At 33.8% G+C, this 1,153,433-nt stretch overlaps 29 protein-coding genes, 20 long non-coding RNA genes and 1 other non-coding gene across 94 annotated transcripts in view; 26 read left to right on the top strand and 24 right to left on the bottom strand.

Annotated features, from left to right (window-relative positions):
* Positions 1-1,012, top strand: part of LOC145726737 (uncharacterized) — a 1,224-nt gene extending 212 nt beyond the window's left edge. The window contains exons 1-2 of the long non-coding RNA XR_014177655.1: positions 1-628; positions 836-1,012. The exon at positions 1-628 is cut by the window's left edge and continues 212 nt beyond it. This is a non-coding gene — a long non-coding RNA (uncharacterized LOC145726737). The remainder of the gene's footprint in view (positions 629-835) is intronic.
* A 5,681-nt stretch (positions 1,013-6,693) lies between these two features.
* LOC145726601 (DNA (cytosine-5)-methyltransferase PliMCI-like) lies at positions 6,694-48,068 on the top strand. Of its 2 annotated transcripts, XM_081975764.1 has the most exons (7): positions 6,694-7,764; positions 7,925-8,085; positions 18,319-18,587; positions 21,133-21,416; positions 25,858-26,191; positions 44,378-44,619; positions 47,350-48,068. In XM_081975764.1, exons 1-7 carry the CDS (start codon positions 7,572-7,574, stop codon positions 47,523-47,525), a joined length of 1,659 nt encoding a protein of 552 aa, XP_081831890.1. In that variant the 5' UTR covers positions 6,694-7,571; the 3' UTR covers positions 47,526-48,068. The 2 variants fall into 2 exon arrangements, with proteins under 2 accessions (XP_081831890.1, XP_081831891.1); XM_081975765.1 differs by lacking the exons at positions 6,694-7,764; positions 7,925-8,085 and adding an exon at positions 17,594-17,823.
* A 10,963-nt stretch (positions 48,069-59,031) lies between these two features.
* LOC145726158 (uncharacterized) lies at positions 59,032-63,620 on the top strand. Of its 2 annotated transcripts, none has more exons than XM_081975125.1 (7): positions 59,032-59,768; positions 59,822-59,995; positions 62,374-62,467; positions 62,518-62,929; positions 62,978-63,083; positions 63,139-63,323; positions 63,378-63,620. In XM_081975125.1, the coding sequence occupies exons 1-7, from the start codon at positions 59,219-59,221 to the stop codon at positions 63,393-63,395; spliced, it is 1,539 nt and encodes a 512-aa protein (XP_081831251.1). In that variant the 5' UTR covers positions 59,032-59,218; the 3' UTR covers positions 63,396-63,620. The 2 variants fall into 2 exon arrangements, with proteins under 2 accessions (XP_081831251.1, XP_081831250.1); XM_081975124.1 differs by having other exon boundaries at positions 59,041-59,768; positions 63,374-63,620.
* An 8,030-nt stretch (positions 63,621-71,650) lies between these two features.
* FANCI (Fanconi anemia complementation group I) lies at positions 71,651-131,258 on the bottom strand. 4 transcript variants are annotated; one of them, XM_081976865.1, is made up of 21 exons: positions 130,891-131,258; positions 126,163-126,449; positions 125,575-125,748; positions 121,245-121,489; positions 117,240-117,579; positions 114,791-115,008; positions 110,069-110,270; positions 107,961-108,226; positions 97,510-97,670; positions 96,980-97,135; positions 96,725-96,916; positions 92,652-92,845; positions 90,919-91,119; positions 90,669-90,793; positions 89,085-89,278; positions 88,849-89,019; positions 81,033-81,210; positions 80,762-80,972; positions 80,378-80,697; positions 71,919-71,977; positions 71,651-71,888 (listed from the first exon to the last, which is right to left on the bottom strand). In XM_081976865.1, exons 1-21 carry the CDS (start codon positions 130,996-130,998, stop codon positions 71,823-71,825), a joined length of 4,068 nt encoding a protein of 1,355 aa, XP_081832991.1. In that variant the 5' UTR covers positions 130,999-131,258; the 3' UTR covers positions 71,651-71,822. The 4 variants fall into 4 exon arrangements, with proteins under 4 accessions (XP_081832991.1, XP_081832992.1, XP_081832988.1 ...); XM_081976866.1 differs by having other exon boundaries at positions 71,919-71,974; XM_081976862.1 differs by having other exon boundaries at positions 71,651-71,977; positions 130,891-131,257.
* Positions 131,259-138,829: 7,571 nt separating this feature from the next.
* Positions 138,830-139,730, bottom strand: LOC145726835 (uncharacterized). Its single transcript, XR_014177697.1, has 2 exons — positions 139,141-139,730; positions 138,830-139,083 (listed from the first exon to the last, which is right to left on the bottom strand). It is a non-coding gene; the product is annotated as an uncharacterized LOC145726835 (long non-coding RNA).
* Positions 139,731-142,412: 2,682 nt separating this feature from the next.
* On the top strand, positions 142,413-184,379 carry Acsf2 (Acyl-CoA synthetase family member 2). 5 transcript variants are annotated; one of them, XM_081974870.1, is made up of 11 exons: positions 142,413-142,603; positions 144,160-144,263; positions 147,022-147,322; positions 151,713-151,930; positions 152,381-152,498; positions 161,255-161,499; positions 168,790-168,955; positions 173,212-173,340; positions 177,067-177,194; positions 180,929-181,070; positions 184,064-184,379. In XM_081974870.1, the coding sequence occupies exons 2-11, from the start codon at positions 144,196-144,198 to the stop codon at positions 184,316-184,318; spliced, it is 1,770 nt and encodes a 589-aa protein (XP_081830996.1). In that variant the 5' UTR covers positions 142,413-142,603; positions 144,160-144,195; the 3' UTR covers positions 184,319-184,379. The 5 variants fall into 5 exon arrangements, with proteins under 5 accessions (XP_081830996.1, XP_081830994.1, XP_081830993.1 ...); XM_081974868.1 differs by having other exon boundaries at positions 144,058-144,263; XM_081974867.1 differs by having other exon boundaries at positions 144,053-144,263.
* LOC145725963 (uncharacterized) lies at positions 148,692-151,698 on the bottom strand. The gene is made up of 2 exons (XR_014177451.1): positions 149,294-151,698; positions 148,692-149,231 (listed from the first exon to the last, which is right to left on the bottom strand). It is a non-coding gene; the product is annotated as an uncharacterized LOC145725963 (long non-coding RNA).
* A 7,271-nt stretch (positions 184,380-191,650) lies between the features above and the next one.
* On the bottom strand, positions 191,651-210,148 carry LOC145725955 (succinate dehydrogenase assembly factor 4, mitochondrial-like). The gene is made up of 2 exons (XM_081974888.1): positions 209,942-210,148; positions 191,651-191,984 (listed from the first exon to the last, which is right to left on the bottom strand). Exons 1-2 carry the CDS (start codon positions 210,006-210,008, stop codon positions 191,728-191,730), a joined length of 324 nt encoding a protein of 107 aa, XP_081831014.1. The 5' UTR covers positions 210,009-210,148; the 3' UTR covers positions 191,651-191,727.
* A 202-nt stretch (positions 210,149-210,350) lies between these two features.
* LOC145725962 (uncharacterized) lies at positions 210,351-212,742 on the top strand. 2 transcript variants are annotated; one of them, XR_014177450.1, is made up of 3 exons: positions 210,351-210,860; positions 210,913-212,575; positions 212,628-212,742. It is a non-coding gene; the product is annotated as an uncharacterized LOC145725962 (long non-coding RNA). The 2 variants fall into 2 exon arrangements; XR_014177449.1 differs by lacking the exon at positions 212,628-212,742 and having other exon boundaries at positions 210,913-212,363; positions 212,419-212,555.
* On the bottom strand, positions 212,314-214,974 carry LOC145725960 (uncharacterized). The gene is made up of 4 exons (XR_014177447.1): positions 214,433-214,974; positions 213,595-214,371; positions 213,385-213,536; positions 212,314-213,334 (listed from the first exon to the last, which is right to left on the bottom strand). It is a non-coding gene; the product is annotated as an uncharacterized LOC145725960 (long non-coding RNA).
* Positions 214,975-215,109: 135 nt separating this feature from the next.
* Positions 215,110-216,900, top strand: LOC145725946 (uncharacterized). The gene is made up of 2 exons (XM_081974872.1): positions 215,110-216,361; positions 216,415-216,900. Exons 1-2 carry the CDS (start codon positions 215,136-215,138, stop codon positions 216,830-216,832), a joined length of 1,644 nt encoding a protein of 547 aa, XP_081830998.1. The 5' UTR covers positions 215,110-215,135; the 3' UTR covers positions 216,833-216,900.
* A 1,588-nt stretch (positions 216,901-218,488) lies between these two features.
* On the top strand, positions 218,489-266,347 carry LOC145725947 (WD repeat-containing protein 13-like). 5 transcript variants are annotated; one of them, XM_081974877.1, is made up of 11 exons: positions 218,489-218,572; positions 218,698-218,797; positions 225,182-225,353; positions 225,413-225,496; positions 232,544-232,701; positions 235,328-235,486; positions 236,114-236,267; positions 265,108-265,404; positions 265,457-265,643; positions 265,697-265,815; positions 265,871-266,347. In XM_081974877.1, the coding sequence occupies exons 4-11, from the start codon at positions 225,415-225,417 to the stop codon at positions 266,065-266,067; spliced, it is 1,353 nt and encodes a 450-aa protein (XP_081831003.1). In that variant the 5' UTR covers positions 218,489-218,572; positions 218,698-218,797; positions 225,182-225,353; positions 225,413-225,414; the 3' UTR covers positions 266,068-266,347. The 5 variants fall into 5 exon arrangements, with proteins under 5 accessions (XP_081831003.1, XP_081830999.1, XP_081831001.1 ...); XM_081974873.1 differs by having other exon boundaries at positions 218,698-218,904; XM_081974875.1 differs by having other exon boundaries at positions 218,491-218,572; positions 218,731-218,904.
* LOC145725957 (uncharacterized) lies at positions 244,670-245,144 on the bottom strand. Its single transcript, XR_014177438.1, has 2 exons — positions 244,986-245,144; positions 244,670-244,929 (listed from the first exon to the last, which is right to left on the bottom strand). It is a non-coding gene; the product is annotated as an uncharacterized LOC145725957 (long non-coding RNA).
* Positions 245,893-247,367, bottom strand: LOC145725958 (uncharacterized). 6 transcript variants are annotated; one of them, XR_014177443.1, is made up of 5 exons: positions 247,135-247,361; positions 246,676-246,750; positions 246,592-246,621; positions 246,106-246,247; positions 245,893-246,039 (listed from the first exon to the last, which is right to left on the bottom strand). It is a non-coding gene; the product is annotated as an uncharacterized LOC145725958 (long non-coding RNA). The 6 variants fall into 6 exon arrangements; XR_014177442.1 differs by having other exon boundaries at positions 246,676-246,776; positions 247,135-247,360; XR_014177444.1 differs by having other exon boundaries at positions 246,592-246,799; positions 247,135-247,367.
* On the top strand, positions 255,156-256,030 carry LOC145725956 (uncharacterized). Its single transcript, XR_014177437.1, has 3 exons — positions 255,156-255,319; positions 255,643-255,814; positions 255,881-256,030. It is a non-coding gene; the product is annotated as an uncharacterized LOC145725956 (long non-coding RNA).
* A 7,030-nt stretch (positions 266,348-273,377) lies between the features above and the next one.
* LOC145725901 (tRNA N6-adenosine threonylcarbamoyltransferase-like) lies at positions 273,378-286,716 on the bottom strand. The gene is made up of 5 exons (XM_081974818.1): positions 286,615-286,716; positions 286,296-286,437; positions 285,942-286,220; positions 273,707-273,865; positions 273,378-273,649 (listed from the first exon to the last, which is right to left on the bottom strand). The coding sequence occupies exons 1-5, from the start codon at positions 286,714-286,716 to the stop codon at positions 273,417-273,419; spliced, it is 915 nt and encodes a 304-aa protein (XP_081830944.1). The 3' UTR covers positions 273,378-273,416.
* A 2,580-nt stretch (positions 286,717-289,296) lies between these two features.
* Positions 289,297-291,083, bottom strand: LOC145725900 (uncharacterized; the record flags this gene model as incomplete). Its single annotated transcript, XM_081974817.1, has 2 exons — positions 289,297-290,158; positions 290,906-291,083. Coding segments are annotated over 2 exons (918 nt in total), but the record flags the coding sequence as incomplete, so codon positions are not given.
* A 343-nt stretch (positions 291,084-291,426) lies between these two features.
* LOC145725948 (uncharacterized) lies at positions 291,427-304,605 on the top strand. Its single transcript, XM_081974879.1, has 3 exons — positions 291,427-291,576; positions 297,037-297,642; positions 302,979-304,605. Exons 1-3 carry the CDS (start codon positions 291,555-291,557, stop codon positions 303,617-303,619), a joined length of 1,269 nt encoding a protein of 422 aa, XP_081831005.1. The 5' UTR covers positions 291,427-291,554; the 3' UTR covers positions 303,620-304,605.
* A 13,269-nt stretch (positions 304,606-317,874) lies between these two features.
* On the top strand, positions 317,875-318,475 carry LOC145725964 (uncharacterized). The gene is made up of 2 exons (XR_014177452.1): positions 317,875-318,057; positions 318,114-318,475. It is a non-coding gene; the product is annotated as an uncharacterized LOC145725964 (long non-coding RNA).
* Positions 318,476-319,651: 1,176 nt separating this feature from the next.
* On the bottom strand, positions 319,652-354,410 carry LOC145725954 (tRNA N6-adenosine threonylcarbamoyltransferase-like). The gene is made up of 5 exons (XM_081974886.1): positions 354,064-354,410; positions 335,271-335,412; positions 334,917-335,195; positions 319,983-320,141; positions 319,652-319,924 (listed from the first exon to the last, which is right to left on the bottom strand). The coding sequence occupies exons 1-5, from the start codon at positions 354,253-354,255 to the stop codon at positions 319,692-319,694; spliced, it is 1,005 nt and encodes a 334-aa protein (XP_081831012.1). The 5' UTR covers positions 354,256-354,410; the 3' UTR covers positions 319,652-319,691.
* A 1,895-nt stretch (positions 354,411-356,305) lies between these two features.
* On the top strand, positions 356,306-359,589 carry LOC145725959 (uncharacterized). Of its 2 annotated transcripts, none has more exons than XR_014177446.1 (4): positions 356,306-357,769; positions 357,828-357,900; positions 358,022-358,130; positions 358,187-359,589. It is a non-coding gene; the product is annotated as an uncharacterized LOC145725959 (long non-coding RNA). The 2 variants fall into 2 exon arrangements; XR_014177445.1 differs by having other exon boundaries at positions 358,179-359,589.
* A 492-nt stretch (positions 359,590-360,081) lies between these two features.
* Positions 360,082-362,080, top strand: LOC145725961 (uncharacterized). Its single transcript, XR_014177448.1, has 2 exons — positions 360,082-360,211; positions 360,427-362,080. It is a non-coding gene; the product is annotated as an uncharacterized LOC145725961 (long non-coding RNA).
* Positions 361,917-362,696, bottom strand: LOC145725965 (uncharacterized). Its single transcript, XR_014177453.1, has 2 exons — positions 362,575-362,696; positions 361,917-362,538 (listed from the first exon to the last, which is right to left on the bottom strand). It is a non-coding gene; the product is annotated as an uncharacterized LOC145725965 (long non-coding RNA).
* Positions 362,697-368,016: 5,320 nt separating this feature from the next.
* LOC145725949 (lipase 3-like) lies at positions 368,017-370,015 on the top strand. The gene is made up of 7 exons (XM_081974880.1): positions 368,017-368,239; positions 368,349-368,553; positions 368,673-369,013; positions 369,069-369,224; positions 369,279-369,363; positions 369,425-369,567; positions 369,824-370,015. Exons 1-7 carry the CDS (start codon positions 368,072-368,074, stop codon positions 369,980-369,982), a joined length of 1,257 nt encoding a protein of 418 aa, XP_081831006.1. The 5' UTR covers positions 368,017-368,071; the 3' UTR covers positions 369,983-370,015.
* A 1,940-nt stretch (positions 370,016-371,955) lies between these two features.
* Positions 371,956-377,291, bottom strand: LOC145725950 (lipase 3-like). The gene is made up of 7 exons (XM_081974881.1): positions 377,130-377,291; positions 376,871-377,075; positions 372,885-373,225; positions 372,541-372,693; positions 372,405-372,489; positions 372,203-372,345; positions 371,956-372,147 (listed from the first exon to the last, which is right to left on the bottom strand). Exons 1-7 carry the CDS (start codon positions 377,226-377,228, stop codon positions 371,986-371,988), a joined length of 1,188 nt encoding a protein of 395 aa, XP_081831007.1. The 5' UTR covers positions 377,229-377,291; the 3' UTR covers positions 371,956-371,985.
* A 351-nt stretch (positions 377,292-377,642) lies between these two features.
* On the bottom strand, positions 377,643-633,188 carry LOC145725951 (TWiK family of potassium channels protein 7-like). 3 transcript variants are annotated; one of them, XM_081974884.1, is made up of 12 exons: positions 632,957-633,188; positions 560,449-560,499; positions 495,230-495,247; positions 439,649-439,793; positions 439,401-439,586; positions 432,671-432,997; positions 384,626-384,779; positions 383,078-383,226; positions 382,853-383,024; positions 382,389-382,606; positions 378,455-378,652; positions 377,643-378,401 (listed from the first exon to the last, which is right to left on the bottom strand). In XM_081974884.1, the coding sequence occupies exons 4-10, from the start codon at positions 439,722-439,724 to the stop codon at positions 382,528-382,530; spliced, it is 1,143 nt and encodes a 380-aa protein (XP_081831010.1). In that variant the 5' UTR covers positions 439,725-439,793; positions 495,230-495,247; positions 560,449-560,499; positions 632,957-633,188; the 3' UTR covers positions 377,643-378,401; positions 378,455-378,652; positions 382,389-382,527. The 3 variants fall into 3 exon arrangements, with proteins under 3 accessions (XP_081831010.1, XP_081831008.1, XP_081831009.1); XM_081974882.1 differs by having other exon boundaries at positions 383,078-383,229; positions 632,957-633,186; XM_081974883.1 differs by lacking the exon at positions 495,230-495,247 and having other exon boundaries at positions 383,078-383,229; positions 632,957-633,186.
* Positions 559,354-566,362, top strand: LOC145725953 (uncharacterized). Its single transcript, XM_081974885.1, has 6 exons — positions 559,354-559,534; positions 559,846-560,348; positions 565,519-565,621; positions 565,753-565,848; positions 565,899-566,057; positions 566,110-566,362. Exons 1-6 carry the CDS (start codon positions 559,364-559,366, stop codon positions 566,185-566,187), a joined length of 1,110 nt encoding a protein of 369 aa, XP_081831011.1. The 5' UTR covers positions 559,354-559,363; the 3' UTR covers positions 566,188-566,362.
* LOC145726188 (uncharacterized) lies at positions 571,550-574,790 on the bottom strand. Its single transcript, XR_014177529.1, has 2 exons — positions 574,628-574,790; positions 571,550-571,877 (listed from the first exon to the last, which is right to left on the bottom strand). It is a non-coding gene; the product is annotated as an uncharacterized LOC145726188 (long non-coding RNA).
* Positions 578,467-582,488, bottom strand: LOC145726602 (uncharacterized). The gene is made up of 2 exons (XR_014177629.1): positions 582,346-582,488; positions 578,467-578,863 (listed from the first exon to the last, which is right to left on the bottom strand). It is a non-coding gene; the product is annotated as an uncharacterized LOC145726602 (long non-coding RNA).
* LOC145726341 (uncharacterized) lies at positions 608,325-609,591 on the top strand. The gene is made up of 2 exons (XR_014177565.1): positions 608,325-609,207; positions 609,264-609,591. It is a non-coding gene; the product is annotated as an uncharacterized LOC145726341 (long non-coding RNA).
* LOC145726639 (uncharacterized) lies at positions 610,806-611,870 on the bottom strand. The gene is made up of 2 exons (XR_014177636.1): positions 611,446-611,870; positions 610,806-611,389 (listed from the first exon to the last, which is right to left on the bottom strand). It is a non-coding gene; the product is annotated as an uncharacterized LOC145726639 (long non-coding RNA).
* Positions 633,189-636,085: 2,897 nt separating the features above from the next.
* Positions 636,086-685,622, bottom strand: sand (potassium two pore domain channel sandman). 3 transcript variants are annotated; one of them, XM_081975677.1, is made up of 10 exons: positions 685,370-685,622; positions 665,561-665,786; positions 660,866-661,069; positions 660,697-660,811; positions 643,495-643,664; positions 643,332-643,439; positions 642,480-642,613; positions 636,762-637,005; positions 636,516-636,703; positions 636,086-636,148 (listed from the first exon to the last, which is right to left on the bottom strand). In XM_081975677.1, the coding sequence occupies exons 2-9, from the start codon at positions 665,687-665,689 to the stop codon at positions 636,638-636,640; spliced, it is 1,170 nt and encodes a 389-aa protein (XP_081831803.1). In that variant the 5' UTR covers positions 665,690-665,786; positions 685,370-685,622; the 3' UTR covers positions 636,086-636,148; positions 636,516-636,637. The 3 variants fall into 3 exon arrangements, with proteins under 3 accessions (XP_081831803.1, XP_081831804.1, XP_081831805.1); XM_081975678.1 differs by lacking the exon at positions 685,370-685,622 and adding an exon at positions 668,593-668,722; XM_081975679.1 differs by lacking the exon at positions 685,370-685,622 and adding an exon at positions 668,349-668,370.
* Positions 685,623-691,889: 6,267 nt separating this feature from the next.
* galene (potassium two pore domain channel subfamily K member galene) lies at positions 691,890-717,375 on the bottom strand. Of its 2 annotated transcripts, XM_081976873.1 has the most exons (11): positions 717,175-717,375; positions 716,925-717,122; positions 714,826-715,072; positions 697,864-698,083; positions 697,684-697,812; positions 697,356-697,627; positions 697,209-697,256; positions 696,846-697,007; positions 692,375-692,551; positions 692,194-692,320; positions 691,890-692,138 (listed from the first exon to the last, which is right to left on the bottom strand). In XM_081976873.1, the coding sequence occupies exons 2-11, from the start codon at positions 717,114-717,116 to the stop codon at positions 691,964-691,966; spliced, it is 1,749 nt and encodes a 582-aa protein (XP_081832999.1). In that variant the 5' UTR covers positions 717,117-717,122; positions 717,175-717,375; the 3' UTR covers positions 691,890-691,963. The 2 variants fall into 2 exon arrangements, with proteins under 2 accessions (XP_081832999.1, XP_081833000.1); XM_081976874.1 differs by lacking the exon at positions 697,209-697,256 and having other exon boundaries at positions 716,925-717,375.
* LOC145727325 (uncharacterized) lies at positions 703,278-714,809 on the top strand. The gene is made up of 6 exons (XM_081976878.1): positions 703,278-703,418; positions 708,944-709,067; positions 709,120-709,281; positions 709,337-709,529; positions 709,598-709,847; positions 714,507-714,809. The coding sequence occupies exons 1-6, from the start codon at positions 703,403-703,405 to the stop codon at positions 714,623-714,625; spliced, it is 864 nt and encodes a 287-aa protein (XP_081833004.1). The 5' UTR covers positions 703,278-703,402; the 3' UTR covers positions 714,626-714,809.
* An 18-nt stretch (positions 717,376-717,393) lies between the features above and the next one.
* LOC145727327 (uncharacterized) lies at positions 717,394-718,427 on the top strand. Of its 9 annotated transcripts, XM_081976890.1 has the most exons (4): positions 717,394-717,640; positions 717,696-717,801; positions 717,855-718,030; positions 718,080-718,220. In XM_081976890.1, the coding sequence occupies exons 1-4, from the start codon at positions 717,548-717,550 to the stop codon at positions 718,122-718,124; spliced, it is 420 nt and encodes a 139-aa protein (XP_081833016.1). In that variant the 5' UTR covers positions 717,394-717,547; the 3' UTR covers positions 718,125-718,220. The 9 variants fall into 9 exon arrangements, with proteins under 9 accessions (XP_081833016.1, XP_081833011.1, XP_081833010.1 ...); XM_081976885.1 differs by having other exon boundaries at positions 717,394-717,597; positions 717,701-717,801; positions 717,858-718,427; XM_081976884.1 differs by having other exon boundaries at positions 717,394-717,597; positions 717,701-717,801; positions 717,855-718,427.
* A 1,914-nt stretch (positions 718,428-720,341) lies between these two features.
* Positions 720,342-775,913, bottom strand: dsb (scavenger receptor class B member debris buster). Of its 3 annotated transcripts, none has more exons than XM_081976876.1 (12): positions 775,749-775,913; positions 748,234-748,377; positions 741,767-741,858; positions 741,532-741,692; positions 727,627-727,765; positions 725,602-725,805; positions 725,292-725,547; positions 725,031-725,168; positions 724,698-724,816; positions 724,514-724,639; positions 722,534-722,763; positions 720,342-722,393 (listed from the first exon to the last, which is right to left on the bottom strand). In XM_081976876.1, the coding sequence occupies exons 2-12, from the start codon at positions 748,349-748,351 to the stop codon at positions 722,324-722,326; spliced, it is 1,653 nt and encodes a 550-aa protein (XP_081833002.1). In that variant the 5' UTR covers positions 748,352-748,377; positions 775,749-775,913; the 3' UTR covers positions 720,342-722,323. The 3 variants fall into 3 exon arrangements, with proteins under 3 accessions (XP_081833002.1, XP_081833003.1, XP_081833001.1); XM_081976877.1 differs by lacking the exon at positions 775,749-775,913 and adding an exon at positions 767,066-767,394; XM_081976875.1 differs by lacking the exon at positions 775,749-775,913 and adding an exon at positions 751,994-752,057.
* Positions 768,257-770,100, top strand: LOC145726446 (uncharacterized). Its single transcript, XM_081975513.1, has 4 exons — positions 768,257-768,834; positions 769,172-769,308; positions 769,572-769,643; positions 769,983-770,100. Exons 1-4 carry the CDS (start codon positions 768,683-768,685, stop codon positions 770,084-770,086), a joined length of 465 nt encoding a protein of 154 aa, XP_081831639.1. The 5' UTR covers positions 768,257-768,682; the 3' UTR covers positions 770,087-770,100.
* Positions 775,914-776,083: 170 nt separating the features above from the next.
* LOC145727326 (trypsin-5-like) lies at positions 776,084-781,533 on the bottom strand. 2 transcript variants are annotated; one of them, XM_081976879.1, is made up of 4 exons: positions 781,391-781,533; positions 781,018-781,330; positions 780,716-780,968; positions 776,084-776,256 (listed from the first exon to the last, which is right to left on the bottom strand). In XM_081976879.1, the coding sequence occupies exons 1-4, from the start codon at positions 781,431-781,433 to the stop codon at positions 776,110-776,112; spliced, it is 756 nt and encodes a 251-aa protein (XP_081833005.1). In that variant the 5' UTR covers positions 781,434-781,533; the 3' UTR covers positions 776,084-776,109. The 2 variants fall into 2 exon arrangements, with proteins under 2 accessions (XP_081833005.1, XP_081833006.1); XM_081976880.1 differs by having other exon boundaries at positions 780,716-780,962.
* A 184-nt stretch (positions 781,534-781,717) lies between these two features.
* Positions 781,718-782,362, top strand: LOC145727328 (uncharacterized). Its single transcript, XM_081976892.1, has 3 exons — positions 781,718-781,865; positions 781,921-782,069; positions 782,118-782,362. The coding sequence occupies exons 1-3, from the start codon at positions 781,800-781,802 to the stop codon at positions 782,275-782,277; spliced, it is 375 nt and encodes a 124-aa protein (XP_081833018.1). The 5' UTR covers positions 781,718-781,799; the 3' UTR covers positions 782,278-782,362.
* Positions 782,363-784,495: 2,133 nt separating this feature from the next.
* Positions 784,496-976,282, bottom strand: CARPB (Carbonic anhydrase-related protein B). Of its 2 annotated transcripts, none has more exons than XM_081976655.1 (10): positions 975,881-976,282; positions 975,744-975,830; positions 908,504-908,554; positions 829,682-829,818; positions 821,884-822,075; positions 804,251-804,346; positions 800,083-800,149; positions 797,825-797,979; positions 788,078-788,218; positions 784,496-784,884 (listed from the first exon to the last, which is right to left on the bottom strand). In XM_081976655.1, exons 2-10 carry the CDS (start codon positions 975,799-975,801, stop codon positions 784,816-784,818), a joined length of 966 nt encoding a protein of 321 aa, XP_081832781.1. In that variant the 5' UTR covers positions 975,802-975,830; positions 975,881-976,282; the 3' UTR covers positions 784,496-784,815. The 2 variants fall into 2 exon arrangements, with proteins under 2 accessions (XP_081832781.1, XP_081832780.1); XM_081976654.1 differs by having other exon boundaries at positions 975,744-975,880; positions 976,020-976,281.
* LOC145726831 (uncharacterized) lies at positions 899,980-900,805 on the bottom strand. The gene is made up of 3 exons (XR_014177693.1): positions 900,462-900,805; positions 900,203-900,383; positions 899,980-900,139 (listed from the first exon to the last, which is right to left on the bottom strand). It is a non-coding gene; the product is annotated as an uncharacterized LOC145726831 (long non-coding RNA).
* A 55,521-nt stretch (positions 976,283-1,031,803) lies between the features above and the next one.
* Positions 1,031,804-1,033,126, top strand: LOC145726879 (uncharacterized). 2 transcript variants are annotated; one of them, XR_014177717.1, is made up of 3 exons: positions 1,031,820-1,031,984; positions 1,032,138-1,032,597; positions 1,032,668-1,033,126. It is a non-coding gene; the product is annotated as an uncharacterized LOC145726879 (long non-coding RNA). The 2 variants fall into 2 exon arrangements; XR_014177716.1 differs by having other exon boundaries at positions 1,031,804-1,031,984; positions 1,032,138-1,033,126.
* A 5,006-nt stretch (positions 1,033,127-1,038,132) lies between these two features.
* Positions 1,038,133-1,038,260, top strand: LOC145727355 (U4 spliceosomal RNA). Its single transcript, XR_014177875.1, has one exon. It is a non-coding gene; the product is annotated as a U4 spliceosomal RNA (small nuclear RNA).
* Positions 1,038,261-1,045,890: 7,630 nt separating this feature from the next.
* On the top strand, positions 1,045,891-1,064,230 carry hfw (leucine-rich repeat domain-containing protein hfw). Of its 4 annotated transcripts, XM_081974792.1 has the most exons (10): positions 1,045,985-1,046,086; positions 1,052,503-1,052,547; positions 1,055,063-1,055,288; positions 1,055,478-1,055,801; positions 1,060,165-1,060,334; positions 1,060,397-1,060,573; positions 1,060,630-1,060,785; positions 1,060,837-1,060,944; positions 1,063,745-1,063,913; positions 1,063,971-1,064,230. In XM_081974792.1, exons 2-10 carry the CDS (start codon positions 1,052,521-1,052,523, stop codon positions 1,064,078-1,064,080), a joined length of 1,467 nt encoding a protein of 488 aa, XP_081830918.1. In that variant the 5' UTR covers positions 1,045,985-1,046,086; positions 1,052,503-1,052,520; the 3' UTR covers positions 1,064,081-1,064,230. The 4 variants fall into 4 exon arrangements, with proteins under 4 accessions (XP_081830916.1, XP_081830918.1, XP_081830914.1 ...); XM_081974790.1 differs by lacking the exons at positions 1,052,503-1,052,547; positions 1,055,063-1,055,288; positions 1,055,478-1,055,801; ... (4 more) ...; positions 1,063,745-1,063,913; positions 1,063,971-1,064,230 and adding exons at positions 1,046,247-1,046,463; positions 1,046,635-1,046,958; positions 1,049,259-1,049,425; ... (3 more) ...; positions 1,051,692-1,051,860; positions 1,051,915-1,052,281 and having other exon boundaries at positions 1,045,891-1,046,086; XM_081974788.1 differs by lacking the exons at positions 1,045,985-1,046,086; positions 1,052,503-1,052,547 and adding an exon at positions 1,054,690-1,054,893.
* LOC145725876 (uncharacterized) lies at positions 1,055,050-1,065,326 on the bottom strand. Its single transcript, XR_014177424.1, has 2 exons — positions 1,065,188-1,065,326; positions 1,055,050-1,055,344 (listed from the first exon to the last, which is right to left on the bottom strand). It is a non-coding gene; the product is annotated as an uncharacterized LOC145725876 (long non-coding RNA).
* Positions 1,057,385-1,058,026, bottom strand: LOC145725877 (uncharacterized). Its single transcript, XR_014177425.1, has 3 exons — positions 1,057,837-1,058,026; positions 1,057,639-1,057,777; positions 1,057,385-1,057,560 (listed from the first exon to the last, which is right to left on the bottom strand). It is a non-coding gene; the product is annotated as an uncharacterized LOC145725877 (long non-coding RNA).
* A 510-nt stretch (positions 1,065,327-1,065,836) lies between the features above and the next one.
* On the top strand, positions 1,065,837-1,070,113 carry LOC145725874 (uncharacterized). The gene is made up of 2 exons (XM_081974787.1): positions 1,065,837-1,066,193; positions 1,066,851-1,070,113. Exon 2 carries the CDS (start codon positions 1,067,543-1,067,545, stop codon positions 1,069,763-1,069,765), a length of 2,223 nt encoding a protein of 740 aa, XP_081830913.1. The 5' UTR covers positions 1,065,837-1,066,193; positions 1,066,851-1,067,542; the 3' UTR covers positions 1,069,766-1,070,113.
* A 1,874-nt stretch (positions 1,070,114-1,071,987) lies between these two features.
* On the top strand, positions 1,071,988-1,088,959 carry LOC145727176 (uncharacterized). 3 transcript variants are annotated; one of them, XM_081976650.1, is made up of 8 exons: positions 1,071,988-1,072,148; positions 1,079,529-1,079,782; positions 1,079,844-1,080,111; positions 1,082,952-1,083,139; positions 1,083,785-1,084,115; positions 1,084,179-1,084,303; positions 1,087,832-1,088,029; positions 1,088,418-1,088,959. In XM_081976650.1, exons 2-8 carry the CDS (start codon positions 1,079,537-1,079,539, stop codon positions 1,088,682-1,088,684), a joined length of 1,623 nt encoding a protein of 540 aa, XP_081832776.1. In that variant the 5' UTR covers positions 1,071,988-1,072,148; positions 1,079,529-1,079,536; the 3' UTR covers positions 1,088,685-1,088,959. The 3 variants fall into 3 exon arrangements, with proteins under 3 accessions (XP_081832776.1, XP_081832777.1, XP_081832778.1); XM_081976651.1 differs by lacking the exon at positions 1,071,988-1,072,148 and adding an exon at positions 1,079,315-1,079,470; XM_081976652.1 differs by lacking the exon at positions 1,071,988-1,072,148 and having other exon boundaries at positions 1,079,518-1,079,782.
* A 3,362-nt stretch (positions 1,088,960-1,092,321) lies between these two features.
* Positions 1,092,322-1,094,165, top strand: LOC145726727 (lipase 3-like). Of its 2 annotated transcripts, XM_081975949.1 has the most exons (7): positions 1,092,326-1,092,510; positions 1,092,562-1,092,687; positions 1,092,740-1,093,180; positions 1,093,234-1,093,404; positions 1,093,505-1,093,589; positions 1,093,648-1,093,790; positions 1,093,840-1,094,073. In XM_081975949.1, exons 1-7 carry the CDS (start codon positions 1,092,415-1,092,417, stop codon positions 1,093,990-1,093,992), a joined length of 1,215 nt encoding a protein of 404 aa, XP_081832075.1. In that variant the 5' UTR covers positions 1,092,326-1,092,414; the 3' UTR covers positions 1,093,993-1,094,073. The 2 variants fall into 2 exon arrangements, with proteins under 2 accessions (XP_081832076.1, XP_081832075.1); XM_081975950.1 differs by lacking the exon at positions 1,092,562-1,092,687 and having other exon boundaries at positions 1,092,322-1,092,510; positions 1,093,840-1,094,165.
* Positions 1,094,166-1,098,776: 4,611 nt separating this feature from the next.
* Actbeta (inhibin subunit beta) lies at positions 1,098,777-1,134,088 on the top strand. Its single transcript, XM_081976653.1, has 5 exons — positions 1,098,777-1,099,732; positions 1,126,287-1,126,489; positions 1,126,849-1,127,140; positions 1,127,201-1,127,279; positions 1,132,510-1,134,088. Exons 1-5 carry the CDS (start codon positions 1,099,216-1,099,218, stop codon positions 1,132,745-1,132,747), a joined length of 1,329 nt encoding a protein of 442 aa, XP_081832779.1. The 5' UTR covers positions 1,098,777-1,099,215; the 3' UTR covers positions 1,132,748-1,134,088.
* Positions 1,134,089-1,153,433: the final 19,345 nt, after the last annotated feature.

Genomic DNA, 1,153,433 nt, shown 5'->3' with positions numbered 1-1,153,433 from the left:
CCTTTCAAAATCATAACAAATCGCTGTCAGTCATTCTGTAATCAAAACATTCAAAACAAGTTTATTTAGTAATAATTTTGATTTACTACCCACATAATACGAAGAAAATACAAATAAATCGTGATAAAAATACTTTATCAGTAGCCACAGCCCAAAAATCTGGTAAGTTGCGTGTTAAGGAAAGTGTATCGATACGACGCAACCCTCCCTACACGCTCACGCGAATGAAATGTCAGCCGGGCGGTTCTCTAACCATACTTTTAGACATGACTTGTACTGTTATAACCTCATCCTAATAGCATGTTTTTTTGTATCAATAGTTAATACAAATTCATCATTAGTTTTAAAATCAAGAAGTGTTTCATTAATATCTTTCATTGCGTTTATAACCTCATTCAGTGTCTCTACTCAACTTATTTACTTTGTAGCAAAATTCTTTAAGAAAACACTGGTTTTGCTTGCAAATATTTAATGAGGATGACCGAATCACCTATCTCAAGCCTCTTCATAACACTACCGAACGATTTAAAGTGATGAAAACAGTGGACAATGAAGCCAGATCTTTGAAGATAAGTTTCCTACTGTACAGAGACAACAACAAAGGGGCCAAATACTTCCTTCAAAAGTGGTGTGATTTAGCTTAAATGTGCTTAACTTCATGGACTATCATCAGCGAGGATCTTCATCAGTGTTGCAACTAAAACTTAAAATGATTCAGTGTTGATATCTGACTGAAATCTCAAAATTTGATGTGACTATGAAATGTGAATAATCTTAAACTGGCTATAAAACCTCTGAGAAACCCCTTTTAGGAACAGAATATGGACTTACACAGTCAAATTATCAGTCAGATGATAAAAGTTTTTGTATATGGGTAGGTATTGTCAAAAAACCAACTTTTCAATTGAGCTATCTACATGAGCTGTTCTATTCTAGGTTTAGGTATTAACATTATAATTGTGTTCTTTTTCCCCCCCACTCAATTGTTCCAAATAAAACTTTGTACACTGAACATTTGTATTAATTATTTATTCACAGTTCAAGGTATGGTAGGTAAGGTAATATACATTTTCTTCAAGTGAAAAGCTTAGGTACAATAGGTGGCAAAGAAAACTGGTCTTATCACATAAACAGTGATTGTGCTACAGATTGAGTGTGAGTGGGTGAACCTTTCACCATACAAGCTATGCTAAAAACAACTTTGTCTTACTAACCTAATGTTTGTTTGGATAATAGTGGAGTTCCAAATTAGCAAAGGTAGGTGAAATGTAGTAAAACAATTTGCTTCTAATTAAATACACCATTTCACAGGACATACCTTTACTAATCAAATGTGAACTCGAGTTACACATTACTTGCAAATAAACTATTTTTGGTTAGATATTTTACAAGCATCTTTGTAGGTGAATGATGTTCAAGTTAACTAATGAAGCTAATTAAATATCAGTACTTACCTTACCCTGTAGGACTAACGAAAAAACATTGACAATCAGTTATAAAAATGCCTTTTTATTAACATCATACAATATAAAACCACTTAAACACTATGTTGTTGATAACACTACAAAACAAAAGGATACAATAAAACTATCAGTCACATAGGTCACTAAATTGCATCACTTTTGAGGGAAGTATTTACCCTATTTTGTGGTTCCTGTATAGTAAAGCAACTTATCTTCCAACATCTGCAGGCCTTCCTAGTCCATTGTTTTTATCACTTTAAATCGTTTGGTAGTGTTATGAAGAGGCTTGAGATAGGTGATTCGGTCATCCTCATTAAATATATATATATATATATATATACAATCTTTGTTTCGTTTACAACGAAACAGGCTATCGACCAGTTTGGTCTTTCTGCCTATGTGATAAGAGATACATACTGTAATATGATTACAAAAAAAAAGGCATAACTTAACTAGGTAAAGTATTTACAAAATAACATATTTAAAAAAAAAAAAAAAAGTTAGTCTAAAGTAGTGTTGAGGATTATGTTAGGTGTAAGTGTTCTAGTAGGGTAGTTGAAGGAAATAGGAAGCGAGATTGTCTTGTCTGTCTTGTGAGACACAGAGGATTTAGTATGGTCCAGTTATGTGGATTGTTTTTCCATTTTGTTTGAATTTGTTGTAGTCTTTCTGTTATTCTTGGTAAGTTTGTGCGTTGGTATAGTAACTCATTTGAGGGGTTATGAAGTGGGTTTTGGGGATGTCTTATTCGTGTTATTATTCTTAGTGCGATTTGTTCTGTTGTTTGTAAGTGCCGTTTATTTCGTTCAGTTGTGTTTGTCATAGTTATATGTCCGTAGTCTAACAAAGGTCTGCAGATGGCTTGGTATATTTTTGTGGCGGTTCTTATGCTTATTCCTTTGTCTTTGTATGTTAGTGAGCGAAAATGTTTTGCTCTTTTAGTTATTTCTGTCCGGATGTTTTGTACGTGTTTTGTATATTTAAGTTTTTGGTCTATTGTGAGTCCTAGATATTTTACGTAATTTTTTGGTTCAGTTATGTGACCGTCTGTTGTTATTGCAGGGGATTTTCTGTTAATTCTATGGTTGGAAAGCAGGAGTTGATTTTTCGTCGCGTTGGGTGTGAGTCTCCAAGTATAAAACCAAGTCATTGTCATGTCTGTTAGAGATTGAAGTTTCTTTACCGCTTTTTCAGTGGTTTTGTCATGGACGATAAGTGCGGTGTCGTCAGCGTATTGCAATATGTAGGCTGTTTTGTCTATTTGCATTTTGTCCTGTAGGTTGTGATTGTATATATCGTGGCAGTATATATTATAGAGGAATGGGGAGAGTGGTGAACCTTGAGGTAGTCCTTGTTCTGGAGAGAAGGGAAAGGAGAGGGTGTTGTCAATTCGTACTTCTAATTGTCTGTTTTCTAACAAGTCTTTGATAGTGTAAAGTAAGTATTTAGGGGTTTGGAGTTTGTATAGTTTGTACAGTAAGCCTTTATGCCAGACACTATCAAACGCTTTGTTGATGTCCATAAATAAACATGCGGATTTTTCGTCATTAAGGTGCGTTGTTTGAATGTTGTTCGTTAGGACAAAGAGAGGATGGACAGTCGAATGTTTGGGTTTAAAACCGAATTGGTATGCTGGGATATGTTGTCCGATTAGTCCTTCCAGTCTGTTTTTTATTATGTGTTCATAAACCTTGCTCAGCACCGGGAGTAATGTTATTGGTCTGTAGTTTTGTGTTTTTGTGTTGTCCAGTCCGTTTTTTGGTATGGGAATTATGATGCCGTTTTTCCATGTCTTTGGTATTTTGTTTGTTGTGATGCAGTAATTAAGTTGGGTAAGGATGAGTTTGTGGGTTTCTTGGGATAGGTTTTTCAGTATTTTGGCTTTTATTTTGTCTTTTCCTGGTGCTGTGTTCTTAATGTGAGATATTGCCTCATCGTATTCTATGTCCGTAATTAGTTTGCAGTTGTGGTTTGATGAGGTATTGAAATAGTTAGTGTACCAATTGTCTACAAAGTTCCAGTTGTCATTGTCAAAGTTAGGGTTAGTTGATATGCTGAAGGCTTTCTGATAGTGTCTGGCAAACGCGTCGGCCCTGTCCTTGTCTGTGTGACGTTCTGTTCCGTTTTCGTCAATAGTACCCATGGTGTTAGTTCTTTTGTACTGTGCTAGTTTTTTTATTTTTTGCCAATATGACTTCCCTTTGTCTTTTTCTATTTCTTGGCACGCTTCAAGCCATATTGTCTTGTCGGTATTGTGCGATTAAAGTTTTAATGTTTCGGTTAAGATTGTTAAGTGTTCGTTTTAGTTCGTTGTTTTGCGTTTGTATGTATAGTCTGTACAGTTCTCTCTTATGTTTGATCAGTCTTAAAATAAATTTAGGTAAATTATGTTGATAGTACGAGTTTTTTATTTCCGGTGTAAAATTTTCAATCGCCAATCTTAGTTGTTGTTGTATGGTCTCTAAGGAAGTGAATTCTGAGTTTGATTGAATGTAATCATATAAGTGTTGGTTTACTTTTTCTATGTCGGTTTTATTTAAGTTTAATTTTTTAGTGTTATGTTGAGTAGGTGGCGGGAGTTGCGTATGCTGTAAGTCTATGTTAAAGGTTATAGCTAGGTGGTCTGATCCAAGTTCGTTGGTTAGGTTTATGTCTTTAATGGTATTTGTAAGGTTTTTTGTATGCATTAAAATGTCCGGTGTAGAGTCCTGGTTCTCGGGCATTAGGAATGTTGGTGGTGTATGTTGTTTTGTAAAGTCCGAGTTGTCAAGAAATCCGTTCAGTTGCTTGGTTTTGTCACGGTTAAGGTTAAAGTCTCCTACGATTATCGAATATTTGTACAGGCAAGCTTTGGTTAGTATATTTTGTTCTATTTTGGACTGAGGGTGAATAACTAAAAATAGGCAACTGCCATACCACGCTGGATATACCGGTTCCCGTCCTCATTAAATATTTGCAAGCAAAACCAGTGTTTTCTTAAAGAATTGTGTCACAAAGTAAATAAGTTGAGTAGAGACATTGAATGAGGTTATAAATCGCTTAGGAGTTTTTTGGGCTGTGGCTACTAATAAAGTATTTTTATCACGATTTATTTGTATTTTCTGTGCATTATGTGGGTAGTAACTCAAAATTATTACTAATTAAACTTGTTTTGAATGTTTTGATTACAGAATGACTGACAGCGATTTGTTATAATTTTGAAAGGTTGGTAGCACGGCCGGATATAAACTTTCCTTAACGACCGCTTGGCGAGAGATTTAAAATTTTCGAATTTTAGATCCGTTTTTCGTCTTAATGGTCAAATCTACGGTATTGCAAAAATTACAATTTGATAGCCGAAAATGTGCTCTACAACTTTTATCTAAAGCGTTTTTCCATTAAATGAACCGTACAGGCGCAAAAAAAATCAAAACAATTTTTCCATGTTAATCTCCTATGTCCAGAGTGCTCTTGGACACCTGGTATAATACCATCTGTAGACCAGTTTTAGACTACGGACACTTACTTAGAGCAAACGCTACTGACAAAACTAAAAGATATACTCAGACTACGGAACAGATTGCTCTAAGACTAATAACCAAAAAAGACACCCAGAAAACCCACTACACAACCCATCCGACCAACTTCTCTCCGAACGTACAACCATGACCAAAATAACAGACAGACTTATACAACTACAAAACAAATGGAAAAATAATCCAAACAACTGGACAATTGTAACTCTATGCATAACAAGACAGACTAGACAATCCCGTTACCTCTTTCCCACTGCCACCCTACTAGAGCACTTTAACTAGGACTACTTTTTTTGTAAATAAATTGTAAATAATTAGAAATAAGATAATATGTAAAAAAAATCCCGCTGTAAACATAGGCAGAAAGACCAAGTGGTCGATAGCCTTTTTCTATGGAAAATAAAGAATATTTATATATATATCAAAAATTTAAAAAAAATCGACGTTTTCTAGAGGCCATTTTATTAAGGTTATGATTACGCAACTTTCTTCCCATTTAACCAAATCTGTATCTCTAACCGTTTCCAAGATTCCCATAGTGTCCCTCCTTATCCTGAAAGATTTAAAGTATGTTTCATGTATCAAATCAACCTCTAACAATATGCAACTGTTTTCGGTAAATTGACGGAAAAAAAATGACGCTTTCACACTTTGAACCGTCATAGCTCTAAATCAGATAAAATTAGAGCAAAACGGTTTGCATGTTCCTATCTTACATTTTTCAGATCTAGCACCCGGTAACATTTGTAAATTTTGATAGGTGACCAAAATTAATAAGAGTAAAAAATTGACACCTTTCAAACGTTGCAGTATGACATTGGCATACATCAGAAAAATTTAAGGAACATGCAAGCCATTTTGCTGTAACTCCTTCTACTTAGGAGCTATGACACTCCAAAATGTGAAAATGTAATTTTTCCTACGTCAATATCTCGAAAACCGTTGCAGATAAATATAGGTTATCATACATGAAACATATTTTAAATCGTGAGCAGGATCTAAAAATATAATAATATACAAGGTATTCCAGTTAAATGACTGGAGTTGGTACCAACTTCAAATACCTTTTTTGACAGGTGCTTCAGGTTTTAAAATTAGAACGCAAATTTAAACCGCGTAATTTACGTCTAAAAAGAACAATATAGTACATATAACTTTATAAACTAGGTATATTTGAAAAAGGTTGTGTTTTTCTGATTAATTTGTAATTTTCTCGAAAACTGTGTTAGGTACTAACACATAGATAAAACGATACAAAAAAAACTAAATTAAACAAGAATTTTGAATTGAATTAAAAAGGAAGTTTGAAAAGGAGGAAGAGGACCGAAACCCTAAAAAATTACACACTGAAAAGGTTTTAACGCGTGAACGCAGTGAGTTTTCAGCTCCGACGTTTTGTTTTTTAGATACCATCATCAACTTCAATTTTTCAAATACGGACCTAAACTTTTTATTTCGTTTTTTAGTAGCTACAGACCTTCGAATCCAATGACGTGTCACACTTGTCAAAAAAGTATACCTAGTGTGTTACCTACTTGGTACTTAATAAATTAAATATTAATTAGTATTTTTTTTAAATTTTAATTAAGAAATTAATTGATTATTAGTAATTAATTGAAATTGATATGTTGTCATAATGAGTAGATAATTTAGTTTGATGAATTTGATGATGGTATCTAAAAAACGAAACGTCGGAGCTGAAAACTAAGACTTTTCTTGAAAAGCATAAAAAAGTGCCTCCAGAAGGTGCCATTGATTTTTCAAAATAATCAATAATAAAGTGGTAAAAAAATGAAACAGAAATTTAACTTTTTCGGTTTTTGTCGGATATCTCCGAAAGTAATGAAAATTTTTTGAATTTTTCTTACCAAATTATTAAGCAATAAAATGCGCAACTTTGCCTCCATTTAACTAAAGTTCCTTCAACTATAGTTTCTGCGATAGCAATGCTAATGCCTCGAATTTGTAACACCCTGTATATACGTTACCGTTCAGAAGTTTTGTCGGATAATACGAAAATAATAATAGTTATTTATGTATTAAGAGCGAAAAGTAAGCCTTTTCTGCTCTGAGAGTGCCAAAAAAAGCCACTTTTTGCTCGTAACACATATAACATTTTTTTCTACAAAGCGTACAAACAAGTATTTTAAAGTAATCAAATGAATTGTCGTTAACTAAATACAGTATTTTTTGACATGCACCACTTCACAAAAAGATTGGATTGCTTCTCGTACATGGACTTTGATTTTTCGGGCAGTAGATTTAAAGAAACATTTTGTGCAACACTTTGAATTTCGGGTGGAGTATTCTGGATATCATTATCACTGCTTTTCATGATAGTTTTCTGCTTACTTACTCAGATATTTAACAACTTTGCGGTATAATTAACATGAAATTCACTTGACACACAAACTGATCAAACCTGACATTTTCAACAATGACATGCATAGTATCCGTTTTCCTGGACAGCTAGCGAAAAAATTTTTATCGCTTGCTACCCTAGCCAATATCTACACAACACATCTTTAGTATTACCAAAATTGCCCAATCAAAAACGGAGCATAATAATTTCTAAGATAAACTAAAAAAAAACATGTATTTTGTCTTTTCAGATAGCATGAAAAAGTGGCAGGAAGTCGTAAAAGGCAGGTGTTATGTAACAAACAAAGCAAATATTGAAAACGTAGAACATTGGGTAGACGAAGGCCCGTTCAGGTTTTATTATGAGTCATGCTACAATCCGGATACAAGAAAGTTTTCGAATTTGCCTTTGCAACAAGAGCCCAGTAAGTATGAGAATTAGTATTTTGTCAATATAACTGTTATAAGCAATAGTTATTTTTTTACAAAGTGATGAAAAAGTACGACCATAATATAAAAAGCTCTAATCACAAAATAGATTACTTCTTGCAGATGTTGTCACTAAACTTAATGTTTCGATTGTAGAGCAGAGGACGAGAAATGGGAAAAACTCGCATTACGTTATGGAAGAAGCGCCTTTATATAAAGAAATTGAAACCAAACTCAGAAACTTTGATATTTATGCGGGTTGCGGAGGACTCTCGGAAGGTCTTGAAAGAGCTGGCCTGGTAGACACAAAGTGGGCGGTAAGTAAAACTGTAATGTATATATACAAAATAATATACTTTTTTGTTCAAACGGACGTGAAGTATTCACTTCATGTACCATTTAGCGGTCGTGAAATAAACTTTTACGGCCGGTGTCTTTAGCAACGGCCGAAAAAAAAATACAGGGAAAAAGTAAATTAACAATCACTATGTCACCGTCTACGCTTATGGTTGCTGGTTACGATTTCTCTATGTGACCACTGTGTGCACTAATTACAGCAGTACACCCATCTATATCAGTACAGCAATCTTCGTCTCCCAATTTTATTTTCGCGTATATGAAAAAATGGAAAATATTTCTGATAAGAGTCAGTTTATTATTTAATGTCACATGAACAATGCATAACCAGCAAACATAACAATAAACGTCACGTGATTACTAGACCCTTCTCATTATATTTATCAAAATTTAAGAATTTCTAAGTGAATATCGTTTGAACAAAAAATTTTGTGTACAGGGTGCTGCATTTTCGATGGTTTTACGGGGTACAGAGAAAACGGTAATAGATAGAAAAAAAGTAGCATACGTGTTCTGATCTCTTTTTCTGAGCTGAGATGATTGGCGAAAAGTCGGCGGCGCAAACTTCTTTTGTTTCAAAGATACGGGGGGTTTTCGAAAATTGGTCATTTTGGAACCTCTTCTGTATTTCATTTGCTATTAAAGTTATCAAAAAAGAAAAAACGGTTTCCGATAGAAGTTTTGACGTAGAATCCAATGGCGTAGTCAGTCTTTTTCTATTACGTTTAGTTTCTGACATACGACACTAAGTTATATTTTTTTAAATGGAACACCCTATATATTTTTAGTTTATTTAGTTCTGTTGATTTTTACTTTTTCAATGGTGTATTAAAACATATAAGTTTGTAAATGTTAATCTTGGTAATTAGAAAAAAGGCGTTTCCTTAACAAAAAAGGGCTAAATAATATGTATAAAAATACCCACAGTCGAAACAAAATTTGACTATGTTCATATTAACATGTTACATGTCGTTTATAAACAGTTTTTTCAACTTCTACCTTAAAAATAGTAGACAATAGAAATAGTCACTTTTCTTATTAAAGTGACGGTAGAACTGTTTATAACTTAGATTTTTAATAAGATTTATTAAAAATATTTAATTTTCTGATGTGTTAGTTTATAGGATTTCCGATTTTGTTTGGTATTTTAGATATTGGCCTTTTTTTAGCTTAGCAAAGGTCTTTTTTTTAAATAACAGGATTAACCTCTACAAACTTATATGTTTTAATACACCGTTGAGAAGGTAAAAATTAACAGAATTAAATGACGTAAAAATATATAGGATGTTTCATTTAAAAAAATGTAACTTACTGTCATATGTCAGAAACTAAACTGAATAGAAAAAAACTGACTACGCCATTGGATTCTACATGAAAACTTCTACCGGGAACCGTTCTTCCTTTTTCGATAACTTTAAGAGCAACTGAAATACAGAAGAAGTTCAAAAATTACCAATTTTCGAAAACCCCCCGTATCTTTGAAACAAAAGAAGTTTGCGCAGTTCACTCTTCGCCAGTCATATCAGCTCGGAAAATGAGATCGGAACACGTATGCTACTTTTTTTCTATCTATTACCGTTTTCTCTGTACCCCGTAAAACTATCGAAAATGCAGCACCCTGTACACCTCGGCCGTGAAATAATTTGTTTGTCCTCAAGAGGGTTGTTGAACTTTCTTTCGGCCGAAAAAATATCATTTCACGGGTAGGTATACAAATAACTATTTCTCCTTATGCTCATGTTTTTAATATCATCATATTTATACAGCCTGTTCAGGAAAACCCTGGACATACGAAATTAACATGGGAAGTTCAGAATCAGTTCATCAGTATTTATTTTTGCGTCTATAAAGTTTTTTTTAACAGAAAAACGCTTCAGAAAAATGCATCAATTTAGCTCTAAACTTGCAATTTTTTCAATACCGTATCTGTGATCATTTAGACGCAAAACGAATCTAAAATTTTGCAAAAATTGGATTTTCTTGCAGCACGGTCGCTATGCTTATGACTACATAGAGTCCGGATTTCTATAAATTTTGCTTTTTCTAAATTATAAAAGCAACCAAACTTTGACATCTAATGTGAACGATTTACGCAAAAACACGTAATTTGACAGATTTTGTTTGTGCTTTTTTTGCTTTTTTCTTGTTTTTGTGCTTAATTTAGTTATGTGTGCTTATTTGCTGCCATTTTTTGTATGGTTTTATTTTGTATAGGTTAATTGACAATTGCAATAGCTATATTGAGATATTGAAGGCTTCTGAGAGACAATAACATACCAAATTATCTGTTGCAAAATGGGTAAGTATCAATTTACAATTTAAACTGACCAAATAATTTCCAAATGCTCCGAAGTAGTGTAAAAAATTGTAAAAACATTTCAAAACACTGTAGAACCTCCAAAATGCCCTCCAACAGCCTAGAAGCTTTCAAAAGCTTTTCAACTTATCTACAGGGTGTCCCGCGAGGTACGGGACAAAATTTCACTACGTGTTCTTTAGGTAAATTCGAGTCGAAAATGTTCTATGAACATGGGTCCGCGAATGCTTCCTTACCAAGATACGATTTTTTTAAGTTTAATAGTTTTATTGTGTTGAAAAGTACAATAACCTCACAAAAATATTTTTTTACAAAAAAAATTAATACCTCTTGGAAAATAACTGTTTATCATAATTGTTCAAAGTGTCCATTTTCCCATTGTAAGCATAGTCTAGCCCTTTTAATGATGTGGATGAGAGCCATTGTAGTTTTCGGCACAAAATCACTATTAAATTTAAAAAATCATATCTCGGTAGGAAGAATTTGCGGACCCATGTTCATAGAACATTTTTGACTCGAATTCACCTAAAGAACACGTAGTGAAGTTTTGTCCCTTACCTCGCGGGACACCCTGTATAGAAGCTCTCAAAGTAAGAGAGAGCTTCTATAGATAAGAGAGTAAGTCAGTGGTCTTGTGGTGGGACGACTAGGTTAAGGTTATTTTCAACTTAGTTGAAAATAGTGCGAAATTCCATTTTCCCAACAAACTTTTTTTGTGTTTTAAAACTCTCCAAAATGCTTCTCAAGCAGTTGAAAGCCTTCCAAAAGCTTTTAAAACAGTCTAAAGACTTCCAAATAATCTTCAACTAGTCTAGAAGCTCTCAAAAAATTTCAAGCCAGCCTAAAGGCTTCTGTATGCTTCTAAAGTAGTTTAAAAGCTTCCACAAGTTTCTAGAACCCTCCATAAGTTTTCAAATGCTATAAAAGTAGTCGAAAACCTTCAATGCTTTTTAAACTCTTCAGAAACCTTCCAAATGCACCTAAGGAAATCAAAAAAGATTTCAAAATACTACAGAAACTCTAAAGTAGTCTCCTCCTTCTAAAGTAGTCGAAAAACTTTCAAAAGCTTTGTTTAAAAGTTTCAGTATGCTTTTAGAACAGTTTAAAAGCTTCCAAAAGTTTCTAGAACCGTCTACAAGATTTCAAATGATTTAAAAGCAGTCCAGAACCTTCAATGCTCCTAAAGTAGTGTAAAAATAAATCAAACACTACAGAAACCCCAAAATGTTTCTAGAACAGTCGGAAACTTTCAAAACAATTTAGAAAAAGCATTCCAGAACCTTCAATATGCTCTTTAAACTGTCCAAAAACCTTCCAAATACTCCTCAAGTAGTTTAAAAAGGTTTTAAAACACTACGGGAACTCCAAAATGCTTCCCAAGCAGTCATCTCTGAAAGAGTTTTGTTTTTTTTTAAGCATTTTTACAGATTTTTATGCTTTTTTGAGGAAAATAGTTTTAATTTTCAAGTGCTTTTTTACGATTTTAGTGCTTTTTAATCCGGACTCTACTTATGACATATCGATCAACAAATCGGACCGACCTACTAACACCAAAACAATTCCGTCTGTAATTTTTTGATCAAAACAAGTTTATTTAGTAATAATTTTGAATTAGTACCCACTTAATGCAAAGAAAGTGAAAAAGAAGCTTGATAAAAATACTTATTCGATGGCCGGTTCTGGTAAATTTTCATAAAACTAAGTCGCACTTATAACCTCACATTTATTATTTTATGTATCGATGCCCCAATTTCTTTTGCGGTTAAGTTTACGCTGCGCTTAGCTTCAATAATTATTAACAAACTAACAGTGAGGGTATTCAAGATTGTAACTTAAACTTGATATGATTCAGTGTTTATATCTGATCTAACTATGAAGTGTGAAGAATCTTAAATCAAACTGACTATAAAACCTCTGACAAACCTTTTACAGAAACAGAATATGGACTTAAACAGTGAAATTCTCAGTGGAGTCTTTGTAAATGGGTACCTAGATATAATCGAAAAACCAACTGTTCAAGTGAGCTTACATAAGCTGTCTTTTTAAGGTTTATAAACAAAAATGTGTTTAAGCGCCTTTAGTGGCAAGTGGCTTTATTGGTAATGAACCAAGTTTTGTTTGTTTATTTTATAATTGAACCTTCTTTCCACACACTCGATTGCTCCAAATAATTATAGCGCTTTACTTCACGGTTTTCCTTGGTTTCGTTGTCGCGGTCGCCCCCTTCGTTATTTAGAGTGGTTGAAGGTCCACCTTACGTTTCCTGGGTCGCCTTTAGACAGCTGAAGAAAGTTCCAGGGGTTTTAAAGAAACAAACAAGAGTAAAATAACTGTTTTCAATAAATTAACTGTATTGCGGCTTTTGTTTCTACGGAAAATACTTACGGTAACGACTTAATTAATGGAAACGCAGGCTTATTGTTCGGCGGTTCGGGGAAAGCGTGTAACGGTAAAGAAAACTAACTACGGACCCTTCTCTACTGTTTAGCTTGACTACTGATACTATGACTGACTGAAATACGGTTCTTGTATGGGGTACGGTACCTTTCTCTCGACGCCGGAGTTTGCTCCAAAAACCTAAATTGGCTCAATTACGTAACCGGCGGTGTTCCCGTCAGTCGAGCTAACCGCTATAAGTCGCAACAGTTCTCCGGAGTCCAACAAATAGGTTTTAAATCTCGAGACGTTGCCAATTACATAGTAGCTAATCCCTCTAGTTCCCAAACTCGCTTACCACACCAGTTCCCCGGAGCCAAGTAAACAGTAACATGTCCAGAAAGATAACCTGATTGTTTTAGAAAACTTTAGTTCAACCGGCGTGGTTTTACCAGTACTGATGACCAACGGAAAACCACGACAGGTGCTAATTACCAATCCAATTTACAGTTTAACTTTACTACGGTTAACAGTATGGTGTTTAAAGCAGCAAACAGAACAAATACTAACTTCCGCGCGTCTCCTATGGCGGTGAGACGGTCCAGGCAGCGACGATGGCGGGTGGCACTGGCCTGTGGTTACTCCCAACTCTCCACAACCCGAGCAGAACATCCGAGGCGGCAGCGTGCAATCAATTCTGAAGTGTTCGCACATCCAGCACGAATCTGGATACATTGAGCACCGACCGGCCTCCTGCCATGCCATCTCCCGTCGGTAGAGGCGGATCCTCTCCGGCGTCGGCGGCGGTGCGTGGCGATCCATCTCACGATAGAAGGGGTCACCCCCTGTTGGAACCACCACCAACCCGTCGGATTCATTGTCGCTCTTCATGTTTGCTAAAAAAAACAAACCAATAAATGTCGGCCTAAGGCTTACTTTGTCAGACAAACACAACAGCTCCCACAAAAATTAAACGGTACTCAATCTACCCCCTTAACATTATCTACCCCCTTTCTAGGACAACGTTTTACCAACTCGCTTATTTTACCGCCCTGTGAGGGTGCCGTCCAGGTGGTGCCACGCGTACAAAATTAAAAATATGGTAGGTAAGCTCAAAAAAAATTCTCGACTTTGTAAAGAGCTCTTCCAATCAAGATCTTTGAAAGCGCAGATCGTAACTCATCAAGATTATGACCTAGGTGATTGTATATTTTTAAACCTTTATATATGAGAGAATGCCTTACAAGACTCAGACCGCATACTCAGATACACCACGTGTCAAACGATACGGTACTGCAACGCATGGGGAGACAACTGGAATACCTAACAAATGTCAAGTGCAGAAAATTGTAATTCTTCAGACATATCATGCAAACTGAAAAGTAGGACGGAAACGAATATCGTGGCTGCGAAATTTACGAACATGGACCGGAGTGCCAGCAACAGCTTACTCAGAGCGGCCCTAAGCCTAAACGATACATACCGACTGGCAAACGGATGCATGAAACCCACACCACTCGGGAAACTATACAGGGTAATTCAAATTCGACCCTCACCATTGGGATCTCAGAAACCATAAGAGATACGAGAAAGTTTAAATTGGGGCAAAGTTGCGCAATTTAAAGCTCAACCAAATGCTGTTTTAAAAATTTCGATTTTCCTAGTTCTTCCGAAGATATCCGAAAAAAACTGAAAATTTGACTTTTTGTTTTTATTTATTTCTAACCTTATTTGAAGAGATATCCCAAAACTAAAAGCATCTTTTCATTGCCACTTTTTCCTAGCTATTCCATGATGGATTCAAATTTGCCACACGACGTTTCGTTTTTGGTCAGTCATCATCAACTTTCTTTTTTCTTATGGGTGCCATATTGGATTTTTAGCCCACCAAATAGTCCGTTTTATTCTGATTTTAGTGATGTATAATAACTTATGATTTGATTGATAAATGACAAAATAATTCAATAAAAACTATTTTTACTTTAGTTATTGGCTTTGGGTTAATGGGCCGTTTTCTAAAATGTCATTAATTGACAGTACTTGTCAAACACGATAATTCGGACGAACATTAGAGCAAGTCAATCATAGTTAAAGATGTATCTAGATAAGAAACCCCCGCACAAAATTTTATTATTATTCAAGTATTGCTGAACTATTTAGGTTAATCGGAAGAAGAGATTTGTTCGCATTATCTCTAACTTAAACAGTTTATTTATGTTTCCAAGAGAAAGATCATCATTTTAGAAACTTTATTTTTTGCCAAATTTCAATGTTTTATAATGTTAAATGCAAGTTTATTTATTTATACAGTAAGTGACTTAAACCATTTTTTATTCATTCATATTTATTCGAGTGAATAAACCAGTTTAAGTCACGTGTTTTATACAGTATTTTATTAAATTTCGACTTCTTATATTACAAAAAAACTAAAATGACAGTTCTATTAAATTTGCACTGCGCCCCGTAGATGTGACATTGATGTTTGTTTGTTTACATCTGTAAATAGGCGAATGTCATTCAGAGTGATTTAATAGTCATTTATACAGCAAGTGACTTAAACCATTTTTTATTCACGAAAAGAACAACTAGGTCCAGGGCCTAGCGAGTGGCCTAAGCTCTTCGAGTGAATAAACCGGTTTAAGTCACGTGTACACCTTTGTGACTAAGTATGTTCAGGCCAATTGCATGTGACAAGTACTACCAAGTAATCTTCATAAAACGTCTCATTAACTCAACTCTAAAATTAGTTTTTATTGAATTATTTTGTCATTTATGAAGCAAATCATAAGTTGTTATACATCACTAAAATCAGAATAAAACGTACTATTTGATGGGCTAAAAATCCAATATGGCGCCCATAAGAAAAAAGAAAGTTGACGATGGCTGCCAAAAAACGAAACGTCGTGTGGCAAATTTGAATCTATCATCAAATAGCTGGGAAAAAGTGGCAATGAAAATATGCTTTTAGTTTTGGGATATCTTTTCAAATAAGGTTAGAAATAAATAAAAACAAAAAATCAATTTTTCAGTTTTTTCCGGATGTCTTCGGAAGTACTCGGAAAATCGAAATTTTTAAAACGGCATTTGGTTGACCTTTACGTTGCGCAACTTTGCCCCAATTTAAACTTTCTCGTATCTCTTATAGTTTCCGAGATCCCAATGGTGAGGGTCGAATTTGAATTACCCTGTATAAAGCGGCCGGTTTTGCGGATCGCCAACAGCTTATTTGGCGCCTCCTGCGAACCTGGCAGACACGAATCCCGCAAGAGATTTGTCAACAACGAACTTACCGAGTCTGATAATTTGAGCTAGAAGATCTAGAGATCCCTGAACCGCATTAGAGCGGGTGTAGGACCAGGGAAGACAAACCTAATTAAGTAGGGCCTTATGGACGAACACGTCGACAGATGCGACTGTGGCGAGTACCAGGACTGTCCTAGCAAATGTACCCTCGACGAACTATGGCAGGGAAACATCTAAGCGTTTGACTTAGCCCAGTACTGGGCTGAAAAACTTTGGCCTTCGGATACGAAGAAGAAAAGTACGTATTCAGAGAGGCAGTGAATAAAATAACTTTGACCAACGTGATAACCAATATTAGATGATGGAATGTTGGTGAGGAAGAAGAATATTGTGTTATGCACCACCATAATCTATTTACCGCTTAGTTAATCTTTGAAACATTTTGTAGACGCTGCAAAATTAAACCGAAAAACGAAAAATGTATGTTTTAACCAAACTTTTGTATGTTGACCAGTTGTCAATAGCTATGTTTGGATTATTGATTTTGAACTGTTTTAAATGTGGATTTAGACCATTTGGACAATAATTTGTGTATAATCCTGTAAATCAGTACCCAGCAATACTTATCTCATCCATGCAGATGAACCAATGAGTTCAAGAACAGTTCCTGAACGGATCAGAATCATAAACTCGAACAAAGCTTTTATTATAGTTTTAAAGGATTGATTTTTAAATATTGGTTATTATTACTTTTGGAAAGTGTTTATTGGGTGACTCTTCAAAAAAGGGGAAGCAGCAAGGAACAAGGATGATAACCCGGAGACACGTGTTTCTGCTTGTTGGCTTCATCAGGTATGTAACCTGATCTGTATGAAAAAACGTTTAAAAACCAACTGACATGCATTTTGTGCAATCTTTTCGGCATCATGCAGTTTCAGATTTATTAAGGGTTTTGTGTGGTCTACTTATCTAGTTGGAGATCTGGCTTTTGGGTGTTTACTTCCTATTTTTCCTTCTATGATTACTCTTTCTATTGTCTCTGATCTTCTAGCCATATGCTCAAGGTATTGCAAATACATGCGATTTATTCTGGTTACCAGCCTTGTACGTGAACCAATTTCTTGTAATACGGATACGTTGATTCGGTATTATGTCCACGAGACATACCTGAAAGAGTCGTCTATAAGCCCACAGTTCGAAAGCCTTTACTCGGTTTTTATCTGCTTTGTTTCAAGTCCATGTTTTCCCTGCTTACGTTGCAATGGGGAAAATAAGAGCATTAACTAGACGGATGAGTTTTGTTGTTTTAGTGGTCGAATTGTCTTTCCATATTTTACTTAGCTTGGTAGTCGCTAATTTTGCCATAGTTAGACAACGACGTATTTCTCTTTCACATTTTTCAGTGTTGGTAATTGAGGAACAATAGCTATTTAATTACCAAGGGCGTTAGAGAGAACATAATGTAATACTAGAGAGAGAGAACATAATAATACCTGTCCCTCGGGCCAAGGCCCTCGGGCTGTTTTGGCCTGATGGACATTATACTCTCCCTAACGCCTGTGGTGCATACAATGTTTTATGTTTCACCTAATTCAGCAATTATTTAGTGTTTCTGGCATTGAAAAGTGAGGTATACCTTTACCGGTATGTTGTTTACTGTTTATTTTACCTGAATATTATGATTTTGATAGTCCTGTCAGTCCGTGAAAATGGCAAAAGCTGGACGAAAGTTTATTACGTAAAAAGTCAAGAGCATTATAAGGTAGGAAATACGTAGTTTTTATGGCATGAAAGAATGAAAATCCCATTGTTAATATTAAAAAAGATTTCAGGGCGTTATGATAACGCCCGCCTATAATGTTCGAAGGTTGTTATGAACACTATAACCTACACCGTTTCCAAGGTATTCATAACGTATAGGTGAAACATAAAGATAGTTAAAATTGTTTACCACTTCATAGCCGACAACTTCTGACATTGGCGGAGAATTGTTGTCTTGTCTATTTACTATCGTTATTTTAGTTTTGAATTTATTTATGTTTAAGCCATGCTTTTTGCTTATAACACAGCTCATTTATGCTATTGTCGAATGCCATGATCAGTGACGAGACAAGATTGTTGATCCGCTTTCCACCAATTGACATATCTGTTTAGCTAGTGCCAATTACCTACTTAGCCGTTCTGTAAACTGACCAATATCGCTGTAGGAGTAGAAAAATGTATTTATTTATCTTTATAATTTTTTTTATTGTTTCAGATCGAAAAAAACCCAACTACAGCGGAAGCTTTTAAAAAGAATCACCCCGGAGCGTCAGTACTTACGAACGATTGCAATTTCATATTGTATGAGTTATTAAATGATCGTGGTCAACGGTACATGTTACCAAATAAAGGAGACGTAGACATCTTAATAGGTGGACCACCGTGCCAAGGATTTTCGGTCATAAACCGATTTAAGGCATCCGAAGCAGCCATCTCCAATAATAACCAAATAAAAACCTATTTAGGCTTCGTGGATTATTACAGGTACAATTTTCAATTGCTTACTCGGGAAGCTTATGGGTAATTTGAGTAATCACTGTTTACTAACTTTAGTTTACAGTTTTATTAGCTGACGATTAAACAAAGAAAAAGTACTGGATGATTGTGTATATTTAAATAAAGATGACAGCATAGTTTAAATTAGCAATGTTGTAGTATTTTTCCTGTATCACCAGAATCTGGTGTCAAAGTTGATTTATGTCATATATGTTCACTTGTCGAATTTTTGACACTTGTTTTGATGGTTTCAAATGAAACACTCTGTATTTTATTTGCTCAATAGGTAGATTTCCTTTTTTCTGATTTCAAATATGTATTTTATTGAAGTAATGTTGGTTAGGTACTTATAAAATATAAGGTATTTACATTTTTCGCGAGAAACTAAAAATATTTAAAATAGCAAATATATGGCAACGTCGGATTACTCCAAAATGACGGTTTAATTTTATTTGGGTGTAGAACAAGTGTGATTTAAAATCGCACGCAACTCAAAGCAAGCTGACTTTAAACCTTGCATTCACACAGTGCGCACAATGTTGATGAAAACAGTGGCATTTATACAAATGGTACACATGCTGAGTTAACATCATATTTTGAAATTAATACTGTCGAAAACGACGGCGAAAACCTCGTAGAGATACTGACCACAAGACTCGAGTTACTGTGAAATCCAAAACATATTTTTGCGAGAAATGGTGTGTGACCGAATTTTTAATTTTTTGACTACACCTCATACTCGGATACGTGCCAACTTTCAAAAAGATCATTTAGGTCGTCAGAAAGAGAAAGAAAATACCTTTTAATCCTCATAAAAATGATTAAAATTGAGTGACTCAATTTGAAGATACAGCCGCTCAAAAAAGACTATTTTCGACTTCTATTTTCATCTTAACGTCACTGACAAAAAATAACAAACCTTTCAATTGTGGATTTGATTCTAACTTTAGAACTGTCATGATAATTCTCCTGAAGCTTCTAGAATATGCAGCAACAAAAGCAACATCCTCTCTAACTTGTTATTTGTTAATTATATTATAACCTAATGTTGTATTACCTAAAAGTTAAAAGGTACCCACCTACCTATGCTTGTAATGTGATATTGGCCGCATTTATAAGAACACATCGATTAGCAATCGATGAACAATTTTCTTCTGAATGCACTGAAACAAATCGATTACTAATCAAAAAAGCATTACTTTTAATTGGTTTGGATTTGTTAATCGATTTGTTCTTATGAATGCGGCCATTTGCTTAACGGCAATAAACTCAAATTACCCTAACCTACCTATGTTTCATGTCTGAGAAGCACACCTATTTACCTCATCAACGATGTTGCCAATTTTACAAAAATCTTTTTTGCTATTAACTCTGTTAAAGGTCATGATATTGTCCCGTTTTTCCCACGAAAACAAGACTCGATACTTTTAACTCGCACTGTATTTCCTTTTGTTTACAAACAAATACTGACAACGCGTTAACAATCACAACAATAATTGACTGACTACGGGTCCTAGCCCAGATGTTCATATAGGCTTCAATGGATTCGAGAGAATGCGGAAATATTCATGACATTGGCAATCTCTCTTAAACTTTAAAGTATGACATAAATCTCTCTCTCACAAACAGCTGAACTACGACGTTCTAGAATCTAAACAATGTAACACGAAATAACTATCCTACTGCTTACTCTAAGACAAAAAAGTCCTTTTCGCAAAACAATATTCTATTTTTAAGATTTTTGTGGAGTTTAGAGTGTGGTTTCCCACCAATGAAAGTAGAGTGAAAAGAATTGCTCAATCCCATAAGCGCATCCTGGCCCCTATTTGGTTCGGCCGGTGATGATTTTGATTTCATCAACAGTCCACGGATCACGTGATCGGGCTATGGCGAAATAGCAGACGATTGTATACGAACATGCATTTTCATTTGCGTTTTGTGAGTTCGTGACATACTGTGAGCGAGGTTTACTGACGAATTTTGCGAATACCCTCGACGGCCCACAGAACTAATGTGTCCATACTAGAAGAACTGCGTATTAACACTTGATTAGTCACAAAAGTTAGTCAATCAACTTTGAGGTATTTTGGACACATCTCTAGACAAACAGCCTCGATGGAACGACTAATCGTGGAAGGAAGGGTTGAAGGGAGGCGACCACGTGGGCGATCACCAAAGCGATGAGTGGACCAAGTCAAACACATGGTGGGCCATAGTCTGCCGGATGCGGCCCACCTCGCACAGAATACAACTGCCTGGAAAGAGACAATCAAGAGAATTGATACATTATGTCACCAAGCTCTCTCGAGGGCAAAGTACTGTGGAGGAGGACTTACTATGTCGTCTCGATCCTTTCGCCGTTGGGAAACAAAATCGGCCGATTGAGCAATATTTTACTGTCTACCATCCTTGGTTCTCCACGTCGCATTGAAAAGCTTCACTGTGTTCACGCGTTAAACCATTTCGATTACTAATCGCTTTCATTAATACACTCGTTGGTTAAATAACTATTAACGTTTTAATTTTTTTTTAGGCCAAAGTACTTCCTATTTGAAAACGTTCGCAATTTTGCCAGTCATGAACAATCAAGATTCTTCCAGTTAACGCTAAGATGCCTTCTAGAGATCGGATATCAGGTGACTTTTGGCGTTCTTAATGCAGGAAAGTATGGTTTGCCCCAATCGAGAAGACGATTATTTATACTAGGGGCAGCTCCTGGACTAGAGCTCCCAATGCTGCCGAAACCCACCCACTGTTTTGGGACTTTTAAAGAGGAAGTAGATTCCATTAAGATTAATGAACTAATATACGACTTAGGTAAGTTCAAAGAAAAATCTCTTTTTGTTCAAACGAACGATAAAAGTACTCACTTCACGAACTGTTTTGCGGCCGTAAAATCCACTTTTTTCTCCGACTCTTATAGAAAACTAATTTTTTCCCTCTAATTTGAGGTATGAAAATTTTACTTTTACATCCTAGGAAGGGAAAGTATTTTCTAAATATTTTCCTATTGTATAATGTAATAATTAATAATATCATGTCATTAAATACCATCATCATAAACGTACTAAAATTTACATAAAATCTCCTTCTTCTCGTAGTGCCTATCCGGTTCGGATGTTGACGACTAGCATGGCTATTCTAACTTTATTGGCTGTGGTACGGAACAGTTCAGTAGTGATTAAGACGAACCATTGTCTGCGGTTTTGAAGTCAAGAGTTGCTTCTTCATCCTGGTCCTCTATGGCCATATATTTTGCCCTAAACAATGTGCTGCAGCCGACCATAGCGATCTTCGTTTCGTGTTATAGTATTCCAGTTTCGTTCATTTGATTTCCTCGTTGATCTCACACTTCTCATAGTTAAGCCTTTGTAATACTTCAACGTTGGTAATCCGGTCCGTCTATGATATAGGAAAAATTCTTCTGTAGCACCACATTTCGAACGCTTCAAGTTTTTCCATCGATGCTTTAGTCAACGTCCATTATTTCACTTATAAGGTTGAAATTGATTAACATCAGCGTAGTAGACGTATTTTTGTTGTTATTGGTAGATCCCGATTTTTAAAAACTCTTTTCTTTTTGATGAAGGGTGCTCTGGCCTTCTCAATACTGATCTTTATTTCCATAGAATGGTTCCATTAATTATTTATACCTGGTATTTATAGCTGCTTACCTTTTTTATGTGTTGTTGATTCGCTATGAGTTATTAAGGGGATTTGAGGTTTTTATGAATACATAATACCTTGGAAACGGTGTAGGTTATAGTGTTCATAACAACCTGAGGGCATTATAAGCGGGCGTTATCATAACGCCCTGAAATCTTTTATAATAGAATGGTGTTTTTATTCTTTCATGCCATGAAAACTACGTATTCCCTACCTTAGGATGTGCTTGACTTTTGAGGTAATAAACTTTCGTTAGCTTTTGATGTATTTTCTTTTATATTTTCGAAAATTTTGTCCAACTTTTGCCAATTTCACTGACTGACAGGACTATCAAAGTCACATCATTCAGGTAAAATAAATACTTAACAACATACCGGTAAAGGTATACCTTACTTTTCAATGCCAGAAACAGTAAATAATTGGTGAATTAGGTGAAACACCACAGGCGTTAGGGAGAGTATAATGTCCATTAGGCCGAAACCTGTCCCTCGGGTCATAGGCCCTCGGGCTGTTTCGTTCAGGACATTATGTTCCCTCTAACGCCCTTGGTATATGAATAGCTATTCATTAAAGTCATGGCCATATTGCTTGCTGCATTCTGCTGTGCGCGTAATCAGTGTCTGTAAGCCTTCTAAGCTGCCTGCGAATATGATTGTGTCAATAGTGTTCAGTCGTTCACCATTCACAAGAATTCCAATTTCACTGTTCTCTAGAGCCCTCTTCATTATTTTTCTCTGAGTAGAGATTAAAAAGTAAGGGGACATTATGCAGGTTTGTCTTACCCCCCCTCACGTCACTTCTTCCATCAGCTTTTTTCCTACCCTGATATTGGCTGTTTGGTTGTAATAGAGGTGGTGTATTATTCGGATGTCCTTATCATCTAGGTTAAGCCAATGGATTGCAGTAATTACATTAACTTATCGTGTTTGACGTTGTCGAAGATCTTGCTGTAGTCAATGAAGCATACGTACACCTCACAACTGACATCACGACATCGCTGGAACAGTACCTGCACTGCTAATAACGCTTCTCTTGTACTTTGTGCGTCACGGAATCTTAGTTACTCATAACACATTAGTTACGGAAGCATAAGACGTTAGATACCAAAATAGTATTCAAACGGCTTTTCATGACCATGTCAAACAAAATTTGCTAGATAACACCATAGTCTTTAGCGTTGGCGGTATGTTTTCTAAAGCCTGATTAATGACCGAGTAGGCACTTCTTTCTATTTTGTGCGGTTTTCCAATACATTTAAAAAAAATCGTCGGGAAAAATGGAAACTTTCTTGGACACACTTTCTTCTAGATACCCTTTAGAAACTTTTGCTGATTCCCATTTACCAAGTTCTTATAAGTCTATAAATAGATTAGTATTCATACATATTAGGATTTTCAATTGAGAGAGTCAGCTATTTTTGAGGTAGTTTAGCTAAGAATAATGAATGCCGTAGGGCTGTACCGTACATTTTCCTTTTCTATACGATACAAACAATCTTCGGTGAGTAACATGAACTGGCCTTAATTTTACGTACTTTTTTTATAAATGCACAGGATTGACTTTGCCCTCAGATACTACACCGAAAATCCGCTTCTTATGGGTCTTTGAGTCAGGAATAGTAACAATCAGCTTGTCCTCTAAAACGTCAACTTCTTTCGTCGTCATCTGCGTTCATTCATTGGTTAGGCAGGCTCCTCTAATCCCAATTCAAAAAGCCACTTTTTTCATCATTAAAAAGTGTTTTTGCTCTATATCCAACGTTTTTCTTTGTAGATTAAAGTAGTAGTCCATTTTCTCTCAGTGGAGCAACTTCACTGTGAAGACGACTGAGTGTTACTGTTACCCCTGTGTTTTTTTTTTTGATGAAACGTATTTGTCGATTTCCACTCCTTTATTCAGTTCTAAAGTTAGTCATAACATGGAATAAAAGTTTGGACTGTCATTGGGTTTGATTTATTAGCTTTTTGCCAACTTGAAAAACTTTGACTTTAATGCACTGTAACTGTGTATTATACAGAGTGAAAGAAGCGTGTGCAAAATAGTTAAATTTGCAAGTATTCCCCGACTAACCAATAGTTTGTTGGTTTGGTTTTAACATAAGGAAGAGTTGGTTAGGTCAATATCTCGTGTGGGTTTTTGGGCATATCCCAATTAACCTCTCGTGTATCAAGAAATCTGAAAAAAACGACATTATAGTGCTCAATCTCAAATTAACTTATGGCAGCAGCTTTTTATTTGTCATATTTTAAGTCGGGTTTATGTCCAACATAATCTGTTACATAATTTCAAAGCAACTCCTTAACCAATAAGTCCCTACAGGGTGTCTTGAGACAGTCAAAGTGGGACAAAAACCTTTACATAAAAAGAAGTTGTTCTTGACTCAAAGTTTAAACTCAGATTTCTCAAAACTGGCTGGATAAAATTTCGTCAAACCTTAACTGCTTATTATAAGAATTTTGGAAAAACATAAAATGTATTTCAGATCATCACCGATCTATTTAAAAAAAGATGGTGCATTTTGCTGGTCCGAAAACGATCTAAGATAGATTTTTTAACCTTACGTAATATTCCAAAATTTCAACTTTGAAGTTTTCACTTTGTGGAAAAAGGTAGACCGTTCCGGAACATTTGGAATACCCTGCATAGTAAGAACCAATAATAGTATATTGTAAACCTATAGACCAAAGTGCCGCTTTTAATCCCGCCGCAATAGGTTACCTTCCTACCTACCTTCTTCCCTACGGTCGGACACAATTCGCAAGGGATTAAAAGACACGACTCAATATTTTTCGTTGAAATTTGGAGTGTAGCCTAGGTTGGATCCAAACTCTTTATCTAAAATATTTTGAACTTTGCTGTGTTGCCATTTTTGTCGGAAAGAACACCAAATTTTTATTTTCAAATGGAATACCCTGAAATCCTGGAACACACCACTTTTGCCCTAGAAGGTCATTTAAAGGAGATACCCTCAAAACTGTTTTAAAAAGATACTAGAAACCGGTAATTGGTCCCGTGTGTATATATTGGGCCTAGCATGAGCCAAGGTTGAACCGACATTTTGTGCTACTCAAGAAGTGTCTTTTAATCCCTGAATTGTAGCTTTCTCTATGGTCGGGCTACAAACCTTTCGAAACGGGATTAAAAGCGACACTTTGGTCCCTAGATTTGTAATATAGGTACAATTATGAACTTTAGAATGCGGGAAACTCAAAATTACAAATCACAAAACTAACAGTAGACCACTTAACGGTACTGTACTTTCAAGATTGACGGCTCGTATTACCTACTGATAGTTGTTGGCATGGTGGATCTACGCAAAATTTATTGGCCGTGGAAGTGTTGCTATGACTATGTTACTTTAAACTTTAAATCTTTTCATTATATGATTAAATTTTTTTTAAATCTCCGCGAGATTAAAAGTGTTTAAATAAGAGATTAAAAGTGCACTTTTAATCGCTAAAGTACATAGAAGATTTTTTCTAGATTCCCGCGATTTAATACCCTTAACCCTTTTCCATACGTAACACTAATCAAATTGTTGGCTTACTTATTAAACGCTTTGTATTTTTGTAATTTAATTTTTTTCAATTAGGGCGGCCTAACTGGGGAAAGTTCGGATCCCTACCCTATAGAAGAGTCACTATTAAAGATGCCATTGAAGATCTTCCCGTTGTGACGTTCGACTCCATGTCCGACGAAATGCCATACACTAAGAACGAAGCAAATGTATCGCATTATGCACGATTATTGAGAAAATATTCAAATAGAGCCGACATTGTTACATATCACAGGTGCAGCAAACCATCTGCAATCGCCAGAAAACGAATGGAGTTGATTCCCGCTGGGGGAGATTGGACTGATTTACCAAACATTGCCGTTACTTTAGATGATGGAACTACAACAGAAGTTTTACGCTACAGTTTCGGGTAAGGGATCAATTTTTGATTTTGAAACTTTGTTTTCACAATTTAAATGTACTTGGTTGCTGTGTTTCATTCACATAGAAATAGTAAGTTTCTCTCGACGCAAAAACGTTACTGTGTGTAGCAAAATCGATTCGAAGAAAAGTTTTAAACACTTGGTTTGTGGCTAGCAATGAATAAAAAAAATGTAAACATAGCAGGAAGGAGCAATAGCAATCAAAGAGGGGGACAGAAACAAGGGGGAGGCGGGGGGAGTAATATGGCGGCCGTCAACTTCCGGTTGGTACTTTCAGATCTAAATTTAATCTTGTCCACTGTACAACTTAATTTAAATTTGCAAAACTCAACTGTTAAAGAACCACAAACAAACAAAACAAACTAACACTATACTACAACAAATACAAACAACAAATTTTTGCGGGTTTGAAACTCCAAACTTTCAATGACTGCGTCAATTCAACTGCGCAGTAGGCGAATGCGCAATCAACTTCCGTCCCCCTCGCTTAATGCACAAACGGGTTATAATTTGTATTATTGTTACCTCCTGAGTCTTTTTACTCATTGGTGGCTAGTAAGTTTGATTGGCAGTTGTTTCTGGGGTTATCTAAAAATCAAATAATTTTTTTGTATAGGTTGAATATTCGTAAGATCATTATCATTAAAGCTTGGTATTATTCTGAATAGTTCCCTCATGTGTTAAATGTCCCATATGAGCAGTGCATTTTCACCAGAATGACAGCGAATATTTCCCTCATATGTAAAATCTCCCATATGAGGAGAGGTGTTATCGAAAACTTACAGCGACAATTCCACTCATGTACAAAAAATGCCATATATACGTCATCAAAACACGGTTTGCTATCGGCTAATAAGGAAGGAAGAGAGTTTGCTAGCGGATAAAAAAATCGGATAAATTTTGCTGTTGATTTCATCGTTTCCACGGATTTTCACTACACTTCTATTGTTGCAATGTCTCACCTTGAGATTTTTGCTGGCACTGTCAATTTTGATTTTTGTTCGTATTGTTTTGGTTATGGCTCGCTTCGGATAGAGTTCTACTGCAGAAAATCAAAAGAACCAGAAAAATGTATTTCTGCCAGTACAAGGAAGTCGCAGTCTTATTATATTATTGATTATATTCATGGAATTATCTTATCAAATACCATTCGAGCTCAGATTTTAAACAGGATAATTTTTCCGCTAGTCTTCTCATACTTTCTTTATGGTACAAAACTCGACCTGTTTGGCAAAATCACTCAAGCTACGCTGTCGTGATTTAGTTACAACAGGTCTCGTCCAGTTACACCAAAAAGAAAGTGTTCTAAGACAAGCACAAAAATTATCCGGCTCAATCTGAGCTCTTGTGGTATTGCCCCCGATAACACAAATTGATAATACCACGACGGTGACGACAGTCAATGATAACTATAGCAACTAGGTATGTAACTATCTGACCTGCATACATTTGACATCGAAGTGATTAATTGTGCTTAAAATGTCGCGCTTTGGGTGTTCTTCCCTTAGCCAAATTGAAGAAGTTGCAAGAGATAGTGAACCGAAAAACACAAGAAAAAGTAAGCAGTACATATGGCGGCAATTTATGTATTTCACCGAGGAGAGAAACTACGTATTGAATGAGACTACCAGCATTTCCGAATTGGCAAATGTATTAGAGGATTGGGCTTTCAATATGAGAAAGCAAAATGGACAAGAATACAAAGAATGTACCATCAAAACTATTTGGAACGTAACGGCAAAGATGCTTATGGAAAAGTGCTATCAAGATTTTAACATCACCTTCAACCCATTTACCGATATTGCTTTCAAGTTGGCGCGTAACGCAAAAGGCGCAAAACGAAAGCAATTACAACAAGACCCCGAAAAAAGGAATAGAAGCGCGGTTTTTTTAAGTTATGAAGAATTCAAGAAAATGATTATCACATGCAGTGAAGATGATCCCGATGGTCTCCAGAAAAAGGTGTTTTTTGTGTTATCTTTTGAATTAGCTTGGAGAGGAGGAGAAGGCGCAAGTTGTTTAGTAACTTTTTTTAAAGAAGAGGTTTCTAATGAAGGTGTGATAACTGGCCGAATTGAATACAACCCCCTTTTTAGTAAGACAACTCAAGGGGGTGATAAACCATGTGCTTCTTCCAAATGAATAATTAAAAACACACAAAATCCGGATATCTGTCCAGTTCGGCTATACCAAAAGTTTATGAAGAAGCGGAACGGATAAAAAGTGATCGATTGTTCTTAACAGTAAACCCATCTTGGAAATTTTCGAAATGGTACAAAGATGTTCCTGCAGGAAGAAACATTATAACTACCTGGACGTCAAACCAAGCAAAAATGTTGGGATTAAAAACGGACAAGAAAAGAATTACGAATCATTCGTTAAGAGCTACTGCTGTGTCCAAGTTGGCTAAAGAAGGCATAGAAGACCAACAGCTAATTAAAATTACCGGGCATTCAAATGCAAAATCTATTACTCCCTACCTTCAAATGGATGCAGAACATCATGCCAAAATAATAAGGAAAATGAGGGATAGCACCACCAGTGAGGAGCCGGTACCTAAAGCACCACCGGAACTTTCCATTTCAAATGAAACTGTGGATATGCAGTTATTGGAAGCTTCCATTTCCATGCCAAATAAAATAAATAATTTGCAATCATCAGGTATTAGACACAATCAAAAAAGACATATTTATATTGACTGTGTTTTTAATAACAATTGAAAATTTTAAAATTTTTAAAGGATTTTGTAATGTTTAAATTGTTACTTTAATTTATTTAATATATGTTGGGTTCCTTCGGTTTTTAATGATTTTCTTTATTCGGGAAATATTCGGGGGTAATTGCACAAGTGCATAAAAATTACCGATAATTTTGCATGAAAACTTGTTATCTCTTAACTGCATGAGTTTATTTTCATATTTTTTTGGCGAAAGAGCCCGACACCGAAGGTGGAGGGCTTTTTTAGAAAAAAATATGAAAATGACCGAATGCAGTTTGCAAAGATAACAAGTTTGAACGCAGAATTATCAGGTCATTTTTAAGGCACGAATGTAATTTTGGGGAATATTTCCCGAATAAAGAAAATGTTTTGGTTTTGCTGCAACTATAGATTGCTCAATGGAGCTCAATGAGCAACTTCCAAACCGTTTATTAATTTTTGTTGACATCGCGTTTGACATTTTTTGGTTATAAAAAGTCAAAAAAATGCGCATGGACAACAATTAGTGTACTAGCAATAGGCTCTACAACAATGCAGTCGTTATAGATACGTACAGTGCAATTATCGAAATGCAATTATCACTTTAGAATGCAATTATCGCTGTCATTCTGGTGAAAATGCACTGCTCATATGGGACATTTAACACATGAGGGAAATATTCGGGGGTAATTGCACAAGTGCATAAAAATTACCGATAATTTTGCGTGAAAACTTGTTATCTCTTAACTGCATGAGTTTATTTTCATATTTTTTTGGCGAAAGAGCCCGACACCGAAGGTGGAGGGCTGTTTTAGAAAAAAATATGAAAATGACCGAATGCAGTTTGCAAAGATAACAAGTTTGAACGCAGAATTATCAGGTTATTTTTAAGGCACGAATGTAATTTTGGGGAATATTTCCCGAATAAATAAAATGTTTTGGTTTTGCTGCAACTATAGATTGCTCAATGGAGCTCAATGAGCAAGTTCCAAACCGTTTATTCATTTTTGTTGACATCGCGTTTGACATTTTTTGGTTATAAAAAGTCAAAAAACTGCGCAAGGACAACAATTAGTGTACTAGCAATAAGCTCTACAACAATGCAGTTGTTATAGATACGTACAGTGCAATTATCGAAATGCAATTATCACTTTAGAATGCAATTATCGCTGTCATTCTGGTGAAAATGCACTGCTCATATGGGACATTTAACACATGAGGGAAATATTCCCCAAAATTACATTCGTGCTTAAAAATTCCCTGATAATTCTGCGTTCAAACTTGTTATCTTTGCAAACCGCATTCGGTCATTTTCTTATTTTTTTGGCGAAAGAGCACGACACCGAAGGAAGGTGAAAATATGAAAATAAACTCATGCAGTTATCAGATAACAAGTTTTCATACAAAATTATCGGTAATTTTTATGCACTCGTGCAATTACTACCGGCAATTTTTCGAGAAGAACCTGATTGCGTACATAAAAATACACTTTTATTTTTTGTTATCTTTTTCTCGGGAAATATCACGATTTCGATTTTCGTCATGGTGACTAAGATATTTTTTTTTCGGGGGCCACAACACTAGTGCATAAAAATTACCGAAAATATTTGCATGAACGCGTGTTGGAATAACGTGCGTGGAAATAATTTTTTGTTCAAACGGACGTTACGTTCGGCTACGCCTCAAGCTGCAATTTTCATGTGCAAGCGGCAAATATGTACTTTCCGCTCTTAATATAGGGCGGAAAAGTGCTACTTCCGCCATGAAAAATCGTGCGGCAAAGTACACTTTTCCGCACGATCGTAGGAATAGTATATTACATACTCAGGTGGAAAGTGTTTGATTTCCGTCGAGATATTAGGTAACTCGAGACAGAAATTAAAGTTTCTACCGTGGTTTGTACACTATTTTATTTTCAAACATTTATCAAAATTTCATCGAACTTCTAATAAATCATTCAGTTGAAATATTGATTGCTAATAGTCTCTAACAATAAGGTAGTATAGGTGTACGAGTAGTTATGACTTCAACCATAATAAACGACTGGTGATTGGTTTACAATCTTGACAGCGTCATTATTGTGCTATTCCGTCTTTAATATTTTGAGCTGAAACGTTTCTTAAAGTGCTTTAAACATGGAGATTTCTGAACACGCAGATGTTACTCATCATCACCTGAGCTGCGAGCTGTTGCAGAGGTGGCGGCACAGTCTCTTAACTATAAAAAGTAAGCCCAGATATGACAAAACGCATATTGACATTCACCCGGGTGGAAAGTGACATTTACCCGCGTGGAAAGTGAGTACTTTCCACCCGGGTGGAAAGTAAAAGCAGGTACTTTTCATCTTTCCACCTGGTTTACACATAAGAAATAACGTTATTACATACCTGGTTGAAAATAATAGTATATTCTATATTAAGAGCGGAAAGTACATATTTGCCGCTTGCACATGAAAATTATTAATGTCAATCATGTAGAAGCGGCAAAAGTACTTTCGGCTCGAAATATAGACGATATTTTTTCGACGACTGCTGTGGGGTGGAGTAGAAGGACAACTCACATCATTTTCGTAGCTCGAACTCATTGTCACTGATAAATCACTTTGACGGAATGTGTTTATTTCAAATAGGTATGTCCAGCGTTGTTATGGAAACGCCGAAAAAGTTGGTGAGTAGATTGTTAGTAGAAAGCGAAAACGCTCTAGAGCAGAAAATGATTCACTTTCTGCGCACGTGCGGCGAATAACCACTTTCTGCTTTGAAATGGAAGCGTACATGAGGTACTTTCAAAGTCAGTCGTCGAAAAAATACTTTTGTTCGCACTCATTTTATTTTAAAGACTAATTTTCTGCTCTGATATGCGTGCGAAAAAGTATCAAATTCTGCACGCGAATAGAAAAAACTTTATACCCATCTTTATCCACTCAAAATCGACTATAGCGGCAATTACACCTCGCCACCTCATCATCATCATCATTTTACACTCTTAATACACATTTTGTATGAGGTTTATAGGCAGGTCAGGGTTTTTAACTAAATGACTAATGCCCATATTTATAAACAAATCTCAATCTCGTACTTTTCTACGAAGAACCGGTTAGAAATAGAAAGGCTTTCTAAAATCTGAATGCAAAGTACGCCAAACCGTAGATTGGGAAATCTGCAATTGTTGCTCAGCTCTGCGTTTACTTATTACTTGATTAACATCAAATATGCATAAAATTGCATTATTTCTTCTGATGCAATCTCTGTTATCATTTACTAGATTTGGTTCTGTCAGCCGTATTTCATATTGAGAACACTCTGGCATTAGGAAGTCTGGTATTTGTATATCGCCGTTGGTATTCACGAACTGCGGCATTACTACTGCTATTGCAATATCCGTAAACAAAATGAATATCTGCGTATTCTTGATTAGGGAATTCTCTAGGCATAGTGATTATTTCTTAACAAAGGGATCAACTGCAAATCTCTTAATCGCGAGTTGACGTAACTTAAAAAAATATGTCAAACTGACAATCACCAGAAAGTATTTACATGTGTACCAGTTAACAAATAAAAAAGAAGGTTGCCAATTTTACAAGCAGTCAATTCTTTAGTCCAACGTTGCAGAAAATGCATTGAAGTCGAAGAGGACACCATTTTGAACAATTATTATAATTTTTTATCAAATGTTTAGTTCTTTGTTGCTTACAATTAGTTTATTGCCTCGATAAGTTCGAATTTCGATTATTCGAAAACGGTGCGCCGGAAGAAAAATTTCCAAGAGACCTTTTTCCTTCGAAATTCGTCGTTTTCAAATAAAAATATGAATTTTGTGCTTTTTTTATAAAACTTCAACACCCTGTATTTCCTGAAAGACGCATTTCTGGAATATAGTTTATAGAGCAAACTGGGATTATTTTTGGACGTAGAATAAAAACGGAACGTGGTTAAAATTTGTGTATTAAAACCTGAATCACTCTGGATGTAAGTTTTGTCTGCTATTTTTATATTTTTTTTAGTCATGCTCATTAATTTTGTCTATCATTCTTAGTCGGTTATTTTCAGCTTCATTTAGTTGTTCTATTATATTGTTTAAACTCCCGGAGATCTCAACTAATAAACACTCTGTAATCGGCAAAGAGCTTTATGTTACTGGTTATTTGTAACACCTTTTTAAAAAAAGATTATTTTATTAAAATAGTTACAAAATTAAAAATACTCATAAAACAAAATAGATGTTAATACGATAAAGTCTATGTCAATTCTGAATAGTGATTCCGGGGCCCGATGGATGGTCGCCGCAAAACTCCTGCGCTGGCAATATGCAAGAGTGGTCAAATATGCATAGTCAGGTGAAGACACACACATAACTCCTCCATCCCTAAAGGGAACGCAAGGGTGGAACAACTTGCGTTTTATCAACCATTTCCATATCGGATGTCGGTACGCGTCTCTTGTTTTTCATAATCCTTCTTCTCAAGAAACGTAGAAGCAAGAAACAGGTAATGGCGAGAAGAATTGTTATAACTGATGAAAAGGACCATTTGGAATAGTTGGTGTGAGATTTCAATAGCTCTATGGGTTCTTCTTGAGATGCCTGAAGTTGGAGTTCGTGAAGTTTATCCAAAGAAGTTTTTTCTAATTTGATTTTTTCCACTTGTAAAACGGGTATCACTTTTGCATCTTGTACATCTAGTAGACTAACAAGATGGCCATGAAACATTTTCTTCTCATTTTTAAAGACGTATCTAGCTGTGGTTATCGTGCAGTTAGGTGGTATTACAAAGAGATAAGTTCCCTCCAAAATTAATATTTCATTTTCAATGCAACTAGTTTGGATATTTTCACTTCTTGGAAATATTCCTATGTAGTGGGCGGGATCAATTTCTTCTATAATAGTGTTTCCAATGTGAACTGGAATTAGGCGGCACTGGTCCAAGTCTTGTTTGATTGAAAGCAGTGACGTAATACAATCAGGATGTTCAAGCATAGGTAGAAGATGGTTGTTCTTGCAGTAATAGTTTGGTTATAGGTAGATGCATCCTTCTTCATGGTACTCGTACTGGGTTTTACTCAGGGTTAGGTAAGTTGAAGGTGGAAGGAGAGTACATTGATTTTGATTAGGTATTGAAAACAAATGATAATGTTCAAATAAATCTGAATGCACTAATGGAAAATCTAGTAAAAAAACGATTTTCTTTTCTATTGCAAAAACGTTTGTCTCTACCACACTATAATATTTTAAATAGTCTGACACAGAAAATAGCAATTGATCTAAATTATGTGAGTTTTGAAGATCATCGACCAGTTTTCTAAGATCTTGAGGCGAAATTATGCTTCTGTGCAGAATCTTTAAAGCGGCAAAGCTGATTGCATTTTCTATTTCAGTTAAGAAATTCAATAACGAATCTAGAGTAACTTTAATCTGGTCCAGTACTTCATGTATTTCTAAATAGGCTAATTAAATTCTGTAGTATTTAGATCAGATATAATCTCGTTTATCTTGTTTTCGATTGACTTTTGATTATTTGTTACTGTTGTTACATTATTGTTTAAGTTTTGCATTAAATGATTTGTCAGAGAAATTTGCTTATTAACCTTTTTGATAACATTGTTTTGACTGTTCTCAAGTTCCAAAATGTTCTGATGAATTTCTTTAGCATCATCTTCATCTAAGTTACCTGTTATATATTTTATTAAGGATCCCATGGGGTTAATTAAACCTCTTTTAGATCGAGAAGGGAATAAAGAATTAATTTTTTGATTAACAACACTTATTTCATATCCTAAATATTTATAAGCTTCATATAAAGGAATTCGGTGTGTTAAGGAAGAGCTATTAATCGTTTTCTCTAATCTTTGATAATGATTTATGATTGATTTTACTTGATTATCCAATGGGCTAAGATAAGAAATGTATGCAAAGCAGTTTTAATTTTCGCCCCCAGTTTACCCAGTTTGAATGGCAGGATACCGGGGTTAGATTTCAAGTTATGAATTTGAACTCTCTGCGCTCGTGTCGGGTCTCGTTGCATCAAGTACAACAGTGTCATCAACCTGTAACACAGGATTTTGTGTCAGTTTTCTGGTGTTTTTAAATATTTGCTTGTGATATGTATTTTGAGCTGTAGTTACAGTTAAATCATTACTTTGCAAAATATGTTCAGGGGTGTACAAGGGATTTATTTTTGCTTGCCTATCGGTTAATCTTCGGTATGCAATTGCACCGGGTTGAATTACAGGGGCGTCTTTCCTGTTTTCATTTAACTTACTAATGACCTTTTGTTTATTTTCAGATGTTTTTTGGTATATTTCTTTGTACAGCTTTTGCATTGATTCCTTATGTTCATTGACTTGATTATTGATTAACAATACAGCGTTATCAATATCTATCGGTGCTTTAAGTTGAAGATGACCAAAAATCAAATCAATAGGTTTTTGTTTAGTCACAGAACTGTTATAACCCAATATTGCAAGATTGAGCTTTTCAACTGAATTTAAGTCTGGATTGGTAAGATTTAAAGTACGCAAATGTTCTAAGAGAGTTGAATGAAATCTCTCTACTATATATCCTAGACAAGGCGTCAGCATTTGTATTTTTCTTGCCTTTTTTATAGATGATATCGTATTCAAATTCCTCAAGTTTAAGTCGCCAACGAACTAAACGCGAATTAGGCTCTTTTAGGTTCATTAACCACTGTAGTGGTTGGTGGTCAGTAATGATCTTAAATTTTCTTCCAAATAAATAAGGGCGAAAATAGCGTGTTTCCCACACTATTGCTAAAAGTTCCTTTTCGATTACCGAATACTTTTGTTCTGCCGGATTCAAAGTCCTAGATGCATATGCAATAGGTTTATCCCGTCCTATAGGACCTTGTGAAAGAACACAACCTATAGCGAAATTGCTAGCATCAGTTGTCAGATTAAATTCTTTAGAAAAGTCAGGATATTGTAGCAATGGTTTATTAGTTAAAATAACTTTACAATCTTCAAATGTTTTAATATAAATAGGATCATTAACATTTATAGTTGCACCTTTACGAAGACAGCTAGTAAATGGTTTTGTTAATTTAGCAAAATTTGGAATGAACTTACGGTAATATCCTAACAAATCTAAGAAGGCTTTGATTTTCTTTGTGGTTTTAGGTATCGGGTAATGTTAGATGGCTTTAATCTTATCTGGGTTTGGTTTAATTCCGTCTGGTGTTATAATATGTCCTAGAAATGCAACTTCTTTTCTAAGAAACTCAGATTTATCGAGTTGGACTTCAAATTATTTTCACGCAATTTTTCAAAAACTTTTTTCAAATTTACAATATGCTCCTGAAGGGATGTTGAGAAGACGATAATGTCGTCCATATATACAAAACAAATTTTATTTTGTAGATCTTTCAGGACGTTATCCATCACGCGTTGAAAAGTCGCTGGAGCATTTTTGAGTCCAAAAGGCATGCGTAGATATTCGTAATGCCCGTTTTCAACGTTAAATGCTGTTTTTTTAACATCATCTGGGTGCATTTCGATTTGATAAAACCCCCTCGCCAGATCTAAAGTTGAAAAATACTGACAACGACCTAATTTGTCTAAAATATCGGATATATATGGTATAGGATATTTGTCATCGATTGTACGATCGTTAATTTTCCGATAGTCTACACATATGCGCCATTTCCTTTTTCCGGACGCATCCAATTTTTTAGGAACCACCCAAATTGGGGAGGACCATGGTGAATCGCTTGGTCTAATTATTCCTTGTTTTAGCATATCGTTAATTTGACGTTCTACTTCTGGTTTATGGATGAACGGATAGCGATAAGACTTGGTGTAAACTGGTAATTCGTCAACTGTTTTAATTCTGTGTTTTACTTGATTAGTGAAAGTGAGAGGAGAATTTTCACGGTGAAAAATGTCGGTGAAGGATCCACATAATTTTTCGATATGATATTTTTCTTCCGCGTTCATATGGGATGTTCGAATCAAGTTTGTAATTTCATTTCTATCATTAAATTCATTCGGGGTACTTTCAATGGAAACATTGTAGATCTCAAAATTAGCAGAATGACATGATTCGACTGGTATTGGTTCGAAAAGTTGAATATCTTGAATTTCGTCACTTAAATTTTGAATTTCTACAGTAGCGTATCCATTGATTGCAGTAGTTACACATGCTGGAATTTTACATTTAAGAATTTTTGTGTCTATTATTATGATGTCTCCATTTTGAAATTTACTGGTATTTTAAATGTTTCAACACTGCAAGGTTCAACTTGAGCATAAAATAAGAGTTTAGATTTTGATTCGTAATGAGATAAAGGTAGTTCTGCATCTGGTGTTAAAAGAACTTACTTTTGAAGATCTAATTTTACATTCATGTCTTTGAGAGTTTCATAGCCTATAAGGCCATCAAAGAAATGATGAAATTTAAAGATATAAAATTTCATATTTTTATGAGATGCAAATTCATTAAAAGCTGGAATTTCCATACAATAATTCCTGTTCGTAGTTTGGTAGTATTTTTACATATGGCAAATCTTTTTTGTCATAAATAGAATGTATCTCTATGAACCCTTTTTGTGTAACACGACCTCTTGAAAATTTTGATCTAAAGAATTTTTAGATTCAATTGCTTCAGACGTTTCTGCAATATTTTCGGGAAAATCAATTTCAAGATTACTTGCAGATTCTGGCTGGTCCGTATTTTGATAATAATAATACTCAGCATTTTCGCAAGAAGTAGATGGGTCTGATACATCGTAGTAATAATAATAAGGATTAGGATCAGCTGTTATATTATTAACTTGAAATGGGTTTTGTGGTCTAAAAGGCTTAATAGTACCATGAGATATGCCACTCATTGGAACTGGTTTTGGCAGATATTGAGCTCTCTGTGGATTTGGTTTCCACACGTTAGTTGGGTTTCTTGGAGGGCCAAAAACTTGACGATTTGTTGGAAAATGTTGAGGGGGTACTGGTCTCGGTTGAATATTAATTGGTCCACGAGGGAACGATGCTTGATTTTGAGGCACAAATTGCTGAGGTTGTGTATTATTGAAATTAGGCAAATATTGGTAATTTGGTAAAAATAAGTTTTGATGAGGATTATTACTGGTCTTAATCTGATGTTTAGGTTTGAACTGATTTTGATTTCCTTCCAAACGATTTGGATTTTCTATATGCCTGATATTACTTTCAGAAATTATAATTGTCTAGCTTTAGCTAAATCTTTTGGTTTCATTGCTCGAACTGTTGACCCTAATGGTTCCTTTAATCCTGCTAAAAATATTTTTGAAGCATGCAGATTATAAAAATCTTTTTTCACTCTGAATGTATTAATATCAGTTGTATCAGTATGGGTATCGACATAGTTATGTAAAGCACTTAAATTAGACATTACACGGGTATAAAATTGTAAAGAAGATTCATTGGCATGTTGTCTCAATTGATCTAAATCAAATAGTAAACCATTTTCGTCACGTTGATCTCCAAAATGAGCAATTAACGCACTTTTAACAGTTTTCCAATCTTTAGAAACACAACTACTGTATACTTCTCGGGCTTTTTCGATTAATTTTGCATAAATACCGTATATTAATTTTTTGAACACAATCAACTATCTCGTTGTTCCAATAAGTAATAATCAGCTTATTACTGGTTTCTCAATAACTAGATAGTTCTAGAGGATTGCCATCAAATTTTGGGACAATATCTAAGAGTTTAGTATCAAAAACTGGTGGAACCATTATTGGTAAACTTTTAGTAATAGTAAGGTTACTAAATAAATTTTCTAAAACTAAATTATCGTTTTCTGCAATAGAAATCGGTTGCTCTAAACCTAACTCGTTTTCAGTGTTTTCCAAAGTGAAATCAGAAGAATTCGAGGAGAATGACATAGACAGGAAAAATAGATATAATCAAGGATAACTTTCAGGAAGGAAGTCTTCATTCTTCTTTCTGCTGGTCGTACCGGTTTCTTCTACCTACCTTACGCACTACTTGTCCCGACGAACGCGTTGAACAATGTTTCCGGTCCACTTTCTTAATAATACAAGTTCGATTTTCGAATGAACGGTTGAAACCGATGAGATTTTCGCGATGAAATCCCTTTCGATATCCTACCGACTGCGCCACTTTATGTTACTGGTTATTTGTAACACCTTTTTAAAAAAAGATTATTTTATTAAAAAAGTTGCAAAATTAAAAATACTCATAAAACAAAATAGATGTTAATACGATAAAGTCTATGTCAATTCTGAATAGTGATTCCGGAGCCCGATGGATGGTCGCCGCAAAACTCCTGAGCTGGCAATATGCAAGAGTGGTCAAATATGCATAGTCAGGTGAACTAGAGTAAATGGTTTAAAAAGGTACTATTACCGTTTTCATTTATATTTTCCCACGGTAGTCTTTTAATAAGGTCTCCAAAGACCAATGTAAAAAGTTGTGGGGATATAAGGTCACCATGGCGAAAACCCTTGTTAATTGAAATTTTGTCGGTTCTCAGATCTTTCGTAATTTTTACACGGAAAGTAGCTCTTTTGTATATATTTTTAAGAAGGGTCGAATATCTTGAATCAATCCTTGCTCCATCAATCGCATGCAGGTACAGCCCATGTTTCAACAGAGTCAAATGTCTTATGATAGTCTATAAAGGCACATTGAATGTGAAGTTCATTATATTTTGTTGTCTTCTCTATTAACATTTGAATGATCTGTAAGTAATCCATAGTGTTGTGATACGAACGTACTAATGTAAATGCTACACCTTTTTTGTAACCCTGGGATGTTTAATTTAATTGTTCACGTATGTCAGTAATTTTTTATGTACAATTGTTCCCTTTATTTTGCGTAATTGTCAGCGTATCCTTTAAATAAACTACTAGGGCACCCATAGTACTGAATACCTTTTGAAATCCCGCCTGCCCTACCGGTTGATAGGCAGGAATTTACTTATTAGTCGGTTTGTAAGGTCCCTGTAAATAGTTTATAAAGGTGGGATAGAAGGCTTATAGGTCGATAATTTTTAATGTCTTTAATGTCGCCCTTTTTTAAAAGGTTCTTGTGAATTGACATTTTGATATCGCCTTCAAATAAACAAATCTAATAAGACAGGGTGGTTCAGTAAAAAGCGTATGTTACGTGCAAAAGTTTATTGATCCTTTGTGAACCGGTTTTGGCCCTTTAGGCCATCATCAGCACTCAAATTTGTCAGATAAAATTTTAAAAAAAGGGGTTAAGACAGCTTTGGGAAGTAATAAATTAAAAAATTAAAATTGAAAAGTAATACACATTACGTGGCTGATTGCGTGGTGGAATCCAGTGGATCGGTCTTGATCTGACGAATTTGAGTCCTGATGATGGCCGAAACCGGTTCACAAAGGATCAATAAACTTTTGCACATAGCATACGCTTTTTACTGAACCACCCCGTGTTTTTCACCGTGCACACTTGGCATTATCAGCAAATCTAATAAGCCCTGTAGAATTTGTTCCATAAAGTGTCCACCCATTGTTACATGGGGTTACAAGTTATTTTGTCTTCACCAGGTGATTTATGGTTTTTCATTTGTCCTAATGCCACCTTTATTTTCTCTTTTATTTCAGGAATTTTTTGTGAACCAACATTGCAAAAGGTTACTTTTTGAGTATCAGAATCGAACACAACAGAGGTGTATAAACGAGAGTAAAAGACTTCACCTATAGAGGGTGATTCAGGGTAAAGTGTCCTATTAAAAGTTCGGGGAAACTAATATACTATATATATAATAAGCTATCTACATGCTTTTTTATTTTTTTTTTGGGTGTTATAGCAGGCTATGATCTATACTTCAGAATTAGTTTAGATGGATCATCATGTCAGTGGATGTTTCGGATTCTACTCGAAATTATGAGTAACTTTTGTTCATATTTACTTATTCCTATCTCTTATCGTTTGTGAGAAAAAACAAATTTTTGTTTTTTTTGTCGAAAAAGAAGACTTTTATAAAGTTCGGTATTGTTGGCTGTGAATGATCCAGCGACTTAATATTTAGCCATAACTACTTATATTTTATATCAACATTGAATAGAGCAACAATTTATCTTTCAAATTGCATTACATGTTCCTATATCCATTTCTCGCCGTTTTCAAATACGTAATGGTTTCAATCCTCTGATTAGCTTGTAATGATCGACATAATTATGATCATAATAATACTTAAATCACTCACAAAGTTGACAATGGACAAAAACAAAAATTATTAATATCTTCAAAGATAAGTAGAAGTCCATTTTCTTTCTGTGGAGTTGTATGAAAACCAAATGGAAGGAATAACACACAGTCGTCTCCACAATATCTTTATTTTAGCATTCAATTTATCTTGTATACCACCGTTTTCTTTCCTTTCCTTACACTCTGCTGATCTGATCTAGAAACATGTGTAGGGGAGAGGGAGGCACTTGAGTTCCAAGAAAGACATGAAGCAGCACTGATGTTGATTCTAGTGGCTTCTGAAAACTTCTTATCATCATGCCATTTAGAAATACAGATAGTTCCATTTTAAAAAATGAGTTTAAGTTAGCAGCACTTGATTCAAAATCAAATATTTTTGATACACCCTGTATAACATATCTCTATAATTATTATGTAAGGATTTAATGACATGTATTGACTAGGTCAATAATTGTAAATTGTTGATTGTCGTAAAAGTCGCTGGATCATTCACAGCCGACAATACCTAAATAATTAAACGTCGTCTTTTTCGACAAAAAAAAATTAGTTTTTTCTCACAAACGGTAAGAGATAGGAATAGGTAAATATTAACAAAAGTTACTCAGAATTTTGTGAAGAATCCTAAAATGCAAAAATGTACAAGGTGTTCCATTTGACACTTTAAACTTGCAATTAAATTTGTTAGAATTGGCAACACTGCATTTTTGAAACCACAAAACTTTCTTCAACAGAACTCGCTCCTAAAAAAACTGAAAAAGTTATCTATATTAGTTTCCCAGAACTTTTAACAGGGCACTTTACTTGAATCACCCGGAATGTTTAGAGATTTTGTCTCGTCCAGTCAATATATGGTTATTCTCACTTTTCATTTTAACAATTATCCTTCTTCCAGGCGAAGGTCTCAATCTAAGAACTTTCATGTTAGAGTTATCCTCAATTACTATTTCAATTGTTTTCATATTAGAGGTTCTCACATCTCTGCTTACTTCCTTCTATACTTTCTTGGTGAGCTTCCGGTACTCTGTACGTTATTTTCCTTTCTTTTATAAGTTTTAGTGTGCTAGGCGTTAGCTTATTGTATTTTGGTGTTTAACTCTGTAAAAAAATATGTTTTTTTATTGTGCGGATGGCTTTGCTTATTTTGTCGGCCAGACGATTTAAGTTAATTCTCTCTATGTTGACAATGGGGTTAAATTTCTTCTCATTCTCTTCGGAAAGCGTCTTTGTAGACGATTACTTTATTTGCAGTTGGAAAAATATGCTTCTTGATAAGTTTGGCTCTTGCAACTCTTAGGTTTAAGGAATTGGTTTATTAAAACATATTTACTTTCCGTAAGAAGACAATAGTCAACCTGACTAAACCTATCCATAGCCTCATTAAAACTTTTCATTTACATTGTGAAATAATAGTGGAAAAATATAACTTCGGACAATTATTTTAATTAATAATTTTGCGGGATAACACGGATGTAATAGTATATTCTATATTAAGAGCGGAAAGTAGTTATTTGCCACTTGCACATGAAAATTGCAGCTTGAGGCGAAGCCGAACGCTGCAATCATGTAAAAGCGGCAAAAGTACTTTCGGCTCGAAATATAGACGATATTTTTTCGACGACTGCTGTGGGGTGGAGTAGAAGGACAATTCACATCATTTTCGTAGCTCGAACTCATTGTCACCGATAAATCACTTTGTCGGAATGGCTTTATTTCAAACAGGTATGTCAAGAGTTGTTATGAAAACGCCGAAAAAGTTGGTGGGTAGATTGTTAGTACGAAGCGAAAACGCTTTAGGACAGAAAATGATTCACTTTCTGTACACGTGCGGCAAATAACCACTTTCTGCTTTGAAATGGAAGCATACATGAGGTACTTTCAAAGTCAGTAGTCGAAAAAAACTTTTTTCAGTTTTTCAGTTTGGTCGGAAAATTTCACGAAAGCCTTTGAATAACAATGGACTTAAAAACATACCAAAAATAGCAAACTCCTCGAGAGCAGGCAGGGATTGTTCGCGGTCGTGTTACTAGAAAACAAAATTTGTTTTCTAATAAATACATTTAATTTTTGTTTATTTAATATTTAATAGTATCAAACCGTTGTTTTGTCGACTATCGCATTGAATGGAACCAGGCCTTCGCGATAGCATTGAATGGAACCATCTTTGAACAGTTCTAAAAAAGGTCCTAAAGGAAAAGGGAGTTCCGGCTCATTTATCCCTCTTAAGTGATACTCTAAACGGAACAAGTAAGGGGCAGATATAAAAATCACCAACCAACTACCAACATCTGTAAGATTGAACAAGGAAGGATGACAGACGGATGGAAGGAAAGAATTACGATTAGCGGAGTAGATCTCCAACTTCTGAAAACCAGATGACACCGTCTTGTTGGCTAGCACCCGAGACAAACTTCTAGCAATCCTGCATAATCTGTAAACTGAAAGTAGAAACTTTGGCATAGAAATCATAACTACTCAAAAACCAAATTGATGATCATCGATAGATGATAGCTATCTGGGAGCACTCTGATTTCAAACGAGAGAGACTGTTTGATATTTTGGTCATATACAGAGAAGAGACGAGGACAATCTGGAGCAATAATAGTTCAGGGGCAGGTAAAAGGTACAACGTCCAGAGGTCCACCAATACGCTATAGACTGACCAAATAAAAACATCCACTGACTTTACAGTAAGTCAAGCTGCATGCGGTGCCTATAATCGAGAAAAGTTTATAAGTTCAACAATAATCAAATTACAAAAATTCAACATTTAACATTTTAGTTTAATGAACACCTCATTCAATTCACTCTGTCTACTTCTCTCGGTCGTCCCATAAATTCGATACGTCTTCGGCGCTGTAAATTAATTTGTTACATACTTTTTTTGTTCACTTAGTGATCAAAACATTTAACTAACGGAACATTGCTAACCTAAAGACAAGTGCCTGGTGGCGTGTGGGTGACTTCATTTTGTGAGTGTGAATCCCGCGTTTCATTATTATTAAGTAGCTAGCCTCGGTATAATTACCACATGCATTCTTTTAAAAAAACTTTTCCTAACTATAAAATCCTGACTTTGTACAGTACAGTTTAAACTATTAACATTGTTGACGTTCGCTTGAGTGTGCGTTTCTCTCTATTTTGCCCCGTCGCCCAGAAAAACCAAACTGCCTGCATTCCCAGAGCTCCTAGAACTAACGCTAGAAACCCGCCACATAACTAAATTAAATTAATTTTCACTTAATGTGACCTACAAATAATGCCCTTGTAACTCTTAAATATTTCAGCACCGAACGGCAAAAAAAATCCGACCCACCTAGAAGCATATGTGGTGAGTGCGCCAATAGGAAAGATAATAAGGAGAAATGCACAAAAAAACGTCAAGACAAAAATTCCATAATACCTTGGTCAGTAGCTCATACTGCTGACCGAAATAATAACTGGAGGGGAGTTTATGGGCGACATGTATGGAATGGAAATTTCAGTACAATTACCACGAATATAGACCCTACAGCAAGCAGTGGAAGAGGTGAGTTGTTTTTCATGTTGTCTTGCCGACTGACTAAAAATTTGCACTGATGGGGGTTCTGTTCCCACTTTTCCCAACATACTTGTCAATTATTTACTGCGCTGAGACGTCCTTGACCAAAACCATCTGGTCGTCAGCAAAAACCTGATGGAACACTCGCTTTCCATCCTTCCTAACCATTGATTAGATACATATGAATCAGAGTGTTGGTTAAAGGCTCGAGTTCTTTGGTCACGCTCTCCACAATATCTTAGTCACTCCTTATTGCTGTCATATCGCAAAGTCGCAAACGACTTTCCTCAAGGCTTCAGACACACCACTCAACCAAATTCTTGCAAATACGTACGGTAGTCCCCTTTTATTCCATATTGCTGCCTCTCTTGTGTTTTTCCTGACCCTTCTCCACCTGGCTTTTTCGCCAATTAATCTGCTTCTCTCATTTCCTCACTCTGTCTCCCCTCCTATTCCAGCTCTCAAACTTTGCCCTTGCATACCAAACGCCTCAACCATGTTCTTGACTTGCTCTACCAGTCAAAGTAAGTTATAAACCTTGAGTAGCTAACGGTAGTTTAGCAATCTAAAACTGCCTTACTTTTTCCTTTGGCATACCTCGCGATGTTAAATACCTATTCCCAGCTCCTCTGCGCTCAACGCTAAAGCTATTTATATCATCCTTGTCTCACAACACATATGCTTATTCTACCCTCCATTTCTTACTCTTGTTGGCTGCCTCCTCCGTATCTATCCCTAAATTACTGCCGGACTCCTTCTTACTTACTTTCGGTCCACCCCTCTTCTTTCTTTTATTTATGAAAGTGGCAGTACCGTAACGTGCTATGGATGGCACTAAGAGTTTCCGTGACTTACCTAAAAACGGTAGTTACCTGTTACCTGACCCTTGTGTGGGGCTTAAACTTTTTTCTTAACCCAAATGTCTAGCAAAACCACTCTCAAGGTAACCACAACAACCTCCATTCTCCAAACCGCGGGAAAAACTTCCTCCTCAGTTTGCTTTTACGCTCTCTGTGCTCAGACAATTCAAATTCACATTTCAAATCGTCATACCATCATTAATATGCTATGAATTGTTCTCAGTATGCTTATCTATCTTCTCCTCTCCCTTTTTCTTATCCTTAGCATCTTTTTGAAAACCTTTCTTTTATATTTTCATCCTGTTTTGACTTTAGCCCCCACCGTGCTCCTCGCCCTCGCGAAACTTAGCTGTCTCCGGTTCATTCTCTCCTCTCTTTCGTACCAATTCGTCAGCCTCGTGTTTACCACTCTGTCTAATAGCTTCCCAAGTGTGGGCAGTAGACTTATTGGTCTAAATTCACCACTTATCTTGGGAAGCCACCTCAATCTCGTCTGCTTCCACAACTTCGAGAAAAGTTTTCTCAGATATTTGTTATGCATACACGTTCCGCATTTTATTTTTCCATTCCTACACATATCTCATACACTTATTGGGATCCTGTCGTCCCTGCCCGCTTTCTTCTTCAGTCTCATGATCACGCCCTCCATCTTCTCTTCCCTTATTAGGACATCGAAGTTCTGACCCTTCTCCGTGATCTTCCTCACTCTCACATACTTCTCTCTTCCACGCTTACCTCTGAATGGTACTCCTTCAGAATTGCATTTAATCCCCCACTCACCTCTAATTTCCCACATCTTATCTCAGGAGTTACTTTCAGGGAGCCCATCGATCTGTTCCGTTGTGAGCTGTGTGTGTGAGGTTGTTTCTTTTTTCCCTTAACCATTATTTTCAAAACCTTTCTGTTGGCGTATTACTTCCCCTCCTCTTTTGTTGTTCATTTGCGTTCCACCTGTTTTCCCGGTACTCCTTTTTTGCTTTTCCGATCTCCATCCTTGGTCAAGTACTGGTAATTAAATATACAGGGTGGTCCGAATTAATTGTAGGATACTTAAAGGGTAGAAAGTACATGAAAAATAAACGCCAAAGTGCCTTATAAACTAGGGTCGGAAAGTGCCACCTAGCGGAGCTAGCAGGCCTTAAAGGTGTGCCCCTAAATAATAATAATAATTCAATTTCTACTTAGTTTTAATTTGCGTTACTGTTTATCTTTTCTTATTACGATAACATTAATTTGTCATTTTGAAGGTAAAAAATACAGTTTAATTTCTAGTGCAACTTTTTTTCATCATGCATTAGCTTAAAAAAATGACGATATCTGAAAAACTGTGCAAAATAAAAAGAAATCACGACAAGCTTTTTTAGGACAATGTATGGGCTACCACATGTGCCATATCAGAATGCCAAAAAACACAACTAAAAGAAATTTGAACTTGTCAAACTTTTTGAACGGCTCTCGTATCTGTTCAGATTATTTTTAAAAATCAAAAAAAAATTCCAAATGGTTACTTAAAAATGGTGAACATGCATGCCAAATTACATTCGCGTAACTTTTTTCATTTAGGAATTAAAACTAAAAAACTGATTTTAGGGGCACACTCTTAAAGCCTGCTTTTTTCCTGCGGCACTTTTCGACCCTAGTTTATAAGGCATTTTGGCGTTTATTTTTCATGTACTTTCTACCCTTTAAGTATCCTACAATTAATTCGGACCACCCTGTACTATTCCCATTCTCACATGACAACCCGTGTTTGGCTTTGCGCTCCTAAAAAATAAAATTATACTATTGTAATTGTTTTCTCTGCATATTAGTGATTTCCTGGATGGCGGTTGGGTTTTGAGATGACTTATGTTTTCAGTTCTTCACCCTGATCAACCCAGGACGTTAACAGTCAGAGAATGTGCTCGAAGTCAAGGATATCACGATGAGTATATTTTCACAGGCTCTTTACAGGACATGTACGAACAAGTTGGAAACAGTGTGCCTCCAATTCTAGCTACTGCAATAGGAAGAGAGATTATGAAGAGTTTGTAAGTGTAAGTATAGACTTAAAATATTCGTTACTTTAATGTTAAACTGTTTAAAGTCTTTATTATTATGTTTTTAAACCTAGTTTTATACATACTATCTTGAATATTTTAGCTTTGTAAATTAGATTTAAGTAAAGGCGCATGGGTAAAATTAAAAAAATATATATATTCCCATTTTTAGCCGCATATTGGTGATATTAGAAATTAATATTTTTAGAGTTAACTTATTTCAAATAACTTTAACCGTTGTTTTCATTTTTGATTTCACGCATTAGATATATTTCAGTTAATTTTTTGTTTGTAAACATGATAAAAATGATTGATTCTCTGTATCACTTTTTTGATTTGAAATACCAGAATTTCAAATCAATTTATTTAAGTTTACTCACTCTAAAATAAGCATATTATAATTATTTTTGATTTATGTCCTGTTGTTGACTTTGCGATATTTTTTATTGAGAGTTTGTGGTTAAGCCATTCGGCTTTTAGATAAGTGTTGTGTTATGTTTTTTATGATTTTCAATATTTTAATAAAAGTTAGTCGTTTTGTTTTGTTTAAAGTCATATTTGTTTTATTTTATTTAAGATTTTGTTTAATATGAGACATACCGATAGAGATTAGTTGCTTGACCCTATTTAGGGGTCAAACTATATTCTTTACCCACCATCAAGCAAAACCACTTCCAAGGGAACCCATCATTCTCCGCTGTTTCCAAAAATTATGGGGAAAGGAAGACCTGTACCTTTAATATATTTAAAAAAAGAAACAGAAATACACTGTTTTAATTTTAACACTTATTCCTTCACTTACATAAATGCCGGGTCCCGTGAGGCGACAGTCTATCACTTCCAACCGCCTACGCACTTCGTGCACCCTTCTCCCTTTTTCCGAATTATTCAACTCCTACCACTTGCTCATCACCCACTCTTTCATTCACTTCTTGATACCCTTTCGTTCCCAGAGAGCGTACTCCTCACGGTTCTCCTGCTAGAGTCCTGAAACATAACCCTGGCCGCTCTCGCTCGGCACTTTCACTTCTTCCTCAATCGCTTAAAGTCTTTTCCTTTCTCTCTTATCCCATTTCACCACCTGAGTTTCCGTCACTACGGTCCTGTGACACCTTTCCGCAGTCAGCAGAAACTTTCTTTCAGCAGCGAGATGTCATTTAGACCTTAACCCCCAGATCTCACCCCTGTACAGAGCCGCCGGTATCCCCACGCACTTCATCACCATTTTCACTTTTTCCTTGTCTATCTCTCTTGTTCCTACATAACCCTTGCTGCCACTCCACTCACTCGCGCTCTTACTCTCGTCCCATGCTCCACAAACCATCATTTCCTGTCTACCCTTACTCCCCAAAAGCCTCTACCCACTCATCGCACTGGGTTCTTGCTTCTCCCATTCTCACCACAGGAGAGAATACTCATAATAACGTATTCTCCTGGCCTCATAATAACGTATTCTCCATTTTCTCTCCCACTTTTTACATACTTTGCAGGCTTCCTTCCACTTCTCGATCACTTTAACACACAGTTCAGCGACCAAAACCATCTGATTGTTGTCAAATTCCTGTCCGTACACACAGCCATTCTTCTTTCCAACCACTCGTTCATATACACTTCCACAGGGTCTCATCCTCTCATTCATTTGCTTCCCATCCTCTCTTTCATGTTCATATTAAAGGCGGTTTTCAGGTTGAACGTGACCACCAATACGTGCCACCCTCTCCTGTTAAACTCATCCACTCTGTAAAAACACCGTCTGGACACCTCTACTGTGTCCTTCAACCTCCTAAATCCTAAATGCCTTCTGCACGTCCTCCCCTTCCTTTCATACCAGTTCGTCGTCCTTTCAATCACTAGTTTGTCCAAAATATTTTCCAGAGTGCGCTGATTGGCCTATACCTGCCGGGTTTTGGCAGCCATCTTATCTTCGCCTTCTTCCACACGTGCCGTCAGCGGGGGCGTCCTTCTCCCAGGACAGAGAACGCAGATGCAACTCTGGGAACTTCCCGAAAGGGAGAATTCCTGGACTTGTAGCAACTTCCTCTTCCAGACCTATCCCTTTGGTCTACAGCGATGGGAGGGTAAAAAGCAGTAGTCTTGCTTGACTAGAGACTTTGCCCCGATCGAAGCAAGAAGACCCCCTGCCAAAGAATACTGGCGCGCAAAAACAGAGATTTTTGATCGCCTAAAAATAAAAATAAATAATAATAAAGGATGAAGGTCGAAGTAACTTAAATGAACCGTTCCGTACCGCTCGTATTTCTTATCTCCGCGTATCAGTAAGTAAATAAATAGGCACATACCGTTCGTCCGGTATTTGTTCGGTTTTGCTGCTTAAACACCGTACCGTTAACCGTTGTAAAGATTTAAACTGTAAATTGGGGCACTGTCATTATTTTCCGTGGTTTTCCGTTTAGGGTAGTACTGGTAAAATGACGCCGGTTAAAGTAAACTTTTTGATAAGGGTCAGGTAGTCTTTCTGGACCTGTTCGTTTGCTTGACTCCAGGGAGTTGGTGGAGCAAGCAGAAACGGAAATTCCCGTAATTCGTTTACTTGGCTCCGGGGAACCGGTGTGGTAAGCGAGTTTGGGAACTAGAGGGATTAGTTGCTGTGTGACTGGCAACGTCTCCAGACTAAAAACTTCCGTTGCATGACGCTGGGGAACTAGTGTGCAACGGGGGCTCTATTTGTCGGATTCCGGGGAAACTGGTGCGACTTGTAGAGGTGGGGTCAAGAAACAAAACCCGCAATACAGTTGATTTAGTGAATACAGTTGTTTCACTGTACTCTTGTTTATTTATCCTTTAATCCTAAAAAAAGCTTGTATTGGGGTGGTCTAAATTCAATCAATAACCCTGTACCAAACCAACATATTCTTATATGATACATTCATAAGTCTCACAGGCACCTTGACGCCTTTTTTACAGAGACTTCTTCCAACTAGTACCTAATCCCTGCTGAGAATCTTCACATGGGTGTAGGACGACATGCTGAGTCGTAACTCTTGAAGAATCAGCTACACTAGCTAAAAAAATCACCTCACTTCTTAAGGGTATAATTAAATCTTCCTCTAGTGAAATTTCCTCATTTTCCCCATAATGAGTCTCATCAAGAAATTTTCCTCGGACCTCAGCGCCTTCCATTTCGCTCTTAGATCCATTTTAAAATTTGCATCACCGGAACATAGAAGTTTGGCGTCAGAACATCCATGCTTTTCTGAGGTTGGTTTTCCATTGCTTCCAAACGACTATCAATCGTTTGAACGCCCAGATCCCGCATTGTTGGTAGCAACGATGAATGATCGTTAGAGATAGCTGTGTGTGAATGTGTCTGACTCTGAACTGAACTTGTTGTTCAGTTTGAAAAGATATTGATATCTTTTTATCACACAAATCACTCCTGGTATTTTTTTACAGGGATGTTAAAAAATAGATAGTTTGTAGGTAGTTAATTGTTGAGCGGTTTTTGTTTTTTGGGAATTAATCAATTTTGAATGATTGACTGGCGGTAAATAATAAGCCTCGAATTGATTTGAGTATTCCGCTGGAATTCGAGAGGTCTACACCGGGCGTGTTAATTAGGCTACATCCCTTGAGGAGATCAAGCGAATTGGTCGAGGCGTGTGACATTAAATCCACAAATCTCACCAGGAAGAGCTATCATTATTTTTGGAAGACGCCCTGCTGCAGCAGGGGAAGAAGATTCTAAAAAGCCAGAGGTTTCCACGTTCTTCGAGACCGTCTCGGGTTTGAGATAAACCCTTTGGCATCACAGCAGATAAAGGATTATTCTATAGTGCGGGGAGAGAGGGGCGTGACGTGCGGTGATATTAAAAGAACAGTAACAGACTGTAAGTAAAGTAATTTCTTTTTAGAATTAAGAATCTTTCGAACTCATAGATAACAGTATTGTAGCAGTAATTTTTAGTTTTGAATTTTGTGAGAGAAGGTAATTATATAATAGTGTTACGATTTTCCCGTGGGTTCACACAAAGTCAATTTAACTCAACAATTAATAAATTTATTTACACTTCAAAACACTCCGTACAATAATTAATTCAGCTCCTAAAAACACTACTACAATTCCACAATTACTTCGCTATTTAAACTTTACCGCGTTCCCAAATACACTACTACTACGGTTGACACCGCGTCTTTTATATTCGCAAACCACGTTCTAGAATGACCGTCGGATCGTCCCGATCCGCTTCATCTAATCCCTGGTATTTCTTGAGTCTGTCCAGATGGACAATTTTCATCTTGCCTTTGGGGCTGCGTTGAACTCTGTACACGACGTCGTTTAACCTTTTTACCACATTGTAAGGTCCCTCCCAAACAGGTGTTAATTTCGGTGATTTGCCTTTCTTCCTCTGAGGGTTAAACAACCAAACTTTATCATCCTTCTGGAACCCTCCCGAATTGGCCCTCAGATCATAACGAGCTTTCATCTTGTCGCTAGTTAGATTCAAACTTTCCCTGACCAGATCATGGACGTTCAGTAATCTGTCTTGCAACTCGTCAACGTAGTTCTCAATGTTCGTGCTTTGGCCTGTTGGAGATCCGAACACCACATCACATGGAAGTCGCAGTTCTCGACCAAACAGAACTTTAGATGGTGACTGTCCCGTTGAGTTATGGACTGCTGCTCTATAAGCCATCAAGAAGAGCGGAATATGCTGGTCCCAATCTTTCTGATGCTGATCAACCACCTTTGAGAGATGTTGCTCTATGGTCTTATTAAATCTCTCGACCATTCCATCCGACTGAGGATGAAGCGGCGTTGTTCGGGTCTTCCTAATGCCTAGCAGGTCACAGAGCCTCTGAAAGAGCTTGGACTCAAAGTTTCGTCCCTGATCAGAGTGTAACTCCAACGGCACACCAAATCTACTGAAGACATTTTCGACGAGAATATCAGCGACTGTGCTGGCTTCTTGATTTGGAATCGCAACCACCTCAGGCCATTTGCTAAAGTAATCCATGGCAACAAGAATGTACTTGTTGCCTCTGTTGGTCTCCGGAAAAGGCCCAGCGACGTCTATGGCTAAACGTTCGAACGGCAATCCTACGTTGTACTGCTTCATAGGTCCCCGGGATCTCGTCTGTGGTCCGTGGCTAGCTGCACAAATGGAACATTGTCGACACCATGATTTCACGTCTTGGCAGTAGTTCACCTAGTAAAAGCGTTGCCGGATTTTGTCCAAAGTCTTATTTACTCCCAAATGAGCACCAGTCTTTCCATTGTGAATTTCCTCCAGTACGTGGTCGACCCTTCCTCTGGGAACTACCAGCTGCTTCCTTATCTCTTTTCCATCGGCACTCTCCCAAGCTCTTTTTAGCAAGCCGCCTTCAACCACAAGCGAGTCCCACTGAGCCCAAAGTGCTTTGAACGTCAGGCCTTTGCTAGAGATTTCTTGCCATGTTGGTCTTGGCTCGCTTTGTTCCTTTCTCAACAACAATGGGCCTATGTCGCTGTCTTCTAGTTGATCCTTCCTAATCTCATCGGGACTCCATTCATCATCGGTCTTCAGCTGAACCATTCTGATGGACACAACTCCTTCACGTTGTTCCGTTTTCTGGCAATGTTTGCAATCTTCGGCGCAAGGTCTTCTTGATAGAGCATCTGCGTTATTATGCAGCTTTCCGGGTCGATGCTTGATGTTGAAATTATACTGCTGGAGTTTTTCAAGCCATCTTGCTACTTGTTTCCTACTGAAGTATTCTATAACATGTTCTTCTCCGTTTTGGATTTGAGACAATACAGCTCCAATACCAGAATTACTGGCATCTGTGTCTAAAATGAACTTTCCTTTTGGTTGTGGATAACTGAGGATGGGACTGGAGCAAAGTGATGCCTTTAACCTTCTGAACGCCTGATCACATTGGGTATTCCAACAGTAGGGTGTTTTGTCCTCAGTAAGTTGATGTAGCGGAGCTGCGATGTTGGCAAATCCTTCCACAAACCGTCTGTAGTAGGTGGCAAGTCCTAGAAAGCTTCTGAGTTCGTGTTTATCCTTTGGTACTGGCCATTCTCTAATTACTTGGATCTTCTTGTCGTCCGTCTGGATTCCGTCGACCGTCACCACATGCCCAAGGAATTCGACTTGCTTTTGGAAGAACCAACAGTTTTTGGCGTTCAATCGAAGATGGGCACCACCTATTCTAGCAAATACTTCTTGCAAGTTGTCCAGATGTTCTTCAAAAGTTTTTCCCATCACCATGATATCGTCCAGATAAACCAAGCAAGTCTTCCAGTTAAGGCCACGAAGCACAATTTCCATTAGTCTTTCAAACGTAGCAGGAGCATTACAAAGTCCGAAGGGCATCACATTGAATTGGTACAGCCCATTTCCAGCAGAAAAAGCAGTCTTCTCCTTATCTTGCTCCTCAATGCCAACTTGCCAGTACCCACTCTTCAAATCTAAAGTGGAAAACCAACAGGATCCTGCCAAAGTCGTCAGTGTGTCGTCGATACGGGGAAGTGGATAGCTGTCCTTTTTGGTCACGTCATTCAGTTTTCGGTAATCTACACAAAATCTGCTTGATCCATCTTTCTTAGTGACCAGAACAACAGGTGATGACCAAGGGCTGCAGGATTCTTCTATAACTCCGTCGTCAAGCATCCTGTCCACTAATTCCTGCACTTCCTGTTGTTTGGCTATTGGTAGTCTCCTAGGTGGTTGTCGAATCGGTTGTGCATTGCCGGTGTTAATTCGGTGTTTTACAATGGTAGTTTTTCCCATATTGTTCGGTGTTCCAAATATGCTACCATGGTCCAAAATCAGTTTCCGAGCCTTCTTCAGTTGTGGTGTTGACAGATGTTTCCAGGTCTTTTCAAGTTCATTTAAGAGCTTGTTTTCCCCCAACTGCTCCTCCTGTTCTGGTAACCCATCGCAATTGGTTATTTTGACTACAGGCTCGAATACCGCAATAATTTCGCCTTTGTTGATTTTTACGTCGTCTGAAAAAATGTTTGCAACTCTTATTGGGACTTCACTTCCTCCATTTACAAGTGATTTCCCAATGAGGCATCTTCCTGGTCGGTCCGGGTTCCGTACAAGTCCAACACAGCTCCCAGAATTCTGCTCCAATTGTCCAATGATTATTTGCTCGGAATTGCCGCTTATTTTTACTGTCTGAGATGCCAAAACATTAATGGGTGACTCATAGCGGTGATTGGTTGACAGGATGAACTCTTCACTTCCAAACCTTAGGATATTTTGCTCGGGATTAAAAGAAAATCCATGTTGACGAATCAGGTCCATTCCCAGAATAAATTCATCTTCAATATCTGCTACTAACACGGTGTGGTAAAACGTAATCCTTCCAAGGCAAATCTTGACTGTTATTTCTCCTAAAACTTTAGCCGATTCTCCAGTCACAGTGCGCAGGAGAATACTTCTTCGTAAAGGCTTAACTTGACTTTTATCCACAAGGTTTGACCGGATCAAAGATACTGCCGCACCGGTATCCAAAGTAAAAGTAACGTTCATCGCATCCACCTTTCCATCTACGTTCAGGCTTCCCATTGATCTACCCAGGCTTCTGATGGAGATAATTCTGGGGGCTTTGTCTTCGCTAGTCAACATTCGCCCCGTAATGTTGACTAGTGGGAGTTTTCCTGGTCCCTTCTGGATGGTTGTACGTCCCTCGTTGGAGAGCGGGACGGTATCCTTACTCGACAATCTCGTTTAATGTGTCCCGTACGTCCGCATCGATAACACTCCACTCTAGTGATCGGGCGTGACCGTTCTACCTGTGTGGACTGGCCATTTGCTAATGCTGCCATTTGTTGCACTATTTGGCCGAACATTGATTCAATTCTATTCATTGGTGTAGCAGCATGATCGGCTGGCGGTTCTCTCTCCTCTTGAATAGTCACGGCCCTGATCCTTGGCTTTAAGTCATTGCACGCAGCTTCAACTTCCAGCGCTCGAACCAGTAATTCGCTGCTGTTGCTTCCTTTGAACATCTTCAGCATTTTTTTTACTTCCAGATCTCGAATCCCATCTACAAAATACTGTGCCACAAGTTCTTCTTTGATTTCATCCGGGACGGCTGGGTAAGCCAGATGCATAAGGCGACGAATTTCGGCCTCAAACTCTTGTAAATTTTCACCAGTTTTCTGCAGTCTTGCCTTTAATTGTGTTTGGTACACTCCTTTCCTATGCTGATCCCCATAACGTCGTTCTAATGCAGCTACTAATGCGTCATAGTTGCTTTGTTGGGCGATAGGCAGAGTCTGTAACAGTTCCAATGCAGGTCCTCGTAATGCCACCACCAGTGCTACAGCCTTTTCCTCGTTACTCCATCTATTTGCATTTGCAGCGGCCTCAAATTGGAGTTGGTACGTTGCCCATGAAGTTTGACCGTCGTATGTGGGAGGCTTGATCTTGTTGAGCCCGTTTCCGGTGATCACTGTAGAGCTGGGTCCTCTGCTGTCAATTTTCTGCTCTAAGTCGCGTAGCTTTATCTCAACATCGTTCTGAATTTTATTAATGTCGTCCCGAACATCATTAATGTCTTCCCGAACATCCTTTAATTTTTCCTCAACATCACACTCCATCTTTTCAAGACTATGGATTTCTCTCTCTGGATACTCTTGGATTTCTGTTTTGGTCCCCGCTAGAACGTTCAATACTTCTTCGTTACGTTTTTCTTGCCGCTCTCTATCTTCTTGACGCATTTCCATATCTTGTTGTCTCATTCTTTCTTTTTCTTCCTTCTCTTGTTGTCGAATCCTTTCTTGTTCTTCCTTCTCTTGTTGTCGAATCCTTTCTTGTTCTTGTCGAATCCTTTCTTGTTCTTCCTTGTCTTGTTGTCGAATCCTTTCTTGTTTCTCTTCTTGTTTTTCAAGCATTGCCATAATAGCTGCAAATTGGGCCTCTATGTTTGCACTTTGACGTCTTGTTATTGGCATAAAATAAATTTAACACACCACTGTTCCGAAAATCTCTAGTCCGGTTCTGAACACAAGTCTCTAACCCGAAGTTTAGTTCCAATTTACGTCGCACTAAAGTCTGATCGCACTTCTGACACCAATTGTTACGATTTTCCCGTGGGTTCACACAAAGTCAATTTAACTCAACAATTAATAAATTTATTTACACTTCAAAACACTCCGTACAATAATTAACACAGCTACTAAAAACACTACTACAATTCCACAATTACTTCGCTATTTAAACTTTACCGCGTTCCCAAATACACTACTACTACGGTTGACACCGCGTCTTTTATATTCGCAAACCACGTTCTAGAATGACCGCGAAACGCTTCGCGGGTTGCCTTGACCATTCAAGAATTTTCCAGGTAGCGCTTCCTAACTGTGGCCTACTTTAATACGCGCCCGGCCAGATATTGCGGCGCATCGGTTTCATCCCGAAGCGAGCGCCCGTTAAGAAGTATCGAGCATAGTAGGCCCAGACCGTAACAATAGGTTAGTTTAGGTTTATTTGTTGTCCTAATAACACAACGTTTTGGCATCCCTGTATGGTATTTCTTGTTTTGCTGAATTTAAATTCTAAATTCATTTGTTATTTTATTTTGTGGTTCGACACTAGGAGTGATTTTTTGTGAGGTAAAAATGTTCAAAACAAACGGGCCTTCTTGTACTGTTGGAGAGAAACGGGACGGCAGTCAGGAATCCGTTCAGGAAAGTGAGGTGGACATTATAATGCAAATTAATAAATTCAACCCATTTCTCTCCACGTCAGGACAAGGAAGGTCATCCAGTGTGAATCATAACAAGTTAAAGTTCCATATAAACTCCCCAATTTCTCTTCATATAGAGGTAGTTTTTCTCCTAGGCATAGGTACCATTTTTCCCTTTCCCCTGTCAGAAATTCTTTTATCAATCTCAAAAAATTTCTTTTCAGCAAAGACATAAACTTAAAAATGAAAACAAGAATGCTTTGGTGCGATGCTATGTATTTTCAAGTCAAGTTTTCAAGTATTATTTGGTGCCGAAGGATAGTTAAAACAACTGAAATAAACAAACTGGTTGCGTTTGAAATATGGTGCTAACGTGCATGTTGCGGATTTTGTGGGTCGACAGAGTTACAAATGTAGAAGTGCTGCGTCATATTAACAAAGAAGAAGAGATTTATAAAACGCTAAAGAGAAAGAAACTCTAATATGTTGCAAACATTATTAGAGGTTCAAAATATCAATTACTGAAAAATATTAAGGAGGGAAAAATTCAAGCAAGACGTCTGGCTAGAAGGAAAACTTCATAGTTGAGAAACTGAAAGAATGGTTCCCGATGACGTTCAATGAACTGTTCTTATAGCTGTTGTTAATGTATGTTGATACCCAAACTCCATTAAAAGACGGTACAAGAAAAAGAAGAAGTAGTCGGTAATGAGTATTAATTTGAAATTTTTTGAAAAATGTCCAGTGGCGTAGAAAATAGGGCGAGCAAATGAAGACCATTTTCCTATGTCGCATACGTATGTATTGAACTACGCATTGTTGATACGCATAGGTATTGTATACATACATATGATTTGGAATAAAGAGTTCAGTTTTTAACCAGAACCCAAAGGTATTGTTGTATTGTGTTCTTTATTAACATCACATAATGAGTAATAATTTCATAAATACATGTTGTTGTGTCATTTGTTTAAATGTTGTTAAAGCAAATAATTCAAATGTTCATTTGATTATAATAGTTATTTACCTAACAAGTGTGGAAAGTGGTAGTTTCCCGCACGAGCAAGCAGTTAAAGAACGGGAAAACGCTTTCCGCATGTGTTAGGTACATTTTCCCTACAATTATCAATTTTTATTAAATTGAACGAAAATGTATAGTAAAATTACTAAAATGAAAGCCTTTGTTTGCAAAAATGATTAAAAGTGTATTCTTAATTGAGAAATCAAATATACCGTTATTGTTTTTTATTTAAATGTTTTTTTTTAAATATCTCAATAGAATGTTTACTAATAAAATGTTAAAGATCCTTAGTTTTGGTAATACAGAAAGTCTGATAGTTTAGTTTTGATGCTAAAACTCTCTAACAATTCTTATTCTGTCTGTCACTTGAATTTATTGATATTTATGTACTTTTTTAATAAGTAAGAAGTATATAGAAAAATTGCACGTTGGTAATTACTTCACCCATGTGCTAATGCCACTGATTACTTTAGCAGTATTTTTTCTCCTTATTTTTCAGATGTCACACATTTCTATGATATATTTCATTGTTGTAAAAACTGAATATTTTTTTCCCTCGTGTTTGCAATAAATATCTTGACATTTTCCATTGCATTTAAAAAATGTCTTAACCAGAATTCGCACTTAACCGGAATCGATTTACTAAAAAATCAATAAATAGCGCTCTAAACTTAGTATTTAAATTTATTACTTTCTAGTCATGCTTCTGACGAATGAGCACGCCATATTTGATCGGTAAACAAACAAAACTGTTTAACTACGCACGTAACATAATAATATCCTAACGTTAGCACTATTAACACTAACGATAAACTTCTGTGTTTGCTCATAATTAGGTACAAATTGTTTTTCTATAGAATTGGGCATACTTCACAGTGTTGCTTTACCATCAATACTTATTTCCTTCAATTTTTTTTACAATTCGAAATTAAAATGAAGATTGAGTGAAACAGACCGAAGTCATTCTTATTAATACAAGTCAAATTCGATTAATTTTTACTCCAGTGTAATGAGTAGCCATGTTTGAAATACTTAATCCCCTTATAAACATTTTACTTCATCAGTACTTCTCCTCCTCCAACTGCTTCCTTCTAGTGACTGACGCCAATACCACTTTAAGAATACCATCTGGAATTGTGGTGGTTCATACTGAATCTTCTTACATTTCTCAAACCCTGTTCCATCACTTTGGATGCAATAACATTATAATGGAAGTTGAAAACCCTATGGAGACACTAGGGATTATGGAAAGAGAAATCTTAAAACATCAAGAGTCATTTCATTCCAGACGATACTTGATAGTAACAGCTCAAAACGATGTGGCAACCGTGTTTAAAAATCACACTTTGAGACTCTTCTGTGAGGGTCTGGTGACCAATCTGGAATCAGGAAAGGATGTAGTCTCACTTTGGACCCTTCCCTTCACAGATCAAGGATCAGTACTAATCGATCTGTGGTTTCCAGAAAACAACACCTTTCTATGGGGCAAAACACCTCCATCACGCTCAAACATTCAGAAACAATCCATTAAAGTAGGCACTTTCAAATACGCTCCTTACGTTTTAGTTGGTAAGCACATAAGGGTTGAGGGGAGATGTATGTTTTTGAAAACTATGTTGCAGAAAACCAAACAATCTCAGGACTTGACATTGAGATATTGAAAACTGTGGCTTACCAGCTGAATGCCACCCTCGACATTTGTTTGATTACTGATTTTTGGGGTGGCGTTTTCAGGAATGGAAGTGGATTTGGACTGAAAGGACAGTTGTGGGAAGGAGCTGTAGATCTGGGAGCAGGTAAATAACTAATTATTTTGAGAACTCCAGGATCCTTGCCAAGGTCATTCAAACACACTTGGCAAAGTATCTAAGCCTTTGGTTCTAAGGTTTCATAAAATCTCAGAAGTTTTCAAACTCGCAAGTCTACTAGGAGTTTTCTAACTTATAAAAACCAAAAATTTCAAGTTATAAGGGTAATAGGAACTGATAAATATAAAACATGCATCTTGCTCCCTCGGTTTGGGTTTTTGAATAAACAATGAAATATTGAAATAGAAATTTTTCCTTTTCTTCAGGAGCTCAAATCGCAACTCAGTGCGCGGGTTATCTTTTGATAAAGGGTGAGACAGTGAAACCCATGTTATAATGAAATTGAATTTAATTAAGAAGGTGGCGGTTAAGGGGTAACAAAGCTTATTATAGAAAAATAGCACAAACACTACATACTAAATGATTGAGCTTAAAATTCAACTAAAAAAACTATGAAAAATCCATTTTGTTAAAGCTGGGGATGGCCCTTAAAAGGGAAGGGATTTATTTTCATTTTACGTTTGAACTTACAGGGTCAAGGCAGGGAACAAAAATCTTTATAGAGCAAGCCTTAATTGAAGGCTGAAATAAAGATATTGTTTAGACGACTATGTGTTATTCATTCTCTTTCATAATCATACAACTCTGAGAGAAAATGGTCTTCTACTTCTCTTTAAAATACTGTGTTTCTAATAATTACAAAGGGTCACCTGAAAATAATCTACTATTGTAACTGTTTCTTATTTCGTTTTTCCATTTTATGGTTACGAAAGTAAAAATCTTTTATTTTTCAAATAGATTGTTTTTGAATGGCTTAAATAACAGCCAGAAATTACCAAGAAATGACAAATCAGACTAATGTGACAATGATAAAACTACCATTTTAATACCAATTCTCCAAATAACAATTTGACAACTAATCTTTCGGATACTATTTAATGGCCAAATATTAAATGGCCTATTTCCTATTTCTAACCTGCGTTTCTAAGGGAAACAATTGTTTTGGTTGTATTTTTTTTATGTTTTGTGAGTGTTTCCTTAATCGGTTATTTTAAAAACATAGGAAAAGCTGGTTCTGTGATTCGTGGTTGCAAACCAGACAGTGGTGGGAGCCGCTTTACGTTTCCCAACCCTTCTAAAAAACCTCTCCGCTTTGCTCCGTTGAAAAGGCTTTAGAGATTTTTGTTGATCTGGACAAGTGGACAATGCGAACAGATATAGAAGTGTATCCCACATAAGTTTAGTCGTTATTAGAAGTGCGCAAATTAAGGTATTTTCTCAATATTTATACAACATGCCTAATTTAGGTGTTACTAAGATTTTTTTTCAAGAATGTTGCAATGCATGTTATGTTGCAGTAACCTTTGCTATCTTTATTTATTTCCTGTTATTTTACTAAATAAATTTATATCTATCTTTAGTTGCTACATATGTGACAGAAAATACAGTCAATGTCTCTGAAACTACATACTTACCTACTAAGTATGATTTTGTAACTTTTATACGTCGATGCTGTAGATCTGTTGATTTACTTTTTTTCTGATTTACGTCGCAAAATCATACCATAAATTTAACGTCATAAATTATAAAGAGAACCGTTTAAATTTCTCGCCACACTTTACTTCCCTTACCAGCCAGTAGATAGATGGCTCTTCAATCAATATGCGTGGTACTGGCGCCATCTAGCGGCAATAGATTCTTCAAAGAACAGGCAAAACAGTGACTAACCGCTTAGTATTGCAGATTTAGTTCTATTTATGTTAGGTTTTCTATGATGTCGAGTTGTGATGCAGTCAAAATATGTCACTCTACCTGCTACCTGCCCTGCCAGTATCAAAAACAACAAGCACCTAACATGCATACAAGGGGTATGGAAAAATAAAATCTTTTCGAAAAAATATGATTTTTTGATAGTTTGTAAATACTTTTTAGACCGAATTGGTAAACTTACTTAAGCTTCAGGGTACTAAAGACACACCCGTCAAGTTTTACACCTGTAGTTTCAATATAACATGGTCTAACATAGGCTTAAAAATTTAGACGTGATATCCTATGTTGCGCGTTAAAAAAACGCACTGTATTTGATTACGGGGCCTACAGTGCTATTTTTTCCACTTGTCAATCTTTCTTAAAACCAAACTCACCCTGCGTAATTTACGGGTTTCGTAACATAAATAAATAGAATACATACATTTTTTCAACTTTAAACTCCACTAAACGCTTCATCCAATTTTGAAAATGCAGCCAAAAAAAAATGTTGTAGGTAGAAGTAAGGAAGGTCTAAAAGCTTCAGTTTATTAAAACCACCTAGTCAATAACAACTTGCTCTTAAACTGCTTGCTTCTGGAATTTAAAAAATATTTTAGCTGGATTTTTTTTGGGCGGAAGCACCTACGAACACTTTGACCTGTCTACGGTTTACATGAAAAGCGAATTGACTTGCATAGTACCGGAATGTCGGTGAGTGAAAGAAAAAATTTGGTACTTCTTACTGATAAAACATTTTGCAGACTATTAGCTCCATGGCTGTCCCCTTGCTACGGATTTTCTGCCAAAACTTGGTTGATGCTTTTAGTTACTTATACCATGTTCACCATTGCTTTGCTTCTAATTAGTTGGTGTGATTTAGGCCAAAGCCCAATATTGGGAGCAACCACGTTGACAGTTCTGAAACTTGTAATTCAGCAACCGATACCAAGAAAAGACTTGGAAAAGTACTTCACCAGTAAAACACTACTAATCCCAGCAATCCTGGCCACCATGGTGATCAACATTGCCTATACCGGAGGATATGCAAGCGTCATGACCAAACCAATTTACGAAAACGCTATAAACACATTAGACGACTTTTTGAACAGTGACCTCTCTTGGGGTTCATTTCAGATGGCCGAATGGATCACAGTCTGGAAAAAAGAAAGGACCGTAAGTAGAACATTGATCTATTGTCTTGAGGCTGCAGATTGGTTGTAGGGACGTTACAAAAAGGCTGCGGAACGTTACGTCATGACCCAATCCGAAAACCTGCGTGCCATATCGAAAGAAGGAAATTTCGGTTTCCTTCTAGAACGTGTGTTTGGTGGGTCTATTCCATTTCACATTAGAACCGAGACTATTATGTTGGAAAATTGTAGGTCAACACTATATCGAACCATACTTAAAAGAAGATGTTATTCACAAATATCGGGTGATGAAGGAAGAAATCCATTCTGAACTGATTGTGTTTGCTGTGAAGAGAAATTTTGCTCTGCTGCCCAAAATCAACCAAATTATTGGTAAACTCTGTCAGTCTGGGATTATCCAATTCTGGAGCAGAAGAGTAAGTGCAGTAAGTAATTTGGTAAAATTTGGTATAAATAATATTTCCAGATAGGCCACAGTATACATGTAATGCAGCACAATGTGAAGTTGAATTCACACCAAAGTCCTGTCGTTTTAAAAATTGATCATCTTTTAGGAGCGTTTTATATTCTAATGCTGGGCTACAGTATGGCTTTAATGACATTCTTAATAGAATTTCTATTCAAGTGTAGGTAATTATTAACTATTTTCAATCATGCACTTTTTGGTTAGCAACATCAATGTCGATTATAATATTATGTACCTAAATCTTGAATTGACTTGTAATAGTTTCTTCAAATCCCTCAAACACCATCCTTATTCCAGTTTTTAAGAAAAGGTTGTTACTTCTAAAAACCAAGATGACGGCCAACACCACAAGCTAATATGACGGTGAATGATTACCTTCTTCTTCTTCTCCTTACGTTAGGACTGAATCCTGTGTTTTCGTCAATCAATCTAGACTAGCTTTCATAACATCTTAAAGGTGGCCGTCCAGGAGGTGTATTTGTTTATTTCTCTTTCGCAATCTTTGCTAGCTGATCATTTGATGGCCATGATTACCTCAGGCCCGTAAAGATGTTACTGTTCGTAACATTTACACTATTTTTTGTGCCACTTCCTGGATATCGTCCCAATTAATTAGTTAAATCTTTTAAAATATTTCCATTAATCCTATATGTGACTTATTGTTCAGCTGAACGATAACGTAAGTATAGCAGGTACTAACTCCCGGTTTGTTAACCCTACGAGGAACCCGAAACAAGTGCTGTAATCACTCAAAATTTGACATGTCGTACACAAACGTAAGTTATTGTCATTACATTTTTAGTTTTGTTTGTTGTTTACATACTTAGTCGACTAATTTGGTTCGGTGTCGATTTATGCATAGTATTTTTGGGACTTAATTATCTGGTTGCGGAATAGCTAGCTGTTCATGTTTTTTGTACGTTTTACATGTCCGTAGGAAATATTGGTGCTAGTTAACTATTACGGTGCATTTATCATTGTTAATAACACTCATAAAAGGGTGTAACATTTCCTTTTCTGAATGTTCTGTAGATGGGGTTGCCTACGTTCTGGTACCACCTTAATTAAGGGAAGTTTCAATCACGTGCTGATTGTCAGGCGCAAGCCAAATTAATTGGGACACTGACACTTCCGGTATTTATACCAGGTGTCCAAGAGCACCCTGGACATAGGAGATTAACATGGGAAAACGGTTTTGATTTTTTTTGCGCCTGTACGGTTGATTTGATTGAAAAATCGTATTAATGAAAGTTGTAGTACCTATCACGGACTAGTTTTCTGTATTTTTTCAGATTTTTAACTTGAGCCCTGTTGTCGTAAAATACGAACAAAAATGCGAAAATTTGAACTTTTAACCTGCACTGTATAGCGGTTGTCGAGCAACGGATAAACAGGTCATTGTTGCTGATACGGTTGCTCGACAACCGCTTATACAGTGCAGGTAAAAATTATTCAAAGCTTAGCAACGATTTTATATATATGGGCGACATCCATCATAACATGTCGTTGTCACTGTTTATACAAGGTGCTATGAAAGTGAATATTTGTAAATCACTTTAAAAGATGGTTTTTACCGCTTTTTGGTCAAAATTAGAAAAAATTATGTATGCAACACGTTTCGAAAATGTCTTATTGTGTAACTCATTCAAATTGTAGGACCTCGCTGCGCTCGCCCTACAAACATTCATTCGTTACACAAAATCGATCTTTTCGTAACTGGTTACATAAATAGCTATTTATTCACTCGATGTTTAAAATTTTTTCAAATCATTCTGAATGACATTCGCCTATTTACAGATGTAAACAAACAAACATCTATGTCACATCTACGGGGCGCAGTGCAAATTTATAAGAACAGTAATTTTAGTTTTTTTTTTAATAAAAGAAGTCGAAATTTAATAAAATATTGTAAAAAACACTTGACTTAAACCGGTTTATTCACTCGAAGAACTTAGAAAAAAAACTGACACTACATACTATAAACTCACTAACAGTATTTTTAATTAAACTAAACCCATTTTGTTATGAAGATATGAAATTCAATCAAAGGAAGGAAACAAAAAAGTTTCCTGTCTGATCGCTTCTACTGCGGATGGTAGATTGAATTTCATATCTCTCCCCCATAGGGTCATCCCCAGCCCTAACAAAATGGGTTTAGTTTTTAATTAAAAATACATTTTTTTTCTCCATAATGAGCTTTATTCCCCCCTTTAAACTATTCTTTAAATTCACTGATTCTTAATAACATGGGTCTCACTGTCTCTCCTCTTTAGACGGCCATTTATATGTCCGAAACTAGTTGAGCAGGTTGAAATAAAATATTGTGGAGACGACTGCGAGTCATTCCTTACCTTTCGTACTCATACAACTTCACTGAAAGAATATGGACTAATACTTCTTTGTGTTAATAAAAAAACATAATAAAAAAATCACGCCTGTCAAATTATGAAACAGTGTCAATCACCAAAGAGAAGTTATACTAATTTTCGCTTAATCGTTATGTCGGAATTAAAGGCATTTCAAATTTCAAAATAAGCATTTTCAAATATTAACTTTAAAAAATACTGTACAGATTACGCAATTGTAATAAAATATTCAATGTTGCAATTAAAATATAAATGTAGCTAGTAGTTTGGATATAAGCCGCATGCGTTTTGTTCTCGAAAACTAATTTATTTGATAGATTAAGTAGCATTGATGAAACAGTATACGAAAAACGTTTCTAGGACAGATGGTGTTACGATGCAGAAATTCTAGCGCAGGTGCTATTACTGTTTCCAACTTCAGCTTTTCCGATTCGCCTAGCACGGGTGCTGTACAGTGCGTTTTTTTTAACGCGCAACATAGGATTTTACGTGTTAAATTTTTAAACCCATGTTAGACCATTTTATTTTGGAACTGCAAGTCTATAACTTGACGGGTGTGTCTTTAGTACCCTGAAGCTTAAGTAAGTCTACCAATTTGGTCTAAAAAGTGATTAAAAACAGGAAAAAAATCACTTTTTTTCGAAAAGATTTTATCGTTTCATACTCCCTGTATGCATTGTTGTTCCTTGTTGTTTTCGATACTGGCAGGGCAGGTAGCAGGTAAAGTGATATATTTTGACTGCATCACGATCCGACATCTTTTGAACGTCAAAAGGGCATTTTATGATTGTTTGGAATACTGTTTGGCTTCAAACGGAGGTCACTTTGAACAATTCACTTATAAAAATACTTCTTTAGTTCTTAACTTTCTTGATATAAAGTTAATGATCACCCTGTTTTACTTTCTACGCCAAATTTTACCTGCTACCTGCCGTGCCAGTATCAAAAACAACAAAGAACAACAATGCATACAGGGAGTATGAAACGATAAAACCTATTCGAAAAAATATGATTTTTTGCAAGCTTTTTAACACTTTTTAGGCCGAATTGGTAAACTTACTTAAGCTTCAGGGTACGAAATAGCCACCCGTCAAGTTTTATACTTGTAGTTCCAAAATAACATGGTCTAACATGGGCTTAAAAATTTAACACGTGAAATCCTATGTTGCGCGTTAAAAAAAACGCACTGTATATGCGACCCAGCAGCTGTGTCGCCCTCATCGGTGAAGTATCGAGATCGCTCCAGTGTGCACCATAGATGCTTCCATTACATTTGCACGATTATGAGTGATCGGTGTTGAAGTGTCGAATCAGGATCGGGTTGCTTATCGAATCACCTGTTGTATCGCTTATCGTATCGCTTCAGTGGGAACCCCGCCTAATTTACGTATACGATTATATGTAAATATATAGGGTGTCCCTGATAGGTGCGGAAAAAATGCTACCAAAAATTCTTGAGGCTTAAATATGATGATATAACCCAACTTACCTGAGTCCAAAAGTCGATAATTTCGGAGATACAGATCTAAAATGTACAGCGCGCTACCTCCGACACCTTGTACACATTTAAAACAAAATAACTTTTTTCTACTCCTACAGGGATATTGGTTAATTCCTTAATAGTTTAGAGAACGGATAAGTAGGCAGTTGCCACCTGTTGAACGAATACAGAATCTTAGACTTTCCGCAACTGTGCGATATGAAATAGACCAATCACAGGCAATATTCAGCGTGCGATATGAAATAGACCATTCACAGACAATCTTCAGCGTGCGATATGAAATAGACCAATTACAGCTAATCTTAAACGTAAACAAAATAATTCTTTTGATTGTCACCCTCACTGACAATTGGCATCTAAACATTGCATTTTGGCGTATGTTTTGAGGCAATGAAAATGCCATTAAAGTTTCAGTTAGTGTTCAATTAAAGAATAAAAACATCTATTTTATTATACAGGGTTTTTCAATGAAAAGTAGCCACCCTGAATATCTTCCAAAGTAATTTCTCTGTTAAATAATGCTAAGACACGTCAACAAAGATTGCAAGGGGGACATCTTTTTACGTAGGATTTGAATTTCTGCCATCAGCCCCTTTGCCTCCATAGCCACCCCCACTAAGTTTTCAAATGGCACCATACCCTGTGTGGCACATCGTTGGAAAGGGTATTTCATAAGGAATTAATTGTACTATTTTATTTGTACATTTGGTTTGAATTGCGACCAAAAAAAAATAAAAAATACGTTTTCTTATTTTGGTCAAACTGCTGATAACACTACCGAATACCTGTTTTCCATTCCATGTTTTTGCCTCAGTCGGTCAACTTGTAAGTTCGTTTGAAGGAACATTGTCAATATGGTTTACACGACTGCCGAAAGAATAGAAATTGTATGTTTTTATTTCAAACATAACGACTGTGCACGAGCTGCCGCGCGCGCTTTCAATGCAATCCATCCAGATAAATTAATTGGTCATCAGTATGTCTTAAAGTTGATGCAAAAATTCATGGAAACTGGTTCAGTGACAAACAAAAAACATCAACCTGAAAGACAAATTATTAATGAACCAATTGAAGTTGCTGTTTTGGGACACGTTGCAATGGATAATAATCAGTCTTTAAATCAAATTTCCCATGCATCGGGTGTTTTGACAAGCAGTGTATGGAGAATTTTAAAAAAACACAATTTTCATCCATACAAGGTAAAATTGGTTCAGGAATTAAACGACGATGACTATGATAGAAGACTACAATAATTTTGTGAAATTATGTCTACTAATCTGACAAACAACGTGAACTTGTCGTACAATATTTGCTTCAGTGATGAGTGTATGTTTTTTTTGAGTGGAGAAGTGAACAGGCATAACTGTAGGTATTAATCAGACACGAATCCACATTGGTTTAGGGAAACCCATACCCAATATCCAGAAGAACTTAATGTTTGGGCAGGTATTTTAGGAGACCACATCGTTGGTCCGTTTTTTATTGACGGTAATTTGAATGGCGCTACTTATCTTGAGCTTCTTGACACCACTGTTGATCCGACCATAACAGAGCTACTAGAAAATGATGAAAATTTATTTGAAAATCAACTAATTTTCCAACAAGACGGTGCACCTCCACACTATTCACTTCCCGTTCGAGAATATCTGAACAATCGATTTCCTGGAAGATGGATTGGTAGACGTGGTCCCATGGAATAGCCTGCGAGATCACCCGACCTCACTCCGTTGGACTTTTTTCTATGGAGGCATTTAAAATCTAAAGTCTATGCAACAGCTGGCCAATATTGCAGACCTTAGGCAGAGAATAATACATGAATGCCGACAGCTGACACCGCAAAAGTCCTCACAAATGTTCGCGAACTCTTCCAAAGTCGCTTGGATTATTGTATGGCAGTTAACGGAGGTTATTTTCAGCCATTAATTAAATGATAACCGCTTATTTGCTATTATTTCTGCAGTTAACAAAAAATAAACACAAAACGTATTTTTTATTTTTTTTTGTCTCAATTCAAAGCAAATGTACAAATAAAATAGTGCAATTAATTCCTTATGAAATACCCTTTCCAACGATGTGCCACACAGGGTATGGTGCCATTTGAAAACTTAGTGGGGGTGGCTATGGCGGCAAAGGGGCTGATGGCAGAAATTCAAATCCTACGTAAAAAGATGTCCCCCTTGCAATCTTTGTTGACGTGTCATAGCATTTTTTAACAGAGAAATTATTTTGGAAGATATTCAGGGTGGCTACTTTTCATTGAAAAACCCTGTATGAGAAAGCAAATGATACGAACTTACGATTTACAATGAACCAAATCCATTCAATACCTCAATCTAAAAGACGAAGTTAATCAGCTGTCACATGGTGACAATCCGGGACACCGGTCGAACTTTGGCTGTGTCAAAAGTGGTAATGTAAACACGGAAACCTTTCAAACATTGAGTGTTTACTTGTGTGAAATTTTGTAAGTAATTTCAATTAGTCGTAGAAAAAATAGCCTGTAAAACTCGGGCGAATTGTCCATTTTGCGCTCGTCCGACTGAGTACTCCGCCTTCGGCGTCATGGGGCTCCACCTCCTTTCCTCATGGGGGGTTGAAAAGGGGGGCTAAATCCTCATTTTGGGGATATCCAAATTTCAATCCTACCGTGACAGATCTGGTCACCCGCAGACCCGTCTGCCAAAATTTCCTTTTGTTTTCCAAAATCCAAAATCTCTTCCGATCCCCCCTTTGGTGGTGGGGGAAAAAAACGGTTTGCGGAACGGTTTTTCGCTGATTGCATCGAAAGGAAGGCGCGTATGCGCCAGAGGTCGAAGACGAACATGTCTACAATTGGATTAAGTACATTTTTGGTCGGGAGGGAAATTTTTTAATTTTTCATTACCGTAAGTAAGCTTTGATAAAGCCTGTTTCGAAAAGATTACGCGACAACCAGCCTAGTCCAACTATCCAAAAACCCGAAAACTTAAATCATCCCACAAGAGTCTATGCCCCGCTGAGTCTATGATGGCGTTTGATAATATCGTTCGTGGACGGCGAAAACACTGACTCTAACTAACAAATTAGTTAACAAGTGACCACTGTTGCAATTTGTTCTGAGAAGCAGAAGAAACTACTGTTGAGCGAAGTTACAGACAGACTGGCAACAATCGAAGCTCAAAGCCTCTGCGGCTTTCTATAGTACAAATCATGCTTCAACGTTGACTAACCATCATTGACGGTCAGTTTTAGGGCAATTTCTGCTAGAAAATCATTAGCAATACATTTTCAAGAGAGGTTCATTGGTGAACAGAACGGTTGGCTATAACACGACTGATATTGTAACACAACTTCAATATGAATTTCTTGTAATACTTCTATCTCCTGCAGTACTAAATAATTGCAAACAAGATAGGCGAATTGAGGTCACCAGATGGATATTTAAGCAGCATCGACGCACTTATAATATTATACTGGTCTCCGAGCCAGTCTGCTGTGTACCTTAAACGATCAACGTGGATGAATTTGGGGACATAATGGAAACGTACGATAATGATCCTAACGTATAGGGCAGAATGCTGGCAAATGACAGAAAAGACAAGAAGAAGGATAGACTGTGTGGAGATGGACTACCTAAAAACAGCCTGTCACATATCAAAGAGAGAGCACATTTCGAATAATGAAATTAGGCGGAGAACAAATAAAATTCATACAACCTCAGAAAGAATAGAAACTCGACAGTTAATATGTATACGTACAACGCATGAACGAGAACATACGGCCTAAACGAGCTCTAGAAGACATTCCAGAAAGCAAAAGAAAACGTGGAAGATCAGCAACTACATGGATAAGCGGAGTTAGGCAAACAATGAGAGCAATCCAGGAGGATTTATGGAAAGATAAGACAGTTTATATAATAAGTTCGTATAGAAAAACCTACCAAATCACATACAGAATAACGAAGATAGACAAAGTAAATTGAAAGCAACAGAAAACTTAGCGCCGGGAAAAATCAAGCAGTTACTAGTAACGACAGAAAAACCCGAACAAAAATAAAACTCTAATCAGGCCAAACGTAAATGGCTGGTAAAGAACAACTTCGTATGCAGCATCACAGAATAAGGCGGCACAACATAAAGCTAAGTATATGGTGATATACAAAGGGACCACCGTCGTAATGCTGAAAACCGAAAGGTCCTCAGGCGGCTGCTCACTACTAAGCCAGCCCGACGAGGAGAAATGTAACGTTGGAAGAAGAAGAAATCAAGAAAGAACTAAGGCAACTACTCTCAGACTACGGTGACATTTTCTGCAAATCCCTAAAATACATGGGTAAAACCGACCTCATCGAGAAAAGAAATGTCAAAATTGAGGTAGGAATAATAGTGTACCATTTAATGTACACCCAAATTCCAAATAAAGATGATAAAGTTGAAAAAAGTGTATATTACGAACGGTATTAAAAACTACAACTTTTTTAGATCTACAAACAAACGTTTCTTATATCTAGTTAAAAATAAATGTTTGTGAATAAGCTTTAACAAAACGGTAGTAGAGAAGTCAGAAAGTCCTCCCAACTTTACACCTACCCTGCATATTCTACTTATTTTCGCCTTTTTTTGGACGATGAAGGTATCCCGGCACTTTCATCGTTGTCAATGCTGCTATCCCCGTCAGATTCGTTTACGTTTGTAGGTGCTTCATGGGAAGAACTGTTTGCGTCATCGTCATCAGATTGAGTTGAGTCTTCAGCAACTGCTAAAAAATTTCTTATGGTAATAATTTACAGTGCACTAGTGGGCCTATCCCACAAATTGGAATAGTATATTACATACTCAGGTGGAAAGTGTTTGATTTCTGTCGAGAAATTAGGTAGTTAAAGTGAACTTTATCTCTCTTACAGAAATTAAACTTTTCACCGTGGTTTGTATACTATTTTATTTTCAACCATTTATCAGAATCTTACGAACACAGAATCAGAATCCATAATAAACGACTGGTAATTTGTTTACAATCTTGACAACGTCATAATTGTGTTATTGTGCCATTAATATTTTGAGCTGGAACGTTTCTTAGGGTGCTTTTAACATGGAAATGTCTGAAGACGCAGATGTTACTTGTCCCCACCTGAGCTGCGAGCTGTTGCAGAGGTCGCGGAAAAAAGTATTAACTGTAAAAAGTAAGCCCAGATATGACAAAAAGCATATTGACAATCAACTGGGTGAAAAGTGCTCACTTTGCGGAAATCTGAATCGCCCTTTAAAGTTAGGTACAGGAAACTGTTATACAGAATTTTTTTAAAAAAGTAACGAATCAGAAATTAGAATAATATACAAAGTGTCTGATTTAAAATATCAAAGTTAATAGCACTTTTCGTACAAGCAGCAAGTTTTAGAAGAAAAATTCAAAACAGTTTTTCGTTTTTGAAAAAATTTATGGTTACTAGATATTTAGCAAAAACGAAATTTTGTCGATTTCTTTTATTCCATCCAGCCAATTTAAAATATAATAAAAACAAAAAAATATGGAAAAATTTTAGAAACTAAAAAAAAACGAAACTAAAGAAATAGTGCGTAATAAAATGACAGTTGGCAACAAGGTGAATCAAATTGTGCATGTACAAAGAGCCCATTTTTTTTAAACTTTGCGGAACTCTAAATCGCCCTTTAGAGTTAGGTACAGGAAAAATGTTATACCGAATTGTTAAAAAAAAGGAGCAAAACAGAAAATAGAATAATATACAAGGTGTCTGATTTAAAATATTGTTACGGTTTGGGCCTACTATGCTCGATACTTCCGAACGAGCACTCGATTCGGGATGTAATCGATGCGCCGCAATATCTGACCGGGCGCGTGTTAAAGTAGGCCACCGTTAGATAGCGACACACCTAGAAGCAACTTCGATGTTTCTAGGTGTATCGCGAAGCCATTTGTCTAGAACGTGGTTTACCCAATATAAAAGAAGCCGTCTCGACGGCGGGAGTAGTGAATTTGGGAACGCGGTAAAGTTTAAATAGTGGAATAATTGTGGAATTGTAGTAGTGTTTTTAGTAGCTGAATTAATTATTGTACGGAGTGTTTTGAAGTGTAAATAAATTTATTAATTGTTGAGTTAAATTGACTTTGTGTAAACCCACGAGAAAATCGTAACAATTGGTGTCAGAAGTGGGATCAGACATTAGTGCGACGTGAATTTGAACTAAATTTAAACGGGTTAGTGTTCAGAAACGGACTAGAGATTTTCAGAACAGTGGTGTGTTAAATTTATTTTATGCCAATAACAAGACGTTAAAGTGCAATTATGGAGGCCCAACTTGCAGCTATTATGGAAATGCTTAAACCAAACAAAGAAGAACAAGAAAGGATTCGACAACAAGAAGAAAGAATTCGACTACAAGACAAGGAAGAACAAGAAAGGATTCGACAGCAAGAAAAAGAATTCGACAACACGACAAAGAAGAACAAGAAAGAATGAGACAACAAGATATAGAAATGCGTCAAGAAGATAGAGAGCGGCAAGAAAAGCGTAACGTAGAAATATTGAACGTTCTAGCGGGGACCAAAACAGGAATCCAAGAGTATGTAACCCATAGTCTCAAAAAGATGGAGTGTGATGTTCAGGTAAAACTAAATCATGTTCGGGAGGACAATAATAAAATTCAGAATGATGTCGAGATAAAGTTACGCGACTTAGAGCGGAAAATTGACAGCAGAGGAGCCAGCTCTACAGTGATCACCGGAAACGGGCTCAACAAGATCAAGCCTCCCACATACGGCGGTCAAACTTCATGGGCAACGTACCAACTCCAATTTGAGGCCGCTGCAAATGCAAATGGATGGAGTAACGAGGAAATGGCTGTAGCACCAATAGTGGCATTACGAGGACCTGCATTGGAGCTGTTACAGACTCTGCCTATCGCCCAACGAAGCAACTATGAAGCATTAGTAGCTGCATTAGAACGACGTTATGGGGATCAGCATAGGAAACGAGTGTACCAAACACAATTAAAGTCAAGACAGCAGAAAACTGGCGAAAATTTACAAGAGTTTGAAGCCGAAATTCGTCGCCTTGTGCATCTGGCTTACCCAGCCGTCCCGGATGAAATCCAAGAAGAATTTGTGGCACAGTATTTTGTAGAAGGGATTCGAGATCCGGAGGTAAAGAAAATGCTGAAGATGTTCAAAGGGAGCAACAGCAGCGAATTACTGGTTCGAGCGCTGGAAGTTGAAGCTGCTTGCAATGACTTAAAGCCAAAGATCAGGGCCGTTACTATTCAAGAGGAGTACCGCCAGCCGATCATGTTGCTACATTAATAGATGAAATTAAATCAATGTTCGGCCAATTAGTGCAACAAATGGCAGCATTAGGAAATGGTCAGTCCACACAGTTAGAACGATCACGCCCGATCACTAGAGTGAAGTGTTATCAATGTGGACGCAAAGGACACTATAGCAGGAATTGCAGACAGCGGTCTTGTTCTCCAAACCCGCAGTGCCGACGAAATCAGGACATTAGAACAAATCACCGGAACTCCTCTGTTAAAAGAAATTACGTGTTATAATTGTGGACGTAAAGGACATTACCGCTGGAATTGCAGACAGCAGTCTCGTTTACCGACCCCGCAGAACTGGCGTAACCAGGAGAAGGAAATGAAGAACCCGGAAGGACATTTACCGCGATATGTAGAGGATCGTCAAGCTTTTGATAGTGACTTAAGGTACCGGAAAGGACAAATTCATAATGGCTGGAGGATTGGTCAAATCGCGAAGGTGACAGATAAAGAGGCGACAAAAAGAATGAAGAGCAGCGTTTCTAAGGAAGACATAATAAAAGGGCAGCGCTCAGACTCTGATTTGAAAGTAATCAGAAGATGGTTGGAGAAGGATTTGAAACCGGATTGGCAACAGATTTCCAGATATGGGCCAACAGTAGCGGGTTACTGGTTGCACTGGAATTCGCTTCGACTGCGGGATGACTTAATTACTCGCAAATGGGAAAGTCCAGACGGAAACGTTTTAAAGTAGGCCACCGTTAGATAGCGACACACCTAGAAGCATCTTCGATGTTCGACGCAAATCGCGAAGCGATTTGTCTAGAACGTGGTTTACCGAATGTAAAGGAGGCGGTCTCGACGGCGGGAGTAGTAAATTAGGGAACGCGGTAAAGTTTAAATAGTGGAATAATTGTGGAATTGTAGTAGTGTTTCGTAGTAGCTGAATTAATTATTGTACGGAGTGTTTTGAAGTGTATATAAATTTATTAATTGTTGAGTTAAATTGACGTAACAATATCAAAGTTAATAGCACTTTTTGTACAAGCAGCAAGTTTTAGAAGACAAATTCAAAACAGTTTTTCGTTTTTGATAAAATTTATGGTTACTAGATATTTAGCAAAAACAAAATTTTGTCGATTTCTTTTATTCCATCCCGCTAATTTATTATTGCTTGTAGAAAAATATTGTTTATTTACAACCATATATGTAATGCTGTCATTACTAACGTCATTGAAGGTTAGGAAGTATCATATTGCGCACCTCTACTTCCCGCCCTCACTTCCCGCCCTCATTTCCCGCCCTCTAAAATTGTGATTGTTAATATTTAAAAAAAAAAAAAAATGATTGAATCAAATTTTTTAAATGTCAGATAAAGTCGGATCGATATTCAGTTCGCAAATAATAAATTGAGAAAAATGTCCTGGATTACAACTCGAATTGTATGCATTCTAACGGTTATAATGCCTATAATACATTACAATACTAAAATTAACATGATCTAAACTAAAACAAACTACTTATTGAAATTAATGGTTACATTTGAATTATTATAAGTGTTTATAGAAATATTTAGGCCAGTACCAGCACTGGCGTCTCCAACAGTTGTCTCTTTGGTCGACAAATTAATGTGCTGCTGAATGACTGAGGTTTGTGAACTACTTGCAACAGCTTCAGAAGACATGGCACGTTGGGACAGCATAACAGAAAAGCAGAAGAAAAGCATATAGAAAAATGACTGCTTGGTAGTTTTTTGTTAAATGTAATATTCTAGATATGTTCAGAATGAAACAATGATTTGTAAATTTTGATAGAAATATGATGGTTGTAAATAAAATAGTATACAAACCTCGGTAGGAAGTTTCATTCCTGTCTCGAGATCCTAGCTAAACCTCGACGCTTCGCGTCTCGGCTATCTAACTAATCTCTCGACAGTAATGAAACTCTTCCCACCCCGGTGTGTAATATACTATTACATACCTATACAAAAGTTGTAGATATTTGTGAGGTGAAGAAGATAAGCAAATAACATTATTTCTGTCACCTGTCTTGTTTGACATATGACAAAAACTTTCTTTTTTTTTTTAATGGAAAGCCTATTCGAAAATAACACCTCTAAAAAGATCTTTTTTCAAGCTATAACGATACGAAAAAGTACGTATAGTAGAGTATGTTTTTTTGGCATCCCAGGCTGCCTTTCTTGGTAAGTTTGTTTTTTGAATATACTCTTAACCATCTTAAAAAAATTACATTTCCTAAAGCTTTCTGCGTGCAAACTTATTCGAGTTTTTAAGTTCACTTACTGTGTTTTTCTTTTTTTCATTTTATTTTATTTTCTATGTTTAACATTTAAAATTGTTCCTATTATATTTTATTTTTAATTGGTGCCTTGTGTGCTGACTTCTTTGTCAATTTTTGCTATCTTGCAATTTCTGATGACGAGGTCAGTCAGCATCGAAACGTCAATTACAAGTGCTCAAGCAATTTGATCTTTGTTTTATTACGGACTACACCCCAAGAACCCACCCACATTTATAATGATAATATTTTTTAATTTTTAAAATGTTTCATTTCATCAATTTCATTTCAATCACAAAAATTGGTTATGACGATAGTTATGATATTATGTGCTGGTTTATTTTTAATCTTTAAAAATTGCACTGGATTCAAATTATATTGCAGGTGCAATAATTGCAAGTTTGATAGAGCCTAATGAATCATAGCGCCAAAATAACGTCATTTACTAGTTTTATTTGTTTGCAATTTAATACTAATTGAATCGGAAGTCTAAGCTCTTGAGATCAAATGACGCGAAATAGCGAGCGCTGCACTGTAAAATATTCAAATTGCAAAAATAGAAGAAAAAATGGGTATAATTTCGCTATTTTAAAATAAAATTATGTACTTTTTATTGTCGTTATAAAAGAAGATCTTGATCTTGATTTTGAAAAAAATCATTTTAGAGTAATTTTAGACTATGCTTTGCATTAGAAAAAAAGCAAGTATATGTCAAAAATGAAGTGTCAGAAATAATAAAATAAAGCTTATCTTATTCAGCTCATAAATATCTACAACTTTTATTTGAACTTCATTTTTCTACAAGCAATGATAAACCGGCTAGACGGAATCAAAAAAACCGACAAATTTGGTTTTTGCTAAATATCTAGTGTACCATAAACTTTTTTAAAAAACAAAAAACGGTTTTCAATTGGTCTACTAAAACTACAGTTCTTTCACCATTTAACCGACTTCGTAGCCCTGTTAGTTTCCGAGATCTTTTCACTAAACATCGAAAAAAAAATCATCCTGTATAGATCAGGAGTTATAACATAAGTAGCTAAATTTACAAAAAAAATCCATTTCTTCTTTTCCATAAACGGCTAACCCAGGGATCGGCAACCCGCGGCTCAATTTATTATTTTGTTGAAAAAAATCCTTATCCAAAAACGATCTGCAGATTGCAACCCGCGTGATAAAGGAGACGATCTAATAACTTACGTAAGTAAGTAATACGTAATTTTTCGTACATCGCCTCGGTGGGTTGCGGATAGAAGCGACAACGGCAACACTGCTCGCCATTGCGTTGTATTTAGCGTATGATCGGGGCGCGTGAATGTGTTTTGTTAGGTTAACAGTTAATTGTAAATTTAGTCGTATTTTAATAATTGTTGGCGGTATTTGCGCTTCTTTATTAATGTTTTGACTGTATCATACTACTACTATCATTCTTCGGTATGTATCATACTATAGTTTCGTTATTCACTCGTTGTTTCAAGAAGTGGCTAATTTAAAAGGGTATTATTTTCAATAAGGTATTTAGAAATATAGAAAGAATATCATATGTTTGTTATTTTTAAAATTATTAAAGAGAAGAACTACTGAAGAAGAGAATTCAAGCAGGATTGGACAGAGTTTTTTTGCATATGAACGCTATGCATTACAATGGCCGTCCGACTTGCCTCATTTGTCACGAAAAACTCGCACACAATAAAAAATCAAATTGGGAGAGACAATTTACTACGAAACATACTCAATTCGCCGATAAATATCCAATCGGTGATGCACGAAGAAAAGCTGTTCAAGTGCTTCAAAAAAGACAGCAGCAGTCCAGTTCCATGTTAAGTAACTGGACGAAATCTTCAAACCACGTAAATCAGGCAAGCTTTGCAGTATCACTAGAAATTGCAAAAAGGGGAAAACCATTCACAGATGGTGAGTTTGTTAAAGACTGTTTCTTACGTACATCTGAAGTACTGTTCCGTGTTCCGTGATTTCAAAAACAAAACCGAAATTATCAAGAAAATCAAAGATATGCCATTATCTGCTAAAACAGTTCAAGATCGAGTTGCAAAAATGTCTTCAAATGTAGCACATATGCAAGTGGAAGATATTGTAGTGGCTTCTGCATTATCACTAGCTATAGATGAGATTGTGGCATAAAAGATACTGCACAAGTTGGTATACGTCATCTGAAGGTCCGAAAGAGGAACTATTAGGATTGCTACCGCTCTTGGGATAAACTCGTCGGGAAGATATAGCAAACACTGTTCAAAAGTGCCTGGAGGATAATGGAATCGATCTAAATAAAATTGTTTCCATTACAACTGATGGAGCCAGAAGTATGACATGGGTACATAAAGGAGTAATATTTCAGAAATAAATTAATCACGAAATTCTAATCTTTTACTGCATAATTCATCAAGCGCTATGTGCCCAAATATTTCCGGCCGAAATAATTGAGGTCATCAATTTGGTAATTAAGATTATTAACAGCATGTTGGCAGGTTAAAGAATTCCTTGAAGAAATAACGTAATGTACCGTTTTGCTTTATGCTTTAATGAAATAAAAACCTTTCTCAATGAAAAAGAAATTAATCACCCCGAATTAGAAGATAATAAATGGCTGCAAAAATTTTACTTTATGGTAGATATCACAATGAAACTAAATGAGCTAAACCTAAAACGGCAAGGAAGAGAAACCCCAGCTTATGCCTCCAAAATCAATTACTTCTCTTGGTTGAAGATATGGAGGCCGGTAAATTACTTCATTTTAAAAATCTAAAGCAATATCGCGATGAAACTAATGCAACTATTGAGACAACTTACTTACAACATAATTTTATGTAAAATGAAGGATGGAATTGGTGAGAGATTCGAGCAATTCAAAATGAATAAAAGCACTCTCGCGTTCATAGTAAACCCTCTCAACACAAATACAAATGAGATTAACATTGAACCATTTGGAATTGAAGCAGGATAGCTTCAAATGCAATTGCTGGATTTGAAAAGCAAAGACTTGTGGAGTAGTAAGTTCACGGATCTCAAAAGCAAGTTGGAAGAATTGGAAGTCCAAAAATGCACACTTGTCGCACAGAACAAGTGGAAATCTCTGAAAGAAGTGCCGAGAGTTGAAACACTTATATTCAGAGCGTGGAATAGCTTTCCAGATTGTTACAGTGATGTGAAGAAGTTGGCATTTGGAGTCGTCCTTGGGTCGACATATTCGTGCAAACAGGCTTTTTCTTGTATGAATATAATTAAAAGCAAAGTAAGAAGCCAACTAACAAATAAAAATGTAGAGGCTTGCTTGAAACTAATAACTACAACTTATGAACCAGATTTAATCACACTTTAGAATAATATGCAAAGCCAAAATGCTCCCACTGATGTGACTGCCTTTGCCGTATTGGATCAGTTAACTATTTCATTATTCTGGTAAGAAATTTTTCGATTCATTCATTCGTTCCATTTAAAAAAAATTTCGGCGACAAAAAAAAATAATGCAAATTTGCTGGATTTTGAACTACGCTATCAGATCAAAATTAACGGAGTGGGCTATTAAATAATATAAACAAATAAACAAATTTTTATATATAAAAATTATTACCTCTCTTTAAATCTTGTTGAAAAACTTTCAAATCAATCCTAAAATCTCTGGACGTTCCCTGGCCTAAATACTTCGAAAAGTCGAATTTAGTTTTCTTGCTAAGTTGCATCAGATATCGGCCAAACTGCTCAATTTCGTAAATTACTTTCGGAATCGCCTTAGTTTCTCGAAGAATTTTGTTTTTCAACGATGAACCTTCAGACTTTGATTTTGCTCCTTCAGTTTGCTCATTCTCCTTCTGACCTGCTTCCATATGGTAAACGAAGTCGTAAATCGCAGGTGCCAGTCGCTTACCAACTATTTTTATCAATTTTTCAAACCTGAAAAAAAAAATAAAAAAACAGTCTAGTAAATTAACTTAACACTTTTTTAAAATTAACTTACCATACTTCATGAAATGCAGTTTGTGTCGATCTACTTATCAAATATTTTGTAAGCGAAGACAAACATGAATAAAACTGTACCACATTCTTAAAAACACCATCGGAAATAGTTCCAGATGGTAGTGCTAATTTCAGTAAATTTGTCAATATTCGGCTTACAAAACACAATTGACAAGAAACGCCTTTTTCTTTTGCTCTTAACTCTTCCTTGTCTGTAACATGGATTTAAGAAAAATCATTTTGTTATCACCTTATTACAAACAATAACTTACTTGTCTTATTGTTTTCACCAGGATAATTTAGAATATACCAATCCGACTTTAATCTGGATATAACATTCTCAGTGTCATCCAAAACTGTTTTGATAGAAGAACACATTGATAGTATTATAAAATTAGCAGTGCCCGGATTAACAATTTTTAGAGATTCTTCATTTTCTATAACGCTGTCCTAAAATTAAGAAAAAATTGCTTATACGAATAACACGACTTCCACGACATTTAAATTAATTAAAATACCAGTACATAGAGCCGTAGAAGCAAATCACAAAAAAATAAAAAGAAATTTAAAACATATTTTGTCTTAACAAAAAATGATTTACGCAAAGGAAATAAAGACAAATCTAATAATAATAACTAGAGTCCGGATTTCTAGAAATTTTGCTTTTTCTAAATAATAAAAGCAACCAAACTTTGACATCTAATATAAACGATTTACACCAAAACACGTCATTTGACAGATTTTGTTCGTTTTTTGCTTTTTTCTTCTTTTTGTGCTTAATTTAGTTTTTTTGTGCTTATTTGCTGCCATTTGCAATAGCTATATTATATTTTTATTGAAATATTGAAAGCTTCTGAGAAACAAAAACATACCAATTATCTGTTGCAAAATGAGTAAGTATCAATTTACAAATTTAAACTGAGCAAATAATTTCCAAATTCTCCGGTATAGTCTAAAAAATTGTAAAAAAACATTTCAAAACACTATAGAAGCTCCAAAATGCCTTGCAAAAGCTTACAAAACAGCCTAGAAGGTTCCAAAAGCTTTTCAACTTATCTATAGAAGCTCTCAAAAGATTTCAAGACAGTCTAAAAGCTTCCGTATGCTTCTAGAGCAGTTTAACAGCTTCGTCTAAAAAGAATCGTCTACAAGGTTAATAATAAATGCGTTAAAAGCCGTCTAGAACCTTCAATGTCCTTTAAACTGTTCAAACACTTTCCAAATGCTTCTAAAGTAGTCTAAAAAGGTTTTAAAACACTACAGAAACTTCAAAATGCTTCTCAAGCAGTTGAAATCCATCCAAAAGCTTTTAAAACAGTCTAAAGGCTTCAACCAGTCTAGAAGCAGTTTAAAAGCTTCCACAAGTTTCTAGAACCCTCCATAAGTTTTCAAATGCTTTAAAAGCAGTCCAAAACCTTCAATGCTTTTTAAACTCTCCAGAAACCTTCCAAATGCTCCTAAGGAAATCAAAAAAGATTTCAAAATACTACAGAAACTCCCAAATGCTTCTAAAGTAGTCGAAAGTCTTCCAAAAGCTTTTAAAAGTCTAGATGCTCTCAAAACATTTCAAGACAGTTTAAAAGTTCAGTATGCTTTTAGAACAGTTTTAATGCTTCCAAAAGTTTCTAGAACCGTCTTCCAGATTTCAAATGCCGTAAAAGCAATCCAGAACCTTCACGGCTCCTAAAGTAGTCTAAAACGATTTCAAAACAGTACAGAAACTCCAAAATGTTTCTAAAACAGTCAGAAACCTTTCAAAACAATCTAAAAGCTTCCAAAAGCTTTTAGAACAGCCTAACAGATTCCAAATACTCTTTAACTAGTCTAGAAGCTTCCAAAAATTTTTAGAACCGTCTAAGAATATCCAAATGCCGCTAAAGTATTCCAGAACCTTCAATATGCTCTTTAAACTGTCCAAAAACCTTCCAAATACTCCTCAAATAGTTTAAAAAGGCTTTAAAACACTACGGGAACTCCAAAATGCTTCCAAAGCAGTCGAAAGCCTTCCAAAACGATCTAAAAGATTCCAAATGCTCCTCAACTAGACTAGAAGCTCCCAAAAGGTCACAACAGTCTATAAGTTTCCAAAAAATTCCAGAACTATCTAAGAATTATTTCCAAATGCCTCTAAAGCATTCCAGACCCTTCAATATGCTCTTTAAACTATCTCTTTAAGTACCAAATGCTTCTTAAGTAGCTCAAAAAAATTCTGAAAGTTTTCAAAACAGTCTAAAATCTTCCTTGACTCAAAAAAAGTAGAAAATTTACATCTCTGAAAGTTTTGTTTTTAGTGCTTTTTAAGCCGGACTCTAGACATAATATATGATTGTCTAGTCCATTTTCATAATAGACTGACTCAAAAATAAAAAGTTGACATGATGCATGGGCCAATTTTTGAATTGGGAAGTCGATTTGCAAATGAACAGAAAAGTCAAAATTTATGAAAAATGACTTGAAGCACATAAAATTTGATTGTCTCGTCAATTTTTTTAATAAATTGACATATAAATGTGAAGTTATCAATTATTAACAAATGCAAATTTTCATGAGAAATTGACGTAGAAAAACCTCCTGAAAAAGTAAATTAGCAAAAATTGTGGATGGCATTAATTCGGCCGTTATTTAGACGGCCTAACACGCAGTTTAATACAAATGTGACCTACTTAATCTCGTTTTTTAAGTAGTTGTGTGCATTGTTGCCAGATTGCTAGTTAGCACAGTTTGCTGTTTTTGTTCTGATTGAAAACTTGCGATATATACCATATTATTCAACTGTATTCACAGTTAATTCGAATAGTTGTGGTGGTTCGGTGTTCGGTATTCACGCAACGTGGCAACAGTGCGCGTAAACGTTAAAAAACAAGGACGGCGTGCGGCGGTCGGTCGTGGATTCGCGTAGAAACCTCGCGGTGGCGAGGTCGCTAAATAAACAGTTTGCCTGCCATCTTTAAGTTTTTGATTTTAAATCGTAATAAAAACGAAGTAAAAATTGTTCAGAGTGTTTTTCCCCAAAACCCCACAACCCTGAGGAGGAAGAGCACCACTGCAATTGGCACCCAACTAGTGGCAAGGAGGAATTCACGCTGCAGCAAATAGGAATAAATCCTGTTGTCTGGAGTTTCGACGGTTGGAAGCAAAACTACGAACCTATACCTGCAGGACGGCTTGGGTGAGCTTGTTCGAATTTATTTGCTGAACGCTGCATGTGATTTTACGTCGATTTTATTTACGGGGCGTTACAAGTGTTACAACGGGATCAAATAGTCACCGTTTTACTTCCTGAACTGTTTAATCTGTACATCGCCGTTTATAGACTAAAACTAAACGATCTGTGTCGGCTGATAAAGGACTACGGCGTATTGTAGCTGTATAACTCCGAAAAACACGCCATTGTTATTGATTGTTTAGCTAAGCATTATGGCGCCTCCTAAGAAGCCAACAGCCGATTCGGCAGATGTTTCTTGTGATATAGAGAGTGAATTAAAACAAATAACGACTGGTATTGCTGAAATGCAAGCTTTTGTTAAACAATTAGCTTTTGAAGTCAGGGAAATCAAAACTAAACAGGAGCAGGCTGCTGAAAATAGGAAAGTTTCCGTAGAACCCGGCGTGGAAAATGTGAGTACACGTCAATCCGCATCAGTTTTACCTTCAACAATGTCTGCCAATGTAGATAGATCATACATTGCAAATTTTAAAGAACTGGGGGGTAATAATCTTATGTTTTATCCTAATACAAAGATGCACCCGATGTTATTTTTAAAGAAACTTAATAAAATGTTTTGTGATGCCGGCGTACCGGACGACAATAAGGTGGGTCTTGCAATTAGTTGTTTACGAGGTATTGCGGCTGATTGGGCGCTTATTAAAGAAGACTTGTTCTCTTGCTACCGAGATTTTGAAACTGCTTTTATTGATAAGTTCTGGGGGGTGGAAAAACAAAGAAATTTGGTTTTAGAATTGAATTATGGACAATTCGAAGGTAACTGCAGGGCTGATTATTTTCTTAATTTAGTTAGTCAGGCTAGGTTTTTGTCGCAGCCTTTACCAACAGGTAAATTAATAGACATGTTGGTAAAACATTTTCCGGTCGAAATACAGAGGGGAATTATTACGAACGGCCTTCATAGTATTGATGAAGTTGAATCTTTTTTACGAAAGATAGATGAAACTTTTGAGAGCTCGCAGGTAGATTCCAGGCCTCGTTATCGTCCTCCAGGAAATCGTGGTAACGTTTCAGGTTCAACTAACGCACGGTCACGTGATGAAGCACGCGCAACTGGTGCAGATCAAACCCGGGGTTCAGGTAATGTAAGACACATTTTCTTTCAACGGGATTCTTCAGATCTTTTAACTGACTCAGACAGCGAGCCAGAGGACAACAATGTTGTCTCTCCGGTTATGATTGGTAAATTCGGGTCGCGAAATATAGAAATTCTATTAGATAGTGGTTCGGATATTTGTGCTATATCTGAGTCATTTTATGAGGAGCTCAGAGCCGAACACTCAGAAACATCTATTCCTTTGCTACCCGTAACTAATGTATCTATCGCGGTTGCTGTAGGGGGTAATAAACAACGAATTAAAAGACAAATCAGCTTGCCTATTGAAATAGGAGGGTTGAAAATGGATGTAGCATGTTTAGTTGTTCCAAAACTAAATAGTAATCTTTTATTCGGCTCGAATTGGATGTTTAAATATCGGGTTCGCCTTGATTTCGAAAAGTCATTGTTACATTTTCGAGAAAATTCTAATGAGTACGCCTGTGAGATCAGTTTTAAAATAAGTGAGAATGACTTCCAAATCAATCTTTGTCACGCGGGTCCGACAAGTTCAGACTTTTCTCCCCAAATCGGTACAAAATCGGATCAAATAAGACACAGTTACTCCGATGCGCAGCTGAAAAGTGCGGCACAAGACGCTGAAACCGGAATAGAAAACCAGAAGGCGCTTTATGAAATTTTAAAACGAAATCAAACTGTTTTTTCAGAATCTCCCGGTCGTGTCCTAGGTTACGAACATGCTATTGAATTAAACACATATGAGGCTTTCAACGCTCCCACTTACCCTATTCCGTTTAAATACCGTTGCGAAGTAGATGCACAGGTGGAGGAAATGTTAAGTAGTGGCATTATAAAATTAGAAAAAAGCGAACATATATCACCTTTAGTTTGTGTCACGAAAAAAGATAAAAGTGTGAGGGTGTGTTTAGACGCACGTACTCTAAACAGCAAAATGAAAAAGGATTTTGTGGCTCCTCCTAATCCAAATGATCTTTTAATTAACTTTAAAGAAGGGCAGATACTAAGTACTATTGATTTGACAGCCGCTTATTGGCAAATTCCTATTCGGACTGGTGATACCACTTATATAAGATTTATTCACAACGGTGAATCCTACACTTTTCAGAGATTACCGTTTGGTTTAAGTACCTCGATGGCCAGTTTGATTCGGTGCCTAAATAGGGTACTTGGACCAGAATGTACTAATTTTTCTTGTATTTACGTTGATGATTTGCTAGTTTTCTCGGAAAATATACCGGCTCATTTTGAGCATTTAAATATTATTTTTAGTAAGTTAAGAAAAGCAGGAATGACCGTGAAACTTCGGAAGTCACAATTTATACGTAAGGAGGTAACCTTTTTGGGGCATATAGTTTCACAGAAAGGAATTAAAATCGACCCTACGCGTATTAATAGCATTGTAAATTATCCGATACCGCGTAACATAAAAGAGCTAAGGGCTTTTTTGGGATTAATTAACTATGAACACCGATTTTGTCCTAATTTTTCACGTCAAATAGAACCTTTGCTGTCGTTGCTAAGAAAAAATAGAAGTTGGAGCTGGAAAACTGAGCAACAAGCTGCTTTCGAATCTGTAAAACATTCATTTCTAGATAATGTTTTCCTAGCACATCCAAACTTTGACTTAACCTTTTTCCTGCAGGCGGACAGTTCCAACTTTGCTGTCGGTGGTTATTTGTATCAAATGAGTAAACAAGGCGAAAAATGAGTAATAGCTTATGCGAGCTCAGTTCTCAAAGGTAGTCAACTGAATTATACTACAACGGAAAAAGAACTATTTGCCATTCTTTACTGTCTCCGACAATGGCGTACGTTGATCTTAGGTCGGGATTTAGTAATTAGAAGTGATCATAAGGCCTTAAGCTTTTTACTTACATGCAAATTAAAGACGGCACGACTGACTCGTTGGACTTTATTTATACAGGAATATGATTTTCGCATAGAGTATTGTAAAGGGTCAGAGAATGTTATCGCAGACACCTTATCCCGATATCCGCCAAAATCGCAAATACTAGCCCGACCGATTCAAGCAAAAAATGTAAATATTTCAGTTCTTAAACTTTTTGGAGATTTCCAGACTCTTAAAAAGGAATTGCGTTCTTTGGTTGAAGATCAAAAGAAAGAAAACTGGATAAAAACCCGTTTAGATTTTTTGACAAAATTCAGTTTGGAAGTTAAAGTAGTAACCTCAAAAGAACTATCTATCTGTCAGTGGTTTACAGTTCATGAGGGTTTATTGTTTAAGAAGGGAAATCGCGAGTCTCCTGATTATAAACTCTGCGTTCCACAAGAACGGGTAACTTCATTAGTTCTAAAGCATCACACATCCATGGGTCATTTTGGCAAATCCAAACTTTTTCTTTACATGCGACAATTGTTTTACTGGCCCAAAATGCAGAAACAAATCCGACAGTTAGTAGCATCTTGCGATTTGTGTCAAAAAGCTAAAAGTTCTCCAAGCTGTCATGGAAATCTCAATCCGATATTGGTTGAAGAGCCGGGCAAACTAGTTTGCCTAGATCTTGTAGGCCCTTTGCCTGAAGGTAGAGGAAAGGTGACCCAATTGTTGGTAGTCGTCGACGCATTTTCTAAATATGTCACTCTGTATCCTTTACGGCGGGCTACTACCAGAACAATCCTGAATAAATTGCGCGAGTGTTACTTTGTCGAAGTACAAAAACCGCAAACTATTTTAAGTGATAATGGAACGCAGTTCAGTAGCAACAAATGGAAAACTGAATTAAATGAGCTGGGAGTTAAGGTCGCCTTTACATCTGTGTATTTTCCTCAGGGAAATATCACTGAACGGTATAACAAGGAGGTTATTCGGTTATTACGCTCGTACTGTTTTGAAAAGCACACTAAGTGGCCCAATGTACTGAATTTCGTTAAAGACTGCTTAAATAATTCGATAAATCTGAACACCGGGTTCTCACCGGCTTTGCTGCAAACAGGTAGGGGAATCGAAAACCCGTTGTTAAGGTTGATAAAATTTCCTGAGTGTGAGAGGGAACCTAAATCTATGCGCGAGCTATGGAAAGTCGCCTACGAAACTCTTAGTTCACGAGCAAGGAAAAGAATAAAAAAAGATTCGGCTAAAGAAAAACCTATTTTCTTTGAACCAGGCGATGCTGTCTTAGTAAAATCTCATCATCAATCTTCTGCAGAGAACAAGTTGATAAAAAAATTCTTCTTATTGTATGAAGGTCCATTTTATGTCGTTCGATGTGCAGGTAATAATTCTTATATCATAGGTGATGAGTTAGGAAACAAAACATCGAAACAAAATGTGGTTAATTTAAAACCATATAAGAAATTCACAGCTTATCAATCCCCAGAATAATGTTTTCTATTTGTAATTAGAATTTAAGAATCCGATGTTTTTGTGATTTAGTTTTTTAAGGGTTCCATGATTATGTATTAGGATAAGTAGAGATAAAACCGAACATGTACTTAAATCCTTGTCCTTAGAATTTAAGTGGGGGGTACTGTGGTGGTTCGGTGTTCGGTATTCACGCAACGTGGCAACAGTGCGCGTAAACGTTAAAAAACAAGGACGGCGTGCGGCGGTCGGTCGTGGATTCGCGTAGAAACCTCGCGGTGGCGAGGTCGCTAAATAAACAGTTTGCCTGCCATCTTTAAGTTTTTGATTTTAAATCGTAATAAAAACGAAGTAAAAATTGTTCAGAGTGTTTTTCCCCAAAACCCCACAACCCTGAGGAGGAAGAGCACCACTGCATAGTTAATAGCTAATTATTGTGTTAGTTTGTGTACATATACTTACATCGTCTCTGATAGCACCATATACATCACTAAAACTGTTTGACGCATGCTCCAGAAGGATAAGACCAGATTTAAAACGCACGTGAAGGTCGCACATTAAACTCATAAAACCACTTGCAACTTTTACAGGTATTGAATTATTATAAGCAATTTGTTTCACCCATTCATAGACCTGAAACAACATTATAATTTGTACTTAATAATGCACGTCTACGAATTGCTTTTAAAATAACTAACCTCAATGGATAATACATTATTATCTGGTGGAATAAAAGAGCACAACGTAGAAATATTACTTAATATCGCAGGATGATACTTCTTGACTTCTGGATCAGCAGCAAGTTCATCTTCATTTTTATCGAATAGTCCTTCAAAAACTTCAAGCATCGGTTTAAGATGTGAAACAAGAGATTCACTTTTGTTTTTCCCGCCTTTAATATAATTATTCAAATCAGTGAGTAATCAGAATATTTGCGGTACTTAAGTAAAGTAGATGTTTTATTTTGTGAATATTTTAATTTTTATTTATACCACCATCAATCCCAAATACATACTAAGAAAATCTTAAAGCGAATTCGACTGGCGGCACTAGTGCGCACTAATCTGCACTGAAAGCACACTCGTTCGGTGCTGGTTGTTCAACTGACAAAGTTCTGCATTGGTTTTGAAAATATTTATGTTCGTCTCGGAAATGCACCAATTTAGTGCAGTCTGTGAGAATTCCCTGTACCCTACAAAAGTGTCGAAAATGGGACACACTGTACTTTAAGGGTAGTCAGCTAGTTACTGGATATCGAAACCTGGCTCGTTGTGTTAACAAATTTGGATTGGGAGGGAATAAAGAGTGTGAATGTGGGACGAGTGAAAAAATCTTGAAAAGATCATCTGGAGAGAGAAATGTTGTGAAACGAAAGAGAACGAGTTACAATGGAGATGGACAGTTACAAAACGGACAAAAACTGAAGAATCTGAGACCGAGGTTGAATGGAAGAGTAAATGAATAAGAAGTAACTTATAAGAAAATGTACGACTTTTTCGCAAACATCATTAATAGGTATATCGTTTTGTGGATTAAATATCGAAACACTGCCAAACACGTCCCCAGATATCAACCAAACCAATTATATGACATAATACCTATTTATGTACCAAGGGCGTTCGAGGGAACATAATGTCCTGAAGGCCGAAACAGCCCAAAAGCCCATGGCCCGAGGAACAGGTTTCGGCCTGATGGACATTATACTTTCCCTAACGCCTGTGGTGCATACAATGTTTTATTTTTCACCTAATTCAGCAATTATATACTGTACCTGTACGGTATGTTGTTTAGTGTTTATTTTACCTGAATGATGTGACTTTGATAGTCCTGTCAGTCAGTGAAAAGGGCAAAAGTTGGACGAAATTTTAGAAAATATAAAAGGTAATGCAGCAAAAGCTAACGAAAGTTTATTACCTAAAACGTCAAGAGTATCCTAAGGTAGGAAATATGTAGTTTTCATGGCATAAAAGAATAAAAATGCCATTGCTAATATTAAAAATGGGCGTTTATGATAAAGCCCGCTTATAATGCCCTCAGGTTGTTATGAATACTATAACCTACACCGTTTTCAAGGTATTAGTGGGCTTTCACACCAAAGTAGCATGCACGTGCGACATGCTGCCAGGATCAGGAAACATGCTACTTATTTTAAAACATATGTAAATTAATGTTCGCTTTCAAATGTTCAAAGCAACTATAGATAAATAAAAATAAAATGATAGATAAAAAGAAAACAACTAAATAAAATGCATTTTAAAGTAATGAAATTTAAACATACTTACCAACTTTGCTCAAAAAACTTAACAAGTTTGATTTGAAGTGCAAATTGACTAACAGTAAAATGCTATTGAAACATTCAATACCGATAATAGCCGAGATACAGTCAAAGTCCATATAGTCGTTTAACCTAAAAACAAACAAAAATCGGAAAACTACTAAAACTTTTAAGACATTTTTAGGAAATTTTCATTTAGCTGATCAGTTTAACAGGCTAAAAATCACAAAATTTAGTTAATTATTTTGTTAATTTACCTGCAGATGATCCTATTGTATATTGTCTCTGCAATGCTTGTGATATGGTCGTAGTCAATCTTCTTATATACTGTATCGATGGCTTTATTATTTTTATATTTTCCGATTAAAATCGTCGCAGAACGTAAAAAATGCCTATGGACCTCAATTCTGGTCCTGAGCACACTGACGTCATTTGCCGATACCCATGGTACGTTTGGCCTATCAACATTTAAACGTAAAATACATCAGCCCAAAAATAATAATTAAAAATGTTTCAGTAAGTGATACAAATTACTTTAATTCAGGGTATTCCAAATGTTTCGAAACAGTCTACCTTTTTCTGCAAGGTGAAAGCTACAAATATGGAATTTTGGAATATCACGTAAGGTTAAAAAATTTATCTCTTGATGATCGTTTCGAAATTTTAGGACCTAAGTCTTCAAACATCCACCACCATTTCTTTTAATGGATCGGTTATGATTTTAATCAATTTTTACGTTCTACCAAAATTTCTATAATTAGCAGTTAAGGTTTAACAAAGTTTTATCCAGCCAGTTTTGATAAATCTAAGTTTAAATTATGAAGAGAGAACAACAGGTTTCATTGTTGACTAAAAAAACCTGTTAATATGAAATTAGAAGGTGGATTAGGAATGGCTTTTTGATCTTTCAATAGGTTGACATTTCATGTCAAACATTTATAATGTGTTAAGTTACATTGCAAATTGCATAGAAAATGGATCAATTAAATAAAAAAGAACGACTAACATTACTTGTGATGGTTAAATATGATGACAGCAGACGTTCACATCTCCAAACATAAGAAATATTCAATAATAAATTCCACGATCGAAAACTCATATCTCTATCTACCGTATACATTTCTCATCCCTAATTCACTTTCTAATTGGACGTTATCAGGTATTTTAGTCAACAATTAAACCTGTTGTTCTTTGTTCAAAGTATAAACTCAGATTTCTCGAAACTGCCTGAATTAAACTTTGCCAAACCTTATTTGCTGATCCTAGAAATTTTGAAAGAACAAAAAAATTGATTAAAATTATTACCGATCCATTTAAAAAAAAGTTGGTGGATGTCGCTGATCCAGACACCTGGGACCTAATAATTCCAAATGATCATCAAAAGATTTTAGTTTATTTCTATTCTTTGTAGCTTTCACCTTATGGAAAAAGGTAGACCGTTTCGAAACATTTGGAATTACCTTGTAAACACTGTGTGTAAAAAGTCCGACAAGCCTGAATTATTTCGAAAAATATACAACTTCTAGAAAAACATAATTTATAAAAGTTGACGCTTTTACCGTTATGTAATATTCACTAATATACATTTAACCAAATCTGCGACTCTGACCATTTTTAAGATACCCATAGTGGCCCCAAGGATATTAAACAGTACAGGATTGCTCGATCGGCCGATTTTGTTTCCCGGCGGCGAATGAATTCTGACGTCACAGTGGGCCTTCGGGTGCACAATACGCTAAATATTCGCCCGAGATGCTATGTACGAGATCATGTTCGTGAATGATCGACTGCAATCGCGCATCGCGCAAAACAATCGCGCAAACGCGAGAGACCCATGGTGACGTAAAAATCGTCACCGGCCCGAGCCGATACCGGCAAGATTGCGCTTATGGGATTAAGCACTCCTGTACTGTTTACCGTCCTTGTAGTGGCCCTCCTTACCCTAGGCACACTGTAAGTAATTAACAAAAATAAAACAACATTTACTTACTCCAATAGAGTTTTCAGTCCTTTGCTAACAATGGCAAAATTGAAAAGGGTCTCCGACAGCCCCAGAATTTTTGACGCATATTTTGCTCCAAAGTTGGATTTTTTACTGCCATTAAGTGTACTATTTTCGGCTAGAGTGTCTTCTTTTTGAGACGCTTTATCGCCTTTTTTTCCTTTCTTTGGTTTAAAAATAATCTAAAACATTAAATATTAATTATTAATAAGGGTAAAATATACATATTACGACGTAGAAGGTTTCACCATTCCACCCACCCCTTATCACAGATCTTATTGCCCATAAAAAAATAGTTAAACAGGGTGTTTCAGTTTTGGATACGCAAACCGCGTATTCTATGTCTAAAAATAACTAAAGTTTGATATAATAGTTATTTATGCAACAAGTGCAAAAAGTACATATTTTTGCACTTACGTGCGTGCAAAAAAGACCCAGTCTAAGTCAGTGGTCTTGTGTTGGGACGACTAGGTTAATGTTATTTTCAACTTAGTTGAAAATAGTGCGAAATTCCATTTTCCCAACAAACCTTTTTTGTGTGAGAGAAGACCCAATAAACAAAGAAAAAATGAGTAACTCGTCTCAACAAACATATAGTAAAAAACAAATATTCCAAAATGTTTCGTTTAAGAAATACAGGCTGTTAAAAGTTTTAATTTTTACCCTTTGTTACCTGCTTAAACTTTTTTCTGCTGCGCCAGTGTTTTTTCGGGGGTAATATCCCTAGTGCATTTAATTTTTCCGGAAAAATTAGGAAAAACGAGTTTCTAAGTAATTTGTTTTAGCAAATAGCATGAGCGAGAGTGGTTTTAAAAATCATCCGAGTCGAAGACGAGTATTCCAATTTTTCCACAGGAAAAATTAGATGCACGAGGGATATTTGGTAAGATTATTTCCTGAGTTAAATAAACATTTTATTTTAATTAAAACAATAAGAACAATAACTTTCAAGCTAGAAAGGGTAACACTATTCTTTATGTTGTTGTGAGGAGTGTGCAATTTTTTCGATTTTTTTTCCGGAAAAACTGCTGACAGCTAAGTTGACAGTTGTTGACAAGTGATTTTTCCACTTAAAATTTACATTTGTTATACTAATCCTTGATAGCGATTGGCCAAAATTGATAGGAAGGAAATAATCTTAGAAATGCAAATTATTTACTTAATTTAAAAACGCTTTTGTATCTTTTATGTATTCCGTATCTATAACCGTTTTCAAATGCATTTATATTTTAGGAAAGACATCTCAATTTTATAATACACATTGGTAGAGAAATTAGGGTGTTTTTCTGACAAATTTGTAATTTTCTCGAAAACTTTGACAGCTACGGAAAAAACTGTAGAGGCAAAAAATCTCTAAACTGAACAAGAATTCAGATTTTTTTATAAAAAAGAAACATTACCGCACCAGAAAAAATTTTAGAAAAGTAAAAAGAGCGCCTAAACCCCCCAAAAATAACACCCTGAAAAGTTTTTCAAAAAGTTGGACTATCCAATAATGTGGGGCATTATAAGATTGTGCCAAATTTGAACTAAATATTGAATTCAAAAAGTATAAAGAAAAAACTAAAAAAACCAAAACGCATTTTTGGAATATTGGCGTTTCAAGATAAGAGATACTCCCTCTGGTGATCAGTTTTAAAAACAGTTTCGGGCATTCCAACTGTCATTTATCCGTTTGTTTACATTGATTTTGGTTAGGAATTTAGCACCGGTTTCATAAATATGAAGTGACAGTGTCATATTATTTATAATGTTAGGTTAGGAACGGGTTGCCCGATTTTAGTTCAAGATCTTAACTTGAAACGCCAATAGTTATAGCAAACTACAGTTATTTTTAGATGTAGAATATGCCGTTTAGTTCAAAAAGCAGGAAAATGCACTTGTTAGTCGTATTAGAATTGAAAAAGAAAAATATTTCAATGTGTGTGTTATAGATGACAATAATGTGAACAAGAATAACCATAGAAAGAAGAGAGAAGAACTGCGAAAAAACCTTAATACATTACTTCCTGACCTGATAAGAATAACCATATTCTCGACGAAATATTATTTGACAACATAACTTCAGACAATGACTTGAATGACCTTCAAGAACAGAATAATAACCAATTTAGTACCATAAAGTGATACTAGTAAAACGTTTTGTCACTCTAATCAGTTTTGAAAAGTGTCACTTTATATGCCAAAATTAGAAAAAAAGTTTATGTAATATAATTAATATATTAACAAACCGGGAAGTAAATACCTGCTGTAATTACCGTTCATTTGAACGGGAAGTAACATACAGGATTAAAGGGAATTTAAGAAGAAAGCAAAACCTAATTATTACATCATATCAATCAAAATTATCTACTCATTATGACGACATATGATTTACAAATGCATATTTTTTTATAAAACACAAGTACCTAAGTACACTAGGTATAATTTTTTGACAAGTGTGGCACATCATTTGTTTTGGTATCTAAAAAACGAAACGTCGGAGCTGAAAACTAAAGCTGTTTTCTTGAAGAGCATAAAAAAGTGCCCCCAGAAGGTGCCATTGATTTTCCAAAATAATCACTAATAATGTGGTAAAAAAATAAAATAGAAATTTGACTTTTTCGGTTTTGGTCAGATATCTCCGGAAGTAATGAAAATTTGTTTGAATTTTTTTAACCAAAGTACTTAGCAATAAAATACGCAACTTTGCCTCCAATTAACTAAAGCTCTATCAACTATAGTTTCTGAGATAGTAATGCTAATGCATCGAATTTGTAACACCCTGTATATTGTGTGTCCAGGATATGGAGGGCCACTATGGAGATCTTGGAAACGGTTAGTGATACAGATTTGGTTAAATGGGAAGAAAGTTGCTCATAGTAATCATAGCCTTAATAAAATGACCTTTAGAGAACGTCAATTTTTTTAGTTTTTGAGATATTTTGGAAAAAGTAAATTTTTTGTGATTTTACGTTTTAATTTTTTGTGACGTTAATATTGGACCTAGAATAAAACTAAATACACTTCTCCATAGCAACTTTCAAACGGATAAACAGGTCATTGTTGCTGATACGGTTGCTCGATATCCACTTATACAGTGCAGGTAAAAAGTTTAAATTTTCGCATTTTTGTTCGTGTTTTACGACGAAACGGCTCAAGTTAGAGATCTGAAAAAATACAGAAAACTAGTCCGTGATAGGTACTACAACTTTCATTAATACGATTTTTCAATCAAATGAACCGTACAGGCGCAAACAAATCAAAACCGTTTTCCCATGTTAATCTCCTATGTCCAGGGTGCTTTTGGACACCTGGTATATAAAATAGGTGATAACTACTTTTTAATTTTATGATTTTATGTTAACTTTAACTTTTTTTTAGTTTAATTTAATTTTAACTTTGAGTAACAATCACAGTTTTAAATCAGAAAAAAAGCACTTTCAAAACCTGCTTTAAAAAAACAGGGTGGCATTTAAAAAAATAAAGTTAATGATGGCTGGCAAAAACCGAAACGTCGGATTTCAAATGTGACGATGTCAAGCTTTAGAGGAAAAAAAAGTTGCAATAACAAAGTGTCAATAAATTTAAATTATTTCATCAAATAAGCTTCAATAAAATAAAAAAGTTTTACCAAAATTTCGTATTTTTTCGGATATTTCCTGAACTAATCGGATTTTTTTTTAAATGTTAAAACAGCATAAGACTGAACTCCAAATTGGGCAACTTTGTCTCCATTTAACCTACTCTGTATCTTCTCCTGTTTTCGAGATCCCCATACTTAGACACGAATTTGTGGCACCCTGTATAGGGTGTCCAGTACGCACAAGATCAACATACTACTTACTGTGTGTATGTGTGTGTGGTTCACACACACACACACACACACACACAATTTCACACACGCAATTTCATTGCTGTTGATATTCAAGGTTCTTAGAAAAAATTCTGTTTTATTGCAATATCCGAGAACGTGTTCATACATTTCAATAAAATCTGCTGTAAACTTGACGGATAGAGAGAAGCACTTACGAATCCAAATCAATAAACAATATAAACAAAATAAAGAAAAGACTCCTTACCTTTCCAAAATTACAGAACCGCGAGTAACCTTGGAATAAGCTGTCGATAATTCTACATTGACTTTCTCTGTCAGCCGTTAGGTTTGCAATTTTGAAACCAATAAGAGCCTCAATCACCTGGATCACTTCTTTCAAAATATGCAATTTTTGCTGACTTTCTGGTAGTGCTTCAGTTAAATCTGTCCCATCGTTCTGTTAAAATAAACTAGCTGTAAACTTTTCAGTATCATCATCTTTTGCATACATTTTACTTACCAAAGTAAAATGTTCTAATTCACAATTAGCCATTCTTTCGCATACGCTGTCAAGTATTTTCAAACGGTTTTTCACCGTATCGTCACTTTCTTCCTCAAGTTGATCGATTTTAACAACTAATTGCGACACGATAAACAGAAGATGTCCAAGCGCTTCCTAAATTAAGGAATCGATTAATATGAATATTTAATAATAGTTATTTATACAAGTGACTTAAATAAACCACTTAAGTGATCAATTGAGAAGCTTTCCTATTTTGACAAATAATCTGTACAGATACGGAAGCCCTCTAAAAAGTTTGACAACTTCAAATTTCTTTAAGCTGTAATTTTAGTGCACGCTGATGTGGCACATGCCCATACTTTTTCCTAAGAAAGGTTTGTCTGTCATTATTTTTCATTTTGCATATGAATGTTTTTAAATTAAATTTATGATACGCCCTCACAAACATTTTATAAAAGTGCAATTATGTAATAAAACTTAAAAGAAGACAACGTAGATTGACATAAATTTAAAATGAAATCTTTTACCTTTGGAACACATTCTGTATCACCCAAACTGGCAACTTTAGTAAAATTAAGTGGTGATTGTCCTTCCTCGTTCAAAACAATAAATTCCATTAAATGAAGCCATAACATATCCAAGACAGGTGCTGCCAACTCCTGATTAACGCAAACTGCATTATACAAATCTGAAATTTAAATTAGAATCCAGAATGTTATACATTCGATGCATTAGCATTGCTATCTCAGAAACTATACAGGGTGTCCCACGACGAAAGACATCGATTGATATTGGAAAAAGTATGAATAAGAGAGTTTTGAAAATTAGGCAGGATACTGATGTGGGCATGCCCAATCTAACTAAAATCTTTTCAAGATGGTTGCACTTCCGTTTATAACGGAAGTCGATCACAACTTTCTTATTTTAAATAGAACACCCTATATATTATTACATATTTGGATTCCTCACAAAATTCTGACCAACTTATGTGTACAATGCCCTATGCCTATCTCTAGCCGTTTTCGAAATATTTGATGTTTTTCCAAAAAAGTGACAGTTGCAATGCTCAACATATTTTTGTACTTTGTCAAAATCGTATTTCATTTTTCAATGAAGCTTTGGGTTATTGTAAATAAATGATCGTTTTATTAAACTGAGGTTGCGTAATGACTCATTTGTATACAGGTACGTCAAAAAAAAATCATAATTTTGCCACTAAAAAAAATGAAAAATCTCAAGTTTTTTAAATAGAAACCCACATTTTTTATGACGGAATCATTTTGAGCATGAAAAATTACTATACGTTTCAATTTACTTGCCTATACCTAAATCCAACCCATTTCGTTTTATTTGAGAATAAACATTTTTTTATTATGCTGTACGGTTGGGATTATCTGGTGTTCTAGTTGGTCATGCTTTTGACACACGGTGATATTGGAGACTGCAGGGCATGTTAATAACACTAGTTTTGAGTGTTTTGACAACTGCAAATACGCCGTCGCGGTTACGTTATTCAAACCAAGATTACTTAAATCTGTTTATTATTTACGGAGAATGTGATAAAGTTGTGAGTAGAACATGTGAGGTATTTGCCGCTCGTTATCCAGAAAAACCAAAGCCATAACTAAAAGCTGTCAAGCAAATAATAATAACTTCGTCAATAAGACAAGTTTCCGTAGAATCAGGCATATCCAAAAGTTCAATTCAGAGGATCCTGAAGAAACATAAATTTCACCATTTTTCATTTAAATTAGTAATAAATGAAAAATAACACTTAAAAGAGGTTGAGCGGTCACTAGTGTTATTAACATGCTCTGCAGGTCTCCAATATCACCGTGTGTCAAAAGCATGGCCAACTAGAGTACCAGCTAATCCCAACCATGCAGCCTAATACAAAAAATGTTTATTCTCAAATAAAACGAAATGGGTTGGATTTAGGTATAGGCAAGTAAATTGAAACGTATAGTAATTTTTAAAGCTCAAAATGATTCCGTCATAAAAAATGTGGGTTTCTATTTAAAAAACTTGAGATTTTTAATTTTTTTTAGTGGCAAGTTTATGATTTTTTTTTGACGACCCTGTATATAAATGAGTTATTACGCACCCTCAGTTTAATAAAACGATCCTTTATTTACAATAACCCGAAGTTTCATTGCAAAATGAAATACGGTTTTGACAAAGTACAAAAATATGTTGAGCGTTGCAACTGTCACTTTTTTGGAAAAACATCAAATATTTCGAAAACGGCTAGAGATAGGCATACGGCATTCTACACAAAAGTTGGTCAAAAGTTTGTGAGGAATTCAAATATGTAATAATATATAGGGTGTTCTATTTAAAATAAGAAAGTTGTGATCGACTTCCGGTATAAACGGAAGTGCAACCATCTTGAAAATATTTTAGTTAGATTGGTCATGCCCACATCAGTATCCTGCCTAATTTTCAAAACTCTCCTATTTATACTTTTTCCAATATCAATCGATGTCTTTCGTCGTGGGACACCCTGTATTTAATAAGGCTTTTATTAAATAGGCTATGTTACGCATTTCATTGCTACTGTTCTCGCGGTCTGAGTTTACCCGTGCGTCATCCCCCTGTGATTTAGAAGTAGACATGCATTATTGACTTCATCCTTGTCTATTGTTCACTTTCAGAAAGGGTAAATATCTAAGTGAATGTCTTCCAAAAAAAACATTTACTGATTAGCGCTTCTATTTCAGTCATTGTCAGTTTGACAACCATCGAAATTTATTTGATTTGTTTACTATTAATTCTTTTCCGTTTCTTTGTGATGTTAATCATTTATAAAGTTTTCTATTTACCACACCACCACAGTTCTTTTAAGAGCTATTGTTTCTACGCTTTTAACATTCTGTAAGTACTTTCATAATATTATTATTAATATTTTTATGTCGGCTGTTACGATCTAACCAAAATTGGCACAATTACTAACCTGTTTTGAAAAAAAAGTGGGAGTGTCTATTATGGTTTTTATTTAGCCATTTGGTTTTTCGTAAATTCGGAATTACTTACTATTACAGTATTTTTTTAGAAAATGCCTGGAAAAATTCTCCACAGACAAGCCCAGCAGTTAATTCTTAACCTTTGTGAATATTTTGAATTGGAAAAAACTAATGGAGGACCTCTAGAAGCTTTATCATCTGTTCAGGAAGAAAATAAGACATTTTAATGCCTTACATATTCTTACTGATGTATTTTTTTTGATACTAGAAGATGCAGCTGCTTTGAATTTCCCGCAAAACTGTTTATTCGATTCGGAAAAAGCAAGCAAGTAATCTTATGATTTCCTCACCTAGAAAATCTAAATCAAGACGTTATCGACGGGTCAAGAGCACTGATTTATCTGAAAGCATTAAAATGGATGTTCGAAATACATTATATGATATGTACAAGGATAGTATGTTAATAATAGTAAAATATATCTACTTTTGTAAGAAACATTTATTAACATTTCATTGTCTCCAGAGACTGAGATTTTTGGATTGCATTATAGATTTTTCATAAAAATTTCTTCAAACATATTAATAATAAACTCATAGAAAAAATAAAATAAGCGTCTAAAATGTTTTCCAGCGGGTTTAAAATAAAATTAGTGGATTGCAACCTGAAAATGAGATATGAGATACTACAGCATCACTCAGAATGTCTTATTGAATTTTTAATTTGTTGTATTTATTTTAGAGAAACATGTAACCATCCAGAACCTAAATCAAGAGCTTAAAGTTAAAGAAATACTACATATTGGTGATACATCTCTGCGTATTTTGGTAAATAAATTAGGTTTCAAATTTAGACGGAATTCTATGATCCAAACGGAGACTTCTCATAAATAAAAAATGTTATTTCGGTCAAAATATTTTTTATTTGCTTTGGTATAAGGTTGTTTTAGTTCAAATTTGCAGTCAAAGATCTCTACTTTCTGACTGACAGTACACGCAAAATTTTAAACGTGACGAAGCTTTAGACACGCCCTTTTCTATAATATGAACACAACAGGTTTGTTGACGAAAACTTGATTTGATTCATATGATTATAAATGACGTAGCCTTCGTGACGCACGGGTAAACTCACTCCGCGAGAACAGTAAATGATTTGTTAAATCCATTATTCAAAGAAATGATTTTCGTATTCAGTTGCGACGTTGATGATACTATCATCAACTTTTTTCAAAATTATAATTATATATGTATATTATAATTATTTTTCTTGAATAGCATATAAAAGTGCCTCCAGAAGGTGCCATTGATTTTCAAAAATAATAAATAATAAGAGATAAAACAATAAAAAAGAAATTTGACTTCCGGTTTTTGTAATAAAATATTTTAAAATTTTCTTTGCTTTATCAACTATATGGAGTTTCTGAGATAGCAGTGCTAATGTTTAAAATTTGTAATATTGTTACGATTTTCCCGTGGGTTCACACAAAGTCAGTTTAACTTAACAATTAATAAATTTATTAACACTCCAAAACACTCCGTACAATAATTAACACAGCTACTAAAAACACTACTACAATTCCACAATTATTCCACTATTTAAACTTAACCGCGTTCCCAAATTCACTACTACACTACTACTACTAACTACGCCGTCGTCAACGCCGCTTCTTTTATATTCGCAAACCACGTTCTAGAATGACCGCGAAACGCTTCGCGGGTTGCCTTGACCATTCAAGAATATTCCAGGTAGCGCTTCCTAACTGTGTGGCCTACTTTAATACGCGCCCGGCCAGATATTGCGGCGCATCGGTTTCATGGAGTATCGAGCATAGTAGGCCCAAACCGTAACACTGCCCCCCTCTTAAAGGTACGCGTCCACTAATCGGTATCGGCACGGACGGTACGCATCGCACGAATCGCATTTCCAATCAACTACATAGAATCAAATACGACTGCGTTCACCTATCGTCATCGGACCCACCGCACTTCGGCATTTCTGATCGGGATTCCAAAGATGAAATCAAAATCCGTCCGTACCGATACTGCCGATGCTGATTATTGCTGATAGTGCGAATACCGACAAATAGACGCATGCAAACTGTACTTTCTTTTAAGATTTTTATAGAAGGTAACAATATTATTGCAAATTGTTAGTTTTTTAACGTTTGCCTTTATGGATGTTGTAAAGAAGAAACTTACGATCTCTATGGATGTATGAAAGCTTATCATTATTGTTCAGAAATATGAAGAACTGTATAATATTGGGCATTCAGAATATTCCAATATTCTTCGCAGGGATAATATTTAGGATGAAATTAGAATGAAAATGAATCAATCTTTATTCAGGGACGACATCGCTTGTGTTCAACACCACCAAGTAAAAATGGCAGATAGAAAATGCTGATGCGAATTACCGATTCGGATAATCCGTGGTAGTGAACGCAGTACACCAAAAAATCCGATGCCTACGATGCGTACCGTCCGTACCGATACCGATTAGTGGACGCGTACCTTAAAGCTGATCGTCCCGATCCGCTTCATCTAGTCCCTGGTATTTCTTGAGTCTGTCCAGATGGACAATTTTCATCTTGCCTTTGGGGCTGCGTTGGACTCTGTATGCGACGTCGTTTAACCTTTTTACCACATTGTAAGGTCCCTCCCAGTGTCGTTGCCATCTTTGACTTAATCCTTTGCTCCTCCTGGGTTGAAACATCCACACAGCATCACCTTCCTTATAATTGCCACCAGTTGGTCTGTGGTCCAGTGTCATCTTCATACGGTTGTTGTTTGGTTTCATCTTCTCTCTCTCAAGTTCCCGAATTGTGCTGGATCCCTTCTGTAACGAACACTGGTCACACCGTTTACACCATTCCTCAACGTCCTTTCTGAAGTTAATCCAGTAAAATCGATCTCTTATTCTAGCCAAAGTCTGGTTTACTCCAAAGTGTCCTCCTCCGCGACTGTCATGTAGTTCTCGCAGCACATTCTCTTTGCAGGAATTGGGCACTATTGTTTGGTAAACAAAGCGTTTTCCGTCTGGACTTTCCCATTTGCGAGTAATTAAGTCATCTCGCAGTCGAAGCGAATTCCACTGCAACCAGTAACCCCTTACTGTTGGTCCATATCTGGAAATCTGTTGCCAATCCGGTTTCAAATCCTTCTCCAACCATCTTCTGATTACTTTCAAATCAGAGTCTGAGCGCTGTCCTTTTATTATGTCTTCCTTAGAAACGCTGCTCTTCATTCTTCTTGTAGCCTCTTTATCCGTCACCTTCGCGATTTGACCAATCCTCCAACCATTATGAATTTGTCCTTTCCGGTACCTTAAGTCACTATCCAAAACTTGACGATCCTCTACATATCGCGGTAAATGTCCTTCCGGGTTCTTCATTTCCTGTTCGTGGTTACGCCAGTTCTGCGGGGTCGGTAAACGAGACTGCTGTCTGCAATTCCAGCGGTAATGTCCTTTACGTCCACAAATATAACACGTAATGTTTCTTTTAACAGAAGAGTTCCGGTGATTTGTTCTAATGTCCTGATTTCGTCGGCACTGTGGGTTTGGAGAACTAGACCGCTGTCTGCAATTCCTTCTAATGTGTCCTTTGCGTCCACATCGATAACATTCCACTCTAGTGATCGGACGTGACCGTTCTAACTGTCTGGACTGGCCATTTGCTGATGCTGCCATTTGTTGCACTAATTGGCCGACCATTGATTCAATTTTATTTATTGATGTAGCAACATGATCGGCTGGCGGTTCTCTTTCCTCTTGAATAGGCTCTGGCTTTAAATCATTGCACGCAGCTTCAATTTCCAGCGCTCGAATCAGTAATTCGCTGTTGTTGCTCCCTTTGAACATCTTCAGCCATTTCTTTACCTCCGGATCTCGAATCCCATCTACAAAATACTGTGCCACAAGTTCTTCTTGGATTTCATCCGGGACGGCTGGGTAAGCCAAATGCACAAGGCGACGAATTTCGGTTTCAAACTCTTCCAGATTTTCACCAGTTTTCTGCTGTCTTGCCATTAATTGCGTTCGATACAGTCCTTTCTTATGTTGATCCCCATAACGTCGTTCTAATGCAGCTACTAATGCGTCATAGTTGCTTTGTTGGGCGATAGGCAGAGTCTGTAACAGCTCCAATGCAGGTCCTCGTAATGCCACCACCAGTGCTACAGCCTTTTCCTCGTTACTCCATCTATTTGCATTTGCAGCGGCCTCAAATTGGAGTTGGTACGTTGCCCATGAAGTTTGACCGTCGTATGTGGGAGGCTTGATCTTGTTGAGCCCGTTTCCGGTGATTACTGTAGAGCTGGCTCCTCTGCTGTCAATTTTCTGCTCTAAGTCACGTAACTTTATCTCGACATCATTCTGGATTTTATTAATGTCCTCCCGAACATCATTAATGTCCTCCCGAACATCGTTCTGAATTTTATTAATGTCCTCCCGAACATCGTTCTGAATTTTATTAATGTCATATTCCATCTTTTTGAGACTATGGGATACATACTCTTGGATTTCTGTTTTGGTCCCCGCTAGACCATTCAATATTTCTACGTTACGTTTTTCTTGCCGCTCTCTATCTTCTTGACGCATTTCTATATCTTGTTGTAGCATTCTTTCTTGTTGTTGTCGAATCCTTTCTTGTTCTTCCTTGTCTTGTTGTCGAATCCTTTCTTGTTCTTCCTTCTCTTGTTGTCGAATCCTTTCTTGTTCTTCCTTGTCTTGTTGTCGAATCCTTTCTTGTTCTTCCTTCTCTTGTTGTCGAATCCTTTCTTGTTCTTGTCGAATCCTTTCTTGTTCTTCCTTGTCTTGTTGTCGAATCCTTTCATGTTTTTCCTCTTGTTTTTCAAGCATTGCCATAATAGCTGCAAATTGGGCCTCCATGTTTGCACTTTGACGTCTTGTTACTGGCATAAAATAAATTTAACACACCACTGTTCCGAAAATCTCTAGTCCGGTTCTGAACACAAGTCTCTAACCCGAAATTTAGTTCCAATTCACGTCGCACTAAAGTCTGATCGCACTTCTGACACCAATTGTTACGATTTTCCCGTGGGTTCACACAAAGTCAGTTTAACTTAACAATTAATAAATTTATTAACACTCCAAAACACTCCGTACAATAATTAACACAGCTACTAAAAACACTACTACAATTCCACAATTATTCCACTATTTAAACTTAACCGCGTTCCCAAATTCACTACTACACTACTACTACTAACTACGCCGTCGTCAACGCCGCTTCTTTTATATTCGCAAACCACGTTCTAGAATGACCGCGAAACGCTTCGCGGGTTGCCTTGACCATTCAAGAATACTCCAGGTAGCGCTTCCTAACTGTGTGGCCTACTTTAATACGCGCCCGGCCAGATATTGCGGCGCATCGGTTTCATGGAGTATCGAGCATAGTAGGCCCAAACCGTAACAATATGCTCAGTGCTGCATTTTCGATGGTTTTACGGGGTACAGAGAAAACGGTAATAAATAGAAAAAAACAAGCATACGTATTCCAATCTCTTTTTCTAAGCTGAGATGACTCGCAAAAAGTGGGTGGCGCAAATTTCTTTTGTTTCAAAGATACGGGGTTTTTTGAAAATTGGTCATTTTTAAACCTCTTGTGTATTTCATTTGCTGTATCTGTAACTTGGGAGGGTGGTGGCACCACAGCACTTAGGCCACAGTAGGCCCATTGTGCGCAAGAGAGGAGGTCATCATCAGCTCGCATCTAAATAGGTGTTTGTTTAATTTACAGTGGCCCGTTAGGATACCCGTTATAAGGCGTAGCCTTTTCCTGGTCATTGACAAATTTCTTCTTGCCGCAGCTTTATCCGGACAGCTTAGAAGAGCCTTGGATAAATTGCAGCCAATGGTCCCAGCGCTACGGAGCGTTCTTCGATAAGATTTTTGGCTACCGTCATGGTCAAACCCACGAAGGGCTCTGGTCGAGAAGGCTGAAGCCTGGCAGTCCCCTTGGCCAAAGAATCGGCAGCCCTATTACCTTTGTTGTAATTATGCCCTTTAATCCAACTGACTTTCACGGCGTTGCTTGACGACGCCTCAATGAGGGTGCGGTGGCATTGTTGTACTACTTCTGACGTGAGACGTGGTCTGGACAGGGTTAGTGTTTGTCTGCAATCCGTGTAGATGTGCACGTTTTTGCCAGTGATGTTTTTATTGGCTATGCCGCTATAGATATGCCAATTAGTTCTGTTTGAAGAACCCTTGGCATGGTACCAAGGGCTTGACTAAGGTTCAGTTTGAGGGATTTGGAGTAAATTCCACAGGCTGAGCCCATTTTGGTTTTAGATCCATCAGTGTAGATGTTTATTACACCTGTCATTGAGTTGTTGCCAGTACCTTCCGTGTTGATTATGTAGGGTTTGTTAAAAGCAAATAGTGGCACTGCAGAGTCCACTCTAGCCTCCAATAGTGGAAGCGAGTTTGTCGCCTCTTTCCAGATGCGAGTCCTCTGCAGGCCAACTCCTACACTGGGTTCAATTCCTACAGTGCGGAAGCGAAACATTGTAGTTAAGGCGACCTCCTTGACATATCTGTCGAGGAGCGTCAAACCCAGAATCACTTCCAACGCCCTGGTCGGTGTGGTTTTCATGGCACCCGTTATATTGAGGCATGTCATTTTTTGAACATGGTATAATTTCCGGCTGTTTACTGTCTGGGAGGCTTTATGTCCCCAGACAATAGCCCCATAAGTTAGCATAAGTCTTATGACAGCTTTGTAGGTCCACATGACCACTCTGGGAGAGAATTCCCAGGTCTTACCAATGGTTCGCCTACATTGTTCATACGAGATGTATGCTTTTTGTATTCTCTTAGTGATGTGAGAGTTCCACAATAGTTTGCTATCGAATGTTACTCCAAGGTGCTTGACCTCGGAAGCGAAACTTAACTTAATATTGAATAGTGTGGGTGCTGGCAGCGGTCCCAGTTTCCTCTATCTTGTGAAAAGGAGCATTTCGGTCTTCTTGGGGTTAATGGACAGAGTATATTCAGTGCACCATTTTTCTATGATCCGAAGAGCCGCTTGCATACGTTCGCAGAGCGAGCTCTCAAATTTGCCTGTTTGCGTATGCTATTGTGTAGTGGTTGTGGTTTTCAAGGCGGACAATGAGGCTGTCCAGAACCATGTTCCATAGTAGAGGTGATAACACCCCTCCCTGCGGGCAGCCTCTTGTTACCATGCCTTTTATCTTGACATCCTGTACACTTATCTGTATGTATCTTTTAGAAAGCATCTTGAATATCCACCCGGTTACTATTTCTGGAGTGTTCCTCTCAGCTATCGAGTGGTTCATTTTATTGAAGGTTGTTTTGTCAAATGCCCCTTCGATATCAATAAATATACCATGGGTGGACTCTTTATTGTCCAGCGACCTTTCCACACGCCCTATCGCCAGATGAAGGGCTGTGTCCGTTGATCTCCCAGGAGTATAAGCATGTTGATTAGCGTAAAGTGGGTGGTTTGATAATACTTCATCCCTAATGTATCTTTCACATAGCCTCTCCATTGTTTTTAGGGAGCAGGATGAGAGGCTTATGGGTCGGTATGCTTTGGGTGTGGTATAGTCCATCCTCCCTGGTTTTGGTACTAACACCACTTTGACCTCCCTCCAAGCCTTTGGGATGTATCTTAGAGCCAGGGATGACAACCTGAACAACCCTGCCAGGTGCGGAATGTGCGGAATGATGTTCCAAGCCGTTTTTTCCAGAACCTTTTCCAAATACGTTTTTTTCTTTTTGATAACTTTAATAGCAAATGAAATACAAAGGAGGTTCAAAAATGACCAATTTTCCAATTCAAAAGAAGTTTGCGTCACTCTCTGTTCGCCAGTTATCTCAGCTTGGAAAAAGAGATCGGAACACGTATGCTACTTTTTTTCTATCTATTACCGTTTCCTCTGTACACCGTAAAACCATAAAAAATGCAGCACCCTGTCACTGTATATCACAATTCACAAATTGACATAAAAAACAAAAGTAATATAAATCGTACCGTCATATAATTCCACTTTAATAACAACTTGTTGCATAAAGGTCCTTTTTAAAATCCCTAAGACTTCCCAACAAATGGCTTCATTGCCAAGATGGCCGAATCCTACCACTTGTGAACTTCTATTTAGCGAAATTTGAGTGTAAATCGAGTATCCAGAAGAAAATGAGCCCAGGCTAGTTTGGCTTAACGAACCTTTGCCTGATAGGTTCAATGTGCTGATCAACTTTACATATCCATATACAGCAACTAGTCTTGTATCAACTGATCTAAATTAAATGAGAAGACATTTACACTAGGTACAGTTTACATAAGTGTAGAATATTTGTAACTGATTGTGCAAAAGTAACGATACGAAAAAGGACATTGTAAAATTGCGCTTTCAACAAAAATTTAGCAAACATTGTACATACATCATATGAATCAGTTTCTTTCCTGATTTGTTGTCAGATTAGTTTCAAATAGTATACAGGGTGTTACAAATTTGATACATTAGCTATATCTTAGAAACTATAGTTGATAGAGCTTTAGTTAAATGGAGACAAAGTTGCGCCATTTTATTGCTAAATAATTTGGTAAAAGAAAATTTTAATTTTTTTTTATTACTTCCGGAGATATCCGACCAAAGCCGAAAAAGTCAAATTTCTATTTCAATTTTTTACCACTATTGGCGTTTCAAGATAAAAGATACTCCCTCTGGTAATCAGTTTTGAAAACAGTTTCGGGCATTCCAGCTCTAATTTCTCCGTTTGCTTACATTGATTTTGGTTAGGAATTTAGCAAATATGAATTGACAGTGTCATATTATTTATAATGCTAGGTTAGAAACGGGCTGCCCGATTTCAGTTCAACTGGCGCTGCAATCTTAACTTGAAACGCCAATTAGTTATTATTTTGGAAAATCAATGGCACCTTCTGGAGGCACTTTTTTATGCTCTTGAAGAAAACAGCTTTAGTTTTCAGCTCCGACGTTTTGCTTTTTAGATACCATCATCAACTTCAATTTTTCAAATACGGACCCACACCTTTTATTTCGATTTTTAATATCTACAGACCTTTCGAAACCAATTATGTGTCACACTTGTCAAACAAATCTATCTAGTGTATTACGTACTTGGTAATTTAAGTTTTTTAAATAAATTAAGCAATTGAAATTAATATGTTATCAAAATGAGTAGATCAGTTAGTTTGATATAATTTAATAATTAGGTCCATTAGTCCTTCGAAAAAAAAAAGAAAGAGTTTCTTATAGTACCTTAAATTTATTTAAAAAAAAATGTTTTTGGTTGATTTTTTATTTATCAGATACTCACATGTTTGAATTCGAGGTTGTGTTAAAAAGAGCAAAACCTAATTCTTAAATCATATCAAACTAAATTATCTACTCATTATGACAACATATGAATTCCAAATGCATTAGTTTCGGTCATTAGGTCTGTAACTACTAAAAAATGAAATAAAAACGTCACGTACGTATTTGAAAAATTGTTGAAAAAAAGTTGATGATGGTATCTGAAAAACAAAACGTCGGAGCTGGAAACTAAAACTATTTTCTTGAAGAGCATGAAAAATTGCATCCAGAAGGTGCCATTGATTTTCAATAATATCAATCATAAAGTGGTAAAAAAAATAAAACAGAAATTTTTTAAATTTTTTTTACCAAATTATTTAGCAATAAAATGCGCAACTTTGGCTTCATTTAACTAAAGCTCTAACAACTATACTTTCAGGGATAGCAATGAATGCATCGAATCCACCCTGTATTATTTTTCATTATACTACTCTGAAATAGTATATGTATTTTCGACGTGTCATTAACGATACCTTTCATTAACAGACGTTGAAATAGTATATTGGGTTCTGGGCACTTTAGGTGTCACCGTATTTTTAGTTCTTTTTTGATGAAATCCATGTCAGATTGTTTATTTAACTTACTTTTACTAAAATAAAGTTGGATGAATCACTTTTTGGCAGGAAAAACATATTATTATGTTATTTCTTTCTTATGGCATTGTCCATACTAAAATACACACAGCTGCTCTCACTGATATCAAAATCTGTTTAAGCGTAAGTTATGTCGTGTAAAAAATGAATAACGTCAAAATACTTACCTTGAATATAAACATTTTCTAAAAATTAGAATAAACTGATCTCTAATCGCAGAGGACACTTTTGTTAACGGCGTTAGAGCGTCAACTAATTGAATTGCAACTTGATTTGTAATTTGCATCAAACTCTCAATCATTTCCACAATGCAATTTTGGTTCTCCAACATCAATAATGGTGATGTTTTACTTAGATAGTACAAACAGTCTGAAACACATAGAACTTTATTAGTTTCAAATAACGTTTGACATAAAACGGCAACTATACTGAACCAAATGCAGTTTTAAATACTCTAATTATTATCTGAATAGTTTCGAAAAAAAATCTCAATTTTTCGTTTTTATTATAATTTCTGACATTATTTGAAGAGATATCCCAAAACTAAAACCCGATTTACAATTCCACTTTTTCCCAGCTAGACGATGACGCCTTCAAATTTGTCGTCCAACATTTCGTCACTCGGCCATCATCATCAACTTTTTTTTTTCTAATGTGCGACATATTAGATTTATAGGTGAAAAAATAACTTGTTCTATTCTGATTTCCGTGATGTATAACTTTCTATGATTTGATTTTGCTTTGTAATTTAGTAAAAAATTTCAATAAAACCTAATATTTTGTTGACTTCATAAAAAATGTCTCTTGTATGAACACCTACTTGACAGTAGGTACTTGTCAAACAAAATTAGTCGATTTAGGCACGGTACTTTCAAATCCGAATAAATTTATTCTTAGGATAATTTCTATAGCAATGACGGAATTGACCAATAGCAGCGTCTGATTTCACGGTTTCCATAGATATTATCCTTAGAATAAAGTTATTCTAAACTGAAAGTGGGGCTTACAGATATTTCCAATTTAAATAAAATTTTCAAATGAAAAAAACTTATTTACTCACCTCTAACCTAACTTTGCCTTCTGAAAACCATATTGCAGATTTCACAGCAAGACTTATAAAAGCAAAATAAAAAAAATAAAAATATAAAAAAAAAATTTAATCTGTAATTTTATGTCTTCTGTGAATGCCGGTTCTTGTTATATGACGTCCCTGTCGTGATCTACTTGGTCTCCATTTTTGATAAACATGCCGTTTTGACATCATTCAACTCTTGGGTTTTGATTAAGTTTTTTCCCCCTTGGAGAATAAAAAACCAAGCAACCTGCCATCTTGAAACCAGAACTGGGTTTTTTGATCAAGGTTTTTTTCCCCTGTGTATAATAAAAAAAACAAACACCACTTTATGTACACCTGGGTTCAGCAAACCTTGTAGAATGACAGCCAGCAGACGGTGAATCTAGTTAAGCCTCTGAAGATGGGTGTCTAAATACACCCGAAACATGTCAGCCAGATAAAAACTTAATAAATATTTTGTGGAGATCTACTCTGTGTTTTGTTTTCACTTAAAAGCAAAATAAGTTTATTTGAAATCTTTGAAAAGGCAAGAGCAGCAGAAAATTTATTTGAATTAAAGTTATTGTCCTTTCGATTTCGATCGATGTGTGGATCACTTATTTCGTCGTATGTACTAGTACTGTCAAAATTAAAAAAAATCAAGGTCAACTAAGACAATTGTTCCGACATAGTCTGAACGTTTTAGGAATTCCCAGACTTTTAGTTTTTTACGACATACAATAAACTGCCTTCCATTTACCAGATTTCTTAAACTGCTAAAAACGGGCTTGGTAATCCCGGGAAAATTTCTTTATTTCTCAATATAGGGTACCTAACCAGTAATAAACCTAATTTCGTTTATGACTAAGTACGTGCTGGCTACAAGAACCGCTGAAACAAACGTGGGCGGAAACAACTTTCAGATCAGCACAAATCGAGGATGTCCACAAGGAGGGGTCCTGTCACCCTTAATGTGGAGTGTGGTAGTAGACAAACTTCTCAGAATTCTTACCGGGAACGGAGTAACTTGTCCTGGTTACAGTTGTCTTGGCTATGCTGACGACATAGTCATTATGGCAAAAGGCAAATTTGAAGGAACCCTCTGTGATCTCGTAATCTAGAGACCACCAGAAGATGGTGTTTACCAGTGGGATTGAGATGTAACTCATCAAAACTCAACGACGAAAACTTAGAATGGCGGCAAGAGGTTAAGTATCTAGGACTTACCCTAGACTCAAAACTTATCTGGAACCGCCACGTAGAAAGGATTGCCAGCAAGGCAAGGTCATCACTGATGGTGTGCAGTAACATTGCGGGAAAGACGTGGGGTTGTAACCCATCAATACTGCGATGGATGTATTCCTATGGTCACATATGGCGCAGTAGTGTGGCACAGAAAAACCGAACTTGCCACAACAAGGAAAACATTAGAGAAGGTGCAGAAACTTACGGGAGCAACGAGATCGACCCTCACGGCAGCACTAGAGGTAATTCTCGACCTCACACCGCTCCACATCATGATTAGAAGAACTGCTTAGGGGCACATCTCAGGTTGGATAAGGCCGGATTTAAAATGAGAGCACACAGTGCAAGGGACTCACTGCCTACAGGCAGTGCACACCTCGCCGATCTCCCAACCGACGAAATCATCAGGAAGTTTAGTTTCGAAAAACAATTTCGAACGGAACTGAGCACCAAGAGAGATTGGAGCAAAGAATCCATTCAAACATTGTGAAAAAATACCATAATATGGTATACGGACGGATCTAAAACTCCCGAGGGGACTGGAGCAGGCTCGGGAGTCTACGGGCCTCACACCAAATACTCCGAACCCATGGGCCAGTTCCCTAGCATTTTTCAAGCGGAAATTCACGCCATAGAAAGGTGTATTCAGTCTAATCTCGACAGGAAATACCGGAACAAGGAAATTGCGATTCTTTCCGACAGCCAAGCAGCCATCAAAGCGTTGAGCTCATCTAACATCAACTCGATGATGGTTCTGGAGTGCCTAGGAAAGCTCAATGATCTAGGAAGAAACAACAAGGTAACTTTCCTCTGGGTTCCGGGGCACGTCGGAGTAAAGGGTAACGAACAAGCAGATACTCTGGCACGAAAAGGAGCATCAGCGCCACTGATCGGGTCAGAACCATTCTGCAGCATTGGAAAAGCATATGTCCAGAAAATACTTAATAAAGCTGAAGAAGAACTGAGAGCAACGCACTGGCAAAGACTTCCAGGACTGAGGCAGGCCAAGGATCTCCTCGGCAATTTTAACCGAGCAAGATCGAAGACACTGATTAACCTCAGCAAAATTAGTCTCAAGGCATTAACGGGGTTTTTAACGGGTCATTGTCGACTCAGAAAACACCTAAGGAAGCTAGGCTAGACCTAAGAAGAGGACAGTACCTGCAGGTTCTGCGGAGAAGAACCAGAAACGCCCCACCACATCTTGCTGGAGTGTTATGCTGTATGCCACAGAAGATTAAACACACTGGGATTACACCAGCTGGCTGTGGAAGAAATATCTCGAACAGACCCACTCAAGATCCTGAAATTCCTAAAGGAACTAAATCTTGAGGGGCTCCTATGAACAAGGAAACCTTGAGATAGCAGAAGAAGATGGGGTACAATAGATCAAATCAGGTCGCAGAACATCTGTCACCATCTACACCTACCATTAAATTACATTACAAGTACGTGCTCGAAATAAGAAATAATGCTATACCCCTGTAATTGTGAGCTTTATATGACTGGTCCTTTGAAGAGTTCTGAAAACTCATGGATGATTCTAACGGTATGAAGGGCCTATAGGCGGGGTAAAAGTTGATAAAAAGGTTGGAAATGGAGCGGACAGTCAGTCTTTTGGAGTGAATCTCACTTACAACTACTAATATCTCTCTCTCTCTCTCTCTCAATATATCTCCTTTTTATTCTCTGTATAAACTACAAACTTATACAAACTTCTACTCAAGAAACACAATAATTCTTTCCAAGTGCAAAATCATACTCTTTCGCTATCATTAAAATTAAAGCATTTATTTATTCTCTCCGCAGTTGTCCTGCACTTAAAGTTAGTTAGTTTATAGTACTAAGTGTTAGAAAATTGTTAATAAAATCGGAATGAAAATAGAAATTGAGTGTGATAATCATTTCTCGCACAAAAAAACTGGTCATTCGAAAAATCAAAAGTCCCAACAACTAAAGTTATAAGTTGAAGGGCGCCAACAACCTATAGTCAGTTTGACACTAAGATCCTTGGTACGACGGAGAGAAGAACGCTGTTCGTCATAACAATATTACTTTTTATTGAAATTTGTGACTTACAAAGAAAAAAATATAGAAAATTATAAATCACTGAAATCAAAATAAAACGGGTTTATTTTTAATCTAAAAATCTAATATGTCGCCCACAAGAGAAAATAAGGGTGATGATGGTTTCCGATAACAAAACGTCGGACGACAAATTTGAACATTATACATATTTAGATTTTCATCGTATAGCTGGAAAAAGTGGCTATGTAAATGTGCTTTTAGATTTGGGATATCTCTTCAAGTAGATAATGTTAGAAATTAATAATAACCAAAAATTTAAATTCAAGATTTTTTCGAATATCTTCGGATAATTATAGTTTGTAAACGGTTTAGCTACTGCGCAAACTTTGCCCCATTATAAACTTTTTCGTAACTCTTTAGTTTTTAAGAGATTTCAATGGTGAGGGCCAAATTTGAGTTACTCTGTAGGTAATTAATTTAAATCATGAAACTCTTCAAAGTTTTGAATTGACAATAATTTATGCTTTCATGTTCTATCAAACCATATTATAGTATTATTTACCTATGTATTGGGTGGAACTAGTCCTCGTCAAAATATGATTACAAAACGTCCTCAGTAAAACGGGAGTGATGCAGGTTTTTCTTTTAATAAGTTTCAGCATTATTACAGTTCCTAATGTCCATTGTTTCTCGGCGATAATGTCTCTTCCCAAGCCGGAGCCTACGCTTAAAAGATTAAATCCAAAATTTGAAAATGCTTCTAGGAGAAAGTCCCGTTTCCTGAAAAACCAAACGACCTGTCAGAAAGTTAGCTCACTAGATTCATCAGAAACAAATAGTTAGAAAACTTAGCTTATCGTTAAGGCTATACGCTCGAAAAATAGTCGCCAAACGAGATTTGTTAGTTTTTGGTATACGTAAAGAAAGTATCATATAATAGTTATTTACATTACTAGTGTGGTATGAGCATTTTTATAGTAAGAGTGGGAAACATTGCGATGACGAGATCGAAGATCGGTAAAGCACCCTAAGAGTACAATAAAACAATCATTATCGCACTAGAGACTGTAAAATCCCTCATTACGTAACTCAAAGTTAGAATTAAAAAATGATAATTCTGATAATCTGTGTTAATCGTAGATACAATATTGTACAATACTCGTGTGGTATGGCAAATTAATGGACGATCGTGTGATCACAACTCGATATCGTCGTCGCAATGCTTCCCAATCGTGACTATAAAAAGCTCATACCACACTAGTAATGTAAATAACTATTACATCTACTTTTAAGGGCAACTACGTGGTCACTCTTTAAATTTAGGTCTATCTCCGACTGTATCACAGTCGGAGATATCACAGTTACCGTAAAACTACCAGTCCATCTGTTGTTTTACGCTTTATGTGCAGGGCAATAGGGTGACTACAAGGTAGCTATTTTAACCTAAAGAAGAGTCACGTATCTGCAAGGATACCATTTTAATCGTCAAAAAGTCGTAAGTTTCAAGTGTACTTCAAGATTCCATTCAACGATTAAAAATAGTCACGTGCCCTTTATAAATAAATTTGATAAACGAAAACGATCACGTGATCATTTTTAGGCCGACTTTTAATCGTTTAATAATAACCTTTAGGTTGCTATTTTGACATTGAAAACAGTCAAGTTAATCTTCAGAAATACCTTTCAGACCTTCAAAGCAACATTTCACTTTTAATATGATCAAAAAATGAAAAAAGTATAAATAAATATGGCAGAGTTTAACGCGGATGTAATGAATGACAGGAATGAATGGCGGAATTTACCCAAAAACACTTTCTTGTCATTCATTACATCCGCGTTAAACTATTCCATGTTTTGCACTTCCTTGGGTAGGATCACGCGCAACGGTTGGCTTTAGCGTCACCCGTGCTGAAGCGAGATGTTGTCCACAATATGTGGATCTTCTTGCGAAAATCACAATTGTGTCGCTGCTGGCCGTCTGTGATATCCATGTTTGTTTTTTGTCCCTCCTTTTCCAGGTTACACCCGTATATGTTTCACCATGAGTATGTTAGTTGGTTTTTGAACCTCCTTTCATACAGATGGAGTTACATACCTGATGAAGCCAAAAAGCAGAAACACGTGTCGCCGGGTTATCATCCTTGTTTCTTTTTACTTCACTTTTTTTTGCGGAATTTACCCAAAAAACACTTTCCTGTCAGTATAAATAAAGTATGGTACAAGAATACTATGTTAACCGTAATAACGGTTGTAGTTGAATTTGATAGTTGAAAACAATCACGTAATCTTAAAAGAAATTCCTTTCAATCGTAAAAATTATCACGTGACCTTCATAACAGAATTTTAACTTTAAATATGGTCACGTGATTGCTAAGATTCTATTTTAAGCGTAAGAAGAGTCAAGTGATCTTTAAGTTTCCATCAGACGCTTGAAAACGTTCACGTGACCTTTTTAGGCCCACTGTTAATCGTAAAAATGATCACGTGACCTTCAGAGCAACATTCTGACCTTAAATATGGTCCTGTGACTTCAGGGATGCTATTTTAACCGCAAGAAAAGTCAAGTGACCATTCGATGCTTGAAAATAGTCAGGTGACCATTGTAGGTAAATTTAATAGTTGAGAACAATTACGTGACCTTCAGAAATTTCTTTCAATCGTAAATATGGCCACCAAAATACGCATGAGTGTATAGCCTTACCGAATAGTTTATAGGTTGTCCCTAGAATGTGAGAAAAAATTCTACCACCATGTTTTTGAGACTTAAGTATGACTATCTAACCCAACAACTTACCTTGATCCAAAAGTGGATAATGTCAGAGATACAGAGTGTCAAAGTCGTTTTAGTTTTTCGTAATTATTTTTTTTATAAATAGCATATTGCATCAAAATTTCCGACATTATCCACTTTTGGAGTTAGTTGGGTTAGATCGTCATATTTAACCATCAAGAACACTGTGGTAGCATTTTTTTCGGTAATCTTAGGAACACTCTGTCAAATTATAGCTTACTGAAGCTCCATAATTTGTGTAAACAACTTCTCAGGTTCGGTCGAGGCGGTTTGAATTTCCCGATACCAACAGGAGGAACTTCTTTTGTTTTGTTCGACGTAAAATCTCACAATGGCATGACGTACAATGTCGAACGCAGATTCTTCGTACTGCGCAGCAGTAGATATTGCAAACAACACCAAAAGTTGGGAAGGATGCAGTATAAAGTCTGGTGATTTTTCCGCATTTTTTAGCGACGTTATGTGATCTTTTATACAACTGTGACCCAATGCAGCGGCCGATTGTATGTGAAATAATACCATACTTTCAGCGTCGAGAGCTTCGTGATCTTCGGCGTTCTCTAAAAATGTAAGAAATTGTTCCAATCAATTAATTTATAAAAGCAATACAGAGAAACAGAGTAATAAAATAATGCCCGATACTCCGACTGTTGTTAAATTACTTTTTGAGCAGTGTTGCCCACCTTAAATGTAAATAATATAATTTCCCCATAAACGCTTTAAAATAGTTGCCAGATTTCACTAAAATTCCTAATTTTTTTTTTAGGTTTATTGAAGTTTTGCTTTAACTCTACTTTTTTATTTATTGCGTGTGTCCACTTAAAATGCTATTAATACGTTATCGCTCAACATGGATTTGCTGATCTCAAAACAGATATCATTTTGTTCTTGAATTTTTAAAAGATTTTTAAAATAGGTCTCAAGCAAAATTCAAGTAATGAACCTATAACATTTAATGAATTTAAGTGAAAGCAAAACTCAGAGTCGATCTCCATAAATATACAGGGTGATTCCAAAGTTGGTGCTTTCCTTTCACCTGCGAATAGGGCTTCAAAAAATAAGGTTTTTTTTCCTTTGACGCTTTTTCGAAATATGAACAATAACGAAGATACAGGGTGTCAATGTTTTACTGAAAAAAACAAAATAAAAAATAACTTTAATAAAATAAATTTAATTTTAACTAACTACAGGTTATTCCTTATCAACAGACATAAACAAAAACAAAAGATTTCAGCCGCCTTTGAACTAAGTTTTAATAATTTGACATTTTAAATTAAAACAGCATTTAATTTTAGGCACGCATTAAGACGGTTTTTATTTTTTACTTGAAAGCGGTGCGTCGTAGCAAAAAATAATAAAAGGGATTTTATTTTTAGAAATGAACAAGGAATTCAATAATAAATTTTATGTTGTTCAATAAAAAATTATACGCGCGCCACTGGTAAACGCAAAAAAATTGTTGTTTCTTGGAAAATTTCCTTTCCACGTAGCTACTGACACCTACAAAATTTTGTTTAATTACTTTAAGTGGTTTGGCCAAAATCATTAAATTTTTATTTTTTCAGTAAAACTTTGACACCCTGTATCTTCGTTAAGTTAGATAAGATAAGTTAGACACTGAACAGGTTAAAATTTAAAAAAGGGGGGAGAATTTTCCCTTTTTTTCTCTTTCACTAAGGTAGTGTGACCGTGTGGGGCTTCATGGCTTGGGTGCAGCCGGACATGAAGTGGACAAAATGGTTCCTACCACCACAGGAAACGGAAGTCTGGGGGGCAGCATCATATTTCCAAATCCGAAAAAACCAAAAAAACCAAATCCCCCAAAAAGCGAAAAAAGGTCAAAAGATCGAAAGCTGAACATGACAGACAGCTGACAGGTGACGACAATACATGTATAGTTGGTCTACTTCATCAAAACAATACAGCGTAAACAAATCAACCAAAGTTAAATTAAATTAAAAACTAAAAACTAATTATCCGACAGCTAAATTATAGGGTTGTACAAATAATGACATGGCTAGTTAACGAATGAAAATTAAAATTAAACCCTAAGCAACCTTCAAACTGGAGACACAAAAGTACAGATTTAAACAGAGTTCTTTGGGTCCCAGGCAAACGTAAGTATTTAAGCAGTGGGAGTTAATTGTGGACAGGTTAAGAGGGGGTTGAAATCTAGCACAGGGAGACCAGAGGAGTGTCTTGGGGAACTAGAAATTGAGGGATCTGAAGAAAGGGGTAGATTTAATGAATTAGAATTGTAACGCTTTTGAGCATGATTTTTTTACTTTTATATAGCTTCATAGACTGGTGTCTGACAGCTTGCAGCATTTGAACATATCGAACAAGCTCTAAAGAAAACTCACGTCACATCTGTCAAAAATCCGGCTCATAAAGTTCTAAACAATATTTAATGTGAATTGTAACTGACTGAACTAATTTTAAGAAAATGTTGTGATTTTGTAGCTTTATGGAGGTTTTAATAGTTTCCAAGTTTATTTTGAAACATTTTTATTTTAATTATTATTTTGTTTTGTTTTTTAGTAGCCACAGACATTCCAAAACTAATGATGCGTGAAAAAAAAATACTAAAAACGTACTTACGTACGTACGTTTTTTAATAAACTAAGCAATTGAAATTGATATGTCATAATGAGTAGATAATTTAGTTTGATATAATTTAATAATTAGGTTTATTGCTCCATCGAAAAAGAGAGTATCCTATGGTTCTTTTCAGTAATAAAAAAAATATATGTATTTGGTTAATTATTTATTTTTCAGATACTCACGTAAAATAAAAGAGCGATAAACTTAATTATTAAATCATATCAAACTAAATTATCTACTCATTAAGACAACATACGAATTCTAAATGCCTATTGAAAAAGAAAATAAAGAGCTAAATAGCTACTAGGTGTAATTTTTTGACAAGTGTGGCATATCATTGGTTTCGGAAGGTCTGTAGCTACTACAAAACGAAATAAAAAGTTTAGGTCCGTATTTGAAAATTTGAAGTATGTATATGTTGGTATGTAAAAAATAAAACGTCGGAGCTGAAAACTAAAATTATTTTCATAAAGAGCATAAAAAAAGTGCTTCCAGAAGATGCCATTGATTTTCCGATATAATAGTTAATAATAATAGTAAATTAAAGTGGTATAAAAATTAAAAAGAAATTTTAGTTTTTTGGTTCTTGTCAGATATATCCAGATGTAATAAAAAAAGTTATTTTTTTTGTTGTTAAATTATTTAGCAATAAATTGCGGAACTTTGCCTCCATTTTACTTAGCTCTATCAACTATAGTTTTTGAGAAAGTAATGCTAATATGCATAAAATTTGAACACACCTTGTATAACCGATTTCCATAAAAAATATACTTTTTGAATTTTCCAAAAATTTGAAAATAGAAAAACGGCTAAATTACCAAACATATTAAAAATTGCAAACCAATATCAGATAACCCACATATAATTTTAATGATTTAGAAATTCCAGATTACTAATAAAAAACATTTTAAATTGCACATTAATTACAATAAAAATTACAAAGGATCAATTTCCGTATAAAACACTCTTTGAAAAATATGAAATGTTTTGAAAATTGAAAAGCATTAAAAACAGAGCAAAAAATGAGAAATTAAAAATTTACTCTAGAAACACCTAAAAATCAGTTAACAAAAAAAAAAACACTTTTTTGTGAAAATTTTTGAAGTTAGGAAAACAGAGTGAAAATGGCAATGATTCTAAAAATTCCAGAAAATCGATTTCAAAATAAAACAGGGTAAGAATAACAAACTAAAAATTGCAAATCAATGTCAGATAACTTTAATAATTGCATAAAATTGACTTCAATTAAAAAAAAATTAAAAATAGAAAAACTGGATAAAAGCTACAACTATGAAATCAATTTTAGATTTCACTAAATTAATATAAATAATGAATCCATAAAAAAACACTGAAAATTTTGAACATTTTTCAAAATTAACAGGCCAAAAATGACAAATTCAAATTTGCAAATTATTCTTCCATTACTCTAAAAGTTAAAAAGAATCAATTTCCATAAAAAAGGTCATTGGATTTAAAAAAAAAATTGAAAATAAAAAGCAGCGCCAAAATGACATATGACACGTAAATCAATTTGATGAGGATGACTTTCAAAATTCTAGAGAATCAATTCCCACAAAAAAAAAACTTTAAATTTTTAAATATGGAAAGTGAAAAAGCTTACCTATGAGGTCCAGATCTGGAGAGGATTCGGAACTGCTATCATCTTTCCAGAAATTTTTACAGTTGTATATTCGCAATCCGAAATAACGCTGCAGTTTTGCAAATATAACTCGGCCATTTTGGTGTCGACATAACGTGAGAAGTTGGTATACAAACGACGGTATTTCTTGTGGAATTAACTTTTCCATGTAACTTGTAAGTTTGACTACGACCCTCAAATGCTCATCCTTTGTTAACGACATATCACTAAAGAAAAAAATTATATTCATTTGTAATATAAAATAAAAATATAATATGATGAGTACTGGGAAAAATAGATCAGAGTCACAAATAACATTTTTGTGGGAATAGGAATAACAAAGTTTACAGACTCAGATCAATTACACACACGGGAACTATTTCTAGCTATTAGGTACATTGTAACTAACTATTTCGTCATACGTTATTTAGTTTGACAGGCATTTATCATACCTAGTAAATTAGGAGCAAAAAAACATTCTTCAACTCATACTTATCATTGAAAACCGATCAGAGTCATAGCCTTTGATCGTTTTTAATTTCTTACAAAATCACCCTAAATACAAAAATAAAAACTCCTATTACTCCAAATACACTACTCCCTTTGAAGTTGAAGTCATAACTACTCGTACCTATACTACCTTATTGTACAGGGAGGGCAAATAAGCGAGGTAAGCGGCTGTACCTCCGAAACTAATGATCGTAGAGAGTTACGGTAAAAAAATTTATAGGTTAAGTAGGCAAGGCAAAATGCTGGAAATTATTTTCAAGTTTCCAAGATGGCTACCAGAGGGCGTTTGCGCCATCTTGAATTACATAAAGTTACGTTTCTTGTGATTTTCCCCAATGAATGTAACAAAAAAGTATTTGCGTTTTAATGTTAACTTAAAGTCGAACATTTTTTGAAAAAAACATTTTTCTCTATCTTTCGAAATAAAGTGGTGGGGGGTATTTGAATGTTGTTTTAAATAAATGCCTGTAACTTCGAAACGTCTTTAACACATTTGGATAAATTTGGTATCATTGAAAAGAACATTTCTTGGGCTTTTAGGTTTCTTCTGATAATGACAGTTGTGACCTAAACGGCCGCCGATAGAGGGCGTTATTTGATATTATAACCAAAATAATGGATTTTCTCAAAAAATTTAAATGCAATGATATGACTTTTTGTAGACAAATAGACAAATAACAAAAAAAGAAAAAAAAAAAAATATATTAAGATGCGGTTTGCGCAGGCTTTGGTTAGTCATTAAAAACAGAGCAAAAAATGAGAAATTAAAAATTGACTCTAGAAACACCTAAAAATCAATTAACAAAAAAAAACACTCAAACAACAAAAAATAAAAAAAAAAAATAAATAAAAAAAAAAATATATTAAGATGCGGTTTGCGCAGGCTTATTGGTTAGTCATTTGTCTATTTTCTAGTCTACAAAAAGTCATATCATTGCATTTAAATTTTTTGAGAAAATCCATTATTTTGGTTATAATATCAAATAACGCCCTCTATCGGCGGCCGTTTAGGTCACAACTGTCATTATCAGAAGAAACCTAAAAGCCCAAGAAATGCTCTTTTCAATGATACCAAATTTATCCAAATGTATTAAAGACGTTTCGAAGTTACAGGCATTTATTTAAAACAACATTCAAATACCCCCCACCACTTTATTTCGAAAGATAGAGAAAAATGTTTTTTTCAAAAAATGTTCGACTTTAAGTTAACATTAAAACGCAAATACTTTTTTGTTACATTCATTGGGGAAAATCACAAGAAACGTAACTTTATGTAATTCAAGATGGCGCAAACGCCCTCTGGTAGCCATCTTGGAAACTTGAAAATAATTTCCAGCATTTTCCCTTGCCTACTTAACCTATAAATTTTTTTACCGTAACTCTCTACGATCCTTAGTTTCGGAGGTACAGCCGCTTACCTCGCTTATTTGCCCACCCTGTACAAGACCATTAGCGATCAATATTTCAACTGAGTGATTTATTAAAAGTTTGATAAGATTCTGATAAATGGTTGAAAATAAAATAGTATACAAACCACAATGGAAAGTTTAATTTTTGTCTCAAGATAAAATTCTAATACTATATGCCTAATTTCTCGACAGAAATCAAACACTTTTCACCTGAGAATGTAATACCAGGTGTCCAGGAAAACCCTGGACATGGGAGATTAACATGGGAAAACGGTTTTGATTTTTTTGCGCCTGTACGGTGTTTTTCATTTAATGGAAAAACGCTTTAGATAAAAGTTGTAGAGCACATTTTCGGCTATCAACTTGTAATTTTTTCAATACCGTAGATTTGACCATTAAGACGCAAAACGAGTCTAAAATGCGGAAATTTTAAATCTCGCGCCAAGCGGTTATTAAGAAAAATGTCCGGCCTTGCTACCGACCTTTCAAAATCATAACAAATCGCCGTCCGTCATTCTCTAATCAAAACAAGTTGATTTAGTAATAATTTTGAGCTACTACTCACATAATTCAAAGAAAAAGAAAATAAATCGAGATATTCTAGACTACGGACACTTACTTAGAGCAAACGCTACTGACAAAACTAAAAGATATACTCAGACTACGGAACAGATTGCTCTAAGACTAATAACCAAAATAAGTCACCCAGAAAACCCACTACACAACCCATCCAACCAACTTCTCTACGAACGTACAAACATGACCAAAATAACAGAGGGACTTATACAACTACAAAACAAATGGAAAAATAATCCAAACAACTGGACAATAATAAACCCACTGTGCATAACAAGACCAACCAGACAATCCCGTTACCTCTTTCCCACTGCCACCCTACTAGAGCACTTTAACTAAGACTACTTTTTTTTTTGTAAATAAATTGTAAATAATTAGAATAAGTTAACATGTATGATAAAACTATAAAAAAAAATCCCACTGTAAACATAGGCAGAAAGACCAAGTGGTCGATAGCCTTTTTTCTGTTGAAAATAAAGATTATTTATATATATATACAGGGTAATTCAAATTCGACCCTCACCATTGGGATCTCAGAAACCATAAGAGATACGAGAAAGTTTAAATTGGGGCAAAGTTGCGCAATTTAAAGCTCAACCAAACGCTGTTTGAAAAATTTTGATTTTCCAAGTACTTCGGAAGATATCCGAAAAAAACTGAAAATTTGATTTTTTGTTTTTATTTATTTCTAACCTTATTTGAAGAGATATCCCAAAACTAAAAGCATCTTTCCATTGCCACTTTTTCCTAGCTATTCGATGATGGATTCAAATTTGCCACACGACGTTTCGTTTTCTGTGAGTCATCATCAACTTTCTTTTTTCTTATGGGCGCCATATTGGATTTTTAGCCCACCAAATAGTACGTTTTATTCTGATTTTAGTGATGTATAATAACTTATGATTTGCTTCATAAATAACAAAATAATTCAATAAAAACTATTTTTACTTTAGTTATTGGCTTTGAGTTAATGGGCCGTTTTAAAAAGTGTCATTATTTGACAGTACTTGTCAAACACGATAGTTCGGACGATCATTAGAGCTTTTAGAGATTTTTAAAACTGCATTTGGTTGAGCTTTACATTGCGCAACTTTGCCCCAATTTAAACTTTCTCGTATCTCTTATAGTTTCCGAGATCCCAATGGTGAGGGTCGAATTTGAATTACCCTGTATATATAAATCGAGATAATGATACTTTATCAGTAGCCACAGCCCAAAAATTTGGTAAGTTGCATTTATAACCTCATTGAATGTCTTACCCAACTTATTTACTTTGTAGCAAAGTTCTTTAAGAAAACACTGGTTTTGCTTGCAAATATTTAATGCTAACCTGAATGAGAGAGCAAAACTACAAAAATAAGGAGCAAACAAAAAAAAATATTTTAAATTTAAAAAAAACAAAGAATTACAGGGCCATTAAGAAAAAAAAAGTGTTTGTATCATAATTAAATCACCGACGACGCTAGAAAAACTGACTACGCCGCCGGATTCTGTGGAAAAATATCTATGAAAATCCGTTTTGACCTCTTTAAAGATAACTGATTTACTGGGGGGTACCTCAAAAGTGATATTTTTCAATTTTCAAGTAGCGCACTGTCGCAAAAACTGCAACCCCGTATCTTTTAAAATAAGCAAAGTAGCGACCCTAGAAAAGTATCGAATCGAAATGGGACACCCTGTACATTTTTGTCATTTATTTTTTTCTAAATACGTCTTAATCGAGTTTATTTGCATTTTTTAGATTTATCTGTATTAGATATAATGTAATGGAAACCTCTCCATTTCAAACATCAATAGATGCATAAGTTGTAACTCACCTAAACATTGCTGCAAGTTGTGTTGTCTTCTCCGGACACCAGTCCATTAAACAAAGGGTCGTTATAAATGTGGTCTTAAATTCATGACCTGGATAATCCAACTCACTAAATACAACCATGTCTTTCTCAGACAAAATCCTTATGGTATCAGGAAGCAAATCTTTCCAACTGCAGCTAGAAAAAAAAATATAATACAAGCCAGTTAATTGACCAGAAAAAATTACTGGTCAACGACTGAAACTGATTTGACCGGTATTGTCCACCACCCTAAATTTCTGATAAAGTGTATATTTCCATACAATGTGGATTTTCTCGAAAAGTATTTCCAATAATTGAAAACGGCCCTAACATGTTTTTTTTTTAACTTGTCATGGGTTATACCCATTCACTCATTCAGTAAAAAAAAAATCCCAACAAGTTTTCCTAGATTCTTGTAGAAAATAAACTTTCTTAAAAATGCAGTCATTTTATAAATCATCATATGCTAGCTTGAGATAATATTTTAGAAACTAACAAACCGGCATAGCTTTTCAATGAGATGTGGATGTAGCCTGACTGTAAACTAACAAGAAAAAAATGAATACATACCTGTTCTTTACATTTTGCTTAGACTGGATACTGTTAAGACAGAAGTTACAAATATCCACCAGATGTTCCGTTCTTAGTTTAACTAGATCCATGCACAGTCTTTGAATTAACTTGGAACATGAATCAGACGAAACGGTATATTGATTATCCAGTTCTGCTAACGTGGTTAACACTACTTTAATTCTCTTTTGATGACAGTTTGTAGTGTCCTGAAAAGCTTTCAGCAAAGAGTCCCATAGTTTTGGAAATGCTGAATTAGGTAAAGTCCTCTTTATTACATTTTCCAGCTGAAACCAGATAAAAATAAAACAATATTAGAAGTAAAACTGATACCAAATTGAGGAGTTGCACAGTGGAGCCATTTGTTAAAAACGTGGCAGAAAATCCGATTTAAAAAATGTCTATAATACTTTTCCTGACTATACAATGTTGAATTAATGCATTTATCATAATACTAGAAATGGCCTTTATAGCCAGTAGTAGTGCAACTATTGCCTACATTGTATACTATTTTCTGTTCAATTTTTATGCACTGTTACGTTTAAACCTGGCATACTATTTCAACTCAGTTTGAAACAATGTCTGCACGCCTGCTAAAAATACAAACCCAATTTTGATCACATATTTTTATTGACAACCTTGTAAACATGAGTAGGTACGTTTACACTCATTACAATAATACGAGAAGGGTAGTCTTGACCGACTAGTTGGCGAGGAAAGGTGGAGTTCTTAGGGTATCATTCCTGAGGAGGGCTCGAATAAAAGATTAAACTTTGAAGCTACCGAGCTTTTGGAATTTATTTGATTCCTTCATCAGGGCTGACAGAATACAGTCCAAATAAGTTACAAAAAAAAGTTGTTGTAAATAAAGAATGATCGAACTTATAAAGGTTTACTTACTGCTACGTGTTTATAGTTATGAACATATGGTCCCAACGTAACATTAGTATTGTGAGGTTTGCATCGAAACACCCAGATAGCGTTTAAAATCCTTTAAACCTAATAAAAAAATCAATAAAAATTTTAGAATCTTTTAAACCTATAAGAATTCAAAATTTAAAATATGAATCAAAAATAAACTAATAATCTAAATAAGAATATTCGTATACATATATATGTACAAAATGTTATGCAAGAATTGTTGGCTTGGGTTTTCTTTATTAAGGCTTAACCTCCCGGTAACTTTACCATTCCCTTTAACTAAATGTTGGCAAATCTGAACCTTATGGGCCATTTTTTTGGCGCACCTTGTATATGTCTGGATTGGATCATAAAACGGGCAAGAAAAAGTTATTGTTGACCTATTTCAGTGATTTGAAAAAACGAGTCAATTTAATTATAGCGAATTTATTCCAAGTTACGTCATCTCTCTGTATATTAATAGACCTAGATGACATCAAAAAACAAATTAACAAAAAAAAAACAACAAAATTTCCACTTTCACACACTGTATCTATCTTAATATTAACTTTCGGTATAGGACAATTTAGCTAAATTGTATTATTTTGATATCATGAATATGCTGTACCTCTATGTCTCATTACTAATGGTCCACCCTGTATAGTAATAATAATAATTAGTATAAATCTTTCTTAAGTGGGCAAAGTATGTTTTGGTAGGCTGGATATTATGTTATATAAAAATAATTAGAATTTTGTAGAAAACTGAATACAATAACAAAAATGAGGGGTTTCTATTTAAAAAAATTGGCCTTGATATCATAACTTTTTTTTTGGGTCACCTAGAATAAATAAAAATGGGTTGCAAAAATTATAATTAAAAAAAGTTAATTAACCAAAAAAAAAATTCAAAGTTACAAATATAGCACTATTGTTGCCTTAATAAGATAAATTGGCCATATCCATATTAAACTATTTTTAAGGAACAAATTAAAAACTGTTCATAAACCACATGTAACAATTCAATTAACATAGCCAAATTTCATTTGGATTGTTGGTATTTATTTTAGATATTAAGTAGCACTTGTTTGAAAGGCATTAAACAGAAGAAACAGAATTTAATGACGTAAAAATATACAGAGTAATTCAAACTTCACCTTCACCATTGGGATTTTGGAAACTATAAGAGATACGAAAAAGTTTAAATTGGGGCAAAGTTGGGCAATTTAAAGCTCAACCAAATGCAGTTTTAAAAATTTCGATTTTCCGAGTACTTCCGAAGATATCCAAAAAAAAAACTGAAAATTAGATGTTTTGTTTTTATTTATTTCTAACCCTATTTGAAGAGATACCCCAAAAGTAAAACCATCTTTTCATTGCCACTTTTTATCAGCTATTCGTTGATGTATTCATATTTGCTGCCCGACGTTTCGTTTTTTGGCAGTCATCAACTTTCTTTTTTCTTATTATTATTCGCCATATTGGATTCTTTACCCACCAAATAGTACGTTTTATTCTGATTTTAGTGATGTATAATAACTTATGAATTGCTTCATAAATGACAAAATAATTCAATAAAAACTAATTTTACTTTAGTTGGCTTTGAGTTAATGAGACGTTTTATGAAATGTTATTATTGGACAGTACTTGTCAAACACGATAATTCGCACAATTATTAGAGCAAGTCAAGCATAATCTAGAAATGAAACCGCCGCACAAAATGTTATAATTACAAAAGCATTGCTGACTATTTAGGTTAATCAGAAGAAGAGATTTGTTAGCATTATCTCTAACTTAAACTGCTCATTTATGTTTCCAAGAGAAAGATCATTTTAGGAATTTTTTGCCAAATTTCATATTTTTATGTCTATTTACTTATATATTTTTATGTTAAGTGCAAGTTTAAATAATTTAATATTGGATTTTGAAAAACATCAAATCGAGCCATGTTTTGGTTAAGTTTTAACTAAATAAAGTTATGTGGGGCTGTTGGCTTCCTCTCATATCACTGACAGTATCAAATTTGTGATGAAGCTTAAAATAATATTGCCTCGTTTTTCCTCATTGTGAATAAGTATGTTCAGGCCAATTGCATGTGACAAGTACTACCAAGTAATCTTCATAAAACGTCCTCAATTACACGAAAACGCACATTAACTCAAAGCCAACTAACTAAAATTAGCTTTTATTTTAATTATTTTGTTGAAGCAAATCATAAGTTATTATAAATCATTAAAATCAAAATAAAACGTATGTACTATTTGGTGGCCTAAAAATCCAATATAGGGCCCATAAGAAAAAAGAAAGTTGATGAAGAGAGGTAGACCGACCACAAGGGTCAAAATGTCATAACGATTAATGATTCAATAAAAAAAATTAAAAAATTAAAAATTAAAAAGTCATGTGACCTTTAGAACACAGTCTAAAAATTGATACATTAAATTTAGACAGATAAATTAAATTTAGACACAACTTAAGTTGCAAAATACATGTCACATGACTTGAGCGTTCTGTCAAAATTACTCATGTGACCTTTATTTAAATTTTAAATTTGGTAAATTAAATGTAGACTATATTATACAGTTGTAAAAGCTGAAATTGTAAGAGACACGTGATTTTGATTATGCAATTTTAGAGGATTGTAACACTGTTGTCCAGTTGACACCTGTCAAAAACAGTAAGTTTAAACGTTGAAAAATTGGTAAATTATTGTAATAATTTGTAATGAATATTGTTTCAACTCAATAAAATGTAACAAAGATTTTACCATAATAATTATATGTGCTTATGCTGTTTAATTTTCAGTCATTTTAGTTGTTTTGATACACAGTATCGTCTACTGCAAAGTATTCCTTAACATATCGCAAATTTTTCTTGAAAGAGGCTTTACCTTGGGCTTTACTTTGCTCAAAATTCTAATAAAAATACCACAAGACATTTTGAAATACCTATAAATACCTTAAAAAAACCTCAAAATGCTTCATAATACTGGCAAAGTGACTCATAATACCTCAAGTGTGTACACTAAAATACTTCAGTATCTACCACTTGGTTGATGATGACTTCCAAAAAACGAAACTTTGTCGCAAATTTGAATCCATCATCGAATAGCTGGGAAAAAGTGGCTTTTAGTTTTGGGATATCTCTTCAAATAAGGTTAGAAATAAATTAAAAAAAAAATCAAATTTCCAATTTTTTTTCCAATTTAAAGTTTCTCGTATCTCTTATAGTTTCTGAAATCCCAATGGTGAGGGTCAAATTTGAATTACCCTGTATAGGTGTAAAAATATCCAAATGTAACTTACTGTCATACGTCAGAAACTAAACAATACACAAAAACTGACAGCAACTGGCTACACCATTGGATTCTAGGTGAAAACTTGTATTGAAAACCATTTTTCGTTTTTTGATAACTTTAATAGCACATGAAATTAAATAGGTACAGGAGGTTCAAAAATTAACAATTTAGTTTGTGACAGCTCAAAAAAAGAGATTGGAACACATATGCTACTTTTTTCTATCTAGGTCTGCAGGGTATGGAGTAAAACCATTAAAAAAACACCACCCTGCCCATAATAAAAATATTCTTCCAATAGGCCTATATTCATCGCAAAATCAAATGTATTTTAAACGAAGTTAGTCACAAAATATAGTTTAGTCCTCGGTTTTGTCACAATCTTCAGTGCCAAATAACCTGAATAACCCTGTATTGAAAGTAGTTTTTGGAATGTGGTCTAAACTACCAAATGAGGCCTTTGATGCTTTAAGTACCAATAGGCTAACAACTGAGTAAACTAAGTAAAAGCAGTGGAGTGGCTACTCAACTTACCTCTTCTTCACTGCAGTCAAAAATCAATTCCTTTAGTTCCGATATGTGTTTGTGAGTTCCATAATTAATAATTTTCTTTTCTAAATCTTCTACCTGCAATCCTGACATGATTTCAACAATCCTTAGCAGTCTGAGTGAGGGTGGAATAGTTCAAATTAACTGTTTAGGAAATATACAAAGTGGTACAGCCACATAATACTGTATTATTACCAACATTTAGACTTGATATTCACAAGCAAGTTTGTTCTCTTGATAAAGGAACACTAAAAACTAACAAACCAACCAGTAAAGTAAAAGAGATTTTGATATTTTGAATTGAACTGAATTTGAATTTCTAATCAAAAATCATAACAAAATATTTGAGGTTATGGTATACATTGTGGAATTACTTCAGTTCTTCTTTTTTCAATTAAATGCATCTTTAGCCCAAATACCTTATATACGGCCAATGTCCTATGTCGACCATTCTTTAAAAGATGGCCTCTAGTAGGCTGTGGATTTGGAGATTGATTGAATTATCGATACTGCGCATGCGCAGTATAAAGGTCCGTTTTCACGCTCATGCAATTTGTGCCAATTGGCTTGTGCATGCAAACTTGCACAAGTAAGTTGGTGCGTGTGAATGAAAGCATGATGCCAGATCACCATTGTATAGAGGTCAATGAATAAAAAAAATGTAAACATAGCAGGAAGGAGCAATAGCAAACCAAGTGGGTGACAGAAACAAGGGGTAGGGGGGGGAGTAATATGGCGGCCGTCAATACTTGTTAATCTTGTCTACTGTACAACTTAATTTAAATTTGCAAAACTCAACTGTTAAAGAACCACAAACAAACAAAACAAACTAACACTATACTACAACAAATACAAACAACAAATTTTTGCGGGTTTGAAACTCCAAACTTTCAATGACTTTGCGTCAATTCAACTGCGCAGTAGGCGAATGCGCAATCAAAGATGGTGGACTTCCGTCCCCCTCGCTTAATGCACAAACGGGTTATAATTTGTATTATTGTTACCTCCTGATACTTGTTCTTTTTACTCATTGATAGAGGTAGAGGTAGCAAATACCCCGTTTGTGCATTAAGCGACCGAGACGGAAGTCGCCATCTTTCACCCCACATTCGCCTACTGCCGCATACTGCGCAATTGAATGAAATTTCGGAAGTTAGTCGTAATTGTAAAACAGTTTTGTTTATATTTGATGATATAGTAGAAGGCAATATATCGGCCGATGCACGTCATTGACGTTTAACGCGCCTCGTTGCCAGATGTTTAGTTTTTTCATTAAAACACGAACTTTACATAAATTTTGTTTTTATTTACTTAGAAGAATAGAAAAAAAGAAAAATAGAAGTTGACGCAGTTTTTTAACAGAGAATTTTGAATAACAATATTAGTCAATATTGAGTTTTTTTGTCTCTCTCTGTAAGCCGTTTTTAGTTAAGTCATCAACAACAAAAACAAAAACAGGAAACGGTCAACTAGCAATCTGGCAACAACGCACACAACTCGTTAAACCACAGTTAAACCACAACGTCGAGATCGAGAAGGTCACGTTTGTGTCAGAATTGCGTTCAGTTAATAAGCGCGTGTTAGAAAGGGGAAACGCGCAAACGGTCTATACTGTGGTCTAATCGTCAAGAGGTATAATCGAAACCGAACGCAACCGAACGTAGTCGGATGACGTCTTTGGTTGGATTGCACCAATTTAGAAAATTTGGAAGTAAACAAACTAATAATATAGAATACATTATTATGCAAAAAAAACATTAGAAATTGAGATGTTGAGAACAAGACAGTATTTATTTGATTACTATATGTGATCAGTCACTGGGTTAGCATAGGTTCACCTAGCATTTTTTTTAATTTTAGTTAAAAAATAACCATTTCGATGTAACCACCTTACTGATACTTTATGTAATCGGCCACTGGGTTAGCATAGGTTCACATGAGCATTTTTTTAGTTATTACATTTAAAAAATAACACCTATCTTAAATACGATATGAAATTACTTTGGTGCGGGCAGTCATAAACTAGTCTACCGGCGCATCGACGAGTGTGCCCGATGTCGATTATACCAGCTGACGAGTGTGCCCAATGACGCCGTCCCGTTAGAAAGAGCGCTACAGGTCGCAACTAATCGCTAAGCAATACGAATGCATTTTCAAAACGTCAAACTCACTGATGACGTGCATGGCTCCCATTAGTGCCCTGGACTATATGTCGTTAGCTAAAAACCGCAAAGATTTGTTGTTTTTGTTTGTTTTGCTTTTCGGTCCGTTAAAGGTTAATTTTTGCAAACTTAAATTAGTTGAATTATTATTGACGAGTGGATTTGTGAATAGTGGTCAACAGGAGATTGATTATCGTCACTGATTTTCTGACACTTTACGGCCGCCATACTGAACGATTTTTGTCCCCTTCTTTGATTGCTATTGCTCCTTCCTGCTATATTTTTTTATTCATTGGCTGTTGCCCACTATTCACAAATCCACTGGTCAATAATAATTCAACTAATTTAAATTTGCAAAAATTAACCTTTAACGGACCGAAAAGCAAAACAAACAAAAACAACAAATCTTTTCGGTTTTTAGCTAACTTCACATACCACCAAATATAAACAAAACTGTTTTACGACTAACTTCCGAAGTTTCATTAAATTGCGCAGTAGGCGAATGTGGGGGACAAAGATGGAGACCCGTCTCGGCTTAATGCACAAACGGGGTATTTGCTACCTCCTGAGTCGTTTTTTTGTTGTGGTGTATTTGCAAACCTCCTCATCACTACTTTACTCGTTACTGCTACTACTTAACACAACAGTTTCAGAGTGAGTTAGCCAATCCTAAAAAAAAAATGCTCTTTCTGTAGATAATACCTATATAACAAATTAAATAACTGTGAATAGTATGCTAACATACAATGCGTTTTTTTTAACGCGCAACATAGGATTTTATGTGTTACATTTTTAAGCCCATGTTAGACCATTTTATTTTGGAACTGCAAGTCTATAACTTGACGGGTGTGTCTTTAGTACCCTGAAGCTTAAGTAAGTTACCAATTTGGTCTAAAAAGTGATTAAAAACTGGAGAAAAACCATTTTTTTTCGAAACGATTTTATCGTTCCATACTCCCTGTATGCATTGTTGTTCCTTGTTGTTTTTATACTGGCAGGGCAGGTAGCAGGTAAAGTGACATATTTTGACTGCATCACGACCCGACATCTTTTGAACGTCAAAAGGGCATTTTATGATTGTTTGGAATACTGTTTGGCTTCAAACGGAGGTCACTTTAAACAATTCACTTATAAAAATACTTCTTTTGTTCTTAACTTTCTTGATATAAAGTTAATGATCACCCTGTTTTACTTTCTACGCCAAATTTTACCTGCTACCTGCCGTGCCAGTATCAAAAACAATAAAGAACAACAATGCATACAGGGAGTATGAAACGATAAAACCTTTCGAAAAAAGATGATTTTTTGCAAGCTTTTTAACACTTTTTAGGCCGAATTGGTAAACTTACTTAAGCTTCAGGGTACGAAACAGCCACCCGTCAAGTTTTATACTTGTAGTTCCAAAATATCATGGTCTAACATGGGCTTAAAAATTTAACACGTAAAATCCTATGTTGCGCGTTAAAAAAAATGCACTGTATAATCTGCAACCTACCATGACTACCTTTTCCAGATCCGTATCAAGCAGTCTTTCCATATTGTTACACAGAAAAATTTTCTATTTAATTAGAAAGACAAAATAAATAAACAGTAAAATACTGTTTTTCTACGAATGTTTGCAAATAAGCTACTTTGCATACGTAAAAGTGTGTGCAAAGTGGCACTTTCCCGCACACTATGCGAAAAAAATTTTTTCCCGCACACTTTTTAAAATGCTGATTATACCTTGCAACATTGGTTTTATATAGACTATTATACATAAAATCTGCTTAGAATTTTGCGTAGAATTCAAAAATTTAATAATATTCAGGGGTTTCATATAAAAAACACGACTTTTTTCACATTATTCTTCCGTACAGTTTAGGTAAATAAACCACCTTGTCTCTGTCTTTGAAAATGAGGCTTGTTTCCTTAGAAACCAAAGCTCATTGTCAAACAACGCATTTATATGCAATTTAAAGTCTACAACAGTATTTATTCTTACTTATTTAAGTTAAAAAAACTATTTTAATAATGGATATCACTGAAGATGAACTTCCGGAAGATGTTCTAAAAGCCGCCAACATGGCTAGTTTGCAATTGCTGCCTCTCAAATCGCGAGAAAAATACGAGAAACAGTACGAGTTGTTTACCCAATGGTGCGAACAAAAGGGGATAAAAACCCTAAAGGAAGAGGTACTTTTAGCGTATTTTGTTACTTTAAGCAAAGAATTCAAACCTAACACAATGTGGTCAAAGTATTCAATGCTCAAAAATGTAATAAAAATAAAAAGAGACATCGATATCGGTGAATTTTATAAGCTCACTGCATTTCTGAAAAAGCAGAATGTTGGTTTTAAACCTAAAAAGGCGAAAATTTTTACAAAAGAAGAAATATTCAGTTTTATGAACTCCGCACCAGATGAAATTTACCTGTTAATTAAAGTTGTCACTATATTCGGACTTGCTGGTGCATGTCGAAGGGAAGAGCCAATTTAACCACTACAGATATTGAAGACAAAGGAAACCTCATAATTGTTAAAATTAGGGATTTCAAAAATCATACAGCAAGAAACTTTATAAAATCAGAAGAAGTTCATAACGGAACCTACCTGCAACTGTACAGAAGATACACCGGCCTACGAGGGGTGTGACACTTCAATAATATTTGGGTCACTCACCAAATAATATTAATAATATGCAATAATCTTACTAATCTTGATAATACGACATAATCCAATAATATAGTACATAATGCAATAATACTAATAATAATCTGAAAAATACGAATAATACCCCATAATATAAATAATACAGCATAATCTTGATAATACCACATAATCCAATAATATAGTAAATAATCTGAATAATACGAATAATACGGCATAATATGAAAAATCATAAAGCGGTGGGAATTGTTGGTTATTAAGAATAAATATAAACATTTTAAACCAACTAAACCAACTGAAGATTGAAAAGTGTAGAAATAATTATGCAGGTATGTTTTTTTTGCTTGGTTATTATAAGGAGCTTTTTGCTCGGCTTGTGACAATAATAAACTGACAATTTTTTTTATTTTATTTATTTATTCCCTAAGTATTTTGCCAAAATGTATTTATCATCTTTAAATTAATAATTTATGCAATTACATATTAAATTACTAGCGGGTGATTAAATAAGAAACAACATGGGCAGAATTGAGGAAATTGAAACTGATACATGTTCAAAACAAAAATGAAATAAAAAAATATGACCATAAAAACCTCGATCAAAACACATTCAAAATATTGAAGTGATTGGTTCGCACATCTACGTGAAACCAGTAGTAAACTCGGATTTTGTTATGACAGCTTTATTTACTGATACCATTTTTGTATTCTAAATTATAATCTAAACAATTTTTAACTTACTCGTTTGTGCTTAAACTTTTGCGCTTTTGTAATAATATTGCATCATTAATATAATATGTAATAATCCAAGTAGTAAAGAATAATCCTTAATAATACGCTAATCAAGCAATAATACGTATAATATCAGTATTATTTGGAATAATACAATAATACGGGTATAATACCAATATTATCAATAATATCGCATAATATTGAATAATCTATGATAATCCTCGTATTATATAATATGGGCCCAAATTTAAGAGAGTGTCACACCCCTCGCCGGCCTACGTCCAAAAAAGTCAAACAATCGTTTTTTCCTAGTTTACAGAAAGGGTAAATGTTTTTCGCAAAGTGTTGGAGTTAACAGTTTTGGAAAAATGCCTTCTGAAATAGCTATTTTTTTGAAGTTGCCATATCCAGAACTCTACACAGGGCACAGTTATCGTCGATCATCGGCAACGTTCCTGGCCGATTCTGGAGAAGGAATCACTGACATAAAACGCTTGGGGGGTTGGAAATCGACTACGGTAGCTGAAGAATACATTGATGAATCCACAAGTTATAAAAAAGGATTAAGTAACAAAATTCTGACCTTCAATCCTAAAGAAAGTGAAGCAGTTCCAAGTACCAGTATTTTACCTTCAGTTGCTCAATCTGCGATCAATTTAAAAAACGCGACCAACTGTACATTTAACATTAATGTTGTTAATAACAATAAATAGTTATAAGTTGTTGTTTTTAATATCAATAAAAATTAAAAACAAAATGTACAGATATTTCATTCGTAGAAAAAATATTGTTCCTAACACGTGTGCAAAGTAGTTTTCCCGCACTTGAAGCTTATCAGAACTCCGCTTCGCGTCGTTCGTCTAACTGCTTTCGCGTGTGGGAAAACATAACTTTGCACACTGAATAGGAAAACTACTATTTTATTTACTATTTACAATAATTAACTTTTGACATTTTGAGTAAAGCGTCGACGATGTCAAGTGTTCAGTGTTCGGGTGTCACAGAATTTTGAGTACGGCGGATTAGTGTGGAGCACTTCTGGAGCATAATACTCTGCACCCGAAAGCGGCTCTGGTGTCTCAATTGGAGCACTCCTGAGTTACTCCATAGTACTTGAGTTTGACTTTTATATGTTCGGGTTCTCGAAGCGTGGCGCTCCTGGAGCACTCTTGGCTTCCTCGTCCTTCACGCCTGACGCACCAACCTTTTACTTGGTGCTTTATGCTTCTAGAGAGTAAGTGATGTGCTCCGTGTTCGGGTGTCAGAGATTTTAAGCACTTAATACTCAGTGCGGACTAGTGTAGAGCACTTCTGGAGTGTAATACTCTGCATCCGAAAGCGACTCTGATACTTGTTCATTTTACTCGAAGGTTCTGCCAGATAATTTTCATGTGGTTGGCACCAGTTGGCACAAATGCATGAACGTGTAAACGACACTCCAACTCGACGCATGCTCAGTAGTAGCGTATTCTTTGTTTTGACTTGTTCTGACCTGCACCTTGCACGTGACTTGTGTATTTCCGTTGCCTGTTGCTTGTAATTGTAACTAATGTTGTAATTTATTTTGTCTGTGTTGTTTGTTGGTTACTAAACAATGTCAAAAAAAGAAAAAGAATTTATTACAGAATTTCAAAACTAACAACTAAGTGTTAACAACTCGTCTTCGTGGTCCATTTTTGTTTCAAACACGTTACACGCTTGTCGAAATCTGTAGTGGGTGAACAAATTTGTGTAAATAGATTGACTTGTTTTTTTTATATCATTTTACGCAAATTGCTTGAGGGTGAAAATGCACCTATACAATTCAGTTTAATTTCAGTTTACTTGTGCCAATTTACTTGCACAAATTAACTTGCGCAGTTTTACATGAGCGTGAAAACGGACCTTAAGTCTGATTCTAGTGCGCTGTGCATCACGTGCTACGTGCCCACCACTGAAATGCCAATTTTATAACATAAGGTTATAAAAGTAATATGTCAAAACAATATTTTTTATCGGTGTTGCCAATAGTTACGTTTATTCCCTATTTTCCTAGAATATTGTGGTTCAATTCTAACTTGAAGGTTACAGGATTAATATTTTTAACAATGGTTTAGTATAAATCATACTTTATATTACAAAAATTACAGACAAGAATAATGCCCGTATTTATAAACAATGCTTTGCTCGTTCTCAGACTTGAGTCGTACTCAAGTACAGTTTTTTGTTTTATAAACCTAACTTAACCTCTAAGGCGTACTTCGGTCGTGCTTACATCGAGACTTGCTCAAGTTAGGTATTGACCTGACTTGAGCATTGCTTGGTTTCATTTTTGACGTTTTAAAATAAAACTGTCTAAAATTGAAAGTTAGAGGGTTTAAAAACTCAAATCAAAACACAATAAAAAAATCAAAAAGTTTGTGGTTTATTTCGTCAACTTTTCAGGAAATAGATACTGTGTAAGTATAGTTACCACAAATTGTTCAAGTATAAACCATAGATCTTCAATATAATTAATAATTGCAGTATGGCACATGCTGATATAGAGGATACAGATGAATTTTTGGAATACATCAATGATAAAAATATGTTACAAAGGTGGGCATCCTCCAGTTGCTAGTTGGTGAAATGTTTGTTCTGTGTTTTGTCTTCTTTTTCTATGATATAAAATTATATAGAGCAACCCACATAAACATTTCTATTGATCATCTTACTTCTGTTTTAAATTATTCCACAGTTTCTTACGTTTGACAGCATTCCTGGGCACAGTTATTATAGATCCTTGGGAATTATACTCTGTAGCAATTTCTGTCCATTCTGCTTGTTTTTTTTTTTGTACAGTTGCTGCGTCGTTCGTTTGTCCTCCACTAATTTGTGTTTGTCTACTAAATTAGCCAACAAAAACTTCTCTTTTTGAGTATAGGCTGTTATTTTAGCAATCAAAAAATTTCTTTATGATCCTATAGGCATATAGATGGTAAAGATATGAATAAAATTATTGTTGAATACGTACCTCAAGGGAAATAATAAATATTTAAAAAAGAAAACCACCAAACCAAACCAAATTCAAATAACTTACAATCAACGCTCAAACAACAACTTCGGCGTTCCAGGTAAATTGCCAAACATTTTTGACATTGGCAATGAAGGTAACATCAAAGTTACTAGAAAATGAAGTTAAAAAATTAAAAATTACTAGCAAAACTATCTTTGGTTATGCTTTGCCGAGAATTACCGAAGTTTTGTTTATAAAACTTGTGTTGTACTCAAGACTCGAGACGTACTTCGCGAAGTTGTACTTGAGTATGAGATTGAGATTTGTTTATAAATACGGGCATTAGTCAATTATAAAATCTATTAATTATGTCACCTGATTGTCCATATATTACATGTCAGGAAAATTTTAAAGATGCGACAACGTTGTCGCGGCGCATGCGCACTCCGGCATTTCAACCAGTATTTTTTATCGGCCACCTTTTTCGATCAAAACTCTGTAATGTATTTGTCTTCAGCAAATACATTAGAGGTTATACCGTTGGTTTTGCTGGAAAAAGGTGGCTGAGAAAAAATATTGGTCGAACATTTCGAGTGCGCATGCGCTGCGGCAATGTTGATTGTCGTATCTTTAAAGTTTTTCTGACATGTAATTGGGACTAGGACGTGAAAACCTTCCATACCTTCATAGATTTTATTAACAATTGATTCTATTCTGTAATTTTTGAAGTTTTGTTTTGAAGTTTTAAGTATAATTAATATTAAACTATTAATGAAAGTATGAATCTTGTAACCTTCAAGTTAGAATTGAACCACAATATTGTAAGAAAATAGGGAACAGACGAAATTTTATATTATGTCAAAACAATATTTTTCATCGGTGTTGCCAATAGTTGCGTTTGTTCTCTACTTTCCTACAATATTGTGGTTCAATTCTAACTTGAAGATTACAGGATTCATACTTTCATTAATAGTTTAGTATTAATTATACATTATATTACAAAACTTCAAAAATTACAAAAAATAATTAATTAATAATAAAATCTACTAAGGATGTTACGTGCTGGTCCAAATTACATGTCAGAAAAACTTTAAAGATACGACAACACTGCCGCAGCGCTTGCGGCAATTTTTATCGGCCACCTTTTTCCTTTTCCTTTTTCGAACAGAGTACAGGTATTTACTTCCCGGTTTAGCCCTAGCAACCAGAAACTAGACGGGAACTATAGTCAAAATTTTACCCTTTGAGAATGACGTCAAGCAGGTGAAAAAACACGCATGTCTGGAATTAGATCACAAATTTTAACCTACAAATGCTTTGAAAAATGAGTGCGTTCGGAAGTGACTGATATAGTCCTTCCCGCCTTCAAAACAGGTGCTGTAATCACTCAAAATTATACAAGTCGCACAAAAACGGCTATTTTTTTATCACATTATTTCTTTATCACACTCTTAAAAAACAACAAAAATCAGCGTTTGTTGCATCAAGAATATGGAAAGAGAAAAAGTGAAACAGTATACCAAGTGTCCAAGAGCACCCTGGACATAGGAGATTAACATGGGTAAACGGTTTTGATTTTTTTGCGCCTGTACGGTTTATTTAATGGAAAAACGCTTTAGATAAAAGTTTAGCACATTATAGTGGTTTAGCATATATAGTTTAACGTTAACAAACTTACGGTATTGAAAAATTACAAGTTGATAGCCGAAAATGTGCTCTACAACTTTTATCTAAAGCGTTTTTCCATTAAATAAACCGTACAGGCGCAAAAAAATCAAAACCGTTTTTCCATGTTAATCTCCTATGTCCAGGGTGCTCTTGGACACCTGGTATTTGAAATTAAAAAATGGTAATTTTTCTATGAGCAAATAAAATATAGGGTGTTCCATTTAAAATAATTGAAACACGTAAAGCATTTGACAAGTGATTGACATATGTCAATTTTGACATCAGATTCTTACTAATCAGGAAAAATACTGCAAATATGCTAATTTAAACTGTTGTCAGATCAAAATTAACGAAGTTTGTTGTTGACTCGGTTATTGAGTAAAATATAAACAAATCACCCTGTATGTCCGTCCTAATCTAAAATCACCGTGAAACATCCTACTAATTTGACAGTAAATTATTGCTACTTTAGTCTGCAGATCATACATCATATAAATGTATAAATTCAGATCATAATGTTAAGAATGATTTCAAAATAAATATATGCCGTCTCCAATTAAAAGATTACTTTTTGTTTTTGCAATTCATGTTATTCTGTTATTGTAATATCGTGCTTGTATTTATATTATGATTACCCTACTAAAATAATATCATTATTTATAGTTATAAATACTGTACAGGGTAATTCTCTGTTAATTTTGACCTGACAGCATAGTTTCAATTAGCAAAGTTGCAGTATTTTTCTAAATGACATGTCAATCGATTGTCAAATTTGTGACACATGTTTTGATTATTTCAAATTGAACACCCTGTATTTTATTTGCTTAATAAAAAAAAATCTTTTTTTCTGATTTCAAACATATGATTTTTAGGTTACGTTAATCACTTTTCAAAAAAGAAAAGGTATTTTAATTTTTAAATTAGTTATTGTCTTTAGTTACGTCTTTTAAGATTGCATGTCATTCCATGATTTCATTTCGCTTAAGATTCAGGTATGTTAAAGGTCATAATACAGTCCCCCTTATTAAAGTCAATTCTAGCGATTCAGTAAAAGATACTGCAACTTTATACAGCATAGTTTACGTTAATTATGATCAATAAAAGTTGATGAGTTTTTGCCTCGTTTTGAAAATTTGGAAATGCTTTGTTTGTCGACCAAAGTACTATAAACTACTAAACCAGTAAAGCTACAAAATCGTTTCGTTTAATTTATCGCTTTTACAATTTATTGATAAATCTTAAAGTAAATAGATCATTAAGGATACCGATATTACCACGACAAATATACTTAAAAGCCAAAGAACGATAGTTATTTTCTCAGCTCAGGTCACACAAGTTCAATTTTTAATTATTACAATCTCCAAATATTTTCTTTTTAATTCTTGATGAACGAATTATAAACAAGTACGGCATTTCGTGATGTTGTAGTGCCACATAAGGGTCGTACTTTTTACCCACGTTACTTCGATAATATACAGGGTGCCACAAATTCGTGTATAAGGATTTCGAAAACGGTAAGAGATACAGATTTGGTTAAATAAAGGCAAAATTGCTCAGTTTGCTGCTGTAAATTTCCGAAAAAAAACTGAAATTTCTAAAATTAGTTTTACTTTTTTATTGAAAATAAACGACACTTTAATATTGTCACTTTTCCTCCTCTACAACGTGACAATATCATATTTAATATCCGACGTTTGGGTTTTTTGTTATTATCATCAACTTTAATTTTTTTTATGGGCGCCATATGAAATTTTACTTTTTCGATTAAGCTTCTTTCTGATTACGGTGATGTATCATATTTTATGGTTTAATTCAGTTTATTAACACTGTCATTGCAACTTTTCCTTCTTTTCGGTAAAAAACTTAATTGTCGGTAGATTGAGAGACTAAAACCTTCGACGGATATTCTAAAATGATATAGAACATTTTTGAAACTAGTCATTTTAAACTGAATTTCAAGAATAAAACTTCTGGAATATTCTCAGAAAGGTTGTTCTAGTAAATTTTGGCCAAATTGACATTTGTAAAATCGGTAGATTACTAAAGTTTAGGTGAACAATTTTGGAATGTTTTTATGACATTTCGGTAAATTGAAGTTAGACTTTTAGGGCCAAATCTCGAGCGAAAAATGTCTGGTTTATTCTCAAGAAGGTTAAATTACAATAAATAGAGGCTCTACCAGTTTGGTTCGATATTAGCAAAGTTGTCAAACTAACAAACTATACCAATTTTATATATTGCAATGTTGGGAAACCAACAAAATGCTACTAATTTATTTGGTTCGAAATGTTGTGAAACTAACAAATTGTACCAATTTTGTTTGAAATATGTTAGTAAAATTGCCAAACTGACAAATTCTATCAATTTGGCTTCAAATATGTTTGCAATGTCGCGAAACCACCAACCAATTTGACTAATTTGGTTCGAAATGTGTTCGGAATATTGCTGAATCAGCTACTTTAATTATTATCTACAATACTAACTGTGAATTAGCTTATTAACAATAAAATCATTTTTTGATAAAAGCAATTTTTCTTATTCCCGCAAAATTGCAAAACTGAACCGCATCACATAATACCTCAGAAAAAGAGACTCTATTCGAAATTGTAAAAATCAAATATAGCGCCCATAAGAAAAATTAGATTTTATGATGGTAACCTAAAATCGAAACGTCGGATTCCAATTATCTACTATACTGCCACGTTGTAAAGGAGAAAAAATGGCAATGATGGAGTGTCATTTATTTTCAGCTACCTCATGAAGTAAATCAACAAAAAATTTAAAACCAATTTGGAAATATTGTTTTTTTATTTTTTCGAATATCTTCGGAAGTAATAGAAATATTTGAAATTTCATGACTGAAGTTTCGCAATTTTTTTCGCAACTCTGTATCTCTTACCGTTTGTGAGATTCTAATACTTACACACGAATTTGTGGCACCCTGTAGAACAATATTTGCCCAGTATAGTAATTTTTTTTATTTGCTGTTATCTTAATCGCTAAACAATAACATAAATATTTAACAATCATTCCCAAAATCCCAATTACTTCAAAATTCATAAAATTGAAGACTGTCGTGGTGCTCCGCTGAATATAATTTCGGAAAATGTCTCAAATACATTTTTTCGTTTTCGTAAAAGGAGTGAAAAATGTGTGCCCTAAATTCAATAACAGGTGAGTAGAAGAATATTTTTGTTAGGTATTCGCCTGTTTTATGCCCGTATTTATAAACAATGCTTCGCTCGTTCTCAGACTTGAGTCGTACTCAAGTACAGTTTTTTGTTTTATAAACCTAACTTAACCTCTAAGGCGTACTTCTGTAGTGCTTACATCGAGACTTGCTCAAGTCAGGTATTGACCTGACTTGAGCATTGCTTGGTTTCATTTTTGACGTTTCAAGATAAAACTGTCGAAAATTTAAAGATAGAGGGTTTAAAAACTCAAATCAAAACACAATAAAAAAATCAAAAAGTTTGTGGTTTATTTAGTCAACTTTTCAGGAAATAGATACTGTGTAAGTGTATTCATTTTATTCATTTTCTTAATCAAAGTATCTCTATTTATCGTTTCAAATGCCCTTTTGAAATCCAAAAACACTGCTAGTACATAATTATTTTTGTCAATGCTCTTACGGAATTCGTCACAAATATTTATAATTACTGTCTCACATGAATGTCCGGCGAAAGCCTGATTGATTACTTACAAGTATGTTATTTTCACTAAAAAAGTTTTGGACTTGTTCTTTTACTACCATTTCTAATAGTTTTTCGTACACTGGTACTTTATTTATAGGTCTAGAGCATAAATTCGAGTTTGTCACTTTGGGAATCGGCACAATTGTTGAGCATTTCCATAACTCCGGAAACACCCCACTTGAAAGTGATGCATTTATCACATCTAAAATCCTATTTGCAGCTACGTCCATGACATCCTTAAATACTTTGGTTGATATTCCATTTTCATCTCCTCCGACTTGTTTCATAAGTTTAATATGCTTTTTTAGGTCTGCCATAGAAATTTGTTTAAACACATCAATAGATGATTTATTTCCAGAAACAATCTCGGTTACATCTTCTAAATGTGCATTTGGTGGGATTCCATTAATTATATCTGCAACACTGTTCACAAAGTATTTGTTGAATTGATTTGCTATACATGACTCATCTACAATTGCACCTCCCTCAAATTTTATTAAGTCTGGCAAAGACGGATTTTTTCTGGAAGTAGAGTCTTCAAATGTTTCCAAAGTTCATACGCATTATGTTTATTGTTATCTATCTTGTTTATATAGAATTTGTTTTTTTCAATATTAATTTGTTTGATAATTTTATTTCTGATGAACTTATATTCATTCCAAGTATTGTTGCTTTTGCTTAAGATTGCTCTTTTATACAAAACTTCTCTATCTCTCATCATACTTTTAATATCATTAGTAATCCACTTTTTTTCTTCGTACTGCCTGTTTGTAACAATTTTTTGTATTGGACACATTTCATTCATGACATATGATAAATTGTCAATAAAAGAGTTAGCCAGCAAAAAAATTGAATAGATAATCAAATATTTCATGGCCGTTAAGTTAATTTTCTCAAGTTTTGACTTTTATTTTTCTCCATTTCAAGAACTTAAAAACAACCTCAAAAAAATCGGTACAGTCCAAGAGTAAAACGATTGACGGTTTAACGTCTGCGACAAAAGTGCTTGTAAAACACACTTGTAACTTGTATTTGCTTGTACAATATCATAAAAAAAACACTAAAAGTTTGGTAAAGTCAAGGAAAAAAGTGCTATCAAATTTTGACCTGAAACAATGACGACTGAAAGGACAGTCTGCGACAAAATTACATGTAAAACTTCCTTGTAGTGACTGGATCACATTTTTAATCAAATTTTTGGAATCTCTACTAAATTTCCTATCGAATGACCTAAAAAATTAACAACAATAAACAGTCAGGGAAGAAAGCGCTGTAAAAATTTGAACTCTAAAGTTGACGGTTTAAAGGACAGTCTGCGACAAAATTGCTTGTAAAAGCCACTTGAGTGACCGTAACACATTTTAGAGCATATTTTTGGAATAAATTTCATATCCAATAATCTAAAAAATCATTAAAAATTTGGTATAGTCCGAGAGAAAAGCGCTGTCAAAATTTTAAATGTAAAAATTACAACTTAAAGCAAGCCGGCGACAAAACATGCCTGTAAAACTCACTTGTAGTGACCGGATCACATTTTTGGAATCCTCATTAAATTTCTTATCCAATAACCTAAAAAAAACACTAAAAAATTTGGTACAGTCAGGGAGGAAACTCTAAAATGACGGTTTAAACGACAGTTTGCGACAAAATCGCCTATAGAAGGCACTTATAAAGGCGATCACCTTTTTAGGCATATTTTTGAAATCCTCATTAAATTTCCTACCCAAAAACCTAAAAAGAAAACAAAAATCGGTACAGTCAGGGAAGAAAGCGTTGTCAAAATTTCAACTGCAATAATTATGGTTTAAGGGCAAGTCTGAGACAAAATTGCCTGTAAAACCCACTTGTAGTAACCGGATCACATTTTTAAATACATTTTTGGAATCTTCATTAAATTGCTTAACCAGGAACCAAAAAACACGCTGCTGAGAAAAGCGCTGTCAAAATTTGATCTGTAAAAATGACGGTTTAAAGAATTGTCTGTGACAAAATCGTCCGTCACCACCCACTTGTAGTAACCGGATCACATTTTTAAGTAGACTTTTGGAATCCTTATTAAATTTCCTATCCAATAACCAAAAAAAAACACACAAAAAATCGGTACAGTCAAGGTGGGAAGCACTGCCATAATTTGAACTGCAAAAATTATGGTTTAAAAGCTAGTCTGCGACAAAATCACATGAATTTTCTTATCCAATATCATAAAAAACAGTAAAAAGTGCATGTTTTCTTTTCAGAATACGTAATTCCAGTCATCTGAGCTATGTACACAATCCTGGAAAATCCCCATTAAAACCCTTAACTCTCGGAAATGTCATAGAATATGCAGCAAATAAATATGAGAACAGGCCTGCTATCATATTTAAAGCGACCAACAAAAAGCTGACTTTTAAGGAAGTTTTGACTTTATCAGACAAGCTGGCGGCTGGTTTTCGAAAACTTGGCTTAAAACCGAAAGATAAAGTTGGAATTTGGGCCCCAAATGTGATAGAATGGTACTTAACACACATGGCCTGCGCTAGAGGTGGATACATACTGGTAAGTCAAGTAGTTTTAGATTACTGCCTTTGTGTATACAGGTATGAAAAATCCAAAACTGGCAATAAGAAAATCGTATAACTGACAGAGAAACATAGATAATTCCCCATGCGCGAGACAAGTTTGCTACAGCTCTCTAATGCTTTAATTTTTATCTGTCAAAAGTAAATAAATTCTAACAATCTCACGACAAAATCAGAGAAAGCTACAAAGCAAAACCTGGCTTTTAACAAACTTTTTGTAACATTTTGACAAAACAACCAAAATTTGCCCTACACAAAGTGACTCTAGGAAATCCAGGCCCACCCAACTTAATGAAGGGAATTCCTCGCTTCAGTCGTCAGTTTTGCAGAAGTAGAAGTTGATGAATGAAAGAAGAAAGGGATTCATAAATAGTGTTAGTGAGTTTTATTAAAGTTCCTGTAATATTTAATAGTGTCCTTAGTACTCTTCGTCTTGTCCTTAGTCATTAATACGAACAGTGCGTGTGAAAGTTAGTTTAAAAGCAAGATAAACCACAACTTTCAAAGTGTCTCATTGACATACACCATTTTTAAGAAACCAACCAGATACCTATTCGAATAATGACTAGAGGATATAGAATAAGAAGAAACACAATGGAATAAGATCGCAGAAACTTCACCAGAACCACCTTCACTAAGCAATCTGTAGCAAGATGCCAGCACTCCATTTGAAGTGAAATGTGATTGTAATTATTATTTTGTGATACTCCTGGAAAGTTTGGCTTTTAGCAAACGAAACAGGAATCTTTAAACAACAAATTAATTGGGTTTTAAAAAAACATAAATTACATTTATGAATTGTGTTTTTTTTTCAACTTCTCTAAGCTTCTTCCTCTATTGTGTAGGTATAAAATATGGACTTCTTTTTCACAAAAAAAATCAGTTATACACTTACTTAAAGAAACCTCTGAGACGAACTTAATGACGTGTGTACCTACCTACTTATGGCAGTAAGTTGAGACTTATTGACATTTACAGTGGCTTATCTTAATTAACCAATATTTGTTATTTTTTTGACTAAATAAGACACAGTTTTAAATACTTAATATTTATTCATTTATTACATTATTTTACTATTTATATAGTGTGACCCATTTAGAATGGAAACACCCCTATAAAATTTTAGGTTATTAACCGATTTCAATGATTTTTTTTTTGAAATAATTAGGAATGAAATGTCTATTACGGGAGAAAATTTTAAATATTTATTTCAGTTTTCAGGTCATATTACGATACTTTTTCAGTTTTTCTTGATAGAAACTGGAGAATTTTTATTAGCAATTTTTTTATTGAAAAAATTACTACGCCACTGGATCTATAGTGCTTTCAAATAGCTGTGACCAAAATTTTTATTTTATTATTTTATTTTTTTTTTTTTCAGAAATTAATCAATTGATAATAAACAAGTAAATAGTAACACCATTTCTATGGCAACAGTTGATGCAGGGTGTTCTTTTGTGACCGTTAGCTTAGAGGATTTTTGAATTTTAATTTGTCATAACTTTGTTATTAATGAATGGATTTTCATGAAATTTTGGTCACAGCTATTTGAAAGCACTATAGATCCAGTGGCGTAGTAATTTTTTCAATAAAAAAATCGCTAATAAAAATTCTCCATTTTCTATCAAGAAAAAGTATCGTAATATGACCTGAAAACTGAAATAAATATTTAAAATTTTCTCCCGTAATAGACATTTCATTCCTAATTATTTCAAAAAAAAATCATTGAAATCGGTTAATAACCTAAAATTTTATAGGGGTGTTTCCATTCTAAATGGGTCACACTGTTTAATAAATACCAACTACATATTGAGGTGCATTCTTCAACACTATAGCCTTTGAGTCTGCTTGTTGGTTGGTAAGTTTGGGTTGACATTCAAGGCATTCTGAAATTAAACAAATAAAAATAAAGAAATTAATCTTAGCTAAGTATAACAGCTATGACTACCTTAGATTTAAGGTCTTGCAGCCTTATTATATAAGTTGGCCGATCTAGTGATTCCTCATAGGAAACATCACAACAACTTTAATAAGGCACATAGTACATTACCACTGACTTTCTGTTCTGTCATGAACCATTCGGGAATAAGTTCAACAGAATGCTTATAGATGTGCATTTTACATTGAATTGATGGTGCCACTCCTTAGAGACACTCTTACTGTGGTCATTTATCTTTCATCTTTGTCTTGCGCATTAACTAGCAATGTTTTTCATTCTGTTACATAGATTTCCCATGGCCAGTTTTAGATTTTCCATACATACATGTATGTCGCTCTATAAATATACCAGGTGTCCAAGAGCACCCTGGACATAGGAGATTAACATCGGAAAACGGTTTTGATTTTTTTGCGCCTGTACGGTTGATTTGATTGAAAAATCGTAATAATAAAAGTTTTAGTACCTATCACGGACTAGTTTTCTGTATTTGTTCGGATCTCTAACTTGAGCCCTTTCGTCGTAAAACACGAACAAAAATGCGAAAATTTAAACTTTTTACCTGCACTGTATAAGCGGTTGTCGAGCAACCGTACCAGCAACAATGATCTGTTTACCCGTTGGCCGACAACCGCCTATACAGTGCAGGCCAAAAGTTTAAATTTTTGTTCGTGTTTTACGACGAAAGGGCTCAAGTTAGAGATCCGAAAAAAATACAGAAAACTAGTCCGTGATAGGTACTACAACTTTCATTAATACGATTTTTAAATCAAATCAGCCGTACAGGCGCAAAAAAATCAAAACCGTTTTCCCATGTTAATCTCCTATGTCCAGGGTGCTCTTGGACACCTGGTATACATTATATGTTCGTAACATAAGATATTCTGTTCCTAAAATAGGTTATTTGTTTGAAAATGGTTAGAGATAGAGATTTGGTTAAATGGGAGAAAAGTTGCGTAATCATGGCCTTAATAAAATGACATTTAGAAATCATCGACTTCGACATCGACTTTTTTTGCGTTTTTGAGATATTTTGTATAAAATTCGTTTTTTGTTTTACGTTTTACTTTTTGTGACGTTAATACAGGATGTCTCACCGGGAACCAACGCTGTCGATATAAAGATTTTGTTCTAAGAACTCATAGGAGCAGTTCCCGCGGAACGGAAAATAAAATGTAATAAAATAATAAGTAATAATTCCTAAGGTTATAAATAGGAGTAGTTTACTAGTTTAAGTTAATTGTTGTTTGTCAATCTTCAATAACCGAATAATTTTTGCAAAAACAAAGTTTCCCGTTTTTGAAAATTAACTGGCGCAGTAGGTAGGATTTGTCCGACGACTTTTGCATTGTGCATTAAGTATCGGTTTGTGTTAACGATTAACGGCAAATCCGAACCAAAATCAGGGTTTTTTGAAAAAGGCGCAGCAACTCATTGGAAAGGGAACGTCACCCAGCGATTGAATCCTATTGGTGCGAGAGTACGCTGTAACAGATAAGTTTTTGAAAATTTCAGGGTTTAGTATTTGCGTTGGGCGGTTTTCTCCACATCTAAAATATTTTCACGTGCGAGGTACCATCGTAGGTACGTTAAGTTGGTAGCAACTCCACTATTTTAAATTTAACACCACACACAGGTAAGTATATTATTATATTTTTAGATTCTGCTAACGATTTCAAGAATGTTAACCTATCTATCATCTGCAACGGTTTTCGAGATATTGACGTATGAAAAATAACATTTTTTTCATTTTTTTTACTTATTTGTACAAAATTTTTAACTGCCTAGATGAATGATGAATGAATAAAAGAATGAAATGTAGGTACCTAATCATAAGTGCATACCCTACTTGTTTACATTAAATCCATACATATAATATACAAAGTGACCCATAAGCATATGACAATCTCTCGGAAACGAACAGCTGGGGACCGCAAAAAGAACATGGTTTGTTCATTATATAAAGTTTTTCCCAACGTCATCACTAACGTAGAAATCGGGCATCAAAAGTTTACTTCCTTATCGATGTTTTGAGTCCTAACTTTTGAAAGACCCTGTAAGATTAATTTTTGGTAAAATAAATTTTCATAGCAATGCCATATTTTGATGACCTCCTCCTGTACTTACGTATTTTCACAAGGAATAAGGTTATCACCCATTGTTATGATATTTTCAAATTTTAACCTCAAAATATTGGAATAAATATATACCTAATTAATCATATAATATTATTCGAATTTTAAAGTATAAAATTGATAAAAATAAAAGATTGGTGCTGGATGTTTTTTTTTAAATTTTTACCGGACATTTTTTGGAAAAATGGGCCAGCAGTACATCTCGTATAGTTTTTTAAATCATCGATTTTCTCCTTCACAAATTCTTTTTAAATTTTTAAATTGTGCATTAAACCAATATTTTTCCTCTTTTTCAGGTTAATATTAATCCAGCGCTTCAGTTGCAAGAAGTTCATCCTATTATAAACTCAATTCAGCTCGACAGTATAGTGTGCCTTAATCGATTCAAAGATCAGAATTATTACAGTCATTTAAGACACATTTGTCCTAGCTTATTTGAAAGTAATGGTGCTAATTGGAAAAATGGTTCGTCTTCTTTGAAAAGCATAATCATGGGTGGAAATGAAGATTTAAAGTAAGAATACAAGTATTTTATTAAGTTTAAATAAGATGTGTTATGTCAGTGCCTTCATTGCTAATCATATCAATTTTAGAAGGTAAAAATTCAAATTATTTTATTAAACATGACATTTTAACGTTCTATAGATCATCTAATAGTGTGATTTGGGTATATTACTTTTAGAGCTGTCAATAGTTGGATTACTTTAATTTCATTGATAGTTTTTCTGCTCAAACTGAAACCCCATTTCTTATTTCAAATGTCTAGTTCATCGATTCGTGAGTAGGTAAATTAATTTGAGCAGTTCAACTACATTACAGAAGTAACTGGTAATTCAACTACTATTTAAAATTATCAATTATTCAATTGATAATAATTCAATTACATTCATAAATTTTTACAATTTGCAAAAAATAAGACATTTTGGATCTTATTAGATATGTTATACTTGTCATTATTTTTCAGAGGTACTTACCCATTCGACCAGTTGATTAACGATGCTTCCGACTCAGAGGTGAATGAAATAAAAGATTTCCAAGATAAAATTGATCCTGATGACATATGCCATTTACAACTCACATCGGTAAGTTTTTCATTACCTATAAGACATGACTTTTCATTGTTTCAAAGGCTGTAAGTAAATGTATAAAATGCAGATTCTCATTTTTTCAGAAAACAGCAGGATACTTTAATTTAAAAGCGTGACTGAAAAGTTTTACAAGAAATTCTTTAAAAAATGTCTCATTTCACCGATTATGTAGCTCTTGTAGTTACCCAAATTTGGGACACACTGTATACTTAGAACTGATAGAGTTTTTGCTTAATTGTAATAGAATGCATTGTTACTTCGTAGTTGTTTATCAGTAACGTTACCAAGTTTCTTTAGTAGGTACTCATAGTAACACAAGTTGTGTATAGTTGGAATTTTACCTTTCTTAAATGACCTATTTTTTAGCATCTTTCTAAAACGTATGATCCTACGCTAGTGTCAAAAGAAATTATTTTTTCACTATATTTTCCATCCAAGGTAAATTTTGCGCACGCGCACCACCGAAGTTCGTATTTATAAATCGAAACACCAGTCGTAAATCTTGTTACAGTGACGTTAAGATTAAAATATGACAAAAAAAATGTGGATGTGACAAGCGTCTGTCAAAGCGGAATTTATATTTATGGTGTTAATCTATGTATTTATGTTACAAAATAAATTAAGTCTGGGGTTCCTCGTAGAAAAAATATTGTTCCTAACTCTTGTGCAAAGTGTCTTGTCCGCACTTCTCTGCTGCCTGAACTCCGGTTCGCGTCGTCCATGCATATCCAGCCATTGTTCGTTAGGAAAACTCCTATTCGCGCACTAGGGTCGAATTGGTATTCTAAATCCTTACTATCGAGCCTCCTAAAGAACAACCAAAACCATCATCAGCCTCAGTGAAAATAACGAGTCCCGATAAAAACTCTACAACTGACAAAATTACTCCCGCACAACACCACACATTTTTCTACCTCACAGGTCTACCTTGCTGGCATAACCCAACATTTCCTCCCCTTTTACTCAATGTTACGACGGTATGTTCTAACAACAGACAATTCCCGATACTCGACATCTTTGCGGGTGGTGCGCTGTGGCCAAGAATCTGGAGCTGTACTGCCAGAATCACAATCTTTCAAACCATCATCAGGATGAAGCGTTGATGTGTGAACTTCTTGAAATACTTCTTCAGAACAACTGTTTCCCAAGTCTTCTACCTCACTGTCATTCACTACTACATTGCCATTATAATTTGATTGTACGCACTCTAACCGAAGATTATCCAGTTGAGTCTTGTCGTTTTGAACTTGATTAGTCTCCGGCAATCCATTCACTTCTTGAAACGGTAGGGAGGGTTTTCTACTTGGATGTCGTTTCCACAGTTGGTTAAAATGGCGAGTAATAGTATCACCAATATCTACCGTTGCTGAAGCCGAACCAATAATATTGCGAATAACACTATTTACCCGCTCACCATTCCTAAGTTCAACCATTACATTTTCCCCTTGTTTAAAGTGACGATGACGAGCTTCATGGCGACGATCAAATTGTCTCTTCATCACTACTTGTGTGTCAGTTAAAGTTGCTGAAAGAGCTGTCCGTGGTCGGAAAACATCCGTTGGAGTTGTTGGCCTACGCCCAAAAAATACCTCTGCTGGAGTTTGTTCGTTCAACTCTCTACTGAGCATATAATTATATGCACGCGACAACCAAATCCAAGCGGTTTTGCTTATCATCGAGACCATTCTTGATCGTTTGAACCATACGCTCCGCTAGTCCATTACACTGAAGCATTCGTGGCGGCGATCGCAAATAAACTATGTCAAATTCTGTGCATAAAGACGCAAATTCAGTTGACGTAAATTGAGTTCCGTTGTCGGTAACAATTGTTTCCGGTACTCCTAAATGGCGAAAAATCCTGCGTAGATACTTTACCGTAACTGCCGTTGAAACTGGAGTAATCCACTCGGCATCCGCATACCTACTGAAGCTGTCAACGACCACTAGGAATGCATGTCCCTTTTTAGGCTCTCCGAAATCCATGTGAACTCTAGACCAAGGTTTTTTTGTGTCTGGCCACTGGTTCAAAGGTTCCTTACATGTAACCGCAGCAGTTTCGGCACATCTGAAGCACTGTTTCACTATTCGTTCTATGTCGTTGTCAATTCCTGGCCAAAAATAATTAAGACGTCCAAGATTAAGCATCCGGCGGATTCCAGGATGGCCCCGGGGTAAAAGCTTAAGTGCACATTCTCGAAGCGGAGGAGGAATAACCACTCATTCCATCAACATAATGGTGTCATTGACATTGGATAGGCAATCGGTCGAAGATCTGTATCATTAGAGTCTGCCTTGTTTCATCCGTTTTTTATTTGATCAGAAATCTTTAAAAATACAGGATCCTCCAGCGTCAAACGTTGCAAAGTCTTCCGCATCGTTGCGGATCCCATAGCTTCTTTATCTGCAGCTTGAACTACAGCAATAACCACTTCCATTTCCGAGTCAGTTGAGTTCCTTTTTGATTCATCAATTAACCGTGATAGGGCATCCGCTTTACCAAATTCTTCGGTCTTCACATATTCAATGTCGAAATCATAACCAATAAGTCTTAATGCCCAGCGTTTGAGACGCGCCGACGTTCGCTCACTGAGTCCCTTCATATCTTTTGTATTGAATAAGGCAAGCAACGGTCGGTGATCGGTTTGATTTATTATACAGGGTAATTCAAATTCGACCCTCACCATTGGGATCTCGGAAACTATAAGAGATACGAGAAAGTTTAAATTGGGGCAAAGTTGCGCAATGTAAAGCTCAACCAAATGCAGTTTTAAAAATTTCGATTTTCCGAGTACTTCCGAAGATATCCGAAAAAAACTGAAAATTTGATTTTTTGTTTTTATTTATTTCTAATCTTATTTGAAGAGATATTCCAAAAATTAAAAGCACCTTTTCATTGCCACTTTTTCTCAGCTATTCGATGATGGATTCAAATTTGCCACACGACGTTTCGTTTTTTGTCAGCCATCATCAACTTTCTTTTTTCTTATGGGCGCCATATTGGATTTTTAGCCCACCAAATAGTACGTTTTATTCTGATTTTAGTGATGTATAATAATTTATGATTTGCTTCATAAATAACAAAATAATTCAATAAAAACTATTTTTACTTTAGTTATTGGCTTTGAGTTAATGGGCCGTTTTATAAAATGTCATTATTTGACAGTACTTGTCAAACACGATAATTCGGACGATCATTAGAGCTTTTAGAGATTTTACCTTAGTTAGCTTTGTTAATGAGACGTTTTATGAAGATTACTTGGTAGTACTTGTCACACGCAATTGGCCTGAACATACTTAGTCACAAAGGTGTACACGTGACTTGACTTGACTGAGCTTAGGCCACTCGCTACGCTTGTGGACCTAGTTGTTCTTTTCGTGAATAAAAAATGGTTTAAGTCACTTGCTGTATAAATAACTATTAAATCACTCTGAATGACATTCGCCTATTTACAGATGTAAACAAACAAACATCAATGTTACATCTACGGGGCGCGGTGCAAAGTTAATAGAACTGTAATTTTAGTTTTTTTTTTAATATAAGAAGTCGAAATTTAATAAAATACTGTATAAGACACGTGACTTAAACCGGTTTATTCACTCGAATAAATATGAATGAATAAAAAATGGTTTGTCACTTACTGTATAAATAACTATAAACTTGCACTAAACATTATACAAAATTGAAATTTGGCAAAAAATGAAGTTCTTAAAATGATGATCTTTCTCTTGGAAACATAAATAAGCCTTTTAAGTTAGAGATAATGCTAACAAATCTCTTTTTCTGATTAACCTAAATAGTTCAGCAATGCTTGTATAATAATAACATTTTCTGCGGGGGTTTCTTTTCTAGATACATTTTTAACTATGATTGACGCTCTAATGATCATCCGAATTATCGTGTTTGACAAGTACTGTCAAATAATGACATTTTTTAAAACGGCCCATTAACTCAAAGCCAATAACTAAAGTAAAAATAGTTTTTATTGAATTATTTTGTTATTTATGAAGCAAATCATAAGTTATTATACATCACTAAAATCAGAATAAAACGTACTATTTGGTGGGCTAAAAATCTAATATGGCGCCCATAAGAAAAAAGAAAGTTGATGATGACTGACAGAAAACGAAACGTCGTGTGGCAAATTTGTATCCATCATCGAATAGCTAGGAAAAAGTGGCAATGAAAAGATGCTTTTAGTTTTGGGATATCTCTTCAAATAAGGTTAGAAATAAATAAAAACAAAAAATCAAATTTTCAGTTTTTTTCGGATATCTTCGGAAGTACTCGGAAAATCAAAAATTTTAAAACAGCATTTGGTTGAGCTTTAAATTGCGCAACTTTGCCCCAATTTAAACTTTCTCGTATCTCTTATGGTTTCTGAGATCCCAATGGTGAGGGTCGAATTTGAATTACCCTGTATATATATGAAACTTATGAAACCGAATGATAATTTATGAAACGAAATGATGAAATGAATGAAAACGAATGATAATTTATGAAACCTTTCCATAGCAGTAATCAAGGCAAGAGCTTCTTTCTTGATTTGACTATACTGGCGTTGAGGTTCCGTTAAAGACTTGCTCATGTGAAAAACCGCCATCTCATTCCCGTCAGCGTATCGCTGAAGGAGAACTCCACCTATCCCAGATTGGCAAACATCTGCAGCTACTATTAAGGGCTGGCGAAGTTCAAAGTGAGTGAGAAGTAGTGGGCCTTTCAAAGTCTGCTTAATAGCGTTAAATGCTTCTTCCTGTCGAAGAGACCAATTAAAAACTGTATTTTTTCTAAGAAGATCTTCAAGCGATTTCACTTCATGCGATGAAGATCAGCTACGAATTGCCATAATAGTTTATCATTCCCAAGAATGATCAGACGTTTTTCTGATCCTGAGGTCTTTGTAAACTATCTAAAGCTTCAATTCGTGCTGGATCCGCTTTTATTCCATCTTTTTCCACTATGAATCCTAAATATTTGACACTTTCGGTTTTAAATTTGCACTTTTCCACTTGAAGACGGAAACCCCAATCATTCAGCTTCTCCAACACCCGCCGTAATCGGTGATCATGAATCTCTTCATCCGGTGCCATAACCAAGATATCATCTAAATATACAATGACGCCTTCCAGTCCTTCCAGCATACATGACTCTTCACTCTTTGAGAAATAGCTGGAGCAGGTTTGAGTCCGAATACCAGGCGATTGCATTGGAAAAGTCCTCGATGAGTTGCAATGGTGGTCAATTTCTTACTTTCATCGTCTAACACAAGCTGGTGATAAGCATCTTTAAAGTCCAGTTGACTAAACACACAATTTCCAATGAATTTGACCATTAATGATTCCATATTAAGAATTGGATATACATCATCTTCAAAAGCATCGTTTAATCCAGTTGAAAAATCGGCACATAACCTAATTCTTCCATTTGCCCGCCTAGCAACAACAATGGGCGCTACCCATTCAGAGTACTCAACCTTGGTTAGTATTCCGTTGTTAATTAAACAATCCAATTCTACATCCAGCACTTCACGAACCGCCATCGCAACTAGGCGAGGAGGACGGTATTTTGGCGTCGCATTGCGTTCAGATACAGATGAACTTTCATTTTATTGCAAGCCCCTATAACTGAACTAAAAAGGTCCGGAAAATCGCTTAACAACGTCTCGACTTGAACTTTATTTACCTGAAGTGACGTTGTCAGTGATGCCCACGAAATCAGGCCTAGATCAACCAAAACTTTTATGTTTGCCAAGTTTGTAATATTATTGACTACAATTACAGGTTCAGTGGTAAATCGTCCGTTAGCTTTAAATATGACTTGGCAAGTTCCAAAATTCTTCATCTTTGAGCCGTTGGCCACACTAACTTGCATCGGCTCGTTCATTGCAGGGGATCCAATTTTCTTCCAGGTATCCACGTTAATTGTAACCATGTCAGCTTGCATACGTACTGTGGTCCCGTTCAACATGATGTCGAAGTATCGCCGATATGAATAGTTTTCAACATGAACGTCATTTATCTGTATAAGATGAACATTGTTTTTTTTTCCTACACACAGATGCAATATGACCAATCTTGTTGCAATAGAAGCAGTCTCTGCTTTTAAATGGACACTCATCATCTTTATGTTCAGTTGCTCCACAACGATAACATTCCCTGATAGGTTCCCTCTTCCTTAAATTTTGTTGTCGAACTGCATTGACCTCAAGAGGCAGCTGAGGTACGGTAGTTTCAATCCGAGTGTTTACAGGCAGTTCTGCATGTGCACAACATAAATCTCTGACTTTCATTATGCTGGCATTGTCAACTTCGCTTTTCTTTAAAATGATCGCACGGTATGTTTGTAAAGCTGGTTGATTTGTGTATAGAGCTACCAGAAGAAGTTTGAACTTATCAATGGTTAGTTCGTTGAATTCAAATAGATCACCATTAAGGTTTGCAGGATCAATAACATTAGCTATGTTTATATCCGTAGAGCGCGTCATGAGTATATCATAACGTCGTTGAAATATTGACCTAGTATCAGCAAATAGAACATTGAGCATGTTGATAAGGTCATTGAAAGTACACTCGTGTGGATACTTAGGTGAAATACGTGCTTTTAAGCGATTGAACTCACTTTCGTCAAAGGCTTGTAGCAATAACTCTAAGCATTCAGTATCCGAGTGGACTTCCTTCGCTCCGTCGAACGTAGTCTTGTGTCTGGCAAACCATTCTGGAAACTTGCAACCAGCTCTAGGGTCGTATATAAATTTTCTTAAACGCTTTGCAAACGAATTGACGTCTAAAGTCGCAGGTGTGTTTCTTCCCTTCTCTTCAAGACATGTAATAAGCTCCCTTATCTGACTTTGGTATGTCTGTGCCTGTTGTTGCATTTCTAGGTGTTGGGCTTCCAATAATTTTACGAAGCGGTCCATCATAGTTTTAATATCGGAATTCATTGTAAAGATTCGAATGACTGCGCCAATAATGGGTCCAATACGATAAAACTTTTTTTTTACTAACTGACAAAATTACTCCCACACCACACCACACATTTTTCTACCTCACAGGTCTACCTTGCTGGCATAACCCAACAATATTAGTACCAATTAAGAATATTCATCACATCAATAAATCCCATTTATGGTAATCAAGTTAGTAGGTTGTAGTCAAGTATTATTTTTGTAGTTAATAATTTTAATGTGCTGTTTATTACAACATTATTGTTGGATTAACTATTATTCAAAATTTCTTTTTCAATTTCACTTTGTCATTTAGAATCAATTATTGTTTTTTTTTCAATTATTGGAAACGCTTGTAGAAAAAATTCCCCGCACTCGACTGACGCCAACTTCAGTCAGCGTGTGAAAAACTATCACTTTCCGCACTTGTTAAGAAAATAACTATTTCCTAGTCGGGAGCGGTAAAGTTACTTTTCCGCATTGCAAGATCAATTTACAATAAATGTATAATAAACCTGCAATTTTGAAGTTTATGTGTAGAGTGAAAATACCCATTTGTACCAACCTTTTTATGTGATGATCAAGCGAAGAAAGGAATGAGTGCGGAAAAGTACTTTACCGCACTAAGTGTGGTACTGTGTTACTTTCCACCAGGTTGAATGTCAATATGCTTTTTGTCATATCTGGGCTTACTTTACAGTTAAGAGACTTTCTTCCGCGACCTCTACAACAGCTCGCAGATCAGGTGGTGAGAAGTATTCTGCATCTTCAGAAATCTCCATGTTGCACTCTAAGAAACGTTTTAGCTCAAAATATTAAAGACACTATAGCACAATAATGACGTTGTCAAGATTGTAAACAAATCACTAGTCGTTTATTATGCTTGAAGTCATAACTACTTGTACCTATACTACTTTATTGTTAGAGACTATTAGCAATCAATATTTTAACTGCATGATTTATTAAAAGTTTGATAAGATTCTGATAAATGGTTGAAAATAAAATAGTATACAAACCAGGGTGAAAAGTTTAATTTCTGTCTCGAGATAAAGTTCTCGACAGAAATCAAACACTTTCCACCTGAGTAATATACCAGTACATACTATGAATCATCTATGCAAACAGAGACTTTTATTTAAGTAATTTCACTATACATTTTCATTCAATTAAATTAAAATTGATACTCGTAGGAAAAATGTTGTACCTAACACATGCGGAAAAGTGCCACTTTCCACACGTGAAGCTAAATAAATCTGTAATTAAAACTATAATTCTGAACGTTATAGTTTTAATTACTGATTTATATAGCTTCTATTACGCCAAATAATGTTATGCTTTACGGTCTAAACCATTTAAACATGCGTTTTGTCTGTGGTTTTGCTATCTCTCTATTATAGAAAGATAGCCGGCCCCTCATTTGTTCTTTAAGGTACGTTTCACTATCATTGCGTGTGATTCATTATGTAGATTTTAGATCTTTCTAGCTCCTAGGGAAGAGATGATATAATAAGATGGGTACCTACTTATGTGTCTGAAACATGTCGAGCTCCCCCTTAATTAGGGGTTTAAATACATTTTTTGTGGAGCAGGCTTAGTGTTCTTACTCTTCATTTTACCCATACATCTCCACTCTGAGAAAATGGACTACTACTTTACGTTAAAATTTTTAAACGATTTTTTTCACTCTGTTCTCTTTGGATTTTCTTCCAAGACGTACAGGTCCGGAGCTATAACGCTCCAAATTTGACTATGCACACCAAAAAACGCAATACTTGTCAAACATTTGAACCTTCACTACTTAATTTTTAGGGTACAACAGGAATTCCAAAGGCGCCAATGCAAAGTCACTTCCAAATAGTTAACAATTCCTATAATACGGGTGAACGAAACGAATTAAACCAAAAACATCACACAATTTGCGTCCAGGTACCATTATTCCACGCTTTTGGTACTATAGTAACTATTAATGCTGCTTTGAACCATGGTGCCACTTTGGTAATTCCAACGCCTGGATATAACCCTAACTGTTCTTTGGATGCTATTAGAGATGAAAAGTAAGTTTTAAATAAAAATAAATTTACTTTATTTTTTTACATTGTGAGACGTTATGGAAATTTCAAAATTATTAAAAGAATTCAACGATTAGAATATACAGGGTGGTCCTCCGGGAACCGTATCGATTGTTTATGGAAAAGTACGAATATTTTCAAGATGAGGGCACCGGAAGAAAATACAAACTTCAATATTTTAAATGAAATACCTACCCTGTATATGGTTTCTTTTTTGGATTCTGGACATGTTTCATTAATAATGTCATATACCTATCTGTTCTGAAATATTTACTATTTTATGTGAGGTTTGACAAACAACAATTGTAACTTTTGCGTATCAGAAATTTTTTGTTTTTGTTTTTGTGTTTTGTCGTGTTAAGCAGGGTTGGTTCTAGTACTGGGTGCAAACAAAACGTTAAAAATAATGATACATGGTGGTCAACAATGCATTTTAAGAAGTGTAAAAGTTTTTCAAATGGAACCCCTAAAAAAGTAAAAATCAAATAAAACTAAACAGGAAAAAATCATATCTCCGGAACTAATAAAGGTATTGTTGTGTCCTAGTGGTTTATTATAAAGATACTGCCACTCACATTCCAGGACATAGCCAAAGTAACTAATGCAGATCCAGTTCTTGTGCAGATTAAGAAATTCATTCATAACAACTGGTCTTGCCCGAATGATGACGAACACCTGAAGCCATTCTTTCGCCAAAGAGACGATCTAAAGATTCTGAAGGATTGCATCATGTACAAGTTCCGCGTTGTCGTGCCAGAGCGGCTCCAGAAGCGAATTCTCAAGTCACTTCATGATGGACAACCAAGAAATCAACGGATGAAGCAGAAGGCTAGAGCTTATGTTTATTGGCCAAACCTTGGTTCTCAAATAGAGCAGTTGGTGAAACAATGTTCATCTTGTGCTCAAGCAGCAAAAAATCCTATTAAACATCAGCTTCAGTCTTGGCCTAAGCCTATCGCGCTTTGGCAACGCGTGCATATGCACTTCGCCGGCCCAATCAACGGACTTTACTACTTAATTATTGTGGACAGCTATTCCAAATTTCCAGAGATCAAAATCACGTCCACTGCTCTCATTAATGTCCTTCGACCAATAATTGCTCGTTTCGGTCTTGCATATAATTCTCGTTTTGTATTGCATATAATTTTTTGAAAAATCGCTCGGAATTGTCGATTTTTGTTTTTAGTTGCGCATTTTGGAAACCAATTTTTATTTATACAGGGCATACGCTATACTTATTTTCGATAAAATGGACTCTGAAAATCGGGTAGAAAACCCCTTCTTTAACCTTTTTCGCATTGTTGACAATCACATTGTTGCCACCGCCAAACAACCAAATAGCCATAAGAATTTACAAAGTTATCTTCCATATCTCGGAAACCAATGACGATAGATTTTTTCTAATTACGTAATCGTGTTCTACGTAAAAAAGTGCCTTAATAATGTCTTAGTTTCGAAACTCTCTTTGGCTTTGTGAAAGAGTGTTTAAAATGCAGCCTCTGACGTTTTCCCAATTTTCCGGAAAACGGAGAAAGATAATTTAATTTGGAAACCGGAAATAAGTTTTACATAAAATTCTCTAAAACTTTCCCCATTTAACCGACTCTGTAGCTTTTACGGTTACAGAAGAGATCCCAATACATGTAGAACCAATTTGGGACACACTGTATATTAAAGCCTTGTAAAGTGTGCGTGATGTAGTTTTGCTCCTGGGTTTTTTGTCATTTTGCGGTGTCTTAATTTGCTTTTAAATGTGCATTTTTACACATAAACTCGTCCTTGAATGTGGTTTGTGTTGCAAAAGACGATCAGTATCATAATCAATAAAAATTTTGAACTGAATTGTTTAACAATGCCGATAAAAAATTCCGTTCTGAAGCTGATAAGTGTGGATTTTCGTCTCATATCTTGTGGCTTTCTTTGCTGTTGAATAGCATTCTTGCATAGTATATTGTTAACGTTGCCGTTTGCGTACAATTTGGCACTAACTATGAACATTGCAATGGAAAGATCTTTTAAATGCTGTAAAAATAAGGATTTCACGAACAGTATATTCCACCCTAGTTCTATGGAGAGATGTCAACAAATAATCAGATCGGGAGGATATAGAATCTTATGCTCTACAGCTTGCCTGGGAATTTTAATTATCGTGATGATGGGCGGGCTCTTATTAAATCAGAAATGGAGAAACTTTATAAAGAAATAGAAGACAAAAATAAATACATAGAAAAGTTGAAACAGCCTTTGAAGAAGAAGGCTATAGGATGCAGAGAAGTTTGTTTCTCAATTAAAACAGTCGAATGAACGAAGCAGAGCATTCGATGATCAAATTAATGACATGAAAAATAAAGAAAGGCAGATGACTGCCGAGTTAACTTACTTAAAGCAGAGCTTGAAAGCTAAGATTGAATTGACCACTCAATAAAACCATTATTCTCACAATGGAAACTTTAGAGAAGAATAACCAGACCTATATGAAGATTGGAGAGCTGAGGGTTAAACTGTTGAGAGTGCAAGCAGAATATAATGACAATCTCTCATCAAAGGAGAAAGAAATAGCAAAACTACGAAAAACCTTTGAGTGTAAGTCAACTTCAATTGAGGTTTTGGAGAGTGAAAATAAAGAGCGTTGTATTGAAATAGATTGCAAGGAAAACTAACAAAGCTACAATCTTTGAAGCTGACAGAGCCCATGACGACAGCCCAAAATAGTGTAAATAATCCTCACTCTAACTCAAAAAAAGTTGCTAAAGAGAACAAATGAAAAATGTTGATTGTTTGTGACGAGACTCTTGTAAGAAAAACTTGATAGTGACTGTTATGTACAGGGCATAATTTAGCCTGGTGCATCATAGGTGGAGGTAATTGGCGGAATGGAGCTTCTTGTTAAGGACTTTACGAAAAGTTAGGGCTATTTGGGATAGAGTAAAATATTGTACACATACAAACCTCTTGTGTCCCCCTGGTGTCTTTCAGAGATTTGAATCTTACATTAACAGAGCGTCTGAGGGGCAAGTATTGCTTCTTAAAAAATTTCGTGTCGCAAGAAAGAATCTTTGGAGGAAGCGTACAGTGGGACTAGTAGTAGCAAGTTTAAATCTGATAAAAAATAAGGTAACAATATGATTTCTGTTCCTACGGTGGACGGAAATGAACTATTTGGAAATGCTAGTGAGCATCAAAACTCTGACATATTCTGAGACTATTGAATGGTCTGTTCGGATAGATAGATATGCTATTGGTAGAGCGTACCTCGGATTTTTTGTCTCCAAGAGTAACAATGACTATGTTTCCTTAGTTTTGATAAACCTGCAGTAGAAATAAGCTGAACGAATTGAGTATATTGTTAGCTAGTTTTAACTTGCCGACGATACTGTGCATGTGCAAACCGCATGAAAAGCTTGTCTTGCACTCTTAGCCCTGCACTCTTGATGAATTTATCATATAAGTATAGCTTAATACAAAATTGCCCTAATTTTAAACGAGAAACAAGATACAATTATAAAAATAGGGGTGTTCTATTTGATAAACTTGATTTGTGAATTTTTAGAATTTATTTTTTCAGGTCAATTCTTAACCACCCCGTACGATTATTATTGACATTTTTCAGCACCCACACGTGACACGTGACACTCCATTGTGCACGATTAGCACAGTTAACTCTCAGATTATCGTCTGATTAGTGAAAAGAGGATTAACGTAATTTACTTTATGTTACTACAGCTTAGCACTTCCAACAATGGCCGCTTTCATAAGAACACATCGATTAGCAAACGCTAAACAATTTTCTTATGAATTCACTGAAATAAATCGATTATTGATCGAAAAAGCGTTACTTAAACAAACGTCATTTTGCCCATCGATTTAGAAATCCGATTTTTCGATTGCTAATATATTTATTCTTATTGTTACGATTTTCCCGTGGGTTCACACAAAGTCAGTTTAACTCAACAATTAATAACTTTATTAATACTTCAAAACACTCCGTACAATAATTAACACAGCTACTAAAAACACTACTACAATTCCACAACTATTCCACTATTTAAACTTTACCGCGTTCCCAAATTCACTACTACCCTACACTCTCTGTCGTCGACGATGCCGCTTCTTTTATATTCGCAAACCACGTTCTAGAATGACCGCGAAACGCTTCGCGGGTTGCCTTGACCATTCAAGAATCTTCCAGGCGGCGCTTCCTAACTGTGGCCTACTTTAATACGCGCCCGGCCAGATATTGCGGCGCATCGGTTTCATCGAGTATCGAGCATAGTAGGCCCAGACCGTAACACTGCCCCCCTCTTAAAGCTGATCGTCCCGATCCGCTTCATCTAATCCGTGGTATTTCTTGAATCTGTCCAGATGGACAATTTTCATCTTGCCTTTGGGGCTGCGTTGGACTCTGTATGCGACGTCGTTTAACCTTTTTACCACATTGTAAGGTCCCTCCCAGTGTCGTTGCCATCTTTGACTTAATCCTTTGCTCCTCCTGGGTTGAAACATCCACACAGCATCACCTTCCTTATAATTGCCACCAGTTGGTCTGTGGTCCAGTGTCATCTTCATACGGTCGTTGTTTGGTTTCATCTTCTCTCTCTCAAGTTCCCGAATTGTGATGGATCCCTTCTGTAACGAACACTGGTCACACCGTTTACACCATTCCTCAACGTCCTTTCTGAAGTTAATCCAGTAAAATCGATCTCTTATTCTAGCCAAAGTCTGGTTTACTCCAAAGTGTCCTCCTCCGCGACTGTCATGTAGTTCTCGCAGCACATTCTCTTTGCAGGAATTGGGCACTATTGTTTGGTAAACAAAGCGTTTTCCGTCTGGACTTTCCCATTTGCGAGTAATTAAGTCATCTCGCAGTCGAAGCGAATTCCACTGCAACCAGTAACCCCTTACTGTTGGTCCATATCTGGAAATCTGTTGCCAATCCGGTTTCAAATCCTTCTCCAACCATCTTCTGATTACTTTCAAATCAGAGTCTGAGCGCTGTCCTTTCAATATGTCTTCCTTAGAAACGCTGCTCTTCATTCTTTTTGTAGCCTCTTTATTTGTCACCATCGCGATTTGACCAATCCTCCAACCATTATGAATTTGTCGTTTCCGGTACCTTAAGTCACTATTAAAAGCTTGACGATCCTCTACATATCGCGGTAAATGTCCTTCCGGGTTCTTCATTTCCTGCTCCTGGTTACGCCAGTTCTGCGGGGTCGGTAAACGAGACTGCTGTCTGCAATTCCATTGGTAATGTCCTTTACGTCCACAAGTATAACATGTAATGTTTCTTTTAACAGAAGAGTTCCGGTGATTTGTTCTAATGTCCTGATTTCGTCGGCACTGTGGGTTTGGAGAACAAGACCGCTCTCTGCAATTCCTTCTAATGTGTCCCGTACGTCCGCATCGATAACACTCCACTCTCGTGATCGGGCGTGATCGTTCTAATTGTGTGGACTGACTATTTCCTGATGCTGCCATTTGTTGCACTAATTGGCCTACCATTGCCTTAATTTCATCTATTAATGTAGCAACATGATCGGCTGGCGGTACTCTTTCCTCTTGAATAGGCTCTGGCTTTAAATCATTGCACGCAGCTTCAATTTCCAGCGCTCGAACCAGTAATTCGCTGTTGTTGCTCCCTTTGAACATCTTCAGCCATTTCTTTACCTCCAGATCTCGAATCCCATCTACAAAATACTGTGCCACAAGTTCTTCTTGGATTTCATCCGGGACGGCTGGGTAAGCCAGATGCACAAGGCGACGAATTTCGGTTTCAAACTCTTCTAAATTTTCACCAGGTTTCTGCTGTCTTGCCATTAATTGCGTTCGATACAGTCCTTTCTTATGTTGATCCCCATAACGACGTTCTAATGCAGCTACTAATGCTTCATAGTTGCTTCGTTGGGCGATAGGCAGAGTCTGTAACAGCTCCAATGCAGGTCCTCGTAATGCCACTATTAGTGCTACAGCCATTTCCTCGTTACTCCATCCATTTGCATTTGCAGCGGCCTCAAATTGGAGTTGGTACATTGCCCATGAAGTTTGACCGTCGTATGTGGGAGGCTTGATCTTGTTGAGCCCGTTTCCGGTGATCACTGTAGAGTTGACTCTTCTGCTGTCAATTTTCTCGACATCATTCTGAATTTTATTAATGTCCTCCCGAGCATCATTTAATTTTACCTGAACGTCATACTCCATCTTTTTGAGACTATGGGTTACATACTCTTGGATTTATGTCTTGGTCCCCGCTAGAGCGTTCAATATTTCTACGTTACGCTTTTCTTGCCACTCTCTATCTTCTTGACGCATTTCTATATCTTGTTGTCGCATTCTTTCTTGTTGTTGTCGAATCCTTTCTTGTTCTTCCTTGTCTTGTTGTCGAATCCTTTCTTGTTCTTCCTTGTTTTGTTTTCGAATCCTTTCTTCTTGTTGTCGAATCCTTTCTTGTTCTTCCTTGTTTTGTTTTCGAATCCTTTCTTGTTCTTCTTTGTCTCGTTGTCGAATCTTTTCTTGTTCTTCCTTGTTTTGTTTTCGAATCCTTTCTTGTTCTTCAAGCATTGCCATAATAGCTGCAAGTTGGGCCTCCATGTTTGCACTTTGACGTCTTGTTATTGGCATAAAATAAATTTAACACACCACTGTTCCGAAAATCTCTAGTCCGGTTCTGAACACAAGTCTTTAACCCGAAGTTTAGTTCCAATTCACGTCGCACTAAAGTCTGATCCCACTTCTGACACCAATTGTTACGGTTTTCCCGTGGGTTCACACAAAGTCGATTTAACTGAACAATTAATAACTTTATTAATACTTCAAAACACTCCGTACAATAATTAACACAGCTACTAAAAACACTACTACAATTCCACAACTATTCCACTATTTAAACTTTACCGCGTTCCCAAATTCACTACTACCCTACACTCTCTGTCGTCGACGATGCCGCTTCTTTTATATTCGCAAACCACGTTCTAGAATGACCGCGAAACGCTTCGCGGGTTGCCTTGACCATTCAAGAATCTTCCAGGCGGCGCTTCCTAACTGTGGCCTACTTTAATACGCGCCCGGCCAGATATTGCGGCGCATCGGTTTCATCGAGTATCGAGCATAGTAGGCCCAGACCGTAACATTATGAATGTGGCCAATATGACAGTTATGAAGCCTTTTTCATCTTTATCAGAAAAATTAGTTTACAATAATAGTTTTCTGTTCTTACCATGAATAATTTTGAAATTTCCGTAATTGTGTATTTATATTTTATCTATATATTTTTTGCAGGTGTACTGTTATACATGGTACACCAACGATGTATGTGGATTTGGTAAATGTACAAAAAGAGAGACAAGAAAAAATTGAAGCTGAAATTGCTATCTCTGCTGGAGCGCCATGTTCACCACACTTATTTAGTGAAATTAAACGAATTTTAAAAGTTAAGAAAGTTAAGGTATGTATATTTTAATGTAATTAGTTAATTCTCTTTGTAACCCAGATATTCGTACCAAGTGCTTCTAATTGCTTTAGCAGGGTTCATTTCACACGTGACTGCATATGTTCTACTGAACCTATACTTGTAATTTGAAAACTCCCATTTGTCTTTTTGAATAGATTTTTCTTCTTCTTCAACTGCCTTATCCCTTTTGGACGTTGGCTATTAATATGGCGATTCGAACTTTATTAGCAGCTTGTCAAAACATTGGGATAGATGACAGGCCAAACCACTTTCTTAGATTTTGCATGCAAGAGTTTCTTCTTTTACCCGGACCCCTTCTATACCGTCCACTTTGCCCTGCAGGATAGGCTGCTAAAGGCGATATTTGTCGTGTCCCATTAGATGGCCAAAGTATTCCAGTTTCCTTTTCTTTACCATAAATGTGACTTCTTGCTGTTTGCCGATTCGTCTGAGTACTTCTTCGTTTGTGACGTGATCCTTCCAGGATATTCGGAGAACACGCCGATATATCCACATTTCACAGACCGAGGTCGTTTTCATAAGTCGTTCTGTCATGGTCCATGCTTATAGCTACTCCGTATAGCAAGACTGTGAATATGTAGCATTTTATCGTCTAATTTTTAGTGAGACGTTTCTTCCTCTAAATATGCTTTTCAACAAAATTTGATCTTGCCTTCTCAATCCTGGTTTTGATTTCTATGGTCATGTCCCATTGACTGTGGACAATTGTTCCTAAATATGTGTATTTTTCAACTTGCTCTGTGGGTGTTTGGTTTAGTGTAAGTCTTTCTATTGGTATTCGTTGTTTGCTAATGCACATGCACTTTGTTTTTAAGATATTTAGTTTTAGTCCGAATTCCTCGGATATATCGTTCACCTGCTGTAATAGTCTCTGAAGATCTGCAAGCCTACTAGCTATGAAGGCAGTGTCGTCAGCGTATCTAATGTTATGGATGAGATCTCCATTCATCTTTATTCCCTCTGTGGAATCATGAATCACATCAAAGATCGTTTGTGAGTATAAATTGAAAAGTGTAGGCGATAGCACGCATCCTTGACGGACTCTTTTTTTGATTTGAATGTCTTCTGTTAATTCCCCAGCTATCTTTATCTTTCCTTTTGAATAAATTGGCACGTCAAAACTATCAAATAAATGATATCTCAATTAAAAAAAGACGAAGAAGAGAAAAGAATTGTATTGCTCATAGAACCGATTTGAAAGCTTCGGAAACAGGACGTATTATTACGATAATCTGCACCGCAGAGAACAGGAAAAATGAGAGTACCTACCCACTACCTGAACCAAAACATAATGTACATACATATCAATGAAGCTCCAAACTGATACTACAACTGATAAGTGTACCATATGCGCCCCAGACATAACAAAACCAAAGGAAGAAAGAGAACACTTCTTTGATGATCTACAGAGCACACTAGATCAACTACCAAAGAACTAAAAAGTGTTTAAATGCAAAGTTTTAACGAGGAAGTGAAAAACGAGAACGGTAACATGTTCATAGAAATGTGTACATATAACGAGCTTAAAATCAATAACACATACTTCAAACATAATTACACCTTCCGAAACACAAGAGGACACAAATCAGCTATCGACCACGTAATCACGAACGGCCAAGTAAACAGACCCCCAGCATATTCTCGATATAGGAGTATTAACAGCAGCAAATATTAGAACACAACACAACCTTATTTTATGCAAATACCGATTGACAAACGTGCAAAAAGGAAAAACACCCCTAAGTACACTACTAAATTCAACAGAATCGCTTGAAGATGACAGCGCAAGAGGATTATACGAACGACGACTCTACAAGAAAATCACACGAAACAAATAAGAGGGGAAGACGACGTAGAGCTGACATGGAAAAAACTAAAAGCAATGTAATACAGAGCCGAAAAGAGGGTTTATGACTGAGAACAGTGGACACCTATGGTAACAGAAACAGAAAGCCGTGGTTCACCAACGAAGTAGAATAACTTGATAAAGAAAAGCAAGAAGCTTACTTAATAGTAATTAAGATACCAAGGGCATTATAAGGACAATAATGCATGAGGTCGATAGGGTATATTTCCTATAATGCCTGTGGTGTCTTCAATGTTTAATGTCCGACTTTCATCCTGAGGGCATTATGAAAAATAACGCCCTAGGGCATTATTTCTTAGATAATTGACCTTAATAGGTGTCATTATTGATGAAATAGTAGCCCTGTGGGACATAGGGGGAACACCAAATATTAACACCGAAGAAAGTTCAAGCGCCAACACAGAAGTTGAAAAACCGAAAGTGGTCCTGGCGTCGATAATCTCAATAATAAACTCATCAAATGCGGGGGGGAATGGAACTACAGGAAGAACTCACAAAACTGTTTAAAAAGATAAATAGATCCAGAGCATATCTATACCTATACATAAAAAAGAAGAGAAAAGGAACCCCAAAAACTTTAGAAACATAATGCTACTGAGTTCGGTCCAAGATATTAACTAAAATCATCGCTAATAGGCTCATGGGAAAGGTGCCAATATTCAATATCCGAAGAACAGCAACGATTTATGTCCAATAGATCAAGGATGGGCGCAGTATTCATATTACGTCAAATGATATATCCCATATTACGAAAAAGCCCCTCTTTGTCTGTTTTATGGATTTAACCAACGCATTCGAGAGGGTCCGACTAGATCACGTAATTATTCTAGACCAGAACAACATCGATTACCGGTATCAAAGAATTATACAAGAACTGAACAAACAAAAGTAGAAGAAAAAAACGAGCGATGGACTGTCTGGGGAAGTGCAAATCAATACGGGCATATGACAAGGAGGCAGCCTTACCCTGTTCAACATCATTATGGCCCACGTCATTGAAAACATTATAAAATTGAACGCTAGCAGTGAAGGTATCAAGCGAAAGAAACCTTATCCAACAATCACAAACAAAACTACGAATATTCAACAAGCACGAACAAAACGAAAAACCAACAAGAGTCAGCTACAAAAAGCAAGCTGAGGATTTACAAAAGATGGGTAAGACCTATTTTAACGTACGCCACAGAAACCAGAGATGAAATATCGACAACGAAAAGAATAATGAGAACGACCAAAATGAAAAGACCAAGAACTATCAAGACTGTTACCGTGAGGGATATAATAAGAAGCCAGGATATCAGAAAAGTACTAGAACAGAAAAATACAGGATGTGGCAAGATGGGCTAGACCGCAAAAGGTGCTGGAGAGACCATGTGGAAAGGATGCCAGCTGAAAGATGGGCAAAGTAGGCCGTGTCGCAAAAACCAAACTCGCGAAGACCGGTAGGCAGCTCAGCGTCACAGGAAAAGCTCAGAATGAGCCTAAATAAATGCAACGGACTAAACAGGACCAGGTCCTATTATAAGAAGAAGAAAAGAAAAAAAGATGGAAACGTGATTCAAAGAACATAACATAACCTACAGACATGCCTACACTACAAAAAATGCTCGACGTTAATGATGAATAACATATTTTTTCCACTACTAACATGATAAACATACCATTATTGACCGATTAGTAACTTGAGAAATTAGTTTTCTCTACCTTAATGGTCATTGTTGACCTAGATCAATAATAGAGTCTAATCTCTAGTTCTAGTCTGGCACAAACACAACAAAACATAAAATTTTATTGACAGGTCAATAATAATGTCAATGTCTATTAAGATATGACATATGAAATATACTTGACAGAGACAGATAAATTAGGTTGACTTTTCATGTTGTTATCCTAAGTTTTTAAATTTTCAATAAAAGGGCCATCAAAAATATGGCTAATAGAGGGAAAAACGCTATATTATCCACGGTTTAGATAGCTTTTATTGACCTTATGTCTTAGATCCTTCGTCGCTTCACTCGTCGGGATTTACTGACATATGGTCAATAAAAGCTTCTGTCTAAACCTTGGTTAATATTATACTATTGATACTCTCCACAGCGTGTTTTATAATTTTATCAAATTATACGATTTTATTGATACACCCTGTATAGGTAAGCTAGAAGTTTTAATTTGCATTGTTATTTTTGTAATTTGGATGACAAGCATAACAAAATAATCAACATTCGACAAAAATGTGGTGACTACGGTATTCAACAATGTATCAAGTCACGCCAAACAAAAACTTTTTTCAATTTATATTCTTTTTACCATTTATATTCAAAATCTTTGGCTTAGCTTTAGTAGAGTTTTTTTAATATTCCAGTCAATTTATGGACTATCAGAAACCACTGCTGCTTCATTCCAGAGCCTGTATGACGACGACGATTATCACTCTCTGTCTACAGTTGGCTATCTCGGTGATCACTTGGAAGCTAAAGTTGTAGATTCTCAGGTAACTTGTAATTAAATATACAGGCGTCCCCAAAATGTGCGAAAAAAATGCTACCACAAATTTTATTGATGGTAAAATATTGTCACGTTTGCGGGGTGCGTAGTGAGGGATGGTAGAGAAACTTAGGTCACAGGCAAGCCTCGTTTATAATCAAAATGATTAGAATAAGGAATACAGTGGGGTTAATCTTACCCCCAGATTAGAAGGGTCACTAATGCCGTAATCACGGACGTCTTCATGAACGTACGGGGAGCGTGAGTCTAGTTCAGCCCTTCAGCTACACCGTAAAGGGGGGCACGCAAGGTGTTCTTGTACGGTGTGACCAAAGGACCAAGTAGTCAACTGATAGGGATAAGGGTTCTAACGGTCACTTCAAGTTGCGAGAGAACCCTTCTCTTTTCAGCCTGGGATCTTAAGAGGGTAGCAAGCCGTCCACTTCAAGTTAGAGACTGTTGCTCGCCGACCGACCCGCAGACCAGTGACCTCCCCCTGGGGAGGACCCCAGAGTTCGGTAATTTAGTCGAGCTACGGTGCATCTTTTATAGTCGTCAGCGACCTCATTACGCTAACCTTGCTGACTATGGTGGTTACTGGGTGTGCACCGTAACTACTAACACGGGTGTGACAATATGACGCTTGAACCCAACTTATTATTACCACAGAATTATTACATTAAGGCAGTATCATCTGCTAATCTTAGGTTGTTTATTAATGTTCATCCAAACAGTGTAAACATTTTTTTGTATTCTCTACTTTTCTGTAGCAGTACTGTGATGCAAATAATGCTTCTCTAGTTCCCATTCCTGCTCTGAAGCCGAACTGCGCCTCATCTAGCTGTTCTTCACATTTTCGATATATTCTCTGTTGGATTATTTTCAAAAGTACTTTTAGTGTGTGACTCGTCAAACCATGCAGGACTTAAGGTTGTTCCTTTCAGGTAATGGAATGAAGACCGATTTAAGCTAATCTTTCGGAATTTATCCTGTTTTGTTGACCATTTTTGTAAAATGAGTCAAGTTTCTATCGTCTAAGGTCTTTAAGAACTTTAAGGTGGACTAGACTTGACAACATTCTAAGGTCTTAGAATATTGTCAAGTCCAGTCGCTTTGTTTTTCAAAATATGTATGTCTGATTACTGTCCACTTTTGATTTAAGAATACACAGCTGTTCCGTCTGTCTGTTTCTTCTCTTACGTCATCAGGTTCTGCTACACGTATACCCTGATTATTATAATGTTCATAAATGTGCACACAAAGAAAAATGTTATTGTGTAAAGCATGTTCTTCATAAATGCAGTTATTTTGGTTTGGTGGACATTTTCTTAGAAATATTGGTAAAATAGGAGTTGTCAGCTTAAATTCCAGGTGTTTTTATTCGACATAGGGTAGCAATACTCACTTTTAAAGCCCGTGATGCTCTATCATATACATTGGAGTAATCAATCCGGAAGCCATCTTAAAACTGTTTTTCCCTGCTCGTAAAAAAACAGCACATTTAGAATTTGCGTTTGAACTTGCTCACTGTAGTGCAGCGTTTTTATAACTTTGATATTTATGTAAATCAAAGTGACAGTAAATGACAACGTTTTTAATCTGACAAAATGTCAAAATCAACAACGTGACGTTTTTGCTAAAATTGTTCATTTCATATCTTTGATATGCGAGAAACAAAGATGTAAAAAGGTGACGTTATTCTCAAAAGGTAAAAATACCTGTGATGACGTTTGAGGCATGCGGCATTAAAGTTATAATAATCAGTATAGTTGTAGTCTACGTCTGTCTTTTGTCATCCTCTGTCAACTGGATCTCTCTCTGGGTGTTTCTTGTAACCACTTGTTTTCCTTGTGTTTTCAGTTACTTCCTTAAAAATAATAATAATAATAATTTTTATTGTTCAGTTCTTCCATTTTGCAGCAGTTTGCGTCAATCCATCTTTTTTTGGCGCTCTTTGTGTGGTGCTTCACTGGTTTTTTCAGTTGTGTGTATTTTTGTGTGGTATCTTACACATTTTTAAGACTCCATAGTAATTTTAAGACACTCTGTATTTAACTCTAAATTAATAGTTTTTTATACAGCAAGTGACTTAAACCATTTTTTTCTCACGGAAAGAACAATTAGATCCACGAGCGTAGCAAGTGGTCTAAGTTCTTCGAGTGAATAAATCGGTTTAAGTCACGTATTTTATACAATATTTTATTAAATTTAGACTGCTTATATTTTAAAAAACTAAAATTACAGTTCTATTAAATTTGCACCGCGTCCCGTAGATGTGACATTAATGTTTGTTTGTTTACATCTGTAAATAGGCGAATGTCATTCAGAGTGATTTAAAATTTGATTAAACATCTAGTGAATAAAAAAATGTTTAAATCGTTGCTAAGCATTGAATAATTGACTAGTTATAGGACGACGAAATTTAATGAAAATTATTATTCTCTATTGTATTTTACTTAAAAAAAGGTATACCTACCTGGTAGAACAGTTGAATAGAGCAGCGGTTTTTGAGAAGTCTAGATTTAAAAAAATCGCGTCGTGTATTCAAAAACTAAATTAGTAACTTTCCTCTTTAGTATAAAATAAATATGATATTGTTACGGTTTGGGCCTACTATGCTCGATACTTACTGAACGAGCAATATCTGGCCGGGCGCGTATTAAAGTAGGCCACCGCTAGAAAGAGATACACCGAGAAGCATCTTCGATGTTCGACGCAAATCGCGAAGCGTTTTTGCGGTGGTTCTAGAACGTGGTTTACCGAATATAAAAGAAGCGGTTTCGACGGTGCGTAGTGGTGGATTTGAAACGCGGTGAAGTTTTAATAGGAAAATAATTGTGAAATTGTAGTATTGTTTTTGGTAACTGCATTAATTATTGTACGTCCAGACGGAAAACGCTTTGTTTACCAAATAATAGTGCCCAATTCCTGCAAAGAGAATGTGCTGCAAGAACTACATGACAGTCGCGGAGGAGGACACTTTGGAGTAAACCAGACTTTGGCTAGAATAAGAGATCGATTTTACTGGATTAACTTCAGAAAGGACGTTGAGGAATGGTGTAAACGGTGTGGCCAGTGTTCGTTACAGAAGGGATTCATCACAATTCGGGAACTTGAGAGAGAGAAGATAAAACCAAACAACGACCGTATGAAGATGACACTGGACCACAGACCACCTGGTGGCAATTATAAGGAAGGTGATGCTGTGTGGATGTTTCAACCCAGGAGGAACAAAGGATTAAGTCAAAGATGGCAACGACACTGGGAGGGACCTTACAATGTGGTAAAAAGGTTAAACGACGTCGTGTACAGAGTCCAACGCAGCCCCAAAGGCAAGATGAAAATTGTCCATCTGGACAGACTCAAGCAATACCAGAGACTAGATAAAGCGGATCGGGACGATCAGCTTTAAGAGGGGGGTAGTGTTACGGTTTGGTCCTACTATGCTCAATACTTACTGAACGAGCACTCGATTCGGAATGGATCCGATGCGCCGCAATATCTGGCCGGGCGCTTGTTAAAGTTGGCCATCGTTAGAAAGCGATACACCGAGAAGCATCTTCGATGTTCGACGCAAATCGCGAAAAACCGTAACAATATTTTAACAACAAAAATGTAATTCACTTACAATTCGTATACACAACGCGATTTTTTTAAATCCAATAAACATGTTGAACATTAAAACATATGGAAATTTAATAATTATCATTTTGTAAAATATTGAAATGTTTAGGGAAATATGGTTCCACGAGGCGTACCTGGTGAATTGTTAATACGCGGATATTGTACTACTTTAGGATACTGGAAAAATGAGGAAAAAACAAAAGAAATTATGGGTTTTGACAATTGGCTGCATACTGGGTAAGTATTATAGAAACTTAATAATTAAACATTTTGTAAGTACTTTCTTTTAGTTGATCACCAATTATTTCTTGAACAATTTGTTCGATTTCCATTATAATTTTAATGTTTCAGTAATTGCAGCTTGACTCTTTATTATTTGTCTTATTATTGTTTGTTTTTACATTATGCAAGGATGGAAAAGAAATAAGAAATTTTCGGGGGTAATTGCACAAGTGCATAAAAATTACCGATAATTTTGCATGAAAACTTGTTATCTCTTAACTGCATGAGTTTATTTTCATATTTTTTTGGCGAAAGAGCCCGACACCGAAGGTGGAGGGCTTTTTTAGAAAAAAACATGAAAATGACCGAATGCAGTTTGCAAAGATAACAAGTTTGAACGAAGAATTATCAGGTCATTTTTAAGGCACGAATGTAATTTTGGGGAATATTTCCCGAATGAAGAAAATGTTTTGGTTTTGCTGCAACTATAGATTGCTCAATGGAGCTCAATGAGCAAGTTCCAAACCGTTCATTAATTTTCGTTGACATCGCGTTTGACATTGTTTGGTTATAAAAAGTCAAAAAACTGCGCAAGGACAACAATTAGTGTACTAGCAATAGGCTCTACAACAATGCAGTCGTTATAGATACGTACAGTGCAATTATCGAAATGCAATTATCACTTTAGAATGCAATTATCGCTGTCATTCTGGTGAAAATGCACTGCTCATATGGGACATTTAACACATGAGGGAAATATTCTTCATAAGCACACTTTACATAGTACTGACAAATAAACTTAGTTTATATGAAAGCTGTCGATAGTTGGATTACTTTAATATAAAAATGTTATTCAATACCTAATTATTGGTGACTGGTAGCGGGTTTAGGACGAAAGGAAACTGCATCAGTTTCAAAAAATTGCCGACGTTTCGACGTGTATTTACGTCTATCTCAAGGCTGAAGCAAACAAAGTCTTAAAGGCAACGTTTTTTTTTTCTAGGCAACAATCAAATAATGCCATAATTATTCTAGTATAAATAGAATTAAATTAAAATTAAAAACAATGACGGTTAAAACGGACTAGCCATAATATAAACAGTGAGACAAAACACATATAACCACTCTATAAATTATTGCTAATTAATCAACATAACAAAACAACCATATGGAGACCCAACTACCAGGGCAGAGTGTGTTGTAGAAAATAATAGAAAAAATAAAAAATTAAACAAACTACACAGCTGTGAGGCAAAGGCTTACCTATTTTCAGTTCCCAAGGCAGTTTATGTCATATTTCCGAGATGTCTCGTTCGATCACACCCTGTAGACATGGTTACCACAACACATATGAAAACTGTTACGCTTCACCTCCACACTTTTAATAACACCTTTTTCTTTTTTATGTATTTTTATTACTATTTTTATGTGAATATTTTTTTTTCTTGGTTTTATTGTATATTATTTTAATTTCATTAACACGGTGTTTCCAATAATGTATTTCGTTGTTAGGAAGTGTTAATGTGGAAATATTTAGCAAACTGGTGAAGGGCGAATCAAACCGCACGCATACCTGATCCTAAAATTGTTATTTACTGGCAATATTAATTATTTTTATCTTAATTGTAAATTTGCAAGCAATAATAGTTTAACTAATGTCACTATAATGGATCTCGGAAAGTATAAGAGATATACGAGAAAGTTTATATTGGGGCAAAGTTGCTTACTTTATATCAAAGTTAAACCAAATACCGTTTTAAAAATTTAGATTTTTCTAGTACTACGAAGATATCCGAAAAAAACTGAAATTTTGATTTTTTTTTAAATTTATTTATGACCTTATTTGAAAAGATTAAAGAATTCTGATTTCAGTGATATATGACAACTTATGATTTGCTTCATAAATGACGAAATAATTCAATAAAAACTAATTTTATTTCAATAAGTTGGCTTTAAATTTATGATAAGTTTTATGAACATGGAATTAGGGCATTTTTGACGGAATTCAAAGCCAGCTCAGTCAAAATTTTTTTTTTTAATTAATTTGTCATTTATAAAGCAAATCATAAGTTGTCGTTATAGATCACTGAATTCAGAATAAAATGCTGTATTTCGACAGACGAAACGTCGGGTGACAAATATGAAACTGTCATCATATACCTAGCTGATAAAAAGTGGCAAAAAAAATGTTTTTTCGGTTTTTGGGATATCTCTGCAAATAAAGTTAGAAATAAATAAAAACAAAAAATATACAAATTTCAGTTTTTTTCGGATATCTTCGAAAGTACTTGGAAAATCGTAATTCTTAAAACTGCATTTGGTTCAGTTTTAAATTGCGCAACGTTGCCCCAATTTAAACTTTTTCGTATCTCTTATAGTTTCCGAGATCCCAATGGTGAGGGTCGAATTTGAATTACCCTGTATATTAATCAGTTGACTATATTGAATGTTAAGTCCTTGTGTATCTGTTCTATATTCAGTGTGTTGTTAGCAGTTATGGGAATCATTTCCAAGATGTTTCTCTTAAATCGATTACTTTCATTGTCGATTAGTTTGGTGTTAGCAAAATCAAAATCATGATCTGCTGAGAAATGAACCAATGCGGTTTTTTCATTTTTTCAGACCGTGCAACAATTATTTCACGGTGTTCAGAAAGAGTTCTCAGTAAGAATTTACACACCTCAGCATTTTTTATAATCATACTGTCAAACTGATTCCATTTACGGGAATGACTTAATTTCGTAATGTAATTAGTGATGGTGTTGATGCAGATGGCGCTCACATCATTACGTGCATCCTCCGCAGGAAAAGTGCCCTAAATGCAATGTTCCAGGTCTTTAATCAGGCTGGGAATGGGCATCTCTCTATACAATAGCGGGACCGAAAACTTAGGGCCCACACCTAAAATTTCTAATGGTAAAACAATATCTGTGTAGCTAAAAATGATTGGGTTGGTATGTGGAATATCGTATTTGGCTTATTAGTTTTCGAATGTTATCATTCCTTATAGAAAGGAATATTTTATCTTACCTACCGCGATTCATGCAGAGAAAGTCATTAAATATGTTTGTAGGAAGCAAGCCTTTGACCTGATCTATCACGCTAAGCGTGTTAGTCTCTTTGGACGTGGTAGCTCTGTTTATTCCTAACTAATACTCCTAAAAGCCTTGTGATAAAGATTATCAAAATGGAACTACATATCAGCTTACCCTTCAGTCGACAGAAGGTTATTCCTTAAAATTATAGAACTTCTCTTTGACGACGAAACGTCGGCAATTTTTCGAAACTGATGCAGTTTCCGTTCGTCCCAAACCCGCTACCAGTCACCAACAGTACATACAAACAGGGACAATAGGGTCTTACTTAAAAATGTTATTCAATTATTTTCAAGTAAAAAAACACATTTTGAGGAATGTTTAATAGCAGCAAAATGTCCTGAGTGTACAAGTAAAAGCAATTCAAGTATGTACGTATTTGGCAATGCACATAAGTTCGTGAGTAGTAGGTGAATTACATCGAGTAGTTCAATTACGTTACAGAATTGATTGGTAATTCAACTACTTTTTTTGAGTAACTCCGACAGCTCTGCGGTAATTTTCCGTATCCGTTTCTTCAATTTTAACATTTAATAATCTAATGAGTAGTTTTTTTTGCGTGTGTTTATTAATTTTTTTACATAACTTTTAACAAAATTTGGCAGTAGAGTATAACGGTATTATATGCATTATAAATTTTCTTTTTTTTTATAGGGACCAATTTATCTTGGAGGACGACGATTACGGTCGAATTGTTGGAAGGATAAAAGACATAATCATAAGAGGAGGAGAAAACGTTTATCCGAAAGAAATAGAAGATATACTCGACACTCATCCTGCTGTGATAGAATCTCAGGTAAGTTTGTATTGTACTTTCTGTGTGATTGTTTGTCCATCCACTCCTGTCAGATTTTTCTTTTGGTTTGTTAATTGCTTATTAAGCTTTGTACTAAAGCAATTAAAACATATTTTATATTCGTTAACATACAGCATATAGGGTGTATTGAAAATTGCGCCCAAGCTCTACAGAACGTTGTACTATAGAGCTCGAATCAGATGAGAAAAGGCCACCGCATCATCAATGACGCAGTTTTTAAAACTATTTCTTTCTCCTTCTACAGTTGCCGTCGCATTAGATATAATCAGAGGCGTCCTATTAAAATATTCCCGAAAATATATTGTTAAGCGGTCAAAAAGCCACTTGGCAACGTAGTACGGTTTTTACTTGGACACAATTAAAACAGATGCGGCAGCGGCCAGGGACATTTGGACCTTTTTATATGCTTTTACTAGCCGGCACTCTAAACGGTGTTGCCAAGTTTAAAAAAATGTAGTGGCGGACAGGGAGACTTAGGGGGTTAGGTTAGGTTCCGTTTTAGTCTGGTGTTTTGGTTGTATTGTTGATGGTCGCAGTTGAAGTTCACATAGTGTTATGAATAAAAAACGTTATTTTGTCAAAATGTCTTTCAAAAAGGTTGGAAAGAAAGGTGTTATCATATACAGCCAAGGCCGTGAAATCGTCAGTAACGTCTTACAATTTATGAAGAAAGAAGCAGAAGTAGTTTCCATTCCTTTGAAAAACTTGTCTTTTATTTTCTTTATTAAAAACGACGAAAATGTTTCATTTTACTGATAAAATAATAGCACGCCACTGACTGGCTGCAACAACTTGGAAAGTAACGAGAGCAGCAATATTTAAAGCGAGACGTACAGAGATCGTGACATCATCGTTTGATGACGCCTGTGGCCTTTTCTTAGCTGATTCGAGCTCTACCAAGGATGGTAAACAGTAAATGATTGCTTAGTCCCATAAGCGCAATGTTGCCCGTATTGGCTCGGGCCGGTGACGATTTTTACGTCACTATCAAGTCGGAGATAGCGCGTTTGCGCGATTGTTAACCGATTGCAGTCGATCATATTTAGCGTATTGTACGCACGAGATTTTACTGTGACGTCAGGATCCATTCGCCGCCAGGAAACAAAATCGGCCGATCGAGCAATCCTTTACTGTTTACCGTCCTTGTTACTATATTGCGCTAACCTAACCTAACCTTACCTAACCCAACCGGGAGAGTGATTTTTTTGGGCCATTTTTAAATTCTTGCCATTTTGAAACCAAAAGACAGATTTTAATGCTGTTTGGACTATCATTGAGCATGACATGAGGCTTTTGGCTGATAGAAAACACTTTGATTTTAATGCACTTTTACTGTACTACACGGATTTGTGTGATTTGACAGGAAAACCCCATTCCCCGGCTAGATAGGAAATTTTTTTAATAGTCTCTAATTACCCAATAATTTTTTTCGTTTTATATTAACATAGGAAAGTGTTATTTAAGTTCATATCGCAGGACGTTTTTGGCCGTTTCTAAATTAACGTCCTGTGTCTCAAGGAATATCTTTTTATCCGAAAAATGGGACATATCAATGCTCAATATTTAATAAAGACGGTATCTGTTATTTTATGTCAGGTGTAGGTCCCATATTATATGCTACATAAATTTGAGTCAACTGCCTTGACCGATACAACCATACATATTGTCTACAGACAGATAAAGTTAGAGAAACTTGTCAAAACAATGTCAAGTTGGAATTTGAGTTGCTCAAAAATTTCAAAAGAACACAAACTGATAACTGGCTCTAAAGAATAACTGATTAAAGAAGAACAGAAAATGTGTTAAAATGCTTGTGCTGGCTAATTACCTCAAATTTCAAAATGAACTGATAACTGGCTGCCTAAAATTAAGAAGAGCCGACAAATGTGTTAAAGTAATTGAGATTGCTAATTGCCCAGGAATTTCAAAGACTAATTGATAAAAGAAGAGGTAAAAATATGTCAAAATAATTGAGCTGGAATAAAAAAAAGTTGAAATAATTGTGTTGTGTTAGCTCTTCGCCCAACATTTTCAAGAGAAGACTAAAAAAATGTGTTGAAAATGTCTTCAAAAATAAAATTCTTTGAAAATTTCAGGCATCTGGCACCTAGCCAGCTCAATTATTTCAAATAATTTTTCATCATTTCAACCGAAACAGAATGAAATAGAGCAAAACAGCTAGCTGTGTAATGTTCCTATCTTAATTTTTTGAGATCTACCGCTTCTTAAAAATTTAAATTTGTACAGGTGTCAAAAACTTTATAACAGTAAAAGATTGACACCTGTCAAATTTTGCAATATAACCACACAATAGATCTCAAAAACTTAACGTGCATAACTGTTGTGATAAACAGAAAACAAAACCTTACCATTTTTAACCAAGAAGATGCATGCTGATTTGCTGTATCTCACCGCAAATATCAGTCAATAGGAGTTTCCAAAAACATAATAATATACAGGGTGTTCCACTTCTAATGAACAAGTTGGTACCTTATCTTCTATAAACGAAGGTGTCATAGAATTAATAGTTATTTATACCAGTGACTTATACCATTTTTGAATGTGAATAACCAGGTTTAAATCACGTGTTTTATACAATATTTTATTAAATTTCGACGTCTTGTATTAAAAAAAAACTGAAATTACAGTTCTATTAAATGTGCAGCGAGACCGGTAGATGTGACATTGATATTTGTTTGTTAACTTCTGTAAATAAGCGAATGTCATTTAAAAATGTTTAAACCTCTATTGAATAAAAAAATTTTAAAATAAAGTAATTAAATAATCGTTGCTAAGGATTGAATAATTGGCTAATAATAGAACGAAATTTAATAAAATATTTTGGATTGGGCATGCTAACTTCTTACCAAATTTTCAACACTTACCAATCGGTAGTTTTCCTTATATTGATCTATGTCTTTCGTGGTGGGACACTCTGTAGTGGAATTTATAACAAACATTTTTTTTTGTAGGTTGTAGGGGTACCACACGAACGACTAGGAGAAGAAGTATGTGCAGTTGTTCGCGTCAAAAAATCATCATCATTAACTCAAAAAGACATTGATGAACATTGCAAAGGAAAAATGGCGAATTTCAAGATTCCGTCGCGTCTAGAGATTATGGACTCGTTTCCGAAGACGGCTTCGGGCAAAATAAAGAAATATGTAATTATTGAAAGTATTGTGCAAGGAATTAACCAAAAGGGTAGGATAAGAATAAACAATTAGTTTAATACGAATATCCCTAATTAAAACGTATGAAAAGATATGAATAAAGCATTTCAAATTATTTCACAAAGCTTCTGATATAATCCTGATGAGAATGACAGAGATGAGAATAAGGATAAAACTCCATTTTTCTTGGAAACATTTTGGATACAATTTTCAAACAGTCAAAATGTCGGTAACGGTTAGAATAAGGGACTTTTTGCATGATATAAAAAATGTTCAGAATGACTTTTCCTATACAGGGTAATTCAAATTCGACCCTCACCATTGCGATCTCAAAGACCATAAGAGATGAGATACGAAAAAGTTTAAATTGGGGCAAAGTTGCACAATTTAAAGCTCAACCAAATGCCGTTTTAAAAATTTTCCTAGTGCTTCCGAAGATATCCGAAAAAAACTGATAATTAAATTTTTTGTTTTTATTTATTTTTAACCTTATTTGAAGAGATATCCCAAAACTAAAAGCATGTTTTCATTGCCACTTTTCCCCAGCTATTCGATGATGGATTCAACTATGCCACACGACGTTTTGTTTTTAGCTGGTAATGCCAAGTGTGCACGGTAAAGAACAAAGGGTAGTTCAGTAAAAAACGTATGCTACGTGCAAATTTTAATAATCCTTAGTGAACCGGTTTCGGCCCTTTAGGCCATCATCAGCACTCTAATTCGTCAGATTGAGGCCGATCCACCGGAGATCACCACGCAACCAGGACACATGTCCAGGGCCGAAGGATAGGACTACAAACTCCAAGCGCAACCCAAAAATTTGCACGTAGCATACGTTTCTCACTGAACTACCCTTTGTTTCGTTTTGGCAGTCATCATCAACTTTCTTTTTTCTTATGGGCGCCATATTGGATTTTTAGCCCACCAAATAGTACTGTTACGGTTTGGGCCTATTATGCTCGATACTTCTGAACGAGCACTCGATTCGGGATGAAACCGATGCGCCGCAATATCTGGTCGGGCGCGTGTTAAAGTAGGCCACAGTTAGGAAGCGACACCTGGAAGCATCTTTGATATTCGACGCAAATCGCGAAGCGTTTTGCGGTCATTCTAGAACGTGGTTTGCGAGTATAAAAGAAGCGGTGTCAACGGCGGGAGTAGTGCATTTGGGAACGCGGTAAAGTTTAAATAGTGGAATAATTGTGGAATTGTAGTAGTGTTATTAGTAGTTGAATTAATTATTGTACGGAGTGTTTTGAAGTGTAAATAAATGTATTAATTGTTGAGTTAAACTGACTTTGTGTAAACCCACGGGAAAATCGTAACAGTACGTTTTATTCTTATTTTAGTGATGTATAATAACTTATGATTTACTTCATACATAACAAAATAATTCAATAAAAACTAATATTAGTTACTTTAGTAGGCTTTGAGTTAATGAGACATTTTAATTATAAAATGTCATTATTTGACAGTACTTGTCAAACACAATAATTCGGACGATTTAGAGCAACTCAAGCACATAGTTAAAAATGCATCTAGAAAAGAAACCGCGTTTTTTGTCAAATGTTTTTATCATGTTAAGTGCAAGTTTAAATAATTTTGTTTCACCTAAACATTATGAATAAATAATACCTTGGAAACGGTGTAGGTAATAATGTTCATAACAACCTGAGGGCATTATAGACGGGCATTATCATAACGCCCGCTTATAACGCCCTGAAACCGTTTTTAATATTAGCAATGACATTTTTATACTTCCATACCATAAAAACTTCGTATCCCCTATCCTAGGACGCTCTTGACTCTTGACTCGCTGAAACTTTTGTTAGTTTTTGCTGCATTTTCTTTTATATTTTCTAAAATTTCGTTTAACTTTTGCCATTTTTAGGGATTATGAAAATGGCAATGGCAAATTGGAATGAAATACGCTAGGTTTATGAATCCACTTTACCGAAGACAGAAATAATTAACAAAAAATGTAACTTTGCTACAATAACTAATGTAAGTCTGTTTATGTCAGTTTAATGCATTAAAAACATGGTTGCCTACAATAAAGTTGTTCATTAAAGTAAAACCATTTAACAATCATTACTGGGCCTCATTAATAAACGATTTTGCATTTCTTATCGTATATTAAGAAAGTATACAGGTGTGGTAAATTAATAACCGACCATATAGAATTGACAGAAAACATTGATAGAGATAGAGAAGCTAATAAAATATCTAGTAGGCAAAAATTTGCGGGGCAATGTTTCCAGAAGCTTATCTGAATCAATTATCATCGACTGGATTATTTACATAATTTTGTTATTGACATATTGGCACCGTTTTAAAACAAAAGAAACCGATGTAGAGCACTTATCGCAAATAGATTATCAAAATAAATGAAAACTATTGGGAATGTTCTAGTCACAGAATTAATTTTGCAAGTAATCTAGTCGACGAATTCAGAAAGACGTTTGACAACATTGCAACAAAATATTGGTCTACTTGGACTTTTTTAAGTTGTCTGTCTTTGTTTCGCCCATGCAATTATTTTCAATGTTTCTCTGTTACACAGTTTCCCTATGGTCAGTTTCTTTTACCACACCTGTATGGTATATTAATACACGGTCGACGAAAAATGACGTTTTACACCTTATAATTGTTTTATTTCAAAGTAAAACATTTTCAGGACAATTGGCAATTTAAGCACAGAAGTAACTAGAATTTACTAATTCAATTTTGCAGAAAAACGGATTTTGTATCAGAAGATCAGAATATATGCAAGGAATTTAATGTTTAGCTGCTCCTAATACTTGGTTCCTTCGTCAGTTGAAGAAAACTTGATTTACCTCCTACCCTTTTTGTGCTTCTGATAAGAAATTGTTGCATAAAAACGGATTTTTCATTATACTTCTTTGAAAACACTGTATTTTTATCTCTATTAGGAGTAATAAAAAACGCGTTTTTCTGTGCACTGAATTAAAATGCTGAGTAAAATGGCTTTAAAATAGAAACGTACAGCACAATATATTAAATTTAAGACAATTTATAAGCGGACAAATATTTAGCACAAACCTGCTGGTCATTTAATATGTAAATGCTGGAATATTTAAATATATTTCCGCAGTATTTGTTTTATGGACAGTGATAACTTACATCAATTAAATCACCTTTGAACTACTTTAAACTAGTCATAGAAATCAGTTAGGTGTCAGTTTATGTAATTTTTTCTCAAGTCTGGTTTAATGCCTTCGTTTTCAAAGAAGTATAATGAAAAATATCGTTCATAATTCGTCCAAACATAGGTTTTCCGTGCTTGCATGAGTTCCGGTGTTGGGCTTCGCCTCACACCTGAATTGGTCATACGCGCACGGAAAACCCTTTATTTTTGTACTCCTAATGAAATATACTATTGTATCAGGAGAGCAGAAAAGCAAGGATAAACATTTTTGGCTGCTTCTAATACTTTGTTCCTTCGCCAATTGTTAATAAAGTTGATATTTAGAAGCAAAAAATGCATCATTAATAAATGTTTTGTTACGCGTTTTCCGGGGTAGTCAAGTTAGTTACTACTTTAATGAATTGAGTTGAATATTTCCCTCATGTGTTAAATGTCCCATATGAGCAGTGCATTTTCACCAGAATGACAGCGATAATTGCATTCTAAAGTGATAATTGCATTTCGATAATTGCACTGTACGTATCTATAACAACTGCATCGTTGTAGAGCCTATTGCTAGTACACTAATTGTTATCCTTGCGCAGTTTTTTGACTTTTTATAACCAAAAAATGTCAAACTCGATGTCAACAAAAATTAATGAACGGTTTGGAACTTGCTTATTGAGCTCCATTGAGCAATCTATAGTTGCAGCAAAACCAAAACATTTTCTTTATTCGGGAAATATTCCCCAAAATTACATTCGTGCCTTAAAAATGACCTGATAATTCTGCGTTCAAACTTGTTATCTTTGCAAACTGCATTCGGTCATTTTCATATTTTTTTCTAAAAAAGCCCTCCACCTTCGGTGTCGGGCTCTTTCGCCAAAAAAATATGAAAATAAACTCATGCAGTTAAAAGATAACAAGTTTTCATGCAAAATTATCGGTAATTTTTATGCACTTGTGCAATTACCCCCGATAATTGCATTCTAAAGTGATAATTGCATTTCGATAATTGCACTGTACGTATCTATAACGACTGCATTGTTGTAGAGCCTATTGCTAGTACACTAATTGTTGTCTTTGCGCAGTTTTTTGACTTTTTATAACCAAAAAATGTCAAACTCGATGTCAACAATAAATTAATGAACGGTTTGGAACTTGTTCATTGAGCTCCATTGAGCAATCTATAGTTGCAGCAAAACCAAAACATTTTCTTTATTCGGGAAATATTCCCCAAAATTACATTCGTGCCTTAAAAATGACCTGATAATTCTGCGTTCAAACTTGTTATCTTTGCAAACTGCATTCGGTCATTTTCATATTTTTTTCTAAAAAATATGAGAATAAACTCATGCAGTTAAGAGATAACAAGTTTTCATGCAAAATTATCGGTAATTTTTATGCACTTGTGCAATTACCCCCGATAACAAGTTTGAACGCAGAATTATCAGGTCATTTTTAAGGCACGAATGTAATTTTGGGGAATATTTCCCGAATAAAGAAAATGTTTTGGTTTTGCTGCAACTATAGATTGCTCAATGGAGCTCAATGAACAAGTTCCAAACCGTTTATTAATTTTTGTTCACATCGAGTTTGACATTTTTTGGTTATAAAAAGTCAAAAAAATGCGCATGGACAACAATTAGTGTACTAGCAATAGGCTCTACAACAATGCAGTCGTTATAGATACGTACAGTGCAATTATCGAAATGCAATTATCACTTTAGAATGCAATTATCGGGGGCAATACCACAAGAGCTCAGATTTAGCCGGATAATTTTTGTGCTTGTCTTAGAACACTTTCTTTTTGGTGTAACAGCACGAGACCTGTTGTAACTAAATCACGAGAGCGCAGCTCGAGTGATTTTGCCAAATAGGTCGAGTTTTGTACCATAAAGAAAGTATGAGAAGACAAGCGGAAAAATTATCCTGTTCAAAATCTGAGCTCGAATGGTATTTGATAAGACAATTCAATGAATATAATTAATAATATAATAAGACTGCGACTGCCTTGTGCAGAAATACATTTTTCTGGTTCTTTTGATTTTATGCAGTAGAATTCTATCCGAAGCGAGCCATAACCAAAACAAAACGAACAAACATCAAAATTGACAGTGCCAGCAAAAATCTCAAGGTGAGACATTGCAACAATAGAAGTGTAGTGAAAATCCGTGGAAACGATGAAATCAACAGCAAAATTTATCCGATTTTTTTATCCGCTAGCAAACTCTCTTCCTTCCTTATTAGCCGATAGCAAACCGTGTTTTGATGACGTATATATGGCATTTTTTGTACATGAGTGGAATTGTCGGGGGCAATACCACAAGAGCTCAGATTTAGCCGGATAATTTTTGTGCTTGTCTTAGAACACTTTCTTTGTGGTGTAACTGCACGAGACCTGTGGTAACTAAATTACGAGAGCGCAGCTCGAGTGATTTTGCCAAACAGGTCGAGTTTTGTACCATAAAGAAAGTTTGAGAAGACAAGCGGAAAAATTATCCTGTTCAAAATCTGAGCTCGAATGGTATTTGATAAGACAATTCCATGAATACAATCAATAATATATTAAGACTGCGATTACCTTGTACTGGCAGAAATACATTTTTCTGGTTCTTTTGATTTCTGCAGTAAAACTCTATCCGAAGCGAGCCATAACCAAAACAATACGAACAAAAATCAAAATTGACAGTGCCAGCAAAAATCTCAAGGTGAGACATTGCAACAATAGAAGTGTAGTAAAAATCCATGGAAACGATGAAATCAACAGCAAAATTTATCCGATTTTTTTATCCGCTAGCAAACTCTCTTCCTTCCTTATTAGCCGATAGCAAACCGTGTTTTGATGACGTATATATGGCATTTTTTGTACATGAGTGGAATTGTCGCTGTCATTCTGGTGAAAATGCACTGCTCATATGGGACATTTAACACATGAGGGAAATATTCGGTTTAATAAGTTAACTTAATCAGTGCTTCGAACAGTTAAAATTTAAATGAAATCCGACAAGCGGTCTAGCAACAAACAGTTAATTAAACCTAGTTTTAACATTAACGGAAAAAAAACGGCAAAAGTGTCACTCTCTATCGGGGCAGTGTGTAACTTACCAACGTGGTGGTTCACGGTTTGTTTATAAAATAACGGTTCGGTTATGTCGGCGGTTGCACTAGGTTAGCAAAGCGGTTATTTACAAAGCAGGTGACAAAAGCAGGAAAGATCTACGGTTTATCAAAGCAAGCAGAACACGTGGCAACCGCTCCGCAAGCCATACCGTCGTTACGTCTTCGTTTCAGCGGTGGGACCGGACGAAGAAGTACTAATTAGCTACGCCAGGATAGAGGCCAGGTTTGGTACTTTTGGTACTATGCCAATACATAATAAACCCCTGAAGGAACGCCAGGTCTTTGTCTAATGGCGCTACACCACTACGGTTTAACTACTGGAAAAATTTCCCAGGTCTGATTCCAATGGCACTAAACTAACACGGTCAAACTACTAGGAAGATTGCCAGGTCTGTATCCAATGGCAGTGAAAAATTACTACTGGGAAACTAGTAATAAACAGGAAAATTGCCAATCGAATGACAATGCTAAATTACTTTATATCTACAGACAACGGAAAAGGAAACTTTAGTTACGGTCGGCGTAGCATAGAGACGGTTTACCACAACGCATCTAAACTACGCTTACCAGTAATCGACTGCAGCAGTACTGTACGGAACACAGCTAGCACAGCCTCGCGGTATGGTCGGAAGAGACTGTTTTGATGCAAAACCTACAGTTTTATTACATTGCCCCCCCCCATTCTTAACTCGCATGGAGGGAACCCAAACGGTGGGGACTGCTGCCTTGCAGTACGCGGTACTGAACGCTAAGTTTACGCGAAGACGTTTTCGTGTTGCTGCGTTAATTGTTTATTCTGGGAGCACACAGTCTTAATTAAATTTAATTCCGCTGCATTCGGTTACAAAACTCCCTGAAAGTATACAAACGTCCCAACTCCATCAAACAAGAACGGTACAAATCCGATTGTAGGTTAAATGGATATACCTGTAACATTTAACCTGTTCAACTAGTGCAACACGAGGTGCAAAACTCCATTGCACCCAAATTAATAATGAAAACTTAGTAACCTCGTTACAGTTTGTAGAAAAACCAATTTATCCCTTTCTCTCGATATACGTCCATCTTTCCTCCTCCGCACAGAAATGTGAGATAAGGGATAAAACAAAACAACATTAAAAATTAATTTTTTTATAAATAAGTAAAACAAAAAATCAACAAAAACACTCACAAATACGGTATTAATTACTTCTTAAAAATCGGTGACTCGTCCTTTTCTCTCCCAGTCACCATAACGGGTAGGTTCGGGGCCTCGAGGTCCACCAACTTCTCCTGTATGGGGATTGGTGTTATTAGGCCATGGTTCTAACGGTTCTTTCTCTTCAAAAGGATGTTTCGCCAGTTGCTCGTCCAATCTGCCAATAGGAGTTTTTTCTCTGAGCTTTTTTTTGAATTCCTCCATTCTTGGACTTGGCTTTTTATCTGACAAATGTCGTAAACCGCACAATTCTGTAAAGTTAAAAAATTTAAATAAGCAAAACTTTAATATCGTCGACTTATTTAATGAACAAAAACCGAATTTGATCAATTTCTAAAACACATGCATTTGATTTTTTCATCTGATGGAAAAACCTGTTCTTTTCAATAGTGCCAAACTCAATGCTCTACAGCGAAGGGTTTCAAAGACATTACAGTTTCTTTTAAGAAACTTTTGACTTATCCTCACCACTTTATTTCAACAGATGGAAAAAAAGGGTTTAATCAAAGTTTTTACCAGTAAATGTAGCTTCCTTTTGATATATTTTTAAAGTCCCATTGTGTTTTTTTGTATTAGAGTTTTTAGTGAACATTTTCCGAAACTGAAAATATTTTCTAGTAATTCTTGGGGCTGCTTTAATTAAACAAGAACAGGCGGGCGTAAGGCCTTTTTTATCGAACAGGAAATAAAATGGAGATGAGTTCCTGTTCAATCGCCTCTGCCGTGGATGGTGGATTAAATTTAAACTTATCTTTTTTATCCCCATAGGGTCTAACCCAGCCCTTAAAAATGGGTCTAATTTAAGTTTTTTGTTTTTCAAATAAATATGTAGTGTCAGTTTTTTTCTCCATAATCAGCTTTATTCCCCCCTTTAAACAACTATTTAAATTCACAAAATCTTTATAACATGGGTCTCACTGTCTCCCCCTTTCTAAAACACAAACAGCCGGCGCATTGATTGTCGAGTTGAGCTCCTAAAGATGGCCATTTATACAGGGTGTCCCACGACGAAAGACATCGATTGATATTGGAAAAAGTATAAATAGGAGAGTTTTGAAAATTTGGCAGGATACTGATGTGGGCATGCCCAATCCAACTAAAATATTTTCAAGATGGTTGCACTTCCGTTTATACCGGAAGTCGATCACAACTTTCTTATTTTAAATAGAACACCCTATATATTATTACAAATTTGGATTCCTCACAAAATTCTGATCAACTTTTGTATAGAATGCCCTATGCCTATCTCTAGCCGTTTTCGAAATATTTGATGTTTTTCCAAAAAAGTGACAGTTGCAACTCTCAACATATATTTGTACTATGTTAAAACCGTATTTCATTTTGCAATGAAACTTTGGGTTATTGTAAATAAAGGATCGTTTTATTAAACTGAGGGTGCGTAATGACTCATTTGTATACAGGGTCGTCAAAAAAAAATCATAAACTTGCCACTAAAAAAAATTAAAAATCTCAAGTTTTTTAAATAGAAACCCACATTTTTTATGACGGAGTCATTTTGAGCATTAAAAATTACTATAAGTTTCAATTTACTTGCCTATACTTAAATCCAACCCATTTCGTTTTATTTGAGAATAAACATTTTTTATTATAAAAATTCCAGATTTCTTTAAAATTTCTCTCTCTAATTACGTGTGGATTTATGTCACACCAGTAGTGTGAATTATGTCTATTGAACATTCCATTTTTAGTGAATTTGGCCTCGTCGCTCTAAATAATATTATTCAAAAACAATTCTTCTCCATAGTGACTCTGAACTGAACTCTCTTCGGAAAGTCAACCTCTTTTAAGTGCACTAATTTAAATAAAAAAGGGTGAAATTTATGTTTCTTCAGGATCCTCTGAATTGAGCTTTTGGATATGCCTGATTCTACGGAAACTTGTCTTATTGACAAAGTTGGATTTGCAACAAAATAGCCCAAAATTGCAATTTCTACATTTGTATTATTGTCACGAATGGAAAATCCATTAATTCAAAAGATGGACTGATTGACTTAAAAATATAAGAATATTCGAGGATTGTGAAATATTAAGCGCACGAGGCAAGGTCGCACCAAGATGCACCGAGTGCATTATATCGGTGATGAGTCAACACCACCTGCTTTGCAGGAATATGAAAAATAGGCGACGAACAATAACAAACTACGTCAGCCGATCAATCGGGTATAAAACACGCCGATTTCAGCAGTATAGGGAGAGTGTGAACCAATCGACGGTAGTGCGACCAGCTGAACCAGGAAGTCGAGATGTCGACTCTCCTCGGTCAAGAAGATCAAGTTAAGTAGTCCATTCTCCAGAATTGTTCCAACAAGAAAGTGACCAAGCCCGCCGCCAGAAAATGCTGTCCTTAGCTTATGGGTCTATGTAAGTACAATGGGCCTGTCCCACAATTTTTTTTTATTTCATAATTACAAAGACGGATTGAAAATATTATACCCGTATTTTTTTGTTTTCAAAAATATTAAGTCTAAATATAAAAAAAATGATGATAAAAACTACATTAATCTCATGTTTAAAACGCCCGCCGCCGGTGACGTACTACACTATTAACCAATCAGCGACAAGAAGTGAAACAGATGGCGTGCAACAGCCAATAAAATCGCCCAGGATTACGTACGTCACATGCGCGCCAAAATAGATCTTTTAAATTTAATGGACAAATTCAAACTAATGTAGGAACATTTACGACCATAATTTTTTCTTCAAGAATATGAAAAATTAGTTTTTTGATCCTATTCTTTCGATTCCAGTCATTAAAACAAAAATTTATGAAATGTGGGATAGGCCCATTGTTAAATTGTCAACTTTTAGTGTGTTTATGACTGTATTGTTTGGTTAATAGATTTAAGTGTTTAATAGAAAACTCAGTGTTTGATTCCATCCTTAAAACTGAGATCCCGGCGCGACGTTTATCGTCGTGAGTCAGTTTAATTAATGAATCCGAAAGGGCTCATAAAATAAACGTGACATTTGGTGGAGGCGCCGGTCTGTTTTGAGATGGATGAAAAACAATAGTTGAGTTTTTTATTTTTATATTATCTTTTGGGGTATGATACAGATTCAGGAAAATAATGTGTGTAAATGTGTGTATAACACTGTTAAAAAAAAAGTGAATTTTTAAACCAGAAAAAATATTTTTGATTTTTCTCATCGTGAGTGAAAATTACCTCTTTAAAGCAAAAATACAATTTTTCTTTTTGCATAATTAATTTTGTTCTACATTGTCATTTTGAATATTTGTTTAATAAATTGTTAAAAGCATGTCAGTATTACTGAAACGATCGTGTCTTATGTTAAAAAAGTCAAGAAATTAATGGCTAATATAACTTTACGTACAGCACTGGCCGAACCGAAAACCCCGGCCATCCTTAAATTTACGTGTCCACCTACGTTTAATCCATCAAGTGATTGCCCCATTACATTTTTAAATAAATATGAAAAGTCCGCAAGATTAAACAACTGGACTTATTCTTTAAAGATTTCATATTTTAATAATTATTTGGACGGACCAGCACAAGTTTGGTATCAAAAATATATAAATGATCCAAAAAATGTTTTGAATACTTGGGCAATAATTCGAACAGATTTTCTAAAAGAATTCGCAGGTGACCAACCATTTCGTAAACTGAAATTTAGATTAAACACGCGTAAACATCGGGACAATGAAGACATTAAAACTTATTATTATGACTTACTTACCTTGGCAAATGAAATTAACCCAGACATGTCTTTTGAAACTTTTAGAGATTATTTTGAAAACGGTTTAAATCCGTCGTGTTTTGAAATGTATTATTTGCTAAGCTCTAATAATAAAAATTTGAGTGATTTAAACCAACTGGTCTTGAAAATAAGTGATATTAAAGAGCGTGTATTATTTAGTCAAATGAATCGGCAAAGTAAATTTTACATTTCGGACGGAATGAATTTTCGGTCTCGTAATGATCGGTTGAAAAACAAATTTGACAAATTCGGTGCTGATCGCACTTGGTCAAATAAGTATTGTAAAAATTGTGAATTTCAGTCCAACAATTATTGTGGAAATAATAAATACAAAGGGACCAAGTTAAACAAAAATGATTTCTACTATCAAAATGTGTCACGAGAAATGCAAAATTATTCTAGGTTTGATCAAAATCGCGGTATAAGAAATAATAATACCAGAAATAATTGTTCATCAAAATGTAAAAATTTTAATCGAGGTAGCAACAAGTTTTACAATTTTGGACAAAATAAGAATGTTTCTACACATCAGAATCCTAGTGAATGTGAAAACTCAATGTTAAGTGTCGATGAAGTTGCTCTAAACTCGACAAACAGTAAAGATAGCAATTTATTGTCAATCAAAGCTTCAGTAAATAACGAAGACAATTTGTTTGATGTAATTTTAGATACAGGATGTGAACCAAATTTAATTGATTTAAATCTTATAACTAACATGTCTTTATCATCAGAGAAAATCCAATTAACTTCAGTAGGAGGTTATACTGTTAACCCAATAGGTACTTCAAAAGTAACTCTAAAAATTAACAACATAAAGTTGGAGGTTGAAGCATTAGTAGTGAAAAACCTTTCTAAACCTTTAATTCTGGGACATAATTTTCTATCAAATTTTAACGCAATGATTGATAACAATAAAAATATTTTGAGTTTTTTTTTTTGTAGTAATATACTCTTTAGTTGTCAAAGTTGTCTCTTTTGTGTGTCTTCCCCATCTTTTTTTCTTATAAAGGCGTGCATTCTGGGGTCCAGGGATCTTAATAGGGTAATATTCTGCTTACGTGAACAACTTCTCTTTTTGCTTTGTCTGATCTGCCTTTCTGTATCTCATAGTCCACGTCCGACATTTTTCGTCTTATATAATAAGGTCCGAACCACCTAAGCAGCAATTTTTCACTTTTCCCTACTTTCCTTACCGGGGTGAAAACTTTCACTTGGTCACCCTCATTAAACTCCACATGTCTATGTTTACAATCATAACGAAGTTTATCTATGTTTTGTCGTCTTTTTATGTTTTCAGCAGCAAAATTACGTATTGCCAGACTAGTTTCCCTCATTTGATTGCTATCAAGAGATTCAGCATGCGGCATAATGTTTGCTTCAGTTGGTAAAACAGGTTCTCGTCCATACACTAGCATAAAGGGTGAGAACTGCGTGCTGTCTTGTTTCGCTGAATTATAGGCAAAAGTTACATGTGGTAAGTATTGGTCCCAATTTGACTGATTTGTGTTGGTGTACATTGCCAACATATTTGCAAGAGTCTTGTTAAATCGTTCCGTAAGACCATTTGTTGCTGGGTGATATGCCGTTGTAAATTGACTTGTAGTGCCCATTTCTTTTAATAGTTTCGTCACCAATTCTGATTGAAATACTTTTCCTCTGTCACTTAATAATTCCTTAGGCGCTCCATGTCTTGTAATTATTTTTTCCAAAATAAATTTTGCTACCGGCCCTGCTTTTTCCACTTGGTTACGCCTCAGTTTCTGCCCAACGTGTTGCATAGTCTGTTGCTACCACTATCATGGTTTTACCATTACTACTTCGGCGAAAAGAGCCTAAAAGGTCAATCCCCACCTTTTGAAATGGTGTTCCCACAGGAATTGGATGTAAAAATCCTATCGGTTTTTGATTTTGCTGACCTTTTCTAGCTTGACAATCTGGACAACCCTTAACAAAATTTTCAACATCTTTTTGCAATCCTTGCCAATAATACCGTTGCTTAATTTTTGATAGCGTTTTTGCTATTCCCAAATGACCACTCAGCGGTTCTGAATGGTGAGAATACAAAATTTCTCCCACCAACTGTTGTGGTATTACTAATAGCTTATCTCGACCTAAATCATTCGGATTTACTCGGTATAAAATTCCGGATTCAATCCTGAAGTTTTTTGCCTGCTTACGTAAACCAATTGTAGCATTTTCCGGGTTTTTGATTGTCATTATTATTTGGGCAATTTTTTCATCTTTCTTTTGTAACTCCTCAATATTACGAGTATCCAAAATAAATGTTGGTATTTCTTCAACGTCGTGTTTATCCGTATCTGACTGCAGTACCGGATATCTACTTACACAGTCAGCGTCTTTGTGCGCAATCCCTGATTTATGGCACACCGTGTAATCAAATTCTGACAGTTTTAATGACCATCTGGCTAAACGACCTGTGGTGTCTTTTAATGTCTTTAACCAACATAAAGCATGATGATCAGTTACGATTTTTACAGGTTTACCATAAATAAAGTGTCTTAAGTATGAAAGTGCCCATATAACTGCTAATCCTTCTAATTCAGTTATAGAATAATTTTTCTCCGCTTTGCTAAGACTCCTGCTTGCGTAAGCGATAGGGTGTAACTTATTTTCTGTGTCTTCCTGCAACAATATAGCTTCTATTCCATCTTTACATGCATCTACTCTTAATTCACACCCTTTGTTTGGCTGAAAATGTGCCTGGTTCACTAATTAATTTCTGTTTTAGTGTTTCAAATGCTTTGTCATGAATGTCCTGCCAATCAAATTTATTCTGTTTCTTTGTCAGATCATGTAAGGGGCGTGCAATTTTTGCAAAATTTTCTATAAACTTCCGGTAATAGTTACAAAGTCCTAAAAAGCTTTGTACACCTTTTACATTTTTTGGCCTTGGAAAATTTTCAATTGAAACTAATTTTGATTTATCAGGAAAAATTCCATCTGTCGAAATTGTATAACCAAGAATATTAATTTTTTCTTTTAGATATTCACATTTTTTAGGTTTTAACGTTAGGCCTGCACTTCGAAGTCTATTGAAAACTTTACGTAATTTTTCCAAATGTTCATCTATTGTTTCAGAAAAAATTATAATGTCGTCCATGTAAATTAAAACTTCTTTCCATTTTAAATCTCTAAACACTACATCCCCTAATTGTTGGAATGTTGCCGGGGCATTGCACAATCCAAAAGGCATTACATTAAATTCCCATAATCCGTGACCTGGCGCTGTAAAGGCAGTAAGTGGCTTACTTTCTTCTTTTACCTTGACTTGCCAATAACCTGAATACATGTCTAACGATGAGAAATACTGGGCGTTTCCTAAGTAAGTCAAAATATCCTCAATATTAGATCCTGACCACGAATTTTTTACTGTTACATTGTTTAACTTGCGATAATCAACACAAAATCGCGTCTCTCCAGACTTTTTCTTTACTAATACGACGGGACTTGCCCAGGGCGAGTTACTTTGCCTTATTATATCGTATTGTTCCATTTCCCTTATTTGATTATCTATTATTTCTCTTTCTTTTTGTGCTACCCTGTAAGGTTTTTGTTTTATAGGTTTAGCATTTCCTACGTCAATTTCGTGTTCAATTACATCTGTTCTCCCCATATATTTTGGTGGTTTTGAAAAAACGTCACTATATTCCGCAAGTAGCGTTTGCAATTTATTCTGTAATCCTAAGTTTGTTATATTATTTAGATTATGGTCATTCATGGTAATTATTTCTTCATCATTTTCGGTTTCATTAATACAACAAACTGGAATTTTTGTCATGTCCATTTTAATTGTTTTCTCGAGATTACCAATCGTGGAATTTTTTATTACAAAAATTCTACGATGACCGACATTTTTAAGCTTAATATAAAAATGTCCATTCTGCAAAAACGGTAATCCTACGCAAATAAGACCTCTCGGTCGTAAAAAACTGTCTTTCTCAACAAAACAATATTCCGCTAAGTCAGACAGTCGTAGGTTCAAGTTCAATCGGGTAATTATATCATTCCCGGGCTTCAACACGTAATCGTTGGCGACGGTAATTTTTAGGGAATTTACTGTTGGCTCGTTTGCTATGTTTACGAACAAATCTTGCTGTGGCTCGCATTCTTTAGTCGAATCATAATCTCCAAAATTTAGGATTAATTTGTCCGAACCATGCTGCAATGTCACTTTATTGTTATTATAGTCAATGACTGACTTTGTCGTCGTCAAAAAGTTATGTCCCAAAATTAGAGCTTTGGACAAATTTTTTACCACTAATGCTTCAACGCGTATCTCTTTATTATTAACCTCAATAGTCACTTGTGAACTTCCAATAGGTGTAAGAGGGTAACTGCCTGCAGTAATTAATTCAACATCATTTTCCAAAGGATACATGTTATTAATATAATTTAAATCCACAATATTTTTACACGCTCCGGTGTCTAGAACGACATTTACATTTTCTTGATTATTTACTTTTAAATGCACATACAATAACCCTCCTTTGACGCCCTTTGATGACAGGTGGACAATCTCGTTAGGGCTTCCTATTGACGAAATTGTCCTCTTTCGTTTGGGTTTTGATATACCCGATCATTTCGACGGTTATCTGAATTATTTCTGGAACTGTTCGCATTCCAGTTGCACGATGCATGCCCAATTCTTTTGCAATTAATGTATCTAATGCGTCCATCGTGTGTTCTTGTATTCGGTAAAGAGCTATTACCTTGATTTCGGTAAGGTGCTCTGTTTCCATAGTTTTCACCTCTGTACTCATTATTTCTATTCCCTTGCATATTCCGATTTTGGTAATATGGCCGTTGACCGCCATTATTTGAATCATTATTAATGGCATTGTTCCTTGGTGGCGTATTTCTTGTAAAATTTCCACGATAATTGACAAAATTCCTGTTCGGACCGTTACTGGCGACATTCCTGTTATCCATGAAATTTCTCCTTGTGCTATTACTATTATAATAGACTCGATTTCTATTTGGATTGCTATCTCTGCGTGGAAAATTTGTTGTATTTCCTGGTCCGCTCCTGACTATTTGATTCTCGTTATTTAACGCATCGGACACGGAAAGCAGTGCCGTATCACGTGTCATCTGATTCACCAGGGTTCTCTCTTTAATGTCACTCAGCTTTAACACTAGCTGTTTTAAGTCATTAAAATTTTGATTACTTGAACTCAGCAAGTAATACTAAATGGTCCCTAAACGTGTCAAAAGACATTGCCGGGTCGATTTCTGTTGCCAACGCAAGTAAATCAAAATAATATTTTTTAACATCCTCATTGTCTTGATGTTTTCGTATATTTAATCGAAACTTTAATTTTCTTAGTGGCTGTTCACCAGAAAATTTTTTTAAAAAGTCCGTTTTTATATTTGTCCATGTCTTTGCCTGGTTTGCCGGTTCGTTAATATAACCATCAAACCAAGTCTGAGCCGGGCCTTCCAAGAAATTTGCTAAGTAGGAAATTTTGTGGTTTTCCGACCAGCTGTTTGCAATCGCTGCTTTCTCATATTTATTCACAAAAATAATGAGAGAGTCTATAGATGGGTTAAATGTAGGTGGGCATGTAAACTTTGGTGTGGCTGGAGTTTTTGGCTCAAAGCTACCTGTAAAGTCATGTTAGCCATTGCTGCTGGATTGTTAGGACGTATATCACTGTTTCTCTCTCGAATTACAGGGGGTGGGCAAGGCTTATTACAACCTTGTAATAAATCTGTGGGGCGGGATGAGGTAGGCTCTGGCACTACCACTTCTAAGGGACTTTCTTGCCAAGACTCTTCTGATTCTCGCGGTTTAGGCGGAGTCCTACTCAATGAAGCTCTTGGCTTAAAAAACTGTTCTGGGGATCGTAATCCTGCTTTGGAATCTTTAGTTTTCTGAACTTGGGAAGTCGAAGCTTTTGTTGTTCGAATTCGCGGGGTCTCAATTTGAGCACTTACGATAGTTTTTTCGAAAGGGCTATTCTCGTCCTCACTACTTGTTAAACTGACAATAGAAGTTGTTTTGTCAACTTCTGGGGCACCTGCAGAAGCAGAGGAACCGACAGTTGAGCTATGATGCGCGGGTTTAAATTCTCTCAACTCTTTTAAAACTTTTTCGGGGTTTTTCCCTTGGGCTAGTGCTTGTTGCAAAACAATTTTTTCTTTGTCTGATACACTTTGAGCTCTACTGCGAGTTCGTACTCGTGATTTGTCACTTGGTTCACTCATGTAAAATTAATACGAAATGTTTGGCAGTATTTTTAATTATTTCAATTTTTCAAGATTTCGGACAGTTTAAACGATTTGATTATTCCTAGCAATTTCTTTGCGAATTTGTTTATTCATCAAACTAATAATCTTTCTAATGCTAAAATATACCAGCATTAATACCCCCATGCACAAAAAAATAATAATCAAAATTTCCTTAGCTGACCATGAATTATCTTTTTCTTGAGACGCTTTATTAGAAATACCTCCGCTATTACCCGCTTGAGAAATAATAATTTCTTCTTCTTTCGATGAAGAACCCCCCATTTTAAATAGAACGATTAAAATTTAGTTAAAGAGGATTTCGATATGTTTCCATCGTTTGAAAACGAACAGTACATAAAAAATCGAAGGTTATTATTTGGCCGCTTGCAAAAATCGCGACATTAGTGGAAAATAAAGTGAAGCAGACTAATTAGTTCTATTTGACGCCGCGTGCCGGTGAGACCGACTTGCTTTATTGCACTGGTCTCGTCGCATCGCCGCGAAGGTGTCGATAAGAAAACTGCTGATTGATGAATTTTAATGTTTTTTTTTTTTGCTAAATGCACATGAATATTTCCCTCATATGTAAAATCTCCCATATGAGGAGAGGTGTTATCGAAAACTTACAGCGATAACACAAATCGATAACACCACGCTACATGTTAAATCTCCCATATGAGAAGGGGTGTTATCGAAAATTACAGCGATAACACAAATTGATAATTGCACTGTACGTATCTATAACGACTGCATTGTTGTAGAGCCTATTGCTAGTACACTAATTGTTGTCCTTGCACAGTTTTTTGACTTTTTATAACCAAACAATGTCAAAGATTATTGAACGGTTTGGAACTTGCTCATTGAGCTCCATTGAGCAATCTATAGTTGCAGCAAAACCAAAACATTTTCTTTATTCGGGAAATATTCCCCAAAATTACATTCGTGCTTAAAAATTCCCTGATAATTCTGCGTTCAAACTTGTTATCTTTGCAAACCGCATTCGGTCATTTTCTTATTTTTTTCTAAAAGAGCCCTCCACCTTCGGTGTCGTGCTCTTTCGCCAAAAAAATATGAAAATAAACTCATGCAGTTAAGAGATAACAAGTTTTCATGCAAAATTATCGGTAATTTTTATGCACTCGTGCAATTACCCCCGATAATTTACCTACATGAAATAACAAGTCGAAATATTGTATTGGCTGAAAATAATTAAATTTGATTTTACTATGGAAAAAATGACAACTGATTGATGACGTGACAGAAGTTTTTTTTTTTTAATACGAATGGTAAATGATACATTTGTAACAAAGTATTTCTGAAGTGATATTTAACACATTCAACAGACATACTGCTCGAATGAGACGATAAGACCCACACATCATGATAATGTGACTTTATTTTTAATTTATTTCAGCTGAATTTTATTATGTTAAATAATTAAGGTGAAAAACGCTGGCTGAGCGTAATACCTTATGATGTAAGTGGCACATAGAGTTTGTTTCTTTAACCGACCCATTGTAATGAGTTTTATGAGTAATAAAGTTTCAACTTACATGCAGTTGAACTATTTTTGGTGCATCTGTACGAAGATGTCCAGCTCAAGATTCATAATTAAATGAAAAAATATTGGTATCTTTTATAAAGGAGTAATTTAAATACTCAAGAATTCAACAGGAAAAACAGTATAATTCAATGTTGGTAGGTAGCTCTCAAAGTAGTTGTTTCTGATTTTTCCCTTCTCAGTTGAGAAGTTTCTGATACAGAAAGGTCTGTACATGTTGAGAAATATTTGTTTTAGTGCCACACAGCAATACTGTTTGCTGTTATCGATGTTAGGGCGGTGCATGAATTTTTCTTAAGGAACAAACCAAAAATATACTCGTTGAATGCAAAATTAGTAGCAGGCTGAAATGATTGTGTGTATGCTAAACCTTATACATACGTTTATTAGGTTTTGAAATTGGGTCTTTGAAGCAAATTGATACTAGACTTGTTTAAACTCGGATATAAAAAGGTCCATATAAAGTAGCTAAATTTGTCAATATTTTCAGGCAACGGAGATTCCTATTCCTGACAGCAACCGGTTATATGTTATCCTGGAAGTTTGCGTATTAGTTGCTTTAATCGTTTACCTTAATTCCGTTTATAGGATCGTCTCATTACGAGGTACAATAAGTTGTACAAATTTCTAGCAGACTGACTACGACTACTTTTTGAAACAAATATTGAACTGCAGAGCAATTCAGAGTTACAAGTTACAAGCCCGATAAAGTCATAATGCTCATAACTAAGTTATAAAAATGATCTATTTTTACTTGCTTAAATGAAATATCCTACAGTAGGATATATTTTGTTTTTTGTGCACATGAAAAAATGCGATATATAGGTACGTAAGTACCTAACCAGTTGATTAGATAATTCTTTTCTTATGCCGCAGGCAGATGGTGATCACTTTGTTATTTAAGTCATCGCGGTACGATCGTTAACAAAAACTGCGTATGGATAAATATCGGGGGTAATTGCACAAGTGCATAAAAATTACCGATAATTTTGCCTGAAAACTTGTTATCTCTTAACTGCATGAGTTTATTTTCATATTTTTTTGGCGAAAGAGCCCGACACCGAAGGTGGAGGGCTTTTTTAGAAAAAAATATGAAAATGACCGAATGCAGTTTGCAAAGATAACAAGTTTGAACGCAGAATTATCAGGTCATTTTCAAGGCACGAATGTAATTTTGGGGAATATTTCCCGAATAAAGAAAATGTTTTGGTTTTGCTGCAACTATAGATTGCTCAATGGAGCTCAATGAACAAGTTCCAAACCGTTCATTAATTTATTGTTGACATCGAGTTTGACATTTTTTGGTTATAAAAAGTCAAAAAAATGCGCATGGACAACAATTAGTGTACTAGCAATAGGCTCTACAACAATGCAGTCGTTATAGATACGTACAGTGCAATTATCGAAATGCAATTATCACTTTAGAATGCAATTATCGCTGTCATTCTGGTGAAAATGCACTGCTCATATGGGACATTTAACACATGAGGGAAATATTCATTGTAATTCCATTTTGACATGCAAATTTTTAGCATATGAGAATAATTAAGAAAAATGGCCATTGTTATTATAAAAGTTAAAAAGTGTACACTTGAGTTTTGTATCGTGATTTTTCATTGTATGAGTAAATGGATTAATTGAAGACTTTACGAAATAAAACTGGGCTAAATACTTATTGAACATTGACAAGTAAAGACTGTATTGCACGGTCAAGATGTCAAGATACTAGTAGCAAATTTTGAAACTTGAACACTTGTCATATTAGGTTATCAGAAAGGTTAATGAGTGCACCATGCTTAAAACCATGGAATTCGCTGGTTAACCAATTCGGAATAATATCTCAATGAGACCATGTAGGTACCTACCAACGAATAAAGATAAATATATGAAAAAATTAATATTGAGATGATCTAGAGCAAGCGGTAGCACAGCCGTTTGTTGCTCAGTTAGAGCCTTTTGGAAATATAGGGATAATACAATAACAAGATACTACTTATTACCTATTCTGATTTTTATACTATTTGGAAAATAGTAAGACAGATACATGGTATATTATGAATTATACCACACAAAGTAAAGAGTTACAAAAATACATCAGCTCCTGGACTAAAACAAAAGCGTACATCGCTTATTTCTACTTCGTCCGGCTGATAATCCGAATGATGACAAACTTTAGCCTTGATTCAGCTTTGTAAGGCAAAGTGAAATCAAGACAAACAATGCAAATTTGTGGAAATGCAATAATTAGAGTTTTTTTAATACGCCAGAAAAGATTTAAGTTAGTCATTTAATACCTACTTGCATTTGCATACTAATGGCATATTTTTAGTTTTACAGAAATCAATGAAAGAAAAGCATTTGATTGAGGACATTATATCCAATTTTTGATAAAACAAACTTCTCCAAAAGGATTTGAAGTTAATTAGAAACGGTTGATGTTTCTGTTTTTTTTTAAACAGGCAAATACGTTCTACTTTCCATAAAATGAAAACTAGAGCGTCTTATACTTACGGAGTTCAAACTTTTTAGTTTCAGGACCGGATTCCTGTTTATTTTAACATGTCAGTTAACTTCATAAAGTAATACGTAACACTGCATGCAGAGTATACTTTGAATATAAGTATATTAAGCCTTAATGAACACATATTAACCTTTGTTCCTATTTTTATTTCATGTAAACGCACACATGAGAGTCAACAAGCCAGATCGAAACAATACCACACGTTGATCCTGCTCTGCTGAAGACATTTAATTTCTTCCACGACTGTTGACGTTGGTATACAACATAGTCCACACGCAATACCAACACGTCATTGGACTTTTACCCACGTCACATCCATCAATTTGATGCAAGTAATAAGGAACACGTAACATTATGTTGGCATTTACTTATGCGCAGTGAACATCTTCGTGGTAAGAGTGAACTATTCTCGGCTTAACAATAATGTGCTCTGTGTTGCGCTATTAAACTATGTTAGATTTAAGAAATTATTTAAATGGAAGCGATGTAAGGCAAATGGAGTAAAGTATTTTTACGCACATTCAATAATTGGTATTTTCAAAGCCTAGATACTTCTTTCTTTATAAATCTACTCCATTATCCTTTTCTGGGTTTATTAGTGTTAGTAAGTTATTTGTGTTGATCATAAGCAATACTATGCTTTAATCATAATGTACTTAATAGTACCGTAACTTATCGATTGTTCTAATGGTTTTTATGTACGTCAATCTGAAATTTTGGTTTAATTGTATAATACTGTTACAAGTTAGATATTTTTTCAAGATGGTTGTTTTTAAGGAGAGTATATAGTATCTGTTGTTTTAAAACTGGGGACCAGTTTTTCTGGGGCGGAGGCATATGTCACGAATGGAAAATCCATTAATTCAAAAGATGGACTGATTGACTTAAAAATATAAGAATATTCGAGGATTGTGAAATATTAAGCGCACGAGGCAAGGTCGCACCAAGATGCACCGAGTGCATTATATTGGTAATGAGTCAACACCACCTGCTTTGCAGGAATATGAAAAATAGGCGACGAACAATAACAAACTACGTCAGCCGATCAATCGGGTATAAAACAAGCCGATTTCAGCAGTATAGGGAGAGTGTGAACCAATAGACGGTAGTGCGACCAGCTGAACCAGGAAGTCGAGATGTCGACTCTCCTCGGTCAAGAAGATCAAGTTAAGTAGTCCATTCTCCAGAATTGTTCCAACAAGAAAGTGACCAAGCCCGCCGCCAGAAAATGCTAAGTCCTTAGCTTATGAGTCTATGTAAGTACAATTGTTAAATTGTCAACTTTTAGTGTGTTTATGACTGTATTGTTTGGTTAATAGATTTAAGTGTTTAATAGAAAACTCAGTGTTTGATTCCATCCTTAAAACTGAGATCCCGGCGCGACGTTTATTTATATATTTTATTAATTAATGAATCCGAAAGGGCTCATAAATTAAACGTGACATTATTAAGGATTGGTTTTGTTTTAATAGCTTTTATCTTCACATATCCTGTATTCTTAAAATTTTCAATTATTTGCTTGACAGCTTTTGGTGGTGGCTTTGGTTTTTCTAGATAACGAGCGGCAAATACCTCACATGTTCGACTCACAATTTTATCACATTCTCCGTAAATAATAAACAGATTTAAGTAATCTTGGTTTGAATAACGTAACCGCGATGGCATATTTGCAGTTGTCAAAACACTCAAAACTAGTGTTATTAACATGCCCTGCAGGTCTCCAATATCACCGTGTGTCAAAAGCATGACCAACTAGAACACCACATAATCCCAACCGTGCAGCATAATAAAAAAATGTTTATTCTCAAATAAAACGAAATGGGTTGGATTTAGGTATAGGCAAGTAAATTGAAACTTATAGTAATTTTTAATGCTCAAAATGATTCCGTCATAAAAAATGTGGGTTTCTATTTAAAAAACTTGAGATTTTTTGAGACCAGTCAACAAAAAATTTATAAAAACATTGTGTAACTTGAAAATGTCGTCCATTGCTCAAAGAGACAATTGAAATGAAATAAAAATGTAAAAAGGTAGTCGATGTCACAGTCTCAGTTTAGTCAGTTTATTAAATAAAGATTTTCGTGGTGACGCGCGTTTTGCCCTAAGGCATCCTCAGACCAAACGTACACGAAATCACACACACATATTAAAATATAAAACCGCGCTTCTTACTCGAAGATGGGATGTCGACTGATATTATCAGTTTTCCTGTACGTTTGGTCTGAGGATGCCTTAGGGCGAAACGCGCGTCACCACAAAAATCTTTGTTTAATAAACTGAGACTGTGACATCGACTACTTTTTTACATTTTTATTTCAAAACATTGTGTTGTGTCTGTAAGTCGAATTTAACTATTTAATTATTATAATATTATAATTCAGATATGAAGCTGGAAACTTGTTTAATTTTAGGAAATTGGAAAAACGTTACTCAACATCCACATTTTGAACAGCAAATAAGTAAGCAAGTAAGTACAAGTCATGTTTATAATACATCAATAAAGCAATAATTATTGTTACATGTGTAAACTCTTATTTGGCTCACAGTGGTTTTTCATACAGAAATTCCAGCAAAGTGCACCTGATTAATGTCACGTTCTGACCACGCCTCCGATTCCCAAGTTCTGGGCTTTTTAATTATAGCGGGGTGTGGGGCATGGGGGGACAAAAAGCCGCCATTTGTCTGAGTGGGTCAACTGTTATATTTATTCTTTAAACTGTGGTTTTGGTTTTAATTTTTATTGCTCAAGAAATGCTCTTTTTATAGATACCAAATTTGTTAAAATCTGTCAACAATCAAGAAGTTAAAGCAGGTTATTGCAAGCACAATTATTGAACACCCTGCGCTATCTTTGTTCTAGAAGTAACTGAAACTTTTTGTTTAGGAAAACTAAGGTAACAGTTACGTCTTCTGGTGATCATTTTTAGAACTTTACAGCAATTCTTCATGTTAGATTTACCCAATAATTTTTTTTACTGAGAAGTAACATGACATGATGGTGAATTGGGTCACCTGGTACAAGCTGAGAACTGTTGCAAAACTATTTAGATCAACTATTTGTTTAGTTTCCAATGCACATGGTTAATTTAGTTACAATTAAGGAAAACAATTCAGCTCATTTAAGATACACACCAAAACAGTTTCAACCTGATATATTAGAATAATTATAGCTCTACATTTTCAAAAGATTTTTACCATACAAATTTACACATTCTGGTTTTAATTGGTGTTTTACATTAATTATTTGCATTCAGCTGCTTTGTTTATGAAATGGCTTGCCAAACCTATCTTAACCTAAAAAAGTTAAATTTACCTATAAAGAACAAAGAATGCCCAAAATGTTAATTAAACTTAAAAGAAATGTGCAAGCGGTTTGTTATTTAAAACCAGTTTAAAACAAAATTAATGAATGGTTTAAACATCACAATTTATATTTACATTTCCGTGGATCATTAAAAGAAGTTGTGTGTGAACATATTTTTGTTTTACAAAATTTAGCAGCAATATGATTCAGAGTCTCCTCTGTTACAAGAACTTTAAAAGGGGGAAAATTCATTTATAACAAAATAATGATTTTTTCTCAGATTTTTCAGAATAGGGTGTAGATTGTGATTGCTATAGCAACAACATCACAGTCAGGAAAATTATTGAATTAATAGCTTTGTTCAGGTTCATGATTCTGAACGATTAAGAAACTGTTCTGGAACTGTTTTAGGCAATCTGCATGGATGGGATAAGTATTTCTTTGTGTTGATTTACAGAACTATATATAAATTATCATGCAAATGCCACATGCTCCAAACCCATATTCAAAACAATTCAGACTCAACAACCCGAGCAACAACCCAAACAAAGCTACCAGCTTTGAACTGTTTCGAATATGGGTTTGGACCATTTGAAATTAAAAACCAACCAAACCAGTTTGAGAACAGTTCCTGAGTGCTTCAGTATCATGAACTAGAACAGAGCTAATAGAGGGAATGTATTGAGCTCGATATTCAGGAATAAATTAGATTTTCCATTCATATAAAAATGGAAATTCGTTATGTTACCCCTATTTGCCGGTTTGACACTAAACAGATGATTAACTATCTACAAGATTTTAACTGAAGAATACTATGCAAAAGTATACTAACCTTTGGGCATAAAGGATCTGCATAGTAGGATTTGGTTGGGTCCAATAAAATGCCTCATAATACTCATAACTAACCAAACACACTTTTCAATTCAAACGCCTAAAACCACAACTTGACACGATAAAATGTTGCTGTGGAAAACGGAAAAATCAGAAAATCTTTCTTTAAATTTGGAAAACAAAATTCAAATTCAAATACAAATGATATAATCAAAACAAAACGTCAAGACATCAAAATTAAAACATTTAACTAACATATAACACAAATGACATCTGACTTCTTCTCTTCTCACTTGGAATTACTGGCTTGTAAATTATAGGTTTGTTCTAAATACATTAGAGGTTATATACCGTTAGTTTTGTTCGAAAAAGGTGGACGATAAAAAATATTGGTTGAAAAGTCGGAGTGCGCTTGCGCCGCGACAATGTTATCGAATTTTTAAAATTTTCTTGACATGTAATAAGGACAATCACGTGACAGCATTAATAGACTTTATTATTAATTAATTCTTGTCTGTAATTTCTTAATTTTTGTAATATAAAGTATGATTTATACTAAACCATTGTTAAAAATATTAATCATGTAACCTTTAAGTTAGAATTGAACCACAATATTGTAGGAAAATAGGAAATAAACGTAACTTTTGGCAACACCGATGAAAAATATTGTCACGTTAAGGGGTAGCCCAGAGGGAGAAAAACTCAGGTTTCCACAAGTAACCCACTTTAGTTAAAACATCGGGTACAATAATCTTACCCCCAGATCGCCAAGATGGCGAAGAGCATGAAGTGGGATGATGGTCAGAGTTGATGGGAGGTTCACGGAGGGCAAACGCTTTATCGGGGATGAATGAACCCTAGACTTGTGTCCGAGGGCATTCACCGGGCCGGTAAAGACATTATGGTTCTAGCAAAGGGAGGTAAGTAGGTGCGGCAACTTTTGCTGCATGCCCACACTCTTTTCTTTACTAGGGCTGATACTCGGGTGTGGCACTTGGTCACCTACTGCTCCACGTTGCGTTGCATAATAGGCGTACCCAGACTAACCCAGAGATCACCCCTCCCTCAGTCAGTGACCTCCCTCTGGAGAAGGCCCCAGAGTTCGGTAATTTGTACGTGCTTTTGGTGCTGTATTTATACCTCAATTCGCCCATCTTGCTTACACAGACATTGTACTGGGGGAGACCGAGGCAATATTTGGTAACGGAACATCGTGTAATTTCTATGCTACATGCCCCTCCCCTAGAAAGTGTTCGCCCCGAACACTAAAATTCTATATTACAAAATCAACATCTCATCTTTCCTTTTTTTCTTATGCATCTTAAAATTAACCGATGTTGCTTATTTGCTAGAGAGGGTATGGGAAAAACTTTATTCAAAAAATATAAACACTTTTCTCTTAAAACTACTTCTCGATTCCTAGATAATGTTTTCAGATACTGAGACACAAAAAAATAATTTATCCTTTCATTGGGTCACCTTTCAACCTTGTGTTGCGTCTATTTTCTTGCTCTCCTTTTTGGCCAAAATTTATGTCAACTGCACATTGTATTGTACATTCCTTTGGGCACCATCATCTAGGCGGAAATGCATCACCTAGACTTTATCTCATCAGAGTGCCTCCGCTTGGCACAGTACTCGCTAAGCGGCAAACTCAATTTCTTAGCTTTGTCATCTTTTGCCTTTTGCTGCTTTTCTGGCACATCTGTACACTTCTCAACGTAAGCTCGTTTGGAGATGCTTCTTTCGACTAGGGGTGCACACTGGTGTACCACCTTCGTGGCGGGACCCATCTGAAGATGCTAGTTTCTCCAAGACTTGCTGCTTTACTTCCTTAAAAAACATGGCAATTCGTTGATAGACGTAACAAGGGCGTCCGGTGGCCACTGAAACGAACAATATATATTTTTTTAGTTAATAAACAAAGAGTCTGACAACATGTATTTGCACTTGACCTAGTTTTAAATAAACATACGATACCTGCACTATTTTGCTGTCTCAGCAAAGAACCTAAGTCAGAAATAGCGTCACTGTCTTAGAAAATTGAGACAGTGTTATTACTAAACTGCAACTATGCAAACTATATACTTATTTTTACGATACCCAATTACTCAGTTAAATTTTACCTTTACCAAATTAATACAAATATACATATTATTGTGCTCATCTGCACTGCATAGACTGTTGCTTTAGGGCGTCCTCCAGGTTGCTCTTGACTTTACCCTACTCGATTCAGGCAAATGCGAGCCTGTAAACTGGTCCTTCAAAATCTTCAACATCTTCATTTTTGGGAGGGTCGTAGCGTCAGGGATAGAGCTGGCGTGTGACTACTGATATGAAGATCCGTCCGGGATCAAACGGGGCACCTCCACCATGTCACGTTAAGGGGTAGCCCAGAGGTAGAAAAACTCAGGTTTCCACAAGTAACCCACTTTATTTGAGTAGTTAAAACAATGGGTACAATAATCTTACCACCAGATCGCCAAGATGGCGAAGAGCATGATGTGGGATGATGGTCAGAGTTGATGGGAGGTTCACAGAGGGCAAACGCTTTATTGGGGATGAATGAACCCTAGACTTGTGTCCGAGGGCATTCACCGGGCCGGTAAAGACATTATTGTTCTAGCAACGGGAGGTAAGTAGGTGCGGCAACTTTTGCTGCACGCCCACACTATTTTCTTTACTAGGACTGATACTCGGGTGTGGCACTTGGTCACCTACTGCTCCACGTTGCGTTGCATAATAGGCGTACCCAGACTAACCCAGAGATCAGTCAGTGACCTCCCTATGGAGAAGTCCCCAGAGTTCGGTAATTTGTACGTGCTTTTGGTGCTGTATTTATACCCACATCATGACCTCAATTCGCCGATCTTGCTTACACAGACATTGTACTGGGGGAGACCGAGGCAATATTTAGTAACGGAACATCGTGTAATTTCTATGCTCGATGCCCCTCCCCTAGAACACTAGAATCCTATATTACAAAATCAACTTCTCGTCTTTCCTTTTGTTTTTATTTACTTCATATATAGAAGTAGAGGCAGTTTTTTAACAGATAATTTTGAATAACATTATTAGTCAATATTCATAGGTTATATCCCGAGACGTTCAAGTTTTATCGGGTAAACTGTGCATAGGTGATTTTTTGCAAAATTTAGCTTGGAAAATGATTGATACCAAATAATTCGACGATAAAATCCTGAGACCGAAGGATTTTTTCCAAAGCTCTTTCAAAGATATAATCAGTGGTTGTATTTCTTCTCGGTCCATAACCTGCTCTCTATTGTACCATTTCATAATTTCTTCCTCTGTACGACGAATACTATTTTTCCATACGGCTGGTGTCCCGGTTGTTAAAGCTTCCTTCCACATATTAAGAGAGTTATCAATAGATCTGAAACATCATAGCTGGTAAAAGTCATAGAGACTTTAGACAAATTTTACCTGCCATCCCTGGCAAATTCTAGTAGTTAATGGACACTCCCCATATCAGTTCAATTGCATTGAAAATGCAGTGATATGGGGGTAAACGAAGAATCGTATGGCCATGTTGCTCTGCTATCTGGTCAATAAGGTATAGCTTCTGAGGTTTGTTCCTATAAATACTTAATTTAAGCAACTGAACAGGTGAATGAGTGGTTATCAACATCTCACCGCTTTACCAGTCCTAATAATTCATTTTTAAAGGCATCTGGGTTAAAGTTGACGTTGTCACTTCTTAACCATTCCTGTATACTTGCTTCATTCCAACTGCCGTTTGGAATTTTTGTGATTAATTGATTGTGGTAGGGTGCATTATCCAAAACATAAGCGGAAGGCTTAGTTAAACTTGGCATCAATTGCTCTTGAAACCATTTTAGAACATTTTCCTGGTTCATCTCACCATGATAATCCCCAAACTGGCTCTTTGAAGCAAATATGAGCTCAGCACCCGGAATAAATCCACTTTCATTACCCGCATGAAGAATAAGGTTTTATTAGTTTCAACATCTAATACATAAATCGTAATTTCTAAATAGGATTCTGAGAAAAAACATCAAGTTTAGTATAATGCAAAATTAAAAACAAAAAATAAGTATTTTCTATAAAAATATAGTTAAATTTTGGCTTAAAGGGTAGGGGGTAGCTAACCTTTTGCCATCTACCCTGGTACCTGCCAGGAATGGCATAGAGTCCCATTTTGGAATATCCATGTCTCATCTGTAAAAACAAATTGATAGAGATTTTGTTGCTTTATTTCTACATACCTGCGTAAGAATTGAATTCTTTTAAAAGCTATATCAGGAAGTTCCATTAATCCTCTTCGGGGACAATCTCTTAACCACTTAAACCCAATTTTATGAAGCACTTTACACAATGATTTTAATCCGCCAACAAAAAATTCTTTACTCCTTAACTTTTCATAAATACTTTCCATGGTTATGTGTTCTTCTACGAAAAAGTGTTACCAAAACATTAATGAACAGGACATAAAATAAATAAAACAACTTACAATGTTCGTACATCTCATATATGGAGTTGCGAATAGCTGCGACATCAATATTGGCTATGTCCGTAATAGACTTTGGCTTACCTGGACTTTTCTTTGGTGAACTTAACGGAATGCACTAACTACCTATTAACTACTCCAATAAATAATGCCAATTAACCGTAAAAACACTTCAATAATTTGCGATATATCCAAAAAATTCTCAAGTTGTTAAAAAGTTTACTAATTTGGTTGAAAATGTGTTCGCAATGTTGCAAAATTGACAAATTTTAGCAATGTTGGTTCGAAATATTGTGTTTTATAGTAATTAAGATACCAAGAGCATTATAATGCCTGTGGTGTCTTCAATGTTTAATGTCCGTCATTCTGTAGATGTGTATTTAAAAATTGGTCAGAAGGCATTATAAAAATAATGCCTTCGCCTGATGCCATTATAAAAAAAAATATTGCCATAGGGCGTTATTTTTTAGATAGATAATTGACCTTAATAGGTGTCATTATTGATGAAATAATAGCCCTGTCGGACATTAAACACATTTCGAACAAAATTACTCGAATTTGTTAAGTTTGACAACATTGGATCCAACTAACCAGCTTACGTTCCAAACCTGTCATATTCAGGTAATAGAATAATTTGTTATTGTAATGTCATTTTAGACGTTTGCACTATTATTATAACGCGACTTTTTTGCAAATTGAACTGAAGATGAACGCGACCAACATGCTAACGGCCAACAAGGTCAAGCAGCATGGTATGACTTCAAACCGATGGACGACCAAGGACAAAATCACCCAGTACAAGGGCCTGATAAAGTTATACACACGCGACCGCAAAATTATGGAAGTGGACACGGGCGTGGCGGAGAAACAACAACAGCGACAACTGAAAAAGAAACAAAAAGAACTCCAGCAGAATCGAAAAGCATTAGACAACGCCATCAGAGGCGACAAACAGAAGCTGCGCAATACCCTGTCAGACCATCGCGAAATGCAATTGGCGTTTCAAAATTCGCAACCGGAAAAGGTGATCGAGATGGTGGAGCAGGTCAATTTCAATAAACGCAAATCCCGGGACTTGCTTAAGTATAAAAAGCAGCTTAAAACTCAAGAGTTAATTGATCTGAAGCTGCGTTACGCCGAGCTGGAGGACTACCTAAAGTTTGAAGGGCTAAGTTGGGCTAGTATGTTACCTTGTGAACGTTTAGCTCACATAATAACAGGAAAAGTGCAGGATGCAATGTTAAAAAAAGAAGCTGCTTTAGTAATTAGGCAATCGTACAAAGAAATGATTGCTATCATGAAAAAGGATGCGCTCTACTTTGACGCTATATTGGAAGCCATCAGAAACGATGGATTGAATCAAGGCAAGTGCATGATTAACGCTACCAAACTGGGCCAATTGGCCACCGAGTACCTGGACGATCGACGTCAAGAGTTCGCAGTCTTGGAGAAGATCATCAAAAGAGATCTGACGGCGAGGCGAATCGACCTGGATAACGTAAGGCAGAGGGTAGACTGTTTTGGAACCAACATCAATAATTTATTGAGGCGAGATAGTGATGTCAATTTGGGCAAAGTGCAGCCCTACCCTTCCGAAAGCTTAACGACATTACAAGGGGACCTGCAGGACGTGGAAAACACGTTGACGTTTTTGAAAAATGAACTTTTTGTGCCTAATTTGGAGTCAATTTATCCGTGTTTGCAAGACCAGCTGAGACAGAAAATACGCCTTACAGAAATGGTCAGCAAGTGTGAAAGCGATAGAGATGAACTGCTGAACAGATCTAAACATGCTGCCTTGGCTCTGTCTGAACTGAACAACACTATGATCGAAACTACTTTACAGTACAAGCAGAGTAAACAGGGTCACTTGGATGAAATTAAAAAACAGGATGAACGGACCAGGGAATTGGAAAAACTTATTGATCACAGGTGAAAATATTACAAAAATGAAAGTTGATAAAAGTAAATATTTTTTCTAATAGGCACAACCTGATGGCCAAAACCCGCATCTCCCTTAAACACCTGCAACTTCTAGCCACTCTGGTGTCTGCCAGTCAAACCCCTCTTAAACCAAAGAGCTCCGACTATAACAACCCCCCTCGTCCCGTGTTTGAGGAAATTGATGGCACAAAAATTATTCCTGAACTGGTGAAGAAGTTTACCAAGCTGGCTCAAACAGCCAAAGATTTGCTGAAAGGTTCGGAACGTGACGAAGGCTACAAAATGTTCGAAACCTTAATGCATCACTCCACCAAGTCTGTTGATCTTTTCAAAGCTATCAGCAAAGAATCGCTGATCGAAACCGTTTTTGTCGATCCTCACTTGTTGAGTCGAGATGACATCAAAAAACAAAGTGAAGAGATTGTCCAAGCCCACCAAGTGGCCGATGAGGACATCTGAGCGTAACAACTTTATTTTTTATACACATTAATGAATAAATTTAGCTGTAGCTAAATGATTTTATAACATTTCGTCCTATTATTAGTCAATTATTCAACGCTCAGCAATGATTTAAACAGTTTTTTATTTAAAACATTTTTAAATCACTCTACATGGCATTCGCTTATTTACAGATGTAAAGAAACAAACATCTACATGCAATCTTGAACCGCAAGGAAGATTCCCTTATCTGGTGGAAAGATCGACAGAAAATATATTCTTGGTTCTCCATATTAGCAAGAAAATATTTAAGCATTGTTGCGACATCTGTTCCTTGTGAACGTATATTTTCAAAAGCTGGACAAGTGATAACTGAACGGAGGATAGACTGAAGTCAACAAGTGTTGAGAAATAGTTATTTTCCTAACAAGTGCGGAAAGTGATACTTTTAGCTTAGCTTTTCCAATAATTGGAAAAACCATAATTGAAAACAAATCATAAATTGAAATTGATACATAAAATGAAAATTTTAATAATGGTGAATTTAACAATATTGTTCCTTTATACATATTCATATGTATGTAACTAAAATATACAAGGTAATTCATATTCGACCCTCACCATTGGGATCTCGAAAACTATACGAGATACGAGAACGTTTAAATTGGGACAAAGTTGCGAAGTGCAAAGCTCAACCAAACGCCGTTTTAAAAATTTCGATTTTCCGAGTACTTCCGAAGATATCCGAAAAAAACTCAAAAATAAAATTTTTTGTTTTTATTTATTTCTAACCTTATTTGAAGAGATACCAAAACTAAAAGCATATTTTTATTGCCACTTTTTCCCAGCTATTCGATGATGGATTCATATTTGCCGCCCGCCGTTTCGTTCTTTGAAGCCATCATCAACTTTCCGCAATCTTGCCAAGGCAGCCTTCAAATTGGAAGGCTTTTTCTTACATCAAAAAATTCAATCAAAAAATTTTGTTTACTGTTTTGATCGGTAGGCACCCTAGCACGTGATGCACAGCACACTAGAATCAGAGGTAAACGGCGTATGCGCAGTATCGATAATTCAATCAATTTCCAAATTCACAGCCTACTAGAGGCCACCTGTTTAAAGAACGGCCGATATAGGATATTGCTTGGAGCAAAAAGAATCAGGAGGTAGCAAATACTTTGTTTGTGCATTAAGCGACCGAGACGGAAGTCGTTATCATTATCCTCCACATTCACCTACTGCGCAATTGAATAAAACTTCCGAAGTTAGTCGTAAAACAGTTTTGTTTATATTTGGTGGTATGTGAAGTTAGCTAAAAACCGCAAAGATTTGTTGTTTTGCTTTTCGGTCCGTTAAAGATTAATTTTTGCAAACTTAAATTAGTTGAATTATTATTGACGAGTGGATTTGTGTATAGTGGACAACAGTAGATTGATTACCGTCACTGATTTTCTGACAGTTTACGGCCGCAATAACGTCCCCCTCTTTGATTGCTATTGCTCCTTCCTGCTATATTTTTTTATTCATTGGGATATTGTCTGTATAACTAAAGTATTTGGTATTTGCATAAATCATTTCACCGAAAAGAAGAGAAGATGACTGTTAAAGAAGAGCTATTTAATTATAATCAACATAACCTTTATTATAGTTTCGATCAGCTGTATTTGACATCAAACCACCCGAACAGCTGGTTTTATGTCAAATACAGCTGATCGAAACTTTTGGAAGGGCAAACACGGCAATTAAAACACACTTTCTTATGTATTTGGCAGGCATTTTATGAAATATCAACTGAAAGACTTTAGAAAGTCGCTAAATTTAAGCTAAATAAACTCTATGTATTCATAAGAAAGTGTGTTTTAATTATTGTGTTTTCCCTCTAAAAGTTTTAATCAGCTGTTTTTGACATTTTATTGGAGTGCCTAATAGTTGAAGTAATCCAGTAATTTTTGTAAACACAAACCAAAACAAATATTACTAAAAATTGTGAGAATTATTTCCAGTAGAACTATAGTACTTGTTTTAGTGTTTAGTGTTTAGTACTTTTGTCTGTGGTTATATTTTACTACTATGTATCTATAATCTTTTTTTGGGTAAGTTTACTGTCACATCTTTTTAGGATACAGTGCTTGTCTCTGTAGTATATAGGAAACGCCAACAAAAACTGCATTTACGTCATATACGATTATTACGTCATACAGGTCAACAGGACCTGTTAAAAAATGTTAACATTAAAGCTATGCACTTACAATCACTTCCAAATCCACTTCAAATTTGACAGTTCTCTATTTGTGTAAATACATCAGCATTTAAAGTGATTGTCGTCGTATACGTAATATCTAGTTAATTTAATACAAATTTTAAGTTTAAAAGACAAAAATTCTTGAAAAATTTAAATTGTAGTAAACAAAACATCGTTCTAACCTATAAATTGGTCATTTTGCTTATATCTGCCAAGCAGCTTGAAGCACTTCGAAGTGCACTTTGAAGTCAAATTGGAATTATTTTTAAGTAAATGTCACTATAGACAAGCTTGATAATTTCGTAACGAAGTTGACTTTAAGGTGAATGCTTTAGCAGCCACAAATTTTACGTTATTTTTTGAAAGAGAAGAAAAGAAAATTGCGTTAAAAATCCTTAAAATGTACGATAATTTGGTGGACGAACCACACTTCACAACACAAGACAGAAAATCAGCTGTTCGGCGCTGTGTCGGTTCGATGTTGCCAAATGATCTACATAATACCTATAACCTAACCTCGAAAACTATTAAAAACCAAAATAATGCTTGGGAACCTAGAGTTTACCGTAGTGGCCGACTCGTATAAGTGCCAATATTTGTTTATTGCAAATTTAGGAAAAAAATATGCATTCATAATTGACCTACCCTAACCAAGTGCGAAACTGATTCATCCACCCTTCTTGTTAACAAAGGAAAAAGGGTGGCAACTATGCTTTAAGCACATAATTTATTTTTTTTGGTTTTACGGCCTTCAGCTAACTATTCGGCAGGCTCATAATTGAAGGAACATTGAATGACATCTGAAGTTTACGTACATACTGTCAAGTATCAGTTATCCTCTGTGAATTATGCGACGTTGCCAGACGCTTTTTTTTTTCGTTATAGATATTTTAATACTTCAAATGATTTTTATTTTTTTTATTCATAAAAATATGTTTGGTAGCCTAAATATCCGATTAGTATAGGTGGCAAAGCTTGTTTTTATAAAATGTAACTAATTTTACTGCAATGTTAATTGTACAACTCATTGTGTAACAGTGTAACAGCTACTTAACCCTATATTTGACAACATCGCAGCAAGGTAAATTGTGGTTCCTCCACCAAATCAATGTAATTTTTTAGATTTTAATCGGAGTTTTTTGAAGAAAATTGTGATTTTCGCGCAAATTTTCTTTTTTCTCTGGACTATAGAAACCGTAATCTATAAGCAAAAAAAAATTCACGAACTTGTGTAATGATGCCTTCTCTCCAGCTTTTTCTGGGTCGCCCTCTTTTTCTTCTCCCCTGTGGTGTCCAGTTAAGGATTTGCTTCGGTAGCCTTTCTTCCCCATCCTCTGGACTCCATACCATTTGAGTTGCGCCACGTGTATGTCCTCTGCTATTGTGTGTCTGACATTCATAATTTCTTGAATCGGTTCATATTGGATCTTTTCCGACCTTGATTTGCCCGCGGCGCGTTTCCAAAAGTCCATCTTGGTTACCTTTAACGAGTTCTCTGAGCGATGTTTTAATTGCCACACCTGACTGCCGTATGTGACTATGCTTTTGGTGATGCTATTATACAAATTATATATATTATTATTATTATATTTATTATTTATATTCGGTGTTTATTGGCTTTCGATATGCTTTTGTCCCATAGTACACTGTTTAGAAGGTTGATGGCTCTACGTCCCTGGATGTTTCGGTCCCTTATTGCTTCATCCGTGGTACCGTCGTTCGTAATGTACATTCCCAGATATTTTTATTTGTTGCTGGGTTTTATTCTGTTGTGTATCTTCGAGGATAAGGTCTTGTTGTAGTCCGCCTATGCACATATATCCGGTTTTATTTACGTTCACTTCAAGGCCCCATTTGGCACATTCTTCAACTAATTTCCGGGTCATATACTCCAGGTCTTCGTAGTCCTGGGCCAAAATTACTTGATCGTCTGAAAGCTCCAAGTATATAAAGCTGTGTTATTTAATGGGATGCCCATATCTTTACACTTTCGTTTCCATGCTTTCAAAGCTTGTTCCAGATATATTTTAAACAACGTCGGTGAGAGGCAGCACCCTTGCTTCAGGCCCTTATCCACTCTAAAACCTTTTGATATCCTTTTTGCTACTTTTATTCTAGTTGTATTGGCCTTATAAAGATTCTTTATGGCTTTAATTAAGTTGACGTTGATGTTCCTCTCCAAGAATTTCTAGATTTTTCTTTGTGGTTGTTATCGTATTCCTTTTTTAGGTCCACATAGAGTAGGTGTATTTCCTGCTGAAATGCTGTTTCCTTTTTTATCGCCTGGGTGAGACAGAAGTGGTGGTGCACTGTAGATCTTTCCTCTCTGAAGCCGGCTTGTTCTTCCACTTCAAAGTCGCTATGCTAAGTAAGTATTTTTCCGTATACCTACTCGAGCCATTGAGCATTGTACTGATATGCCTCCGTAGTTATCGCATTCTTCTCTGCTTCCCTTCTTGTGGATCGTCGACATATAAGATGTTTTCCATTCGTCAAAAGACAAGTTGGTACGTTGTTTAAAAAGTTTGTCGGTCCCGTACTTAAATAACTCAGGCGGTATATGCCCGGGCCCAGCAGATTTTTCATTTTTTAAAAGCTTACAAGTATTTCTTGACTCTATCTAATTTATTCTAATTGGAGATGCTGTCGTCTGTATTGCATTAGTCTGGTCTTCGATTTGAAAGTGTGGCCTATTTTCTTTGAGGAGCTTGCTAAAGTAATCATCCCATTTTTCTAGGGTTATCGGTGATATTATGTCCCTTTTGTTATCTTGTCTTAGCGACTTCAGTAGTCTCCAATTCTCAGTACTTCTAGTGCCTCCCAAGTAGGTATTTATACTCGAAAATTGTCTTTCCCATGCGTCGTTTTTTCTTTCACTAAAGTGTCTTATCTTGGTTTGTTTGAGAGTTAAGGAATTAAGCCTTTCTTTTAACTTCTATTTGTGACTTGATCTCTTGGCCTCCACCAATATGGTTTTTTCCATTTCTCTGGCTCATACAGAACCAGCGCCTCCTTTGCAGCTGCATGAATGCATTCCTTTATGTGTTGGTAGTGTGCTTCATTATCATTAAAACGTTCCTGATCTAGTGTTTCGTCTCATCTTTTTTGGTACAAGACCCTAACGCTCTCATAGTTTAAACTTGACAGATTGTATCTAGTCGTGGTTAATACTTCTGATTTTTGGATTTCTGGACTTTTTCAGCTTCGTCTGATCTCCACGAAAATAAGATTTTAGATCCGAGCCAATAATGGTCATTACCGCACGTATAGGTCCTCTGTGTACTCTCACATCTTGCACATTTAAGTTGGTATTTTGGCGTATCAGGATATAATCGATGATCAAATTCCGGCCTCTCGTATTTTGTGTCCATGTATACTTGTCGATCCATGGGTGCTGGAAGAATCCATTCAATATTTTCAGTTCATGTTGTTCTGCTATTCATATCAATCTGTTGCCATTACCGTTTGTTGTGTCTTCTCCAAACTGACCCACAACGTTATCTTTTCTTTTTTTCTCTGTCCTGCCGTTAAAAAATAAAGGATAATTTCCCTTGAGTTTCCTATTTTTGTTATTTCAGAGGAGAGGTTCTCATAAAATTCAATTTTTTTCTGCATTGGTGCATTTGATTAATATTAGTATTATTAATAATTTAAATTCGTAATGGAGTGTTCAGTTTTCGTAAATGGCGAAGTTTTTACAATACATATGATGCAGCTGGAATAGCTTAACAGTTAAAAACATATAGTATGAACCTTTAACCTAATTAAAATTAAGATTTCAATAATTACTTATTTTGTGTGATCTTTTTCTTTTGTAGATGATGAGTATAATTTTTGAGAAGTCCTACCCTAGTCAAGAGTTTTATTTTTTTGTTATTTTTTGACCTGCGGTTTTATTTTGTAAAATTGTAATTTGCTACAAAATATAAAAAATTTTGTGTTAGTAGCTGTTGCTGTTCTGTTACTAAACATCAAATTTCAAATGCCAGTTTATGCAAGTCTACCAACAGATGGCGCTTTTAAAAATCTGCCATGACAATAAAGACGTAAAAATGACATCTGACGACCATCAAATGTGAACATGTGGCGACCCCTGTGACTCGAAAGAATTCATACATACACTGCTTCACCTTGTTAACACGGAGATTAACATCTATCTAGTTGTGTTAATCTATGCTGTCACTGCTATGACAAACTCAATTTTTGTTGACAACGTTGTAAACATGAGTTGGTACGTTTACACCCCTTAAAGTAATATAGAAATAATACTGTTCAATAATAGGATAAACCAAATGCCATTTATCCATTAATATTATATTATTAACCAAGGTTTAGACAGAAGCTAATTGACCATATGTCAAGTTTAAAGTTTAAGACATAAAGTCAATAAAAGCTGTCTAAACCGTGGATAATAAGCGTTTTTTTCCACTATTAACCATATTTTTGATGGCCCTTTTATTGAAAATTTAAAAACTTAGGATAACAACATGAAAAGTCAACCTAATTTATCTGTCTCTGTCAAGTCAAGTCAAGTATATTTCATATGTCTAAATAGACAATGACATTATTATTTACCTAGGTTAATAATATTTCCTTTTTTGTTGTTTGTGCCAGACTAGAACTAGAGATTAGACTCTATTTTTGACCTAGGTCAACAATGACCATTAAGGTAGGGAAAACGAATTTCTCAAGTTACTAATCGGTCAATAACGATATGTTTAACATGTTAGTAGTGGAAAAAACAAATTATAATTTGCTTCATAGTTACATTGAGTAGACTTTTTGTTATTTTTTGCATATTATAGGGTCAAACTAATTTGTTTCGTTTTAATAAAATGTCAGATAAATCTAGTTACTCAAATCTTAAAATTATGTCATCCATGACCTGAATGCAGTCTTCATTGGCGTTTCCTTTATAGACAAATGCCTGAATCAGTCTATTCATTGCTTATGTTAGCCATATATTCTACTGCTTATGTTGATTTTTAAAGTCCAGATGGTTCCAACCAAAGTGAAGTCTCGGCCGGTTGTAAACGGAACTATAACCTTGTTCTATGAAGCACTTTTGGTAATCACAGAATTTTTGGTCTCTCCAAAAATACTAAATTCTGTAGTTCTCTTCAAAATTTCCTATGCAATCAACTTTTACTCACTTTAGGAGCTATATCTTTTGTGTATACTTTATGCCTGGTTTATTATATGAAAATTAAATAAAATTAGAAATTTGTGTAGGGTTTATACAGCCAAAATAAAGTAAAAGTTTTGAGTTTGAGTTTTGGTCACATATTCTTGATTTAATTGTTCAATGCAAAAATACAATTTACCTATAATCATAATCAACAAACAATAATAGAGAGAAATGAGATTTATGTTTAATTTTAGATGTTTATGATATTGTAGCCACTGTTGACATCTACAGTGTGTCCCGCTTTTCATGAGTACAGCTTGATATCTCAGTTAATAATAATGCGATTTTCTTTAAATTATGGTGGTGATTGTATGTCAGAAAAATGAAGTATTTCGCATAGTAAACATTTTTATTTACCATTGGCGTGCGGTGTTGAAGAGGGTAAAACGGGGTTGATTTTTAGGTTGAAAAAAATATTAGGGCCAGTTTTAGTTAACTTTTTCTACCAGATTTAGAATCAGCATCCCCAAAAACCCTATAGTCCATATGTTTAAAATCTCAACAGCTGATTTTAGCATAAAAAAAATTCAGTCTGCTTTACAAATTTATTTTTATTTGTGATAGCTAAATTACAATTTAGGTTATTTATTACAGTTAGGTCATAAGATTTTAAAATATGGACAAAGTGGTTTTTGGGGATGCTGATTCTAAATTTGGTAGAAAAAATTTACTAAAATTGGGCTTAATACCTTTTTCCGAAAAATTAACTGAAAAACTAAAAAAATTATTGGAAATATTTGTTATTTTTATTGACATTCTTCCATCCAGATAAAATGTAAACACCAATCCAAATATTTAATGTTGTATTTTATTTAGGATGTAAAGTTTACTTTATGCATTGTTTTATTCAAAAAAATTAGTTTATCAATTTGTGAATTGATGTTTTACATAATTTTTGATCAAATATTCGGTTAATAATTTCATTTTTTTCACTTTACAGATAAGTATTGGTGGTTTTGTAGCCCTTGGCCGCTTTAAAAGAAGTCCTTTCATCTCCATATTAATGACTGACTACATCCTAGAGACTAAAGGGCACAAATTAGACAAATAGGGCTGCTTTGAGGGGTTTATTTGCATATTTTAGTTGACTTCAAAATTTATTTGTCTAATAGGTATATTTTTTATAATACTTTTGATTGTGTAATACTGACAGTAATTTATGTACCTATAGCAATGGCAACGGCATTACAGCAGCAAGTTTTTGCATTGGATGCCAGATACAATGCTCATCGAACTACTTCCAGTCCCAATTTCAGTAAGTATTAGTTAAGTTATCTAAATTTTTCTTATTTTTATCTAAAAAATAGTAATACAAACATGATAGGATTGGAAGTAAACTAATGGCGTTTTCACTTAAATCAAAACGGCAATACACATCATGGATTTTGCAATTTTGCAATTAGAGTTGATTACAACCCGCCTACTAAAAAATTTCTTCAGGGAGTAGCAGCATCTTCCCAGTAAAAATTGTGTTCATCTAAGCTTAAAAACATGAAGTATTAGAGAGAGTTTTTGTTGTGTTTGAATTTAGTTTTATTTTCTTTTATGTTTCTAGTTCCACATACTTTAATGTGTCTTAATTACCATTGTGTTAGGTAACAGTAATTTTGATGTTTTTGGAAGTTGTCAATGTCTGTTCGAATGTCGAATGTTGTATTAGATTGTTGTTCATTTATAATGCTAAATAAACAGATATTTAAAAGTTTTATAGTATTTTCGAGGTTATTTTGAAACTTGCAGGCATGAAAAACCATAGTCTTTTGATATTAGAGTGCGTGCGGTGCAATCCAGGTACTAGCTGATTATTATGTCGGATGTTATAATTATGATTTACACTTCAACAAGAGCTTTAATTTTAAAAACAAAAATAGAAGAATATACAGGGTGTGCGAATGAGTTGACAGGAAAACCCCATATTCCCGGATAGATAGGAAAAACTGGTATACATGTCTAGAGGTCAATTTTTGAGAAAAGATTAATGGCAAAAACCGTATTTTGTTATCTTGTCAGTTTGCGGCGCTAGATGGCGTTTTTCGAATTTCGGCCATTTTAACAACTCCTCACAACTTCTTTGCTTATTAAAATATCTAAGTGAAACAAAAACCGAGTCAAAAACATTCTTAAGGCATTTTTTTATGTGATTCCAGTGGCATGCTTGGTTTTTTGCTAATGTCTTCCGTTTTCTCAAAAATTTACCTAACTTTATTATTTTAAATTGAAATGACAGTTGGCTATAACTTTAATAAAATTATATATAATTTTATGCCGTTTACTACAATGCAAATATGTCTATAGTTAATCTACTGAGAATTACAGAAATTACACACACATTATATTTTTTGTTTTTATTCAAGTTGGCTTTGACTCAGGTTTTGACATCAGCTGTCAAAAGAAGTCACGATTATTTATTTCTTGTTTCATGACAACACTTGAATGCTTAAAATTACTGCCTGTTTAACTTTGAAGTCAAAATTTATTAATTTTTTTATTTTTAGTTCTTTCTACCATTAACTTGAAAATGTCGTCGATGTAGTCGATGTCACAGTCTCAGTTTGTTCTCTCTAAACTGAGACTGTGACATCTACTTCTTTTTACATTTTTATTTCTACCATTAATTTAAAAATGAATACTTAAGTCGTTAGTTACTTTAATGTGCGTGAAAATCAAGGTGAAAATACTTAAAAAGTAATTTGGTATTGGGTCTATACCTATCTATTACTCATTGCAAGTTAATTTTATATTTCAGTTATTTGTAGGAATAACTTTAGACATACTTCCATCGTAGTAAATGTTTAAAAGTAAACATTTTCCTACTACAAGCCGGCTTTTTCACAAGCAGCTCGTAAACCAGTCCTGTGTACTCGATTCACTCGCTCCCTTAGCTGCTTGTAAAAACGCTTTTGAAAATGTTGAAATGCCGGCGACTTTACACGCCACTCGCCGGATTTTGAGCAAGCTAGCTTGTAAACTAGCCACGAATACTCGCAGTAGCTTGTGCTCAAGTGGCTAGTAAGGCCTTAAAAATGTCGGAAGAGCTGGTTCTCATCCATTTCGTCTAACAACTGATTTTCTTTCATCTCAGACATAAGTCGTTTAAAAGTCGCATCCCTCAACATTTTGTTGCTGTAGTTCATATCTTTAATGTTCCACAATGTAGGAAATTGTTGGTACCGTTGTAAAAAGAACGAAATATTACCCGCGTTCCACTTCATTTTTACAACAGTAGGTATAGGTATAGGTAGGACACTGTAGAGAAACCGCCAATAGTTTAGCAAATTTTTACAATTAACCTTAATAGCAGACGAGAGAACACGTGGTTTACACACGCCTGCTCGTTGGCTACTGCGCAAGTGGGAACTTAACTTTGTGTGTACTCGACTACTAGCGCATTCGCCGACTCGCCGGCTTTTTACACGCCGACTTGTTAGCTTGTAAACTCGCCCCGTGTACTTGAGGCTTTACATTTAAGGGGATCGGTAAAGACTTTACGTTTTTCGATCGCGATGCTTGGCCTACGTGTAGAAAAATATATAAAAAACAGTGTTCGTTCTTTGTTTCTGTCGATAAAACAACGGCAGTGTTAACGCAGACATTACTGTTTAAGCGACGAGGCTCCTAGAGTGATATGGAACAAAGATGCAAGATTTCCGCTCCTTAATTCGAGCAATTTTTTAGTCCTATCTTTTAACCCAAATTACGACTTTAATTTTTAACTTATTTGCGTAATTTTTTTTTTATTAAATAGCTAAAGGTTTGGGGAATGTGCGAAAGTTATTTTTGTCACCAAAAAAGTTTTGCAGGTAGGAAAAATGACTTGAAAATTATGGTAATTTTAGCATTTTGTTAAAATGCTTCTAAATATTTTGATTGACGTACTATTAAAATTATATTGACTTTCGCACATTCTAGCAAGTGTCTTCTTTTATATGCCGTTTAAAAAACAGCAATATCTAGCCTAGTTTTTTTTTAATTTGGGTGCTTTACCGATGCCCTTAAAATAAGAAAGTTATGTCAATTATTGAGGAAACGGAAGGTAGCAGCAAAAAACTAAGCACGCCATTGGAATTACATAATAAAAGTGCCTTAAAAATGTTTTTGTTTTACTTCGGTATTTTCATAAACAAAAAAGTTGTGAAGAGTTTTCAAAATGGGCGAAATTCGAAAAACGCCCTCCAGCGCAGCAAACTGACAAGATATCGAAATACGGTTTTTGCCAATAATCTTTTCTCAGAAATGTAGTTCTAGACATGTATACTAGTTTTTTCCATTAGTTATTTAGTATTGTATTAAGTATCAAGAACAGTAAGTAAGCTTTACCGATCGATGACAAAGTTCGTCTAATTTCTCTGAGTCTCTCTAATTCTGTCATCCTTTACTGTCTACCATCACCAACTAGAACACTTCTTATAAGCGCCATTTTAAATTTTCCCATTTTTGAATTGGGTAGTTTTCTTTGATTACTATAATGTATCTTATGGTTGAATTTAGCAATTTAGAGAAAATAACCAAGTTTTGTATCATAAAGAAAGTATGAGAAGACAAGCGGAAAAATTATCCTGTTCAAAATCTGAGCTCGAATGGTATTTGATAAGACAATTCCATGAAAATAATCAATAATATTGTCACACCCGTGTTAGTAGTTACGGTGCACACCCAGTAACCAGCACAGTCAGCAAGGTTAGCATAATGAGGTCGCTGACGAATATAAAAGATGCACCGTAGCTCGACTAAATCACCGAACTCTGGGGTCTTCCCCAGAGGGAGGTCACTGACTGATCTCTGCGTTAGTCTGGGTACGCCTATTGTGCAACGCAACGTGGAGCAGTAGGTGACCAAGTGCCACACCCTAGTAGGTATCAGCCCTAGCCCTAGCAAAGGAAATAGTGTGAGCGAGCAGCACAAGTTGCCGTACCTACTTACCTCCCTTTGTTAGGTACTTAACGACTTTACCGGCCCGGTGAATGCCCTCGGACACAAGTCTAAGGTTCATTCATCCCCGCTAAAGCGTCGCCCCCGTGTTCCCCCTGTCAAACCCGGACCACATCATGCTCCCCGCCATCTTGGCAATCTGGGGTGGGTTACCTGTGGAAACCTGAGTATTCTTCCCTCTGAGCTACCCCTTAACGTGACAATATAATAAGACTGCGACTTCCTTGTACTGGCAGTAATAAATTTATCTGGTTCTTTTGATTTTCTGCAGTAGAACTCTATCCGAAGCGAGACATAACCAGAACAATACGAACAAAAATCAAAATTAACAGTGCCAGCAAAAATCTCAAGGTGAGACATGCAGCAATAGAAGTGTAGTAAAAATCCGTGGAAACGATGAACTCAACAGCAAAATTTATCCACTTGCAAACTCTCTTCCTTCCTTATTAGCGGATAGCAAACCGTTTTTTGATGACGTATATATGGCATTTTTTGTATATATATATTTTTTTTTTATACATGAGTGGAATTGTCACGTTTATTTTCAGGTAAATCATGAAAATAAATTAGCAAAGAAATAAGAAATTTCCAAAATTTTGGTTTTGTCTAGTTATTATATATATGTTATTATATGTTATTTTATCTGCGAACAAATTTTTCTGTTTTTATTAATTTTATGAAATCCAAATTCCTTTTCAAATAACCGAGATCCCGATGATGGGGCTCGAAAAACGGATGTACATTTATACCAGGTGTCCAAGAGCACCCTGGACATAGGAGATTAACATGGGAAAACGGTTTTGATTTTTTTGCGCCTGTATGGTTCATTTAATGGAAAAACGCTTTAGATAAAAGTGGTAGAGCACATTTTCGGCTATCAACTTGTAATTTTTTCAATACCGTAGATTTGACCATTAAGACGAAAAACGGATCTAAAATTCGGAAATTTTAAATCTCGCGCCAAGCGGTCGTTAAGGAAAGTTTATATCAACCTTTCAAAATCATAACAAATCGCTGTCATCATTCTGTAATCAAAACATTCAAAACAAGTTTATTTAGGAATAATTTTGAGTTACTACCCACATAATACGAAGAAAACACAAATAAATCGTGATAAAAACACTTTATCAGTAGCCACAGCCCAAAAATCTGGTAAGTTGCGTTTATAACCTCATTCAATGTCTCTACTCAACTTATTTACTTTGTAGCAAAATTCTTTAAGAAAACACTGGTTTTGCTTGCAAATATTTAATGAGGATGACCGAATCACCTATCTCAAGCCTCTTCATAACACTACCAAACGATTTAAAGTGATGAAAACAGTGGACAATGAAGCCATTTCTTGGAAGATAAGTTTCCTACTATTCAGGGACAACAACAAAGGGGCCAAATACTTCCTTCAAAAGTGGTGTGATTTAGCTTCAATGTGCTTAACTTCATGGACTATCATCAGCGAGGGTTTTCATCAGTGTTGCAACTAAAACTTAAAATGATTCAGTGTTGATATCTGACTTAAATCTCAAAATTTGATGGGACTGTGAAATGTGAATAATCTTAAACTGGCTATAAAACCTCTGAGAAACCCTTTCTAGGAACAGAATATGGACTTACACAGTCAAATTATCAGTCAGATGACAAAAGTTTTTGTATATGGGTAGGTATTGTCAAAAAACCAATTTTTCAACTGAGCTATCTACATGAGCTGTTCTATTCTAGGTTTAAGTATTAACATTATAATTGTGTTCTTTTTTCCACACACTCAATTGTTCCAAATAAAACTTTGTACACTGAACATTTGTATTAATTATTTATTCACAGTTTAAGGTACGGTAAGGTAGTATACATTTTCTTCAAGTGAAAAGCTTAGGTACAATAGGTGGCAAAGAAAACTGGTCTTACCACATAAACAGTGATTGTTCCACAGATTGAGTGTGAGTGGGTGAACCTTTCACCATACAAGGTACACACACAAGGTCACAGGACATACCTTTACTAATCAAATGTGAACTCGAGTTACACATTACTTGCAAATATATCTTTGTAGGTGAATGATGTTCAAGTTAACTAATGGAGCTAATTAAATATCAGTACTTACTTTACCCTGTAGAACTAGGGAAAAAACATTGACAATCAGTTATAAAAAATACCTTTTTATTAACATCATACAATATAAAACCACTTAAACACTATAGTGTGTTGATAACACTACAAAACAGAAGGATACAATAAAACTATCAGACACATAGGTCACTAAATTGCATCACTTTTGAGGGAAGTATTTACCCTCTTTTGTGGTCCCTGTATAGTAAAGCAACTTATCTTCCAACATCTGCAGGCATTCCTAGTCCATTGTTTTTATCACTTTAAATCGTTTGGTAGTGTTATGAAGAGGCTTGAGATAGGTGATTCGGTCATCCTCGTTAAATATTTGCAAGCAAAACCAGTGTTTTCTTAAAGAATTTTGCTGCAAAGTAAATAAGTTGAGTATTGAGACATTGAATGAGGTTATCAACGCAACTTACCAGATTTTTGGGCTGTGGCTACTGATAAAGTATTTTTTCTAATTTTGGCATATAAAGTGACACTTTTCAAAACTGATTAGAGTGACAAAACGTTTTACTTTATGTAACTAGTTATGAAAAGTTCATTTCATCACTCCCTGTTTTTATGCATTTCCGTAGAAACATATGGGCGACATCCATCATAACATGTCGTTGTCACTGTTTATAAAAGGTGCTATGAAAGTTAATATTTGTGTTAAATCACTTTAAAAGATGGTTTTTACCGCTTTTGGTCAAAATTAGAAAAAATTATGTATGCAACACGTTTCGAAAATGTCTTATTGTGTAACTCATTCAAATTGTAGGACCTCGCTGCGCTCGCCCTACAAACATTCATTCGTTACACAAAATCGATCTTTTCGTAACTGGTTACATAAATAGCTATTTATCACGATTTATTTGTATTTTCTTTGTATTATGTGGGTAGTAACTCAAACTCAAAATACTAAATAAACTTGTTTTGATTACAGAATGACTGACAGCGATTGGTTATGATTTTGAAAGGTTGGTAGCACGGCCGGATATAAACTTTCCTTGACGACCGCTTGGCGCGAGATTTAAAATTTCCGAATTTTAGATCCGTTTTTCGTCTTAATGGTCAAATCTACGGTATTGAAAAAATTACAAGTTGATAGCCGAAAATGTGCTCTACAACTTTTATCTGAAGCGTTTTTCCATTAAATGAACCGTACAGGCGCAAAAAAATCAAAACCATTTTCCCATGTTAATCTCCTATGTCCAGGGTGCTCTTGGACACCTGGTATTATTACGTAACGTACCCTTTATTAATCTTTTTATTTTCTATATTTTAGGAACTTTATACATCAGACGTCGTAGTCAACTTTTAAGGGAAACTGTAAGAACCACTGAACAATGGAAACAATACATTAAACTGCGGTCAATGTTACTACTACAACATTATGGTAACCGCAGATTAGAGTCAGGATCAACATCCAATCTATCTCAGAATGTGAGTATTTTAATATTATTTTGTTTTAGAATAAGTCCCTTCTGGCGAATTTCACAACTTTTTGAGTCAAAATAGTAAAGAAATTTAAAAAATGTACCGGAAGCTCTACAGTACCCGTGAAAACTGTTTATGGTAGTTTTTGCTTCGGAGGAGTTTATATTCCGGCAACGTATAACATTTATATGCCACTCTATTGAAAACTGTATATTGTGGTCATGGAATAGTTATTTATTTACAACCATATATGTAATGCTGTCATTACTAACGTCATTGAAGGTTAGGAAGTATCATATTGCGCATATATCATACTTCCCGCCCTCACTTCCCGCCCTCACTTCCCGCCCTCATTTCCCGCCCTCTAAAATTGTGATTGTTAATATTTAAAAAAAAAAAAAGATGATTGAATCAAATTTTTTAAATGTCAGATAAAGTCGGATCGATATTCAGTTCGCAAATAATAAATTGAGAAAAATGTCCTGGATTACAACTCGAATTGTATGCATTCTAACGGTTATAATGCCTATAATACATTACAATACTAAAATTAACATGATCTAAACTAAAACAAACTACTTATTGAAATTAATGGTTACATTTGAATTATTATAAGTGTTTATAGAAATATTTAGGCCAGTACCAGCACTGGCGTCTCCAACAGTTGTCTCTTTGGTCGACAAATTAATTTACTGCTGAATGACTGAGGTTTGTGAACTACTTGCAACAGCTTCAGAAGACATGGCACGTTGGGACAGCATAACAGAAAAGCAGAAGAAAAGCATATAGAAAAATGACTGCTTGGTAGTTTTTTGTTAAATGTAATATTCTAGATGGTTGTAAATAAAATAGTATACAAACCTCGGTAGGAAGTTTCATTCCTGTCTCGAGATCCTAGCTAAACCTCGACGCTTTGCGTCTCGGCTATCTAACTAATCTCTCGACAGTAATGAAACTCTTCCCACCCCGGTGTGTAATATACTATTTCCTAACAAGTGCGGAAAGTAATACTTTCCCGCACGCTGAGGGAAGTTGCCCAACCGAGCGTAGCGAGTTTGGGCCTCAGTCCATTGCGGAGAAGGCACTTTCCGCACGTGATAGGAACACCATTTTTTCTACGAGCGTTTCCAATAATTGGACAAAAACAATAATTTAATTATAAAATAATTTAATTTAAAATAATATAATTTAACTTTCCCACCCTAGTGCGGGAAAATGATTTCTTTATGCACTAGTGCGGGAAAGTCTATATTTTGAGAACAAAAATAGTGCGTGAATGTTAACATTCGCTCACGCTTATAGAATAAACAATAATTTAATTAAACCTTAATGCAAAACAAAATTTGGGAGGTGTGGTTGTACACCTCCCAAAATTGGGATCACTTGTATTTTCCTTGCATTTTGTCTTTTATTATGTATTTTTCTAATTAGTTATGTAATGGTAAATAATATAATGGCAGCTTTCTCGTATCAATATAATACGATTTAGCACAATTTACCTCAGACGAATTGTCAACGGAAACAGAAATACAGGGGGTCAAAGTATTTTTTTTAAAATGGACTCACGAACCACTTGAAATTTTTTGGTAAAATTAGATATTTGGGGGTTTTTAAGGATAACAAATTTGATTTTCAACTCAGTTTCAAGCCAGCGCGTAGAGGTCACCTGCAGCAAATAATTTGCTTTAAAATCGACATAACTTTTTTCTAGTGTAGCCAAGTGACAATTGGAATCCGAATATTTGTTTCCCAATATTTTCTATCCAAAAAAGGTATACCTAGTTAGTATCCCTAAAATCAGTGGTTCTCGAGATATTTGCAATTAAAGTATTGGTCTCGATGCATTTATGACAAAAATTGCCTATTATTGTTCCAAACTGACTCAACAGCATTTTGAGTTTGATTTCATAACTTGCCTCGCTTATCTATCATTTCTTCATATGCAAAAGGCTTCAAGTATATCCATACACAAATATCTGTAAGATAAAAATTCAAACTTTGTGTGGATCATGATATTTGGCTTCCCCGACCAATTTCAACAATTCGGAATATTTTTGTTAAAGTTATTTCTCACTTGCAATGAGAAATGAACTGAAGTTCCATCCTATAAGAAAATGAAAAATTGCAGGCGTGTATGGCACCGAATACTTTAATTGCGAATACCTCGAAAACGGCTTATCTTAGGGATACCAACTAATTATACCTTTTTGTTCAGAAAATATTAGATAACAGATCATCAGTCATTTCGCTTTACCAGGAAAAGGTTAGAGCGATTCTAAAGCAAATCATTTATTGTAGATGGCTTAAAACTGAGTAGATAATCAAATTTGGCACCCTCAGAAACCTTGGAATATCTAATTTTAACTGCAAGTGGATCGTGAGTTATTTGAAAAAGTGCATATTAAAAAAATAACTTCGACCACCTGTATTTCTGTTTCCGTTAACTTTTCATCTGAGGTAAGTTGTGCTAAATCGTATTATTTTGACCGTCAATACGTCATTAAATTATTTACCATTACTTATGGGACGTATGAACTAAAATAGCCTTGCTCCCCTAAGATCGACATTTAAACTCCGTCACATAAAGTGTCATTTATACTAACTTGTAATAGAAATATCTATTGTTTTATAGACCCATAACTCAACTGCAGACATTCAGAATTTGACCTTGCCACTAAATAGGAGTCTTGTGGTACCCACTAAGCAAGCAGAAGCTTCGAGAGCAATTGTTGGGGATAACAGCATTGCTGAAAATTATGCATTTACTGGAGTTCATCACATATTTGACCAGGTACGTTTGATTCCTAAGAACAAACAATCATATTGAAAACTAATTCCGTCTGATATTAAATTTGATAGGTTAGAAAAGTTATCGTATACACTCTATTACGTACCGTTAATTTACTGAATCGTTTGTTTGCACGTTATCAAGGGGAAAATGGACAGTGTCATCAACATTATAAATAGCAAATTTACATTGGGGATTATGATTTTACCTTTACAAGTAACTTCGAATGACATAACGTCGATAACAGCCGTACACAAGTTATATGCATTCAAAATAATAGTTACAAAAAATTTAAAATAAGTTCTGAAAAAGTTTTCTTTTTAATAAAATTTGGATTTTCTTGGAAGATACCCATGTAGGTAAAAAAATTAAGTACGTTTTCTTAAAGTCTCGGCAAAAATTTAATTTTTAACGAAACTATTGGCCACATTACCCTGTATACGTTGGCATAAGATTTATTTTGCAATCTGGCTCAACAAATGGTCTTCTTGATGAATTACCCGAATTCAAACCAAAAACCGAAAATTTTATCCTGTTTGGTTTTTAAAATATATGTATTTCAAATTTATCCGAAACACACAACAACAAACACAGTCCTTATTATAAATATAATTGGGTTTGACTTTTCAGCACTCAGCATCAGTCACAATGGTCAAGTTTGCGAATAATGAAAAATCGCGGTTGTGTTGCAGCTCAGTGGATGGAAACTTGTCTGTTTGTGATGTGTCCAGCACTCCTCCAAGAGTTTTAGCTATGTTGAGAGGCCACAAAATGGCAGTTCCAGGTATGTTTTGTAAATACTTGTGTACCATATTGGATCTACATGTATTAGAGTTGCGGTAACCATAAAGGTTATAGAGACGGTTTTTAAGAATTTCTTGTAAAATGTACAGGGTGCTGCATTTTCGATGGTTTTACGGGGTACAGAGAAAACGGTAATAGATAGAAAAAAAGTAGCATACGTGTTCCGAGCTGAGATGACTGGCGAAGAGTGGGCTGCGCAAACTTCTTTTGTTTCAAAGATACAACGATCTTACTACTCGATACGAGTACTAACAATGACAAAAAGCATATTGACATTCAACCGGGTGGAAAGTACTCACTTTCCAAGTTTATTTACAAAAATATATGCAATGCTGTCATTACTAACGTCATTGAAGGTTAGAAAGTGTCATTTTACACACCTATACTTGCCGCCCTCATTTTCTGCCCTCTAAAATTTTGTGAACGTTAATATTTTTCTCTAGATCAATATTTTTTGTATTTAAAAATATAACGCATTGACAAATATAATTCCTTTTACGGTTTTCCCGTGGGTTTACACAAAGTCAATTTAACTCAACAATTAATAAATTTATTTACACTTCAAAACACTCTGTACAATAATTAATTCAGCTACCAAAAACACTACTACAATTCCACAATTATTCTAATATTTAAACTTTACCGCGTTCCCAAATCCACTACTGGTTCACCGTCGAGACCGCTTCTTTTAAATTCGGCAAACCACGTTCTCGAAGAACCGCAAAACGCTTCGCGATTTGCGTCGAACATCGAAGATGTTTCTCGGTGTATCGCTTTCTAACGGTGGCCTACTTTAACACGCGCCCGGCCAGATATTGCGGCGCATCGGATCCATCCCAAATCGAGTGTTCGTTCAGTAAGTATCGAGCTTAGTAGGCCCAAACCGTAACAATACCTATTTAATAGCAAACTGTAAAAGACAACAATAAACTAGAATACAACAAACTACTTATTGAAATTAATGGTTAAAATTGATTTATTATAAGCGTTTATAGAAATATTTAGGCCAGTACCAGCGCTGGCGTCTCTAACAGTTGTCTCTTTGGTTGACAAACTTATTTGCTGTTGATAATGACTTAAGTTTATAAACTACTTGCAACAGATATGGCACGTTGGGACAGCATAGTAGCAATTTTGGTTTTATTCTCCATTAAGCTATCCACATAACCTTCTGTCACAATACTAGATTTCCATCTTCCCAGCCTTTTTAATTGGAATACATTTACACCACAGTTGGCAACGTAGTGGCAGTTCTTCTTAGAACGTGGCTTGTAAAGCCTTTCGATTTTCAATTGCCTTTTCCCTTTTGGACGTTGGCTATTAATATGGCGATTCAAACTTTATTAGCAGCATGTCTAAACAATTGGATAGATGACAGGCCAAACCACTTTCTTAGATTTGGATCCAAGAGTTTCTTCTTCTACTCGGACCCTTTCTACCGTCGACTTCCACCGCCCTGAAGGATAAGATGCTAAAGGCGATATTTGTCGTGTCTCATCAGATGGCCAAAGTATTCCAGTTTCCTTTTCTTTACCATGAATGTGACTTCCTGCTGTGTGCCGATTCTTCTGAGCACTTCTTCGTGACGTGATCCTAACAGGATATTCGGAGCACACGCCGATATATCCACATTTCAAAGGCCGAGACCTTTTTCATAAGTTGTTTTGTCATGGTCCATGCTTCTACTCCGTATAGCAAGGCTGAATATGTAGCATTTTATCAGTCTAGTGGTAGTGAGGCTTTTCTTCCTGTAAATATGCTTTTCATTCTAACAAAATTTGATCTTGCCTTCTCAATCCTGGATTTGATTTCTATGGTCATGTCGCATAGACTGGGAACAATTGTTCCTAAATATGTGTATTTTTCAACGTGCTCTATGGGTGTTTGGTTTAGCGTAAGTCTTTCTATTGGTATTCGTTGTTTCACTTTGTTTTTGACTTTGTCGTTGTTCACTTTGTTTTTGAGATATTTAGTTTTAGTCAGAATTCCTCGGATATATCGTTAACCTTCTGTAATAGACTCTGAAGATCTTCAAGACTTTTAGCTATGATGGCAGGGTCATCCACGTATAATGTGATGAGTTCTCCATTCATCTTTATTTCCTCTGTGGCATCATAAAGCGCTTCATAAAAAGTTGCTTGTGAGTATAAATTTAAAATTGTAGACGATAGCACGCATCCCTAACGTACTCCTTTTTTGATTTGAATGTCTTCCGATAATTCCCCAGCTACCTTTGTTTTTGCAGATTGATCCCAGTATATACTTGTTATAATTCTAATATCTTTAAAGTCTAGACCTGTAGTTTTAAGAGGTTCCACAAGTTTTCCGTGCTTTACGTTGTCGAAGGCTTTTGAAAAGTCGATGAAACATACATATACATCTCGGTTCGTGTCTCTGCAGCCCTGTATAAGCAACTCTGTAAGGAGAAAACCGTCTCTCTAGTGCCGAAGTCTCCTCTGAAGCCAAATTGGTTCTCGGTCATCCTTGATTCACATTTAGCATGTACAGCCTGTCCAAGAGACCTCTGGACATTAACATGGGAAATCCGTTTTTATTTTTTTGCGTCTGGACGGTTCATTTAATGGAAAAACGCTTTACATAAAAGTGGTAGAGCACATTTTCGGCTACCAACTTTTTTAATACCGTAGGTTTGACCATTAAGACAAAACGGCTCCAAAATTCGGAAATTTAAAATTTTGCGCCAAGCATTCGTTAAGGAAAATTCATATCCGACTGTGCTACCAACCTTTCAAAATCATAACAAATCGCCGTCCGTCATTCTCTAATCAAAACATTCAAAACATGTTTATTTAGTAATAATTTTGGGTTACTACCCACATAATGCAAAGCATAAAAGGAAATCCTGACAAAGATACTTTATCAGTAGCCACATCCCAAAAATCTGGTTGCATTTATAACCTCATTCAATGTTTCTACCCAACCTATTTACTTCTAGCTAAGATCTTTAAGAAAACACTGGTTTTGTTTGCAAGTATTTAATGAGGACGACCGAATCATCTCTTCATAACACTACTAAACGATTTAAAGTTATGAAAACAGTGGACAATGAAGATAAGTTGCTACTATACAGGGACCACAAAAGAGGACAAATACTTCCCTCAAAAGTGATGTGATTGACTGACCTATGTGACTGCTAGTTTTATTGTATCCTTCTCTTTTGTAGTGTTATCAACACACCACAGTGTTTAAGTGGTTTTATATTGCATGATGTTAATAAATAGCTATTTATGTAACCAGTTACGAAAAGATCGATTTTGTGTAACGAATGAATGTTTGTAGGGCGAGCGCAGCGAGGTCCTACAATTTGAATGAGTTACACAATAAGACATTTTCGAAACGTGTTGCATACATAATTTTTTCTAATTTTGACCAAAAAGCGGTAAAAACCATGCAAATATTCACTTTCATAGCACCTTGTATAAACAGTGACAACGACATGTTATGATGGATGTCGCCCACATGTTTCTACGGAAATGCATAAAAACAGGGAGTGATGAAATGAACTTTTCATAACTAAACTGCTCGTCAAAAAGAATGGGACAGCAAAATTTTTGCTCTTTTTTGAGCGGCTGCTTCTTCAAATTGATTTACTTGATTCTAATAATTTTTTTGAGGATTAAAAGGTATTTTCTTCCTCTTTCTTGAAGGTGCCACGGATCCGAGTATACAGGGTGTGACTGAGGTGTAGTCAAAAAATGAAAAATTCGGTCTAACGCCATTTCTCGCAAAAAATTTTTTTACGTTTTACAATAGCCTTAATCGAGTCTTGCCGCTTGCGGTCAATATCTCTAAACGTTTTCGCCAGTTTGGCGATTAAAGGCCGTTTACAAAATTTATTGCAACATTTTTAAAATGTGGTTACTTTTGATTCTCTTGTGTAAAATTTAACAATTTATTTCTTTAGATCTTTTTCGGATGAAATACGAGATTAGAAAAATTACACTTAAAACTACCCAATTTAAGTAAAAACTTATAAACTGCATTCATACAGAGTGAACCAAAAAAAAATCAAAATAAAATTGAGTGTGTGTTAAGTACCATAGCAACACGCTATTGTCAATAGTGACAATTTATTTCGACGCTTTGAATTTTTGACATCGAATGACATTATTGATGTCATGATGGGGAATTGATGAATGGAGTAAGTGTATGTTCACAGATGAATGTCGGTTCAATTTGTATGAATCTGACGGGCGATTATTGGTATGGAGAGAAAGAAATGAACTATATATGGAAGAATGCATGGATGCTAGGGTTGCTTTTGGGGGAAGTGGAATTACAGTTTGCGGCGGGATTATGAGGAATGGAAGAACAGATTTAGTCATTTTGATTGAGGATAGTATGAATGCGCAGAGGTACAGGGATATGTGTATACGTGATATCGTTGTTCCCTTTTCTCGAAACTTTGGGAACGGTTTTATCTTAATTGACGACAATGCTCGTCCACATCGAGCCAGAATCGTACAAGAAATTTTGAGAGAGAACAACATCGAACGAATGGAGTGGCCTGCAAGGTCACCGGATATGAACGTAATAGAGCACGTATGGAGTAGAATGAATTTGAGAATAAATGGCTCAGAGCATGAATTTCAAAATTTGAATGAGTTGGCAGAAATGGTGAGGGTTGAATGGGAGGCAATTCCCCAAAATTTTATTGCAAAGTTGGTGGATAGCATGCCAAGAAGGGTTGCGGAGTTGCAAAAAACTGCTGGGGGACCGACAAGGTATTAACAACAAATGGGTTTGTAGCCCGCAAAGTCATCGGATATGAATGCTGTGGACTATGGTTTTTTTTAAAATTAAAAACCATTATTTTCGATTAAATTTACCGAATAAAGATACATGTTTTATTTGTATGGTAAAACATTTGATTTATCTTTTGTATGATTTTTTAACCCACTCTGTTTATAAAGGTTCGCGGTTTATAAATGTTCACCTATAATGGGTGAATTGAAATGTAATTTTGCTAATCTTGTTTTTAAATTCAATAATTTCGAATTTAAAACAAGAGAATTAAAAAGAACCATTTTTTTAATATCGTAAACGCCCCTTAATCGCCAAACTGGCGAAAACGTTTAGAGATATTGACCACAAGACTCGATTAAGGCTATTGTAAAACGTAATTTTTTTTTTTGCGAGAAATGGCGTTAGACCGAATTTTTCATTTTTTGACTACACCTCAGTTACACCCTGTATACTCGGACCCGTGGCACCTTTCAAAAAGATCATTTAGGTCAAAAGAAAGAGGAAGAAAATACCTTTTAATCCTCAAAAAAATTATTAGAATCAAGTAAATCAATTTGAAGAAGCAGCCGCTCAAAAAAGAGCAAAAATTTTGCTGTCCCATTCTTTTTGACGAGCAGTTTAGTTACATAAAGTGATACTTTATGTAACTAGTTACATAAAGTGATAACGTTATAAAGTATAAAACGTTTTGTCACTCTAATCAATTTAGAAAAGTGTCACTTTATATGCCAAAATTAGAAAAAAGGCATTTTTATAACTGACTATCAGTGTTTCCTAATTCGCTAGTTCTACAGGTAAGTACGGATATTTAATTAACTCTATTAATTAACTTGAACATCACTCACCTACAAGGATACTTGTAAAATGTCTACTAACCAAAAATAGTTTATTTGCAAGTAATGTGTAACTCGAGTTCACATTTGATTGGTAATAATATGTCCTGTGAAAGGGTTGTATTGAATTAGAAGCAAATTGTTTCTCTTTAGAAACTTTAAATCACTACATTTCACGTATCTTTGCTAATTTGGAACTCCAGTATGATCCAAACAAATATTAGGTTAGTAAAACAAAGTTATTTTTAGCATAGCTTATATGGTGAAAGGTTCACCCACTCGCACTCAATCACTGTTTATGGTATGGTGGTAAGACCAGTTTTCTTTGCCACCTATTGTACCTTTTCACTTGAATAAAATATATACTGTACCTTGAACTGCGAATAAATAATTAATACAAACGTTCAGTGTAAATGTTTTATTTGGAACAATTGAGTGTGTGGAAAAAAAAGAACACAATTATAATGTTGTTAATAAACCTAGAATAGAATAGCAGAACAGCTCATGTAGATAGCTCAATTGAAAAGTTGGTTTTTCGATTATACCTACCCATATACAAAAACTTTTGCCACCATACTGATAATTTGACTTTGTAAGTTTATATTCTGTTCCTAGAAGGGGTTTCTCCGAGACTTTGCATGTTTACCATGAAGAAAATAACATACAGTCGGGAATCACTACCAACACCAGCCTGCACAATTCAAGTAAAATAATATAACCCATCTAACGAATTACTCTACGAACGGACACAAATGACAAAAATAACAAAACGATTAACGGAACTAGAGGCAAAATGGAAAGAAAGGTAACCAACTAGACAATCTCCCTACGCCTTTCCCCAATATACTCTGTTGGAACATTTTACCTAAAAAAAAGACTAACTTTTAATTTTAACCTTTATTTTGTAAAACATTTGTTTTAACATGTAAATATTTATGTAAATGCATTAAGCTTTATTTCTGTTACATTGGGAGAAAGACCATTGTAGATCGATAGCCGTTTTCCTCGGAAAAAAAGATTTTTTAAAGGTATACCAGGTGTCCAAGAGCACCCTGGACATAGGAGATTAACTTGGGAAAACGGTTTTGATGTTTTTGCGCCTGTACGGTTGATTTGATTCAAAAATGGTATTAATGAAAGTTGTAGTACCTATCACGGACTAGTTTTCTGTATTTTTTTCAGGTCTCTAACTTGAGCCCTTTCGACGTAAAACACGAACAAAAATGAGAAAATTTAAACTTTTTACCTGCACTGTATAAGCGGTTGCCGAGCAATCGTATCAGCAACAATGACCTGTTTATCCGTTGCTCGACAACCGCATATCCAGTGCGGGCTAAAAGTTTAAATTTCTCATTTTTGTTCGTGTTTTACGACGAAAGGGCTCAAGTTAGAGATCTGAAAAAAATACAGAAAACTAGTCCGTGATAGGTACTACAACTTTCATTAAATTTAATTTTTCCACGATGTTTATATTTTGCTTTTTCCAGCTTAACCTCACTTTTGTGTCTTGACAAATCGGTAAACATAAACAACTTGTGGCAGTGTTGCACACCGCCACAAACTGAAGCACTGTCAAAGTCAATTGTCAATCAATATGTTTCTGTCCTTTACTAACCTTAAAAACACACTGATGCCATGTTGCCGAATGCTCTCGTAAAAAAAGTATTGATATACGATACCTTTTTTACGATTACTTTATTTATTGGAAGCAAAAAACAAAAATAGTTCTTTAAAATGCTCTATAACCGAACTTTACAGTGTGTCTGGCTTAACGAAAACAATACTGTTTTTAAATCACCGGGAATATGGAACGCTCAAGTTTGCAACCGAGAATTATAAAAAATGAAAACTTTTGGAACTAATCTCAGACTTAGTGAATTTTAGTCTGACGTCACCATTTATTGCGTCACTGCCACTTCGGCTGGGAAGGAGATAGTAATCGTTCTTAGAAGTGTCACATCAAAATATACTATTTGTCTACACGATTCATGTTTATCCCAAATTCCTTTAGTTTTCCGACCATGTAACACAAACGAATGCAAAATCTTTTAAAACGAATACGGAAAACCACCGAAAAACTCTACAAAGAACACAAACGAAATTTGAAGACATCATCAGTTATCATAGATTTGTTTACACGGTTTTGTTTTGTTTTGTTTTCTTCAACCTGAAAAGTACCTTGATGTAAATACACCTGTACAGCACCCTCTGTCGGCCTCTGTATCTTGAAAGAAGACAAAATACGGCTTCACATTCCCTACTCAAGATTACGGGGCCTGTATCCAACCGACTTTAACTGACATTTGGTGGCAGTTGTTTACCACAGCAACGGTAACAATATACCTGCTTGATTATTCTCAGAAAAAAATAAAATAAAGTAAATGAAATTCTTCCCACCCCGGTGTGTAATATACAATTTTGCCTATTTAACCGGTAAATGGAGTTTTCCTGCCAAAACACACTAAATCCGAACACCTTATACATTTTCCATTAAAAAAACGCTACCTTTAATATGTACTTGTTTTATGGAACACCCTGTATCATTCCAATAAATTTTAAAATATAGGTTTTGATATTACTTTACAGTCTACATCTTTTATGCAGCGACCTTTTTTATTAGAAATATTAGGGTGGTCCGAGACTTTTTGCACACAGTGTGTATACTTACTACCTAAAAAAGTAAATATTTTTGTCTGGTTACCTTTTTTTGTAGAAAAATTAACTTTTTTCGATATTCTCCTTTTCTCTTCCTTCAAGTGAAAAAACATTAGAAAAAGTAAACTTAGAATAAGAACAAAATATATTCGAAAGTAATTAAAGATTCATTATTATAATTTTTTTGGATGCCAGTTAGGCAACTCTGGAATGTCCGCTTCTGTCGCCTGGACCATGACCTCCACGTTCCGATCCTCCCCTATTTCCACTGTCGCCTCCTCTACCTCCATTTGCACCGCTACTGCCTCCTCTCTGTCCTCCAGGGCCATCTCTGGAAGGTAAGGCTAGCAATCCTTGGAAAGCCAAGCAAAATACGAGAAAAATAATCTATAAAATACATAAACTATTAATAGATTATTTTAACAAAAAGATGCAATACTTACCACAAACTTCATTTTCACTTGTATACCAGTTTCTGCTGAAAGCTAAATCTGACAATGTTTTAAAACCAAAATCATCGTTTATATATTTAATAATAAGAAAACGGGGATTAACAGCAATTATCATTCTGTTTACATTTAAGCATGGCCATGACCTTTTATTGTTGGCATCTGTGAGTAACAAAACATATTGAAAGTTATTTACACATACTTTTATATGTATAAGTAGAACATTTAAGCTAAATGATAAACGAAAATTGTATTCCATGATATACAGGGTGTTCAAATTCGAGCCACATGATTGGAGTCTCATCAACAGTAAGAGAAACGAGGTCGGTTAAATTAGCGCAACGTTGGGCAATTTACAGTCCAATAATATGCCGTTTTAATTGAAAAATTCCGATTACTTCTGGAGATATCTGAAAAAATCGAAATTTTGAAATAGTATATTACATACTCAGGTGGAAAGTGTTTGATTCCTGTCGAGAATTTAGTAGGTAGTTCGACGAGACGAAGTCGAGGTGAACTTTATCTCGAGACAGACAGAGTTAAACTTTCCACCGTGGTATGTATACCATTTTATTTTCAACCATTTATCAGAATCTTATCAAACTTTTAATGAATCATTCAGTTGAAATATTGATTGCTAATCGTCTCTAACAATAAGGTAGTATAGGTACGAGTAGTTCTGGCTTTAACCATAATAAAAGACTGGTGATTTGTTTACAATCTTGACAACGTCATTATTGTGCCTTATTGTGTCTTTTATATTGTGAGTTAAACGTTTTTAAAGTGCTTTTAGCACGGATATTTCTAAAGACGCAATGTTACTTGTCACCACCTGAGCTGCGAGCTGTTGCAGCACGAAAACCTTGTAAAGTTTTGCTTTAATTTAATAAAAATACATAGGTTAAAATAAATATGTATTTATTTACTAAATACAAATAATTGTCGCCAACTAATAAGAATACATCATTAATCTGCTATTTGAGTTTCAAATAGGCGTTGTTTTTAAAACTAAGTGATCAGCGCCAGTGATAACCTCCACGATGATGACCTAAAATTAAGAAAAGGAAAATTTCAAATTAGATTTCTATTACATATGTTGCTATGTAACATTCACCACCCCAATGATGTCCTCCTCCATGGTGTCCTCCGCCATAATGTCCTCCTCTATAAGGTTCAGGATTGGCCTCTGGCATTGGGGACCCATTAACAGTGTGGAACGTCAGAATTGACAAAAGGAAACAGACAACGGAAACAATCTGAAAATGTTTCGAAATTCAGAAATTATTTTAGACTATAATACAGTGTGTCCTAAATTGTAATCTAGTCTGTAATTTGAATTTTCAATTTGTCCGTTAATAAAATACGAAATATGTATAAGACCAAAACTAAAAAAACACAATCTGACATTTTCTTCCTTTAAAAAACTTAAGTTATATTATCCGACGTTGAAGAAAAAGAAATGTTGCCCTAATTCTTAAAAAAAAATATAGAGCAGTAATTCTATATTTTTTAAACAAGATCTATAACACAAAATGTGCTCTAAAAAAATTAAATACAAATTTTAAGGAATTTATGGACTTGTAAATCTCCTCTTACTTACCAACAAACTTCTAAACATAGACATTATTTGCAGAATCGAATACTGGTTCAATAAAAAACACAAAAATTAAGCAAATACAGGACGACAATAGTGGCTTCACAAAAATTTGGTGTTGACTGATAATGTTTCTTGTTGTTGGGTACCTTTTATAGGTAAATACTGAAACGACGCACAAACGGGCAATACTAATTAAAGGTGTGGTCAAAAACTGTTTTAAAATAATTTTAAGATTGTTGGAAGTCTACTTTATAATGATTATGAAAATTTCTCCAGAAGTTATAAGTGAGTATCAGAGAACATTTTACTTTGGATGTAAAGAAAAAAATAGTTTGTTAAAATTACTGAATTGCTCTTGCTTTGGTTTAAAGGAGAAAATAGAAAGAAATTACGTAAAGGTGCACTTTAAAAATGTTTCAAAATTTCCTATTTTTTTGGTCCAAAAGCTCTTTTTATAAAATAACTAGTGATGTAATATTGAAACGTAAGACGTAATAGCTTTAATGCATAAATAATTTTAAAAAAATAATTATTTATATTTAAAACCTTAAAAATTCCACTCTGATTTTCGACCCCATTGAGCATGTTTAGCTTAAAAATTGGTTTCCACCACAACAAAACTTATCGTATTGATGACAAAACTTGACGGGAGCTTGATCATCCCCCGCGGCACACCACGGCTTAGTGTGTCTATTCCTACCGCGGCCACGATCACAAACCGACTCAACTGTGGTCGCGGTCTGACGTCCCGTGGCTGGTTTTTCATCGTCAGCGTTTCCAGTCTCCTGTGCCTGTTGCTTTTAAATTTTGCTGATTTCCGTTTCCATTTCCAGTGGCGTGTATTAGTTTTTACCGAGTCTGATCCAAAGCCTTGTTCGCTCTTTATTTTGTAGTGGCTTCCTTTTGGCTTCTTCGCGTAGTAACTCCCGTCAGTGTTAAACGCAATAAAAAACGTATTACTACCTACTGCTATTTTAATCTTAATGTCTAACATTCCCGTTATAATCATAAAATCCCTCGTAAAATATATAGGCATATTGATAATATTGATAATAGCCTTAGTTAAGTTATACACTAAAAAAAAAAAAATAAATCCCTTTGTTTTTCTTACATATAATATAAACCTATATTATAAATTGTCCATTTGCCTGTCACTGGTTTTGTTTTAATACATTGTAAAGGCTTACTGCGATTCTTCGAAAACTTGTAATATGCTTATCAAGCGCTGCTTGCCCATATTATATCATGTGAAAACAGTGAACGTCCTAATATTGAAACTTTGTAATCTTTTTCTTACGTGCCCCGTTTGACTTTTATAAAGTCTTCAAGTTACATTTTGCAACCGTTTATTTATTACGTTTAGCAACTCATATAATTTTTGAAATTGTAAACCCGTGGAATTTAACGCCCCATATTTTGACTACGATACTCAATTACCGTATATGCTCGTAGTGTATTTTTTGCCCCAATATACTTTTTCTTTCATTTTCCCCTTATTTTTTTTATATTTATTTTGTTTTTTACATACCATTATGTAATTATTAATCTTCGCGCGCGCTTTTTATTAACTATTCTCGTATGCTGGATTGTGCAAGTTAGAAATGAAATAACGGTGATATTTATTCATCAGCAGTTTATATGATCATACCGCGATGACTTAAATAACAAAGTGATTGTCATCCGCTTGTAGCATAAGAAAAGAATTAATTGTTGATACATGTATCATTTTTTCCTTTTTCCCTTACTAAGGAAAATCACTTGCGTACTTTAGTACACTCTATTTGGGCTAATACTGTTTCGCCTTGGGACAGTGAGCGTAATTCTTTATTTTCTTTCAATTCGAGAGTAAAAATTTTTGATTCTGTAGAGCTTTTATTTTCGCCCATCTTAGTCATTTCAATTCTTTCTTTTTCTTTTATAGGCGATTTTGGATTTCCACGGCGTCTGCTTTTCCTGCAGTTTACTACGTATTTTATGAGTTTATGTGCTATAATAATTACGAAAAGAATGAGGCACGCACAAGTAGTATAAAAGAATACATCATGTACATATTCAGAGGATGTTTCCCCTTTTTTGTCTGCTCTCGCTGCAGCTACTAAGGTTGTCGCTATTACTACCTTATTTTACCTTGGTGCCTCGTGTTACACGTACCCCTCGACGTACCCTCGTCCGAGCCGAACTTAGTCTGACAGTTTATTTAAGATAAAAATAATTTAGTTATACTAAAAAGTGGATCAAATCTATTCATTCATTGTAATGTGAGTGTAATGTGCTTTGTGGAAACGTAAAAATACAAGAAATAATCGATCGAGCTTTTTGTAAACATGTTTATATTAGTCTTTTTTTCCCGTTTTCAACTTTAACATTGGGTTTATTCTTATAAAATTCTTTTACGGCCCTTATTTACACATACAGCAAACAGAATTGCTATGTGCCATTTAAAATAAATGTACCTCTACCAATACAGACATTTCTGTATTATTTACACACACATCATCAAAATAATTATACATCATCCCGTTGCACGGGGTAAATTCATCCCAATCTAGGGGTATTTTCATCCCATTTTAGGGGTAATGTGCACTCAACACTCATAAGTACACAACGTAATAGCTGAAGTCGCTATAAGAACACAAATCATTGTTGTGCATGTTTACATCACCGCAACATAATAAGAAACCTTTATTTTGTTTTAACAGGTCGCTTGTAAGAACAAGCCGTATGTGTCACTTTTATTATACAAAACTAAGCTACGTTATCAGGTGTTTACCAGTTCGATTATTTCTTTTGTTTCATATTCGCTAGTTTTCTTAACAAACAAACAAAAAATTGGACGCATTTTTGGTTTTAATTTTTACTTCTTATTTCAAAGATCTTATTTGAGTCACTAGCCCTTTTAACAAAAAAAACATTTTTTTTTTTGACAAACGTTGTTATTAATGTCGTCTAACCTGTCTTAGCTTGTTTGATGCAATTTACTAACTCTGTATATTCTTTCATAGTTCAAACTTTCTTCTTTAAAGTTATACATACTAATTATGACATACCCGGCATGTAGGTAATGACGAGTGGTCGACGACTTGTTTCGGTCAGTGGCCGATTATTTGCTGACTAAGTAATTAACGAAAATCTACTTGTGACAATATCATAAAATATTTGAAATTTGACATGGCTGATAAAAGAAGTGGCCGAAACAACATGTGGAGTACACAGTTTTTTTGTGTTTTTTATCACAAATAAATCCGCCATTGAGCATATTTAGCTTAAAAAATAGATTTATGTTCTAGAACCCGTATTGATGTTGAGTAACTTTAACAAAAATATTAAAATAATAGTTTTATACAGGATAATTCAAATTCGACCCTCCCCATTGGGATTTCGGAAACTATAAGAGATAGGAAAAAATATATAGGCTGAACCAAATGCAATTTGAAAAATGTCATGTTCATTCTGTAGATATTTATTTAAAAAATGGTCAGAAGGCATTATAAAAAATAATGCCCTCACCTGAGGCCATTATGAAAAATAACGCCCTAGGGCATTATTTCTTAGATAATTGACCTTAATAGGTGTCATTATTGATGAAATAATAGCCCTGTCGGACATTAATAACATTTTGTGCGGCGGGTTTTTTTCTGGACATATTTTTAACTATGCTTAACTTGCTATAATAATCGTACATACCGAATTATCGTGTTTGACAAGTACTGTCCAATAATGACATTTTATAAAACGTCTCATTAACTCAAAGCCAACTAAGGTAAAATTAGTTTTTATTGAATTATTTTGTCATTTATCAAGCGTTATAAAATTCATTTATCAAGGGTAGTAAATTTGAATACATCATCGAATAACTGGGAAAAAGTGACAATGAAAAGATGCTTTTAGTTTTGGGATATCTCTTTAAATAAGATTAGAAATAAATAAAACAAAAAATCAAATTTTCTGTTTTTTTTCGGATATCTTCGAAAGTACTCGAAAAATCGACTTTTTAAAACGGCATTTGGTTGAACTTTGTATTGCGCAACTTTGCCCCAATTTAAACTTTCTCGTATCTCTTATAGTTTCCGAGATCCCAATGGTGAGGGTCAAATTTTAATTACCCTGTATAGTAAAATATTTGGAATTTGACATGGCTGATACCACGATGATGATACTATTTTAGTATCTAATTACTTATTTTTTTCGAAAAGTAGTAGTCCATATGCACGCAGTGGAGTAGTGAATGTAAGTAAAAGCAAAACTCAGAGTCGATCTCCACAAATATATATTATAAATAATAATAAAAATAATATTTATAATAATATTTATCTGCCTAGGCCCAGATAACAACTTATTATTAATATATATTTGTGGAGATCGACTCTGAGTTTTGCTTTTACTTACTTATTTTTTTACTATTTAGAAACATAAAAATATTGTTGAGAGTCCTTTTTTAGTCATTGGGACTATCCGATTTATTATATTTTCATAATTTTGCTAAACTTTAAGAAACAATAATCCTGGTCCAATGTATTGTTCCTTAAAGTGATAATTAAAGGATAATGAAATCTGTAAACATTTTAACTAAATGTAGTAAAATTACATTCTTTATAGTAAAATTACGGTTTGATTGAATCACTATTATTAATTACATTAGAAATAATGTAATTTTCTGTTGTCATGTTACACAGAGAAAAGTGAAAATTTACGCAAGTACTTTTGTAACAAAATTATTTTTTCTAATTTTGGCATATAAAGTGACACTTTTTAAAACTGATTAGAGTGACAAAACGTTTTACTTTATGTAACTAGTTACATAAAGTATCACTTTATGTAACTGGTTAAGAAAAGTTCATTTCATCACTCCCTGTTTTTATGCATTTCCGTAGAAACATATGGGCGACATCCATCATAACATGTCGTTGTCACTGTTTATACAAGGTGCTATGAAAGTGAATATTTGTGTTAATCACTTTAAAAGATGGTTTTTACCACTTTTTGGTCAAAATTAGAAAAAATTATGTATGCAACACGTTTCGAAAATGTCTTATTGTGTAACTCATTCAAATTGTAGGACCTCGCTGCGCTCGCCCTACAAACATTCATTCGTTACACAAAATCGATCTTTTCATAACTGGTTACATAAATAGCTATTATTTTATGTAATATCTCGAACCTTTTTTAACCGTGTATACATGCCTGTCTCATATGAACAGTGATTTGTCATACGAAACATCATAATAACTTTAATAAGGCAGACAGTATACTAACAAACTATCACTGATGCCTTTCTGTTCTATCATGGACCATACGGAACAAGTTCATCGAATGCCTTTTACATTGAGTTGGTGGTGCCACTCCCTAGAGACACTTTTACTATGGTCAGTTATGGTGTACTACTAGATTGCTAAAATCAGTAATACCGATAAACACAAATTTCCTATTGAGGTTAGATTTTATTTGACAGATGAAAATTAACTTTGATATTAGAGACTACTAGACTACTGAGACTAGTCGCAAGACACGCCAGTCGTCAGCAATTTGATAAAATAATTTAATTTCATGTAGAACACACAAAGCCTTTACCGCGAATTAACCACAAAAATGTTTATGTCGAAAGCCAAAGCAAAATGGGATGACGTAACAATGGAACAGGAACGGCATTTGTTCCATTCAAAACTTTCCTCTACAACATCCTATTTTATTGGGATTTGGTTTGGTGGACAATGGATACATTTGTCTCTCTAAGTGGTTTGGTATAGAATTAAACTAGCTGCAGTTTTTCCCTTTAGGCTTTTCCTGGAGAAAAAAGTCAGAAAAAAGGAAATGCAGAAAGCTGAAATTGTTTTTCAAGGACTCACAGGTCTTGTGATATTTTAAGTATAATAAAAATAATTTAGGGCACGAGAAACTTAGTTAGAACGAAAATAAACCGTATTCCTGTCAGTTAAAACAAATTAGTTGAATTATTCTGATAGCAATTAAATTATTAAAGTAGGTCAACTACTGAAAAAACTGTAACAACAATAATTGCAACGACTTTGTTTAGTAATTGAAAAATTAATTACAATTATTGTTTTTGAAAAGTAATTCAATTATAGTAAGTAGTTCAATTACTTGAAAGTAAATTACATTTTTCAATTAAAGTCTGCATGTGACCTCGTGCATGTGCTGCGTTTAGTTTTTGCTATGTAGAGTCAAAAATGTAAAGCAAAGGATTCTGAAAGTAATAGTTTGGGTGAAATATGTATAAATAATGAAATTGCTGAAAAAATTTGGTAACAATTGTGAAAAATGTAATTTTCAACAATTATTACAAGTGTCGCTACTGAGTTCACAATAGAAAATATATGGGATAAAATTATGGAAACAGTGAACAAAAAGTTAAAGCTTTTAAGCTTGATACAGTTAGGGCCGGTACTTTCACCTCCGAAAAAATTTATTCTTAGGATAATTTCTATAGAAATGACAGAATTGACCAATAGCAGCGTCTGATATCACGGTTTCCATAGATATTATCCTTAGAATAAAGTTATTCTGAACTGAAAGTACTAGGCCTAAGAGATATGAGTGTGTTTCCTAAAGCAATATTTCAGAGAATGAATGCACATCTTAAGATTCGAAATAATGGTTGTATTATAAAGAGATTTGAGGGTACTAAAGTGAAAATTGTAGGACATACAGGGTGTTCAAATTTAGATTAAAAAATTGCATACTTCTTTCTAGCTTACAAGAAAAAATTTAAGTGCAAGGATCGAGCAGTGTCGTTTTTTTTTATTAAAACTTTAGTCGAATAATAAACAGATTTGATATTTTGTTATTGAGTTCCAAATACCGTCGTTTGCTCGGATTTGTGTTGAAAAACACAAAAAAAACTGTGTACTCCACATGTTGTTTCTGCTTGGCTCGGCTGGTCTCGTCGATTTTCGTCTTGAGGCTCGCGTTGCACTATGGGGCAGAAACTCAAAAACCTGGTCATAACTGTTTCGAAAGCAATTTATCAAAATTATTCATTTATTTTTAAATCTAAATACAATAATCAATACAGAAGTTAACTAAGCGAAAATAATTAACAAAACATTGGTCTATTTGTTTTTTAGTTATTAAAAAAAAGTCTTCAAGTTTATAGATAGTTCCAATGACTAAAAATCGACTCTCACCAATATTTTTATGTTTCTAAATAGTAAAAAAATAACTAATTAGATACTAAAATAGTAATAAAATTAGAACAAATATAGTATAGGTTTTCAGTGCCACTCCTTTCATCAGCCATGTCAAATTCCACATATGTTATTATACAGGGTGTCTCTAAAAGGTCTGTACAAAATCCTATGACATATTCCTGACATCAAAATAAGCCGATTTGAAGTAACTTACCTTAGTCCGAAAATGCTCCGTCTTCGAGATACAGGGTGGTAAAGTTAAAAAATAAAAATCGATTTTTTTAAATATAACATACATTTTGTAACGTATTACTTTCAAATCTGGTACCCAGGGGTTTTTTGAGATGCAAAACCCGAATTTGGACACATTTTTACTGCGGCCGGTAGAGGGCGCTTTACAGTGTACTTCTGATGGTTTTAAGTGACCGTAACTTTTTTTTCGGTCCAATTTTCTTATTTGTTTTTTAAGGAAATGATGTTTTAAACATTTTAAAGCAAAAAAGGTACTCCTGCGAAGAACCGCTAATGTAAACCGTTGTCGAGATATACTGTCACCTAAAATTTGTTCAAATTGTAAGTGCCTAAATTCGGATTTCGCATCTCAAAAAACTCCTGGCTACCAGATTTAAAAGTAATATGCTACAAAATGTACAATAAATTTAAAAAAATAGATTTTTATTTTTTAATTTTACCACGCTGTATCTCGAAAATGGAGTAATTTCCGACTATGATAAGTTGCTTTAAATCGGCTTATTTTGATGTCAGGAATATGTCATAGGATTTTGTACAGACCTTTTAGAGACACCCTGTAAAAGACTATTCTTTTAATATTTTTGTTAAAGTTACTTGACAGTCAATACGGGTTCTAGAAGATAAATCTATTTTTTCATTTTCTATTTACTCAATGGGGTCGAAAATCATAGTAAAATTTTAGGTTTTAAATTTAAAGTTTTTAATATTTATGCATTAAAGTTATTATGACTTACACTTCATTACTACTACACCGCTAGTAATTTCATAAAAAGAGCTTTTGGAGCAAAAAAAAGAAATTTTTTAAGAAAATGGCATTTTTCTAGCTCTTCTCTATCTTTAGCTCTTCATGTTACCGAAATACTGAATCTCAAAAAGTAGTTATAGAACCCCTCTAATACTCCCCATTTTTTCGTTTTTTTTTTTTAATATAAAAAAAAACTTTGTGCTAATTTTACCTAATTTAACGTTTTCTGCTTTAAATCAAAGCAATTCAGTAATATTAACAAGCTATTTTTACTTTACATCCAATGTAAAATACTCTCTGATACTCACTTATAACTTCTGGAGAAATTTTTATAATCATTATAAATTAGACCAGAAAATCTTAAAATTATTTTAAAACAGATTTTGACCACACCTTTAATAAGTATTGCCCGTTTGTGCGTCGTTTCAGTATTTACCTATAAAAGGTACCCAACAGGAAGAAACATTATCAGTCAACACCAAATTTTTGTGAAGCCACTATAGTCGTCCTGTATTTGTTTAATTTTTGTTTTTTTTTATTGAACCAGTATTCGATCCTGCAAAAAATGTCTATGTTTAGAAGTTTGTTGGTAAGTAAGAGGAGATTTACACGTCCTAAAATTCCGTGAAATTTGTATTTAATTTTTTTTAAAGCACATTTTGCGTTATAAATTTTGTTTAAAAAATATGGAATTACTGCTCTATATTTGTTTTCTTCAACGTCGGATAATATAACCTAACTTTTTTAAAGAAAGAAAATGTCTGGTTGTGTTTTTTTAGTGTTGGTCTTATACATATTTCGTATTTTATTAACGGACAAATTAAAAATTCAAATTACAGACTAGGTTACAATTTAGGACACCCCCACTGTATTATAGACTAAAATAATTTCTGTATTTCGAAACATTTTCAGATTGTTTCCGTTGCCTGTTTGATTTTGTCAATTCTGACGTTCCAAACTGTTAATGGGTCCCCAATGCCAGAGGCCAATCCTGAACCTTATAGAGGAGGACATTATGGCGGAGGACACCATGGAGGAGGACATTATGGCGGAGGACACCATGGAGGAGGACATTATGGGGGTGGTGAGTGTTACATGGCAACAAATGTAATAGACAATTAATTTGAAATTTTCCTTTTCTTAATTTTAGGTCATCATCGTGGAGGTGGTTCTCACTGGGGCTAATCACTTAGTTTTAAAACTAACGCCTATTTGAAACAGTGTCAAATAGCAGATTAATGATGTATTTTTATTAGTTGTCGACAATTATTTGTATTTAGTAAATAAATACATATTGTAACCTATGTATTTTTATTAAATTAAAGCAAAACGTTACAAGGTGCACCACCACGATTCACTATGGAAAAAACCGTAATAAGCATAATTCTGAAAATTTGGAAGCTAGTGTACCAAAATCGATGAGAGCATTTTATCTAAAATATATTTATGAGGTGAATGAGTTAAATCATTCCCGGATTTAACTCATTCATCGCTGGGTGCTAAATTTTATATATGGTGGCACCACCAACTCAATGTAAAACATATGAATAATGTCGGAATCTACATATAGTTACTAAATGCACGCACGTGTATTCTTAGTTCAGTAAATCGTATGAATATACCAAGTGCTACATAATTATAAATTAAACATTTTATAGCAAATCGTTGTTCTTATACCTATTTTTTTTTAAATATATATTAATTATTATGCGTCCTTTGGTAAAGTCATATGAAGTTACCATTTAGTATTTTTGCAAACTTTACCTAAAACTTTGGTTGTGCTTTTTGCTCTGGTTACTTTAGCGAACATATTTTGGAGGTATTCCTGGTTTAATGTTCTATTTGGATCCAATAATTTAAAAAAATTACTTTTGACGACCTTAAGGGCTTTTGCTATACTTAGAGTACGAGATCCTAGCTCGTTTTGATAATGCTCAACTACATTTAGTATTAGTTTTCTGGAATAATCTGATATTCTCTTCATTTTGTCAGTTTTGATTGTTGGTCAAAAGTAAAACCACCTGGCATGTGCTAAGAAATACAATTTTCTAGTAATATTTTGTCACTGTAAATGAGACAAGCATGTATACACTGTTAAAAAAGGTTCGCGATAATACATAAAATATGCAACGGCTATAATTGTGGCTTGATATTGTTTTTATGCGCGTTTTTGATAAGAGGTGGTGGTGGATAGATTCAAGCAAAGAGGTGGTAGTAGATAGTTTTAAGCAACCATGCGGCTACGGTAAAGTAGATGAGCAGATCGATGATGCGCTGGATCGATTTTCGGTCTCAACCAACAATTTATTTTACTTTGTTGCAAACCTAAAGATTTGGTATGTTTTGGTATTTGGTACGAGATAAGCAAAAAATAAACTCTATCTGAAAACGTGTGATAATTCGATCTCTGAAGCTAGAAATCTGAACGGCAAAGGTTGTATTTTAAAGTGTTATTTATACAGGAAATATTAAAAAACTGAACAAAATGACATTGCCACTGTAGGTTGAATTTGAATTATTAATTAATTTTAAGCATGTATTAGAAATATATGTGTATTTTAGCCAGTGGGAGTTAAGTCAGTAATACTTAATGGGCCCCGATATCGACAACCAATACTAACGTGGTACACCAGATTTTGCAAAATCCAGAACTCGCTAATTATCAGGCAACAGTTAGCTAATATTTCTGACATTCTGACGACTTGAAACACACGCGCCCCGAAGGACGGACATACTATTGGCTGGTAATCATAGGTTATATCCCGAGACGTTCAAGTTTTATCGGGTAAACTGTGCATAGGTGGTTTTTTGTAAAATTTTGCCTAGAAAATGATTGAGACTAAATAATTCGACGATAATTAAATTTTTCCAAAGAATTATTTAGTCGAAATCATTTGCCTAAAAGAAAAAGTTTGCAAAAAAGTACCAATGCACATTTTACGTGATGAAACGTGAATGCCGAGGGGTATATCAAGATTATTTCCCGAAAACATACATTTTAGTTTATTAACCAGAAAACACCTTAGTTAGAACACAAATACTAAACTAAACGTGATGAAATTAATGATAACATTGAACTCACTAAAATAATCCAGCAGACGACAGAATTTCGTTCAGTATATTTATGTTTACATTTCAGATTGACAATCATAGGTCGAAATATTTTAATTTATGTAATTATTTATTGGAAACTACGTTATAGTGATTTATTAATTTTTAATATTGAAGAAAATAGCTTAAATTTTATATGTGTCTAAATCCCGTTTCGTTTAATATCAAATGTTCTTCAAAAAACGTAGTCGAAAAAGGTAGGTGGTGTTTAATCACTGTTAAATTTTAGCAGCTAGGGATTTAATCGGGAGTAATTGCACGAGTGCATAAAAATTACCGATAATTTTGCATGAAAACTTGTTATCTCTTAACTGCATGAGTTTATTTTCATATTTTTTTGGCGAAAGAGCCCGACACCGAAGGGTGAGGGCTGTTTTAGAAAAAAATATGACAATGACTGAATGCAGTTTGCAAAGATAACAAGTTTGAACGCAGAATTATCAGGTCATTTTTAAGGCACGAATGTAATTTTGAGGAATATTTTCCGAATAAAGTAAATGTTTTGGTTTTGCTGCAACTATAGATTGCTCAATGGAGCTCAATAAGCAAGTTCCAAACCGTTCATTAATTAATTTTTGTTGACATCGCGTTTGACATTGTTTGGTTATAAAAAGTCCCACACTATTTCCTTTGCTAGGGCTGATACTCGGGTGTGGCACTTGGTCACCTACTGCTCCACGTTGCGTTGCACAATAGGCGTACCCAGACTAACCCAGAGATCAGTCAGTGACCTCCCTCTGGGGAAAACCCCAGAGTTCGGTGATTTAGTCGAGTTACTGCATCATGGTGCATCTTTTATATTTGTCAGAGACCTCATTATGCTAACCTTGCTGACTGTGTTGGTTACTGGGTGTGCACCGTAACTACTAACACGGGTGTGACAATATAGTTCGGTGTACTGCTGTAAATGATGCACACAGTGGTCACATAGAGAAATCGTAACCAGCAACCATAAGCGTTAGACGGTGACATAGTGATTGTTAATTTACTTTTTCCCTGTATTTTTTTTCGGCTGTTGCTATTGACACCGGTCGTAAAAGTGCATTTTACGGCCGCTAAACAGTACGCGAAGTAATAACAAAATAGTTATTTGTATACCTGGCTGTGAAATGGTATTTTTTCGGCCGAAAGAAAGTTTGACGTCCGAGGCCGTCTTACGGCCGAGGACAACAATTTTGAGGACGAAAAAATTATTTCACGGCCGAGGTGTACACAAAATTTTTTGTTCAAACGATATTTATTTAGAAATTCTTAATTTTTGATAAATAAAATGAGAAGGGTCTAGCAATCACGATGACGTTTATCGTTAAGTTTGCTGGTTATGCATTGTTGATGTGACGTTAAATAATAGACTGACTCTTGTCGGAAATATTTTCCATTTTTTCATTTACGCAAAAATGAAATTGGGAGACGAAGATTGCTGTACTGATATGGATGGGTGTACTGCTGTAATTGGTGCACACAGTGGTCACATAGAGAAATCGTAACCAGCAAGCAATAATAAGCGTAGACGGTGACATAGTGATTGTTAATTTACTTTTTCCCTGTATTTTTTTTTCGGCCGTAGGGCCGTAAAAGTGCATTTCACGGCCGCTAAACAGTTCGCGAAGTGAGTACTTCACGTCCGTTTGCACAAAAACGTAATTTTGCGTAAATTTTCACTTCTCTGCGCAAAATAACAACGGAAAATTACATTATTTCTCATGTAAGTAATTAATAATAGTGATTCAATCAAACCGTAATTTTACTCTAAAGGATGTAATTTTATTAAATTTAGTGAGAATTTTTACAGATTTCATTGCAATAATCCTTGGCTAATGTATTTATTATTCCTTAAAGTTGTGGTAAAATTTTTGACAAAAATTTAAGAAATTTTAAGAAACTTTAACACGATTTTTAACAGTGTTCACTGTTGAAATCTGTACAATTTTTAAGTAACTTTAGTAAAATTACTATTTAACATATAACAGCCAACTCATGTAGGATTTTGAAGTTATCGTCAACTTTAACAATCGGCCTTGTTGAATGAGGCTACAGGACCTTAAATCTTCTAAAACTTCCCAGTAGTATTTCAGTTCAAATAGAGTGTTGGCATCTCACTGCAGATTGCTTAGTGAACCTTTAAGTTTCGCACTGGTTCATGTCAATGGGATACAGTGGAAGTTCTGATTTATCTTGCTTTTAAACTAACTTTTATACTTGCATAGAGACGTTCTTCCGCGACCCCTGCAACAGCTCGCAGCTCAGATGATGACAAGAAACATCTCTGCGTCTTCAGAAATCTCCATGTTAAAAGCACTCTAAGAAACGTTTCAGCTCAAAATATTAAAGACACAATAGTGGAACATAGAAATTACACTATGTTCCGTTATCAAATATTGCCTCGGTCTCCACCAGTGCAATGTCTGTGTAAGCAAGATCGGCGAATTGAGGTCATGATGTGGGTATAAATATTGCACTAAAAGCACTTACAGATTACGGATCTCTGGGTTAGTCTGGGTACGCCAATGAGTAAAAAGAACAAGTATCAGGAGGTAACAATAATACAAATTATAACCCGTTTGTGCATTAAGCGAGGGGGACGGAAGTTGATTGCGCATTCGCCTACTGCGGAGTTTCAAACCCGCAAAAATTTGTTGTTTGTATTTGTTGTAGTATAGTGTTAGTTTGTTTTGTTTGCTTGTGGTTCTTTAACAGTTGAGTTTTGCAAATTTAAATTAAGTTGTACAGTGGACAATAATAATAGTGTTTTATAGTGCCAACCGGAAGTTGACGGTCGCCATATTACTCCCCCCGCCTCCCCCTTGTTTCTGTCCCCCTCTTTGATTGCTATTGCTCCTTCCTGCTATGTTTACATTTTTTTTATTCATTGGGGTACGCCTATTGTGCAACGCAACGTGGAGCAGTAGGTGACCAAGTGCCACACCCGAGTATCAGCCCTAGCAAAGGAAATAGTGTGGGCGTGCAGCAAGAGTTGCCGCACCTACTTACCTCCCTTTGCTAAGTACATAACGTCTTTACGGGCTCGGTGAATGCCCTCGAACACGAGTCCAGGGTTCATTCATCCCCGATAAAGCGTCGCCCTCCGTGAACCTCCCTTCAACTCTGACCATCATCCCACATCATGCTCTTCGCCATCTTGGCGATCTTGGGGTAAGATTATTGTACCTGTTGTTTCAATCTACTCAAATAAAGTGGGTTACCTGTGGAAATCTGAGTTTTTCTCCCTCTGGGCTACCCCTTAACGTGACAATAGCACAATACTGACATTGTCAAGATTGTAAACAAATCGCCAGTCGTTTATTATGGTTGAAGTCATAACTACTCGTACCTATACTATCTTATTGTTAAAGACTATTAGCAATTAATATTTCAACTGAATGATTTATTAAAAGTTTGATAAGATTCTGATAAATGGTTGAAAATAAAATAGTATACAAACCACGGTAGAAAGTTTAATTTCTGAAATCAACATACATTTCCACTTGAGTATATTTATTAATGCATTCATATATGGAAAACGGCGTGTCTAGAGGTTTGCCGAAATAAAACTACCCCCAGAGTCGACATACTACTTAGTATCAATAGTTTTAGGGCTATGTTGAGGCAATTTCTATTAATTAAAAATTAAAATTTAGATATGAGTGTTAAGTGCATTTTTAAGGCAGGCATGTGAAAGTTGAATGGAACTGCTGCAAGAAAGACCAAGTTGGGCCTACCAAAGAGTTCCCGACAATAGTATGAAGTAGCATATTTGTTTACTTTTAAACAGTGCTCTGCTCGTCCTGCAATTCGCGTGAATGCCTTAAAACGCATTAAAAATTTCAATGATTCTTCATATTTGAGAAATTCTTTTTCTGCGTCCATTTCCATTTGTCAATATTTCCATAATGATCATTGTTGCCCTCAAAAATAAATTTGTTTGAAGGCTTTGTTTGAACGTCATCCATTTTAAAAACATTTTGTGAATATTTTTAATACGTGTCTTATAACTTCGTCGCATAAATGAATGAAGAAACTTCCATGGAACATATTGATGAGGCTGCAAGATTGACCACTTTGGGCTTACTATCAAGGAATTTATATTATGTTATTATTTGCGATTCCAAATCAAGAAGCCAGCACAGTCGCTGATATTCTCGTCGAAAATGTCTTAGATTTGGTGTGCCGTTGGAGTTACACTCTGACCAGGGGCGAAACTTTGAGTCCAAGCTCTTTCAGAGAGTCTGTGACCTGCTAGGCATTAGGAAGACCCGAACAACGCCGCTTCATCCTCAGTCGGATGGAATGGTCGAGAGATTTAATAAGACCATAGAGCCACATCTCTCAAAGGTTGTTGATCAGCATCAGAAAGATTGGGACCAGCATATTCCGCTCTTCTTGATGTATAGAGTAGCAGTCCACAACTCAACGGGAAAGTTACCATCCCAAGTTCTGTTTGGTCGAGAACTTCGACTTCCATGTGATGTTGTGTTCGGATCTCCAACAGGCCAAAGCACGAACACTGAGGACTACGTTGACGAGTTGCAAGGAAGATTACTGAATATCCATGGTCTTGTCAGGGAAAGTTTGAATTTAGCTAGCGACAAGATGAAAGCTCGTTATGATCTTAGGGCCAATTCGAGAGGGTTCCAGAAGGACGATAAAGTTTGGTTGTTTAATTCTCAGAGGAAAAAGGCAAATCACCGAAATTAACACCGATTTGGGAGGGACCTTACAATGTGGTAAAAAGGATAAACGACGTCGTATACAGAGTCTAACGCAGCCCCAAAGGCAAGATGAAAATTGTCCATCTGGACAGACTCAAGAAGTACCAGGGACTAGATGAAGTGGATTGGGATGATCAGCTTTAAGAGGGGGACAGTGTTACGGTTTGGCGCCTACTATGCTCGATACTTACTGAACGAGCACTCGAAACGGGATGGATTCGATGCGCCGCAATATCTGGCCTGGCGCTTGTTATAGTAGGCCGCCGTTAGAAAGCGATACACCAGGAAGCGTCTTCGATGTTCGACGCAAATCTCGAAGCGTTTCGCGGTGGTTCTAGAACGTGGTTTGCGGAATACAAAGGAGCGGTTTCGACGGTGGAGTAGTAGTGGATTTGGGAACGCGGTGAAGTTTAAATAGTAGAATAATAATTGTGGAATTGTAGTAGTGTTTTTTTGGTAGCTGAATTAATTATTGTACGAAGTGTTTTGAGGTATTTTGAAATGTAAATAAATTTATTTCTTGTCGAGTTAAATTGACTTTGTGTAAACCCACGGGAAAACCGTAACAATAGTAATGCTAATATCAAAATACTTACTGATTGTTTGAACCGTAGATATAATGTTTTTTTACGACCCCTATAGAAAATGAAATTTTCCTCCTTCATTTGAAAGATCACTTTCACTACCTAGGGAGTGAAAGTGCCACCTGAGAGTCTGAAAAAGGGTTTTCATGGAATATACCGCTGTCTGACCTGGTATCAGTTTGGTTAGAACTTGGTCTCATTTTAATGTCATTGATTTACCTATCTTGAATTTGTTTGGTATTGTTTTTTGGTATGAACACTGTTAACCTAACCTACCTAACTACCTACCTAATCCAATTCCTAATTGTTGTAATTATCCTAATTATTGATGTCGGTTGATGTGCCTTATTATTTATGTATTTTATTATTGTTATACTATATTACTTAACTTGATCATTATTTTGACCATTAGTTTATTGAAAACCAAGATCCGCGGACGAAGAAATGAATGAGATTGAACTACTTTAAACATACACATCCCTACCTTCCAATAAATTCAGTAGCACATCTCGGTGATCTTTAAAAAATATATCTTGACCTTTTATATTCACTTTAATTGCTTCCATTTCTTATATTTGCCGCGTTTATCGGCTTTGATTTGCCGCCTTTGCTGCCACTTAACGCAACAAAAGTGACAACCTGACAAATGACTCCTGATATCCGATAGCGGGCGTTGTAACCATCTCAATGACATGGTCTCAAAATTTGACAGAGCATTGTGATACCAGGTTAGAAGTGACGTCATGGTATCATCATGAAATCAATAGGTATGAAAAAGCAGTGATACCATCTCATTGGTATGAGAATCCAAGAAAGCATGAAAACTCTTTTCGCACTGCCTAAAGACAGTTTGTCACTTTCTTGACAAATTGACCATCATATCTTTAGTAACAACACCTTCTTTTTCAGCCAGGTATTAACATATTATTTAACTGCTGCTTTTTTTCATTAAACATAACATATGTCGTAGAAGAAATTAGATGCGCAACTCTGGAGTAAACAGCTTTTTTGAACTGAACAGAATCTCTGTTCAGCGGCTTCTGACTATTGCGTCACAATCACCGGCAAAAAACGTATGTCGGTTATTAAATGTGATACTGATTGATTATTGATTAATTGTCAAAATGATTATAGTTTTAGGTTACAACTTAAGGCAGGGACTACAATAAATTATATATTAAGCTGGTAGGTTGTACTTCTACAGCCCTAGCTTAAAATCGGGATTTTGATTGGTGTAAAATACAAAAAAAATAAGTTTTCATTATCTTTGACGTGAGCATTGATGTTTGCATTAGTTCTCTTTTCATACCGATGATTTCCTATAAAATTATCTTCTCTGTATATTTACGTTTCGTTAAAAAAAACCATGGCACTGGATAGCACAGCGACTTCGCTAGTTCGTTTTTTTAAAAATCTTACCTTTATTTGCACATTTCAAGCTGATTAGACATTGGACAGTAGATTCCGAACTGCCTAGCATCGATAACAGCAAAGCACCCTTCTTTAAAATGATACATAAATCAAAAAACCGCCCGTTATTAAAAAAAAAACTTGAAAACAGCATTTAGCGTTAATAATGTTTTTCCGGCCACTTTTTCCTTCTGGATTTCTTCCTTTTCACTGTACTCAAATGGTATTTTGAACACAGAACTACTTTTTAGGACGACTCTCATTGTTTATTTACGAAACTAACAAAAACGTCAAATAGCTTATTAATTGATCCGTCAAGCTGACAATAGCTGGTAGTAAGCTGTTATAAAACACACATTTTTGTCGATCTTTGTATAATGAAATGAGATAAAGGATGTGACTCAACAGTCAGAAGTCACTGAACAGAGAGTACCTATGCAGTAGGTTTACCGGTTTTGTGCCTTTGCGTGCTCATAAAGTTAGCGCGGGTAATTTTAGTGTTTTAATACGTTGATCAAAGACATTTTTTATAATGGATTGATTGATTTACTTTTTTGTTTTAGCTTTTGAGTGGTCCGCCAATAATGACTTCATTGCAAGCGTTTCACTTGATGCTACTATAAAACTATGGAATTCAAGCAATTTCACCTGTCTGCGTACTCTAAAAGAACCTAACGGCTGCCAGATTTTGTGTTGCATCTTTCAACCTAGCAATAACAATTTAATCCTAATTGGCAACAATCGCGGTGAAATTCGTGTCGTCAACGTATCAACGGGCATCTTCTTAAAGAACAGCTGCAAACTTGGGGGATGCATTTTAAGTATAACATCAGACGCTAACGGAAAAATTGTTTGGGCTGGTCTGCTTAGTGTTTGGCTGCAAAGTTAAGGTATTTACTAAATTTTTTACAGGTACAGACAGAGGAGAAATAGTTGGAGTGATATGTAAAGTCGATGGAAGGCTTTGCAAGGGAAAAAAAACCACCTTAGATCCTGCGTGTTATGTAACTAGTATTAGTTATAGAACTTGGGTTAGCAGAGAGGCTAGAGACCCCACGTTGCTGGTCAATTCGACTAATAATTCTTTGATTTTATTTAGGTAAAATAATATGATACTTGGTATGTGTCCTGTAGGTGAGTTAAAATTTTTAGCGTCACTGATGCAGAAGGAAGCTTGTGTTTGAAAAGAAAGTTCCATAACCAACATAAGAGGCATATTGTCAAGTCGACCTTTTGTCCTATAATGTCTTTTAGACAAGGTGCTTGTATTGGTGAGTTTAATAAACATATATCTGTATACTTCTTTCAACTTCCAAACAATTTTAGTGACGGGGAGTGAAGATGGCTGTGTTTACTTTTTAAACATCGAGACGAATAGCAGGAAAGGTGTTGTAAATACACTGCAGGGTCATTGCAGTACCGTTTTAAGTGTTTGCTTTAACTGCGATGAATCTCTTTTGGCAACTAGTGATTCCGAGGGTCTTGTAATTATATGGAAGCGAAATAACTTAAGCGATGTCTAGTAATATTTATTTCATAGCGTTTAGGTACATAACTTTTTTCTCAGCAAATCTACAAAGCACATTTTTTTGCACTACTAGACTATAACAGAAGTATATTAGGCCTAAGTATGAATATATTTGATCTGTTTATTATCGAATACTGTTCTACACCAGTGTAAAGTTACTATTTAGATCTGTAAAAAAGTGTATCTTGTTTGTTAATAGAGTATAGGACCGATTATTTCCTTCATTGTACTAGCAACCAATAAAATTCTAGAATCTTTTCTAGTTCGACCAATAAGAGCCGTTTTAACAGTGATTAAACACCACCTGGCTTCTTCAAATATGTTTTTTGAAGAAAATTTGATATTAAACAAAACGGGGTTTAGACACATATATAATTTAAGTTATTCTCTTCAATATTGTTACGGTTTTCCCGTGGGTTTACACAAAGTCAATTTAACTCAACAATTAATAAATTTATTTACACTTCAAAACACTCCGTACAATAATTAATTCAGCTCCTAAAAACACTACTACAATTCCACAACTTTTATATTCGGTAAACCACGTTCTAGAAACGCTTCGCGATTTGCGTCGAACATCGAAGATGCTTCTCGGTGTGTCGCTTCCTAACTGTGGCCTACTTTAACACGCGCCCGGCCAGATATTGCGGCGCATCGATTCCATCCTGAATCGAGTGCTCGTTCAGAAGTATTGAGCATAATAGGCCCAAAGCGTAAAAATATTAACAATAAATAAATCAATACAACGTAGTTTTCATGAAATGATCCAATAAATTAAAATATATTGAAGTATGATTGTCAATATGAAATGTGAACAAAAATACCTATACATGGCTGAACGAAAATTTGTAGTGTGCAGGGGATGACATGACGTCATGAGGGCATGAGAATGACGTAATCTTTTTTACATGTTTGTTTCTCGCATATCAAACATATAAAATAAACAATTTTAGCAAAAAAGGCACGTTGTTGATTTTGTCATCGTGTCTAATTACAAACATTGTCATTTGCTTGTCACTTTGATTAAAATAAATATCAAAGTTATAAAAACGGTGCGTTACAATGAGCAAGCCCAAATGCTAATTCTAAATGTACTGCTTTTTTTCGAGTACGAAAAGAAACAGTTTCAAGATGCCATCCCAATTGATTATTTCAATGTTTCTAAGAAAATGTCGGTCAGTAACTTGATCATCACTCACTTCCGAACGCACTAATTTTTCAAAGCATTTGCAGGTTAAAATTTGTGTTCCAATTCCAGACATGCGTGTTTTTTCAGTTGCTTGACGTCATTCTCGATGGGTAATATTTTGACTATAGAAGCGCCGCTGTTTGTAATACCTGTAAAACCAACACTCAGAAAATAATCTTGACATATGCCTCTCGTTGTTCACGTTTTATCACGTAAAATGTGCATGGGTACTACTTTTTTGCAAAATTTTTCTTTTAAGCAAATAGTTTCGACTATATAATTTTTTGGAAAAAATCTTTTGACCTGCGGTCTCAGGATTTTATCGTCGAATTATTTAGTCTCAATCATTTTCCAAGCAAAATTTTGCAAAAAATCACCTATGCTCAGTTTACCCGATAAAACTTGAACGTCTTGGGATATAATCTATGAATAGTGTACAGGGTACTGCATTTTCGATGGTTTTACGGGGTACAGAGAAAACGGTAATAGATAGAAAAAAAGTAGCATACGTGTTCCGATCTCATTTTCCGAGCTGAGATGACTGGCGAAGAGTGCGCTGCGCAAACTTCTTTTGTTTCAAAGATACGAGGGGTTTTTGAAAAATGGTAATTTTTCAACCTCGTCTGTATTTCATTTGCTATAAAAGTTATTAAAAAAATAAAAACGGTATCTGGTACAACTTTTCACGTAGAATCCAATGACGTAGCTGGTTTTTTTCTATTACGTTTAGTTTTTGACATATGGCAGTAAGTTACATTTTTTTAAATGGAACACCCTATATATTTGTACGTCATTTAATTCTGTTCATTTTTACCTTTTCAACAGTGTATTACAACATATAAGTTTGTAAAGGTTAATCCTCTTATTTTAAAAAAAAGTCGTTTGCTAAGTTAAAAAAATGCCAATATCTAAAATACGAAACAAAAACAATCGGAAATCATATAAACTAACACATCAGAAAAATCAATATTTTTAATAAATCCTATAATTAAAAAAATCTAAATTACAAACAGTTCTACCGTCGCTTTAATAAGAAAAGTGGACATTTTTATTTTCTACTATTTTTAAGGTAGAAGTTAAAAAAAAACTGTTTATAAACGACATTTAACATGTTAATATGAACATAGCCAAATTTTGTTTCGACTGTGGGTATTTTTATACATATTATTTAGCCCGTTTTTGTTAAAGAAACGCCTTTTCTCTAATTACCAAGATTAACATTTACAAACTTATATGTTTTAATACACCGTTGAAAGAGTAAAAATCAACAGAATTAAATGACATAAAAATATATAGGGTGTTCCATTTAAAAAAATATAACTTACTGTCATATGTCAGAAACTAAACGTAATAGAAAAAAACTGACTACGTCAAAACTTCTACCGGAAACCGTTTTTCCTTTTTTGATAATTTTAATAGCAAATGAAATACAGAGGAGGTTCCAAAATGACCATTTTTCAAAAACCCCCCGTATCTTTGAAACAAAAGAAGTTTGCGCCGCCCACTTTTCGCCAGTCATCTCAGCTCCGAAAAAGAGATCAGAACACGTATGCTACTTTTCTTCTATTACCGTTTTCTCTGTAGCCCGTAAAACCATCGAAAATGCAGCACCCTGTACAGGGTGGCCTAATTTGGTTGTTATTATGTGGAAACTGCTGCTCAAATTACGAATTTTCGACATTTTGGGCAAGTCCATGTAACTTCGTTATTATGAGAGTTCGCTGAAATAGTTATTTACAAGTATAATTATATTATAATAATTTACAATTAGAGTCCGGATTAAAAGGCACTAAAATCGTGAAAAAAAGCGCTTAAAAAGCAAAATCATTTTCCACAAAAAAGAATAAAACTCTTTCAGAGATAACTAGACATTTTATGAAGTTTTTAAACTGCTTTAGAAGCATACGGAAAATTATAACTGTTATGAAAATTTTCAAAAAGATTTTGAATTACTTGATGAGTATTTGGAAGGTTCTGGAATGCTTTAGAAACATTTGGAAACTCTTACACGGTTCTAGGATTTTTTGGAAGCTTCTAGACTGTTTTAATATCTTCTGGCAGCTTCTAGACTAGTTGAAAAGCATTTAGAATATTTTCGATGACTGTTCTAAATGCTTTTGGAAGCTTCTAGACTGTTTTAAAAGACTTCCGACTGCTTTGGAAGCAGTTTGGAGTTTCTGTAATGTTTTGAAATCTATTTAGACTATTTTAGGAGCATTGAAGTTTTTGGACTGCTTTTAAGACATTTTACTTTGAACTTTTGGAAGCTTTTAAACTGCTCTTGAAGCATGCGGAAGCTTTTAGACTTTTTGAGAGCTTCTAGAAAAGTTGAAGATTATTTGGAATGCTTTAGACTGCTTGAGAAGCATTTTGGATTTTCTCCAGTGTTTTAAAACCTTTTTAGACTAATTTAGGAGCATTTGGAAGGTGTTTGGACATTTTAAAGAGCCTTGAAGGTTCTGGATTTCCTTTAAGGCATTTGAAACCTTGCAGACGTTTGAAGCGGTTAAACTGCTCTAGAAGCATACGGAAGCTTTTAGACTCGTCGTCGTTCAGAAGCCTTCAATATAGCAAAAGTCAATATTACCACTTATGGCCTACTTGCGCGACGTTACAGAACCAATAAGATTACGTCAAAACTCCTGTGTTTTTTTGTCAAAGCAGTTATTAGTTTAGTTTATTTTTAAAAACTTGTTAAACCATACAAAAATAGCAGTAAATAAGCACAAAAATAAGAAAAAAGCAAAATCTGTCAAATGACAAAGCTGTAAAAAAGCGCACAGTTTACCAACAGGCCAAAAACTAACTGTTCTCATGTTTTAGAAAATTGATTTCTTTTCCAATTATTGGTGTATCAAAATATATTAGATGGAGATTATCGCATTGTTTATACCGTTTTAAAGTTTTAAGTATAAATTCCGGTTCGCCTAGATTCTAGAATATCATCTACAATAGCAAACACATCAAGTAATGCTACTGAAAGTATTACTTTTAATACTAATAATAATTCAACTGAGGTGTATAATAGCAATAATGTAACACTTGCCTAAAGTCTCAACAAGCAATAAAACAGATATGCCATTTGTTCTTAATAACTGTAATATCACCATAAATCATTATTTTAAGAACAACACTAACAATTAGATAACATGTTTTTGTAAACATTTTTATTATATTATTATTTTTTCTTTAAAAGTATAATTTCTACGATTAGTACAATTATGATATTAATATGTGAAAATATATTCTTTTATAAAAAAAAATTATTCTAAATTATATGAGTTGCGAAAGCTAGGTAAAGTATAGTACGTCACACGAGCTCTAACGCGGCTTCGTGCGTAACTTTTTCCATAGCGTGCGTAAAATGCTTCTTACACACGTAATATACTATTACATTATTAAGGCACCATTTTACGTAGATTACGATTATGTGAATATTAATTATATACAGGGTGTTTCAAGTTTTATGATCCGGACTTCAGACGTAGTTAGAAAAGCACATTTTAAGGTGGGTTACTCCTATAAACATATGCCTGCAAAGACTTTGCTTCTAATATACAGGGTAATAATTTTAAGTTTTTTTATTTCCGTACTCTCAAATATTTTCAAACCAAATTTGATACACGGAATACTCTCGGAATAAAGTGTGACAAGAATAAATAGTATCGAGTTATTATAAGTTCACCAGTGGTAAAGACGATGGGTATTCAGTATTAATAATTCGATAAAAAACAAATACGCATCGGAAAAAACAAAAAAAGTAGTTTTTCACTTTCTTGACAAATTGACAAACATAAATTTAGTAACAACACCTTCTTTTTCATCCAGGTATTAATAGTATTGTTACGGTTTGGGCCTACTATGCTCGATACTTCTGAACGAGCACTCGATTCGGGATGGAATCGATGCGCCGAAATATCTGGCCGGGCGCGTGTTATAGTAGGCCACAGTTAGGAAGCGACACACCTGGAAGCATCTTCGATGTTCGATGCAAATCGCGAAGCCACGAGATTAACATTCCATTTAATATTAAATGGAATATTATTTTACTTTTTTAGGGTCCACCTGGCAATATTGTTGCGTCTATCGATCAACTACTACAGCCTTCTTGAAAAGCGAACTAGCCTTATGTCTTGGAGAAGTCGACATCTTCAGATGAGTCCCGCCACGACATTTCTTCGACTTACACCCGTGTGCACCCGGAGTCTTTAATAAGTCGAGCTGAAGAAGCATATCCAAATGGGTTCACGTTAATTAGGAAGAAATATACATGTTCAAGGATAGGTGTGCTAAAGGAGAACGCAAAAGGAAGAAGTGAAGCTAAACGATGAAGTTTGCCGCTTAGAGAATACAGTGCCAAGAGAAGGCACTTCGATAAGATAAAGCCTAGGTGAAGCGTTTCCACTTAGATGATGGTGCCAAAGAAGGGTACAATGAGTAATTTAAGTGAATCTCGGTTAATAAAGAAGGCAATAAGACGCAACACCAAGGTTGAAAGATTGACCCAATGCAACATTTATGATGTTTTAAATAAAGTATATCCCTATCTCTCACAGGCATTAAGAATAGGACTATATTAAGCTAACAGATTGTAATCTGGTGAAGAAATAAAGGACTCGTTCCACCACCGTCCTCCATCCTATAGCATTTAAGATTAAAATTAGCAGATGTAGACTTTAGGTATAAGCTTTGCTTCTAGTGTTCGGGGCAAACACTTGTTGGAAGGGGGAGATGTCACACCAGTAACCAGCATAGTCAGCAAGGTTAGCATAATGAGGTCGCTGACGAATATAAAAGATGCACCGCGTAGCTCGACTAAAGCAACGAACTCTGGGGTCTTCCCAAGAGGGAGGTCACTGACTGATCTCTGGGTTAGTCTGGGTACGCTTCTTGTGTAACGAAACGTGGAGCATTAGATGCCACACCCGAGTATCAGCCCTAACAAAAAAAAATGGTGTGGGCGTGCAGCAAGAGTTGCCGAACCTACTTACCTCCCATTGTTAGTACCACAACGTCTTTACCGTCCTGGTGAATGCATTCGGACAAGAGTCTAGGGTTCTTTCATCCCCGTTAAAGTGTTCGCCCCCCGCGATCCCTGTATGTTTTAGTACAATAAAGCGAGTTACCAATGGATTATTCTTCGCTCTGAGCTACCCCTTAACGTGACAATATTCAATTATGTTTCAGTAGATGTTCAAAGTGCCTTCCTTCAACTTCTTCAAAACGTTTTACTATTCTTTATCTTAAAGAATTTCGCACTCGCTCTAAAATTTTAGGTGTCACTAACAAGCAGGCAGAGCGAATCCATATCAGAGTCAGATGATTCATATCATCTGAATCTGAGGTTGTGAATGCAGTCGCTATTGGCTTTTTCAAAAAACTAAAACGGCGTCAGATCTGGAGAACGTGCGGGCCAGTTCACCGAATCACCGCTACCAATTCATCCGTGTGGAAATATTGCATTTAAATGACAACGGGCCTCTACGGCATAATCTTGCTGAACCACAAATTCGTGTTCTGGTTTAATAACTGGTGTACACTGTTTCTTAAAAAGTCTGTGTAGTTGTTTTTGTATACAGGAAATGTCGAAAACTAAATTGAACATTTGTTTCAGGACATTTCAAAGAACAGAAAATGCTCCAAAATTAAGTTTTTACGATCAGTCGTTTCCGAAATATTTCATGTCTTTCACAGCAAACTTTGTACTTTGTACCATCCCCACCACTTTATGTAAAAATGGAAAACTTGTCGTATTTCTTTTAAATTTTCGGACATTTTATATTTTAGTGGTAACGAAACGCCCCCTAGTGGTGGATTTAGAAAGCTGAAAATTATGTCCAGCACTTTCTCGTTGCCACATATACGAGACAGATTTTTTTCCGGAAGCTTGTTGGAATGATCTGTACAGTAATTTCAGGGACATCCTGTATAGATACAAACGAAACACCAAAAACCCAGATATGAGCAAAGTTTCAATTTGTATGTGCAGTACCAGTTAAAACCGGCAGAGACAATATAAATTGAATCAAACTTAAAAAAAAAAATTGTTTGAAATAGGTTTTGTCCATTTTTCCAAAAACCGTCTATACCATGGTCGATATTAATACTACCCAGAATAAATGTAAACATATAATTGAAAGTCTCCAATATAAACTTTAATCATCTCGCCAACTAGTTTCTACTTCATCGGTCCTATACCTCTGAGTGATAAAAGAATCTTTCCATGGCATTTTAATACCCGATCGAAACATCTCATAGCCAGCATGCGCTATCATAACTCCATTGTCTATACAGAATCGTTCATCGGTAGCAAACAAAGTAGCTTCCCGTTCTTTACACATTTCGTTCATCATTTCTTGTAGTCGTAAATTACAGCCTACTCCACCCACTAAAAGTTGTAAGTTCTGTTATATTCTATTTCTGAAAAGCAATCCAAAATAATTACCGATTAAAACTTCCCTAGAACCGCAGTGGGCCAGGGCTCTTTCAGTAGTTTCAACCAACATAGAAAAAATAGTTTCTTGGAGTGAGAAACAAAGGTCTTCAGGAGTATAACCTTGCTGCAATAGACTGTCAGTTCTTTCCTCCAAATAGGTAAGAATACCTACAAACATTTTAAATAGAACAGAAATAAGTAATCTTACATAATACATAATTAGTTTTTTTAAATTCTGTGAGCTTCTATCTATAAGATCGCCATAATTTTTCAATTCTGTAAAAGTAGGGTCTGATTATCATAACACAAGTTATGATAAAATAATAAACAAATAAAACATATGTGAAAATAATATACAGGGTGATTCCAAAGTTGGTGCTTTCCTTTCACCTACGAATAGGGCTTCAAAAAATAAGTTTTTTTTTCCTTTGACGCTTTTTCGAAATATGAACAATAACGAAGATACAGGGTGTCAAAATTTTACTGAAAAAAAAACAAAATAAAAAATAACTTAAATTTAATTTTAACTAACTACAGGTTTTTCTTTATCAACAGACATAAACATAAACAAAAGATTTCAGCCGTCTTTGAACTAAGTTTTAATAATTTGACATTTTAAATTAAGACAGCATTTAATTTTAGGCACGCATTAAGATGGTTTTTATTTTTTTACTCGAAAGCGGTGCGTCGTTGCAAAAAATAATAAACGGGGTATTATTTTTAGAATTGAACAAGGAATTCAATAATAAATTTTATGTTGAAAAAAAAACTAGTAGGGTAATATATTTTTTCGAAAATGTTTTTAAAAAATTATACGCGCGCCACTGGTAAACGCAAAAAAATTGTTGTTTCTTGGAAAATTTCCTTTCCACGTAGCTACTGACACCTACAAAATTTTGTTTAATTACTTCAAGTGGTTTGGCCAAAATCATACAATTTTTATTTTTTCAGTAAAACTTTGACACCCTGTATCTTCGTTATTGTTCATATTTCGAAAAAGCGTTAAAGGAAAGAAAACCTTATTTTTTGAGGCTCTATTCGCAGGTGAAAGGAAAGCACCAACTTTGGAATCACCCTGTATAATAATATAATATAATAAGATAATGGGTCATTTAATGTCATTGAAACAACTTATTTTCTGATCTAACATCTTTGAATGTGCGCGATTCTTTAAACCACTTTATTATTCCATCCGTGTTAAACATTCCGTATTTACTATAATTTTAGTTCCACGTCATAACTCAGATGATTCTATTCCAACCGCACTTAACGGACAGTAACTTTGCATAGATACGAGAGTTTAAATTACTCGCCTTATGTTATCAAAAAACTCAAAATAATACCATACAAAGTCAAGTTACTAAATATCTTAATGAGAAGCGAACACAAATAAAGGAAGAGTGTGGCAATACGGATCAGCGAATCCAGGCCTTCAACAAAACCGTGAAGTGTCAAAAAAGAAAAAAAAGTTGTTGAAAGAAAAATTGTGAAATTATGCAACTTATGGGATATATAGAAGAAAAGAATAAGAAAAAACTTAACAGAATAGTACAAAGTAAGACCAGGGAAGCCAAACAGACAAAGATGGAGGAAAGATGTTAAGAAATTGAAGAACTATAAAATATTGTTACGGTTTGGGCCTACTATGCTCGATACTCGATGAAACCGATGCGCCGCAATATCTGGCCGGGCGCGTGTTAAAGTAGGCCACACTTAGGAAGCGACACCTGGAAGCATCTTGAATATTCGAAGCAAATCGCGAAGCGTTTTGCGGTCATTCTAGAACGTGGTTTGCGAATATAAAAGACGCGGTGTCGACCGCGGTAGGAGAGTAGAGTAGTAGTGATTTGGGAACGCGGTAAAGTTAAATAGTGGAATAATTGTGGAAGTGTAGTAGTGTTTTTAGTAGCTGAATTAATTATTGTACGGAGTGTTTTAAAGTGTAAATAAATTTCTTAATTGTTGAGTTAAACTGACTTTGTGTGAACCCACGGGAAAATCGTAACAATTGGTGTCAGAAGTGGGATCAGACGTTAGTGCGACGTGAATTGGAACTTGGAACTAAACTTGGGGTTAGAGACTTGTGTTCAGAACCGGACTAGAGATTTTCGGAACAGTGGTGTGTTAGATTTATTTTATGCCAATAACAAGACGTCAAAGTGCAAACATGGAGGCCCAACTTGCAGCTATTATGGAAATGCTTAAACAAAACAAAGAAGAACGACAACAAGACAGGGAAGAACAAGAAAGGATTCGACAACAACAAGAAAGGATTCGACAACAAGACAAAGAAGAACAAGAAAGAATGAGACAACAAGATATAGAAATGCGTCAAGAAGATAGAGAGCGTAACGTAGAAATATTGAACGTTCTAGCGGGGACCAAAACAGAAATCCAAGAGTATGTAACCCATAGTCTCAAAAAGATGGAGTATGACGTTCAGGTAAAATTAAATGATGCTCGGGAGGACATTAATAAAATTCAGAACGATGTTCGAGAGGACATTAATGATGTTCGGGAGGACATTAATAAAATTCAGAATAATGTCGAGATAAAGCTACGCGACTTAGAGCGGAAAATTGACAGCAGAGGAGCCAGCTCTACAGTGATCACCGGAAACAAGATCAAGCCTCCCACATACGACGGTCAAACTTCATGGGCAACGTACCAACTCCAATTCGAGGCCGCTGCAAATGCAAATAGATGGAGTAACGAGGAAATGGCTGTAGCACTGGTGGTGGCATTACGAGGACCTGCATTGGAGCTGTTACAGACTCCGCCTATCGCCCAACAAAGCAACTATGAAGCATTAGTACCTGCATTAGAACGACGTTATGGGGATCAACATAAGAAAGGACTGTATCGAACGCAATTAATGGCAAGACAGCAGAAAACTGGTGAAAATCTAGAAGAGTTTGAAACCGAAATGCGTCGCCTTGTGCATCTGGCTTACCCAGCCGTCCCGGATGAAATCCAAGAAGAACTTGTGGCACAGTATTTTGTAGATGGGATTCGTCATCCGGAGGTAAAGAAATGGCTGAAGATGTTCAAAGGGAGCAACAACAGCGAATTACTGATTCGAGCGCTGGAAATTGAAGCTGCGTGCAATGATTTAAAGCCAGAGCCTATTCAAGAGGAAAGAGTACCGCCAGCCGATCATGTTGCTACATTAATAGATGAAATTGAATCAATGGTCGGCCAATTAGTGCAACAAATGGCAGCATCAGCAAATGGTCAGTCCACACAGTTAGAACGATCACTAGAGTGGAATGTTATCGATGTGGACGCAAAGGACACTATAGAAGCAATTGCAGACAACGGTCTTGTTCTCCAAACCCACAGTGTCGACGAAATCAGGACATCAGAACAAATCACCGGAACTCCTCTGCTAAAAGAAACATTACGTGTTATAATTGTGGACGTAAAGGACATTACCGCTGGAATTGCAGACAGCTGTCTCGTTTACCGACACCGCAGAACTGGCGTAACCAGGAGCAGGAAATGAAGAATCCGGAAAGACATTTACCGCGATATGTAGAGGATCGTCAAGTATTTGATAGTGACTTAAGGTACCGGTAAGGACAAATTCATAATGGTTGGAGGATTGGTCAAATCGCGAAGGTGACAGATAAAGAGGCTACAAAAAGAATGAAGAGCAGCGTTTCTAAGGAAGACATAATAAAAGGACAGCGCTCAGACTCTGATTTGAAAGTAATCAGAAGATGGTTGGAGAAGGATTTGAAACCGGATTGGCAACAGATTTCCAGATATGGACCAACAGTAAGGGGTTACTGGTTGCAGTGGAATTCGCTTCGACTGCGAGATGACTTAATTACTCGCAAATGGGAAAGTCCAGACGGAAAACGCTTTGCTTACCAAACAATAATGCCCAATTCCTGCAAAGAGAATGTGCTGCGAGAACTACATGACAGTCGCGGAGGAGGACACTTTGGAGTAAACCAGACTTTGGCTGGAATAAGAGATCGATTTTACTGGATTAACTTCAGAAAGGACGTTGAGGAATGGTGTAAACGGTGCGACCAGTGTTCGTTACAGAAGGGATCCATCACAATTCGGGAACTTGAGAGAGAGAAGATGAAGCCAAACAACGACCGTATGAAGATGACACTGGACCACAGACCAACTGGTGGCAGTTATAAGGAAGGTGATGCTGTGTGGATGTTTCAACCCAGGAGGAGCAAAGGATTAAGTCAAAGATGGCAACGACACTGGGAGGGACCTTACAATGTGGTAAAAAGGTTAAACGACGTCGCATACAGAGTCCAACGCAGCCCCAAAGGCAAAATGAAAATTGTCCATCTGGACAGACTCAAGAAGTACCAGGGACTAGATGAAGCGGATTGGGACGATCAGCTTTAAGAGGGGGGCAGTGTTACGGTTTGGGCCTACTATGCTCGATACTCGATGAAACCGATGCGCCGCAATATCTGGCCGGGCGCGTATTAAAGTAGGCCACAGTTAGGAAGCGCCACACCTGGAAGATTCGAAGCAAATCGCGAAGCGTTTCGCGGTCATTCTAGAACGTGGTTTGTGAATAGAAAAGAAGCGGCGTCGACGAGAGAGTAGAGTAGAGTAGGAGTAGTGTAGTAGTGAATTTGGGAACGCGGTAAAGTTTAAATAGCGGAGTAATTGTGGAATTGTAGTAGTGTTTTTAGTAGCTGAATTAATTATTGTACGGAGTGTTTTAAAGTGTAAATAAATTTATTAATTGTTGAGTTAAACTGACTTTGTGTGAACCCACGGGAAAATCGTAACAGTATGTACACAAAAAAATTAAAGAAATGACAGGAACATATAAGAAGAAAACCGTATGCAAGCTAACCATTGAAAAAGGAAAAATGATTGTTGACTGAAATGACATAAAAAAACATGGGAGATGTACTTTACACAAAAAAAAAAACATGAGTGAATCAACTTCAGGATAGACGAGGAGAATTTGATACAATCTCTCGAGTAGAAACTGGCCCCACAATACTAACTGAGGAAACTGCGGCCACTAGTACAGCCTTGAGAAAAGAAAAAACAGGGCCAGATGGGATACAATCAGAACTCCTTGATGACAAATTTGTATAAAGGAGAGTTTACAAATGCATAGATTTACTTGCGCCAATAGAAACTGGTATTGAATCTTTGCGTGCTTGCGTGCATTTAACTTGCATGCAAGTCGATGCAAAATTGAATTTATTGCACCAGTTTTTATTGGCGCAAGTAAATCTATGTTTAACTTTCTTAAGTTAATTTTAATGCTTATCGGACATGGCCGGAATAGAATTTGAACAAATGACACAAATGACGTTTTCTTCCTTTGTAAGATTGTTCCGCCAAAGGCCCTGTGGGCCTAATTGATTTAGGCAAGTCACAAAGCACAAAACAAAAACTGCAATCAAAAACTTAAGTTAAGCACAAGGCAAAGAAAGGATGTTTTATCTATGAAAACAAATTAGTACAACAAAAGTGGTATATACCAATATATAAAATCAACTTCCAAATTGAAGATTAGAAGCTAATAGAGCTTGTTAAACAGTCCGACCCACTTTAACAATCAAAAAGGATTTATAAAAACAATTTAGCTAAACAAAATGCCTGGAAAACCATTTACACAACGGTAAGGACAATTTTGTTAGGAGTTTTTCTGAACAAACACATGAAGCGATTTATTTTAACAATTTAAGTACAAAAAAAACAATTTGGCAATGCCGATGAACAAAGTATCTCCTTAAGGCGCATGCGTATTTTTTTCTTAGCTGTTAATTTCGTGCTGCATAAATTGAATGTAACTATAAACCTTATACTTTTCAAGATATGCTAAATTAAATGACATAGATGTGTTTTTGACTTTGAAGTATTCTAGACATATTCTAACTTAAAGAGGGTGAAAGGTGATTTCATTCAATCAAGTTCAAAGTTGGTCAACTTTTAAGTAAAAATTAATTTTAGTTCAGTGCAAATTTGAAAAATAGCATGTCATATACAAACGTGTAGCTTTAACTTTAAGAAAATTAATTTGACTTTAATGCAAATAAAGTTTAAAAAAAAACAAATAAAATTGATAAACAAAAAACAAAACCTCACCATTTTCAACCAATCAGATCGGTGTTTACCGAATGATGCGGCATTAATGGGGCTGTTCCTAGATTTGGGAACGCCATCTGTACTTTCTAACTCATAGAGTTGAGTACAGATGTCACCAGATGTTGCACAACAACTACTAAATAAAGTTTAATCGTTAATTTGTAGGTATAAACCGGGCATGAGAGATAACTGACATTTTAAACGATATTTACAATACGGGATATATTTCAAAAGACACACCCTAGTGGAGCAGTAAATTTTTTTTCGAAAATATTGTTACGATTTTCCCGTGGGTTCACACAAAGTCAATTTAACTCAACAATTAATAACTTTATTTACACTTCAAAGCACTCCGTACAATAATTAACTCAGCTATTAAAAACACTACTACAATTCCACAATTACTCCGCTATTTAAACTTTACCGCGTTCCCAAATTCACTACTACACACACTCTACACTGTCGTCGACGCCGCTTCTTTTATATTCGCAAACCACGTTCTAGAATGACCGCGAAACGCTTCGCGGGTTGCCTTGACCATTCAAGAATATTCCAGGTAGCGCTTCCTAACTGTGGCCTACTTTAATACGCGCCCGGCCAGATATTGCGGCGCATCGGTTTCATCCTGACTCGAGTATAGTAGGCCCAAACCGTAACAATATTATTTTTTTTTTAATTACCATCCTTTAAGTGATTACTAATAACAGAAAAATTTAAAAAAAACACAATATGTTAAGTAGTTTTTTGATAAATGGGTGGTTCATAATGCAGACCACGGCGCCAGAAAATCAAGAGCGAGTTTAAAAGCAAACATATATTAAAAAGTAATTTTTACAAATTAAGTGGCTCTTAAAATTAGGCATGGTAATTTTGGAAACAATCTTTACGTTTGCCCAAGCACAAAGGAACTTTACATGTGGAACAAAGCCAATCCGTCCTTACTGGATTCGCTTTAGTGCTGCAAAGGGCATACCTTCTTCTGGTAGTCCTTGTAGGCTGATGAGCAGATGACTGTTGCCTTATCTCTATGGGTACGTAAGGCTTAAATTTCTTTATTTCAACTTCTGACGAGGTAAAAGAGTTTCTCTTTGGGTTTACAAGTCTTTCAGAGAGTAATCCATTTATGACACTTCGTCTAAAATCTTTAGCAGATATTTGTGGTAACTTTAACCGATTATAGATATTGTTTGAATTTATAATTGATGCGTCCAGTAAGTAAAAAAAAATTCGATGCTACCACTTTTTACTGCGGCGGTCAATTTTGTAGTACGAAAGTCTCTGGTCAAATATGTCAACTCCGTTCATGTTATGGTTGTAATCACTTACTACTTGGGGACACGGAACATCGATAGTTTGGCCATCCTTCTCTTTTCTTTTGACCTGTCCTACGTCTTCTGGCTGATGATAATTTGACAACATGTGAACACATCGTTTGTCTCTCCATTTCATTGCTAACAAACCAGTATCGCTTGTAAACCATTGTATATCACCGCGTTTCAAGCTCTTGTCTGGCTTGAATTTCGGCATATGGCGACGATTAACATTTACTGTACCAACATCATAGATTTTCTTCTGTTTTAATTGTTGCTGTAAATCAACAGAATTAAAAAAGTTGTCAATATATAGCACATGGTTTTTATTTTCCAAGTGTTTAGTTAAATTATTAACGACTCTTGCACCAAGGCACTTTTCTACGTCACCGGTAGATGATTTCCCAGTATACATTTCAAATTTTATGCAGTATCCTGTTTTGTCCGCTAACATCCATACCTTATATCCTCTTTTAATGGGTTTTTTGGGCATATACTGTTTTAGACTACTACGGCCCTTGAATTTGATCATTGACATTTAGGCATTTCTCAAAGTTGTGAAGTAACAAATCCATCATGGGGCGAATCTTATAAAGCTTATCATACTTTGGAGAAGCTCTTGATGGCATCAGAGTGTTATCAACTAAATGAATATGACTCAAAAGCCACCCAAATCTTTTTTGTGTCATCACTGAGCTGATAAAAACATCGTTCAACTAGGGTGCAGTTGACCAATAATCTTTATAGCTGGGACTGCGTTTTATACCTATTAATAAATTTAATCCCAAAAATGCCTTTATTTCACATGAATTTGTTGGAACATAGGCTTTTCCAGTCGACAGTTTCTCTTGTTCGGCATAAAGATTGGTTTGGAATACTATAGTATCAATAAACTGATTTGTGACAAACAGTTTAAAAAGGATATATGGTGTTGGATTTTCAATATCTTTGATAAATTGAGGAATTCCAGAAGTTTCAGTGAATTGCGGAACAGGATTAGGCCTGTGAACATCAGACCAAACCAGAATTTTACTTCTAGACCACTGCTCTTTTAGTACAGAAAGGGGAATGTTGTCACTTTGATCTTCTTCTTCGGAATCAGAAACTGGCAGATTTTCTTCTTCAAAGGCAACTGGCAGGTTGACCATTACAGTGTCGTCCTCTATATCAGACTCAGACCCTGAAGGCATTGAATCAACATAAAAAGTGTCCATTTGTGCGTAAATTTCATCACGAGTTAACCCTCCTACGGGTCTAAATGGGAGTTCATCCATATCTATAAGAAGATGTTGGTAAACACTTTTGGTAAGTGGAGAGGTGGTACTAAAAAACGACCACAGAAAAAATAAAAAAAATTCGAAAATTTCTATACAAACTTATAAACAAAGTAATTATACTTACTAATTAGATGTATCCTCACATTTGAGTTAAAGAATTTAATAAAAATAACTATTTTGCATAAAACAAAACCGCCTTTTGTTTACTACAACCTCAAATTTATGTCGAAATACTCGTTAGCACCACGTGCTTATCCGCGAAACAACGTACTGGCCGCCTGACATTGAAGCAACTTGATATAATGCCTATAGAGCAAGCGCCGATAGGTGGTTTAAATTGTATGCTTTAGCAGCGCAGTGCAAAGTGATTTTGAAAAGTAGTATATTTTTTGAACCACCGAACCGCAAAATGATCAGAATGGGTGGTTCAAATTTTCGACCATAAATACGCTAAGAGTTAATACCTAAACCTAGAATAGAACAGCTCATGTAGATAGATCAATTGAAAAGTTGGTTTTTTGACAATACCTACCCATAGGTATACAAAAACTTTTGTCACCTGACTGATAATTTGACTGTGTAAGTCCATATTCTGTTCCTAGAAGGGGTTTCTCAGAGGTTTTATAGCCAGTTTAAGATTATTCACAGTCACATCAAATTTTGAGATTTAAGTCAGATATCAACACTGAACCATTTTAAGTTTTAGTTGCAACACTGATGAAGACCCTCGCTGATGATAGTCCATGAAGTTAAGCACATTGAAGCTAAATCACACCACTTTTGAAGGAAGTATTTGGCCCCTTTGTTGTTGTCCCTATACAGTAGGAAACTTATCTTCAAAGATCATTGTCCACTGTTTTCATCACTTTAAATCGTTTGGTAGTGTTATGAAGAGGCTTGAGATAGGTGATTCGGTTGTCTTCATTAAATATTTGCAAGCAAAACCAGTGTTTTCTTAAAGAATTTTGCTACAAAGTAAATAAGTTGAGTAAAGACATAGAATGAGGTTATAAACGCAACTTAACCAGATTTTTGGGCTGTGGCTACTGATAAAGTATTTTTATCACGATTTGATTTTATTTTCTTTGCATTATGTGGGTAGTAACTCAAAATTATTACTAAATAAACTTGTTTTGAATGTTTTGATTACAGAATGACTGACAGCGATTTGTTATGATTTTGAAAGGTTGGTAGCACGGCCGGATATAAACTTTCCGTAACGACCGATTGGCGCGAGATTTAAAATTTCCAAATTTTAGATCCGTTTTTCGTCTTAATGGTCAAATCTACGGTATTGAAAAAATTACAGCCGTCAACAAAGTTGATAGCCGAAAATGTGCTCTACAACTTTTATCCAAAGCGTTTTTCCATTAAATGATCCGTACAGGCGCAAAAAAATCAAAACCGTTTTCCCATGTTAATCTCCTATGTCCAGGGTGCTCTTGGACACCTGGTATTTCATATCATTAACAAAATTATCTGCCAAAATATTAACATCGGTAACGTCACTGTTCCATGGAGAATCAAAAAAAAAGTCATATATTTTGTTTGGATCATATGTTTTTTGCGATCTTCCACAACAAGTGATCGTTGATTTTTTTACACGTTTTTGGAGTAAACTAAGAGAGAGTACACAATGATCACTAACTTTAGGTGTAAGGTGGACTTTATGCTGTAATAATTTGTTATTTGTAATTATGTAATCGATCAAAGTTTGACTTCTATCTGTAATACGTGATGGGGACTCAACTATCTGCACAAAGCCATTCGAGTATACACTATCTACTATTTCTCGCCATAAAATAAATGTTTCAGAATATCAAAATTAAAATCACCTAGAATTAAATTTATTCCGTTAAAAGTACTGACCCTATCGTAAAGGTTATTAAAAAATTCAACAAATCTTACGTCTTCACATTCATTTTGTACACACTCCACAATACTTAAAGTATATTGTACACCTTTTCTTATCAATGCCATTACTCCCCCAGTTCTTTTGTTGTCTGTAGTGCATTGCTCAATATTGTAACCGTCCATTTCCAATTCCCGAGAAGTTATTTCAGAACAAACATGAGTCTCAGACAAAACTACGAGTTTTGGTCGACACTGGTTTATAAATACATGTTATCTTTGTTGTTCAGGTAGCTCTGACAATTAAAATATACAAGGTCAGAATCAAATGTTTCGTTCAAATTTGTATCTAGTTGCTATTTGTGATATTTCTGCATTTGCAAATTTTCATTCCTTTTGAGAGTCTCATATTTGCTTCTGTCCCATGTTGCATGTTCAACACACAAAGACATTCCATACTTTTTATTAGATAAGATACAATTTGAGCATTTAGCAACACCAGTGCGACAATCATTAATGTTATGTTCCCCACTACACTTGGAACAGACTTGTTTTTGTGTACTATCCCTAAGTACTACATACTTTAGTAAGTAAGTGTATTTTTCTTAGTTTTATCTTATCATTTGTCAGAATTGTTACTGTTTTGTATTGTTTTGTGACGTTGCTATGGTTGTTGTAAACTGAGCTGGCAATAAAGGAGTTAGGAGTTAAATTATTATTATTATTACCAAACAAAATTCCAATTTTCTGGGACCGCATCTCGGTTATTTGATTGTTTTAGGGCAAAGTTGTGCATTTACGGGCTTTGTAATTGCCATTTTCAAATGCCAAATTTTCCAGACATTGTTTAATCTTTTTATAGATTTATTTGAATGTGTAATAAAATGACTGGCACATTGTTAGGGTCAGTTTTTCTCTGTCTCTTCTCCTAAGTTGGAGACGCGAGTTGAATGGTGTTTGTTAAATGGTGCTAAAGCCACACCGCAGTGACAGGTGACGGAAAACAGACAGGTTAAGAATGATATAATGTTAAGAGCAAGAATATTGGCTGTACGGATGATAAATGTTTTTTTAGTTAGTTCAGTTCAACAAGGCTTAAAAATTAGTTATTTCACGTTTCACTAAAGAAAGTTTTTTTATCCCGATCATAAATAAAGAAAAACGAGATGCTAGAAATATTACGCAGCGCATAGAAATGTACAAGAAGAAAGACAGAAAGGCAAAAACCTGCTCAAAATTACATTCTGCTACTTCATCGAAATTTACCCGAGCTTGCAGCATTTTATAAGAGGTGTTAAAAATATCCTTTTTTGCGTGTTTTTAATTGTTTTCTTTTATCCCATGCGATTGAATATAAAAAAAAATCAAAATCAAAAAACTTCCAAGATATTAAGTACAGGGTGCCCCATTTTGACGCTTGTAGGGTATCTCACTAATTTTTGAAGATAAAGGGTTCCGATGTTTGAGGCAGTGAGATATGGGTTCCTTTCAATTTGGTATGCATAAACCTGCACTGCGGGATAATGACTTTACTTTATATTGAATGGTATATTTTATAAAAATATGAGTAACTCCTAGAAAAAGGAACTCCGCGAACTGTTTTAATGGACTCGGCCATCAAATTGTAGTTTGAACGTTAAAGTAGCATTTTGCGGTCTAAGTAGATCAACAATAAGTAGTATAAAGTTGTTAAAATTAATTGTCTTTTCTTACCTGAGAAACTAACATCCATTCCCTTTACGCAGTAGGGAAGTGGGATATACTTCGAGCCATTTTTTGCCATTTGTTCCACATTGTAACCAGGACTAGGCGCATTAGAAATTTTTAGAATTCGAGCAAATCTATCCAAGCAGTTTCCAACAGCAATGTCAATGGTCTCTCCGAATATTCGATACCTTTTTCTGGCATAGGCGATTATTTCGGTATTTCCTCCACTGACGTACAAGACTGTAGGATTTTTGGCTGATGTTATGAGCCTTCCCATTTCGATATCTGGTCAAAACGTTTTAAGGGCTCATTTCTTTATTTAGTTGCTTATTCCTTTTGAAAGTAGTATTAAAAGGATACGGCCAATGCAATGATTAACACCAAGCAATGGTTTATTCCAAAGCTGAGCTACAGTCCTAGCGACAATGGCAACAATGGATAATGGCGCGCCCATTCCAGGTCCTTTGGTGTAGCAAACTACATCAATGTCTTTTGGTAATACCTGCAGAAAAAAAAAATATAAAAAAAGTACTGTTACATGTTACAAAGGCGTCACAACCAGATTAAGATTTCCTGAAATTTAGGGAAAAACGAGGGGTCACTATATAGAATTTTCCTAAATTTAGGAAAAAAGTGCACAACTTGGCAACACCGCATCCCAGGGGTGTCCCAAACTTACCCCCCTAATACGAAATCTCAACCCTCTAGGCCTTAAAATAAGGGAGTTACCCATTAAACCCCATGTAAAATGCAAATCTACAAAACAACTACCTTTGGACATGTCCCAGTATCATTAAATTCAGATCGGCGCATCGGATGGAATGTTCGCGATACAATAAATGTTTACCGGACGTATAGCGAGAACATTCTGTGCATACAGGAACGTTCGAGAATCGATAACCCCACATACCAGGTGTCCAAGAGCACCCTGGACATAGAAGATTAACATGGGAAAAACATTTTGATTTTTTTGCGCCTGTACGGTTCATTTAATGGAAAAACGCTTTAAATAAAAGTTGTAGAGCACATTTTCAGCTATCAACTTGTAATTTTTTCAATAGCGTAAATTTGACCACTAAGACGCAAAACGAATCTAAAATTCATAAATTTTAAATCTCGCGCCAAGCGGTCGTTAAGGAAAGTTTATATCCGGCCGTGCTACCAACCTTTCAAAATCATAACAAATCGATGTCAGTCATTCTGTAATCAAAACATTCAAAACAAGTTTATTTAGTAATAATTTTGAGTTACTACCCACATAATGCTTAGAAAATAAAAATAAATCGTGATAAAATACTTTATCAGTAGCCACAGCCCAAAAATATGCATTTATAACCTCATTCAATGTCTCTACTCAACTTATTTACTTTGTAGCAAAATTCTTTAAGAAAACACTGGTTTTGCTTGCAAATATTTAATGAGGATGACCGAATCACCTATCACAAGCCTCTTCATAAAACTACCAAACGATTTAAAGTGATGAAAACAGTGGACAATGAAGCCAGATCTTTGAAGATAAGTTTCCTACTGTACAGGGACAACAACAAAGGGGCCAAATACTTCCTTCAAAAGTGATGTGATTTAGCTTCAATGTGCTTAACTTCATGGACTATCATCAGCGAGGTCTTCATCAGTGTTGCAACTAAAACCTAAAATGATTCAGTGTTGATATCTGATTTAAATCTCAAAATTAGATCTGACTGAAATGTGAAGAATCTTAAACTGGCTATAAAACTTCTGAGAAACCCCTTCTAGGAACAGAATATGGACTTACACAGACAAATTATCAGTCAGGTGACAAAAGTTTTTGTATATGGGTAGGTATTGTCAAAAAACCAACTTTTCAATTGAACTATCTACATGAGCTGTTCTGCTGCTCTATTCTAGGTTTATTAACATTATAATTGTGTTTTTTTTTCCACACATTCAATTGTTCCAAATACAACTTTGTACACTATTTATTCGCAGTTCAAGGTACAGAATAAATTTTCTTCAAGTGAAAAGCTTAGGTACAATAGGTGGCAAAGAAAACTGATCTCACCACATAAACAGTGATTGTTCCACAGATTGAGTGTGAGTGGGTGAACCTTTCACCATACACGTTATACTAAAAACAAATTTGTCTTACTAACCTAATGTTTGCTTGGATAATAGTGGAGTTCCAAATTAGCCAAGATATATGAAATGTAGTGAATAAAAGTTTTTAAAGAGAAACAACTTGCTTCTAATTCGATACATCATTTCACAGGACATACCTTTACCAATCAAATGTAAACTCGAGTTACACATTACTTGCAGATAAACTATTTTTGGTTAGTAGACATTTTACAAGTATCCTTGTAGGTGAATGATGTTCAAGTTAACTAATAGAACTAATTAAATATCAGTACTTACATACCTTACCCTGTAGAACTAGGGAAAAAACATTGATAATCAGTTATAAAAAATGCCTTTTTCGACTACTGACTTGGAAAGTACCTCATGTACGCTTCCATTTCAAAGCAGAAAGTAGAGTAAAATTTTTATAACTGAAAAAAATAAAATTCTTTAGAAATAAAGTAAAATTTCCTAATTTTAGCACCGTTTTGCGTCTTAATGGTCAAACTTACGGTATTGAAAAAATTAAGTTGATAGCCGGAAACGTGCTCTACAACTTTTATACAAAGCGTTTTTCCATTAAATGAACCGTACAGGCGCAAAAAAATCAAAACTGTTTTTCCATGTTAATCTCCTATGTCCAGGGTGCTCTTGGACACCTGGTATACGAAAGATGAACATTTATGATCTATTTTATACAAATACCAAAAAAAACTCCTAGTATGTTTTCTGTTTACTTTTTACTTATTTACCTTTTCCAAGTGGAAAAGTTAGGTTAAAATCCTATCTTTCTGTCAATTTTTATAAAAGTAAAAACTTCGAATGTGTCATACAAATAAAGCTTGTCGCCCATTAGTCCGTCACGGCACGTTACGGACCGTATCGTCAAAAGACGGATAGAATCAAAACCATAAAAATAAATGGATATCCGCTCACTAGTACGGAAATACGCAGCCATATCGCGACTGGGCGCACTGAGCGACCAGGTCGCAACGGCCAGGTCGTTGCGACTTTTTAGATTTGCGTTTATAGGTGCGTCTGGCCTAACGACCAATTTTTGTGCAGTTGAAAAATGAATGCCGAACAAGTAGCAACTATTGTGTATCTTCTCCGACGGGAAAAAAAGAAAAAAAAAAAGGTTATGTGTGCACCCTTTGATACAAACTCGCAGTCAAAATGGAATGTTTAAAACGTTTTATGAAGACTTGCGAAAATACGACGACAAGTTTACTAACTATACGCGGATGTCTGTAAAATCCTTTGATGAGCTGTTACAAACATTAGGCCAGTCGTTAAAAGGTTCAGATACACAAATGAGAAAATCTATTTCTCCAAAAGAAAAATTACTTGTGGCTTTAAGGTAGGTGAAACTGGATTACTTTATTTTTAGTTTGATAGTATAATAATTATTAAAAAAGCTCCAAAAGTGTAGATTCCGGAGAGGTAACAAAGTGTGTCTGTTTTGACGGAAGAAGAATTTTGGCTCCATTGACTTTGGCGAGGTATTTGCATTGACTGATCTGTATACTGCGGGCAGAAGTTCTGGGCTAACTGGGTAGACGCAGAAGATCCAAATGGCGTTCTATGAGAACTCGAACTAGTAAAGTTTGGCTGGCAAGTTTGAGAACGGTTGTTCGCTGAAATAATCTGTAATTTTTTGTTAATTACATTCATTAACTCAAGTCTAGTTGTCAGTTTCTCGTTTTCTGGAATTTTCTTCAAATATGGTAGTAAAGATAGTAGAAACAGACGATCTGAGTCTCCTTCCGCCTCAGCTTCTCTTTTCTCTCTACTTTCCAAGGAGGCTTTTAAAGTAGCAGCCAATTCCATGTCTGCATTTTCTTTTTTCTTTTGCTTGCTTTTTTTCCTTATAAAGTCGTCCTCAACGTCATATGGTCCATCCGGTTTTTTGTTTTCAGTCTCAAGCACATAGCTAGCTGTCTCCTGAGTATTTGAACCCGTTGTTGTAATTCCAGAAGAACATTTGTTTAAGAATGACAGTTGAGCTGCATAAACGTATGGACTTTTGCGTTCAGCTGCTGAACCAGACTTGAGTTTTTTTACTCTTCTTATTTCTCTCGTATATTCGTCTCTGATACTTCTCCATCTTGTTTGAAGAGTTACTCCTACAACAAAATTACATTAAAATTTAGTCCAAATAAATAATTTTTCTTGTTACAGATATCTTGCCACAGGATGTTCTTTTGTTGAAGTGCATTATGCCTATAGACTTGGGATAACTACAGTTAGAGAAATAGTAGAGCAAGTTTGTAAAGCAATTTGGGATAATTTAAAAGATAAAATGGTTTCAAAAATCGAGCAAATTTTCCTAACTGCATTGGGGCCGTAGAAGTTCTAGGCAAGAGTCAATGCCGTTTGTTTTGGTTGGTGATGGGGCATTCGGATTATCGGAGCATATAATGCGTCCTTACGGAGGAAAAAACTGAAGTGTGCAAAAGAGAATATTTAATTATCGACTATCTAGAGCTAGACGTTTTATTGAGTGCACTTTTGTGATACTGGCTAATAAATGGCGAATTTTCCATCGTCCACTTAATGTCAAAAGAAGTTTTGCAATAGACATCATAAAAGCTTGCTGCATCTTACATAACTATGTACGTACCAAAGATGGTTACAAATTTGAAGATACATTAACTGTGGGAACACCAGGAATTCAAAATGTACCAATAGGGAATATTGAGCGGGGAAACCGTCCTTCAACGAAATATAGAGATTTGTTTGCTGAATACTCTAAAATGAAGGAAAAGTTGTCTGGCAGAATAATTGCATCTAAACTAGATAAAATAAAGTACCATATATAAAATATATAATAGTGTTGACATATTCTTCTGTGGGTAGGTTATTTTAATTACCTAGTTTTCTCTTTTCCTCATCATTAAGTTCCTCGTCCCCAAAAATTTCAACCAATTCCTCCCAATGCTTTTTTTTCAAAACCCGGTTGCTGAATGAAGTCTTCACTAGATAAGTCCCATAAAGATGATCGCTTCTGAATTTCCAATATAAATTGTTCGGTATCAAATTCGCATGATTTTTTCAATGCCATGGCAAAATAAATTTCGCAAAGTGATGCGCTGACACTTTGGCCGTTGTTGTCTGGCCGTCAATGCGTTTCCACCCAACCAACACCATGTATTTTGTTGGTCGCAGCGATCCACAGGTCGTGTGCACGTCGCAATGGCTTGCGTTGGCCGTTGCGACCCGCTGGTCGCAGTCGGTAGTACGTGTTGCACCGTTTGCTATAATGATATTTATGGTCGCAGCGACCTGGCCGTTGCGACCTGGTCGCTCAGTGCGCGCACGCCCTTAGGGTAAAGGAACGTGTTTGATAGGTATTTTCAGATATGTAACCTTTTATTTCGCTCACGGTGTTTTTCTGAACAGAGATAGCGGAATCTCGGGGCAGATTACAGTCCGGCGTCATTTGCTTTTTGCGCTTTCCTGGCATCAGCAAAATAAATTGAATTTAGTGACGCGCGGCAGGAGGTGAAGAAAGGCGGCACAATGGCGAGTTCTACAGAAACAGGTAAGTTTTATTTGCCATACAATGCAAACGGTATATTTTTAAAATATACAGTTTGATACTCGGTTTAATATTTTTCAACTTATTGCAAAATTGTACAGTGGCCCCTTTTTGTTGATTTTTCAGGGTACACAGCAAACGGTAATAGAAATAAAAAAAGTAAGATAGGTGATAGGAGCTGGATTATCGGGGGTAATTGCACGAGTGCATAAAAATTACCGATAATTTTGCATGAAAACTTTTTCTCCGTTAACTGCATGAGTTTATTTTCATATTTTTTTGGCAAAAGAGGCTTTTTTAGAAAAAAATATGAAAATGACCGAATGCAGTTTGCAAAGATAACAAGTTTGAACGAAGAATTATCAGGTCATTTTTAAGGCACGAATGTAATTTTGGGGAATATTTCCCAAATAAAGAAAATGTTTTGGTTTTGCTACAACTATAGATTGCTCAATGGAGCCCAATGAGCAAGTTCCAAACTGTTCATTAATTTTTGTTGACATCGCGTTTGACATTGTTTGGTTATAAAAAGTCAAAAAACTGCGCCAGGACAACAATTAGTGTACTAGCAATAGGCTCTACAACAATGCAGTCGTTATAGATACGTACAGTGCAATTATCGAAATGCAATTATCACTTTAGAATGCAATTATCGGGGGTAATTGCACAAGTGCATAAAAATTACCGATAATTTTGCGTGAAAACTTGTTATCTCTTAACTGCATGAGTTTATTTTCATATTTTTTTGGCGAAAGAGCCCGACACCGAAGGTGGAGGGCTGTTTTAGAAAAAAATATGAAAATGACCGATGAAATCAACAGCAAAAATCTCAAGGTGAGACATTGCAACAATAGAAGTGTAGTGAAAATCCCTGGAAACGATGAAATCAACAGCAAAATGTATCCGATTTTTTTATCCGCTAGCAAACTCTCTTCCTTCCTTATTAGCCGATAGCAAACCGTGTTTTGATGACGTATATATGGCATTTTTTGTACATGAGTGGAATTGTCGCTGTCATTCTGGTGAAAATGCACTGCTCATATGGGACATTTAACACATGAGGGAAATATTCGAGCTTAGTCTGCTGGTCCAATGAGAATTGCGCTATTTTTATTTGTTTCGAATTTACGGGGAATTTTTGGAAATTACTCATATTTGATTACTCACGATTTTTCAGCTGTCCCATAAGTTACCAAAAAACTAAAAACTGTTACTTGTAGGGTTTTTCGCGTAAAATCTAGTGAACTAGTCACTTTTGCCCTAACTTTTAAGTTCGCAGATAATGAAGTAGGTAACATTTTTTTAATCGAACACCCTAAACAGGGTGATTCACAACATTATGGACACAGATCAGGGGCGTGTAGAGGACCTCAAAACAAGTCGAGTTGCCGAATAACTTTTTTTCTCATGCCCATGGTTAACAAGATACATGGTGTTAAAATTTAAAAACATATTGGTGTTTTCTCTTTAACTCCTACAGTTTATGAGATATTTTGCTCAAATATTAAACTTCGGCTACTGTTTAGACCCTTTACCCGTAGATAATCCAACTTTTTTCCTAAGGACATACCTCTTTTTACCCCCGAACTTTTTTATGGTGCGCCACCGACTTCAACAGAACAAATTTTTAAATTTGTTGTTCAATTTAAGAAATGTTTTATCTCTTGGAGATTTGTCGTATCTGCCCTCATTTTCGAATTATTTGCGAAAACATGACACATTTGCAGTCTATGTGGGGTTTCTGGGTGATTTACTATAAACTTTAATTTTTATTACCTATATTTTTCACCACAAAAAGTAGAAAGGGCTGATTAGTTGACTTTTTTAGAAGATTTTTTTTTACTTTAATTTAATTTACAATAACTGAAGTTTATCAGCTGTAAGCTAATCCAAATGGAATTAGCAGGTCTAATTTTCGTAAATGCCTATTGTTGGGCAAAATTTCAGCTAGAAGGCTTTTACGGTAAAAAAGTTTAGTCAAGCGAATAGCATTTTGATCCATAGGTTGAATTAAGGCAGTGGTATTTGGGGGCAGAAACTTCATCACATTTTTACCGTTGTCACTAGTAAGTTCATTTTCACTGCAGTGACTAGATGCATTATCTATTAAGGGGATCGGTAAAGACTTTACGTTTTTCGATCGCGATGCTTGGCCTACGTGTAGAAAAATATATAAAAAACAGTGTTCGTTCTTTGTTTCTGTCGATAAAACTACGGCAGTATTAACGCAGACATTACTGTTTAAGCGACCATGCTCCTAGAGTGATATGGAACAAAGATGCAAGATTTCCGCTCCGAAATTCGAGCAACTTTTTAGTCCTATCTTTTAACCCAAATTACGACTTTAATTTTTAACTTATTTGCGTGATTTTTTTTTATTAAATAGCTAAAGGTTTAGGGAATGTGCAAAAGTTATTTTTGTCACCAAAAAAGTTTTGCAGGTAGGAAAAATAGTGACTTGAAAATTATGGTAATTTTAGCATTTTGTTAAAATGCTTCTAAATATTTTAATTGACGTACTATTAAAATTATATTGACTTTCGCACATTCTAGCAAGTGTCTTCTTTCATATGCCGTTTAAAAAACAGCAATAATTAGCCTAGTTTTTTTTTAATTTGGGTTAAAAGATTGTCATAAAATGCATTGAATCTCCCATAAGACGTTTTGCTTTACCGATGCCCTTAATAACAGCGCTTTTTCTAGCATGTTTTGGTCTCTCAGAAACTTTCTTACTTGTGGAACAAAGTTTTCTTCAAACCATTGTTTGAAAACAACTGCAGTCATCCAAGCGTTGGCAGTAGATTTATAAACTATAGGTAACACTGCATTTTTGAAGGCTCTAGGGTTTTTGGATTTCCCGATTACTAAAAGTTTCAGTCTGTGACTGCCATCAGAATTATGTAATTCGCTCTTTACTAGTCTTTCTTCCTGGGGCGGATTTTTCATTAGCGCTTACCAGCGTTTGCTCCAGAAGCAACTTCCAGAATAAGCCTGATTCATCAGCATTGTAAATCTGAGACGGCTGTAAGCCGAGAGATTTTATCGTTCGATCCAGTTCATCGATGTATGGCTGAACAGCAGCATTGTCACGATAACTTTTTACCGCAGATTTTAAGGCGCCGGATACCGTACCTCTTTCGGAAGTTTGCAATCCAACCTCTGCTTGCACTAAAATTTTCATTGCCATAATATTTTACGTAGAGTTGCTTAGCTTTTGCTGCTAAAAATTCGGAAGAAATAGGAACATGCCGATTTCTGAGATCTAAGAACCACGAGTGCAATTTACTCTCCATCTTCGGATACACTGCTTGTCTTAAGGTTTTCCTTCTTCCTGGACCGGAAACGCATTGTAAAAGATGTCTGAAATAAACGTAAAGTAATAAATAGATTTAATTTTTTTTCCGTTTGGTGCATTTGTATCGACCCGTTTATTTTATCCGCGTTTTTTTAATATCGCCATAGACTAAAAGATAAGAATAGACAAACAGTGGCAATGGAACTGAATTTTTAAGTAAGCAGCGTGAGATGGCACCACTAAACGCATATTTGCGTAATTTTAAAGCCAGACGCAGCAATTCCCATCTTTGACTGTTGGAAAACATCAGTTTTAATGCGGCGTTGTCTAGTTGACAAATCATATTTTTTGTTTTGTTTCTAGGCAAAAAATAACAGATTTTGTATGTGTTTTCTTTAGTTATTGTGTTTCACTTCGTTGTATTTTTAGTTTAGTTATATGTTATTAGTTTAATTTTAATATTTATCAAGGGTTATTTTATATTTAATACATTATGAATTCCATGTTTAATCTTAAAACAGTCACGTGACCATTTGTATCTTAAAATGAGTCACTAGATTTAGAGTTTAAAACTAAAAAACGGTCACGTAATCTTTAAAATTAAATCGAATTATTGAAAATAGTCACGTGACCCGTCAAATAATATTTTGTCATTTACAATCACGTGATCTTCAGGGATCCGTTTTGGCATTAAATAAGAGTCACGTGACCTTTAAAAATAAAATTTCAGTATTAAAAATTGTCATGCGACTTTATGAACTGTAAAAAGAGTCACGTGACTCTTCAAATAATATTTTTAACATCTAAAACAGTCACGTTACCTTTAGGATTCTGGTTTGACGTGAACACGTTTTAATTGAAAATGCATTATAAAGAAAGTAACGTATGTCTTTAAAAATACGTATCAGAATATACGTATAGAAATAAATATCAGTCTAAACTGAAAAACGAGCATGTGATCCTTTAAATAACATTTTGACATTAAAAACTGTAATGTGACATTATAAAATCAATTTTTAATCTTAAAAGAGTCACGTGACCTTTAGGATCCGTTTTGAAGTTAAAAAGAGTCACGTGGACTAAAAATTTAATTTGAGTATTGAAAATCGTCACGTGACCATTTGGAAATTAAAAGGAGTCACGTTTCAGGATTGAATTGGAAAATTGTCTAAACATACAAAATGTCACGTGGCGTTAAAAATGACATTTCAATCTTACAAATAGATACGTGATTTAGTGTATCAGTTTAAAAGTAAAAAACGGTCACGTGACCTTTAGGATTCTGTTTTGACGTTAAAAAAAAGTCCTGTGACTTAAAATAAATAGAATGTTTATTATTGATTCCTCAAACCAGAAATTCTTATCTTGTTTAGTTTTCAAAATACGAGTAATTTAACTCAAATTTATTTGAAAAAATCAAGCTTTCTTACGCAGTTAAGATGAGATAGCAAAAGAAAGCGGATTATAAAGTTGGCAACTATGTCTGCAGTGACGAGCTGTATTAGCGCCATCTCTTAGAGTTTACCACAACTGAATCGGCCTAAATACATTAAGAAGCCCTTGAAGCGTAAACGGCTTCCTTTTTGGGTGCCACTTTAATTACATTGCGCTGGTTGTCTGTACTTATCATTTAGTCTATGATATCGCTGATTGTTGAAGTACCCACACCGTACTTGTTCCTTTGTTTAATTCATAATATCAATGATACTAGACTTTTCTTTGAGAGATAACGTTTTATGATTACGTTTATGAAGTCACCCTGCACTTGCTCTTGAGATTACTGAAGGCGTAATGCGATAAACACAAATCAACTGGTTATGCAACCTTTGCGTATATGACGCTTTTTTTCGTCCGGATTACCAAAACAACAAAAATCCGGACTACAACGTACTAAATGGCAAGAATTAGACCATCCAGATTACCGCAGGTTCGGATTATCGCGTCGCGACTACTGTACGGTCAATTTCCAAAAATTTAGAAATAAATAAGTAGACTAGATTAAAACTCGAGCTCGTAACTTCTATACTACATTTTTTCTATTTATTACCGTTTGCTCTGTACCCCGTAAAACCAACGAATATGGGCCAACCTGTATAACATAAGTTGCATTTGTGTTGTACTGAAGTCAACGAGGAAGTTAATTGCTTACATTTTTATTTTTTTTTTAGATGACAATTCACGAATTTCTTGCAATCCGACTGAAAATCGCTTCAAATTATTCAAGGAATTTGAACAGGGTACTAACACTGTTTTGCCAGTGTACATCAAAAACATGTTGCTGTATAGCGGATACGATACCAAATTTGCACTTCAACGGTTGACAAACGATGATTTTGAAACTTTAGAGCAATTTGTAAAAAGCAGTTTTTCCTCAATTGTTGCTGACCAACCAAACTTGGAAAACTATTATGGATTGTTTAAAGATAAGCCCGATCAGTTTACAATTTTGCCTGGTCACAAAAAGATGATTTTTGAAATGGTTAATTTTTTTAAAAAACCTCCTTTAAAATCTAAATCATTGTTACTCAAAAAGACAGATTTACCAACAAAGAGTTCTCAGGGTGCAGAAAAAAGAAAATTTAACTCAAAACTTGGTCCTACTATTTCAGACGAGATTTCAGAGGATTCTACTTCAGATAATGTGATCGTCGAAACTGGTACAGGAAAACAACAAAATCTAAACGTGGATCCAAACAGTGAAGAGAAAAAAATCAAGAAGAATATATCAAACTGCTTGAATAAAACTTCAAATACTTTATGTCCCCCGCAAGAAGGTAAGGACCATCCAGCAAGGGATACAGATTTAAAAAAAAATTACGCTTGCAAAAAAAAAATACTTTCACTTGAAATTCAATGGGACCAACTAACTACTGCAAAAATGTTTGATACTCGGTTTAATATTTTTCAACTTATTGCAAAATTGTACAGTGGCCCCTTTTTGTTGTATTTTCAGGGTACACAGCAAACGGTAATAGAAAGAAAAAAAGTAAGATTTGGAAATTACTCATATTCGATTACTCACGATTTTTCGGCTGTAATCGAATGTCATTTTTTATAATGGTAGATTTTTTACTGATACGATTCCATAAATCTTTTCTAGTTTGAAAAAGCAAAGTCTCTAGTTGAGAATACAAAGTCTTTTAAAGTCCCTCAGAGAACAAAATCACACTTATTTTTTCCGCGACCTATCCATCGATTTTGAAACTGGATCTATTGTTCATAGAAAACAGCGGAGGCGCACCATCGTGCATATACTACATATCAAGTTGCAATTGAATAGATAAATCTTCAAGAAGCTCTGAAAGAGTGTTTTGCAGGAAGAGCAAATAACTTGCACCGTTCAAGCGATTAGGTAAAATAATTGGCCCAACCAAATATCGTAATGTTCGGTATTGATGTGAACCCACACGTATTTCGAGAAACCCATACACAATTTCCACAGAAAATAAATGTTTAGGCTGGCTTAAATGTGTATACTTGGAAACCATTTTGTCGGTCCCATATTTATTGATCAGAATCTTACCGGTGAACGTTATCTAGATATGTTACAAAACCATCTTTATCCAGATATACAAAGAATCGTCAGAGACAATCCGGGGGAATTTCAGAGTGACATAGTTTTTCAACAGGATCGTTGCTGCATTTCAAAAGCCGTTTCTTTTAGTTTTCGTAGAGTCATTATTTCCATCAAAGGGGCGTCGTTTTCTGCGGCCCACTGTAAACAAACGTTAAAACTTTTCACAGCATCTTCATTTCTAGCCTTCACTGGAACACTTTCTAAAACTTCGATGTCATCATCTGAGTCATAATTTTCATCCTCATCACCTAGACATTCGCCTTGCGTTAATACTGCATCACCGTCAATCCAGTCGACAACGTCAGCTTCATTTATATCGGCATCGCCTATGTCGAGCATTGCATGAACTTCGTCGATTTTTTCTGCTGATGAGCGAATTCTGTCTTTTAGAAGGATTTTACGGTAAAAAAGTTTAGTCAAGCGAATAGCATTTTGATCCATAGGTTGAATTAAGGCAATGGTATTTGGGGGTAGAGACTTTACTCGTCACTAGTAAGTTCATTTTTACTCAGTGACTAGATGCATTATCTATTAATAACAGCAATTTTTCTGGCATGTTTTGGTCTCTCAGAAACCTTCTTACTTGTGGAACAAAGTTTTCATCAAACCATTGTTTGAAAACAACTGCAGTCATCCAAGCGTTGGTAGTAGATTTATAAAAGACAGACAACACTGCATTTTTGAATGCTCTAGGGTTTTTCGATTTTTTATTTTTTTTTTAGTTTCAGTCTGTGACTGCCATCAGAATTACAACATGCTAAGAATGTAATTCGCTCCTTACTAGTCTTTCTTCCTGGGGCGGATTTTTCATTAGCGCTTACCAGCGTTTGCTCCAGAAGCAACTTCCAGAATAAGCCTGATTCATCAGCATTGTAAATCTGAGACGGCTGTAAGCCGAGATATTTTATCGTTCGATCCAGTTCATCATATTTTTATGGCTGAAGAGCAGCATTGTCACGATAACTTTTTACCGCAGATTTTAAGGCGCCGGATACCGCACCTCTTTCGGAAGTTTGCAATCCAACCTCTGCTTGCACTAAAATTTTCATTGCCATAATATTTTACGTAGAGTTGCTTAGCTTTTGCTGCTAAAAATTCGGAAGAAATAGGAACGTGCCGATTTCTGAGATCTAAAAACCACGAGTGGAATTTACTCTCCATCTTCGGATACTCTGCTTGTCTTAAGGTTTTCCTTCTTCCTGGACCGGAAACGCATTGTAAAAGATGTCTGAAATAAACGTAAGGTAATAAATAGGTTTAATTTTTTTCCGTTTGGTGCATTTGTATCTACCCGTTTATTTTATCCGCGTTTTTTTAATCCATAGACTAAAAGATAAGTATAGACAAACAGTGGCAATGGAACTGAATTTTTAAGTAAGCAGCGTGAGATGGCACCACTAACCGCATATTTGAGTAATTTTAAAGCCAGACGCAGCAATTCCCATCTTTTGACTGTTGGAAAACATCAGTTTTAATGCGGCGTTGTCTAGTTGACAAATCATATTTTTTGTTTTGTTGCTAGGCAAAAAATAACAGATTTTGTGTGTGTTTTCTTTAATTATTGTGTTTCACTTCGTTGTATTTTTAGTTTAGTCATTTGTTATTAGTTTAAATTTAATATTTATCAAGGGTTATTTTATATTTAATACATTATGAATTCCATGTTTAATCTTAAAACAGTCACATGACCATTTGTATCTTAAAATGAGTCACTAGATTTAGAGTTTAAAACTAAAAAACGGTCACGTAATCTTTAAAATTAAATTTAATTATTGAAAATAGTCACGTGACCCGTCAAATAATATTTTGTCATTTACAGTCACGTGATCTTCAGAGTTCCGTTTTGGCATTAAATAAGAGTCACGTGACCCTCAAATAATATTTTTAACATCTAAAACAGTCACGTTACCTTTAGGATTCTGGTTTGACGTGAACACGTTTTAATTGAAAATGCATTATAAAGAAAGTAACGTATGTCTTTAAAAATATCAGTCTAAACTGATAAACGAGCATGTGATCCTTTAAATAACATTTTGACATTAAAAACTATCATGTAACACTATAAAATCAATTTTTAATCTTAAAAGAGTCACGTGACCTTTAGGATCCGTTTTGAAGTTAAAAAAGAGTCACGTGGACTAAAAAATTAAATTTGAGTATTGAAAATCGTCACGTGACCATTTAGACATTAAAAGGAGCCACGTCATTTAAAAAATATCAGTTCAAACTGAAGAACGGTCACGTGACTCTTTAAACATTATTTCTTTATTTACAGTCACGTGACCTTCAGGATTTCGGTTTGACATTAAAAAAGAGTCACGTGACTTTTTAAAAAAATGTTTGATTATTGAAAATCGTTATGCGACTTTATGAACTGTAAAGAGTGACGTGACCTTTAAAAATATATTTTATTTTTGAAAATTGTCACGTGACCATTTGCACATTATAAGGATTCAGGTGACTCTTATATAATACTTTGACATCTAAAACAGTCACGTGACCTTTAGGTTTTTTTTTGACGTTAAAATAATTGAAAATTGTCACGTGGCCATTTGCACTGTCAATAGGGTCACGTGTCTTTAAAAAATATCAGTTTAAACTGAAAAACGATTACGTGATCCTTCAAATGACATTTAAAACTGTCATGTGACATTATAAATTCCATTTTTAATCTTAAAAGAGTCACGTGACCTTCAGGATCTGTTTTAACGTTAAAAAAGTCACGCGATTTGAAAAAAAATAGTCTAAACATACAAACTGTCACGTTGCGTTAAAAATGACATTTCAATCTTACAAATAGATACGTGATTTAGTGTACCGGTTTAAAGTAAAAAACGGTCACGTGACCTTCAGGATTCTGTTTTGACGTTAAAAAAAAGTCCTGTGACTTAATATAAATAGAATCTTAATTATTGATTCCTCAAACCAGAAATTCTTATCTTGTTTAGTTTTCAAAATACGAGTAATTTAACTCAAATTTATTTGAAAAAATCAAGCTTCCTTACGCAGTTTAGATGAGATAACAAAAGAAAGCGGATTATAGGAAATACTGCGAAAGTTGGCAACTATGTCTGCAATGACGTGTGGCGGTCACTATGCCTTTCCCTGACCACCTGGGGCCAACCTTGCTTACCTGAAGTTCTACGTTACGACTTCCTGGAGAGTTCTTCACAGATGTCGATATGCTCGCTGATCCTCAACCTTTTCTTGAAAAATTTAGGCAACACATGCAATTAATTCGTTCAATTCCTGCCGCTCATCATCATAAGAAAGCCGCTTTTGTTCACCAAGTTTTGATCACTTGTTCTCATGTTTTCTTAGAGTTGATGCTATGAATAAACCTTTGCAACCATCATATGAAGGCCCCTACGAAGTTCTTGAACATATTTCCGACGTGGTTTTCAAGATCAAGATCCAAGGCGAAGCCGTGACAGTCTCAACGGAGCGGCTTAAGCCGGCCTTCATCGTGCGATGTCCAGTCCAAGAACTTACCCACCTACTCCCGCAAGAAGAAGGTCCGTTTCAGTGACCAGGCAGGTTGAACTGGACTATGGCCAAGTCACTTGGGGGGGAGTACCTGTGGCGGTCACTATGCCTTTCCCTGACCACCTGGGGCCAGCCTTGCTTACCTGAAGTTCCACGGCACGACGGACTTTCATTCAGTGACGTGTTCAGCAACCGTTTCGTTATTATTGTTGTTGACTGTCAGTCAGAGACTTGAGCGTTCAAGAGTTAGTCGCAAAACTCTAGTACTCGCCTTCATATCCGTTTATACATTAATTTATTAAAAGGAGTTGCATTTCTGCCTCCTTTTATTTGTGGACATCAGTACCCACAAATGAGCTGTATTAGCGCCATCTCTTAGAGTTTACCTACAACTGAATCGGCCGAAATACGTTAGGAAACCCTTGAAGCGTAAACGGCTTCCTTTTTGGGTGCCATTTTAATTACATTGCGCTGGTTGTCTGTACTTATCATTTAGTCTATGATATCGCTGATTGTTGAAGTACCCACACCGTACTTGTTCCTTTGTTTAATTCATAATATCAATGATACTAGACTTTTCTTTGAGAGATAACGTTTTATGATTACGTTTATGAAGTCACCCTGCACTTGCTCTTGAGATTACTGAAGGCGTAATGCGATAAACACAAATCAACTGGTTATGCAATCTTTGCGTATATGACGCTTTTTTTCGTCCGGATTACCAAAACAACGAAAATCCGGACTACAACGTACTAAATGGCAAGAATTAGACCATCCGGATTACGGAAGCATCCGGATTACCGCAGGTTCGGATTATCGCGTCGCGACTACTGTACGGTCAATTTCCAAAAATTTAGAAACAAATAAGTAGACTAGATAAAACTCGAGCTCGTAACTTCTATACTACATTTTTTCTATTTATTACCGTTTGCTCTGTACCCCGTAAAACCAACGAATAGGGGCCACCCTGTATAACATAAGTTGCATTTGTGTTGTACTGAAGTCAACGAGGAAGTTAATTGCTTACATTTTTATTTTTTTTTTTAGATGACAATTCACGAATTTCTTGCAATCCGCCTGAAAACCCCTTCAAATTATTCAAGGAATTTGAACAGCGTACTAACACTGTTTTGCCAGTGTACATCAAAAACATGTTGCTGTATAGCGGATACGATATCAAATTTGCACTTCAACTTTTGGAAATGGCTAATTTTTTAAAAAAACCTCCTTTAAAATCCGAATCATTGTCACTCAAAAAGACAGATTTACCAACAAAGAGTTCTCAGGGAGACGAGATTTCAGAGGATTCTACTTCAGATAATGTGATCGTCGAAACTGATACAGAAAAACAACAAAATCTAAACGTGGATCCAAACAGTGAAGAGAAAACAATCCTTCTTATATTAAACCGGTTGACTAACACTTCAAAAACTTTTTGCCCCCCCCAAGGGGGTAAGGACGAGCCCGAGGACGATCCAGCAGTGGATCCAGATTTGAAAATAAGTATGCCTGCAAAAAAAAATGCACTTATAGTTGGAATACAACGGGACCTATCAACTATTGCAAACATGTTCTGCGTAATTTGCCAAACTGTTATTAGAGTAATAAAATCGTGCGCGGAAAAGATTAAATTGTTAGTTCCTTCGATGGATTCAAACCCAGTACCGTCAAACGTACAGGGTGATTGATTGAATTTTGACCACCCCCTTAACTTTCTTAATTTTGATTTTAGCAAAAAACGTTAAATACAAAACTAGTAGATATTTAGGTCTACTTTATTTTTAGATAAACAGTTATTATACAGGGTGTCCCAAATTTGAGTAACGATCCAAACTTATGTTTTTTTAAATACAATGACCAACTTTTTATCCGATATTTGAATTCTACGCCAAATTCTAGGCCTAATTGATGTAAAATGTCAGTATCGATATTCAACTATTTCCGCAGCAGCGTCCTTGATTGAGTGAATTTTGACCACCCTCTTAACTTATTTAATTTTGATTTTAGCAAAAAACGTTAAATACGAAACAAGAAGATATTTAGGTCTACTTTAGTCTTAGATAAACAGTTATTATACAGGGTGTCCCAAATTTGATTAACGATCCAAACTTATGTTTTTTTAAATACAATGACCAACTTTTTATCCGATATTTGAATTCTACGTCAAATTTTAGGCCTAATTGATGTAAAATGTCTGTATCGATATTCAACTGTTTCCACAGCAGTATCTGTTACTTTAACAATGTTTCCTCGACTATTTGATTAAGGGTTAATTTAGTTACTAAAATTTGGAACACCCTGTATAATAACTGTCATCAAGGACGCTGCTGCGGAAACAGTTGAATATCGATACAGACATTTTACATCAATTAGGCCCAGAAATTGACGTAGAATTCAAATATCGGATAAAAAAACATAAGTTTGGTTCGTTACTCAAATTTGGGACACCCTGTATAATAACTGTTTAGCTAAGAATAAAGTAGACCTAAATATCTACTAGTTTTGTATTTAACGTTTTTTGCTAAAATCAAAATTATGGAAGTTAAGGGGGTGGTCAAAATTCAATCAATCACCCTGTACTAAGCATTTAAATGTCAAATTTATTATTGATTTAGCTGTTAGTTTTTTTGGTGATTTTTAATACTGTAACGAAGTTACTAATTTTTTTTGTTAATATGTAGTATTAGTTCAGCCTCACACGCTTAAGTTACAATGCGTCTTCGCGACAGAATGGTGAACGCACCGCCGCGATCGATAAAGGTTCAGCGCGCAGCCGCGGTAGCGTAAACGAAGCAACATCGCGCCGTCGCGACTCGCGAGCTGGTAAACAGGTGATGCGCCGCGCGTTACATTGTGGAGTTCGGTTTTTCCCGGCCGACCGAACTAGAGATGTTTGGAACAGTCTATTTCAAATAACAGGTACAAACTGTTCCAGTTTCAAAAATTATCTGTTTCAAGAAATCTGTTCCCAGGGTTGCCATTCGTAGCGACTTGTCGCTAAAATAGCGAATTTTTAATTGTCTGAAATCGTAGCGGCGATTTACGAAAAAGTGGTGATATGTAGCGACTTTTTGATTTAAGTAAAATAATCATAAAATATCAATAATATTGCTGATAAAATGTCATCGTAACGTAATATAATAAAAGGTTGGTCGAACGTATATGAGCAGCAGTGATGCTTCCTCCCATTTCGTACATTTCTATTATGAACAAACTGACGTTGACGTACACTATGGAGTATCCAGCCACGATGACAGAAAACACACGGACGGTGAAGTGTGTGACTTTTGGCAGTTGGCGGACAGTAACACGTTTTTCAATGATGAGCAGTTATGAACATTCTGCATTTTTCTGAGTGCAAATCAATATGTGTAGCCTGTACAAATCATAATTTTTATTTTCCAAGTGGAATTTGTTGTGTTATCAATAAACTGTTGTGAAGGAATTAATATCCCTGTGTATCCTTAATCAGAAACAACTCAGCTGGCGATCAAGTTCGTTGAACCCTAGGTACACAACACGTGACAATTAGCACAGAAATCGAACCCTAGTTCAGCAAGACGCCACAATTGGTGCCGAAACCTAAGCTCTCCCAAGTCCTAAATATCATAAGAGACCAGAGACACACAAAATGATGATTAACGAGGATAATTCCGACAACACAAGCATGGTTGAGCCGCCAAATCGTATAATGCAACAACCACTGGACGTCAACAGAGTTTCCCTAAAACTCACCGCCTTTTGGACCTCCAAGCCAGCAGCATGGTTTGGTAGGGCTGAAGCGCAATTCCGTGCAGCCAACATCACCCGATCTATTACAAAATTTGACGCGGTTGTCAGCGTATTAGCAGAGGACCAATGCGACATTGTTTTAGACTTACTTACCAACACCCCTCAGGAAAACGACGATCCTTATCAACAGTTAAAGGAGAGGTTGCTCAAAGAAAACAGCCTAAGCGATACCAAACGTTTTAAGACACTGCTGAATGAAATGTCATTGGGTGACAGGAAACCCTCCACCTTACTTCGGGAAATGAGACTCCTAGCACCTGAAATGGATGAAACCTTCCTAAAAAATGTATGGATGGAGAGACTGCCTAGCCACATGAGGGGCATACTAAGTGCCACCAAAGGCAACTTAATGGAACTTGGGGTAACTGCCGACGCTATTGCTGAACACACCAGTTCGTCCTACCTTAATGAGGCCACTTTACGTCCGCCAGTCAAAGAACAAGGCCCCCAGGTAATTACAATGGAGGATTTCGATAAGCTGGTAAAAAGAATTGAGAAACTGGAGTCCACATCTAGGCGTAGACAGCATTCTCAAACTAGAGAGGAAAAGAAGTATCCCATGTGCAGATTCCATTACAAGTATGGTGAAAAAGCCCGTAAGTGCGAAGAACCTTGTAACTTTACCCCTGGGGTGAGTACCAATCAAAAAAACTAAATACGTTGTCAGATGTCACCACGGATGCCAGAAACAAATCGGCATCTGACAACCAAACTATTAATAGGCTGTATATACATGATAAACGCAACAACTTGTCATTTCTTATTGATACAGGCGCAGACGTTTCTGTTATTCCAAAAACTTTTGTGTTTAACTACCAAAACTTAAAGCCTACTAATTTCACACTGTACACAGCAACCGGCACACCCATCCACACCTATGGAAAAAAGCCATTGTTTTTAAATTTAGGATTAAGGCGAGAATTTAAGTGGGATTTTTACATTTGCGACGTGACAAAGCCACTCCTGGGTGCAGATTTCCTCAGACATTATCAGTTGTTAGTTGATGTGGCCAACAATGAGCTAATTGACAACACAACTCACATCAGGTCCAGGATTAATCAGATCACAATAAATAAAGATGACCACTCTATTTCTTTATCATGTTTTGTAACTTCACAGGTCAGCACTACTTGGCAAGCAATTCTGCAGCGTTATCAAGAGAAAACCAACACCCCAGAAGCTAACATGCCAACTGTGACCGCAGAACATTTAATCGAGACGTTTCCTGCCATTGTACCAATCACAAGTCGCCCTAGACGATTACCTCCTGAAAAATACTTGTCAGCCAAAAAGGAATTTGAACAGATGGTCGCTGAAGGCATCTGTCAACCGTCCAAATCACCTTGGGCATCACCTTTACATCTTGCCCCTAAAAAGAATGGACAATGGAGGCCATGTGGTGACTACCGGAAACTTAATGCTGTAACTGTGCCAGACAGGTATCCTGTTCCAAACATGTTAGATTGTGTGTACATTCTTAATAAAGCTAATTTTTTTACTACATTGGACATCGTGCGAGCTTATAATCAGATTCCAGTTGCCAGTGAATCCATTCCAAAAACAGCAGTAACAACTCCATTTGGGCTATACGAATTTTTAAAGATGCCATTCGGGTTACGAAATGCCGGACAGACGTTCCAGAGATTCATCGACCAAGTGTTAAGGGGACTGGACTTCATTTTTGTGTACATCGATGACATTCTGATTGCTTCAGAGACCTTCGAACAACATCAGGAACATGTTTCACTCGTATTAGACAAACTAGCTGTTCATCACATAAACATTAACATTCAAAAGTGCCACTTTGGTAAAAAGGAAGTTGATTTTTTGGGTTTCAGAATCACAAATACCGGAATTTCACCACTTCCAGAGAAAACCATTGCCTTACGAGAATACAAGAAACCTACTAACATTCAAGAACTTCGACGTTTCTTAGGACTCATAAACTTTTATAGGCGACACATTCCTAATGCAGCTGAGCTACAAGCTCCTCTTCATGACGTTCTCCACAACAAGACAAAAAAGAACGATAAAACTCCGATAGATTGGACTAATAGTATGGAAAATGCTTTTCAAAGTTGCAAAGAAAGTCTGACTTCAACCGCAAGTTTAGCTTACCCAGACAATTCAGAATTAGCGTTAATTTGCGACGCATCAGAAACCAGTATTGGAGCTGTCTTACAGCAGAGTGATAAGCGACCCTTAGGATTTTTCTCAAAGAAACTCAGCGTTTCAGAAGTCAAATACAGCACATACGACCGCGAACTTCTCGCTATATATGCTGCTGTGATACACTTTAGAATCTACTTAGAGGGCAGAGAAGTAACTATCTATACTGATCATAAACCATTGATTTATGCTTTTCAGACAAAACATAGCAGTAACTCCAGAGAAACAACACGGCGTGCTAGACAGTTAGAGTTCATCAGTCAATTTACTACAACCATTAAGTACTTAAAAGGGGAAGAGAACGAAGCAGCAGACGCACTGTCTCGAGTCCAAGAAATTTCATATACAGCTTCTTTAAACTATGAAGAGATCGCAAAGGCACAGCTTGACGACGAAGAACTTAAACAATACCAACAGCAGCTTGACATGAAATTTGAAAACCTAAAATTTCCAGCGCTAAAACTTAGCCTAACTTGCGAAACATCCACTGGAAAATTTCGACCTTACGTACCGAAAGGATTTCGGAAACAAGTATTCGACTCAATCCATGGGTTGGCACATGCAGGCATCCGGGAAACACGCAGGTTAGTGACAGAAAAGTTTTTTTGGCCATCAATGAACAAGGACGTACATTTGTGGGCTAAAACATGTATATCTTGCCAAAGGTCAAAAGTACATAAACACACAAAAACTGAATTGTTAACAATACCCACACCTAAAGCTAGATTTTCATGTGTACACCTTGACATTGTTGGACCCTTACCAGTATGTGAAAGCTTTAGATACTGCATAACTTTAATTGACCGTTATTCACATTGGCCAGAAGTTATTCCTGTAGCAGACATTCGAACTGAGACAGTCGTTCGATCAATTTTTATGCATTGGATTTCCAGATTTGGTTCACCAGAGATTATCATAACTGACCGTGGAACTCAGTTCGAGAGTGCTTTATTTACCAGTTTTTATACTTTGTTGGGCATCAGAAGAGTTAGGACTACAGCTTACCACCCACAAAGCAATGGAAAAATAGAACGTTTCCATAGAACGTTAAAAACTGCCATCACAGCTCACAACAAACCGGATTGGTTATCAGCACTCCCTGCAGTACTCCTTGGATTAAGGACAGCTTTAAGGGATGACGCCAAATATTCCTCAGCCGAAATTTTGTATGGAGAAGGACTACGATTACCATCTGAGATGTTTTCATCGAATCAAAATTCACCACCTTTAAGCCTATTCATGCAAAACTTGAAGGAGAATTTGAGTTTTATGCAACCAGCTCCTACAAAATGGAACTCAAAACAAAAACCGTTTGTTAGCCCTGACCTAAAGACTGCGACCCACATTTTTCTGCGTGAAGATATGGTGCGTAGACCTCTATCAGCACCTTATACCGGACCACACGAAGTTATTGCACGGAATGACAAAACCATAGACATTCGCGTGAATGGACATGTGACCAAGGTTAGCCTAGACCGAGTCAAGCCAGCATACATCTTGCAAGAAGACCAAGCAGCGGCAGTTCGTCATGACCATGACTATACCTTCCACAATCAGAACATCTTGTCTAGCAAGAAAACCGTCCGTTTCCAGGACAACAGTGACGACGTCACTGGAGGGGGGGTATATGGAGTATCCAGCCACGATGACAGAAAACACACGGACGGTGAAGTGTGTGACTTTTGGCAGTTGGCGGACAGTAACACGTTTTTCAATGATGAGCAGTTATGAACATTCTGCATTTTTCTGAGTGCAAATCAATATGTGTAGCCTGTACAAATCATAATTTTTATTTTCCAAGTGGAATTTGTTGTGTTATCAATAAACTGTTGTGAAGGAATTAATATCCCTGTGTATCCTTAATCAGAAACAACTCAGCTGGCGATCAAGTTCGTTGAACCCTAGGTACACAACACGTGACAATTAGCACAGAAATCGAACCCTAGTTCAGCAAGACGCCACAACACGTACGACGTACGGTGACTTGTGTCTCTGTCAAGTGTCAATTGTCCGCTAAACGTCAACATATTTTCTTTACAACAAGAACTTAACCATACTTCATACTTTCCCGCGTTCCCCGGGTTCCCCCAACTAAATCCAAATGTAAATAAGAATAAGTAAATGCAAATACGCAGGCGTGATTCTGTGATTGTCTTCAACTTCGGTCATTTTTGAATTTGGATATCAAAAAATTGTGCGATGAGCGATATCTCAAAGTATTTCTTGCCATCAACATCGAAGACTTGTGAAGCAGGTAGGAGACCTAATATTTTCTATTATGAGCAGGTTATGAAAAAAATATTTGTTTTTGACAGCAGCAATTTGACAATTGACGTAGCGACAAAGTAGCGACTTTTCACAACATGTAATAGCGACATCACTTCAAACTGTTCTGGCAACCCTGTCTGTTCCTGTTTTTACCAGGGTTGCCATTCGTAGCGAGTAGCGACTTATTAATTGTCTGAAATCGTAGCGGCGATTTACGAAAAAGTGGTGATATGTAGCGACTTTTTGATTTAAGTAAAATAGTCATAAACGAACCGAACCGATCGACGCTTCAGTTCAGCCAGCTGAACGGTAAATTTTATTGTTCCTGGGGGCAAGCTTTGAAGGTGAAGGTATCTCGGAATCGTTTCCTTCGGACCGCCAGTACAGGATGTTATAACACTGCTGGTTAACTTCGAGGGCCACGACTCCGAAAACCTCTCGGCGATTTGAGTTGTTTCCTCTGGACTGCCAGTACCGGATGTTATAACACTGCTGGTCAACTCCGGAGGCTACAATCTCACTATCACCTAGGTATTTCCGAACCGTTTCCTTCGGACCGCCGGTACTGGATGTTATAACACTGCCGGTTAGCTTCGAAGGCCACGGCTCCGAAATCCTGTAACCAAGCCTGAATTCACCCAGGTCTTTCCGAACTGATTTCTTCGGACTGTCAGCTCCGCCCGTTTTAACCCCCAACTGGTCAACTCCGATGGCCGACCTTTTGAAAGCTGATACCGATTCTTTGACCCCCAGAGCACCGTTTTCGTACCGTCCGAATCTGTCATTCATACCGTAACCGTCTGTTTACCCTGGCTGGGAAAAACCGTTTCGAAACCGTCTTAGTTCTCTGTACCGTTCCCCGTTCTGAACACTAGGTTGTGTTGTCCGTTTGTTTTCCGTTTCAAAGTTACCGTATTAATTTAGTTGGGATCTGCAGGTCCGACTGTACCGTTTATTGATTTGAACACGAGGCTGTTGTTCTCCGTTTGTTCTGTTGTGCTACAGTTTTTAAGTAGGTTAGAATATGAAAGATTGTTAACTTTTTTTTTTCCTGATTAACACGACTTGTTTAGTTTAGGTGACCACCCTGTGTTTCCTTATTTTTGTCCCACTCCCTTCATCCATTAACAGATAAACGTGAACTTTGTCTTCGACTGTGTAAAAGCTCCCCAGGTATACGAAGCGAGTTCCTTAGTTACGCTTCTTCAAATAAAACTAAGGTGGCGCCCGAGTTTCGAAGCACCTACCCCTAGGTGTGGCAAAAACCGTACCAGGACCGGTACGTAAAGGCGGTTACAATAAATTAATCAATATTTTATTATTCCCCCCCCCCCACTATTTTAATAAATTAAAATAATTTTATCAATAGACAGACCCAGCATGTTTTATTTTGCAATATTGCACCCATAAGCCAAAACTAAAGGAAATGATTATTGTCCTATACCTTTCAGCAATAACTGACCAAAATTAAAATCTCAACACTTTAGGAGAACTAAATGCACAGGGTTACATTCAAAAATTTCAACAAAATAAAAGTAATTTACTATATTTTTGAAGAAAAATTATTTAAATTGATTAGTCGGAGAGAGTTTGTCATTAATAAATAAAGACGTAAATATTTTAGCTCGTCCTTAGGCTACACCTTGTATGGAAAAAAATATTAAAAAATTAAACACAATAACATAAAACACATGTTTAAGTACAAGTTTCACTTATTTTTTTATAATAATTACAATATTTCTTATACAGTGCGTTTTTTTTAACGCGCAACATAGGATTTCACGTGTTAAATTTTTAAGCCCATGTTAGACCATGTTATTTTGGAACTACAAGTATAAAACTTGACGGGTGGCTATTTCGTACCCTGAAGCTTAAGTAAATTTACCAATTCGGCCTAAAAAGTGTTAAAAAACTTGCAAAAAATCATCTTTTTTCGAAAAGGTTTTATCGTTTCATACTCCCTGTATGCATTGTTGTTCTTTGTTGTTTTTGATACTGGCACGGCAGGTAGCAGGTAAAATTTGGCGTAGAAAGTAAAACAGAGTGATCATTAACTTTATGTCAAGAAAGTTAAGAACAAAAGAAGTATTTTTATAAGTGAATTGTTCAAATTGACCTCCGTTTGAAGCCAGTATATTCAATTCAAACAGTATATTCCAAACAATCATAAAATGCCCTTTTGAAGTTCAAAATATGTCGGGTTGTGATGCAGTCAAAATAAGTCACTTTACCTGCTACCTGCCCTGCCAGTATCAAAAACAACAAGGAACAACAATGCATACAGGGAGTATGAAAGGATAAAATCTTTTCGAAAAAAAATGATTTTTTTCCAGTTTTAAATCACTTTTTAGACCAAATTGGTAGACTTACTTAAGCTTCAGGGTACTAAAGACACACCCGTCAAGTTTTATACTTGCAGTTCCAAAATAACATGGTCTAACATGGGCTTAAAAATTTAACACGTAAAATCCTATGTTGCGCATTAAAAAAAACGCACTGTATATATATAAACAATCTTTATTTCATTACGAAATAGGCTATCGACCGGAATGGTCTTTCTGCCCTTGTGTACATTTGTTGATTTAGGCCTACTTTAAGTTGTGGTATAATATAATAATCTAAAATAAAGTATTACAAAAATTTATCTTAACCTAAAATTACATTTTGTTACATTTATCATTGTCTTAGTTGTGTTATATTTGTGTTCGAGTAGAGTCGTCGATTGAGAAAGAAAACGAGATTGTCTTGTCTGTCTTGTGAGGCAAAGAGAATTTAGTATGGTCCAGTTCTGTTGGTTATTTTTCCATTTGGATTGAATTTGTAGTAGTCTTTCTGTTATTCTAGTTAAGTTTGTGCGCTGGTACAGTAGCTCATTTGGGGGATTGTGGAGTGAGTTTTGGGGATGTCTTATCCGTGTTATCAGTCTTAGACCGATCTGTTCGGTTGTTTGTATGTGTCGTTTAAATAAATTTGATTTAACCGATTTTCCGGCCGGCAAATTTCTATGTTTCTATAGGAGATCTCGAAAACTATAAGAGATAGAAGAAAACTGATATCCAAGTCTCGATATCTTTTTGTGAGATATATTTAGTGCTGCATTCAAAAATTAGTTTTTGAGAAGAGCAAAAAACTGATTTCTGTTGATTTAAAAAAAACATTTTAATTTCGTTATTTTGGATTGTAGCTAAATATAACTGTTACATTATTAGGACACTTTTTCGTATAGATTCCAGTGACTTAAACTTAAAGTATATACTCAAATTGTAGTCCATTATTTGACTGACATAAATTAGAACGCTTGTCAACACTTTGAATTGCGTTATATACAGGGTGTCCCACGACGAAAGACATCGATTGATATTGGAAAAAGTATAAATAGGAGAGTTTTGAAAATTTGGCAGGATACTGATGTGGGCATGCCCAATCCAACTAAATTATTTTCAAGATGGTTGCACTTCCGTTTATACCGGAAGTCGATCACAACTTTCTTATTTTAAATAGAACACCCTATATATTATTACATATTTGGATTCCTCACAAAATTCTGACCAACTTTTATATAGAATGCCCTATGCCTATCTCTAGCCGTTTTCGAAATATTTGATGTTTTCCCAAAAAAGTGACAGTTGCAACGCTCAACATATTTTTGTACTATGTTAAAACCGTATTTCATTTTGCAATGAAACTTTGGGTTATTGTAAATAAAGGATCGTTTTATTAAACTGAGGGTGCGTAATGACTCATTTGTATACAGGGTCGTCAAAAAAAAATCATAAACTTGCCACTAAAAAAAATGAAAAATCTCAAGTTTTTTAAATAGAAACCCACATTTTTTACGACGGAATCATTTTGAGCATTAAAAATTACTATAAGTTTCAATTTACTTGCCTATACCTAAATCCAACCCATTTCGTTTTATTTGAGAATAAACATTTTTTTATTAGGCTGCATGGTTGGGATTAGCTGGTACTCTAGTTAGCCATGCTTTTGACACACGGTGATATTGGAGAATTGCAAAGCATGTTATGTTGAGCGTTGCAACTGTCACTTTTTTGGAAAAACATCAAATATTTCGAAAACGGCTAGAGATAGGAATAGGGCATTGTACACAAAAGTTGGTTAGAAATTGCAATTTCTACATTTGTATTATTAAGGATTGGTTTTGTTTTAATAGCTTTTATCTTCACAGATCCCGTATTCTTAAAATTTTCAATTATTTGCTTGACAGCTTTTCGTGATGGCTTTGGTTTTTCTGGATAACGAGCGGCAAATACCTCACATGTTCTACTCCCAACTTTATCACATTTTCCGTAAATAATAAACAGATTTAAGCAATCTTGGTTTGAATAACGTAACCGCGACGGCATATTTGCAGTTGTCAAAACACTCAAAACTAGTGTTATTAACATGCCCTGCAGGTCTCCAATATCACCGTGTGTCAAAAGCATGGCCAACTAGAGTACCAGCTAATTCCAACCATGCAGCCGAGCATGCAGCCTAATAAAAAAATGTTTATTCTCAAATAAAACGAAATGGGTTGGATTTAGGTATAGGCAAGTAAATTGAAACTTATAGTAATTTTTAATGCTCAAAATGATTCCGTCATAAAAAATGGGGGTTTCCATTTAAAAAACTTGAGATTTTTCATTTTTTTTAGTGGCAAGTTTATGATTTTTTTTTGACGACCCTGTGTACAAATGAGTCGTTACGCACCCTCAGTTTAATAAAACGATCCTTTATTTACAATAACCCAAAGTTTCATTGCAAAATGAAATACGGTTTTAACATAGTACAAAAATATGTTGAGCGTTGCAACTGTCACTTTTTTGGAAAAACATCAAATATTTCGAAAACGGCTAGAGATAGGCATAGGGCATTCTATACAAAAGTTGGTTAGAATTTTGTGAGCAATCCAAATATGTAATAATATATAGGGTGTTCTATTTAAAATAAGAAAGTTGTGATCGACTTCCGGTATAAGCGGAAGTGCAACCATCTTGAAAATATTTTAGTTGGATTGGGCATGCCCACATCAGTATCCTACCAAATTTTCAAAACTCTCCTATTTATACTTTTTCCAATATCAATCGAGGTCTTTCGTCGTGGGACACCCTGTAGATTGCTCAATGGAGCTCAATGAGCAAGTTCCAAACCGTTTATTCATTTTTGTTGACATCGCGTTTGACATTTTTTGGTTATAAAAAGTCAAAAAACTGCGCAAGGACAACAATTAGTGTACTAGCAATAAGCTCTACAACAATGCAGTCGTTATAGATACGTACAGTGCAATTATCGAAATGCAATTATCACTTTAGAATGCAATTATCGCTGTCATTCTGGTGAAAATGCACTGCTCATATGGGACATTTAACACATGAGGGAAATATTCGGGGGCAATACCATAAGAGCTCAGATTTAGCCGGATAATTTTTGTGCTTGTCTTAGAACACTTTCTTTTTGGTGTAACTGCACAAGACCTGTTGTAACTAAATCACGAGAGCGCAGCTCGAGTGATTTTGCCAAACAGGTCGAGTTTTGTACCATAAAGAAAGTATGAGAAGACAAGCGGAAAAATTATCCTGTTCAAAATCTGAGCTCGAATGGTATTTGATAAGACAATTCCATGAATATAATCAATAATATAATAAGACTGCGATTGCCTTGTACTGGCAGAAATAAATTTTTCTGGTTCTTTTGATTTTCTGCAGTAGAACTCTATCCGAAGCGAGTCATAACCAAAACAATACGAACAAACATCAAAATTGACAGTGCCAGCAAAAATCTCAAGGTGAGACATTGCAACAATAGAAGTTTAGTGAAAATCCGTGGAAACGATGAAATCAACAGCAAAATTTATCCGATTTTTTTATTCGCTAGCAAACTCTCTTCCTTCCTTATTAGCCGATAGCAAACCGTGTTTTGATGACGTATATATGGCATTTTTTGTACATGAGTGGAATTGTCGCTGTCATTCTGGTGAAAATGCATTGCTCATATGGGACATTTAACACATGAGGGAAATATTCCCCAAAATTACATTCGTGCTTAAAAATGACCTGATAATTCTGCGTTCAAAGTTGATATCTTTGCAAACTGCATTCGGTCATTTTCATATTTTTTTCTAAAAAAGCCCTCCATCTTCGGTGTCGGGCTCTTTCGCCAAAAAAATATGAAAATAAACTCATGCAGTTAAGAGATAACAAGTTTTCATGCAAAATTATCGGTAATTTTTATGCACTCGTGCAATTACCCCCGATAACATTGGTGTTATACCGGTATTATTGTATTATTCCAAATAATACTGATATTATACGTATTATTGCTTGATTATCGTATTATTAAGGATTATTTTTTATTGCTCGGATTATTACATATTATATTAATGATGCAATATTATTGCAAAGGCGCAAAAGTTTAAGCGCAAACGAGTAAGATAAAAATTGTTTAGATTATAATTTAGAATACAAAAATGGTATCAGTAAATAAAGCTGTCATAACCAAATCCGAGTTTAGTACTGGTTTCACGTAGATCGAACCAATCACTTCAATATTTTTAATGCGTTTTGATCGAGGTTTATATGGTCATATTTTTTTATTTCATTTTTGTTTCGAATATGTATCAGTTTCAATTTCCTCAATACTGCCCATGTTGTTTCTTATTTAATCACCCGCTAGTAATTTAATATGTAATTGCATAAATTACTAATTTAAATTAATATTAATAATTATTAATCCCCGAAATAATTACTTAGGTACAATACTCTGCTGCGCTATTCCGCGATCTCTGTTCAGAAAAACACCGTGAGCGAAATAAAAGGTGTGTTTTAACCGAAAACGGATTATGCGGATTTTTCATATTATGCCGTATTATTCGTATTTTTCAAATTATTTACTATATTATTGGATTATGTCGTATTATCAAGATTAGTAAGATTATTGCATATTATTAATATTATTTGGTGAGTGACCCAAATATTATTGAAGTGTCACCCTCGCAGACTCACGCTAAACAAGGGCACAAAGTAAAAGGGAATGAATGAAGACGGTACAATCCTAGGTCCACAAAATCTGGAAGCCCGTTTCAAACAAAGCACAGAAGCTCAAGTGGAAGATAAGCTAAGACAAGGGCCAGAAAGGTAGAGAAGAGACATAGGGAAAACAAAATGAAAGGTTTTGGAAGAAAAACATTGAAGCGCTAGACTGCAGGTCCACAGTTGCTTGAACTGAGTAGGGCAATGTCAAGAGGGGCCTGTAGGACGCTCTAAAAAGGCAACCATAGCGCAATATTTTTAGTGCATAGCAGCACATTATATTATATTGGGTAAGGTAAAAGCAAATTTTCACCTAGCAAATTCGTGCAATTATGAAGTTTTAGGTGACAATAACAAAGTGAACTGGTATACATAATGGTTTTATTTATGTTTTAAGAGATGAATAGTAAACAAAGTAATAATTGGAATCTTATTTTGATTTTTTTAGGGTCCACCAGGCAAACTTGTTGCGTCTATCGATCAACTGCTACAGCCTTCTTGAAAAGCGAACTAGCCTTATGTCTTGGAGAAGCCGACATCTTCAGATGGGTCCCGCCACGACAGTTCTACTTGCACCCGGAGTCTTTAATAAGTCGAGCTGAAGAAGCATCTCCAAATGGCCTCACGTGAACTAGAAAGAAATATACATGTCCAAGGATAGGTGTGCTAAAGAAACACGCAAAAGGACACAGTATGAAGAAGTGAAGCTAAGCGACGAAGTTTGCCGCTTAGAGAATAGAGAGATGAAGCCTAGGTGAAGCGTTTCCACTTAGATGATGGTGCCAAAGAATGGTACAATGAGCAATTTAAGTGAATCTCGCTTAATAAGGAACGCAATAAGATAGACGCATCAGCAAAGTTGAAAGGTAACCCAATGTAACATTTGTGATGTTTTAAATAAATACACCACTATCTCTCTCAGGCATTAAGAATAGGACTATATTAAGCTAACATATTGTAATATGGTGAAGAAATAAAGGACTCGTTCCACCACCTTCCTACACCCTATAGCATTTAAGATTAAAATTAGCAGATGTAGACTTTAGGTATAAGCTTTGCTTTTAGTGTTCGGGGCGAACACTTGTTGGAAGGGGGAGATGTCTTCCCCAGAGAGAGGTCATGCACTGACCGATCTTTCCCTTTGCTAGTACCACAACGTCTTTACCCGTCCCCGGCCCGGTGAATGCCTTCGGACAAGAGTCTAGGGTTCATTCATCCCCGTTAAAGCGTTCGCCCCGCGCGATCTCTGTATGTTTTAGTACAATAAAGCGAGTTACCAATAAACCGAGTATTCTTCCCTCTGAGCTACCCCTTAACGTGACAATATTCAATTATGTTTCAGTAGATGTTCAAGTGCCTTTCTTCAACTTCAAAACGTTTTACTACTCTTTTTCTTAAAGAATTTCGCACTCGCTCTAAAATTTTAGGTGTCCCTAAAGCACGGGTCACACTAGGCTGCTTACTAGTTGCTGCCGATCAGCGGCTGACAGTGACCGCTGTCTGCTCGCAAAAGTTGTACAAGTTCAACATTGTCAGCCGCTGACAAATAATAGCTGGCTGATGATGCCAGCGGCGAATTTTATGATCACACCATGCTGATAGACCGCTGATAGTGGTTGCTTCTAAATTCGCGGTTGGCTAGCAGCCTAGTGTAAGCCAGACAGAGCCAATCCAGATCAGCTTCATATGATTCATATCATCTGAATCTGAGGTTGTGGGTGCAGTCGCTATTGGCTTTTTCAAAAAACTAAAGTGGCGTCAGATCTGGATGAGGTGCCGGCCAGTTCACCGGACCACCTCTACCAATTCACCCGTGTGGAAATATTGCATCTAAATGACTACGGCATAATCTTGCTGAAACCACAAATTCGTGTTCTGGTTTAATAACTGGGGTACACTGTTTCTTAAAAAATCTGGGTAGTTGTTTTCCTCTACAGGGAAGGCCGAAAACTAAATTGAACATTTCAAAGAACAGAAAATAATGCTCAAAAATGAAGTTTTTACGATCAGTCGTTTTCGAGATATTTCATTTCTTTCACAGCAAACTTTGTACTTTGTACCATTCCCACCACTTTATGTAAAAATAGAAAATTTGACGTCTTTCTTTTAAATTTTCGGAAAATTTTTATTTTAGTGGTAACAAAACGCTCCCTAGTGATGGATTTAGAAAGCTGAAAATTATTTTCAGCAATTTCTCGTTGCCACATATACGAGACAGATTTTTTTCCGGAAGCTTATTGGAATAATCTGTACAGTAATTTCAGCGACATCCTGTATAGATACAAACGAAACACCAAAAACCCAGATATGAGCAAAGTTTCAATTTGTATGTGCAGTACCAGTTAAAACCGGTAGAGACAATACAAATTGAATCAAACTTAAAAAAAAATTATTTGAAATAGGTTTTGTCCATTTTTTCAAAAACCGTGTATACCATGGTCGATATTAATACTACCCAGAATAAATGTAATCATATAATTGAAAGTCTCCAATATAAACTTTAATCATCTCGCCAACTAGTTTCTACTTCATCGGTCCTATACCTCTGAGTGATAAAAGAATCTTTCCATGGCATTTTAATACCTGATCGAAACATCTCATAGCCAGCATGCGCTATCATAACTCCATTGTCTATACAGAATCGTTCATCGGTAGCAAACAAAGTAGCTTCCCGTTCTTTACACATTTCTTTCATCATTTCTTGTAGTCGTAAATTACAGCCTACTCCACCCACTAACAAGTTGTAAGTTTTGTTATATCCAATTTCTAAAAAGCAATCCAAAATAATTACCGATTAAAACTTCCCTAGAACCGCAGTGGGCCAAGGCTCTTTCAGTAGTTTCAACCAACATAGAAAAAATAGTTTCTTGGAGTGAGAAACAAAGGTCTTCAGGAGTATAACCTTGCTGCAATAGACTGTCAGTTCTTTCCTCCAAATAGGTAAGAATACCTAAAAAAATTTTAAATATAACAGAAATAAGTAATCTTACATAATGCATAATAAGTTTTTTTAAATTCTGTGAGCTTCTATCTATAAGATTACCATAATTTTTCAATTCTGTAAAAGTAGGGTCTGATTATCATAACACAAGTTATGATAAAATAATAAATAAATAAAATATATGTGAAAATATTATATAATAAGATCATTTAATGTGAAACAACTTATTTTCTGATCTAACATCTTTGAATGTGCGCGAACCTTTAAACTACTTTATTATTCCATCCGCGTTAAACATTCCGTATTTACTATAATTTTAGTTCCACGTCATAACTCAGATGATTCTATTGCCAACCGCACTAACCGGACAGTAATCTTGCATAGATACGAGAGTTTAAATTACTCGCCTTATGTTCTCAAAAAACTCAAAATAATACCATACAAAGTCAAGTAACTAAATTTCTTAATGAGAAGCGCACACAAATAAAGGAAGAGTGTGGCAATACGAATCAGCGAATCCAGGCCATTAACAAAACCGTGGAAAGTGTCAAAAAAGAAAAAAAACTTGTTGAAAGAAATATTGTGAAATTATGCAACTTATGGGATATAGAAGAAAAGAATAAGAAAAAACTTAACAGAATAGTAGAACGTAAGACCAGGGAAGCCAAACAGACAAAGATGGAGGAAAGATGTTAAGAAATTGAAGAACTATACTTAAAATATGATAAATTTAACGTATGTACACAAAAAAATTAAAGAAATAACAGGAACATATAAGAAGAAAACGTAGGCAAGCTAACCATCGAAAAAGGAAAAATGATTGTTGACTGAAATGACATCAAAAAACATGGGAGATGTACTTTACACAAAAAAAAAAATGAGTGAATTAACTTCAGGATAGAGGAGGAGAATTTGATACAATCTCTCGAGTAGAAACTGGCCCCACAATACTAACTGAGGAAACTGCGGCCACTAGTACAGCCTTAAGAAAAGGAAAAACAGGGCCAGATGGGATACAATCAGAACTCTTTGATGACAAATTTGTATAAAGGAGAGTTTACACATGCATAGATTTACTTGCTCCAATAGAAACTGGTGTTGAATCTTTGCGTGCATTTAACTTGCATGCAAGTCGATGCAAAATTGAATTTATTGCACCAGTTTTTATTGGCGCAAGTAAATCTATGTTTAACTTTCTTAACTTAATATTAATTTTAATGCTTATCGGACATGACCGGAATAGAATTTGAACAAATGACAAATGTGAATTACAGCTTAACTTGAATGACGTTTTCTTCCTTTGTAAGATTGTTCCGCCAAAGGGCCCTGTGGGCCTAATTGATTAAGGCAAATCACAAAGCACAAAACAAAAACTGCAATCAAAAACTTAAGTTAAGCACAAGGCAAAGAAAGGATGTTTTATCTATGAAAACAAATTAGTACAACAAAAGTAGTATATACCAATATATAAAATCAACTTCCAAATTGAAGATTACAAGCTAATAGAGCTTGTTAAACAGTCCTACCCACTTTAACAATCAAAAAGGATTTATAAAAACAATTTAGCTAAACAAAATGTCTGGAAAACCATTTTTGAGATCTTAGGACACGACGGTAAGGACAACTTTGTTAGGAGTTTTTCTGAACAAACACATGAAGCGATTTATTTTAACAATTTAAGTACAAAAAAAACAATTTGGCAATGCCGATGAACAAAGTATCTCCTTAAGGCGCATGCGTATTTTTTTCTTAGCTGTTAATTTCGTGCTGCATAAATTGAATGTAACTATAAACCTTATACTTTTCAAGATATGCTAAATTAAATGACATAGATGTGTTTTTGACTTTGAAGTATTCTAGACATATTCTAACTTAAAGAGGGTGAAAGGTGATTTCATTCAATCAAGTTCAAAGTTGGTCAACTTTTAAGTAAAAATTTGAAAAATAGCATGTCATATACAAACATGTAGCTTTAACTTTAAGAAAATTGATTTGACTTTAATGCAAATAAAGTTTAAAAAAAAAACAAATAAAATTGATAAACAAAAAACAAAACCTCACCATTTTCAACCAATCAGATCGGTGTTTACCGAATGATGCGGCATTAATGGGGCTGTTCCTAGATTTGGGAACGCCATCTGTACTTTCTAACTCATAGAGTTGAGTACAGATGTCACCAGATGTTGCACAACAACTACTAAATAAAGTTTAATTGTTAATTTGTAGGTATAAACCGGGCATGAGAGATAACTGACATTTTAAACGATATTTACAATACGGGATATATTTCAAAAGATTAGCTTGTCTCCGAATTCATAACGCTACCAAAGAAACGGGGAACCAAAACATGTGGGGACTACAGATTAATCAACTAAGATGAACCACTGATTGAAGATGCTTCTTAAGATAATTCACAGAAGAATCTATAGAATATGTGAGGAGAAAGTAGCGGTTACACAGTTTGGCTTCATGAAGGGAGTACAAGTGATACTATGTTTGGTTTGTAAGTCCTGTTTCAGCGGTGCCGTGACGTTTTCGCTTGCATTATTGATTACGAGAATTCGATAAGGTACAGAACGAAAAAAAGTGCTGAGGAATATTGGAATAGTTAGTATTCCCTGTAGTAGACAAAGATATTAGAATCATAAGGAAAAGAAACTTATACTCCAACCAAACAGCCACCATAAAGCTCAATAAAGAGGAACAGAGTAATGTCATTGCTATAAGGTGTGGAGTTTGACAGGGATATATTCTGTTTCCTCTGATCTTCAACCTAAAAAATATTTACCGGACCTTTAAAAAACACCGTCCACGGAATCCTGCTGAACGGAGAAGGTATCAATAACAATCAATAAGCGGACGACAGCGTAGTATTTGCCGACAGTCTTAATTAGCATACAAGAGTTGATGATGAACAGGATAAACAGTGCTGATGAATAATATGATCTTAAAATGAACACAACTAAACAAGATATTGGAAACTGTCAATTGTTTATCAGATAGAGTCTAGTAGAAAGAGTGTCCCAACTCCCTTATTTGGGAACGATAATTAATGAACAGAATAGAAAAAGCAAGACAAACCATTAACAAAATGTCAAAACTTTTTGGGCCTAAACATTAAAGTCAGAATCCTTCAATGTTACGTTTTCTCGACACTTTTCTAAGAAGTAGAGTCATGGACCATGGATTGATCCAAGAGAATGCTAAGAATCTCATAGATGGACAGACTAAGAAGGCTGTACCGAGAAGAATGAACAAAGGAAAGAAAGTGATAAACACTATAAAAAGAAGAAAACAAATACCACCTTGTTAAGGAAATACCCTATAAAGGTCTCTGGCAAGAGAGGACCCGGAAGGCGTTGGATATGATGACTGAAAAACTGAACATGGTTTTCCAAAACAACGACGGAATTATTCAAAGCAGCCGTAAACAAGGTCATCATAGCCAGGATGATCGTCAATATTCGGAAAGAAACTCTTGAAGAATAAGAAATTATGTTGGCCATAAGGTGCACACGTGTTGCCGTCGGTTTGCCGATATTCTAGCTACCGAGCTATTCCGATGACTGATTATTATCTTACACGATTCGTATACTTGAAGTGTCCAAGCTGGAAGTAAATATCAGCGCTTCAGATTTTTTCTCTCTTATTGTACAAGGTGCTGCATTTTCGATGGTTTTACGGGGTACAGAGAAAACGGTAATAGATATAAAAAAAGTAGCATACGTGTTCTGATCTCTTTTTCTGAGCTGAGATGACTGGCGAAAAGTGGGCGGCGCAAACTTCTTTTGTTTCAAAGATACGGGGGGTTTTCGAAAATTGGTAATTTTTGAACCTCCTCTGTATTTCAGTTGCTCTTAAAGTTATCAAAAAAGGAAGAACGGTTCCCGGTAGAAGTTTTCATATACAGGGTGGTCCAGTTTTAAGTGTCAATAATTCACCATTTGATAGCTAATCAAAAAATAAGTTGACTTGCATTATGTCATTTTTCTGAAAAACGTTTCCTAAGGAAGATACAGTCCTCCAAATTTCAATTTAAAAAATCGTTTTATAGTTTAAAACTGAACATCCAAGACTTGTGAAAGTCCAAATTTGTACTGAATAGTCTAAAAACTTGCTTTTTACTATTAGGAATGGTCTTATGATTTGCTTTCTCAGACTGCCATCATGGTTGAGTGTCTGAAACTGGCATTCAAGAACTAAAAAATGTCCGGAAATCAAGACAAAGATTGTATTGTGCATGAAACTCATTTTTTACTACTAAAAATAGTATAAAAGTTGACTTTTAATGCTAGAACTGACTTTACTAGTACTAAAGAGAGTCCAAAAGTATATTTTCAAGACTTTAATTGGTGTACAACTCAATTTTCTGGACTGGACAACAAGTCTAGAAGTAAATTAAATTTTCGGACTATTTTATTTCTAAAAATTAGTTCTCAAGACATTATTGTAGTATTTGGTACCAAAATTTTTTACTTTTATCACTGAAGAAACTTGACTTTTGGAAATAGTCTTAAACTCGATTTTTCAGTCTTAAAAAGCACTAAAAACAGTCTGAATTTCTTAGAGATGCTACAATTTATTGCAGCTATGAGTGTAGAAGTCAATTTAATAGTGAAGAAGCTTGAAATAAGATTTTCAAGACTATGGTCAGTGGACACTGGCTTTTAGGCTTGATAAGTCAAAAAATTTGTAAAGATAGTCTCGAAACTCGATTTGAGGCATTGAAAACAGCCTTAAAACACTAAAAACAGTCTAGTTTATTAAGAAATACACCCGAATTTTTAGCACTGAGGTGTCTAGAAGTCGATTTAATAGTGACAAAGCTTCGAATGCCATTTTAAGTCTATGAAGAATGTAAAAATTGTTTTTTAAGTTTGCTATGTCAATAACTGGGTGAAGATAGTCTTGAAACTCGATTTTCCAAGCTGAAAGCAGTTTTGAAGCACTAAAAATAGTCCAGAATTCGAAGAAAATGAAAAGCAAAGTAAAAAGCACGAAAAGTTCGTTTTCAAGACAATTTTCATGAATCTAATGTTAATGTCCTGCATCTAAGACTATTTTCAAGACTAAAATATTGAAATTTGTCTTCAAATTATGAAAACTTACTTCAAATGCAAATTTTAAGCTTCTGATGTCACTTTTCATTAGTTCAGTCACATTTTGGGGTTCAAGTCAATTTTTAAGGTTTAAATGTATGAATTTGTAGTAACAAATTCTTGGAAGATGTCTTATGTCTACAAGTCAATTTTTAGTATTAAAGTCTCTCGATTTGCATGAAAACTGGTTACAAACACAATTTTTAAGCTTCTGAAATGTTTATCTTTTCTAATTCAATTTTCAAAACTAAAGTCTTTTAGTTTGTCTGGAAACTATGAAAACTGGCTACAATAATATTTTTTAAACTTTGTAAGTGAATTTTCCGTTTCCAAGACAAAGTTGGGTTGGGTTAGTTTTGGGTCTTTGACCGTAATAACGTGTAATAAAGTGCTTGTTCCAAATTTGATCAATATTGCTCCAACGGTCTGACAGTTATGACAAAAAACTGATTTTTTAAACAGAAATTTGAAGGGCTGTATTTTCCTTAGGAAGCACTTTTCAGGAAAATGACATAATGAATGTCAACTTATTTTTTAATTGGCTATGGATTGGTGAATTATTGACATTTAAAACTGGACCACCAATGGAATCCAATGGCGTAGTCAGTTTTTTTCTATTCCGTTTAGTTTCTGACATATGACAGTAAGTTACATTTTTTTAAATGGAACATCCTATATATTTTTACGTCATTTAATTCTGTTGATTTTTACCTTTTCAACGGTGTATTACAACATATAAGTTTGTAGAGGTTAATCCTGTTATTTTAAAAAAAGGCCTTTGCTAAGCTAAAAAAAGGCCAATATCTAAAATACCAAACAAAATCGGAAATCATATAAACTATCACATCAGGAAATTAAATATTTTTAATAATACTTATTAAAAATCTAAGTTACAAACAGTTCTACCGTCACTTTAATAAGAAAAGTGGCCATTTCTATTTTCTACTATTTTGAAGGTAGAAGCTGAAAAATGTTGCTGTTTATAAACGACATGTAACATGTCGTGAATATGAATATAGCCAAATTTTGTTTCGACTGTGGGTATTTTTATACATATTATTTAGCACTTTTTTGTTAAGAAAACGCCTATTTTCTAATTACCAAGATTAACGTTTACAAACTTATATGTTTTAATACACCGCTGAAAAAGTAAAAATCAACAAAATAAAATGAACTAAAAATATATAGGGTGTTCCATTTAAAAAAATATAACTTACTGTCATATGTCAGAAACTAAACGTAATGGAAAAAACTGACTACGCCATTGGATTCTACGTCAAAACTTCTACCGGAAACCGTTTTTCCTTTTTTGATAACTTTAATAGCAAATGAAATACAGAGGAGGTTCCAAAATGACCAATTTTCAAAAGCCCCCCGTATCTTTGAAACAAAAGAAGTTTGCGCAGCCCACTCTTCGCCAGTCATCTCAGCTCAGAAAAAGAGATCGGAACACGTATGCTACTTTTTTTCTCTGTACCCCGTAAAACCATCGAAAATGCAGCACCCTGTACATCCTGTTTTACGTTTGGCGTCTCGTTAAAGACGGTTCAACAGTTGAACGGACAATATTCAAGCAACCTGCCACGTAACTGTCTGTTATGACAAATCCGTCGAATACTGGCTTCAAACCACGTTATTCTATTAGATTATTGTGTGAAGTTTAGATCAATAATTTTATCGAATGCTAAGTATTTAACTGAAACTTTACCAGTGAATTTATCTAATCAATAGGAACACAATGTATTGTTTTAAGTCCTAAGCTAGAAATCGGCGCAGCAAACTTATCTCCACTAATACCCAAAGCGTAGACCGAATAGATAAAACACATCGAATGTCAAAAAACAACTGAACTCAAGGCCTCCTTAAACTTAACTTCTTTCACCCTCAACACTCAACAGTAAAAACCACTCAGATCTCTGCAAACTCAATACAAAATATAAACAATACAAACATAAATAAAATCATATTCTTGAATAAAATGTATGTTGGTTAATTGACAACATTAACAACGTCGCCTATTTCAAGTGATATCGTAATCGGACCGTAGAGCTCGAATCAGATGAGAAAAGGCCACCGCATCATCAATGACGCAGTTTTTAAAACTATTTCTTTCTCCTTCTACAGTTGCCGTCGCATTAGATATAATCAGAGGCGTCCTATTAAAATATTCCCGAAAATATATTGTTAAGCGGTCAAAAAGCCACTTGGCAACGTAGTACGGTTTTTACTTGGACACAATTAAAACAGATGCGGCAGCGGCCAGGGACATTTGGACCTTTTTATATGCTTTTACTAGCCGGCACTCTAAACGGTGTTGCCAAGTTTAAAAAAATGTAGTGGCGGACAGGGAGACTTAGGGGGTTAGGTTAGGTTAGGTTCCGTTTTAGTCTGGTGTTTTGGTTGTATTGTTGATGGTCGCAGTTGAAGTTCACATAGTGTTATGAATAAAAAACGTTATTTTGTCAAAATGTCTTTCAAAAAGGTTGGAAAGAAAGGTGTTATCATATACAGCCAAGGCCGTGAAATCGTCAGTAACGTCTTACAATTTATGAAGAAAGAAGCAGAAGGAGTTTCCATTCCTTTGAAAAACTTGTTGTCTTTTATTTTCTTTATTAAAAATGACGAAAATGTTTCATTTTACTGATAAAATAATAGCACGCCACTGACTGGCTGCAACAACTTGGAAAGTAACGAGAGCAGCAATATTTAAAGCGAGACGTACAGAGATCGTGACATCATCGTTTGATGACGCCTGTGGCCTTTTCTTAGCTGATTCGAGCTCTATCTACTGTAATTTGTAACGCTTATCGTTCGGTAAAAGTTGATCTGTCTGTCCTTTACCGCACGTATTTGGTACAATATTTTTCGATTAATTGTTAATGGGAACATTAACATTTAATAGTGTTTATGCTACTTTGGTGGGTTGTGTCAGTTTAGATTTTAGACGTTAAAATATTTTTCTTACGATCTCTATCATACTCCTGAGGCAAAACAGTTATTTAAATCGTAATGCATTAATAAGTAGTTATTAAATAGTCACTTAAACGAAACTTGTAACAAAATAACTAAATATAACGCATAATTAAACTATACTAATTTAACGAACGACAAAATCGTGCGGTAATATTACCTATATTACATACTCAGGTGGAAAGTGTTTGATTTCTGTCGAGAAATTAGGTAGTTCGCCGAGACAAAGTCGAAGTAATCATATCTCGAGACAGAAATTAAACTTTCCACTGTGGTTTTTATACTATTTTATTTTAAACCATTTACCAGAATTTTATCAAACTTTTAATAAATCATTCAGTTGAAATATTAATTGCTAATAGTCTCTAACAATAAGGTAGTGTAGGTACGATTAGTTATGACTTCAACCTGCAACCATAATAAACGACTGGTGATTTGTTTATAATCTTGTGAACGTCATTATTGTGCTATTGTGTCTTTAATATTTTGAGCTGAAACGTTTCTTAGAGTGACATGACATTTCTGAAGACGCAGATGTTACTTGTCACCACCTCTGAGCTGCGAGTTGTTGCAGAGGTCGCGGAAGAAAGTCTCTTAACTGTAAAAAAATAAGCCCATATATGTCAATATGCTTTTTCTACTCCTACAGGGATATTGGTTAATTCCTTAATAGTTTAGAGAACGAAAGGTTCTAAGTAGACAATTGGACTCATCAGATGAAGAAATTCCTGATTTCGTCGTATCAATCGGGTCAACCGTCAAAAGTTTAAACTTATTACCGTCAAAGTCAACAGCACGCTACAACAAGGAATATGTATTATTTTCAAACTGGGTGCGTATTCTTGAAACGAGGGAAAGACCTGTAGAATGTGACAAGAACTCGCCATTGTCAGCTTGTTCTGTCACATTCTATCAACACTTCTCTTGAGAATATCGGTTTCTGCTTTCAAGAACAGGCCCCCTGGAGTAATAAAAACCAGGTGAAGAGCTTGAAAGAGGAACTGCTTTTAGTGTTCAAGAGTACTATGAAGCTAGAAAAAAATTAGATTTACCCAGCTATTACTAGCTGACTATTTTTTTAATAAATAATTAATGATTTTTTGAGAAAGGTATAATTTTCAACCGCTTGTAGAAAAAAATTTGTTCCTAACACTTGTGGAAAGCATCTTTTCCACACTCGAACTGCAATCGCGTGCGGAAAAGTATTGCTTTTCGCACTTGTTGGGAAAATAACTAATTTTGTAATATCTGGGCTTACTTTTCCATCTCGGCATCCGGAGACCAGTTAACAGACTTTTTTCCGCGACCTCTGCAACAGCTCGCATGTACAATACTTTTGGTGGGCCGGTTTTGACCTATAAGGTCATCTTCAGCACCTAACAATCTGAAACCTAACCTAACCTAACCTAACCTAACCTAACCTAACCTAACAATCTGACGAGACAGAGACTTAGTTTTTGTAAGTAAGAGAGTAGGAACCCCTGACAAATAGGATTGAACAGTTTTTTAAAGAATTCCAAATTTTTCGTCAAATTTCCGGCCGTCTACCAGATGAGCAGCACAACAGACTCTCGCTCACCACTGAAGAACCATTTTTAAGCTTTAAAATGTGTGCCAGTGGTAAAAAACTGTTCAATCCTATTTGTAGGGATATTGAGGATTGTAGGTTTGAGGTACCCTTTACTTACAAAAACTAAGTCTCTCTATCATCAGATTTATAGGTGCTGAAGATGATCTTACAGGTCGAAACCGGTCCACCAAAAAGATTATTAATAAAAACTTGCACGAAGAATACACCCTCTTTTTGTGAGCAATCTAATCTTCACCGTGCATACAGCGTAGTAACCCCTTTGTTTGTCAAAATATTAAAGACACAATAGCACAATAATGATCACCAGTCGTGATTTATTAAAAGTTTGATAAGATTCTGATAAATGGTTGAAAATAAAATAATATACAAACCACGGTGAAAAGTTTAATTTCTGTCTCGAGATAAAGTTAACTACCTAATCTATTCTCGACAGAAACAAACACGTTCCACCTGAGTATGTAATATACTGTTACGTTTTCCCGTGGGTTTACACAAAGTCAGTTTAACTCAACAATTAATAAATTTATTTACACTTCAAAACACTCCGTACAATAGTTAATTCAGCTACTAAAAACACTACTACAATTCCACAATTATTCTACTATTTAAACTTTACCGCGTTCCCAAATCCACTACTGGTCCACCGTCGAGACCGCTTTTTTTATATTCGGCATTCGGCAAACCACGTTCTAGAATGACCGCAAAACGCTTCGCGATTTAAGTCGAACATCGAAGATGCTTCTAAGTGTGTCGCTTTCTAACTGTGGCCTACTTTAACACGCGCCCGGATATTGCGGCGCGTCGGATCCATCCCGAATCGAGTGCTCGTTCAGTAAGTATCGAGCATAGTAGGCCCAAACCGTAACAATACTATTACCGCACTAGAACGGCAAAGTACTACTTACGCCATGAAAAATCGTACGGCAAAGTACACTTTTCCGCATGATCGTAGGAAAAAATAACAAACTATCGCAAAATTAACGCTACGGTCTTCCAATATGTTATAGTTATACACAAACTCTATGTAGTTAAAGATATTGCAAATTTGTTTGCCAAACACTTCAACTATACTACACAGTTGCACAATGCTGCTGAACTGAATTTCAATGCAGTGTCCAATTCTATATACTTATCTACAGTAGAATGAAATGAATGAATGAAATCTTCAGTCTTATTATGTGAAGCATATAGCTGGATTGATTTGTGAACCTGTTTCACACATAATTTTGCTACCGGAGTAAAAAAAGTACGCTATTGAAGAGAGTTTTTATTCCTTTGATTTTACTTAATTTTAATCTAACATAATAAGATATTTTTTGTTCTACAGGTAGTATGTTGAGTGTTTCCTGCATTGCGTGTATGGAAGTGTACCTATTACATTTCAAAATTGTTTCTGCTTTGAACTACTTGAAACTCACGTATTTTGTAGTCGGGTAGGCTATAGAGAAGTGTCGAGCAGAACTGCAGATGCGGTGACGCAATACTATTATACAACATCAACCTAGTATAAACAGACAAATGGTGTCACTCTCGAAATAAAATTAATTTTCTTGAATATTTTCGCATAACATAATCCGCATGTACTCGGAAATTTAGATTTGGATCGAAAATTACTCCAAGATACTTTATGTTTTTTTCATACGTTATTCTATTTCCGTTCGTCAGCATTTATATTACTAACTCTCTGTTTTCTCCCAAATACGCTGAATTTAGTCTTAGTTACATTTATACTTAGGTTATTTTTACACAACCAGATAAACAATTTTTTTAAATCATGGTTCACATCTTGTTGCATTTGCCCCAAATCATCTCCAGTTATGTAAATCATAGCATCATCCGCGAACAGCTCCATCTCACACCTCTCAACCACCCCGACCACATCATTGATATACAATAAAAACAAACAACAGTACTGAGGTACTCCATATTACTTACAATCCCTATATTTGACTCTTTGTTTTCTGCCATCCAAGTAAGACTTAAACCACCCTAACACATTATGTCTAATGCCCATTTTTTCCATTTTCTTTACTAAAGTATTCCTGTTTACAGTTTCGAATGCCCGTCTCAGATCCACGAATATTGCCAGTACAAGGTTACCACCATCTATACTATTTACAAAATTATCACAAATATTTATAACTACTGTTTCACAAGAGTGGTTTTCTCTTAACCCGGATTGGTTTGGTATTATTCTTTTGTTTATACTACAGTGACGCAACAGCTGTGTCTTAACCACTACCTCTAATACCTTTTCATACACTTCCACCGTATTAATTGGCCTAAACTCACTGTGCAGCTTTGTATTTTGTACTTTTGGTACTGGTATAACAGTGGACTCCTTCCATTTCTCCGGAAAGATGCCAGTTGACAAGGACGCGTTTATAATTTCCAGCAGGCGATTACCCGTCACATTACATACATCACTTAACACTCTATTTGAAATACCGTGTTGACCGCCTCCAACATTTTTTAAATCCCTAACCACCCCTTTTAATTCAAGCAATGATATTTTTCGGAACTCAATAAACTCTTCAAGTGGACGTTCATGGGATATGTAATTACAACATTGTCCTGGCTGGTATACTTTGGAATGCTATCGATAATGTCTACAATGCTATTTATAAAATACTCATTGAACTTCCTGGCAATCACATTTTCGTTAACTATTATTACATTGCCAAATTGAACCTCTTCTGGTAAGCATTTATTTTTTTCCGGTAATAGGGTTTTTAAACTCTTCCACATTTCTCGCTGATTGTTTTTATTATTATCAATAATTTCCTTAAAATATTGATCTTTCTCGTATTTAATTTGCGAAACAATAAAATTCCGCAACCGTTTATAATCTCTCCAAGTGTTATTGTCTCTTTCCCTCACTGCTCTAACATATAGTCTGTCCCTCTGTTGCATATTTTGTTTAATTTCATCCGTAATCCATTTCTTATTAGCGTATTTTTCTTCATAAGTTATTTTTTTTAATTGGCACAGCGTATTAATTATATATTTCATATCATTAACAAAATTATCTGCCAAAATATTAACATCGGTAACTGTTCCATGGAGAATCAAAAAAAAAAGTCATATATTTTGTTTGGATCATATGTTTTTTGCGATCTTCCATAACAAGTGATCGTTGATTTTTTGACACGTTTTTGGAATAAACTAAGAGAGAGTACACAATGATCACTAACTTTAGGTGTAAGGTGGACTTTAGCTGTAATAATTTGTTATTTGTAATTATGTAATCGATCAAAGTTTGACTTCTATCTGTAATACGTGATGGGGACTCAACTATCTGCACAAAGCTATTCGAGTATACACTATCAAGTATCTTCTCGCCATAAAATGAATGTTTCAGAATATCAAAATTAAAATCACCTAGAATTAAATTTATTCCGTTAAAAGTACTGACCCTATCGAGAAAGTTATTAAAAAATTCAACAAATCTTACGTCTTCTTTCTGAGGTGATATAAGACCGTGCAAAGATATCTCAATCCGGATTCAGAAAATTCGATGGACAAGAACCACACAAAATTTTGTACACACTCCACACAACTTAAAGTATATTTTACATCTTTTCTTATCAAGACCATTACTCGCCCAGTTCTTTTGTGGTCTGTAGTGCATTGCACAATATTGTAACCGTCCATTTCCAATTCCCGAGAAGTTATTTCAGAACAAACATGAGTCTCAGACAAAACTACGAGTTTTGGTCGCCACTGGTTTATAAATACACTTATGTTATCTTTGATGTTCAGGTAGCCCTGACAATTAAAATATACAAGGTCAGAATCAAATGTTTCGTTTAAATTTGTATCTAGTTGCTATTATTTGTGATATTTCTGCATTTGCAAATTTTCAATCCTTTTGAGAGTCTCACATTTGCTTCTGTCCCATGTTGCATGTTCAACACACAAAGACATTCCATACTTTTTATTAGATAAGAGACAATTTGAGCATTTAGCAACATCAGTGCGACAATCATTAATGTTATGTTCCCCACTACACTTGGAACAGACTTGTTTTTCTGTACAATCCCTAAGTACTACATAATTGTAAAATTAGTAAGTAAGTGTATTTTTCTTAGTTTTATCTTATCAATTGTCAGAATTGTTACTGTTTTGTACTGTGTTGTGACGTTGCTATGGTTGTTGTAAACTGAGCTGGCAATAAACGAGAATTATTATTATTATTACCAAACAAAATTCCAATTTTCTGGGACCGCATCTCGATTATTTGATTGTTTTAGGGCAAAGTTGTGCATTTACGGGCTTTATAATTGCCATATTTAAATGCCAAATTTTCCAGACATTGTTTAATCTTTTTCTAGATTTATTTGAATGTGTAATAAAATGACTGGCACATTGTTAGGGTCAGTTTTTCTCTGTCTCTTCTCCTAAGTTGGAGACGCGAGTTGAATAGTGTTTGTTAAATGGTGCTAAAGCCACACCGCAGTGACAGGTGACGGAAAACAGACAGGTTAAGAATGATATAATGTTAAGAGCAAAAATATTGGCTGTAAAAATATTACGCAGCGCATCGAGATGTACAAGAAGAAAGACAGAAAGGCAAAAACCTGCTCTAAATTATATTCTGCTACTTCATCGAAATTTACCCGATGCAAGCTCTAAGTCTAAAAGCTTAAAAGCTCTAAGCATTTTATAAGCCTAGAAGAGGTGTTAAAAATAACCTTTTTTGCGTGTTTTTGACTAGTTTTTTATCCCATGCGATTGAATATAGAAAAAAATCAAAGGCAAAAAAGTTCTGAGATATTAAGTACAGAGTGTCCCATTTTGACACTTGTAGGGTATCTCACTAATTTTTGAAGATAAAGGTTTGCGATTTTTGCGGCAGTGAGATATGGGTTCCTTTCAATTTGGTATTCATAAACCTGCACTGGGGGATAATGACTTTACTTTATATTGAATGGTATATTTTATAAAAATATGAGTAACTCCCAGAAAAAGGAACTCCGCGAAATGTTTTAATTTGAAATTTAATTAAGACTCGACCATCAAATTTTATTTTGAACGTTAAAGTAACATTTTGCGGTCTAAATAGATCAACAATAAGGTCAATAAGTAGTATAAAGTTGTTAAAAATTAATTGTATTTTCTTACCTGAGAAACTAACATCCATTCCCTTTACGCAGTAGGGAAGTGGGACATACTTGGATCCATTTTTTGCCATTTGTTCCACATTGTAACCAGGACTAGGCGCATTAGAAATTTTTAGAATTCGAGCAAATCTATCCAAGCAGTTTCCAACAGCAATGTCAATGGTCTCTCCGAATATTCGATACCTTTTTCTGGCATAGGCGATTATTTGGGTATTTCCTCCACTGACGTACAAGACTGTAGGATTTTTGGCTGATGTTATGAGCCTTCCCATTTCGATATCTGGTCAAAACGTTTTAAGGGCTCATTTCTTTATTTAGTTACTTATTCCTTTTGAAAGTAGTATTAAAAGGATACGGCCAATGCAATGATTAACACCAAGCAATGGTTTATTCCAAAGCTGAGCTACAGTCCTAGCGACAATGGCAACAATGGATAATGGCGCGCCCATTCCAGGTCCTTTGGTGTAGCAAACTACATCAATGTCTTTTGGTAATACCTGCAGACAAAAAAAAATAATAAAAAAAGTACTATTACAAAGGCCTCACAACCAGATTAAGATTTCCTGAAATTTAGGGAAAAACGAGGGGTCACTATATAGAATTTCCCTAAATTTAGGGAAGTGCACAACTTGGCAACACCGCATCCCAGGGGTGTCCCAAACTTACCCCCCTAATACGAAGTCTCAACCCTCTAGGCCTTAAAATAAGGGAGTTACCCATTTAACCCCATGTAAAATGCAAATCTACAAAACAACTACTTTTGGACATGTCCCAGTATCATTAAACTTGGATCGGCGCATCGGATGGAATGTTTGCGATACAATAAACGTTTACTGGACGTATAGCGAGAACATTCTGTGCATACAGGAACGTTCGAAAAACGATAACCCACACATACCAAGTGTCCAAGAGCACTCTGCACATAGGAGATTAACATGGGAAAACGATTTTATTTTTTTGCGCCTGTACGGTTCATTTAATGGAAAAACGCTTTAGATAACAGTTGTAGAGCACATTTTCAGCTATCAAATTGTAATTTTGTCAATAGCGTAGATTTGACCATTAAGACGCAAAACGAATATAAAATTCGGAAATTTTAAATCTCGCGCCAAGCGGTCGTTAAGGAAAGTTTATATCCGGCCGTGCTACTAACCTTTCAAAATCATAACAAATCGTCGTCCATCATTCTCATTTAGTAATTCACTTATTTAGTAATAATTTTGAGTTACTACCCAAATAATGCAAATAAAATAAAAATAAATCGTGATAAAAATACTTTTTCTAATTATGGCATATAAAGTGACACTTTTCAAAACTGATTAGAGTGACAAAACGTTTTACTTTATGTAACTAGTTACATAAAGTATCACTTTATGTAACTAGTTATGAAAAGTTCATTTCATCACTCCCTGTTTTTATGCATTTCCGTAGAAACATATGGGCGACATCCATCATAACATGTCGTTGTCACTGTTTATACAAGGTGCTATGAAAGTGAATATTTGTGTTAAATCACTTTAAAAGATGGTTTTTACCGCTTTTTGGTCAAAATTAGAAAAAATTATGTATGCAACACGTTTCGAAAATGTCTTATTGTGTAACTCATTCAAATTGTAGGACCTCGCTGCGCTCGCCCTACAAACATTCATTTGTTACACAAAATCGATCTTTTCGTAACTGGTTACATAAATAGCTATTATCAGTAGCCACAGCCCAAAAATCTGGTTGTAAGTTGCATTTATAACCTCATCCAATGTCTCTACTCAACTTATTTACTTTGTAGCAAAATTCTTTAAGAAAACACTGGTTTTGCTTGCCAATTTGTTTGCAATATTTAATGAGTAAGTGAATAAGTGATGAAAACAGTGGACAATGAAGCCAGATCTTTGAAGATAAGTTTCCTACTGTACAGGGGCAACAACAAAGGGGCCAAATACTTCCTTCAAAAGTGATGTGATTTAGCTTCAATGTGCTTAACTTCATGGACTATCATCAGCGAGGGTCTTCATCAGTGTTGCAACTAAAACTTAAAATGACTCAGTCTATCCGACTTAAATCTCAAAATTTGATCTGACTGAAATGTGAAGAATCTTAAACTGTTAAAAGTTTTTGTATATGGGTAGGTATTGTCAAAAAACCAACTTTTCAATTGAACTATCTACATGAGCTGTTCTGCTGTTCTATTCTAGGTTTATTAACATTATAATTCTGTTCTTTTTTCCACACACTCAATTGTTCCAAATAAAACTTCGAACACTGAATGTTTATATTAATTATTTATTACTGATGTGAACTTAGCAGCCAATTTCTAGCAGCCAATTTGGCGGAAACACCCGAATGACCAGTGGCGTCGGGTATTTTTTAAATCATCAACTAATTGCGTCAGAGGATTAGTTATGTTTATCATAACTAAATGTTTTGTCATTAACAACTAAGAAAACGTCTTGTCAGACCACTTGTTATATAATATATTTATAATATTCGAATGCTATTAATGATAAATATTCAAATGCTAATATCTCAAAATCTACATATACTAACACCTTACAAATTTCAGGACTAATAAAGTACTACCCGAGGTAACAGAATCTGTAGAGATCAGCCCTTGGACAGCCGTCAGACATTTGTTATAACACATTGCTTATATCGGTCGATAAATATTCAAATGGTAATATCTCAAAATCTACACATACTAACACCTTCCAAATTTCAGTACTAATAAAGTACTACCCGAGGTAACAGAATCTGTAGAGAACAGCCCTTGGACAGCCGTCAGACATTTGTTATAACACGTTGATTATATCGCTCGATAAATATTCAAATGCTAATATCTCAAAATCTACACATACTAACACCTTCCAAATTTCAGTACTAATAAAGTACTACCCGAGGTAACAGAATCTGTAGAGAACAGCCCTTGGACAGCCGTCAGACATTTGTTATAACACATTGTTTAAATCGGTCGATAAATAATTAAATGCTAATATCTCAAAATCTACACATACTAACACCTTCCAAATTTCAGTACTAATAAAGTACTACCCGAGGTAACAGAATCTGTAGAGAACAGCCCTTGGACAGCCGTCAGACATTTGTTATAACACGTTGATTATATCGGTCGATAAATATTTAAATGCTAATATCTCAAAATCTACACATACTAACACCTTCCAAATTTCAGTACTAATAAAGTACTACCCGAGGTAACAGAATCTGTAGAGAGCAGCCCTTGGACAGCCGTCAGACATTTGTTATAACACGTTGATTATATCGCTCGATAAATATTCAAATGCTAATATCTCAAAATCTACACATACTAACACCTTCCAAATTTCAGTAATAATAAAGTACTACCCGAGGTAACAGAATCTGTAGAGAACAGCCCTTGGACAGCCGTCAGACATTTGTTATAACACATTGTTTATATCGGTCGATAAATATTTAAATGCTAATATCTCAAAATCTACACATACTAACACCTTCCAAATTTCAGTAATAATAAAGTACTACCCGAGGTAACAGAATCTGTAGAGAACAGCCCTTGGACAGCCGTCAGACATTTGTTATAACACATTGTTTATATCGGTCGATAAATATTCAAATGCTAATATCTCAAAATCCACACATACTAACACCTTCCAAATTTCAGTACGAATAAAGTACTACCCGAGGTAACAGAATCTGTAGAGAACAGCCCTTGGACAGCCGTCAGGCATTTGTTATAACACGTTGATTATATCGCTCGATAAATATTCAAATGCTAATATCTCAAAATCTACACATACTAACACCTTCCAAATTTCCGTACTAATAAAGTACTACCCGAGGTAACAGAATCTGTAGAGAACAGCCCTTGGACAGCCGTCAGACATTTGTTATAACACGTTGATTATATCGCTCGATAAATATTGAAATGCTAATATCTCAAAATCTACACATACTAACACCTTCCAAATTTCAGTACTAATAAAGTACTACCCGAGGTAACAGAATCTGTAGAGAACAGCCCTTGGACAGCCGTCAGACATTTGTTATAACACGTTGATTATATCGCTCGATAAATATTCAAATGCTAATATTTCAAAATCTACACATACTAACACCTTCCAAATTTCAGTACTAATAAAGTACTACCCGAGGTAACAGAATCTGTAGAGATCAGCCCTTGGACAGCCGTCAGACATTTGTTATAACACATTGCTTATATCGGTCGATAAATATTCAAATGCTAATATCTCAAAATCTACACATACTAACACCTTCCAAATTTCAGTACTAATAAAGTACTACCCGAGGTAACAGAATCTGTAGAGTACAGCCCTTGGACAGCCGTCAGACATTTGTTATAACACGTTGATTATATCGGTCGATAAATATTCAAATGCTAATATCTCAAAATCCACACATACTAACACCTTCCAAATTTCAGTACGAATAAAGTACTACCCGAGGTAACAGAATCTGTAGAGAACAGCCCTTGGACAGCCGTCAGACATTTGTTAAAGACATCGATCGATATAAGAAAAACTACCGATAGGAAAGTTTTGAAAATTGGATTCCATAGTAAAATCAGTCATTTGGTAACATTTTTAATTTTGAAAATGTCAGTATCTCGAAAACCGTTGCAGGTAATTATAGGTTATGATAGACAAAAAATATTTTAAAGCGATAGGAGTATTCAAAAATATAATAATATACAGGGTGTTCCATTTAAAATATGTCAGTTGGTACTTCCGGTATAACCGGTAATGTTATAAGGTTGAAAATGTTTTAGTTGGATTGAGCATGCTGACTTTACTATGTTACCAAATTTTCAAAACTTACCTATCGGTAGTTTTTCGTATATCGATCGTATGTCTTTCGTCATGGAATACCCTGTATAGGTAGGTATACTAACAGTAAGCATTTTAAAAACACTGCAGCATTTAAAAAAAAAGAAGTAATCAAGATGTTCGATTAGGTTAACTTTATGTACATATTAAAAAAATTAGGATCTGTATTATAAACTCGGTACCTACTTACCTTCACTATTTTGTAAGGTAATTATTAATACAAATAGCACAACTCGCATATTCCGTTTTTAATACAACAATGATCACCAAGCTTTATACATTTCGAATGCATTTTTCTTAAACAAGATTGACATTTGACAACACTGTCGGTTGACAAACAATTTCTGGAACAAAACATACATACTGTATTGACACAGGTGGCGTTATTCAAAATTTTGGTCTTTAAATACTTTCTATATTCCACCAAGTTACATTGGACTTCTGCATCCCTTCCTTGTGAAGTTGTTCAAAAAAGTATATAATTAGAGGACCGGAATTAAAACTGTCCTTTTGTAAAAGGAGTTTTTCTATTTTGATTTTTAAGTTTTGAAATTGTATATTAGTATTATGATAACGATTATACCTGTTAAGAAAGTTTTGTAGAATTAATAATTTTGTTTTAGATTTTTCATAGGAGCTTCTATAAGGGTCAATATTACTGAATGTTTGGTTTTGTAAGTCGACCATTGCTAGGCAGAAGTGATTTCCATTAACAATATGCGGCATTACTATTTTTGGTTTATCTAAATAAATATTTTTAAGAAAATAATCGCTGTACATTGTATCAGAAAATATTTTTGTGGCTATTATTTCATCTACTATTTGTGTACGAGAATCTTCGTTTAGTATGTGCATTAGTAAGGACACACTTAATCCAGTGAGCCAATTTTCAAATTCATAAAATAATTTTCTACATACGAGTTACTGTACCGGTTTTTAACAGGATCTGTTATCATTAAAGCACTCCATAGAGGCTCACGTAGGGCATGTAGTGATTTAAAAGTATTTCGTGGAACTCTAAGCTATAAAAAGAGTTGGTTACCCCGCTTTTGGCAACTTGCATTTCGTTTTTTATATCATTAAAATGGTGATAAAATGGACTTTTCAAATATAAAGGATCATTATCGTCAAGATGTGTATATAGGTTCTCACTTTTCAAATTATTATGTATCGAAGGTTCTCCAAGAGAATGATCCATTTCTAATAAAAACTTATAAGCTGCCTCTACTGATGTATCACGATATGGCGATAATATCAGAATTGTTACATTAGAAAAAATACTTTATTAGTCCTGAAATTTGGAAGGTGTTAGTATGTGTGGATTTTGAGATATTAGCATTTGAATATTTATCGACCGATATAAACAATGTGTTATAACAAATGTCTGACGGCTGTCCAAGGGCTGTTCTCTACAGATTCTGTTACCTCGGGTAGTACTTTATTAGTACTGAAATTTGGAAGGTGTTAGTATGTGTAGATTTTGAGATATTAGCATTTGAATATTTATCGACCGATATAAGCAATGTGTTATAACAAATGTCTGACGGCTGTCCAAGGGCTGTTCTCTACAGATTCTGTTACCTCGGGTAGTACTTTATTAGTACTGAAATTTGGAAGGTGTTAGTATGTGTGGATTTTGAGATATTAGCATTTGAATATTTATCGACCGATATAAACAATGTGTTATAACAAATGTCTGACGGCTGTCCAAGGGCTGTTCTCTACAGATTCTGTTACCTCGGGTAGTACTTTATTAGTACTGAAATTTGGAAGGTGTTAGTATGTGTAGATTTTGAGATATTAGCATTTGAATATTTATCGACCGATATAAGCAATGTGTTATAACAAATGTCTGACGGCTGTCCAAGGGCTGATCTCTACAGATTCTGTTACCTCGGGTAGTACTTTATTAGTACTGAAATTTGGAAGGTGTTAGTATGTGTAGATTTTGAGATATTAGCATTTGTATATTTATCGACCGATATAAGCAATGTGTTATAACAAATGTCTGACGGCTGTCCAAGGGCTGATCTCTACAGATTCTGTTACCTCGGGTAGTACTTTATTAGTCCTGAAATTTGTAAGGTGTTAGTATATGTAGATTTTGAGATATTAGCATTTGAATATTTATCATTAATAGCATTCGAATATTATAAATATATTATATAACAAGTGGTCTGACAAGACGTTTTCTTAGTTGTTAATGACAAAACATTTAGTTATGATAAACATAACTAATCCTCTGACGCAATTAGTTGATGATTTAAAAAATACCCGACGCCACTGGTCATTCGGGTGTTTCCGCCAAATTGGCTGCTAGAAATTGGCTGCTAAGTTCACATCAGTGTTTTATAGTGCCAACCGGAAGTTGACGGCCGCCATATTACTCCCCCCGCCTCCCCCTTGTTTCTGTCCCCCTTTTGATTGCTATTGCTCCTTCCTGCTATGTTTACATTTTTTTTATTCATTGGGATTACCGCAGGTTCGGATTATCGCGTCGCGACTACTGTACGGTCAATTTCCAAAAATTTAGAAACAAATAAGTAGACTAGATTAAAACTCGAGCTCGTAACTTCTATACTACATTTTTTCTATTTATTACCGTTTGCTCTGTACCCCGTAAAACCAACGAATAGGAGCCACCCTGTATAACATAAGTTGCATTTGGTGTACTGAAGTCAACGAGGAAGTTAATTGCTTACATTTTTATTTTTTTTTTTAGATGACAATTCACGAATTTCTTGCAATCCTCCTGAAAATTATTCAAGGAATTTGAACAGGGTACTAGCTCTGTTTTGCCAGTGTACATCAAAAACATGTTGCTGTGTGGCGGATACGATAATAAACTTGCACTTCAAGAGTTGACAAACGTTGATTTTGAAAGTTTAGAGCAGTTTGTAAAAAGCAGTTATTCCTCAATTATTGCTGACCAAGGAAACTTGGAAAACTATTATGGATTGTTTAAAGATAAGCCCGATCAATTTACAATTCCGCCTGGTCACAAAAAGATGATTTTGAAAATGGTTAATTTTTTTAAAAAACCTTTAAAATCTAAATCAATGTTACCCAAAAAGACAGATTTACCAACAAATAGTTCTTAGGGAGACGAGATTTCAGAGGATTCTACTTCAGATAATGTGATCGTCGAAACTGGTACAGGAAATCAACAAAATCTAAACGTGGATCTAAACAGTGAAGAGAAAAAAATCAAGAAGAATATATCAAACTGGTTTAATAAAACTTCAAATACTTACAAGGACAATATAGTTTTGAAAAACATTAAGGATGCAAAAAAAAAATTAGATTCACTTAAAATACAATGGGACCAACCAACTACTGCAAACATGTTGTGCGTACCAAATATAGGCTGTTTATTTTGCCAAGCCACTTATAGAGTAAGAAAACGCAGCTCAAAAGAAGGCTCAGAGCCAATTTGGGTATTGTCAAACTTTTACAAACATCTGAAAACCCATCTTCAAGTAGGCAAAAAGAAACAAAGAGGCAGTAGTCAACAAGGCACTCTAAACTCGTTCATTCATTGAGTGCCGTCAAACTGACAAAAAGCATTTAAATGTCAAATTTATTATTGATTTAGCTGTTAGTTTTTGGGTGATTATTAATAAATTAATCAGTATTTTATTATTCACTATTTTAATAAATTAAAATAATGTCATCAATAGACAGACCCAGCATGTTTTATTTTGCACACATAAGCCAAAACTAAAGAAAATGATTATTGACCTTTCAGCAATCTGACCAAAATTAAAATCTCAACACTTTAGGAGAACTAAATGCACAGGGTTACATTCAAAAATTTCAACATTACAAAACTAATTTACTATATTTTTGAAGAAAAATTATTTAAATTGATTAGTCGGAGAGAGTTTGTCATTAATAAATAAAGACGTAAATATTTTAACTCGTCCTTATGCTACACCTTGTATGGAAAGAAATATTAAAAAATTAAACACAATAACATAAAACACATCTTTTACCAGTTTCACTTATTTTTTTTATAATAATTACCATATTTCTTGTAGGTATATACAGTGTGGAACAGCCAAATGGAATAAATTCGATAACGAATAAATGAGAGCGTGTTGCGAAAAACGCTTGGACACGTCGATTTGTATTTTTAGATGCGCATTTATTAAAAAAAATAAAAATTATATAGGGTGTGTCATGTGACAGTGGCCGATACCAACTTTCTTATTTTAAATACAACCCCCTGTATATTATAATTTTTTTGGATTCTTCAGAAAATTCTAGACATAATTCATGTACAATGTCCCATACCTATCTTCAACTGTTTCGGAAATATTAAGTGTTTTCAGATGTATTACAACAATTAACATTAAAAAAAGAAAATTATTTTATTTCACAAATTCGCTACATTACACTCAATACTTATTTTCACGAACATTTTGAACATCTCTTACATTGAAATTAATGTTTTTTTGTTTTTTTTTACATTATTTGTGAAATAAAATAATTTTCTTTTTTTAATGTTAATTGTTGTAATACATCTGAAAACACTTAATATTTCCGAAACAGCTGAAGATAGACATAATTCATCGTACATGAATTATGTCTAGAATTTTCTGAAGAATCCAAAAAACTAATAATATACAGGGGGTTGTATTTAAAATAAGAAAGTTGGTATCGGCCACTGTCACATGACACACCCTATATAATTTTTATTTTTTTTTAATAAATGCGCATCTAAGAAATACAAATCGACGTGTCCAAGCGTTTTTCCCAACACGCTCTCATTTATTCGTTATCGAATTTATTCCATTTGGCTGTTCCACACTGTATATATATACCAGGTGTCCAAGAGCACCCTGGACATAGGAGATTAACATGGGAAAACGGTTTTGATTTTTTTGCGCCTGTACGGTTGATTTGATTGAAAAATCGTATTAATGAAAGTTGTAGTACCTATCACGGACTAGTTTTCTGTATTTTTTTCGGATCTCTAACTTGAGCCCTTTCGTCGTAAAACACGAACAAAAATGAGAAAATTTAAACTTTTGGCCTGCACTGTATAGGCGGTGGTCGGGCAACGGGTAAACATGTCATTGTTGCGGGTACGGTTGCTCGGCAACCGCTTATACAGTGCAGGTAAAAAGTTTAAATTTTCGCATTTTTGTTCGTGTTTTACGACGAAAGGGCTTAAGTTAGAGATTCGAAAAAAATACAGAAAACTAGTCCGTGATAGGTACTACAACTTTCATTAATACGATTTTTCAATCAAATCAGCCGTACAGGCGCAAAAAAATCAAAACCGTTTTCCCATGTTAATCACCTATGTCCAGGGTGCTCTTGGACACCTGGTATATATATATATACAGGGTGTCCCACGACGAAAGACATCGATTGATATTGGAAAAAGTATAAATAGGAGAGTTTTGAAAATTTGGCAGGATACTGATGTGGGCATGCCCAATCCAACTAAAATATTTTCAAGATGGTTGCACTTCCGTTTATACCGGAAGTCGATCACAACTTTCTTATTTTAAATAGAACACCCTATATATTATTACATATTTGGATTCCTCACAAAATTCTGACCAACTTTTGTATGGAATTCCCTATGCCTATCTCTAGCCGTTTTCGAAATATTTGATGTTTTTCCAAAAAAGTGACAGTTGCAACGCTCAACATATTTTTGTACTATGTTAAAACCGTATTTCATTTTGCAATGAAACTTTGGGTTGTTGTAAATAAAAGATCGTTTTATTAAACTGAGGGTGCGTAATGACTCATTTGTATACAGGGTCGTCAAAAAAAAATCATAAACTTGCCACTAAAAAAAATGAAAAATCTCAAGTTTTTTAAATAGAACCCCACATTTTTTATGACGGAATCATTTTGAGCATTAAAAATTACTATACGTTTCAATTTACTTGCCTATACCTAAATCCAACCCATTTCGTTTTATTTGAGAATAAACATTTTTTATTATTAAATCTCAGATTTCTTGAAAATGTCTCTCTCTAATTACGTGTGGATTTATGTCACACCAGTAGTGTGAATTATGTCTATTGAACATTCCATTTTTAGTGAATTTGGCCTCGTCGCTCCAAATAATATTATTCAAAAACAATTCTTCTCCATAGTGACTAGTCAGCAAAAACTCGCTAAAAACAACTCTCTTCGGAAAGTCAACCTCTTTTAAGTGTTGCACTAATTTAAATGAAAAAGGGTGAAATTTATGTTTCTTCAGGATCCTCTGAATTGAGCTTTTGGATATGCCTGATTCTACGGAAACTTGTCTTATTGACAAAGTTGGATTTGCAACAAAATAGCCCAAAATTGCAATTTCTACATTTGTATTATTAAGGATTGGTTTTGTTTTAATAGCTTTTATCTTCACATATCCCGTATTCTTAAAATTTTCAATTATTTGCTTGACAGCTTTTGGTGATGGCTTTGGTTTTTCTGGATAACGAGCGGCAAATACCTCACATGTTCTACTCACAACTTTATTACATTCTCCGTAAATAATAAACAGATTTAAGTAATCTTGGTTTGAATAACGTAACCGCGACGGCATACTTGCAGTTGTCAAAACACTCAAGTCACTAGTGTTATTAACATGCCCTGCAGGTCTCCAATATCACCGTGTGTCAAAAGCATGACCAACTAGAACACCACATAATCCCAACCGTGCAGCATAATAAAAAAATGTTTATTCTCAAATAAAACGAAATTGAAACTTATAGTAATTTTTAATGCTCAAAATGATTCCGTCATAAAAAATATTTCGAAAACGGCTAGAGATAGGCATAAGGCATTGTACACATAAGTTGGTCAGAATTTTGTGAGGAATCCAAATATGTAATAATATATCGAGTGTTCTATTTAAAATAAGAAAGTTGTGATCGACTTCCGGTATAAACGGAAGTGCAACCATCTTGAAAATATTTTAGTTAGATTGGGCATGCCCACATCAGTATCCTGCCTAATTTTCAAAACTCTCCTATTTATACTTTTTCCAATATCAATCGATGTCTTTCGTCGTGGGACACCCTGTATACCTGTATACGTCAATGTATTGGCAAATAGGTTTGTAGAAAGCGTTAGTAATGTTTTAAATGAGATGTGTCCAAAACGAAAAGTTATTTTTAAAAGCAAATATTTGAACAAAGCCTGGATAACAGCTGATATTAGGCAGAGTATGCAGCATAGGGACGCACTGTATGTACGAGCAACACCGGAAAATAATGAGGAAACATGGAAGGAGTTTAAGAATATGCGTAATTACGTTGTCAATGAAATTAGATCCGAAAAATATAAATATTTTAGAAATTTTATTGATGGGAATAAATATAACTCACGTGAAATGTGGAAACAGCTAAAAACTCTATTACCCAATAATAATAGTTCATCTCCAGATGGAGTGATTTTTGAATCAAAAAAAATTAATGACGAATTACTTATAGCGGAAAAATTTAATAGTTACCTTGTGAATAGTATCAGTGAAATTGTAAATAATGTTCCTAGAGGTGCTGTCTCGGATCCTACTTTATTGTATACTTATGAATTAAAGTACACGTTTTCTAAATTTGAAAGAATATCTATGGCAGAACTCAAACGGATATTGAAAAGTATTGTTACGATTTTCCCGTGGGTTTACACAAAGTCAATTTAACTCAACAATTAATAAATTTATTAACACTTCAAAACACTCCGTACAATAATTAATTCAGCTACTAAAAACACTACTACAATTCAACAATTATTCCACTATTTAAACTTTACCGCGTTCCCAAATTCACTACTCCCGCCGTCTGAAACCGCTTCTTTTATATTCGCAAACCACGTTCTAGAATGACCGCGAAACGCTTCGCGATTTGCGTCGAATATTAACGATTGTTCCAGGTGCGGCGCTTCCTAACTGTGGCCTACTTTAATACGCGCCCGGCCAGATATTACGGCGCATCGGTTTCATCCCGAAGCGAGCGCTTGTTAAGATGTATCGAGCATAGTAGGCCCAGACCGTAACAATATTTATTAATGTTTATTTCTAAACTGACAATTTTTGATAACGCCCATCCACTATCCTTTTCTTGAAATTCCTCCATTTTAGTTAAAATTAAATTTGTGATATTATCACGAAACCACTGGGTCAAATTTGTACTGCCATCAATAATAAAATTTGAGGTATTAAAATATTTGAATTCAATTTTTAACTTATCCTGCGAATCGAGTGCTCGTTCAGAAGTATCGAGCATAGTAGGCCCAAACCGTAACACTGCTCCCCTCTTAAAGCTGATCGTCCCCATCCGCTTCATCTAATCCCTGGTATTTCTTGAGTCTGTCCAGATGGACAATTTTCATCTTGCCTTTGGGGCTGCGTTGGTCTCTGTACACGACGTCGTTTAACCTTTTTACCACATTGTAAGGTCCCTCCCAGTGCGTTGCCATCTTTGACTTAATCCTTTGCTCGTCCTGGATTGAAACATCCACACAGCATCACCTTCCTTATAATTGCCACCAGTTGGTCTGTGGTCCAGTGTCATCTTCATACGGCTGTTGTTTGGTTTCAACTTCTCTCTCTCAAGTTCCCGAATTGTGATGGATCCCTTCTGTAACGAACACTGGTCACACCGTTTACACCATTCCTCAACGTCTTTTCTGAAGTTAATCCAGTAAAATCGATCTCTTATTCTAGCCAAAGTCTGGTTTACTTCAAAGTGTCCTCCTCCGCGACTGTCATGTAGTTCTCGCAGCACATTCTCTTTGCAGGAATTGGGCACTATTGTTTGGTATACAAAGCGTTTTCCGTCTGGACTTTCCCATTTGCGAGTAATTAAGTCATCTCGCAGTCGAAGCGAATTCCACTGCAACCAGTAACCCCTTACTGTTGGTCCATATCTGGAAATCTGTTGCAAATCCGGTTTCAAATCCTTCTCCAACCATCTTCTGATTAATTTCAAATCAGAGTCTAAGCGCTGCCCTTTTATTATGTCTTTCTTAGAAACGCTGCTCTTCATTCTTTTTGTAGCCTCTTTATCTGTCACCTTCGCGATTTGACCAATCCTCCAACCATTATGAATTTGTCCTTTCCGGTACCTTAAGTCACTATTGAAAGCTTGACGATCCTCTACATATCGCGGTAAATGTCCTTCCGGGTTCTTCATTTCCTGCTCCTGGTTACGCCAGTTCTGCGGGGTCGGTAATCGAGACTGCTGTCTGCAATTCCAGCGATAATGTCCTTTACGTCCACAATTATAACACGTAATGTTTCTTTTAACAGACGAGTTCCGGTGATTTGTTTTAATGTCCTGATTTCGTCGGTACTGCGGGTTTGGAGAAAAAGACCGCTGTCCTGATGTGATTCCTGCTATAGTGTCCTTTGCGTCCACATTGATAACACTTCACTTTAGTGATCGGACGTGATCGCTCTAACTGTGTGAACTGACCATTTCCTAATGCTGCCATTTGTTGTACTAATTGGCCGAACATTGATTTAATTTCATATATTAATGTAGCAGCATGATCGGCTGGAGGTACTCTCTCCTCTTGAATAGTCTCTGGCTTTAAGTCATTCCACGCAGCTTCAACTTCCAGCGCTCGAACCAGTAATTCGCTGCTGTTGCTCCCTTTGAATATCTTCAGCATTTTCTTTACCTCCGGATCTCCAATCCCTTCTACAAAATACTGTGCCACAAGTTCTTCTTGGATTTCATCCGGGACGGCTGGGTAAGCCAGATGCACAAGGCAACGAATTTCGGCCTCAAACTCTTGTAAATTTTCACCAGTTTTCTGCTGTCTTGCCTTTAATTGCGTTTGATACGCTCCTTTCTTATGTTGATCCCCATAACGACGTTCTAATGCAGCTAGTAATGCTTCATAGTTGCTTCGTTGGGTTAGGCAGAGTCTGTAACAGCTCCAATGCAGGTCCTCGTTATGCCACCACCAGTGCTACAGCCATTTCCTCGTTTCTCCATCCATTTGCATTTGCAGCGGCCTCAAATTGGAGTTGGTACGTTGCCCATGAAGTTTGACCGTCGTATGTGGGAGGCTTGATCTTGTTGAGCCCGTTTCCGGTGATCACTGTAGAGCTGGCTCCTCTGCTGTCAATTTTCCGCTCAAAGTCGCGTAGCTTTATTTCAACATCATTCTGAATTTTGTTAATGTCCTCCCGAGTATCATTTAATTTTACCTGAACGTCATACTCCATCTTTTTGAGACTATGGGTTACATACTCATGGATTTCTGTCTTGGTCCCCGCTAGAACGTCCAATATTTCTACGTTACGCTTTTCTTGCCGCTCTCTGTCTTCTTGTCGAATTCTTTCTTCTTCTTCTTTGTCTTGTTGTCGAATCCTTTCTTCTTCTTCTTTGTCTTGTTGTCGAATCCTTTCTTCTTCTTCTTTATCTTGTTGTCGAATCCTTTCTTGTTCTTCTTTGTTTTGTTTAAGCATTTCCATAATAGCTGCAAGTTGGGCCTCCATGTTTGCACTTTGACGTCTTGTTATTGGCATAAAATAAATTTAACACACCACTGTTCCGAAAATCTCTAGTCCGGTTCTGAACACAAGTCTCTAACTCGAAGTTTAGTTCCAATTCACGCACTAAAGTCTGATCGCACTTCTGACACCAATTGTTACGATTTTCCCGTGGGTTCACACAAAGTCAGTTTAACTCAACAATTAATAACTTTATTAATACTTCAAAACACTCCGTACAATAATTAACACAGCTACTAAAAACACTACTACAATTCCACAACTATTCCACTATTTAAACTTTACCGCGTTCCCAAATCCACTACAACACTACTCTACTCTCGTCGACGACGACGCCGCTTCTTTTATATTCGCAAACCACGTCCTAGAATGACCGCGAAACGCTTCGCGGGTTGCCTTGACCATTCAAGAATCTTCCAGGTGTCGCTTCCTAAGTGTGGCCTACTTTAATACGCGCCCGGCCAGATATTGCGGCGCATCGGTTTCATCCCGAAGCGAGCGCTCGTTAAGAAGTATCGAGCATAGTAGGCCCAGACCGTAACACTATTATTGTTAAATAAACATTTTATTTTAATTAAAACAATAAGAACAATAATTAATAACTTTCAAGCTAGAAAGGGTAACACTATTCTTTATGTTGCTGTGAGGAGTGTGCAATTTTTTCGAATTTTTTTCCGGAAAAACTGCTGACAGCTAAGTTGACAGTTGTTAAGTGATTTTTCCACTTAAAATTTACATATGTTATACTAATTCTTGATAGCGATTGGTCAAAATTGATAGGAAGGAAATAATCAAAATTATTTCCTGAAAACACACATTTTTCATCGTTTGCTTTATTAACTTATTTTTAATTTCTTGATCGATTTCCACAGTATGGGAATCGAATCGAAAATGTTTTGTGATACTTTCATTGGAATTTTGAACGAAATAAAGCCTAAATAAAGGAAATTATGCGATATTTTAAGGAATACATTGCAGTAGACAATATAGTGTATCAACGTTATAAAATTGACAGAACAGAAAAGCATAGGCACATGTAATTATTATGGTAAAATCTTTGTTCCTACATCATGTTGAGTTGAAACAATATTCATTACAAATTATTATAATAATTTACCAAATTTTCAACAGTTCAATGTTTAAACTACATTTTTAAGGTCACGTGACTGTTTTTGACACTTGTCAACTGGCTGTTACAGTGTTGCAAGCTTAAAATTGTATTATTAACGCCACATAATGTCTATTTTACAATTTCAGCTTTTACAATTGTCTAAATTCAATTCACCAAATGATCAACATTTAAATAACATTTTAAAGTCACGTGACTGTTTTTGACAGGTGTCAGTTGGATTTGACAGTGTTGCAAGCTCTAAAATGGCATAATCAAAGTCACGTGATGTGTCTCTTGCAATTTCAGCTTTTACAACTGTCTAAAATATAACCTAAATTTAATTTACTAAATTTTTAAATTTTAAACCACATTTTAAAGGCCATGTGATTATTTTTGACATATGTCAACTGGCCTTTACAGTGTTACAAGAACATGCAGAATTGCATTTTCAACGTCACATAACATGTATTTTGCAATTTAAGTTTTCACAACTACTGTAAATTTAATTTACCATATTCCAATGTGTAAACTGCGTTTTGAAGTTTACGAGACTGTTTTTGACAATGTCAACTGACTTTTACAATGTTGCAAGCTGAAAAATTGAACTTCCCTTACATAACATATGAAATGGTATCCCAAGCCATTACAAAGTTGAAAAATTCTTCGTGTTTAGATATTTATAATTTTAATAGCGCGATAGACAAAAATACTGAATGTTTCTTGATACCTCTCTTATCACATCTATACAACACCTCTTTTTCCCACGATGTTTAAGCGTTCCAAAGTAATTCGTATATTTAAAAAAGGTTCAAAGTCTGACTTAAATAATTACGGTCCAATTTCAATTATTCCTATATTTGGCAAATTATTTGAAATTATCTTAAAGGACTTAATTCTTGATTATTTGCTTGAGGTGTCGTTCTTTTGCGCAGAGCCGAACTGCTCTGATTCTGCCTGGCAGGTCAACTGTGCATGTTGTATCTGGCGTTGTTGAGGGGCTTGAAAGGGGTGATCAAGTGCAGTTATCTCTTTATGACGTTTCAAAGGCATTTGATTGCGTTGACCACACCCTGCTGTTAGAGAAACTGACAAAGATCGGTTTTGGCCCTGTTTGTCTAAGGTTTTTCGAGTCTTATCTGCTGGACCGCTCTCAGTGTGTTGAGGCAAATGGAAAGTTGTCCTCTGTCTTGCCAGTAAAGTGAGGTGTTTCGCAGGGATCAGTTTTGGGTCCTCTTCTTTTTATAATCTGCATTAATGTTAGAACACTCTAAAAGCTTCCAAATAATCTTAACTAGTTTAGAAGCTCTCAAAAAATTTCAAGGCAGTCTAAAAGCTTCCGTATACTTCTAAAGCAGTTTCAAAGCTTTCAAAAGTTGAAATTCACATTTCTTAAAAGCAGTCCAGAATCTGCAGTGCTCCTAAAGTAGTCTAAAAAGATTTCAAAACACTACAGAAACTCCAAAATGCTTCTAAAGCAGTCGGAGGTCTTTCAAAACAGTCTAAAATCTTCCGTATGCTTCTAAAGCACTTTGAAATCTTGAAAAAATTTCTAGAAGGAACTCAATTTTTTTTTTGATTTTTACGCTTTTTTGAAGAGAATAATTTTGCTTTTTAAGCAAAATGCTGATTTTTGAATTTGCTTTTTTTCACGACTTTAGTGCTTTTTAATCCAGACTCTAATTATAACTATGATGCATTTTGACTAATTTTGAGCAATAATAGAAGCATTGTGAGGTATTTTAAAGGCATTTCAAGGTATGTTGTATGCAAAAAGGCACTTTGGTGTACAAAAAAGGCAGTCTACCCCAAGGTCTACCCTTCATTTTGAGTTCAATCATGTCAGATCAGAGATGTTATTTCCTAATATCTTTAGATCTTTGTTAGAAATTCAGAAATAATATAAAATACCTTGTAAAATACTGAACAGGTGTGGAAAACCTAATTTGTTAAACATTTGAAATGAAGGGTAAGATGGGACAACTTATGCAAAAAAATGCTCTCATCAAGGATCTTGTCAGCTTGAAGAGAGCAGAGCAAATGTGATGACAGTTGCTTACATGACCACTTTGTAAGAAACAATAAACAGAATAGGTAAGAACAAGTAGGTACTCTGAGTGGCCTGATCCCTTCTTCTGTACCTATCAACAAATCTCAGTCTGCCACTCAACATCAAAAATTCCATTCAACCCACAGCATTGTAGTGTAGCAGACAGACCACAAAATCCTACAATTTAGTCAGATGTTCAAGCCCACACAATTCAATTTTATTGGATGCCACATAATCCTATGACACCCTGTATTGTTAGTGGCCCTCTTTAAACCTCTTATATCACCATTTTAGAATCAAAAATGTGTGTTTGATCAAGTTCCTACTTTATTTTGAAGCAAAGTTGAAACATAAAAGATGATGGCAAGTTTTCTTCAATAATTTACTCAATTTCTACTTACACAACAACCTAAGTTTTGCTGGTAATTCAAAGTTCTAATATATCAGCAAAATAATGGTGACAACGCTAAGCATCAGAATTCTAGTTACTATCTTGCTGAGTTGAGATAAAAACCTCGATAAAAACATTTTAATTTTTGGAACAAAAATTGAGTGTTGTGAATTTAAATCACAGTTGACAAACACAAACCAATTCACCATTCTCAAAAGGACTTATTAAATAAAGAACAACTACAATATGAATACCACAAATGGAAACCTTTAAGATTAGGTACTTACATTTGCTTGTTTTAAGGCTAAATTTAAAACCTCTATGATTTTGTCCCGATGATGTTCTGCAGTTTCTTTGGGCATAAACCCTTCGCCTGGTGGTGTAACATAAGTTTTTCTGGGATTAGACAACACCACACCATCTTTAATCACACCGACACCTAATTTGTTGGCACTTCCTTCAAACCCAATTGCTATCATCGTTCTTACTTAAAAGACACAATCAAAGCACGCAGCTTAAACTTTAAACTCCTGCTATAAGTCCCACATAGGAGTCAAAACTCCAAAAATATTATTGAATAAAAAACACAAACAAAAACAAACAATACAAGGTTATGTTCACAGTGAGGTTATGTCATGTTATGTTTAAATATTTTCTTCTTTTCTTCTCTCTTTTTTAGTATCCATTATTTGATAATTATAAGGTATTTGATGAAAGCAAATACCTTATAGTTATATACGGCCAATGTCCTATGTCGACCGTTCTTTAAAAATGTGGCCTCAAGTGGGCGGTGAATTTGGAGAGTGATTGAATTATTGAAACTGCGCATGCGCAGTTTCCCTCTAGTGTGCTATGCATCACGTGCTACGGTGCCTGTCAATGAAATGAAACTTTATATTATGTCAAACTTCGAGCAAAAAGAATCAGGAGGTAGCAAATACCCCATTTCTGCATTAAGCGACCGAGACGGAAGTCGCCATCTTTGTCCCCGTTAGTCGTAAAACAGTTATGTTTATATTTGGTGGTATGTCAAGTTAGCTAAAAACCGCAAAGATTTGTTGATTTTGTTTGTTTTGCTTTTCAGTCCGTTAAAGGTTAATTTTTGCAAACCTAAATTAGTTGAATTATTATTGACGAGTGGATTTGTGAATAGTGGGCAACAGCAGATTGATTATCGTCACCAATGAGTAAAAAGAACAAGTATCAGGAGGTAACAATAATACAAATTATAACTCGTTTGTGCATTAAGCGAGGGGGACGGAAGTTGATTGCGCATTCGCCTACTGCGCAGTTGAATTGAAAGTCATTGAAAGGTTGGAGTTTCAAACCCGCAAAAATTTGTTGTTTGTATTTGTTGTAGTATAGTGTTAGTTTGTTTTGTTTGTTTGTGGTTCTTTAACAGTTGAGTTTTGCAAATTTAAATTAAGTTGTACAGTGGACAAGATTAACAAATATTGACGGCCGCCATATTACTCCCCCCGCCACCCCCTTGTTTCTGTCACCCACTTGGTTTGCTATTGCTCCTTCCTGCTATGTTTACATTTTTTTTATTCATTGATCGTCACTGATTTTCTGACAGTTTACGGCCGCTATACTTGCTATTGCTCTTTCCTGCTATATTTTTTTATTTATTGCTAGAATCAGACTTAAGCTGCGCATGCGCAGTATTGATAATTCAATCAATCTCCAAATTCAAAGCCTACTAGAGGCCACCTTTTTAAAGAACGACCGATAGATATTGTCTGTATATAACTATAAAGTATTTGTCCATCTCTGGTGGTCCCAAATACCTTATAGTTATATACGGCCAATGTCCTATGTCCACCGTTCTTTGTTGTTGTTGTTACTGGTTTTTTTTTGGCACTACCAGCTAGGGGTATTTTGCCAGCTTGTTACGAGAGAGGCTCAGTTAGTCGGGCTAGAGCCCCTGAGCCCCAGATGGTTCTAAAAAATCGCTTAAAGGCACGATCCGAGCAAAAGATATAGTCATCGTGGAAACTATAACCGTCACTGTCACATCCACGTGGTCTTCTCTTAGGTTTTCACCCTTTCCGCCTCTTGGAAGTGCACCGCACAAGACAATTCCCCGTAGACTTTTAGGCATCGACGTTTCCACTTAGAGGTCCCACCATCTCCACTCGACCGGCTGCGGAATTCGGTCGTCAACTTCAAATTTCCCTGAACACCGTTTCAAGAAACGTGGTTTCTTAGTGGCAAAAAAATGGCACTGACGAAACTGACGTGCGGTACGTTCCAAGTTGAAAACCGAACTGCCACCGTTCTTTAAAAAAGTGGCCTCTATAGTCAAATTTTTACTCTTTGAGAATGACGTCATGCAGGTGAAAAAACACGCATGTCTAGAATTAGATCACAAGTTTTAACCTACAAATGCTTTGAAAAATTAGTGTGTTCAGAAGTGACTGATGATCAATTGGGATGACATCTGGAAACTGTTTCTTTTCGTACTCAAAAAAAATCAGCACATTTAGAACTAGCATTTGGGCTTGCTCATTGTAGCGCATCATTTTTATACCTTTGCTATTTGCTTATATCAAAGTGACAGTAAATGTCAACGTTTTTAATTTGACAGGATGACAAAATTAATAACGTGCCTTTTTTGTTAAAATTGTTTATTTCACATGTTTGATATGCGAGAAACAAAGATGTAAAAAGATGACGTCATTCTCAAAAGGTAAAAATCCGACTATACTACCCATGCGCAGTTTACCTGATTCGGGACAACCACACGCAACCTAAATCTCATCCGACTCAAAATGGCTGCCGGAGTGTGACGTCAGTCGCTACAGAAGGAAACTGTAAATTGATCTGTTTGTCGACAATATTGCAGCAAAAAAAAACTGTAAACTATTACAGTTTTCTTCTATCATTATTCCACTCTAACTTGGTAATGAATGGAAGTTCATTCACTCGTTCATTCATAATCTGATTCGAAAATCATGAATGGAGGTGAAGCTCATTGATAGAATGGGGCTTGCAACTATGCAATAATATTTTAACCTATTTCGCCTTGGTTTTGTCACAGACTTTTGGCAATGTATGAGGAAATGTGAAATATGCATGTGCTGTGCATTTGGTGTGATTAGTGCGTTAATTAAATAATAACAGAATACTTCCAATTGTGGTTTGGCTCATTCTAACTCATAGAATTTCATTTCTTCATCCATGAGAGTTGAAAACATATTGTAGAAAATTCTCCAGAGATATTATAGTCTTTCTTACCAACCTACACCAGATCAATGTAATAATTTCAACTTGATTTTTCTCTTTATATTCAAGCATTTGCCCTTGATTTATATGGCTTTATTTTCATTACTCATATATCTTTCATAAAATCATTATATTAGACTATGAAGGATTTCACGGCCGGTCAAAACTGAAATATGAAAGTTATCCGGGCTTATAAGCCGCCAATGGACCACGGGTTATAAGTCCGGATAACTTTCATATTTCAATCATTATATTTTTTATCTGATTCTCTCATTTGAGAATGTCTGTAAAAAAGTGGTTTCCAATTATTATGTTATTTATTATTTAGTATGCATTATTGACAAAGAGTAAATTGACAAAGACAAAATTATATATTATAAGTAGGTATTCATAAGGTCATGGATTTATAAAACTACTGACAAAACAATAATTTTTAAAATAAACTTTTTTTATTATTCCTATTTCTTATCCTATAAAGTAAACAGGAAAGTTCAACCATTCATTATTTTTTATTCTAGTGATTTTAAAAATCAGCTTAAATTTTTTGTATCCTATGTATAATATTATAATGTAATATAGTTTTAACATTTGCAAGCAGGTGATAAATTATTAGTGCAGAAAATACATATGTATATACCTATAATAATAATAGGTAATTTGTTAAACACAGACTAACATCACTATTACAAAACCAGTCTTACAGTTTATCATTTTAGCAGATTTTAGCTAGTGGGGATAAATCTACAAAATGTCCTAAGTAAGAAAGTAAGTCGCACCATTACCTCAAATCAGTATCCCTTCAATAGATAAATTTGTTTTGCAGCTCATTCCAGCTAGTTTTTCAAGCAAACGTGGTTTCTAGTTGTTGATACAAACCATCAATCATCTTCAGGCCTGTAAGTAAAACTTGAACACATTTGAAGTGTTAATTGAAGTGATAAGTGAAAAATCATGGAACACAGACCATAGTTGAATTAGCACATAAAACCACCTCCTATATTGTTCTTTTTTTTTCAGTAGAGTGACATGTTTTCATAAATGGGTAGATATCACTGTTCAAACTTTGTTGGACTTGCCACATCCACAACCTACATCAGAATTTGGACTTTCTAAACAGGTGAATTAGGTAGGTACTTTTAGTGTCATAAGTAAACTATAATAACTATTCAAATAGATTTGTAGGAGAATCACAATTACAGTACTGGACAAAACCTGTCAGAACATTGAAAATTGGGTTGGTTAATCTCGTGGAATCATCACTTTCAAAGTTATCTGGTTTAGTGAGTGCAAGTATTCACTGAAGACTTACATGCAGAGTTACCCTTAACAGGTGTCTAAGAGCACCCTGGACATAGGAGATTAACATGGGAAAACGGTTTTGATTTTTTTTGCGCCTGTGCGGTTGATTTGATTGAAAAATCGTATTAATGAAAGTTGTAGTACCTATCACGGACTAGTTTTCTGTATTTTTTTCAGATCTCTAGCTTGAACCCTTTTGTTGTAAAACACAAACAAAAATGAGAAAATTTAAACTTTTAGCCTGCACTGTATAAGTGGTTGACGAGCAACGGATAAACAGGTCATTGTTGTTGATACGGCAACACCGTTTTTCAGAGTGCTCTTGGACACCTGGTATACCTATATGTTTACGTTGTTACCAATTATTTCAGATGCGTTACCAACCAAATTCACTAATTGCACTTCAAGTTTATCAGAAGTTGAAGTAAATCAGGAAGCCCCAGAAACTAAGAGAATGCGCCTCGAATATAAATATCTTGAGCAAGCTACAGAAGAAAGTCTAGCTAGTGAAGAACAAAAACAATTAGCAGATAGAGTCACTTCATTTCCTGAATTTAATGAAAAGCTTAAGGGTTTAAAATTGAATAGATGGATAACATCTAAACATGTTGATAAAACATTGTTCTACTTTGAAGAAGATGAGGGAGTTATAAGACTTTGCGTCTCAGTATGCGCAAATTTAAATATTAATATACACTATAATGGTGATAGAGTGCCTTTAAAAGAAGAGGTTGTAATAAACAGCTTGAGTCAATTTGAAACCTATTTAAAGGATGTATTGGGCGTGTGGATAAAAGGTCCTTCACATGAAAATTTTGAAGAAAACCTGGCGTCAGTAAAAAATATTATTTCAACAATTGAAGATTTGTTGGAACATTTGTTAGAAAAACTTCCTGATTCAACAAACCTTATTAAATTTTTAAAAGAGCAACTTTCACTATTGGGGGTGTCTAATATGTCCAATGGAAAGTATGCTTTTAAATACTCCACTACTACAGTTCTTTTTTGTGGCTTATTACACACAATATCACCACATGCTTATAGGTTTTTAAGAAGTTCAAACCTATTAATTTTGCCAACACCAAAAACCATCAAGCACTTATGTGGTTCCTTGACAACAAATCCAAGGTTAGAACAGAATCAGATTCTGCAATATGTTTCTTCAAAACTAAAATTATTAAAAAAGGAAGATAAGACAGTGACGATAATGTTTGATGAAATTCATCTCAATCCTTTTATTGATTATAAAGAAGGAAATATAGTGGGAACAGCATTTAATAATTCAGAGGCTGCAACAAGTGCTTTTGAACCTTACAAGGAGGTAGTTCACATTTTGCCTGTTAAAACTATCAAAGCAGGACAACTGCATGAGGTTTTAAAACAGTTGATTAATGGGTTGGAAGATATGGGATTTGAAGTGTTGGCGAGAGTTTCAGATGCCAATAGAATTAATAAAAAAGCAATGACTTTCTTTTGCCACCCTCCGAAACTATTGAATACTTACCCACACCCAAAGGAACCTTCCAGACCACTGTTTTATGTTCTTGATACAGTCCAGATTATAAAGAACATAAAAAATAATTGGCTCAATCAAAAACCAGATCAAACCCTACAATACCCTGCTATTAGTCAATTAAACTCTTCTGATAACCTGCAAGGACTTATTAAAACTGCATCATTTGAAGCATTAAAGGAAATGCACAGTAAGGAACATTCTTTATTAGTAAAATATGGACACACTCTAAGTTTAAAATCATTGTATCCATCTTCAATTGAACGCCAAAATGTAAAGTTAACTTTGCAAATATTTAACTACCACATTGTAGCAGCACTCAGAGATTTAGGCCCAAAAATAAATTTACAAAATTACAGTGACACTGCCGATTTTATTGAACACATTTGCAAGTGGTGGTGTTAAGGAAAGTGTATCGATACGACGCAACCCTCCCTACACGCTCGCGCGAATGAAATGTCAGCCGGGCGGTTCTCTAACCATACTTTTAGACATGACTTGTACTGTTTTATAACCTCATCCTAATAGCATGTTTTTTTTGTGTATCAATAGTTAATACAAATTCATCATTAGTTTTAAAATCAAGAAGTGTTTCATTAATATCTTTCAGGTGGGATATTGTAAATGTTAAATCACCCTTAAAAGGACTAAGAAAAAGAAACAAGTACCAAAAACCAGTAACGATAAATTCAAAACATATTTTTGACTTTTTGGAATTTTTCCTCAACTGGCTAAAAACATGGGACACCTCAAATACATTCCAAAAACTGACAAGAGATACTCACCTAGCTCTATTCCATTCTACAGAAGCACTGCTAAATTTATCAAAGTATTGTTTAGAAAAGAAAAATTATACTTTTGTTCTGCTGGGAAAAATACAGACTGATAAGTTGGAAGAACGATTTGGAAACTACAGGTATAAAAACTAGGCGTTATTACTGCCTTGCTTTTCACTGCAATTTTCAACATAATAAGTTTGTAGTTTTTGTTTTTTTTACGCAATTTTTGTTACACAGGCAACATAGTTGTAGTTTGTCAATTACCTAGTAAGCTTAACTATATACAGGGTGTCCCACGACGAAAGACATCGATTGATATTGGAAAAAGTATAAATAGGAGAGTTTTGAAAATTTGGCAGGATACTGATGTGGGCATGCCCAATCCAACTAAAATATTTTCAAGATGGTTGCACTTCCGTTTATACCGGAAGTCGATCACAACTTTCTTATTTTAAATAGAACAGCCTATATATTGTTACATATTTGGATTCCTCACAAAATTCTGACCAACTTTTGTATAGAATGCCCTATGCCTATCTCTAGCCGTTTTCGAAATATTTGATGTTTTTCCAAAAAAGTGACAGTTGCAACGCTCAACATATTTTTGTACTATGGTAAAACCGTATTTCATTTTGCAATGAAACTTTGGGTTATTGTACATAAAGGATCGTTTTATTAAACTGAGGGTGCGTAATGACTCATTTGTATACAGGGTCATCAAAAAAAAATCATTAACTTGCCACTAAAAAAAATGAAAAATCTGAACTTTTTTAAATAGAGACCCACATTTTTTTATGACGGAATCATTTTGAGCATTAAAAATTACTATAAGTTTTAATTTACTTGCCTATACCTAAATCCAACCCATTAAAATTATCCCATAAAAATTATTATTCTAGAATCTAAGTGATGTTTTAAAGTAAAAGGTTCTTAATTCACCTCATAAACTCCTCAAAATAAACCGACTGATGCTTGGGCAAAAAACAACACCATCATATGATTATTTCCAATTTTACTTATTTATTAGGTAGGTATCAATCTGGTTCCAACTAGCATGTGTCACTACGACAAAACTATGAATCAGAAAGCAAATTAAGGGTTCAAAGTGTCATACCCCTCATTCTGAAGTCATGGAAGTTTGGAGACATACCAATTTCAAGACAAGATTTATTGATCCTCCGTTTAAATTTGGATTTGGTCAGGACTACACCAGAATACCTATATCAAGATCACTTAGATGATATTGATGAAAAAAAAGGTGGTCTCCTTTAGTATACATAGCATGTTATGCTGCTTATGCTGCAATAAAAAAACAAAATGTGACTACTGCAAAGTGTATTTAATTCAAGAAGAACACTGCTACCAAGAAGAAGTTACCAAAACTTTAACAGTTCCATTAATTTTATGAATAGATGTGGGCTTTGCTACCCCAACAAAGATGTAGTACTGTGTACAGCTTTTACATAATAAACTATAAAAACTTAAGCAGAAGAGTATTTTTTAACTTGTAATTCCCAAAAATCAATTTTAACTATGTATACTTTGTCAAACTTAAAAAATATTTCAATATTTGAGGGGCATAGCTGCAATACACATAATTGTGAATATATTTTGTTAAATTCAATGACCAATATTTTTTTAAATAACTCCTGTAAAAAACAAAATGATGTACTTAAAATTAAAAATATGCCCAAATTAAAGAGATTATAGGTGACCCTCAAAATAATCATTAAGCCTTTGAATAATTAAAACTTGTACCTACAGTTTAATTCTAAATAATAATAAATAAAATTTAGTACTATATGTATTAGATATATTACAGTGTATATGTCTCCATTTGTCTCACAAATTTCTTAGTAATATTGAGTAAATTAAGTTTAAGTCTGTTTGAATGGAAATCATCATAACAATTTAAGTATAATGTTTGTTCTCACTCGACCACCCTAAAGCAGTAAAGCATGAATCAGTGTATGCTTTACTGCTGTTGTTAAAACACTGCTTTAGGATTTAATAGTCCCCAGGATACACACATTGCCTTTCCTTTCTTGCAAATTTTATGGAATAATTCTTGAGACGTTGGTATTGGGCTGTTAATGACTCGTTTGAATGCACCTATCTGTGATGTTCTTTCCAGATAATTTAAATTGAATGTGGTTGTTGTTCCCAAGCCAAAGTTTGATTGGAACTTTCCGCCTTTGTTTACCACCAAATGTTGCAAGTTTTCCAGTTTGGTGAAGAAAAATCTTAAATTCTACGAAGGTCTCGCAATAACAACACTAATTAATAAACTTAAACAACCCTAAATTAAGTTTTTATTTCTTCTGTTTGTAGTTTTTGGTGTTTTTCAACTTTTTAAAATTCCTAACCTCAAAATGTTTAGCCGACTGTCAGTCAGTTGGGACTGTGACTGTGCCCTATGTTGCCACATCTTCCACGAGCAGATGTGAACCTGGTGTATTGTTGGTTGCAGTAATAAACGAACCGACGAATTATACAGATTTCGAAAAAAAAAGCATTTATTGCATGCAAAACATGAAATAACTGTCACGCACCAGAAGACTTCATTTTAAAAAAACTTTAATAATACCAAAAGATACAGTTAAAGAATATGTCTTAACTAGATTAATAAATTTTACCGACTAACTAGAAAAAATATGGAAATGGCCAATGTCCGCACTGACTGTGGAGGGGATCTGCTGACAGTGCTGACTCGGTGAATCTTCATTAGGGTTAGCGTACTGAGCGGTGAGATAATTCCTCCCCCCTGAGATCCAACGACGAGGGTTAGCGAGGTAGTTGGACATCAGCTAGCTCTATTTTAAAACGATCCTTAGCTTCTTTGTCCGCTGGTTTACTTCTGCTTTTTGGCAAACAACGGGATCGTTCCATCTTCTTATAAATGAGGTAGGCTACCACTATGATCATAAGGCAGGAACAGGCGATGGTCCATACACTGGGTACATATGATATTGTTTCTGTAGATAGAAACGGCTGATTATTCAACATTTGAGTTTTTATTGATTTTAGGTCATCAAGATTCATGTCTTCGGTGAGTTGAATTTCCATGAAGTTTTTGGGCACTTTGTGTTGATTAGATGGTTTGTTGACCAGGTCAGGAAACAACATGGGTTGAGTTTGGTTAACAAAAAACTTGATGTTGGTTACCGTGCCTTTGGATGAACTAAATCGGCAGCTTACAGGTACTTCGAACAAGTAAGTTCCCATGATAAGTCGTTGAACTTCATTTTGTGAATTGCATTTCAATTTGAACGTTTCTTCATTAGGTACCGTTATAATCCAATGGTTAGAGTTTTCTAATCGTGTGATCATTGTGCCAGATAGATTGATTGGCATTTTTTGGCAATTTGAAGTATCTTTCATTTCCAACAGTTGGATTTCACAGGGATTGTTTGCCTTTAAAGGTTTGATGTCCAGATTTGCGCAAAAGAAATGCTCAGGATATATTTCTTTGCAGGGGTTGTTTGAATATGCAAAGTACAATTGGTTTTTTATTAAGTACTTATTACGCGGTACTATAACTTGAAACTGCTTTCAAAATCGACATTAGCTTTTAACTGTTTGATAAAATTTCAATTTTAAAATTTTCTGGTAGATTGAAAATTTTAGATGCAGGTATTATTGCACTGTAATCATTCTGAGATTGATTGAAAACTGTTGATACAATAAATGGATCGTTTACTATAGAATTTGGAAAAAACCTAAATGCAATTTCAGGGTCAATGAATGACTTTGTTGAGCCGGAATCAATGAGCACTCTAATATTATACTCAGGAAAAACAATGTAAGCTAATTCATTTGCATTTGAGCTGTTGAAATTAAATGAAAATTTTTGAGGCGTTTGTGGTGATATTAAGTTTGTTCGTTCTCGAGAGGCGTTATTGAAAAATTTGAATTTGCAATTTCATTGTCAATTTCACAGGTATTTTGGTTAAACTCAGTGTCATTTGAGGTTTCATCTACTGAATATTGACCTGTTTCTTCATCATAAAAATATGCATATTGATTAGAAACTGCTCCGGTAAACTGTTCTTCCATATTATTTAGTTGTTGAATTTCTGTGTTATATAACTCCTCAGAAATAAAATTCTGGTTTGCAGGTGGGTTATAAGAAGTGGAATGTTGAGGAAAACGTGGAAAACGATTGGTTGAATAACTATTTCTAGTGCATAAACTCATTGGAGTTGGTTTGTCAAGTTGTCTATTTGGATTAGGTTTAAACACATTTGTATTACGAATTGAATTGGAATTTTGGGGTCTTGGTGAGCCAAATACTTGAGAATTAGTAAAATATCTTTGAGGCCTCATTGGAGGTCTGGGTTGAATTGGAATTGGACCAGTGGGAAATGAATTTTGTATTCTGGTAAATTTATTTCCATTATTAAAAGGAAAGTTAATTGGGAAACTACTGTCTTTGAATTGGTTGATTTTGCTTTATGTGTGGGCGTGCTGGTGTCATATTTTGAGCATTTGGTCCAAAGGAATTCTTAATAGGTTGTTTGAAGGATGGATTTTGAAAATAATGAGCGTTATCTTCGGCCAACACGTACTGTAAAGCTTCGCTAAGAGAAACAGGTTTCATACATCTTAATGTTGTCCCTAGCGGTTCTCTTAATCCAGAAAGGAATGTCTTAAGAGCCAGATTTTGATATAGATCTCGTTTTAGTTGTTTAGCTAAACCAGTAGTTTCATGAAGATCAATGTATGCACACAATAAGTTCAAAATATTTAAAATTCTATCGTAAAATTGTTGAGGAGGTTCATGAGGATTTTGCCTCATCATAACAAGATCGCGATTCAGACAGCTTTCGTCTCTCTGGTCTGCAAAATTTCGAGTCAATGTACTTTTTACATCATAGCAAGTAGCTACGTTTTGTATATTAATAACTAACTTAGCATTTCCTTGTAGTTTCGAAATTAACGAATTTAGCAGATAGACATTTTTAAAGCTTCCGGGATTTGTATTATCATAGAATTCATTTATAATGGCTTCACAAACTGCTAAGTATCTATTCAGATCGTTCGGGTTTCCATCGAAAACAGGAACACATTTGAGATATTCAGAGTTAAATGCTTGCGACATATTTGCTTCTAAATTTTTATCTTGGTTACTGTTTTGTGAAAATGTATTTGTATCGTTTGATAAAACGGATGGTTTTAAAGAAATATTATATTTATGATTAACTGTTTCAAAAATTTGAGAGTCGGTTTCAAGTGAATCTTCGGTTTCAGAATCGGAAGACATCAAACAATTGTACTTACATAAAACAAACAATCAATATCTTCATTGCGTTTGGTATTGTACTATAAGGCTAACGGTCTAAATTTGGCAATGGAGTCCTCTTCTAAACGTTATCCTTGCGGAGCTGGACGATTTGGTTCCAAGTACCAGTCTTCTTAAATGGCTGCTGCGTCTTCGATAGATCCAACACACCACGGCACGGAAAGTCTCAAAAATTCAATATTCGGTAAATCGTTAACACGAAAGTCTATGGTTCGATACGATCGACCCCAAATATCCTACCGACTGCGCCAAATAACTGTCACGCACCAGAAGACTTCCTTTTAAAAAACTTTAATAATACCAAAAGATACAGTTAAAGAATATGTCTTAACTAGATTAATAAATTTTACCGACTAACTAGAAAAAATATGGAAATGGCCAATGTCCGCACTGACTCTGTGGAGGGGATCTGCTGACAGTGCTGACTCGGTGAATCTTCATTAGGGTTAGCGTACTGAGCGGCGAGATAATTCATGTGAGATTCTTAGAATGTTTTTTTTCAAATTTCAATAATTTCATACTAAACAATAAATTTCTAGGTGACGCATAATTATTTATAGACCTGATTTTTGCCCAGACATTGCATTTGCATAGTTTTCATATTCGTAAAGAGAATTGGAGATTGAGAATCAAATTAATAAAATTCAAATATTTATGAGTTTTGAGGTTAGAATGTTTTTTATTTTATGGTAATCAGAAGTTTGAAGTTGAGCATTATGACATGACATATAAAAAGATTGATTGAAATTGAGAGATTTCATTTGTCAATAATAATTTTTTCTTAACTGAAACAATTAAATGATTCAAGAAAATTTGTATGGAACTTTCATAAAACATAACATTTTTGAAATTTCTTAGATTTCATTGACTTTTTATTGAAATTTCAGATATTTCATAAAATTCAGATATTTCCGAAATTTAGAGGGGATCGCGAAAAAATTCAGAAATGTTATGAAACTTCTGATTGTTTCAATTTGAAATTTCCAAACTAACAACTCTAGCAACATTGCATTTTTTGGTATAGATCTAGGAATATTTAAAATGTCTAATCCATTAGAAAAAATTGTTTTGCACCTTAACCATTTCTTCAGGTCTACTTGGCATTTTAATATACTGAGGCCGCAAAATTGCTAAAATTTCGGAAACTCTCTTAACTATTCTAAAAGCTGTTGCAACATCCATTCTCATAAAATCTGCAATTGTATTGAGATGTTGATTTATGGGACTAACGCTGTTATTACTATAAAAAAAAACAATAAAAGTATAGAACAATTTGAAAAATACTGGCAAAGAAGCGAGCGAAAAAACGTATAGATCAATTCAATATTATATGTACTACAACTTACTGATCATCTGGATTTTTTAATTGTTCTACAATGGTACCTAAATATTTGAAGAACTGTCGGTTTAGTGAATCTAAAATCAACAGTCAACACAAATCCGTCAAACCAAGACAGTGATTTTTTTGGGAAAATAAAAAATTATTGATCAATTGGGGACTACATACTTTTCCTCAGCGGTGGGGAACTTTCCCCCAAAGCTGGTTTATACTGAAATGCGGAGGTTCCTATAGTGCGTAAACTACATTTTACAACACAGTTGCTATAGTAATTTTTCATTCCAATAGTTTGATGAAACGAATCAGCACAGCAAACACGTACTACGTTCGAAAAATGTGGATTACTGTAGTGTTTGGTCTGTTTTCGAAGTTTAAAATAATAAATAAATATTGCGATGTAGAATTACATCAAAAAGTCATTCTGAGCCAAAGTTTTGCTGTAAAACGCATTTTTGAGGATATGTTATTAGTATATTATATTATAGTATTTGCAGTGCAGAGGGGGGGGGGGAAGGAATAGTTAGTTAGATTTAACCCAATATAAGCACTTATACTTAAGTAAAAACATGACATTTAAATAAAACTTGTTTACACTAAACTAAATGTTCTCAGAAATAAATGTGTTGCAAACTAATCCACTTCTAGTAACTTCATAAAAACAAAACAACAACTACGTTAAACAAGATGTAAAAAATAACTAAAGTGAATTGTTGACGTTCCTTAATCTGTGCAAAAACACTTCAAAATTTCAAAATTCAGGAAAGAGAAGCAAAAAGTGTGTCATTCTGTCAATTTAGTTTATTCGTCAATTTGGTCCTATTCTAAAAACATCACAATGAACTGTAAGATACTTATTAGTATTTCCATTGGAATTCTTTTGCCTATTTGCTCCACGGCAGAAGAAACTTCTTCACTCGAGGTGTTAATTCAAAATTTGAAAAATGGGTTGGATGGTTTGAAGTCTAATAGTTTGCAGGTGTCCGAAGATGCTAGTCTTAGTATAGTAAGTATGGTTTGTGCCTAACTTTTTGCAAAAGTCTTATTAGTTAATTTTAAGTAACAACCCAAACAAAGTACCCATCAAATTTGATCACATTTTAAAATAATTTCAGTCTGAATATCTGAAAAACCACAACTACCCTATAGAAAACTACGAAGTTACTACAGAAGATGGTTACATCCTAACACTACATAGAATTCCTTCTAAGGAAGACAACCAACCAGCAGCTCTCTTTGTACATGGATTAGTGTGTGGTCCTTTAGACTGGGTAACCCAAGGACCTAACACATCTCTAGCCCTTTTAATGGCCGATTTAGGTAAACACTTGAAATGGTTTTCGTTACTCGATATCGGTTGACCAAACTACTGAAGTGTTTAAATTTCAAGTAAACATCTTGAGATTTAATTGTATAAATACTTAATATTTACACTCAAGGATACGACATCTGGTTGCTTGGAACTCGTGGAACAGCTGCTTCAATGAAACACTTATCGCGGAATAGTTCAGAAGCTGATTACTGGGATTTCTCTTTTCACGAAAAGGGTTACTACGATTTGGCTACTAGTATTGATTTTATCCTTAATACTACAGGGTTGGAAAATATTGTTTTAATTGGGCATTCTGAAGGTACTTCAAATTCAATGGCTCTCACCACTACTCGAGTAGAATACAATGATAAATTGAGTTTGATTGTTATGTTAAGCCCTATAGGGTACATGGGAAATCTTCGCAGTCCTATCCCAGTATTCCTTGCTAAACACTTGGCTGCTGTTAAGGTACTTCAAAATTGTATTATCTTAATCAGGCTTTTAAGTTCGTTTTTATTCATAGATTTTAATTGTGGACGTCCTTAAAATTAACGCTATCCCATACACAGAAGAGCTATCCAATTTAATTGTTTCTGTCTGTTCTATTGATGGATTTACAGATCTATGCAATGACGTTTTGAAATTGATCTGCGGTGATAATAAAAATGAGACTGACTTGGTAATATTAAAAACCTTTGCTAGTATGAGTATTAACGGTAATAATTAAATTTAGGATTATCTCTTGGTTTTTTTGGCGTCAAAACCTGCAGGAACCTCAGCCAAAGAACTCCTGCACTACGGACAGGAAATAGCCGATGGTATTAACTAAAAATACTATATGTATTTTCTGGTAAATGGTTAATGTTTGTGGTGTTGCAGCTACTTTTAGACAATATGATTATGGGGTAATAGAGAACTTTGCCCGATATGGGTCAACTGCACCTCCAAATTACAATGTGAGTTTGATAACAGCTCCAGTAGCATCTTACTATGCTTCCAACGATCTCCTAGCTTCTGTTGAAGTAAGTATTATATGCAATATCAAATATTACAGTTATACAGGATATTCATTAGATTGCAACAAATACAAATTCAAGAAATTATAAAAAATATTGAGGATTTTAGGCAGGCGAATCATTTAAGAAATCCTCTTTGGCCCAAACAGCTGTTTTTTTAATTCTCATTTGAATATGTTTTGAAATTATTAGCTATTTCCAAACATATGAACATTGTTTTTTGTTAGAAAATTCTATACTGAGAGTTTTTGTTATATTGCAGGATGTAGAGGCTTTAGTGGGACAACTTCCAAATGTGGTGGATCAGTTTCTAGTCGAATATGAATATTTCAATCACTTGGATTTCCTTTTAGCTAAAAATGTCAAATCTTTGCTTTACGACAGGGTTATTTCTGTTATACAGAAAGTTAGTCCACTGTAAAAATGTAATTTTAATATAAATGTTTAAATAAAATATTGCGTTTTTGTTTTGTCAGACGAATTTTGTAAGCGAACATCCCAAAATACTGGAAGAGAAAGAAAATGTTTTTTTTTTATAGGATCACATTATATTTTGAAAGAGTGTCAAATTTTATAATGAGTAAAAATCTACACTAATAATCTAAAAGATGCATTATTTTCACTTTCGATTTGTGATCTGCGTACAAAACGATGGTCATTAAATTGATTGCGTTTGGTTATCATTTTTAGTCAGTCAGTCAATTTCAGTTTGCAAACTTGTCAGCCATGGGAATACAAAAATTAGCAGAATATGTTCTACAGACAAATGTGACAGCGTAGGTACTCAACAATGAATCTGATTTTTAAAAATTGACATATTGTCAAACATTTGATATGTTTTGATTGTTTTAAATTTAACAGCCGGTATTTTATTTGTTCTATCGAACAATCTCTTTTTTCTGATTTTAAAAATATGTTTTTTTTTGCTGTTGTATTGGTTACTTTTCGAAAAATATAGGGTTACACAGTACAGTTGCAAAAGTTGAATTTGTATGAGGCATGTCACGTGATTTTGATTCAGCTTGCAACACTGTAAAGGTCAGTTGACACCTGTCAAAACAGTAACGTGACCATAAAAAATAGTTTGTACTCTGAAAACTTAAACAATAATAAAAGCTGGAATTGTAAACTACACGTCACGCGACGTTCAGAATGCAATTCTGAGCACTGTAAAGACTACTTGACATCTGTCAAAATTATTCACTTGACTATTGAAATATAGTTTAATCTTTAAAAATTTGGCAAATGCAATTTAGACAGTTGCAAAAATTTTGCAACATTGTAAAGGCCAGTTGACATCTGTCAATAAAGTCACGTGATTATAAAAATTAACATAAAATTTTTCTAAATCAAATTTAGACAGTAGCAAAATCTGAAATTGTAACCTACACGTGAAAATGTAGTTTAATTTGTGGAAATTTGCTAAATCAAATTTAAACAATAGTAAAAGCTGGAATTGTAAACTACACGTCACGTGACGTTGAGAATGGAATTCTGGGGTTGCAACACTGTAAAGACTACTTGACATCTGTCAAAAATAATTCACTAGATTAAATGTAGTTAATTCTGTGAAAATTTGGCAAAGAAATTTAGACAGTTGCAAAATTTGAAATTGAAAGAGACATGGGTCTTTGATAATCCAATTTTTGAGCTTGCAACATTGTAAAGGCCCGTTGACATCTGTCAATATAGTCACGTGATATAAAAATTAGTATAAAAATTTGCTAAATCAAATTTAGACAGTTGCAAAATTTGAAACTGTAAACTACACGTGAAAATATAGTTTAATTTTTGAAAATTTGGTAAATTAAATTTAGACACCTGCAAAAGCTGAAATATAAATGACATGTCACGTGACTTTCATAATCCAATTTTTAAGCTTGCAACATTGTTAAGCCAGTTGACACATCGCAAAACAATCACGTGACCAAAAAAATTGTTTAAACTGTAAAAATGTGCACAAGAAATTTGCAAAAATCACCTACGGTTGTAAAATACACGTCACTTGACGATGATAATGCAATTCTGAGCTTGCAACACTAAAAGCTAGTTGACATCTGTGAAAATCAGTCACGTGACTTTCTAAATGTAGTTTAATCGTGGAAAATTTGGTAAAGTAAATTTAGACATGTCATGTGACTTTGACAATCCAATTTTTGGGCTGAACATACAGCGTGATATTGATAATGCACTTTTGAGCTTGAAACACTGTACATGTAGAGTGCATTTCATTAATTTTAATAAGAAACAAAATAAAAAATTAACATTTTGATCAGCTGTAACTTTTTTATTATTAAAAATTCATCAGAATCACGCCCAGTACACTATCCCTACCATTTTTTTGGTTACTTTGACATGGAGATGCTTACTAATAAAAGAAATAAAAAACATAAAACAAGTAAACTAATATATTTACTTTTATGTCTACACTATTGTGGTGTAGTTTGCAATGACAGCAAGAACTCTGTCATAAACTAGAGTTTTCACGTCTTTGGCTAATATAAAATCCAAATGATTAAAACTTTCATACTCAATCAAATCCAATTCTGCTTGATTTGGAAACTGCTTTACCAAAGTCTCCACATCCTGAAACATAGTTCAATTAAAGGGTAATGCCTTAGTCAAACTAGCTAAACCTTACATCAACTGAAGCGAGGAAATCATTTTTGCCATAATATGTAGCCACTGGTACAGTAATAAGGGAAGGGTCGTAGCTTGGTGGTTCTGTAGTACCATAATGCACTAAATTTCCTAAAACGCCATAATCAAATTGTCTGAAAGCACCTAAAATTATATACTGTGTAGTAAATATTTAGATAACATTGGTATTTAAAAAACATTACCGGAATTCATTTCTTGGCCGTAATGCTGCAGTTCTTTGACTGAACCTCCTGAAGGCTTGTCAGAGACGAACAGTTTGACGTACTCCTAAAAATGTTTGTGACTTAAAAAATTAACAGGATAGCAAAAAACACTTACCAAGTCTGCTTGCTCAGAATCATAACCACAAAGAAGTCCTAAAATATCATTACACACTTCCGTAAAACCATCGATGCTGCAGATTACACCAATAACATGAGATACATTTTCAGAGTATGAATATCCGTACACTTTGAGTAAGTCCAAAACTAACTAAAACTGCATATTTTTAGTACTGACATAGGGTTATTTCAGCAGTAATTGACTAGCAACCAGTATTTGACCTATTTTAAATGAAGTTCCATAGCTCTTCTTCAATGGTCATTTACTAGTAAATCGAAGATCATCGACACATCATGGTCAATTACTGGTACAGTGACCCTAATTAAGAAAGTATGACTTACCATAATTTCTGTTATATGATCAGCCATCCATAACGGTATAGGACTAGTAACCCCACCCATATATCCAATAGGACTCATTAGAACTAGAAGGTTTAATTTGTCGTTGTACTGAGTGTTAGTACTCAGAAGTGCCATTGCAGAAGAAGTACCCTGCGAATGGGCTACTAAAGTTAAATTGGCCTGATTAGTGGTGGTCAAGATGTAGTCTATGCTGGTTTTTAGATCGTAATTTCCTTTTTCATGGTATGTAAAGTTCCAGTACTCTTCTTGGGTGTTGTTGTAGATTGTGTGCTCAGATGAGTAGTGTGTTCCTCGAGCATTGTGAAGCCATACATCGTAACCTGATTACAAAATGATAGCAAATTAATAGTTTATCAAAACAGTTAATTCAGTTTATTTGATAGTTTTATATCCAGTACGTCAATCAACACTATTTATTGAAATGTTCCACTTAACGACAAAAAATGAAAAGAAGAAATGAAAAGTGAGATGGAACACATGATGGAAACCATTGAGGGAAAAGCTACCCACATCATTGAAGAAGTGACGGAGGTAATAGGCAGAGTGGAAGACACTGTTCAGAAACTACAAGAAGAAGTTGACAAACTACAAGAAAAATCCTTAAAGCCAACCTTAGTCGCCAGTACTAATGCCTGCTCAAATATCACATCTCCAGTTTTCGACGGCAAGACCTCGTGGCCGGTTTACAAAAAACAGTTTTAGGCTGCTGCAGAGGTAAACAGTTGGACATCAAGTGACAAAGCCACTGCCTTGGTTTTGTCCCTTCGAGAAGAAGCCCTGGAAGTTCTGCAGACCCTTGATGATAGTTATTATAAAAACTACTTACTTAGAAATGAGGTTTGAAAACAAGCACCTAGAGCAAATTTACGAGGCACAGTTAGCGAGCAGAAGCCAATAAACCTTACAGCAATACGAAGCTGACATTGCACGTTTAGTTTATCTGGCTTACCCAACTGCATGCCAGGACATAAGAGAGCGTTTAGCAGTAGGAGCGTTTGTAAGAGAGTGATACTGAGCAAGCTTCAAGATTAGACAGGTGCCAAACATTACATGATGCCCTTGCCTACGCTTTGGAGTTTGAGACAGTAAAGCAAGTGTCACGAGGACATGCACAAGTGCGCCAAGTAAGAAGCCGAACACCAGAGTACAGGAATCGTTATTCAAGCCCAGGCCATTCAAGTACCCAATCAGAGCTGACCCAACCCGACTGGAGACCTTACGAAAGGAGCTAATGGAAACGTGAGTAAAGTAAAGGGGCAAAACAATCGTACTGAGCAAACGCATCTATTTTCTCGTTCTTTTGAATGCTGGAATTGTGGAGAGGAAGGGCACGTTCAACCTCAATGCCCTAAATCAAGAATAACAGAGAACCAGGAAAGATGGGATGGGCAAAACTATCAAAATTACCAAAGGAAGCCGTCTGCACGATTCTTGCGGAAAGAATTGTCAATTGGTTGTTGATATTGAAACTTGTTTCACCATAGTAAGACCAGACATAGTGAAGCATTGCAAATTTAGTGATACCGGAGCAAAGTTTATATTGGAAACAGCCGGGGGTGATACAATGCCTGTATTGGGAATCCATGAAGCTAAAATCTAGTTTGGACAGCATGAATTCAATCATTTGGTTCTCGTAGCCAACCTAACCGATGATGTACTGTTGGGACTGGATCTTATGCGCCAATATAAATTTCATTTGGATTTGGAGAATAGCGTCATCAAGACTAATCAAGACGAGTTTAGTGTTTAAGATGCTCGAACAGACGACAAGAAAGGTTACATTGTAAGGAAATTACTTGCCCAGAGCCATGAAGGCAAGACCTTGTCAAGAAGGCTGCAAGCGGCTTAATATGGCTAAAACTGAAACGCTTTGCGGAAGAGTGGTTCTAAAAAGTGAAGCATTCCGGACACAGAAAATATTGGAAACACATCATCGTCGAGACATCGCCTTAGGAATGAACAAGTTGGAGGAAAGTGCAAGTTTGGAAGAAGTCGTCGACAAGGCACCAGATGTTATAGACCTGGGGTCTGGTTACATACTCCTGTTCGGAAGGAAGGAAAATCGGCCAAGTTACAGAAGAAGGGACCATGTTGAGAAGCGAATAAGAAACGGCGACCACAGAATACAGCAAGGTCCACCACGACCATTTGCATCGTTGACTTTAAGCTGACTTTAAACCAAATTTTTAAGTTAAGTGTGGTTCAGACTGTGATTTTTTTATCTCTATTGCCTGAAAGTTTCACACATGCGGTAATAACCTACTTGTAGCACACTTATTATATAATATACTATTAAATCACCACGTGGTTTGAAACGTTCTTATTTTTAATTAAACCGAATATAAGTTTCAGGAACGAAATATAATTTTATGTGACGTAATGCGACTGTCATCAGATGTTCTTCACTTTAATGTTTGTTTATTTTTAAATACTTACAAAGCTTTTTTTTTTTAATTCAGTTATCTTAAGTGTTAGAAACTCGCGTGATATTACAAATTAAGAGAGCACTTACTTACTTGTAACAGATTGTTATATAAGAATCTATGATTTTGATGTAAATGTAGTTATTAGTATAATTAAGACATAGACCTAGAATACGAGTTTAGCCTAGTTTACTACGAGAAGTCAACACTAAATTAAATCCATGATAAATATCTATACAAGGTGTGCTAATCGCCTCAAAATACATTTTATAGCTAATTGTCCTAAAATTTAATTGTCTGAGCTGGCTAGTAGGCCCCAAAATTTAGTTTTCTTGTGCTGAAATGATTGAGCTGGTTAGTTGCCCTGAACTTTTAAAAGAACAAGAATTTAATTTCTTTTAGTGCCAGAAAAGAAGAGTGGAGGAGTGTATTGAGCTTACTAATTGCCATAAAATCTCAATGTTTAAGCTGAGTAATTGTTCCAAAATTTCAATTTTTGAGCTGCCGAATTACTACTAGGAAATTTGGAAAAAAGAAGAATATCGTTTTTTTAGCATCAGAGTAGAAGAGCGGGAGAATGTGCTAAAATAATTGAGCTGGCTAATTGCCCGGAAATTTTGAAAGAACCAGATATAAGTTTCTTTTAGGACAAGTTGTACAGCAGAGGATCAACCTTTAAACCTGATTCAAATCAGAAATGTCACTTTGACAGCAATGCATTTCATATGACAAGGTTCAACTACCATTCGCTAGTAGCTAATTGACTCGAAATTTTGAAAGAAGAGAAATTCAGTATTTTTTTAGCCTCACTATAGGAGAGCGGAAGAATGTGCTGAAATGATTAAGCTGGCTAATTGCTCTCAAATTTTGAAAGAACAAGACTTTAGTTTCTTTTAGCGTAAGTAAAGAAGAGCGAAGGAGTATATGGAAATGAGCTGGCTAATTCCCACAAAATTTAAATATTTGAGATAGTTAATTACCCCAAAATTTTCAAGAAAAAAGAATTTACGTTCGGTTTGCGTTAGAAAGGAAGAGTGTGCTAAAATGATTGAGCTGGGTAATTGCCCCAAAATTGTCACAGAAGAGTAATTTAGCTTTTTTTAAGGAGAGCGTAAAAGTGTGCTAAATTAAATAATCAGGCTAATTGCAACAAAATTTAAATAATTGAGCTTACTAAAGGCCCCAAAATTTTGAAAAAAGAAGAAGAGGTGTTTAGTGAATTATTATTCTTATAGTCGTTTTGACGAGAAAATAGCTTAAACCGTAGTTGTCCAACTCAAAAAGTTTCAAAAATGGGGCTGAGGTACCTGTGTATTTGTTGCCATAAATTTATTATCCTCCTATATTAAAAAATTTAAATTAAAAGTCAACAAGTCAAAATTGAACCGTTAGAAACAAACAGTTTTACCAGAAAAATCTTAACAGAAAAAAACAAATTTTAGGTCTGATGATGCTGCTGCTCTAAGTAAAGCATAACAGTGACTAGTTTTCTCTGTGTTTCTTTCTCTAATTTTGCATAATTTAAACTGAAAAGAAACTTACCTAAATCCCACAGTAATAGTGCCAATGATGTACCAGGACCTTGTGAAACCCAATCAAAAGCTGAAGACAAAAACGCGTGCACTAAAAACACAACAGGTGCTCCTGCGCTTTGAGCTGGTATTCTATGAAGAGAGAGCACAAATCCATCTTCAGTCTCTATAGGGTGTTCTTCGAATTCGTAGCCATATTTGCTTAAATATTGGGACTGAAAACTGACCGTTAAAGCAACAAGAAGTGCAATTCTTCAGTATAAACTTACAATATTTAATCCGACATCTTGGTTGGATTTTAAATCATTTCCAGCAAAAACTTCTGAAATAATGACACTTAATATGACCAGGTGTATTGCGGAAGCCATGTTTGAGGATGATTAGCTTATTAGTATTGAGTGATCAAGTCATTTTGTACAATCAAAATTTAATATAAACAGGTCCGTACTGGTTACAAAATATAAGAAAAATTTAAATAGGTAAAATAATACGGTTAAAAGGTTAAGTGCGTCTCTGATTTAATTAGATACAGTAGACAAGAAAAGTAAATTTAATTAAAGTACTTTCAGATAAGATAATCTGAGATTCTTCTGATTTTAATGGTAAAGAGTAAATCCACAACTGAACTGAAATCAGTAAAGTAATTTCAAACTAGGAAAAAACATATCAAGCTGAACAAAAATGATTAAATTTACGTCTTTGTTTTGGCTTTGGATTTACACGATCCTAGAATAATAATTGTATAATAATGCTTCAAAAAATTTGAAAAATAAAAACAGAGAAAAAGTTATATTATTTTATTGTATTTAAAGTTACCAAGTAAAAATTACAATATACAAGTGGAAATAAACCAAAAAGAATATTATGAATATCGATATCACATACTTAACATTTTTCACGATTTGTCAATTGAATCATTGACGTATTTACATTTTTATTATAGAGCTTAGTGGAAAATGGGTTGTTACTTGTTCCTATACAGCAAATATTGATTTTATTAGTTAGAAATAAAAAACAGTATAAGCATTGAGTAAAGACAATAAAACAATAAAAAAATTATTCTCAATCAACTTGATTACCCTGTGTGTTCTATTGAGATAACTATAAGTGTGAATTCTATTATACTATCCAGTATAAAAGTCATTACAAAACCTTTTTCAGTTCTTAATCAGACTGATTAAACTAGCTGATAACCATACACACTCTCAAAGTGTTTTACTTACAAAATATACAACAGTACACTAAAATTCAGAAATCGTTCACTTCATCCTCCTCATTGTCTTGATCAACTAACACTCTCAACTATAACTTTTCCTGTTTTAGAGTGAAATCGAGCACTTTACAAATATCGCAGTCCTGTTCAGTATTGCACGAACAATTGTCTTCACATCTCTTCAAGTCTTCACAAATTTTAAAGTTTTTAAACGCCCTCAACTCTTTTTTTACTGTCTCTAAATTGCCTAAGTCAGACAGTTTCACGTCTTTTGGTAATTGCTATCCCTTTTGTCACATGAACACGTCCTGAAGGTCTGAAGTAGCTCCTAGGCAAAACATCAATTACAAATAGTGTTTTGGTATGGTGTTAATTACATACCTATTCTGGAAGAAAGCTCGTCTTCAAACGTAACCATTTTCTCTTTCTGCTTTGCCATGGAATTTGTATCTCTTTTTCTTGGTGGTTTCATGGTGAGTGGTAGAAAATTGGGAATGGTAGGCGATTCTGTTCCAGTGACTGATAAATCAAACTCGCTCATACTTCGGGGTACGAAATACTCTATCAGAGGCTCTGCACCTAGATTCAAAATTAAAACATTATTAGATTTTTCTCTTTGTTGAAGTGTATCCAGTGTGTGTGTGTGTTGTATTGTATTAGTGTATGTAGTATTCACATACACCAATGGAGAGATAATAGAGAAGAAGATAATGAATGATATGGTGCGAAATTTGGTATATTGAAATTTTGTCCCGAATCCACTAACGCGTTTATTATTATGAGCTATATTCCAAATGTTCCTGAAGGGTTTACCTTTTACCAGAAGGTTAAAGCTGCAAGATATAATCTGGAAATATCACTTAAAGGAGAGATTATTGTTGAGTAAAATACCTGTTAATATCAAATTATAAGGTCAATCATCTAAAATATTTTCAAAATGGTGGCACTTCCGGTTATACCGGAAGTAAATTGATAGAAAGTCCATGTGGCCATGGCTATCCATCAACATATAAAAGTCCATTCCTTGTCAGTCAAATAAGGAAGTTATTCACAACAACAAAGTACATAAAAAATAAATGGGAAAAACATAAATAAACTTTATTTTATTTAGGAATTTTGACAGCCTAGCCGCCATTTTGTCGTGTGACAGTTGTCACTTCAATGATATGTAGCATCTTAAAAACGGACAGGCAAACGTCACAACTGTCAAAATTATACTTATTAACCTATAAAATTCATATTAGTGAATTGACACTAATTTCCTTCCTTTCCTTTCTTTTAAGCATGGTTTTGTCGTTTTATAGCTCTATGGGATTTATCTTGACAGTTGTCCCTGTCATAACAGTTCAAAATACGAGCCAAATAAACTCATAAAAATTGCGAGGTTTTGTTTTTCGTTTATCAATTCCAATTCTCTGACCGGTTTTGCCAATACGGCCCACAGAGAGGATATAGGGCTTGATAACCAAAGAATAAAACCTTCATTCCAGTATATCAACTGGATGCTAGATCTGATAGCTGTTATTGCAACAACATTGTGACAAAAGCGGCAACCTCGAAATCCCGACCAGAAAGTCATAAAAGTAGCAACACAAACTCAAAACAACTTCAAACCCCTTCCTTAACCCGGTCGGTTGTAGCTAAATGACAGCTGTCAAAAATTTAGAACAGTTACTTTATTACGTTTGAGTGACAGCTCTCAAAACTGACAGCTACCTACCTTAAGCAGTCATCTCATCATCATCTCTGTTAAACTCCCTCTAGACCACAAACATGACTTTCGAAAAATTCCTATTACGGTTGTCTGGCAGTGACAACTGTCAAATTTAGTACAATCAATGTCTGGTAACAGGTGAATAACTGTCAAAATTTTGAGCTTTATTGGGTCTCTAGTTAAATCGCAGAGTCAATCTGTTTTGTGCCTAGACTCTCATTTGGCAGTAAAAGAAGAGTTTCAGAAAATTCTAGTCGGAGTTGTGGGCAAGTGACAGCTGTCAAATTTAAAACAGTTACTTTTTGACGTTTGAGTGACACTCTCAAAAACTAACAATTCCCTACCTTAAGCAGTCATCTCATCATCATCTCAGTTAAACTCTCCCTAGACCACAAACATAACTTTCCAAAAATTCCTGTTACGGTCGTCTGGCAGTGACAGCTGTCATATATAGTACAACTACTTATTTTTTAGTATGCTTGCGTTGCAGCTGCCAAAAATTTGACATCAATCGGTGCCGCAGTTCCAAAGATATTGGCCATTTAGTAACTTTCTGTTTGATTTCAAGACAAGTGAAGTGCGAAAATTTCTAGTTAAACTTGTGTGACAGTGACAACTGTCAAATTTAGTACAATACAAAGCGACAGCTGTCAAAAATTAGACCTCAATTGTTGCAGTTGTTAACCTCATTCAGTTGACAAAAAACAAATTTGTTCTAAAAATCCTTGTCCAACATGTGTGACAGTGACAGCTGCCAAATGCTACTTGCGCAACAGCTACTAGACTGCCATATGTCACCAATCCTACTCATGAAGCTGTAAAGTGCATTAAACATGATTTGGATGGATTGGTTTTCAGCTGTTTGTGTAGTTTTATACCTTATTTATGAGCAAGAATTGGACAGGCCAGAACCATATTCAACAAAATGAGGAATGTGTTATGCAGTAGAGATCTTAATCTACACCTTAGAGTCAGAATATTGAGATGCTATGTTTTCTCGGTGTTGCTGTACGGGATGGAATCCTGGACGTTAAAGAAAGAGATAAGCGACCGACTGGAAGCATTCGAGATGTGGTCATATAGAAGGATCTTGAGAATAAGTTGGGTGGACATGGTAACAAACGAGGAGGTACTGGGAAGAATGAGAAAAGAAAAGGAAATATTAAACACAATTAAAATAAGGAAGCTGCAATATCTGGGCCATGTGATGAGGGGAGATAAATATGTATTGTTGCAGAACATTATGCAGGGAAAGATACAGGGGAAAAGAAGCAGAGGAAGAAGACGTATCTCTTGGTTGAATAACCTGAGAGGATGGTATAACTGAGTTGTTTAGAGCTGCAGCATCGAAAGTGAGGATAGCCATGATGATTGCCAACCTTCTGAGAGGAGATGGCACTTAAAGAAGAAGATACCTTTATGGCTCGGATTTTAACAGTTCTGCTTTGATTCGACACGTGTCAAAGTAAAAACGTCACATTCGCATTTTAAAAAATGTTTGAAACACCTTTGTATACTCGGGCATTTCATGGCAAAATCCAATAATACAATTTCCATTATTAGTCTCGTTCAGATACAAGGTGTGTAAAAAAATTATAGGTTTTATACCTTCATGTCCTACTTGGACGGGTGACAGCTGTCAACTGGATCAACTATAATAGTGTAAACGGAGCCTTCTAGCTCCATGGTTTAGTTTTTGACAGTTGTGAGTAAGTGACAGCTGTCAAATTCGGTTATAAAGCGACAGCTACGTCACGAATGTCAAAAGTGGTAATTTTGACAGTGAAAAAAAATGGAATGTTATTTCAATTTGGTGGTTTATCGTATGTTTCGTTCTGTATTTATGCCAAAAGATCAACTTTGAGGCTCCCTAGCGGTCAAACGACTAAACCTTTCGCCCTAAAGAAGTATATGTTTGGAAAGAGAAAAGAAATACAGAGCAAAAAGCTTCAAACTGAAAGGAGAGAAGAAACGGAGAAGCAAGGGCGCCTGAAATTAAAAGAAGTAATTGAAGGTAGAGAAGAAGAGGAGATAACATTAGAGGACTAATTATAATTTTTGAGCCAAAACTTGTTTTCTACCAGATTGAAAAAAGGAGAATTAGAAGTAGAAAATAGAAGAACAAAAGTCGACAAAACTAGAGGTTATACTTTTTGTTTGAAAAAATTTTATTCTAGTTAAAAGAAGACAAAATAAATACTAAATTTAAAAAAACAGAAAAAAAAGTAAAAGAGAAATTAAAGAGCTAAGTATAATTTTAGCTAAGAATAATTTTATGAAAAAAAGTCTCTATTAAAATAATGTATTTTAGAAATACAGAGTGTTGAAACTGACAAAAATAATTAGTTTTTTTGCAGATATCTCCGAAACTTTTTGTATCGTACAGAAAACAGCTTTTTGTATGTGTGCTATAGTTTTATGTAGAAAAACCATTTAAATACCCCATAAATACACCATTTTAGAGGGTAAGTCAATAGAACAACTATTTTAATTTTTTTCAGACGAGCTTCCATATCTTGAACTCCTGTGCATAGATTATGAAACACCCTGTGTATAATTACACGCATTATACTATTATAGCGATGAAAACTTCTAACTCACCTAATCCTGCAGCAGACCTTCTCGCAGGAGTATTTCTATAAAAATTACTTTTCCTCGGCAAACTATTATGGTGAAGCACAGGAGGGGACCTTCTGCCATCAAGTTTCGAGGGTGCAGCACCCTCGGTGGTGGGTCGTTGTCAAGAATCCGGCAACACCAATTCCGATTCCACCTCCTTGGATTTTTTTGGGGATTTCGAACACGACGCCCCAATATATCTAAGAAGAAAACGAAAACCGATTATTGTTTTAACACAGACCAATGCGTGTGTCGGTCATTATTAATATTCCGTACATTTGTCACGAAAAACGGAAGCAAAAGAGAACTCGCGGATAAAAAGACAGTATATTTCGCACACGGGCGCTTTCCCACGCAAAATAAAAAGTGATTTATTTTTAGCGTTTATTGAATTCAAAATTGCGAAAAAAGTGATTTTTTTTATGGTGCATGGATTTATTGTGTACCTTAATATGGAAACGATTCGTTCTTGGACTAAACTGAAACACATTGCAACCACTGCCATTCCTGCTAGTATATAAGCTGAACAGGCACAGAAGGAGAGTTCTTCTGCATTTTTGCCAGGTTGTAAGTCACCAAATCCTATTGTGCCCAAGCTTGTGAAGCAAAAGTAACTACCTATAAAAATATCAAAAAATTTATTTCAGTTTTGTCCTGAATTAAAAACTTACCTTCCAGTAACGACCAATTTTCCAGACGATGGAAGAGCATAGCTCCCGAACAAATATACGCTAATACTATCACCAAACATAATGTCATTGGAACTCGAACAGTGCCTCTACAACGACATTGGCTTTGTTGTTGGGCTTTTTGAGCTGCGCTACTAAATGAAAATAGAAAACGTGGTTAGTCTTCATAATAATATCATAAACCCTAAAAGAGAATTGGGACTTTTTCTATTAAAGTTTCTCCTTAAAATGTTGTTTAAAAGTTTATAATGGATGTTACAAGTTTGCAAAAAAGGAGTATAGAAATTTTAATAGGAATAGGATTGCTAGTGAAAACGTAAATACTGTTTCCAAAAATAGGGTGAGAAATAAAATACAGGATAACTGAATAAAAATCAGATATTTACCAAAAAGAAGGTCTGTCCAGAAAACTCGATTTTAATTTTAATAATCCCAAAATATTTCAGTTTAGCAGTATTTTCTTATGTATTATTAGCTTTGTAGAAAATTACTATACAGGGTATTTTAAATTCGACTCTCACCATTGGGTTCTATAGGAAAACTATACGAGATACGAAGTTTAAAATGGGGGCGAAGCTGAGTAAATTAAAGCTAAATCAAATTCCGTTTTTAAAATTTCAATTTTTTGATATCCGAAAATAACTGAAAATTTGATATTTTGTTGTTATTTATTTCTAACCTCGTTTCTAACCTCGTTTCTAACCTTGTTTGAAAAGATATCCCAATGCCAAAAGTCAATAATATGAAATATATACAGGGTGTTCTTAAATATCAATCAAACGAAAGGAGGTGATTCCTTGGCATATTTTATTGCTCAAGTTTCATATAAACATGGGTCCGCAAATGCTGGGTATTAAGATAATGGGTGTCAAAGTTTTTTAAAAAAACATTTTTTTTTAAATGTCTCAAAGACCATTAGGCCGATTTTATTGAAATTGAACAGTGTTTCGAACTATGATAAGATGTCAAGTTTTCAGTAAATGAATGATCTTTATGTCTTCCAGTGGCGTTCCAGTGCTCGATATCTTAAATATGTAATATTAAAAAGTTAGTTTTGTTGCTTTCCTTACCCTAAACGGATTTTTTTTAAGTAAAGAAAAAAAAAATTTACAATGAAAAGAATAGTTAGTAGAATCACAACTTTGGGTTGTTCTTAGTGTCATTTGCCTCTAACAATTAAGTACAATTTTCTTCTTAATTCCCCTAATAATCCAATTCTCTGGGAAAACTAGTATTAAAATTATTTAAAAAAGCTGTCACAATAAATAAAACAGAAAATTGTCAAGGAACAGGGATAATAACTCGACGACACGTGTCGGCCTGTTGGCTTTATCAGGCAACTTCATCTGTAAGAAAGCAGGTTCAAAAAAATTACTAACATTCACATGATGAAACATGAAAGGGTGTAACCTGGAAAAGGAAGAACAAAACAAACATGGATGCCAGCAGTGGCACAATTTATAAATATGTGTAGGTATGGAAAGTGAAATCATTGTTTAAGTGGTTATAATTCAAATAGCTTCATTATACCTTTTGAAAATTTTTCCATAAACTTTTCGAAAACTCCTAGCTAACAGATTGCCAGTGGTGGTTAGGTAAAGTAACATCAAAGGAATTCCAATCAAGGCGTAGATGATAGTCACCAGTTTACCCCAAGCAGTTCGTGGCGCTACAGATCCATATCCTAAAAAAAAGTATTTTGAATATGAGAAAAAAATAAATAAATAAAGGATAAAAAACAATAATTAATAGATAATTGGTATATTATTGGGAGTATAAATGACACAAAGTCAAATAGATTATAGATCGTAACTTTTCATTAATTTTCCTACAATTTATTTATTGTATATTGTACATAACATAAATACTAGTAATAATTAACATACATTTTGTATTCTCTTAATAGCATATTATCGTTTGTTAGTTATTTTTTGTCACTTATTAAATCAATTATTACCTCACCTTGACCTCGACTTTTGTTTTTGTTTTCAGTTACACCTACTAAGACTTTTTAGTTGCAAAATTTAATTGTTTTACTTCCTTTGTAACAGTTGTATTATTGTAGCATCAAAAGTTAAAACATATTTATTAAATTATTAATCCTCTTTCTTCTTATTCCCACTTTCTCTTCAACCAAACACCTCTCCCTAACATGTTCTTCTCTACCCCTCCCATTGTCCATCAAGACAAACTTTCTCAGTTCTGTCCTGTTCATTTCTGCCTCTGAAAGAAAACGACAACATGTCCTTTCCATTAATTTGGTGTCCTATCACCACATACATTAATCTTTTTTAAATTTCCTATCACTCCTTCGCTACAACATATCTCTGGTCTACTTATCCCTTTCTGTTTTATTTATCCTCCATATTTAAAGCTTTTGCACACACACCCAAGCCTTCTTGGGCGTATGTGCAAAAGGGGCAAATTGGGACCTAAAGGTAAAAAACACACTTCTGTAGGCTACTGTGAAGACAGTAAAGCTTAGAGTTTGTTTGATCCATTGACTAAGAACCTAGTCAAGCTAGGGATGTAGTGTTTATAGAAAATGGTATTGCAAAAGATGATATTTTGCAATCAAAAGATTGTGAAGAACTCATTACCTACTAAGGTAGAAATACCATTAATGTCCCATTTAGTAGAGGAATAATCCATCCAGGTCAGAAAATTACAGAAAACAACCAAAGTGGTGATAAATCAGTGGTGGAAATTGAGCTGAAAGATATTCACAAAGAACTAAAACAGAAGAAGCATATCCTTCCTTTTCCTAAGCAACTAAATAAGGTTTTTTTACGGTCGAATCCCGAATCCTTGTGTATGGAACTGAAAGGTTTAAAAGGTTGTAGAAAAGTGTGGATATAACTATAAGCAATGCAAAACGCTCTTTTCAGTAGTGTACAGTTTTTCAGCTCGGCAATTTTAACCGAGCAAGTTCGAAGACATTGATTAACCTCAGCAAAATTAGTCTCAAGGCATTAACGAGTTTTCTAACGGGTCATTATCGACTCAGAGAACACCTAAGGAAGCTAGGCTTAGAAGAGGACAGTACCCGCAAGTTCTGGGGAGAAGAACCAGAAACACCCCACCACATCTTGCTGGAGTGTTATGCTGTACGCTACAGAAGATTAAACACACTGGGATTACCCCAGCTGGCTGTGGAAGAAATACCTCGAACAGACCCACTCAAGATCCTGAAATTCCTAAAGGAACTAAATCTTGAGGGGCTGCTATGAACAAGGAAACCTTGAGATAGCAGAAGAAGATGGGGTACAATAGATCTAATCAGGTCGCAGTACATCTCAATTCTTCAATCAATTCTTCAATATGTTTTTGTATGTGCGTCTTCCTTTTCTTCTTAATTAAGAGCTTGAGTATTGTTCTTGGCTTTCAATGCCATAACGTATTTGCTTTTTTTTCTCCCCTTTTAATACATTAGTAAATTCTCCTTTTTCTTCGTTTCTATCTTCGATTCATTGCAAAGCAAAGTTGATCCAGATTTATTTTGTGTATATTTTTCCTTCAATGTTTTGGACTACAGAATATACCTGGGATGTAATTTTGGGGCAAATTGCTCGAGAGAATTGTAGTAGAGCTTTTAAATGACATTTTTGTGTTTCCATCAGGTTATCTTCCCGATCCAAACTTTTCCTCCACTCTTCCTGTGACCGCTCTTCCGTATTACTTAAGGGTTTGGTTCTTTTATGTATTTTTCTTCCCTTGTAGGCGTTTTTTTATCATAAAATGTATATTACGATTATAGCACAGACATTTTTTACAGTTTTAAAGAGTTTTGATATTTGGTGGTTTGGTGTTTTTTCAAATTTTGCTGTAGAGCAAGGTGTAAATCGAATATCAAAGTATCGAGTTTAATGCACTATCAATAGTTTTTTTCTTTTTTAATTAAAAACTGAAAACTCCAAAATCCGTAAAAATGTATGGCGTATCTACTGAATACTGAATGTAGGCTTTTGTTGTTCGTTGTCCCATAGTTTTATATACCTATGTAAATTAAAGGTTCCAAACCTTAAATTTACTAGTAATTTATAGTTAGAATCCTTGAACAGAATTGATTATTTTTTTTTACTACATTATTCTTTTAGAATAATTTTTTTACTAACTTAATAGTTTGATTGATCAACCATACAAGTTCAAAAAATACAATCCAACTCAATTATCGATTTGAATCGTAATTTTACAAGTAGGGTCATGTACGATAAACTACATAATAATGAGTATTCTCGGCCAAGTTGTCCGATTTATTAGAAATACGGATTTTCCGACGTTCTCATCCGAGAATATAGTTTCCTGGTCATAGCCGAGGATACTGGATATGTCCGCCGTTTTATTTATTACCGCAATAACTTACAGAATTTTTGATCACCCCCCCGTCATACAGCAATATGATATGACTTATTGGTAACTAAACTGCAATTTTGTTGATAGTACGGTAATGCGGTTATTAAATGTAGCTATAAATTTTCCACAGACTGTATCGGTTTAATTTTACCATTTAAGCAAAAAAAAAGTTTGAAATTTCTCTACGTGTCATAAATTCCGAACTTTTTGCCAATTTCCATAGACGACACGGGGTCGTTCAGACATATTTTACAGATCGCATCTCGGATACGTTTCGACCGAGCCAATAATTCCCATTCATGGCTTTTTAACCGAGGGGAAAGTTCGCTTTTTATTTGATGTTTATTGCAGTGCCGAAGTCCAATATGTTTGCAGGGATTTGTTTGGCTTTTGTTGGGTAAATCCCTTACTTTCGTGGATTTAAAATTGTAATTTCTCCATTACAGAAACTACACTCTTTCCGAAATAACGATAAAGCAAACAAGCTTCCCTTGCTGCTTGTTAAAGTTTGAATTTCACGTTTCAATCAGAAAGACGTCGGGAAATAGTTTTCATGTTTGCCAATCCTGTTGCACGTAGCTATAAACCAAAAGCCAGCTCAGACATGTCTTGTTTTGATGTTGGAGGCTTTGCATTCTGAAATTCATTATAAGAGAAGAATTTGCAATTTTTGAACCAAAAATATTCCAAGACATCATGAGTTTTCCATTATTATTTAGTAATATTTGAGTTGAAATATTTCGATCCGACAACACTGAAAAATTGTCACCATAATTGGCATTTAAAAATCCTGGAGGATAACTTTCAACCAAAACAGGATAAATACATATTTAATTTGCTTTGTTGTTCGCTATGGAATAACACATTTTCCAAGTATAATACACATATACGAAGAATTTTGCCGGTCCATTGTAATATGCGTTTTTTCGCGTAAACTGTAAACAGTGAAAAATATGTCTGTAGGTCAAATAGTCGGTTTGTTTTGGCTTTATTGTATGGTTTCCTGGACTGGAAATTGATTTCATATTGCCTTTTTATTTGACTGGTACTTTTCACATAATGCATATCAATTTTCTGCTTCTCTTCTTCTTTTTGAAAAAGGCTTTCAGCCTGTTTCCAGCCTTAAGTACCTTGCGACGTCGATATCCAGCTATCCCTCCACCTCTTTGGTGGTCTGCCTGGTGGTCTTCTAGAGTGTGGTTTTCCGTCTCTCGCAATTTTAGCAATTCTATTGTCTTCCATTCTGTTGATGTGTTGATTCCACTCTCGCCAATCTTACAATGTCCTGTATGTCGCAGATTCGTCTTATTTCTTGGTTGGGTATTCTGTCACGAAGCGTGTGTCCCGTGATACTTCGGGGTGTTCTCATCTCTGCCGTTCGGATTATGCTCTTGGTTCTGCTGGTGTCTGCTGTGGTTTCTGCGGCATATGTGATATTGGCCTTACGCATGATTTATATATTCTGGTCTTTGCTTCTATTATTAGAAACTGGTTTTTCCATATAATGTTTTTCAAACATCCGGCTATTCTAGAGGCCTTATCTATTTGATTCTTTACCTCAGATCTCCTGTCTTGATAGGCGGTTATTTCTACCCCTAAGTATCTGAAGGACATCACATGTTCTACTATTTCATCGTTAACAGCTAGGTTCTTTTGCTACAACTACTGATTTTGTCTTGTTTATAGCCATCGACATATTGTAGCGTTTCGCGGTCAGGTAGAATTGATGAACTAGTCTCTGCAGCTCATCTTCGTTTTCTGATATAATTACTGTGTCATCCGCGTAGCACAGTATTGTTATTTCTTTTTTGTTAGTTCTGTAACCATGCCCCGCATTTTTAACGTCTTTTATTATTTCTTTCATGATTAGGTTAAAGAGTACCGGGCTTAGAGAGTCTCACTGTCTTATTCCTGTTGATATTGGCACTTCTTGGGTCAGGTTGTTGTTCACAAGTATTCTGGTCGTAGTACTGGTGTTCAAGTTTTCGATAGTTCTAACTATTTCTTCCGGAATGCTGCCCCGTCTCAATATGGCTGTGATGTCATTTAGCCTCACTCGATCAAACGCTTTGCTCAGATCTATGAAGCACATATCTCGTATTCGATTGATTTCTCGACTATTTGTCGAATGATGAATATGGTGTCTGTGGTAGACCTGTTTTTCCTGAATCCCTGTTGTTCTAACAAACAAAAAAAAGTATTAGGGCTAAAATCACTCTCTTAATTAAAGCAGCAGTGTATAAATGTGTTATAATATAATTTTTGATGCTCAACATGGATCCACCCAGCTTTATTTGCATTTATATTGCGAGTTGCGTCCTTAATCATTCTGCATATTCATATTATGAAGTAGCTATGTAATCAACTAAATTACGTGACTACCTTTGTTTCAGGCATACCAGTATTGTAAAATATAACTTAATATTATCTACTAACAAACCAGCGTTCCTAAGTACCAACGCTAATTTGACAAACACGTTTATTATTCGCACGCTGTTTTCTTTATATCATATTTCCCAGATCCATTTTCCCAGTAATCGATTTCTTGCATTACGTGTTTGAAAGGCAGACAAACAGAATTAACTTGGCAGTTCGGTATTTCATTTGAAAAAAACGGAAAGATACTGAATTTCGTTATAGGAAGCGTCGAAATATTATTATGATTTTTGTGGAAACGACAACTCGTCATATTTCTTTGTTATGTTTTACGTGAGAAAACTTTGATGGTAGTTTTTATAGTGGCTTGATTGTAAAATCGATGTTTGTGGTATTCATGGGCAAAATACGCAATATGTGCACTGATGCAATCCTGGCCAAACCATTTATTGTAGGACAATAAAATGGAGATAAAAGCGTCCGAGCTCGGAATTCGATAGTTACCAAACGGAAAAGGCCAGTAAATTAGATAACAATTTTTAGCCTTGCTTTAAATTTAAAAATACAATGAGTGGATGTGTGGATTTTCAATTGAAATTCGTATTATTTTGCCGTTTTCACATGCGATAACGTATGTCTCTGGAGGCGTTTTGAGCTCGGTCGTTTGTTTTGTTTCAACCGGCGTGTATGCTGTTTCAACGTTTATCTTTCGGGGAAAAGTCAAAAGTTTAGGGCTTATATGTTTTGCCTTATTGTTTGTGCCGTATTGCTAAACCGGTTTAGTAAATTTTTTTAGTAAATTTAAAAATATCCCAATAAAGTTATTTGAACAGGTAGAATAATATGTCCTGTAAATATAGAATATAAACTTCTACATCAAATAAATTATGTAATAATTTAATATATATAAAAATCAGCATAATCTGTTTAGCAGCAGCCAAAAACTAAGCACGCCACTGTTCACATCAAAAAAGTTTTTGTTTCACTTTGATATTTTAATTAACAAAAAAGGTATGAAAAGCAAAATTCGAAAAACGCCAATATAAAATAACCCAATTATTTGACTATTTCATTACAAAAACTATATAGTGGTTAAAGAGAATTTCAAGGGCTACAAACTGGTATATTGAACCACCCTGTAACCGAGTTGAAAACTGTCAAATTTAGTCAACTATGTCTTTAACATAAAATAACTTAGTTATTTGACATATTTATTACAAACACTATACAGGGTAATTCAAATTCGACCCTCACCATGGGGATCTCGGAAACCATAAGAGATACGAGAAAGTTTAAATTGGGGCAAAGCTGCGCAATTTAAAGCTCAACCAAATGCTGTTTGGTAAGTAATAAAAGTAATATTTCATTTTGTGGTTTTGGCAACAAATTTGTCGTTTTTGTTTACAAAATAAGAGTAGTGAAAATACTTGCAAATAATGAAATAAAATATGCAACATCCATATCAGTCAAATTTCAGTCAAAAATTAAAATCAGTCAAGGAGGCAGAACTACCGCTGCTTTAATCTATTAAATGTTCTGTCCTCTCTTTAACTCATATATTTATTTTGACAATCGCAATATGATAGTAAATACACCACTTTTGATTTATAAAGGTTTTGCTTCAATTTTTTGGTAAACACAAATTTGAATTTGACTGCAAAAATATTAACCTGATGAGGTTTAAATTTGGTTAATTTATTCTATTTTGTTTTGATTGTTTTTCTGTTATTTCGTATTAGTATTTTATATTATAATTGGTTTCACAAAATTTAATTGCAATATTAGTTACTAATAAAAAAAATAACTTTTGTTAGACTACTTAACTTAACTTTGTATAGTAATGGAAAAAACATTGAAACAACTCTAAATCTTATTAGCTTATTAACAATTTTTATGTACATAAAGGAAAGTAGTTTTGTAACCTTGGAATTAATTATATTTAATCCTAAACTTTTTGACGTGTAGTGTACTAAACCCAATTTGAATGCTTGGGTATAAAATTTTTAAAATATTATTTTAAACAGTCCAAAGTAACTAAAAAAAATATTGTCGTAAACTGCCCAGGAAGCAGTTTTGGAACTTCAAAGGTTGAGTACTCATGCTAAATTAGAAATTAAGTATATGAAAAGAATAAATAAATGGAGAAGAAGAAAAAGTAAATTTTAAATCGGACTTAAACTGGGTACTAGAAGTCCAATCAGTTAAAACAGTAAAATACGTTTTAGGTTAAATACAATTTAGGTTAGAACAAGATAACTAATTCTATGAATTCCTCATTTGTTCCCTAAATACAAACTCACTTATCAAATCAATACTCTTCTGTTTATATAGTAGTAAAACTTCTTAACCTACCAAAACTGTTATGTCAGGATTTTAATTTAATACTATAAAATGTTCCATACTAAAATTAAATTTATTCGAAAAAAGGACCGTAAAACATTACGTTTCTCTGAAAAATGTAAAATCACCCTACGAAAGAACTCCCAAAAAAAAACGAGCTATTTTTTTCTATCAACAGAAACACATATAGGCCGGACTTTTTTTACCGCCATCAAAATAAATCGCTCGGGCAAATTTCAGAATCTAGCCACTTTGTTAGCATAAAGAGTTAGAGAAATATATATCCGCTCCGCTTATATTACTTTTTGCTGACAAGGCCACATCGCGTTGGAATCCCCCCGGGGGAAAAATATATTTATTTTTCTTAGACGTGTACGGTTTTTTTTTTTCGTTACAGGGACAATTTCTATCTTGGGGGCAATAAAGGATATTAACTAAAAAAGCAATTTCGTTCAACAGAAAGATTCTATTTTAAAAAGATCGGATTTTCACTAATAGTTTTACAAAAAGATATTTTGACTCAATTTTGTTGAGATAGATTTTTCGGAAAGTAGTTATTTACTTTACAATATAGGAAAGCTGTGCTACTCAAGAAAACATAACTGTGAAAAGTCTTTACATTTTTCGGTTGTGTGGTTATTTGGGGGATTGTGAGACAATGACAATACACTATTATTTAAACAAAGTTTAAAACAAGAATTTAAAAATAATTGAAAACACAACTCAACTGACCACTAACTTCACTGTGGGGTTGTAAACAGCAGCAGAGTACATAATAACTTAGAACGTTTTATTTTATGATAAAAAGAAAAAATTAGACAACTTCAACTTCAAACAACACAAACTTGTGTCATGTGGCAAAAAAAACCTTTATCTTTTCCAAACTAAACATAATTCCAACTTGTCTTATTTAAGATTTGTTATAACTAAATTCTAACACCCTCTCCTAATCTTAAATAAGAATACTTCAGTGACTGTTCTAAGGCTTGTGACACAACTGAAATGGAGATGGGCTGGTCATGTGGCAAGGCAGGACGACCACAGGTGGGCCCATAGGATACCAGTTTGGCGCCCAAGAGAGACCAAACGGAGCATTGGTAGGCCCCAGAGACGATGGCGAGAAGATATCCGGAATGTTGGAGGAAGGAATTGGAACCAGACTGCTAGAAATAGAAAAGCGTGGAGGGATTTGGAAGAGGCCTACATCCAGGAGTGGTTAAATACGGGCTGAGAAGAAGAAGAAGAAGAAGAAGAAGAAGAAGAAGAAGGTAAATTTGTGAGGTAAAGTGTCATTTGTCAAAATGTCATTTTTTATGGGTGCCATGTCTTGAAAACTGCCAAAAATGCCATAATTTCAAGGTCGGTGACAAAACGGCGGCAGTTACAGCAAAACGGATATCGGATTCGTGTTTTTCATGCCAAAATTAGTAAAAATGGCCACCTTGACAGGTTTAAATCCAACTTAAGAAAAAGGCAACTTTGCCTCAATTTAAACTTTCTCGGTTCTCTTATAGTTTCCGAGATCCCAATGGTGAGGGTCGATTTTGAATTACCCTGTATATATTTCATCTTCTGTGATATAATTTGGATAGACCCTAAAAACACTACATTTTTGTTTTAATTAATTTTTCAATCAATTTTTTGAGATTGATGCTTTTGAATCCTCTCCAATGTATTAATTTTACTTCTTGGATTACTAACTGATAAATATTACCCAAACACAACTAAAACCTTATTTGGGTTGAGTAAACATCAATTGTGCTTATGACACTGATGTGATTTTGCTGAATATGAACGGTACACCAGACGAAGCAAACAAAACAAATAAAATTTACCACGTAAAGTCCTTTAACTTGTTCACGTGTCAATTGGCTTTCCTTAGAAAGCTTTTCCCTAGCGAAACTGTGTCTCTAAGTCCACATTCGCTGTTTCTTTAAGAAATTGGCTTGCCAAGGTTTTTGTAATAACTGTGTTTGTACACTTAAAATCCGAAAAAATAAATTATATTTCTTATACCTAATCGGAAATTGCAGTTCCAATTTGCTTATACAGATCGTTTTTTAATAATTGCAAGCAATTTTAACCCTAGTTAAATTAAAAAAGAGAAATTTACAAATTTCTTCATTACGAAAAAGGATATCTGAAAATTTGTAGGTAACGACAGAAAATGATACGCTCTTTAATTTAGTAATAAATTTAATTTTATTTTTAACTCTTCTTTCAATTCTGAAGAAAAAGGTATTCGTACGTTAGGCACTTTTCGAGCAAAAAATTATTTTTGTATATCATTGCATGAATGTGTGTTTAGAGATATTTTAAGTAAAAATGACACAATAAATGGGGCGTTATTTCGTATTAGTTTATGTAACAATTTAATATATCTTTATTGGTTTTGAAGAAGCTCGTAAATTTTCTTCTTATTTTAATTAAATTTCAGCACCCAAAACTTTATTTAACGATTTTTGACATACATTCTACTAATAATATAGCAGTTATTTTGCGATGTAGAACTAATGATTAAAATTCTTCACAATCATTAAAAACACCCTGTATAACTAAGTAGATTAATATTTGAAAATTAATTTATAAACTTCGTATAAAGTAATAGACTTTAGCGGCTGTGAAAGTTTGACAAACTTTTTGTTGTTCTTTGGGTTGTAGTAATTAGAGTCACGGTAGCTTTGCAAGTTGCAAACCGATGTCGAGCGGTTTTGCAAAAAAATAAGAGAAAACGAACGCAGCAGCTACAAAACCTGCACGAAAGTGTAAAACGACGATTGGAAACTTCGCCCGGCAGCTTTAGAGTGATTTATTTACGATTTTATGTTAAAATTTCCGCTCTTTGTGCTCTTTGAAATACCGAAAGCAACCCGAACTAGCCGAGAGAGATAGGATTGTAGAAAATTTATGCTGATTGGCTAATCTAGTTATTCTTTATTCTCCAACGGATTTATATTCTGTCTAACGACATTTTCTTTTATTTCTTTCAAAGCTAATCTTAATGTTACTGCAATTTTCTTAAATTTAGTCTGCAATATTGAAATATGTAAGGTTGTCAAGGATGATACAATAATTCTGAAAATTTGGTGCATAAACATGATAACATGAACTTGCTTAGGTTGTATATTAGATATTTTGTTCATAAAATTTCATAATCATCCTGAATATGTTAGTTGTTCTTAGAGTGGATTTTAGGTTAGAAAAACGTACCGTTTTTAAATAAAGAATAAAACTCACCAAGTCAGTTTTTTTTTACATTTGCAGGAAACTAAATACTTAAACGATTTAAATAAACTATCAAAAATATAAAAATCTTGTTTGAAAAAATGCATAGTGCCTTCATTTATTTAGAAAAAAGATTATGTCATTTGGGTCTATTTTTGCGTTAAAATATTTTCAGTCCTTAAGAAATTCGTTAAGAAAGTGGCTTCATTGAAGCAAATTTAATCAATAATAATATTTGTTGTTTTTGCTGTAGTTTAAGCTTTTTGGGACCTGGAGGGAATGAAACATATAAATCTTCTAAAGATAAGTTTTAATTAACAAGGAAAAAAATTAATTTTTAAAATTAACCTAACCTAACCTAACTTCTTGTAGATGTGCCAAAAACAAAAATGTTAGATTTTTTCGTTTTTAAATGTTTATGTATGTATAAATAAAACAGCAAGTTTGCTCAACCAAGTTGAATGAGAATAAAATCTGTCCCCTTTCGGGAAAATTGTCTTTAATTCCCATCAAGAATGACGTCGATAACTCTACTGGTTGCAGAGATATTCTAATTTAAGTCAAAATTGTGGTTTTCGAGCTAAAAATTCGACAAGCGTGATTTTTAGCTCACTTTTTTGGATATGATATGTTTGTCTGCATTAAATTCTTATTAATTCAAATTAAAAATGGCGTCGATATCTCTACTGGGTGTTGAGATATTCAAATTTAAATAAAAATGTGATTTTTGGCTTTTAGATAAAATGAGGCCCCTATTTGCTTTGACATCTCATAACTTTGGTTCCATGACAGCTATAGGGTAGATTTTTTATCAGATTGGAGCAAATAAAACTATTGTTTATTTGGCCAACCTATATAGTTTTCCTAGAAAAATTTGTAGTAGCAGCACAAGGCGGAGAAACGTCAAAGTGACAACAAGATTAAGTTCAAAAAAGCATTGCCTGCTCTGACAGCCCATAACTTTGTTTCCATGACACCTACAGGGTGGATTTTTTTACCAGATTGTAGCTAAAACAGTGGTTTATTTGACCATGCCGTATAGTTTTATCTGAAAACTTTGTAGTGGTAACACCAGGCGGACAGAAGTCAAAGTGACACCAAAATAAAGCTACAAAAAGCATTGTCGGATTTGACAGCCTTTAACTTTGATTCCATGGCAGCTACAGGGTAAATTCTTTTATTAAATTGTAGCTAAAACAATGCTTTATTTAACCACTCAGTATAGTTTTACCAGAAAATTTTGTAATGGCGGCGCCAGGTAGATAAACTCCAAAGTAACACCAAGATAAATTTCTATAAAGTGAATGTTTTGACAGTCCATAACTTTGGTTCCATGACACCTACAGGGTGGATTTTTTTACCAGATTGTAGCTAAAACAATGGTTTATTTGACCAACCTATATAGTTTTACTAAAAAATTTGTAGTGGCATCACGAGGCGGAGAAACGTCAAAGTGACAACAAGGTAAAGTCCAAAAAACACTGCTTTCTTTGACAGTCCATAACTTTGGTTTCATGTTAGCTAAAGGGTGGATTTTTTTACCACATTGTAGCTAAAACAGTAGTTTATTTGACCATGCCGTATAGTTTTAACAGAAAACTTTGTAGTGGTAACACCAGGCGGACAGAGGTCAAAGTGACACCAAAATAAAGCTACAAAAAGCATTGTCGGATTTGACAGCCTTTAACTTTAATTCCATGGCAGCTACAGGGTAAATTCTTTTACTAAATTGTAGCTAAAACAATGCTTTATTTAACCACTCAGTACAGTTTTACCAGAAAATTTTGTAATGACTACGCCAGGTAGATAAACTCTAAAGTAACGCCAAGATAAATTTCTATAAAGTGAATGCTTTGACAGCCCATAACTTTGGTTCCATGACTCCTACAGGGTGGATTTTTTTACCAGATTGTAGCTAAACAATGGTTTGTTTGGCCAACCTATATAGTTTTCTTAGAAAAATTTTCAGTGGCAGCACGAGGCGGAGAAACGTTAAAATGACAACGACAAGTGATAAAGTTCAAAAAAGCACTGCCTGCTTTGACAGCCCTTAACTTTGTTTTCATGATAGCTACAGGGTGGATTTTTTACCAGATTAATGAACCGAATGGTTTATTTGACCATTCCGTATAGTTAGTACTGCACTGATTTGTGGTTCATCATCTCCGGCAGTTCATCTTAGTCCACTCTGTATTATACTATATTTGTAAGCGATAAGCATTATACCGATTGGAAAAAATCTAATTGGTTTTGTTGTTATCGAAACCTCCAGTTTTCATGGTGTTATTTAAATTCCGAACATATCCGAGCTTCGGAATTAAATGGAAAGATATATGAAGGCAATCAAAGTTTTTGTAACTTTTGCCCATTTCGTTGTGCCTTGCCACTAATTGAAACCATTCCAACTCTGAGATAACCGACAACGGACGAACATCTTTTATAATTGAACCCAATTGTACGGATTCTATTGTTGGTAATTAGAATCGGTTTATACCAATGATTTTTCAGTCAGCGAAAAATGCGCTTAACCTCCTCAATTCTTAGTCGGTAATAAATCGACTTTATTCGCAACGAAAAATGCCCTTTTACGTCTGCCAAATTATGCGCTTCCCTGAAATATAAGATCGTAAAAATTCAGCCAAAGTTCAAAATACTACTCTCAATAATTCCCGATTTATGACGTTCTTATGAATAGCAAATAGAGCAGGCGAGTATAGTTTCTCTTACTTAACCCATCCGGAAATAAATCTGCATACGAAAATATTTGCCACTGGAACAATTTATAACACATTGAAATTTTGCGAAAAGCCGAATTGTAAAATATATTTCGGGTAGGTATATGCGTGTTCAATACAATTTATCAGCGAAAGTGCCAAACTTTTATCTCCAATGGTAATTTATCAATTTATTCAACGTTTTCTCGCGCTCAACGGAAAACATGACAAATTAGAAAATGCTATAAAAGTTTAATAAGAGCAGCATAATTTATTTGTCCCAAATATATCTTGGAATAACTTAATTATCATAAAATTTATTTTTATGATTAATATAATAATATAATTATCATTTTAAATTTGAATTTTAATAAAAAAAAATTAAACACATTTTATAATTACTAGTTTTTTAGTAAATCGACTAAAACAGATACTATTTCCTTTTGAGCCAATCTGTTCGTGACGTCATAATGGACCTTACAATTCTTAATTTTTTTTTCTGGTTATTTAAATTCTATAGTATGACAAACAAGGAGAGTCTGATGTTTTAATTTGAAGTAGAGGACAAAAATACACTGTACATCAAAGTAAAGTCACTCTACGTCAAATTGTCAACAATATCAACTGACAGATTTACCTTAAACGTGTTATTGGTTATTGATTGATTTTGTTTGGTCTTGGCAATTCCTAACTTAACACGATTCACTGATTGTATTTTTATTTAGTGCATTTTAAAGCTTTAATAATGGAAAAAAGTTTTATCAAAGCTGTAAAAACATCGAATGTAAACTTGACACTTAACCTATAACACCTGCGAATGTTCTATCCAAAAAGGATGTGTGAAGTTGGAAAACTGCAGTGACAACTGACATTCATCGACATATTCCGTCAGCTCAAATCGCTTTATGCTAGAAAGAGACGCGATACAAGTCCACTAACACGTCACAGTAGAGAAATCTGTATACAGTGTACCAAAAAAACTATTATTTTAGTGCGTACCTACTACCCATTAGCAAGAAAAAGAATATTTGGTTTATTATCCCATTGTCAAAATTGCTGTAAAGACTATTTAGGTACAGTGTGACTCCTCCAAGAAACACATCTATTTGGCATTTTATATTTTCAGGTCAATTGTGAGTGAGTTTTGACAGTTATGACATCTCTAACGTGACGCAAGCAAGGTAAAATAGTGTTCTGTAATGTCAGAACTGTCAAATTTGGCGCCATGGAGCTTTAAACAAAATTTTCAGCGTAATTCCAAAAATTAGCAAGTATTTCTAATTTTATAGATTCATGTTACTGTTTAACGGGTTTCGACTGTTATGACAGCTATCTCGTGACGTAATAAAACTATGAAAGTCTTCCTTAACGTCAGGATTTTGTAATTTGGCTCCATGGAGCTGTAAAGGCTATTTACAGTGTGGTTCCTCCAAGAAACACATCTATTTGGTATTTTATATTTTCAGGTCACTTGTGAGTAAGTTTTGACAGTTATGACATCTGAAGCGTGACGCAAGCAAGGTAAAAAAGTGTTCTGTAATGTCAGAACTGTCAAACTTGGCGCCATGGAGCTTTAAACACAACTTTCAGGGTAACTCCTTAAATTAGCAAGTATTTCTAATTTTATAGTTTCATGTTACTGTTTAACGTGTTTCGACTGTTATGACAGCTACCACGTGACGTAATAAAAGTATGAAAGTCTTCGTTAACGTCAGAACTGTGTAAGTTGGATTCATGGAGCTGTAAAGGCTATTTACAGTGTGGTTCCTCTAAGGAACACATCTATTTGGCATTTTATACTTTCAGGTCACTTGTTAGTGAGTTTTGACAGTTACGACATTTGTAACGTGACACAAGCAAAGTATTTAGTTTTTCCTTAAAGTCAGATCTGTCAAATTTGGCTTTATGGAGCTGTAAAGTATACTATAGAAGAAGAACAAAGACTTGGCGTTTTATAATTATTTTCAAATAGTCAAAATTTCATATCCATTTATTAGCCTTTCTTCACCCTTTTAAATTCTCCTATTTTTTTAATTCTTTTGGCATTTTTCGCTGACAATTTTTCATTTTTACATATACATGATGTTCCTACAGGAGAAGACTTAAAGGCTATGACATTAACTTGAACAGTATAAATATCCTTGAAAAACCATTAAACAAAAAGCACTTTTCCAAAATTAAGGTGGCTTTCTCGTCCAATACTCGCTACGTTTGCTTCATTATACCTAATAACCAGATTTCCAATGTATTTGCATACAATGTATTTGTATGTGTAAGAGTATGTATTATTAATTCAGTGAAAAACGAGGCTCTAGGTAGAGATTTGCAATGTACAGGGTGCTGCATTTTCGATGGTTTTACGGTGTACAGAGAAAACGGTAATAGATAGAAAAAAAGTAGCATACGTCTTCCGATCTCTTTTTCCGAGCTGAGATGACTGGCGAAGAGTGGGCTGCGCAAACTTCTTTTGTTTCAAAGATACGGGGGGCTTTTGAAAATTGGTCATTTTGGAACCTCCTCTGTATTTCATTTGCTATTAAAGTTATCAAAAAAGGAAAAACGATTTCCGGTAGAAGTTTTGACGTAGAATCCAATGGCGTAGTCAGTTTTTTTCTATTACGTTTAGTTTCTGACATATGACACTAAGTTATATTTTTTTTAAATGGAACACCCTATATATTTTTAGTTTTTCAACGGTGTATTAAAACATATAAGTTTGTAAACGTTAATCTTGGTAATTGGAAAAAAAGCGTTTCCTTAACAAAAAAGTGCTAAATAATATGTATAAAAATACCCACAGTTGAAACAAAATTTGGCTATATTCTTATTAACATGTTTTGATTTCCGATTTTGTTTGGTATTTTAGATATTGGTCTTTTTTTAGCTTAGCAAAGGTCTTTTTTTAAAATAACAGGATTAACCTCTACAAACTTATATGTTGCTATACACCGCTGAAAAGGCAAAAATCAACAGAATTAAATGACGTAAAAATATATAGGATGTTCCATTTAAAAAAATGTAACTTACTGTCATATGTGAGAAACTAAACGGAATAGAAAAAAACTGACTACGCCGTTGGATTCTACATGAAAACTACTAACGGGAACCGTTCTTCCTTTTTCGATAACTTTAAGAGCAACTGAAATACAGAAGAGGTTCAAAAATTAACAATTTTCGAAAACCCCCCGTATCTTTGAAACAAAAGAAGTTTGCGCCGCCCACTTTTCGCCAGTCATCTCAGCTCAGAAAAAGAGATCAGAACACGTATGCTATTTTTTTTCTATCTATTACCCCGTAAATTTTTTTTTATTATATAATTTCTCTGTACCCCGTAAAACCATCGAAAATGCAGCACCCTGTACACATGTTTTAATAATTTGAGTCATTTTTTTCCCTAAATATTAGAAACATTCTTTCTGTGTTTTACAAAAATGAATTCTGGACATTATGATAAAAAAAACTCTCAAAACAACCACCTAAAATAAAAAAAGTTTTCGGTTGCGTTAACTTCTCAAACAAAAACCACTAAGTATGTACACACATGTGACTACATGATCGATTACCTATTTCCACCACAATGTTGGAGTAATCTTTACCAAATACATTAATTTATTAATAACTTAATATCCAAATCCAAAACTACACTGATGCTTATTCAAGCATTTATTTACTCGATTTATTATTAACTAATATATTATATAGTACTGTCAATTTATACTTCAATAATTAACTCGCTGTATTCAGAACTTTTAAATTTTCTACATGCACAATTATTATTGTGGTAAAATGGAATAAATTTTACGAATGTATTGCCGTCCAGTTGATCATTTAAAAATTACCTAAATTGTAATTAAATATGTAATTACTGAAATAATGAGTTTTGGTGATATATTGTGTCGAAATAGATTATATAGTGTCATTTACTATTAAATTATTGAATTTATTTTCAATTTTACTCTAGTTTTAGTATCTTTTTTTATTGAGCAGAAAGTGTCCGTAGCAACGCATATTTTTAAAATTCCTTATTCTAAAACTATCTAATATAAATTTTCTTTGGAGTGGAAATTTTTGCTGAAGTTTTAGCATTTAAAATTTTTGTTTTACAGATTAGACGGTCTTGTAAATTCCTAGAACGTAAATAAAAATTTGCGCTACAAATAAAAACTTCAGTATTTTTCATTGCATTAATGAAAGCTTAAATTACAGTACGTGCACAATAACAATTTGAATAATAATTTTCTATAAAATCAAATTTTTTTTTCTGCTGCAAAAATATTTAAATTGACGATACAAAATTTTGTTTTTATCGTGCATTGAATCGGACTTAAAGAATATCAGTAAAATTCAGATATATTTTATAAAGAAAAGGTTTTTTTTGTATTTTAATGAGTATTTAAAAAATATATAGGTATTTATATTAAAAGAAATGCAAAAAAGACAGTATTTTACATTAAAAACTGTTAGCAGTCTAGTATACGCATTTTTTTCTAATAAATGCATTAACGACAAATAAAGACTAGTAAAAGTAATAATAATTAAATATTAGAAACGTTTTCTGTTCTCTTTATAATGAAGCAACAAATCCAATCAGTTAAGAGTGGTTTCTTAGAATAAACAAATAAGAAATGTATATGTAATTCAGACATATTTATCCGCATTATTGAAACACAATAAACATTAATGACATTTTCAGAGAAGTGATTACAGTAAAAACTTTTAAAAAACACTGAACAACTTGCTATCAATTTTAGTTTAAAGTCGTTATTCGACGTCGTTTAATGTCCATTGTTCGCCACATCTTATTAAAGAGTAAATGCAGAAAGTTTATTTAAAAAGACATTAGAGTTGTTAAAAGTGCACCAGAAGTTTTCCGCCAGACAAATCCCAACTTTGTTGAGATAAAAAATATCGAGTTTATGAAAAATGGTGTTCAAAGGAAGTTCGAGAGAAAATTAGAAGTACCGGTATATCACCATTTTTTTTCTTTAATACTTTTAACGATTATACATTTTTACCTGGGTAAGTATATCAAAAACTTTAAAACAGAACCCTCTCCTGTCTAACTTAAAATTTAAACAGGTTAAGATGTTAACTGATTTGTTAATTAATGTAAATCTTCTTCTTCTTATTCATATTTAAAATCTCGCCCTTGCGTTTGTTTTGCAGGTTCCTTTGGATCAGTTCCTGGGAGGTGGACTGCCAGCTGTCCTTCCATCTCTTAGGTGGTCTTCCCTCTTCCATGCTTTTCACCTGAGCGTACCAATATTTTTTTCTTTGTCTCCCCCATCTTACGATGTCTTGCACCCCACATTGTTCCCTAATGTCAGTGTTCCTAATTCGGTCTATTCTTGTTTTTCCCATTATAGTCCCGAGCGTTTTCTTCATTTAGGCTACTCGAGGAATTCTTTTCGTTTTGTTGGTTTTTTCTCTGGTTTCTATTCCGTATGTCATGATTGGCCTGATACAAGTCTTATAAATCCTGACCTTGCTATTCTTTTGCATGTATTCGTTCGCCCATATTATCTGCCTTAAGCAGCCCAACATGGCAGACGCTTTGTTGATCTGACTTAGGTCCTTCACTGGGTCGTGATAACTCGACAGATACATCTTACGGGATGTTTAGCAAAGGTTATGCTTTTCGTTTTTTCTATAGATATGGTCATGTTCATCGCTTGGCTGACCTGGCTGAATTGGTGTAGTTGTCTCTGTAGATCGTCCTCCGTTTCCGCGAAAATAGCTGCATCATCGGCGTAGCATACCATGCTGATTCTTTTAATCTGTCCCATTCGGTATCCCATATTTAGTGATGATACTTCCTCTATAATTCTATCCATTAAGAGATTGAACAGAAATGGGCTAAGGCTATCACCTTGTCTGATGCCTTCTGGTGTCGGTTTTCTGTGTGATCTCTGTCTGTCTGTTGTGTTTTTTAAGATCAGCAAATCCATGTTGGTTAGACGTAATAATAGCATTTTAAGTGGATACTAAACTTAAAGAACTTGCAAAGTAAAATTAAAGCAAAAAAACTAAAAAAAATCTGGAAATTTTAGAGAAACTTTTTTAAAACGTTTTTGGATAAGTATGCAGGTTGACAGAAGTGAACTTAACCTAAAAAAGTTTCAGACAATTTTAGTACTTTTTGAGAATATGATTATACCATTACAATTTTAAGCATAATTTAAGATAGTTTTGATAATATGTTGTCCATTGAGCCAGTATAATGTTCTTTTAAGTAAAATAAATCAAACAAAAAATCATACAGTCACACTTTTATTTACCAAAAATAAGAGAGAAGCATTATTTGAACCACAATGCATGAAACATAAAATTTTCTTGCTTTGTGCAATTTTTCTGCCTTGTCTTCATATTTTTCTAAGAACACGTCCAATCTAGTCTTATTTTAGCATTCAATCTGTCATCTGGAAATACGACTTTTAACGATTAGACGAATTGACGCGTTCAACAGCTCATTTTTCATAGGATCAGGCGTTATTCTCATTCTCTAAATTGGAGCCTCGCAATATATTGGCACAATTTCCCACGTGAAGCTTTCGCACATCCTCGTCGAACTTATTGACAAGTTCTCAAAGTCAGATTAAAATCTAGGCATGAAAAGGGTATCAATTTCGGGCTGGCTCGTTATTTCGACACTAAGAAAACCAATAACCGGAAATGGATTTTAGCCGAGAGGCGCATCAAAAAGCTCGATTGGCTTTTGCCGTTGTTTCACCGACTTAGAGCAAAGCTGGAAAAGTGCTTCCAGAAGGAACGTTGTTAAAAGTTGAACCGGAATTTTAATCCCTCAGGATTTTTATCTGAAATTTTCTAATATACTATTGGCGAGTGTTAAAACAAAGAATAATCTATCCAGTCTTCCTGAAAGCAAACAGACAAAGCCACACCGACAAATTCGGTTAAACCAGGAAAGAAACCTTTCGTTCCGTGTTTGCTGTCAGACCTTATAAGAAGGATTAAGGGGAGTCTCACATTTAAGCCTATTGTTTTGAGATGTCAGGTTATATTATTACGGTTTAATGGATGGTTCTGGATCACGTCAAGATTGAGTGATATTTTATGGTAATACCGATAGGAATATTGAGGTTCTTTTAAAAATGCAAAAATATTTATGTCGTCGCCGTGAGCTTTTAGCTTATTCACACCTGGAGCCATTCAAAACCCATTCGTGCATTGGAAAATATTATGCGAAAGCTCCACGGAAACGTATCCTAAAGGATATGATACTTAGGCATTAAGGTCGTTACACATATTCCGTCTTTTAACTCGCATTCTGTGATCCGGAAGTACGTATACACTGTCGGGTCTTTGTGAAAAGGCTTGCGGACTATTTTATTGCGGAAATATTTCTATCTGTTCCCGGTGTCGACATCATCTCCGGTCTTTTCTAGGAGACATTGTCTTTCTCTGCAAAACACACAGAAAATCGTGAGAGTTTGCCGAATCCATTTTAGAGTGCTACTTTAAAATTTCTTGTATTTTTCATTTATTGGAAATAGAAATCGACATCATATTCGAAACCTTTAAGTAGCCTCACAAAAAAATCTATAGGTGTTTAATCCGGTGATCCTGATGGTGGGAAAAGTTATCCGAAACCATACATGTTATAGGTCATTTTAAACGACCAAAAAAATCTTTCTGACGGGGTAAAAATAAAATATGACTCGTATTTAAAAAAGTAGAAGTTAGTTCATAACTCAAGCAATAGTGAATCTATAAAACTAATATTAATATAATCGTAATCTACGTAAAAAAGTGCCTTAATAATAATGTAAAAGCTATTTTCACCAAACTTTCATAATAACAAAGTTACAAAATGTCAAAAATTCAAAATTTGACAATTACAAGAAAAACAAAAGACGGTAGCAGAAAAAATACACCGGCAATGCCTTTTTGATTTTTAAATTTCTTAATTGTTCTGACAGTTTCCATATAAAAACAAGCAATTATCTATTAGGCCACCCTGTACAACGTAGTTTAACACTAATTTTAATGTTATTCAAGTGATTGTTTTAGTTTAATACCGATTTTGAATTGACACGTTTGTAATTTTAACAGATTAAACTCTGAACATATATTTATATGTCAAAACTGTCAAACTTATATTCATAAACCTGTAAACAAGCATTAAATATGGTTTGTACTGATTTTACTGCATTTAAGCTGCGTTTTTTTTAGAATTTCAAAATTTGGGGGTTACGGCACTGAAATTTGCTGTGTAACCAGTAAATTGACCTTAAAATCCAGATACGTACTGTGTTTTTCCCATAAACAACTTTACTTTACTGACACTGTGACCATTAGCATACAAAATGAAAGAATGTCAGTTAAAATGCAATGAAACACAATTTCAGTCAGTATTTTCGAAATCTGAGGGTTACTGCAGTGAAACTTGTTGTGTAACCAGTAAATTGACCTAAAAACAAACTTACTTTACTAAAACTGTGACCATTACTATACTAAATGAAAGAATGTCAGTTAAAATGCAATGAAAACCAGTTTCAGTCAATATTTTCGAAATATGGTAGTTACAGCACTGAAATTTGCTGTGTAACCAGTAAATTGACCATAAAATCCAGAGACGTACTGTATTTTTCCCATAAACATTTTACTTTACTGAGACTGTGACCATTAGCATACAAAATAAACGAATGTCATTTTAGTCAGTATTTTCGAAATCTGGGGATTACGGCACTGAATTCTGTTGTGTAGGCAGTAAATTAATCTTAAATTCTAGAAACGTATCACATTTTTTTAAATAAGCAACTCTAACTTTGGTTATCATCTAATTAGTCCAAACTAAGTTACGAAATCAAAAATTGTGTTTCAAGCATTTCCCTTGATGCCTTGACTCTAAAGTAAAACTAGTTGTCATGTTATAATGAAATATTTTTGAATAGGGAATATCACCATCAAAGAACACATTTCTAGATCATATATACTAATTTTTTATTTGTTATATTAGTTACATTAAATACACTAAAAATATAACTATATTGTTACGTTAACTGTCATTAATTACCTTAACTACATACATTTACGACATTGCCCATACCTGATTTTAGGAACTAAAACTTATTGTACAAACGTTATTTGTTCGGTGAGTTGTTAGGTAAACTTTAGGTAACAAATGACATATCCAAAAATCACAATTCTATTTGAAGTCTTTGATGGAATCGGAGAAAACACTTGAACAGAAAAAAATGTCTTAGGAACTATTTTTGCTGTAAACCGAAGATTTCTAGAAATAATCAAAACATTACAGTGGTAATTTTCAATAGGATCGAAACCAAGAAAATGCTGGAAACAGGCTAGAAAGCCATTTTAACAGATTAAAATCGATATTTCGGGAAATAAAAACAGTACGAACGGTGTTTATGCTGTGAATTAAGTACAGTTTTGGAAGTAACATTTCCTCAAATGATCGTCCCTGGTGGTTTTTACAGGGCATGAACTATCAATGTGCAAATAAGTTAGAGAAACCGCTTTGAAGAATTACTTCTGAACTAATGGAATAACTTTTGTGGTAAATTATTAACGTTGGATGTTCAAATTTAACAAACACACCACCAGGTAAAACCAAATTTTGCACGAACAACAGCAAATATAAAACTGGATATCAACGTTTCGATACGTGTGCAATTTCGGATGTGGCTCCAGATTGCAATAAATTGCCCGAAAATTGAACCACCTCCGAATGGAATCGACCTCAAATGTCGTTTTTTTTTTGGCTTGGCAAATATTGGAAAACCGCAAACAAGGGTTTGTACGGTTTATTAAATTTGTTGTCTTAGAAATAACAAGGCTTCGTCTTTCTTCCAACCGAGACCAATATTTGCTTTTTAAACTTTGATGTAATCACTTAGTACTCCCAAAAGTTTCGCATAATACAGTTTGCTAAAGCAAAATAAAGTTTATATTAGTTAAAAATTGTACAAAAACTGCATCTACACTCTAAAATCAGCACATATCCACTCGAGAAAGTTATTGATAGCTTTTTAAATTCCACTCACAACACGTCCAAACTTCAATATTCTTCTCAAAACTTTCGAACAACGATAGACTAACACAAAGCGAAAGTTTGGTAAAGTAGGTTGATTTTTTTATGGCACGAATCAAGTCTGAAAACTTGAGTTTTATTTCGATATCCACGATATATGAACACGTTTCAAACTTGCAGTCAAAGTGCAAAAGTATAAGGAGACATTTGAATGCATGGAAAAATTGCGAACTTTTGTACACGACGTGCAGTTTTCCAAATTCCAAGTGCACGGCACTTTTTAAAACAGTTAGAGGAAACAAGTTCTTACATTTTAAAGTTTCCGTTTTTAGAAATGTTGGCAAATGATACTGTTCACTTGCTGAATGGAGGAAAAATATTCAAAAACTGTTTTGATGCTATGATAATTAATTTTGTGCTTATTTGTTTATGGTTAAATGTTTTTAAGTACGTTTACATTACAAACGTACCTCTATTTACTCGAATGGTGCAAGATTCCAATGTGTGTTTTGTCATTTGCTTTATATAAGCATAAACACCGTTTATACATGCAAATGAAATTGGATGCGTCGTTGCTTAATGCATAGTGCTATTTTGTTTCGTAATTTAATTAAAATAAATGAAAGTGCTTTTATTGCACTTAAATTCTGTAAGCACATGAAGATTTTAGATGATAATAACGCTTTACAGTTATGGCTTTCTTATCATTTTGTATTGCTTTTTACTACTATTATTCTAAATACAATCTAAGACTTCATTGTTGCTGGTTGGGTTTACTGTTTCACCACACAAAAAAAGTTTGTTGGAAAAATGGAATTTTCACTATTTTTAACTAAGTTAGAACCCACCTTTTTCTTGTTTAAGAAATAACAAAGGGATGTCGCTTCCCAGATTCACCCTGTATAAACAGTTAAATTTGTAACTAACGCTCTGCCAGTTGTGACCGCGTTTACCCGGTTATAAGTGGGTGCAAACCTAGTCCACGGGGTAGAATAATTTCTAAACATTTTTCGCTCGTTTCTCTCATGCAAAATGTATGTAAACTCTAACCGCTTTCAAGATATATTTTTTTTTTGAAAATTGCTTACAATTTTATATTTCCGCTATTTTTGGGATTTCTGAGACTTTAAAAAGCTCAAAATGTTCACCTTGAACTGTTCTGTCAGCTCGTGCTAACCGAAATAGAATTGAAAAGCTACAGAATGTTAAAAAAATAATAAAATAAGAGACTAACGCAAAAATTATAAATTAAAAATTAACGCTAATTGCATTTTTTTTTCAAATTTTATAAAATTTTTTGTAATTTCCTTATTTGCGCGATTTTGGGGTTTTTGCGACTGTAAGAAGCTTGTTCTTGTTGAGCTGCTCTTTCACTTTATCTAACCGCAATACTATTGAACATATACAGGGTAACAAAAAATAGAAAAACAGTTAATCTAACACTAATCTTCTGCCAGTTTGGACATTTTTGGTCCCTTGAAAATTTTTCGTAATCTCACCAATTCCGAGATATTCTTCTTTTTTCCTTTTTTTAAATTGAATTAAAAATTTTTAAAATCTTGTATATTGGTGTTTTTTTTTTTGGTTTTAAAGGACCGCACAAAAACTGAAAATGTAGGTTTTGAACTGCTTTTTCACCTCTCCTTATTAAACGTTTTTTTCAATCTTTGTAGAGAACTTTGCTTTGTAATGACCTTCTTTTTTTACTGTTGAATTTCATACCTGCATTTTTATTAATTCATATTTTCCTACGACTGTCTAATAACATGCTTATTAATCACAAGTTTTATAGATAACTCTCATTACCTACCCGTAAATTCATTACTCACGCGTTCAGTTGTGCAGACAAAATGGGAGTTATCGCGACTGTCGATTTACGGCTATTTTAATTATAGTGTAGTGATGTGTTATTTTGAATTGTTAATTAAACCCTTACCCTATCATTGCAACATTAGTTTATGACAAATTTAGTGATAAAGTAAAATAATTTTTTTATTTATCGTACAAGCCAAAACATTGATAAAAAGAAAGTCATAAAAAAAGTACAGTTTTCTGCTCTCATGTAATGACTATTACTCACTCGATAAATTCATCTTTGTGAGTAATAGCTTTCATTACATGCTAGATCAATAATATACTATTATTTACAACCATATATGTAATGCTGTCATTACTAACGTCATTGAAGGTTAGGAAGTATCATATTGCGCACCTCTACTTCCCGCCCTCACTTCCCGCCCTCACTTCCCGCCCTCATTTCCCGCCCTCTAAAATTGTGATTGTTAATATTTTTAAAAAAAAAAAAAGATGATTGAATCAAATTTTTTAAATGTCAGATAAAGTCGGATCGATATTCAGTTCGCAAATAATAAATTGAGAAAAATGTCCTGGATTACAACTCGAATTGTATGCATTCTAACGGTTATAATGCCTATAATACATTACAATACTAAAATTAACATGATCTAAACTAAAACAAACTACTTATTGAAATTAATGGTTACATTTGAATTATTATAAGTGTTTATAGAAATATTTAGGCCAGTACCAGCACTGGCGTCTCCAACAGTTGTCTCTTTGGTCGACAAATTAATTTGCTGCTGAATGACTGAGGTTTGTGAACTACTTGCAACAGCTTCAGAAGACATGGCACGTTGGGACAGCATAACAGAAAAGCAGAAGAAAAGCATATAGAAAAATGACTGCTTGGTAGTTTTTTGTTAAATGTAATATTCTAGATATGTTCAGAATGAAACAATGATTTGTAAATTTTGATAGAAATATGATGGTTGTAAATAAAATAGTATACAAACCTCGGTAGGAAGTTTCATTCCTGTCTCGAGATCCTAGCTAAACCTCGACGCTTCGCGTCTCGGCTATCTAACTAATCTCTCGACAGTAATGAAACTCTTCCCACCCCGGTGTGTAATATACTATTACTCTACTAGTCCACTAAATTCTCACTGGTATTGTTACATTGACAACATATGATACTTCCAAAAACAAATCCTACACTTTCTAAATATGGTTAAAGTTAATATTTCCTTTCCACCACCACATCATCCAGGCAACCAGTACATAAACCGTGTCGAAATTGTGCACCCTGCTAACCATACACATAATCGTAAAGTTTCCGGCTGTCGTCAAATTGAAACAAATTCTATACGACTCGCGGGTCCCGTTATATTATTCCAAGCGATATAGTATACAAGAAAGGATTTACGTTGGCCACAAATTGAGCAATATACTCGGTCAGGTTCGCGAAATTTGCGCCACACTTTTATGAAACACACAGTCTTTACGATCTTCCATTATATTGAAATATCGGCTGTATGTCCGCTTGAACAGTTTCGAAATTTTATTTTGCTATCATTCAAAACATGTCTTATTTATGTCATTTTTAGAGAAGTTATAAAACAGGAGAATCTTGATTGTTAAAATTAAATAAAATTTATTCAATTAGAGGGTAAAATGGGATAGAGAGACAAGAGTAAAATCACTGTAAAAAATGGGCTAATTCAATTTTGACAGGCTGTAATTTAATTATTTTGAAAGTTAATTTTTTACCACCTTTTAGAGCGTAAAATTCTCTTTAAATCACCCTTTGTAGTTCTGGTGGAACAGTTGTCATATAACCGAGTTATTTTGAATTGAAACGTCAGGAAAATTGCTGTTAAACATAATGTGTTACGTCAAATTTGACAGACTGCAACTCGGTTTATTTTGACACTTATTGAGTTGATTTTTTTACCATTATGCGGTCGTGTATAGATGTAGTAGCAAAGTTGTCAAACAAGTGCCAAGAGTAAAATCACTGTCAAACATTTGTTAACTCAACTTTGACAGGCCGTAATTTGGTTATTTTGACAATTAGAGAGTTGATTTTTTTACCATCGTGTAGGCTGTGAAATTCTCTGTAAATCACCCACTGTAATTCTAGAAGCAAAGTTGTCAAATAAGCCAGTTATTATGAGTGTCAAGAGTAAAATGACTGTCAAACATATGCGAGTTCAACTTTGACAGCCTGTAACTCCCTTATTTTGACATTTCTAGAGTTTATTTTTTTACCATCCTGTAGGTCGTGAAATTCTCTTTTAACCACTTTTTATAACGTCTGTACTAAAGTTGTCGAATAAGCGAGTTATTTTGACTTAAAGTGACAAGAGTAAAATCACTGTAAAATATGTGCTAATTCAATTTTGACAGGCCGTAATTTGGTTATTTTGACAGTTATATATAAAGTTCATTTTTTTACCACCTTGTAGGCCGTAAAATTCTCTTTAAAGCACCCTTTGTGGTTCTGGTAGATCAGTTGTCATATAAGCGAGTTATTTTGAATTAAAACTTCAGGGGTAAAATTGTTAAACATGTGTTACGTCAAATTTGACGGCCTGTAACTCGTCTATTTTGACAGTTAGAGAGTTGCTTTTTCTACCATCATGTAGGCCGTAAAATTGTCTTTAAATTACTTTCTGTAGTTCTGGTAGCCAAGTGTCAAATTAGCGAATTATTTCAATTAAAATGTCAAGAATAAAATTACTGTCAAACATGTGTTAACTCAACTTTGATAGCCCGTAACCCGGTTATTTTGACAGCTAACGAGTGGTTTTTTAAACCAAATTGTGCGCCGTTAAGTATTTTAAGGATAATTCATTTTTTGTAACCCGTTTACTCTAAATTAAACTAAAAAACTAGAGAAATCATGTCATCTGGTTCTTAGCAAGTTTTAACTTAGCAAAAAGAATGTAAAACTCGTTTTTTTTGCCTAAAATGTTATTTCGACCACTATAACCGTATTATACAGAGTGTTCATTAGTTGACGCTACTAAAAACATTTATAAACATAATTCTGTTCGAAATATTTCAAAAACGGTGTATTTGTTATAAAGCGCTTATTAGGTCATGAATCTGCGCAATACAGTGACGTAATAACATACAAGGTGTCCAAAAATAGTAAACATTTTTGACTTTGAAAGCAAAGTCAACACCTACTATGTTATTCGCTTGGGAGGCGGAGAGCAAATTTAACCTTAAATATCTCGAAAACCGCACCATTTTTGTATAGCACTTATTACGTCATTTTGTAGGTCTGAGTTTGCGCCATACAGTGACGTACGTATACAGGGTGTCTCATTAAAACTTTTGCTCATTATTTACATAATTACTTACTTACTCGTTTTCTTACGATTTAACATTAACTTGATACATTTTTAAATTAGAAAAAAAATATTGGAAATTTACAAGTACCAAACATGTCAATTCTTCAGTTTTTTTTTCATTTGAAGGTGCCTGATTACTCTTTCTAGTTGTTCATTAATGGTAAATAAAGAACATTAAAAATACTGCTTCTATATTCATTTCACTTAAAGTTAACAAACCGCTCTCCAAGTTTTTTTAATTGCATTTACAACTTCCATACTTAATTATTTAGCATAATTATTACATTTTTTCCCAGCCAGTATAATTGCTTTCCGCTGTTAAACCCGTACAGGCAAATTCAGCTTTTTCCTACTTTTTTCCCCCATTTTTTAATAACCGTTTTAGTAGTACTTTTGAAAGTTAAGGACCTTCAAGTTAACAAGTATACAGGGTGTTTCACCAGATATTTTATTTTGAGAAGAGTATTCACTATTCAGAATTTGACAATTTAATAATGGGAACCAATCAGCTGGTATATCGTACAAACGAGATTAACTTTTGTGTTCTGTGCTTCTTTCCCCGAGCTTGTATTGTTGTATTTTCAAATATAGGAACTACCATCTACAGAGTGTTTTCATCTACAATTCGAATAGCTTTACAATTTTAATTTTAACGTAAATGAAAACTTTAGGAAAAAAAGTTTTAGTGGGTTTGAAGCCAAGTTTCTTAAATTTTGAACTAAATAATGTCCTTGTAGTAGTGTAGAACATATCGCAGAATCGCAAAGTCCTGCAACATGTGATTAGAGTCATTTATGTAATTTGTTCAATTTGTACGAGAATTTGTGGTTATGTTTAAACCTTGATAGAAAATCATATAACTTCTAAAGAAAGTTAGTACAACTAAAAAAAATAATTTAAAAATTACTTTTATCCAACACATGACAGTTAACATTTTATACAAGTAAACTAGTATAACACACTAGTGTGTATTATAATCCGTACTCCGCATCCATAATCCTTATTTATCAAAAAATAAGTTGACATGAATTACGAAACCGGTGTTGCAAAATACCTTTTTAAAAATAATTAACTTAAGCTTTATTAGAAAATACACTAAAATAATAATACGTAATACGTCTAACTAGTTTTAATGCTAAGCTCTGACTAACTCTAAATCTAACACAAACACTCCCGAGAACAATATTATGTCTATTCAGCGATACCTAAGTACTTGCTTTAACTTGCATTTTACGTAAAAGGGTGCCTCGTAACTCCTCCCCTGGAAGCTTCAACTATACGGCTTGACGGGGTAGTTGAACATCACGTGGTAGCTCCATTTCCTTAGGATTTTCTTCCATCATGGTCTTCTTACCGCAACTTAACAGGTTTAGTTTCCTTATGACAATGTAGATGACCAGCAGGATCAAGAGTCCATAAATTGCAATTGTCCAAAAACTTGGAGTTTTGGAAATGTCCGAAAAGCTTAACGAAGGATGGGTTTCCAAAATTTGGCTTTTTAGCTTCTGCAAATCGTCCAATTTGATTTCTTCCAATGGTTGAGTACTTAAGCTCAATGTCGGTAAAAATGGCAAATTGTCTGTTAAATCAGGGAAAAGAATTAGTTGATTGGAATTTTCTGCTGGTTGCCGATTATTGATCAATATGTTGTTAAACTGAACTTCACAATGTACTGGTATGTTCATTATGTATGTTCCCAGTAGCCTTAGACGTTCATTTTGATTTGTACACTTTAATTGAACTAGTTCTTCTTTGGGCAACACTATTATCCATTGACTTAAGTCATCCAGTTGATTGACTATTGGACTGGCAATATGTATTGCGATTTGGTGACAGGCAGGTGAAAATCCATTATCTTCTAATAATTGAATGGTGCAGGATGCGTTTTGCCTATCATCTTGAAGTTCCATTTTGTCGCATAAGTAGTACTGATTTTTAAGTTTAGTACATTCGGTACTCTGGTATGAGAAGTGCAATTTATTTTTTAAAAGAAATTTATTTTCTGGTATGATAACCTTAAAATAACTCTGATGATATACAGGTGTTGAATAGAGTCGATAATAGTTAAATTCGTTTGGATGGGTGATTGGAATTTTGAAAACAAAATTTACTTTGTTCTTATATATAAAACTTTCTACTTTTATGAATTTTTCGTACAAGAGTGTATTCTCTAAAGTAACTTCTAGAGGCATTCGATTGGCAGTAACTACTTTTTGAATACGTTGTAGCTCGTAAAACAAAGCATCTGTTTTTATAATGCTTGAATGCAAAACTTTAAGTTTGGAAAAAGTGATAGCATTCTCTATATCTTGTAACACAGAATCAATAATTTCATAGATATTAATAATTTGATTTAGTGTGTCTTTAATATAGTTAGCATTTTCCTTAAAGGTGGTTTTTTGTACGATTAACTCAATTTGATGCAATCTCGAGTCCAGTAGCATTTCATTGTAACTGATCTTTTCAACAGTAGAATTAAATTGTTTTATTAAATTGAGTGATACAGAATTTCCTTCCAAAATTCTCGAAGTTAACTTATTTTGATTATTTTGCAGTTCTTGTATTAGATTATCATAACGTTCTCCATCTGAAGCGTCCAGATTTCCTGTGATTGATTTAAAAATGGAGCCAATGCCATTTATTAGTCCGCGCTTATATCTATCTGGGTGAGGAATTATCTCTTTTAGCTTATTTTCTACCCTTTCTTGAATTAACGATAATATTTTAATGTAATTAAGCGTTTCTATTCTATATTCTATGTGTCTATCTATTAAAGCGGTTAAGTTTATAGACCTATTCTGTAACTTATTTAATTCTATAATTACTGGATTTAAGTCGTAGAAATTGAAAAGTGTAAAGGAGTACTCTTCTAATTTTGCGTGCCCTAGGTTAACTGGAATTAGTCCAGGGTTATCCGATAACGTCTTGACTGTAATTTTGTCGTCGACTGCACGGGTCTTTTGCAGAATTCTGAAAAATAATTTTATTATTCAAAACTATATTTTTTCCTAATTAAAGGGCGTTTAATATTAGAGAGATGTACTTTTCCTTGTTTTTCCGTAACACCTGTTTTCTTTTTCGTATTTATACTAATTAGTTTAGTCGGTTGTGTAAATTTGTCTGTGTGTTTTTGACGAGTGTGTTTCTTTAAGTACACGGTTTGGTCAGGTTGGAATATTTCAGGGTCGTCTGTATTTTTATTCCTTTTTTCAGCCAAATATTCTTTCTTTTTAATTAATTTATCATTAATTTGAGAATAGAGAATATTTGCTTTTTCTTTATGTGAATTGACATAATCGTTGACAAGGATTTGATCTAATTTTAGGTCGAAAATGTCATTTGAGGTTACGTGTCCTTGTATAATATCAATTGGTTTTAGATTAGTACTAGAGTGAATGGTATGATTATACGCAAGTATGGCATAAATCATTTTTTGTTCCATCGGAGCGGCTGAATAATTTTGATTATTAAGTAATCTAATGTGTTCAGCAAGAGTTGAATGTAATCTTTCTATAACTCCATTTGATTCTGGGTGATGTGGGGAACAAAAATGTACTTTAATCTTGTGCAAGGTTAATAATTCTGTCACCACTGAATTTTTAAATTCGGTGCCATTGTCGACAATTATTTGTTTGGGTATTCCATGGTGAGAAAAGAATATTAAAAGCTTATCAACAATTTCCACAGAAGCAAGTGAATTTAAATGATATGCTTGTGCATATTTCGAGAAACTGTCAATAATTGTCAGAAATTTGTTTTTTTCAAAAGTATAGGTGTCAAGGTGAATAATTTCAAAAGGTCTTGATGCAGTTGGAGTCACATTCATTGGGATTTTGACTGGGGTTCTCTCATATTTACTTCTTATACAAATCTCGCAATCATTTATATAAGTTTGAACAGATTGTTTTAATTCGGGCCAGTAATACCTTTCTCTTAAACGTTTAATCGTTTCTTCGATGCCGCGGTGGTTAGATTTACTTTCATGATAATTTTGAATTATCTCTTTGATGTCGTTTTTATCCGTAACATCAATTAATTTTTTGAGACAACGTAAGAATTTAAGAGATGGCCACTTAAAGGTTTTTCTTATTACTTCAGCGAATGGTTCAAAAATATCTGGATCTTCAAAATACAGGTAATAAAGTTTATTTGGTACAACAGCTTCCTTAATGAATGTTATGACACTTTTTTCAAAATCGTCTTCAGAGAATTGTACAGTAATTCGACGTTTCTTGTCAAACAAATTTGTAATTCTGTGTTTCGCGGGTGAATGAAATACCTTTTGGATTATTATTTGGTTTGTACCATAATTAACAGCAGTTTCTGAAATCGGAATACCAACTACAGGATCTTGATCAGCATTTGTATGAACGGTGTTATTATCATCGTCAGGGATACACGGCTGCTCATCGTCCGGTTGAGCGATAACAGAAATCCGATCCAAATCGTAACTTGTACTAGGTGCCATATGATCGTTGTAAACATCATTTACATACTTGTCGATATCAAATGCTTCAGTGTCTTGGGTTTCTTTAACGTGAATTTCTATCCGTGACAAGGCGTCAGCGTTAGTATTCAGTTTACCCTTTTTATAGATAATGTGATAATCAAATTCTTCTAACTTGATTCGCCAACGTAGTAATTTTGAAGATGGATCTTTTAGCGAAAATAACCATTGTAATGGTTTATGGTCGGTTATTATATTAAACTTCCTACCAAATAAATATGGCCTGAAATATTTAGTTGCCCAGACTAAGCATAAACACTCTTTTTCTATGGTGGAATAATTTAATTCAGAGTCATTTAGAGTCCTAGATGCATACGCGATTGGTAAATCTTGACCTATCGGCCCTTGCGATAATACTGCTCCCAATGCGACGTTACTTGCATCCGTTGTTAAATTGAATGGCTTACTAAAGTCGGGGTACTGCAATATTGGTTCATTAATTAAAAGGTTTTTACAGGTCTCGAAACAATTGACAAATTCATCGTTATGCTCAATTTTGGCTCCCTTTTTTAGACATTTTGTTAATGGTTTAGTTAATTTGGAAAAATTATTAATGAATCTACGATAATATCCCAAAAGTCCCAAAAATCCTTTTAATTGTTTGGTTGTTTTTGGAATTGGAAATCGTTTTATGGCCAAAATTTTATCTGGGTTTGGTTTTACACCAGAAGGAGTAACAACATGTCCTAGATAAGCTACTTCATGTCGTAAGAATTCACTTTTATCTGTCTGTATTTTAAAATTTGAATCTCGTAATCTCTGAAAAACTAATTTTAAATTTTCCATATGTTCTTGCAAGGATGTTGAGTACACAATAATGTCATCTAAATAGACTAAGCACTTTTCGTTCTGAATTCCGCGTAATATAGAGTCCATAACCTGCTGGAAGGTTGCTGGCGCATTTTTCAGACCGAATGGCATTCTAAGAAATTCGAAATGACCGTTTTCTGCGTTAAAAGCGGTTTTCGGAATATCATCTTCATGCATCTCGATTTGATGGAAACCTGATGCTAAGTCTATAGTCGAAAAATATTGACATTTACCTAATTTATCTAAAATGTCGGTAATTTGAGGCAGTGGATACTTTTTATCGATGGTTTTTTCATTCAGTTTTCTATAATCGATTACGACGCGCCACTTTTGTTTACCGGACGCATCTAATTTTTTTGGTACAACCCAAATGGGTGAAGACCAAGGAGAATCAGATGGTCTAATGATATTTTGTTCTAACATCTTTTTAATTTGGCGATCAACTTCTTGTCGATGAATGAAAGGATACCTGTACGATTTTGTGTAAACAGGGGTTTCGTCACTAGTTTTGATAGTATGTTTAATTTTATTTGTAAACGATAAAGGCACATTTTCGTTATAGAAAATATCTGAAAATTCTTGACATAATTTTAAGATTTTACTTTTTTCTTCGGAGTTTAGATGGTCAACACGTATTTTAGAAATATCAAAGTTTGAGTCATGTGATGGACAGTCATTAAAGTTGTTAAAGTCAATGTTCTCAAAATATGATATATCAAAATTTTCTACTTCGATTGGGTCTGAGAAGTCGATAGTTATTGGTGAATTTCCATTATTTAAAATTGTTGTTATTGCGCAACCGTTTTTTGCTAAACTTAAGGATTCTGGAATTTCACATTTCTGAATTTTAGTGTGTGGATTAATTACTTCTCCATTTTTAATTGACGTTTTAACTTTTATTACTTGTTCTGTTCGTGGTTGAACCGTGATTAAATTTAAATCAGAATTAGTTTTATAAAATTGCAAAGGAATTTTTGCATAAGGTGTTATTATGTGATTAGTGTCTAGATTTACGTTTGCTTGTAGAAGTTTAAGGTTATCAAGTCCTAACAAGCCGTCAAAAATTGAATGAAATTTAAATAAGAAAAATTTTAAATCTTGAGGATCTGGTAATTTAAACAATTTCGAAGCTGGAATTAATGCACTATGGTCGTGTGCTGATTGTTGAAAAGTTGAACTTACAACAAATGGTTCATACATTATTCGCGTTGGAAATAACCTCTGTACTAGATCTGGATTCATAAACGATCTACTAGATCCTGAATCAATTAAAATTTTTAAATTTTGTTCTGGAAATATCACATAAGCAAGTTCACTAGACGAGTTTAGGTTAAGATTAAAAATTAGTGGATTGTCTGTTATGTGATCAAATTGTCCTTGGAAGCTTGGTGAAAATTTTCAGTTTCATTAGACGTTTGGGAGTCTTCAATTGTCGATTGATCTAGATATTGATTATTCGTTGAAAAGTCGATTTGTTCCTCGTTAGGAAAATCACTGTTATATTGCAAATAATGATCATTTTCGGGGTAATTATAAAAATAATCATTAGGGGTTGTATCTAGTTCCGTATTATAGACTTCTTCGATTGTTGGCATATTCCTTCGTGGTTGGAATTGTTGGAAATTGCCCTGTGAAGGACGTTGTCCCGGAAATTGATTTGATCTATTAGTTCTAAATGTTTGTTGGGTGCACACCGACATAGGTGTTGGAGTAGGTAAAATTTTTGAACTATTGGGTTTGAAAACGTTAGTGTTTGGTCTTCCGAACACTTGAGAATTGGTTGGAAATTTTTGAGGTCGGAAATTGTTATTTGGCCTTATAGGTATAGGTTGGGATGGAAAAGGTTGTCTGAATTGATTGTGGGATGTGTTAGTATTGAAGTTACCATTAAAATTAGTCATTGACGGGTTCGAAAATGAAGGAAATCGTGGTTGATGGGTTGGAAAATAGTTTATAACTGGTTTAGTTGTTTGTGTTTTATGTGGGTGTTGTTTAAATGGGTTGTGTGTGTTATTTTGGAAATACCTAACATTATTTTCCTGTATGACAAATTGGATTGCCTGAGCTAAATCAATTGGCTTCATACACCTAATTGTATTTCCTAGGGGTTCTTTCAATCCCGATAAAAATGTCGTTAACGCTAAGTTTTGATACAAGCTACGCTTAATTGTTGCTGATTCTACTGTATCATGAGCATCAACAAAACTTACTAACAAATTCAATATTTCTAAAACCCTATCATAAAAATTTTGGGGAGATTCGTTACTACCCTGTCTAAGCATAACTAAATCTCTGTTGAGGCACGACTCATCACGAGTATCCGCAAAGTGCCTATACAACGTACATTTTAGTTCGTCCCAGGTGGAGACGTTTTGGACATTCACAACAAGTCTTGCACTTCCTGTTAACTTTCCAATTAAGCAATGTAATAAATAAGTATTTTGGAAGCAATTTCTGTTAGTTACATCATAAAATTGTTCGATTAAAGTTTTGCAAGTTGCTAGAAATCGATTTAATTCGCTTGGATTGCCATCAAACTGAGGCACACAATTAATATATTCTGGCTTAAACTGAAGAGCCATTTCAGATAAATCTGTATTAATATTAGTATGTAATTGTAAATTACCTGATGTTTGTAGCTTTTTAAGATTTTCTGCTAACAAATCAGCGTTAAAATTAATTGTTTGATTTTGATTCGAATTTGATTTTGAGTTAGTTAGCACTTTAGTTTCTAAAGTGGAGTCAGAGCTATTTGAAGGTTCTTTCTTATCGATAGATAAATTACTCAATAGATTCGATAAATCGTCATGTGACATCTAGAAAATTGCACTTACATAAGTAGCACTAGTACTAATATCTTCATCCTATGAGCTTCAGGTTTGGGTGACGATGTAGTTCAGTCCAAATTCCGTCTTGCCCGTGAAATTAATCGATGGTTGACTAATTTCCAATTTACTTGGTACAAGGCAACTCTTCAGATGGTTCCTGATCGATAGTCCAGTTAACCGATCTTCATTCGGAAACAGGATCTTCACTCGAAATGTTCTTAGATTGGCAATAATCCGTACCGGAAATTAATACTCGATGTATCAATTTTTGCCAATCCTACCGACTGCGCCAATTACGAAACCGGTGTTGCAAAATACCTTTTTAAAAATAATTAACTTAAGCTTTATTAGAAAATACACTAAAATAATAATACGTAATACGTCTAACTAGTTTTAATGCTAAGCTCTGACTAACTCTAAATCTAACACAAACACTCCCGAGAACAATATTATGTCTATTCAGCGATACCTAAGTACTTGCTTTAACTTGCATTTTACGTAAAAGGGTGCCTCGTAACTCATGCATTATGTGAAAAAAAAAAATGATAAATACTTTCTAAGGAAAATACAGTCTTTCAAATTTCAGTTTAAAACACATGAAATTAATACTCATTATGTCAAGGTAATGACGTTTGTCAAAATTGTCCAGTAACGTAGATACAAAAAGATGGTTTTAATTTTTCCGTCTTATTTTGTATGTCACTGGATACTTTTGAAAAATTACAATTTTTTTTAATTTCCTTATTCAAGTTTCTTATAAAATTAAAGTAAAAGTAAATATTACGTTCAAAGACCCAAAACCAACCCACCCCAACTTGTTTGTTTTGGAAATACTACTGTTTAGTAAGAGTTGGAAATACCTGTTTTGGATATTGACTTAAGAAGGTTAAAAAATGTCATTGTAGCCTGTTTTCATAGTCTCCGGACAAACTGAAAAACTTTAGTCTTGAAAATTGACTTAAAAACCAGTAAATTGACTTGAGAGGATTCAAAATTGTCTTTGTTACCAGTTTTTATAGTTTTCAGATAAATTGGAAGATTTTAGTCTTGAAAATTGACTTAGAAAGTGTGAAAACTGACTTGAGACGCTCAAAAACTGTATGTGTAGTCAGTCGTCATTGTTATCAGACAAATTGAAACTTGAGTTGGAACCCCAAAAAGTGACTCTGACCCAATAAAAAGTAATATCATAAACTTAAAATTTGCATTTGAAGTAAGGTTTCATAATTTAAAGACAAATTTTACTATTTTAGTTTTGAAAATCGTCTTAAATCCAGGATATTAATATTAGGTTTGAAAATTGACTTATATACTAACCATTCAAGTTTTTCATTTTCTTACAACTCAGGACTACTGCTTTAAGACTGCTTTCAGCTTGGAAAATCGAGTTTCAAGACTATCTTCACTAAGTTTTTAACATACTAGACTTAAAAAACAATTTTTCCATTCTCCATAGGCTTAAGAATGTCACTTCAACCTTTGTCACTATTAAATTGACTTCTAGACAACTCAGCGCTAAAAACTCGGGCATTTCTTAACAATCTAGACTGTTTTTAGTGCTTTAAGACTGTTTTCAGCCTGAAAAATCAATTTACAAGACTATATTCACAAAGTTTTTGACTTATCAGGTCTGAAAGCCAGTTTGTACACTGTCTGTTCTTCACTATTAAATTGACTTCTATACTCATCGGTGTAAAAAATCGGAGCATATCTAAGAAATTCGGACCGTTTTTAGTGCTCTAAGACTGAAAAATCCAGTTTAAGACTATTCATAATAGTAAAAGTAAAGTTTCAGACTTTTCAGTAGTAAAAGTAAAAAGTTGTTGGCACTAAATGCTACGAAATTAGTCTTGAAAACTAATTTTTAGAAATAAATATCCTAAAATTTAATTTCCAGTGTTTAATTGAATTCTATAGATTTGATTCAGTTCAGCAAATTGAGTTGTATTCCAATTAAAGTCCTGAAAATAGACTTTTAGTCTCAATAAAGTAATTTCTAGCCTTAAAAGTCAACTTTTGCCCTATTTTTAGTAGTAAAAAATGAGTTTGATTCGCAACAATCTTTGTCTTGATTTCCGGACTGTTTTTAGTGCTTGAAATCCAGTTTTAGACACTCGACAATGGATTGCAGTCTAAAAAACGATTTTTAAGACTATTCCTAGTAGTAAATAACAGTTACAAATTTGGACTGTCACAAGTATTGAATGTTCAGTTTTACACTACCTATAGGTTAAAAAATTGAACGCCAGTAAAATTAGTCTAAAAACCCGTTTTATTAACTATTTTCAGTGCCAAAAATTGAAACTTGCAAACCTTCCAGGTGACCAGATTTTAATCCTTTTGAACCATTTTAAAGTAAAAGATACAATAACCCATTTATATAGTGGTAAATGCCCCAAACTGGTAGTAAACTCATTAAATAGATATACAGAGTGGATTTATTATCATGCAAGCTGAAATTTACTGCTTCGCATTTTTGCGGTTTTATTTCAGGACACCCTGTATAAAAATTCAATTGAAATTGTTGCAATTCATTCTTTGTGCCTAGAATTGAAATACAGGGTGTTCAAAAGTTCAGTTTGAACTGTCAAATTTTTTGAAACAAACTTAAAACCATAAAAAAACTTGAAATTGGAACATGGTGTCAATTTTTTAAGGTGAAATTTGGAGGACTTTGTCTTCCTTAGGAAGCGTTTTTCAGGAAAATGACATAATGCATGTCAACTTATTGTTTGATCGGGTATCGAATATTGAATTATTGACACTGATCTTGATAGCAATCTACTGTAGTTGGCAGTTAATATCGTGGATGTTTCCATCTAAATTTTTATATTGGAAAATGAAATAAATCATGAGAATTTGATTTTGGTCCACCTTGTATAAATGTTTTTAAATTTTTAGTATTTATTCTAAATGGACTTCCAGAATTACACAGTATAAAATAACTATTTTTTTCGTTTCTACTAGTAATTGTAGGTGAAAAAATTATAATCACAATGCTTACACGAGTTTTACTACTTGATTGATTAATAATGTGTTGGTGTCTGTTCTGTACGTGCCAATAAATTATGACAAATTGAGCTGCTATTCAAATTCAATTGAAAATTGTTTTTTTACCTCTTTTATGACACGTTTCAACCTATGGGTAATACTAAAAAAAAATACAGTACCTGCTGTAAGTGTAGAATGTGGAATAACACAACAAAGCAAAAGCCTACATACCTCAATTCCTAATTTCTTGTTTATTTCACTCGGTATTTCTAAGCAATTCCGGCAATGCAATAGCGCCAAAGTTTGCAATGCAATACTCTAGCCGGAAAGCTTCACATCTCTGATTTTAGAGTAAAATTAAAGTCTCTCTCGAAACGTTTTCAGGACAATTCTATGCCGGTAGCTTTAATGCACATTTTCATTTTATGCTTGCCTAAAAGGACCCGTTTCGGGTCACTTCATAAAGAATGATTTATTTTTAATGCAGAATTTATAGAGTGTCCGGGATGGGTTTTTAATTTAAAATTATCTTTGGTGCGCCAACTTTGCCAGCGTCCCCTTATACAAATTAATTATTAACAGAGGTGGTTTGAATGGTTTTCAAAAATTAACCAGTTTAAATTATTCATTCTGTTGACTATAGTGTAGCTAATCTATGTAATATCAGAGTTATTCACTGAGAGGAAATGCCCAGGGCAAACAAATTTGAAAACTCGTGTCCCTAATGGCTCTGTTAAGGTGTGCATAAACAGACAGTATTACAATCTCTGGTCCAATTAGCTGTAATTTAATACTAAACGACCGGGTTTAAATTGAACGTATTTTTACGCAGGAAGTAATTAATTGAAAATTTCCGTCTTTTCAACGGCAATTAAACCTATGCGCCCTCAGGCAGGTTTTTCATTTTCCAGGCAGTTTATTACACCGTAAATTAACACTAAAGCGGACGTGTAAGGTGAAATATGTTCTCGTGTCTAAAGAGTTTAATATTGTAATAATGAGACTTCAGACCGGAAACATCTTGTCTGGATCTTATTTGCCATCGTCGAAATTATTTTATTAGAGCACATTCAAACCGTCTCAAAGTTTCTTAACATCATTAACATAATAACTTAATCCTATTAAAACTTTCGATAGCGCAGTATTCGATATTGCTAACTAGTCTACCGGGACCTGCTCGTCGAGAGTTTGATGTGATGGCGAAAACTTCTCTACTACAATAAAATGATAAATTTTACCTTACTTACGAAGGGTATCCTTACTATTGTCACATTAGGAAGGGCGTAACCTAATTAAGATTGGAAAGTCCTGGGGAATAAAGATAAAATAATCATCAAGTGAACTGTACCAAGGCGCAATTTAATTTCGCGATGCGATCTCTTGAAGGAGCCACGTCGAAAATTAAACAACTTTGTGATAAATTATGTTGTCGCCATATTGTAACGTTTAATAACGAAGTAAACATTAATTATTAGTACAGCCAGTCGGGTCGTTTAAACTTCCGGCTGCAACGTCCCTTAAATAGAAATTGTTCAAAGAGACGTTGTCATTTCCTCTGAGGCGAACTAGGTGTCACACCAATTTAGAGATTATTCATTAAGTTCTGTTATACATTTGTTTTATTTATTTATTTAGATTAATCTACTTGAATAAGGGTGAATCCTCTAATAAAATACGTAAATTTTATTTTGTTATTTATATAGAATGTTAATGCAGAATATACTTTCTTTTTCAAGGTTAGATTGTATACGGTGTAAAAGAAAGTTTTAAAAAGACCTGTTTTTCTTTTTGTTTTTTGAACACCCTGTATATGTTCAATCGTCTTGATACAAACATTTTGAGCTTTTTACAGTTGCTAAATCCCTAAAAATAGCGGAGATAAGGCTAAAAGAGAGTTAAAGCTAAAAAATTTTGCATGAGAACAAAAATGTGTAATATATCTCTCGGCATTGGACAGTGGACTATGTTTACACTAACTTAGAATCAAGTAAACGCGGTCACAACATGCAGAGCGTGAGTTTTAAAATATTACTGTTTTTTGAACACCCTGTACATGCTCAATCATATTGCAGTGAGCAAAAGATGAAAGAGCAATTAAAGGACAACGTTTTAAGAATCCCAAAAATGTTAAAGATTATTTAACATTTTGATACAATTAACAAAAACCTCAATAAGTTAAATATCTCGGAAACGGTAAGAGATACGGAAACTTTGTAAGTGACCAAAAATATTTATAATGACTTTCTGCACCCAATGGACTAAGCTTGCACCCACTTAAAACTGGATAATACACAACTGACAAAACGTTTATTTCAAATTTAAATGTTTTTCTTTTTTGAACACTCTGTGTATGTTCAATCGTCTTGATACTAGCACGGGGTCAAAGAGCATTTTAAGACAAACATTTTGAGCTTTTTACAGTCGCTGAGACCTGGGAAATAACAGAGATACAAAATTTTGATGCAATTTTCAAAAAAAGTAAAAAAGTCGAGTTTGCCGGATACGGTTCGAGTTAAGGAAACTTTGCAAGTGACACAAAATGTTCAGAATGAATTTTTGCACCTAATAAACTAGGTTTACATCCACTTAGAACCGAGTAAACGCGCTCACAATGATCAGAGCATTAGTTTCAAGTTCAACTGATTATTTTTGTATTTCTTAGCATCCTGGATATGTTCAATTGTTTTGGTGTTACCACGAGGTAAAAGAGCATTTTAAGACAAACATATTGAGCTTTGTACAGTCGCTGATACCCCAAAAATAACGGAGATACAACATTTTCAAAATTTTGATCCAGTTTCTGAAAAAAGTCAAATCTCCCGGAAACGGTTAAAGTTACGAAAATTTTGCATGAGACTAAAAATGTTTAAAATAACGACTTAAAAACTTAAATAAATAAAAATAAAATAAATTTTACTATTTTTTCCACTTATACTATATTATTACAAATAAATTTTGATGCAATTTTCAAATATAATAACGTAGATATGGAATTTTCAACATTTTTATTCAATTTCCAAAAAAAATCAGTAAAAGAAGTCAAATATCTCGGAAAGTGTTGAAGTGATGAACATTTCGCAAGCGATCAAAACTATTTAGAATGTCTTTCTGTATCCAGTGAATTAGGTTTACTTGAAGCCGGATAAACGCGGCCACAACTGGCAGATTAGTTTCAAATGTAACTGTTTTTCTTTTAGTTTTTTGAACACTCAGTATATGTTCAATCATATTGCGATTTGCACGAGATGAAAGAGCAACTCAAGGCAAACATTTTGAGCTTTTTACAGTCGCTGAAACCCCAAAAATGACGTAGATACGAAATTTTCAAAATTTGTATTCAATTTCCAAAAAAAAGTAAAACAGGTAAAATATCTCGGAAACTGTTCAAGTGACGAAAATTTCGCAAGCGATCACAACTATTCAGAATGTCTTTCTATATCCACTGAACTAGGTTTACATCTACTCAGAGCCGGATAAACGCGGCCACAACTGGCAGGTTAGTTTCAAATGTAACTGTTTTTCTTTTAGTTTTTTGAACACTCGGTATATGTTCAATCATCTTCGGGTTAGCACGAAGTGAAAGAGCATTTCAAGACTACCATTTTGAGTTTTTTACAGCCGCCGAAATCACAAAAAAATTATGCAATTTCCATAAAAAGGAACAAGTCGAGTATTCCGGAAACGGGAAGAAATACGAATATTTTGCAAACGACTTTTTGCACCCAGTGAGCTAAGTTTATCCTCTCTTATAACCACCTGGTCATACCAATACGCGGTCACAGCCAAGCTGAGCTTCAAATTTAACCGTTTTTTTTTTATCATCCTGTATATGTTCACTCGTGTTGGGATTAGCACAAGGAAAAAGAGCAATTCAAGACTAACATTTTGAGTTATATTACATATTTTTCATACTAAATTTTTAAAATTTTGGTGCAATTTTTAAAAAGAGTGGAATAACTCGGAAACGGTAAGAGTTTTGTTAGGGACCAAAAATGTTCAGAATACAGCTGTTAATTTTGAAGATTTAAAGAAGTCTAAATTTTGTCAAAAAGTCTCTAGACATTCATCATTCTTACACAATGAAGTTATGCTGCTTATCAACTTTTTGTTGATATAATACTACTTCTATTTTACAAAAAAAAACATATTTTGTCGTTCAAAAATGTATTTCACATTATCTTTATTTTCTCTTAATTTTTATTTTAGTTCCTGCAAAAAACTGTAAATCAATCATTATAAAACCAAATCAAAATTGGTCAGTCTTCTTAACAAGATAAGTGATACTGGATATTCTTGATTGAATTGAAATATTTTATCCCTGATACTGAAATGAACATTTAAAGGAAGTATAGCTGTTTACTTATCAATTTAGTGTACCAGTATAACTTATACAATCGACATATTCAAATTTGGTAGTAAAGTTGCATAGTTACCCATCCAAATTGGCCAGACCAGATTCTTGTCGTAACTTATCTCAACGTCTGGGATGTACCCTCCCGAGACCGGCATGCTAAACGGCTAAATTTCCGCAGTTCAATTTAACTTCTCCACCAAACTCCATCTAAAGCGGCTACCAACTTGCATCTTGCTGGACAAAGCCTTTGAATACTTTTTCCTTTGCTCGACTCGTTCCGAATACGGTGAATGGATCAGTTCAGTACGCCACTGAATCGTCTTAAAAGCAGTTTGCCGCAAGTGACGTCGAAGCAATAAAAGTTGATTGGACGTGAGAAATTGCATTACCCCGTTATGTTAACCATTATCAACGCTCCAGGAAAATTCAACTTTCTATTCATCCCGTAGGTGACTTCTCGTGTAACGCCCGCGATATTGTCTTGGGTTATTTAGCAGAAGGGCAATTTTAAGGCAAGCAAGATTTACGTCGACTTATTTTACAAACAACGAGTCCGATAAAGACTTTATTCCATTATTCGAGTCACAATGTAACATGTCTGTGTTTAACTTTTAATTTGGTTTATGTTGTTCAATTCTTTCGCAGTATTAACAAACAAACTTTCCTCAAAATGTTTGCTTCATATTTTCTTTGTCTGTTTGGGATATCTATTCTTTTGTCGGATGTTTCGAATGGTTAGTGAAGCTTGGTAAAGAAACGAGGTGATTTTTTTATTTTTCTTTTGTTAAAAAAATAGAATCTTCTTCTTCTTCTCAGCACGTATTTATCCACTCTTGGATGTAGGCCTCTTACAAATCCCTCCACGCCTATCTATTTCTAGCAGTCCGGGTCCAATTCCTTTCTGCAACATTCTGGATATCGTCTAGCCATCGTCTCTGGGGCCTACCAATGCTCCGTTTGGTCTCTCTTGGGCCCCAAACTAGTATCCTATGTGCCCACCTGGGGTCATCCTGCCTTGCCACATGACCAGCCCATCTCCATTTCAGTTATGCCACAAGCCTTAGAACATCTGTCACTTTAGTTCTTCTACGAATTTTCTCGTTGCGGATTCTATCCCTTAGAGTGATTCTTATCATAGCCCTCTCCAGTGCTCGTTGGGTGGTTTGCAGTTTATTGGCAAATTTGCGGGTAAAAAAAATAGAATAACTATATGAAACTACAGTTGCATTCTCAGAATTTGGAACATAATCAGCACAATATAGGCGTATTTTAAGATCTGCCCTATCGATAAAATTTTTCCTGTATAATGAAAATTAAACAAAAATAGAATGACGCAACAATGTGATACCTGTACTTCATGTTTTGAATGTGACAAATAAAAAATCAAGTCAATTTATAAGGCATTTCATAGAATTTTGAGGCATTGACTCTAAATTTCAAAATGTTTTGTGATATTTTCATTGGAATTTTGAGCGAAATAAAGCCTAAATAAAGGAAATTTTGCGATAATTTAAGAAATACATTGTAGTAGACCAATCAGTAAACAATATAGTGTATATAACAAAATTGACCGCACATGTAATTATTTTGGTAAAATCTTTGTTACATGATATTAAGTTGAAACAATATTCATTACAAATTATTATAATAATTTACCAATTTTTCAACATTTAAACTGCATTTTTAAGGTCACGTGACTGTTTTTGACAGGTGTCAACTAGACTTTACAGTGTTGCAAGCTCAAAAATTGAATTATCAAAGTCACAGTTATCAACAGAATTTTATATTATTTAAAAATATGGATTTATTAAATTAAAGCAAATAACCGAAAAATGTTTATTTTGATTTATTCTGACTTGCTAAATTCTAGTTTTTCTATCAAGTGGTTTGATTCTACCCCTGAAACTTGGAAATTGGAAGACAGGGGCGGTATATGACGAAACTGGGAGAAGGAAGGGTAAAATGGAGCTTCATACATTGGACTAGTTTCAAAATGAACTGATTCAAAACGTACCAAAAAAGCCTTGATTTTTCAAATTGTGTTGATTTTTCTCATTCGATAACCTTGATGCACAAGAAATTCATTTACATTAGAAAACAAGGACGTACTAAAACTAAATTCATGTTAGTAACAGTAACTTGGAAGTCCAAAATTTAGTTATAAAGAGAAAGACCCCATTGATCAATTTTTTTCTGGTACGTTACTGAAAAAAATATTTTAATATTTTTGCCGTGAATGGCCAATTTAGCAAAAGTGTCAGTTTTTCGCATGTTCGTATCTCCAACAGTTTACCAGTGAATTACAATATACATAAAGAGTGTTTCTTAACATGATTTAGCTACAAATAGGTGGCTTTTTAGCTTATTTTAAAACTAAAAACTTTTTTGTATCTTTCAACGGTTTTGTGTACACACAAGTTATACAGGATTATTGAACACTCTGTATTTCGAGAAATCAAGCGTTTTTAAACCGAAGTTAATACGGACTTACAGTCTAAGAATACGCCAAAAAGCATTTGCCAGCAAAATAATATTGCAGAAAACCCTGTATAAATAAAATGTTATTTAATTGATTATTTCCTTCCTATCAATTTTGACCAATCGCTATCAAGAATTAGTACGACAAATGTAAATTTTAAGTGGAAAAATCACTTAACAACTGTCAACTTAGCTGTCAGCAGTTTTTCCGGAAAAAAAATCGAAAAAATTGCACACTCCTCACAGCAACATAAAGAATAGTGTTACCCTTTCTAGCTTGAAAGTTATTGTTCTTATTGTTTTAATTAAAATAAAATGTTTATTTAACTCAGGAAATAATCTTACCAAATATCCCTCGTGCATCTAATTTTTCCTGTGGAAAAATTGGAATACTCGTTTCTAAGTAATTTGTTTTTCCGAATTTTTCCGGAAAAATTAAATGCACTAGGGATATTACCCCAGAAAAATTATCAAATTTCCATTATATTTGACGTTAATAAAGTTTGGTCACTTTTGACACTAAATTCAGATTTTTTGTGAGGTTTTCTGAAATTACCACGATAGAGCAATAATTACAACCTTTTTATGCAACTTTTTGCTTATTAATATTTTTAGTCTTTTAATTACTTTTATCATCGATTCTTTTCCTAAACTTGCAAATTTAAAATAATCCACTTTCTGGGTGTGGCTTTTCGACAAAATATCTCCCATATGAAAAAATTGAGATCGGAACACATATGGAGGACGAGTCCAGGTTTTTTCTAAAAAAATCTTATATTAAATTGCGAATGGTCGTATCGAACCAAAATACCGGAGCGTAATCTAAAATGCAAAAATCCGGATATAAAAATGTATGAAATGGAAATAGAAACGCGGCCGGATATTCAGGCGCTCGCATGTGCTAAAGATCGAGTCTTTTTCCAGCAGATTGCACATGCATGAGGTGTACAACATATCTGTAAAAGGCCGACCTGTCCGTTTGATTTTAAACATGATTTGATTTTGTAAATGGGTTTTGTATACGGCGCCGTCAGATTATTCCCACCATTTAGCATACAGCGCTCTTGTAAAAGCGTATATCATTATATGCAAAACATTGAAAAATCTGTGTAAAGAGCTTAATAGAAACAATTACACACATAATATAGATTTAAATTTCATAATATTTCTCTATTCGTCACATCAGTTTGTTTTTGGTAAACCATTTTTTTACAGAGGGTCACAATCTTGCCTATAGCCTCAATCAAAGCAAATTGCGGTAGCATCACCATTCATCATTTGCGTTTCTAGCCTATTACATAAAAATCGATTACGACCAAATTTTGTTACAGTATAGCCATAATTATCACTTCACTGTCAATTTTAAATAACGTCAACTTAAAGAAAATTATAATAAACAATTTAGAAGCAAATATTTGCACTTACCAATAGTTGTGATTAGTGTCAACGAATACAAGAAACTAGAACTGAAACTCCATTTATGAGCCCCAGATTGACCATCATAAGAAGACACTCCATTTCTAAAGCTGTATCCGGAATCACTGTCCGTCAAAACTTTAAACAGTGATTTTTGGAACAACAACACCTCCTCAGCAGCCAATTTGGTCCAATTTTCTTTATACAGGATGTTCAAATCTTCTGTAATACTCCACAATCTGCTGACAGTTTCGGCTCTCAGTACCCCAATTGCGGTGTTGTCAGATTTCGGATTGGTTTTTGACGCTGCCACCGCAGTGTCCTGGTACAAATCTCCTGATTATAAAAAAAAATATTTATAAAGTTGGTATTTTTGATAGTCGAGACAATCGTCATTGAAATAACAGCGTAAATATGTTTAAAGGATTAATGTTGCGGAATGTAACAAAAACAAATTTAAAGCGAGCCATAATGGCATTAATTTCAAATCCATTACACGTTACTTTTAGTTATTTTCCTCGGGGCATAAAGATATCATTGCAAAAATGTCAGGCGCAAAAGTTGTTTAATTGAAACACACAGAATTTGATTATAAAATATTCTGTAATGAAGTTTATTGCTTGAAAAGCCAGAGGCTAGATACTGTCATAACGCTAATTTTGATCTTTATTATGTAATAATAGAGAATTTTTTGAATTTGACGTTATTAAAATCAATATTCTGCTCAAGCGCATTTTGAAACTCTCTCTCAGTATCCTTAAATTATTATTAAAAGACACTTTTTACGACCCTAATTTATTACCTAATTGGATGCTAAAACTATTCTAGAAACTTCACTTAAATAAAAAATAAATAATTAAACAGGAAAGCTTTTCCTGATCAAAACGAACGACGAAGACAAATCAACTCAGATTCTACATCATCTCCAACAAGACAATCTAATCACGACATTTAAACTACAGAAAACTGACAACCTAACAACATTTCAACATCAAAAAACCAACCGTAATATCACACCATCCTACTCTGTGGTGGCTACTGGGGTAGACCTAGATATTACAGACGACATGTTCTTAAAACATCTGGACAACTTGGGTCTGAAAGTGAGATTCTGCAAACGTATAATCTCTAGGGAGAGAAACAGCCCAACTCTGATGATGCGACTCATAACTGGCGACCTCACTACCTATGAGAAGCTGATGAATGACCGCTCGGTACACTTTCTTGGACGCGTATTTAGAGTGGTAGAAAGTAAACCACCAGCCCCGATTCCTGCTCCGTGCAGCAGGTGCAACTCCTTTGAACACCGGACGGAGAACTGCAGGACGCCGGTCAAATGCACCAAATGCTTTGGGCCGCATGCGACCGGTTCTTGTAAGTCTCCACTACCCCCCAAATGTGCTGCCTGCCAATCTGACGATCATGCTGCGTGGAGCATGAAGTGTCCAAAGAGGCCGACCACACCCATCAACGGTATACCCAACGTCAAAATTAAATGTCTTAATAAGCGGACAGTCGAGGTGTCAGATGTACTTTCTAAAGAGAGTAGAATTCATCAGCCAGTAACCACACACGATCTCATTATCAACAAATACAAACATGAACTAAACAAACCCACTAATGTAAATCGTGAAGAACTGTTGAAAAAATTGCGCAAACGGTTTGTGGAAGATTATGACATCGACACCTCGGTTGTCTTCTTTGGCAATCACATGTATATACTTATGTTTGATATGCTCCTCCCTAACCAAAATTCCCCGACAGAACCCCAAGACCAACTCAGACAAACAATTACGAACATAGAACATTCAATCTAAAACTACTTTACGTCAACATTAACGGACTGAACAACAAGAAACATTTAATCTACAATTACATTGAACGCAACGAAACTGACTGCTGCATGTTTGTAGAAACCAAAACAAAACTGGAACAATCACCAACATACAGGGACTGGCAATTCATATGTAAACATGGAAATACTGCAAACAATGCCAGAGGGGGGGCTACTGTATTTCTCAAACCTATACTAAAATTAGGCAAGTCAAATCCTCCTTCACTTAATAACCCACTAAACGACTGCCTCCACTTTACTATACCGTACCTGGCCGACAAAATCCATATATTCCTAGTTTACATTCATCCGCACTCAGACATTGAACAAAACATACTGACTAAGGCATGTCATTACAAATATGCTATAATCATTGGCGACTTAAACTTAAACAGAAACAAAAAAATACAGTTAAACAGATTTTTAGACAACTCAGACTTTATCAAAAAACAAAACCCGCCAACATTTCTGATGCCAGCAAATCAAGACTCGACACCAGACGTATTATTACATACAGAAAACCTGACAAATATTATAAAAAATATTGATTTGACAAATGAGCTTGGTTCCGATCATCTGGCCATAACTTTTGACATTGACATCCAACCAATACAACCCTTACTTAATACAAAAAAACACACAAAAAAGTTTGACTTAAACAAAACAGACATAGAAAAAGTGCAACGACAAATACATGACTACATTCAATCACGGACAATAACACCATCTATAGAAGACTTACAGAAACAACTGACATTGGCAATAGAAAAATTTTCTCCACAAGTAAAAAACACCTTTTACCAACATATCCTGCCAAAATTTATACTAAGACTGATCAAACGCAAACGAGAACTGTACAGACTTTACATACAAACGCAAGACAATGAATTAAAGAGAAAACTTAACGAACTGAACAGGAACGTAAAAACCTTAATAGACCAATACAGACAAGACAAATGGTTGGAGGCCTGCCAGGAAATCGAACATGACAACGGAAAAACATATTGGCAGAAAATAAAAAAACTGTCACGTTACAAAAAAAAACAATCCACTTGGTATAATTAATGAAAATGGCTCAGAACAACACACAGACCAAGACAAAGCTGATGCATTTGCTAGACATTTTCAGAGGGCTTTTCAAACGTCTACCAATCCCAACTTCGACGACCAAAACTGGACTTTAGTGAATGACTGGTACGACAACTACTTTGACGACCGAATAGATTACAATATTCCACTAATCTCCGACAACGAGTATGACGAAGCACTTGCTCACTTAAAAAACACTGCACCTGGCATAGACAAAGTGAAAAGCAAACTACTAAAAAGCTTAACTCCTGAAACCCACAAACTCATACTAGACTCACTTAACGACTGCATCAAATCCAACACAATTCCGGATACATGGAAAACTGGTATAATAATACCTATTCCAAAACCTGGACTTGACAACACACAAACACAAAATTACAGACCCATCACACTACTTCCAGTACTTAGTAAACTGCTTGAACTTATTATTAAAAATAGACTTCAAGAACAGATCGGACATCATATACCACCATACCAATTTGGTTTTAAACCAAAGCACTCGACTATACACCCACTTTTCATCTTAACCAACAACATACAAACAACACACCTCAACAACAATAAATCGGCTTGTTTATTCATGGACATAAACAAAGCTTTTGACAGTGTTTGGCATAAGGGACTACTCTACAAACTACATAGACTTAGCACACCAAAATACCTACTTTACACTGTCAGAAACTTACTGGAAGACAGACAACTGCACGTTCGAATAGACAACACACTCTCCTTTTCCTTCAGCCCTGGGCAGGGATTACCGCAAGGTTCACCTCTCTCACCTTTACTCTATAATCTGTACTGCCATGACATATACCACCATAACAAGCAAGACAAAAATCAAATTGACAAAACAGCATACATGTTACAATACGCAGACGACACAGCACTTATTGTTCATGACAAAACTACGATAAAAGCAGTTTTAAAACTACAATCATTTACTGACGACATCATGACATGGTTCTACAGATGGAGACTAACGCCCAACGCAACTAAAAACCAGCTTTTATTACTGAACCATCAAATAAAAAACGACTCACCAAACATAACCGCAGACGGACACACAACTGATCCCAAACAAGACGTAAAATACTTAGGGATAACACTGGACCAAAAACTAAAATTCACAAAACACCTTAAAAATGTCCGGACTGAAATTATTAAAAGAACAAAACACTTTAGGTCACTAACATACAAAAACAAAGGCATCAGTACCAAAACGGCAACTCAAATATACAAATCCATCTGTAGACCGGTCCTGGACTACGGACACTTACTTAGAGCAAACGCTACGGACAAGACTAAAAAATATACACAAATTACTGAACAAATTGCTCTAAGACTAATAACAAAAATACGACATCCTGCAAACCCACTACACAACCCATCCAACCAACTTCTCTACGAACGTACGAACATGACTAAAATAACTGACAGACTCATACAACTACAAACCAAGTGGAAAAATAACCCAAACAACTGGACAATTGTAAATCCACTATGCATAACAAGACAGACCAGACAATCCCGTTACCTATTCCCCGCTCTCACCCTATTAGAACATTTTAATTGAAACTATTTTTTTTTTCTTTTCTTTAGATAATTAGAAATAAGATAATAGGCAGAAAGACCGTAACGGTCGATAGCCGTTTTTTCTTTTGAAAAATAAAGATTGTTTATATATATATATATATAAAAAATAAAACAAAATGAAAAATTTGTTTATTGTAAATTGAAAGTATTATTATATCAAGAATAATCAATGTCCAGTGACTTAAAATTCAACTTTTTTTACTTTTGTTTTTAAAATTTTTTTAACATTTATTCAAAACATTTTGAATGACTTACTAATTTTTGTAACTTTAATCGTTTCCGAGATATTCGACTTTTTAAAAAATTGCACCCAAGTTTTTAATATACCTTATCTCCGCCATTTTTCGGGTCTCAGCCACTGCAAAAAGCTTAAGATATTTGTTCTGAACTGCCTTTTCACTTCGTGCTAACTGCAACAATTGAATATATACGAAGTGTTCAAAAAACTAAAATAAAAACAGTTAAATTTGAAACTAAGGCTCTGCCAGTTGTGACTGCTTTTACCCGGTTCTAACTGAATGTAAACCTGGACCACTGGGTAAAGAAGAAAGAGAGTCATAGTAAACATTTTTGATTTCTTGGAAACTTTTCATAACTCTAACCGTTTTCGACTATTGTGACTTTTTTTGATAATCGAATCAAAAATTCGAATATTTTGTATCTCCGTAATTTTTTGGGTTTCAGTGACTATAAAAAGCTCAAAATATTCGAACTGCTCTTTTACCTAGTGCTAAAACCGCAACACGATTGAACATGTACAGGGTGTTCAAAAAACAAAAAAACAACAGTTAAATTTAAAACTAACGCTCGATCAGTTGTGACCGCGTTTAGTATAAAATTAACTTTCCTTCCCGACTTTTACAAAAACTTTAGCTCTATTTTATATGTATTTTTAGCATACAGGGTATCCCAAATTTTAGTATGTCAAGCTGATTAATAGAAATTTTGAATGTCTTAAATTAATTGAAGTAAAAGAAGACCAACAATTTTCCTAAGAGTTTTGCATAAACCTTATGACTATTTTATTAACTTGAACGTCAAAATTACAAGTTCAGTAAAGTTGAATAAAAGCTGTCAAGATCTCAAGACATTGTTGCCAAATTTCTGAATGCGTGAAGAAAAGTTTTTAATATGAGTAACATTTTTCAGTTGGTTAACAAAAAAAAGCTTTAGTAATTTTTTTTAATACATTTAAAACAGAATTGTTTGGTTTCAGTTTGTCAACAGCGTATCGACAACTCTTAGAATTAGTTTTTTTTTGCGCTTTTTCCTCAACGTAACAAAATTTGGCAACAGTGTCTCGAAACCTTAACTTGTCGTAGAATTTGACCACTTTTGTCTTATTTTATCAAATTTGTAACTTTTATGGTTTATTGTATAGCTCAACAAACATTCTTAAAAAAATCTCAATCTTCAGATAATTTAATAGAATTTTGAAATTTTAGTAGCTACTGAGTGAATTTTGTAGCAATTTTTATTTTGTGTAGTCTTAGGTAAAATCACAATTTGAAAGCGAGGTACAAAAGTGATATTTTTGATGGTTTTATCCATATTTGGGAGCTGGTAATTTGTTTACTTTAAGAGTAAGCGAGTGATTATCTATAACATTTGATTTGATTACCCTGCTTAACATCTAAGCAATAAAAGATACAGTTTTTTAAGTAAAGTTATGTTTGGAGTATTTGAATAAGGCATTTTAAGATAATTTTACAACATTTTGAGAAAATTTCTCTAATTTGACTGATATGCGTTTTTGGAAAACTTACTTTAGTGAAATCCATTACTGTCTAATCTGGCATTTTTACTTCTTCTAGAATGAATACAATTTCTACGAAATGCAGATTGTAGTTTATTTAAGTTGACAGCCTTACTTTGAACGTAGTTTGAACATTTCATCATTTTTTGTTCATCCTGTACAGTGTTCTGTACTTTTTAGAGTTCAAAATTCTGCTAAATGAATTCATTTTGTTCATTGACGTTTCGCAAACTTTACAGCTGTCAATTCCAAACATTCTGACAGTTACAGGATGACTTTACTCAAAAGTTCCAAACAAACTTGCCAAATAATGAATGCTGCCATAAAACTATTACTTTGGCCGCTTTACAGAAAAGCTAAGAAAAATACGAATTATTCTTGTCAAATTATCACTTTCCACTTTAGTTGTCAAACCATCTCTATTATTAACAATAATTCAAGATATTTTCCAAACTTTGTCTTACCTTCTAAAGCCATAAAAATAAACGCTCCTATGATAGTGTAACTCAGGACGACAAAACATATACCAAGTGTGGCTAGGACGGAAGTTGATTTAGGTCCTGGTTCAGAATAACAACAGCAAAGGAATGATGGCTCTTTTTGATATAAGTCTTTATGGGTGTAGCAGCATCTTTTGGTGCCTGGACTACCTACAAATTGTGCCAAACCTTCTTTTTAACAGAACCACAGTTTAAACACAAATATGGCTTACCTGGTGGTGAAACCCTTCTAAGGTAAGTCCCTTGATATTCAGAAAATGGTGACGAAGCTTCTTGGTCTCGTATCATCTTGAGTGACAAGTGACATAGATTTTTGTAGTTTCCCGTTTCATTTACGGTTGTATTTCACTAGAACATCTGAAATGATTAAAAATAGACTTTATTAAAAGTTCAATCTTGTTTTCTGAATAAGATTAAATCTCAAATGATACAAGTGCTTCGGTTCTGGCTGAATTTCAAGCCCGGAACTGATCTAAACTCTTTCGAAAGTTCGACTTAAAATTACGCCATTAGCACTGCATTGCTATGATTTCCAAGCTTAGATTTACTTGAAAGTTTTAATGGATTAAAGGGACCTAGAATTCGTCCGCAGAGTCGAAAGTACTCTAAATTAAAGCTGGGTCGATAATTTCCGTTCAAATTTGCTTTACCGAGCCTGACCTCGAGGTTAAGATAAACTTCCGACGAGGGCGTGGGATGGTGGCTGGCTTGATTTACTAGAAATACTAGTTCCACCACTATTTATTACTATAATATGCTGATTTCCTTGCTTTAGGCAACTTACGTTAAATTCAATTTGCCGCATACTGGTTTTGCTTTGGAGTTCAAGTAGTTTTAAACAAATTTGTTGTGTTTGTGTTTTTTCTGTTTAAAAAATTGGGAAAAGTTGTGGAAGAAAACCTAAAAATAGTTTTTCACATTAATTCTGGTCAAATGACTTATTTAGTCAATCGATTACAAACGGTGTTAAAATCTAGCGTTTTTGTTTTTCTCGTGAAAATCAAATGTAAATACTAACAAAAATCAGTTTCTGAAATATTCAAGAAAAACTAGAGTCAAATTTGACGACCTCTAGCGGTCAAAAAATACAACTTAGCCCTACCTATTCAACGTCACGTGATAGTCCCATTCAATAGCTCTCTTTTGCAATATGGTGTGTCTTTACAGAATGTTTCAAATAAGCGAGTTATTGACGATTTTTTAGAAAAGTGCACGAAACTTTGACTTAAATTTGTGATTTTAGGCCTACTATACTAACAGCAACCATATTGGATTTTGCTCAAACAAAAATAGTTAAGAAAGGCTTTTTTTACTCATTTCAAACTGAGAAACATTCATTTTGCTCTAACTGGCACGGTTTCGGAAATGATTTTAAAATTTTGACAGTTTTTAGGGCGTGGCACTCCTAAAAAATTACAACTACAACTTTGTTTTTTCTTCTCTTCTAACCTGAAAACTGTCAAATTCACTCCCATGGAGGTACAAAACCACGAAAAGTACTTGAAAAGTAACAAAATTAGTGTGACTTTGGTTAAATGCATTTTATATTTTCATCAGTGCATTTATATCATTTGGTTGTGTGTTTCTTACTTAATTTTTGTCTATTTTTAAATGAAAACCGTTAAAATCCTCTCCATAAAGCTGTAAATCCACAACACATTCTTAAGTTCCAGTAAAATCAGTATCAAATGTATTTTATAGGTTTATGAATGGAATTTTGACAGATATGACATTTAGCCGTCAGTTTCAGGTTAGAGCTGCTTCTTTTATTGTGTTCTAAACCTAAAAACTGTCAAATTCAATCCCATAGAGGTACAAAACAACGAAACATACTTGAAAAGTAACAAAATCAGTTCCACTTTGGTTGAATGCATTTTATACCTTTATCAGTGCATTTTGCCAAATTGTAACATTTGTTTCACTGTTTCTGACTTAATTTTAGTCTATTTTTTTTAAATATGACAACCGTCAAAATTCTTTCCATAAAGCTGTAAAACCACAAAACAGTCTTAAAATCCAGTAAATTCAGTTTAAACAGTACCAAAAGTGTTTTATAGCTTTATGAATGGAATTTTGGCAGATATGACATTTAGCCGTTAGTTTCAGGTTAGAGCTGCCTCTTTTATTCTGTTCTAAACCTGAAAACTGTCAAAATCATTCCCATAAAGGTACAAAACAACGAAACATTCTTGAAAAGTAACGAAATCAATTTCACTTTGGTTGAATGCATTTTATACCTTTATCAGTGCATTTTGCCAAATTGTAACATTTGTTTCACTGTTTCTGACTTAATTTTAGTCTATTTTTTTTAAATATGACAACCGTCAAAATTCTTTCCATAAAGCTGTAAAACCACAAAACAGTCTTAAAATCCAGTAAATTCAGTTTAAACAGTACCAAAAGTGTTTTATAGCTTTATGAATGGAATTTTGGCAGATATGACATTTAGCCGTTAGTTTCAGGTTAGAGCTGCCTCTTTTATTCTGTTCTAAACCTGAAAACTGCCAAATTCAATCCCATAGAGGTACAAAACAACGAGACATACTTGAAAAGTAACGAAATCAATATCACTTTGGTTGAATGCATTTTATACCTTCATCAGTGTATTTCTACCATTTGTAGCATTTGTTTCTCTGTTTCTGACTGAATTTTAGTCTATTTTTAAATATGACAACCGTCAAAATTCTCTCCATAAAGCTGTAAAACCACAAAAGAGTCTTAAAATCTAGTAAAATCAGTATAAACATTACCAAAGGCTAATATAATATAGCTTTATGTCTAAAATTTTGATAGTTATGACATTTGACCGCCAGTTACAGGTTACAACTCGTTCTGTTATTCTGTTCTAAACCTGAAAACTGTCAAATTCAATGCCGTAGAGGTACAAAACAACGAAATACTTGGAAAGTAACGAAATCAGTTTCAATTTGGTTGAATACTTTTTAAACCTTCATCAGTGTGTTCTTGCCATTTGTAACATTTGGTTGTCAGTCTTAGTAATATACTATTATTCGGGGTGAAGATCAAAATTACCCTATTTTCCAGGTCATCAGAACGACAAAGAAAATTAAAGTCTAGTTAAAATAATTATTTAAATGGAGCCAATCAATTTGAAGAAACAGCCCCAAAAATTTTGCCAACTCATTCTTTTTGACGAGCAATTTATATTAAATTTAAAATTAGAGGGAATAATAAACATTAAAAATTAACTACACTGTAAAAAAAGACATTCTATAAAGAACTAAAAGAACGAGTTTCGCAAGGAAATAGAACAGCAAAAACCGAAAGAAAATGAACCCTTCGTTAAATAAAATAAGGTTTCGTACCCTTCAAAAAACGCCTCGAAACAAATGATCTGTTACAATGAAAACAGGTCAGCTTCCTCTTCCAACAAAGTTGGGCGAAATAGGACAGAAACCGGGAACTTTTCTAAGATCAATTTCTCGCATCGCAAGACACTAGAATGTTAATAAAGATAAATAATGCGGCTGCTTAGGGTCCCTAAATTTCCTCGCCAGATCCGTTACAAAACGTTGAAAGCATTTAAAAAAAAAATCTTTTTGTTATGTGAATTCAACTTTGTTTTATGCCCGGCAAAAAGGATCGATTTTAGTTAAGAAATTCTTTCGTTTAGAAGTTTAAACAGTTTCCGTCAAAATACTTTATTTGTCCGTTTGGAAGTTTCATACAAATTACACGAATTCCTTAAGATTTTATACAAAGGTAATTTTCCTTTCTTTCCGCAATTAAAAGTTTGCCGGAAGAAAACTAGAATTTATTGTTAGTCCTAATTAAAGCCGTTTTTTCTCTCAAATATGACTTTTTAAATCAAGCTGCAACTGTAAAACTTAACAGCATTAAAGAGTCTAACGATCTATTCTGCTCTGAACTAATCTGATTTTAATATATTTTAGCTAACTTTCAGATAACGATGCTTGCAAGACTTTAAGAGACAAATAGTGTTGCCAAGGAAAGTTTTGCTATTGTGGAACTTTAATGTTTGTGCTTTTATTCCGTTGTTTCCGGACTACACAAACAAAAATTATCTATATTGAACTTAGTTAAGAGCATATTATTCCTTTCTAAACTTTCGATAATTCAGAACGAATGTTTCTTACAGTTCAGTATGGGCAGTTTTCTGCATTATGCAGTAGAAATGCAGTATCGAAATTGCAGCAACATTCTTATTCAACGCAATGTTTCTCTCGGACAAGGTTTTGCTTTTATACTTTTGTAAAAATGTAGGAATGCCAGGAAGACGTTTAAAAAAATACAGGCGATATAATTGTGTTTATTTTATTTATTTATTATATTCGAATTAATGAAACACTTTAAGGAGGTTCATTGGCAAAAATGATTTTTTTTATCACTGAATCAAGTGCAAAAAATATCATATTTTACGACTGTTTAATAATATTGTCATTATTCACTAGTTTTGAATAGATCATAACACCTATTCCCTATCCGTGAGTATAGTTCGGTTCTAAGTGAGTGCAAACCACTGGGAACAGAAATTCAGTGGAAACGTGTTTGATATCTTGCTAAACTTGATTAGCTCTAGCGGTTTCCGGGATATTCAACTTTTTTTACTTTTCGTTTTTTTGAGAATTGCATAAAAATTTTAAAAGTTTTGTATCTTCCCCATTTTTAGGGTTTCTGCTAACGTAAAAATCTCAAAATGTTTGTTTTGAACTGATTTTTCACTTCCCGTAAACCGTTATACAATTAAATATACAAAGAGTGTCAAAAAAACAAAAAGAATTACGGTTAAATTTGAAACTAATAACGGTTTAACGTTTACCCGGTTTCTAAGTGAGTTCAAACCACTGGGTACAGAAATTCAGTAGAAACGTGTTTGGTCTCTTGCTAAATTTTTTGATCGTTCTAGCGGTTTTTTCGGAAATTCAACTATTTTTACTTTTTGATTTTTTGGAACTTGCATAACTATTTTAAAAGTTTTGTATCTCCGGCATTTTTGGGGTTTCCGCTAACGTAAAAAGCTCAAAATTTTGGCTTTGAACTGCTCTTTCACTTCCCTTAAACCGTCAGACAATTAAATATACACAGAGTGTCCAAAAAACAAAAAGAAATACAGTTAAATTTGAAACTAATAACGCTTTGCCAGATGTGACCACGTTTGCTCGGTTCTAAGTGGATTGAAACCACTGTGTACAGAAATTCAGTGAAAACGTGTTTGCTAGCTTGCTAAATTTGATTAGCTCTAGCGGTTTCCGAGATATTCAACTTGTTTTACTTTTTGGTTTTTTGGAAATTACATAAAAATTTTGAAAGTTTTGTATCTCCGGCATTTTTTGGGTTTCCGCCAAAGTAAAAATCTCAAAATGTTTGCTTTGAACTGCTCTTTCACTTCCCGTAAACCGTCAGACAATTAAATATACACAGAGTGTCAAAAAAACAAAAAGAATTACAGTTAAATTTGAAACTAACGTTCTGCCTGTATTAACCGCATTATAACTCTAACCGATTCCGAGATATTCGATTTTTTTTACTTTTTAATTGGAAATTCTGAAAATTCGGTATCTCTGTCATTTTTTAACGATAGAACTTAATTAATTTTATTTATGTTTAAATATGAATGGTAGATCCTCAGTACTCAGTACTTCCTACAGTTTGTACCCCTCGGTTTTTGGTGTTATGCAACATTTTTGTAACTCCCTTTTCCAGATATTCGACTTATTTTCCTGTTTTTCAGAAATTGCATCAAAATTTTGATAATTCCTTATCTTTGCTAATTCTGGGACTTTAGCGACTGTAAATAGCCCAAAATATTCGTCTTGAACTATTATTTTACCTCGTGCTAACCGAAACACGGTTGAACATATACAGAGTGCGTAAAAAACAAAAAAAAGCAGTTAAATTGGAAACTAACGCTGCCAGTTGTAAACCCTATTTACCCGGCTCTAAGTGGGTGTAAACCTAGTTTACTGTGTCATTCTGAACATTTGTGGTTTCTTATAAAACTTTTGTAGCTCTAAACCGTTATCCAAGATATTCAACTTTTTTTGGAAAATTGCATCAAAATTTTGTATCTCCGCCATTTTTGGGGTTTCTCTCGGACATTTTGCTTTTGCACTTTGGAAAACACGTAGGAGTGTCAGGAAAACGTTTAAAAAACACAGATCCAATTAATGAAACACTCTGAGGAGCCGTTATTGGGATAAAGTCCACGCTCTAAATTTCATTGGAAGGAATATCCCAGTCCAATTTAGATCCGAGGAAAATCGCGGTCGACAAGGCTCTTACCTGATTACGTTTTCCCTACTATTCTCTCCAATAGCGTTTATTCCCTGAATAAATTCAAGGATGAGGTGTGATTTAAGTTGGAGGGGGAATAATTGGCATTTAAGTTTTTTTCAAGAACGTGCAGAAAACCACTTTTATCGCACGACTTTGCGTGCTGAGGTTTAATGCAGATGTACGTGAAATGAATTTGTCACAAGACGGTTTATACATATACTTAGTATACGTTATTGATAAACGGGGTGTGTACCTACAGTTCGGTAAAAAAGAAAGTAAACGTAACTATTGTTTCAAGGAAATTGGATTTTTAACCAGTTAGTGTATCATCTGATATCAGTAAAAGTAGTGAAACAGATTTAGCATAATTGATATGTGTTAGTACTATTTCAGACTTATTTAAGTGAAACACATGCAAACTTAACTAACCAATTTTGCTCTGTTAATCTTATAAAACTATATTAAAAACATATTTTACATTGAACAATTAATGTTAAATTCAATATATGTCTATTTCTGGACAAATTATCCTGTCCGGCACATGAAGATGTAAATGTTCACGCTATTAAGTTAATATCTCACGCCTGAATTTCCTTAATTACGGACTCGGTTTGCTCGAATTTCAGCGTAGCGTGATCATTTTAGATATTCGAATTTATGCCAATAAAATTCTTTGAAACATACGAGTGTGCTTGAATATCGTAACTACATCCGGACGTTTTCTGTTCTGATTGGGTGTCAGAAAATTGTGGCAAACCACTGGAAAAAGGAAGTAAATCGATTTGAAACTCTAGATTGAGTGGATTTCAAGTTTGAATTTTTAGTATGGAAATTTGGACTACTTTATGGAAGTGATTTTGAGGAAATCACAGAATTGTAAAACATAACGAGTTAAGCAAAACTGTTTTTAGGAAATGTAGTGGATATTTTCTTAAGATTAGTCAGTTTTCAGTAAATCAAGACAGAAGCTGAAAACTATAATAATTAACAACAGAACATTGCAGGTACTTATCAATGTTTCTATGTAAATAGCAAGTTATAACCCAAAGCAAATACATGGTAGACACGGTCCGTTAATGAGATCGGCTAAGCGTGTTCCTTAATAGGAGTTTCTGCATTGTGAACACTACACCAACATCTGGATTATTTCCTCTAATACTAAATTGTAGTTCGAATAATGTACGAGGTGTTTACATAAACTGCTATACTAAGAGCGGAATTCAGATCTCTTTGCTCAATCTTTCGTTCTTGTGACTTTAATGGGACACAGATTTTTATAACTGAAAAACCGAATAATTATGTTATGTTAATTGATTATGTCATGGCGTATTATTCCGTATTGCAGTGCAATCATGATTTATATTCAGATATAATCTTATATTTCAATAATAATCGTTTATTTCAACTGACAATTTTTTTGGGGCAAAATATGTGTTAAACCCCCTAGTGACAATATTGCAGCAAAGTGAAAAGATCATCAAATCAATCAATCAAATCACTCATAAAACGAGTATATTCCTTTTTATTAAAATATTAGTGAAAACTAAGCTCTGTTGGAAGTTTTTGTTGTGCAAATCTGACTTTGTGTGTTTCCTCGCTTGAGAAAATCAAAGACATGATATTTTTCAGTAGAATTGTCTCTAGGGGACTAAATGGCTACTTAAAATGCAAATTAATCCATTCGTTACTGACGTTCTTATATTAGAACCCCGAAAACAAAAGCTAAATGAATTCCTGGTGCTGAAAAGTCTAATGTTCGTAACAGATCGAACTGTCAACACAAGTAAGCAGACGGTTTTGGTAAATTGTTTTATCTCAAATGTCATATCAACTAGTACAAGTCCAGTCAAACACCAATACACTAACATAGAATTAACTAGTGTTGTAAGAAGTATTTTAGGCACGATATACGTCACGTAATAAGATTACGTGACGTACTATACAGTCTGTTCCAAATTCGATGCTCACCATTGGGATCTCAGTTATTATCGAAGGTACAAACATTTTTAAATCAGAAAAGTTTTAAAGAATTACATGGCCAATTCAAATCTCTTTTGAAAAATAACCCAGCATTTTTTGTTTTCGAGGTATTTGAACAAAACTGAAGCATGATGATTTTTTCTTTGGCCATTATTGTGCAAATCGTTTAGTGGACAGCTGTTAAACTAAAATAAATATTTTCATACCATGCGATACATCAATAAACTGGTGATTTTTTGGCCTAATAGATGATAATAAAATTAGATATGGCTTCTATAAGTAAAACAAAAGTTGGTGTATTAACCTCAAAAATAAATAACGATAGAACATTTTTGGGACAACCAAATCTATCTATCCAATATTCTTCAGAACAAAGTTTCCTAACAATGTCAAAGTTTACCGGCTGTCCAATAAACAGTTTGCAAAATAATGGCCAAAGAAATCATCACTGTTCAGTTTTTTCGAAATATCTGGAAAACAAAAAATAATAGAATATTTTTCAAAAAAGTTCGAAAATTCTATAAAACTTTTCTAATTTAAACATTTTTGTTACTTCAATAATAACTGAGATCCCAAAGGTGAGCATCGAATTTGGAACAGACTGTATACTAACTTTACCTACGTACGAAATGTAAAGTCGTGTCTTCGTTCACAACTTACTAACTAAAGTCACATAATTCAGAGTAATCTTGACATGTTCAGTTTGACAATTCAAAGTAATCTTAACATGTTATCTAATAATTAGTGTTGTTATCTTATAATAATTATTAATAGTGACATTACAAACAACTGTGCGTAAAGAGGGTCATTATATACCTAATCTAATATTTTATTTTTTTCACAAAAATATTAGTTTTTTCCTATGATAGAAAATTGTCTGTTTCTTTCGAAAGGTCGAATATTCATATTTAGTGCGAACGTTCTACAGGAATAACAAAAAAGATATCCAAATAAGCTTGCGTTAGATGCTACAGGGCGTTCCATTTTTTTAAATATTCTTTGACTAATTCAACTTAAAAAATCTCAACTTTTTTTAAATGAACACCCTGTGTGCTATTTTTTTCTGATAGCTTTTATGAACACAATATAAAATAAACAAATTTTGAGTTGGCAACCCTGTACAGGCAAAATGATACTATAGTTAAAATCAGGTGACCATAAACATGTAGTTCCAACTGTAAAAATTCGCTAAATCTAATTTAGACAGTTAGAAAAGCTGAGATAGTAAAATATGCGTCACGTGATTAAAAATGCAAATTTTGAGCTGGCAACATTGTAAAGGCAAAATGCCACTATTCAAAAACAGTCATGTGATCATAAACATGTAATTTCAACTGTAGAAATTCGTTAAGTCTATTTTAGACAATTGGAAAAGCTGAAACAGTAAAATATGCGTCACGTGATTAAAAATGCCATTTTTGAGCTGGCAACATTGTAAAGGAAAAATGGCACTAGTCAAAAACAGTCACGTGATCATAAACATGTAGTTCCAAATATAAAAATTTGCTAAATCTAATTTAGACAATTAGAAAAGCTGAAACAGTAAAAATACATCACGTGATTAAAAATGCAATTTTTGAGCTGGCAACATTGTAAAAGCAAAATGCCACTATTCAAAAACAGTCATGTGATCATAAACATGTAATTTCAACTGTAGAAATTCGTTAAGTCTATTTTAAACAATTGGAAAAGCTGAAACAGTAAAATATGCGTCACGTGATTAAAAATGCCATTTTTGAGCTGGCAACGTTGTAAAAGCAAAGTGCCACTATTCAAAAACAGTCACGTGATCATAAACATGTAGTTCCAACTGTAAAAATTCGCTAAATCTAATTTAGACAGTTAGAAAAGCTGAGATAGTAAAATAGGCGTCACGTGATTAAAAATGCAATTTTTGAGCTGGCAACATTGTAAAGGCAAAGTGCGACTATTCAAAAAACCGTCACGTGATCATAAACATGTGGTTTCAACTGTAGAAATTCGTTAAGTCTATTTTAAACAATTGGAAAAGCTGAAACAGTAAAATATGCGTCACGTGATTAAAAATGCCATTTTTGAGCTGGCAACATTGTAAAGGCAAAATGGCACTAGTCAAAAACGTGACCCCAGAAAAATTAGCCTGAATTAGGAAAAATAGGCGTAAGGATTTTGTTACAAAACTTAGTCAAGATAACAAAAATGAAAGTAAAAATTAAAAAAGTATAAATAAATGGAAGAATTTGCTTTTTCGCTTCCGTAAGGATATCCTTAGAAACGTAATTTTCATTGACCAAAATGTAAAAATGTGACTGCCAAATCATTCTGACATTTCTAGGTTACTGAGAATTCAAGCAGCTTTGATTTGATCAGAAACTTTATTAATTATTATCTTGCAAAAAGACGATTTTTTCCACTTGTTAGATAAAACATTGTATGTCACCCATGTGTTATGTTTTCTAAGAATTTATAGCGTGACTTATTTTCAACATAACACTCTAGTACCATAAATAAATATTATCACATTTTTCTTTTATTTTGTTTGCATTATGTGTAGTAAATAAACTTGTTTTGAATGTTTTGATTAGAGAATGACGGACACGAATTGTTATGATTTTAGAAGGTTGGTAGCACTGCCGGAAGTGAAATTTCTTTAACGACCACTTGGCGCAAGATTTTAAATTTCCGAATTTTAGAGCCGTTTTGCGTCTTAATAGTCAAACCTACGGTATTGAATTAATTACAAGTTGTTAGCCGAAATTGTGCTCTACAACTTGTATCTAAAGCGTTTTTCCATTAAACGATCCGTACAGGCGCAAAAAAAATCCAGGGTTCTCCTGGACAGGCTGTATGTACAAAGATTTAAGCAGATAACCAAAGTAATATACTATTTATGATTTCTAATATATGAAACTCAAAACGTCCACACATCAACGTTAGATTCACTATTATTAAATTGATTTGTATCACTATCATCATCCATAAAAATCTAATGCATTTTTTTGGTAGCTTTAAAACAAATAGAGACATTTTATCCTCCATTTGCAAACCGCTTTTTGGCTTTGTGCGAGTAGAAAAATAAAACAATTAACCGTTAATTAGCACAGCTCCAGAAATGGGGTTTTTTCAATTTACAAAAGCAACACTGAGCCTAATACCTCACGTTTTAGACGCAAAAATGTGCTAAATTCGGTGTAAATATATGCAAAATAAATGCGCATAATTCTCTTTCCCCAGTAGGGTCAACAGTTTTCGGCAACGTCAATTTTTAATCCATATTAAAACGACCCTTTTTTTCGACGCCTAAAGTTGACTTTGCTGAACATATAGGAAACTAGGAAAAGTTTACGTCGGGAAATCGGGGACAGCTTGCTTGGCATACGCGAATAAAACTTACAAACCCCGAGAGTGGAAAATCGACTTTTCGGCTTTAAAAATGTGGGCTGAGCAAACGTGGCGAACGATAAAAGTTCTATTTTAAGAGCTTTTTAATAACGTTTTGTTTACATTTGGGATTACGCTCTTTCTAACCGATAACTTTTTGACTGTTAGTGATCAATTTCCTCGACAGTCGACAACAACCCCTTTCAAAATCCATCGTATGACTTCCAAGTGTTCCTTTTGTGTTGTCCCGAATACCGAAACTCGTAAAATGCATTTGCAACTGAAGGAAAGGCCACATATCCCGTTTCCCTTGAGACATTGATAAGTAAAGAGATTTGAGATCGATTACTTCCAAAGTAGGAGCATATAAATTTGCCTTTGAACGGTTTTTTGCGACCGGACAAAGTTGCTGTCGAGTAATAATAGAAGGAGATGCGAGCACCTCAAAGTTGTTTGAGTTTTAACACAACAGTTGCGGATGCCATTAATAAATAATCACTCTAGTGCTCTCAAATTGTTTCAGGTTTTTGCGAGACAATGCCAGGCGAAAGTAGAAGTTTTAGCTTTAAAATTAATCCAATTAATTAGAAATTTAACTTCCCGAGCTACGTTTTATGATCTCGTTTTCCGTGGATGACTTTATTGCGTTTAACGCTTAATTACCTTAGGAATTTTATATTTTTCAAAATGAGTTTATTAAAGGAAAATACCACTAATTAAAGTTGAAAAACACTGATTAAATTTTAATTAATTAATTTCAACTTTTTTCGAATCGAATTTTCAAAACTGGCAACTCTTAAATGAATGATCTATGAAAACCAGTCTATTAATTAAATGTGATCATTGCTAATAACATCAAATAGACCCTATCAATTAAAAAATGTACTAATTTGCCAGTTGAGTTATTTCCTGATATGTATAGATGTAGGCCCGAATTCAGAATCACAATTGAGGAACTCCTCACCCTTACTTTACAAGCTTTTAAGCTTACACTCACTTCAGCAAAAACTAGAATGAATACGAGATGAGTTGGTCAAGTAAGGAGCTACTGAATGCAAATTTGCCATTAAAAGTAGCGGCATCTAAAGCGTCCAAAAAAAAAATGTTATCATCCTCTATATCATCCAAAAATTTGAAAAAACCAATCATTCTATATTTTTTTTTAGGTATAGGTTATGGTACGGTAATTTTATGTAATTTCTAGGACATATTTCACTTAAAAGAACTTATTACAACCTAGTATAATTTACTTTATACTGTTTAGAGCAACAAGAAAACGAAAATTCATTCTGAAGAAGAAATTACATCAAAATATTACAAGTGAGGTACTGGTAAGGTATCTAATTAGCTAGAATGGTCCTAGAATCGTGCTTAATTCTGACATTAGTTTGAGGTGGTAAAGAACATCTCTTTCACAAATTTTTATTTCTTAATACGAAATTTTGAGGTGAGAAGCAAAAGAGGAAAAGATAAGGATGAGGAGCTTCTCAATTTGGATTGTAAATTAGGGCATTGGTCAGTAAAAACTTTGGAAATTTATAAACTCCATTTGGAAAACATGATTAGAATTGAGGTGATGCATAGTGTTTTTGATATAAGAAAACGTGACATTTGCTTTCTTTATAGCAGCGCAGAAAACCAAAAAATATTCAAAGCAAAACAAATTTGAAAATTTTAATTTAAAAATTCATTCAAAACTCCCAACCGAAATCAATGTAAATCTACTGGTTTATTTTTTATGACAAGATTAGAGTTGTATGTGCTTTTTGATATACAGTGCGTTTTTTTTAACGCGCAACATAGGATTTTACGTGTTAAATTTTTAAGCCCATGTTAGACCATGTTATTTTGGAACTACAAGTATAAAACTTGACGGGTGTGTCTTTAGTACCCTGGAGCTTAAGTAAGTCTACCAATTTGGTCTAAAAAGTGATTTAAAACTGGAAAAAAATCATTTTTTTTCGAAAAGATTTTATCTTTTCATACTCCCTGTATGCATTGTTGTTCCTTGTTGTTTTTGATACTGGCAGGGCAGGTAGCAGGTAAAGTGACTTATTTTGACTGCATCACGACCCGACATCTTTTGAACGTCAAAAGGACATTTTATGATTGTTTGGAATATACTGTTTGGCTTCAAACGGAGGTCAATTTGAACAATTCACTTATAAAAATACTTCTTTTGTTCTTAACTTTCTTGATATAAAGTTAATGATCACCCTGTTTTACTTTCTACGCCAAATTTTACCTGCTACCTGCCGTGCCAATATCAAAAACAACAAAGAACAACAATGCATACAGGGAGTATGAAACAATAAAACCTTTTCGAAAAAAGATGATTTTTTGCAAGTTTTTCAACACTTTTTAGGCCGAATTGGTAAATTTACTTAAGCTTCAGGGTACGAAATAGCCACCCGTCAAGTTTTATACTTGTAGTTCCAAAATAACATGGTCTAACATGGGCTTAAAAATTTAACACGTGAAATCCTATGTTGCGCGTTAAAAAAAACGCACTGTATTTATGTATTGTAATTTTATTTAATTTCGTTAAAAATAGATTGCAATCATTGATTTAATTATGATTACATTTCTCTCTTTTCTTCTAATTTATTTGATCATACTAATCAAGTATTACAGTACGTCACTTTTGATATACAGTGCGTTTTTTTTAACGCGCAACATAGGATTTTACGTGTTAAGATTTTAAGCCCATGTTAGACCATGTTATTTTGGAACTACAAGTATAAAACTTGACGGGTGTGTCTTTAGTACCCTGAAGCTTAAGTAAGTCTACCAATTTGGTCTAAAAAGTGATTTAAAACTGCAAAAAAATCATTTTTTTTCGAAAAGATTTTATCCTTTCATACTCCCTGTATGCATTGTTGTTCCTTGTTGTTTTTGATACTGGCAGGGCAGGTAGCAGGTAAAATGACATATTTTGACTGCATCACGACCCGACATCTTTTGAACGTCAAAAGGGCATTTTATGATTGTTTGGAATATACTGTTTGGCTTCAAACGGAGGTCAATTTGAACAATTCACTTATAAAAATACTTCTTTTGTTTTTAACTTTCTTGATATAAAGTTAATGATCACCCTGTTTTACTTTCTACGCCAAATTTAACCTGCTACCTGCCGTGCCAGTATCAAAAACAACAAAGAACAACAATGCATACAGGGAGTATGAAACGATAAAACCTTTTCGAAAAAAGATGATTTTTTGCAAGTTTTTGAACACTTTTTAGGCCGAATTGGTAAATTTACGTAAGCTTCAGGGTACGAAATAGCCACCCGTCAAGTTTTATACTTGTAGTTCCAAAATAACATGGTCTAACATGGGCTTAAAAATTTAACACGTGAAATCCTATGTTGCGCGTTAAAAAAAACGCACTGTATTGTTTGTCTTACTTACTCTTAATCTATTAATATTTTTTATCACTCTTGTCTACACTTTGTCAAGAATTTAATGAAAATTGTTTGTATGATCATGCAACACTTTTCAGATTTCTTTTAAAAGAACATTTAGATTGCATATTTCACATAAATACAGTAAAAACACATTTATGAAATAACGCCTGTATTGATATGACAATTCTAACATGAATGACAGTTGTCACAAGAGCTTAAGACAGCTTTCATCCTGATTATTACGTCATAAGTGAATCAAAAATCCTCTCATGGACCTAGGAAGTCCTTTTTGCCTTTGACATTTCACAAGTGTTTTAAATCGTCACTTTCAGAGTTTTCATTTTAACATATTTTGGTGTAAATGACACTTGTCACGTGACCTAACGATACTTTTTAATCTAATGGTTACGTCAAAAAACCTTCGTATTAGTCAAACTAAAAAATTGTAACTAAAACTTGTAATTTAAAAAAAGAACATATTTATTGTAGATGACAATTGTCACGTCACAACACTTGTGATGATTACTTCACGCCTGTCAAAAACTCTACCATTAAGCTATTAAATCAGTTTTGCTATTGACACACCAAGAGCAATTAAGGGCCTATTACACCGACATATTTAAGCGCACCATAGACTAGGTTTTAATTTGACTATGACATTATGCACATGAGCTGTCACAGGCAAATCACAACTCTGCCTAGGTGAACCTTAGGGTGCCCTTAATTACGTCGGTGCAATCCGCCATAAAACCTTTACTTTTTTAGCTCTACATTCCGACTGTGACATGCGTTGACAGTTGCAGCAAAAATGACAGTTGTCAAGTGATCAGAACCTTTTAATATGATAGAAATGTCAAAAACTCGACCACTAAGCTATAAAATTCATCACGACTATAGCTCTTAACGAGAAACGAAACACTTTTACTCGTATAGTTTCACGTTCTGACTGAAAAAACCATTGGCAATTCTGCCATAAGTGACAGTTGTCACATGACTTTAGCTTTTGATTGACTTTACCTCCACGTCTCGACAAAGACACATTTCGACATTAATGGGATAAATGAGACTTGTCACGTGACCTTACTATATTTTTTTAATGTAATAGATACGTAAAACTGTCAAAAACCTTCGTATAAAGCAATAAAGTTTGTTTTACGAAACGAATTTTAAACTTTCATTCTTACAGCTCGCAAGCAATTAAAATCTTCACTTTTTCAGCTTTACATTTTGACTGGCGCATGCGTTGACAGTTGCAGCATAAATGACAGTTGTCAGGTGATAAATTAATGTGGTGAAAAGTCGATTACGTCTATGACTCTTAACGAAAAACGTAACACTCTTACCCGTAAAGCTCCACGTTCTGACTGAAGCAAATATTGACAATTTTGACGCAAATGACAGTTGTCACAAGACTTTAAGACAGTTTTTATGCTGAAGATTACGTCAAAAATCTCCCATGGAACTATAAAGTCTATTTTGCCTTACACTTTCACAGGAACAAATAACCTAGACTATTTTGTTAACTATGTGTTGTTACGGACAAAAATTAAGTTTATGATTATGACTATGACTATGAAGTTGGGTAATCCCGGCCTTAGTTAATTAAATTTAAACTGAAAAATATGTAATTTTTGAAAATTAAGAAAAATATTGCAAGTTAAGCCCATATACGAACAATCTTGCAGTTGTGACTGTTTGATTCCGTTGTTTGGTTAATTTTTCCTCGATTAGGTTTTGCAAAACTGTACTATTCTTTCCACACCTGAGTCCCAAGCTGTAAATGCTATTTTTACTCATTTTTGGAGTTTTGGTAAAAAACTGAACTAATCTGTTTCGTTGCACCGGAATCGTTCTTCACCTTATTAACAAATGCGGAAAAGTTAATAATATAAAGGGCACACAACAATATCATTTTACCACTTGTAGCATCACTTGTTTTACAGATATTTAGCTTTAATTTGAGGAAAGCCTACTTATTAGAAAATACAAAATTACAATTTTTAGATGCAATTGATAATCTGGAAAATTATTGTTTAGTTATATATTTTGTGCTTTTTAAAACATTTGTGAATGTTTTTTAGTTTTTTGTTAAACTTGTGTTGTCATTAATAAGTAATAATTTTATTTGTAATAAATAGTATATTACACACCGGGGTGGGAAGAGTTTCATTACTGTCGAGAGATTAGTTAGATAGCCGAGACGCGAAGCGTCGAGGTTTAGCTAGGATCTCGAGACAGGAATAAACTTCCTACCGAGGTTTGTATACTATTTTATTTACAACCATCATATTTCTATCAAAATTTACAAATCATTGTTTCATTCTGAACATATCTAGAATATTACATTTAACAAAAAACTACCAAGCAGTCATTTTTCTATATGCTTTTCTTCTGCTTTTCTGTTATGCTGTCCCAACGTGCCATGTCTTCTGAAGCTGTTGCAAGTAGTTCACAAACCTCAGTCATTCAGCAGCAAATTAATTTGTCGACCAAAGAGACAACTGTTGGAGACGCCAGTGCTGGTACTGGCCTAAATATTTCTATAAACACTTATAATAATTAAAATGTAACCATTAATTTCAATAAGTAGTTTGTTTTAGTTTAGATCATGTTAATTTTACTATTGTAATGTATTATAGGCATTATAACCGTTAGAATGCATACAATTCGAGTTGTAATCCAGGACATTTTTCTCAATTTATTATTTGCGAACTGAATATCGATCCTACTTTATCTGACATTTAAAAAATTTGATTCAATCATCTTTTTTTTTTTTTTAAATATTAACAATCACAATTTTAGAGGGCGGGAAATGAGGGCGGGAAGTGAGGGCGGGAAGTAGAGGTGCGCAATATGATACTTCCTAACCTTCAATGACGTTAGTAATGACAGCATTACATATATGGTTGTAAATAAACGATATTAATAACTACTTATTGACTGACTAATTTTTCTCCACACTCTATTTACTTAACGAAGCACTCAAATTAGGTTTTTTAATTCCCTTTATTGACACTCTCTACTAAGAAAGTCTAAAGAAATCTGCATTAATTTTCCAGCCAATAAGGTGCAATGATTTAATTTTTTTTTGTGCATGTTACAGTGGCTTATTTTTTGACAATACAGCAATACAAAAAGCAAAAATTTGTGTGTGCACTGTTTCCTTTTTCACCAAAACCGTCCATTAATTTTAGCAAATAACAGTTAAAAATGGATATAGTAAGCTGTGTTTTCAGTATCGGTTTCAACATTTTATGGCTAAAATTATTTTATTTATGGCTTAAATAATTCAATTTACAAAGCTTTATATGAATCTGAATTTAAAAAAAAACATTAGTTTTTTGCACTTTTGGAGAATTGTGTGATTTTTATCACCAGTTCAACAACTGAATGATAGTTAAATTGTTTGTATTAGTAATTAATTTAAGTTTTGTTGCATTAACCTGACATAAGTAGAATAAAATAATATTAGTAGTATTTTATTATTTCCGGTTAAATGTTAATAAGACTGATCTACATAATTAAAGCATTTTGCAGACCTTAAAAACTTGATGTTTGTCTAGGGGTTTCAACTGTCAAATTTAGAGCTCGTTTCACGTTATTTCTACGTATACGAAAAGTTCATACCTGTATCGATTTTCAGTTACACGTCAAGTCCAAATTACCTTTACGTAAAAAAACTATAAACCTAATTGCACGGTCCATCACTCAAACTGGATCCGAACGCTTAAATGTGCATTTTCAATTTAGCAAATCAATTTTGGGTTGCGAAACAGGCAAATATTCGATTCGACAAACTCGAAATTGACTTGTTAGTATTCAGTTTTGGTAAGGAGCCAAAGTTAGATGAGTAAAATCAATCTTTCTCCACCGTCAAATTGTATAGGCGTGCTGGGTAAGGGAGGTGGGATGGAAGGGTGTCGGAATTCATTTAAAATATTCCATTAATCCAAACGCCAAAATTTTAGAGAGATGTCACTAAAGAGGAGCATTAATCTTGAAGACTCGTTGGAAGCGACACGTATGGGAAATTTCCCTACTAAATTAATTCATTATCTTTCGATGAATTACAGCTTATCTGATTCCAACGCTTAAATGAGAAAATATTATTCCCTGGGTTTGAACGATCCAGTTTCAACCAACTATTTGTGGTTTCCTTATTGAGGGACTCTGAATTTCGCTTCAAACTAGTAGCAGGGTGGAAGGAACTAACCAATCCAATTCAATAGAATTTATTCGAAGAGCGAAACAAAAACCGAACTAAAATCGGCCGACAGACCTAAACGGGCATATTTCCCGGAATGAGCGTTTGCAACTGACGCAATTCAGAATGTTCCTGATTTTTATGTGCCTCAAAACTTTTAGACGTTTTATACTATCGTCTTCCGACGAAAAGTTCTAGGAAATGCATAATGCTACCGGATGTATGAAGGAAATTGAAAAAGTTCCCCGGCAACGTTTTATTATACGACTGTCGTAACGACCGCTAGTGTCGGTTCTCGTATCTGTATTGGACCACGTGCACTCGGACAAATAGTGGGCCGATTATTTTTTATTAACAAAAAGAAATAACATAATGTCGTCTTTCGTGCGGGATTATGAGGCACGCTAAACTACGAAAAAGAAAGGGATGATTCAGTTATTTGAAGATTAACAGACGAAGAATGGTCTAATATTAAACTACTATTTAAAATTGACTGATTTTTAACACAATATCTTCAAATTCTGATTACACTGACCTAGGTCAGGACTTTTATAATTTAAATAGTTTTTAGTTAAGTCATACTTAAAAACGGGATAATCGAGTAATTTGAAGAATTATAAACCAAAAATGGTCTAATGAAAATAAATATTCAAAAATACAACCCCTATATTTAAAATTGGAGGTGTATACCAATTCAGATATACTAAACTGACCCTAGGCGAGGAGTTTTGTAATTTTTTAAACGTTTTGTTATTATACTTCAAAACGGGATAAACGAGTAATTTAAGAATTAACAGACGAAATTGGTATATTAATATTAAGAAGCCCAATATAAAACTTCTCTATTTAAAACTGATGATGTATTTGTAATAATTTTGATATACCTATTAGGCATATGTAGGTTGAGAATTTTGTAATTAAAAAAAAACAGGAGAAATCATTTTTTTCTAATTTTGGCATATAAAGTGACACTTTTCAAAACTGATTAGAGTGACAAAACGTTTTACTTTATGAAACTAGTTACATAAAGTATCACTTTATGTAACTAGTTATGAAAAGTTCATTTCATCACTCCCTGTTTTTATGCATTTCCGTAGAAACATATGGGCGACATCCATCATAACATGTCGTTGTCACTGTTTATACAAGGTGCTATGAAAGTGAATATTTGTGTTAAATCACTTTAAAAGATGGTTTTTACCGCTTTTTGGTCAAAATTATATATAAAGATAATTCTGTAATTTACAGACTTTCCAAGGTTAACAATTTTTAGGTCACGTGACTAGTTTTGACAGGTGTCAACTTGCTCTTATAGCGTTTCTAGGTCCAAATTTCAATTAGCTAGGTCACGTGACGTGTTTTTCCAACTTTAGTTCTCTAAACTGTTTAAATGTAATTTACACACTTTTCTGGTCTGAAAACGACATTTTCTCGGTGGCATGATTGTTGTTGACACTTGTCGATTTGCTTTTACAGTGTTGTCATCTCCAAATTTAAAGTATCTACGTCACGCCACTTTTTTTGCAATTCCAGCTTTCCGAACTGTTTAAATGTAATTTGCACATTTTTCAAGGTTAACTACGACATTTTGGTAGTCACAACTTGCTTTTACAGTGCTACCAACCACAAATTTAAATTATTTAGATCACTCGCAGCTTTCCTCTGTATAATTGAAATTTAGAAGCTTTCTAATCCCTAAAAGCGACATTTTCCAGGTCACGTAACTGTTGCTGACAAGTGTCAACTTGCCTTTTCAATTTTAGCATTTCTCATTGTTTGAATGTAATTTGCACACTTTTTAAGGTTAAAGCCGACATTTTCCAGGTTACGTGACTGTTGTTACCTGTCGTCTTGCCTTTACAGTGTTGCCAGCACCAAATTTAAATTATCTAGACCACGGTACGCGTACGTGTTTTCGCAATTTCAGTTTTTCTAGTAGTTGAAATGTAATTTACAGACTTTCCAAGGTTAACAGCGACAATTTTTAAGTCACGTGACTAGTATTGACAGGTGTCAACTTGCTCTTATAGCGTTTCCAGGTCCAAATTTAAATTAGCTAGGTCACGTGGCGTGTTTTTCCAACTTCAGTTCTCCCAACTGTTTAAATGTAATTCAAATTATCTAGGCCACGGTACGTGTTTTCGCAGTTTCAGTTTTTCTAATTGTTTAAATGTAATTTACAGACTTTCCAAGGATAACAATTTTTAGGTCGCACGTTACTTGGGCCTTGACGTCATCTTAATTTTGTTTGATTTTTGATATACAAAATTTCAATTAAAAAATTAGTTGTAGTTAACTTTGAATTTATTCAAACTTTTGGTTAGTTCTATATACAAATAGGTTAGGTTAGGTTAGGTTACAAATAGAAAAAATTAATGGCACAATCAAAATTAATATGTTACTAGTCCCTAGAAAAACAGATATTTTTATGTTTATATTTTGCAAAATGCTGAACTTTTTCGATCAACACGAGGGGTGTATTAATAATTTTAATATTATTAATAAAATATTCGTATAGTAGAAAATATGATCAAAAACTGTAAACAAATACTGAAATATAAATTTAAGAAGGGTTAGATAGAATAAAGTTAACAGACAGAGAGATCTAAGGAAACATGTTATGACAACGCATAATAACAGATAATTTGTGAAAAAAAAAACAAAAATAAGAAAAAAATGTTTTCTGCGAACAAAACTTAAAAAAATAGAAATTTGCAACATATCGCAAAATAACTGCTGATCATAGAAGTAAGTAAATATCATGTTAACAAGATTGACAAAATAGGTATTTAAAAAAATAGCAAAAAAAAACTGAAGGGATATAAAAAACTAAATAATTAAAATAAATACAAGTTGTAAGCAAATATATCATAGACAAACAACCAAATTTGAATAAGAACGCAGAAAACTAAGTGGAAAATCCATAACTGTAACTAGTTTTGATGTGATGGTAAGAGTGAAATCAATTTTTGGGGTAGATATTCATAACTAAGATTTCCAAAAAAATGTGGGAATGTGGGGAAAAAAAAAACGACGTTTAATAATTATTTTCAAAATACTTAAATACATTTTGAGGCTAAATTAGGTTAGATTTTGTTTTGAATTCTCTTTGTCACGTTTGTTTTCTGGCTGTTTCCATAATTGTTATCGTTTGAAACTACTTAGCTGTATCACGTATGGAAAAACACGCATTTTAGCTGCATTCGCCGATAACTGGCAAACCCGTTTCACAATTTTCCGAGTTAAAAATTCGTTAAGCCCAGTACGAACGCGTTTGAAAGGTATCGTAACGTAATGCAGAACGAAATACTGGAAAAAAGTGGAATTTCATTGACGCTGTCCTGTTAAAAAATAATGGCAATACTGAATTTTAAACGCGCATACTAAATTGGCCTCGCATGTGAACTTGTCCAAATGGATTTGCATTATAAAGTGTGTAAATTGGTTTTGTAAACAAATTGTTATCGGTTTTAGGGTTAAATTATTTATTTCAGAGTTGATGTAATTGACATAAAAGTGGCTAAAGTTTAAGTAAAAAAAGTTGCTTTGTTTCATTCATTGCAGAAGCTTCTGAGAACCTTTAATACCGGGATATAAAGAAAAGTGGAAATGTAGCGTGAATACTTTGCATCTGCTCAAAAGCCCTCTTTAGATAAAATCCTTGGTAATTCTATTTGAGATAGTAGAGGGTTGGGCCTAATTATATTTTCAGTGTTATTGGGTTTTATTACGCCCGTTTATTCGGTCCTCCTGAGAAGGGTTTGTCAGTCATTACACTGTAAACTACATCAGACTTTACCCATCAATTTCAACAAAAATTTTATCCTTGAGCAAACCGCAAAAGCTTTTAAATTAGGCAATTTTTTTTTGAGGGGTTAATTAACAGAATGTAAATCGATTTATTTCTATTTGATACGGTTCACTCTTCGGGGGAACGAAAACGTAAATAACCGGAAAATTGCCCATAAATTCGGGTAATCGCTATTAAGAATTACTGGAAGAAGTAGAACGGAGGGTGCGAATCGCCTTTGTAACGGGTCGTAGTTAAAGAGATTAACTTCTAACAGATTGCTAAAAAAGTTGCGAAAATTACCAAAAACAAGCCAATATAGTTTGCGGTGTCGTCATCGTTTCTGCCATTTTTATGTAAAAAATTAATTTTCTAAGATGTTATTCTGTTTTTTTTATTACAGATATTGACACATATTGATATGTTGTACTGGCAAAATTCCATAAGTTAGTCATAAATAATATTAATATTCTGAAAATCAACCAAACAGAATAAGAAGGACAACTTTGATTGTCTATGCATTATCAAAAACATAATACAACTGTTTATTATTGATCCCCATCGCCCAGAATACGAGAAAATAATTAATAATATACCTAATAAACTATTAGTAGCAATATTTGTCTAAATTTAGGCACTTTACAAACATTTTTAACATAATATTTAGACACTATAGTTTTAGCTTTAAAAAAAAAAACAACTTGCAATCTAGAATTTTACTGAATTTTCAACCATGAGAACGTAGTTCTAGCTTTTTCAGCTACAAAATTACAAAATCGACCAATATTTTGAATTTATACAATTCTACCAACATGACAATTTGGCTTGCAAGACTTTCTGCTTTTATTAACCAATCACAAATACTGCACATATGAAATATCCATTTAAACTTTACTTTGAAATTATGAAAACTGACTTTCAAACATTCTTTGTTAATTACATCACTTTTAAGTTTGATAATTGATTATACAGGGTGCCCTACTCTGATTGGTACCTTAAAAGAAATTATGGAGAACTGAAAGTAAGAGAATTCTCAAAATTTGCACGTGTGTTTGATAGTTTTATCATTATAACGTTGCTGCTTTTATTAAAAAGTAGCAACAACTTGGTTATTCCGAATTGTTATTAATTTTGAATATTAATCAGTTCTAAACAAGAAGATGTTAAAGTTTATGAGTTAAATGCTATTTTATTAATATATCCATTTTTCTTATATCCCTTCGATTTTTTCTTATATGATATTTACATTACCTCTACAGGACTTTTTTTGCAAAATGTTGCAGATTTCCATTTTTTCATGTTTGTTTGGTGTTTTTTCCACACAAATTATCGATCAATTATTATGCTTTGTAATAATATTTTTTCTTAAGCTTCCTTTTCATGTTTAAATTTATGCAGTCATTTTCCTATCTTACCTTGAGTAAATTTTAATTTAATTTGTTTTAGTATTTTAACAGTCTGTTCATACGTTTTATTATACGGTGTATTTCAGCGTTCATTGGAAAAGTGCAGCATTTTAGAATATAAAAAAAAAATAGAAAAAACTTCGTTTTAGCCTAAATTCTTTATGAAAATGTACGTCAAACGTCAAAATTTATGTCATTTGAAATATGACGTGTAAACAGATCACGTGTGATGGTGACAATTTAAATTCCCAGTCGGGACACTGTAAAGTTAAGTTGACACTTATCTACAACAGTCACGTGACCTGAAAAACGTCGTCTTTAACCTTGAAAAGTCTACAGGCAAATCTGAAATTGTAAGAGCCCGTTACGTGATTAAGATAATTTAAATTTGCATCTGGCAACACCATTTTTTTAACAACAGTCACGTGATCTAAAAATTGTCTTTTTTGTCAAGAAAAGTCCAGTGTCTCTTAAACAGTTAGAAATGCAGAAATTGTAAAAACATGTCACGTGGCATAGGTAATTTAAATTTACCACCAGCAAATACTGTAAAGGCAAGTGACAATTATGTTAAAAATGTCAAACAGTCACGTGACCTGCAAAATGTCGTCTTTAACCTAGAAAAGTCTATAAAGTAATATTTAAAGAGTTGGCAAATCTGAAATTGTGAAAGCACGTTACGTGATTAAGATAATTTAAATTTGCATCTGGCAACACTGTAAAAGCAAATTGACTCTTTTTCAACAACAGTCACGTGATCTGTGAAATTTTATTTTTTGCCTAGAAAAGTGTAGTCACTCTTAAACAGTTAGAAATGCAGAAATTGTAAAAACATGTCACGTGGCATAGATAATTTAAATTTACCACTAGCAAATACTGTAAAGGCAAGTGACAATTATGTTAAAAATGTCAAACAGTCACGTGACCTGCAAAATGTCGTCTTTAACCTAGAAAAGTCTATAAAGTAATATTTAAAGAGGTGGCAAATTTGAAATTGTAAAAGCACGTTGCGTGATTAAGATAATTTAAATTGGTATCTGGCAACACTGTAAAAGCAAATTGACCCTTCTTTAACAACAGTCACGTGATCTGAAAATTGTCTTTTTTGTCAAGAAAAGTCCAGTGTCTCTTAAACAGTTAGAAATGCAGAAATTGTAAAAACATGTCACGTGGTATAGGTAATTTAAATTTACCACTGGCAAACACTGTCAAGGCAAGTTGACATATGTCAAAACAGTCACTTGACCTGCAAAATGTCGTGAAAATGTAAAAACCCGTCACGTGGCTTAAATAACTTAAGATTGGAGATGATCACACTGTAAAAGCAAATTAATACCTGTCAACAACAGTCACGTGACCTGAAATGTCGTTTTTTTGTCTTGAAAATTCTGCTAATTATATTGAAACAGTTTATTATAAAACGCGTTACGTACACTAGATAATTTAAATTTGCAGCTGGCAATATTATAAAAGCAAGTTGACGTGTGTCAACAACAGTCACGTGACCTGAAAAATGTATTTTTTTGCTTTGAAAAGGCTGTAAATTACATTTAAACAGTTAGATAAGTTGAAATTTTATAACGCGTTACCTGTCCTAGATAATTTAAATTTGGAGCTGACAACACTGTAAAGGCAAGTCGACAAGCGTCAACAACAACAACAGTCACGTAAACCTGGAAAATATCGTCTTTAACTTTGAAAAGGTTGTAAATTACATTTAATGATGGTGCTAGATTATGAATGGTATCTAATTCAATATGTACTCGTAATAGAACCAACCGAACCAGATAAGGAAAGACTACAAAAGTACAATGAGAGAAAAAATATAGAAACTTCAGAATGACCTGAAGAGTTGGAATTTAAAAAAACTGTCAAACGATAGTGTGTGACCACTAATTATGCAGCAATTTAAGTTATTTTAAAGATAATTTTGGGTCAAATTATATTTGGTCTTTTTTCTTGGCCTGTGTTTTAGACTGAAATAATTAGAAACCAATTATTTTGGGAATAAAACCTCTTTGGTTCATTTTTCCCTAAATGCGATTATATTGGAACCAATTATTTTGTAGAAAATTATAACACCTTTTTCATTTGATGATTGTTGATTTATATCAGCAAAAAGCTCACATGATGACGTAACCGTCATTTACCTTGATCTGGGACACTCAATGTTAAGCAACTGATAGGTAATGTCACGTGCTCTAAAACTACGCCAGGACAAGCAAAAAAAAAGAGAAACTACAAGAATGCGGAACGGACGAAAAACGTTTCGAAGCATCAATTTTTCGGATCGCAAAACACAAAAACGTAATAAAGATAGATGTTCCTTGTATGGCTGGCAATTTGCTCTAACCAAGCATGCACATAAATAATTGATTCTTAACCGAAGCGATGCGTGATTTTGCCTAAAGCCTTACAAGTCCGGTAGGGCGATTAATCATTTAAAGGGGGGTTAGGAGCCAATTTTTCAGGAAATTTAATGGTTACGTTACAACGATCTATAGCAGGCATCCAGTAATAACAAAACGTAATTTTATTTTAATAACTGCAGCTTAAAAAAAAACATGACAATGTTGGAGTTTCAGATAATTACAGTGCAAATTCAGTAGTTACATGTTAAGAATGACGACGTCATGGACATTTTAATTAGTAAAATTTGTATCCCGTTTTGGTTCCCCCTATTCAATTTACAGATTTCCACTTTGCGCCAGGTGAAAGTACAGTATTGGGGCTACGAATTTTATTTAGGACATTTTTTTGCTAGGACTTCATAGAGTTGTCAAAAAAGCTTTTTAAAAAACAAGTTTAAAATCAAAGAAACACTTTCGTCACGAGCACAAGAGTTTGAATCTACTTTGTAATCTTAATACGGCAAATTTCGCAGATATTTCACTTGAAATGTGTAGAGTTTTCCAAATGCACTTTTTCTTTGCTACAGAATTTTCCAATTAATTGGCCCAAGCACAGGCGGAACTTTTCGCATAGAGATATAATGCACCCTAACCGCGTTTTCAATTGGCATGTTTAATGCAAAACTAGAGTATTGCCATACTGTTTTAATGGCATTGGATACATTAGTTTTACATTAAACTTGTCAATCAAAAACACTATAAGCATTCAAAGTGGGCACTTCAAATTTTGAAGAAAATCGTTAACATGTTTACGTAGGACAACGGACAACCCATTTTTATACTGCATTTTACTACTACTAGAACAATCAACTACGACAGAAAAGGAGGGCTTTGTCAATGGTCTCACTTAAATTACAAATAATAACTATTTTTTTAATCAAAAAGCTTTGAAAATGAGCAAACCAACAGTGATTCTAACCTAATTTTGTCCTACGTCTTCTATAAAACAGCTGATAATGACAGTTTGTTAAAGTTCACGATAAGTTAAAACACCTGGTGCATATTATTGCACCGGGTTGGGTGTGTATGATGGGTGCATATTTTTTTTGCACTTTGTGCATTCATATGTCAGTTGTCAATTGTCAAATGAGGAGGTTTTTAAATATCATTTGTTATCAGCTTGAGTCAGTGACTACAATTTTAACTATTTTTTAGCCTCAACTGTTTTATCTTGTTAACATTTGAACTTAGACAGTTGCAAATTCAATTTTTTTTTACGGCCACGTGACTGTTTTAAATTTGAATTTTAACAGTTTAAATTTGCAGTTCTGCCACATTTTCAAGTTTAAAAATACGTTATTTGGGATCACATGACTGCTTTAATAATTTAAAAACTTTTTTTTTCAATTTGAACTTTGACAGCTTCAATTTGACGTAACAGATAATTTTTAAGTTCAAAATTGTATCTATTCACGTAATTGTTTTGACCTGGGTTTTGACTATTTTTAAAACATATTTTTTTTAGCGGGTAATGACGAATTAGAGTGCTGATGATGGCTTAAAGGGTCGAAACCGGTTCACTAAGGATAAATAAAATTTGCGCATAGCATACGTTTCTTCTATTGATTTATTTGAATTTTGACAGTTTCAAATTAAATTTTTTTCCAGTTCAGTAAAACCTGACTGTTTTACTGAATTTAAACTTTGAAACTTTAAATTAGTCGTTTTGCAACATTTTCACATTTCAAATTGTATTTATTCAGGTCACGTAAGCGTTTTAATAATTTTTAAACTAAATTTCTTTGCCTGAAATAATTTTTATAGAAAAAACTAAAATTATTTAGGGTCAGGTGACCGTTTTAATCATTTTTTAACTAATTTTTTTTCGGTTTTACGGCTTTCAGGTAAGCACAATTTGAACTTTGCCAGTTTGACTAAGTTGAGCTTTGTCAGATGTCCAATGTCAATAAGCGGTTATTAATATGGACATGTTTAATCCTAAATCCAGCAAAGATTATGCTTAAAAATCTAAAACATCTAAAATAAGAATAGTCATTATGGCCAAAGGCAAATTCGAAGAAACCCTCTGTGATCTCATAGAAAGGGAGCTAGAGACCACCAAAAGATGGTGTTTATCAGTGGGATTGAGAATCAACTCATCAAAAACCACAGTGGTACCTTTCACCAGGAGAATAAGACTTCAGCACTTGAGAAATGTCCGCCTCAACGACGAAAACGTAGAATAGCGGCAAGAGGTTAAGTATCTAGGACTTACCCTAGACTCAAAACTTATCTGGAACCGCCACGTAGGAAAGATTGCCAGCAAGGCAAGGTAATCACTGATGATGTGCAGGAACATTGCGGGAAAGACGTGGGGTGGTAACCCATCAATACTGCGATGGATGTATACCATGATAGTGAGACCTATGATCACATACGGCGCGGTAATATGACACAGAAAAACAGAACTTGCCACAACAAGGAAAACATTAGAGAATGTGCAGAGACTTGCATGTCTTTGCATAACGGGAGCAATGAGATCGACCCCCACGGCAGCACTAGAGGTATTTCTCGACCTCACACCGCTCCACATCATGGTGAGAAGAACTGCTTGAGGGGCACATCTCAGGTTGGATAAGGCCGGATTTAAAAGGAGAGCACACAGTGCAAGGAACTCACTGCCTACTGGCAGTGCACACCTCGCCGATCTCCCAACCGACGATATCATCAGGAAGTTTAGTTTCGAAAAACAATTTCGAACGGAACTGAGCACCAAGAGAGATTGGAGCAGAGAATCCATTCAAACATTGGGAAAAAATACCATAATATGGTATACGGACGGATCAAAAACTCCCGAGGGGACTGGAGCAGGAATCTACGGGCCTCGCACCAAATACTCCGAACCCATGAGTCAGTTCCCTAGCATTTCTCAAGCGGAAATTCATGCCATAGAAAGGTGTATTCAGTTTAACCTCGACAGGAAATACCGGAACAAGGAATTTGTGATCCTTTCCGATAGCCAAGCAGCCATCAAAGCGTTGAGCTCATCTAACATCAACTCGATGATGGTTCTGGAGTGCCTAGGAAAGCTCAATGATCTAGGAAGGAACAACAAGGTAACCCTCCTCTGGGTTCCGGGGCACGTCGGAGTAGAGGGTAACGAATAAGCAGATACTCTGGCACGAAAAGGAGCATCAGCGCCACTGATGGGGCCAGAACCATTCTGCGGCCTTGGAAAAGCATATGTCCAGGAAGTACGAATAAAAGCTGAAGAAGAACTGAGAGCAACGCACTGGCAAAGACTTCCAGGACTGAGGCAGGCCAAAGATCTCCTCGGCAATTATAACCGAGCAAGATCAAAGACACTGATTAACCTCAGCAAAATTAGTCTCAATGCATTAATGGGGTTTCTAACGGGTCATTGTCGACTCAGAGGACCCTTAAGGAAGCTAAACCTAAAAGAGGACAGTACCTGCAGGTTTTGCGGAGAAGAACCAGAAACACCCCACCATATCTTGCTGGAGTGTTATGCTGTACGCCACGGAAGATTAAACACACTAGGATTACACCAGCTGGCTGCGGAAGAAATACCTCGAACAGACCCACTCAAGATCCTAAAATTCCTAAAGGAACTAAGTCTTGAGGGGCTGCTATGAACAAGGAAACCTTGAGATAGCAGAAGAAGATGGGGCACAATAGATCTAATCAGGTCGCATTACATCTGTCACCATCCACACCTACCATTACCATTACTATTACCAAAAGTAATGAATAATGTCAATTTTAATATTTATTGCTTGTTCTTGTTCTGTCGTTAATATGTAATTAGTGTCATCTGTCAAAAAGGCTATCGACACGGAGTAACGACAGAATTTTGAATACACCTTGTGCATTCGGGATGCATATTTATGGTAATTCGGTGCAAACAAATGCATTCGGTATTGTCCCATCTCTAGCGGAAATCTTATACTTTTTTTTTAATTCGGAGGGTTGATTATCGTTTGACATTTGAGTATGACGTCATCTGTTGTACTCTTATAACCTGGTTTAACCATGGATTTTACAAAATAAACCCGATTTTTTATTTTGCATTATCTTAGGGGTGACAAAGATATTTACTGACAAAAGGGTAAATTTAAGCTCGTATAGGCCATAAAAAATCAAAAATACCGATAATAAGCTGAAATTAGATGCATAAAGTATAAATAAAAATGAAATTGAACCGAATCGGGTAACAAAGGATGAAATGTTAGTAGACTGGCTGTTCAGAAAGTTCAAATAAAGTGCAATACATTCTAAATAATGACAAAATATCCATGTGGCAATTTGCCCCAAAAAAAAAATTAAATTAATGGAATGACATGGTCTGACGCACCTTAAGGAAGTTGATCGGCTCAAAACTCAATTTTCTATCAAAATTTTGTGAACTTTTCTATTTGATCGCTAATACCTCGGTTTGTTGAAACATTTACTATAGACACATAGGATTGTAAAAAGCCAATGAATGGAGCTATCAACTGGTGTTGAAAGCGCATCGCTATGTATTACCGTTTGGCCGCTAGAGGGCGTCAAATTTGACTTACTTACTATTTTTTGTAAATTTTAGTAAATATCTTGAAAACGATTCAACTTGGAGACTTGATATTTTTACTTGTTTGCCTGTCAAAAAAAAACTGAATTTTTTTTTTCTATTTTACTTGAATTTTTCTAATTTCAGTACCGGTAAAAATTTAGCGTAAAATGTTAAAAATAATGTGGTCAAGGACATTCTAAACCTGTCAAAAATAATTTTAGAGATAAGGTTTATCAAAAAACTACACCAAATAGCAATAACAGGTAACACAGACTAACACTTTCTGTGCTAAATATAAGTAACCATGTTCTGGCTTTAGGAAACTAAGGAATAACATAATTCAAAGTTAGTTTTTGTCTCAAAAACTCTTGAATATTATCTAAGCAGATGGTTTTGAGAGACAAAAAAAATCTCGTTTAACTTTATACTGAGCTCATTTCGTATGAATAGGCCTCGGTCATAAATTGAACCAAGGTAAAGGCACAGGCTATCAGTTTTATGGGCCGCATATGTATTTTGTGTCATCTCGGGTGGATCAGGTTTAAAAGAGCTGATTTACGAGGGCCGGAACTTGTTTTTTCCTTTTTCGAAAAGTTTTCCGTACTTTAACTTGATCGAATACCCTCCCCCGATAAAAAAGCAAATTGATATCACCGGGCTTTTTGAAGGAATTATTAAAAGCAAAAACTGACGCGCTTCTTACGAAAGAGGGGGAAGGGAATTTCATAAAAGCCTTATACATCCATTCTGGAAAGCCAGAATGATGAATAATATATCACTTAAGAACTCCACTGCTTGTCATGTAATATAATATACGTGTGTGACATGGAGTTTATTCTTACTCAAAACGAATACGTCACACGCACAAAAAAAAAATAAGATGGCAGCAATGTAAACTCCATTACGGCTACATATGTTCAGCGTGCTCTTTGTCCCCTAAAAGCAAAACGTAATAATGTTTTCCAACTGTGCAATGTCGTCCTAATAGCAATCTTTTGTACTCCAAAACACTTTGATGATAGAAAACATACAAATTCGCGAACAAAAATAAATGACGACGTTTTGTGCAAACACCATTCTGGGCTGTTCACTTTTTTTGTTTTCTTTAAAATGGAAAAATTAATAGATTTTACCGTTTAACCGGTTTAGGCAATTTAACATTTCTTAGCGTCTCTTGTATAGGTTCAGTTTAACTTCAATCTTGTGCGTAAATTTCTCTTTCTCTTCTGCACATCCACAGTGCACACATTCCTTTTCTGGCTCTAACTGATGTTTGCACTCTAAAATTGCCATTGACAGCTTTCAGTTAAGATTGATTGATGCTTTATGATGCTTGATGTTTAATAACTGTACAACTTCAAATGCGACAAACGTAACAAATTGGTAATTATGCGGACGACACTAATCTGCTGGTTGGAACTTTGACAATGTTGAACAATTCGAAATTCACACTAGGATATAATAGAAATGAACTGTGCAAACATTATACAGTGTGTCCCAAATTGGTTCTAGCTGTAACCGTGCTGTAACCGTAAGAGCTACAGAGTCGGTTAAATGGGGAAAGTTTTAGAGAATTTTATGTGAAACTTATTTCCGGTTTCCAAATTAAATTATCTTTCTCCGTTTTCCAGAAAATTGGGAAAACGTCAGAGGCTGCATTTTAAACACTCTTTTAAAGCCAAAGAGAGTTTTAAAACTAAGACATTATTAAGGCACTTTTTTACGTAGAACACGATGACGTAATTAGAAAAAATCTATCGTCATTGGTTTCCGAGATATGGATGATAACTTTGTAAGCCATCTTGAAGGCGGTCATAAGAATTTGGTCACGAGACAGTTTTCATACTAGTTATTACATCACTGTCAAAAATCCTCCCATAAAACGTGTAAATTTGACACTTTACAGGTAATTATAATCGTCACTTTAGAGCTCTACGTCTTGACGAAAGTACATTTTGACATTGATGATGTTAATGACACCTGACATGTGACATTACGATACTTTTTTAGTCTGATGGTTAGATCACAACTGTCAAAAACCGTCTCATAAATATATTAAGTTCGTTTAACCAAAATACACTTCAGGTGGGTCAGGTCAGGTAATTTTAAGCTATTTTTTATAGATATTATTATAACACATCTGGCAAAATTCTTCCCATGGAAGTCTAAATTTTATTTTGCCTTTGTCACTTTACAGGTAACTGAAATCATAAAGCTTATTATCATTAAAAAGTTCTCTTCTTCATGAAGGCACATGACTTTGGTGGTGTAATGACCTTACGAGACTTTTTAATCTGATGGTTATGTCAAAATTGTCCAGAAGAAGTAAAAAATTTCATTATTTCAGCTCTGAATCTAGTTTAAGGCAAATTTTGACATTGATGACAGTTGTCTCGTGAGTTTAAGAAATTTTTCACGCATATTATTTAGGTACAACTGTCAAAACTCTAATGAAAATTAATTGCGTAATCTTGCAAAGCTTTTGAGAATTCGTTGAAACGTTCGTTTAGATTGGATATTTTACCTAAATACAGTAAAAACATATTTAACAATAACAACTGTATTGATATGACAATTCTGATATAAGTAACCGTTGTCACAAGACCATAAGACAGTTTTCATGCTGATTATTACGTCACAACTGTCAAACATTCTCCCATGGAACTATAAAGTCCATTTTGCCTTTGACACTTCACAGGTAATTAAAATAGACACTTTTAGAGTTCAACGTTTTGACGAAGGCATACGTTGACATTAATAATGTAAATGACACTTGTCACGTGACCTTACGATACTTTTTAATCTAATGGTCACGTCACGACGACGTCAAAAACTCGACCACTATACTATCATATCAAATCAATTTTGCCATTGACACACCAAAAGCAAATCACACTCTACATTCCGCCTGAGGCATGCTTTGACTGTTGCAGCATAAATGACAGTTGATGTTCAGACATTTTTTATGACAGAAATGTCAAAAACTTGAACATTAAACTATAAAGTGTATTATGTCTATGACTCTTAACCAGAAACGTTAACACTTTTACTCATACAGCTCCACGTTCTGACTGAAACAAACATTGACAATTTTGACGCAAATGACAGTAGTCGCGAGACTTTTAATGCTGATTATTGCCTCGCATTTATCAAAAATCCATTCATGGAACTATAAAGCCCATTTTGCCTTTGACACTTCACAGGTAATTAAAATAGACACTTTTAGAGCTCCACGTTTTGACGGAGGCATACTTTTACATTGATGGTGTAAATGACAATTGTCACGTGACTTTACGATACATTTTAATCTGATGGTTAAGTCAAAACTGACAAAAGCCTTATCATAAAACGAAATATTACGATTTACCAAAAGAATTTTCAATATTGCAGAAAACTTTCATTCTTGCAACTCTACGTCTTGATGGAAGCAAATGTTGATTTTGATGACAGTTGTCACGTGACTTGTCACAATACATTTCTTATGGATTATTACATCACGGTCAAAAATCTAATAAAAAAGTAAAGCTAAACAGCTCTCCTGTCAAATTTGCTAATTTGGAGTGGTAGGTACTATTTGAGTACAAGTAGGAGATTTATGTAGAATTTCATTGATCTGTGACAAATTTATTATGGAATCCACTTATTGGTTATGGTACAAAGTATGAGGGAATTTATTACTGATCAAGTTAATAAAATTTAGCCAATATGGTAAAAATCCCGACTATACAAGATGGTCCAACCTAATTAAAATTAAGTTCGGTTAAATTAGAAAAAATGTCAAATTTGGTAACAAAGTTCTCGAGACACTGTTGCCAAATTTGATTTGTAAAAAGTTTGGTTTACCCCAGAAATCAAAACAAAAAAGAAAATCTAATTTTGAAATGGAAATATCCTAATTTGGGGAGAAAATCTATACATTTTGGCTTGAAAAAAGCTCAATTTATCAAAAAATTTAGGACGACCTGGTCAGAATATTACTTTTCCAGAAAACTATAAAAACATTACAAAATTCCGTTCAAAAGACTTTTTGTTGTATTTACATGCTGTTCTTTCTGACCTGGTAAAATCAATAGATGGAAACCACAAAGATTATTCGATGTTGCACTGGTGGTCTCAAGCCAACTGAGAACGACGTCAGTAAATCTTTAAAATTAATGTCAATAATAATAACATTCCAATTATCTACAAAATTATAATTTATTAATTAAGTAAAGAAATTGCCACATAATTATTTTGTGGATGCACTATTTGGTAATATGTTATCTTACCAACTTATACCAATTTAATAAGCTGCAAACTTCCCACACAAAAAAAGTACCACACGTAATTATTATTTTAATGGCGTGTTCAGAAGCTTTATTATATACATTTTTTGAATTTCAAACAAATTACAACTTTTTTAACAGGATATTTACATCAAAAAGGAGCTTAATACCGAAAGGCTCTGGTGAGCTGAAGCTAATTCTCATTTAAATTACTTGTATGGTAATATTAGCAAGTGCCTTGAAGACTGATCCATCAAATTAAACTTTGCTCAAACAAAAAAAAGTTTGTAAAAACGCAAACATTGGCGTAGGAATTTAAGTGTCACAAGTGATCATAAAAAAAGTTTTCAAGTTGTTTTTCTTGTTCGCATTTTGGGGGAAATTCCCTTATAAACCGTCATACTTGTGCAGATTGGTCTGTAAAACTCAAAATCCCTCAAAGAGATAGTCATTTAATTCCTTACGAAAAATAACGAAGGATGAGATGAAGAAAAACGAATCTATCAAAAGGATAATGTTTTGTTGCCGGCTGGTTTTCAAACGAAAATCGAGTTTTCCAACTTTTAATAAGTTTTTTTTTAGGATATTACGTTCTGTTATAAAGCGGATCTCTCAATAAGCTTTTGCTCTTGTAAAAGATACTAAAGAAAACGCTATGCTAGTTGCCAATTTGCCCATCATCTTGAATATTCATATAATTTAAAAGTTTCTTGACAAACGATTCTCCATAAATATTGAGGGAAATCTTCCGAACTGTTAAGATTTATGACTTTATCTGCAATATTCTAAACGGTATTATGCTAGCTATAAATTTTCAGAGGAGAAAAATTCCTGTTGGCTTTTATGATCTCCCTTGTCATATCCTTGAATATTCCATGTAATTATTTTAAGGTTTCACTTGAACCCTAAAGAAAACCCAATTTGCCTTTCAAATTTCGGACTTTTTATAAATATTTAAAAGCCTTAATAGGAACTTTGTAACTTACTTATCTCTACCAGAGTTCGGTGGCTTATTTACTGCTTTTAAGTTATTATTAAAGGGACGTTTTAGAAATGTTGTGCCTGTTTTTTTAACGTTTAGTAGAAAAAAGCTACAAAAATTTAATTAAGAAAAATTGTTCATTTGGTTTAATATAATTTGTTGTCACGTGATTACCTTAGTTTTCCAATAGAGTTGTCACGTGTTGTTTTACATATTTGCTTGCATATTACATTTGTCTGCAGGTTAGTATTTGTTTGTCGTTTTTGCTCCAGAAGATGTTCTAAATGTGTACGAATAAAATATCAAAATTTCATTAAATTCCTCTGAAGCGCTTGAACTGTGAAAATTGTCCCGTCACGTGACTCTTAAAATACGAATTTCCAAAACTTCGCCAAAACAGTCACGTGACCTTAATAACAACAAACAACTTTTTAATTCTCCGAATCTAAATTTGATTTGAAAATCGCAAAAAGTTGCAGAATTCAAAAAAAAATAAAAATTAAGAATGTTCAAAACAGTCACGTGACCACTGAAAACCAATTTTGATTTTTTAATTTTGTTGCAATTCGATTATAGAAAATTGCGAAATTCAAATTCCAAAAATTTGCCTAAACAGCCACGTGACTCTAACAATAAGTTTTAAATTTTCAGAATTTGAATTACAAATTGCAAAAATTTAAATGAAGTTGCAAAAAAAAAATATATAATTAAGAATTTTCGAAATAGTCACATGGCCTATAAAAGCAATTTTTTATTTTTACATGTTGTTGTTGCATTTTAATACTGGAAATGGCGGAATTCAAATTTCAACTAAAAATTAATTTTCAAAAATTTGCCAGAACAGCCACGTAACCCTAACAACAACCAACAACTTTTTAACCAGAATCTAAATTTGATTAAAAAATTGCAAAAATTCAATCCAAGCTGGAACATTTCAAAAAATTTAATTAAGAACCTTCAAAACAGTCACGTGACAATTGAAAGTCAATTTTGATTATTAAATTTTGTTGCATTTCAATACTGAAAATGTCGGAATTCAAATGCAAATTAAAGAAATTCCAAAAATTTGCCAAAGCAGTCACGTGACTCTAAACAACAACTAACACATAACTTTTTTCGGAATCCAAATTAGATTTAAAAATTGCAAAAAATCAATTCAAGCTGCAAAATTAAAAAATTTAAATTAAGAATTTTGAAAACAGTCACATGACCATTGAAAGCAAATTTTGTTGCAATACTGTAAAAATCAGAATTCAAATTCAAATTGAAAAATTTCAAAACTTTGCCAAAACAGTCACGTGACCTTAACAACAACAAACAACATTAATTCTCAGAGTCTAAATTTGATTCGAAAATCGCAAAAACAGTCAATTGAGAGTAAATTTTGTTGCATTTCAATACTGAAAATGTCGGAATTCAAATTTCAACTGAAAAACTCCAAAATATTTGCCAAAACGGCCACGTGCCAAAACCACAACTTTTTAATTTTCAGAATCCAAATTTGATTTAAAAATTAGACAAATTCAATTCAAATTGCAAAATAAAAAAAATAATTAAGAATTTTCAAAAAACGTCACTATTAAAAATATTTTGATTTTAAAACTTTAAACTGAAAGTTTTCATAATTTTTTTAATTTTTTCATAATTTCTGGGTGGATTCGAACCGATGGTAAATAGTTCGAATTCAGCTGGAACAAAGATTGAATATTGGATATTTTTAAATTTTAAATTCGCAAAAACAAAGTAATTTTTACATTTGCAATTGGGTGATTGTTATGATTTACTCTTACTTATTTTGTTTTTTTTTGTCACTTCTTCTTAATTTTTTGTTCTATATTTAGTTAGTACGTTTTCCCTTTCTTTGCTTCACTTACTCGAGTTGTGGTTTGAAAAAGTTCAAAAATTAAATAAAGCCAGAGGAATCTGAAAAAAAAAAATTGCATGTACTAATTCAGAACGGCATTGGCAGTGTTATTTTCTGTTGAGGTACTTGCAAATTACCATTTTAACTAGTAAAAGTCACATAAAAAAATTAAGTATCAGTTTTACTGTTTTAGAAATGCAAAAAATTGAAGAATTTAGGTTCAGATATTTTAATGTGACTATATTATAGATAGCATGTTAAACAATTTCTCTTCTAAGTTTTTAATAACACAAGGCAAACAATTTAACCGCAATAGTGTATTTTTTTTAGTTAGAAGCGAATGAAAAATTGATAAAAAAACGGAAAGAATTCAATTTTAAAATTCACAAAAAAGGCAGAATACAAATGGTGCAATACTTCCATGTCCTCTTTTAAACTTTAATACACTTAAAAGTTTGAAGAATCGTAAAAAGTTCGGCTTTATTGAATAAGACAATAATGTCCCTAGGGTCAGCAACTCCAAATCCATAGTTGTTCAAGTATAGAAACTCTTCTGAAAACTTGAGGCGTAGTACAATTGAATGAAGACAGTCTAAAAATGCATTGGAGATATATTTTTACGATTTAATGGAGTTTTGATTCTGTGAAAATTGTTGTGCATGCTGAGAAACAGACAAAACCTCCACACTGTATTGTATTAATATAAAGGATCTAAAAGGGTCCATTATTCAGGCTCTGTACATTTTTTCGATTTCGTTCGGGGCTTGCTAAATTGCGTGGATAAAACGTTTTCTGCTGGGGAACTGAGCCGAGAGGTTGATTTAAAGTTTGGTGAAAGTGGGTTGGCTTTTCTCAGTCGTTGGCAGAATTAAAGGGATGTTGGGGTTAGTAGGATTGCGTGTTTCTGTTAAACATTTGTAAAGATAGCCCAGAAAAAAGTACGGTTCAAAATTGATTGATTTAAAATATTCTTAAAAAGTTTTAATCAAATTTAGTTCCATTCATATTCCAGCTAATGCTAGAACAGTTTTTGAACTTTTAAGTAAAAATACGTAAATAAAATATTTTTCTTACATACAACTTAAACACAGTTACCTAATGAATACTTAATTGTAATATACAATAATACAAAAATAAAACAATCTACATTAGTATCTTGAACTTAAAAAATATATCCCTAACAACTCTATCTGTATAAAAATTCATTGAAAAAATAAAATACACCCTACATCCCTGATTTTTAATGATAATCTAAAGTATGTAAAGCATTTCTGGTGGCAGTCTGATAGTCTCAAGATCGTATAATGACTATTTGTTAATTATGCGACAGTTTTTAGACAAGAAGACATTTTCTTAATTTATTGAGCAATTTCAAGACTGTGAAGAAATGGGCCAGTAACAGTTTTTATCATTTTGACAATAAAGACTGTAAGACTGATTATTGATCAATTCTAAGGTAAAAGAAACGTTTATATTGCCTATTACGACAGTCTAATTTTTTGAGTTTCTATACCATACAATTAGTTTATTAACAGAAAAGCCCGGTTTATACCTCCATATTAAAAAAGTAAATTAAATTTAAATTACATCTAAAATTAAATGAAAATTAATCTGGTTTATACTTTTCAAGCTATGCTAAATCAAATGGCATAGATGTGTTTTTAACTTTGACATATTCTAACTTAAAGAGAAAAGGTTTAACTAAAATCATTTGTAAAATTAAAAATAATAAACATTGGATGAAATTTTCTTTGGCTGTGTTTACCACACTAGTCGGAATTAGTGTATCCTTGACAAAATGATGAAAAAGAAATTAGAAATGTGGAGTAAGACCTAATTGGAAATGAAGGAATAAACAAATAAAGTTTCACATTTTATCACAACGAAAAGTGACAAAAGTTCACACGAATTAGACCGAATTCTACCCCAAGTTGAAAATTGGTCTTTTAAGTTAAAATTGATTTTAGTTTAGGGTAAATTTTAAGTAATGCATACAAACGTGTAGTTTTAATTTTAAGAAAATTAATTTGAGTTTAGTTGTTAATTTGGAGGTATGAAACAGGAAAAACTGTGCCATTTTCTATCTAGAGAGTTGAAACGAAATAAAAATGGTTACAGCATTGATTTATAAGACTCTGTAAAACATATTTACTTTTTTAAAAAAATTTTTGAATTCATCAGTTTTAAACTATTAGGCAAATTGTTAATCAGTTTGTCTTTTTTGACACATAACTAACTTTAATTTACAACATAATTTCATTTGGGTGTAACGCAATAAGAGGAGTACTTTATAATACTATTGTCAAAAAAAATTTGTAATTATTGAATTCTGTTTTCTTTGACAGCTTTTGGCAGAATGTAGTCATAATTTCAGTAAAGAATAGTATAAAGACACTACTGCAATATCTCAAAAAAGTGTAGAGTAGATATTTTTATTCCATGGTGTACCTGTAATATTTTTATGTTCTTTTAAAATTGGAGTTGAAATGAAAGAGCTAAGCAATTTTAAAATTATAAAATTGCTATTTTGACAAAATTGCTAAAAAGTATTAGTCTAAAAAAGTTAGTAACTAAAAAAGACAATTTATTTTTCTTATTTGTAAAAAATAATTGTTAACACACAAGAGAGATCAATACAGTTGTTATTCTTAAATATTTTTGATGTAAAATGTGTGAAATATCGAAACTAAATGTTCGTTTAAATAATTTCTGATCTGAAATGTTTACATGCACAGTTAATCTTTATTAGAGTTTTGACAATTGTGATGAAATAATATGCTTAAATATGTTATAAAGTCACGTGATAACTGTCATGTCAAAAATTGCCTCGATCGAGACGTACGGCTGTAAGAATAAAAGTTAGAATTTTTGTGTCATTTACACCATCGATGTGAAAAACTCTAAAAGTGAGGATTTTAATCACCTGTGAGGTGTCACAAAGACAAAATGTGCTTTATAGTATATTGTTTGATGTTATTTTTAAAAGATTTTGGAATTGCAATAAACAAATAGCCTGAAAGCTAGATAAGACTTTTGCTTTATGTAGAATTTTTTAAAGCTCTTTTGAAAAGTGAATATTATACATATCTCTTCGGCCATAATGATATAACATCTTGAGTTGTCCATCTGCACATAGTTGCTGTCTTATTACAACTTTGTCTTATTTTATGGGAATAAATTCTGTTTTACATCAAATTAACAATTAAACAAATAAACAATTTATTATTATACAATAATTGATAAACTTAGGGCAAGGCTAATGCCTTATTTGGACTGTGTCCACTTTGACAGTTCATCATTCACTTTGTTATTTTGAGGATCCTTGAAAAATAGAGATACTATTATCTGCCAAGAAAGTATAGATAGTTTTCTGGGAAAATAACTCACTTAACTCAAAACCTTATTATTAATGATGTTTTGTGTGTATTATTACCTTTCTAAAAACAGTAGGTAGTAAGTTATACATTCTATTAAATCAAGCAAAATATTGACTTTTATCAGAAGAACTAAATCCTAGTATCAAGTAAAAATAGATTGAAGTATAAATTCTTATAAAACAACACAAACTTTTCTTTGCATTTTGTAATGAATAAACGTGACACCAATCTCAAGCAAAGTCCTTTTTATAGATTATTCGGTTAAGCAGAACGAAGTAAATTCGTTCCTTTAACCTTTTCTATCAGCTAAAACCAAACCAGGACAAGGATTTTGTTAATGATTGCAGGTGTCACCGCAGATTGTAGGGTTCCGTGATATATCTTTGACGCTTGTTCTCTTGCCTTTTTAAATTTGTTTACCACAAATATATTGACTGAAGGGAAAAACCACTTAACGTAAACGATATCAAAAATCATTTAGAACTTTTAATTTTACTTCGAATTTACGTCGCAATTTACCATGTTTTGCGAATGCTGCTTGTTTGTTTCACTTCTCTCTAGTGTTAAAATTGTAAATTAAATTAAAAAAATTGTTAAATAGTCAACGATAACTCGGTTATTTGAAAAGCTACAAGATGGTCCTTTTTACCCGTTTGTAACCTAAAGAGCATTTTTTGACCACTCTGTAAGTGCCGAAAACTGTCCTACAAAATAGTGCTTTAAAACAAAATGGCGTCAAAAGTGACAAAAACAGTACATTTTCAAAAATTTTGATCAACCATCACTGGGTTACATGAAAAGGACAGGGTGGTTATTTTAACGGTTTAGTAGCTCAAAGAGTCCTTTTTTGATCACTCTGTATGTGCCAACTACTGCCCCAGAAAATAGTGCTAAAAAAACAAAATGGCGTCAAAAATGAAAAAGTCAGTAAATTGATCCATTTTGATCCACCATAACTTGTTTAATTGAAAACTTACAGCATGGTTATATTTACCGTTTAGTACCCTAAAAAGTTCTCTTTTGGCCACCCTGTAGGTGACAAAAACTGTTCCACGAAAAGGCTTAAAAACAAAATGGCGTCAAAAGTGACAAATAGAATAAATTTCAAAAAACTTGATCCATTTTAATCAAACATACCTCGGTTAATTGAAGAGCTACAAAATGGTTATTTTTACTATTTAGTAGCCTAAAGACCACCGTTTTAATACCAAAAAATGCCCCACAAAATAGTGCTAAAAAGCAAAATGGGGCCAAAAGTGACAAAGATTAATCCCTAAATTTCAAAAAACTTGATCAACAATAACCCCGTTTAATGAAAAGCTACAGGGTGGTTATTTTTCCTGTTTAGTAGCCTAAAGAGTCCTTTTAAGAATACCCTGTAAGTACCAAAAACAGTCCCACAAAATGGCGCTAAAAAGCAAAATGGCGCCAAAAGTGACAAAGACAGTATATTTCAAAAAACTTGATCAACAATAACTCCGTTAGTTGAAGAGATAGAGGGTGGTTATTTTTACTATTTAGTAGCCTAAAGAGATTTCTTTGGACCACCCTGTTAATACCAAAAAATGTCCCACAAAATAGTGCTAAAAAGCAAAATGGCGCCAAAAGTGACAAAGACAGTATATTTCACAAAACTTGATCAACAATAACTCCGTTAGTTGAAAAGCTACAGGGTGGTTATTTTTCCTGTTTAGTAACCTAAAGAGTCCTTTTGAGATTACCCTGTAAGTACCAAAAGCTGTCCCACGAAATAGCGCTAAAAAGCAAAATGGCGCCAACAGTCACAAAGACAGTAAATTTCAAAAAACTTGATCAACAATAACTCCGTTAATTGAAGAGCTACAGGGTGGTTATTTTTACCGTTTAGTAGCATAAGGAGTTTTCTTTGACCCTGTAAGTGCCAAAAACTGTCCTAGGAAATAGTGCTTCAAAACAAAATGGCGTCAAAAGTGACAAAAAACAGTACAGTTTTCAACAACCATAACTCGGTTACTTGAAAAGGTACAGGGTGGTTCTTTTTAGCGTTTAGTAGCTCAAAGAGTTCTTTTTTGATCGCCCTTTATGTGGCAACTACTGTCCTAGAAAATTGTGCTAAAAAGAACAAAATGGCGTCAAAGTGACAAAAACAGTATATTTTCAAAAAAACACTAATGGAGAATTATTTTTCTTTTCTGGTGCATTCAATATTTTAGAAAAGTAAAACTTGCTACTTTTAAAACTATCTCACAAATGCAATTTTAATTTTTGCTGCTTTTTTGTTTAATTATTATTTATTTATTATAATTTAAATTCATTTTGTTATTTAAAAAAAAAATATTTCTGTTTGTTCTGTTGTTAACTTTCCGTATAATACATTCAGATTTTTTTCCGAAATCACATAAATATAGTAACCATTTTTAGCTTTTTTTATGATAGTTTCTCAAGCCTAAACGATTCTATTTATTGTTATTACAGTTACTTAAGCGTGAGTAATATAAAATCACCCTGGTAAACTCGGTCCAGTAATCTGTCAACTAAGTTACTTTCACAAATATTTTTCGAGTGGTCGCTTTCATCTAACTTTGTTAAATTTGTCAACAAGACGAGATAAACGCAAAGTTAAAGTTGTTTAGGCACATTCCACTTCAACCCTTTCAAATTCGCGTCCCGGGCAACGAAAACTAAATCCGAATGTAAATATTACGAGGCAAAATCTGATAAAACGAAAAAGGCAAAACTCCATGGGAAGCTGCAAACGATTTATTTGCTTAAATTATATTCATATTATTATTTGCATGTGTTTGGAAAATGTTTTGGCCGAATGCAGTTTTCTGTACTCAAAACCTTTTATTTATTACTCAGGGAAATTTAATGTCGATTCTAGGTTGACTTAATCGCCCTAACTTGTATAAAATACGGATAAATTAGCAAAACCTCAACCACGTCATTTAGGCGACAAATTAATTTCCACGGGACCGAGGAAAAAAGGTACGAAAAATTGTCGATTCATTAGCGTCTTCGCAAAAAGGTACCTCAGGGCCCCTTTTTTTTAATGTTTTGTGCTCCCGGCCTTGGATGACGGTCATTAAAAAAGTTTCTTTCAACGAGGTCTCATTTTTGAGATATTATGCTCGTCTAATGCTCCCTCTTGAATATGGTGGGGTATACTTTTGGCTTTACGTTGACGCATTTATTATAGCTAAAACCCATGCATGGAGCCATCAGTACACAAATGACTTTGGTAGTAGTTTATTGTTGGCTTAGCTCGAAGTTGTATCACACAAGTTTATAGGAATCAAAAAGAGTTCAAGGGTGGATTAAATTGAAGCAAATGTTGCGTATTTTGTCGTATGAATATCTATTCAAAATATCGTGAATAATTCCGGAGGTATTCGACAAATACTGAAAACTTTTTCAGTTCAAACTTATAATGCAAAAAGATTTACGTAGTTTTTTCCAATTTACCATATTATAGTCAAACAAAAAAATCAAAACACTTTAATCACAATTTATAAACTGTGATATATTAAAACTTTTATTTAAATATTCTTTTTTTTTTGAAATGACTGAAAATATACCAAAAAATTACTTTTGGGATATTTTCTGCTCAATGGGGTTTATAATTTAATAGGATAAGACGCTCATTTTTTTTCAATTATTGTCAAAACGTCATAATTAACAAATTTTACTGAATTGTTATAAAAAATGTGTTTGCAATGTTGTCAAACCGACAAATTCTACCAAGTCGGTTCGAAATGAGATTGCAATGCATTTCTAGAAGTAAAACCTAGATAAAAATAAAATAAGGTCTTGTGATCTTGAGTAAGAATTACAAACGAAGAAGTACTCCGAAGAACGGGATGTGAGCCTGAAATCATGCTTACTGTGAAGCGTAGAAAATTAGAGTATTTTGGGCATATCATGAGAAATAACAAATACACAATTCTCCAAAACATAATCCAAGGCAAAGTTGATGGCGGACGAGGGCCTGGAAGAAGAAGAATTTCATGGCTGGCTAACCTGCGAAAATGGTTTGGAGCAACATCTACTTAACTGTTCCGATGCGCAGCCAATAAGATCCGCATAGCCATGATGATAGCCAACGTCCGTAATCGGATAGGGCAATAGAAGAAGAAGAAGAAGAAGGCGGAAATTGCTTAAATAACTTTACTGTACAGGGTTATAAAAAAACTTAGCTTAGGTAAATTATAATCTCATTTTTAATCCTCCAACTGCTGAGGTTTTTAAACAAAGCAAATAAAGGAATCTTTAGTTCTAATAGAGTATCAGGGATTTTGGCAAACATTTGAGTTCTGTAATAGATATGTTTTATACTTGTCACTACTTTAAAAGTAAGCTCTATTATTTAACTTCCTATTTGCTCTAAAAAATTGAAAAACCTTGAGAAACATTTAAAAAATACGGAAAAAAAGTGTCAAATAATATATCTTTGAAAGCTTTAATAGTTTATCATTTTTAAGGTTTGGAAATCATAATTTTTCAGACTGTCTGCAATTATTAAAGCTTTTTAAAAATTCTTTAGGATTCCAAGAATATTTTAAAACTGCAAATTAGAAATTATGATTTTTAAATCAATTTGAGACTATCACAGTCTTCTAGAAATGTTTTCAAGAACCTATCATAACTGTTAAATGCCTTTAAAATCAAGTTCAATCTAATTTTTAGCTCTAATGGTCAAGTTCTTTATTAAAGAAACTTTAAATGCTCGACTTCAAAGAATTTTAGAAAAAAGGGAAAAAACTTTAAAGCTTTTTCTGGAATTTGGAAATTTTAGAATATAAAACTGTCTAATTCGCAGAATATCTAAAAATTGGCTCTAAAAGTAATTCTATAAGAACACCTCTAAAGTACTCAAATTTTTGGCAAAAATGTGTCTGATAGCTCTGAAGTCTGTTCTCCAATTAGCTCTGTCTAGAATTTTACTGAAAACTGCGGAATTACAACTTTGTTTATTGGAAATTTCAGAGTTGTCTAAAACTTCTCAGACTTGGCACCAATATTTTTAATTAGCAGATGACTCTAAAATTGTTTCTACTTTCACAGATGTTAGGTTTTATTAACATTTTATCACATTCATTTCACTGGCAAAAAAACAGCTTAGCATGTCAAAAGTAAAATTCAGCAAATAAAAGTTTGTAAGGAGATTTTTTCCTCTTTTTCTTACTACCTTCTTGAATTTGTTGGTGTCCCTTATCGAATAGGATGCCATATACTACATTTCAAAGTTCCAGTTCATTTCTTTCGAACTAGCTGCTCCTTAACCGACCCTCACATTGCGGTATAAATTGGCTAAGTTTGAGATTTGTTTGCCACCAACTTAAGAACTTATTTGACATTTAGTCAACTAGACGTTTAGTTAACTAAGTAAATTCAACTAACTTTCTTTAAAATCGTTTAGAGCTAGTGGCTGTTTTGGTAGTAATAGTTTTAATTATTTTTGAGGAAGTTAATTAAAAATTATTTTTTAAACTATTTGTTATAACTCAGTGCTGGAAATATGTGGTATAACAAAAGTTTTGTATATTTTCATAAAGCTTGAGGCGGTTTATGCAGCCCAGCTAAAAATGCTGTAATGTACTTATAGGTATAAACTTTAAAATTAATTAAAAATTTCCTATCAGTGACTGTTTAATATTTCTTTTTTAAATAAAGTTTATTTTGATTGTATTTTGATACAACGAACAGCAATGATGACAGTGATATTTCTTCAAGAAGGTTTCGGAAAGAAATAGAAAAGAGGAAGACTGAAGTCTGGAGTATTGAAATTAATACTCAAAATTCACGTGTTATATTGTTTGTTAATTTCCAAATTATTCACTAAAAACTCTCAAATATTGATAATAACAATAATAAAGAGTCAAGTCAAGTCAACAATGAACGAAAGACAACAAACAACAACATTGAATATTAAATTGAAAGACAACATTGACAATTTGTCAATATCAAATACGTCATACAACTACAAACGTAAATTACCAATTTGAAAATTTTGGATATCTTCCTGGAAAGTTTTGAAACTTTCGAAAGATATCCGAAAATTTCCAGAGTTGGTCAACTTTACTTTAAACCACATTGGCACACAAACACATGAAGGCAACAATTATAAAATACAAGTCACTTGACCAAAGAATAGTAATTTTTGAGATGGCAATAGTGTACAGACAAAGTGAGACACTACAGTTAAAAAATAGTCACGTGATCATAAAAGTAGATTCAAGTGTGAAAATTTGCTAAATCTCATTTAGACAGTGGTAAAAGCGGAAACAGTGAAATCACACGTAACTAAAAATGCAATTTTTGAGATGGCAACACTGTAAAAACATGGCGGCACAAGTCAAAAACAGTCACGTGACCATAAAAACATAAATTTAGGTGCAAAAATATGCAAAATCGGATTTAAAGTGTAGTAAAGACAAAAATTGTAAAATATAGGTACATATTTACGTTACCAAAAAATCATTCACGTTCCAACCTAGTTTATCAGTTTGCAAAAGTGATTTGACTGTTTTTGTTTACGCAGCCGCACTTCCTGACTATAAAATGACGGTAATATTACTATACGGGCTGGAATAAACCTTTTAATTTGTGTAAAAAACGGTGAAAAAACGTAGACCTCTTTGACGAACTACCTATGACATTTAATGACATGCTTATGTCATTAAATTATTATATGATATTATATAATTATTATATTATGTGGGGTTTTAATGGAAAGGCAACACGGCAAGTAGTTTAACTGATTGTATTAAATAAGATTAACAATAAAAGTTGAAAAGAAGGTACAGAAACACGTAGTGATCGTCGTAACACTCGTAACGTCGTTAATCGTTTTATCTACGTCGTGGTCGTCGTGTCTGGCGTTAAATCGTGCGCACCGGCTTGCTTCGTATTTAGCACTGCCGCCGCACCGAATCTCTAGGTCGCTCGCCGACGTCGAGTCTGTCTGCATCCGTACGGGGCTGGCGGAGGGGAAAGGGGTTTCTAGCCGCAGCCAGACAACCTTGAATACACCGAATACACGATATTCCCACAATTCGGCCGTCCTGATCATCACACGCCTCGGGTGATGCTGCTTCATCTTCATCTTCATCTGGCCAGTCTAATCCTTTTATAAAAAACTCTGCAGCACCAGTAAACGGTTTCATGTATTCCGCACAGGTCGAAGTCTTGAAGGGTCCATCGTGGCATCCGACTTTTTCCACATCGTAGGTGTCTTTTGGCTTTACTTTCACAACTTTGTATGGGCCAAGATATTTGCCTTTTAATTTTAGATTAGGTCCAAACTGCGTGCGCTTGATGGCTACTAGATCGTCTAATTTGTATTTTGTAGGAGATTTACGTCGCAAATTATAGGTTTTCCTGTTTTCGTCTTGGAGTCGTTGAATCTGAAGTCTTGCTGAGCGTCGTAGTTCTTGTCTTGCATGATCAAATTCTGTCTGCAGTTCTTCTTCAAGCAACTCTTTGATTCGTAAATCGGTGTCATTTCTCATTTGCACTCCAAACATGAGTTGGAAAGGGGTGGTATTTATGGATCTCTGATAAGTCGAGTTAATTAGTCGTTGCACCTTGTCGACATACTTAAACCATTTCGTTGGATCCTCTATAGACAACTTAGACAAAACAGATATGATTATCGAGTTGATCCTCTCAACCTGGCCATTGGCTCGGGGTAAACCTGTTGTTATCCGAGTATGGTTGATTTTGTTATTGAAACAGTATTCTTGGAATTCTTTGCTCGTAAATGCGGATCCTCTATCTGAAATTATATTCTTCGGGTTTCCAAAATTGGTTTTCTGAACTTCCAATTTGTTAATCACTTCTTTAGTGTTAGTCGTTTTCGTTGGATATAGCCACATAAATTTCGTAAAGGAATCAACGATCGCAAATATGTTATAATTCTTATTAGTCGACTCTAACGGGCCCAAGTGGTCGATGTGATAGGTTTGAAGTGGTGTTTCTTCTTTAACCAATGGATTTAAAAAGCCTTCCTGCTTACCCCTTTTACGATTATTGAGAATGCATGGAATGCAAGCATTCACAATTTTCTCAATCTTGACATGGAGTTTTGGAATATAATAATTCCGTTTCAAAACCTCCTCAGTCTTTTTGGTTCCAAAATGTCCTTCTTCGTGAACTTTTTTGATAATTTCATATTGCATTGTTGCAGGGATTACTAACAGCTCTGTTGTTCCTTCCATTTTGAAAAGTACACCATCTTTTAAAACATAATGCTCGTAAGGACTGATTTGCAATATTTGTACTATTGCTTTAGTGAAAGAGTCATCTTTTTGTGCTCGTCTTACTCTTGAAAGTATGCTGTCAATTTCTATGGTCCATACGGGTTGGCGACTCAAAGCGTCCACATGCTGCATTTTAGTACCAGATCGATGTTGGATAGTATAATCATAATCTTCCAACAACAGCGCCCATCTAGCAACTCTTGTACTTAATTCTTTTTTCTTCATTGTCTTCTCAAACGCAGCACAATCTGTCACGATTTTGAATGGAAATCCAATAAGATAAACACGCAGCTTCTTTAAGGCTTCCACGACTGCTAACACTTCTAACTCGTAACTACACTATTTACGTTCTGCATCTGTTGTTTTCTTGCTGACAAAGTACACGGGATGCAACTGATTATCTTCTAAGGATCTTTGCAGTAAAATTGCTCCCAATCCATCTATTGAAGCATCAGTGTGAAGTTCCATTTCCAAACCTTGTTCAAAAATTTTAAATACTGGTTCTTCAGCTAGAACACGTTTCAGTAAATTGAAAGCTTCCTTTTCTTTGACTCCAAAAATAAAATTCTGGTCCTTCTTCAATAAGTCACTTAGCGGCTTGGCAAGCGTCGAATACCTAGGAATAAATTTCCTAAAGTACCCCGTGAGTCCTAGAAAACTTTGAATTTGCTTGATCGTCTTTGGTTCGGGATAGTTCAATACAGCCTTAGTTTTATCACTAGATGGATAGATATGTCCATTTGCGATTTGGTGCCCTAGAAATTCAACTGTTCTCTGTAAAAACTGACACTTTTTAAAGTTTATTTCAAGTCCATAATCTGCAGCTGTTGCTAAAACTTTCTTTAGTCGAGTCAGAGCTTCTTCTTCATCAGGAGCCGGAATGATGAGATCATCCATGTACTGCAACGTCACACTTTCGTCAATAAATTCTCGAAAAACTGTATTAATAAATCGTTGAAATACAGCTGGTGAGTTGCACAAACCGAAAGGCACTCTTCTAAACTGATATTGTCCCTTGTGAATAACAAAAGCTGTGTATTTCCGACTAGATTCTTCGACAGGAACATGGAAAAATCCATTCTTCAAATCCAAGGTGGTAAAAATCTTTGCGCCTTGAAGTCTATCTCGTTGGTCTTCGATCAAAGGTAAAGGAAAGCGATCCTTGACAATTTTTCTATTAAGATGGCGGTAATCGACACAAACTCTCGGTGATCCAGACTTCTTTTTCACTACGACAACTGGAGAAGCGTAGTCAGAATGACTAGGTTCAATAATTCCATCTTGCATCCATTTTTCCACTTGCTCGTCTACAATATCTCTTTCTTTGAATGGCAGTCTCCTTGGGCTGGCATAAACGGGTTCGTCGTCCTTCAAGATTAATTTCATCTCAATATTAGTCGTTTTAACTTTTCTTGGTTCATACGAATTCACCAGTTCGATGATTTTCTTCCTCATTACTTGATTGATGTCTTGTCCAATGTTAATATCATCTTTCGTCCCAGCATAATCTATCTTCATTAAGTCCAAAGTTTCAATGTTTTCAGGTTCTTTATTTATTTTAATCAAGGATAAACCATTTGACTTGGATATGCGAACTTCAGCTTGTCCTAAAAGTTGATTTCCCAAGATCACTTCATGATTGCCCATTACTTGGTTGTCTGTCACGTATACAGTGTTAGGAAAATATTCTTCATCAATCTTTAAGTCACACGAAAATTGACCTAAAGGCGTAACCGTGGAACCTCCGAATCCTCCAAGAACAACATTGGTTTCCTCTAGCTTGGGTGTTCCAATTTTCCTATACGCATTTTCGTTCATCAAATGCACGTCACTTCCAATGTCGAAAAATGCATTGAAGGTCACTCCCAGTATAGACACTTGTTTGAACGTCCGGTTAGTTGAAGTAGAATTTTCGATTTTGGCTACATTGTTTTCGCATCGTGGTTGGGGAAACGTTCTTCGTCGTTGATGTGGACAGTCCCTTGATTTATGTCCAAATGTGTCACAGTTGAAACATTTACATCCCTCACTTCTTCTTGTACATTCTGTAGACTTGTGTCCCAGTTGTCCACAATTAAAACATCGAATTCTTGGCTTTAAATCTCCAGTACCAACTGTCCTGTTGTTCGATGAACTTTTACCGTCGTGTCTATCCATTTTTTAGTCTTAAACTTGTCTCTATAATCTGAATAAACCCGTAATTTAATTTTAAAATCGTCAAGTCCTGTAGCGCCATACAACAACACTTTATTACTCGGATCGTCCGGTATTCCATCGATGACATAATGTATTAAAGCGTCTGCTTCGATTTGACCTCTGCTGGCCATTTCTCTCATTTCCAAAAAGTATTCATGTACTGACTCTCCTGGTTTTAACTTCTTTTGTGACAACATTGCATGCAAATTTGCACTAGTCATTTTTTGAGAGAACTCTTTTTTTAAGGCTTCCTTCAGGAATTGCCATGTTCTTATTCCCCTTTCACTTTGAACGAACAGCTTTGCTACACCAGTCAGACGTTTTTTGGCAAAAATAAAGCAGTGTATATCACTCCATCTCATTAGTTGAGCCATGTCTTCCACGTCCTCGATCCACTTTTCAATAGGGTAACACTTTCCTCCATCAAAGAGACGAATAGATTCCTCAATGTCTCGAAAATTCATTGAAAAATGTGTCTGTTCAAATCCACGTTCCAAAACAGTACGATTTGCTACTGCTTCATGATCGTCACTACTAATATTTCTAGTTAATTTTTGCTCAGAATTCCGCTGAGAATTACCACTCGGTACATTCAAAGGAAACGTAACATCTTCGCGGTGTTGAGGATGTACTGAAATTCTGTCATTATCCTCTTCAATCTCTGATTTTTCTTCTTCGCTTTCCGATTCATCTTCAGAATAAACAACTTCCTCCAAAAGCTTCAAATTTGACAAAGTTGAGCAAATATTTTCAATCAGAGGTTCTTTTTCTGTATTATAATCAATATGCAAAATATTTGCAATACCAGTTAAATCATTTGTTGACAAATTATCCTGTGCAAACTTTACTTTAGTTTTAAATTCTTCAGAGTTAGAACTGAATTCAAAACCCTTAAATTGTTTGACGTCTTTTTTCACGGATCTGCCATCAGCTTCACGTCCATACAGCAACAAATGAAACTTTTTGACAACACTATTAGGTGCCGTTTTAATATTGTTCGCGATAATGTCTATTTCACCAAGTGAACACATCGTTCCAAAAGTCAGCTACTAGGACTTTATCAACCAAATACTATACACACTTACGTTCGATAACAGTCTTAAAAAATGTTCGAAATAAATTGTCAAATCCACGTCGTAAGTAATCAACAATTTACCATCGGTCTACTTCATTCACACTCGTCGTTATTGAACAGTTCTTTAAATACAGTCTAAATACACAACATCAACTGATCAACTGTCTATAGTCTTTTTAGTCCATCGTTACAACTTTCAAACAAAACGTATTGCAAACGTTTTCAAATAAACCAAGGCCACGTACCTTAATCGTCATCAGCGTCGTTTTCTAAACGTTTACCTTCCGTTTTGAAGTCGTCCTACAGCTTTTCTAACAATGCCGTTATTGTCCATCAAAATCCCTTGCGATATCACAGTTGAATCGTCGTTAAATCACAGCCAGGTCCTGATTGAAACCCGGTAGAAATCACAGTTTAAGTCCTGGTGTAAATCGCGGTCGAGCCCCCAATATTTGTGGGGTTTTAATGGAAAGGCAACACGGCAAGTAGTTTAACTGATTGTATTAAATAAGATTAACAATAAAAGTTGAAAAGAAGGTACAGAAACACGTAGTGATCGTCGTAACACTCGTAACGTCGTTAATCGTTTTATCTACGTCGTGGTCGTCGTATCTGGCGTTAAATCGTGCGCACCGGCTTGCTTCGTATTTAGCACTGCCGCCGCACCGAATCTCTAGGTCGCTCGCCGACGTCGAGTCTGTCTGCATTCGTACGGGGCTGGCGGAGGGGAAAGGGGTTTCTAGCCGCAGCCAGACAACCTTGAATACACCGAATACACGATATTCCCACATATTATGTGCTTAATGTCACCTGACAGTTGTCAAAACTCATTAAATAGTGCCGTGAAACTGTAAAATGTCAAATAGTCGCGTCACTTTGATGAAACACGACGCAAATTGTTATTTGCAACTTTGTGGAGTTAAATTTGGCAGTTGTGACGTTAAATGACAGTTTATGATGTTAAATTTGACAGTTATGACACTTTACAGCTTGACACTTGAGATAAGCATTAAAATTCATTAAGCAGTGACAAACTATCAAATGCAAAACAGTTGAATTTTGACTTTACACCTCAATTGAGTCCCCAATTTTACATTTGTGAAGTGACACTCTAACATGTTTTTTACGCCACCTGACAACTGTCAACTGTCAAACTTTCATTCAGCGCTAAGACACAACTGGAATCCGCAGGTCCGCATTAGGTAGTTGTGTTTCTTTGATAAATCTCGTTGCAAGTTGTATTTATAGCTCCACAGAGTTGAATTTAACAGTTGTGACACTAAAAGACGCTTTGATATGTTTTTTACGTCAACGGACAGCTGTCAAAAATCACGCAGCTCTGACGCAAAATTACCAATCCAAAATAGTTCCAAAATCACACTGCACATTGTATTTATAGTTCTATGGAGCGAAATTTGACAGTTGTGACGTAATAATGAGTTTCTAAACGTCAGAACTGACAAACTCGGCTCCATGAAGCTGTAAAGATTACTTAAAGTGTGGTTCTTCCAAGAAACACATCTACTTTTAATAATTTCGATCTGAATTGTTGCTTTTGATTCGCCTTTTTTATAATTCTCTTAAATTCCCATATTTGTTTTTAATTTTCTTGGCATTTTATACAAAAATGTATTTCTAATGTTTCCATGTTTACTAAAGGTTAAGAAAATTAAGACAGGTGCTTTATGGAATATACTGGCAAGCCAAAGATAACCATCAACCTAATTATAACTTATTGAATAGGAGTATATTTTGATTAATTAACCTGCAGGAATCCATTGCCTAAACGTTGCATTTAGATTAAATGGACAGGAGAATCTCAATACTGCAAAGTTACCAAAATGGAATACTTTCCATTATTGTATGTATTGAGTAAAAGTGTATTTTCCTAATCATTTTACAAATTGAAAAATTGTTATATCGATTTTTTTGAGTTTATAAGGACAAAACTGATATCTAAACAGACACTTTTTTATTTAGATACGTCTAAGTGTCCATTTTATTTACAGTTCTTGAAGAACTTGAATTCTATTGAGTTTACTGAAATTTTATTGAATAGAAAATGATGTCAATAATCTCTCTTTCTATCCGTTTTAAAACTAATTTAATTATGGTGGACAATCGAAAAGTATTTCCATAAAGCAGGAACTTAACAGTTCCGGTCAAACTTTACGTTTGAGGGTCACTTGAAAACAGAACCCTAGACCAAAACTGTACACAAACAGACAAAAGAACAACCTTCACAGAATTCCTGGGTGTGTGTAATTCCCCAATGCCGGAAACAAAAACGGCTTGATAACAATTTGCTGAAGTGGTGTCTCCGGGCTAAAAACACAAATACGTAGCCGGGAAACGGCCGTTTAGTTTTAAACTAACTTCCTGCTCTTTTGCACTAATTGCTTTTCGACCGAAATGATTTGCACATTCTACTAAGGGCCACTTAACTTCAAATGAACAGTCACTCACCAATGGCAACTTTGAAATCTGCAATAAAAAAACATAAAGATTAGTGTTGAAATATGAATGTTCGAACATTTCTAACAAAGTAAAGCCGGTCTTAATTGACGTAAACCCTCAAAGTGAAAACCGTTCGGTATGATTAAATTGGAGGAAGTTTAACCGGACGTTTGGTTTACTACTTCAAATACCTACAAAAGTATAATTAATTAACGTAGTTCTCGGTGAGTGGAATTTAATGCCCAACTAAAACATCGGAAAACAGAGTGTCCTCTGTTTTATATTGTAGAGAGTCTCAATAATTCACGAGAACAGTTTCACACGGTCTATTAAACAATTATAGGAACGTATGCTGGTCGTAAAGTCCAACAATGTGAAATTTAAAGTATTGTCTAACAAAACAGTGTGTCCTTAGGTGGTTAATTTATTACTACACCATGTAATTCAGAAAATGTCAAGAGTAATTCAGAATAGGCAACTGTAATTCAGAAATTGTTAATTGCAATTCAGAATAAGAAGAAAATATTGTTGAGGATAGTGAATCGAACCAAGTGCTCGAACACTGTGTGAGTGTTGTGTTTAGTCAAAAATTGAGGAGATTATTGAAGACTTCTTCGTCTTCTTGTGCATATTCACTAATGAATGTTTGCGACCACATGACTCATTTGTGTAGGCTTTCCACTGTTCGTAACTGTCTTATGTTACGCAGCCACGACATCTTCTTCTTTCCCATTCCCTTCCTTCCCTCTATCTTCCCCTCGATGATCAGTTGCAATATGTCCTAGGTATTGAAGACTGTAGCAATTGAAAGTGTACAAAACAAACTACCAACTGAAAGAAAATGATTTTTTTTAAGTCGGCGAGGTTTGAGTTAATATGTTCGACTTGACTAGTCAAATAAAAAAGTAGAGTTTTCCTCCTTAGAGCAGTTAAGCAAGTAAGCAGCAAAGTTTGAGAACCAATAAACCTGAAGTACTTATTGTACCTGGAGCTACGGCACTTCTAAAAGTTCTTCTTGTGGTGCCTATTCGTTCCAAATGTTGGCGATCATCATGACGATGCGTACTTTGTCGATGGCCACATTCAACCATAATATTCTTCTTCTGCAATTCCTTTTCTTTACCCATTCATTCTAGGACACTAAGATTGGTGATATGGTCCGTCTATGGGATTTACAAAAATTCGTGTGTACTACCACATTTCAAACGACTCGAGTTTTTTGTAGAGTTTCGACATTGTAAAGTAGCACTGGAAAGACTTCAATAGTCTGATCTTGGTAGGCAGGGACAAGTCATGGCACTGAAACAATTTTGACATTTTCCGAAATGCTGATCTGGCCTTCTCTATTCTGAATTTGATTTCGAGAGAATGATCCCATGTTCCCATGGTAGAAAAGTTCTTCTTTTTCTTATTCATATTTAAGATCTCGCGATCTGTTAGTTTTGCAGGTTCCTCTGGAACATTTCCTGGGAGGTGGACTGCCAGCTGTGGTTTCCCTTCAAGTGCGATGCGTGACAGTCTTCCCTCTTCCATTCTTCTCACGTGGGCGTACCAATATATTTTTCTTTGTCTCCCCCATCTTACGATGTCTTGCACCCCACATTGTTCCCTAATGTCAGTGTTCCTAATTCGCTGTATTCTAGTTTTTCCCATTATAGTCCTGAGCGTTTTCGTTTTGTTGGTTTCTTCTCTGGTTTCTATTCCGTATGTCATGATTGTCCTGATACAAGTCTTATAGATCCTGACCTTGCTGTCCTTTCGCATGTATTCGTTTGCCCATATTATCTGCCTTAAGCAGCTGGACATGGCAGTCGCTCTGTTGATTTGGCTCCTTAGGTCCTTCATTGGGTCGTGATGACAGATCAATACCCAGATATTTGAATTGTGAGACTTGCTCGATGATTTTGTCCTGAGCTACCAGCTTACATCTTACGGGATCTTTAGCAAAGGTTATGCTTTTCGTTTTTTCTATAGATATGGTCATGTTCATCGCTTGGCTGACCTGGCAGAATTTGTGTAGTTGTCTCTGTAGATCGTCCTCCGTTTCCGTGAAAATAGCTGCATCATCGGCGTAGCATACCATGCTTATTCTTTTATTCTGTCCCATTCGGTATCCCATATTATTTAGTGATGATACTTCCTCTATAATTCTTTGTCTGATGCCTCCTGGTGTCGGTATCTCTTCCGTATAAGTGTCTCCTGCCTTTACTTTAGTCATGTTGTTCTTATTGAGACTGCGGCCTGCTCTTACGATGGTGTCTGGCGTTTATTTCGCTATCAGTATATTTATGATGTAGAAGAGGCGAACCCTATCAAATGCCTTGGTCAAATCGATACGTAGAAAAGTTAATAACCTAAAACCTATATCTGAAACAATGACTATAGTGAATTGCAACCACAACTATAAAATTTCTCTCCTTCATTCTGTGGTAGATGAAGATTTAGTGGAAGTCAAACCAGATTTGATGGACACCACTAATATCCCCAATGTGGATGAAGATGTTTTGGAAAAAAAATGCTGAAGTAGAAATACAGGTAGCTATGGTTCATACAGAGGAGGTCACCGAAATTGTAAATGAAATAGTGAAGAATAGTGTAAAACAAGCTCAAAGTAAAGAGTCAAAGCAAGAAATTTAAGATGATTGCTCAACTAAAATAACCCAAAATTAAGAAACAGCTGAGAAGTGTTTAACCCTACTCCTGTTAATGAAACTTCAGTAAAAGAATAAGAAACTCAAACTGCTCAAGAAGTCGATCTTCAACTGAAAGAAACTTTCGTTAAAGAGCCGGAAATTTTGTTCGTTTCTGAAGATAGCACCGATAAAGTGGTCAAGAATGAAGATTATCATGAAGAAAGCGCTGTTAAAGTGCCTGAGCTTGAAGTCTGTCGACCTGTTGTTGATGGGTTCCAGGACGGTAATTCGGAACCTGAACCAAAGTCGTTAGTTGAAGAAGCTTCTTTAGTTGAAAACCTAACCAATTAATCAATCAACCAGTGTTGCCATATCATTGGAAAGCCTATTTCATTCATTGATGTATAAAAGTCTACACAGAGTGTACCAAATTAACGAATTATTTAAAATTAAGTGAAATACTGCATCAAAAACTGTCACTGTCAAATTTGACGCTCTTTAGTGACCAAACCGTCAAACCAATTAACTAAAGTTGTCATATTTTTAAAAAGCCCATTTTATTGGCTATCCATTGACATATTAAAGTCCTTACTATGTGGGTCAAATAAAGAAGTTATTTAGGTTCAAACAATACAGTGAATGAAAATTGAACAGAAAACGTTGGTCAACTTTGACGCCCGGTCAAGCAAAGTGGTTATATCGTTGGAAAGCCCATCATTGGCTATCCATCGACATATAAAAGGCATTATGTGTCAAATAAGATAGTTATTCACGATTGAAAGAACGTATAAAAAGTAAATTTGGCAAAACGTTTCACGTGATCTAGAAAAGACGTGGAATAAATGGTTGGGCAATGATGAAAAAAGTCACGTGATTTCTTTCATTTTAAATTAAAAATAAGTCACGTGACACTTCACCAAAATACGATCAACATGGCAGAATTGTGTTTACATGTGTAACGTCATTTCAACAAAAAGTAAAAAAAAAAATAGAAAAAGGCAAATAAAAATGACCGGAGAAGAAATTACGTTACCTTGGAAAAACTGGTTGGAATAAAACAATTAAAACATGTCAAAATGGCGGAAATGTCACGTGATTTTAAAAAAACTGGTTAAAAGTCATAACCATTGTCAGTTTTTTGTTGTAATATTTAAAGAATGTGAAAAAAAATAATGGAAAACCTTCACGTTCAGCCAAGCGTAACTTGGTTATTTGGAAAAACTTGAAAAAAGTGTAGAAGAGAAAAGTTGTAGGGAATTTCACTCTTTACCAGATTGCATTAAAACACATATGCACTAAAAGCTCTTTTCCGGGAGGTATTATCAAAAAACTGTGTTAACGCACAAAAAGTGCTTTAAAAGGCGCTAACCAAATTTAACTAGCCGTGGAACTCTTATTTAAAAAGATATCAAAAAAGTGTACGACTAAAAAGTCGTAGCAAATTTTATCCTCAATAAGATTGCATTAGGACACTTTGGCCTTAAAGGACCTCCTCAGTGAAATATCCCCTCAAAACTGTGTTAAAGCACAAAGAAAAGTGTTTTGAAGGACCCTAAACAAGTTCAACCAAACGTAACTCGGTTGTTTGGAAAAATATGAAAAAAGTGTCTCAATTTCTTTGTCGCAGAAATGTCTTCAAAAGTTCATAGTATTTTATTGACATTTTACAGACAAACTGTTGAACCAATCAACCAAAGTTGCATACCATTAGAAAGCTTATTTGATTGGCTACCCATCGACATACAAATATCCGTACATTGTCAGTAAAATATGACAGTTTCTTAGGTTCAAACGAAATAGTGTCTGAAAATGGAACACTTTAGTCAAGTTTGGAGCGCTGTAGTGGCTAAACCTCTTAAGTAACCAACCAATGTCGCATATCAGTGGAAAGTACATTTCATTGACTACCTATCGAGATATAAAACTTCATACTTTGTCAGTCAATTAAGACAATTTCTCTGTTTCAATCGAGACAGTGCATGAAAATGGCACAAGAAAGTTTTATTAATTAATGTTGCATATCAGTAGAATGTCCAGTTCATTGACTATCCATCAAAGTATAAAAGTCTATACCTTGTCAGTCAAATAAGGTAGTTTCTCATGTATAAAGAAAATCCTTTACGTTATTTGAGCCTAGTAATTTTTCTTGGCCACATATCGATCGTTTATGATATTAAGTTATACTTTCGAGCTTCGACAAAATCATGCAGAGACAAGTTGTTAATGGAATATATGAAACAATAAGAATTTTCGTGACGCGTTAAACCATCCACGTGGAAAGCTGCAGCGAAACTATTCGAACTAGACAGACAATGGAACATAATATTGTCCATAGCATATGCATGTATGATTATGAAAGGGCATTTTAAAATCATTAACGCTAATTTTACACTTGTTTGCAGGCCGGTGTAATTATGTTTCTGTCAGTTTAATTAAAACGGCATGGTAATACTACATGATGTGAATGTTTCCTGAAATTTTGTTATCCTTTCTATTACGCTCATTCTCTCCTGCTCTTTCACGCAATTGGGTGCATCAATAACCTCCACCTTAACCCAAAGAGCACTCGAGACGTGTCATATGTCAAGTTTCCACAGCCGGAGGTCATCCTCCACTAATCGGATTATGCAGATAACAAGCAATTAGCGCACGGCCCTAAAATGGATGTGCCGTAAGGTTAGTTTATGTATGCATGCATGGATGCTTGTGTTGGCCCTTTTTGCGCTCGTGATCCGTTTATTACGACAGGGGTAAGCGCAAAAACCGAGCCGGTTTACACTCTGAAGGTGCCACTAAAAAGCCTCAAACTGCAATGACTAATGTTGTTAGAGGTGGCAACGTTGTGTCGTTAATTCCAGGCTGTTTTAGGCTATTAGGGCTAAATTTTCACACCAGATTAGGTTTGCCATAAGTAATATAAATTGTCATGCCTTACATTGGTAGCTTAATGGGCCTATCCCACATATCATAAATTTTTGTTTTAATGACTGGAATCGAAAGAATAGGATCAAAAAACTAATTTTTCATATTCTTGAAGAAAAAATTATGGTCGTAAATGTTCCTACATTAGTTTGAATTTGTCCATTAAATTTAAAAGATCTGTTTTGGCGCGCATGTGACGTACGTAATTCTGGGCGATTTTATTGGCTGTTGCACGCCAACTGTTTCACTTCTTGTCGCTGATTGGTTGATAGTGTAGTACGTCACCGGCGGCGGGCGTTTTAAACATGAGATTAATGTAGTTTTTATCATCATTTTTTTTCTATTCAGACTTAATATTTTTGAAAACAAAAAAATACGGGTATAATATTTTCAATCCGTCTTTGTAGTTATGAAATAAAAAAAAATTGTGGGACAGGCCCATTGTGTGAAATGTATATTTTTCTTTCTTTTTGCAGATGCTTGATGATCTGAGAAAAACGTTATAAACCTTAAGAATTAGGATGGAATCACTTATCTCAAACTCATCTAACTTAAGAAAACCGGAGGTGGACTTAAGGAACCCTAATTTAAGTGAACTATAAGAAATACCTACTGAGTCTGAAATGAGCGTAAATTTAAGCTCATCTCTGAATTCCTCCCTTAGTCTATGTATGCAAAAAATTTTTATACTGTGTGTCCTACTAAAAAATAGGACTCTGTGTATCACATACAGGTATCAAATATTTCTAGTTACTTTCTAAGTTTTCATAGTAAAATATTAAATTTATACATGGTGAAGCCCAACAAAAAGAAATCCCAAGACAGTTTCTGGAATATTTTAGCTTCCACTTTAGTTTTCGTTTACTTCCTGCACACACTAAGCAAGATGCTAATATGATAAAATGTTGACTTTTCTTTGGTGGTGCGATATATGAATATAAGTTGTTTTTAAATTAAGTTTTTCGGAGTTACAACGTTATAAATACGAAACGCTGTTTTCATAGAAGGTAATAATATGGAAATTAGCTTTGTCATGAATAAAGATGTGCTCTGTCTTACTGCAGAACAGTATTATGTTAAAGTTATAAACAATCAATATAATTTAATATCTAGTGATGAATGAATTTTACAAGCATTAGTACATAATCTGTTAAAAATGCAGGTTTTTAAGGTTGTACTTGAAATCTAAAATTATTATATTTTTTCTACTTATAACAGACCGGATTTGGACACTCTTTGTACATTAAGTAGAATCTACAGTAACTAAAGAAAGAATTAAAACAAAGTGTGCAATTTTCACAAAAAAGCTTTTTCTAGTCTTCCTAGTACAATACAATATTAAAAAATTTACATTTTGAAACACTTTATTAGTTTGGATGCTTTTCTAGATGACTGTTCCAAGTTTCTAAGAGAAAACAGCGAATATACATATTATTCTGTATTAGTGTACAGTTTTATGGTGGCACACCAGACAGCCACCATAAAAATTAACGCTGGAGATGAAACAACAGAGGCAGTTAACATACGACAAGGGTGTATCATCTCCCCTCTGATATTCAATCTGTATTCAGAAGAGATATTTAGAGAGGCTCTGGAAAACGATGATAATGGAATTCTTGTAAACGGTGAACTGCTGAATAATATCCGATTTGCAGATGATACCGTCATATTTGCAGACAGTATAGAAGGTCTACAACAGCTAATGAAGTAAGTGAAAGATATGGGCTAAGAATTAACATCAACAAAACGAAATTCATGGTCATAAGTGAAGAAGAAGAAAATTGCCAACTATTTATTAAAAATATACCAATAGAACGGGTATCCAAACTTGTCTACCTGGGAACCTTAATAAACGAACAGTGGGGCCACTCACAAGAGATCAGATGTAGAATAGAAAAAGCAAGAGATGCCTTCATCAAAATGTCTAAGCTCTTCAAAAGCCATAACCTCAAATAAGACATCAAATTAAAACTCCTGCGCTGCTATGTGTTCTCCATATTGTACTATGGCATGGAATCCTGAATCCCTGAAGCTCGAAGCCTTCGAGATGTGGGAATTCAGAAGGATCCTTAAAATATCATGGGTAGATAGAGCGACCAACGAAACAATACTGGAAAGAATGGGGCAGGAAAAAGAGGTGATGAAAACGATTAAGAAAAGGAAACTGGAATATCTCGGACATATAATGAGAAATTACAACAAATATAAACTCTTAAAATCAAAAAAAAAATAAAAGAGAGAGCCCGGAAGAAGAAGGATACCATGGCTCAAGAACCTAAGGACATGGTATTCAAAAACAACCACAGAATTGTTTACAGCAGTAGCCAACAAGGTCATCATTGCCAGGATGGTCGCCAATATTCGAAACGAATAGGCACTAGAAGAAGAAGAAGTGCACAGTATTCTTCCTAGTGAGTTTACCTGCAATTAGGCAAAATTTAGAGAAAACAATTCTTAAAGTTGTCATGACCGGATATTTTAAGACTTGTCAGTAAAGTGTCAGGTGTCAATATTTAGTACCATACCATATAAACCATAAAATGACGATTAGGTGAGGACAGAAACCGTCTAATTTACTGATTTTAAGTGACATAAATGACAGTTTCAATGTTGCTACCAGTCTTAACGTATGTGACAGCCCTTACATGATAGTAGAAGAACATTGACAGAAAACAACATGTGGCTACAGTCAAAATTCTCTCCATGAAGCTCGAAGCCACACTTGAAGAGCAATGCAGTGTGTTTCCAATAGTTTTTAATTGGATTTAACGATAGTTTTTTGACAATACTGTCACTCAGTTAATGTTTTGTGCTGTTACAACGTGACATCTGTCAAAATGTTTGTCATAAATTTGTAAAACCACTCTGTAAAGGTAGCAAAAGCAGAAATAATTTACATTATTGATGAACAGTTGTCAAGTACCTATGACCGGATGTTCGTGGTCAGTAAAATGTCAGCTGTCAATATTCAGTACTGTAAAGCTATAAATACACACAACATAAAGCAAAATCAATGTAGTTTCATTATTGCTGATAGTCTTAACATATGGACAGTTGTCATTTGATACTGAAACATCATTGACGTGAAATACGTGGAAACAGTCAAACTACTCTTCATGAAGCTCGAAGAGAGACCTGAAATATAATTCCATGGAAGTTTTCAATTCAGAGAAAGTAATTCTGACATTTGTCACATATGACAGGAGATTTTCCTTGTCAATAACAAACTTATCATTAAAGTGTCATCATAGAATTCAGTACTATGAAGCTATAAACACACACAACTTACAGAAAGCAATGAAAGGAACATCAAAACGTCACTTTGATACCATATGAAATCAAGAACCGACTAATTTACTGCTTTTAAGAGACGCAGTTTCAGTATTACTGACAGTCTTGATGTATGTGACAGTTGTCACGTGACACTAGAAGAACATTGACTAAAACAAATACGTGGCAACAGTAAAAATATTTCCCATAAAGCTTGAAGACAGACTATGTAATTCAATGTGTTTTAAGTAGTTTCATTAGATTTTATGTAATTCCATAGATGTTTCTTGACATTCCTGCCACTCAACTAATGTCCTGTTCTGTGACAGACAAATACCTGTCAAAATGTTTAATAAATAAAAAAAATTGTCACATGACAGGATATTTCCCTTATTAACAGCAAACTTATCATTAAAGGGTCAACTGTCAAATTCAGTACAATGAAGTTCCAAATACAAGAAACAGGTAGCAAAATAAATGTAGGCAACAGAAAACGACTAATTTACTGCTTTGAAGTGACGTGCATGACAATTATGAATGTTGATGACAGTTATCGGATTTAGGTTAAGTTATGTTAGGTTGCTTACTTCCTGTATGTTACCTTGCATTACCACAAAAGAGTAGTAGGGGGTTAAGTAGGATTATTCCACTCAACCATGGTAACGTTATAGAAAAAAAATGTACCTATTAATAAACGGTAATTTGATAATTTTCAAAAAAATTACAGCCATAATTTTACGTCGTCATAGAATCATAATAATGCCAGTGTATGATTGATTTATTTAATGTGGTTAATGTCCAAATACATATACTTGAACCTAAAAAATGAGACTTTTTGGTAACATTTCGAGAAATAATCTCACTAAATACCTACTGATCGAGCTTTTCAGTTAACCAGAGAATTTTCATTAAAGACTCGTGAAATTATGGAAAACATCATGAAATGTATCGGTCATTTTATAGCTCTCGTGGTATTACCCCCGATAATAATTTGAGATGATTTAGTGATTAATAATTATCGATATTACTAATAGTTGTTATTTTCGCTAAATAATTTTAAAATAAGTAAAAAATTGAAACAAAATGGCATTTTACAACAAGTGTGTAGCTGTTGGAAACATAAAGAAATGGGACATTGTTATGTGTAATAGGATAATTCAAAAAGATTGAGAGATCATAAACAACTTTCCTTTTTGCAATACTATAAGTTACCTTCCTGATCGAATGCAGATATTACCGAAACATACTTTTGTACCTTCATAAACTTTGTGATAACAATCGCTATTATTTGCTGTAAAATATGACAAAGTTTAGTTGCTTTTGTAACAGGCAAAAGAAATTTATGAGGACAACTCACTGGAAATGAAATATTGAACAGGAAACGTTCGCCCTGCCATATTTTCATAACGCGAAAGAGCTAAGTGCCAAACAGAAAATTGGATAACTGGAAATCATTCGGCGCCCTCCACATATTTCCCGAGATCAACTTGAAATTTCAATTTTCCTGAACCGTCTGTAAAGTAAATTCCCATTAGATTTTCGCCCTTTGCACCTACGAAGATTCTGCTGGTATTAGAATAAAGATTTCACGAAAACAACAAGCGTTGACTTTATGGACTGTTATTTCCGATATTTGATTCCTACACACTTTGTATCGAGATCTGGAATTCCTTGGAGAAACCGTTAAAGTAAATTGAAATTCCGTTTACCTTTAATCCCCCAAACATTGTAAAACACGCTTCTATTCTGTTACAGCGTAGTTTCCAAACAAGAAACCGCCCTTTAAATAATACAAATCATTACGAATTGTTTTGCAATGACCGTATCAAGTGCTCGTCATGTTTTACTGTTGTATTCCTTTATGATTGAACTAATGAACTACCATTACAGTATAATAGCCCAATTAGGTTCCGGGAGATATTTACAAGGCTTGTTCAGAATAATTACCCTAATTCAAGTTGCAAGCATTATCGTTTCAATTTCGACGCTCAACAAAGTTTTATTCCTTAACGACGTTATTTATGTTGTCTTTGAGCAAGTCTATTTATAGTAAGGAGTTTTTCTTAATTAGTAATTTATTTAATTAGACTTTCAAAACTTTATTTGACCATAACGCGATGTAGTTGGAATTGAGAAGTCTTGTATTGATTTGTGCTCATTTTTTACTTGAACTTATCCGGAAATGCTCAAAGTTTAGTTTTAGTTTCAAAGAGTAATCCGGTTTCTCAGTTCCTCCATGCCGCTACAAAAATAGTTCACTTTACTTTTTGCAGGGCACCAGAGCCAGAACTTATTTTTCCTCTTTTCAGATCTTGTAGAAATGTAACAAAACAAGAAAAATAATTTTCTCTGGGATGATAAATTGTTTAAAACAAAGTAAAAGAATTAAAAAAGACAAGAAAAATTTGGCAATATAATTAAATTTGTGGGAAATCTGTTAAACAAAATTATAAAATATAAAATAACAATTTGTGAGTCAGGCAATAATTGAAGCAACACAGCTTACAATTTCTTGGTATTTATTAAAAATCTTAAGCTTCACAGCTCTAGTTTCTTAGTATCAATAAAACTTTGGAAAGACTTTTTTAAATTTAACTCCATCATTTTTATTTCCATCTGTGATTGGTGTCCTCTCCACGAGGAGGTGAGAGGGACAGTCAATTTGAAACAAACCACCAAGACAGCTCAAAAATACTATGCACAAACAGTATAACAGAAGATAAAAACAGTAATACTAATATGAAAGAGGAGCTATGAAACAATATATTTTAGAGGGTCTAAAAAAAAGTAGTAAGAAACATAGGTTTCGTACTGTGTGGAAAAAACTTCAGATCCATGTTTAAAAGTTTCATCAAAGTCTGGAAAACTAGAGCTGATTTGTCAACGCTGTAAACGGATCATTAATACATGAATAGTATTTACCAAAATTTATATTTTTTTCGGTTTTCAGTACAGCAAGACTAACAGTTTTAAGTACATTTTTGGAATCATCATTCTATTTTCTATTGGATTATTTTTCTTAATTTTCTAGCATTATATTATCAAGAACACTTCTATAAAAATCGTTTTTACTATTTGCTATAAAATATCACACAGTTGCCGCTTAGTTTTGTATCCAAAGAATTGAAATTTATGAAGACAACTTACTTTCTAGAAATGAAATATTGAGCAGAAAACGTTCGCACTTTCTTATTTTCATAACGAAAGTGTAAAGCGCCAAATAGAAAATTGGATATTAAATAGGTCTGCTACTGATATTTTCTAGCTTAAAATTAAAATTTCGCTTTGTAGGACCCTTTACTGGAAACGAAGAGCAATTAGAAAGTACCGATTAGATATGTGAAAAGAATTGACATAAAAGAGCTGATAGATTAAAGTAAATCGAAGAAACAATCAATGTTGACAGGTCTACCGTTTTTGTGGATCTTCTACCGTTTTTCTACTTTTTTTTGTGTATAATTACCGTTTCTAATAACATTGCCATTATGTCGGTTGTGAAACATTTTATATACTTTATATTGCCAAATGAGCATGTTTTAATTTGTAGCGTTTTTTAGGTTATTGGACAAGAAATTTAATAAGGATTCTAAAAATGTGTTTAAAATAGTCATTTTCTTACTCCAAGTGGGTTTTACAACTGATTTTGTCTCTGACTGTCCGTTCAAACTGTGTTTCTGGCAGTTCAAATTTTAACACTGCTTTTCTCCCTAACTGTACCAAATTTTTTAGTTTTTTTCTGGTTATTGGATAGTAAATTTAATGAGGATTCTAAAAATGTGCTTAAAACAGTCATTTTCTTACTCCAAGTGGGTTTTACAAGCGATTTTGTCTCTGACTGACCGATCAAACTGTGTTTCTGGCAATTAAAACTTTAACACTGCTTTTCCACCTAACTGAACGAATTTTTTTTTGTTTTTTTCTAGTTATTGGATAGGAAATTTAATGACGATTCTACAAATGTGCTTATAACAGTCATTTTTCTTTCTCCAAGTAGGCTTTACAAGCGATTTTGTCTCTGACGGTCCGTTCAAACTGTGTTTCTGGCAGTTCAAATTTTAACACTGCTTTTCTCCCTAACTGTACCAAATTTTTTAGTTTTCTTCTGGTTGTTGGATAGTAAATTTAATGAGGATTCTAAAAATGTGCTTAAAACAGTCATTTTCTTACTCCAAGTGGGTTTTACAAGCGATTTTGTCTCTGACTGTCCGATCAAACTGTGTTTCTGGCAATTAAAACTTTAACACTGGTTTTCCACCTAACTGAACGAATTTTTTTTGTTTTTTTCTAGTTATTGGATAGGAAATTTAATGACGATTCTACAAATGTGCTCATAACAGTCATTTTTCTTTCTCCAAGTGGGCTTTACAAGCGATTTTGTCTCTGACGGTCCGTTCAAACTGTGTTTCTGGCAGTTCAAATTTTAACACTGCTTTTCTCCCTAACTGTACCAAATTTTTTAGTTTTCTTCTGGTTGTTGGATAGTAAATTTAATGAGGATTCTAAAAATGTGCTTAAAACAGTCATTTTCTTACTCCAAGTGGAATTTACCAGCGATTTTATTTCTGACAATCCGTTCAAACTGTGTTTCTGGCAATTCAAACTTTAACACTGCTTTTCTCCCTAACTGTATCAATTTTTTTAGTTTTTTTCTGGTTATTGGATAGGAAATTTAATGAGGATTCTAAAAATGTGCTTAAAACAGTCGTTTTCTTACTCCCAATGGGATTTACTAGCGATTTTATCCTTGACTGTCCTTTTAAACTGTGTTTCTAACAGTTCAAAATGTAACGTCGCTTTTCTCCCTGACTGTACCAAATTTTGTGGTGTTATTTTAAAGTTATTGGATTGGAAACTTGCCTTAAATAGTAATTTTCTTATTTTAAGTGAGTTTTAAGAAAGATTTTCTTCCTGAGTGTCCTTTTAAACTGTGTTTCTAGAAGTTCAAATTTGGACACCTCTGTTCTTTCTTACTTATTAAATTTTGTAGTATTTTTTCAGATTATTGAATAGGAAATTTAATGACGAATCCAAAAATGTACTTTCAGTCATTTTCTTACTTCAAGTGAGTCACGTGACTGCTTAGCTAAATTATCCTCTAAAAACACATGATAAATATCTAGATACATAGAATCCTACATAAAATCTGCAAGAATTAATGTTTAACATAGTTTTTGAAACAAAACGTGTTTCTGAAGTTTTTAACAGTTATTTTGACAATTGTCACATGATCGGCTAGCTAAATAGTGTTCTAAAACGTTTTTCTGAAATATATTACTGTTATTTTGACAGTAGTCACGTGAATATCTAGCTAAATTTATCTAAAACCATGTGGTACCTGTCACTAATGTCAAAACTTAGAAAACAATACATACAAAATATTATCATATTTTTGGGTTAGGATATAGGGATATAACAAACTGGCATTACTTTTCGATGTAGAATTAATTATTAAATGTTTTTAATTTATTAAAAAAAATTCTGTATAATAATGTAAAATTGGTTTTTGCTTATATAAGTTGTCCATTTTCATTTAATATTTTGACTTGGCAACACTGAAAACAATGCTACACACAAATAAACCATTTTTTTGTTCACTTTAAATTAAATGAAAAAATAACTTATTATTTGCAGATTAATTCTTATTTCCTACTACAAAACATCTTCAGCAAACATAACTATTCTATGCTTAGTAATAAACTGAACGATAAAATAAAAACTCTTTTGGAGTGACCATCATCAGAACAACTTTAGTGATCTTATAAACTGTTAAGCTAATAATTTAAGGTCCATTTACCACGATTTTAATCAGAATTAAGTACCCTACTTTTAGAGCTGAAACAAATCAAAGAGAAAGAATAATAGAGTACGTGAGCCACTAGAAAACTTTCCTACCACATTCACTTATTTGACTTAATAACTAGAAAGATTAATGCCCCGAAGGGTAGTAAAGTTTTTACCCATTTTTCTCGGTTGTTGGCCTGATAGTGATTTACAATAGGTCTGCATTGAATTCGTTATTTTCTAGTTTGCCTTTTGCTGAATATTCTACAAATAAATTTCACTGTAATTGTCAACTATGGTTTTCATTGTGACTGTTATTGGTTTAGGGTTAATTATTCAACCAGCAGAAAGAAGCACAATTTCGATCGATTCAAAGTGTCAACCAAAGGGCGTATTCTTGGAGTTATCAAGAGGAATGTTTACAGAAATCTTACATTATTAATTGTACTGCCATTATTCCCTCCGAGAATTGAGGCCTTGGACTCTTAAGATAACTCCAACATTAATGTTCAGTCATACAATTCAATTACAATACGTAATCTTGCGATTAGTTGCGCTCAATACTCCCGTTTCGCTTTATACGAGCAATAAATATTTGATCAATGTTCGACGAAGAGAATTATTCGGCTCAGACTTCGGTTAACCATTGTTTTCGACTTGCCGATGCAGTGGGATCAAATATTGAGCATCTCCTTATGTATAGAGTCACGTTTGCTTTCTATGGCGCTTTTGATCCGATTTATATTAAAACATACGTACGAATTGCAATCCTGAGCATGATAATCATTAGTGAGCCTCATTAATTATTGCACTAGTAGAATCCAACTATCATGACACATATAGGGATGATAAATTAACGCGATCTTTTCATTGCATTAATGTAAATTGAATAGGGTAAAATTTACTATCGGGATTATTGTGCAATGCAGGATATCATGAAACATACGGTTGTTAATTTAGCTGCCTTTTAATGGCCGGTTTAATGTTTGAGTGTCCTGTAATATCACTTCGGGATTTTCCGCATTAACAAATAGCCTGCGTGTATTTCCTAATTGGAGATCAGCACGATACTATCTTTTAAAGTACTACTGATATTTGCTTTATAATATATTATTGTTTCTTGAGAAATTTATTTTGTTCAGATATACGTTTGTGCTCTAAAATGGACTTATCAATATCATAGAATTTGATTTTTAGACTAGAGAAACACTCTTGAAAGAACCCAGAATCCAGAAAGTATGCATTACCTGGTTCTGTAAGTTCCTTCCTTGATTTTTAATATCTAGATCAAGTTTAAATTTCACGAACATGATGTTTTGATTGAAAATTCATTTTCAGTTCACTCAATCACTTTTTTAAATTCGTACTAAATTTTTTTCATTAAAGTTTGTGTTAACAATTATTGATTTCCACAAGTAATTTTTTCGATTAGAGTGCTTGCTACGATAATGACATTATTATTTCTGATCTTGGTTATATCCAAGTCTGTAATCAACTAAGAAAGTTGCCATTCAAACTTAAATAACTAGAAGAAGTTTGGCAACGCTGTAAAAAAGATATTGAAAGGCTCCAAAAAGAGCAGTTTACTCGTTATTTAGACTTATTTCTTGTTTTGTTTTCATAGTAACAATTGCGTTAAGTGTAGTGAATGACAGCACTGGGGACTGACCAACCCCCCATTTGGACATCCCTGTATTTAAAAAAACTGAAAAAACCATTTAATGCAGTTTAAAAAGTTGAGCCCAAAAATTACTAACAAAATATTAATAACACATTTTTATTATACAATATTTACAAAGTTTGTCAAAAATCATTAAAAAAAATATTAATTATACATTTTTTTTTGTTAAATTATTTGCAGAATTTTGAGCACATTTTAAAAATATTTAATCCATTATAAAAACATCATTAAGGATTGTAGCCCTTTTATTTTAAGGTTAGGAATATTTTGGTAATCATTTTTGGATTAACTATAACAACTTTTAAACCTACATCAAATGGCTATTTTAGTTTTTTTAAGTACTTGTAGTGGTTGGTGTCTTCTCATTAAATTTTCAATTGGGTAACCTAAAAAACCAATAAAAAAGATACAATCATAAAGAAGAACGGTCAGAAAAACAGTCTTAAGAAGAGTCGATAACAAAATCGGCTGCAAAACACACTTGGAGTGAGTCAATGACAGTTCTAAGCACTTTTTTTGAATACTCATTAAATTTCCTATTGGATAACTTAAAAAACCACTTAAAAACTTGGTATAGTCAGGAAGAAAAGCGTTGTAAATATTTGAACTAACAGGAAAGCCAAAAAAAGGGGTTGTGCAAATTTGTCAATTTTGTCAGTATTTGGTAATTTATTTTCATATTTTCCTAATGACGTTTTCCATCTAACTGCTCTAATCGAACTAAAAACCAAAAATGGCGGATTTTTATTATTGTCTTTGATCTGATTGTTACATTCTAATATATCAGAAAAAACGATAATAAATTTTAGATATGATATTACTTTAGGTTAGTCTAGTATAGACCAAGGATTTCCTATTCTATATGGCCACAAATTTTGCTTTTTCGATTTTTTTTATAATCAGTTTACTTATGTCAAAAATCGCGGCAACTAAAAATTTAAAAAATGTTTAAATTTTTTTTTTTAATGTGATAAAGTAGGTATAATTGGTACCATAAAGTGTTTTTTACTAATTTACACCACAAGCCTACTAGGCAATAAAAAAAGTTGATGATATTGAATTCTGAGCTAATTTTTTAAAATAAACATTCTAAACATTTACCAAAATTTGAAATTCTCACATCACGCATAAAAAAACTTAATATACAGAGTATTTCCATTGAAAAAAATGTTTGAAAGAATACAGTACTATAAAGTCGAAAAATCTTGCGGATAAACAAAAAATTTTTTAAAACATTATGCACATTTACCAGTTTAAAATGCATAAAAAAATAAGATATATTTGGCTTGTCATTGTTGAAAATGAACAGGAGTGGTCATATTCTGGTGATATACACTATAGTCAAAATAAAAAAGTAAAAGAAATATTGTGGCAGTTAAAATTATAGTTTATTACAATATATTGGAAATACAACACAACAAAACTAAAACTTGTGGAAATAGTGGCAAACAAGTTCCGTAATCTTTAACACCCTGTATATCAAACACGGTGGCCTTAATTGCTAAAAAATCTTATCATAAAACTGATATCCATTTTCATCATTAAATGTAATTAAACCTGTAACCTACAAACCGATCATTAGTTATAATTACATCACTTTACTAATATATCACCAAATCGCTTTGTCATACATCTCTCAGCTATTACAAATTCAATTACCTACACACTTTACTATCGATTTGATCTTTAAAGGTCAAAACTTTCTTCTATTAAATTCCGGAATGTTTCATAGAAAGATAAGAGGATTGTTAACTTTTATTGGATATTAAGGGTATCACTTGCTGCGGGTTTAACATAATTACCTCGAGCATATACGCTAATTGCTGTTCGGTTAGCAGTTTAGATTGAAATTTTCTGGTGCAGTTCACGCTTAGGTTAAAGGGAACATAATATCGGTTAAATGGATACGTAGCTGCTAATATCCTTCTCCATAATATCGCCCCCAGATAGAAAATCGAAATTTATGGAGATGCGACCGCACCACTCCAAATTTCTATCAGCATACCTAATTGATTTATTAGTGTCAGTTGCCAAGCACCGTATTCGGCTTTCAGGTGATGTTTTGCCTGAAAACTAATAATATTTCACTTTGCTTCAGATGTTATGTTGTAATCAGCAATTTAACCGTCTTGTGAAACAACTTTCTGTAGTGTTTCAATAAGATTCTCTTATGACTAGATTTTAGAGCACTTTTAGAGTCGAGCAGCAGTAATGGAAGTTTTTCTTGACACTAAAAGCAAAAGGATTTTATATGATTATGTTGAACAAAATTTTGAAGGAAATACCTGCTTTTAGGCTTAGGAATTCCAGTAAACTCTAAAACTTTTAGAGGAACATTGTCGCTCATTTAGAGCTTTTGAGTATAATTTATGCGTTGAGCGTGAAAACATGATGTGCGAAGTTTTGCTATTTCCTCAGAACCTAAGTGCTCTTTGTTTTTTGTTTTAATTTCAAACAAGTCAAACAGGTTAGCCTAATGTATTCATCTGAAGTGAAAACCATTTATGTCATAATATGTACATTTTATTTTCCACTCCAGAATTCCAAAAAACTGGTTGAAAATAGCCTAACTTTTCAAACTAATTAATTAGCGTAAATAAATATTTAAGCTTTATACCGTTGGATAGCTTTCTTTATTAGCTATCGATAACTGTAAAATAAACGATCTTATTTGTCAAATAAGAAAGTTATTCAGGTTCAATTGAATAACTGGCGAATTTCTTATTAGTCAAGTTTGAAATCCTGCAGAAGCCAAACAATATCACCAACCAATCACACTGGTTATAACACATTTCATCAACTATGAAATAGCATAGCTATAAAATGAATGATATGAAGGAAAAATGGCTAATTTTAAAGTTTAAGTTTAAGCTAGCTTTACTTATTCTTCAAACCCAGGAGGTAATAATATTTGATGTTATTACAAATAAAATACGTAATTACATAATAGATTTTTTAATGGCATTTGTGTAGATTAGATCCAATTTGAAGAGGTTATTTCGATTGATTTAAAAGCTCTTACGTGACTTAGCTCTATTGAGCCAATCGTGTGATTAATAAATATCGATTTTACTGTCCAAAACAATGTAATGTAAAATGATAATGATATAAATTTGTGATTACTGAAAAGCCTAAAAACATGTCATTTTGCCAGCGCAATCGATCAACAAAACATTTTAATATAATAGCGGCATTAAATTACCAAATTAGCTATAAATTAAGGATTTCTCATAATATCTAAATTCGGGAAACCAATTATCGTTTGCAGGCGTAGCGTGAACGTTTAAATGGCAAACAATAAGTCAATCGATAAATTGAATTTTGCAGATTTCATTGTGATTCTCGCCCGAATTTCAGTCAGTAAAATGAATGTTCTGTGCGAATTAAAGATTCAACGTTTCACCCCTTCACTTAATAACGACCAAAACGGTCGAAACTTTGTTTTACAAAGTGCAAAGGAAAAACTCATTATTGCTTTTTTCAACTTTTAATATCTCTTACTGGCGCTTTTTCCTGACAGTATCGCTATATAAGTCCGCAATTTTGTTTGCTATTTAGGAAATTGTGGGTTGTGTCATTTCAGATTTAATCTCTTAAATTTGTTTTTTTTGGGATGTTTAAATGGTTGGGATTATTTATTTTTATTTGCCTGTTAAGACTGTTTGTTTTGTCTATATCTGCTTAGTGGAAACAGTGAATAAGGATTCTATTATGTGCTCGTTGTTAATTATCGTAAAAAAGGTACCAAATATAACCAACCAAATATTCGTTTTTTGTATTGTTGTGTAATTTTAAATCTTATTTGAAAGTTCTAATTGAAAAGCCTCAATTTAAGCTGGACAGGCTACACAAAGTTAAGTTAGTAGTTAGTTAAAAAAAAACAAATTTTTAGATGCAAATTGTAAAAATAGACATTACAGGCTACAAATTAAGAAATTAAATTAGAAACGTCAATTTGTGTTTGAAAGTTTGCTAAAAAATCTAAGCTTGTAAAATTAATAATTTACAAAGTGTTTGTCAAAACTGTAGAAGTTTCAAATTAAAATACGGTTAAATTCGCATTTTCCGAAAATTTTTACGTTTCAACACACAAGTCTAATTAGAAATGTAATTTTCCTATTAGACTTTGTTACAAACTGTAATTTAAGCTAAATCGACTTTTTTCTGAAAATCATTTAATAGCAAAAATGGCATTATTACCAGCTGAAAGTTAAAACTGAATTTCTGAGTTTGTAGCATTAATAAGCTAGAAGTATCAACATTTTGCTGAAATCTGCCAAAACCTTTTATCCAAGCTAGAGAGAAGAGATTAAGTTATAATACGTTTAGAATTTAATTTTCAAACATTATCACATAAATAGATTGCGAGTTGACAAAGCAGTCATTTTAAACTAGAAGTGCTAATGGACTATAATCAACATACCAAAGCTGCAAGATGTCAAAATAGTCATTTAAAAAGCTACCGTTTTAGTTCAGCCTTTATTCTGACAGAATCAAAAATTTAACAACCACACTTAAAGCTAAAATTACCAAGAGTTTTTGTCAATGTCAAACTCTCAATTTAAGTTTGAAGTGTCAAAATTGAATGGAAATTAGGATCAAGTATTTAATCGCTGACAACTATGAGTATCTAATTCTACCAAGATAAGGAAGGCCAAAAGGCTAAATTTTCGTTTTTTTGCGAAAATGTAAGTTCTACTCCAGCAGCAGCTAAACTACATAAGGTCATGTCGAAAACAAGAATATGTTCTGTAATGGCACTTAGGAAACTAGACGGCAGTTACAATGAGAGTGAGGAAGAGCTGGCTAAGCTCCTGCTAAAGACTCATTTTCCAGTTAGCAAGCCTCATAGCATAAAGCCCATAAGGGGGACTAGGAAATACCAAAAAAAGAAAATAGGCCATATGCACATCAGATCGATTCTGGAATGGATGGATCTTTTCCCGCCCTTCTAAAGGAAGGAAAAGAAGAAATTATTTCTTATCTACTCAACATTGCAAAAGTTGCTTAGCGTTGGGATATATTTCCCAACTCTGAAGAAAGGCAAAACTCACTTTTATACCAAAAATAGAGAAGAAAGGTGGGACTGACCCCAATTCATTCCGACCTGTTAGCCTCACATATTTTCTGCTGAAAGCAATAGAAAAGTAGTAGACAAATACATCAGAACGGATATTTTTGAGAAGACACCTTTACATTTGAACACATTTTAGGTGAACTGACACTAAACGATGGAGAACTGCCATGGGGATGATTATAAATCCAGCCAAAACTATTGTTGTACAATTTACAAGAAGAAAGAAGCTGTCAAATCTGAAAACGAGCCAGATATTTGGAGAATTCATGGAATGAACATGGAATAACACTAAATCACCAACTTCTTTAGAACAGGCACATTCAGGAAACTGTCAGTAAAGCCACAAGGTTCTTAATGGTGTGTAGAAGCCTGGCAGGAAAGACCTGGGGTTGTAACCCAAGCATTTCGAGATGGGTGAATACCACCATGATTATACCCGTTATGACGTATGGGGCGGATTCTTGGTACAATTAAGCCTTAGCTAAGTACAAAGACTGGCATGCCTATGCATAACAGGAGCCATGAGTACCTACAGGAGGAATTCTGGTAAGCAGAAGAGCTTGGACATCTCTATTTAAAAGTGTATTCCACATATGACGTACCCGAAATATGAAACTATCAGGAACTTTAACTTTGGAAAGACATTTTTCACTAAGTTAAGCGACAAGAGAAAGTGGACTAATGAATCTGTTACTTACCATCTGTGGGAACACATCATTAAATGGTATGCGGATGTGAGTATTTTTCAATCAAAACTTCACTCAATAGAAAGTTCCAGGACACAGAGAAATTGAGGGAAATGAAAAAGCCAACTTTCCGGCTAAAAAAGGGGCCGGAATTCCTTTTACAGGACCAGAACCCTTCTGTTGCTTGGGGGAATACACCTGTAAACACAAGCTCAAATTGGATGAAAAACACAGAAGGGCTAAGCTCTGCGAGCAATTCACTGAATTTGCGCACTCTAAGAAACTTCTTGGAAAATACAACCGAGAAAGGAGTAAAGATTTTGTAAAATTGAGCAGAAGAAGACTAAGCTTTGTTCTTTCAGGACACACAGGTTTTCTCTCAGGACATTATCGCTTGAGAGGCCAAACACGGAGACTGCAGATTCTGTGGAGATGAGGAAGAGACTTCTGAATGAATGAATGAATGTTTGGTAGCAGCATCATCAATGATGGGGAGATTTCTTCTCTAAAACCGAATCCGCTCCTGGCTTTTATTGAGAGTTTGAATCAGGAGGAGAAACTGTGATGAGACTAGCTGCTAGATCAAGGCCTCAATGCATTGTTACCCCGACAGCTACAATCTACAATCTAATCCTACGACTTGAGGTAAATACTAACATATTGTTTTTGATTTATTTAGAAAATGTTTATATTTTCTGACTAACTGTAACCTTTTTATTGATACACGGAGAGGGAAGTCTTTTACAAATTAACTAGTTCCTAATTATATGGAAAAGTTGCAAACAAACTCAACGCTTTATTAGTAAATATACTTTAGAATTTGCGTGTTGTAAAGTGTGAATTCTAGATTACATTTAACAGTCAAAAACTCGATTATTTTAACAGTTACAAAGTGATTTCATAAATCAATGAATCGTGTGGATTGTTATTTTCTACAAAACAATGGTATACCATTTCGCTTTCGACAATGCCTCTTTTCCATTTTAAAGTCTGGTGAAGTGTTAGGAATGATTCGAAACGTTGACAATAAATAATCTGACCTGATCTGAATGATAAGCTGTCATTTATTTCCACCAAATTCGTTTTGTTCACTTAGAAGACAAAAAGTTTTCCAAAAAGTCAATTGTATAGTCTCTTTTAATTACTTGCTCTTTGCTAAAATTTTGCAAGGTTATAATTACATTAAAGTTATTTTTAGGAAATCAAATATTTTAAAATGCTTTTCTTGGAGTCCAACTCTGCCAAGCACTGGAAAATTGGTCACCAAATATACTGACGGTTTCGAAAAAAAGTGAATTTTGTCATAACTTAAGGTTTATACTGACATAACTCGGTTAGTTTTCGGAGTTTAGCGACCAGGAACAAGGCAAAATGATCTTTATGAAATATCGATCCTTGCTTAGAAAAATCAGCTACCAAATAACTGCAGGGTCTCGCAAACAGTCACTTGAATAGTTTCTTTTACTTGCTCAAGGTTTGCTAGGTTATAAGTCTGTTACTTTTAGGAATTTATCGGCCGGAAAAACTCCAAAATGCTTCTCTTGGAGCTCTCTATCAACTTGGTTACCAAATATACCAAAGGCTTAGGAAAAAGTGAATTGTTTATAAACTTTTAAGGTTTGCAACGCCATTACTCATTACGGTTTTTATTGTAGAAGTGTAGAAGATCAACAAATTCATTGTGTAAGATTATTCTGAACTTTCCCGCACAATTTTTTTTTAATTACACAACTTTTTAACTTTTTAGTTTTAATAAGTTTAATTGTGGTTTAGTAAAATTTTCAACATTTGTTAAGAACTACACATAGTTGTGTAGTAACTTTCAACATTTTTTTCTCGATTTAAGAACAAAGCACTACAATGCCTAGTTTTCGATTTACACAAGAAAATCAAATTCTAATTAAACTTACAACAGTATCAAAGCTAACTGCAGGCAGCAAAAGGGTACAAAACAACTTTCCAGTGGAAACTAATAGCGCTTTCACGGTTAATAATGTTTGTGACGTTCCACTTTTGGATCAGACGGATTTTGCAGCAGCATCTAATAAATATGGTTAATTTGGTGGCGGTTACAAAATCCAGAGCACGTCCCTAAAGTCCCGTATGTCGTAAAATCACCGTCAAATTTATTAGCCGCACCTCGTTGAGTTTGAGCTCGGGCCTCGCTAAATCCGCTATTACCCTCCAAACAAAGCGAAACGTTTTTGGAAATATGATTACTTTCCCTATAAATAGCGGGGAGCTTGTTAAATTTCATCCAAACTGCGATTACCAAAACGTTAACAGATAAACTGTGGAGTTGAAACCGCTACAAAAGTTTGTTATACAAGTTAAATGTTACCGAATGTACACTGCAAACCGTTCCAATTTCCGCTCACGTCATATATTTTAAAAGTAATCCAGAAAGAATTTTAGCTCACTTAATTTTCAACTAACTCCATGCCCCGTTTTAAAGCCCTCTTTACTGGGATCGAGATTAGTTAAGTCCAGGTTAATTTATTCCGTATAACGCTTCGCGTTTTAGGTCAAAACGTTATAACGTCGCTTCGTATTTCCTTTTGTTTGAAACTAGTGGCAATTTAAAAATAGTTGATCATTTTCTAGTTAAGATGCTCATTTAAGATAATTTATTTATTCTCTTCTTCCTTAGTTATTACTTTGGAATTCTTTTATCATCTGGAGTTCAATTTATTGTCATAAGTGCCCTGGTGAGTAGAGTAATGATACGTTGAAAATGTTAGAAATATTGCTACTCGTATAGTTGAGATATTGTATGTAAAACCGCAAAAGTTACAGTGAAAAATGTATTATCGAGGACAACCTACTTTATCCATTTCTGGTTGAAATTGAAATGATACATATTGTAACCAAAGTCTGTGTGTCATTTTCTGTTGTGTTGTTGTTGTAGTCCAGGCAAAAAATACTGAAGAAAAATATAGTGGAAAAAAATTAAGAAAAGTCCGAAATGCAATTAAAAGCCTTTTTAGTCAGTATTTTCGAAATCAGGGCTGACATTTGCTGTGTAACCAGTAAATTGACCTTAAAATCCAGAGACGTACTGAATTTTTAGCATAAACAAATGTTACTTTACAGAAACTTTGACCACTACAATTAAAAATGAAAGAATGTCAGTTGAAATGCAATGAAACACAAATTCAGACAATATTTTTGAAATCTGGGGGTTACAACCCTGAAATTTGTCGTGTAACCAATAAATTGACCGTAAAATCCAGGCACGTATAACATTTTGCTCATTAACAAATCTTAGTTAACTAAAATTGTGATAAATCCTTTTGAAAATTAAGGAAAATCCGAAATGTAATAAAACGTTATTTCAGTCAGTATTTTCGAAATCTAGGAGTTACTACCTAAATCAGGTTTTATTTTGTACAGAGTGATCATATCGGTAGAACACATTTTCCGAGATAAAAACAAAAAACCGGAAAGTGAGACTTTTAAAATTTTCCCTCCCTTCTGGCTCAAGGGCTTTAGGTAAGAACCCCTTTGGCTTGGTTATAAGGTTATGGCAGAAGCAGGTGAAAAACGTCATATTCAAATCACAACTTAGCCTAAATAGGACTTATTTTACATAAAAGACTATCTAAATTACTAGTTGACCAATAATTTAATTGTAAAACTAAACACCTTTACCATAACTGATTAACTTTACTCCTTACCTTAGCTACTACGTTAACTAACTTTGTCTCGTAGAACTTTATAATACAGACCAAAGAAAACTATAGTAAATGCAGTTGCTGAAATTAAAGTAAATGACTTTTCGTCCCATCTTTAGTACACTAAACATTTAATTACTTTAAGTTTTCCAAAACTTTTTGGAAAAAGCTTTCAATTTGTTAGTTGCGTTCCAAGCAAATTGAAGCGTAAATTATGCTAGTTTTAATAAAACTTGTATTTGTTATTATTAGTTTATATGGATTTTATACTCTTTTGGTAAATGGTTATGTTATGTTGCCTAGACATAATATGCACATGATGGTATATCGATTATATTAGAAATATACTTTCAGACCAGATTTATATTTGTTAATAGATTCGATCAGATACTGGGGTAGATAGGAATCCAAAAAATAAAGTATGTACGTTTTAGAGTTGTATTACCATGATTTTCAGTACCCATGTAATTTATTTAATTTGATTTAAGATTTTCTGGCTACGCCAGTTGGTTCCTGGTAACTGTGAGAGAGTTTCTAGAAATACCAGATAGTTTCTGGCGATTGTCAAAAAATATTAACAAAGTTAGTTTTCTGCTTCTAGTAACTCACGTCCTGCCTTAGCTGATCACCAGGTACATAATAATGTTAGGGTGAGGGTAGAATACTAATTAGCAACCTGCTAGATAGTTTCTAGCAATACCAGAATTGATCTGACCATTGCCAGAAAATCTAACAATGCCGAAAATGAAATGAAATTATCTGGCAATGTCAGTAGCTAAATGGCGCTACCTGAAACTATCTGGCATTGCCTCAAACTATCTGACAATTGCCAGAAACTAACAATACCAAAATCTATCTGGCATTGCCTCAAACTATCTGACAATTGCTTGAAATTATCTGGCAATGTCAGATGCTAAACGATATTGCCTGAAACTATCTGGCATTGCCTCAAACTATCTGACAAGTGCCAGAAATTATAAACAATACCAAATTCTTGCTGACATTGCCCCAAACTATCTGACAATTGCTCGAAACTATCTGGCAGCGTCAGAGGCTAAATGACATTGCCTAAAACTATCTGGCATTTTCCCAAAGTATCTGACAATTGCTTGAAACTATCTGGCAATGTAAGAAGCTATCTGGCATTGCCTGAAACTATATGGCATTGCCCCAAATTATCTGACAATTGCTCGAAACTATCTGGCAATGTATGAAGCTATCTGGCAGCGTCAGAAGCTAAATGACATTGCCTCAAACTATCTGGCATTGTTACAAACTATCTGACAATTGCTAGAAACAAACTATCTGGCAATGTAAGAAGCTATCTGGCATTGCCTGAAACTATCTGACATTGTCCCAAAGTATCTGACAAATGCTAGAAACTATCTGGCAATGGAAGAATCTATCTGGCATTGTTACAAACTATCTGGCAATGTCAGAAGCTAAATGGTATTGCCCTAAACTAGGTAAAACATAAACGATTTGATCAGATTGAAATCTGTGATATTCTGATTGGGATGATTCGATTTGGTTAGCATTTAGTCTCCTTATTGATAAAATGTTGGGTAAGTCGTGGGCTGAGGAGGTTGGAGGACCTTCTCATCCACGAGAGAAACTGAGTAATACTCAATTTTATTACTGTTACGATTTTCCCGTGGGTTCACACAAAGTCAATTTAACTCAACAATTAATAACTTTATTAACACTTCAAAACACTCCGTATAATAATTAACTCAGCTATTAAAAACACTACTACAATTCCACAACTATTTCACTATTTAAACTTTACCGCGTTCTCAAATTCACTACTCCCGCGGTTTACACCGCGTCTTTTATATTCGCAAACCACGTTCTAGAATGACCGCGAAACGCTTCGCGATTTGCGTCGAATTTTAACGATTGTTCCAGGTCCGGCGCTTCCTAACTGTGGCCTACTTTAATACGCGCCCGGCCAGATATTACGGCGCATCGGTTTCATCCCGAAGCGAGCGCTTGTTAAGAAGTATCGAGCATAGTAGGCCCAGACCGTAACACTGCCCCCCTCTTAAAGCTGATCGTCCCGATCCGCTTTATCTAATCCGTGGTATTTCTTGAGTCTGTCCAGATGGACAATTTTCATCTTGGCTTTGGGGCTGCGTTGGACTCTGTACACGACATCGTTTAACCTTTTTACCACATTGTAAGGTCCCTCCCAAACAGGTGTTAATTTTGGTGATTTGCCTTTCTTCCTCTGAGGGTTAAACAGCCAAACTTTATCATCCTTCTGGAACCCTCCCGAATTGGCCCTCAGATCATAACGAGCTTTCATCTTATCGCTAGCTAGATTCAAACTTCCCCTGACCAGATCATGGATGTTCAGTAATCTGTCTTGCAACTCGTCAACGTAGTTCTGAATGTTCGTGCTTTGGCCTGTTGAAGATCCGAACACCACATCACATGGAAGTCGCAGTTCTCGACCAAACAGAACTTTAGATGGTGACTGTCCCGTTGAGTTGTGGACTGCTGCTCTATAAGCCATCAAGAAGAGCGGAATATGCTGGTCCCAATCTTTCTGATGCTGATCAACAACCTTTGAGAGATGTTGCTCTATGGTCTTATTAAATCTCTCGACCATGCCATCCGACTGAGGATGAAGCGGCGTTGTTCGGGTCTTCCTAATGCCTAGCAGGTCACAGAGCCTCTGAAAGAGCTTGGACTCAAAGTTTCGTCCCTGATCAGAGTGTAACTCCAACGGCACACCAAATCTACTGAAGACATTTTCGACGAGAATATCAGCGACTGTGCTGGCTTCTTGATTTGGAATCGCAAACACCTCAGGCCATTTGCTAAAGTAATCCATGGCAACAAGAATGTACTTGTTGCCTCTGTTGGTCTCAGGAAAAGGCCCAGCAACGTCTATGGCTAAACGTTCGAACGGCAATCCTACGTTGTACTGCTTCATAGGCCCCCGGGATCTCGTCTGTGGTCCGTGGCTAGCTGCACAAATGGAACATTGTCGACACCATGATTTCACGTCTTGGCAGTAGTTCACCCAGTAAAAGCGTTGCCGGATTTTGTCCAAAGTCTTATTTACTCCCAAATGAGCACCAGTCTTTCCATTGTGCATTTCCTCCAGTACGTGGTCGACCCTTCCTCTGGGAACTACCAGCTGCTTCCTTATCTCTTTTCCATCGGCACTCTCCCAAGCTCTTTTTAGCAAGCCGTCTTCAACCACAAGCGAGTCCCACTGAGCCCAAAGTGCTTTGAACGTCAGGCCTTTGCTAGAGATTTCTTGCCATGTCGGTCTTGGCTCGCTTTGTTCCTTTCTCAACAACAATGGGCCTATGTCGCTGTCTTCTAGTTGATCCTTCCTAATCTTATCGGGACTCCATTCATCATTGGTCTTCAGCTGAACCATTCTGATGGGCACAACGCCTTCACGTTGTTCCGCTTTCTGGCAATGTTTGCATTCTTCGGCGCAAGGTCTTCTTGATAGAGCATCTGCGTTATTATGCAGCTTTCCGGGTCGATGCTTGATGTTGAAATTATACTGCTGGAGTTTTTCAAGCCATCTTGCTACTTGTCCTTCCGGTTGTTTCATTCCGAGGAGCCACTTGAGTGCCGCATGGTCAGTCCTTATCAAAAATTCCTGTCCGTACAAGTACTTGTGAAAGTGATCGACTGATTTTACTATTGCCAGTAGCTCTTTTCTCGTTACACAGTAGTTCCGTTCTGCTTTGGTAAGTTTCCTACTGAAGTATTCTATGACATGTTCTTCTCCGTTTTGGACTTGAGACAATACAGCTCCAATACCAGAATTACTGGCATCTGTGTCTAAAATAAACTTTCCTTTTGGTTGTGGATAACTGAGGATGGGACTGGAGCAAAGTGATGCCTTTAACCTTCTGAACGCCTGATCACATTGGGTATTCCAACAGTAGGGTGTTTTGTCCTCAGTAAGTTGATGTAGCGGAGCTGCGATGTTGGCAAATCCTTCCACAAACCGTCTGTAGTAGGTGGCAAGTCCTAGAAAGCTTCTGAGTTCGTGTTTATCCTTTGGTACTGGCCATTCTCTAATTGCTTGGATCTTCTTGTCGTCCGTCTGGATTCCGTCGACCGTCACCACATGCCCAAGGAATTCGACTTGCTTTTGGAAGAACCAACACTTTTTGGCGTTCAATCGAAGATGGGCACCACCTATTCTAGCAAATACTTCTTGCAAGTTGTCCAGATGTTCTTCAAAAGTTTTTCCCATCACCATGATATCGTCCAGATAAACCAAGCAAGTCTTCCAGTTAAGGCCACGAAGCACAATTTCCATTAGTCTTTCAAACGTAGCAGGAGCATTACAAAGTCCGAAGGGCATCACATTGAATTGGTACAGCCCATTTCCAGCAGAAAAAGCAGTCTTCTCCTTATCTTGCTCCTCAATGCCAACTTGCCAGTACCCACTCTTCAAATCCAAAGTAGAAAACCAACAGGATCCTGCCAAAGTCGTCAGTGTGTCGTCGATACGGGGAAGTGGATAGCTGTCCTTTTTGGTCACGTCATTCAGTTTTCGGTAATCTACACAAAATCTGCTTGATCCATCTTTCTTAGTGACCAGAACAACAGGTGATGACCAAGGGCTGCAGGATTCTTCTATAACTCCGTCGTCAAGCATCCTGTCCACTAATTCCTGCACTTCCTGTTGTTTGGCTATTGGTAGTCTCCTAGGTGGTTGTCGAATCGGTTGTGCATTGCCGGTGTTAATTCGGTGTTTTACAATGGTAGTTTTTCCCATATTGTTCGGTGTTCCAAATATGCTACCATGGTCCAAAATCAGTTTCCGAGCCTTCTTCAGTTGTGGTGTTGACAGATGTTTCCAGGTCTTTTCAAGTTCATTTAAGAGCTTGTTTTCCCCCAACTGCTCCTCCTGTTCTGGTAACCCATCGCAATTGGTTATTTTGACTACAGGCTCGAATACCGCAATAATTTCGCCTTTGTTGATTTTGACGTCGTCTGAAAAAATGTTTGCAACTCTTATTGGGACTTCACTTCCTCCATTTACAAGTGATTTCCCAATGAGGCATCTTCCTGGTCGGTCCGGGTTTCGTACAAGTCCAACACAGCTCCCAGAATTCTGCTCCAATTGTCCAATAATTATTTGCTCGGAATTGCCGCTTATTTTTACTGTCTGAGATGCCAAAACATTAATGGGTGACTCACAGCGGTGACTGGTTGACAGGATGAACTCTTCACTTCCAAACCTTAGGATATTTTGCTCGGGATCAAAAGAAAATCCATGTTGACGAATCAGGTCCATTCCCAGAATAAATTCATCTTCAATATCCGCTACTAACACAGTGTGGTAAAACGTAATCTTTCCAAGGCAAATCTTGACTGTTATTTCTCCTAAAACTTTAGCCGATTCTCCAGTCACAGTGCGCAGGAGAATACTTCTTCGTAAAGGCTTAACTTGACTTTTATCCACAAGGTTTGACCGGATCAAAGATACTGCCGCACCGGTATCCAAAGTAAAAGTAACGTTCATCGCATCCACCTTTCCATCTACGTTCAGGCTTCCCATTGATCTACCCAGGCTTCTGATGGAGATAATTCTGGGGGCTTTGTTTTCGCTAGTCAACATTCGCCCCGTAATGTTGACTAGTGGGAGTTTTCCTGGTCCCTCCTGGATGGTTGTACGTCCCTCGTTGGAGAGCGGGACGGTATCCTTACTCGACAATCTCGTTTGATGTGTCCCGTACGTCCGCATCGATAACACTCCACTCTAGTGATCGGGCGTGACCGTTCTAACTGTGTGGACTGGCCATTTGCTAATGCTGCCATTTGTTGCACTATTTGGCCGAACATTGATTTAATTTCATTCATTGGTGCAGCAGCATGATCGGCTGGCGGTTCTCTCTCCTCTTGAATAGTCACGGCCCTGATCCTTGGCTTTAAGTCATTGCACGCAGCTTCAACTTCCAGCGCTCGAACTAGTAATTCGCTGCTGTTGCTTCCTTTGAACATCTTCAGCATTTTCTTTACTTCCAGATCTCGAATCCCATCTACAAAACACTGTGCCACAAGTTCTTCTTGGATTTCATCCGGGACGGCTGGATAAGCCAGATGCACAAGGCGACGAATTTCGGCCTCAAACTCTTGTAAATTTTCACCAGTTTTCTGCAGTCTTGCCTTTAATTGTGTTTGGTACACTCCTTTCCTATGCTGATCCCCATAACGTCGTTCTAATGCAGCTACTAATGCGTCATAGTTGCTTTGTTGGGCGATAGGCAGAGTCTGTAACAGCTCCAATGCAGGTCCTCGTAATGCCACCACCAGTGCTACAGCCTTTTCCTCGTTACTCCATCTATTTGCATTTGCAGCGGCCTCAAATTGGAGTTGGTACGTTGCCCATGAAGTTTGACCGTCGTATGTGGGAGGCTTGATCTTGTTGAGCCCGTTTCCGGTGATCACTGTAGAGCTGGCTCCTCTGCTGTCAATTTTCTGCTCTAAGTCACGTAACTTTATCTCGACATCATTCTGGATTTTATTAATGTCCTCCCGAACATCGTTCTGAATTTTATTCATGTCCTCCCGAACATCGTCTAATTTTACCTGAACGTCATACTCCATCTTTTTGAGACTATGGGATACATACTCTTGGATTTCTGTTTTGGTCCCCGCTAGACCGTTCAATATTTCTATGTTACGTTTTTCTTGCCGCTCTCTATCTTCTTCTTTGTCTTGTTGTCGAATCCTTTCTTGTTCTTCCTTCTCTTGTTGTCGAATCCTTTCTTGTTCTTGTCGAATCCTTTCTTGTTCTTCCTTGTCTTGTTGTCGAATCCTTTCTTGTTCTTCCTTGTCTTGTTGTCGAATTCTTTCTTGTTCTTCCTTGTCTTGTTGTCGATTTTGTTTAAGCATTTCCATCATAGCTGCAAGTTGGGCCTCCATGTTTGCACTTTGACGTCTTGTTATTGGCATAAAATAAATTTAACACACCACTGTTTCGAAAATCTCTAGTCCGGTTCTGAACACTGTTTTTAACCCGAAGTTTAGTTCCAATTCACGTCGCACTAAAGTCTGATCGCACTTCTGACACCAATTGTTACGATTTTCCCGTGGGTTCACACAAAGTCAATTTAACTCAACAATTAATAACTTTATTAACACTTCAAAACACTCCGTATAATAATTAACTCAGCTATTAAAAACACTACTACAATTCCACAACTATTTCACTATTTAAACTTTACCGCGTTCTCAAATTCACTACTCCCGCGGTTTACACCGCGTCTTTTATATTCGCAAACCACGTTCTAGAATGACCGCGAAACGCTTCGCGATTTGCGTCGAATTTTAACGATTGTTCCAGGTCCGGCGCTTCCTAACTGTGGCCTACTTTAATACGCGCCCGGCCAGATATTACGGCGCATCGGTTTCATCCCGAAGCGAGCGCTTGTTAAGAAGTATCGAGCATAGTAGGCCCAGACCGTAACATTACTAAAAGATCCATCAAGTTGTTCTTTGAAGAATTCAGTCAGACACTGCTTCACTTCCCGTGAATGCCAATGCCGTATAAATTCAGAATTAATAACTTTTTCTGAAGCACATTGAAGGGTAGTTTCATCGTAAGATTGCAATATTAATAGAACTTCTAATTTTCGTTGATGATCAATTCAATGTCAATTTGCAGCCTACGACGCAGAGCATTTCTTGCTGTTCTTGCTTTTCTAAAACTTATGACACAAAAAGGGTCAATAGCTACACTAAACACCGAGCTAAACACCCTATCGACCATTTCGTGAACAAGTTCAGCATTAATATTCCATACATTTGCACCACACTTTCTCTATACTGCCATACTTTTTCCACATATTCTTACACCAATCTTGCAAAGTTAGCATTTCGTATGCATAAACCTTTTACTCTAAACCGACACATTTTCGTAAATTTCCTATTAACATTTCTAACTGCAGAAAATGTTTGTACTGACTATTAATTTTGTTTGTAGCGAGGTTTTCATGGTAAACTGAAATTACCAAACTGCCAATACGTTGTGAGGCATAGATTTTCAACTTAATTTCCATTCGTGCAAACTTAACAAAAATTATCCATAGTTTTCGTTCCAATTATTATATTATTATATTACCTATGCAGTATTGTTTTCTTGCAAATTTTATTCGTTTTAACGTAGTTGTAAAATTATGGAAAATATGCAATCACACGTAAAATCATTTACAATTATAAGCCTCTTGTGGCCTTACTTAACTTTCCTGCACTAGATACAAATAATCATCACTTCTAACTCAGAAACTAACGCCATTAATTGTTATATCCTAACTTCAGCTATCAAAGGCATAATCCCATCTTAAACAAGCATTTTGCAATCAAACTCAATTTCGCACCATTACAATAATCCGCGATATGTTATGCCAAAACTGGGTGACATCAAAGTTTCGGAGCACCTTATCCATCATGCCTTCAAATTTGATTTCGCTCAGCTAAGTTAGTATTGTCAGGGTTGCCGTCACTTTATGTTATGCAATAATTCACGCAGTAATGCCTGCAGTAAAATGCTTTGCGCCTGGGAGACGTTTAAATTTAAACTTGTGAATAATTGCGGCTACTTTTCTCCACGGGGGGGCCAACTTCCAGTGTTCGTAAGTGGCTCGTTTATACAACACGTTAAACTTCTAACTAGTGCCATTTTATCGTCCGCCAGTCATTTTGATTGTGTCGCAGTTTCTTTCAAGGAAAAAATTCCAAAGCTGACCTTGTCGCATGGATAGATGGGAAGTGTTAATCTCCAAGTTGCACACGATTTATTATTATACGAAGAGTTGTAGTGACAATAAGTCTGCACTTTAATCAGGACCTTGTTTCCGCATTTTAACTCCCGCAGAAGTTCCTTTAGTGTGACAAAATACATTGTTTGTCTGTCTGGTTTATTGGTGATTCGACAAGATTTAAACTTCACTGCTTATTGCTTTTCCTGGATATTTATGTTTCGGCGATAAAACCTCTAACTGTTCGAATCTTGTGCACAATTTTTATTGAAGAATATATTTGCATGTGATTCCGTCAGATGTTTATGAAGAAGACAAGATTAATATTTTTTAACTGGAAGGTGACACCAAGTGCCAATAAAAAACAGAAATGGTGCTCGTCTGTGCGTAAAATTTAAATTCTGTCATGGGTAGCTTATATTACTTAGGCATTTATCTCTTGCAGATCTACCGTTTAAACGGTGAATCTACCATTTTTGACACCGCTTTTCTACCTGACTGTACTAAATTTTGTACTGTTAATAAATAATTAGGATAAATAATGAGGATTCTAAAAATGTGCTTAAAACAGTCATTTCCTCACTCCAAGTGGGTTTTACAAGTGATTTTGTCCCTGACTATCCTTTCAAACTGTGTTTTTGGCAGTTCAAATTTTGACACCACTTTTCGCCCTGACTGTACCAAATATTGAAGTGTTTTTTTAGGTTATTGAATAGGACATTTAATAAAGATTCCAAAAATGTACTTAAATCAGTAGTTTCCTCACTCCAAGTGGGTTATACAGGTGATTTTGTCTCTGACTATCCTTTCAAACTGTCTTTTTGTCAGTTCAAACTTTGATACCACTTTTCGCCCTGACTGTACCAAATGTTGAAGTGTTTTTTTAGGTTATTGAATAGAAAATTTAATAAAGATTTCAAAAATTTACTTAAATCAGTAGTTTCCTCACTCCAAGTGGGTTTTACAGGTGATTTTGTCTCTGACTATCCTTTCAAACTGTGTTTTTGGCAGTTCAAACTTTGATACCGCTTTTCTCCCTGACTGCACCAAAGTTTGTAGTGCTTTTTCAGGTTATCGTGTAGGAAATTTAATGACAATTTCCAAAATGTGCTTAAAACAGTCATTTTCTTACTCTAAGAGACTTTTACCAGCGATTTTGTTTCTGACTGTGTTTTGGCAGTTCAAATTTTGACACCACTTTTCTCCCTGACTGTACCAAATTTTGTAGTGTTTTTTTAAACTATCGAATAGAAAATTTGATGACGATTCTAAAAATGTGCTTAGCACAGTCATTTTCTCACTACAAGTGGGTTTTGCAGGTGATTTTGTCCCTGACTATCCTTTCAAACTGTGTTTTTGTCAGTTCAGATTTTGACACCACTTCTCTCCCTGACTGTACCAAACTTTGTAGTGTTTTTTTAAACTATCAAATAGGAAATTTAATGAGGATTCCAAAAATGTACTTAAATCAGTAGCTTTCTCACTCCCAGTGGGTTTTACAGGCGATTTTGTCCCTGACTATCTTTTCAAACTGTGTTTTGGCAGTTCAAATTTTAACACCACTTTTCTCCCTGACTGTACTAAATTTTGTAGTGTTTTTTTAAACTATCGAATAGGAAATTTAATGAGGATTTTAAAAATGTGCTTTAAAACAGTAATTTTCTCACTCCAAGAGGGTTTTACAGTCGATTTTGTCCCTGACTATCCTTTCAAACTGTGTTTTGGCAGTTCAAATTTTGACACCACTTTTCGCCCTTACTGTACCAAATGTTGAAGTGTTTTTTTAGGTTATCGAGTAGGAAATAAATTTAATGACAATTTCCAAAATGTGCTTAAAACAGTAGCTTTCTCACTCCAAGCGGGTTTTACAGTCGATTTTGCCCCTGACTATCCTTTCAAACTGTGTTTTTGGCAGTTCAAATTTTGACACCACTTTTCTCCCTGCCTGCACCGAACTTTGTAGTGCCTTTTCAGACTATCGATTAGGAAATTCAATGAGAATTTCAAAAATGTGCCTGAAACAGTCAGTTTCTTACTCCAAAAGGGTTTTACCAGCAATTTTGTTCATGATTGTTTTTTGGCAGTTCAAATTTTGACACCACTTCTCTCCCTGACTGTACCAAACTTTGTAGTGTTTTTTTAGGTTATCAAATAGGAAATTTAATGAGGATTCCAAAAATGTACTTAAATCAGTAGCTTTGTCACTCCAAGAGGGTTTTACAGTCGATTTTGTCCCTGTCTATCCTTTCAAACTGTGTTTTTGGCAGTTCAAATTTTGACACCACTTTTCTCCCTGCCTGTACCGAACTTTGTAGTGCCTTTTCAGACTATCGAGTAGGAAATTCAATGAGAATTTCAAAAATGTGCCTAAAACAGTCAGTTTCTTACTCCAAAAGGGTTTTACCAGCAATCTTGTTCCTGATTGTTCTTTCAAACTGTGTTCCTGGCAGTTCAAATTTTGACACCACTTTCCTCCCTGACTGTACTAAATTTTGTACTGTTAGTTTTTTTTTTCAAAAAACATTTTCTTATTCCAAATGGGTCACGCTTGGCTGAATTTTCTGAAACCAACCACCATGTCAAAATTGGCCTAGAATCCGCAAAAATCACAGTTTTCGAAATGAGACGTGTTGAAACAATGAAAATCTGTATTTCTTCTACCGTTCTCCTGTTTTATTTATATAATCTACAGTTTTTACACCATTGCCATTATGTGGGTTGTGAAATTAACATTAATTATTCAAGCTCTGATAATATAACTGTTAGAGTTAACTACAATGAATTGTTTAAAATGACCAAGTAAATACAGTATTGTTTTTTTAGTTTTAACAAACAAAATGGATGTCAATGTAAGGTTAAATTTAGTATATCCATGGTTTGTTTCAATGGTAAATTCTGTTAAAAAAATAAAATCGACCTTATTGATGTGAATTTCCAAATTCTTAACAGCAATTTTGATATGTTTCCATGAATTACAAAATACTGTAACACTAACCTAAAGTTGGGATGTTTTCTCTAACATTATCATCAATTATGACGCCTTTTAAATGATTGATAATACTTTCTTTGTTTTTTTCTATCATTCTTGTATCTTGCAATGAAAAAAATCTTCACTTATCAAATAAAATGAAGAAACACTGGCCCAGCAGACCTTTGTCTTATTTTACTCATAAAATCCCTGTAATTGAAGTTTCATAAGACGAATTTACTAAATCACTACCTGATGAATACAGTGCCAGTAATTTGCCTGTTTCAAAGTAATCGTGAAACTTTTATGAGCAAAACTACTTAAAAACTTTTCTTCTTACTTGAAACGTATTACAGTAAAAATTAAAAGAAACTTAAGAAAGATCGGTTGAACATTTTCAGTTAATCGCATGACCAGCAAGTTGGATTTTACCTCTACTCTGAACATTCCTCCTAGTCGTCATGCAACTAATTTCATTAAATGGGGAATGAAGAAGTAATTAAATGGCACTCGGAGAAGGCTAGAATTTTACTTTGCGGTTTTCAGCGAACACAACATTGCTGAAATGCAGGTCTGAATAATAACGACAAATTAGTCGAAAGCGGAAACCGCTGAATGCAAAACGTCAGTAATTTGCTTATGTTCAAAAATCGAGTCTGGAGCTCTGACAGTGATTAATACGGAAACCGAAAAGTGCCTACGAAATTGATTACTATGTGTACGTAAAGTAGTGAACAACACCAGGCATTTTCCAGCCTTTGTAAAAAGTTAAGTTAAAAGTCACTATTTCCATCAGAGGTAAAAGTGTACTAAAGCTTCGGGCTTTGCAAAAATAAACATTGGGGGTGCATGTTTGACAAAGCTAGCTAGTTAAATAGTTTGTAGAGTCTATTTTCACTGCCCTTTAAAATAGCTATTCATGTAAACAAATTGGTTTTCTAGACAAATTGCTTTTCGAACACAACAGTACCGAGGAAAAATTCCATAAATGAATCATTAGAACAGAGACAAGTTAAAAGGTTATGTGTCTGGACGATTGTGAATCAATTTGCAAGTGTGCAAACTACGGAAATGCATTCCTCTCATATATTGATTTGTACAACAGCATTTCTGTATTCTTAACATATCAAATAATTGTTTTGCCAGAAGCCTGAAGTTATAACAAATGGAACTATGGATCATGTTTCCAACTTCAGGCAAATCAATGCAGTTGTAGAAGCTTGAAAGGTAGGTATGTGAATATGTATGTTGAATTTAAGATACAGGGTGGTACAGGTTCTTCTAGTATGTTAAAAATAAGATGATCAAATTGACAATATTGCAACTTATTACAAGTATACCAGGTGTCCAAGAGCACCCTGGACATAGGAGATTAACATGGGAAAACGGTTTTGATTTTTTTGCGCCTGTACGATTGATTTCATTGAAAAATCGTATTAATACTAGACTAGTTTTCTGTATTTTTTTTAGATCTCTAACTTGAGCTTTTTCAAATTTTTTTCATTGTTGCTGATACTATATGGAATTTTCAATATATTAATGCAATTTCCAAAAAAAAATTAAAAACCTCGAATATTTAGAAAACGGTTAGAGTTATGAAAGTTTTGCGAAAGACCAAAAATGTTCAGAATGACATTCTGCATCCAGTGTACTAAGTTTGCCCCAACTTAGAACTGGGTAAACGCGGTCACAACTGGCTAGAGCAATCAAAAGGATTTCAAAACTACCTAAAAGCTTCCAGAAACTTCTAGAAGAATCTCCAAAAGGCTTCAGAACAATCTTAAAGTTTTCAACACTTTCTATAAGCTTCCAGAACAATCTAAAAGCTGTCAAAATTATCTAAAAGTTTCCAGAAACATCTAGAAAGTCCCAAAAGCATCTAGAACAATCTAGAAACCTCTACACGTTTCCAGAACAATCTAAGATCTATCAAAACCCTCTGGAAGTTTCAAAAACTTCAGGAACAATCTAGAAACCTTTCAAAACTGTCTAAAAATTTTCCAAAACATCTAGATAGTCCCAAAAGCTTCCAGAAATTTCTAGAGAATTTCAAAAACTTCCAGAATCCTCTAGAAACTTCTAAAATAAACCAGAATCTACCAAACGCTTTTGAAACAATCTAAAAACATTTTTGGTAGCTTTTAAAAATTTCTAGAAGCTTCTAGAAAGTTCCAGTAGCTTCCAGAAACTTTCAAAAACTTTTAGAATTGTCTATAAACCTCTAGAAATGTCCATATACTCCTAGAACAATCCAGAAACTACCAAACGCTTTCAGAACAATCTAAAAACATTAACAACTCTCTGACAGCTTCCAAAAACTTCTAGAGGCTTCTAAAAGTTCCAGTAGCTTCCAGAAACTCTCAAAAACTTCTAGAATTGTTTAGAAACCCCTAGAAACTCCTAGAATAATCTAAAAACATTCAAAACTGTCTGACAGCTTCCAAAAACTTCTAGAAAGTTCCAATAGCTCCCAGACACTTTCAAAAACTTCTAGAAACCCCTAGAAACGTCCAGAAACTCCTAGAACAAACCAGAAACCTTCAAACACTTTCAGAAAAATCTTGAAGCATTCAAAACCTTCTCGAGTGTTTTCTTTTTGTTTTTTGTACACCCTGTATATGTTCAATCGTGTGTGGTTAGCACGAAGTGAAAGAGCAGTTCATGGCTAACATTTTGAGCTTTCACAGTCGCTGAAACCCGAAAAATTGCAAAATACGGAATTTGCTAAAAAATGTAAAAAAACCGAGTATCTCAAAAACGGTTGGAATTATTAGGTAAGAAGTTTACGGAAAAGTCAAAGTCAGAGTACAGTGGACTAAATTTGCACGCATTTAGAATCAAGTTCTAAGTCTATCGTTCAAAAATGTTTACATTATTAAATAATCATTTTGTAATATTTTTTGTTTTGAGAAAAACGTTATACAAATATTCATTTTGGTCTTTTCCTGAAAAGCACCTTAGTGGGCACGAGTCATTATTCCAGCTGGTTGTTTAATTTGCTTAAATGGAAAGCTTCAAAAGTTTAGGAAAAAATAGTCTTATTTTCTCTCTCAATTGCATAATTGAATTTAGATATTCCCTGACCGGCAGATCCAATTTTAGGACTGTACAGTTAGCAGGTGCCGATCTATACCAAACTTCCACCTCCAGTTTGGAAACTAATTTATTTGTTTTTCTCACAAAAACAACTAGGTAATTTATTTAAAATAGAGTAGGAAATCCGTCAGAATCAGTTTAGCCATTTACCCAAAGCCTTGTGCTGATTCCTTGCACGCTCCTCTCTATAGTCCTATTTAGATGCACGTACCCCAAATGTGTTTTGAAATTCGTAAGCAAAACATGCTTTTTCACTTTGCATTTCAAATGGATTTCGTTTCTATCAATGTCCGACTTTCTCAAACAACAAATTGACGGACAGCTTCTGTCTGTAGAATGCACGTCTTGCTCAACTTCTGAAATAATCTACTTAGATTATCTCTTCATTTTCCTATTTTGACAGTAAGTAGGAAGCCTGGTAAGTAACTATGCTTTCAAACTAGTTAACTACGTTAAATATTTGCAGTAAAGGGAAATATTACACGTAACTGGAATATGGCTTAAAACTTATCGCGTTGTTCGTAGCAAGTTCGTTAAACACCGGCTTTTGCATTCTGAGTTTTCCAGATTGATTTCAGAGGCACAAAGTTTAATTATGAGGTTGTGCGTAAAGTTAAGAGGAGTAAAAGCTATTTTAAACACTAGGTTTAACTCCAGGCCAGAGTAATACGTTGCTGTTTAAACTTCCATATATCATTAAAAGTTCACATAAAACGAATTGAAATGGGGGTCAAAGTAATTAATTTTTTACAGCTAGCTGTTTCGTAATATTTTATTAAAAAGTATCTAATAATACAACTGTTTTTATGTACCTAGAAAGTCTAGAGAATTGTAAAAGTGGTTTCCATAATAAATGTCACTTGAAATCGATTTTATGATGTAGAAAACAAAAGAAAATTTTCATTGTTAGTGAACAATAATTTACTATAAGCTCGCCACATATTTGGTAACAAAAATGAGCAACTATGTTAGCTGTAAACATTTCCCACAAAATCAGCCAAAAGCCCCCATTACTTACATATTACATACAATTAGCAAAAAAGGGAGAAAACGCAATCCTCAAGCATATTATATATAAATTCACAGTTTTCCAACGTTAATTATTGTTACGATTTTCCCGTGGGTTCACACAAAGTCAATTTAACTCAACGATTAATAACTTTATTACACTTCAAAACACTCCGTACAATAATTAACACAGCTACTAAAAACACTACTACAATTATTCCGCTATTTAAACTTATCCGCGTTCCCAAATTCACTACTACTGCGGTCGAGACCGCGTCTTTTTATATTCGCAAACCACGTTCTAGAATGACCGCGAAACGCTTCGCGGGTTGCCTTGATCATTCAAGAATTTTCCAGGTGCGGCGCTTCCTAACTGTGGCCTACTTTAATACGCGCCCGGCCAGATATTACGGCGCATCGGTTTCATCCCGAAGCGAGCGCTTGTTAAGAAGTATCGAGCATAGTAGGCCCAGACCGTAACACTGCCCCCCTCTTAAAGCTGATCGTCCCGATCCGCTTCATCTAATCCGTGGTATTTCTTGAGTCTGTCCAGATGGACAATTTTCATCTTGGCTTTGGGGCTGCGTTGGACTCTGTACACGACATCGTTTAGCCTTTTTACCACATTGTAAGGTCCCTCCCAAACAGGTGTTAATTTTGGTGATTTGCCTTTCTTCCTCTGAGGGTTAAACAACCAAACTTTATCATCCTTCTGGAACCCTCCCGAATTGGCCCTCAGATCATAACGAGCTTTCATCTTGTCGCTAGTTAGATTCAAACTTTCCCTGACCAGATCATGGATGTTCAGTAATCTGTCTTGCAACTCGTCAACGTAGTTCTCAATGTTCGTGCTTTGGCCTGTTGGAGATCCGAACACCACATCACATGGAAGTCGCAGTTCTCGACCAAACAGAACTTTAGATGGTGACTGTCCCGTTGAGTTGTGGACTGCTGCTCTATAAGCCATCAAGAAGAGCGGAATATGCTGGTCCCAATCTTTCTGATGCTGATCAACAACCTTTGAGAGATGTTGCTCTATGGTCTTATTAAATCTCTCGACCATGCCATCCGACTGAGGATGAAGCGGCGTTGTTCGGGTCTTCCTAATGCCTAGCAGGTCACAGAGCCTCTGAAAGAGCTTGGACTCAAAGTTTCGTCCCTGATCAGAGTGTAACTCCAACGGCACACCAAATCTACTGAAGACATTTTCGACGAGAATATCAGCGACTGTGCTGGCTTCTTGATTTGGAATCGCAAACACCTCAGGCCATTTGCTAAAGTAATCCATGGCAACAAGAATGTACTTGTTGCCTCTGTTGGTCTCAGGAAAAGGCCCAGCAACGTCTATGGCTAAACGTTCGAACGGCAATCCTACGTTGTACTGCTTCATAGGTCCCCGGGATCTCGTCTGTGGTCCGTGGCTAGCTGCACAAATGGAACATTGTCGACACCAGGATTTCACGTCTTGGCAGTAGTTCACCCAGTAAAAACGTTGCCGGATTTTGTCCAAAGTCTTATTTACTCCCAAATGAGCACCAGTCTTTCCATTGTGCATTTCCTCCAGTACGTGGTCGACCCTTCCTCTGGGAACTACCAGCTGCTTCCTTATCTCTTTTCCATCGGCACTCTCCCAAGCTCTTTTTAGCAAGCCGCCTTCAACCACAAGCGAGTCCCACTGAGCCCAAAGTGCTTTGAACGTCAGGCCTTTGCTAGAGATTTCTTGCCATGTTGGTCTTGGCTCGCTTTGTTCCTTTCTCAACAACAATGGGCCTATGTCGCTGTCTTCTAGTTGATCCTTCCTGATCTCATCGGGACTCCATTCATCATCGGTCTTCAGCTGAACCATTCTGATGGACACAACTCCTCACGTTGTTCCGCTTTCTGGCAATGTTTGCATTCTTCGGCGCAAGGTCTTCTTGATAGAGCATCTGCGTTATTATGCAGCTTTCCGGGTCGATGCTTGATGTTGAAATTATACTGCTGGAGTTTTTCAAGCCATCTTGCTACTTGTCCTTCCGGTTGTTTCATTCCGAGGAGCCACTTGAGTGCCGCATGGTCAGTCCTTATCAAAAATTCCTGTCCGTACAAGTACTTGTGAAAGTGATCGACTGATTTTACTATTGCCAGTAGCTCTTTTCTCGTTACACAGTAGTTCCGTTCTGCTTTGGTAAGTTTCCTACTGAAGTATTCTATGACATGTTCTTCTCCGTTTTGGACTTGAGACAATACAGCTCCAATACCAGAATTACTGGCATCTGTGTCTAAAATGAACTTTCCTTTTGGTTGTGGATAACTGAGGATGGGACTGGAGCAAAGTGATGCCTTTAATCTTCTGAACGCCTGATCACATTGGGTATTCCAACAGTAGGGTGTTTTGTCCTCAGTAAGTTGATGTAGCGGAGCTGCGATGTTGGCAAATCCTTCCACAAACCGTCTGTAGTAGGTGGCAAGTCCTAGAAAGCTTCTGAGTTCGTGTTTATCCTTTGGTACTGGCCATTCTCTAATTGCTTGAATCTTCTTGTCGTCCGTCTGGATTCCGTCGACCGTCACCACATGCCCAAGGAATTCGACTTGCTTTTGGAAGAACCAACACTTTTTGGCGTTCAATCGAAGATGGGCACCACCTATTCTAGCAAATACTTCTTGCAAGTTGTCCAGATGTTCTTCAAAAGTTTTTCCCATCACCATGATATCGTCCAGATAAACCAAGCAAGTCTTCCAGTTAAGGCCACGAAGCACAATTTCCATTAGTCTTTCAAACGTAGCAGGAGCATTACAAAGTCCGAAGGGCATCACATTGAATTGGTACAGCCCATTTCCAGCAGAAAAAGCAGTCTTCTCCTTATCTTGCTCCTCAATGCCAACTTGCCAGTACCCACTCTTCAAATCTAAAGTAGAAAACCAACAGGATCCTGCCAAAGTCGTCAGTGTGTCGTCGATACGGGGAAGTGGATAGCTGTCCTTTTTGGTCACGTCATTCAGTTTTCGGTAATCTACACAAAATCTGCTTGATCCATCTTTCTTAGTGACCAGAACAACAGGTGATGACCAAGGGCTGCAGGATTCTTCTATAACTCCGTCGTCAAGCATCCTGTCCACTAATTCCTGCACTTCCTGTTGTTTGGCTATTGGTAGTCTCCTTGGTGGTTGTCGAATCGGTTGTGCATTGCCGGTGTTAATTCGGTGTTTTACAATGGTAGTTTTTCCCATATTGTTCGGTGTTCCAAATATGCTACCATGGTCCAAAATCAGTTTCCGAGCCTTCTTCAGTTGTGGTGTTGACAGATGTTTCCAGGTCTTTTCAAGTTCATTTAAGAGCTTGTTTTCCCCCAACTGCTCCTCCTGTTCTGGTAACCCATCGCAATTGGTTATTTTGACTACAGGCTCGAATACCGCAATAATTTCGCCTTTGTTGATTTTGACGTCGTCTGGAAAAATGTTTGCAACTCTTATTGGGACTTCACTTCCTCCATTTACAAGTGATTTCCCAATGAGGCATCTTCCTGGTCGGTCCGGGTTTCGTACAAGTCCAACACAGCTCCCAGAATTCTGCTCCAATTGTCCAATGATTATTTGCTCGGAATTACCGCTTATTTTTACTGTCGGAGATGCCAAAACATTAATGGGTGACTCATAGCGGTGATTGGTTGACAGGATGAACTCTTCACTTCCAAACCTTAGGATATTTTGCTCGGGATTAAAAGAAAATCCATGTTGACGAATCAGGTCCATTCCCAGAATAAATTCATCTTCAATATCTGCTACTAACACGGTGTGGTAAAACGTAATCCTTCCAAGGCAAATCTTGACTGTTATTTCTCCTAAAACTTTAGCCGATTCTCCAGTCACAGTGCGCAGGAGAATACTTCTTCGTAAAGGCTTAATTTGACTTTTATCCACAAGGTTTGACCGGATCAAAGATACTGCCGCACCGGTATCCAAAGTAAAAGTAACGTTCATCGCATCCACCTTTCCATCTACGTTCAGGCTTCCCATTGATCTACCCAGGCTTCTGATGGAGATAATTCTGGGGGCTTTGTTTTCGCTAGTCAACATTCGCCCCGTAATGTTGACTAGTGGGAGTTTTCCTGGTCCCTTCTGGATGGTTGTACGTCCCTCGTTGGAGAGCGGGACGGTATCCTTACTCGACAATCTCGTTTCATGTGTCCCGTACGTCCGCATCGATAACACTCCACTCTAGTGATCGGGCGTGACCGTTCTAACTGTGTGGAAAGACCATTTCCTAATGCTGCCACTTGTTGCACTATTTGGCCGACCATTGATTCAATTTTATCTATTGATGTAGCAACATGATCGGCTGGCGGTTCTCTCTCCTCTTGAATAGTCACGGCCCTGATCCTTGGCTTTAAGTCATTGCACGCAGCTTCAACTTCCAGCGCTCGAACTAGTAATTCGCTGCTGTTGCTTCCTTTGAACATCTTCAGCATTTTCTTTACTTCCAGATCTCGAATCCCATCTACAAAACACTGTGCCACAAGTTCTTCTTGGATTTCATCCGGAACGGCTGGGTAAGCCAGATGCACAAGGCGACGAATTTCGGCCTCAAACTCTTGCAAATTTTCACCAGTTTTCTGCAGTCTTGCCTTTAATTGTGTTTGGTACACTCCTTTCCTATGCTGATCCCCATAACGTCGTTCTAATGCAGCTACTAATGCGTCATAGTTGCTTTGTTGGGCGATAGGCAGAGTCTGTAACAGCTCCAATGCAGGTCCTCGTAATGCCACCACCAGTGCTACAGCCTTTTCCTCGTTACTCCATCTATTTGCATTTGCAGCGGCCTCAAATTGGAGTTGGTACGTTGCCCATGAAGTTTGACCATCGTATGTGGGAGGCTTGATCTTGTTGAGCCCGTTTCCGGTGAACACTGTAGAGCTGACTCCTCTGCTGTCAATTTTCTGCTCTAAGTCGCGTAGCTTTATCTCGACATCATTCTGAATTTTATTCATGTCCTCCCGAACATCATTAATGTCCTCCCGAACACCGTTCTGAATTTTATTAATGTCCTCCCGAACATCGTTCTGAATTTTATTAATGTCCTCCCGAACATCATTGAGACTATGGGTTACATACTCTTGGATTTCTGTCTTGTTCCGTGCTAGAACGTTCAATATTTCTACGTTACGTTTTTCTTGCCGCTCTCTATCTTCTTGACGCATTTCTATATCTTGTTGTAGCATTCTTTCTTGTTGTTGTCGAATCCTTTCTTGTTCTTCCTTGTCTTGTTGTCGAATCCTTTCTCGTTCTTCTTTGTCTTGTTGTCGAATCCTTTCTTGTTTCTCTTCTTGTTTTTCCTTGTCTTGTTGTCGTTCTTCCTTGTCTTGTTTAAGCATTGCCATAATAGCTGCAAATTGGGCCTCCATGTTTGCACTTTGACGTCTTGTTATTGGCATAAAGTAAATTTAACACACCACTGTTCCGAAAATCTCTAGTCCGGTCCTGAACACAAGTCTCTAACCCGAAGTTTAGTTCCAATTCACGTCGCACTAAAGTCTGATCGCACTTCTGACACCAATTGTTACGATTTTCCCGTGGGTTCACACAAAGTCAATTTAACTCAACGATTAATAACTTTATTACACTTCAAAACACTCCGTACAATAATTAACACAGCTACTAAAAACACTACTACAATTATTCCGCTATTTAAACTTATCCGCGTTCCCAAATTCACTACTACTGCGGTCGAGACCGCGTCTTTTTATATTCGCAAACCACGTTCTAGAATGACCGCGAAACGCTTCGCGGGTTGCCTTGATCATTCAAGAATTTTCCAGGTGCGGCGCTTCCTAACTGTGGCCTACTTTAATACGCGCCCGGCCAGATATTACGGCGCATCGGTTTCATCCCGAAGCGAGCGCTTGTTAAGAAGTATCGAGCATAGTAGGCCCAGACCGTAACATTATTTAATCAGGTTTAGGTTAATAAGTTGTACGAGCTTAGCAGTAGAAAAACTATCCTTAAACACAACATTAAATACATTTGTATGAGAATTACAAAGTAAATATCTGAAATTAACCGATATTATAGTTAAAAACTAAAAACGGTTTAAATTTTGTATACATTTCATTCACATTAAAGCAAAAAAACTGAAATTGTTTATAAATTTGCAACGCTACAATTGCTGCTTCTTCCTTTTGCTTAGTAAACTAATAAAAATATAACTTGTCTGAGCTCAAAGTATTATGCCAAAAACTAATTATGTATAATAATAATTAATAACAGGAAAGTGTTTTTTGGGTAATTCCGCAAAAAAAATGAAGCGTAAAGGAACAAGGATGATAACCTGGCGACACCTGTTTCTATTTCTATCTATAAATAATAATTTACTTTTAGGTTTTTTCCATATGCATACGTTTCTCGATACCCATGCCATATTACAATTATTACATGTATTCCTATATTTCCTTTCTTTAACTGTCATGAAAATTAATTTGAAAGGTTAAAGTGTGGCAAAACTGTACTCTTCTAATTGCTCATGCCAGCCAGCCAGCCAGTTTTCTGACATTCTATCAGTGTCAGAAAACTTCCTCAAAATTTCAATAGAAGACTGATCCTTTATTTATAAAGCAACATATTTTAGAGAAGAATTGAATTCTATCATCTTGAGAAAAGAGAGGCGGTAGAATGTGTTGAAGTGATTAAGCTGGCTAATTGCCCAGAAATTTTAAAAGAAGATTGATCGTTTGTGTCAAAATCTAACATTATTAGAGAATAATGCAATTCTATCAGCTAAATCACTGAGTTGGCTAATTGTCTCAAAAATGTAAAACAAGATTGACTCTTTGCGTCAATAGTCAACATACTTTAGAAAATAATTCAGTTTTAATAACTTCAGAAAATAGAAGCAAAAGTTTTGTTTAAACCACTGAGCTAGCTAATTGCCTTCATATTTTGGAAGAAGGCTGATCGTTTAATTGATTTGAAGAATTAAAGTCTATCATCGCTAGAAAAGAGAGGCGGTAGAATGTGTTAAAATGATTGAGCTGGCTAATTGCCTCAAAATTTTAAAAAAAGATTGATTGTTTGTGTCAGAATCCAACATATTTTAGAGATAAATTAAATTTTATAGGCGTTAGAAAAGAAGAGCGGAAGAACATTTTGATCCGATTGAGCTGATTAATAACTCAGAAACTCTGAAAAAAATTGATTAATGGATATCAAAAGCCGACATATTTTCAAAAGTGGAGCGTTTTTTAAATAATTGATATGGCTAGTTGCCCAGATTTTTTTTCTCTCAGAGTCAGAAAGGAAAAATGGAAGAAAGCGGAGAATTTGTTGAACTGATTCAGTCACGATGGTAAAAGTTAACATATTTTATGGTGATATGAAGACATTTAAATTCTATCAGCGTCAGATAAGAGGAAAACAATATTTTCATGTGTTCGAATTCTATATAGAGAATTGTCTGATAGATGTTAAAAGCCAGCATATCTTAGAGAAGGTTTAAATTCTGTTAGCGTCAGAAAAGAAAAAGAAGAGGAAGAACACGTTGAAACTATTGATTGCTGGCTAATTGCCAAGAAATTTAGTTTAATATAGCTGTTGGTTTCTCTTTTTATTTCAAGTCTTCTCAAAATTTAGGACTCCAACGGAATTTTGAGATGCCTAATTTAACTTAGGATATCAATTCATAAAATTACTACAAAATTTACTACAATTTCATGCACAATACTGCATGGATAATTTTACACTAATATTGCGGAATTGAAGTTGTTAGTGGGTATTTATGATTGAGATTTGTCAAAAACTGCCATTGACACCAAGATTTGAGCGAGAACCTTCTAATGCATTTTTATGTCGAATTTAGAGGTCGATTTTATAAAAAAATGAAATCTAGCTTTGACAGTTTATTCCAGTTCTGCTATCTAGCTCAGACTGAGAACGTCTAGTCCTTGATACTAATTGACAGTGACACATGTGATAGAAACTGGCTTAACTATTTTTCAATTATATTATACTTTCTTGCTGTAAGACAATTGAATAACTTTTGTATCTTTTGAACTTCACTATGAAAGTAATAAGTAACAACAGGACAATCAAACAGAACAATTATAAATCTTTTTGGAGTGGATGTATGAAGAGTGTGCATTCATTTCTCTATTTATCATCTTTACCAACTGTAGATGTAGCAGAAATGCTTGATGAAGCACTGACCAAAAACCAACCAGTTCAAGTGAAGTTGTTCTGGAAGAGCAGTAAGCAAACCAGGGAACGGAATTCTCCAGAGAAGTGGTGATATAATGTGACAGGAAAAGCTGGCGGAATCCTGTCACATTCCACAAACCTTTCTCTTGATAACTTTCTTCCTTCGTTTCAAGAATACTCACCCAGAGAGCAAAATGGGTGAAACAAGATACACACACATATAAGATAACACAGAGTCTCTCTCTTCTTCTTCTTTCTTTCTAATATGGGTGTCTATATAGGTAAGCGAATGTCTGTTTTGTCCTATTATGCCTCTTCGGACGTTGATGTCCACCAGCACTCTTTCCAGCGTTTTGGAGGTCTGCCTTGGGTTCGTTTTCCGACAGAATTGTTTCTTTTTCGATTTTTACAAGTCTGTTGGTTTCCATTCTGTTTATTGTGTTTATTCTAGTATTTTCTTATCTGTCTTATGGTCTTCTCACCAGTTCGCATCATTTGTAATGTTTTTGATGTGTCTTGTTTCGGCTGCATATGTTATGACAGGTCTGATTGTCGATTATATACTCTTATTTTACTGTTTATGTTGAGGTATTTGTTTTTCCACACAAAGTCTCTTAGGCATCCTGATATTCGAAACGCCTTTATAGTTTGTTCTCTGACTTCATTCTGTAGATTTCCATAACTTGCTATCTCAGCTCCTAAGTATTTGAACTGATTTATTTGTTGTACAATTTTCTGGTTTCTGGATCTTGTTTGGCTCTTTTGATGATACGAAACATTTGGTTTTGTCTGTGTTAGTGACCATATTTAATTGTTTTGCTGATTGATTAAAAGAGTGAAGTAATCTCTGAAGGTCGTCTTCAGAATCCGCAATGAGCACCGCATCATCTGCGTAGCAGTCAACATTGTAGTGTTCCCCATTTTGTATCCTGCTCTTTTAGGTAGATCCGACAATTTTGTCTATAATCATGTTGAATATAAATGGGCTTAGTGAGTCACCTTGTCTTATTCCTGTGCGTATTTGCATTCTTCAGTTAATAAATGTCCTACTTTTATACGTCGGATAGTGGTTATTGATCTCGTATATTAGTTTTATTAATATCTGGTTCACTTTTCTCGCATTACTTCAATGATATCCGCCAATCGCAACAAGATAGCATCTATGGTAGACTTGTTTTTTCGAAAACTTTGCTATTCTTCGCGAATTTGTATAGTTTTGTTTATTTTCTCTAACAAAGTCCTAGTGAAAGCTTTGAGGATGTTGTTGAGCAGCGTTATTCCACGATATTTGTCCGAGATTGTTTTCTGGCCCTTTTTAAATACAAGTATCGTCATGCTGCTTTTCCATTCGTTTGGTACTTTTTGTTCTATTATGATGTTTCTAAAGAGAGTTAATATTTCTTTTTGTAGGTTGTCTCCCCCGTATTTTAACATTTCATTAGTTATCTCGTCGGGTCCTGGGATTTTTCGATTTTCAAGATGTTTCAAGATGTGTTCTATCGTACTGCCTGTCAATTCTATCTCATTGTCTTCTTCTTTTTTTTTTTTTTTAATAGTAGTTGCTCAATTCCCTCATTTTCTTCCGCAGAGTCTCTCTCCAAATGTATAATTAGTAGATATGTCAATCTATGTTGCTTTTGTTGATTTTTTATAAAGTTTGTAATAATAGGAGAAGCAACTCATAGGATCCATAATCCTAGAATAAAATAGAGCAATTCCAATAAGAAGCTAGGTATTACGCTATTAATTTTATGACATAATGCCAGAGTAGCTACTTGCATAAAAGAGAAAAAGATCTAATTTATGATAAACTTGATACCGAAAAAGCTACTACTGAAGATATTTATTGGGGCTTATTAAATGAACTGCTACGTCAGCCCTTCGCATTTTATTAATATACCGTCGGAGCGGATGGATTGAGCAAACCGCTGCTGAACATTCATGGAAATTAAATATCCAAAAGATAAATTACGCAGGCCTTTAGCCTCGCCGAATTATTAATGATGCACTGTGAAATGATTCCGAGCAGAGGACCAGATAAACGAGTCCACTAAAAGTTTTATTTTAGTTTGATAAGCCTCCGAAGGCTTTTCGCTAAATTAATTTTCGGACAACACAGATTTATATTTGGTAGTATTTGATGTCCCTAAAAAAACATGACAATAATAAATCATTCAACTTCCTTAAAAATTTCCATTAAAAATCCATTCTTATACAAAAATAAGGTTTGCTTCTCTAAACATCACGGAAAACCTTGCATAATTAATGATGATAAATTTTCTTCCTGGGAGCATGTACAATTATTGCTTGTAAATATTTGATGATCTCTTTAGGCGTTTTTAATGATCGAAATTTAAAAAGATGGGAAGGTGAGCGATGATTAATGCAAGGCAAATTTGTATTTAGCAACAGGGTCATTATCGCAAAACGCATTAATTATTTTTAATCTCCTATTCGACACCGGGAATTAGCAAACTCCAGGTTTTTCAATGTTTTATTTAGCGGGGAGAATAATATTTTTAGGGGCTAAACGTAATTTAAGGGCTTTGTTGTGAATTTTCAATGGAGAAGTTGAATTAAAAAAAAAATGCGTGCTTGTAAGTTTACTTTTCCGCATATATTTGAATTTAGATTCCCCTCAAGTCCAGAAGAAAAAACTTAATTAACAATCAATATGTGACACGCAGAATACTATCATTTTCCGTACTAGTTAAAGATAATAGTGTATTATAATTGTTCAATTCAATTTTAATTATACAGTTTAGGCAAAATTAATAAACTTTCATGCGACCAACCAAAAGCCGCTCTTAGTTATTTATTTTGTGAAAGATTATTAGGTTGTGCCAAAATTAATGATGATTATCATCAAAATGGTTTATTATTTCAGTCTAAATACAATTCGTATTTAAATATATTGTTGGGCTTATTGGCGTCGATTCGGGCTTTTAAACCGTTCGTATGTGGACATACATACAAAAAGGTACTAAAGCAATGATAAATATTTCATTTAGAGTAATGTTTTTTTAAATTTGTATGTAATGAATTTCAAAAATCATGTTTTCTAGGAAAACAGATTGGCCATCTTACAGGACTGATCTAGCAGAAAGCCGGAAACAGGCTAATACAAATGATAATTGTTGTGCAACATCTGGTGACATCTGTACTCAACTCTATGAGTTAGAAAGTACAGATGGCGTTCCCAAATCTAGAAACAGCCCCATTAATGTCGCATCATCAACTATCATTTCTGGCATCCAGTTGACTATACTGAAATGAAGGTTTTGTTCTTTGGTTATCACGCCCTATAGTCTATTTGATGAGCCGTAATACGGCAAAACCGGTCAGAGAATTGGGATTGATAAACCACTTGGAACTATAAAACAATGTCAATATGGTCAGCAGGGCAATAGTGCAGGCTTATGAATCCAATTGCCCGGCGTCCATAATTAAATCAGATATAGATTCACCTTTGATGGACTAAAAACTTCTCAACTCTAAGATCTGAGGTTCGTTGTCTCTTCAATAAAGCAAAGAGAAACGGAAATTGGCAAATGTAGACCGAGAAATTAACCCTTTACAACAAGGAGAAAAGGAAGGCCAAAAGGCTAAATTTTGTTTTTTTTTTTGCAAAATCACAGCAATACAAATGGGTCATGAACACCTTTCAACCGTACAAATCGCCTGGAATGGATAACCCAGGCCTTTTCCAGCCCTTCTAAAGGAAGGAAAAGAGGAAATCATTTCTTAACTTAACGAACAAGTAGTGGTCTAGTCTATATAGGATAACAAAGGCAAATATGAACACACTATAATGTGAACTGATACAAGCAGGAATCAAAGTCACTGAAAGGTGGTGCCATGCCAAAACCACTGGTGTACCATTTACAAAAAGAAGAAGCTGATTACAAAAGAAAGAAGCTGGCAAATATGAAAACGATCCAGATATCTGAAGAATTAATGAAATTCAAGTAAAAAGATAAATTTCTAGGAATAACCACCACTAGATCACAAACTTCTTTGGAACAGGCAAATTCAGGAAACTGTCAGTAAAGCCACAAAGGCCTTCTGACCCAAGCCTTCTGAGATGTATGTATACCACCCTGATTACACCCATTATTACGTATGGGGCGGCTGCTTGGTACAATAAAACCAGACAAGGTACTGCCAGGCATACCCGTATCAAAGACTGATTTAGAATGGCGGTCAATCAACGGAGTTGGAGGAGAAATTCTGGTAAGTAACAGAGCTTGGACATCTCTATCGAAAAGCGTTCCACATTTGACGTATCCGAAATATATAAGATAAAACTATCAGAAAATTAAATTTTGGAAGTACGTTTTTCACTAAGTTAAGCAACAAGAGAGAGTGCACTAATGAACTTATTACTTACTGTCTGGGCAAACACACCATTAAATGGTATGAGATTGGGTTTAAGAACCAAATAGTCGGAGCCAATGGGAAAATTCCACAGTATCTTTCAGGCCGAAATTAATGTCGCAAACGGGATGTTGCAATTCTGACTGAATTTTAAGCAGCCATACCCATTCTGAGATAATAAACTTACCTTGTTCTGGGTTCCAGAACACAGAAGAATTAAAGAAAATGAGAAAACCAACATTCTGACTAAAAAAAGACCTAGACTACTTTTACAGGACCGAAACCCTTCTGTGGCTTAGAGGATTTACACCTGTAAACACGAACTCAAATCAAAAAACTAGAAACACGAAAGAACCAAGCTGTGGGGGCAACTCACTGGATTGGTGCTCTTGGAAGGTACAACCGGGAAAGGAGTAAATAAGTTGCAAAATTGAGCAAAAGAATCCTATACTCACTCGCAGACTTTCTCTCAGAACACTTGGTCGCTTGAGAAGCCATCTGAAGCGGATAGGCCTAGAAAAACACGGAAATTACAAATATGGGGATAAGAAAGGGACGTCTGTCTGTACATCTGCTTTGGGAATGTGCAGTCTCAAACATAAAGACCAACTTTATTGGTGGCAGCATCATCAATTTTCATCTCGAAAACCGACTAATAAAATAATAAAATAAATAAATATAAACGAAGATTCCTTAAAGCTGGAGGAGGAACTGTGTCCTTAGCCCAGATCCTAGTAACAAAGGGCACAATAGGCCTTAAGGTCACAGTGCACGGCCACCCCGGCAGTCACATTCTACAACCTGGTAATCTTTCATCAAAAGTGCTGAACTTGGTTCTGTGCAGGACAGCAACACATTAAGTGTGCTGCAGAATCTTTGTCTTCTATGCACCAGTGACAATTAACGTCTTATATTCCTAAATTGGTAATAACAAAATATCGGCCATTTTATCAGCATTTCTCACACACATCTCCTAAATTAAAGTATCAATCCTGACGATGGATGCTGTTGCACCCAAAACATGTTTAGCGAGTCTTTGCTGAACAAAATAAAATAGAAGAATAGACGCTACTTAAAGTGTTTAGTTACAAATATTCTGTGCAAGCAGGCAATATTTGACCAAGTTTTCGGGTAGAAACAGTCAAGTTGTCTTTTGTCGACGTATGTACCTACATATAAGAAAAATAAGGACTATCTGGCACGGATAGCGGGAAAAAAGAAACAGAATAATAACACAAGAGATGGACCTATCGATGAATAAAAGATATCCCTTTGTGAATTAATTTAATATGCCACACTACTTGACAAATGGTTTATTTAATATTTAATAGCTTCAGAAATGATATACTTTTTTAAACCCATAACAATATTCTATTTAATGACACAATAATAAATATTAAAAAGACTGACATAAAATAACAATATTCTAATATTGGAGCTCCAACATATGACCTTAAAGTAAGCCATTAGTCTACTTTTTCCAAGAAACTTTCTATTAGCTCTTTTCTATTGCAAGCCAAACCCATGTTAAATGACTTTCTCAGTTTGCGCCTTTTAACTGGTGAGAGATCAATTTTCTTCCCAAATAAATAGGAAACCTATTTTCCACTCCGACCAAGAATCCGTACATCCGGATTGAGTTTTTTTACTTTTTCTACCTGTCGCAAAACTCGGGGAGGTATTAAAAAGTTCCTGCGATTCGTTGCCGAAGTTCTCAATCCTCTGACAAGATCCTTAAGTAGTTATAAGACTGGAAATGTTAAAGCCGAATCTTCGACGAAATTTAGACTTTCAAGTTTAATAAAAATGTTCTTTAGGTACTTAACGGAATGTGGATGCAAAGTTTGTTTTGTAAACGGTTTTTGATAAAATTATTGATTTAATGACAAGAAGTATTGGACTGAAGTGTAAATTACAACAAACTTGGGATAATCTGCAGTTTCAGCTTTGAGTTCCAACGAAGTGTTTGATTATCCAGTGGTCTTCCAATTATGTTTTAATTTGTAATTATCTTATGCTATACCCCAGTAAGTATTGTGACATTTTTTGATTAAAAAGTTAAAAGTTGTTTTTTGTTTCAGGTCATCACAGAACGCATGTTCATACTCAATGACAAACCGAAGCCAAAATTATAAATTTAAAATAATTTAAGATATTTTGGGACACTTGGACTGTGAGGCATTGAACTATGACCACTGGAGAGTGTTACTAGGACACCAACTGATAATGTCCAGTAGTCGTTCAGAACGAACGAAGATGGATAAAGTGTCCACTGGACATTGAGTAGGGACAGAACAGGAAGAAAATTTAAAATAAGTCAAAATATTGTGAAAACATAGTGAACATTGACGAATTTAACCACCGCCCTCTGTACAAGAAAGCCAAGAAGGTGCATGCCAAAAATTTCAATATGGCCGAAATACTCGTTTGACAGTTTGCATTTGTTTGTATTGTGGAAATTGAGTTTTTCGATGATTAAATTAATTTTTAAGGTTTAAAGTCAAGACTTGGGATTACTTGCCAAAGTAATTTTTGTTTGCTATTATATATTGTTGTTTATATGTTTATTGTTCTAGTGAAAGTGTAGTTTGTGTTCATTTTATTGTGTTATCACTATTGTTATTGTTCCTTCATTGTTCTATAATTTGTGGTTGGTTTTTTTAACTTAAATTCTATTGCCTCTACAATATGCCGTCCACTGGTTGTTTGCCAAATTTCTAAAAGCAATTTGGTGAAAGGCCCAAAAGTGTCAGTCTTTTACTTTCCAAAAGACCTTGCTCGAACCCAACTGTGGTTGAAAGCTTTGAAGTGGAATGATTTTACTCCAACACAATACTCAGTGGTAAGTACAATATGTTTCTCATTCAGTAAACTTATTGCCTCTTACATACATAGGTATGTGAGTTACATTTTGAGGCCGCCTGCATTTTGAGAGCAACAAAGGTTTACTTTGAAGAAACAGGACAGCTTTTAGAAGTTCCATTGGCACATTTACATTTTAAAAGAAAGGTCTTGGTAATAATATAAAACCCATTTACCAGTTTTGCTTACCTAGCTTCAAGGATTTCCAAATTTTCTTTGATTGAGCAGTTTTTACATTAGTTTGTTGTACTTTCCAAGACAAAGGGTTCTAACCAAACTTGCTTTGGCTGGACTTTATTGGGTATAAAAAGCCATATCTATACATATCTGGATCAGGAATGAAGCGTTCTTTGATTTTTCACTCACAACTTCTAATCAACTACACGAAAAAATAAAAAAAAAACATATTTTCTACTGCATCTCCATAGGTTTGTGTACAAAAAAAAATCCGATAACGCCGCCATTAAAAGTGACATTCTAGGCTTTCTTGTACAGAGGGCGGTGATTTAACTCATTTACCGCCGCGTGCTAAATTTATTATTTAATACATTATGAATTCCATGTTTAATCTTAAAATAGTCACGTGAATTGCTAAAAACTGTCAGATGACATTAAGGATGATATTTTAACCTTAAAAATAGTCAGATGTTTCAGTGTTTAAAACTAAAAACCGGTCACGTGGCCTCTCAAATACGATTTCGCCATTTAAAACAGTTTACCTTTAGGTAAACTAGAGGACACAGGTAAGTATAATAGGTATGTACAGTATTTCACTTTTTTGTAGATCCTTAAATAACCGTAGTCACGTGCCACTTTTTAAACGTCAAAACGGATCCTGAAGGTTACATTACCGCTTTAAATGTCAAAATAGTATTTCAAGAGTCACGTGATCGTTTTTCAGTAGTTTCAAACTGATACACGTTTAATTTATACGTTTAGTCTGATATTTTAAAGTCACGTAACTCTTTTTAAGGTGCAAATGGTTACGTGACAATTTTCAATTATCAAATCTATATCTAACGGTCACGTGACTCTTTTTTAAAGTCAAAACAAAATCCTAAAGGTCACGTGACCGTTTTTTAGATTTAAACTGATACACTGAATCAAGTTCAATCTTCAGGACATTATGTTCTCTCTAACGCCCTTGGTACAGAAATAGCTATAATGTCCGACAGGGCTATTATTTCATCAATAATTACACGTATTAAGGTCAATTATCTAAGAAATGCTCTATGGCGTTATTTTTCATAATGCCCTCAGGTGAGAGCATTATTTTTTATAATGCTGTGACCATTTTATCATATCAACAAAATGAAAGTCGTACATTAAACATTGAAGACACCACAGGTATTATAGGAAATAATGTCCTCGGCCGAAATAGACCTGTTTGAATTGTCCTTATAATGCCCTTAGTATCTTAATTACTTAATCAATATTATGAGTACGACTATGACTAAGAAGCTGGATAATCCCAGCCTAAGAAATAAGTTTATGTTATAACTTTCAATGTACGAGTAATATAGTTAGTTAGTTAGATGTTACATTTTTGTTTTTCTCTTTGTAATATTTCAATATTTCTACATCCTGAAGAGGCCTAATCCCACTAGTATATTGTACAACAAGGGTTAATAAGATGTCCCTATCGCACGAGGACGAAAATTGAAAAATGTACACTAACTGAAACTTGAACGGGTTTTTCATTGCCTCAAAACATAAGCCAAAATGCAATGTTTTGATGCCAACTGTCAGTGAGGATGACAATAATTATTTTGTTTACGTCTGTGTCTGTGATTGGTCTATTTCTTTACGCACGCTGAAGATTGTCTAGGATTCTGTATTCGTTCAACCGTTGGCAATTGCCTACTTATCCGTTCTCTAAACTCTTAAGGAATGAACCAATATCCCTGTAGGAGTAGAAAAATATTATTTATATGGCTTATTGCGTTTTCGTATGCGTGTTCTCTGATGATTTATAGTATATGTATTTATTTCAGAAATTTACTGCCTGTTGTACCTACCACCGTGTACCTACTAACTTTTCCGCAAATTATAAAATTAAAGATATGCGCTTAAATATTGCAAGCAACCAACTCCAAGTCATTAATCTATCCCTGATACACATAGAACAATGCCGAGACCATTAATATTTCCAAAGGTATACATAAACCATCCCGCCCTGTCTACAGTGTATTTAGCAGGAGTGAAAGGACGGCCTTTTCAAATAAGGGACATATAGTTTCGGTCCTTTATTGTAAATGTTAAGATAAGGCGACCAGCTCTGTGCGATGAGCCAAACCCGTTCAATGCAAATTAGGTCACTACTGCTAACCTGGAAAGGTAAAATAAACATAGTCTTTGGCACTGTGCAGTAATTACCCCTCGGAGGCTGGAAGGAAAAAATTAAACTGGGAGCATAGGACAGTCCCCGAGACCATAAATATGGTGGCAGAAAACGTTTTCAACAACGTGGAACAGTTTCTTGCAGTCCATACGTTTACGTTAGCTGCGTAAGTGTAAAATCCCGGAGGACGTATTCGGGCTAAGGGTGTACCAAGCGGAAATACGATGGAGGCGGTTCTGAAAATTCCAGAGACTAAATCCCCTCTTGTTACCTCGAACCTTGCCAAACTATTTTCTCGACACGCGGAAGACTCCTTGACAAATCCGGGCTTATAAATTCATTATGTCTTGTTCATATTTCTTGTTGGCGTAAAGACGCGTGTAGTGTAGATAATATAATTAGATTTTTGGAAAGGGGTGATTTGTTTGCTTGGGGGTAATTTTATTTAGTTTCATAAAGGGGATGTTTACTGGTGGAGTGTCAACTTCATAATTAAAATACCCTGGCTGTCTGGTGGGGTTTGTGGATGAAGTGAAATTGAATCCCCTTATTTCAAACCCTCCTTATAATTTTGCGTACAAATTTTGAAGATTATAGAGATGTTATAAAATATACAGCCCTGATACAGGCAATTTCTTATAATTATACCACACAAAAATGGATGTTATAATTCCTTGACAGGGAAAATGATGTCAGTAACGTAATAATAGTGTCATAGTGCACAATTACTACTGAGTAAACACCAGAAAATAATTATTAAACGACCAATGAAACTCTCCCTTAACAAACAATTTTTCTGAAACCTTTTTTTTGTCATATTATATTTATTTTTGGGTACACAAAACGTGGTTAAACTCTTGCTCTATAGTACTCAGAAATTATGATTGATTTACTGAGAATCTAAAATATGTACTTTGTGTCATATTTTTGTTTTTATTTTTCAAACACAAAAATCTTACTCTATCTACTCTGAAAAAAATGTTTTGAGCAACAAATATGAAAAATCATAATTAAGTACCAGAATAATTTGTTTTTTATATTACAGAAGTGAAAAGTTTTTTAAAAAAATCAGCGATTTACTAAATTTTTGGATTGAGTTTTTTAGACATCCTTCGTCACCCATTTTGCAGACGTTTTATGCAGTTGGAAACTTTTTTTTAATAAAAGAATATACTCGAAACAATAAATACAAAGACGACTCAGAGATAAAATAAAATAAATAATTGTTTAATTAGCAAGAGAGATTTTTTTTTTGTTTATTTATATTTAGTGGGTAACACACTCTTTCTTTTATATTGATCCATCACTTTAAGTCAAAAAGTACAATAGGTAATACAATAACTTAATGTAAAACATTTTTGTTTTGCTTTCATTCTCGATTTTATAGGGTATTTAGTACTGGAAACACAAGACACTGCCTAACGTTCTTATTAATTTTTGATTTCTTTACAAAATTCCAAATGTTTCTTATGGACTATAGCCTGTACCAATATTTAACTATTCTGAATAATCTCGTATGAAATAATTAAATATTTACACTTAAAAAAGTTATAATTTTTAACAACTTGTTGCTGCTTTGACTGTTCTGTTTTAAGTAATTCTTTGAGATAAATTCAATATTTAGTGAATATTCTTAGGAGCTATAACATTAATTTGTTTTCTTGTCAATAATATAAAAACAATCAAATCACACACTTTTAGTACCCAAAACTATTTAAACCAAAACATAGTAGACGTCTCTATTTTTTAGCAGCTAAATTGCAAATATGTTTATACTTTTCCTATAACTTTTTTACATAAAAAGAAACGTGTTACACCCTTTACGACCTTCCTATTATTATGAAACAAATTTCGAACGTATAAAATTTTGATTATTTTAAGCAATTCCTACCGAACTGTGCATTAGTAATTAAATCCAGTATATTTCTTATGAACACATTATTTTTAGGTACCTATATGTAATTTGAATAATTTAACAAAAATAAATTTGAATTAATAATGACTCACAACGAATCACTCCAATAAAATTTACTTTTATGTTTCTATTCGGTTTTTACGTTAACACTTTGGATTTTATTTGCTCCAATAGAGATTCGCAGGAATTTGATGTCCTCATAAAACCGGGCTTTATGGATGGAAATAATAAATTTCGGTGATAAGGACGGACGGTATTTAAAATTATTCCAACTGGGACTTGACTATACAATTCCAGAAAACATTAAAAATTAATATCAAAACCGAAATATAGCTGTAAAGTATAGCCGTCAAAAACGAGCGATAAAAATATCGCGCTTTTATGCACGAAGGTCCTTTAATTGTGGAACTATGGAAAATTTTGCCGGTTTCGAAACTATGAATGATTTATGTACAAAACTGCATCGAACAAAGGCAGAATTTTGCGAAATACGCCCGGAATATTGAAACGTATATACGCCACTATTGTCTGCAAATTGTGTCTTTCTTTTCCATTTTTTTTTCGTGCATCCTGCGACAAACAAGTGCATAATAAAATAATGATATTAGGCGAATTTGACGCCATAATATTTAGTCCCTCGTGTACAATACCTAATCTAAATGTAAAACCATTATGCTGACCTGTTGTTACAGTGGGAATTAGCATAACAGAGCTGCACCGCAATAACGCCCATCAAAGAAAACTGTCAACAATGCAAAACAAATTTATGCTAACTGAGTTTTATGCCAGAAGGAACGGGCTAATAAGTGCATCCCAGCTTAATCCGCCTTTGAATATATAAATATGTGTATTATATTATAAACTGGATTGTAAGCTCAAATGTAATTTGGTTCGGACTAACACGCTTTGTATATTTAGCGAAACAAAGTTATTTATGTAAATTTTATTACCAGATTGTGTGAAAATGTTTAAAATAACGAAGGGGAGAAAGTAAAATTTAAAAAGTTTTATAAGACACTAATAAAGCTCAAGTTTTACTTGCTTGGAAATTTCATGGCTTTTCCCTCCATTATGGTTTATTACAGAGGGTTTTGTAATGAACTTTTCGTAATTACTATAAAGCCCTGTCAAAAATACTTAACCAACGCTTTTAATTTCAGTTACATTTTGTAAGAGGGCTTTTATGTTGTCTCTTACACTTTGTGCGTTATAAGCTTTTAATTATTCAACTTTGTAAAAAAACTTTGTACTTACATATTTTTTTGGCTTTTACATAGCAGCATTTTTTGTGTTTATTACTGATTTAGTATGTTTTTAAATTATTTAAAATGTGTAGATGTGGCTTCATTTAAATTAGAGGAAGTACAAGTTTTATGATGCAAGCTGGGTCATTATTAATTAAGCGATGAGAAGTAATGTATTTGACAAATATTGAACATGCTCTATATGTTTTCAAGAGAATTAAGCCAAATTCTATTTACTCTAATATTCTTATCTAATCTAACTTAACCTAACATACTATACAGGGTGGTACCACCACGAACCGTCAGAATTATGGAAATTGTATTGATAGACAAGCATAAACAAACATATCTGGTTAAATTTGACTGATTGTACTGCCTTAAGCAATGTTCTTCATGGAGTTGTATTTGAGAATTACCATTATCATTGTAAAAGATCGAAATAATACAGTGTGTCCAGGATAAGGGGATCTTGGAAACGGTTAGAGATACGGATTTGGTTAAATGGGAGTAAAGTTGCGTAATCAGGGCCTTAATAAAATAACATTAAGAAAACATCGAAATATTTTAAGTTTTTGAAATATTTTGAAAAACGTTAATTTTTTGATATTGCATTTGCAGACCAAAACTAATGACACTTCTCCACAGCAAATTGTAAAGCTCTTTAAAGTGGCATTATCAGTTTTTCATTTCGACGTTTCGTTTTTGTGGCACCGTCATCAGCCTCATTTTTTGAAGTGCGGTCATTGGTTTTTAATATCAAATTCTGAAAGCCATTTTTATTCCAAATTCAATGATGTATGACATTTTATGGTTTAAATGCATATAACTATAATAGTGCTTTTAAGAAAGTTTTGTAGTTTTATAGCTTTATGGTGGTATTTGACAATAATTATCACCATTGTGACAAATCGAAATTTATCCACAATAGAAAACACGTCACAACTACCAAAAACCAACTCATGAAACTACAAAATGCATTACCTACATACATAATATTTTGATTTACACTGATCGTATTGGTGTTAAACAAGTTTTGTAATTTTATTGCTCGATAGAGCGGTTTTTGACAGTTTCCAAGTTTTCCAATATGATTAAAATAAACAGATACACGTCATGACTATCCACTTCTACTCATAGACCTATAAACGAGCATTTAACATCAGTTACAACAGTACTAACTATAACAGGGCTTTTAAGCAAGCGTTGTAGTTGTATGGCTTTATAGAGTGGTTTTTGACAGTTACCAGAATTGTGACAGATCGAAATATATCCACAATAGACAGTTTACTCACGTCACAAAAATTGCAAAAAATAAGTAATGTATCGTGCATTAGTTAAGTAATTTATTTATTTATGCTATAAAACCTAAAGCTTTTCTCAGCAAATTAATATTCTACTTCTTTTAAATACAAATTGACTAACGTCCTAGAAATGTATTTTCCTATATCATCAATCTAGATAAATATTTGCCGTAATAAATGAGTAAACACACCTCTAATAAGCTCAATATTTACTTAAAAGCCAATTGTAAGTCAAACATTACTACTAATTACCTATAATATCAACTGCTTTCTGATGACTACATACCTTATAGTTATTCGAACTAGAGTTCATTGTAAAAAATGCCAGGTAAGCAAACTCAATTGATGTAACTTCAATATTATTTTTGAGGAAGATGACGTTTTAGACCTGATGCTAAGTATTCTAAAAGGGTTCATAGAGTTTAGAGTAACAATCAAAGTCTCCAAACTCTTATTGTGGATTAATATCAGTTTGGCTTTGATTCAGCTCGGAGTTCTAACAAAAAAGTTCAGTTTCATATTTTTTATTTACCATGGATGGGAATTGGCTATCAATTTAATGGTAAGTGGACACTCAATATTAGTAAAAGCCCCTAAAAGTAAATACAAGAAATACATTAATATCCGTTTTTCTTTTATTTACATGACAGAGTTAAACTTCTTGATCCTAAATAAACGGTTTTGGGTCTGGTTCAATCATACAGCCAAAAAGGGATTTTCATACAATCGTCCCTCCTCTTTGATCAGTTGTCTAGAAAATATAGCTAAACAGTCTGCACTAAACTTTTGCATAAAATTTATCTATACTACCTCCGTGCTTTTATCCATATAGAACCTGCACAACTAAAAACCCCCAGTGTATTCCCTTTGTAGGGAATATCAGCCATGGCTTTCTTCTTGTATAGACAAGACATTACTGAAATGCTGGCAAACTTCAAAGAAACTCATAGCTGGAATTCATATTCTATGGGAAAGAAAATTCGAGAAGAAATTAAACTCGATGCACGGAGGAAAACTGCAGTTTTCATTTTATTTGCCCTCGTAGCAGCAGTAGTGAACGTAATAGCGGCTGGCTGCTATTTCGAATACATGGAAAAAGAATATTTGGTTTTGCTTGTGTTGAGGCAATACTTGGAGCCCCCGCTGGCATTTTTGTTCATATTGACTATGACGGTTTTTAATACTTTGAGCATTTTTAGTTTGTACTACTTTTTCTATTACTTGTTGCATTTCAAGTACCAGTTTCGGCTTTTTGATGTGTACGTCAAGCGGATTGCAACCGAAATTAGTAAGTGTGAATCAAACGGGAATGATGGACAACTTGAAGTTAAACGAGCTTTGTTTGATGTAGTGGAACGTCACAACATATTGAAAGAGTTAAGTATTGGTTTGTTTTTTTTTCCGAAAATCATCCTTGGTTTCTGTAGAAAAATCCCAATATTTTGACCATATGCACAATATGTAATAAAATCTTACCTGTTCGAGAAGAACTATAGCGGACTCAAACATTATTGGAATCCAAGTAACCTAAAAAAGAAAACGAACTTTTTTAACTGGTTTTTTAAAAACTAGACTAAAAAGTTTTCTTATTTTTACACAACAAATAATTTTTTCATGCACCAGCAACAATGTTGTACGCTGATGCAAACAACAATGCTTTTTGAATGCGTACATTTTATACATTGAGATAACTTTTAATTGGACGCAGTAAAACTCGGAAAATGATGTTTTACTCCTCAATTGGACAGTGAGCCTGCTAGCAGTAATGTGGAAAATAAACGGAATATGAATAGTTATTTGCGCAACTATGGAGGAAAGTGCAACTTTTGCTCCGGCGAACGATTTGAGATCCGACCCGAAGCAAAGTTCAAAGGTGCAAAAAGCAGTTTCCTCTAGAGTTGTTGTTACTAAAGATATGTTTGTCAATTTGTCAAGAAAGTGGCTTTAGACTTTCAGTGTGACTTTTACTGGTGGCACTTTTCTTTTCTAGAAAGGAAATTTCAATCTCTCAAATGAGGGAAGAAAATTTTATTTTCTATAGGGGCCGTAGAAAAAGTTATTAAATTTATACAAAATTTGCATTACGTGTAGTTAAGAAGAGTTTACACATGTGCAAAATTGAATTTACTGGCACACCAGTTTCTATTGGCGCAAGTAAATCTATGCATGTGTAAACTTTCCTTTAGAGATGGAACAATCTCACAACAAAAATTTAAGGAATTTTAAAAGAATTTGAGAAAATTATGAAGAAAAAATTTGTTAAATGCATATCAAAACAACAGTTCAGGCAATGGAATTTGGACTATTTGAAATTATAAAATACCTAACTTTACAGCTCCATGGAGCCAAATTTGACAGTCCTGATGTTAAGTAACACTTTTATACTTTTCTTAGGTCACGTGACAGCTGTCATAACTGTCGAAACCTCGGTCGAAACTCACTCAACAGTGACATAAAAGTATAAAATGTTAAATAGATGTGTTTATTTGAGGAATTCCACTTTAAGTTGTTTTTGCAGCTCCATGATACCAAACTTGACAGTCTTGAAGTTAAGGAACAATTTTATAAATTCTTACGTCACGTCATAACTGTCAAAACCCATTCACTAGTGACTTAAAAATATAAAATTACAAATAGTTGCTTATTTGAAAAGTTACACTGTAAGTTGTGTTTAAAGCTCGGTTTAAAGCTCCATAGACCCAAATTTGTCAATTCTGACAACTTTAAGAAACACTTGGATACTTTTCTTGCGTCACGTGACAGCTGTCATAATTGACAAAACTCACGCACCAGTACCATGAAAGTAAGAAATGCCAAATAGATGATTTTTTTTTAAGGAATTTCATTGTAAATGGTGTTTACAGCTCAATGGAGCCAAACATGACAATTCTGACGTTAAGAAGCACATTGTTACCTTTGTTTGCGTCACGTGACAGCTGTCATAACTGACAAAACTTACGCATTAGTACCATGAAAGTATAAAATGCCAAATCGATCTATTTCTTTGAGGAATAGCATTGTGTAGTAGTGTGCACAAGTAGTGTTTACAGCTCCATGAAGTAAAATTTGACAGTTCTGAGGTTAAAGAACACTTTTATACTTTGCTTACATCACATGACAACTGTCAAAACTTATTCACCAGTGACATACATACATAACAAATAATTCATGTCCAACAATAGTGTCAATTATATGTTGTGCAGTAGTAACAAATTACTTTAGAAAATACCTGTACTTTTTTAAAGAAAATTTTAACTTTTGATCCGTGAAGAAGATTTAATACAAGTCAAAACGATGGAAAAACTGTAACGTGGTGTTATTTCCCACTCTAAACCCTATAATTTTCAATATCTACTTTGAAACATAAGGGGCGCTGAAAAGCACTAGGTATTCTGCTGTATTTTAAAACTTCAACTACAAATAGATTAAATGCATAGTACAATTATTGTGTTGTATAACAGGGATTTTCTAAAAGTAAGTTGAAATCAAACCATTTGCATACACGTATATTGACATTAACTTTTCCGCTTTAAATTTAAACCAAGATTCATTCCCTTAAGCAAGCACACTCTAACATTCCTAAGATACGTAATTTTACGTAAAAGTAAAATTAAACTCCAAGAAGCTCACAGTCATTCAAGTTTTGTTTTCCTATTCTCTAGAAGAGCTCCAGGAGCTTTTATTAGCTTTTCATGATTTAACTAAACGAAGTATCAAGTTAATCCAAAGCATATGATTTTAAAGTTGTCTTTTTTTAGTATTCGTTAGTGTTAATTAATTTATTTGAGCTGGGACAATATTTTTGTTAAAATACGTTTCAACGAGTACTTTCAACTACTTAATTTTAGAGAACACAATAATTTCTTTGAGTGCCATATAAATATTCCGTAGGTGAAGTTAACAGCTTAAAATTCTTGTCGTTTACGGACCCTCTGTTTAGTTCTAGTTCGTGCTGCAGGTTTTAGCTGGATTATGCCACATTTAGCAGCTGGAAATAGCTGGATAAATAGAGCTTACCACCAGCTGATGCTTAAATTACAAACTCTCTGTTTTGTTCAACTTTACAATTTCAACACATCTCATGTCTATCTCCTGTGTAAGGGTGTCGTAAATGCTCAGTTCAAAGTAAGTTAAGGTTACTAAAATGTTTTAGAGCTACTTCTACAAGACTTGTTATGTTTTAAGGTGTCAATTAACGTCAAGAAAGTTCATATTAAATTATTCGAATTCCTTATAAACAAACCGAAAAAATTAAATTTTTTCGGACTCTAAAACACCTTTTCCACGTAGAAAAGCTTAAAAATTTTATTCAAATTAATGTTGCCTCTTGATTCAATCATTTTGGCAACATCGAAATGATCAAGAAGCTTTTAATTCGTGTGGTTGGAACAGCGTGGACCACTTTGATGAACTAACTATGACGTTTAATGACCGCCTTATTATTACCTGACAGCTGTCAAAAATTATTCATCATATTCAACATATCAGTGCCGTGAAACTGTAAACTGTCAAATAATCTCTTTGATGAATCACGCCGCAAATTGTTGTTTGTCAGTCTGTGGGGTTAAATTAGGCAGTTATGACTTTAGGTGACAGTTAATGACGTTGAATTTGACAGCTATGACCCTTCACAGCGTGGCTTATAGTTAGGTGACACTTAGTACTACTACTTAATTACAATTATTAAAACTCATTTAGCAGTGAGATGAAACTAGCAAATGCCAATCAATAATTTTTCCTTGTATTTACACCTGAATAGGGACCCAAATTTGACATATGACATTTTTGTGGCCAAATTCACCTTTAATATGTTTCTTACGTCATCTGCCAGCTGTCAACTATCAAAACTCATTCAGGGCTAATATTCAACTTGAACACGCAGATTAAATGTATTTCTTTGATAGTCAATTGCAATGTATTTATAGCTCTTTAGAGTTAAATTTAACAGTTTTCACATTAACAGACAATTTAATATGTTTTTTACGTCACTTGACAGCTGTCAAAAGTCACGCAGCTCTGACATAAAATTACCAATCCAGAATAGTTCTACCGCTTGGATAAATCACACTGTACATTATATTTATTGTGCTATGGAGCGAAATTTGACAGTTGTGATGAAAGGTGACGCAAGTATCAAAGTGTTTGTTAACGTTAGAACTGTCAAATTTATTTCCATGAAACTGAAAAGACTGCTGCGCAATACTGTGTAATTCCGTAAAGAAACACATCTATTTGGAATTTTATACTTTCAGGTCACTAGTGAGTGAGTTTTGACAGTTATGACAGCTGTCAGGTGACGCAACTACAGTTTTTAAAGTGTTCCTTAACCTCAAAACTCACAAATTTGGCTCCATAGAGCTGTAAACACAAGTTAGAGTGTCATTCCTCAAAAAACACATCTATTTGGCATTTTATACTTTCAGATCACTGGTGAGTAAGTTTGACAGTTATGACAGGTGTCACGTAACCCATGTTACGTATTCCTTAACGTCCCAACTGTCAGAATTGGCTCCAAGGAACTGTAAAGATCAACTACAGTGCAATTCCTTAAACACACACATATTTGGCATTATATAGTTTCAGGTCAATGGTGAGTGAGTTTTGACAGTTGTATGACAGCTTTCACGTGACGCAAGCAAAATATTAAAATGTTCCCTAACATGTCAATTTGGCTCCATGGAGCTTTAAACACAACTTCCAGTTTAATTACCCAAATTACCAACTATTTATAATTTTATAGTTTTAAGTCACTGGCGAATGGGTTTTGACAGTTATGACAGCTGTCACGTGACGTCAGAAAAGTATAAAATTATTCCTTAACGTCCGAACTGTCATATTTGGTTCCATGGAACTGTACAAACTAGTTACAGTGTGATTCCTTGAAGAGGCACATATACTTATCATTTTATAATTTTTTTGAATTTTTTCTCAATTGTCATAATACTCTTCGTAGTAGTTAGTCTTCTTTTTTATCATTCACTGTAATTTCATAAATCCTCTAGGTATTTTCACCACAAATAATTTTCTGAGAGTTTTCCATTTCATATTTAAACAAAAATATTAGAAATTTGCTTATTATTTTTGTTAATACGAATTTCGCAAATCTTTTTATTTAGTTTCATTCCGATTTTACTTTGCTGTAAATATACCCAGATAATGCAGTACTGGAGAGAGATCAATAACTGTTATTGTTATTATTAATTATGAAAACCTGTTAGAAATATTAAAAATTTTCGTCCATTCAATTAAAAGATCTTTTATATCTGTCAGTGGTTAGATTTAAATATTAATTTATGCATTTACACTTGTTTGATTAAACTTCACCCTGTATCTTCAATTACATATTGTTTTTATTACATTTAAAAAAGGCATATAATGTCAAAATATGTAATTTAGTTATAACTTATTAATAAACAAAAAAATGGATATCAGTGAATTATTTAAAATTAAACAATAGTGGTTATAACGAAGTTTTTAAACAATACAAAAATGTAAAATAATAAAACTGGATTTAAAACATTTCATTAAAACTTCATATTTATTTAGATGGGGTTTATTCATGAGCAGATCAGGACAAGCGATATTGCTGATGTACATTTTAGTCGGCGGTTTTTTGGTTATTTGTTTTGGCATTGCAGGATTATTTATTGTAAGTATATGCTGATTTTGCAGCGAACAAAATAAACAGCCAATTCTCGTTAAATATCATTTATCATAGATTTGTGGCATACTAAGTAACTAGTGCGTGACAGTTTAAAGAAATTTCTTTTATATTTTCAGAAAGATGACATACGCGTTTTATTCTGGGTAATAATATTGATGAGCATAGGTTATGTGCATTTGATGGCTTATTTTGGACAGGACTATGAAAATAATGTAAGATATTTTTTATTTACGTAATGTTGTAAATGTAATGTAATTGTCAGGTTAGTAAAATATACCACACAACCTTGCAAAGCTTTCAGTGGTATTATTGGAATACAGAAAATAAGAAAATTTACATGTTTATGGTGCAGAATATGCAGCAAAAGGTCAAACTGGAAATTCCTAGATTAGCCGCTTTAAACTATTCTGACGAAGTCAGAGTAAGTTAATGTTATTAAACTGTGTAAATGTGAAAACATTATTTACTTTCAGCTAGCCAGAATTTTGTATTCTATAGGAAGCATGATCTTATCCATAGCCGCTAGAAGTGATTCCAAGACTAGAATGTAACAAAATGAAACAGGAAACTGTGTATTAACCTTCATTTAAAATACCCTCAAGCAATTTGAAGCCAAACTTTCTAGCAAAATACCTACAACTTTCATTTAAAATTCCTAGTCACGTTTCTCAAGCTTTGTAAAAGGAAATTTGCACCATATAGAAACAAATAAATGTTTGAAATTTTTTTTGTTTTAATAAAAAAATAGTTGATTACAGACGAGGGCAACAATTGAAACCTTATAAACAGCAGTCAAAAGCGCAAACAGAGAAAAAACTAGAGAAATGCCCACAAAACCCATTCAGACTGAAAGCTAAGCTCTGGAACAATAGGCAGCTCAATAGTGTCACTAACGTTGCCCTTTTATTACTCAAACGGGTCCCGTATTCATTACTTCATAGGAAAAAAGCCCGTCTGTTTAACTGAACCATCAATAATCTTTTGTGGCAATGGAGAAACTGCCTTAAAGTAGAATTTATATCGTAAACCTGAATATTGAAGTTGCTATTCAACCGGGCGATGTTTTCGGTGAATGACTTTAGTGCAGTTTTAAAGGGCTTTCGTTTCAATCAGAATATACGAAGAGTTTTTTATGGGTGAACAAGAGTAACTTTATGAGTCCATAGACATGTTAAAAAAAATGTGTCTGGTGATGGATGGAAAAAAAGAAGAGTTTTGGAAAGTAGTTCAAAATAAGTAGAAGTATAGGTGTATGATCGTACTATGTAGTTCAAATACTAGACAATACTGATAATTTATTAGGTATATGATTTTAATGTGACAAAGATGTTCTCATCAAATGCTTTATTTATAAATACACCACCAGGTAATTTGTTGTTAGAACCTTTGATGAATACTAATGTTTTGTAACACAGCTGAAGAATTGTCTGAATATCAAGAATCTATTGATAATATTAGTGACATTAATCCCAATGAATGTGATATTTTAAGCTTATTTGGAAACATAGATGTTTCTGTTCAGCCTGTTGTCAATGAAAAAACTTGCGTTTCTCATGACATTAGTAGTGGTGACATGATCAGTAATCTTTTGGGTTTGGATAATCGACCTATAGTTGATGAGGCTTTAGTTGGAAGGAAATGTGGCGCTGAAAAGTAAGATATCGTAGTGATTGTAAAATTAGGTGCATTTTACGTCTGTAAATTTTGTCTAACCAGGTCATTCCAACGAATATTTTTAAGATTTACACCATATAAGTTTGTTAAATGTAAATGAATATTATTAATTTGACAGGTGAGCGGAAACTAGATCTCTTAGTATACCAAAGAAAGTCTTTTATAGCTAACAAGCATCTGGCTTTAATGCTGTTATAAGATGTTCAATACTGTAAATTTACTTTTTGTTTTTTACATCTAAACAGTCAAAGCAAAGCAGTAAAGAAGCGTAATCTGTTTCTGTTTACCAGTTTTGTCGGTTAGTACCATTAACCGTACAGGTATTGGGTAGAAATATTAAACTAATCATCAAAACAACTAACAGATTTTTCCTAGATTTTCTGGCATGTTCTAGTCCAATTTTAAAGATTTTGTGTAGTTTTTTGCTATATACGAGAAATCATGAACAAGCTCTTGGTAGTAAGAACAAGAGCACTAAAAGCTTCTTAGTTCATGTGCTTATCGTAGATATCTACTTACTACTAATAATGGTTCTAAATATTCAGCTCTATAGCCATTTTTAAAACAAATCGTTCTTCTTTTGGATAAGAAAGACTTTTTTTTCGTTATTAACAGGTCTAAAAGACTCATCATTTACATTTGACTAAGCCAATGGAATAATAGAATTGATCTGTTTGATCTGTCAGTTATTTCCACTTTTAACGTCAAGCTCTTTCTCTGAAGCAAAGACATCTCGGTTGCTTGCTTTTTCTGTGTGTGATCAAATACTCAAAAACGTCATATAGCTTTTTTCTATAGCCTTCTAGAATACGTAGATTTTTTAGTTAGGTTAGGTTAGGTTAGGTCAGGAAATCCAATTTCTTCGCGTTATCTAACTTAACATACACTTTGTCGTTCTTCTGTTACCGTAAGAGTAACAAAAACTTGTCGCAAAATCAGTTTTAGTGAGTTCTTGCTTTCCATCAACAAAGGTTATTACATCAATAATAGTAATAGTATGTGTGTTTTGTCCACATTTATGCACTGTTTGTTGATGAGCTTCAGCATGTTCTTTAGCAAATTTAGGTAAATATCTAATATTAGCTAGACAACTCTTTTAATTGCAAACTTGACAATCAAAAATGTTAATAATGTTAGGTTAGGTTAGTCATTATACGCTTTAAAACTTTCAAAAATATCTAAAATACGTTGTTAAGATTAAATTGTAATTAAAATTTTTTATGTTGACAGTTGTTTAACCCAAGCTTTATTTCGTTGTTGTCAAGGAATTATAAATTACTGGAAACTGTCAAAAAATTTTCAAAAAGAACCAGAAATTTAATCTTGCACTTAATTTTTAATAAGTAAAATCAAAAAATCCTGAAAAATAATGATGAATAAAAGGCTGTATTGATTTGTTATTTATTGTCTTAGAAATTTTATTTTCTCAATAATTAAATAAATCAAGTAATACTTTTCTGACAAAGTATTTTTGTAGCAAATGAGTTCCCAATTTTATAACTTTTTTATGAACAAGTAGCATTTTCAGCTTTTTGTTACTTCTTCTTTCTTTATTAACGTTTAAATTATGACAAATGAATGTTATAAATAATGTTTTTGAGATGAGAAAAATGACGCGAGTCTGAAGATATTATTATTGCAACAATTTGTAATTTACATTTAAAAATTGACAAATGTCAAAACAACGGTCATAAATCTCAGAAACCCATCTTGTTTCGAAAACTGTGTAAAACTGTAAATCTTGCAAATTCTAGTAAAATTTTGACATTAGTAATATCACGTGGTTTTTATAGGATAATTCAACTAGGCAGTCACGTGACCTCTGTCAAAATATCTGCCATAAATTTCAGAAATACGTATTGTATCGAATAATGCAAGCAAACTTCTAAACCCTGATTTTTGCAACTTTTGAGCACAATTTGACAGTCCGAGACAATATTGCTTGTCAAACTTACTTGGAGTGAAAAACTGACTGTTTTAAGCACATTTTTCGAATCCTCATTAAATCTCCTATCTAAGAAACCTGAAAAACACTACAAAACTGGGTACAGCCAGGGAGAGAAGCAGTGTCAAAATTTGAACTGCCAGTAACACGGTTTAAAAGGACAGTCAGTGACAAAATCGTCTGTAAAACGCACTTGAAGTGAGAAAATGACTGTTTTAAGAACATTTGTGGAATCCTCATTAAGTTTCCTATCCAACAAACCTAAAAATTCTACAAAATTTGGTACAGCCAGGGAGAAAAACCGAATTAAGTTTTAAACTGCTAGAAACACGGTTCGAAAAGACAGTCAGGAACAAAATTGCCTCTAAAACCCACTTGGAGTACGAAAATGCACATTTTAGGAAATCCCATTAAATTTCCTATCCGATAACCTAAAAAACACTACAAAATTTGGTACAGTCAGAGAGAAAAGCGGTGTCAAAGTTTGAACTGCCACAAACACAGTTTGAAAGGACATTCAAGGACAAAATCGCTTGTAAAACCCACTTAAAGTGAGAAAATGACTATTTTTAGTACGTTTTTGGAATCCTCATTAAATTTACTCTCCAATAACATAAAAAAACATTACAAAAATTGGTACAGTCAGAAAGAAGAATGGTGTCAAAGTTTGAACTGCCAGAAACACAGTTTGAAAGGACAGTCAGAGAGAAAAATGCCTGTAAAACCGGCTTTGAGTAAAAACTTGAGTGTTTTAAGCACATTTTTGGAATCCTCATTAAATGTCCTATCCAACAAACCTAAAAATTCTACAAAATTTGGTACAGCCAGGGAGAAAAGCAGAATTAAATTATAAACTGCCAGAAACACGGTTTGAAAAGACAGTTAGGAACAAAATTGCCCCTAAAAAACACTTGGAGTAAGAAAATGAGTGTTTTAGGCACATTTTCGGAATCCACATTAAATTTCCTATCCAATAACTTAAAAAACACTGTAAAATTTGGTACAGTCAGGGAGAAAAGCGGTGTCAAAGTTTAAATTGAGAGAAACACAGTTTGAAAGGACATTCAGGGACAAAATCGCCTGTAAAATCCACTTGGAGTGAGAAAATGACTGTTTTTAGTACATTTTTAGAATCCTCGTTACATTTCCTATCCAAAAAACCTGAAAAAAACACTACAAAATTTGGTACAGTCAGTGAGAAAAGCGGTGTCAAAATTTGTACTGCCAGAAATTCAGTATTTGTAATTTACTAGTAATTTACAGGTAAAATTTTCCTGGTAAAGTAAATTATTTACTTTACCGGTAATTTACCATTTCCCCATCACTATTTGAGATAGAATTGGATATTTCAATAGGTTGAATACTAGAAAGACATGTTAATTAAAATTCAAACAAATTTCCTACAAATCATTTCTTTTAACTCCGATTAACCACTAATACTACTAAAATTTCCTCATTTAAATCGTCTCAAATAGTGTTCCACTCTAATCTTACCAGTAAACCCGCTAAGAATATCAAATTTTAATTAAACTTTCGAAAACTTTTCCAGTTTCGTTAGTTTATCACTACTTGTTTACGTGTGCTTTTACATCCTTTCCACCACCTTTTTCCTAGCTCAAAGAAATGCAATTAAAACTCTAAAACTAGAAAAATACGTTCTTTTCCATGTTGAAAATGTATGTTATTTTGTTTTGTGAAACAAAGGACAGCATTGCAACCAATTAGATGGTGACAATTCAAAGAAAGGGAGCAATTATGTTTAAACGTGTAATTTTAACTGGCTGCGTGATAAAAGCTTTAAAACACAAAAGTTTTAGGGAAAAAATCCAACACAATTTAACATTTGCCAAGTTGCCAAGTGGCTGAATGAGATCGAGGCCTTTTGCCGTTTCCATTTTACCCAATAAATTCAACTTGTGCCCTTCAGGACATTCATGCAAAACTTTCGCACAGTCAGGAAAGAAGAAATTATCGCCCGCTGTGACCAAATCGATTTTGAATGCTGATTTTTATCTGAATCTTTTCATCTTTTGTATTCTTTTCGTTTGATTTTTTATGCAGTTAGATGCTAATTTATACGTGTCTATTAGCATAATTTTGAAGGGGTCTGAAATCATTATCTTTCAAATCTTAAAGAAGCATCAGTGTTTTAGCGATTACAGCAGAAAAATTAGAATTAGTACGTACATTTTATCAGATTATTATAGTTTGATTCAACCTAAAATTTCTTTCAAGAGCTGAGTCAATTAGTTTAATTTATTCTATACTGTTATAACATTTTTAAAGAAAACATCTGCAATGAAACAAATTTTTTATTTTTTGTGTTATGTTAATAATTATAAAACTAATGAACATTTACATTATTTTGCAATATACATTTCAATTCGTTCATCACAACCATTTTAGGCTTAAAAGCATTTACTGTCGAGCTGAAGGGTTAATGCAGTTTGCACAAGATCCTCCAAATCCCAGAGTGGCTAAGAGATCTTTAAGGCTGCTGGGTATGTTGTTAGAACCAGAACCACCACCAGTACCACCTCCTCCACCAGTACCACCTGGTGATGGAGGCAAATACTCGTTTGCAGGCTTGCAAAGGGCTGCAGCCACGAGGACCAAGAACACCTACAAACATATCATTATGACTAAGAAATGTTTACAACTTTATTTAGAATATTTTAATAGCCACAATTTTCCGTTGTAGTCGTCACTATGTAGTTTTTAGTAAATTAATTGACATTTGAATAAATCTGTTGCACTGACAGGTTGAGATTTCCATTCTTGTCATATTGACTGCCCTTAACTCGGTTATTTTGACAGGTATCGAGTGAATTTTTTTGTCAAATTGTAGCCCACAGTGTCGTCTACAAACTGTCAAATAATTTGCTTGTGCGAAAAATGTCACCTGACCGAGCTATTGCACGAAATTTACCCGGATGCACTAGAACGTCACGATTTGTACTACTGTCCCTTTGACAACCCATAACTCGGTTATTTTGACAGGTATTGGTGAGAGGTATTTTCTAAAATATCATAATATGCATGCTTCCGGTTAGAGATGGAAAAATATCAGAATTTCTTTTTTAGAGAAAATGTCATGAGAATTTAAGTAATTTTACGAGAATTCACGAGAATAATTTAGAAAAGGTTAATAAAAGCACATCAAAACCAGCAATTCAAACAATGGATTATTTGGAAATTCTAAAATATTAAGTATTAATTTTGACAGTTCTAACATTAAGCAACATTTTTATACTTTTCTTAGGTCACGTGACAGCTGTCATAAAGGCTGGACAGCTGGTCAAAACCCGTTCACCAATGTTCTGAAACTATAAAATTAGAAATAGTTGCTCATTTGAGGAATTACACTGGAAGTTGTGTTTAATGCTCCATACAGCCAAATTTGACAGTTATGACATTAAGCAACATTTTTATACTTTTCTTACGTCACGTGACAGCTGTCATAATGGTCCAAACCCGTTCACCAATGCTCTGAAACTATAAAATGAGAAATAGTTGCTCATTTGAGAAATTACACTGGAAGTTGTGTTTAATGCTTCATGAAGACAAATTTGACAGTTCTGACGTTAAGGAGCACTTTATTACTTTTATTGCGTCATATAACAGCTGTCATAACTGTCAAATTTCACTCACCATTGACTTGAAAGTATAAATTTCAAAATAGATGTGTTTCTTTAAGGAACTGCACTGAAAGTTGTGTTGACCTCCCCATGGGGCAAACTTAACAGTTCTGACATTAAACAACATTTTTGTACTTTTCTTACGTCACGTGACAGCTGTCATAATGGTCAAAACCCGTTTACCAATGCTCTGAAACTATAAAATTTGAAATAGTTGCTCATTTGAGGAATTACACTGAAAGTTGTGTTTAATGCTCCATGAAGACAAATTTGACAGTTCTGACATTAAGCAACATTTTTATACTTTTCTTACGTCTTGACACTCTTGACAGTTATAATAATGGTCGAAATCCGTTCACCAGTGACTTTAAACTAAACAATTTTAAATAGTTGTTAATTTGAGGAATTACACTGAAAATTGTGTTTAAAGATACATGGAGCCAAATTTGACAGTTCTGACATTAAGCAACTTTAGTACTACTACTACGTCACGTGACAGCTGTCATAATAGTCAAAACCCTTTCACTAGGGACCTGAAATTATAAAATTAGAAATATGTAGTTGCTAATAAAATAAATATTTATAAATAATTATATAATAAATTTTATTGCGTCATATAGGACCTGTCATAACTGTCAAATTTCACTCACCATTGACCTGAACGAATAAATTTCAAAATAGATGTGTTTCTTTGAGGAACTGCAGTGAAAGTTGTGTTTACTGCTCCATGGGGCAAATTTGACAGTTCTGACGTTAAGGAACACTTTGACACTTACGTAATTGGACGTCACAACTACCAAATTTTGCTCTATAAAACTATAAATACAATTTGTACAGTGTAAATTTTTCAAGCGGTAGAACTATTTTGCGTTGGTAGCTGCCTAATTTTTGACAGGTGACGCAAAAAACATATCAAAGTATCTGCAATGTCACACATGTTTAATTTAACTCTAGGCAGCTAAAAATACAACTTGCAATACGATTTATCAAAGAATTACAACTAATTTGCGTATTCCAGTGGTATTATAGCGTTGAATAAGTTTTGACAGTTGACAGCTGTCAGGTGACTATAAATCTGTCATTAAACGTCAAAGCTAGTTCAGTTCGTTTAAAGTTCTTCAAAAATTCTTCGTCAAAGTGATCCACGGTTTTCCAACCACACGAATTAAAATGTTTTCTTGAGCTTGTCGACGTTGTTAAATTGACTGAATCAATAGTTTTGGCTTTGGCAACGTTGATTTGAATGTAATTTTCAACCTTTTCCACGTTGTAAGATGTTTTACAGTCTGAAAAACCGACATTTTTTCGGTTTGTGAAGATTGGACGAGTTTAAAACTCCAAAAGCACTCGTCCAAAATTCCATTGCCTGAATTGTTGCAAAGTAATACTTTTTATTTTATTTTTGGAATCTAAATGAAATTTTAAGCAATATTATTTCTATCAACTTTACTATTTAGCCATGCTATTGATAGATGTATTGATAGACCAGTTTCTTTTGTTCAGAATTTGTTAATAAAAATGTAAATAATATGCTGTTTTGGATTTATTTGCTTATTTGCAAATATTTTTTGCTTATTTAAATTTTGGTTTATATTCAAACAGATCATATCTTTGAAATTTTAACTTAGGTAGTTGAAAAAAAGACGAGTCAATTTGCCAATAACCAATTTAAAACAAATCAAATAAACGATAATATATTGTAACTATTTTACTGATAAGAAAACTCGTACTTACCAACACAACTTTCATTATGCCAATGCACAATTAGAACTGAATCGCACAGAGTTGATCCTTATTTATATACGAAGATCACGAAGATATAGAAACCAATAAGTAATTAGTTTTGCACCATCTTCTCGACTTCTGGCGACATGCATAATATACCAGTCAGTCTCACCTAGGCGACATTCTTTGCTCGTTGAAATAGTATTAAAAGCTTATTCATAAATACACAACTTGGATTGCAACTATGTAATTATTATGTTAATTTTAGATTTTAGTCGAGGAATAATATAAGCATTAACGTCTGTGCTTTTGTTTATTTGACACTCGCACAAAGGTATTAACATTATGATGTTGCGTCTGGTTAATGTTCATCACGATTATCTATAACAAGGTTAATAGTTGGATTATTTACGGTTTTGTTTAAATTAACCGCTCACTGTTGATGTTTCTTTTCTAAAATGTTCATTTTCCATATACAGGGTGATCGCACCCATCGTCTTCGCCACCGGTGAACTTTATGAGAGTATTCCGTGTATCACATTTAGTTTGAGAATATTTGAGAGTTTGGAAATAAAAAAAACAATATTATAATTTTAAACTTTATAACCCTGTGTTTTATTAACTTTATTACACCTTAAAATGTGTTTTTCTAAGTACGCTTGAAGTCCTGATCATAAAACCTGTAGAACAAATGACATTTTTTATAATATGTAATAGTATATGTAAGTATTCAGTCAATATTTTGAAAAATTTGGTTGTTACGGACCTGGAAATTAAATTAAAATTAGAGGTTTAGTATTTTAAAAATAATATAAATTTAATAAAGAACCATGTTGCACTCTTTGTCATTAACATAGTGGCAAATCAGCTTGTAATTTGGTTATTTTCACAGTTACAGTAGTATAGTTTAGACCACTGTGTAGCCTTTAAAGTTTTCTTTTAATTTCCTAATAAAGTGCTATGCAAAACGTTTGTCGTTGGAAAGATAAAGATATTTCATGGAAAACACTAAACTTATGTCAAATAAGCAGTGTTAACACCTTTGAAACGTCTTAACTGGGTTGTTTTGGCAGTTACATATAGTTTGGACCGCTGTGTATCACGTAATGTCCCTTAAAATGTCTTTTTAAGAGTGTTACATCACACTTTAATAATTTGAAAGCTATTACATGGAGAATATTATCCATAAGCGACAAAAAACAGAGATTCCAATAAGACACACTATACATATAATTACGTCAATCAATTGTGCTTACCCTAACCTACACAGTGATTTAAAAATTGTAAGACAAAAGTTGTCTAGCTTCTGAGATATTTGAGGTCAAATTTGTGTATAGGGTGGACAACAAATCTGAATCACTACACTTTTCATGCACCCCCTGTATAGTAGCGGTACTGACGGACTGTGACATTTTCAGGGATGAGTTTAGCAGTTCTTTACAAACATTTTTGCTCTCATTGAAATAATTTGTAACTTTCACTGTTTCTCAGTTATTTAGAAAAAACTGGTTTAAGCAACACATTTTCGAAACAGTTGTAATGGTGGTTTGAAATTTTTGCACCCTGTCGGTTATTTTTGGGAATTCAAAGAGATTGAATCACTAAAATGAACTGTCTTTAGCTCCTCTTTCCAGTGGTCTTAAACAAAATATTTTATTTAAAAAATTGCGTACAGGGTGACTAAAAACTCTCAATCACCAAACTTTTCATGCACACCCCGTATACTGGAAGCAAAAACGGTCCTGAAAACTTCGGTTCTGAGTTAAGGAATCGATTAGGAACATTTATGGTTTCTAACAAATTTTTCGTAACTTTCACCACTTTCGAGTTATCAAGGAAAAACTGGTTTGATGCAACAAATTTTCAAGTTAGTGGAAGTTGTGGTTTGAAATTTGAACACCCTGTAACTCGGTAAAAAGAACCATTTTGAGCTTCTCTGTCCAGTGTTGTAGAATAAAACATTATAATATCTTAAAAATTGCGTACAGGTTGACAAAAAGAGTGAACTACCATACTTTTCTTGCAAACCCTGTATGTTTGAAACAAAAACGGTCCTGCAAACTTACGGTGTTGGATTAAAGAGTTGATTATTAACATTTTTGGCCTCCTGCAATTTTTTTGTGACTTTCACTGTTTTGTTTTTTATCATCATCACAATTTTACAAATCAGTAAAATTGTGATCTAAAATTGTAACACGGTTTAACGGATACTCAGGGAAAAAATGGCCTGCAAAATCCACTTGGAGTGAGAAAATGACTGTTTTAAACACATTATTGGAATCCTCATTAAATTTTCTATCTAAGACATCAAAAAGTACTACAAAATCAGGTAAAGTCAGAGAGACAAATGGTGTCAAAGTATAAACTGTCAGAAAGACGGTTTGAAATGTAAAATCGCCTGCAACTCACTTGGAGTGAAAATATGACTGGTTTAAGCACATTTTTGGGATCTTTATAAAAAATTCCTATCCCATAATTTTAAAAGAGTATACAATTTGGTACAGTCAGGAAGAAAAACGGTGTAAAAGTTTGAACTGCCAGAAACATATTTTGAACGTACAGAGGGTGAAAATTGACTGTAAAACTTACTTAGCGTAAGAAAATTTTAAAAAATGAGTACATTTTTTAAATTCTCATTAAATTTCCTATTTAATAACCTGAAAAAACACTACAAAATTTATTAACAAACAGGAAGAAAAGTGGTGTCAAATTTGAACTGCCAGAAAAACAATTTAAAAAGACAGTTAGGAACAAAATTGGCTGGAAAAACCACATGGATTGAAGAAATGGTCGTTTTAAGCACAATTTTGAAGTCCTCAATATATTTTCTATCTAATAACATGAAAAAAAACTACAAAATTTGGTACAGTCAGGGAGAAAACCTAACCGTTCAGAAGGTTTCTGAGATATCTTGAGGTACGTGTTTGAAACGTGACATCAGTGCATTCCAAACAATAAAAGTCAAACATTTTAATCTGGACACCCTGTATGTGTTACACAGTTGTTAGTCCTGTTACTATGTTATCCGACTCTGATTGCCAGACCTACACAGTGACCTAAAAAGTGCAATACAGATGTCTAGTTTATCACATATTGACTGTCAATTCTATCTTCAGCCTCTTAAGGAAAATAAAAACTTACATAACGGTATTCAAAGCGGCAAAAGTAAAAAACTTTACACTGAACCCTCTGTACATTACAGATATACACAGTGACCCAAAAAGTGTAAAACACAAATCTGTGGTTTCTGAAACATTTTAGATGAGATTTGGCTTCTTGAAGAAATTGTTTGAAACTAACTAAAACTACTACACTTAAAGCAAGAAATCTCAAAAATTTTGAACTGGACATCCTGTATGTTATTAGGTTATACGACCTAGACAGTGACTTAAAAAGTACAAAAAAAGTCACTTTTTAAGTTGGCTTTAGTATCCTGAACTTAGTAATAATAGGTGTAAATAAATTAGCATTTACTTAATAAAGCTTTTTAATGGTAAAAAAGCGTCGTCTAAAATTACTAACAGAATGTTTGTGGTCAAGATTTCTTAATACTGCAAATGCATTAATAATGTAAGTAGGTACCTGGCTGAAGACGTAAATAAGACATCTGATACTGAGCCTGCCTACCTTATCATGTAATTTTCTTATATTGCATTATTTACAAATCCTACTTGAATAAATGCCAGGAACTTGCACCTACATTCCAAAGAAAAAGAACAACTATGTACTTTAGTTTCCCAACAATTGTAGACATGAACTGACCCAGAATAAAACCAATTTTACTTCAATTTGATAACTTGGGAAGTCCAAGTTATCAAATTGCCTCAGGTAGAATAATTCTATAAATACATTTTTCATTATTTTTATTTTGGCTACATATATGAGTACTAAGACAATATGGTTAAATCAACACAAGATCATTTACTTAGAAGACTATTTGCTACTCAATTTCAAAAATACATCAACAAGTTCACCTTTCTTTAATTCGAATTTAGATTAACATTTATCTAATTTCAATATGATAATTTTCCTAGAACGGCATTAGTTTCCTAGAACGGTATGCAGTTTGGGATGTTTACAGCCATCACATGCCTGTGGATGATTTCTATTTATAATATCGTCATAATAAGCTTCTACTGGTTGAACGGGTCTGCCAGGGGTAACAGCTGCAACAGGTAAATAGCCAAGAGAAGGTACTTGAGTGGCTGGATTGCAAGCCACAAAAGCGACTAGAAGCATAAAAACCTAAAAAAAATTATATCGTATTATAGTGATGCACAAAAGCAACCCAAAGATGGTTGTGTGTATGTAAACTAGATTTGTTTTCTGACTACAGGGCGGTCCAGTTTTAAATGTCAATAATTCGTCATTCGATAGCCCGTCAAAAAATAAGTTGACAAGCGTTATGTCATTTTCCTGAAAAATGCTGGTTAAGGAAAATACAGTGCTTTAAAGTTTAGTTTAAAAAATCGGTTTCTTGTCATAACTGTCAGACCATTATGAAATCAATACTCATTATGTGATGTTAATGACGTTTGTCGAAACTGTCCAGTGGTGTAAATACAGAGAGATGGTTTTCATTTTCCGCCTTATTTGCTACGTCACTGGATATTTTTCAAAAATTACAGTTTCTTTTACTTTTCTTCTTTAAAAAATTAATTATAAAATTCTGATTTAAAACGTAGTTTACGAGATAATTGAGTTATTACGTTCAAAGACCCAAAACCAACCCAACTTAAAAATTGTCTTGGAAACCGTGAAAATTGACTTAAAGAGCTTGAAAAATATCTTTGTAGCCAGTTTTCATAGTTTCCAGACAAATTGAAAGACTACTTTTACTTTAAAACGGTGAAAATTGACTTGAGAAGCTTAAAAATTGTCTTTGTTGTCATAGTTTTCAGATAAGTTGGAAAAAAAAACACTTGTAAACGTGAAAAACTACTTTCTCTAGAATGTTTGATTATAAATTCACACATTTAAACCAACAAAATTGACTTAGACAGCAAAAAATGACTCTGAACCAATAAAAAGTGACATCAGAAGCTTAAAATTTGCTTTTCCATAATTTGAAAACACATTTCAATATTTTAGTCTTCCAAATAGTCTTAAATACAGGATATTGACATTCATATTGAATTGAAGATTCATGAAAATTGCCTTGAATACTTTCTTTTCAAGTTTTTTTAATCTGTTTTTCATTTTCTTAACTAACTTTAGCTTTCTGAACTATTTTGAAGGCTTTAAAACTGCTTTGGGCTGGGAAAATCGAGTTTTCAAGCTATCTTTTCCAAGTTTTTGTCATAGCAGACTTAAAAAACAATTTTTACATTTTTAGAGGCTTAAAAATGCCATTATATGCTTTGTCACTATTACTTTGACTAATAGACATTTAAGTGTTAAAAATTCGAGCATTTCTTAAAAATCTAGATTGTTTTTAGTGCTTGAAAAAACGAGTTTTATGTCTCTTCAGGATCTTCAGAAAGTTTTTGACTTATCAGGCCTAAAAGCCTAGTTTGTACATTGTCCATAGTCTTCAAAATATAATTTCAAGCTTCTTCACTATTCAATTTACTTCTACACTCATCGGTGCAAGAAATTGAAGTGTTTCTGAGAAATTCGGACTGTTTTTAGTGCTTTAAGACTGAAAATCGAGTTTAAAACTGTTTATAATAGTAAAAGTTAAATTTCATACTCTTCAGTGTTGAAAGTAAAAAATTTGGGCACTAAATGCTACTATATTGGTCTTGAACAATAATTTTTAGAATTTAATTAGTCCGAAAATTTAATTTGGACTTAGACAGCAAAAATTGACCTTGAACCAATGAAAAGTGACATCAGAAGCTTAAATTTGCATTTGAAGGAAGTTTTCAGAATTTGATAACACATTTCAATATTTTAGTCTTCCAAACAGTCTTAAATACAGGATATTGACATTAGATTCATGAAAATTGCCTTGAAGACTAAGTTTTCAAGTTTCTTTACTTTGCTTTTTATTTTCTTAGTACTTTGGACTATTTTGAGGGCTTTAAAACTGCTTTCGGCTTGGAAAATCGAGTTTTCAAGCTATCTTCTCCAAGTTTTTGTCATAGCAGACTTAAAAAACAATTTTTACATTTTTAGAGGCTTAAAAATGCCATTATAAGCTTTGTCACTATTATTTTGACTAATAGACATTTCAGTGTTAAAATTTCGAGCATTTCTTAAAAATCTAGATTGTTTTGTTTTTAGTGCTTGAAAAGTCGAGTTTTAAGGCTCTTCAGGATCTTCACAAAGTGTTTGACTTATCAGGCCTGAAAGCCCAGTTTGTACACTGTCCATAGTCTTGAAAATGTCATTTCAAGTGTCTTACTATTAAATTGACTTCTACTCTCATCGGTGCAAAAAATTGGAGTATGTCTGAGAAATTCGGACTGTGTTTAGTGCTTTAAGACTGAAAAATCGAGTTTAAAACTATTTATAATAGTAAAAGTTAAATTTCAGACTTTTCAGTTTTGAAAGTAAAAAATTTGGGCACTAAATGCTACGATATTGGTCTTGAATTAGTCCGAAAATTTAATTTGGACTGTTACCAGTGTTTAATTGAATTCTAGACTTGTTTCAATCCAGAGAATTGAGTTGTACACCAATTAAAGTACTGAAAATAGACTTTTGGACCCTTTTAAGTCTTAATAAAGTAATTTCTAGCCAACAAAGTCAACTTTTAGAGTAGTTTTAGTAGTAAAAAATGCGTTTTATGCGCAACAATTTTTGTCTTGATTTCCGGACTGTTTTTAGTACTTCAAATCTAGTTTCAAACAATCGACAATGGATTTTAGCGTGAAAACAGAAATTTGTAACTATTCCTATCCTTTTTAACTATTCAGTACAAATTTGTACTCTCACAAGTCAACTCTCATAATGATCAGTTTTACACTACCTATATCATGTTTTTTTTTTACTATTTTTAGTGTCAAATGAAATCGTAGATTATAATCCTTTTGAACCATTTTAAAGTAAAAAATACAATAACCCAAGTAGACATTTTTATCAGTTTTGAATAATATCCCGTGAGCGTAGAAAATAGAGCGAGAAGATAAAGACTGTATCTTTCTTAGGAAGCGTTCTTCAGGAAAATGACATAATGCATGTCAACTTATTTTTTGATGGACTATCATATGGTGAATTATTGACACTTGAAACTGGACCACCCTGTATAATACAAGTAAATGTAGGAATTCACTGTAATATACAGGATTTGCCAACTAAACCGAAGCAAATTTATACCTGAGTAGGTCAACTATAAAATGTGCCTTATAAGGTCTTTAAGAACATGTCTTAAAGACCTTATAAGCCACATTTTATAGGAAATTTTTGTTTTTGTCTAGAATACAGGGTTCAAGCATAAGTTACAAATCCGTTTTCATATTTACACAAGTGGAACACCTACGCTGATAAGATCTGCATTGCCCAGAAAATGAAGAGAAGTCTACTCAGTGTATAATATTAGCTAAGCAAATTATATTTGGCAAGGATTTATTCACAAGAGAAAATTTTCGTAAATTCTTTGTTGAGAAAATTAAATCCTTTATGCATGCAATTATTGGCTGTATGAACAAGATTACTAAGGGAATAAAAAATAGCATGATCTTAGCATTGAGTAATTCACAGCTTTTCATGCTTTCATCAGCTAGTTTGTATGCCTTTCTGTCTACTTTAAAGTTAAACAAAACTGCAAAAATAGTACTCACCAGTATAAGTTTCATCTTGATTGAACAAACTAAAACTGACAAAACAACATGTCCTCAAGCTTATATAAAGCAAAAAATAACGCGGAGAACTGAAAAAACAAATGTTGTAATATTTTTACTTTTTTGCATGCATAACGTGTGAAATGTTGTCTATAATCCACATATTTTACGTTTATATTTCGACTATTGTGAATCGATTATCATAATCATCTTGCTTAAGGCGAATTAGTCGGTGATTTAATGAACTGGTTACGGTAAGGTCGTTTTGGTATAGATTTTTCCCCTAAACGTGACCTAATTATCACGGAACACCATTTGATCCTCTGTTATGTATTTTGGGAATAATCCTTCACGAAATACGGTTATAAATCTCCATTGTTGCCAATTACTTTGTTCTCTTATTCCCTCATCCGGACGCTGACCTACATCACGGAAATTAAACCAACAACAGTGCCGATGTTGCTTAGTTATCATCATTGCGAATGAATTGAGTTGTTAATCGAGATTTGCTTAAAATTGTAATCATCCAGACGTTACGGATTGGATACCGACCTGGGTATTAATACAAGATTACTTCCAGATTACTTGATGATTATTAAATTGCGGTTACATTTCCTCGATTTTCAGTGAACAATGCAATTTCCAGCTCTAGTGAGTTGAAAAACTGATTTGAATACACCAAATTTGTGCACTAATTCTCTTATTAATTTTGAGTTATTATTATGTAGACTTTACGGATGTTTATTTTGGGATGATTAAATGTTTATTGCTGGCGTGTAAATCTATAAATACAAAATTAATAAATAATATTGGTTGTCACAGTATTCATTAAAAAACAATGTTATTTATTTAATTACTGGCGTCTGAAATTTGTATAGATAACATTCAAATGAAAAGATTCATCTTCTAGGTAAGGGTTACGTCATTGTTTTGAAACTAACCGTTCCTCTTTTGCGTCGATGTTAGTATCATAATTTGCTATGCTAATTTAGTCTAAAAATTAACATTCTTTAATTTTATAACCCTGATAAAACATTTAGTAAGGTAATTATGGTATTAAGTGGTTAATTTGTTAGGTAACCGAACTGATATAGTTTGGCAAGTAAAGATTGTCCACTGATCTTAAAGCTTTCTACATGTTACTACGAAACTACAAGTTATGCCAATGTTGCCAGGTCTACCGTTAAAACGGTATATCTACCGTTTTTGAGATCCTTCTACCGTTCACCTATTTTTTTTTTGTATACATAACATTACCATTATGTTATAGCATTGCCATTATGTGAATTTTGTAAAATTGTTTTTATTTTGTAGTGTTTTTTTTTTAGATTATTGTATAGGAAATTTAAGGACGATAGAAATTTTTTTATATTTCTTAGCCTTTATTTACCAGCAATTTTGTTCTTGACTGCCCTTCCAGACTGTGTTTCTGGCAGTTCAAACTTTGATACCGCTTTTCTTCCTGAGTGTACTAAATTTTGTAGGTTTTTTTTAGGTTATTGGATTGGAAATTTGATAAGGTTTCTAAAAATGTGCTTAAAACAGTCATTTTTTTACTCCAAGTGGGGTTTACCAGCGATTTTGTTCTTGAATATTCTTTCAAACTGTGTTTCTCATGGTAGTTCAAATGTTGACAATACTTTTCTCCCTGACTGTAGCAATTTTGTACTGTTTTTCCAGGTTATTGGATAGGAAATTTAATGGGGATTCTAAAAATGTGCTTAAAATAGTAACTTTCTTACCACAAGTGGGTTTGACCAGCGATTTTGTCCTTGACTGTCCTTTCAAACTGGCTGTCCAAACTTTGACATCGCTTTTCTCCCTGACTGTACCAAATTGTGTAGTAATTTTTTTAGGTTATTGGATATGAAATTTAAAGGGGATTCTAAAAATGTGCTTAAAATGGGATTTTTTTTACTCTAAGTGGGTTTTACCAGCCATTTTGTCGTTAACTATCCTTTCAAACTGAGTTTCTGGCAGTTCAAACTTTGATACCGCTTTTCTCCCTGACTGTACTAAATTTTGTAGTGTTTTTTCAGGTTATTGGATAGAAAATTTAGTTAAAATTCAAAAATTCTGCTTAAAACAGTCATTTTCTTACTCCTAGTGAGTTTTACCAGAGATTTGGTCTTGACTGTTCTTCAAAACTGTGTTTCTGGCAGTTCAAACTTTGACTTCGTTTTTCTTCTTGACTGTACCAAATTTTGTCCGTTTTTTTTAGGTTATTGGATTGGACCTTTAATGAGGTTTCTAAAAATGTTCTTAAAACAGTAATTTTCTTACTCCAAGTGAGTTTTACCAGCCATTTTGTCGTTAACTATACTTTTAAACTGAGTTTCTGGCAGTTCAAACTTTCAAACTTTGACACCGCTTTTCGTCCTGACTGTACCAAATTTTATACTGTTTTTTTCAGGTTATTGGATAGGAAATTTAATAGGGATTCTAAAAATGTGTTTAAAATAATAATTTTCTTACCACAAGTGTATTTGACCAGCGATTTTGTTCTTGACTGTCCTTCAAACTGTTTTTCTGGCAGTCCAAACTTTGACATCGCTTTTCTCGCTGACTGTACCAAATTGTGTAGTAATTTTTTTAGGTTATTGGATAAGAAATTTAATGGGGATTCTAAAAATGTTCTTAAAACAGTAATTTTCTTACTCCTAGTGGGTTTTACCAGCGATTTTGTTCTTGAATATTCTTTCAAACTGTGTTTCTGCTAGATCAAATGTTGACCACGCTTTTCTCCCGGACTATAGCAAATTTTGTACTGTTTTTTTCAGGTTATTGGATAGGAAATTTAATGGAGGGATTCTAAAAATGTCAGCAACAGTAATTTTCTTACTCCTAGTGAGTTTTACCAGAGATTTGGTTTTGACTGTTCTTCAAAACTGTTTCTGGCAGTCCAAACTTTGGCAACGCTTTTCTCCCTGACTTTACCACTTTGTTTATTGTCATTCTTGCGACTCTTTTTTACAATTTTAATTTTTCTCTATTTCCATGTTTCTCTGACTTTCCTTGTTAGTTGTATTTATTGTCATTTTTTATTTTGTCATGTTTTTTTTTCCTGACTCAGTCTCATTCCAGCATTTTCTAGTTTTGTGTTTTTGCTACTAGTTATCTTTCTTGTATTATTTGTCTTCACTACAATTCTCTTCTTTTGCTCTCTCATTGCTGCTGTTTCTCAGTTTTTCTCGCTTTGCAGCTTATTTTTCTTATTACCCTAATCCAGTTTTCCTTTTCACTTTGTTTTTCGCTTTCAGTTGTATATTTTTCTCTAATTTTTATTTTGTCGTGTTTTTTCCTGACACAACATTTCGTCTTCGTCTTCTTCGTCCATTTCCTTGTGTAGGGTTTTTGATTAGTCGTCTTTCTTGCTCTATTTATTATCACTATGGTCCCTTCTTAATAATGTTCACTCTAACCGGGATTTTTGATTTCCATCAACATTTTTTTTTTGGTTTTTACACTTTTTTGCTACGTTTTTTTTCTTCATTAAGCTCTTGTCATTTAGTTATTTGTCCTTCTAATCCTTTTGTTAATTTTTTGCTTTTTTTTAAATTTCATTATTGTTACTTTGGCTATTCTTCTCAGTGGTGTTTTCTATAATATTATATTATGTCACGCGTTTTTGCTACTAGTGTTCTTTTCTGTCCTACTTATCTTCACTACATTCCTCTTTTTTTTCTGTCTCTTGTTTATGATTTTGTTTACTTTAATCCGGATTTTTGACTCACATGAACAGAAATATTTTTTTTTTGGTTTTTTTTGCTGCTACTAACTGTAACTAGCTTTTAGGTAATCTTTTTTGTACTTTAAACCATTATCTTTACTCATTCTGACTCTTTTTTACTTTTTGTTATATTTTTTCTCAAATTTCAAATCAAATTTTGCTTTAGTTGTTCAGTTGTTCAAAATTATTGTACCTAATACGTGCGGAAAGTGTAATTTCAGCACGCTGATTTAGACGCGAAGCGGAGGGGGAATGTGTCACTTCCCGCACTTTTTAAGTAAATAACTATTTAGATCGCCTTAGCAAAAGTATAGCGAATAATAGAGGTATTATTCACTCAGATGATTAAAAATCCCTTACTATACGCTTGTTGAAGAATATACTAATATAGGCTGCACATTTCGTTTCTAAAAGTTCCAAAAAAGTTACCTAAATTGTAAAATCTGTATATAAATAATAATCAAATAGTAATCAAAAGTATATGATTTAGAAGTGACAGAAAATAAATCAGAAATAAATGATCCAAAAACAACCGAATTAACTATTCGATTTCTGATCGAGTTTATTCAAAGTTAGATTTTACTTTAAAATCGCTCAGTTTCGGAAAGGTTTAAACTTACCCTATCGGAATAAAGCATTTCCTCGCTTTCAGGGCAGCGAATTTAAATAAATGCGGTATTACTAATGTCCCCTTATTGCCTACCGGATACGTTTTGGCAATATCTTACCGCCGACGGCAATAAAAGCTGAGTAGCTTTTAAACGAACCAAAGCTAAAGGGATTTCAATTTATTTTCAATTTGTTAACCATCTGCGGTTTGGGCATTCAAATAACGTATCATCTATAATCTCGTAGAGTACGGATTTAATTCTGACTGATCAATATACGTTGCTGAACTTCTTATTGAGTTTAACAAGTTGTACTCGTGCATAAGATTCAAGTTTCTTCACGAATAATGTGGAAAACACTTCTGAGAGGGTTCAATTAAATTGTAGTGATTGTGTGGTTTTAGATATACTAATGGAGTTTTAGAATCGTTTTAATCAAAAATTTGTGTAGTAACAAAAGGTTTCTAAAAACATACACAGACAATAAATGCATAACATACATGGACTATATGCATCACATCCATCATGCTCATGGTGATTGCGTCACACTAAAATTTGCGAAAAAAGTTAGTTTTATTTGCCTGAGATTTTGTATAATAGCATAGCTGCCTCACATCTGGAATTCTGCTCTTCTCTGGTTTACAACTTGCCCTCATTTAAAATAGATCAAATTCAAATTGTGCCAAATCGAGCAATGCGAACCATTTTAAAGTGCGATAGGTATACATCTACTGCAAAAATGCTGAATGTTTTGAATTTTTAATCGATTAAACAAAAAATTGTGTACATTTAAAAAAATAAAGCTGATGATGGCTGGCAAAAACCAAAACGTCGGATTTCAAATGTGACGATGTCAGGTTTTAGAGGGAAAAAAGTTGCAATGACAAAGTGTCAATAAATTTAAATTATCTCATCAAATAAGCTTAGAATAAAATAAAAACGTTTTCCGAAAATTTTTTCGGAGTATATTATATACATTCATAGCTCTATGAACAAGATTTTTTACAGTTGCCACGTGTAACAAGATTAAGCTGCCTTCAAAATTGACAGCTACATGTCACACCTGTCAAAATCCCGCTCAAAATGACAATAAAACTATAAAGAAACCCTAAAAGTTGATTAACATTTTAAACGTTTATGATTGTGATTTTGACAGTTCTGAAGTATAGTGGTTAGTTTGATATTGTCATTTGGTCTTTCATGACCTAAACATCTGTCAAAATTGTATTCATAAAGCTATAAAGGCTTATTCAGTTAATTTGTACTAATTTGTGTTGTTTTCAAGTAGGTATGTTTTATACATTCACAGCTCTATGAACAAGATTTTTGACAGTTGCCACGTTTATGACAAATCCAGCTGCGTCCTAAATTGACAGCTGCATGTCACACCTGTCATAGTCCAGCCCGCCCTAAATAGCAAAACTTTGCCTCCATTTAACCAACTTTATATCTTTTACAGTTTTTGAGATTCCCATACTTAGACACGGAATTTGTGGCACTGAAAGTTCCTTTCTAAATAATGAACATTTTATCCGAAACTTTTTTCTCTAAAATGTACAGAGACGGATACATTAAGCGTCTAAATAGAGTTAGGACATCTTGTATAAAGGGTAAGAAAAAGAAATCGTATTTCAGTCATAAACTTGGAATCTGTGAAGTATAACTTCATGAACCTATTAAACTATGTATAAAGAATAAAGGCAGTACTCTAATTTTGGTTTATAGGTCTATAAATACAATTTTGACAGTATTTACTTTGCTACAAACCTCAAAAAATATTTAAACTTTTCCAAAGTGAAAATTGCGGGTGCATTTCTCAATATTAACTTGCTTTTGGTCTTCATTATTCTTTCCATTTTGTTCTGCGGTTAACAATATCATTTTCAGTATTTTCCAACACCCTTCTGCCAATTTAAGAAAAGCATTGTACAAAGTTTCCTATTTCCGTACTGAGAGCAGCCAGCAAAAAAAAAACTAGTTTTAGCAGTCAACAAGCAGACTTTTCTATTGACGATCGACACGCCAGACTGATTATATAGATACGAAAACCGAAAGTTTTCCGTAACAAGATTCCCAGTTATTTTCAGAATTGACGCTATTTGCCTTAGGTACATGAATTACGAAGCTTTTTTGCTGGCGACAGCTTTCCTAAAAATTCAATAACTAAATTTTGACGCTGTTTATATGTGATTGGAAGTAACGATTATAGAGATCACGTTCATATGGTTTGTATATTTAAGTTTTGATGGTTTGTTCATATAAAACTGGTAAAAAGTTCTTACAAGTTTATTTGTTTTTGTGTGTCATCTACACGTTTGACGAGGAGTAAGGTTACAAAGTAACTTTCTGAACAAAACAAGAAGAAAAATACTACGTTATATTTGAGTTGCCCCAAACTAATTAAAATTATTGTTGTATACCTAACAAGTGTGGAAAGTGGAACTTTTCCGAACGAGACTGCGGATGAAACAAAGCGCAGCTTGAGTAAGCAGTTAAGGTGCGGGAAAGAACGCTTTTCACATGTATTAGGTATAGCGGAAAGATGCACTTTACCGCACCAGAGTACGAAAAATGCGAAACATTTCATCGTTTAGTTAATTTTATTTACTTTTAGATCTGAGATAGCAACGAATCTCCTGCATTGTGGTGTGCTATTATAATTTACTCAATCCCTCTCTCTAATTTATCTCTAGCAATAAAATTAATAAAGTTAAAACATTTTGCCTGAACCATCAGAGGCATGTCAAAGATGCCATCTGTCAAATAATAAACTGTTAGAGTAATAAACTGAATAAACAATGTTAGAGTAAGAACAGTGAGAGACAAAGCCAAAAAAAGAAAGGAAAAAACGTAAACAAAAATATTTATGTTGATGTAAGAAGACATAAGAAAAGAGCAAAAGAAGTGATCTGTAGTAAAGATAAATAGAGCAAAAAAGACAACAAGTGGCAAAAACAAGACAAGAAAATGTTGGCAAGAGACTAAGTCAGAAAAGAGACATGGCAAAACAAAAAAAAAATACAGAAAATATAACTGAGAAGAAAAGCGAAAGAAACATTGAAGTAGAGAAAAAATACCACAAAAAATAAAAAGAGAACGAAAATAAAAAAATGGTTTTAAAGTAATTAAAAAACGAAAAAACATATTGGCTGAAAATAAGGTACAATCGAGAGCAGTACAAGGAATACAGCTAAAAGAAAAGATGAAATAACGTAGCAGTAAAATTGCGAAAACAGAAAAAGATTAGATAGAAGAAGAAAGAGCGAAAAAGATAACTATTTTAGAACTAAGATAAATAGAGCAAGAAAGACAACTAGTAGCAGCATTAGACGAGAAAATGCTGGAAAAAGACTGAGTCAGGAAAAAAATGACAAAATAAAAATAGAGATAGTACAACTGCTAAAGGAATATTGAAATAGAGCGAAATTACAACAAAAAAAATAAAAAAAAGACAGAAAATAAAAGAATGACAATAAACGAAGTGAAAATGAAGAAAATAGTTAAAAGTAATAAAAAACCGTATAAGAAAGATTAGCTAAAAGCAAGTTAGAATCGAAAAACGTAGCAGTAAAAGTGCAAAAAACACAAAAAAATTATGTTGTTGAGCCAAATGTCCGGGTGAAAGTAAGCAAGGGCACTAAGAACAGAGAGAGAGCAAAAAAGTCAACTATACTAAAACTAAGATAAATAGAGCAAGAAAGACAACTAGTAGCAAAAACACGAGCCAAGAAAATGCTGACAACAAACTAAGTTAGAGAAAAGACATGACAAAACAAAAAGGAAAATACAACTAAGAAAGAAAGCAAAAGTAACATTGAAGTAGAGAAAAATTACAACAAAAAGTAAAAAAGAGACAGAATGATAATAAAAGAAGGGAAAATAACGAGAATGGTTGAAAGTAATAAGAAACGAACAAGAATGATTAGCTGAAGGCAAATTAGGGTCGAGAACAGTACAAGGAATAAATCTAAAATAAGAAAGGAAAAAAAAGCGAATTATATTACAACTAAGATAAGTAAAGCAAGAAAGACAAGTAGCGGCAAAAGCACGAGACAAGGAAATGCTGGCAAGAGACTAAGTTAAAGAAAAGACATGACAAAAGAAAGCAAAAGAAACATTGTAGTAGAGAAAAAATACAACAAAAAGGATCAGAAGCACAACGAACCAAATGAAAGAGAAGAGATGAGAATGAATTCAAATAATGGAAAAACGAGCAAAAGAGATTAGCTAAAAGCAAGTTAGAGTTAGAACAGTGAAGAATAAAACTAAATGAATAAAAGAAAAACCGTAGCAAAGAAAGTGTGGAAAACACAAAAATCCGGAGTGAACAAGACCATCAAGTAGAAAAATCAAAAAAAGAACTAGAATAAGTAAAACAAGAAAGGCAACTAGTAGCAAAAACACGATACCAGGATATGCTGGCAACTAAGTCAGAGAAGAGACATGACAAAATAAAAAAAATTACAGAAAATAAAACTGAGAAGAAAAGTAAAAGTAATATTGAATCGGAGAAAAATTGCAACAAAAGCTAAAAGAGGAAAGAAATAACGAATCAAAAAGAAAAAAATATGTTGATGACACTAGACAAGAAAATGCTGAAAAGAGATTGAGTCAGAAAAAACGTGACAAAATAAATAAACAAAAAGAATAGATTAAAGTAATAAGAGAGATTAGCTGAAAGCAAGTGAGAATGGTAAGGAAGGGGGAAAGGAAGAAAACGTAGCAAAAAAGTGTGAAAAAAGGTTTACGTCGATGTAAGGCAAAAATCCAAGTAAGTAAAAGTGGACAACAGCAGCAAGGAAAGAGCAATAAAAGGGAATTGTAGTGAACATAAATAATTCAAGAAAGACAACTAGTAGTAAAAGTACGACACAAGGAAATGCTGGCAAGACAGTCAGAAAAAAAATTGACAAAATTAAATTTACAGAAAATACAAATGAGAAGAGGTACTTACTGCCAGATTGGCTGTGGGAAAGGAATATTTGAGTCAATAAAAGTTGTAAATTTCCCTTTTTTCTACACGAGGTATGATACCTTATTGGGCAGTGCCTGATTTTTAAATTGATTAATTGATATTTATATTCAATTTAAAAATCACCTGGAAAGTGCGTATTACTTGACTGTCGTAGAGAAATACAATAAAACTCTTGAATGTTCTAAAATTTTAAGTTTAAACTAATAACCAATCCAGGTGGCTTTAGCTTGATTAATTGTACCTAAATACTCCATTAATATTCTCAAAAACCACTAAAGACAGTATTGAAGCATTTTTTCTTACAAAATGTGAGCATCAAATTTGGTTCCAATTTTTCGGTATTCAACAGAAGATTTGGTCCTAAATCATTCACAAACTCCAATTTCTTATAGGCCTCATATAGGCATCCGAACGGCTTATCCATTGTGGTTGTAATGTATTGGTTTGTTTGGAAAGGACGAGAAAACCTTGTTTCAAATTGATTCGCATACGGCTAATAATCAATCACCCTGTTTACTCTCGGAAATAGGTTTCAACCCCTTTGAGATATATTGTCTATTCCATGCGTTATTGGTAAACGTGACAAATTAATATAGTAGATGTGAATACTTAGTTGTTACTCTAAATGGAAAAGTGACATTTTCTTTGTCTGTTTTGGAGAATATTGAGAGAAAATAGGATAATCACTTAAATTCAGGTGGGATTGACCAGCAAATTGTGGTTTAACTTTCGACATCCTGTAACTCTATATAAGCTTGCTGATCTGATCGCTTTTGGCTTTACGAGCATTTTCCTTCTTTCTCTTTTGCTTTTATTGTTTGTTTGCGATTATAGCAACCTAGACATTTTGGATATATCCATCTAACTAAACTCTTATTTTCTGTTAAAATTTCAGTGACATAAAATTCCAGACTTTTCTTCAATTTGCACATTCATCGAAAACCCACCGATGTTTTAATCTCCCCAGTGAATTGAAGTAGTATTTGTAACGACAAAGCTTCGTAACAAAAGCCCTTTGGGAACTCACTAGTGTCAAATTTGGGGTTGATGAACGGTCTACGACGTCAAAAATGATATAGAATCCATATTGATTTTCAACGAGACCGCATGCCTTTCGGGGGGGTTTTAATATTTATACTCGAACGGGGGCGAGAAAAGTCTTTTTTGTCATTTTTTTTCCGTTTTTAGTCTAACGCATACTAATGACGAACTGACGGCATGTAAACACAAAAATATAAAGTTGAAGCTTTGCAGCTAGATAGTGCACGTACGTGAAAAATGAGGAAGCTAATGAGAGACGTTCCTCGTTAGCGTGAGTATATTTTAAATTAACGCAAGCTAAGCTTTTCTATAAAGTGGTACGTAACGCAGATTTGCAGTTTTTTTTATGTTATTTTTCTACTTAATGAGCACTGTCTTTATTTTTTAACATGTACTTCTGAAAAAGACATTTCTATTCTTCTACGTACTGATTGTAGAGCCATTTTTGAAGCGTATGTTCCGAAAAATGTCCAAATAATGTGCTTTCTGTATTACAATGTTCCACTACGAAAGACATCAACCGATTTAAGTATAACTACAAGTAGGAAAGTTTCGAAAATTTGGTAATATAGTAAAAGTGACGTTGATAAATGTAATTTTTTCATTTTGCCTTGTTAAACTTCTTAAACATGTTGAGATAGAGCAAAACATGTATTGCAAAATTATATTGAAAAATTAGACTTCAAATTAATTAAACATGTTATCGTACACGACGCTAATATCTCAAAAACAATTAATAATATAGAGACAATAAAGTATACTTGAAATAGTTCAAAGTATTTTAAAATATTATAATATACAGGGTGTTAATTTTAAAATAAGCACGTTCGTACTTAGTCGTGTACTTAGTATAGTACAAATTAAACACTTGTAGTTTCTTTACATCAAAAGACACATGATTCCAATGGTATCAACATCAATTATTTACATAGACAAGACATTCATTTTACAAATGTATTTCGAAGATTTTTAAAAAAAACTTTGCTTAAATTGGCCATGAAGAATCGCTGGAAAATATTTTCAAACTTGTAAAATAACCATCACAGGGCGAAAATGCCATCTTAAATTTTAAAATTGCACTTCCTATAAATTTTGCATAATAAAAAATTAATTAGCACATTTTTAAAGAGAACAAGTTTAACTCATTATTATTTCAAAAACAAAGATGATGAGGAAGTTTGGTATTGTTGAGAAGGGCAATAAGAATCAACCAAAATATAGTTAAGTTAGTTGAATTCTTCTCCGCCAGGAGGCTAGTTTTGACACCATGAAACAAATTTCAAAGAAAATAAAAAAAAATAAATAGAATGATAAGACTTTTTTATGAAAAAACTAACCAAATAACATGTATTATATCCACAATGGCCAGTAAAAACTGTTTTTCAAAATCTACTTCCTAACCTTAAATATTAGGAAAATAGGATTTATGGATCTTTGAAGGTTTTGTACAGCCATTGGCCAGAAGCTAGAAAAGGTTATAGTCACGTGAGAATTTAACCAATAAGTCATATTTGACATTTGCCAATAACCCAATTAAGAATAGAAATATTCCTTCCTTCTCATTTCATAGTATATTTGTTTATGTTTGAGAATTGGATTACTAAACTTGAAACTAGTGAAAATAAAACTAGAAAATAGTAGAAACCTGTACGAAAGTGGGAGAAGTCGAAAAGTATGACCAAAAATCTGATATTACCTTATTTGTTTATGTAATTTTTTCGGTTGGTACCTAGAAATTGATAGTAAAATTCACGAAAACTAGAATTCCTTACTATAAATTTACTGGAAAATATAAAATTAGCTTTACTGATCCAACTAGAATAACCCAGCGATCCTGGGACCCAATTCTTCACGATAATAGAAAAGAAAACATAGAACCATTGAAAATTCTACTATAATCGAATTTTATTAAATGTTTGGTTGTATTTAAAAAATGATATAAAACATTTACATAGAACCTAAAATAAGACATATTTATCCAACAAACAAGAAACTGTAAATATTTTATAATTTTTGGAAACATTATATCTGATCAGTTTGTAAATGCAATAAATAAACAGGCAAAACCGACATAATTTTATTTGACATTGACAATCAGTATAGAAGAATATGCTGAACATAACCAATAATATTCAATTTAACCTCACTTTGAGAACACCATCTGTGACTGGTTTTCTTTCAAAAAGTGGAACAACCTTTTGAGAAAGCAAATTCAAACAATCTGCCCACTGCAGAATCCAATATAATTTTGGTTTATTTTGCTTCCACCTCTGTTATGTTAATATGTGAAAGTCGCATAAACATAAAACAAATTATAGCAAAATAAATAACGTGTAAAATAGTGTTAGGTTAGGGTGACAAGAATTTAATTATATTCTTCTTTCTTGAAACGGTATTAAATTAACTTAATTTAAGAACAAACGTTGCCACATGGTGCAACAATACAGGTGACGTCATAGCATGTTTGAAATCTTTATTATTACTACGTTTATTTCGCTCGCCCAATTGAGATTAACATACGATTATCTTAAAATCAGGTTTGAAATAAACGCTTGGGATTAACGTCTAATCCGGATTATAGCTCTTAGTCAATCCACTAAATTAGGAGGATTGAATTATGATTTCTTAATCCAAACTGTGAAATACACGTCCAATATTTGGATTGTCTAACTTCGGCTATTAAAATGACATGACATTGAAAGTTTTGACGTAAATTATGTTAAAAAAGCTCGAAGTATTATGGCAAAGCAGTCAAAAGGTAGATTATTCATCAAAGAATGTTTTCAGTTAATCGGGTAAACATTATTTAGTTCCATACACAAAAAAGCAAGATAATGATGTTACAACACTTTGGGATGGTCTTCAAAATTATATTACGCATATTATATTGGAAAAAAAAGCTTATAAAAAAAAACAAAATCTGCTAGTAGAAAGTATTATCCCGTATTTTTTGTTTCTTTTAAGAACCTTCTACTCTATTAGCCTTCAGTCTAACTTCTAAACATTTTAAGAGCTGTCGGCTTTTTGTGAAAACGTAAATGTTCTTAATTTCCACTTACTGTTTGAGAACTTTGATTGGCGCCCAGCTTTTGATGACGATCACCCACTTTCCTTCTCTGCTCCGCTGTTTCTGACATATTTCACAAAACATTTCCGCATAAACTTCAAACGAGTTAATTTTGGATTACTGAAGAGTTAAAGGTTTCTTTGCGTAACACACACAAGTCTTCTTCTTAATAAATTAATTAGTTTCAAAATCTAAAAATTACATGTTTTGTGGTGCTACAACGTCTCATCATCAGAGGTTTAGTAGGGTGATTGTTTTAGAGGATAAACAGCAAAACGTGAGGTTAAGGCGAAATATTATTGAAGAACCTGAAACATTGCATGAAAATAGTATGCTGCATGCATGCTGCATGTGATGCATTCATCGTTTTGGCTGTTACTTTTTTTTGTTTTACACTAAGACCCTTGTTAAATATTTATTAAACCCAAAAACTATTTTCTTTAGTTAATCCATGGCGTAAACTAACATGGAAAAACTTTAAAAATCCATTAAAAACTAAATTTAAACTTGCTAAGCTTTGGAAATACTGGCATGACATACATTAGGTTTAGAATAGGAATTGCTGAACAAGGATCACCGCAACCAGTTATACAAACGTATTGTCGAACACGAAACGACAATGAAATGTCAGCACTGGTCGTTGTAAACCAGAAGCTAAACGAGCATTATCCAGAGACAACGTCGGAACTGGAAAAAAAGCTTATTCGGTAAATTTTCAGGAAAAAACTCTATAAATTCAATTTTTCTATTTAGAGCGACGTTGTTGTCCTTATCTGCATTTCCATTTCACTAGACTAACAGTAAAAAAGTTGATTCATTACAAAACTTGTCACTCTAAACTAGATCGACAAAGAGGCGCAAGTAAATTCAATTAAAATCTCAATAAAGTGCCAGCTTCCAGCCCTTAATTTCAATTCGCCAGCCAAGCAATATTTGCCTTCAGTTAACCACTTATTAACGGTAAAAAGTCGTTTCAGAACGTTTTATAAATCTATAATCTCGTTTAACCTTCAATTGGACAGTAATTTTCTCATTTAAAAATAATTTATCTTCCGAAGATAACGATGTTGGAAACTCATTTGACTTGGAACTGCAATGTTAAATTCTGATGAGTTTCTGGCTTAGGAGGTTTTAAATTAACAGAACTAGTCCGGCAGATTTGCTTTAATGTAAAAATGACTAAACTTGAACTTTTTTAACGTTTCTTGACAATGTTTTTAGAATAACTATTGCGATAATGGATTCATAAATAAAAACAACATTTCTACTCTGACATGGGGCAATTGCTTAATTTGATTTGAATAGAAGAAGAAACAGAGCCTAAATTTTTAGACAAATTAACTTTAAAAGTTTTAAAGGTTATATTCTATTATTCAACCAGATTTAAAAAAAAAACAAGAATTGAAAATTAAAAAGGAAAAAAGAAAATTAGTGATCATATTTTTTACGACAAAAATTGTAAAAGTAAAAGGATTTTAAATTAGGGAAGAAAAGACGAAGAAAAGTTTAAAAAGTTAGGGAATATAGTTTTTTTGCGACAAAAATTGTATTCTACCAGATTAAACAGAAAAGAATTTGAAGAAACGATAAAAAATAGAAATAATGTTGCCAAATAGAGAAAAAGAAATTCAAAAATTTTAACTTCTTGAATATCTTTTTTCTGGTTAGTGTGCAAGACAAACAAGGTGTTTTATAGTGTAGATACACATGGGAGAACCAATACCGAAGACTCAACACAGACCGATTATATGTATCGCTAGCGCTATTTTGGAACCGGAACAGGTACCCTTTAAGAGACGCTTCAATTTCAAGAAGGCCGAATGGAACAGGTTCAAAGAGAACCTGGATGCCGAGGTGAGGGAAATAACACCCCAACCAGAAAATTATGAGTCATTCATCGAGCTGGTAAGAAAAATATCACGTAAATGCATACCAAGAGGATGCAGAACTCAATATATAGCAGGCTTAACGAAAGACACCAAACCGCTGCTCAATCGCTACCAGAAACTGTTTGAGAAGGACCCATTCGCTGAGGATACAGTTGAAGCAGGTGAGGATCTCATGCGGTCCATCGCCGACGGCAGAACGCAGAAATGGCGGGACATGATGGAAAATCTTGATATGAAGGTAAACAGCAGAAGGGCTTGGAAATTACTTAAAAATCTCAGTGGGGATCCAAAGAAGACAAAAGAGAATTTCACTGAAGTAACGGCCGACCAAGTAGCCACACAACTACTAAGGAACGGCAAGATACGCGGAAGACAATCAAGACAGCCACTGGTCCGAGACGAAAAAAATGAGGATCAATATCTCCGCGAACCCTTTTCGATGGACGAGCTTAACACGGCAGTAAAGGACATGAAGATTAATAAAGCACCTGGTATCGATGATTTGAGGACTGAACAGATCAAGAATTTTGGCGACATAACGTTGCAGTGGCTGCTCAAATTATTTAATACCTGCGTCACTGACCTTAAGTTACCAAATATGTGGAGGAAGGCAAGAGTAATTGCGCTACTCAAACCAGGTAAGGACTCCAAGGACCCAAAAAGCTACAGGCCCGTTTCGTTGTTGTGCCACCTATATAAGTTATTCGAGAGGCTTATCCTTAACAGGATAAATGCTATACTACAGGAGAGGCTTATCCCACAACAAGCCGGTTTCCGACCAGGCAAGTCCTGTTGCGGACAGATACCTAACCTGACTCAATTTATCGAGGATGGCTTCGAGGAGAGGCGGATCACTGGTACTGTATTTATTGACCTTACAGCGGCGTATGACACTGTAAATCACAGAAAGCTCCTAACAAAAACCTATGAAATAACACGCGACTTTCACCTCACCCGCATGATTGGTACTCTACTCCAAAACAGACGGTTTCAGGTCAGTTTGATGGGAAAGAGCAGCAGGTGGAGAAACCAGAAGAACGGACTGCCTCAGGGAAGTGTACTGGCACCAACATTATATAATATATATACCAATGATCAGCCCCTGCCGGCGAATACGAGACAGTTCATCTACGCGGATGACACAGCCGTGGCCGCTCAGGGTAAAAGTTTTGAGGAGGTGGAAGCCAAACTGTCAGAGGCCTTGGAGGAATTGTCTGCCTACTACGACTCTAATCACCTTAGATCAAACCCCAGCAAAACGCAGATCTGCGCTTTCCACCTCAACAACAAATATGCAAAGCGAGAGCTAAACATTGTTTGGCGTGGAATACAACTGCAACATTTTCAAGCACCCAAATACCTAGGCGTTACTCTGGACCGTACATTATGTTTTAAGCAACATTGCATAAATACAAAGGCCAAAGTAAGCGCGCGCAACAACATCCTTAGGAAATTGACAAATAGATTTTGGGGAGCGGACCCACAAACCTTAAGAACATCCGCTTTGGCCTTATGTGTATCAGCTGCTGAATATGCAGCTCCGGTCTGGAGTGCTTCAAAACATGCAAAACACGTCGATACAGCCGTAAATGAGACAGCACGGATAGTGACTGGATGCCTAAAACCCACCCCTGTTCAAAAACTCTATCCCCTAATTGGAATCGCCCCACCACATATTCGACGCGAGGTTGCTGCCAACATTGAAAGAAAAAAAACAACAAAACGACCAAAGACACCCTCTGCATGGTCACCAACCACCAAATAAACGTCTCAGGTCTAGAAAAAGTTTCCTTTTTCGAACTAAAGAACTGGAGGGTACGGCGGAGAAAAATCGCACTGATGAGTGGAGGGAGGAGCTTGGTCGGGAACAAAATGTAAACGAGGAAATTGCTTCTGGAAGCCAATGCCCTTATCCGGTATGGAGGACCCTAAACCGAATGAGAGTCGGAGTCCCGAGATGTAGGACGAACATGGCTAAATGGGGACTACTCCCGGACAATGAGGACACAAGATGCGACTGTGGTGCGGTCCAGGACCCGAATCACCTGTTGGTCTGCCCCATGCTTAAACAGCCCTGCAGTATGGAGGACTTGCTTATTGGAAATGACAAGGCCATAGCGGCCGCTAATTATTGGAAAATGAGTGTATGAACCGGACACGAAAAGTAAAGTAAAGTAAGTATAGTGTAGATTAACCTGAAGGGATGTCAAATCACACAAAGACTAGAAAAGTCACAATATCAACATTCTCTTATCTTAGACGATTCTAGAATTTTTTGGAAGCTTTTAGACTGTTTTTATACTTTTTGGAAGCTTCTAGACTAGCTGAAGAGCATTTGGAATATTTTAGACTGTTCTAAAAGCTTTTGGAAGCTTCTAGATTGTTTTGAAAGACTGTTTTAGAAGCATTTTGAAGTTTCTGTAGTGTTTTGAAATCTTTTAGACTACTTTAGGAGCATGGAATTTTCTGGACTGCTTTTAAGACATTTGACACCTTATAGACGATTCTAGAAACTTCTGGAATCTTTTAGACTGTTCTAAAAGATTTTGGAAGCTTCTAGATTGTTTTGAAAGACTGTTTTAGAAGCATTTTGGAGTTTCTGTAGTGTTTTGAAATCTTTTAGACTACTTTAGGAGCATGGAATTTTCTGGACTGCTTTTAAGACATTTGACACCTTATAGATGATTCTAGAAACTTGTGGAAACTTTTAAACTGCTCTAAAAGGATACGTAAACTTTTTGACTGTCTTGAAATGTTTTGAGAGCTCCTATAGACTGTTCTAAAAGCCTTTGGAAGGCATTCGACTGCTTTAGAAGTGTTTTGGAGTTATTTCTGTAGTATTTTGAAATCTTTTCAGACTACTTTAGGAACATTTGGTAGGTTTCTGGAGAGTTTAAAAAGCATTGAAGGTTTTGGACTTCTTTTAAAGCATTTAAAAACTTCGAGACGGTTCTAGAAACTTATGAAAGCTTTTAAACTACTTTAGAAGCATACGGAAGCTTTTAGACTGCCTTGAAAATTTTTGATAGCTTCTAGACTAGTTGAAGATCATTTGGAAGCGTTTAGAGTGTTCTTCTAAAAGCTTTTGAAAGGCTTTCGACTGCTTGTGAAGCATTTTGGAGTTTCTGAAGTGTTTTAGAACATTTTTAGGAGCATTTGGAAGTGCTTGAACAGTTTAAAGAGCATTGAAAGTTCTGGACTACTTTTAAGGCATTTGAAACCTTGTAGACGGTCCTAGAAACTTTTGGAAGCTGTTAATCTTTTAAGAGTTTCCATAGATAAGTTTAAAAAGCATTTGGCAGCTTTTAGATTCGTTTGTAAGCTTTTGCCCTTGAGGTTCTATAGTGTTTTGGAATGTTTTTACATTTTTTGGACTACTTCAGGACTTTCAGGAGCTTTTGGAAATTATTTGGTCAATTTAAATTTGTAAGTTTCAATATATCAGTATAGCTATTGCAATTGTAAATTAACCTATACAAAATAAAGCCATAGAAAAAATAACAGCATATAAGCACAAAAAACTAAATTAAGCACAAAAAGAAGAAGAAGTGTTTTTGGGTAAATCCTTCACGTTAGATGACAAAGGTTTGTTGCTTTTATTATTTACAAAAAGCAAAATTCATAGAAATCTTAGACTCTAATGTGTTTTAAATTCTCTGTTCTCCAATATGTTTCAACGTTATAGATTTATGTTCTGTGTCAAATTTTAACAATTTTCTGTGAACAGTTTTGGAAATTTTGAAACAAATTAAATATTTAAGAGGTAACTTATTTGAATTTATTTCTTTTGAGGGACGGACGATTGCAATTTTCATAAATTTTTTCCACACATTTTTTTCGTTCAGTTTAGGAACCACCCGTAGACAATTTGTAATCATAAGTCGAAGGAAAATCGTACAAAAACACCTCAAATACCAAACATCGTTGGAATAAACTTCAAACGAAAAATAATATCTCGTTTACAGACGAAAAAAGAAAACAAGATTATTTCTCTCCCGCAAAAAAACCATGGAATTTTTTTTAATATTTCTATAAATGAGTTTTTATTAGTGGAGCCTGAGGACCGCGTTTATTTATATTATTTGTGCTTGTTTAGGCACAAAAACGATGATATGGCCCAAAGCAAGCCAGGAGAAAAATTGATAACGACTGTTTTCGTTCCCCTCCGGGAAGTGACAGGGATTTTCATATTTCTGTTTGTATTAAACAGAATTATGTTTTCCTTTCTAAGGTGCTGTGTTTTGTGTAAAAATATTTTGGGAAAATGGACTGATGGATTTAGAGAAATGAAAGCAATCTGCTTTTTTTCCGGCCTTAATTCAGCGTATTAAAGCGAATGTTTCCCACGTTGATTTAGTGAAATCAGATTAAAAGTTTGAATTTGTACGAAAACTGATGGATCTATGGTTTATAGAAAAATTTGTTTACATTTTTTAAAGCAATAATTTTACTGAACTATTAATTCATTCTATAAACATCCACAGACAGATGTTATAGAAAAGTTTTTTTTCTAAATATTAGTTTCTGAGTTATATACATAACTATTCTGCATATAGGTGCTTAATGATTATTTATTGAGCCTACTCGATTATCGTGCATTTCAAATACCCGTCGACAAATATGTAACCCCATAACAAACGAAATTCCAGCAATGCATTACATAATTAATCCCTGTTACTGGAATCTGGAATAGATACCTGGCTAGTGGAAAGGCAATTTACTAATTCGCAATTTAGTGGTTATGATTCGCATTAGTAGCGTTTGGATAATAATTACATCAGATTCGGATTTTTAAAAATATAAAAGCCAAACGGTGTTTTTTGAAATTTCTTGGTCTACAATCTCTATACATATATTGAGTAATGCTGATTTTATTGTTAAATGTTCCAAGCTATGAATGTGAACACCAGAACACCACATACTCTCCCAATTTTTCCAGGAGGGAGAAACCAGTAAAATATAGGGTATAACCCTAGTAAACATACAAATAAGAGATGCCGCAAAGTTAAATTTTTGTTAAATTCCTACATGTTTATAAAAGACACAAGAATAATGCATGTAGTCAAGATTTTTTGTAGTTTCCCGTTGCAAATTGAATTAAAGTAGTGATTTACCAAGTATTAAATTTACTTATTTGCGTCTATTTAGAACGCATTTTAGTCAAATAAATTATTTCTCTAGAGACGCCTTAAATAAATCCACACAGACGATCTAACCTCAATCTTGTTAGACGAGGACTTTGCAGCTCCATTGATTAATCGGAATATCGACCGATCGAAACCCGGTTCCGATTAACTAGATTTTGATTTGTCAATGACTAATCCGTTGATTAGTTGATTAACCTTTTTGACAATATGAATGCATTAAATACCTGAAACTTTGACATAAACCCGTAAAAAGTCATAAAATCTAAAACAAAATTAATTAAATAAATTTGCTAATTTGGTTCAAAAGTGTCTTTGCTATGTTGCCTCTCTGACAAATTCGACTAATTAGTTCATTTTAGTTAATTTTTGAGTTTGAAATCGGAATTTAATTAAACTCTGAGTTTGAAGTTGGAATTTAGTTAATTTCCGAGTTGAAGAGTGTTTGCATTGTTGCCAAACTAAGAAATTGTACTAATTTAGTGCGAAGGGTGTTTGCAATGTTGTCAAACTAACAAGTTCTACTAATTTGGTTAAAGTAGAGTTGGGCAAATCTGGGAATTTTCGGATTACTTCCTAAACTTTTGAATTAGCAGATTTATTTGTGTTTATATGACATGGACAACATTGACATTTGGTGTCGTGTCAAACTGTCAATGTTGTCATTCAATTCAGTATTCAATGTGGTTGTGTTTGTTCTTTGTTGGCTTGACTCACTTCCACATATTTATTGTTATATTAATTTACTAATTTTATTATTGTAATTATTATCTATATTGGATGGTTTTGAGTTAATTTTATGGAAATTAATAAACAATACCATAATCAAACGATATAAATCGTTAATTTTGAGGTTATGTGTTCATTAATTTCAGTCTTCTTATCAGTTTCTTCCCGAAACTTTCCTAAAGACGTTTTTTTTCCTACCAAATACTTTGAAATTTTGGAAGGTTGCCTTACTCTAGTTTAAAGTTTCAAAGTGTGTTTGCAATATTGCCAAACTGAGAAATATTACTAAATCGTTGTGAATAGTATTTGCAATGTTGCCAAGCGGTCAAGTTTGCCTAATTTCGTTTGAAAAATGATTCAAATGTTACCAAACTGACACATTCTAATTATTTGGTTAGAAGTGCGTTTGCATTGCTGATAAACTGATAAATTCTACCAAGTTGTTGCCAAAATGAGAAATTGTTCTAATTTCGCCAAAATATGTTAACCTAACCTAACTGACAAATTCGATTAGTTTAGGTCGAATAGTGCAATGGGATAGTTTGCAATGTGACAATGTAAATTTTGAGTTTGAAATAGGAACTCAACTAATTTCCGAGTTTGAAGTCAGAATTTAACTAATTTTTTAGTTCAAAGTCTAGTTAGTTAATTTCCGGGTTCAAACACAGAATTTACTCAATTCTCCAAGTTTGAAATCAAATTTTATGTTTTGTTGCGAGTTTTAAATCGGAATTTAACTAAACTCTGAGTTTAAAGTCGGAATTTAGTTAATTTTCGGGTTTCAAATTGGAATTTAACTAAACTTTGAGTTTGAATATGGAATTTAGTTAGTTTCCAAGTCCAAAGTCGGAATTCAGTTAATTTCCGAGTCCAAAGTCGGAATTTTGTTATTTTTCGAGTTTTAAATCGGAATTTAACTAAACTTTGAGTTTGAAGTTAATTTAACTAAAGGATTTTAACTAAAGTCTGAGTTTAAGGTAGGAATTTATTAATTTCCGAGTCTATAGTCGGAATTTAGTTAATTTCCGTGTTTTAAATCGGAATTTAACTAAAATTTCAGTTTAAAGTAGGTATTTAGTTAATTTCCGAGTCCAAAGCCGGAATTTAGTTAATTTTCGAGTTTCAAGTGGGAATTTAACTAAACTTTGAATTTGAGGTTGAAATTTAGTTAATTTCAGAGTTTCAAATCGGAATTTAACTAAACTTTGAGTTTGAAGATGGAATTTAGTTAATTTCCAAGTCCAAAGTCGGAATTTAGTTAATTTTCGGGTTTCAAATTGGAATTCAACTAAACTTTGAGTTTCAAGTTGGAATTTAGTTAATTTCCGAGTCTAAAGTCGGAATTTAGTTAATTTTCGAGTTTCAAATTGGAATTTAACTAAATTTTGAGTTTGAAGTAGAAATTTAGTTAATTTCAGAGTTTCAAAACGGAGTTTAACTAAACTTTGAGTTTGAAGTAGGAATTTAGTTAATTTTCAAGTCCAAAGTCGGAATTTAGTTAATTTTCAAGTCTAAAGTCGGAATTTAGTTAATTTTCGAATTTCAAATTGGAATTTAACTAAACTTTGAGTTTGAAGTTGGAATTTAGTTAATTTCCGAGTTTAAAATCGGAATTTAACTAAAATTTTAGTATAAAGTAGGTATTTAGTTAATTTCCTAGTTTAAAGTCTGAATTTTACTAATTTCTGAGTTTGAAGTCAAAATTTAACTAATTTCCGAGTTCAAAGTCGGAATTAACTTAATTTTCGAAATTGAATAGGATTTTAACTGTTAAACTCTGAATTTGAAGTTGGAATTTAGTTAATTTCCAACTTTGAAGTCGGAATTTAGTTAATTTCTGAGTCCAAAGTCGGAGTTTGTTTCAAATCGGAATTTTTAATGAAAAAAATAACTTTTATCAAAAATCAATCTACGGATTTGACTATCTTTTTCATTAATTTAGTTCAGCTAAGGCATTTTGAATATTTAGATATAACAAGGCAGATCAGTTACACACAAAAAAAATAAAAAACATTTCTGATGGTTGTTGTATGTTGACAATTATGACGTATCAAAATAAAATGGGATGACTAAAACAAGTAAGTAAATGTTTGAAATGCGACGTTTCCTGTATTTTCGTTCGTTAATTAGATTGTGGATATTATTGGGATTTAGGGGCCGGAAATTAAAACCAGATTACAATTTCCCCTACATTTAGACTGAGTTTTCTTAATGGAACCACAACAGTGATTAACTTTTCGTCCATATCATCCTTCAAGAGCTTGTTAGTCATTGATTGAAAAATAAATTATTATTTCTGGTCCAGCTGCACTACAAATCTCTATTCTGCTAAGATATATTGAAACCAAAATGGCGACCGTAAACTACTGAATACAATAAGACGCTTTCTACTACCTTAACATACAATCCAGCATAGCTTCGATTTAATATGGAGCAAACTCCGTGTAGTCCCTTTGAGCCAAACTGAAATGGAACTTTCCATCTGTTCGCCGCCGTCTTAGTCACCTCAAAGGCAATAATTAATTAGCCATAGTTTCCTTCCAAGGACCCAGGATTTCCTCGAGGATAAAGGAGAGAGATTCCCGACGCCTCGAACATCCGGCCCTTAAGGATCCGGGTGGACAACAATACCCGCTTTTCATTAGGGGCTTTCCAGATGTTGCCGAGTATTAGTTATTTGATTAAGATCTATTAGCGTTTGCGCTAATTGAACGAACTTTAAATTGACTGGCTTCTTAATGGTCATTATCACTGATTGCTGATTAATCTATATCAATAATAGCCTAATTAATTTGGCAAACATACGAATGGATAATTTCATCTCACAAATCCGTAAATAAAAACCGTAAAGTTTTAGAAACAGGAAAAAAACATTTTAAACATTTTTTGAACAAATTTTCGATTTTTTTTAATTTTTTTTCGAAAATTGCTTTAAAACTCTAAAAATTTCGTACCTTCGCCATTTTTGGAGTTTGATAAACTGTAAAAAACACAACATGTTCGTCTTGAATTGCTTTTCCATCTTGTACTAACCGTAATACTGTTGAACATATACAGGGTGTACGAAAAACAAAAAGGAAATCAGTTAAATTTAAAACTAAAGCTCTGATAATTGTGACTGCGTTTACACGGTTCTAAGTTGATATAAACCAAGTCCACTGAGAAAAACATTTTGAACATATTTGGTATTCTGCAAACTTTCCGTAACTCTAACCGTTTCCCTGATATTCGACTTTTTATTATTTTTTTTTTTGTATATAATTTAAGAATTTTGAAAATTCCGTATCTCCGCCATTTTGTTTTAAACCATTCTTCAAGCCGTACTTCAAAATACCATTCAACGCTTGAAAATAGTCAAGTGACCTTCGTAACTGAATTTAGTAATTGAAAACCATCACGTGGCTTTTGCACAACTTTATGACTTTCAAATATGGTCACGTGACATTTTAACTTTCAAGTCAAATCAAGTGACTTTCAGAATATTATTCGACGCTTGAAACTAGTCACGTGACCTTCATTACTAAATTTTAAAAATAAAAACAATCACGTGACTTTTTTAAGCTCCCTTTTAATCCTAAAAATTGTAAAGTGACCTTAAAGATGCTATTTTGACATTGAAAATAGTCACGCGACCTACAAAAATGCCTTTTAATCGTTAAAATTGTCACATAGGACCTGCAGAGCAACTAATAGTTAGTGAAAATAGCCAATATTATAAAAAATCGTCTGGCATAAAGGACTATTGTACAAACTACATGAGCTTAAGACACCAAAATATCTACTTCACATTATTAAAAACCTACTTAACAACAGACAATGGGCCTGTCCCACAATTTTTTTTTATTTTATAACTACAAAGACGGATTGAAAATATTATACCCGTATTTTTTTGTTTTCAAAAATATTAAGTCTAAATAGAAAAAAAATGATGATAAAAACTACATTAATCTCATGTTTTAAACGCCCGCCGCCGGTGACGTACTACACTATCAACCAATCAGCGACAAGAAGTGAAACAGTTGGCGTGCAACAGCCAATAAAATCGCCCAGAATTACGTACGTCACATGCGAGCCAGAACAGATCTTTTAAATTTAATGGACAAATTCAAACTAATGTAGGAACATTTACGACCATAATTTTTTCTTCAAGAATATGAAAAATTAGTTTTTTGATCCTATTCTTTCGATTCCAGTCATTAAAACAAAAATTTATGATATGTGGGATAGGCCCATTAGAGGTACGCATAGACAATACCTTTTCATTCCCATTTTGTCCTGAACAAGGGCTTCCGCAAGGTTCACCACTTTCGCCTTTCTTATACAATATCTACTGCCATGACATATACAACCACCGATTTCAAAATAAAAAACACATAAACGATACAGCTTATATTTTACAGTACGCGGACGACACGGCACTCGTTACACATGATAAAACTACTAAAAAAGCAGTAGAAAGACTCCAGACAATGACGGATCGCACAATGACGTGGTTTTACAAATGGAGACTAACACCTAACGCTACTAAAAATCAACTCCTACTTTCCAACCATAAAATTACACCGGACTCACCAACTGTTTCAGCAGATGGTCAAAGAACTACCCCTAAAAATTACATTAAATATTTAGGAATGACTATAGACAACAAAATGAAATTCACTAAACATGTAAAAAATACAAGAACTGAACTCATTAAAAGAACAAAACTTTTTAGATCACTAACTTACAAAAATAAAGGTATCAGTACCAAAACTGCAACACAAATTTACAAATCCATCTGCAGACCACTACTAGACTATGGAAACATGCTAATGGCAAACTCAACTCCGAAAACTAAACAACACATACAAACAACGGAACAGATTGCTCTAAGACTAATAACCAAAATAAGACACCCAGAAAACCCACTCCACAACCCATCCAACCAACTTCTCTATGAACGTACAAACATGACCAAAATAACTGACAGACTCGTACAACTCCAAAACAAATGGAAAAACAATCCACACAACTGGACTATAATTACTCCACTGTGCTTAACAAGACCAACTAGACAATCCCGTTACCTCTTTCCCGCATCCACCCTGTTGGAGCACTTCCAATAGATTTTTTTTTTTTTTTTATCTATAATTTGTAAATATTGATTAGAAATAAGATTGTAAATAACTATATAACTAAAAATCTGTAAACATGGGCAGAAAGACCACGTGTGGTCGATAGCCTTTTTTTTTCGTATGGAAAAAATAAAGATTGTGTATATACCAGGTGTCCAAGAGCACCCTGGACATAGGAGATTAACATGGGAAAATGGTTTTGATTTTTTTGCGCCTGTACGGTTCATTTAATGGAAAAACGCTTTAGATAAAAGTTGTAGAGCACATTTTCGGCTATCAACTTGTAATTTTTTCAATACCGTAGATTTGACCATTAAGACGAAAAACGGATCTAAAATTCGGAAATTTTAAATCTCCCGCCAAGCGGTCGTTAAGGAAAGTTTATATCCGGTCGTGCTACCAACCTTTCAAAATCATAACAAATCGTTGTCAGTCATTCTGTAATCAAAACATTCAAAACAAGTTTATTTAGTAATAATTTTAAGTTACTACCCACATACTGCGAAGAAAATACAAATAAATCATGATAAAAAGACTTTATCAGGAGCCACAGTCCCAAAATCTGGTAAGTTGCGTTCATAACCTCATTCAATGTCTCTACTAAACTTATTTACTTTGTAGCAAAATTCTTTAAGAAAACACTGGTTTTGCTTGCAAATATTTAATGAGAATGACCGAATCACCTATCTCAAGCTTCTTCATAACACTACCAAACGATTTAAAGTGATAAAAACAATGGACTAGGAAGGCCTGCAGATGTTTGAAGATAAGTTGCTTTACTATACAGGGACCACAAAAGAGGGTAAATACTTCCCTCAAAAGTGGTGCAATTTAGTGACCTATGTGACTGATAGTTTTATTGTATCCTTCTGTTTTGTAGTGTTATCAACACACCACAGTGTTTAAGTGGTTTTACATTGTATGATGTTAATAAAAAGGCTTATTTTATAACTGATTGTCAATGTTTTTTCCCATTCCTACAGGGTAAGGTAAGTAGAGCTCGAATCAGATGAGAAAAGGCCACCGCATCATCAATGACGCAGTTTTTAAAACTATTTCTTTCTCCTTCTACAGTTGCCGTCGCATTAGATATAATCAGAAGCGTCCTATTAAAATATTCCCGAAAATATATTGTTAAGCGGTCAAAAAGCCACTTGGCAACGTAGTACGATTTTTACTTGGACACAATTAAAACAGATGCGGCAGCGGCCAGGGACATTTGGACCTTTTTATATGCTTTTACTAGCCGGCACTCTAAACGGTGTTGCCAAGTTTAAAAAAATGTAGTGGCGGACAGGGAGACTTAGGGGGTTAGGTTAGGTTCCGTTTTAGTCTGGTGTTTTGGTTGTATTGTTGATGGTCGCAGTTGAAGTTCACATAGTGTTATGAATAAAAAACGTTATTTTGTCAAAATGTCTTTCAAAAAGGTTGGAAAGAAAGGTGTTATCATATACAGCCAAGGCCGTGAAATCGTCAGTAACGTCTTACAATTTATGAAGAAAGAAGCAGAAGGAGTTTCCATTCCTTTGAAAAACTTGTTGTCTTTTATTTTCTTTATTAAAAACGACGAAAATGTTTCATTTTACTGATAAAATAATAGCACGCCACTGACTGGCTGCAACAACTTGGAAAGTAACGAGAGCAGCAATATTTAAAGCGAGACGTACAGAGATCGTGACATCATCGTTTGATGACGCCTGTGGCCTTTTCTTAGCTGATTCGAGCTCTACTGATATTTAATTAGCTCCATTAGTTAACTTGAACATCATTCACCTACAAGGATACTTGTAAAATGTCTACTAACCAAAAATAGTTTATTTGCAAGTAATGTGTAACTCGAGTTCACATTTTATTAGTAAAGGTATGTCCTGTGAAATGGTGTATTGAATTAGAAGCAAATTGTTTCTCTTTAGAGACTTTCAATCACTACATTTCACCTACCTTTGCTAATTTGGAACTCCACTATTAGGTTAGTAAGACAAAGTTGTTTTTAGCATAGCTTGTATGGTGACAGGTTCACCCACTCACACTCAATCTGTGGAACAATCACTGTTTATGTGGTAAGACCAGTTTTCTTTGCCACCTATTGTACCTAAGCTTTTCACTTGAAGAAAATGTATACTGTACCTTGAACTGTGAATAAATAAATAATTAATACAAACGTTCAGTGTACAAAGTTTTATTTGGAACAATTGAGTGTGTGGAAAAAAGAACACAATTATAATGTTAATACCTAAACCTAGAATAGAACAGCTCATGTAGATAGCTCAATTGAAAAGTTGGTTTTTCGACAATACCTACCCATATACAAAAAGTTTTGTCACCTGACTGATAATTTGACTGTGTAAGTCCATATTCTCTTCTTAGAAGGGGTTTCTCAGAGGTTTCATAGCCAGTTTCAGATTATTCACATTTCACAGTCCCATCAAATTTTGAGATTTAAGTCAGATATCAACACTGAATCATTTTAAGTTTTAGTTGCAACACTGGTGAAGACCCTCACTGATGATAGTCCATGAAGTTAAGCACATTGAAACTAAATCACATCACTTTTGAAGGAAGTATTTGGCCCCTTTGTTGTTGTCCCTGTACAGTAGGAAACTTATCTTCAAAGATCTGGCTTCATTGTCCACTGTTTTCATCACTTTAAATCGTTTGGTAGTGTTATGAACAGGCTTGAGATAGGTGATTCGGTCATCCTCATTAAATATTTGCAAGCAAAACCAGTGTTTTCTTTAAGAATTTTGCTACAAAGTAAATAAGTTTAGTAGAGACATTGAATGAGGTTATGAATGCAACTTACCAGATTTTTGGGCTGTGGCTACTGATAAAGTGTTTTTATCACGATTTGATTGTATTTTCTTCGCATTATGTGGGTAGTAACTCAAAATTATTACTAAATAAACTTGTTTTGAATGTTTTGATTACAGAATGACTGACAACGATTTGTTATGATTTTGAAAGGTTGGTAACACGACCGGATATAAACTTTCCTTAACGACCGATTGGCGGGAGATTTAAAATTTCCGAATTTTAGACCCGTTTTTCGTCTTAATGGTCAAATCTACGGTATTGAAAAAATTACAAGTTGATAGCCGAAAATGTGCTCTACAACTTTTATCTAAAACGTTTTTCCATCAAATGAACCGTACAGGCGCAAAAAAATCAAAACCGTTTTCCCATGTTAATCTCCTATGTCCAGGGTGCTCTTGGACACCTGGTATATATAAAAAATTGGTAAAAATCGTAAAAGTTCATGTGTTTAGATAAATGTATGATAGATTTTGATATTCTAGCCAAGTCCATTGGTATCAAGCACTTTTTGCGTTTGTCCAGGTCCGGTCAAAAAACAAAAATGTTTCGTATTATAATTTTGAAAAAACCTCGAAAAAAAAACGCTAAAAATTGGCCTAAATTAAGTAAGTTATGGGTTAGCTAACAAAATCAAAACCCTGGTTTGGTTTGGTTTTTTTTTGTGGTCTTCTGACCAGCCTAGAACCTTGACAAGACAGGAAATTTTTTACTCAGGAGAAAATTTAGGCAAAAACTCTTTTTCGAGAGCTCCCAATGGCCGCTTCCGACTATTTGGAACTTAAGGAACACGGGACAACCATAAGTTCTTTCTCGATGGGACCAAATACGAAATTTTAATATGTATTCTTATTGGTTAAGTTACTTTGCCGCACTAGTGCAAAAAAAACTAATCTAAAATAAAATTGATGAAAAGTGTGCTTTCTAGAAAGCGAGTAAAAAGTTTTGACAACTAATTAACTTAGAAGAAATATAGTTTTATTAGCTCAGTCTAAAATTATAATTTTTCAGCGACTTAGTCGCTTTTATATACTCCTCAGTATAATATTCGCGTTTACTTTTATTAGAAAAGTTGAGGTATAATGAAAGAGAATTTCAAAAATTCAAAACGTCTTATTAATTCACTTAGACCGGGACTCGTTTTATCTCTATTATTGCTCGGGCTGAAAACGTGTCTTATCAGTGTGTTTCTGTTTCATTACGTTCACGGGAATTTCTCAGTCAAAAGCAATTTCGTATTTAGCTAAAAAAATAAATTATTTTTGGCAATCGGCCGAGGAAATTAATTTACTCGACTATTCTCAACATTCAGCAGTCTGAAGAAAATCTCTAGGGCACTGTCGAAAGGTCACAATTCTAAAGGGACACTCGGTCCTGCTTTTCTTGCCTTACAGCTTCGAACAATTAGCGGCTAATTGAATTTTGAACAGGCACCGATTTTATCGACATTTGCTCTTATTCTCTATTTTGATCAAATGCAGATTAAAATTGAATCCCTTTTATTGTCGGCCATAAAATTTTGACGGCGCATCTTAATGTAGATAGGGGGAACCGGAATTGAGTTTTTCGGGTTGTTTGTTCGCCTTTTTTCATCTAAACCATTATTTTGGAGCTTTTGAGCTTGATTGTATTTTGTTTGCTTTTTTGTTTAATATTGAGAATTTGCTTTTCGTTTGTTAGAAAGGCGATAGTTGAGTTCACAAAAACAATGATCTATTCCTCGTGCATTCAATTTTTTGTTTTGGTTTTGACTAAAAAACGAAGATTTGTGGTCTATTACCAAATTTCCGTAACTCTAACCGTTTCCGACCTATTAGGCTTTCATTTCTGTTTTTTTTTGGAAATAGCATCAAATGTTTGAAAATTGCGTACCTCTGTCTTTTTGACTTTTTGAACTGCTTTTTACCTCGTGTTAATCGCAACATATACAGAGTGCCTAAAAACAAAAACAGTAAAATTTTAAACTAACGCTCTGCCAGTTGCCATCGCTATTACCCGGCTCTAAGTGGGCGTAAACTTAGTCTATTGTGTGCAGAAGTTCATTTTGGATATTTTTGGTACCCCGCAATTTTTTTGTTCCTCTAACCTCTAACCGCTTCCGAGATATTCGACATTTTTGGAAAACTGCATAGAAATTTTGAAAAATTTTGTATCTCTGCCATTTTTGGTGTTTCAGCAAATTAAAAAAACTCTGAATGTTTGTCTTGAACTGCTCTTTCACCTGGTGTTAACCGCAACTTGGTTGAGTATATACACGGTGTCCCAGAAAAAAAAGAAAAACAGTTAAATTTGAAACTAACCCTCTGCCAGTTGAGCGCGTTTACCCGGTTCTAAGAGAGCTTAAACGAAGTCCACTGGGTGCAGAAAGTCATTCTGAACATTTTCGGTATCTTGCAAAACTTCCATAACTCTAACGGTTTCCGAGATATACGAATTTTTTTTATTATTTTTTTTTAATTGCATTAAAATTTTGAAAATGTCGTATCTCTACCATTTTTGCGCCTTCAGCGACTATAAAAAGTTCAAATGTTTGGTTTTACCTGTCCTTTCACTTCGTGCTAACCGTAACATGATTGAACATTTACAGGGTATTAAAAAAAAAGAAAAACTGTTCAATTTAAAACTAACGCTCTGTTAGTTCTGACCGCTTTTATTTGGTTCTTAGTGGGGTGTAAACCTAGTCCACTTAGTGCAGACAGTCATTCTGAACATTATTGGGCTTTTGCAAAACTTCTGTAACTCTAACCGTTTCCTAGACACTCAACTTTTTGATTAAAATTTTTTGGAAATTGTATAAATTTAAAAAATTTTGTATTGCAGACATTTTTGGGGTTTCAACGCTGGACACACAAAAGCTCAAAATGTGCGTCTTGAACTGCTCTTTCACTCCGTGCTACCACAACACGGTTCAACATATACAGGGTGTCCAAAAAATAAATGGAAAAACAGTTAAATTTGAAACAAAGACAGTTGCGACCGCGATTACTCGGCTCTAAGTAGGGCGTAAACCTACTCCATTATTGGGTTCAGAGAGTCATTCTGAACCTTTTTGGTATGCTGCAAATTTTCTATTTCTCTAACCGCTTCCGAGATATTCGAAGTTTTTTCTCAAAAAAATTTTCTCTCGAAAATTTTGTATCTCATATCAGCGACTGTAAAAGGCTCAAAACGGGCATCTTAAACTGCTCTTTCGCCTCGTGCTAACTACAACACAATTGAGCATATACAGGGTGTTGAAACTAAAATGTCATAGCATATTAATAAAGTTAAGTTTTATTTCCATATATCCAGAAACTGGTAGTTTAAAAGTTTTCTTATGATTTTAATATATAAATATAACGATTGTTTCTTTTTATTTCAGTCAGAAAAATATACTTATCTTCACTCACATTGTCCCAATTATAGACGAAATATAGACATTTCTTAATTTCAAGTCTGATGTGATTTTTGACGTCCAAAGAATATGTTCCCACAAAATCCAAAGTTCCAAAATCCAAAACAAAACAAATTTTTGGAAAATTATTCTGATGACATATATTTGTTACATAAAGTAGTACTGGTGATGGTCTATTTGGTGGATTAAGATAAGATGATAGTTAAAATGACCATTGGCCATTGTGGAGATAAAGGGATGATTATATTTGTAAAAGTGTCGGAAACTAAAACGTTAATTTCAAAGAGGCAAACATAGATGCTCTAAATATAAGTAAGTATGCAGTATTAAGGCCTAAAGGAATAAAAAGAGAAGCAATTTGAAAATAAGTAGAAGAAGATCAATAAGAAAATATTGCTTCAAAAAGGGCTTCGGAGCATTCTGTTGAAAATTGTAATTTTTATTTCGGAACAAAAGTTTGTGGTCTAAGTGGATATACTTTAACGTGAGAAGATGAAAAGACATAAATAAGGAAGAGCGTAGAATGTTCTCAAGTTGTTACGGACACTATTACTACTAATTATTTTCTAAGGTATTATGCCTATAATAATAATTATTCTCTACTTCTTTTTCTTTTATGCTTTGGTATTTAACTGACAAACGAACATTTTTGTATGTAGAGTTTGAGAAGTATTACAGAAGAAACCCAGAAAAACTGGACTGAAAACTATTAGATTCATAGAGAAATTTTAATTTAAGCACAATCAGATTAATTAGCAAATGGTACTGGGCAATCTGTCGCAGAGATTTCCCAAACAATAGAACAACAAATGACGTTCTTGCAGTATTTGCATAGATCCAGAAAGGCTCAATTATCCAGAAATGCTCTAACTAGCCGCGCCAGTGCGGTCGGCGACTACTCTTTGCCGGTCTCCATTACGGAAACAATTCTATCTATGTAAATTACGTCTCTGTTTAGTAGGGACTTGTTCGTTAATTACTGTGGACACTAGAACTTGAGCCTCCGTATTGTTCGCACTATTAATTTCGGCCCAAACAGAATCGATTTACGTACCAGCCAAATTATAGTTTAGTATCGATAGTAGGATTTAGATGAGATTAAAAGTTTCCTAGCTTTCGTCCTTAATTCGATTGATGCATTGGCTCATGGGCTCTATCTAGGTTGGATTAAGTCAATCAAGCTATTCTTGGAAATCTGAAACTTCTTCCACAAAATTCGGATAATAAAACCTCTCTCTGGGGCTATAAAGCTCCGCAAATACATTTTGTAACATTCCAGCAATGCTTCTCCCCATTATCCATGTTCAATCTGTCCTCTCAGCTACGTAATAGACTCTTGGCTTGGCTTGTCTCTATTATGGCCTCTATAACGAAGACTCGATTACGCTTCAAGGGTATGTAAGTGCTCGATTATTACGTGTAAATTGGTTAGCCAGCTTCCGTATTCCCACTATGACGCCAAATAGTTTTTTTTCTGTCAATATCTTATACAGTGCGACTTAAAACTACTGCATTCTACTAGTAATTAATATCATTTTTAATAAAACTTATTTTGTTTACTACGACTCAATTAAAAATGGAAACTATTAGAAATTTATTTTTGCAGAAAATGCCAATTTAGGAGAAATCAAGAGAATGATGCAGAAAAGGCTAATAAATGCACATCTAAAGCAACAATTCAGGCAATGGAATTTGAACAAGAAATTATAAAATCCAAGTTGTTTCTGTGAAGAATCACACTGTAATTAATCTTCTAAATGTGAAGTAGTAGTCCATTTTTTCTCAAAGTGGAGGTGTAAGTGTAAAAGTGATGGGAAAGAACACACAGCCTTCTCCACAAAAAATTTATTCAAGCCCCCCAAAAATGTTAGAGGCCGCTCGACATATGTTTCGGGCACATAAGTACCCATCTTCAGGAGCTAAAAGTTAGAAAGTCTACAATGTATTACCCCTAAATGGTAGAATTAAACATACCCCATATGACAAGGTGAAACGCCGGCTGTCTTTCTTCAAAGGGGAGACAGCAAGACCCAAGTTTAAAAAATTAGTATGCCGTAAGGCCAAACATTTCTGTTGTGCTTAAAAAATCTGTAATTAACACTAGAATGTTATATAAAATAGAGAAAAATACTAAAATGTTTTACCTTATTATGGAGAAAAAAACTAAAACTAAAAAAACTTTTTTGTAAATTCTAGAACGTTTATCGCCCATTTTGTTCTGTTAGCTTCGTGCAACCGGACATTTGTTAAAATTAAAATTTTAAGATGATTGAACTTTTAATCCTAAATTCTAAGGGTCGCCCCGACCTAAACACATACTGTGAATTATTTAGTTTTACTTTAGTTTTAGTTTTTTTCTCCATAATAAGGTAAAACATTTTGGTATTTTTCTCTACTTTATATAACATTCTAGTGTTAATTACAGATTTTTTAAGCACAACAGAAATGTTGGGCCTTACGGCATACTAATTTTTTAAACTTGGGTCTTGCTGTCTCCCCTTTGAAGAAAGACAGCCGGCGTTTCACCTTGTCATATGGGGTATGTTTAATTCTACCATTTAGGGGTAATACATTGTAGACTTTCTAACTTTTAGCTCCTGAAGATGGGTACTTATGTGCCCGAAACATATGTCGAGCGGCCCCTCTAACATTTTTGGGGGGCTTGAATAAATTTTTTGTGGAGAAGGCTGTGTGTTCTTTCCCATCACTTTTAATCTTCTAAAGTTTTTCAGTTATGACATTAACGAACACTCTTATACTTTTCTTATATCACGTGACAGCTGTCATAACTGTCGAAACCCGTTCACCAGTGACCTGAAAATGTTATTAATTTGAGGAATTACACGGGAAGTTGTCTTTAAATCACCACGGAGTGAAATTTGACAGCTGTGATGATAAGGAACACTTTAATACTTTGCTTGTGTCACGTGACAGTTGTCATTACCGTCAAAACCCACTCACCAGTGACTTGAAAGTATAAAATGCCAAATTAGATGTGTTTCTTTGATGAGTTGCACTGTCAGTTAGGTTTACAGCTTCATGGAGATAAATTTGACAGTTCTGACGTTAAGGAACACTTTTCTCACATCACGTGACAGCTGTCATAACTGTCGAAACCCGTTCACCAGTTACCCGAAAATATAAAATTAGTAATAGTTGCTAATTTCAGGAAAAAATCTGTATATTCCAGTTGTATGTTAGCACTGAATATGTTCTGACAGTTGGCAGTTGTCAGGTGACAAACATATTAATGTGTCACAGCCTCACAAATATCAAATTTGGGGTTCTATTCAAGTGTAAATACAAGGTACAACTTGAAAAGCAGGAGTTTTGTATTGGATAGTTTCATGTCACTACTGCTGAATGAGTTAATAGATTTAAGTGTCCCCTGACTATAAGCCACGCGGCAGAATGTCATAACTGTCAATTTTAACGTATTAAAATGTCATTTAACATCAAAACCGTCAAATTTATCTCCTCGGAGTTACGACTAACAATTCGCGACGTGATTTCTCAATAAGACGCGACTTTATTTGACATTTTACAGTTTCATGCCACTCTTTAATGGTTTGACAGGTGTCAAGTGACTAGAAGCTTGTCATTAAACGGCATAGCAAGTACAGTTCTTCAAAGTGGCCTACGTTTTTCCAACCATACGAATTAGAAACTTCTTGAGCTATTCGACGTTGCCATATAATGATTCACGAGTTTTGGCTTTGGCAATATAAGTTCTTCCACGTTGAAAAAGTGTTTTAAAGATTGAAAAACTAAAACTTTTCACTTTATGTTTGGAATCTACATGAAATATTAAGTAATATTAGGCCAGTACTTTCACTTCACGAAACATTTTATTCCAAAGATGATTTCTAGAGAAAACTGAAATCAGGCAATACTGTTAGCCAATTCCGTCGTTTCTATAGAAATTCTTTTAGGAATAAATTTATTCGTAGGTTAAACTACCGGCTCCTAATTGTTTGTAATATTAATTGGGGTGTAAGGGGTAGCGTTAACATTATTACATCAATGCTACCCAAATGCCAACCTCACCTGCTCGAGTGGTGACTCCGGTCACCCGGTGCACCCTGCTAGAAAACGAACGAGGCAATGGCGACCGATTATTGGCGGTATAACCATACGTAATAGAGATACAGGACTAAATCCCTGTATAAAGTGGAGGAAGGCAACGGAATACCATCTTCACTACTCATCTCAAGTAAACATAAAACACATGAAATTCTATAATGAATGCATTTAAGCCAAAATTGTCCGGAATTATAAATCGTTCCCCAATCGGATACCGTCAACAATATTAGTTATGCGGACGACACAGATAGCATGGAGAATTTGCGGGATATGCTTACAGTTATTAATTATTTGATAATAATAGATTAAAAAAAATATTTGGTGTGTGCCGACTATTCTCTATTGAGCATATAAGGAACAGAAAAAAACCAAAAATTCCATAAATGGTGACAGGTTGTTCGACTTTTTCCTTTTCTCGGTTCCGCAGTATAACTGCCTGCAAGTAATTTGCAGTAATTAATTTAAATTTTTTTGCGACTGCTCCATTTATCGCGAGAGCCACTTTGCATGACCAATTACCATTCCATTAATATTTCCATGTTGTCGGCGTATTAATAAGACGTCAAAAGTAAAAAAGACCCAAAGTTTCCGGGACATCACATTCAGAATGACAACGAGGTAATAATTGATTTATTTTTTTTAATGCTACACCGACCTGCCGGAAGCTGTTTTCAAGAACACTCGAACCTTTTTTTCAGTAAAAGAGGTAATTAAAAAGGACCGGAGGGATTTTTGTCACCCTGTTTTACAGAAACGTGTCTATCAATGATTTTCCTTTTTCAGTCAAACGACAAACGTAAATTGTTTCTATTTTTTTTTCAGAAGAGAATTCCAGAAGAGGAATTCTTGAAATTATGATTTTGTTCAAAACATTTTTTTCTAAAAATTCTTAAATTTGTTTACGTACTTTAGTAACTCAAGTCTAGCAATTTTTAATTACTTTTTTGAAAACAACTATAGCACAAAGTACAATGAATAAGTTTGGAAAACTGTACAGAAACCATGTCAGAAAATATATTCATGGTCAAAAAGCTCTCAATGAAAGATTCAAATGTAATGTATTTTTATCTATCCACGAATATCCTCATGTTTTGCTCTAAAAAAAGAGGCCTACTATTCCATCCTTTTTAAAGAGGAATCAAAAAGGATCAGAAGTTAATGTTTGATGAATGTAGATAATTGATCAATTATTCTTTTTAATTTTCTGCAAAATCAACTAGCTACATTTATATTTTATTATTTAAGTTACCACTTGAATAACTACTTTCTGAAAAAAGTATTTAAGGTAAGTTATTTATTCAGTTAACCAACAAACAAAGTTATGTATAACTTATAGTGCAAATTGTATCTATTAAATTAATAGTAATTTAGTAGGTTTTATTAGTGTGACTACTCGAAACATGAAAATATTGATGTTTGAGTCCATTTACTCTCCTTGTAGTTTTAATGTAATGTTGGAAATGAGAGAAAAATAATTTGCAAAGAAAAAGAAAACATTGAAATAATCTATGTTACCAATGTTACTTAAATAGGTATTTTTCTGTATTCAAGTAGGTACTCCAATAACTTTAGTCACTGCTTATTTGAAAAAGTAACTAGAATAACTACTAACTACCCAAATTGCAGCTAAGTATCAGCTTAACTACTTAGTAACTAACTACTGCCCAGCTCTACAGACGCTAATACAAATTTGTGAAATAAAAATATGAAATATTTAAAATTAATTTCACTATTATTAAAAATATTGTTATTTGGATTATTATTTGCTCATTTAACTTTTTATGAATGGCATATCATGCAATGTGATATGTTGTCTTATACAGAATGCATAATGTCACTATCCAAATTGTTTTTTAACACAACAATTATTATTCCTCTTTACAGGTTTATTAACAGAATATCGTCAAAAATCTCTAGTAGTTGTATATTATAGAGTGTGTCCAAGATGGGGAGGATGCTACCCCATGGCACAGTAATACCTAACAAAATTGGTAGATTTTGACAGTTTAGCAACATTACAAACACAGTTGAAACCGAATTGAGAGAATTTGTCATATTGGCAACATTGGGAACACATTTTGAGTTCAATTGGTAAAACTTGTCAATTGCAAAAAAATTTTGAACAAATTTGGTATAATTCGTCAGTTACAAATGTTGAACTAAAAAGGTAGCTTTTGTCGGTTGTTCAACCTTGTGAACACATTTTAAGCTAAATTGGTAAAATGTGCCAGTTTAGAAACATTAACAAATACATCTTGAGCCAAACTGGTGAAACGTGTCAACGTTTCGTATCTCAGAAACCATCATGCTCTTGTTTTCTACATGGACACAAAAAAAGTACATGTATTAAATAGGTCTTTTTATACTGAATTCAATATTGTGATTTGTGATGATTTTTGTGTCAAAAAGTTAACTTCTATTAATTGATGGCATTTTTGTAGCATATAATGACAAAAAATGGATTTGTCAATTCCATCATTCGTCAAAAACTAATTCTAACTACACATATGAGCACCGGAATTTATTAGTTTTGATGAAATCAGAATTTACATCATCAAAAGACAAAAATAAAGAAAAACGAACATTGAAAATATCAAATTAATATTTCAAAAATTAAAGTAAATATGTATTTTTCGAAAACGCCACATATTAAACAACTTTTTCCTAATTTAGCCGACTTAGTTTTGCCAAACTAAAATGGCAAACTAACATTCTGATGTAAAACCGAGTATAGAGTATGAATGATTTTTATTTTTGAAGGTTAGGTTAATTATGTAAACTTATTTCATGCTAAGTTCAAAAGAAAATAATGTTTAAAATGAGGTTATTTAAATGGAAAAAAAAGAATCAAAATGACAATGACGTAGATAATTTGACCGATTTTTTATCCTTTTATTTTTAATTATTATTATTTAGAAGAAATTTTAAAATCCTATCAAGACGAATATAACGTTTTTTAGATCATCAGAATACTTGCCGGTGTATTAATGGATCACCGTGTATATTGCAACTATTTAATTTTTTTTAAATAAAGTTTTTAAAAGACATATTTTGAACAGACTGGTTATTCCAGAATAGCGCGAAATCGTAAATTGTTCAGTAAACTGATCAACACAATATTGTATCTGCCTTATAGAAAACTAAAATTCAAGGAACAAACTAAAGAAATGTTGTACTAAAACAAAAAAAATGCCGGAAAGTCACAACAACCTTCTTTATTGTTCGTATTTTCTAAAAGCGAGCTGTGTCTACTTCCAGCCCCTGAAGGTTGTATAGCAGTTGCTTTTACTTTAATAAACTTTGTTAGTTTTGTTACGAATTCCACAACCGAGACATAAAATCCCTGATGCGTGTTTCTAATTCTTTTATTCCAAATTGCCAATTTAAAAAACTGAAAAACTCTAAACTAGAGGTTTAATTGGATTACAGTCTCCAAATAGAGACATTTACAATTACCAGATGCCTCTGAAACATTGTTTTAGTCATTTATGCAGTTGTCAGAAACTTAGATAAGCCGTTAACAATTCTCAGAAGGTTCTGAAAGGTTTTTCCGCCATTCAGAATTTGCCAGAAGCCTCTAAGAGTCATTTTGGGATTGTCTGAAGCCTAGAGAAATCATTTACAATTTCCAGATAATTCTAAAATGTTTATTTTGGTCTTTCAGAATTGTCAGAAGCCTCTAAGAATCATTTTGCAACTGTCAGAAGCTTAGAGAAGTCATATACAGTTGTCAGAAGACTTTAAAATGTTTATTGATTATTTCGAATTGCCAGAAGACTCGAAAATATTTTTCTAGTCTTTCAGAATTGTCAAAAGGCTCTAAGAATCATGTTGGAACTGTCAGAAGCCTCTAAGAATCATTTTGCAACTGTCAGAAGCTTAGAGAAGTCATATACAGTTGTCAGAAGACTTTAAAATGTTTATTGATTATTTCGAATTGCCAGAAGACTCGAAAATATTTTTCTAGTCTTTCAGAATTGTCAAAAGGCTCTAATAATCATGTTGGAACTGTCAGAAGCTTAGAGAAGTCATATACAGTTGCCAGAAGACTCAAAAATGTTTTTTCGGTGTTTCAAAATTGTCAGAAGTCTTTAAAATATTTTTCTAGTCTTTCAGAGTTGTCAAAAGGCTCTAAGAATTATATTGGAACTGTCAGAAGCTTAGAGAAGTCATATACAGTTGCCAGGAGACTCTAAAATATTTTTCTGGTCTTTCAGAATTGTCAAAGAATCATGTTGAAACTGTCAAAAGCTTAGAGAAGTCATATACAGTTGCTAGAAGACTATAAAATGTTTTTTTGGTGTTTCAAAATTGTCAGAAGACTCTAAAATATTTTTCTGGTCTTTTAGAATTGTCAAAAGTCTCTAAGAATCATCTTGTAACTGTCGAAAGGTTAGACAAGTCATATACAATTTCCAGAAGACTCTAAAATGTTTTTTTGGTGTTTCAGAATTGTCAGAAGTCTCTAAAATATTTTTCTGGTCTTTTAGAATTGTCAAAGGTCTCTAAGAATCATATTGGAACTGTCAGAAGCTTTGAGAAGTCATATACAGTTGCCAGGAGACTCTAAAATCTTTTTCTGGTCTTTCAGAATTGTCAAAAAACAGTCAAAGAATCATGTTGAAACTGTCAAAAGCTTTGAGAAGTCTTATACAGTTGCCAGAAGACTCTAAAATGTTTTTTTGGTGTTTCAGAATTGTCAGAAGTCTCTAAAATATTTTTCTGGTCTTTTAGAATTGTCAAAGGTCTCTAAGAATCATATTGGAACTGTCAGAAGCTTTGAGAAGTCATATACAGTTGCCAGGAGACTCTAAAATATTTTTATGGTCTTTCAGAATTGTCAAGGAACAGTCAAAGAATCATGTTGAAACTGTCAAAAGCTTTGAGAAGTCTTATACAGTTGCCAGAAGACTCTAAAATGTTTTTTTGCTGTTTCAGAATTGTCAGAAGTCTCTAAAATATTTTTCTGGTCTTTTAGAATTGTCAAAGGTCTCTAAGAATCATATTGGAACTGTCAGAAGCTTTGAGAAGTCATATACAGTTACCAGGAGACTCTAAAATATTTTTCTGGTCTTTCAGAATTGTCAAAGAACACTCAAAGAATCATGTTGAAACTGTCAAAAGCTTTGAGAAGTCTTATACAGTTGCCAGAAGACTCTAAAATGTTTTTTTGGTGTTTCAGAATTGTCAGAAGTCTCTAAAATATTTTTCTGGTCTTTCAGAATTGTCAAAAGTCTCTAAGTATTATATTGGAACTGTCAGAAGCTTAGAGAAGTCATATACAGTTGCCAGGAGACTCTAAAATATTTTTCTGGTCTTTCAGAGTTGTCAAAGAATCATGTTGAAACTGTGAAAAGCTTAGAGAAGTCATATACAGTTGCTAGAAGACTATGAAATGTTTTTTTGGTGTTTCAAAATTGTCAGAAGACTCTAAAATATTTTTCTGGTCTTTTAGAATTGTCAAAAGTCTCTAAAAAGACTCTAAAATTTTTTTTTGGTGTTTCAGAATTGTCAGAAACCTCTAAGAATGATTTTGGAACTATCAGACGATTAGAGAAGTCATGTAAAATTACCAGAAAACTCTAAATATTCTTGGTCTCTCAGAATTGTCAAAAGCCTCTAAAAAATAATGTTTTTTTTTGATATTTTAGAATTGTCAAAAGATTCTAAGAATAATTTTGGAACTGTCAGAAGTTTAGAGTAATATGCCATTGCCAGAAGACCCTAAACTGTTAGAAGCTTAGAAAAGTCATGTATAATTATCAGAAAAGACTAAAATTTTAGTGGTTATTTGCCAGGTGCCTTTAAGAATCATATTGGAACTGTCAGAAACTTAGAGAAGTCACATAAAATTGCCAAATAACTCTAAAATGTTTTTCCAGTAATTAATTTTCAGATGAATTATTTTATCTGAACTTGATGTAATTAAAAATAATTATTTTGCAACCGTCAAAAGACGACGTAATATGAATCATTTTGTAATGGTCAGAAACCTAATAAAGCCATTTACAATTGCCGGAAACCTCTAGAATCATTTTGCAATATTCCCTTACTTTTAGTGTGTTTGAACTGTTTAAGGTTTAAAAAAAAGTCAGCGTACGACTGACAGAATCGTTTTCTGTAATGCGACTTACGTCATTTAAAAGTCACATAATTTTTAATAAAATATGAAGGTAAAGCGATTTTAAATGCGCCAGCTCGAGGAGTTTAATGTGGTGGTTGAATAAAATAGGCTTATAAACCTTGTACAAAATAAAAACTAGACAACTTGTATGGTTGGTTAGTTATTGCTTAAATTCGAGGACAAATTATTAACGGTTTAAGAGCACCAGAATTAAAAGGAAAAACCTGTACAAGACAGAAAACCAAATACGGTTTTCCATCAATCATCTGATGTCAGAGAGAGAAGGGGTGTCGCAACTTAAGTACCCTGGAAGACGTTAAAATTAATTAAGACATCAATATCGAACCCGAAAGCTCCTTTCATTTCTTTCTCACTTTAATATGAAATTCTGTCGCCGGCTCTGATAGATCACGTTTTTCGTCGAATAGAAGAGGATCAAAGCAGTCCGAATTCTATTTAAAGGCCAGAAAAGTCGACGGTTTGGAGACGACTCATTTTTTGCCAGACTGTCCTATCAATGATTTATATGTCAATTTTCGAGTCGTGATTTCTTTTTTAACTAGAGCGCTTTTAGCATAACAGAATGTCACTGCGTTGGATGCATCCGTTTTTCTTTTGCAGTCGCGATTTAAGAGCTGATCGAGCACTGCAGAGGGTGGCGACGTTGATGAATTTCCGCCCGTTTTTATCTCCAAAACGACATTAGTTTTTCCATATGTAAATCGTGGACGTATTTAAAAATAGCTAGTTGCGCTACACGTGAGGGGTGCATCTTTTGTACCCGCAAGCAGTTTGAGGAATTCAAAGTTTGAGGGTGCAAAAGGCAGTTTACTCTATTGGCGTTTCAAGTTAAGATCGCAGAGCCAGTTGAACTAAAATCGGGAAACTCGTTCATAACTTAACATTATAAATAATATGACACTGTCATATTTATGAAACCAGTGCTAAATTCCTAATCAAAATCAATGTAAACAAACAGAGAAATGACAGCTCGAATGTGGTGTTGTTAGTAAAGATCTGTTTGTCAATATGTCAAGAAAGTGTCAGAGACCCCGCACTAATTTCACTTTTACTGGTAGCGCTTTTACTCATCACTCCCTAGGGAGTAAAAGTGATCATCCCTCAAATAAGGGAGAAAAGTTTTATTTTATAAAAAAAATCGTAAAAAATACTTTCTTTCAATTAATCTAGCGACGTTCGTTAAAAATCTGAAAAATTATTTTTCATTTTATTGTCCTGACAGGTTTCGACCGTGCTTATATTGCAAAATCACAAAACGGTCATAAATCACCGATCAGAATTACCCTTCCAAATTGATTTCCGACCGTACTTTAAAAAACCTTTCTATAATCGTTATTGTGGTATTTAACTTTGGGCAAATAAATTTGTTTATGAGTGGTAACGTCAAAGATATGTACAGGGTGATTGTTTATATTTTATATACAATTTTGATAATGCGATTTATTAATTTGCTACACTCTGTAACGGTCAGTTGACACCTGTCAAAACAGTCACGTGATCATAAAATATATGATAAATTGTAAAAACTTGCTAAATCAGTTACCAAAAACTGAAATTGTAAAATACACCTCACGTGACGTTGATAATGCAATTTTTTTTGTTCTCATCCTACTATCTCGCCCCCGCCCTCTAATTAAGTAATAATTTCTTAATTAGCTAGTTAACGTAGTATGTAATTCTTAGTGTTAGTGTTTCTTCTCCAAATAAGGATTGTTTGGGCTCTAATTAAAATTAGGTTATGTACCATCATTAAATTAAAATATAATATGGGTTTTGCTGTCTCCCCAGTTAGAAAGACAGTCGGCGCTTTTTAGACCTTATAAGCTCCTGATGATGGGTGTTTATACACCCGAAACATGTCGAGAGTTTCTCTTTAATTAGGGGTTGAATAAACTTGTTGTGGAGAAGGCTTTGTGAAAAATACAGTTTGAACTAAGAAAAATTGCAAAATCATATACCTTTTGGTGATTGGTTATAGCTAAAGATGTTCTTGTATTTGACTGCATCATTACTTGATTTTGACTCTGAACACCATAATTTTGTATACACTGTGTGTAAAAAGTCCGGCAACCCTGAATTATTTCGCAAAATATACAACTTTTTGAAAAATATCCTATATAAATATTGTTATATCCTATATTATATTGCTAGGTGACATTCAGGAATATACAGGGTGAGCCACAATATGGCAATATGTTATGTTTTTTCTTATAGAATGACCATGTTTCAACGACATTTTTTGATTCGCTCTCATTCTGATCACATTTCTTGTAACATGTATGGTTATCTTGAACAGTTTGGCAGCTATTTAATTATTAAAGAAAACTACACTTTTAAATAAGTAATCATTTTTTATTTGATTTACCCCCGTTTGCACCGTCGTTTTGTAAGCCAAGCTTAATTTAAGTGTGGGTCAGACTGTGACAGTACAGGTGAAAAAAGTCACACTCTAAACCACACTTAACTTAAGCTATGCTTAAAGAACGACGGTTCAAATGGCGGTAAATGCTGAAAATGTGCCCCTTGAACTGTCTGACAATGAGCTAAATTAAAATAACATTGACATTGTGTATGTAATCAGAAAATGTCATTTAAACATAGTCATTCCATAAGAAAAAACATAACTTCAATTCATTGCCATATTGTGGCTCACCCTGTATATTCCTGAATGTCAGATAACGGTTAAACGTTTAAAGTGCGTCAATATTTATATAGGATGTTTTTCAATAAGTAGTATATTTTGCGAAATAATTCTGGGTTGCCGGACTTTTTACACACAGTGTATACAGAGTGTAGTAGTGTATAGTGTATGAGTGTAGAGTGTATGCGTTAATAAAAGTTTTGTTCACTTTTTTTGCACCTTACATTTTAATTTTACGACCTTTTAGTAAGTCCCAACTTAATTATAATGTATCGATTTTCTAGCACTAATAAAATCAACCCACGTTTTTTTTGCTTCACGTTTCTGCGAAAACAATCCTTTTAATTAAGAATAATTAAGCCCGCCAAAAAACAAACTATTTCTGTTTTTTAACCGGAAAATTTGTTCGACATAAAAACAACCAGAAAGTTTAAAAATAACGACGAAAAACTAAAATTTAAATTTCACCTTCTCGGATTTCCGCTTGAATAAATATTCGTTTCGCTTACTTTACGGCCAAGTTTTCTGTTTTGATATGGTTATATAGAGAACGCAAAGTGGGCATTTTAATTTAATTGCAATAGTGTTTTAAAGCACTCGAAATATAGTCAGTTTACTAAGTGAAACTATTTGAATAAGTCAGTAAACTGCCTCGAAATAAATCCAGTAGCAAGAAATAAAACCATTTTGTTGTGCATTTTTTCTTGAAGCAAATGCAATTTTTTGAAGTTGCAATCAGGATTTAATAGAGCACAACTGAAGTAAGATAAAAACAAAATAATAATCTAAAATAGTACATGTTTTATGCTTTGCAAGATATAACATTAAATTAAATCTTTATAGTTTTAAAACTCCTCACCCTAATCGATTTACATATTAAGGAAGGTAAACCCAATTGATTTGGGATAAGAAAACGACAAATTTGAAACTATATTGTCAAAGTGGATATATCCTTCAAGTAAAGAGTAGAAAAAACTTAATTAAGCTTAAACAATTGAAGTCTTTAAATTTCGAAAACTTGTCGAACAATGAAATTGTTTTCAGTATCAAATTAGTACAAATACTGTAATTTTATCAATGCAAACCACTGAACTTTAGGACAGTTTGTATGTTAGGTAAACCGTATAATTGAGGAATGTAAAAGCTTTTGGGAGGGCAGTGGTAATTGAGGTTTAACATCTTGTCACATCCGTGAGTTACAGCACTGCAAAAGCACTGATACGAATTAAATCGTTAATTTTCTTTACAGATTCGCTTCTTTTGAGGATATCTAAGTATCATGCTATAAGATTTATATTAAATCAAACTTAGTTTACGTTTTCGATGTTGCAAATCAACAACTTATGTGAAATTATTTGTTCTAAGAAAACAACAACAAATTTTACTGGTGACAAAACACCTTCATATTAGTTTACTCAAAATCACCAGAACACATAAATTATACTTATACTGTTAAAATAGCACTACTAAGTGCCCTTTTCAATATTTTTACGTAGCAAGGTACTATACATTAAGAGACTTTTGTTCTAAATATAAGACATTATTAACTAACTCGGTTTGCTAAATGTGAAACTCAGGAATAAAGTTTCTGGAAGATATTGTCACGGAAATAGAGTTCTCTTTCTGATATTAAGTTACATTGCGACATTTTCTGGTGCCTAAACTCCAAACTCTAAGTAATGTTATAACTCTAGGATATGTCAGTTTTTAAGTAAAATTAGAATATGACTGAATGAATTAACAGTGGTAGCAAACTTTAAACAAGACCAAATAGATTTGCTTTTTTAAAATTCTCAATTGTTTAAGATAGAGAAACAAAGATAATGTGATATTTTTTTTTAACATTTTTGTTATTTAAAAAAACAGTTTCCAAACTAGATTGCCAACCTTATAAATTCAACCTTTGTAGGTTTTTGCCAATTGGCACTGCTCTAAAACTACATTTTAACACAAATTAAACTATATTTTAAAAGTCACGTGACTGTTTTTGAAAGATGTCAACTGGCTTTTACAGTGTTGCCAGTAACGTGTATTTTACAATTTCAGCGTTTAGCTGTCTAAATTAATTTTATTTATCAAATTTTTACAGTTCAAAGTGGATTCTGCAAAAATTTTGTACTTTTTTTAATGGTTTAGATAAAAAATTTCTAAAGATAAATATTTAAATTGAAATAGTCACGTGACCTTTGAAGGCTAATTAGATAAATGAAAACAATCACGTGACCTTTAATACAGAATTTTGATCCTAAGTATGGTCACATGACTGCAAGGATACTATTTTAACCATAAGTAATAATAATAATAATAATGTTTATTTATTTAGCCAAATGCTATATACAAAAAACGATTAAAAAGTAAACAGTGTAAAAATATAGTACAAAATATTCAATAGAATTAAAATACAATTTACAATACAATACAATTTAAAAAAAAATATAACCGATAAATCCATGAGACGACTACCTTACACGTTGGACAGCACATATTTCCTCAACATTGTACTAAAATTTTTAAAATTATCACAGTTTTTCAAATCATTTGGTAGCTTATTGTACTCAGATAGTCCTCTACATAAGATGGAGTTTGACATTTGGTTTGATCGATACCTAAGTAGAATCACATATCATTTACGTATCTGACTAAACACGTTTTTACGTACCAAATTGACTAACAAGTGTATAAACATGTTCTAAATTGTCTAAGTAAAAAAGTGTCTTAGTCACACAGTTACTTTCGACATTTTGAAATAATGTCTAGACATATTCCATTCAATTTAGACACTTGTTTAGAAACTACTAAATCAATTTAAACACTTTACAACGTTTCTAAACAATTGAGACACTGTCAACAAGTTTTCACATATTAAAATGACTGGAAAAATATTTAGACATGTTCTAAGTTAGGTAAAAAGTGTTAGAGACATTTATCAGTTATTTTTGAGTCTTCAAAAAAGGTGCCTGGGACATTTTTTCTTTAACTTAGACACTTGACAACATGTGCTGACACTATTAAATCAATTTAAACAGTGGACAACGTATCTAAATAATTAAGACACTATGTAAACACGTTTTTACCTACTAAAATGACTAGAAAGTGTCTACATCATTTCTAACTGTAATTCAAAAAGAGTCAAGTGTAATTTAGCATTATTAATTGCAATTCAGAAAGTATATCAAGTGTAACTCAATTTAATTTTTAACCTAAATTGTGTTATTTTTTTCATAACATTTATTGTATTATAAAGTATATTAATTTATTAAAGTGCCTTGGAGTTTCAGCTCGGGTAATTTTATCCCAGAATGTATTTTATGGAATTGCTTTTGAACTTCATTTGATGGTTTCTGAACTGCAGTTCCTTATTTTGAATTATTCTTGACCTTTTCTGAATCTTACTTGGCCTTTTCTGAACTAAATTTGGAAATGGTGTAAACCTGCAGCTGGACGATATTAAATACTTAATTAAACCGTTCACAACAATTTACACATTCGTTTTGAAAAAGTTTAAAAATAAATGTTGTTTACACTATGAAAAATTGGTAAATTGGTAAAAAATGGGTGTCTTCATTTTTTTAGAAAAAAAAGTAATTTGGGTTAATTTTTGCACAAAATTTTTGTCAACACTTTTAGAGAAAGATAGCAGCTTTTTCCAAGCAAATTTAGACCATGTTTATTGATTTTGCTGCAATTAAAGCTTTTTGGGATTTATTGAAAAATAAAATATTTAATTAAACCTTCTAAAAGTGAAAATTCTGTTTGAAAAAGTACATAGTTTCTTAATTTGTTTAGTAACCAATAAATTGTCATTTTGGTTCATTTTTGCTTCAAAATATCTTCAGTTCATATGGCAAAACTCATTTAAATAGTAGCTTATTTCAAGCATATTTGAACCATAATGATATTTGTTGTTTTTGCTGTAATTAAAGCTGTTTGGGAATTAAATATTTAACCTCTTATAGAAATGCCTTATAGTTGACAAAGCAGCAAGTTTGATAGATTGGATAAAAATAGATCCTGTCCTGTTTCGTAAAACATAAATCACACAAAATTTATTAAACGTAAAATTTTGTTTTCCACTGATAAATCCCGTTCGTTTTTGACATTAAACTGCGGTGTAAAGCCTGCTTTAGTGGCACTAACTGTAGTATAAATAATTGTAAATACAAAAAAAAGTTTCAATGTAGTATCCAGTTTTATCGTAGATAACAGCATATTTAACACATAGAGTGATGAGCTCAGGGAATTTTCAAACCAATTAATTAATATAATACTTTTAGTATTCATAGAAGTTTAAACTAAGATTTAAGTTTACTTTTCTTATTTAGAAATATATCTAATTTATGTATTTTTTGTATTTTACTCATTATATCTTTCAAATTTTGAGGTTTTAGTCGTAATTGTAGATTTCTTAGCATTAGTCCAAAACTTACTATAGCTTGCTAATGTTTCAGTTCTAATTATAAACAGTAACTAATTTCAAATTAAACCAATGTTCTATTGTATCGCACAAATTGAATTAGGTATGGCTTTTCTAACACTGAAACTTCATTAAAAATTCAACCAATCCATGGATTTAGCCACTCTGTTGACCAGTAATTCAATTCAACTGATTTATAAATTTTATGTCAATAATCTTTTTTGATCCATTCACTAAATAGTTTGCATATAAATTCTAAAGTATAAATTTATCCGTAAATGTATTTGCATTTTAATTAGCTGCAAAACATTTTTAAACTGTACTAGGTAACTTAGATAGTCCGGGGGATAAAAACGTGCCTAAACACAAATTGCATCCCTTGCTTCATTACAATTATTACACCCCACGTACCACATCCTTAATTAATTAAAGCAGTTAAGTTGCACGTACTAAAGACCATATCTCTCAAAAAATCTTGCAAAAGAATGCACTGCATACTGAAACAACACGTCGAAAACTAGAAGAAAGTTTAATTGGTTTTCAACCACCACCCCCCTTCGCCCTTGCTCCCCCGTAAATTGCCAGTTTACATTATTAATCTTAAAGGGTGTGGGTTAGGCCCCCTGGCAGTCCATTGTAAAGTTTTGGGCGAGCCTGGCTAACGCAAAAACCACCAAAAGAGATATGAAATAAAACTTCTTTATGATAAAACCGACCATAAATTTTAGTTCGCCTTTACGATAACGTCAACAATAAAGCTCCGCAACACAAACCTTTATTACACTTTTCTCGAGAGAAAAAAAAACAGCCTAAATACGGTACGTACGTGATTAGGCTTCACATGGAATTCAATTAAAACTTCACAACGTTACGTCACATTCAGGCATCATCAGGCTAAAAATCACCAGCACTGTATAGTAAATTAAAATGGGGTTATAATTAACCACCCCCACCGACACTAATAATCCGAGAGTAGCCGAAAGAGGTCCGAGGATCGTGAGTTCACTCTACAGAGTTTGACGCTATACTGAAGAAGAATGTGCGAGGAAATTTCGCGGCCGAAAGGGCACATGGCAGGATTCGCGACGATAAGGGCATCTACAGTGCCGATATGTTATTTTGAATATTAATTATTGTCATTACTGATGGACGCCGGTGGCGTTAAGGGCTTAAAATGCGAGTGAGATTTAGTATGCCTCTAGATAGGTAGTTAATTAATAAACTGAGTATGTCCCGTGATGATTGAATCAGTCGGTACCTATGGAAATATAAATTATATAGATTCCACAGCAAAACCGTAATGTATTGTTTTCGTATATCTGGAACGTGTTATACAAGGTGTTTCACGATAAATAAGTCATATTTGGTGTAGCTGTCAAATCGTTCTTTTTCGTTTTCTAGTGGTAGTTTTTTTTTATAAAATGTTAATTTATACAATAGAAGAAAGGATAGATATGATCTTTCTTCTTGGAGAATGAATGAACAAATTCTCTTTTAAAAGATTATTAAGTAAATTTGGACAAAGTGGTAATAGTGTTCAATATGAGAAACCCACAAAACACAAGCCTGCTACAGGAAATTAAAACATCGAATTAGACGTCATCGGCTCTGTCATTGAAAATCTCCATGTAGGACAACACCAAATTGCAAGAAATTTAAATATCAGCCAAGCAAGTATTTCAAAAGTTCTTAAAAAGCATAATTACCATGATTATAAAATTCAACTTCATCAACAACTTTCTGAGAATGATTATGTGAATCGAATTGAATTTTGTATGTGGCTGTTAGAAAATGTTGTAAATTTAGTTCTGTTTATCGATCAGTGCACATTTCACAATAATGGATCCGTCAACAGACGTAATTTTCATTATTATTGCGATTCCAATCCCCATAAGATGACAATAGATAACATGGGGTGGTATAATAAGCAGATATTTGATTGAACCCTATTATTTTGAAGAAAATTTAAATGACATAACATTTTTGGACTTTTTAAGAAATCAACTTCCCATTTTGCTACAAGATGTACCGTTAGAAATAAGATCAACAATGTGGCTGCAATTGGATTACCATCGCGAAGTTCGACATTTTTTAAATCAACAATTCCAAAATCGCTGGATTTCAAAATTGGCCTCCTCGTTCATTTGATTTGACATCGCCGGATTTCTTTTTGTGGGGATAGGTAAAAGATTTTGTGTATAAAACAATACCAGACAATACAAAAGCGCAAATTAGGAAAGCTTTCAGGACCATATCTCCTGAAATGCTTAACAATGTCGCTGAAGGATTTCAAAAGAGAGTACGTTTGTGTTTACAGTCAGAGGGTCGCCATTTTGAACATCTTTTGTAAATAATTTTTACTTCCTTTACAATAAATCTTATAAATATTAACCTGTTGTTTCTTTATTACATTTTTACAAAATAACGAATATCTGAGAAACTGTTCAAAACAAGTTTATTTAGTAATAATTTTGAGTTACTACTCACATAATGCAAAGAAAATAAAAATAAATCGTGTTAAAAACACTTTATCAGTAGCCACAGCCGAAAAATCTGGTTGCGTTTATAACCTCATTAAATGTCTCTACTCAACTTATTTACTTTGTAGCAAAATTCTTTACGAAAACACTGGTTTTGCTTGCAAATATTTAATGAGGATGACCGAATCACCTATCTCAAGCCTCTTCATAACACTACCAAACGATTTAAAGTGATAAAAACAATGGACTAGGAAGGCCAGCAGAGGTTCGAATATAAGTTGCTTTACTATACAGGGACCACAAAAGAGGGTAAATACTTCCCTCAAAAGTGATGCAATTTAGTGACCTATGTGACTGCTAGTTTTATTGTATTCTTCTGTTTTGCAGTGTTATCAACACACCATAGTGTTTAAGTGGTTTTATATTGTATGATGTTAATAAAAAGGCATTTTTTATAACTGATTGTCAATGTTTTTTCGCTAGTTCTACAGGGTATGGTAAGTACTGATATTTAATTAGCTCCATTAATTAACTTGAACATCATTCACCTACAAAGATACTTGTAAAATGTCTACTAACCAAAAATAGTTTATTTGCAAGTAATGTGTAACTCGAGTTCATTTTTTAAAGAAGTAGCATTTGTAGCTTTAATGTAAATTGTCAATTGATTCGGCAACCCCATTCAAAATAAATACAAATTGGGGTTTGTTTGATTCTGTTAGTTTTTAAAATTGTGTTTAAGTGTCTAATCACACTTAAATTAACAGCTTTTTACTCTAAAAATGTTGTTCTGTAACAAAAAAAATGTGAAATGGCATGTAACGATTCTTTAATTAAAGTAAAAGTTGCTATAATGACTGAAGTCCGTAACAAAACTTAGATAGATAAAGTTTTCTTTATTCCTACAACAGATTCACTATTTGCAAGACACTAGTGAGATTTCCACAGAATAATTCAACATTTTTTAGTTGCTACAATTTTACCAATCTGTAGAAAGTTTAGGTTTATATTTTTTATAAAATAAGGAGTGGTAAATGCAGGAAATATCTGATTACAGAATAAAGTGCTAATGTTAAAAATTAAGCCAACTAAAGGAAGCCATTAAGCGAACGTCGACTCGTAGAAGGAAATTAAAGCCAATAAATCCGCCGATATTGTTTATTTCATATACAGTTTCAATATTATAGAGATAACAGAAACATAAGCCATTATTTACAATTCATTTCTCTGCTATCGCAACTGCAATCTCTATCGCTCAATCAAAAAACGTCAGAGGCAGCGCAGTCGACATGCCGGAAATTGAAGCTAAAAAATATAACGCCCAAAAATAACCATGTATTTTTTTCATCGCACCGGAAAAACGTATAAATCAGTTAGGAAATCAAAAATTCGTTCGATTTTGTTCCGCTTTTTTATGGTGCAGAAACAATGCTAGTGTTAATTACCATCTGTTTTAATATTAATACACAAAGAAGTGAAGAAGATCGTTTATTATCAAAAGTTACACTTTTAAACTAGATGCGTAACGGAGCTGAAACCTGAAATAACAGAAAATATCAATCAATGATAAACCAGATTATAGACAATACAAGCCTGAAATATAATGGAGCAGTGAGAGCTTTCAAAAGATATACTTTAGCACATGAAATAATGGATTTCATAACTGCAAAAGCAAAAAAATTGCCAAATGCACTTTTCTTAACTCATTTCCTGCTACTTGGCGGATATTCTGCGGATTCAGCACCGTAATGGAATAAGTTAAATTGATTTTTTTAATTTTATGTTCTTGGCGGAAGATCAACGCCATAAAAGTAAATTAAACGTATAATGATGTGTGCTTTATCGCTAATTTATTACGTAGCTTCAACTTAATGCTCTAGATTTATATTATAAAACAATACCTACCACCTTAAGTGTATTAGATTCAAAACAACCGAGGCAGTGAAACGTAAGGTGATTTTTCAGTCTTGTTATCAATTTCCAGTGTCCTGAGATGTTCCATATGTGCAACTCTAGTTTTCTGTCTGTCATCTGCACCGGAAAATGTATTTTATGGACTTTATCGTAGTCCTAATTTTATTAATTACTTCCTCCTGCAAGAGTTATTAGAGTTGACAAACAAAATAATTACTTCTTCGTAAGTAAACGCACCTGCATCAAATTGAAACACATGGCAATCAGTGCCATCCCTAACATCAGGTACAGGGAGCAAAACACAAATTTCAATTCGAGAATCTCGCCAATTTTGTCCTGGCCGTAAATTTTGTCTCCAGGGACAAAATCACCAAATCCAATAGTACTTAAAGATATGAAGCAAAAGTAGGAAGCGTCCAGGAAAGTCCATCCAGAGTCGTACTCCCACTGGAAGAACAGAATAGCTCCACCACAAATGTAGCTAAAAGTAAAAAAAAGACAAACAAATAAAAACTTTACACTAAATTAGATTGTACGAGGTTAGTCATGATTTGTAGAGGTGTGTGGAAGTACTTATAAACCTTTTGCATTTCGACTAGAGCAATTTTGAAACCACATTTGGAAGTTTTAGGACACTTGTAGAGACCTCTGGCAATTCTTGAAAGATTCTTAGTAGTAACTAGAGACTTCTGGCTTTTCCAAAATAATTCTAGGTGCCTCAGCCAAATTGAAACAATTCCTGGATGGTTTTAGATACTTGTAGATGGTACAGGTAGTTTTTGGAAAGTTTCAGTAAAATTTAGAGGGTTCTGGCATTTCCAAAATGTTTCTAAGGCCTCTGGCAATTTTTAAAAGATTTTTAATATAATTTGGAAACTTCTCACATTTTCAGAATGATTATAGGGGTTTCTGACAGTATTAAAATCCTTTGGACGGTTCGGGGAGGTTTTTAGAAATACTCTCTCTGTGAAAGTTGTAACTCTACAACGCTCTGGCGAATTCTAAAAGTTTTATCAAAGATCTGGAAGATTTTGGAACGTTGCGTAAGGCACTAGAACGTTCTGGCAAACAATAGAAGCTTCTTCAAAGATCCGGAAAGTTTTAGAACATTGCAAAAAACTCTAAAACATTCTGGTAAGTTTTAGAGAGTTTTTTCAAAGGTTGCCAAAAAAACGTTGCCAAAGGCTCTATAATATCCTGACAAGTTCTAGAAGCTTATGCAAAGATCTGGGAGGTTTGGAAACTTTGCCAAAAGCTCTAGAAAGTTCGGACTAGTTCTAGAAGCTTTATCACAGATCTGAAAGGTTTTGGAACGTTTCCAAATCCTCTATAACATTCTAACTAGTTCAAGAAGCTTCTTCAAAGGTCTGGAAGGTTTGGGAACGTTGCCAAAAGGTCTCAAACGATCTGACTAGTTCTAGAAGCTCCATCACAGACCTGGAAGGTTTTGAAATATTGAAGAAGGCTCTAGAACGTTTTGGAAAGTTTCAGAAGCTTCTACAAAGATATGAAAAACTTTGAAACGTTGCAAAAAGCTCTAAAACGTTCTGGCAAGCTATAAAAGCTTGTTCAAAGATCTGGAAAGTTTTGGAACGTTGCCAAAGGCTCTGGAACATTCTGACTAGTTCTAGAAGCTCCATCAAAGATCTGGAAGGTTTTTAATTATTGTAGAAACCTCTAGAACGTTTTGGCTAGTTTTAGAAGCTTCCACAAAGATTTGGAAAATTTTATTTGAACGTTGCCAAAAGAACGTCTGACAAGCTATAGAAGCTTCATCAAAGATCTGGAAGTTTTTAAAACGTTGCCAAAGGCTCTAAAACGGTCTGGCTAGGACGAGAAGATTCATCAAAGATCTTGAAGGTTTTAAAATGTCGCAGAAGGCTCTAGAATGTTCTGGCAAGTTTCAGAAGCTTCTACAAAGATTTGGAACACTTTCAAATTATTATAGTTTTACACATATTTGAAGAAGTAATTTTTGCTTATTCCAAATCTGTAAATGTATAGGGCGTCCTATTTAAAAAAAAAATTAATGTTCGGCTCATATCTTAAAAACGTGCTCCAGAAAAAAACAAATTAGATATTTGGATTCTATGTTAAATTTTCTAAGGGACACCATTTGTAGCCTTGTGTCGCTAATATTAAGGAAATACGAGAGAGGTTCCAAATTGGGACATGTGCACAAATCGAGCAATTTTCAACAAAGTTTTTGAAGTTTTAGGACATTTTTTTAGTTTACAAACGTGTAGACGCCTCTGGCAATTGTTGAAAAAATTCTCAATAGTAATTATAGGATTCTGGAGTTACCAAAATAATTGTAGGTTTCACAGTCTATTTACAACAATTCTTGCATGGTTTTGGATACCTGCATTGGTACTTCTTGGAAAGAATTCTGTAACAATTAGAAGATTTTGGCATTTTCAAAATGTTTCTGGAAGCCTCTGGCAGTTTTTGAAAAATGCTCAGTAGGTTTAACAGTCAATTTAAAACTTTTGCATAGTTTCGGATACTTGTAGATGAACAGGTAGTTCTTGGTAAAAATCCTGTAAAATATAGAGAAATCTAGCATTTTCAAAATATTTCTAGAAACTTCTAGTTTCTGAAAGATTTTCAATGAATTTAGAAGTTTACATCATTTTCAGCATGATTTGGGACTATTGTGGGCGGGTTTGGACGGTTTGGGTAGGTTGTCAGTAATACTTATAGACATGGGGACTGAAATTTGAATTTGGAAAGTAAATGTAGGTTTCTGGCAATTTTAAAATTTGTTTTCAGGATTCAGGACACTTGTACAGGGTGGGCAAATAAGCGAGGTAAGCGGCTGTACCTCCGAAACTAATAATCGTAGAGAGTTACGGTAAAAAAATTTATAGGTTAAGTAGGCAAGGGAAAATGCTGGAAATTATTTTCAAGTTTCCAAGATGGCTACCAGAGGGCGTTTGCGCCATCTTGAATTACATAAAGTTACGTTTCTTGTGATTTTCCCCAATGAATGTAACAAAAAAGTATTTGCGTTTTAATGTTAACTTCAAGTCGAACATTTTTTGAAAAAAACATTTTTCTCTATCTTTCGAAATAAAGTGGTGGGGGGTATTTGAATGTTGTTTTAAATAAATGCCTGTAACTTCGAAACGTCTTCGTCTAATACATTTGGATAAATTTGGTATCATTGAAAAGAGCATTTCTTGGGCTTTTAGGTTTCTTCTGATAATGACAGTTGTGACCTAAACGGCCGCCGATAGAGGGCGTTATTTGATATTATAACCAAAATAATGGATTTTCTCAAAAAATTTAAATGCAATGATATGACTTTTTGTAGACTAGAAAATAGACAAATGACAAAAAAAGAAAAAAAAAAAAAGAAAAAATAAAAAAATAAAAAATAAAAAAAAATAAAAAATATTAAGATGCGGTTTGCGCAGGCTTATTGGTTAGTCATTTGTCTATTTTCTAGTCTACAAAAAGTCATATCATTGCATTTAAATTTTTTGAGAAAATCCATTATTTTGGTTATAATATCAAATAACGCCCTCTATCGGCGGCCGTTTAGGTCACAACTGTCATTATCAGAAGAAACCTAAAAGCCCAAGAAATGCTCTTTTCAATGATACCAAATTTATCCAAATGTATTAAAGACGTTTCGAAGTTACAGGCATTTATTTAAAACAACATTCAAATACCCCCCACCACTTTATTTCGAAAGATAGAGAAAAATGTTTTTTTCAAAAAATGTTCGACTTGAAGTTAACATTAAAACGCAAATACTTTTTTGTTACATTCATTGGGGAAAATCACAAGAAACGTAACTTTATGTAATTCAAGATGGCGCAAACGCCCTCTGGTAGCCATCTTGGAAACTTGAAAATAATTTCCAGCATTTTCCCTTGCCTACTTAACCTATAAATTTTTTTACCGTAACTCTCTACGATTATTAGTTTCGGAGGTACAGCCGCTTACCTCGCTTATTTGCCCACCCTGTACAAGTGTCCTGAATCCTGAAAACAAATTTTAAAATTGCCAGAAACCTACATTTACTTTCCAAATTCAAATTTCAGTCCCCATGTCTATAAGTATTACTGACAACCTACCCAAACCGTCCAAACCCGCCCACAATAGTCCCAAATCATGCTGAAAATGATGTAAACTTCTAAATTCATTGAAAATATTTCTAGAAACTTCTAGTTTAAGCCTGCGCAAACCGCATCTTAATATTTTTTATTTTTTTTTATTTTTTATTTTTTTATTTTTTCTTTTTTTTTTTCTTTTTTTGTCATTTGTCTATTTTCTAGTCTACAAAAAGTCATATCATTGCATTTAAAGTTTTTGAGAAAATCCATTATTTTGTTTATAAAATCAAATAACGCCCTCTATCGGCGGCCGTTTAGGTCACAACTGTCATTATCAGAAGAAACCTAAAAGCCCAAGAAATGCTCTTTTCAATGATACCAAATTTATCCAAATGTATTAAAGACGTTTCGAAGTTACAGGCATTTATTTAAAACAACATTCAAATACCCCCCACCACTTTATTTCGAAAGATAGAGAAAAATGTTTTTTTCAAAAAATGTTCGACTTTAAGTTAACATTAAAACGCAAATACTTTTTTGTTACATTCATTGGGGAAAATCACAAGAAACGTAACTTTATGTAATTCAAGATGGCGCGGGCTGGTAGCCATCTTGGAAACTTGAAAATAATTTCCAGCATTTTCCTTTGCCTACTTAACCTATAAATATTTTTACCGTAACTCTCTACGATCATTAGTTTCGGAGATACAGCCGCTTACCTCGCTTATTTGCCCACCCTGTATAGCCTTCTGGCAGTTTATTCAAGCGATTAGCATTTCCAAGCGATTCTAGAAGCTTCTGCCAATTTTATGAAATTGTTGAAAGTTTACAACAATTGTAGATGTCTTTAGTAATTTTTAAGATGTTTTCAGTATTTTGAGGGTTCTGCCATGTCCAAAATAATTTTTAAGACCTCTGGCAGTCTTAAAAACTTGCTCGAATGCTTTGGAATCTTTGTAGAGGCTTCTGGCAATTTTTGAGTGGATGGACACCGCGTTCTCCTGATATTTCTCCTTTCGAGTATTTCTTATGAAATTGCGACAAGAATTTAATGCACTCTTTAGTTATTATTGACGTTCTCTTTTGCCAGAACTATTTTAATTCTTATTTCTAAAAAATTATACCTTAGAATACAAAAATATTTTTTACTCACAAGTAATATTGCATATAATTTTTGGATTGAAATAGTCAGTGATTTATTGTTTTTATTTATAGATTCAAATGTTTATATGGTTTTTTAGGAAATCTAAGGACGATGTTTGGCAGTTAGTTATAATAACGATAAAATTACACAATTATTAACAAAAATAAAAACGCATATATCGAAAAATGCAGAATCTATTAGTCTTAGAATTTGGTCTTAGAGTTAAGCATCGAGAAAAAGCTGTGAACAAAAATGTTAAAAATATTTTCAAACTGTGATAAATGTCAAAAATGAACAATATTCTGAGATGTAACTTGATGGTTTTATTTTTAAATCTGCCATAATATTTTACAGTATTTTCCAAATATACATTATTATTGAAAACTTGAATGTTTATTATACTAAAATTTATAACTCGCTATATTGGATAACTTCAGTAAATACATGTAGGCTGTTTTTATCTACTAATTGACTAAATTTAATTCTAAACTGTTGATAATAATAGAGCTTTGCACCATTATCATTATACTATATTTTCTAGACAAATTTTATATCTCTGATATCGACCTATAATCGCGATAAAATGTTATTTGTGAACGGTCAACAAAATGCTCTCTCTGTTATAAAATAGGTAATGAAAATCTGATTAATTTTGTACCAAAGTTTAATAGCGCGAATAATAATCTGGTACAGAGCTGATTAAATTTGCTTTTTGTTTGTTAATAATTTTCAATGTAAATGGCTTACCCGACCATAATCATCAAACACACTGTAATAGGAACTGTGACGTTTTGCACGTCGTAGGAATCTTCAGAGTAAATTGATTGGTCTCTGCTGGCTGTTGAACCACGAGGGCTAAGGTCGTTCAGCTCAATGTTTACCTGAAATCATAAATTAAGGTTAGGTTTAGGCGTAAAATATTAGTTATTTTAAACTAAATCAGAAAACTGGTATTAAATATTTATAATTCAGAACTAAATGAAACCCAAGAACAAACGATTATAGATTTTGCTAATACGATTCTCTACAGAATCTGTTGTTTGTTTTTGAAAATGTAGGGCTCTAATTCTTGAAAGATAGGAGCATGACTCTAAAGTTTTGATAGATTGCGAGAGAAGAACCTGAACTCCCTTCCATCATTTCAAGAATATGCACCCAGAAGGGTTACTTGAGAATGAACATAGTCAAAATATTGTTGAAAAGCTAAAAGAAGTCCTAACCGGAAATAATGTTAAGGTAATAATAGAGTCTAGAATATTAGGAAGCATTGAAATAAAGCAGAAGTTGTGTAAAAAATAACAAATCATAGCTGTTACCGGGCAGCAACCAAACTTTTTTACACAGATGCTACCGAATAATGTTTTGAACAATAATATCTAAATTGTCATAAATCTTTCCCAAGTGTGACAAAAGATAAATTTACAGCCTACACCTCAATTTATTTTTTCAGGGATTTTACGATTCTGCTTGTCACTCGAAATTTGACTTGGCAACGGTGGATTTGAGCCGTCAGCTGTCGTCAAAGCACCCCATAATATTGACATAAAATTTCCCTAACTTAAGCAGCGGGTTTTTGCTATTCTACGTCGATCAACTCACCCTATCCGATCCGCCACTCTCGCTATTCCCCGACTCAATCTCGCTGCCGGAATCTCCGCGCATTTGTCGGTCCCTTCTCATCCGACGTTCGGCCCTTCTCTTGGCCACCTAAAACCGATAAATCTAAACTTTAATTTCCCGAGAAGTGGCCCGGTCAAGTTACCCCCGGACACCACCTGCACAAACACAGATTAGCGTAGATCCACTTAAAGGAGCGGGCCATAACGTCCCCAATGTTGGACAGGTACAACAGAAACAGCGGCATCCCGATAATTGCGTACACAATGCTGGCGATTTTTCCCATCGGTGTTCGGGGCCAAATATTTCCGTAACCTGGAACAATTTAATTGCGATTGATAGACAGTTTGTTGAAGTGATTGAAAGTTTTAGTGCAATCAAACAAGCAGTTGCAGCTTAAAAGAGAGACGCTAATTGATTTCTGGCATGGAATGAAAGTTATTACTCAAAAACGATTTAATTAAGCCGAAAACGCTGTTTTCAATTTAATTTGCCAACCTTTAATTTTTTTTGGGATTGTGATTGTTAAAATGCAAATTTAGTGTTTTGTGGACTGTTAGAACATTCAATGTATCAGAAAAGTCAGTATTAAAATAGAATCCAATAAAATTATAGAAATGAATCAATTAATGATTTAATTAAGAATAAGAATTGGAAAAAGAATTGAGAAGAAACATCTACAACTATAATTGCCACCAGCTGGTTTGTGGTCCAGTCTCATCTTCATCTAATCGCTGGATAGGTTAAACTTATCTCTCTCAGAAGACCGGTCACAACTTTTTTACACCAAGTTAATCCAGTAAAACCGATCTCTTATTCTAGCCAAAGTCTGGTTTACTCCAAAGTGTCTTCCACAACTGTCATGTAGCACACTCTCTTTGCACGAATTGGGCACTTCTGTTTGGTAAACAAGGCGTTTTCCGTCTGGACTTTCCCATTTGCGTGTGATTAAGTCATCTCACAGCACAAAGGCTGCGTCAGAAGTGAAAATGGCAACACTAAATATATAAATATTAAAAGAGTAGATACTTGTGGAGATCGACTCTGAGTTTTGCTTTCAATTAAAAGAGTAGTTCGCCAGGGCTGCCTCCTGCTGTTTAACGTGTATGCAGAGTATATTGTTAGGACATCCCTTTAAGATCGCCCAGAAGGAGCAAAGATAAAAGGCACCGTGATAAACAACATTAGATACGCGGATGACACCTTTATCATAGCACAAACGAGAAATCAACTGCAGAGTTTAATGACCGCCTTGACAAACATTATCCTACAATGAGTCTAGATACAAATACTTCAGAAACAAAAACCCTGACTTTCACTCGGAATGCTCAGATACGTGGCGCCAATATCGTCAATGGCGCAGCAGTTGAGAGTGTTCAGAGTTACATATACCTGGACCCTAATTTTTGAAAGCAAGGAACGGAATTCTTAAGAGAAATGTTGATAGAAAAAGCTAACAATGGCGGGTTCCTGTCATATTCTACATATTTTTCTCTTGATAACTCCCTTCCCTCGTTTCAAGAATACGCACCTTGGGCAGAGAAATGAATAGCCAGTCAGACCACTCCAAAGAAAGTAAAAGACGGATCGAAATTGCAAGGGCTGGCTTCATCAATATGCATATCAACTGGTATGTCACCTAAAACTAGCCCTGTCCATAAGACTATAAGGACGTTAAAATGTTATGTGTGGTCTCTACTGTTGTACGATTGCGAAACATGGACTCTTAAGCAAGAAACTTAAGGCTTTCGAAATGTGGCTTTACAGGCGTATGTTAAGAAGTAGTTGGACAAGTAGAACAACCAATAAAGAAGTACTGACTAGAATGAATACTCGCTTCAACCTTGTCAACATGATCAAAATCCAAAAAACAGCCTACCTCGGACACATAATGCACCATCAGGAATACAGCCAGAGCCAACTAATTATAGAAGGCAAGATTGAGGGAAAGCGAGGTTTGGAAAAAAAGAAACATGAGAGACTGGACCAGCACTAAAGAAAACGCACTACTACACAAAGCCCAAAGCAGAGACGAATTTGCCATATTGGTCGTCAACCTCAAACGAGACGGCACTTAGGAGGACGAAATCATCTCGCAGCTGAAGCAAATCCTATTGTAGCCAGTAACCTTTTATTGATGGTCCATATCTCGTAACATCCTGCCATTTCGGTTTCAAACCTGATTACTTTTAAATCAGGGTCTGAACGCTGTCCTTTTATTATGTCCGTAGAAAGGTTGCTTTTCACTGTTTTCGTAACTTCTCTGTTCGTTACTTTCCTGATTTGATTAATCATCTTACTTTCATTCTTGGTTTGCTGCCGTTCAGGTTTGGCATGAGATAGTCACAGTTTTGAGGCACATCATAAGCTTGACGTTCTTATAAATATCGTGGTAATTGTAATTCCGGGTTCTTCATTTCCCGATCTTGGTTAGGTTAGTAGTGAAGGGTCGGTAAGCGAGATTGCGGTCTGAAATTCCAGCAATAATATCCTTTGCGTCCACAGATGTAACATTTAATGTATCTTCTAGCAAACGAGTACAGGTGATTTGTTCTGTTCATCATCTTTTTGTTTTTATTTGTGTCGTCGTTCTAGTTCTTCCTGTTTTTTCCTCTGTTCTTCTTCCTATTGATTTTTTCTCTGTCGTTGTTGTTCTTTCTCTTGTTTTTCTCTCTGTCGTCGTTCTTCTTGTTTTTCTCTTTGTCGTCGTTCTTCTTCCTCTTTTCAACTCTGACCGGGCTTTTTCCAGTGCTGGAAGTATTGCTTCTTGTTTCGCCGTTCTTCACCTTGTTGCTGTCGCTTCTGTTGTTCATCATCCTTTGGTATTTATTTGTGTCGTCGTTCTAGTTCTTCTTGTTTTTTCCTCTATTCTTCTTCCTCTTGTTTTTTTCTCTGTCGTTGTTGTTCTTTCTCTTGTTTTTCTCTCTGCCTTCGTTCTTCTTCTTGTTTTTCTATTTGTCGTACTTCTTCTTCCTCTTTTTAACTCTGACCGGGCTTTTTTCAGAGCTTGAAGTATTGCTTGTTGTTTGTTGTTTCGGCGTTCTTCACCTTGTTACTGTCGCTTCTGTTGTTCATCATCCTTTTCTTTTTATTTGTGACGTCGTTCTAGTTCTTCCTGTTTTTCTCTTTGTCGTAGTTCTTCTTTCTCTTGTTTTTCTCTGTCGTCGTTCTTCTTCTTGTTTTTCTCTTTGTCGCCGTTCTTCTTCCTCTTTTCAACTCTGACCGGGCTTTTTCCAGTGCTTGAAGTATTGCTTCTTGTTTCGCCGTTCTTCACTTTGTTGCTGTCGCTTCTGTTGTTCATCATCCTTTTGTTTTTATTTGTGTCGTCGTTCTAGTTCTTCCTGTTTTTCTCTTTGTCGTAGTTCTTCTTTCTCTTGTTTTTCTCGTTGTCATCGTTCTTCTAGCTCTTGGTAGCGTCGGTTTTCTTCTATTAGAGCTTTATGCCACTCAACCAACTCCTTAATTTCGCAAGCATGTAATGGCTATTACTCACTCGATCGATTTACATTCTACTCGTCTTAGGCTCCTGTCGCAAACTTTTTGAGTAATAGCTCTCATTACATTCTCGTTGAGTAATACAGCTGATTACAACAGTTTTGAGTGCAAAAATTGCACTTACTTTAATGACTTTTGGTTACATTAAATAAAATTACACCGTAATCTACTAATCAGCCTGATTTTTACCGTTACAAAAATCAAACATTTAAATTTCCAGGGCTTGAAGTTGATTTACCTGCGGGCGTTATTTCTCTTTAGCCAGCTCCGTCTCGTTAAAATGCAGTGCCGGAATAATTTCGCTCGCTTCTGGCCCTTTTGCAAATTGATAAATGACCCCGGGGGTAAATAAATTTCAATTATGACCACCCTGTACTATTACGACCAGGTCATGGGTTCTGTGTCGAATTAATTTAGATACCAACGCTCATGCCATAGTTCTGTTGCAAATCCTGGCCTGGAATTGTAATGTAATGTAAGTAAATCTGAAGTCTTGAAAATGTATTTCCAGGTTTTCTATGTGGAAACGCTGTATGATTTATCGAACGCGTCTACATTGCACGGCATATAGATGTTATTATATTAAGAGGAAATGGTGGACATTTTTATGAAAACTTGAAAAATGTATGAGTTTTGTCTGTTTACCCGCTAAATTTAATTCTATGCACCGCACAGTTTTTAATAACGTTTTTGTTCCATAGAGACAAGCAAAAAATAAATGAAATTATGCTTCTATTTACTACTTTTACTAGTGACAGTTCATTAATTATTAAAGTTTGTACGAGTAAAATAATAGAAGGGAATTTACAAATATATAAACTATGTATTTTTAATTAGTAATATTAACTTGCCCCAACTTTAAAATAATCCTCTAATATAAACATACAAAACAGTAAATAGAAAATTATGAAAAAATGATTTTTGAAACTGAAATTTGGAGAGCTATGTTTTTTACAGGTCTTCCAGTGTAGTGTTTCCTATTATTTATAAACATAATTATACAGATTGTCCCAAGGAAGTGGAAGCTTGGTTCACTGGTACTTGGAGCAAAAGATTTACACATAGGAAAACACCAATTTTTGTAATTGTACACCCTGTACAAATTTGAATAGTTTTTTACGTTTTAAATACGTTTCAAAAATTTTGAGAGTAACTAACTAAGACTAACTAACTAAACTTTTAAACACCCCTTATTACAATCCTAGGCACAGTTAGCACAAATAATTGCAGCAATTTCAATTCAATTTGTATACAGGGTGTCCTGAAATGAAATAGCAGCAAATTTCAGCTTGCATGATAATAAATCTATCCTATGTATCTACTTAATGAGATTATTACCAGTCTCGGGCAATTACCAGTGTCTACATGGGTAATTATATTTTTTACTTTAAAATGGTTCAAAAGACTTCAAATCCTGTCGCCTGGGAGGTTTACAAGTTAATTTTTGACACTGGAAGTAGTCAAAGAAACAGGATTTTTGAACTAATTTTTACTGGCGTTCAATTAGTCTGAACCTGAACACTCAAGACTTGTGAGAGTCCAGATTTGTACTGAATAATCGTTTTTTCAGACTGCAATCCAGTGTCGAACTGGATTTAAAGCACTAAAAACAGTCCGGAAATCAAGACAAAGATTACTGTGCATAAAACTCCTTTTTACTACTAAAAATAGTTTAAAAGTTGACTTTTAAAGCTAAAAATTACTTTGCTAATACTAAAGAGAGTCCAAAAGTCTATTTTCAGGACTTTAGTAGATGTAACACTTAATTTTCTGTACTGAAGCAAATCTAGACTTCAATTAAACATTGGAAAGAGTCCAAATTAAATATTCAGACTAACTCATTTCTAAAAACAAGTTTTTAAGACTAATATCGTAGCATTTAGTGCCAAAATTGTTACTGTCATTACTGAAGAATCTGAAACTTGACTTTCACTATTATAAAGAGTCTGAACCTCGATTTTTCAGTCTTAAAACATAAAAAACAGCCCGAATTGCTTAAAAATGCTACAATTTTTTGCACCGATGAGAGTAGTGTAATGTAAGTCAATTTAATAGTGAAGAAGCTTAAAATGACCTTTTCAAGACTATGGACAGTGTACAAACTGGCTTTCAGGCCTAATAAGTCAAAAACATGACAAACAACGAGAATGTAACAATTGTTTTTAAGTATGCTATGTCAAAAACTTAGTGAAGATACTCTTGAAACTCGATTTTCCATGCTGAAAGCAGTTTTAAAGCACTAAAAATAACATCAAACATATCCTGTATTCTAAGAAAATTAAAAACAAAGTAAAAAAAAACTTGAAAAGTAAGTCAAGTCAATTTTTATAAACCTAATGTCAATATCCCGTATTTAGAAATATTATTTTTAAGACTAAAATATTTAAATTTGTCTTCAATTTATTAAAACTTAATTCAAATGCAGATTTTAGGCTTCTGATGTCACTTTTCATCGATTGAGAGTCACCTTCTGGTGTACATGTTAATTAATTTTGAAGGTTTAAATGTAGATAGTTTTTCATGTCTTCGAGTTAATTTTAGACAAGACATAAGTCTTTCAATTTCTCTGAAAACTATGAAAATTGGTTACCAAGACAATTTTTAAGACTCTCAAATCAATTTTCACCGTTTCAAAGTTAATTTACTAGTTTCTAAGTCAATTTTCAAGACTAAAGTCTTTCAATTTGTCCGGAAACTATGAAAACTGACTACGAAAATATTTTTTAAGCTTCTTAAGTTAATTTCTACCGTTTCCAAGACAATTTTTAAGTTGGGTTAGGTTGGTTTAGGGTTCTTGAACGTTATTACCTAATTATCTTGTAAAGGAAGTTTTAAATCAAAATTATATAACCGATACTTAAAATTTAAAAAAACTGTATTTTTTAAAATTCTCATCTTTCTGTATCTACGCCACTGGACAATTTTTACATTATTGGTATTTAGTATTATAGTATATTTAATAAGTGCTTGTTCCCAATTTGATCAAAATTGCTAACGGTCTGACAGTTATGATAAAAAACCGATTTTTCAAACTGAAATTTGAAGAACTGTTTTTCTTAGGAAAAATTTTTCAGGAAAATGACATAATGCTTGTCAACTCATTTTTTGTTGGACTATCGAATTGTGAATTATTGGCGTTTAAAACTGAACCAACTTGAATAGTTTTGACACTAGATTTTGTAAAATTGAAAGATTTGTGATTTTGGTAAAGCAATCGCCTTACATTACTACTATAGTAAACTAAAAATAATAATCTATGTAAATCCTTCTTTCAAATCTCCTTTACAGCTCTACGAACTAAATTTCCAGTACATTTACAAAATCTCGCTACGTGCACCAAAATAAGCAATTTTTTCGTTTTCTAGATAAATCCTCCAATTGAAATCTGCGGCCAGACTAATCCTCAATACATACATCTTTTCAAAACATTGCAAAAAATCTATGAAGCAATTCGGCCGAAAAGCTGCTATACCGTTCCAGTGCGGCTTAATTCGAAATTACGAAGATAAATTTGAGTCGTCAGTTCGAATAATGATCAAACTCGCTCAAATTCCCCTTTCATGTGACAGTCGTTGACGAATTGTTAGCTACGCCGGATATAATACATTTTGTACGTGTCAGCGAGTGGAAAAATAACATTGGGATACGAGAAACAGTCCTGATTTTTCCTTTTTCCTTGTCGTACACCGTCCTAGATGCGACTGTTCATCTGCTAAATTGCATTATTTTTTGACCTCGTTTGATATATCAAACTCAAACGAGTTTAAGATGAAACAAACCAAATTCTTAACACAACTTTGATCTTGCTTACAGTGATGGTGTAAACATAATGTGATTATTAATTTGTGTACGTAAAAATGGGTTATTTTTTTAAAGCTTCCCGTCAGAAACCTGCTAAGTAAAGTCAACAAATTAGGTTTTATGAAGTTAAGTTTATGGGAATTAATTCATCATTTTTTGATTATCGTCCACGCTTTTTTTTATCGTTCATCACACCGTTTTAAGAAAACTTATGACCGATTAATAATAATGTAATAATAATTCTAGTTTCACTTCAGACAGAAAATATGTCTTAAATATCGATCATAACCGCAATGCTGTCATCAAGATTTTTAAATAATTTTTGAGCTGGTTTTCGGTGTCAAATAATTGACCAAAAAAAAGCGAATGTCATATATAAAAAAGAGGAAAAAAAGATCCTTAACCGTTATATTGAACATATGGAAAAAACCGACATAATCGACAGATTCGACCAAAAATTCTTACCTTTTCTAAAATTTTAGCATGACTTATGCTATCAAATGCCTTTGAAAAATCTGTAAAGATCATATTTACTTGCCCTTTCTCATCAACAGTATCTGCTACAAACTGACTAGAACATGCTAAGTTGGTCATAGTAGATCTGCTCTAAGTTATCAAGACCTTTGAAAAACTACATATTAAATAAATAGGTCTATAATTTTTAATATTGATTGACCTTATCGACTTTCTTGAAACTTCGTTTTTTGATTCAAAGAAAGGTTGAAGATCCTGCACAGCAAGTAAGCTTTTATGGGGTTCTTAAATAGAAAACTTGGAATTCCATCAGAAGCAGACGATAATTTTGGCTTAAGCTTCGTTGTGATATTAAATAGGTCAGTTTCAGTGAATACTGGTAAATTTATGCAGTCAAAATTGATAGATTCTAAATTTGAATTTATATTTTTATTTTCTGAGTATAAGCTAGAAAAATGATCACGAAAACCGATTACAATATCCGATCTGACCACTGACTTAGGCTCAATCTTGATATCTAAAAATCTACCACCGTCTTCAGAGAATCTAAAAAAGAACACAAGGACAGAACACCGAAACAATTACTTAATAAATATAAACCTGATAATGTTCAATTTGGAACTCAAGCTCAAGTTGAAAAAGAAACTATTTCATATAAAATTCTGATTTAAAACTTCGTTTACGAGATAATGGAGTTATTACGTTCAAAGACCCGAAACCAACCCAACCCAACTTAAAAATTGTCTTGAAAACCGTGAAAATTTACTTAAGAAGCTTGGAAAATATCTTTGTAGCTAGTTCTCATAATTTCCAGACAAATTGAAAAACTTTAGTTTTGAAAATTGACTTAGAAACCAGTAAATTGACTTTGAAATAGTGAAAATTGACTTGAAAGGTCTTTGTAACAGGTCTCCATAGCTTTCAGACAAATTGAAAGACTTTAGTCTTGAAAATTGACTTGGAAGGTTTAAAAAAGTTTTTGTAGTCAGCTGTCATAGTTTTCGGATAAGTTAATAAAGTTTAGTATTGAAAATTGATTTGCAGACATGAAAAACTTTTGACTTTTGGGACACCAAAAAGTGACTCTGAACCAATAAAAAGTGACATCAGAAGCTTAAAATTTGCATTTGAAGTAATTTTTCACATTTTAGTAAGTTTTCAACATTTTAGTCTTAAAATGAAAATAAAAACTGCTTTCAACTTGGAAAATCGAGTTTCAGGCCTATCTTCACCAAGTTTTTGACATAACAGACTTTTTTTACATTTTAAAACAATTTTCACATTTTCTATAGGCTTAAGAATGTTATTTCAAACTTTGTCACTATTAAATTGACTTCTAGACCCCTCAGTGTTAAAAATGAATATCTTAAAAAAATATACTGTTTTTAGTGCTTTAAAGCTGTTTTCAGAATCGAGTTCAAAGACTATCTTCACAAAGTTTTTCACTTATTAAGTTTTAAAGCCAGTTTGTACACTGTCCATAGTTTTGAAAATGTCATTTCAAGTTATTCTTCACCATTAAATTGACTTCTACACTAATCGGTGCAAAAAAAGAAAAAAAGCATTTCTAGAAACTCGAACTGTTTCTAGTGTTTTAAGACTGAAAAATCGAGTTTAAGACTATTTATTATTATAAAAACTAAGTAAGTAAAAGTCAAGTTTCAGACTCTTCAGTAATAAAAGTACAAATTTTTGACACTTACGATAGTAGTCTTGAACACTAATTGTAGAATTGAATTAGTCCGAAAATTAAATTTGGACTGTTACCAGTGTTTAATAGAATTCTAAACTTGTTTTAGTCCAGAAAATTGAGTTGTACACCAAATAAAGTCCTGAAAATATACTTTTAGACTATTTTTAATATTGAAAAATGAGTTTTATGTGAATCAATTTTTGTCTTGATTTCCGGACTGTTTTTAGTGCTCCACACTCGACAATGGATTGCAAACTGAAAAAACGAATTTTATGACTATTCCTAGTAGTAAATAAGAAGTTTTTAGACTATTCAGTACAAAGTTTTATACTACCTATAGTCTATAAAAAATTGAACGGCAGTAAAAATTAGTCCAAAAATCCTACTTTTTGGCTATTTTTAGTATCCTCGTAACTCGTAAACTTCCCATGGTGCGTATTCTTGAAATGAGGAAAGGGAGTTATCCAGAGGGTAAAAGGTCCAAGGTTTGTAAAAGGTAAAATTTGATTTTGATTTCCAGATGGTTTTGGATGTTCTAAATCCCTATAAAACATTTACTAATAAATGTTTCAGGATAGTCATTTTCTTTTAGAACATTTTTAATAAACAATTTTTCTTTACCAAATTGTTCATTATTGCAAATAATTTTGGCTCTATCAAATAAACTTTTTACAATACCTTTTTTTACCATTATTGGATGGTTGGATTTGTAGTTTAAATATCTATTTGTGTGGGTTAGTTTTCTGTATACTTTTGTTTTCCAACTTCCAAATTTCATTTTTCCAACAAACCTTTTTTGTGTGGTGAGACAGTCCAACTAGCAACGCAGAAATTGTAGACAGACACTTTACATTACATGTTTTCCCTTCCCTCTACTCTATAATTATGTGTGCCTTTCCAAAATTTTCAAAAAAACGAAAACGTTTTTAAAATCTCTACTAGGGTTTCCGAATTATGATCCGTTGTTGTCATTGATTTTGTATTTCAATGTGTTTCTCTTGGCTCATATAATTATATTTTTTTTACCGCAAGCCTCTCTGTTGGATAGTTGGCCACCCAAGTATACAGTTTTGTGTTTCAAATTCTACCAGCAAGTCCATAGGAATTACCCAACTAACTAAACTTAATACCCGATTGTTTACAGTATCCGCCAACTAGAATGTGGGCATTTCGTCCAAACATTGAATTCTGTTGAATCAAACTACTCGAGTTAAATTTCCGGCTACCATAGGTCAATATAGATCTTAAAGCCGCATGTAAACGAGAACTTGCAGCTCAACATCGGCGTCGGAAAATTATAAACAAGAACTTCCAAAACTAGCGAAACATGAGCGAAATCTAGGACGCGGCCAGTCCGAGCCGATATTACAAAAGTTAGGGCAGTTTATGGGGATGCATATTAAACGCTGCCGTTTTTCCCCCCTTTATAAACGTAATGAAAATTGTTTTTAATGTTCGGGCTTAAATCCTGGAATATTCGACGCACGCAAACATTTAATAAATAATAAAACGCAGCAATTAATTTCAAATGTTCGATGAATATTCCCACCGGGCTACCGAAGGGATTGTTATATTTTAAAGTTATGTATACATAGATCATTTTTCCTGTCGTTTTGTGATAAATTTCCCGAAGGGGGAATTAAATTTCCTGCGGAGGATTCACGCCACACGTGGGTAGAGAGAAGAGAAGCAAAAAAAGACTTTCAGCGACCTAAAAGCGTTTTAAAAGACTAAAACCGTGATTTTCCAACCTCTCGGTAACGGTGTTAGGTAAAGTGCACTTTAATTATCTCAATTATCAAGCAGATTTTTGCTAGAAAAAGCAGCTATGTTATTATAACTCTTGGAAAATTCAAAGAGTTGCACAGTGTTGCCAATACTTAAATTTCACCAAAAGTGTTTTAAAAAATTTGACAAATTTTACTAAAATTTTCCAGATTTTTTTTTTAAGTGTACTATTTTTTTACGTTTTGGAATTTCTTTTAACGAACAAAATTTTGTTTTAAAATTCAATGGATTGATTTTGAGCATGTTTTTTTTATCTTCATAGAATAGTACTTGACAGTTTACAGCATTTTGACATAATATGGAACTAGCTCCATCGACCACTAAAAAACATTCAATGTGAATTTTAACTGAATGCACTAATTTTAAGAAAGTTTTCTCATTTTACAGCTTTATGGAGAAGACTTTGATTGTTTCCAAGGTAGTGACAGATTGCAATATACTCAAAATAAATATTAACACGTCACGACTCTTATATAAACAAGCAATAAGTATGATCTACCACTGTATAACAGTGTTTTTAAGCAGATTTTGTAGTTTATTAGCTTTATAGAGTGGTATTTGACAGTTGACACCTTTGAAATTTTAATAGCAATATGATTTACTCTAATTGTATTGCTTTTCAAAAATGTTGTAATTTTATAGCTTTAGGGAGTGGTAAACAGACTAAATCCCTGTATAAAGTGCAGGAAGGCAACGGGATACCACCTTCACTACTCATCTCAAGAGAATCACATAAAACACATGAAACCCTATGATAAATGCATCTAACCCAAAACTATCCGGAGTTATAAATTGTTCCCCAATCGGATCTCCGGAGGAAATTGTGTTAAATGAAGTCAGGAAGGAGAGACTAAGTCTACGAGGTAAGGGTTGTTACTTGGAACTTGATACTGAAGATGGACATTCTGGGTTGTCACAAAAACGTGAGGCTGGAGTGTGTCACGTTTCTGGAGGGGTCATGTACTTACTATTTAGGAAATAATGACAGAAATCATAGAAGGGAGTAGGAATAGTCCTGACAGAAAAGTTATCCAGATCTGTAATAAATGTTCTTCCTTTCTCAGACAGAATCATAGTACTTACATTTACGCCAAACCAGTCAACATCAATGTCATCCAGGTGTATGCACCCACAACAGATTCAACAGAAGATGAGATCGAGACGTTTTACGAAGAATTAAAGCAAGTACTCGAACAAGTTAAAAATCATGAGATAAAAGTGGGAGAAGGAAGATTTGAAGCATTGGTGGGAAGGAAGGTGGGAGCAGAATCGGGACATCACGATTGGATGACAGATGAGATACTGGTGCGTTTAGAGGATTGAAGAGGGTACAATAACAAATGGAATGTTGATAACTACAAAAAAATCCAGAAAGTCATTAGAACGAAGATAAAAACCACTAAGAATGAATGGCTGATACAACAGTGTGAAGAACTAGAACAACTACAAAGAATACACGATGACTTCAAAAAGACATCCGCTGCATTCGAGCCTATACTGGAACCAAATGGCTGAAATCAGAGTTGGTAATGATCTCACAGAAGCAAGACCAATTTGTAGAGGGGTCAGACAAGGTTGTGTTCTCTCCCCTCTCTCTCTTCAATTTATATTCTGAAGCCATTTTTCAGGACGCCCTAGGAGAACGCAACGTAGGCGCTAAGGGTGTATGGGTCAACAATATTCGTTATGCGGACGACACAGTTCTAAATGCAGATAACATGGAGGATTTGCGGGATATGCTTGGGACTGTCAAAGAATGCAGTAAGAACATGGGCTTCAATATCAACACTAAGAAGACTAAATTCAAGATAATTACTCGAAAGCCACAAAAATTTCAAAACTCAAGCCTAACATATGAGAATCAATCAATAGAGCGAGTAAATAAATTTAAACATCTAGGAACGTGGCTATGTGAAAACTGGGAATAAAACACCTTTTGATGATTGATTTTGATCTTGACTTGAGAATTAGATTTGTCAAATTCTATGTCTGGACAGTGTTGTTTTATGGCATGGAGGAATGGACACTGAAGGTGAGCACTATGAACAACCTGGAAGCATTCGAGATGTGGGCTATAGGCGTGTACTGAGGATTCCATGGACTGCAAGAAGAACCAACGATGAGGTCTTGAGAATAATCAATAAAAACCGCGAACTGTTAGACACCATTAAACGTCGAAAACAGCATACCTGGGCCACGTAACACGCAACAAAAGGTACTGCACTTGATAATTGAGGGAAAGAGAGGAATCGGCAGAAAAAAGATGTCATGGCTCCGCAACGTTAGGCAGTGGACAGGACTGAGGACAATGCATACCATACGTAATAAGGAAGAGTGGACAAATGTGATCGCAAACATCCAATAATGGACACGCACCAGAAGAAGAAGATAAGAGTGATTTTAAGCAGATTTTGTAGTTTTATAGGCTTATGGAGTGGTATTTTACAGTTAGCACCATTGTGATATAATTAAATATGTCCAAAATAGACGTGTTACATATAAAAATTTAATTTACAAAGCTCTGTAGTACTTCTAATGTAGTTTAACACTAATTTAATCCCTTTTCAAGTGATTGTTTTAGTGTAATAGTTTTATGGATCAGATTTTGACAATTGCTACGTTTGCAACAGAGTCTGAAACATACGTATGTCAGCAAACTGTCAAAATTGTATTTATACACTTCAAAATTAGCATTTTAAATATAATTTGCACTGCCTTTACGAGCAATGATTTATAGTTTGATAGCTTCATGGAGTTGTATTTGACAGTTGTATTGACCATTGTTATGGTCAATACAACGGTTTTGGGTATTTGGGATGATTATGGGTATTATTAGGTCAATTGGTAAAATCACTAGTTTTAGTTCGCCGACGTTTTGCTAAATATATTTTCTTCCTCAGAGCTTCTAACGCATTAAACATTTTCTTTTAAAATTAATTTACAAGGCTTAGATAATACTTTGGAGATAAAAAAAAATTATCTCCAAATTTTCTCCAAATATCCGAATGTGATGAGATAGACTTGGCAACAGTGGATTTGCAGCGTTTAGGTATTCAACTAGAACCTAAATATGGTTAATGTTCTAGAAATTAGTAAGATCATTATTTAGAAACCTCTAGAATCGGGTGGATGGATGATTGCTATTAAATAGAATATGGTATCAGAATGAAGTTTTAATTATTAATGCTTTTTGGTATAAATTTTAAGTTACTTAGATTGCTCATCTCACGTGTTGCGAGAAAATTACGAGGGAAGGTAACGTTGTTGTAACTAGATTAGGTTGAACTGAATGAAAAGGTGTTGAAATTAAAGTGATTTCTATAAAACAAATCGACAATTCCCAAGCATTTTCGATTTTCCAAGTTTTCTATTACTTATAATGTTATGTTCTCAAACAACACATTTTCTACTAATTATCGACAATCAAGCAGCGGAATCTGGATGGGGTGTACCGTATATCAATGTCACATCTTAGCAAACCCGGTGACTTCCAGATAAATCAGTAGGAGAACATTCACACTACCCAGATGTACTCTGCCGTATAATTTAGAGCCTGCAGCTCTTAGATTATTCGGAATATTAATGTGGCAGAGACATTAAGCAGTTAAATTCGTAAACAGATTGAAACGATAACAATTGGCGGTTTAATTCGCTGGAATGCCGACTTGACATTGTCTATCCGATAATTAAGGGAGGTGGATTTGGGTGCACATCAATTTATATAAAACCATTTTCAGCACAAGTTTGATAGTGATTTAGATTTAGATTTAATGTTGTGTCATAATTAGTTAAAATATGTAAACACATCAGAAGTGCAGAGGCTCATGGATGAAGATGCCATAGGTCAAATTTAGTCAAAAGTTGAAGAAGTAGCTTGAACAAACAAAGAACTTTGAGGAAGCTGCCATGGTATCCCAGATACAAAAAGACGATTTGAAGATTTCGAAACTAATTAGAGGATAAATTATATCAAGAGTTGATCACGCAGCTGTGCACGAGAAAACCCAAAGAATACTTAACTACACTTGCGCACAGCTAAAACAAAGCATTTTTTAAAAGTATCTGTAATTTTGTATGGGGAGGGCATATGTGTCACTCTAAAGATTTTTAAATTAGGTTTAACCACTGCTGCTTCTATTTATGCAACCTCTGAAAAACTGGAACAAATATCCGTAATTTAAAAGAAGAAGCATCAGAAATGGCAATCAATCAACGAATATAATTCAAGTTTAAAGGGTTTAGGTACAAGAAACTTAAAGAAAACTTACTTTAAAAACTTAAAAGAAAAAGAATGCTGACTGAAATGATTCTGAAAAACTAAAAAAAAAATTATAAAGATGATCAGACATAATTATTTGCTGGAGAAGTTTGAGATGCAGAATATGTTATTCAGTGTGGAAATCTTTAATCTAAAAAATAAAGATCTGAATGATTATAAATATGTCTTTTAACCGCATATTTAAAATGTATAATTTTAAAATTCTCAAACTTTCAGACTTCCTTATATGTTAAAGACGCTGGTTATAGGCAAATAAGTAGCTTCAGAAAGCTGATAAGTCTATCAAAGATGCAACAAAATTTGGAAAAGGGTAGTTGATGTAGAATCGGAATCCATTTGACTAGTTTAATAACTTAAAGAAAATATACTAAAAAAGACAAGTGACAAGAACAAAAACTTTTCTCACTTAAAGGTTGTAGCAAGCAAACGCTACTAAAAATAGTGGATAAAATAGTAGTAATTTTGATTATCGATGAAGATTTTGAAGCTAAATATGCCAGGATTTTTTATAGAACTGTTAAGAGCCTGCTGGCGAATCTGGAAATACAATACGTGTGATTAAGAGTGATACATGACTCAATTTAGAAAGTTAGTTAAAGTCTTCACAAGCTTGTCTCTTCAAAAAGATTTGCTTGACAAATCTCCATAAGATCTCTATTCAGAAAAAATGAAGATAACCTGAAATTGTCTGCTATCCTAGTTTGATTATTGATGTGTTGTTTCTTAAATAAGCTGAGAGATAGGTTAGGTTATGTTAGACGGCTGCTTCGGTTTTGAGAGGTAAGAAAACCATTAGGAAGAGATTGACCACAAACGATCGTAAGTCAGAACATCACAGGAGTAGATAATGAATTTTCCTAACATTACTTATTTGACAAATGTCAGCTTCACGTAAGAGTAAGATCAGTTAGGTACAATTACTTCTGGCTTATACCGCCATTTGCACCGTCAAACTTCAAGCCCAGCTTAAGTTAAGCGTAGTCCAGACTGTGACTTTTTTCAACTGAATTCTACACAGGCTGAACCACACTTAACTTAAGCTTGGCTTAAAGTACGACGGTGCAAGTGGGAGTCAATAACTTTTATAATCATCACCATAATGTTGCACTAATTTCTTAGTTGTGAATTTTTAATTGTTAGATAAATTATTAATTTTATATAAACTAATGATGATACTTATGTCATAAGTCATAAACATAGTAACACAACCATAATATAAATTGTTATTCCTAAAAACAAATTCATTTAACTGTGAGTAGCATTCGTCATTAACTTTCGTTTAACACAAGATTAAAGAAAACGTGTAATGCTAGCAAGGTGTTAAGTTCTCCTGATATGAAATAAAGATGAGAAGAAAATATGTTTATAATGCAGGATGAATAATACAAATGTATGAAATAAACTGCATACTAAGTTAAGTAAAACCCCGTCATGTGCTTTTAAAAGTTTTCTAAGATCCTGAGCTCTAGTGAGTTAAACGTTGACTGAAAAATTAAAACCATCTGTCACTTTATCATTTCGCCAACAAACCGCCTGCATTTGTCGGGTTTGTACTTCTAAGTGGGATTTTTCATATTTCCTCCAAGCAACTTTTTTCCTTTCGAGACCGTCCAAGTTTTAATTAGTTTAAGTGAAAGAAAATCCCGAAAATGAATCTCGGGGCTTTGCTTCGACGATTTTTTCCTCTTCGGGATTCAAAGCGCTTCCCGAATTATTCCTTAACTTCAATAAATTAATTGCCACTTCGCAAATTGCTTGGACATAGTCAATTGCTTAATTAGCTTACCATTACAGGAGCAAACAAGATAAAGTCTTACCTATCGTGGTAATTACCGTTAAGGAGAACAGAAAAGCACCTGCAAAGCTCCAGGATTTTGTTCCATCCACATCGTCTCTGCCGTCAAAACCTTTCCTAGTAAGATTAACTACAATCTGCAATCAAGCAAACCGTTATTTGGGTAAGTAACTGAGATTCCGAAGGCAAACCTTTTGGAATTGCATCAGTTCTTTATCGACAGCGGATCTGTAGTCTTTCTCTCGAAGTTTAACGTTGAAATTCAAATCCATGGTGAGGTTCCACAGTTTTCGTGCAAAAAGTGTTCGATTGCCTACCGCATTTAATTGAACTTCAATCGGACAACCTTTTTCTAAAATTGGAAATATGAACGATCCGGCAATAGTGTAACCAATCTGAAAAAAATTAACGTAAATCAGTTTCGTAGTTATCGGGTATTTGCCTGCTCATGTATAATTCAAGTTATGAAGGCACTATCACTAAATTTACATTTGAATAACAAATCAGGTCTGAGAAATTAATAGTTTATAGGATGCTTACATTAGGGAGACAGTTAAAGTTTTGCTTTAGTTACTGATTTTTAATTGGTTATGTTTCATAATTAATTATAAAATCAAATCTTTGTAAGTTTAAGAGTAGAAGAGCTAAGAATTATAAGTGCTTAGTACGTTAACAATAAAAAAATCTGGAAATTACAATGTGGTTCTAACTAGAAACAACCAGCTTATTATACTTAACCAGTGCAATAGAACGGCCTCTTAGATCTCCAGACTTGATAGATTTGATTTTTGTTATGTAAAATTAGAAATTTAAGAGGTTAATAAACAATTATGTGGGTTATTAATAATAGTGACTATTGTGCCAAACTATGTTTAATTAAAAGTTTTAATACTTCTGGCATATTGTCAAAATGCTATTAGTAAGCGTTTACTTTCATAAAATTTTAGGTAATTCTTCATTTATTTCTATTATGTGTAATAAACTTGTACAGATTTTAATCGGAAAATCGTTATTTACCTCAAAACTGAAACTGCAAAAGTCTGAACAGTCCTTACAATATTCAGTCGATTATCTGTGACTATTATACATTTAAATATACAATTTAAAAAAGTATATAATTTTTGTTGATCAGTTTGGCAATGTTGCAGAAATGTGTTTATTGATCAGTTATAAGCAATTTTGAGAAACTTATTAAATTAAATTGTATTAAATTTCATAATTAATTCTGAAAATGGTCAATTGAGCAGCATTACTGAAATGTAATTATTAATTATTTAGTAGCTTTAGGAAAAATGACATGAAGAAACTGATCTTGACAACGTTGCAAAAGTGCGATTATTGATCAGTTATATGAAATTATGTGTGTGTCTCAGAAAAATTTACCAATTTTGCAAGTAAATTTTTTTTTGCAACTTTTAAGCCCAGTCAGGGAGAAAAGCGGTCTCAAAGTTTGAACTGCCAGGAACACAGTTTGAAAGAAGTCAGAGACAAAAACTGTTTAAGCACATTTTGATAATCCAAAAAAATAGTACAAAACAGTATTTGTAATATACCAGTAATCTACTGGTAATTTGGCATTCAAATTTTCCAGGTAAACTAAAATATTTACTTTTCCAGTAACTTACCCATCACTAGTCAAAAATAGACAGGGAGTCAAAATATAAAAACTCTATCGTTAGGGACTCAAAAACATTGGTATTTCTCCAAGAGTTAATCAGTATTTAAATTATTATCCAGACGGTTTAGTAACCTGGATCGGCTTTACACCAAAATATGTTTACCCGTTTGGAGTGAGAAAATAACTATTTCAAGCACATTTTTGGAATCTTCATTATATTTTCTATTCAGTGACTAGAAAAACACTACAGAATTTGGTACAGTCAAGGAGAAAAGCAGTGTCAAAGTTTGAACTGACAGAAACACAGTTTGAAAGACCAGTCAGTGTTCCAAGAACATTTTTGAAATCCTCATTAAATTTCCGATTCTGTAGCTTGAAAATACACTACAAAATTTGAACTGTCAGAAACACAGTGTTTACTGGTAATTTACCGGTGAAATTTTCTTGGTAAAGTAGAATATTTACTTTACCGATAATTTACCCATCACTAGTTATATGTAATTTTAAGAAACATGACAATTTGGCAACGTTATAAACACTCTATAGTAAAATAGGAAAATTGGTCAGTTTGACAGTATTGCAGAAATGTGATTAGTGATCATGTAAAAGTAATTTTAGAAAAAATGCCAATTTGGCAACACTCCAGAGGTTGAGTTACAAATTAGAAATCTGATCAAATTGACAACTTGGCAGAAATAGCATTATTGATCAGTTATAAGTAAGCTCAGTTTAACGTTACTGAAATATAATTGTTGATTATTTTAGAAATAATGACAACATTTAAAAAAAATATAATACTAACTAGAAAAATAATTAGGCAATGTTGCAGAAATGTGATTGGCGATCATTTATAGATAATTTTAGGTAATATTACAATTTGTCAACATTGTCATTTTACCTAAAATTATTTATAAATAATTTGAATGAATGAAAGAATGTTTTTAGAAGTATGTATTACTGAAAGGCCTGCGAGAATCTCGTGAATGCTATTAAATACAGGGTGTACTACCAACCAAAGTTAATTACATGTTTGCAGAACTTCTTGAGCTAGACAGGGTTTGCAAATATTTTCCTACTTACTTAATTTTTAAATAAATTGTTCATAGTTTTATATTAAACTAAATATTGATTTAATCTTAATATCTTAGAACGGAAAATATAAAATATTTGCACTATAAACACATAATGAAAATAGCAATATGCAGTTTTTGCTATTGTTATAGAAACTTAAAAGGATTCTAACCTATTTTCAATCCAAATATTTTGTTTCAAATCGTATGTGTTTCTACTAGAGCTTGACATTAAACGTAAAACTTTTTGATCTTTACTTTAAGTTTAAAAAAAAAACGGTAAAACTGACTCATTAAATCAATCGTAAAAATTTGAATTGCATTTATTGCCATTTTTGTAATAATACTTGAAAGCAAAGTTTTAATTTTAATCATTCTGTTTTGGCTGAAATTTCTTTGAATCATATGACATGTAACATTTTAAAAAGGCGTCTTGCGATAGTTATGAAAATATTTAAAATTTCTTTAAATGTTTGATCTTGATAAGCTTTTAATTAATGGCTAATTCATTTTAGGAATTTAGATATAGATCAACAAATAGTTTCTGTAGTGTGACTGAAAAAAAAATTAAATAAAATAAATTTATTTCCTTTTCCTACAGTTTCATATTAAAAATTGCATTTGTACTAGTAATGAGTTACAACACTGCAACTTACAAAACCGAACTTTTTGAAGGTATAAGCTTAATTTATCCACTGGCCAGTTTTAAGAGACATCTGCCCATTTTAAACAGTTTTTTCTGATGTTTAGGACACTTGTAGAGTCTTCTGACAATTTTTAGTACGTTTTCATTAGTATCTAGAAGCTTCTGCCAATATAAACGAATTTTCTAAGGTTTAGGACACTTGTAGAGTCGTCTGAAAAATTTTGAGAACGTTTTTATTAATATTTAGAGGCTTCTGCCCGTTTTAAACAGTTTTTATAATGTTCAGGACTCTTGTAAAGGCCTCTAACAAGTTTTAAAAGGTTTTCGATAGTATTTAGAGACATCTGGCCATTAGGAACAAATTTTTAAAGGTTAAGGGCCCTTGTAGAATTCTCTGACAAGTTTTAAAAGATTTTATATGGTATTTAGAGATCTCTGGCCATTAGGAACAATTTTTTAAAGGTTTAGGGCACTTGTAGAGGCCTCTGACCATTTTCAATGCGTTTTCAATAGTATCTAGATACTCAAGCCCATTTTAAACAATTTTTATAAAATTTGGGACCCTTGTAAAGGCCTTTGACAAATTTTGGGAGGTTTTCCATAGTATTTAGACAGCTCTGGCCATTATAAATGATTTTTTTAAGGTTTAGGCTACTTGTAGAGTCTTCTGACAATTTTTAGAACGTTTCCATTAGCATTTAGAGGCTTATGCTCTTCTAAAGGCCTCCGACAATTAGAGGCATCTGCTTATTTAGAGGCACCTGCCAAACAATTTTTCTCAGGTTTAGGATACTGTCCTCGCATAATTTGTGGGAGGTTTTTGATAACATTTAGAAGCTTCCGAGCATTTCACAAGAAACATGCAGGTAAAAAAAGTATTAATAGATATATAATAAATTAAGGAAACTAATAATCACTAACATTTTGTATAGAATTCAATAATGCTGTGTAAAAAATATAATATAATATTATATTGAGCTTTTTACAAATAATTTGTCACCCATTTTGGGGACACTTTTTGCAGTTGTAAACTTTATTTTAATAAGTGAATATATTGGTATTAATACAAAAATAATTCAAGAATAAAACATGGGTTACGATCGGTGCAAGACAATAAGCACTTTATTGATAGAGAATTAATAGTTTAGTAGGTTTAGTTTAGGCTTTTTTTTAAATATTAAATAATTTTTTTTGGAAATTTCCTATCGGCACGGTTCACTAAACGATCTTACGCAGTCCTCTCATCTGAAAAGTTTCAACCAAAACTAAATTTGGTTTGACGAATTGTATAGAGAAGCGTTGCACAAAATAGTGCATTGTCAACTTTATGAACAAAATATTTTATGTTGAAACTATGCTTCAAGGTAAAGAAAGACATTGACATTGGTAAATACTTGTTAGAATGTAGAAGAAAGTATGTTGAAGAATAGAATGTTTAGAATTAAAATTCGACTACTTATTGCAGTTTTCTGTCGGTTTGTAGGAAAAATATTTTAATCAGTACTCATTAGGTAAATAACTATTATCCGATTACTACTCTTATTATACTTACAACGAGTCCAATTATGCCCACATTACTGAACATAAAAGCAACGAAATTCCGGACATATTCTTTGCATTTCTTGAACCAGGGCCTCCTGTACCGTCTATTTGGTCGTCGAATCGATCGTCTCCGGTCCATTTTACTGTTTGCCCGCCATATTAATCCGGATTTTGGCTAAGCTGATGCATCGGGTCAACTGGATAACGACTTCATTTTCTCCTTCCCCCGCGGCTTTCTGGAAGCGAGTTGTCATTTGTTAATTTAACTTCCGTGTCGTTTACTCTAGGCAATTTAGATTCGAATCCGCAACAAAATTTAATTATTGTCATATAAACGTAAAGTTTCTATGTTCTGTTAACCGCATTAAACAATGTCAAAATTCCGGAGCAAAATTTAACTTTGTCCGGTTTGTAAACCAGTTTTTGCTTTATCTTCACACAAAAGTTTTAACGAGCTTTAATTTAAGGGTATTTAGTTAATCAGGATTTCTGCTTAGTCTAAAGCCCTTTGAAAATACCTCTGCCTTAAATTTGTCGCGTTTAATTTGATCATCTCAGGCTAAATTTAAATATTCCGGCTGGAATTTCTAACCTAATTTATTAAAGCTAAACATATTTTGGTGTAAAGCCGATCCAGGTTACTAAACCGTCTGGATGATAATTTAAATACTGATTAACTCTTGGAGAAGTACCAATGTTTTTGAGTCCCTAACGATAGAGTTTTTATATTTTGACTCCCTGTATATTTTTGACTAGTGATGGGTAAGTTACTGGAAAAGTAAATATTTTAGTTAACCTGGAAAATTTGACTGGCAAATTACCAGTAGATTACTGGTATATTACAAATACTGTTTTGGATTATCAAAATGTGCTTAAAATGGTTTTTGTCTCTGACTTTTTTCAAACTGTGTTTCTGTCAGTTCAAACTTTGAGTTCGCTTTTCTCCCTGACTGTACCAAATTTTGTAATGTTTTTTCATGTTATTAGATTAGAAGTTAAATGAGAATTTCAAAAATGCGCTAAAAACAGTAATTTTCTTACTCTAAGCGGGTTCTACAGGCGTTTTTCTCTCTGACTGTTCTTTCATACTGTGTTTCTGACAGTTCAAACTTTGACTCCGATTTTCTCCCTCGTTGTAGCAAATTGTGTAGTGTTTTTTTACGCTATCCGATAAGAAATTAAATGGGGGTTACAAAAATTTGCTTCTAACAATCATTTTCTCACTCCAAGTGGAATTTACAGGCAATTTTGTCCCTGACTGTCTTTCCAAATTGTATTTCTGACAGTTTAAACTTTGATACCGCTTTTTTTTCCCTAATATTACCACATTTTGTAATATTTTTTCAAGTTATTGGATAGGAAAATTAATGAGGATTCCAAAAATGTGCTTAAAACCATAATTTTCTCACTCCAAGTGCGTTTTATAGGCGATTTTGTCCCTGACTGTTCTTTCGAACTGTGTTTTTGGCAGTTCAAACTTTGACTCCGCTTTTCTCCCTGATTTTACCAAGTTTTGTAGTGTTTTTTCATGCTATTGGATAGGAAAATTAATGAGAATTCCAAAAATGTGCTTAAAACAGTTATTTTCACACTCCAAGTGGGTTTTACAGGCGATTTTGTCCAAACTGTGTTTCTGACACTACCAAATTGTGTAGTGTTTTTTCTTGTTATTGGATAGGAAATTTGATGAGAAAACAAAAAAGCAACGGGATTATTAACCATAAATTAGATGATTGAAAATAGTCACGTGATCATTTGCACCCTAAAAAGTCATGTACTTTTGAAAATATCAGTTTAAAATAAAAAACAGTTACGTAAATTTGATGATTGAAAATTGTCACGTGCTTATTTTGAAAAATATCACGTGACCTTCCAAGTAACTTTTTGACATTTAAACCTGACACGAGACATTATGAATTCCATTTTCATTCTTAGAGGAGCAACGTGACACTAATTATGAGGTTTAAAAATAGTCTCGTGACCATTTTTACCTTAAAAAAGTCACTTGACTTTAAAAATATCACTTTAAAGTGGAAAACTGTCACGTAACTTTAAAAGATATTAGTTTAAACTTAGAAAAAATTACGTGACCGTTCAAATACGATTTCATCATTTAAAACAGTTATGTGGCCTTCAGGATTTCGTTTTGACGTTAGATGAGATGTGAACACAAGTCACATTTGAATCTTAAAAAGAGTCACAAAAAAAGTGTTTATACAGTGGATCAACTTGTCCGAATTGATGCCAAACGACTCAAAACTGGCAAATAACAATTCTAGTGCTGTTCTAAGTAACACAAATCGTATTTTTGACATAAAGCAGTAAATATAAATTTAAAATAAAAACGACTTCCAGAATCTAATATTAGACCCTAATAAGAGTATTAAAAATGTTGATGGTGATTTCGCTGACAAAACTGGCGCAAAATTTAAAAAAAAATACGTGAAATCAAAATATTCACTTTTGTCAAAATGTCTTGAAACCAAAAAAAACATTTTTTTATTTCCATTTTACCAAATATAACTTTCAGACCTACCAACAAATGGAGGACTATTACACACGAAAAATTCCATAATTACAACTAGATCCAGATCATGGAACAGACTCCAATTTTTCCTAATTGCATTATACTATATTTAGTCTAGTAAGACGTCACTAAAGTAGTACTATTTGCGTTTCATTAAAGATTTACAACCCATTTAATCCTGACAGCAATTTTATGCAAGACATATTCAAACAGTGAATTTGATTGCCAAATTTTAGGTCGATTTATTACACCATTTTTGTATTAAACTTACTCCAATAAGTTTGCTTATATCTGTCAAAAACTACAACCAACTAACTAAATTTTGAACATATTATCTAGTTTTCCACAACTTCAAACATCACAGCTAATACAGTGGGCGTCCAAAACTGACACGAACAAAAATACAAAATCCGAACAAAATTACCCAAACAACAGATCGTTATTATGAAAACATAAGTTTTTTTTTACGTTAACACATCTTACGTGTAGTACAATAGCCAGTTTCCAATACTTACGGTCCTTGACTTTATGCCGACATTCTAAATATAATTCAGTGGTAAAACGAGTTTCAAAATAATCTACAACGGGCGTTTTTGTGTTGCAACTGGACAGGTTATCAAGGCATTGCACATAATGTTGCGATACAAAAAAACTGCGGACCAACCAAAAGTGAAAATTGGATTTGTTCGTTTTGCGGACGACTGTCCGTAAGAATAAGCTGGATAGGTTTCATAAAATAAGGTTATTTCTTCTGTCACGTGGACGTTCCTTGTCCAGACCGGAGATGATAAATTTGGACTCACATTTTGTTATTTCTGGAAGACGAAATATTCCGATTATAATTGGGTTTCTTTTGGCATTGAGATCCTCGTAAATACAAGAGGGAGTTGAATTTTTTATAATGTAGGGATAAAAAAAGGTTTTATCATAATTGTGTCATCAAGTGATCCGAAGAACGTGAAAGATGGAAATTGGCCTGAATTGAACAATTAATCAACAGTGACTTTGATGTCATTGACTCAACTTAGTATAGATCATGATGAAGATGGTTCAACTCTTGTATTTCAAATATTATGATGAAGAATATTACTGAACAATTATTTGTTGTTCTCTTTGGTTGTTGTAAATTTGGTACAGAATAGATTTTTATCCTGCACAGCAGCTAATCTCTGTAACTTGCAAGAACAAAAACACCATCCACAGGAGAAGTACCTCAGGAATGAAAATCAAATTTCAATCCCGATCTACAAGAAGGGAGAAAAAATAGACCCAAGAAACTATATTGGAAGCTGCCCACCAAAATAATAACCCAACTTTAGGCAAAATAGGTCAACAATTTACAAATTCATTGAAGTTCACAAACCTGCGTTCCTCTGCTTGATTGACCTAACTCAAGCATTTGATAGAGTACAACTAAAGGATGTGCTACAAATCCCGCAAGAACAATGAGCCAACAACAATATAATTCAGGTAAAAAACTTCTCGATAGAAACACCAGTACAAGAATACAGAGGCATCTCGACCACAGAGAAAGTGCAGATATCGATAGGTATCAGGCAAGAAGCCTAAGTCCACTACTCTACAACCTGGTAGTAAACCGCATCATAAATTAGGTGAAAGGTGTAGGACGAGGTAACAGAATGGGACAACCCGAGTTCAAAATATTGCGCTATGCAGACAATGCGGCTCTCATTGCAGAAAATGAAGACAACCTTTAACTAATGCTATTCGAGCTAAACCAGCCCAAGTTCTATCAACTTGGTTGGGGTGGATTTGATAGACCAAGTTCTATCAAATCAGTCAGCAACTCAATATGGACATATCCATAGGTAAAACGAATACCCTGACCATTGTTAGGGAACCAATGAGCACTCTGGTAATAGATGATAAACCCATAGAGCAGGTTATGCAATTTAGATACCCGGGCAGAGATATGTTCAGCGCTCACCACCCGATGAAGAACCTGCGAATCCAAATTAACAAATCAACCATATTATCAGAATGTCTAAGGAAAACTGTATGGGCTAATCCCTATATGCGAAAGAAGAAGTAAGATCAAAATAAACATATAAGACATGCGTCAAGCCAATAATGACATATGGTATAGAAGCAAGATGGGATACCAACAAGACCAAAAGGATTCAACGAGCCGTCGAAATGAACAAAAAAACAAAAAGAGATCACATAAGAAACACTGACATTAGAGCAAAATGCGACGTAGTCAGTGTGGTGAGATGAGGAAGGCAGAGGAGAAGAGAATGGTATCATCACGTGAAGAGGATGACCGACGATAGACTACCATGGATTGTGCTAGAAGAAAAACCAGCAGGTATCTGTCCATCCGGAAGACTACCAAAGAGATGGAGAGACAGCTGGAAGTCCACATCTCAGGAAATCCACATGGAATCTACATCTCATCTAGATCTCTAACAAGTAGAAGAAGAAGAAGAATTAGCATTGGGGTGAAGGTTTCGATAGATCTCATCGAAAGAAATATTTTAGTACTGAGTACTTCAAGTATTGGAGATGGTAAAGAAGCTGACCTACGAGAATATTGCAAACATTACATTCCAAAGTGCAAGGTACCCTTTCCATTTTACGATTTTGAGCTGTTTACTTGGCATCTTCATACATAAATTCAGACTGGCGTTTAGAGGAAAACACATGAACTTTTAGTATTCTCTCGTTAATTTTCTGGATCTGACGTTTTTTTGGCTTTCCCATTTAACGAGTTCAATGTCTAGAACAATGACGTTTTGTGCAATTTGGAATAAACAGTTGGGACCAGTTTTATTTCGTTATTGTGTCAATAACGAATTGCTTGTGTAGTTTGTGTTGTTAATGTTTTATGATGTTAGTTTTATTTTGGGTTGCTGTTGTGTTCTTGAAACTCTAACATAACTAGCTTTAAAGAATTTGTCTATATTCCCACATGCTATACAGGGTTTTGCCAGGATCACAACATGGTGGTAACAAATACATGGTTCAAACTGCATAAACGAAGACTGTATACTTGGAGGGGTCCAGGCGATAACCCAACACACATTATAAGAAACCAGATTGATTATATATTGATCAACAAAAGATTTAGGAACTGCGTAAACAGAGTTACAACCTATCCTGGAGCGGACGTGGGATCTGACCATAACCCGCTGGTTGCCGACACTAGAGTCAAACTTAAGAGACTAAAGAACAGCACCCAACACATTAAATTTAGACTGGCGGAAAACAATAAGGAAATATTTGCGAAAGACCTGAACAACTGCATAAAGGAATTCAGAACCGTCGACAACGTGGATGAAATTTGGAAATCATTCAAGGAACTAACAAATAAGCTAATGACGGAGCATACGGCAAGACAGGATACACCGAAGAAACAGAAATGGATGACATCCGAAATATTGCACCTCATGGAGCAAAGGCGGCAGTATAAAACAAACCCAGAAGAATATAAAAGGAGACAAAAAGAAATAAAACAAAAAATTCGGATCGCCAAAGAAAACTGGATGAAGGAAAAATGTATGGAAATGGAAGACTTGGAGAATAGACATGACACTTTCAACATGTATAAAAAGGTCAGAGAAGTAGCAGGTTTATACAATAAAAATACCACTAACATGCTAGTAGACACTGAAGGTAAAAATATCTTAGATGAAAAAGAAATCCTTGGAACATGGCTCAAATACATAAATGAGCTGTTTGATGATAATAGACCGAATGAACCCAACTTCGATGACCACGCAAATATAGACGGAGGGCCAGAAATTCTCAAGAGTGAGGTTCTATTTGCAATAAAATCCGCAAAAACCAAAAAAGCCACCGGACCTGATGACATCCCAACAGAGCTGTTACAAATGATCAAAGAGGAAAACATTGGAATCTTGGTCAAACTGTTTAATGCGGTGTACGCGACTGGAGACATACCGGAGGATTGGCTGAAATCCGTATTCATTCCAATTCCGAAAAAACAACGGGCAAAACGATGCAGTGAGTATAGACTAATAAGCCTTATGAGCCACACCTTGAAGGTCTTTCTCAAAATTATCCACGCGAGGATAAGAGCCAAATGTGAGGCAGATTTGGATGAAACCCAATTTGGATTTAGAAACGCTTTAGGAACTAGAGAGGCACTGTTTGCTCTGAATATACTACTACAAAAATGCCGTGACCAACGCAAGGACGTTTTTGTGTGTTTTGTTGATTACGAGAAGGCCTTCGATAGAGTACAACACATACAGCTTATAAACATCTTAAGGAACATGGAAGTGGACAACAGGGACGTTAGAATTATCGAAAATTTATACTGGAGACAGAAGGCAGCAGTACGACTAAACGGAAAGCTCACAGAAGAAAGTCAAATTCTACGAGGCGTCAGACAGGGCTGCATACTGTCACCACTGCTTTTTAACATATATTCAGATAAAATCTTTAAACGGGCTACACAAGAACAAGAAATGGGAGTACAAATCAATGGAGAATATATAAATACGATACGATATGCTGACGACACTGTCATCTTGAGTGACAAACTAGAAGACCTGCAACATCTACTAAACTGTGTAAACGCAGAAGGGCAAGAAATGGGGCTCAACATAAATATCAATAAGACAAAATTTATGGTCTTTAGTCGACAACCACATCTTGATGCTTCACTGCAGATCAATACGAAGAATATAGACAGAGTAACCCAGTTTAAGTACCTTGGGTGTTATATCACCGAACAACTGAATCCAGATAGAGAAATAAGATGCAGAATAGAGACAGCCCGAACAACATTCCAAAAAATGAAACCACTATTCTGCAATGATAATCTGAACCTAAAATTACGGCAGAGAATGGTAAAATCCTATATATGGTCAGTGTTACTATACGGGGCAGAGGTCTGGACCATTAAGGCCGCTACAGTTAATCGGTTAGAAGCGTTTGAGATGTGGCTACACCGGCGAATGCTGAGAATACCCTGGACAGATCGATATGCAGACCAACGAAATGGTGCTAAACAGAGCCGATGCAACACGTTTGCTGCTAAATACAGTTAAGTGCAGGCAAATCTCATATCTTGGACATATCTTCAGAGGAGAGCGATACAGAATCCTACAACTGATCATGATGGGAAAAGTGGAAGGACGTAGAGGAGTAGGAAGAAAACAGGCTTCCTGGCTGAGGGACATCCGTGAATGGACCGGTATACGCAGCGCAGAAGAACTCTTTCGATTGGCGCAGAATCGAGAAAGACTTGCCCAAGTAATTGCCAACGTCAGGGGGACCTGACACGGCACTTGAAGAAGAAGAAGATACAGGGTAATTCAAATTCGACCCTCACCATTGGGATCTCAGAAACCATAAGAATTACGAGAAAATTTAAATTGGGGCAAAGTTGCGCAATTTAAAGCTCAACCAAATGCTGTTTTAAAAATTTCGATTTTCCGAGTACTTCCGAAGATATCCGAAAAAAACTGAAAATTTGACTTTTTGTTTTTATTTATATCTAACCTTATTTGAAGAGATATCCCAAAACTAAAAGCATCTTTTCATTGCCACTTTTTCCTAGCTATTCGATGATGGATTCAAATTTGCCACACGACGTTTCGTTTTTGGTCAGTCATCATCAACTTTCTTTTTTCTTATGGGCGCCATATTGGATTTTTATCCCACAAAATATTACGTTTTATTCTGATTTTAGTGATGTATGAACTTATGATTTGCTTGGTAAATGACAAAATAATTCAATAAAAACTATTTTTACTTTAGTTATTGGCTTTGAGTTAATGGGCCGTTTTCTAAAATGTCATTATTCTCACAGTACTTGTCAAACACGATAATTCGGACGAACATTAGAGCAAGTCAATCATAGTTAAAAATGTATCTAGATAAGAAACCCCCGCACAAAATGTTATTATTATTCAAGCATTGCTGAACTATTTAGGCTAATCGGAAGAAGAGATTTGTTAGCATTATCTCTAACTTAAACAGTTCATTTATGTTTCCAAGAGAAAGATCATCATTTTAGGAACTTTATTTTTTGCCAAATTTCAATTTTTTATAATGTTAAATGCAAGTTTGTAGTTTAAGTGACTTAAAATATTTTTTATTCATTCATATTTCTTCGAGTGAATAAACCGGTTTAAGTCACGTGTTTTATACAGTATTTTATTAAATTTCGACTTCTTATATTACAAAAAAACTAAAATGACAGTTCTATTAAATTTGCACCGCGCCCCGTAGATGTGACATTGATGTTTGTTTGTTTACATCTGTAAATAGGCGAATGTCATTCAGAGTGATTTAATAGTCATTTATACAGCAAGTGACTTAAACCATTTTTTACTCACGAAAAGAACAACTTGGTCCAGAGCGTAGCGAGTGGCCTAAGCTCTTCGAGTGAATAAACCGGTTTAAGTCACGTGTACACCTTTGTGACTAAGTATGTTCAGGCCAATTGCGTGTGACAAGTACTACTAAGTAATCTTCATAAAACGTCTCATTAACTCACAGCTAACTAAGGTAAAATTAGTTTTTATTGAATTATTTTGTCATTTATGAAGCAAATCATAAGTTGTTATACATCACTAAAATCAGATTAAAACGTACTATTTGGTGGGCTATAAATCCAATATGGCGCCCATAAGAAAAAAGAAAGTTGATGATGGCTGCCAAAAAACGAAACGTCGTGTGGCAAATTTGAATCTATCATCGAATAGCTGGGAAAAAGTGGCAATGAAAAGATGCTTTTAGTTTTGGGATATCTTTTCAAATAAGGTTAGAAATAAATAAAAACAAAAAATCAATTTTTCAGTTTTTTCCGGATATCTTCGGAAGTACTCGGAAAATCAAATTTTTTAAAACGGCATTTGGTTGAGCTTTACATTGCGCAACTTTGCCCCAATTTAAACTTTCTCGTGTCTCTTATAGTTTCCGAGATCCCAATGGTGAGGGTCGAATTTGAATTACCCTGTATAGGGGCATTTTTTTACTTATTTTAATGTTTTTTTAAATTAGAAAATCCTCAAACTGAAACTATTAATCTAGGAGTTTTATAATTTTACTCAAGTGCTGCTAACTTAATTACTATTATGCCTTGGAGCTATATTTGCTGTGTGTTTGCTAACCAAACCTAAAAAATATCTCCTTTAACCTTTTAAACCCTTAAGACAAAAACTCACTTTAATATCCAAAGTATGTAGTAAACAAACTTAAAGTGACACATTATCACTCTAATTTTTTCATCCCTTGCAAAGCGATGTTCCAATCCTTCCAAGAAACTAGCTTAAAATTAGATTATGAAGAAACCACAAGGCTAATTTCACTCAATTTATATCAATTTGGCAACAGGTGACAACAGATATATCCGTTAATTTGTCGAATTACAGATTGGTGCTCCATCTTGTTGAGAGTGCGAATTAGTATTAAGCACTACCGGATTATCTGCATTAGGAAACCGATTTGTCGTTATCTGATGACCATGTGTGTTGAACATTCAATCTATTTGGATACATTCAATGTTTGGATAATATCATACAGCAGAACCATATTATGTGATATTAATAGCTGATACTTTAAGCATTTTAGCTTAATATTTAAAAGACAATCAGTATAAACCTTGAAGTAAATTTAAATTTGTAGTAATAGGTTTAATCAAGTTTTAAGATACTCCCGCTGAAATAAAATGCGCCGGTCCTCTTATAAACAGTTTATATGCCATTTTATAAACAAATTTTTGCGAGAAAAAATATCATAATGCATTAGACTAGTACTGAGTTTTGTTTACACACACAACGTAAATTCGATTAATTTACCTTAACACCACTATTTTTATACATCATCATCATTTTAATTGACTGGACTAAAAATACTTTTCAGGAAAAACAACATATATTGCAACAGGACAGCCAGATTTCCCCATATATAACCTATATAAAAATATATGGATTAGGCAAATGTGACAAAAGAGTTTTTACAACCTACGTATATTTCGAAATTTTGTTTGGAAGTGTTTGTATTTTTATGGCGGTTTAGATGGAATCCATACGCCTCGAAATGTGTTTTTTCAAAAAAATATGCTCTTGTTGAGATATTTTATTAAATGGTAATAGTGAGGAAATGTTTGTACTGTTCCAGAAATGCACCTGGAAATTTAACGTTGAAAATTTAGAGACTTCCAGTATAGAAATTTAATCCGGTTACATGCCCAATACGACCATATACGAACTGCAAAGTTTAAAACAACCAATCTTAGAGGATAAACGTGTTTAGATAGATTAACCATGCAGTCCGTTTCGATTAACATGGTTTGGCGTAAAAGGGGGTCCGATTGAAAGCAACGCAGCTAACGGATGCAAATGAAATTCCTAACTAGTAGCCAAGTTAACCGAGTTAACCTAACTTCTAGATGGGGTAGAGAGAGAGACAAAGATGTTTTATTGATGCACTTTGACCGTTAGATTATAAACCAAACAGTTTACCTTCATATTAGTTTAAAGGGAGTACAGTCAGCTTTGTATAATCGATTAGTTCGAAACATCCTAACCAAAAAGCTTTGCAGGTCAGAGTTTAGTTTATGTTCAAGAAATCTATTTAATTACAGGAAGTTTGTGACTATAAGATTTTGGACACTGTTTGAGAAAGGCAATAGCAAAAAAATTGTGACTAAATGTGTCTAAAAGCAAAACCAAAAGACAAAGTAGGTTTGTCAGAATTATGAAAAAAAACCATACTATTATATTATATGTGACCGTAGCCCTATCACTAATATGAAGTATAAAGTAAATAGTAAGTAATAGAATACATTGTGTCCTATTGAATATAACCGAGTTTGGTTGCTTGGCATTCTGTGGATTTTTTCACCTGTCCATTAAAAGGTTAAATCATCATCATTCAACCATATGTCTATTGTGGAACATAAATAACTCTTTAATGCATATGGCGAATATATTATGAGAAAAGCACTTTGGCATAAAGGATTCTGCGTAAACGGTCGCAAAATTAACAACCTGCGCTTTGCGGATGATACGGTATTACTAGCTAACTTGGAAGAAGATTTAATGCAGCTCATATTACTAGTGTAAACTAAAAGCAACCAAATGGGCCTGGAGTTGAACATCTCAATATTAATCAGAGACTCTCCAGATACTAACCTTCTTTGGTCACATCATGAAGAATGAAGAATTGAAAATGAAAATAAACCGTTTCATGAATTAGTGAAAGAAAGTCAAGACAGAGAAAAATGGAGGGAAACGTTCAACCAGACCATACATAATTGATCACAACATTCCCAATGGGAATTAGGACAGAAGAGAGAGAACATAGGCCTCCTTCGTTTCCATGTCTTCTGATCTTGAGCTGCAGCGATCTAGTTGGATGATATTTTTTTATATCTTCTGTCCAGCGTGTCGTTGCTTTTCATCTGCTTCTTTTGTCGGCTCTAGGTCTTCATTCCAGAACCCTTTTTGTCCATCTTCCGTCTTTCAACCTTGCAATGTGTTCCACCCATCGCCATTTTGCCCTAAGAATAAGCTCATACATATCATACACATTCCTGGTTTATCCAGTTCATTTTTTGTTGTGTTATTTGTAGCTTCTTTATTGATGATCTGTTTAGAGTTAGGGTTTTGTCCCATATGTCAAATCCGGCAACACGCTAAGCTTTCTTTTTTAGTCTACTTGGTAGTTGACTTGAAGAAGTTGCTTAGTTTGCCATATGCTGCCCATCCCAGAATCACTCTAGTTGCCAGTTTGCAGTTTGATTGTCTCTGCTGATTTTTACCTCGTGTCCGAGATATGTGTATTTTTCCACTAGTTTAATTGTCGATTCGTCCACTTCTATTTGTTCACTTGACTAAAATTGACAAAATCTTTGTTTTGCTGTAGTTGATTTGCAGTCCAACTTTTTGTGAGACATTTTTAAGGTCTATAAGGATGATATTAGCTTACTCACGATTGTCGGTAATTAGAACAATGTCATCAGCAAACCGAAAATAATTTAGTTGTTCACCATCTATTCACACAACAATTAAACGACTTTCAAGAACAACAGAAATGCGAACACTAAGATCAATAACAGGACATACGCTATTTGACTGGAAGAGAAATGAAGAAATAAGGGAAATATGTCAGATCCAAGATGTAGTGAGAAAGGCAAGAAACCGAAAAAGAGAATAGAGAGACCACGTGGACAGAAAGCCAGATGCTCGGCTGGAAAAATTGCGAAAAAGAAGAGACCAAATACATTTCCACCTCCTGGACGACCACCTATAAGATGGTATGGAAGCTGGTCTTTCCAACTGCTCCTGGCTAATCATTGACTCTGTCCTAACGTAAGTAGAAGAAGAAGAAGAAGTTTTCTATTCTGACGTCCTTGGTGAACCTGACCCAAGGACGGTAAACAGTACAGGATTGCTCGATCGGCCGATTTTGTTTCCCGGCGGCGAATGAATTCTGACGTCACAGTGGGCCTTCGGGCGCACAATACGCTAAATATTCGCCCGAGACGCTATGTACGAGATTGTCAAGGGTGCCTGTGATTTCGGTTTACTCCGACCCCATGGTGACGTAAAAATCGTCACCGGCCCGAGCCGATACCGGCAAGATTGCGCTTATGCACCGCCCTCTGTACAAGAAAGCCAAGAAGGTGCATGCCAAAAATTCCAATATGGCCGAAATATGGGATTGACAGTTTGCATTTGTTTGTATTGTGGAAATTGAGTTTTTGGATGATTAAATTAATTTTTAAGGTTTAAAGTCAAGACTTGGGATTACTTGCCAAAGTAATTTTTGTTTGCTATTATATATTGTTGTTTATATGTTTATTGTTCTAGTGAAAGTGTAGTTTGTGTTCATTTTATTGTGTTATCACTATTGTTATTGTTCCTTCATTGTTCTATAATTTGTGGTTGGTTTTTTAACTTAAATTCTATTGCCTCTAATTTCTAAAAGCAATTTGGTGAAAGACCCAAAAGTGTCAGTCTTTTACTTTCCAAAAGACCCTGCTCGAACCCAACAGTGGTTGAAAGCTTTGAAGTGGAATGATTTTACTCCAACACAATACTCAGTGGTAAGTACAATATGCTTTCTCATTCAGTAAAACTTATTGCCTCTTACATACATTGGTATGTGACTTATGTGAGTTACATTTTGAGGCCGCCTGCATTTTGAGAGCAACAAAGGTTTACTCTGAAGAAACAGGACAGCTTTTAGAAGTTCTATTGGCACATTTACATTTTAAAAGAAAGGTCTTGGTAATAATATAAAACCCATTTACCAGTTTTGCTTACCTAGATTCAAGAATTTCCAAATTTTCTTTGATTGAGCAGTTTTTACATTAGTTTGTTCCTACTTTCCAAGACAAAGGGTTCTAACCAAACTTGCTTTGGCTGGACTTTATTGGATATAAAAAGCCATATCTATACATATCTGGATCAGGAATGAAGCGTTCTTTGATTTTTCACTCACAACTTCTAATCAACTACACGAAAAAATAAAAAAAAACATATTTTCTACTGCATCTCCATAGGTTTGTGTACAAAAAAAAATCCGATAACGCCGCCATTAAAGTCACATTCTAGGCTTTCTTGTAAAGAAGGCGGTGGCTTATGGGATTAAGCACTCCTGTACTGTTTACAATCCTTGAACCTGACCCACTTGAGGTGCTTAAACGCATGTTCTCAAATAGGGGAAAATAATTTAGGCGAGATGGTATCATCCTGCCTAACTCCACGTTTGACGTTAATCTGTCTGCTGTTGGCCTGAAGTTTGACTGTAATTGTTCCATTCTTATAGATGTTTAGGATAATTTTAGGATACCTATCATCTATAGTCCACATGTGATTCCTAACAGTGTCAAATGCACAGTCTCAATAGTTTTTTTATAATTACTTTAAGAAATTGGAGGTGGTGGTTAGTTCCATATCCACGTCGGAAACCAGCCTGCTCTCGCTGATAAAGCTCCATCTTCTTTTTCATTTTAGAGGTTATAATTCGGGTATATAACTTGTATAAGTGGCTTAACAGGCTGATAGGTCTGTAATTTTCAAGAATTGTGTTGTCCCCTTTTTCGTGCATTAGGATCATTATTGTCTCATTCCATCTGGATCGAATGGTTTGCTAGTGTAGGCACAGGTTAAGGTTAAGAAGGGTTTTGTATTTTTGACAGCAATGTTTCTCCTCCAAGTTGTATAGCCTCTATGGCGACTCCGTCCTCTCCTGTGGCTATATTGTGTTTTATTTTGGTCAACGCGTAGAGAATTCCTTCCTTATTAATGTCTGGAATATCCTCTGATCTTTGATTTATGACTCTATAGATGATAAGCTCCTCTCTCTCGAAAGCCATGGCATTTCTGTTTCTGTATAGTTCTTCATAAAACCCCTCTACTACTTTTATTATTTGTTCCCTGTTTTGAGGTAAGGTTGCCTTGCATTTTCATTTCTGAATTTTCTTCTTATCACTTGCAAAGGGTTTAATGCAACTTTGTAAACATTTCCTACTGCACTATTGAGGTCAGTGAATAGCCCTCTAATGTGTTTTAATAATCTATCTAATCATTTATGTAACTGTGAACATTCTGTGGACATCTTTCGAAAAGGCAAAATTTGACCTCAAATATCTCGAAATGAGGAACCATTTTCTATTGCCTTATTTAGGTCAGTGAAGAGTCCTAACCTAGCACTATCACGTGATCAAGTAATATACTGAGTGTCCCATAAAAAATCAACGAGGTATCGTACTTTGAATATTCTGTGGACACGTTTTTCATCAGTTGTTCAAAGTGTCAAAGACAAATTTGGCCTCAAATATCTGGAAAATAGTAAACATTTTCTATTGCACTTTTAGACCGGTAAACTCTAACCTTACCTCACGTGACCTAATAATATACACGATGTCTCATTAAAATAACCTAGCTATATTACTTTTAGCTTTCTGTGAGCACTATTTTCACCAGTTGTTCGAAAGGTTAAAGACAACTTTAACCTAAAAAATCTCGCGAACAGTAAATATTTTCTATTGCACTTTTAGATCGGTGAACACTAATCTTACCTAACGTTACCTAATAATATACACGGTGTCTCATTAAAATAACCAAGATAGGTTACTTTGAACCTTCTGTGGACACTTTTTTCATCAGTTCTTCAAAGGTTTAAAGACAAATTTGACCTAAAATATCTCGAAAACGGTAAACATTTTCTATTGCACTATTTAGATCGGTGAACAACTCTAATCCAGCTTTATCACGTGACCTAATAATATATACGGTCTCTCATTAAAAATAACGACTTTGTTTTTAATTTTTATTGATATTAAAAACAACAACTTATAACTATTTATTGTTATTAACAACATTAATGTTAAATGTACAGTTGGTCGCGTTTTTTAAATTGATCGCAGATTGAGCAACTGAAGGTAAAATACTGGTACTTGGAACTGCTTCACTTTCTTTAGGATTGAAGGTCAGAATTTTGTTACTTAATCCTTTTTTATAACTTGTGGATTCATCAATGTATTCTTCAGAGTTATGTTACTTGGAACATCCTGTGGACACTTTTTTTGCCAGTTTTATTTCTGTAACATTAATTGTTTTCTATTATTTATGATCAAAGTGTTAAAGGCAACTTTGACCTCAAACAGCTCGAAAAAAGTAAACATTTTCTACTGCACTTCTTAGGTCAGTGAATAGCCTTTTCACGTGACCTAATTATATACAGGGTGATTCATTAAAAATAACCGAACTACTTGCCTGAAACCTTTTCTAGTGCACTATTTAAGTCAGTAAATAGCCCTAACCTAGCCCTATCACGTGACTTAATAATATACAGGGTGTCCAATAAAAATAGTGGAGTTATGATCCGGAACGATTAAGTATGCGGTAAAGAAGTTATATAATTTTACTTACAAATGGGTCTGTAATGTTATGTCCTCATGACCAAAAGAGTGACTTTGTAGGCTTACCTTTTGATCATTTTTAACACTCGTAATGAACCCAACTAATTCAAAGTTTTCGGTGTTTGTCTGTAAAACGTTTTGTGTACCATGAGCCAAAAAAAGCACATTACCAACAGAATAAAAGCCTTACCTTCAGGCGTAATTTCCTTTTTTCAGCCCTCTATACGTAACCAACTATTACGTTTACGTTAGCGCATATTCGAACAAAACACACAATTGAAAACAAATGATTTGTACATAAATTATAGGCAAACAAACCGTTTCTTTTAGAAATTGGACATAAACGTAAATCAGGAAAACGGAACACACAAATGCTGCCAGGAAATGTTTAGTTTACTCGAATTTATATACAAAGTGTAAAATATCATCACATTGTGCTATAATAATTACATTTAGTTATCAATTCAATATCAGGCTCAGTTGGAATCCAATTTACAGGAATTTATTCTATCAACTGTGGTTTAATTAATTTATTCACAATCTTAAACAGTCTAATGTTCAGACAAGTAATTTAATTAGAAATTGTATAGTTATAATTATTGAAAAATTGCTTTATACACCACCTTCACACATTATGTTTCAAATCACAATAACCATACATAAAGTATAGTAGATACTGCTTTTTCAGGGAAACATATCTAATTCACTTGGTATTTCATTTTTATGTCGATGAGTGATGTCTGCAACAAATTTCCTAATTTTTTTTTTTTTTTATAAAAACTAGAAGCACGATTTAAATTCTAATTGTAAGTAATTTAAAAAAATATATATTTGCTTTTTCTTTAGAATATAATTTTATTACATGTTTAAGTAAATGTGAGTAAATTAAGGTAAGTTTGTATTGCATCATTATTTAAAAAATTAATTATTTAATCTGATACATTTGTAACTGGCAAAATAACCCAGCTTTTGAAGGTTGGAGTAGTAGCTGTCAAAACTGTCTTTATTGACAAATTAACTCGTTTATTTGTAACACTTTTTATAGACATTTATATGTCAATGGGTAGAAAATAAAATGGTTGTTTTAAAAATATGGCCTCCTTTATATGTTGCTTCGTTTGGCCGCCAGAGGGCTCCAAAGTTGACTAAATGTTTTCCTTGACCACTTTTTAAATCGGGCAGGTACGGCCCTGTTATTTGGCACAATCCTAACACAGTGATTGTCAAATCTAGGGCCGTAGCAAAACTGTACCAATAAAATCATTAAGGGCGATTTTCGCTTGCACTAAATTGGCTAACATAACGCAAAACCTATTAGGATAGTGGCGGTGGTTCAGACAAATTTGACCCTTAACCCTTAACCAGTCAAAAAGTGTTTCTGGTGCCTCCTGTTACTAAACCGTAAATAACACGCGTACATATTTGTAACACATTGTATATGTATACTTTTATATGTCGATGGACAGCGAATGAAACGAGCTTACTCTGTGGTATCGTTTTTTTGTGTGTCTTTTTGATCAATCCTCAAAAAGTCACTTAAATGCACTATTTTTGGTAGAGTTTTACACGTCGATGGATAGCCAATGAAATGAACTTTTCAAAAATATTGTAACGTGGTTAATAGGTTAGACGGTTTGGCCAATAGAGGGCGTCAAAGTTGACTAATTTTTTAATGACTTTTTTCGTGCATCCCCTTGTTTAATCTTAATAACTCGCTTATTTGCACTATACCTTTCATACAGTTTTATGCTTCGATGGATAGTTAATAAAATGGGATTTATAAAAATATTTTTTTATATTTTTTATCACATTTTTGTTGCATCTATTCATTTCGTTCAATCATGAATAACTCGATTATTTGCACCATTTTTAGTAAAGTTTTATACGTCGATGGATAGCCAGTGAAATGAAATTTTAAACAATATACCCACTTGGGTTAACGGGTTAGACGGTTTGGCCGCTAGAGGGCGTCAAATTTGACCAATTTTTTCATCAATTTTTTGGAATATTCTTTCTTTCAATCTTGAATAACTCGATGATTTGCACCATTTTTAGTGGAGTTTTATACGTCGATGGATAGCCAATGAAATGAGATTTCAAATAATATCTCTACTTGGGGGGTTGATGGGTTAGACGGTTTGGCCGCTAGAGGGCGTCTAATTTGACCAATTTTTCATCACTTTTTTAGACCATCTTTTCGTTCAATCTTCAATAACTCTTTGCTTTTTTGCAACACTTTGTATAAACTTTCATATGTCAATGGATAGCCAATAAAATGAGTTTTCTATAATAATATAAAGTTGATTGATTAATGGTACGAATTCGCCGTTAGAGGGCGTCAAAATTAAAATTACAAAATTATTTGTTGTTGTCCAACGGACTTCATTGAAATTATCAAAAGTTATTAATTTATATTTAAATTTGAATATTGTATGGTAATTTTATTATAATATAATTTAAACGTTCCCAATTGTATTAATAGTTTTCAAAATACTTATTTAATGCCCAGTAATGCCTACTATAATTCTCCAGCAATGCTCACTAATTCCCGGACAATCCCCACAATTCTCTGCTAATTTTGGTAATGCTGCCAATTGCCAAGTAATGTCCATTAATTCCTAAAGTTTGTACACCAAAATTTACCCCTTAGATAAAACACAAAATGTTCAAATTAAAAATTCTTAAAACAATTTACAAAATAGTATATTTCTATTAAGTTTTATAAATCAGACTATCTTCAGCTTACACATAAACAAAACCCACTCTTAGAAGAAAACTGGATACTCAGATTTTTAAACCCCTCGGTATAAACCAATAAAATGCTACATTTTTCACATTAGATAGCAAGATTTCTGTTTTTCAATCAAGTTACAAACATTCCACAGTTTGTAAGACAGTTTTGTGACCTAATCATTTACACTTCAAAGTTCAGTGAAACTTATTCTGAACATTCATTCTAACGTTCGTGTTACAACAACAACAATTTAACCTAATGATACCAACTAAAAAATGTAAAGCCACGTGTATGGAAGCAATTTTCCTACAAAACAACTTTTCCAGTGTTTCCGTGTTTCCTACCTGCATATCTAATTTTCTGGTGTGTACAAACAAATGGGAATTGAATTCACGCGCACAGTAGGTCGTTTACATTTTAATGGAGTTTTTAATAAAAAAAAAACCTTCTGGGCTGTTCACAAACTTTTAAATATTAATATTATGCTGGTCTTAAGGGATACATCAAACATTGTGCCACCTTCCATGATTGAATTTTAAATCACGTTATTTTCCACAACATGTGCAGATTTATTTTATTACCCATCGAAACGCTCGTAAATCACGCCTCATCAAATTAAGTATCAATGTTTACTGGAATTGTTTTTTTAAAAATTCTGTTATAATTCTTAAAAAATGTCACATACCTAAAAAGGGTTTTTAAGTAAACTTTCACTAATTGTGATGACAATTATTACAATTGTCTGTAGATCTGCTTTATTAAAGCTGGTACATCAATTGGTCTTCTAAAGTTCTCCATACACTCTTCACTAAATATCACTACACTGTTTGGGTTTTATTTTTGTTGTTTTGGCTTTATATAGGCTAGTTTACGCCAGACATACACTAGCCGGTATATTACGGGGATCGCGAGGTTTCCGAACAGTACTAAATTGAAAATAGAACGCTAAAGTGAACACTAAAGAGTTAAAAATACAATTTTCCAGTAAGTGGGAAGTTCGGCGGTCAGGTTGGTTAAAATGCACGCTACTGTTACATTTTTCCTACAATTTCGTCCTAGTTTCATGCCTAATAATGAAGAGTAAAAAATTGATACTAGTTTAATTCAGTTCAGGTTTTGGACCTCAAAGTATGACAGAAACAGTAAAAATGTTTAGTAAGTTGCCTTACTTATAAAATAATCAAAGTTGTTAATTGAAATGTTTGATTTTAACAGTTGTAAGGCTAACTTACAGTTAGAGAAACTTTGGTACAGAGTTTCCAAAGTTTTAATTGACCAAAAACGTAAAAAATAAAAACAAATAAAGGAAAAAAAAACCTTAATATAAACATGTTTATTTTAAGGGACGCCTTGATTTTATCTTTCAGTCCACTGGAAGTAGAAAGGCATTCTAAACATTTTTGGCTTTTCCAAAATTTCAGTAACTCTAACTGTTTGCGAAATATTAGATCTTCCATTACTTTTTTTTTCGAAAATTGTATACAAATTTTTAAAATTTTGTATCTCTACCATTTTTCGGGTTTCAGTAACAGTAGAAATCTTAAAATGTTCCTGTTGAACTGCTCATTCTCCACGTGCTAACTTGAACACGGTTGGACATATACAGGAAGTTCAAAAAACAAAATAAAAAACTGTTGTAGGCGGGTGTAAATTTAGTCCACTGAGTGCATAAAGTTATTTTGAACAATTTTGGTATCTTGCAATATTTTCGTAATGGTAACCGTTTCAGAAATATTCGACTTTCTTACTTTTTAAAAAAAATGTGCATAAACATTTTGAAAATACCGTCTTTCCGTCATTTTTTTAATTTCAGCAACTGTGAAAGTCTTAAAATGTTAGTTTTCAACTGCTCATTTCCCTCGTGCTAACCGCAACACAAACTGAAAAACATTCAAATTTGCAACTAACGCTCTGCCAGTTGTGACCGAGTTTACCCGATTCTAGGTGGGTGTAAACCTAGTCCACTGAGTGCAGAAAGTTGCTCTGAACATTTTTCGTCTCTTATAAAATTTTGGTTATTCTAACCGTTTCCGAAATATTCGACTTTTGTTTACTTTTTTTTTGGAAATTACATACAAATTTTGAAAATTTTGCATCTTTGCTATTTTTAAGGTTTCAGCAACTGTAAAAAGCTCAAAATGTTTGTCTTTTACTGCTCATTCTCCTCGTGCTAATTACAACACGGTTTAACATATACAAGGTGTCCAAAAAAAACCAAAATAAAAAGCAGTAAAATTTCACCGCGTTTACTCGCGTTTCACCCGCGTTAAATTGTATAACAATTCACTTGCAGGAGCATTTGCAGTCAATTATCATGAAAATTGACTTGACTTACTGTTATCAGTTGTGCGAGTCAATTTTCGAGATTCCGCCGACTATTTGCAGTCATTCTAGTCAATTTTCAGGGACAAACAGTTGAAAACAGTAAAATTCTATGAAAATTGACTTGACTGGACTATTTATGGTCACTCTAGTCAAGTCAAAACGTTAAAAAATAGATAAATATCATGAACACTGATATTCTGACACGCTATTTCCAGTAATTCTAGTCAATTTTCAAGATCAAAATATTGGAAAATGGTACAATTTCATGAAAATTGACTTACTAGACCATTTGCAGTCAAAACGTTAAAAACAGTCAAATTTCTTGAAAGTATAAATTGATATTTTGACTAAAAGCTGTACTGACGATTTTTTAACATTGAACCTCTCAAAACTGTCATTTTTGTATTTTATTATAACTGTCAGTTTTCATAAAAAAACAGTAACAAATCAACGTTTCGGACGACAGAAAATCAGAGCAGAAAAAACTAAAACCGTATATTTTTTGAATACACTGAATGAACATACAGGGTGTTCCGTTTAAAATAATAAAAATATGTGTCAAAAACTGTAACATATGTCAATTCTGACGATTCAGGAAAAATGCTGCAACTTTGCTAATTTAAACTTGGCTTTCAGGTCAAAATTAGCGAAATTAGCTAGTGAGTACAATATAAACAATTATCATGGACCAACTTTGATATTTTTTTTCTAGAACCGTCAAAAATGAATAATGATAATAACATAAAACTAATTTTTACAAGGTATTTTAATAAATATAATTTATATCTCAGAAAAACGATAAACTATCCACATTTTCTCAAAAATGACAGTCAAAAAACACTATCAATAAATTTATTTGCGCAACGAATTTGTTGCTAATAGTAAATCATCCTACGCGCACGTCCGGCGCCTAATATAAATCATAAACCAAACAAATCTATATATAATTTTTGACAGGCTCAATAAACATTAAGATCAATGGTAAGATGTTATTTTTGTAGGGTAACATGCGAAAGTGCTATATTAATATATCTTAATACAACGAGAAGCAAAAACTACAAGTGGACCTGTCGGATTGCGTAAAGTTGAAATGCTAAATAGCTAATGGTGAAATATGTTATACTTATGACCTCATTTTACTACTGACGGTGGTTATGAGCATATTTTTGGACCTTAGTTCAATATAATAATTTAGTTATAACTTTAAAAATTATTTGAAACTACTCGGTGTGTCATAAATAGCAAAAAAAATCCATTTTCTTGCTTAAAAATAGAGGGTGTTACAGTTGAAAGATATATTTGTTTTTTTGTAAAATATTTCCAAAACGTAATGTTAATGTACATACACATGTTAACATACAAATTAGTATTTTTAAATATCTGGGTAGTATACTTGGTACTAGTATGTCCAACCAAAGATGTGTATTTTAATTTGAAATATGCTTTGCATATGATTTTAAATTTGGAACATTTTTTAATATGAGAAAAACACAAAACTTTATCTTAACTAAAAATTAATTAAAGTTTTTGGCAAAAGTATAATTACTTAATTTATTTCTTTTTAGCTTTTTCTATAGTAAAGCCATCTTTCCTTTATCTAAATATATTTAAAGAAAACAAACAGTGCAAGTGACAAATTGATTTAAAAAAAGTCCAGAAATATGAATATCAATTTGAGGAATATTAGGTTATGAAAACAACAAATTTGACTTTTTTGAAAAAACTAGACCTAAGCTAAAAAAATCAAGCATATTTACCCATAAAGTGGTAACACAGTTGATGCAAGAAGTCCCAAATAAGATCTACTTTATGGTAAAAATGGTAAAAGTTGCTACAATATTTGGTTTATCTGGACTAGCAAGTCCTCCTAGCAAGTGGAGGAAGAGATGATCTGATCAAAGTAAACAAAAATCTTGAGGATATCATGAGGATCTCTCTTGAGAAAAAAATCTTTTAAATTCGAAACTAAAACTCCCCCAGTTGTGTAACCCAAATTCATGTGCAGTGTGCAGAAAGTTATTTTAAACGTTTTTGGTCCCTTGCAAATCGTAACTCTAACCGTTTCCAAGATGTTCGACTTTTTTCAATATATCTAAACATTTCAAAATATTGTATCTCGACCATTCTTTGGGTTTTAGGAAGCGTAAAAAAACTCAAAATGTTCTTCTTCGACGGCCACATAACTGAACCCAAACATGACATAAAATACTTAGGCGTAATACTGGACCAAAAACTAAAATTTACAAAACACTTAAAAAATGCAAGAACTGAAACTATTAAACGGACAAAACCTTTTTAGATCACTGACATACAAAAACAAAGGTATTAGCACGAAAACCGCCACACAAATATACAAATCCATCTGTAGACCAGTTCTAGACTACGGACACTTACTTAGAGCAAACGCTACTGACAAAACTAAAAGATATACTCAGACTACGGAACAGATTGCTCTAAGACTAATAACCAAAATAAGACAGAAAACCCCAGAAAACCCACTACACAACCCATCCAACCAACTTCTCTACGAACGTACAAACATGACCAAAATAACAGACAGACTTATACAACTACAAAACAAATGGAAAAATAATCCAAACAACTGGACAATAATAAACCCACTGTGCATAACAAGACAAACCAGACAATCCCGTTACCTCTTTCCCACTGCCACCCTACTAGAGCACTTTAACTAAGACTATTTTTGTTTTTTTTTTTTTGTAAATAAATTGTAAATAATTAGATTAAGCTAACATGTATGCTAAAACTATAAAAAAAAAATCCCACTGTAAACATAGGCAGAAAGACCAAGTGGTCGATAGCCTTTTTTCTGTTGAAAATAAAGATTGTTTATATATATATATATATATGTTCTTCTTCAACTATTCTTTTACCCCGTATGAACCGCAACACGGTTAAACATATACAGGGTGTCCAAAAAAAAACAACTTTTTTAATTTTTTTTAAAACTGTATTAAAATTTTGAGAATACTGCATCTCGATAATTTTTTGGGTTTCGTAACTCTAACCGTTTCCAAGATGTTCGACTTTTTTTTTAAATGGTAATTAAACATCCAAATATTGTATATCTATTGTAAAATGTTTGTCTTAAACTATTCTTGTACCCTGTATGAACCGCAACACGGTTAAACATATACAGGGTGTCCAAAAAAACCTAAGTTTTTTATTTATTTTTTTTTTACTTTTTTTTAATACTGCATCTCGATAATTTTTTGTGTTTTAGGGACCATAAAAATCTGAAAACGTTTGTCTTCAACTGGTCATTCACCTCGTGCTAAAGCAACACGGTAAAAACATATACAGGGTGTTCAAAAAAACAAAAAGCAAAACACTTAAATTTGGAACTAAAACTGTGCCAGGTGACCGCGTTTACAAAGTTTTAGGTGGGTGTAAACTAAGTCCACTGAATGCCATTCTGAACAGTTTGGTGTCTTGCAAAATTTCTGTAGCTCCGAGCCGTTTCTGAGATATTCAGCTTTTTTAATCTTTTTTAGACAATTGTATCAAAATATTCAAAATTTCCCATCTCCGCCATTTCTGGGGTTTCAGCACCAGAAAAAAGCTCAAAATGTTTGTTTTGAACTGCTCTTTCACTTTGTGCTACCCGCAACACGATTAAACATACACAGGTTGTCCAATAAACAAGAAAAAACGATTTTTAAGAGATTTTTGGACTGGAGTTGTAATAGTTATTAAGCAACACATCTCTAATGTCTCTTCTAATAACGATTTTCTTCACAAATGTAGTAACGACGTATGTTGACTAGCTTAAAACTGATCCAGTTCTGTAGAGGCAATCTTGAAATGTCGATATCAAAACAAAATCGATTTCGATATCGACGCAAAACGATCGATATGCAAAAAAGTATTCTTGACGGAAATCAAAATTTTCTCTTATAGTACTATTAGCCATAAATCACTACTATTTTCTTTCTAACAACATTTTGTTATTTTTATTTCACTTTCAAAATTACGGTAGAAAGGTTAGAATGTAACTGTTTGTTTACACAATTTTTCAATTGATTTGTGTGGTAAACCTCTGATATTTCTTTTACACAATCCGAATTTCCCATTAACTTTAGAAGTTTTCTTGTATTTTCCATGTTTTTTGTATTTGTTCTTGTTATTTACAAAAAAAGTAGAAATAATATCCCACTTTTGGCTTAGTGCGTGTAAGCTTAATTTGTCTTCTAATTCTGTTGCACATATCTCAAAATCGTTGACAGATTTTTTGGATTCAGCTGATTTTGTAATCAAATATAAATTTCATTTAAATATGTCAAGATCCCAATTAGTTACATCATTAGCTTATACAAACATCTCTCTAATTTTCTTTAAAATTTAGTAATTCAAAGTAAGCTTAAGACATACAGACAAAACATGGCATTTGATCGCTTATTTTATTAAGCTGAAGCGTCGAATTACGTAAAGCCGATTGGGGGAGAATTTTCCCCTTTTCTACAACGTAAACCTCACCTGGCGTTCTTAGTAACGTAATATTTACCTCTGATGCCTTCTTCCCCCTTATAAACCGCCAAACAAGATTTCCAGATTAAACGCTTAATGTGTGCTCCAAAGTTAATTCCATATCGTTTTCGAGATTGGAGACGTTCAATATTGGCTTCGGGGGACATTGCTGAAATGCATAAAACGGCCCTGTAAGCATTCCGAGTGGATATCTAACGATATCCTTTGGACAACCGGCGGGACGTTTAAAAATCACTTTGTGACCTAAATGTCCCATTTAAATGTAGCTAGGACTCTTCGGTCTTTCCATCGTTTGGTTTTGCTTTACGTGCACGAACGAAAATAGAATATAAATTGGACTGATGTTTTTTCGAATGCAGTAAATTGCTATATAGGCTAATAGTGACAGTTTTTATTGCAATTCTTTCAAGAAAATGTTATTTACAATAATATTACACCAACAGTATTAATCTTCTTCTTCAGAGTCATCAGAGTCGGACTTGATAATTCCTAGAGTTTTGGCAATGCTCTTGACGTTTGATATTACTTCTTCCTGTACCAAATTGAAGCTCATTGCTAGTAGGGAAATTCCAAATAACAGGTACAAGGAACACAATGCCATGCTTATTGTTGCTGAGTCTCTGTAAAAAGTAATTTTAATTAAAAGGTAATTAAATTAGGTTAATTATAATGTACTTGTCCTGGCTAACACCTTTAGCCGGCACCAAATCACCAAATCCTATGGTGGTTAGAGTGATAAAGCAGAAGTAGGCAGCGTCCAAATAGTCCCATCCTTCCCAACTTTTAAACAAATATGCACCGGCTTAGAATAAAAAATCGTTAATTAGTGAATTAAAAACGGATAATTTACAACAACCTAGAATATAACTAATCACCAGAAAAACGCACAACCATATGGGGACAGGTTTTGGTTTTTCCCGACCACTAGTTTCGTAATACTGGCTGTACTCATCGGCATCATCAGAGTCTGGGTCGTCCAGGTATTTGGGACGTTGTCCGTACCCCAAAGGAGTCATCATTTTAGGACTGTTGGCTAATAAATTTGGACATGTTACAGAATGCCTCAAATGTTAGTAGTTCAAATAATTTACTCACATTTACTTTTGTCATTAAATAAGTTAGTCTGATTTTAATTAATATTTTAAAGTTAAATGCTACTTTTTAAAAGTTAGATGAAATTAGTAGTTATTAAGTTACTTGGAAACCCTTTTTCAATTCTCATACAGGAAACTGCACGTATATGTTCCTAAAAACGAGGGTTGCCAGAAATATTGTAAATATTGTAATTTGTATAGAAGATCCATAGTAGTAGTATGAAAGTAGAAAAAAAATACATTACTGTTATCTTGTTCCAAATCCGTTTTGGTCATTTTCGACTTGTTACAGTATAGAACTGAGGTATCAAAGTGTACTTACGTCTCAAAGTACGTTTTTACTTCACCCTGTACATGTAAGTTAATTATTATTGAGAGCACTTTAGCACAATATGAATTTTGTATCTGAATCATTTTTAAAAAGTGTGTAGGAAAGGACCTCTTAGCGTTTAAATAGTGTTACAATGGAAGCCTTCTTTACTATCTTGAAGATTTCTTATGGTCTCAGGATTGTTAAAATTGACTTTGCAAGCCCTGTTACAGTCTCGAAGCCTTTTAAAATAAATAAATAAAATGCCTTTATTTCAACAACAATAAGTTAACAGAAATGTGTTGAAATACGTCAAATGGTTGCGTCAAAACGTCAAAACTGACACAAAGAACATTTACAGTACAATTATTACTTAAAATAAACTTAGATAGATGCAGAATAATGAAAACAAATACATATAAAATTAACACAAGACAGACAGCATAAGCGTGCACTGCTAGACCGAAAGTACCTCTTTCATTTTTATTATTATTTTTTATTTTCTAAATTATTTTCCATCAGAGTCCAGAAACTCCTGCAGTGAATACGGTTCAACATCACATAGGTACTTCTTTAAAGAGCTTTTGAAAGCCTGAATCGAGTTAATCTCCTTTATCCTTGCAGGCAGCTTATTGTATATGCTTATCATTGAGTACATGCAGTTGGTTTCAGTCAATGTTAATCGATGTTTAGGACAATTGTACAAGCGGTATTTATTGCGAGTACCATGTTCATGTGTGATGGCTGATAAAGAAAAACATCTAGGATGCTTCTTGAGGAACATTATGCACTCGAGCACATATATGGCTGGAACAGTCAAAAACCCGTTCTGTCGAAAAACCCCCCTACATGATTGTTTAAATGCCAGATTTAAAATTATTCTCAACGCTTTCTTTTGGATAACAAAAGGTTGCTCCAAGTTGCTGGCATTACCCCAGAACACAATTCCATATCGAAGCATCGAAATGAAATTGCCATAGTACACCACCACCGATGCTCCATAGTCAAGAAATCTTACCACAGTTCTGCAATGCAGTATTCAATTTTTTACAGAGATTGCGCACGTGAAATTTCCATTTAAGCGAATAATCTATCTGGACACCAAGAAGTCTGGCCTCCTCAACCACAGCCAGCACATCGTCACCGAACCTCACCTCAGATGGAACGTGCATTTTATTTTGTTGGGTTCTATACACAATACAAAGTGATTTTTCAGCGTTTAGAATTAGCTTGTTTTTGGAAAACCATGACTTTAAAGAATAGTAATATTCTTCAGCCCGCGCTACAAGTTCTGCCAAGCCTCCACCACTTATTACAAGATTAGTGTCATCTGCGTAATTTGCCAGACAAGCGGAAGGGCAAGCCTGCCAGAGGTCATTTAAGTAGATAATAAATAAAAGGGGGCCCAATACGCTACCTTGAGGAACGCCCAAATTAGTAACCAACCTGGAAGATTTACAGCTCCGGAGTACAACGCACTGAGGCCGGTCTTGAAGATACGAGCCGACCCACGACAAAGCTGGTCCTCTAACTCCGTACCTCTCAAGCTTTGCGAGAAGATCGGGGTGGCTTAAGCAGTCAAAAGCTTTCGATAAATCAAGGAAAAGCCCGAGAGCAAGCTCGCCCCTCTCGAGAGCCCGAAGCGTGGAAGAAACGAGCTCAAAGACTGCCGTCTCAACCGATCTTCCAGGCAGAAACCCATGTTGAAAATCTGATAAAAGGTTGTTTGATACAAGATTTTTACTGGTTTGTCATTGTCAAAATGTGTCATTGGAAGCTGTATTTACTGACTTCAAGCATTCTTATTTCTTTCAGATTGTCAAAATTAGTGCAACAAACGTCATACTTTCTTTGAATTGTCGTAAGCTGTCCAAGTTTTCTTATTAACTTATGATAGTCAAAATTTGATGTTTAGAGTTATTTTATATCTTGAAGCCTGTGTCTGCTACTGTCTTTACATTGTTAAATTTAAAGTTCTAAGCATTGCTCCTGTCTTAAAACCATCTTATAGGAAGCTGTCTTATTGCCTTACGATTGTTAGAATTGATGTTCCAAACGCTTTACCCTCTTTACTTTATCAAAATTTGACATTTCAAGTGTCTTAAATCTTTTTTTCTGTGAGATCATTAAATTTCAAGCTTATGTACGCTTTGCTACTGTCTTGAAACTATTTTACTGTCTTCGAAATGTCCTCAAATAATGTTGAAAGTCTAGTGTGTTGAAGCTCTTCTTATAATCTTCAAATTGCCATAATTGTCCTGGTAAAGTTAAATACTATTTTGAAGCTGTCTTATTTCTCTGAATTGTTAAAATTGATGTTCAAAACGTTTCACTCTCTTTAATTTGCAAAAATTTGACGTTTCAACTGTCTTGAAGCTTTTTTACTCTCTGAGAGTGTTAAATTTCAAGTTCTAAGCTTTGTTAACGTTTTGAAACTATTTTACAGTCTTCAAAATATTTTCAAATGACGCTGAAAGCTTTAGTAGTGTGTTGGCGCTCTTCTCATTGTCTTCAAATTGCCATCATTGTCCTGGTAAGTTTAATAACTGTCTTGAAGCTGTCTTATTGCCTTAAAATATATGTTTAAAACATTTTACTCTTTTTAATTTGCCATAAATTTGGAGTTTTAAGTATTTTGAAGTTCTTTTCCTGCCTTGAGATTGTTTAATTTGAAGTTCTAAGCTTTGTTACTGTCTTGAAATTATCTTACAGTCTTCAAATGGTGTTAAAAAGTTTACTAGTATTGTGAGCTTTTCTTATTGTCTTAAAATTGCCATAACTGACTTGGTAACTGTCTTGTAGTTGCCTTATTGCCGTAAAATTGATTTCCTATTGTCTTCAAATTACTATAATTGTCCTGATAAGTTTAATAACTGTCTTAAAGCTGTCTTATTGCAATACAACGGTTAACATTGAAGTTCTTTTACTGCCTTGAGATTATTTAATTTGAAGTTCTAAGCTTTGTTACTGTCTTGAAACTATCTTACAGTCTTCAAATGGTGTTAAAAAGTTTACTAGTATCTTGAGTTTCTCTTATTGTCTTCAAATTGCTATAACTGACTTGGTGAGTTTAATAACTGTCTTGAAGCTGTCTAATTTACGTAAAATTGTTAAAATTCTTCTTGATGCTCTTTTACTGTATTGAAATAATTTAAGTGTAAGTTCTAAGCTTTGCTACTGTCTTGAAACTATCTTACAGTTTTCAAAGTGCCTTCAAATGATGTTAAATGGTTTACTAGTATCTGGAAGCTTTTCCTATTGTCTTCAAATTACTATAATTGTCCTGATAAGTTTAATAACTGTATTATTGCCTTAAAATTCAAAACGTTTTACTTTCTTTAGCTTCACTCTCTCTTTTATTCTCTTGAGATTGTTATTAATTTCAAGTTCTAAGTTTTGTAACTGTCTTTAAACTATCTTACAGTCTTTAAATGATGCTGAAAACTTTACTAGTGTCTTGAAGCTCTTCTGACTGTTTTCAAATTGCCATAACTGACCTGGTAAGTTTAATAACTCTCCTGAAGCTGTTTTATTACCTTGAAATTGTAAAAATTGATGTTCAAAACGTTTTGCTCTTTTTAATTTTACAAAATTTGACGTTTCAAGTGTCTTAAAGCTCTTTTACTCTCTTGAAATGATGAAATTTCAAGTTCCAAGCTTTGTTGCTGTCTTAAAAATATATTACTGCCATTATTAATTTGCCATGAATGTTGGAACACACTCTGTGTAGACTGAGTTCGATGTGAGGTAAGAATAGGTTAGTTTAGGTTAATTTGTAAAAAACCACGATAGATTATGAAGCAAAACTTCATAAATAAACTTAAGTTAGTTGCGATACTGACAGAGGTGTCAGTGCATATTAGTGTAAAATATACAAATTTTTGCTACTAAACAAAAACAAGTATTTATTTAGTGTTACTCACGAATTGGTGATCTAGATTTCTTAGGTTTAATTTTCTGTCTGATTTTTAAAGGCTCATGACTGTCTTCCTTGTCTGATGACTCTTCGTCCGGAGAATAATTTCTAGGAGGCTCCAGGAAATTAGAAGACTTTGTCACTGACACCGCTCTCCTACCTGAAGATTCTAATAAAATTACATAAAGTTTAAAATCGGATACATAATCTTTTCACAAGGGGTTCAACAACACGAGTCAAGTTAAATTGTTCTGTAAAAAAGAACAAAAAATAGAAACTGTACAAAATATCCTCAAGGGAACAAAAATTTTCAAACAGGAAGTTTTGATTAGTATTAATCCTATAACTTCAAGGGAGAAAACTCAGTTACCTTTATAAACAATTCGATCTCGAAGTTCGGTTTTTCTTAAAGTTATACCTAAGGGCAATTAACATTGACACTATTTTAAAATATATTCAGGGCTGTGTTTGATGGAGATTATGGTCATTGAAACAATTTAATTTACAACTATATTACCTGGAACATGATTAGACAAAGCATCCTTTTTTCCTACTACATATCGATTACATAGTATGGGAGCGTCTCCTAATGCTGCAGGATCCACTTCCACTTCTTTAGGCTTTTGTTGAGGTGATTTACCTTCTTCTTTGTACAGTACCTGACGTTCATGGTTTGGATTGGTTCGTCCTTTTGGCAGGGAATTGCCATGTGAAAACCTGCTAGGTCTGTTTGGTAAACTGGCTCCCCTGCTTAAACTTGGTGTTCCACGTACAAATTCGTTAGGATATCTGAATATGTTAAATTGGTTGTATTATGGTGTTGTGACAGGTGAAATTGATTTAACCTGAGTTCAGTGTCTGAATGATAATTAGGTCCAACATCGGACAAACCATAACCACTGTCGTTGGATTTTGCAGAAGTCCTCACCGATCGTCTAAACGACGTTGCTGACCTAGACCTAGTTATTCTAGAACTAGATAAACATTTAGAAAAATTTTTAATTAACATAATTAAGTGGACGTACTCGTTTTTTGGTGGGACCCTGAAAGATCGTCCACGCTGTCGCTTTTTCGGTCGTTTTTGGCAGACAAAACAACAAACCCTCCAGTAAAGAAAGCGAAATGAGGTTGCCATAATATCACCAATATTAGAAAGGCAGAGCAACATCAATGGAATACCCAATATTGCATAGAATATGGTGACCACTTTGCCCCAGTTTGTTTTGGGTGTTATGTGACCATACCCTGAAACCCCAGTCTAGGTTAGAGTGACTTGACATTAATCATATAGCAATGACCTTAAAATTTGCAAAATTGTTCGGATGTTGCAATATCAACACCCATTCATTTTGCATGGGTATCTCTTATGATTAAAAAAAAAACAGGTATTCAACAAGTAGCCACATTATCGTTCTGACACTGACCCAATTCCGACACAAATCCGTCTAAAGTTTTTAATTTGTTCCGCCATTGTCTCGTCGTTTAATTGACGGCCCGGGTTTTAGGGCTTTGATTAATGGGTCATTTTTGTTTCACCTCGTATGTGTTCCGATATTGTGAAAATTCGGCGGATACAATAGGAAAAGGACGCTATAAATTCGGCGTTTTTAATTAATTCACCCGCGAAGGAGACAGAAACCGGGGAATAATAATTGTTGTTATTTAGATTTTTTCGGTAATGGACAAGGCTAAATTTGTGCGTATATCTGACAATGGAAACGGTCATTTTGTGTGGGCGAAGACTGACCTTTTCTAACGTAAATTCATATTTAAAAATCGTAAAAATACAGGAAATTGCAATGTAGCATCTTGTCAAGGGCAACTGTTATGCATATAGGTAAAGTTCGTACAATAATCTAATCAAATTATTTATATGATATGAATAACATAAATTTTGATACTATTATGAATGAGTCTATACTAGATACAGGGTGTCCGTTTTACGAGCTCAACAAATTAGGGCAAAGATGCGCATTTTCGAGCTTTGTAAGATTACAAAATTCCGACTACTTCCTGAATTATCTGAAAAAAAGTTAAATTTTGGAAAAAGGTTATTAATTTTTTCTGGACTTATTTGAAGAGACAAATGAAAATGACTGACACATCGTCAAAGCCACTTTTTCTCCTCTGCAATATGGCGCAATCAAATTTGGAATCCGACGTTTCGGTTTTCCGAAACCATCATCAGCTTTTCATATAAGCGCCATCTTGGATTTTTGCATTTTTAAATTCAGCTTTTTTTCTGGTTATGTTGATGTATCACATGTTAAGATTCGGACTTGCAGTTTGGAGGAAATATGAAAAATACTTTCTTTGCGAAGAGGGTCTTCTAAATAACCGCACATGACGTTGTTTTGATAAACAAATTATTGACAATGTTCTTAAAACATCTCTTATTTTGGTCCTCAAAGTGGTTATAGTGTTCATTAATATCAGTGCGTACAGTTTTATAAATAAGATCTTTCATAGTTTCCCATAAATAAAAGTCTAATGGCGAAAGATCTGGTGAGCGTGCCGGCCAACGGATGTTTCCATTATTTTTTAACTTTCTATGCTATTTAATCTGTGCCAAACTTACGTGAGTTACATTTCTGAAAGTGTTCACAATTTACTCACCGCTCGTAAAATGTCCGCTTCATTAACATTTTGTCTAATAACACCTCTTCTAGGGTTCCAAACTCTGCTAAATTTCGATGAAGTACCAGAAAGTAATTTTCCGCAGTTTGTTCTTTTCTGGATACCGCTGTAGGTATGTTTCTGAAGTAATTTGTACATTTCTATGCGATGCGTAATAATTTTCTAGCATATCTCCTTTTTCTTCACTTGAAAAGGGCATTTTAATAATAATGTTACACCGAATTAGTAAATGTAGGTGACGTTAAGTGACATCCAGTCGGAGTGTCAAAAAGGTGAATTTAAAAATGCAAAAATCCAAGATGGCGCCTATATGAAAAAACACAGCTGATGATGTCGGATTCCAAATTTGACTCCGCCATCTTGTAGAGGAGAAAAAATGGCTGTTACAGTGTCAGTCATTTTCATTTGTCTTTTTAAATAAGTCCAGAAAAAATTAAAAACCTTTTTCCAAATAATTCCGCAAGAAATTTTTAAAACGACATCTTGCAAAGTTCAAAAATGCGCATATTTCCCTAATTTAACCAAATTTAAATCTCTTCAAATAACCGAGATCCCCATGGTTGAGCTCGTAAAACGGACACCCTGTGTTCGACTGATCTTGTGAAGCAAGTTAGATTTTGCTCAGTTTACTTATATGCGGATGATACTCATGCTCATTTATGACTTCGCACCGGAGAAAGCGTGTTTTGAACTTGAAAGAATCAATAAGGATTTGACAGATGTATGGCTGTGGTCAAGTAGGAATGGACTCTCTCTTAATGTGAAAAAATCTAAATAACCTTAACAGAATACCACAAGTCGAATATGCGAGAAACTTGGGATCCCTTCAAATATCTGCTACCTACACAAGTTAAACTTAGGCTTGTGGAATCATTAATTGTGTCTCAGTTTGATTATTGTAACGTTGTATATTATAATTATCTAACTAAGGAATATAAGGAAAAAATATAAAATTTGTATATAAATTAGGAAAATTTGAAGAATATGTTACCCCTTAGTATATTGAAAAAGGAGTTTTAACGTATAATTTTTACTAAGGATTTAAAAAAACCGAACACCTGAATATTTGTGGACTACTTTTTTACACAGGAAAGATTTACTTAACTTAAATCTACAAAACATTGTCAGGTTTAATATAGCACTACAAAGAACGGCAAAGTTTGAGGGTTCCTTTCCCTATTTGGCTGTTAAATTCGGACATTGACCTTCTAATAAAATATAAGTGAAATGCATTCAAGAACTCTAGTATGCTTCTAGGCGAGCTTTCATTAAGCTTAGTATTTCTCATGAAAGTACTATAGGTTTTCCTTGGAAGACTGGACTTTCATTTGAATCTTCTTCCATAAATCTGCACGACATGTTTCAGATATAACAGTCTTGTGGAAAGAATTTTAGTTCTAATCATCATCTGGAAGGTGATCATCAGCAGTTTGAGAAGCAAAAGCATCAGACCAGTTATGCAAAGGTATTTGCAATTGGTTAGATCACTGTTCAGCAACAAAACCAATTTCACCTCCAAATTTGTCAATACTTTTGGACAAGCATAACATTAAAATTCCTTGTCCTTTGCTGTCTGTACTCGTGATTCTGCCCCATCGAAAGTTGTCCAGTCACGTAATTGCAACAATTTGTGCATTTTGTTCTACTAATGTCATGATAGTGTCCAGGTACTTGTCATCTCTGTTTTTCTCCACTCTAGCATCTGAAGATGTTTCCACCAATCTATCATCGTTGTCTCATATACAGTCTTCAAAATCTTTATTACTGTATGATATAGTTTAAGAGATTATTTTTTAGGAAATTATCTTATAAAATCATTAAATTTTAAATTTTGCATAAACTTGCAATTAATGTTCTTTGAATCCCACTTCTGAATTTATAGACTTTTAGTAGAAGTAGGTACCAACTTGTTTATTTTAAATGGATCACCCTAAATGTTTTTTACATTTATCAGAACTTATGTCTACAATTTTAGATTTTGGAGTGTCCTAAACTCTAATCAGACTGAGATAGAGCAAAACGGTTTGCAATTTTCTACTTAAACGTTTTGAGATTTATCATTTGATACAAATTTTTGACATTGGTAACTTGTAATGCAGATCATTATAAAAATCAGCTATTAATGTTAATGTTCAACAATATTTATTCAATAAAAAAATTTTTTCTACCATAAATTTTCAAGCAGAATTGATAAAACCGCTCTTGCAATAATTAAATTAATTTTATATATCCTGCTTCAAATGTATATGTTGGCCAAAAATACGCTTCACCAAAGATCGTATTATATGCAAAACGTAATAATTGAATTTTCTACTCAAATGTACGCACCTCCAAATAATATTTTAATATGATATTTACTTTTCGTTGCACCATAAAACAAATAATTGTGTATGGTTTTGTGTCCAATTTTTTTTACAGTTCAATACAGTTGTGAATATGTAGACTATAAAAAATAATTATGGGAACTTCCCAACTTAAATCGTATTTAAATGACCCAACAAATAAAACAAACAAAACAAGAAATGGAGTTGATATACTGTTCCTAACTTTGTAACAAAGCTTTAAATTTATTTTCCAGTTTTAAAACGTCAAGAAGTCAAATCAAGTTTAATTCAGCTGTTCCTAATGTAAAAGTTTTTCTCTTAAAAAGTTTGCTGGTTCGGGACATTATTAATTTTAAAAGGTTATGTATCATTTGACTGGGTAAATTAGATTTACACATACTTGCTTTGAAGCTAGAAAAACAAATAAAATGCAAGTAAATACAAAACATATCCAGGACATTAGACAAATTAAAAAAGAACAGTTTTCGTTAATTAAGATCAAATCTTACCACATTTGCTTGTAAAATATTTAGAACGTGTTCAGTTTAGTTTGAAATTGTGATATATTAGAAGACTTTAATTACCCTAGTATTTTATAATAATTATTACCGTATTATCCAAAAACCAGGGTTAATAAAACTTTTGTAATTTAGGATTAATTGACAGTGTCAAAAATTTTAATACTCAGAAATAAAACTTAGCCTAATCTATTCTGGGAGTTTGAATGTGTAATTTAGGGCAAATTAAATATGTTTTTAAGTAAAATTTCAATTATGTGTAATCAGTTAACAGAATTCTAATACAGAAAATTTAACGTCGACCAACTTCTAAAGTGAGAAATAATATTGTAGTAAACAAATTCTAAACCACATCAAACTGAAGGTGTTATAACCCAATGCCGATTCTGTAATGTATTTTTAATTAAAATTATTATTAATTATATTAATTTGTGCTTAGTTAATAAAGTCGTAATTCAAAAAATGTAACTTCAACTGGCAACTACAGTAAAATTCAATTTAAATACAAGAAGACATCAACAGTCAGTTAGGTCAGAAACCTAGGTTACTTAACAGTATATTTTGTTAATTTGACCGAACAAATGTAATTTTAAATTTAAGAAGTACTTCTTCTCGCAGTACCTATTTATTAACTTAAAAAAACTACATTAATAAGGGATGGTGTCGTGTTTTACACAATTTACAAAGAAACTGTTTTTATTGATTCTTATTCAGTTCAGTTGCGTTATTCCAATATTTAGGCCTAAAACTAAACCTGGAAACTCGCAAAATGTGTAACAAAACCGTGGGAGGTGAGCGACAAATCACCCACCCAAAACCGATCAATCAATACCCAAATAATAATGTTATATTAGCATATCGGATAGGTAACTGTAAATTAAGTCTAGTGCAACAAATCGTCAATTATTGTTTAAATGGTGGGGTGATATGGTACCTTCACATGGTAGTCTGCCCATCACAAGCCCCACTAAATAATTCAGAAGGTTACCAACGGGTATAAGAAGTATTACTCATTCCAAATTACGAAATTCTTGTGCAACTGTTGCTGGTGTTTATTGTTTACCGGTGTGTTTCTTCTTTGCATAATGGATGTTAAGTACGGTAAGTTTTTGTTGCATACAAATCACTGAGAATTTCACACACTTTTCATTTATTGTGTACGAGTTTTCCTGCACGATTTAATTTAAACTTTAAAGTGTCCTACTTTAGGGACAATTTATACTTAGTGAGATAACATAGAAGAAAAACTAATTGAGGGCATTCCGGTGGATTAAACCTAACGTAACCGCATATATTCACGTAACTTCAAACTACTTCAATAATGTTGTAATTACTTAATGCTGCTAATTTCTTCACGCTTTAAGAACCGATAAATTACACGCCGGATCCACCGATCGTTCCAGTCAACAGGACAATTTAAACCGTTGAAAATACGTCTTAATACCGCCGAAAATCGCGGGATAATCGAACGGGAAACCGGGAAGAAAAACGGGAATTGTTTTGCGGGAAACTGTACGAAAGTGAGATGAATTTATGTTGAAGTTGGAATCGCCGCTTAAAATTAAGTGGGAAGTTTTAAGGTGTAGCAAACTTGAAAAATAATGTCTACTAGGGCATTAAATTCTGTTAAAGCTCGTAAATTTTGAATTTTTCCATAGTAAAAACTGAGAAACAGGAATTTTATGATCTAAACTTTTTTTATTTACCCCAGTTAAACAGTGCAGAAAGTATTCAACTTGCTGTAATGATTGAAGTGCTGCAAGTTTAGAAACTATTCATTGTGGTTTTCGTTTAGCTTTGCAAGAACTTTTTAAACTGTTTCAAGAATTTAGATTGTGTACACTGGGATTTTGAGGTACATTCGGAATTGCACTTTATCATTTAACTGTTAATTTATTTTCATTGATGGGCTTTACAGAGCTTTCCTTTCTGTCTTTTGAAATTTCTTTTGGATCAAATTACCTAAAAACCAGCCTGTAAATTTACTTTATCTTATCCAGTAGTGATATAGACAGGAGAAGATAAGTAGATGGATGTGTACGAGGAAAAATTCTCAAAAATGTATTTTTGATAAAAATGAATTTAATTAATTTTAGCAGAATTCAAGAGAATGGTGCTAATAAATGCACATCAAAAGCACCAATTAAAGCAATGAAATTTGGATTATTCGGAAATTATAAAATGCCAAGTAGATGTGTTTCTTGGAGGAACCATAGAGCATATAGTCTTTACAGTTTCATGGAACCAAATTTGAGAGCCCTGACGTTAAGAAACACTTTTATACTTTTCTTACGTCACGTGACAGCTGTCATAACTGTCGAAACCCATTCAGCAGTGACCTGAATCTATAAAATTAGAAATAATTGAGCTAATTTGAGGAATAACATTAGAAGTTTTGTTTAAAAGCTCCATGGAGTCAAATTTGACGGTTGGTGCATTAAGCAACACTTTAATACTTAAAGTGCCAAATAAGAGTTTCTTTGAAGAATTGCATAGTAAGTAGTTCCTGAAGCTTCATGGAGCCAAATTTGACAGTTCTGACGTTAAGAAACACTTTTATACTTTTCTTACGTCACGTGACAGCTTTCATAACTGTCGAAACCCGTTCACCAGTGACCATATAAAATTAGAAATAGTTGTGCTAATTTGAGGAATAACATTGGAAGTTTTGTTTAAAAGATCCATGGAGCCAAATTTGACAGTTGGTGCATTAAGAAACACTTTAATACTTTGCTTGCATCACGTGACAGCTGTCATAACTGTCAACACTCATTCACTAGTGACCTGAAAATATAAAATGCCAAATAGAAATAAAGAATTGCATAGTAAGTAGTTTCTACAGCTTCATGGAGCCAAATTTGACAGTTCTGACGTTAAGAAACACTTTTATACTTTTCTTACGTCACGTGACAGCTTTCATAACTGTCGAAACCCGTTCACCAGTGACCATATAAAATTAGAAATAGTTGTGCTAATTTGAGGAATAACATTGGAAGTTTTGTTTAAAAGATCCATGGAGCCAAATTTGACAGTTGGTGCATTAAGAAACACTTTAATACTTTGCTTGCATCACGTGACAGCTGTCATAACTGTCAACACTCATTCACTAGTGACCTGAAAATATAAAATGCCAAATAGAAATAAAGAATTGCATAGTAAGTAGTTTCTACAGCTTCATGGAGCCAAATTTGACAGTTCTGACGTTAAGAAACACTTTTATACTTTTCTTACGTCACGTGACAGCTGTCATAACTGTCGAAACCCGTTCACCAGAGACCTGAATCTATAAAAGTAGAAATAGTTGTGCTAATTTAAGGAATAACATTGGAAGTTTTGTTTGAAAGCTCCATGGAGCCAAATTTGACCGTTGGTGCATTAAGAAACACTTCAATACTTTGCTTGCATCACGTGACAGCTGTCATAACTGTCAACACTCATTCACTAGTGACCTGAAAATATAAAATGCCAAATAGAAGTGTTTCTTTGAAGAATTACATAGTAAGTAGTTTCTGCAGATTCATGAAGCCAAATTTGACAGTTCTGAAGTTAAAAAACATTTTTATACTTTTTTTTACTTCACGTAAGAGCTGTCATAACTGTCGAAACCCGTTCACCAGTGACCTGAATCTATAAAATTAGAAATAGCTGTGCTAATTTGAGGAATAATATTGGAAGTTTTGTTTAAAAGCTCCATGGAGCCAAATTTGACCGTTGATGCATTAAGAAACTCTTTAGTAATTTGCTTGCATCACGTGACAGCTGTCATAATTGTCAACACTCATTCACTAGTGATCTGAAAATAAAAAAAATTCCAAATAGAAGAGTTTCTTTGAAGGATTGCATAGTAAGTAGTTTCTGCAACTCCATGGAGCCAAATTTGACTGCCCTGACGTTAAGAAACACTTTTATACTTTTCTTACGTCACGTGACAGCTGTCATAACTGTCAAAACCCGTTCACCAGTGTTCTGAAACTATAAAATTAGAAATAGTTGCTACTAAAAGTTGTGTTTAAAGATCCATGGAGCTAAATTTGACAGTTTTGACGTTAAGGAACACTTTTATACTTCTTTGCATGAGTTACGTGGCAGCTGTCAAAACTCACTCACCACTGTTTCACGGCCCTGTTTGATGAGTTTTGACAGCTGTCAGGTGTACTGTCGTTAAACGTCGTAGCTAGTGGTCCACGTTTTTTCAACCACACAAGTTAAATCCTTGAGCTTTTCGCCGTTGCCAAAATGACTCTACCAAGAGTTTTAGATTTGGCAACGTTGATTTGAGTGTATTTTCAAGCTTTTGCAAGTGGAAATGTTGTTTTTGAGCCTGAAAAACTGACGTTTTTTTGGTTGCGGTTTGGTGTGAGTTTAAAATGTCAAGATCACTCGTCCAAAATTCCATTACATGACTTGAAAAGTATCTTGAGCCATCTCTACAGGTGTATTAAAAGTTTTACGTGATAATCACATGCCTAGAAGGTAAAACAAAGCAAATTAAACAGTTTTGCTAACATGTTTCAAATAAGTAAAAAGTGACCTGTATCTTGTACGAAGCATTATTTATCACACAAAATATACAACTTTTATTTGTAACCTTTTTACTATTATCTGCATTTTTCCCTGATTAAAAACATTTGTTGCAATTCTATAGCTGGTATTCAATTTTGTTAAGCTTATAATCTAGTAAATTGCTAGTAAAAGTAAACTGATGACGCCATTTATATGCCAACAATGGCCATATTTGTGGTTTGCACTGTATATTAATAATAACCTTTTGTATTGAATTTAAATATTGATGCTACTTATTCCACACCTATACCATTTGCATTTGTGGTACAAAATGAGGTTATTTGTGCAGGATTTGTGAACATATGACAATAACACAGTATAACAAATGCATACATTGAGGTTTATTTATTATGACTATTAAAAAAAATATAAATAAAAAAGGTGTAAAAACTGTACACCTAATTTAAGTAGTTTGAAAATTCAGACTCTTATTTAATGAAAACATGAATATACTTATTATGATCAAGATGGTTTTAGGTTGTAGAAATTTGCTTCTCTTTCTTTTTTCTGTCTTTTAGTCCCCCATACGTAGGAATATGTTAATACCATTTCAGAAAACGGTTACAGAGTAAAAAAATTGCTTTGGCGTACTCTAGCTCTCGTGAAAATATATTATTGTATCTGTGGGACACCCTGCATATGAAAAATACTAAAACTTTTTTCAGTTCTAATAAATAAAAGTAAGTGGCAAACAGAGAACTGTATTAAAAAATTTTTTTACCATATTATTCAGTCATAATTACTAAATGATCATTTGAACTTTCTCTTGGTAAATATTTTATGGGTTTTGTTTGTTACGTTTGTTACACCCGTTTACCCCTGATTTGAATTGAAAATACACAGCCGTAATGAAGGATTTCAAGATATATGTATAATACAAATAGAAAATTATAATAAAAATACTCTTCAACATATTTTAAACTCAATTTTAGCTATTACCAATCTGAAAAATGTCATTTCGGATGTAAATTGTATTCAAAACCCAGGGACGTATCAAACATTTTCAAGAAAAAGCTGTAAATTAAAAAAGCCCAGTAATGACCAATGTAGAATTTTAATTCTTGCACTTCACTGAATTTTCAAAACAGTTTTCGTAGTAATCATGTTGACTTTGGCTGTCTCAAACCTGGAAACTGTCATTTAGGTTGTGTGTGTGTGTGGTTTGCAAAACACAGAGACGTATCAGAATACTTCAAGAAATAAACTATAAATTTAATAAGTATAGAAAGAATCAAAGTAGTATGTACCTGTGGCAAAAATTGAGCAACCAAACAATGAAAATACAAAGAATTTGACTGTGACAAATAAAGAAGTAAAAATGACATTCAAAACACTTACGCTACCATTTTTACGTCATTTCAATCACTTGAAAAAAGTCGAAATGTTTTTGATAACACGAATATGTGGTTTGTCAAATCAGTATTTGCTTGAGGTAGAAGATTTAGTTACCTGTGCCTGTTCTCTACAGGGTGTCCTATAATCATATCATCAAATGAGTTTGGTTCTACAGCTTTTGATGATCAACTTGTGACACTTTAAATCTAATAAAATGCATGAGTAATAACATCTTCAAATTCTATTTCACATAATTTAGCAAACATCGAATTTCCAGTTCAACAACAAATAACGATTCCCCGTACCACTTGAACCAATATGTCACCTGCATTTAAGTTTCAAAAACTTTCCGGTATAACCTAAACGAAAACTTGATATCAGTTTAATCGCTTAACCTCTAGAAAAGCAAAGATGATCTCCGAGTCGTTGCTAAAAGCAGTCGAAACTTTCTGGCCTGGCAAATGTTTGTTCGACAGGCAAATTAATCATTTTCTTGCTGAGTTATTAGATCAATGCATAATGTCGAAAAGGAAAACCAAAGTCAAGGCTTACAGTAATTTTATTAGAATCAATCGACGTGCAAGGTCAACATTGATTCGATATTTTTGTGTCAGGGTGAAATGTGGGTGGAATATTATTTACGTTTATTACTAGGTCACAAACTGATATTTGGTTTTACCAACTATTATAAAAATTTGCTTAGATTACAATTATAAATCTAATTACAGTTTTTCTGGTTGTTACGTTGTGCCTGTGCGATGCTGATCAAGACGACAAAAAATGGGTTTGGAACGAGAATAACCGCAATCCGAACGAAAGAAGCTCAAGAAGTGGTCTGGCATTACAAAATGAGTAAGCCACCCCTTTCAAAACTTTACAACAACTTAAGGAATTTTTCCTGCAGCAAATCTCGCTACAATGTGTTTGAACAACCTGACGAATATTTGCCTGAAAGTTCCAACTTGTTCAACCCTCACGGTCCGCCTAGTTTAGGTTTAAACCAAAGACCACCATCTTACCAAGGAGTACCTCCTGGTGCTCTAGGAGCAGGAGTACTTGGAGAAAGGTAGAGCATAGTACTCAACTAAAAATGTTGTGGAACTAATTTATTGAAGTTTCAGACCTGGAGGAGTTTACGGAGGTGGATCTTTCCAGCCAAACTACGGAAGTCAAAGACCCTACAGACCGGACATTGACAACTCCCAAGTTTTGACCGGACCAGTCCCAAGTTTCGTCAAGGAAGGACCTTTTAAAAACTTTGATAAATGCAAATGCGCTGAAAAGTTCAATTGCAACTCTCCTGGCATCTCTTACGTTAGTATTTTTTGTTTTAAAAACACAAGTACAATACAACTGTAATAAAAATATTATTTCTGTTTTAGGGTCACTGTGATGTAGGAAAACAGTATTGCTGCTACTCTAGTAAAAAAGAGCTTGGCGGTCCTTTACCATCGCAGCCGGTGCACTCAATTGAAAACGGCGTTTTAGTAGGTCCTGGTGGTCCATTAGATCCTATTCCTGGAGCTAACAACTATCCAAGACCACCTAAACAAGTTGGTGCTGGATTTTACCGACCCGGACCATCTGGTTATCAGGGACAACCTGGTAGTTTTGGAGCCGGCGGACACAGAGGTAAAGTTTATTCGCAGGAAGGAGAATTTTCTCCTTTCCTCATTGTGCTATGAAATTTTTGTGGGATGGTGTCCAGGAGTTTTTTCCTCCCATAAATTTTAAGGTCTCCATGTTACGATTATGGCCTCTAAGAAATTTCTTCGTAGCTAGTTTTAGTCGTTCCCTGTCAATTTGCTAAACCTTGAGGTGGTTGACCTGTATTTGTCTTCATAAGTAAAGCGAATGTCGTCTTCTGACGCTTAGAAAGAAAGAAGAAGACAATTTCAAAAATTTGCCAGGTATTTCGATTTCCTCAGTAATAGATGTTCCAGAGACGGTTCAATGAAAACATCCTGCTCTGGTTTCAAACACAGTGTTCTGTTTTCACCAACGAGTGGATTTGGAGTCTCTTCTCCACTATTTTCTGGCTGGGTAACTATTTTTTGTCCTGCCTAGAAATGTCTGATAATGCAGAATTTCGACCTCCATATTTTATTGTTATAATCTGGGATTAGTTCCTGGGTATAGTGTAATTACGCTTTGTTTTCATTACGGTCATACAGTCTTTTTTGAAGAAAAATGACATCCCAACTATTCTCTGAATGTCTGAGCGTTCATTATGGCAGATAATTTATTCATAATTATCGCTAATCTGTTCGATTTTTGTTTAAATATGGAGAAATAGAGAGAAGGAAGAGCAGAAAGTTAAACAGAATGACAAGCACAATAAAGCAGTAAAAAGAACAGGATAACTAAATTAACCTTTAAGAGAGAAGGGGAAATGCAAAGGGAGAAATACAAAACAAGTTGATTTAGTTGAATTGAGAAAGTTAGGTTAGGTTGAAGGAAATTAAGATAAAAAACGGAGAAAGAAGTAGAAGAAGAAGAAAAACTAGAGGAAAGAACAGAAGAAAGTAAAACAGACTGACAAACACAGTAAAGTAGTAAAGAAAGGCGGCATATACACAGAAACTCCCAAGTAAGCTGGAATTAACAGAGTTAGCTTAGGTTGAACTAAAAAAAGAAGAGAAGACAGAGGAGTTAAACGCAGTGTTGGGAGCCATCTAGCGGTTAAACAGAACGAGCGTTAATTCAAAAATTCTTTATACAGTGTGTTTGTCAACTGAAACGCACACTAATTGGTTTTCTAGTTATTGTCAATTAGTGATTATTATATTTGGCAACACAGCTACACTTTACACATTTCGTATTGATCTGAAGTGTGCTGTAGAGCAGCATTTGGTGGGCAAACTAAGTATATTCTCTAAGAACATGGACAGTTTATCCCAAAATTACAGGATGGATCGACCAACACCAAATGCCAAGAAAACCAATTTTTAAAAAAGTACAATTTTTATTGTAAAGTATTTTAGCTTCTTTCCAGAATTATTCTAATTTTGTAATGTAACGTTGAATGAATATCGTTCTGTTTCTATGAACTCTACCACTCTGAGGACTATACTGAGGATAAGATATAATGAATTTTCAATTTTGTGATTGTTATTCTCGTTTCACAAAAACTGTTATTTTGACTACAAACAAGATACTCATTTATTTTATACAGGCAATTTGGAATAAAGACAGTTGATGGTAGAGTTTAAGACTAAAGCACCATTTAGTGACTTAAAATAGTTTTTAATTAATTGTATTTTAACTAAAGCTGACAGACTGTTGGCTTTGGATTACAGAAAGTTTGTTTAAACTTTGACGTAATATCACACAACATATAATTCAAGTAAAATTGTATCGTAGGCCTATTAATAACAGGCATCACTCTAAAGGTGACTTTTCCCGCACAATCCATCTTCTAATAATGTTGGAAATAAAACTGGAATCAGGTAGTTTGATTGAATTTATCGACCCGGAACTCTCTAAATAACCACAATTTTCCATCGAAGACGTTTTGATAGTCGCGTCTCGTGTTTTCCACAACTTAATGTCCCAAAAGCACACTAAAAGCTTCCAGTGATTGATTTATTGGGACGGAGCTTTTATGCGAAACAATTTGTTGACCTGGGAACCTTTAAAAACCTTATAGAGTTATATCGTGAATGTTAAGCTATAGGGAAAATTTTACTTTATTTCAATTACAGTTATCCAGGCTGACTTTCCAGGATTTCTCAGTGTCAGCAGATTTGCACTGCCCCTATTATGTCAAGAAACTGTAATTTGATATTTGAAAAAAAAGACAAGCAGGAACATGCAATGAAGCTGACATTTTCAGCTTTTGGTTTGAATTCTGTTTTTGAATGAGTCGATTTTAATCGGTAAATTTCCTAAATAATCAAAATAAAATTCAATCCGTAAATTTCAATAAATAATGTAACCCAATTATCAATAACATTAGTAACCTTAGATAAAAACACTTAATGTGTCAATGAATAAACTTATTTATTGTATTAATATAGGAAACAAAGTAAAATGGCATAACGTAACAACGTATTAGAGAAAAATACATGTTTGTGGTAAGAAATGTAGACCTCTAGCTTGAGGCGTTCCTGAGATATTCAAGAAAAAAAAAGTCAACTTTGCCGACCTCTAGGGACCAAACAGTGCAACTTAGACCTGCCACGTGATAACTCCATTTATTAGCTTTCTTTTGTCATTTGATGTATCTATACAGAACGTTGCAAATAATCAAATTATGGACGATTTTTTGAAAAACTCCACGAAATTTTGATTCAAATTTGGGATTTTTGGGATTACTATACTAACAGCGGTCATTTTGGATTTTGCTCAATCAAAGTATCCTTTTTTACTAATTAAAAACTGGAGAACACGAATTTGACGTCCATTTTTCTCTAACTGGACGGTTTCGGAGATAATCTTTAACTTGACTGACACCCTTAAAAATTACATTTTTGCAAATGACACTCCACGTCACGTTTTTACCATTAATCTAAAGACAGTCAAAGAAAATTTTTTAAATTAAAAAATTTTCGATTATATCTATCCCCTGTAAAAAATGTCAGAAATTCAGTTTTTTATTTTTCAATGTCAATGTAATTGTACAGAAAAATGTCATATTTAGGAAAAGTTGCTTCTTATCGGGGTGTATACGTGATAAAAATATCAGACCCCTAACTCAAACCGTTTTTGAGATATTTATGAAAATATTCGAAAGGAAATAATCAACTTTGACGTCCTCTAGCTGTCAAACGGTAAAACTTATTCTGGTCCGGTCAACGTCACGTGATAGCCCCATTTGCTTTATTATTGGGTGTGTCTATACAAAATATTTCAAATAAGCCCGTTATGCAGATTTTTATGGAAAATTGCATAAAAATGTACCTAAAAATCAGTTTTTCTGAGGCTGTCTGAGAATATGATTCTGCTGTCAAAATGACACAAAATAAAAATAATCTTATTTTTAATATCAAAATTTCAAATACAACTAGACAATATGAAAACTAAATCAATAAATTCAAATTACAGCTGGAAAAAATCAGAGGAAACTGTCAACAATGTCAAAAAATCAAATTTAATAGTTTTCAACGGTGTTGCGCTTAGAAACTTTGCTCTCTGTGAAATCATTTGACAGTTTGTCACGTGACACCGGTTCGTACGTCAACATATGTCAAAGACGTCAAATTTTCATCTCACTCACAATTAATACGTCACTACCACTAGCCCTGGGACTGACTTTACATATTTTTAACACACTGTTAATTCACCTTATTATCCATTTTACTTGGATTTTTGTTATATTTTACTTGAATATGTTCACACATGTCTTTGTAGTGACATCTATTAACCAACATACCAAATGAAAATTTTGTGTTGTTTAGAGCTTTGCTCTAAAAAGATCGATATTTATATTTTCCTATTTGGTTCTGTCTCCTTAATAAAGATGGCGCCGTAAGTTCTGTAAACTTGATTTTATGCCAATGAATATCTCAATTTTGTAAGTGATAAGGTCTTTTATGTGGTGAATTTACTTTAAAACCTGATTGTAATCCGAAAATTATCAGTATGACACAATTGAAGCAGAGAAACTCCAAAAATAAACTTTTTGCTGACTTGATAGATTTAGAAAAAAAGACAGGTCACAGTTGATGTTCGGCGGGCATCTTAGTGAATATACACATACAGGGTGATCAAATAATGCATGCAATTTTTGCTTATATAGGAAATATACTTTTGCTCCTGTTTGAATTTAGACATTTTGGATATCTTAACAATATGTCTTATGATGTCTATTTTTATCTTCTTCTACATTATATTTTCTTAAGTAAATTGGTAAAAAAAGCCCAATTAAGTGGTCAAGGAGTTAAAATCCTAAGACTTTTCTTTTTGGAAGGCATTTGAAAAATAGTATTTATAGTACTAAACCAAACTTTGTGGAAGATTTTTGACATCGATCGCATTATAGTTTTGAATGCAGAGAAATATGAGTAGAATTCAGCATATTTGATTAAGTTAACAACCAATTTTCTAAGAAGTTAATTCTGCTTAGTATTTACTTTAATGTTGGGATTAAGGTCCAGTTGTACAATCACAGTTCAAAGACCGGTTCAGTTGCACTGCGACTGGTAGTTGACCTTTGCTATATAAAATACATTGCTGTCAAAGTGACTTCTGACTTAAACCAGGTTCAAAGTTCACTTAAACAACTACTTTTAAGTAATGTCTTCTTCCTATTCGAACGGTTTTGGGAATGAATAACTTATTTTCTTCTAGAACCAAATGAATACTCCGCTGCTCACGGAATTCTAGTAGGACCTGGAGGACCTTTCGATGCTCCAAATTTTGGATTAGGACGATCAGCAAAAAATAGCAGAGCCTCACCAAAACTGTAAACTGACTTCCCAACAGAAGAACCAGTAATAGCATTCCTTAGCAAGTTACCAATATAAATTCAGTAAGACTGCCCATAACAATTTTGTTTGTTACGTTTTTTTAGTTTGTACTATCGTAGTTTAAGCCTATATTTAGAAATTTTTGTGCAATAAATATACTAAGCAATAAACTAAATTATTAGAATATGTGGTTTTCTTACCTATCGTGGTTATGACAACGATGGAGTAGAATAGGGAACCAGCCTTGGTCCATTGCACCTTGTTTGGGTCTTCCTCACCATCCCATCCGTCTTTGGCCATTGATTTTAGTAAGGAATTTTCGAAATCCTTTAAATATTTTACAGCCACTGGTATGAAGTTTTCCTCATTTAAAGCGTCCATTTCTTGGGTGAAATTCCATAAGTAGAGTGTGGTGTTGTCTCGGATATGGCTGATAGATTTCTTCACCTTAGAATCAAAATATCAATAATGATGGTCAATAAACTAAAACAAGGAAATTATAGTATATTATTCAACGAGTTGAATAATGACACAATTGTTCTTCTGTTAGGCAAAAGTTATCAATCATTATCAAATTTATTGCACAAACACATTCTAGATATTGGAGGTGTCAAAACCAAGGGTTGCCAGATCTATTGAATCGATTTTCCCTGTCAGAAAAACAACCTTCTTTTTAGATTATAATTTGTTAAGCTAGTCGCCCATTAGTCTAAACCTTCTAAAACTTTAATCATTTTGACAATCAATCAGTATTACTTTTAATTAGTTTTTTGCTGGTGATTGTGACGCAAGAGTCACAAGTCGCTGAAGAGAGACTATGTCAATTTGGTTCAAATTTGCTTGAAATATGTCGCTATCTTAATCCCTTTTGCCATAAGAAATAACAGACAGTAGCGAGCGAAAATAGATTATGATACATTTTTTTAAATAAATAAATTAGAAAACCATGAATTTAAAAAAAAAATCAAGATTTTAATATCCCAGCAGATTTCTCCTTTTTCTATCTCGTTTTCTTTCGTTATTTGTGATTGCTCTTTCCCTATCACCTTTGAATCTCTTTCTCTTGCCGTTTCCTTCAAACTGCCATCTTGCTTCTCATTCTTTAAAGATGATAGGTGTCCATATTTGACACGTGCTAATTTGGTTACTATGACAGCTGGAAATTTCGTTCAAACGTTAAAATATAGCCCGTAATTTCGTCCTCCTTTTATCTTAACACAATTTTCTTTAAAAAATTAGAAATAACCAAGATATTTGACATGAAATACAACAGTGTAATTGTACTAGAAATATTGAAAGTGTCACAATTTGACGGCTCCTAACTTGGTTTTTGTGACAGTTAGGAGATTCGCTCAAACGTCACAATGTAGCTCGTAATTTTTGTTTTGTTTTATGTAAATACAATTTTCTTTAAGAGATCACTTATAGGCAAGATTGACCGGCAAACAAGTTTTTTAAAGATGTCACAGTTTGACAGCTCCTAACTTCATTCCTGTGACAGTTAGGAGGTTCAGTCCAACTTCAAAATGTAGCCCAAAACTTCTACTTTCTTTTCTTAAGACAGTTTTAACAAAAAAATACTTGAGAAAACCGGTCTTTCCGTTTTTCACAAACTGTGTTTCTATGACAGCTAGAAATTTTGTTCAAACGTCAAAATATAGCCCGTAAGTTCATATTTCTTTTATCTTAACACAATTTTGTTTCAAAAACCATAAATAACCCAGATATTTGAGTAGTGTCAAACTCTTTCTCTTACCGTTTCCTTCAAACTGCCATCTTGCTTCTCATTCTTTAAAGATGATAGGTGTCCATATTTGACACGTGCTAAGTTGGTTATTATGACAGCTGAAAATTTCGTTCAAACGTCAAAATATAGCCCGTAATTTCATATTTCTTTTATCTTAACACAATTTTGTTTCAAAAATCCTAAATAACCGAGATATTTGATATTCGAGTAGTGTCAAACCTAAATTTTCCCAGTTATTCTCCTAGGAAATATTTTTTTCCCGAAAGGGAAATTTTCCGGAAAAGATTCCCTAATTATCTGGCAACCCTGTCAAAACCTGCATTGACAAGAAAATATTCTATGTCACTTACCTAGAATTTTACGTTTATTTAAGAAAATCCTCACTCAGAAATGACCGAAGCATAATGTAAACTATTTGTAATACCACACACCAGTTTCTAATATTTACGCCATTTCAAATTAATTACAGCAAAAATCGACAGATTATTACAACTGATTTAAGGAGTTAATTAGTCTTTCCTACGTATTAATTAAAAGCAAATATTCATTTACCTCTCTTTCATGATCCACCTCCAAAGCTTCAAAAGTAACAGCCCCCAGATAACAATAAGAAACCACCATAGAAATCAGAGTGGCATGACTGAAAATACAGGTAACAGTTTTCCAGGTGTAGTGAAGAAAACTGGAACAACAGGTACGTTTCTCCTCGTCCAAAGATTCTGGATCGGAACGGTAACGCGACATTGTTTTCTGTTCAAAAACACTTATCACATGTCAACAATAAACGTGTTTTTCACCTTACACTAATTTCCAGTTTTTCTCAATTCAATTGCCGGACTGTCCAGCTTCGGAATGGCTATTTTTAAAAGCATCCACGTTACGGCTCGATGTTAAGCAGGCCAGTATTTACATAAACGAAAATAGAATATTATAACATGTGGGCTAGGTACTCGAAAGGAGCAATTAGCGATGCCAGATTTACGGCGTTTATCCGGAAATTTATGGTTTAATTAAATTCGAGGCCGATTGTAAAACAAAGTGGTCCTCTTTTGCTGAAAAGTCCGTAATCATGGGAATTGTTACTGTTACTTTAGGATGAGTAGGAGTTATCCGCGTGATCATCAATTAAACAATAATTGTTGTGGTTATATAACAAAACCGCATTTCACGGAAGGATGAGCTTTAGTATTCAGCAGAATTTTGATATGGGTTTTACGTGGATAAGGTATGAACGCTATTTTTGTTACAATGGATTTTGCATATCACTGGTATGGTTATAATTGGAATTTCAAGTAACACAAAACTTAATAAAGTGTTGATTAGGTTAGGAAGTGGACGGTAAAAATGCTGCTTAATTGTGTTGGATTAGTTTTGTGGTCTTACTCAGTAAGCTGTCTTGCTGTATCAACAGCTCAGAGTCAACGTGAAGGTTAGTATTTTACTATTTAAGTACAAACCATAACACTTAACTTAATTTTTCAGTAGTGGATTCAACTCAAGAAGAACCATATGAAAAAGCAGTCACATATGTCAGCAGTGTAATAAACTTTAGCCAGCAACCAGAACGTAGAGTACCTAAAGTGAAAAGACAAGCAGAAACTACTACTCCACCCACTACAACTCCAGAATTCTCAAATGAAGACGATACTGTAGAACAGGTTGAAACTACAGAAAAACCTAAAACAAAAATCACTATAGACTTCCTAGGAGACAATGCTTCACCGCCATTCGGGCGGAATCCCTTTCAAATAACCCAAAATCTTCCAGGAAACCTGTTCAAAATTGGGTTAACAGCTGCCCGAAAAACTGCCCAGAATGCTGTAGATTTTGGTTCCAACCAGTTTACTACAATTAGTGAAGCCGCTCGAAATACTGCCGGTGGTTTTGGTCATTTATTTTCTTCTGGTTCTACTTCGCTGTTTTGTAAGATGTTTCTTGAAATTCCAGGGTGTAAGTTTCTGTTTGGTGCTTGAAATCTCTTATTTAGTTTATTCATTGATCTGTAATTATAGCAAAACTGTTTCTAATTAAATAAGTTAGTGTTTGAAGCAAGAATTTTTTCTTTATTTCCATTTAATTTTCAAAATAAACTACAAAGTTATTATTGTAGCTCAAATGGTTTTTAGGTTTAGTAATTATGTTAGTACCTATTCTAGGATATGATTATCTCAATTTTTTTTAGTTTTGCTCGATATTTCTCTATAAACAAAAATCAAAAACTGACGTGTTCTTCTTGTGGTCGTATCCAATAATTGATTGGCTTCAGATCCATACAATATTGTTACATTGATTTTTTAAGTTTTAAAGAACGGAAAAACTGGTTTTATGCTGAAAAATTTCATAAGAGGTTTCGGTCATCAAGCAAAATTTTCTGTTTATCAAGCAAAAAATTTGATATGTAGTATACCAAGAATTTCTTATTTTTTGGAGAAGACCTGTCAACAAATGACAACAGTGTGACTTTTTGATTATCCAATTAAACCCTTCAACTCATCGTATGTTACTAAGCCTTTTAAAAGTGAAACTAAGCTTTTTAAAAGTAAACTTAAACTCTGTAAATCGATTACAAAATGGTGGCATACTCTGTGATACAGTTATTTAATTTTTCAGCATAAGGTGCTCTATAACTTTTTTATTTATGTTTCATAATCAAATGATTATCAAAATGTTCGTCCTCAACTTCTTCATAAAATGGTTTTATAGTATAAGTAAAACTAAAACATCCAGTTACAAAAGTAGATTTTAAAAGGACTTCATTACCTTGATCTTCTAGTTCCTGAATATTAAACTGTTTTGGGGGACATTCAAATGTTAATTGTAGTTTTATAGCTTCATGAAGAGAAATTTTACAAGTGTAACTTCGATGACAGACTAGACTATATGTAGAATAGACTACTTTAACTTAGAAACAGTCAAAACTGAAACCATTGAAGTGTAGAACACAATAAAATTAATTTTAACTGTTAGGAAGGTTTCAAGTGTGTTTTTAAGTTTTACAGCTCCATGGAGTTTAGTATTATTTTTATATGTTTTCAAACATGTAAAATAATCAATTTTAGAAAAAAAATGCCAAAACTGTGGTCATGAAAGTGTAAAACACAATAAAAAACTGTTTTTGAAAACTTTTTTATAGCTTTATGAAGTTTAAGTTGACAGGTGACACTTGAATGATAGGCTATACCACATGTCGAAACAGTTTTAGCTTATAAACAGCTAAATCATTAACCATGGAAGTGTAAAACATGACAGACTAGACCACACATCAAAAAGGTTATTTATTTCAACTAAGGAACAAGAAAAATGTACTTACACATTTAACAGTAAAATTATATGTCAGTAATCAATAAAGGAAATAGTATATAAACATGATGACCCACAAAACTGTAAGAGATTCGATGTTTTCGAAAATCAAGAATTTGTTTAAAATTTTTAGATATTTAGAAAAGACGAAACTTTAATCCTTTGTATTTCTATAGTGAAACATGTTTCAAAAACTGAGCAAATTAGGCTTTAGGACGTGGTTAAAACCCTGGTATAAAAGCAAATGGACACTCTGTATAACATTTATTCTAAAATGGAAATGGCTTTCCTGAATTGTAAACATGTGGGTCAAAATTATTATATACATATACCTATATTGTTATAATAATAACAGTTAAATATTTCTAAACATCTACTACTGCATTCATGTAATTTTTAAGTTTGGTAAATTTTGAAAATATTGCTTGAATCTAACTTATTACTAAAGAATTGGAGTAAAACATGAAGGTTATTGCTATTTTAGCATGTTTGGATTTAAGTAAACCATTTGATTAATGGAAAATTTCGTTCTACAACAAAATCGTTACAATTCAAGAAATATAGTAACTTTTCAGTAAAACCATTGGTCATAGAGGTATTATAAACAGCTGGTCAAATAATAAATTTATCAAAATTTTGCTGGAAATGAAAAAGAATCATATAAACACATGTATAAAAAATATTTATTACTGTACACCATATCAACAAATAATATTACACCTATATGAGCAATATATGACTTAAATAGTCTGGAATATATTATAATAAAGTCTTTTATTTTCAGGGTAAATGCGATCTGTTTTTCCAATAAGTTAACAGATGCTATTTAAAACCAAATGAAACCAATAGTAAACAGTCTTGTCTATATAGCATATTATACAACCAGATTTTTGTAATTGGTTCATTTTGGGTTCTCTTCAAATCTCCAGTAAGAACAATGTCCATAAAAACGAAGTTAATACCACTAATTACTTTATCCATGACCACTGTTCTTTTGAAAATCAACATAAAATAACAAAAAAGTGGTCAAACTCCATAATGATATTATTCCCGCAAATCAAGCTCGTTAATCCCTCCCCCATTATGACCCTGTTTTAGGTTTTGTTAAAAATTTGAATATTAATGCATCATAAAGTGATATGGACAATTTGTTTGAAAGAATTTTTTGCAAAAATGTTGTTTTACTGTATTTTAAAACAGTTTGAAATGTAACTTTTCGTTTGACGCTATTTCTTTTACATCTTGTGACATACCTATACAAAAAATGCTGGACAAAATAGTATGTTTTTAACAACTCAAGACTAGGCTTAAGTAAAGGGCTAAATGTCCACAAATTTACATTTTATTTTATTGAATGTGTGTGACCCTCTTAGAGTTTTTGTAATTAAATGTCTCACACCAAGTTTAGCAAAATTACAATATTTTTTGATTATCCTCAACATTTGGCTTGTTGTGAGACTTAGCTAATTGGAATTTCACTATACAATAAAACATGTAGCCTAGAATTTGCTTTTTCTAGATTTGGATACAGATCTATAAAAGCTCTTAAATCCTTAAAAGTAAAACATATCACATATTAGCGTATTAGGTAATTCGTTTCTCTCGAACAATGTCTAATTTATAAAAAAGATTGATTATTTACCAAGTTTGAGCTTTTTCACAATAAAAACGTACAAGTTTAGATCTAAATTTTAATAACAATTTTTGCTGGTGGAATATTTTGTTAAAAGTTACCACTAATGTAAACTTTAACACGACAAATCACAAGCTGGCAGTTGACCTACAATTTTAGTGTATTTAAAATTTTAATACAAAAACAAATTTCTTGGTAAAGCAGAATATATACTTTTATACAAAATAGTTATAACGTTCCTAATTTGTACTTTTAGGAAAATTTATACAAAAATCACGCAACAATGCAATAGACAGGTTTTGAATGGGACGTTTACTTCTTTGTATGTCACATTCAAAACGAACTAACTCTCTATTGCATTATTGCGTCATCTTATTTTTGTATAAATTTTCCTATAAATTTTTATTACATTATTTATTTTACGTATTGTATTCTCAATTACAAATTCCAATTTCTAAAAAGTAAATGAATATTTAGTACAGGGTGAGTCAGCCATGTTTGGTAACTAATTTGATTTTGATTAAGGCTTATAATTGTTTATCCCATCCAAGGTTTATACAAAATGTACGAATTTTGTAATATAACGGATATTTTGCTTTAAAATACTAGAGAAAAAGAACAATAAAATTATTGGATTAACTAGTAAATTTAGTCATATTTTTTACATGGTTGTAGTTTGTGTAACTCATAACCTCTTGTAATAATTATTGATTATTGTCTCTGATTGACTCGCCCTGTCAAACTGGAAGTTCAGACATTTACAGATTTCAATTTTTCATTTTTCCTTCTGTAGTAGACTAGATCTTGTACAACCATATCTTTTAAAATTTGGCATTTACAAAGGCAAGACCGGTTTATATGCAAATATTAACGATTATTGGCACTGAACGACAATTAATGGTAGTTTATAATAAAAGGTATACTTGTTTAAATCTTCTTAGTTGAAATTTGCGCTTCAGTTCAAATATTAAATTAAGGAATGTTTCTAAAAATAAATGTTTTAAAGTTGAGCACAATTTCATGGGGATTCATTATCATCAACATCTTGGAAGTCCAGAAGCGTGTAAGTATCTCTTCTTGATATAAATCTAAACAAAAATTTAAGAAATATTAGTAAATTGTATATTTACTAGTTGCTTTCAAAACTCTAGTAATTCTCTCATTTTTTTGATATATTGAGTTTTCAAAACTTTTGAGAATAACCTTGTGCGTAAAACATTCGAATTACCTGTTGGGCATATTTGTCAAAAGACTACTTCGTCTACGTAAAGTTTTCATTCCAATTTCCATCGTTTTTTTGGAAAACATTACTGACTTATACGCATTGGCAAATACTCCCGCAATTAGGCAAATACCGAAGCAAATAAATCCGTAGTTCATCAAAGGGCAGGCGATTTCTGCAAAAGTTGTGGCCAAATACATCCATCGTCTAATTGGGGGAGTTAGTTCGTCAATCCCCTGAAAAAGTATTAAGTAAGTAAGTTTGATAGCAGATAGAATTTAGTTTTTTTATCAATGAATTTCAAAAACTCCGACAACTGCAAAATTGATAAGCAATAATAGATATGCAAATTACAAATTAGCAGGTATAGTCTGCGCCAAGTTTTTGTATAATACGTAATCGAGTCTCATAATTTGTCTACACGTATCACTCATCATTGCGTATCTAATTTAAATAATCATATAACCACTACAAATTCTTAGATATTGAATTATTTAATTATTTCTTATTAACACCTTTAGTTTAGCAGAAAATGTGAGATATTTTTAAAGTCTTTACTGTTATACGGTGGGCGTTAATGTTTAAAGGCGTATTAAAAGTTAGAGTAGTTATTCTTCAAGTCATTTTGACAACGTTTGCTTTGACCGACAAAAACTCGCTTACTTGTCACACTTTTCTTGTACTTTTAAACGTCTATGAATAGTCAATGAAATTAGCTTTCCACTGACCTATAAAAGTTGATTGGTCAATAAAACAGTTTGGCCCCTAGAGGGTGTAAAAGTTAGAGTAGTTATTCTTCAAGTCATTTTAACAACGTTGGCTTTGACCTACAAAAAGTCGCTTACTTGTCCCACTTTTCTAGTACTTTTATAAGTCTATGAATAGTCAATGAAATTAGCTTTCCACTGACGTATAAAAGTTGATAGGTCAATAGTACAGTTTGGCCGCTAGAGGCTGTCAAAGTTAGAGTAGTTATTCTTCGTCATTTTGACAACGTTAGCTTTGACCTACAAAACTCGCTTACTGGTCACACTTTTCTAGTACTTTTATACGTCTATGAATACTCAATGAAATGAACTTTCTATTGGCGCAGAAAAGTTGGTTTGTTATTAGTACGATTTGCCCTCTATAGGGCGCCAAAGTTAGGGTAGTTATTCTTCAAGTCATTTCGACAACGTTTGATTTGACCTTAAATAACTTGCTTATTTGTAATACTTTTCTAGGATTTCTAAACGTCTATGAATAGACAATGAAATGCTTTCCACTGACGTATAAAAGTTAATGGTTTAATGGAACAGTTTGGCCGCTAGAGGGCGTCAAACTTAGGACAGTTAATCTTCAAGTGATTTTGACCTAAATATCTCACTTATATGTCACACTTACCTAGGACTTACAAAATAGGACCGTGTGCACGTATTTTTTTGATAAAATTAATGAATGTTTGTCACTTGTCTCTCTTACAAAATAAGCATCACACAAACAAAACAAAAATGTGAAAAAAAATTGTGGAAAAGATATAAATACATCTAAACAGGGAGAAATACAACAAAATGGAGAAGGTGTCTTTCCTGTAAGTCTAAAAATAAATAATTCTACTGCCTAGTAGTTAGGATAAAATAGATAGTTTTTGAACTACAAATAGGAACTAATGGCTCTAATATGGTAACTTCTGCGAAAAGCAATGCAAGCTGAGAACAATAATTTGAAAATTGTTGTAGAGTATTTAGATAATTTATAATAGAAAATGTTTCATTTGTTTCATCTGAAAACGAAGACAAATGCTTGTTGTTTTTTTTTGCAAATGTGACTGACAGTGGCAAAAGCTGACTAGAATAGACTAGGTGAACCTTAAATGATGAAATCTTTTGATTAACTAAACAAAACATTACTTATCAAAAATTTTGTTGTGAAGAACACCAAAAGTTAGCGTAAAGTTTTACTTGGATTTTCTTAAAAAAAAATCTTAATAATAACTTTAGTACTTACTTCTTCAAGCCACATGATTGGAAAAACTATAGTTTTAAAATTCTTCACTGGGGAAATGTAAGGAGCTTGCTGCACCCTAAGATTCAGTTGAACCCTGATTTTTCCCTCCACTGGCACACCTAATTTCTGAAATTACAGTTTACATTATGTTTTTTTTTAACTAATCGTCACTAATCATACTTACTGGTTGTATTTTAAAATAAGATTGATGCACCTCACGCTTTGGATATAGACCTTCAAACTCGTTTATTAAACTGGGATCAGCATCGAGAAAGTGAGGAAATGATAAATAAACAGGAGCATCTAGTAGAAAATATTATTGTTACATGTTAAATGACCTACCAATTAATTGCTTAACATTGATTCATAAATATCAAGTATACCATCAAGTTTTGTTAAAAATTTCTACTATTTTTGTAATTCAAATATCTCAAAAAGTAACAATATCTATACATATGGTGAAAGACAATTCTAATAGAAAAAAGGAAAACATCAGTTTGTATTATCAAAAACTTACCATACTGACATGGACTAATGTTCTGTAAACCTTTTGGTGGACAATATTCATTTCCAGGGCAGTAACATTTATTATCTGGATTGTCTTTGGCTGAATCTAGCATATTGTCAGATGATGTGTACAAATCGTATGCTATATCTAAAGAAGAAAGCAAATATAAAACACACAAAAACCATTCCAAAAAGAGTGTTTCCTAAACAAACTTTACAAATTGACCTACCTGTAGTAACTATTAAAAGTAAGTGAATATAACAATTTTACCATGTTTTCGTCCAGATTCGCGATACTGCATTGGAAAAGTCCTACAAATATCCTTATCGTATAAATAAACAGTATCTTTCTTTGTGTAATATCGAGGCGGAAAAAAGGACCCTTCACTAGCATTGATTTCATTACAGGGTGGCTCGTTCCAATATGGTAGCGACTTTTTCCCATCAAGGCTAGCTATTAACCCAAAATCTTGCATTCCCGTCACTCCTGTATATACGTTTTGCACTTCTGGTAAAGTTCCATTTCGCTGCAAAAATATGTTTCAGTTTGAATAAAATTTTGGAAAAAGGTCAAAACTTACGGAAATCAACAATCCCATTTTAGTTTGGGGTTTTTTCCGTTTCGGGTAAAATTGGTGAGCTAGTGAAACTAAACTATCGTCGTAACCAAAAACCAGCTCGTCCGCTGTAACACTGACGAAAGGGCTAAGGGAGCCCATACTTAGCATGACCGAGATGGCTCTTTGTACAAACCAGCCCAAGTTGTTGGATTGTGATGATAAAGTCTTTAAGAAAAATTGAAAACCGTCAATAATTATTACATTAAGTAATAACAAGTATTTTACAATGTAGATTCAGTCATTTCAGTCACACAGCTTTCATATCACAAAATTTGTAAAATAATTTTAATTTGTTTTCCTCCTCTTTCCTAGTATGAAAAATAATTAAGCGACTAAGCAAATGCGTTCTAAATAGTTCAAAAGAAGTGTACTATTACTGTATAGTATGTAAATTCAAAAATTCAAAAATTTGTAAAAAAGCAAATTTGATACTAGGTTTATAATTTCCCCTCTGCACGGTTATTGTATAAGTTGTTCCATTTAAAAGCAGTTAAATCAAAACAAACAAACAAACAAGTGATGCTTCTTAAGAATATTCTAGAAAAAATTTGTTTGGAATTTTGTCTTAAATGACTAATTTCGGTAATTAATTACTGATTTTACAAATGTCATTTTAGTAGCCCAAATTTACTAGAATAAGTAAAAACGTTTTGAAATATCCGGTATGACAAAAGCAGATAGCAAAATTTGAGGCACATTAAGGTGCGTACGTGGTAAAAATTTCAGATTTTTAACTTAAATGGTTTTTGAGATACTTGTAAAAATGTCCGGAAAAAACAGCGAAAACAAAATCGAATTTTTATCTATTTTGTTTAGCTATACTACTATTTTGACACAAGGGGCATTAAAAGTAGCATAAAAAGACAATTTTGTTGTGTAAACACCAATAAGGCTGCAGTTGATATGATAACCCAATCGAAAGCCTTAGAAGCCTATAGGGCTGCAGATCGGCAATAAATGGGGCGCTCACGTGACATTGAGCAAACTAAGTCTTTCAATTTGGCCTCCAGAAGGCGTCAAAATCAATGCTCTAAAAAGATTTTAAAATATCCGTAGAATGTTAATCTCTTAATGTAAAATGACATTTGTAAACTTGGTAGAAATCTAAAATTAGCCTTTTAAGGTCAAAAAGTTTTGTAGATTACCAGAAACAGATACTTCGGACTTTAAATATGATATGGACACGTTTTCGAAGAAAAGAGTTTAATTATCTTCATCTACAACAAAAAAAATTGTTAATTTCGTAATCTCTCTATATAAAAAAATTAAATTTGTAATTTGTCAATATGACGCTCATAAGAAAAATGTAAGTTGATGATGGTAACCAAAAACCGAAACATCGGATATCAAAATATGATATTGAAGAAGAGGAAAAGTGTCGTTTATTTCCCGTTATCTCATCAAATAAATCAACAAAAAAATAACTTTTATGCATTTTCTAGAGGGCGCCACTTGCAGCTTTATATTCTCATGTAATACTACTTTTTGATCTGTCATAAAAGTGAGTATTTTTATTTCTATAGATTATTATCCAGATCATTATCCCGCCCGGTATATATTTTTTTTCTATCCAAAATATTCTTCTTTACTCAGATTTGTGAATAAGAGAAGCAAAAAATGGTAACAGGTTAGTTGTTTTAGGTTTTTGTATCAAATTACTTATCCGTGGTATATTTGAAACAGTTTCAGCTTTTGAGAAAATTATTTAAGATCAATATTAATTTTAATTTTTATTTTATTTTTTTTTTTTTGATTTAATTTTTGTTTTGTTAATATAAGTTGAATCATTAATAAATAAGTTACAAATAGTTAAACAAAACAACAGCTAATAAAATAGCAAACATTTTGATTTTCTACTCTTTTTTTGGATGAACAGTTTATGTCATAAAATTTGTGTTAATTACATAATAATATTTAAACATTTTTTTAATATCAAAAGCCGGTCATATTTAATAAAAATAAACATTATTGAATAAAAAAACTTACCAGCAAAGGAATATTTGGCACTGTGATTTTCAAATCTTTGTCGACGCTTAAATCAGGTACAAATTTCAAGATTTTTTTGTGCTGATACGACAATGTACCGTTATCATGGAACTTTATGTTAACTTTTTCCATGTCCTCCCTGAAACAAAAAATCACTAATTTAATGTATGCAAAAGGCAGAAACGCAAGAAAAAGTTAGGTATACAAATAAGAAATCCTTAAAACAGAGTCTAATAAAGATTAAAGAAAATACTTATAAGGACAGGATGTAATTTGCCACCAGTGGTGCATAATTAAAGATTTCAAATGTTCACATATTCTAAAACTGCATAAAAATGTTATATGTCCGTATTACAGAAATCACTTTTCACAACCTTTTCCGGTAATTAGCAACTAATATTAGATGACAGGAAAATGGTCAATTTAAGTGTGTAAATAATGCTAACGTTATAACAACTATTAAGTACAAAAAAATAACAATAAATGTAATAATTGCGTTTAAAATTGTTGGCGTGTAATTTAGTTTGCGGTTTGCGTTTGTTTGCGTAAAGACTGGATAACACTTAATTACACCAAAATGTATGGGACTTGTTTGTGTCAGTAAATCACAGAATTATAATGTTTTGGAACTTTTATTTGCCAATTATTAACATCTTGTAGTGCGAAATGACCATTCATTTTTGTGGTTTGTCAGTAATATTGTGGTTACAAGCATCAATATGGTTTATTAGTAGGGTGACCAACGCAATTTACCACTATTAAAAACAGAAGCTATGATTTGTTGTTGTCATAATTTCAACCTTAATAAAATAGGTACCTACAAGTATAAATCAAGTATAATACCTACTCGTACATATAGAAGTAGTCAAACAAGAAGGAAGAATTTTAATTTTGGCTAACTAATAAATTATGTTTAACACGTAATTTAGACAGGCTTATGTTTAAACAGCTTGAGAACATAAAACTTGTTGATTTTTTTATATTGTAGAACTTTATTTAATGGTTCACCATATTTTGCTAACGCTTTATTAGAATATTAATATTACCACTTAACAGGAGCTTAAATCGATTTAATAGTTCTGATGTATTTTTTATATACTTAATCTTTGTTTATAGTCAATTTATATTTTGTTCTGTCAAATTTTAATAATCATTGAATGGAAGTATAAAAAAAGGAAGAAAGGAAGCTGTTCTTCTTCTTCAAGTGTCTATTCGTTCCGAATTCTCCTGGATATGACAACTGTGTTCACGGCTTCTTTAAATAGTTCGGTAGTAGCTTTTGAGCACCATGTTCTTGAGTTTTCTTCTTGGTGGTCTTCTGACATAAACTTTTCCTTGGAGAACGGACTTTAAAAGGTGATATTTGCTTTCGTTCCTCATGATATGTCCCGAAATACTCAAGCTTTCTGCTTCTGATGGTGTTCATTACTTCCAAGTCTTTCTTCATTTTCTCGATCACTGCTCTGGTGTTCACTCTGTCCACCCATAATATTCTCCTGTAAAGCCACATTTTGAAGGCCTTGATTAATTTCCACAATTCCATCCCACAGAAAAGAATCGAGAAAATATAGCATCAGTCTGATTTTGATGTTTATGTTGAGGTGGTTGAACAGTTTAGCCTTTTGGTTGAAAGCGGCTCTTGTTTTCTCTATTCTACACCTGATTTCCTGTGAGTGGTCTCAATTATCATTGATCACGTTTCCCAGGTAGGTAAACTGTGCTTCTCTCTCTATTGGTGCGTTCTTGTTTATTAAGCCATATTTACAGCTGACTTTTTTTTATTTTGTTCATTACTTCTGGTAAGTCGTTCATTTTGTCAGTAAAAATGCAGCCTTAACTCCTTGAAGAATGTTTGCTGTGTTGGTTTGTTCTTCCATGTGGCTTTACCTTACCTTTCTAATGTTTCAGGCTTGTCTAGCCATAGGTCACCGAGAGAAAACTGGATGGGGCAGTTCGGGCATGTCAGGAGGTGTTCCATTGTCTGTGCTGGGCCACAGTCAGGTAGGGTCTATCTGATCAAGTTTGCTTTTACAGTTTTAGTTTTAAAGCCACTTAAGACACCACTGAGTGCTTCCTCCAAGAGAGGATAGTTGCAGGTGGTTTATCCAACGGATCTTTAAGAAAACGGAGTCTAGATTTTAGTCTGTAAGATGATGGACAGCTGATGGTGAGAGTGGAAGAGAGTTCTCCTCGTAATGTGGCTAAAGTACCCTCCAGCTTTGCTTTTGATTGATAGTTTTTGGTAGTTTCGTAGATCTTGGGCAGTAGCTTACGTTTACTGTGTACTGTTTACCAAGACAATCCTAATTATAAGTTCCTCTTTAAAGCCGTCCTCAATGTGCTCAGTGAGAGCAAGGACTTGGTTAGTACAAGATTTGCCTTGTCTGAAGCCAGCATGTTGGGGGATAATTCTTGAGTGCCGGACGTTGCCAATCCGGTTCCAAGTTAACCTCTCGGAGATCTTGAAGAGATGACAAAGCAGAGAGATTGATTGATAGCTCTTTGGTGAATCAGAATCATTTTCCGGCTTCAGAAACGCCACTCCTTTGGCCTTTTTCCATGGTTTAGCTATTTTCAGATTAAAGAGTTCCAATACCCATTCTTCAGCATCCAAACCGAAGTGCTTAATTTGCTCTATCCACATATCATCCACACCATCCGCCTTACCGTTCTTCAATAAATTTATACCCACATTGATTTCCTTGACCGTGAAAGGGGAGGAAAGTGGCTGTTTTCTGTATCGATGTTGTTGTTCTTGGTGAATTTACCGTTTAGAAGTAGTTGGTGGGCGACTTGGTTAGCTGTTACTTTACCCGGTATGTTCTGCGTTGGATCACAATCAAGTTTTGTTATGTCTTCCATGTTAATTTTAATACTTGTAGACAGAAAAGTGCATCTCTTATACACATCCCTTCCATAAATCCAAATTGTGTATGTGACTCTCATCGCAGATCCTACATATTCTTCGATGAATAAGACTAATTGTTCTGTAGTCTCTGTATCTTTGGTAACATGCATTCTTTTGGAATGCTACCAGTAATGTAGATGTTATTTAAAATGCCAGTCAGGACTCATTGTCAAGAAGCCTGAGGAATTCCGAATGTACTCCATCTAGTTTCTCTAACATCTTTTCTATCCACAATTAGGTCTCCTGCATCATTTACAACTTTTCCCACAATTTTCTGTTTGAATTTTTCCGTAACTGTTCTCACTTTTCTATGTACGAATGTACATTAGACTCATCAAATCTGCTTTGCAAATGTCTTTCCTGGCATTTTTCATCCACTTCTTGTTGTTTGACCTCGAGAATATTCCTCTATATGTCTCTTTGTATGCTTTTGTATGTTGAGGAACTGCTCGTTTGTTTTCTCGGTTCTTCCATGAGTAACAAAATTTCTTCCATGATTTATGTTTCGTTCCATCATTCTTGAGGAACCTATCTTTGACATTAGTTGTTGTTTCAGCAAGTATCATTATTTGTTCTTCTGTGTTATCTCTCCTCCGCAGTCAGTCTGCATTTGTCTTTGTCCTTCTTTACTTGGTTCTATACTGTGTCGTTTTTAAGTATTCTACCTATTTTGGTTTTATTGTTTTATGTATTATCTTAAACTGAGTTTTATATTCTCCAAGAAGTGAATTGTGGTCCGACTGTATGTTTGCACCTACGCTTGTAAAGCTGTTTCTATATCTTCGATTTATTAAGACATAATCTATCAAATGATATGCTCTACTCCATCGTCTCTGGGAGAAGTTCAGGTGTATAGTCGTCTATCTGGTAACTCCAGGTTTTTACCAAGTCGTGTTCGGATGCAAATACGCATTTGGAAGAAATGTTTAAGAAGTCCTGAAAGTCCCCAATTTACCATCAATAGCAGTACCAATCTCCTTCATTACATTATAGAGAATCTTGCCTAAAGAAAACTAACTAATATAATAGGTAATAAACAAGTTTTTTTCGGTATAATATGATATGATAACAAATTATTATCTAAACATAACTATTTGAATAGAACATGTGACAAACATGCAAAAACTGTAATATTGCCAAAACAGGAAGGCCTTTTCTAGTTCTCAGTGAAGAATTGAATACTGGTACCATTTGCAATTACATTTACTACATGACGTAATGTCGCATTTTACTTATACTACGCTAACAATAGGATTTTTTTCGTATGGAAGAATTCAATGTTTATAGGCACCAATCATGCAATAAACGATATAAGAACAATTATCAATTTTGAATCGATGTGTTTATATTAAATACATCAAACAAATGCTCATGGGAATGTAGCACATTTTTGCTTCATGTTGATTGTAATTTGTAATGAGTGTTGTCAAAAGATTTATTACCTACCGATTACAATTACTCATCTTTTTATAATAGACATTTTATTATGAATGTTGCATAACATGCAATTGTTGTTGACTAATTTTATGGTTTAAACAATACGTAATTTCACCAGTCTCACTTTAATATATTTGATTTTCTAATGCTTAACGGTTATTGCTTTATTCATTGGTAAGTGGCAATATTAAACATTACTACAATTTTTGTAATCTGCCAAAAATGTGCAATACCGGACGAATCAAGTGGTACATTACCACATGCAATTTAAACAATTCAAACTAAAATTAACAATTGTGAAATAGGCTTTATTAATTAACAGTACTATTGAGAAAGTTATTTGGGGTTGGCAAATCTATGTTTAACTCCACCAACTAAAAAAACGTTAAGGTGAACGAACGTTCTTCAAAGGAATTCTGTTCACCGTTAGAAATAACAACAATTCCCTCTTGTTATTGTTTAAATTGTGAATGAACAATTCTCAAGATATTTCTATGTCAAGGTTAATAACTTGCTTTACAACACCATTTTCTTTTTGACCGCAGATCAGCCGATCACTTTTACTTTACTGATGATTTAATCGTTACTCAAGCTGTTGAACGAAGTGGAACTGTTATACAATGGTTATTAAACTGTCCTCGTTTTTTTTTTTTTTTTTTTCTTTTCTGGTAGGTATTTATATTAAGATTATTTCCCTCATTGTACTAGCAGCCAATAAAATTCAATGAACCTTTCTAGTTCGACCAATGAGATCCGTTATATACTGAATAAATCCCTAGTTGCTAAAATTTTACACTGAATAAACACCTCCTACCTTTTTCGAATACGTTTTTTTGAAGAACATTTGATATTAACCGAAACGGGATTTAGACACATATAAAATTTAAGCTATTTTCTTCAATATTAACAATTAATAAATCACTATAACGTAGTTTCCATTAAAAAATTACATAAATTAAAATATTATAACGTCTGATTGTCAATCTGAAATGTAAACAAAAATATACATGGCTGAACGAAAATCTGTCGTCTGCTGGGGTGAGTTCAATATTATCATTAATTTCATCACGTTTAGTTTAGTATTTGTGTTCTAACTAAGGTGTTTTCTTGTTAATAAACTAAAATGTGAGTTTTCAGGAAATAATCTTGACATATACCCCTCGGCGTTCACGTTTTATCACGTAAAATGTACATTGGTAGGTTTTTTGAAAAATTTTTCTTTTAGGCAAATGGTTTCGACTAAATAATTCATTGGAAAAAATCCTTCGACCTGCGGTCTCAGGATTTTATCGTCGAATTATTTAGTCTCAATCATTTTCCAAGCAAAATTTTGCAAAAAATCACCTATGCACAGTTTACCCGATAAAACTTAAACGTCTCGGGATATAACCTATGACAATCCAATTACTCTTCATTTATGCTTTTTGCTATTTCCAAACATTATTTCAGCAGTAAAATTTTTTGCCATGATTGATTTTTGACAGCAAATTAACAATGTATTTTGGGCACATAAATTCAAAAATAAATATTATTCAATTGGTGTTGGGTTGGTAGCAATGACTTTATGTGTAACTCAAATGTTTGATGTTTTGACGCCGCCAGATGTCGTTGCTGCCTTTCTGTCAAAGTTATAGATTTTAAAGTGTTCTGGCATTTCAAAAATGATTATATAACAGTTTGGCAATATATAAATCTCTTAGATGATTTAGGACACGTCTAGCAGCTTTTGTTAATTTTTGGTTGGTTTGTACTACTATCTATAGAACTCTGAACATTTAAAAAATAATTTTGGAAGAATTGGGACACTTGCAGAAACTTTTGTTACTTCTTATCAGGTTTTCTTCTTCAGTCCAATTCTAAAAGCGTCTGCCAACTATGGCTAAAATTTCTTGTAAAGTTTGCGGAACATGTAGGGGTCTCCAGCATTTTCAAAATCGTTCCTAAGGCTTCTGGCAAAATTTTAAGTCATTTCTAGAGGTATCTGGCAATTTTGATGATGTTTTTACGAGTATAGAAGCCTCTAAGTTGATTCTAGAAATATCTGACAAATTTAAAGAATTTTCGGAATGTTAGGGACCCTTGTGGAAGATTTTGACAAATTTTTAAAATGTTTTTTAAAGTAATTCTCATTCTCAAGACTTACAACCCTTGTAGAGTCGCTGACAATTTTTTAGAGATTTTCAAGAGTACTTGGAGACTTCTGGCATTCCCAAATTAATTTTAAAGGCCTCTGGCAAATTTAGAAAATTATTTGAAGGTTTTGGACATTTGTAGAGGCTATTAATTGAAGCTTTCCGGCGATTTTAATAGAATACTGGAAAATTTGAGGCACTTGAATTCTGCTCTGGTAAGCTTCAGAAGGTTTTGTGTAGAATTTAGATATCTCTTGCATTTAAAAAAAAAACTAGAAGAATTACAATACTTTTTGAGGTTCATGACAACTTTTAGGAGATATTCAGGAATATTTAGAGACTTCAGCACTCCTAAATTAATTTTAGAGGCCTATTTGGAGAGTTACTGGAAGGTTTTGGATATTTGTAGAGACACCTGGCAATTTTCGGAGATTCTAAGTGGTAATTAGAGTTCTTTGAGGCAATTTTTTAAGAAATTGTGGAAATTTTGCTACACTTGTTATCCCATCTGTCAAATTTTAGTATGTTTTGAAATTAATTTGTTTAAAATTAAATTGGAACTATTAAACCACTTTTTGGGAGATTTTGATAAGTATTTGCAAACCTCTGGCATTTCGGAAATAATTATAGGCTTTGGACATTTGTAGAGGCATTTGGCAATTAATTAGAGCTCTCTCACAATATTAAACAAATTCCACGTGTTTTTAGCCGCAGAATCTGAATCTGCAATAAAAAATTGGGGGTGCCATTTAAAAAATGAAAGTTACCCCCCTTCCCCCACACATGGAGGGGCAGAGGAATACAAATTTTGTCATCAATGTATTTCCCCCGCGGAATAATACAACTTTGATACTAAACATTTTTTCGAAAAGTGCTTATTTTTCGAGATATTGAGATGTCTCAAGTTAAATGTTACACCCGGTATAATTAGCCATGTTGGATACTGCTATAACCTGTTATACCCTGTTTCCATATATTTCTTGCACATTTTCTTCATTTATAAATTTTTTGGTAAAAATTCAGGAATGTTTATTAATATATCGGCACGATATAAATATTAAAATAATTAGAATTCCACCATTACAGCATAATACCATAGTCGCGTGCCTATTGAATACGCTTAGAATTGCAAATACATCGGTATCTTAATTTATGTTTCATACCGATGCGGTACATGAGAACGACCTGTCTAATACTTCACATAATCGCACCCATAATTAGGCAACAATCGTTGCGCTACGGTAATTTAATCTCCTTTAAAGTAACCATATAATAACAAAAATGGAATGCGCGTTTTGTAGCAACCACCCAGTTTTGACCGTATTTAAGTTTAGGAAACAGGGTCGCAAGCCTTAACACAGTCTAGAAGATTACCTAAAAAAAACGAGTTTTAACGTTTCCTATGTATTGCACAGCTGACCTACATAAATCACGAAAAATCTTAATTGTCACTAAACATCACTAATTAACAAATTCAATTTCAGCATACTATGTCTAGCCTTGTGCATATCGAGTAAAACGTATTAAACACGACAGACTTGTGTGTTTTTGACCTAATAAAAATATATTTCCGAATAATTAAGACTTGATAAAATAAACTGTTTCTACAATTCAAACATAAAAAATCAATTACGGAGAAATAAAAATTTTTAGTAATGATTGTTGTCAGAATTGGTAATTATTTCTTTTTAAAATGCGCGTCAATATTCAACATCAATAAATTTTCCCGCTTTTAAGCGATACCATTAAAGGCCAAATGTGTTATTTTTATTGATTTGTTGTTCACCTTTATACAAAATTGACTTCCGTGAATTGCTTGTATTTTCGGTATTCTAGCAATATGATCGAAACATCCATTAAAACACTTAAAAATTAGTTTTAGAAACAAGTTTGATATTTTTGACGCAATTTTTTGATAACAAAAGTCAAGAGAAAGATTTTTGAATAGATCAGTTGTAAGTGTGTAAGAAAACGAAAAAGCTTTAAAAATTCCAGAAAGTAAATTTCCGTGAAAGAAACACATAAAAACGTCAAACATTTTTGAAAATCAAAAATAGGATGAAAGTCGCAAGTTGAAAATTACAAATCAAATCTCTAAACCTCGCTCTAAACGATAACAAAACCCTTTGGACAATGGACAAACAAGGTAAATATGGCAAATTGAAAATGACCTAAAAATTTATTTTAGAATTCGTATGTCTCAAAGATTCTAACGAATCAATTTCCATAAAAAACCACACTTTTTGAAAACTCAATAACGTGAGTGAAATGAGTACCAAATAATTTTTTTTTTCCCCCAACGCAACTAAAAACCAACTTTTACTACCAAACCATAGGATCAAAGACAACTCCCCAAACATAACCGCGGACGGCCACATAACTGAACCCAAACATGACGTAAAATACTTAGGCGTAATACTGGACCAAAAACTAAAATTTACAAAACACTTAAAAAATGCAAGAACTGAAACTATTAAACGGACAAAACACTTTAGATCACTGACATACAAAAACAAAGGTATTACCACGAAAACCGCCACACAAATATACAAATCCATCTGTAGACCAGTTTTAGACTACGGACACTTACTTAGAGCAAACGCTACTGACAAAACTAAAAGATATACTCAGACTACGGAACAGATTGCTCTAAGACTAATAACCAAAATAAGACACCCAGAAAACCCACTACACAACCCATCCAACCAACTTCTCTACGAACGTACAAACATGACCAAAATAACAGACATGACTTATACAACTACAGAACAAATGGAAGAATAATCCAAACAACTGGACAATAATAAACCCACTGTGCATAACAAGACAAACCAGACAATCCCGTTACCTCTTTCCCACTGCCACCCTACTAGAACACTTTAACTAAGATTTTTATTTTTTTTTTGTAAATAAATTGTAAATAATTAGAAATAAGTTAACATGTATACTAAAACCATAAAAAATCCCACTGTAAACATAGGCAGAAAGACCAAGTGGTCGATAGCCTTTTTTCTATTTAAATAAAGATTGTTTATATATATACAGGGTGTCCCGCGAGGTAAGGGACACAATTTCACTACGTGTTCTTTAGGTAAATTCGAGTCGAAAATGTTCTATGAACATGGGTCCGCAAATGCTTCCTTACCAAGATATGATTTTTTTAAGTTTAATAGTTTTATTGTGTTGAAAAGTACAATAACCTCACAAAAATATTTTTTTACAAAAAAAATTAATACCTCTTGGAAAATAACTGTTTATAATAATTGTTCAAAGTGCCCATTTTCCCATTGTAAGCATAGTCTAGCCCTTTTAATAATGTGGATGAGATCCATTGTAGTGTTTGGTACAAAATCACTATTAAATTTAAAAAATCATATCTCGGTAAGGAAGCATTTGCGGACCCATGTTCATAGAACATTTTTGACTCGAATTCACCTAAAGAACACGTAGTGAAATTTTGTCCCTTACCTCGCGGGACACCCTGTATATATAATTTTTTTTTTTTGCATTTCGCAAAAATAATTAAAATTCTGTTTTTATTGTTGATGCGAAATTTTACTGACTTTTTTCCATTGATGTCCGACGTTTTTGTTTTCCGTTATCATCATCAACTTTTTTTATACGATCCTACTGTTTTTAAAGCATAATCTGAAAATACAGTTTGAAAAACAGTGAAGAGAAGACCAAGAACCAACAGAAAATCTGAAAATGGCAAAGTGAACATTACAAATCTTATAGGACTCTAAACATCCCAGAGAATTAACTTCCATAAAAAAACAATTTTTTAAATATAAATTTAAATAAAAAAAGGGTGAAAATGGCAACTATAATTGTAAATTGGTTTAGGTGGTTCTAGAAATTTCAGAGAATTAAGTTCCATAAAATACAATTAATCTTAGATAATTTTCAGTCAGAAAACTGAAAAAATTTAAACAAATGAAAAAAAAAAGAGTGAAAATGGCAAATTGAATATTACAAATTGATCTTAGATGACTCTAATCATTCCAGAGAAAATTAACTTACCCTAACCTAACCTTGAAAAAACACTTCCATAATAAACCACAATTTTTGGAAAATGTTGAAATCTCAATAACTGTCAATATGTATAATTGTCAATTAATAATGTTCCTTTTTTACAAAAATTTTAAAGAATCGCAGTTTTTTTCGAATTCTAACCTAAAATTTAAAAATATAATTAAAAATTAGTTTTAGATATGGGTCTGGAATTTACAAAAAAATAATTTCCATGAAAAAAGAAAACACTATTTAAATATTTTTAAAAAATTTTTAAAGTTGCAAAAAATTGCAAATTGAAAATTACAAATTGACCTTAGATGACTCTAAACGTTCCAGAGAATTAACTTAAACTGGGTAAAAATTATTGAAAAAGATTAATAAAATTAGTAAAAATGGCAACTAATTGCAAATTGTTCATAGATGAGTCTAGAAATTCCAGAGAATACATTTCCGTGAAAAAACACACTTTTTATAATTTGAAAAATTTTTGAAAATGGAAAAACATGGTGTAAATGGCAAACTGAAAATTTCTGAATTCTTAGATGACTTAAAAATTCCATGATCAACAGCATTTTTTGAAAAACTTTTAAAACTCAATGAGTCAAAAATGACAAATTTGTAATTTTATACTTGACAAATACTAATGTTAATTTTGCTACAAAAATTTGAGAAATATTTACAGTTTCTTTCAAATTCTAACCTAAAACCTCAGCAGACAAACAAAGTTTCGATGTTAAACATTATTTAAATCAGGACAAATAGTCCTTTCAGAATCACAAAAAATAGTATAAAAAGTAAAATGAATCAGAGATCAATAAATTTTCCCGCTTTTAAGCGATACCATTAAAGGCCAAATGTGTTATTTTTATTGATTTGTTGTTCACCTTTGTACAAAATTGACTTCCGTGAATTGCTTGTATTTTCGATATTCTAGCAATATGATCGAAACATCCATTAAAACACATAAAAATGAGTTTTAGAAACAAGTTTGATATTTTTGGCACAATTTTTTGATAACAAAAGTCGAGAGAAAGATTTTTGAATAGATCATTTGTAGAGAGTACCACAAAATCGTTTGTAAGTGTGTAAGAAAACGGAAAAGTTTTAAAAATTCCAGAAAGTAAATTTCCGTGAAAGAAACACACAAAAACGTCAAACATTTTTGAAAATGAAAAATAAGATGAAAGTCGCAAGTTGAAAATTACAAATCAAATCTGGCTCTAAACAGTCCTAAGAAAATTAACTTAATCTAACAGAACCATAACAAAACACTTTGGACAATGGACAAACAAGGTGAAAATGGCAAATTGAAAATGACTAAAAATTGATTTTAGAATTCGTATGTCTCAAAGATTCTAAAGAATCAATTTCCATAAAAAAACACACTTTTTGAAAACTCAATAACAGAGTGAAAATGAGTACCAAATAATTTTAATTTTGTTTGCATTTCGCAAAAATAATTAAAATTCTGTTTTTATTGTTGATGCGAAATTTTATTGACTTTTTTCCATTGATGATTTTTTGAAATTGCAAATCTGAAAATGGCAAAGTGAACATTACAAATCTTATAGGACTCTAAATATTCCAGAGAATTAACTTCCATAAAAAAACACTTTTTTAAATATAAAAAAAAGGGTGAAAATGGCAACTATAATTGTAAATTGCTTTAGGTGGTTCTAGAAATTTCAGGGAATTAAGTTTCATGAAATACAACATTACATTTAAGAATTAAAAAAACACACTTTTTAAAATTTTTTGAAAATGAGATGATTCTAAATAATCCAAAGAATAAATTTCCAGGAAAAATCACACTTTTTAAAACATTTTCGAAAATGCCAACCATAAAATTGCAAATTAATCTTAGATAATTTCAGTCATTCCAAATTTCCATGAAAAAGACTCTTTCTGGAAAACTGGAAAAATTTAAAAAAAGAGTGAAAATGGCAAATTGAATATTACAAATTGATCTTAGATGGCTCTAATCATTCCAGAGAAAATTAACTTACCCTAACCTAACCTTGAAAAACACTTCCATAAAAAACCACAATTTTTGGAAAATGTTGACATCTCAATAACTGTCAATATAATTGTCAATTAATAATGTTCCTTTGTTACAAAAATTTTAAAGAATCGCAGTTTTTTTCGAATTCTAACCTAAAATTTAAAAATATAATTAAAAATTAGTTTTAGATATGGGTCTGGAATTTACAAAAAAATAATTTCCATGAAAAGTTGCAAAAAATTGCAAATTAAAAATTACAAATTGACCTTAGATGACTCTAAACGTTCCAGAGAATTAACTTCCAGGAAAAAAAATCACACTATTTTAAACTGGGTAAAAATTATTGAAAAAGGTTAATAAAATTAGTAAAAATGGCAACTATAAAATTGCAAATTGTTCATAGATGAGTCTAGAAATTCCAGAGAATACATTTCCGTAAAAAAACACACTTTTTATAATTTGAAAATTTTTTGAAAATGGAAATCATGGTGAAAATTGCAAACTAAAAATTTCTGAATTCTTAGATGACTTAATAATTCCATGATTAACAGCATTAAAACTCTCTTTTAAAACTCACTGACAGAGTCAAAAATGAAAAATTTGTAATTTTATACTTGACAAATACTAATGTTAATTTTGCTACAAATTTACAGTTTCTTTCAAATTCTAACCTAAAACCTCAGCAGACAAACAAAAGTTTTGATGTTAAACATTATTTAAATCAGGACAAATTGTCCTTTCAGAATCACAAAAAATAGTATAAAAAGTAAAATGAAACTAAATTTCAAAATTTTTTTTTTTTCTCTCCTGAAATAATTGAAATATTTTAAATTTTAATACGACATATAATTAAACTCCAAATGGCAAAATTTAAACCAATTTGGTAAATCTTTCCGTTTTTAAGATCCCCATACTTACACACAAATTTGTGGCACTCCGTATATTTCCATATTATTCTAATATTTTTATAATAGTTGTTGCTACATACATTTCAGCACTTTATTAACAAGTAAACGTTTTATATAATGAATACAAATGAAACGAGTTCACGAGGAAATCGAGGTTCAACCACATTCAACCAATTCTTAATGCCATTACGTGGTTTTGATGTAAGTTGTATGTGGAATCCTAGCCTTTCTGCAACTCATTGAGTGCTGCGTAATAAAATGAATGAAAGATGACATAAATTAACTGTCTAATTAACTGTTTTTGACTAAAATTAGACCGAGGATTGTCGTAGTCAGGACGTCATCACTAAAAAATTATGGTTGCGTACCACAGACAACCTTCGATAAAGTTATATACAGAAATTTCAGGTTTCACAAAATTATTGAAATTTAATGCAAAAACTTCCAAAACTAGAACTAATTAATACGTTACAGGTTAGTATCGTTTAGTTACAGGCTTACCTGTATACGAAAGGTCCGATTTCCTGTAGTTTCGGTTTTTCACCCTGTTTGAGGAACCCGTCCGGATTAGTCACGTTGAATATGTACACTTTGGTAAATCTGACAACGCCTGGTTTTTGCCAGTAATGGAAACTAATGGAACCTTCTCGTAGACGCAAATTCTAATAACAAATTCACATTAAATTCAGTAATTTTGCCTTCTTATAGTGTGTTATAATTATAAAAGAAGACTTACTCTTAAAACAATATAGTCCAGCCATGGAATTGAGGATAAGATTATACCCATGGCCAATGTGAATAGTCCTATTATTATTACAGATAGATGACCTGAAACAATACAAAAAAGTAATCAGTAATCAGTTTTTCAATTAAAAGTAACTTAATGATTATTAATCTCTTATTACTCGTTCACCTTTTGCAGTATGAATTGGCAATAACGAGAATCAGAAGGACATCTACACGGAGTTCAAAAAAAAAAAAAGAGTTGATTGTATTATACAATAATTATTTGTTGTATTCAAAATTACTGGAAACTATAAAACTACTCATAAATGTACAGGATGATTGTTTATATTTTACTCAATAGCTATATATTTTGTTGAGGTTGTGTTGAGTACTTTTCGAAAAATGTAGGGATTCTCTAATCAATTTTTATGGCTAAAATGTTGAAACCCAGTCAAGATTCATGAAAAGTGGCTTAACCAAGCATTTTCAGTCGTTCTAGTCTATTTTCAAGGGCAAAACCGAGATCTAAACGTTTAAATTTTATGTCAATCGATTTACCGGAGTATCTGCTGTCGTTTTAGTCGATTTTTTAAAGTCAAATATCATAAAAAATTACTTTTACTGTTTTCAGTAGTGCGAGTCAATTTTCAAGGTAAAATAGGGCCAAATATAAACACACTGATTTAACGCGCTATTTTGAAATATTCTAGTCATTGCAGTTATTCTACGCAATTTTCAAGGCTAAAACGATAAAAAACAGTCAAATATTGATGAGAAAAAGTCTGATGAGAAAAGGTGTGGGACTTAAGAAACACTGAATTTAGTAATTTTTAACTTTCTTACAAACAACCCTTCGTTCAAATTAGTTCTTGTGGACATATACCAGCAGAGTCGTTCTGACTCTTAGTAGCAGAGCTATTGAGAAAAGGCAATAGTAATAAAAATAGTATTTGTATTCTTAAGCTGTTTCAATAATATAACTAGGTGTATTACCAAAAGGTAATTTTTCTAACTTATTTCCATATTTCAGGCATTTGGTAATGACCCTGAAATTACCAGTACGTGGATCGATTTGAGCAGAAAAAAAAACAAAATTTCTGACCTGCTTAGTACGACCAGAATGCTAGTTTTGTAATGAACATTACTAAGCCTGTCTAACTGTAATTTGAAGAAATTCAAATAGTTATTATAAAATACAATTGGAAGTAAAACATTGATTTATCTATTTTAGGATTTCCTGGTGAGGGATTGGAGAAAGGATTACAACTTTGAAATCATTTTACAAATAAAAAACCATCAATATAATATTACAAATAAAAACCATTCATTTTCAGTGAAACACCTAAGATTGCATTGATTGTTCATCAATCATATTACGTCCAAAATCCTTGTATTACAACAGTAATTTTAAATAATCAATTTTTGTTTAAATTTATTTAAATATTTTGTAGGTCAGCCAGTATATTGGGTGTCTAGTAACTTAACCGATATTCTACTTAGTAGTAGTTCTGTGCCAAAGATATTAAAGAAAACAAGAACCAGCACAAAAGTTATTAAATTATTTATAACCGACTAAAAGAAAACATTAAAAAGTGAATCAAAATGATAATCACCGTTTTGTGAACATACAAACTACTTTTTGTGGCATAAGAATGCAACTTTACTGCTTTACTTATCTTGTTTTTCATCTCATCATCCGTATCTTGCTTGTTCAATGCCATTAACTGATATTCGATACGTGATCAGTCTATTGATTAACTGAACAATGTATAGAAATCCACTTTTTTTAAGAATTGCATTAAATTCCTCTGTTTATTATGCTACTATATTGTAGGGCTTGCTGTGTGTATTTTTCTTGATCACATGATTGAAAACTTTACTAAACAGTCCAAAAATTATTTTCGATAAATATAACTAGAGTCCGGATTTCTAGAAATTTTGCTTTTTCTAAAAAATAAAAGCAACCAACCTTTGACATCTAAAGTGAACGATTTATGCAAAAACTTGACAGATTTTGTTGATGCTTTTTTTGCTTTTTTCTTCGTTTAGTGCATATTTTAGTTTTTAGTGCTTATTTACTGCTATTTTTGTATGGTTTAACTAGTTTTTTACAAAACAAGATTTTCAAGTTTTTAAAAATAAACTAAACTAATACTTAATAAAATAAACTACACTAATAAACTGCTTTGACAAAAAATTGCTATATTGAGATATTGAAGGCTTCTGAACGACAAAAACATGTTAAGCCTAAAAAAAATGTAAAAACATTCCAAAACACTATAAAACCTCTAAAATGCCTTGCAAAGCTTACAAATCAGCCTAGAAGCTTCTAAAAGCTTTTAGAACAGTCTAATATTATAATTAAATTATAAATTCATATTCTAGAGCAGTTTAAAAGCTTCCAAAAATTCAAATTCACATGTCTTAAAAGCAGTTCAAAACCTTCAATGCTCCTACAGTAGTCTAAAAAAAATTCAAAACACTACAGAAACTCCAAAATGCTTCTAAAGCAGTCGGAAGTCTTTCAAAACAGTTTAGAAGCTTTCAAAATCATTTAGAACAGTTTAAAAGATTCCGAACGCTTTTCAACTAGTCTAGAAGCTCCCAGAAGATATTAAAGCAGTTTAGAAGCTTCCAAAAAATATTGTGAACCGTTTAAGAGATTCCAAATGCCTCTAAAGAATTCCAGAACCTTCAATATGCTGTTTAAACAGCCAAAAACCTTCCAAATGCTCTCAAGTAGTTCAAAAAACTTTTGAAAGTTTTCAAAACAGTCTATAACCTTCCGTATGCTTCTAAAGCAAATTGAAATCTTCAAAAAATTTCTAGAAGTTGAACTGAACTGCTTTTTTACAGATTTTTATGCTTTTTTGAAGAAAATAATTTTGCTTTTTCAGCGCTTTTTTTCACGACTTTAGTGCTCTTTAATCCGGACTCTAAATGTAACCAAGTTAGAGTTCACCGCGTCAAAGAGTGGCAGAAAAACTATGTTGAAGCTTTCCAGTAACAATGCTATGTCGTTAAAATATGTTCATTCTGTGTTATGTTCAACTTCTGGAGATATCAGCTAAAGTGTCAAATGATGAGAAACAGCTCCATTTGAATACCTATAAGTTTAGTTATTTTTTTATAATTTTGAAATAAACCTTACAAATAGATTTCTATTAGAATGGAATTAAATTTCGTCTTCTATAAAAATAGATAGAAACACCCATTTTAAGTATTCAAACGAGAGGAGGAGCAAAGAAAGGTTATTGTGATATTTATCTAAAATTAAAACTAAGTATTGCTATTAGCCACTCAAATATACTTTTCTTTATAAATATTTAAAATATTCAATCTATAATAAAAACACATATTTTAGGCCTATACTATTTTGGTTTGATTTCTGGTATACCTACAATTTTTAAATCCAAACAAAGCAGTAATTACTAACATTATAATGTAGGTCAACCGTTGCAAAGTGATAATTATTTTACTATCATTGAAAATATTGCATAAAAACAAATTAGTGGACCTGCCCAGTCTATGCTTAAATGTAATTAACGTGAACTCACGCACGTCCAAATATTACACACTTTCGTAACATTCCGCATCATTTCAGCCTCCAAAAAAAAACCACCAAAAGAGGGCAATCGGATATGTTAAGAAATTTTTCTTGTTGAAATTCTTCGTCTTCGCGAGATGTAATAAGAGTTTATATAATAACCCTGGTCGGCTGTGTTTACTTTACATAAATACATAAACGAAATGCACTACTTACGTCTCTCGAATGTAACAGAAATACTTTCCAAGGACGTTCGGTTACCTTTAGGCTTCGGCGAAGCTTCCACCAAGAGAGTGAAAGTGGTGTCACACTTAACCTCAATGCGGCTGGGCCACAACACAGAGTGTTACATAAAAGCCGGCTTGGAAATGTAGGTGAGATAAATATTGGCTAGACGATTTTTGGTACGATTTTGTAGAGAGATTTGATTTTAGAAGTATAGTTTCAAAAAGTTTGTAATACTAATTCCAAATCTTTGATTAAATCAAAGATTACATAGATTAGACAAAATTTGAGCAACCATAAAGATCTTAACATCAAATTTAGGAAAAAGTAACAAAACGCTTTTCTAGGTGTTAATTATCATGAACTATGCTGACGATACCAACTTAATTGTAGCAAATAAATGCAGTTCACAGCTGGTTATTAACAATCAATATTTAACAACCAAAGTTGCAATATGGTTTAACGACAATGAGCTAACTTTAAACTCAGAAACGACCAGTTTGATACTGTTCAGAACTAAACGGTCAAATTTCAATAAGATAGTCAAGTTATTAATAAGTAATTGTAATGTAGATGACGAAATTGTAGCGGAATTTGTTACTTAAACCATAATTACCAAATTGTATATTAAGAAGGCAGATTATTATTAAATAACATTTTTACACTTTATTCTTACTGTTACATTACGGAATGATGCCTACCAAAATTCTATAGATATGATGATAAATAAATAGTACCTTCTGCATTCTTGAAGATATAATTCTGTATAAATATACAGAATTCCACAAATTCGTGGGAATCCCGAAAACGGTGAAAGATATAGAGTTGTTTTAGTTATGGCAAAATTAAGTTTAATAATATGGTGTCTTTTAGAAATTAAAAAATTTTGACCACTTTCGGAAAAAAAATTTAAAATTAAAATTTGAGACGACTGCAACGTTTCGGACTTGAAAGTATTATGTGTTTTTTCTTAACTGATCTGCAGCAAACTTTTTGTTAAATTGCTTAGATTTTTATTTCTTATTAATTAATAATGGTGAAAAATAAAAAAAAGTTAAAAGTTTGGTTAAAAATTTTAAATCTTCAATATTAAATGACCATAAAATGGTTTTGAAGGCCTCAGTAGGTTAACCTCACTTTTAACTACATAAATTTTAAATGTTTAGTGAGCATAAACCACCAAACATTTTTTATTTAATGAAGCAGAAAAAATTGCAATGACAAAGTGTCACTCATTTCGAATTATCTCTGCAAATAAGCTGAACACAAAACAATTGATTTTTCATCAAATTTCGTATTTTTTCGAGTATTTCTGAAAGTAATCGGAACTTATCAAATATTTAAACTGCATATTATTGGACTCTAAATTGCGCAATTTCGCTCCAATTTGCCTCTGTACTGTACCTCTTTAATCGCTGGTGTGACTCGAATGTGATGAAACACCCTGTACACAATGACAAAAGTAGCTATAAAATAGTGATTCTTATTTTTAAATGTTATGTCCAATAAAAGAGTTTGTTTGCAAAAAGACCAGCCACAGAGAACAACAAAACAAAATCAGGACTACTGCTACTTCCAGAATATGCTTAAAAAATAAAGCACTATTTAATTAAATAAAATTAAGTTGAGGATGGCTGACATAAACCGAAACGTTGTATAATGAGATGTCATACTTTACAGAGTTAATTTATTTATATTGTTACATGTTATTTGTTTGTTTGATCTCATCAACAGTACAAACATAAAAAAGTTCAATGTCATATTCGCTACAGTTGTCATTTTTGACACCTGCCAAAATTACGTCAATGGGAGGAACGGTTTCTGATAAATTTCTTTCAAAGCGATCAGTTTGTTAAAACACAGTGGGTTGAAACACAGAAAGTTACATCCCAAATTTTTTTGATTCACAAATGTTTGACAGTTGACTAATTTGATGTAGTATTAGAATAAACTGTCGTTTTTGACACCTAAAAAAATTACGTCATTCGGACTAAGAAATTCTGAAAAATGTGATGGTTTCAAAATGGTCAGTTTACTAAAAGAGTGTTGTTTGAAACGTAGATCACTTTATCCTTGATTTTTTCAACTGGAAATTTGATATAGTAGAATAAACTGTCGTTGTTGACAACTGCAAAATCAATTTTGACAGCTGTCAAATTTGGAGCAGCAGTAGTACCTACTGTCATTTTTGAACGACATCAATCGGATCAAGGGTATGAATATGCAACCAGTTTCACAATAGAAAAATTCTCACTTTTAATCATCTTTGCAATCAGAGGCTTTCATTTTAGTCATTTTACCATACATTTTTGTTCAATTTAATAAAAATTGATAATTTAAGGAAAAATGTTGTACCTAACACAAGCGAAAAGCGTCCTTCCCGCTCTTTAACTGCGCGTATCGTGCGGAAAAGTACCACTTTCCGTAGTTGTTAGGTAAATAACTATTTTTATTTAAATGTATATCATACTTAACCAACTAAGCCAAAGCTACACTAGTGTCAAAAATCATTTTTTTTTACTAAAATGTATGGTAACGAAGTCATGTTTCCTAATGAGGTGAGTCAGAAAAGGCTAAATTTAGCTCGTAGATTATTATTTATTGGCAATAATCAATGCTTAACAGCTATTTTTTCTCCAGCTACCATTTTGTTCACTATTATTATTTTCTAACGTATAAAAGAACTCTTATAATATTGAACTTACCATGATTAACTGGTTGTGATATTAGCATTTGCAGAGCAATGCCATCCCTTCCATTTTTATTTCTTCGAATACCTAGTGCATGTTGTGTTATACGGAAATACTGCTTGTAAAGTCCCATGATATCTGCGGTACTGGTAAAGGGTCCTATAACAAAATAAACACATAATGTGGTTCAAAGTCCAAAAATTGGGTCTTAAGTTCCGAAAAAATGTTATTTTATAAGTGGTTCCTTCAGACATCCAGTCTCTAACAACCGTAAGTTATTATCATTAATAATTTATCAAAGCTGGGATCTTAACATAGAAGACATAAATAGTGGATCAATAAAAACCCACTCAGGATGACCAAAACTAGTTTATTTGGTTTAAGATGGCAAATTCAAACGAACACCCATAGTAAATACCTGCACAAATTGCAATTAAACTATTAATTTACGAGGAAATGCTTACAAAAAGTCGCAATAAATGTTAATTAAGGAAGTTGTTCTGTAGGATTTTTGTAGCGATCATCAACAAAAAGTACTTAGTTTTTGACGTAGATACTAATTGATTGAGTGAACATGAAAACGTATTCAATGATCAATGAAAATTTGTTTTTCCTAGTTAACTTAATTACTACCTTTCCCTAAACTGATACGCCTAACATGTACATAATTATAAGAAATAATTTGGCATCATTATGCATAGGACACAGGTCAAGTTTTCTCTTTTCCAAGAAATTACATGAAATTTGTTTATGCTAGTTGATGGGCAAACAAAACGAGTTAATAATAGTTGTGGGAAGAATATGCAGTAAAGCCTATGAGATTCTTAAAACTATGTCACCTAGAAAGAAGCGTATTTCTACGAACACAACAAATTAGTGGGTGATTATTTTGTGGAAATGGACAATCAAGCTGTTTACTCTTCCATGCGATACCAATATGGTTTTCTAGGTTATTTTAAAAACAAAAGGAATAACCGAGTAAAATTTTATCTACAGTAAATGACTGAGATATTGAATGTAATTTGAACCTTGCAAGATTCTCTGTTAATAAATCCAAATAATACCAAATAGTCGACCCGATTGTGTGATTTTTAGTGTTATTTGAGATCAAGTTACACTAAAAATGTGTTAAAAATACAAATTTGGTCTAATGTGAGAAACGTCGTTTAATCATCGCCTTAATAAAATGACATTTAGAAAATGTACATTTTTTTTTTTTGTTTTTTTAGTTATTTTGAAAATAGTTTTTTTTACGTTTTATTTTGTGGGTTTAATACTTCTTTACAGCAAATTTTAAAGCTTTTTAAAATGGAATTATCAATTTTTCATTTCGACGTTTCGTCTTTGCGGAATCATCATAAACTTTTTTTTAAATTCAATCTATACTTTATATTATAAGAGTCTGAAAGCCCTTTTCATTATGAATTTTATTATTATTTATTTATGTATGACTTTATAGTGTAAATGCGTTTTACTTAGTTTTTTGACATTATTATAAAAATTTCCTAATACGGATCCCTACAGTGGTCCTGAGCACATTGTATACAGTAGGGTATCTTTTAAAAACTACAGAAGTTATAACAAACTCAATATAAAAGTAAAAAGTAAAGTAAAAAATAAAAAAGTTAAAAACAGGAAATACGTATTGTGAGGCAATAAAAAAAAACAATATTATATTGGTACCTATTAACAATTATTACGTGAAAGTCACTGAATTTAGCATATCGAAAGTAAAAATGGGATTATTCTTGATAGATTTTATTAAATTTAGTTTAATATGAACAAAATTTGTGTTTGCTGAGCTGTTGATTATGTTGTTTAAGACAAAAAAATTAAATGTTTAATCGTCTATTGAAATAAATATAAAATAGACCAATCATCATATAAATAAATAATTAACACACATTTTAATAACTTATTGTTTTGACTTATAATTAAGCGATCAAATTGAGTGATATTAGGAAAGCAAAAGGTCGACAATTGTGTCAGAAGTTGACAGGTGAATCAGAAAAAAAAGGTAACAATCCTGCTTATAAGCTTTATTATACTTATTTTTTCACTTAGAGAAAATTCGTTTTTAATACGAATACTATTGAAATTATTACACATTTTCATATAATTTAGCAGTCTTTGACTGCTTAGACAAATTTTGTTTCATCAGTGAAACTACAAGCAAATCTTTTAAACTGTATGAATCGATAAACAGTAGCTTGTTTAAAAGACTTGAAAATTATCAAAACCAAAGTCCAGATCATAAAATATTTAAGTCAAAGTCCAAGTTTTAAATTATTTTCCGAGACACCTGGTGCACTAAATTAGCTCCAGGTAAAAGAATTTTGACCTCTACTAGAGTGTCGGCTACCTTCTTCGAGAAGTTGTTACACTAAATCTCCAGGCCACTTTGTTTTTTTCTGTCTCAATGAGTTGCTTTTTAAATTACGAATATGGTTTACACTACACATCTGGTGCAGCATTTTTTTTCCTTTAAAAATGGTACAGGTTTTTGTCTGCTTTTTCTTTTAGTAATCTACTGAAGTTTAAAACAATTTGTAGGAAAAGTTGTGCTATTATTTTTTGTTTAATTTCAATCCACATTTTAAGTGCTTCTGCAAGTTTTCTGGGGTTTACAGTTACAGATCTCTAATTATTTAAAACAAAATGAAATAAATTACATTTAAACCATTCTTGTTGAAAAACTAACTTTGACAAGTTTTTGTTTGTCTAACTGTCAGTTTGCTATTCTCGTATATTCTGATCCTGATGTTTATTCCTTTATTCATTATTTCGTTTGTTTTATAGAAAAGTGAGTTATTTTACTTTTTTTTGGCAAATGAGTTACTTTATTAAAATGAAAAAAAAAATTAAAAACTTCAAAATGTTAAAAAAGCTAATTTTAAAAAGTCACATTTTGTACTAAAAGGTAAACCTGAATTATTATTAACAATGTTAGCTTTCAAAAGTGTTGAATTTTATTTTTCTGATAAAGGCACTTTACAGATTCAGATTTAAATCTAAATTCCTCTCTGATAATTAAATGACTTTGCAAGTAAATCACAATTTACCTTTCAATATACATATTGCTATTAATACTGTATCTGTACACATTTTACTGCTTTTTGGTACTTGTGGTACTAATAACTTGAGCAAATACAAGTGTCCTTGTTTTATGCGAAAACGCCATCCATGTACGCTGTTGAAGAACGAAAAATTCTTTGCTTGTTAATTACAGTGTCTACATTTTCAAGATCCATTTCAAATAAGTTTTAAGTTATTACCTACCTATCCTTTCTCTTTGCTCAAACCACTTCTATGTTCTATGGTAGTTCAGGATAATAAACTAGCCATCAAGAATTTTCATTTTTATTTAAATAATCTGAATTATTATAAATTTTTAAATATTAATATTAAGCATCATTTGTTTCTTAAGAAGCTTATCACCAGATTGCAATATTTTGGTAAGATCATAACAATTATTTTGGGTTATCAACAAAGGACGTAAATTAAAGAAATCTTTCACAGCTTTTGCAAAATGTTTCTTATTGATGGAATTCTTGCATACCATATGCGTTATGCAAATATTTGCTTCTTATTTAAGGAAGACAAACTAGTATCCCATATTGAATCTATTGTACCTACTATCGACTTTGTCGAAATGTCAGTATGTCAAACAAATCAGTAAAACAGCAATTACAGAAAGATAAAAATAGTACCTATTTAAATAAAAATTTACTTGACAAACATTGGTTAAGGAAAAAACGTAGAATGGGTGACTTACCTAAAACCAACTGGTATTTACATGGAACATATAAATTCAAAACAAACATAAACTAAACAAAATAACTGTATTACTTAGAAAATCCTGACGATTGTTTTCTTTAAAAGGAAAATTTCACTGTTTTTCCAAGATTTTGTTTCCTCTACTATGGGGACTTTACTCATTCACGGTATTTGTTATACTAACAAATTAGCAAAATAACTTTGTCTAGTATATTTACTATACTAGCAATTTTTTTTTCACTTGTTACTTGCTAAGTAGTAGGTTGTTAAATTAGTTGAATGTTTTGCTAATGATCATTTCTGTATTCATATTTCTGTTGGTGTACTTTCAGCTAATCAAGCAAAACACAAAACAGAGACTGGATTTTTGTGGCACAGTGTTTGATAATAATTCGAATCATTCGTGTCAATTAGTTTTTAGAGATTTTTTTTTGAATATTTATGAACAAATTGGTCTTGTTAACACCAAACCGCTTTTAGCATGTTTTTCGTAGTTGTCAGAAAAAGTTGGTTGAAATAGAATCGAACCTAATTAATAAATATTTCTGTTCTGTTAGGTCCTTTAATTGAAAACCTACAAATGTCTATTTTATTATTAATGTACGTTGGATTTTTATAAATATTGCAAACCCCAATTCAGCAAATTGAAACTTATTTTCTTGTGAGTATTTAGATTGTAGAAACATTTTATTTGAATAATAATTCAAACTTGATTTATGAATGAAAGTAACTTTTGCCTTAATTGCTAGAATTTTAATTATTGATTACTCAGAATTTATCGTTCATACGCAATCTATATTTATACAAATTTTCCGATCAAGATTTAAACTTTTTTTACTTGAAGATGCATTCTAGTACATCATTAACTTAAATTCTGGTTAATTTAATTTAGGACTAGAAATAAAGTGTACAATCCCAGTTAAGTTTAATTTTAAAGGCAAAGTTTAATGCACGACAGTCAGTATAATTGCCCTGAAGTAATAAGTTTCACCTATTTATTCTAAACTGAAAACGGTTTAAAATAACAAAATTAAGTAGAAAACACGTTAATTAAACTTTATATGTTCATGGAATTTTGACGCCAATGCAAAACGAGACAAATTTGACTTGAACCACTTAAAACGTTAAAATAACATTATTCAAATTCTTTTTGTTTTATGTTTCAATAAGGCTTTTAAGGCAACTGTGAAAGTCATCTGAATAATGATACAAAACACATTCGATTACTAATAATTTAATATTTTCTCTAAAATTTTATTTGCAACTCGTTCTAACGCAGCTGTCAATTGGAAGCAACGTGTCAAAACACGTGACAAGTATCACACAAGTCAAGCTATTAAACTGGTAAAAAATATTTAACTGACAACACGACTGGTAGAAAAACGCGTTAATTGAATTTTATATGTCTATGGAGTTTTGACATACATTCAGAACGTCAAGTGAACGACACGTGTATACTTAAAGCTATGAAGTTAATAATCTATGTAAATAGAGCTTACAAAAATTATAAAATTGGAGAAATCCCTCCCTGTTAGTGAATTGTCATTTATACTCTATACACAAACTAAGTGCAAACCTGTTCATTTCAATGGAAGACTAACACGTTGCCAAGTGTTTGAAAATATCTTAAAAACCAGAAGTTCTGAGTAAGTACAGGCCTGGAAGTGTTTTTTTTTACAGTTTGAAAATCATTTAATCTCAAAGTTGATTTTGGTTAAGGTTTGTGGTCTAATTGACTGTTGACGTCGCCTGTGTAAAGCTTGAAAATTAAGCTAAAATAATGGATTTGATAACTAGGGATGTGTCGATAAGATATAGAAAAATAAATTGATTATCCTCAGATCGAGATTCTGACCAGATCCTTGGTCTGGTGGCCGGCGGTGGAGAAGGCCTTCGTTTCCCGGAAACTGACGGGTTTGCAAAGACTAGCCTGTCTGGCAAAAACCACCTAATGAGGACGACACCGAGTCTCGCATTATACGTTCTTCTGGGCCTTCATGAGTTACCTCTGTAGATACGCACTCTGCAGGCCGCTGCGGCGCTGCAGAGGATGGAATGCGGCTCTAAAAGGCGTAACAACCACCTGCATCAAGGACATACAAGTATAGCGGCTGCCATGCATCGGGATATTCCAATCTTTAAGGTAGAAATTCCAACTAGCGAAAGTTGGGATAGTAGCTTCTCGAGAAGGGGTACAAAGCTGGTACACCGACAGCTCAAAGTCTCCCAATAGGGGATGGTCCGGGGCGGGAGTGTACCGACAAGACACCAACAAGGGGGCATATTTTTCGCTGGGGAAGTGAACGACCATATTTCAGGGGGATTTATTTGCAATCCTCGAGGTTGCCACAAGCAAGGAAGTTCCAGAAGGACGAGAGGTCAGGCTATCCTAAAGGCACTTTGTAGTGCCAGGATGGGCAACAGGAATGCTGGGATGCCCTGAACAAAGTGTCAGAGCAGAAGAAGGTACACTTAGTGTGGATTCCGGCACATATGGGGTTTGCGGGAAACGAGCGGGCCGGGCCGATGCACTGGCCCGGCTTGAGTCTTCTGAGAGTCCAATATCTTCCGTATCTCACATAGAATTAAGCAACAAACAGGTAGTAAGCGCAAAGTGACTGGGTACTTGAAAGTACCATAGAGACGTGGAGAAAGGCGGAAGGGTGCCAAATCCAAATGGTTGATGTCAAGGAGTCGCTGGGCCTTAAAAACACTGGTTGCGGTTCTGACTGTGGCCTAAACAGACATACAATGTGGAACGGCGGAGGAGACATCATATCACCTATTAGGAGTCTGCCATCGCTGATCGTCTATCAGGAGGCGCTTTCTTGGGGCCTCCACACTCTCCTGCAGGGAACTGTCTTCCTTGGAGTAGGGACGGATCCTTGCCTTCCTCAGGGATACGGGATGTCTGGGTGGCGTTGGTCAGGTGGGGAGGGTTTGAGGGGAAACGGCGAAAAGGGCCTTAAGGCCTACTCGCCGGACCTTTTAGGGTCCCCCGCATTATTACTACTTACTAGTTATTTATTTATTTATTCGAGTCAGAAGCATCATAAGTCAGTAAAGAGAAAAGAAGAGGTCTATTAAATGTCTAATTACTCTTAAGTTATAATGTAGATATAATTTAGACTAGAAGTTTCATGTTTGGGGGGTCGGGAACTTTGATATTAAGAGAATTAACTTGAAACAAGTGAAAAAAATTCAAGCAAAACCAATGACAAATTGTTCATCCAATAACAGCAAATTTTTTCAACTGTGCCTGTGGCAACACAAATACAGAAATGACAGTTACAGCAAACTGTTGAGCCACTTACGCTGTATTTGCGTAAATTTCCGCACAGTGGGTAGTTTGTGATTGGTCAAAATACAACTTTCAGCTTGTTGCTGTGATTTACGAAAATACTGCACATGTGAACTTATCATTACTGTTACTAAAATTATTAAAGGTTAATACTAACTTATTAAAGGTTAAGTGTTGAATCAACTTTCAAGATAATAACCTGACATTTCAAAATTCGTATACTTGGTTATTACAAATTCAACAAAAAAATTATCATAGTTTAGTAGTTGTACGCTGATTTGATGTTATTTTTAATTAAAGTTATTTATACCTCCTTTTAATGACAAATTATAATTTTATTCCTCGTCCTGACTTGAGCACATGTACAGGGTGCTGCATTTTCGATGATTTTACGGGGTACAGAGAAAACGGTAATAGATAGAAAAAAAGTTGCATACGTGTTCTGATCTCTTTTTCTGAGCTGAGATGACTGGCGAAAAGTGGGCGGCGCAAACTTCTTTTGTTTCAAAGATACGGGGGGTTTTCGAAAATTGGTAATTTTTGAACCTCTTCTGTATTTCAGTTGCTGTTAAAGTTATCAAAAAAGGAAGAACGGTTTCCGGTAGAAGTTTTCATGTAGAATCCAATGGCGTAGTCAGTTTTTTTCTATTCCATTTAGTTTCTGACATATGACAGTAAGTTACATTTTTTTAAATGGAACATCCTGTATATTTTTACGTCATTTAATTCTGTTGATTTTTACCTTTTCAACGGTGTATACAGCATATAAGTTTGTAGAGGTTAATCCTGTTATTTAAAAAAAAGACCTTTGCTAAGCTAAACAAGGCCAATATCTAAAATACCAAACAAAATCGGAAATCATATAAACTAACACATCAGAAAATTAAATATTTTTAATAAATCTTATTAAAAATCTGAGTTACAAACAGTTCTACCGTCACTTTAATAAGAAAAGAGGCCATTTCTATTTTCTACTATTTTTAAGGTAGAAGTTGAAAAAACTGTTTATAAACGATATGTAACATGTTAATATAAACATAGCCAAATTTTTTTTCAACTGTGCGTATTTTTATACATATTATTTAGCACTTTTTTGTTAAGGAAACGCCTTTTTTCTAATTACCAAGATTAACGTTTACAAACTTATATGTTTTAATACACAAAAATTTACAGGTTTTTACTTTGATTTTTTTATTAAAAAGATTCATAACTCAATGTCAACGACCACGAGAATAATTAAAATTGCATCAAGACGGTTCTCATATTGCCGATTGTTTTAAAACGAAAAATAAATCATTCGTTTATTATCCCAGAACAGTAGGTTAAGGAATTGTTAATTGAGGTCAACGAGCTGCATGCAAAGTTATCCAGTTGCGGTTGGTGAAACCGACTCTATTAAAATCATTGATACCTGCCTATAATAGCTAAGGTACTTAACATTCTTGATTTAACCACAATATTACTTGATTAAATACCAAATAGGGAAGTTTTTCTAATCTTGCCAAAGTTGTTTTAAAATGAATTTTTGCAGCTATCCTGACAAACGTATACTACAGGGTGATTCCAAAGTTGGTGCTTTCCTTTCACCTGCGAATAGGGCTTCAAAAAATAAGGTTTTTTTTCCTTTGACGATTTTTCGAAATATGAACAATAACGAAGATACAGGGTGTCAAAATTTTACTGAAAAAAAAACAAAATAAAAAATAACTTAAATTTAATTTTAACTAACTACAGGTTATTCTTTATTATCAGACATAAACATAAACAAAAGATTTCAGCCGCCTTTGAACTAAGTTTTAATAATTTGACATTTTAAATTAAAACAGCATTTAATTTTAGGCACGCATTAAGATGGTTTTTATTTTTTTACTCGAAAGCGGTGCGTCGTAGCAAAAAATAATAAAAGGGGTTTTATTTTTAGAATTGAACAAGGAATTTAATAATAAATTTTATGTTAAAAAAAAACTAGTAGGGTAATATTTTTTTTCGAAAATGTTTTTAAAAAATTATAGGCGCGCCACTGGTAAACGTAAAAAATTGTTGTTTTTTGAAAAATTTTCTTTCCACGTAGCTACAGACACCTACAAAATTTTGTTTAATTACTTCAAGTGGTTTGACCAAAATCATAAAATTTTTATTTTTTCAGTAAAACTTTAACACCCTGTATCTTCGTTATTGTTCATATTTCGAAAAAGCGTCAAAGGAAAAAAAACCTTATTTTTTGAAGCCCTATTCGCAGGTGAAAGGAAAGCACCAACTTTGGAATCACCCTGTATAAAATACCCCACTTAACTTGTCAATCAAAGTATAATAGCGGAAACTACACTTTTATGAATGATAACAATGTTGTTAACCACTTATACAATGTGTCCATAGAGAATGGAATAAATTCGATTAAAATTCAGGGAATTATTTTTCAGAAAAATGCTCGGACACATATGTTATTATTTTTATTTTTAACCAGGTATGTAATAACGTTATTTCTTATGTGTAAACCAGGTGGAAAGATGAAAATTACCTGCTTTTACTTTCCACCCGGGTGGAAGGTACTCACTTCCACCCTTTTTCAGAAATCTCCATGTTAAAGCACTTTAAGAAACGTTTCAGCTCAAAATATTAAAGAAAGAATAGCACAATAATGACGTTGCCAAGATTGTAAACAAATCACCAGTCGTTTATTATGGTTGAAGTCATAACTATTCGTACACTTATTGTTAGAGACTATTAGCAATAAATATTTCAACTGAATGATTTATTAAAAGTTCGATGAGATTATGATAAATGCTTGAAAATAAAATAGTATACAAACCACGGTAGAAAGTTTAATTTCTGTCTCGAGATAAAGTTACTACCTAACCTAACTACCTAATCTCTCGACAGAAATCAAACACTTTCTACTTGAGTATGTAATATCGAGTACGTATAATCGATATAAAGGGTGTCCCAGTTAGGACCTTCCAGTTGACATTTTCTAACGAGAACCTTAATTTTTTGTTGCATTTATGAATTCTACGTAAATTTCTGGATATTTTTCATGTTACATCATGTTGATATTCAGCTTGTTTCAGCTTAAAAAAATAACATTGAAAAATAATTATTTAAAAAAAACCGTATACATCTGGCTGGTGATTGGTTTATTGTCGCAAAGTTTGTTTTTTTCTTAGATAATCCATTAGTATACAGGGTGTTCCAAATTTCAGCAAGAAACCACACTTATAATTATTCAAATGGGATAATGAATTTTTTATTCGGTTTTTGGAATCTACGTAAAATTCTAGGCCTATTTGATGTAAAATGTCTATATAGATCAACTGATTTTGCTCTACCTGTCTTGATTGGCCGTCCCTCAAATCGAGCAGAAATTCTTAATTTGAGCAAAATTTTCGTGCACTTATCCAGATAATCGTGAAAAGCTCGCTTATTTGACCCATCCTGTATATACGAGCCATATAACAAAAAAAAGCTATTGAATGGTGCTCTTACGTGACGTTGAGCGAACACGGCTACATTTCCCGGTTCGGCCGCTAGAGGGCGTCAAAGTTAAACTTGCTTTTTTGTAGTTTTTGCTACATACCTCAGGAACGCTTCAAAACCGTGAGAATTTAATTTTTTAATTACTGTTTTTTATCATTATTGAACACTATTTTTAATAAAACATGTTTTATTTTTCAACCGTTATTTTCTCGAAAACCTCGTCGAAAACAGCTGAATATCAACATAGGATATGCTACATGAAAAAATGCCCAGAACTTTACGTAGAAACTGTAGTTGCAAGAAAAAATTCTCATTTGAAAATGTCAACTCGAAGGTCATATCTCAATTTTGGGCACCCTGTATATAATTTTTTTTTCTGAAAAATAATTCTTTGTATTTTCATAGAATTTATTCTATTCTTTATGGACACACTGTATAATAATACCCCATTAAAAAGTAAACGAAGGAACAAAATGCACTGGTGCGAAAATTTCTTAATAGTGGCAGATAATTATTTGAGGAATATCGCATTAAGGTCAACAAAATTATAAGAAAGTTATAGATTCACTGATTAATGATTTGGTTATTTTGTAGAAATTGCCGATAATAGTCATACATTAGTATTAGTTCAGTGAGTATAATAAAAGTTCCCATCAGTGCACTTGACCCACTTTTAGGATTGTACTCAATTTCTCTTCCTTATTCGGGATTAATTGCGCTTTATATGGTTTTTGTAATTGTTGTATTGGTTTTCCCAGCTATTTTATCAAACACACAGTTACGGAGATAATCTGTCGCAACGCAGGTTCTTCATAACCAAAATGGCAAAAACAAATAAAAAAACCGAAAGTGTTATGTGTGAAACAGGTACTGGGTGACCCAGTACAGAAACATATTTAATTTTTAAGTAGGACTTCGTTCTGAAATAGTTTTGTAATACTTTCTCGAACGATGTTATATAGGCGTTATTTTCATTTCTCTTACATAATCCTGGTTAATCATTGGTCCGTATCTTGAGGCTGCCTTTGTTCAATCGAATGTTGAATTTATGTTCTTATTGTAGGTTTGATTCAGTCAGTTTTTTTTTTATTTCCTTGTTATAAGTTAATTTTTAGGAATGTGTTAAAAAAAAATTACACCAACACAATTACAAAGTTCAACCATTTGGATCGTTCTAATCAGGTTTAAAGTGAAATTGTTTAAAAAAAATCATGATATCTAATAAACCCACTTGCTAAACAAAATCAGAATTAATTCCTGTCAGTGTAATTAATTTAAGTTTTACGTGTATACTCCTTATATTATTACGTATTACATAAATCTTTCAGACATACTAGACTTTTATATTGTGTAATAGTATTAGCATCTTGGTACTAAATACATCCTATCGAATTACCGTTAGTTTCTTCGCACTGATACCCAAATGGTGCTAAATAGTTGAAAGTGATGATTTTATATTCGATTTTACTGACTTTATGAACTTTAGTGGTTTTTATTAATGTTTTGATTGATTGATTATAAAAATCATTTTTCGTTCATTAATAATGTGTGTAAGACTGAAAAAAGTGTCAGTTTTAGATATTCCAATGTTTCAGCTCAGTGTTGAGCCTGATTCATGCTGATAATTGTTAGAAAGTCGTTGAAAATGAAAAATCCACACTTTGTAATTTTATTAGAAATAATCCTCGTAGAATACTAAAGTCAAGTTTGATTAAGAAATGTTCCTTTAATAGGACAGAATTTTCGCTAAAATAATACAGAAATCTTCAAGGATTAATTAAAATGAATAAAATGCTAAATATTTTTCAATTTAATGTGGCGGTTTCTGAGATATCTTACTAAAAATTAATTAATGTGGTTGCGTTTTTGTTGGTTAGGAAACTGTGGAAATTGTTAAAAGCTCTTTAAAAATATTTTTGGAGAAAATTTTAAGAGAATTTAAGAAACTTTAGGATAATTTAAGAGAATGATGAAGAAAAAGGTATTAAATGCACATCAAGAGCAACAGTACAAGCAATGGAATTTGGAAATTATAAATTGCCAGTAGATGTAATTTTTGGAGGAATTACACTGCAAGTAGTCTTTAGAGCTGCGTGGAGTCCAGTTTGACAGTTCATACTTTCATACTTTTTTTACGTCAAGTGACAGCTGTCATAACTGTCGAAACCCGTTTACCAGTGACCTAAAACTACAAAATTAAAAATAGTTGCTAATTTGAGGTATTACACTGAAAGTAGTGTTGAAAGCTCCATGGAGCCAAATTTGACAGTTCGGACGTTAAGATACATTTTAATACTTTGCTTGCGTCACGTGACAGCTGTCATAACTGTCAAAACTCACTCATCAGTGACCTGCAAGTATTAAATGCCAAATAGATGAGTTTCTATGAGGAGTTGTACTATAAGTAGCATTATATACAACTCCATGGAACCAAATTTTACAGTTCTGACGCTAAGAAACACTTTTTTACTTTTCTTACGTCACGTGACAGCTGTCATAACAGTCAAAACCTGCTCACCAGTAACCTAAAACTACAAAATTAGAAATAGTTGCTAATTTGAGGAATTACACTGAAAGTTGTCTTTAAAGCTCAAGCAAAACAAATTTGACAGTTGAGACGAAAAGAAACACTCTAATACTTTTCTTGCGTCACTTGTCAGCTGTCATAACTATCAAAACCCATTCACCAGTGACCTAAAAGTATTAAATGCCAAATAGATGTTTTCCTTTGAGAAGTTGCACTGTAAGTTGTGTTTACAGCTTCATGGATTCAGATTTCTCAGTTGTGACGTTAATAGAGACACTTTGATACTTACGTCCCTTAACATCACAACTGTTAACCTTATGGAGCTATAAATACAACTTGCAATATCACATTACAACAAAAGTTTAACTCCACAGAATTACAGATAACAATTGCGGTGTGATTTATCAAAGAGACGCGACTATTTGACATTTTACACTTTTACGGTTTAATGAGTTTTGACAGCTGTCAGGTGACTACTAAGCCTGTCATAAAACGTCATAGTTAGTTCAGTTTGTCAAAGTGGTCCACCTTTTTCAACCACACGAATTAAAACCTTTTTGAACATTTCGACGTTGCCAAAATGAGTGAATCAAGAGTTTTGGCTTTGACAACGTTGATTTAAATACAATTTTCAATTTTTTCACGGGAAAAAATTGACTTTTGTATAGGAAGAAACAATCAGGGTTAAATGATCATTGGCTAGATCATTTAACTTGACAAAGGAAAATATCTGGATAATTTGTTGAGTAAAACATTTTATTCCAACTGGCACCTATATTAGGATACAGGAGAGCTTATTTTACACAATGGACCACAACACTCTAGTTTTTGATAGAGCATTTGACAATGTTTCCTCTGTAGTGGTTTAAAGGTAATTCCATTCACAAAGAAAGAGAGAAGGTTTAGAATGTGTCTATCGAGAATGTTTCTTTTATTTTAAGTTTAAAATTGACTAGAATAGAGTTAGACAACAAGGATTAGACTCCGAAATCCTCGGATTTAAAGCCTCTAGATTTGTCTTGGGGGTTATTTCACTAAAGACTGCACCTGCTTCACAAAAAACCATCATGAAGTTTATCTGAAATGCTAGATTGTAGAGTTGTGAGCAGAGAAACACTTTTTGTGCAATATGTTCTATAAAAAATACAGTTCTTAGGATTATGGAAAAATGCGGCAGATTTTATACATTTGTTAAAATTGTGGGATTTTAATCAGAAGAATAATAACTTTGCATGTTTTAATTTGATGATGAAAAAGAAAAAATAAACTTGACCTGACACCTTATAAATTTACCTATAACAAACTAGAAACAACATAATTCTAGCATTTCTAATTCAAGAATACATAATATAAGTAACTAAGTTTAACAAAAATAAAAAGAATTCACGAACACAACAAAAAATAAAGAACATTCACGAAGATATTATGTAAGTTCCTAATGTTTGTCTAATTACCTCTAAACTACTACCGGTAATATCACAATTTTCAGCACTAAGTAAGGGCCTTACAATCTATCAAAATGTAGCAAAATATACGGGGTGTCCTGTTCTAGTTGTGTAGCAGTTTTTTTCTTATTGTTTGTGAGTGTCGTGTTAAAATAAATAAACTATTTAATTAATGGATAGAAGAATATTATACGGAAATCAAAGTGGAGCAGAAATCCGTCAAGACATTTCTAAAGTTCGAGTCAACATATACAGGATGCATAATGATTTTACTTCGGCAACAGTGTCCGTTTTGTGTTAGTTTATTTTGATTTTTTGGTATAGGTTTAGTGTTTTTAGAGGCTGAACTCAATGGAAGAAAAATGCAAACTACGTAATGTTGTGTGTACCTCCTGTACACTTAAAATGTTAAATGTAGTAAGTAACATGTCTGTTAAGCAAAGTTCTGTAAATTTTTACTAATGTTAAGAATTAATTGTTTTTTGTGTGTAGCTTTTGTAGCTAATAAATAATTTATTCCTATTACCTATTGGATTTTCAATTCTCCACATTGACGTTAAAGAATATCCACATTTGTTTTTGGTTCACTCTGCATCAGTTGTAAATCAATTTTGATGTCTGCTGTCTGCATGTTTCTCTTCATTACTTAACATCAAACTTTTACTGTTAAATATTTTTAATAGTTACAACAAACCCATTAACACATTTAACACATTTTACAAAAATGTAACTATTTACAGTTAGGCAAAACTTCTGCCAAACACAATGGGTTTATTAACCTCATCACTAATTCCTAAAATAACTGAAAAAAATAATGCTGGTTTTTAATTATTAGTTTTAAATAAACACAATAGTTTTTGGTATTATTGAAAAACGCCGTCGATATAATTCACATTCGAAAATGCAATACAGGTTAACAGTGAAATTTGCTTAGATGTCATTTAGTAACACAACTGAAACGTGCATCAGTTAAACAATAACAATAGGTAGAATTACGGGATCCTTGACTCCTAAACCATTAGAAGACGTGCCAATAATAAAAATATTTATAAATATTGCAAAAACAGCAAGTTTAAAAAAAAACATTATACATTTTGCTCTTTTACCTTAAAGAACAAGGACTTTTTTAACAGAATGGAAATCTTGCTTTCTCTCAAGAAATCAAGTTCTATGTCATATTGTTAATGGCGCGAATTTCTTTTGTTGAAAAATCATTCACTCTTCAGCTGTTATCATGAGGAAATGTTTGAGGTTAGACACGAATTTGACCTAAAGTTATGACCCTAAATACAGCCACAATAAAAATGAAGATTCCATTCAAGTTTGCAAAGTAGATATTTGGGTCATAGGTTACATGAGAAGAGAGTACAGACTAAATTACCTTGGTGCAGATTATTGACTTGGAAACCACAATTACCTAGTGGTCTACTAAGAAGGATTGATAGGAGATGTACAGATACTTTGTTGCATTTAAGCAAATTGTAAAGAGATTTTTTTTAGTTAATTGTAAATGATTAATTTGCTGAATTGTTGTCTTGAACTTTATGGTTATAGTGCTCTTCAACCCAAAATTGGAAAGTTCAAGCATGTAAGTACATTAACAATCACTTTTTGACTAACAAAACGTAAAATGCTTTTCCAGTAATGCAGATAATTCTGAATATCATTTGTTTAAGCAATAGTGAAACTGAGTAAAGTGAATGGCATTTATATGCTAAAACTGTTGCAAAATTTGCAATTTTCTATCACTATATGCAGTTCTTAAAACCAGCTAAATTGCTTAAGTTGCTTCAGTGTAAACAAATACAATAAAAATGTCTTAAACAAATTATTGACCCACACCGGCGAGCAATTAAGTAGAAATTAAGGACAATTCCGCTTTAGATTGTATAGGTTTAAATTGTATTAATTATTCCTCAATTATGTCATAGTATTAGGCGCTGATTTGTTTAGTTAACATAAGGGGAATGCGGAAATCACAATTTTGGTTATAATTTTTCAAATTTACTACTGTATACAATAATTCAAATTAGTAGTACTTCGCGATTTTAGGTCAACGTAATAATTAATACGTTATTAGATAACAACCGGCTTGCTCCGCTTTATACGAACAATTATTATTAAAAAGAGGTTTTGCAACCTTTTCTAAAGATTTTATTTGGCAATAACGTCTGCAAGACTCGTTCTGGTAATTCCGCATTCAATTTAATCACCCCGTATATAGAAAGTTAAGAAAAGGGAGTAGAGTACATTTTTGTATTTAAGTTTGCCGTGCACAACTGTGTTCTAGCCCGGTATTTTCAGATAAAAGTGTTTTTTTTTTTCATAAAAAATATATCTTGACTAAAGTAAGCAGCAACTAACCTCCTAACTGTCACAGGAACGAAGTTAGAAACTGTAATTTTTTTGTTAAATATCGGTTATTTGTAATTAAAAAAACTTGTCTTGAAAAAAATATTTAAAAAAAACTAAAATTACGTGCTATATTTTGATGTTTGAACAAAATTTCTAGCTGTTATGGTAATCATTGTGTCAAACAAAGACATCTTTGAAGAAACGGAAGAAAGATAAGGGTTTGAAGGAAACTAAGCGAGAGAGAAAGACAAAGAAAATAGGGAAAGAGCAATGACTGATGAAAATTTAAAGAAAGTTAGAATCACAAAATAGTTTAAAAATCGACTATACATAGCAATTGTAATCCGATTAAGCCAATTTGCCTACATATTAATATATTTTTGGGACACTTTCGATTTATGAGGAACGCACTATACTTTATGTGGAATTTCAGAATTTTGATAACCCAAAAATTGGGGTTCCATGGCGGGTACTGGAGGGTTCCTCCTAATTAAATGCATTTGTCATAACAATTACGGCATTAATATTTTCAAAGATAATTTTCTTTAATAACAAATTCTGAATAAATCCTAAAATGATAATTCAACTCTATTTTATACAGTGTGTTCCTAAATTATTATTATTATTTATTTAATTTTTCGTGTATAGGATGTTTAAATTTAAAATTTCATTTTCAACAGCTTTTTGCAAGTTTCCTTTTTAATGCTAAAATTGGCTCAGAAAGAAGTTTAACTGAATTTTAACACTTTCAGATTACACTTTAAACCTGTTTACTAACGTTAATAAGACTTAATTCAGCTTATCTCCACTGATGGTTATAGTGGTAAATCTCATTAGATTACAGAATTTACTTCAAGCACATTTCAACCGTATTAGCATTATTTATAATTTTTTTAACACAAAAACATGTTAATTAAACCGTAAGCTGAAAATGAACCAGATTAGACTATTTCAGAGACTATTTTGCTTCTCTGTTTGTTGCAATGGTAAATCTCGTTAAGACAGTGATTCGTTTTAACGTAAATTCGTCCTTATTGACATGACTTTTATCGAATTTATCTGTCAATTTTGAGGTGGACGATGTTAATTTCTGAGTTTTGATCTGAGCCTTAACATTGTCTGTTTAAATTGACCTTCTAAACCGATATAAATCATATTCCTTCAGTTTAAAAAAAAAACAGTTGTCTATAAGGTTCAATTTAGTTTCTTCTCATTGTTTCTTACAATGGTAAATGATAAAAACAGTGAAAAATATGTTCTATGCATTCAATATAAAATTGTATAACTAATTTAAGTTGTTTTTTTTAACATTCAGTTACATTATGACAAATTTTATATGATTTTCAAAAGTGATACAGTTTTTTTAAACATCAAGTTTCTTTTTCCAAGAACTATTTCCTTTAGTTTTTGACAAATAATTAATTTACCTAAACTAACATAACTAAACCCTTGAAACATAACAGGGTTTCGTCAGTAAGTTAGATAGCAATAAATGTTCCACTTATCAAAAAAATCAAGAAAAGCTTGTCTAGATTACTCAATTTTCGATCTTTTAGCTATTCTAAAGTGGTACATTTTTCTTGTTACATTTGATCAAGCACCAATAGTGATTAAATTGCACTCTTTTCAACCTTGTTCTTTAAAGATTTTGCTTTTTGGAAAATTAATATATGCCCAAAAAATCTACTTAAAACTAAAAGTTAATATAGAATCTAAAAATCACGTAAGTCAGAAATAAGACAGTTTAAGCAACGTTTCAACTGAGAGTTGGTTCAGAAAAGCTTTAGGTTCAAAATTTTCAAAACTAAAAATAACGGTTTTACTGAATTTTGGGTTCACACCATTTGGAATATAATAGCTAAAATTTTACGTCACTTTTTGGTTATGTAATTTCGTTATATCACTGCAAAACATGTGTAAAAAATTACTAACACAAGCTTGACTAAGCAAAATTTTAAGCCAACTCACCCTGTAACACTGTTGTAATCACTAGTAATTAAAAAAACGCACTCTTATACAACATCTTCGGAATTAACTTCAGTGTGTTTGCACTTAAATAAATTTAAACACCGACACTTATAGCAAAACTGCCCCTGCGGCACCAATTCCAAATCGTCCTAAAATCGCAACACTCCATTTTATTTAGGTTTTTTTTCACTGAAAACACTATGATTTTTAAAAATCAGACACTAGTAACACGCGTCCGACTGAATGAACGGAGAAATGATCATTCATAAACAATACGTGACTACAACGAGTGTTGCAGAAATCCGAAGTCAGCGAGCCGAGGAAAAGAATACGGACGTTCTAGTTGGTGCCAATTCGATATTTAGGAACCCGTAGATCTTAGTTGGAGAATGGTGATTTCGGAAGGGGAAAGGGTTTTTTGATGCTAAACTGTGTATATTTCACAATAACCATTGTCTTTGTCACTAGATGATAATTTGTAACTTAGGGTTACACTTGGTGGGTAAATAGTAAGGTAAACTAAAAAAAATCAGTTAAGCAAATAGAATTTTTTTATATTTACTACCCCAATGTTGATTTTGCTGAATTGAGTATGAAACGACCGAGATATTTGATCGGAAATAGAGTGAACAAGCTTTTTGAAGATATCACATTTTGAAAGCTTCTAACTTCATTTTTGTGGCAGTTAGAAGTAGACTAGTTACGTTAAAGACTAATTACTGAAAAAACCGGCCTAGAACACTGTGGTGCACGCCTAACTTAACTACAAAACTGTAGCATACTCCCCTCCACAGAATTTGAAAATATAGTGCATTTCTAATATGTAGGCAAATTGGTGTAATCGGATTACAATTGCTATGTATAGTCGATTTCACCGATTATTATTTTTTGTTGTTTTCGTATTTCCTTCAAATCTTTTCTCCTTTATCTACCTCGTATTCTTTTGTTAACTGTCATTGCTCTTTTCCTATCTTTTTGGTATCTCTCTTTCCGTTTTCTTCAAACTGTAATTTTGCTTCCGTTTCTTTAAAGATAACAAATGTCCTTATTTGAAAAGTGCTAACTTGATTAATATGACAACTCGATATTTTGTTCAAACGTCAAAATATAGCACGTAATGTCAGTTTTCTTTTTCTCAACACATTCTTCTTTAAAAAGTTGCGAATAACCGGGATATTTGACATGAAGTACAATAATGTACTAGAAATATTGATGATAAAGATGTCACAAATTGACAGCTCCTAACTTTGTGCAGGCCCACTAATCTCATATAGGCAATGTGAAGCCTTGTTTTGGATTCTTTCGAGACCCAGGGGGAGCTACTGTATTGTTTTTACCTGTAGATGGTTTTGTGGTTAAGCAAAACAAAATGAAATGAATGTAAACAACTTTTGACAAATTCAAATTTTTTTAGACAAGTCTATTTATTAAAATATTGATATTATGGTTGAAGTTTTTAATTTATAACTGTGATTTATACTCTTAGCTAATTCGTGCGTGGTGTTTTTATAGTGTTTTCTTTCGTTTGTGCAATTTTTCCACAATAGGTTTTTTTAGTTTTCTTTTTAGCTTTTGGCTGGGTTTTACAAAGAATTTTGTCACTATGGGCAAGGCGGGATGTACCATAAAGGGGTGCAGCCCTTCAAAACATTCCCGACGATTTCGTTTCCTAACCCGGAAAAAGACAGTGTTACTTTTTCACTGTGGAAACAATTTTTAGGACGATTATTTATTTTACTTCTTTGTTCTAATATGGAAATTTATAGCTGGTAAGTTCTCAAGTAAAGTTCATTTTTATTCGTTATAATGTTAAGGTAGTAAGAGGATTACCATTAGAGGTTTTCAAGGAGGCAAAGAGAAAATAAGTTTAATGATTTGTAGAACTCAACATAGCTCCTTAGTATATGACGATTATTTTTGTAAGTATAGTGGAAAACTAATGTATTCTTTTGCATAAAGGGCGTTTAAACAGCACTATGACTCACTGACTAATAAATGTATCTGTTTTAATATCCTAGTTTCGCACTATACCTAGGTACTACTAATAGTAGTACTTAATAGAAATAAGGTACAGTAGATAAAAATGAGACTGAAATGTATTTTCAGGTATTATGTGTGTGAAAAGCACTTTTTGCCTGAAGATTTTAACCCATATAACAGACGCATGCTAAAAAAGGGAGTGATTTCTTCAAGGTTCTTACCAAGTGCTTGCCAGCAAGTACCAAAGGACCCAGATTCCCCAAGTAATTTTATTCAAATAAAAATATACCTATACAGTGATGTCGCGCATGTTAGTATTAGTATTTTTTTTTAATTGAGGTTTTGTTTCCTGGAAAAGCTGCTCATAGCATGTTGGGCATATCCATTTAAAATCTAATAAAAAAAAATGTGGAAATTGAGTGAGTGCTCTTTCGTTGCACTTACCTAACACCTCCACTGTGTGAAAATGTGAAGATGGACCTATATACTTTTCGTTCTTGTAATATTTGAAATGTTTGTTTCACAGAATCTCTTGAAATCCCCTCCATTGACTATGAAAAATTAAAGAACTTACCAGATCAAAGACCATCAACTTCTGGTAAATATGAATACATATAATTATTTGGTATAGTTTGTTTTTTTCAAAAGTTTAGCTATATCATATCCCGCGTCACCACATTACGTTTGAATGAACTGATTTGATATATCTATAATTATTAGGCACGTATTCACCAAAAAAACGAGCAAAAATGAACAGGACCAAACATTTGTTTGACATGCACAAACCAAATCAAATTACATACGCTCTTTAATCCTCAAATTCTCATACAGGTATCTGTGCATATCCAGTAGAATAATATTTATAAACCTGTTAAGTATTCCTAGGTTTATATATATTTTTTTTTAAGTAAATTTTCCCAAAATAATCCATCAACAGGCAATCCTAATCAAGATGTGCTTCCAACTTCCTCCATCTTTTCCAAGAATGAATCCCTGTCTTCTGGTAAGTTTCACGTTTTAAAGAAGCAAAATAAAAAATAAAAAACCAAAAAAAACCAACCAAAAAATTATTTTAGTTTTATGTATAAAGTGTAGCTTTATGATCTATTCTTAACTATAGTCTTAAGGTCTTGGGTTTTGCACCAACTTACTAACCAAAAGCTTATTATTTTTGTAGAGTATGTGTTTTGTATGTTCATTTCCTTAAAATATATATAATATATTTTGCATACACTGGACTTTGTTTTATTTACCTGTTTCTTGAAAAAAAAACATGAAAGAAAGACTTAATTTAATTCAAAAAGCCCGCCAATACCAGTTTATGCAAGTCTACCAACAGATGGCGCTTTTAAAAATCTGTCATGATAATAGAGACGTAAAAATGACATCTGACGACCATCAAATGTGAACATGTGGCGACCCCTGTGACTCGGAAGAATTCATACATACAGTGCTTCACCTTATTAACACGGAGATTAACATCTATCTTGCCTGCGACAGTAAGGAGGTTCGATCAAACGTCAAAATGTAGTTCGTAATTTTGGCTTTCTGTTACCTAAGTTGGTTTTTTCGTTTTGTGATTTCGGATCCAAACGCGTTATTATTCAAAAGTCACGTGACCTCAATGTGATTTTATTATTGTGATTTTTAAATCATAACGCCTTTCGATCCGAAATTATGAGTCGAAGGAAAGCGCCTCTGATTACAATTTTCTTTAAGAAGACACAAATAACCGATGTATTAGAAGAGATAGAAGAGTGCAAGTGAACAAGTTTCAAAAAATGTCACAATTTGGCAGCTCCTAACTTCGTTCCTGTGACAGTTAGGAGGTTGCTTCCAACGTCAAAATATAACCCAAAACTTTGCTTTCTTTTGTCAAAACACATTTTTTTATGAAAAAGCACTAATATCATTGTTGTGCACTCCTAATGTAAATACATAACTTTAGTATACTTAGTATAGTGCGTATCTCATAAACTAAAACTGTTCCAAAAGGTTGGTTTCGAGTAGTAAGGGTTAGACCTAAAATTTCCAGTAGTTAATATTTTTTCCCTAAGACAAATCTCCCGGAAAAAATAGTCCAAAAAAAAATCCCCTATTTTTTTGGAATAAATTCTATAATTTGGCAACCTTGTTATTTTCCTTTTAGTTTAAGTACACTTTAGTAGATCTAGTTTACCCTTCCACTTCCTGTTTATAGGAGAAAACTGAATGTACTTTTCGATTGTCCTAATTTTGGCAAATCATAGCCTGTATTTGATGTTATTTCAAAAAAAAATTAAAGTTAAACAGCCAAAGTAGTCAGGAATACAGTTTGTCTGGAGTTCTTGTAGCAGAACTGTAATTATTCTTTAAATTTCCCAAAATTTTGGATTCTATTCAATATTTCCTCTGTAACTCGCAAAATGTTGGAGATGTTTAGCTTATGACTGTAATATGATACTCTCTATTGAATATTTTATAGAAATATTTCAAGGAATTTCAGAATTCCTGATCCTGCATTCAGCGCTCTTCAGAAGTTTTTCAGACAAATTTCAACTTTCTGATTTTTCGGCACTGGTAATTTTTTTAAATAAGCAATCTAAGCAAAAGTGTCTAGTAAAATAAACAAACACAGTTGTCTTATTTCAAAAATTTCCATCATCTTTTAAAATTCTTGTTGAAGAGTTTTTTGATAGATTTCCAAGATTGTTATCTTCATTTGAAAGTAGAGCGTGAAGTGATACTAATTATTAAAACAACAGGGTTGATAGAACCATATTATTCAACATTGATTATTAGTATTAGATGTAATTAACTAATATATTACGTGAATTTTTTACTACTCTATTGCCTAATACGTAGGTGAAAATTATTTAAGCCTATTGCGCAAACGACAAAAACAAAGTAGTCTGTCTATACACTGTAGGTACAACAAATTTGTAATAGCAAAAAGTCACCAAGTCAGTCATCTACAGTGTGACCCATTTAGAATGGAAACACCCCTATAAAATTTTAGGTTATTAACCGATTTCAATGATTTTTTTTTTTGAAATAATTAGGAATGAAATGTCTATTACGGGAGAAAATTTTAAATATTTATTTCAGTTTTCAGGTCATATTACGATACTTTTTCTTGATAGAAAATGGAGAATTTTTATTAGCGATTTTTTTATTGAAAAAATTACTACGCCACTGGATCTATAGTGCTTTCAAATAGCTGTGACCAAAATTTCATGAAAATCCATTCATTAATAACAAAGTTATGACAAATTAAAATTCAAAAATCCTCTAAGCTAACGGTCACAAAAGAACACCCTGCATCAACTGTTGCCATAGAAATGGTGTTACTATTTACTTGTTTATTATTACTTATTAATTGATTAATTTCTAAAAAAAAAAAATCAAAAAAAAAAAATCAAAAAAAAAAATTAAAAAAAAATCAAAAAAAAAAAAATCAAAAAAAAAATCAAAAAAAAAAAAATCAAAAAAAAATTTGGTCACAGCTATTTGAAAGCACTATAGATCCAGTGGCGTAGTAATTTTTTCAATAAAAAAATCGCTAATAAAAATTCTCCATTTTCTATCAAGAAAAAGTCTCGTAATATGACCTGAAAACTGAAATAAATATTTAAAATTTTCTCCCATAATAGACATTTCATTCCTAATTATTTCAAAAAAAAAATCATTGAAATCGGTTAATAACCTAAAATTTTATAGGGGTGTTTCCATTCTAAATGGGTCACACTGTATAATTAATTTCCATTAATTCCAGTTGTTTTTATTAACCTTCCTAGTGATAAACTAGAAATTACCTTACAATGTTATAACTTTCAAAACAAATTTTTAGCTTCTAAAGCTTCCAAACAGCTTTCATTAAAAGTAATTAAAAACGTAAAAGTTGCTAAAGGCTTAATGGCAAGTTCAGTTGACAGTCACATAAATGTGGGATGAATTGTATTATAAATGTGTATAAAAATATGGTCGTAAGTTATGTAAAAATGTCTGTATGTCTGTAAGTTATGTAAAAAAACTCTGTTCATATACCTTGTAAAGCCAGCAGACTAACAACTAAAACTATTTCGGGTGATGTTTCGAATATTAGTTTGGTTACATTTCAATACTTTGAACATCGACAAGATTAAAAATTAGTTCAATCTTAATTTTAAATAATTAATTATCTATTAATTTAATTTGGAATAACCTTTCTAGTTTTAAAATCGTGATACAAAACTATCATCAAAATTTTTGAGAGGTTTTTATAGTTTGTGTTTTATTAATTTTTTTTGAAAAATACTCTTGTCTTGTGTAGTTTATATATGTGAATACGTTTTTAATTATTGGTCTAATAGTACAATATTAAAAAGTGTTTCCTATACCCAACTCGTGCAACCCAAGCATTTTTTTGTTAAATTTAACTAATAAGCTAGCTTAAATCTTGCTTGCTGTCATTCATTATTATAATTAGGACCTCAACTTATTAGGGAATAGTACATGTTATTAAAATACTACTAAATAGGTAATTACAACAAAACAAATTAATTACAATTCCACAGCTTAAAAAAATATAAATGTGAAACGTTTTTCCCCGTTTACGTTCATCAATAATTAAAATTGCGTAGGTAATGTCCTTTACTTTTTACTCAAAACGGACAATTAGAAAAGCATACTATCATGTTCTGGATAAAAGGTAATTAAAACACGTGTCCAAGATTATATAGGGTAGTTTTTGTAGTAAGAAACACCCTTTTAATGCCTGCTTAAAGTTTTATGGGTATTACATACAGACAATTATGAAAATATTTTTTTTTCTGTTTATAAAATCAAATTTTCTTTGAATTTATTATTTATTAATTCGTTTAAAAGCCCAGAAATTTATAGTGTCGGTAACGAATAACGCTATTTTGGACAGGCTCAATTTCCAGTGTTTTTTGCTATACATTTTCAGTACTACTAAAGAAAATTTTTGAATTTGTTTCACTTATCATACTTTAAATGTAAAGAGGGAGGTGAAATCGAATTTATGTATACTGAGAACCAATTTCAAAAGGAGATAATAAGCATATTTGTGATTACGTTAAGTACTCAAATTGAACTAAATTATTTAATAAATTAGTGTTAACATTAATCTAGTTCTTGGATTAAATAAAAACTAATTTTAAATCATTGATAAGTAATTCCAGCCAGATTAACCTGCATTCCATTTTGTAATTTTTTGGTATACCTGACCCCTACTTTGAATATAAACAATCAAATTAGGAACCAAACCAAAGTCGTTAATATATTTTTTCTTGTCACCTACTTATAAAACATGTGCATTTCCAAAAAAAAAAAATAATTAACACCTTTTTTGTTGCATCTAATTGAACTAAAATTACGTTAACGCAGTTTTAGGATAATTAACATCACATTTTCGTAATAACTTTAAATGTACACCAACGTTGATCTTTTTCCGGATAGTAATCATTTCACGCGAACTTGCCAATGGTTCATTATATTATTATTACCAATAATTAATTATTATTTTAATGAACAAAACTAAAAGTGAAACGAAACCTAACCTAACCTAAGTGAAGTAAAACATGTTGAAACTTAATTTATGTGACGTATTTAGAAATTGTCCAATATAATTTTCTGCATGGAAAATGTACGAAAAACTGTAAATTACCAAGAATTTTATTTTGTAAATTGTTTGTAAATGTTATCATTAGGTTTACTTACCTGCTACTTGGCTTTGACTAGAATGCAACAACAACTTGATTAATCTAATTTTCTGTACATTTGGAAGGACACATGTTTTTAATTAAGGTAAAGTACTAGCAAAATAAATTATTATTTAAGTCACGTTGTCAAGAAAAATAATAAAATTTCAGTAATTGGACGAGCAGTAACATGCATTGAAGGTCTCTAAAACCACTACCTAGTTGACAATTTGTCAGATGTTACTTGGAAATAATTTAGCAATAATTATTAGTAATATTTTATGCTTACATTGTATGTAGATTTTATCAACAAATTTTTAATTACGTCTTGTACGTTTATTAATAACAACAAATATATTTGACTAAAGCATAAATAAAGACAAGAGAAGGAATCAATAAGTAACTAATTACACTGTAGTACAATGTGCATATTTCTCAGATTTTCAAACGTGTAAATTTCAATATTCTTTTTAATATCAATTTATTCAATAATTAAAGGTAAAGTGGTACCAAAGAACGTTATTTTTTTTATAAAAATCCGTTTTATATCTTATGATTATCAATAATTTTTTTTAACAAAAATTCATCTGAAAAAATTTTCTAAAATAGTACCAAAAACGAAATTTTTACGATTTACAAAAAACCTTTGGTTGGTCTGCTTCAGGCACAGAATTATCCATAAAAATATAAACAATTTTCCTGGATTATTTACCTCAAAATTTATACAATACACCAGGAAGTTAATATTTCGTTTACAATATAATTTTTTGAATTAGGAATTATGTAAAAACTTATTCTAGGACGATGACTATCTCATTTATGTTAAGTTGAGACACTTTCTTGAATTAATAGTCGATTATATTGTGTTTTTTTAGTTAGAGCCAAAAATAGAGAAACCTCAGACTATCATTCTCTAGTTCTAAGTTTTCTCAATGCGGAAGCAAAAACACAAACCATTAGAAGGTTGGGTAACTACTTAAAAAAAATAAAAACTAAACAATAATAAAATAGAAATCACCTACCTTTTGTATCAAAATCACTACCACTACACACCTACCACTTGAAAATAAATCCACTGAAAATTACTCCCGAAAAAGAGGAATTTGTTACTGGTATTGACTTATTTATCACCCTCGAATGACCGATCACTTAATTAAACCGAATATCAATTACTACTGCCGACGTTAGGACATCTCCATTATAAACAAAAATAAATGGTCGTGTTGTGCATGAGCAAATTATAAAGGTACAAGGTTACACAGAATTAATTACAATTTTTTTTCACCCGAACACCTAAAAATTCCTTTCTTGACTATAATACTAGGTTACATCTTAAACATGAAAGCAAACAACACTATTTTCGTAGAACAATCGTCACTTTAATCATATTCCAGTATTTAGCCTGATGAAGTTTCTAAAGTGCGAAACGTTGGTGTATACTCCAGGATAGTTGGGATCACCGCAGTCCATTCCAAAGGACACGAGACCATATAAAATATTGTTCACCACAAAAGGTCCTCCTGAATCTCCCTAAAATTATTAGTCATTAAATTCCATAATTTGTTTGATAAAAAAAGGTTTTTGCATTTTGCATCAAAAAAACTGGTTTGGAGTAAGGAAATATGTAACTAAGTATTGTTTGCAGTTGTAGCAATTAATCAATAAGCAAAGAAAGTAAATGGTTATTCTATATTATAATTTGTATAATATTCTGATGTGTATTCTACGTTACCATCGGTGGATATATCAAATGACGCAAATCGACACAACTATTCAATAAATATTTAGTTCATTACTTTTTAAGCATTTCTGCTTCTCCTTTTAAAACTGGATTTATAATAATACAGTTCCTAGATATTAATAAGTTGTTCCTAAATTACCGTATTGAAATTCACTAAATTTGTTAATTATGTGCTAGAGCAACAATGGAAAAATTATTGTTAAATGTCTTGATCATTTTCACAGTTATGACGTCCTAGAATATGAATAATAGTTGTCACGATCAGGTCAGTCTCATAATTGGTTAAATTTGCTGTTCAATTAACCACTACTCATATAATCACGTGTAATTTGCTTAAAAATTAGTACTAATCTTGCCATGTTACATTAGAAAAAATTGCTTGATAGAATTTATATACAGTGTGTTCATAAAGTATGGAATAAATTCGATTAAAATTCAGGGAATTATTTTTCAGAAAAATGTTCGGACACGTGTGTTATTATTTTTAAACGCAAATTTTTTGATGAAAGTGTTGATATACAGGGTGTCCCAAAAATGAGATATGACCTTCGAGTATTTTCAAATGAGATTTTTTTTGCAATTATGGTTTCCACGTAAAGTTCTGGGTATTTTTCATGTAGATATTTAGTTGTTTTCGAGAAAATAACGGTTGAAAAAGAAAAATAGAGTTGTTTAATGATTATTTTGATGTAGTTCATAGGTTGCATCGACATAGATGGTTTTAAACAAAGTCCAGTTTAGCCGAAATGACACGTGGTGTTATTGTAAAAAGATCCCATTGCACTTCTATTCGGACATTTGAGCTGGAGCTGAGTTTGACCGGAAATTTGAGCAAAATTTGATCTTTACTCAAACTCTGTGGATAAAATAGAGAAATTGCTAAAACCAGTCAAATTTGAATTACAATGTTGTACTTAAATCAGACCAAGTAAATTGACCTTGTTTTACAGAAAAAGTTAAATGTTTTACACAAAAACAACCTAAATTTATTATTACCAACGTATGTATAGAACCTATTGATTACTTCTGAGTGATTCAGAACGTAATTGGCGACGACATTAACCATACCAAAATAGTTTAAATTTTTTCAAAAACAATTAAGTATTTTATTGAAAAGGTACTAGTGCTCGTAAATATTTGAAACCAAATCTGAATAATGGATTACTGTGTTACTTCTCATCTTAGTATGTCTGCGAAAGGATGATCTTATTCGCTGACCATGCAGATCACCTGAATTATTCACTTAATTTCTTTCTCTGCGGCACTTAAAGGGATTATTTTATTCTAATTACCCGTTACTCTAAGTTAAATTCTTCTAAGACTGTGCAAAAAGTTCAGAATATCTCAAACTCTAGCAATTGATAACATAAATTTACCTAAGAAGTGCGGAAAATGATATGTTCCCATACAGATTTCAGATCGTTCGGACAAGCAGTTAAAGGGCAACCACATTGTTCTAATTTGAACGAAAATGTGTAGTTTTTGTTTTAAAAGATCAACCAAAACACGTCAATTACACCAAGTCCTTGATTATTCATTATATACTTGATACACACCAAATACAGGGTCATAGGGTATCAAAATTAACTAGTTGTATATAGAGAGATACAACCTGGATTTCTATTTCTTCAAATAATTTTTTGATTACCCTGTATAGTTATATATAAAACTAAGATGACTATCTATTTTCTAAAACTAAATAGTGTTTATGTATTTATCTATAAGATTAAAAGTCGAATTTACGGACATTCACCATTATAAAACGAGAAATTGTTTCAATTTTGTACTATCCTTTAAATGTAATACCGTACAATGGGCCTATCCCACATATCATAAATTTTTGTTTTAATGACTGGAATCGAAAGAATAGGATCAAAAAACTAATTTTTCATATTCTTGAAGAAAAAATTATGGTCGTAAATGTTCCTACATTAGTTTGAATTTGTCCATTAAATTTAAAAGATCTGTTTTGGCGCGCATGTGACGTACGTAATTCTGGGCGATTTTATTGGCTGTTGCACGCCATCTGTTTCACTTCTTGTCGCTGATTGGTTGACAGTGTAGTACGTCACCGGCGGCGGGCGTTTTAAACACGAGATTAATGTAGTTTTTATCATCATTTTTTTTTCTATTTAGACTTAATATTTTTGAAAACAAAAAAATACGGGTATAATATTTTCAATCCGTCTTTGTAGTTATGAAATAAAAAAAAATTGTGGGACAGGCCCATACTTGAAATACTGTTTATTATAATGCATTTCAGGAATTGAGGTGCCTGATAATATAAAAACTTCTGATAAGTTAAAGGTTTTTAAAAGATTCAAAGTGAAAAGTTACAGCTGTTTTTTGAGCTTATGCTATGTTTGTTTTTGATTTTTCTATATGTAGGTAGGTTATAGTATGTTCACTTTTTTTTGAATCTACTCTGTCCATAGAATTTTGGCATTTTGCCCCCCCGTAGATTTTTGACAATGATTTTTTTAAGGTTATATAACAAATTTTTGTCTTTTGTTTCGTTTTTTGAACACCCCGTATATGTTCAATCATTTTTTGTTCTTTTTAGGTTAGAGTTGAACCTTAATGCATATACAAACCTTATTTTTGTGTCTAAGGTCTTAAAATAGAATTTAACACAATGTGATAAAGCTAATAAATGTGTAATTGAAACTCACAAAAATTAATGCTAATTGAGATTTTCCGTTAGAGTACTTTTAAACTAATCTAAAATTTGTTCTTAAAACTGTACGTTTTATACATCAGATAAATAATAATAATTGCTCACTTTAAATGACACAACATTCTATTTCCTTTGTACAATAATTATATTAATAATTAATGAATGAATGAATATTGTTATTATTATTATTGAATCTCTACTGATTTACAAAAAGTTCAAGTACTATTTATCAGTATATTAAATAAAAAGTAAACAGGTAAAATTTTTTTTTTTCAACATTTAGGCATGAGTAACAGTAACAGTTAAACAGGTTTTTTTGTTGTTTGTGTTATTATACACAGTATAATAAATATAGGTTTTCTTATAAAACGTTTTCCATTTTAGATCATTAATTAACACTGCTGGTAAATGAAGAGTACAAGTACTTTAACTATTTAAGATTAAACAGGTACTCACACTGTATATTTTATTATCTAATAAAACAATACAAATTTGTAACCTCCATAACGTTTTTCAGGGTGTTTTATAATAACTCGTATATTTTTCAAGTTAAGTTGAATTATCAGAATGCAAAAAAAGTAAATTTTCAATTCTATTTTGCACTAAACCCTATTTTTGTTTCAAATCTGTTCAGATACTTTACCATTTACATATTCTACAGATCATCAAATGAATGCATAGACCAATGAACGTTCACCTTCAGGTCAGCAAAGTTATTTTATGTCTGTTTATTCGTATATTCTACAAATAGTGTCAATTTATAAGTAATAAAAGAGGTATACCCCACAGAATATAATACATATTTTAAATTCTCATTCTGGGAAAGAAACAGTAAAACCATATAGGATATACAACTAGACAGTCCTACATACTTATTAGAGACCTTCAAGAATGTCCCACATATTGTTTATATACTTTTTTTTGTCTGAACAATGTCTTGTATGTCAAAAAAATATTGATTGGTTTATCCGATTCGGTTAAAATGCGAGTTAATGACTATAAGATCAATACTATCTACTGCATTAGAATTATTTTCTTAAGGTTTTCGGTTGGGTTTTGAAATATTTTTTTACTTCTGTAGAGGAAAATCAATTTCCTTCTTGTCTTTTGATAGAATCACTTAATTAAAAAATATTAGTTCAAATTATACCAATATTGACTTACTGGAGATTTTGTTTGATAGTGGGTCTTTCACTTATTATTATGTGTGGATCGTCAAAAGGCCAAATTTAATGATTAAAAAAGATCAATTATTATTTATATTATAAGAAAACGCTTAAAAGACTGATGATGGAGAGGTTGTAGAGAAGGAATGACTGTTGGACATTTCTGCAGTTTAAAATTTAACTAAGGATTGGAGTATCACAGTAATTACAAGTTTTCTTTCTCTAAAGACAATCTACAGTTACTGATCAAAGAAGAGAATGTCCATTATAGAATATTTTAATGGAGCACGAAAGTAATTTTTCATCTATAATTGACCAGAGAACCAGCTCGTAAACGTTCAAAACCTAAGCTAATAGTATTTCTAATAATCCCCGGCCTAATAATTATTTAGTATCTTTCTCTACCTGACATGAATCTCGAATTCCTTTAGGATCACCAGCACAAAAAACCCGTTCATTAATTTCAACATTGATGCTCCGGTACGCTTTCTGGCACATCCATAAATCACGAACAATCACTTCGGTTCCCATTAAAACAGGAGATCCAGTACCTTTATCGTTAAGGGTATTACCAAATCCTGTAATCAATCCTATGGATCTTGTTGCCAAAACATCGTTTTCTTTTGGCAGTTGTGCCGGTTGAATTTTAGTGCTAAAACTTGTTTTTTATTTAGTCAGTGGTTTTGTTTCTGGGATTTGTTACTTACGTAACAGGGTGCGCAAACTCCAGGATGGCAATGTCGTATTGGTGGTTGTACTTTGTGTGTTTTGGATGTAAAAACACTGTTTTCAAGTTGACCAAAACACCTCCGGAGTATTTTCGGTCACTGCCCACTCTTACACTATACAGGGCATTTAAAAATGGGAAACAATGGCCTGCTGAAAGCCCATATTTGTCACTGATTAAAGCTCCTCCACAAATTGGTATGCCTCGCAGCCTGAGACTTATTTGATAGGGAGCTTTTTCTATACTAATTGGGCTACCGCCCACAATACGATTTTGACAATACACTAAAGGCACTGTAATATTTAATTCCATAACATTTATACAAATAAAACATGTTTCAATACAAAACTCACCCAGAAATAAGTTAGTGATTATGACTAGTTTAGCGTCCCACATTTTAGTGTCACGCTTTATTATCTACTGCATTTAGTACTACTATCAACCTAAAATAATTATTGACAAATTGTTCATAAAAACGTTTATTACCTTGGCTTGAAAGTACGTTATATTGATATGAAATTGCCATTTTTCAAGCTTTTTAAATGTGCTTGAAAATTTTAATATTTTATATCCAAAAACATACATAAACATTGCAAGGCCATTACATTTACCTCCGGTTTAATCCCTCCAATATTGGATCTTTAATGACAGAAAATAATTCACTACACAATATCACGAACCTTACCAAATTGCTCGTAATTGGGCCACAACAACCTAATAAAAGATGGAATCCCAGGACTATTAGACGTAGTTTCAATCAACATGAACTTGTTATCTATTGTATGCCTTCAAGGCTTGTTATTAGCAAGTTTCATGGTTTTGTCTCACGTAAGACTTTGCCAGATTTTCTAAAAAACATCAATAATAATCAAGATTATTTCAGGCAAATTACGTTCCTAATGTAAATTACAAAATCCGGGACTTTTGCGTTGATGATTCAGGAATATCTACTGAAATCGCTGAACACCTGCTACAAAACCCTCAAAAAGACCTAATTGAACAGGAAAGCTGCTATTTGCATTGCGTTTACATGTGAGTTAACCACTTTAAAAGAAATTTTGTATAAGTTAATAATTGCAGTGAAATGGGACTTTTATCTGAAGATGGGGATATTGTGCAAAGTAAGTTTCAGCAGTTGAAGGAAGAAGAGTTGCCTAATCTTGATCTTGAATGTTTGGCTACAATTCAAAAGGTGGAGACGTGTAACGAGGTTTCCAAGTTATCTGCATGTAATTTATAAGTATTGCTTTACTGTAAATATGGTTAAGGAGTAGTTTAATTTAGTTTAAAGTACAGAATAAATACGTACATGCACACCATATAAACCGTGTTTTAATAAACGACAAAAATATTCGAACAATTGTTGTATTTCAAAGAATTTTAGTAAATTGTTATATTTCTAACTAAAACTACAAATTTTTTGTTTCTCAGTTGAATTCTAAGGTTTAGTAGTTACAAATATTTTTTTTTATTTATACACCTTCAGCTCAAAAACAGATTCAGTGGGGACAAATGAGTAGGTATTTCTACATTGATTATGTATAATAGCTATTTATGTAACTTATGTAAAGCTATTTATACGAAATGATCGATTTTGTGTAACGAATGAATGTTTGTAGGGCGAGCGCAGCGAGGTCCTACAATTTGAATGAGTTACACAATAAGACATTTTCGAAACGTGTTGCATACATAATTTTTTCTAATTTTGACCAAAAAGCGGTAAAAACCATCTTTTAAAGTGATTTAACACAAATATTAACTTTCATAGCACCTTGTATAAACAGTGACAACGACATGTTATGATGGATGTCGCCCATATGTTTCTACGGAAATGCATAAAAACAGGGAGTGATGAAATGAACATTTTATAACTAGTTACATAAAGTGATACTTTATGTAACTAGTTACATAAAGTAAAACGTTTTGTCACTCTAATCAGTTTTGAAACGTGTCACTTTATATGCCAAAATTAGAAAAAATTGATTTATTAATGTATTAATGAAGCTTGAAACACTTGGTTAATGTTTGTAACTGTTTTAACCATTCAGAACATAAACAATAAAAAAAATAAATGATGATAGAGTCATTTTTGTTGCAAGTAAATGAGAAGTAACAAAATACTTATACAATAATTTGTTTTACTACAGATGTTTGTATTGTTTGTCGAAAGGTAACCTTATACACCAGCATATTAAATGCAAAATATGTCTATGAATTTTGGCAGATACGACGTGTTAATTCCAATAAAACTAATTCAAGTACATAAATTACATTTTATATGTCTTTGGTTAGGATTTTAAGGTTTTGCCGCTTGTTCAGCTTTAGTATAAGTTATTACACTGAGAAGTGTCAAAATTAAACAATAAAACTATAAAACACATTTGAATAGTAAAAACCTTATACAAAGCAAAAATGCACTTTATATGTTTATGAATATATTGAGACAATTAGTTTTATCTGTCATTACAGTGACAACTTTCAAAAATTGTGCCATAAAACTATAAAGCTGTAAAACTAACTTAGATTTCATGAAAATTAATACAAGCTATATAAATTAGATTTTATATGTCTTTGGTTTGGAGTCTGAATTGAGGTTTTCCCATTTGTTCAACGTATTTTAAGCTGAGATTACACCGGAACTGAAGAAGCCCAAACGGCAATAAAACTATAAAACACAGTTTAACAGTAACAAATCACAAATAATATTAAATGCACTTTATGTGTCTATGGATAGGATTTTGTCAGATATGACGTGTTACCGTCGTATTGAGGTAACTAGTTTTATCTGTCAGTGCACTGGCAACTGTCAAAAATTATACCATGAAACTATACAGCTGTAAAAACCAATTTGAATTCCAATAAAATGAATTCAAACCACATAAATTGAATTTTATATGTCTATGATACTGACGATACACTACATTGTCTCAATACAGCTCAATTTTAGTTTTCCATTTTACTCTATTTCGACAGGAAAACATGGAAATAATCGCAATATACTAAAATGTACCACGTAATTAGTATGTGAATGAACCGATCATACCGAAACTTAGGATTGACTGAATTTCTTCTGTGTTTTAAATTTTGTTACATTTTTTAATTAAGGTCGTCGTTTGTGGGATTTTGACTTGATTGTTTTAAGGTCTGATGATGCCTGGAAAGCATTTTAATGCACAGGGTGGACAACTAAGACTGAGAGGTATTGTATCTGGAAAATTATTAATCGAAAAGGCTTGCAACAAAACAACCAAGAGAAAAACCTGGAAAATATTTTCAAATTTCTGAAATGGTCGCTAGAGAGCTCTATCACCATTTCTACAAAAATGGTTAATTTTGTGAAAAAAAAAAACAATGTTTGGAATTGTTGTAGGTATTAACATCTACAGAATCAACGCAAATACTAAATCTAAACTAAAACTTTTTCAGGTATAAAAGAAAAATACAACATCACAACAACAGTTTTTAAATAAATTTAATAACTCTTTTTTTCCTCATTATAAATAATACTGTAAACATTAGCCTTACAACTTTAACGACAAATAAAATATGTACTATATTAAACCGAAAACAGAAGCCAACTATATCGTCCGGTAATATTAAGCACGACTCATCGCCTAGTACAGCCTCTAAACAACCGAAACGAATAACGAAACAACATAGAGGTAAACTAAAAATATCTATCTATGACGTAGCAGGATATGTATTTAGATATGGCACAATCCCCGAATAACACTTAATCCTGTTCGTTAATTAGTTTACTCAGCTAACTATACAGGTCTCAATGCGGCCGCCAACTGTTTGCCTTGTAGTACACGTCTTTGTACATGCTGGGACATTGCTTTCCCATCTGGAAACAATACAAAAACAAATAAATTATGTGGCTAGTTTACATTTATTCTTAATAAGGTAAAATGTTTAAAAATTAAGGAATGTATGAAATGTGAAAAATCAAACAATTTGAGAATTCCTCTCCCTCGTCACTGTACAGATAAACGCATTGGATGCTTTTGAAAATATTAACAACTTTTTAAAATAGTCAGACGACTTAAATACTACTAAAAAGCTTCCAAAAATTGCCATACACTTCCCAAGAACCTTTTAAAGTAGTTAACTATTATTTAAAATCTCCCCAAAAATGCAAGAACGCTCTATAAGTGTCCTAAATTTTTCCAGTATTTTTCAAATTGGCTTTAAAAACTACTAAAAGCTTTTCAAAAAAAATCTAGAAAGCTTTACAAGTGTCCTACCACAACCATTCAAAAGAACTGTTTAAAATAGCCAGAAGCCATAAATACTACTAAAAACATTCCAAAAATCGCATGAAGCCTCTTTAAGTGTCCTACATTTTTCAAGTATTTTTTTAAAATGCCGGAAGCCTTTAAACAATACTAAAAACTTTCCAACATTTTTCAGAAAGCTTTACAAGGATCATAAGCTTTTCAAGTTTATTTGTGAAATAGCCAGAAGGTTTAAATACTACTAAAAACCATTAAAAAATTGCAGGAAGGTACAAGTGTCCCAAATTTTCCTAGTATTTTCCAATTTGCCAGAAGCTTCAAATACTACTAAAAACCTTCCAAAAGTTACAAGAAGGCCCTACAAGTCTCCTAAATTTTCTTAGTATTTTCTAATTGCCAGAGGCCTTTAAAGACTACTGAAAACTTGTCAAAAACTTCCAGAAGGCTTTACAAGTGTCCTAAACCTTCCAAGAACTTTCAAAATAGCCAGGAGCTTTAAACAATACTAAAAACCTTCCAAAAATTACAAGAAGATTCTACAAGTATCTTATATTTTCCAAGTATTTGCCAAATGGTCGGAAGCCTTTAAACACCACCAAAAATCTCCCAAAAATTGCCAGAAGGTCTTACAAATGTTATAAACCTTTCAAGAACATTCCAAAATAGCCAGAAGTCTGAAATACTACTAAAAACCTTTCAAAACTTGAAAGAAAACTCTACAATTGTCCTAAATTTTCCGAGTATTTTCCAAATTTGACAGAAGCTTTTAAACGTTCCTAAAAACATTGCAAAATCTCTATAAGTGTCTTGCATTTTCCAAATATTTGCTTAAATAGTCGGAAGCCTTTAAAAACTACCAAAAACCTTTCAAAAATTGCAAGAAGGCTCTACAAGTTTCCTAAACCTTCCAAGAAATTTTTAATATAGTCAGAAGCCTTAAATACTATTCAAAACATTTCAAAAATTGCAAGAACGTCATCTGTCCTACATTTTTTCAGTATTTTCCAAATTTCTGGAGGCAAAACACTACAAAACTTTCCAAAAAATTGCCAAAATGCTTTTCAAGAACTTTTTAAAGTGGCCATATTTTAGATACTACTAAAAAGCCTACCAGAAATTGCCAGAAAGCTCTACAAGTAGTGTCCTGAATTTAAGTTTAAGTGTTCCAAATTGCCGAAGGGTGTTATTATCTTTACTAAACTAGTGTACTAAGCATATTATTAGACAGTCATAGGAAAATGAAATTAATCACTTTTGTCTCATTGCTCCATTTAAATGTTTTTATAATTATGATGTTACCCTTTCACGTTTATACCATACATACCTTACAATAAGTGAACAAGTCAATTGATTTTTTGAAAGAAAATACTGCTAGAATATTGATATATTTTAAAAAAGCGTTTTCTTGATCGTTAATCACTAACTAAATCTACCAAATCTCATTTTATGTATAAAGTTTAGCGATAAAGAATAAACTATCCTTGGTAATTTCAACAAATTGGGAAAAATTATGTTTCTTTATTGTTAAGAAAGATTAAGAGACAATCGGTCAGTTTTTTAAATGTCGAATGGTTTTAAATTTATAATTTTATAAATTAAAAATACTTGTTATGGCAATATTCCACAATTTATTCTAATTTGTTTAATTTTCGTAGCTTAAACATTTAGAACATACTTTCAAAAATTAAAAGAACGCAGAACATTTCTGATTAACATAAAAATGTAATTGCTGAAAAGCTAATTTTATTGCTTTTAGTTCGACATATTAAAAAAGGTTCAATAACATGAAAGTACTTGAAAGAAATTCAGAAACCTTTGTATTTTAAAACTTTACATAAAAGCTGCAGATTTATTTACTTTTATGAACTCTTGTGTGAATTTGAGTGTATAAGATTCGGTTTAACTACAATTACTAAGTAAAAAATTATTGTTTGTGGCAAATAGTTGCATAGAAGAAGTCGAAACAAACAACGGGACAATTTCGAATTCGTGCCAGAAACAAAATCGTCCAAATATTTACTCGAATCGAAGAGCGAGAAACGTCGACTTCCGCACTTGATTGGCCGCCATTTTCTATTTTATTGTAGCGGAACGTGCGAGCGGACAACTTCGCTATTTCACTTGGCCGACGCCAATGTCAATATTGAATCGGAGCCCTTTATTTGCCGTCGGGGCGACAATTTGGATCGAGATTTACTATATATTTAAACCTCGTTGATTTTTCTAGTATTTCTTAAAGAGTGCATTGTCTTGTCCAAGGAAAAATTACTCCAATATGTCGCCAATATACGGATAGCCATGCCAATATTTGACGCAACGTAAATTAGTAATAAATTAGATGGCGCAGTTGGTAGGATGGAAAGATTTACAATTAATAAGAAATTGTCTATAACCACAGAAGTCATATGGTATTTATCTGATGTTATCATTGACAGAAGTAAATAAAAAAGTAAATTTTTGAAACTGATTGCATTCGCTTGAAACAATTCGATTCCATAAAGTCCATTTGTGGATTTGAAAAATTTGCCACGTCCGCATTAATTTGGATAATGGCTCATTTAGTCGTCGAATATTTGGTGGAATTTTAATTGAATTTAAAACTCCCCGGAATTTTACGCTATTTTTGTGGTGTGTACTACCAGTTTCCTTTTTCGCATTTATCTTCCTTCTAAAAATGTTTGGATTAATTACTGAAACTCGAATATTTAAACGCTCTAGCAGTCCCTAGTGAAACTAATTTGGAATATCATCCAAAACAAAATTGACCTAAAAAAATGCGGTTTTAAAGTGTAAAATACTCACTGCAATTTTGCTTTTCACATTAAAATCTATATTTGTCCTCACGGGTCTGTAGTGCAGGGGCTGAGGCGGTCTAAAGTTGTTTCCTAAGGGCGCTTTTGGGTGCTTCATATCTCCTTGCATTAAACGTCGAAGACCATGCATCTGAAAAATGTTATAATTTGATTATTTGCTCTTATACTAACTTGCTGAATTTAACAATATTACGAGAAATCAATCTACAAAACCGTAGTGAAAAATGGAGAGAGACTAACTCTAATATAAAGTAATAAAACATCATATTGGATGAAAAATCTCGAGACGTTGTCAAATTTGTGTAGTTAGTTTTTTAGTTAATAAATCGAAAACGAAGGACTGTCAAAACGTGTTTCTACAACATTTGATCAGTTAACAATAAACATAAATAACGTTTTCAGTTTCTGAGATTTGACTCAAATATTACAATTTTCTACATTTGCGAGGTTCTGTTGGGAAAGTTCATGATTAAGCTTTATTTATAAATTATTTAGTTATTAACATATCCTGATGAGTACGACCCTGGATTTGAGTTGTAAATGTAAAACTTTTTTACCTTGTCCAAAAAAATAGTCAAAAATTACAAATTACAACTTAAAAGTTGACAAAATCCTACTTCTCTTCAAATCGATTTCCAAATTAAAAACATCCCTACTTTTACAAAACTAGTGGTTTCCTCCTAAAATGTCTAGTTTCTTTGTAAAAATTGATAAACAAAAATGAAAAAGTTTCAAAATCTCTTCATTAATTCTCAAAATTGCTGCAATTTTAAACTTTAAACTTAAATAAAATCAGTGATTTTGCTGATGTGGGGTTTCACAATTTTATTCCTATATATATAATATATATAAACAATCTTTATTTTCCAACAAGAAAAAACGGCTATCGACCATTACGGTCTTTCTGCCTTTTTATTCCTAATTTCCTAGAAAGTTACATTTTGACCACGCCGCACTCTTTTTAAGTGTAATTGAGCTTTTTTCGAGCGAAAATTCACGGTTTTCCTGTCAAGTTTTACACGCTTTCAAGTACGCCAAAATTTATTTATTTGTTTACATCTCTTTTAAAATAGTGCTACGTTTCTAAAAAAGCTAAGTTTCTGAAACAATTTTCTTAAAAATGTTTTAGATTTAATTTCACAAGTAAAATTTACTTCCAAATATCAGAAATTTTCCGAATCTGGGGAAAGAAATCAAAGTATGTTACCTCAACTAACTTAAGTAAAGAAACAATTATTAAGCTTTGTTAGTTAAAATTTCGTCCAAAACTGTACTTTTTGTGTAATTTTTAATATGTTACAAACATTTTACCTGGAATGCAACGGTTTAACAGAGATGGACAAAAAGGTAAGTGACATTTTGTCACTTACCTGATGATACTTTTATTGCGGTTAAAGATGAACAAAGGGGCAAAGCCTACTTTATCGTTGTTATAAAATATCCAGTGTATATGACACCATTCAAATTAATAATAATATAATTTCTGTTAAATAAAATAAAAATTCTTAATTTCTGAACTTAGAATTTATCAAGATTTCATTCAGGTAATATAGGTCCTTGTTTGTACTAAAATTTAGTAATCCTCAAGCACACATTAACTTATTAAATATACAACATAATCGAGTTATTTGTTCCTGACAGGTTATGAGAAAAAGCTTCCAGAACTTTTCTCAACTGTAATGGCTGTTGCATTTTTAATATCCAAATCCTGACCTTTCAATATCACACGCCCGACCAAATGAAAGAATTTTTATATTTTTCGCATATCGATTAGCCTGGTCAGGATTTCGCCTAGTTCCACCGCTATTACCCATAACATTCTCGAAATGTAGCTTAATTTACATAAATATTTTACAGCTGAATTGTAACGAAATTTTCTATGAATATCAAACTGGAAATCTTATACCGTACTTGCCCCGAGGAAAATTATGCAACGTCAACAATATTCGGCATAACGAGGCGTAATAGCCCGTTAGAACGTAATTTAAACATTGAACTTCTCTAAGAAAACTTATGAAGTTCAAGCAAATATTAGCTTAACGTCCGTTAAGAAAATGTTTTTCAAATTGCGTTGTTGTGTACAAAGTGCCAATTACTTAACAAAATAGATATTAAATGCTAAGTATAAATTATGCTTTTTTTTCTTGTACAGGGTTGCAATTTCGATACCTTTGTAGGGCATCATGCTTATTTTTGAAGATACAGTGCTGCGGTTAGCAGAATTTTCATTTTTAAAATACACGAAAAATTAATTCCTAGAAAAGTTACATTTTGACCACGACGCACTATTTTTGAAATCCAGCTGCTTCTTATTTTCTATGGCGTTAGAGCAAAAATTACTAAATACACATAGATAAGATGTTGTAGATTACCTGGACCAAAACCACGCTACTGTTCTGCCAGAATACTATGAAAAAATTTATAATAATAATACTGTCACATAGAATTGATTAAAATTTCTTTGCATTTTTCCATTTTTGCCAAAGGAGCCAGTACACTGATTGGTCAGGACAACATTATTAATATTTTCTTTTTTGTGAATTGGTATCACAATACCCTGTTTTAAGCTTTCTGGAAAAATACTGTTTTTTTTATGTTAAACAGGTGCTCTGCAAAGATGTCTTGACTGATTTTTTGTCCTTAGCTTTTTTACTTGCTTTAACCTCATTGTTTAATTTTTCTAATATAAACAAATCACCCCCAAATAAGTGCATATTGTCATCATTACATACTGAAAATAATATGAAATTTGCCACCTCAAAACCAACATCATACTGTCCTCGTAAATTACACTTTTCCGTAAACATACACTCAACCTAAAGTAAGTTCACCTTGTCAGGAAATACCAGAAATTATGGATTTCTCATATTTGGAGGTATTTTTCGTGTAGGTTTGATTTTATGGTTTTTATGTCCCCATTAGCTTAGTTCTATCTCTTTTCAAGTTTATTTGAACTGTCTGTGTCTCTAGCTGCCCTATGGTGGCTTCCTCTGCCAAATCTGTTCAGAACTGTGACGTCTATTACATTTTCCTTTTGTTTTTGTTATAAAGAAATCTAATTCATTTTTAGTTGTTTTACCGGGGCTTTGCCATGTCCAGCGTCTTTGAGTTTTCTTTTTGAAGAAGCTGTTCATAATATGATAGGATGGGAAATCTACTAGCATCTGTCCTCGTTCATTTCTTTCTTCATTTTCCTTCCAATTTTGACAACAATAAAGGTGTATCTTCCGTCAGAACAGCTTTGATATCTTCATAGAAGCCTTCGAGTTGCTGTGTTATCTTCATGTTATATTTTGTGGCCCTTCCCTCTAAGAAATAGATACGCAGTGGCACTATCACAATACTCATTAATTGGTTGAATCTGCAGACAACTTTCTGAACAGATCCTGAATTACTTGCTTATTTGATTAACTTTGTACATATTGTTATACATCTGGTGATAGCCAATAAAATCGACTTCCCAACGGTATAGACATTTTGATTGATTGCTCATACAGGGTGTTACAAATTCGATCCATTAGCAATGCTATCACAAAAACTATAGTTAGTTAAATGGAGGCAAATTTGCGCATTTTATTGCTAAATAATTTGGTAAAAAAAAAATCAAAAAATTTTCTTTACATCCGGAGATATTCGACAAAAACAAAAATCGAAAAAGTCAAATTTCTATTTAATTTTTTACCACTTTATTATTGATTATTTTTGAAAATAATGGCACCTTTTGGAGGCACTCTTTTATGCTCTTCAAGAGAATAATTTCAGTTCCGACGTTTCGATTTTTTAGATACCATCCTTCCGAACTTGTAAGCAACAGCTACAAACCTTCCGAAACTAATGATGTGTTACACTTGTCAATAAAATATATCTAGTACTTGGTACTTTAGGTTTTTTAAATAAATTAATCAACTGAAATTGAAATATTGTCATAGTGAGTGGAATTTACTTTGATATAATTTAATAATTAGGTTTATTGCTCCTTGGAAAAAGGGAGAGTTTTTCTTATGGTACTTCTCATTCAAAAAATATATTTTTAGATAATTATTTGTTTTTCAGATACTCACATGTTTGAATTCGAGGTTGAGTTATGATGAAACAGATTAAACTTTATTTTTAGTGTTAAAAAGAGCAATGAATTAAATCATATCAAACTAAATAATCTACTCATTATGACAACATATGAATTCCAACATTTTTTGTTAAAAAATGACCTAAGTACATGAGGTATACTTTTTTGACAAGTGTGACGCATCATTAGTTTCGGAAGGTCTATAGCCACTAAAAAACAAAATAAAAAGTCCATTTCTGTATTTGAAAATTTGAAGTTGATGATGGTATCAAAAAAAAACGAAACGTCGTAGCTAAATACTAACATTATTTTCTTGAATAACATAAAAAAGTGCTTCCAGAAGGTGCTATCGATTTTCCAAAATAATTAATAATAAAGTGGTAAAATATAAAATAGAAATTTGACTTTTTGGTTTTTGTCGGATTTCTCCGGATGAAATTTCTACCAAATTATTTAGTGATGAAATGCGCTACTTTTCACGGATTTTTTTGTGATTTCACACACTCCTACACAATTTGGACACCAACTGTTAAATAGGTTGCTAACAAAATTATAGTACTTTGCCTAGTACTATAATACTATAACTAGTAATGTAATGAATCATTTTCAAGACTGAAACCGACTACTTAATAGAGCATATTACAATACAGTGCAAAATAAAAATAAGTACAAAAACCGTGCCCGTTAAAAAAAAAGTTACAAACAATTCGAGAGCAGAGCGATAACACTGAGTAGATCTACTCTCATTTAGAAGGGATTATAATGGTAATAAACTAGCATCGGAGAACGGCAATTCGAATTTTGGGCGTACACCTTTCGCTAATCGTCCAAGCAGTCGAGAATAATAGAATTCCGAACCGCTTTAATTTGTATCGAAACGGGGGCGGTCAGAAATAGTTATGGCAATCGATCAATCCTCGTTAATAGAGCTGGACTTTCGGTCGAAACACAGTAAACTGGCAAGTCGAGTAATTCGGGACGGCATTGTTGTGCAAATGAGGCTTTTATTGTCGCTTCCGCAATGCTGCGTGCTACCCTACTCTTCAGCTTATCATCGAACACTCAAAAATGTCATTAAAAAAAGTTGAGCAAGCATAAAGCCCTAATTTACAATATTCCAGTTATAAATTCAATATTAGTGACAAATAGTTCCGCACAATTTACGCGAGAAAATTAAATAATCGAAAAAGTTTAATATTAAAAAACTAATAATATTCGCCAAATTTATATTTGACTACGATAGTTTATGCATCATTAATTCTCGTCGTCATCAATTCGCGCCAGCAATATCCAATAAATCAGAAATAGATCACAAAAATTGAGATATTTCCGATATATAATGCAGCAAACGACAATTTTGACTGACAAATGGTGCGTCGACTATCACAAAACTGTTTCTATATTAATCTGTTTTCCTATAAAATTGAAAGCGATAAATTCGTGATTTTATCAAAATGACGGGTTATTTGGATATAATTTCCTGCGTTTATCGGCGCACCGTGTGTAAGTTTCGCTTTGGAAAATATGCGAGAATCGAATTAAATTTTTTGTTCCGCAGCCAGTTACGGTAAACAATACGCAAGTGGGTATTTGCGATCGTTAGCCCGTTAATGTATAACTTTTACTCGGACAACGGAAAATTGTAAGCATTGAGTTTAATCGGCGATTCACGTGGAAAACTCCAATAATTTATTTCCGCAATTGAATAATCACGTGCAACACCGACATTTTCACTGGGGAATAGGCTGGAAAAGTAATTAAATTGGAAACTCGTGAATTCATTTTTCTAATAGGAGGTTTTTGTTCGGTTCTGTTTATTAGATTTCGGTTTGATACTAAAATTTTAACTGCTCGCGTTTTAAAAGCTGTTGTTTACCTGTCTGCAAATAAGATAGAGAATAGAGGGATGTGGATGGAGGTTTGCAAAAGATAAAACTCAAGAAATAGTATAAGAAAAATATATTGTGATTGTTTGATTCGGTAGTTAGTCAGGAAAGTCGAGTCTTGTGAATCTGGCAGTTTAAAACAATTGTTAAAAGTGTTATTGCACTTGTAGAGGCCTCTGGCAATTATTAAAAGATTTACAGTAGTACTTAGACACCTTTGACACTTTTACAGTAGTTCTAGAGGCTTATGGCAGTTTAAATCAATTCCTGAAAGGTTTAGTGTACTTCTAGAGACCTCTGGCAATTATTACAAGATTTACAGTAGTACTTAGAGAGCTTTGACACTGTCACAGTAGTTCTAGAAGCTTATGGCAGTTTAAATCAATTCCTGAAAGGTTTAGTGGACGTGTAGAGGTTTCTGACAGTTACTACAAGATTTACCGCAGAACTTAGAGAGCTTTGACACTTTCACAGTAGTTCTAGAAGCTTATGACAGTTTAAATCAATTCCTGAAAGGTTTAGTGCACTTGTAGAGGCTTCTGGCATTTATTACAAGGTTTACAGTAGTTCTTAGAGAGCTTTGACACTTTTACAGTATTCTAGAAGCTTATGGCAGTTTAAATCAATTCCTGAAAGGTTTAGTGCACTTCTAGAGGATTCTGGCAAATAATTACAAGGTTTACAGTAGTGCCTAGAGAGCTTTGATACTTTCACAGTAGTTCTAGAGGCTTTCAGCAGTTTAATCAATTTCTGAATAGTTTAGTGGACTTGTAGAGGCCTCTGATAATTCCTCCAAGGTTTGCAGTAGTGCCTAGAGAGCTTTGACACTTTCACAGTAGTTGTAGATGCTTTCAGCAGTTTAAATCAATTTCTGAATAGTTAGTGATCTTGTAGAGGCTTCTTACAATTCCTCCAACGTTTACAGTAGTGACTAGAGAGCCTTGACAGTTTCACAGTAGTTCTAGAGGCTTAGGGCAGTTTGAATCAATTTCTGAATAGTTTAGTGGACTTGTAGAGGCCTCTGACAATTCCTCCAAGGTTTACAGTAGTGCCTACAGAGCTTTGACACTTTCACAGTAGTTCTAAAGGCTTTCAGCAGTTTAAATCAATTCCTGAAAGGTTTAGTGCACTTGTAGAGGCCTCTGGCAATTATTACAAGATTTACAGTAGTGCGCAAAGAGCTTTTACACTTTCACAGTAGTTCTAGAGGCTTTCAGCAGTTTAAATCAATTTCTGAATAGTTAGTGATCTTGTAGAGGCTTCTTACAATTCCTCCAACGTTTACAGTAGTGACTAGAGAGCCTTGACAGTTTCACAGTAGTTCTACAGGCTTAGGGCAGTTTGAATCAATTTCTGAATAGTTTAGTGGACTTGTAGAGGCCTCTGACAATTCCTCCAAGGTTTACAGTAGTGCCTACAGAGCTTTGACACTTTCACAGTAGTTCTAAAGGCTTTCAGCAGTTTAAATCAATTCCTGAAAGGTTTAGTGCACTTGTAGAGGCCTCTGGCAATTATTACAAGATTTACAGTAGTGCGCAAAGAGCTTTTACACTTTCACAGTAGTTCTAGAGGCTTTCAGCAGTTTAAATCAATTTCTGAATAGTTAGTGATCTTGTAGAGGCTTCTTACAATTCCTCCAACGTTTACAGTAGTGACTAGAGAGCCTTGACAGTTTCACAGTAGTTCTACAGGCTTAGGGCAGTTTGAATCAATTTCTGAATAGTTTAGTGGACTTGTAGAGGCCTCTGACAATTCCTCCAAGGTTTACAGTAGTGCCTACAGAGCTTTGACACTTTCACAGTAGTTCTAAAGGCTTTCAGCAGTTTAAATCAATTCCTGAAAGGTTTAGTGCACTTGTAGAGGCCTCTGGCAATTATTACAAAGTTTACAGTAGTGCCTAAGGGGCTTTGACATTTTCACAGTAGTTCTAGAAGCTTATGGCAGTTTAATTAAATTCCTGAAAGGTTTCGTGCCCTTGTGGAGGCTTCTGGCAATTATTACAAGGTTTACAGTAGTTCTTAGAGAGCTTTGACACTTTTTCAGTAGTTATAGAGGCTTTTGGCAAGTTAAAACAATTCGTGAAAGGTTTAGTGGACTTGTACAGGCTTCTGGCAATTATTACAAGGTTTACACAGTAGTACCTTAGAATGCTTTGACACTTTCACAGCAACTGCGTGTGAGGAAGAGAGCGCAATAGGTGGAAACTAATCTCTTAGCAGAACGAATGGAGTTTGAAAACGTCAAGCTCACTGATGACGTGCAATGGCCGAATTAATGCTGACGACTGACTGATCATTAACATCCTGTACTATGAATTTCCTGTTAGTGATTGACTGAACCAGTCAAGTTCTGTGCTTAAAGAGAACAATTTCAAGTTGTCCTTCTTAATCCTTTAGCATTGTATTGTATTTTAATTTCCTCATTTTTTGGACTATAGCAAAGTTAAAAAAAAATCAAGAAATTCATTTGTTACACAAATTCCGAATATTTTATAACTGGTTACATAAATACAGCAATTTCTCTGGGTAACTTTTTTCTGACTAAAATAAATGATTTTCCAGATAGAGTCGATGCTTTTTTTATTGGCTCACCTGGTACTAAAATAATTTAAAGTTAAGTCGCAACCTATATTATGTGCAAATAACGAGGTTATTAAATTCCACGCCTATTAAACTGGCATACATTAGCATAATTGCTGAAGTTCTATGAAACTAATATACAAATTGCCGGTAAATAACCGTGTCGTGTTGTGACCGCTCTACTAATAAATATAAACACGCACAAATTGTGTTCCTTGCAGTCGTTCTGCAGTATCGCAAAAATTTGCTGAAAAGTCAGCAACGTCCATATTAAACTGAATTAAAAAAACCGGCTGATTCGATGATTTTAATCGCGAGCACCAGCAAGCTTTAACCAGACAATAAAGTGTTAATGCCTCGAAAACGTTTTAACAACAACTGGGATTTAGTTCGTAATCCGTAACATATTGCAGCCGAGTGAAGCGTTAAAAATCCCTACTTTTACATAACAAATTTTTAGGTTTTTCTAGCATTTATAATTCCAGTATTTAACACAAATTGTTTTATAGAATTCACATTAATCTGATGCACTCTAAATGACACATATTTGGTGCTAAAGTTTATGGTAAATGAATGGATTGGATTTCCAACAAATATCTAAATCCCGTAACTGCTGAATAATCTATCTACTGGATTCTAGTTATTGTTAATTTAAATTGTAATCCTTTTAAATTATTCACTAAGTTATTGAAGCTTCCATGTTAAGTGATATTAATGTTACAACTACCCAGAATTACTGATGGATCTCTAATTGAAATTGCTGCTAATTTTGACGTGTGTGAACCAATTTGATAGTGACGAGGTGACACAATTAAGTGGCACTAAATTTCTGTTTGAAGAAAATCCGACCAATTTACGTAGCCCGTAAAAAACTCCATTAAAACTAACCCAAAAGCGGGCAGGTATAGCGACCAGTGTGAAATATGCCGGAACTCCTGGAGCTGAAAATTAAAACTTCTAAATTAATTATATCGCGAATGGCCGTGGAGACATTAATAATGGTAATTTACAGCTCCGTGATCCTAATCTCACGTTTCTTTGGGTTTTGCACTTTAACAAATTGCTTAAGCTTACGCCCTTAAGTGTATTATACGCTATGTTGACACACTTACTCTAATTAGGTTCGGACATTATTCTAATGAGATTTCCTATCAAACATTTTTTTTTTCCAAAACCTCGGAAGTAACTGAGCAAAATTCACTTACTTGTTGCTTGGTAATGTAAATGGGTTTGTTCATGATCAGCCAGGTAACGGTTTCATGACATGCAGGCATCGTTGTTGATCCATCGTATGTCATGTAGTACTCGGTTTCTGGAAGTAGTCCTCTGACTGACAATCTTTTTACTTCAACTTCTTCACCTAGAATTATCCAGTAAAAATATTATAACTCAAAATGATTTTAAGTGACAAGCATAGTGTCACATGGTTTAGAATACAGAACCATCCAAACAGAGCAAAAAGCTGTTTGTTGATGAAAACAGGCAATTCAATCAGTGCATTTCCATTTTCTTATTAAGTATTTTTTCACAAACATTATTGTTGCTTATTGTCCAATTTAGCTTTTTATGTACGTCCAAAACACGCGTCTATATTTGTGCTACTTGTAGTACTTTGTGACTCAAGAATTCTCAACCTTTTTAAAATTTTCAAAAAAGTTCTATGGACAATTCATGAACACTTCAGTGCTTGATATCAATCAAGGGTTTTGATGATAAGATGATTGTTGCATAAATATTTATTTAGAGACTTTTAAGAGATACAAACCTACCCGACCTTCCTTAAATAGGGGATGGAAACGAACCCTATATTTGAAACATAAATAGAGTAAAAAAGTAAAAATTTTATTACTGTATGCCTTTTGCACAAAATATAAAATGAATTTGTCTCAAAAATAACTCAAACTGTTTCCGTCAATGTTGATAGAGTTTTGTGAGCAACTCAAGAAATTGTACACTAATATGGAAAATTTTTGGAGAAATTACCAAATAAATTCAAGGAATTTTAGAAGAATTCAAGGAAATAATGGAGAAAAAAAATCAGGCAAAGAAAATTATAAAATGCCAAATAAATAAGTTTCTTGGAGGAACCACAATGTAAGTAGTATTTATATCTCCATGGAATCAAATTTGACAGTTCTGACGTTAAGGAGCTCATGTTATATTTTTCTTACGTCACGTGACAGCTGTCATAACTGTCAAAACCCATTCACGGGTGACCTAAAAGTATAAAATTAGAAATAGTCTCTAATTTGAGGAATTACGATAGAAATTGTGTTTAAAGCTCTAAAAGGGGCCAAATTTGAGAGTTGAGACGTTAAGAAACACTTTAATACTTTGTTTGCGTCACGTGACATCTGTCATAACTGTCAATTACACTGGAAGTTGTGTTTAAAGCTCTAAAGGACCAAATTGTAGAGTTGGGACGTTAAAAAACTCTTTAATAATTTGCTTGTGTCACGTGACAGCTGTCATCACTGTCGAAACCCGTTTACAAATGACCAAAAATTTTAAAATTAGAAATAGCTGCTAATTTAAAGAATTACATTGACAGTTGTGTTTAAAGTTCCATCTAGCCAAATTTGACAGTTAGGACAAGGAATACTTTAATACTGCGTCGGCGTCACGTGACAGCTGTCACAACTGTCAAAACTTACTCACCGTCAGTGACCTGAAAATATAAAATGCCAAATAAAAGTGTTTCTTTGGGGAATTGCATTGTAAGTAGTCTTTACAGCTCCATGAAGCCAAATTTGACAGTTTTGACGTTAAGAAACTCATTTTATACTTTTCTTACGTCACGTGACAGCTGTCATAACTGTCAAAACTCACTCACCAGTGACCTGAAAGTATAAAATGCTAAATAGATGTGATTCTTTGAGGAATTGCATTGTAAGTTGTGTTAACAGCTCCATAGAGCCAAATTTGACAGTTCTGACGTAAGAAACATTCTGATACTTGTCACAACTGTCAAGTTCTGGTCCATAGAACTATAAATATAATGTACAGTGTGATTTATCCAAGCCTTAGAACTATTTTCGATTGGTAATTTTGCGACATTTCAAAGTGTCTGTTATGTCACAACTATTAAATTTAACTCTATGAGTGATATCAATGAGTTAAATTTAATTAACTAACTTAATATTAAGTAAATTCAACTTGCAATGCGACTTATCAAAGAATTTTGACAGTTGACAGCTGTCAGGTGATGTAAGAAATATATACAAATGTGTGTCCGTTATATCCTATTATTTATTATACAGTAACTCTACTAATTTTACTACTTTCAGTTAAAAAAAATGGACTTTTGCTATTTGGTAAACAGATTACTTTCAAACAAAACCGTATTATAACATTTTAGTCTTCTTGAACTGAAGTATATTTTTGTACAGTTTGGCATGTACTCGTAAATTAGTAAAAGTTTGCTATTATTACACTTTTTTATAAAAATACATATTTAACTCACCACCATAACGGATTTTATCCAGCTGGTCTATTAGTATCCGCAGTTCGGGATTTGAAAGGTCACCCAACTACAAAAAAATGAGAATTAGTGATTATTGACAAAACGAATCATCGTGTTAAAACGATAAGAGAAAAATGTCCTAAACAATTAGAGCATGCATCTGCTAGTTTTTGTAATTTTGATAACTTTATGGTATTGAAAGTCGTATAATGAAAATCATACTTTTTGATGTCAGTGGAATCTTTGACAGGCTCTAAAATGCGATAAATAAATGCATTTTATCAGTTTTAAATTCTGATAGAAATTAGTTGCTGGATCATTTTAATATGTTTGTCCGCGTGTTCGTTTGTGTTCCTTTTTCTTAAAATTTAAATTAGGGACAATATGATAGCAGTAATTATTGACAACAAGACTCACTACATTTTGTTGAGAATCTCCTTCTGTCAAAAGAAAAACAAACGTTCAGCAGTACTAATTCTTTAAAAGTTTCAATTCGACAAACAAAATGGTACTAAAACTGAAATAAAGCACAATTACTACAAAATTAATAGTTTAATTAATAAAATGCGATTAGTTAGGAAAAAAAATCTTAAAACATAATTAAAATCAGTACAATACAAATTTAATTATTTTACTACAGAAGTTTATTGGGATCTTAATAGAAATTTGAAAGTTTCGAATTAAAAGAAATTTGATGAGTGCTATGTTTTAAAAATATTTTCATTTTTCTGGAACTTCCGGTTTAACCGGAAGTTGATGTCAACTTGCTTATTTTAATTGAAACACGGTATATATTATTGTATTTTTAAATATTCCTCTCAATTTCAAATATTTTTCATATATCATAACGTATATCTATCTACAACGGTTTTCGAGATGACACTTCAGGTTTACAAGTGGCATAACTCCTAACCAGAATGAGATAGAGCAAACCGGCTTACATGTTCTTATCTTAACTTTTTGAGATCTATCATTTGGTGATATTTTTAATTTTAACAAGTGTCAAAATTTTTATATTAGTAAAAAAACTGACACCTGTCAAATTTTCTGATATGACCACGCAATAGACCTTAAAAAGTTAAAATAAGAACATGCAAGCCTTTTGCTCTATCTTATTCAAATTAGGAGGTATGACACTCTGAAAACTAAAAATGTAATTTTTCAGGCGTCAATATTTCGAAAACCGTTGCAGATAGCTATTATGATACATACAAAATATTTGAAATCGATAGGACTATTCAAAAATATAATAATACACAGGGCGTTTCATTTAAAATAAGCAAGTTGACATCTACTTCCGGCTAAACCGGAAGTGACAGAAAGATGAAAATAGTTTTAAAACATTCATCAAATTTCTCTTACTTACTATATTTGATCCTGATAAACTTTTAATAAACGGTTTGAGTGGCTAACCCTGTATACCTGGCATTTTAACTTCAAAATATGACACACATGGATTATCATTTTTCCTATTTACTATGGTTAACAAAATACAGGTTCTCTAAAAGGTCTGTACAAGATTCTATGACATATTCCTGACATCAAAATAAACCGATTTAAAGTTTGCTTTAACTAACAATTTAACTTTTACTTTAAACTTCCCTTAGTCCGAAATTGTTCCGTTTTCGAAATACAGAGTGGTAAAGCTAAAAAATAAAAATCTATTTTGTTTTTTAATTTTTTGTACATTTTGTAGCATATGACTTTAAAATCTGGCAGCCAGAGGTTTTTTTGAGATGCAAAACCCGCATTTGAACACTTTGAATGAATTTCAGGTGACAGTATTTCGATAGAGTGACGAACACTAAAAACCGAAATATCTCAACAACGGTTTACATTAGCGGTTCTTAGCAAGATTATTTTTTTTGCTTTAAAATGTTTGAAACATTATTTTGTTAAAAAAATAAATAAGAAAATTACGGGTCACCTAAAACCATCAGAAGTGCACTGTAAAGCACCCTCTAACGGTCGCAGTAAAAATGTGTCCAAATTCGGGTTTCGTTTTTCAAAAAACCCATTGGTACCAGGTTTGAAAGTAATACGTTACAAAATGTAAATTAGGTTTTAAAAAATCGATTTTTATTTTTTAACTTTACCACCCGGTATTTCACATTTCGTACTAAGGTAAGTTGCTTTAAATCGGCTTATTTTGATGTCAAGAATATGTAATAGGATTTTGTACACACCTTTTAGATACACCCTGTAGAGAGAGCATCTACACTCAAAAACAATTAAATTCAAAAACCAAAATGCGTGGAAAAAGTTATAACTGATTAACTAAATGTTCATAGAAATTTTCTTCATACTAAAATCAACAAAGCTGTGGAGATAGAAAAACTATTACTATCTTCAAAAAGTTAAAAATAAAAAACTAGTAGTTTAACATTAACAAAAAATTCAAATAAAACAAAACATTACAAAAATAATAGACAAATTGTTTTAAAACTCGTACCCTTAATCGCTGTTTTAAATCTGTATATTACTGAACTAGACTAGACTAGGTTTTAATTAGACTATGATATTTTGCACATATTCTGTTACAGTCAAATTACCACTTAGTCTAGGTGCAATCCGCCATAGAACCCAATTTTCGCAAAATTCTTGTACTTTACTAATTCTTTAAAAAGTTTCAGTGAAGCAAACAAAGTGAAAAATTGATATTTCTTCGAACACAAGACGTCATTTAAAAAACGCCTAGAAACTTCCCGAGATATTGACCTAGACAGGACTCTCTAATATTAAAACAAAATAAAAAAAAATGGTTGGTTAATTCGGGTCTACTTGAAAATTGATCTGTTCTGAACTGGCTTCTTCCCCACCCTGTATAGTACAGTTATAGTGTATTAAAGTCAATGTTTTGTACTTCAGCAAAAAGCCAAGAAATTAAGCCCAACGACAGTTCAAACTGCATCAAAATCCGTTGGTTTGCTTCAAAATGGCGGAGTCTTAAAAATGAGTAAAAAAATCAGTGTCCCGGCTCGCAGTTTTGGCCTTATTTCTGTAAAAATATTGTAAAGAACGAAATGTTGTTACGGAGACAAACTACAAAGTCTGTTTTGGTTAATACATTTGAATGGTTTGGGAACGATCAACAATGTGCAATAAAAAAATCATAAACATTATTTAATGATAAATTAACGAAAAGGTAAACTCAAAAAATACAAAAATTTGAATTTTGTTATATTATTACACACTGTCTCTTGAAATATAAGTCCTTAAATGCATACTTCACTTAACAACACCAATTTCTTATATTGTTTTTAACATTGCAGAATTTTAGCTACAATTTAACAGTGTTGAGTTCAAGAACAATAGACTAGAACATCAAAAGTTTATTCCTTGATGAAAATATGCATGTCGACGACACTAAACCGCAAAAACATCGATCTGGAAGTCGAAACTACCACCCGATTTACATAAGAAAAGGGAGATTGCCCGTTCTAGTCGAAGTCACTCACTTAAGGTTAACGAGTCTCTTGTTACCACCAAGACCCGGCTAATTTACAAGTTGATTGTCGGTTTCAGCTTTTTATTTACAATTCTCCTTGAGATTACGCAAGTTCGACAAATTACGTTGTTGCGATAAGGTTTGTTCTGCTGCAAGACTGGAATAATGAACGGTGTTAAAAAAGTTTCAAGAAACTACGTAAAATCCATGCAAAATTTTTAAAACGTCTGTATAGTTATTAAAGTACCATCTATTGCTTGGATGATAGGTAAATATGAAATGCTTTTATTAAGGAATTAACTTCGACTCGATTCCAAAACTCGAAACATCCGGCTTTCGTCTCGGTAATAAATCAAGTTTCAGCTGGTAACATTTCTTGCAATTTGGAAACTCAAATTCCCATTAATTTTAAAACCAGTCGGCAAAACACTAATTCTTGAAGGCAACTTATAACAAGACGGTGTCAAGAGTTAGCAACAATCATTCATTTCTAACTGGTGCGGTTTTGCTTTTCTCTGCTGAAACCTTCTTTCTTAACAAAACTTGTTTCAACCGGTAATTAAAAACCAGGAAAACACACGAAAAGTTAATTAAAACCCATTTTAAGAAGTCTTATAAATACGAGTTGAGGGGTTTTTCCCACTACAAGCGTGGTGTTGGCGTAGACATTACAAAGAAGGAAAAACAAAAGTCGATAAAGTAAAGCGTAATAGGATTTACCTGTAACAGTAACGAGACAACAACAATCCCTTGGGCCTTATGCAGGGCTTCCGAGAAATTTGTGTAAAGCTGCGAGTTGAAGCCGAAAATCTGGATCTGGAAACGGAACAAAATTGGAAATGGACACATTGAAATCTCAGGTTTTAAGTTGTAATTTCAAACTACAGTTTGTTAAATGTATAAGTTAAAGAGCCATTTATATTTTAAATTTAAAGTTAAATGTTTTGAATGTCATGATTGCTTCGTCAGTTATTACATTCAAAACCTTTTCATTAAACGGACTTTTTCCAGTTTTTTTATTTGTCCGACTAAAAGGTGACCACTCTGTAGGTTTTTTTCATTTTCTGTCGCTGGGGTTTTCAACCATGTAGTATTGTCTAACTGAGGACAAAAGATCACATCAGCAAACCTTTCAGGACTTGATAATTTAATTAAAGTTTAGATTAAATTTGGGCAACTATTAATAAGTTATTTGTGTTTTAGTTGTCTAATCGCTTTTGACAGAAATCCAGAAAAATTCTAATCAAATCTTTTATTAATAATTATAATTTTAGATAATTAATTGAATTTGGTTTTTAATTTGCTTGTATTTGTTTTATTTTGCCTTACGCTCTTCCCTTTTCTCTACTATTTAGTATTTATCATACAATAGTATTTTTCCAAACTTGTTAAATACAGGTAATATATGTTTTACCTACTTTTAGACATTGTTCTTACATTAGAACATACATTTGTCGTTACCTGATGTATATCAAAGTTTTTTTTATTTTTATAGTTTCGTGTGAGTTCATTTAAAAAAATGTACTTTGTTTAACAATTTTATAAAAAAAAACTATTTTTGAACATTTTTACGGAAAAAAATGGTTTGGTAGAGAAAATCTTTGCATCATGAAAATCGACTTTGACTGCATAAATATAGGTTTATGGTACAAATTTGATAAGAACTGTTTATTTAAACCCCTTAAAAACTACCAGCAAAATTATAAACTTAAAATTTAATTATTATAATTATTATTATTATTATTAATAACTGGCTTATTGGAAACAATTAGTATAAACACACCCTAGGATCGACTATAGCCCAGAAATAGGGCTATATCGTAACGTTGCACAGACCCCGCTAAACTTTACCGTTTGGCCATTAGAGGGCGTCTATTTGACTGTTTTTTTATCGTACATTCTCGCAAATATCTGGAAAACACCTAAAGTTAGAGGTCTCAAGTTTCTACCACATCTGCATGTTGATGGAACACAACTTTCATTTATATACTATTTCAAATTAACGAACTCTTTGGATATACTGAAATGGCATTATTTTTTAAATTACTTTAAAGAATCTCATGTTCCTCAGTTCTAAATCACTTAAAATTAGTGTAGACAAAATTGACTTCTTCCCAGCAAAATTGGGATTTATATTTTTTATACAAGTATACTAAAAACAAAAAAAAATCCTTCAAATCTTGTTTATTAACAAAAGACGCGTAAAATAAGATAAACTTTCTTATTTAGAAAAATATATAAAACTACTACAAAACTTAAGTATTTTCTAATAATGCCATTATACTGGGTGTTTAATAATCATGAAAATGTTCAATCAATAAAAATTTAGCCCTTTACGCAAATTCTGTACGCCTCTGAGGTGGTGTCAAAGAATGATTGTTAAATAATTCGGTTATAATTTGATTTTAGCTTTGATTTTTGTGCATCATCAGGAATTATACTGTACTGATAATCATTGAAAAGCTAGGAAAAATACCAATTAATGTCGAAAAAAGTGCTTCCGAAGTAAACATCAAAATGAATTGTAAAACCATATTTTGAAATGATTATTTATGGTATTTTGCAAAACTTCAGAAGTTTTAACTGTTTTCGAGATATTCAACTTTTTTACTTTTTTTTTGAAACTGCATCAATATTTTGAAAATTTTGTATCTACGTTATTTTTAGATTTTCAACGGCTGTAAAAAGCTTGAAACTACTCTTTTACCTCGTATTAACTACAATACGAATAATCTTATACTCGGTGTTCAAAAAACACAAAGAAAACAGCTAAATATTAAACTAATTCTATCAGTTGTGACCGAGTTTACTCGGCTATAAGTGGATGTAAACCTAGTCCGCTGGGTGCAGAAAGTCATTCTGAAAATTTTTGGTATCTGGCAAAATGTTTGTAACTCTAACCGTTCTCGTAATATTCCACTTCTCTACTTTTTTTTGGAAATTGCATCAAAATTTTGAAAATTCTGTATTTACGCCATTTTTTATTTTTTAGCGACTCTGAAAATCAAATGTTTGTCTCGCACTGTTTTTTTACTTTATAATAATCGCAATACGAAACAGGAATTAATTTAACATATACAGGAAGTTAAAAAAAAAGAAAAAACAGTTAAATTTGAATGTAACGCTCTGCTAGTCGTGTGTGGGAGTAAACCTAGTCCACTAAGTGCAGAAAGTCATTCTGAACATTTTTGGTATCCTGCAAAACTACCGTAACTCTAATATTTCCGAGATATCCGACTTTTTTCTTGAAAATTGCATCAACGTTTTGAAAATTTCGTATCTCCGCCATTTTTGGGGTTTCAGCCATAGTAACAAGCACAAAAATGTTTGTTTTAAAATTATCTTTCACCTCGTACTAACCGCAATACGATTGAACATATACAGGGTGACCAAAAAAAAATTTAAACTAAAGCTCTCTCAGTTGTTTACTCGACTCTAAGGGAGTGTAAGCCTAATAAGTGCAGAAAGTCATTCACAACATTTTTGGTATCTTGCAATCTCTAGCAGTTGCGCAGATATTCAACTTTTTAAATTTTTTCTTGAAAATTGAATCAAAATTTTGTATCTCTCCCATTTGTGAGGTTTCAGCGAGTGTAAAAAGCTCAACATGTTTTTCTTGCAACTGTTATGTCATCTTGTGTGATCTGTAACGATTGAACATACACAGGGTGTTAAAAAAGCAGTTAAATTTGAAACTAACGCTCTGCCAGTTGTGATCGCGTTTACTCGGTTCTGAGTAGACGTAAACTTTTTTTGGAAATTGCATCAAACTTTTGAAAGCTGTGTATCTCCCCTATTTTTAAGGTTTCAGCGAATGTAAAAAGATCAAAATGTTTACCTCAAACTTCTCTTTTACTTCGTACTCACAGCAATATGAGTGAACATATACAGGGTGTTCCAAAAACAAAAAAAATTATATTTGTTAAATTTCAAACCAGCGCTCTGCCAGTTGTCACCACGTTTACCCGATTCTAAGTGGATGTAAATTTAGTCCACTGGGTGCAGAAAGACATTCTGAACATGTTTGGTATCTTGAGAAATTTCTTTTGCTCGAACCGTTTCCGAAATATGTAGGTATTTGATTTTTTAAGTTTTACAAACTTTTCTATTTCAGATGTTTTTTGAGTCGTATAGGGACTGTAAACTGTATTTTATTAGTATCAGTTCCAGATACTACATAAAAAATAAAATATTTCCGTCTGGTTAACTTATTTTCGAAAAAAATATGGATTTTTATAAACAATTAAATAAACAAAAACCGAAGTTCTGTTGTAATTTCGCTCATTTGGTTGAATTTAGCCAAACCTGGGTTTCATATAAGGTTTACAAGATTTTTATAGTCACTCTCTGAATAACTACTAACAATTATTTTAAAATGCAATGCTCCGTTAAAAAACAAATTTGATTATAACATTGAGATTTCCAATCAGGTAATTTGTGGAAATTTTTTGAATAACCGAATTTTTAGAGAGTGACCAACATACCATTAATTCTAAAAGCGGAATAACCATGTTTGTTCATGATCAAATTTTTTGCAACTCGTGGGGAGAACCCCGTTATCCGTCGAAGTGAGCATCGAAACAAAACCGGCACGAGGCGACGAAAAAAACAAATCCGCCTAAAAGACAACAAAAACGCCGTAAAAATATCGAAAATTTTATATTAAACGGGACCCTTTAATCCGAGGGAGCGTTATGGAAGCAGCAGGAATAGATCGGGGCTGACGGGAAGGAAAATTTGATGAGCACTCTCAAGCGGCCAATAAAGAGGTAATTGGCTAAAGGGGACGCGAAAAAATAAAGAGATAAAGGTAAAAAAATGGATTATGTTTTTCTTTTTTACTTTCCTTACACGACCGACGTGATTTCCTCAAAACCTAGAACTTCAATTTTATATTTGCCATTTCCTGTTTGCCGCTTAAAGCTTAAAATCAGGAATAATCAAGAAATTGTGCACCCGGTCTCTCTTATTGGTTTGGAAGTTAAAAACGCGAATTCGTCAGATCTCCTTAAAAATTTCCAACGCTACACGGATTATCAAAGACGCAAATCCTGCTTTATCCAATCAACCCTTGATTCCTTCTTAAAATAGAAGTTTCTTTACAAAATAACGACTTTAATACCCGACGACAAGTCGGAGCAAAAAAAAGCAGGATGTACTGGCTGAACACACGTGGTGTTGTCTCATTCTATGGCATTACACACGGATATAGGGTTAAAACCGTAAATGTGAGTTATGAGTGAGGCTGTGACCTTAATTGATATTTGTGGTCTTACGTCTGCAATTGGAATCTTGCAGATAACCGCCGTTGCCATTTAATTAATGCCGACAGAATGTGTGCCGCTGCCCGGAAAATTCGGCTTGTCGAGGAATTACTCAAACATTGAGCGAAATTCGAGGTTGTGTTGGCAAAAATGTTGTTTGATCTGGTTAGATTTGCGGTTTTCATGTTGGTTTGGCTATCGTTTATCAAACAATTAGCTTACAGATTTGTTGGAAATTTGAATTAGGCCAGTTCTCACAATAAAAAGATTTATTGGCAAACAAACTGTCCTAAAAGTTCCTGTGTGTCCGTTGTGTTCCTTATTCATTTTTCTATACTCATTTAAATTTTGCATTCGTTTGCTCTTGATAATAATCTAAAAACTTCAAGAATTTGCGACAAACAATCTTGTAGACAGTGCCGGATTTATTTATAAAGTTAATAATACATTATTGACTAAAAATGTCAAAAATCATATATTTCTAAAGTTTCTTGGAAAACGGTGGTACCTAGAGCTATTTGGACAAAGGATTTGAGTTTCTGAGGTCCAAATTGCTATATAACGACACTTTTTTCAAGGTGCTACCAATATGGTAACACTTTATGGAATATGCCATTGAATGGTCTGAAAGAAAAACTGTCATTTGGACAAAATGTTGTTGGTTCTTCCCATTAAATCCTGAATAACTCGTTTGAAACACTATAGACACATCACATGATTGTAGATTGGTAATGAACGGAATTGTAGTTAATTGACATCAACTATCACGTGATCACTGAATCTCACCGTTTGACCGCTAGAGGACGTCTTTGATTGAGACGAAGTTGATTAATTTTGTTTGTATTTTTTTGCAAATATCTCTTATTTTTACTCTCTTGCTTTTACCATGATCTCGATAGGATGCAACGTTTACTATCAATATACTTTTTAATTACCTTACCTCTGTTTATACAGGATGTTTTCAATTTTTTACCCAGTAAGTGCAACCTTTAAACCGTAATACCTCGTCGTAATCAAATAGAGACCTTTTATCTTTTGGTTACAGAAGAATGTGGTATGTGCTTACTTTTACGAAAGTGAACGATTTAACAACATATTGCAAACATTTCGAATGAAATTAGAAAAATTGGCATAGTGGCAACACTGTAGAAAAATGATTAGTATTCGTTTTTACAAAAATTGACGATTTGGCAATATGAAAAACACATTAGAATTATCGACTTGCCAACATTGTAGAAATTCTGAATGCAATTCCTGTTCGTTTTTACGACAGCTTTAGTTTTTGTTTTTATTTTTTGAAAATCGGTCATTTGACAACTTTTTGTACTAAATTTTAAGAATTATCAGTGCGGCAATACTCTACAAATTGGATTATTGTTCGTTTTTAGAAAAATGGACGATTTGTCAAATTTGCAAATATTTTATTTTATTTATTTTGTTGTACTAATTCTATACTTCTTTAGTATTGTTGAAGCTATTTATGTATTATTATATATAACTCTTTAGTTAGGAACATTATCGTTCTAACTATAACTTTCAACTTATTCTTTTAAAAGTTTTTTGTATTATCAACATAATATAATAAAAAAATAATATGAGTTCCTTTTTTAATCCTTTGTATTTTAAATTTTATTCATCTTGTAAATATTTTTAAATTTTATAATAACACAATATGTACAGAGCGTTTGGTGTCATTTGATTTTCCACACTGTATTTCGAAGTGTGGTTAAATTTTCCTGCCAAGTTATCTCATGCTAATTATCCATTAGTTAAATAGTGTAGCAAAAATCTTCAAAAAGTCAAATTTGAAACATTCTATCTGGAAAGCATCATCCCAACTTGGGCTATTTTACAAAAGGTTATTTTACTGGCTATCTAAAGACATATAAAATTTTTAAATAAATGTCCCCAATAATTAAGTTATTGAGGATTGAAAGGAAGAGTGCAGCAAAAATGTTCAAAAACACTTCAATCAACTTTGGAGCCTACTTGCTGCCAAATTATCAAACCAATCAACACAAAGTGGGATATTTTGTTCACTAACTAGCCATAGACATATAAAAGTCTTGAATAAAAATTATAGTGAGGCAGCAATTCAAGCTATTTAGAAATGAATGAAAGATGGCATCAAAAATGTTCAAAATGTTATTAATCAAATTTGAAGTCTTGAACACCTCAAGTAAGATTTTGAAAAGTTTTAAATTTTTGGTTTTCTGTGATGTTTAACAATGTAGATTCTTTTTCTGGTCCATAAACTTTGTATTAGAATTTTTATCACTTAGTAACTACTAGTAAGTAACCTATCCTTGTCCTTCTGGACATCCTGCGTGTTTTAGGGTCATATTAATAACCATTCCTTGAAGGTTCTTTGAAACTTAAGCTAGCCTCAAGGAGTAATACGGTATTAATAATTAAATAAGAAAGCCTTAAGTATTTCCTTATTGAAGTTGCTTTTAGGGTCCGGTGTAATAAAGATTTCCCAAATCCTTTCAAAATTTGCAGAATAAATCAATTAAAAAAAAGGTTGAATTTTCCCAAAATGACTGTGTGAGAAATTGCATTACCTTGGTCAAGAAGCACTGGAAACCAATAGAGTAATAGATAATAAGTTTGCAATATTATGGTACTGGAACTCACCTGGTAAAGATATATTTTAACAACTATGAGAGGGATGTTCAAGCGAATAACTAAACGTAGTTGGTAATTACTTCTCGAAATATCAATTTATGTTTAATCTGTCTCCCATATGAAGCCATGGAAAAATTGTGTTTTTTTTATTATCAATGCAGTGTTGGTTCACACAGTTTTTTGCATAATAGAATCAATTTATTAAGACATTTTTCACTTCCCAGTGGTAATTGCCAACTATGTTTAATTTTTTAGTGTTTCAACCGTCCTGGAAAAGAAAATATCAAAACAAAGTACCAAAAATACGAAAATTCCTCTTGATTAGTCTTAATCTCACAATTTCTTTGTTCGTCTGTTTTTGCAATGTAATGTTTCAATTGGCCATTACTTTCTGAAGAAAAACACAAATAGAAGAAAATGCCAAAGTAGCCTCAAGGATTTCTTTGCTAAGGAGTCCTTAAGAGTTCCTTGAAGGAACGATTATTAAAACAACCTTTAGTCTAATTAAAGAGACAGTTTAGCTGAAGATTCTACTTCAGCACCTTTCTTCTTCAGTGTTCATTCGTCCAGTAACATGAATTTGTCAACAGTAGGTCGACTGTATCAAACTTCTGTGTTTTCACAGAACCTTTTCATCAATTCTTTAATATGATTATTATATTGTTCAGCTTAGTGAAGATATTGACTCCATTTGTTTGTTGGTCAAAAAGATGTCAAAAAATTAAGAATTATGTTCTAACAAAATATTTATGACATTATATGAATACGTATTCGATAATGAAATACTTCAGAGAAAAAAGGTCTACATGCAGCAAGACTTAAAATTCAATACTCTTTTATAGGTTTACCGAAATATTATTTTGTAGTCACTGTTTTAAGAAAGTTTTCGCAGTCGGAAAACAATTTCAAGAACGGAAGAATACAAAACGTAGTCGCATAAATAAGCAAATATGCGACCCCGATTTCCCGCTCGACCGCTCCCATCGAACCGGCAAAAGGGAAATTTGATAATATATAAGCTGCAAAATTTAGAGCAAAAGCAATGCAATGATAAGAGCATTATTTTGGCAAATCTTCCTACGGAATTGAGTTTCCTAACAGAACGATTACACTCGAAAGGCGGAGTCGAACGTTATAGATTCTCCAATAAATAGTATCTTTCCAAACAGGCTTGACAACCTTGTTATTGTCGTATAAATCCGCTTTATGCCTAGACGGATTTTCGTAAATGTTACAAAGTTAGGAAACGTTACTTTCCCGGAAACTTACGCACGGGGATAAAAATGTAATTAGATGTTAAAGAAATGTTAATCTTCACGACTTGGTAAGCAAACCAACAGGCAAAGTTTTAAATAGTATGTAAAATAATTCGAAAACTCCTAGCCTTAATCGCTGTGAAGGTTTTAAGTTATTAGTCACAAATCATGTTTTAAAAAAACTTTTAACAACCTGTTTTACACGTCTAAATATGTAAAAATTGCTAGTATTACATCTGGAAGTAACGCTGAGAAATGGAGAGTAAATTGTAAAAACCCTAATAATTTCAAAAAAAGGTCAAAGCAAGTATTTTAAAATATGGTATTTACTTTAAGTTTTTCCTGAAAACTACAAATGAAGCTAATCTGTTAAGTATAATATTGAAACTAAAATTTTTTACATAATACAAAACTCGTAACCCTCATCGTTCTGTTAAATAGTGCAATTTTCAAGGTCTTAGTTTTGTATTCCAATTCTTTGTGTACAATAGAAAGCTGAAGGTTTCAAACTGATAATGTGATATTGGAATGCATACCGGTTGCACCATTGTAAAGCAACGGGGCGCAAAAACTCCCTCCGTTATCAAAACTCACAAAGCTGCAAGTGAACAATGCAGCCGGCATCTTTAGGAGAGCACACGGCCAAAATAAAGCTTATGGATCCGATTTAAATGCAAAGCAATGACAAAGAGACAAAGAGTTGCCACGTCAACGATTTTGAATTGAATGTGTGCGTTTGTTTGAATTTATTCGGAGCGCCGGCATATCAATTATCCCCGCCTCTGTCTCGCTGCACCGTTTCGAAAATTACTGATAAATCTTTTTTAATGAGGGTAGTCGATTCTTTATGCTATCATGGTGAAAATATGGTTAGTTTTTTGAATGGAAAATTGTTTAAATAATATTAAAATAATTTACTCTTCACTCCTGTGCAACAATAAACATAATGATTACAAAAAATATAACAAGAACTGGCCTATTTTCTGCTGAATTTTTTGTCAGGGACTTCATTTTAAAACTTTGTGAATAGACGATAGAGTTTTCAGTCGTCCTATAAAAATAGTTTGTGTTTTGTTCAGTTAATGGATTAAAAGAGGATTGGAATTTTATGAAACTCTGTGGAAAAAAACATTGTTACTCATTCAGTGTGACTGACGTTTGAAGCTTGTTTCCCTTTGAAGATCATTGATTAATACCAAAAACAGACTTATAATGGTATTCCACTTGGGTTGGAATAATTGGCAAATATTATTTATTAACTGGGCATAATAGATTCAATTTTTAATTGTTGAACATTATAAACTTTGAGTGAAATGTCTGGACTAGTTTAGCTGACATTTTTGTGTACAAATTAAATAGTTAAAGTAGTACAACTGGACCAAACTAAAATCGTTAAAAACAATATTAAATGGTTTCATTAGATATTTTCAATTATAATGGATCCACATCAATAATAGTAGTTTTATTAATTAATTAGAATTTTGTTTAATTGCCCCTTTGACTTACTTCATCTTTTTGTTTAATAATTTATTCTAAACTAGGTACTAACATCACGTGTAAGAAAGTTTTGGAAACTATATTCCTAGAAGTTTCTGACATAATAATATATTTATTATTCTACTTAGGACCGGTAGTTTCACCTCCGAATAAATTTATTCTTAGGATAATTTCTATAGAAATTACGGAATTGACCAATAGCAGCGTCTGATAAATGATACATACAAGGTGAACATCATTATCATTTTTGGATGATTTTCTTCAGTTTGTTGCTTAAATTTTGTGTATAATAATGCAATACGTTATTGTAGAGCTTAAAATGTTTTATGTTTTTATTAAACATTTTCCGAGGTACATCCGATCTAAATAGTAAGTGTCTAAATAGTAGTAAAAACCTACCAAAAGTACCCTAAATCTTCCAATAAATTTTCAATATTTTTGGAGCACTCTTGAATCAAATTGGAATTATCAAAGACTTATCAAAATATCAAAAACCTACCACGAATTTATTGAAATTGGCAGGGGCCTCTAAGAAAGTCCCTAGCTTTCCAAATTTATTTTAAATAGCCAAAGGCTACAAAAATCCTTCAAAAAATTTGACCAGAATCTTCTAAATACTACTATAAACCTTCCTAGGGGCCTCAAGAATGAATTTGAAAACGTCAGAGACTTCTGTTACTATCCAAGAAGTTTACTAAATTACCAAAAGATTTTTGAATCATTTTAGATGCCAGAATAGCCTATAAATACTACTTTTTTACAAAAATTACCATAGGGCTTTACTAGTGTTCTAAACCTTCCAAGAATTTAATAAATATTAAAAACTCCTCTAAAAGAATTTTGAAAATGCAAGAGGCCTCTAAGAAGGTCGCAAAACTAATACAATTTTTTTCAATTTCCAGGGGCCACCAGAATCAGTTTGAAAATACTAAAATCCTTTGAAATAGTAGAAATTAGATGAGGTTAGAACGGTGAGATGAGGTTAGAAGCCTATAGAAGAATTTTGGAAATACCAAAGGCCTCTAAACTTCAAAGTATTCCACAAAATATTTAAGATTGCCATAGTTTTCTAAAATCATTATAGAAATGGCAGAGGCCTCTAAGAAGATCCGAGAACTTGCCAGGGTAGTTAGAGTTAGATTACTAAATACTACTAAAAAGCTCCTAGAAATTGTTAGAAGTCTCTAAAATCATTTTGAAAAATTCATAAAACTCTAAAAAGATTCTAAACTATCCAACTAATTTTAAAAATTGTCAGGGGCCTGCAGCGAATCATTATGAAAATGCCAGAACCTTCAAAATACTACTAGAATCCTCCTAACGTCAGAATCTTTTAAAATCATTTTTAAAATGCTGGAGGACTGTAAAAAATAATGAACCATCCAACAAAAATTCTCTGGAAGCATTTTAGAAATACCAAATTTATGGAAATACTATTGACAATTTCCAGAAATTGTCAGAAGTTTCGAAGCATTCCACAAAATGTTTAAGATTGCCAGAGATGTCTAGAATCATTAAAAGTGTCCTAAACCTTCCCAAAGAAGCTTCTTAGAGAGGCTCAAATCTTTCAAGAAAATAAGTTTTCCAGAGGCTTCTCTAATAATATGTGAAATGCCATGAGCCTCTAAACACTACTGAAAACCTCTCAAAAATTGCCAGAAGCCTCTACAGGTACCCCAAATTCTTCAACAATTTTTTAAAATTGCCCGGAGTCCTCCAGAATTATTGTGAAAATCCAGAGATCTTTAATTCTACTAAAAACATCCCGAAAGTTGCCAGGTATTCCTACAATTATTTTGTCAATTCCAAAGACCTTTAAGTAATACTAAAAACCTTCCAAAATTGCCAGAGACCTGTACAAATGTGTTAACCTTTACAAAGCCTTTTCAAAATGGGCCAGATGCTTTTACAATCATGTAGTTGAAAATGCCAGAGGTCTCTGAACACCAGAAATTGCTCAAAAATTTATCTAAAAATTACGTAAAATATTGAAGATTGCCAGACTTTTCTAGAATCATTATAGAAATGGCAGAGGCCTCTAAGAAGATCCCAGAAGTTGCCAGAGTAGTTAGAGTTAGATTACTAAATACTACTAGAGACCTCCTAGAAATTGTTAGAAGTCTCTAAAATTATTTTGGAAATTCCAGAGAACTCTAAAAAACTCTAAACTATCCAACTATTTTTAAAAATTGTCAGGGGCCTGCAGCACATCATTTTGAAAAGACCTCTCTAAATACTACTAGAATCGTCCTAAAAACAGAGATGTCTAGAATCATTTTGGAAATACCAGAGGCCTTTAAATGTTAAATTGCCAGGCGTCTCTATAATTGTTTTGGTAATTCGAGAGGCTTCTAAGAAGATCCTAAACCTCCGCCATAAAGATCCTAATTTTTTTATTTTTTTTTAATTGTCAGTGGTCCATAGAATTATTTGAAAATGCGAGAAGTCTCTAAGTACTACTGGAGGCGTTCCAAAAATTACCAGAAGCCTCTACAGTGTCCTAAACTTTTCACGTAGTTTTGAAGTTTGTCATAGTTGTTTATAATCATTTTGGAAATGGCATGAGCGTCTAAATACTACTGAAAACTTCCTGATAATTGCAAGAAGCATCTACAAGTGTCCAAAACCTTTCAAGAAGTTTGGAATTTTGTCAGAGGCCTCTAAGAGAGACTCAAATCTTTCAAGAAAGTTTTAAGTTTTTCCAGAGGCTTCTATAATAATTTCTGAAATACCATGAGCCTCTAAGCACTACTGAATACCTCTCAAAAATTGCCAGCCTCCTCTACAAGTGCAAGGTAATCCTACAATCATTTTGAAAATCCAAAGATCTTTAAGAAATAAACCCAAAATTGCCAGAGACCTGTACAAATGTCTTAAGCTTTGCAAATTATTTTCAAAATGGGCCAGAAAGCCTTTACAATCATGGAATTTGGAAATTGAAAATTCCAGAGGTCTCTGAACACCAGAAATTGCTCAACAAGTTTTTCTTCACACATGGTTACGAATACTAGAACTTAATATAAACATCACAGACAGTTCTTAAATAACCTGTCAACATGTTTCCATGTACCTCATCTTATTTGGATGATATCTACTGGACTATAGTAGGTACATAATAATAATGTATTTAACGTAGGTACTTTAAAAAATATCCATTTATCATTTCCAAATTTGGGATAAATATGAATTCAGAGTAAGGAGAGTCATTTTTCGTTGGGCCACCCTATACAAAACTAGTCCAGGCCTCTTAGGATTTTACAATTAGTTTTTTGTACTTACCTATTTTTAGTTCTATTCCTTAAGTATTTCAAACCTACATTATTAAAGATTAATGAAGTTTAAGTAGTTTATGTTAAAGAACCTTTGTTAATGTGCGGTTAGCATGTTATAGAGGCCATCAACTATTACCATTATTTTTTTCAATTTAAAGTCCAGCTTTAATAACATTAATTATCACGTACGCTCGTTACAGATTTAACTGGAAATGGTATTGTATAGCACATCCAAGCTAGGAGTTATTCAACTTTAAACAGGAATAGAGTCCTGAGTGTATGATAAATCTCGGCGAGGCGTCATAAACCGCATCTCGGAAACTTACAGTTTACTAATTAGACTATGATTTAATTAGTCCCGATTTAATGGGATTTAGTTGGCGTTGCACTATTTTACACGTGAAAAGCCTCGAAAATTCCGGCTTCTTAGGACCTTGCGCGCCTTAATTGCGTCTTGTTTTAATTCAGTCTGAAATTAGACTTGCAATTAAAATTACGTCCGATTTATAATTCCAAAAACATCCTTTGTTGCTTGCTCCTAAACTCACAATCACCCCTCGGGGAAACATTTCCCTGAATTCTTGAAAGATTATTTACAAGTTTCTTGATATTTTTTTCTAACCGCTTTCGTGCTAGATGCGACTGAAACTGGTTTAAGATGCTGGCGATTTGTAGTTTGGGGTCGTGAATTATTATAGAAACTCGACCGTGGCAACTGCACCAACCTAACCCCAGTCTAGGAACTCTTGTTTGTACTATTAACACTATTCGGCGACCGCAAGCCCTAAAGTGGAAACTTTCGCTATCCGGGCCTCCAAATTACGGTTAATTTCCTTTTACTTCACTAATGTTTGACTTTACGTTAATTTTGATGATTATAGTGGTACGCACACCACCGGAAATTACTGAAATTAAGAAGTCTCCATGGATTTAAAACCTATTCGGAATGCCGACTATATCATAAGTATAATATAATGAGCAAGTGTTGAGAAAAGCATTTTATGAACTAATTGAATAGTTATGGTAATAAGCTTTACAACAAGGAAGAATGTATTAAAGGTACCGGAAAGTACTATTGTTCTTGACATTAAATTTAAACACAAAAACTAAAGAAGTTTTTTTTTTGGTAATTAATTAAGGTAATTAAAACCTACTATATTAGAATTATTGTTACCTGCATCCTCTTTTAGCTAGTATTTTCAAATCCAAATCAATAAAAATCTATTGTGGAATAAGAAGTTTTTAGAATTACCAGAGGCGTCTAAGAAAATCCTAAATCTTTCCTTCCAGAGGCCTCTATAATCATTTTGAAAATGCCATGAGCCTCTAAATACTACTGAAAACTTCCCAAAAATTGCCAGAAGCCTCGACAAGTGTCCTAAACCTTTCAAGAAGTTTCTCAGAGAGGTCCCCCTAAGAAAGATAAAATTCTTCTAAATCTTCCAAGATATTTTTAGGATTACTAGAGGCCTCTATAATTATTTTGCCATAAGTCTCTAAATACTCCTGAAAACCTCACAAACATGTGTCCTAACCTTCAAAGAAGTTTTTTAAAACTAGTCAGAGACCTCTAAGAAAGTCTCTTCCAGGAAATTCTTGAGAATGTGAGAAGTTTTTGTAGTTATTTTGGAAATGGCTTTTACAAGTGTCCTAAACCTACCAAGAAGTTTTTGAAAATTGTCAGAAACCTCTAAAAGAGTTCTAACTCTTCTAGAAAATTTTTGAGTTCACCAGAGGCCTCTATGATTATTTTGGAAATGCCATGAACTTCTAAATGCTAGTGAAAATACTAGGAAATTTTAATGTCCTAAACCTACCAAGTAATTTTGAAGTTTGTCAGAGACGTCGAAAAAAGTCCCAATTTTTTCATGAAATTTTTGAGAACGCCAGAGGCCTCTATAATTATTTTGGAAATACCATGTGGGTCTAAATAGTACTAAAAAATTACTAGAGCCTTCTGCAGGTGTCTTAAGCCTTCCAAGAAGTTTTGAAGTTGTCAGAGACCTTTAAGAAAGTCCTAGCTCTTCTAGGAAATTCTAGAAATCTATAATTATTTTGGAAACGCCATATGTCTCTAAATTCTACTGAAAACTTACCAGAAATATTACCAGAAGTTCTGCAGGTGGCCTAAGCTTTTCAAGAAGTTTGTCAGAGACCTCTAGGAAAGTGTTAGCTTTTCCAGGAAATGCTAGAGATTACGAGACGCCTCTATAATTATTTTGGAAATGCCATAAACCTCTAAATACTACGGAAGACCTCCCAAAAATTACCAGAAGCTTCGACAAATGTCCTAAGCCTTCCAAGAAGTTTTGAAGTTTGTCAGAGACATCTAAGAAAGTCTTGGCTCTTCTAGAAAATTCTAGAGATTACCAAAGGCCTTTATAATTATTTTGGAAATGCCATAAACCTCTAAATACAACGGAAGACCTATCAAAAATTAGCAAAAGCTTCTACAATTGTCCTAAACCTACCAAGATTGTCAGAAACCTCTAAAAAAGTTCTCTCTTCTAGGAAACTTTTAAGATCGCTACAGGCCATTATATTTATTTTAGAAATGCCAGAGGCTTTTAAAAATCTGCCAGAAATTAGTTTCTGCAAGTGTTTTAAACCTTCCAAAAAGTTTTGAAGTTTGTCAGAGATCCATAAGAAAATTTTAAATATTCCACGAAATTTTTGAATTTGCCAGGCCTCTGAAATTATTTTAGAAATTTCGTGAACTTTTAAATACTACTGAAAACCTTCCAAAAAGTACGAGAAACTTCTACAGTGTCCTAAACTTATTAAGTAGTTTTGAAGTTTGTCAGAAACCTCTAGGATAGTTCTAGCTGTTCCAGGAAATTCTTGAGATTACCACAGGCTTTGAATATTACTGAAAACTTTCCAAAAATGACCAGAAGCTTCTACAAGTGCCCTAAGCATTCCAAGAAGATTTGAATTTGTCAGAGACCTCTAAAAAAGTCCTAACTCTTCCAAGGAAATTTTTGAGATTGGGAGAGTCCTCTATAAATATACATATACACGTACATATTTTTGAAAAGAACACAATAAGCCTAATGAAAATAAACAACATCATACAGAATGTTATATGTATAATAATTAAAACGATAGAAAAAATTTACTACGCCACTGGATTCTATGTAAAAATTATCTATAATACCCATTTTGACCCTAGAAAAAGTTTAAACATAATATCTGAGATACAGAAAGTACATCAAAAGTGATATGTTTGCTATTTTCCCCTGATCCTGTATCTTTAGAAATACCTAAGCTATAGATCCCCTACAAAAGTGTCGAAAGTGGGACAAACTGTACAAACAATTTGAGACAGACTGCATTGAGATTGAGACGTTAAAATATTGTATGCAAAATATACAAAGACTACTTTACAGTATTTTACATCCGTACATGCAATGTGGGGAGATAAAAAGAGAGAGATAAAAAAAAATAAAATGTACAGGACTGTAAGTAGCAGTAAATCATATAATATTAAAAAAAAAGTTACTTTTGCTTTTTTACTCAAATTTGTGACACCTTGTGACTACCTAGAAATAAAATTGTACATGTAATTCGTTTATAACGTAATTTTCTTTTTGTAAAGTTAAAGAATTAATAAGTTAAGGACAATTCAATCAATCATCCTGTAAATGGGATAGTTAGGTTAGGTTAATTTAGATAAAATCGTTTAACCATTAACAGATGTGATCATCTTCCATTGAAAAAATGGTCAAAATACTCTTTTAACCATGCTCTTCTATCCCAAAATGAACAGTATGTAAAATTTCCGTCTGTCTACGGAATTAAGATGTCTGATTCAAAACGTTAACTGATTATATCTTCAATAATTATTATAACTGACTTATTTCCAAATAAAACTGGCCACCCTGTACATCACAGTTGGCTTCATCCTAACTAGCAGCATTTCGTGAGTACTTACTGCTTCTTCGAAAACAAACATTGTAGATTTTCCAAGCGAAATTAAATCATCTTATAACGGCTTAAGAATATTGTGTAAACATTTTCTTCTTCGTGGAAAACCTAAAAACTTTATTAAAACTACATTAACTATACTTTCCAAAGTATTGAATTTCAAGCAACTATAAATGCTCATCTCACTAACAGTCTCAGTTCCCAAAGTTGCTTTATTTTTGGTTAAATTCTAGACAAAAAAGCAGCTAGAAAACTTTACTCCACGGCTGGCATTACTCCTTAATATCAAAATGGATTTTTGATGTTTCCGATTTTCCCTCGGGGGTAAGAGCATAAGGCAGTTTTCCGCAGCGGAGAAAAATTTAATAAAATACCCTGAACGTCGGCTTGTGTGTGTGTAAAATGATGTAGCGCTAAAACTTTCTGCTGTATTTATTCTTATTGTTGAAGTTTGCTCGTGCATTAGTCACCAGAGTATCGATGGAAATTTGAAGAGTTTCCCGACTTACCTCAGCTGGGAAAGTATAACCGTTAACGCTATGCTCGCTCCCAAATTGATCGTGCAAACCATAATGCACGTGGATCTCTTGGAATTGGTAACGGTACGATAACGGTCCACCCGTTATATTGATGTGACTGTGAGTGTCGTTATACACGGTGAAAATTACACTGTGTCCGGTATTTGATATCAGTCCGCTGACCTGAAACAAGAAGACCAATGAAAACTTTTCACAAACACTTTTAACAGCATACATAGTTTTTCGAAATAAATAATTCCTTAGTATACACAGATGGGAACGCTCCGATAAGGTAAATTATTTACTTTTCCTTCACCTTTGTTGTTTCGTGCTTTGTTTTCGATTCGTAGTGGAGTTTAATATAGGAAAGTACGCCGTTCCGCCACCCTAATGTAAAACTAATGCTTAAATAACTACACAGCGCGACTAGGACAATTATCTATACGTATAATATAACAAATTTCTTCATATAATTTACCTATTTCGTTAGTTTTTTTGGTCCAAGTACGTTGACCGGATAAAAAGGGTCTACCTTAAATTATAGATGAGGTTGTTTGGGGAGTCGTAACTTTTTTTTATTTGAGGGCCAATTTTAACGATTTTTTGGTTAGATAGTAGAAATGTAGGTCAATTTACCTTTTGCTTTATACGGTTATGCGTGTAATAACTTAATAAACATTCCGTATTGCCAAAAAGTTAAAATTTGTAAGTATTTTCCAATGTTTTAAAATAATGATGCCTAAGAGATAAAAAACCATGAATATCGTGGTGCATGTTGTTGATTTCTCTTTTTGGAAACCAGTTTTGATCCTTAAGGTCTTCTAAATCTTAGACAAATAATTGTGTTGGGTTGAAGCTAATAATAATCGAAAAATCCGAATAAATCCGCTCCAAATAAATACATCATAAAAACGAAAACTTAAAATTGAAACAATGCTAAAAACTCAAATATGATCGATAGTATTGTTACGGACTGGGCCTACTATACTCGAGTCAGGATGAAACCGATGCGCCGCAATATCTGGCCGGGCGCGTGTTAAAGTAGGCCACAGTTAGGAGGCGCCACCTGGAAGAATCTTGGACGTTCGAAGCAAATCGCGAAGCGTTTCGCGGTCATTCTAGAACGTGGTTTGCGAATATAAAAGACGCGGTGTCGACAGCAGTAGTAGTGAATTTGGGAACGCGGTAAAGTTTAAATAGCGGAATAATTGTGGAATTGTAGTAGTGTTTTTAGTAGCTGTGTTAATTATTGTACGGAGTGTTTTGAAGTATTAATAAAGTTATTAATTGTTGAGTTAAACTGACTTTGTGTGAACCCACGGGAAAATCGTAACAGTATATTCTATATTAAGAGCGGAAAGTACATATTTGCCGCTTGCACATGAAAATCATGTAAAAGCGGCAAAAGTACTTTCGGCTCGAAATATAGACGATATTGTTTCGGCGACTGCTGTGAGGTAGATTAGAAGGACAACTCACATCATTTTCGTCGGTTGAACTTATTGTCATTTAAAACAGATATGTCAAGCGTTGTTATGGAAACGCCGAAAAAGTTGGTAGACAGCGAAAACGCTCTAGAGCAGAAAATGATTCACTTTCTGCGCACGTGCGGCGAATAACCACTTTCTGCTTTGAAATGGAAGCGTACATGAGGTACTTTCAAAGTCAGTCGTCGAAAAAAACGATTTAAATTGTAACTTGCTAGAGAGAGGAACGTCTATAGAATGCTGTCCCTGATATAGATATTTACAAGATTTTACAGCAATTTCTGCATCAAATAAGGAAGTGAAGTATTCTTCTTCTTCTTCAGTCCTCCTTTGTCCACTCCTGAACGTAGACCTCTATCATCCGCTTCCATGCATTTCTGTCTTGTGCTGTTTGAGACTTTTGATTTCCCCGCAATCGGTTTGATATCGTCTAGCCACCTTTTCTGGGGTCGGCATACGCTACGCTTGGTCTGTCCTGGTCTTGGTCCAACTGTCATCGTTCTGTCTGGCCACATGCCCCACCCATTGCCACTTGCCTTCCGAGATACGTTTCATGATGTCCACGACTTCAATTCTTCGTCGGATTTTCTCATTTCTGATTTTGTCTCTTAGACTAATTCCAAGCACGGTGCGCTCCATTGCTCTTTGCATTACTCTCAACTGTTCAGCAATCCTTTTCGGCATTGTCACTGTTTCTAAACCGTAAGTTGCTACCGGCAGTATACATGTATGGAAGACTTTCCGCTTTAAGTTTTAGTTTTTAATATATAGTTCAACTTGCCAAAAGCTGCCCATTCAAGTCTTTTCCTACGTTTTATTTCGGCAGTTTGGTTCTCTTTGCCAGTTTTGATAGTATGCCCCAAGTAGACGTAGTCATCGACGTTTTCTAAAGTCGTGCCGTCGATTGTTACAATACCTTCCGTCTCGCTTTTTATGTGTTCCTGGATGTCGCTATGAGGACGATATCGTCGGCGAATCGTAGGTGGTTTAGAGGTGTTCCCTTCACATTGATACCTTTATCCTCCCAAGACATTGTTTTGAATATGTTCTCTGACGCCAAGGTGAACAGTTTGGGAGATATAGTGTCTCCCTGGCGCACGCCTTTTCTAGTTCCTATTTTATCTGATGTCAGGTTTTCAATTATTTTGACATGGCATTTTCATATATGTATTTCAGGAGTTTTGTACATCGGGAATCAATTCTAGCATCGTCCATGGCCTGCAGGAAAGCCCATATCTCAATGAAATCAAATGCCTTGCGGAAATCTACGAATGCTAAGTGCAGTGGTATATTGTATTCAGTTGCCATGGTTAAATTTAAATCTTCACATGAAGCTATTAAGAGGAAAGATAAAATAGTTACCCTTATTTAACCATCTCTAACCTAACTTAACCTAAAAATCTAAGGAATTCTATTCATATGTCAATCCCTTATTTTCAATTTTTTCTAAACACCACGTATAACTTATAATGTTTATTCAGAAAGATAAATCGTCTATATTTTTTGCCTTTTCTCTGAACACATGTTATTTAACTACTTTTTGCCTAATTTAAAAAATGGGATTACCTGCTTTCAATTTTAATTAGAAATACAAACAAGAAATTTTATAATGGTTGCCCTTATAGAGCTTGCCATTGGAATTTGTTCTATTTACGAAACGAAACATACTTTTAGTGGTTATTTAGTACATCAGTAAATCAGAAACTTCATAATTATTTTTGATACTAAATCAATATTATGTTTATTGCAAGACTAATGAACTGCTGAGTATTCTCCAAGTGAAAAAGAACAAAATTAACTAATAAAACAATTAAATTTAACGCACGAAAGTTTCTGTAATGTACGTTTATTCCTAGGTTTCCATGAGAGAAACAATGACTTTCCGCTCGTTGTTCTTGGCAACGGTCCGTAAAGTAAAAATAACGCCCGCATTACTTCTTCCTATAAAACGATGTAGAGAGAGGAAAAAACATCACAACTTTTAAAAAAAAATTCTGGTAACAGATAAGCTAGAATAAACAATACTAACTACAAAAATCTGATAATATATCCCTTAATAATCTGATTTCTTACTATTAATACTTGTCTAAACTCACATTTAGTCATAAAAAATATTATCAGTTTATATATTTCATAAACAACACAAAGGTAATTAACTAGGTTATTGCGGCTAATGCACCGCCAGCAGGTCACCGGGCAACCAGGTACCAAACACAGCGTCAGCAGGAAAAATCACCAAACCTTCGAATGTGGAGCACAGAACAATATTGGTCAGCAATTATTATTTTCATTTGTTTATAACGTTTGTAAATGTGTATAAATAGTCGTTAACTGTTAAATAAAAATCAGTATTAATCCAACAGCGGTTCTTACTCAACCTTCCAACCTAAACTACTATAAACTACCAAGTATCCTGAGCATTCTTCCTGAATTCCATTACAGGATTTTACATTGGTCCTTCGAGCAAAAAACCTTCAAACAAACCAACTGATTAGAATTCTCTCAAGCCTGTGCGGTGCCCAAGCATACCTTGGGTGGGAGTGGTTCTTCTCAGTTAATTCCCCTTACAAATAAACACACATACCTTCCTTCCTGCTGTAACAAGTGCCTTGTCTGGTTGCAGCATTCCAAACTGATTAGAATTCTATCAAGCCTGTGCGGTGCCCAAGAATACCTTGGGTGGTAGTGGTTCTTTTCAGTTATTCCTTGTATAGCAGGTGCACTGTCTGGTTATACAATTCTTGACCAAATCATACCATCCCCAACCAAACAAAGAAATCGGTTGAGATAACAGCAAACCACAAACCCAAACAACAAACCCAAACAAAGAAATCGGTTGAGATACCAGCAAACAACAAACAACAAACCCAAACAAAGAAATCGGTTTAGATACCAACAAACAACAAACCCAAACAAAGAAATCGGTTGAGATAACAACAAACAACAAACAAAAAAAAAACACCTACTAAAATCATAAGAAGAAGCCAGGACATACAAACCTAGAAGAATGGAAGAAGCCAACGAACTCGCCAAGGCACAAGAGACCTTGGGAAAAAAATTAAAAACCCTATTTACCAATTACAAAAAAGACGCCCACGAGAGGAAAAATGAACAATATTTTCTCAAGAAAACTGCAGAGTTTGAGGCCATTTGGGAAAGCATTGAAGAAAACCATAAACAGCTTATAAAGCTTGACGTTCCGACGCATCCGTATTTCACAACCAGTTATTTTTGTCAACTACAAGAGCTACTCCAAGAAATTACCAAACATATTTCCGATTCCAAACAAAAGTTTCTTCAGGCAGCCAAACCACTCGCACAACAAGAAGCCTTATATTATAATCCGAACCAGTGTCAAGCACCGAAAAATCGTTTAAAAGAAGAAGAGGTCCGAGTACACCAGATGAGTCAAACCTTAAGAGACATCTCAACGGAACTAATAAATGAGCAGTCTCGAAGCCGATATCAGTTCCTACTAGAGAAGTTAGCCAAGCAATGGGACGTTATCTCTGAAATATACATCGAGCTTCAAGTTCAGGAAATTGACCATACCATCAAGAATCCCATACAAGACCTTGAAAAGCAGTACGAAGAAACAGTACAAAACCTACAAGACAAGATTCAAGGAGTACAACAAACTGTGAGACAATGCAATATAGTCTTACCTCAAATCAAATTGCCAAATTTTGATGGCCTATACGAAGAATGGGTCACATTTCGAGATATTTTCATCAAAGTGGTTCATGAAAATCCAACAATTACAACAATTGAGAAAATGCAGTATCTTAAAACGCATGTCAGAGGGGAAGCTGGAAGACTGATCCAGCACTTGTCCATAGCAGAAACCAACTATAATCCTGCTTGGAATATTCTCAATGACAGATACAGCAATGATAGACTCATAGTCTCCAAACTAATAGATAGGATCTTAGATCTTCCAGTAATTCAACATGAGTCACCATCCAAGATAAAGCAGCTTCACGATACAGTTGTGGAATGTCTTGAAGCCATCAATAATCTAAAAATTGATACTTCTAATTGGGGACCTATTATCAGTCGCATCATCTGCCGAAAATGGGATCATGAAACCAACAAGCTTTATGAACAATCGCTAAGCAAGCCCCATGAAATACAGGACTTTGTTGAAGTTAGAAGATTTCTTCAAGCAAGATTCCAATCATTAGAAGCAATGTCAGATGCACAAAAGAAAAATCCATACAACTCAAAAAACAACAATGACAATAACAAACCCAGAAGTACTGATGCCTGCAAGTACTGCAATGAAGCCCACTTGATTTACCACTGCACAAAATTCAAAGCCTTATCATCAGAACTTCGACTAAAAGCTGCCCAGCCTGTAATTGACGCATCCAACAAGCTTAATGAAGTCAGGAGTGACGAAATGAGTATCAAACGACAACTTGAAACCACGCATTGGGAGACAGTCAAAAAGCACTTTCTAATCACAAGCCTTAGTGGTACAGTGATAACTATACTTGTTGTTATCACACTTATGGTATTATTCGGGTTCTACAAACGACGACAAAATAACAGCTCCAATACGAGAAGAGACAGAGATGCAGCAGACATTCTATTAAATACAATCAGAGCTGCCCAGCCACCCACAGAAGCGATTGTCCTCGAACCAGTAGTTCCCCATGACGGCGCTGAACATTGATGGCATGGCAATAGACTGCCCAGAATGTCTAAACTCACATTTAGTCATAAAAAATATTATCAGTTTATATATTTCATAAACAACACAAAGGTAATTAACTAGGTTATTGCGGCTAATGCACCGCCAGCAGGTCACCGGGCAACCAGGTACCAAACACAGCGTCAGCAGGAAAAATCACCAAACCTTCGAATGTGGAGCACAGAACAATATTGGTCAGCAATTATTATTTTCATTTGTTTATAACGTTTGTAAATGTGTATAAATAGTCGTTAACTGTTAAATAAAAATCAGTATTAATCCAACAGCGGTTCTTACTCAACCTTCCAACCTAAACTACAATAAACTACCAAGTATCCTGAGCAATCTTCCTGAATTCCATTACAGGATTCACTTATTATTTTCATTTGTTTATAACGTTTGTAAATGTGTATAAATAGTCGTTAACTGTTAAATAAAAGTCAGTATTAATCCAACAGCGGTTCTTACTCAACCTTCCAACCTAAACTACTATAAACTACCAAGTATCCTGAGCATTCTTCCTGAATTCCATTACAGGAATTTACATTGGTCCTTCGAGCAAAAAACCTTCAAAAAACCAACTGATTAGAATTCTCTCAAGCCTGTGCGGTGCCCAAGTATACCTTGGGTGGGAGTGGTTCTTCTCAGTTAATTCCCTTTACAAATAAACACACATACCTTCCTTCCTGCTGTAACAAGTGCCTTGTCTGGTTGCAGCATTCCAAACTGATTAGAATTCTATCAAGCCTGTGCGGTGCCCAAGAATACCTTGGGTGGTAGTGGTTCTTTTCAGTTATTCCTTTGTATAGCTTTTCAGTTATTCCTTTGTATATTTATTGAAGCATGCCTTGTCATCCATGTTTTCAAGCAGTTAAATTCAATTTCAGACTGTTTTTTGACATTCTGGCAGTAGATAAATATAAAAAGCTTCATTTACTTCAGATGATGCTTTAGCTGAAAGGATGCCAAAATGTTCCAAATTTTGGATCATTTTATCTGACTGTTTATTTTTAAGTATATCATTTGTGCGTAAAACGTTGTACACACCATGGGCCGAAAGGACAATTACAGCCTTAGCCGAATAAAGGCCAAACTTCGGCCACAGGCGTAATCTTCTTCTTTCAGCCCTCTACATATAAATAATTAAAATTGTTCGGAAAGTTGGCATCGGGAGGTAAAGTCAAAACAATTTTTTTTCTTTCTCTAGAAGTAACCTTTTGAGTAAAAAGTCTTCTTTCAGCCCTTGAAGCACGTAAATAACTGTTTCTCGCTAAAAAGGAATCATTTAGTATCTTTTAACTGGGTACAAGCGTTACATATAATCTACAAGTCTCCTAAAACTGATCAAATAAGACCAAAACAAACAAATTTAATAATAATTGACCACTTTGAAAGTGCAACGTAAAAGATTTCCCACCCTTACCGTGCATGTTGTTATAAGAGCCGTTTACCCAAAGCTTTTGAGTGGTCAGCTTTACTCGTTCTCTTGTTAGTTTATAGTCTGGTGAATTAAAATTTAATGCCTTTGTACTTAAACGGATATTAGAGTAGCAAAGTTTACATTTTTTTCCCAACTATACTTTAGTAAACATTCAGCTCTACTCACTCTGTGTTTGTCGATGTGCAACTGCCTCAAGTTAGGGTCGAACAGGAGCTTGCTGGGCTCTAAGTTGACCGGAGATTGTCGTCTTCCTTTGTTACACAACGACCATTCGGGATTTATTAATCCCCAGAAGGCTGGGCCTGAAATTAAAAAAACTTCTTAAGTATGATGCAAAACCGAAGTAATTTCAATCCAGTTAAAATGCAAAGAAAACGGTTTGAACCTTAAGCGCCATTACATCCGTATGTGTATAGGTCGAACAAAGTGTGTATTCGACAAAATTCCAATTGGGATCGAATAAAGTGGATTTTCGCTGAGTTTTCCGGCGAAAATGGGCAATATTGTGCAACGACCTCGAAAAATATTGACTTTAATTATGATAGGAGAACGAGAAGAGAATATTTATTGAAACCGACCTCAGCGAAAACAGCGTTTTGATTTATCAGTATTAGCTCTGTGTTTGTACAAATAATACGTACAAAAAATTTTAATAAAGAGCCGTTTAAAACCTGTCCAATTAGTGGAAAAGTTCGCTTTTTCGTTTAGAGCAATGAGGTAGGTAACGAATCGGTGTAGATCTGTTTTGAACACGATTTCCTGGAAATGTAATGCGATTAAATGTCAAAATTGCTGTTAATGAGTGAAAATGTCACGTTGAGTGAACCAACACGTTAATTTTAGAAGAGCTTATTAGTAGGATTATCATTAACAATAGTTGTTAGAAAATGTATGGTTTGTAAGCCACTTTGTTTTGTAAACAATTTGTGTAAAACAATTTTGTTTCAAAATCAAAGTAAAAGTTAAAAAGTCTTACGGTGCGTTACTTATTATGTTGTTACGTGTTAAGCATCATTCACATCAAATTAATTAATTAATATTAGTGCAAAACCCGAGTGGTGTGACACTTGAATAATATTGGGGTCACTCACCAAATAATATTAATAATATGCAATAATACTATAATAATCTGAATAATTCAGAATAATCCCTAATAATAGGATAATCTAAATAATAATAATACATATAATATTAGTATTATTTGAAATAATACCGACATAATATCAATAATATTGAATAATCCATAATAATCCTCCATAATATATTCTCATTGTTGAAATTCAATATCTCGGTAACATGAAGAGCTAGAGAGGCCAGTTTTATCTCATTTTGTAGTATTTTTCATCCTTTTTCTAATGGCGTTTTAGTAAAATTTATAAAAGTTCAAATAAAAAAGTTACAATCATTCAAAAATTCAAAAAAACGATTTTTGCAAATAGTGCAATTTTGGCAATTTTTTTATTTTACTCCAGGAGGGTTCCAATGCACAGAAAAGGGCATATTTATACCAAAAGACCTTAAGTTAGGTAAAACAAGTACAAAAAAGCGCTTTAAAATTTCTCCTTTTTCAAACAAAATTTAAAAAGTGGGGGGTATAAGTTATTTTTTACTACTTTTTGAAATTCAATATCTCGGTAAAATGAAGAGCTAGAGAGGCCAGTTTTGGCTCATTTTGTAGTATTTTTTATCCTTTTTCTAATGGCGTTTTAGAAAAATCTAAAAATTCAAATAAAAAAGTTACATTAATTCAAAAATAGAAAAAATGCGTTTTAAATATTTTTCGAAGTTAGTAAAAGAAATAATTATTCCAATATTAGTGTCGGTTTTATTTAGTATTTTTTTTATTCCACTTATTTTAATACCACTCACCCAGTGGTGTGACACTTGAATAATATTTGGGTCACTCACCAAATAATATTAATAATATGCAATAATACATATAATTTTAGTATTATATAGAATAATACAATAATACCAGTATAATACCAAAATGATCAATAATATTGAATAATCTATGATAATCCTCATATTATCTCTGTCTGTGTGTGTGTTGTCTGTTTAGTTTGTACCTAATGATCTTTTTTGAAACAAACAGTGAATGATGGTTACTATTATTAGTATGACGTTCTTGTCTTGTTTCTGAAATCCTAATCTGATTAGTATTTTCTTATTTTAATTGTGAGTTGATTGTGAATGATGTTATTTGTCTACTTCTTGCCACAGTGCATGTTATGTGAATGTTACTTTATGTTGTTTATAAAAAGTTTGTTTAGCATTCATTTAAAATTGGCACTTTCAGTTAAGTACAAACATAACTACCTAGCAAAAAAAACAGGGTGACAGTGAAAAACCGTGCCCTTAACGATCTGAATAGTGTTAAAACGCCTAGCGGTAATTACCACCGTTTAAACTTAAAAACCAACCACTCGAAGGGCATTGAAATTATCCACAAACCATTTTTGCTGGTCGGTTTTTTGCACAAAAAACAACGATGTCACGCAATCGGGCTATAACGTGCCCCCATGCCACACCTCGGAGCAATTCACGAGCCCCAGTCAATATATTATGTCATGATAACCTACCTACCGTTTATTTATGTCAATGATAATGAGCGCGAGACATCCAATTAGTTAATAGCCAGCTTTAGCATCCATAAAATATGAAAACGCCACTGAAATTGCGTGATGATATAAGTTTTTCCAGGATCTGTGCCGTTGGAATTTATGTCAATAAAGAACTAGAAATTTCCAGGAATGACTCACGACTGGAAGGAATTTTTCCAGATATGTCATATTTCCTAGTTATTACGATGTTTCTATTAATGTAATAGCTACGTTTGTATTCACTACTCTTCCAATTCTCTTTTAAAATGTGCATAATATTAAGTCTGTCTACTGGTAAGTGAACAGTTGATACAATGTGCCACAGTAAAATACTTGAACCCTACTTACCAGGGCACTAATTCTTGAAAGTAAAAATAGGATTCTTAAAGGAAGTGTTGATAGAATGTGACACAACAGTTGACAATGGCAGCTTCCTGTCACATTCTCATGATAAGTTCCTTTATTTGTTTCAAAAATACTCATCCTGGCGTTGATGAACAACTGAATGATGAGTGAATAGCGCTCCTCGTTTCTTAATGTTTCTTATGTTTAATGTTTTTTGTGATTATCTTATGATTTACAGATTACCGTACGTTTATGTCTTATGTTTTAATGTGCTTTTTGATATCAATTATGAGCTTATGACAAAACCAGTTTAATACAATTTTGTAGAAGATGGAACTTTCCACAACTTTCCTTATTTATACTTTTGTGTAACTCTTCAAATAATGGAGCTGGTGTACCTTTTTGCTTTGTAACTCCTTAAGGAGAGCTTTCAGGGCAAAAACCACGTTTATACAATCTTGTAAAGAATAAAATTTCCTACAAATTTCTTAATTCACACTTTTTTTAGCTCTTCAAATAACAGAGCTACGCTCAGTGGAATTATAGTTAACTTAAAAAAAACAGTTCATTGCATCTTGTCACTTTTTGTTTTGTATCTCCTTAAAGAAATCTTTCAGGGCAAAAATACCTTCATACCAACTTATAGTGGATGAAATTTCCTAGAACTTCTCTGACTCTTCCTTTTTCTAGCTCTTCAAATAACGGAGCTGCGCTTAGTCGAAATGTAGGTAATTTAAAAAAGATAGTTGGTGCATCCTGTCACTTTATGTTTCGTTACTCCTTCTCCATAAAATTTGCTACAACCAACGAGAAATTGTTCGAGAAGGAATTTTCTTATTTACACTTTTTTGGTGCACCCTGTCACTTTTTGCTTTGTAACACCTTAAAGAAACTTTTCAGGCCAAAAACACCTTCATACAATCTTGTAGAGGATGAAATTTTCTACTCCCGTCCTTGTTCATACTTTTTCTAGCTCTTGAAATAACGGAGCTGCGCTTAGTCGAAATGTAGTTAATTTAAAAATGGCAGTTTGGTGCACCCTGTGACTTTTTGCTTTGTAACTCCTTAAGGAGACATTTTAGGAAAAAAACACCTTCACGCAATCTTGTAGAGGATGAAATTTCCTACTCCCTTCCTTGTTCATACTTTTTCTAGCTTTTCAAATAACGGAGCTGCGCTTAGTTGAAATGTAGTTAATTTAAAAAAGGCAGTTTGGTGCACCCTGTTACTTTTTGCTTTGTAACTCGCTAAAGAGACATTTTAGGGAAAAAACACCTTCACGCAATCTTGTAGAGGATGAAATTTCCTACTCCCTTCCTTGTTCAAACTTTTTCTAGCTCTTGAAATAACGGAGCTGCGCTTAGTCGAAATGTAGTTAATTTAAAAAAGGCAGTTTCGTGCACCCTGTCACTTTTTGCTTTCTAGCTCCTTAAAGAGACTTTTCAGGGCAAAAATACCTTCATACAATCTTGTAGAGGATGAAATTTCCTACTCCCTTCCTTGTTCATACTTTTTCTAGCTCTTCAAATAACGGAGCTGCACTTAGTTGAAATGTAGTTAATTTAAAAAAAGGCAGTTTCGTGCACTTTGTCACATTTTGCTTTCTAGCTCCTTAAAGAGACTTTTCAGGGCAAAAACACCTTCACGCAATCTTGTAGAGAATGAAATTTCCTACTCCCTTCCTTGTTCATACTTTTTCTAGCTCTTCAAACAACGGAGCTGCGCTTAGTCGAAATGTAATTAATTTAAAAAAGGCAGTTTGGTGCATCCTGTCAATTTATGTTTCGTAACTCCGTAAGAAGGCTCTTAAGGGCAAAAACCTCTTAATACAATATTATAGAAAATTCAACTTGCTACAACCAACGAGATATTGTTCAAAAAGAAACTTTCTTATTTACACTTTTTTGTAACTCCTCAAATAAGGAAACTGGTGCACCCTATGACTTTTTGTCTTGTAACCCCTCAAGGAAACCTTTCAGGGCAAAAACCCCTTCACACAATCTTGTAGAGGATGAAATTTCCTACTACTTTCCTTAATCATACTTTTCCTAGCTCTTCAAATAACGGAGCTGTGCTTAGTCGAAATGTAATTAACCCCTTAATACAATATTGTAGAAGATAAAATATGTATACTACAACCAACGAGAAATTGTTTGAGAAGGAACTTTCTTATTTACACTTTCTTGTAATTCCTCAAATAAGGGAGCTGGTGCACCCTGTCAATTTTTGTGTCCTGTCCTTAACGAAACCTTCCAGGGAGAAACACCTTCATACAATCTTGTAGAGGATAAAATTTTCTACAATCTTTCTTATTCACACTTTTTTTGTCTCTTTAAAAAACGGAGCTATAATCTCAAAAAATGGAAAAAATAGTTGCAACTTGCATGTTTTAATAATTTTACAGAATTTCCTATTACAGTATCTTGACCCGAACTAAACTGAAAACAACAAAAAAACCTGGGTCAAATTTCTGAAAGGGCTTTATCCTTCCGGCACTGAGCAAAACCTGAGCAAGATGCTGTCGAGGAAACTTAGTCAAGTTTACTTTCGTAAATACCGAAATTACTAGTCGCCCTGGAGAGTTGGAGAATTTATGTATACCAGACATTACGGGGAATTGTACGGGGCTAACTTGGGATCGTAAAGATGCAAATTTTTTCTGGAACGAATTCACCTGGCTTTGCTCAAACGGCGCAACCGGATGGAAGCATTTACGTCGCTCAGATGGACGCCCGAAAGGAAATTGTATTTTTTAACTTTTCCTATTGGAAAAAGAAACTCCGGGTTAAACCAGAATTTCCAACTGTGTTCGATTCGATGGTAACTCGGTTTCAAGAACGTATTTCATAAAGTAAACTGTGACGACCGCAATACGGGAAGTAAATAAAACGACGCCTTGCCGCATCGCAAAACCTCAGATTGAGCAATTTAACTAAAAGATGATAAATTGCCCTACGGCCACACGCCGCCTAGGGCCATTTGTATTTTTTAAAGCCGGTTCTACCGGAAAATATCCCCCCACGAAATGACAAATGGCCCACGAACTCATTAACTGCGCACATGCCGACTTTGTATTTTAACGCAGGATTTCGTTCTTATTTACCTTCTACAAATTTGTTATTTGTGTATGACTCAGCATGGATTAAAAAACGCTGTTTTTTGTTGATTTAAGTTAAATTGAATATGGAACAAATATTTGTTTGCAGTACAAAATTTTAATTTCAGCAAAAAATAACCCTGCAGTTATAATTTTCATTGCTTATTCATACGAATATGTAAAAAAAAATTCCTAGTAGGAATTGGTTAGATTGAATGATAAATGGCATTAGCAAATCAACGAATGTAAATTTATTACACTATGAAATGGAGGAATCCGTTCAGGGAGGGCAATTGAAAACATGAATATTGCATTTAACCTGAAAAAGTCCGAAAATTACATTTAAACAGTTGAAAATGCTGAAATTGAAATAGCACGTCACGTGTGATCGTGACAATTTAAATTCGCAGCTGAAATTCAGTTGAAACTTGTCAACAACAGTCAAGTGACTGTGGAAAATGTCACCTGTAACTATACTTACACTCGTAGTTAATGCAGTTAATGTAAAAAATGTCGCTAATGTACTAAATGTGATTAATTACGTCATTTGCGTAATTTTTAGGTTATGTTTATACAATATCCTGCATCTGGGTTCTAGTATGATGCATTTTGATTTTTTATTGTGGCAAAAATAAAAATTAAGAGGGTTCTTTACAATTTTAAAGAAAGTAAATTTATATTCTTAGAATATTAGACTAGATACGTTTTTCTTTTTAAAAATATAAGAATATGTTAGTCGTAAAGTAAAATTAGTTGTCATGTTAGTGTCAATTACCGTAATCAATCCCTTTTCTCCTGCATAACGTTACCATGGTTGAGTGAAATATACAGACTAATTAAAATTAATCAAAAAATACCATATATTTATTGAAAAATCATTTTCAATAAATTAATGAAACAAAATTTGATAAAGTTTACTATTAACACAGTGGAATAAAAAATTCCAAAAAAATTATTTACGCTGTGATAAAAAACTAAATTATATTTAGCTTTTTCTGTCCTCTTTCCAGAAAAAGCAAACCACAAAAAGCATAGTTGCCAAATGTTCGAAAGATCGTTGAAAATACAGCTTTCACATGGTGTTTTGGCACAGCAAAATGAGTTTTGTCATAACTTGGTTATTTTTAGGATTTTAGTGGTCGCAAAAAACTCAAAATAATCCTCCTTTTGCCGTCTTTGCAATCCTGTCAAACACGAAAAGCATAGTTGCCAAATGTATGAAGTGCGTTTGGAAATGCAGTTTCCACTTATGTGGTTTTAGAATAGCCAAAGAAGTTTTGCCGTAACTCGGTTATTTTTAGGATTTCAGTGACCGCAAAAAACTCAAAATGTAGCTTTTCCTGTCCTCTTTCCAACCCTGTCAAACACGAAAAGCATAGTTGCCAAATGTACAAAAAGTGTTTAAAAATTTAGCTTCCATATGGTGTTTTGACATACTGTTTTGGCAAAGCAAAAGGTGTTTTGCCTTAACTCGGTTATTTTTAGGATTTCAGTGAGCGCAAAAAACTCAAAATATTCTATTTTTTGCCCTTTTTTCAACCCTGTCAAACACGAAAAACATAGTTGCCAAATGTATGAAGTGCGTTTGGAAATGCAGTTTCCACTTATGTTGTTTTAGAATAGCCAAAGAAGTTTTGCCGTAACTCGGTTATTTTTAGGATTTCAGTGACCGCAAAAAACTCAAAATGTAGCTTTTCCTGTCCTCTTTCCAACCCTGTCAAACACGAAAAGCATAGTTGCCAAATGTACAAAAAGTGTTTAAAAATGTAGCTTCCATATGGTGTTTTGACATACTGTTTTGGCAAAGCAAAAGGAGTTTTTCCATAACTGGGTTATTTTTAGGATTTCAGTGACCGCAAAAAACAAAAAATAGCTTTTTCTGTCCTCTTTCCAACTGTGCAAACCACAAAAAAACATAGTTGCCAAATGTACGAAAGGTCCTTAAAAATGCAATTTCCACATATGTTGTTTTGGCATATCAAGAGAAATATGATCATAACTCGGTTATTTTTTTGATTTCAGTGAGCGCAAAAAACTCAAAATATTCTATTTTTTGCCCTTTTTCCAACCCTGTCAAACACGAAAAGCATAGTTGCCAAATGTACGAAGTGCGTTTGGAAATGCAGTTTTTACTTATGTTGTTTTAGGATAGCCAAAGAAGTTTTGCCGTAACTCGGTAATTTTTAGGATTTCAGTAACCGCAAAAAACTCAAAATGTAGCTTTTCCTGCCCTCTTTCCAACACTGTCAAACACGAAAAGCATAGTTGCCAAATGTACGAAGTGCGTTTGGAAATGCAGTTTTTACTTATGTTGTTTTAGGATAGCCAAAGAAGTTTTGCCGTAACTCGGTAATTTTTAGGATTTCAGTAACCGCAAAAAATTCAAAATGTAGCTTTTCCTGTCCTCTTTCCAACACTGTCAAACACGAAAAGCATAGTTGCCAATTGTACGAAAGGTCCTTAAAAATGCAATTTCCACGTATGTTGTTTTGGTATATCAAGAGGAATATGATCATAACTCGGTTATTTTTAGGATTTCAGTGAGCGCAAAAAACTCAAAATGTTCTATTTTTTGCCCTCTTTCCAACCCTGTCAAACACGAAAAGCCTATTTGAAAAATGTACGACATGCGTTTGAAAATGCAGTCGCTACTTATGTTGTTTTAGGATAGCCAAAGGAGTTTTGCCGTAACTCGGTTATTTTTAGGATTTCAATGACCGCAAAAAACTCAAAATGTAACTGTGTCTATCCTTTTTCTAACCCTGTCAAACACGAAAAGCATAGTTGCCAAATGTACAAAACGTCCATAAAAATTTAGCTTCCACATGGGCTTTTGACATACTGTTTTGGCAAAGCAAAAGGAGATTTGCCATAACTCGGTTATTTTTAGGATTTCAGTGAGCGCAAAAAACTCAAAATGTTCCTTTTTTTGTCCTCTTTCCAATCCTGTCAAACACGAAAAGCAGAGTTGCCAAATATACGAAATGCGTTTGAAAATGCAGTCTTCACGTATATTGTTTTGGCATAGCAAAAGGAGTTGTGTCATATCTTGTTTTTTTTAGAATTTCAGTGACCGCAAAAAAACTTAAAATATAGCTTTTCCTTTCCTCTTTCCAACTGTGCAAACCACAAAAAGCATAGTTGCCAAATGTACGAAAGGTCCTTAAAAATGCAATTTCCACATATGTTGTTTTAGCATATCAAAAGAAATATGATCATAACTCGGTTATTTTTATGATTTCAAGGACTGCAAAAAACTCAAAATCTTTTATTCTTTGCCTTCTTTTCAACACTGTCAAACACGAAAATCATAGTTGCAAAATGTACGAAGTGCGTTTGAAAATGCAGTTTCCATTCATGTTGTTTTAGGAGCTCAAGAGGAGTTTTGTCATAACTTCGTTATTTTTAAAATTTCAGTGAAATTACATAGATTATTTATTATTTTATGTGTTTGTTAATTAAATCGCACCAAAAATAAAAAAGTAAGCTAGACTTCACTCCAAGTTTTCTATTCGTAATAATTGCTTGTTAAACCGAAAGTAATTTTGTTGTTAATTTATTCTAGTTTCTTTCTTCATGGAAATAATGCATGGGCTAATCCGTAATGTTAAATTTAAAAGTATAGCTACTGTTTATAATAGTATACTAGTTTGTTTAATAAACTGTGATAATCAATAACAAAATGCAGTTATAAGGGCAGCTGTAGCGAAAATGTAAGTCTCAAAACTCGTTTACGTTAAATTGTAAGATTTGTTATACTGATTACAAATTGAATTTCAAATCAACTGACACTCTGTGATTAAGAGTAAAAAAAATCAATAATTTACCTAAAAATCGATTAAAGCTCTTAGTTGTAGGATAAACCCAATACATTCCCAATCTACATTTAACTACCTTAATGCAATTTATTTCTTTAAAAGGACCGGCAAAAAGTACGATAAATCTTAAAGAGCGCCGCCAGAAAAGAAAAATAAAGGTTCGGATTCGCCAGTTTTAAGACTAAACACTCATTTATCGTATCTGGCGAAATCGCATCCAGTGCTCATTTAAGGGAATTGGATTTCAAGTTGCGTAGAATGCTCGAAACGATTTCGTTAACTTTTTAGCTTTGAGGGCCGGAGATGCTGCTCTTACCGAAACAACTAACTTAATCAACCGGGCCGGGTCTGATGCTTTCTTTAAAAGAGCTTTCACTCGCAAAAAAAAATAATGACGGGGTTAAAAACCGTACCTCATTATCGATTAAGAGAAAAAACTTGGCGTGCGGTGGATGGAGACTGAAGAGGGCGTTTTTCCGAGAAATTGAACACGTGTTAGGACAACAAAGCCACTTAGGTCAATCTATCTTCTGGTGGCTGTTTTTAGCTTCACCTGCCCCCCACAAAAACGCTAAATGCTTTTTCCCGGAATGGGGGGATGTTCCAAAGAAACCGATATCTTGGGTTGAACACATATTTACAACAAGTTTGGGATCTCGAGGATAGGTTTTTAAGTGGTTTTTTTCGTAGCCAGGAAACGGCGTTAAATATGTAGAAGCCGCCGGGGGTGTTTATTTATTCAGATGGTACGTTTGAGGGCGTGTGTCGGTGAAATTTATTATCAGATAATCGTTTGTTACTTTTAAGTGCTTCTAAAAACGGTAGTTTAAACTCGCCCAGTAAACTTGATCTATGTGTTCAGTTTAGTATTTAATGGGGTTTAAACCACCCAAGCGATATGTCATTAAATAATAATCGATTTATTACAATGGTAAACATTACATAAATTGAAATAAATAAATTTTTTCTAATTTTGGCATATAAAGTGACACTTTTCAAAACTGATTAGAGTGACAAAACGTTTTACTTTATGTAACTAGTTACATAAAGTATCACTTTATGTAACTAGTTATGAAAAGTTCATTTCATCACTCCCTGTTTTTATGCATTTCCGTAGAAACATATGGGCGACATCCATCATAACATGTCGTTGTCACTGTTTATACAAGGTGCTATGAAAGTGAATATTTGTGTTAAATCACTTTGAAAGATGGTTTTTACCGCTTTTTGGTCAAAATTAGAAAAAATTATGTATGCAACACGTTTCGAAAATGTCTTATTGTGTAACTCATTCAAATTGTAGGGCGAGCGCAGCGAGGTCATTGAAAGGTCATTGAAAACATTCATTCGTTACACAAAATCGATCTTTTCGTAACTGGTTACATAAATAGCTATTGTTGTGTGTGCATGTAGATTCTCTTTCAACGTTTTTCTCATCTGGGCCTTTGGTTAGCTCTATACCATTTGTGTGTTCATTGCCTAAGACTTTGACAGATATAGAGCAAGAGCAAGATGCTTTTTGGGGGAGGGGTAAGTCAAAAGTTGCTTAACAAAAACTGCAATAACCTCAAAACGTTTTGTCGTAAAGCATTGAGTTTGGTACCACTAAAATACGAATCAGACGAATCACATGATTGTTTAAAATTGTTTCCTTTTGTCGACAGGTGGCGCTTTTTACAAAGATCTACTTTACCGTCTAATTCAAAAAAAAACAAATGCAACCCATAGCGATTGATTAATGTCAAAATCGGGGGGTAAACCGCTGAGTAAAATATTGTACACTAATTCCTAATATGCCAGTAATGCCCAGTAATTCCTAATAATTAACCTAACCTAACCTAACCTAGCCTAACAATACCCACTAACTTCCTGAATTACCACAACTGGAAAGTCTAAAAAAACCATTTTAATTAAAAAAAGAAGAAATAAGAAAATATGCTTCCAACGAATTAACCGGAATGGGATACCTACACTGTATATTTTTTCATTTTTGTAATCTACGTCAAATTCTAGACATATTTGGTGTACATATAAGGAACGGTTTTTTTCTTGGTTTTTGTGTTTTGTCATGTTAGACAAGGCTTGTTCTAAAAATGGGTGCAGAAAGACGTCAAAATATATAATACAGTGTGGTCAAAAATCAGTTCTAAAAAAAGACAGCAAGTCTAGTTTTTCAAACGGAACACATTCTTGTAATTCTGTCTGATTCTTTGTTCAAAATTAAAAAAGTTTGTATTACGCCACTTATTTAAAAAAATCACTTTTTAAATTGATACATTGAACCACCCTGTAACTGTCAAAATAACCGAATTAATGAAGGTTAAAGTAGTAGTTGTCAAATTTAGTCAAAACTGTCTTTATTGTCACACACAACACTTTATATAGACTTTTATATGTAAATGGATAGAAAATAAAATGGGCTTTCAAAAAAATATGGCCGCTTGTGTTGATAGGTTGCTTCGTTTGGCCGCCAGAGGGCTCCCAAGCTAACTAAATGTTTTCCTTGACTGTTACCGCTCTAATATCTTTAAAGGATTTTTTTTTAAATCGGGCAGATACGGCATTGATATTTGGCACAAACCGAGCACAATGATTACCAAATTTAGAGTAGTAGGAAAACTGTAGAAATACAATCATTAAGGTCGATTTTCGCTTGCACTTACTAACCATCCTAACGCGCAAAACCCATTAGGATAGTGGCGGTGTTTCAGGCAAATTTGACCTTTACGAAAATTGCCATTTGCAAAAAACAGTTTTTCAACAAACTTCCAAGCATTACGTCGTGGTAGATCTAGTAAGTCACGTGACCGTGTTTTCCTAATTTTCTATAGTAAAATTAGCCTTTAACCAGTCAAAAAATGTTTGTGGTGCATCCTGTCACTAAACCGTAAATAACACATGTGTATTTGTAGCACTTTGTATATACTTTTATGTGTCGATGGACAGCCAATGAAATGAACTTTCCATTGACGTATAAAAATCGATTGGTTAGCCGTTTGCCCGCTAGAAGGCGTCAACTTTGACCAATTTTTTTGGGGTATCTTTTTGTTTAATCCTTAAAAACTCGCTTAATTGCACTACTTTTAGTAGAGTTTTATACGTCAGTAGATATCCAATGAAATGAGCTTTCTAAAAATATCCCTATTTGGGTTGACAGGTTAGACGGTTTGGCCACTAGAGGGCGTCAAAGTTGACACATTTTTTTCATTACTTTTTTTAACTATAACTAGCTTATTTGCTACACTTTGTATAAGCTTTTATATGTCAATGGATAGCTAATGAAATGAGCTTTTTATTGACGTATAAAGTTGATTGATTAGATGTACGGTTTCGCCGCTAGAGACAGTCAAAATTTTTGAAAGTAAAATTACAAAATTCATAATTTTTTCTTGTTTTCCAGCGGATTTCATTGAAATTACCAAACTTCCTCCAGTTTGTACACTATAATGCCCTAGTGGATTACCCCTCGGTCAAAATGTAGATAACTTAATACTACATCAGAGAACAAAAATCGACACTTAAAAGCCTTCTTCTATTTCAAGTTATTCAAAAAAAGCTATTTTATTTTTAAAAACAGTTTCTTAAGCGTGACGGTTTTAAAAGCGCCATCTGTCGTCAAGAGGACACAACTTTAAAAAAATATTTTTAGTGCATCTGATTTACCATTATTGGATGATTTGATTTGCAGTTCAAATATCTATTTGTGTGGGTTAGTTTTCTGTACACTTTTGTTTCAAATTTGTTTATGTCTTTTTTGATTAGAATGTCTAAAACTGGAAGTTCGTTATTTTGTTCAGTTTCTGTTGTAAATTTGATTGTGGGTACTAATGAGTTGATGTGTGTTAGAAATTGGTTGAGATGATCATTACCGAATGGTTATATTGAGAAAACATCATCAATATATCTCCACCAAATTGTTGGATCATAATTAAAATTATTAATGCTATTTTCTTCGAAAAGTTCCACAAAAATATTCCTTAATATTGGAGGCAATGGAGAACCCATTGCCATTCCAGAATTTTGGTTGGTAATAATCATCTCCATATTGGAAGAATGTTGTTTTTACACATCTAATTTTAAATTCTTGTTGATGTTCTTCTCGCAAATTTTGAGTTGTCTCTTAATCGCAGAAATAATATCAAGGTTGGGAATGTGTTGTAATGTAATGGCAAAGTTTAAACTTTTTGAAAGAACAAGTTTTTCGCTATCAGATAAATTTTTACTAGAAACATTTATTACAGACCCTTGTTGAAGATTATTTACATGATGAATTTGTTTACGTATTTTTTCTTCCATTAAATTTCTAAATTTATTGATACAAACAGCATATTAATGAACTCTAAATTGCGCAATTTTCCCCATTTTAACCGACCCGTATCTCTTACCGTTGTTGAGATCCCAATGATGTGGCTCGAATATAAAACACCCTGTACTAGAATATATGAATTTACTAGTAAATTAAAACCAATTGCCAATAAATTTGCTATTGTTATCAACACTTTCTGGAATAACATTTTATTTTGGTTTTATTTTTTGTAAAGTGCATCTCATAGTAGTTTGAATAATAATATGAAATAAATTAATAAATATTGTAAAACAAAACCCACTTTAAAGTTTTCATGAAAAGCTGAGTTATTGCAAATACACAAAAAAGTTTTAAAACTCATTCCCTGCATCACTCTTGTAACGAAGTTACTAATTTTTTGTTAATATGTAGAATTAGATTAAAGAAAACAATGCGCAGCCTCACACGCTTAAGGTACATTGCGTCTTCGCGACAGAATGGTGAACGCACCGCCGCGATCGATAAAGGTTCAGCGCGCAGCCGCGGTAGCGTAAACGAAGCAACATCGCGCCGTCGCGACTCGCGAGCTGGTAAACAGGTGATGCGCCGCGCGCTACATTAATGAGTTGATCCCGGAGTTCTTATCGAACCGAACCAACCGACGCTGCAGTCAGTTCATCCCGGACCACTACCGACCGACGCTTCAGCCAGCTGAACGGTAAATCTTATTGTTCCTGGGGGCAAGCTTGAAGGTGTAGGTATTTCGGAATCGTTTCCTTCGGACCGCCAGTACAGGATGTTATAACACTGCTGGTTAACTTCGAGGGCCACGACTCCGAAAACCTCTCGGCGATTTGAGTTGTTTCCTCTGGACTGCCAGTACCGGATGTTATAACACTGCTGGTCAACTCCGGAGGCTACAATCTCACTATCGCCTAGGTATTTCCGAACCGTTTCCTTCGGACCGCCGGTACTGGATGTTATAACACTGCCGGTTAACTTCGAAGGCTATGGCTCCGAAATCCTGTAACCAGACCTGATCTCACCCAGGTCTTTCCGAACTGATTTCTTCGGACTGTCAGCTCCGGCCGTTTTAGCCCCCAACTGGTCAACTCCGAGGGCTGACCGTTTGAAAGCTGTTACCGATTCTCTGACCCCGTCTGTACCCCCAGGGCACAGTTTTCATACCGTCCGAATCTGTCATGCATACCGTAACCGTCTGTTTACCGTTTCGAAACCGTCCTAGTTCTCCGTACCGTTCCCCGTTCTGAACACTAGGTTGTGTTGTCCGCTTGTTTTCCGTTTCAAAGTTACCGTATTAATTTAGTTAGGATCTCCAGGTCCGACTGTACCGTTTATTGATTTGAACACGAGGCTGTGTTGTTCTCTGTTTGTTCATTTGTGCTAGAGTTTTTAAGTAAGGATATGACTGATTGTTAACTGTTATTTTTCCTGGTTAACACGACTTGTTTAGTTTTGCTAACAACCCTGTGTTTCCTTATTTTTGTCCCACTCCCTTCATCCATTTACAGATAAACGTGAACTCTGTCTTCGACTGTGTAAAAGCTCCCCAGGTATACGAAGCGAGTTCCTTAGTTACGCTTCTCCAAATAAAACTAAGGTGGCGCCCGAGTTTCAAAGCACCTACCCCTAGGTGTGGCAAAAACCGTACCAGGACCGGTACGTAAAGGAGGCGTTACAAATTGGCGCCCGAGCAGGGACCGTTTTTCTGATTTTAATGAGTGACCGTTTTTATGATTTGAGTGAGTGACCGTTTTTCTGAATTTTTCGTTTTTCCGTTTTTACCGAAAGCCGATCTCTGTCTACGATGAATACCGAACAGGAATTGCCGACCACCACTTCAGGCTTGCCTGTGTCCGTCCTTTCCGTTCTCGATTCTCAAATTACGTACATAAACCAGCTCAAGAAGGATGGGCTTATTGTGGAACTTTCGAAGATGGGTTTAAGCACAACTGGTACCGTTGATACTTTGAGAAAGCGATTGATTGCTTATCTGAAAGATGAAGATGTACCGCAGACCGTTAAGTTGACTTCTTCTGCACTCCCCAGTATCGTCACCGTATCTACCGCTCCGACAACCCCTTCTCTTACGCTTCCTCCTACCACAACCGTGACATTTACAACCTCTTGTGGTATACCGTCAATTTGGTCCTATTTACCGAACTTATCCGTTAACCCTTCCACTACCGCTGCTTTCCAAACTACATTGCAACCCTCCGCTATTCAAACCGCATTCTATCCTGAAGTAAATCACACCGAAGTACCGAGGTATTCACCGCTTCCGTTTCCAAATTGCAAGTCAGCCGTAGAACCGAGTCAACACTCGTACAGCCCGGTGTATTTAAAAGTCGAGGACTGGCAAATTTTCTTTAGTGAACAAGATGACCCGGTTGCCTTCCTGGAACGACTTTTGGAGATATGTGATTCTCGAGGAATTAATCCTGATCTACTGTTGCCGCAACTGCCGATTTTATTACGAGGTAAACCTGCACTTTGGTTTCGTAACAACCGTCACCGTTGGAGTACATGGAAACAATTTACATCCGATTTTCGCTCATTTTATTTTCCGTTGAATTATATCGACGACTTGGAAGCCCAGATTAGTCGCCGTTTGCATCGTTCTGATGAAACTGTTAATGATTACATCACAGAACTTCAGACTTTGATCCGACGCCATGGAGACATAAGTCCACAGCAAGAAGTGAGATGGTTATACCGAAATCTGTTACCGCAGTTCCGACAAATGATCCGACGTACGGATTTTTATGATGTCTTCACGTTGTCTCAACAAGCTCGAGAGACTGAAAGTTTATTGAACGAATTACAACATACTCAAGCTTGTAGTGTTCCGCCCCGTTCATCATTTTTGCAAAGAGAAGCCGAAACAGAGAGACCGATCAGACCGTTACCGCGACAACATCACCGAGAGTCCCGAGAACAAAGACTCTCAATGACCGAAAGAAATAACCATCAAGAAACAACCGAAGCAACCAGAAATTTTCCCGTTGAGAACCGTGTCACGACCTGTTGGCGCTGTGGAGAAATAGGTCATTACCGCACGGAATGTACACGACCACCTAGGTTATTCTGCTCCAGATGTGGGCGACAAGGTGTACAGACACGACAATGTACTTGTCACCAACAGGGAAACTAGATAGGCGTCGTTTTACCCCGAGGAGTAGACGACGAACCGACCAGCAATCCTCGAAGCTGACTGCCGAAAGTTTACCGATTGTTTCTGTACCGTCTGTTACCGTACCATCCGTTTCAATTGTCACCGAAAATTCACTGTCCGTTTCTGTCCCGTCCTTTACCGAAAGTTTACCGACCAATGTAAAAGGGATACGTCGATTTCTTGGCGTAGCTTCCTGGTACCGCCGTTTTGTCAAGGATTTTTCGAAAATCGCCGCTCCCTTGAACCGACTGTTAAAGAAAGGTGTCAAATGGACATGGACTGTTGAACAGCAACAAGCTTTTGATACGCTGAAGACTTGTCTAACCGAAGCCCCAGTTCTGGCTTGTCCAGATTTTTCTCGTCCGTTTGTGTTGCAAACAGATGCCTCAGATAATGGGTTAGGTGCTGCTTTGATTCAGCATAGTTCAGATGGTGACCACGTCATAGCTTATGCAAGCCGAAGTTTGACCGCTACGGAAAAGAAGTTTTCCGTTACTGAAAAAGAGTGTTTAGCAATTGTATGGGGCATTGAGAAAATGAGACCTTATTTGGAAGGATATCATTTTACCGTTGTTACTGACCATCAATCCCTATGTTGGCTACACGCTCTTAAAAGTCCTGCCGGCCGTTTAGCACGTTGGAGTATATACCTTCAGCAATATGATTTTGACATTAAGTACCGAAAAGGAGTGTTAAATAAAGTAGCTGATGCGCTGTCCCGAGAACCGTTACCGACAAATTTAGAGCAACAATCTTGCGCAGAAGTAACCCTTCTGGAAGATTTTGAAGAATGCTCTTGGTACAAAGCTAAGAAAGCTGCCGTTGAAGCAAATCCTTCTGCTTTTCCCGATTATTGCGTGAAAGAGGGACGTTTATACCGACATTTCTGGGACCTGAATAATATGTCCGATACCGACTCGACTGATTCTTGGAAGTTATGTGTTCCGAAAGCCGCACGCCGTACCGTTTTAGAAGAGAATCATGATGCACCGACTGCTGGACATTTAGGAATAGCGAAAACAACCGTTAGAGTAGCCAAGCGATATTATTGGCCCGGCATGTTTAGGGAGATTGCCAAGTATATACGAAACTGTTCGTCATGTCAACGTTTCAAGAGTTCGCAACAAGCCGCTCCTGGATTTATGCAACCGTCCCGAAACAACCGCCCTTGGGAAACTGTCAGTACTGATTTAGTTGGTCCGTTACCGCGGTCCGCCAAAGGTAATAATTACCTGGTAGTCTTTCAGGATCGTTTTACCAAGTGGGTGCAATGTAGGGCCATTAGGAAAGCAACCGCGCGAGCAGTAAGTCAATCTTTCTACGAGGAAATCGTCACTCGTTTTGGCTGTCCAAACATAGTCATTTCTGATCATGGTACCCAGTTCACTAGTCATGTTTTCAAAGATTTGCTCTCAGATCTAGGGGTAACACATCGTTTTACACCTCCGTATACACCCCAGGCTAATCCTGTCGAAAGAACAAATAAAACTTTAAAAACCATGATTGCTCAATTTTGTGAAACCGACCACCGAAAATGGGATGTCCGTTTACCCGATTTGCTTTTTGCAATTAATACCGCCAAACATGATTCCACAGGCTTTTCCCCGGCTTTCTTAAATTTTGGTAGGGAGTTAGAGCCTCCAAAAGCTCTGTACCGTTTAAAACCGTCATCCGTTGCAACTTCTTCTTCCCCGACACATAGTGATCCACAACTGACTGATTTTTCTGCTCATAATGAGCGCACTAAAGCTCTGTATGATATTCACGAGCTTGTCCGTTTTCACTTAGGTAAAGCTTTTTCCGTGCAAAGTAAATACTATAACCTGCGTCGTCGCCCATGGAAATGTCACGTGGGAGATAAAGTTTTCCGTCGTGAAGTAGTCTTATCGTCTGCTGAAAAAGGTTTCGCTGCCAAGTTGGCACCAAAATATTCCGGACCGTACACCGTAACTAAAGTTGTTTCTCCCGTTGTATATAATTTGAAAGACGTTTCTGGAAAAGTACTTCGACGAATCCACATTAAAGACCTGAAACCTGCCGATGTAGTTTCCTGACAATGGGATATGGAGGATATGCAGACTAAGAAGATATTAGAGACAAATCGTAGTTTAGTGTTTGTGTTAGGATAAGTAGTGTAGGTTTAAGGTTTAAGGTTTTAAAAAAAAATAAAACAAAGTTTTGTTAATATGTAGAATTAGATTAAAGAAAACAATGCGCAGCCTCACACGCTTAAGGTACATTGCGTCTTCGCGACAGAATGGTGAACGCACCGCCGCGATCGATAAAGGTTCAGCGCGCAGCCGCGGTAGTGTAAACGAAGCAACATCGCGCCGTCGCGACTCGCGAGCTGGTAAACAGGTGATGCGCCGCGCGCTACATTAATGAGTTGATCCCGGAGTTCTTATCGAACCGAACCAACCGACGCTGCAGTCAGTTCATCCCGGACCACTACCGACCGACGCTTCAGCCAGCTGAACGGTAAATCTCATTGTTCCTGGGGGCAAGCTTGAAGGTGTAGGTATTTCGGAATCGTTTCCTTCGGACCGCCAGTACAGGATGTTATAACACTGCTGGTTAACTTCGAGGGCCACGACTCCGAAAATCACTCGGCGATTTGAGTTGTTTCCTCTGGACTGCCAGTACCGGATGTTATAACACTGCTGGTCAACTCCGGAGCCTACAATCTCACTATCCCCTAGGTATTTCCGAATCGTTTCCTTCGGACCGCCAGTACAGGATGTTATAACACTGCTGGTTAACTTCGAGGGCCACGACTCCGAAAACCTCTCGGCGATTTGAGTTGTTTCCTCTGGACTGCCAGTACCGGATGTTATAACACTGCTGGTCAACTCCGGAGGCTACAATCTCACTAACGCCTAGGTATTTCCGAACCGTTTCCTTCGGACTGTCAGCTCCGGCCGTTTTTAGCCCCCAACTGGTTAACTCCGAGGGCTGACCGTTTGAAAGCTGTTACTGATTCTCTGACCCCGTCTGTACCCCCAGAGCACAGTTTTCATACCGTCCAAATCTGTCATGCATACCGTAACCGTCTGTTTACCGTTTCGAAACCGTCCTAGTTCTCCGTACCGTTCCCCGTTCTGACCACTAGGTTGTGTTGTCCCCTTGTTTTCCGTTTCAAAGTTACCGTATTAATTTAGTTGGGATCTCCAGGTCCGACTGTACCGTTTATTAATATGAACACGAGGCTGTGTTGTTCTCTGTTTGTTCATTTGTGCTAGAGTTTTAAGTAAGGATATGAATGTTTGTTATTTTTCATGGTTAACACGACTTGTTTAATTTTGCTGACTATCCCGTGTTTCCTTATTTTTGTCCCACTCCCTTCATCCATTCACAGATAAACGTGAACTCTGTCTTCGACTGTGTAAAAGCTCCCCAGGTATACGAAGCGAGTTCCTTAGTTACGCTTCTTCAAATAAAACTAAGGTGGCGCCCGAGTTTCAAAGCACCTACCCCTAGGTGTGGCAAAAACCGTACCAGGACCGGTACGTAAAGGCGTGTTACACTCTAAACTCTAATATTTGTACCAAATTAAAAACAAAATGCAATCTTTACAATAAATTTATTTACCCCTTTTTTCACAAATAAAAGATAAAATTTAACATATTTCGTCACTATAATAACTCATCATCAGGAGCTAAAAGAATACACTTATTTTACAAAATGCACTTAACCAGTATTAAAGAGAAAGTATACGTTAGGTGGTAAATCGTTGTTTTTATTCTGTACAGGAAACAGTGTTTAAGAATCAAGAGAAAGAAATATGGAGAACAATATTAAATGACCTACTTGTTTCTGTTGTTGTTTCCCAAAACGCTCTAAAAGAATAACTATACCGTGTATGAGACATTTTGGAAAAAGGTTTTGTTTAAAAACTAATTTATGTACACACTGTATAAGGTTACTCATAATATTGTATGCATAAGTCTGACAGCAAATCAATATCTGAAAAAACATTATACATAGTTAGGTATCAATAGTTAGTGTAGGTACCAATAATTTTTTTTCTCTAACTACAAAAACTTATTTTTTCTTAAACTAGCTGTTCCAAAAATCTATGGAAATTTCCAAGTCAGTTTCTTTTGTATATTACTTAATATAACCCACTTAATTTGCCCACAGGAAAACAATAATTCCGACAAACCAGAAGACGATACCTACCGCAATCTAAAATCTTCGTCTCAAGTTTCGAGTCAACAAACCTTTTGAAGTTGGAAAATACGCGCAGTGCGGTTTAGCGAAAGACAAATCGTTTTGTTTCCCTTTTCCGACCTACGCCAGCATTGTCCCTAATTCAATACGCTCTTATTAATAATTAAAATTTTCCGCTACTTTCAAGACAGAAGTAAAAAGGATTGTTTCTCTAGCCTGCATCGCCTGGTTGCCCTAAGTAGCGTTATACAGAGCGTACAAAGAAACTTTAATAAAGTCTCGAAAGAGAAAGGACAAAGGGTAATCGTTCATTATTCGAGCTCCATCTAGTTTAATGTGGGGAAATTTGTGGCATCCAGACGAAATTTCCCGGTGGCATGTGTGCACCGTATTACCACCACTAAAAACAAAAAATAGATTATTCGAGTTGGGAACAACAATTAAACTATTTTGGAGATCATTCAGAAAATATGGGAGTTGAGCCGAAGTTTCTTTAAGACCGTTACGGTTTTATTTGAGGTTAGGATTCTCCGTCTTGTTTTTGATGATGATACTTAACAGGTCTAACAATGTGGCTAACATATTTTGAACTAATATGTCGGACAAATCGGAAAATAATGTTTACAGTCTGGCTAAATAGCTTTGTTTTTACGATATTGTGTCATCAGGGGTTTGTCCACCTTTACGATCGCAGACTTTTATGATAGTTTGGCCCAATAGTTTCACATAAAACATAACAAGAGATGAAATGCTGTTCAAAACCAATAAGCAATAAAACTTTGTCATATTTTCACCAGCCTTGACTAGGCAGTGAAAAGCGCAACTGTGTTCCAAAATTTTAGCTGAACAAATCCAAAAGAGAAGAACTTATAATACATTTTCCAAGTAGATTTTAGGGATAGGGATAATCTTCAGCTTTTATGTCCGTTTACTCGTTTTTTATTTTTTTAAAGTACTTTCTTGAATAGCCTCCTGGCAGATTCAGAATTATTTGATAGTGATCGCAATTATTTTTATCTCTTTTATGAATAAGGATTTCTTGAAAATTTCCAAAGAGTTGATACATCGCATTTCACTCCGTCATTTTAATAGTTCTCTTGAAATATAGTTCCTGTTCAGCGTGTTTTGACTTTTTTCAAGGTATTACATGCTTTACCTGTTGTTCTTGATATAAAGATTTCTGTCTAAACTTTGGCCTGTTCCATTCTTTTAGTGCCTCTTGTAGAACAAATTTTAAAACAGCGTATAGCCATATTATAAAAGATAAAAATCATATATTTTGAAAATTGTTACCACATTGTTAGATTTTTAAACCTAACCTTTAAGCTTCTGTCCTCAGATGAACAAGAAACATATTGGACATATTGCATACATAAATAAACATAAAAAACCAATTGTTAATTAAGCCTCAAGTCGACTTTCCACCTTGAAACAAGAAAATGTAAACACTGATTATTTCGTCAAATTGTCAAGTCAATTTCCATACTTTAAATGTGAATATTCTGTCAAGTATCTACTTTTCAAGTCATCTTTCAAGTTTCAAACGTCAAAACATGAAAAATACCTTGTTGATCAAGTTTTCGAGTCAATTATTTAACTTGAAACGATAAAATATAAAAATTATCTATTGGGTCAAATTATCAAGTCAATAATCATTTCTGAAAAGTGAACTTCATTATGTTGTGAATTTTTCAAACCATATTTTAGGTTTCCAATGTCAAAACATGAAAAATGCCTTGTTGTTCAAGTTTTTAAGTCCCCAGCTTCAAACAAGGAAATCTGAAAATTTCCTATTTGGTCCAATTATCAAGTCAATTTTCATATCTGAAATATGAATTATATGAAATTATCTACTTTTCGTCATCTTTCAAGTTTCAAATGTCAAAACATGAAAAATGTTTTGTTGATCAAGTTTTCAAGTCAATCTTCCAGCTTTAAACAGGAAAATGTAAAATTTTACTATTTGGTCAAAGTATACAGTCAAATTTCAGGTCTGAAACTTAAATTTTACTATTAAAGCCTTTAATTTTGAAAAAATAGTTATTTATGCAAGAAGTGCAAAAAGTACATCTTATTTGCACGCAAGTGCAAGCACAACACAAGTTGCAACACAACACAGCAAATAAGTAGAACATTTTGCACTAAAAAAAATCATTCAAAAAGTGTTCTTTTTTGCAAGATTTTATAAAAAATATAATTTATGCGTACTTGAGATAGAAAATCATTCATTCTTAATTATTGCAAATAGTATCAATTTTTTAAAAAAGTAATTTAATAATAACCCACCCTAATTTTGAACAAAGAATAAGATAACATTTTTCATTTGAAAAACTTGCCTTTCTGCCCTTTTTAGAACTGATTTTTTGAGGCCAATTTTTGATCACCCCGTATCATTATTTTTGACGTTTTTATGTGCTCAGACAACCAATTTTGTTTAACACGACAAAACACAAAAACCTAAAAAACTGTTTTCTGATAATATGTGAAGATGTGAATGTAAAATATCTTAGAACCGGATACAGATACTATACAATGACATTATACATAAAAGATGACCAGAATTTGCCGTAGAATACGAATATGCAAAAATATAGAGTGAGTCCTATTTAAAATAAGCAAGGACATCTACTTCCGGTTAAACCGGCAGTGACAAAAAAGTGAAAATATTAATAATAATAATAATAATTCTGTGCGGCTATATCCATATATTTTGCATTTTTAGTAAGAAATAAGACGTAAGTAAGAAACAGTGATGTAACAGACGTAAGAAACAGACATTTGCCATGTGACACTATAATTTTAACTGTCAACTTTACTTATAACTGTCAAACATATTACTGGAATTTACATCCCACGGTTGGTGAATCCTTATGATAACTTCTCTTAGTGAACGGAATGAGTTTTTGGCGACTGTCACCTTAAAACAAAAAGAAAAGTATTGATTCTGTACAATACTTTTCCGAAAAAAGTTTTCTTGGCAAACTTATTCCTTAATCTTAATCTGGATCAGATTTTGCGGATTATTTCTATTCAAAACTTCCAGGAGAATTTTAGATGCTGAAGATTACCCAGTTGGAAAGGATAGGTAGAAACCGTTCGACCTAACAAAATGTAAATCATTTGAATGAGATCATTTGTTCTCTTCAGAAATATAATTGGTGCAACGACAAAAATCTATAATTTATATTGCACTTGATAAAGTAAATACAAAATGGATCTCTCCAATCTTCTTTGATGATATTATGTAATGTAAATCATTTATTTGACTGATGAGAAATCGCACAAAATGACTGAAATTTGCTATATTGATCCATCAATTCGAATTCAAAACATGGCATTCGAAAACGCAGCTCAACCAAACAAGAAAATGGAATTATGATTAAACTTTGAAGCTTGTTTCTTGGTCGGAGAATCATTTAAACTGGCAACGACTTCGGTCGGACATAGAAAGAAACTTTTCCGGATTCCGTGAAATTTTCACAACTTCGACAATTTGCGCGACGTCGTTGTCTCTTTTTCCATACAATTCGGTTTAGTACATGACAAAAGTTTCGTTATCTCTTCAATAGGTGTATAACGGGTTGGCGGACGTGCATTTTTCCATTAAGCAGGCCGAACCAAACCATCGGAGATCGACGAAATAAAGTTGAGAAACTTCCACGTTCGGAAAATATGATGTGTACTAGAACGCTACTTTACAGTAAGTTGCCATATGCACATACATCAACTATTAATACGTGTAAGTTTCCGCAAGTTTGTTGGAGTTAGTGTTACTTTCTGTATCAGACCTCAGCTAAAGACGAGTTTCTTAGTTTAAATCTGTCTCGATTATGGGACAAGATGATATTCCCCCAATTCCATTGAATTCCCACTGGGGGGAAGAAACAGTAATCTTTAGAAGTTCCTGCTGGGAATTAGGATAACCCCTGTATTATTGTTGATAACAAAAAACTTTACTATTGACCTAACCTTATGAACTGTTTCAAAACTAACCTGAACTAGACTGCTAACAAGCTCTAAAGTTATTCAAAGAGTTGGCAAATTCCTATTTATAGTGGAAATTTAACAAGGTGCTTTTTGCCAGTAGAACTGACGACGGAAATTAATTAGGGTCTGACGTATGAGGCGAGGCGCAATTAAGACTGACAAATGTAATAATTATCTCCAACGAGATTTAGAAAGGATATGCTAACTTAATTTAAGCGAATTCCTTGAGAAATGTTTGTTGTCTTTGCTAATGGTCTGTTTTTATCCGCTCTGCAACGTCGACATTTACGTAAAGTCCGCCTCTGCTAAAGGGGGTGGCCAATTAAGGGAAAAATCACTTTAACTCAATTGAATGCAACCATTACAGTATTACGGAAGTTGAAGCTAAAGATACAAATAGCAATCACCTTTTTCCTGTTGCAACTAGCATTAATGAATATTTCAACAAATAAAAATATTAATTAACCTCTCAGACATATCTATAGTACAAGTTTGATTGTAAGTAGTCTGTGAAAATTGATATTTTTTAGAAGTCGTTTTTAAAAAATTATACCCATTATCAAAATAGTCCAGGTCTTTTCAAATTTTTTTCCGGTGGATTATATTTATTCTACTCTATTCTGAAGCAAAGCTAAGAAAATTTACATGTTTATTATTACACACTAATCAACGCATTTCTACAAATTTAACATGGTTTAGTTCGAAGTAAATAAAAATAATCTCCAAAATATTTTTTTATATTTTGCTTTCCCTTTAGAAAATTTAACTTATTTTGAGCTTTCCTAAAAAAAGCAAAACAAAAACAACTCCATAATGTCCCAGCCACCCAACGTCCTTTTTAAAAGGTTGGAGCAAAGTTTTCTCATATACTTCAACATAATTAGAGTTTATAGTTGCTCAGGCGTTTGTAGAAACATTTTTAGAAGACTTTAAATATATTGAATTAGATAATTTTGGTGTTTTCTAGTTGCTGCAAAATTATCTTCATAATGTTTTGAAACTATCAATATGTACTTCCCAAGCTTTTCTAACGTATTATTTAATGGATTGCAGACCTTTTTCCTTATTTCCTTCTCATGGTAAGACTATGTAGAGAATGTTAATTTTGTACTAATAGAATGTAATAATGTACTATTTACGCAGTATTTACAAATTTTGCCTTTTACGTTAAACCTTAACTGCTGATTATAAGAATTTTGTGAACCTACAATCAAAAGATAGATCTTTAACCTTACATGATATTCCAAAATTCTGTGTTTGACACTTTCACCCTGTGGAAAAAGGTAGACGGGTAGGAACATTTGAAATATTCTGTATTTACAACCAACTGGTTCACCTTCCTAATACCTTTACTTTCTGCCATTCGAAGCATATATTACTTGCACATCAGTCCTACAATCATTTGATTACTAATTAACATTTTTACGCCATTTTTAGAGAACTTGGATGATCAGCAGATAGTTAGGGGATACTCACTCTTCATCATAATCCCTAGCATCTACCCACTCACACATAATTGCTACCCCTTGAAGAGACTATCCTTCTTCACAGTTGTCTCAGAAACCTCTCAAATTATTAACACCACCAGTATCGATGAAAGAAATTGTATTTCTTATCTATACTCAATGCCAATCAACCGATCATGGAGAACTACAGACAATGTTTACGAACATCATTACCATTCACCTCACCCAGAAATTTGATTATTACAGGCTAGATTTAGAAAAACCACACTATCGACCATATCCAACCAATACGCACTTTGATGGAGAAATAGATAAATGTATGAAGTATAATGTCCCACTATACATGACCTTTGTAGACTACCGGAAGGCATTCGACTCAATTGAAGCCTGGGCAGTGATGAGTGCGATTAACGGAGCTCGCGTGGACTATAAATATGCTAACTTACTCAAACACATATACGAAAATTAATGAAGACTGCATCACTGAAAAACATCCCGTGAGAAGAGGTATCAGGGAAGGTAAGTAAGTTATTTACTTTGGCGTTAAAGAATGTGTTTAAATGTTTATCTTGGGAGGGGAGAGGTATAGATGGGAAACACTTCAACCATCTGCGATTTGCTGATGATATCGTTCTCCTCAGCAGCGACACAAATGAACTGACAACAATGATTTAGGAACTCAAAGATGCTTCCCAAGCTGTAGACCTCCGAATAAACCTTCAAAAAACTAAAATTATGAGCCCTGAAATCGAGAACCAGAATCTGGAAGTTCTCAAAAAATACATACTGTCAATCTCAACAATCTGTCAACAATACTGTCCCCGGATCTGTCAAAGAGTAGTAAAGAGATCGATGTTTGAAGTAAGTCTGAGAGACAAGATCAGAAACGAGGAAATAAGCAGAAACACAAGGATCTGTGACATTGTTGGGTTGATAGCGAAATTGAAGTGGCGTTGGGCAGGTCACGTTGCTAGGAAGAACGTAAAATAGACCAAAACACTTATGCAATGGTGTCCAACAGACTCAAAAAGAAGGGACTTTCAAAAATATGCGAAAAAAAAACTGGATTCAAACCGCCCAAGAAAGATCGGCATGGAAATAACTAGAAGAGGCCTTTGTCCAGGAACAGATATCTAGAGGCTGAAGAAGAAGAAGCTCAATGCCAACACATTTAGCGACTTAATACAATTTGACATGTTTTTTATAATATCTCAATCTAATTTTACTCTCCCAGGCTTAATAGGACTTTTCTTTCTTATCTCCAACCTTGACTGACATGCTGGTCCATCCGTACACTTCCTTTCCACTTTTCATTCCTTCAGATTAGCCAGAATCTTCGGTTAAACAAGTTTAAATAACTTTTTTTTCAGCCGGCTTAAACATGCCAATTATTTCTTTCAGTCTGTTTCATTTGCTTTCTCAGTCCTTCTGTTTCAAAATCCACACTGTCCCTTATTACATTTTTTTTTCAGACCCAATCATTAAACTCAAATTCATCAGTATGCGCCGTAGCTTTGACAATTTCTGCAACATGAAGAAAAAAAGAAAATTCTGAAGAAATTCTCCCATGGCGAATATATTTTTATCAAACTCTGCTTCAATACTTCCCAAACATACCTCAAACATTTATTAGGAATTCTTCACCACATACACTTTTGTCTCTTCTTCAACCTGGGAATTTCGTCAACCAATTCTTTTCTTCACAGCTCAATCCATAGTTTCTTTTTTTCTTTCGCTCATTCTTCTTTATTCTGATAGAATTCGCGAAGAACGTTTGATAAAGTCTTCGACCTCTCTTTGTTTCTTAACTTCTTCTTAATAGCGATTTTGGCATTTGATTTAGCTACCCCTCAAAAGAGTTACGGCAGTATCATTTGCCTATTTCAGCCACCTCGGGCTGCTTTCATAGATTTCTGCTTCTACTCAATTTTAGGTTCTGAAGCCTTTAGTCTACCAGGAGATTCCATGTTTTTACTGTAAGGCTACTATTCTTCCACGTTCAGAAGTAGAGAAGAAAGCTGTGGGGTATTTTTTATTATTTTTTTACTGTAGGAAAAATTCTGTCCGAAATTCGATTTTGTTATATCGTTTATTTTTTCTTTCCATTTCCTCACATGTTTTTCGGGATTGTTTCCTTCTTTTGACCACTCTTGCACACCGGAAATTTTCGGCTATTTCCAGTGATTCTGGAAGATTTGCTGATATTCTTAACAACTTAAAAAAATTATTCTTTTTCCTATGCAACCACAAAGTTTTATCAACTCTAGCAACTTTACTTACTCCCATTTTGCAGAAAAGCGTGATCTTTATCACACAAAAATAATGTTAAACGTTTTCACTTGATTATTAAATAACAAATGCCAAAATGTTTTATAAATTAAGACCATCAGTATACAACACTGACAAACCAAGAAATAAACAACCAACATAACAAAATACATGATTTTAAGGTAATATTACAACCATATTTTATTGTCAAACAAATTTTATTTATTTTGATCTAGACATGGTTTATTTTCATTATCTTATTACTACAACAGATTCCAACTTATTGGTAAACATAAAATCAGACTGTGCATTTAAAGTTAATGCGGAAAATTAAAATACAATACAATTTTGATAATTTCAATTAAACGGCAATAGTATATTCTATATTAAGAGCGGAAAGTATATATTTGCCGCTTGCACATGAAATTTGCAGCTTGAGGCGAAGCCGAACGCTGCAATCATGTAAAAGCGGCAAAAGTACTTTTGGCTCGAAATATAGACGATATTTTTTCGACGACTGCTGTGGGGTGGATTAGAAGGACAACTCACATCATTTTCGTCGCTCGAACTCATTGTCACCGATAAATCACTTTGACGGAATGTGGTTATTTCAAACAGGTATGTCAAGCGTTGTTATGGAAACGCCGAAAAAAGTTGGTGAGTAGATTGTTAGTAGAAAGCGAAAACGCTCTAGAGCAGAAAATCTCTCTTTCTGCTCGCGCGCGGCAAATAACCCCTTTCTGCTTCTAAATGGAAGCGTACATGAGGTACTTTCAAAGTAAGTCGTCGAAAAAGTTATTTTTGTAGTAAATTTATGACAAATTAGGCATCCAATTAACCTGGGTTTCCGCATCTGCTATTCTTTTTGAAAGAGTTAAAATTACCCAATAACTTTCGCTGCCAAAGGAACAAAAACAAGTTGAAAACGGTTGGCAAAATAAAGTGATTGGAAAAACACGAGCAATATTTTTCCGAGAAATTACGCCGTCTTTCTTGAGGGTTGCGATCGGCAACCGAATCGCTGTATGGATGGCTCTTTCATCTGCGAACTTTGATTTGATGGGCGTCTAAAGCGAGAACATTTACACCATTTAGGTTTAGTGCGGGAGCTAAAGAAATTCGTTTAGTTACGTCTGGATGACATGTATAAAGCCAGAAAGGACATTTACGAAATGAATAATGCGAAAGGAACTCGCACTATTGACGATGGTGTTATCGTAGACCTGGAGATTGGTTCTGGTCAGGCCACATGTCGAAGATCCCACGAGGACGGTGTGATAAAAGTTTTTTTATTAAAAGCTGCTCGAGTTTGTTTCGTAACTGTAGTAGTATCATCCCAGACTTTCCCAGTTTCGCTTTTTCCTATTTTAGGATCCGGAAGAGGTGATATAAAGTTTCGATGCAACTTTCCTATCATTTACTGTATATTGTAGAAACTTTTCTATACTGCTTTGCCTTTCCGACTGATCGATTTGCACCGTTCAGCAAGAACTTTTTCCCATTTCCAATTATTTTTCTGCCCAGAAATGGGATGATAATTTGCTCCGCGGCAACACAATGCCGAAAATTAATCGGAACATTAATTAACAAAAGCCGCGAAATTAAAAGAAAGACAACCTGTACATAGTGATTACGAGCCTCTTATCCATTATCTTCCACCGCTAATTTCCGGGTGTTATTCTCCCAGGCTCAGACATCCCTTCGTCTTTGTTTTTAATCACAATGCCATTTCCCGAGGGAAGACGGGATACATTCAAGCTCTCTTAATTCCAAAAATTAAAAACAAAATAATCGTTTAAGATGCCACAAAAGAGCCCTCGGAACCGAGGGGAAATTACGTCCATAGTTATTGGATGCCGTGATTAATAATTTTCCCGCTGGGAAAGCGAACATTGCCGCCTTCTTTCGAGGGTGTGGTTCTAAAGCTTCACGTATCACTTAAGAAGATATACAGGGTAAGTCAAATTCTACTTTCACCATTAGGATCTCCGAAACTATTATCACCATATTACTATATTTGAAGATATATCCCAAAACTAACAGCATCTTTTTATTGACACTTTTTTCTAGCTACACGATGTTGGTATCATATTTGCCGCCAGACGCCATATTGGATTTTTTACATGCCAACATAGTGTATTTTATATTTTTAAGTCAGTTAACGAATAACAGATTCGTGTTTTCAAGGCTAAACTTAGTTAAAATGGCCACCTTGACACGTCTAAATCCAATATGGCGGTGGTCAGTAAAATAGCCAAAAAACTTCTTTTGGACAAAATTTGGGTGCATTTTTCCAAAAAATCGCCAATAACCTGATTATTTGAAACCTTCCGGATAAACTCGTCATAAGGTCGTAGGTAGCTAATGAATGGAGCTATCACGTGACGTTGATTGTGCACTGCTAAGTTGGCCCGTTTGGCCGCTAGAGGGCGCAAATTTGCTTACCTTGTGGGCGACATGCCTTGCAACTACTATCTCTCACAAATATGCAACCAGCAATCGCCTGTTGGACATTTTAACATACCAAATTGTCGTTTTGCTCAGGTTCATCTTGACTTAGTTGGACCTTTACCAGTATCCACAGGATTTCGTTACTGTTTAACTGTTATTGATCGTTTCACACGTTGGCCAGAAGCTATTCCAATTAAGGAACTCACTGCGACACCGTTATCACTGCTTTTTACACTCATTGGATTTCACGTTTTGGAGCTCCTGTCATCATCACCACCGACAATTTAGTAGGTTCCAAGAGGACTCGAACAACAGCTTACCACCCGGCTTCCAATGGAATGGTGGAACGTTGGCATCGTTCTCTGAAATCATGTGCCATGGTAACAATGAATGGGTTTTGCCCACCGTTCTTCTAGGACTCAAAACCAGTTTCAAGGAGGACCTAAAAGGCGCAGCTGCGGAGATGGTGTATGGGACTACGTTACGACTTCCTGGAGAGTTCTTCACAGATGTCGATATGCTCCCTGATCCTCAACCTTTTCTTGAAACATTTAGACAACACATGCAATTAATTCGTTCAATTCCTGCCGCTCATCGTCATAAGAAAGCCGCTTTTGATCACCAAGATTTGTTCACTTGTTCTCATGTTTTTCTTAGAGTTGATGCCGTGAAGAAACCTTTGCAACCACCATATGAAGTCCCCTACGAAGTTCTTGAACGTATTTCCTACGTGATTAAGTTTCCTAGTCTAATAATAATTAATTATTAATTTCAGTTCGTACGTTCGTATGGTGTTTAATTCTGTTTATTAACTTAAGATTAAAAACTTAAAAAAAAGTTTTAGCTGTTTAATTCGATGACAATACACTGCAGAAGAAAAGTAACGAAAATGTTGAAGAAATATTGAAAATGTCTTTGCATTTCGTTGTATATTAAGTTACTCTGTATCTACTCTAGATTTCAAGCTTACCATAAATATAGGCGAATTTGGGACTTTTAGGTAATTGATTGGTTCCCCTACATTTAGTCAAATCAGAGTATTACCATCGGTCCTATAATACGTCGGAATGTTATTCCTGCATACATTTAAATAACAAATCGAGCACCTTTTGAGGGAAAACAAAACGCTGCTTTCCACCTAGTTTTTATGGCCTTTAAAACGCAAAACCCTCCGAATAAACAACAGATAAAAATTCAACTCGACTTACGAATTGCCGGCAGCAAAAAAAAAAGATATTTGTTACTCGTTTTGAATACATTTTGTCTGAACAAATCTTTCCTGGGGAAAATCCCGATTTCGTTCTTTCTGCCGTCTGTCACGAAAGAGTGTTTACCCCCAGATAAACTTGTTTCAATATTTTCCGCTCTGCCAGGGTTATTCCAAATCAGTCAAGTAGACGGTGAGATATTTTTTCCATTCCAGGAACTTTTTGTTTTAATCTTACCTATCGAAAGTATGACTTGAATGAACTTTGAAACACTCTGTATAAACTTTCTAATATTAAACTTTTCTTCGGCTATAGTATAATGCATTTCTTTTGCACTGTGTGTATGTGAACAAAGCCTTTCCGGTAACGATTTTTCATGTGGATCTATTGAGCCGTAAAAGGGCACTTTATTCTCCCCACGTCTGGAATGATGTTGGCCTTTACAGATGGTTAATAGAGGCACTTGAAAAAAAATCCGGTTTTCGATAAATACCAGTGTGGAAAAAATGCAAATCGGATCCATTAGAGCCTGCGGCCAAAAAACAGAATTTTGTTTACTGACATAACTTGGTCGCCAATGATTATTATTCAATCGGCAGTCAGTTTTCATGAGTTAAATCTGAATAAACAAACAACAACCGCACAACGGGAGAGGTGTTTGTTTTCAGTCAATCTGAATGGATAATCGATGTGATTTATTAACGAAAACACCTGTTAAATTCTGGATGAAACGGTGATTTACAATTGTTCTTCTAATAGATGGTGAAAATAATAAGAAAAGCTGAATTTTAAGCAGTTTTAATAGCTACAAGATGTGCAGGCAGTTTCTAGTAAAATTGTTCCAAAATGTCTTTAAAATCTTCATTTTCATCTAAGAATGAAAAACCTTATACAGGATGGTCGACGGTAGGTTAGACGGTTAAGGAAAGGAAAACGAGACATGGAAATTTTCCTGGAGAACTGGTCTATCGATTTAATTTTCAAAGTTTTGATACTTCTGGTTATACTGGAAGTCGACCCTAGCTTGGACTCTACGAAGAATTTTTAACAGTTTTTATGGAGGTACAGTGTGTTTCAAATTTGATAGTTTTACGGGGAATCTCAAAAACTAGCAAAAATAGGCAATACAGTTTTTGCAAACCTGTGCTCGATTTTTGTGAAAGGAACGTCATACCTCCCACAGTTGACCCCGTTTCCAAGTTACAGGGTGATTTTGAAAATATCACTATTTAGAAGCCTGGTCTCGTATTTTCTTACAAATGGTTTCTTAATATCCATATAAATAAATAATATTTCCTAATCGAGCCAGCTAGTGACCGCATTCGTTTTTACACTCCATGGTACATTTTAGGAATTATCTCCCTGAGGAGATCTTTTAGGGCAAAAGTACTTGTACCTTGTAGAGCGTAAAATTCCCTACAACTACCTGTTGTTACACTTTTTTGATATATTTCCAAATAACTGAGTTACCCTTGGTTGAACTTGTTTAGGGTCTTTTACAGCACTTTTTTGTGCTTTGACACAGTTTTTAGAGAATATTTTTCTATGGAGGCCCTTTAGAGCAATCTTGTGTGTCTCCTCTTGTAGAGAAGGAGATTTATTACAACTTTCTTTTTCTACATTTTGTTGATATTTTTTCAAATATCTTTTCCAATTACGCTTGTCTGAACCATTATATTGAACATATGGGGTCCGATCCACAAGGTAAGTTACGAAAAAATCAACCTAATTGTCCAATAAACCAAAGCTTCTAAGCTTTTCTTACATTATAGAATCACTTATGCTGTCAAATCCTTTTGAAAAATTGGTTAAGATCATATCTACTTGCTGTAATGTCTTATCAACAGTATCTACCACAAACTGGTTAGAACATTCTAAGTTTTAACCTTCAAAAAATCATACTTGGGTACTTTCAAAAACCTCTATAAACTACAGATTAAACAACTTTTGCTGTATATTAATCTTTTCTATCCAAAATTTTTCTGAACATTCTGTAGTATATGGGAATCTAGATTGTGCTTTTTTGACTAGCTGAAATGTGAAAGGCCATAATTGACACTCTTCTAACAGTTTACATAACCCCAAAAACGGAATGCAATAAAAGCTTCGACTCGAAACGTACACATAAGGGGGGAGTCAAAAACAACGAGAAGAAGCGTAAATGCAAAATAAACTTTCTTGGCGGAAAAGGCGTGTGTTTGACGAATTTTATCCGATCCAAGCTTCCTCAATTCCAGACAGTCGATCTGGTGACATTCACGTGTAGCTTTTTTCGCTTTCTCTGCCGATTCTACCGTACAAACTAATTGACATTCTAGGCATTCCTTCGGTCCTTTAGGCCCTGCCAAATGTTGTCAATCGAACGGTCAGAATGAATTTCACTTCTCGTTTAATCCTGTCGGCACCTACATTTCGATTTTACGGCAACTGCCTCACGATACGACAAATATTAAATATTTTTATTCCGTTCTGATGCCTCGGAGACGCTTTCAGACATTCCACGGTAAATGTCGTTAAGGGAATGTGTGTTTTGGCGTTTTCGCTGATGCGGACCAATTTTCCAATATTATCTCTCCGTCTGAGGCGATTTTATTGAGAAGAATTGAAACGAGTAATTAAAATCGAACATTGGGTAACATCATTTTTTATAATGTTCCTTCCTACAAAAGGTTGAATATTAAATTGTCAGAAAAATAGTTAATCAAACTAATCCACGTCGTATACAGGGTGCCCGTTACAAGGAAGTTTAAATTGGGGCAAATTGAAGCAGTTTGGTTAGTCGATAATTGGCGGTTTATTGAAAATAACGAAAATTATGTTTTAATAAAGGGTCTCTTAAAAATGACAGCTGAACAATTCTCTGTTTGTCACTTGACACTTTTCACGTATCATACTTAAATTAAAGCTATAACGATGCTGAAAACTACCTACAAAAGTAAGAGCAAAAAATATGTATTAATAAGCAATTCAAATATACTATAGGGAGTATTACTTACCATTTCAATCACAACAAACACCAAACAACGCCTCAATGTTATAAAACTAAATAAGAATCAAATAATAAAGGGGAGAGAACTGAAATGCACGAGCACGAGCGTCAAGCTTAGCACAAGTTAACTTAACCTCACTTAACAGTAATTTTAGCGCGAAATCGTGTATGTCATTACGTTTTTCCTATCATTGTCTTTTGTCATAAAGTTAATTGTCTTCCCCAACATAACTAAGTTGGTAACGTGATAACTTTATGTGTTGCAAATATAGCAATCACGTGATCGGGTATTTGCACAACTATTACTTATTACGTAATGTCATGGTAATGTCCCTTTGGCCAAGGACCTTGGCTCGTCTCTGCTCTGACTGGATGGGTACGCGGTTTTGTAAATGGATAATTTGATTTAAAGCAGTTATCTATAATAACATTGTTTTTTAGTTTTTATTTTAAAATTTTATGTTAAAGTTTAAATTCGTGATGTCGAGTATTTCCTAAGGATTTAATATCATAAATAATCAAAGTTTGGGTGCATTCAAGCAACACATAATAAATGATTATAATGTTTAAAATGATATATTGATATACAAACATCTCCGGATAGATGATTAAGATATTTACAAAATAATAGTTTGTTATAAATTTAAATTATTCTAGCTGTAAATAAACGACATTCAAAAGACATCGGAAAGTCATCTTCTTAACAACGTCTTTAAGACGAATTTTTAAATACGTCTTATAGATGTCGTTTTTAAATCTCAGACGTTCAGGCATAATAACGACTTAATAAAGATATCTTAAAGACGTTGTGTGCTGTCTGGGTTGTCACTTGACACTTTTCACGTGACATCATTGACATTTTCAAACCGATGAGCATGTGACACTGTTAAAGGCCTCTGACTTTCTAATCAATTATTGTTTTTTGATTTTATTTTATCGCACTCTTCTGGTTGTTTCCTCATTTATTTGGTGAGGTATCTAAAAATTAATTAAATTTTACCGTCACTTTTCTCCTTTTTACAACGTAGCATTATCATTAATAACATAAAAATTCTCAGTTCTTGACAACCATCAGTTTTTATGTTTTTGTTTTGGGAACGCCACATTAGATATAATTTTTCTTTTTTCTCCATTGTAATATTGTTACATCTTTAATCCTTATGTTAATGGGATTTTGAGAAATTTTCCCTTAAAAACTAATAAATACTTAACCCCAGGTTTTAGCTGGTTAGAGAAGATTAGAGCGGTTTTCGTTTCATCATCTGACAGTTTGTCACTCTTTTGCAAATTACAGTAATATCACGTGGAGTAGTGTCATTTGACCGATTGACAGATTTTTGAGATGTTTTTTTTGCGGCGCTCTTTGCAAAAACACAGCCAACTGAACCATAACATATGAACCATAAAAATGCTAATGCCTCGTTGTAGAGGAGGAAACGTGACAATGGTAAAGTGTCTTTTGTTTTTATTTATCATATCGAATAAATTAGTATAAAAATAAAAACTAATTTCGAACATTTTATTTCAGACATCTCCGGAATTATGGATAATGTGGATAATTAAAGTTTTTCCTCTATTTCTTTAGGCAGTGGAAGTATTATAGAAATTGAAAATACACTAGAATTAATCTATCAAGAGCTGAAACCACAGTTAATCTAAACTATAACCAAATCAATTTGAGCTAACCTAGAAAAAACTTAATTAGGTGCCATCTCAACTATGTTTCTTATGGTTTACAGTTCTTTTTCTTTGAATTCTGTCTTGTAACTTATAATATTTGATAAGTATTTGTTTTCTCTGATTATATCTCTCATATACATACTCTCTTGCTTGGACTGCTTCATAATAATTATTTCTTGTTACTTATTTTCCTACATGAGACTTGAATTTTCTACCTGTTTTAAATGTATTTCTGGCTTGTTCTATTCTTGCTCGTTTCATTAGGATTTATGTCTTGAGTTTTTGTTTTGCGTTGTTTTTCTTATTAACATATTTTGTTCATTTGTACCTATTCTATTCTATCACTGATCTTAATGTCTGTATCTTTGTAATCAAATAATTTCTTTGCTATATATTCTGAGTAAGGATTAAAAGGGATTGGTAAAACTATGCATCCTTGATGGATACTCCTTTTTATATCTTTTTCTCGTTAATTTTAATGTGAAATTTGTTGCAATAATGTGGTTTAATATCCACAACATTATTGAAAGAAAAACCAAACAGAACTGCAACAAAAACATCGGAGTTTTCTATCATATTTCGTTTCGAATATCTATTTTTATATAATTTTTCAAGTTTGTCGATTGAAACACCACTGGAACACAATCATAATTTAAGTAATATTAGGTTTTATATTTATTTTAGGTTAAAATTGGAACGTGTTTGTCAATGCTGTTTCATCAATTATTATAATATTGATAACTTGAATAAAAACTGTACCACTAACCAATTGACTTTTATACGTCAATGGGAAGCTCATTTCATTGGCTATTCATTCACATATAAAAGTGTATACCAAGTGTTATAAATACGCGTGTTATTTACAGTTTAGTGACAGGGTGAACCAGAAACACTTTTTGACTAGTTAACGGTTAATTTGATCCTGGAAAATTAGGAAAATATAGTTACGTAACCTACTAGGTCTACTACGATGCGATGCTTATAAATTTATTGAAAAACTGTTTTTGCAAATGGCAGTTTTTGTAAGAGTCAAATTTGCCTGAAACACTGCTACTTTCCCAATGGGTTTTGCGTTATGCTGGCCAATTAGTGCAAGAGAAAATCGACCTTAACGATCTTATTTGTACAGTTTTGTTACGGCTCTATATTTGACAATCACTAAGCTAGATTTGTGCAAAATATAAAGCCCGTAGCTGCCCGATTTAAAAAAAATCCCTCAAAGAAATTAGAGTGGTAATAGTTGAGGAAAACATTTAGTTAGCTTTAGAGCCCTCTGGCGGTCATATTATGGAAAGGCCATTTTATTTTCTACCCATTGACATATAAATGTCTATAAAAAGTGTTGCAAATAAACGATTTATTTACAGAGAGTTATTTATAATAAAGACAGTTTTGACTGAATTTGACAGCTACTACTTGAACCTTCAATAACTCGGTTGTTTTGACAGTTACAAGGTGTATCATTTAATAATTTTAAAAATGAATTGTTTGAACAAGTAACCTAATACAAACTTACCTCAATTTTGAACAGAGAATCAGACAAAGTTATAAGAATAATAAGTGCACAGAACTCTGCACTTTATGGTTTTTCTATAATGAAAAACGTGAGTTCACTGTGGTCAGCGCTGTAGAGAAAAACCTAAAAATAATTACAAAAGTTAAAAAATTACTATCAGGTCAAGAAATTACACAATTATTTATAGAAAATGAAGGGGAAGAAGCGAGAACAATTGTTGCAAATCCATACTCTAAACAAGGATAAAATAGTAGTTTTCCTATTCAGTGTGCAAAGTTATGTTTTCCCACACGCGAAAGCAGTTAGGCGAACGACGCGAAGCGGAGTTCGGATAAGCTTCAAGTGCGGAAAAAACAATTTGGACACGTGTTAGGAACAATTAGGGTTTTTCTACGAATGAAATATCTATACATTTTGTTTTTAATTTTTATTGATATTAAAAACAACAACTTATAACTATTTATTGTTATTAACAACATTATTGTTAAATGTACAGTTGGTCGCGTTTTTTAAATTGATCGCAGATTGAGCAACTGAAGGTAAAATACTGGTACTTGGAACTGCTTGACTTTCTTTAGGATTGAAGGTCAGAATTTTGTTACTTAATACTTTTTTATAACTTGTGGATTCATCAATGTATTCTTCAGCTACCGTAGTCGATTTCCAACCCCCCAAGCGTTTTATGTCAGTGATTCCTTCTCCAGAATCGGCCAGGAACGTTGCCGATGATCGACGATAACTGTGCCCTGTGTAGAGTTCTGGATTTGGCAACTTCAAAAAAATAACTATTTCAGAAGGCATTTTTCCAAAACTGTTTACTCCAACACTTTGCGAAAAACATTTACCCTTTCTGTAAACTAGGAAAAAACGATTGTTTGACTTTTTTGGACGTAGGCCGGTGTATCTTCTGTACAGTTGCAGGAAGGTTCCGTTATGAACTTCTTCTGATATTATAAAGTTTCTTGCTGTATGATTTTTGGAATCCCTAATTTTAACAATTATGAGGTTTCCTTTGTCTTCAATATCTGTAGTGGTTAAATTGGCTAGCTCTTCCCTTCGACATGCACCAGCAAGTCCGAATATAGTGGCAACTTTAATTAACAGGTAAATTTCATCTGGTGCGGAGTTCATAAAACTGAATATTTCTTCTTTTGTAAAAATTTTCGCCTTTTTAGGTTTAAATCCAACATTCTGCTTTTTCAGAAATGAGCTTATAAAATTCACCGATATCGATGTCTCTTTTTATTTTTATTACATTTTTGAGCATTGAATACTTTGACCACATTGTGATAGGTTTCAATTTTTTGCTTAAAGTAACAAAATACGCTTAAAGTACCTCTTCCTTTAAGGTTTTTATCCCCTTTTCTTCGCACCATTGGGTAAACAACTCGTACTGTTTCTCGTATTTTTCTCGCGATTTGAGAGGCAGCAATTGCAAACTAGCCATGTTGGCGGCTTTTAGAACATCTACCGGAAGTTCATCTTCAGTGATATCCATTATTAAAATAGTTTTTTTAACTTAAATAAGTAAGAATAAACACTGTTGTAGACTTTAAATTGCATATAAATGCGTTGTTTGACAATGAGCTTTGGTTTCTAAGGAAACAAGCCTCATTTTCAAAGACAAAGACAAGGTGGTTTATTTACCCAAACTGTACGGAAGAATAATTTGAAAAAAGTCGTGTTTTTTATATGAAACCCCTGAATATTATTACATTTTTGAATTCTACGCAAAATTCTAAGCAGATTTATGTATAATAGTCTATATAAAACCACTGTTGCAAGGTATAATCAGCATTTTAAAAAGTGTGCGGGAAAAAATTTTTCCCGCATAGTGTGCGGGAAAGAGCCACTTTGCACACACTTTTACGTATGCAAAGTAGCTTATTTGCAAACATTCGTAGAAAAAATCACTTGTGATGTAGTGAGTGTGACGTCAAGTCAAGTGACTTATATCAGTTTGTTAGAAAAAATGTGACGTCATCCGGCAGATTGTCACATGAACACCTCATAAGAAAGTTAAATTTCTATCTTGTAAATTATGATATAACTAATTTTTTTCCTTTTCTGTTGAGAGCGTTCATTTGTAATATTGTTCTCTGTTAAGATTGTTTTTATTTTAAATCAAATGTTTCTAAAACATTTGCTTTATAATTTTAAATTATAAGCAAATGCTTGTTGGCATAATTTGGCTAAAAAAACCAGAAAACTTAGGCAAAGTAGCAACAGTGGATGGGGCTGTCGAACAAAAATCTGTTCTTCCCACTGGTTTCGTATACTCGATACTTAACTTACACAATTTAATAATTCAAAGATAGATTTTACATAAAGAAAACTATGGAAAAACTGCTCAAATAACCCGAAAAGTGCTAGAAAATGATTTCAAGGAATATCCATGATTACGCTCATTACACCGTGTTCAAAGTAAACTAAGTCTGTATTATATCGTTTATACACACGATACCAACATACTCTTTGCCTTCACTTTAAAAAGAAAAATTCCTTTTATTTAATAAACCCCTTTTGCTCATTTATCATTTTACTACACTTTAATAGAGTGATATAAGTGTATCATGACAGTGCGCCACTGGGTAATGGTTTTTTAAACGAGTGCTCTTAAATTCTTTTTATATTCCGTGGCCCACCCTTTCACCTTAAAATTCGACTTTTCCTTCTCCTCGAATGAGTAGATTCTGCATTTATTATTTCTCATCATTCCCGTGGTACATGTCTTTTGCCTGGCATCGCAAACTCGTCTTTTGTTTCTTCCTTTTTTTTGGGAAAACTCGTAAAAATTGAAACAGGTTGAACGTGAAGGAACGCTAGCGAATCGAGTTTCCGGGGCGTCCTTTTTGAGGTGAAGGTTTTCCGATTCTTCGTCGATTTGTGCATTTTTTCTCTGCTTGCACAAGGCACAAAACTGATTTTTGAATACATTTCGACTAGACAAATGAGAGTAGTTCGTTTCCTTTTTAGGCGTTTTCCAATATTGGCCTGTCTACGGCGAAAAAAGGAAACAGTTTATCTTATCGGCATTTCTAAGGGAATAGACCCCGAAGATAGTTAGCAACTTGAACGTTAGCCGAATGTTATCCCGCCCCTAAAAGAACGTGTCAATTTGTAAACCTAACTAACTGGAAGAGTTTCGCAATTAAGTAGTTTCAGGAGTTCTCGTGAAGGGTAATCTCGTTTCGGATTAGTCAGAAATAGATCCTTACTGGGGCGATGTGTACACTAGTCGGATCGAAAAGAAGAAATTGCTTTTGTGAGAACAAAATTGATTTTTCTGCAAAAGGCATTAAAAAAGCATCTGTTATTAAGTGGGGGGGTCAGTCATTAATAATGGTGATGAATGTGTCCGTTGATCAAGTAAGGTAAAATGTTGGCTGAGGTTTGAAAGAAAAGTGTTATGAATAATAAAGATGATAAACAAATCGAAAAATGGTTCCAACGCTGCCACATTTACTTCAAATAAGTGGCAACATTACATTTTTGATTAGATTTTGCTAGCTTGTTTAGACCAATCTGTTTTTCTACTGGCAAGCCAACAAGTCTGGTAATAAAGATCCTAGGATATAATATCAATAGTTTTGAAGACGCCTTTGGGTCCAAAAGCAAAAATTACAAATGTACAGGGTTATTGAATAAATTTAAACGAGTTGTATTGCTTGTTTGACGCAAGACTAATGTCTGCTAGTAATAGTTCTAAATAAACTGTTGGCCAATTGAAAAGAACCGCCCCAATTTTTCGATTAAATTTTAGTTAAAATATTCTAAAAAGGAAACCAGACAAAATATGTTTAGCTTGAGGTATCGTTTAGATTCATTCATCTAGATTCTAGAAGATATTCCTAGTATATACAGGCTGATTTAAGAAAAGGTTATATCTTTGAAAGGTTTGCACATTTTCAAGTATCGAGAAAATCCATATATGTATTATAAAAAAGTGTACTGTTTTAAAATTTCTTTTGCAAATTGTCCTAAGATAGTATTTATGTCATAATTAATACGTAATTAAGTATTTTCCAATGAATAAACTAAACTGTGAAAGAATGTTATTAACAATTCAAATTCTTGTATCGGGTGTTAAATAATCAGTACACTTAGCTTCAAATATAAAAAACATAGTTTCTGATGATGATTTTCGGCAATTTTACATGCGCTTATCATAATACTCTTAAAAAGTAGTTACAACATTTTTTATTTTTGTCAATCTTGTGATAAGGCACTTTAGTTAAAAATCTTCCGTATAAATAACCCTTGATTGTCAAAGAAAATAAATCCAGTATAGACCAGCTTAACAGTTTCATTTGCAAAATATTTTAACTAAAATTAATTTAAAAAATTTGAGAATTCCATTTCAATTGACCGGTAGATTATTTTTTTAATTATATAGGGTGTCGCAAAACATCAAAACTTGTACGACATTCCGTCGCGTATACAGGGTGATTGTATACTACTCCGTTGATTTTGATTTGACAGCATACCTAATTTAAATTAGCAAAGTTGCGGTATTTTTTTTTGAATTGTTCGAATCTAATGTCAATATTTCTGACATGTTTTGCTTATTTAAATTAAATCATTCTATTTCTATTTGCTTAGTCGGAAGACGTTTTTTCTGATTTCAAATATATCTAACTTGTTGAGGTTATGTTGGTTACTTTTCAGAAATATAATATTGTCAACAAATTAATTATTGGACTAATATTGGCATTTAGTGTCAAATGTTACAACCTCAAAATGCATTATCAAAGTCACATGGCGTATTATTATTTATTATGCGTGTATTACAACTGTCTAAATTTAATTTACAAATTTTTCAAAATTTAAACTACATTTTGAGGGTCTCGGGACTGATTTTGCCATGTGTCAACTGGCCTTTACAGTGTTGCAAGCTCAAAATTACATAATCAAAGTCACGTGACGTGTCTCTTACAATTTCAGCTTTAAGAACAGCCCAAATTTGACTTAGCAAATTTTCTTAGTTGAAACTTTTTTCTTATGGTCGCGTGACCGATTTTGCCAAGTGTCAACTGGCCTTTACCATGTTGCAAATTCAAAATTACATTATCAAAGTCACGTGACGTGTCAGTTACAATTTCAGCTTTTTTAACGGTCTAAATTTGATTTAGCAAATTTTCTTAATTGAAACTGTTTTTTATGGTCACGTGACTGATTTTGCCAGGTGTCAACTGGCCTTTACAATGTTGCAAGTTCAAAATTACATAATCAAAGTCACGTGACGTGTCTCTTACAATTTCAGCTTTTATAACGGTCTAAATTTGATTTAGCAAATTTTCTTAATTGAAACTGTTTTTTACGGTCACGTGACTGATTTTGCCAGGTATCAACTGGCCTTTACCATGTTGCAAATTCAAAATTACATAATCAAAGTCACGTGACGTGTCTCTTACAATTTCAGCTTTTTTAACGGTCTAAATTTGATTTAGCAAATTTTCTTAATTGAAACTGTTTTTTATAATAATAATAATAATAATAATAAATCATTTATTTCTCCAATTAAGCATGCAAAACATGCAACTGAGGAAAACGTCAATACATTTAGAAGAATCATCAAATAATGCGAATACATCAAATTGACAAACTTAATACAAAACTACATAAATTACGTTACATCTAAAAACTCTTCCACACTGTAACAGTTTCTCTCAAGTAAGAGCCGCTTTAATCTAGACTTAAACACATTGACGTTAGGTGAATTTTTAATGGAATCGTCAATGCGGTTATAAAACTTACACCCGTTAAAGAAAATGCCTTTCTGGTATAACCCAGTTCTGTGATAATTCGGCAGCAACTGGTCCTTATTACGTGTATTGTGTGAATGCGATGTACGATAAGTTTCAAACTTGGTTTTATTTTTGAACACGAAAACACATACTTGATAAATATAAACAGAAGACAAAGGAAGAATTCCAAGTTTTTTAAACATAGGTCTACAGGACTGACGTGGACCTATCCCAGTCATTATCCTGATGGCGTACTTCTGAACTAAAAATATTCGCGACACATGAGCACTGAGACCCCAGTTTAGTATGCCATAACGCAGGTGTGAATGAAAGTTTGCATAATACAGAGATAGGAGCACATCAATTTTAAAGTGATTGGCCATAAATTTAAGAGCATAACAGCTTTTGCGCAGCCTACCACTGAGTATATTTATATGATCCTGCCAATTCATGCCACAATCAAAAGTAATGCCCAACATCTTCGAAGTAGAGCAAGAAGATAAAGCATTATCCTTTCCCTCGAAAATACCAATTTCTCCAAGTGAGCTTCTGTTATTAGAAAAATGAACAAAATTAGTTGAACAAAATATGGTCACGTGACTGATTTTGCCAGGTGTCAACTTGCTTTTACAGTGTTGCAAGCTCAAAACTGCATTATCAATGCCACATGGTGTGTCCCATCCAATTTCAGGATTATACAACTGTCTAAATTTAATTTACCATTTTTTCAAACTACCTTGTAAAAGTGACTTGGTCTCGTGATAGTTTTTGTCAGATGTCAACTGGTTTTTATAGCGTTGCACGTTTAAAATTTCATACTCAAAATCACGTGACGTGTCTCTACAATTCCAGTTTTTACAAAGGTCTAAATTTAATTAGCAATTTTTTCAAACTACGTTTTGAGGGTGTCGTGACCCTTTTTGACAGACGTCAACTGGCCTTTACAGTGTTGCAAGCTTATTAAAATGCAGAGGTCGTTGCCAACCATTTCAGATACCTGGAAGTCAATGAACAAATGCTTCCAGGAAGCAATACTTTCTCACAAACAATTTTAGACTAACTACTAATTTCGAAGTTTAGCATTAAACAACGTTGTAATTAATATTTGGTTACTCAGCACTATAAAAATTAGAAACATTTTCCACGGACACAATTTAAGGTTTATTACATTTAAGCTTAGTGTAGGCTAATAAATTATGCTTAGTCGCGTTGACATGGAGAAGCGCTATTTTTAGCATTTTTTATGAACAAAACTCCCTCGGACCCTGGATACCTGACGGTCGCATCCGGCTAAATTATGATAAATTCCGTAGGACAGATCCTACATCCTGTTCCAATTTTATTATTTCTTCCGAACGAGTTTTTTTTTCTTTGCAGCCGAAGGTAAACAGGTGTTCAAGAACCTTCGATTGTTTGAAACGTTTTTGAAATTCCTTGTGTATTTGTTTGGCTAGTTCAATGTTGTTTTTACGGTATTGAAAGTTCAGTTTGGAAAACAAAAGACACTGTTACATGGAAGATAGGAATAAGTATTTTTAAAGTTTATACTGAAGGGTTGATTCAGGTAAGAGTTGTTTGTGCACTATTAAAGAATAAGTTTATTCCTTTCTAAAACTTCTGGGAAATAATTAACTTAAGTTGTATAAAAAGACCAAATAAAAGTTATGTAACCAGTTTGTGTTGATTAAGCCAAGAAGAGTGACAATGTAAAAATGTAGCAGTACTTGAGATAGCCTAAATTATTAAGAATTTTCTTTTCAAATCAACGTTCCCAAAGCCAAAACTGTTGATTCATTTTGGCAACGTCGGAGAGTTCAAGAAACTTTTAATTTCCGTGGTTGGCAAAAACGTGGACCACTTCGACAATCTGAACTAAATATGACGTTTAATGACAAACTTATAGTCACCTGACAGCTGTCAAAACTTATTAAACAGTGCCGTGAATGTGTAAAATGTTTATTAGTCGCGTTTCTTTGATAAACCACGCCGCAAATTGTTATTCGTAACTCTGTGGAGATAAATTTGGCAACTGTGATTTTAAGTGATAGTTTAATACACTAAAATTTGACAGTTATGACACTTCAACTATTAAAACTCACTCAGCAGTGAGATGGAACTAACAAATGCAAAACAGTTGTACCGTGTATTTACATATTAAAGTTCCAAATTTGTCATTTGTGAGGCTTAGTGACAATTCACACCTGACAGCTGTCAACTGTTAAAACTCATTCAGCGCTAACATACAACTGCAGTACGCACACCTGACAGCTGTCAAAAGTCACGCGAAATGTCGCAGCGAATTTACCAATCTAAAATATAGTTCGACCGCTTGGAAAAATCACACTGCTGCACATTGTATTTATAGTTCTATAGAGCAAAATTTGAAACTGTGACAAAATTTGACAGTTGTGACGTTAAGTGACTTAAGTATCGAAGGGTTCCATGATGTCAGAACTGACCAATTTGGCTCCATACAGCTGGAACACAACTTACAGTTCATTCCTCAAAGAAACACATCTATTTAGCATTTTATACTTTCAGGTCATTGGTGACAGTTATGACAGCTGTCACGTGACACAAACAAGTGTTCCTTAACGTTCCAACTGTGAAATTTGGTTCGAGGAAGCTTTTTTTTCCGAATTAGCAGCAATTTTATATTTTCAGGTCACTGGTGAACAGGTTTCGACCGTTGTCACGTGACGTAAGAAAAGTATAAAAATTTTCCTTAACGTCAGAACTGTCAAATTTAAATTCATAGAGCTGTAATGACTACTTACAGTGTAATTACTCACAAGAAATACATCTAGGCATTTTCTCCAAAAAATAAATCTGAGAATTTCCCATCTGTAAGCAGTACAATATATCCACCAATTTTGGCAAAGTTTCACTTCTTCTTTTTTTCTGTTAATTATTCTATTTTTCTTGTTTCTTTTAAAGTCTTCCTCTTCCAAATTTTTTCCTTTCAAATCTTCTTTTTTCATTTATTCTTTTTCGTTTACTCGCGAAAATAAGGTTTACTAATTTTAGCAGTTTCACTTCTTATATTCTGTCTTTTTTACCACATTTTGTTCTGTCAATTTTTCTTCTTTCAATTCTTCTCTATTTGTGATTTTTCTTCGTTTAATCTAGTTGAATACTGTTTGACGCTCAAACCTAATAACAACTAATTTTTGCAAAGTTTTACTTATTCTTTTCTTTTGTCGACTGTTCTTCTTTTCTTCTTTATTTTAAAGTCATCTGTTTTTTGTTTTGTTCTTTCAGTTCTTCTCTTTTTGTGATTTTTCTCCGTTTCATCTAGTAGAATACAGTTTATGGATCGAAAATAATATCCACTAATTTTGGCGGCTTTTCTTTTCTTCTTCTTTTCTCCTGTAGTTACTCTTTGTTTTTTTGCTTTATTTAAATGTTTCTCTTTTAATTATTTTTTAATTTTTCCTTTCAATTTTTCTTCTTTCTTTCTTATTTTCAATTCATCTTCTTTTATTTCCTTTGTGATTTTGCCTCGCTTAATCGAGTAGATTACAATTTTTGGCTCAAAAATAATGTCCACTAATTTTTCCTTCAATTATTCTTCTTTTTGTCTCTCCTTTCATTACTTCTACTGTCGTTTTATTTTTAAATTTGGTAAACACAATACTTGATGTGAAAATAATATCCATTAATTTTGGCGCTTTTTCTTCGCTTCTTTTTTGTTCTCTTCTTGTGAATTTTAAATTGAACACCTTCTATTTTATTTGCTCAATCGGAAAATCTCCTTTATTATTTTTTCATATTATCATTACTAAAAATATAAAGTAATTAACTTCAGAGCAGAACAAGTGTATAAATTGTTACTAGAACCTAATTTTTTAAATCTCCTTTGTGAATTGTATTAGTAATATAAAAATTATTATTTTTTGTCAACCTGATACAATTTAATTCTAAATCAGACTTTAATAAGGATATATCATATTATACTTACAGTCTCTTAATATGTTTTATCGCAATCAAAATGTTAATTCCCTCATTTGCGGACCATCAATAATATTACGTTCAGAAAGAGACATTTGAAAACAGCTTACTCGTTATACTAAGTAAAACTCTTACCTTCAAAACTAATAATATCTACCGGTAGTATTATTTCGGTTCAAAAACATATCCGTGAAGCAAATAGCTTTTAGTAGATGCTACATCAATAGAAATTTGCTAGAAATATGGATTTAATTGAAAATTACCTTCGAGAGGCTTTAAGTAGACTAATATGGCCCGAAATATAGGTTTTTTAGTAAAGCCATATCTAAAAATGGGAAAGTTAATTAAGTTGTTGTTACCTACCCAAACTAGATTTATTTATTACGAAAAAACCTAAATATTCTGGCCTCATTTTAGTAAATTGCCCTACTAAAGTAATTTTTTTTTACTTATTTTTTCCTAGATATAAGCTTTTTATAAAAGTGAAACCAAAAATAGCTATTTATACGTTTTCATTCACATAAAAATCGAAGCTCTATGATTGTATTTTAATGACGCTCGACTACTTTTAGACCAACTAACCTACTAATGCCTGTTTCGTGCATTGTCATAATAAAAGCAATGATTGTCAATTATTCCCTACCAGAACTAAATAAAGCTTGCATTGTTGATTGTTGAAGCTTATGAATGGGTGAAGAGGTTTATAATAATTTCACACGTAACTGTACTAAAGCATTATTGTCATTGTATTGTCTGTAATATCAATCAGAATGAATGATGTCAATATTCAATATCTTTTATTGCTATTATTATCCAAGTGGTTTTATCTTGCTTAACTGTATCATTATCACTCTCTACGTAACAAATAAAATGTAAAAAACCGTATTCTGGTATTTGTTTCCAAGCCTCAAAGTGAATTTAAAATAATAATAAAATATCAAAACATTTGTTTTGTGTAATTGATTCACATTTATATGTTTCACATTTTAATATATTTTTTATAATAATATATTTTTATTAAATTTATCATTTAACGGACATACAAAATCACAGTCTTGTTAAGCAGGGTTATTAGAAGTGGTTCAAAAATAACAAGCACTTAATTGATTACCGATTTGAGAATAATTGTTTTGCCAGTTTACTAGCTGTTTTAAGAGAGCTAAATAAGAATTAAGTGCAAAAACAACTTTTTGTATGGCTCTTTTTCCTAACAAGACGTGACTGAAGTTGAGTGCATAAGTCGAGTGCGGGAAAGGCACTTTACGCACGTGATAGGAACATAATTTTTTCTACAAGCTTTTTCAATAATTGGATAGAATAACAATTGAAAATAATTAATGATAAATTAAAATTAAAAAATAAATTTTTAATAATAGTGAATTTAAGGATAATGTTCTTTTATACATATTCATATGTATGGAAGTAAAATATAACCGCACATTAAAAATATTGAGCAAAAAATTAAAACATGATTACAACCTACAAACTTGATTAACACAAATATGTTATTGATGTATTTGAAAAATTCGTTTGAAAAAAGTTGATGATGGTATCTAAAAAATAAAACGTCGAAGCTGAAAAATATTTTCTTGAAGAGCATAAAAAAGTGCCTCCAGAGGGCGCCATTGATTTTCCAAAAAAGTTCAATAATAGAGTGGTAAAAAAATTAAATAGAAATTTGACTTTTTCAGTTTTTGTCGGACATCTCCGGATGTTATGAAAATTTTTGATTTTTTTTTTACCGAATTATTTAGCAATAAAATGCGCAACTTTGCCTCCCTTTAACTAAAGCCTTAAGAACTATAGTTTCTGAGAGTTACAAATGCATGGAATTTGTAACACCCTGTATTGGCACAAAAATAGGTTTTGGAACTGCATGAGGTTAATAACAGAAGTCCTTAATCACTTTAACGGTTACAGTTTATGAGCTTTGGGGTAACATATTTTCCACATTAAAGTAAATAAAAGAGGATATATGACACGCAATCCCGCAGATAAGGATACACCCCTTAAAATTTTTATTATACTTAGGTCTGCTTAGATCGTATAAAAAAAGTGAGTCCCCAAGGCTAATGACAACACTCAGTTTCAATGGAGTTCCACTATATAAATCTGAACTACTTATCACTGGGAGACAATATGGCTGTGAAGGGTAAAAAACCGGTTCTTTTAAATAAAACAGGAGGGCGGACTGAAGTACAAGCGCGTTTAAATAAAACAGGGTTTTGGCTCCGAACCGTACGTACTTGAGGAAACAAATGATATCATATGGTGGTGGCACCGACAGTTTTCTTTAAAATAAAACAAAAAATACGATTAGAGCGTTTTCAATGGAGCTTCAGCTCTAAAACGAGAGCCGTGTATCGCGTGCGGGGCCTATTTAACTCGTACTGAAGGGGTTTTGCAAGTGATTGGTGATTATTCATGCAATTTTTGGGCGGATCGACTTTAACGTAAAGGGTGAATAATTAAATCCAATACAATTCAAGTTTTATTTATCGGAATTGAAGTTAGGCTTTATATTAACAATTCCTGACACATAGTCCAGAAACTAGCTGCTAGACATATGTTCCAAATCTAGCACATACAATTCAAATAAACCGATAACTTGGTACAGGAGTATGGAATTACACACAGGCTAATAACCTTACTAGTTTCTCTTTCAATTTCCACAACTGTAAACTACCTTCGATATTCTAAAAATATTTAGAAATATTAATTATTAACAATTCAAGAGCCTTGTGGTATATTTTAAAAAATGTGTAGATATAAGTAAAAATAACGACATTAAAAAATATGCTGTTGGTTATTAGACTTTTTGCATTTGTTCTATCATTATGAAGGAAGCATTAGATTCTTAATTAGTTATGTTTTAATTTTTCTTCTCATTTTTGCATTTTCTACTTGGTTTTAAAACTTCTCGTGACTTGAAAAATGTAAAGTACGTCTAGGCAGAACCTAACTACAAATCACATAACCTAACCTAGAAAAACGGTTTTTCTGTAAACATCAGTCAAAATAATAGAAGAATTTACTTTTGTACTTTAATAGCTGACCTGAAATAGCAACCAGGTAAACCAGAAAAAAACAAAATTACTTAGATCTTCTATTTGACTTAAAGGTCACCGTATATCTTCCGTTAGCGTTGTCCGCAATCTCTAATGCTATACAAACTGTCATAATCGTCAAATAACGCTACTGTATTTGAAATTGTTACTTTTCGTGAACTCCCTAATGTTTCTTCTTTAAGTTTATGTTTACGTTAACTGTGAAAAAGGTATTAGACTTTAACAACATATTGTTAATTCTCCGGAATAGTAATGGTCGTTTGGTATTAAGATCAAAATTCATTCATTGATTTCACTTTTAAGAAGTTATTGTAATCAGTCGTTGTTTCTGTGGATGTAGATTAATGCTTTGGATGGACTTTAATCTCAATACAAAATGAGCATTTTTAAGAATATGTCACTGTTCTGGAGATCATTTTTCTGCTCATTTTTTACGTAGCCTACAAGACGTCCTAAAATCATCATTTTGTAGATCCAAATTAGGTAATAACGCTTTTCTAAACCGGTTGCATCAACTGCTGTTCGAGATTGCAATCAACACATTTTCTCGATAACGTTTAAGTTTGATATTCGACGCAATACGAGGACGTCGATATCCCCTTTACACTAAAGATATACCTGAATCGCGGCTGTCATCAACAGCGGCCTTACCCGCATTTCCCGCTACTTCCTTCTCTCATCCAATTAACGGGAAACAAAGTAATTCGTTATCGGATTAAATTTTGAGTGTTTTATTGGGGGAGCCGCAAACCCTCTATTCGTAAAATACAGGCAATCGAGCATAAAATTTGATAATTTTATCAAAACCAAACGAGCGAAACATTCCGAGGTGGAATCGGATAAATACACTTTCAATAGAAATAGTTTTCTGCATTTTAAGGACCATAATATTAAAGTGATGCTAACTTTAACAGATGCATTCAAATGGTCTACATAAAGTCTATCCAGGAAAACGCTGGACATTGATTAACATGGAAAATCAATTTTTATTTTTTTGCGCCTGTAAGCTTCATTTAATGGAGAAACGCTTTAGATTAGCCATTATTATTAGCCAAGTCCAGCTTAAGTTAAGCATGGTCCAGACTGTGACTTTTTTCGTGAGTAATGTAATGCATGCTATGTAATGCATGTCTATGAACATTGAACAACTGCGTGTCTCCATCGTTGACCCTGCTCGGCTTCCCTCAAATTTGTCTGCAATTCCCCGAGATCTGTCCTTGGGTCTCCTGCCTTCCACTTTACCCTGGATGATCAGCCTTTCTACATTATTATGTTCTCTTCGAGTAATGTGTCCAAAGTATCTGAGAATGCGTCATCGACATATGGTGGAAAGTCGATCTGTGTATCCGAAGCATTCTTCGCCCGCACCACATCTCAACGCGCGCTCAACTCTCACGCGTCTATCTAAGATTCCAACCCATATGAGAATATTGAGCACACTAAGGTGTCCATCAGTACAATTTTAGTATTCTTTGTTATGTGTTTGTCCCTCATTTTTGTCAAGTTTGACGTTGCCGTTCTTGCTAGTATTATCCGCCTTCTTATCTCACTTTCACATCCTCCTGTGTTGGTTATGAAGGAGCCTAACTAAATATATAAAGTCATTCCGTGCTTCGTCTGTTTTGTAGATTCTTTCGTTTAATGGTATTATTCCTATCGACGATCATCAATTTAGTTTTCTTGAGATTAATTTCGAGTCCCAACGCTCGATTCTCGTTGATGACCAGATCGAGAAGCACAGTCATTTCGTCTTTATTTTTGCAATTAAGTTGGTGTCATCGGCGTATCTTAGATTTTGTTTATTTTTTGCCATTGATTACTACCCCTCCATCGCAGTTCTTTAGGGCTCGTCTCATTATATATTCTACGTAGGCCTTAAATTGTCGCGGTGATAAGATGCACCCCTCTCTGTACTTTGAAAGCGGCTGAGTTTTTTTGTTGAAGCTAACTAATGCTTAGTTATTTTTATATAGATTTTTGAGAAGGGACAAAAGATGTTGGAGAATTCCCATTTCTTTCAGTATAAAGGCCTTCTTATAGTCTATAAAGCATAGGAGGATTTCTCGATTAGTTGGCGAACATGGAATAGTTGGTCTCTAGTTCTTTTTGTCCTAACAAAACTCGCCTGTTCTAGAGGAATCTGACTCTCTAGGTAGTTTTGTAGTCTCTTACCTATTATTATAAGCACGATTTTGCTTGCGTGGGATATAAAAGATATCGTTGGATAGTTTTCGCATTTCTTAGTGAATCCCTTCTTATGAATCGGAACAAATGCAGAAGTTGCCAGTCTTGAGGCCAGCAGCCTTTATTACATATGTCGTGTAATATTCTGGTGCCATTCTCTCCCAGTGTTTTTATGATCTCGGCAGACGTTCACCCCTAAGACCTTATTATTCTTTAAGTGTATTATAGCTTTTTCTACTTCAGAAACAAGAATAGAGAGCTCGTATTCCTCCTGTGTGTTACCTTGAGGTTGTTGGTCTATTTTGGTCTGGTCTTCGGAATACCGTTCTTCGCAATATTGTCTCCAGCGCTCCAGAACTGTATCGTCTTCCCATACTAGAGTTCCATCTTTATCTTCAATTGTAAATGTCTTCTCGGAATTCTGAATTCTCTTAATGATTTATATAAATCTCTGGTACCATGGGTGCGTTGGTGTTCTTCTATTTCTTCGCATAATCTCTTGATATAATTGTGTTTCTTTTCTGCTAAGCATCTTGTATAGGTCTTTATTTCCTTGTGTTAGAATGCTCCCTCTCTTTTTTAGTTCTTTTCGTTGGTTGATTATGGCAATGGTTTCTTGCGTCATCCAATGTTAGTTTGGTCGGCTTGTAGAATCCGCTCGTTGGAGTTGCTCTATTGTCTCCTTGGTGATGTGTCTCAATGCCTCCCAATTCTCACGTGGGTCCGAGTTGCTCAGTATATTTTCCTTCATATCTGCCCCTTTGTTTTGTATTTTTTCATGAAATTGTTCTTTGATTGCTTCTGTTAAATAATTTTTCGGGTGCTGCTGGTGGATAGTCTTTAAACGGAGTTCATGACTATGTATATCATACAATCCATGATAAATGATCTCCAGCGTGATTTGACTATAAAGTAGTCAATTTGGTTTCTATATCTCCTGGTGATACCCACGTATTTAGACGTCGTCTATGATGTTTGAACAGCGTGTGATATAATGTAAGAGAATGTTCCTGGCAGAATTGGATTAAACGATCTCCTGTTTCATTACTACGCACACAAGTCAACCATCTCGCTCTTTAAGTGACAGCATATACAGACAGAATATGTACGACATGTTTTAGATTGACAATTATTCAAGCATTTTCTGTTTTAATCTTAAAACAATATTTTCACAGTAAAAATCCAAGTTTAGTGAAACTTTTGTCCGCAACCAGTAAGCCCGAACCGTTTCTGGTCGGGCCCCAATAAATTCCCTCAAAACTCCCCCGAATACTTCGTTTTGTTTTCGCTGTAGCGAATTTTTGTCCGAGACTAAGTTCCAACAGGAAACTGCGGAACAATTGCAGCAGCAGGAAAACAAAACCGCAGGAGAAAGCCGCTTGTCCTGCAGCGGCATTAATTACTCCAAATCTCGGAAATGAATGTCGCGGCTTCCTTTATCTCACTGAAACCTCGCCATTGTGCCTGTTGACTCTTCCATCCTGTAGCTTATCGTCGGCGCCACTTTATTTTTGCACTTTCCTCCTTTGAGTGAGTTCATGTGGATTCGACAGCGTCTTTTATTTGTTTATTTTAAGGGTGGATCAGAAAGGTTTTTGTCACTAATAGTCCAGGCGAATTGCACTTTGACAAAAATTGTAAACAGGATAAGGAGATTTGGAGGTAGTCAACAAGAGTATAGTAAACAAAAAAAATAAAATGCCGCTCAATTTCTTCATTTCTAACCTAATTTTGGCTGAATTAGTTAGTATTTAATTTGATTTTACACTTGTTGACATTCATAAAGTTTGAGGTTTTTCCTCTCTTTAGTTTGTTTTTGAATTTTAGCTTTATCTTTCGGATTTTAAATAATAACCCTGGTAAGCTCTTATTCTTTTCCATTGCAGTTATTTCTGTAAATTTTTTTATGTTGTTGTTTGTTATTTCCCATTCCGACAATAATAATTTTAACGAAACTTAGTAAAAGTATATCTTTTAATCTTTGGTTAAACTCAAAATTTGTTTGTATTAAATGTTTTTAGTAAACAAATTTTTTTTTGGATCATTTATAATAGTTCTGCGACCCCTCATTTCTTTTCATTTGACATATACGTTTTGCTAAAAATAATCAAAACCAGTACATAAAGAACACTGTTTTTAAAATCCTCATTAAATTTTCTATCCAATTACCTTAAATAACAAAATAACAGTAAAATCGTCGGTACAGTCTGGTAAAAAAGCGCTGTCAAACTTTCAAGTGCCAGAAACACAGTTTTAATGACAGTCTGCGTCAAAATTGCTTGTAACATCCACTTGTAGTGACCGCAAAACCTTTTTGAACACATTTTTGAAATCCTTATTAAATTTCCTATCCAATAACCTACAAAAATATTATAAAGTTTGGTACAGTCAGGGAAAAAAGCGCTGTCAAAATGTAAACTGTAAAAATGACATGACGGTTTAAAGGCAAGTCTGCGACAATATCCCCAATAAGACCCACTTGTAGTGACTGAACCACCTTTTAAAGCACATTTTCGGATCCTCATTAAATTTCTTATTCAATAATCTAAAAAAACACTAAAACTTTGGTATAGTCCGGGATGAAAGCACTGTCAAAATTTGAATTGTAAGTCTGCAACAAAATCGCCTAAAAAACCCACTTGTAGTGACCGGATCACATTTTAGGGCACATTTTTTGAATCTCCATTAAATTTCCTATTTGATAACCTAAAAGAAAGCACTAAAAATCCAGTACAGTCCGTAACAAAAGCGCTGTCAAAATTCAACTGTAAAAATGACGGTTTAAAGGTCAGTCTGCCACAAAATTGCTTTTAAAACCGACTTGTAGTGACCGGATCACCTTTTTCAACACATTTTTGGAATCCTCGTAAAATTTTACTATGCAATAACTTCAAAAAAACACAAAAATTTGATACAGTCCGGAAAAAAGCGCTGTCCAAATAAACACTTTAAAAATTACGGTTTAAAGACAAGCCTGCGACAAAATCGCTTGTAAAACCGATTTGTAGTGACCTGATCACTTTTTTAAGCACATTTTTGGAATCCTCATAAAATTTCACTATGCAATAACTTCAAAAAAACACAAAAAAATTGATACAGTCTGGAAAAAAGCGCTGTCCAAATAAACACTGTAAAAATGACGGTTTAAAGGCAAGTCTGCGACAAAATCGCTTGTAAAACAGATTTGTAGTGACCTGATCACTTTTTTAAGCACATTTTTGGAATCCTCATAAAATTTCACTATGCAATAACTTCAAAAAAACACAAAAAAATTGATACAGTCCGGAAAAAAAGCGCTGTCCAAATATACACTGTAAAAATGACGGTTTAAAGGTCAGTCTGCGACAAAATCGCTTGTAAAACCGATTTGTAGTGACCTGATCACTTTTTTAAGCACATTTTTGGAATCCTCATAAAATTTCACTATGCAATAACTTCAAAAAAACACAAAAAAATTGATACAGTCCGGAAAAAAAGCGCTGTCCAAATATACACTGTAAAAATGACGGTTTAAAGGTCAGTCTGCGACAAAATCGCTTGTAAAACCGATTTGTAGTGACCTGATCACTTTTTTAAGCACATTTTTGGAATCCTCATAAAATTTCACTATGCAATAACTTCAAAAAATCACAAAAAAATCGGTACAGTCAGGAAAAAAAGCGCTGTCTAAATGTACACTGTAAAATTGATGTTTAAAGGCAAGTCTGCGACAAGATTGCCTGTAAAATCCATTTGTCGTAGTCGGATCGCATTTTGAAGCATATTTTTGGAATCCTTATTAAATTTCTCATCCGATAACCTAAAACACACACACAAAAATTCTGTACAATCCGGGAGGAAAGCGCTGTCAAAATTTGAACTTTAAAAATGGCGGTTTAAAGGTCAACCAAATTCGACTACAAAACCCAGTTGTAGTGACTGGATCACATTTTTAAGCATTTTTGTAGAATCCTCATTAAATTTTCTATCCAATAACCTAAAAAAAGCACTAAAAATTTAGTACACTCCGGGAAAAAAGCGCTGCCAAAATTTGAACTGTAAAAATGGCGGTAAGCGACAAAATCGATTGTCAAACCCACTTGTAGCGACCGAATTACATTTTTAGGGCATATTTTCAGAATTAGCAATAAATTTCTGATCCAATAACCTAAAAAACACTACAATATTCGGTACAGTATGGAAGAACTCATTCATCTGTTACATATAATCGTACTTTTTGTAACTAGTTCCATAAATAGCTACTTTTTTTCTAGAAATGGCGGCTGTAACTTTTTCCTAAATCGTAGTTTGCGCTAGCCGGCGATTTTTCACCGCATTCTTTACTCAACGTCGTCGGTTTCAGCTATTCGCCGCAAACTTAGCCAGTTTCGCACGAGATATATCGTCAAAGTTTAAAAGTATAAATTCGGAAATTGCCGTCGGCTCCCAAGGGCGAAGCTAATGACGATCAATCCTTACTTAACTAGTTAAGCCAGGAAAAGTCGAGGTAAAACACCCTTTCCTGCTTTACGACTTTTACTTCTATTTCAATTTTTTTTCTGGGTAACCCAAGATTACATTAAATCTTTTAATACCCATTTACTATAAATCGTAACAGGGTTGCTAATAATTGTTGAAAAACTTAATTACAGTTTCCAAAAACATCTTAAATTTGTAATTTAGCTACAAATTAACATGTAATATGAGGTGGTTAAAGTTCAGAAGCTTTTATAAACAATAATTATTTACTTTAAGCTAAATCTGTCGTATTTTCATAACAAGCTCGAACTTTTCAGTTGTTTTTGATGTCAGAAGAGCTTAAAGAAAGAAAAAACAAGGAATACACTGCAACTTGACGGAAAGAAATTTCGTATCAATTCAGCGCAACTTTATAAAGATAGTAAAGGTCAAAATGCAGTAAACATTTTCCTGGAAAATTTTTGCTAAAAAGCTTTGGATATTCATAATATATATTATTGTTAGTAACATGTTGTTATGTCTTTTGCTATAAAAATATAATCGTTATAAATGATTTAAGGTATTAAGAAAAAAGTTTCTTAAAAATAATCAAAATTATTATCAAATCTAACTACATAATTATGTTTTTTATGTATTTTTTTATTACTCTTCACTCTGATCTTACAATAGTACTAACAAATTTTATTGAATAGCGTCATAAACTGTCTAAAGAAGAATCAGGCCTGCTGTTTAGCATTTCCTCTATCCAACACAAAAATTACTCGTTTCTGCTAAAAATGCTTTAATTGATTTTAGTTAAATCAGCTTTTGGTGTATACAGATAATAAAACTGCGATAGAGAAACACGGTTAAAATTGAAGAGTTACTGATGTTAAGACAATTTGTGACAATATTTAAAGGAGATAACAGAAGGACAATGTCTCTTTTAAAATATATTATTAAGTTGTACCAAAATTCGTTTTAAAAAATATAATTAATAAGTAACATTAAAACAACCTAATCTAGCATTTTTTTAATAAATTAGATCTTTTAATCAGAAAATAGAAAGCAACAGTACAAAAAATCAACAATATAAAACAACTTCTTAATTTTCAGAATCCAATTTTAATTTAAAAATGGAAAAATTTTAAAAATTGAATGAGGAATTTTTTAAAGAGTCACGTGACCATTAAAGTCAATAATAAAAATTTCGAAATTCACATTCAAATTGAAAAATTCAAAAAATTTGCCAAAACAGTAGCAAAACCCTAACAACAACAATATACTTTTTAGTTTTTTTACAATCCATATTTGATGTAAAAAATGTAAAAAATCAATTGAAAAATTTAAAAAATTAAATAAAAAATTTTGTTGTAATCAATCCAATACTGAAAATGTCGGAATTCAAATTCAAATTACAAATTCGTGGTCATTGAAACTAAATTTTGATTTTAAAACGTTGCTGCAATTCAAAACTGAAAATAACAGAATCCAAGTTTAAACTGAAAGTTTTAATAATTTTAAAAAAAGTTGATGATTTACAATTTTTTTTAGATTTTCTGTTTTTGACTGGATTCGTACTGATGGTGCATGGTTCGAATCCGGCCATAGCAAACAATAGATATTGTAATTTTATATGATGTCTTCGAAAAAGCAGAGTAATTTTTACTTTTGCAATAGGGTAGTTATCATCAACTTAAAATACTTTCTCCTTTACTCTATTATTTTTTTTTATTTAGTTTTTAATTATTTTTAACATAAAAAACTAATGCGGTTTTTTTCCATCAAATTATAATAGATAGCAACAGAAGTTAAAAAAATCGTTTATTTGGTTTAATAATTTGCTGTCACGTGATTAGTTTAGTTTTCCAATGAAGTTGTCACGTGAATTTTTGTTCTATCTGTCCGCAGGTTAGTACTTGTTTGTCGTTTTGTGTGGACTTCTGTAGAGATTGAAAATTTTATAAAATTTCTCTGAAGCGTTCGCACTGTGAAAATTGTCGAATCACGTGATCCTTAAAATCAAATTCAACCCGCAAGTTCTAAAAATGTTAATTGAGGATTTTCAAAACTGTCACACTACGTGACCATTGAAAGCCAATTTTTATTTTTTATGTTTTTGGACATTTAATACTGGGAGTCGGAATTTAAATTCAAATTAAACAATTTCAAAACTTTGTCAAGACAGCTACGTGATCCTAACAACAAAGTATTTAAGAAATAGTATTAAGAATTTTTAAACTAAAATTTTGATTTTAAAACTTTTCTTCAATTGAAAACTGTGACAATCCAAGTTTGAACTGAAAGTTTCAATAATTTTATGAAAAAGTCGCAAAAAACGTGACTTTTTTTTCATCTTAAATTTGCCGTTTTTAACAGGATTCGAACCGATGGTGGATGGTTCGAATCGATGTAGTTTTATATACCGGGTGTCCCTGAGAAGTGGCTCACCCCTATAACTTTTTTATTTTATGAACAAAACAAACTTTTTTTTTTTCAAATTTATGAACAAAATACGAAAACTTTATTTTTTATGAAGTCCTCGACGGAAAATTTAACATTTGGTTCAACCCACAGCCCACTAGATCAAAATTTTTATTTTATTTTTTTCAAAAAAATTCACTCAAAATATGAGGGTATGGTTGGATGCAGAATCCGAATATCAAAAAATATACAGGGTGTCCCATTTAATTTGATGATTATGAGGTAATTTCCGGTTAAACCGGAAGCGCTAGAAAATCGTTCAATGCCTCCATTAGTGTAGTTTAATGTCTTATACATAACCTCCAAATTTTATTTGAATCGGTTAAAAAATAAAAAAGTTGTAAGGGTGAGCCACTTCTCCAGGACACCCGGTATATATCTCTGCAAAAATCAAGTAATTTATTTTGCATTTGAGTGGTTTGTTATCAAATTAAAAGACTTTCTACCTTACTATTTTATTTTATTTCTTTTTTATTTTATAGTTAGTTGATTTTTTTCCTACTTGTATCCCTTTTCTATTCTTTTTAATGTTTTTTCGTGCCCACTTAGTCTATTTTCTGCTTTTTTCTACTTCTTTATTGGCAAATAAAATGCAATAATAATATAAATAATAATTTGGGTGTCCCAAAACCGACTGAAAGCTTGGTCGTCATCCCTATGAGAAATGTTGGTTAAATTTGAGCTGCTAAAAAGTTAAAAAAATTATTAAATCTTGAAGAATCTGATTTTTTTTTTAGTTGAAGGCAAATGTATAACTGAATGTATTACCATAGAGGGTGTGTCATAATATATGCGCAGGACTGCAGGAGCTCGTCCAAAAGTATGAACAAAAGTTTCTAGCAACTTAACCTCTTAAATTTAGAGATACAGGGTGTTGAAATCTCCGAAACCATTTATCGTACAGAAAACAGCTTTTGTAAGCAGTTTCTACTCATAATAAGCCATGTTTCGTTCGGTTTTTCTTCTTTAATCATAATTGGTTAGGTGTACAAGGGATAGTGGGATTTGTCCCCAACTTGCACGCTACTGGAAAACAAAAACGGTTTTAAAAAAAGTACCCAAATTTGAACAGCTTAAGTTTTCTACACAAAAAAGGGTCAGAAGCTTCAAAGTCAAGAAAAATGAACATTTTTTAAATTTTATTTTTAATGAAAATGCAATGAATAATTAATTTTAGAAACCTGTATCAGTACTTGCAAATTACTATTTCAAGTAAAAAAAATCACAAAAAAGTTTACTTGGTTCAGTCAAACTTAGCAACTAGACCAACTCTTTCTATGAAATTAATTTCGTTTCTATTATTAAAAGTTTTTACTAGGGTTTTAATAAACGTAGATCCTCCGTTAATATGCTTGACCAGCACAAAAACTAGTCTCATTTTGTGATAATGGGTCCGGCGCTCATAAAAGCCCTCGAACGATTAACATTCATCAAGATAATCAAGGACCCTGGGGGATATTCAAAACGTCCCTTAATTTCTCCCTAACCTTAGCGAAAAGGCCATTGAAACCCCGAAAAGTTCCGGTTTAGCACGCGGAACGGGAGGTGTCGGACCGATTTTCATAATAATCGCACAAACGGACATTGTATTTACTTACTTACGGTCACATAACCCTCTTAAAATGGATTTGAAGGGATCGCCTACTGGTTTTGCGCCCGGATGTTTGAGGTTAACGCGCGGGATTATTATTTCGGTTTTATTGCCCGGGGGTTAAACTCTATTAGGCTTTAGTGCCCTGTTAAATTTGGTTAATTCTCCAAAAGACAAGCCTCTTGATTGTCTCGCACCTTGCCCAACCAAATAGACTTAAATTTTGATAAAAATTCTGTTAGAACAATACTAGTTTTAAAATTTGGTTAAAATCGTTAGTGAGCGAAAAATTCATATACTGGTTGGTTAAACTTTGAATCATATTTTTATAAATAATGGTTAACCTCGTAAGCTGTATGACCCACCCTGTATAAAGGGTTAGCCACTCAAAGCGTTCATTTAGGGAAAGGTTCATTTAAGGTATTGTAACGATTTTATAGTAAATAGAAAATGTATAACTAAACTAGCACAAAAAACCTAATTTTTTGTCCCGCAAGCAGAATAATAATTAGTAATACTGTAGTCTTTGTTTTAAGATATTAAAATTTCTGTTTTTTTTTTCAATCAAATATTAGCATTTTAGCTAAATATAATGATTTTTATTTAGCATAATGCTATATACAAAAACAATTACAAAGGGTATAAAAAACTTAAAATAAATTTTAAAAAATACATAGGCATCACAATATAAAAACTACAAAAAGTGTTCTCTAATTAATTTTTTAAAATTCACGAGGTTGCTACAATCTTTAATATGATTCGGCAACATATTAAATTCCTGCAGTCCTTTATATAACATAGAATTATACAATTGACCAGTTTTACACGAATCAGACAATATAAAATCCGCAGAACCTCTAGTATCATACCGGTGAACATCTTTAAAAAACTTAAATCTTTCACAAATATACGACGGTAACATCTTATTTTTAATCTTAAACATAAAAACATGCACATCATATAAAATTTTTTATCTACTCCTAGCATGGTAATCATTCATTACATAGCTCATTTTGAGTTACGTAATGAGCGATTTTACCGCACTAGTGCGATAATAATCGATTTTATCGCACTAGTGCGATAAAACAACTTTAAATGAAAATTTCTGCTGTAATTGTTTATTGAATTTAAACATAACTTTGATACATTTTTTCATATCGCCTTTGACTTGGCAGGCAACAAGCCAGATACCACGTTTGCGGCAGCTTCTTCAATATCTGACGGAAGTTCTTCAGACATGTTCATAACGAAATGCACTTTTAAAAATTTGTGACTGACACTGTTAAATTGTCGCTTAAGTAATATGTGGAAACAAATGGCCACCATAGCAACAACACCAAAACAGTACAGCGTAGATGACAAAATTTAAGGGTAACAAATAACTACCCGTAGCAAGCATATTATACGAGACGTTCCTAAATAGTTCACATTGCACAAAATATGAATTTTCTTCTTACTTTACGCTGCTTCTGATGGTCGTAGATAAAATGTTGTACATCACCCGTGGGGTATGGCAAATTAACGTACTCGTGTGATCACCACAACTCGGTCTACGACCTCGTCGTGGCAACACTCCCACTCGTGACTATAAAAATGCTCATACCCCACTAGTAATGTAAATAACTATTGTCTCACCGGTAAAATATTCAAAACGCCGAGCATCGTCGAAATAGGTGTATATCTGTTGCACGTTAATATTGTCCTCATTACACGATTTTGAACAATCTGGATCGCACTAATCTTAAAAGCAGGTAAACCATACAACAGGGTGGAACAAAACTGCAGGTGTGGTGCCGCCAGGCTATTATACAAAAGAAGCTTAGTTTCGAGTGAGAACTGTCTGCCCATCCTTGAAATAAAACCAACTTTTCTTGAAAATTTTCGTGTTACGTAATCTGCATGGTCGTGAAATTTCAGGCCGGAATCCAGAATCACTCCCAGATATTTAACCTGCTGCTCGTGCTTGATGGCGGTATTATTGATGACTATGTTTATACTATTCACATTCACATGTCTTAAGTTATACTTGCTGCCAAACAAACAGAATTTTGACTTTGATGTGTTCACACACAACTTGTTAACACAAAGCCACTGAAATAGTTTCTGTAAGTCATCATTCATCCTTTGTTGCATAAATGCTAAATCTTTACCAGTCACAGACAGCATGGTATCATCTGCGAACAGTTCCACCCTACAAACACGATAAACTAAATAAATTAATATTATTATTATTATTATATTATTATGGACATATTATAGCAATAACAAGCAAAATTCGTTTTTTATTAAAAATACAAAACTCTTCAACTTTTGTGTATACTTATTCTATTAGATTAGAAATAAAATTTAAAAAACTAAAATAGAAGTGTTGAAAGAAAAGAGGGAGATTGAGAGGAAAAACAAAAAGAGGGAAAAAAGAGGCTCGGAAATATAATAATTGCATTCTAACAAATAAAAAAAAAAGAAAAGTTCAGAAAAAAGAAAATAAATGAAGACAAAGACGCAAGAAGAGAACTTTTTTTTTCTTCCAAAGGATTGACAAGAGAAAAGATAGTTTAGATTATAGTATTTAACACTTAAAATGGTATATTCTGAGGCAGAAAAAAAATTTATATTCCGTCAGTTGTCATAAAAAGCAACCGTCAGGAATATAGACAAAAAAAATAAAACAAAAAATTTGAACGAATATATTTTTCTAAAAGTAACCAACATAACCTCAATAAAATACATATACATATTTGAAATCAGAAAACTGAGATTTTCCAATTGATAAAACCGGGTGTAATCAAAACATGTGTCAAAAAATTTGACAAGTAATTGCCATATATATATCAATTTTGACATCAGATTCTGGCGATTTACAAAACATACTACAACTTTGCAAATTTAAAGTATGCCCTCAGATCAAAGTTAAAGGAGTTAGCTATTGAGTAAAATATAAACAATCACTCTGTACACATGTCCCGGGTGACCCAATAAGACTGTTTTTCGGCCGTTATACATACTCAGTGAAAATTACTTAATTTCTCGACAGAAATCAAACACTGTCCACCTGTATGTAATATACTATTAAACGCGCATTTTTTTAAACAAAAATTAGATATACAGGGTGTCCGAAAATGAGCAAATGAAAAACCCCATTTTTTGTTGCATCTGGATATTTTTTATATGTATAGCATATTCTATGTCGATATTCCCATTTTTTATTTGTTTTTTTGAAAATACGTCAAGTTCTAGACCTATTTGATGTAAAATGTCTCGATACTCAACTGTTTTTGCTCTAGCAGCCTTGGATTGGCCGCCCCTCAGATCGAGTAGAAATTCCTAATTTGAGCGAAATTTTCATGCACTTTTCCAGAAAATCGTGAATAACTCGCTTATTTGAACCATCCTGTATATATGAGCCATATAACAAAAGAAAGCTAATGAATGGTACTCTCACGTGACGTTAAGCAAACACGGCTAAGTTTCCCGATTCGGCCGCTAGAGGGCGTCAAAATTGACCTTGGTTTTTTGTAGTTTTTGCGAAATATGTCAGGAACTCTTCAAGTAAGAGGTCTGAAATTTTTACCACAAACGCACCTCGAGGGGATGCAACCTTTACCTCTATGCGCTTTTTTGGTATCAGGCACCGTTTGTCCTTAAAAAATTAAAAAATTTAAAGGGTGGTTTAAAGGGACTTTTGAATTTATTTACAGATTTTTAAAATAAACTTTTACTGCCTAAATTCCTTCAGGTTAATGATACAAAAAATGACGTAGGGTACATTTTTTATAGGTTTAAAACTGTCAAAATTGTCATAATTTCCAGGTCATCCCCAAAACCGTGACAGTTAGGGTAAATGATGTCAAGGTAATATAAGTTGTCTCAGATTAGCGGCTGAGTACAGGGTGTCTCAAAAAAGTGAAAAACAATTTTTAGTTTCCGGGAATTATCTTAAAAACTGTTTGGTCAAAAAGCTTGAATTTGACACCCTCTAGCGGTCAAACTATCACACCATTGACCTTTTTTGACACCGTTGAAAAGCCTCTGGTCTGGACTATATTTTACCTTCAGTGACATTTTGTCGTAACTGTTAAAATAATTGAGTTATTTTAGGTTAAAGCAAAAATGGTTAAATCACTTTGAAGGTTTGTAAAGCTTGACTTTGACGCTCTCTAGCGACCAAACCAATTAACTTAAATAAGCATATTTTTGGAAAGCTTACGATCTGAGCTATTTTTTAATTTCAGTTTTGGACGTCAACTGTCAAATAAGCAAGTTAAGGACCATTTTTGGAAAAAGTCCACGAAAAGTTTGCTGAAATTAGGAATTTAAGTTAAAAATAAAAAAATAATTATTTTTATTTTTTTTAATTACTGTTTTTTATTATAGTTCAACACTATTTTCTCGAAAACAGCTGAATATCGAAATAGGATATGCTACATGAAAAATACCCAGAACTTTACGTAGAATCCATAAATGCAACAGGGTTCTCATTTTAAAATCTCAACTCGAAGGTCATATCTCAATTTTGGGACACCCTGTACATCAAACGTTTTCTTCAAAAATGCACCTTTAATAGTTATTTATACAGCAAAGGACTTAAACCATTTTTTAAGTAACGTGTTTTATATAATATTTTATTAAATTTCGAAAAAAAAATTAAATTACAATTCTATTAAATTTGCATTTCGCCCCATACTTTATGGACACACTGTATAAATTTCACATATTGTGGCACAATTTACAAAGATGTTTTGTAAAATTACCCTAAATCTGGCATTTTGTGTAAAGGTTTTTCATAATTGAGCATAGTATGACACGCATTTTATTATGAAATTTTCACTTGAAACTTCAACAGTTTTTTTTAAGAAAAGGGCTTGACTTGTAGCTGAAATGTATACACGATATAACGAGAGATCTTGTTGGTAAATTTTAAACAGAAATAATTTGCTCTACGTCACTGCAAATCGACCCTAATCGTCTGGAAAGCAACGGGTGAGCGCTACTCGAGACTTGACAAGCTGACGCCTCAAAATGAAAGATGTTTGACGCTTACGACACTAACAACTCGGTCAAAAATGTCTCCATATTGAAAGGGCTCCCCAATTTATTAGTTCGCCACCATTCCCTTGTTATAAATGAATCAAGGCCCCGATGTGTATAGAATTATTCAATTCATCATGGTGATGTTTATTAATAGGTGAAGTTTCGTGTAGTTTTCCGATGATTTGGGTAAAAGTTTGGCCAACGCTATTTGATAGGCGATTGTTAGCGGCCTGGCTCCGCTATTGTTTTACCGAATTTACGATGCCGGAAATTAACATGAGTGAACTGAAATGCAAAGTTTTCTCCCGAAACGCGTGTATGGTAGTGTATTTCATTTTACTGATTTATTGGATTGTTTAGAGGGTCGGGCCAGTGTTACTGCGCTTGTTTTCGTTATGGACAAAGCCCGACCAACTTCATTAATTAAAATTGCTTTACAGTGGTAAAAACAACATTCTGCCATCAAATTTCGGCTATCGCTTTAGGCGGAAGTCCGTATGCAAGAAATAGTGAGTGAAAGAAAAAAAAACAACCGAGCAATATCTTTTATTGCTTTCTTTGTCAACAAAACTCCGGATGGAAATAAACGAAAATAACGTAAGGGAAAATATGCTTCTATCGATATAGGTATGTGTCGCCGTCGGCCCGGAAAATACAACCTAATACGGGAGTACAACTTACATAAAGGAGAGAAATTAATATTTATTTTGGTGGCTAGAAAACAAATATGTTCTTCGGCTCACGTTCCAGACTGAAATTAAAAACCAATTCGGTTATTGCTTTTGATCGTTCGTGGTTCTCGGTACGATGAAAGAATTTTTATTTAAAGCTTCTGGATATAGCATTTATTAGTGATTTTTCCAATCGTCCAAATTCGAGGTTAGGATTTGGAGAACTATTAGTATAAATAAGAAACATTTATAGAATTTAATGTTAGATTTGTTCTCAAACGAGAATTGTTTGTTTATAAAAATATTTTGGAGAAAACTTTGAATTTTTGAATCACCCTCTTTAATTGCTTAGGGCCGGTATTTCCATCTGCTAATGAAATAGCTAATAATTATTTGGCCACTAAAGTGTATTCCAAAGATTAATTGTCGAATAAGATGCATCCCTAATTCATTGCAAATTTACTTGTCGAATTGTTATTTGATGGATTGAAATTGTCATTGTAAGATGAGTTAGATTTGTCATTCCTTTGGTATTCGTTTTGAATCTGTTTGAATAAGCAGAAGGGACGTATTTTGTGATAAAATGGAAATAAGCCATTTGGCCACTAAAATGTATCCCAAAGATTAATTTCCGAATAAGTTGTATCCGTATTTTAAGGCAAGTTTATTTGTCAAAATTGTTATTTGGTATTAAAAAAGAGGTTTTTCCATTGTCAGATTAGTCTGATTTGTTATTTCTTTGGCTGTTAATTAAACCCACCAAAAACAATCTATTGATGAAAAATTGAAAGACTCGTTATTTGTGATCATGAAATGGAAAAACCAAATAAGAAAAAGGTACTATAGAAGATTTATCATTATCAAATGTCTCTATGTAATTATTAGAGACACAGTACTTGTGCAACTATGTTCTAGTCTAGGAAGATAAAAAACGGATGCAGTAACTTGCAAGCAAAAAAACGAATAAAGTTGAGGAAAAATCAGATGAGAATTATATACTCAAAAATCGTAAAAAACAGTTATTTAAAAAAGAGCTTAAGTTCTGGAAAGAAAGTAGGTATTGAAGAGGGAAAAAACTATTTTTTAATAAAAAAAATGTAGCAACAAGTTAGGATGCTATAAAACTGAAATAGTATATTACATATTCAGGTGGAAAGTGTTTGATTTCTGTTTCTGAGAGATTAGGTATGGTTCATTTTTTTTTCCCGTGGCGGTTACGTCATCAAGTGCTCCGCCATATTGAAATTTACGCACGTCGTTTATTACAAGCTAGGCTATCCATCTTTTTAATCACCTGTTTGGACGTTGCCGTATTGACAAATTCCTCCTTTAAACCTCACAATATGTATCTTTCATTAAGCAATTATAAAGGAAAATGAGAAAACACTATTGTTTTGAAAAAAAAAAACATTCTAAGAATCTCACATGTTTTGCATGCAATAAATGCTTTTTTTTTCGAAATCTGTATAATTCATCGGTCCGTTTATTACTGCTACCAACAATACACCAGGTTCACATCTGCTCGTGGAAGATGTGGCAACATAGAGCATAGTCCCAACTGAGTCGGCTAAACATTTTGAGACTCGGAATTTTAAAAAGTTGAAAAACACCAACTACAAACATAAAAAATAAAAACTTAATTTAGGGTTGTTTAAGTTTATTAATTAGTGTTGTTATTGCGATCCCTTTGTAGAATTTAAGATATTTTTCTTCACCAGACTGGAAAACTTGCAACATTTGGTGGTAAACAAAGGCGGAAAGTTCCAATCAAACTTTGACTTGAGAACAACAATAACATTCAATTTAAATTATCTGGAAAGAACATCACAGATAGGTGCATTCAAACGAGTCATTAACAGCCCAATACCAACGTTTCAAGAATTACTCCATAAAATTTGCAAGAAAGGAAAGGCAATGTGTGTATCCTGGGGACTATTAAATCCTAAAGCAGTGTTTTAACTTATAACAGAATTGTTGGTGTTTTAAGAACTTGCTTCTTGGTTTTGTGATATAGATTGCTTATTTATTTCCTTTTGTAAATTTACCCAGCATTAAATACATATAAATTTGGTTTTGTTGTGTGATTTATTTAACATGTTTTTTCAATTTCAGTTCAATTTATTGTAAGATCAAGTAGGTACCTCAGTTAAAGAAATTATCTAATTTTATGATTGCTTATGAAGAAAACTAGACTTCTTAGATAAAAAAGAAACTTGAGTGTACTTTTTAAAGATTTTATTTGTATATTTCATAATGTGTAAATAATGCAATTAAAATAGTAATTTAACCTACTATCTGATGGAAAAGTATTTAACAGTAGCACCATCTGTTTCTAGCCTTATAGTCAGAGAAGATACGGCAAAATTTATAAGGGCTAATTCTGCAAAATAATGGCATTTGATCAAATTTATGTATTAAGTAACTTGTATCTTTCTAATATTACCTGAAACTTATTAGAAATTTGTTTTTTCAACACTCTGCATATGGATTTTGATAACACCATTATAACCATAGCTTCAAACACCTTTTGTTCAGTCTTTTAGAGCAATTGATAATGGGACTTTTTAAATTTGGACCCTTTCAAAGCATGATAAGCAAACTCCAGATTAGGCAAATAAAGGTACCTGAAACATAAGCTATTTAGTATTAGCAGCTTATTAATACCTCTACCAGAGTCCTTTTTATAGTATTAGGTAATTCACCTTGTCAGCTTCTGCTAAATACACCTTTACTCTATATCCATGTTTCTTCGAGAACCACTGGCTTGTTGAATAAACTTGGTTTTTGTGTGTAAAAACACTTCTTGGGAGTAAGTAAATATATGGGCTGTTTCATTGTGACAGTGTTTTCTATTAGAAAAGGCATCCTTTTCTGTTCCACAAACTCTAGTTCCTTCAGAATGTTTCACTGGGCCCCTTGATAGTTGTAAAGTGTATTAAGAAGGTGGCATTTTCAAAACTGATTACCGAAACACACACACATTATCTAGTCTCACACGTAGTATCGCAATTAAAAATAAGTTAAATCAAAATACTCCTTAAAATATTGTAAAATTTATATCAAAAATAAAAAATGTCTCTTTGTTTACTTTTTGTCAACAATGGCGGCCGATTTTCCGAGCTTTGTCGTCCTGATTCATTGCCGACGTGACTACATGACGTCAAAATTCTATCGCGCTCGGAACGCATGTAATAGACAAGAAAGGCAAATGATGAGGTAACCGCCACGGGAAAATAAATGGACCATAGTTTACTTTATCTCGAGACAGAAATTAAACTTTCTACAGTGGTCTGTATACTATTTTATTTTCAACCATTTATCAAAATCTCATCGAACTTTTAAAAAATCATTAAGTTGAAATTTTGATTGCTAATAGTCTCTAACAATAAGGTAGTATAGGTACGAGCAGTTATGACTTCAACAACCATAATAAACGACTAGTGATTTGTTTACAATCTTGACCACGTCATTATGGTGCTATTCTGTCTTTAATATTTTGAGCTGAAATGTTTCTTAAAGTGCTTTTAACATGATAATTTCTGAAGACGCATATGTTACTCATCATCACCTGAGCTGCGAGCTGTTGCAGAGGTGGCGGCACAGTCTCTTTAGTATAAAAAGTAAGCCCAGATATGACAAAACGCATATTGACAATCAGCCGGGTAGAAAGTGACATTTACCCGGGTGGAAAGTGAGTGAAAAGAGACTGTGCCGCCATCTCTGCAACAGCTCGCAGCTCAGGTGATGCTGAGTAACATCTGCGTCTTCAGAGATCTCCATGTTAAAAGCACTTTAAGAAACGTTTCAGCTTAAAATATTAAAGACGGAATAGCACACCGCCCTCTGTACAAGAAAGCCAAGAAGGTGCATGCCAAAAATTCCAATATGGCCGAAATATGGGATTGACAGTTTGCATTTGTTTGTATTGTGGAAATTGAGTTTTTGGATGATTAAATTAATTTTTAAGGTTTAAAGTCAAGACTTGGGATTACTTGCCAAAGTAATTGTTGTTTATATGTTTATTGTTCTAGTGAAAGTGTAGTTTGTGTTCATTTTATTGTGTTATCACTATTGTTATTGTTCCTTCATTGTTCTATAATTTGTGGTTGGTTTTTTAACTTAAATTCTATTGCCTCTACAATATGCCGTCCACTGGTTGTTAGCAATTTGGTGAAAGGCCCAAAAGTGTCAGTCGTTTACTTTCCAAAAGACCCTGCTCGAACCCAACAGTGGTTGAAAGCTTTGAAGTGGAATGATTTTACTCCAACACAATACTCAGTGGTAAGTACAATATGCTTTCTCATTCAGTAAACTTATTGCCTCTTACATACATTGGTATGTGACTTATGTGAGTTACATTTTGAGGCCGCCTGCATTTTGAGAGCAACAAAGGTTTACTCTGAAGAAACAGGACAGCTTTTAGAAGTTCCATTGGCACATTTACATTTTAAAAGAAAGGTCTTGATAATAATATAAAACCCATTTACCAGTTTTGCTTACCTAGATTCAAGGATTTCCAAATTTTCTTTGATTGAGCAGTTTTTACATTAGTTTGTTGTACTTTCCAAGACAAAGGGTTTTAACCAAACTTGCTTTGGCTGGACTTCATTGGATATAAAAAGCCATATCTATACATATCTGGATCAGGAATGAAGCGTTCTTTGATTTTTCACTCACAACTTCTAATCAACTACACGAAAAAATAAAAAAAAACATATTTTCTACTGCATCTCCATAGGTTTGTGTACAAAAAAAAATCCGATGACGCCGCCATTAAAAGTTACATTCTAGGCTTTCTTGTAAAGAAGGCGGTGAATAGCACAATAATCACGTTGTCAAGATTGTAAACAAATCACCAGTCGTTTATTATGGTCGAAGTCATAACTACTCGTGCACCTATACTACCTTATTGTTAGAGACTATTAGCAACCAATATTTCAACAGACTATTAGCAACCAATATTTCAGTTTTATTAGAAGTTCGATGAGATTTTGATAAATGGTTGAAAATAAAATAGTATACAAACCACGGTAGAAAGTTTAATTTCTGTCTCGAGATAAAGTTCACCTCGACTTCGTCTCGGCAAACTACCTAATTTCTCGACAGAAATGTTCCACCTGAGTATGTAATATGCTATTTCGGTTTTGGGATATCTCTGCAAATAAGGTTAGAAATAAATAAAACAAAAAATCAAAATTTCGATTTTTTTCGTATATCTTCTGAAGTACTAAAAAATCGAAATTTTTAAGACGATATTTGGTTTAACTTTAAATTGAGCAACTTTTCCCCAATTTAAACTTTCTCGTATCTCTTATACTTTCCGAGATCTCAATGGTGAGGGTCGAATTTGAATTACCCTGTATATTTACAAGGAAGCTTATTAGCAGATGGAAATACCGGCCTTTACACGTTATTTAGTCTAGTTTTGTCAACTGGGTGTCTAATTTTTCGGAGTTTTTTTCTGAGATTAGTGCCCTTATCTCTTTTGGACATGCAGCTTGCTGAATTATATTAACAAATGATTTTTCCAATTAAAATTCCGCCAAAAATCAGTGGGTTGGCTAGTCAATCGTGAGTAGGCTTCTTTTTGCAAGATACTGTCTCTCAACCAAAAAAAAATTAGGTTCCTGGGTAAAATAAAGTTTCTTCTTCTTTCATCTATATCAAGGATACATTTCGAGTAATAAAAGAGTCGATCAAGTCAGAAATTTTATTAGAACCTGTATGCCAATGAGTAGGTTTACCAGTTGATAAACTTTTGCAATTAAGCTGGTTTATAGCATCAATCCAATCCCCAATTGGTATGTTTAGCATTGAAACCTCCTACAATTCATACCTATTCATTTTTATATTTGATTATCCAGTATTTGAATAAATAACCTACATGAGTCAAAAAATACAATTTTTCTTGAATGTGGAACTTAAAACAGGGACCTAAATTAGTCACAATCCAGAAATATAAAGACTGTCTGAATGGCAGTGCGAAATTATCAAGCAGAGGGCGAAGTAAATTCGAATTCGTTTTTCTGATGTCTTTCCTCTATGGATTTCGTGCAAGTCAATCGGAACGAAAAGAACGGCGTTACACACGAACCGGATCGGTTGGATTCGGTTTTGGTCTATTCATTTCCTATCTTTCAACCGGTGATTGATGTGGCACGACTTATTGTTCGATTTCGCTTAATATTTCCCGACTCTTACGTGCCGACGAAGGCAAATTAGCAAATTGCCGCCTATAAATATGGATGCTAGTAATTTATGCGTCCGTTCGTGAAATTTGGTTTTATTTCCGGTTTTGACCGCGCGATGTGGTTTTTTTTTCCTACCTTTCTGCGCAACACCGAAACATGCAATTCTATAGACGTTCTGCTGGCTTAATACACTAGAAAATGTAGGATTTTCCTCCATGAGTGTTCTAATTTTAACCGTATCTAGTTAAATGTTAATAAGTTTCCTTAAAATTGGATCTTTGTCGATGGCGACAGCTTGAACTGACTACAATCTACCCTCGAAAGCGTCAGTGCCGTTCGTTTTTAACTAGCTACATAAATATTCTAATGATGTAATAAATTCTGTCTCTTGCTATATGAACAATGAACTATTCCTCTATAGATTGTATGCAAAAACCCAAATAAAAAAACTCATTCATTATTCAGCAATCCCTCTTATTCGCATTTTCACTCATAATCTTTTAATAGTCTTTATCTACTCCTAGCATGGTAATCATTCATTACATAGCTCATTTTGAGTTACGTAATGAGCGATTTTACCGCACTAGTGCGATAATAATCGATTTTATCGCACTAGTGCGATAAAACAACTTTAAATGAAAATTTGTGCTGTAATTGTTTATTGAATTTAAACATAACTTTGATAAAACCATGAACAGACCTATCTTAAATAATAACTATATTTTACTTTTTATGAATATTAAAAGTGAAATGAATTCCTGAATTAGAAAGTTCTTGGATCGAATTTACACAAAAAAAAAAAAAAAAGGCTGGATGAACTATAGGTTGATGCCAAGGTTTCAAAGTACACGAGTAACACTTTTTCTTGAAAGGGACTCTTCATGTTCTTGGTCTCGCACCAGGTGACAAAACGTTGATACATTTTTTCATATTTCTCCTTTGACTTGGCAGGCAACAAGCCAAATACCACGTTTGCGGCAGCTTCTTCAATATCTGACGGAAGTTCTTCAGACATGTTCATAACGAAATGTACTTTTAAAAATTTGTGACTGACACTGTTAAATTGTCGCTTAAGTGATATGTGGAAACAAATGGCCACCATAGCAACAACACCAAAACAGTACAGCGTAGATGACAAGATTTAAGGGTAACAAATAACTACCCGTAGCAAGCATATACGAGACGTTCCTAAATAGTTCACATTGCACAAAATATGAATTTTTTTCTTACTTTACGCTGCTTCTGATGGTCGTAGATAAAATGTTGTACATCACCCGTGGGGTATGGCAAATTAACGTACTCGTGTGATCACCACAACTCGGTCTACGACCTCGTCGTGGCAACTCTCCCACTCGTGACTATAAAAATGCTCATACCCCACTAGTAATGTAAATAACTATTACCTACGACCGTCAGTGTAAATAGCCAATTACGTATAGTTTTCAGTTACGTATTGACCCGCTTTACTCACGGTTGTAAAAAACGCCCAATTTTAAAGTAATAAAGGAAGAAATTGTTTCCGATTTATTTTCTTGTTTTGTCAGAGTTTATTAAATATCGATCATCGCGTAATGCCTTGTTCATAAGGTGTTAAGTAATAAATTTTAATAATTGTAATGTCATTATTATTAATAATTATTGTAAGCACAACACTAACAATAAGATAACATGTTTCTATAAAAAAAACATAACATTTATCTTCAATAACATTAATACTTATGATTAGTATAAATGTAATGTTATAAACGTTAAAAACACATTTTTTCCATTGAAAAAAAAAATATGTCACACGTGCTCTTGACATTTTACAAAATAGAATTATACACTCGCTGGCTTAGTGCGTATATAACATTTTCCATTTTGTGTTTAAAATGCTTCTTACAGCACTAGTTAATTAATATACTATTTTGGAACGTTTTCTTGACCCTACAAACCACTGAAAACTGTGGTCGTTCCTTAAAACATTTTGTTATCAAATTTAATTTTAAACTGATCTTTATTCGAAGTCGCTAAGCTAAATAGTGACCGTGTTCAGTAAATAAACTCACTCAACATGTTTGTGCAAATTGGTCTAACCAAGCGGATTTGGATCATAATTTGCACGTACAAAAACAGGATATTTTCAAAAAGAAACGTTAAGAAGTGCTTTAAAAGGCTTAAGACTTTAAGACCTAATGCTTTAAATAGTTGTAGAACAATTGTAAACGTTACTGGCAACTCTTTGAAGATTTTCGGTAGCATCTGAAGACATCTAACATTTTTAGAATCATTCTAGAGGTTTCTAAAAGTTTTAGAAGATTTGTAGAAGTTTCTGGCAACTTTTTGAAGGCCTTCAGTATCATTTAGAGGCTTTTGATTACTTCAGAATCATTCTAGAGGTCTCTAGAAGTTTTGGAAAGTTTTTGAAAAATTGTAGAGACTTCTGACAACTTTTTGAAGGTTTTCAGTAGCATTTGGAATCATCTAACACTCTCAAGGCCACTGTAAAGGCCTTTAGAAGTTTTGGAATAATTGTAGAAGCTTTATGCAACTTTTTGAAGGTTTTTGTTTGTTTCAGTAACATTCTTGAAGCCTCTAGAAGTTTTAAAATGCTTTGAAGAGTTTTCAGTAGCATTTGTAGGTTTTTGATTGCTTTAAAGTCATTTTAGAGACTTTTGGAAGTTTTAGAATTTGAGCTTTATATCCAAACTGGGCAAAAGTTGGTCCGTTTTGACGTTTATGGCAGTTGTCACATGATACTAAAACGCCATTTCCTTAGACACTGACTTGTCAAGAGTCAAATTAGGAACTATAAAATTCTTCCATACCGTGAATTTTAGAAATTCATGCCTAAATTGGGCAATTTTTTTCAGAATTGACGTATCTGATAGTTAGCACGTGATACCAGAACACTATTTACCTAGATAATGGCCTATTAACTGTCAGATTATAGATCAAGAAGCTATTAAACACGTATTGTGTCCAACAGTATAAAAAAACCGAACCTTGATTTTTACCTCTTCGTTTTGGTTGAACAAACTTTGACGTCTGTGTCAGCAATCACGTGACACTAGAACACTATTTAATTAAACGATCACGTGACAATAGTCAAAATAATGTCCGAGAAAGTAAAAACCTACGACTTGTCTCGAATACTTCAAGAAAACTGTTTCATACTGTGACTTTTAAGTCTTTACTTTACTTTACTTTAACTTTGATGTTTATGATAGTTGTCACGTGATACTGGAACACTATTTCCTTAGATAGTCACTTGACAACTGTCAAAATAATTGTCAGAAACCGATAACAAAACACGTCTTGTTTCGAATACTGCAAGTTATCTATTATGCTACACTGTAATTTTTACAGCTTCATGCCCTGATTGGGTAAAGTCTGACAGTTTTGACGGTTGTGATAACTGTCACATAAAACTCGAACACCATTTACATAGACAGTTACGTGGAAACTGATAAAAAATTGTTATGGAGTCAAAAACCATGTTTTCTCTTGAAAAAGCTGTTTTAAACTGTGATTCGTTGCAGCTCTTTGTCCACATTGGACAGTGTTTGACAGTTTTGATGTTTATGATAGTTGTCACGTGATTCAGGAACACTATTTCCTTAGATAGCCAGTTGACAACTGTCAAAATAATTGTCAGAAACCGATAACAAAACACGTCTTGTTTCGAATACTGCAAGTAATCTATTATGCTACACTGTAATTTTCACAGCCTCATGCCCTGATTGGATAAAGTCTGACAGTTTTGACGGTTGTGATTACTGTCACATAAACACCATTTACATAGGCAGTTACTGTTAAAATAATTGATATGGAGTCAAAAACCATGTATTTTCTTGAATACTGCAAGAAAGCTGTTTTAAACTGTGATTCTTGCAAATCTTTGCCCACATTGGGCAGTGTTTGACAGTTTTCATGTTTAGGACAGTTGTCACATGTCAGGAAAACCCATTTACTATGACTCTATTTTAATGCATGAGAGCATATCTCATCTTCTAGGTCAGAAATATGAATCTGGTAAGCAAAACGGTCATAAAACATAAATACACATTCGCCTCCGACAACATAAAGCCGGCTTTAGCGGATCTTTAAACTATAACACGGCGCTCCGACACCGCACAATAAAATTGTCGCAAAGTTTTCATTCATTTAAAGTTTCCTTCATTAAAAACGTCAAAAAGGCCATATATCAATGGGGGGCGGCTGTTTTGTTGAGGCGCACAATGCAAGGAAAACTTTCAGTGATTTATGAATTTCGTCGGCCGCCCAGTTCTTATAAATATAAATATTATCGCCGTATCAGCATGTATTAACGCAGACTTGACGTGCGGATATTCTTCCGATACCCGGTTGCGGACCGAGAGGTTTTCGGTGCTGTTATTGTTAAAGTTTCGGAATTGATGATGTCGGATGCTGTTATCGGGACTCCGTGAGGGTAATTTATATAGAAATAGATGAGGTAGAAAATGGAACGCTTTATAATCTGTTGAAAAACTATCACTTTCGACTAATAGTAATAGTAAAGTAAAATATTTCGAGTATTAGAATAAACTTACCTGATATGCCATCGTATGTCCACCATTCTTCCCAGCTAACTGCAAAGGCCACTAAAAATTAAAACAGATATTAATTTGATATCCATTAGTTAACTAATGTTTAAAAAATACATGACAAAAAAATGACACGCTCAAAAAATTTTGTTTCTTCAATTTACATAACAGACAGCCATTATTGGTTGACTTGAAACTAAAATACTCAAGTCTTAGAAAACTGCTACTTTTTGTAAACGTGTAATACATCTTTAAAATTAACAGTTATTTCCTAAGAGTTTAGCTGAGAATTTAGTTTTTCTGGTCTTTATTCTGGCAACCAAATTATTTTGTGCTTCCCAGCCTTCTTCAGTTTGGTAATTCCAGTGTTACTGTTCTGTAGACTATGCTGTTGGAACTTTAGTTTTTGAGATATAGAGCGTTGAAATTTTTCAAATTTATTTAGAATTGTGTTCCAACTCTAGCAGATTTTCAGATATTTTTCTCAATCTACAATGGTTACGTTCTCAAGTTTACATTAACGTAACTAACAATCGTAAGAATGTAAGAGATGATGAATCTTTTAGTAGCAACGTATAGGATTTTTCCATAAACAACTCAAAATATGATGTCCACTTTCGAAAAAGACAGTCAAAAAATGAAGAAAAGTCAGAAATTCAATAAAAGGCCAATTCAGTCAGTATTTTCGAAATATACAAAATGAAACCTGAAGAAGTTTTTCGATATCTTATTATTTTCAAAATATCCGCTCTACAAAGGCTTGCAAGAGCGGATATCACAAAAACTATAACCGATATAGAAAAAATTGACTAAGTGAAAGTTGTAGCAAATTTAATCAAATTTTAATTTGTATAGTGGTCATGTCTGTAGAACACACAGTTTCCGAGATATAAACATAATTTTGGCTGAATTTTATGTAATTTGTAATTACAGCATTTTTTAATGCCAATACCACGTAGAGGTCTCTAGAAGTTTAAGAATTCTTTGGAAAGTTTCACAATAATTGTCGAACCTTCTGGCATCTTTTCAAAAGTTTTCAGCATAATAAGAAAGAAACATAGAAAACTCCGTAATGTGGATTTTTAGAGCTTTATGTCCAGATTGGGCAAAAGTTGGTCGGTTTTGACGTTTATGGCAGTTGTCACATGATACTAAAACGCCATTTTCTTAGACACTGACTTGTCAACTGTCAAATTAGGAAGCATAAAAAGTCTCGGCTAAAGTACATTTTGTGTCTAACGCTACAAAAAAACTGTTGCAAATTGTGCTTTCCAGGTTGAGCAAACTTTGACGTATGTGACAACAATCACGTGATATTGGTACACTATTTAATTAGACAGTCACGTGATAATTGTTAAAATAATGGCCGAGAAGCTAAAATATTAATTGTTAAAAAGCTAACAACTACTTTTCTCGATTATTTCACATAAACTCTTCGATACCGTGATTTTTACAACTCATGCCTAAACTAGGCAATTTTTTTCAGAATTGACGATATCTGATAGTTGGCACGTGATATTAGAACACTATTTACCTAGATAATGGCCTATTAAAACTAGATAAAGCCTAGTAAAAATAATAATTAACACTCCATGAAGATTGTATTTTCCCAATCTAACGTAACGAAAATAATCACCCTAACCTGAACAATTTCAAAGACAAAGAAAAATTGAGGTAAAACAGACCTGAAAAAATTTAAGTCTACTTGACAATACTAAACTGCTTGAAAAAATTGGAAAATTGCTTAAGTGTCAACATTTTCGAATAGCCTGCTAGAAAATCAGATATAATAATTTCATTTAAGCATTTACAAGATGTATTAGCACGTAATATACGAAATTTCTCCAATTTTATTAGCAGCGAATACGGAAAAGAAAATAATCAGAATAATTGGCTTTTAATTACTTTAGCATTGAATAAACATATAATATTTTCTTTCTTTTTCTTTGCCTGGAATAACATTTTCTTTTGTTCCATACAAAAATATTTAACACTAAAATGCTCATTTTGATAACTGTCGATCGTTAACGAACGAATGGTAAAACCTATAGTCAAAAATAAAAATATTGATATTTTCCTGGTATTTTATTCTATTCCAAACTTTAAAAGGTAGTTTTGTATGAAATTATTGGAATATTTATTGGATTTTTTACTTTTAGCAAAATGTCAAGTATCTTGCTGAAACTTGCTCAGAAAAATAACCAGATATTGAAATGCTTTGCTCTACTAATGTATGACCAAATCCTCTAAACCGATAAAACATAACTTCAATTCAATATTTAAACACATTGATGGCTTTTACATTTTGATGAAAATTTAAAACCAATCGATTCCACCTCCTAAGTGAAAATGCACGAGAACATTATTATTAATATTTACAAAACAAATAGGTGGAGTTTAATTATTTATTAATGTAAAAAATTTAGTCACGTTGATTAATTGCTTGTTTGTCAATATATTTATGTTTTCAGCAAAGCAGCCTATTACTTAATAACTTGTGTTAAATGGTCTGAATACAAACAAATCAATAATTAGGAAAATGCCTAATTGGCCAAATTTTAGTTGTAAATTGTAACTGTTTATTTGTATTTATGTACAGAAAATTATAATTTGTTGCTAAAGAGGAGAAATCTCATGCAGTTGACTATATTTTACCTCATATTTTAACAATTTGTTAAGCTCAATAATTTGATATGCATTTCTTTGCACTAAAACCACTGTTCACCAACACAAATAACAATTCCTGAAAGCTTTATTTGCATGAAAATATGTACAGGTTTAGTCCGTATATTTAGACAGTTTTTTGGCGACTTTTGCAAAGATCTTCTCTTAAATCACCAAAAAATCTTATAGAATAATTGACAGATATTATTAAATTGACAGGTGTCAATTTTTGCCAGCTGCAAATTTAAATTATCACGATGAATGTGCCTTTACAATATCATCTTTTCTAACTGTTTAAATGTGATTTAAAGACTTTTTAGGTAAAAGACGACATTTTTCGGATTACATGACTGTTGTTGACAGGTGTCAATTTAACTTTACAGTTTTGTCAGGTGCAAATTTAAATTGTCCCGCTCAGAAGACGTGCTTTTACAATTTCTGCGTTTCCAGTTGTTTAAATGTAATTTTCAGACTTTTCAAGGTTAAAGATGACGTTTTTCTGATCACGTGACTGTTGTCAACAAGCATCTACTTTACAGTTTTTTTGCTGCGAATTTGAATTGTCACGATCTCGTAACGTGCTTTTATACAGGGTGATTCCAAAGTTGGAGCTTTCCTTTCACCTGCCAATAGAAAATTTTTTTTTTTTTGTTTATGAATTTTCAAAATATGAACAATAACGAAGATACAGGGTAATATACAGGGTGATTCCAAAGTTGGTGCTTTCCTTTCACCTGCGAATAGGACTTCAAAAAATAAGGTTTTTTTTCCTTTGACGCTTTTTCGAAATATGAACAATAACGAAGATACAGGGTGTCAAAGTTTTACTGAAAAAATAATAATTTAATGATTTTGGCTAAACCAATTGAAGTAATTAAACAAAATTTTGTAGGTGTCAATAGTTACGTGGAAAGGAAATTTTCCAAGAAATAACAATTTTCTTGCGTTTACCAGTGGCGTGCGTATAATTTTTTTAAAACATTTTCAAAAAAAAAAAATATTACCATACTGGTTTTTTTCAAAATAAAATTTATTATTGAATTCCTTGTTCAATTCTAAAAATAAAACCCCTTTTATTATTTTTTGCTACGACGCACCATTTCCCAGTAAAAAAATAAAACCGTCTTAATGCGTGCCTAAAATTAAATGCTGTTTTAATTTAAAATGACTAAAACTATTAAAAATTAGTTCAAATGCGGCTGAAATCTTTTGTTTTTGTTTATGTCTGTTGATAAGGAATAACCTGTAGTTAGTTAAAATTAAATTGAAGTTATTTTTTATTTTGTTTTTTTTCAGTAAAACTTTGACACCCTGTATCTTCGTTATTGTTCATATTTCGAAAAAACTTATTTTTTGAAGTCCTATTCGTAAGTGAAAGGAAAGCCCCAACTTTGTCACCCTGTATATCAAAAAATATAAAGTTTTCACCCAGCTACTGAGACCTACAAAATTTTGTGTGTGTGTTTAATTACTTTTCAAGGCTTTTCTAGTTAAAAAACGGCGTTTTCCTCATCACATGACTGTTGTCGACTAGTTTCAACTTAACTTTACAGTGTTGCCAGGTGCAAATCTAAATTGTCTTGATCTTGATGATGTGAAGTGTTCAAAAATGTACAATGATTTGGTGGAGAAACCATAATTTTCCTTACTGCGATGTTGTCAAATATAGGCTTACTTACTTATAGCTGTTACACTGTTACGCAATGAGTTGTACAATTAACATTGAAGTACAATTAGTTACAATTAAAAACAAGCTTTGCCACCTATACTAATCGGATATTTAGGCTACCAAAAATATTTTTATGAATAAAAACAATAAAAATCAGTTAAAGTTTTAAATATTAATAACGAAAAAAAAAGCGTCTGGCAACGTGGCATAATTCACAGAGGATAACTGATATTTGACAGTATGTAGGTCAACTTCAGATGTCATTCAATGTTCCTTCAATTATGAGGTTAAAGCATAGTTGCCGCCTTTTTCCTTTGTTTACAAGAAGGGTGGATGAATCACTTTCGCACTTGGTTAGTCTAGGTCAGTTATTAATGCATATTATTGTCCTAAATTTGCAATAAACAAATATTGGCACTTAGAGGAATCGGCCATTACGCTTAGCACTAGGTTGCCAAGCATTATTTTGGTTTGTAATAGCCGCAGTTTTCGAGGTATTATGTAGATCATTTGGCAACATCGAACCGACAAATTATCGTACATTTTAAGGATTTTTATCGCAATTTTCTGAAGAAAATTGTGGATTTACCGGTGTTTTTTGTCTAAAAAATAACGTACATTTTGTGAATGCTTAATCTTTAAAATCCCCCTCAAATCTCTTTGATTATTCATGATTTGAAAAAATAATAATATTACAATTTTTAAACGCCAATATTTTGAAAACGTCTAAACCAATTGTCAACTTATTATATATTTTTAGAATCAGAATCAAACAATCTATCATCAGAAAATATACAGGGTGTTCCATTAAACTTTGTATTTTTTTCACATTTGTCATGATTTATTATTTTATTCATTAATATTTTATAAAACAAGGTGTCTAAATCCACGGACCAACCCTGTACACAACAAAGTGGTTTACAAGTATGCGCGTACATACCTTTTATTTGTAGATCTTTTAGCAGATACAAATACACTTATTGCATGTCGTTACCTTATTAAAAGAGGCAACACATCAGAGCAAACCAATTAAAGTTGTAATCTCACAAAAAGTTTACTAAAAATTTGTAATCACTCGTTTACTTTTACTCGAACAATACACGCCAAGATGCAATTAGAAAAAATTGAATTCTTTATCAGTTTAAATGGGGTTTGCAAGTGTAAAATACAAAGTAGGAACAGAAAATTACTACTAATTCTGCATCTAAATAATTTTGAAATCATTGTGTTAATCGTAACAAATATGAAGCAATCAAAGCAATGATCAACAGGTATTAATTTCGCTTGATAATGACAAAAGATACACAATCCTTTGTTACATCGCACAGTAAACCACAAATTATTTCTTCAAAGCTCTTATCACTAATTTATTGCATTAAATCAGTACTGAAAATTACTACTAATTCTGCATCTAAATAATTTTGAAATCATTGTGTTAATCGTAACAAATATGAAGCAATCAAAGCAATGACCAACAGGTATTAATTTCGCTTGATAATGACAAAAGATACACAATCCTTTGTTACATCGCACAGTAAACCACAAATTATTTCTTCAAAGCTCTTATCACTAATTTATTGCATTAAATCAGTACTGCATCAGTAATCTGTTGCTTCCAAATCAAAATCGCTTAACACGTTATGCTTTACCTGCATAACAAAAACAAATAGATTGCTGAGAGCGCTAGAACGAAACAAATGAAGGCACTTAGCGATAAACGTCAGGAATCCTTCAAAGACAATAACTTAATAATCCGTAAAATTATCCCGAAAGAACAAACGACTAACAAGCATCATTTACGTTAATGGCGAAGCATTTTTGACGGATAATTAACTTAACTCCTGCAGCAGCTACCGTTCGCACGGTTTATTACCCTCAAAACTGACCCGGATATCTCACCCTAACTTCGTTCCGCATACCTGACTGGAATATCCACATGTAACTAGTTAAGTTAACTAATAGGGATTCCCTTATTTTATTACTTTGTTTCTCAGCGACCGAACTTGGGCAGATTTGTAATTACTTAGGCCGCCTCTAGGCGAAATACGTTTTGAAAGTAAAATGCGAAAGTTAGGATTTTCTTGAATTGTTTTTTACGGCAAATAAAAAAGATGATTATTACTATACATTTTTGATTTCCACTACTGAAGAATTCATGACACTTGACTCAATTCAATAACATTAAATGTGATTTTTGCTGTGCTAAGGAATTGTTTAATTATATGTATATTTTGGCTTAGGATTGCGAAGCTGCTTGAAATTTTCAAAAAAGCGTAGCTCCTTTATTTTAGGAGCTATCAAAAAGTGTCAATAAAAAAATTGTATCAAATTTCATACCCTACAAGCTTGCATTGAGTTGGTTTGTTCTTAACGGTCTCTTCAAAGAGTTGCAGACCAAAAAGTGACACCAAAGTGCTTTTTTCAACTAGTTTGATTTTTCAAGTGAGCGTAGCTCCATTATTCAAAGAATTATCAAAAAGCGTAAATAAAGGAAATTGTAGAAAGGGTTATGCTATACAAGACTGCATTGAGGTGTTTTGTCTTTAAGTGCTTCCTCAAGGAGTTACAGGGCAGAAGGTGACACAATGCACCAAATTGCTCTTTTTATACTAGTTTGATTTTTAATAAAGTGAGCGTAGCTCCGTTATTTAATGAGCTATTAAAAAGTGTTATTAAAGACAATTGTAGCAAATTTTATGCTCTACAAGATTGCATTAGGTGTTTTACCCTTAAAGTCCTCCTCAAGGATTTACAGGCCAAAAAGTGAAAAAATGCACCAAAGTGTCCTTTTTCAGCTAGTTTAATTCTTCAAGTCAGCTTAGCTCAGTTATTTTTTAAGGAGCTATCAAAAAGTGTTAATAAAGAAAGTTGTAGTAAATTACATGCTCTACAAGAGTGCATTAGGGAGTTTTGTCCTTAAGGGTCTCCTCAAGGAGTTACAGGGCAGAAGCTGACAGAATTCACCAAAGTGCTTTTTTTCAACTAGTTTGATTTTTCAAGTGAGCGTAACTCTGTTATTTGAGGAACTATTAAAGAATGTTATTAAAAACGATTGTAGCACATTGTATTCTCTAAAAGACTGCATTAGGTGTTTTGTCCTTAATACCCTTCTCAAGGATTTACCGGTCAAAAAGTGAAAAAAATGCACCAAAGTGCCCTTTTTCAGCTAGTTTGATTTTTCAAGTCAGCTTAGCTCAGTTATATTTTAAGGAGCTATCAAAAAGCATTAATAAAGAAAGTTGTAGTAAATTACATGCTCTGCAACTGTATTGAGGGTTTTTTTTCTTAAGTGCCTCCTCAAGGAGTTACAGGGCAGAAGCTGACAGAATTCACCAGTGCTCTTTTTTAAACTAGTTTGATTTTTCAGGTGAACGTAGCTTTGTTATTTATGGAGCTGTTAAACAGTGTTAATAAAGACAATTTTAGTAAATTTCATGCTTTACAAGATTGCATTAAATGTTTTGTCCTTAATGTCCTCATAAAGTTACAGGCTACAAGTTACAGAATGTAGTGTGTAAGTGCTATTTTTTAATTAGTTTGATTGAACTGGATGTAGCTCCGTTATTTGAGGAGATATGAAAAGGTGTTAACAAATAAAGTTGCAGAAAATTTGATGGTCTATCAATTGCATTGAGGTGTTTTGTCCTTAAAGTCCTCCTCAAGGAGTTACAAGACAAAAAGTGAACGAATGCATCTAAGTGTACTTTTTCAACTAATTTGAATTTTTAAGTCAGCTTAGCTCAGTTATTTTTTAAGAAATTTGTAGTAAATTTCTTCAAAAAAGCAATACACCAAATTTTTAAGTTAAATCAATAATTATTTATGCAACAAGTGAAAAAAATACATCTTTTTTGCTCGCAAGTGAAAGTCGAGTTTGACAACACGTAAGTGCAAAAAAGGACTTTTTGCATGGGTTGCATACATTTTTTATAAAATCGACCTGTTTGATGACAAAAAAACAGCAAATATAACATAGTAAAAAGGCTTTTGCACTAACAATCATTTAAAAAAAATTATAAAACACATATAATCAATTCCATTTTTTTTAAAAGGTAAGCATTTGAAAAGTACTAAAGCAATACTACTAATAATTTTTTGACGGTCTGTAGCTACCATAAAATAAAGTAAAAAGTCCAGGTCCCTATTTGAAAAATGGTATCTAAAAAACAAAACGGCGGAGCTAAAAATTATTTTCTTGAATAGTGTAAAAAAGTGCATCCAGGTAGTGTCATTGATTTTCCAAAACAGACAATAATTAAGTGATACAAAAATAAAAAAAGAAATTTGGCTTTTTCGGTTTTTTGTCAGATATCTCCGGATGTAATGGAAACTTGTTAACAAATTCTTTAGCAATATAATACGCAATTTTGCTTCCATTTATATGATTTAACTAGCAATGCTAATGCATCGAATTTAATACACCCTGTATATGCGAGCTTTAAGTTTTGGCTGTAAAGAGGTTTTTTCTTTTACTCTTATTCAAAATTTATTTTGAAAACATTTTATTTTAAATTCACAGACAACACATACCTGACTGCATCCAAAACAGACACCTAATTCATTTTTTAGACAATAATTTATATGAGTTCAAAATGATTCACAAGTACCCAATTGAAAAATAGAAAAACCTGTGCTAAACTTTTAACTTTAGTTCAGCTAACTAATACAGTTTCCTGTATTTTATTCCTTTGTTTCTCATCGACCGGACTATTGTAATTACTTAGGCCACCCCCGCAGACAAAATACGTTTTCCGAAATAAGTTATGATTTTCTTGAATTGTTAACGCTTTTCACGACAGGCAGAACGGGAAATCTAGTACGCGTTTTCAGCTAGCCGGCGGAGAGGAGGCGATGAATTTTTGAGGGTAATTTGTCGTTTTCTCTGCCTAAGACAAGGCGCTTCCGAGAGGGAAAAACGAAAAAGGATGAGGTAATCAGAAGTGTAAAAGGGTAGCCAGAAAAATTAGCTTATCTAAAATTAATGCCAAGAATGAAGGTCTCGCCATTCTGGCTACGGGGAGTTGCTTTACTGCCACCGTTAGCGAAACAAAAGACGATATTTTATGTACCCCTCTTGGGATAGCAGACATATTAAACTGAGGTATTGCCACTGATTTTTTTATTGATCCTAAACTCAACAACGTTAATATTTCAATATCTTCATACATTTAGGCAAAAAGGAAAACTAGGAATAGGAATAGAATATAGTTCTAATCAGCATTTGTTTTGCTATCTAAAGTATATCATTCATGCATTACACCTGTGACAGCTGATTAACTTTTAGGTTGAGGTGTTTGAACTGGTTTTATTCATTATAAAGTGTAAATTCATATCATTTTCTTTCTCATATTATATAGTAGATTCATTTATAATATATTAATTGAACACTAATTGAAACACTCGTAAGAGCAAGACTGAAAATAAATATAAGGAAGGAAAGAACCATACATGATCTTAAATAAAAAATACAAGAAATTGAACACACTCAATGAGTACGAAGAACAACTGAATAACTCCCTAAAGATCACATGAGAAACAATCACATGACAGTAGACAGGATATACGAAAATATTACATTGAGAGTGAATGCAGCAATTGGAAATAACTGCCAAAGTCAAAAAGAGCAAAAACTAAATCAAAGAACAAGGACACTAATAAAACAGAGAAGAGAAATGACATATAACACTGCAGAGTACAGAAATATCAACGAAGAAATTACCGAGAAAATGAGGAAACATAAAAGAAAAAAAAACGCAGAAAACATAATAGAAGAAAAGAGAAGCCTGACAGTTCTAAAAGAAGGAAAAACGTGATGGGGAAGAAAGACATAATGATAAACAATCGAAATTTTCTACAAACAACTATACTCAACACCAAACAAGGACCAATATCCCTAAAGTGTTAAATCAAGGATCGGAAGACTTTCTTGAGATAGATGATGAAGAAATCATGGCAGCCCTAAAAACACACGGTTCAGAGACATTAACAATGACCAACAACAACATTCAGAAAATACAAGTTATACAACGTAAAATGTTGAAATCAATGCTGGGAATAACCGTCCGAGATAGAATCCCAGAATAGAACCATCAGACACAACACAGAAATAAGAGATGCTGGCGAGACCATTCTGCGTATGAAGTGGCACTGGGCGGGTCATGTGGCCAGAGTAACCGATGGACAAAAAAAAATTACAATGGAGACCAAGAGTGGAAGCATACAGAAATTGAGGACGCCCACCAGCCTAATGGAGTGACGACATAGAGAGACTCGCTGGAAACTACTTGCTGATGACCAAGGACCGGAGGGAATGGCAAAGTATGAGAAAAACTTTTGTCCAGCACTGGACAGTATAGGCTGGTGATGATGATGAATTAAATCTTGAAAAGCTGTTTCATTGCCCCATAACCTAATGCAAGATTTTCAAGTCAACTGTCGTCGCAATTGCCTACCTATCCGTTCTATAAAATGTTAAGCAACTAACCAAAGTCCCTGTAGGAATAGAAAAATGTATTTCAAACGTTTTTTTACGGATGGATCTTCTTGGAAACGACCACTTGCAACGTGCAGGGATTATCAGGAAAGGCAGAAGACGTTACAAAGGGCCTACTGGAAATGAAGATCGACATAGCTGCACTGTCAGAAACAAGGCAACGGAATAGAAATGCTGGCAAACTACATCCATATATACAGCGGAGTTTGCAAAAGCAAGAGAGCATCGAAGGGTATCTCATTACTTATCAATCAAAAATACCAGAACAATCTAATAAACTGGGATACGATCAGTGAGAGAATCATAACGGCGAATTTCCTTATCCATGGGCATAAAATATCTGTCATAGCAGCCTATGGCCCAAATGAAGACGCACCAGGATTAGAAAAAGAGGAGTTTTACGACCAATTAAATTATATAATGACAGATCTAGAAGATCAGCGTGAATATATCCTACTTGGAGACATAAACGCCCGAGTCGGCAGCAGAAGGGACAGCAAAATTATCGGAAGATTCGGCGACGAAACCCTCAACAACAATGGACGCAGACTGATTGAAGTATGCCAACAACATGAATTAAAGATACTGAATGGTTTCTATCAACATAAAAACATTCACAGATATACTTGGCACCAAGATACAAGAGGACTCAGGTCAATTATTGATTAATATAATAATAAAACATGCCGCAAACTGGAAAGTAACAGACACTAGAAACACCACACAGTGTGGCTCTGACCATTATCTTTCAGCCTCAAAATTTCACATCCCATGTAATCCGGAATGTACTAGTCGGCATAAACTGGTTGACGATGACATAACCTGGAATGAAGAACTACAACATCAAAGAACAAAAAGCATATCAGAAATGGCTGAATACATAAGACCTAGATGATAGTACAACCTACAAGAGAGAACAGAATAAATTTAGGAACATGATAAAGAAGAACAAAAACGGCACCTGGGAAAGAAAATGTATTGAAGTGAACATCTACCTAGAAGGAACAAAATCATCGGAAGCCTCGAAATTAATCAGAAACCTAAAATTCAACACCAATCATTTCAGATGAGCAAATGGTACCAACATTACTCTCAACAAGTCTCCAAAAGCGTATCAAGCACAGGGCCCACGAATGGACGTTAGGGAAGCGTCGATACGAAAAGCAATTGAATCGATAAAAAATAAAAATACTAGCGGCTCAGAAGGAATACCAGCGAAATTACTGAAATTTGGGACAGCAAAACTCATAAAGCATATAAGGAAACTGTTTACCAGATATATTCACGGGGAAAGAATTCTCTCTAAATGGAAAGAAGCATGGATTACCCCGATTCACAAAAAGGGAAACAAAGAAAATTGTTCTAACTATAGGTGTATATCTGTTACCAGTACAATGAACCGTCTCTATGAGAAAGTTCTCAGAAACTTTATAGAGGAAGAGTATAGTCCTCTGAAAATTGAAGAACAAGCTGGTTTTCGAGCCGGGCGCTCTTGTCTGTTAAAATCTATCTGAACGAAGCTTTAAGGCGATGGTGAAGATCATGTAGTGGGATAGGCATATAAATAAGTGATGGCAGAACCTAATACACCCTGCACTTTGCAGATGATCAGGTTGTTATCGCACAAGACAAAGAGGACTTAGAGTATATGACAAGAAAACTATTAAAAGAGTACGAAGAATCTACGAAGTCTGTCGGTAAACCGTTCCAAAACCAAATATACATTGTGACCCATTTAGAATGGAAACACCCCTATAAAATTTTAGGTTATTAACCGATTTCAATGATTTTTTTTTTTAAATAATTAGGAATGAAATGTCTATTATGGGAGAAAATTTTAAATATTTATTTCAGTTTTCAGGTCATATTACGAGACTTTTTCTTGATAGAAAATGGAGAATTTTTATTAGCGATTTTTTTATTGAAAAAATTACTACGCCACTGGATCTATAGTGCTTTCAAATAGCTGTGACCAAATTTTTTTTTTATTTTTTTTTTGATTTTTTTTTTGATTTTTTTTTAATTTTTTTTTTTTTGATTTTTTTTTTTTGATTTTTTTTTTTTAGAAATTAATTTATTAATAAGTAATAATAAACAAGTAAATAGTAACACCATTTCTATGGCAACAGTTGATGCAGGGTGTTCTTTTGTGACCGTTAGCTTAGAGGATTTTTGAATTTTAATTTGTCATAACTTTGTTATTAATGAATGGATTTTCATGAAATTTTGGTCACAGCTATTTGAAAGCACTATAGATCCAGTGGCGTAGTAATTTTTTCAATAAAAAAATCGCTAATAAAAATTCTCCATTTTCTATCAAGAAAAAGTATCGTAATATGACCTGAAAACTGAAATAAATATTTAAAATTTTCTCCCGTAATAGACATTTCATTCCTAATTATTTCAAAAAAAAAATCATTGAAATCGGTTAATAACCTAAAATTTTATAGGGGTGTTTCCATTCTAAATGGGTCACACTGTATATGTATTGGAGACGACCACCACTTCACCCACAAGAAAACGAAACGATAAGCTCCTGTACTGAATATACATACATGGGGACAAAAATTGATAACAGGGGTCGTACAGAGAAAGAAATAGAATTCCGAATTATAAAAGGGAAAAAGGTGTGTAGAAACATTTCTTATACCACTGACAATTCAAAAGTATAGTGCTGTACGGATGTGGAATCTGGCAATTAACAACAAATTTAGAGCGCCGGCTACTATCTTTAGAAATGGACTTTTGGCGTAGATCAGCAGGAAGGTCGAGATTGGAAAAAATAACGAATGACAAAATTAGGGAAATTATGAAGGTAGAGACAACTATAGTAGAAGAGATCCAACGTAGACAACTAATATGGTATGGACATGTGGGGAGGATGGAAGATACTAGAATACCTAAGCAGATCCTGAAATGGACACCGACAGAAAAGAGGAAGACCCAGGGCGACATGGACTGGCGGAATAGAAAAAGCTATGTCGAATCCTGCAACCAGGGAACTGGGAAGACAGAAGAGGCTGGAGGCTAGGAACCGGAAGGCACAGGACGCTATGAAACGTTTTTCCAATTTTCCACAAAATTTTTATGAAAAATTAGTTCTCCCTGTTTGTATTTTACTTTTTTTGTCTTAATACGGTATCTATACATTTTAAAAGCTTTGTAAATATATTTGATGTAATATTTGCTATAGTTTTTTGCTTAGTGTCAGGTGTATAGGATTACATGGGTCATTAATCGACACTAAGTACAACAAAACAGCGGGATAGCAGACAAAGGTGAGCGTACACGTCCGGGCAATTAAGGCTAATCCATTTTTGTCATCGCTTAGAGAGATCAAAACCATTTAGGGCGGATATGTCCGTAAAAAATCCGGTCTATGAATAATCGGACGGTTGTGTTGCATTTGCATAAACAAGTGAGTAGCGACATTAGCATATCAAAATAGCGCCCAGGGCGCGGCACCGTTATTGTGTTTCATTTCCGGCTGGCCGGCGCTCCACAAAGGAAGCAAATTTGATTTTTATCGTCCCCCGCCTCAACTTACAAATTTACCTATTGAATTTAAATTGTTCCAAATTTACGGGAAAATTTCGGGCAGTCATTAAGTCCCTTTTCCAACTAGAGCGAATTCGGAAATCGTTGATTTCTTTGCACTTAAGAAAGGTCAATCCTATTGAATTGTAGTCGTAATCGACTCTTAATTCAAAAACTGCATTACATTATTTCAATTTCACACACAGTTTTTTCTTTAAGGACGAATAATTTATTTTGTATTTACAAGGTGAGAAGATGGTCATTATTTTAATAATAAACATCATAATAACTTTTCTACTAATTTTGCTTTTTGTAAATATCCACAAATTTTTCAAACTGAATGTGGATCTGGCAGGAGTGTCAAAGTTTAGATATGCACCAATAACAAGTGTAGACGTGTAGATTGGACCCTAAGTGGTAATAACGACTGTTGTGATATTGAAATATTGAAGACTTCTGAGAGAAAAACATACCAATTATCTGTTGCAAAATGGGTATCAATTTACAAATTTGAACTGACTAAAAAATTTACAAATGCTCCTGAAGTAGTCTAAAATAAAATTAAAAACATTCCAAAACACTACAGAATGGCTTGCAAAAGCTCAGAAAACAGCCTAGAAGCTTCCTAAAGCTTTTAGAACGGTCTGAAAGCTTCAAAAGTTTCTAGAACCATCTACAAGGTTTCAAATGCCTTAAAAGCAGTCCAGAATCTTCAATGTTCTTTAAACTGTCCAAACAATATCCAAATGCTGCTAAAGTAGTTTAAAAAGGTTTTAAAATACTACCGGAATTCCAAAATGCTTTTAAAGCAGTCGAGATCCTTCCAAAACAATCCAGAAGCTGCCAAAAGCTTTTAGAACACTTTAAATGCTACCAATTGTTAGTCGAGTAGTCTAGAAACTCCATAAGCTTCCATAAGTTTCTAGAACCGTCCATAAGTTTTCCTGCTTCTAAAGTAGTCTAAAAAGATTTCAAAATACTACAGAAATTCCAAAATGCTTCTAAAGCAGTCGAAAGCCTTCCAAAAGCGTTTAGAACAGTCTAAAAGCTTCCAAAGACTCGTCATCTAGTCTAGAAGCTCTTAAAACATTTCAAGACAGTCTAAAAGTTTCCGTATCTATTTAGAGCAGTTTAAAAGCATCCAAAAATTTCTAGAACTGTCTACAAGGTTTCAAATGCCTTATAAGCAGTTTAAAACCTTAAATGCTCCTAAAGTGCTCTAAAAAGATTGCAAAACACTACCGAAACTCCAAAATGCTTCTAAAGCAGTCGGAAGCCTTTCAAAACAGTCTAGAAGCTTTCAAAAGCTTTTAGAACCGTCTTAAAAGTTCCAACTGCTCTTTAACTAGTCTAAAAGCTACCAAAAGATTTCAAAACAGTCTAAAGCTTCAAACCGTTTAAGAGTTTCCACACACTGTACAAAAACCTTCCAAATGCTCCTCAAGTAGCTTAAAAAGGTTTTAAAACACTACGGGAACTCCAAAACGCTTCTCAAGGAGTCGAAAGCCGAACTCCAAAACCGTCTAAAATTTTCCATATACTCGTACAGAACTGAACTCAAAAAAAGTAAAAAAATTGCTTCTCTTAAAGAGTATTGTGCTTTTTTTATAGATTTTTATGCTTTTTTGAGGAATATAATTTTGCTTTTTCAGCCCTTTTTTATACGATTTTAGTGCTTTTTAATCTGGACTATCACTACTAATCATTACGAAAACAAGGGATTGAACGTGTAATAAAGAAACAGTTATACACCACAACTACAGATAATATTTTATCACATTTTATATACAGGGTGGTCCAGTTTCCATGGCGAAAACTTCAGAGAGCGATGGAGAATCGAAAAATAATATGACTTTGCATTATAAACTATATTCGAGAAAAGCTTCGTTAAAGAAATACAAGGGGTTAAAGTTTTATATATTTTTTAGTTTTTGCTTTATAGTTCTTACAGTTTTAGAGATATTTAGCTCAAATTTGGACTAGATGTTTCTTGTCATACCCTATATCACTGGATATAAAAAATAAAAAAAATTAAAAAAAAAAAAAAAAAAAAATTAAAAATTTTTATTTAGTTTATAATGCAAACTCATATTATTTTTCGATTCTCTATCGCTCTCTGAAGTGTCCGCTATGGAAACTGGACCACCCTGTATATGGTTATAGATTGTTGTTGCAGTATTCGATGCAAAACGTGTTTCTGAGATTTATGACAGTTATTTTGAGAGTGGTCACGTGACTGCCTAACTTAATTATCCTCCAAAACCACGTGTCACTAATGTCAGAACTGTCCTGTCAAAATTTGCCTAGAATTTACAAGAATTACATTTTAACACAGTTTTCTTACAGTTTTCGAAACAAGACGTGTTTCTGAGATTTATGACCGTTATTTTGACAATTGTGAAGTAAATTACTGGTAAATTACAAATTGTTTAATAATAATATCTTCAGACTCGCGTCATTTTTCTCATTTCAAAAACCTAATATTTGTCATAATTTAAACAAATTAATAAAGAAAAGTGACAAAAAGCTGAAAATACTATTTTTTTAGACTTTTTTAGAATTTTTTCTAGTTTGTAATCCAAAATCTCTAAAACAATAAATAACAAATCAAAACAGCCTTTTAATCAGTCATTTTATTTTGACAAAATTTACCCAAAATATCTTTGATGAAATTAATGGCAGCTATGACAGGAAAATGATATTTTTCAAGCAAGCAAATTTTAATTAGATCAATAAATTTACTGGTTAAATTGGTAAATGCTCCTGTTACACGGATTTATACTTTTCCAATTTTACTTTACCTTACCAGTAAAAAAACCGGTCACGGTAATATACACCCATTATTACTTTTATATTTTCCAGGGTATGTTATAATAGAGTTTTTATTTGATCAAAAAGTGGAAAAGGGCTGCATTAGGGTATTTCGCAGCATACAAGACCCAGACCCACTGTGGCAAAATCATAATAGAAATATTCCTGCTACTCACAATAAAATCATACAAAACAGCCCACATTTCTTACCGTTTAGCGATTTCCTCATTCTTGGAAACAGCAAATAGTCAATAACTTTATAGATTTTTAGCCTAAAAATTGTCTTTTCCTTTTTTACCAACAAAATGTTAACGTAATTTCTGTACCTGTGACATAAACATGCAATACAGTTAGTTTGTCTGCACATTAACCAATATCTGTCCATCACACATCTAAAATTAGAAATCCAACATCAGCTTATACAATATGTTGTATATTTGGAAATAATGTAATATTATTTATTTCTATTTCTGTCTCTCACAAATACCTGTGACGCACAATACAAATTTGGTTTACTAAATTCAACTAAGACATCAAAATAACTCTGTTGTTATGGTATGACAGGACAAACAGGATTTTATTAAATTTGTAAGAAAAAAACAGATCTAAACCATTCATGTCGTATGTATTAAAATTTACGTTTTCTTATTTACTGTTTGCTTTATGATGTATTAGTATGTAAATTAAAATAAGAGAACAGTAAAAAGTTTAGTGTGGAAAATATACAATAAAAATACTAAATAACAAGTTCTGGCAGGGAAGTCTAAACGTTACTTTTTGCCAAGTGAAAATTTCAGAATTATTCTGACAAAAACTGTCAAATACGCCTTTGTTCCAATAATTTTTTAATCTATAACAGTTACAAAAAGAAATAACCACAGTCACGGTTTTTTACAACTGTCTTGAAACTACGGTATAGTCAAATTTTTACCCTTTGAGAATGACGTCAAGCAGGGGAAAAAACACGCATGTCTGGAATTAGATTACAAATTTTAACCTACAAATGCTTTGAAAAATGAGTGATCATGAGAGTTTCAGTTGACATCTATGGAAACTGTTCCTTTTCGTACTCAAAAAAAAGCAGCACATTTAGAATTAACATTTGGGCCTTCTCATTGTATCGCAGCATTTTCATACCTTTGATATTTGTTTATATCAAAGTGACAGTAAATGTCAACGTTTTTAATTTGACAGGATGACAAAATTAATAACCTGTCTTTTTTGCTAAAATTGTTTATTTCACATGTTTGATATGCGAGAAACATAGATGTAAAAAGATGACGTCATTCTCAAAAGGTAAAAATCCCACTATACTGTGTCAATTGTTTGGCAAACTTTACTAGAATTTTCATGCATCCCCTGTATAATAGACTGACAAACTTTGAAACTTCCAGGGATGAGTTTAGTACTTCTTTACGAAAATTTTTGCTCTCTTTCAAATGTTTTGTAACTTTTACCATTTCTGAGTTATTTAGCAAAAAGTGACTTAATGCAACAAATTTTCACATGAGTTGAAATTGCGGTTTGAAATTTGAACACCCAGTTATTTTTGTGGGTTAAGGGTGGTTCAAATCTATCTTAAAACTGACAAAAATAGTGAACCACCATACTTTTCTTGTACACCCTGTATACTGAAACCAAAAACAATCCTGCAAACTTACAGTGTTGGGTTCAGGAGTTGATTAGGAACATTTTTGGTCTCTGGTATTTTTTTTCTTCGTTTTTGAGTTTTTAAGGAAATATTTAAATCAGTTGAAATTATGGTCTAAAATTTGAACACGATTTAAAGAACAGTCAGACAAAATCGCTTGTAAAACCCACTTGGAGTGAGAAAATGACTGTTTTAACCACATTTTTGGAATCCTTATTAAACTTCCTATTCTATAATTTAAAAAAACATTATTAAAATTTGGTACAGCCAAAAGGGTGTCAAAACTGCCAGAAACAAAGTATTTGTAATTTACTGGTGAAAAAATTCCTGAAATTTTCGTACATAACAAAATTATAAATGTTGTACAACTCGTATCCCTCATCAATTTAATAGTTCGGTTGGTTAATTACTGTCGTAATTGAAATTAATTAAATATTATTTTATTAGCAAATAAATCATGCTATGCAAAGTTCGTCTTGTGTAACTGTTCCATTCCTGCATAAAATTCTTCTTACAACACTTCTTCTGTTATCTACTATTAGGTCAATGAGGTGTCATCGGTGTTTAGTTTTTGCTTGGTTCTGAGCTACTATACACTTTATTTATTTTTCAAATTGTTAATGCGTAATCCCTGTAAATCTGTTTTTACTTTGCTTCAATATCACAATACAATGTTTCCCTATTGAATTTACTTTTGAAAGAAATTCTCTTTTTGGCTTTTGGGATTTAGTAAACCTTTAAGTAAGCATTAGCGCAGTTTATCCTGAATCTCGCAGACACCGCAATAAACTTCCAAAACCAAGCCAAATCATCTTTCTCTATTAAACGCTTTCTGTTCAGAACATCATCGGTTATACGAAAGTTGATAACTACGTTTAGCCGTTTAGTACGTGAGCGTCACTTTGACATTGTTTGGAAGACTGCTTCGCACTAATATAGCAATTGTTTGCTCAGTTGATACGGATGCTGAGACAGCTTAGCGATGATTTACGATGCGCTTATTGTCTAACGAAATCCCTGATTACACGCTAGATTGATACAGCAAAGACGAGCCACGGATACGTTGTTGTTGTCTCTCTTTTGTGTGTTGCCGTTGTTCGGTTTCGGTTTACAAGCCGAGGTATTTCGAGTTTGCCGGAGATTAAAATTTACTCGAGCTGTTCTTCGGGGATAATGGAATTTTAGAAGAAGTTTGTGTCGTGAATTAAGTTTCCGCTCAAAAACGGCGCTCCTTCGCTCTTGCGTTAATGTCGTCTAGGAGGAAATAACAGTTATGACCTCAAATTGCTAAGAAACATGCATATGAAGTTGTTTTACTCCAAATTGGACCTTGTGAGCACGGTATTGAAAAAATAATAGAACATGTGTCATTTATAAAATAGAATTAGTATACTAACAATTTTTTCAACTTGTGTAAGCTATTTGCTTTATTAGTTTTGATTGTAAACACTTAAGATTTCAAATGTAAAGTTTACTGGAAGAATAATGGAAGATGTGTACGTTTGCCAACAACGTTTTGTTTTGAATTGTTTTCGACATATTTGTAAATTGAACTTCTGAATCTATTCATTTTATTTTGCTGTAAACCTAAAACTTTAATGTAAAACAAAATAGATCAGGTAGCTCTGTTCAAATAATATAACATACATGTTTATGCTTTTCTTGACCAAAACTATTTAATATCGATTAGTCCAATCAATAGTATTTAACTTATAGACGATAACTCTACAGGGTAATTCAAATTCGACCCTCACCATTGGGATCTCAGAAACCATAAGAGATACGAGAAAGTTTAAATTGGGGCAAAGTTGCGCAATTTAAAGCTCAACCAAATGCTATTTTAAAATTTTTGATTTTCCGAGTACTTCCGAAGATATCCGAAAAAAACTGAAAATTTGATTTTTTGTTTTTATTTATTTCTAACCTTATTTGAAGAGATATCCCAAAACTAAAAGCATATTTTCATTGCCACTTTTTCCTAGCTATTCGATGATGGATACAAATTTGCCACACGACGTTTCGTTTTCTGTCAGTCATCATCAACTTTCTTTTTTCTTATGGGCGCCATATTGGATTTTTAGCCCACCAAATAGTACGTTTTATTCTGATTTTAGTGATGTATAATAACTTATGATTTGCTTCATAAATAACAAAATAATTCAATAAAAACTATTTTTACTTTAGTTATTGGCTTTGAGTTAATGGGCCGTTTTAAAAAATGTCATTATTTGACAGTACTTGTCAAACACGATAATTCGGACGATTATTAGAGCAAGTCAATCATAGTTAAAAATGTATCTAGAAAAGAAACCCCCGCAGAAAATGTTATTATTATACAAGCATTGCTGAACTATTTAGGTTAATCAGAAAAAGAGATTTGTTAGCATTATCTCTAACTTAAAAGGATTATTTATGTTTCCAAGAGAAAGATCATCATTTTAAGAACTTCATTTTTTGCCAAATTTCAATTTTGTATAATGTTAAGTGCAAGTTTATAGTTATTTATACAGTAAGTGACAAACCTTTTTTTATTCATTCATATTTATTCGAGTGAATAAACCGGTTTAAGTCACGTGTCTTATACAGTATTTTATTAAATTTTGACTTCTTATATTAAAAAAAAAACTAAAATTACAGTTCTATTAAATTTGCACCGCGCCCCGTAGATGTAACATTGACGTTTGTTTGTTTACATCTGTAAATAAGCGAATGTCATTCAGAGTGATTTAATAGTTATTTATACAGCAAGTGACTTAAACCATTTTTTATTCACGAAAAAAACAACTAGGTCCACAAGCGTAGCGAGTGGCCTAAGCTCTTCGAGTGAATAAACCGGTTTAAGTCAAGTCACGTGTACACCTTTGTGACTAAGTATGTTCAGGCCAATTGCGTGTGACAAGTACTACCAAGTAATCTTCATAAAACGTCTCATTAACAAAGCTAACTAATGTAAAATCTCTAAAAGCTCTAATGATCGTCCGAATTATCGTGTTTGACAAGTACTGTCAAATAATGACATTTTATAAAACGGTCCATTAACTCAAAGCCAATAACTAAAGTAAAAATAGTTTTTATTGAATTATTTTGTTATTTATGAAGCAAATCATAAATTATTATACATCACTAAAATCAGAATAAAACGTACTATTTGGTGGGCTAAAAATCCAATATGGCGCCCATAAGAAAAAAGAAAGTTGATGATGGCTGCCAAAAAACGAAACGTCGTGTGGCAAATTTGAATCCATCATCGAATAGCTGAGAAAAAGTGGCAATGAAAAGGTGCTTTTAGTTTTGGAATATCTCTTCAAATAAGATTAGAAATAAATAAAATCAAAAAATCAAATTTTCAGTTTTTTTCGGATATCTTCGGAAGTACTCGGAAACTCGAAATTTTTAAAACTGCATTTGGTTGAGCTTTACATTGCGCAACTTTGCCCCAATTTAAACTTTCTCGTATCTCTTATAGTTTCCGAGATCCCAATGGTGAGGGTCAAATTTGAATTACCCTGTATATGTATTTATATTTGTGACAATAATTAAATAATATTGATTTGACTTATTGCTGTATCAAAATTTTTTTGATGTTTTCTAATTGTGGTAAAATGAAATATATGGTTTTTAAATAGCCAACCTACAAGTATGACTAAAACAACAAAACGTGTCACATAGAGACGGTTTTGTCCTATAAACCCTGTTGATAAATTTGATTAACAAAACATCGCCAAATGTATACTTGTGATAGATGAGTGAAACTGGGATAAAAAGCGCATTTCAAGTAACCGAAAACAAATCCAGGTCTTTATTTAAATAATTTGGCAACTGCTTCTAATTTAATTGACCTATTACGGCTTAGTGATCCATAGCAATTGGACCACCCTGTATATCTAGTTTTAACAGTTTTCAATTTATTTTTACACACCTATACTTTTTTAATAATAATAATAATAATATAATATAGGAAGACTCTTGCACTAACTTTTTAAGCGACATTCTGAATCAAATGTGTAATTTAAGTAATTAACCATCTTTTATAAATTTCAAGTTTAAAACTAATGATTTAAATGATTTTAATTATTTCTTATTAATGAGTTTGCATTCCGTAATATACAAAATTATAAATTTACTATCTATGGGTTGTTGTTTATCACAACTGGCGAAAACAGATTTACAATGAAGTAATTTATAGGTTATAAATGCAATAAAATAATAATTGTAAAATAAGAGGTATCAGTTTGGAACATAATAATTGAGTTTAAATATGTCTAATATTCAATGTTTGGTTATTTACCAAATAATTTAAATAAATACTTGATTATTGCAGTGGACGTGTAAGACTAAATTTGCATTTTGGCAATAAAATAAACTATTAAATTAGTGGATTGTTTCTTGACGTTTTTTCAGACTGGCCATTTTAATATAATTTTTTTTGTTCCTTTTAGTTACTATCAGCATTATCACTTTTAATTACTTCGTTAAACACACAAAGAAACCAAAATTTGTTTTTTGGTTTAACTTATAACAACAAACTATATCCAATTTGCAACAATGACAGTATTCCAATATCTGTAAGAATTTGCATAATAAGTTATAGATATTTAAAATGATGAACTTACGCCCTAGTTTCATATAAGTTTTAGTCGATAAACACTCTGTATATTGTATAAAACCAAATCGTAAACAAAGTGATTTTTCACTTATTATTGATTTTTTCGCATAGCAGAACATTATATAACATAATATCCATTTACAGCGTTGCAAAATCTATTCGCTATTCAGATTTTAACAGGAACATTTTCTAGTATAACCTAACCTAACCTGGATTTTTTTGTTACTGTAGGAAACGCAATTATGATGTATTAAACAAATCTATCTTTGGTGTGAGTCTTGGATTGAGAGATTGGTAATGTTAGAATTTAAAATGAATATTCGTATAATTATAATTAATTATTCCTTAAATTAAAATTGTCATAATTTAGAGAAAAAAAATAAAAAACTTGCAAAAATATATTGGACCACCCATTTTGTAGACTTTGTGCTGCGCAGTGTTGCCAACACTTAAATGATATAATTTCCCCAAAAAGTTGTCATTGTTGTCAATTCTCCAGATTTTTTTAGGTTTTTTGAAGTAGGATTTGCTTCAATGGAAATTCTATAGTATAGTAGTAGCTTTACTTGTAATGCTTAAAACCTGTATTGCTTTTGACCACGTTTTTTATAGCTTCATATAGTGGTATTTGACAGTTTGCAGCATTTTAACAAATGGAACTAGCTCCAAAAAACAGCACAACAATTTTAACTGATTGTGTTAATTTTAAAAAAAGATTGTCATTTTAGAGCTCCATGGAGAAGATTTTGATAGTTTTCAAAATGATGACAGATTGAAATATGCTCAAATTAAACAGATACATGTCACGACTGTCCAATTTCAAATCATGGACCTATAAACAAGTATATTTGTTTTACTATAGTAATATGATTTACAATTTTATTAACTATAACAGTGCTTTAAAGCAGATTTTGTAGTTTTATAGCTTTATGGAGATTTCATTTGACAGTAACCATAATTGTGACAGATTTAAATTTGTCCGAAACATATATTTCTATGGCAGAACTGTCAAAATTATATTCATAGACCTATAGACAAGCATTATAGGTATATGATTTTTACTATGCTTGTAAGCTATGTTTTATAGTTTGATAGCTTCATGGAGTTGTAATTGACAATTACCGCCATTGTGACATTGTTTCATTTCTTTTCTTTTTTTTTATACAGTTTCTACAAAATTTCCTATAAGTGAACGAAAATGGCTCTTATAACACACGCCCTTTTTGCACCAACCTCCCCTTCTTCATGTATTTGTATTTGTCTCGTTTTTCTTTCTTTTTTTATTTTTGTTATCTATATCTTCCAAATTTTTTCTTTTCTTCTTTTTTTTCACTTTCTACAAAAATTGTACTTTTTAAAAATTTCCTATAAGTGCAGAAAAATGGTTATTATAACACACGCCCTTTTTGCACCAACCTCGCCTACTTCACTGACTTGTATTTGTCTCTTTTCTCCTTTTTCTTATTTTCGTTATTCTATACCTATTTTTTTTCTTCTTTTTTCATTAAGTTTCTACAAAATTGTCCTTTTTTTAAAATTTCCTATAAGTGGACAAAAATGGTTATTATAACACACGACCTTTTCGCACCAACCTCCCCTTCTTCATTTATTTGTATTTGTCTCGTTTCTCTTCCTATTTTTATTTTCGTTAATCAATATCTTCCAAATTTTGTTCTTCTCTTTTTTTAATTTATTTTCTACAAAAATTATACTTCTTTTTAAATTTCCTATAAATGAACAAAAATGTCTATTACAACACACGTCACAACTGGCAAAAAACAACTCATGAAAGTATAAAATACATAATGATCTGATTTCCACTGATTGCATTACTTTTGAACAAGTATACATTTTATAGCTTAATGAAGTGGTATTTGACACTTTTCAAGTTTATGACAGATTGAAATATGACTTAAATAAGCAGATATACTTCAAGACTGTGTAATTTCTACTTATGTATCCATAAACAAGCATTTAATATGATTTACAAATGTTTTAATATAACAGTGCTTTTAAGTAGGTTTTGTAGTTTTATAGCTTTATGTAGTAGTATTTGACAGTTACCACCTTTGTTACAGTTTTGTATAAATGGACGTGTTACGTGTCAAAATATAACTTTTAGTACATAAAACATAGTTTAACACTAATTTAAACGCTTTGCAAGTGATTGTTTTAGTTCAATACCTCTAAGGAAAATGTCACAACTAGTAAAATTCAATATGTATTTCTTTTGACCACATGTTTTTCCTTTTGTAGCTTCATGGTAAAAAAGACGTGTTTTCAGAATTTTGACATATGTAACTAGCTCCAAAAATCCTGTTCATGAAGCTCTAAAAAACATTTATTCTGATTTTTTTCTGATAGGTAGCTTTAATAGTTTTGTCATTTTATCGCTTCATGGATTTTGATAGTTTCCAAATTTCTGACAGATGAAATATATTCAAAATAAACGAATATACGTCACGACTGTCCAACTTCCAATCATAAACTTATACACATATAACAGTGCTTTAAAGTAGGTTTCGTAGTTTTAAAGCTTTATGGACTGGTATTTGACAGTTACTACCCACTAAACATGAAACATGTGATATTTGAGAAGAGAACAACAAAAAGATGTTCTAATGTAGTTTAACAGTAATGTTTCAAATTACAACTATAAATAAAACATCAAAGAAGACACGTACCAAGAATATACTGTTTGGAAAGATATTGCTACGTTACGTACACATGTAAAATTTCTTAAATTTTACTTTAAAATGTTACTTTTTTAAATTGCAAGTAAGTTCATAAATCAAATTAAGACAGTTTAAAACGGATTGAACCCAAAACAAGAACACTGTAATTAGGCAAACATTTTATAGCCTTAGGTTTAAGATAAAACGACTGAATAGTTCGGGACCAATAATTTATGCGCAGTTTTCCATGTTTCCTGCGGGAGTTTTTTAGATAATGTGCGGAATTTTGATCGAACATGCTCGGGAGTCGGTATCTACCATTTACTGATAGAGAATATTTATAGGCCCTAGGCAACCAGTCAATAATCCTGTTCAATTATTACAAGCCTGGGACTGGTTTGGTTCCCGTAAAGTTTTCTTTTATATTCAGTTAATAGAGCATTCATCTCCCTGATTAAAATACAAATGTTGCGTTTTGTGGTAGAATAATATGAAATATTTGACGATTTTCCGGGATATTTAATTTAGGATCGCTGCAAGAGCCCTTTATCCCTTTAATAGCTTCCATTATTCACGATCTGATGTCTTCGACGCCGTTTCCCCTTCTTTCATTAACTATCATTTCCTTCTAATCGGAAAACTTTTTAAAATAAATTTCGTGTCCGGTTTTCTTTATTTCCTTCGAAGTGATAATGCGTTTTCCACCTTTAATTCCACGGCAATATACCGAGTTTGGACTGACTGCAGTAACGATCATTAAATCAGCAACACTTTGCTTACACTTTTTAATAGTAATGCATGATCATTAAAAGTTTAGTGGAGAGCCGGTTTTGGAGTGAACTTAAACGGGCTTTCGTACGTATGGAAAAACTCTAAATTCCATTATAACTGTAGTATACGGGACCAAAATTATCGGAAATGATTTAGACGGTTTAAAAATACAAGGGCGGCCGGTATTGTGAGTTATGACCCTCTATTTCACTGCAATACCATTCACAACATTTAGGTTATAGAAAAATCCGATGTTTTTGACTGGGCGGAGATTTATGTCCTTTCGTGTTTTGTATTTACGCCCCGGACGTTTAAGAAAAGCGCACGGTCCGATATTTCCATTAAAATTGCTTTCTCTCACTCCCCCTCTATTCTTTAACACGTCGGGGATGTTTGGCTTGAAAAAGTGGTTAAACTTTAAACCATTTTATATTCTTCCGGGGAATCCTTCAAATCAAGCCAATTACATTTGTTCCGAGTGTACGTTATGGGTCCTTAAGGGCTCGTAAAAAATCGTCTGGATGGTTTTCCTATCGGATTCCGGTCTTATTCTTGGAAATTGAAATGTTATAGACTACTCCAGAAGGAGACTTTTTGCAGGGGTAGCTATGTTTCAATTTTCTTTTAAAAATCATATACAATTTTCTACCTACTACTTGTACGTACCCACAATTATTAAAGGAAACATAACCTTAAAATTAGTTGTAGTTTTTGTTTGCGGAGAGGAAATTGTTTTATTCTGCCTGAACTAACGTTATCAAAAATTAAAAACTGATTGGAAGATAAACAAAAGCTTTAGAGTTTATCATGTTGCGCCTACTTTAGCTAAGTTTACATATTGAGATATATCTATAAAATATCTTTTGACTTTTCCACTGTAATGTTATTGGTCAAATCTTTAATTTGACAGCTATAGCAAAATCAAAGTAGAGTAAGATGACGTAACCAGCGTAATTGGAATGTGAAAGGAAAGGTTGGATTTTACCTTGAGTAGGATTCAAATTAAACTGAATTCGCAAAATTTTGAGGTTACATGGAACATTATTTTTTTCGACATTAGACAGTTACGTCAAACCTATCAATTTATAAGTCATATTGTCAGTTACGAGCTTTTGTCATATGTTTTCCTTCTAAAAAGTTTTTTTTGGTTTTTGTTTTTTTTTGGCTCAACTCAATAGGCAGCGAGAATGATTAAGCATGAAATCAATCAAAACATTCTATTATGATTGTATTATATTATAAACTTTGACAATTATTTTGGCATTTTATTTGTCAGTCATTAAATTTCAATTTCATACAACTTCGATTCTGATACGATCTCAGAGATAAGTGAATCGATCTTGAAACTAAAATCGCATTGAATTCCTATGTCGGCAAAGGAAGACAAATATTTTGAATTTGACAAGAACAAAAAAGCAAACATTATCAAACCTTACATTCAAAACATTTAATGTTTCTATTACACTGTTACGTAACTTATTTTACTTTTATTCTCGCTATACAGGATGTCCCAACTCTATTTGAACGCTTAATTTATCAGTCCCCGTACTAACATTTCAGAGAAAAAAAATTTGCATAAAAAGTTTATTACTTAGAAAAAAGCTTTCAATGAAAATCAATCCACAATACTGATCTGAACATCAGTTGCATTCCGAGATTAATTTGTTGTGTAGAAAAGTTATCTATGTTCATGAATCTGGTAAAACCAACAAAATGTAGAAACTCAAAACGTTCGGTGATCATTTACCTCTCCTGGCTCCAGTTAACTTAAATTCTTTATTTTTTTTTTCAACTATTAGTGTTATTGGGAATATTTGATTTTAAAATATAAACTTAAGAAATGTTTATTACAACAAACAAATTATCAAATTAAGACTCAAAAACACTTTTCAAGCAGCTCGTTTTAAAACGAGGGGTATTTTGAGGCATTGTCTGTATATTTCAAAATGTTTTGTGATATTTTCATTGGAATTTTGAACGAAATAAAACCTAAATAAAAGAAATTTTGCGATATTTTAAGGAATACGTTGCAGTAGACAATCTAGTGTATCAATATAACAAAATTGACTGAAAATTGAACAGAACAACATAGACACATGTAATTATGGTAAAATCTGTGTTACATGATACTGAGTTTAAACAATATTCATTACAAATTATTATAATAATTTACCAATTTTACAACAATTCAATGTTTAAACTACATTTTTAAGGTCACGTGACTGTTTTTGACAATGCCAACTAGCTTTTTAACGTCACATAACGTGTATTTTACAATTTCAGTTTTTACAACTGTATAAATTTAATTTACCAAATGATGAACAGTTAAATTACATTTTAAAGTCACGTGACTGTTTTTGACAAGTGTCAGTTGGCTTTGCCAGTGTTGCAAGCTCTAAAATGGCTTAATCAAAGTTACGTGATGTGTCTCTTCCAATTTTAGATTTTACAACGGTCTAAAATAGTTTTAATTTACCAAGTTTTTAAATTTTAAACCACATTTTAAACGTCACGTGACTAATTTTGACAGATGTCTACTGGCCTTTACAGTGTTGCAAGAACATGCAGAATTGCATTTTCAACGTCACGTAACGTGTATTTTGCAATTTAAGTTTTTACAACTGTCTACAATTATTTTACCATTATTCAAAGTTTAAACTGAGCTTTAAAGTACACGTGACTGTTTTTGACAGTGTTAACTGGGCTTTACAATGTTGCAAGCTTAAAAATTGAATTATCAAGTCACGTGACGTAGTTCTTACAATTTTACTACTGTCTAAATTTAAATTACCAATTTTTCAACTGCTTCTTTTAAATGATGAAGTGTCTTTATTTGACACGTGCCAAGTTATGGTTAGTATGACAGTTAGAAGATTCGTGCAAACGTCAAAAAACATTTTTTGTTGGTCAGAATTTGGAAAAACAGTCACCTGACCTTAGAAAGTCAATTTGAAGCTTTCGGCACATGGTCAAATCAAGTGTCAAAAATTTGGTAAAATCTTTACGTTGTCACCTAACCTAACCTAAAACCTGTCAAGGAACCTTTAAAAAAAATCAATTTTAAACTTTTGGGTCTTTTAAAATTTGGAAAAACAGTCACGTAACCTGAGGATGTCATTTGTATTGAATCATTAATCCTTATCGACAATTTGAGAATAGTCAAAAGTCATGTACAAATTGTAAAAGCAGACATGCTACTTAATCCAACCTAAAAACTGTCACGTGACCATAAAAAATTTAATTTCAAAGGTGTATCATTATCTCAATACCAGGGGACGTATAAATAAATTTAAGAATGCCACAAATGTGTAAACATTTGAAGGTATCCTGAGGCAGTTTATGTTTGAGGCATTTTAGGCAGTTTTAAGGCATTATCACTATAAGGCATTTTGAGCAATAATAAAAGCATTGTGAGGTATTTTAAAGGCATTTCAGGGTATTTTGTAGGCAAAAAGGCATTTTGGCGAACAAAAAATTATCGGCGGTCTACCCCTCGTTTTAAAGGGATGGAACTCGGTTGTAAAGCTCTTAAGAATATACGTTTATTTTCTACTTGTGAAATCTACTGTTATCATTGGGCACACTAATTTTAGTACACACTGTAGAGTTTTCAGTTTGATTTATTATTATTTTAAAGTATTTCAACTGTCTCTAACCAAACACAGCAATTTTCCATAAAAGTTGAAACAAGCTTTTCTAAAGTTTAGTAAACATGACTGCATTTTTTACACAGTTTCAATTAAACTTCGGCCGTAATAAAACTTAAAAATGGGCGGCATAAATCGGACTTTCAAACTACATCCATTATCCTTTTTTCATGTTTTGTGTGAAAAAGGAAACACAATGAATAAGGGGAGAGAATGATTACCCTGTAAGTTGTTTGCGTGTCTGAGGCCGTCTATTACAAAGGATGTTTTAGCTAGATCGAATGAACGGCTAATCTAGCATTACAAAAATAACGAAGTGGAGTATTCCGAGGGGGTCGAAACAACTTTATGCCCGTCGGTAAACGGTTTGCATGACCTGAAAAAAAAAACTACCCCGCATCAAAATACACGTACACGTCTTTGCAGTTAAATTTCCCAAAGGGGGACCCATATCCCTAAAAATAAAAGCTCATCTTTACTTATCATTATTTGGAGTCACGGGATAAAATCCACCCGGCACGTAATGTGTCACCCATAGACCCTCGGGAATTCGAACAGAAGCCTTGTATTTCATCATTAAGTTCAAAAGTTTCAAGTGGAAAAACTCGTCTTTTTTCCCAGGTTTACACTACCTTCGAGAATCTCTCTTTCACTTGGAAGACGGATCCTCACTGAGTTTTTGACGATTTTTTTCTTATATAGACCAAAAGCACAAAATGTCGAGGCAATACCAGGTGCACCACAAAATTTATGCAAGTAAAACAGGGTTTTGCGAGGGCAATCAAAGCAAATCTGACGTCGGTCAAAGCTCCGTTCAACTGTTTTAAAATGGAAAAGTATTCCCCTCAGTGGCGAGCCAATTACATTTTCTTAGATAGTTGCTACGGTATCTTTAAAAGAATCTCTAATTTGTTGTATAATTGAGTTCCGCAGTCTTTTATTACAGATTTTCTTATTATGCTTTCTTCCGTTCCTACGGAACTGGGAAACTTTACAAGGAACGACAAAATTTGTATTATTTACTATGCACATTTGAAAAAAATCTGATTAACAGAAAATATTTTTTTACGACAGTTTTTGATAGGTAGTAATACACATTATCTACCCGGGTTCAGTCCAACCGCGAGCACGACTAATATACAGGGTTTCCCAACTTTATATAGACGCTAAATTTCTCCGTCTCCGTAAACTTTACAAAAGAAAGTTTTGGATAAAAAGTTTATTATTTAGAAAGGGGCTTTCAATGACAATGGGCTGATCCCACATATTTTTTTTTCTAATTTTGGCATATAAAGTGACACTTTTCAATACTGATTAGAGTGACAAAACGTTTTACTTTATGTAACTAGTTACATAAAGTGATACTTTATGAAATAGTTATTTACATTACTAGTGGGGTATGAGCATTTTTATAGTCACGAGTGGGAGTGTGATCACAGGAGTACGTTAATTTGCCATACCCCACGGGTGGTGTACAACATTTTATCTACGACCATCAGAAGCAGCGTAAAGTAAGAAAAAAATTCATATTTTGTGCAATGTGAACTATTTAGGAACGTCTCGTATATGCTTGCTACGGGTAGTTATTTGTTACCCTTAAATTTTGTCATCTACGCTGTACTGTTTTGGTGTTGTTGCTTTGGTGGCCATTTGTTTCCACATATCACTTAAGCGACAATTTAACAGTGTCAGTCACAAATTTTTAAAAGGGCATTTTGTTATGAACATGTCTGAAGAACTTCCGTCAGATATTGAAGAAGCTGCCGCAAACGTGGTATCTGGCTTGTTGCCTGCCAAGTCAAAGGAGAAATATGAAAAAATGTATCAACGTTTTGTCACCGGGTGCGAGACCAAGAACATAAAGAGTCCCTTTCAAGAAAAAGTGTTACTCGTGTACTTTGAAACCTTGGCAGCAACCTATAGTTCATCCAGCCTTTTTTTTTTTTTGTGTAAATTCGATCCAAGAACTTTCTAATTCAGGAATTCATTTCACTTTTAATATTTATAAAAAGTAAAATATAGTTATTATTTAAGATAGGTCTGTTCATGGTTTTATCAAAGTTATGTTTAAATTCAATAAACAATTACAGCAGAAATTTTCATTTAAAGTTGTTTTATCGCACTAGTGCGGTAAAATCGCTCATTACGTAACTCAAAATGAGCTATGTAATGAATGATTACCATGCTAAGAGTAGATAAAGTTCATTTCATCACTCCCTGTTTTTATGCATTTCCGTAGAAACATATGGGCGACATCCATCATAACATGTCGTTGTCACTGTTTATACAAGGTGCTATGAAAGTGAATATTTGTGTTAAATCACTTTAAAAGATGGTTTTTACCGCTTTTTGGTCAAAATTAGAAAAAATTATGTATGCAACACTTTTCGAAAATGTCTTATTGTGTAACTCAACAAATTGTAGGACCTCGCTGCTCTCGCCCTACAAACATTCATTCGTTACACAAAATCGATCTTTTCGTAACTGGTTACATAAATAGCTATTTATTTCATATTTGATTAGGTCACAAAAAAATATGAAATACCTATATATTTTATTATTTTTCAAAATACTAAGTCTAACATAACCAGATTAAATAAAAAAATTCCAATTTCATAGTAACATTTAAAACACCCGCTAGATATGACGTAGATGGTTTTCAACCAATTAGGTGCGAGGAGCCACTTCTATCATCAGCATTTTCTATCCCCGCTTTCGTGTTGCCAGTTTGTAAACTTTTACCGATTCAAATTAATCTTGACAAATTAGAAACGATAAAAGACGGTCTTTATTTCTATAAACATCTTAGTGTTTACAGTTTTTAAGTTTCTAACAATAACACTAGACTAAAGACATTATGTCAAATTGAACTCAAATTACTTTTTGTCCAGTGAAATAAAAAAGTTGTCATGTGCTATAAAACGTGTTATTCGGCAACATTGCGGACTTGATTTTAAGGTTATAAATCAGCTGATCGGAAGATGCTGTCAACCATAGCCAATAAAACTGCTGAAAGTCGTCCACGTCATTTTCAAAGGCTTTTAAATTACCTAAAAAATTTCTTTTTTGTAAATAAACTACAAATTCCGACATTTCAGACTAAGCTTTCTAATCTATATGCCTTTAAAGACCTCTCGGGACCTCCCATCACAAAAGAGGGAATTATAAGAGCGATCAATACATCCAAAGATAGAAAGGCGATTGACCGCATACCTGTAGAGTTGCTCAAACTATTGGACGACAAAAGCATCACAGTTCTTCAAACGATATTTAATCGAATCTATAACACAGGCGAATATCCCACCAAATGGTTAACATCGAATTTTGTCCCCTTGCCGAAAAAGAACAATGCAACAAAATGTGAGGACCACAGACTAATCAGCCTCATGAGTCACACACTGAAGATATTCTTTAAGATTTTCCACTACAGAATATCAATAAAGTGCGAAAGAAACATCGGATCCACACAATTTGGATTCAGACGAGAGAAGCATTAATTAGTTGTCACTCAAGTATTGATTCAGAACTGCAACGATCAGAGAAAGGACAAAATGTTGTGTTTCATCGATTATGAAAAGGCGTTCGACAGAGTCCAACATCATAAACTGATCCAAATCCTAACTAGATTGGACAGAGACCAAAAAGACCTCCGCTGCATTCAAAGCCTATACTGGAACAAAATGGCTGAAGTCAAAGTTGGTAACAATCTCACAGAAGCAAGACCAATTTGTCGAGGGGTCAGACAAGGGTGTGTTCCCTCCCCACTTCTCTTCAATTTACATTCTGACGCCATCTTTTAGGAAGCCCTAGAAGAACGCAACGTGGGTGTTAAGGTGAATGGTGTATGGGTCAACAATATTCGTTATGCGGACGACACAGTTCTAATTGGGACTGTCGGAGAATGCAGTAAGAACATGGACCTCAATATTAATTCATGATAATTACTCGAAAGCCACAAGAATTTCAAAACTCAAGCCTAACATATGAGAATCAACCAATAGAGCGAGCAAATAAATTTCAATATCTAGGAGCGTGGCTGTGTGAAAACTGGGAATCAGACACAGAAATCAAATGCCCGCAGTACGTTCATAAAATTAAAAAAAGTGCTCACCAATACTGATTTCGATCTTGGCTTGAGAATTAGATTTGTCAAGTGCTATGTCTGGACAGTATTGCTTTATGGCATGGAGGAATGGACACTGAAGGTGAGCACTATGAACAAGGTGGAAGCATTCGAGATGTGGGTCTATAGGCGTGTACTGAGGATTCCATGGACTGCAAGAAGAACCAACGATGAGAATAATTAATAAAGACCGCGAACTGTTAGACACCATTAAACTTCGAAAAACAGCATACCTGGGCCACGTAATACGCAACGAGAGGTACCAATTCCTGCAATTGATAATTGAGGGAAAGAGAGGAATCGGCAGGAAAAAGATGTCATGGCTCCGCAACGTTAGACAGTGGATAGGACTGAGGACAATGCAAGATCTAATGTATACCATACGTAATAAGGAAGAGTGGACAAATGTGATCGCAAACATTCATTAATGGACACGCAGCAGAAGAAGAAGAATAACTTTACCATAAACACTCACTTAATACACATACAAGGTGTGCCAAAACAACTGAACTGGAAGACAGATGATCAAAGTACAGAGCAAAATAATTAACAAAAAGACTGCTTCGCCCACTGTTTTCATAATATTTAATATGACCACCATGTATATTTTTTTACACTCCGTAATATCATTGTCATTACTTCGATATCTCAAGATACCTCAATCACTAACTACAAAACTGCAGGTTAAAAGGTCTTTAAAACCGTCAAAAGTATATAGAATAGGTGTCAAATCAAAACTACTTATATGTGTCATATGTCTGTGTTTGCATTTAAACGCTTCTCATAGTAGCTATGATTTGAACAATATGGTCATATGTTGCATTTTAAAACAGTGCATAACCTCTTCTTGTCCATCCTTTTTGAACTTCAATATTTAAACAAATCAAACGAATCTAAAGTATTTTAGTGCGTTATTAAACAACACTAGATACATCCTGTAAAATATTTCCAATTCAAATTTTAGTAGAGTTTGTTAAATAAATTATGTATTATTATTAATTTATATTTGTTCAAAATCGATTTTTGTTGGGTGTAGTATATTTTGATGTTTGGGAAAGTCCAGATAGGTTATAATGCTATTTAAAGCAACATTTTTGTAATGTATAGAACAATACACAGGACGCCAAAAATGAAAACCTCAAAACAGTAGGTGATTGTGATTTGGGCATGAAAAAATCAACAGTCAACCAGTTGTATAACTTATAGGAGCAACAAGGTTATTTCTTGTTTTTTGATCATGTTCAGGACATCCCAAACAAATTTACCATAATGTAATACAATACCTTGGTTCACTATCTTCCATTTACGTGTATGCATCTATTGAAAGAGAGCAAAGCATAATCCTAAAGAGTAATAGCCATACACCTGTAGCTATATAAGTTCGCTGGCCGTGCAATTTTTATCAATAAGAGAAAATAAAAGCGGCGCATGCAGTGTACAAAAAGGACGCAAACGAGCAAACAGGTTTCAACTTCTTTTAGGAGAAGTTATGTAACGCGGAACTTCCCAGGAGAGAGATATAATATACACGTGACGGGAAAATATCAGGCCGTCCTGTTTATGGAAAAGAATGGCTCCGAACTGCTCGATTTAATGGCCAAGCCACCTTTGTGCATTACGTGCTGCGTCTTGAAAACTTACTGGTCAAAAAATGTTCTAATGATGTTATTTTATTGTTTGAAATGTGCTTTTTTTGAACGTAAATAGTCCACAAACAATGACGCGATAATTTGATGACGGGCAGTCCAAAAAACAAATGCGTGAAACGACATTAAAAGCACCAGTAATAAACCAATATTGCCTTTTAACAAATATCTCTATATTTGCAAATAATTAAGGTTTTATTTTGATTTTAACTGTTATTTGACCAATTCCAAAATCACGGCTTCCATTTTGAGCGTTTAAATTATATTCCGGTTTAATTTGTCCGATGAAGTGTACAGCTTTTATAATTTAAAACATATGCATTCGGTGGGTACGCCATTAATGTATTAGGCTTCGCTTATTTTCATTTCAGCTATTAATATCTTTTAACTAGTCGAAATATAATTTACACTTCGTCTATGTTGTGCCACAATAATTTTACGAGTTTCAGAAAATATTCATGAAACGTTAGGTGTAAACTTATTGTGCATTTTTCATTCCTGATAAATATGCATTTTTATTTGTTGTGGTAACACGCTATTTATATTGTCGGTTTCGATAAAAAAAATTCTAAACTGTACAGTACTGACACATTGTTGTTAATTACGCTTCAGAAAACATTTGAAAATTATGATAATTTGATTAGAGCACTGTTTGCAGTGCGGAATTAATATTTTGTTCCATATACGAGTACAAGTCGATCAATTCACTTTATCAATAACCGTTTTTCATATACATTAATACAAATAAATATAAAAAGAGAGTAAATTTCAGTATCCTACACAGAAAATTTGTATATTAATACTAAAAATAATTAATAGTTTTATAATGTATTTTGACATGACAATGCATGGACAAGCAACATTAAGAGAAGCAGAAGTTTGCTTTTGACTATGTTAATTCAGATTCATTCAGAAAAAAGTCACATTCTCAACCACATACTAAAAATCTTAGAAAAAAATTAAACAGAAAATATAAACTGGGCCAAAACAGTTCTTTTTAAATACGTAAGTGTTGGTTACGCCACTGGTTGGTACACTTTTAAAAAATGTTCGTCTTTAATAGTAAAATTAAATGTTATACTATGAATTCTATTTAGACATTAAAAATAGTCAGCTTAACATTCAAAATTCCATTTTTAACCTAAAAACGGTTAGGTGACTGTAAGAATACCATTTTAACAGTAAAAATGGTCACGTGACATTTAAAACTTTAGTTTGACTAAAGAAAACGTTTAAAATTCCATTTTGATCTTTAAAAATAATCACGTGACTTTCCGAATATCAATTTAAAACTTGATATGCTTTAGGAAATTCAATTTTGTATTAAAAACAGTGTTTTTATCTTAAGAATACCATTTTAACTTTAAAATAGGTCACGATTCCATTGTGATCTTTAAATTGTTCGCGGGACTTTTAAAATGCCAATTTTACCATTATATTATATAGGACACGTGATTTTTAAAGTTAAATTTGGTGATTGGAAACAGTCACGTGGCCTCCAGAATATCAATTTAAACATAAAAACGATCGAGTGATCTTTCTAACCTTTGTGCCCTTAACAAAAACTCACGTGACATTAGGAAAGTAATTTTAGCCTTAAAAAATAAATACGCGACTTTTAAGAGTGGATTTGATGATTGAAAACTGTCACGTGACATACAAATAACGTTTTATTTTCAGAAATGGTCACGTGACTTTAAAAAAGAACGTCTAGGTCCAGGAATCGACAAACGAAAGCTGAAGAAGAAGAAAAAGAGGAAGAAGACAAGAAGACCTTTAAAATGCCAATTTTACCATTAAAAAGAGTCATGGGATTTTTAAAATAACATTTTATAATTGAAAACAGTCACATGACCTTTAGGATTCCATTTTGATCTTAAAAAATAATCACGTGACTTTCAGAATATCAGTTTTAAGCTTAATTTTTTTTCCAATTCCAGTTTTACAACATTTTTATGGGATTTTTAAGAAATCATAACTGAGGCCTTTTAACACTCGTTTTAATATGGCATCACTGCCAAAGTACATTTAAAGAAAGTTTTGAATAAAAGCAAAAACAAGGTTGCCAGATTTAATAAACAGGCTAAAAAAATCATGATAATGAAGAAAAAAGAAAACTCTTGATAACAGGAACTTTAAATTTTGAAAGTTATGGTTGGCATATTGTTCTAATAGTGGGAACGACAAAAATGGAAGTGTTAAAATGCTTTCGAATACTTTAGATACAGCAATGTTGTCAGGTTTTCAAACTTACTTTAAATTTCAGACTTTCATTAAGTAAAACGGATTATAAAAAATGATTTTTTTTTCCAAAAAATGGTTTAGTGGGAAATTTTGAAGAAAATAAAACAAGTGCCAAGCTATCTTCCTTACTCCTATCTGCTTTATTCAGTTTTTGTGGAATTGCCCACTAAATTATGTTTTCCTATAAATACAGGGTGATTCATGGTGATAGTATATTAGAAGCATCTTGAGAACGGCTCAATATTTTTTATTGAAATTTGGAGTGTATCCTAGGTTGGGTCTAAACTCGCTCTTTTAAATATTTTGTTCAGTTCATTCGGAAAGAACACCATCTTTTGATTTTTAAAGTGAACACCCTGTTTCTATTTTCATTTTTGAATTCCTCACAAAAACCATCCAAAAATATGCTCATTTAAATTGTCATGCTCCACAAAACCTCTTTTGCTTTAACGTAAAATAATTCAATTGTTTGAACAGTTACGACAAAAGGTCACTGAAGACTGACTCAAAAAACGTCATTGGTGCGATAGTTTGACAGCTAGAGGGCGTCAAAGTCAAACTTTTTGAAAAATTTGATCATTTTTGCTTTTTACACAGTTTTTGAGATATTTCCCGGAAACCAAAATTTTTTTTCATTAACCTGAAGGAATTTAGGCCGTGAAAGTTTATTTTAAAAATTCAAAATAAATGCGCGTTTAAAAATAATAACATACGTGTCCGAGCATTTTACTGAAAGATAATTCCGTGAATTTTAGTCGAATTTATTCCATACTTTATGGACACACTGTATATCCAATAACAACCAACAACTGTGCGTAAAGAGGGTCATTACGTAACGAAAAACTATGCGTAATTAGCTATTTACCCTGAGGTTGTAGGTAAAATAAATAAAACTACTTTATGTTTCACCTATACGTTATGAATACATAATACCTTGGAAACGGTGTAGGTTATAGTGTTTATAACAACCTGAGGGCATTGTAGGCGGGCGTTATCATAACGCCCGCTTATAACGCCCTGAAACCTTTTTTAATATTAGCAATGGCATTTTTATTCTTTCATGCCATAAAAACTACGTATTCCCTACCTTAGGATGTTCTTGACTTTTTAGGTAAAAACTTTTGTTAGCTTTTAGTTAGTTAGACCGCTGTAGTGTAGTTTTGTGCTTCGGATTTAAGGAATCCATTTTTGTATTCAAAACAGTCACATGACCTTTAGGTCTTCATTTTCGTATTCAAAGCAGTCACGTGACCTTCAAATCGATCATCAATCGTCTGTATTGAATTTTAAATCTTCCAGTAAAGGAAAATACATGATTTTATTTGAATTTTAAATTTTCTAGGCTATTAGCTTATAACCTACTTTTTCAGCTAGAACGGTCACTACTAAAAAGTTAAAAGCGGAAATGAAAATATTAATCGTTTCCCACTAGGGCCAGTTCAAGATGGTTTTAATTGGCACTCGAAAAACGGGCCTCATCAACGGCGCCCACTAAATTTTTAATCGTCCGCAAAGCACTTAATCGTGCATTTTTCGAGCAGAATTTTATCGATAACAACCTGTTCAAATTGATTTCGTTGCACTGAAGAATACAGCCAGCAGATGCATTAGGCTTCGCTAACCCTTCTGTAGTCAACGTTAACAGATAGAGATCAATACTCGACCTCCGGTCAGGGTGTTATAAAATATTGAACTCCAGAGACCGGTTGTTTTAACATTATCAGTAAGAAGGTGTAATTCCATTGCTGCACACGTAGTAACGATCCGATCCGGAGTGGCGTTAAGACGTGAAAGAAAATAAATTAAAAGAAAACATTCCATCTCCATTTAAAGTGACCCGCGTGACGTAAGACAGCGCTCCCGGGGGCGACATAAGGGCGAGGCCCTGGGGAGCTCTTGATCTCCTTTATCTTGCCCATTCTTCATTTTGTTATCTAACACCGATCGGGCCTCCGACAAATTACAAATGTATTAACTTTGCTCGTCCGGCCTGGAAATTTACGTTTTATATTTTCCACCGTTTTATATTTTTCTTCTTGTATATCTCGTTTCAACTACACTGCTTGACTTTATCTCAGTTGAAAAAAGGTATATTTATCTTGATGTTGGTTTAAACGCGTTAAATAAAATGTGACAAGTAACTTTCCAGGTTTTTGCAATACACGTTTAAATAAATCATCTCTTTCAAGTAACAAAACAATGACTAAAAACTGCAATCTATGAGCATTTAAGTAAAACTTATTCTACAACACGAAACCGAAGTAACTAACTTTAAAATAGTCGATTCAAATAAAGTAATTAACAATTTCGAAATGATAATGTTGAGTTAATACACGTATTACAGCGATGTAGGCCAGGAATTGTATAATAATGTTAATGAGTAATACTACTTAAGATTAGAGATATCGATACGAAACTATAATACTTAAATAATGCAAAATTTCTTTTCTAGAAGTTGTAATTGAATAGAAAACAGTAACACCTCAAAAACTGTTTTTAAAAAATTGGGACAATTTTGCATTGAAGTAATGGAAGAAATCAAATTTCTAATATTGATCACAATCTCCACTAATGTATGTAAATACAACATATGAACCTACGCTAAACATTCTCCAGGGCCCTAATTCTTGAAACCGGGGAATTTTCAAGAGAAGTGTTGATAGAATGTGACAGAAGAAGCTGACAATGGCGGATTCCTGTTACATTCTTCAGACCTTTCTCTCGATAACTCCCTTCCCTTGTTTCAAGAATTCGCACCCTGATATGGTTGAATCTTGGAACATATACTGATTCACAGCAATTTGGGTCAGGCGTTTATTAATTTTAACTACATTTATAGATTAGGTTAGTTTGATAAAGAAAAAGATGACGTAATTTTAAGCTTTTAGTGACTACATTTCTCTCGCATTTTATTAAAACCAAACAGATTACTTTGACCGTATAATATGAAAAAAGAACAAACATTCTACTCAATGCAAATATAAATTATAATGCAATTATAATTCACTTTATTGAATAAATGGCATTTGCTTTATCGTATTATTTCTGTATTACTCTAATGGGTGTAAACGTACCAACAACCTTTGTCAACAAAAATTAAGTATGTTTTAATAGCAGGGGCCATATTTTAGTTTTGTCAGTTTGAGTCATCTACAGTCATTACACTTTAAAGTTCAAATTTCTATACCTTGGCTATAAGTAGCCTAACAAAATCATACAGGTTTTTGGTTGTCCAAGAACTGTTTACGTCCTGTCAGCACAACACACTTACTGCAATTTGGGATATATTCTATAAAAATAAATGAAACAAGTATGTACAAAGGGGCATATTTTTTCTAAAGTTATGAAAAAACTTAGGTAGTCCTTAACTAGCTAATAAACAAAATCCCTGATAAAATCATTTGACAAATAACCTAATTTAGCAAAATGTTTTTCATCTCACAAATGTTGAGAAGTTTGGCCACATTGTTTATCTATGACATAATGATCGTATAGGACGTGAATGCAGTTTTCGTTGGCTTTACCATATATCTGTAACTGCTTTAATGTCTTTCTAAACCGGTAAAGTATTTTATAAAAAAATATAAAAACACTTGGACAGTCATAGTCAGTCAAACTTATTAATAAACTATCATTAAATAACTGATTATAAATTGCTTTGACTCGAAGAAACCATCCATTTGACTTTAATTTAGGTTTCGTGGATAAAGAATATGAGTTCCATAATTATCTTTGTCGCGTTATTGTCCCATACAAATTGAAAGAGGATATAAAATTGAAAAAAATAAAAATAAATGAGAATCTCTTTGAAAGCTGAAGTTAATTATTTCCGCTAACAAATCTGCGTGTATACGAGGAGAATATGAAATTCAACAGGAAATATTGCGACAAATAAATCATGTTTTTGTCAAAAAGGAAAAGAGCAAATTGAAGTATTGTTAAGGCACAGGTGTTAAAAGTAATCAAGTTAAGTTAGTAAAAACGTCTTAACTTTTTACAACATACAGGTGTAAAAAGAGTGTTGAAAAAGTGTCGTAAAATTATTTTAACACTTATAACTTATAACTTAACGGATTATTCAAGTTATACAAATATTATAAAATTCTGTATTATCTCTAATTTGGTAAAATTACAAATTTGGCTTGAACATTATTAGAGCAAACTTTTTAAGAACTATCTTTCTGTCTGTGTCTCCTTTCAATTCTTGTTCTTTCTTAATCTGATTAAATATAAGTTTTGGCGCAAAAATTATAACCGCTAGTTATAACGCCTTTTTTTCTTTTCTTCTTCTGTTAGTTCTTCTTCTTTTTTAATCCGGTAAAATACTACTTTTAGGGAAAAAATTATAACCTCCAAGTTTGACGTCTTTTCTTCTTCTCTCAATTCATCTTCTTTTATAATCTGGTATAATACCACATATTGCGCGAAAATTATAACCTCCAATTTGTATGCCTCTTCTACTTTTCTTCTTCTTTCAATTTGTCTTCAATTTATCTGGTATAAAACACAACTTTTTGCGTGAAAATTATAACATATAAATTCTTCTTCATTTCTTCTCTCCATTTAAGTATTCTTCTTTTAATCTGGTAGAATACACACGTCCTGATAAGCGTCACTTGGAGTTTTTATCTAGTTAAAAATAGCACTTTTCTGCTTTAAAATGGTATATTACATGTAAAAAAAATGTTTTTATTAAAACAAGAAAAGCAGTTGACAATTATTACTTATTTAATTAAAATTTTTAATTATATTTATCATTATTGTTTTTCGTTCTTCATAGACTAGCTAAATAGTCAATAACATCAAAACTGTGGAACTATGCTCTAAAGTGGCAAAACTCAGGGTTTAGAAACATTTTCTTGCAGTATTTGATATAAAACGTGTTTCTGAGAATTATGACAGTTATTTTGACGATTGTCACGGGACCGTCTAGCTAAACAGTGCTCTGTAATCACGTAACAACTGTCACTAATGTCAAAACTGTCAAACTATGCTCTAAAGTGGCTAAAATCAACGTTTAGAAACGTTTTCTTGCAGTATTTGATATAAAACGTGTTTCTGAGAATTATGACAGTTATTTTGACGATTGTCACGGGACCGTCTAGCTAAACAGTGCTCTGTAATCACGTAACAACTGTCACTAATGTCAAAACTGTCAAACTATGCTCTAAAGTGGCTAAAATCAACGTTTAGAAACGTTTTCTTGCAGTATTTGATATAAAACGTGTTTCTGAGAATTATGACAGTTATTTTGACGATTGTCACGGGACCGTCTAGCTAAACAGTGCTCTGTAATCACGTAACAACTGTCACTAATGTCAAAACTGTCAAACTATGCTCTAAAGTGGATAAAATCAACGTTTAGAAACGTTTTCTTGCAGTATTTGATATAAAACGTGTTTCTGAGAATTATGACAGTTATTTTGACAATTGTCACGAGACCGCCTAGCTAAATAGTGCTCTACAATCACGTGACAACTGTCACTAATGTCAAAACTGTCAAACTATGCTCTGATTTTGACAATGGTCAACGTGACTGCCTAGCTAACTTATCCTTTAAGACCACGTGATATCTGTCACTAATCAGTCAAAACAAAAATTAGAAAACAGTCATTAATGAAAAAAATGAAAAATCTGTATTTTTTATGTACGGTTTTTATATTTATAGCAAGAATCAATGATTAAAATTTTTGACAACTATTAAAAGACCCTATACATTAATGTAAAATGATGATGAATTGGTTTTGTTCTACCGTTATCTACCGTTTTTTGACTGATTATTCTACCGGCATTAAATATTTTGACTTGGCAACACTGATTACTCTGTGTTATAGTTTCAGTTATTTATGTCCCACAAAATAAGATTTCTAAGGTATTTTTCAACTAAATTACGGGTTTTCCCAATATTCTCAAGTCAATATGTCGCATGCTACTTTGCTACTGAACCCATTTGTGATGGAAGCGCTTGAGACCTGTTCCAACTGGCAAATTTTGCTACAATCCGCATGCTGTCAAATGACGGACAATTATATCGCATGCAAGAATGTCACTGCGATAAAATTGCGTTTACTTTTTCTGTTATAACTGGCAATAATTTAAAACAATTTTTGTGACTATTTCAATATTGGTGTTTCATTAAGAGCAATAGGAAATACCAATTAAGTATTTGTAAGAAGTCCAGTAGAAACCAATTTCTGCGTCTTATTGCACCCGTTCGTTGAGGCAAAGCCCGCAGTCATTGAAATATTCATAAATGTATATAAACTAGCTTCGCCTGAGCGTTTTATTAGAGGAGCACCAACTCCGCCACGGGTTATATTCATATCCTTACCCGGTGGCGCGCCCGTTCCTCTATTGTCTCAAAATGCCCTCCTCTTGTAGCTACACGAGGCCCGTTCAATAATAAACTGCTTAAAAACTCGTGCATTATGGAACAGGTGTCTTGACTTCTTTGCAAGCCCCGCTTTTTGTCCCCTTGAATTATAAACACTTAAGATTTTAGTGGAAGGTGGAATTTTAGCGCTCACCTGAACGCGTCCTCGTTATCGCCGGCTAAGCTCTCTTCTGCTTTTAAAGTTTGCCAGTCGAAAATAAGAAAACCGCGTAATGATAAAAGTTGTTTATAGTTAGAAAACCGATATCAACTTCTTTGAAATATGACCCTCATTGCTTTGCTCTTAACTCCAATAGAAGTTTCGAAGTGGAAAGTCTCAATCGACAAGTGGTCACCTGAATTTTTATTCCAAATTTGTTGGATCATGTGTATTACTTTCAGGTATCAGAAAAATGGAAGAAAAAAAATTGGTTAACAATCCATGAAAAGAAGGTTAGAATTTAACTAAAATGTTTTAGTACAACATAAACATTCAACATTACTTCTTTTAAAATTGCAATAAAAACTAACAATACTAATTTAGGTATTAAGTTTTTTTTGTATCATATTTATACTGTATGAAATAGGAACCAAAGATAACACGTAAATTGATTGTTGATTAAAATTAAAAAGGAAAAGACGATTTGAAGGAAGTTTTACTCATAGAAAGTGATTGGAAATACCAAAACAAAGCTTTTAAAAGTATGATTTTGTATACATAAAGATGGAAAATTTTCAGAAATTATTTTTTTTAGAGCAAATGTCAAGAAATTTAAGACATTTAAGAAGAACTCAAGAAAATTATGAAGAAAAGCTTAATACATGAACATCAAAAGCAACAATTCAGGCAATGAAATTTGTGGGGTAAATTATAAAACGCCAAATAGATGTGTTTTTTTTGTAAGAACCACACCTCCCTGGAGCGTGGAGTCACATGACAACTGTCAAAACTCACTCACCAGTGGTATAAAAGGACAAATAAATGTGTTTCTTGTTCAGTTCTGACGATAAGAAACACTTTGATACTTACGTCACAACTGTCAAATTTCACTCTATATAACTATAAATATAATGTACAGGGTGTCTCAAATTCGATCGGTTTTACGGGGTATCTCCAAAAGTAGCAAAAGGTAGGATAATGCGTTTTACGCAAAAATGTGCTCGATTTTTATAAAAGGAACGATGCAACAGTCGTACCTTCTCAACTACAGGGTGATTTTGAAAACATGACAATTTGGGAAATTCTTCGTATTTTCCTTATCATTAGGGACGCAGAAAATCTACAAATGGTTTTCCAAAGAAAATTTAATGTAGAATCTAAATATTTAATCCGTTTTTTTCTGGAACAACATTGTTTTTAAAATTTGGTTCAAACATACTTTTTTTAAAAGGGACACCCGCAGATTTGAAAATAGTAAAAAATTATTTTTTCAAAAATATATAATATTATGAAGTTAAATTGAAAAGGAACGTAGAAATCGCTAATTTTCATTTGTAATCGAGGCAGCTAGTGGCCGCATTTATTTTCACGCTCCATAAAACATTTTGGCGAATGCATCCCTGAGGAGGCCCTTTAGGGCAAAAGTACTCTAAAGCAATCTTGTAGAGCGTAAAATTCCCTACAATTTTTCCCTTTCACACTTTTTTGATATTTTTCCAAATAACCGAGTTACGCTTGGTTGAACTTGTTTAGGGTCTTATTAACACTTTTTTGAGCTTTGACACAGTTTTTAAAAAAAAAACTCCTTGAGGGCCCTTTAAGGCGAAAGCACCCTAATGCAATCTTGTAGAGAATGAAATTCACTCAATCAATAAAATTTTCTACAATTTTCCCCTTTTACACTTTTTTGAAATTTTTGCAAATAATAGAGGCACGTTTAGTTGAACTTGTTTTAAAGCACTTTTTTGGGTTTTATAGGGAATATCTCCCTGAAAAGGCCCTTTAGGGCAATAGTACCCTTATGCAATCCTTTGGAGTAGTGTTTTGATCCTTTTTTCAAATAATTGAATTACGGTAAGTTTAACTTGTGTGAGTTCTTTTGTGTGAGTAAATAGTTATTTATGCAACAAGTGCAAAAATTACATCTTTTTTGCACACAACTGAAAGTTGGTATACCAGACCGAAGTGCAAAAAAGAACTTTTTCCTTGAGTTGCATACAACATTTTTCATAAAATCGACTAGTTTGATGACAAAAGCATTGCAAATATAGCAGTGCAAAAAATGGAAACATTTTGCATTAAAAATCATTAAAAATATATAGTGCAAAAGGACAAAAGAAGAACTTTTGTACTAAAAAATATTAAAAATTTTTTTTGTTCTGCGGCCGTAATTTGACAGTTACAACTGTCAAACTGCACAAAATGGAGGCCAAGGCTTAAAATTTGAGCTGCTGTTTATAGCTGTTTATTCTCGTTTTTGACTAATTCAAAGACGAGGAATACAGTGCAACTGAAGAGAACCGCGTAACTGTCATCCAAAGATCAAAAATGATTAAATGTCAAAATGTTTAAATTTCAGTTTATATTCGTTTTCGACTAATTCGGGGACGGAGATTACGATGCAACTAAAATTAAAGGACTCCGGAAGTACTGTTTTGAATTAATTTGTGCAAATTAAATTTGAAAACAATGCTTCATGCTTTATAGAGCCAAAACATTCAAAAATTCGGAGCACATTTGTAAACAAAAATTCTCTATAATTATTTCTAAGTATTTCATATTTTACGGTGTATGTGAGTCAATGAACCCAATTTAAGAGTTAGTTTCACTAGCTCGAGTTAACCAGCATCTGAAGGTTAACTACAAGAAATGGAGTTTTTCTAATGTTTCCCTAAGTTTATAAAATTTACTTTTCCCATTTGATTTAGTTTCAACATTTCCAGTTAATTTATTTCTAACAATGGATTTTATTAAATAATTTTTGTAACTATTTAAGTAATGCAGTATCATATTCTGTTAAATTGTAATAATATAATGCGCTACAAACAATTCAAAAACAAAAAAAAAAAAACGTATTTCTATTTATTACTCGGCGTTATTAAAATACCATGCAAAATATTAAACTAAAAGAGCATATTTCGATAAATTGGAACGGCATCGGCAGTTTCCATTTATAAAGTTGCCTGATTTTGAATATTATACAGGTTGGTAACGGGGGTTTTACAACAAAAAACATGCAAGCCTCTATTTTAATGCTTTGTTAGATTGATTATGAGAAAGATTTGTTATAATTTTCGTGAAAATGTCGACCAAAATTAGAAATTTTTCAGTTGTTAAGTAAAACTTAGAGCAGAATGGCTTGCAATAAACATAAACTACTTTATAATGTCAGTTTTTAATTCAAACTTTAATCTTTTATTTTTTTAAATTAAATTTTCATTAAACAATTATTATTAGTAATCCAGTTCAATAACTATAATTAAAATGGTTATTCTCCAACCTTATAACAAGTTTACCAACTATATTACACTGGAGTTTCCACCAGAGCTTTTCAAGTCATTATCCAAATGATATGCGGATTTACTCAAATGGTAGAAAATCCGCTCTATTTCATTCTTGATGCGATAATCTGTCTCAAAACAATAATAATAATCGAAATAGGGATCTCGGTCGCGTGTACCTAGCTTAATCCTAACAACGGTGTAAGTGCAGCCAAAATCCATTTATAATAATACCAAGTTTGACGAGGTTTAAATCTTCAATGGGGGAATTTCCATTTCCATTATGAGAAATTTAGTTTCAACGGCTCAGTTATTTCGATTATAGATTTTGTATTGTCAAAAAGTTTGTTTACTATAAAATGCCAAGTCAAAATATTTAATGGAAGTAGAATAATCGGTCAAAAAACGGTAGATCAAAAAATCAACAATTTATATAAGGAAAATAGATTCCATTTTACATTATTATAAATTCATCATCGATTTTACATCGAAAAATAATGGCATTTTGCTTTAACGATATTATAAACCATACTTTAAAAATACCGATTTTAATTTTTTAATCAATTGACGTTTAAGTTTTACACTCGTGACAGATGTCACGTGGTTTTAGAGAATAATTTAGCTGTTATAAATCTCAGAAACACGTCTTATATCAAAAACCGCAAGAAAACTTTGATTTTTGCAATTCTGAGTATAGTTTGACGGTTTTGAAGTTAACGACAATTGTCACGTGATTTTAGAACACTGTTTAGCTACACGGTCACGTGATGATTGTCAAAATAACTGTCATAAACATTGCTTCGAAAACTGTGTTAAACATTAATTCTTGCAAATTCTAGTCAATTTTTGCCAGTTTTGACATAAGTGACAGAAATCACGTGGTATTAGAAAATAATTTAGCTAGGCAGTAATGTGGCAACTGTCAAAATAACTGTCATTGACATTAGTGATAGAAATCACGTGATTTTAGAGGATAGTTTAGCTAGGAAGTCACGTGACTATTGTCAAAATAACTGTCATAAATCTCAGAAACACGGTTGTTTTGAAAACTGTGTTAAACTTTAATTCTTGCAAATTCTAGTCAAATTTTGAAATTAGTGACAGAAATCACGTTATTGATTTTAGAGGATAGTTCAACTAGACAGTCACGTGACTTTTGTCAAAATAATTGTCATAAACCTCAGAAACACTGCTGGTTTTGAAAACTGTGTTAAACTTTAATTCTTGCAAATTCTAGTCAAATTTTGACATTAGTGACAGAAATCACGTGATTGATTTTAGAGGATAGTTTAACTAGGCAGTCACGTAACAATTGTCAAAATAACTGTCATAAACCTCAGAAACACTGCTGGTTTTAAAAACTGTGTTAAACTTTAATTCTTGCAAATTCTAGTCAAATTTTGACATTAGCGACAGAAATCACGTGATTTTCGAGGATAGTTTGGCTAGGCAGTCACGTGACAATTGTTAAAATAACTGTCATAAATCTCAGAAACACGGCTGGTTTTTAAAACTGTGTTAAACTTTAATTCTTGCAAATTCTAGTCAAGTTTTGACATTAGTGACAGAAATCACGTGATTGATTTTAGAGGATAGTTTAACTAGGCAGTCACGTGACAATTGTCAAAATAACTGTCATAAATCTCAGAAACACGGCTGGTTTTGAAAACTGTGTTAAACTTTAATTCTTGCAAATTCTAGTCAAATTTTGACATTAGTGACAGAAATCACGTGATTTTAGAGGGTAGTTTAGCTAGACAGTCACGTGACAACTGTCAAAATAAGTGTCATAAATATCAGAAAAACGGTTTATATCAAATGTGTTAACGTTTGATTTGCCAGACACATAATTTTAAAGGACAGTCAGGAACAAAATCGGTTGTAAAACCCACTTGGAGTAAGATAATGACTGTTTTATGTCCGTTTACCCAACATTGGCTAAGTTAAGTTTAAGGACGGACAACTTAGATAGGTTTAGCTTAGACTGTGTTATTTTGCACCTGATTTGTAACATTCAAACCTCAACTTAACCTAAGTTGTACTTAAAATTGACTTGGAAGTGTCGGGGAAACAGGCATTAAGCACGTTTTTGGAATTCTCATTAAATTTGAAAAAAACTACAAAATTTGGTACAGTCAGGGAGGAAAGCCGTGTCAAAGTTTGGACTGCCAGAAACACAATTTGAAAGGACACTCAGGAAAAAAATCTCCTGTAAAACCCACTTGAAGTAAGAAAATGACTGTTTTATGCTAATTTTTGGAATCCTCATTAAATTTCCTATCCAATAACCTGAAAAAAAACTACAAAATAAAACATGTGAATTTGGCAATTTGCAGTATATAAAATATTTCACAACACACATAATAACAATGTTATTAAAAACGGTAGATTATATACAAATTAAAAAAAAACAGAAGAACCACAAAAACGGTAGATATACCGTTTCAACAGTAGACCTGGCCACAAGATTCGTTGAACATCCTATCTAAAAGAGAGAAACTTTACCTTCGTGAGTAATAGCTATCATTACATACGCATTGAAAAATATGCTATTATACTCTTGGTTTTGTAGAGCAGTACTAAATTATTAACATGATATCAAAATTTCCACTGCCTGTTTAACACCGTCTGGTTCTAACACTTTTATACTTTTACGAGATATTATAAGTAAACCAGTTTTCAACTTTGCTGTTGTTTTTAAGTGGAGTTTATAATTCAGCATTAGGTCAAGTGCGTTATAAAGCTCGTAAGCTTCACCTGCATTTTGGAGAGCTCTAACTCTTGCCAAGTTTACTTTTTAAATAACCGCACTTTACCAAAGTTTATTATATTGCAGTTGAACACGCATTACCGCAATACCGAGTTTAGTTATTAGTTTGCCATTTCTATGCACGTCACTGACCGCAAGATTTAGTTACAGTATTTCCAGCAATAAAAGAACCGGAATTACACAGTGAATTAGCTACAGTAATTGGGAATATACCTTGAGAAGATTTAGCGCCTCCTTAAATAACGGGGAACGAGCGAGAGAAAATCTATAAATAATCCCCGAAGCATATTTTGGGCGCCACACTTGATTTCACTTCGTTTAAATTTTCAATCAGGATACCGCGTGGTTTTGGCAGAATGTTTATTTATTTATTTATTGCCAGTATATGGTAATAAGAATTTATTCTATACGGAGCGCCGTCGTGAAAGCGAATGAATATAATCGGCACCAAACATGGAATTTTTCCGAATAAGTGCATTTATTCTTTCAATGCTGCAGTTTGTTTCGTTTTTGTAGTAGACTTTTTGGATCAATCTGAAAAACGTTTCTAGCAGATTTATACAGTATTGATGCAAAAAAAGTAAATTTTTGGCTGAAGCTTAAAAGAAGCATTACCTTAAGTACGACAATTAGAGTAATATAGGGTGTCCAGTAAGCACATTATCAAAAGGATACTGTGACATTCTTTAGATCGAAAGGTAACGATTTGACGTAATTGTTATTTTGCCTTTGGCAAGTACTAAGTTCTTCAGTGAGTGGGTTCAAAAATTACCAGAACTTTTTATTTCGTGGTTAAAATAAATTTTTTATTATTTAATCTGATTTAATGGTGCTTCTTCAAGGATTCACTACTCTTGGTAAAATCTTCTAGCATTCATAGTTCTTCCGCAAAAAAATATTTTTTGTGTCCCCCTGCTATTTACCATTTTAAACATTTTTATTGCAAATAACGTAGCCACCAGTTTTGACGTTGGTGACAGTTTAAAAAAAAATTGTTTCAAACAAAGCTAATGGCGTTTTCAAATGAAGAAATTACTGACATGATCAAAGTCTTAGGGTTTTGCGAAGACAACTTGCGTGAGAGTGTCTACGCTGCGCGATATCCAAATCGACGAGTTCCAGATTACCGGACATTTGCAAGGATTGAAAGAAGTTTACGGGAGACAGGGCAATTTGGTGTTAGAGCCGTTGACCGTGAGGGTCGTCGTCAAGTTCGTAATGCTGCTGTTGAAGAGGACATTTTAAAAAAGGTCGCTGAAGACCCAAATATTAGTAGTCGCTATTTAGCACTGGAACTTGGCGTACATCACAAGACGGCAGCTCCTTCATCCATATCATGCAACGCCTGTTCAGGAGCTTCTACCACCCGATTTTGACAGAAGACCACGGTTTTGACCCAAATTTTACCAGCAAAATTTTATTCACTGATGAAGCTAGGTTTACTAGAAATGGTGTTTTTAATTCACATAATTTCCATCATTATGCAGAAGAAAACCCCCATGGGAGTCGTATTAACCACTTTCAGCTGGAATTCCGCATAAATGTGTAAGCCGGTATCATCGGAAACATTCTTCTGGGTCCTTATATCCTGCCCCATCGCTTGAATGGTGAAAATTATCTTGAATTCTTAGTGAATACTTTGCCTGTTCTAATCGAGGATGTCCCTCTCAATGTGCGTGATCAGATGTGGTTCATGCACGATGGTGCTTCTCCACACAATAATAGACATGTAACTGCACATTTCAACAACACTTTCCCACACAATTGGATCGGAAGGAGAGGGAGAGATATTCCTGTCGAATGGCCCCCTAGGTCCCCCGACTTAACACCATTAGATTTTTTTTATGGGGTGCCTTAAAACATAAAGTCTACGCTACTCCTGTAGAATCCAAGGAAGAGTTAATACGCACGGTGCAGAACAAGGGGAACGAAATTCGGGATGATGCAGAAATGTTGAGGAAGGTTCAATTCAATTTCATTCGAAAGAACCAGCTATGCATCCGAAAAAATGGTGGGCTTATCGAACATTTGTTGTAATTTCTATTTTTTTGGGAATCTTCTACTTTTGTGATCTGGCTGGTAGTTTCAATAGAAAATTATGTTTTATTTTTTTACCAAGAGTTGTAAAGCCTTGAAAAAGGACCAATACATCAAATTAAATAATAAAAAAATATTTTTAACGACGACAATTCCACTCATGTACAAAAAATGCCATATATACGTCATCAAAACACGGTTTGCTATCGGCTAATAAGGAAGGAAGAGAGTTTGCTAGCGGATAAAAAAATCGGATAAATTTTGCTGTTGATTTCATCGTTTCCACGGATTTTCACTACACTTCTATTGTTGCAATGTCTCACCTTGAGGTTTTTGCTGGCACTGTCAATTTTGATGTTTGTTCGTATTGTTTTGGTTATGGCTCGCTTCGGCTAGAGTTCTACTGTAGAAAATCAAAAGAACCAGAAAAATGTATTTCTGCCAGTACAACACAGTAGCAGTCTTATTATATTATTGATTATATTCATGGAATTGTCTTATCAAATACCATTCGAGCTCAGATTTTGAACAGGATAATTTTTCCGCTTGTCTTCTCATACTTTCTTTATGGTACAACACTCGACCTGTTTGGCTAAAACACTCGAGCTGCGCTCTCGTGATTTAGTTACAACAGGTCTCGTGCTGTTACACCAAAAAGAAAGTGTTCTAACACAAGCACAAAAATTATCCGGCTAAATCTGAGCTATTATGGTATTGCCCCCGAAACAAAAACTTCTGGCAATTTTTGAACCCAGTCATTGAAGAACTTGAAGCTCTTACCAAAGGCAAATGGACGTGGTTGTTTCATCAAACCATGAGCCTTACTTAGAGACAAGTCCACAGCAAGTTTCATTAAAATCCATCGAAACGTTCTCCAAATATTTCCGAAAATAGATTTTTTTCAAGAAATTTGACTATCAATAGCATTGGAACCATACACTTTTTTCTAATGACATTTACGTCAAATCGTCACCTTACGATCTAAAGAATGTCACAGTACCCTTTTGATCATGTGCTTACTGGACACCCTGTATAATAGTTATTTATATTACTAGTGTAGTATGAGCATTTTTGTAGTAACGACTGGAAAATATTGCCTGCCACGACGAGTTCGTAGACCGTTGTTGTTATGCAATTTCGAATAAAGTAAAGACGAAAATCTGTCAAAATTAGTCACGTGACCTTCAAAATGTAGTTTCTTCTTCTCTATTGCCTTATCCGTTGCGGACGTAGGCTATTAACATGGCTATTCTTATCTTGTTTACTGCACTTCTAAACAGGTCAACAGATGACAATCCAAACCACTGGCGTAGGTTGTGCAACCAAGAATGTCGTCTCCTCCCTGGTCTTCTCTTGCTATCCACCTTGCCCTGGACAACCAACTGTAGAAGGCGGTATTTTTCATGTCTTAGTATGTGGCCAAAATACTCCAGCTTCCGTTTTTTTACTGTAAAGACGACTTCCTTCTCTTTTCCTAATCTCTGCATGACCTCCATGTTGGTGATGTGTTATTTTCAAAATACGCCGATATGTCCACATTTCGAAGGATTCCCAGTCTTTTTAAAGTGGGCTCAGTTGTGGTCCAACCCTCTACACCATAGAACAAAACGGAAAATATGTAGCACCTGATTTTAGTTGTAGAGAAATATCTTTGCTGGTAAATAGTTCTTTCATGTTATTAAACGCAGCCCGAGCCCTTTCTATCCGTGATCGTATTTCTGATGCCTGGTCCCATTTCGCGTTAACTGTGGTTCCGAGATATGTGTACGTTTCCACCTGATCTATGTCCTGACCGTTTATCGTTAGACTGTTTGTATTTGATAGACTCAGGGAGAGTTCATATTCTTCACTTGCTATGTATATGTTTTGCATAATATTTTGTAGCTCTTCATTGTTATTTGCTATAATTACTGCATCGTCGGCATATCTTATGTTGTTGATTCCTTGTCCACTGATTTTGGTGCCATCTGATACTTCCACCAGTGCTTTTACAAAGGGCGCTGGCGGAATTATCAGATGGCATCAAAATCAATCAAATGATTGATACTTAAGGCAAATTGAACTGTATCAAGACAGTTCACACCATTTCCATTGCAATTCACCAATCAAGATTAATTTTGTGCACCATGCACCTTTACATGAATTTGGCCGGTAAATCAATGTAATTGTCTACGTGTAGATAATAGTGTCACGAATAGAAATTCGTATTATTTAAAAAATATAAAAATTTATTAAATTTGTCATCAGGAATATGAATACAAGCGACGAACAATAGATTTCGTCACTGAACCAATTTGCTATAAATAATAAGGCTGTACATCCGTTAGTGTAGGAGACGGTCAGAAGACTCCGTCTCGTGCCATACCATGTAGTCGTCCCAAATTCTGCAGTCCGGTTCGTAAATTAATGAAAGAGTAAATCATTTATCAATTATAATGTTTGCGAGTGTCAAACCCTCCAGAAAGCTTCCCTCATCTGTGTTTAACAAATGTAAGTATGGTTTAATTATTGTAGTAATTTGTGCATGTAAAAGTTATTGTTCAAAGTGTTACTTTGGGAATAATGTTTGATGATTTTACTCTGATTTACTAAACCGATCATTTTGTCATTTAGTTTTAACTGCTATTTAGTTATTAAATTATAATTTTGTACCAAGTGGTTTGATATTCTACCTCTCAAACAAGTAAAAGGGTTTATACAAAATATATTTCTATTATCTGTCGATTACTTTCTTTCTAAAATGCTCGTACATCATAGCACAATCATTTGCCCTATTAACAGGCTTTCAATTAGCGGAAACGATCAATAAAAGTAACATTTTTGCCAAATTACTCAATAAACAACACTGCAACAAGTTTGCGGTGAATTCACGTTGTTTGTTACGCATCAATAGACGACAGCCACATTTAGCAGAAACCGCACGCCACGTGTTCATTACGTCAAATCGCCCTCCCGAACACGAGAATTCAGACAATGGGAAGGTGAAACCGTTCTTAACACTTCAAAACTAATTAATTAGCCGCCCTTATTGCGGTTTGTTTGTCTTTTGGTTACGGCCATAGAACCACCTAGATCAGCAACCCGCGGATTATGATACTCTCGAGCAACGTTGTTGGTTTTAATTAGAGCATCCATAGAAATGTTGACTCTAGATATTTCATGATCGAGTGTTGTGGAGTATAAGGTGTCGAAGAAGGAAACCGGGAGAAAGATATTGTTATTAATTTTATTTTGCTTGTCACTTAAGGCTTAGGCGTTGTTATCGATCACACTCCGACATTTTGATAAATTGAGGAAAATGATATGTTCTAGAGTTTAATGAAAGTGTATCGGAAGCTTCGTCAAAATGAGATATATTTCATTTTATTTCAAAAAGTTCTAAAAAACTAATAAATCCACCAGACTACGACGGAGACGTTTTTGTGGAATTTTTCAAGATAATCCGCAATAAACCCGACGTCCCAGTCTTAATTTTCTATATAAACTCGCGGCCTCTAATTTGTTTTGCAAATACATTTCGGTACAGGGAGGCAACAAAATTAAAAAAATATTTAACTAAATTAAATTTTTTTACCGGCCATGATGAATTATGTATATTTGGTTCGGTCCTCGCGATACACCGGCCTAAAGTCTTGAAATTTTTCCGCCGCCTTTTGACTTTATCAACTTCGTCTCTGTCTAAAAGTTAATTTAAAATTTGACGCGGATTTTTCTCGGATATTTTTAAGTACACAAACTTCATGCTCGCGTTATAATTATTAAAATTTTTTCGCTCGTAATTTCCCATTTCTAAAACTTTGCATAGCTGGAACGACACTGACGAAAAACCGAATTTTGGACGAACAACGAATAATCGAAATGCAACACACAATATAACAAATCAGTTAGACTCTATTTGCAATATCCGAGCAATTAGCCATCTCAATTATGTCAACACATTCTTCTACTCTTCTCAGCTCAGTCATTTCTACACATTCCTCTAGTCTTGTCTTGAAAATGTTTGGCATTTAGCCAAAACAATCAATTCGACACATGTTTCCGCTTTTTTTTTTTGAACATTTTGAACAAGTAGCCAGCTCAATCATTTCAATATATTCTTTAGTTCTACTTTTTAAAGTTTTAGACAATTTGCCAACACAATCATATCAACACGTTCTCCTACTATTCTTTTAAAACTTCTGGACAATTAGCTAGCACAATAATTTCAAAATTTTTTTCTTCTCTTAAAACAGTTTGTCAAGAAGCCAGCTGAATTATTGTATCACATTTTTCTACTGTTTTCTTTAAAAACTTTGGCAATTAGCCAGCTCAATCATTTTAACCCATTTCTGTTCTTCTTTTATCAATTAATCTTCACTATACGTTTTCCTGAAACTTATTAGCCAACTCAATCATTTTAACACATTCTTCCGCTCTACGTTTATCAGTTCTTCTTTTGAAATTTCTGGATCATCAGCAAAGCTCACATTTTTCCGTCCATCAGTTCAGCTTCTTTGAAACTCGTGGGCAATTAGCCAGCTCAATCATTTGAACACAAGCTTTCTTTGAATATTTCAGACAATTAACCAGCATTCATTTTATCACATTCTTCTACTCTTCTCTTGAAAATGTTCGGCTTTTAGCCAGCTCAACAATTTTATCTCATTTTTCTGCTCTTTTATCAATTTGTCTTTTAAAATTTCTGGACAATCAGCAAGCACAATCATTTCAACGCATTTTTCACAATTTTTATTTTTATTTTTTACTTCTTTTTATGCCTTCACTGCCTCTAGGGCTTTACATACCTTAAATGCAGCCTTGAATTCTAGTTATAAATATGCCTTTAAAAAAAAACATGGCAAAACCACATTTTTCTGTAAAAACAGACTTTAAACAGATTATTTTACGTAGATATTTAAATTATTTTCCTAATTATTAATTAAACAAAGCAAAAAACTGAAAGTACTTTTCTTATATATAAAATTAGTCTGCTTGATACGTTAATTTAAAAATAGTTTTGAAAATATATCTTTAAATTTATGTGTTATTTTCTTATTTAAAGTTTTTGTGATTTTCAGATGGTCAAAATAGACATTTTTAAAAGTTTCTGCATTTTTTCTTTAAAATTCAACTTCTTATTTAGCTGAAATAACTTTATATTCAACACATTCATGTATCACAATAAATATCCGATAATCTTTCATGGTGTTTGACATGACACCAAATCTAGTCAGAAATTGGTCAGAATCAAATTTTGTAAACATCATTTTTTAAATCCTCGTTTCTGAAATATTTATGATTCTCAATCATTTTATAGTAAAGAAGAATCATTTCTGATGCCAGCAGTAAATAATGGATTTGAATATGGTTTGTAAAATTTTGCTGGTTTACTGGACGAGTTCTTAATCTTTATGCTTGGCTAAAGAAGATTTGACCAGCCGATATTTAAGCTAGATTTACACCATCCAATATTCCGTAGCTTTTCACCTAAAAACTGGAGAAACAAGAAAAAATTCCAGTTTGCACTTTAGTTAAGTAAAAGAATCTTATGGTCTAAAAGACGTATGATAAGAATATTAGAAAGCTCTAGAATACCTGATTTGTGAAAATGGCACTTGCATAAGTTCAAAATTTTGAATGAGGAGGAAGAGATGTATAAAACTTTACCATTCTTCAAAAATGGAGAGAAACATAGGTTTTGATTTATCTGTGACTTAATTGTTATATGAAGATATTTTTAACAGTGCTCCATATAAAAACATTTCTGAAAAAAAAATAAACATAAACCACTCGATGAACCATATGATCACTTCATTAAAACGAAAAATATTCCTCTCATTTTTGGTGTACTCTAAACTTTCCTTCTTTTTCAAAGGATCTCTTCAGTTACATATTCTAGTGGCAACTCTTACGTAACAAAAATCGATATTAACAAAATTGGAATCATGCCTACAGAACGGGATTAAAGTCGAGAGTTACAAACTAAATCTGAGTAATCAGAAGGGCCGGTAAGCACATGAATCAATACGTTTCCGACACCGCCAAACCTGCACCAGGGAAACAAATCAAAAGAATGATTCGCACAATCCAATTTGAAAAACCATAAATCAAGACGATGCAAAGTGTTTCTGCGTTCGACGTCATTATTTCAGCTTTATTTCGACTTTTGATGCCTTAATTTAGGTGAATGCCATCCGTCAAAAAAATGATACGTACATTCTTTAAATGGAAACCGGCTGTTAAGTTTACGTCAGCAAAGGTATATTAAATTTATACGCCAGTTAAAAATAGGTTTGAACATAATTTAATAGGTTTTTCCTCGTATTGACCAAGTTTTTATCATTTTTTAGGTCGTTGTCCCTTAGGGACAGTCATGAATTTCCCTGTTCGTTTTGTGGCGTAAAATGAAATTGGAAAAATGAGAACGGTCGTGTTTTCTCTGCTAATTGTGTTATCGCCATTATTACTTCACCTATCGGAAATGTTCGATCTTCGAACCTTTAATTTTAAAATTGTGTAAAGTCTGCGTTTGTTCAAAAGTTTATAAAACTGTTAAATAAATTATCGTAAAAGTTTAATCGACTAATGTTTTGATGATGATGGAAACGTAGTACTAAATTTAAGGTTGAACTCAATGAAGAAGGTATTATAAAAAAAATTGTGATTCTTCTGATCTCAGACAAGTTAGAGGCTTTGCTACACTGAGCCTCCAAAGTTTGTTACTAATCACTAATCAGTAAAGCTTTATTAATAACATTGTAACTAACATTAAAGCAATGATGGTATTAATTTCCTATAACTTTTTTGAAACAAGTCTAGATGATCTTGGATATAGTAACAAAGTAATAGTAAATTATTGAATGTGACAAAGAAAGAAAATTTGATTTACCTTCCTTTACGTTGTAACGTCAGAGCATTGTACTGTAAATTTTGTCATATCTTACCTTTATTTTAAAATACAGGGTGTTAAAGCTATTTTACTTAATTTTGACACTCTGTTTTAGCAAATGGTCAGATAACAAAAAATATGGAACATTATCGAAATATTTTTTCATAATATGAAACAAGTATCTAAAATCACCCCATAATTTATTTTTAGGGAAAAACACATCTATTCGGAGATCGTCCAAATTAGCCAAAATTAGCAAATTAGTAATAAAAACACAATACCTCCATGCTTCTGTTATAAAATCCGATCAACATCAAAAATTGTAATAGGAGAGCAGAAAGGCAAAGAAATAAATCTCAGTAAACGATATATAGTTCCAAACTTACTTCTGTGCTTCTTGCCGAAACTCCTATTTAGGCAGAATATCGAGTAATGTATTAGGAAAGCAGAAATGCCAGGAGTAGGGGTACAGGTACTTCTGTGCCCCTAGTACAATAAAAAAAAAATCCAGAAAATTGTACTATATTTTACACAATAATAATATTATACTACAATGTATTGTGTAAAATTGAGAACAGAAATGCCAGGAGGTAAATTTTAGTTAATTCTGCTACCTGACTTATTCTCCAAATTGTCAATAAAACACAAAATATCTCCTCTTACTTCTGTGCCCCCGGTAGAAAATCTCATTTTTGTACAAAATCAAAAATTGTATTAGGAGAGCAGAAACAACAGAAAAATAACTTTTCAACAACTCTCTTTCCGCAATTAACGGAGTAATTCTAGAAAAATGAGAAATTATGAATATTCATTTTCTCACTTTTGTGATTATTCGCGAAATAACCGCAAAAGAAATATACAGTGTGTTTCAGTTAAAATTAGAAACCTGACACTACTTTTGGGTAGATCTACCAGAAATATGTTCGAAAGTTTCCTTTATTAGTTTTCCAGAACTTTTGGACATTTTGTTTGAATCACTCAGTATTATAACATGATGAGCTGCACGTCTTAGTGGCTGCAACAGATCGGTTAATGCAATCTCAAAATATAAAACAACTTTTGTTGTCCACGGTATGAATAAAGCAAGAAAATTTGATTAATGTATTATGAAATAACTTACTGGAATTTAAGGTCAATCTTTCTATTGAACTTAATATTACGTGTATACAGGCAAGCTATTGACGAGCTTCAAAAGCTGGTTATAAAGGCTTTGTATACTTTCTACGCTTTCTCTTCGAACTGCAGCAGTATTTTGCGTTATAACCAAACAAGAATCTGCGAAAAGTTTACCCAAGAGACTAATAAGGAACAAAGGCTATTAGGTATATATTCCAAAAAGGTTGCCGTTGAGGGCAAACGGTCTGACGTAATTTCTAGGCGATATAACTATTTGGTCCTGCAATGTTTTTCAAGTGAGCCGAATAAAGAAGGCGCTTTATGGCGTCGTAACGGGCTCCTTTTCTTCCAAGAGCCCTCCGATGTTTCGGAATTTCTGTCCCGTATGGGAAACATTTTTGTCCACTGAAACGGTCACTGTTTTTATCAAGAGAAAGCTTTAAAATTTTCTTATAATGTGATACAACCTTGTTACATACATAGACTAATTTGTGCCGGCCTAACGATTACCAAAACATAAAACGTATCGAAAACAGAGAGAAAGTAGACGTTGATGTTTCGGTCGCGTGTTAAACCTTAATTATCCTCAACCGTTATTTAACACTGTTTTTCGTGCATGAGGAAATTTACGCGAATTTGCAGACTAGAGGGAGGTCTCGAATTCGAATATTACCTGGAGGCATTGCGATAGTTCATGTAACTCCACGACGAACTTCTATTGTTCAGTACGATTCGAAACCGAAAATAATTATTGTTGTAAACTTCGTCGTGTTTTCCAAAATAATTTGTGGGCGTTTCATCATTTTTCACTTTATAATAATTGTATCATTTAATTAAATCTCTGTGAACAATAATTACATTGACTTCAAACAGGCTAAAAATGTAAACCAATTAACCATAAACATATAATTAGTAATAAAGTGCACAGTGTTAAATGAAGTTAAACAGAATGAGTTTCTCGATTCAGTGACTATTAAAAAACTAACTTGATACCAAATTTACGTAATTAAAGTTTATACTAGAAATTTCAGAATACTGTCAAGTAAAACTCATTGAGATGCTACAAAGCTACATTTTTGTACAGTGCTCTAGTTTGATTTCAATAACATCATTTATCACTTAAGATTCGAAAATGCATAAACTATATACAGAAATGTTTATAACGTCTTACTCACTGGTTTTGAAAAATTTCAAATTACTAGCCGTAACTCTAACGGAAAACAATATTTTACTAAGGTCGCTAAGGTTTGAAAAAACTAAAACACCTTTATAATAGAAACTATTTAGTCAGGGGAAAGATCAAGGATGAATGAAATTGATGATGTTGTCGAATTGTCTTAAAAAAGGTTCAATTTCAATCAAACATAATTTTTGTTTTTAGATATGTGAGTGAGACAATTTGATTTTTTGATCCAAAGACCAAAAATGTGTCAAAATATTAAAGTATATCTTCTATGCTGCTTCTCGTCGAATTTCGAATTTTGTCCGCTTGCCGAAAAAGAACAATGCAACAAAGTTTGAGGACCACAGACTAATCAGCATTATGAGTACACACACTGAAGATATTTCTTAAGATTATCCACTACAGAATGTCAATAAAGTGCGAAAGAAACATCGGATTCGGATCCACACAATTTGTATTCAGGTAGTTTTAGGCACGACCGAAGCATTAGTTGCGACTCAAGTACTGATTCAGAACTGCAACGATCAGAGAAAGGACATAATGCTGTGTTTTATCGATTATGAAAAGGCGTTTGACAGAGGCCAACATCATCAACTGATCCAAATCCTAAATAGATTGGACATAGACCAAAAAGACATCCGCTGCATTCAAAGCCTATACTGGAACCAAATGGCTGAAGTCAGAGTTGGTAACGATCTCACAGAAGCAAGACCAATTTGTAGAGGGGTCAAACAAGGGTGTGTCCCTCCCAACTTCTATTCAATTTATATTCTGAAGCCATCTTTCAAAAAATCTTAGAAGAACGCAACGTGAGCGTTAAGGTGAATGGTGGATGGGTCAACAATATTTTAATGCGGACGACACAGTTGTAATTGCAGATAACATGGAGTATTTGCGGGATATGCCTGGGAATTTAGTAAGAGCATGGGCCTCAATATCAACACCAAGAAGACTAAATTCATGATAATTACTCGAAAGCCACAAGAACTTCAAAACTCAAGCCTAACATATGAGAGTCAACAAATAGAGCGAACAAATAAATTTCAATTAATAGGAACGTGGCTGTGTGAAAACTGGGAATCAGACACAGAAATCAGATGCCGTATTAAAAATGCCCGCAGTGCGTTCATAAAATTTAAAAAAGTGCTCACCAATACAGATTTTGATCTTGGCTTGAGAATTAGATTTGTCAAATGCTATGTCTGGACAGTGTTACTTTATGGCATGGAGGGATGGACACTGAAGGTGAGCAAGCTGGAAGCATTCGAGATGTGGGTCTATAGGCGTGTACTGAGGATTCCATGGACTGCAAGAAGAACCAATGATGAGGTCTTGAGAATATTCAATAAAGACCGCGAACTGTTACACCCTATTAAACGTCGAAAAACAGCATACCTGGACCACGTATTACACAACGAGAGGTACCAATTCCTGCAATTGATAATTGAGGGGAAGATTGAGGGAAAGAGAGCAGTCATGGCTCCGCAAGGTTAGGCAGTGGACAGGACTGAGGACAATGCAAGAACTAATGCATACCATACGTAATCAGGAAGAGTGGACAAATGTGATCGCAAACATCCATTAATGGACACGCAGCAGAAGAAGAAGAATACCAACGTCAACAAAGGTTTAAATTTATAAAAACCATTATTTTACTAAATTTTAGGTTAGCAGAAATTCGTACTGACACTGACTCGACTCTTTTTCTTCTTCTTATACTTTTTCGAGATTTTACAATCTGTCAATTTTGAACACGCCTCTGCAGTATTTTCTAGGATGTTAATTGCCAGGTGTCTGGTACCTACTGGTTTTCCTTTCAACACGATATGTGGTAGACGGTTTTTCTCCATCTTCTTTACGTGATTGTACGTACTGTATTTCGTCCCTTTTCTTTGTCTTCCTCATCGCACCACTTCCTGGACTCCACATATTTTTCGAATATCCGTGTTTCTCACTCTGTCTCTTCTGGTTTTCCCATCATCGTTTTTAGCGTCTTCACTTCTGCTACTCTTGTTTCTTCATAATGGGTGTTACGCATATTTTGTATATTTTTATTTTGCACTCTCTTCGCTTGTTTTGATTGATTTGCCTATACGATTTCCCTAAGGCATCCTAATACTGCCACAACAGTTTTGGCTTCTTAGGTTCTTGACTGGGTCATGACTACTTTATAAATCTACGCCAAGTTATCTAAATTGTGAAACTTGTTCTATAATTTTGTTTTAAATAGCAAGTTTACATCAAACAGGTGGCATGGCGGTTGTTATACACTTTTTTTTGTTAGTAGAGATTATCATGTTGAGCCGTTGGCTGATTTGGTTGAATCTGAAAAGCTGCCACTGGAGGTTGTCTTCGTTTTCCGTGATAATTGCGGCGTCGTCGGCATAACATATCAGGTTAATTCTTTTGTTGTTAATCTGTCTTCTTGGTTCTGGGATATCACTTTTTCTATAATTTTATTCATGAGAATATTGAACAGAGACGGACTGAGACTATCCCCCTGTCTGACTTCTTTTAGTATTGGAATGCTATTTGATATTATACTTTTGTATGTTTACTGTTGTATATGCTTTTCTATTCAGCTCTTGATGATGTCGTCTAGACGCACTTTATCATACGCTTTGGTCAGATCCATGAAGCACATATACGCCAGTGTGTTGAATTTGACAATGACCCTGTCATAACGTATGCAGCCGAAATAAGACCAGACACATCAAAAATATTACAAATGATTCGAACGGTTGAAATGAAAATAATAAGAAGTATACACCGAAAAACACTACTCGACAGAATCAGAAGCGAAGACCTTAGACAACAGAGCGAGATACAGGAAGTATGAAGGTGGGTAAGACAGAGAAGAAAATACTGGTATAAACACGTAAACAGAATGGAAGACAACAGACTTGTAAAAATCTCAAAAACAAACATTTCTGTCGGTAAACGAATCCAAGGCAGACCTCCAAAACCCTGGAACATCAAGGTTCGAGCATAATAGGACAAAATAGGCATTAGCCTACCTATATGGACACCCATATGAGAAAGAGAGAAGAAGTAGAAGACATAGCATATGTTGTTAATCTGTTTCTCCTAAACCTCTATTGTTCTTTGCGGTTTTATGAGTTTTTCTAGCTCATTCTTTAGTATTGCTGTAAATAGTTTTATTGTAGTACATATTAGTGTGATTCCTAGGTAATTGTCTGGACATGTCTTCTGTCTCTTTTTAAAAATAGGGATCGTGATGTTTTTAAGCTAATCCTGCGGTATTTGTGTTGTGTGCAGAATATTGTTAAACAGTACGCATAGACGCCTACTAAATTCCTGTCCGCCATACTTCATAAGTTCGTTTACCAGCATCTCCTTACTTTTGAAAAACTGCTTAGGTAATCGTGGGATGAGGAACAGAAACACCCAATTAACTGTGGTGCGACGTTTTGTGATCTAATTGTCACTTTTCCAAGCACTCAGCTGTTGTAGGTATTCCAAGAGTTACACACACGTAAGTTCACAAAAACAATAAAAACATACATCTTCGCGGAACCTGGGACAAAAGTTGACAAAGCTCCGGGAAGATATATGTTTTTATTGTTATTGTGTGTAACTTTTGGAATACCTACAACAGCTGAGTGCTTGAAAAAGTGACAATTAGATCACGAAACGTCGCACCACAGTTAATTGGGTGTGTCTGTTCCTCATCCCACGATTACCTAAGCCATACTTCAGAAGCTCATTAGGTGTGTTGTGTGGTCCCGGAGTTTTTTGTTTTTTAGTTTCTTCAGTCCTAGTTTTATTTCCAATCCGTCGATCGTAGCGTTAGAAACCAGTTGTTTCATGTTCTTCCAAATTTACTATTTCTTTAGATTTTTAAGACTGCCTGAAGTATTCCTGGACAGTCCTTTGGTTTGTGTATACTCATTCACTGGTTTTTTCTTGTTTTTGAGCAATTCCCACACACATTGTGCGCCAAACAAATCCTGTTCCATGTTGGCAGTAAACTCTCTCTATTGTCTACTCTCCTCTATACCTCACATTTTTATGAAATCAGTTATTTTCACACTTTTTTTCTTATTTTTTTTGTACATCAAAGGGGTCTAGTTTTTTATTATTTTTGTCATCTACTATTATGTCATGAATGACGCTGCAATCCTAGATTCCTAGGTCTGACTACTGTGCATGCAATTATTCGCTCGTGTATTAAACGACATCAACTTATATTTCTCATTTTGGCATACTCGAAAATGTTGCTTTAATTTAAGTAATCGATATTTTTTATTAATAGAAATTTCTGTCTTTGACAATCCAACGTGTCCTACTACGCAAGACATCGATCAATAGAAGAAAAACTACCAATAGGTAAGCTTTAAAAATCTGGTAACATAGTAGATAGAACACCCTGTGTATTATTATATTCTTCAATACTCCTATCGTTTGTGTGACTCACTGTTTTACATTGTGCGTTTTTTTTAAACTCACTATCTAGAAATGTTTAATAATGATTTTAATTTTTCACTGTTGAAAATGGTATTATAATTACTGCTATAATTGCACCGAGTGGTTAAAAACATTCCAAAAAGCTCTGATGCAATACAAAAATAATTTTAACACTCCAATCAGTGTGAAATCGTAGTAAGTAATTTCATAACACGTAGGATATTAGCTTATTAACGCACTGTATGTATTTACACAACTGGTCTCGTCTTGCAAATTTTAACAAATAATAACATTCATATCCTACTTATTACGTCAATAGCAATTATACCACGTGCTTACAAATAAATGAATTAATTGAACATTAACCTCACTTCGACTAAACTCTCAGCATCATTATTTTTAATAAAAAAATAAAACAATTTTTTAGTGTCAACCGTTAACAAGAAAAAGGCACACGTTACGGGGAAGTAAAGTAAAAAATTACTCGACTTACCGTCGCTCTGCAGTAAGATTTGCAGGACGATTCCGATGAATAAGTGTCGCACTGCCATGTTTTCAGCACCGGCATACGGGGTCGTTCCTTAAAAGTGGCATTTTCTTTTATGTCATCACTTTTGACTGTTTTTTTACCTTTCAACAAATATTTGTTTAAAACTTTCTAGTAGAATTCAGTGTTCAAAATTTACACCGTATTTTTTTCCAGTCAAACTTGATTAATTTCAAATGACTGTTAAATTTTTTCTACAGCATTAAGTATAAACTTAGGTACCTTTTAAGGCCTAGAAATTCGTATCAAAACAGTCATTTTCACTTGTGCAAAATTTGTTTAGTGTAATCTAACCCCACCACCAAACCGGTAACATAATTTGTTTGAATGATTGATAAGCTCAGTTAAGGAAAAAAATTAATTTAACCCTGATCTGTCCCAACATAAACAAAACGTGAGGACGCGAAAATACGCGATGATTCGCGTTTATTTGACCGTCCGTCCGTGCTTCGGGACAGCCAAAAACCATGTGCTCGAGACGTCGCGACGCCAGGTCGTCGGCGTCGAAAGTGCGGCCCACAACGGAGTTGGTGGGGTTGGACGCTCTGCGGATGGATGTGTCTCACTAGGTCTACCTTCCCTACTTTAACTCCGGTATTTTAGTTCGCTTAAGAAAAATTATTGAATTTTGCAGATTATAAGGCAAAAAAAACAATAGAAAATTCTATACAAAAGACAATAAAGAAGGTCTTATCTGTCTAGTTTATTTTGTTTACTTTATTTATAAATTGCTGTCATTGAGAAAAGCTTTATGTTCTATTTTTAAACTAAAGTTTAAATCGAAAAGTAATAATACAAATAAAATAATATTAATTTCTCATTACTGACAATAGAAGATAAATTACCTCAGTGTGTGATAGCATTTTTTTTAAATAAAACTTCAATTCTTTTTTCTGTTCAATTTCTTCTTTTTTTTTCTAATTTATGTTACATCTTTAGGTTACTATCCCAGGATTTTTCCAGGACATTCTATTATAAACACTAAAAATGCATTACAATATTTTGTACTAAACCAGCTTTTCAAATTTCTCTTATTTAAATTTGAGGTTGTATGTTGTGGCGGTTACCTATTGAAATGCACTCACTAATTACTCTAAAACCGATATTCAATAATCTCTCCCATAGTTTCGACATTTATTCGTGTAGCTTTCCTCCAAACTAGAATATATAAAATTACTAGTAATTTAAAACAAATTAACATTAAATTTGTTATTGTCATCAATATTTGCTGAATGAACGATTTTACTTGGCTGAGTTTCATCAATCTATTCAAATATTCATGTCCAGAGACATGTGAGTTAGGTAAAAGTAGTATTTTAAATTAAATTCATTAAAACCAACTGAAAAAATGTATGGTAACTAGATTTAATATAATAGGTTTTCATGGAAAGCTAAGATATTACAACTGCAAAAAATATTAAAGTTCGAAAACTCGTTTCCCTTATCAATCTGATATTAATTATTTGTTTTATAGTAGAATTGAGAAGAATTGAAATGCTTTATAATTCCAATTTTTTTTCAGTTTTATCTAAATGTTTTGAATGTTACGTTTGTTTTATTTATTTTCCACTTCTGTCTATTTTACTGTTACGCCAACCATTTGTTTGATTTTTCTCATATTACATTAATGATTGATAGTTCCGCCATTTTAAAATATAATTAAGTACCTTAAAAAACATTTTTAGAGATGTTAATTTCAACTATTCTCTCCATTAAAAGAAAATTAAATGTATGTAATAAAATGATTCGACAAAATTTGGTTTTGGCTAAAAATCCAGTGACTCAGAAACTTTTTCAAAAAACAAAAAACGGTTTTGAATTGGTCTTCTAAAACTGCAATTCTTTCCCCATTTAGCCGACTTTGCAGCTCTGCTAGTTTTCAAAATTCTGCCACTAAACATCACAAAAAAAACCACCTTATATTTCAGATTTTTGGAAATTGGTATGTATATTGAAACCTGCCGCTATTTTACTTTTTGATAAGCCATCCTGTACAAACTGTTTTGAATTAATTAAAAATGAGTAAAATCTTAAATTTATGACAATGTTAACCCCTTGTGTTCTGGGTGATCTCCGTAACACCCTGTATAATACTACTTCAGATTTGTTGAGATTGGCTGGAAATGTCATTCCACAGAGTGTAAAAAAAATATAAAATGCAGGTTTGCCAATACCAGGAACTCCTTAACGAGAAAATTTGAAGAAAAATAAATATTTTTAAATTAATTTACTTCTACAATCTTCTGAGTAAAGTAAAGTAAAATTACAGTTTTAAAAAGTGTGTAAATGACTTATTTTGCTTCATATTCTAATTACAAAAAAACTTAATATAATCAGACAAATCAGCAACTTAATTAAAATTAAACATTCATCAATCTGTTCAAACATTTATGTCCAGAGGCATGTGAGTTAGAAAAAAGTAGTATTTTAAATTAAATTCATTAAAACCAACTGGAAAAATGTATGCTAACTAGATTTAATATAATAGAACCAAATTAGGTGAATTTTATTTGGCTTTCATGATGTTAGTGAAATGTATCGTATAAAACAGCTTTAGACAAACTTTAATTACACTAAAGCAACTAGAACAGACTGAAATAATTCCATAAATAACAAAACTCGATTTAAGGTTTCCATGGAAAGCTAAGATATTACTAACTGAAATAATATAACAGTTAGAAAACTCGTTTTCGTTATCAATCTGACATTTGTTTTATAGTAGAATTAAAATGCTTTATAATTCCAATTTTTTGTTTGTTTTAATATAAATTTTAATAAATTTTAAGAAAAAAATATTTTAATATCTTCTAAGTAAAAGTAAGTAAAATTACAGTTTTAAAAGGTGTGTAAATGACATTTTCCTTTATATTCTAATTTCAAAAAAACTTAATATAATCAGACAAATCAGCAACTTAATTAAAATTAAACATCGGAAATGAAATGTTAAAAACAGTCGAGTATGAGTCAGAAGAGTTTCTGTCAGACAGAAACCATATCCACTTTAAATTTTGACATTTCTTATCTAAGAAAAAAATGTATCAGTTTTAAATATTTGAAATTTGACAGTTTTTACTTGAAATTTAGTAGTTTTACTCTTTTTTACCATATTGTTGTATTATTTAATAATTTTTAAAAGCTTGCAACATTACATTTTTTGTTATTTTCTTTTTTCGCCTCTGTTGCTATTATTGGACTGTCTCCTTTATTAATTATTTTTTTGATTTTTCCTAACCAAGAAGCTAGTAAAAGAGAATGAATCCAGAGTAAAATAGGAAAAATACAGAAACATTGAGAGGAAAATAAATGAAAGGAGATGAAATACATCAGGTGAGAAAGCAAAAGCATAGACAAAAGAAGCTGAGCTGAGAGAAAGTGAAAAGATACAATGTCAAAGAGCAAGAAAGAAACAAAACTAAAAAGTCATCTCACAACTCTAAGCCATCTTGAAGGCGGCCATAAGAATTTACAAAGTTATCATCCATATCTCGGAAACCAATGACGATAGATTTTATCTAATTACGTCATCGTGTTCTACGTAAAAAAGTGCCTTAATAATGTCTTAGTTTCAAAACTCTCTTTGGCTTTGTTAAAGAGTGTTTAAAATGCAGCCTCTGACGTTTTCCCAATTTTCCGGAAAACGGAGAAAGATAATTTAATTTGGAAACCGGAAATAAGTTTCACATAAAATTCTGTAAAACTTTCCCCATTTAACCAACTCTGTAGCTCTTACGATTACAGAGATCCCAATACATGTATAACCAATTTGGGACACACTGTACAGAGTGTCCCATCATTAAAGGCATTAATGGATATAAGAAAGACTACAAATTGGAGAGTTGTCAAGTGAAATTCATCTTTTGCTTTTGAAATCAGCAATTTTGTTAAAATAAAACATCGCAAATATTTTTTACTGGATTTGACAAGTAATTTGCGACCTGTTTTATTTCTTGTTGGTGTAAATTTTTAAAGAAAACTCCAATAACCCCGTGCCGTATATTATTCATCGAACGGGAAAATTCGTGGGAGGATAAACAAGAAAACAAGCGAATCAAACGCATAAATAACGAAACGGGGGGAACGAAGGCCAAAATCAGAAAATTGTCAGATTCGGCCAGGTCTCTGTTCGATATTTCAAACGCGCGCGGCAACCATTTTGGGGAATTTAAATAGAAAAGTGCGACCGGAAACTGTGTTTAATTCCCCTCGAGATCGGCCGGAATCGAAAGAGCATCTGTCAATCGCGAAAAAAGCCCCGAAACTTTTCCTGTTAGAAGATTTGGTTTCTTTTATTAAAAAGTTTCTTTCCTTTCAGGTAAACCGTTGTTTGTGTAAATTCAGTCCGGACCTGATCATGTTTTTGCCGTAAAAAAAAACAACACTAAACGTTTTCCTAAAAACTCGATAAAACAACGTTATTCCAGGATCTACCTTGTTATTTCCGGTTAAGGTAACGTAAACTAACGGAAACTTTTGCTTCCAATTAGTTTAAGGTAAACTTTCCCGGACTCTTTAATATTCCTTCCGGATGCTGAATAGAGAGAAACTGGCCCTGAATGTTTACCCGCCCCTCTAAAAAAGGAAAGTTTAAGAACATCAACCCCGTTAACCGCACAATGAAGTTTTCGGCTGTATCATTTGGTTAGTTTTAGAAAAACTGGAGAGCTTTGCAAAAATCCACCATTAATTCGTTAGCCGGGAACAAGAACTACTAATAAAAAAGATTAATTGCGGGTCGAAAGAGAAAGGGCGGGAACATCGCTTTGCACTTATTTTTATTTAGCATTAGAACTTCGCTATAAATCAATGTCGGCCGGTTTGCCAAGAGTACAGTTTTTACTAAAGGCAACTGCAACGAGAAAAAGTTACTTACAGCGTTCACGTTGTTGATTTATCATTCAGTCGATACGGACCTGAAACGACCATCATTTTTTCACGGCATTAAAATATAAAACACCTGAAGGAATGATACACAAATATAGTCAATAGTTTGTTGTTGTTAGTCAGGTTTTTCACTCAATTTGTGTATAATTATATTAAGTGAACACTTTTAAATGAAAGTAAACGTACAGTAAGGAAGTAATTCAGGTATTGGTTTCAGCAAAATACTGTATCATTTAGTAGTAGTAAGATAAGCCTACTTTTTGTAATTTGCGTTTTTTATTTTATTTTTAAATCCAATGCGAAACTGAAGCTCAAAATTATACAGGGTGATTCCAAAGTTGGTGCTTTCCTTTCACCTGCGAATAGGGCTTCAAAAAATAAAGTTTTTTTCCCTTTGACGCTTTTTCGAAATATGAACAATAACGAAGATACAGGGTGTCAAAGTTTTACTGAAAAAATAAAAATTTTATGATTTTGGTCAAACCACTTGAAGTAATTAAACAAAATTTTGTAGGTGTCAGTAGCTACGTGGAAAGGAAATTTTCGAAGAAACAAAAATTTTTTTGCGTTTACCAGTGGCGCGCGTATAATTTTTTAAAAACATTTTCGAAAAAAAATATTACCCTACTGGTTTTTTTTTAACATAAAATTTATTATTAAATTCCTTGTTCAATTCTAAAAATAAAACCCCTTCTATTATTTTTTGCTACGACGCACCGCTTTCGAGTAAAAAAATAAAAACCATCTTAATGCGTGCCTAAAATTAAATGTTGTTTTAATTTAAAATGCCAATTTATTAAAAGTTAGTTCAAAGGCGGCTGAAATCTTTTGTTTATGTTTATGTCTGATGATAAAGAATAACCTGTAGTTAGTTAAAATTAAATTTAAGTTATTTTTTATTTTGTTTTTTTTTTCAGTAAAATTTTGACACCCTGTATCTTCGTTATTGTTCATATTTCGAAAAAGCGTCAGAGGAAAAAAAAACTTATTTTTTGAAGCCCTATTCGTAGGTGAAAGGAAAGCACCAACTTTGGAATCACCCTGTATACAAGAAAAAACCTTCTAACACATCAACTTTGTATGTTATCATATTTTTTCCAGTTTATTAAGATAATTTACAACCCTTTTGATAGAGCAGCTTTACAAAAGCTTTTACTTAATTCATTTACATTTTTTTATAATGCCAGCCAAATTGTACGTCATTCTGTACGCAAAAATCAAGTAATAGAGTGAATAAATAGATTAGATTAATTTTTTTGCGATTTTGTAAATTAGAAAATATTTAGAGATATATCCATTTGAATCTTCTGCCCTTTAGAAACTAAATAATACCACCATCAAGTACAGGGTGAGTCAACAGAGTAAATTTCATTATCTCATTAGTTTCGAAAAATACAAAAATTTTAGAGAATATTGAGAAAAAACTAATATTTTATATCCCACGCCTTTATTAACCACCCTGTATATCTAAAAGTATTTTTTTAACTAAGCATCTCAATATTCTAAAACTGAAAGTTTTGTATTTAACATTTTTTTGAAACAAATGAGAATAGACTTTGGAAATTGGAAAAGATTTTTTAAGTGCTTTCCAAAAATGAAAAAATTCAATATGGCGGCTATAAGAATTTACAAAGTTATTATCTATGTCTCGGAAATCAAAGACGATAGATTTTTTCTAAATACGTCATCGTATTCCACGAAAAAAAGTGCCCTAATAATTAATGTCTAGTTTCAAAACTCACTTTGGCTTTGTTCATGAACTGTAAGCAATTGTTTGAAATGCAGCCTCTGACGTTTTCTCAATTTTCCGGAAAACGGAGAAAGATAATTTAATTTGGAAACCGGGAATAAGTTTCACATAAAATTCTCTAAAACTTTTCCCATTTAACCGACTCTGTAGCTCTTACGGTTACCGAGATCCCAATGATCCAATTTGGGACACACTGTATTCACTAAATTTTGAAATATCTTAACTAAAAAAAGTATCAGTTTAACTGTTTTTCATTTTGGTTCATTTTTTACGTTCAAATCCAAACTTAACTTAAACTGGGTATAAAATCTTACTTAAACTGGACCGTAAATATGGCAACATTGCATTATTTGTTATTTCTGTGCTTTTTAATTGGCTGTCACTTTTGTTTATCATTTTCATCTAGACAAACCAAGAAGCTAGTAGCAGAGATACTAAGTGAAATTAAAAAGTGATAGCAAAATTAAGAAGGAAAGAAATGAGAGAAGAAGAGTGAGGATATAATAAGTTGGAAAGCGACAGCAAAAATAAAAGGCAATGTGAAAGACAGACAAATCAGGAAAATAGATAGAAAATTATGTGGATAAAAACTTAAAATAACCGCAATTACGAACTGCCAATGTAAAATTTGTTAAATTCAAACTACAGTCAAACTACAATTATTTGACATTTTTAATATGGATATTATATAGTATCGTCAAAAGTGGATGTTAAAGCCTTCAAAGTGACATAATCAGACATTCCGTAACTGTCAAAATAACCAAGTTATTGGATGTTAAACTGAAACTGCCAAGTTCAGACTTACTTATCTTCATTATCAAACAACTGAGTGTTAGGCAGCATTTTTAATATAGGCACTATACAGGGTGTCCAATGATTAAAGACAGATATCGATAGAAGAAAGACTAGAAATAGAAAACTTTTGAAACTTGGGGATTTTATGAAACTGTCAGTTATACCGGAAGTAAGTACCAGCTGGCGTATTTTAAGTGAAAATCCGTATATTATTACATTTCTGAATACACCTCACGATTCGAAGTATTATATTAGAAATTTCACAATTTGGAGTGCCATCCTGTATAAGGTGATCAAAATTAAGTTTTTTTCAACTTGTGACCTAATCCAAAGTGTGATCTAAGACGATACAGGGAGGAACTGGTCTCCTGTTCCAACCATCTTCTCTTTTCTTCATCTCTTTGCTTGAGAAGTTTTCTGAAAATAATAATGATCTTATCACCTTTCTTCTAATTAAGTTGCTTCCTTTCAGCTCCTTTACGACTGACTGACAAATTTCATTAATTTAATTGTCGTCACTTATCGTTCTTATTCTCATCCTTACAATTTGTTTCATCGTCTTTTAGTTGACATTTGCCTTTCTACGGTTTTAGTTCTCAAATTTGCTGACAGCTGATCATTCTTCATCTTCCTTGATCTTCTCTCAGAATCTGCTTGTATTTCGTAAATCTGCGTGTCCAGTAAACACTCAGCACATGTCCTTTTGTCTTCTACCTTATAAAATAGTTAGTTAATTTGCATAGCTTCTTCGTATCTGTCTCTTTATTTTGCGTTGCAGGTGGGTTAAACGAGGTTTACAAGAAGAAATTCTGTAGAGACAAGATCTTGGAACGTCATCAGGCTGCAGAAACATAGTGTTCCTATTATCCTTTGATTGGTCTAGTCCGTGCAAAAGATGATTATTTAGAAGCTGGTATAAAAATAATCTCTTTCAATGTTTTTATTTACCTGCTCAACACTTACAAATTTAAGAAGATCAGACAAACTGATTTGATCTGTAGATCATTTCTTATTTTTCTTAGTATTTCAGATATGCAAAATAGTAAAGCAAGCATTTCAGCAAAGACAACGTTTTTCCACTAATTGTCCAACTAAATCAACTTTGCAAAATATCATAAATCAAATTCCCATAAAATCTTCGTTTCTGTGCAAGTGCTAACAAACTTTTGTAACTTGTTATCCTTGCGGATTTTTTTGTAAAGGTAATATATTTTTTGAATTTGTGATGACAAATTTTAATAAGATTATTGAATTTGTAATCATTTTTTGTCCTAAGAGATAAACCCACAAATCATCTTAGTATACTATACATTTAAGTTTTGTTCATGATACGTAAGTATTAAGCTACATAAACCTGAACCGTGCATTATTTCTGCTAGTTACTTAAAGTTGCGATAGTTGCCTAACCTTAAACTTCATCAAAGCCCGGGAAGTAATTGCAATGTTAAGTTTTGAGAAGTGGTGTTGTTTTCCATTAGGGGAATTTACAGTACATAAACGCTGCAGGTGAACTAAGCGAAGGTTCGAAAATCGTTGCGAGCCCGAGAATCCGCATTGGATTGTTTTATGGTTGATTTTCTGGTTTATATTACTTTAAACTTTGGAATTCTACCACGGGAATGAATTTCCAGTTGAGCAGAAGAGGGGGTGTAAAATATTTTTTAACCCCGCAAGTGGGAAAAGTGGGAAGTAATATATATCACAGGATCAAGCGTTGTGATGTTATCCGTCGGTAAATATAAGGACAAACCGAGGCACAAGGTGTCATAATTTTGGATTAGAGTCTTGTCGCCCTACGATTTATACTGGGGAGAATTTTAATATCCGACAGATGTCTCTTGGGTGCGAAATGCACGAAACCAACGCGGTATTATGGCAAGAATTGTATCTTTTTCTAACATCCTAGAAAGTTCAAGAAACGTGCCAAATATTTCTGCTGAAAGATTGTTTAAAAGCAGTAAAGTTAAATAAGCTGGAATTAAGGAAGAAGTCGCAAATATCAGTTCAAAAATAAAAGAGCAGCACCCTATACTCATAATTATTTACGTTACTAAATTATCATCATCTTGCTTCTGAAATTGTGTCCACTTCTCCCAGTTTTACTAATAAATAGTTAATTCACTTTAATCCTTCTAACATTTTCATTATGATGAACGACTACAAACAAATCAAACGGCAAACATAATTTTGATGCTTGGTGTCGCTCCGAGGAAGGGCGATTTGAAGTTAGCTAACTTTATTAGCAATAAACTAATTACTAAGATTATACGGCCTATCAAAGAAAAGCAGCCGGATTAACAGTCCCCGACTAAACTAGCTGTAAAACTTCGAGACGTCCATTAATTCGGGAGAGTCGAGATTTTAGGGACGCTCTAAAGGGCGTTTTTCGTTTTTTTAAGGGTCGCTTTATACAATTCAATTTTTGGTCGGCTCGCTACTTTTTAGGACCGAGTTTTAAGTAGGGTCGTTTATTGGAAGCTCTATTCCAGATAATGTGTTATTGGATTATACTGTCATAAAGGTAAAATTGCTACTTAAAATGATAATATCCAGTAGGACCACACTGGAAATTTCAAATATAACTTAGAGACTCGTTATGTTTATTTTAAAAACATCAAGACATATCGTTTTTCTGTTTTGTTGGTTTAGGTCTCTGCATTAAAAAAAGTTTTTAGAATGTTATTTTAGGGTGAACATAACGTTAACCCTTCGTTTCGCTACTTTTTCACATTTTCATGGTAATTTTACCTTCAAAAAACAAACAACATATCAATGATCTGAAAAACTGTAAAATATTTTTAGTATATTTATAATTTTTTGTATTTGTCAATGAATTTTACGTTATTTGTTTAGCGTATATCATTTAATTGACATGACTAAATATTGTAGAAAATGGATAAAAGTATAGGAAATTTACCGGGCAATCCATCATCGTTTTAACGAACATAAAATTCTGTTATTTTCTTTAGTTATTTGTAAAAAAAACCGGAAATGCGCAAATTTCAAAAATATATGCAGGTTGTTTCAAATTCGATGCACTAGTAGGTCTGTTCGCTGAAAGAATCAGAGGAATATGTCCATCCATTGGCAATTAGCCAGAAAATGTCCATGTCATTTTGCAGTAATTGTAGACACTCTTCAACACTTTCATGCATTTTTTAAAAGTTTTTAGACTTTTTTCAAGATTTTTTAAATCTTTTGCAACATTTCTAGGGCTTTTTAAACATTACAAGACTTTTTTAGATATTCTGGCAACCCTTTCAACGTTTCAAAACCTTTTAATTGCAGCTGCTTGCTTTTGCAACATTTTAAGACATTCTGTAAAGTTTCTAGAACTTTTGCCAACATTTTTAGATCTTCTGCAAATCTTCTCGGCTGTTTTAAACAATTTTAGATCTTATTGAAGACATCGCAGTATTTTCAGACATTCTGCAACATTTCTAGGCCTTTTTGAATGTTTTAAAGCTATTGAAACATTTGTAGACCTGCGAAATTTCTAGACTTTATTATTACATTGTTAGACTCTTTTCCAGGCTTTTTTGAAGGCTTTTAGAACTTTTGTAAATTTTTTTATATTATTAAACATTGCTAGACCTTTTGCAATATTTCTAAGACTTACAGAGCTTTAAACTTTTTGCAGTATTTTTAGACATTCTGCAACATTTCTAGGCCTTATTATTACATTGTTAGACTCTTTGCAACATTTGTAGACATTTTGCCAAGTTCCCTGAAAAAGTACTGGACTTTTTCAACATTTCTAAAACTCACTGGAGGTTTCGAAATATTGTTTAGTATTTTTAGACATTCTGCAACATTTCCAGGCTTTTTTGAAGGCTTTTAGACCTTTTGCAAAATTTTTAGATATTATTAAATATTGCTACACTTTTGCAACATTTCTAGGCTTTTTTGAAGACTCTTAGACTTTTTCAACATTTTTAGGCCTTTTTCCCATTACTAAACCTTTTTCAACATTTGCTACACCTTTTGCAATATTTCTAAGACTTCCAGAGTTTAAAAATGTTTGCAGCTTTTTTAGACATTCTGCAACATTTCTAGGCCTTTTTGAATGTTTTTAGAGCTACTGAAACATTTTTATACCTTCTGCGAAATTTGTAGGTCCTATTATTACATTGTTAGACTCTGACAAATTTGTAGGCATTTTGCAAAGTTCATAAACTCTTTTCAATACTTTTTCAACATTTCTAGAACTCACTGAAGATTTCGAAATGTTTTTTAGTATTATCAGACATTCAAACATTTCCAGGCTTTTTTGAAGGCTTTTAGACCTTTTGCAACATTTTTGATATTATTAAACATTGCTAGACCTTTTGAAACATTTCTAAGAATTACAGAGTTTTAAAACTTTTTGCAGTATTTTTAGAAAATTTTCTAAGCTTTTTTTAATGTTTTTAGATCTATTGAAACATTTGTAGACCTTTGCAACATTTGTAGACATTTTGCATATTGAAATGTGTTTTCAAATTATTAAAACTTACTTCGAATGCAAATTTTAACCTTCTCATGACACTTTTAATTGGTTCAGAGTAATTTTTTGTGGTTTTCTTCAGTCAAATTTTAAGGTTTATTGTGTGAATTTGTACTCAAAAATTCTAGAGAAAGTTGTTCATATCTACAAGTCAATTTTCAATACTAAAGCTTTTCAACTTATCTGAAAACTATGACGACTGACTATAAAGACAGTTTTTAAGCCTATCAAGTCCGTTTTCACAGTTTCCAAGTCAATTTTCAAGACTAAAGTCTTTCAATTTGTCTGAAAACTATGAAAACCGGTCACAGAGAAAATTTTCAAGCATTTCAAGTCAATTTTTACCGTTTCAAAGTAAATTTACTGGTTTCTAAGTCAATTTTCGTCTGGAAACTATGAAAACTGGCTACAAAGACATTTTTTAACCTTCTTAAGTCAACTTTCACCATTTTTAAGTTGGGTTGGGTTGGTTTTGGGTCTTTAGACGATTATATATAACTCGATTATCTCGTAAACGAAGTTTTAAATCAGAATTTTCAAAATGAACAGGAAAAGCAACAAAAATTGTAATTTTTGAACAATATTCAGTGACGTAGAAAGAACCATCTTTCTGTTTCTACGCTATTGGACAGTGCCGACAAACGTCATTAACATCACATAATGAGTATTAATTTTGTAACTAATGGTTCCAAATTTGATCAAAATTGCTTCAACGGTCTGACTGTTATTACAAGAAACCGATTTACTGTTATGCATTTTCCTTAAAAATTAAAAATGACATAATGCATGTCAACTTATGTTTTGTTGGGCCTTCTAATGCTGAATTATTGACATTTAAAACTGGACTACCCTGTATATCGCAGTTTTTTAATTCGCTTATGTTCAAGAGTCTTGAGGCAATATGATCAATTAAATTTTACGTGTTAGGTTATAAAATCTAATTTACACAACAAATCCACATTATTTACCATACACTTGGAATTTGAGAAAGGAGACGGTTTTGTTTTATTTTTGTTGCGGAATCCCGCTTCAGTTGTAAGCATCGGAGGTATCTGTTTTAATTAAGTATCTGAGGCCAAAGTTGGGGTGAACGTCGGGAATTTTCTTATTTGATTTATTTTCGGTGTTTAATCGGTGAGAAAGCCGGCATTCAGTTGGTTGGTCATAGAAACCTGATACTGAAGATTACGGTGCAATCATGGAAAAGGTATAAATCTAGCCACATATTTTCCTACGTGTTATTATTTAAGAAGCAAATAGTTCAGCATACCACCACTTCAATTTATGACGGTAACTGTCCTAAAGTGAGGGTGCAAATGCATCAAAATTACCCCCTGTAAAAACTGCAGACATGGCACGTATAGAACAAAACACGCTGCAATACCTCTTGAATATTTTCAGGCTTCCTGTTCCTGCTAGAGAGTTTCTGCGTAGCACATTCACAACTCTCTTAATAAATACTAGACAAAACCCTCAACCACTTTGAATTCCTATTGAAAATTACGAGACACTTACAGTTTTTTCCACTGCTCGGGTATTTAAAAAATTCTGTAAAATAGTGATTAAGGATATGTGAAGCAAATAAGGGTTAATGGCAAAAGTCTCTAATGTCTAAGATTATTATGGTAAACGTGTTCACGGTTCAGGGTGGGTTATTTATAGGGTCGGGTCATGAAATTAAAGGAAAGGGTCAGGCTTATAAACAAGCCGTCGACAAATTGCCCTATATTAATATTAATTATTTCTAACAAGAAACTACCCAGATTGGTACTCTTCCCGGTAATCCTAAGGAGAAGCTTCCAATTTGTCTGGGAATGAAAAACTACCCGCTACTATTGTGTTTCCTTTGCCATAAAACATTCCAGTTTTTCTTTGACTGATTTTAGTTTCTGTAAACATCACATTTTCAGTAAAAATTTATTTATTATTGTCACAAATTTTGATGTTTACTTACTTTTTGAAACAAGACTCGTTTTGTAAGCGACATATATTGCATTACTTTTATTTCTTACTATCAAACATTTAAAAAAAAAATCGAATTTGTTTAAGGAACGTTGGAAATTGACTATTCTGGGTCTAAATTAAATTTAGAATCCACTATAAATGCCAAACTCAGAATAGCAGCTATTTGAGAAGACCCCATTGCCAAACTACTGATCAGCTTACAGAAGATTTCTGTAATTGGTTTTTAGATTAATTTATAGACTTTTTCGGAAAATGATATTTTGAAAAATCCCTAAAAGTATACAGGGTGTCACAAATTCGTGTCTAAGTATGGGGATCTTGAAAACGGTAAGAGATACAGACATTGGTTAAATAGAGGCAAAGTTGCGAAATTTGGAGAGCAATCTTATGCCGTTTTAACAAAAAATCTGATCACTTCCGGAAATATCCGAAAAAATACGAAATTTTGAAAAAACGTTATTACTTTATTGTAAGCTTATTTAATGAGATAATTTAAATTTATTGACACTTTGTCATTGTAACTTATTTCCTCTAAAACCTGACATCGTCACATTTGAAATCAAATAAAATAAAAACATTTTTCAGAAATGTCGTATTTTTTCGGATATTTCCGGAAGTAATAGATTTTTTTTAATGTTAAAACGGCATAAAATTGAACTCCAAATTGGGTAACTTTGCCTTCATTTAACCAACTCGGTATCTCTTACCGTTTTCGAGATCCCCTTAGACACGAATTTGTGGCACACTGTATGTAACGCACATTTCGTTTTTTGTTCAAAACAATTTATTTTATATGTTTTCCGTTACTTTTAGTGCTAGCATTAGCAGTGCATAACGGCATCCTGTAACATTATAACTTAAATCTTAATACTAAAAAGTTTGGACAAACCACATAATTGTCCATTAAAATTACTACACACACCGGCAAAATTAAAGGAACGGTCAAAATTTAGACTTAGTTTAACATCAATTTCCTCTTCAATCCTTCGCTCAATTTTGATCATCGTTTTGAAAAGGAAGTACGGAATTTTTTGTGCTCTTTGAGACACCCTGTGGAGAGAACAACTGAGAATTGAAAACAGCTTATAACATCAAATGGTAGCCCGTTATTTTCTGAATATTTCCCTTTTTCATTCCCTCTGATATCTCAATTTTTAAAGAAAATACAGGGTTTCGAAGAAAATGTGGATATTGATCTTATTTTTCCACACCTGTTTTAGAGGTAATCTATCGCCATGGTTTCCTAATCAAATTTACTATAGGTCATTGGTTCTAGTCAAGCGAAAATCAAGAAAATTCATCATTTTGATTCTTAAAAATCCAACATGGATGATATGGTTTCTACTGATGTGTTGAAGGCTATAGCGTTGCTTGAAATTGGTACATTTCAGCGATGTTGCTGAGATGTTAGGAAAATCAAAATCTACGATATATCGTAATGTAAGATGTTGCAGACAAACGGGAGAGTATGAGAGGGGACGAGGTCAAGGAAGAAAACGGTCAACCAGGGCTAGATATGACAGATTCATAGTCTTGCAAACATTATTGAATAGGCGTAAAACAGTACCGCAACTAAGAAGCGAACTGGAAGAAGAACAAGTGCTCGGACCATTAGCAGAAGGCTTAAGGAAGTTGGTTTGAAGGCCTATAGAACCAAGAAGGCTGCATTACTCCAGCGACGTCATCGTGTGGCCAGACTAGGCTTTGCTAGGGAGCACCAAAATTGGGAAAATGATCAGTGGGCCAATGTTTTGTTCACAGATGAGAGTCGATTTCGTGTTAATTCCATCGACGGCAGGGAAAGGTTATATTGCCGCCGAGGAGAACAAGATGAACAATTTAATTTTACTCCCACTGTCTCCTATGATGGAGGCTCAGTGATGGTCTGGGGTGGAATATGCTTAAGGGAACGAACAGAGTTGATGGTTGTTAATGGAGCTTTAAATGCATACATTCGCGATGTTCTGCAAGAGCATGTCGTACCATTCGCCCCCCATAACTCGTTGTGTCTCCGACTTTTTGAATGTCGTCGGAATAAGAACAATGGCGTGGCCGGCATGTTCTCCAGACATTAATCCGATTGAACATGTCTGGGACATGTTAGGTAGACGATTAAGGTCCATAACTCCTGCAGTTCAAAATCCCGAACAAGTAGCAGCTGCTCTGGTTAGGATTTGGGACAATCAGCCTCAAGACATGATTGATAATGTCATCAGAAGCATGAGGAGACGGATGACTGCCGTGATAAGAGCGCGTGGAGGACACACTCGTTACTAAAACAATTTTGAAAATGTTTTTGCTCTACAGGTTCTTATATTCTTGGTGTTTTGAATCTTTACCTTCATACATATTGTTCGTTAATTTATTGTTGTTGTGATTCTTTTGACCAGTTAACCTTTAAACACCCTCCGGTTTATTATAAAGCACAAATTGGACCAGTCTTAAGCCTGGATAAAGTGTGAAGGAAGCATTAAAAATTACATTTAACCAAATGCAAAAAAAGATACTTTTTAATTACCCCTGTATACTTTTAAGCATTCTTTACACAATAATCTGATAGGTAAAAGTGTGACGTGACCAATACTGAACTTAAAGTAAAAAGTTCTCAGAGAAACGACATGAATTTCATATCCAATTCGAGTGTCGATGTTGGTGAAATTAAGATAAATATTCACCTTTTCTTCGAAACCCTGTATTTTTTCTAATAATTGAGATATCAGAGCAAATAAAAACGAAAAATGTTTAGAAATTAACGGGTCACAATTTGATGTTATAAAGTGATGTCAATTTTCAGTTGTTTAATCCACAGGGTGTCTAAAAAATACCGAAAATTCCTTACTTCCTTTACGTCGCTGAATATGACATAAAGACAAACCATTTAAAAATGGTAATAAGGCAGATGTATAGATGAAGCCTAATTTTACTGGTGTGTGTGTTTTAGATTTTGATCAACTCGCAATTAAAGTTCTGGTTAGTAATAAATCAGTAAACATAAAAATAATTGTCAGTGGCCTTCGTCAGAGCCATTTAAAACAGTTTTGTCCGTATAATTCCTTAGAAAATACCTGCATGCACCTTCTGTTTTCTTTTTAAACTACACCTTTTACCTTCTAAATAATTCTAAGGTACACAAAACACAAATGCAACAGTTATAAATAAAATAACTATAAAACTAAATTTGTAACTAAATGAGAGACACAAACTTTGATGTTGTGTAAAGAAAACTTTCCGGGACTTGGTATAACCTAAGTAAAATACGAGTTACTTACTTCAAGCATGTCTTTGCACCTAATGAAAAGCGTATTTCATTCCACCGGCCATTGGGTAAGTTAAGCCGTTAGTGAAATTGAGCTGTAGTGTAATCAGGAGAAGATACGTGTAGTAACTCACGTAGTTATTTATAGTTTCTGCTAGTAGAATTGGGATCGGCACAATGCTAAGATAATTTTGATTGTTTCATTGTTCTGATATTTTGAAATTACGGAAGTTTAAATTGTTTTGTTCTAAACTTTCGTGGTAACAAGCTGCGAGAATTTAGAATACGTTTTAGTTGCCTTATTAATAGAAGAATAGAATACTGACAATTCCACTCATGTACAAAAAATGCCATATATACGTCATCAAAACACGCGGTTTGCTATCGGCTAATAAGGAAGGAAGAGAGTTTGCTAGCGGATAAAAAAATCGGATAAATTTTGCTGTTGATTTCATCGTTTCCACGGATTTTCACTACACTTCTATTGTTGCAATGTCTCACCTTGAGATTTTTGCTGGCACTGTCAATTTTGATTTTTGTTCGTATTGTTTTGGTTATGGCTCGCTTCGGATAGAGTTCTACTGCAGAAAATCAAAAGAACCAGAAAAATTTAATTCTGCCAGTACAAGGCAATCGCACTCTTATTATATTATTGATTATATTCATGGAATTGTCTTATCAAATACCATTCGAGCTCAGATTTTTAACAGGATAATTTTTCCGCTGGTCTTCTCATACTTTCTTTATGGTACAAAACTCGACCTGTTTGGCAAAATCACTCGAGCTGCGCTCTCGTGATTTAGTTACAACAGGTCTCGTGCTGTTACACCAAAAAGAAAGTGTTCTAAGACAAGCACAAAAATTATCCGGCTAAATCTGAGCTCTTGTGGTATTGCCCCCGATAATTTAGAAAAGTGTGCTAAATTGTCAAATATTTAAGAGAGTGAACAAACACAGGAAAATTAAATTTCTTCTAGTACAGAACTTTTTGTATGTATTTTGACTAAATTGCAATTTTCCCAAATTACTCCGTATTCAGTATTTTAAAGTTTCAATTTTACTTTCAATTATTTTACGAACAAATGTCTTTATCGATAAAACATCTATAACTTCTAAGTCGTAATTTTAAATCTTATTTAGATGCGAAGTAAAACTAATCGTAAAAATGTATATGTATGTATAATATAGATGATTAGATATTAAACATATTAGATATATTAAATTTGGATTCGACTAAATTTCATTAATTTCATACAATAGACCATAGCTTAATTATGAAATTATGATGAGTGGCAATCAATATTAGGTGAATAATGTTTAGGTTAACTGAGAGAGAGACGCAAAGAGTATTATTATAAGTAGCATTCTATTGAATATTAAATTGTTCACGATTAGCTTAATAGTGGCAAAAAGTTTTTGATTGTTTAAAAACTATTTGTTTGTCAAGTTTTTAGAACATTTTTAGAGTCCTTGTGGTCAAGATTCTATTTGTAAATATTTTTATATAGTGTAAGAATTTTAAAGTTACTTATAAGACAATTACAAACCCACACTTTTGACAAAGAAAGAGAAATAGATGTCATTTTGAATTTGTATGGATATTTCTGATATTTCCTATAGTCTTTAAGATAAATCCATGTTATTTTTTATTCTTTTATCTCCAGAACAAATAATTTTAAAGTCGTTATATCAGGTGGTCCTTCGGAAATTGCATCGATTGATTATGGAAAAAGTACAAGGAAGAAAAATCTGAAAATTTGGCTACTTATTTGGAGACTTATACATTTATAAGGCAAGTGGGCACCAGCTTTCTTATATTAAATAGAACACTCTGTTTACTACTACAATTCGTTTTCTACGTTTCATTCTACGTATAATGTTATCCTAAACCGTTTCTGAGATATTTAACGTGTTATGTTAAAATTGGCGTTTGCAAACCAGAAAACAATTATTGTATAATTAACAGCTTTTAATAATAAACTTTTGTTGTTTGGATGCTAACTATTTCCTTATTAAGCATAGTCTATTAAATATGTATGTGTGCTAATACCAGCAATTAATTTTGATAAAATATGTCCAAAAACCAAAATTTAAAAAAGCTTTAAAAACAAGTAATTTTTGAAATAATGATAAACAAGTAGTTTTTAAACGTCAAAAAATAACTCTACATTGCTATACAAACCATGGTCCAAAGATGTTTCATTATGGAGATACAGAGTGTTAAAGTTTGGATAAAAAAAAATCCAAATTTATTTAATTCTTCAAAACAATTAGAGATATAGTAAGTGCGTTTTGCAATAAAAAATATATTTTTGAGATTTGTCAGTGGTGTCCAATCGAACCATTTATTGAATATTTTTGCAAAAAAATATGTACGCCACTGTTTTTCTATAAAATCCAAATTAGTTTTGAATTCCTTATTCAATTTAACACAGAAAAGGTATCTTAAAACTTTTTGGTACGTCATCTCGTTTTCGAATAAAAAATCCTGCAAAAGTACCATTACAATTAATACTAAATCTTCGACTTTCGACTATATTCAATTTTCAAATTTTGATTCATTAAGTTTTTTTATGGAAAAAATAGCAAGATACTGCTTGTTCCTATCAAATAAAGAATATAATTTCTGAAAAAAACTAAATGAAAAAAAATTAAGGTAATGAATAATGATTTAGTATTGATTTTATGGGTACATTTTCATGGTTTTTAATTTTTTATTGGAAAACAGAAAGATGTTTCAAAAAGTTACTGGATAGCTTTTCTGTTCTAAGTTAAATAGGGAATTGAAAACTGATTTTTTTGCAAAAATATTCAGAAACTTGTTTGATTGGACGTTGTTTTTTATTGTAAAACGTGTTTCATCGTGGACAGTTGACACCTGCAAAGTTTTATGAAAATATCTCTAATTGTTTTGAAGAAGTAAATAAATTTAGATTTTTTTACCTAAACTTTAACACCCGGTATCTCCATAACGAAACATCTTTGGACCATGGTTGGCACCAGCAAACTAGAGTTATTTTTTGACGTTTAATCAAACCCTAAAATATGACGCATTTATCGTGAATCATCCTGTATATTGCCAAAATAAAAATGGACTCTGAAATGGAACACAATTGCGTTGCAACTTGTGCAAAATAGAAATTCTTGTCGACGTAGGTAGAAGGCTTTTCCTAACCTACCCCATTAGAAGACTTACGTCAAATGATCGTACATTGTGACCAAACAACCCTCCAGATTTTCAAAAATGTTAAAATTTGCTTTGGATTAAATTTGTACTTCTGCATGAGAGTTAATGGTGAACATTTTCAGCATTTGATAGCCTAGAACATCTTGTTTGATTATACTTTAATCGACTAATTTACATTTAACGTAGAATTAGAAAATTTGGTAATATACGTGTACTATTTAAAATTAGAGACACGTTTTCTTCCAATACTTGTCTTCTCTGTGTCTTTAAATGTTCAAGGTTTTGTTTTTAATTTTTGCATTTGCTTTGTTATTATTGTGGTTGTAATTTTTTTACACACATTGTATATTAACTGAAAGCTTTAACCATAATTCATAAGCTCGTGGATTAATTTTTGCGTCATATATTTCTGCCATAAATCAATAAAATTTGAAATGTAGTCGATGCCGACACATGGTCGGGTACCTTTATTTTAATTTCCTGCGGGTCCTTCCTATTATATCCCGAATTCGATTGATTTCGGGCCTTTATTTCCGTGGCAAAGCCATTTCGTACTCCGCCACCGCCTCCGGTCAGTACAGATCTATTAATACTCCGGTGCAGCGCTGTAATGGACAGATTAAGCCGGAAATAAGGAGAACAAATTGATCGGCGAAATATGATGAGGCTGTTTTCGAGTTACTAATGATAGAAATTAGCCGAGGAAAAAATCGGAAAATTTCCTATCCTAATGGTTGAGTATGTAAACGGAATCTAATTTTTATGCCGGCGGCGCAAAAGTTTAATAAAACATGAACTCTCATATCTCCGAAAAAGAGAAGACAGAGAATAATGAAACGTAAAACTGGAAGGTTAAGAAAAAAGATAAAAACCGATGCATGTACGGCGTGCAAAATGTGATCCGGCAGGAATAAGCGGTTAAAGCGAACGTGTATGGCATACTTTGGACCGTTTTACATTTTATAATAATGTTTTTCCGAAATAAGATACCTTCTTTCCCCGACTAATCTGAATTCTTCGCGCCCCCTTATCATAATATTGGCCCATCTTTAAAGCGGTCACGTTACGGCGTTTAATCTGTTTTCCATTTTCTTCCGGTTCCTTGAATGTTACTTTTTCGATTGGCGGTTTCCTTCTTTTAAAGTATTTATTTCCATAGATCCGGCAAGGCCATTTGTCATCTTCCGGGATGGTATTACATGCCGCAAGAAATTCGTCCTCGTAAAAATAAACCGATTTAGCTAAATCGCGGAAACGTTAATGCAATCTATAAATCCTCAACCGGTAGTCGAAAGGAGAGAGTATTTGAAACTTGAAACATGAAAATCGGTGAGTGCATACATCAACCCAGGTTGAATACAATTTATTCGCCCATCAGGTTTAAGTGGGTTCGAAACTTGAACCGTAGTTATGATGCAAATTCATCAAGCATTTCTTAAATTTCCACGTTGAAAATCTTATTCTTAGTAGTGCTTGGTTGGTTCTCAGCATAGATGCATGTAAAAACCAGTCTAATATGTTTTGTATCGAGAGTAGAGGGAAAAACGTCGATTCCTCGGACCGGATTCGAGAAACAGGTGCCGGCAAAGCGTCTTCTCCCACAGTTCATCATTTGCCACATCGCTGAAATGGGTTCATATATCCAGACACCGCTTTTCGACAACTTTCCATATTTTTCCACGCCAAGATTGATGACGATGCGTTTGGGTTTAAAATAATGAGCTTCCGGATTTATACTGGTACGATGAAGTGGTCTGGGAAATGACTAAGTTTTTTCTGATAGGTCATGATCCAAAACCTGCATTGCTAAAGAATATCTCTTTCGCTTAATCAATGTGGATTATACGGTTAAAAATCTAATCATTAATTAATTTGATCATATAAGTTTAAATCAGATAGATCGTGAAGTTTATACAAATTATTAATCATGATTAGAGTCCGGATTTCTAGAAATTTTGCTTTTTGTAAATAATAAAGCAACCAACCTTTGACATCTAATGTGAACGATTTATGGAAAAACGCGTCATTTGACAGATTTTGTTGATGCTTTTTTCTTCATTTTGTGCTTATTTTAGTTTTTTGTGCTTATTTACTGCTATTTTTGTATGGTTTAACTAGTTGTTTACAAAACAAGCTTTTCAAGTTTTTAAAAATAAACTGAACTAATAACTGCTTTGACAAAAAATTGCTAAAGTGAAGGCTTCTGAACAACAAAAACATGTTGCAAAATGTATAAGTATCAATTTACAAGTTTAAACTGACCAAAAAAATTGCAAATACTCCTGAAGTAGTAAGTAAAGTAAAAAAATTTAAAAACATTCCAAAACACTATAGAACCTCTAAAATGCCTTGTAAAGCTTATAAAGCAGTCTAGGATCTTCTAAAAGTTTTTAGAACAGTCTCAAAACTTCCAAATGCTTTTCAATTTATCTAGAAACTCTCAAAAGCTTCCGTATGCTTCTAAAGCAGTTTAACAGCTTCCAAAAGTCTCTAAAACCGTCTACAAGGTTTCAAATGTCTTAAAGGCAGTCCGGAACCTTCAAGGCTCTTTAAACTGCCCAAACACCTTCGAAATGCTCCTAAAGTAGTCTAAAAACGTTTTAAAACACTACAGAAACTCCAAAATATGTCTAAAGCCTTCCGAAACAGTCTAGAAGCTTCCAAAAGCTTTTAGAACACTCTAAAGGCTTCCAAATAATCTTCAACTAGTTTAAAGGCTCTCAAAAAATTTCAAGGCAGTCTAAACAGAAACTCCAAAATGCTTCTAAAGCAGTCGGAAGTCTTTCAAAACAGTCTAGAAGCTTTCAAAATCATTTAGAACAGTCTAAAAGATTCCAAACGCTTTTCAACTAGTCTAGAAGCTCCCAGAAGATATTAAAGCAGTTTAGAAGCTTCCAAAAAATTTTGTGATACCGTGTAAGAGATTCCAAATGGCTCTAAAGAATTCCAGAACCTTCAATATGCTGTTTAAACAGTCCAAAAACCTTCCAAATGATTTCAAGTAGTTCAAAAAACTTTTGAAAGTTTTCAAAACCGTCTAAAATGTTCCGTATGCTTCTAAAGCAATTTAAAATCTTCAAAAAATTTTTAGAAGTTAAACTCAAAAAAATTTTGCCTCTCTGAAAGAGTTTTGTGCTTTTTTGAAGAAAATAATTTTGCTTTTTAAGCGCTTTTTTTCACGACTTTAGTGCTTTTTAATCTGGACTTTAATCATGATTTTGCACTATTAATTTAAATTAATTAAAAGTTAGGGGGAATAACAATAAAACTTTATTTTTCTCCGAAAAAAAATTAACCAGACAGAAATGTTGACTTTTTAAGCATTATCTGGAAATGATGCTATTAAAAGCAACATAACGCTTCCAGTACCTATTTATGATAGATTTAAAATGCAATAAATCTGTGACTTTCAGACTTCCTCTACAACAACAAAGTAATCAACTAGTTCTGTTTTGTGTGTGTTTAATCGTGTTGAGCCTTAAGGGAGGTGAAATAGCAGTTTAAAACAAAAAAAATTAGATTTTTACGGGCAGTAAAACCTAAAAAAACAACCGAGATAGAATTTTGAAAACAATTTTCAAAAAAAAAAGTCAAACAAATCGAAATCTCGGAAACAGCTAGTGTTGAGGAAATTTTGCAAGAAACCGAAAATGTACAGAATGGTTTTCTTTACCCACTGGACTAGGTTTACACTCACTTCGGACGGGGTAAACGCGGTCACAACTGGCAGAACGTTAATTTCAAATTTAACTGTTTTTCTTTTTGTTTTTTTTTTAACACCTTGTATAAGTTTATGATCGTGTTGCGATTAGCAGAAGGTGAAAGAGCAGTTAAAAATGACAATTTTTACGTTTGATGACACTTTAAAAATGGCGGTAATACGAAATTTTTAAAATTGTAAAGCAATTTTCAAAATAACATTTAAAAAACTCGAATATCTCGAAAACGGTTAGAGTTATTTTTACACCCAGTGGACTAAGTTCACGCAAGAGTTCCAAATTTAACTGTTTTTATTTTAGTTTTTTTGAACACCCTGTTTTAATGCTTTAATCGCGTTGCAAATAGCACGGAGTGAAAGAACAGTTCAAGACAAACATTTTAAGCTGTTTACCGTCGCTGAAGTTCCAAAATTGGCAAATTCCAGAAAAATAAGTTAAGAAAATCGAATATCTTGTAAAGAGTTAGAGTGACGGAAATTTTGTAAGATACTAAAAATGTTTAGGATGACTTTCTGCATCCAGTAGACTAGGTTTACACCCATTTCGATCCAAAGGTCTCAACTGCGAGAGCGTTAGTTTTCATTTTAACTATTTTTTTTTAACACGGTTAGCACGAGGTGAAAGAGCAGTTCAATACAAACATTTTGAGCTTATTTTCAGTCAGTAATTTATTACTCACAGTCGCGGAACTAAAATTAGCAGAGATACAGAATTTTCAAAAATTGAATGCTATATCCAAAAAAATATAATATCTCGGAAACGGTTAAAGTTACGGAAATTTTACAGGAGACCATAAATGTTCAGAATGCTTTTTTGCACCTACAAGTTTTTTCATTAGTTTTAGATACTGAGATCGAAGTGAACGTGGTTAATACTGGTAGAACATTAGTTTCAAACTTAACTGATTTTCTTTTTGTTTTTTGAACACTCTGTATACATTTAATTGTGTCACGATTTAAGGGAAGTAAAATAGCAGTTCGAAACAAACATTTTGAACTTTTTACGGTGGCTAAATCACAAAAATGATAGAGATACAAAATTTTTATTAAAACAAATTAAAAAAAAAATCGAATATTACAGAAACGGTTTAGTTTTAGTTTGGTAAAAGATCAAAAATGTTCAGAATAACTTTTTGCATTCAGTGGACTAGGTTTACAAATTTTTTTGTTTTTTGAACACCCTGTGTATGTCTTTGCTGAGATTTATAATAAAATATTTTTTCTATAGCAATTGAAACAAATTTTGATGACCTCCTTCTGCTGACAAAAAGGTTTTTTAACGTTTATAAAGTAACTAAATTTATGTTAGTTTATTTATCCTAAAAGTTCTGTTTGGGTAGCTTTTTTATAAGATTATAATATAAGTATAACCAGTAAGAATATTAATAATGTTCACGAGTAATAAAAACCAATTAAATAAGTATCTTAGTTTATGTTAAAACATTTTAGAATAACACTTAATTAAAAAATTATGTTATTGGCATTATTAAAACAGAAAGTTAAAAACTAAAAATGGTATAATTTCGGCAGGCACAATATACAACAAAACTATAATGTGGTAAATAAAAAATTTTAATAATAAAAATGCAATATTGCAAATTCACTGGTTTGACGCAGAATAAAATAAATGCCCACAATACTTTTGAAAATAGAGACTGAAATCGATTTTAACTCTATCAAACATTATTTTACAAGTATGTTTATTAAAATTTATAATTTATTAGGTTTTAATATCGTTCACAAACACATTAAAAGCAGCATTCAAATAATGATTTTTATATTAACCAGTTTGCTGTTAGAGTTTCAATAAAATGATCTTTAATATGTTTATTGTTTTAAAAGCATTTGTATATTATTATGTTTTGCACCAGCAACACCGTTATATTCACTTTATTATGTTACAAAACCGAATGAGCCGGCGTTAATGTGAATTTGCTGTTTTAAAGCGACGTAATCATGCTTTAATAAAGTTTTATTCGACTAATTATCCTATTTTGTGCGAAATTAATATAACAATAACCAACCCTTTGCAGAACAGTCTGTTTTTAAATTTTCAGGGGAAATGCATATGAACAGGCACATCTTCATAAACCAACTAACGCAAGACAGTTTTACGGCATTTTTCTCGAATAAAAACGTCACTCGGTGTATGAATGAATGTCGGCGAACGTAAAACAAATTCCCTAAGAAAGCGAGCCGAAAAATTGTCCCCGGAGAACCTCCGAGATAATTTAATGCGTAATTTTTTATGCATGTAAACGACATTTTTTCGCTGACGAAACGCTCAAAAATCGGCATTAACTTGTTATCGCTGCGACAGAAAAAAGCCGTAAAAATAAACCGAATATTGGACTGGCAATAGGGTAGCACCGACCCCTTCCCTGAAGCACAAAAACATATATCAGGTTTAAATAAATAACAATGGAAAAAGCAAATGAGTATAAAACAATAAAAGGGGGTATTTCTCACCGAGAAAGTTGACGTTAAGCAAGAATTATGACATCAATGAAGGTAACACGAGGCTTAGCGGGCTTATCCTGGATCCGGCAAGATCGAGGGACAAGAAGGACGATTCCCTCCCTTTTAAGGAGACCACCTTAATAGACAGTGGCGCAGCATAGTAAATTTATTCTCATTTTTATTAGCGACGTGGTTAATATCAGCCAAAATTATAGTAAACAGACAGTACCAGCAGTACTATCTGTGAGTAACAACTGAATTTAACAATAATCATTTGCCATGAGTATATTTTGTTGTCGTCGTAGTAAATTATTATATTTTTACACATGCTGATCCAGATTTTCTGTTTCTGCAAGATTATTTTACTATTTTCTTGGATCAATCAAATCATCTCAAATATTCGAAAGACACTTTGTCATCATTCACAGCTTCTCAAATGTATTATATTGAAACGACTCCAATTCTGGATTTATTCAGTTTTCTTCTTAATTTTGATAAATTTCTTCATTTGTATTTGCTCTATAATTTGTTTGGCTCTATCTGATGAGAATTTAGTAGCTCAGTTCATATCATGCTGTTTTCCTCTTTGGTGTCTTTTATTTCCTCTCTGTTTGCTGTAACATCCAGCAAGTTGTTTTTGCCTATATCTTCTTGTCTATCTTCTTGTTCATTCTATGGCTTTCACCTAGAAATGCCAGAGTGTCAACATATTCTTTTACTTATTCTGTATTATCTAACATTGACACGTTATTCTGTGTTGTTCCATGATTTTTTTGTCAGCTTTGGTTTATGTGATGATAACTATACTCTACCATGTTCAGCTTCACATTTTGTTTCTTTGTGTAGACAAGCTAACAATTTCTTACATTCATATGTATTTCATTTTTTATTAACTTTTTCAGACTTACCAAAAAATCAGTTAAATATGCTAAATATATGCTCTAGTTGATTCAAAAAAATATACTTATAATAATCAGTAGTCTTAGATAAAAACTTATTCGACACTTTCCACAAATAGTTCGTAGTATGATTTTTAGTTAAAACTTTTAGCATTTATAAACATTTTACTTTTCTCTTTAAAATTACTCAAAACAGACATTTAAGGTGTTCTTTTATAAATGTTATAAATTAAACTAGTAGAAAAACTAGCGCCAAAAACGTAACAGAGCAATCCTGTTTTCATGCTGAGATGAAAACAGAAAGAGAAATGAAAGAAGAATTTGCTCAAAGTTAGCTCAAAAGTTGCTTTTGTACAGAGAAATTTAGTGAAAATGTTTGGACTGAGTGATCAAATTAATAAATCATTTTTGGATGTTTATATGCCATATAAGCAGTTATATGATGAAATATGCAGAATTTCAATAGAACAAAAAATTATGGAAAATACTCAACTCAGCATTTTTGCTTAAAATCCATTAATCCCTATTGCACTGTCGCATTTTAAGTAAAGGTTAAGTTAAATGTAATTTAGACTGTGACAATACAGGTAAAAAAAACACAGTCTGAACCACACTTAAGCTTAGCTGACATGACACGTTCATTAATTTGAAGTGTCGCTGCATCGTTTTGTTCCAGTCAAGCTGAATAGAGTACATCGATTTAGGGTCACATGACTAACCTGACCCAGCTTCTGTCAAACTAATCAAAGTTGTATGGTAGGTTCAGCTTGAAAACCTCGTAAATGTCCAAATTTGAAAATTTTGCAGTAGAGTTAAAAGCGTTTGACTCTGTTAGCTGGCAAAAGCTTTGGAAAGCTCTCTTAGAGATGGGAACCACTCAACATCTGGTGCTCCTATAAAAACAGTCAAACTGGAGGGCAAAACCTCCCCAACCTTCAGCATACCACGAGGCTTAAGACAAGGGTGTATTTTACCTCCCTTTCTATTCAACATTTATGGTGAATACATTATCAGGAAGGCTTTGGACGGTTGGGAGGGTGGCATAATTGTAGATGGCAGAAGAATAAATAAACCTTCGTTATACCGATGACACCACACTTATAACAAAAAACGAACAGAAAATGGCTGAAAGAGTGAAAACTTGCACTTATTGGGTTGAAACTGACTATGGGTTAAAACTAAATCAAAGCACTAAATCAGCTGCATACAATCTGGAAGGACAAACAAATAACAACTAAAACAAAACGCAAACTTGTCGAGACCCTTGTCTTACCAATAGCATTACATGGGGCAGAAACTTGGACCTTGAAGGCCACACCAATTGTTAAACTGGACAGCTTTGAAATGTGAGTCTAGAGAAGGCTTTTAAGAATCCCTTGGATTGCTCACAGAAGTAAGACTGTCAACCATTGTAAGACAACGAATTCTCAAATTTTTGGACATGTGAGCAGGAGAAAGGATGACAATTTGAAAAGATGGATGGACCAAATGAAGCAATTCACAGGAAATTCACTTCAGGACAGCACGAGGTGCATTACAGAGATAAATGGAGAGAAATCACAATCACCATAACATGAATGATATACATAAGATCACGAGACTTACACACGACAATTATTTTGTGTTTGAAACTGCAAGAAAACTGTGCCAAATTGTGTTTTTAAGGTTGAACAAACTTTGACGTCTGTGACAGCAATCACGGGATACTGGTACACTATTTAATTAGACAGTCACGTGACAACTGTCAAAATTAGGTCCGTGGAGCTAAAAACCACGACTTGTCTCGAATACTTCAAGAAAACTGATCCATACTGGATTTTTTAGAGCTTTATGACCAAACTAGGAAAAGTTTTTCAGTCTTGACGTTTCTGGCAGTAGTCACGTGATACTAGAATATTATTTACCTAGACAGTGACCTGTTACCTGTCAAACTATGGATCAAGAAGCTATAAAACACGTTTTGTTTCGAACAGTAGAAAAAAAGGCCTAAACTTTGATTTTTGCAGCTTCATGCTTTGGTTGAGCAAACTTTGACGTCTGTGACAGCAATCACGTGATACTGGTACACTATTTAATTAGACAGTCACGTGACAACTGTCAAAATTAGGTCCGTGGAGCTAAAAACCACGACTTGTCTCGAATACTTCAAGAAAACTGATCCATACTGGAATTTTTAGAGCTTTATGACCAAACTAGGAAAAGTTTTTCAGTCTTGCCGTTTCTGGCAGTTGTCACGTGATACTAGAACATTATTTACCTAGACAGTGACCTGTCAACTGTCAAACTATGGATCAAGAAGCTATAAAACACGTTTTGTTTCGAACAGTAGAAAAAAAGGCCTAAACTTTGATTTTTGCAGCTTCATGTTTTGGTTAAGCAAACTTTGACGTCTGTGACAGCAGTCACGTGATACTGGTACACTATTTAATTAGACAGTCACGTGATAACTGTCAAAATTAGGTTAGGTTAGGTTAGGATGATGTGTGGAAGTATGGTAATAACACGAGTCCATTAATTGGCCATACCACAAGAGTAATGTACAATACTTTACCTTCGACCTACACAGAAATTAGTCATTTTTTAACTCTCAGACTTATCTTCTGCCTTCTATTTGTGATAAATATTGTAATTCTATCATATTTGTATTATCTTAACTGGGTTAGTGCAGTACCTACTCACTTGTTCTAAGTTTGACAGTAAAATCTCATAATCATTCAAACTCATTTTGCCAGGTTACAAACGAACGTTGCTAGTTTCATTATTCTGGTGGAAAAGGATAACCTTATGGCTGCTTAGGAATACTGGGTTCTTCCATTTAATGTAAATTTTTCTTTTTTTTTTTTTCAACAAAACCCGAGCTACAGTTTCTAATATTGAATGTTCCTCTTGCTTCTCTACCTATAACAATTGGCAAGTAGGAACAAGAGATGCATTTTAACAAAAGATTAACTCGAGCGTCGAAATTGAAAATTTCCCAAATGGGCTTTATTCTATTCCATCGAATAAGTCAGCTGGCGAAGCAAATGACGATATGGCCCGGTTTACGGCCTTCTCAAGATGCAGATATGAATTTAAACCGGAGAAAGCATAAGTAGCCATCGGGAGCACCTGTCGCCATCATGGCGCTGTCGGATTCGGCAGGGATGCGGATTATTAGATATTCCGGCTCGATATGACTTTTCCATTGCAATAAAATTTTATATTTTTATTATATTATGTATATTCGAAGGCCCTTAAATTTGGATTACGTCCGGGATGGAACCAATAAATCAATTTGGTTTGCTTACACTGGCCTATTCATGTGCAACCAAATATCCAGTGAAAACCAATACATTGTAACATAAAATGGATATATTTAATTTTCAAGTTCTCTAAATGATGAAAATGTTTTTTAATGAAATATATAGCATCTATTCACACATCAAGGACAGTTATCAGTATATTAAATTTCGGTCATTGATTGATTACTATAAATGTAAATATTACCCCATTAATTAAGGACATCATAAATAAATTAAATTTCAGTGAAAGAACTAATATGTATTATTACTTCACAGAAAAAATATACAAATTTTCCTACAATAAAGATTATGATTGATTGAATTTTTGGTCCTATTATTATTTTCCACGTTTTAATTAGTCATGGAAAAAAATTATTCTATAAAGAATTTTGGAAAAATCCTTATAACACACGTGGTCCAAAGAAACTTTTCTTTACGACTATCAAATTTACTCATTTTATCTAAATTTTAATAGTATCAATCAAACCTGAGTGAATTCAATTCAATCAAATCATGCCTATTAATAGTACCAGCAAGGTTTCCTCATAGAAGTGAAGTGCTTTTAGATTAGGGAAAAGAATTGTACCTAGAGGAAGTATTGAACATCTTCTCATGTATTAAAAACTCAACTTTACGAATAATAACCATCATTATACTCTCGTGGAAGAATATACTATTACATATCCCCATTGAACAACGTTTGTGGTCGTAAACTTTTTGCTCCTGTACAAAATAACCTAGAGGAAACTCATACTTCGTTTTTGCTCTTGCCAGCGACTATTTAGCAAAAAAATACATAAATGCAATCGTAGCAAGTGTTGATATAAATGCAATCGTAGCAAGTATGAATATATTGGGAGTTCGAAAGGAACTAAAATGACAAGAAAAAAATGTGAAAAATAGTGAAATTTCGTTCGTGGTATCAAATTGCAGAAGAGGTTTGTCGTTATAGAAAATGAAAAATTTGTGCTAAATGATGGAAGAAAAGTAAAGTTGTGAGATGATGTAGAAAGAACTAGTTTTGAAGCTGAATTGATTGCAATTAAATCGAGGATTAATTTGATTAACCAGTTAATATGTAAATGTAGTATTTATAGAACAGTAGGGAAAAATAGAAATATGGTTGGGTTAGATAGGTTCAAAAAACGTTTAAAAATGATTGGAAAGTATGTTTGTCAAGGCAGACAAAGCTGCTGAGGTATAGAAAAATTATGAAAAATGAAAAAATAGCATGGGTATTCGAGAATTCTAATAAAGGAAAAGGTAGTGTAAGTGAAATTTGCGCTGAAGTAGGTACCTGTGTAAATTAAATTAGGCTAACCTTCAAAGGTACTAAGTTGATCCCAGGTTACGAAAACCTTACGAAAAGAACATAATGGTTAGTTTCAGGGACAAAAATGGTATGGATAACTGATATTTAACCGTATATACGTCAACTTCAGATGTCGATGAATGCTCCTTCAATTATGAGGTTATAACATAGTTGCCATGGGGACGCGCCCTCTCGGGGGAGCCTGTAACCCCTAGAGGGCGCGTCCCCAGGTGGCGGATAGGGGAATGCCTCCCAGATATGGGTGGTAGGAGGGAAATCAAATACCTCCCGCGGACCAACAGGTAACGCAGCGTCTGATCCAGAGTGGGCGGCTGCGAGTGGGTGTCTGACTCCAGAGGGGCGACCCACAACAGCGTCTGACCCAGAGTGGGCGGCTGAAACTAGAACTGGCCAACACGCTCGGCAAGCGTGGCCTTTTAATGCCAAACCCTTCCAAAACCAAACCATGTTGAGTTCTAAAACAGAAACTGTACCCCAGGCGAGTAGAGTGAAAAACTCAGAATCTCGCACTGATAAACCAGTCTGCCTCGTGGATTCTGGGGGAGGCAAAAACTCAATAAACCCAAACTACAACTTTGTCCCGAAGGGAGAAATCAGAATAGCCACTTACAATATCCGTACTATGAGATCGAGGGAACAACTTGAGCTGCTGGAAAACGAATTAGAACACATCAACTGGGATATACTTGGCCTAAGCGAAACTAGACTTCAAGGAGAGGATGCGACCACTCTCAGGTCTGGACATCTATTTTATCAAAAGAACGCCGACACGAACTCACATATCGGGGGAGTGGCGCTCATGGTAAATAGAAGACTGAAACACCTAGTCACAAAAATGGAAGCCATTTCAAACAGAGTAATCTATATTATACTGAAGATCAATAAAAGACATTCCATGCAAGTAATCCAAGTATACGCTCCAACAAGCTCCTCTCCGGACCAAGAAGCCGAACAATTCTACGAAGACATCGAGAAGGCCCAAAGGGCGGGAGATGCTAGGTTTCAGATTATTATAGGGGACTTTAACGCCAAAATTGGCCAGAAAAGTATAGGCGACCCACCAAACATTGGATCGTATGGGCTAGGAAGCAGAAACGACAGAGGAGGAATGCTGCTGGAGTACCTCCAACACCAAAATCTATATTGCTTGAACACCTTTTACAAGAAACCCCCCCAAAGAAAATGGACTTGGAGAAACCCGAACGGGCAAATAAAAAACGAAATAGACTACATAATCTCTAACAGACGAGACATATGCCAGGACGTGTCTGTTCTGAACCATTTTGATACAGGCAGCGATCACCGACTAGTTCGAGCAAAGATGATTATTAACACCAAAGTCGAAAGGAAAAGGATGGTTCAAAAAGGGAATTATCCAACTACAGAAACCCTGACGTCAAGAGCAGAAGAATACCAAACTATTCTAAACACAAAGCTGCACAACTTGAACTGCCTGAGGAAGATGGAACTAGAGGAATTATCGGCAACAATAGCGAGCAGTATCCAGGTGGCAACAAAGAAAGTATGCTCTAAGCACAAAACAGAAAAAACACCGAAATTAAGCTTAAACACACTGAAGCTGATGGAGCAAAGGAAAATAACGAGCAGAGATTTAAATGAATACAAGGAGTTATGTAAAACAATAAACAAAGAAAGCCGAAAAGACCTGAGATCCTACAATAGTCAGCTGATAAAAGAAACTATTGAAAACAACTCAAACATGAAAGTACTTAGGTCACACATGTCTAGAGGAAGGCAAAAACTTTTTAAAATAAAGGATAGGAACGGGGAAATTGTTACAGACAAAAAGGGTGTAATAAATATCATCCAAGGCTTCTACAAGGACTTGTATACATCAACTCTGCCTAAACCAGACAGCGTTAAGCAAGAAATTCTAAATGTGGGATCGGAGGATCTACCAGAAGTAAACAGGAGCGAACTAAGAAAGGCCCTTAAACAGATGAAAAACAAAAAAGCACCGGGAGAAGACCGTATCACCGCCGAAATGCTGAAGATGGGAGGAATAACGCTTGAACATGCCCTTTGTGTCCTTCTAAACAAATGTATTAGCGAAGAGAAAATACCAAAACCTTGGCAAAACGCTGAAGTTATTTTAATCTTCAAAAAGGGCGATCTTCAAAAAACTACCGACCAATCAGCCTTCTTTCACACTTGTACAAGCTCCTCACAAAAATTCTGACCAACCGACTGACAAATAAGCTCGATTTTTACCAGCCAGTCGAGCAAGCAGGATTCAGAAAAGAATATGGTACAAATGATCACCTACAAACCGTCTGCACTCTAATAGAGAAATGCACCGAGTACAACGTACCCCTACATCTGGCGTTCGTCGACTACGAAAAGGCCTTTGACTCGGTTGAGACCTGGGCGGTTCTGAACGCAATGAACGAGGCAAGAATAGACACAAGATACTCCAATCTTATAAAACACATCTACGAAAATGCTACATTGCAAGTAGCCATTGACGAAGATACATCAACGGATAAGATTAAAATAGAAAAAGGAGTCCGCCAAGGGGATACCATATCCCCTAAACTATTCACATTGGCATTGGAAAGCGCCTTTAAAAACTTGGCCTGGGAAAACAAAGGTATCAATGTAGATGGAACCCGACTGAATCATCTACGTTTTGCTGACGATATTGTTGTCATCAGTAACGACATCAATCAGCTGAAAGATATGTTGGAAGAACTGCAGGAAACATCAAAACAAATCGGGCTCAAGATGAATTTAAACAAAACCAAAATAATGACCAGCAAAGAGACGGCAATAACCATAGAATGCTGCATTCTAGAACACGTTGAGGAATACATATACCTGGGCCACGCTATCAGACTGGGAAAACAAAACCAAACAAACGAAATATCCCGGAGAACAAGACTCAGCTGGGCAGCATTCGGTAGGCTAGGCTACATTCTGAAATCCCAAAGTATCCCAATCAACCTTAAGCGGAAAGTCTATGAGGCCTGCATTTTACCCGTAACAACATACGGACTGGAGACTATGACACTTACAGAGAGAAGTGCAGAGAGGCTCAGAACAACTCAAAGAGCCATGGAGCGCGCCATGCTGGGAATCAGCCTCAGAGATCGAATAAGAAACGAAGAGATCCGAAAAAGAACAAGGGTAACCGATGTTATGAGAAGAGCAGCCGAACTAAAGTGGCGATGGGCGGGTCATGTTGCAAGGCAGGATCCATCTAGATGGACTAATAAAATAATGCAGTGGCGTCCAAGAGCCACAAAAAGAAATGCAGGGAGACCCCCAAAGCGATGGCGGGATGACATCCAGAAGATAGCAGGAAGAAACTGGTTTCACACTGCCCTGGATAGACGGACATGGAAATCATTGGAAGAGGCCTACATTCAGGAGTGGATGGACATAGGCTAAAGAAGAAGAAGAAGAAGAACATAGTTGCCACTTTTTTGTTTGCATTGGTTTTCCGTTAGTTCCAGGATTATGGATGACATGTCTTGAAACTAGCAAAGTAGTGGAAGGAATCAGTTGAAGCAGCTGAAATTTGATTGTAAGACAGATGATAGGATTTTAGCTATATGAACTAAAAATTAACAATTAAACATGGAAGGAAAAACTATTATTAGTTACATTCATATTTAGCCTAGGCAACAAATGCTAAAAAAAAGTATAGAAGACCAAAAAAAAAACGAACAGACTTTCAGTCAGGTTTTTCATAAACTTACTTTACTGAAATTGGGGGTTAAGAAATTTGCTGTGTAGTCAGTAAATTGAGCACAAAATCCAGGGACGTATAGAATTTTTTCCATGAACAACTCTTGCTTAAATCAAATTGTGATAAATTCTTTTGAATATGAAGGAAGAAGTTAGAATTGCAATAAAACGCCATTTCAGTCAGTATTTTTGAAATCTGGAATTACGACACTGAAATTTATTGTGTAACCAATAAATTGACCTTAAAATCCAGAGACGGATTGTATTTTTTCCCTTTACGGAAACTGTGATCATTACCATCAAAAATGATAGAATGTCATTTAAAATGCAATGAAACACAATTTCGGTCAGTATTTTCGAAATCTGGGGAATACGGTGCTTCAAATTTGCTGTCTAGCTAATAAATTTACCTTAAAATACAGGGACGTGTTGCACTTTTTTCATAAACTGTCTTTACTTCACTCGAACTGTGATAAATACTATCATAAAATCCAGAGACATATAGAATTTTTTATAAAATCAACCAGACGAAATCATATTGCATTCAGCGCCATTTCAGTCAGTATTTTCGAAATCTGGGGATTACTACCTAAAAAGAAAGTATAAAATAATTTAAAAAATAAAGGTTTTTATAATTTCTAATAAAATTGCAGTTTGTAAACTGAGTAGGAGTATATTATTAGATCACTCTGTATATGTTTCTTTTTCTTTCCCGATATTGCGAAGTAGTCATTTGATTCTTAGGCATGTTTCTTATATCAAACTTCTATTTTTCAATAGAAATCTCGTTTTAGGTGACTTTTAAGACAATTTGGGGGGGGGGGTACTATGTAACTTGATAAAGATAGAAACAGAGATTTAAACAAGGCAGACTTATAGTAGGACATGCAAGTAAAAGTGAGATAAAGAAAGAAATTTCTTTTCTATTCCCTTACATAGTTCCACTGCAAGTTTCTAGTCTCTAATATTGACTGTACTAACATCTTCAGTACTTTTGCCTTTAAATTCAATTAAAACAAACAAACAAGAAAAGTCTTCCAATTATATTTAATTACAGTGCAAATCATTGCCTCAAACAAGATAATTTCAAGTTTGATTGCATTCTGTGGGCTTTTTTACTCAATTTTTTTAAACTGAAAAACAATCAAATTCACACGGGTATTCGATAACACAGCCGCAGCGATAGCTACAGCGCCCGACAACAAAGCATACTTTGATTGTGTATCGGAAGTGTTTTATAAAACTCGAGTATCTTTTATCAGCGAGTTGGAAAACGTTTTGTTTCCGACGGCTTTTTTTCCAGAGATAAAATAAAAATCTGCTGCCGATTGCAGAATATCACGGCCCTGCCGTGTTTCATGCTCGACGAAAAACTGGGTTAAGTATCGATATTGTGTTTTGCTTAAATATGGCGCAAAAAATTACTTGGACGTAATGTGAGGATTGTATACGCAAAAACCTTATTATTTTACCATGTTTTTTCCATTGAGGGTACAAGAATTTGATGAAAATTATATGTTTCATTATTAACCCTTTTATTAGGAATACCTAATGTTTATACTTAAATCATGTAATGTGTAGTCAGCAACTATTTTTATATAAAATTACTAGAAACGTAGTGTGCGAGTTCAGTTCCATATTATTAAGCTCACTTTGTAACTCCTCCGAAATAATTTAAAAACCATTATTTTTGGTTTGTAAATTTAACTGGCGCAGTCGGTAGGATTCTGATTGAACGGATTCGACAAAATTCTGTACCAAACTCCATACCAAACGATGATCAGAGCCCTTGTGAAGTACAGATGCTGAAATTCAATGAAAACTCTTCAAGATGCCAACAGACGCCTTGTAAAGTGGAATACATCCAGATGGAAAAATTGGAGCAACAGAAGTGGATGCTTCTTATGCCAAATCAAGTAGTGGCACACCAACTATGTAGATAAACAAAGGAAAACGTCCCTCTAAAAGGATCTTACCTTGTAGAAGTAAGCAACGATTGTGAAGTCATTGTTAACAACTTTCATCTGAAAACCTTATAGGTTTTCAATCGATTTCAAGAGAATTGAACTTCCTGTGTTAAACTACTACAATTGGAAATTATGAGTACAAGCCTCTGAAGTTCAGTGAAACAAAGTTAAGTGCTCTAAATTTTAATAAAGTGCAACAAATACAAGACATTCTCAATAGGGAAAGTGAAAAAACAAAGTACATTCTACAAAATGGACCATTCCATTATATATTATTGTAGTACTAACTTGCATCTATTTAAGTTACAAGATCTACCCTCATCTAAGAAGGATGCTTCCAGCCTCAATGTCCGAAACCTCACATGATCCAGGAGCCTCAGATATCATAGTGTAGTTTCCAAATTCGACGTAGTCTCATTTCTAGGTCGGGAGGATATAATTATACTATGTTTCATACTTAACCCTTTTATTAGGAATACCTAATGTTTATACCTAAATCATGTAATGTGTAGTCAGCAACTATTTTGATATAAAATTACTAGAAACGTAGTGTTCGAGTTCAGTTCCATGTTATTAAGCTCACTTTGTAACTCGTCCGAAATAAATTTGTATTTTTTAAAAACCATTATTTTTGGTTTGTAAATTTACTTAGAATACAGATTTTAAGTAAAGTACTCCAGATAAGTTTTTATCAGAGAATCGTCTAAAATTGAATTTTTTGATCTTAGCGATAAACACAAAACCTTTAATATGATCACTTGTTTGATTAGTTAATTAATTAAATTGGACACTGGAAGTAAAGTACACAAAAAAGGTAATTTGTCCTGTCTGGTTTGGCACCAGAACGTGGAAATCCTCACTTTAAAACAAACGCGTTGATTTCCTTTTTTTTTTTGGATAGGATAACACGGATGCACCGGTCGTCCCTTCAAAATCTGCTCGGATTAATAATTTTACGGGTTGGTTGTGGGACAATACCGTGGTCCGTGTCAGCTGACACAGCGAAAATGTCGAGGGCCCTTTTATAAACACAGTTCAGTTCAGACATATCAGGTTTTGTCCTGCTACGTTCTCGATTTCACGTTTTTTTTTTCAGCATTTTAAAAAATTCAGACAGAAGTTTGATAGATTTTTATGTCATTTTGTTGAACAGTTTAAATATGACGACAATACAATGAGCTCGTTTGATTTTTTTGAATCCAGTAGATTGGAGGAGGTCAAAGCCTTTGTAAATCAAGAAAAACCAGAAATGCGGAATCATAAAACTTTATTATCTCACTTTGTCTTATCAGTCAGTCCTACGAATTCTATGATCTGTGGAGGGCAAACATTTAGCTAGGAAATTAAAAAGCAAACACACATTCTTATTGGAACCTATAATACACGCACGATCAGAGAAGAAGAGCGCATTGAAAAACTGGAAAAGAAAATACTTCCATCAAATGAGATATCATTGGATTATCCAAAACGCGCCTACCTGGAGAGAAAACAACAATGTTCGTTACTTACTATATCAAAAATACGTCGATACAAACCACCATTTGGGTGGCGTTGGCTTTTTAGTTAACAGAAGAATTAAACATATGGTAGCCCACTTCATACCATATCCGAGGGAGGGTCATAAACATGATACATGTATATGCTCCGACAAGTACTGCAGAAGATATAGAAGCTGAACGATTCTTTGAAGATATATCAACCGCAAAAGCATAGAAAAGTCACACTTCGTAGTCACTCTTCGTTCTCTTCGTAGGATTTGTCAGAAGCTATGGACTAAGGGAGAGGAACAACACAGGAAATATGTTTGTGGACTTCTTCAGCAATGAAAACCTCTTTTTAGCAGAACATTTTTGATGAAGCCACCTCAACGCAAATGGACGTGTAGAAACCCAGACAATTTAACAAAAAACGAGAATAATATTTTTTTTTAAATAACCATAAATGCTGCAAACCACCATTTACCATCGGATGAAGCTCTCGAAAATAATATGAATATGAATCAACTCAATGAAAAAGTAATAACACCTATAAAAACTACAGCTAAGAACTTATGGTCAAAACCTAAAAACAAGAAAATGGCAAACTTAGCACAACCACCATGCAAATGATATAACAAAGACGTAAATTGGAAAACGCAACGAGAAACCACCAATTACTTAACAAATCTACAAAGAAAGCGATATGAGATCACACAGAACCAGAGTCGTATCACTCTGACTAAAAACATGAAAGTTCTCAGATCAAGACTGTCCATTGGAGAGCAAATAATTACAAATATAAAAAACAAACACCCTATAGTTGTATCAGATCCTCAGCAAACTCTACAAGACGTTAAAGATTTCTACAGGGAGTTGAATTTGTCTGGGATGCCTGCTGCAGAAGCTGACTGTCATCGGGTAACAGTAACAAATGTGGACTCAAAAGACCTTCCAGAAATACCCCTGGATGAAGCTCTGCGCATGATGAAGAACGATAAATTCCCGAGAAAAGTCAATGTTACAGTGGGAATGTTGAAATTTGGAGGACATAAGATAGAAAAAACCCTACAAACTCTGCTCAACAAATGTCTAGAGGATGGTAGAATTTCCAACCCTTTGGTATAAAGCAGAAGTTTTGTTGAAGAAGAGGGAGAATACAAATCTAAAAAACTACCGTCTTATCACTTTACTATCACACCTTTATACATTTTTACCTAAAATACTTACCATCCGTCTTTCAAAAAAACTAGATTTCTATCAACCTGTGGAGCAAGACACTACAACTGATATCAAGGAAGAAGTAGGTCTGAGCTGGTTCCGGACAGCAGAAGTGGAAAAACGGATGGAAAAAAGCTGAAGAAGAAGAAGAAGAAGGTTGGATTGTTGATTTGTATTAAAATACCAAAACCGTTATTTAAACTTGTCGACGTATTCCTTATTCATATATGCTTCATCGGGACACTACATTACAATAACGAACAATAAGAAAGTTGAAACAAAACTTCAACACAAACTCAAATACAATTAAAACTATTATAAAACATTGTTTGTGGTACATACTTATATTTAATAGTAAAAACGGTTAAAACAATAAAGCCTTAGAGATATATCAACATAGGCAGATCGCATAAAATGAGATTCTCGACTTAATGTAATATTGCAATCTTGGAGAGATTAATGATCAGTGGTGCTAGAAACTCGTTGTAATTTTGCAAATATTTTGAATTATAGTTAACGAGGTTAGGTTAGGTACTTTATTTTTTTCTTTGTGCCATCAATTTAATGAAAATGTCAGTATATTTTAATTTTAAAACTCAGAAAGGGACCACAGTTTCTAAGATCAAAATGTTAATTTATCAAATAAATTTTTCCTACTCGGGTGCAATAAAGTGCACTTTTCCGCACTCATTTTATTTAAAAAAAAAACTTATAAATCAAAAAACCATAAGTGTATATTTGATTTCTCAATTAGGAATACACTTTTAATCATCTTTGCAAACAGAGGCTTTCATTTTAGTAATTTTACTATACATTTTCGTTCAATTTAATGAAAAATGATACTCATAAGAAAAATTTTGTACCTAACACATGCGGAAAGCGTATTTCCCACCCTTTAACTGCTTGTTCCTACTCCACTTTGCGTCGTTCAGGCAACTGCAGTCTCGTGCGGGAAAGTACCACTTTCCGCACTTGTTAGGTAATAATTAAAATAGGAGCTTAGCATGGCATTTTCAAGTTGAAACGAAAAACAGTTTATACATTTTCGCAATTTTTTTTATAAAGTTACAATAAATCTGTCTTTTTTCTATCGTGTATTCGTTGGTTTTTAGGAAAAGCTGGTCATAATCAAAAATAGATTTCAAATCATTTTGAAATAATGGCGTAATTGAAAATATGCTCGTATTTAAGAATAGTTATTTACATTACTAATGAACCAAATGAGCAAAATGTTCTTTTTCCATTTGCTTACTTTCAATGCAAATGTATCAAAAAAAAGAAAAAACGGTATTTTTGAGTAGCATTCACCAGAATTTTGTTTAAAAACAGGGTCGAACAAAAAGTGTAATTAAAATTTAGTTATTATTATTTAAAAAGTAATTAAATTTTTTTAAATTGTTTGTTTTAGCTTAGATTTGTCAAAATTGAGGTCACTGTCATTGGACCTGTGCGACATAAGTCAGTATGTATTTAGATTAGAAATTTGAGAATTGACGTTGAAAAGAAGAATTTTTAAAATCGTCCGCTGTGTTTTAAGGTTGTCAAAGTTGACTATAATATTTTTCTATTAATTAATTTGCTCCAAATGCATTCCATTTTAGACTAAACAAAAATACAATCTATTTTCAAACTTATTAATAATAAGTTCCTGAAAATCATCCAGTGAAGCTGATTGTATTTTAAATACAAAAGTCGAGTGTCAAATCTAGTGATCTTGCCGGTCCTTCTATTGAACATCTCCTAATCCGCTGATCTGGACCATAGCATTTAAAAACTGTATCACAAGAAGTATTTATAGCAAAACTTTATCAAGTACTCTCCTTCCTCCACTGTACCCAACTGCGTTTTTCCAATTTTTTTACAATCAGAAATATTCAAATTGACATCCTGTATAAAGCGGGATTAATAACTTTGTTCACGAGCACACTCTTAGAACAAAACAGTTTTACTTTTCGCTCTTATTTCATAAATTTTGAAAACTCAAAAAGCTTCAAGCAGCAGTCCTTGTCCTTGTTAATTGAAGTTTATATAAAAATATAAAAACTTTCGGAGTTATTCAAATGAAACCCAAATATGTTTACTGATAAATAGGATTCTTATTTACACGGTCTTACGTCGAATTTTCCGTTTTTCCTTTGACGCAGCAGTGGATTTACTTTTGAATGCAGCACGAAGAAGATACCAATTTATTTTCCAATTTATGTATAAATTAAAGCAAAATAGCCCACGGGTAAATACATTTTTTACTTCTAGCTCAAAAGCAGTTATTATTAGTAGCACTGAAATTAAAGACTAATTGGTGCAAAAATATGATTTTTCGGGAGGGGTGTCCCCCCGATAATTATGAAAATCTGTTTCCGGTTCTATATTAATTTTGCAGGCAAATTCAATTTTCTTACGACTTGTTCAATTATAGGAAAGAGTCTTTTTTCCCCTTCTTTTTGATTTTTAATGGCTCAAATCTCATTTGGAATGACGCAAGATAACACATTTTTCTTTACATTTTTCCGTCCATAATTAAACTTTCCATGGTGCACACTTCAGTACTTCTCCAAAGTAGTCAAACAATTCATTTTGCATGATTTGTTATAAATATTTGATAATTATTTAGACACCTAAATCAGTTTAAAGTCAGGTTAAAACTTTAAACTGACGGTTATATGGTACCGTTCTTGAAGTAGTAAGCCGACAAAAGCGCTACATTCGCTAAAGCTAAATGTGAAACGTGTAAATTGAGGAGACAGGTGGTAAAGACATTTAAAATTTTTACAGACCCGCTTCCTCTCGTTATTACAGGAGATTCTGTTTATTGACGTTCCTTTTTTCCTGTTACGCAAACGAACATGTTCGTGCCAGACAAATTTAATCGTTTATTTAGCTGAGATTGCTTTTATTTATGTTTATAATCCTGTTTTCAACTTTCCGTTATTAAGTGAGCAATTGTCTGTTTTAGAGATGGAAAATTATAAGAAATTTATTTTTGAAGAAAATGCCAAGACAATTTAAGGAATATTAGGAGAATTCTAAATGAGAGAAAACGATGAAGAAAAGACAAATAAATGCACATCAAAAGTAGCAATTCAAGCACTGGACTATTTGGAAATTGTAAGATGCCAAGTAGATGTGTACTCTTGGAGGAACCACACTGTAAGTAGTCTTCACAGCTCCATACTTTTCTTACGTCACGTGACAGCTCCCATAACTGTCAAAAACCGTTCGCCAGTGACCTGAAGCTCTAAAATTGGAAATAGTTGCTAATTTGCAGAATTAGCCTAGAAGTTGTATTTAAAGCTCCATGGAGCCAAATTTGACAGTTGGGACGTTAAAGAACAGTTTTATACTTTTCTTACGTCACGTGACAGCTGTCATAACTGTCGAAAACCGTTCGCCAGTGACCTGAAGCTCTAAAATTGGAAATAGTTGCTAATTTGCAGAATTAACCTAGAAGTTGTATTTAAAGCTCCATGGAGCCAAATTTGACAGTTGGGACGTTAAAGAACAGTTTTATACTTTTCTTACGTCACGTGACAGCTGCCATAACTGTCGAAAACCGTTCGCCAGTGACCTGAAACTATAAAATTGGAAATAGTTGCTAATTTGCGGAATTAGCCTGGAAGTTGTGTTTAAAGCTCCATGGAGCCAAATTTAAGAGTTGGGACGTCAAGGAACATTTTAATACTTTGCTGAAGTCACGTGACAGCTGTCAAAACTCACTCATCAGTGACTAAAAAGTATAAAATGCCAAGTAGATGTGTTTCTTGGACGAACCAGAATGTAAGTAGTTTTTACAGCTCCATAGAGCCAAATTTGACAGGTTTAACGTTAAAGAACAGTTTTATATTTTTCTTACGTCACGTGACAGCTGTCATAACTGTCGAAAACCTTTCGCCAGTGACCTGAAACTATAAAACTGGAAATAGTTGCTAATTTGCGGAACTATACTGGAAGTTGTGTTTAAAGCTCCATGGAGCCAAATTTGAGAGTTGGAACGTCAAGGAACATTTTAATACTTTGCTGAAGTCACGTGACAGCTGTCATAACTGTCAAAACTCACTCATCAGTGACCTGAAAGTATAAAATGCCAAACAAATGTGTTTCTTGGAGGAACTAGAATGTAAGTAGTTTTTACAGCTCCATGGAGTGTGTTAAGGACCGTTTTAACACTTTGCTTTGACAGACCCGATAAGTTTTATTACTAAGTACTTGTTAAATTCTTGGGTGCTGTTATTAAAATATGTCAATATTGTATATCAAAACTATGTATACAATACCCACTTGAAATTAAAAAAAAAATTCCAATTCAACAAAAATTATATGAAGAAAATGACAGTTAAGGGTTATTGTACTTGAAAATGTCTTTAGTTGCCAAATTTCTAACTGTACTTATCCTGCAAATCCTGTTTCATTACTCTGTTTACCACTTATTTATTTACTCTCATTACCACTTTTCCTACTTAAATTCTTTCTTAATCGTTTCCAATTTTAATAATTTTATTTACCGTTTACTGATGTTTTGACGGACAAAGTCCCAGCAAACTACCCCCTTTCAAAAAACCTCTCAACCTCATTTTTAGCTCCTTTTCATCCCTACATCCGTCTTTTTCAATGTGTTTTTTATGTTAAGCTTTCGCATTTGCCCAAATCGTTTCGACGACACTAAATCGGCAGTTAAAGAGTATCAGTCTTTTTATGTGACAGTGATTCTTTTAAAGTGTGAAATTTTCTAGATGGCCAGTGTCAATAAGCTTATGTAATTGAAATATTTAGAAAATGATCTTAAATGTTATTATTTTGGCAAGAAAACCTTATTCTTTCTTGCAAAAATTGTAAAGTTTGGGACCATTTTCGAAAAAACATTTTAATAGGCAAAGTTTATAAAAAAAATTGTCCTTAACTAAACACAAATTTTGTTAAAGTTTTATTTATAGGTGCTTTATAAAAAGTTGTTGAAATCCACATAATTTTTTCCTTTTTAGAAAAAATTAACACTACAAAATGAACATATTATCTAAACAAAAGATTCTTTTAGAGCTTGACATTGGAAAATGGTCGTTTGAGTTTTGTATTTTAACTTAATAATTCTTTAATTATTTTTCTAAGTAAATTTTATGACCTTTTTACTTAAAGCTAACGCTTTACTTCTAGGACCATTCCTCATGGAATCAAATTCCAACTTGAACCTTCTTATCGCAAAATACATGTTTCCTGTTCGATAGTTTCTGGTAGCGTGCTATCATGTTTTGGAACTTGAAATTAAAAACTTTCCGGTTTGTTTGGACGTTGTTCCAGGTCGGCAACAGAAGTCAGAACCCCCCCATAGCTTATTAGGTGGAACGTGTTTGCCTGAAAATAATATGTTTCGTTTTCTTGGGGAATTTTTCTTCTAGTTTTTAACTACCTACTTTAATATTTCCAATAGTGGTTTGTTAATTTTATAGGATATTCCAGGATGTTATTTGATTGTGTTACTACAGGTTCGTACTACTTAAAACTTAAAACTATGTATGAAAAGCGTTATTAATGTTTACGTGGATGGAAGTTTTTTTTTATAAGCAAGAATGTTACGTTGACAGGTATAATAGTTTTGGACAATTTTTGTCCGAATCGCAACTTAGGCCTTGGCAAACCACGTAGCTCTCAAAACTGGTCCAATTACTTACATTACATAACTCATAACTGCCTCTCTCATAATAATTTTTAGATCAAAACACTACTTGTTAACGCTATTTACAATAAACATTGTCATAATTAATAAACTTAATTACATATCCTAAGTAATTTTAGAAAAAATATGAGTTTAGCAACATTGCAAAAATTTTACGCTAGATTAAGAAAATGATCAGTTTGACCACAATGCAACAATGTAGCATTAAATTCACATTGAAGTTTTAGAAGTATTACATTCCAAAAATTTGGTTTAAAATTACGAAAATCGTCAGTTTGGCAACGTTGCTGAAATTTTAGCTTTTTTTTAAAGTCACATTAAACCTTCAGAAACCAAAAAAATGTCTTTTTCAGACTCTGACACATCTTTTCCACGTTGAAAAACTTGAAAATGACAAGTGGGTCACTTTGACGAACAGAACTAGCTATGACGTTTAATGACAGGGTTATTATAGTGACCTAACAGCTGCCAAAACTCCTTACACATCAAAATGTCAATTAGTCGCGTCTCTTTGATGCTTTGATTTGTAACTATCTCACTGTGGAGTTAAATTTGGCAGTTGTGACGTTAAATGACAGTTTAAGACGTTAAATTTGACAGTTAAGACACTTTACAGCGTGGCTTATAGTCAGGTGACAGTTGTTATAACTATTAAAACAATGATGAAACTATCTAATAATATAAAACATTGTATTTCAATAGAGCCCAAAATATAATATTTGTGAGACTAAGTGACGCTTTGATATGTTTCTTACGTCACCTGACAGCTGTCAACTGTAAAAACTCATTCTGAACTAACATACACCTAGAATACGCAGATTATACGCAGTATTCCTTTGATAAATTGCATTGTGTATTTATAGCTTCATTAAGTTTAATTTAACAGTCACTTTAATATGTTTTTTACGTCATCTGAGCTGCCAAAAATCACGCAGAAGTAATTATCAATCCAAAATAGTTCTACCGCTTGGATAAATCAGACTGCACATATTTGTAGCTCTATGGTTGCGAATTCTGACGTTAAGTGACGTAGGTATCACAGTATTCGTTAACGTCAAATTTAGTTCCATGGAGCTATACACACAACTTACAGTGCAACTCCTAACCGAAACACATCTAATTGACATTTTATAATTTCCAAATAGTCCATTGCCTGGATTCTTGCTTTTGATGTGCATTTATTAGACTTTTCTTCATTATTCTCTTAAATTTTCTTGGCATTTCCTTCAAAAATAAATTTTTGAGAATTTCATCTTTATCTCTACGGTATGGACCATAAGAATTGCGGGAAAAATGTTTCTGCGAGATCACTAAAGCAAAACAGTTTTATTAATGTTTTCTACACAGTTTTCAACCATTCAATTTACAAATTTGTTATATTCTTTGTCGGTAAAAGCTTTTCTGCAGTTTGATTGATTTTGTTTTTCAAACAATTAAGGTGTATAATAGTATAATGTTGAAACAAACTAGTCAGGACAAAGTTTTGTATGCACCAAGGGCATTACCAGATGTTTATGCCTGTTTTACCAACACTTCCAGGTAGATTTTAAATATTATAGAACTTAAGCTAAGTTGAGGTTTGAATGTGACAGATCAGATGCAAAATAACACAGTGTAAACTTATCTAAGCAGGTCTCTTTAATACATAAAAAAGTATACTAGTACCATAATGAAATCTATAAATAGTATACTTGATGAGAACCTTCAGTATTATCTTAAGAACTTCTTTATAACATGATTCTCTGGAAAATAATGAATCATTTTCCCTTTTTCAAAACAAACCATTGTGTTTACTGTTGAATTTTACCGATTTGAAAGAAGCGATAGTGCCTTTTAGATGGTGCGTATTGGATAAAAGAAAAACGTATTGACGTTTGCGGGCCGATCCATCAATAAGGATTAGGCGAGTCTGGCGATTCTTTGAGCCGGGACTTTAACTGGATTTTCCGAAAAAATCGACCAAAAAGGGAGGGATTTTTGATCAATTCACTCGACCTAAACTCTAAATCTTGTATATCGCATTAAAGGCAAAGGTTATTGGACAAGTTTTATGGAGTAAATCTTCGAGACCGACGTCAATAGCGGCAGGATTTTTTGGTTAAACGTATTGTCAAACCACAAAGATAGATGTAATATATTTTTTGAGAGTAAATATACTGAAAGGCTTTCGAGAAAATTTCCAATCATTCTGTTATAAAAATTTACGAAGCTATTGTTTAATAACTTCACTTTACTGGAAACTTTTAGTGGCATAAACGTCAAACCTTCGTCAACTCTCCCAAAAAAACAATATACGTGAAACAGTCGCCATTATAGATAAATATTCATACAATCGACTGTCAGCTTTTCCACTCTTATTGAGTCGCTTTTAAGGGATTCCTCCCCTCTTTATTGAATCCTATTTCTCTATCCAAACAAAAAAATGTGGGACAGGAAACGCACAATCATCACGCTTCGCCACTGAAACGTCGCAACATCAATTTTCCTAAAAATAATGTTTCTTGTAATCGAGACTAACACGTTGCGGTAAGGGTAACAAATGATTAATTATCGAATTAATCACGAGTTGCGACCCGAAAGTAATTATTTATAGGGGTATGATTAATAAAGAAATCGACGGGGTAAGGCGGCCAAATAGCAATCTGACATCTCTACAGCACTGAAATTAATTAACATTTTGTTTTAAAACGTTGACCACACTATAATCGCATAAATATTTAGTTTTTCAAAAAGAATAGTATAATCTTTAACGAGTGTGTAATGATTATTTTATGATTATACACCAAACGAAATAGTGTTTATTGTAGGTAAGAGTGGGCAAAATTCGATGACAAAATTGAGAAAATTGAGAGTTTCATTAGATTTTCTATCTGGAATTCTCAACTCCAAGTAACTATAAAAGGTTTGCATTGTAAAACTATTATACATTAAAACTCAATCGTTTTTCTCTTTTCTTTATTTTTGTTTTTATAATTACATTCTTTCTCGTTAGTCAAGTTATCAATCTTCTTAGCAGTTTTTATGTTTTTTGATAATTTGCGTTGTTTTACCGTGTCAAAGTTACTTCTATTTCTTGGTACATTTGTTGAGAATAGCAGTCAAATTTGGTTTCTTTGGTCAGATTGATATCATTTTTTAGATCTTAAACAGAAAGATTTTTTTCTTATTGACATTTTAACATAGCCTGAGTACCTACTCAAGTTGTACTACATCAACGAGAGCAGCAAAATTGAAAATTCTAAAACTAGCTAAAGAAGTACTAACTAAACTAAGTTTGCTGCACATTTTTGTAAATCATTATTGTCGTTTTGATTCAATACTATTTTCAAATTTCAGAGAAACGTAATGCTTAATTAAGAATTTGTAGCAATTACCAAAATAAAAAAAAAACCGAAACTAACTAACTCACCATGTTTTTCTTCACATTCACTTGATTGGTACATTTCTTTTTGATTTTTTGTATACTTTTGACCAGAGCCGTATTTAAACAAAACCTACAAAAACATGAATGTGTTGAAATAATCGAAATTGCTAATTACTCAGAAATTTCAAAAAAAGACTATCTGATGGCTAATTGCCCAGATGTTTCAAAAAAGACAAACTGGTAAAAGATGAGCGGAAAAATGTGTTGAACTGAATGAGATGGCTATTTGTTCAGAAATTTAAAAATAAAACTAACTTATGAAAGAAGAGCGGAAGAATGATTTGAAATGATTGCACTGGCTAATTGCTTAGACACTTCAAGAGAAGATCAACTGATAAAAGACGAGCAGAAAAATGTGTTAAAATGATTGATTTGGCTGATTATCAGAAAATTTCAAAAAAAGACAAACTGACTAAAGCAGAGCAGAAAAATGTGATGAACTGATTGAGATGGCTATTTGTTCAGAAATTTAAGAATAATACTAACTTATGAAAGAAGAACGGAAAATGTGTTGAACTGATTGAGATGGCTAATTACACGAAAATAAAAAAAAAAGACAAACTGATTAAAGAGGAGCAGAAAAATGTGATGAACTGATTGAGATGGCTAATTGCTTAGAAACTTCAAGAGAAGATCAACTGATAAAAGGCTAGCAGAAAAATGTGTTAAGATGATTGATTTGGCTGATTACCCAGAAAATTCAAAAGAAGACTACTGATAAAAGAAGTGCGGAAGAATGTGTTCAAATGATTGAGATGGCTTATTGCTCAGAAATTTCAAAAAAAGACTAACTAATAAAGAAAGAGCGAAATAATGTGTCGAAATGGTAAGGCTGATAATTGCATATAATTTCAAAAAAAGACGAACTGATAAAAGAAAAGCGGTCAAAGGTGTTGAAACGATTGAGCTGGCTAATTGTCCAGGAAATTTAAAGAGACAAACTGATAAAAGAAAAGCGGGAAAATGTGTTCAAATGATTGAGATGATGGTTAATTGCTCAGAAATTTCAAAAAAAGGCGAACTGATAAAAGAAAATCGGAAGACTGTGTTAAAATAATTGAGATGGTTAATGACACAAACATTTCAAAAAAAGACAAACTGATGAAAGAAGAGCGAAAAAATGACATGTGTTGAAATGATTGAGATACAATAATTGCTCGGAAATTGCAAAAGAAGACAGTCACTGATATGAATTGCAATTCATAATTTTAATCAATTTAAAATCTACTTGTAATGTGTATACTAATTACTTGATAGTAGCAGAGAGTAGTGTATTTGTGCTTTTTTGAAATTTAAGTGTGTGGAATTACATAATTTCATAGCATACAGAACATTATAGATCAAAACAGTATAGAAAAAACATATAGAATTGCTAAAACTTTGAAGTGTAATAGAATATAGTTTTAGTAGTTTTCACATTTTAGGTTAGGTTAGTTAGAATTTTCACTTAACACTTAAGTGTAAGTAAAACTCTATTTTTAAACGTTTTTACCAGTAAATTTACTGTAGTTTAGAATGTAATAGTAGATACAACAAATCGCCCGATAAATTTTTTACGCAAAACAAGGAATTATACGGGGGGGCATAAACTTAAAGAGTTTCCTCGAGAAGACCAGGTAAAATTCATTTGTAATAAACTATAAAGTTTTACAAGTTTTATAGGCGCTTAAATTTAAAAGTATAATTTTATGTCGCGGTCTCGTCTTGACAAGGAAACGACCAAAAGCGGCTGCAGATAAGAAAGAAATTAAATTGCTCATTTTATGCCCGAATTATTTTTGCAAAAATATGCAACGTCAGAAAATAGGACAATTTTTCTATCTTGTGCCGTATATACAGGCGCTCTCCTGTATAGGGCGACAAATTATTCTACCCTTACAAAGAAAATCCGGCGGAGCAAAACAAGAAAAAAAAAAGATAAACAAAAGAAATGGTTATTTAAATATCCCGAGATAAATATGGCGGAGTTGTTCTCGAGCGTCCGATTAACCACTATTATTCAAAGCCCATGTAAGCAAACATTGTTCGGCTGTAACAATACATATGTAAAAGGGTCGCTCTGGCTATCTAGCTCAATCTTTTACATTTCAATGAGTCTCCATGAATTTCTCATAAGACTGTCTCTATCCGGTATCTTTCCTTTAAGAATTCTGAGGATCATTCAACGACCGAAGTTACGTAACTGTTTAGTTTTTCCTGTAAAAGTTTCTTCTTGATATGTACTAGAGTAATTATGTAATAATTCTAGCTAGTTTTTATTTAATACACACTTTGTTTTTAAATAAATATAAAATTGCCAGTTTAGTGCTAGTAAGTAGTCTCAACATATCAAACAAAATTTGGTTGATTTGAGAAAAATGTCTTATTATAGCCAGATTTTGCAATTTACAAACGAACGTAAATAGTAACTGGCTTAAGAAAAACTGCTTTAAAACTTTCAAATTTCATCCAATCCTGTTGCACTTAGTGAGGCTGATTTTAAAATACTGAAAATGGCAGAACCAATACAAAACTCAGGAAATTTGGTGGATTAGAGACAATTCTAGTGTGCTTTAAATTTCACTTTTCACTTTGTATAATTATAAATAAACATTTTATCGACTTAAAAAATCTCTCACTTATATCAGAAATTTTTTGATTTACAATTTTTTAAAGAACCACAAGCAGTATCATTATTATTTATCTTAATTTACTGTAGAAGAATTTCACTTCAGTAGAATTAGTTTATCTTTAACATTTGTATTAGTTTCATTGATTTAAAATTTGTTTTTTTTTTTGTAATTTAAGTTATTTTGATTACAAAAGGGTTAGTATGAGCGTTTCATTTGCCTAAAAAATAGCTTTAATAAATTTTCTACTCATTTTTGATATTTCAAACAAACTTTGACGTTTTCAGGACAGTTTAAGTGTTTTTAAACATTATATTACTTAATTTGGGTTCTGTTCTAATTGTAATCGCGTTTTATTCTTTAATATAATATTGAAAATGGATTTGCTGGAATTGGTTCATGAAAGAAACGAAACTTTGAAGATAAATTGATTATACATTTATGTATGGCAACATTGCAATTTTGTGTGTGAATAACATTATTACTAACATACAGGGTGGTCCAAAATGATTGTAGGATACTACTTAAAAGGTGGAAAGTACATAAAAATCAACAGCAAAGTGTCACATGGTAGAGAAGTGCCTAAAATATCTTAATATGTGCCCCAGAAAACAAACATATTTACTTTTTCTGAAAATAGCACCAAAAATGTCAGAATCAAATGTGTGTACAGAATCAAAATTCTGTACTTTTTTTGGATTTCAATTATTGCAAAAATCTCAAAATGTCTTGAGATGGTCTTTAGGCCCTTGTAAACTGAAGCACGATAAAACGTATACAGGATGACCAAAAATTTAAAATAAAACCAGCTTAAATCAGAAAGTATGGCTTTGACAGAAATGACAGCGTTTACACCGTTTTAGAAGTGTATGACTGGTGTAAACCTTGTTAACTGGGTGCAAAAACTAATTTTAAATATTTCTGGTATCTTGCTAAATCTCCATTTCCGAGATATTCGACATTTTTTACTTTTTTTGAATATTGTATAAAAACATTTAAAATTTTGTATCTCGGTTATTTTTAAGGTTTTAGCCACCGTAAAACACTCAAAATGTTCATCTTGAAATTGCTTCTTGCAAACCGCAATACAATTGAACTTATACAGGGTGTCCAAAAATTCCAAATAAAACCACCTTAAATCAGAAAGTATGGCTTTGCTAGAATTGACCACGTTTAGAAAGCAATTCTGAATAATTCTGGTCTCTTGCTCAATTTCCGTATCTCTAACCGTTTCCGAGCTATTCGACATTTTTGACTATTTTTACTATTGTATCAAAACATTTAAAAAATCTGTACTTTTTCGGTTATTTTTCAAGTTTCAGCGACCGTAAACAACTCAAAATGTTTATCTTAAAATGCTCTTTTGCCTTCCGCATACGAAAATACGACTAAACTTATACAGGGTGTCCAAAAATTCAAAAGAAAACTGCCTTAAGTCAGAAACTATGGCTTTCTCAGAACTGATTGCGTTTACGCCATTTTAGAAATATGGAACTGGTGTAAACATAGTCAGCTGAATACAAAAAGGCAACATTTTTTGTCTCTTGCTAAATTCCCGTATCTCTAATCGTTTTCCAGAAATACTTCTGAAAATTGCATCAATAATTTTTAAAATTCGGTTTTACGGTTATTTTTGCGGATTTCAGCGACCGTAAAAACTCAAAATGTTCATCTTGAAATTGTCTTTTGCTCTCTGCAAACCGAAACACGCTTAAACTTATACAGGATGTCTCAAATTCAATATTCATGTCTCTCTTTTTTCCTAATCTAACCTCAACATTTTTACAAATCAATTTAACGGTGGTATAACTGAAGTATATTAGAGTGTGGCTAATAACGTCCAAAAGATCATCTTTTGCGGTGTTGTCACATGTTTTTGGTATTGTTTAATTTAAATTATTAAACAAAAAAATGCTTGTTTTTTTGACCACAAGGTGGTGGTCACATGGATTTTTTATTATCGACTTTTACTTACTTTTGCTTCTATCACTACTTTAAACTAAAAATCGATTCGAACTTTAAACTGTTTAATTAACCAAAAACTTTTTCAGTTACGTCGTCACCTTTTGTTTTAATGGAAATTAGTTAAAATATTATTATAAAAAAACATATATTTAGCGTCATAACAAACAAAATTTACAATAAACACCAGTTAACTTCTACTAAAACAATAAACAAAATCCAGTTGCGTTGTACTACCCCTGACCATTCAATGGAAGACGTATTCTTTGTTTTGTCCGATAATGGAGATCCGGTATTTCGATTATGCATGTGTTTTTATTGCCAAAGTCCTTTGGCAATAACTATTTGAGGATGTCGTATAAAAGAATAGCCGCTGCAAAGAAGGTCAAAGGCTTCATTTTTCATTCGTTCGGTTTCGAACACAAATATACACGTTTGGAAGTTTAATGAACAGTTTTCTCAAAGTAAGGGGTTTGAGAATCGGCAAACCCTCAAAACCAAACACGGCCTATCTGTTTCTCGGATCTTGTGCGCGTCACCCTTTGACTTTAGACTCTATGGGCCATCAATGGTATCTGATTCAGAAAAGCTTTCGCAGGGAAATTTAATCAACGTTTTCCTGTGGATGTTATTGAGAGGAGGTGCCAAAGATTGATCTTGTCTGGGGTCGAGTTTAATTAGGCTCGAAGTAGGTGAAAACAAGTCAAAATATGGAAAAAACGAGTTAGATATACCTATAAAAAGATTGTCATTTTATAAATCTGATTGTGAAATTGAATTAGATTGATAGGAAATTTAATGCGGATTCCAAAAACGTGGTTAAAACAGTCATTTTCTCACTCCAAGTGAGTTTTAAAGCTGATTTTATCCTTGACTGTCCTTTCAAATTGTATTTCTGGCAGTTCAAATTTTGACACCGCTTTTCTCCCTGACTGTACCAAATTTTGTAGTGTTTTTTTAGGTTATTGGATAGAAAATTTAACGAGGATTCCAAAAACGTGGTTAAAACAGTCATTTTCTCACTGCAAGTGGGTTTACAGGCGATTTTGTCCCTGACTTCCTTTCAAACTGAGTTTCTGGCAGTTCAAATTTTGACACCGCTTTTCTCCTTAACTGTACCAAATTTAGTAATGTTTTTCAGATTATTGGATAGAAAATTTAACGAGGATTCCAAAAACGTGGTTAAAACAGTCATTTTCTCACTCCAAGTGAGTATTAAGGCTGATTTTGTCCTTGACTGTCCTTTCAAATTGTATTTCTGGCAGTTCAAATTTTGGCACCGCTTTTCTCCTTGACTTTACCAAATTTTGTAGTGTTTTTTTAGGTTATTAGATAGAAAATTTAATGAGGATTCCAAAAATGTACTTAAAACTGTCATTTTCTCACTACAAGTGGGTTTTACAGGCGATTTTGTCCTTGACTGTCGTTTCCAATTGTATTTCTGATAGTTCGAGCTTAGACACCGTTTGTCTCTTTGACTGTACCAAATTTTGTAGTGTTTTTTTAGGTTATTGGATAGAAAATTTAATAAGGATTCCAAAAATCTGGTTAAAACTGTCATTTTCTCACTACAAGTGGGTTTTACAGGCGATTTTGTCCTTGACTGTCCTTTCAAATTGTATTTCTGGCAGTTCAAATTTTGGCACCGCTTTTCTCCTTGACTTTACCAAATTTTGTAGTGTGTTTTTAGGTTGTTGGATAGAAAATTTAATAAGGATTCCAAAAATGTGGTTAAAACTGTCATTTTCTCACTGCAAGTGGGTTTTACAGGCAATTTTGTCCCTGTCAAACTGTGTTCAGAAGTTGCATAAATGAGGGTTCAGAAAAGTTTTCTTGCAGTGTTCGATACAAAACGTGTTTCTGAGATTTATGACAGTTATTTTAACGGTGGTCACGTGACTGCCTAGCTAAATTATCCTTCAAAAACCACGTGATCATCTGTGACAAAAAACAGCCTTTTATTCAGTTTTTATTTTTCAGGATTCTATTTTGACAATATTGACTGAAAATGACCTTGAAATTCATGTCACACTGAATGTTACTAATTAATAAAATTAATTGAAAATATTTTAGGAGCAATGTAATAACACTTAACCAACGTTTTTAGGAATTGAAAAATTGAACTAATTAATTACGAGAAAGGTAAGTAAAAAAAAATAGTTTCTTATTTTGTCGGACAATGTAAGTCATCAAGGATCGAGCAATCAGACAAACGTGGATAAATCCATTTGTCAGATTTGTGATATCTACCACTCTGAATAATGTTTATATTAACAGCAATATTCATTCTGATAGATGACACAATCGTCTTTAACAACACTGACTAATTTGTGATCTCACTTTATCCATGAATATGGAAGAAGAATTAACAGAAGATATTCAGGAAGTTACAGTACTTAAAGGCGGTGAAGTGAAGAAGAAGGTGATAACCAATAGAATAATCAAGAGGGATAAGGGTGACAAAGAAGAAGTAACGGAAGTTATTCCACAAGAACAACACAATTTCTGAAGAAATACCCGTCGAAAAGAAGAAGAAACGTGAAGAGTTACCACCCAAGGAAGTTGGACTCAGGAACAAGGTCAACTTAAGAGGGCTGCTAAATCTATAAAACCAGAAGATAAACCCGAAGAAGTTCAGCTTAAACCAGTCCAAAAATAAAAGATTCCAGTAGGACATCAATTTCTAATAATTGTAGAACTGCTTAAAAAAGAGCAGAAAACTAGTGTTATAGTTAAAGGTGAAAGTAGATCTCAGGTGAGTAAAAATCAAATGATTAAAAAACGCCGGGGAGGTAAAGAAAGAAAAACTCAAATTGCTCCAGTAGAGGAAGAAGAAAAAACACCTTAAACATTAACAGTTGAAGAACTGGAAGCTGGACAACCAATTTTCACTGTTGAAGAGCTTTCTGAACAAGTCACACCAACCACAATGGTGGAGAGGGGGTTGATAAGGAAGTAACTCAAAAGAAGAGAGTGATAAAAACCAAAAAAAGTGGTAAAGGAGAAAACACTGAAATTATTCCCAAATAAGTTGAAGGTAAAAGACCTGAAAAAAAAAATACAGAAAAATAAATAATAACGACATTTCGATTACTTTTTAGTGCAGAAATAATATTGTAGTTGACTTATAAATAAGTATTTTTTCTTAATTTTTAGTTAATTTTATATGGTTACCATTAATCACTTAGGTGTCACTTCTTCTTTCCAAAAGTATCTCATTTTTGTTGCGAATTTATTCACTTGTGCTTGCTTCACTTGGATTTAATAAATTTTCCTTAAAACAAGCATTATTAGTAGATCTATGTCGAAACAATGAACAAATATTAATATTCAAGTAAATTTAGCAAGAGATTAATTTCTTCTCAAAACTCTCTCTAATTGCTTTTCAAGTATTGCTTGGGTACTCACTGACTGGAATTGACCTAGAAATGAATGTGCATAATTTATTCAGTAATAGCCATAATACAGAGTGAACCAAATTCATGAAGCTTGTATGGAGAAGATTGAGATAAAAGATGTATCGTCATTTATCTTGTTTTTCTTATAATAACTTCAATAAATCTTATAGACGCCAGTTGGCTTTTCTGCAACATTAGAAAGAGCTTAAAATTTTCTTTTCAACTATGAAAAAATTGATTTTTGGTTATTTTTGAAAGTGGGCCTTAAAAACAAACAACATAGGATTTCATCACTGTCAAAGTTAAAAAAAAAAGTTTTATTAAGCAAAAAAAAAAAATAAAAAAAAATAAAAAAAAAAATATTAAAAAAAATAAAATAAAATAAAAATAATAAATTATTATTAAATTATTATAAAAATTAGTACTAATTTATTACGATCCTTAACTACCTACTACAAGATTACTTAAAAAAACTTTCTTCTAAATTATGAAATTCCCTAAAACTATCCCCATCTAACCGATTCTGTATCTGTAAAAAGCCAGATTATCAATCCATGATAATTTGAAGCGTTTTGAGATTTGATTGATTATAGGAAAAATAAGACTAAAGTTAAAACAAAAACACTTTAAACGAAGCTATAATTTGAAAATTCACTTTCCTCATCAGTCTAATAATACTTATTAATAAAAAAATTACCGAAGTTAAACAAAACCGTGAGAATTAAGTAGTAATGGGTAAATTACCGGTAAAGTAAATACTTTATTTTACCAGGAAAGTTTGAGCGTTAAATTACTGGTAAATTACAAATACTGTGTTTCTGGCAGTTCAAATTTTGAAACCGCTTTTCTCCCTGACAGTATCAAATTTTTTAGTGGTTTTTCAGGTAATTGGATAAGAAATTTAATAAGGATTCCAAAAATGGGCTTAAAACAGTCATTCTCTCACTCCAATTGGACTTTACAGGCGATTTTGTTCCTGATTGTCCTTCCAAACTGTGTTTCTGGCAATTTAAACTTTGACACCACTTTTCTCACTCACTGTACCAAATTTTATACTGTTTTTTCAAATAATTGGATAGGAAATTTAACAAGGATTCCAAAAATGTGCTAAAAACTGTAATTTACTCACTCCAAGTGGGTTTGACAAGCAATTTTGTTCGTGACTGCCAAACTGTGCTCAGAAGTTGCAAAAATCAGGGTTTAGAAAAGGTTTCTAAGAATTACAATTCATTAAAGTTTTTTACAGTTTTCGAAACAAGTCATGTTTCTAAGATTTATGCAGTTATTTTAGCAATCGTCAGTTTGTAAATGTAAATTACAAATTGTTTAAATTATAATATCTTCAGAAGATTTGTTATAATAACCCCTTCTGTCTCACTCTTCCAAAAAGACAGCTGAGGAAATACATTTCGTCCTGATTGTACTCCTGATATTAGGTGAAGGAAAACTGTTATACATACAGCTGTTCCACTTAGCTTGCTGAATTCTACAAAAATAATGTAATTTGTATCTAATGTAGCTTGAGTTCATTAATGAGTACATTACAATACACTCATCCAGCTGTTTGGTGATAAAGCAAACTAGCTGAGGCTTATCTAAATTTGAAGAACTACCCGTTATTATCCAATAAAAAGTTAACTCTTTAAGTGCAGTACAAATACCAAATGGCCCCAGGAACGACGCTGTAAAATGGGCCCCAGCGAATTTAATATAAAATGCAAGTAGACCGGTGAAATTACCTTTTTAAAAAAGCATCAAAAATTCATCGGGGCTGAGCTGTCCTGGCTGCCGCACGTACTTGACAAAGTTACATATTTAAGCTTGTGGTAAGGTCGGATTTTAATTCCCACTTTGGCTGCAGTCATTTCAATTACAACTTGGGAAACAAAGAAAAAACTTCAATTCATCGCCTACACACGTTGAATAAATATAAAAGAAAATTCCCATCAAAAACGCACCGTCCGTGTCTGTTATCCCCTTTTGTCTACTTTTTGAAAAACTAGGAAGCCGCACAACATTTATCAGCCTTTTACATCAAGTCTTAACTAAGACGTTCCGGAGATAATTCTAGTCTCTAAGAAGGAAGATACGCTTACGTTAAGCGGTAAAATGCATATATCAACGGTAAAATTTCCTGCAGCCCTTCTTTCTTTTCTGGGAAATCCTAGCTTGATTAAACCGACACAGTAGCGCACCACAAGAACGCTTCTAATAAAACTCCCACCCCTAAAGTCACCCCTGGTAATCCTGGCAAAAACTTGTTAATCGTATAAATCAGGCCTGAAATTGCAAAGACATAAAGAACATTTAATTATCGGAGGCACGCAGAATATCCCAAATCGTTAATCCAGCGCCTCGTCGCATTGTTTCGGGGTAGTTCCTAAACGAAAACTAATTATCTATTTGAGTTGTAATTAAGAAAGTAATTACAATTTCGACTTATCTTTGATCAGGAGAAGCTGATTTGCAAACCAATTACTTTTGCTTTTATTTCAGTCTTTATTTCTGCTTGTCTCGCAGACCAGTTTGTTGCTGTTGGGTGTAGAAAGTTTTCTCTTTGGTTACAGTAGCGTCTCTTTCCCTCCTCAAAACATTTTAAAACTGTAAAAATCCAGGTTGATTACTTTCACTACAACCCAGAAACTACTCTCAAACTGCTTCAGTGACTTAAATGATATTAAAAACCAAGAAAGTAAAATTAAGTAAGCGCGCCTCTGGAAAAGTGAGCCAAAACAATTTATGCTCTAATTTGCTAACCGTTGCGTTTTAAAGGGCTCGACTTTTAGACTTTCCCTAATTTCGAAATGTAAATTTTTAAAGTTTTGTCGGTGGTGTTCATATTTTTCTTCGTTTGCAATTAGACGCCTCGTTTAGCAGACGTCAAATGAGCCTTACACAATACAAAACGTTAGGAAGTGTGTTGTACGTGGTAATTTTCTTCATAAATATTAACATTTTTTACTTTCTTCAATCTTTTCAAAACAAATTGTAGCTTTTAAATACAAAAATATTTTTAAAGGGCTAACCAAAGTCAGTCAAACCCAAAGCACTCCTCAACGTGACTTTTAATATTTTTTAAGTAGTTATTTGCAATTTCTTTACCTTTTAAAGTAAAATTGGGTCTCTTGTGATCAAAAATGTCGTTTACCTGGAGGGTAAACTTTTTGAAACCCCTCAGAACTAATAAGATTTTTCCACAAAATAAAACTTTGTAGATTTAAGTAATTTTACAATTTTTCAATCAAAAGTCAAATGTTTGGTACATGATTGTAGTGGTTTTTGATGTTTTGAAAACGTAAGTAAAACCCATCAGTAAAACTAAAAAGATTGTCGCCCGTTAGCAATTAAAAATTAAAATGCTGACAAGACTGTACGGTTTTAGACATACATAAGTCAAAATGTAGACCTTGAGATAGAAAATAACCTCTCTAAAAGTAGTGGAAAATCCAAAAAGTTCTTCCCCAAAATTGCACTGCTTTGGATTCAATCATCAGTGGCAATTTCACCCTAAAAATGAAAACTTTGATGATTAAGGGTGGGAAACTGGAACTCGAGAAATAGAAAATTGCCTTTAATAAAGTAGTGAAAAACCCTTGAAAAGTGATAACCCGACAGGTTCTAATTACAATCACCTTGTTTTGCATACAATCTTATTATAATGAACACTTTACCATAAAAATCAACCATGTGATGATTAAGGGTCAGTTTTTTAAAAAAAAAAAACTACCTTAAGTAGTGGAAAACCAGTAAGAACCTGGCAGGTTCTACTTCTTTACAATTACACTGTTTTGAATACAATATCTTATTAATGGCAACTTTATAATAAAAATCAAACCTTTGATGATAAAGTGTGGGGATTTTTGACATTTTTAAGGCAATCTGGACCTCGAGAGTTAGAAATTACCTTACTTAAAGTAGTGGAAAACCGTTGAAAACCAGTAAGAACCCGGCAGGTTCTCCTTTAATTGCAATTATCTTGTTGTGGCTACAATTTTATTAATGGAAACTTCTATACAAATCAAAATTTATTTACCTATTGATTATAGGCGGAAATTTTTGATGTTTTTAATACAAACTGGAGCTGGAGAAACGGAAAATTACCTTTCAAGTAGTAAAAATCAGTAAAAATCCGGCAGGTTATAATCTACCCCTACTTTGTATTGGATACAATCTTATTAATAGCAATTTTACTATAAATATAAACGCTTTGGTCATTAAGGGTGAGAATTTTTGGCCTTTTGAAGGCAAACTAGCCCTCGAGAGAGAAATCATTACAAAAGTAGTGGGAAACCCTTGAAAACCAGTCAAAACCCGGCAGGTTCTCCTTTACCATCACTTTGTTTTGGTTATAATTTAATTAATAAAATCTTTACCATAAAAATCAAAACTTTGTTGATTAAGGGTGCACATTTTTCACGTTTTTAAGACAAACTGGAGCTCGAGAAATGGAAAATTACTTTTCAAGGAGTGGAAAACTCTTGAAACCTTGTAAAAACCCAGCAAGTTCTTCTTTACATTTGGACTGTTTTGGATACAATCTTATTAATGGCAATTTTATTACAAAAATTAAAACTTTGATTATTAATAATGGTAATTTTTGACGTTTTTAAGGCAAACTACAGCTCAAAGGATAGAAAAGTACCTTTAAAGTAGTGGAAGTTTCCTGAAAACCAGTTACAAATACACTGTTTTGGAATCAATGTTTTGATGATTAAACGTGGAGATTTTTGACGTTAATACAATCATGTAGAGAATAAAACTTCCTACAACTTTCCTTATTTAATTTTTTTTTGTAGCTCCTCAAATAATGGAGATTCGCCCAGTCGAAATAGAGGGTTAGTTTAAGTAAGGCAGGTTTTGGTAAACCCCGTCATTTTTTGCCTTGTAACTCCTTGCTTGCGCAGTGGCATTATCGTAACCAATGAGGTTTATCCGAGGTGCGATTATTGCTAGTTGAAAACTTTAACCTTAAGGAGACTCTTAATGGTAAAAACACTTTAATACTGTTACGGTCTGGGCCTACTATGCTCGATACTTCTTAACGAGCGCTCACTTCGGGATGAAACCGATGCGCCGCAATATCTGGCCGGGCGCGTATTAAAGTAGGCCACAGTTAGGAAGCGCTACCTGGAAAATTCTTGAATGGTCAAGGCAACCCGCGAAGCGTTTCGCGGTCATTCTAGAACGTGGTTTGCGAATATAAAAGAAGCGGTGTCAACCGGAGTAGTAGTGAATTTGGGAACGCGGTTAAGTTTAAATAGTGGAATAATTGTGGAATTGTAGTAGTGTTTTTAGTAGCTGTGTTAATTATTGTACGGAGTGTTTTGAAGTGTAATAAATTTATTAATTGTTAAGTTAAACTGACTTTGTGTGAACCCACGGGAAAATCGTAACAATTGGTGTCAGAAGTGCGATCAGACTTTAGTGCGACGTGAATTGGAACTAAACTTCGGGTTAAAGACTTGTGTTCAGAACCGGACTAGAGATTTTCGGAACAGTGGTGTGTTAAATTTATTTTATGCCAATAACAAGACGTCAAAGTGCAAACATGGAGGCCCAACTTGCAGCTATTATGGCAATGCTTGAAAAACAAGAAGAGAAACAAGAACAAACCGAAAGGATTCGACAACAAGACAAGGAAGAACAAGAAAGGATTCGACAACAAGACAAGGAAGAACAAGAAAGGATTCGACAAGAACAAGAAAGGATTCGACAACAAGAGAAGGAAGAACAAGAAAGGATTCGACAACAAGACAAGGAAGAACAAGAAAGGATTCGACAAGAACAAGAAAGGATTCGACAACAAGAGAAGGAAGAACAAGAAAAGATTCGACAACAAGAGAAGGAAGAACAAGAAAGGATTCGACAACAAGAGAAGCAAGAAAAAGAAAGAATGAGACGACAAGATATGGAAATGCGTCAAGAAGATAGAGAGCGGCAAGAAAAACGTAACGAAGAAGTATTGAACGTTCTAGCGGGGACCAAAACAGAAATCCAAGAGTATGTAACCCATAGTCTTAAAAAGATGGAGTGTGATGTTGAGGAAAAATTAAAGGATGTTCGGGAAAACATTAATGATGTTCGGGACGACATTAATAAAATTCAGAACGATGTTGAGATAAAGCTACGCGACTTAGAGCAGAAAATTGACAGCAGAGGACCCAGCTCTACAGTGATCACCGGAAACGGGCTCAACAAGATCAAGCCTCCCACATACGACGGTCAAACTTCATGGGCAACGTACCAACTCCAATTTGAGGCCGCTGCAAATGCAAATAGATGGAGTAACGAGGAAAAGGCTGTAGCACTGGTGGTGGCATTACGAGGACCTGCATTGGAGCTGTTACAGACTCTGCCTATCGCCCAACAAAGCAACTATGACGCATTAGTAGCTGCATTAGAACGACGTTATGGGGATCAGCATAGGAAAGGAGTGTACCAAACACAATTAAAGGCAAGACTACAGAAAATTTACAAGAGTTTGAGGCCGAAATTCGTCGCCTTGTGCATCTGGCTTACCCAGCCGTCCCGGATGAAATCGAAGAAGAACTTGTGGCACAGTATTTTGTAGATGGGATTCGAGATCTGGAAGTAAAGAAAATGCTGAAGATGTTCAAAGGAGGCAACAGCAGCGAATTACTGGTTCGAGCGCTGGAAGTTGAAGCTGCGTGCAATGACTTAAAGCCAAGGATCAGGGCCGTGACTATTCAAGAGGAGAGAGAACCGCCAGCCGATCATGCTGCTACACCAATGAATAGAATTGAATCAATGTTCGGCCAAATAGTGCAACAAATGGCAGCATTAGCAAATGGCCAGTCCACACAGGTAGAACGGTCACGCCCGATCACTAGAGTGGAGTGATATCGATGCGGACGTACGGGACACATTAAACGAGATTGTCGAGTTAAGGATACCGTCCCGCTCTCCAACGAGGGACGTACAACCATCCAGAAGGGATCAGGAAAACTCCCACTAGTCAACATTACGGGGCGAATGTTGACTAGCGAAGACAAAGCCCCCAGAATTATCTCCATCAGAAGCCTGGGTAGATCAATGGGAAGCCTGAACGTAGATGGAAAGGTGGATGCGATGAACGTTACTTTTACTTTGGATACCGGTGCGGCAGTATCTTTGATCCGGTCAAACCTTGTGGATAAAAGTCAAGTTAAGCCTTTACGAAGAAGTATTCTCCTGCGCACTGTGACTGGAGAATCGGCTAAAGTTTTAGGAGAAATAACAGTCAAGATTTGCCTTGGAAGGATTATGTTTTACCACACCGTGTTAGTAGCAGATATTGAAGATGAATTTATTCTGGGAATGGACCTGATTCGTCAACATGGATTTTCTTTTAATCCCGAGCAAAATATCCTAAGGTTTGGAAGTGAAGAGTTCATCCTGTCAACCAGTCACCGCTGTGAGTCACCCATTAATGTTTTGGCATCTCAGACAGTTAAAATAAGCGGCAATTCCGAGCAAATAATCATTGGACATTTGGAGCAGAATTCTGGGAGCTGTGTTGGACTTGTACGAAACCCGGACCGACCAGGAAAATGCCTCATTGGGAAATCACTTGTAAATGGAGGAAGTGAAGTCCCAATAAGAGTTGCAAACATTTTTCCAGACGACGTCAAAATCAACAAAGGCGAAATTATTGCGGTATTCGAGCCTGTAGTCAAAATAACCAATTGCGATGGGTTACCAGAACAGGAGGAGCAGTTGGGGGAAAACAAGCTCTTAAATGAACTTGAAAAGACCTGGAAACATCTGTCAACACCACAACTGAAGAAGGCTCGGAAACTGATTTTGGACCATGGTAGCATATTTGGAACACAGAACAATATGGGAAAAACTACCATTGTAAAACACCGAATTAACACCGGCAATGCACAACCGATTCGACAACCACCTAGGAGACTACCAATAGCCAAACAACAGGAAGTGCAGGAATTAGTGGACAGGATGCTTGACGACGGAGTTATAGAAGAATCCTGCAGCCCTTGGTCATCACCTGTTGTTCTGGTCACTAAGAAAGATGTATCAAGCAGATTTTGTGTAGATTACCGAAAACTGAATGACGTGACCAAAAAGGACAGCTATCCACTTCCCCGTATCGACGGCACACTGACGACTTTGGCAGGATCCTGTTGGTTTTCCACTTTGGATTTGAAGAGTGGGTACTGGCAAGTTGGCATTGAGGAGCAAGATAAGGAGAAGACTGCTGCTGACTTTTTCTGCTGGAAATGGGCTGTACCAATTCAATGTGATGCCCTTCGGACTTTGTAATGCTCCTGCTACGTTTGAAAGACTAATGGAAATTGTGCTTCGTGGCCTTAACTGGAAGACTTGCTTGGTTTATCTGGACGATATCATGGTGATGGGAAAAACTTTTGAAGAACATCTGGACAACTTGCAAGAAGTATTTGCTAGAATAGGTGGTGCCCATCTTCGATTGAACGCCAAAAAGTGTTGGTTCTTCCAAAAGCAAGTCGAATTCCTTGGGCATGTGGTGTCGGTCGACGGAATCCAGACGGACGACAAGAAGATCCAAGCAATTAGAGAATGGCCAGTACCAAAGGATAAACACGAACTCAGAAGCTTTCTAGGACTTGCCACCTACTACAGACGGTTTGTGGAAGGATTTGCCAACATCGCAGCTCCGCTACATCAACTTACTGAGGACAAAACACCCTACTGTTGGAATACCCAATGTGATCAGGCGTTCAGAAGGTTAAAGGCATCACTTTGCTCCAGTCCCATCCTCAGTTATCCACAACCAAAAGGAAAGTTCATTTTAGACACAGATGCCAGTAATTCTGGTATTGGAGCTGTATTGTCTCAAATCCAAAACGGAGAAGAACATGTCATAGAATACTTCAGTAGGAAACTTACCAAAGCAGAACGGAACTACTGTGTTACGAGAAAAGAGCTACTGGCAATAGTAAAATCAGTCGATCACTTTCACAAGTACTTGTACGGACCGGAATTTTTGATAAGGACTGACCATGCGGCACTCAAGTGGCTCCTCGGAATGAAACAACCGGAAGGGCAAGTAGCAAGATGGCTTGAAAAACTCCAGCAGTATAATTTCAACATCAAGCATCGACCCGGAAAGCTGCATAATAACGCAGATGCTCTATCAAGAAGACCTTGCGCCGAAGATTGCAAACATTGCCAGAAAACGGAACAACGTGAAGGAGTTGTGTCCATCAGAATGGTTCAGCTGAAGACCGATGACGAATGGAGTCCCGATGAGATTAGGAAGGATCAACTAGAAGACAGCGACATAGGCCCATTGTTGTTGAGAAAGGAACAAAGCGAGCCGAGACCAACATGGCAAGAAATCTCTAGCAAAGGCCTGACGTTCAAAGCCCTTTGGGCTCAGTGGGACTCGCTTGTGGTTGAAGGCGGCTTGCTAAAAAGAGCTTGGGAGAGTGCCGATGGAAAAGAGATAAGGAAGCAGTTGGTAGTTCCCAGAGGAAGGGTCGACCACGTACTGGAGGAAATGCACAATGGAAAGACTGGTGCTCATTTGGGAGTAAATAAGACTTTGGACAAAATCCGGCAACGCTTTTACTGGGTGAACTACTGCCAGGACGTGAAATCATGGTGTCGACAATGTTCCATTTGTGCAGCTAGCCACGGACCACAGACGAGATCCCGGGGACCTATGAAGCAGTACAACGTAGGATTGCCGTTCGAACGTTTAGCCATAGACGTTGCTGGGCCTTTTCCTGAGACCAACAGAGGCAACAAGTACATTCTTGTTGCCATGGATTACTTTAGCAAATGGCCTGAGGTGTTTGCGATTCCAAATCAAGAAGCCAGCACAGTCGCTGATATTCTCGTCGAAAATGTCATCAGTAGATTTGGTGTGCCGTTGGAGTTACACTCTGATCAGGGACGAAACTTTGAGTCCAAGCTCTTTCAGAGGCTCTGTGACCTGCTAGGCATTAGGAAGACCCGAACAACGCCGCTTCATCCTCAGTCGGATGGCATGGTCGAGAGATTTAATAAGACCATAGAGCAACATATCTCAAAGGTTGTTGATCAGCATCAGAAAGATTGGGACCAGCACATTCCGCTCTTCTTGATGGCTTATAGAGCAGCAGTCCACAACTCAACGGGACAGTCACCATCTAAAGTTCTGTTTGGTCGAGAACTGCGACTTCCATGTGATGTGGTGTTCGGATCTCCAACAGGCCAAAGCACGAACATTGAGAACTACGTTGACGAGTTGCAAGACAGATTACTGAACGTCCATGATCTGGTCAGGGAAAGTTTGAATCTAACTAGCGACAAGATGAAAGCTCGTTATGATCTGAGGGCCAATTCGGGAGGGTTCCAGAAGGATGATAAAGTTTGGTTGTTTAACCCTCAGAGGAAGAAAGGCAAATCACCGAAATTAACACCTGTTTGGGAGGGACCTTACAATGTGGTAAAAAGGTTAAACGACGTCGTGTACAGAGTCCAACGCAGCCCCAAAGGCAAGATGAAAATTGTCCATCTGGACAGACTCAAGAAATACCAGGGATTAGATGAAGCGGATCGGGACGATCAGCTTTAAGAGGGGGGCAGTGTTACGGTCTGGGCCTACTATGCTCGATACTTCTTAACGAGCGCTCGCTTCGGGATGAAACCGATGCGCCGCAATATCTGGCCGGGCGCGTATTAAAGTAGGCCACAGTTAGGAAGCGCTACCTGGAAAATTCTTGAATGGTCAAGGCAACCCGCGAAGCGTTTCGCGGTCATTCTAGAACGTGGTTTGCGAATATAAAAGACGCGGTGTCAACCGGAGTAGTAGTGAATTTGGGAACGCGGTTAAGTTTAAATAGTGGAATAATTGTGGAATTGTAGTAGTGTTTTTAGTAGCTGTGTTAATTATTGTACGGAGTGTTTTGAAGTGTAATAAATTTATTAATTGTTGAGTTAAACTGACTTTGTGTGAACCCACGGGAAAATCGTAACAATACAATCTTGTAGAGGATGAAATTTTATATAGCCTTCCATATTTAAATTTTTTGTAGCTCCTCAAATAACGGAGATTCGCTCAGTCGAAATAGGGTTAGTTTAAATAAGGCAGGTTTTGGTGAACCCTGTCATTTTTTGCCTTGTAACTCCTTAAGGAGACTCTTAATGGTAAAAACACTTTAATACAATCTTGTAGAGGATGAAATTTTATATAGCCTTCCATATTTAAATTTTTTGTAGCTCCTCAAATAATGGAGATTCGCTCAGTCGAGTTAGTTTAAATAAGGCAGGTTTTGGTAAACCCTGTCATATTTTGCCTTGTAACTACTTAAGGAGACTCTTAATGGTAAAAACACTTTAATACAATCTTGTAGAGGATGAAATTTTATATAGCCTTCCATATTTAAATTTTTTGTAGCTCCTCAAATAACGGAGATTCGCTCAGTCGAAATAGGGTTAGTTTAAATAAGGCAGGTTTTGGTGAACCCTGTCATTTTTTGCCTTGTAACTCCTTAAGGAGAATCTTAATGGTAAAAACACCTTAATACAATCTTGTAGAGGATGAAATTTTATATAGCCTTCCATATTTAAATTTTTTGTAGCTCCTCAAATAATGGAGATTCGCTCAGTCGAGTTAGTTTAAATAAGGCAGGTTTTGGTAAACCCTGTCATATTTTGCCTTGTAACTACTTAAGGAGACTCTTAATGGTAAAACCACTTTAATACAATCTTGTAGAGGATGAAATTTTATATAGCCTTCCATATTTAAATTTTTTGTAGCTCCTCAAATAATAGAGATTCGCTCAGTCGAGTTAGTTTAAATAAGGCAGGTTTTGGTAAACCCTGTCATATTTTGCCTTGTAACTACTTAAGGAGACTCTTAATGGTAAAAACACTTTAATACAATCTTGTAGAGGATGAAATTTTATATAGCCTTCCATATTTAAATTTTTTGTAGCTCCTCAAATAACGGAGATTCGCTCAGTCGAAATAGGGTTAGTTTAAATAAGGCAGGTTTTGGTGAACCCTGTCATTTTTTGCCTTGTAACTCCTTAAGGAGAATCTTAATGGTAAAAACACCTTAATACAATCTTGTAGAGGATGAAATTTTCTATAGCCTTCCATATTTACATTTTTTGTAGCTCCTCAAATAACGGAGATTCGCTCAGTCGAAATAGGGTTAGTTTAAATAAGGCAGGTTTAGGTGAAACCTATCATTTTTTGCGTTGTGACTCCTTAAGGAGACTCTTAATGGTAAAAACACTTTAACACAATCTTGTAGAGGATGAAATTTTCTATAGCCTTCCATATTTACATTTTTTGTAGCTCCTCAAATAACGGAGCTACTCATCAAAAATATATAGTATGAGCGTAAAATTCTTCCCATCTCTGATATTTAATATCTCAATTATATTTAAAATTCTATAAGAAAATTAAAAATTAAAAGAAATGATGTTTTTCGGTACCAATTGGATGTAAGAATTTATTTTTAAAAAAATTGTACAAACGCGTCAAACGCCAGATATTAACCATTTTATTTGACAAAAAGAAGAAGAGAAGTACATACATCATTAACTATGTCGCACTCCGTTTAGCACATAAAGAAAGAACGAGATACATATAAATCAGGAAATGGACGTTACTGACAGTGACATCAGATAAACTTTTGACAGCCGTTTTATTTACATTTTATAAATCTGCCTTGGGTATTGTTGACTTTGATAAATAAATTTGCATTTATTTTAGATAAAACATAATTTCCTGCCTTAAAAGAACTCATATTTATATAGTAGCTTAGTATACCCGTCTCATCAAATCTTTAAACCGGGAAATCAACTCAATATTACCAGCCTAGGACAAGTTTTGTATTGCATACAAGTAAGTTTTGTACTTTAAGTTTGTTTTATTTTAAATTAGAACAACCCTGCACACTGCACATAACACCATTTTATTGTTTATTGTGTGTCGGGCAAAGTTTGTAATTTTAACTGCCTGCTAGATTTGTATTAAAACCTGCAATAAATTTGTATATTTACAGATGAATCTCTTATACCTGGCTATTCCAATTGCATTAATAATATCAATAAACTGTCTTTTACTTCCTGATTGCAACACACAATGTTTTCATCAGCCACCAGAGGCATGTCCTCCTTCAGAACAAACCTGCAAGTGTCGGTTACTCCCCAACTGTCAGAAGGCAGCGATTTGTTGTAATGTAAACAAATTTACACTTAAAGAAGGACTGGCATGTGCAAGTAAGTCACTCTATAATCTGAACTGTACTGAAGGTTCAAATTATTTTGACTGAAACCTGAAATTTAAGTTGCTAATCAGACTAATTTACATTTGAATGTAACATAGATCTGTTAATTTTACAGCTTTATTTCATATCCTTTAAGATCATTAATGTATTGTTTGTTTTTAAGACGTAACTCCAAAAGCCATTGAATCTCTACACATTCATAATGCTACATTTAAGTCTTTCAATTTAACTAACATGCAGTCAGTTTTAATGATGCCCTATGTGACCATAACTGATGGGAACATCAGTAGAATTGAGGGGCAATTTTCTAAACACAGCAAAGTTCACTGCTTAAATTTGTCTTCCAATCATATTAATCATATTGATGATGCTGCTTTAACACCTCTGCATAATTTGACCATGTTAGATGTGTCTTTGAATAATCTCACCAAAGTGCCCAGTACTAGAAATCAAACCTCTGGACCCAATATCACACTGGACCTATCAAGTAAGTAACTAAAAATATATCAGTATTATTTATTAGCCACTTTATTGCAATAATCTGAAATGCTATCCTAAGAAAATATGTAGTTTTTATCAAGAATGAAAAAGAAACAATGAAAATAAGTTTAAAATGAGTGAATGTTAATTGCATCATTATTGAAATTTTACTAAATTTCTGGTGGCAAAAAGTATGCACTTACAGATACCTATGTAGTTTTGTCATAACACTTTAAAGAGGATAATTTGTTGGTTAATTTATAAGGGTAGCTAGAGAACATACAATTTCATTACTAAAACAACTGAGTTGTAAGTGAAAAGTCTTAGCAAAATATTATTTGGTCAGGTAATTCAGGTATTTAAAATAGTAATAATAAATAAAATCATTCAATTATAAAAAAAGAATTGTTAAAAAGATAATTCTAAACAATAACATCTAAGAGAAAGAGCCAAAGCAAGTTTGCCATAGAAAAGATGTGAAAATCATATTGTGAGAAAGGGAGTATTTATTTTACTTTATTAATTAGGTTTTTCTGACTGAAAATTAAGGTATAAATAAATTAAAGTTATGAGGCTTTCTCAGATTCTCTAAATAAAACAAGTCATATATTTTTAGCAAATTTTTAGTCTGTTAAATAGTATTTTATGTTTTAATGATAGTCTTTCAGTTTGTTTATGCAAAATTCTATATAGCTTCATGTTGACAGTTTTATATTTACTTTCAACATAATATTCTGTAAGCTTATAAAGTTATATGTCAAGCAGGTTGAGTTTTGTACTAAAAAGAAAGTATGAGAACCAAGGAAAAAAATATTAGGCTAAAATCTGAGTTTCAATGGTATTTAATAGGACATCTACCTACATAAGATATCTAGATGGCCCAAGGTAATTTTGTCCATGAAGAATTATTTCTTCTTAATTAAACTTTCAGTAATTTACTGAGATAATTCTCTTATGCTTCTTTTTATTTGTCAGTAGTGAATTAATGCTTGCTTTTTACCACAATCAAAACAGGGAGTTTGATGCATGATGATAAATAAATTCAAGACAACATATTTGTGAAATACATTTTTATTAATGAAATATTAACAAAACTATTCAAAGAAAAGAAACTTCTCTAACTAGTTGTCTATCAATACATCTAGCAGATTTAAATTTACTAGTTGCGACGTTAAATGACTGTTTAAGGCGTTAAATTTGACAGTTATGACACTTTATAGCGTGGTTTATAGTCAGGTGACACTTTTTATAACATAGATTCAACAGTGAGATGAAACTATCAAATGCCAAACAGTTGTACCTTGTATTTACACCACAATAGAGCCTCAAATTTGACATTTGTGAAGCTAAGGGACACTTAATGTCAAATAATATGTTTCTTACATCACCTGACAGCTGTCCAAAGTTACCAATCCAAAATAGTTCTATTGCTTGGATAAATCACACTGCACATTGTATTTATAGTTCTATGGAGCGAAATTTGACTGTTACTAATTATGACATTAAGTGACATAAGTATCAAAGTGTTCTTTAACGTCCGGACTGACAAATTTGGCTCCCTGAAGCTGTAAACACAACTTACAGTGTAATTTCTTAATGAAACACATCTATTTGGCATTCTATACTTTCAGGGACTGGTAAGTGAGTTTTAACAGTTATGAAAGCTATTAAGTGACGCAAGCAAAGTATTAAAGTATTCAGCAACGTCAAAACTGCCAAATTTGGTTCAATGGAGCTGTAAAGCCTTACTTATTACAGTGTGGTACCTCCAAGAAACACATCTACTTGGCATTTTATAATTCCCTAATAGTTATCCATTGCCAGAATTGTTGCTTTTGAAATGGCTTTTCTTCATCATTTTTTAAAATTCTCTATTATAAAACTCGTCAAGTTTGACAACACAAGTGCATCTTCTCTTTAATAGACAATTTTGATTCATGCACCCTCTTATATTTTTACCAATAATGGTTTTGTAGCTAAGTTGTGATGCAAATTGGACGTATTTGAAATTCAGATCAAGTTTACCAAGGAAAAATGTGTTGTCTGAAACTTTAAGTGAATTTCTAGTGGAAATTAATGGAATTAGCATGCAGTTCTAGGGAATTGAATTACTTAATATTGTACATTGGAGCTGATTTACATTTTATATTTAGCAAGATATTTACTAAAGCTGATTTCTCAATGATTTTAAGTTCTCAAACTGTCTCTTTGGTATTTGTCATACAATTTAAGCAAAACTCTCATTCAGAACATCAAAAATTGTTGTACACTAATCTAAAATAAGTGATTTTGTATGCTCTTTTTTAGACAACACGAACTTGAGTTGCCCAAATCTGAAAAACACCATAGAAAATAGACCTGAAATAATGTTTGTCAATCAAAACAACACCTCTTGTATGACATCTAAAAAGGATTTTGTGTGGTTTCCAATACAGCCTATCCTATCATTTTATCAAGTGAAAGCCATGGTTGATGTTGGTTCATTTAAAATTCAACCGAACATTAAGTTCAATAGGTGAATTTGTTTGTAGTTGAAGAAAACCTGCCATAAAAACTGCAGTTGTGACACCGACAGATTGAATTTGTCACAAGGAAAATTGCCGACTATTGAAGTGGCCGTAACGTGTGTAGGTCAAGGATTTATGTCTTTGCCAGTGCCTTTGCCTGACAATACAATTTATTTGAACGTTAGCAACAATAATGTAAGCTAATGGCAGTATAATTCACTCTAAGTTGACTAAAAAGAAATTCATTGTAGATTACTTCTATTAAAGAGTTAAGTGATCCGTCCTATCAGAATTTAAGATATTTTATAGCAGACAACAACCAAATTTCCTCTATACAACCACTAGAAGGAACCAAGTTTATAAGCAACTTTAATACTTTGAGTCTCCAAGGAAACAATATTAAAATTGTAAGTTCTACTTTACTTGCAGTAACCTGACTGTTTTATAAATAATTGTTCCAGTTGGAAACGTATGTATTGGACAATATTCAGTTTGAACGAAATTACTATCAACGCAAAATTAAATTAGGTTTCAATAAATTGCAGTGTGATTGTAATACCATCAAACTCAAGGTAAGTGTTTGTTGTTTTTTTTTAGATTTGTTATGGTGGGAGTTTATAATTAATTATTACCCAATTGAATTGAAAGTTTATAACGCCAAAATTCGACTTTTATCGGTCTGTTTAGTCTTAGTTAGTCAGTCTTAAAAGGTCAATCAGAATAAGTCGTTTTTGGCAAAAAATTTAAAGAAATTGAATGATAAGAACTTTACTAAATGACAATTGATATTGTGCATAAAATTTGGGGGTGTACTTATAAAAAATACAATTACAACTTTGAGTAGGAAGTAAAGAATTAAGAATGATTTATGGATTTTGGTTTTAGGGGAATTTTTTAATTACATTTTTTGTAAGATGTTGAAAATATTCAAGTATTTAAAGAACTGTTAATATTACTATATAGGAAACATTGGAGTAATAACGGATGGCTTTTATTTTACCTACCTATAAAAAAAAGTTTGATTAGCATGTAGCAGTTTATAGAGATGATATAATATTTCTAAATATTTTTTCCTTATCAGTCGATCTGCTATGCCTAAGCTGCTATGTAAAATACAGAAAAGGTTTCTTGAAACTTTTTGGTACCTTTTTCCATGTTTGAGTAATATATTAAAAATCATGCGAAAGTACCAATACAATTAACACGAAATCTTCAACTTTCGTCACTATTCAATTTTTAAATTTTCATTTATTCTGTTTTTTATTGAAGAAATGAGATATTACGATTTTTACAAAAAAATGTAGGACATTTCAGTCTCCATTTGGCTCTGTCAAATAAAAAGATCCGTTTCATTTAATTTTCTTCCAAAAAACAGAAAAATGTGAAGTATAGCAAAGTGCTTTTCAAAGTAAACCAAAAATATATTAATCTGTCAAATAGTTCAGAAGTTATTCAAAGTGAAATATGAGAAATTGCATTCTCTTAGCTCTCTCTTATTATGACATTTACGAAAAAATGTCATAGAAGAAAAAGATGCAATTTTACCAAGTTATCAAATCACGTTTTTAGATTTATAGCTCACCATTCGATTTTCCGAGGTACAGTTGTGTTAATAAAAAAGAACACTTTGTATTTTAATAACTTTAATATAAAATAAAGTAGTACAAGTGTACTTTTTCTAAAGCAATTTAGGGTAGGCATTAATTTGAGCTCTTTGTACGCTATTAAGCTGTGGCATTTGTCTTACAGCAAAATCTGCTTTAGAAGGATTATTATTACTGACAATATCTGACTTAAGACACATTCATAGACCGATTTACACTAGTCTAAAACGCGTCGCAGATTTATGAACACAACAATGAATTTATGATTTCCTGGTAGCAGTTACGCCCCCCAACGACAGAGTTAAGAACTTCAAAATAATTTCCAGACATTTTCTGGGCAGACTAACTAGAGTTATGTTTTATTAAACCGTAAAGTATGACGCATTAATTGTAAAACACCCTGTATATCCCTTTACATATGGATGGTCACTCTGTATCGTGTCTTTGTGAAATATGTCACTTTATTGTGGTGCATCCTAAACAAAAATAATTAAGACAGTTTCAAACCAAAAAATGATTTCAAGCATGCTCTAACTACTAGACTATTGTAATATTTACCTTAAAAAATTATTATTCTCTTTTATTGATTAAGTTGGTTGTTTTTCTCTAATATTATTCTCTTGATAAAGGCATGGTTGCTGTCCAAATTGAGCCATATTCCGGACTTTGCGGACATCAAGTGTCAAAACATGAATGTCAAGGTAATAGAAATAGACAATGCTAAAATATGTCAAAATCCTCAGGACTGGATGGACTACATTTACTACGTAATTGGGTTTGAAATTGTCCTGTTAATTAGTAAGTTCCACAAATTGTATACCCGTATCTACTACTAAAACTTGTTGTTTTTAGGTTTGGCCTCTAAAGTGACTTACGACTATTATGTGTTTAAATCGTCAGGAAATTTGCCTTGGCCGGCTAATAAAATGCCAAAATTACCTTGTGATTGGCTACTGTGCGCTAAATGATGGATTAAAAATATGTTCTTAAAATTGTAACTATAAAGACTGGTTGTGTAACTGGGGCATATCAAACATTTCTATTAGAAGCTCACCAACGCCTTTTAAATGTGCCTGTTTTGAATTAAGTTTTACTTTTGTGCCTTAAATGTCTATTGACTATAAAAAACTACTTAAATTATCTTTAAATAAGGCTGCTAAATGTTAAGGCAGTTTCAAGTGTTTAAACATATCAATAAAATGCTTTTATATGTCTGTTAGATGATGGGTTTAATTTTACTTTTAACGTAGGTTTAATGGATGTGTAAGTAAAAATTTTAATTAAATTTGAGAGGGATAACTTGCCAATATATGCGTCATTTCCTGTGTACAGCAAGTGGTAAGCTGATGCGGAATAAGTTGTTTGTATTGATTTGTATTGCATTGATTTCTGCAGTGTGTTTAGCCAGCGATCTAACAAAGTTTTTATGATTTTTTCCAGATCTTAAATTATCTCACAATGCCAGTATTCTCCTTCACTGATCAGGTAAGTACTTTACAGAAATATTATTTGCTGTAGAGGTAGTAGTAAATGCAAAAAAACTATGAATTTAAAAAATTAGTAGGACAATCCTAGTGTAAATACTAAAAGAGAGAAAAAACATTTTTATTGCCACTTTTTATCAGCTATACGATGACGGTTTCATATTTGCCACCCGACGTTTCGTCTGTGGGCAGTCATCATCAACTTTCTTTTTTGTTATGGACGCCATATTGGATTTTTACAGGACCAAATACAGCGTTTTATTCTGAATTCAGTGATGTATGACAACAACTTGATTTGTTTTAAAAATGACAAATTAATTCAATAAAAATTAATTTTGTCTTAGCTGTCTTTGAATACCGTCAAAAATGCCATAATTTCAAGGTCGGTGACAAAACGGCGCGGCGGCAGTTACAGCAAAACGCTGTTCTTTATGTCAAAATTAGTAAAAATGGTCACCTTGACAGGTTTAAATCCAACATGGCGGCGGTCAGTATAGTATCTTAGGAAAAAGTTTCATTTGTGCTAAAATTTGGGGTTTTTTGAAAAACCAAGGTGAATCTAATAAGTAAATAATGAACTTTTTCATTTGAAAATAAAAGTAATTGTAAGTAGTGCAGTCTAAATAATCGAGTTTGACAGATCTTGTCAAGTCATGTTCATAAAACTTCTCATAAATTCAAAGCCAACTTATTGAAGTAAAATTAGTTTGTATTGAATTATTTCGTCATTTATGAAGCAAATCATAAGTTGTCATACATCACTAAAATCAGAATTAAACGTACTATTTTGACGTTTAAACATTTAATATGTCGTCCATAAGAAAAAAGAAAGATGATGACGAAACTTCAGGGCGTCAAATACGAAACCGTCATCGTGTAGCTGATAAAAAGTGGCAATGAAAATGTTTTTTCGGTTTTCGGATATCTCTTCAAATAACGTTAGAAATAACTAAAAACAAAAAATCTAAATTTCAGTTTTTTTTCGGATATCTTCGGAAGTACTAGGAAAATCGAAATTTGTAAAACAGTATTTGGTATAACTTTAAATTTAGCAACTTTGCCCCAATTTAAACTCTCTTGTATCTCTTATACTTTCCGAGATCCCAATGGTAAGGGTCAAATTTGAATTACCCTGTATAGCTAAGGCAGTTAGCTTTCGTTGTGCATCACACGTAACGTATAGTCAAATTTTTACCCTTTGAGAATGACGTCATGCAGGTGAAAAAACACGCATGTCTGGAATTAGATCACAAGTTTTAACCTACAAATGCTTTGAAAAATGAGTGTGTTCAGAAGTGACTGATGATCAAGTGCCTTGAAAATCACATGATCATGAGAGTTTAAGTTTAATCATCATTCATTCAGTGAATAGGTGTGCACTCACTTAAAGATCTCTTCTACTTCTAATAACATAATATATTATTAATGTTCATTGATTTTGTGCTGTGTTATTGTGCTTTGCACAATAAAGAGAAAATAGTAATTTGACGTAACAACATTACTAACTTTTATTTTTCATAAAAGCGGTTATTTTGATTTTGCTGACCGACATTTTCATAGAAATGTTGGTGAAATAGGAGTCGTTAGATGGAATTCCAGCCTTTTTCATTCGGCATAGGGTAGCAGTACTCACTTTTGAAGCCTGTGATGCTCTATCATACACATTGGAATAATCAATTAGGATGACATCTGGAAACTGTTTCTTTTCGTACTCCAAAAAAAGCAGCACAATTAGAATTAGCATTTCGGCTTGCTCATTGTAGCACAGCATTTTTATACTTTTGGTATTTGTTTATATCAAAGTGACAGTAAATGTCAACGTTTTTAATTTGACAGGACGACAAAATTAACAACGTGCCTTTTTTGCTAAAATTGTTTATTTCATATGTTTGACATGCGAGAAACAAAGATGCAAAAAGATGACGTCATTCTCAAAAGGTAAAAATCCAACTATAAGTGTTTTATTTGTGATCCAAACAGTATTCTTCACACACACTGTATTAACTGTCAAGAAAGCAGAAGAGAAGACCTAGTTAAATTTATACTGTCTCTTATATTGGTCTCTGTCTAGTACATTGGAAATAAGTGGAACACATATAGTCGACGAGTAGACAATAATGACGGATAACTGGATGATACTACACTACGTCTACTACAGTCACTTTAATTTATTTATAATTTTTAAATTGGGTAATTGTTTTATTATTTATGTTAACAAGTTAATTAGCTGTTATTTTAAAGACTATATTATTTGTGCCATATTTATTAATCTCCGTTATCAAGTCTTTAACCAGGAAAAACATTTTATTTTTGTCCTCAGGCAAATAACAATATTTGCATATTATAAGTAAGTTTTGTACTTTAGACTTTATTTGTTTATATTAATAGAATTAATTTCTTGCAATTCTGCCCACAAACATCATTTTTTGATAGTTTTTTTACTACTTTTAAGGCAATTTTTAATCCTAACATTTACCATAACTATATTAAAAGATTAAATCAAATTTTATTTACAGATGCATCTCTTGTACCTGGCTATCCAAATTGTATTAGTAACTTCAGTCAGCTGTCTTCTTCCTCCTGATGATAATAATTGCAATGCACAATGTTTCCATCAGCCACCAGAGGTTTGTCCACCTCCAGAAAAAACCTGCAGGTGCAGATTAGTCCCCAACTGTCAGAAAGCTGCAATTTGTTGTAATGTAAACCACTTTACACTTAGAGAAGGACTGGCATGTGCAAGTAGGTGGTTTTATGCTTTTCACTGTACTGAAGGTTCAAGTTATTTTGGCTGGAACCTGAAATTTGAGTTGCTAATCACACTGATTTACATTTGAATGTGATAATATAGATGTGTTAATTTCCTCTCTTTATAATATGTTTTTTTTTAAATAGGTATGAATTCAAGGTTATTACTGTATTTTTTTTAAGATATAACACCAAAAGGCATTGAATCTCTGCACATCCGTAATGCCACATTTAAGTCTTTCAACTTAAATGACATCCAATCAGTGTTAAGGATTCGGTATGTTACTATTACTGATGGGAACATCAGTAGAATTGAGGGGGAATTTCCAAAACACAGCAAAGTTCAATGCTTAAATTTGTCTTCCAATCATATTAATGATATTGAGGATCGTGCCTTAGCCCCTTTATACACATTGAACATATTAGATTTGTCTTTTAATAATCTGACCGAAGTGCCCAGCATTAGACGAGGAAGCTCTGGATCCAGTGTTACATTAGACATATCAAGTAAGTGATTTAGAGAAAATATATTAGTTTTAAGTTTAAAGCATAAATTGTTTATTATGTTTTATTTTTTGTTTGCAATAATCAGATTTTTATTACTATTAGAACCATCTGCAATAGAAATAGAAGTAATGTCTGACAATGATAAGATTGCAGTGATTTTTGTTTGAAATTAAAATTTTATTGGAGCATTCCAATAAGTACAATAAGTAACCTAACCTAATGTAACCATTAAATCAAAATTAAAATGTAAAGAATGAAAGAAAATAACTAGTTTTCAATTTCAGTAATACTGTAGGAGGTGTCCCAAATAAGCCGTGCACGCCGCTGTTTCTCGAAAACTATACATTTTTTATTAGTAAATATGGCCAAGGGAAAATGCTGGAAATAATTTTCAGCTTTATAAATCCACCGCTAGGGGGGCGTTTCGATACCACTAAAATGAAAAATGTCCAAAAACTCATAAAATTAAAACTCATTTGTTTTTGCGGCACTTTAAAGAGCATTTTCTGTCCTATAGAGTGTTTCAAAACAATGTTCCATTTAGTTTTCGATCTTTTCGATAGAAGGCGTTTTTACAAAAATTGCACTTTCATCTCAGATATCTCGAAAAAATCAAATGCAATGGTATAGCTTCCTATTACTTATTCCATAAGCAATCAGATTATCTATCGTTGTACTAATGACTGTCATTATAACCAAACCCTATGCAACATATAGTATTCTAATTTGATTAATAATGTAATGTTTATAACTGTAAAAAGGCTATTCTTAACGATTTTTCAATAATATCTCGTGTTACAAAAGAGATAGAGTAACTGCAGTTTTCACATAACGATAGATAATCTGATTGCTTATGGAATAGGTAATAGGAAGCTATACCATTGCATTTGATTTTTTCGAGATATCTAAGATGAAAGTGAAATTTTTGTAAAAACGCCCTCTATCGAAAAGACCGAAAATTAAATGGAACATTGTTTTCGGACACTCTACAGGACAGAACATGCTTTTTAAAATGCCGCAAAAACAAATTCTCTACGATTAGCCGTTTTCGAGATATTTCATTTCTTTAAAAGCAAACTTTGGACTACTCCCACCACTTTTGAAAGAGATAAATGGAATAATAATGGGATAAATAATTTGAAGAGATAAAAAGAAGTTAAATAGAATAATTCTTCGTAAAGAATAGGGGATTACTTTTATGAGATTTTTACTATACCTTTCTTTTAAATTTTCAGAGTTTTTGGACATTTTTCATTTTAGTGCTATCTAAACGCCCCCAGCGGTGAATTTAGAAAGCTGAAAATTAATTTCAGCCATAGTATGTATAGTTTCTGAGGAACAGCCGCGTGCACAGCTTATTGGGACACCCTGTACAAAAAAATATACCTATTGAATGATGTGCATGTCAATACTAAATTATTTTTGGAGAAAATGATAAGAGAATTCAAAGAATTTTAGGAGAATTCAAGAGAATAAATAGCTAATAAGGGCACATTAAAAGAAAAAAATCAGACAAGGAAATTTGGACTATTTGGGAACTATAAAATGTCAAGTAGATGTGTTTCTTGGAGGAATCACACTGTAAAGCTACGTTTTCCTCCACGGTCGCCAGTCGTCAGCGACCGCGACACGGTAGCTGCTACCAATTCGCTAGACCTGGATTAATGTAATTTAAGTACAACTGTTTTCCTACAAATTCGCGGGTCGCTGCTACCAGCGAATCGTCGCCAGTCGTTGGTCGCCAGTCGCTTGTCTCGCCCTAGAGCAGTACAGTCGTTAGTCGCCGCGAATTTAAATTTAGTTTCATAAAGTTTTATCCAGAAATGGATGGATTTACCATTGAAAAGGATGAACAGCTTGTTCATCTGATCAGTAATACCCCAGAATTATATGATCCCAGAATAAAGAATGAAATCCTTCTTCTTTTCGCTTCTTAAACATTGGTAAAACTTGTTCTCTTCTTTCCCGATCATGCACTAAGGACAGTACTAATATATCATCATCCTGATAACTGTCCAACAATAAAGGTAAAGACCTTGTTTTAGACAGGTTCATTTTAACTCCGTTTAACGTTTCAACTCCGATGAGAATTACAACACGAAGCAAAATTCGCCTGCGAATTAAATCTAGAGGAAAATAGAAGCCGGAGCGAAAATCGTAAACGAATCAATCGTCGCTACCGAGTCGCGGTCGCTGACGACTGGCGACCGTGGAGGAAAACGTAGCTTAAGCAGTCACTTTACAGTTCCATGAAGCAAAATTTTACAGTTTTGACGTTTCAGAATAATATTCAGAATATCACTTGTCCAAAATTCCATTGCCTGAATTGTTGCAAAGCCATCCTTTTGGGTCATTTCTAGTCAATACAATTCTAGTCTTGTATAGGCGATTGCATAGCATAAGTAAGGTGAACAGAATGTTGTATAGTGTCAATCGTAGTTTTGACGTCACTGAGACCATACTTTAGATATACTTTTATATTATAGATAGGTACTATAAAGGTCTTTTTCTACAAACGACCGCAAAGAAGCTACTTTGCGCACACTTTTACATATGCAAAGTAGCATTTTCCCGCACACTCCGCTTTGCGTCGTTTTTTTAAGTGCTTTCACGTGCGGAAAACATAACTTTGTGCACTGATTAGGAAAACTACTATTTTAGATACAAGAAATTCTGTTTAAAGTTGCATAGGTTAGTTGAGGTAGATTCTCAAATAATCCCTGAATCTAGCCTGTTAACGTTGTAACTAAAATTATAATATATCAATACAGGGTGTTCCATACTGATTATCAGAATTAAGAATTTGAACTTTATAGAACTACTTATATCAATACATTTTTCATTTTTTACCCACACTTATTGAAACTATGCTGTTACGGTAGAAAACCAACAAAAAACCACCTTTTTGTAAAGGGAACTCAAAACTGGCTCATATTTAATGAAACCATAGTAGAGCACCACATTTTTGTAGCTACGTCAAACCCAACTAACTTACAGCAGTATAAATGAACAGTGAAATTATCTTTATAATTATTCTCAAGTTAGAAGTGATTTGCATAATTCCGAATCAATGACCTCCTTCTCCTCTCAAAGGCTTTTGATAGCTTGAACCACAGCATTATTCTAGAAAAGCTGAAAAAATACGGAATAGGAGGTGCTGCTTATTCTTGGCTAGAATCATATTTGATGCATAGAACGCAAAGTGTTAAGTTGTATACTCACCAAGAGCAAGTCAAATCTAGCAAATTATGTATCACTCGCGGAGTACCGCAGGGTAGCATTCTAGGTCCACTTTTATTCACAATATTTCTTAACGATCTTCCATTAAATGTTGTGTTCCAGAACGGTCGCCTGGTCAGTTATGCTGATGATACCAATTTGGTAATGCACGCAAAAACATTTGTTTCTCTTGAAAAACTTTGTATATACCATTTCGAGCACATAGAGAGGTGGTTTAGTCAGAACCATCTTACTGTAAATATGGATAAAACCCAGTGTATCATTTTCAAAACGAGTAATAATAATTTGGTGGAACCTCCAGAAAGCATAACTCTCAAGACTAACACTGTACTTATAAGTAATAATACCAAACTATTGGGGCTGCAGGTAGATGCTGGCCTGACGTACAGTTATCATGTCGACGGATTGAGCGCCAGGCTATGTTATAATTTTAGCTAAACACTGTAGCTTAGACACATTAAGAGTTGCTTATTATGGAACAGTGTATTCATTGCTTAAATTCAATATCATATTCTGGGGAAACAGCACTAACATAAGCTTGCTGTTCACTCCAAAAAGTCGCACTAAGAATAATCACCAAGTCACCACCGTTAACTACTTGTCGAAATGCATTTAGAAATAATGATCTTTTAACTTTGCCAGCAATATCTATTTTTGAACACATATTGTTTTTAAAACGAAATCCAAATTTATTTGAACGTTTCTTAGTCAATCACTCACACAACACAAGAGGCAGTCAGAATCAGTACAACCTTCCCCAACACAAGTTAACTTTAACTGAAAAACAGTGTACATATTTTTCAATACAATGCTTTAATACTTTACCTAGAAAGCTTCGAGAAACACAAGGTTTGGGTAAGTTTAAAAAGGATTTGTTTAATCTTCTCGTTTTCATCGAACCTTACAATTTTGAGGAGTTCTTTCAAAAAGTGCAACGTTCTTAACAATAAGTTAAATATGTATATATCTATCCACTGATACTAGATACTTTTTTCTTCTTTGACGTGTTTAAACCTAATTACCCTGTAATTATTTGTTTTAAATAAAAGCTGTTATCTATCTATCTAATGACAATAACTTAACTTAATTTAGTTTATGTTGAATTTCAAATCTAATTTTTCAGACAACACCAACCTGCTTTGCTCCAAACTGAGAAACACTTTTACAAGCAGCCCTGACATAATATACGTCAATGAAAACAATACCGTTTGTTTGTCTTCTAAGAAGGATTTTGTGTGGTGGATTGACCCAAAGGCGCCCTTACCCTTCTCTGAAGTGAAAGCCATGCATGATGTTGGTTGATTTAGAATATTTTCATAATTTCAAGCTTAGAGTTGGTTGAATTTTTTTTGTAGCTGAAGAACAAGAAAGGCTGTCCACAAAACTGCAGTTGCGATGGCTTCAGATTAAATTTTTCTCAAGGAAAACTGCCCACTTTTGAAGTGGCTGTGTATTGTGTTAGTCAAGGATTGGTGTCCTTGCCAGTACCTTTGCCGAATAATACAATTTATTTGAATGTTAGCAACAATAATGTAAGGTTGTAGATTTCAGTACTAAGTACAATTCGACTTAAAGCAAATCATTTCAGATTACGTCTATTAAAGAGTTAAGTGATCCGTCCTATCAAAATTTAAGATATTTTATAGCGGATAACAACCAAATTTCCTCCATACAACCACTGGAAGGAACCAAGTTTATAAGCAACTTTGATACTTTGAGTCTCCAAGGGAATAATATTAAAATTGTAAGGTGTCCCTCACTTAAAAACTTGTTGAAGTAATAGAAATTGTTTCAGTTGGAAACATATGTGTTGGATAACATTCAGTTTGAACGAAACTACATTCGAAAAATAAAACTGGGCTTTAATAAATTGCATTGTGATTGCAATACCATGAAACTCAAGGTAAGTTTTTTGTAGTTAGTGTTTTTACCACTCTGTACATTTACTGCATATTCAGGTTTGTTACAGTGTAGTGCTTTCATATTATTAGTGTATACTGGTTAACCAAATCGCAACTACATTTAAAGGATTAATGTAGTTGCAAAATTTCAATTAGTTATTGAGAACATTATTTCTGTATTTTGGCCAATAAAAATTTTTTATTCGCAATTTTAATATACTTTGTATATCAAAATATTTAAAGAAGAACTTCTTCAGACTTTTCTCTGTGAAGGTCCCTAAAGAAAAGTGTTTTGAGCTGAACATCCAGAAGAAAAATATTAAAAATAATTTCAAGCCAAACGTGCGATTTAACAATATTTGTCATTCAGTTTATTTAACTTTATACAGGATGGTCCAGTTTTAAAATACAGTCCTTTATATCTCAGTTTAAAAAATCGTTTTTTTGTCATAACTGTCAGACTGTTGGAGTAATTTTGATCAAAACTGTCTAGTGATGTAGATACAGGAAGATTGTTTTCATTTTTTGGTCTTATTTTCTATACGTCACTAGATCATCAAAAATGACAGTTTCTTTTAATTTCCTTGTTCAAGTTGAAAAAAAAAGTTTCTCTAATAAAGTTTTGATTTGCAACTTTGTTTATGAAATAATTAAGTTATTACGTCCAACAACAGCTTAAAAAATGTTTTTTTCGACGACTTACTTTGAAAGTACCTCATGTACGCTTCCATTTAGAAGCAGAAAGGGGTTATTTGCCGCGCGCGAGCAGAAAGAGAGATTTTCTGCTCTAGAGCGTTTTCGCTTTCTACTAACAATCTAGTCACCAACTTTTTTCGGCGTTTCCATAACAACGCTTGACATACCTGTTTGAAATAACCACATTCCGTCAAAGTGATTTATCGGTGACAATGAGTTCGAGCGACAAAAATGATGTGAGTTGTCCTTCTAATCCACCCCACAGCAGTCGTCGAAAAAATATCGTCTATATTTCGAGCCAAAAGTACTTTTGCCGCTTTTACATGATTGCAGCGTTCGGCTTCGCCTCAAGCTGCAAATTTCATGTGCAAGCGGCAAATATATACTTTCCGCTCTTAATATAGAATATACTATTGTAGCCAGTTTTTATAGTTTCCGGACAAATTGAAGGACTTTAGTCTTGAAAATTGACATAGAAACCAGTAAATTGATTTAAAACGGTGAAAATTAACTTGAGAAGCTTAAAAGTTGTCTTTATAACCAGTTTTCATAGTTTTTACACAAATTGAAAGACTTTAGTCTTGGAAACTGTGAAGATTGACTTGAGAGGCTTAAACACTGTCTTTGTAGTCAGTCGTCACAGTTTTCATATAAATCGAAAAATTTTAGTATTGAAAATGGACTTGCAGACATAAAAAACTTCTTTTTCTAAAATTTTGGACTACAAATTCACACATTTAAACCTTGAAAATTGACTTGGACACCACAAAAAGTTACTCTGAACCAAAGAAAAGTGACATCAGAAGCTTAAAATTTGCATTTGAAGTAAGTTTGCATAATATGAAACCAAATTTCAATATTTTAGTCTTGAAAATAAATTTGCTTTATATTTTCTTAAAACTCTTGACCATTTTTAGTGCTTTAAAACTGCTCTCGAAATCGAGTTTCCAGACTGTCTTCACCAAATTTTTGACATAGTAGACTTAAAAAAGCGATTTTTAAATTTTGTATAGGCTTAAAAATGTCATTTCAAGCTTTGTCACTATTAAATTGATTTCTATACACGTCAGTGTTAATTCGAGAATTTCTTAAAAATCTAAACTGTTTTTAGTGCTTTAAGACTGTGTTTAGCCTGAAAAATCTAGTTTCAAGACTATCTTCACAAAGTTTTTGACTTATCAGGCCTGAATGCCAGTTTGTACACTGTCCATAGTCTTAAAAATGTCACTTCAAGCTTCTTCACTATTAAATTGACTTCTACACTCATCGATTCAAAAAACTGAAGCATTTGTAAGAAATTCGACAACATAAAAAATTAGTTTTATGAGCAACAATCTTTGTCTTGATTTCCGAAACTTTATATTGCTGAAATCCAATTTCAAACACTCGACAATGGATTGCAGTCTGAAAAAGCGGATCATAAGATTATTTTTAGTAGTAAATAACAAGTTTTTAGACTATTCAGTACAAATTTGGACTCTCACAAGTCTTGAATGATCAGTTTGGCACTACTTATAGTCTAAAAAACTGAATTAGTTCAAAAAATCTTGTTTCTTTGACTATTTTCAGTGTCAAAAATTAACCTGTAAACCTCCCAGATGTCCAAATTTTAATCCTTTCTTTTTTTTCAGTTTCTTAACGTAATAACCCGATTATCTCGCAAACAGAATTTTAAATCAAAATTTTATAAGAGATACTTCTTTCTCCAAATTGAACAAGAAAATTAAAAAAACTGTAATTTTTTAATAATATCCAGTGAGCGTTGAAAATATAGTGGGAAAATGAAGACCATTGTCCTCCTGTATCAACGCCACTAAACAATTTTGACAAACGTTATTCATATCACATAACGAGTATTTATTTCATAAGTACCTGTTCCAAATTTAAACAATTTGCTCCAACGGTCTGATAGTTACAGCAAAAAATCCATTTTTTAAACTGAAATTTTGAGGTCTGTATCTTCTTTAGGAAGCATTTTTCAGGAAAATAACTTAACTAATGTCTACTTATTTTTTGGTGGACTATCGATTGGTGAATTATTGACATTTAAAACTGGACCACCCTGTATATAAAATGGCTTACCTGCATAAAAATATCATGTTAAAGGCATGGTTGATGTCAAAATCGAGTCATATTCCGGACTATGACGAAATCAAGTGTCAAAACATGAACATTAAGGTCAAGGAATTGGAGACTGCTAAAATATGCCAAAGCCCCCAGGACTTTATGGACTACATTTACTATGTAATTGGACTTGAAATTGTGCTGTTAATTAGTAAGTTTCCAATTATTTTCATGAGTAGAACCTACTAAAATGTTTTAATTATTATAGGCTTGATTTCTAAAGTGACTTACGACTATTATGTGTTTAAATCAGCGGGATATTTGCCTTGGCCCGCTAATAAAATGCCAAAGTTACCTTGTGATTGGGTGTGCTTATAAGGACTAAAATATGTGCACACGGAACTTTATAAGACTAATTTTAGTGCCTTGAATCTCTCTATTGACTGTAAAAATATCCTGTCCAAATGTTATATTGCTGCTATATTTTAAGTGTTTCAGCATGTCAATTAAATGCTTTTAAGTCTGTTACGTAATGTGTTTAATTTTATTTTTACGTAGGTTCTGATAAACGGAAAGTAGTTTTTTAAATAAATCTAAGGAGGATAGGTAATTTGCCAATATGCGTCATTTCCTTTACATCAAATGATAAACCAGGATTGTATCAGGATTGAGAGATTAAGTTTTAGTGTTTAACCACTAAATTAACAAAGTTTTGAATTATTTTGACTAGCTCTCTTAATAAACACGTAAGTGTTTTATTGATAACAATAATGTGATATTATTGTAGTATATACAAGTGCACGTTTTATAAGTGGCGTATCTAACTGATACCGATTTCCGGTATTATAGATAATAGGGCAAACAAAGTCATAAAATTAAAATTATGGCAATTTGTTTTAATCAATCCACTTCTGGTAACTTTACAAAAAATTTGGCGGGATTATTAATGACCATTTTGTTAATGGGTGTCAATATAGAAAATCCTTTACTTCAGCAATGGAAGAGCACAAATTACTTAACAAATCTGTAAAGAAAGCTATCCGTAGAAACATGAGATCACACAGACTCGAAAAAAATTAAAAAGTTCTCAGTTCAAACCTGTCCAGTGGAAAGCAAATAATTCCACAAGTAATTGAAATATTCTACACGGAGTTATATTTGTCTGGAATATCTGCTCTGCGAAAGCTGTCTGTCATCGGGTAACATCCCTGGAGGAAATAAGAACAGGTCTTCGCATGACCAAGAACGGTAAATGTCTGAGAGAAGACAATGTTACGGTAATAATTATGAAATTTAGAGGACGTAAGATAGAGAAAACCTTACAGACTCTGTTCAACAAATGTCTACAGGATGGTAGAATCCGAATCTTTTGGTATAATGCAGAATAAGTTGTGCTTTTGTTCAAGAAGGTGGAGAATACAAATCGACGAAACTACCGTCCTATCAGCTTACTCTGTCACATAAACTTTTAACTAAAATACTTACCTTCCGTCTTTCAAGAAAACTAGATGTCTATCAACCAGTGGAGCAAGCCGGGTTTGGAAGCAAATACAGCACAACAGGCCATATACATACAACATACAACTGATATGGTATACATTTGATTCTATAGAAACATGGTCAGAATATATTCTAGATATAGTGCTCAGTCACCAACTAGATGGACTGATCCGATCCAGACCACCGGTATTTCATTCTGCGGTTCTGTAAATATAGCTCAGGATCGAAGTCAATGGAGAGAAATAACGTCACAAAATATCAAAGATCACGATTCTCAGAACGACGATAAAAAAGAAGAATAGCGGTCTTATAAAAAGCATATATGAGCACGCAACAATGCAAATAAAAATTAACGATAAGATATGAAAGCAGACAAAATCAAATTAAAACGAGAGTACGTCAAAGGGATACAGTATTGCCAAAACTATTCACTTTGTCTCTGGAAGACATTTTCAAACTTTCAAACTCATCAAACTAGGAACAGAAAATCAAACAGCAGATAGAACTAGACGAGTGAGACTCACATGGGCTCTGCTTTCTGTAAACTTGAACACATACTGAAGAACACTGACATCCCTATGAACATGAAACAAAAGGTCTATGATAAATGCATTCTGTCGGTGAGAACGTGCAGATTGGAGACAACAACACTGATTAGACAGAGTGCTGATCGCTTGAGGGTGGCTTATAGATCTATGGAACGTGCTAAGTTTGAGTTTTCTTTTAGGTAGAGTGAGAAATTAGACCAGAGTTACAGGTTACAGACGTAATATCACGAGTCGTCAAGTTAAAATGAAGGTATGACATGTTGCATATGCCAGAACAGTGAAAAATAGACCGTCAGTGTTATACTTTGGCGACCCAGAGAATTAGAGATTAGAGAAGTAGGTCGAAGCTGGTTCCGGATAGCACAAGACCGGCAAAAGTGGAAGATACTGACACTGAGAGGCTTATGTTCAAAAACGGATGGAAGAAGGCTGAAGAAGAAGAGGTGTGTATAATTAATCGAAGTAGGACATAAATACTTACTTAACCCTTATCAATGTGTTAAATATATTACTGACGTTTTATTGTTTCATTATTTATTTTTTTAAAGTTTTCCTCAATATTCTAATAATTGCTATAATGGACGTTGTGTAAAAGCGTGACAATGGATACTAACAAAATAACGTGCATGTTTATAGTCTCTGCAGACTTTGAGGCTCTAAAGAAAATAATCAAGAGGCAGAGAAACTCCGCGGATTTCGGTGGTTAAATTATGGGACATTATAATTATCACATCAGTTGCCTATAGACAATGACAGTTGAACCGTTACCTAACACAAAAATCGTAATGCAGGACAATATCTTTTTAAAAACGGAAGTTTTCCTCGTTTCCTCTAGTATATTGACTTTTTTGAGCTTGAAAGATAAGAACAAAACTAGGTCCAGGAACACTGATTTTGTTAAACGTTTTTGTTTTGTGGCAATTGGATTCAGGTTTTTATGATTTCCGTATCCACAATTGCGTTTATATACCAAACTCCCCAGACTGTTAAATAAATCGTAATAGTAGTTCATTTGTAATTTTTTACGTACTCTGTATATTCTCATTTGTTTGAAACATTTATTCGCAGATTTATATTCAAATCTATTTTGACAATTCCAGTTAATGGAGCATTTTTTGGAATAGACAAATGTATGGACCTACACTACAACGTGCCTTACTTCGACAAGCTTAATCCAACTTTTGGATGTTTGACTCTATATCACGCGACTTGGCGTTTTATTTAATCTTTCAAAGTGAGGGTAGTCCAGAGAAAGGAGAGAGTAAGTAAGATATTTTTATTACATACTGTTACGGTTTGGGCCTACTATACTCGAGTCAGGATGAAACCGATGCGCCGCAATATCTGGCCGGGCGCGTATTAAAGTAGGCCACAGTTAGGAAGCGCCGCACCTGGAAGATTCGAAGCAAATCGCGAAGCGTTTCGCGGTCATTCTAGAACGTGGTTTGTCAATATAAAAGAAGCGGCGTCGACGTCGGCGTAGTGAAGTAGAGAGTGTAGTAGTGAATTTGAGAACGCGGTAAAGTTTAAATAGTGAAATAGTTGTGGAATTGTAGTAGTGTTTTTAATAGCTGAGTTAATTATTGTACGGAGTGCTTTGAAGTGTAAATAAAGTTATTAATTGTTCAGTTAGATTGACTTTGTGTGAACCCACGGGAAAATCGTAACAATTGGTGTCAGAAGTGCGATCAGACGTTAGTGCGACGTGAATTGGAACTAAACTTCGGGTTAGAGACTTGCGTTCAGGACCGGACTAGAGATTTTCGGAACAGTGGTGTGTTAAATTTATTTTATGCCAATAACAAGACGTCAAAGTGCAAACATGGAGGCCCAACTTGTAGCTATTATGGAAATGCTTAAACAAGACAAAGAAGAACAAGAAAAGATTCGAAAACAAAACAAAGAAGAACAAGAAAAGATTCGAAAACGAAACAAGGAAGAACAAGAAAGAATTCGACAAGAAGACAGAGAGCGGCAAGAAAAGCGTAAGGTAGAAATATTGAACGTTCTAGCGGGGACCAAGACAGAAATCCAAGAGTATGTAACCCATAGTCTCAATAAAATTCAGAATGATGTTCGGGAGGACATTAATAAAATTCAGAACGGTGTTCGGGAGGACATTAATGATGTTCGGGAGGACATAAATAAAATTCAGAATGATGTTGAGATAAAGCTACGCGACTTAGAGCGAAAAATTGACAGCAGAAGAGTCAACTCTACAGTGATCACCGGAAACGGACTCAATAAGATCAAGCCTCCCACATACGACGGTCAAACTTCATGGGCAATGTACCAACTCCAATTTGAGGCCGCTGCAAATGCAAATGGATGGAGTAACGAGGAAATGGCTGTAGCACTAATAGTGGCATTACGAGGACCTGCATTGGAGCTGTTACAGACTCTGCCTATCGCCCAACGAAGCAGCTATGAAGCATTAGTAGCTGCATTAGAACGTCGTTATGGGGATCAACATAAGAAAGGACTGTATCGAACGCAATTAATGGCAAGACAGCAGAAAACTGGTGAAAATCTAGAAGAGTTTGAAACCGAAATTCGTCGCCTTGTGCATCTGGCTTACCCAGCCGTCCCGGATGAAGTCCAAGAAGAACTTGTGGCACAGTATTTTGTAGATGGGATTCGAGATCCGGAGGTAAAGAAATGGCTGAAGATGTTCAAAGGGAGCAACAACAGCGAATTACTGGTTCGAGCGCTGGAAATTGAAGCTGCGTGCAATGATTTAAAGCCAGAGCCTATTCAAGAGGAAAGAGTACCGCCAGCCGATCATGTTGCTACATTAATAGATGAAATTAAATCAATGTTCGGCCAATTAGTGCAACAAATGGCAGCATTAGGAAATGGTCAGTCCAGACAGTTAGAACGGTCACGTCCGATCACGAGAGTGGAGTGTTATCGATGCGGACGTACGGGACACATTAGAAGGAATTGCAGACAGCGGTCTTGTTCTCCAAACCCACAGTGTCGACGAAACCAGGACATCAGAACAAATCACCGGAACTCCTCTGCTAAAAGAAACATTACATGTTATGTTTGTGGACGTAAAGGACATTACCAATGGAATTGCAGACAGCAGTCTCGTTTACCGACCCCGCAGAACTGGCGTAACCAGGAGCAGGAAATGAAGAATCCGGAAAGACATTTACCGCGATATGTAGAGGATCGTCAAGCTTTGGATAGTGACTTAAGGTACCGGAAAGGACAAATTCATAATGGTTGGAGGATTGGTCAAATCGCGATGGTGACAGATAAAGAGGCTACAAAAAGAATGAAGAGCTGCGTTTCTAAGGAGGACATAATAAAAGGACAGCGCTCAGACTCTGATTTGAAAGTAATCAGAAGATGGTTGGAGAAGGATTTGAAACCGGATTGGCAACAGATTTCCAGATATGGACCAACAGTAAGGGGTTACTGGTTGCAGTGGAATTCGCTTCGACTGCGAGATGACTTAATTACTCGCAAATGGGAAAGTCCAGACGGAAAACGCTTTGTTTACCAAACAATAGTGCCCAATTCCTGCAAAGAGAATGTGCTGCGAGAACTACATGACAGTCGCGGAGGAGGACACTTTGGAGTAAACCAGACTTTGGCTAGAATAAGAGATCGATTTTACTGGATTAACTTCAGAAAGGACGTTGAGGAATGGTATAAACGGTGTGACCAGTGTTCGTTACAGAAGGGATCCATCACAATTCGGGAACTTGAGAGAGAGAAGATGAAACCAAACAACGACCGTATGAAGATGACACTGGACCACAGACCAACTGGTGGCAATTATAAGGAAGGTGATGCTGTGTGGATGTTTCAACCCAGGAGGAGCAAAGGATTAAGTCAAAGATGGCAACGACACTGGGAGGGACCTTACAATGTGGTAAAAAGGTTAAACGACGTCGCATACAGAGTCCAACGCAGCCCCAAAGGCAAGATGAAAATTGTCCATCTGGACAGACTCAAGAAATACCAGGAAATAGTTGAAGCAGATCGGGACGATCAGCTTTAAGAGGGGGGCAGTGTTACGGTTTGGGCCTACTATACTCGAGTCAGGATGAAACCGATGCGCCGCAATATCTGGCCGGGCGCGTATTAAAGTAGGCCACAGTTAGGAAGCGCCGCACCTGGAAGATTCGAAGCAAATCGCGAAGCGTTTCGCGGTCATTCTAGAACGTGGTTTGTGAATATAAAAGAAGCGGCGTCGACGTCGGCGTAGTGAAGTAGAGAGTGTAGTAGTGAATTTGAGAACGCGGTAAAGTTTAAATAGCGGAATAATTGTGGAATTGTAGTAGTGTTTTTAATAGCTGAGTTAATTATTGTACGGAGTGCTTTGAAGTGTAAATAAAGTTATTAATTGTTCAGTTAGATTGACTTTGTGTGAACCCACGGGAAAATCGTAACAATACATTAAAGTTAGATCCTCAAATTTAATGGCGTTTTTGATTATTTATATTATTTTGACGCAAGTTTAGTGCAAAACTAATACACTCGTATTTGTATCCTGCTTTATCAAATGTCGTTGAAACAGTGTGGCAATACACCAGTTTTGCGCTAAACATGCCAATCGAAAACGCTATAAATTCATGTGTTGTCATGTACCGTTCTCCTGTTTTTTGTATATAATCTACCGTTCTTAATTACGCTATTGCCATTATGTTGGTTGTGAAACTTTTCATATACTTTTTCAATTTATTGAATAGGAAATTTAATAACGATTCTAAAAATGCGCTTAAAACAGTAATTTACTTACTCCAAATTATTCTCTAAAACCACGTGATGTCTGTTACTATTGTCAAAATTGTCAAAATTTTACTAGAATTTGCAAGAATTACATTCTAACACAGTTTTCGAAACAAGACGATTTTCTGAGATTTAATAGTTATTTTGACAATTGTCACTTCATAGTCTAGCTAAATAGTCTTCTGAAATCACGTGACAACTCTCAATAACGTCAAAACTGTCAAACTATGCTCTAAAGTTGCAAAAATCAGGGTTTAGGAACGTTTTCTTGCAGTAGGACCTATTTGATAATAAAACGTGTTTTTGAGATTTATGACAGTTATTTTGACAATTGTCACGTGACTGTCTAGCTAAATAGTGTTCTAAAATCACGTGTGAAATCTCACTAACCTCAAAACTGTCAAACTGTGCTCTATAAAGTTGCAAAAATCAGGGTTTAGAAACGTTTTCTTGTAGTATTTGATATAAAACGTGCTTTTGAGATTTATGACCGTTATTTTGACAATTGTCACGTGACTGTCTAGCTAAATAGTGTTTTACAATCACGTGATAACTGTCACTAACGTCAAAACTGGCAAACTATGCGCTAAATTTGCAAAAATCAGGGTTTAGGAACGTTTTCTTGTAGTATTTGATATAATTCGTGTTCTGAAATTTTCGTCTACTAGATATTTTATTAGGTTTTCTGTCTTTGTTTTGCGCATGCAATTATCAGTGTTTCTCTGTTTGTTACATGGTTTTCCTATGGTCGTTTTTTCTTTTACCACACCTGTAGGTCCTATATGGAATTTTTGATGCGTGACTCTGGAACTACCTCTGCAATCATGTTTATTAATACTTTTTGTCTCCCACCAACCTTTATGACAATAATTAATTGTTAAATTAAATAAAATGAAAGTAGACAATTTATGAATGAATTTCAAGCACATGTTTTGAATGTTTGTCTACTTAACGTATTATTGATATGAGTTGTAAAACTTTATCTTATGACCCGCGTACGGTACATCTATGCTAGTTCATGGCAAAAGCTGTTACATAAGTTTTTCCTATTTGACTCCCACATTCCAAACAACTACGTATTAGAACTATTATATATTATGAATTTGCAGCTTTTAAAGTATAGATAGTAATCTTGAGAACTTGAGTAGACGGCGCCATGCTAACCAGGTAGTTTTCCACTTTTTGTCATTGCGGTACTGAAACCAGATACGGACTAGATGCCATTCATATTTCAAACCACTCTAGAGGAAAACAACTTGACCTAGAATCTCCAATCTAAATAGCGTACTAACGTCAAATAAATTGAAGTATACACAAGCAAAAAAATAGGAACTTATCATTTAATCAACGTTTCGTTGCGCTCCTTCAGCCAAAAGCTAACTCATTATAGATAAGATTATAAGGTTTTATAGCTTATATAAATTAGCCCCTAACTACGGACCTGGTATTTTATCGTCGTTTCTAAACGTTGTGTATGTTAGCCTGCCCCTGACTGAGCAAGGACCCCAAGATTTTGGCTTTCAGTTCAACGTTGTACAGTCTGCTCAACGTTACAGTGCGATTCCGAGATATTGAGATTTCTCACAATTGTAAACTAAACTAATTAAATATTTTCTCCTGCAATTTATTGTGTTCGTCAGCGTATCGTACAGGTAAGTCAGTAAAACTGATTTTTTTTTTATATTTATATGCAGCTTTCTATAGTAACACCTGTTACATTTATGTTACATTTTGCATTAACAATTTTGGTTAAAAATAATTACGTTATTGAAATGAATTGCTTTGAGAATTTTTTATTGGTATTTCAGCTAAATTTATTTAAAAAAAAAGTCAGTAACACAGTAACACTTTACCACCCACATTGAAACTATTTTAGTGCCTATTGTGATATACACTTAGGCCTAACAATAGAATTATACCAGTTTTCTACCTGATTCTAGAAGTTTATTACCACTCCCTTGATGTACAGGCGCAGCAAATTGTAACTGGTTAGGCGTAGAGGAACAGGGCAGTATTAGAGTCGATTTAACAGGAGAAAGTTAATTATAACATTTTATGTCCAGTCTATTCTAGATTTTTTTGCGTCACCCTACTTTCACCTTCACAGCATTCTAGAAATAAATTACTCTCGATAGATCATTGGCATTGGCATTGACGGTGTACATTTTATTTACCGGAAGCTCTGAAATAGGAATTATTCTACGTAGGTCCTTCATAGTTAACGAATTTGGTCATTTTATAAATGAGTACCTTTTTTAATTTAATTTGAAGGTAATAAATATTCAGTTTTTTCACTGTATTATACAGAAAATGGATTATGGTAGGTTAGGCTAGCTCTACCTTACTTATTACTAATCAATAACCTACAAATAGATTATAGATATAGAGCAAGATTACTCAGCTTCTTAGTCATAGTCTCCTAATCATAAACTTTATTAGTAAATAAAGTAGTGCCAGGTTACTTGTTTACTATGATGCAGTTGCTGCATTGATAGTTTAAATTTTATTCAGGAAGCCATATACTTATTCTAATAATATATAATTATAATATAAACTAATATATTCTAACAATGTCCTTCTTATAGTGATTAATAGTAAACAAATTTGGTAATACTTTTGAATTTGAATAAAATATGGTGAGTTGAAAGGAAATTAATTAATTTTATTGCTAAACCAGTATACTACTTTAGCAATAATGTTGCCTAATTATTTTTGTTGCGTTTTAAGAAATGTATGCATTCTGCTACTTTTATGAAATAATTTTTATATGGTGAGTGGAGGATTAAAGATACAGTATTGCTGGAATACCAAATATCATACACTAAGTACCATTGGATGTCTTCTACGGATCGATGTTTCTATATTCAAAGTAAACAAATTACTAGTGGTGGGTAAATTACCGGTAAACTAAATATTTTACTTTACCAGGGGAATTTGACCGGTAAATTACCAGTAAATAACTGGTAAATTATAAATACTGTGTTTCTGTCAGTTCAAATTTTCACACAGCTTTTCTCCCTGACCGTACCAAATTTTGTAATGTTTTTTCAGGTTATTCGATAGGAAATTTAATGAGGATTCCAAAAATGTGCTTAAAACAGTCATTTTCTCACTACAAGTGAGTTTTACAGGCGATTTTGTCCCCGACTGTCCGTCCAAATTGTGTTTCTGGCAGTTCAAATTTTGACACCGCTTTTCTCCCTGACTGTACCAAATTTTGTAATGTTTTTTTAGGTTATTGGATAGGAAATTTAATGAGGATTCCAAAAATGTGCTTAAAACAGTCATTCTCTAACAAGTGGGTTTTACAGGCGATTTTGTCCCTGACTGTCGTCCTTCCAAATTGTGTTTCTGGCACTTCAAACATTGACACCGCTTTACTCCCAGACCGTACCAAATTTTGTAATGTTTTTTCAGGTTATTGGATCGGAAATTTAATGAGAATTCCAAAAATGCGTTTAATACAGTAATTTTTTCACTCAAAGTGGGTTTTACAGGCGATTTTATCCCTGACTGTTCTTTCAAACTGTGTTTCTGGCGGTTAAAGTTTTGACACCGCTTTTCGCCCTGATCGTACCAAGTTTTTTAATGTTTTTTAAGGTTATTCGATAGATAATTTAATGAGGATTCCAAAAATGTCCTTAAAACAGTAATTTTCTCACTACAAGTGGGTTTTACAGGCGATTTTGTCCTTGACTATCCTTCCAAATTGTGTTTCTGACAGTTCAAATTTTGACACCGCTTTTCTCCCTGACCGTAATCAATTTTGCAATGTTTTTTCAGGTTATTGGATAGGAAATTTAATGAGGATTCCAAAAATGTGATTAAAACAGTCATTTTCTCAGTACAAGTGGGTTTTACAAGCGATTTTGTCCCTGACTGTCCTTCCAAATTGTGTTTCTGGCACTTCAAACTTTGACACCGCTTTACTCCCTGACCGTACCAAATTTTGTAATGTTTTTCCATGTTATTGGATAGGAAATTTAATGAGTATTCCAAAAATGTGCTTAAAACAGTAATTTTCTCACTTCAAGTGAGTTTTACAGGCAATTTTGTTCCTGACTGTCAAACTGTGTTTAAAAGTTGCCTAAGTCAGGGTTTAAAAAAGTTTTCTCGCAGTATTCGATACAAAACGTGTTTCTGAGATATATGATAGGTATTTTGACAGTGGTCACGTGACGTCTGCCTAGCCATGAAGCTATATAAAACACATTTGAAACTGAATACATTTCAACTAAATTTGTTATAATTTGACTCCCTGAGCTGTTTAAGGCAATCTTTGACAGTTGTGACGTATTTGACAGTTATCAAGTGACGCTAGAACATATTTTGAAAAAACAATTACGTCAAAACTGGCCAAAAATGGTCATTTAAAAATAAAGTCTTTACCATTGAGAGTAATCGGAAAATATCTTGATAATTTGCCGTCTCCAGGGTAAACTTTGACAGTTGGTGACATATATTTGACGAATCATGTGACACCTACTACGGACCTAGATGCACCTAGTTCAGATTCATTTAACAAATCTTCTCTCTGAAAATCCAATAATATACCGGGTGTGTTCCAGTTGAAAAAAATCAAACGCAGGACACCCTGTATACAATCAGTTTTAGTTTTTGCAGTGTTTTACAAAATCACCAATTAAGCTATTTTTATTTTTTAAAGACGACTTTTCGGACACACCTTATGATAATTATAGATATTCAAATTATATAAAAATTCGAAAATTTTTAATACAAGGATAAGCTTATTTATTATGAAGTTCAAAGGAATAAGAATCCTAGGGCGAATTTTTGGTTTTGGTTAACATTAATTATTGTAACATATTGAGAAAATGTTTTGATAAAAACGTCTTTGGAAATTGTGGGAAAATCAAAAACGATCTAAATTTCAATTAAACCAATGGAGAAAATTTACGAACTAAATCAAAATTTAAATAAATTCGTAATAGGGAGGAAACGGTACTTAACATGGAAAATACTTGATTAAAAGAATTTAAAAAAACTAACGAGAAAAACGAAATATAACAATATTTCAACCAAATTCGTAGTTTCGAGATAAGCCAATATTCAATAGGTTCAATTATGTTATTATTAATTAATGTGTACCTACAATTTTATATAATGAAGTAACATTTTAAATAGTAGTAATTATAATTTAAGATTGGTGTTGTCCATCTTATTATACAAAAGTAGAGAAGTATAAAGGATTGTTGTAATAGTTAAATAAAAACAAAAACTTTACAACTTGTTTTCTAAACTTCAAAGACAAGAATTTTTTAATACAAAATATATTTGCTTCAATCCCATGAATACATCTAAAATGTGGTTTAGTTTAAACTTACTTTTTTTGAAACTGTTATTGCAACAGCACCTTTTGATGTCATAAAAAAAGACAAAAGCGATAATGATCCTGGGAAAAATAACTTTAAGCTGGAAATTGGTCCAATCAGTTTGCATAATGTAGTTTAAAAATATATTTTACGCTGTGCAGACGATTCTGCCTAGATTAGTTAGGTACTCAAATTTGTGAACACAGCTTTGTTACTTAATTAATATAGTGTTTTTATCATTTATCAAAATTAATGAAAGTTTATGAAAGCAAATAGGATACACAAAAGTAAATTCACAGAGAAAACAAAGATAATCTACCAGCTTTTTGATTGAACTTTATTAACAGAAATTTAGCTGGTATTTTAAGAAACCTCTTTTGAAGCCAACAAAGTTCACATCCTACTCGATTATATTTATTTCTCAGTACGCATTGAGCTTGAATATTCGTAACTAAATACAATTTACAAGTAACTTTACTGGAATTTTGGCAAAATGCCTCGAGTATTTTTAGTTGGATGTAAACACATGACTGCACTTTGGGTTGTTTTTATCCCGATTTCAATAATTCCTAAATAACGGTTTGGCGGTCACTTTGCTCTTACACACTATAAAATTTACCAGCTTGTCTAGACAGTAATCCAAACCACTCCATATAAACAATTATTAGATTAGAAACAGCTTTTATCAATAACATTAATTGGCAGATTTCAAAATTTTCCTACAGACTGTTACGTTGTACAAATAATTATGCGGGATAAATGATTATTATTGTTATTGTAGTTATTTTTTTTTGTTTACTTGTAATTAAATTATCAAGGGTTTGTTGTTGTATTAAGGTCATGACTTTGACTATGAAAGTCAAGATTTTATGTTGGATTGCACTTTTTCTTTCTTATTGTGGTATAAGTAATTTCAGTTCTAATTATTTCAGTGGCAGATTGTTAATGAGTAGAGAATTAAAAAGCACTAAAATCGTGAAAAAAAGCTAATTAATTTTTCTCAAAAAACATAAAAATCTGTAAAAAAGCTCTATTTCAGAGATGCAAATTTTTTTACTTTTTTTGAATTCAAGTTCTAGAATTGAAGCTTTTAAACTGCTTTAGAAGCATACGGAAGATTTTAGACTGTTTTGGAAATTTCTGTTCTTAAAATTTGTTTTAACTATTTGAGGAGCATTTGGAAGGTTTTGGACAGTTTAAAGAGCATATTGATGGTTCTGGAATGATTTAGAGGCATTTGGAAACTCTTAGACCATTTTGAAAAGCTTCAGACGGCTTTAGAAGCATTTTGGAGTTTCTGTAGTGTTTTTAAATCTTTCTAGATTACTTTAGGAGCATTGAAACCTTGTAGTAGGTTCTAGAAACTTTTGGAACCTTTTAAACTGCTCTAAAAGCATACGGAAACTTTTAGACTGTCTTGAAATGATTTGAGAGCTTCTAGACTAGATGAAGAGCATTTGGAAGCATTTAGACTGCTCTAAAACCTTTTGGAAGGCTTTGGACTGCTTTAGAAGCATTTTGGAGTTATTTCTGTAGTATTTTGAAATCTTTTTAGACTACTTTAGGACCATTTGGTCCATTTGGAAGGTTTCTAGAGAGTTTAAAACGAATTTGAAAGCTTTTAGACTGCCTTGAAATTTTTTGAGAGCTTCTAGACTAGTTGAAGATCATTTGGAAGCCTTTAGAGCGTTCTAAAAGCTTTTGGAAGGCTTTCGACTGCTTGAGAAACATTTTGGAGTTTCTGCAGTTTTTTTTTGTAAATCTAATCGTTTTCGAGATACTTAGATGCACTTTTTACCGAAAATTAGTTCAAAAATTGAACACCCTGTACCTTGGTTATTTTTGGGGTTTCAGGGAGGTTTAACCACTCAAAAGAAACGTCTTGAATTTCTCTTTTCAGTGGTGTAGAGCAAAAAAATATATCTAAAAAATTGTTTACAGGGTGAGCAAAAATAATGACCGACTAACAATTTCGTGCACACCCTGTATTGAGATTCAAACGTTACGTAGTTTGGTTTAGTGGTCCATTAAGAACAATTTTGCATTCTTGTAGTTTTTTATGTAAATATAACCGTTTTCGAAATATTACGCTTTAATTCAGGCGGCAGTCAGTATAGTAAGCCAGAGAAAAACCTTCATTTAGACAAAATTTCGGTACATTTTCCCAAAAAATCGCGAATAACTTGATTATTTAAAACGTTCCGTATAGACACATTAAATGATCGTAAGTCGCTAATGATTGGAGCTATCACGTGACGTTGAGCGGGCACCGCTAACTTGCCCCGTCTGGCCGCTAGAGGGCGTCATACTTGATTACCTTTTTTCGCACATTTTTCTAAATATCTCGAAAACGGTTTGAGTTAGCAGTGTGAATTTTTTCATGTATGCCTCTCAAAAAGACGCAACTTTCATGAAATAAAACATTTTAGCGTACAACGTACCGGTCAACCTTGAAAACTAAAAAACTAGATTTTTGACATTTTTAAAGAGGGCAACCCTATAAATTTTTTTGGAAAATTTTTGAATTTTGAAAATTGTCTGTAACTGCCTTAGTTAAGGATAATGGTAGAATTGTGACGTAAAGTGTCATTTGTCAAAATATATTTTTTAAGGGTGCCATGTCTTGAAAACAGTAAAAAATGTCCTAATTTCAAGTCAGTGACAAAATGGCAAAATCGTTTGAGAGCTTCTATAGATAAGTTGAAAAACATTTGAAAGCTTTTAGAAGCTTCAAGACTGTTTTGTAAGCTTTTGCAAGACATTTTGGAGCTTTGCAGCGTTTTGGAATGTTTTTACATATTTTTAGACTACTTTGAAGCATTTGGAAATTATTTGGTCAGTTTAAATTTGTAAATTAATACTTACCCATTTTCCAACAGATAATTGGTATGTTTTTGTCTCTCAGAAGCTTTCAATACTTCAATATAGCTTGAAAAGCTTCAATTGTAAATTAACCTTATACAAAATAAAACCATACAAAAAATAGCAGCAAATAAGTATAAAAAACTATATTAAGCACAAAAAAAAAGAAAACAGCAAAAAACATGAAAAACATCTACCAAATCACGTTTTTTTGCGTAATTCACCTTTAGATGTGAAATAATAGCCAGGAAGTATCTTACTTACAGAAAAAATATATAGTTTAATTTGATATGAGCAGCAAACTTAAGACCCAAAAACACCTCAAATTGCAATGCAATTCTGCTAAAAATACCTTACTTTTGAAATGTATGGAAATGGAAAATAGACAAAATCGTTAAAATTGATAAAATAAAACTTGTTTGGAGTTAATTGGAAAGTTTCTGTAAATATCCAGAAAAGTCCTAAATTTAGGGAAAAAAAAGCACACCTTATTTCAAAAGTTTACTACTTTTTCTGTAATTATACAGTATTTGACTGCCACTGTATAATATTTTTTATGATTAATTATTGCAACGACAGGTTTAAAGCTTTGGCGCTACAACCTACATTTTGTTTACTACAGTATTACGACGCAGTGTTTAGCCTCCTTTAGTTATATCACGTTGTGCTGTCGTGACATTACAGTTGGAATTTGCACTCCATTATATAAATAATACTGTTCATAGAAAATCCGAATTAGTCATTAGTCAACTAGAATTCAAACCAAGCGGTTGTAAAATGTAAAAAAACTTTTTTAAATTTCTTAGCTTGAAGTGAAATGATTTAGCTTTGTTTTAGCAATAACAATGTTCGGTCATCAACAAGATGTACAAGAAGAAGCTAAGCTGGATATGATGCAAAGGGTTTGGCAGGCAGGAAGACGAAACACGTCTTCTAATGTATTTTTTGAAGAAGCCAACGAAACTGATGATATCCTGACTATAACTACTAGGCAAAACTCCAACCCTTGGAACAATGTTTGTGTTCCACTCCCTGAGGAAAAACCTTGCAACGAGATTGAGGCTGAGCATCATGACTTGTTTGATTTGCATGTAAGTTTAATATTTATTTTAACTGAATAAGATTACACAGATTGTTTTATATAAACTTCAGGAGCAAATTCACTACTTTAAAACCCTGGGACGCGAGGAAAGTTCGTGTCAAAAACTGGACGCGTCTAAACTCAACGATCTGCCTGCCCAATACACTATTTGCTCGTTATCTCCTCACCAATTCCCTGTTTGTGGTGTCTACATTGACAAACGCATTATCCCAGGGTTCAAATACAAAGTACGACCATTACCCCCTGTAGGGGAGAAATCTACCATCAATAAGTGCTTGTTCAGGAACAGGGCTTTGCGATTGGAAAGCATTGGACGAGGTATGTTTTGTTTGTTTATTTGTTACTCTTTATAGGTCAAAAGTGACATAAATAATTTAAAATTAGTAAAACAAGCAACTACTTAACATTCTATGTCGGAGCAAATTGAGGATCTTGGATTCAAAACCAGATTTTGATCTTTTTAACCCATAAACGTTGATTTGTGTTACTAAAAATAAACGTACTAATAAAAAAGCTATTTTTAGTGCAAATTTAAACCGGCTTAATCGTTAAAAATTCAAATTATTCATTTATTTATTTTTAGTCTCAAAAAGCCAATCTTGAAACACATTAAAGCAAAAATGTTAATGTTATAATTTAAACATTTCAGATTTGTTTGTTTTTGTCTTATCTAATCTTCTAGTATAATTTTCTAATAAACTGTTGTTGGTCTATTATGTTAGAAGTTCTCAACATAATTAATTCAAAATATACCATTTGATACTTTTGCACTTAAAAAATAAAATAATTATTATATGTTAATTTAAAAAATTTAACGCAACCCATTGCATTGATTAATGTCAAAATAAAGAGAACTAAAATACTACATCAGACAGAGAAAACCGCAACTTTCTAGCTTTCTTCTATTTCAAGTTATTTATGAAAACAACTTTTTTAATGATTAATATTCGTCTTCCCAGTACGCTGAGCATATTATGACTGTTTTTCCTTAATATCTCAGAAACTGGTGTTAAAGACATAGTAAGTCATTAAGTAGGCCTTGAAAAGTAAAATAAAACGACACTAAAATATACAGGGTGTCTCATTTGAAGTAATAGAAAATTGTGGCAATTTTTCATCCACTTATTTGAACACGTAGTACCGGGTGACCCAATAAGACTGTTCCTCGGCCATATCTCAGAAACCGTACGTCGTATGACTTTGGGGTTACAAAAATTACTGGGCAAAATTGGCCGTGAAGAATCGAAGTTTTTGTTCACATTTTTAAAGAGAACCAGTTTATAACACAAAAATTTCAGTTATTTCAAAAAGAAAGATGGTGGATTGGATGGTGTGATGTTGAATTGTTTTTGTATAATAATAACCTGCTGCAACTTCTTAGCGAGTTGACCGATTTTAACAAATTTGGTTTCGTTGAAAATAGCATTCCTTGGACAATAAGAATAAACCAAAATATAGTTCATTTAGTTGAATCCTTTGCCGCCAGTGGGTTAGTTTTGACACCATGACACAAATTCCAAAAAAATCAAATGGAATGATATGATATTTTCTGTATAAAAATGTATCCAAATAACTTCCAAATATGCCAGTGAAAACCGTTTCTCAAAATGTTGATTCTAAACTAAAGTATTGGGAAAATTAAATGAATGGAATTTTGAATGCCAATTATCGCGCGGTTTCTAAAACTAAAAATCAGTTTAGCTACAAGATGAATAAGATGTTAAGCCACTTGTAAGTCTAAATTCTAAATAGAATTAATTTAGGCATTATAAAAAATATTTATTTTCATAACATTCATGTTGCTTCAAAAAAAGACTAAACGCATCCTGAATTTTATATAGAAGTCACTTTAATATTATACTTACCTTTAGTTTAAAAAGTAAGTCTAAAAACCCAAATAAGTATACTATATGCATATTCCACATTTTTCGCATTTTCTATTTACAACCATATTGCAAAAAATGAAAACATTTACTTTACCCAAAATGCTAATTTTGAGGCATCAAATTTTACAAAAAATCTTTATATATGGTTCCGAAATATGTGGAATTTGGATCTAATATATCTATTTGGGTTTTAGGCTTACTTTTTATATTAAAAGTAAGAATTAAAGTAAGAATTTCGAGAGTAATATTAAAGTGATAAGTTGTCTATTTACACTCACTCAAAATTCCTTCTTTAACATCTTTTCGTAGCTAAATTTTTAATAGTTTTAGGACATTTACCGCGCGGAACTTTATAGGAACTAGATTTTAAAAAACGATTTTCACTAGCCTATTTGGATGTTACTTGGGTCTTTTTTCATAAAGAAAAAGTCATATCATTCCGTTTGATTTTTTTGATTAATTTGGAATTTGGGTATCGAAACTAGCCCCCTGGCGGAGAAAGATTCGACTATATTCTTATTGCCCAAGGAATGCTCTTTTCAACGATACCAAATTTGTTAAAATTGGTCAAACCTTTAAGAAGTTAAAGTGAGTTATTACAAAAACAATTAAACACCCCCCATCAACTTTGTTTTTGAAATAACTGAAATTTTTGTTTTACGAAAATGCTAGATAAACTGTTTCTCTTTAAAAATGTGCGCAAAAACTTTGCAGTTTGTTATGCAAAATTTATAGAAAATGCAATTTTCAAGTTTAAGATGACAATTTACCCAGTAATTCTTTTTACCCCAAAGTCATACGACAAACGGTTCCCGAGATATGGCCGAGGAACAGTCTTACTGGGTCACCACATGATAATAGTATTTTAAAAAGGCTATTTATATACATTTTTATTAACATCGTGCACATAATGAGTAATGATTAACATTAGGATTAGTTATCTCAAACCCTAAAAACCGAGTTTCTGTTAACTTTTAATTGGGTATTAAAAAATACTTATTTTGTTTACTACTGTACTTATTTTAAAATACTCCTTTGTTTTATTATACTTATAAGGATCAAGGTTTTATGTTGTGATGAGATCAGTAATAAAAGTTGCTTAAATGGAGAATTAACTTTTATATTGTATAGACAGACAATTTATGTCCCACAATTATCCTTAGGAATTAAAGTAAACAAATAACAGGCATTTTAAAAATAAATAAACACTTCATTTTCCTTCTCCATTCTTTTACAGAATTAATAAAAAAAGTGAATATTTCTTCTTTTTAGGTTTTGCCAGACGCCTAACTTTCCAGCCAGATGCTGGCAAAATTAACGGTAACGAAAACTATTTTTACAGCGACAACCGTCCAGATGGTTATGCATTTGAGTTGGAACTTATTTCTGAAGGAGACAAGTTTACCATGTTTGATATTAATCATGAACCTCAAGGAACGGTGGAAATCTTAAACATTGAGGTATGTTGACGTTTTTTACACTGGGGTTTGGTAGTGTTTACTAGGGAACTATCTCAGCGTCCTATCTAAATTTTTTATTTATAAACTTGCATTGCTTTTATACTACAAAATGTTGTATTTTACCAATCAAAATGCCGTTTTGAATTAGTATTTTACATGCATTAGAACCACTACAGTTTTGTAGTACAAGCAATGTCAGATGTATTCTGTTAGAACCTTCTCTTTAATAATGTAAAAAATCACTCTATTGGAAACTTTTACGAAAGTATGTAAAATAATTATAATTTGAGGGTATTTTAACTAAGTTTAATTTTTCAATGAGTGAAATAAAGCTCAAACTGTAATCATTTTGCATACAAAGAAATTCAAGGTGGTTGGCTTGTCTGCTTTGCAAACTTAAAATAAACAAAGGTTGTCCTGGGACGCTGAATAGTATTAGGGGGATACGATAGCAAAAAACGTTATTTTATCAGACCGAACGGGTGCTGCCGACATCTATAAGAGGTCGACTCGAACCAAATACAAAAAAACCCTGCGGAAACATTTAAAGGCGCACCTAAATGGAGTGCGTTTGTCGTAAGTCATATTGCATCAGAAAACTACATCCAGTCGAGTTCGTTCAACTTATGATGCTCATTCTTTCAGGGTCCTCAATTTGAAATATCTAGCTCGTTCACTAAACTGGGTATTGAAAAACGGGCAAATGTAAAATTTACAGGCAAAGTCGAGTTTTACGACATCGGCGTTGCCAAACCCATGCTGTTAAGCGGGGTTGCCGTGGCACTGAAACCGAAAGGCAAATCTAGTGCTGAAGTCACTAAAGTTGTCAACATCCACATTAAGAAGCAACGTTTGTACTTAATTCCGGGTATTAAGAATAACTACCGAAGGGTTACTGTTAGAGGAAAGGACATTAATGATGTCCCTACTAAATACACCATGACTGGTTTGGAGGACTATGAACTACCTGTTGTTGGTGAGTACTAAGTAAATTGCTATGATACACTTAAACAATTAAATGTGTTTCAATTTTTTTCAGGTACATACGTAGATCCCAGAGTGGTACCAGGATTCTGCTACAAAGTCCGACCAAACAACAAAAAGTACCATCTATTTAATGGCAGAGCTTTGAGATTAATTAGCATTGGGATGGGTTATGCCAAGGTAAGAAATTTAGAGTGATTACAGTACTATAGTATCAAACGGACGGACTTGGGTTTCATGCTTGTTAAGAACCTTAGAAGAATTAAAGAATTTTTAAAGCGCCGGTGTCAAAAACAATTTTTTTTTAGAACTATGTCTAATGCCTGTTTTTTTTTATTTTAAATACAACTTAAGCACAGTTTAGGTTTGAATGTGACATATCAGGTGCAAAATAACACATTCTAAACTAAACCTAAGCTGTCCTCAAAGTCAACTTAGTCAATGTTGGGAAAACGCTAGTCACCTGACTTGGGTGAGTTTGATGATAGATGAAAACAATCACATATGACTTTCAGAATTTCCTTTCAAACATCAAAATGGCGACGTAACCTTAAGAAAAACATTTTGACCTTAAATATGGTCACGTGACCACAAAGATGCTACTCTAACCATAATAAGAGTCTGGGACCTACAAGATTCCATTCGACGCTTGAAAATAGTCACGTTTTTTGTTAGCAATGACGTTTTCATTTTCAGATCCCCTTTTATTCGCAAAAATGGTAACGTAACTTTAAGGATGCTGTGTTGACATTGAAAACAGTCACGTGACTTATAGAAATTACTATTAGTCGTAAAAATGGTCACGTGACTTTGAGAGCAACATTTTGAACTTAAATTTGTGACGTGACTGCAAGGATGCTATTTTAATGTGACTTTTTTGCACCATCTTTTAAACGTAAAAATAGATGCGTGCAAGAATGACATTGAAAACCGTCACGTGATTTACAGACTCTTCTGTAAGTCGTAAACGTGACTGCAATAAGGATGATATTTTAACTGTAAGAAAAGTTAAGTGACCTTCAAGATTTCATTCAATGCTTGAAAATAGTCACGTGACCTTCGTAACTGAATTTAATAATTGAAAACAATCACTTGACCTATTTTTCGTTTTTCTTTTAACCGTAAAAATGGTAACGAGACATTTAAGCAGATACTTTGATATTGAAAACAGTCACGTGACTTTCAGAGCAACATTTTCAACTTAAATACGGTCACGGGACTACAAGAATGCTATTTTAACCCTAAGGAGAGTCAAGTGACTTCAAGATTCCATTCGACGCTTGAAAATAGTCACGTTTTTTGTTAGCAATCACGTTACCATTTTCAGATCCCCTTTTAATCGCAAAAATGGTAACGTAACCTTAAAGATGCTGTTTTGACATTGAAAACAGTCACGTGACTTATAGAAATTACTATTAGTCGTAAAAATGGTCACGTGACTTTGAGAGCAACATTTTGAACTTAAATTTGTGACGTGACTGCAAGGATGCTATTTTAATGTGACTTTTTTGCACCATCTTTTAAACGTAAAAATAGATGCGTGCAAGAATGACATTGAAAACCGTCACGTGATTTACAGACTCTTCTGTAAGTCGTAAACGTGACTGCAATAAGGATGATATTTTAACTGTAAGAAAAGTTAAGTGACCTTCAAGATTTCATTCAATGCTTGAAAATAGTCACGTGACCTTCGTAACTGAATTTAATAATTGAAAACAATCACTTGACCTATTTTTCGTTTTTCTTTTAACCGTAAAAATGGTAACGAGACATTTAAGCAGATATTTTGATATTAAAAACAGTCACGTGACTTTCAGAGCAACATTTTCAACTTAAATACGGTCACGGGACTACAAGAATGCTATTTTAACCCTAAGGAGAGTCAAATGACTTCAAGATTCCATTCGACGCTTGAAAATAGTCACGTTTTTTGTTAGCAATCACGTTACCATTTTCAGATCCCCTTTTAATCGCAAAAATGGTAACGTAACTTTAAGGATGCTGTGTTGACATTGAAAACAGTCACGTGACTTATAGAAATTACTATTAGTCGTAAAAATGGTCACGTGACTTTGAGAGCAACATTTTGAACTTAAATTTGTGACGTGACTGCAAGGATGCTATTTTAATGTGACTTTTTTGCACCATCTTTTAAACGTAAAAATAGATGCGTGCAAGAATGACATTGAAAACCGTCACGTGATTTACAGACTCTTCTGTAAGTCGTAAACGTGACTGCAATAAGGATGATATTTTAACTGTAAGAAAAGTTAAGTGACCTTCAAGATTTCATTCAATGCTTGAAAATAGTCACGTGACCTTCGTAACTGAATTTAATAATTGAAAACAATCACTTGACCTTTTTTTCGTTTCTCTTTTAACCGTAAAAATGGTAACGTGACATTAAAGCAGATAATTTGACATTGAAAGAATGCTATTTTAACCCTAAGGAGAGTCAAGTGACTTCAAGATTCCATTCGACGGTTGAAAATAATTACGTGACCTTCGGAACTGAATTTGTTGATTGACAACACTTACTTGACCTTTTTCAGTCCGTCATGAAAATGGTAATGTGACCTTAGGAAAGCTATTTTGAAATTGAAAACAGTCACATGACTTACAGAAATTCCTTTTAGTCGTAAAAATGGTCACGTATTGAGTTTCGTAATACTAAATTTGATAACTGAAAGTATCACGTACATTTTTAGGACGTTCTTAATGTGTGTAAGGATGACATTGAAAACAGTCACATAACTTACAGAGAGTGGCCACGTGACGTTCGTATAACTGAATTTGATAATTGAAAACATTAATGTGACCACTTATTCGCCCCCCTTTTATTCACAAAAATGGTAGCCTGGCATTAAGGAAGCTACCTTAACATTGAACGTGACTTACAGAAATTTCTTTTAGTCATAAAAATAATCATGTGACCTTCAGAGTTACATTTTTACCTTAAATATGGTCATGTGACTGTAAGCTAGCTACTTTAGTCTTAAGAAGGACGCGACGTTCACGCGACCTTTAGCAATTCTATAATTAATCGTAAAAATGATCACCTACGAACTTCACAAACAACATTTTGATCATAAATATGGTCTGGATTGGATCTGGCTATTGAATTTTTGATCGTCATCATCGAAATTTATAACTGACATTCTTATAATAGTTTTAATTTTCAATTTAAAATATCGTTTGAAATTTATAAAAAAAATTATTTTTTGTACTACTAACGTGGATGTCCATCACTAATCAATAATGTTTCTGACAGACATTTAAATCTGCTTGAAGATCGCGTAAACAAACAAAACAGCTTCAAATTTAATGTCTTAGCTTACTTTATGCAAAAAGTATTACAATTTTCTTCGGTGAGTTGATTTAGAAGCGCCAAAATGTTACTTTTGTAAAAATACTATATATAATATTCTTCTAATAAATGATACTCACATCGTTAAATCAAAATTATATTTTTTGCATCGTTATAAATTGTATTTACAACAGTTTTATAATTATTATAAGTTGTTTGAAATGTTATGATAATCGCCCCTGTGTTCTAGAATAAATTCAGAAAAGCATTAGTGCAGTCAGCTAATTTCAAAATTACCAACGCTCTATATGTTAAATTTTTACAATAAACAAAAACTGTTTCAAATACCTTAAACATAATTTGTTTTTTGTCTTACTAAATAATAACCGTTTGTTTTGCAGAGACTGACTTTTGAGCCAGACTCCTTAAACAACCCTGACAATTACTTATGGTCTGACAACCATCCTGATGGTCTTGGCCTCGAACCAAGAGCGGTGAAAAAAGGTATGAAGTTCCAGGTCAAGGCTGGGGATCAACTTATTGGTGAGGCAACCGTCTTCAGGGATGACAAGCCCCAATTCGAGGAGAAAACCGAAAAAGTAAGTATTTTACTATTAGACATTGACAACTCATTAGTTGATCACATTGACAGCTGTTAGTCATCTGCCTGCCGTTTCAACTTTACCAACGTTGCAATCATTCCCTACTTATCGCAGACAAAACGCACTGCTTTAGCAACTTAAAGAGTTTATAAAGAAACAAATAATAATTTACATAAAAAAAAAATTCTTTGCAATGTACTGCTTAGTATAATTCTTGGCAAAGTCAAGAACAACATTAAATCCCAAACTGACACAGAAAAGTAATAATACAAAGAAAGCTTTCTTTATTTACTATTCGACACAAATCGAAAATCGCTTAAGAGATAATTTCACGCTGTACATTTTGCAAATGTTGTTTTAAAGACTGATGAATATTTTTTTATAGGTTAAAACCGAGACTGGTCAATGCGCTATCGTAAAACACATCCACATTGACGTGACTTGTCACATCCAGTTGTCGAGACCTGGTGGCGCGTCCAGTGAACAGGACTCATACATGATGAGAATCTCTGGAGTTGCAGTGGTTCGTAAAGAACCCAAAGCGAGCGTGGCCAAAATTGTGGAAATTGGCAATATCGGCTTGGACTCTCAATTATACGTCATGTTCTCGCAAATGCACACCGAAATCAAATTCATCCCTAGAGAAACGTAGATCTGTACGATCAGCAATTATCGAAAGATTTTTGTTTTTTTTTACGAACGGATGTTCGGTGAATATTGGCCTTCGACGTCCATTTTTGATGATAACAGCTCTGTTACATACAAGTTCTGTTTGATTGTGTTTGATTCTTGACAAGTATTACAGGATTGTTTTGTATAATAACGGTTTACTATTATCTACATCAAATCACCTTTTATATTATATGTTACGTGATGCGAATGTTTATTTGCTTAATTGGTCGTAATAAATCAATATAAGCAATCTAATTTGGTCTTTTATTTTGTACACACTTAAAAAAAATTATGGTAAAGGCAACAATCGCAACTTTTTAGAAGATGCAGTTTTATTAATAAAGTATGATGAACTTTTCTCTTTTTTAATAATCTCGTATTGTGAGGCAAATGAACGCGGAGACAGACAACACAACTCTTGGATCAAGTTGACAAGAAGATTGTACTCCTAAATTTCACCTACTGATATGACAGATACCCCGGTGCAAAACCAAAAAGGTTAATTTTTCCGGTGTGGACATAGGTTTGGATCTTCATAATCCACTGGTAAGCCAATGTAGCAGTATGCTGTGAAGCCTACTACCCTTGATGTATCCCAATTACAAAATATCATTTTTCTTGGGTACTATTTATGGACATTAGACCAAATACAGCTTTCTTAATTTTTCAAATAGTATAAACAACATAACAACATTGTTATTAAGCATTTAAATAAACTAACTTTTAATTAAAATATATAAAATTATTTTTGTTTTATAATTAGCCTAGAAAATAGCAATTACTATCCAAACGTAATTGAATTGACTGTAATTGCCATAATTGCACTCCAAAATGTGACGAGCCTGTAAACCAACAATACACGTTTTCAAATTAGCCAAAAACATTTAATAAAGTTATACAATTTGAAACTGTGTTTGACAATAATTATGTTGTATAGTTTTAGAACAGTATCGGCGTGTAATAGAGTGACATAGAAACAAAATTCAATCATAAATATTGCAACAAACATTGTTGAAATATACAAGTGCGATATTACAAAACCGGTTTGCTTGTAGAGAAGATTATAAACACGCGATTATTTAATTTTCTGTGGTTTTCAAAATTTGATTATAGAGTTTGTTTGAAAATTCAACCTCATATCACTTAAAAGTACTGGGTGCCCTAGTTTAAATTAACCAGAATATTTGATATAATGACTGTAACAGGATTTTCGGGGTTTGGAAATTACATTTTTATATATTTTATAAACACATATAATGGAATCCGTAAAATCGGCTGGAAATGAAGTTTTGGGTATAGACGGTACCACTCCTTTTAAAAAACATAATGACATAACCTGGAATTATGAAACAACATCAAAAAAAACATACTAAATTTAAGAACATGATAAAGAAGTAAAAAACGACACCTGGGAAAGAAAATATATTGAAGTGAACAGCTACGGCTACCTAAGAGGAACAAGATCATCGGAAGCCTGCAAATTAATCAGAAACCTAAAATCCAACACCGTAAATAAAGTAAACTTCCAACCAATTCAGATGAGCAAATGGTACCAACATTACTCACAACAACTCAAAGAAGATAAACTCTCCAAAAGCGTATCCAGCGAAGCATTGATACGAAAAGCAGTTGAATCGATGAAAAATAAAAAAGCTAGCGGACCAGAAGGAATACCAGCGGAATTACTGAAATTTGGGACAGCAAAACTCATAAAGCATATAAGGGAACTGTTTACCAGATATATTAACGGGGAAAGAATTCCCTCTAAATGGAAAGAAGCATGGATTACCCCGATTCACAAAAAGGAAAACAAAGAAGATTGTTCTAACTATAGGTGAATATCAGTTACCAGTACAATGAGCCGTCTCTATGGGAAAGTTCTCAGAATAGAGGAAGAAAATATATAGTTCTCTAATAGAGGAAGAGTACATCAGTCCTCTGAAAATTGAAGAACAAGCTGGTTTTCGAGCCGGCCGCTCTTGTCTGGACCTCATTTAGCCTTGTTCAACTAAATGAAAAGAAAGTCGCCGGGAACAGAAAGACGTATTTTCAGTTTGTCGATCTTCTCTGTCGTCTCGAAAAGCATACGACACCGTACCCGTTCAAAAACTATGGCAAGTACTAGAGATGTCCCAAATTAATGTCACGTTAATAGCTGCGGTCAGACAACTATACGACCATTCTACATCTAAGATCAAATTGAAAAACAAAATCTCAGACAGCTTTCCAGTTACTAAGGGCTTAAGGCAGTGCTAAGAGCTTACAGGCTTTGAGGCAATGGAGAAGATCATGTAATGGGATGGGCATACAAATAAGTGATGACAGAACCTTATACACCCTGCACTTTGCAGATGATCAGGTTGTTATCGCACAAGACAAACAGGACTTAGAGTATATGACAAGAAGATTGTACACCTGAATTTCGCCTGCTGATATGACAGATACCCCCGTGCAAAACCAAAAAGATATTTTTTTCACTACTAACATGATAAACATATTATTATTGACCGATTAGTAACTTTAACTTGAGAAATTCCTTTTCTCTACCTTAAGGGTCATTGTTGACCTAGGTCAAAAATAGAGTCTAATCTCTAGTTCTAGTCTGGCACAAACAACAAAAAAGGAAATATTATTGACCTAGGTAAATAATAATGTCATTGTCTATTAAGACATATGAAATATACTTGACTTGACAGAGACAGATAAATTAGGTTGACTTTTCATGTAAGTAAGTTTTTAAATTTCCAATAAAAGGGCCATCAAAAATATGATTAATAGTGGAAAAAACGCTATATTATCCACGGTTTAGAAAAGCTGATGGTCAATAAAAGCTTCTGTCTAAACCTTGGTTAATAATATACTATTAATGATTCGGGTGTGCACATAGGTTTGAATGATCATAATCCACTGGTAGCCATCTCTATACAGAGTGTCACAGAATATAACTATTTCTTATTTTATTAATAAAGTAGTGTCCGGAAAATTAAACAATAAATATTTATCTTAGTTATATTGCAAAACTTAAAATGACAATAGTTAATAATTTGTAACACACGTAAAACGACAGCTTCCAAAATATTTGCTGATTTTTTTAAAGGTTGGTATGATTTTATTTAATTTGATCTCGATGCTAAAGAATTTTAATTTTATATAAAATCAATTTTAGTTTCCACTTTTTAAGATTTCTAATTTATCTTGACTAGATCATTAATAAAAAATGTTTATTTGAATTTATATTTGAATTTCCGAAAATTAAGAATAGTTATTGTTTGACACTCTGTATAAATGATATTTATCTCCCTAAAAGCACTGAATTTAAAATCACCCTGTAATACGCCCGCCCAATCACCAACATTAAATATGAAAACCTTGAAAAAGAATCTCTTTTATATATTATCATTGTTAATCCGCATATTTGCTAACAAAGTACTTCCTAGTTGTTTGATTGTTTGAACTAACATGCATGATAAAACCGACGATTCAAACCAAATAACACTTTAATCGCTAAAACATAAAATAGCTATTCAATGTGTGTTTCTGATTAATTGATTGAAAAACAACGACTGCAAACTCTAATTGCAATGTTAATGACTCATCTTATTTGTTTAACATGTAGATTATTTAGGTGCATTAGTAAATTGACACACACGAAGTTAGCGATTTTTTTAAGCTCATTAACATTTTGACGAAGCGTATGAACAGTCAAAATAATGAAAGAAATTCAGTTTACGGCTTTTTTACTAATTATTTTCATTGGTTTGAAGCTGGTGTATGGTTCCAGTAATGACAAGCAAATGTTTAACTTTGTAAGTAATTTAGAGTTAAAGTATGGGAAGAGTACATATAGTTTACATTAGATTGACATTGTCGGATCAAATGGGTACCCTACTGAGGTGCATGAGGTAGAAACTGACGACGGGTACTTGCTGGATGTGTACAGGGTACCTTACGGTATCAAAAGTGTCACTAAAACCCCAAATCCAGTAAGCCCTTCATCAGCACTCAAGATCACAGCTTTAAAAACATTATTTGCAGTACCCTGTCCTACTAAATCATGGTTTAATGGGTTCCGCTGAGAATTTTATCATAGGAGGCCCTACTAAAGCTTTAACCTACGTTCTAGCAGATAAGGGCTATGATGTTTGGTTGTGCAACGCACGTGGTACCTGGCACTCTCGAAAACACCGAATCTTAAACCCTGACACCGAACCCAAATTTTGGAGGTTTTCCTGGCATGAAATCGCTTTCTATGACCTCCCAGTCACTATAGACTATATCCTGAACGTTACTGATACCTCCAAACTGCACTTTGTAGGCCACTCTCAAGGTACCACAACATTTTTCGCTATGTTGTCCGAAAAACCTGAATATAACGAAAAGGTCAGAGTTATGGTAGCTATGGCACCTTCAGCGTTGTTAGGGCACATTAAGGAGCCTAGTGTAAGACTTGCAGCACCCGCTTATCGTTACTTACAGGTAATGGTAAATCAAATTTAAGGTTAACCTGGAAACAAATTTGTTTTTTTTAGGGTTTGGCCGAGACTTTTAAAGTGTACGAACTTATACCAAAAGAGTTGTTTTCCCATGAAGCTATTAGAGGGATTATCAGTAGTTTTTGTGAAGATCAAACTGCTACCAGACCAATTTGTATGAACGTTTTGGTTGCTATGTCGGGATTTTCGACAGAACAACTTGACCCTGTAAGTACGTAAAATAAGGAGGAATTACCATGTTCCCTGAAAGAATTTTAAAATACTTAATTACTGAAAAAGATTTTAATTAAAACCTGATTAATTAAAGGACTCTATTCCTCTAATCGCCAATACTGGACCAGCTGGTGCTTCGATATACCAAGCATTGCACTACGCTCAACTAGTGTATACTGGTATAATTAATTTCTAATATACCTATATTTCAATTACTATATTATAAGAATTTTACAGGAAAATTTATAAAATACGACTGGGGACCTGAGGAAAATCTGGAAAAATACAATTCTACAACACCACCTGAATACAATCTCAATAATGTGAAATGTCCCATTGCACTGTTTTATGGCGATTCTGATGTTCTGACGACCAAAGAAGTAAATTTTTTTAATTCATCAATTTTTTGTATTTATTGTGTTATTACAGGATGTGACCATACTAGCGACTCGGCTTCCAAATGTTGTGGACGTGTACAGAGTACCCTACGATAACTGGTCCCATATGGATTTCCTTTGGGCTAAAGATGTGGACAAGTATTTGAACAAGCATTTATTGAGGATTTTACGTGGTTACAAATAGGCAATTTGTTAATTAATATACAAACTGAAATTATAGTACGTTTTTATTTTAGTTTTTTATTAAAATAAATTAAAATTTAAATTTTTGTTTTTTCTAAGTAATTTTTGAAATAATATTGATATTTGTATGAATCTTGGTATTTGTGAGTTTTGTAACATGAGAAACTTAAATTAGATCTTGGTTTCGCTTTTAAATGTAGAGGGCACCAATTAAAATTAATTTTTAACACCATGTAGCTCAGAAGTAAGCCCTTGTGTGTTTCAAATCGTCCTTTGAAATATCGGATATTTATGAAAAACACCCTGTATTTCATGATATTTAGAAAAAAATCTATTATGATACGAGTTTTTCTAATATTTTTTTTGCGTCAGTTAAAAGCTTACAGCGTTACTATGGGTTCTGTCATTTACAAGCTTACTTAGGAAAAACATTACAGGATGTCCAAAAAGTCTGAAATATTGCAAATATCTCAAAAACTCAAAGTTTTTATATTGTTTTATTAAATAAAAGCGCATGACATGAGAGTGAAATGGGGTTTGCAAGTATACAGGGTCGACATTTTTTAAGCCACGTGAGTGTTGTCAAATTTCATCTTAATTATAGTGTTGCCAACTCCAAATTTAAATTATCACGATCGCGAGACGTGCTTTTACATTAACAGGTTTCTCTGCTACTTAAATGTTATTTACAGATTTTTCAAGGTTAAAGACGACATTTTCCAGAACAGATGGCTGTTGTTGACAGGTGTCAATTTAACTTTACAGAGTTGCCAGCTACAAATTTAAAGTGTGACGATCACGTGACGTGCTTTTACATTTTCAATTGTCACAACTCGTTAAACATGCGATTTACAGTATTTTCACTATTTTAACGTTAAAGGCGACATTTTTGGGTCACGTGACTGTTGTTGACAAGTTTTAACTTAACTTTACAGTGTTGCCAGCTGCAAATTTAAATTGTCACAATTGCGTAACGTGCATTGATAATTTCAGGTTTTCCAACTGATTAAATGTAATTTACATACTTTTCAAAGTTAACGACAAGACGACATTTTCCGGGTCACGTGACTGTTGCAGACAGTAGACAACGTAACTTGACAGTCTTTGCCACTATTACCAGCTGCAAATTTAAATTGTCACGCTTACTTGATTGATGACATTTTCCAGGTCACGTGACTGCATTTGACAGACGTCAACTTAACTTTACATCGCAAATATAAATTGTCACGATTGCGTAACGTGCTTTTGCAACTTTAGCTTTTTCAAATGTTTCAGTGTAATTTACACAATTTTCTAGGTTAAATACGACATTTCTTAAATCACGTGACTGTTGTTGTCAAGTTTCAGCTTAATTTTACAGTGTTGCCAACTCCAAATTTAAATTATCACGATCGCGAGACGTGTTTTTACATTAACAGCTTTCTCTGCTACTTAAATGTTATTTACAGATTTTCCAAGGTTAAAGACGACATTTTCCAGAACAGATGGCTGTTGTTGGCAGGTGTCAATTTAACTTTACAGAGTTGCCAGCTACAAATTTAAAGTGTGACGATCACGTGACGTGCTTTTACATTTTCAACTGTCACAACTCGTTAAACATGCGGTTTACAGTATTTTCACTATTTTAACGTTAAAGGTGACATTTTTGGGTCACGTGACTGTTGTTGACAAGTTTTAACTTAACTTTACAGTGTTGCCAGCTGCAAATTTAAATTGTCACAATTGCGTAACGTGCATTTATAATTTCAGGTTTTCCAACTGATTAAATGTAATTTACATACTTTTCAAAGTTAACGACAAGACGACATTTTCCGGGTCACGTGATTGTTGCTGACAGTAGACAACGTAACTTGACAGTCTTTGCCACTATTACCAGCTGCAAATTTAAATTCACGCTTACTTGATTGATGACATTTTCCAGGTCACGTGACTGCATTTGACAGACGTCAACTTAACTTTAACATCGCAAATATAAATTGTCACGATTGCGTAACGTGCTTTTGCAATTTTAGCTTTTTCAACTGTTTCAGTGTAATTTACACAATTTTCTAGGTTAAATACGACATTTTTTAAATCACGTGACTGTTGTTGTCAAGTTTCAGCTTAATTTTACAGCGTTGCCAACTCCAAATTTAAATTATCACGATCGCGTGACGTGCTTTTAATATTAACAGCTTTCTCTGCTACTTAAATGTTATTTACAGATTTTTCAAGGTTAAAGACGACATTTTTCGGAATAGGTGGCCGTTGTTGACAGGTGTCAATTTAACTTTACAGAGTTGCCAGCTACAAATTTAAAGTGTGACGATTCCGTTAAGTGCTTTTACATTTTCAACTGTCACAACTCGTTAAATATGCGATTTACAGTCTTTTTACTATTTTAACGTTAATGACATTTTTTTTGGTCGTGACTGTTGTTGACAAGTTTTAACTTCACTTTACAGTGTTGTCAGCTGCAACTTGTGATGTCAGCTCTAAATTGTCACGATTAGGTGAGGTGCTTTCATTATATCAGTTTTCCCAAGTGTTTAAATCTATTTTACAAACTTTTCAAAGTTAAAGACCACATTTTCTAGGTCACGTGACGGTTAACAGTTGTCATCATAACTTTACAATGTTGCCAGCTATAAAAAAACTAAAATATCGCCAAATTTTGGCAAAAACTAAAAAAAGTGCCATTTTACGATTTTCCTGAGCTTATTCGAATTTTCCGAGAGCTCCCAAAGGCCACTTTCCAAAATTTGGGACCCAAAGAACCCAAATAAACACTTTTCGTCGATGAGACCAAACATGACCGAAATTTAGTTACGTAGTGTTATGTTCTCAGATCAAAATTAACAGAGTAGGTATTGAGTAACACATAAACAATCACCCTGCACAGGGTGAACCAAATTGGACGTATTTAAATGGGAAGTGCTTTTATTAATAGATTAGACGAAAACTGATTTTGTTGTCTGAAACTCAAATTTGATAGAAAACTTAATGGCGAAAACCGTTGGTTAATATCTGTCACCGTTTGACAGATATAGGGTGTTTATAAGAACTATTTTTTTTCACAAATACAAAAATACATTTCTACAGCAACTTTTTGCGTAGAATCCAGTAGTGTAATAGTATATTATGTTACTAGGAGTAGGAAAAAGCGATTATTGTGCTCAGCTCAGAAGATTGTCCGACCGAAGCGAAGCTGAGCCTTTGATATTTCTGAGCAATTAGCCAGTTCAATCATATCAACGCATTCTTCTGATATTCTTTTTTGAAGCTGAGCGAACTTAATTCTTTTTTAAAGTATAATGACTTTTGAAATTTCGGGGCAATTAGGGGATTAACATCAACCTAATTCTTCCAACCTTTTTTTCTTAAGTTGACAGAACTAAATTCTTCGCTAAAAATATGATGGTTTTTGAAATTTTTGGTCAATTAGCCAGCTCAAGCGTTTCAACACATTCCTCTATTCTTCTTTCTTGAAGTTAAGAAAACTCAATTCTTCCAACGCAATATGCTAACTTTTGAAATTTTTGGGCAATTAGCCAGCTCAAGCGTTTCAACACATTCCTCTATTCTTCTTTCTTGAAGTTAAGAAAACTCAATTCTTCCCACGCAATATGCTAACTTTTGAAATTTTTGGGCAATTAGCCAGCTCAAGCGGTTCAATACATTCTTCCGTTCTTCTTTTCTGAAGTCAAGAAAACTTAATTCTTCTCAAAAATGTGTGGCATATGAAATTTCTGGTCATTTAGGTGGCTCAAGCGGTTCAAGACATTCTTTCGCTCTTCTTTTCTGAAGTTGAAAGATCTCAGTTCTTATAAAATATGTTGACTTTTGAAATTTTTTAGCAATTAGCCAGCTGAAGCGTTTTACGACATTCTTCTGCTGTTTTTTCCTGAAGTTAAGGTAACTCAATTCTTCAAATTGCAAAATATCGACACTATCGACAGATTCATTGTGACAACCACAGCATAAACAACCACAACCTCATTTTTTTCGTCAAAACGTCAATGTCACTCATACCCATTCATCATGCATCAGAAATGACAATATTGACATTATTTTTTTACTAGTACAACAATGAAAATTCATTATTGTACTAGTAACATACTGTAGTCTTTCTACGTCGGCAGTACACGTCAATAATAAGGATATTTTAGACCCCTTAAAAAAAATTGTTTTTACAATACGCACATAAAAATTTGTTTTACAACAACACCCTGTATATTATTTCATTTTTGAAAAGATCTTAAAATTGCCATTCTAATGACATATAACACTTGATATTTTAATTTTTTTCCTTTTTAACGAATTTTTCGTGCTTATCTCAAAAACCGTATCTAATAGAAAAAAAAAATATTCTACTGGATACTACGCGAAAAGTTGTTGTAGAAACGTATTTTTAGAAATAAAAAATAATGCACCTTGAAGTTTTGAAGAAAAGTACGATTTCTGAGAATCACCTGTCAAACCTGTGACAGATATTAACCAACGGTTTTCGTCATTAAGTTTTGAATCAACTGAAACGTGGTGCTACGTTGCCAAACGTTTGCTGTTGTAACATCCTGTCATATTAATAGTCAAACTATTCTAGTTTTTTCTAAAAAAAACAACTGAATAGATTTGTTTCCCATTGTTTGATTCCATTGGCCGCATAATCAAAGTTCGAAATCATCGTGAGTCATTCCGATGGATTTGTATCCAATTTGGGCCGTTCTTGCTTCACTGAAAAAGCTACGACGATTCTTCCAGACATCCAGAAAAGTGCAGGGTTTTAGAAAAGTTGGGAAACGCAAGAGAGCCGTGCTCGAGCGATGTTTCAGTTCTTATTCAATCGTCGAGTGCAGTAAACGCGCGACGCGATCGCAAACCAACCCCGTCAATTTTTCGCTACCCTTAAACGCGACCGGACTTTAGGATTATGCCGTAAACACAAATTAAAAATGTATTGTCCGAGGATTGTCGTAGTGTAAATTACTATTTGACAGTGAAACGAAAATTGAAAAAATTGCTCCGCGAGCGCAAAATGTTCTTCCAAGTTTGTAAAGTGCGATTCTGCTACAGTCGAAAATTTGGACACCGCAAATTACATACGAGACAAACCGGCTAAGGAAATGTCACCCACACCCTAGATAGGCAATAATGCAAAGTTAGGCTAATTACTAGAAGACTAAAAAAAAAACTTGTTACTAATAAGTTTAATGTTAGAAAAATTTTCGAAACAAACACATTCCAAATGGCTGTTTTTAGAAATTACTACAACAAACGTATTCTACTCAGTTGGACGGTGTCAGTTTCCTGTCTATATCTGCTCTGCAGTACCTCCATAATTGCCATCTCCTGCAGTGTAACCTCCGGTGAAAAGGTGCGGCACCATCGAGTCAAAAGCCAAATCGAAAAAAACTTTGTGCCAGAAGACGACGAAGCCAAAACGGCCACTTTCGGTTGTCCCAATTGTTTGTACAAGCATATGCGAGATAAGGAACCGGTCGAGTCTGATCAACTCAGGTTGGATGCCATCAAAAAGCAGATTTTGCAAAAGTTAGGATTGAGGGCGAAACCCAACATCACTCACAGTCTTCCAAGAGAGGTGGTCATGGCTACGTTAACGAGGGCCCAGGAAGAATTAGTGACAAGGACAAGCGAGGAGTTCAATTATCGTACGACTAGTGAACGAACTGGAAGTATTGAAACCGTTGATGCGGATGATTTTTACGGAAAGACTAGTGAAATTATTTCGTTTGCTGATCAAGGTAAGTTTCCTACTTTCAATTTACATAACACATTTATTATCAGTAATTTTTTTTGAATTAATAATCCAAAAATTTAACTTTTTAGGTTAAAACTTAAACTATATAAGTTTAGCAAATATGTACTTATTCTCGAAGTTCCAGTAATTATTAGTGAATTACTATTAATTACTCATTACATTACTAATACGTCAAATAACCCCCAGTTAACAAAATAAGTATAAATTTATAAAAAGGAAAACACAAAACCTTCTCCACAACATTTTTTCCTTTTCACTAATTTGAATGCGCCTCCACTGTGTTTACGTGCGGAAAAACTGCTACTAACTACTACTTATTTATAAAATGTATGAATATCACATAATTATTTAGAGTCCGGATTAAAAAGCACTAAAATTGTGAAAAAAACCGTTTTAAAAGCGAAATAATTTTCCTCAAAAAATCTGTAAAAAAGCTTTAAAAAGCACAAAACACTTTTTTTTTTAATTTTTTAAAATATTTACATAACTACACATAGCTTAGGTTTTGTTAATCGCATATTTCTTGGCTAATTGCTTGATGTATTCTAGTATTTTATTCCAATTCATGTTTTAAATGTAAAAAAGATCAGTGTTTTGTATTTATTCTATTTTGGACTGTGGTACCAATATTTAACGGCAACCAGCCAGACTTTTTAATTTTTAAATTGGCGATCTCTACATATATGCAAGGAAACTGTGTGTTTGTAAGAAAAAAACAGATATACAGTATAAATCTACCTTGTATTTAAGTAAAGGCAATTTGATGTGCTTTTATACAGGATGATCCAAAAGAAGGGTAAAAAAGTACTTAAACGCCAAAGTGTCATAAAACTATGATTGAAAAGTGCCCCCTTTCGGAGCTAGCGGGCCCTAAGTATATGCCCCAGGAAAAAAAAATTTAATTAATAAACTAAAATAAAACTCATATGAAAACATTTTGAAGTAATGATTTGGCGTTTTTTTTTCAATTTTTTAAAATAATCTGGACAGGTATTAATTTTTTTCATTATGGATTAGCGTATAAAAATAAATATGACGGTATCTGAAAAACTATGCAAAATAAAAAGAAATGTTTAGACAAACTATTCTTAAGGAACAGTAAGGGGTATCACATGTGCCCCATCAGAACGATCTAAAATTACAGTTTAAAGAAATTTAAAGCAGTCAAACTTTTTGAGCCAAACTATTTGTCCAGATTATTTTAAAAACCTGAAAAAAATTCTAAATGACCAGTTCAAAATGGTGAACATGAATGCCAAATTTGATTTGAGTAACTTTTTTCGTCTAGGAATTTGAAATAAAAAAATGGTTTTAGTGGCTTACCTTTAAGGTGCTCGAACTCGGTAGAGGGCACTTTTCGACTACATTTTATATGACACTTTGGAGTTTACTTTTAATGTACTTCCACTCTTAAATTATTCTACAATCAATTTAAACCACTCTGTATTTTCTGTTTTTACAGATAAAGATTATGAAAACATATATTAAATAAGTTAAATTGAGCAATAATAAGAACATAAAAAAATAAACACAAATTAAATGTTATCCTTAAACAGAAACAGGTAAACTAACTCAAACTTTGAATGAGTTAACAACTTTATACTACGGTATTCATTCCTGTAACTGTTCTTAAATACCGTGATTCGTTAACGCTAATATTGTTAACAAACAAAATTTTCACCGATAACGTAAAAAAAATAATGGAAATAGAGTCAAAAGCACTTTATATCTATTATAAATAAACATTTATATGTATACATATTTTTTATAAAATCCTGCAAAAAATAACACTTTTTTGAATGATTTTTAGTGCAAAAAGTTCCACTTTTTAAAGCTCTTTTTTGCACTATAACACGTAAGTACAAAACTTTCACTTGCGTGCAAAAAAGATGTACTTTTTGCACTTGTTGCATAAATAACTATTTGTGAACTCAGCTTAGTAGATTGATTTCATTATAATATTATTGTTGGTGAGAAATTACAGAGCTCTTGCAACTGTAAATTAACCTATGCAAAATAAAACCATACAAAAAATAGCAGCAAATAAGTACAGAAAACTAAAATTAGCATAAAAAGAAGAAAGGGCATGAAAAAAAATCGTCAAATGACGTGTTTTTGCATAAAACGCTCACATTAGATGTCAAAAGTGAGTTGCTCTTATTATCTACAAAAATCAAAAGGGTTTTTACCATTAAAGGCTTTCATAAGGAGTAACAAGGCAAAAAGTGCCAGGATGCTCCAATTCCACTAATCGTAGTTCCGTTATTTGAAGAGCTACAGAAAAGTGTAAATAAAGAAAGTTGTAGGAAATTTTATTTTCTACAACATCGTATTAAGGTGTTTTTGCAATTACGGGCCTCCTTAAGGAGTTGCTTTTAATATAAGCAACTTAAATGTGTGTTAGTGGGCTTTCCCACCTAAGTAGCATGCAACGTGTGACATGCTGCCTGGAAGAAGGAAGCATGCTACTTATTTTAAAAGATACGTAAATTAATGTCCGGTTTTTTGGGTTAAAGCAACAAAATTGTAACTTTGTACCAAAATTACTTTTCATAAAACTAAACTATTCTAACCTAACCTAAAAAAGTGCATTTGGTTATTTCTTATTAAGATTTAAAAAGGATTTTGAATTCCTTTAGAAAATTTTTCTTTCAATTATTGTTTGATCAGCTTTGAAAGTGGTTAGTACTGGTAGAAATACAGGGTGTCCAATAAGTCTGGAATATTGCAAATATCTCGAAAACTACTGATTTGGTTTTTCTGAAAGTGCATGACGTGAGGGTGAAATGAGGTTTGTAAGTATACAGGGTCAGTCACAAAGTATATCAATGACGTTATAGCTATTATTGTTACTTATACCCTTATAAGTGGGTAAAATTTTCAAAAAACAAGAATTTTGGACAATTAATTAGCAAATAGATACATAGGAACTTACTTATCAATTTTGTTTTCTCAAATAAAGTTATGAAATCGTTGAATTAGGTTTTACGAGTATTTTCACATTTTGTCATTTTCATTTCACCTTCACGTCATGCGCTTTTATTTACTATAACAAAAAATCAGTACGTTTGCATCAATATTTCACTTTTAATGTAAATTGAAACAAAACAAAGCTCAGAAAAAAGCTGTCAAAACCTTAGTTCCTTAGGAATTTGATTAACTTACTAAATACTAAGAATATGCTTTTTTGTGCTATAATATAAATTATATCTAAACTATTAATAACTTAATAGACTTACGTAATTATAACCTAACACTTTTTGTAACAAAGTCAATAGAACTTTATTATTAGGACTCATCCTTTCAGAGGAACTATTTTGGAAACACTTTTTAATAATAGAGCAGCTCTAATGTCTACCATACAATTTTATGGTTTTTAATTGCGACAGTTGACTTTTTCAACAGTTTAGCTGGAAACTGAAAATATAAATTTGTACCAAAAAAAGTCAAATATCAAAGTATTAAAATTTTGTTACCAATATAAGTAAAAATTATGGAATAATCTAACAAAACGTGTGGATTCTTCTGAAATTTTTTGAAGATCAATCATCATCACGTTTTAAAGAATATAACCAATTGGAGCCTACTAACTAATTTCTAAATTATTTTTCGCAAGAATAAACTACTAAACTACGTAAGCATATTAAAAATTCCTGCCAACTTGAAATTTTTATCCGCAAGGCTCAAATTAAAATTATAATCATACTCTGACCTATTTCGTCTGTATAAAACACACCGATCGACGTGCGAAACGAGCCCATCGATTGAACTAGAAAACTACAGCTAACTTATTCATAGTAATGAATAGTTTAATCTGGTTTTCCTAATTTATACGCCACAATACGACAACCTTTGTCGGTTTTACCATTATATAATAACCAGGGATTTGCGTTCTTTCTTGCAATCGTTCCGTTCCCCACCGTATTATGCTCGGACAAATCGAAACCAAGACTTATTTGTCGGATAGGAAACCATCCATTTAGAGTTTGACAGATTACCTGGAATTTATAACGGGCAATATCGCGTTATGTTGTTTTACAAACTAGTCGTATTTGGTTAGGAAAGTAGGTAAGTAAATTGTATTTATTCTTGTCTTATTAGAGTGATTAGGGATGCGAGTTTTCTAATAATACTTGAAGTTTTAAATTTACTTAATAATTTTTTAGTAAATACTACTGAAGCACGATTTTATTCACCTTTAACAAAAATTTGTCAAAAATGTGCCTCACAAATATTGCCTCTATTTTAAAATTATTTAATTGAAAGACAGTAACAGTGAGAATAGATTATCATAGATCACAGTCTACTGAAAATAGTTATTATTTCTGCATTTTTAGTTTAAGTTGTGTTATATTATTATTATATAAAAGAAAATAATTATCAAGTGTGTATATGGTTATATTATGTCAAATAGAATGACGTAACGAGATTATAGAACGGTAATGTAATATTTGCTTCTTTATTTGTCACAATTGTCATATTCGTAATTCGTGCTTATTGCTCCATAGAACTCCAAGCGGTAGAACTATTTTCAATTGGTAGTTCCGCGTCACAGCAATCTCTATTTATGTCTATGATTAAAATAGACGTAGAAAGCTTAGTAAAAATCACTAAAAAGATAATAAGAACCACACATAATTTAAGATTAAAGAGTCCAGTCAAAGCTGTTGTTTGTTGTTATAATTAATTCAGACAATACTACTACATAAATTAAAAAACTTTTATCAACAAAACTAAATCAAGTTGAAAATTCCTCTTAACTCAAAAGCCCTTCAGCTAGAAAAATGGTGATTGTGTATCTAGAAAAAGCGTCTCTCTATCTACTGGCAATAATTTTCGTTTCCGTCGCCCCCTTGCCGCCCTTCAAGCCCCTTGAAAATTTAGTGCGGTAATTTGGCCCATCGATAAATCATAGGCCACAAGATAAATTCCGGAAAAGCCGGGGGGAGAATGTAGGAAATGCAGAAAATCTCGGAGAAATGCACTCTGAGTGCACGACAAAGTGGCCGAATCATCCGAGTCACGTCGATGGTACAAACCGAGTGAAAAGCCAGCCATAAACGTTCGATAAATCAACAAGGGCGACTTTCCCTTTGACTTATCGGTTGCGAAATAAGGGCCTTAGGGAGACACGGCCGATGCAAGTTTTTGAAGATGTAATCAAGAAAATTCGATGCGGAAGGGTAATTTTAGATTACCTCGGCAATATGTCGGTTTATCCAGGAAATTCAAGTTTTTGGCACAATTCGTGTTTGGAACAGAAATTGACGTAAAGTATCTTATTAATAGTTATTTACGTATACATAGAAGGCTGAAAGTAATATTACGGCCCGCAGACAATGTTATGTTTTATTTTACATGTTTACGTCGCCAGCTGTCTGTCGATATTTCGTGGTTTTCCTTGTTAAAATTAATTTTCTGAATAAAGCAGATGGTAAAGTGACACTTTTCGTCTCGTTCTAAGACAGATAATAGTGAAGAAAAATGCAATAAAACAATAAAAAAGCACATTTTTGAAATTGATTGTCAGTAATACAAATAGTCGACTTTTGACCACCAAAAGTCAAATACCTGAGTTATTTGATAATAAAAACAGATCAGTCAGAATTTGACAGTTTCCACTTTAACATGTAATAACTCAATTATTTTGACATTCACAGTTGATTATGCTAATTTGAAACCTTTGAAAAACATTTGACCACCCTATACAGAGTTAGCCACCCACACCACAAACTGTTCATTAATTTAAGTTTATTATTACAAAAACTATAATTATAGTATTATAAATAATGGGAAATTTGGAAACTGGAATTACTACAAGTGAAATTAATGACGCAAACATGCCTGATTCGCATAATGATAGTTTCGGATATACTTACAGGGTGTTGAAAGTTTTTTTTGTCATTATTTCCTATTTTTACTAGACTAACCAAGATACTAATTCTATATAGTGTATGTAGTGAAAATGTCAAATAACTGAGCTATTTGATCATAAAAATAAATTGACGCAAATATGAATCTTCCATTTTGACAGTTCATAACTAGATTATTTTGACAGTTACACTTTCTTGTTTTCTTTTTTGCTCTTTGTTATTGCCTCTTTTCTCTCTCCCTTGTCGCATGCAAGGTTTCTCTATCTTTAGTTGTGTCTTTTTGTGACTGGTCTATTCTTCAGTTTACTTTTCTGGTTTTTGATTTTGCTTATTTCTTTCTCCTCCTCACTATTATTTTTCTTATTTTTTTCTTTCTCTCTAAGTTTTGCTGTTGCTCTTCTACTTCACTCGATTTTGAACATGAGAAAAATTCGAAAGAACCAAAAATAATTACAGAACAGAAAGAGAAAATAACGAAACAATGTGATGTCGTTATATTTCCCAGTCGATTTAAGTCTTTAAATTATTGGATTATACAAAAATGTTATAAAAACTTAAGTCTAGCATCTCATCATTAGTTTGCATCCAAATTGTAAGAAGCAGGAAATCAACTTTTTTCAACGTTTTTTTTTGTATACAAATTAGCTTTCATGCCTTACAAGTCGAAAACCTAGTAAAAATAGTCTTAAAACTCGATTTTTTAGACTGAAAGCAGTCTTAAAACACTAAAAATAGTCTACAATCCTAGAAAGCTAAATTTTTAAGAACTGATAGGTTTTCAAGTAAAAATAGGTTCCGATAAAAATTAGATTTTTAAGTATAAAGTGTTTAAGTTGACTTTCAGTTCTTACAAGTCTGAAACATAGTAAAAACAGGCTTAAAACTTGATTTTTCAAGCTGAAAGCACTAAAAACAGACTAAAATCCTTAAGAAAGCTCGAATTTTCAGGATTGATTCGTCTTCAAGTCATTTGATAGTCAAAGAAACCAAAAAAAAGGTTTTCAAGACTACAGATAGTGTACAAATAGGCTTTCAGGCTTTACCAGTCCGAAACTTGATTTTTCAGGCTGAAAGTAGTCCTAAAGCACTAAAAACGGTCTAGAATCCTTAAAAAAAACTCGATTTTTCAGGATAGATGAGTTTTCAAGTCATTTAATAGTCAAAGAATCCAGAAAAGAGGTTTTCAAGGCTACAAAGAGAGTACAAATTGACTTTTAGGCCTTACAAGTCCAAAACTTAGTGAAAATAGTTTTAAAACTCAATTTTTTAGATTGCTTTAAAATATTATAAAAATTGTAGAATCCCTGAGAATACTCAGATTTTCAGGATTGAGTGTGAGGATGAATTGGAAATTTCAGAATGAATTTTCAAATCTTTTAATAGTCAAAGAAGCCAGAAATGGGGTTTTCAAGACTACAGAGAGTGTGCAAGTTGACTATCAGGATTTGCAAGTGTACAACTTCGTAAAAATAAGCAGTAAAAAGTCTAGGATTCTTAAAAAAATCGAATTTTCAGGATTGCTGTGTTCATAAGGCAATTTTATTAAATAATTTAAATAAAAGAGCTAAAAAATGACTGAAAGTTCCAATTTTAACTTTTCTACAGTTTTTAAATGTGCTGCCTGAGTTTTCAAGTCAATTCTAAGACTGTCTTAAGTACATAACAAAATCTCTAAAGTAATAAGAAAATATGTTATCTTTTTGTTGCAAATATTAAGAAGTACAGCAGAATAAATGTTTTTTTAAAGTCCATATTTTCAATCACTAAATCGTCAATGCTAGTTTTACTAGATTTGATGTAATTTTGATTGTAGTAAACACACATATTTAGCCATATTCGGTTAAAGAAGCCCTACGGTGAGCCACCCTGTATACTATTTCCTCTGTAAAGTTATCTAAATATTTTTTTTTTCTGTAAAAAAATCATTGTTTGACAAAATTTCAACAACTGTTATATTTTTATGAAAGGCTCAAATAAAACTTAGCATGTTGCCAAAAAATAGGACTATACAGGGTGTTCCAAATAGCATCTTCCACTATCAGTTGATTAGTAGGAATTTTGCTGATTTCCTTTCGTTTACAGCGTGGCCAAACTCGTTTAGTTGTCCAGCCAAATTTCAGAGGCTACTTACATACAAGACTTGTATTTAAAGTTTTTTCATATTGTATGTAATTACAGTCATTGTTTTCTATATTTAGCACACCATGTATACACTTTCTAAAGCAGTTATAGTGAAACATGTATGGTAATTTAGACACGTCATGTTTAATATAATTCTAAATCAATTTTAACTCTAAATAACAGTTAGTATGCAATTACTAAGCCAACTTAAAACCAGTAAAATTAACAGTATCTTAACATTGTTTTAATTTTTGCAATTTACTTAAGACATTCTTATAAAAGGATTATAGTTTTGACCTGTAGTAACCGTTTTAAATACATTTTGCACTTTCATAATCCTTTACTATACAATTGTTTTTCTTCAGCAGCTTAATCTCACATTAAGATCTCGGCTGACCATAATCAACCCTTTACTGGACACTTATGGCCTGTCGGGACTAAATTCATTGATTTTAAACTTGGGAAAAGCCAACCATACAATTTTATAGCTTTTTTAACTGCCACTGTTTTCCCCATAGAAGCATCTTTACCAGACCAATAAGGAGGAAATTTATGCCGTTTGAATTGCAAACATTCGATTGATTCCAGTGTACTGGTTTTATTAGGGATCGCGGAGTCAGTGGTTTATAAAAATCCAACCCGTACATAGTTGAGACGTTCGACACATAAAAGAAAATCCGGAAATTTAGCTTTAAATACTACGAAACGCGAGAGAAACTTCTACCTGAATGCTGCTACTTTAAAAGCACAGTAAAATAGTATATTCTATATTAAGAGCGGAAAGTATATATTTGCCGCTTGCTTTTGTAGTTGTTCAAGACTCCTTCCAGTCTAAAAAATGTCATTTTAATACTATTTTGACTAAGTTTGAAATTGTAAGGCCTGAAAGTAAATTTTTACACTCTTTGTAGTCTTGAAATAGTATATTCTATATTAAGAGCGGAAAGTATATATTTGCCGCTTGCACATGAAATTTGCAGCTTGAGGCGAAGCCGAACGCTGCAATCATGTAAAAGCGGCAAAAGTACTTTTGGCTCGAAATATAGACAATATTTTTTCGACGACTGCTGTGGGGTGGATTAGAAGGACAACTCACATCATTTTCGTCGCTCGAACTCATTGTCACCGATAAATCACTTTGACGGAATGTGGTTATTTCAAACAGGTATGTCAAGCGTTGTTATGGAAACGCCGAAAAAAGTTGGTGAGTAGATTGTTAGTAGAAAGCGAAAACGCTCTAGAGCAGAAAATCTCTCTTTCTGCTCGCGCGCGGCAAATAACCCCTTTCTGCTTCTAAATGGAAGCGTACATGAGGTACTTTCAAAGTAAGTCGTCGAAAAATATCATTTTTCGACGACTGACTTTGAAAGTACCACATGTACGCTTCCATTTAACAGCAGAAAGTAGTTATTTGCCGCGCGCGAGCAGAAAATGAATCATTTTCTGCTCTAGAGCGTTTTCGCTTTCTACTAACAATCTAGTCACCAACTTTTTTCGGCGTTTCCATAACAACGCTTGACATACCTGTTTGAAATAACCACATTCCGTCAAAGTGATTTATCGGTGACAATGAGTTCGAGCGACGAAAATGATGTGAGTTGTCCTTCTAATCCACCCCACAGCAGTCGTCAAAAAAATATTGTCTATATTTCGAGCCAAAAGTACTTTTGCCGCTTTTACATGATTGCAGCGTTCGGCTTCGCCTCAAGCTGCAAATTTCATGTGCAAGCGGCAAATATATACTTTCCGCTCTTAATATAGAATATACTATTCTGCTTTCTTTGACTTTTAAATGACTTGAACTTGAAAACTCATATTTCTGTTTTCTTTGACTATTAAATGACTTGGAAACTCATCAATCATTAAAATTTTAGCTTTCTTAAGGATTCTAGACTTTTGTAGTGCTTTAAGATTGCTTTCAACTAAAAAAATCCAGTTTTAAGACTTTTTGCACTAAATTTCAGATTTGTAAGCTTAAAAGTCAATTTATACACTCTATGTAATCTTGAAAACCGCATTTATGGTTTCTTCGACTATTAAATGACTTGAAAACTCAATCCTGAAAACTTTTTTTAGGGATTCTAGACTATTTTTAGTGATAAGCAGTCTTAAATGCTTTCAGTCTAAAAAATCGAGTTTCAAGACTAATATAACTAGGTTCCAGACTTGTAAAACCTGAATGCCAATTTGAACACTCTCTGTAGTCTTGAAAACCTCATTTTTGTTTTCTTTGACTATTAAATAACTTGAAAACTAATCAATCCTGAAAGATTGAGGTTTTTTAAGGATTCCAGACCGTTTTTAGTGCTTTAGGACTACTTTCAGCCTGAAAAATCGAGCTTACATAAGAATTCTAGACTGTTTTTAGTTCTTTAAGATTACTCTCAGCCTAGAAACCCCAATTTTAAAACTATTTTCATTAATTTTCGGACTTGCTAAGACTGAAAGCCAATTTGTACACTCTCTGTAGTCTTTAAACTCCATTTCTTACTTCTTTCACTATAAACTTGACTTAAAAACTAATCAATCCTGAAAATGTAAGCTTCCTAATAAAATTCTAGATAGTTTCAGTCTAAAAAATCGCATTTTAAGACTATTTTGACTTGTAAAGTCTGAAAGGCAATTTGTACAATCTTTGTAGTCTTGAAAATTCCATTTCTTCTTTCTTTGACTTTTAAATGACTTGAACTTGAAAATTCATCAGTCCTGAAAATTTTTTGAAAAGTTTTTATTGCCTTAAGACTTTTTAAGTTTTGAACTTGTAGTCTTGAAAACTTTATTTTTCGCTATTTCATTATAAACTAGACTTCAAAACTCATCAATCCTGCAAATTCGAGCTTTCTTAAGAATTCTAGACTGTTTTTAGTGCTTTAAGACTGCTTTTAGCCTGAAAAATCAAGTTTTAAGCCCAATTGTACACTCATTGTAGTTTTGACAACTCCATTTCCTCTTCTGTCACTATAAAATTGGCAGTTAAAAACTCAGGTTTTGCATTAACACACTTAAAAACTGACTGAAAACGTTAAAATTGGACCTTTCGGTAAATTGTTTAGGTCTTTACTTGCATTGCACCAATTACTTGAAACTTGCAAAACTGTTGCAGTGCTACATTTTGAAGTTTCTAAAATCTCTAAATATGATTCCAAAACATTGACTTAGAATTAAGAATTGGTTATTCAAGTTATATTTCTAAGTCTTTGATTTGAATTGCTTTTACAGCTCAGAATTGGTTTGAACTCTGAAAACTGAATTACATTTCAAAACCAAAATAATTAAACTTGAAACGATTTCGAGCAGAAATATAACTTAAAAACTGAAAAATTGTTTTAAATTTCTAATTTCCCTAATTTCCACTAAAGCAAAACTTGATTTGCAGCTTACAATTTGGATGCAGATTAAACAGTTAATGATTAGTTTGTATGACTTTAATATCGTTATTTAAGTGCAGTGTTTAAAGAGTGAACTTAACAGTTTTGTCAAACCAAAGTGACATTATAAGGTGTTTTTGTCAAGAAAGTTTTTTCGAATAGCCTGCCTACTTTAGAACATAAATAACTTGACAAAATTAGACAAGAATTCTGAAATTATGCCTTAAATTTCGTCTATTGTAGTAAAATTCATAATTAAATAAAGTTTGTTGTCGACTTTTTTAATCTTTAATACTTCAAAATTTGTATTATTGTTATACAGTTACTATTAACATTACTGTGTTTTTGAAACAAAAAAGACCATTGCCAACCTTAAATAATAAAAATTGCCATTTACAACAGATTTTCTTCAGACCGAAAACTGAATTAATATATAACCGACAACATTTTTCAGTAACGTAGGGCATTATTCCAATAATTCCGATAGGACACTATTGGAAAAATGCTTCAGGAAATTTTGTAAGTGTAGAGAAACCAATCAGAATTCATAACTTGAAATGGTTGCCAAGGCGCCAGTTCTGCCAGAGCAAAGAAACTTTCATTTCAAATCCAACAATTTAAAATGCATGTAGACTGTGCTCTTTTACGTATTTGAGCAGCTTTGGTCAATAAAAAAACTGCTAAATAACCAGATTAAATATGTTATGATATCGGTTTATGTAGTAGTAAGAGTGCACTAAACATTTAGCTCCTTTCTACTAACTCTAAAGTGTTTTGTGTGAAATTATCCAACAAATCACAAAAATATGTATTTTAATATACAATGAATGGTAAAATTGAAATATAAGAGTAGTGATTGTTAATAACATGTTTTATAGTTTTGACTACAAACTTGTTTACTAACAATATTAGCAAGCTTTTATCGTTGAAGAGCTCTCAGAAGAAGTGAAAGAAACTACAGTAACTTAAGAAGGTGTAACGAAGAAAAAAGTCGTGAAGAAACGGGTACTTAATCAAAAAGAATAAAGGCGATAAGGAAGAAATAACTCAAATCGTAACAATAGAAAAAGAAAGTAAGAAACTTGAAAATATTGTAACTGTGGAAGAAATTTGTGAAAATATTAAAGAAACCGTAGTACATGCAATTAGGGTTCCAAAGAAGAAAATTGTTAAAGAAATTATTAAAAAGAAGAAGTAAAAAAACTGAAATTGTTACTGTAGAAGAAGATGATAAAAAGCCTGAAACTACAGTAACTGTAGAAGAAATTGGTGAAGAGCCTGAATTTGTTGGTGAAGAACTCCCCAAAACAATTACAAGACGCCACTGTGGTTGAAGAAGCAGTTTTGAATAAGAAAGTCTTAAAAAGCAAGTTATGAAGAAGAAGAAAGTAGGTAGAGAAGAAGAAATTGAAATCTTAATTATAGAACAAAAGAACAAAGCTTTTGAAGGTTTAGTAATAAAAAAAGAATTGAAAAATTTATGTCAAAAACGAAAGTAAAAAAACTTAAAAATTAAAGGAAAACTAGAAATTACTCCAGAAAGTTATCTTTACGTATCTATTTACAAAGAAGGTTCTCTGGAAGTAGGTACATCAATTCCAAGGCGAAAAAACACCAGACATCACAGTTGAAAAAAGGAAAGTCAAGAAGATCGTCAAAAAGAAGAGAGTAAAGTTGTAGAATAAACACTGGAAGAATTAGAGTATGTAAAAGAAGAGTTGCCGGAAGAAGTTCAGGAAACCACAGTAATTGAAGGCATCCCCAAAAAGCGAGTTGGAAAGAAAAAAATAATGATAAAGAAAAAGGTAGACAAGGAAGAAAAAACAAAAATCTTACACTGGACTGGACTCCTGAAATTACATCAGTAACTATTAAAGAACAGTTACCCGAAAAAGGAAATATTGAAGGAAACAACTGAAATTATAGAGTGTGTAATAAAACAGAGACCAGAAGAAAAAGAAGGAGTTCCAGAAGAAGAAGTACCGCCATAGGAGAAGGAATTACAAGAAAGACAACCATCAAACAGCGTATTATTAAAAAGAAGAAAGAAGACAAACTGGAAGAACGGAAATCATCATTGTTGAAAAAGAAGGAAAACAAAACCTGAAACTATAGTAACAGAGAGGTCTCTGAACAGTTTGAAGATATTGAAGAGGTCCCTGAACAAATTCAGGAAATTATTGTGGTTAGAAAAAGGCGTTCCTATGAAAAAAAAAAACTAAAAAAATTATAAAAAAGAAGAAAGGGTACAAAGCAGCAAAAAATAAAATTGCTACCGTCGATGAAAAAGGTATAAAGTTTGAAACTATAAGAACAGTCGAAGAAGTGCCGGAAGAACCTGAACTAGCAGTTGAAGAACTTCCAGAAGATAAACAGAGATTGAAGAAGTCGTTTCTAAAAAGAGAGCTGCCAAAAAGAGCGTTATCACGAAAAAGAAGGTAGACAAAGAAGAGAAAACTGAAATCTTTACAATTGAAGAAGAAGGCAAACAGCCTGAAACTACAATAATAATTAAAGAACCTGTGCAAACCGAAATTCAGAAAAATCAAAGAAAAAGTGCCAGAAACGCACAATTAATCAAAAGACAGTTAATTTGGAAGAACCTCCTGAAGATACAGAATACATCGTGGAAGAACTTACTGAGAAAGTATTAGGAAAAGCTGTCATTGAAAAATGTGTACCAAGAAGAACTGCCGTGAAAAAACAGGCAATAAAAAAAAAGGAAGTAGGCAAAGAAAACAAAAACCGAAATCGTAAATGTGGAGGAAGAAGGCAAAAAGCCTAAAACTACAGTAACTATAGAAGAAACTACCGAAGATCCCCCTCTCGAAGTTGTTGATCAAGTTCACAAAGAAAGGTGCAGTGAAGAAGAAGAAAGGTGACAGGGAAAAAGTAGAAAAAGTTTTCGAAGAACCGGAATACGTTGTTCAGGAACTTCCTGAACAGATTTTACAAACTACAATAATTGAAGAAGCTGTTTTTAAGATCAAAACTTTTAAGAAAGGGGTAAGAAAGCAGAGGAATAAATTGAGAAGGTGCCTGATTAAATTCAAGAAACCGTTATAATTGAAAAGAACCTCCCTAAAAGAAATTACTAAAAACATCTTTGAGAGGAAAGATGGAAAAGAAGAAAAAACTAAAATATAACTGTAGAAGAAGATGTCAAGAAGCCTGAAACCACGGCAACAGTGAAGAAATTCCTGAACAACCTGAGTATATAGAGGAACTGCACGAAGAAATTCAAGCAACTACTCTAGTTGAAGAGTTTCCAAAGAAGAAGATTGTCAAAAAGGGATTCTTTAAAAAAAAAGAGGGTGACAAAGAAGGAAAGGCTGAAATCGTTACTGTAGAGGAAGACAGCAAAGAACCTCAAGTTGTTAGAGAAGAACTTTCAGAAGAAATTCAATACACTACAGTAGTCAAAGAATGCATTATTAAAAAGAACAAAGGATACAAGCACGAGACAACTGAGAAACTGACTTCTCGCTGTTGAAGAAGAAGGCAGAGAGCCAAAATCTCCAATTACAGTAGTTCAAGAAACAGACGAAACTAAAGTATTAGAAGATCGCAAACTAAAATTGTAGTTATGTTATTAATCTCACCTATTACGCTGTGTGATTAAGTTTTGAAAATGATTCTCATGTAAAGTTGCCATTCGTAAACGTGGAATAGCTTGTAATGTAACGGAACCGGGAAATAGTCAAACCTGGATTTTGACAGTTTTCTTCTTTTTCAGAATTTTTTTGGAAGTAGCTTTTATAATAAATTATTTTCAAATACGCTCTTTTTAGTTCCACCCAGTATTAACGGCACGATAACTGTTAATATTTTTATATTACATCATCTCAAATTGGACACCCTGTGTACTTGAATTTTTTCAAATTTTTGGTTGCGACCACCTAATGCCTTGATTGACATCAATAATTATTATTAGTTAACAGTTTCATTTATTTGATATTTTGATATTAATTCTACTGTTCTCCATCATTCATTGATTTGACTTTAAACTGCAGTTTTAAATTCCTGGAATCACGTACTCTATTCTAATTTAATAGAGCCAGAGCCACGTAGTAGACTCAATATTGTTAAAGTTCGTAGAAAAACGGGCCGCCGTCAAATAGTAGGTTACATCATAGGATCGGCTGCGATGTCTGTATTTACCCAGCACGTGGTGCAAGAGGATCGTCTTCGTCGTTCGAATCGCCGACGCCGCGTCGGGCTGGAGCCGACGCCATCGATTCCTAGAGGCGTCGCGGCGTCGGCGACGGCCAAAAGAAGGGTGGCGCACGTGCGAACCACGTGGACCTCTCAGGTGATGATGTCACCAACCATATGATATGCAGGTGGCACACGAACGACTTGACCGTGTCTCTGTACAATTTTTTGTTTTTTATTTGGTGGTTTAAACGTGCCATGTCTTCAGGGAATTTTGATGTTCCTTTCAGCAAAAAGTAGATTTGTACTTTATTATTTTGAAATTAAACTAAAGTCAAGAAGATAGTTGTTACTGTAATGATGAATAGTAAACCATTAAAAAAAAACTAAAAACTGTACATTTCTGATCTTAATCAACTAGTCATAATCATATGGAGAATCACGTACAAATCGTTAGTTTTAGAGTGCAATTAACATTTTGATAGAATGACTTTCAAGTAGCTGCTATAACAGTGACCAAATGAGCGAAAACGCGTCAATATATATTTTCATAATTTATGCGAATATGATGGTCATTTTATTTTTCAGCGCAAAAGCTTTCTTTTCAATGTAATTGAAAGTAGTTTAGAACTAAATATAGTATGAAAACATCGATTCATGCTTATAAGAAAAGAGTTTTAATCGGAAAATTTATTAAATTTTTTAAATGCTTCCCTTTCGAGATATTAATTGAGGAAGTTTTTTTTTTATTTGATTCTAAAAGAAACGGCTTCTCAAACCCTCTTTGGTTAAAAAAAGTATCAGTCAAAGCATTTGAAAGTTACAGGATTTTTTAGCTGCTATCTTTACTATGAGAAGTTTATTCTAAAATAATGTGGAGAAAAATAGATTTTTGGGTGCCTTTTAACAGGTTGCATATACTTAACCGAAAACCATTGTCTAATAATAAAATGAATAATAAAATGACAAAGCTTTATATAAATTTAATTCTTATTAATTTTATAATAATTTGTTTTAAACAAAAATATTACAACTGTCTTAAACTTTTCCAGAACCGTTTTAAATTGCCAGAGGTTTCTAGGACCATTTTGAAAGTTCTTAGACCTCTGAATGCCATTGAAAACCTTCTAAAAAGTGTCAGAGGCCTCTACAACTGTCTTAAACTTTTCCAGAACCGTTTTAAATTGCCAGAGATTTCTAGGACCATTTTGAAAATTCCATAGACCTCTAAATGCTATTGAAAACCTTCTAAAAAGTGTCAGTTGCCTCTAGAAGTGTCTTAAACCTTCCCAGACTTGTTTTAAATTGTCACAGGCTTCTAGGACCAGTCTGAGTGAGCCAAAGAATTTTTGAATGCTACTGAGAACTTTCTGAAAAGTTCCAAAGCCTTCTACAACTGTCTTAAACTTTTCCATAACCGTTTTAAATTGCCAAAGGTTTCTAGGACCATTTTGAAAGTTCCATAGACCTCTAGTGTTAGGTTATGTTAGGCTTTTTCTTCTTACTGTTCCAAATTTGGTAGTTTTTTAGGTCAGGAATAGGAAACTTAATGAGGATTGCAAAAATGTGCTGAAAACTGTCATTTTTTACAAGCCAAATTTTGTAGTGTTTTCTCAGCCAATTGAATAGGAAATTTAATGTTCTTAAAACAGCCATTTTCTTACTTCAAGTAGGTCACGTGACTGCCCTGCTAAATTATCCTCCTTAAACCACGTGGTATTTGTCACTAAAGTCAAAATTGCCAAAATATACCTAGAATCTGCAAGAATTAAAGTTCAACACATTTTTCGAAACGAGACGTGTTTCTGAAAGTTATGACAATTAGTTTGACAAATTCCACGTGACCTTCTAGCTGAATAATATTCTAAAATCACGTGACAAATGTCACTAACGTTAAAACTGTCAAACTGTGCTCAAAGGATGCAAAAATCAGGGTATAGAAAAGTTTTCTTGCAGTATTTCATATAAATCGTGTTTGTGAGAGTTATGACAGTTTTCACGTGACTGTCCAGCTAAATTATCCTCTAAAACCACGTGGTATTTGTCCCTGAAGTCAAAATTGCCAAAGTATACCTAGAATCTGCAAGAATTAAAGTTTAACATAGTTTTCGAAACGAGACGTATTTCTGAGAGTGATGACAGTTATTTTGACAATTTTCACGTGACCGTCTAGCTGAATAGTATTCTAAAATCACGTGACAACTGTCACTAACCTTAAAACCGTCAAACTGTGCTCAAAGGATGCAAAAATCAGGGTTTAGAAAAGTTTTCTTGCAGTATTTGATATAAATCGTGTTTGTGAGAGTTATGACAGTTGTCACGTGACTGTCTAGCTAAATTATCCTCTAAAACCACGTGGTATCTGTCACATAAGTCAAAACTGTCAAAATTTGACTAGAATTGGCAAGAATCACGGTTCATCATAGTGTTCGAAACAACACGTGTTTCTGAGATTTATGACAGTTGTTTTGACAATTGTCACGCGACCGTCTAGTTAAATAGTGTCCTAGAACCACGTAACAACTGTCATTAATGTCAAAACTGTCACACTGTGCTAAAAAGCTGCAAAAAATCAGGGTTTAGAAAAGTTTTCTTGCAGTATTCGATATAAAAACGTGTTTCAGAGATGTATGACAGTTTTTTAGTTTTTCTGTCTATCTAAATTTTTCTCTAAAACTACGATATAAATGTCACTAATGTCAAAACTTAGAGAAAAATCGGGAAAAAAAAAATTAAAATCTATATTTTTGAAGTATGCAGTATTATAGCAAACGGGCATTAGTTTTCGATGTAGAATCGATGATTAAAATTTTTTGCAATCATTAAAAAGCGCTGTATAATAATAATATTTGTTTTTTTATATAAATTGTTTATTTTTTGATCTACTGTTTTTTGACCGATTATTCTACTTTTGTATTTATTCTTATTTTCTCTTTTTTGGGCAATGACAAATACTAAATGACAATGTTTCACAACAATATTGTTTTGTTAATTTTATTCTCCATTTCTGCCATGTCTATGCTAATCGACATTAGCAAATTATGGCAAATGTTTCCAATTCTGTTTGTTATACAGGGTGTCCTACCAGGAACTACCGTGGTCAATATTTCGTAAATTGCAAAAGATAACTTTTTAAAATTTTCAGAATATCCTTGCAAATAACATTACAAATATAAAAAAAACAATGGCCCAGTTTTTTCAGATATCTTTAACATCTTCAGCTTTTGGAAACGCTATTTAGTTCAGCTTTATTAGAAGAATTAAATTGTTTTGGCATAAAAGTTAAGAATAAAAAAATTACAGTCAAGACAACAAACAAAAAACTAATTTTTAAAAACAATCTGTATATAGACCAATATGTAAATTCTGAAACAGTACTCTGTATTCTTGCCCAACACCAGTGAAGACGGTAACTCAATTTTTTTAAAATTAAGTGTGAGTATTAGAAATAATTTAGTTTGCCATTCTACAGAATATAACAATAACGCTTTTGTGTTTCAAACTGATGTAAAGCATGTCCGAGTATTAAAATTAGCTAGACAGTGAACCATCAATAGTGCCATACACAATATAAAACTCCCAATACTGACAAGCGAGAAAGTTATCCGACAAACTAACTTTCTTTGTAAGTTTTAGCCCATAAATTCTCGAACGTTATTATAGATTTTGATTTTTCTCGAAAGCAATTCGGTCCGCGAACTCCGAAGTTTGCAACTTGCTCTATTCAATTTTGCCGACTTATATTCTCGAGAATGCGATAGGGGTCGTGCCTGAACTTGATAAGTTTTTGACGTGTTTTTTCCACGACCTTTTCCATTGTTTTTACCGATCGCAAATACTTTTCTAGGTGGGTTTTAATTGGAATTTAGACGCGTCGTTAAAGTTTTGCTAACACCTGACCTTGATCCCTTTAACGTGTAATGTAATTTAAGTTTGGAGAGAAATTGCTTTTGGTGCTGGTTTATGAGCCTGACACTGACAACTTGTTTGAAAGTTTAGATTTCAGTAAATATTGATTCCAAGTCCCAAAATATATCAAGTAAAAATCATGCTAATGTAACCCTATTTCGTCTTCACATTGAGCATAAAAAAAGCTCAGTTCAATCATATTTCAATGAAAAAGTCTTCAATCAGAACCCTTAATATACCAATTTCCAGGTTTTTTCTGACTACCACCTGCAGTTCAATATAATTTTCCATATTTTTGCTACTCTTTGTTCAAACCCTTTATCACTCCAAGCCATTCATTTTGTTTAGTTTTTTACTGAAAATCTAGCTCAAACGAGACTAACAATACAATACCAAATTAGTGAAGTTATTATAGTTTTTGAATTTCCAAAGTAGCTTTCTAGTTAGTTTTTTTCAGTTAAAATAAAGTACATAGTTGAATTAAAGTATTAATTAATTAAATAAATTAAAGTATTAAATTATCTATTATTTCTGAAGCTGAGAGAACTCAATTTTTAAATTTCTGGCCAATTAGCCAACGCATTCTTCCGTGAAGTTTTGAGAACTCAATTATCTTCTTCAAATGTGAGCCTTTGAAATTTCTGAGCAATTAGCCAGTTTAATCATATCAACGAATTCTTCTGATATTTTTTTTGAAGGTAAGAGAACTCAATTCTATTCTAAAAATATAATGAGTTTTGAAATTTCGGGGCAATTAGGCAGTTCAATCATATCAACCTCATTCTACCAATCTTCTTTTCTGAAGTTGACAGAACCCAATTCTTCGCTAAAAATATGATGGTTTTTGAAATTTCTGGGCACTGAGCCAGTTGAATCATATCAACACATTCTTATGTCTTCTTTTCTGAAGTTGAGAGAGAGAACTCAGTTGTCCTCTAAAATTAGTTGTCCTACAATTAGGCAGCTCAAGCGTTTCAACACATTCCTCTATTCTTCTTTCTTGAAGTTAAGATAACTCAGTTCTTCCCACGCAATATGCTGACTTTTGAAATTTTTGGGCAATTAGCCAGCTCAAGCGGTTCAATACATTCTTCCGCTGTTCTTTTCTGAAGTGCAGACAACTTAATTCTTCTCAAAAAATGTGTGGCTTATGAAATTTCTGTTCATTTAGGTGGCTAAAGCGGTTTAAGACATTCTTCCGCTGTTCTTTTCTGAAGTTGAAAGATCTCAGTTCTTCTCTAAAAATATGTTAAGTTTTGAAATTTTTGAGCAATTAGCCAGCTGAAGCCTTTTACGACATTCTTCTGCTGTTTTTTCCTGAAGTTAAGATAACTCAATTCTTCCCTAACTAGATGATGGCTTTGGAAAATTCTGGGCTATTATCCAGCTCTAACGTTTCAACACATTCTTCCACTCTTCCTTCTTTAAGATAAAATTAAATTCTTCTCTTAAAGTATGTTGGCTTTTAAGATTTCTGTGCATTTCTTCTTCTTCTTCTTTCAGCAAACCTTGCCATCTCTGGACATTTAGCCAGCTTCAAAGTTTTAACACATTATTCCGTTTTTCTTTTCTGAAATTGAGACAACTCAATCATTTTTCTCTAAAATGTACTGGCTTTTGTAATCATATTCTCAAACGATTTATAGTTTGATCGCAATTTTAAAAACTCTTTTGTAAAGATTTTTTTGTTTTAAGATAGTAAATATTACATCGGCTTGAAATTATTTTAAGTACAATTAACTGAATATTATTAAAATTATATTAAATTTTCATTACATTGATTAAACATTACTTAATAAATAATTAGGGCCAAATAAGCCTGAAAACAATTACATATTGAAGCAAAAGAAGTGATATACATTATTATTATTTCTCCAAAATAAGAGTAGAATAAGTTAATAAACTTGTTGTGGAGAAGAATTTGTGTTCTTGTTTTCATTCTATCAAAATTGTTAGTAATTTTTGCTCGTCAATAACCTGAATAACCATGAAGTAAAACACATTATTATCAATGATTAAAGTAAAAATGTTGTCAAACATTATGTATTTAACTAAATTTACTTTGAAGTCTGGAGGATTTGTAAAAATCTCTAATAATGCTAAAACTTGTGATTTTTTTCAAAAATTGCCTTTAAAATTCAATAATTAAATAAATAGAATACATTTTTATATCAATATTTGCTTGTAAATTTGACTTTCAACGACACTGATTTTTTCACAATAATTATTGATAGCAGGAACATATTACTTTCATTTTGAATACATAAATATTGGTTAGGAGTTAAATGTAAATAGATGTCATATCTACTATTATAAAACGTTAACATATGTCGAAAATGATAGTAAAATGCAATGAGGTGAATTTCAAACAAATATGGTGGATGAAGCATAAACATCGTTTTAGTTTCCTATTTTTATAACCAATTTTTTTGTGTCGATATTATTTTGTTAGTCTTATTTATCCATATTTTATTCAGTTCAAACTATGTATATGTTTTCTGTTTTCAGGTTTTTCTTATCAGACTAATCTGTTGTAGATTGTAGCTTTAAAGTTTAAAGTAAATAAATAAGTTTGTCTTTATTACTGATTTTAAAGATTTGGGCTAAAAGATTCTATTATTATTAGAGTTATCCAAATATTAGTATCACTGGGTGTCATAGGTAAGTTTTATTACAAAAAAAAATATTGTTTTCTGCTTTGGCGGTGTATAATTTTTAAAGTTTATTAAAATGTGTTTGAACCAAAATAAACAACTTTATAGAAAGGCAAATCTTGTAAATGTGACTTTACCTTTCTATTATATTATCCCATTTTACTTTAATATTTTCCATAAAGTTGGCTTTATATTTGACCAAAAAAATGTACGTGGATGCATTTTTGTATAATCCACTCAAGGGTAGTTTTTTTGCTAAACAAAGTGCCACGTTATCGAAAACTTTTTCAAACCCACACGTGTTTATTAAAGTTGAATAACTTTGAAACAAAGTTTGATCCAACTCTCTTAAGTGCACATCTTGCCGTTCAGATATTTATTTCTTGGGGCTCGTGGCAAATAAAGTTTGAGATATACTAAGTTGGATTTGAATTATGATATCAATTAAAATGGAAGATTTTGACGTTACGTAATCTGAATGCAGTTCTCAGACAAGATTTTTGGTTTAAATTTGAATTTTAGCTTCGACAATGGCAAACTGCATCGATGCCAAGGTGGCTTGCATGCCTTTAGAAATCCACAGACCGCCAAGGATAATCCGCCACAATAACAACCGACCTCGGTGGATAACTCGGATAATACCGAACCTAATACGGAAGTCTTGGACGCGGTTTTCGATCTATATTATATTAGCATGGCAAATTTTCCCCTTTAGACACGCGATGCTTTTCCAGACTTCATCGAATATGCAGGCCCTTTAAAATAACGCTCAGCTGTAATACGAGTCCTTGGATCGTACGTTTTTATTGATAATGCATATTATCGGTGGCGTGTTTTGCGCTTATTGCATGTTTACGAGGTTATGAAATAAAACGGGTTGGATGTTTGGAAATGTGCAACGAAAACAATAGTTTTGCCACGTGAAATGCGGCTTTTATGTTAATAACGACCTGTATCTCGGATATAAACAATCTAAATATGGCAAGAGTATTTTACTATCAAATTCTAGTAACCCAGTCAGCTTGTTTTGAATTTTGTCTGTTTCAAAACACTCATACACTATAGGTACAAGGTGCTTCAAATTCGAAAGTGAGTACAATAGGATAAAGTAACACTGTAATGGAAAGGTAAAGGTTTTGAAGATTTTTTCAAAAAGTCAGGTTACCTAATTTTAAAACCACTTAACGAAACTTTGGTAATAAAAATTGGCTTCAAAAACATGAAAAGTGACTTGGAGACTTAAAATTTGACTTTTAGGTCAGTTTACATGATTTTTAGTTAACTTACAAGATTTTAGTGTTGAAAATTTGCATCAAACCCAGGAATTTCGACTTGGAGGCTTAAAAAGTGTCTTTTAAGGCAGTTTACATGATTTTCAGACTACTTACAAGACTTTACAGTTAAAAATTGGCTTCAAATCCATGAAATTCGACTTTAGTGTACAAAATTGGCATCAAATGCATGAAATTCGGCTTGGAGGATTAAAATTTGTCTTTTAAGTGAGTTCACATGATTTTCAGACACCTTACCAACACTTCAGTAATGAAAATTGGCTTCAAAAACATGAAAAGTGACTTTAAGACGTAAAATTTGACTTTTAGGTCAGTTTACATAATTTTCAGTTAACTTACAAGATTCTAGTGCTCAAAATTGGCATCAAATCCATGAAATTCGACTTGGAGGCATAAAATTTGTCTTTTAAGTCAGTTCACATGATTTTAAGATACCATACAAGATTTTTGGTGTTAAAAATTGGCTTAAAATTTGTCTTTTAAGTCTGTTTACATGATATTCAGATTACTTACAAGACTTTAAAGTTGAAAATTGGCTTCAAATCCATGAAATTCGACTTGGAGGCTTAAAATTTGTCTTTTAAGAAGGTCCCGTAATTTTCAGATAACTTACCAAAACTTCAGTAATAAAAATTGGCTTCAAAAACATGAAAAGTGACTTGGAGACTTAAAATTTAACTTTTAGGTCAGTTTACATGATTTTCAGTAAACTTACAAGATTTTAGTATTGAAAATTGGCATCAAATATATGAAATTTGACTTGGAGACTTAAAATTTGTCTTTTAAGTCAGTTTACATAATTTTCAGACAACTTACTAAAACTTCGGTAATAAAAATTGGCTTCAAAAACATGAAAAGTGACTTGGAGACTTAAAATTTGACTTTTAGGTTAGTTTACATGATTTTCAGTTAACTTACAAAACTTTAGAGTTGAAATTTGGCTTCAAATCCATGAAATTCGACTTGGGGGCTTAAAATTTGTCTTTTAAATCTGTTTACATGATTTTTAGACAACTTAACAAAACTTTAGTAATGAAAATTGGCTTCAAAAACATGAAAAGTGACTTGAAGACTTAAAATTTGACTTTTAGGTCAGTTTACATGGTTTTCAGTTAACTTACCAGATTTTAGTGTTGAAAATTGGTTTAAAATCCATGAAATTCGACTTTGAGGCTTAAAATTTGTCTTTTAAGTCTGTTTACATGATTTTCAGACAACTTAACAAGACTTTAGTGTTTAAAATTGGTTTCAAATCCATGAACTTCCGCTTGGAGGCTTAAAATCTGTCTTTTAAGTCAGTTCACATGATTTTCAGACAACTTACAAGATTTTAGTGTTGAAAATTTGCATCAAACCCAGGAATTTCGACTTGGAGGCTTAAAAAGTGTCTTTTAAGGCAGTTTACATGATTTTCAGATAACTTAACAAAACTTTAGTAATGAAAATTGGCTTCAAAAACATGAAAAGTGACTTGAAGACTTAAAATTTAACTTTTAGGTCAGTTTACATGATTTTTAGTTAACTTACAAAATTTTAGTGTTGAAAATTGGCATCAAATCCATGAAATTCCGCTAGGAAGCTTAAAATTTGTCTTTTAAGTCAGTTCACATGATTTTCAGACAGCTTACAGCACTTTAGAATTGAAAATTAGTATCAAATCCATGAAGTTTAAATTGGAGAATTACATTTTTTTTTCTGTACTACCGGTTCAAACATACGGATTGGAAACAATTAGCCTAACAAAAGCATATGCAAACAAGCTCTTAACAACACAAACAGCAATGGAACGAAGCATGCTAGGAATCTCACTCCGCGACAAAATTAGAAATGTGGATATCAGAGAACAAACTAAAGTTACCGATACAATACAAGAGGCGGCTAAGATGAAATAGCAGTGGGTCTGGCACCTGACTAGATTGGATAAGGTTAGATGGGCACATATAATAACAGTTTAAACGCCTAGACAGACAAGATGGGTGGACGAGATTAAGAAGGTGGCAGGCAGGAACTGGTTGAGTACAGCAAGGAACAGGGAGACATGGACACAAATGAGCGAGATCTATATCCAGGGGTGGACAGCTAGAGGTTGACGAAAAGACATTTTCAAAACCTCCAAATTTTTTCTATTTGCCATAGCAAATAGACTATATTGACTAATTGCTTTATGCTTAGAACATATAAAGAATAGGTATTATTCTGTTTAGAAGATAATATGGATTTTTATTTTCTCCATTACAAAAAAATGTGGCAGGGTTATTTGGTCTTCTTTGTCTTTTAACACGTTGGCGACGTCATGACCCACTTGTGGGTCACGCGGCGTTTTCTTACTGGACATATGTGCCCACCGGTGGGGCACGGACTATTGGGTGTTATATTGCTTATAGAAAGCTACGTTTATATAGAACATCTTTGAATTTGGAGCTACGGCTGTACCACGGATTTATCTTTGTATGTGCAGCGTGGTTTCGTAGAATTCGGAATTTTGAGATTAGAACGAACTAAAACAACATATAATGCTAAAAGAATAGTGTTATTCTTTATTTATGAATATAAGTAACTACATTTTTTATTACTACATCAATGAACTCTTTTATTTTAACAACTTAACAAATGAGGAAAAGGAAACAAAATTAAAAAATCGGGAAAAAATTTATGGTGAATTTTTTTGAAGCAAAGAATACATATGGTGTTTTGCCCTTCACAGTCTTCGCAAAACGTTGACACTTTTTTTGCTTTCACTCTTGCTTTTGACAAGACAAAAACAATTTTTTTTTCAACATTTTGCTGATACGGTTTGACCCACCGGTGGGTCACGATGGCTGCAGAATAAATTTTTCTCCAACAGCCGTCATGCTCCACCAGTGGGTCACAGTTAAAACTAGCAATTACTACAAAATAATGTCAGCAGTTTTACATGATGACACATTTACCCGGTTTAAAATATGAAAAGTACAATTTTGACCGAAATGTCACTAACGTCCCACAGAAAGAATGTAAGAAAACTCTTTGTGTCCCACGGGTGGGTCACAATGTCGCCAACGTGTTAAACAAGTGTTATGATAAATGTTTCAACCTTACTTAATAACCTTTGTTTTCCAAACTTTTTTTTTCCTTTCTTTGTAGTTTTTTTAATCATTATTTTTCTTAAGTTTTCTTTTGTTACAGGTCCTTGGGTAAACCATAACAGACTATTGGAGTTTGTGGTCAGTTCAGACTCAGGAAGCCAGCAACAGTTCAAAGTGCGGCAGGCCAGTTTATGGCTGAAAGCGGATCTTAGGAAATCGTCCCACAGGTGCCGAACTACCGACATATTCGTTTTCAAAATCATATCCAATAGGTTACCGGAATCGGTTACGCTTAGCTCTAAGGTACAATTACCTAACACTTTCTCTAAACGTACGGAGTAACAAGAACAGGACCGATGCACACTTTTGTTTATTTCGTTAAATTGATGAATTACAAAAGAAAAACGGATCTGCAAAGTTATTTTTATTTCTGATAAAGCATAACGAACTTATCAGCAAGTTTAAACGCATACCAAGTGCGCCAAAACGACGAGTTTCGGTCTAAGTACCGTGTGACGTCACGAGGCACGTTTTTCTTCTTGTCTGTTTTAGTGTGACTATTAATTCTGTTGTTTGAAAACTGGAAACTACTCCATACGTTTATGAAACATACTGTATAGATATGGATTTAGAATTAGAGATATTCTAATAAAATTTTGTAGCAATTCGAGCGTCTAGCAGGAGAGCCCGTTACCGCAACCCTAAACTCATCGCATACAGGGTGGCAAAAAATAGACGTAACGAGCATAGTGAGCTTGTGGTTACGCGAGCCAATCAGAGAAAAGCTGAGGCTGCTCGTGGACTGCAGTTGTTGTGCCAATTGGCGGATTCATTTGTTTAATAAGGTCAGCGACAAACTGGTCAACCGCAATCGACCTTTTTTAGTCATCTACACCGATCCCAATTCCGTCAAGAGAGTGAGAAGGAGAGCGATAGACTGTTCGGTAGATTCAGGTGGGTCACCATAGAGTAACAATATTACTCATAGGTTATTGATGATTTATATTGTTTCAGGAAATCAATGCTGCAAACAGCGATTTTATGTTAGTTTTAAGGCGTTAGGTTGGGAAGATTGGGTGATTGCACCAAAAGGGTAAGTCTTAATATTCTATAACTTTATTTTTTGTACTTTTTCTACTTTTTATTAAGAGATACACGTAGCGTTTAAAGATGCATTGTTGTAACATTGAAATTAATTGGTTTTTGATGACTAAAATTTGATGATTAAAAAAATAATAAGTTTGTATAAAATAGTGGCCTCCTAAGAATACGAAAATATCTGAAAAACTATGACAATAAGAGAAAACCTGGAAAATACGTTTTTTAAATGGTTGCTAGGAAGAATGCAATCTTCAATAAAAAATAGTGATATTTCTGTGAATTTCGCTATACAAGGTGGTCCAGTTTTAAATGTCAATAAGTCACCAATCCATAGCCAATTAAAAAATAAGTTGATATGCATTATGTCATTTTCCTGAAAAATTCTTTCCAAGTAAAAAACATTCTGTTTAAAAAATCGTTTTTTTTTTTGTCATAACGGGCCTGTCCCACAATTTTTTTTTATTTCATATTTATAAAGATGGATTAAAAATATTATACCCCTATTTTTTTGTTTTGAAAAATATTAAGTCTAAATAGAAAAAAAATGATGATAAAAATTACATTAATCTCGTGTTTAAAACGCCTGCCGCCGGTGACGTACTACACTATCAACCAATCAGCGACAAGAAGTGAAACAGTTGGCGTGAAACAGCCAATAAAATCGCCCAGAATTACGTACGTCACACGCGCGACAAAACAGATCTTTTAAATTTAATGGACAAATTCAAACTAACGTAGAAACATTTACGACCACGATTTTTTCTTCGAGAATATGAAAAATTAGTTTTTTAACCCTTTTCTTTCGATTCCAGTCATTAAAAAAAAAATGTATGATTTGTGGGATAGGCCCACTGTGCAACCGTTGGAGCAATTTTGATCAAATTTGGAACAAGCACTTATGAAATTAGTACTTATTATGAATGACGTTTGCCAAAATTCTCCAGTACCGTAGATACAGGAAGATGGTTTTAATGTTTTTGCCTTATCTTCTACGTCTCTCATTTTTCAAAAATTACAGTTTTTTTAAATTTCACTGTTCACGATGAAAAAGAAATTACCTCTTATAAAATTCTGATTTAAAACTTCGTTTACGAGATAATTCAGTTATTACGTTCAAAGACCCAAAACTAACCCAACCCAACTTAAAAATTGTCTTGGAAACGGAAAATTCACTTAAGTAGCTTAAAAAAATTTATTGTAGCCAGTTTTCATAGTTTCCAGACAAACTGAAAGAGTTAGAAAAGATAAAAATTGATTTCAGAAGCTTAAAAATTGTGTTTGTAACCAGTTTTCATGCAAATCGAGAAACTTTAATATTGAAAATTGATTTGTAGACATAAAAAACTACTTTTTCTAGAATTTTTGACTACAAATTCATACATTTAAACCTTAAAAATTGACTTAAACACCAAAAACTGACTATGGACTAATGAAAAGTAAAATCAGAATCTTAAATTTGCATTTGAAGTAAATTTTCATAATTTTGAGACAAATTTCAATATTTTAGTCTTCAAAATAGTCTTCGATAGAGGACATTGATAGTAGATTCATGAAAATTATCTTGAAAACTAACTTTTTTTGCTTTTTACTTTGCTTTTCATTTTCTCAGAATTCTGGACTATTATTAGTACTTCAAAATTGCTTTCAGCTTAGAAAATCGAGTTTCAAGACTATCTTTACCAAGTTATTAACACAGCAAACTTAAAAAACAATTTTCACCTTCTTCATAGACTTAAAATGGCATTCTAAACTTTGTCACTATTAAATCGACTTCTAGACACCTCAGTGCTGAAAATTCGAAATAAAAATTATTCCTTAAAAATCTGGATTGTTTTACGACCTATCTTTACGAAGTTTTTGACTTATCACACTGTCCATAGTCTTGAAAATGTTATTTCAAGCTTCTTCACTATTAAATTGACTTCTAAACTCATAGGTGCAATAAATTGTAGCATCTTTAAGAAATTCAGACTGTTTTTAGTTAGTGCTTTTTAAGACTGAAAAATCGAGTTTAAGACTATTTCCAAAAGTCAAGTTTCTTCAAGTCAAAAATTAAAGTAATAAAAGTAAAAAATTTTGGTACCAAATGCTACGATATTAGTCTTAAGAAATAATTTTTAGAAATGAAATAGTCCGAAAATTTAATTTACTTCTAGACTTGTTCCGGTCCAGAAAATTGAGTTGTACACCAATTAAAGTCCTGAAACTAGACTTTTGGTCTCTCTTTAGTCCTAGTAAAGTCAGTTCTAGCTTAAGTCAACTTCTAGATTATCTTTAGAAGTAAAAAATGGGTTTCATGCACAATACAATCTTTGTCTTGATTTCCGGACTGTTTTTACTTCTTGAAATCCAGTTTCAGACACTCGACCAGGATGGTAGTCTGAGAAAACGAATTATAAGACTATTCCTAGTAGTAAAAGTTTTTAGACCATTCGGTACAAATTTGGACTCTCACAAGTCTTGAATGTTCAGTTTTACACTATAAAATGATTTTTGAAATTGAAATTTGGAGGACTGTATGTTCCTTAGGAAACGTTTTTTAGAAAAATGACATAATGCAAGTCAACTTATTTTTTGATTGGCTATCGAATGATGAATTATTAACACTTAAAACTGGACTACCCTGTATTAACCTAAAAAAATTTTTTTCTCAAAACATTATCCGTTTTTAGGTTATTGTTTTGGGAACGCCATATTAGATAGAATTTTAGCTTGTTTCGTGTCATCATCTGACAGTTTGTCACATAATCATTCTTTTTCAAATGACAGTAATATCACGTGGGTAGTGTCATTCGACCGATCGACGAATCGGTTGATGATCGAAGTTGATGATGGTAACTAAAAAACGAAACGTCAAATATCAAAAATGATAATGCTTCGTTGTAGAGGAGAAAAAGTGACAATGGAAAAGTGTCTTTTGTTTTCAGTTGTCTTATCAAATAAATTAGTAAAAAAATTAAAAGTAATTTTCAAAATTTCAGTTTGTTTCGAATATATCTAGTACTAAGAATTTTAATCGATTTCTAATTGTTCAATTTTGCCCCAATTTAAATTTTCTTGTATCCGTTCAAATAACCGAGATCTCCATGGTGAGGTTCGTAAAACGGGCATTCTGCGTACCTTAAATATGAATATGTGTTATGTGGTACACATATTATTCAAGTGGACAATTTAGTCAACTCTGTTGTATTTGATTATCCTAAATATGGTCCTCCCTGAACAGGGTGTCCCAATAATGTTTCTTGGAAACTATACATAGTCTAAAAATCTGTGTAGTAAATATAGCTACGATAAAATGCTGGAAATGATTTTCAGCTTTCTAAATCCACCGAAAAATGTCCAAAAACTCAAACAAAAACATTTAAATGTAATGGTATAGCAGAAATACGATGAACGTAATTGTCTGTTCTCAACAAACAATTTTGCTATTTAACTTTGTTTCCTATCTCTTCATATAAAGTGGTGGGAATGGTCCAAAGTTTGCTTTGAAAGAAATTAAATATCTCGAAAACGGCTGATCATAGAGACTTCATTTTTGCGTCATTTTGAAGAGCATATTCTGTCTTTTAAAGCGTCTTAAAACACATGTTGAAGTTAGTTTATCGTCTTTCCTGTAGAGGGCATTTTTCCAAAATTTACGTTTTCATCCTAGATATCCCAAAAAAATCAAACGCAATGATAATGCTTTCTATTATCGATTCTATAAAGAATCCGATTATCTAACGTGCTGTGAAAACTGCAGTACTCTATCCTTTCTGTAACACTAGATATTGTTAAATCGCCTTTTTACAGGTGTAAATATTACATTACTAACTAAATAACGAAAAGAAGAAACCCTGGTACATTATAACCACCCTATATAAAACATCTATTAATCTTATTTAGTCAGTCAAATAATGTTTACAACTATGGAAAGGTATTTTTAAGCAGTTTTTCAGTCTTCACACCACGATAGATAATCAGATTCCTTAGAGAAGAGACAATAGAAAACAATATCATTACATATATCATTATACAGGGTGTCTAAAAAGTCTGGAATATTGCAAATATCTCGAAAACTGCTGATTTTATTTTTCTCAAAATTTGCGTCTTGTTAAAGTAAATAACAGCGCATGACGTGAGGGTGAAATGAGGTTCGCAAGTATACAGGGTCAGTCACAAAGTATACCAACTTTCTTAATTCAAACCTAACACACTGTATATTACTTCAGATTTTAAGAGTACTCATAAAGGCCAATTCAACGATATACAATTTTTTTTTTTTTTTAATATTTTTTTTTTTTTTTTGTACCTACCTATAACAATGATAGGTGTAACAATGACAGCTAACGTCAATATAATGTTAAATTTATTGGCAAATTTTCCTATTACTTAAAATGGTGTTTTTGAGTGAGAAGGAAAAGACTGACATCTTAAGTATCCTTCTCACTCAAAAACACCATTTTAAGTAATAGGAAAATTTGCCAATTAATTTAACATTATATTGACGTTAGCTCTCATTGTTACACATATCATTGTTATAGGTAGGTACAAAAAAAAAAATCAAAAAAAAAAAATCAAAAAAAAAAAAAAAAAAATTTAAAAAAAAAAATCGTATATCGTTGAATTGGCCTTTATGAGTACTCTTAAAATCTGAAGTAATATACAGTGTGTTAGGTTTGAATTAAGAAAGTTGGTATACTTTGTGACTGACCCTGTATACTTGCGAACCTCATTTCACCCTCACGTCATGCGCTGTTATTTACTTTAACAAGACGCAAATTTTGAGAAAAATAAAATCAGCAGTTTTCGAGATATTTGCAATATTCCAGACTTTTTAGACACCCTGTAGATATCTAGGAAAGACGACTTCTACAGGAAAAACCAAAAACTAAATTGAACATGTAAATGCTCCTTAAAATGGCGCAAATACAAAAGTTTCTACAATCAGCCGTTTTCGAGAGATTCCATTTCTATCCAAGCAACTTTTGGACCATCCCCACCACTTCATATGGAAAGATAAAAAGTTAAAACAAACAATTTTAGTGGTATTGAAACGACCCATAGCGGTGGATTTAGAAAGCTAAAAGTTTTTTTCCACCATTTTTTCATGGCCACATTTACTATACAGATTTTTTTCCCAAAGAGCTACTATGTATAGTTTTCGACAAACAGCCGCGTGCACAGCTTATTGGAGCACACTGTATAGTATTCTCTATTCTAAAAAAAAATTTTTTTTACAGATATTATGCAAATTACTGCAGAGGTGACTGCGGCCACCACAGAACACCCGACACATTCGTGTCATACCACACTCACGTGATCGAGGAGGTGCGCAAAACTCAACATCTGTCTGGTATGACGCCGTGTTGTGCTCCTCTGAAGTTCTCCAGCATGTCACTGATCTACTACGGACCGGAATCTACCATAATCAAGCGTGATCTACCGAAAATGGTGGTAGACGAATGCGGTTGTCCGTAGATGACTTTCAGTTTGTTTTTAGTAAATTTTTTTGACTACGAATTTTACACGAATTCGCAAATCGACTTAATAGGCAATACTTTGTGATAGAGAGTGCGTTCTAGTGAGGTTGAGAGCCAAAATTAACGCGAGGGATGGTTGGTAAAGTAAATTTCTTACGAGGTGCGATTGATTAGAAATCATCCAATCAGACGTTGATTGACAGTGATAGGAAACTTCAGTTTTACTCAGAGCAAGAGATAGCTCAATTATAACTATCTAGGGGATTTTAGGTGATATTGTTTTTATTTCGTTATAGGAATTTTATTTACATAACCAACAAAGCCACAGGGTGTTGCATAGACAACTTTGCTGCCCAGTATACCATATACTGATAAGGCTGACATATACTGTTTTTTTTTTGCGTCTTAAAACATAGACAAATAGCTCAGTTAGATAAGTAATATTCAGTTCAATTAAGCCAATTTTCAGAATTATCTGTGATTATTATATGTAATATGATTTCTTTGGTAGGAGTTAATCTTTTTAAAGTAATTCTTCAAATCCTATTCTAAAAGCGTTAATATTTTCTACTGTAGCCAAATTATCTTTAATAATCTTCTAAAACAATCGTTATCACCTTTAGCTTAATAAAACCTTAATTAAACCATATTTTACTCAACAAAAAACACGAGAAAAAACTCGCGGTACAAAAACAAAATTAAACCTCGCCGGATAAATCGTTACAACTGGCGTAATAATCCACAGACAATATTTAAATATAATATTTAAAAAAAAAATATGAAATACTTTGAAAAAAAATATTAATATTAAGGAAGCAATCAAATCAAAGAGCTTTTACATTTAAATTGATTATAGCTGGTGATAAAAAAAATTGTAAATTTAAGCTAGCGTAAAAATAAGGGAGTATTAAAGAAAATATAATTAATAATAAAATTCAGTATTTTTGACCACAGCATAAATAGGCAAGTCGTTGTGGTTGAACAAGCAGTTTTAAAAAAGGTCAATTTGGTAATTAAAATACTAAATAAATAAATTGAGTCCCTATTTATGCTGTGATTTAAGGGCCAGGTTCTACTGGTCAGCTTGCTTTGTACTCTAAGCAACAAACACTCTAAAAAATCTTATAATAAAGTTACTTTTTATAAAGTGTTTAAAAACTGTACAATAAAATTTAGCTTTTGCAAAATTAAATAAAATTTGATATTAACAGGCCGTAATGTAGTTAGTAAAAGACAAACACATTAATTTTTATCAATAAAAATTGAAACGAAAATTGTTCCTGATTATAAGACATTATTATTGAAAATACAGTCGATTAATAAAAGTCTTTAAAAAAAATTCTATGGTTTTTGTTTGATTGGGTTGGTAGTATTTGTTTCAGGTTAACTTAAGAAAAGAAGATACTGGTTGTTTTAAACAGGACGAAGAAGTGAGAAGACTCAGAAAAGGTTTGTAGTAAAGTTAATAATTTGTATCTTCTTTGAGGCAATTACTGTGTAGATTTCACTCAAATTTTATTGAAATTTCCAACGTATTTGTTACTCTGAATCAAAGGAATCATATGCTAAAGCAATCCGGGAGCATCAAAATACTAAAAAATAACTAAAAGCTTGTACAGTTTTATTCAAATAATGAAGTATTCTTTTCCAACTAATTTGAGTACATAATCATGTTTACTATTTTTTTCCACAATGTTTAAATATATTCGAAAAACCATTGAGAAACTTTAGTTAAGTAATTTTTAGTTAAGTAAATTCAAATAAATAAATATTAAATAAACTTGAAAAAATCAAAGAATGTAACAAAAAGTGTATATGCAATATACAAAATTGAGTTCCTACTTGAACAACGGAAAATATTGAACCGTTCTCTAGATACTTCGAATATCTACTATACACCCTGAATCACCCTGTATAGGCATTGTTGCCAGGTCGACCGTTAAAACAATCTACCGTTTTTCTGGTTTTTCCACCGTTCTCCTGTTTTTTTTTTTTAATATATAATTTACCGTTTATAATAACATTGAAATGTGGTTTGTGAATCATTTTATTTACTGCGTTATTGAATAGGAAATTTAATTAGGATTCCAAAAATGTGCTTAAAACAGTAATTTTCTTACTACAAGTGGGTTTTACATGCAATTTTGTCCCTGACTGTTCTTTCAAATTGTGTTTCTGGCAGTTTAAACTTTGACATCGCTTTTCTCTATGACTGTACGAAATTTTGTATTGTTTTTACAGGTTATTAAATAAGAAATTTAATGGCGATTCCAAAAATGTGCTTAAAACAGTAATTTTCTTACTACAAGTGGGTTTTACATGCAATTTTGTCCCTGACTGTTCTTTCAAATTGTGTTTCTGGCAGTTCAAACTTTGACATCGCTTTTCTCTCTGACAGTACGAAATTTTGTATTGTTTTTTCAGGTTATTAAATAATAAATTTAATGGCGATTAAAACAGTAATTTTCTTACTCCAAGTGGGTTTTACAGGCAATTTTGTCCCTGACTGTTCTTTCAAACTGTGTTTCTGGCAGTTCAAACTTTGATACCGCTTTTCTCTCAGACTGTACTAAATTTTGTTTTGTTTTTTCAGTTTATTAAATAAGAAATTTAATGACGATTCCAAAAATGTGCTTTACTACAAATGGATTTTGTCTCTGACTGTAATTTCAAACTGTGTTTCTGGCAGTTCAAATTTTGGCACCGCTTTTCTCTCTGACTGTACCAATTTTTATAAATATTTTTTTAAGTTATTGAATAGGAAATTTAATGTCATTATCTGACTTCAACTGCCTAGCTATATTATCCTCTAAAACCACATGATATCTGTCACTAAAGTCAAAACTGTCAAAGTTTGCCTAGAATCGGCCAGCATTAAAATTTAACACAGTTTTCGTACAGTTTTCGAAACGAGACGTATTTCTGAGATTTATGACAGTTATTTTGGCATTTGTCACGTGACTGCCTAGATAAATCATCTTCTAAAACAACGTGATATCTGTCACTAATGTAGAATTTTAGTTTTTTGTAGAATTACAGTTTAACAAAGTTTTGGAAATAAGACGTATTTCTAAGATTTATGACCGTTTTGACAATTGTCACGTGACCGTCTAGCTAAATAGTCTAGAACCAAGTAACAACTGTCACAAATGTCAAAATTGTCAAACTGGGGTCAAAAGCTGCAAAAATAATGAGTTTTGTTTTCCTTAAATAAATTATCTACCGTTTTTTGACCGATTATTCTACCCTGATTAAATATATTGACTTGGCAATATTGTGTATAGGTATAATAAAAAAAAGAAAAGACCTAATACCATGTAAAAAGTTTATTTTCGCGTCACAAACATGAAAATTGATTTGGTAGCTTCAATTTAACGTCAACTTCATGAAAATTGTATTGAAAACAGGAAATTCACTTAAAACCTATGAAACAATAGGTAAAAAAAGTTTTTATTAAACAAAAGACTATTATTAAATTATTACAAAAATTACTACTAATTTATTAAGATCCTTAACTACCTACTACAAGATTAAATAAAATAACTTCGAAAAACTCTTTTCCAAATTATACAATTCTCTAAAACTTTCCCCATTTAACGGACTCTGTATCTCTAAAGATTAACCAAACCTCCATACATGCATCACTAATTTGGCCCATCCTGTATATTTACAGACGATTCAATTTAAAAATACTGCTCCATATTGGAATCGTAGTTAAATAATGCCAAAAAAACTGAAAAATGGGACCTTAAAATGTTCAAAAATACAGAAAAGCATTCTTTTCAAATAAGCAATAATAATTTAGAGCAAGTTATAATTCATATCGGAAAAATTCTGGAAACTTTAGAATACTTGTAGATGCTTTTGAAGTCAAAAAATTTCCTGAAAGCTTTTTGGCAATTTTCAAAAATGTCTGGAAGGTTTTTGGGAATTTTGAGAATGCTTCTGATAATTCTCAAAAAAATCCTAGAAAGTTTAGAAAATTTGTAGAAGCTTTTAACAATTTTCAAAAATTGCTGGAATGCTTTTGGATGTTTTCAAAAATTTCTAGGATGTTTTTCAAAATTTTAAAATATTTTTGGAAGAATTTCCTTGAAGGTTTAGAAAACTTGTAGAGACTTTTAGCAATTTTGAAAAATTGCTAGAATGTCTTTGGTAATTCTCAAAAATTCTTGATAGATTTACGTACGAAGTTACTTTAAATGGGCAAAAATATAAATCCTTAGATGGGCAAATAAATATGCCAGAAATTGTATATTTTCCAAAAATATTACTTTTTATGGTTAATTTTAGTTAATAGAAACATTATACAATTTAAATTCTACAGTTTGATTAATCATATAAAATAATACACTTTCTAAACTAATTTGTTAGGAGACAGGATTGCAAGCACATTTTTTTTAAAAAAAGCTAACTTATCAAGCAAAATATGTTAGTACAATTTATTAAGTATTTGAAGCATTTCAAGCATCTTTATTTTAAAATTTAGATACCTTTTTGGAAAAGCGGTTCACAGTTTGACTTGGGAAATGAGGATTTTGACAGTATTTAACTCAAAAATAACAGAGTAAATAAACCTTACAGAGTATCAAGTAATTATTGCAGCTTTTTCACAGCAGAGAATACAAAAAGAAATTATTTTTTTTAAATCTAATTGTATGTACGAATATAAAAATATATTCTGGAAATTTGTTGTAATCATTGTTTACTCCACTTTCTGTCTCATTACCAAAACAATAAAAAAAATACAAAACAGTGCAACATAATTTTTAAAAATTGAAATACTTTTATTCCTGCTAGACAGTATGTTATTGTCTATATTACAACATTTAATGTAATTATGAAAAAACTTCTATTTCATTCTCTCTCGCAGACACAGCAGACGCAATAGTGATCCTAATCTGTAAATCCGAGCAAATGGAATTTCTTGAGATTATCAACTTTTCAGTTAAACTTCTTCGAGTTTCTACGAAACTAGACTGACACTAAAAGTGTCTCTATTTAGACAACGATGATCCCAAAACGAATAAAGTAAAAACAAACAAGAAAATGATTGCCGTTTGGTTGAACGTCGCCCAACAACATGGATACAGTCAACTGTCAATAACTCTTAAGCAGTCAGTCTCGATGCACGCAATTGTAGTGCATAATGTAGAGACATAATACTAAAAATCCAGTCTTGTTAGGCAATCTCGAACAGAGAAAAATGGAAGGGCTAAACTACCCTATGCATTTATAAAAACTTTTGGCAACGGGAAAAACTTGGCTCAATGCCGGAGTTTAACATGCTCTAAAATATATGCAATATATGGAGGTTTACGACTTGTAAGTTTTCCCGTTCTCGAGTTATCTATTGAGTGTCTCGATGGTGAGTTATTGTTTAAGTTATTTCGCGGCAATTTTTGTCCACAAAATCACTTTGAAAAACTTTGAAATGTACAAAATTTGTCTAACATTTTATCGCCTACAATTACATGTTCGTACATAAAACTTAATGCAATAGCTGACAAGTAATAAAGGGATAGAAGAACTTCATAAGCGAATTTTTATATACACAGGATATAAGTTTGAATTCTTGGTTTGATGCCAACTGTGGATCTGTGCTTTCCGGATTTAATAAATTATTGCCCAGTACCCTCTGCCAAAAAAACGACCAATAGGATGTCTGGTTTGAAATCGAAGCTACACTTTCTCAATCCCTTAAATTTAAATGTTTACCTCTAAAAGAACTCTTTAGCAAAATTTAGGTAATAAATATGGGAAAAAAAAACACTGTTTTTTTTGTGTGGTTGAGTCTGGAATAAAGTATTAGTCTAAAATCCTGCGGAAATGTTAACGACCCAAGTCCATTCGCAGAAACGATCAATCAACCGTGCTGTATGTAGATGAAAAGCGTGGAATATTGCAAGCCTTTTCTGCCCGGCCATTAAAAACCGAAAAAATAGGTTAAAAGGTTTGAGGGAACCCTACCAAAAAATATCAAGCGTCCCTTTCGTCTCTCTTTAGTACAAAAGTATATATTTCGTATTATCGAAAACGTGTTTAAAAATGCTCTAAAAGCGTTTCATGATTGCGTTTTTAGAGGATGTTCTAACATCTAAAAAAACTTTGTTGTAAGGAGAAACTTTTTGGCAACAATAATTAAGGCAAGAAACAAGGTAAGTATAAAAATCGCTCAAAAAATGATTAGATTAAAAAATTATCGATCTCCACAAAATTTATCAGTCCAATATGTTTCGAGTGTATCAGACACTCATCTTCAGGGGCATAACAATGGCCGCAGTCTGCTGGCTGTCATTCTTCAAGGAGAGACAGCATAGGGATGGACGATTCATTAAAAAGTATCGATATGCAGTATCGATTCGAATCGAAGAGAAGAGTATCGATATATTAAAAATCAGTATAAGAAAAGATCGATTTCCAAAATATCGATACTTTTCGATTCTTGATATCTCGTCTTTTCCATTTACCGCGGTTTGCACCGTCGTACTTGAAGCCTTTAAAGTTAAAATCTGAAAAGCTGTACTTCCCCAAGTTCCAGTTGTCTGTTATCGATATTCGATATTTTAAAAGGAAAATGACTGACGTTTGACATGCTATGCGACATGACGTAAAAAACACTTTCTATAAAACGTCATTGCAACTTAACCTCAAAATCAAATATTTTCTTCTTTTACAGTTTTACAGCTTTTGGCTGTCAATTCTACATTCTATTCAGTCGTCGAACAGAGACAGGCACCTGAATATAGTGAAAACTGAAAATACTATGAAAAAAGCGAGAAACCAAATTGTCACGTCCGCATTGATCTGTAAAAGTGGCGAAGTCTGAAATTAATAAATATTGCCGGATCGTATGGTATCGATACGCGACAACTTGTGTCGATACATGAAGTATATCGCTTTCAAAATATCGATTTAAAATATCGAGTATCGGAAACCCTAAGACAGCATAACCCAGGTTAAACAGTTGATTCGAGCAAAAAAAAAGAGTGTTTTTTTATTTTGGAAGGGGACTTTGATCAAAAAACGTTAGGTATTCTAATTGGTTTTTAATTTTAGAAGGGAATCAAAACCTAGTGCAGTATTCAGATGTCAAAATGACGTGTCTGATACACTCTGTCTGAAACATGTTGGAGCAGATAACAGATATTTAATAAATTTTGTGGAGATTGACTTTTAGTTTTTACTTTCACTTACACTACTCCACTGTGTTAATATGGACTAATTCTTTTCAATTAAATTGGGTAGATTTAAGTGTAATTTTGCTTATCCCGTATTTTTCAGCAAAAAACTAAAGGATTAAAAACTAAATTCAACAATTTGAATAAAGAAATCGAAAAATAAACCCATTTTTGAATGTTACATTTTATGAAAACTGGTAAAAACGTCTGGTTATATGAATTGGATCATTAAACAAATAGTGTGCTTCTTTATCCAATATCATTATTTTCCATTAAAATCACTGAACATGCCAAGATTTATGATAAAAATATGAGTTTGTTTTCAAAGTGTTTTGTGGGTCACCCCGTATAACGTAGCTTAAACTCGTTTAAATTGGGTAGTTTTAAGTGCAACCTTGTTAATCCCTTTCTTTTTCCACGAAAGATTGATAGAAATTAATAACAAGACAATTAAAAATACCCCTTTTTTGAAATTTTGTAATAAAATTTGTACACGGTCCTTAATCACCAAACTGATGAAAACTTCTAGAGATATTGACCACAAGACTCGATTAAGGTTATTTTGACACGTTAGACCGAATTTCTCATTTTTTGACTACACCTCAGTCACACCCTGTATACTCGGATCCGTGACAACTTTTAAAAAGATTATTTAGGTCATCAGAAAGGGACAACTGTCAAAAGAATTATTAAAATCGAGTCAAACAATTTGAAGAAACAGCCGTTGAAACGAACTTTTGACGAGCAGTTTATTTCGTTGTAAAAAGCTATATTTAAATAATATAAAAATATTATTTACATATACTATAATTATTAAATCTGTTTATTAAGGATTAACAAAGAACAAAGTTCTAAAACTCATTTGACAAAACAAAAAACAGACATTGACAGCTTAACTCCCAAAAATACAATTACCTAACAAAACGGTAATTAAGGTAAATGGAATGAAACAAAAAGAAATATAATTAAGTTCAAACACAACATTTCTTCCTCCCTGTGGGAATTCTAAGTACAATCGCTTGAACAGGTCCCGTGGTCAAAGTCACTACAAAATCGTTGTGGTGGTCTGTGTATTCGAGTGGATCTGCGTGGAATGTTGAGCGTTTCAGCTTTGTGGTTGGAAGACTCACTTCTTTCTGATGTATTTTTATTATGATGATTTGAATCTGGTGTAACTGTACATTCGATTAGAGGTAAATTGCTACCAACTGATATCCTTTCTTCTCTGACAGGTGATTTGGTTCGGGTTACTAACACTGTTGGTTCGGTTTCGTTCATTGCAGGTGTTTTTGGCATAGCTTTTGAAGAAGTTGAGCTGGTTCCAGGAAAAGTCAACAATCGAGGATTCCATTTATCTCTAGTGATGCAACGATTAGATGTATCATTCTTGGGTTGTCCAGGTTGTAGCACAATTTTATCTCTTTGATTTGCTCGAATTTGATCTACATGTCTCTTGAAACGTTTTCCAAAATAATCAATTTCATAATGTATATCTCCTAGCTTTGAAATAATCGTCCCAGGAATCCATTTATCCATTCTCGGATTTCCAGATAAGAAATAAACTGCTTGTGTCGGATGGAAAACACGAAAAGAAGGTTCAAAAGTTGCTTGTTGTCTCTCTGTAATTTTTGTATACAGACTTTCAGGTTTAAGTAAATCAAGGCGAGTTCGCAGCGGACGACCAAGGAATAGCTGAGCTGGAGATTGCCCTGTAGTAGAGTGGGGAGCTTTCCGATACTGCCTCAAGAATTCGTTTAAGTTACGCTGTATGTAAGGTCCCTGGTGTTGTAGCCATAATTTTGAGATGATCTTTAACGGTTTGTACATTCCTTTCCGCTTGACCATTGGTTGAAGGATGGTAAGGTGCTGTACGTTTGTGGTACTTAACTCCGACTTGTTGCAAAAATTCTTTAAATTCTACAGAGGTAAATTGAGTTCCGTTATCAGAGACCACCGTAATGGGAACTCCATAAGCTGCAAACACTTCGTCAAGCATCATTATTGTGGAAGTCGCTGTTGTACTGTTTGTAATTTTAACCTCGAGCCATTTACTGTAGGCATCAGAGACTATAAGCAACATTTTACCAGCAAACGGTCCTGCATAATCAATATGAATGCGCTCCCACGGACCATGCGGATATTCCCAGTGATGATCATGATATTTCGGTGGCGCATGCGCATATCTAGCACAGTCACTACAGGATTTGGCGATCAATTCAATATCAGCATCAATTCCGGGCCAGTATACAAAAGAACGAGCAATTCCCTTCATTTTTACAACGCCCAGGTGTGCTGTATGAAGATCATTCAAAACAGCCTGACGAAGCCTAGATGGCACAACGACTCGATGTTCAAAAACCAAGCAGTTTCCGACAAGCTTGTATTCCAGCTCGGGCGACTTATATCCGGCGCGAGCAAGACTTTGTCCTGACTCCAATAACCGAAACATTTTTCCAAGATGAGGATCCTTTACCGTTTCCCGAGCAATACTTTCAGCAGAAGTTGGAAGTTGCTGAATCTGCTTTATTATAAAATTGTCGAATTCATCAAATTCTTCTTCTTTGTCAACTATGTTCCAAGTTCTTGGCCTAACAACATTTACTAAATTGGGTAACGGTACTCTTGAACAATAATATGCATTAACATTCAATTTTGTAGATTTGAATTTAACCTCAAAGTCAAAATGTGCGAGATAATCAGCATAATTTGCCATACGACTGATGCAAAGAACAGGTAGTGATTTTTCAGGATGTAAAATCTGCGACAGTGGTTTGTTATCCGTGTACAGAGTGAAATGTCGTGCATAAAGATAATGGAAAAATTTTTGTACGGCCCACACAATTGCAAGTGCTTCTTTGTCAATTTGAGGGTACTTCTGTTCAGTTGAGTTCATAGTTCTACTTGCGTAAGCAATTGGTCGTTCACGTCCGTCGTTAAGTTTGTGCGATAACACAGCACCAAGTCCTATTCGGCTGGCATCCGTTGCCAAAATCAAAGGTAGAGAGGGATCATACGGCATAAGGACTTGAGGTGAAATCAATGCATGTTTAATGTCTTCATATGCTTTTTCTGCTTCTTTAGTCCAAGTAAATGGTTCCTTCATGCACATGTCACGTAAAGGGCGAACTCTCGTTGACAAATCTGGAATGAATGAACTATAATACGTAGCTTTCCCTAAAAATAGCTGCATATCATCTTTTGAAACTGGTTTTGGCGCATCTCGAACTGCTTGAACATGCTTATCTGATTTATGAATTCCCTGTGCATCAATTCGGTGGCCTAAAAACTCAATTGAAGTTGCTCCAAAAACGCATTTACTTTTATTTAGACGGAGCCCATGCATTTTTATTCGTTCCAGAACTAAGTCCAAAACTTCCAACAGCTTATCAAAGTCCTCTGCGAATACAACCACATCATCAAAGAAATTTTTAACGTTTTGGAAATTTTGTAGCACTGATTCCATACGACGTTGCCAAATAGCAGGAATATTTGCAGCTCCATATACTGCTCGTGTGGGTCGAACCAATCCATGAGTTGGCGTATTGAGGGTCAGAGCCTCGGCAAACTCTTCATTAATCGTAAGATGTGAATAAGCATCTGTAATGTCCAGGTGACAAAAGAATTTTGCATTCTTCATTTGATTGAAAATATGTTCACACTTTGGAATTGGATATTCGTCAATGATCATTTGAGGATTCAGCGTAGGTTTGTAATTACCTGTGATGCGCAATTTCCCATTTTTCTTAGCAACTACATGCGTCGTTGAAGCCCATCTTGAGTAATCAACTTTCCTGTACAGTCCTGTCGCAATTTTAAATTCAATTTCCTTAGCATAAGCGTCGCGCAATGCTAGAGGAATTTCTCTTGCTTTAGAGAAGATTGGTGTTGCTCCTGGTTTTAAATGTAATTCTTCAGGTGGTCCTTTTAGTTGTCCGGCGGTATCACTAAAAATGTCTGTAAATTTGGCCAGTAGACCATCCAGGCGAATTTTGTTTTCTTCATTTAAACTTGGCACTGACGTTAAAATACCATTTACTTGTTCAGACTTCGAAAAGAGTTTGTTGAAATTTATTTCGTCAATAAAATGTACTATCCATTCTCGTCCTAGCAGAGCGTCAAAATTACCTTTAACCACATAAACATTTAATTTTCTTAATTTTTGTCCAATCTTAACTTGTACAGGAAGACGTCCAAGGCAGACTATTCTATGACGAGTATAGCTAGCAAATTGTCTGTCGGATCTTAGTAATGAAAACTTCGGCTTGATTGATCGCAATGTTTTTTCACTAATTATGGCACATGGTGCACCAGTGTCGAGTTCCATGTCTACTACACGTCCGTCAATTTCTACTTTAATCATATGACGATCAATTGTTCTTGTAGCACAAATATCGTTAATTGTTCTGAAATAGTCAATATGATCAGTACTTTCGGAACTAAGATCTTCGACAGGTTGTAGTATACTAGATGTTTTTGAGATAGGTTGTTGTCTTTTTGACCTGCAAACCCGACTAATGTGACCCTTTTTTCCACATGTATTACAATTTTGGTTTAAGAAAAAACGTTGACTACGTAAGTGAAAACCTCCACAACCATTACATTTGAAACGAGAATTTTCATACTCGCCTGCTGCTCCATCACGCATTACAGGGACTCCTGGGTCCTTAGTCTTCAACATTGGTTTGCGTTGTATTAGCTTCTGATCCCGTCTTATCTGCGGATTTGTAAATCCTAACTTGTTAGTTGGTTCTGATATAGGTACATATGTTGGTGATTTCACTTCGTTTGCAGTGAAATGTGTAGCTTCCAGGACGTGTACGATTTTGTAAGCATCTGAAAAGTTATCTGGATTCTTTGCAATAATCTCATCACGCATTTCGCACGATCGCAATCCATGCAAAAGCTGTTCAATAAGCATTCTGTCTAAAAATGACCCGTACTCACAATAAGTTGCACCTTTCCTTAAACGGAGGACGTACTGTGCAACAGTTTCATTTTCTTGTTGGATAATTTGTCTAAATTTGATACTTTCAGCGTATTTATTTTTACTTCGATCAAAATGTTCAATAAGAATCGATTTAATTTCTGTGTATGAAAGACTTTCCGCAGAACGGGGACTGATTAGAAATTGTATCACATTATTTAGTTCTGCACCCATGTAAACTCGTGCATAATTACCATGTTCATCATCAGGTATTGTAGATAGTTGCAACGCCCAATCAAACCGCTTAAAATAATCTTGTATTATTGGTTCTTCAGAGGAACGGTATTGGTCCATAGAAAAGTTCGGGGGTTTGCTTGATGATCGGGAGAATGTACTGAATTCAGATGCATCACCAGCTGCCGGCGTTGGAACGTTTGTGGCGGCTGTTTGTACTGCATTAACGATTAGTTTTGATAGAGCTTGAAGAAGTTCGGAAGGTATTTCGCTCATTGTTGGTATCCCACTTCTGACACCACTATTAAATCTGTTTATTAAGGATTAACAAAGAACAAAGTTCTAAAACTCATTTGACAAAACAAAAAACAGACATTGACAGCTTAACTCCCAAAAATACAATTACCTAACAAAACGGTAATTAAGGTAAATGGAATGAAACAAAAAGAAATATAATTAAGTTCAAACACAACAATAATGTAAAAGCTATTTTCTCTAAACTTTCATAATAACAAAGCTACAGGGACTTGTCCAAAATGTCGAAAATTCAAATTGTGACGATGCCTTTTTGATTTTTAATTTTTTTTAATGGTTCTGACAGTTTCCATATAAAAACAAGCAAATTAGGCCACTCTGTACAGGGTGTCCCAAATTCGATGATTTTACCATTACCATACCATACCAAACCATTGCTCAATTTTTTACCCTCCAGCGCTGCCCTCGTTTCTGAGATACAGGGTGATTTTGAAAATATGATAATTCAGAACCCCCTTCGCATTTTCTTTATTAGCGACGCAGAAAAGCTACTAATAGCTTCCCATAGAAAATTTAACGTAGAATCCAAATATCAAATCACATCGTTTTTAAGGTATGAACCGAACACACTTTTTTTAATGGAAAACCCTATACAGTGTGTCGCAAATTGCTTCTACATGTATTGGGATCTTGAAAACGGTAAGAGCAACACTGTTTAACAAAGCCAAAGAGAGTTTTGAAAGTAAGACATTATTACGTAGAACACGATGACGTAATTAGAAAAAATCTATCGTTATTGGTTTCCGAGATATGGATGATAACTTTGTAAATTCTTATGGCCGCCTTCAAGATGGCGTCCTCCATATCTCGGAAACCAATGACGATAGATTTTTTCTAATTACGTCATCGTGTTCTACGTAAAAAAGTGCCTTAATCATGTATTAGTGTCAAAACTCTCTTTGGCTTTGTTTAAAATGCAGCCTCTGACGTTTTCCTAATTTTCCGGAAAACGGAGAAAGATAATTTAATTTGGAAACTTCTCTCTAAAACCATTTAACCGACTCTGCAGTTCATACGGTTACAGAGATACATGTAGAACCAAGTTGGGACACACTGTATTTATGCAGATGTGGAATAAGCTAAAAATTACCTACTAAATTAATTATTATTTTTCAAAAATATGTAACACTATGGAGTTAAATTGAAAAACCAATGTGACGTAATTGCTAACTAAACTTTGCCCTAAAAATGGCCCAAAAGTGCTTAAAATTACTTACAGCTTTAATCTGTAGTTTAAAAAAAAAATTATGTTTATCCTGGTCCTGACAATGGTTATGACTTTTAACCATTTTAAGATCACGTGACATTTTCGCCATTTTGACATGTTTTAATTGTTTTATTTCAATGGATTTCTAGCTGTGTAGAGAGAAAAAAACTTGGTCCACCCTGTAGATAGTCACACTATGGTCGGAACAGTAATTTGGTGTTGCCTATAAAATGTTTTACGTGCATTATTCATGTCGCTTTCACTCTACCCCTGTAATTTAATTTATTAGGGCGGGAATGTTTATACATGGTATCCAAAGTTTTAATGCATTATAGAGAACAAATTTGGGACACCCGGTATTGTAATATCTTTTGTACCAAAATCAGGCAACACTGCCATCCACTTTAAACCAATCAAACAGCAAGTTTTGACACTGAATAAAAATGGCAACATGGACAAAATAAAAACGCAAAAACTCTGTTGCCTAATTTGTTTTAAGACACTCGGCAACGTTGGTGCTTAGTTTAAACGTTTTGTGACACAGACATCATCAGGAGTTAAGAGGGGTTTGATTAGAAGTTGAGTTGGTTGGCAGAATTGCAGTGTTTCCGGAAACTTGGCAATTTTTTTTACAATTGCTATTTAAAAAATAAAAAAATTGGTTTGATACTCAAATTTGAGACACCCTGTGTACTAATGGACTATCAATAAATAAAACAAATAATTCTCCAAAATTATTTTTTGTCACATTTTAGCTAAAATCGAGAATAAGGGATTTAAGAGGTTGGTAAACATTTTGGAATAATAATTGTAACAATTCACAACGAATCAAAACTAAGCATTACATGCAGATTTAATAACTCACTTGATTCCATTGACTTACAAAGTGGAATTAAATAAAGCAATAATTAAGGTAAGCAATCGCCCCGAGGATTTGTTTTTTAAATATTTTGAGTCAACAAATATACAGTTCTGTCATTTTTGATAAAAAGAAATTTAAACTAATTTAACACAGATAAAAATAATGAAAAAGAAATGCAAAGAGAAAGAAAATTGTATTTTTTTCTTCATCTTTTTTGTTGTCTAAACCTCACAAAACTTGAACTTTATTAACGATTAACTGAAAATCTAGTTAAATCAACAGCTATCATTCATGGTTTAAAGCAAAAAAATAGAAAGTTACGGACAACAATGCTTTGAGCATAAAAACTTTCTGAAAAAGACTTCTTATAGAAATAATGCCTTAAAAGTCGTGAAAATAACCTAAATTTACAAAATTTATACCAACGTAACCTGGATTTGATTTGAAACTTCATCTTCGTGAGTAATAGTTATCATTACATACACCTTCAATAATATTCTATTATTAATTAAATCAGAATCTCACTAATTAGTTCGGCAATGGATTAAACAGATATGGCAGGACAAATCTTGTTGTTTTCTAGTTAGAAAGAGTAACATCGTTTCAGAATGTGCTTATTTGCTGGAATCATACATTTGTTTGCTATTTTGTACAAAAGAATGCAAAAGAAAATCAAAATTCTGAATCTTAACGGACAATCGAACAGTTTTTTTGAATGACTTTTGGATTTGAAGCCAATCGTAAGTATTCTGCGCCACTGACCATCCACAAAACAGGAGGGAAGGGTGTATTGTCATGCAAGTTATATCAGAAACGCGTTCCAGAAATTGCATAGGGGAACGATCGACAAACGACGAACTTTAACTTTGGCGGTTTGCAAGTTTTCCGGAATTATTTTTCTGCTGTAGGTCAACACGTACTGGCACTATCAAATTTTATTGGGTGTTCGCTTGTACTATTAATCACATTTTTATTAAGAAAATTCTTGCTTTTGTGCTGGTTAGAGGGGTGGACAGTGGCGGATCTGTTTTCATTAGCGTCAAAAGGCAGTTGTGCAAAATTTAAAAAAAAAAATAAATAAAATAAAGACTAACCACTATTATTGGTCGAACAATTGATGTTGACTTTTGTCAGAGTTTCTACACTGTGGTTACAAATTCATGCAAAGTACAATTTGTAAACTTCTGAATGTCAATCAGTTGAATTTTATGAATGTAATCCAGCTTAGAACGTCGACAAATGGACAAAACTGTCTTTGAAATTTAAATTCTTTTCACTAAACCACGAAAATTTCGTTGTAATTCAGTTAGCCAATCGTTAGGAATTTTCAGTCAGAAAAGAGTTAGAAAGTAGATCACGATCACTGTTAGAACAACCTAATTCAGTTTAATTCTTTTGCAATATAATGTTATGTTTACTTTATTTGGTATTATAAAGAATAATTATTATTATTGTCACAATGTAACTGTATAATAAAAACGTTTTAAGATGTGTTTGTTGTTTTAATTAGTTGAATGTGTTTCTTAGTATTCTATTTACTAATAGTATATTCTATATTAAGAGCGGAAAGTATATATTTGCCGCTTGCACATGAAATTTGCAGCTTGAGGCGAAGCCGAACGCTGCAATCATGTAAAAGCGGCAAAAGTACTTTTGGCTCGAAATATAGACGATATTTTTTCGACGACTGCTGTGGGGTGGATTAGAAGGACAACTCACATCATTTTCGTCGCTCGAACTCATTGTCACCGATAAATCACTTTGACGGAATGTGGTTATTTCAAACAGGTATGTCAAGCGTTGTTATGGAAACGCCGAAAAAAGTTGGTGAGTAGATTGTTAGTAGAAAGCGAAAACGCTCTAGAGCAGAAAATCTCTCTTTCTGCTCGCGCGCGGCAAATAACCCCTTTCTGCTTCTAAATGGAAGCGTACATGAGGTACTTTCAAAGTAAGTCGTCGAAAAAAGCATTTAAGTCAGGCATTTTTATATTACGGCATTCAATGAAACTAAACACAAATTCTTCATATTGATGGTGACTGAATATGGTGTGTGATAGACCTAGGAACGTGATATTACATAAATAATTTCTAAATTTAAAAAAAAAATTGTAACCGTAGTAGTGTTGTAGGATCAATGTTTACGAAGAAAGGATCTTATAATGGACTCATTCCACATATTTTTTTTATTTCATATTTGATTAGGACGCAAAAAAGTATTAAATACGTATTTTATTATTTTTTAAAATACTAAGTCTAACATAACAAGAATTAAATAAAAATGGTAACATTTAAAACGGCCGCTAGATATGACGTAGACGGTTTTCAACCAATTAGGTGCGAGGAGCCCCTTCTACCATCAGCTTTTCTAAGCCCGTGTTGCCAGTTTGTAAACTTTTTCCGATTCAAATTAATCTTGACAAATTAGAAACGAATAAAAGACGGAGTTTATTTCTATAAATATCTCAGTGTTTATAGTTTTTAAGTTTCCAACAATAACACTAGACTAAAGACATTATGTCAAATTGACATCAAACTACTTTTTGTCCAGTGAATTAAAAAACTCGGGCTAAAACGTGTTATTTGGCAACATTGCACAATGCGGACTTCACTCGTGACTTGATTTTAAGGTTATAAATCAGCTGATCGGAAGATGCTGTCAACCATCACACAGTCATAGCCAATAAAACTGTTGAATGTCGTCCACGTCATATACGCGGCATTTTCAAAGTCCTGTAAATTACCAAAAAACCTTATTTTTTGTAATAAAAACTACAAATCCCGACATTTCAGACTAAGCTTTCCGATTTATATGCATTGAAACGCAGTTTTACGTTATGTGGGATGAGCCCATTGTTCTGGATACCTGGAAATCCATGTTAATCAAACCTACTTGTGGTATCCGACAAATTCTGCGGTATCAACGTAATATGATATATGAACCATTATCTTTCTGGTCTTTAGTCTTTTCTACCACATACCATTTTAATGTAAACCTTTTTCTTTAGTTTGTCATAGAAGTAAAAATTTAAATAGAAGTCAGAAAAACTTTATGGCCAATTTCGAATTCCTATGACAGCGTTGCATACTTTTAGCTTTGTCTGATTTGTTATTCTATTATATCTGTTACTTTTTCGAAAAATTAGCATTTTCTGTTCAAAAGTTTCTTTGTAAATAATCCTGATACAAGTAAACTACTATTGATTTTCAGAATCAGATCCTATATAAGATCAAAATGTACTAATTTCAAAGCTTTGCTTTTTTATTTTTTCAATATTTGGTGGATAGTATGCCAACATTTTAAAACTGTGTCATATTTAACAAAATTATTTAATATCCTTATAATTATTCCTTTCATTGACTGTTGTAAAATAAGACATTTTCTATTGTACTTTCTCCATGCTCTTGTGCCACATGTTGCATGTTGCTCTTTTCAGAAACATGTTAAACCTTGAAACCTTGCTTTATTGTCAGAAAATAAACGGATTTAATATTATTTTCATCTAAGTTAGGGTTGAAATACAAAAGTTATCCGGGCTTATAGTGGACGGGACATAGTGGTCCAATGGAATTTCTTCCTTTCTTCTTTGAGGAAGAAATTCCATTGGACCACGGCTTATAAGCTCGGATAACTTTTGTATTTCAGTTTTAACCGGCCGTGAAAGCCTTCATAGTCTGATGAGTTAGGGTTGTTGGTAAACTTCATGTACTCATGAGTATGTTCATGGATTGAGGTGGACAACTTCCTGCTTGTTTGGTCGACATAGAGTGCGTTCAAAGTTCTTCACAAGTCTGGCGTCCACCCTTTTAGTATTGTTTGGCGTCGAACTTACACTGTGCAGTACAACAAGACAAAATTGGTAAACGACTGATGTAAACGGTTGGGAAGAAAGACTTTTAAAGTAAACTTGACGATAATGTGATGTAATTTAAAAACGTTTTTAATTGAATAATTCATTTTTTGCATTACATCCAATTAAAGGTATTGTAGAGACGGCTTTTATTCTCTCCTTTTAGTATTCATACAGACGAGACGGTGAAGACGATTCATATTGAAGAAAATCTTCGTAAAGTGTAACAAATATATGTCTCTCTGTGAAATGTTAGGCAACTTTTACATGGAAATAACTTATTTCAATGGATCCATCTTGAATGACTTTAATCTATTTTGCACCAGAAGCACCAGTTTTCAGAAAAATTGAAAAACTTTAGTCTTGAAAATTGACTTGTGGACCAGAAAAACCAGTTTTTCTAGGATTTTTTACTACAAATTCACAAATTTTAACATTGAAAATTGACTGGGACACTAAAAAGTGACTGAACCAATGAAAAGTGACATCAGAATCTTTTAAAATTTGCATATGAAGTAAGTTTTCATAATTTGAAGACACATTTCAATATTTTAGTCTTAAACAGAGGATCTTGACATAAGGTGGATGAAAATTTACTTTTTTACTTTGCTTTTCATTTTCTTAGAACTCTGGACTATTTTCAGCCTGAAAAATCGAGTTTCAAGACCATCTTGGCTCGTGGGTGACACCATCCCCCTCTATCGACGTCACTAAACAATTTTGCCAAACGTCATTCACGTTATATAACGAGTATTCATTTTATAAGTACTAGTTCTAAATTTAATCTAAATTGTTCTAACGGCCTGACAGTTATAGCAACAAAACGATTTTTCGAACTGGAATTTAGAAGACTGTACCTTGTCAACTTATTTTTTCATGGGCTTTTTCAATGCTGAATTATTACAGTTACAGTTTTAAGTGACACTTAAACACTTTTGACAACTTGAGGTTGCAACATTGCTACTCTCCATGTTCTTTGTTGTGATATTTGATATTTAATTTACTGCAATTTTGAATGAAATACTCAGTTTGATGTGAAAAGTATAACGTGTCGAGACAATAGTGAGTCCAAGGCAATTCAGAAAAGTCTAACCATTCGTCATTTTGCTTTATTTTAGACAAAATTAACCACGATATAAGAAACAAAACAAACGTACAAGGAGTCCAAAAGAAAACCAGCAAACACGTCACAAACTAAAAGGCCACTTAAAATACTCTTATTATTGTAATGTTATTCATTGTGATATAAAACATTATGGCGCACACAGTATGGCGGAGCAATCTTTCAGATAACAAAAACGTCTATGAATCATCAAGACATCATGAAAAGCAATTTACACATTTTATATTAACTTCAAGAAGGAAAAAAGGAAATTCAACATCAAATCTCTGGCAGACGAAAGCGTGAAACATTTGTACGAAAGTAGGTTGTCACAGAAGATAACCGAAAACCCAATCATCAGAGAAGAAAGACACTGTAGACGAACAATGTAAAATCCTAAAACATAATATCCTTAACGCAGCCAACGAAGAACAAACAGAACAAATAAAACACCATGGTTTACACCGGAAATAAACTAACTATCAGAACACAAGAAGAAAGCACATGTAACCAAGAAAACTGAAATCTATATAAAACAGAACAAAACAGAATAAATGCTAGAATCAGAGAGATAAAAGAAGATTACTAGGAAAGATTCACCAAAGAGATGGAGACAGATATGTACGGAAGCCAGAGAAAGATATGGGGAATGCTAAGAAGGAACAAATTAGAAATCAAGGATACTATGCAGACCAATAAAATCAATGCGGAAGAATGGAAGTTATATTTGGAAAACCTATGTAAAGAAAATGAGGAAATTGAACAACTACTAATAGAAGAAGACCAGGAAGAAGACAATGAGATTGAATTGACAGGAAGTACGATAGAACACATCTTGAAACATCTTAAAAATCGAAAAAGCCTAGGACCCGACGAGATAACAAATGAAATGTTATAATACGAGGGAGACAACATACACAAGGAAATATTAACTCTCTTTAGAAACATCATAATGGAACAAAAAGTACCAAATGAATGGAAAAGCAGCATAACGATATCTATATTTAAAAA

The sequence above is a fragment of the Ips typographus genome, linkage group LG3 (genome assembly GCF_016097725.1).
Source record: "Ips typographus isolate SLU linkage group LG3, UJ_Ityp_2.0, whole genome shotgun sequence".
Classification (NCBI taxonomy): domain Eukaryota; kingdom Metazoa; phylum Arthropoda; class Insecta; order Coleoptera; family Curculionidae; genus Ips; species Ips typographus.
The sequence above is the reverse complement of the archived record's forward strand: the minus strand, read 5'-3'. Positions and strand labels throughout refer to the sequence as shown.

Excerpts from the sequence above, each read along its gene's own strand:
- LOC145726601 (XM_081975764.1), top strand. The coding sequence starts at position 7,572 with ATGTATTTTGTCTTTTCAGATAGCATGAAAAAGTGGCAGGAAGTCGTA. Across the intron at positions 8,086-18,318 it reads TGGTAGACACAAAGTGGGCG|ATCGAAAAAAACCCAACTAC; the intron begins GTAAGTAAAACT and ends TTATTGTTTCAG. Across the intron at positions 21,417-25,857 it reads TGAACTAATATACGACTTAG|GGCGGCCTAACTGGGGAAAG; the intron begins GTAAGTTCAAAG and ends TTTTTCAATTAG.
- LOC145726158 (XM_081975124.1), top strand. The coding sequence starts at position 59,219 with ATGTTTGAAATACTTAATCCCCTTATAAACATTTTACTTCATCAGTAC. Across the intron at positions 59,769-59,821 it reads CGCTCCTTACGTTTTAGTTG|AAAACCAAACAATCTCAGGA; the intron begins GTAAGCACATAA and ends ACTATGTTGCAG. Across the intron at positions 62,468-62,517 it reads TGCATAGTACCGGAATGTCG|ACTATTAGCTCCATGGCTGT; the intron begins GTGAGTGAAAGA and ends AACATTTTGCAG.
- FANCI (XM_081976862.1), bottom strand. The coding sequence starts at position 130,998 with ATGTCAGGATTGCAGGTAGAAGATTTAGAAAAGAAAATTATTAATTAT. Across the intron at positions 125,749-126,162 it reads AAGCAAAATGTAAAGAACAG|CTGCAGTTGGAAAGATTTGC; the intron begins GTATGTATTCAT and ends TTTTTTTTCTAG. Across the intron at positions 91,120-92,651 it reads GGACTGAAAACTCTATTGGA|GCCAAACGTACCATGGGTAT; the intron begins GTAAGTAAATGT and ends AAATGTTGATAG.
- Acsf2 (XM_081974870.1), top strand. The coding sequence starts at position 144,196 with ATGTCTCAAATACATTTTTTCGTTTTCGTAAAAGGAGTGAAAAATGTG. Across the intron at positions 144,264-147,021 it reads TGCCCTAAATTCAATAACAG|AATACGTAATTCCAGTCATC; the intron begins GTGAGTAGAAGA and ends TTTTCTTTTCAG. Across the intron at positions 161,500-168,789 it reads GATGCTATTAGAGATGAAAA|GTGTACTGTTATACATGGTA; the intron begins GTAAGTTTTAAA and ends TATTTTTTGCAG.
- LOC145725955 (XM_081974888.1), bottom strand. The coding sequence starts at position 210,008 with ATGAGTATTATGAGGCATTTTATTGGACCCAACCAAATCCTACTATGC. Across the intron at positions 191,985-209,941 it reads CAGATCCTTTATGCCCAAAG|AATTGTGCGGTTTACGACAT; the intron begins GTTAGTATACTT and ends TTAACTTTACAG.
- LOC145725946 (XM_081974872.1), top strand. The coding sequence starts at position 215,136 with ATGAACGCGACCAACATGCTAACGGCCAACAAGGTCAAGCAGCATGGT. Across the intron at positions 216,362-216,414 it reads GAAAAACTTATTGATCACAG|GCACAACCTGATGGCCAAAA; the intron begins GTGAAAATATTA and ends TTTTTCTAATAG.
- LOC145725947 (XM_081974877.1), top strand. The coding sequence starts at position 225,415 with ATGGCAACGGCATTACAGCAGCAAGTTTTTGCATTGGATGCCAGATAC. Across the intron at positions 225,497-232,543 it reads TACTTCCAGTCCCAATTTCA|GAACTTTATACATCAGACGT; the intron begins GTAAGTATTAGT and ends TCTATATTTTAG. Across the intron at positions 265,644-265,696 it reads AATTCTTTGATTTTATTTAG|CGTCACTGATGCAGAAGGAA; the intron begins GTAAAATAATAT and ends TAAAATTTTTAG.
- LOC145725901 (XM_081974818.1), bottom strand. The coding sequence starts at position 286,716 with ATGTCCAAAGGTAGTTGTTTTGTAGATTTGCATTTTACATGGGGTTTA. Across the intron at positions 286,438-286,614 it reads TGAGATTTCGTATTAGGGGG|GTATTACCAAAAGACATTGA; the intron begins GTAAGTTTGGGA and ends TTTTTTCTGCAG. Across the intron at positions 273,650-273,706 it reads TTCTAGGGAAGTTTTAATCG|TGGGTGGAGTAGGCTGTAAT; the intron begins GTAATTATTTTG and ends TACAACTTTTAG.
- LOC145725948 (XM_081974879.1), top strand. The coding sequence starts at position 291,555 with ATGGCGAGTTCTACAGAAACAG. Across the intron at positions 291,577-297,036 it reads GGCGAGTTCTACAGAAACAG|ATGACAATTCACGAATTTCT; the intron begins GTAAGTTTTATT and ends TTTTTTTTTTAG. Across the intron at positions 297,643-302,978 it reads TTTATGTCCCCCGCAAGAAG|ATGACAATTCACGAATTTCT; the intron begins GTAAGGACCATC and ends TTTTTTTTTTAG.
- LOC145725954 (XM_081974886.1), bottom strand. The coding sequence starts at position 354,255 with ATGATAGCAATTGGGTTTGAAGGAAGTGCCAACAAATTAGGTGTCGGT. Across the intron at positions 335,196-335,270 it reads TGTTAATCATTGCATTGGCC|ATATCGAAATGGGAAGGCTC; the intron begins GTATCCTTTTAA and ends CGTTTTGACCAG. Across the intron at positions 319,925-319,982 it reads TTCTAGGGAAGTTTTAATCG|TGGGTGGAGTAGGCTGTAAT; the intron begins GTAATTATTTTG and ends ACAACTTGTTAG.
- LOC145725949 (XM_081974880.1), top strand. The coding sequence starts at position 368,072 with ATGAACTGTAAGATACTTATTAGTATTTCCATTGGAATTCTTTTGCCT. Across the intron at positions 368,554-368,672 it reads CCTTTTAATGGCCGATTTAG|GATACGACATCTGGTTGCTT; the intron begins GTAAACACTTGA and ends TTTACACTCAAG. Across the intron at positions 369,014-369,068 it reads AACACTTGGCTGCTGTTAAG|ATTTTAATTGTGGACGTCCT; the intron begins GTACTTCAAAAT and ends TTTTATTCATAG.
- LOC145725950 (XM_081974881.1), bottom strand. The coding sequence starts at position 377,228 with ATGGCTTCCGCAATACACCTGGTCATATTAAGTGTCATTATTTCAGAA. Across the intron at positions 373,226-376,870 it reads ACTATTACTGTGGGATTTAG|GTTACGATGTATGGCTTCAC; the intron begins GTAAGTTTCTTT and ends TTTTGTAATCAG. Across the intron at positions 372,694-372,884 it reads ATCATATAACAGAAATTATG|TTAGTTTTGGACTTACTCAA; the intron begins GTAAGTCATACT and ends ATGCAGTTTTAG.
- LOC145725951 (XM_081974882.1), bottom strand. The coding sequence starts at position 439,724 with ATGATACGAGACCAAGAAGCTTCGTCACCATTTTCTGAATATCAAGGG. Across the intron at positions 384,780-432,670 it reads GACACTAATCACAACTATTG|GATATGGATCTGTAGCGCCA; the intron begins GTAAGTGCAAAT and ends ACTTTTTTTTAG. Across the intron at positions 383,230-384,625 it reads TATGGAAAAATTTTCAAAAG|TAGCGCAGCTCAAAAAGCCC; the intron begins GTATAATGAAGC and ends ATTTTCATTTAG.
- LOC145725953 (XM_081974885.1), top strand. The coding sequence starts at position 559,364 with ATGCTAAGTATTCTAAAAGGGTTCATAGAGTTTAGAGTAACAATCAAA. Across the intron at positions 560,349-565,518 it reads CGTCACAACATATTGAAAGA|ATGGGGTTTATTCATGAGCA; the intron begins GTTAAGTATTGG and ends ATATTTATTTAG. Across the intron at positions 566,058-566,109 it reads ACTATTCTGACGAAGTCAGA|CTAGCCAGAATTTTGTATTC; the intron begins GTAAGTTAATGT and ends ATTTACTTTCAG.
- sand (XM_081975677.1), bottom strand. The coding sequence starts at position 665,689 with ATGGACCGGAGACGATCGATTCGACGACCAAATAGACGGTACAGGAGG. Across the intron at positions 660,812-660,865 it reads AACTGATGCAATTCCAAAAG|ATTGTAGTTAATCTTACTAG; the intron begins GTTTGCCTTCGG and ends GCTTGATTGCAG. Across the intron at positions 643,665-660,696 it reads AACGGTAATTACCACGATAG|GTTACGGAAATATTTGGCCC; the intron begins GTAAGACTTTAT and ends AAATTGTTCCAG.
- LOC145727325 (XM_081976878.1), top strand. Across the intron at positions 709,068-709,119 it reads GGTCTGGCATTACAAAATGA|CAAATCTCGCTACAATGTGT; the intron begins GTAAGCCACCCC and ends TTTTTCCTGCAG. Across the intron at positions 709,848-714,506 it reads TGGAGCCGGCGGACACAGAG|AACCAAATGAATACTCCGCT; the intron begins GTAAAGTTTATT and ends ATTTTCTTCTAG.
- galene (XM_081976873.1), bottom strand. The coding sequence starts at position 717,116 with ATGTCGCGTTACCGTTCCGATCCAGAATCTTTGGACGAGGAGAAACGT. Across the intron at positions 698,084-714,825 it reads CGTTGTCATAACCACGATAG|GGTATGGTCACATAACACCC; the intron begins GTAAGAAAACCA and ends CTGGGGTTTCAG. Across the intron at positions 692,552-696,845 it reads GAAATCTAGATCACCAATTC|CCAACAGTCCTAAAATGATG; the intron begins GTGAGTAACACT and ends CAAATTTATTAG.
- LOC145727327 (XM_081976882.1), top strand. The coding sequence starts at position 717,548 with ATGAGCTTTAGTATTCAGCAGAATTTTGATATGGGTTTTACGTGGATA. Across the intron at positions 717,641-717,695 it reads ATGGATTTTGCATATCACTG|GTTAGGAAGTGGACGGTAAA; the intron begins GTATGGTTATAA and ends AGTGTTGATTAG. Across the intron at positions 717,802-717,854 it reads AGCTCAGAGTCAACGTGAAG|TAGTGGATTCAACTCAAGAA; the intron begins GTTAGTATTTTA and ends TTAATTTTTCAG.
- dsb (XM_081976875.1), bottom strand. The coding sequence starts at position 752,042 with ATGTTTGTTTTGAATTTATATGTTCCATGTAAATACCAGTTGGTTTTA. Across the intron at positions 741,859-748,233 it reads ATCACAACCAGTTAATCATG|GTCATCTATCTGTAATAATA; the intron begins GTAAGTTCAATA and ends GTATTGTTTCAG. Across the intron at positions 722,764-724,513 it reads CAATCATGTGGCTTGAAGAA|GGGATTGACGAACTAACTCC; the intron begins GTAAGTACTAAA and ends ATACTTTTTCAG.
- LOC145726446 (XM_081975513.1), top strand. The coding sequence starts at position 768,683 with ATGTACCATAAAGGGGTGCAGCCCTTCAAAACATTCCCGACGATTTCG. Across the intron at positions 768,835-769,171 it reads AATATGGAAATTTATAGCTG|GTATTATGTGTGTGAAAAGC; the intron begins GTAAGTTCTCAA and ends ATGTATTTTCAG. Across the intron at positions 769,309-769,571 it reads AAAGGACCCAGATTCCCCAA|AATCTCTTGAAATCCCCTCC; the intron begins GTAATTTTATTC and ends TTTGTTTCACAG.
- LOC145727326 (XM_081976879.1), bottom strand. The coding sequence starts at position 781,433 with ATGTGGGACGCTAAACTAGTCATAATCACTAACTTATTTCTGG. Across the intron at positions 781,331-781,390 it reads AATCACTAACTTATTTCTGG|TGCCTTTAGTGTATTGTCAA; the intron begins GTGAGTTTTGTA and ends TAAATATTACAG. Across the intron at positions 780,969-781,017 it reads GAGTTTGCGCACCCTGTTAC|TTTTAGCACTAAAATTCAAC; the intron begins GTAAGTAACAAA and ends ATAAAAAACAAG.
- LOC145727328 (XM_081976892.1), top strand. The coding sequence starts at position 781,800 with ATGAACTTGTTATCTATTGTATGCCTTCAAGGCTTGTTATTAGCAAGT. Across the intron at positions 781,866-781,920 it reads GTTTCATGGTTTTGTCTCAC|GCAAATTACGTTCCTAATGT; the intron begins GTAAGACTTTGC and ends AGATTATTTCAG. Across the intron at positions 782,070-782,117 it reads TATTTGCATTGCGTTTACAT|TGAAATGGGACTTTTATCTG; the intron begins GTGAGTTAACCA and ends TAATAATTGCAG.
- CARPB (XM_081976655.1), bottom strand. The coding sequence starts at position 975,801 with ATGGCAGTGCGACACTTATTCATCGGAATCGTCCTGCAAATCTTACTG. Across the intron at positions 800,150-804,250 it reads TTGTCTCGTTACTGTTACAG|TTGGGTGACCTTTCAAATCC; the intron begins GTAAATCCTATT and ends ATTTTTTTGTAG. Across the intron at positions 788,219-797,824 it reads TTTACATTACCAAGCAACAA|ATGCATGGTCTTCGACGTTT; the intron begins GTAAGTGAATTT and ends AACATTTTTCAG.
- hfw (XM_081974792.1), top strand. The coding sequence starts at position 1,052,521 with ATGCCAGTATTCTCCTTCACTGATCAG. Across the intron at positions 1,055,289-1,055,477 it reads AGAAGGACTGGCATGTGCAA|ATATAACACCAAAAGGCATT; the intron begins GTAGGTGGTTTT and ends ATTTTTTTTAAG. Across the intron at positions 1,060,335-1,060,396 it reads AAGTGAAAGCCATGCATGAT|CTGAAGAACAAGAAAGGCTG; the intron begins GTTGGTTGATTT and ends TTTTTTTTGTAG.
- LOC145725874 (XM_081974787.1), top strand. The coding sequence starts at position 1,067,543 with ATGCCAATAACAAGACGTCAAAGTGCAAACATGGAGGCCCAACTTGTA.
- LOC145727176 (XM_081976650.1), top strand. The coding sequence starts at position 1,079,537 with ATGTTCGGTCATCAACAAGATGTACAAGAAGAAGCTAAGCTGGATATG. Across the intron at positions 1,079,783-1,079,843 it reads ATGACTTGTTTGATTTGCAT|GAGCAAATTCACTACTTTAA; the intron begins GTAAGTTTAATA and ends TATAAACTTCAG. Across the intron at positions 1,084,116-1,084,178 it reads CTATGAACTACCTGTTGTTG|GTACATACGTAGATCCCAGA; the intron begins GTGAGTACTAAG and ends AATTTTTTTCAG.
- LOC145726727 (XM_081975949.1), top strand. The coding sequence starts at position 1,092,415 with ATGAAAGAAATTCAGTTTACGGCTTTTTTACTAATTATTTTCATTGGT. Across the intron at positions 1,093,405-1,093,504 it reads CGACAGAACAACTTGACCCT|GACTCTATTCCTCTAATCGC; the intron begins GTAAGTACGTAA and ends GATTAATTAAAG. Across the intron at positions 1,093,590-1,093,647 it reads CGCTCAACTAGTGTATACTG|GAAAATTTATAAAATACGAC; the intron begins GTATAATTAATT and ends AGAATTTTACAG.
- Actbeta (XM_081976653.1), top strand. The coding sequence starts at position 1,099,216 with ATGGCTGTTTTTAGAAATTACTACAACAAACGTATTCTACTCAGTTGG. Across the intron at positions 1,126,490-1,126,848 it reads CGGTTACGCTTAGCTCTAAG|CAATTCGAGCGTCTAGCAGG; the intron begins GTACAATTACCT and ends AAAATTTTGTAG. Across the intron at positions 1,127,280-1,132,509 it reads TGGGTGATTGCACCAAAAGG|ATATTATGCAAATTACTGCA; the intron begins GTAAGTCTTAAT and ends TTTTTTTTACAG.